Source organism: Rhodnius prolixus, unplaced genomic scaffold, assembly GCF_049639745.1.
Source record: "Rhodnius prolixus isolate KJV_2025 unplaced genomic scaffold, Rpr scaffold_1, whole genome shotgun sequence".
NCBI classification, from domain to species: domain Eukaryota; kingdom Metazoa; phylum Arthropoda; class Insecta; order Hemiptera; family Reduviidae; genus Rhodnius; species Rhodnius prolixus.
This window is the reverse complement of record NW_027411581.1, coordinates 46,665,284-47,797,741: the sequence shown is the minus strand read 5'-3', so window position 1 is coordinate 47,797,741 and position 1,132,458 is coordinate 46,665,284. Positions and strand designations below refer to the sequence as shown.

Below are 1,132,458 nucleotides of genomic sequence, written 5' to 3'. Positions count from 1 at the left end.
ATCTTAATCAGAGCATTAGACATTCTTCGATGAAAAAGCCATCAACAGCTTCAAACGACTGAATGAATAAATACTAATATATACTGACAAATTATAAAAAAATAAAAAAATTTGTGTATTCTAAAATTAATAAAAGCCATTATGATCCGGCCAAATCAGTGTGCGAAAATTTCTGTCTATCGCTCATACTATTCAAAGTTTTATTTATTTCCCTTGTTTTTTTGTGTTAATTTAACATCGGAGTTTATTATGGGCGCCCGTAGCTTTTTAACAGTGCACTAATGGCCTTCTAACAGTATTCCCTCGTTATTCCTTTACTGTAAAATATGCAGTTCTATTAGCCTCTGAATTATAATTTAATTACACGAAATCCCTTTAGATTTAAATAAACTTTAATTCCCACCTGTACATACTGGCAAACTCCAGAACGGAGAATATATTACTCCAAAGCATGTTTCGTCATTGAGCCTCTCCCGATAAATAACTCCGCCGAAAAAAAGTGATTTTCGGATAATTACATTTCACGACTATCTCCTGCTCCAGCTTTCTTACACTACCTTTTTTTACTCATTATTTATCTTGTCTCTCCTTTTCTACGTGAGATTTATCAGTTTTATTTCCATATGTCACTAATTGCAATATTTTTCAAGTTAATTTCTGTTGCTTTGGAGAGCATTAACATATCGTCTGCATACATCAATAAGCTTATCCTCCTGCCACTTATGACTATAACTCTTTCAGCAAAGCTCTCCTGATCATTTAAAAAATTGAAAATAATGTAGTACTCCGGACAAATCTGTGTTTTACATATCTCTCTCCACTTTAAAGCTCTATGATAGTCCTCTTGGTCTAAACTGCTAATGAAGATCTTCACACATGCTTTTAATCACTTTAATCAATTTGATGAAACGCCATATATTCCAAAATTTTGTAGATAACGCACTCCTATAAACTCTATAGAAAGTGGATTCAAAATCTATGAATAATTAATAGGCTTTTTCTCTTATTTATTTTTATAAAACCGATTGGTTTTCCGTTGGAACTTTATTACTAGTCAAAAATTCCGGTTTAATAAATCCATTGTGTAGACAGAACAAATTACGGTCCTTGTACAGTTTTTGGATACTTGTCCCTTTTTATAAATTTTGTAACTAGTGTCGGTATTTTGTGAAACCGTTTTGATAGCCATTAGCAAGTCAGCAACTATAATATGAGATTCATACGCGGGTAAGTCTGAATTATGCAAATAAAAGATCACGGGACCTTCGGCTCCTGAGTCTGCGAGGAGGTTAGTCGGGAGAGTTCTTGAGGAAAGAGAGAGGATTACAGGATTGTAATAGGAAGCATATTTGGTATGGAATGTTAGGTATTAGAGGGATTGGGTTAAGTCTGAATCAGGAATACGGGCTAGTATGGAGACCATTTAATATTGTTCTTAGGATTTGTGATGGAATTCTGTATTCGGTTAAGATTAGCGCGTTTGGATGTTCTTCAAGTCCGTATATACAAATAGGAGGGATTAATGCACAGTATTTGTTTTTTGTTATGTTTGATAGATTCAGATTAGAGCGTGTTTCAAAGCTAGTATTTTGTAAATGTTTTGAAGTCTATCCGCTTTAATCGGGTTTCATGTAAATTATGACTACACGTACTGTTTATCCAAATAAAGGCTGAGGTATTTTACTTACTTCGCAATGAGGAATGTTATTAAGATAAAGAGGAGGGAGATTTTTTGTGTTTGAGATAGTTACAATGTGGTTTCTGTACGTTTACCTTGATAGTGCATTAGTAAAATGAGGGTTCAAGGAGTTCGGGTTAACTTTGCAGGTTACTGAGGGCTCTCGGGGTCAGATAGAGGTATCGTTAGCATAGGTGAAGATTATTGTATTAGGATGGATAGAAAGGTTAGCCGCATAAATAGTGTAAGGTATAGGAGTGAGTATGCTTCCCTGTGGAACTTGTCAACGTTCCACAGATAACATAGAGGTAACCTTCGGAGAAGTAGGATTTGTGAATAAGGTGGAAATAGGTTGCAGAAAGAATGCTCTTGAGCTAAAACATCGGTTTGGTTCCATACTCGGGAATTTAATTGGAGATTCGCAGCATGTTTCGTTTTCGCTAGGAGTTGGTTGAAAGAAGAAGGTGGCTGGTGAGGTCACATAGGAATTTTTTATGGGAGTTAGTGGAGGGTTACAGAACGTTGCCGATCTGTGCGCTATTGTCCGTGCAAAAGTCTCGAAAGAATATAAATCAAGTGTACGACTGGATGATAAGAACTATGTATATATATATATATATAAAATGTCTTTTTACAAGTACAGTGAAAAAATGTATTTCTATGAGTTTGCCTGTTCTCGGGTTTTGGAAAGAGAACAAGATATGATATAAAACGTTCTGAGCTAAATATTATAGTTTGTTATGTATGAATTCATTTCAACTTTGTTGTTATGAGTGTGTAAGTGTGATTGTATTATAATTTTCCTAGGCAAACATTACTTCTAGCAGTTTTGTTTCGGACTGTTTTTACAAATAAAAAAATACATCGCACCATATTACAAATCTCCTAAAACCTATCTTAAAATTAAGCACTATCTCTCTAAATGGAATGTTCACTTGAACTTGCTGAGATGTTTTCATTAAATGAACTTAATTTATTTTATTATTAAATATACTTCACTTTTGGCTACATAATAATAAAGCAATCGTACTTATAATAATAAACTTAATAATGGCGTTAGACATTAAATTAGAAGCTAATATGATCTGGTATATGAATCGCGTTATCTAGGTACAATAATCACAATTGTTTATAAATAAATTTAATTGTTATTAACATACTACTTCTCATTTTGCATGATTTTTCATAAAATTAAGTTTAACAAAAATATAGGTCTATGAATTATTAAATCTTACTGTCTGTTACATTTTTCTTTAAGGCTTTGACTGAAAATTTTGTAAAATGTGGAATACTTCTATAATCACCTTAAGTAAAACTTACTGTTTAAAAAGTTAATTATGAGAGTTGATTAAACGGCAAAGGTACTCAAATCATCAAGGACCCAACTGTTCATTCATACTTCCTTAATCATCTAATCTTTTAATTTATTTTACTGAATTAACTTTTCATTAATATGATTTATAATGCATATTAGATGTCACAAACCCTTATGCTACCCATTTTCATTTATGATTATTATTTTTCTGTTAAAATAATAAAATGTGCACAACAACGTCATAACTAGTAATAAAAAACATACATAATTTTAAATGTATTCTAAATTATTCTTGTGAATTATCTTTATATGCTCTTTATAATAATCATCACATACCCACGGAAAAAAAAGAAAATAACGTTGGAGTTGGTCTATTCCTGTCGTATTTAGGAATGCAGAGTTCAATTTCAGTCTTGAATTCGTCTTACAGCAGAATACGAAAGCATAAACTGTTTACAGTTGATAAAAAATAAATAATACTTGTAAAATAATTCATTTTCAAACTACTTTAATTTTGCACTTTAATTGATTGGTGTTTGAAAAGAAGTTTAATACTCAAATAACAAAGCACTTTAATAATAATTACCAACCCTAAAAATATGCATATATATTTAATTAAATTAAAGAAAACTTTAATAATATTTCTTTAATATTAAATATCAATAAACCATATTAAGTATTAAAACCAATATGAAAAAAAAAAAAAAAAAAAAAAATTATAGATGAAAAAAGACCAGTATAAGGGGTCTGTGACATTTAATAAATTCTAAAAAATATTAATGAAAAGTTAATGCAGTAAAATTGCGAATCGAATGACACCTCGTTAATGAAAATCAGTTGAAAAAAATTAGGCGCTACGGTTTACAAAAAAGGTAACAAAAAGAAGTAGAAGAAAAACAATCTTTGAAAAAGCTGTTATTGCCCATTTTTCTGAAAAACTGATTATTCTGCGTTGTTGCAAAAAAGTTACTGGTAAAAACGAGGATATGCTCTTTATTATCATTATCATCTTAAAAGGGAAATTTACCTTTTATAGGGGGGGAAAAGGTCAAAGTTGGTTTTTTTTTTCAACATAACGCTTTTTCATGCCGTTTTTGACGAACAACCCTAATACAACTGTCTTACCGGACAGTTTTACTGCAAACAAACGTTTTAACGTTTTACAGACCTGCATCTCGATTATGCATTCTACAAAAATAACAAATAACAAAAAAGTGGATAGCAGCCGGAGACGCTCTAAATTCTAAAGCAAAGTTGGTTAATAAAACTTGAATATCATATATGTTGTCACTCAAGCAGATGTAGACAAGTTTTTAGATATTACAGCTTTACGAGCAACGAAGACACTTATCTTTCACCCTTCATTTATCTAGTTTGTTTAGTCACAAAGAATGGGTGTACCTCTCTAATTGCTCATACAATCGGTTCGCCTAGTTTAAAAAAAGTTTAATTTTTTGTTAGAATCAAACTTATTTCAAAAAGTTAATATTTCATGTTTGTTTTATTTTATGTGAATTATTTACTTATGATTTTGCATTCATGCAATCTTTTTTGTATTCATTAGTATTCCCGACTATTTTTTGTAGGATATACATCCACTTTAGTTAGTGCAAGTGCTTATTACGACTAGACTAATTCGGTCGAATGAAATCTTCAATTTGCAACTCTCATAGTGCTACACAGCTACCATAACTTACTTTCAGAAATGAAATACAAATTTTAAAAACAGTTAGAAAAATATGAATTAATCACATCAAGTTTATTTCAGTCTATCTTCTTCTTTTCTTACTATGATGGTCATTCTTCTTATTTCCTGAATTAGCGGCACTTCCTGCTGTGCCACCTCCTCCACCGCCTCCCATTCCATTGCCTGCGCCACCGCCTCCTCCACTTCCGCCTCCTATATTATTGACATGTCTACTCCTGTTGACACCACCCACTGGTCTAGTTGGTACACCCACTAATTCAGCAAGTTTTCCTTGTTCTGCTAACATTGACAGAAATGTACAAATAAACTCGTCGTAATTGTGTGTTCTGCGACAGTCATCCACCTAAAATTTTTTTATTAAAATAACATATTAAAGAATTGTTAAGTTACAAAAAGAAAAAAAGAAGGAATATTAGCAATCATCTTACTTTGTAACGTCGGCGTTTATCATTTTCATCGCGTAACCAACCTTCCGTTGACGAAACCTCAGACTCGAGATTCTTTAAAAGAGCTACCAATTCTTTTGGAGAGAAGGTTCGTCTATCTTCTTCTATGCCTCCTTTAAATTTCAGAATGATGAATATTATTGAGATATTTTTTATTTTTTTTACGTTGTGAACTTAAATCTATAACTCTAATATTTATGTTATACAGAACACCTAAAGAGGGTCATTAAACTGAAGCTCGGGGCCTTAATGCACCAATGAAAAAAAAGTATTGGCAAAATTATCTGCAACGAATACTTGAGTATAAATGAAGATAGATATTTACAACTATCTTTTGTAGACCTTAATAAAAATTGGTTTGAATTCATCAGCCTTAAATTGTTAAGTTAATTCAACGAAATGTCGAAATAATATGTACGCAATTTTTTTAGTAGGGGCACAGTAGCGCCTCGTTAGCGCCTGCAAGAATTATTTCAAATATTACTTAATGAGTTATAAAAGTTCTTAATGCATTAATTTTTTTTTGTTGAATATTCAATCGTGAGATGAGGAGATAAAAGTAATTCTTAACATCTTCGTTCTTCCTTTTGCGATGTGTTACAGAAAAACCGTGACAACACAAAGGCGTCAAAGGTGTCGTCTTTTTACCCCGCTCAACAGCTCACTTGCTTACAAATTCTAGAGGAAGGTGGGTTACAAACCTCTTGGCACCCTGATTACAACGAAGTTGTCTCTGTCAGTTGAGGTTTGAATAACAATTGGAGAAGTATAATCTTTCACATCTTGATTAACAACTAGAGGTAATTCTTCACTGTTAGTACTTTGACCTACAATAAAAACTCTTAAAATAAAAACAGGAGTATAAACAAATTAAAAATAAAAATGCACTTAAGCTAAATTGATATACCAGCAGATTCATCATGCTGTCGGTCTTTGACAAGTTGCTGAAGGGCGTCTAATACGATTTGCCTATTAGTTCGTAACATATTCAGTCTATGTGTTAAAGCGATCCTTTTATCAGGTACCACTGCCATCAAGTTAAACCTAAACCACAACCAAGATTTATCAAAAAAGTAAAACCTCAATTTAAAAAAAAGTGCTTACATGTACATGTACAGCTTACATTCAAAATTATAATTTACAGATATTTATTTCGCAATTTTATAGTGATCGTGATAAGGAAATTTTATTTCTATTCAAGGTGATCATCTAGAAAAAATTCAATGTGAGATACAACTGATAAGTAATTCTGGCCTAAGCACAAAACAGTAAAATTAACACCATCCCTAATCAGGAATATCTCTATCTGGTATATGTAATATAACAATTTTACTTTTTATGGTTTTCTGAATTCTTTGTAAACTGTAAGGAATTAGTTGGATTAAATCAAGATGTTAAAAACTATTATTAAATTTCTAATGGTAGGATAACATATCTCTTTAAAAAGGAATTCTATTAACTATTACCATACCGTATATCATTATATTTTCCACCCAGACGATCTGCAATTACACGGTAAAGTTTATCTGTCCACTCTTCAGATTCTGACCATGGTCCATGATCAATAGGACAAGGTTTCAAACCATCCAGTTCGAAAAGATGGCTATTAATAGGTACGTAGCTAACAAAATGAAAAGCCTCACCAGTGTACCTGCACAGTTTCGATGAAAATTACAATATTAATTATATAATATGACATTATATATATTTTTTTTTTTTTGGAGGGGAAGCACCGACTGCTATGCCATTATACATATAATACATTACAAATATATAAGTGATAAACATCAGAAATAATTAATAATGGCAGCATATAATATAAATATTAAAACTAGAACCCAAAAACTGGATTTCTGTTTTCATTGAAATTATTAAATAAAAAAGTCAATAATTTAATAATAAAGGGAAGGGATTAGCTATGAGGTTAGCATACTGGACTCCCACGCGGAGGTCCCGGGTTCGAATCCAGCTGCTGACCCCTTAGATTTTTTCTTCCTAGGAGCTTCTTACAGCTCACTGTCCGGTGATGGAAAGTGTTGCCTGTAACGAGAGAACACTGTCCGGAGGCCGGCAGTGCACTGAAAAAAGCTCCGGGCGCCAATAACCTTAGATGCTGACGCGCCTTAAATCACAAAAAAAAAAAAAAAAAAAAAATTTAATAATAAATCAAGGTAAAGAACTCCAAGCTTAAATATTATAGGAATTGAATCAAATAAATACAAGGCTATCGCTGATTTTATCCGACGCAGCTCGCATGATTTTTAGTATCTCTGACCGGTTTCTACTTTCTTCCAGAAGTTGATTAATCAGTTTGGTTTAGAGAATTTGACTTCAACTGTGTTTCCGTCTCACACTACACTGTGGATTAAGTGAGGGAGCTTACATAGTGATACACACTTTAAAGTGTGTTTAAAAACTTCGAAGGGTCATTATGAACAGCCAAATGACTATAATTTGGACACGCTTTTTGAAATCATTCGGCATCAAACACACAGTTACAGATGATCAAACCTCACCAAAACACAATATTTAATAAAGCTGGAATATATGAGCGTGATACATTTTTTCTGCTAATTAAAGTGTTCTTTTTAAGATTTTATTTAATTATGCATAATTTATTTATTAAGTGATTAGAATTTCTAGTTTATCAATATTCAATTTAACATTCAATTATCAACCTCGTCAATCTCAGCGTCCAGGTCTCCCATTTCCACCAACAAGGGCTGCCGCAAAAGGCAAACTTGCGGGAGAGTTTAACTTCTCTCTGATGTTCCTAGAGTAGTGTGAAAATGTGTGAGTGTATATGGAGTTTATGTGTGTGTGGCGACTAGGATCCTTTCGGGAGTTACTTTCCAGGAAGTAGCTAGTCTGCTCCCCTCTGCAGGAGAAATAAAAATGTGGAAGACTTCACATCAATGACTTCAGGGGTCATGTTATTTTTTATTTTTCTAATCAACTACGTCGTTCTTTAGCGCCCGGGGATCAATCTTCTCTGTATCATTCAAATATCATATTTTAGTATAAGTCCTGCCGAGGTGTTTACAAGAGATAGTACGTATTGATGGTGTGGGACCGAGAGATATCTTGCAACACACACCATTTTCTTAGTCGCCCTCTTCTCTTGTTTTGAATGATCCGTCGAAGCTATTTTTGGGTCGCCCATTTAGTGTGACTTTGTGAAAAACAAGTTTAAAGTACAAATCTTGTTTGGTCGCCTCTCTGAGAAGTGTGCAATACCATCAAAGAAACCTTATTTAAGTAAAAACCTGTTCGGCGATATACACACTAGCTAAAAATTGAAAATGATTTTTTTCCTATCTTGGGGGTGGGGGAGAGAAGACTGTAACTTTCACAGATCTATTGTGCCTTCTAATGTTGCAGGGCTCACTCTAAGGCTTTCTCTTCAAATTAAGATATCGGAGAGGTTTCTAAGGAGTGTACACTCTCCTCCAAACTCTGCAACTTTTCAGTTAACTAAATCTTCTTTGACGGCATTGCAGACCGTCAGAAAATGTATTGGACTGTACTCCAGTTCTCCCCGGAATCAGCAAACTCACTTTCTTCAAGAGTCCGCATTGTGATGTGTTCCCTAAACGAATGCATGAGAATTGTGGGGCAAGTTTATTGCAAGAAAAACCTAGATCATGATATTGACACCTTTGGTGAAAGCGATTTAGCTGCCTAATGGGAGTTGAGAGTTAATTCATCATTTCAAAGACTTCTTCCGGAAAAGCTTGAGGGTCTCATGCTTGAAGAAAAAAAGAAGAAATGAAGTTATCAGAAGGGATATAAAGGAAAGGATTTCCAAGAAGATAATATGAAAATATGTTTAAGTGGCACCATGTTCAAAGAATAGAGGAAGTAAAAATGGCCGTGAGGGTACTTATTGATTTCCTGAAAAGAGAAAGAAGTAGTCAAAAATAGTGATGGAAGCTGACTATACAATTGGCCAAGTAAGATGAGACATTTAAGATGGAGGGTGAGCCAACTATGTTTTCAGAGGCTGAGCCAGCAGAAAATATGTCAGATAAAACTAAGTAATAAAGAAAAAAAAACCTCTTTAAAGGCTGTAGATTTTCATTTTTACGAAGTTGAAGTTTCATGACCTGTGACATCACAAAGCTAGGGTTGTCACAGAGGCCAATTTAAATTTACTGAATAGATAGAGGACATATATTTTCAAGTGCTCTAGCTTCATTATAAACTGTTTTCCTATTTCTTTTATAGATTTTTGAAATGATACAAATACATTATGTATGTTAAAGTATGTTAACTTCAACTAACAATATTTGTTTCCTAATATTAATTTTAAAAGATGCATTAATTCTCGAACAAGCTACAACTTATTTTGTGCCACATCAGGACACAAAACAATAATAATACTCAATTAAATGGGATGATTCGGTTTACAAACATTACATTATGAATGTGGCAACTATAAGTGAATTTGGCTTCTTCAATCATTTATAGTAGCAATAATACTTCAAAAATACAAATACCTGCCAGTAGAGACGCCGCTGGTTTTGTCCAATCGTCTTTTTGCTTGCGGCATTGCATGAGAATTGTGAGCTCTAGCTAATTCAGGAGAGTTTCCGATAGCCCATCCTTTATTTTCGGGATCCATTCCTAAATATGAATGTTTCTGCATAAATAGGTCTGATGAATTTATTGAATTATTTAATGCTAATGATTGAATTCATTACCTGTAGTATGACTTTTAAGTCTACTTAAGGTTGACCCCAACTGAATATTCGCACAATTGAGTAATACCGAAAGCAGCGCATGAGTAGCACAGCTATTTGGAACCTGTATAAGAATTTATAATAAAGGGTGATATAATAATTTATTAAACACGGAATATCAACTTTCAATCTAGAGTCAATATTAACAACAACTTACCATTTGTTGAGCAAAAAATATACTATTCACTATTTTTTCATCGGTGACATACATCTCACTTTGATCTATTATCTTTCTTCTTGATCTTCGTTCTTCTATCCACCTGAAAAGAAATATAAAGCCATACACTGGGCCTTCTAAAGACTTTTGGAGGTCATATATCTCTTCTACTTGAACTCCCTTCACACCAAAATCTTCTAGTAAAAGGGTAAATAAGCCTGGATCACTTTCAAGCTCAAGCCAGCCTTCTGTTAAACGAGTGATATCAACGGGCATTGCGGTACTAAAGAGTCCTAGAAAATGAGTTAAGGTGTAGTTTGTAATTTGTCTCAAAATAATACTGTATATGTTGACACAACATATTGTAACCTGACCTGTCATATAACCTACTCAAAAATATTTCCTAAAGTAAAACCTAATAACATAAAAAATATGTATGTTTCGTATTTTTCAAAATCAAATTAAAGCAAATACTATTGTAAAATCTTAAAGTTAATTCTATAAATGTTCATTTCAATCGTCACTCGAAAATATTAATTTTGAATATTGCGGCGGCCCTCACAAATGCAAATCTTAGTTGGTCCCATCATTCCTTATAACTTAACAGTTCATGCATTGAGCTTTTGGCAAGAAATTTACGTAAACTGCTATCTCTATCCCAGTATCTTCGTTTTTAATAGTATCTCATAGATCGAGTACAAGCCTTCGTTTCAATTTATTATTTATTACAATAATTAATGCTATAACAATGATCCTGGCACTAATTCTCCACGAGTGTTAGTGGCGAAAAAATGTATACTCCTTTACCCTAAGGAAGGTTAAATTTCAATTTACGGTGAAATATATAATTTTTAGATTACTTTTTAAGGATTTGTATACTTTCCAACAAAAACGCTTATCGACTAAATTTTATATTTCTAGCTTCAGCAGTTTCAACTCTGCGTTGATGAGTCAATGTTGAAGTTTCTTGATATACTAAATTAATTTTTGCGTTAAAGTTTTTGAAGAAGATTCCATATATCTTTCCGATGTTCAAAAATGAACTCCGGTAGCAGAAATAGGAAGCATGGCTGCTTTTTGGCTCTTTCAATAGCAATGGAAAAAATGAACCATTCGTTTCATTTAAGCCACGTGATTGGTGAGTCATTACAAAATAGTGCCAGCTGTTTGTAATTGTAATTAGCAGTTAATCTATTAAATCGTATATTGTGTCCACTAAAACTGCTTTTTGTTTTTTAATGTTTATAGATTTATAGTTTTTCTTGCAATATCTGTAAGTCTGATTTTAGTGTAGACATGAATTACAAATAAAATGCATAAATGTCAATATTTAAATTGAAAATTGTGCCTACTGTAAAAGTCTTAATTAATTCAATTGCAACTCCAATATTTAATGAACTAAAGTATGGAACATTTTCTCCGATTTATTACTTTTTTTTTAAATAGTTTATCAACTGTAAAGGTCCAGGTTCGAATGGAATTGAGTATGAGAACAAGTTACATAATTGGAGAGTTCCTAAAGTATGATGGTGTGATGGTGGTAAGGTTAGTTGTAATTATGGAGCTGTCCTACGCTATCGTTAGTGGAAAGAAAATTTCTGAAGAGATGTCTTTTCGGCACACCTCATCCACAGTTAAGAAAAGAGTCAAAAGACGATTCTATTACAGTGGGATCTGCTTAACGGACCCCTGACAAAGTTCCAATCAATACTTTTGAGGGATTGTTTAGAGCAGAGGACTTCGATCTGGGTTCTGCGGAACCCTAGGGTTCCGTGGAGCGTTGACAGGGGTTCTGCGAGTGATCACCATTTGCTCATCCACAACGCACGTAAAATGGAAATCATCTATACAAGGAATTTTTCATATAAGAACAGGGTAGTGGACTGTCTTGTTAAAATATTAAATTAATAAGTAAAGTAACGCCTATTTTTTCAGGCTATAATCTATAGTCTATAATCATCTAAAACTTGTGCAGTAGTATCGAAAAAAGAGTATATATATATATATATACTCTTTCAACTGGCAGTTATGCCTTCTTTAAAGATGGACTACTGAACTGGAGCAGTAAGGTTCTCCACTCTGGAAAGAAACAGAAATGAACAGCGAAAAGGACTTGGGTGAGTTTATTGGTGAAAAGTTTACACACTTTCTTAGTGCGTGATACTAAATTTGGGAAGAGTTCTTGAAATCAGTATTCGTTTGACGAAATCCTTAGAGTAGTGAGAAAAAAAAATATTCTAATATAGTTAAGGTAACAGAAGTACAAAAGTTGATATCAACTTATATTAGTAATAGTTTTTGAGTTTAGGTATTATAGTACAATAATCTGCCGCTAGATATCAGCTCCTGGCTGAGAATTCCATAGCAAGCATGGGATCACTTATTAAAATGAAAAGTGGGATGGAGATTTCCAATTCATTAATGAATGAACTTCCCTTATATCTCTTCGTACAAAGAGAAAGCTTTTACGCATAATCACCTAGTACTTCCTATAACATTATTTATGCATTAGCCGACAGGGAAGATTATTACATCGGATAGAAATGGGGGAAAAAATCTGTTCAAACGAAAGGATTACAATGCATTCAAAACTCTTTTTATTTTAATAGGTATATTGCGATTAATAAACTTTTTTTTTCGTTTTTTTTTTCACAGGAAATGTAAGTTTTGAGGTCCCCTGAGTCAGAAAAAAGTGCTTTCTAGAACCATGGTCCCCCTCTCACTGTGTGTCAACAAAGTATCTCAAAAACTGATTATTGCTGGAGGCTGAAACTTTATATTTCATGGACTCGACTGCAATCTAGCAATCAAAATCCCTGTACCGAGAACTTACTGAATGGGATTTTTCCATTTTTTTTTGAATTTTTTTCAAAAACGAATCAAACGATTTTTTTTTAAAGTATGTACATACATTGTAGGTACTTAAGAAATTCTAAAACTGTTTTTTTGAAACATTTCCTGACAAAAATTTGATAGAGGGTACCTCTGAAAGAGAAGGGAATGGTTTCGTTCCTCTAAAGGGCTATTTGAGTATAAAGTACGGGTTTTTTGCCATACATAGAAGGGTTGGATGTGTCGCTAGTTTTCCAAGATGAAAATTCTAAAAGAAAGTACCACTTTACGGAATGAATTATTTACAGATTATTTTAAAGTATACAGATTTCCTTTGAACTTTTTATTCTAATTGCATTCCACTATTGGACTATATTTCTTAATAATATCACTCTGTTCAGAATATCTTTAATTTTGTATTATTCACACTTAAGGAAGAATAATCAAAATATTGACTATCCGGTCAAAATAATTAGCCAAATAATTCACAAAAGTTCAATTTAATTTATAGGGGTTACAATTTTAGCTTAAAATGTTATCTGATCACAAATTTCCGTCTTTGAGGATATAACTGTTCATTTTTCTTGGGTTGGTGGAATTGATGAACAATGAAAGAGCTAATGCAATGCACCTGTTTTTCTATTTTTGCTAAAGCTATTGTGGCCAGCAATGATGTTGTGGCCAAAGTGGACCTTTTCATGTTCACTGGAAAGCAGCGCGTCCATTGCCTCTTGGGGGGGGGGGCGAAAATCTGAATTCCCCCTTTTTAGGAGCTTTTAGAACAGTACGAGTACTTGTCCCTTTGGTTAATCTTACTTCTTTTTGCAGAAGTGGGTGAAGAAAATGGGAATTAATGGCGTCATGCGACTCGTGCCAATGGATGGATTGCACAGGGGTTATTGTGTCGAAAACGGTACCTCCGGATCTTCATTCTTCCAGCTGCCGATCTGTGGTATATCCCTAGAAAGCCTTGTCTGCACCACGGCTGGAGAGGTGTTCACTTTCCTTAGAACCCTCCCGATCTATAATTTGGGGATAATTTTGGAATATCTGGGTAGAGCTTTGCGGGGAGAGGGGCATGAGACACCAAGGATTATATACCTGACTGACGGCTCTCCTCTCTTGCTAGAACTCTCCTGGAGAGCTTCAATCTCTTTTAGATCTTAGCGAGCTTTCTCATGGGCATCGAGATATTTTATTCACACATACAGCTCAACTATTCATACATGCACACCAAACTTAACAATTAACAAATCTGAATATCAAAAGTTAGACACATAATTTGGCTGTTTGACAAACAGATCGCTATTCCCTTATTCAAAGTAAGAATAAGTAAACAGTAAGAAACTTGAAGACATTGCGAAAAATAAGGATACTTATGCGAATTATCTCGGTTATCCAAACCTTCAAAATGTAGCAGCCTATTTAGAGGAATGAGAAAGAGGAGAAAATCTCTAAAAATATTTGTTGTAAGATCTAAAATATCTGTAATCAAGCACTTCCCTTTTGCTACGAGTGGAAAAGAAAATAGCTACGTCAGTGAAATAGAAAGATGAGGCAAAAAGATAAATTTAAATATAATGATATTCTGATAAATTGTAATGAAGTTTAAAGAGTTGTCGTTAGAAGAATCTCTGACCTACTTGAACACCTGCGTCTTATTATTTCACTATTTATTCTACTAGTACTGTTACCTTCAAATATCTCTCGTTTACCTCGTCATCTTCATTTTTCTCTACGCTATATCCTGTTATTTTGTTCTATTGAAATCTTAGTCTTAATTAGTACCTTGTATATGTTCTAATTTCAAGGTATTAAATACATTAATAATATTGTATTAAAACTTATAATTGTTCAATAATACTAAAAAAATACTCGATTTTATTTGCAAAATAATTTTACAAATTCTAGATAGTAAAACCTTAAAAATTTTAATAAATGCTTCTAATATTTACGAGAAAACAGGAGTATTTATTTACTATTTTTTCAACAGTTGACCGGGATAACATTTTTCTCGTCAAATGTTCTGTCTTGGCCTCCCCCATTGAAGTTTCGCTGCATTATGCAGAGAAAAACAATGTACAACTATACGAGGAACAAGAATATCCAGGTGAACAAACTAAACAGAATGGTTCTACTTCAGGCTTACTATGGTAGATGAAATCCTTGACCAGTACGTAAAAATATCTCTTGTATATAGCGTTGCCCGAAAGACAGATTTAAGGTAAGAACTCTAATTTGTAAATCTGCACGATAATATTTCTATAATAATAATAATCAATTCTCTTATAATAATATTTCTTTTTACAAAAAGTCAGAGAAGGTAAAAAAAGATAAACTAATATCATAACTTTACATTAACAGATTAAACGAGTTGTGCTCCTCCTTAGCTGTGGTAATATCATTAGGAGGTTCGACAGGGAAGTTAGCCATTACACAAGAGAAATCTAGAAGCGAATGAATTGGGCAGAATGTTGAGATAAATCTAATTAGAAGTTTGAGGAGGGTCGTACGAATTAGTGAACGTTCTATTCCCATAGTGAACACTTGTCTATGTAGAGAACTTTATTTGTTTTGTAGTTCCTCCCATGAGGTCGTAGTCGATAAATAAATCTCCAGAATACAGTAGCTCAATATTTTCATAATATTTTATTAAGATTATGGATTATTTATTTCTCATGGATTTGTTGAAGCTGTAGAAGAATACTCTATTAAGATTAATGAACAAAGATTAATTTTTAAAAATTTATATTATAGTTTGTTCTAGGAGACACCATCTACATTGCAAGATTATATATTTTATTTTCCATTATTACGGTGCTTTTCTTCGGTACTCTTTGTTCTAATATTTTCGATTTTATTTAATCAAATCAAATTGTTTTATAATACATTTTCTTCAAATGATAATTAGTCATAATAAAAATTACAATGGGGAAACGGATTAGTTTAATTTGTAATGCGGTAGACTAGTAAGCGAAAGTAGTCCTTAGATTTTCTCTTCCTAGGGGCTCAGATCTGACGATAGAAAGTGTTGTCTGCTAGAGAGAACACTGACTTTCCAGAGACTGATAGTGCACAGAGAAGATTTTGACACTAATGACAATAAATTTTGACGCTTCTAAGAGGAAAAACATATGTAAATAATAAAAATACCTTCAATGTTTTAATTGCTTAGATCAAGATAACCTTTCTAGGAATAAGTTGATCCTTGTAGAATGTAGTGGCAATGAAGTAGTTCAGTTCGTGGCGGGTTAGGATCGGATAGAAATATTGAATCCAAGAAAGTCGAAGTTTAGAAAGGTGATGAGGATTTTGAGACCATTGTGGTGAATGAACGTCTGCATAATCCACAGGAGCTCTTCTGAGGATTCAGATTGGATACACTGACAACTTTGTGGTAAAATGTGTTGCAAAAGTGTGGTACAGTAGAGATGGTAAAGTAAGTTCTAAATATTAAATTTTTTTAATTGAAAGCTCTACTCCATTAAAAAAATTACATTAATATATACTTCATTACGAAGAAGGATTCAACCATCTTATGGCCACCTATCTGAAAGTTTCTTCGAAGACCAAATTCTAAAATAAATCAATAACTTCTTTTAGCTAATAGCTTCTACATTATTATGCATTTGTAGTTGCATAAATTACTCAGTATCAGACTGATTAGTGACATTCTGCAATCGGGTTCTACGACTTTATTGCGCAGATGGCACTGGACATACCTCCATCTGCCAGATGACTTTATCATACGTACACATAGCCATACTGTGGCTCTCCTAGTTCGGCTTATCAAAGCCAAATGTTCACTTGCATCTGTCTTGTTTTAAAACATGTACATACTATAAACTGGCTGATTTAGGAAGCAATGACTTATTTACTGAATCGTTTACAAAACCTATCATCCAAAGCTATAATAAATGTCCCGCTTGAATACTGCAATCAGCATTTCTTATTAGCTAAATACGTTGATGATATTTTCAATCTTTAATTTAGTTGATTATCTGTTGAAAATTTATGCCCAAAAATTGCTACCAGAAGAGCGAATATTAACTGACTGGACTATAAGGTTAGCATACTGGACTCCCACGCGGAGGTCCCGTGTTCGAATCCAGCAGCTGACCCTTAGATTTTCTCTTCCTAGGAGCTTCTTACAGCTCACTGTCCGGTGATGGACAGTGTTGTCTATAACGAGAGAACACTGTCCGGAGGCCGGCAGTGCACTGGAAAAAGTTCCGGGCGCTAATGACCTCAGCTGTTGATGCGCAAAAAAAAAAAAAAAAAAAAATTAACTGACTGGAAACAGGCTGACTTCTAAAAACAACTGATGCCAAATTTATTCAAAATCTGAAATTCAATCGACTTTCTCTAACAAACATTCTCAAGGATCTAACTTAACCATTTTCTATCCTCGAATGACAAATAAAAATGTCGGTTCGCTGCAATTAAAGTTGTCTTTGAGAGGCTTGATGCCGCCGCTTTACAGAACTTCTCTTATAGCTTATAAATTAGTACTGTTGAGGCTTACTATTGGGTGATGGCTCATCTACTATATTTATTTTAAAATTGGTGACAAACACAATGGAAAACCAAGTCGTACTGACGTTCTCATTGGTACTGAACTATTCTTCAATATCTTGAATTGCAGCAGATTTCCCTCGACGTGAGATTGCGAAAGCTTCAGTATTCTAAATTAGGACGGATTGCAACACAAAATTTAGAAAAGAATTACAGCCTACAGCTTCATCCAACACTGCAGTGTGTGTGTAGATACACAATAGACCAAGATTACTTACTAACAACAGTGAATTTTTCAATGAATGGAAAAGAAATATGTCAAATATATTTGACTTATTAGAAGTATTAGAAATACGAGTATATATGACTTCCCAACTTGAGGGTGGCTTATCGGTCGTACATTAAAACACATGGATTTAAACTCTAATTGGGTTATCATTTGATTTGGAAGTATTAGCTAATGAATGCGTGTTTCGCCTCATGCCTCAACTGCAGTAGTGAACAAAATTTGGCTAAGGTTTAAAAGTCAAACTTCGGAGTCTCTCTAAAAACTATACCACATTTACCATCCGATGCCCAGGTCTTCTTACTTACCAGGAGTAAAAGAGGTGATCTTAGAATTTCAATTTTGTTGAGAATAAGTTAACCAGAATGATGACTTTTAAGTTTCTGTCTCAAAATGCTCTTGAATCGTCTTCCCATTATCGTTTCAATTTGAAAACGTTAGTGCTTATTTAAAGTTAGCAAAGTAATAATCGCCTATTTTACTAGGACGCTAATCTATCTAACAAATTAAGTATTGTGGTCGAAGCAGATATATTTAAATAACTACAATGATGATCATCGACTATCAAGGATTAGCTACGCTTCAGCCTACATTTCCGATCATCCCCTATCGACCCTTTTCCTGTTCCTTTTCTCCTGTTATCTATCGCCAGTAGCGGCAATCGACTGTTATCTATCTTCTTTGTGTGTTCCAGCCTATTCATTCATCATTTTTTCAGTGCCTACAAAATTTGGTGATAAAATTTGCGTTTTTATCTACAATGCACTAATTTTCCAAGCAGATATAAATTTAGTTAAATGGAAATCTCAAACTCTGGGAAGCTTCCACTTACAGAATAACCACCCTCTCTGTTCATGATTGGTTTGTAATGAACTATTACATTTTATTTGAAATATTTTTGTGGTAAAAATGATTTTAGAGAGTTCTGATTGTATATAGAATTCGCTTTGAATTGAAACCTAAGTTTGATGGAATCGCTGTACACCATCTAGAACAGCATGGACACACCCCAGTATCCGGTCATTATGAAATATTTATTTACTAATATTTACTTTTTCTTAGCTTGCCGTTGATAAAAATTTTATGAAGTTTGTTACATAAAATATAAATGGGTACAGCCATACCACACAATATGTGTATCATGCTAGTATTGAGTTTGTAGTATGCATTAGATGTTAGAATAATCCACCTGGCTCATAATATTAGTAGGCCACGTGCCTAAACACGTGTCTACCACATAGACCACGTGCAACGATATAGTATGGTCACGTGACTGTTAACATGAGTCACATCAATTTAAAGAACAAGACTTTACTGTCCGGGATATTCGATTTCATTCTCGACAATATTCCATAAGGTGAACGAGAATTGCAGTGTCATTTATGCAATATGCATTCAATAAATTATTATTTATAAAAACAAATATTTGCGAAATTGATTTTGTCTATGAAATGACTATTCTTGTGCATCTATGATTGCCAGTGTACATTATAGTTAACAAAATTGCTTGGGTTTTACATTGATACAAGGAAATGATGGCTGAATTGGATCTTTGATAAAATCAAAAAGTTCTCTGATTTTTGCAAAAGTGTTATATTTTCTTTTAAGTAGTTCAGTACCTGTACATGATGAGAAAAATTAATGAAAAATTAATAAATATTCAGGCGGGGTTTATGATTTACTACCAACTACTGGGAGTTGTGGATGGAGGCAATCAGATAACTTCAATTTCTGATAAATCAAAAAAATGCCAACAATAAATGGAAACTAGAATCGCAATACAAATTAACTGTATCGCTTGGTTACTCTGGTAATTTAACTGAAACATTTCTTTTCCAAATTTGATCTTCAGAGTATCTGGACATCTGAAGGTTGAGAAGTTTTCTCGGGCGAGAGAATATTTATTCTCTATAAATTTCCTTTTTTGTTCTTTGCTGACGACTTGGTGTTAGTATAAATATTGATCATGTCTTTTAGTTCAATTTAAGTCCACTCTGAAATAACCAGGTGCGTAAAGAGGATTATTTCATCGGGTAATACTAAGAATGTGAGGGTTTAGAGTTTAGAGTAGTTAGCAAGTTTTCAGGTAAGATGTCAACAGCAACAACAACAAGAAAGTTGCATAAAATGCGTGCAAAAACACCACTTCCCAGATTATTTGCAGCACAATTGTACGGTCCTGGTACGTCCCACGGATCTAGTTATCATCAGCTAGCATTTCAAAAATAACGCTTCACACTTTTATTACTTAAAGTTAGTATAATAGATTTTCTTAAATGTAGGCACATTACAGACAAATGTTTATCAAGATATCTTACATAAAGTTCTTTTTTTATTGTTCTGAGAAAATTATGTGAAAAATTAAAAGGACACAATAAGTTTGGAGTATATCCTATGAGAATTCTCTCATAGGAATTTTCTCACACAATTTGTGTATTTTCCGGAAGTCTTCTAACATCTACGCCAGGTGTGCTTGTGGAAAAAGATTTTGTTTTTATATGTATATTGTTTCGTTAGTATACAATCATAAATAGTGTTGAATTTAATTATAGCCACTTAATTTTGTTTAATACAACAACTACAAACACAGATAGTAATTTTTATGGATATTAAATTTAAAGCTCAGAACCCATGATAACTTGGACCAAGTTACTTGGTCATTTTTTTAAATAAATTTAAATTTAAGTACAATAGTTTTTTTTTTTTGCTATCGAAATTCTATCTTTTTCTTTGTTTAATGTGCGCCAACAACTGAAGTCTTAGTCGCTCAGAGACATTGCCCTGTCGGCCTCCGGACTCAGTATACCTATGCAGTCCAACATAAGACAGTGAGTTAGTTGCTGAGGGGGCCTAGTAATGATTATTGCTTCATATTATTACAATTTTAAGCTTTAAGTGGTCACAAAAACTGTAACTGTTTGGGGGAAGTAGCGGAGTCTTGGTCAGGCAGTTTCTTAAAAGAAAAGAATCAAGTTAGAGAAATATTAATTTCACAGAAACTTCAAAACACAAAAATTATGGGAATTAGTGACAGAATAGTAAAGAAGAACGATGCTGGGCTGAATTTGTAGGATTTGATTCTTCGACCAGTGTACAATTGATAAACAATAAATTTGTATATTGTAGATTTTTTTTTTTTTTTTTTGGCGCATCTACAGCTGAGGTTATTAGCGCCCGGAGCTTTTTCCAGTGCACTGCCGGCCTCCGGACAGTGTTCTCTCGTTACAGACAACACTGTCCATCACCGGACAGTGAGCTGTAAGAAGCTCCTAGGAAGAGAAAATCTAAGGGTCAGCTGCTGGATTCGAACCCGGGACCTCCGCGTGGGAGTCCAGTATGCTAACCTCATAGCTAATCCCTTCCCTATATTGTAGATTACTTTCTTTAACTCTAACTCTCTTTATAAACAATTATCAACAAAGTATTTAAAATTCAAAAAAATTAATTTTAATATTCTCTCCATTGTTAATTCATCAGCATTCAAAAAAATAATTGATTAATATTAGCCCTCAAACTAACTGTTCACTTATTTTTATACTTGATCTTAGCTGCGTTTGGCAATGTAATTGATCGTTTTGCGTTAAAACGCGTTACCTGGGGCACCACTTGAAGGCGATCTACTACACTTCCAAAATGATTACAAATGGCTGAATGATTATGTATCAGTGAGTAACAATTCAATGCGACACCCTTGGAAACGAGAGAGTTGATAAAGTAGCAAAAGCAGAAAGCTACTTAATGCCACTCGCATCCTAGTGGCAGCTCATTAAAGACCAAGATGTAGGATTAAGTTGACTATCACCACTATGCCAGTGGTTTTGTCATGGACGTGAAACTCCTCATAGAAGAATTCAAGTTAATGAATGACGCAGTTTTAGCCAAAGACAAAGGAATTCCTTATTATATTGGAAGGACGAAAAAACTGCCACCCACTGGACGTTGGATAAAAAAGAAAAAGATTAAGACTCTGCAAAAACCCACGTTTGATTCTATTTAAGTTAATAAAATAGAACTAGTCCAATAAGAGTGTTCGAGGACAAGTTGAATCCATAGTGATTGTCAACACTGCAAACATTCGTTTTGTCCAGAACCCATGCAGAGAGAATGATGTCGCTTTGTTCGCAAAGCCAAAACATTGCATTCAATTTTGAGTAGCGTCTCACAAACTCACACCACTCATGTACGCACATACACCAAGATAGTCAGCACCATCAAATCTAATAAAAGGTTTTAGTTATATATATATATGTATGTGGCTGGAGGGTGTTACTTCGGGTTGGGTGTGGGAGGAACTATAGTGGTCCCTAATGAAGGCGATATAGGAGAAAGTCGGAGGGTCTTCTATGTCGTTCCGCAAGGGATACCATTAGGGCACGTGTTCGCTACTGAGGTTCATTAAGGATGAAAACCCTTGGCTGGCTGTTCTACTAGCTGAACCCTTAAAAAAAGAAGTGCAGCATCTATTATTTTTATTAAAAGGACACCAATCAGAATTTAGAACGTTGTTGAAGCCGTTTCCATTTAGTTTAGCCCGAAAATCTAATTATGAAGAATGAAAACTAAAATAATTGATTTAATTTTATCGATATGATTCAACCAACAATTCGGGTAGAATATTTTCTTATTCGTTTTCTTCATCAAAATCCGCACATATAATATTACTATTTTTGCCCACTTTATGATTTTTAAGGGACATAATCACATAGTTGAATGGAGAGAGCAAGTCCTAGCTAAAAAGTAGCCAGCTTTCCGCCGTATGTAGTTACCTGCGGATATAAAGTTGAATAACCAAAGGCTGTCCGGATAGCAAAACTCAGGTCATTTGTAAATAATTATTATTTAATCGGCAAAAAAGCAAGTTTAGAACACTGTTTAGGACATATTCGTACCACTTAAAACAAAACTTTTAATATCAAGTAGACAATCAATCTTCAATATTTGAATGAATTTATTTTAAGCCTCAAATTTAATTTATATAATGTTGATCTGTAATTTTTAATTCCTAACATTAATTCATTTTCAAGTTTTGAACAGATTGTTAAATTACTGTGAAAGTAGAAGTGGAAAAATTGTGTTAAAAAATGACTAACTTTATAGATATTCCATCATACGTATTTAGAATCTAACAATTTACATATTCAAGATTACCAATTTAGTTGAAAGTACCACCTAAAAGATGAAAAAAAGTGATGATGGAGATTTAGGTAATGGTACAAATAATGATAAAGAGATTAGAGTCTAATCCTTTACTTCTATGCAATGCTTACAGCCAGGAATCTAAGAATCAGATGCATTTTTTTTTCTGAATTCCACAAAAAAGTTTTGGTTATTATCAACGTATCTTATCCTAAATAGGTTGACTTTAGCTTATTGTAAAATCTTAATTTGTCAAATCCATGATTTAAAATGGGTAATTGGAAGAATATAATATAATAATAAAATTATTTATTTTAAGAGTTATTTTTAAGTTACTTTATCAGCTAAAGTCATACAATTAATACATGTAAATTTTATTCTATATTTTACGTAATTTTATGGTTAGTTTTGCATTTATGTACGAATAAATACGATACAATGTAGCTATTGCACATACGTATCTAATTTAAATATATAATTTATACTCTAAAACTGAAACCACAGTTACCTCAGGTAAACCTTATTTTGGTTGCGCTGTTTGAGATTTGTGTAATAGTTAAGAACAAGGAAATTTCTTTAAAATAAAACAAAAATAAAAAATCCATGTTATAATTTAATATTTTAGCACCATTTTAACATGGCCAATAAATAGATTTAGTCGTCTGATTCCTATGGGAAACAGAATAAATATGCAAACTACGTTCCTTCTATCAAAATATACTTATAAGTAAAATAGTTTGGTAATGCAAAAATATTCCGTAATGCAAAAAAAAAAAAAAAGCAAAAATTATCCATCAAATATCGTTGCGCATGGTGCACCTTGAGTTATAGGATTTGATAAGGACTCCTTCCATTGGGGTCGCCTGCATGTGAGTTACACCAACTAACTCATACACCATATATACTCGTACGTATAGATATATAAAGTAGGGTTGCTGCATGACTATCTAGCCGGAACTAAAGCCGTGTAATGAAATCTGTTGGGGTGAAAGACGAACGTTCTACAAGATAGAGACAATGGAATGTTATAATATCTGATAAGAGAATCTCCCTCACACTATTTCTTTTAATACAAATATTCTGTCAAAAATCTTATTTATAGAGTGTATAGAGTATTAAAGTGCTCTAAATAAATCATATTAGGCGATAATGACTGGTTTGACATCTATAAAACTAAAACAGTTTGTTGCAGAATTTGGGCTATTTTTATTAAGCAAAATTATTAGTGGTGTATAATTGCACAATTCACAATTAACTGCATGTTTTATGGTACAGTATTTTTCAAAATATTGTATTTATTAATTTATTTATTATTATTTATTAATTTCTAATTTTTGCAATTTTAACCATTCTTTGCAATAATATATGTCACATTGTATTCTGAAATAGTACTACAAAATAGTAAATATTCATCACCTCTAACAAAAATGTCCTTAATAAAATTTGCCTTTAAAAAATGTTTCAAAAAACGTAGATCTACGTTTAAAGATTCCTGGATTTAAAGTAAATCGTGGGAACCATTTTTGATAAAATCTAAAAAAAAAAACAAAAAAAACTGATCTTATCACTGAAAAGAAATTTGTGATGGCTGAGAAAAATAGAAGATCCAATCAAAATTTAGAGTTTCAGCTCCCTGCATTTTTTGCTATTTCAGTAAATTACGCACACTCATTGGTTAATTCTACAACTTTTTCAGTTCCATTGAACAAATATTTCCAGGTATTTCCGGTACAAAAATCGACAGCGAAAATTTGACTTTCTCAATATTGGTATTCTAGCGGTAAGAACAAGAATTATTTAAACAAAAAAAAAAATAAACAACTAAAGTGAGTCACGTGTAAGATTACGAGTCAAACTCTGTCACGTTTCCTGTAGCATCTTGATAGCGACACTCCCTTTTGTGTAGGGCGTCTCCCACGGTCATTTCCGGATACTTCCGGCAGAACGACATAGTTCCGGTGTGCTGTTCTATCTCTCTATCATTACTACTACACTAGAAATATTCTGTCCTGAGTGCTTGAAGAATGTACGGGCCACTCAAAATGCACACCCTGGATCTGCTGGCATTATTGTAGCCAATACGCTAGATCGCTCTTTCACAATACCACTTCATTTACCATTCTACAGAGTATTGTTCAGAATAGGATATGGTTTGTTCATTGTTCTTTGTAAGTTATATACACTTATACTTTCTCTCCCGTTGTTTATTTGTGGATGTTACAGATAAATGGCAATGTTTTTTTTTTATCCGAATGGAATAATTTAAGATTTAGTTATAGGATTTAATTTGTCTTGCTGGCAGTTTCATTTAACGTACAAAAATAAGTAACTATCGATTGAAATTGAATTTCATAATAAATTTGGATAAATAAATTTGTCAAATGTACATATATTTTGGACTACTCGTTCAAGATATTTGTTTTCCTAGGCAAACATTAGAAAATGAACCATTCAGGTTGTTATCCCTTCAGCCATAAAACAATATTTAAGTGTTGCTTTAGTGAAACTCGTTTCTAGGCAAAAAGCAGCTTCGCGGGTAAAAGAATCAAAAAAGTTACTCAATTGGCTGCTAAACCGAAAGGATGTAGAGAAGAGTCAGAATCTCGAGTGATTATTACTAAAGACTGCTACCATTAGTACCAACACGAAACCAGAATCTCGATTACAGTGGTTTCCAGTTGCAACAGCAAATTGAGAGGAATTTTTATCTTCAATTGAAGAGCTTGGTGCAAAAAGGAGTTATCTACATTTTTTTCAGAAAATGTGTTTAGTGGCGCTCCCTATTGTATGTTCAATTCTTTATGCAGACTCGTTTATTATTACTTATATTACTTATTCTCTAACCTAGGTTAGATTTGGAGCAAAAATGAGTTTTCTACTGCAGATAACTTTCTTTTACTCCAAACAGAAAAGATTGTAAAAGATCCAGACTACTATTTGAGGGTGATTGTAAGTTCTTGAGAGGCGATGATAACTTACAAATTATTGCGCAGCCATTTCAGGCAAATCTAGACAATAAGCCACTGTAGTCCGTAATGGCTCCTATTACTTTCGATGAAGAACGAGAATCATTGAGTAAATCCTCGACTTGTTTAAAATGTTTTTATGTAAAAATGATGTATCTCGAACTTCAGAGAGTAATTGTTGCGAACTTATGGGCTAGACACTACATAGATACCTAGAAGATATCAATTCTTTAACTTCTCTCTTCGTTCAGTCGATAAAACAAGACCTCGAGAAAGACAGCTATCGTTGGTGATCTCTCTTTCATATCCTTCTAGTTCTGCAAACTAAACACAAGACTATGAAGGAAGTAATATATTTAATGTACAAAAAAATGTATTGTCGCCATCAGTGAGTAGAATGGGAAATCTGGTTTTTACAGTTAGTCGTTGCGCAAACTGGTGTAATATTCCAACAAAACAATTCGATAATAACATTTACATCGACTTTTACACACACACATTCACCAACAACTGACGTGCTGAGTTCTAAAGAAGCTGCATTGTGTATCATTTGTGATTTAACAACTTTCACAAGAATTTGTTTAACATTTCTGTGCCAAAGTATTGATTCCCAAGAGAGTTACTATACTTTTATAGCTCGCGTTGGATTTCACTTCGCTGAACTTCGTCATCTAATCTCAGTTGAAGGCTTTGTTTGTTTTAACACTATTGAATGGTACTACTTTAGGATAGTGATATTTTTTTTCCTAGCAAAACCAGCTATTGGATATCACACTCATCTGCAGAGGTTGGTAAAAAGTAGAGGTTAAACTTTTGATCAACATTAAACTGCAATGTGCTAAGAAATTATCCAATTGTCCAAATAAAATTGGTAAATGAAGGAAAAGAGTAAACCAAATGGAAATTACCAATTCCGTAATATATCTTTGTATTTACATTATTGCTGATAATAAAAAAAAAAACTTTAAAGAAAGGATTTACAACAGGACAAAAACATGAGGGAAATTTAGAAGTTGCGCGATGAAGTAGATGAACAGATGGCCAGATGGATGTAGAAGCTGACTATGCATTAGACTTAGAGCAATGTATATATATAAAAGTGTAACGTTCTTCTCCTGGGAGTAGAGTAGTATAACTTGGAGTGAATGCATGAGCATTGATTGCATTTATATGTACGTGAGTTTGTTGTATGTGAGAGAATGCTTCTAAAGAGAGAGCAGACTGAATATGGCGCGTTCTAACTTGAGCGCTGCAAAACAGGAGACTCTCGTTTAGCTAAAACATGGTGAACAGTTCACCACCTCCAGGCATGTAGTCATGGTAACCTCAAGACTACAGGAACACCATCCATGAGCAGGCGCACTGAGACTTTTCTCTTGTCAATGCAGGGTATGCTCTTATGTTGTATGCAACAGATATAATTTCTAAATTTCATTTAGCAAAATCTCATAATTTGTAAAACTAATTGAAGTGAATCGAAAATAAGTATTTAATTAGTGAACTATAGATGTCAGAACAAAGTTATGTCCTGATAGCAATACCATTACTAAGATAAATGCATAATGTTGAATGTTGTAGATGAAAGCGCAGTTTTATTTAAGTAGTTTTCGTTTGATCATTATTGAAATCAATGAAGGCATAACTGAACTCCTGATACAGGCAACTAGGAATGAAGAGAATATTGGCTGATAGAATGATGAATAAATAAGCATGGTGGACACATTTAAATACATTGGACAGGTTTTGCTAAGTAATGGCCACTACGAACAAAAGTATTAGCTTCCAGATCTAGACGAACGCAGAGCCTACTGCATCTTAAATACAGTGCTGTGCAATACCTAAAATACGTATATACCTTAAAGTTGGCAAGAATAGCCATAGTAGCAAGCTTCCGAACGAGTGCAAACCCTGCTCTCCCTTGAGAAAACATACGTTTATGTTAAAATTTACCGTATTAGATTGTTAATGAACAATTGCATGGATACCGAGATAAGAAAATGGAGGATGGTGGGAGTAAAGGATTTAATATCTTGAGAAACTGCTTTTGGAGCGTAGAACAATATGATTTCAGAAGAGAGATCTATGGAGAACTGCGATCCGTTGTATTTCAAGGGCCATCTTATAAAAAGAAATTATGATGATTACCAATTTTCCCAAAAAGGAAATTCCCTATAATCAACGTAATTTTTAATTATTATTTCAGAGAGTTGTGTTATAAGTAAATATCAATATTCTGTAGTCTGGCGTTACGTTCTTATTTAATTTTGAGGTAATTGAACGATTATTGGCTTGTTTTCAGGCGCTGATCCAGAGGAAACGATCGCTCCCCAATTTGAGAAAAACCAGTTCTTTTATTATATTTTGATAGTTTAGTTTGCGAAAATTAGGATATTTTTCGTTTTTGCATTATTTTTAAAATAAATTTTCCATAAATTATTCTAAGAGAATTAGATAAACTTCTATTTGAGTCAGAAACCTGAATCTACGTAAATTTTCGCTAAAACTTTATTTCAATTGTACTGTTTACCTTAGGTTAGGTTAGGTTAGGTTGGAAATGAATAATGTTTTTTTTATAAACCTAAACTTTATTTGTACCGGTGGTCGCTCCATATAACTAGCAGCCTGCAGAATCAAAGCTCTGCGTATGAGGCCATCAAAAGAATTACTTATTAACAACGGAGGGATAAATAGACTCTGCGCAATATGTATTAACAAATTCTTAATGTGGGAGATCATGTTTGAAATACCAGGGTAACGCGTTCGCTTCAGGAAGTGGTTATCCAAAACTGTCAGCTCATCAAATTCCTGATGATTCCCAAAAGAAGTGTCTGGGTAGCTACAACATAAAAGTGGAGTACAACATCTCTATAGAACTCTCCCAAAAAGTTCCTGAAGGTGCCGTCACACCAGAAGCCAATCACCTGGCATTCTTCCAGTGATTCTCAGTTCAGCAACCACGCTAATCCAATCTAGCCGCGGTTTGTCACTTCATTATATCAATTTTCCCTATTATACTCGTACATACTACTTTGTATTTGGTTCATATTATCTTAGTTTACCTCGGTTGTTATATGTATATAATAGTAAGGTTTTACTGCAGTTTGCCTTCATTGTGTTCTCTTGTTCTAACTTAAGTATCGAATCACCTCATCTCTCTAAATACCTATATCTTAACCAATTACAGTATATATATATGTATATAAGGCACCATGGTAGCCGCGCGGTTAGTGGCGATGCCCGCACAGCTATGTATTGGGTTCAATACATGTACTGGGTTCAATTACCGGTCTAAACCTTGGATTTTATTTAATGGATAGTAAAAAAGAAATTCTCAGTAAACTATGTTTACTATCCACCTCCGTCCATGACACCTAATCGGTAGTGGGACGTAAAGCTTGCCTTTAAAAATTGGCATTACTTTACAATCATATAGTTGGCCATCTCAGGTTACTGTCTGCTTCGAGGCTGTATTTTCATGTTACAGACTATCTTGCCTATAAGCGCAGGTTTAGAGCGATAGCAGAGATTGCTTGCAACAGTCATTTAGACAAGGAAAGAAGCCCTACTGCTACCTTTTTGTTCAGAAGAACCTTTCATTCATCTGACGGAATTCTCCACTTTAGGTCCATCTAAACACCATTCCGAACTTTCTATGTGGTTGTATAACCTTTCTAAATCTGCAGATTTTTAGACAAATTAAAAAACAAAAACTACTAAGTTACTGCGAAATATGAAACATTTGATTCATGAATCAATACAACATGTTTGTTGAGGGTGTTAACCAAAAGATTCATATATTCAGTCTCCCTATTTAAATCCATTAGAGATGGCCGTATTTTTTCAGGGCAGATTTTTTATGTAGTTTTCACGCAGGTTATAAATACAAAAAATATGCTTGAAAAATGCGGACCAATTTTGAATCAAATTATCGTATGTACAAAAGTTCATAACTTGAGGAGCACTACGATCGTAAAATTGTGTACTTCAGTTTGCTAATGTTCTGAGGGCGATACTAGAACTCGGGCATCTAAGTCTTACATTCGCAGTTTTCATTCGATGTGAAATCAATTAATGAAAGGCTATCAAATACCGAATACGAGTCAAATTAATAGAAGAGATCAATGAATATAGTTTTTCAGAGATTCTCCTTTTTAGATAAGAGACTTTTCTTCTCCGAAATTTTGCAACATATTTACTGGTAAAGTCTAGATTCCTGGTAAAACCGCACATTTTATTATAATGGCACATTAAGTGCAGATACCGGCCGTCCTTTTAAAATAAATCTTCACTGAACACAATTCCAAACGTTCAATGTGGGTTGTATAACCTCTCTAAAGAAGCCTGTTAAAAGATTTATCTGAAAAAATTACACAAAATTAAAAAAAAAAAATCTTTCAGGGCATCTGTACTTCCGAGTTAATAACAATACATTTAATCTACATTAATGAAGACAATCAGATGATCTTAAACAGAAATATCTCAAACATCAGAGTAAGCGACTGAATCCAGCTCTGATATCCAGCTTAGGGCACCACAGATTGCCCTGCTTCTACACCACTGGCCACGAGCAAACTGTAGCACATTTACTAATTGACATTTATACGGACTACGGACCACTACATTCCGCACAAACTAACCAAACCCGGTAACCAAGGCTCCATTTTAAGGGAGCCTTATAACAGATTTTAAAGTTACCGATGATTTAACTTTTATCAACCAATCCCTCGATTACCATCTATTTAAAGTTATTTAATTAAAAAATTCTATGTTAACTGTAAACCTGAACTGTTTGTTAGCCTTCTTAAAATGAAACTTCTACTTAAAATAAAAAACATTTTAAAAGGAAAATTTATATGTTTATAAAGAAGGAACCGGAAATCAGCACTCTAGGCATTAAATTTATTTAGGAAATAATTGTATTCAATAGTTTTAAGAATCGTGATTGTGGATAGAAAATGTTGCTGCTATATTTTGTAATTACAGTAAAGTAGTTTTCTTTCTGTACTTCTTTAAGTCGCTTGACATTTATTATCTGTAATACATTTTCTCTACTATCGTACTCAAAAGTCGAAACACTCAAATAGGCTTAGGCCTTTGAAATAGATCTTAAATAAAGTCGTCTTTACAGGTGTCAAGTATGACCAATGTCGAATTCCAGCGGTCTAGGAATATTGGATAATGTTAGCAGTAAAGACGAAGAAATCACGAAGTTTGGATTCCTCCTGAGAGAGATTCTTTCATGCAAAACTTGTTGGAAGGGAAAATCTTCTTACGATGGGGGCCAATTCAACGCAGAACTTCGTGGTTCGAAAACCTGAGGCAATGGTTCGGTGAGATAGGTGAGATACGTTATTATAAATGAAGGCGGACACACAAAATTTTTAAAAAAGGGATAGAGTAGGATAGGTAGTAGATCAAAATATGCGTCTAGTACAGACGAATCCTCAAAAATCTTTTAGTTTGATAAGGACTTTAAGACTAACCCTAAAAACATGAATGCGCTAAATCAACAAAATTGAAGTGCAAAATCTGACCTAAACTGACAGAGATCAATAAAGATCAAAATGTTGTTAGGTTTTTGAACTCACTAAGAATTTAAGAACAGAATGGGCGTAAGGATAAAGAGTTATACAAGACCGAGTTAGTAGATATTAATATTAGTGTCTATTTTGGCATGGAATGTCCGAAAAACGAAGCTATTTAGCGGTGAATGCTGGGTGAACGATGTTTGTGCAAAGTATTAATAACTAGTTTATTGACAAACTTGTTCTATGATCAAATTCAAAGATTCAAGTGAAGGGAATCACAAAACTTTCTTGACAACCTCCTAAATTGACTTTAATTATTGAATAGTTGTTATCAAGACAGTCCGTATTATTGAAATATTTGTACATTTTTGTCCGATTGTAAAGCCAATAAAAACGCAATATTAAACCAGTTTTTTTAAAGGATATATTTTAGTTTTGAATCTATCTGACTTTTGGTTAACTTCATAAAAGGAAATTAGTTTAGCCGGAAGAAGGGTGTCTCGCACCCAAGGGTTGGTGAAGATATTTGGTAAACCCTCGTCAGACTGTACCTGCGCCCAAACAAGGATCAATAAGTCAAATGTTTCCTCTGGTGAAGCGGCCATCTTGATTCGGCGCTCTATATACCTTCGGGAAAATCTCGGCCACCTTCTTTGAATTGGAAGGGTTCTAGGGGGATGATTCGGTTGAATGGTTGATATTTAGTTGCGGTTAATTGAACTTTATTAATTTTTATTTATATTTTTACAGCGTTTATTTTAAATGTAATTTTGCATAGAAAAAATCAAAGTTATTCGAAATCTTCAGTTGAGAGAACAAAATGTACCACTTAAGAATGATTAAATTATTATTTCTTGGTTTACTTATTTCAAATGCGCTACATGCTTTACAATGGTTCATTAACTAATTAGTCAATCATACTTCTATGAGGACTTTTTGAGCCTGTAGTGTCTTTTTTTTATGACAGAATTGAATGACAACGTAGAACGCAATTAAAAACTACCAATTCAATATTAAGTCATATAAAGTCGTATTATTGACATTCGAATAATAACTATTGCTTATTTCGATTTTTCTCGCGTTTGTAACAAGACAATATCTTATTGCACCAATTAGGCAACGTCCTAATCAATTTTTTAAGTTGTAATTTTGTAAATAGACATGAGTTAATAAATATGTATTTGAATCGCATTAATATGACTTTCAACATGATGTATTCTAATTAATTGCAATAATTTACTTTCCATCTGTTTAAACTCGACTCACATCTGTTTTCATAGTAGTTAATGTTTTAATAACCCATTGTCCCATTAAAACCCATTGGGAATCCACGGACTATAGCTAATTTAATTAAAAAGATTAAAAAAAGTTACTTTGGGCACTATTATTTTCGTAATAACATGTGTTTTATCATTCAGTTAACTTTACTATTTAAGAAAAAGTCCGTAGATTTTCTTACCCACGTAGACAATCTTACTTAGTGTACTATATCAAATAATTATTAGTTGTGCAAGTGAACTTTAACTTTTTAGCAATTACGATACAGTATAATTCGTAATTGTGAGGAAGATTGGCGAGATGGGGGAGAATGTGAAATCACGAGTAGTTATTATCGGAGAGTATTATCGATTCTAGAAGAAGGGTGCAGCAGCCAGCGGACTGAACTTCGGACACGATATAGGCGAACTGGTAATGATCACGAACTGGATACAGTGCACGGAGTCCAGATGTGGTGTACCAAACTGGCTGCACTATATATACTTGACTATTATGTCACAATCGTGATTAAGATCTACAATATTTGATTTTTACTCAGTAATGTTAAAGAATATTTCAGATATTTATAGCAATAATTTGTTTGTAGATAATAGGTTTATAGATAGCACATTTAACAGAATTTACAGCCTTTTAAAATAATATATTGTCCCAATTTATTCAGTTTTCAGTGCGGATTATTAACGTTTATTTTATTCTTCACAGCTTGTTTGGATTTTACCCGAATTCGGACTTCCACTAACAGAGCTCTGTCATACGCTACTCAGAGGTTTTGTAAATTTTTGTAGAGAATTGATACAGAGTCTTAACCACCTACACTTACACAGATTTACTGATTTATCCTGCGTAGCACCCATGATTTCCGCATTAAGGGAAGGTTACAAACTTTTAACCACTATCAGAGAGGTTGACTAATAAGTTTGATGTAGAGAATTTGACTTCAGTTCATTGCTGACCTTTCACATTTTGATCATAAAAGTTTTACAGCTCCTGTGGTATATATTTTTGATACGAACAAACTCAGAATAATCATTTATTTTATCTAGTGGATAGCGCATTGAGAATTAGGTCAACAAATAGTTACTTCTACATACGCTAGAAACTAACTCGCTGTCCATTGCTGATTAGCAATAAATCCTGAGACAGTTTCTGTTCGTTTGTCCTTTCTACTCACCACGTACAAGACATTGTATAAAGGTGTTCCATCGATGAGAGAGTGCTACAAATTTTGTCATTATCTTTTAATCCAAAATTCTCCTCATTGGTCATCTAAAAAGAACTGTTAATTATTGCGTTATACAGTCTCTGAAACAATCATTCTTTGCAATCAACGAATTGAGAGACAGGCAGAACATTTTGTACAGAAGTTTCTTTTAGTAATAAATAACTTTTTTTCCAGTGTTCTGCCGGCCTCCAGAGATTTTGTCCTCGTTATTGACATCACAATAGATTGAAGCTCCTAGGAAGAGAAAAATCTATGGACCGACAGGTGAATTGGAACCTGAAAAAAAATAACATATTAGTTTGTTGCTTATGTAGAAATATTATTCTGTCCATAATGCAAGAATTTTTAGAATTAAGATTGACTTATTATTATTGTTATTATTTATTATTATTATTTTATTAATAGTAATTCTCTCCGTCCACGACACCTCATTTGGTAGGTGTACGTTCAGCCCGCCTGAAAAATTGGCGGTTTCTTTTCTTTAGTATATATTTTTAGAGAAAGGATACCGAATATGTAAATTTACATAAAATGCAGCACTTTATCTATATATATAACTGTGATCTAAAAGATCTGTTCGGTTTTTTTGTATAAGCCATTGCACTGTGAGTTCAGTCGTACTGTCCAGAGAGTATCTAGTATTATTAAAGTTTCCTACAACTGCCTCACAAATCTGAGAAATTAAGTCTCATGTTCTTACCATCATTACTGGACTCGTTACCATCTAGTAAGGAACTTAATGCAGGCTAGTTTCTATGAATTTGAAATTTCAAATCTAAGTTTAAGTAACTTTTTGTAAAATGGAAATAATCTGAGATAACATTTTGGGTAAATAATCAATTTTTAAGCTTTATCAAATGCGAATAAGATTTTTTTAAAGCACAGATATAACATCCAACATAAATCGGCAGCACTTTAAAGATTTTAATACTTTTTCTGCCATGAAAGATACAATGTTTTACTGTGAACAATATATTTCCAGCGAACGGATGCCAGTTACCCTGGTTCAAACCAAAGTCCCATAACATACTGAATTACTAGCGTTCCTAGCACACTTGTTAATCAGTTTCTGCTGTGGTAAGTAGTGTAACAATATTAAAAGTGTAGCTGAAACTTGTCTAGCAATAATTCTGACGTAGACAATGGAACTTGTAGAAGAGATGGAGTTGCTAAGGGGGTGGAACGTTGCAATATGACTCGTCGAGTATTGTGGTGCTAGTTGAGTGGTTGGTCGATAACCTCATCCCTCTTCTGCATGTATTCCGCAGGATGAAATGCCCGCCCTTGCTGGCCTCTGATTCTCCCTCACTCAACACACTAATAAATGTCACTGCCGTCTGTATTACTGTCATCCACCCACCCCCCTCTATTCTTTCACCTATCCACCGCTTCCTACATAACACTTGGTATTTAAGAAGCTCTAGTAGTACGTCATCTCTGTTCTATGAATACTAATGTTTGGTATTTAATTTCATGGCCACAGTATTATCTCCAGGTCTTATACATACCGGTCTACAGTAAGTCTGCACCGGTTTAATCTTGAATTTGTTAGAGTTTCCCTCCTCCTTCGTGTTCACTTTATTCTATTTTATTAACAGATAGTTATAATTTTTTCTATTAGGTACAGTTATTTTTAACAAAGCGTCATCATTTTTCTATTTTCACAATTACTGCTTCGAATAATAACTTATCAAATAATTGAAAAGAGGCAGGTGGAGACTTAAAATATTGAGTGATTCTCCAAATAACAACTATTTACTGGCAACCATCGCCCAGGAAAATGAAGGCCAATACCGCTTCGGACGCCGAGAGAGCTTGACGGTGCTGATGAAGGATTAGGATTATAATATAAGAGGAAATGAACTTTTCTTTTCTTTTTAGCGAAATAATATGAAGACCTTAAAAAATGGAATGCTAAGATCATTATGGTTTGTAAAGGGTGCAGACTTAATATGAGGCGTTATTTATTCTACTAAGAATTTTTGATTGTCTTAATGGGAGATATGGCTTGAACGGACCCTTTATTTTAATTTCCCCAAAGCAGTTTAGTAGTATCCCATATTGTTAGTGAATTTTAATTTTGCGTTTCCCAACCTATTTTGGCTCGCGTACCACTTGGTAGTACATCATGCTAAATTGTACCACTTCATAAAAATGATTGTATTTTGTGAAATTTGTTATTCCGAATGGGTTAGTTTATTATTATTATCTTTATTTGTATAGAGGTACAATATATCTGATACAAAGGAGTTCAAGTCTAGGTTCATTTTATAAACTTTGTAAAGTATAAGATCGTAGTTTCAAAACTTTTTTTAAATAATTAAAAATTGCGTACATATTTTTCTCTTCAAAATTATTTTTAATTTACAAAGTTTTTCTTAAGGATTATTATATTTGTGCCCAAATCTTCTAAATTTATTTCTTTTAAGCATTCAACTACCTTTAAGTACCCATTAAATTTAATGTTGCTTAGATAGAGCTTACTCATTACAATCAGTCTCTTTAAGCAGATTTTTACATAGTTATCATTCAAGCTCTGACACATGACAATTCTATTAAATTTTCTTTATCTTTTTTACCGATAATGATGTAGCTTTTCCTAAATTTTCTTTGTAGAAGAAGTTTGAAATCCAATTATTATTTGTGTTTTCGGGTTTCGGGAAAATACTCCATGAAAGAAAATTAAATCCTGTTAAATGTGCTATTGTATTTTCTCCTCGTACGTCTTCAGACAGACTGACCTTATTACTGTACATATTAACAACTTTACTGTATAATATTATTAATAAATATAATTTTTATGAATTACAGGAAAAAACGTTTCTATGATATTTTTATGATTTAATTTTTTTTAAATTTATCATGTCCGCCATTATTGATTATTTTTCGCGTACCACCAACCAGCAACTCGCCTACCACACGTTGGGAAACGCTGGTCTAACAAATAATTGAAACAGCCAATTCCTTGCTAACAAGTCAACTGTTTCTTTGCAAAACTTCTCTTACATTTTCACTTCTTGTGACCGAATCTTGTGAAAGATATTGACACAATTGCTTCTAAATAATTAGAGGAGGTGGCGGGAATAATGATTATTTTCTAACTATTATTAGAGAAGTACCAATATACTATTGGTGTAGAAAGGTTTTAATTGCTGACAACGAACAACTATGTGAGGGAACGCTAGTTTTTATAAAACATAATCTAATATTTATAAAGATATTGGAGCGTAACATTTACCAGAGGATGTATCGATCTAATTTGAGAACAATAGTTGGCGTGCAGGTAGCCCTTTCCTTCCTCCGCACTGATAGTGAATGTCCGTCACGATGTTCCTTGGCTGCACGAAATGTTAACTTTCCACCCATTTCTTCACCATACATAAATATATCTTTATTAACAAATTGTTTAATACTATTACTGTTACACGTGGTTATTCAATTAAATCAACATTACCTTAAGTGGATCACAAATTGATGGAAAAACATGCATTACTTTTTTTTAAAAGGACTGAAATTTATGAAATTTTTAAGTAAAAACAGCTATAGTTTGCGGCACGTTTAATTTGAGAAAATTGAAAATGGGGTTGGAAAAACGTTTTCAATTTTTAGAAGTTTTACTTGTTTAGCTTCAAATGCAGAAACATATCTAGTTCAATGATAGCAAATATTTTAATGAATGTGAAACTGAAATAACAGAGAAAAAAAGGACATAACAAATTTTTATCTTTAAAAGAGTCTAAAACATTTAAACTATATTAGTAAATTGTTGATAACAAAGTCACCATGCTTAAGATCATCTCAAGGAAAAAAATAGTTAAAAATGACAGAAACAAGATGAAACTTTACGTCTAATAATACTACTTCGAGAATAATAATAGAAAAATTGTCAATTTTAGTTCCAAATTCCCTTCTAAAAGATTCGTTTCAATTTCTGTTGCTCACTAAATTCGACATTCCTACTCGAGAATTAATTGGCAAAGTATATCTTTAATATGGACAAAAGCTAGGACGACACAGTCAACAAATCCTTGTTTTGCTTTGGCTTCTGGTTTGTTTACAAATTAAAGAGGAGCAATTTCCCGGTGAATTTTCTTGATACTTAAAATTTAAATTCTCTAATAATAATTACAATTGATTTTTAAACTTACGAGACTACTTGGAAACTAAATAAAAACTTCTTTGCTAAGAGAGTAAGTAATAACAATAAATTTGTACAATGTTTGTGCAAGTAGCGTAGAACAAACAAAGCCTGCGAGGTTATATTAAAGCCTCTAAAACTGATAGGGGAGTCAACTACCCTTTTACTATAGTTTCGAACCTCTTGGGTAATCATCCATCCCCCTAGATATAAGTCCGGCAAGTTGATTGCTTTACCATGTACTACCACATAAAGGGAAGGATTCTCTCCGGTCATATTTCCAGTTATGAGAGAACCATGTACCCAGTATTAGGGGGACTATTCGTGACTAGCAAGCGGTCCAATCCTCCGACTTGGCGGAGAAAGTTGACAGATTTCCTTCATTCTAAGCAGAAACTCACATTTCCTGCGTGTAGCATGTTATAAATTTATACTTAATAAAAATAGAGACACGCTAATATTTTGAATACACATTTGATGTTCCTAAGAGCTTATTAATGCAGAAAGTAAGGTGATCATTCCTTCTCAGCAACCTGTTTTTAAAAAAATTAAGTTGATTTTAATTTTAAAAACTTTGCTAAAACATCTTATCAAAGACAGTAACTTTTCAAAGTTACATTTACCTATATCATTGCTAAATAATATGGATTCAGGAATGCGGATAGGATAATTAATACTCTATCTAATAGCTTTTATTTAAACATTTATTCTATTTAATGTATTTATAAACTGAAATTGTTCTATTTTACCCGAAACTTGCCAGCGCTTTCCTCGTACGTTTTCCAATACCTGGATTCAAAGACTGAGAACAGAAAATCTTAATTAAGGTAGGTAGATGTTTATCAGTCTATCTTGAACTGTATGCCGTTTTATTTAATTTTAAGGACGGAAATAGTTGCTCACGCAAGTACATACTCTAAAATAAACATAAAATTTGTAAAGCAAACATTTTGGGGCATTTCTCACCTAAATAAGAATATATTTTGGGAATTCCTACTTCGTCTTTTCAAAAATATGAATCATTCTGAGAGTGGAAAACATATCGCTTCCAAACGTCACCGGAACTGAGTCAGCGTGTTTAAACACGCCCTCAGGCCTCCAGGTAAGGCGCTAGGCCTCGTGTACACTGGTCTTCAGTAGTTAAAGGGTTAACGAGGAATTTGTGTAAACGGTATTGCCTGGATCTTTCCTAAGCGCTATTCCCTTTATAAAATTGTTTTTTATTTTCATAAAATAAGTCGGCAAGAAATTACCTCGAGGGCCGACAGTTTGACACCACTGCTATATTCTCATATTTTAGTATCAACATATGTAACTTAAAACGTATCTACTCTGGTTCTGCAAGTAGTTTTAACTTCTTTTTGAGAAGAATGAGAGTAGAAAATGAGATTTCACTGGAAATACGAAATTTAAGGTTCCCTGAAGACCAAAAAGATGGGTATGCAATAACTCACGATGAGCTTTAGGTACAGTGGATATCCGAGAATGAATGACAAAACATTGTGAAATATTGATGATGTTACACCATAGTTTCTTACTGGATAATCTGCTAACTATACAACATTGTACTACTTATCAAGAGCTGGAAGAATCATCAGGAATCTCTTGAGAATAAATTCCGAACTAGAGAATAAAACAAAGTACTGGTGCATGTCGTTATAAAACCATCTTCAAGATATGTTACCTCACATAACCTTACCCACTTATTCATGGAGAAAGTCTAGACTCTCTTGTGGATAGATTGCTCTTCGCTCTTTAATGTGATTAATCCAATATCTACATTAATAAATAAAAAAAGAAGAGTATTGTAGAAGCTGACAGTAATATTACAGCCATTAGAGCTTTAGTTCTACTAACTCACCAAGTGTAGTACATGGTATAACAGCCAGTGACGTGCTCTACACATTTATTAATTAGCTGTGAGAGAAGAAGACGAGCACGTGCACCACGTGACAGATGTGAGTCAGAGTGGGAGTAAATTTTTAAAGAGGATGCAGTCAATTCCCGGCCGTCAATTGTCCATATGTCACTTCCGAAGTGTATTGTGCACGTACTCTTAGATTGCTAAGCTACAAATACACCTTAAAAAAATATATTTCTCTTCGTCGTTTACTAATTATTTCCTAATTTCCTTTTGTTCCTAATTAGTTGCGGATATCTGAAAACCATTCTATTATGACAATTTTCAGTTGTTTGGCATTTACCCGAAAATAGAATATTTCCTTTAAACATCCTCAAATCTCGTCGACAAAATAAATTATTTGGTCCATATTAAAATAAACAACAGATGATTTAGTCTTTTATTTCTATTTTTCAATTAGTTTACAAAGCAACTTTTTTTTTTTTTAATTAATTAGTGTAGTTAAAACTGGATATTTTTTAAAATAAATTCCTCAGGAAGCAGCTATGGAGCCAGAAGAGAAGCTAATTATGGAGGGGGAAGAGGAGGATGAGTTAGAGGATGAGCCGCCCTCTGTCTATGTCATGAAGAAAACTTTAGCCAAAAATCCTAACTTAAGATTATTGATTCTAACGACTAGAGATGGTAAAATTCATGCTGTGATTTTTTTTTTTTTTAATTAAAATACCTTATGTCCAATAAATCGTTGGTCCTTTGGATTGAATTATTTACGGAAAGAGAATGTATCGCCATTGTGACAATATAATTTGATTGCTCAGTGAAAACACGTGTTTTAAGGTTTCAACTTCTCGAAAAAGTTTTTTTTTGAAAATAGAAAACTGAAACTTGCAGAAAGTTTGGTTGATATTTACTATAAGAAATGCAAAAATAGATTTTGTTCAAAAATAATCACCCGAACAAACATCTTACATAGATTTTTTGTTGTTGGCGATTTTAATGAAAATGAAATAAGAAAATTTTTTTTAAACATTTTATCAGGATTAATTTTTTTAGGAGGGTTTTGATGGAGTTAGAATCACTCGTTGGTTCTGTTTTATTGGAGCGAATGTATATACATACGAGGGTCGTTTGAAAAATCCGTGCAAAGTCAGAGAGATAGCACCACTGGCGCGTATCGAGGTTATGTTTAGTTAGTAGTATCTCTTGGAAGAACACACACCAAGATTCAGTCAGATCGGTCTATTTCTTTGTGTTTGGCATTCGTTTGAATCGAGGAAGTCGAGTGATTTTCAAAAAATGGACGAAAAAGAATTTCGTGTGTTGATTAAACACTACTTTATGAAAGGCAAAACGCCTCAAAAGACTAAAGAGAAGCTTGATAAACATTATGGTGACTCTGCACCTTCGATTAGAACAGTTTATAAGTGGTTTCAAAATTTTCGGAGTGGCCATATGGGCACAAGTGACGCTGAACGTTCTGGACGCCCTGTTGAGGTTACTACTCCAGAAATCATTGATAAAATCCATGATATGGTGATGGATGACAGAAGAGTGAAGGTGCGTGAGATTGCTAGTGCATTCTCAAGACTTGGCTCCCTCGGACTACTATTTGTTCCCCAATATGAAGAAATGGCTGGCGGGAAAAAGATTTTATTCAAACGAGGAGGTGATTGCAGAAACGAATGGCTATTTTTCAGACTTGGACAAATCCTATTATTCGGAAGGGATCAACAAACTAGAGCAGCGTTGGACGAAGTGTATAAGCCTAAAAGGAGACTGTTGAAAAATAAAAAAGGTTTACCCCAAAAAATTAAGTAGTTTTTATTTTTGCACGGACTTTTCAAACGACCCTCGTATTGAGGCTAAATGAAGTTTAGTCAAAATTCGAAAAGTGTACGCTTTACAACGTGGAGCATTGCTTTAAGAGAGAGTTAGTGGTTGTAAATATTAATTTAGAATATTTTGATAAAAAGGGCTCTTTTTAAATAAAAACTAATTATTTTTACACTAGAATCAAATTTCAGTTGAGTTATGTACTCATTATAATTTAAAGAAATCCAAATTAATTAAAACGTTTCGGTAGGATAGTTGTATATAATTAATTGAGCGTCAATAATTGCACGAAAAGGTAATGTTGAAAACACCTTCCTTTCACATTTTTTCCTTTATTTCCTATGAGAGAAATATGTAGTTTTACTTCACTAAACGTACAAATTAACGTTTAGAGATTATTAGAATAAATATTCTCGGATTTTACTTAATGATTAACAAAAGAAATTGATTGATTGACAAGTATAATTTGCTGTACACTTCCGTCGATGACAACTAATTTGGTAATTGGACGTAAAAGCTTGCCAGAAAAAATAGGCACCAATAAAAAGATTTTGCTTTTTTTTACGTAAAAGATTCAATTCTTAAATTTTCTTTGAAACAAATACTATATATTAATGTGTAATTTTTGTTTGCCTCAACGCAGATCAAATAGATTTCGAGTAAAGCGGGGCAAAAAATGGGGGAAAAATATTATACGAATTGTCCACAAAATAAAATGAAAATCTAGCCTTGTTTACATTAGGTTTTTTGCGTTTTCTCTTATCTCAAGAAGCTTATTTAAGTAACTAACATTTACGTAAGAAACAAAGCAGGCGTGAATCCGTTCAAGACTTTTGCTTAGCGCAATTCTCAAGATGCTAACTAGTTCGGAACATAGGCATATTTAGTTCAAACTGTTTGTATACACGCTGAAATAACTCTTTAAAGGAGACGTACTCCTCCTTAACTTCCTTCAAACTAACAACACTCATAGAAAAAAATTACTAAAATAATAATAGCTATAGATTTCCGAGTATGACTGAACCAGAAGAAAATCTAAGCTGTTATTTTACATAAATTCGGCAAAAACAAGAGATATTTCCGGCCGAGGCAAAGAAGAATTTAACGAACATATTTGGCCTTTCTTAATTGGATTGTACTAAAGAAGTTCCCTCAATAGAATTATCCAGGTTGTTTCCAATAAAAGTTGTGAATAAAACAAGTAGGTTTGTTGAGTTGAATTCGTGTTAAAGTGTTTATTAAAATCATTAAAGCAGATTTCTCAACAAAATGAAAAATATTCAGTAAAACCCAATTGTAGTTCGTTCCAGTTAAGGCTATTCCTTCAAACTGGGGATTTGTGCAATAAATATAAATCTAAGTGTTAGTATCTAAGTGATGAGCCTAAAAAATGTTTAAATAGATGGAAGTCTACCCATCCGCTTTTTCGCAAGTTCTCTTTATCAAATTTTTCTAAATGTTTAAAACAAATCTGAAAATAACAGTTCTTTAAATAACAGAAAAAAAAGGTTAAATTAATACAGAAAATTAATGGTTACTCTAAAACTATTTTTAGGGATAATTGTAAGGACAACTGGGGAAGAGAAGTATGCCAAAAAAGTAACATCATTGCTGGTACCACTTTGTGACAAAGCAAATGCAGTTTTTGGAGAGCTTGAATTAAAAGATCAAATCTCTTTCTTTATAATCAAAACTACTGAAAACGATTATATGATACACTTTGGTAAGTAACCGTTTAAAAGGTCACATTAATTAATTAATTAATTTGTTTTCAATAATTACAATTTACATCAAGAATTAAAGATGTGAGAACCCTAAATTATTCAAGTTAGAGTTAAATCAGAGATGATGAAACAGGCTACTTTTAAAACGGGAGCCAAAGGTACATGATGAACGGATGAAGTTACTACGGGAACTGGTACCGTTGAGGAAAGGTTTATTGTAAGTTGTTAACGTGCAGGAAGTGTATAACGAACTGGCAGGAATTTTGAGGATTTTAGTTGGAAGATTCACGGATACAGCAAGTTTTTGGGATCAACGTAAAAGCTAATTTCTTTCTTTTTGTACAAAATACTATTTATATTCATTCTGTTGCAGACCCGAATTTTTTTGTGATTGGTGTACAGAAACCTGGACTCAACGACATAGGCAACCCAATAATATACGGCAAAAGGAAAAGGAAGAAGAGAAAGTACATATGAAGAGTTCAGTGTTTATGATGATCTAGTCGCTGATCTTATGAAAACAAATAAAATTCATCAAAAGCAATGTTATTGTGTATTGATACATTGATCGGTAGTTGATAACATGATGGCTGGCTTTTAATATAATTGTTTTTTCTCTAAAACTCTGAGTCCTTGGTTGAGCAAGACATTCCGTGCTGCTACATTAGACTGAACTGGAAGATTGTTACTTAGTTTTCTTAATAAAACAAACTCTTATTTTGCTCAGTACTTTTAAATATTTCTCCATTGATCTGCTCAACTCATCTATAATGTAAATATGTATTGAGATGTTCCGAACAAATTCATTAGAATTTCTTTTTAAGGAAATAATATTATTTTGCAACTGTGCACTCTAAAATTTTCAACGTTGTAAATACTTATAAATAATACGCACTAGGGAAAGGATTACCTCGGTGGATAGCGGGCCCTGGTTGATTCCAACGCGGTTATCCCAGGTTTGGGTCTAGTGGTAAGAGCGTAGCTTAGTAATTGGGGGATCCCCAGTTCGAATCCCGTGTCTACTTTTTATACGTTGGTTAAAATTGTAAAAGTTTGTAAAAGGAAAGTAGGAGCTCCGCACCCGTTCACGATACCTAATTGGTACTTAGACGTTAAGCCCCGCCTGAAAAAATAGGCGAGATACTTTACTTTTATTCCAGGTTCGAATCCGGCTGCTTTCCCTTAGATTTTCTCTTTCTCTGAAATTCTAACAGCACACTGCCCGGTGATGGCCAGTGCTATCTGTAACGAGTAAAACACTGTCCGGAGGCAGTGCTGCAGGCTCCAATAACCTCAGATGTTGACGCGCCTGACATTAAAAAAAACCGCATTTAACGGCGAAGTATTATGATCAATGAATCTAGGTGGGTACGCATTAATCAGGTATCGCAGCTACATGATATGATGTATAGTACACTGTGCAGTCAGGCGATCGTGTGGCCATCGGCGACCGATTAGTTGTCTGTAAGGATTTATGTTGAGAACAGAGAGTAGAATTATTTGTAAAGGGAGGCTAATATGGCATGGAATGGCGGATAGCGTGGTAGAGCTAATTTTGTGACAAGTAGAATGTTGAGGTCAAAGTGAATAGTATCGGCTGGTGGCAAAGAAACTTCTGAAACAAATATACGAAAATTTGGCATACTTCAATACTTCCGGGTCAATAGCAAGAGCATTTTCGTTCTACACAGAAGACAAAAAAGAAGAATAAGAAGATTCTAATAAAACTGCTTTTTTGAGGACCAATCAATATAACGCTATGTATTACTTACCCAATCTGAATTTAATGAGATTCTGCGTAGGCTCAAGGCTAGTAAGTCTAATGTCGGCGGACTAATATTCCATTTGTAATAACGGGCAGCGAGTTAATGAAAGTCTCTCATTCCAGTTAAGCTCCCCTCCGGCAGGAGGGCTCACAAAGAGCTCAGCGTTAGCTGGTAATCCTAGCAAACATCTGTCTAAGTGTACATTCATCGTACAAACATGGCACACAAACTAACCAGCAACAGTTTGCTTATTTATATTAGCTTTTATCGATCATTTTGCTTTTAAATCATCGGTTCTTATTACTTCTTACCAAAGAGGGCAGTCAAGGAATTTGCATTATTGGAAGCCCTTCGTATCATTAAATTTATGTAGTATTTATGAGTGAGTGCCTACTAACTATTTTTAATCATCACACGTGTGGAGAAATGAAATAGATCTGCGAGACGTTTAATTAAATTCGCTGACAGTGTAAACGTTGCTTTAATTTCAAATTTAGTGTATCCCGGAAGAGCCTACCTGTCAGAATCTTCTTTTTTAGTCATTTTTTTTCCTTTTTTGAAAATTTAAGATTTTTTAAACCGCAATTCAATTTCTAAATGATACCAATGCTGTTTATGTAATATGGTTAAATGTATCAATGTAAGGTCTTTTTTTCTGTAAATAATCTATTCTATGCTTCAATTTCCAAATTTTCGGTGAAGGCAAGGACAGGAACAGCAAGAAGGGACATAAGTTTAATGTTGTTTGTAATGGAACTCTTTGCTTTTTCTTTACCTTCTAATTATCGCTAATGCCTTTATTTTCGCCTACACAAAAAATTGATGGGCGTTATTGTTGATTTTCCAAATTAATATTTGATTATTGATTTAAGTGGATCTAGTAGGGAGATCAGACTACTACTATTTTATTTAAACTTGATATACTTCCTTATTTTACACGTGCAGATCTATCATTTTTGTAGGTAAACATTGTGAACAAATCTACTAAAGAGGATTTTAGAGTTGGAGATTAAAACTTTGGAAGAGAGCCTAGTTCTAAAGTAAATTGCTCTTCTGTAAGTTACAATTTCAATTCCAAAATTTCATAAATGAAATTTTCATTTAATTAATTATTATTATTTTTTAATTTTAAGGCGCGTCAACATCTGAGATTATTGGCTCCCGAAGCCTCCGGACATTGTTTTTCTCGTTACAAATAACTCTGTCCATTTCTCGGTAGTGAGCTGTAAGATGCTCCTAGGAAGAAAATATCTATGGACCAGCAGCTGAATTCGAATCCGGGAACTCCGCGTTGGAATCCAGTTATTATAATTCAATAATGTAATTATGATGGTTATTAGGAACATGTTAATTGGGAAAAATACTAATTTAATTTTCTGTTAAATTTGAACCAATTGTGGTCAGTTAGAAGATGAAAAAAAGTATTAAAGTAGTGAAAATGAAAGCCAGTTAATATTTAAAGGGTTATTAAAGTTCAGAGGTGGCTGGAAATAATATAGACAGTTAAACAGCTGTTGTCTGTGTATATATATAAACTTCGTATAGGTTACATATATAATGCACACACACACTGTAACCAGCAATACAGAAATACTACAAAGTTCTTTGCTATTCTGGTAAAGTGTACGGACTATCTCTCAGTAGGGAAGGTTTTTATTCTGTACACACCGAAATACAGAATTCTATGTGTGCGAGTTTTGAAAGTAAGGTTGTGGAAGGGGGCAGAATGAGTGAACGGAACACGTGGAGTTCTGGATGCTTTAGACACAGAAAGTATCTACCAGCTGACTCAGACATCTCCTTCTGAGCACCCCTTAACACTTGCCCAATCTACTGCTGCATTACTATAAAAGTCACTGCACCCTCCTCCGGGACAACAGTGGAATATAAAAAGCTCTGGAATACATTAAGAATAAAGTTAAAGAGAAAATAACTAAGTGATAACAGGAAAGGGATGCTGAGGTACTGGGTTCGAGACAAGGAAGTGGTGTAGTCGGGTTTATTAAGCGAAATGTGTGGTTGTGACCAGAAAGAGAAGGCTATTTCAGAATTCTACAAATGGGGAATTGTAACTTTAAAGAAATAAAATATGGCAAATATTTGGCACAATATTAACTTTAAAAAGGGTGTTACAGACAGTAATTGCGTACGAAAGGCTGTTAAAAAATTGAAGCAGAAATGGGCTTTTTGGGTGTGATTTAGCCTTTTAAAACTGAGATTTGAAGCAGAAATCTGTGGAAAATAAAGACAGTTCTAGGCTGAGTGTAAACAGTTCTAACAGTTCAGTTGTAAAGCCCAGAAGCAAGGGTTTTGACGCTATCAGATGAGCAAAGAATACATAGCTGGGAAAGTTAAAATATATTAATAAGAATATTTTGTACTGTGACGACAGAGGAAAGCTTCAGGCCAATACGGACCAAGAAGAAACTGACATGTTTTTGTTTCTTGCATAAAAGCTGGTGGACTCGCATACAGGATGGACAGAATGAGTGGCCAAATGAAAATAATATATGTGAATCCTGTTAAATAGGAGAAGATCCTAACATAGACCAAGCTGGGATGGCTGAGGGACTGGAGAAAGAATTGGGGGGCAATCGGGAGGTTGAAGAACTGTGGCGAGAGACTAAAGGGTTGGAAAACTGTAGTGGTTGAGGCCAGGCTCTTCAGGACTGAGATGTTCAGGGATTAAGTAATCGAGATATTGAGAGAGTAAGTCCAAATCAGATTCTATATCCTTTTTTGCGTAAGTCCTAAGTCAGGATAGGACATAAAAAGTTTGGTTAGGTATGTACGAGGTCTGTAAATTAAGTAATGAGACTGATTTTTTTAAAATTTTTTTATTCAAAAAGAATTACAATTCTACATTGTCACCTTCAAAATAACTTCCTTCTGAAGCCAAACAACGCTGGGGACGTTTCTTCCACTTCTCATAGCAGTGCTCGAACTCCGATACTGGTATAGCCTTCAGCTGGTCGGTTACAGCCGTTTGAATGTTTTCGACTGTCCCAAAATGAGTTCTCTTGAGGTGATTTTTCAACTTCGGGAAGAGAAAAAAGCCATAAGGACTCAAGTCTGGCGAATAAGGAGGCTGAGGAGCCACAGGAATGTTTTTACTGGCCAAAAACTCGTTTATTGAAATTGCTGTGTGGCAAGGAGCATTATCGTGATGCAATACCCACTTGTTCTTGATGTTTGGTCTCACACGGATGACCATTTTTCGAAGTTTTTCAAACGGTCAATCAACACTTTTACTGAGAGGTTCTTGAACCTCAAAATTTTGGCTTCTCAATGTAAAAATAGAAATAACTGAAGACCTCACGCCGAATGATGTGGGCTTAAAAAGTTACCAACGAATCATAGTTTGGCCAGGCCTGCTTTAAAGCTTGTATTACGGTGGCGCTGGCCACCTAGAACTTCAACCACATCTGCACACACGTAATGTTTAACAATTGATCAAACTTTGAATGTTCGTTCATAAAATTGAAAAAAAATCATTAGATGACAAAGTTTGGTCAACATCTGTGTTTTATACACATGAGGCGGGTCAAGTATACACGTGGCGACCAGGTGTACTCCCACGACTGTGTGCACGTGTAAATACTATGTGCACGTGAATATTTGAGTATAAACGCTGAGGCAGAGGACCGTGAGAAGAAATTAGTACTGGTTTTATGCAATTTTAATGCAGGTAATTTCTCATAAAAATTATGGGGGATATCTGTTTGTTTTGGTGTTGCAATAAGATCATTGAAGCAGTGTGTTGATAAGAATTTTTCAATTAACTCGATTTCCTAAATAAGTTATTTGTTGATTTAATCATAAAATTAAATAAATAAAGTTTCTTTTTGTATTTCTTTAAATATAAATAAGTCAAATTTAACTTGTCAATCTCATATTGCACATTATACCAATTAATGTTAGCAAGAGGTACTCGATACAAAGAAATTTCTAAACTTTTAAAAAATACAAGTTAAACTTGTAAGTCATCAATTAATTATCAAAAGAAGATAGTTGAAATAATTGTAAAATCTACATTCATTATATGAATTGTAGTTTTGAAAGTCTGAAAAGAAATAAAAACTAAAATTTATCAAGTTACTTCTAGGTACTCATAAATTATCAGAACACTCAATCACATTTTGGAGAACAAATACTAAAACTGTAAAAAAAATAAGTAGTGGTTAGCATTTCGAAAATTTGTGGTAATATATGTAGTTTTGCCTGACTTTCTTATAAACTACTCCTTCAGTAACTGGCAGCATCAGTGCCGCCATTCACTTGTGTTGTACAAAATAGTCTAATCTACAGTACAAGGGAGCGTGAACGAACGTCACTGTGTGACATAATTCGTTAAACAAAATAATTTTAAACTTCAGTTTCTTTGATTTAAACTAACTTTATTGTTTAAGGACGTTTCTAACATGATGGAATTTTAATTCTATCCAGCGGAGGCGGTCGTTCCCCTCTAAAATGGATGAAACAATTTGTTTTTTAAAAAATTGTATTTTGATGGAAATAAAGTGAAAAATGACATTACTTTGCATACCTAATAATTTTAAACCTTGTATTTCTAAATTAAATACTGCGATAATAAAACCACGGCCTTAGGTAAATTATATTTGAATTGAAAAATTAGTCTGAGAGGTAGTAGATGCATAGATATCCTTGAAAACGTTTAAAATAATTTTAAATATGATTCGGTTTTCCCCGTTAGACTTTATATCCGATTGTTAGCAAATATGATTGCAAATGTAATTTTTTGCCCACATTAACGTATTGACAAAGTAGCAAATGCATTTATTAAGAGAAGAATTTACACAAGTGCATATTACCAGCTGAACTGTTAATGTCTCAACCCTATTACCTTCCCAATCATTGCTGTCTTCGTGTACATGTGTTAGAAAATGGTGACGAATCCTGAATCAAGTTCCGCCAGCTGGGCCGGAAGAACACCTAGCCTGAGACAATGACACCTCACCCCTTCTCTTTTTCCTTTTTACTATTACTTCCGTTTCTCACGAAATTATAATCTCGGCCACTACCACTCTTAAGATTGTCTTTTTATTTTGTATTCACTTAACATATGTATATTGCTTTTTGTGTTACTGTACTAACTGAAATGAGGGCCTTGCCACTTCAGTGAATCAATTTTCTTAAGTTTTTGGGATTCACACGAAAATGGCTTCCGCTCAATGACCTTTATAGTGCTTACATGCAAACTAAGTCTAAATCTAAAAGTATTTGTGACATTATTAGCTCCGTTTGTTCAAGCAAATGCAGCAAGTTTGGAAATAGTGATGTAGTTAAAAGTATTTTACGAGGTAATTTCTATTATGAATTTAATTTTCCTGATCGCTGTTGTTTCCCAAGTTAGAACTAGTTGCTGCATTACCTCATAAATAACCGATTTTGTGGACAGAAAATGTGTACACTTTCAACTTGTCAGCCACAGCTCCATTTGACTTAGAGGCAGCAGAAAATTCAAGCGTTTGATCGTCTGAGCTGTTACCTCAATTGCACACTGCTTCCCCACTTGTAGCCCCAGATTATCGTTTGTTCCAGGATTATCAGTGGTTAATGTCTATCGGAAACGGTTCAACAATTTAGAGGACATCACTGAAGCTTAGAAAATGTTTGCTTCTACACTATAAAAGTGCAGGTGAATATAGAACTTAGGCTACACAGTACTACCTCGATTAACCGGGCTGATCTCCAGCTATAGCCACCCCGGAAAACTGAAATCCCGCACACAGCATTACATAGTAATACATTACTGTTTCGTCCCAGAGATCAACTCCTAACTTAGACGGCAATCCTTTTTTTTTCATACATATTTTTTTTTTAATTTTTCATTTTTTTGCCGTTCAACTTTTTGAAAAATACTTTTCAAGTGTTGTTTGCTTTTTTTTTTTTAATCAAACGACCACACTCTGATGAGTGTACGCAATTTAAAAAGCACAACTTTGTCACTGGTTGGAATGTCCTTATCGTGAAAAAATTCAATCAATTCGATGCTGCATCCAGGGATATTCCTGGGTGATCATTCTCTTCTACAGTCGATTTTATTTCCTTCTTCTCGGATGTTCTGGACGATTTCATCAGGACTAAGGCATGCAAACTGTGAATGGAGCATCTCTATCACAATCGAACCACTCCAAAATGTTTTCTCAATTCACGTTTTCACATCCTTCCATCGATTAGGCGAGACGAGCGAGATTTTTCAGCCGTTTCTTCAATTGGCTTAATTTTGTAAGATCTTTTGTAAGACCGTGGTAAATCCCAAGAAATTCAGTACTAATTGCAACCTATTTTGGGTTTTTACATACATACATACATAATGACCCTTCAAGAAAATCAGGTATAAAAGAGTTGCTGCCACGCCTACAATTATATTAAATCGGAAGACAAAAAATTTTCTTGTAGCCACCGAAAATTAACTTTTGTTTCGGCGCCGATCCAGATGTTCTTATGACGACTCAACATGATCCTGGTTAATCAGAATCCCGGTTAACCGAGGGCCGGTTAATCGAGGTTGTACTGTATTTTGAAATAGCATTAACTTGTTACTTTATTTTGAAATCACTCCATTATCATGGAGTCATGGTCAGAAAGTCTCGTTTACATTTATATTTTTTATTGTTTTGGAGCAGACCAAAGAATTGGACTTTTAAACAGTGCTACTCAATCGAAAAATATCAATATAATGTAGTAGAAGTCGAACAAAATTAGTGCTTTACCTACAGCTAGTAGTTAACCCTAGTTCTTTTCAGTCTTCCTAGACCCTTTTAGCTGGACTCTATTATCGCATATAATATTGAAAGATATCGATTGTCGATTTTATAAACTAATTAGACACTGTTTACAAAATATTGCATTGTTCTTTTAACACACTAACTGGCCTTCATAGTTAGGAAAATGCACAACTTTGTTGAGATCCGCGAGTTCTCATATTGTGATACAGTCATTTTAAATAAATAAAAAATACATTTTTTTTTACGTCCCTGAGGAAATAAAAGCTAGTACATTGTGTTATGTGAGGTGTAACGGTAATTGTCGAAACAAGGACGCGACTCACAGTTATATTCACAATATCACTTCAATGTTAGCCATCAAGTAGTACGTAATTTCTTAGTTCTCTGTCTGTGATTTATCATCTTCAATAAGTCTACACTAGCTCGGTGTAAACTTTGTCAAGTTGTAATTGGGTAGAAATGACCTATATTTGAGAAAATTATATACAGAAGTCTACTCGTATTTTATTAGCAATAATGGGTTACATTATATAATTTTATAAGCTGATAAAGGTGATTTTCATAAATTTCGTAAATGTAAATTACAAGAATGTAAAAAAAAAAACAAAGTCAAAGTTGCTTTTTTATTAGAATAAAAAGAAATATAAATAAAAGTAAAGTAATCGCTCATTTTGTCAGGCGGGACTTAGCGTCCAACTTCCAATTGTATATATATACTTCTTAATATTGATACTTTTTAATTTATTAGATTAATTTTGCAATATTTAATAACCTCTCGATCATGGAAGCTGTTACTGCCAAAACAGCACCATCTATGTCTGCATCCTAAAAGAATTATAGCTTTTTAAATGTACCTTGCAGAAGAAGTAAAGTTACAGGCTTTGAAATAATCACTTTCAACGGGGGGAAAACATCAATTTCTATTTTTTAATAACTTTAAACCGAAATTCGCTACTTCTTCAACGAGTAAATCTGCTAACTGAATCTTTGGCATGAAACCCATTGGTTACACTCCAATGAATAAGTGAATTACTAACATCCAACACTGAATTAATCGTGAGACCCCATCATCGACTCAGCCACGGTTGGGATTTTTTTTTGTAATAATTAAAGAGGAGTGCTGGTTAATGAAAGAGTTGCTCTCAGCAAATAGGTAATTAAATCTTGCGTAAAAAGTACTTTTACATCTTTGTGAATAGTTCTGCTAGGACCAATGGTATAGTTAATGCAGTACTGTAGTTGAATAAAGCATATTACTAAACAAGTTTCAGTGTTAATCAGGGATAGGTGTAATAGATTATATTTGATAAATGATAATGAAGATAAAAAAATGTAATTTAAGATACCGCCCTTGAAGTATTGCGTAATATAATGTATGGAAGGGTTAGTAGGGCAAGCAAGGAAAACGAGGAAGGACGTTAAAGATGCAAACGGGAAATAATGGGGTGTACGGTAAGTAGAATAGCGGTCTCTCTCTACAGTGGACTAGCAACCATTCTTTCCAACCTAAAGTAGAGGAGTAATATACGGTTACAATAGGGCAATGGACCAGATGTTAGGACTACTTTTGCGCAAGGAAATATTGCGACAGATTTTGTACAAAGTGTATAGTGAATAAGGAACAGTCGCGCCAGTTTGCAATCCGGCCATCTAGGTTGTATTTATATTTGAAATGACCCTTTACTCTATTAAAGTTATTGCGTCCTCAAAAATAAAGATAGTTATAAAGAGCAGATGCATAATTTTGTAATGCAGTCAAATACTTCAAATAGGTCTTAAAGTTCAATCCCTTGAGATTTTCATTAGCTCATGCTAAATTATTCATATTTTAGTGATTTCTAAATAACGACCAAATGCAGATCGTTACATTTTCTTTGATACTTAATTTAGTGCGATCAGACGTTAAATTTGGGGCTTGAAATCATTGTACCTTTAAGAAAATTTAGTAAAAAGTGAATTAATTACGAATTTCTCAATTTTATTACTTTTCTGACCGTAAGATTCTTCCTAATATTATTCTTAAGTTAGCTTACCAAATTTACAATATTAGTGGCTTTAAAAAAACTACATACAAGCAGATAAGTTTGATTTGAAATCTGACATTCTAAAATATTTATTGATTGTAACTGCTGAGAGAATGATTACTTTTAGTAGTTACGAACTGGAGAAGTAGCAAACACAATTAGAAATATTCATTTTATTTAAAAATGAAATCAGACAATCAAAAACTTCTATGCAGCATAACCAAAACTAAGTAGATTTCTTTAACAACAATTTAAAAAAATTGTTTGCTCAAGTAAAAGTTGTTTGTTTAATATGTAAATACAATTGAAATGTATTCTCTCTGTATTTACAGGACTTTAATGGCTACTACCTTGTTTTCAATATTTTACGGTTGTATTTTGAATTGTATTTTCATATTAAATTTTAATACAACTTCCCATGGGCCCAAAAAAAAAACTTCCCATCATTACCAAAAAATAATGTCAGCACTCTCAGAAAACCTGGAAATACTCCTGGAGGCAAGAGTTTGCGAAAGATAACAGAGGGTTCCAAACAAATAAGCTTTCTGCTAAACCCGCTAATGCTAGTCTATCAAATTCAGCTGCTTTTTTAGGCTTTTTGTCTATCCACTGTGACCAATGTACGAACACGATCACAGATGCTAAGTATTCTACTTCTGAAAGCTGGTCCATATCTTGAAGTTGAACGGATGATAGTCGTTATTCGTGTTTCTGCTCACTCACCGTTTACAATTACTTGTGATTTAGGAAAGCCTACATTCATTGTTGCAGTCTATTTTATTCCACTTTACTCCAGTAGTCATGATAGAGGAATATTATTTTATTTTATTTTTTTATTATTAAATTATAAATACTATGTGTAACTATTATTGTGTAGCGTGGTGCTTAGTAACCTGACGCGTTAACATCTGAAGTCAAACAGTCTGAGGAAACTAAACAGTTCTAGGCTTCCAGAAAAAAAAGTCTAACTGCAGGAAGCTGAATTCGAACCCGAGACCTTCGCGTGGAAATCCAATGCACTAATTCTCAGATAACCTTCTTGAGTATTTTTATTATAATTAAAATATTTCTTTATCGTCACTCCTAATTTTCCAATTTGGCCCTCGTGGGATCAAAGTTATTAATAGTTTTCGAACCTGACTCGCTAGAACTAATCCGGTTATCAGTTGCACGGAGTATTTGCTTAATGCATCTACATTAAGGGTCCTCGTCCATCCTAAGTTCGTGCAATTTTTCTTCGAGAGAAAGTGTGGATATCTCCATGTAACAACTCTTTCAACTTGTCCGATTTTTTTCTCTTTTTAGGCGCTTATACAGCCAGCGATGGGTAGTTTGTTTGAAATGAGCAACGACGAAACGTGTTCTGGAGAGAAGTGCAATGATGAGAGGATCGCCCGCCAATGACCTTAGTCGTTTATCAACTTAAAAAGAAATCAATTTATCAATACATATACAGTATATATATATATAGAAAGAATTCCTAAGAAAGAAGAAAATGTAAAAGTTGCTCTTAACGCTATTTATCGTTAATTAACATCTTTTCTTAAGAAATCGTTAAGTGAAACACATACTTTTTAAAGGAGAAATTTGTACAGCATTGTTTGATTAGAAGGAGATCATAAATACAAAATGGAGATTAAAGTTTAGAAAAGACTGAAAGCACCATTCAATTTGACCATTTGGTTTTGCTAATCTAGAATTAGGTAGAAAAAAAAAAAATCAAGACGTTTTACACATGTTTCTCTAAGAAAACAGATTATAATAACGGTAAGCGATGTAATAATATCGTAGGCATCGTGTAACGGTAAAGCAGACACTGCCGTTCTTAGAGTTGTCGCAACTTCATTTCCTGCCATTAATTGCCTATCATTCATTCACCTATCGTGGATCATGTATTAATAAAATTAATGAAATAATAACGTCAAGCCTAATAATTAAAATATCCGAAATGAATCATGTCATTATAATTTAGCAGAATATTATTTAAAATATTTTACAATGAGGATGAATGAGTTAAAAAGAAAAAAAATTGAAAGACGAGAAAAAAATATTTGCATCCGGCAATAATTGGCTTGGAGAAGGCTCACGATGGAAAGCCTAGATAGAGAATATTAAAATACAGGACTGATCAGCGCGGTTTGAAGATGTACTAGGACTGTGTACACTGTGTGAAGCTGGGAAATCAATCTGGGAATATTCCAAGCTCTAAAGGCTTAAAGCAGGAGTGTTGCCTGACGCCCATGGTGCGTGGTGGGCTGTCTCGGGAAGAGCAAAGCTGTGGGTCTGCAGATTATTTGCGGAAGTTAGTAATGAGGTATGGAATTATGATAAGAAATGGTGTTAGCAGAAATTAGGAAGTAAGATTTGTTTGTAAGTGGTCTACTTCGAATAACTTGGCAGGGACTGGAGCTGGCCTCCTACTTCGAAAGGATCACTTGGCAATGTCTGGAGCTGGCCTACTTCAAAAGGATCGCTTGGCAATGTCTGGAGCTGGCCTACTACTTCAAAAGGATCACTTGGCAATCTCTGGAGCTGGCCTACTACGAAAGGATCACTTGGCAATTTCTACTTCGGAAGGAACACTTGGCAATGTCTGGAGCTGGCATACTTCAAAAGGATCACTTGGCAATCTCTACTTCAGAAGGATCACTTGGCAATGTCTGGAGCTGGCATACTTCAAAAGGATCACTTGGCAATCTCTACTTCAGAAGGATCACTTGGCAATGTCTGGAGCTGGCCTACTTTGGGAGCATCACTTGGCAATGACTGGAGTTGGAGATTTTTTAAAACATGATATGCTCATTTTATACTTGCAGATCTAAAACTTTACAACATTTTCCCTTAAAAAGCCATTTTAGGGTATTTTTAAGGAAGGGAAGAAGTTAGGTGTACCACTAATGTGCTATTTTGGGGGGGGGGAATTTAGAAGAAAAGTTCATATCCGGAAGTCAGGATTTCCTCAATTCTTGAATTTTCTTACACTCGTTTTACCGGAAATATTGGTTTTAAATTCCCAGAGAGAGGATTTCGAACTCGGAAGAGTAGCTAAAAATTGTTAAATGAAAGAAATTAATAAACTAAACATCTAGATTTGGTAATCCAGAATAAAAAAGAAATTGAAAACTGTTACAATTAGCCAACATTACGAAATTTAAAGAACCTTAAAGTTTGTTGCTATATTTTATTTCATTATACCTTCTCCTTTTTCAGAACATCAGCTGGTTGTCAGGGGGGAGGTTTTAAAGAAAGGAACTAGTCAAACAGGAATGTCTGAGAAAATTTATTTTAAAGGCTGTTGCGTTTAGCTAGGTGATTGTATCCTGCGCATTAAGAAGACTAGGAAATCAAGGTGAGTATATACATAGAAATTCTAAGGGCGGTGAGACTGCACGTGAGAAAGCCAGCTGTACACCGAGGGTTACAAGACCTAGACATGGTTAAGAGAGACTTGCCTTTGTCCCGTGTACATCTGCATAGAGCACGTGTGTGATTGAAATTTTTCAATGTGTCCTATTTGTGCGATCCAATCCTTCTTATCTGGCCCACATCCTAGAGAATAAAGGTTTAAATATTTTTATTAAATAAGAAATAAGCAAACTGGAAATGAAGCAACCGGATGCTTTACAGTTTTGCAATAACAGCCAAAAAAATTACTGCAAATCATGGCCTCAATTAAAATTAATTTTATTGTTTTTACGCTGGAATTGAATTCTCAAAATTCTCTGTTTTCGATCTTTTGAATTGGTTTTCAGCTGGTGGTCGACTTTACTTCATCTTCCATGTGAGTTCATTCGTTTATTTTTATTTATATTTAAAACTGCATGTAAAATGCAACAAGCAAATGCAATTAGCAGGCTATTTCTGTAGGTGGGCTCTGGTAGTTTAATCAGTGAGGAGTACTATCCTTTCTTCTAAGTCTAGAGGAAGTCTCGCTATCATCTTCGATATTGATTGTTCAAAGGATGTACATATTTTGAGGTACCCTAAATCTAAACACTTTTTTGTTTGGGTAGTTTTGGATGAGGAAAGACGTTTGCTTTTTAATAATCTGTTTCCTGTACATAAGAAGTTGAGAACCTTGAGCAATCTACTACGAAAAAGCCTGTGTCGTCCTATAAAATATCTTTTTAAAGCTTTCTGGTTGCAATGTGAGCAAAATATATGTTGATTTTATGATTTTTTTTTTGCAGCTAAGGTTGGTGCCTTATTTTTGATACTTGAAACCGAAATTGAGTTAAATATTCCAAAGAACCTTATCTTCTGATACTGCGAAAGGTTATGCAGTAAATTTTTCTGAAAGAATATCTGATTAGCGTAAGAAGTAGAAATAAAGCAATTTTAATCCAAAATATCTTTCTGAAAAAGGACGATTACACCAAAAATTGCTCAAAAGTATAATACTAAATTTTCCCTTCTTCAACATTTACCTTTAAAAAGCTCATTTTAAAAGCGGCCATTTAACAGAGCCTTCAGTACGTTCACTTTATACTAAGAACAAAACAACATCAATTACCTTGGTTACATTCAAGAAAAAGTGTAGCAGAAAAAAAAACAATCTTATGCACGTGTGAGTAAAAACTGTTCTGTTTCAGTGGGCCACAGTACTGTATCAGACAGAAAGGATAGGATGACCATGATATAGAAGGTAATTAAAATTTAAAAGGTTAGCGGAAGTTGCGGCCACGCTCTACTGATGGACTACAACAACACTTCCTGCCCCGCCTAATCAACCTCTCTCTCTTTAGCTGCCTCTTGCTTTATATTCTCATTCAAAAAAGCCTCACAGGTCATTCAGCTTTTGTACCACATGCGTTCCAGCGTTACCATTCAGCATTATATCAGATTGTTACAATCACATCATGGGAATTTCGTTCAAGACTTTTGTAGCTCTTTTGTTGACCACCTTTTTTTGGGGGGGGTTTATTTCTCTAATTCAACTAAGAGGAAGTTAAGGTATTATAATCGTACAGATTTTGGATTTTGAGTTTCACCAGAAATACGTTTATGTATTTGTATCTATTCACCTTAACCCACAAACCCAAAAATCTCTATATTGCAGTTATTAATAGTAAGTAGATGCTACAATGAAATTTTGATCGAGATCGGTCCTTTAAAGTACCACTTTAATAAAATCAATTTTTCAGTTTTTTAAGGTTTTTCAAAAACAACTCTTACGATTCTAAACTAGGTGCACTGGTCGTATGCACGTAGATCAACTACTTTTATTTTAAAGATTTTTAATAAGAAAAAATACTCCTCCAATTTATTGAAACACCGGTATACTGATACCATGGTATCAACTAATTCAACCTTGGCCTCCTCAAGCGAAAGTCACCTGACTTCCCTATAAACTGCTCTTCTCTGCCACTGTCTAACCCCGATGTTAAAGGTCATTTCCAGATCACTGCAACCTGACTTTTTTTGAGCATAAAAAAGACGGACGTTCCGAAGCAAAAACGTTACAGTTTCTGTTCGATTACTACATAAACTGGCTACACCGAGGGTACATAGCAGAATGATTCCCTCAAGTTCCAGATAAATTACATATAGTGCTGAGCTAGAGCTCTATTTATTTAATATAGATATTAAATATCATTATGACGTAAACATAATCTTAGATTACTGTAATTTATACATTTTATCGAAAAAGTTCGATATATCTTGCTTATATTGTACTAAGTTCAAATTACCTAATAGTATTATTCCTAAATCAGCCTTCACTTTAGGCTCTTTCACAGACTATCTGTTTAGAATAGTTCTATTTCAAGCCAGTTCATTGGAATTTTCACGAAATCGACTCATACGTGTTTCTGCAAACACGAATTTAATTCCGCAATCATTGATCGCGTGATCGACTAAACCAGTGATGGCGAACCTTTTGAGCCTTTCTTGTCAAAATTTAAAAAAAAAACTCTGTTGCCGTGTTACATAAGAAATATTCGATATTTTTTGTTATTTGCAACCATAGCAGAAAAAAAAATTTATTAAATAACTCACATTATTATCATTGATTTGAGGAATGTTTGCCAGACCGTAATTTCTTCAAAGTACTCCTCAAATCTCTATATTAAAACCCAAAATGAGTTCTTGTGTCACCTCTGACACTCGTAACATAGGTCCGCCATCACAGGACTAAACTACTCTTCACGTGTACGTTTTATGCAGCAGCAGGAAATAGTATTTTTCCATTCTTATTTCTTCTTCCGATGTCTGTATCGATCCCAAGACTATCCTTTTCACGAACGCTGATCTCAGTAATCTTTCTTAAAAAATTTTGCAAAACCACCTTACAAGTTTAGAGAAATCGTTTTGTAGATGGAATATAAAAATAAATGGAAGCAACATGTTACTTTCACTTTTTGAAAAATAACACTTCTCTAAATATTATTATTAAACTCCTCAGATGTCATCTCCGGCCTTGGCTGTCCAACGATGAAATCCCAACACATAAGTTTAGCGTCGAGAAATAAAACACGATAGAGACGCTTTAAAGAACTATTAGACAACTGATCATGACTATCCACTAGAGGAACCAACCTCTCATGAACAACACTTTACTTAAACCAATATGTACTTACGGAACTAAACTGTATGGTTCTACCAAGCAATGTTACAATTTCCTCCAAAAATCCAAACATTGCAATAAAAAATCCATTCTATATTCCTTCATCCATATTCATCAATATTCTTCCAATTCCTCTCCTATCGGATGTGACTACAAGAAACTTATCTACACATCATAATCTCTTACTTCGTCACCTCTCTTCCCAAACTATTTCTGACAATCCTTCTAGACGACTAATACGATAATGGCTTTTGTGATTTTTTCGAATAAATTTATGTTTGGAAAAAGTTATTAAATCTCTTGTACGCAATGCTAACCACAGATTAGCTTCACCTCCTCGTTGATTCCCATATCTTTATAACCCAGCTGCATTACAAGTGTACTTTGTTTTACTTCATGCCATTTAATAATAAAATATATTGAACAAAACAAAACAAAATACTTATTTTTCTGTATTATAGACAATTGGCAAGCCACTGAATTAATTAGCTACGATGGCAGAGCTATCCATAGAATCGTGGATTGAACGAAAAGAATTAAGAACTTCAGCAAAGGCACAAATTGATGGATAGACATTGACCATAGGCATCAAAAGCAATCCAGACAATCGCGAAACCTTAATGGAACATCAAGTTAGAGTTTTCTTTTGTTTTCTTATAGAAATGTTCTCTTTTTACAACCACGTTCGCTTAAAGATGGCTAAAATTAATGAAAAAGGGATCCAAATCAAATGTATTACTTCATATCTATACGATAGCAGTTCTTGCAGTATGAGATTTGAAAATAGATGAAAAGTTCGAAATATGGAGTAAAATAGAATAAGTTCTACCAGCAGAATATCCAAGAAATTTCTAATTTCAGTTTTAGTTATACTTAATAACAGCAAAAATGTTGGTAAATCAGGATGTACCAAACAGTAAAAGATAATTTGTTTTTTAAAAGTGTCTATTAATGATAAAAGATGTATAATTCACCCAACTAAAACTAGAATTATGTTCATTGGGCAGAAATAAAATAAGCATTGTATTCAGGGAAACAAAGCATAATTTTTTTAAACAAAGTTTTTGATGAAGAGTAAGAAAAACCAGTGTAATTGTATGGTAGATAAGTATGGAAGGCAGATGTTTTTTTAGTAATAATTAAGTAGAAAGATGGTGCTCGGTGCGTTATGGCTAGGTGACTGTGAATCCGGCATGACCAGCGGCGTTTCACATACCCTGTCTTGTAATTATCTAGCTTCTTCTACCTTTGCCTTATTTCTATCCGTATATTCCAATTTTATAGTCATTACGTAAATCTGAAATCTATCTGAATTTTTCACTTCTGATCACCTCTGATGTGAATATGAAGTGTCGTAAAACAAATTCATTGTTAAATTTGACACAAACTCTTCCAATAGTGCAACAATATATTCATGCAAAACTGAATTCCAAATCACCGAAGATGTAAATTCGGTTATTGCAAGTTGTAAAAATGAAGTTACTTCTTTCGACCCTTACTGAAACAGTTTAACATTAGCTGATTTGATTGACTGTAACTATATGAAAAATGGTAAATTTAATAATAACAGAGTAGTACCACTTTTATATTATTAATAAAAATTATTTATTTAAACTACTCAATATTTATATTCATTCACACTGGCTACAGATATTACTGATATTCGATAGACCATCGATATGAATGATAATCTGTGTGCATAACATTGGGAGAAGTTGTAAAACAGATCGCTATCACATTTGTAAGACAATAATTTCAATTAAAAATAGAATCTTACAATTTAATTTTATTAGAATATTAAAAACTTGATACAGCTGCAGAGGTTAACTATTTTGTGGAAGAAGAATGGTAAGATAAAAGAGATCACAAGGATCAGTTGCACCAAAGGGATTCTTAGGATACTCAGACAGAGGAAAGAAGTAGAGGAAGTCAGAGAAATGGAAAGACTGTTCCTGGCTGCGTCGAGAAAGCGAGGACTGGACTGGAATAGAAGAGGAATTCAGTTCGGGATTGGGAACTAAAGAGTTGTATATAACCACTTTGGCATACTAAAACTTTTCACGCAATTGAGGCTTTCTGGTACATATCAAGTTAAATTAATGGTTAAAAACACCACCTATATCATCAAACCTAAAGAGTTGTGTACAATATGTAATTATAAGGCTGCTGAGGACTTATTTCATTTGATTGTTGTTTGTCCGATATACGAACCACTTCGCAAGTATCATATACCACAGGTTATAAATGTTACCCCACAGCTGTTTCCTAATGTACTAGCCATTAATACTGAACAGGAAATAAAAAATCTATACTATTATATTGTAAACTGTTTAAAGATCAGATCGTTTATATTAAATGAATAACTATCAATTTTGATTACTGCCTTTCTTTTCTGAATTTAATTTTCATGTCAATTTTATTGTATTGTATTCTTTTTTTGTTTTCCAACTACTTACTCTTGTACAAGCTATTGTAATTTTTGTCATTGGCACTTCTTTTTGTATTGCTTCGCTGTTGCTAATTTCTTGTATTATCAATTTTCTAACTATTTTTGTTTTTCTGCAGTCAATCATTGTGGTCTCTCATTGTTGGATTATCATATGTCTGCTAAACTTGTAATGATGTAAATACCAAACTCTATTTGTATGGGGTTCACCCCGTTGACAAATTATAAATAAATAAAAAAATAAAATAATATAACCACTTTGTATAGGCAGAAGAAAGATTTGATTCCATAAAGATACAAAAAGAACAACCTAAAATAATAATGAATCCACTTCAATCCAAAATTTCATACTAATTATACCGAAACTATGCGCTGGTTAGTTTAGTGCATGTCCCAAAAACTTTCCTTATTTGCCTGGATCTGCCACATCTGTAGCTGATACGGAGATGTTTACACAAATTTGAATCCACCCATTGAGGACATTTTTTGGATTTACGGAGTATAAAACTTTGCGACTATCTTAGATCTTACTATTGTACCGCTTTATAGCGTATAATAATTTCGAACCATAAATGCTCACGGAGCAAGTATGTCTTCAACCCTCTGTGAGTATCATATCAGCCATTAATGAGAGCACTCATCCGAGCCAAAACGTTCGGCAAATGGAGAAAGATACGTTATAACGTCCAATACCCATCATACATAAGTTCAAAACATAAAACAGAAGAATAAAAGATCAACAAGTAAGCAAACACACATTATTTTGATCTCAAAATTGTAAATTAATTTATACCAAATTAAAGGATAACTATTATTTTGACTATTTCTAGATTCTATAGTTTGCTTGAAGAGTACTTAGTTAGAAATTGAAAAAAGGGAAAAAGGGACAGAAAGATGCAGTAAGGGAATGCTCGAACAGAAAGATGGGAGGGAATCCTCGAACAGAAAGATGTAATAAGGGAATCCTCGAACAGAAAGATGTAGTAAAGGAATCCTCGAATAGAAAGATGGAAGGGAATCCTCGAACAGAAAGATGCAGTAAGGGAATACTCGAACAGAAAGATGCAGTACAGGAATTCTCGAATAGAAAATCCAATAGTTTTCCAAATGGCTACCTAAGTACTGCTGCTCTATTAATCATGATTCAAGTTTGAACTTGTGTGTAGTTGATCCAATAACTTGTGTTTATAAAGATTTTTATTTAGTTTAACTTTTCTCTTCTAAACATCATAATTGTGAAAGCATCAAGACATCAAGTTATTGATGAAGTCATGTTTGCTGTATAAAACGTCATCATTTTTGTCCTTCTATTGACATCCCCACCTGGACATGACTCAAGGACAGAAGATTTCATTCATCTATTATCAACTCAAATCTCCACTTCTGTTGTCCCAATCCTCTAATTTATACTCACATCAAAAACAGTTTGTTTTTTAACTAATTCTTAAATTAAATAAAATAAATTACTTTTAAGATTTCTTCCAATTATATTCAAAGGATTTTTGTCAATTATTATCAAAAATAATTAAATCATATGGTAATTTTAAAGTGTGGAATTTATTTAAGAGGTTATGAGATGACCTCGTGATTGGTTACCCTTGTGTCTTCTACCATATTTAGTTAGGTGTACCTAAATCTAAGCAGTATTGTAACCCAGGGAGCTATCCCTGCTATCCCAGTACGTTCATGTTGACGACCTCCCTTCTACTGCAAGTGAGACCTTGTAAGGTCTCACTATATACGACAATAGTGTCAAGGTGTATCGCCTATACATGCTTGTATATGTCACCTTGGTCAGCACATTAATTTTATTAACATGAACAGGTGCATTGGCAAAAAATATAAAAATCCCACTGAACGACGCCCTTACGCACATTCATACCAAGTAGATTCCACTGGATCCAAATGTGCTGCCATATTAATTAGAACAGATTTATTCTCTCAGAACACTGAAAGACTCAGTTTTTACTTTTATGCGTGTTTTATGATGTTCTAACAATCAATATGGCCGGATATTATGAATTCTATATAACAATATCTTCTTTTATAAATATATCATTGCGTAAATTCGTTTTAACCCCATTAACATATGCGCTAGTAATTATGAAAGTTGTCCATGTCCAAAATGGGAGAAATTTAGTGATTATTGTGGATTGCGGTGATTAGACCTTACTAAGTAATTAACTGCTGATGCAGTAGCACATTAACATTTTAAAAATTATTAGTTTTGATCTTTAAATCTATTTAGAGTAGATATTTGAAAATAGGGTACCTATTTGGCTTCTTTGCCCAGGCTGTTAGGCTGTTGTCTTTCTCGGATCTAGCAATTAAGAATCAATTAATTTTACTGCTGATTATGTCTTCCCTTATTAATTGTTAGTTGCATCGACTGGCATTCCTGAATATTTCATGAAATAGGATAAACAAAATAGAAGTGAATATATTGTGATTCTGTATTTTAAAAGAAACACACTTGCAATTTAACTCTGAAGAAGTTTTAACACACCTTTTCTTTAATACCACTTTTATGGAATTTACCTGCATCTCTAGAATGTATAATCAGTACTTATGCAGTTTGATTAAGTTGCATGGCCCACTTGCAACTTAGAATACCATTTAGAAAAAGTTCGACCCAGATATCACTGCAGTATACCATTTAGAAAAAGTTCGACCCAGATATCACTGCAGTAAGACGGTCCCGTTCTTCATTACCTTTAAAAAGTATTACCTTTGGGAGAAAGAGTAGGACGCTGAAACATGTAATGGTTGAATTAGAAAATAACAACATAATGTTCATCCATTAGTAAAGCAAGTTTGACTTTTTAAAGCGGGCTTAACTCTAACAAGCATCGGGTGCTGGAAACGGATAGCAACCTACTTGATGATAAAATTTTATATTAAATCAAATGAAAACCAACACCATGTACGGAAATCGAATATTTTAGCTTTGCGATTCGCACCTCCAACTACTCGGCATCATTCATCTGTTAAAAACACTCATCGAATTTTTCGTTAACGCTTTTATTAACAAGTAATTCTTGGGAATGCTTAGAGTGCTGGAAAGCCAATGAAATCTACAAGAGGTACACATTTACATTAGTTTGGAATATAATTAGTTAAACAGCCAATGGGTTAGCAGGAGTTAATTAGAAATGAGAAGTGGAAAACCCAGCAGGTTCTTTTACATGGAAATCTTACAGGAAAGGAATTCTGGACAGAAATATTTAATAACATACCAAAATATACCAGCATACTTTGAAATATATTCTTTTCTAACAAACATTTGAGTCCTTAACTTGTTTATAAAAAGCAAACACAGTCATGACCTGCTGGACGACATGATGACGAAGATAGATTCTAGTTTTATTTGTAATTGTTGCTAAGTTATTCCTTCTTCGAAGACCACCTAAGAAAGCGCTTATTGTTTCTAGTGGAAACAAAGCCTTAGTCTATGTTATCTAAAGTGGCATTTATAATAAAATAGTTTGTAAATACTTAACTTATCTATGAAGAAAATGTAATTAGGTAATATTAGAAAGATAACATTGATAAATTAGGAAAATATGTAAGAAGGAAGACCAACAGAATATTTAGAGGACGACTGGCTATTTCATGTATTGTATTAAGATGACTTGGCGTTTCTAATAGCGTTTCCGTAAAACAAAACAATAATAAAATGAATATAAAGTTTCATACATAATCCATTCTCAAGGAAAAACTCATTTATCACAACTCGTTCGTGCTCATAAATTGCCTTGCTCCAAAAAATGATTGCATCTACAATGGCCGTTAGTAGTGATTTCCTTGATTACTTGTAATCTATTGTCCTGTAAAATATGAGAGCCAAATATGGTAATTAGTGCAATAGTATTGTATTATAGAAGCCTATTTACAGTGCAGACTCGTAATCGACACGTTCGCTGATTGGAACCGTCACTAGTTTACAAAGAGGAAGAAGGAAGTAATTACTTCTGTTTAACAATGATCTTTTTTCAAAAAGCATGGACAGGGAGTTCTCTTTTCATTCAATCTTTCTCCTACATTATTTTCTTTAATTAGGACTAGTTGTAACCTAATTACCCCTCCTATTCCCGCAAGTTTTCTTAATCGAATTTTCTCGGGAAATTCTAGACTTGTGTGTATGTAAGTAAGCATAAGTTTAAAGAAAATTGAAGTAGACGTTTCCCTCGGAAAATCTCAAAAAGCGAATAAGTAAGATCAGTTTAGTTGGTCAATTCTGATCAATATCTTAAGATAGAGTGAGATGAAAAGAGAACAACTGGTTCCATTTTTAAAAAACCGTTAGGAGTAAGTTTGAATAGAAAGAAAATTCCCATTTCTGTTTGCCCTTGCCTTGTGTTAAAATATTATTGTTATGCAGAATTTATTCTACTTTTTTTTAAAGTGTAATTATTGGTTGTTCCAATTAGCGAACGTTTCGATTAGTGGTTCTAATTACGTCACTTCAGTTTAAACTAATAAGTTGTTACCTACTCAATATTTATAGGGATTAATTATGCAAATGAAATTTATAAATTTGAGGAAAAATAGTCGGAATGAAAATGCCACTTTGCTAAGTTGATTTTTTGTTTTTACCTTTTTCATTTTCCATTAACTTGAAAAATAAATTTTTAAAAATATTAAAAAAAAAACATGTTCGTACAAAGGGGTTTAAAATTTATTCATTCGCCCATTACCAGAAATATTAACCAAGTGTTTGCTAAATTTTTAACTGTGCAAGTTATAAAGAATCTACAAAAAAAAATATATATGTGTGTATTTTACTTTTTGAAATCAGATAAAAGAAGTTTCAAGGATGAAATGATAATAAGTATTGTATACATTTCCACAAAAGCATGCGCACTAGCTACAAAGTATCTATTCTATTTAAATAATAATTCCTACACAAGAAACTTTGTGCCATAAATAAATTCATATTCCATTTTTCTTTTAAAAAATGTATTCATTAGCAAAACAATGCAAAATAACACGTGCAGTGATAGTCGAGGAAAAAAAAAATAAGAATAACAAATATTTATAACCTTCAGACAAGGGATTGGAGAGGAGTTCGGGTCATAATACGTCATTCTAAAGAATGAATATAAAGTTATATTTGAAATTCAAATCTTTTCCCAGAGTCAGACCATGTATTCATAACTCACTTTGAATAAACATTCAAAAGTTTCCATTCAAGTAAAGCAACAATAGAACTAAAGTGATTGGACAGTCAATAGAGCAAGTAATACTGGGTTCACTAACTTTGTCCAATTTGGAAACTTCTAATTTTTCATAATTTCTAGATCTTTTTTACTTCAGAATTTATAATTAGCTTAAAATATGACGAAATATGCTATCTTTAAATTGATCAATTTTGGCGAATTGGTATTTATAATAATGAAAATGCGAAACCAATGAAGCCTTAGGCCTTCGTTGCGTTTTTAGGCTAGAGGGTTATACTTTGTTCCAAAAATTATTTGATCCACTCGGCCGTAAGTAGTGATTATTTGTGCTAGCACTTCTTGAATCGTTAATTACAATTGTCTTAAAAATATGAAAGGCAATACTAAATCAGCAAAGAGTTACTTTCGGTTCATCGAAATCTTAAGAGAGAGATGGTGATGAAGAGAAGATGTAGAGGGTTTGGGTTGACCTAGAATCTGTGGACTGACGTGAATTTTAAGGGCATTTTGGAAGGCAGAATGGTTCTTCAAAAGTTGGATGATTTAATAAATGATCCACTCTTAAAAAATAACTTGTATTTGTTAAACATTTAAAAAATAAACGTGAATTTATACTACTGAAAAATTAACACCTTATGCCCGCTAAACTTCTACTAAAAAGAGAAATCGTTCTCACGTCGTAATGGTACAGAAAAAAAAAAAATGAAAACCATAGAAGTTATTTAACAAACTTCAAAAGAAGAAAATTTTCCATTACATAGACTATTAACAACGAATTATTTCATTCAGAAAAACATTTGGAAATGAGCATGTGTCATGGTGATGAGAATCAGTTTCTCATAATGGCAAGAATGTTACTTGTTCCGCACCTCTAATAAAATGTCATGAATGCATCACCCAATTTTTTGCATTATCTTGATTTGTGATACGTCTATGGCTGTATTTTGCAAAAATAAATGTTTTTCAGAGAATCGTTGCACAATGGTACGAAACTCTTACCTCGACTTCCTAAGATGTTTGGTGTTGGCGATTGGAAGTAGTCCTCTGTCACTGATCAAACTTGACCAAAGCTAAAGGCATTGCCGTGTCTTTCTAAATACTTAAAACCATTATCAGTCTTGCTACATATGTCTGACCTACATGAGATACTGGAAAGAAAAACTTCAGGGCACAATTAGAGATATGGGCCCGGCAAATTCAGAGCTATGAAGTCATTTAAAGGGTTAAAAGAAATAATCAAGAACTGTACGCTAAATCCTAATATAAATCATCGAATAAACTAATCAATGCAAGAATCCTTAAACTACTACTCTTCTAGAGCTGATGATCGCAAGTCGCTTCAAACTATCTCTATCCACGCTACAGACATTCAATCTAATAACGATAAATACTTTACTGTTCTAAGATATTGTTGGTTTGCATGGAAGTAGGATTTTTCAATTCATCACGACCCCAATTAAACCTTCCAAGTAAAGGTGCAATATGCATATAAGAAAACATTACTGCTGTTGGGTTTTCCAATTTGCTCCATCATCGCTCCTATTCTTGTTCATAATAAATTGTAGCGCCCATCTGTATTTTTTTATCACTTTAATTTGATAAATACTATTCTTATATCAATGGTTATAAGAATCTTAATTTTACTGTTCTATTAAAAAAAACAATGTTACATATTTTGATTAAGTTCTTAGCAGAAAAAATTGGTCTTTATTTATTACAGTTTAGTTTGTTAATTCAGCCGCTATTTTCCCAAAATATTTCTTCTATTTCTTGTCTCTCAACATCCCTTGCTTATTTTTTTAGCCTGTTGAAGCACACCTACGTAATATTTCTGATTTTGTAACTTGCTCGTACTTAACAAAGATATTTCTGATCAAACTAATCATTGAAAAGCACACACTTTTTCTTGAATTGGTCGACGAAAAAAAAAAATGTGTGGGTTTCCTCACTGAGATTATAAAACTGCAGCGGAAATTTGTCAGCATTTGAAATCTAAATTCTTTATTTGTCCATTAAATGAATCGACCTTCAATAATAACTACCACATAGAAAGTAGTAATAAGTTAAAAAAATAAATGTTAGAAAAAGAACTAACAGCTATAATTATGTGAAGAAATAAAGTTATTTCACGTACTACGTAACTAACTTACGTGTTTTTTTAAAATTTATTTTTTAAGTTCAGATAACATTATCACAAAGTTAAGGTAAGCACATTGTGGCCATGTCACGTTCATGTAGGAATATACACATTTAAGGAATAAACAAAACGATAAATAATTTAGGTGACACTTTGTTATACACTGTATGCGTACGAATACTAAGGTACAATTCTATATTTGTGTGAACTAGAAATTTTGGTTTGTTGAATTACTTCTGTTATTATACCCAAAAATGACAAAAGAGGAAATACTTGTAGATTTTAATAGTTGGACACTTGTATTTAGCACATGAAGAGGATGAATAAATGGGACTGTCCAACCACATTTTTAATAAATTATAAGGCTTGAGTGTATAAATGCAAATAAAGTTATCTCTCTGCTTATCAATAATTAAATGTTTTACGAAAATTTCAATAAACAGATTCCTAATGTCTAAATTAAACCATTCAAAAATATCATGTCGAAAATATCGTAGACTCAAAAAAAAAAGCCTAAGTTTGCAAAATATGGGAGACTAATAAACGGAATTGCCGTATTAAGCTTTTCATTTCTATTTTTGAAATCAAATGTTTCGAATTTTGGAATTTGAATGTGTAATTAAATGTTTGATTTTTTGTTTTTTTAGTGGAATCAGTTTTGAAATCATAGTGCGAAAAGCAAATGAACTGAAGTAGCAAGCGGGAACAACAGCTGTAAAAGCAGTCGCAAATTGAATTTTCATCAATGAGGTTGTTTTTGAAATAAGGTTTTATCATTACTTTTATACCACAGCGCTTCGTTCCACTCCATTTGAGGGTCACATACTTACCTATCACTTATATACTATGGAGGAGAGTTACATTTATTGTACAAATTTTGAGTATGAAGGAAGATAATTCGACAATTCTAAAACGAAGTATCAAGTTCGAAAATCAGGATTTGAAGAAAGTATAACACTAAAAACTTTAATGATTACGATGAGAGAAAGCAGTGCTAGTAACCACATCCGATTTCTTTATTAAGAATTTATCAATCTGAGACTGATTTTTTCCACACAAGTGAATTGTAATAGTTATGAATTGTACTAGCTTGAAATGGTTTTTAAATAATTTGCATATTTCACTTTTACTTGAATTTTCTCAGAAATAATTATGAGTGCGCGATTATAGTAACTCATATTTTATATGTTATGGGAACGATAACCAGACATCCTTTATTTCACTGTTCTGTCCTCTAACTTTATTTATTTTCTAAAATAGGCATTTTTGTCCTTTATTTTGTTACATGGACGCAAAGTTTAAAAAAAATCGGACGAATGAGAAAAGTAAACATGTACGAGTATTTCCATCAAATACAACTTTCAAATGAACTGTATGGAATTTTATGACTTTTTAAAGCGTGAACCGGCGCTATTAAAAGAAATTAATTCCACTGATAAGTATCAAAATTAATGTTATTTAAATTTTTGCAACGTGTTTATGTATAATAATTAAGATTGTTTAAAATTTTAATGTATGCATTGTTGTAGTGCCCTATTTTCGTAATCAATATTGAAAACTTAAGAATGTTATGGTGTATGTTTGTATTTTCTTCGATATGTACTTTATTTTCCCCCAAAAAATATGGTAGATAGATACATAAAAATTTATTTAACAATTGAAAGTATATACATATCCACATTGGAGTGCCAGTATAAATACTATAACCTCCAGCTTATAAATTACATAAATTGTTACAGAATATAAAAGTATAAAAGTAAGTAATGAGGGGGAAAAAACAAATGAAAAACCCTCAGCCTCTAAGGAAGGTTTTACTTCAGGGAGTCCTTAACTCCCCTGTGCCTGTGTACCGTGTCCAAACTATAGTCTGCATTTCATAATCATGCATATTAGTCTGCATAGGTGGTTGTGACTTGATTCACACTTACTGAAGAAACCAGTAGCGAGGTACTTGATGTAGTGTTCTACGTAGTCCATGTTGGCGTTAGAGTGTAAGTCTATAATACGCGTGTAGCGGAGGGAAGTTGTCACAATCCTGAGGAATTTATTTTGTATGGTCTGCAGCGAGGCGATATTGGATCGACACGCCAGACTCCAGGTGGGACAAGCATAAAGTAACATGGACCTGACCACTACCTTGTACAGCAGGAGTTTATTCTCTGGGGACAGTTCCTGAGTCCCTGCAGAACAGCGGGAATAGTACTCCTATTCCTTTATTGACTCCATCCTTTATGTGGGGGGTAAAAGTCAGCCCACGATCCAGTAATACTCCAAGGTACTTGATAGTGGCATCCCATGGCACAATCCGTCCCCCGAAGTGGACATGTCGATTCAAGATCGGCCTGCGCTTAGTGAAAGGGATAGCCTCTGTTTTTAAGGGCACAATTTTTATTTTCCACTTGGTGAAAAACAAAAAATATGGTAACCGTAGTTAAGGGGCGTAATTGACTACTAGACTGTAGTATAATGACTCTATTATAACTAAATTAATCGTTTAAATTGTTCATAATAGAATTTTAAATTTTGTTAAACAGAACGGTTTGTTTTCAGTTGTGATCTGCCTTCAAATTATACTTCAAAATCTAGAATCAGGTTTAAACTCATTTTAATATTGCGTATAAACGCATTGAAATTACAAACTAGAAATAAAGAATATATAATTTGAATATTTATTGAATGGAATAAATTTGGAGCTTGATGATTGTTATCGTAATGTGGTTGGTGGTTGCTCGGACCACTGGGAGAGCGGATCAAGATGGTGGGCGGGTGTCGGAAAGAGGCTGTATGGAGCCGGTACAGAGCGCCAGTTCACTGGGTTGTTATGGTACAGTACTGAGAGAGAGACAAAGCTGTATGCTGACCCCAACATAGTGTAGAATGTGTCCAGTTGGTTGCAGACCGGACTGTACACACACCTGTAAGCTACCTCTCTGTTAGAAAGTCTAGTGTAGCGCTCTAATGTAGCGTCCTGTAGAGCTATGCGCCGAAGAAGCACTGCTTGTATTACTACTACTACTACTGATACTGCTTGGAGGAGAGGGCAGCTCAAGAAGACATGTATGGACTTCCCAACTTGTCCCGCTCTTGGTTTCCTGTTTCAATCTCTGCTTGTGGCGCTCTTCTGCAATCCTTATTCTAAACTCAACCATCTTTCGCCGCAAAAAGAAACCTGGAGTGAACATTCGCCAGACTTGCACTTACTCCTGTAAATACCAGGATAATACTCCATAATTAAATCTGGCTGTAAATTGGCTTTTTTTTTCAGGCGGGGCTAACGTTCAATTACCAACTAAAGGGGACCAAAGTTCTTACTTTTTCTACCATCATTTTACCAACTAAATCAACCAGCCGAACTCGAACTAGAGATCTCCCACTTAGTTATCCATATTTATAACAACTCCAAAAAAAACTTCATACAAACTTCATACAAAGTTCATACGTTTCCTGCCCGAGCCCTCATTGGAAGCAGATCCTATCCAATATGCATGTCACTCAATTTACTTTTTGAGTGACATAAAAGCATATTAACCATTAAAAAAAAATGGTTAAGTAACATTGAATAGATGTGGACACTTTTCCAATGTAACAAACGTGATTAGAATTATTGCAGAAATACCTGTTCTTTTCAGAAATATTTCTCAATTTCCCGATAATTTGCAAAAATAACAGTAAATTAAAAAAAAAAAAACATGTAACCCAAATGCGAGAAAGAAGCACTGAAACAAAAATTATGCTACCGACCAAAAGAATTTATTATTTTAAAAGAAAAGACAAACTTATATTCTTAATATTATGTAGTCAAAAGTCTAACTAATTGTTGAAACAAAGAAATTGTTTATTGGCACTTTGTTTATTAATTATAATAAACATCACGAGAAGATTTCCGTTCTGCTCGAGCAAATTTCATTTTTATGTTGACAACAACAAAATGATAAAATCAGCAGACATTGCACTTCTTTTTTTATTTTTATTTTTAGTTGTTTTGTAGTTTGTTTGTCTAAACAATTTGATTTCATTATGTTCCTCGCACCGTTGAACCATGAAATGGCCCTGATTTATTCTTATTTCTGTCCAGTTTACTGCGCTCGAAAATAGCTTGAGTTTTCATAATGTTTCCAAAAACTTGAAATAGCTAAAATTAAATTTTAGTTGGTTGTTAATAATAATGAAAAAATACGAGTATATATCTATATTTCAATTTCTTTGAAACGATTCTGTAGCACACCGAAAAACATTCTGTTCTTGCAAAGTTCATATTATGAATTTCCATTGGAATTATCAATTTTGAGGTTCCTTGTGTTTATAAAAAATTCTGTGCGGAATCAGCATAAATTGAAAACGGAGAAGTTCAAATTTGATTTAGTTAAAAAATGTGAAGCGAAAATAAGGTATCGAAGAAAATATGCCCACTTGGAAATATCGCTTAAATGGTTATTTTTTTTAGTTTTATGAGATGTTTTCGAAAACGGCTCAATTTCTATAAAAATTCCTTCGCTCTTTGCGCTCATGTTGAATAATTTTCCCAGAGCAAAATGGCGGTTCTGTGTGTGAGAGAGAGAGATGAGGTAAAGCTTCCTTTAAAGGTGCATTTCAGCATGAATACATGCAACTCCATATTTGACTAAATGCATTTCATTATCCTACGAAATATGGCTGAAACTGTTAACCAACCTAAAGACAAAGGCAATACACAGATTTTATCAATCTAAACATAACTCATTGACTTCTCTTTCTCTTATATGGATATTATCGAATTATTTTGTGGAGAATGTCTATTGCGATATTGTATTTTATTTTTATTTTAAGAAATAAACAATTTTTATTTTTAAGGCTACTATTTTTCTGCCTCATAATTAATGTACTGTGTAATACTTTTTAAACCTGAAACTGTGGCAGCTATGGTTCGCTCTATTTCTAGGCTAGATTCAAGAACAATACTTGCTTTCGTTTTAGCGCATAAAAACACTAATTTTCATTTTTGTTTGTCGATTATTACTTTGCTTGATTATAAGTTGATTTATCAAAGTTAACAATTACAAAAATAATCTAATGAAGGCTAATTATTGAGTAGGCCTTGGTCCTTTACATCCCTGCTAGGAAATGTTTAATTTACACCCTACTATTCCAGAAACAATAATATTAATTTTTTCAGAAAATATATTCAAAATGTTTAATCTTGTGTTCATATATTTGAAAGAGAAACATGTACGAAAAAATCATCACATTTGATGAAATAATTAATGTGAACTTCGAACTGCGAGGAACCCGAAATTGGTTCTGGAGCGTGTTGCTCGATGAGTAGACATTTGCAGGCTTTCCAGAAAAGAACCCGAAGAACTGATTTAGGTCTCCTTCTTCTCAATAAAAAAACATTCATTTCACTCAGCCTTGACTTGGAATTACCTTTTTTTTCTGGGCTCAGCAACAAGATAATCTTTAACAAAAACTTACAGTTTAAAACGCTCAGTATACGAGTTGATATCGTAAGAGTTGATCAAACGACAAAAGGTACAACAAATATCTGCAATGAATTTTTATTATTTATTAAATCTATAATATCCAAGAATCTTTTGCTTCTATAAATTCCATTTTAATGTAATCACAATTAAATGTTCGGCAGATTTCTAGTCGATACCAAAAGGAGAACCTCTGTTATGGTGGTCATTTCTTTAGTGGTCCTTTCATTTAACTGGTGCAGGTCGTTTTCTTCCAAAATAAACAATGTTTTTGATTCAAAGAAAAATTGCAAAGGATGAGGTTTGCAGTACTTTGTGGCCGTGGAGTAAGGCTAGCTCGGCCTGCCCTTCGATCTGCAAATCTGTCGTTTTGAGCCTCTCATCTGTAACAACGGTTGTCGGTATCAAGAATTAAATGAAAGGTGAAATCTATTGATTCTGTAAATTTTTATATTATTACTATAGTACTACTTTAGCTAATTTTTTTGGTAGGTGGTTTATTAGGGTGGTAGTAGATTTAAAAACTGTATCCAAGTTAATCAAACTCAAAACGTTCCTATTTTATTTCGTTCTCTCCAACTACGAAAGAAGGTATTTTATGTACATAAATATGACGAAATTTCAAGAATGATTGCAAAATTTTAATTAATGAATAAACTCATGAATAGTTGTTGTTCTCATAGATAAGAATAATACATTATAATATTCTCACGAGTCTGCTCACATTTCAAGCAAAAAGAATACTATTATTCATATTTTATTTTGAAGTGATTAACAGCTAAAGCTAGGAAGGTTGCAAAGAGTTGTTGTTGTTCGCTAGTGACGTGGAAATGGGAAAGTAAGAGAAAGTCGGCCAATGAAATGTGGGCCGTCGCCTGGGGCAATGACCAACAAATTTTCCACCATTTTCTTCTGTTTCACTTGGATCAGTCAGTCTTTTTGCTAGTTGCGCTAACAAAATTTAATTAAAATAAAACGTTTGCAAGAGCTTAACTCCTTCACTTAATTGGATGGAAGTTACTCCTTCTTTAAAACCCACTAAAATGAAATTTCTTGCAATCTGAAAAACGTTTTAAATAGGTAGAGTAAGTTTGGAAAAAAATCTTTGATGTAGCTGTCGAGAAAATTTGAAAGCTGAAGATTGAAACTTTTTAGAATTACAACAGGCACTTTTTTTTTATAAAAAGTAAAAAAATAAAATGGATAAATCATTAACAGGTAAAGTGCCGCGTCCCTCTCATGGAGTGCTATACACATTAGTCTTCAATAACTTTAGTGTTCAGGAGTAAGTTCAGAGTAGCCTTCTAGGGTACATCAACAATTATGAGCGTTTAGATACCATTATTACAGGCTTTAACATAACGACTTTTAATAAAATAAAATGTAAAAATAATTTAGAGTATCAGTTCCTGAATATTAATTGTAACCCTTATCAGCCGGAAAGATCTAGTCACGCCTCTATAATATATGCGTCATTCCAAAGAAATGTATCATTAAACAAAAAAAAAGGTTGTAAAATTGCGAATTTTCAAATAATTCAGGTGCGTATTTAAACATATTAAAATTAATACCAAAAAACTCTTAGAAAAACAGTTAATAATTATACTAAGGATTCAATTGGCGAGGAATCGGTCAAATATAAAACAACTAGTATTTTTGCCAACGTTTCGACAAATATATTGTCCTCTTCAGAGCCTGGAGGATCTTGAATCCTTAGTTTAATAATTTACGGTCACGAAGCCTATGCTAATAATTATGATATATGCACTTTGAAAATAAAAAATGAGGTGCCGTTCCTTTTAAAATTTTATTATTCATGAAATCGTATGCGAGCGGAAAGCCCTAATTATTTGATGCGGGTAAACGCTGATTATGTTCAATATTCAGAAGAAATGTTGTAATAAATAGGTTAATACTGATATGGAAATTAAAAAAGTACCAGTACATTTATAATGGATTGAAGTTGTAATGTTTTCTAAAGTTTTTTTTTTTTTTTTTAATTGGTATAATTATATTTTTAGTAATAATAAATCTTGAATGTATATTAGGTTTGTTGATTAACAACACTGATGCAGCGGTGAGAAGGTGAAGTTACCTGTTACTTTCCACCATGTAGGCGTTTGCGGCGTTCCCACGATCCCCCTTATCTGGCAATGTTTTTAGAATCACGATCCAATCATTCTCCAGCCGGTTGGTCGAGGCGAGAGTTCGAGTACTTCTCTCACTCCCATTCCACCGGAAAGCGCTAACTGCAAAGTAGGGGCTAACTCCGTTAGGCGCATCCTGTCTGCCAAGTTATGCAGCCCACTATCACCTATCCTCTCTAAGACTTTTTTTTTAAATTTTTTTCTGAAAAGAAATATAAACAAGAGGGGGCAAGAGGGAGAGTGGAAATGAGTTTTGCCAATCTGACCAATGCAAGCAAAGAGAGAATTCTCAGCTTCTAAAAGTTACGTAAGCAAGTTTGAACACCTGCGTCTTGTGCAACAGAACGTACTCACACATACACTTTCAAACAAACTATACTTTTGACCCACTCTGTATAACTTAAGATCAGAATATAAATCTCTGGTGGGTACGTGTAGGCTGCATCATATTTATTGTAAACATACAATCCACTATACCTACTATATCATTATTTTTTTTTTGCAACGAGAAATAACCTATCATTCATTCTATTACTAAAATATTCTGTCCAAATTTTAATTAAGGATGATTTTCAGTCAATAATACTAATTTGTTTCAATTAACTACGGGTGAAAATGATTAAATTTTCCATTATTTTTGTAAAAGTTGTTTTCTAAATGGAAACACTTGCCTGCAGCCTGAGTGAGAAGAATTTTGAATGAAAATGTGTTCCCCATTTGATCTGGAAGAATGTTCTACAATTTGTACATGTCTTCATAATTTTGCAAATTTATTGTTTGTACTATTGTATTAAAATATTACATGAAAATGAATACAATATTATTACTATTTGGGCCAATAATAAGACAATTATAACCCAATAATACTCTATGCTACTTGCTAACTTCCAATCGCAAAAAAGTTATATAATTTTTTTAGAATTTACATCTCTTTGTAAACATAAACCATTAAGAAGTTTCTACCGGTGGAATTGACAACCTGCAACACGTGCAGCAGACACAAAGGTGTGTACATACTTCCAACTAAAAATAGATAAAACTGATGCATCCCACACGTTACACAAAATAATATAATAATATAAGGCAGAAGCATACTACACAAACACTTCCCAATGTTAAAAAGAAAGCAAAGGGGAAAATATTTAAATACAAATTTATTAGAAAACAAACAAATATTTTTATTGTATTTCTTTTTATAAAAAAAAAAGAAGCTTTTACCAGTGTTTTTCACTAATTTCACCAGAATGACATTCATTAAATTCTGGTGTAAAAAAAATTTATATATTATAAATCCATGAATATACATATATATATATTTACTTTACATTTACTATACACAATTTTGTACATTAAATAAAAAATACAATAGTCTTTTTCTTACAAAAACCCTCCCTACGATGAGTTAAATAATATATGAACAAAATTAAAAAAAAAAAAATCTAACATCACAGACAAAAAATGAGATATATATATAAATATTTATATAGGTACGTATATATATATATGTGTGAAGAACATTTTTTTTTTAGATTCAGAAAAAATGATGATTATCTTCAGCAAGAAACTGGCCTAGTGTCTGGTGGTGAAGGTTTGTCCAATATTGTAGGACTCTGCAAGAAAACAAGATTCATTTTACAAAACATATTTACATGGGGCTTAAAGGACATTTCTTCTAGACACATTTAAATTTAAATATCATTTTATAGCGATAATTATCCAAAAGTTATGCTTATGTTCAATGGTAAGAGTAAACTCTAATAAGTTTCAACAAAGGGAAAAATAATATATTTTGGTCAAATGATTTTGAGCAGAATAATATAATTATATTAACTTTGATTACTTACAGAGGTGGCTTCTTGTGTCGAACAAGACGTAGGTGGAACCAAAGTATTTGGAGCTAAAACACCAAGTGGCTGTCTCAGAGGTGAATTACTTGTGGTTTTTAACGTTGGACCTTCTAAAGCTTCTTGTAGTTCGCAAATATAATCAATTACATACTGAATCACTTCCAGTTTTGACAGGCGTCTATTCTTGGGCATAAATGGTACCAACTCCTTCAATTTGGAGAGATACATTTGTACTTCTTCATTTTCCACATCCTTCCTTGGTCTTGAAACACGACCGCTTCCAGTTGATGAAACACCATTCACACTATTACCGGTACCACTGACCGTACACTGAACCGCTTTCATTTTTTGTTTTTTATTTCCTTTCAACCAAAATTTAATCACAAGAGTTAAGAACTCGTTATTTTATTAAATAACAAGGAAACACTGGCCTCGACAGTCTTAGAAACGGAATTGATCCCCACCTTGTGATACCAGCTCTATATATAGAACACACCCCACTATTCTGGTAGAAGCCCCCACTTGAAGCAGTCTCTACTAGTCAGCCGGCCTCCCCACTTCATTCATGCTCACTAGAAGCCAGCGCTGTCCAAACTTGTCTCCGGCGTTCCCACGTCTATTGTTATTTTTTACAAAACAAACGTTTCTTATGGGAACGCACCTGCACTGATTCCTAAGCGAAAGTTCTCTGTTTCGTACCGCCCTCCCAAATTCCCACATAACATCATTTATTCAAGGTTACACTTAGCCATCCAATATTACAACTTGTGTTTGGGGTAATGCTAAGAGATGATTCTTTTGCCCACTATTGTAAGAAATACCGTACAAAATTTATTTAATATACAATTTAAAAAGTAATTGCAACAAAACATAATATTATAATAAAGAATCTCATAAAACTACAATATTAATTTAGATTTTCTAGAGTGTTTGTATTTAGGTGGCGTGTGGATGAAATGAACTAAGAATTTCGGATCTAAATTCAAGAAATATTGTCCCAGATTCTCAAGGGGAACAAGAGATACTGAAGCAGTGCTCAGGTGTGGAAACATAAAACAAAAATAAGTATGAATACAAATTTATTGTTAGATGAGTAATAAAGTGGAAATGTGAAAGGTTGCCTGATGTCATAGACCCCCTATTCAAATCAGTGCATCCTGAGGAATAGTTTCAATCTAAAGTGATAGGCCTGACAAACTTCTTTCCAAATACATCTTTTTTTGGTCTGCCTAGAAAATTACAGAAGACTAAAAAGTGCCATTTTTACAGCTTCTCTTCCGAATGGCTGATATTCTTCTTAAACTTGGTATTTTTGTTAGATATTTTATATTCTTAAGTATCTTAAGATAAATAAATCAAGTCCTAGATCTGTAAGGTAACATGTCTAATTGATCAATTTTTTCCTAAAATGCTTGTCAAATCGCGTGGTGAGTCTAATTCTATTCTATTTATTATATTTACAACTGTATGCACAATAAAGTGAGCCAAATAGTGCTTGAGCTTCTAATTTCATACTCATGAAAGGAACTATAATCATCAATATCGTCCAGTTTTAAAATTTAATGCTTGAACTAGTGTAGAAATATGTAGATACATTTAAATGAAATATAGAATTTAAATTATCGATATTTTTTCCATTCTGTTTCTTAGAAGGGTAAGATAAAGTAAACAAAGAATTTTGATCTGCGCGACATAGATTCAGCTGCAAAATTGAATTTACATTTTCGTGATAGAGGGGCTGTGTACCATTTTCAGTTCAAGTATTTGAAATACTAAAGTTCGGTTGAAGCTTACCAAAACAAAGTTTGAATTTACTTCAATTACAGTTAAAAGATTGCAGAATGACGAGTTTTATAATTGACGAAAGCATGTCAAAACTGTGGAAAGAAAGAGTCAGATCGTTCCAGGTACTCTCTCTAATCTCTGAATCATTGAGATATTAGACATTACATTCTTACTTCTATCGGGAAGAAGAGATAGGATAAGAAATATAACAGTGAGGAAAGATATAGGTGTAGAACCTTCCATAGACATAATTAAAAGAAACCAACTCCGCTGGTACGGACATCTTATGAGAATGGAGGACAATAGAGTTGCCAAATTAGTATACGAGGCAAGAACAGAAGGGAAAAGACGTCGAGGTCGCCCTAGAAGAACTTGGGAAGAAGAAATACGGGAAAGCCTACAGGAAAAAGGAATAGAATGGCGAAAAGGAAAAGAACTCGCCAGGAACAGGGACGAATGGAAAAGTATATGCAAGACCTCTACACTGTCTAGGCGGTAGAAGAGGACGGATTATGTATGTATGTATGTACATCTATCGGGAGATAGAAAGGTAATGGAAGATGAGTTAGGTATAAAAGTAAACAGTGATGAGGAGAAATGTACCTCCTAAAGTTTCAGATGATAAAAACGAGCTATCTCATATAATTTTTTTTTTTATAAGTATTCTAATGGAATGTTAACAATCGTATACGGAAATAGCGGGGCTGACTCAACGTAAAAAAGGCCCACCACCGCTTCCGTCAACAAAGTACCAAAAAATCTCCCGCCAGCAACTGGTACGTAAGAAATGCCAAGGTTGTATTACCAAATACAGAAAGAATCATTTATGAACAACTTATTAGATTGTTGTTCTGATTTTTCTACTGCATTTGAAGAGTGAATACAATTTGGAAAAACAAGTAATTATGAGTTCTAGACAAAATTATTTCATTTTTGAATGAGTTTCTAATTAAGAAAACTCTGATATCAATTATTTTATATTATTAATTGATAATTTTTTAAAAACATGAAATCTTTTACTATTACAAGCAAGAACAGCGAAATAATTTTTTTTAAAAATAAAAATGAGACCTCTTTGTTCTTGTTGATTGTACTTGAAAGTTCTAAGATATTATCAGATAAAGTGGTTGCAACCATTTTTAGAAAATTAGCCAAAATTAAAAGGTCTATTCAGAGAAGTTGTACTTCGTATTTTTGCGATTCATCACCGAAATAATCGCTAGAATTAATAGTGTTGTAACGTAATATTAAGTTGATCTTCCTGAAGGATTTCTGCTTTGTGAGGGGATTGGTTCAGACGAACCCTCCAATTCGCACTCAATAAACCACAGACCAATTATTTTAATATTTAGATTCCATTGGCAGACCAAAGGCTTAATGAATGAATAACTCAAAAACGAAAGCTCGAGGAGTGAGTTGTATTACGCATGGTGCGTTGAAACTTAATAAAAGTAATACAACTGTAATGGTATATGAAAAAAATATCTGTATGAAGATACATAATTATGTTAACATGCCTAGTATTTGACAATCAGTGCTGCCTCTGAAACCTGGTCAGAAATTGGTTGTGCATTCCGTTTGAAAAAATAGCTTTTTACTGCAATGTCATTTTGCATTAAATACGTTCCACATGTTAAAAGTTAGTAGCGTAAAATTATATAATTAGAATAAAATTTATTATTTGAAATTTGAGATACCCAATTGAGAAAGTATTGTTTTGTATTTTTTGCGGAGTTTCCGATCAGGAAGTGTTAAAGTAGTTGACATAAAATTGCTCGGCGACCCTCCTTACAGTCTCTTATTATCAGTTAAACTCTAGACCAGCTGTGTACTGATATTCTCACAGCTCAGTTCAATTCTACAACAATATACTACGCTAATACACACGGCTACCTCATTGTCAAACTGGAGGCAGGTTGCTTTTTTAGCAGCTGTATATGATTGTCCCTCTGCGGGTTGCTTTATACTATATTACCGCCATATTCGGTTGAACTTTTTTTTTAAAATTACATCCAGGAAAAATATAGTTTTACTGTTTTTTTTTTTTAAAAAAATTTTGTTTTCAATTCCCAGAAGGCTTATCAGGAGCGAAACTTTCTAAAATAGTAGTTTTTAGAAAACGCTGTTTAAGTTTGGTTAGAATTCACATGAGTGTGGCCAGATCTACTGGGTAGAGACCTCTCCCATGTCTTATCCTGTTGCGAGGGTACAGTAAAGAGTGAGGTTCCTAAAATTACAGGGTCTTAAAGCACCCCACGGCAGTGAGCTTACTGTGGCGGCACTGAGATACCAGTAAACGGTGTCTACCCGGGGGAAATTGCAATAAATCCGTGAGCGAGCTTTTAGCATTCTGCATTCTGTCCCATTCTATTGCTTAGCTCCAAAACTGGGAATCCCTATAAGTTCAAATTTTATTTTCGTCTATTTTTAAATATTGATACAAACATCTAAGCCAATGAATTAATAAAAAATGATAATATTATTGTTTTATTATAAATCGCAAGAAACTTAAAAGTAGATCTATAAACGAACCAGATAATTAATAAAAAATGATAATATTATTGTTTTATTATAAATCGCAAGAAACTTAAAAGTAGATCTATAAACGAACCAGATAAGAAAAACGTGATAAACATGAGACTGGTACAATCTTTAAGAAAATTTTTTAAGCACTTCCTTCTTTTTGAATTGTGGCTTTTTTATCGCTTAGTGAAGGATTTCAAATATTAAAAGTTAGGCGCTTCTGAAAATATATAAATATTACAATATGGTTCCTTTAATTTACTGCCGCTGCTATCTTTATTTTCACCTATTCCAATTAAACTTTTCGTAGTTTCCGGTTTGCGAGATGAGCAGTGACGTAAGGTAGAATGTTTACTAAGGTTTAGTAGATGAGATCATGTTTTTCATATTTCGGTGATTTATAATACTTTATCCAAAATAGCCAAATAGACTGACAATAAAGTAATGCACTTTCACTAAGCTAATAATTTTAGATAAATTAAGAAAGTATGATGCAGGAAAACGCCTTTATTTTAAAATAAAATAAGGCTAAAAAATGTAATGACCGACTGAAGTAGGCATCAATGAAGCAATCATATACTAAGGAATTGGCAGATGAGTATAAATAATATGCTGGATGCTGACACAATTTTGTTGATGCTGAAAGAAATGGTCCTTCATCAAGCTGAAGTAATGGCCTCTCCAGCTTCTCTGCGGCCAATTCATTTCATTTACATTTTTCTTTTAAATTCTGTGTTGAATTACAATAATTTTTGGTAACCTTTTTTCTTTCTTTTATTTCATTAATTCTTTTTACACTTAAAAGGGCCACAGAAGAGTTAAAAATGATAATTGTTGTAAGATATGATTATAATTAAATTGTAATAGAACGTTTCGTGTTGAAGTTTCAAAATAAGTATTTAGGTTGGAAGAAATAAAAACTGAGAATATAACGGAATTTAGAAAAGACAAACTTGTCATGTATTATTATGTTCTTAAATAAAAGTAAAGCTTTATTCTAAACCAGTGATGGCGAACCTATGACACGCGAGCTCATTTTTGGTGACACGCATCTTCAAAGATAAAAAATTTCATAATTCAAATATTTGCCTCACATAACGGCCAGAGTCTGAAATGTAAATCATTGATTTTATAATTTTGGTTTTTGTATTTTAAATGGCATTAAACAAATAATTAACTTAAAATAATTATAAATATTCCTATTTTTTTTTAGTCTTTACTTTTGTGATGTGTGACACGCCACGAAAATTATGTTTCGATTTTTCAAAATTTTGACACACCGAGCTCAAAAGGTTCGCCAACACTGGTTCTAAACGGTATATACGGCTAGGATCTTTTGTGCTTTCCTATTATTCGGCAAGATACGACGACAGTTTCTTAATACTTTTTTCATTCCTTAACTATTTCCAATAATAAATTTCCACAAATTTATCTTATAGTTTTTTTTGTCATCGTTTTCAACGGGGGCAGAGTGCTTTTAAAGAAAACGATTTTTTTTTATTGCACTGCACATCACTAAAAAGTGTGCTGTAAGAGGTCCGTCGGAAGCGAAAATCTGAAGGCAGACAAACTCGGGATCTCTCCGTGGGGATCCGGAACACTGTATTGACCAAAACCTTTTCCTTCTGAAAAGAGTTAAACATAACTTTGTAGCGACTAAATCTATGACAATTTCTAAAAATGTTTAGAGATATTTTGGAGTAGATCGCAATGGGGATTTCCCACGCTGTTAACAGAGAAAAAAAAAAAATCACACAAATGTTCTAAAAGTTGAATGTGTAAGAATGGTTAAACACAAACACAATAAAAGTTACCCTTTCTTACCTCTTCATTTATGTAAGATGAAGAAATGAAGTTGGGAATCACCTTCGAAACTTTTTTTTCTGACATTTTATATAAAGACTTAGTTGCATCACCTGCTGCAGGCTGCGTTTCTCTTAGTTTTGCCTTCTGCTAGGGTTTTCCTATGGGAATGTCTAACATATGCTGCTATATGGACCATTATTGTAAAAATGGTCAACAACATATTTTCATAGGCAAGTTCCTTTAATAGTCAGTCATACATCTATAAATTAATATTATTTGACCTTTATAACTGCTGCTGAGGAACTATTTGACTGGACGATTTCGCTGTTTAAAACATTGCAATTTGTGGGAATATGAATGCACTTTTAAGTACACTATACAGTTCTTATTCTACCATTAAGAGTTCTTCTTCTGTTCCACTACAACCTTCCAGAGGGTTTCACTTCTCAAATATTTTCGCCAATTCTGTCCAATAAATCCTCTATCAATTAGAGTCTAACCTGTTGATTTCAACCAGCTCTTCCACAGTACTATCTTAAGATCTTCACTTTTCATTCTGGAAACATTGGGCGGAATGAAGTAAAATTAAAATTTTTAAAAACTGTATTTTTCTTTACGGTATTTTTTAAGCACTGATTTAAACTGAATGCAAAGGAAGTTGTGAATACGTATCGATCGTTCGAATTCCTAGATAACTTAATATACTTTTTATAGGATAGATTTGATTTCACCTGTCTTTTAACCATCTTTATGAAAAGAATATAGTTCATGGTTAGGAAATGAGTGAATTGGCCCTTTAATGTCCAAGCGAATTCATTCCTTGAAGTTAATATTTTGGTAAAAATACAGATTTATATTTATATTCTGTTACTTTGTTTAATGGAGCTGCATATTTCTCAAATTGTTTACTTAAGATTCAGTATTCAGGAATTTGATGAAAAAAACTTCCTTTAAAACTGGTTCACTTTTCGAAATTATTAATGTTATTTAAAATTTATCTAATTCATTAATCTGTAGTACTTGATTTTTAGGTGATTTCCAGAAATCCTTTCGATTTGCATCCGGACGCAGTTATATAATGTACACTTTGAATAATCTAGAAAGATGGAAAGTTGTGGAAACGTTTGACATCAAATATTAGAAATTAATTGTGTCAATCGCTTCAACATTTACAACGTAGGGCTTAACAGATACATACATATTTTTTAAAACAATAATTTTAAATAACAATGATCATATTTTTGACACCGCAACAATAACAATAAACAGTTTTTATAACAGTGGCAGTGTTGCGAAGTATAATCCAGAGAGAAAGTAGACTAGAGGTGTTCTCTTTGTAATTTAACTTCACTATTCATGTTGTTTAATAAACAGCACATTGTGCATTACTCTACGGGTTAGTTCATACTGTGTCGTTAATATTATAACTACCACAGTGATTACTTTTAGGTTTGGTTCATTATGAGACATTTTTTTATAAAAATAAAGAACCATCAAAAAGGTTCAAACAATTATGTATAATTTACGTTCTGTGTATGTTTAATTTTTATTTAAAATAAAATAAAAAGTAAATTAAACCACAGTATCTTAATTTTAGCAATAAAATGTTGAAGTCGAAATTTTTCGTTTACTTTTTAGTTTTTACTGTTTTTATTTATCGAAAAATGGAAAAAAGTATTTTTGAACGAGACAGAAAAATGTCCAGCTCTAAAGACAGCAAACAAATGCTGCTTTTATATAAAATAATTTATTTTATGATTTTGTTTTGGGCGTATCTACATCGAAGTTCATTAATGCAAATCTATCTCCAAAAAGTATTCTCTTGTTATACGGAACACTGACCATCACTAGTGAAGTGTACGAGAGGGAATAATGCAAAAAAATTAAGGAATGGCAGGAAATAAAAACAAATTATATGTAACAAATTCTGCCGATAAAAGTAGTTAATCTTTAATCATTAAACTGTTGACATAATAATAATTTAGGCTAATTAGTAGGGAGAAAAGATTATCTAGAACACATGGTAACAACATTATAACTGCTAGCACAGCCTGTTAAATTAACAAGGCCCTTAACTTCACAGATTAGGGTAGCTGTGTAGGACATACTAGGGGAGAGGTAGGTAGGTCGGACTTCAATAGTCCTGCAGGTCGTAAATCCCTGTCACCACCAAAACCACCAGTCAGACATCATCAATAGGAAAACTAAGCTTTATATACTACATCCCTCCTCGCCTTTCTCAGTTCCTGCTTTTAAATTTGTCAAAATATTTTACTATTTGTTTCTTTAATTGTTTACACACTTCCTCTTGCTTTGCTTTGCTTTTGTTTCTAATTTATTGCATGATAAATTTCTTCTCTTAACTATGAAAGGAAAAAAAGAGAAAGTTGTTCTGAGATAAACTTTGAAGATATCCAGAAGCTATGAAAAAATTTGGTGAGTCTTTTAGACTGTTCCATTTATCAAACCGAATCTCTGAGAGTAAGATCAACTGATAACAGTCGAACACCGTAGCCTACCAGTTAACCATTTGTAGATTAAGAAAAATCTGTAAGGAAACTTGAGTTTGCTTTTTCAAATTAAAACTTAATTTCTGTTAGTGCCTTTAATACTATGTATTTAGAGCGCACAACATGTGTTTCCATTATGACACCATAAAAACTGATAATCCGCTAGGGCAGGGGTGAGCAACTTTTTTAATCAATAGGCCAATTTAAATTTAAATTTTTTTTTGGCGGGCCGCACATAGATTAACTCTTATTAATAATTTACGAAACTTTGTACGAAACGCATCGCGTCCGTATTGCATGTTTGAACAAGTCACCGACAAGTGTGTATCTCGTCACAAAAAAATCGCGCAGACGGGGCGCGTTCGTATTGAATGTTTAAAAACGTCGTCGACAAGTAACTCGCCATAAAAAAATATTTCGTTTTAGTATGTACGACCATTTTATTATAATTAATTTTATAACAATATATTGATGGGAGAAAGTTTTTTTTTTTTTTTTTTTTTTTTTTTTAATTTTATTTGCCATTTACTATCTACAAAACAAACAATGCAATCAGCAAATCCGATGAATGATGCTATGGACGTGATTGGCTGGAGGAGAGAAGCTGCCCACTGGCAACACTCCCGCTTGAGTTGGTTATCAATCCATGAGATGGTCGCGGGGCCAGCAACGCCTCAGCCGCCGTGGGGGGTTGTCCGGAATAGCTATGGAGGCGAGATTTTGGATTAGAGGATTAGAGCATAGAGAAAGAGAGTTATGGAATTTCCGGTATTTAGTTTTAGCTGTTTCAGTCACGTAGGGTATGTTGAGATCTTTAGGAAGAGAAGAGTTTGAAACGTAGAATGGAGCATCTGTAATTTGACGGAGAATTTTTGATTGAAAGGCCTGGATTTTTTGTGAGTTTGAGCGTTTGGTTGAACCCCACAGTTCGAGTCCATAAGTCCACATTGGTTTAAGTATGGTGTTGTATAATAGTCGTTTATGTTCTATTGGAAGTTTCGACCGTCTGCCAATTAGTCTTAGTAACAGTTTATTCCGTTTGTTGAGTTCCAGTCTTTTTAGTTTAGTATGTGGGTTCCATGTTAGTCGTTTGTCGATATACATCCCAAGGTAGCGAACTAAATTTGCAGGAGAAAGAGGTACAGAGTTAAAGCTGACTGGTGGAGAAGTACGGCGTCGCAGAGTAAAAGTGATGTGTTGACACTTCTGAGAGTTAAATTTTAATCGCCATTTTTTGGCCCAAGGTTCAAGTATGTCTAAGTGTGTCTGTAAGTGAGTGGAAGCTGTTACAGGGTCGGAACTGGAAGGATGTCGTCAGCGTAAGTGCATAGTATTGTGTTAGTGTGAGTCGGTATGTCTGCTGTATATACAGTATAGAGAAGAGGACCAAGTATACTACCTTGAGGGACGCCGGCTAGAGCAGGAGAGTAATCAGGAGTGGCAGAGCCACAACTAACCTGAAAGAAACGGTCTGTAAGATAAGATTTCATAATTAAGTAGTAAGTGGAAGGAAGATTTCTCTTTAACTTCCACAACAGCCCCGGATGCCATACCCGATCAAAGGCTTGAGCCACATCAAGGAAGGCCCCGGAGCAATATTGTTTCCGTTCGAGAGAAGAAGAAATGGCGTCCACTACTCTATGGCATTGGTGTATGGGACTGTGTTGTTGACGAAATCCAAACTGATGAGAGGGGATGACATTTGCAGTTTCAAGAATAGGACAGATGCGTTTTAGCAATAATTTTTCCAACAGTTTCCCCATGGTCGGTAACAGACTGATGGGCCGGTATGAGGATGGAAGATGAGATGGGAGAAAGTCGATAAAATAAATTCAATTTTAGAAATGCTTGGCGGGCCGCGTGTTGCTCATCCTTGCGCTAGGGTCTTCTTCAGTTAATACTTTTATTCTTCTTAAATATACTCAATTCGCTAAAGAATATTTTAATATTTTGAATATGTTCAATGAATGTTTTCTCAATAATTTAAGAGCTGCTTCAAATCCTTGACTTCCCATTTTAGATTTTTTTGCTAGAATTTTGAGGATTGCGGAACTTAAATGTTTAAAAGATTAATGTGTTTAAAATTTAAAAAATTATTACTAAAATTAAATAAATTTTGGTTACACTAAATAGAAAAACGCTAATGAAACTAATAGAATTCTAATGAATAATAGATCTTCTCTTTATCTATTGAATATTAAAATGGGAAATACAATTATTGGATGGATATAAGGTAATTTACATGAAAAGGAGGATATAGATTTCTTTATTTTAGATTTAAATGAAATGAAAAATTTCTGTTTTAAATAGAAAAGTTACTAGAAATGGATTTTAGGGGCTTTGGTGTCTTTAAAAAAGGGCTGATACAATATAAACGAGAATATTAGACGCAGTCAGTGATGGACCAAAAAACAATTTCCCCCTCAACTTCAAAAAGATAAGTCTTCATTGGTTCGGTGATCCTATAAGAATGGCTATAGGTAGGTGGTTTAAAAGATAGAATACAAAAGATAAGAGATGGAGAGAGCTTCTGAAAATTAAATGAATGAAGGTTGTACAGAAGGGAATGGTTGCAATAGGATTACGCGAAGGATATTGGTGCGGAAGGAAAAAGGAAATCTCGTGGTATGTGAAAATGGTTCTTCAAAAGCAAAAAAAAAAAAAAATCGTCAAATACAGATCATTAAATTTCATTAGCAATTCAACATTCCCAAACTTCTTAAACTATTCTTTGCTGGTCAGGCAAATTTCTTGAGGCGTTTCCTAATAAATGACACGGAACTCGGAAAGCCTTAATTTCTTACGTTCACCTAATACTAGTATGAGGAATAATAAGTATTACTAAATTTAAAATTCTATTTAATAATCACGTACCAGAAGGTTTATTAAAAATGACTAAGCTATTGTACTTAAACTATTGCTGCTTAATTTGTTTTTTTGACCCAATGTTTAAATTATTTGTGTTTGAAAGTTGTTTTCTTTGTAAACATTGTTAAAAAGAGCGCACTGAAGCACAGATTGGAGGAAAAATCGCTTTATCTAATTATAAGAACCATACTAGCCATCTTTAAGTTCAGACAAATTTAAGTTTTTTAAACTGGAAGCAGGCAAGTCCCATTAATGCTTCATCGATGAAGTTGTTTCGTTCATAAACTTCTAAGTGAACCTCCAGTGCTTTACGAGAATACTTATCTTTCATAAAACAAAATACGTCATTCTTTTATCTACGTCATTTGATTAGCTTTTTGTTCCGGAGAACAAATTCTGCATTTCAAATGAATTAACTGAACAACTGTTTTCGCATTATACTCTTTATGTGAACACATAAAATAAATTTACAATAACTCAATTTAATAATTCTCAACTATTGAAGTTTAATAATATTAAACTAGATATTATCTAGTTATGACAGAACGTCAGGGTGGTTAACTAGTGGAACAAAACCTTGTCCAACACAAGTTGTCGATAAGGAGGATGAAGCACGTGTCTCGTTCCAGGTCTAAGCTGTTTTTATGAAGACTGTAAAGGGTGGCCGTAGGGAATAGTTACTTCGACGAGGTAACGTCTAATTTTTATTTTCCATACTTTAAAGAATGACATTAAACATGTTCTCTTGCAATTAGTTAGATATTTTGACTCAGCTCTTACAAGTGTCAAGTTATTACAAAATAGCTATAAGTACTAAGTATTAAGAACATTGCGATGCTACGATAGCAATCATTTTAAGTGATTATACCGCATACATAGTGAAACTAAATTATGCAGAAATTATAGTTATAAAAAAATGACTTTTGCGTGGACTGTGTTATTGTTCCATAATACACAGGAAGGAAGGGTGCAAATATTGGAAGTTATTTTTTTAAATTAACGCGCGTCAACATCTAAAGTCACTGGTGACTGGAGCTATCGCTCTTCTGGCCTCCGGAAAACCATTCTGACCATGAAGAGCTAGCCTGCTCGAAACTCAGGCTCTCTACTAACTGAGACAGTTACTCACTGACAGAGTAATGCTTATCAAGTTAATATCTATTATTAAAGACTACAAACTCACTAGCAGAAGTGAGTTTTCTTCGAAAAGGTGAAGAAAAAGACAGGAGAGATATTATCTGGAACGATGACAGTTACGTTAAAATGCGAACCATTACCATAATTATTTGAGAGCGCGCAGCTGAGGTAGTTTGGCCATGTAAGTAGAATGGAGTAACGTCGGCTACCAAGGAAGGTTATGGAGGTTAGAATATGTGGCAGGCGTCCCAGAAGAATAAGATTTTTTAAGATACATCTTAAAAGGAACCAATGGACGAGGAATAGAATGGCCACATTCCAACAAATCGGCGCTGGATAGGGTTTGACAGCAATCCTTTAGATAAAGTTCTGCACCACATGGCAGATAAGATCTGGACTAATTTAGGAAAAATAATAAATTATAATTAAATAAAAGTAATTTATTGATAAACTTATTGGAAATTCTTTTGCATTGTTTTAAAGTCAGCACGTCGAGATTAGTGGTAAGAGGATGTACGTCACATAACATTTATTCAACCCTCAACTGGGTTCAAAATCTATATTGTAAAAAAAAAAAAACTAAATCTTGTATGAAAAATATAAAAAGTCTCGAAGGCGCGGCTTTTTTCTATCAACATTGAATCAATCATGAAGATTCATCAATCCACAAATTAGGTGATTCAAGAAATCAACAACCTTCTTAGAAGAGCAGCTCTAAAGATCTAACTGAGTAGCTTAAGTATTTTCATTTATGAGTTTTCAATTAAGAATGATGAGTTAATAAAAATAGTAACACTTAAATTACAAATGATTTGGGTATTTCCGGCTAGTTTCATAAATTACAGTTGTAGACAGATAGGGGAAGAACTGTCCCCTTAATCAAGACTTCATTTCGAGTCCATTAGTGGATACAGACGCTATTCTGACCTAAATTTTATAATACAAACTCTCTCGTTAGATATTGTTAACCAATCCAATAGAATGGCAGGAGGAATTCTTAAGCTAAAATTAACAATTGAGATATTTAATGACTTTAACTTAGAAATTTTCAAGTAATTGTTTCCAGGTTCGTTCAACTCTACCATATTGTTGAAATAAAATGCAGGACGTATGCAGGAGGGTAACAATGGGGCGTCATGTTTGAAGTGATTCGAATGTTAGGGGTTAATCCTCAAATCCCAAACATTCTGTCCAGGTGTGGAGCACTTGTTTCGCCAATGTAGGCTGCACATCTGGGTTTTCTCTGATATAAGCAATAAACTGGGGTTTTTAAACTAATTGCATACACATTTTCTCCGCTCCAGAGAATTTTTCTCTTTAAGAGAATGAATGGATTTTGCAGGTTTTCTGAAAGCTTATGTTGTCTAGGACTCTTGATCATCTAACCTTCATGGTACCCACATTAACTTTGGATTAAACGGAAAGAACTGTAACAACAGATAAAAATCTTCTTTCCACATTTATAGGAAGCGATCGGAATTATTAATATCTTTAAAAAGACAATTTATTCATTCAATGTTGTTAAAACCAGTTTGGATATATCTAAAGCACCCATCCCTCTCCGGAACAGTGATCTTTTTACAAACCTCAAGTTCCTCGCCAAATTCTGATCTCTTACTCTTCTCCTCTAGTCCACCTCCTTCCGCGTTCACTTCATTTGATCAGCCAGCACAATGCTTGAAAGAGCGGAATCCGCAGTAAGTGAACGGAAAGTGTTTTATATTTTTCACTTCTATATCCGGAACAATTCACCTCAAGAAAATGGTTAGGAACGTGCAATGAGATTGAGATAATCTATTTTTTATTTTTATAACCATCAGGACATTCGTGTATAATAAAATATTTAAGAACTGTACAAAGGTGGATCAGTCTAAGAATGGAAGATATAACTTATGAAAGAAGCGTCATAACTAAATACGAAGATAGTACAAACTTCCAAAGGCTGAGATTTTTAAAGAAATTATTTCGATAATCTTGGGTTTGAAAACTGATTCAGTTTCCACTCATTTTCCAATGCATTAGCAATAATTCATTTCAAATATTATTATTAAAGAAAAAAAAGAGTTTGAACGGAAGTAATTGCTAACCCAATATTAAAGTGTATTGCCTAAGATAACTTCAACACTAAGTTATACATTTTGAAAAATAATTGATAAAAATGTCGAAAAAATGCCTGAATTCTTATGCCAGAGCCCACTTTATTGCTCAGATAAAAAACTATACCTTGAGAAACTACTAATGGGGACTTGAATAACAAGTGCTTAAAAAAGGGCTAACAAGCTAACATACTCTATGGGGGAAAAACATACTAAACAGTAATCAGCTCGTACACAACGCTACTGAAACGCCAAGATCTGAAGACGGCCCTCGAACCATGGGATCAGCCAAGTCACCTTATACATAGTCTGCAATCTTTAAAAACTTGAATTCTTTGTTGAATAACCAATTATTCCCAGTTATTTTTTTTTGAAAAATAAAAAATCATTCTTCACGACCTGAAGATACCATTCTGCAAAGACTTCATTTGACATGCTCACCACAATCATTCTTAGCTTTTTGGTCATCATGACTCTAATTTAGCCTCACTACAACCGATGTTGCGGGGTAGTCCCGCAATTTCTAATTCCAATTGGAAACCCATCGTTGATGATCATTCTTACAACTAATTGTAAATCTAAAAATATAAAGAAAAAGAAAACATTCTAAAATTTCTGATATCGCTATCCAAAAAAAGTAATTTTTAAATAATCTTTCCATTTAAAATTTTCGTTTGATTATTACCAAAGAAAATGTCCCAGAATCATTAATGTTATCGCACAAGGTTTACAACTTTATAGTTAAGATAAGAAAAAAAATGAGATTATAAAGGAATAAACAATGCCTTCACTGATGTAAACAAAATATGACGTTTGGTAGATAAATACATAGTAAATGTCTTTTATAGATGTCAAAGTTACTTCTGTGATAACCAGTAAACGACAAGTGTTGCTTAAGTAGTCGCAAAAAGCGTCTCAATTCGCTAAACAAAAACCAGATCGTTTATAAAGGTTTCATTTTGGCATAAACTCTACAACAAATAAATCATTTCCCTTTGGTTTTTCTAATTTAACAGATTCAGATTATTTGGTTTCCTACTTTCATTATATTATTATTGAAATATTAAATGGGTACATTATTTCAAACCAATAACACGCAATTAAAATATTTTTACTTTCTCTCTCTGGAAAACGAAATTATGGTCGCCGTTTTGAAAAAGTTCATTGAAAAACTTCGTGAATGCATTTTTATAAAACTTTTTTGCACTTTTGATTGAGAAATATCAAATAAGTGATTGAAAAAACACCTTCTAAAAAAATAGAAATGACATTCCTCTTTAAGTTAGTAGTAATGTAAGGTGGTGGAAGAGTAACAGTGAAATCTTCGTTTTTGTCTATTTCTGTACGCTTCCTATGAACGGGTTCAAATTTTTCAACTATCACTTGAGTCTGATTCATTAAATTGAATTTTTAATTTATTGAATAATTTAAATTTCAATTAGAAATTAATTGGCGATTTTTATAAAGTTTAGTAGATAATATAAATGCAGACAACGAAATATTTACAATAAAAATGACTATTGACAGTACCGATTAACCTTCTTCAACCCTCTTGGAGAGATATGAATATGCTCTAATTATTCAACATTCGAGATTAATTCGTAGATTTAAAGATTCTCTTCCGATTCTTAACTTGTTTCGTCGCTAATCTCGAAAGGAATAAACATTGCAGGAAAGCAAATGTTTTGTAACAAATATAATAAGTACTAAAGTTAATTTTAAGTAAAGAGATTTAGCTGTGTGATAGTGCATTGGACTACTGCGCAGAGATGCCGTACCCATCCTGCCTTTATATTTTGTTCTACGAAAAGCTTCTTTCAGCTCGAGTTGTCTGTAACGAAAGAACACTATCCGAAGGCCAGCCTTATACTTAAAAAAGGCTTCAGGCTCCATTGGCCTCAGATGTTAACCCATCTAAAATTCAGTTCATCGATTCTTAAAAATCAAGAGTTGCACATTTTCCAACATTTTGAACGAAAAAGTTTCTCATCCTGTAAACCTAAAGCTGACATGTTCTTGGTGAGTTCCCAGAGAGTCAGATGTATTCTAAGGAGGTAGACCTCGCTCCAGATGTGAGGGTAATAGAAGGCGGGTCTCAACAGGAATATGGCAAGTGAACAGCACCTGCGACACTATGTACTGGCCAGCTTTTCGGTTATAAAATACAGATGAACAGTTTTGGAAAGTACTATATACAACTGTTTCGAATAAATAAGAATAAGTAAATATAAAAAGAGGTTTCAAGAATTGAGAACTAATGGTGGAATCTAGCTCAAGATTTTCTTCTCTAGGAACTTGAATTTTTTGAGATACTAATTTTCAATTACGATAAAAGCAGTTTTTCCCTAAGTGGCAGCAAACATGAAGTTATAGGGAGTGAGGAAAGTGAGTGCAAAGAATTCTGAATAAAAAATTAATTTATCAGTTGTGGTCTGTCCACTATCTCGCCGTGAGATAAAGACAGGCCCTGAGAATTGACCATTGTGATCAAAACAGGATGGAACACATCCTGAATTACTAATCAGCAGATAACTCAATTAACTTTCAATATACTACATACAATGTGTTTGTTCAATGATTTTTTTTTTCTCAACAATGATTCTGCAAGTATTATGATACCACGACTTTTTGAGTCGCAGCACTATCAGTATTTCTTAGGCACAAAATCAAATATGTCTAAGAAATAAAAAGTTACGATTCTGAGGCCTAGTACGTAGTTTTAGAAAAAAATTGTAAATGCTTCTTATTTTAATCTTCTATGGATTCTAGATTTTATTAGTTTCACATATTAGTTGAAAGCAATCTAATTCTGAGTAGCACCAATTGTAGGTTATACATGTGGAAGAAGTAAGAGCTTTAAAGATAAGATCATGTTTTTAACTAAAACGTCAATATCGATTGATTTTAGTGAGATCTTGTACTATTTTGAAGCAAGTAAAAATGAAAATGATGATCTTAACACAAATTTGCTGCAATAAGTTTTGGAATTCTTATTTTGTAATACATATAATTGTTAAGGACTTTTTCATTGGTTATTGAGGAGTGGCCATAAATTGAAACAAATTGATAATGAAGATGATCTAGTTGTGCAAATCTATTATACAATCTATTTCCTAATCAAGCTAAACATATCTTTCAACTATTCTCTAAAGCAGGGGGGTGTCAAACTCAAAACACGAGCCATTTCACATTTACAAATTTAATAGAGAAAAACTAAAAATTGTTGTTTTCTAAGACTTAAAGGGGACTGATCGTCTTTATGGTGGCAAAAAAAAAAAAAGGATCTGCTAAGCCAAGGATCATAATGAATTCTACGAAAAAAAAGGAAGAAGTCCTGCCAAACATATTGGCTGTTACTTGTAAACGTAGAAAAGTTACTGGTGTAGTAGCTAAAATTTGGGACTATACATTTACCACCAGTAGGCCTCCAGTGTGGTCTCCAGATCTCCAGTTCTCATTCGAGAATATTCTTGTTGATTACTCTCGATCCTAAACTACTCGAGAAAAAACTGGCACTACAAGAAAGAAAACATTTCAGGCATAAAATTTTCACAGATCATTTTCATTAACCTAATCAGTGGTTAATTTAAATTTGGAGCAAAATTATAGCAAATAAAGACGACGTTTTGATATAAAAGTCTTCTTGGTAAATGATCATGACTTTATATAATAAAATAATCAATCTTTCTTCTTCTTGCTTCTCGCTTGGCTTTACAACCCATTAATGGGCCTTGGCCTCCTCGATCCGCTTCCGCCAGTCCTCTCTATTTAATGAGGGCAGCCTTCCAATTGCGGGTGTTCAGCATGTTGTTGCAGTCCTCGCTAACACCATCAACCCACCGTAACCTAAGGGCGTCCAACTCTTCTTGTGCGCTGCACATTTTACTCTATTAACTTCCTGAGCATCTCGTTATCCGCCATTCTCAGTACATGGCCTGCCAAACGCAACCAACTTAATTTTACCACTTTAATGATTTCCGAGGCCTGGAATAGGAGTTCAGTTCTGCATTAGATCGCCTTCTCCAGGTTTTCCTCTCTGTACTAGGTCCATATATTCGCCGAAGAATCTTTCTTTAAAAACTTAATAACAGTTTTTCATTGGCTTTCGTTATTACCAGGCTTCTGATCCGAGAGTGAGAACAGGCCAAATGAGGGTTTTGTAGAGGGTTATTTTCGTATTCCAAGATACAGATTAGCTCTTTATGTGTCGCCCGATCACGAAAGAACATTTGTTTGCCTAGGCCACTCTCTTCTTTACCTCTACATCGGTATCTATAGTGATGGTGCCTAAGTAGGAAAAGGAGTTCACTTTTTCAATACTAAAGCCTCCTATATTCAAACGATCAGTAAGCTCTTCTGGTCCTCCAGCATATATTTAGTTTTTGCCTCGTTCACTTCCAATCCCACCTTCTCAGCCACTCTGACCAGGTTAAGGAACGCGGTATCCATTTCACGGAAGGACCATCCTATGATATCGACACCAAACTCTGCGTCGACTTGCAAAATATTGTGCCTGATCACTGAACGCCGGCTTTGCGTATCACATGCTCCAGAATCAGGTTGAAAAGTTGGTAAGATAGTGCATCTCCTTGCCGAAACCCTTGTTGGCACTAAATTCAGGAGAGATATTCCCTTGTACGCGCCCTTTGCATCGAACATCCCCCGTAATCAATCTTTGTCTAGGTATTATATAATCTCTGGGTAATCGTATGAAAAAGTAGAATTTGAACTCCCACTGAGTCAAGAGAATGTCGAACGCCTCGAGGAAAGTTTTGCCCCAGGTTACCGTCTCAAGTCGCTAAAGATCCCATATACCTCTTTCTTGAGGCGCCTCAGAAGAGACTAACACAGGCCGCCAAACCACAGTCCACACCATCTTAAAATAGAAAAGTTGTGTTCACCAACTATGGTTACTTTAATTTTAATTCAATTTCCGTGAACTAAAGAACTTATTTCAAATAATTATTATAATATTTTAAACTTCTGTTTCTTAATTTCAGTCCTCCGCCAGTTCTGATTACAGATTTTATTTCTTTCAATCATTTTCTATTTGCCTAAAATTTGTTACCTAACTTTATATTTCTTTAAAGTTAATCAATTAAATTATTTTTTAATGAAATCTGTAGTCTCCAATGGAGGCTTTTCAAAATGAAAGTTGGATGGGCAATAGAAAAGGATCTACTTGGCCTCATTGGTCAGGATGGCATTTAAAGGTTAGACAAATGAAAAATCACAATAAACATAAAATGCAATTTGATATCAATATCATTTGACAAATATACCCGTATATGAAAAATTAAAACTAAAGTTAGACAGGTGAACAGCAAACACCATGCGTCAGGCAGATGTACTGGGAAGTAAGGTGGTCGGAAGGCCACATCAGGTGTACCAGAGGGCGGGTATTTTGGGGTGATATAGAAGCAACATCCTTACGGATATGTATATATGTACATACCAATAAGCCGGACATCTGGACTTCTTCCAGACGTTAGCAAAGGCTGGAAAAAATGAAGCATCTGTCTACGCGCGACACCTGGAGAGTACTGGCGATCAGTGTGCAGAGAGGACATCGCGATGTTACGTAGCGTGCAGGGTGGGCAAGCATTTGAAAAAGTATGAGGCAGCATATGAACTTCCGCTAAAAATGGTTACGTGTATTAATAATAATATTTGCCAAACTTCCCTTAAAATTGTATATTAACTAACTAGTATCTCCAGCGATCTAGTTATTAATGTAAATTATAGCAACATATGTGGGAATTGGGTATTAGCGCTATTTTTATGTTTTCATATTATTTGTTATTGGATCAAAATATTGGTCAGTCTTGTCTTCAAGAAGCTGATGTTTATCAACAATCGACTGAAACATTGCTACCAAACATCTTCCTGAAGGGTATAAACAAATCAAACCAAACTTCCACTCATATGTTACTGTGGTTCCAGTAATATTTACTGTTTATTTCATTGTATAAATATGTTTGAACCCTTAAAGTTAAACTTTGCAACCCACACATGCTGCAGAGGGAGCCCTTCTTAGAAAAAAGGACAAGACATGTGTCCAAGTTGTAATTATAGCGACATTCGTGTACCAGAATTTAGACAACACTTGCAGGGAAATACTTTAGCACACACTAAGTATTGGTTAAATTTCAAAATGGTGGCAATGTTTATAAGATCTTTTATATAGTTTCAGACAAGCAATAATAGACACATTGTAAAAGACAACCAGATGGGCATATTGGCCTGTTATCCACTTGTATCTTGGAAATTTGCTCAATCCAGAAATACATACTTGTCGCGGTCTTTGTAATTCTATTGAAATTTAAATGGGTTATGGAATTGACACTTTTAAACAATTACATGTTTTCCAAAAATATATCGTTAATATTCTTTACATACATGAAAGTAACCAATGATCACCAGACAAATGTTAATGTTACAAACAGGACTGACGATTTTCCATTCAGGTACATCCCTTCTCTTGAAAAATAATAATAAAGTAAAGTAATGCCTATTTTTTCAGACGGGCTTTACCAAATTAGGTGTAGCTGGAGGCTACTTGCAAACATAAATTTCTCATATTAACCTCTTAATAAAATCTAAGGTCTAGACCGGGAATCGAACCCTGTACTACAATATATTTTAGCTTTGCAGGCCTCATTGCCATTGTTTATGGCTAGTTGAATACTTCTACCAATTAATATTATATTTTTTAATAAACACATCAATGATTAAGCACATATCTGAAGTTGAGCCACATAGGATTATGGATACCATCTTCTGTTCTGACGATCCATGTTTAAGCAATCCAAATCTAGAAAATTGGTTCTTAATAGAATATAACAGTAGAATAATCTATTGAAATTAAATTACCATTAGTATGTTTTGGAACAATGATACCTAAGAGAAATTAAGAATCACAATTTTTGGGATTAAAGCAATTAGCATAGGAAAAGTACCAGTATATCGAGACAGCTTCTTCCCTCAGAGTGCTCGAGTTCACATCTGCAAGCGTTAGTAAGTGCAGTGTCTGTGTTAATCAGTATTATCTATAACATAGACACACAAAAGAAAGAAAATTTCTAAAAGAGAAAACACAAGGTCCTGAAGACGAAAAAATGAATCTAGTCGAAACTTCCTATTTTGTGCGCCAAATTTCTTAGGCACTAAGATCACATCTGTAACTTCTTTATAAAAATACCAACTGGTTTTTTGAACTTGCCAACCAATAATACTTTTGTTCCAGAATAAACATACAACCCTCAAAAGAATAATTTTATATCATTGTAGATTTTCCTACCTACGTGAGACACCTGAAACTTTAGCAAAGATTAATTGTTTAATGTTATTTGTTCAGTCTAACTGAATGATTTACGGAAAATGGAAATTCTGGTCAAGCTTCTGGTTTCATGGTCAAGACTTGAGCATTTCTTTCAACTCTGACAGCGCTAACGATGAGCTTCCTACATGTTGGGTGCAGTAAATGTATATATAAATAATATTTACCATATTAATTTCTTTTTTTTCACAGGAAAGTCGGATGGACTTTGACGGATCCTCCTGGGCCATTCTAAATGAATAACGTCAGAATTTTCTTCACCCTTAATTTCCAATTCTGCTTCCTGCACTACCCGCTTGCCTCATGCTTATAATCTTTTTAATTTCGGACAAGTTTTATTGTTTCGTAAAAACGAAAACGAGTAATTATTACTAAAGTATAGATGTTAAAATATAAGAGGCGAAATATAGAACATAATCGGCATTGTGAAGAATAAAAGACCATCTGCACTAACTGAATGACCAAATGCCCCAAGCAGGGAGTGAAGCACATGGTCTTCTTCACAGTTGCAACACCTCCTGCTTGACAGAATGCCAAGTCGAGTGCTAACATCAAATTGTTGATAAAGAATAATTTTATTTTATTATCAGAATCATTTAATGTTTGGAAAAATAAAAAAATAACAAACCTGGGTATTCAAAGATGGAGTGGACAGTTCAAACAAACGTATTATTTTAACCCAAACAATTAAAATCAAAGAAAGGTGGAGAATTTTTGGTTTGAACTCAAGTGACCAGAAAAGTGATATTCAAAAATTCTAAATCACTTTCCTAAAACTTCGAAATATGTAAATATTAGAAACAATGAACTTGAAGAAATTAGATTTTTTGAGAGAATTAGGTTCTAAAACTAGAAGCAATTATTATTTATTTTCATTGAACAATGGCTGAACCAAAATTTTAACTCTTTTAGCGTGATTTGATTGATAGAATTCTATCAATTGTTCTTATTTTACCGATGATATTTGAATTGGAAGCTTTGAGATCAAAGAAACTTTGAGAAAAAAAAAATTCTATTGGCAGAGGACTCGCCGGCAAGATGTGTGGGGAGAAATGGAACTGATCATGCATGAACAGGAGATGGCAAACGTTAAATACATAAACCCATGACCTAAACAATAGGCAAACCACCCAGTTGGACTACATTTTGATAAGATAAAGAAAACAATAGACTATTTATTTTAGGTTTCAAGCGAGACCTAGTGGGAGCTAGTAAATTGCTACAGGAATGATTATCTAAATATTAGTTTTTATGAAGTAAATTAAGGCTTTTAAAATCAGGTTTTAACTGAAGAAATCAATTCTTCCTTTACAGAGCTCTAAGCTTGTAGCTTTTACTTATGAGATGCAATAACACTTGTTACACCAGCTTACTACTAAACGATCTTTAAAATTCAAATTAAGAATTAAAATATCTTGCAACTCAACAATACACAGTTATAATTTTAAGGAAAAACTCTTTACAGTTCTATCTCTACAGTTCTCTTTACAGGTCATTAAGATTCATTCTACATAATTTTTATTACTATTAATTAGTTATTACTACTAACCTCGCAGGTGACAGAGTCAATTAGTCCATAAGTATAATAATAACAATAAAATAATAAGACAGGCGCAAATATAACATAACAATAATTTACTGACGTTGTAATTAGTTATTAAACCTTGAAAACTTGATAAATAACCCCATAAAAAAATCGAGTTTTTTTTTTTTTTGTTTAATTTATTTACCCTGGCTAAATAGATAAATATTATTATTGGATAAAATATTATGAACATTCAATTTTACAAACTTAAATATCTTGAACAAGAAGCCATTTAGCTTCTTTTTATCTTCAGCATTTAGAAATGTAGCATTTATCATATCACATTTATTTTTCTGTAGCATTTATCATAAAGAAAAGAAAAGATTTTTATAAAAATTTGACTTTTAATCAGCTTCGGTCAGAGGAGAAGCAGCATCTTACTAGCTGTCAGCAACTGTACACAGACAAATCTGGAGTGTGTCACAGCTAAGTAAGTCTCTATTGCAGTTTATTCTATTAACAAGTGTTCTACAAGCTTCATTTCGTGATTTTTCCTAAATTGATTATTTCCTCAAGTAGTTCAATAAACGAGGAATATCTCACTGTTAGGAAATAACATTTTTGTGGGAATCTCTCTCAAGATTTTACTGAAATACGTTTTTTAAAAAAAAGTCAACAAATGTCTCCGGATGTTTAGACAGCATTTGAATGAATCCTTTGTTTTTAAGCAGATAAAGAGGGAATCGGTGATAACTGATAAGTAACTATTTCGATCTATTTTCTTAAAAACATCGTCATTAAAAAAAAAAAATACTTTATTATATTTACTGCTGCTAATTTCTTGAAGTCGCTTTTTGCAGAAAATCTAATTCATTTTATCAGTTACCCTAGGGAATACTTTAACAGAGATTCAAGAGTTTTTTGATGGTGAAACTGATTTAGAAGGAAAGTTAGAATCTCTTTCAACCAATACGTCTTCATTTCTTATGTTTCTGTCACTGAAGGAATTGATGAATAGGTAGACATATTTACTTTGTAATATTCGGATCTTCCCTTATCGAGTTGTTATTCATGCCAATCTCTCCAGAGCTTCCAAATCGCTCTCTTTTTCAGCTCATCCGATCGATCTCTTTTTCTCTTTGGGGAGAGGAATTCACTCCAGTGCCCCACAGCTCTGAATGAAGCTTCCTGAGTTCTCCTTCGATTATTGCACACTTCCAGCTTGCATTTGTGAATCCAGTGCCATGCCGATATATCTGGAAACTACTTGGTTGCATAATGAACATTCCTGGTGTATCCCACAACCTAATATTCAGTTGTATTAAAACGTGTCCTTAATTCATTTCTTCATCTTTCTACGTGTTCATCCACTTCAAGCCTGGCCTTTTGGGCTTTCTCCTCAGACGGGCCTCGATGCTACCAAGCGTGGAATGGTATTGCCATCAGATAAGGTAGTTAACTAGGAGATAAGAAGCCGAGGGACGGCGGGTGAACATTAGAGGAGTAAAATTCTTGGCGACGGGCAGCCCTAAAATGCATTGGGACCTTTATTTTTCCCCACAATCCACAATGTTAAATTCGCACAACGTTAAAGAGCCAACCCTGATAGAATTAATTTTCGAATCAGCGCCAATTTAATAAAATATTCCAAGGCCAACAACTTTATTATTTAGAAAACCCCATCATTCCCCAAATTTGAGACCTGAATTCAATATTTAGCGTTAGATTCATAACCAGTTTCATGTAGGTAATCTTAAATTCTTTAAACACTCGCGAATGAAACAGAATTTCAGCATTTTGTACCCAGCAATATTTTTTTAAAACTGGCATGGAAAATGCAGCCTGAAGATCTTCATTATGCTTCTACATCGAAATATTTTGTATTCTGTTATTGGTTCATATCTCATCTATGGATGAGAAAATTTCAATTTGAGCCTTCCCACTAAGATGTTACTGTTTAGTGTAATCTGGTTGTTTTGAGGCGGCAATGTGTGGTACTTGTAGCAACAGACATATACCAGCCTAACAACATATGTAGGCCTGTGTGAGTAGTGTGCCAACATGTGGGGCCGCCTAAGTCTGTCTGTCGGACGATATATGCCAGCAAGGCTCCCCTTTATAAGCCAGACTCTCTTCTGTTATACTTCTCCCAGGAATACCTACTTCCTAATACTCGCCACTGTTATTGTGCTTCTAGTCAAGTGGCCAGGCTTCTGGGATCTTTCCTGGATAAATAGCGACGTTTTTAAACACCACACAGGGGAAACAGCCAGTACATAGTTCAAAAATAGCGACTCCATATCTTACCACCATCTAGCTTCTCATCTCTCTCTCTCTAAAAAACAGGAAAGTAAATTCGATAAACAAAGAACTTTGGCCTTTTATATTTAATAATTTTCTGCATAAAATTAACATTTTAAGCGGCTGTTGAAAATTTCGTTTATTTGGAATGTACACTTAGAATTTCCCTGAGGTGGAGATTCCAGCATCCAGTGGCTCATGATCTTATAGCTGAAATGAATGCAAATAATAAAAAATAAATGGTTTTTATTAAAATTATTGTTAATTACAATTTCCTGTGGATAGCCATTTAATGAAAGAATATTAAACGCAAGACAGACAAGCTGGACATCATAGGCTTTATTCGAAGTTGAGCCATGAGTGTAATTATATCAGCACACTTTCATTTAGTGATGCAAAGCTCATTTTAAAGGCCAGATGTGAAGCGCTAAACTTGAAATATAAACATTTTAATAATGACGATTGTCAGCTTTGCTCCAAGTGCAATTTGTGAGAAATTGAAAATATTATGCACTTTATCGCAGTCTGCCCTATTTTGTCTTCTTAGACTTAAATATTTTAATAGAAAGGTACTCACAGAGGTAGAACTTTGTGAGTACCTAAATGGAAAAAATTGGAATAAACAGTTCATTTTTAAGAGATGCATCCAGGTATAGAACTTGGCGCTGTTAGAACAGTGGGATTATTAACCTCTTTTCTCTGTATTAATTTAAAAATTAAATAATTTTATTTTTTGCAATTTTTTGGTTAAAATTTTTAATTTTATTGCAACTCATGCAGACGGAGTAAAATCCATGCATTATTTGTGTTTTGTTTTTATGTTTTATATTATTGTATTATTTTTTGAATTAATATACATTTTATTATTATTATTAAACGCAAGAGATGAAAACCCTTTTGGAGCGATATATTTTTTTTTGCATCGCAACAGCTAACTTTTTAAATAAACATCTGTGCTTTATTATTTGTCCATTTAAACTATTGTATAATAATCGTTCATCAAAAACTGCACGAAAAAGTGTAATAATGGAAAATTCAACCACTAGTGACAATGGTTTTCTCTTTCTCTATAAGAGATCAAATGCCTAATTTTTCCACAGAAAATGAAATATTATCCTTGATTTAACAGATAATAATCATATCAAAAAAAAAATTGCAGTAGATTTCGATAAAAACATTACCAAACTTCGGCACAAAAAAGGCGTTTTCGTAAATTATTGTTGTGGGTTGCCTTTATTGTAAACAACATAGGACCTAAATGTGAGTGCCAATTTTTTTGAATGAAATTTCTCATTGTTTCTTTGTGCAGCTTTAAAATTCCAACATAATAAAAAAAGTGTTTTGCTTAAGTACAAAGAACCATTTTATTCTATAACTCAACTGTCAGGACTTGACTCCTACATTTTGAATTCCCAAACAAAAATTTAGTTTATCTTGACAAATATTTTAATTCTAAGTGATTGAAATTCTAGAACAGTCGGAGGCGAGAAATTCGAAAATAATCGTTGGAGACATCAAAAACTGGAAACCGGATGAGCTCTGGATTCAGTGATGTGTACAATCCCATTCTAAGATTTTGTAATGGTAAATTTTTTGTTTTAACACAAACAAATTGCCTTAATACTCTTCGTATATATACGAGAATTCAAACTTGAATTAGTGTTTTCTATGGCATTTGATACTGAGAGCTCAATCCAAAAATCCACTGTTATCAAAAATGAACAATAAAATGCTTGAAATATTTGTTGATTATGATAGTTCTCACATGAACTGACTAAATGTGGATGTTAACGCTTGCATTAGGAGATTAGGATGGAATGAGGGTGCGAGAAAAGCATGTGGGTTGGGTTTTATGTTTTGCGTTAACATTTGGTCTAGCCTTCTCTTTCAATGCTCCACATCCAGATGTCCTTATAGCCGGCCTACTCGGCCTTAAGCCCTATTGACTGGCGCACTTGTCGCTGTCATCTGGTCAACACCGGTCTTAACGTGCACGCATACATACAAGGAAGTGACGACTGTGCCCTTCATCTTTTATACCATCTACAAGGGCGGCGTCTCACCAAGGTTCTTTAAGTACCACATTTTATAACGGAAATATGTTTTCTTTAGAAAACGTACCGTTAAATATAGTTTTCCAACAATATGTTCTCCAATATAATGCTGATGAAAAGAGAACGAAAATAAATAAAAGAAATACTAACAAAACATTTCTATCGCACCAATGTTTGTATTTATAGTTTGACAATTTTTGTTTTCTTTAAATCTCCGAAAAAAATTTGAAACTGAGATATCTCTGTTCTATTAGCTATTCAAATATTGTTAATGACACATTTAACTTTGTCAGGCCAAACAGGTCAATATGACTTTGTCTTTCAATTGGAGCGGACAGACCTAGTCTTACGGTAGTCAGGTAGTCCCCAGGCACAATAAGGGTCATTTGCTTTATTTAAAAGTTAATAGTAGATTTGTCAGTCCGTTTAATCTTTCTCCACTCTCATTCCTTTTCATAAAAGTACGCTTTGACATTCAAAGATTAAAATTCTATCTTTTGTTGTAGCGGATATTTCTTGAATGCGCCATAAATGAGTTTTTATTAAAAGATCTGCACATAACTTTCTAACGGTCAATAGACGAAAAAATATCCCACTTTTCTAAATAAAAGTATCCTACAAAATTATTTTTACTTTTAATAATTTTATTCATAAATAAACCAGATCACAATGTCCATTGTTTAGTTAAAAAAAAAGGATTTTCAATTATTTAAAAAAATCACTCAACTTTTGTAAATTTAACCTTAAAGACAAGAAAGATCATTGCAATTTTACAGACATAATTTTTGTTATTGACAAAATTAATATAATTGACAATTAATATTTGACATAATTTTTTTGTCAAGCTTTTACTTAGAGACCAGGTCTTCTTCAAGGCTTATATTTATTAAGGTAGGTGGGTCTTCTGTCTTGAGTGTTTAGGTAGTCCTGAAGATGACCTAGCCTTTAGCTTGATTGTTTGGCAAAAAATAAATATAAAATTATGGATGAAGTTGGAAATAATATATCTTCCCTTTGAATTATTTATGAATCGACCACAAAAAAAAGATGAACAATATAATCTTAAATATAAACCTTATAATTCTAATAGAGCTTCTTTTTTATTTTTTTGAGTGGTAATTACTTTTTTTTCACTTTATTAGCCATATTTACAACTACAATGTTACCTCAAGTGAATCTGATGAAACTGGTTAAGTTCACATGAAAATCATGTTAAGAGCAATCACACATTGGTGAAAACTCTTTCTCAGTAGATATTACACCCACATCAGTAGGTCCCTAAGCCACTTCCGCTTCAAGCGACGAGAAGGATTGTCTAGAAGGTGAGGAGAGGAGAGTTGTTGTACAACAGGATTAGGATGGAGAGCAAGGAGGCTGTGAAAGATGCGGTAGCGAGACTTTATTAGATCGGTTACAAAAGGTATGTGAAGGTCAGTGTGTATGGTAAGGTTAGAAATGTAGTATGCAGCATTCAGGATTTTAGACTGTAGTGTCTGCAGGCGTTTGGAGTTAGAGGGTTTGATTGAGCCCCACACTTCTGCTCCGTATGTCCATGGGTCTTAACAGTGTCTTGTAAATAGTCAGTTTGTGATTCAAGTCGAGTTTGGATCTGCGGCCAAGTAGTCTTGTAAGTAGCGTCTGTTCATGTCTGGTCGTTTCAGTCGAGCATGTGGGTTCCATGTGAGTCTCTTGTCAATGTACAGTCCTAAGTATCGTACTGTGTCAGCTGGAGGAATCGTTACACCGTTCAGTTGAACTCGCAGATAAAGTAAAGTAAACGTAATGTGCACTGATTTTTGCTCATTCATTTTTATTTTCCATTTTCGGAACCAGGTTTCGAGAAAATTTAAATGGATTTGAATGTTCTGACTGGCTTGCACCGGATCTTTAAAGTAGATTCCTGATTAGACATCTGTTCTATGAAGTGGCCTTTCCACTTATCTGATTTTTCCTCCTCATTTCAAAACTAGCATTGCATCTTCTTATTGTTAGAAGGTGGTACGGTTTCTTGGCGTGATACATTTAAAGAAAGCTTTGCGTTTATTTGCAACTCCACGTTTGCGTTTGAAATGCAGTGACGGACCTCTGAGTCTCGCCAATTCCGACTACATACTCAGTCATACATCAATTTTTCATTAAAAATGGCTATAATATTTAAATTCTTGTAACCGCCGCGGACATGCAGGATTTTTTCTTTTTTAAATATGTAAATTGAGTGCAAATAGGATCTTCTTTCTCCCCACTTAAACCAATCGACGCTGGAGTTCCACAGGGCAGCATTCTGGGTCCTATTCTTTACTCCATTTACACTTAAGACATACTAACTGATTCTAACACCATACTTCTCACATACACAGATGACACCACCTTACTGTCCTCTAATCATGATCCTGTCCTAGCACACAGAAATTTATAGTCATATCTCTCCTCATTAGAGCAATGGTTCAAGAAATGGGCTATAAAGCTTAATGAAACTAAGTCTCAAAACATCAGCTTCACTCTTCGTCGCATTACTCTTCCTCCAATCTTCTATGACCTTACACCTCTACCAGTAGTAGACGTTGCCCGCTACCTTGGGCTTTATTTAGACCGAAGACTTTCTTGGAGCTCCCACACTACTAAAAACTTAAAAGACTAAAAACTATCGACTACTTAAAAGACTCTTAGACGATAGATCAAAACTCTCTATGTGTAAAACTCTTGTGGTGTAACTTGTGCTTTATCCTCTTGTCAGGAGCCGAACAAAATCAAGCGAAGGACTTTGAAATTTGAGAAAGTAAATAAACTCGGATCTACATAATTAAATGATGTAGGAGAAAATTAGCGCGGTAGTTTAATTTTTTAAAAAATTGTATAAGAATTGTTACAATAAGAAGACAAACCATTTAGGGAAAGGTTATGTGAGTTCAACCTGCCAACTTCCAAGGGTAAAAAATATCCAAAGATGAGGCCCTATTGCTACATTAGTATAGTTGGAAGGTGCATCATAATGAGGGGTATTTATTAAAATATTAGAATTATTTTGTATATTGATCTGATACGCCAACATCACAGTGTGTCTCTAGTTCCGTAATAATGCAAGGGTGGTTGCTAGAGGAAGGGGAATTGAAAATAGTACAGAGCGCGGCCAGCGGTGGCAGACGATGGCCCGTCGAAGGCAGGGTGTAGAGTGAGCAGTGCCAGATGCATTGGCAGATGCTAATACAGATGTTTTCTGGGTTTAATCTGAAAATAGACTATAACATCCACCCGGTACTAACTAATTGTATTGACACGATAGAATATCTGCTCCAACAATGTGACCAGCCCAAAAAATAAGATAGTTCTCGAAAAAATTGCTAGAAATATAAAAAAAAAAATTCTTGTAGCAGATTGTGTAAGAGAAATGGTTATCATTCAAGTTTTATTATCATTTTCATTTACTCTGGACTCTTATTTATTAAAACTTAGATGTGTTTGATATTATCTTAACCCTTCAATTTTTAGTAAAAATGTTCTTTAAACATGAATCCAATCTGATTTTCCATTCTTATTTTACTTTTCGTTTGAATGGCTGAAAAATTAAAATTTATTAGGAGTACTGTTGCATTAATTAAGGATTGATTCTGTATTCGGGCAAACAAGAAAAATTTGAAGTAAAACAAAGGAAGAGGTGCTAAAATAGCTAACTGAATAAAAGTTTAAAAAGAAAGATTCATTCATGCTGTAAAGTCCATACCAAGCCAAACTATCTGTGAACTGGTTTGTCCAAGCGACAGTAAGTGACCTTTTCATCAATCTAATTGTTTCGTGTACCTAAAAGTAAGGCTCTATTTGTAGAGATTCGGATAGAATGTCCAGTCAGTGGATCCAAATGGCTGTGACCAATGTTCAGTCAGCTCAACTTATAAGAAAATGCTTAAAATGTTGTCTGATAAAAAATAATAATAATAATGATTATAAAAGTTTATTTAAATCTACAATGACATTTATTTGTCATGAACTTATCGCAGCTGGTGTAACCGTTGCTCTCTGGTTTGATTGGAACGTAAATACTGTAAGTGGAACGTTAGTACACAGGTATATCACAGAAATGCCCGGCTTTAGTACAACGAATTCCATCATTTCTTCCTCTTTCTTTCAGATGGATACATCAGAAAATTCGGACATTTCACCGAATTGATACTTATGACGATAATACTGTATGGTCTAACAAAGATCTGAAAAAGTCCATAATACCTCTTAGATTTAGTCATTTCCGGACTAAGTATTGTACTTAATCTAATTTTCATTCCAACATTCTTCCAGTTAAACATCGTTTTTTGGTTCTGACAGTTCTCTTCCTAAGAACTACCAAACAAACACTATGATTAGTTGGTACATATTTGTCGCTTTATTTTGTCGTGCTCTAACGCTCGTTTCTACTGCTGTTCTCCTCTTCTTTAAGCTCTCTCATAGTGAGAGCAACTTTCCTTCTGGGTACCAATTATAAAGTTTTTGTTTTTTTTTAGCTCTATAACGTTTAAGTTCATTTTCGATTGATATTCCGAATTAAAATTAATAAATACAAATAATTAACTAAACTAAATCAACTAAGTAAATAATTTTGTCCATGCTTGTGAACATCAGGAGCTCTACATTTGATTATTGCTTAGCAAATCACTCAGAAAATTACTTATTTCCCGATATTAAGCGAAATGCTAGCTTTACTGCCTTGGCAATATTTTCAATAGAAAGGGGATGAAAAAATACATAAAAATGACGTGCTCTTCTTTCTCTTTGATAACAAGTTAAAAACTTGAAATATGATTAATAAATAGCAGATTTTGAAATGGCCTAGCACCTTTAATTTTGAAGATATCAAATTGCTGTTTCCGGTTTCTTTCATAACTTTTTATACTCTTTAAAACTGTGTATACGAAAGTGAGGCTCATCAGCAAACCCTTTACTTTTGGACGTGTGTCTGCCGCGTAAGCGGACAGAAACCTAAAATCAAGTCACATATTCTGAAACTAAAGGTGACGGGCAACAAATTTTTCCTCTACCATTTTTTGCTCAGATCAACCGTTTAAACATGAAATGCATTTGAGCCGTCTTAAAATGAACACCTAGTATAATTTAATCTAATATATTTTAAATATAAATATATATATAAATATTGACAATATGTCCTGAAGATGGCCTAGTCCAGGGGTCGGCAACCCGCGGCTCGCGAGCCGCATGCGGCTCTTTTATCCGAATTGTGTGGCTCTTCAGCCTGTCCAAAATATATTGTATATTTTAATTGTATATTTTAATTTATATATTGTATATATAATTTTTAATGGAATGAAAATTCCATTTATTAAAGGTATTTTTTCAAAAATAATTTTAAATGCGATAGGTTCGAAATTGAATAGAATTATACAATATCTAAATAAAGTACTTGATTTATATTGAAAGACTGCCGCCTTTTCATTCGTTAAGTTATTATTTATTTGTTTATTTACTTTGCAATATGTGAAAATAAATATATAAAACATTTAAATGTTATTGAATATCATAAAATAATAATTTGTGAATACAAATGATCTACAGAGTTTTTTACATTATCATCCTTGCGGCTCTTGGTAAGATTTATTAAAATTATTTAAGGAGAAATGGCTCTCTACTTAAAATAGGTTGCCGACCCCTCCTAGTCGAAAGCTCGGCAAAATAATAAAAAAATAATGACTGTAATTGGCATTATTCTTTTCTTCCTTCTGGATTAATGAATCAATCCCCAAAAACAATGAACAAAAAAAATGTTTTTGAAAAATGTAAAAAAGAAAAAGTTTTGGTTAGCTATAAAAAAATAAACAAATAAATACATAAATAAAAATAAAGGAAACAGGCCAGATAAACTCCAGGCAGAATAGAAACGTGTGGCCCTTTTTTTAGAACTTAGCTATAACTGACAGTTTCCTGTAACGTTCTGTTGTTACCCTTTCATCACATGGCCGGCGGTATGCATACAGACCCCCAAAAGATCGATAGGCACATGACATTTTGTAGACAAATAACAGCTGTCATATATGTAGTACCCATAAGTGGGTATCTCTATGGGTATCACAGAATTGTCCAGGGGTTTTTACTACAATACCATCTGATCAAATAAACCTTATATTTTGTTTGTACATACATGTACTTTGTAGAGATGAGTTAATGATTAACATACATTTTTTATTACATTTTTAATATTCTGAATATTTATTGAAAGGAACAAATAAAAAGTTTGACATAATCTTAGTACTTCCCAATCTAGGTAGAGAAAGTGAAAATTTATAAAAAGATACATTTTTCCTCATTTTTGTATTAGAATATTAGACTACTAGTGCAGATTCTGGAGAAACTGATTTTTTTTTTGGCGTTTATTTTTGCTACAATCAGCGCGTTGGCGCTATAAGTAACAGTGATAACAGAACCATGAATTACAGAGGTATACGAGTGAAGAAGTTACCCAGTGGTAACACTCCAAAATATTAGGCTATTAGTCGCTCTCTTCACTTGAGAGATCACGGGACAGTGGTCTCTTAAGGCGTCTTGTCGGGTTGTCAGGAAGCGTTCTAGAAGAAAGATTTTTAGCTAGAGGATTTATATGAGATTGCAGGTTAAAGTGAAGTTTTCTGTATCTTGTTTTAGCAACTTTGGGTAACAAAAGGAATGTTAAGGTCAGTGTGTATAGTCAGGTTGGAGACATAAAAAGGAGCGTGTACAATAGTTCGAAGTATTTTAGATTGTAGAGATTGAATCCTTTGGAGATTGGAGCGTTTGGTTGAACCCCACAGCTTTATTCCATACGCCCAGATGGGTTTTAAAATAGAAGTATAAATTAGTCTTTTGTTGTCCAGAGAGAGTTTTGATCTGTCGTCTAAGAGTCTTTTAAGTAGTCGATAGCGTCTGTTCAGTTCTGTTCTTTTAAGTCTAGTGTGGGGGTTCCAAGAAAGACTTCGGTCTAAGTAAAGCCCAAGGTAGCGGGCAACGTTCACTACTGGTAGAGGTGTTAGGTTATAGATGACTGGAGGAAGAGTAATGCGAAACTGTTTTTAAATAGGAAATATTTTCCATAATTAGGACGTTTTCCAGCATTTTTCTTATCGACTCTAGTGAAGGAAATCCTTCTATACTTTTCTAACGACTGAGAGTGCTGCTTATGTAGCTCTCAAACTGGGAGGAAATCACGTTGATGTCAAAGTAAGTACGTGTGTTCTCACTCATAAACAATTATAAAACCAATAATTTGTTTCAAATATAGATCTTTTCTCAGAAAAATTTTTTAGCAAGAAAAATGAACGTCTTAACTCAGTTTTAATCGAATGAAAAAAGAATGAAGTTGCCACAACATTAAGTTCATTAATAAAATATGAAAAAAATTTGACGAATAGTTACCACAACTTTCAAAAGGCTGGAGGATGTAACGCTCAGATTATTGCTACAGAGAGAAGAAGATTGTAGCCGAAGGAAGTCAAATAATTTAGGTCGTAGGGGTTGTTTGATAAGAGCACATTCAATGATCTGTTCAATGAACAAGAGGACAAACTCCCTTTGTATCTGGACAACTGTGATGGTGACATCACTTTTAATGGCTAAGAATTATCCGCTTAAATATTGCAAAAACTAAGGAATCAGAGCAATGTTTAAATACAATAACTTAATCACAAATCTGAACTAAAACCTCTGTATTTGTTGAGGTTACCATTTATACGCTTCCGTTAGCTTTTGAAACCATGTTCTTGTGGGCGTTTCTCTCGTTTATGTTTCCAAAACAGTTTTTTATTTCAACTGTTTTTAATCATTAGGTCGGTAAAAACCCTTCGCTTTATGTGCAGCTTTTAAAAGTAGTAAAACAAGTTTTATTACTTACAAGGTGATCATCTAGAGTAGGCTCTAGGAACCTCTAAAACTTAAATGTGAGGACATTAAGTTGAGGGCCTGTTGAAAAGAGTTTCTAAGAAACAATACTCGTACTATTGGAAATTACAATATGTTCATCTGGTGACTCTTGGAATAGTTTTATCCTTATTATTATTAATTTCTAAGAGTTGGAAGTTGAGGATTTATTGGAATGGGTACCATAAGATGTTTGGAATTTCTGGCCAGTAAAGAAATATAAGTATTCAGTCATTTTTATTAATGAAACCTTTGTATAAACTAATTTCCTGTGCAATATTAGTCAAGCATAATAATACTTGCGGAGTTATGTTAATACAAAGTTTAATCTAAACTTTTAAAAATTAAATAATTCATTATTAAACTTGTTGAGAAGCCACAGATTTATTAGTAGAAGTGTCATACCACTATAGCTGCTGATGTTATTTAGGAAGCACGGCAGAAAAACTCTTCATATAAGGATCAGGGTCAAGGAAGATGTTCAATTAAGATCTTAGCATCAATATCTTGTTAGACTGAAGTACTCTTTACCAACTCATTAATATTGAAGAACAAAAAAATATCTACCTAGAATCTAGTGTGATATCTTCGCAAGTGATTTATAACTATCTGGATAAGTTCAGCTCTATCCTAAAATCTTTGAAGGTGGATGGAGAGGGTGATTGCTGGTGAAAAAACATCCTACCCATTGCAGAACCCTCGAAGAAAAAAGATTGTTGGTCATACATGGACCAAAGAGGAGGAAAGATTCTTTAATCACTTCTAGGTATACCAATTTCTTGAAAACTACAAAAGGAATCCAGCAGATAAGAATTGTTTATTTTAAGTTAAGCTTAGTGTAGTTTAAGGTTTGTTATTTTTGTGTAATCAAGTATGTCTAGAACTGAATTGATGCCAGTATACGGGAAATAAAAACTAAATAATAAGAATTGCTTCATTTAGAGACACAAAAAGTGGGAAGGTTTTTAATAATTAAAAAAAAAAGTAGATTTATTTATTTATTTATTTATTTATTGTTATTAAATTAAAATAAATATAAATCAGTCGGGATAAAACTAGTTTTTATTAAAACCATTTGCACCTTAGATTAGCGATAAAATCTCGTATTTATTTTTAATTGAACATCATTTACGGATATATTTAGGCTAGAAATAAAATAAAAAATTACATTTTATAAAAAAACTAAACGAAACAGTTCCAGAACGCACCAATTAAGATGCTAACATTTTATCCTAAACTTTTAGATCTAACTATTATCGAATTTATTCTAAACGATATGTAATGTCACAAAAAAAACTTAAAGTATGTTCACCCAAAAGAAGTAAATGAAATAGATTAAAAACGATTTCATTTAGTGCGATAATATGAGAAATTTAAGTAGCCATCCGTCTCCACCTGGACACCTCATCGTAATTTGGACTTAAAGTCCGCCTTAAATATTAGGCATATTTCTTTAGTTTTACTCTTAGCCTGCTCTCAGGATCTCGAAGAGTTCATGTGAAGCCAAACCATTTAATATTCATATCTTCATGCTCAAGAAAGATCAATATTCGAATTACCATTTTAAGATTTCTTTCCGAAAATTTGACTCGATTTAGAAAAGCAATCTTCTCTCCCACGAATGTTAAGAAAAGTAAAAGTGATTGAAGAAGCTAAAAACTTTTGATAAAATAAACGTTGTTTTAATTAGTTGTAGGATTTGATACACAATAGAAACTCTAATAAAAATGTCCGGTTTTGACTGATAAGAATCAGGTAATGCATAAAATTGGTCTTCTTAAAGTGAATAAGAGAAAACATTAATTGTAATTAGTCTAATCCATATATTAAAAACACATAAGCCTAATTTATGTATCAAATTTTACGAAAACAACGAATCTTGATACCATACAGTTTACAAAATAACTTGATGGTTATTTCATAAAAGCCGCAGGCTTCGTTTTGCATTTAGCATTTTTAGAACCATAATTTTTGTAGGAGAAGGAATCTAATTAAGTGATGAATTTTCTTAAGATAAACATTTTGTGAAGAAAATTTAATTTTGTAGAAAAGTGAGCGCTGAGATTATTGATGACTGAGTGTTTCGTTAAAAACTTACTACTAATTGATAAATAAGCTTTAGTGATAACGTAGTATGTAATTTGAGATTAGAGCTACAACACCGTGAACGTTGTAATGTTATCAAGTAGACGGCGCCTGTAACTTATGCTGATTATGCAGACTAAGTGTACTAACCTGGCTGTCAGCAGAATGTAGCGTACAGTCTGCTCAACCTGAAAAGACTTTTCATTATTCTTGCTTATTCAGCATTTAGTCACTTGTTTGTCAGCCCATGCGTTAGATACTGATTTTTATTTCAGCATAATTAGTTGAAGTGAAGAGTTATTTCATAAAACGAAAAAGTGGCAAGAACTTAAAACTTAAAATCTTAAAACTAGAACATTGAAAGTCATTTCTTGCAAAGTTGCATGCTTATATTCCTCCACTCATCCTCTCATCAAAGTGATAAACTTATCAAATTTATCAGTCAATTATGTAATTCCATTGAAAATTCTGTTTTGACATTTGAGTACACTTCCTGTAACCTAATATTAAGAGGGATGTTCTTGGCAGGTGACAATAATTAACCCCTTTATAACTATTGTAACTTGCCAGTAAAAATGGTTTATACCGGTTTCAACTAAAGCTACAACTTTTTGAGTGAATTAGAAGTACACATTAAAAATCTTTATTAATCAAAAAATCTGTTAGTGGCTATTGAAGATGAAAAATCAACAAGTGTAGAGTGTGACAAAAACAGTAGATGCCCAATTCTCTACAACAAACTATTTATCTTAGATTGGCCGTAATAGGAGGTAAATTATTACCCAGGTTTTTAATAGAACGCTTTAAACATTTAAAATGCAACATGAACTAGATAGAGGAAATTATTCTTTTTTGACATCAGATTTAAGTGTGCAAGCTTAGGAAGCTATCATCGTCGGTTTAATAAGTTCATCCTTTCACCTTTGCAGATGGAACTTGACGCCTAACTACCACTCAAGAGTAGTGGACGGATGCAGGAAGCACATCTAACGTTTTTTTAACAAATAAAAAGTAGTTATAGGCGGCATTCGAACTGGGGATCTCCCATCTACAAATCCACGCTTTATGGCCACTTCACCATCACCCACCTCTCCCACATGTATTTCATTAAGGAGGGAAAAAGAAGGACTAGAATTCCAAGTGAAGAAAATTTAATAATCGGAAATGCCAGATTAGGCTTTTGAATTTTTGAAATGTTCTCCAAAATGGTTCTACAGGTTGACGTCCTAACTTCTATTTATATTTGACCAATTACCAGTTACTTAATTACCAATAAACTTCAGCATTTGCCGGAAATTGTTCAATCAGAATTGTAATGATTGAAGTCAGAGTAAGTTTTGTGCTTGTTCATCACGAATTATTTAAAATAAATTTGGAGCATAAATAGTTTGAAGGTGTTAAAATATAATCAGAAGCGTGTGAAACAGATTATGATAAGTTAGTTGTCAAACCGGTAATTTTTTCTGTTAATAAAAAGTACGGGTATACGTATGTGAATGATACCAGACATTACTAATAGAACATCTGTCCATGTAATATGCCCTATACACAGCTAAAGAGAAGTAAAACTAGAAGTACTGCCCCCGCGGAAGCTACAGTTGTCCCCTTATTACTACTTAAAAGAATCATAAAAGAATGGATAAGAAGGACAGTAAGTGAAGACAGACTTTCCCACCATGTCGAAATCCTGGGAGGATGGGCTGAGAGGAGATAGCAAGTGCGACCGGTCTGCCTGCCAACTGATTTCCCGGACATAGAAACCTGTTTGGTACATCAGTTCCAGCAAATGTTCTCCTTCTGTGGATCCCTCTTTCTCTTTCGCCCTCTCTTTCCTCCTCTGTGTATGCATGTTTATGCGGATGTATCTGAAAGGAAGAGGTAATAGTAGATGCATCCCTGTGCTAGTGTATGGGATTTCAGAAAGTATACAATACCTTACTGTGAGTGTTTAGATCTAGGAGGCACTTGATAAGGAGACAGAGTTACAAATCATTTGTGCTGGAGAAAATAAAGAAATAATAACTCCAGAGATGTAATTTTCAAAACGTGGCTCTGCTAGTTATCAAGTCCTATGAGGTTAATTCAAGGCAAAGTAAGACAGTCTAGGTGGACATTCGGATGGCTGTACTGTTTGGGCTTAATGACTGGGTGTCCAGCATTCAGGAATAATGTGCTTGGAGATAGCCTCCTGACTGGACCGAGGTGTGGACGTTCCCATTGTATGAAACAATAGACGAGAAATAACGGAATACCACTGCAGTGCACCAACACAGCCTGTTCGTAGAAGAAACACAACAAACTATTCTTGTGCAAACATTAAAATTACAGTAATTACTAATTAAGGTTAAGGAAAACCGCCTGATCTTACCAATTAAAAAAAACAAATATTACATTTAATTATGTTGACTAGTTATCAACACTTTAATCGACTATCTCGGTTTGGTGGATTTTTGCAAAGGACATTTCTGTTTAGTGGTTTGGTTAGTGACAGGTGACAAATTCCGTGGGAAAATCAACTGATTCAATCCCCTTACGATATACAATAAATGCAGAACCCATCCAAGGGGGTCTATTCATTAAACGACGTCTAGCCGTACAGCAAGCTGGCTCCTCGGCAGATGCAGTTTGCATTCCCATCATGGTAACTCTACTCAGAACAATGATTATTAGCAACTGCACAACATTTTTGGTTTCATTATTAATTGGGAGACATGAAAATCATGGAAATTTTTACATTTTGAAAAACAAACATGCTCAAAAGAGAAACGTATTGTTCAAATTTCAGTTAATTCTTTGCCGAATTTTAGAGAAAAGTTAGCTCTATATCTCATATTTATTGCAATGTTTTAGTGATAATATGTATTGCGATATGGAAGGTTAAATTTTGGTGGTTTTTAAATTTCTTCAAATTTCAAACGCTTATATCTTTCTTCATATTATTCAGATTTCAAACAATTCTTTAACAAATTGAACGGAATAGTATGCTCTATAAATCTTATAAGTTCTAATAGTCTAGTTGTAATAGATAATGTTATATAGATTGTTAAATTTTAAATAAATGATTAGGCTATTGTCGGTCTCGACGCTGAACACAGTTAGCCAGCCCCATTTTAAACTATTAATAATAATTACTCTGTAAATCATAGCACGATTTTGATAAAGTTTGACAGGAAGTTGGGGTTTCTCTACGTGGCATTAAAGTGTTATCCTGCTCTTACTCCACTTAAGGGAATTATTGCAATATTTCGAATTATGGTCGCGTGAACCAATTTACATGAATGAATATTCATTCGATTTGAAAATCTATGAGGATATTTCTTTTGTAAATTTTCTGATTGATCTCTATTGTGCTCTTAATTCTGTGAAAATTACATACACATGTACGTTAAAATTGAAAATGACAAAGTTAGAGTTGATTACTTTTTAAATTTGAATTTTCAATTCGTCTAACAGAAGTAATTGAGAGCACAAATAACACACGGTTAATAACAAGTAGATTATTCAACAATAATTATTGATTTCTCTTTTGTAATTTACTGTAGTCCTTTTAATTGAGTACTTGCTGTAAAATACACTAATAATTTATTGGTTGTTCTAAAATTAAGCATATCTTTATCTATTTTTTATTACATATATATTTTATAACACCTAGTATAAGAATGTTAACTATATATTAATGCTATATTAACCCAGATTATATTATTACCTATTATTATTAACGCTTGACTACTACATAAAGTAACAATCACTTTAATCGAAGAATGAAGTTAAAACGACCATTTTTATTTAAAAAATAAATAAAAAAAATCATTGCTTTATGTTGGTAAGCATTTTTTAAAATAGTTTTTGAACTGTTTAGCCTAATAATTACTTTTATATTTTTATAACTTTTTCTTTTTAACCTGTGATTAAATGTTTAATTATTATAGATTAATAGATATTACAATCACGTTAAATGGTGTGCTACTTGAACAAATATTTTATATGAAAATAGCCAGCATTAGGGTCTGTGAATTTAATAAATTAGTGGAAAGTTAATAAAGTAAAATTATTTAAATGATGTCAATGAAGTATTAATGAAATGATGGGTACTTGCTGATGTGTGTACCTTTTAGCGTTTAATCAACCCTTATACTTAACTACTTAAACTGTAAGTTTTTGTTAGTTATATAATGCCATTTAGAAAAATTGAAATTTATTAATACCAATAAATTTTAGAAATGCAATTAACGAGTCCACTCAAAAACCGATTGCAGGATATGATTTCTTTGTCTCTATGCGTTCGATAAGTTTTAAATCTTTTGAAAAATGATTTTACTTGTTGAACATTTGCGTTGAATTACTATTTGTAGAAAATAAGCAATTGTACATTTAGTTTACAATATTAGTAGCACGCAAAGCTGAACTATATGGCATGTTAAACACAACATTACAGGTGTGCGGATACTTCTTTGATACGAGCTGATGAGTTCACCTGCCGTCATCAAATCTAGTTTATAAGATCTTCACAGTAATCGAACACGAAGACGCTTGAACCTCCCTATGAAAAGCGGGTGTGTTCAAGGAAGTTGAACGAATACAAAAATCCCACTCACTAATTTCTTCTACGCAGAATGGACTACAATTAGCCTGAAGAAAATTTCATTTTTTAAAGAAAATGTTCTTAAACAGTTTCATGAAACATTGAAAAGAAGTGAACTCAGAATAAATTAATACTAAGTAATAAACAAATGCTTCAGCGTTAAGTACGATGATTTCCGATCGTTTAGTTGTTTCTTATTGTTTAGTTGTTTATATTTTTTAATAGATGTTTCATTAAAGAATTATTGTTAAATCACACTAATGAAGAGTTGATCAAAAGAAAAACTTAAGACAAACATTTTCAAAATGTTTACATATAAATATACTGTTTTAGCTCTCAATAAAACCAAAAAGTCTTTATTATTTGTCCTGCTTATTGTTCGAGCCTCCAGACATTCTGGCCTAGATCTTATTTCCGCCGAAGTATTGATATCTTGTATTTCTAGGTTACTGAATAGATCTATCACAGAATAATAATATATTGGACCACTCTCGATTCTAGTTTAATATTATTGCTAGTTTCTTACATGTAGTATATTAATAAATATTTCATAAGGATACAGTTTTGCTGAAGCAAAATTGGTGATCATTTCTGCATTTTTAGGAGAGAATTCGGCATTTTATGGAGTGTCTATATTAATGCGCACATTATATATAAGGATATTATGTATATTATATATTTGGATATTGTATATATCCAGAAATAGAAATATGTAGAAACAATTATTGAGAATAATTATTAATTTTGTGCATAAGTTTTCTAAAATAATAGGATCTTTAGAGAGAAGGCTTATAAAATTCGGGCCACGCAATTCACAGAGAACATCTTTGTGGCGTATCCGCTATAATTAATTAAAAAAAGTTTTGACAAAAAATCCATACAACACACGAAATTTTTGTGATAGGCATATCATAATTTTTTATATTAACTTCGTACTTCTAAAATGTCGTTAAGTCTGCAGTGCAGGGGATAAAGGTGTTCAAAATAAGAACCATTCATTCTCGATATCACGTTCGAGAGAATGCCCTCTTACTCTTCAAGTATTTAATAAATAATTTATTTAATAAGTAGTTAATATTTATTTATTTATTTACTCTGTTTATGCCGTTAGGCATACAGAGGGAGATAGCTACATATGGCAAATTACATAAAATAATACTAATAATTAGTTAATAAAAATATATAATGATTAAGATCAGCCGTTCCCAGCACGAATCGATTAACTCCACTTTTTGAAACCTCTTAAATTTAAGTATCAAAGCACTTGGTTCAGTCATAGTTTTTTATATTTTACTATAAATTTTCCAAGTAATCAAGAATAACACCATTAAACGCCAACATGTTTTTGGCCATTGAATAATAAATAATTCATTTCAGAAGCCAGTTTGATTAACTCCGTGCTCTAATGTAAATCGTTGCAATAATTCAACTCAAATTCAGTAGCAGCCACTGAATGATAACGGTAAATTTATTTGAATTCATATTATAAACGGAATTTTAAAAAACATTGTACATTATTTCAACGCATTTCTCCACTTTTTGTTTTACGGAGTTAATCGTGTAGTGGTAGTGAACGCCTCACATTATCTGAAATGTCGGAGCTTTTCATATTGTTTGCCCCACAAATTGGAGGCGGCTTTTATTTTTCGCTACATCTGCCTCCAAAAGTTTGTCTTGTACACAATTGGAGGCAGAAGGTAACAAAAGCAGCCGCTTCATTGGGACATATGCCATATCAGGCTGTATCGTGGATAAATATACAAGGCAGGTGGGTTTGGACTTCGCATCTGGTACGCGCACAACCAGCCTGCGATACAAGCGGCGAGGTGCAGAGGTCGACGAATGTTCGCCGGTACCCTAATGTTGATAGAGAGAATTTCTAAAATATCGATCCCTGAATCACAATCACCCCCTCCCAGCAATGTACAGCTCGCTGATGTACAGGCGACACAACATATTCTCTAATTAGGTCTGTACATCTGTCCACGAGCAATGAAACAGCTGAAAGTTTGCAACCGTCCGATCATAAAAGTAGAATAAATATTTTAACTAACTGTTTCAAAGGCTATTACGCTTTTGATAAAAATGTAAAATCTGTAAAATAAATTGTCACAATAATTATCACAGTTAGAGAAACTGTCGAATGTTTTATAATAGATGCATTTTCTAAAAGGCACTAATAGCTTCTATGTATTTTTTCTGCCTTCAGAACCCCTTAGGTGAGTTATTCGCCGGCATTATTTCCATTATGAGAGACTCCCAATTGAACTTACGCTCGCACATTCAGAGTGAAGAAGTTATATTGCGGTAATTATCCTAGATCGGATGTTATAAGCGATTTCATTGTGGTCTCCATTGAGTTTCAGGAATTTTTCCTTAAAGCGTGAGGATTGCTTTTACTAATTTCTTCTCTAGTCGAATAAGACATAAATGAGGTGTTATGGCTAAATATATATTTCGTTTTTAGGCGCGCCAATATCTGAGATAGAGGCTTTTTCACTGTATCAGGCCTATTTCTTGCTGCAGAATAGTTTAATTGAGAGCACTGACGATCAATGAACACTGAAGCTGTAAGAGGAACCTAGGTAAAGCAAATTTTACTTAGCCAGGTAGACTCGAATTCCATGATCCAGTCTACTAATCATGAAAGATCTCTGAACCCTTTTCCAGATAAATAGCTAGATATTTTCTTTATTTTTTATTTAGTGACCGATTCAAGTTTCAAGGTGGAGGTGGTAGGAGTTTTATCTGATTTAGACATCGGTAAATATGAAAAACTGCGGCTGAAAGAAAAGCCTGTAGTTATATTATGTATGAGGAAAATTTTATTTTTCTCGCATAGAAGAGCCTAAAATATAATACTCAATAAAAACATTGAATGATGAAGGTAGACATTACAGAAATAAAGATGTAATTCAATTTAATTTCAAACAAAATTTATTCTTTAGAGATTTAGATAGAAATTATTATTATGTAGAAAAAGATTTACATAAAAGATTACGTTATTCCATATTTAATGGAAAGTTTGGCGTTGATTTTTTAGCAACTAATTACTAACTATATTTGGTGATATACGAGTATTTTAAAATATGTTTAGATATGTTAACAAGTTACAAATTATTATCATTTTACTAATAATTTTTTTTTAATTTTTAATTTAGATACTATAATTTTTTATGGAATTCTTAAATGGACGCACAATATGTGGCCGGCCCTCGGGCCTCGAGTTGTTCATCCATCCCTGTTCTAAATTTTGTATTTGTTCTGATGCCAAGCTTTCAAACGAAGAACTAGGTCATCTTCAGGGCATTTTACAAAAAAGGTTACAGTTATCAGATGATTTGAAAACTAGTAGGTATATATAATTATTTACCTTTTATTCATTAACAGTTGTACAGAGAATAAAATAATTTGGTACCTCACATAATTAATGTATATTGTAATCTTGTTTCTGTAAATATGTTCCACAACCCTAAAGTTTATGGTGATATGTCCTGGGATTAATAAAAATTATAAATAAAGCAGGCAATAATCTCGGATTAAAGAATCAGTTACCAAACAAGATTAACCGTGCTCTAAATATTTTTACTAAACTTCCACTCAAAAATTACTGGTAAATAAAGGTATAAAAGTGGGAGGTAGGTATAACAGATTTACATAATGTAAAATTTATCACGAAAACACACGTCATTCATTCTATGATTCTGTCAGTTCGTTTCAAAAAACTTTTGAAATAAATCCTTTTTAATTCTTTCTTAAATTTAATTTTGGTAGATAAATATAAGCTGATATTCTGGCAAACAATTGTAGATTTTCTGGGCCAAATACTGTGGGCATTTTCTAAATGTTGTTGTACGATATGCGCATACCTCGTGCAAATTTTATTGACAAGACGTCATCTCATGCACTTGCCCATTGTGTCTAAACTTGCTTGGATTGTGAAGCTCAAACTGGGCACCCTCCAGAACTTTGCAGCAAGGCTAAGTATAGTATTGCAGTAGTTCGTAATGTTGGCTGACTTCTTGCAACGTGCACTTAACCTTAATCACCTTTCCATATTAATTAATAACGCAAAGTAATATTCGAAACTAATTGGTCTCTTCTTCCCAGGAGCGAAACAAGCTAGGATTTTAGAAGTTATTAAATCTTTACATAGGAACGGTAAGTGTAGTGTGTGGCAGAAGCGTTGTCACTGTGAAAACTGTTAACTCAATTTCCGATGTTGCACGAAAATGATTTTTCTTCGAAGTTCTTATGCGTGGACTAGTCCTCTAAAGAACAGTTTGGATCCATGATATGGGGAGGATTGATATATTGTATTAAAAAAAAAAAATAGTCAACCAAAGGAATCTAGAGTTGATTTTTAAAAAAATTATATTAATTATTGAGAAAAGCCACCTCCACTTGATGTAATATCTCTTTCGCAATTTCTTTTCGCAATTTACTTTTGTTCCTCAACGACAGAAGCCTGGCTTCAGGGATAGAAGAAAGTTTCTTTTATTACTGAATTATTTTTTTTAGTGACCGTTACTAAGAGTTTATCACTTGATAAACAAGATGCTGCACGCTCTTTATCAATCGTGAGTGTGATAAGTTGTTACAATGAAGTCAGGCGCATTATGGGATAAGTCTAGTTTGGTAGTACATAACTCTACTGACTTGTTCCAGGTTAAAAAGAAAGCAAAAGAAACTGGACGCATTTCTTGCAAATTCTCTAACTATATGAGGAAATCTCTAATAAGAAGTCACATTTTGATCACATTTATTAATAGAGTTTGGTTCATTTAGTAGTGATACACATACTGAAGTAGTGATACACATAAATAACAGTAAAAATAAAAAAATTCACACCTGTTTTCTAAAGTTAAGCAATTATTTCTTATTAAATGGGACCGAGCATACGCGTTACGTATAATGTATGAAACGAGGTATCTCGCGTGATGATCTTTAACGCTATCAACTTCACTGATGCCGGTAACAGTGGAAGTTAATACTGGACAATGAAGACAGGTGCTTCACTCTATGAACTAACATACACCATCACGGATATAACATAAGGGGATCATCTCAATACGCAGATGTCATCTGCTTTCTTTATTATTTCTTCTTTTTTTTTCTACAACATCGCCTTAGACGTTCTGGGAAATGAGCAAGTAAACAATAATTGAGCTTCTTATAAAATTAACTTTCTAATTAATTCATTAAGAAAGCAGTTGTCTTCGTTTAGGCCAAAATCTGGAATGGACACCCACAGCACGTTCTTTAATTTCAATGATTGTAGTTCTGATCGTATCTTTCCACTATAAATATCGTTGAAATATTGAAATTTACCGGAGAAGATCTATAATAACATAAATCAGTTGGACCGATCATAACTTACAAGCAGATAAATGAACAGGTAGATATAGATACTCCTAAGTACTCGATCCTTAAATTAGAAATTAGGTTCTCAAATTATGCCTATCACCACCAAAACGCTCGAAAATTGTTGGTTCTGGAAAATTACAAATAAAAGTTATTATTTATTCCTACAAACATATTAGAGGTATTCCAAGTTCCAGGGAGCCGTTTTCGAAATATGAATATCTAAATTATAAAGTCGCTCTTCAAGTAGACAGATTTTCTCCAAATCTAAATTCCGGCTTGAATATTACCTTCACATTCGGGAGGCGACGAAACTGTATCATATTCTGAACTAGCACTTGAGAGGACTGCTTAAAGTTGAGGAAGTCGAAAAAACATTTTAGTAAATAATGAGTAAAATAATTCGTTGATTAAATGAATTTTCAAGAAGTTTTGAAAAAAAACCCTGAAAAATAGCAAGAGAATTAACTGTTCCTCTTGACGAATTTTTTGGCCAAAATCTTAGTAACAGAACGGAAGTGGTGCGAAATTTTCGCTTTTGAGACATTTTGTTATACACGCATAAATATAGGTGCTAATTTTGTTTGTTTTTTTCAGAAGACTTCAGAACATATGTTTCGAATTAAAATAAACTTAAATAATTGTCTCGATCGAAATACTTGCCCCATCAATCTCAGGGAAAGTAGAAATCTAATTGGAAACTGGCAATTAGTTTAAATTAGATCTCACAGAAGTGTGTTAGAAAAGAAGTGATGATGTGCGCATGTCACAAGCTCTTAAACTGCATTCATGATCTTGCACCGGACTAAAAGTCTAAATCGGTTATCCTCTTCCTTTCCTAATATTATTAGGCAGTTAGATTGGCATGAGTATTTCAAGAAATATTTGGCATGTCACAATTTCAAAATTTAGTTTGATTCAAAAATTCAGGTACTCTGAAAGCAGGAAAAAAATGCGTTATCAACGAATGAACAGTGTTTGACATAGGAATGTTTCAAGTAAAACCAAATCATTTGCAGGGTACACAAGCGTTATTGCGTTTTCATATCTTTGCCTTTTATGATAACAAGGGTGTGACTGTAAACAATTAGATGGAAGAGATTAATAAGAGAATGTTAAAGTGGGTAGCGCCATTAATGTAACTTCTTCTTCATCATCGCCTCCAAGGTGGTCTTGTGTCTCTCGTTCTTAGATCACTTCCATTTCTTCAAATTGACCTCCCGATCTTTGAACTAGCGATTAATCTTTTCAAAAAATTTAACTTCAGGCATTTTTTATTCTGAGTTATTCTGACCTCTTAAGTGATTCAACGTGCCTAAGCCAGTTCTTTATTTAATGAACCTGGATCCGTCTCAAGTGACTACCGCTTGTATTTGCTATTTTCCCGTTCATTTTAAAACTGTTTTAACAAACCATCAAAGTTGTCCATCAAAGCAATCTTCGCGCTACACCTCGCCATTGTAATATTAATGTATAATAATAACTTTTTTAGAAAAGAAAAATGTTAAACTGTTAAAAAAATTGGTTCAAACTGGAAATTTGGCAAAATAGATCTCTAAACCTACTCGATAACGTCTGTAACTCGGACTTAAAAAAAAATTAATGGGGTTTTCTGGGAAAATGTGTTAAAGTTTAAACTGAAAACTAAACAACTGATCTCTGCTTCGCTGAAACAATCCAACTAGTAAACTGCTAAACTATTTTTACTAAGAATGTTTTCAAAAAATTGTTCTATTTCAGTCCTTTTTATTTTTTCAAAAATTTATTATCAATTCTGAAAAAATGTTTAGGGTTTACTTTTAACGGATAAAACTTAAAACATTGCTAATGGCAAAAAGAATGGGGTATCTACCAGATGGGGTATATTGCACTGTAAGCTGGTTATACTTGGGAATTCAGGGTGATGACGTTTCGCATCTCATTTGATCACCTGCATCACTACCCCCTTTATACGGCATTTGCACTTTACCTAACATAATATACAGTTCATGAATGTAATGCATCTGTCATAAGCTCACATCTTTACTTATGTATACATCCTGGCTTGCGTGCTTTTTCTTTCTGCTCACTTTGTGACACAGTGGTCTTCTAGAGTCAATGTCCGGTTTTCTTTAAGCAAATAGCAGGCCTTAGAATAGTCTAGTGGAAAGGACTTCCTGATAGAAGAGGCCTTGATAGGGTCTAAAATATGTTTCAGATTCTGTACTACTTGCATCTAAAATAATTCAGCCGTTTATTTAAAATAGACAACCCGAGCTTGGTACCGAATAGACGTTTTATAGATTTTTATTGATACTATGCCAAAAAGAATATTTTTTATATTCTCATGACATATTTTGACTACCAAATATTATAATTTAGTTCAATATTTGGAGGCTAATTTGGTTTTGGGTGCTAAATAATGTATAATGTATAGGTCTAAACTCTATGTATAACAGACAATTCATCTGTTTGGAGTCAGGTGACCACAAAACTTATATTGTCGTTGACACCCAATGCAGGATCTTAGACACGACCCCAACGCTTCTCTTGATAGAATTCAGAAAGAAGGAAAGGTTAAGAGCAATACTCGAGTAAGAATGAGTTAAGCAAAGCATTCAGTGCACTCGACTCCCTCCAAGGTTTGAGTCCAGTTGTCTGCCTGTGGTGCTTCTGCAGTATACAGTCCAATGATGGTCAGGTTGTCTGTAACGAGGGAAAACCGTCTGGATTCCGGCCGTGCACTTGATCTCAGATGTTCACGCTTCTTAATTTTATATATATATATCGTCTTATATACTGAATAAAAGAGGTTATAACAGGCGGATGTATCAATTTTTAACCATCTTATTGTCGTATCAAAAGACAGTTGTAAGTTCACCTGTCTTTTTTTTGGTTTTATGCACCATAAGGCTTTCCTTTTCCACCCTGCTCTTCCTTGAGGGCCACATGGTCAGAATACACTATTTAAGCACCTGTCATAACATTAGCATTGTTCCATAAATTAAGTAAATTATTTTAGAATTTAATTGTTTTATTATTTTAGTAAATTATTTAAGGAACGGCTTAATCAAATTGCAATTTAAACGTATATAATAATTCACTTGAATATGAGCGCTATTCAACTGAACTGCAGATAACAATAATATTAATAAAATAAACATACTCTCAGTCCGACCGTATTCACTTCCACAGACCTTGGCTGCAAACCATGATAGCACAGTTAAGATATTTCCTCCGAACACTCGAATTCAGTGAACGAAATTTGCAACAAACTTTCATACGAAAGGCCTTTCGTAGAAAGCCAGAAAGAATTTGTTTTTTGAACTGGTTTATGTCGGATTATGATAAAAGGCGGAGGAAAAAAGAAATAAGTGGCGTTGCATACATACGAGCGCTTCACGCAGTTTCCAGTTTGGGATATGGTAGCAAAGAGCAAAGAGTGTGGGAACCGCCTGACGGTATAGTGGAGCAGATGGAAGCCAGAACATTCCTCAAGAACATCCGCGGAACATTCTTCCTTTTTAAGCGAATCAACAAGTAATGTGTAGATATGAGTGCTCGCGCTTCTCGATTGGAGCCATTAAATTGAACTTGAAATTCTACTTGTTAATTATGGAATACCATCCATTTATCTCTGTGATTCTAGCTTTTTATCTTTCTCTCAAAACCTTTGAAAATATAAATTAAAATTTTCAGTTTCACAAATACGTGAAAGTTGTGTTGCAACAATGTCAGGTTAGGTAGAGAAAATGAAGACAAGCAACCAACATTGTGTACTTATACGTTAAAGTCTAATTACCCTGCAAGTTAGATTCTTGTTTCCCGCTGTTGTCATCAATATCCGGATGAAATATTTGGTGCTCTCTTTTTCTGCAATGGATTGCATGTTCATTAGAATGGAACATGGAGAGTTTTTATCGGCCATTACACTCAAGAGGAATGTTTTGTTACCTTAACACATAACTCAGAATGTAATTACACCAAAAATTCATCAAGTAAGTGAAGATTGGAAGATTGACAGCCATTTTGACATTGTTGAGCTGTCAGCAATAACTATGAGATAAAATTGTTAATAATCTGTTATCAGATTCCCAATAATCCTAAATTACAAAATTAGACATTTATCTTCCTCCCATAAAATAGATTTCTATTACTATTTACGTTTTAATTCTTTACGATTTCTATGTTTTATGACTGTCATCACGTTAGGCAGTCTAGTATTTAATTGAGGCGCTACGATAGAGGCGACCTCAGATCTGTGATGTAAAAGTTAGTACTGGGCTCTCGATCCTGATTTGCTTCTTGGATTATATTTTCCTTTCAACTCTATTTAATTTGCAGCGGCATGTTGGCAGCAAGAAAATATTATAACATGCACTAGGTCAGTAATATAAAGACTATATTAAAAGTGATAATATGAGAAATTTAGAATTAAATACTTGTTTTACCACATAATTTTGTAAATATGAGAAATAATCTTTGGAATCTACTAAATTATTAAATTAATTCATACTTCTATTTAGAATAACAACAGCTTCAATTCAGGCGCTTCTATCTATAACAGGTGGAACGTGTGGTTGCTAAGTTTAGTCTGGTGAATTCATTTCTTTCTCTGTCTTTGTTGTTTTTTTAATAATTGTTTATGATTATTAAAAAAAGAGTTATCAGCTAATCAGCTAAGGTTTCTATAGATTCACCACTTTCAAAATCCACTTTTCCAAATATTCCTTAAACTTGGCATTTCTATTATGGATTGAAAGCCTTTGTAAGTGATGGAACTGTTTTTGAGGAGCCAATTATTGCAGTTCCCATCTAATCAATTTCCCAGATAAGGTTTCCACTCTGTTACTTACTAAGTAGTTCTAAGATTTCCTTCTTGTTTAAATTCCGCTTCTGAATCAATTATTAAGTAAATAATCAAATAAATTTATCCGAATAACGTAAAATAAGTTCTTTTGCAATACAATACCGCGTATGTAAAATAACCAAAGCAAAATCAAACAGATGCCTGTCATTAACTTGTAAACATTAACTTCATGTAGTTTAGTATTTAAATCAATAATCATTTTGTTTTCACCGGCGGAAGAGCAACTTGGTTAAACTAAAAGTCTTCTCAGGTAGACAGTATTGAACAAGCTAACATTATGGGGTTTTTTTGAATCTGTAAACAAAGATTGGTCACGTTTGGAAGTGTTGAACACTTTTACTTTATTTACATTGACCAAAAGGAGTCCTAAACGTCTTCTTCCTGTTATAGTAACGTATGTAAATATTTAGGTGAAACATTGCAACAGTTATTTTACATAAAATTATAGAAGTATATTTCCCCTACAATGCTCTTAAAGAATGTTCACAAGTATTATTAGTACTAGAAGATTTTTGAAACTACTTTTCAATTTTACAATATTGAGGAATTTTTCAAAAAAATAATTACTTTTGAGTAAACTGTGTTAAAAGTGAATATACTAGTTCATCCAAGCTGAAATGTGTATTTATTTGAAATCTGGTCAGTAAACTACGTCCAAATGTTTCGTTACTTAAGTGCTTGTCAGGTGAAATTAGTTTCTTAAATCTTGATCGTGTATATTGTGGTAAAGATTTATTTCTTACTCGCAACTGTGAAATCTTTAAATTTTATATATAAAGATTTGATAATTTTTTTACAAACATGAACAATATTCTATTTAACGAGGGCTCGGGTGTTTATAAAGAAGAACTGATCCGTTTTAAAATGAGTTATTCATAATCAAAATAAGTAAAATGTCCCCCAAAAAAGTTACTAAAATTAACTAACTCACATTATCCAACTTTATATTTAAAAGAATTTTGCCTTTTTCATTTGTTACACCTTTCATTACAGTAAGGTACCTGTTAAGGTGTGTACAAAAGTGATAAGATAAGGACAGAAAATAAGTAAACATTTACACATTAAGATATATTTACATTTGGTAAGACCTGTTATATTTACATAAACTAGTTAAATAAATGAAATATAACTTGCACAAGTAACTGAAATATTTTCGTTATCACCTAAGTCAAAAGAAAAAAAAGTAGAGGAGAAAGTTGGAGATGATATAATAGGTAAATTTAAGTAAAGATATAGTGTAACACTATCTAAAGATAATAGGCTATGATAATATAAAAATCTAACAAGTTGACAACGTTCCCACGAGGTCTACCACCTTCATCGCTGGCCAGGTAGGCGATGGAGTAGCACTATCTCTTACAGTTGCGCTGCCACAGTAAGTTGATAACTAATACTAAGACAAAGCTGATAGGCTGTATATCTGACTGGCTCTATTCCACTTGGAGACCTAATATGTGTAGACTATACTTCTGCAGTAAATTATCGACAACAGTAAATAAATTTTTGTACAAATCTTATCTGTAAATTTGTTAAAATTCTCATACTAATATCTACTGCAAATCAGCTATTATTCCAAGGGTAGCACTTGTAGATTTAAAAAGTAACTTATCTTTAATATTTACTCAAGGAGAAGGAAATCAAAGCTCCTCTTTCAACTAAAAAGGAAAGAAAATGATTATTATAAATCTATCGAAGTTTTTACTTATTCCATATACTCTCATAAAACTTAGTGTTTATTTTTAAAAAAAGCACTACTATGAATGGAACGTAACAATGTATATGAAATGTTATTCGTTGCCTACTAAGTAAAATATTAAAATAAATATTCGGCAAGAAATATTTACTCGTAAAAGGAATGAAAACGTATTTTGCTGTTCACAAAATGGTTTAAAATAAGAGGTAAGTGCTGTGAGTTTGTAAGGTTAATGTGGAGGTTTTCTTATCAAAGATAAAGGAAAGAAAAGGGAAACATCAGGAAGCTATCCGCACCCTTTTTAGCAGACGAAAGAGGAGTAGCCATTTTGGTTAGAAAAAATTGAAAAATTTTCATACGACTCTGAGTGGGTATTCAGACTAGAATTAGAGAATGATCTGCGTTGAGTTAGAATATCGGGAAATGAATAAGAGTAAATAGTGTGAGTTTCACTTAAAATTGTTTATATACAGTTTTATGTTTATCTAATCTATCTATGATGGAAAATGTAGAGACTTCTAGTAAGATTTCAGTTTGAGAGTAGCCAGCTCTGTACGAACTCTACCGTCACCTCACTAGGCTATCTTACAGATTCAGTTAAAGTATTCTTACAGTTCTTCAGAAAACTATTTTAAATGAAAAGGATAAATTATTTAATGTTCTTCATGAAAATAAAATTTTAAAAACCACAGGAATCTATTCGGTAATAGTTTCGATGAATAGGTTAGCTACAAACCTAGCATTTTGACACTATTTAGAAGAAAAACATTTAAATATACTTTTATGAGGACGCTAATGATGAGATGTTAGTAATAACAAGAAATATAGAAGACGTGTTATCTATCCAGATGGAGCAGACAGTGGCCGGCTTTTATCGCTGTGACCTCCCCTTCCACAAAAAGGTTAAGATATCATGACCATTTTTGGGAACTTTATCATCTCCAGTTTCAATGATAAATTCTAGCCAGCTTCTAAACACCTGGTAAACATTTACAAGTTTAGAAACCACTCAAAAAAAAGAAGAAGAACCAACTGTTATCTGTGTTACATCCTTGATCTTCAGGGGTCAGACAGGCAGACAACACAAATGTATTTAAAAAAACGACAGATATATTCACCACATCTCAGTGATTCTTCTTTGATGTTTTCCATTTATTTTTAGTTGCTTTATCATTTAACCATATTATTCTTCCGGATTTACTTTACTTAAACTGTCAAAACTATTGTTTAATTTAAATAATTAAAATATAGAGCCGGAAAATAGGAAATCTGACCTCTTTTTTCCCATTTATTTGTTTATTCAAACATTAGAAAAGAAATGTGAAACACTTGTAGGAGAATTAGTGACCATAATTACAAATATCTTCTTACATTTGTAGAAGGTACAGAATTTGCTAATATTTTTTAGATAGCGATTCCAAAATTTTATACCCACCAAAACCATTTCCCAAACAGATAAGTGCGAATTCTTACAAGGAGAACAATACTATCATCCAACACTTCTTCGAGATTAAAAACAAACTGAAGAATACATATCTTACTCATTAACATACATTTCTTTTATATTCAACAGAAGAGAAATTGGTTAAATCTTTAGCTGTCATAATGCTCCCTTGAAGCAATACCATTATTTTTCTCCTTTAGCAGAGTTCACTGCATGTGACAAAGATTTAAATGAAAAACTAAATACTTTCGGTTGCCGCGTTAATTTAGTGTGTTCCATAATAACTTTCATCAACTGATAGCTATTTTTGCATTCGGCATTGATCTTAAGATATTCTGCAGGTATTTGAAAATAATTTTAAGTAGAATCTAACTGGAAAAAATTAAATAAAATAAAACCTAAGCAAAGTTTATAGGTTTGATCGGTAATGCTACTTTTAAACCGTTATGTAAATATTATTCTCATAGAGATTGGAATATGAATCACTCAGTTAGTAATAAATAGCAACTAAATTAGGTAAAATAAAAGTAGGTAACAAATCATACATTGTAGAGTGCATTTAAGGTACGGAGCAAGCAATCAACTACCGATTGACTTTAATTGGCAAAACAAAGCTTTTCTGATTGTTCAAAGTAATGATTAAACATTTTAGGAGCATTCATCCCGTCTCTCTAGCTCTATCGCTTGTCGTGCCTTCTTTTATTATAACTTTATTCTCTGTCCCTGTTTCATGATGGCGGAGAATTGGCCTACAGTTCGGCACAATAAGAAATAAAAAACTATATAAATAAAAAATGAGTGAACATTAGAGCAAAGAAGCCAGGTGTCCAGATGGAGAAGATGACGCTGATCAAGGTCGTGGACCTGGAAACATCCTTTTTGCCTTTATTTGCTAATTCTCGGCCAGAACAAGGACCACGGTGGCGCGCATGTGTGACTGTGATTGTGTGTTTCAGAGAGGAGAATGAGAGGGATGCTGTGCACAAGAAGATTGCCATAAAGAGTAACCCATTACAATACATTCCAACAGACACAACACAAATCTGCACCATGTTCTCTGACCTTGCCACTTACTACACTTGGCCAATAAATTATTAAATGAACCTTATTTTTTATTTTAATTCATCAGCTTTTGTTAGTTCGTTATTATTAAAGCCAGCACTTGGACATTCTTTTACCATCTGTTTATACAAAAATAATTGCCAAAATTTAATTTATAAAAGGAATTTTATTTTTTTCTCATATACTTTTTTTTAATCTGTATTTCGGGAGGAATAAGCCACTTATACGAGAACAATTTGGTACAGAGCACACATGGAATCTGTAGTGATGGCTAATTTGCGATCAATTAACTTCAGTATAACCTCAGTCGAGCTCTTTAGCATAGGGCTGACCAAAAGGCGGCCATTCTAGGTACGAAAGTAGCGTACAGTTTTTATATTTTGAAAACTTCTTTTCCTCCGAATACAACAGAATTTTTCCGAATTAATGTAAGAGTTCATATTTTAAGAAAAAATATGTCATATATTTGTACCAGTTCAATATTTTTATGTGATTTCCTCGTCATTTATCTTCATACAAGAGAGAGCTTACCAGTTTCCGAGAGACTCGGTTAAATGCGTATATCACGCACCTTAAAAGTACCAAACACCAGACTTAAGTCATCAGATCCATATCAATTATTTCCATAACAAAAACTTACAGTTTAAAAAGTTAAGTGTAAGGGTTGATTCAACGACAAAATGTATACAAATCAGCAAGCAAGTATCCAACATTTCATTCATACTTCAGTTCGTCATTTCAGCAATTTAGAAACGTTTAAATAAGCCTATAGGTATGTTTGATTCAAATTTTATATCATTTAAGTAATTGTATTGCATTAAATTGTTTAGAATTGATTAGATATCACAGAAACTTACGTTGGTCAATTTCAAAATATTTGTTCAGTAAAGTTAACTCATTTAACTTATTGTTAAAGTACTTTACTAATTAAATTAAATTAAATTATTATTATATTAAATTTATTAGACTATATTAAATTAAAATTCAGAAATAAATTACTGTATAAATATTTATTTATCATTAAATATGTGTAATTTGTGCTCTCGTATTCTGTAACAAAAATTCCTAATTTAAATAAAATTGGCTAATACTTTCGTACATGGAAGCTAGGCGTGGTTTAGTCAACAGTTCTCGCTTCAGATAGGCATTTCAACCAACCAACTTTTCACACTTCCTTTAGTCACTGTGATTGGCCAATTCTTTATTACTAATTATTTATATGAAAAATTGAACATTTAATAGTTTTTACTAATTTTTCCTCCGTAGGTATTTAATGAAGTATCAAAGTATGCCATAAAAATTTTCTTAATAGAAACATAAAAAATAAAAGATCTTCCTTGCTTAATGCCTGGTTTTGTACATTAATAATTTAAGGGTAAACTGAAAATTGGGAATAATGGAAATTTTCTTGTGAAGTAGGTAAAAGAAAATTGCGGTCAGTGTTTATGTTCACCTATTGTTCCCCGCCTTTTTGAATGTTTATTTGCATGGATGCTTTGATTTATCAATCATGCGTGCTCATGGTTAATTGATTCTACATTAAATTTGTTACATCATGAAATACTGGCTGCTACTGCAAAATGAGTTATGTTAATGCCATTGCAGTTGACATTAACCCAGTAGTTTAACAACCAATTTAGAAGACGCTCCGAACGTTAAAGCCAACTCGCCGAAGTTGTATACTTAGCATAAGCCCTGAAGATAACTGGTGCCTAGGTCGAAAGCTTGACATTATTAAAAAAAAAAAAATTCTGACTGAATTTGGTCCATTTGAATTAATGAATCAGTCAAAAAACAAAACAAAAGCAGTACTGCACAATAATTTTTACGTTTTACAGAAGCCCTTTTTCTATATATGATTAGCTGATAATTAAATATCAAAGTGGATTTAGTTTATTGCCACTCCTTGTGTTTGTAAATATAATCTAATCTATTAGTCATCCTGTAAAATAAATAATAAATCTGCAATTAGCTAAATATTTCCTATTACACAGAACGTTCTGCACCCCTTACTCTTTCCAATTATGAGTGAAGGATTAATATCAACTGTCAATCCACAGAAGATGATGCGCTGTTAGGTTATATTGATTATACTGAAACTTGTTTAATGGTAAATTGTTATATCTTGTTTTGAGAAAAGGAGTAAATAGAAACATTGAACTGTGTTTATTACATTTTAAGAAGGATTTTCGTTTACATGTTCTTTTCTTTCTTCTACAACTTGTATGAGAAGGTATTTGCAGATCTCTGATTATGAGGTTTCACGATTTTGAGATCCTTCAGTCAGCACAAAAAGGTTTTCTAAATTAGCCTGCGGGTGTGTTTGGTCAGCGTAAGTAAAAAAAAATTACTGTAAGCTTAAATTAGATAATTCTAATCAAAGTCATTTTAGAAAGCCGGTAATGAGCTTTTACTTTTTGTAAAGCGTAAATAAAATTCCAAATCAAAAGCGGTATCTTCAATTTGCGGTTTTTACAAAATAGTTTCAAGAAAATTTAATAAGCTTACAGAAATGGATGGATGGAGAAGATTAGTGAAAGAGAAATGTGTGAACTAAGAAGGAAAATAAATAAATAAAAGTAAAAGATGAAGGAGTAAAACTTACTTGGATTATTAGAGAATCCTTACTCAGTAATTTTTAAATATAAGGGGCTTAATATTAAGCTCGAATCAAACTGGTTTTGTAACATGTTACCTCGTTAAAAATAAATCTTAAGAGGATTTCTTAAATTAAGCGTACGTACTGAGATTATTACTCTGTTCTCCTCTGAAAGATATTCAACCATTTAAATAATGTGAAAATAGGGGACAGTCTTAATGGTAACAGACACTAAAATTCTGATGTTGATTAAAAGAGAAAGATGCTACTTCGTTTAGACAGCGTCAGTACAAAAGAAAAGATTTAGGCGAGTAGCCTTTTTTGAAGCGGTTTTCTGATATCCTGCTACTTTTGAGTAATTCTTCCTGAAGATTTTTTTAAAACTAAATACCATTTCATTCTTAAGTAAAAACAATTTCTGAGGATAAACAGTTACTTTGTGAATTCTTGCGAAATTACAGTTTACAGATGAATTAGAAGTTGATAGAATGTCAGCAACAGAGATGGTCATCTAAACTTACTGCAACTGTTCTGAAAGGGATTACAATACTTCTAATTTAGATTGTCAAAGACGCTTACGATTTTCTTTCAAATTTGTTTCAGGAGATTTTGGTAAATCTCCGCTGCTTAGGCTCAAATTTAAACTACTTTTATTTGTCTATTGGGAACAATTGGAATTGAAATGATATTACTTTCTGGTAAGCTGTATGCTCAAAAAATTAACTAATTTGTAACCAATGTTTTGTTTTAACCTAAAACAGACTTTTAAACGATTATCACAAAATTTGACCAAAATACTGCCTCTTACAGCACTTAGAATAATAACAAATTTCATATATGAACTCTTCTTGTACACAAAAATATTCTTTTATTCAATTTGCGTACTTCATAAATTCGTCTTTACCAGTTAAGCGTGGGATTTAGTTTAAAAAACGCCCCTCAGGTGCGGAATTAAAATCAGACAATGACGTGTATACTCGTCGAACGCAGGGCAAAACAACCAAAAGTTTACAATAGTCGTAATAGTCACTGCAAGCACTTTTTTTTTGCAATCTCTGGGGCTTGAGATTACAGAACAGTCTGTGCAGTTCAAAGCCTTGCACCGCTTCATTACGCATTGCTCTAGTTAACTAGGGATGCAAGCGAGCTTTTACAAGGAAGAAAAGAGCTTTGAATTCTGTGCAAAATGAAGTCATGCACTTATTGTATTTTATTAAAATTTCGAATTTTTATAGTTAATGGCAATTTTATATTTTTCACAACGAGTATACGGTCAATACGAGTGTTTACACGTCAAACACGCTTAACTTAAATACGTTTCTACACACTAAATGTTTATTTAAAAAAAACAACTCAATTTAATTTCAATTTAAATTTTGTGAGGAATGTGAGGTATTTCTTTGCACATATTGAGGACACTATCGCCAAAACGGAAGAAGTTCCGTTTGGTAGTTTAAAATTGTAGAGAAATCATGAATGTGAGAGATTTCACACCATAATATTCTGTTTATTGTTTAAAAACATTAGTTTGTTCCTAACTAGGAATCCCTGTAAAGTGGTAATCTGATGCTACTGCGTTCACGGAGGGAAGTGCGGATGGTTACCTCAAAATGTACAGGTGCGTTCGGCCTTCCGGAACAATCCATGAATAGTGCTGTAGTAGTTGTGTGTTTGTGAAGCTGTGTGTATATGTCGAGTGTGTTCATACGTAGGTAGCGTACAGTAGGTGTAACAATCGTTTTGAACATTAACCCTGATGTCAGCGAATTCATGAAAAAGAAAAAACCTGGATAATTTCTCGAATTGTCCAACTCTTGATTTCAGAGTTTTCATCATTCTTGTAATTGATTCTACAACCCTCTATTTGAGATGTCTCGGTTTGATTTCTTGAGTATTTTAATTGAGTCAAATAATGTTTTTCTTTTACGGATGACCATTTTATTTAATGTCAGAGATCCCTTTACATTTGTAAAAACTAATTTCAAGTTTTACTTTTTACTCAAGTTTGCATATTAGAGCAATTACATCTTGGTTTTAATGCAATATTTGCGTAAATGAACAATTTTGCTCGGTAATCGAAAGCCAAAGTTCTACAAATAGTTTGTGTGTAAATAAACAATATGTAATCTTATAGTTAAAGCTCCAATCTATAAACTACGCACCAACATTATTAAAGCTCTTTCTGCCATTATCATTTCTTTAACATTCATTTATCAAACTCTGTCTACCGGAAGAAATAACTTCATAAAGATTTTTCAATAAAAAGGAATAACGTTTTTACATGCATCCTTCCAAAAGAGAATACAGGTACAGTTCTAATGGTGCTGCTTTGCTTAATGTTAATACATCACCAGAAGAAAATTGACTTTAAAATTGGTGGTTATGAATACACAGGAAAGAAGGAAATCATTTAAAGGAAATACATCTTAACTGAGCAGGATCCTGAGTTAAAGGATTATTTTTTCTCGCAAGCATTTTCTCGGCTTCAACGCATTTCTCTAAATCTTCAGAACTAACAACCCGTTTTGCAAAGTTTCAAGTCTTTCTCTTCTGGTAATAATATCCTTTTACAAAAATATGGCTCCGACGAGGATGAGCCTTAATTAAAACAACGAAATAACGGCTGTTTACAGATAGAGTAATTACTTAGATAACTAAAAGAAATATAAAAATACCGGGATGATTTGTTTTTTTTTTAAACATTTATAAATTCAAATGAATTTGAAATTTAAATTAATTACGATAAATTCGCATTCGTTAAATAAAATCGTCTCAGTTGTTTAAATGATAATGATCGCTGTTCAGCAATCCACTGAAGGAAATGAATTCACGCCTTCAAGTGGAACAACACTTAGCTACCATAGCTTAAATAAATAATTTCTTGAAACAACTGCTGGGTCATTCCATGTCAAATCAACACAAAAAAAGACCATTTTTGACCTCACCATCTCGGATTTTCTTAAAATTTGCCACATGTGTACTATTGGTATAGACTTGGAAAAATATGAAATTTTACTGTGATATGTCAACTGGTTTATGAGTTACAGGGCTGTAAAGTTGCCAAAAATGGGCTGAAAAACAGGGAACCCCGTGTTTTTGAATTACTGTAGAAGCTTTCCTAAATGAGCTACAGACTTGAGATTGGTGTCATTTTATGGCATATATAATGCCCTTTCCTGTGATATGCGACACCATATGGGTTAGGATAAATAAAGTTTGTTAAATTTAAATTTAAAATTTAAATTTTAAATTTTTTAAAAAGTACATATTTTAAAATTTTAAAATTAATTCCATGAATAGCTAGTAGTGTTATGAATCACTGGGCAAAATATTAATTTGGGACGACAATGGCTTCATTGTTAAAAAAATTTAAGACTAAAGCTCCTTTTCATTGAAAACATATTTTAATAAAATTAAAGTAATAAATAAATTGAAAATAGTAATAATGAATCAATGAATCATAATTAATAATTATTAAGATTTAAAATATTGATTTTGAAATCATTTTTAGAACTAATAATTATGATTACAGTAATTAATCATATTAATTATATTATTTTAATGAAATTATGCAGTTAATCAAATCATACAAAAATAATTCAATTTAATATGTTTGTTTAAGAACAGCCTTCTTTGGCTGAGATAACAGCCTCTTTAAGAGTTGGTTTAAGTCGGCAAAGGGCCTTGTGATGGTGTAGGGGGTTCGGTAAAGAGACTGGCAGCTCGTGCCAGTTTGCAACGACTCTATGAAAATCAAATCCAAACTTCACTACAACTTTTTGAGTGGGCAGTAGAAAACATCACCAACATAGACTTTGCATATTCAACCCAGGAAGACTACGTTGAATCTGAGTGTTTTTTTAAAATTCGGTTTGCTCAAGCATTGGCTATTAAAGGAACACAGCAATACCATGCTTTCATTCCCAGAAGTAAATCCAAAATATTGGTTAAAAACTTTTCTATGAACTCAGAAGCTTGCGAAATGGAAGTTTCAAAATTCCCTGATAAACTAAAATTAGCCGACATATCAGGTTATATCAGTGTAGTCTATAAAGAAACTGGTGGCTTGGATATGTTTTAGAGAAAAATGAAGAACTTGATGAAGTAAAAGTAACTTTTATTCATCCAGCTGGACCCTCTAAATCATCTCGCATCCAAGAAATGCCGATATTATTTGGGTCTCAGTAGTGGATGTTTTGATAAAAATTGATCCTGTGACTCTGACTGGAAGAACTTACATATGTCCTACTAGAAAGTGATGCATGTCAAACAAATGAAGCCTTTTCAAGCTTAAAATAATAAAGAGATCCTATTACTTAACAGTATGTTTTACTTTGGACTTATTAGTGGAATTATTATTAGCATTATTGTATTAACATGAATTCAGAGTTGAATTAATCGGATTGGAGCTTTAGTCTTAAATTTTTTTAACAATGAAGCCATTGTCGTCCCAAATTAATATTTTGCCCAGTGATTCATAACACTACTAGCTATTCATGGAATTAATTTTAAAATTTTAAAATATGTACTTTTTAAAAAATTTAAAATTTAAATTTTAAATTTAAATTTAACAAACTTTATTTATCCTAACGCATATGGTGTCGCATATCACAGGAAAGGGCATTATATATGCTATAAAATGACACCAATCCCAAGTCTGTGGCTCAATTAGGAAAGCTTCTACAGTAATTCAAAAACACGGGGTTCCCTGTTTTTCAGCCCATTTTTGGCAACTTTACAGCCCTGTAACTCGTAAACCAGTTGACATATCACAGTAAAATTTCATATTTTTCCAAGTCTATACCAATAGTAGACATGTGCCAAATTTCAAAAAAATCCGAGATGGTGAGGTTCAGACCCCGTGTTGATTTGACATGGAATGACTCTGCTCTAAACACAATTGTGGACTAACGTATATTTTATGCAAATCTGGATGAAATTCTCGCTTTTCTGTTACAAAAGAAGCAATTCAGATATAAATAATTTTGTACCATTCCTTAATGGGATGAAATAATTTCATTCTTTAAAGCAAGGTTTTTAATTAAAAAATTTTCTGGCGTCAGTAACCTAATTTTGTTCACTAAAGTCTTTAAATTTGAACAAAAATTTGTCAAAATATCTTTTATTGCCGAGAGCACTCAACGATTCACGAAACGATTCCTCTAGTAAAAACTCAAATTCGTAAATTTAAAGTTTTCTAAAATCATTTTGGTGTTTTAAAATTATAGAATTAATTAGGAAACCCTGAGTGACCATTCACACTGCTTTCTTGCAAATACAACTAATATACTTCCTTCAAAACGTTGAGTTTTGTGGAAATGAATGAAAAGGGTATAAAATTGCTTCTTGCACTTTAAAAAGGGCCCTCTTTACAGTACCAGCAGTTAGATATACTCAATTTTAGAGGAATACAAGAGGGAAGAGCCTACTTAACATAACAGTTCCCCAAAAACCTCAATGTTATTCTCATTGAGAAGGGCAACTTTCTTTCTCGAAGATAACAAGAACATGGACAGAAGTCTAGTAAATATAGTATTACTGTTGAATGGGGTGAATATAGTGAACATTTATGGGAAATGTAATGTAGTTGTTACTTATTTTGTGAAGACATGAGGATTGAGTGACGTACTAAAATGCTGATTCTGACGAAAACATTCTGATTGGAGGTGCGGATTCCTTGAAGGGTTTTGTAACATTTTAGAGAGAGAGTCCTTAGAGGCCAATTCAGGGCATTGTACTGCTTAACATCTTACCTGGGTAATTCAGAAAGAATTATACATGTCGGAAGATTTTTGAATATAAAGTAAGTCGTTTGATCGCCATTGAATTGTGAATGTTAAATGAATTCTTTTAAATTATCATATTTTCAGTTAAAAAATTTAAAAAAACTCTCCATAAAAATTTACTTCCAGAGGAGTTTTATGAGGCTAAGAGCTTTCCTCAAAACACCGTTTTATTGTGGTCAACCTACATTGAAGTGAAGCAAATGTTAGCAAAACTTCATAGTTTAAAATAAAATATGATTTAGTAAGAACTGAAATAAGAGAATGCCTTGAGGCTGTATCCAGTAGATTTTTTTTCTTGTAAATAAAGTTCCAAATTTTGTACATTTTGTGGCGTGGGCTACATATGTCTTACAAGCGCCCTTACCCCTAAACTAGATTAATTAGGCACTATATTTCTGAAACTCGTAAATAATTAGTATATATTACACGTTGACATGCAGTTAACCGAATCTGCAGCTGTAGACCAGCATTTCTAAACGTGATGATATCATCCTACAGCATTGCATGATCACTGCAATTGATAAAAACACATGGTCTTCTCTCAAATAATATATATTTCCTTGGACAATGTCAGTTTACACTAATTAAATAGCAAAATAATAATCTTAATGAAGTTACTATTTTAAATGTCCAGATCTGTTATGTGGAACGCTCAAGAAGGCCGCGCGACACTTTGCATCATTTTTGCCCCTCACTTTATAGAAAGTGGGGAGATAAATAAATTTAACAAAATAATTTGCTACGTAATAATTTATTTCCAAATATAATTTTGAAAAAAAAAATCATGTATTTTAGTAATAATTGTAATGGACATATGGCGTAGTTAATGGTGACAACCAAGTAAAGAGCTAGTGTAGGTGATGCCTACATTTAACTCCTACATGAATACATAAACACATAGACATATGTCATACATGTAGAGAGAGTACGACAAGCACCTGTTGCACACTGTGTAGGCCAATATCTAGCTCCAATATTGGAAACTTGGTTTAAAATAATTATTAGTTGTAAAGGAAACAGTGAACACATTCACTGTAACAATATAACAACCAATTTTATTTGTTGTTTGTAAAAAGTAAAAAAATGTTTTAAGTATTTATAGATAAAATTATACCTAAGGCGTCTTGATTTTCTAAACTAGAGACAGAATGAATACAACAAAAAGCAATTTCTATAATTTGTTTCTCTCCTTTTATGTATCTATCGCTAAACAATGTCCATGTAAAAACCCTGATAGGATAAAAGCAGTTATTTATAGCCAATAAAATCTCATCCATTTTATCTACAATTCTATAAGACAATAAACAATAATTTCCGCGGCAAGTTCATTAACATTCCTTTGATTACAATATTTGTAAAAATTTAGTTTTGTTCAGTAGTTGAATAAATGAACATTTTTTGGACATTATCGCCTTTGCTTAGTGATATTGGAATATTGACTTCAGCCACATAAACTGCCATCAAATATATGTAAACGTTATTTCCGATCGAAGCTAAATATCAGTTTCATCAAATTAAAAAAACAAATAACACCATTTGTGTGAAACTTTACGAACGTTAAAAGCAATTTATGCTACAAAAAACATTGGACGGCGGTAAATGACGCATTATCCACAGTATTTCCTACACTCAATTGATGTCTTGCCCACTTTTCTTACATCATATTAAGGTGAGAAAAATAGTATTAGAAGAATATTTCAATTAAACTCAAGCAAGGAAGGATTTTTCTTTTTCTAGACGGTGCACTTCATTTAGTTATTTAGGAATTTGATGGAATGTAAATTGCAGTGGATGAGAAGTGATTTCATTACACTTTAAATTAATCCTTACTTCAATGAAGTGTCCAGGGATTTAAAATTTTGTATTTTTTTTTTGAATTATTATAATCATTGTGTTCTAACAGGTACAAACACCACTTACGTATAGATAGCATATAATAGATTAAACGAACATTCAGAGTATGTTTATTTATTTTACGCTGGCCCAAATACAAAGGATATACCCAACATTAATAATAATCAAGGTTATGCAATTTTATAGCTAAAAGACAAGAAACAAAAGATATTTATAAAAGTGACTGATAAGAAGGAGATTTAAATAGAACACCATATAGCGATACATAATTTTGATAAAATTAAGAATATAATATAAAATATTTCAATAAGATATTTTTCCTAAAAATATAGGAATAAAACTCGAGTCAGCCACAAGGCAATAATATTTATTTTAGATCAGTATTACGTACCGATGACTAAGATATCCAATTCGTAACAATTCAACATCAAATTTTGGAAATCTTTTAGTGTAACTTGAAAAATATTAATATTTGTATTACTCGTTTGTAGTTTTGGATGACTCTACCGGAGAACAATAATCCAAATTATCATTGTGCAGAACACGATCGTAAGTGCGCCAGTACTGAACAAAAACTGTTTTTTGAATCAGGAAATCTAGAGTTTGGCCGCTTTTTGCTGTAAGAGCGCTGATGGGTGAATTAAAGGTTGATTCGCTATCTAGGAACACCCTTAATCCAAGATCTATTGGGAATAGAATTCGATAATGTATAGATAGCTTCCAGCAATTACTTCAGGAATCAAGTATACAGCAGAAGCAGATGTTATTTTCAATAATATCTTTAAATTGTCAGCAAAAAGTGAATACCCTACAGAAGAAAGGAAGTTAGGGAAATCATTAATTAAAGAACCCAAACGGAAACCCTGATATTGCGATAAAACCTAGAGAAATGATAGATTTCAGTTAACCTGTAACTTCCTTACACTTAAATAAGTTGAAAACCATTTGAATAGCTGACCTGTTAATCTAATTAGAAGGAATGATATACATTGTCAGTGCCTTTGAAAAATCTGTATAAATACAGCAACCTATAATTTTTCTTTTATGGAATTTAATATTGTATAATCTTGAAATATGAGTAGGTTTGTCAATGCTGATCTTTGTTTTATTTTTTGTTGTGAAAGCAATGCTGGCGAGGAGAGATAATGTTGTTAAATAACGGATTTAATATTGTATTTAATACGGTACTTTCAAAATCTTGAACTATTGTGGGATGTATGCAAACAGGTCTGTAATTACAGTTTTATTATATATGATCTCTGATTTATTATACGTTGGGAAAATGTTACTATTTTTAAGGATTGGTGGAAAAATACCACTTGACAAGAATTTATTTATTATTTATCAGGTCCTGGGGTCTTTTTTTATACATAAAGTTGACAGCTTAAAAAAGATAACAAAAAGCAAACATAAAGTTGACAACTTAAAAGAGATAACACTTCTTCACTGGAGATGAATATTGAAGACAGATTTATTGAAGGTTGGAGAATAAACATTTAGTTGGATGATTTTCAGTATAGACACCTGAGTGCGAATATAAAATAAATGAATGGCTAAGATTTGGAGAGTTTACACTGAAAATATGTCCGACTAGTCAGATTTTCCTAACCAAAAAACCACTTTGTGAATCTCCTGAGATAACCAGAAGTATTAAATTACCTGGTCAAATTAATTTGGTTCAAAGTTATCTCTGTTATTGGAATATTTTTTTAGCTTCCAAAGAATGTTTTTAAACCATCGTTGGTTAGGATTCGAAACTGTTAATAAACAAGTTGCTCTGAGAACATTCTGAAACCTCTTTTTATTCTCGTAAAAATACATTTTCTAAGCAACACCTCCACAAGTGTTAGACAAAAGAACTCAGCCTTATCAATGTTTTCACGATTTGACCAGCTTGTTGAAGTATTGCTTCAATTTTCGTATTAGGGTTTCTTTGTGGAACCCTTTTTAATCTCCATTTATATAAGCATCATTCCTTCCTTGTAAATGTATTGTATATTACTGTAAGTGTTGTAAATGAATCCTCTATGCAGATGATTTGCAGTTTTACAAACACGTCCCCTGCCTGAATTAGAACAGGCATAACAAAAGTTTTATTTTGACGCGAGCTCAATTCGTGCGTGGGCCAATCAAAATAATATTTTGTTTAATACTTCTAAAACCAAAGCTACAATTGTTGGAACTGCTAACAATATAGGTATAAATTCCATTTTTTAAAAGCACTTTGAAACAACTTGTACATGCTCTTCAGGAATCGAAACCATCAATATTTATTTGATATGTTCATTAGTAACATCCAATTAGATGTTAGAGGCACCACATCAGTTAATTCTCAATTCAGAACAGTTATTCGCGCAAATATTTACCTCCATCTTTAAAAAAATAAAACTACAATTGCTTCATTTAAAATTTAATTGCATAATTATTTAATGCAGCGGCTCAAAGATAATGCTACTCAAAGTTTAGTTATATTTATTACTACTTTTTTTTTTATTTATCCTTTTAATGAGATTTACACCTGTACCTAAAGGGTACAATAAGTAAATGCAATAAGTGTATATAGTAACGTGGCAGACGTGAATGACGGTCATCCAGTGATGGCCGCCATTAGTCACCCAGTTGGACATGGGGCCAACGGCGACTCAGCCGTCTTCGAAAATTGGAGGGAAGCGTAGTTGAAGACAAGTTTACAGCTAAAGGGTTGGGATGAAATGAGAGTTTTTGATGAAAATGTTTATATCGGATTTTGGCAAGTTCGGAGATGAGTGGAATTTGGAGATCTGTATGTATTGTGTGGTTGCTAACATAGAATGGAGCGCATACTATGCGGCGGAGTATTTTGGATTAGAGTGTTTGCAGTTTATTGATGTTTGATTTTTTAGCTATTCCGTAAAGTTCGAGTTCGTAAGTCCATATTGGTGTGAGAAGAGCTGTATAGAGTCGTCGTTTGATCTGTAGTGAGAGTTTCGAGCGTTTGTCGAGTAGTCTGGCTAGAAGTTGTATCGTTTGTTTAGTTCGGTACGTTTAAGTCTCGTATGGGGGTTCCACGTAAGTCTCTTGTCTAAGTACATTCCAAGGTACCGCACATGGTCGGCTGATGGGATAGGTGTATGATGTAAGAATACAGGTGGTGGAGATACCATTTAAATTTAATTTAATAGTTTCTTATTAACCCATAATTATTTGTATGTTATATAATTATTTGAATTTTAATATTTTTAAAGGTTTATCATTTTTGAAAAGAGAGCTGTTTAATTTGTTTGGGTAATCATGTCTAACTTTTTTGATGTAATGCTTTTTTTCATTATTCTTAAGAGATGCTGTCCCGGGACAAAATAAAAGTTTCTTTCTCTCTTTAGACCCAATGGCACTCACAGAAAATCACATTGTATACCCTAAAACAAACTCAACAACCCTTAAACAAAAAATAACCGCATGCTTACGTGTACAATCGTTCTGGGACAGCTTTACAAGACTTTAGTTTGGATTTGTTTGGTTCTGTTCCAATCCATAACGATTTAACTAGCGACCATCTTTTCTGATTATTTATAGTTCTGAGAATAAAGCGGATCAAAGATCTTGGAACATCTGTGAGTTTAAACATTGACAGCAAATCTCTAGCACTGACACTTTATTGGACAACAAGTATATTGACTACTTAGATTAAATATTGACCACAATAAATTTGTCGAATTAACTAAATGAAATCCAAGGCCTAGAAGAGCAATAGGACCCAGTAGTACAATATATTAGTTTTGAAGGCCTCTATCCATTCGGCTATCGTGCGTCTGCGAGACCCATGATGCCATAATCAAGAACTGGGAAAAGCTTCAGAGTTTTATTATACAATTCATCAGCCAGCGAAGCTTAAACTTTCTATATTTTAGAATTTTTAGCAAGAGGAACAATCGTACAAAGCTAAGTCCTCTTTTTCAGGGACTATGTACAATAGTCAGTGATTGGTAGCCTCTAGAACTGATAAGACCCCCTGTGTCTTAACACTATATCTGACCCAGTAGACTGGTAATTGGGCAAAATTCCAATAATGACCCACACAATAGGGAGCGTAACGAGAATAAAAAAGACTAAAGTACAATAATAAGAATAAAGACAGATACGAAGGTCGTGGGAAACGCCCTCATATTAAGAAGGCGGCAGATCATGATGGCAGGGGGCGAAGGCAAAGAGTAACACGTGCTAGAAGAGTATTGGGACACGTGCAGTCAATCATGATACAATCATAATCATGAACTGAACTACCATAACGGCAGCTACATTCAGCATCAGCTATTCTTTGGAAGCGTACTCATCTATCATTAAATTGTTCCCTAATAAAGTACTGCTGGCGTTTATCCCTGATTCTAGTTGGTCAAATTCTTTCAATAATTGCAATAATGCGGGCACACTTAACTAAAAATTTTATCTCTCATTTTGTAAAACATAAAAAAAACAAATAATTTAACAATTTAAAACTTATTTAAACCAACAGAGAGAAATAAATATTCTGACCGGCTGGGTAAAAATATTTTAGCCAATCAATTTACTGGGCTGAACCTGACTTTGCAATTTTGAAACAGTTTTCGTGAACATGGAGGTTGATAAGAAGTGGACACTATCAGAAGTGGAGAGGCAGTAAGCAATGAGGAACTGGGGTTGGCAAAGATTTATTTAGAGTTCTATTGATGTCACAATGGATCTAAAGAGTGTGATCGAAGAAACAAGGTCTAGGAATCTTGTTGCTTGCTTGACTGATCTAGCTCCTGCGACTGATGCTATCGTAAAAAAGTGCATCTTAAAAGTTCACTCGTCAGACAGAGAACCCTGCTTTATGGAGCTAGGTTTAGATGTTGCCTAGAAACCTATATAGAGGATTTAAGTAAATTGTAGGTCGGAATATTTCAATGTGTCAAGATGCCGGGGAGTGACAAGTATTGTTAGTCAATGGCACAGACCTTTTTAAGTTTGAGGCCCAAATTTGTAGAGAAGTGAAGATGAAAAGGCCCACTATTCCGACTTCCAACCATCTATACAAGTCTATTTCTCAAAAGATCATTTATTACAATAATAAAGTTACTGAGCAAAAGTAATACATAATCTTATGCAAGGCAATTTAATAACTAAATATTATGAAAAATAATGCACGTCAAACACCGATTTAAAAACTTCAAGTTGTGAATGTTCTTATAATATTAAACAATAAAAAGTAGTACCATCATCATTGTACAACTTTTTTTATTTTAATTTAAAGAGCGGTAACATCTAAAGACATTGTCGTCTTGAGCCTTTTCATTGCGCCTGCCAAAAACGTTCTCTCGTTACAAACAAATCGCTGTTAAGGATCTAACAGTCATTTAGCGAGCCGTTCGGTATTCCACTCTAAATGTCAGAAATTTTCGAATATAACTTTTACATATGAAATATATAAGTAATAAAATCTAGAAAAAACAGTTTTTAACCGTTTTCAAACATTTACTACAAACGCACAGAAGAAAAAATAAAGAAAACATGATCTACCATCTTGAAATTCTAGCCTTACTTTTAATGTCGCTAGACATTTTATAGATATAGATCAGTTAATTGTTCAGAAGGAGGGACGTTTAAGATAGTAGTTCATAAGAACCCCTTAGAAATCAATTTCTCTGGCCAAAATTTCTAAGAAAATAAATGAGTTTTACATTTTAAACTAATTTTGAAGCTTGCACATTTTTAATTAGTAGTAGCCATTGCAATCCGATAGGAGAGGGCGTAACCATCTTGAATGTTATAGCTTCTGATTGGTCAATCCGTATTTTACACCTCTATCTCTGCATTACGATTGGTTAATTTAATACACAAATTATTTTTGATATAAAAATATAATTTAAATCTTTGTTAGCTAATTTTCCCCGCAAGTATTTGATAAATTATCAGATTATGCAATAAAATTATTTTATGGAAATACCTATTCTATATTTATTGATTTATCTTAATTATCATGAAGGGAAAAAGATAATTAGATTTGAATGAATACAAGAAAAAGTAGGAAAAACCGAAATCTGCTTAGATGTACGCCAGAAGAAGTAAGTCCAGCATGCTGTGATGTTAACATAACCAATCGTCCGTATTAGAAACTGGTTTCGCAAACATATTGAAGAAATGATTGGCAGTTCCCAGATTTTTTATTTTAGGAAGAAAAATTATCTTTTATTTTTGTACAAAACCAAAAATTGACTCCTTAAGTTAAATAATTACTAGTGCCATAAATTACTGAGTTTAAAGAAAAGCATAGGCTATTGAAGAATTTACGATAAATGAGGCCACGATCGAAAGCAACTACAAACTTTAGTTTTCTCTTTTTATAGATTTTATTTAACAATGTTAATCATTCACTTAAAGAGAAATTTAGGTATTTAAACAAAATTGTACGTAATTAAATAATAATTTATCCTTGTTTATATGATTGTATCGATTAATTGCTGTCAGTAATTAGTTGAAAAAGAATGACTAAAAACACCTGTGTCAGTAATCAAAGTACAGTCGTACGCATTTAGGTGCCCATTTTGCCCCACCAAAACATTTTTTTCTTTCTTTCAATGAGACAATATTGACCAGTACTGAATAACAGGCCCAAAGATAAGACCATAAAGACTAGCTATGTTTGCCCAGGTGTGTGTGGATGATTGTGTTTATGTGTGTACTTTGTTCTCAGTAAGACTGCTCAAGAATATGATCACCTGCACTTGTTATATCAAGTTGTTAATGGCTTTTCCTCTCTTTTTTATTTTTTACGGTAACCAATAAAAGAACATTGGTAACAATTGGACAGAGTTAAGTTAAATTTGGAAATCTTATTAACAAAATAGTGGTCAAATAGTTTTCTTTCAACTAATCAGTTTCATTTCCCACTAATTTAACACAAAATGTACCTACTAACACAATTAAATAACGCTTAATTTCTTGACATCCATGGACAACGGTCCATGACCGTTGGGGGGTATGTCTAAAAATAAAAAATGTATTTTGTTTTTCATCTGTTTTGTATTTGAATAATGACTAATTATTATTAAACAGGTACTAGGTATATTTATGTTACAAACACAAATATAGTGTTACCGGCAAAATATGTAAATTTAGAACATTATCTAACGCCTAGTCATATCATAAAATGCAATAATCAGCCTGAATTTCTTGTTATTATTAGTATTATTCGTACAAAATTAAATTTAACGAGTTATTTTTTAGTCTTAATAAGTAATGCCTGAGAGCCTTACAGAGCTAGACAGAGAGTAGTTACTTGAAGTAACATTTTGGAATGCTAAAGACATTTTTAGTCAAAATCGTAAGTCATTTTGTCAACTAGGTGCTATATAAAAGGCCACGATTCATCCCCTGCTGGTATCAACTGTGTGTTTTTACGAAGGAACTCTTGCAATTGATTAAAATAAATATTAAGATAAAGAAACACTGTAAAATATTGAAATGAAATCAATGTGCGCGTCCTTCAAAGTGCATTTGTACTTGTCCATACGAGGTACATTCAGTACATACACCTGAATATTATTGTTTATTTAGCACTCGACTAGACTTGTGAAATTAGTTCAAGATATAAATTAAATATGTTTACATAATTACACGTATTCTAATTTTGAAATCACCTAATTTCTTTTATTTACTTTAGCATTTATTGTAATTATAAGTTATTAATTTATTTACTTTATATACTGACAGTGTTCCTGAAGAACCTTGTAAGTATCAAAACCATAATTTACAGGTGTCTATTTAGAAGCTTTTTCAAACAGCTTTAGATAATACCACATTGTATTGAAACCTCAGTTAACAGATGAATGCATAAATAACTTTTTACAACAATTTCGGACTTACGAGGTTTTACAGTTATACTGTAGTTTATGTACCTCATATTGTCGGTTGTAAATATAAGATAGATCAAAATAAGAAAAATTATTTAATTTTTATATTAAACAGAAGTGAAACCATATCTTTAAAGCTGTTGTTTATGCGAACACTTTTCCACAATTTACAATTTGTTCGGACAACTTAGTCATTTATCAACAAAATTACAAGAAAACCAATAATAAATAAATAATTATTCAATAGTTTCAGCTAATAAATCGATACAGAATTTACAATACTACCGATAAAATTGCAAATTTAAAACATTTGGAAACAACCAAAATAACATATTTATTTATGTACGAATATAATGATTTAACTAATTAAATTTAATCATTAAAGTAAAATTAATCAAAAATACTTATTAATAACTGTTTTTCAATAAATTTTCAAAACAGATGTTAAGGAAATGTATGAATGCAACGTTAAAGTTGATTGCCAGAAGCGCAACCCCGCACTATCATATAAAGACAAAGTCTGGTCCTCCTAAATAAGGATTCTATGAATAAGTAACTCTCTGTATATATATATATATATTTACTCATTCTTTCTTCTTTTCTTCCATAGCTTCCTTCTTCTATTGGGAAACATGTGGCTACACAGTATGTGTAAAAATTATGGAAATATTAAACAATATAAATTGAAAAGTTTAATTTTCGTGGACGTAAACAAGGCATTAGTAGATAATTAATAGGTTCAAACTGTCATTAATGTTGTAACAGCGTAATATTTGCACACCATATGTGTATTGTTGGTGTGTGTGATTGTTATGATATTTATTTAGAGTAGTGGAAGTAAACGTGTATCAGGTGAAGAGTAGCTTCAGCTAAGTATGGAGAGTGTCCAGATGTCCAGATGTGGACTACATCATCCATACAAACTGAACAAGAGATTCGGTTCCCTAAATGGTGTTAGAAGGCGTACTGCTGTATCTGTTTCTATGGACCATACACTAACACGTACACACAAAGTGCTGAACTTAACCATATAAACTGAACTATACAGTAATGTTACTTTACAATCTTTTAAATATAGTAGTAAAATTACATGACTTCATTATTTATTGATCCAGTATTACATATTTTGGCTCAGCGAACATTTTAAATATTGACTCGTGCTCAAAAATGAAATATGTATTGAAAATTTAATTAAGAACATTTGAAACACTTTATATTAATTAAAAAAATAATTTACCAATAAATAGGACATATATTATTAAATAAGATAGAAATTTCAAAATATTAATATAAACTGTAAAATAACCTGGTTCAATAACTGTTTTATAATTTGGATCTTACCAAATTTATTGTTTTAATTCATGCCCAAGTCACAAATTATTCCCTCAGCATTCCTACAAATGTACACAAATATATTTTCCATTACAGCGCTAAAGAAAAATTCTGTCTTTATCTTATTTTTTTTATGATTTAAGGCGCGTCAACATCTAAGGTTATTGGCGCCCGGAGCTTTTTTCAGTGCACTATCAGCCTCTGGGTAGTATTCTTCCGTTACAGACCACACTGTCCATCACCAGGCAGTGAGCTGTAAGGAGCTCCTAGGAAGAGAAAATCTAAGGGCAAGCAGCTGGATTCGAACCCGGGACATCCGCGTGGGAATTTAATACGCTAACCGCATAGCTAATCCCTTCCCTTTCTATGTTTATTGTTAAATAATTCCACAGTTTTTTCTAATTTTTCCCTAATATAAATTTCTTGAGTTGGGTTATGGATTAATTCAGAGCATTAGACTCTCTCTCGAAGACTGTCTGTCCTTAGATTTTTCTCTTTCTTGGAGACTTTTATATCCAGCTCACTGCTGGTGACGGACAACGTAATGGGTAACGAGATAATACAGTCCAGAAGACGGATTTTCAATTAAAAATAAATAAATAAAAAATGGCGCGTCAAAAGAAGAGTAGAAGGTTGATGAACAAGGTGGGCCATTCTCTGTTACCTACCCCAAAAAAATGTTTCCGTGTGTATAGTGCTTTGATCAGCACCAATTACACGCCTCATATTCGCACAAATGAAGTACCAGTTATAATAGATAAAGCGGTAGGACTTGTGCTTTATAATTAAGTCGTTTGCAAGATATTCAACTTGGTGAAGACTGCTCATTTCACTCACTTGTATTAAATGAAAATTTATAAAATGCAAGGCCTAAGAAGGAAAGCTGAAATAATCCCGTCAAGTGTATTATTTGTATTAATGATAGTTTAGAGAGAATAAGGACTACATCCTGCTTCTATAGTAGGCTACAACGGAAACCCTCCGCTGCCCATATTTTCCTTTTAACACACCCTGTGCCACCAATAATCCTGGTACATATAAAGAATACCTAATTTCAAACCCAGATTTTGAGATCTCCAGTATAAATTTTGGAACCCTCATGATACAAACATCGAAGGCAAGAGTGAATAGCATGTGACCGAGAATAACCTAGTCCCTAGGCCTTGGATAAAAGCTTGGATAAAATACACAACAATATTGACTGAAGTTGGCATTATTCTTTCTTCCTCCTTCTTGTTGAATAATCTAATAAAGTGGGAATTGTATTCTTTTCTCGAAGTAATGGATCCAATCTTTGAAAGCCAAAACAGTCAGGTTGAGCCGAAACATTCTGGTAGAAAGACAAAAAAAACAATTACGATGTAACGGATGAAACCATTGACATTATAATGTATTATGCATTAGACATTGTTCTGCAGCTTGCGAATCTTGTTTTCAAAAATATACACATGTTATATTTTCGAAAGCTTTTAGAAATCTGTGCTTCATATTACACATATTTATTTTGAGTTTAATTTTCTTTCCAAATCGCGTTACACATTAATTTACTCTTATTTACGTAGCATCAAGTTAATCATCCACAAAAAATTACTCAGATATGAATCCACGATGATGCTTTTTTTATTATTGTCTTTGTATATTTGCTACACTTCCTTTTACTTATTGTAAGATATTTCTTACGAAAATTGACTTAAGTGCTAAAATAAAGTAGAATTTCGAAAATCAGTCTTATAAATGCTATGTTTAGTTTTCAGTTTTATTTACCCGAATTATAGTTCTTTCAATTGAACAGATCTATGGATGCATAAAAAACACAAGAACAGAAAAGTTGGCGTACATTCTAAAACGTAACATCAAGTAGATCCTTCCTTCAGATTAATTGATTTTTGTAAAATTATTTGTTAACAACTCAGCTCTCCATATCCTAAAAGAGATTTTCGAGACAGGAGTTCAGGTGTGGCTTCAACAACAGGTGAAATGTTATGGTCCCTTAGAGACGGAAGTTAACTGGGTGAATCCCGGGGTCCACCTGCGCTTCCGGCCAAACTGAAAATATGGCCTTAGAAATTATGCTCGTGGAAGCGAAGCGATTCGTAGTAAATGTGATAATATTTGCATAAATTGTTATAAAATTCATTTGAAGTTATAAAGCGTTAAAGTTAATCGTGAAAACATTTAGATTTTCATCAAAGGAAGTATATAACTACTAAAATAATATCAATTTTGAAATAAGCAAAAAGTCAAATCGAAATAAGTAATAAAACGATCAGCATTTTTAGCAAGAAATGCATAACGGATGTTTTAGGATCTGAGAAAAGATGTTGGTTAAAAAGGATATGGTAGCGTGGGAGTAAGAGACACTGCCCAACCCTGGGGGCAAACACCTGTGTGCAGTTGATGGGAGTGTTGTTTGGACCACTGCCCAGAGGTGACGGACCCTTGCTGGCATCTCCCGCCGCGGCCATCAACTACCTTCTCTACCTGTAAAATTGTTCACCTTTGTCCATGGCTCACCACTATAATATGTAAAGTCTAAAGCCTTAGCTAGTGGCGAACATATTATTGCGGTCTTACAATCTGGAAAATATTTCAACAATTTTGACCAAACAGAAAGAGGCAATGGGAAGTAAAGTGAGAGAACATCTGGACCAGTCTAGTTGGTATTATCCGATAGCAGAGGATATAACGGTTTTTGCAGGACACGTGTGGGCTCACCACCATCTTCATACTTCTGCATCTATTAGGTCTACGCTGAGCAGTATTAGGCGCACAACTTGCCACTGTCAGAGTCACAATTTTTACACAAACAAATAGGCCGCTCATTTGCGGTATGATATGTACACAATGATGACACGTTGTCACAATGATGGGGTTTGGATTCTAAAAACTAGATTTTCTTTTATGTAATACTCCCAACATTAAATAAGTCTTAATACTTTGGTGATGATATTGAAATCCGCCTTTTCCTGCATGATATTGCAATTTGTGGTCTGATAAAATCCGTTTTTAAAAGATTGGCATTACTAGAGTAACATGAGATAGTTCTAGAATCTCAGCTACCACAAATGCCTGTAAAAATCAACGCTCTCGAAAACAAGCAGGTTAATTAATATGGGTTTAAAAATTTAAAAAGATTTTACAGTAAATACAAAATAAATGTTCCCCGATGACCCAGATTTTAGGATGCTCCTAAAAAAATGGAATCAAGTGTTTTAAGTATTGTATAAAATGTTTTATTTAGGTAATTTATATGTATATTCCGTTTTAGGGATTTAATTTATATGTACATAAGAAAACTATTTTGACGTAATGTGCTTCATCGAACTGATCTGAAGTTGTATAACTCTTTAGATTCCAAACCGTATAGAACTTATTGGTAGAGTACATTAACAAAACACATATCAATTTATTCAAAATAAATAGCGAGGGAAATTGCCCAAATTTACCGAATTATATGTATTTACTTCTTAATATATACTTTGTAAAATATTTAGAATTATAACTCTCCTTGCCTATCGCTCGCTTCAATCCCATATAGAATTTCTTGAACCTTGGCTAAAGAAATGGAGAATTAAAATCAATGAAAGCAAGTCTAATTAGTACAGTACATTCTCCCGAAGGCGAACTTTTCTTCCACCCGTTGACCTAAACCTCACTCCTCTTCCCACAACAGATTGTGTTAAGTACCAAGGACTCTCCATGGACAAACGCCTGACCTGGAATCCACCTACTAAACTCAAACGGAAAGAACTAAACCGACGATTCTAACTTCTCTCTAGACTTCTTGACACACGATTGATTAGCTTTCACTAAACAATAAACGACTTATCTACACAATGTTACAGAAACCTGCCTAGTCTTACGGAATGGAACTTTGGGACTCAGCCAAAGCTTTCAATATCTATAAAATCCAATCCCTCCAATCAAAAACACTCCGTAGAATCGCTAATGCTCCTTACTTTGTTTCTAATTATACCTTGCACAGAGATTTCCTTGTTACTTATGTTTCAAAAGCTAGAAGATCCCGTTACATTAAATTCCACACAACTATCACCTCACATCCCAATCCTCTAGTATTACAACTTACTACTCTACCAGCCAGAAAATCCTCCCAGGCGGTTGAAGCGCAGGTGGCCACGCGATCTTCTAAATGAAATAAGTGCCAGTGCGCAATAGTGAACTGTTCTTCTTAGGGAGTTTTACCAGTGGGTGAATTCTCCCCTCATGCTATTCATGTATTTATTCTATGTATCATGTTGTATCAGCTTCACTTATTGCAGAAATATACTGCAGTTGTGAAAATAAATAATGTAAAAAAAAGAATTATAACGCTATCTAGTAGTTATCAGTGTGAACTAACCACTCAACGCTGAGAGACACTAATTGCTCTATTTACTGTTCTTGTTCCTCGTAAAAATGAAATATTGCATTTGTAAAGACTTGTATTCACGTATTTGGTGGATGGACATTCAGTGTTCGTTTATAATGTTTTAAAATTTCGCTTGCAGAAAAACGTGGAACCGTCAAGAAGGATCAGAATTGGATCCCAAATTGTTGATGACTTGCTTCGAATCAACATTAAGGAAAATAACTATTGAACTCGTCCTTTTGAGCATAATTTAGCAGAGAAGGAGGAGGCACCTTCAAGAAGATAAGTTGGCGGTGAAATTTTTTGGGGCATCCGAAAATTAAATATTTTTTTTTTTACTTAGTTTTTAAGAACTGCTTCTTTTTTTGTGGGAAAGAAAATTGCTTTAAACAAATGGATATTATAAAATTAAAAATACGCAACTTTCTGCGTATCCTTATTTTTTCGGTTCCTAGTAAGACGCTAATCCTCAACAATTCGCTAAAGAGTGTCGCAGGGATAGTTACATTTAACTTGAAAGTACCATAAACCAAAGCTGGCGCCAGTCAAGTAAGTGCACCTTATTGTACCTGGGACATTTTCTCTGCAGTACTCTAGAGGTTTTAACTGACACATGGTCATTTAGCATTGCCCTAACAATAGTTACCTGCAAATTCCCCCATCAATTTGCATTAGCGGAGGCTAGTTTTTGGCCATCTCTAAATCTCCATGTCACTCCACTACATGGGACTACCTGCTGAGGTGAGATATTGGCGCCACAGACAATTACCTGGTACAGACAACACCTCTCACCTGTAAGGATTTGATATATTGTATTCAAGGGAGTCTCATCCCTGAGTTCCTCAGCCCTACATATTTCATAACATTTTATACTTTACAATATTTACTCGTACTTGTGTAAATAGTACTGTAAAAATAACTCTGGGTGTATTGTATATATTCGATTGATCAATATCGATGAAACATAAGGTGCAATCCCATCATCACCTTACTGTTTCAGAAAGTTCTTAAGCTCTTCAAAAACTTGTTTAAATAAAAAAATTAATACAAAATAGGATAGAGGAATTTCGAAAAAATAATATTCCGAAGAACCACCTTCCAACGTAGAAATGGCATAAATCCAATTACAGACCAGAGCAAATCGCCTATTCATCTGCTAAATAATATACAGGGTGTTCATTTTAAGACGGCTCAAATGCATTTCATGCTTAAACGGTTGTTCTGAGCGAAAAATGGTAGAGGAAAAATTTGTTGTCCGTCACCTCTAGTTTCAGAATATGTAACTTGATTTTAGATTCCTGCGCGCATACGCGGCTGACGCGCGACCAAAATTGAGGGTTTGCAGTTGACTCCCATTTTCATATACACAGTTTTAAAGAGTATAAAGAGTAATGAAAGAAACCGGAAACCGCATTTCGATATTTTCAAAATTGAAGGTGCTAGGCCACTTCAAAATCTGGTATTTTTAATCATATTTCGATTTTTTTAACTTGTTATCAAAGAGAAAGAAGAGCAATTTGATAAATTAAGGAATAAATTTGATCCTTTACATGAAAGATATTGATCTCTCAAATATGTGGCAGGAGGTTTCCAATTTTTTTGGTAATTAAACGCAACTCTCCCAAAATTATCAAATAATTATTAAACCTTCTTGTTTGTAACAGATGTAAAATTATTTTTTAGTCATTTTGAGTATGTTTGAGAACTTCTAAAGCTCTTAACATTTGATTTTTCTTAGAAAAATCACTCGGAAAACGACTTATTTCCCGATATTAAGAAAAATACTAGCTTTACGGCCTTGGCAATATTTTTAGTAGAAAGGGGATGAAAAAATACATAAAAATGACCTATCGCGTGCTCTTCTTTCTCTTTGATAACAAGTTAAAAAAATTTAAATATGATTAAAAATACCAGATTTTGAAATGGCCTAGCACCTTTAATTTTGAAAATGTCGAATTGCGGTTTCCGGTTTCTTTCATTACTTTTTATACTCTTTAAAACTGTGTATATGAAAATGGGGGTCAACTGCAAACCCTCACTTTTGGTCGCGCGTCAGCCGCGTATGCGGGCAGGAATCTAAAATCAAGTCACGTATTCTGAAACTAGAGGTGACAGGCAACAAATTTTTCCTCTACCATTTTTCGCTCAGAACAACCGTTTAAGCATGAAATGCAGAACACCCTGTATAACCAACAAAAAGGTAACCTTCCTCGAGAACATTTTTAACTTCATCTTCTGCAACCTAGAAGCCTAGGCGCTACATAAGCCTTTTTCCTATAAGAATTAGTTTTAAGGAATCTTACAAAACTACTTTTGCTTCTCTGGAAATGCTCTACTAACCCCGAACGTTCTTCGGAGGTCTTTGTGATCATTTAGCAATCGTTGGTTTCGTTTCTTGATTTTACCGAAGATTCGATCAAATAAAACCTACTAGTGCAGCATAGCACCCAATATTCAATGAATTATTGCCCTTTCTATGGGAAATTTTTGAGCGGAGGGACGGCATTTTTAGGTCGATTTTAATGCATTAGTCTTATTATTCATGCTAGATTAGAAATGTTTTATTTGACTAATCTCACCAAATGCTAACAAAAAAAATTATCCAGAATTCTGTCAGTGAATTAAACATATTTAACTGTTTTTAGTAAGTAAAATCAAATATAAATTTAATTAAAAACACTATTTCATAGCACGGTTTCTTTAATATTATAAAGCGTCCCGAAGAAAAATCATTCAATAAACCCATTTTCATATAATCCAGCAATTAACTTAATAATTACTTTTATTAAAAATATATGGTTTATAGTTTTTAAGAGGTTTTGAAAAAGTTGAGAATTTAAATTTCAGTTAGCAAACTCGTTAAGTTGTTGTTCATTCTTTTTGGTGACTGATTCATAGTTTCAATAGGATGAAAAAATAATTGCCATTTCAGTCGTGATACATTTATTCTGCCGAGCTTTCCGACCTAGGGACTAGGTCATCTTCAGGGCTAGTTTACAAAGTAATATATTTACATTACAGGGTTGGTGTGTCTTCTGTCTTGTCTGATCATGGACTGAGTGTCCAATTTTTTCATCCTATTGAAACTCGTTAAGTAAAGTATGTTTCAAGCTGTTCTCTGTCTTCAAATTCACTCTTAACATACGAAAAATTGCGTTTCCAAAACAAAATTATGTGTCCAATCGGAACATTAACAAAAAATTTTAACAAAAAATTAAAAGAAGAAGAAAACAAAGTTTTGATACGTCCACAACTATTTGAAATTTATATTGGTCTTCCAAAGATAGCCATTTAGTTCGGTGACTCTCATTCGAAATGCTGACTCAGATTTTTCTGGAAGTAATTGTCCAACAAGTCTAAAAGAGTTTCTGGACTTGAAGCGACCATTAAAGGCAAATAGCGAGCAGTTTGAAAGTGCATATAAACAAATTGTTTTTCTTGAAATCTTGGCAGAATCAATTTAGATTCAATTTCAAGCTTACGATCCCATCGAAATGTGTTATACATTAGTGAAACAGGTTTTCAAATATTTTATTTCGGTAATTGTGATACCTTAAGGTTTTCTGTCATACATTCAGGACATATGAAAGATTTTGGCAGAAATATAGACAATTTAAAATGCCATTAACTAGTAAGTGACTTCTTTCACCAAAGAACACCTGTAGCTTTATAGTAATTTGGTTTTGAATTTGTGTTTATTACAATTGGTCCCAAGCAGAACTTAGGCGCCAAACTAATACCCCAGCGCTTGTTATTCTTTTAGTCAAACTGTTTTGGCGTCGCACTCTTTTTCAACATTTACTTCCCACCGTATCCTGTTTACTAGCTCCATCCAATGACCGTAAAAGCGAAGAATCTCTCTTAGAAAATAATACCTGCCTCCTTGTACGTGTTACTGTGTGTTTGGTTTGTATGTCTATATGTGCATTAGTGCATACAGGTGTATAGCCCTCGTTTGTAGGTGGCCACTAGCCCCTCGAGTTTCTCGGAAATGGACTAAAGCTTTTTAGTAAAATAGTTTACCATGAAATTGCAGGTGTAATTGCTCACGTCAAACTTTATACACCTTCATAACTTCTATTCAATCTTATTTTTTGTATTTTTTTCTCTTTTTTCCTTTAGTTGAAGAATATAGCAAATAAATCAATCATATTTCGATATTTATGTTTATAATTGTAGGTACATATGTATACGTAAAGTTTTGTAAATAAATAGATTATTATTTCAAATATAGTTTCGGGAAAGATTTAATTTTAGTATAAAATAAAAGTAATTTAATACTTTATCATTGGATGGCAAAAATTATTGTTTAAGCCTACTGAATACCAATTTAGATTGTCTAAATAGTTTGGCTTTTAAATTTAAATAATTAATTCTTTTAAAATGTATATAATTTTTCATACTCAATTTGAAATGTGTTGCCTTAACTTTGTAAACTTCAAATTCTCATTGCCGAATGTCCTTCAATTGTTTAATGTTCTATCAGTCCAATAACTGTCACAGTTCAGTAGACTGGATTTACTCAATGGTTTCTTTGTGTTTTATGATTATACATATTTAATGTGAGTCGCTTCTTGCCAGTTTCTTTCTTCTCTTGCAGCTAAGAGCACATTAATGAGTTTCTATTGCACAATTGAAACCAATTAATGAATGATATCGGATTTTGGATTTTTAAAATGTCCATGGTGAAAGTCCTGCGATTATTAAGATACAATGTCCCCTCTCACTCTCTTTTTCAGATACTGAGAGAGTGAACGATAGGGGAAAAGAGATAAATGAAGAGTTCATTGAACATTAGTAACGGATTACATCGTATCCACTACCAATTTTACACCCAATTATCTAAATTTGGCATGAATTATGTTTACCTGTTCTGCAATAACCCAAACTGGTTCTTTTTTTTTTAAACAAGTGGCTATTCCGTTTAATCGAACAAAGATGATGTGCGAGTCGAGAAAGTATTCTCTGATTTGCTGGTACATTTCTGCTTAGCATATAATTTTTGCGACAGAAACTATACTTAGTTCAACAAAACTTATGAAGTTGAAATTCTAGCTCTTATAAAATCTATTTTCTGGCACCAAAATTAAATTTTAGTGTATTCATTGTGTGTTTATTTATGGTGTATTCGTTTATAAGCGCCATTGATTATGTGATTGTCTAAATTCACTGTAAACAAAACTATGAATAAAGCACAATGCAGCTTGATCAATGCAGATTGGTAAGAATGAAAGATTTTCAAGACAAACCATCAGTTCTTTGGTACAGTTCATGTACTACTTCGTCTTCCTTTCTAAATTCAAAGAATAATAATTTAAAGTATTAAAGTTAGCGCAATTTAAGAACTTTATTCTTAGGAAGGATGTTTTTCTTTAAAACAAATTTAAATCGTATTTGATTCAGAATGGGACTGAGCGCCATAAAGTGAAGTAGATCCTCGAATCTAGATCTATTATAATGAGAAAAGATTGAAGCACTAATGGAATAACGTTTATAATTTAAATTCAACCATTCCCACAAGCCTCTATATCAGTTATCTTGAGATTTTCATTTATGTAATTTATATCAAAGTTCAAATTTGAAGATCACAGAGGTTCTAGTACTAATAAGCTTAATTTAAACTCTTTTTCCTGAATTTAGCCTTTAATATATTTCTCGAGAGTTTCTCTAAATTTGCGTTTAAATTAAATTCCACCCCATTAATTTCTCACATTTTTCTGTTCTTTAAACCACAATGTTTCATTTTTGACTACTTGATCAAGGATTTTTGGTTTCTACAATGGGGCATATACAAAACTTTTAATATACGTATAATATACGTAATGGGAAATAATATAGTCTCTGAGTACAAAACATAATGTGCAGTATTTGAATTTTATTACGATATTTTTAATAGCACCTCATACTAGCGCTCCTTAACAAATGCTCGCCCTATTTAAAGAATTTAAAAACCCATATTAGAGTTTAAAATAAAGTTATTCCGGTCTGAATTTGAAGGTAATTTAGCTTTTTTTAATTAATTAAATGGTTTTGTGAAATGCAATTTACAGTGGTTGTTATATTTATTCCTAAGTACTTATAACAGTTAACCACTTTACTGTTCAGCAACTCACTTATTTTTCTTTTGCCAGCGATTACTCTTCCCTCCAGATAATCATCAATGTCGTTAATATTGCCCGAAACTGGTCTGAAGCAACAAAAACATGAATGTTATGACGGATAAAATCAACGATTTTAACCCATCACACGTTCTCCTTTTTTGATTTAAGTTCTGCCTGAAAAACTACAATGCAAACATGTAAGTATATATTAATATTTTTAAATCAGCTTCATAACCTAACGCAAATAATTAACTTTCTTTTTTAATAAAACAGTTCAAAAAATAAAAATTAGTTTACAAATTGAAATCCAATTTCATAATACTGAGACATCCATTCCATTGTTGTAATTCTAGTAGCTTTACTGGTACTTAACCCAATAACCTAACGGGTTAACGGGTGTTTAACCAAACACTTTTGCAAGAGATGTGGTTAAATTACTATTGTAGAGAAAGTGATGGTAATGTGAAACCCTGCTGGTATTATGGTACCCTATAATATTTTAGCAGCAAGCGATCTTGTGTAATCAGTATCTGGCTCAAACTGTCGCTAAATAGCGATAGACTGCAAAGCAGGTGGTCGGTTCAGTTGCTATTGTATGTTCACCTTCAAATTTTCAATTTGGTTTTTATCGATTCTTGAAAACGTTAAGAAGGCAAGTTCAAAGTGTTATTTTTGTAGCGATTTTCATTTGTGAATCAGTTCTTATGTTTCCCAATTCCTTTTTGGTGACATATCAAATCCAAGATAGCGATATTTGATTTATGGAACCCCATGGGTGCTGGTAATATGGAACCCTGTTCCACATTACACACACACGCAGCAGAAAAATTTATGGGGTTCCATATTGCAAGCATTACAAGCCAATCATTTATACTTCTAGGGGAAAAAATGAGAAGAATCTAAAATGGGGCAAAAAATATTCATTGTACCTAAACCCACCCTACGGCGACTTGCAATAAAAATACTAAGATGTTCCATATTACTCGCACCTCAAGTCAGAGGCACCACTTCCACTTTTTTCAATAAAATTGAAGGTTGCTCATCTGGTGGTTGGAGGAGAGTAAATTAGAAAACAATAGCTCAAGACTAATATATAAAACTAATAATTACCAGAGAAAGTAATACAATTTTTTGGAATGTCTAGCATTGGTAAGTCAAAAACAAAGAAGGGTTCCATTTAACCTCCACTTCCTCTGTTAATTGTAATTACTGCAACGATTAACTTCTAAGAAGAAAATTCTCCATTAAATCAGTAAATCAGAGTAACAAAAAAATATTGATATTTGTAAACGTCACATTAACTAAATGGTCAGTTTAGAAGTATGAATAAATTAGTTTATTTTTAGATAAAAGTGTTAATTTATTCGACAAGTCACTAATGGACGAAACTAGAAGTGAATAGTTCTACTAATTAGTTTAGTAAATGAAATTTGAATATTATAAGAGTGGCTATATAAATATTAAAAGATTTTCCTTATTTTTTTTACAAAAAGAAGAGGAAACATTTAAGTCCCTGAACATAGATGATTATCATAATGAGCTAACTTGTGATGCCAGCCATTCAGATGCATAACATCAACATTAATAATAGACTACCATTGTTGCAGATATACAAAGAAATCACTTCATACCGCAGCCAGGCCCTTTTTTATCCCATCTCTAAAGGAGAAGGGTTGTTTATATTTTTTTTTATGGGATCTCTAAACCCTTCCCACATCAACTTCCAACGGGCATAACCTTCTTTTTGACAGTTTCTGGTCATGTTCGCCCACTCACTGCGACTATAGTAGTTTGTTTCTTTCTCTCTACCAACTGCATTATTTATTGAATTTAGGGAATGCATAACAAGCTTAATTTATACTATTTGTTATCGCTGCTTACGCAAGCAAGTGCTTATCAGTAGATTTTGTCAGTTTTTGTTTTTTTAATGAATAAATATGAAGGAAGGCAACTTTCTTCAGTGCAGCAAAGTCACATGCAACAAAAATTGTTGTTGTTGATGTTGTGAGGCTTTGGGAAGACTTCATTTAACAGTTACTCTCACAATTAGAAGAGTTAAATTTCTCTTCAAACTGCATTTTTAACAAATACTTTTTTCCTTTTTTTGTATGACATATTTTTTATATGCAGTTATACATTTCTGAATAATGAGTCTGCTATAATAATACATATTTATTTTTCAACTTTATTTAATTAACGATGTACTTGTTGGCAGCTAGTAAATATGTTTGCTTATGACACAGTTAGTGCGGTAGAAGTTCGATGGACTCCATTTCAGCGAGTTTTTGCTTCGAGTGTCGGGAAGTGTGCGGTCGGGCGTTGTCCTGCTGCAGCAAAACATTCTTCCTATCCACCAAAGCCGGGTATCGCCTCTCCAAAACTTCGTGCATTCGATGCAACTGTTCCGAATAAAAGTGAGAATCGACAGAACGTCTTTTCGGAACAAACTCATAGTGGATTACACCTTCAAAATTCCAAAAAACCGACAGCATTGTCTTCCTTTCATATTGATATCGCCTAGCGACCGGTAAAGCGGGCTGGCCTCTGTCTATTTACTGTTCTGAGGAGTTAGGATTGCGCCAGTAAATCCACTTTTCGTCGCAGGTGAGAATCCTTTTAATTGCCAATTGGTTTTTGTAGAAGCAAAGGCATGTTTCCAGGCGACGTTCGGCTTTCTTCTTAGGTGAGGTCATGTGGAACTTCTCTACATGATCTCTTCACTTTGCCTAATTTCTGTAAGTGGCGATTCACAATTGACGGTGACAAACCAAGTTTGGAGGATAGATGCCGAATACTTTTTGTGGGATCATCTTCAATAGTGTGTCGTAGAGCCTCGCTGTCCACAACAGACAGTCGCCCTTGAGCCTGTCTGCCTTTCCAAGCTTGAATTGCCATTTACACAAATTTGGCGAACCACCTCCTCACAGTCCGCTCATTAAGGTTAGATTCCTCTTCAACTTCCCTTATCAAACGCGTAGTTTCGGCGGCTGTAGATTTTCTTTTCCAGTAAGGTTGTAAAATTACTTGAATTTCATACCTCAACGTCATTTTGATTGAAAGAATGCCAAACTAGTACTGAGCTTCACAGAGATACATTATGTTTACAAAGTGATTCAGTATAGTATTAGGATTAAAAATATGCCAATAAGAACAATATTGGAATTAACGGAGAGAGAAAGAAAGGTCAATAAACATCGACTAATTAAAAACGGTCATTCTTTTTGACTCGCCCCAATATTTCCTCCCCGTGATGCAAGGAATGCTAGGAAGTATGTTTCATATCGGACCTCTTGACGAAGGCAAGAACTAACGGCGGCGAGAACTATGGCATGCTCACAATCGCTTTTAAATTAAATAAATCGCCATCACCAAAAGGTGGAAAAATGAAAGCAGATGATAAAATGTCGATTGGGGTTCTAGGAACATTTTGGAGCGGAGGGATAAGAAAAAGATTACATTATCAACGGAGCTGCAGGCAATCGTCTTTTGTGTCCAACAGAAACAAAGTTCTAATTTTAAATTTGATAACAAGAACTTGTTTAAGAAGCTTTATGTTTTAAACATGATGACTTGTGTATAATAATAATGTAGGGCGAGGTGAGGGGTGAGCACCTGCTGTCGGTGACGGAACTCAGTCATTTAATTGGTCCTAATGGCCTAAAGTCGTGCTGTATGGCCAGCCCAAGCTAACTGAGGCCCTGACCATGTGCTGCACCTTAGGAAGAAAAAAAAAGAATATAAGAAGGTTGCAGTCCCTAATGGATGCCTTTCATGGTAGAGTTGTAGTCTTGTAGTTTTAGTCTATTTTACCTGGAGCTTGCATGCATTAAATCTCATTACAATGCTTAAGGTGAACATGTGTTAGATTTGGTCTAATTCTTAATGTATGGTTAGCAACAATGAGACTTTGACACATTCTAAGCACAGCTTTGCTTACAAGCAGTTTACGAATTTAAATTTCCAAGAAAGGCTTTGACTTGTTTCACTGGTTAGCAATGTCGCAGCTAATAATAGACATTCACATTTGACGATGTTAATAAAGAAAATTCATCTCTCCTAATTTTTTCACTATAATTTCATTAATATTAAATGGAGGTACCTTTCCAGTGATAGCTGAATGCATCTGCAGATTTAAACCTAATGGAAGTACACACGCTTCATAGTAGTCAATAAAATCCTACTATGAAGTCCTACTCCGTCGTTTGGTTTTCAGTCCTCTCATCCAAAGGGAAGGTTAGCATTGACAAGACTTCATAAGGCTTCCAGGCTTCAATTGTGCCAAGTAGGACATCAGTGGCTTCACTAAATTATACCATTTATACACAGTTACATTTAGAGAGTCGGCCCCATTTTTTCCTGCGGTAAATGTTCGAAGATTGCCGAGAAGGATATGGGGAGAACAGCGTTACTAAGGGTTTGCTGCAGATATTGTAGGTGACATGGCCTAGGTTTTAGGACATCTCCGATCTTTCTCTACGAAGATTCAATGCTAAAACAGTTCATCGACAAAAACTTGAAACCAATTTTGGTAACCTGGTTGAAAGTTATTTTTGCTGCCATCTTCCAACAAGGCAATGCTAAATCTTTTGAAGTTAGGGATTTGTCCCACCTTTCTACATGAGTAAATTTTTCTGGGCTTTCTCACGATTTAAATACAACGGAAATAAATGTTGCTAGAAATAAATGTAAAGTTAACTCATAATTTGGTAACTAAAATTACTTTATTCGAACACTGATTGATAATTCGCTATGAACCAGGGAATTTTTCTCTTAACTTTTTTAACAAATACTATTCAACAGTCCTTTCCCATTACAAAAGTTCTTTCCATGATCTGTCTGCTTCCTTCCGTCTAAGCTTTATAAAAAATTAAGCAGCTACCCATGCTTCTAAATGAATATTAAATTTATTCATTCATGGCCAAACTGAAGTCATGATCCTTGCTGGGCCGTAAAGCCTAATTGGTTATTAGTCAGATTCTAATACAACAGAATCCCTTGTTTTTTTACTAATATCCACAAAAACAATCTGACACAATGAACAAATAAAACTAAAGTAGCGGAACAGCCCTTCTTCTTAGTTAGTGCAGCAATTAATAATTAATGAACTTATGATGCACAATAATTGAAGTAGTATTCAGATTGAGCCGATCATCACCTTGAAGTAGAAGCTGGATTATGGGCGACAACATTGTTGAACCTTGACTGACGCCTTCCGACCTGTCTCTCAATCGGCACCACTCGGGCACCATGCAGGTGCGTTTTAGTAATGCAGACTTTACAACGGTTTGAGAAGGAAGAAAGAAAGAAAAACTGCTAATGAATGACAGAGAGGAAATGGATAATTCGTAATCAGAAAATAAATTTAGCACTGAAGGTCAGGACGCGGATTTGCCATTAGCACATTACCTACCTAGCCTTGCAATGCATAATCTGATTGGTATCCGTGATTTGTTTTAATTAAATAAAATTTCGTATTTTACTTAAGTTTGTACTTACGCGAATGAAAGAGCTGCTGTTTCCTATAAATAGAACATACTGTCAAATCTCAATTGGTAACTAAATCATACTGGCTAACTACAGTAGCCAGTTGAAAAAAATTGTAACCTTTAGCCGAAAAACTAAAGTGATGTAAGAAGTTCCGGACCAGAACAGATACCACTGCTGCTGATGGGCGTGAAATGGTCTCTTTTAAAGAATTAATTTAGAATAGAATAATTTTATTTGTTTTAAGGGTTCTACCCTATACAAATGGAGTTTGGTTAAATACAACAAAATAAAACCTTATAAAACATAAATAAAAACTTGAATTGATAACTAAAAATATACATTCCAATCGAATGAAAATAAAAAGAACCAAAATTTAAAAACATAAAAAATTAGAAACAAAACAAAATTATAAAAGTATTTTTATAAACTTAAAACGAAATTCCTCATTTTGAAGGCACTTGTTATAAAATAAAATAAATCATTTAATTTGTTAATATCGGCTACATCTAATAGAGCTTGAACTTGAACATCTACATCTGAAATACTTCTCTTTTAAAGGGACAAACAAGCCTAGGTACTCATAATAAATAATACACAATACAGTTTACGATTTTTTTTAGTGTGAATGGTAACAATTTAATACTTGGCTGGCCCTACAGATATGGCTGAATTCATCAAATATTAAAATGAATACCCGTCACACCTTCTCCAGCACTTACTGGGGCAATCGTTCGACCGCTAAACACAAAGTACTGCTCTCAAATCTTCTATTAAAACCAATTTGGTCTTCTATGCTTAAGAATTGTAGCGTCCAACATCCATCGCCCGCAATCAATTCCTCCAATACTCCTGATGTTCCTTTTTACGTATCAGAAAGACTAACTATTGCCATCTCTGGACCCCAGTTTATCAATCGCCTAATCAAAACTAATTCCACTCTTTTCTTGAACTTCATCTCAGTCTACACCAACTTTACTCCTCAATTCTTTTCTCCCAGCTTCTACCAGTGAACGTTTAACTTCTTCCAGCTTTGACGGGTTTAGAACCTTCCTTTCGCTACTTTATTTGTGTTTATAGGTTTTTTTTTTTTTTTTAAATTTCAAGCTTTGTGGTCATTGACCCTGGAGCCTTTTTGCAGTGCACCACTGTCAGTCAGAGATCTTTCAATACATACACAATAGATCCTCCTATTGGGCACGCTTATCGCGTTGGCTATGCATTTTGACTATTTCTTGAAGAATCTATCTGTCTAGAGAACAAATATTCACTACCGCATAGTAGCTCCTAGGAATAGAATATCTAAGGCTAGCTGGATTCCAACCCGGCATCTCCTAGGAATGACTTTGTAACAAAATATTAAAGATATTATAAAAATAAATATTAAATCTAACACATAATTTAATCAAATTCAACAAGAATTAATTTTTATCAAAAATTCTGCAAAATTGAACGTACATTTTTTTTGTTGTATATTTACAAATATAAATTCATAGAATATAATAATTAGATAATATAACCTCGTAACACTAGCAAAATTGCTATAAATGATAATTAAAATTAAAAAAAATAATTAACCTTCTATTAATGGCAATAATAATTTCCGACTTAAGATAATTATATGGTATGAGTGAGCAGGCCGACCCTGTATCAGAGGAAGGCTCCTCGAATCTTGTCTGCTGCTCTGATTGTTTTTCCTTTCATTACTTTTTTTTTAATTTAATTTTGTCTCTCTTAATTTCACCAGCTAGACTTAAAAAGAGTAAATATTTTAGGCGCCGCAATTTTAAATGTTTCCAGCCAGGAGATATTCTGTTTTTTTTTTATTCCTCATTATGGAGCTTTCTTTTGAGCGATGAACTAATATGCTGGTTCCCGTTACATTAAGATGTCATTTTATTTCAGACATTTTCTTGATTGTTTTCAAAATATGTGTCTAATTATATAATTACTGTTTGCTTCAACATTCTGTGTTATAAAACTGGTTTATCGTTTTGATGACTACACGAAAAAAAAGGTTTAAATCCCAGATGGCCACACTCGTCACTTCTCTCTCTTCATTTTTGTATACATTGAATACCAAACAAAATTAGCATATTTTGCGGTTTTGCTGATGATATCAGAGCTGCTTAATATCCGCCAATTGAGCAAATTTTTTTTAGTGATGAAATATATTTTATCTCTTTCTCTCCTCTGGTGTGAAGAGAATATTAAAATCTTCAATTTGTTGAAGGTATTAATAAACCATACAAAATATTTTGTAGTTCTCCAATTATAGGAACATTTCATTTTGAAAATTAATCACTCAAAGAGTACGAGGGTCGTTTGAAAAGTCCGTGCAAAGTCAGAGAGATAGCACTACTGGCGCGTATCGAGGTTATGTTTAGTTAGTAGCATCTCTTGGAAGAACACACACCAAGTTTCAGCCAGATCGGTCTATTTCTTTGTGTTTGGCATTCGTTTGAATCGAGGAAGTCGAGTGATTTTCAAAAAATGGACGAAAAAGAATTTCGTATGTTGATTAAACACTACTTTATGAAAGGCAAAACGCCTCAGGAGACTAAAGAGAAGCTTGATAAACATTATGGTGACTCTGCACCTTCGATTAGAACAGTTTATAAGTGGTTTCAAAATTTTCGGAGTGGCCATATGGGCACAAGTGACGCTGAACGTTCTGGACGCCCTGTTGAGGTTACTACTCCAGAAATCATTGATAAAATCCATGATATGGTGATGGATGACAGAAGAGTGAAGGTGCGTGAGATTGCTAGTGCTGTGGGCATCTCGAATGAACGGGTACATAATATTTTGTATCAACATTTGGACATGACAAAGCTATCCGCAAGATGGGTGCCGCGATTGCTCACGCTTGACCAAAAACGAAATCGTGTGAAGTGTTGCAAGGACGGTTTGCAGCTGTTCCAGAAGAATCCGCAGGACTTTGGGCGTCGTTTCGTCACTGTGGATGAAACATGGATACATCACTACACTCTTGAGACCAAAGAACAATCTAAACAATGGGTTACCAAGGGGGAATCTGCGCCAAAAAAGGCGAAGACCGTTCCTTCGGCCGGAAAGATTATGGCGACTGTCTTTTGGGATTCGCAAGGAATAATCCTCATCGACTATCTGGAAAAGGGTAAAACTATTACAGGTGCATATTATTCATCGTTATTGGACCGTTTGAAAACCGAGCTGCAAGAAAAACGCCCACGATTGGCCCACAAAAAAGTCCTTTTCCATTACGACAACGCACCAGCTCACACCTCAGCAGTTGTGGTCGCAAAATTAATGGAAATAGGGTTCCAACTCGTTTCACATCCCCCTATTCTCCAGACTTGGCTCCCTCGGACTACTATTTGTTCCCCAATATGAAGAAATGGCTGGCGGGAAAAAGATTTTATTCAAACGAGGAGGTGATTGCAGAAACGAATGGCTATTTTTCAGACTTGGACAAATCCTATTATTCGGAAGGGATCAACAAACTAGAGCAGCGTTGGACGAAGTGTATAAGCCTAAAAGGAGACTATGTTGAAAAATAAAAAAGGTTTACCCCAAAAAATTAAGTAGTTTTTATTTTTGCACGGACTTTTCAAACGACCCTCGTAAAGGGATTAGCTAATAGTTAGCGTACTTGACTTCCACGCGGAGTGGAATCCAACTTCTGACCCTTAGATTTTCTCTTTTTTCTTACAGCTCACACACAGTCCATTGATGTACAGTGTTCATATAATATTTTGGGATTCTGTTGAAACATGTGGGAACAGAATCTTTAGAAACGATTGATTGCAACATAAAAAATAATTTTTTTTTTTGCGTTTATTTGTGCTACAATCAGCGCGTTAGCGCTAAAAGTAACAATGATAACAGAGTAACAAATGAAGTTAACGAGTGGAGAAGTTACCCAGTGGTAACACTCCAAAACATTATATGGTTAGTCACTCTCTTCACTTGAAAGAAGATCATGAGGCCATTGTCTTTTAAGACGTCTTGTCGGGTTGTCAGGAAGAGTTCTAGAAGAATGATTTTGAGCTAGAGGATTTATATGAGATTGCAGGCTGAAGTGGAGTTTTCTGTATCGTGTTTTACCAACTTCGGTAATAAAAGGAATGTTAAGGTCAGTGTGTATAGTCAGGTTGGAGACATAAAATGGAACGTGTACAATAGTTCGAAGTATTTTAGATTGAATCCTTTGGAGATTGGAGAGTTTGGTTGTACCTCACAGCTCTATTCCATACGCCCAGATGTATTTGTCGAAATAAATATGAATTGGTGAAAAGTAATGAAAGTGATGTCATAAATTCATCAAACAAAATGAAAATTCCGCGAAGTCTATAAAAAAAAAGAACAGGGAAGTAGAAGAAAACGTTAAAAATGAAAAATTTCCAAGAAAAACATAATAGGTACCTTCTGAATGCAAGAGGTGCACCTGTATGCGTTTGTAAAATTAATGTATGCGCAGCCACAAAATGCTCGAAGCTCAAGTTTCAAAGCAAAACGTGATAGTAACAAAGAGAAGTTTACTAGGACATTCTTTTCACCTGAGCGATTTACCTGTTTAAACTAGGAATGTGTCCGAGTGATTGGTGAATGCGTCATCTGCCGCTATGTTCTGCCTTCTTTTACTGTTAGTTTTAATAAACAACTCAGTAACGTCCGAATATTTCTTCCACAAAAAAGTAATGTAGGTCAAGACAAAGAATAGAGGGTTGAAATGGATGTTTATATTTTTTAAAACCCTTAAACAGAAGTGAAGTAAAACATAAAGCAGCTCATCTTCTTGGGTGGAGCTTACCTGCAATAAAAGGCGGAAATAGGTTGAAAACAGTTGTCTTCCCTCTAAATCCTCAATTAACTTATCTTCATGTAAAGAGTTTTGATATTGAAGCGCGTTTTACTGCTTAATAACATAAAATATACAAATTCAAATTATTATTCTACAATTTTGGCTTTAGTAAGCTAAGAATTTTGTAAATTAGATGTAGGACAACTTTGTGACATCCCTGGATAGTCTATTATTTCAACCTGTGGCTCAATGCTCTATCTAAAAATACCTACTCAGATGACCAACAAAAACTCAAAAGTTGAACTTACATTTAGATGAAATAAGGTTATGAATATACTTTCTTAAATATACGAAGCTTAAAACGCATCTGCACAAACATGTCATCAGACAGAAGATACAAACATTAACAAGAATACCAAGATAAGATACAGCTACAACCATTTGGAACTGAATTGTCACATTCCATTTCCACTTTAGGGATCATAAAAATAACTGAAGGGTTGCTTAGGTAGGAGTTCGAAAAGACAAACTGTTGAAAAATACCCATTTGACCATTCTTTAATGTGGAATTAATCGTATTAACCCTCAAACCACAAGATGAATTTTCCCGACACGAACACCAAGGTAGGGTCGGATCCGACCCGATACTATATTTTCTTGCTTACAGTGAAAAACTCAAATATAACTCAAAATAACACATTTATTTCTATATAAAATGTATAAATTTTTTAATAAATTGTATAATTTTATGGCATTAGTCTATTTAGAATGGACTAATAAGTGAAGAAATGAACTTGAAAAAGGAACTTTGTTTCAATAAAAACAAAACAGTTTACAAAAAGGTTGAATGAAAATTAAAGTAAAATAGTGGTGTGGTAACAAAATTATCGCATCGTTGTGGAAAAAAAATCATTTGATTGTTCGCCATTATCAGTGGGAACAAATAGGACATATTTTCCAATCATAAGGAGTAATTCCTTTGGAAAACACTTGTTTTTCAGTCTTTTTTCTTCTAGAGGAAGCGTCAAGGCAAACGCAAGATTCTTGAGAAACGTCGAACGTGCATCTCCAGAGTAACTTTCTTCATTTTTGTTCCATTTGTGCAGGACAAAACGTATAACGTTAATACCAAGGTCGGGTCGGATCCGACCCAGAATCTGACTTACTGAAAGAAATACAAACCTAGAGAGCGGAGAGACCCTTACCGAATCGGCGGAAACAGTGTGGCCTCTTCCTAAGGTCTCACAGAAAGGGTATACCGAGTCTAATCGCTAAGAGTTAATTGTGGGGGGAACAATGGAAATATGTTTTCGCCTCGGGTCGGATCCGACCCGCATCTTGTGGTTTGAGGGTTAAAACAAAATAAGTCCACTACTGGTCAAAAACTCTTTCAGCGATGATTTTATTTTACTATGTGATTCCGTCAGTAAAATTCCGGTATGGAACGATTTCGGAGAGCTCCTCTTACTCGTGCCTTAATATGTTGAAAAAACATTTTGTAAAACAAATATTATAAATAAAATAACAATAAATGGATTGAACTAACAACTTACTTCTTTGTAATAGCGTCTTAATAACCATAATTTGGCACACATTGTTTTGTACCATTTTTGAATTAATTATTATTTATAATTAATTTTATACATAATCATCGTGAAATATTGTGTATCAAAGATACCTTTCAATAAATACGCAGCTCTATAAGTTTCTTCTATACTTTAATCTCGAAATGGCCATCTACACAGTTAGCTACATATTTTACCAATGCCAGACGAAGAGCTGCAATACCATTCAGAAGATCTTTTTCCTCTGCTGATTTTAGAAACTACGCGAAGTTCATAAAACAAGTCCTGTGACCTCTATCACTATGTTGTAGTCTTTCTAGTTAAGAAAGATTCTTTTTATTTTTTTCTAGAAAAGAGATACAGTGCATATGTTTATTTCTGTGTGCTGATATTTGTATTCGTTATAACCACTTATATTGATATACATATTTGAATATCAAAGTTATCTTTAAAAAATATGAAGCCATTAAATTACCACGATACAATCTTATTAAAGTGATGTGAAATTTGTAAAGTATCTTAATGCTGTAAGTATATACTTTAAATTGGAAACCCTAGATTTCTTGTTGAACTGCTTTTCATAAATATTTTACCTGGGCAATTTCTGTAAGAACGACCTTTGAAAGCTTTAGAATTAATCTTTCACAAAAAGACTTTCTTTTTTTTTTTTTTGGCAGATCCTCCAGTTTGGCTCCAAGAAAAAATATAAAACACAAAACCATAACCACAGAGCGGCAAAACCTTTTTAGATAACATCTTTACTTAATTCAATGGAGAAAAAGTATTTTTCTTTACCTGAATTTAATAGAGTAACCATCAATTGTAAGAAATACACATTATTACAGTCAAATAAATTGGTTTAACTTGTTTATTTACATGCATTTGAACCAATTTTCAATATCAGAGCAAATGACAATCATTACACTATTTTCCATACAATTTTGCTGTTAAAATATTACAATTAATGTGGTGGTAATCTCATTAAATTCCAAGTCTTATAATATCGCTTATTAAAAAATATATAGGAAAGGGATTAGCTCAGTGGTTAGTGCACTGAATCCCACGCGGAAATCCCGGGTTCGAACCCGTTAAATTTTCTCTTCCTAGGAGCTACTTACAGCTCACCGTCCGGTGATAGACAGTGATGTCTGCAACAAGAGAACACTGTCCGGAGGCCGACAGTGTACTGGAAAATGTTCCAGGCGCCAAAGACCTAAATGCTAACTCGCCCATTGAAAAACAAAATATGTACTTATATATATAATTATTTATTTAACATTTTTGAATGATTACATATGCTCACAAGAAGGCGGGGCTAAACTGTTTAGAATTCAGCTAAGAGAACTTGGTAACTCGGAAAACATCAATTTTTTTTAGTTTTAGTACGAATAAAAAGTGATAAACAACTGCGCTACTCTAGCGATATTTCCCTGGAGCGGTTCTCTTAAGGATGTTCTAGAATGAATATTCCTGAAGAATAAAAAACTATTTCAGATTAGTTTTTTTTACTGGGGGGTAGCTTCCTAAACTTGAGCTGCAGCGACTTAAAGTGAACTGTTTTTTTTACCTTCAGTTTCGGTGTTTATGTAATGGTATATGTTGAGTCTGTCTGTAAAGTGTATAATTGTTTATATTTCTAAGTGCACGGGTGAAAATGATAATGAGCTACAGTTTGTCTAAGGATTCGCTAATCCTAAATTACTGTTTACATTAGCTATATCTGCGGCCCCAGTGTTTTATGAGCTTCAGGGTTGTCATTGTATGTTCTTGGCGAAGTTAAGATCATTGAAATACAAACGGAATCAATGAAAACATGAAAACTTGACAGGATTTCGTTATTATACTTTCTGAGAAAAAAGTAATTGTGTATGGTAAGTTAGAGGAACATACTTCGGGAAATCCTAAACATAGAATCTTTTTTTGTTTATGTTTGTGAATAGTGTGAAGAATTTAAGTGCAAATTATGCAAAACAGATAGAATGAACGGAAAACTGAAGGAAAACTTCTGAAACGAGGAAGAAATGAATCATCTGGGTTAAGTGGATCAGTATCCCAAATTAAATTAAAAGGGAGGTATTATCGAGGAGTGGAACAAGAGTCAGTTTATCAGAGATTGTTAAGTTCAAAGAAGGGCTAGTTCAGAATTTTCCCCCTTCATTTTATAAACAAAAACAAAAATTCAAATCCAGGGAAATAATTCGGAAGTGTTGACTTTACAAAATAATATTAAACATTAAAACTACAATTACGTAATATTAGCTATCGTTAGTGATTCATTGTAGTGGGGAAAAAAACTAAGTGGAGGATTGGCAAAAGAAAGAAATACTGTAATAAAGCGAGTGTAAGTTTTGAAGTCGACTGTCTCAGGTGTGCTGAGTGTAAGGTTGGCGCCAAACTATAGAATTCCCAGCCGCTGGCTTGCCTTCATCGTCTGTTAGACGTGTGAATGCAGCGCATGATTCTGATTCATTCCTCAGAGGTTACCGCTTTATGTAGGTATTATCTCACGGCATGAAAATGTATTACACCTTTTTCTATTATAACATGAGGACATAATGTTTCTCAAGCCTAGAATCTAATTAAATAATGGGGATTTTTCACTTAAAGACTTCAAATTGAAGCCTTAGGTTCCTTTCTTGAAAGTTGAAAATTTAAACTTTCAATGCTTCTAAATGTTTACCCATAATAATTTATGTCAAAATAGCGCGTAAGGTGCAAAAAAAAAAAAAAAATCTGTATCATAACAGTGTTATTACGGAAGAGTTTATCTCAGTGATTAGAGCACTTATTAGATTCCAACGCAGAGATTCAGGGTTCGAATTTAGCTGCTGGCCTTTTCTTCCAAGGAGCTTCTTAAAGCTCATTGTCCGGTGATGATCAGTTTTGTCTGTAACGAGAGAAGATTGTCGGAAGGCTGGCAGTGCACTGAAAAAAACTCAGGACGCCAATGACTTCAGATGATGACGCGCCTTAAAATTTAATATATATATAGTGTATATATTATGTTATATACTATAAATAGGTTATAAATGAAATATTCAAATTGGTGATTTTATTTAGTAAAGAACACAAATGATAATTCTTCTATTTAGTTCTAGAACAAAAATCTTAAATTATTTTAATAAAACATTTCCTCAAAGTCGAAAAGAGAAATGACAAATTAAATTTTAAAGAAAAAAAGTGTGGTCCACCTTCATAGGTAAAGACGCGCACAGGAAACTAGATGGAATAAAAAGATAAAAAATAAAAATCCAATATCCTGCAGGATGTAGATAAATGAGTTACTTTCACTAACGGAAAATTAATAAAGTCTGCTGGCCCTTGGAATTTTGACTTTCTCTCATTATTATTTCGCAAAAAGTTGGTTTAATGCATTTATTAAATAAAGTGAGATTCTTTTTTCGAGAATATAGATCTTGACATTCTAATATTCATTAAGAATTCAGTTTCCTCCACGTAATCACTAAAAACTAAGTAACAAAAGTATATCATAGTTACTCCATTATTTCACAGAAATATAAATTATTCGGTAGTAAAATTAGAAATGGTAACAATGATTTACTAGTGATAAAATATTACAAGAGTTTTTTTTTTTATTTGCTTCAATTTTCGTAAAATGGCCTTACAACTTGTATATTTCGTTCAATGAAAATCATTGAAGCCATTTTCAGATAGTCCCAATGAGGTAACGAGTTGGGTAAGAAGTCAATTGACGGATGTTGTCCGAAATCCGTGGTGAGTCAAAATGGGATTCTGATTGAACTTCCTGGATCTAAAAGTTTCGTTATAAACGCTCCCAGAAATTCACACAATCTTTTATATATAGTATATAAAACTAAAAATTATGTTCCATCAAGAATTCACAGAATGCACGTGGGAGACTACTAATTTACATTTTTCGCTTCTAACTTATCTAACTGTCCATTTAGAAAATAAAAAAACCTTTTCCCAATTAGAATCAAACTCAACTTTCAGCAGTATTTGAAATTTTTTTAGAGGCAAGACAAGTTTACTGCCATTTTTGTGTTTTGGAAAAGAATATCTACTGATCACACTGCTCTCTATTTGTCAAATACCACAAGCCTTTGCAGATGGAATTAGATAAGTCCTAATGGATCAGCCCTTTCAAACTAAAGGTTAGAAATATATGCGAATACATAAAAAAAAAAGCAATTTATCGTAATCTACATTAGTGAATATTTCTTTTCAATCTTTTTTTGAATCTAATTAATGAATTATTCATCCTAGTTAAGTATTAGCACATTATTTATTGATGTAACGAAATTTTTCATAAGATTTTTTTTTTTTAAACAAATTAATTCTAAACACATCATTAGGAAATTTTAATTTCAATTATAAATTATTGCGTTTTCTGTTATGTTTATTTAATTTTTTTTTTTTTTTTTTTGAGACACTGTTTTGTCTTGAAAACAATGATTAAACCTCTACATGGATTATACTTTTCTCTCTTAACCTATCTCTGTATCTTATTAGCCACTAATGAGGGTATAAATCACTGTTGAAACATTTGGTAAATAGAGACAGACGAGTTTTTAACACCTACCGAGCAAACCAGAGTTCAAGCTCTGTATGGGTTACTGATTTAACTTCCTAGACCAGGAAAAACAGGAAAATAGCACTAACTTTTCATATATTTTATAGAAAAGGTATTCTCAGCTCATTTTGAAAGAAGGTATACTCCGCTAAATTTGCTCCGAATCAAGAACGTTCGGATTTTATCTAGCAAGATTTTGTCAAGATCTGTCCATTCCTACAAAATTGGAAAATATCCTTGGGTTTAGAAAAATCTGAACAAATGAACTCTTAACATTATCCGGTCAGCTCGAAGATGGTTTGAGAATAATGCTTTAGAAAAAAAAGCTCAGCGACTTGGATAATGTTACTTTTTTTGTAGGTGCTGGAGCGTGTTGCCGTGAAGAGAATGGCCGAAGCCAAAACCCCTTTCATGGAGCCCGACTTTCAGGCGATGCTTTTCCCTGGAAGGAGGTGAAGAGCAGGTCTACAGAGCTGGGCTGAAATTTATAATTAAATACATAGTTGGTAGGTTTGTTTGTTTGTTTTTTTTAAAATAAAATCGGTTAAGCAGAAGTGGTACTTATATTTTTTGAAAACAGTTCTTTTAAAGGGAACACGAATAATGTTGAAGTCAATTAACTTTTATAAGTTCAAATTGAAAGTGCACGGAAATTAATTACATAAACTTTAGTAACTAAATGTAAGTCAGGTGAATGTTTACTCATTTGTTTTTATTGTAGAACAAACAGAAAATAAATTCACCAAAACTGAAAAACTGAATATCAAAATATTCAAAAATATTCAAGCACTATTCCATAAACATTTTTGTCAAACTAATAGAATTTTTAAACGTTTTCATTAAAAAAAATTAATCATTAAGGTAGAAGAAATTGAAATTCTTCCTTAAAAATCCTGTGTGAAATGGTAAAAAAAAGAGATAAAATTGTTACAGTGGTATAATAAAATGATAACCCCAAGAAATACTTTAGGTGACGGGGATGAATGCACTTTAGGAGAATTAATAGAACCAGAGAGGGCAAATTAGACAGGGCACTACCATAATAACTATGAGCTAGTTATGCATTTAAGCTCCCTCAGCATTCATTTTGTTTGTTAAGATTTTCTTTAAAAAATATTCCTGATTTAATATTTTGAAGAAATAGTTTAACCTAAATTCCTCTTTATTAATTATCTAGTTGGGACAATGTCAAGTTTATAGTCCATTACTAAAGGGTAAATGCTTTTATAAATCTCCAATAACAAAAGGTAATTCCACAATATTTTGTTTATCGTAAATCAGTTGCTTTTATACTGAAATCGAAATTCTATTTCTTTCAAAATACTGTACAAAGGGCAATAGTTGAGGGTAAGGAAAAATACTGTTATTATTTACAATTTACTCGCAAAAATCTTTTTTTTCCAACACTTTCTCAAAGATTCAACACTTGTAGGATTTGCCATTGTGTTATCGTGAAATATAAAAAGAAAAAAAGAGGCTGCAATCTGTTAAATAAGTAAAAAAAAAAAATAAGTGGTGGGGAAAGTTCCCATGGTGCATTGTGGTAAAGCCCACCTGTGTGGGGGAGTGCATTGCGTGGAGGCTGTGCAGTGAGATAGTGACTGGCCCACTTTTTTGTAGACATTCCATGAAGACGCACCTGAGAATTCAACTCTACACACACAAATCACGTACTGTAAACCACTCTCCGTCCTCTTTATTCTCATAGATTCTATCTTCCTTCTCTCTCATTCTTTCCTTTCTTTTCAAGAACATCAGGATGTGTGTTTACTGTGTGTATTTGTGTTTATCAATGTTTTGAAAATTTAAAATTACATTAAAAACCTTAATAGTATAGCATCTGTGATGCAGTATTTCAAACGTAGTATCCAATATTGTTATTTGTACCAGAAAATACAGTGGGTCAAAAAAGTATTGGCACACTAAACTTTTCAGGGTTTTCATTTTGAAAAAATCCAAAATTTATATGTTAAATATTTTTATTTCACAAAAGAGTTATAAAAATACATTATTGAGGGAGAAACAAATAAAATTTAGATAATCCATCAAAAATGTAAACAAAAAATAACTTTTGGGTAGTCAAAAAAGTATTGGCCTGAAACGCAGAAAACTTAGATAAATAAGAACCTAGAATTCTGGAAAAATGTTATTTGTTCAGATAAAAGTAAATTTAACATTATCGGCTCTGATGGGCGTAGGTACGTTTGGCGAAAACCAAACACTGCGTTTCAAGCTAGACATGTGAGGCCGTCTGTAAAACATAGAGGTGGCAGTGTCTTAGTTTAGGGGTGTATGTCATGGAATGGTGTAAGAAACTTAGCCTTCATTGACAATATTATGAATGCCGAAGCATATGTCGATATTTTGCGGCATAATTTAAAAAGTAGCGCCGAAAAACTGAGGATTATAGATACTCTCATCTTCCAACAAGACAATCACCCCAAGCACACGGCATATAAAACAAAAGAATGGTTGCTGTACAACGTTCACAGGCAATTGAAAACGTCACCGCAGTCCCCTGATATAAATCCAATAGAGCCCTTATGGTATCTGTTGGACCTGCAAGAAAGAAAGTATAAAATTTCTTCCAAAAATGATTTGAAAGAAACTTTATTGAAAAAATGGCGTAAAATTGGACAAGAGATGACTCAAAATTCGACGATGAATCTCATCTGAGGCCACCCAGGAAGAACATCGTCGATGACAAGAAGACTGCAGGCTATCATAGATGTCAATGGTATGATGACAAAATATTAGTGATATCCAGTAAATTAAAACTTTAATTATATACATAAATAAATAAAAGTGTGCCAATACTTTTTTGGCTACCCAAAAGTTATTTTTTGTTTACATTTTTGATGGATTATCTAAATTTTATTTGTTTCCCCCTCAATAATGTATTTTATAACTCTTTTGTGAAATAAAAATATTTAACATATAAATTTTGGATTTGTTAAAAATGAAAACCCTGAAAAGTTTAGTGTGCCAATACTTTTTTGACCTATGTCCTCCTTCCCAAAGCAAAATTTTAGTAAATGCAGTGTTTACAGATTATGGCAACTAATTTTAACTCCACTTCTTCCATCAAAGGAAATAAACTTTCCCTGCAAATCTTTTTTTTCATATGATTACGAAGATAAACTTATCTCTATAAATAAATTTATAATCAATGTGTTAATTTTATAAATAATAATTTATATAACTAATTTATACAAATCACCCAAGTCGCCAAAACCGTATACAAGAAACTACATTACAACCTGCAGGCAAACGCATATCCTTTAACTCTAAATCTTTCTTTTAAACTTCCTGACAACCCATTAAAAAAAAAGACACCTCTTGATTTCCTCTCTAGTAAAGAGAGTTACTATTAGTTCAGTGTTATGGAGTACAACTAATAGGGTAACTTATCCACTTAGTTGTATCTACTGTTCAGTGTTATCATTGTTACTTATAGCACCAACGCGCTGATTGTAGCACAAATCAATGATAAAACAAAATTTATATGCATTGTATATTGTAATAAACTTACATCTATAAAACAAAATAATTATAATTTTATAAAAAATGATTTATATAAAAATTGTGAGTACGATATGCAAATTGATTTCACTTATTTTGTAAATTATAAAGTATTATTTTGCATTTTATCGGTTTCTGCAAGCGTTCTCTCAAAAACAGGGTTTTAATTTATATTTTTTTAAGAACATAAATGCTAGCAGATCTTCGCGGTGTTCTTGCCCTCCAACCTTCTTCAACTACAGTCTCCTCTTCCAACTATTTGACCTGGTGCGCTGCTTAGGTTTTTCATAAACAAAAATCTCATTTGTAAATTACACAGAATATTGACAAGATAAATGAGTCAAAATGGTCTTTTTTAAAGACTCCGTTGTACGAAGCTCTAAAATACCCATTGAACCCTAACGATTGATATACTTTGCTATAGTTAAACCTGTATGATCTTAATAGACAAGAAAAGTGGTTATACAGCTAAACCTAATAAGCTCTGGGCAGTTATTCATCGAAGTTACTCTGGAAGATAGTTGATACCTACAGTCTTCAAAGACATAATATTGCAAATTTTATAATTCTCTCTTTACTTGCTCTAATCCTTTTGTACAGGCTCTCGATCCATTGCACTTTTATTTAATTTTTTTTACATACCTTTTACATTACCCAAATGCATGCCAATGTACCGGAGGTAAAGAATTTTTAAAACATTAGACGGTATAACCCGAACACCGACATTATTTAATATTGTATTCTTGAGAGAAATCAGTAATTTCAGTGATAATCTGTTCAGTGAAATGATACCAACGATTAGATGGATTTACGGTGTATTAGAGGTAAATTGTGAAAAACCCCAGGTTAGTAAAAGAAAAAGAAGAGTATTCTGTAACTAGGGTGAGGGAGGAACACTGATTGGATGTTCATGTGGGGAAAAAAGGTTTTACAAAGAATTTTGAGAGCAAGATGGCTACAGAATGAAAAGAAGTAATTTCTTGTCTCTTTAGTAAGTCGGATATTGAGGTCCTAATCAAAAGACCCAAAAAGAAGCTTTACATGGCTTCCTAAAAGAAAAGATTGTAGGAAATTTCTCGCTTGAAATAGCTGCTGGATGAAGTGGTGGAGAATTTGGAATAACTAGATTACCTGAAGTGAGGAATGTCGTGGTATGAGATAAATATAGTTAGAGAGCATTGGTGGCTAAAGCTCATTTCCTTCAAGGGCCTTTTTATTCTAGGTCCTCTTCAATCCAAGAGCCTTATTGCACTATCCCCTTCAATGTTTAGTAGTAATACCACCCATTCATTACAAGATTATAGGGCTTACCACTATCGTCTATGCGATAAAATTTCTTCTATCTCTGGCAGCCAAAGATCTCTTACTACTTCCTAGGAACTACAACGAAGTGCAGCAGGTAATGAAAGAGCATTTCTTCCTCTTCATATGTCAAGGTTAATAATAAAAAAAACCTGTGAAAACTATAAGCTTGTATGTCGAGCATACCCTGATACAAAGCCCAGGATTTTTCAACCTAATTTGGTCTTAAAGTGACTGAGGTCTAGCGACTGAAGCGCAGTCAGGACTTGGTGAAACGTTTCTTATTTTAACTACATCTAAGGCGGTTTGTTTAAAATATTTTGAAACTTATAGAGGTTACTTGAAAAATAACGCTTTTTTCCAGGAACAAGGTCCAAATAAGCTTCTCCCAAAGAATTCTAGATTTGAAGAAAAACTGCTACTCAGAACTGTAATAATTGCAATAAGAGGTTGTCAGATGTGAAGGGCATATCGTACTAAGGAAGGGACAATCGAGATGTGGGATCTGTTTAGATTTTGACCTGAGAATGATTAAGTGTGTTCACACCTTCTGGCTTAATGTTGGTGTGTGGTCTTCAATACATACCGTGAGGAATTTGATGATCGTCTCTCATCATTATCCATCGCTCTCTTTCCCTCTCTAATATAGTATTTTTTATTCTTTTATAAGATGAATCTCATCTGAGGCCACCCAGGAAGAACATCATGTACAACCTTAGACTTTACAATGTGCTAGCTCTCAATCTAGAGATTAAAAAGACAAGCAAGGTCACTAGGTGTGCACTGTTAGAGAGAGAATAAAAGAAAATCTTACTCTAATTTTAAAATTAAACCCTTTACACTTCCATTTATTTGGGTGGATCAGTTCACGCTTTAAAAAAGAAACTTATTCGCCTTTTATTTTACTTCAACATAAAGAAATCAAAGTCTAAGTTTCACCTTTGTTTTTAGTAAAACATAAAATTAGCTAAGAGCAAATTAAATGCTTCACGTGTATTAATAATAGACTTTGCGAAAATCAAACAATCAATTCAAAAACAAAAAATAAGATAAAAAAAGTCTCACTTATTAGACAAATAAGTAACGTAGCGCTTTGTTTTTGTGTAAATATAGTAATTCCAACATTTTCAGAGGATTAATGTCCAATTAAAAATCATGTAATTAAATGTAAAAATACCTTAGATTAGATTTTACTCGGCGGGACGGGACCCACGCCCCGCCACCAAGAGGCTTATTGTGTTACTTAAGTTAAATATGCCATTTTTTTTTTCTTTGTCACAGCCTTAAATTAGTTCTTAGCTTATTTCAAAATATTTAGAAATGTTAGTCTACTTCATTTCTTTTCGACATAATTTCAAACTAAAAAGGATTACTTATAACATACAGGCTCCTTAGAGGCAATTCGGTCAGAATTACCTTAAAAGTAACTTTTTAAGAGAATATATTAATAAAAGTAACTAATATACTCGAATGCAATCAGTATACCAAGTTTAAACAACCCTTTAAAATTACCTTAAGTGATGATTATGGTGGGCAGATTTTGTCCAAAGTCAGATAGGATTGTGTGGGCTACACTCAAGTAGGCATACCTTTTTTTTTACATTTTGCATTTTTCGTTTTTAAGTATGAACTGAACTGCCTGTAAAAAACAAATACTCTTTTGCTTGCTTCAATAATATTGAAATAACAATCTGGGTTTAGCAAAATATTAAAAATTTAAACAAATGAAGAAATCGCCTTTTTTTCAGGCGAGGCATAACGTCAACTACCAAATTAGATGTGGACTGGATTGGAAGCACACAAAAATTGGCCCACCAATCAGTCATACAAAGCTGCTGGGTTTATAAAGTTTAAATTTCAAACTTGCTACTTCTTTGTTAATTACTCAGTTTTAATTTTGGCTAAGAACGTTCCTGTTTGTTCGAATAGCTAAAAATGTACCGATATTAATGTGCCAGTCCCCCTTTTGCGTTGGACTGTCGACAATCTTAAAAGCTGGAGCCTTTGGAGAGAATTTATTAAAACTGAATTTCTCTATGTTGATGCTATAGGTCGCAACTGCTTGGAGACGACATTAACATTGGTATAAGAAATGAATCGCTCTGTATCTAGCTTCCAGACCAAACGCTAGCCTACGTGCCCGTGACAGATTGCTGAACATTGCTTGCCGCTCTTATCTTCCATATTGTCACGACTTAAGAGTTCTCTTCTTGTGTTGGTAACAGGGCACCTGAGTTGGTACTGGAATGTGCCCAATTAAGCGAGATGCCCCAACTACACTTTGAAGTCAGGTTTACCTTGTCTTTTCAGTTGAATTTCTCAATTGTTGAGTCAATCCCTTAAAGGTTTTTCCATAAATAAAAGTATATAGAAAATTCTCACGTCTGAAGGAGAAAAACCATAATAAATCTATTATCTTGTCCGTTTCTTTGCTTTTAATTAATAATTAAAATTTCGAATCTGTTGGTACACTTAAGATTTGTATTCACGGCTTTGCAGTAATTTTTCAAAAACACATCAAAAGAGAAAATAATATTTTCTCCTGTCATTGCAGAAGACAAAAGAAGCATGTAGCGAAACTTGGGTATCTATGCAGTTTGGGGTGTTCACTTGGGTTCATTATAGTTGCTATTCAATTTTTGAGCGCGTAGGTCCCATATTAAATAAAATAAGTTTAAAATATTTAACGAATTAACAGTGTAACGTAATTTCAAAAGTTGATTTCAGGAATGCAGCCTTTAGGATACCTGTTACGTTCAATTTAGTGGGACTGGAAGCAGTAAAGGACAATTTAAAAGCGCCCTCGCAAAAGAGGAGTTGGATAATTAACAAGTAACAAAAATAGGCTAGGAAAGGCTCCTTAAACAATGCTAATATCATAAATTGGGTCTCCACATATAATACTTTCTGGGTTGAGATGGAAAATTAGAGAACCCAGGAAGTTTCCATCGACAAAAAATGGAATACAAATTCCAACTTAAAAAGCATTTGAAGAAAATTTCTCAAATAAAAGCGAAGATGCCGTCAAAGCAGTGTGATAGGAATAACAACCCAGATTTTAAAGTTTCGATGATGTCAACTGATTTAGATGAATAAATAATTACGTAATAAATTTAAAAAAATAAATGTAATCAGACCATTGTATTTAAATGTTTTATTTTCTTGTTATCCAAAAGGTGGTAAAGAATGGTGGTGGCAGGGAGGCGCCAGCAAGTCTGGTGAACACCTGCACAATCTTGGCCGAGTGGAGAGCGCGTAGTTTCAATGTAGCCGCCAAGAGATTTGGTTCTCCCGCTCTTTCAAACTCCTCATTCTCCCAAAACACTAACACACACTTCCAGATATACCTCATTGGCACAGGTGTTCAAGTTGACCTCTCCGCCGCTCTCCTATAGTAAAACTCCTCCAATCTCTGCACTGGCCATTACATGTTCTTCTTCTGCAATCTATAATCTGTTTAAACCCACCCTATTAATAAAAAAACAATGTTTTTCAACAAACAAAATTCACGGTTGCTCCAGCTTCATTATTGGCCTTTCTTACACTTTCTGGTACTAAATCAAAGCTGCCTGATTTAACTTTTATTTTTATTATTAATTATACCTGATATTTTTACTTTCACTTCCACCCTATAATGAGGAGTATTGATTTGGGTCAAAGTTCCTTTAGTGAGAGAGCACAGAAAATGATTGAAGATTAGCGATGAGAAGGTTCCAGGGTGATAGTGCTCTTTTGATTTGCTCTAAGAAGTCATACCAGCGTTACAGCTGGCATTATGCTTTGGTGATGACTGAAGCAATGAATTTAAGATTTCTCTGAACTTTATTCAAGTCAGGGTCAATGTACACCGTCGAGATATACTAGATGTATTAGATTACGAGACATAATAGATATGTTAGTTTTATTAATACCCTTGTTAAATGGTCATGCTGATGTATTTTCCAGTGAGACCAATGGTCGACCTCTTGTTGCAAGAATTCTTCATACTTTTTTACAAGTACAGGTAGAAATTTTGCCTCGGCAGCTTGTTGGTTATTGTATGACTAAGTCAACAAGAACATGAAGAAAAACTAACTGAAGTCGAAATGAGTATACTCCAAACGGATTAAACTACCTTTGATAGTGGATCCAGAAAAGTCCGAACCCAGTCAGGGATACAATTAAAATGCGTGCTAAAAAGGATAAAATCGAAGATATTATCCATTATTGGTTTTTTCACCTTGTATCTTGTAAAGTGGGTGATTTGCATTCATGCATAGTTCCCTTAAAAATAAGTATTTAAATCTTTACCCCTAGTTTTAAAAATTCAATAGAACATTCATTCGTAAAATTGTTTGAATATAACTATAATTTAAAATTAAAAACGTAAACCGATAATTACTGTAAGACTAATAAACTTAATATTTTATCACTGTAGTACTAAATCACACAGGGCCGCTCTAAGTCTGAACCCTACAGGATGTTTGACCGACAAACAAAAAATTCTCCAAACAATCTCTACATTCAGTGCATTATCAAAGTCAGTTCTTGTCCTTCTGCACTATTTTTTTTATAACTATTAAATCCTTTCATGACCATCCTCAACATGTTATGAACTTGATGAACTGAACTGCTTGTTAAAAACATATACTCTTCTGCTTGCTTCAATAAAATTGAAATAACTATGTAGGTTTAGCAAAATATTAAAAATTTAAAAAAGTGATGAAATCGCCTTTTTTTCAGGCGAGGCATGACGTCAGCTACCAAATTAGGTGCGGACTGGAATGGAAGCACATAAAAATTGGCTCACCAATCAGTCATACAAAGCTGCTGAGTTAGTTTAAATTTCAAACTTGCTACTTCTTTACACATATAAATTCTGTGCACATATATGCATAACCAATTTAGAATTTTACCTTAACCTACGAAAATAATAAACGGGTGCCACACCCAACCAACCACATTTATTATAACAAATAAACATTTTACCAAATATTTTCATGTTTCCTTGAAAAAATTCAAAAATTTGGTCTTTAAATTATTAATCAACCCTTGCCTTCGATCATACTTGACATCCTGGATTATTGGTTCATATTAAACAAAAGAGTCTTCCTTGAACATACTTCCTTATTCTGCAATCCTACCTTACAGGCAGGTTCTTTCAAGTAATGGCTCAGCAATTCTTATCAGTAAGGGCGAGTGTGCTCCAGACACAAACGGACTTTACAGATTTGTACTTTAAAATTACTCGAGACAGATAGTTAATGCTCCTGCCTACATAACTAACCTTACTTTTCACAAGACCTCAACAGCCCATTCATACAACTCGCCAAGACAAAATATCACAAGTTCCATACGCTCGAATCCTTCCATTCATTCTTTCGCTGCGAATGTCATCCCTATGAATCCACACCAACTGAATCGCTAGTGGTCCCGAGACTTCTTCTTTCAGGTCTACAAATCATCATTAGAATGCTACAGCTGGATAGTTTCTCTCCTGCTCTTCACGAACATTTTTGTACAGATGGTGAATTACTAAATAATTTTATTTTATCTTTAATTTTAACAATGAAATATTTATCTAAATTATAGCAAAAATTATTGTTTTTAAAGTGTCTTTCCTGTTTATGTTTTTAGGAATTTATTTCACGCGTTTTTCGTTTTTCTTTTCATCAAAGGTTGATTCAACAGTTTTGTGTGTCATAGTGTCTGATTCCGCTGTTAAAGTTCTGTTTCTGTACTCTAAACTTTTTAAGTTGACTGTTTAAGCTCCAATGTTTCAGCTTACAGTATGATAGCAACGTAGTACAAGTCCAATTCACATCACCTCAGTTGAATGAAAAACTGAAACTGTTCACAACCATCAAAATCATACTACGTAGAATAAAATCAACGGTATCATTCAAACACTACGAACCCAACCGTATTCTCAACACTTATTATACAAATATCATATTAGCCAATACTTTTCTCTTTCTTTTCATAATTGCCTGTCTTTTCATGATGCTACATTTCTGTAATTATAATTTCATCATTCACATTTGTGTCACTGTTGATACTATTTGTGCAAATATTTTCTAGTAATTAAATTATCTGTTATAAACTGGATTATCGTACTTCGTATCACTATGGTTTCTAAACTCTTTAAATATAACCACAAATGTAAGCTACGAACATGTACTTAAAACTCCAAGGACCAATATTAGTTCGTCGTTTTTTTTTTGTTTTGCAATCAATCGCTGTAGGGTCATTCCATATCAAATCAACACGGGTTCTGAACCTCACCATCTCGGATTTTCTTGAAATTTAGCACATGTGTACTATTGGTATAGACTTGGAAAAATATGAAATTTTACTGCGATATGTCAACTGGTTTATGAGTTACAGGGCTTTAAAGTTGCCAAAAATGGGTTGAAAAACAGGGAACACCGTGTTTTTGAGTTACTGTACAAGCTTTCCTAATTGAGCTACAGACTTGGGATTGGTGTCATTTTATAGCATATATAATGCCCTTTCCTGTGATATGCGACACCATATGGGTTAGGATAAATAAAGTTGGTTAAATTTTAAATTTTTTAAAAAGTACATATTTTAAAATTTTGAAATTAATTCTATGAATAGCTAGTAGTATTATGAATCACTGGGCAAAATATTAATTTGGGACGACAATGGCTTCATTGTTAAAAAAATTTTAGACTAAAGCTCCTTTTCATGAAAAATATATTTTAATAAAATTAAAGTAATAAATAAATTGAAAATAGTAATAATGAATCAATGAATCATAATTAATAATTATTAAGATTTAAAATATTGATATTGTAATCATTTTTAGAATTAATAATTATGATTACAGTAATTATTCATATTAATTAATATATTATTTTAATGAAATTATGCAGTTAATCAAATTATACAAAAATAATTCAATTACGGCCAAAAACCCAATTGGGGTTTCTAAGGACCACTGGTTTTGACAATGATTGTGAAAACTACATAAAAAACTGTGAAAAATGACGTTGACCCCGTTTCGATACCCCTAATATTTGTCGAGATATTTAAGATCAAAATAAGTATTTTATCAACTCGTGAATGGTTTTTAATATTAATTTTGCACCACAAACACAAGTTTTGGAGGTCCTCTGAATGAAAAAAATGTTATTTGTGACGCGAATAACAAAAATAATAATAATTAAAGATTTTAAAACATGTAGTGCAATGTAATGGTTATGGGTGAGTCAGGATAAATTAGTTTTATCATCAAATAAAAGCAACCAACACATCATTTTAATGTACCCTGTATGCAAGACTTCATGACCTATGATTAAGGTAAGAATATCTTGCTAGGGATGGGCAGGTGTTGGTCTAGTGGTCAAGAGCGTGGCTTTGTAAGTGAGAGATCCCCAGTTCGAATCTCGCGTATGCAGTTATTCATAATACTTAATACATCATACTTTTTTTAAATAAAATGTAGTCACACGCGGGATTCGAACTGGGGATCTCTCACTTACAAAGCCACGCTCTTGACCACTAGACCAACACCTGCCCATCCCTAGCAAGATATTCTTACCTTAATCATAGGTCATGAAGTCTTGCATACAGGGTACATTAAAATGATGTGTTGGTTGCTTTTATTTGATGATAAAACTAATTTATCCTGACTCACCCATAACCATTACATTGCACTACATGTTTTAAAATCTTTAATTATTATTATTTTTGTTCTTTGCGTCACAAATAACATTCTTGTAGTCAGAGGACCTCCCAAAACGTGTTTTCTGCTGGAAAATTAATATTGAAAACCGTTCACGTGTTGATAAAATGGTTACTTTGATCTTAAATATCTCGACAAGTATTAGGGGTATTTTTCACAATTTTTTATGTAGTTTTCACAATCATTGTCAAAACCAGTGGTCCTTATGAAACCCCAATTGGGTTTTTGGCCGTAACTCCGCCAAAAATGAAGATACAGCATCGGGGGTGGAACATTTGAAAACTAGACCAAAAAAAAAACATATAGTTTACTTCGTGAGTTTTTTCAAAATTCCGCTTTCCTAAAAAGTTATTAGCGATTGGTGCGTTTTAAATGGATCACCCAGTATGTATGTGTATCTGTATTACATAGGTTTTAAAGGGAAAAAGAAATTAAGGAAGCGATGGTTGTTTGTGACCACCATTACAAAATAAAAGAAATTGAAAAAATAAAATTATCATCACTCTTTATTAAGTGTACAATAATTGCAAAAATTTTAAAATGTTTTTAAAAAGTTGGAAATTATTTCTTATAACCACAAGAACGCCTTCTGCCTCTAGCCCGTTCAAATTTTCTGCCTTTAGATCGAACATAGGGTTTAGTGTGCGATCTGGGAGCACCTGGAGCTGGTCCGAAGTGTTTCACAGCTTCGCGAGCTTTTCTGCGTCCTGCAAAAATTCAAAAATATAAATTTAACTTGTTGGTAAGAGTACAGTATTTTAAAAAAAAGAAGTAAAATATATAATAAACTCAAAACATCCAGACATATCAATCAGGTGCTCATTTCAGCGATAACATAGATGATTTCTGAATTAAGGTGTCGTTTTACAATTAATTATTTAGACGCTCTTTGTGGACAGCACTAGCTGTTCAACTGCAATTTGGCCCAAAATGCTTAGCTGCATTTGAAAAAAATGACTTGTGAAGAGTTTTTTGAAGCATCTGATATGGCGATCGCAAGAAAATCGTCAAAAGTAAACTGCCCCAACCTTATAACAATTTGGGAATAATATCAGGTGAAGGTTCCATTGCATCCTCAGTAACATCATCATGGTTCTCTCAGAAAATGCATCGAGTTCATAAGTGATGGAAAATATGCAATAACCGAGATCGTTATTTCTATTTCACTCCTTTTTTCCATTATTGAGAAAAGAAATAATCAAAACGGTGCGCAAACGTATTTGGTACTACCATGAAAATAGATAATATAATTTTAAAAACGATACGAAGACGAAACATCGAATTGCTGAATGTAAGTTTGAATTCGATCACTTATGTTGCATATAAAATTAACGTGTCTCAACCTAATGTAATAATAAAAGCGACTTGAAAATATTTTTTCTATTGATACCATTATAGCCCCGCCCCCAAGGACCTCTCAGACAAATGCCTCATGTTGATAGCATCATAAATTGTCATACAAACAAAAAACTTGATTGTAAACAATGCAGTAACTGATGGTATATTTGTCATCATTGAGTTATTATTACCATTTCGTCTTCATTATTCATGAAAGAATAAGATCATAATTTCGAATAAGATGTTTCGACCTAATAATAAAAGCGACTTGAAAACATTTTTTCTATTGATACCATTTTAGCCCCAAGTGATCTCTCAGACAAATGCCTCATGTTGATAGCATCATAAATTGTCATACAAACAAAAAACTTGATTGTAAACAATGCAGTAACTGATGGTATATTTGTCATCACTGAGTTATTATTACCATTTCGTCATTATTCATGAAAGAATAAGATCATAATTTCGAATAAGATTTTTCGACCTAATAATAAAAGCGACTTGAAAATATTTTTTCTATTGATACCATTATAGCCCCGCCCCCAAGGACCTCTCAGACAAATGCCTCATGTTGATAGCATCATAAATTGTCATACAAACAAAAAACTTGATTGTAAACAATGCAGTAACTGATGGTATATTTGGCATCACTGAGTTATTATTACCATTTCGTCATTATTCATGAAAGAATAAGATCATAATTTCGAATAAGATGTTTCGACCTAATAATAAAAGCGACTTGAAAACATTTTTTCTATTGATACCATTTTAGCCCCAAGTGATCTCTCAGACAAATGCCTCATGTTGATAGCATCATAAATTGTCATACAAACAAAAAACTTGATTGTAAACAATGCAGTAACTGATGGTATATTTGTCATCATTGAGTTATTATTACCATTTCGTCATTATTCGTGAAAGAATAAGATCATAATTTCGAATAAGATGTTTCGACCTAATAATAAAAGCGACTTGAAAACATTTTTTCTATTGATACCATTTTAGCCCCAAGTGATCTCTCAGACAAATGCCTCATGTTGATAGCATCATAAATTGTCATACAAACAAAAAACTTGGTTGTAAACAATACAGTAACTGATGGTATATTTGTCATCATTGATTATAACTACCATTTCGTTTTCATTATTAATGAATGAATAGGATAACAATTTCGGCTGTGCACAAGTATTTGGCACTACCAGGAAACAGATCATATGGGTTGAGTTTAGAAACGAAATCAATACATTAAATATGAATTTTTGATCCTGCTAAATGTGAAGGTAATATTTCACCCCTCATAAACGTTTAAAAATTAATTATGTTTCTTCCCAATAATAACTGCGACTTAAAAATATTTTCTATTGATACCACTGTAGCCCCCAAGGATCTCTCAGACAAATGCCTCACGCTGATAGCATCACAAATTGTCATACAAACAAAAACTTGATTGTAAACAATGCAGTAACTGATGGTATATTTGTCATTATTGAGTTATTACTACCATTTCGTTTTCATTATTCATGATGGAATATGGATTTTAAATGTTAACAGACAATTTTTTTAGTATTCCCAATAAACATCACGTTCCGTTGTTTCCATCAGGGCACCTAAAATGGCTACGTTCTCCTTTGTAAAAGAGAAGCTTATTTTACCCCTTATAAATACTTGCAGGGCCATCAATTTCATCTGCAAAGTGAATCTCTCAGGTAATACATGCAACGAACAAAAAATAAATCACAATATAACTCAATTGTACTACTCATCACTGAGATATAATAATCACGGGTTAACCAAATCAATATAGGAACTAAATGCATAAGATATTCCCAATTTTAAAGTGAGCGGAAAATGTGGCTGTATCTGGAAAGCAGTATTTATAAGATGCACCCATATTTTTCCACTATGACTGTAATCTTTCTATTGAGGGTTTATTTTTGAAATTGGAATAAGAAGTATTCTTCAATGACAGTTTAGTTTCACAGTCAGTGAGGTGACATAATTTAGTTATAAAAATTTACAAAAATAACTATGCTAAACGAGAAACAACCAAGACACTTGATTCAATAGACACTCTTGTAACCGATGAAATTTTACAATATGATACAAAAGAAATGAACTTGAATTTCATTCTAGGACACCAGGGGCTTTTTGAATGCTTGGAATTAGAAAGAGCTATAAAATAAATAAAACATGAAAATTATTTTTTTCAATTCTTTACAGTCATAAGATAACTCGCATTATACATATTAATAATTTTCTTTAATTTATCTCCGTTATGTTAAGGTACAACTTCATTTATTATGCATGTTCTTTGTAATTAGACAAGATTCAAATTACGATAAAGTTTTAGGTGAGAGGAAAACATGGTCAAAACTAGAGGATTACAATTGCAAACGTCTACAAAACAATTTACATCACAAAATAAGGTTTACACAATTACATTTTATAAAATTACTAATTTAATAGATTCTTAATTTCATCAAATAAATCTTGTGATATAGGGTTAGATATTCATGTAAGAAAGCCGAATAAATACCTCTCAGTAGCTAATACATGCTTATATCTATCACCATATAAGTTTTCAATTATTTAGTGTGCTCATCACAGAGATATTTATATTTCATGTACAGTATTACTATTTGTAAGAACCTATTATAATAATCAACTATCATTTTATTTCTCTTTCGCAAGTTTTAAGTATTGTAAATGAATTCGCAAAACGGAATTTACAAATATTAAGGACCTCTTAAAAGAAAAATAGAGAGAGGGAAAGAAATGGAAGTGTTAATACTACACACAAGCACGAGTTCAACAGAATCAAAAATATTATTTCAAGATCAATGGTTCACAGAAGTTAATTGAGTTAGATGAATTGAATTAGTCATGTGATTAGAAATAGCCGGATGTTCTAGTTGTTGAGGATCGTAAAGGTTCGTGAGGACACCAGGGGGTTGTTGAACGCTTGGAATTGGAAAGAGCTGCCTTTTAAAAATGGAAGTAGGTCGAGGTGCCAGGCCATTAGATAGGTTGTTGACTGATAAAATAGAACCACTTGTCTCCTAATACCTCAGCGTTTAGAATGCCTTACATCTCGCCAATTCACTAAAAAATCACGCACACTACACTCCTTCGAAAGTCATTATTACATCCCAGACGTATGTCTTGACGCATTCACTGATCAAATCAGTCTGATGAAAGTTACCCTGCTTTTGCAATGGTCCAGATTCCCTTGGTTTATTAATACTCCTCACGACGGATAAAAAAAAAAAAACCTTAGATATATCAGCTGTAAACCAAAAGAAGACTCTTCCTCAATTCCCATCAAGCAGTAGAAAAGTTTCTCAGCGCAGACTTTGTTTGATCATTGAACATCAAACGACAATGGAATAATGGGAAAATGGATTTAAAATAAACAAAAGGCATAGAATTGCCAATGTATAAGCGAAAAACATAGCAAAACCATAAATGGAAAAAGAGAATTTAACTGAGAACTAGTGCGCGACAATTGCATATATAGTAAGTCCCAGAATCGAATCAAGAACTTCTGATGGATTTTCTCAGATAGGGACGACTTACGCACGATGCTTGTGAGTATCCCATGCTCATTTAAAGAGAAGTACGGAGATTTATGCAAAAGACCTGCTTCTAAAAAATGAAATCTAAGGCCCAGCAGCTGCATTCAAACCTTTCTCAGAAAATACGTTTGCATTTTATTTCTTTTTTTCACTATATTCATAAAGAATGTGATAACAATTTCTGCAGTGCACACGTATTTTGATAGCACTATAGCCCCACAAGGATCTCTCAGACAAATGCCTCATGTTGATAGCATCACAAGTTGTCATACAAACAAAAAACTTGATTGTAAACAATACAGTAACTATTGGTATATTTGTCATCACTGAGTTATTACTATTTCGTCTTCATTATTCATGAAACAACGGGATAACAATTTCGGCTTTGCACACGTATTTGGCACTACCGAGAAATAGATCATATGGGATGAGATTAGAAACGAAATCAATACATTAAACATGAATATTTGATACCGCTGAACGCAAGTTAGTATTCGATCACTCATATAGCTTATTGCATTAAACATGTCTCAACCTAATTAAAACTGTTCGGTATGACAGTTGCATAAGGGTTGATCGTAAAAAACTGCACGAAAAAGCGTAACGTTGAAAAACACCCATCTTTGACCATTTTTTTTCTCTTTTTCTATAAAAAATAAAATTCCCAAATTTTCTTTAAAAAATAGGGCAAACCCTCCTTTATAATATAATAATAAGAGCTGCTTGAAAATACTTCTTTTGATACCACTATAGCCCCCAAGGACCTCTTAGACAAATGCCTCATGTTGATAGCATCACAAGTTGTCATACAAACAAAAAACTTGATTGTAAACAATACAGTAACTGATGGTATATTTGTCATCATTGAGTTATTACTACCATTTCGTTTTCATTATTCATGAAACAACGGGATAACAATTTCGGCTGTGCACACGTATTTGGCACTACCAGGAAATAGATCATATGGGATGAGATTAGAAACGAAATCAATACATTAAATATAAATAGTGGATACAGCTGAACGTAAGTTAGTATTCGATCACTCATGTAGCTTAATAAATTAAACATGTATCAACCAAATATAATAATATGTGCTGCTTAGAAATATTTCTTCTGATACCATTATAGCCCCCAAGGACCTCTCAGACAAATGCCTCATGTTGATAGCATCACAAGTTGTCATACAAACAAAAAACTTGATTGTAAACAATACAGTAACTATTGGTATATTTGTCATCACTGAGTTATTACTATTTCGTCTTCATTATTCATGAAACAACGGGATAACAATTTCGGCTTTGCACACGTATTTGGCACTACCGAGAAATAGATCATATGGGATGAGATTAGAAACGAAATCAATACATTAAACATGAATATTTGATACCGCTGAACGCAAGTTAGTATTCGATCACTCATATAGCTTATTGCATTAAACATGTCTCAACCTAATTAAAACTGTTCGGTATGACAGTTGCATAAGGGTTGATCGTAAAAAACTGCACGAAAAAGCGTAACGTTGAAAAACACCCATCTTTGACCATTTTTTTTCTCTTTTTCTATAAAAAATAAAATTCCCAAATTTTCTTTAAAAAATAGGGCAAACCCTCCTTTATAATATAATAATAAGAGCTGCTTGAAAATACTTCTTTTGATACCACTACAGCCCCCAAGGACCTCTCAGACAAATGCCTCATGTTGATAGCATCACAAGTTGTCATACAAACAAAAAACTTGATTGCAAACAATACAGTAACTGATGGTATATTTGTCATCATTGAGTTATTACTACCATTTCGTTTTCATTATTCATGAAACAACGGGATAACAATTTCGGCTGTGCACACGTATTTGGCACTACCAGGAAATAGATCATATGGGATGAGATTAGAAACGAAATCAATACATTAAATATAAATAGTGGATACAGCTGAACGTAAGTTAGTATTCGATCACTCATGTAGCTTAATAAATTAAACATGTATCAACCAAATATAATAATATGTGCTGCTTAGAAATATTTCTTCTGATACCATTATAGCCTCCAAGGACCTCTCAGACAAATGCCTCATGTTGATAGCATCACAAGTTGTCATACAAACAAAAAACTTGATTGTAAACAATACAGTAACTATTGGTATATTTGTCATCACTGAGTTATTACTATTTCGTCTTCATTATTCATGAAACAACGGGATAACAATTTCGGCTTTGCACACGTATTTGGCACTACCGAGAAATAGATCATATGGGATGAGATTAGAAACGAAATCAATACATTAAACATGAATATTTGATACCGCTGAACGCAAGTTAGTATTCGATCACTCATATAGCTTATTGCATTAAACATGTCTCAACCTAATTAAAACTGTTCGGTATGACAGTTGCATAAGGGTTGATCGTAAAAAACTGCACGAAAAAGCGTAACGTTGAAAAACACCCATCTTTGACCATTTTTTTTCTCTTTTTCTATAAAAAATAAAATTCCCAAATTTTCTTTAAAAAATAGGGCAAACCCTCCTTTATAATATAATAATAAGAGCTGCTTGAAAATACTTCTTTTGATACCACTATAGCCCCCAAGGACCTCTCAGACAAATGCCTCATGTTGATAGCATCACAAGTTGTCATACAAACAAAAAACTTGATTGTAAACAATACAGTAACTATTGGTATATTTGTCATCACTGAGTTATTACTATTTCGTCTTCATTATTCATGAAACAACGGGATAACAATTTCGGCTGTGCACACGTATTTGGCACTACCAAGAAATAGATCATATGGGATGAGATTAGAAACGAAATCAATACATTAAATATAAATAGTGGATACCGCTGAACGTAAGTTAGTATTCGATCACTCATGTAGCTTAATAAATTAAACATGTATCAACCAAATATAATAATATGTGCTGCTTAGAAATATTTCTTCTGATACCATTATAGCCCCCAAGGACCTCTCAGACAAATGCCTCATGTTGATAGCATCACAAGTTGTCATACAAACAAAAAACTTGATTGTAAACCATACAGTAACTATTGGTATATTTGTCATCACTGAGTTATTACTATTTCGTCTTCATTATTCATGAAACAACGGGATAACAATTTCGGCTGTGCACACGTATTTGGCACTACCAAGAAATAGATCATATGGGATGAGATTAGAAACGAAATCAATACATTAAATATAAATAGTGGATACCGCTGAACGTAAGTTAGTTCATTATTCATGAAACAACGGGATAACAATTTCGGCTGTGCACACGTATTTGGCACTACCAGGAAATAGATCATATGGGATGAGATTAGAAACGAAATCAATACATTAAATATAAATAGTGGATACAGCTGAACGTAAGTTAGTATTCGATCACTCATGTAGCTTAATAAATTAAACATGTATCAACCAAATATAATAATATGTGCTGCTTAGAAATATTTCTTCTGATACCATTATAGCCTCCAAGGACCTCTCAGACAAATGCCTCATGTTGATAGCATCACAAGTTGTCATACAAACAAAAAACTTGATTGTAAACAATACAGTAACTATTGGTATATTTGTCATCACTGAGTTATTACTATTTCGTCTTCATTATTCATGAAACAACGGGATAACAATTTCGGCTTTGCACACGTATTTGGCACTACCGAGAAATAGATCATATGGGATGAGATTAGAAACGAAAGCAATACATTAAACATGAATATTTGATACCGCTGAACGCAAGTTAGTATTCGATCACTCATATAGCTTATTGCATTAAACATGTCTCAACCTAATTAAAAATGGTTGGTATGACAGTTGCATAAGGGTTGATCGTAAAAAACTGCACGAAAAAGCGTAACGTTGAAAAACACCCATCTTTGACCATTTTTTTTCTCTTTTTCTATAAAAAATAAAATTCCCAAATTTTCTTTAAAAAATAGGGCAAACCCTCCTTTATAATATAATAATAAGAGCTGCTTGAAAATACTTCTTTTGATACCACTATAGCCCCCAAGGACCTCTCAGACAAATGCCTCATGTTGATAGCATCACAAGTTGTCATACAAACAAAAAACTTGATTGTAAACAATACAGTAACTATTGGTATATTTGTCATCACTGAGTTATTACTATTTCGTCTTCATTATTCATGAAACAACGGGATAACAATTTCGGCTGTGCACACGTATTTGGCACTACCAAGAAATAGATCATATGGGATGAGATTAGAAACGAAATCAATACATTAAATATAAATAGTGGATACCGCTGAACGTAAGTTAGTATTCGATCACTCATGTAGCTTAATAAATTAAACATGTATCAACCAAATATAATAATATGTGCTGCTTAGAAATATTTCTTCTGATACCATTATAGCCCCCAAGGACCTCTCAGACAAATGCCTCATGTTGATAGCATCACAAGTTGTCATACAAACAAAAAACTTGATTGTAAACCATACAGTAACTATTGGTATATTTGTCATCACTGAGTTATTACTATTTCGTCTTCATTATTCATGAAACAACGGGATAACAATTTCGGCTGTGCACACGTATTTGGCACTACCAAGAAATAGATCATATGGGATGAGATTAGAAACGAAATCAATACATTAAATATAAATAGTGGATACCGCTGAACGTAAGTTAGTTCATTATTCATGAAACAACGGGATAACAATTTCGGCTGTGCACACGTATTTGGCACTACCAAGAAATAGATCATATGGGATGAGATTAGAAACGAAATCAATACATTAAATATAAATAGTGGATACCGCTGAACGTAAGTTAGTATTCGATCACTCATGTAGCTTAATAAATTAAACATGTATCAACCAAATATAATAATATGTGCTGCTTAGAAATATTTCTTCTGATACCATTATAGCCCCCAAGGACCTCTCAGACAAATGCCTCATGTTGATAGCATCACAAGTTGTCATACAAACAAAAAACTTGATTGTAAACCATACAGTAACTATTGGTATATTTGTCATCACTGAGTTATTACTATTTCGTCTTCATTATTCATGAAACAACGGGATAACAATTTCGGCTGTGCACACGTATTTGGCACTACCAAGAAATAGATCATATGGGATGAGATTAGAAACGAAATCAATACATTAAATATAAATAGTGGATACCGCTGAACGTAAGTTAGTATTCGATCACTCATATAGCTTAATAAATTAAAAATGTATCAACCAAATATAATAATATGTGCTGCTTAGAAATATTTCTTCTGATACCATTATAGCCCCCAAGGACCTCTCAGACAAATGCCTCATGTTGATAGCATCACAAGTTGTCATACAAACAAAAAACTTGATTGTAAACCATACAGTAACTATTGGTATATTTGTCATCACTGAGTTATTACTATTTCGTCTTCATTATTCATGAAACAACGGGATAACAATTTCGGCTGTGCACACGTATTTGGCACTACCAGGAAATAGATCATATGGGATGAGATTAGAAACGAAATCAATACATTAAATATAAATAGTGGATACCGCTGAACGTAAGTTAGTATTCGATCACTCATATAGCTTAATAAATTAAAAATGTATCAACCAAATATAATAATATGTGCTGCTTAGAAATATTTCTTCTGATACCATTATAGCCCCCAAGGACCTCTCAGACAAATGCCTCATGTTGATAGCATCACAAGTTGTCATACAAACAAAAAACTTGATTGTAAACCATACAGTAACTATTGGTATATTTGTCATCACTGAGTTATTACTATTTCGTCTTCATTATTCATGAAACAACGGGATAACAATTTCGGCTGTGCACACGTATTTGGCACTACCAGGAAATAGATCATATGGGATGAGATTAGAAACGAAATCAATACATTAAATATAAATAGTGGATACCACTGAACGTAAGTTAGTATTCGATCACTCATATAGCTTAATAAATTAAAAATGTATCAACCAAATATAATAATGTGTGCTGCTTAGAAATATTTCTTCTGATACCATTATAGCCCCCAAGGACCTCTCAGACAAATGCCTCATGTTGATAGCATCACAAGTTGTCATACAAACAAAAAACTTGATTGTAAACCATACAGTAACTATTGGTATATTTGTCATCACTGAGTTATTACTATTTCGTCTTCATTATTCATGAAACAACGGGATAACAATTTCGGCTGTGCGCACGTATTTGGCACTACCAGGAAATAGATCATATGGGATGAGATTAGAAACGAAATCAATACATTAAATATAAATAGTGGATACCGCTGAACGTAAGTTAGTATTCGATCACTCATATAGCTTAATAAATTAAACATGTATCAACCAAATATAATAATATGTGCTGCTTAGAAATATTTCTTCTGATACCATTATAGCCCCCAAGGACCTCTCAGACAAATGCCTCATGTTGATAGCATCACAAGTTGTCGTACAAACAAAACCATGATTGTAAACAATACAGTAACTGATGGTATGTTTGTCATCATTGAGTTATTAAAATATCATTTCGTTTTCATTATTCATGAAACAACGGGATAACAATTTCGGCTGTGCACACGTATTTGGCACTACCTTAAATAGATCATATGGGATGAGATTAAAAAAGAAATCAATACATTAAACATGAATACTTGATACCGCTGAACGCAAGTTAGTATTCGATCACTCATGTACCTTAATAAATTAAACATGTATCACCCTAATATAATAATATGAGCTGCTTGAAAATACTTCTTTTGATACCACTATAGCCCTTCAAGAATCTCTCAGACAAATGCCTCATGTTGATAGCATCACAAGTTGTCATACAAACAAAAAACTTGATTGTAAACAATACAGTAACTGATGGTATATTTGTCATCATTGAGTTATTACTACTATTTCTTTTTCATTATTCACGAAAGAATGGGATAACAATTTGGGTTGAATGAAAAACTGATCAGGTACAAGTGAAATACTTTCACACGTGCGTCTTAATAATGTTCCCATCAAATCAAAGGTGCATTTAATAAAATAAATAAATAAAAACAAATAAATAAGATAATAACCAATAATTATTATAACACTGAGATAAATTTAATTAAATCTGACAATTCGAAAATCTAGAATAAGAAGCAAAGAAGCTCTCTCCTAAATATCAACAAAAAAATTGAAATATTTAAAGACAATTTTTTTAGAATTCCCAATAAACATCACGTTCCTTTGCTTCCAACAGGGCTCCTAAAATGGCTACGTTCTCCTCTGTAAAAGAGAAGCTTATTTTACCCCTTATAACTACTTGCAGGGCCATCAATTTCATCTGCAAAGTGAATCTCTCAGGTAATACATGCAACGAACAAAAAATAAATCACAATATAACTCAATTGTACTACTCATCACTGAGATATAATAATCACGGGTTAACCAAATCAATGTAGGAACTAATTGAATTAGATGTTCCCAATTTTAAAGTGAGCGGAAAATGTGGTTGTATCTGGAAAGCAATATTTATAAGATGCTTCCATATTTTTCCACTATTACAGCAAACATTCGAGGGTTTATTTTTGAAATGGGAATAAGAAGCATACTTCAAAGAACGTTTAGTTTCACTGTCAGTGGGTCTTTTAAGATTTTAATAGGATTTCTAAATAAACATCACGTTTCCTTCCTTCCATAGGGCATCTACCAAAAGGACTGAGCGGCCATTCCCAATAGTTCAGGTAGTCGGTTTGTCTGATGTTGGCGAGTGTCTATAACCGAACTAACAGAGGTGGTTCTCCTTTGCAAATAATAAATTAATTTTTTTCCTTACAAGTAGATAATTTAGTCGAAAAGTGCTTATTTTCAAAACTCTCATAATATTTTGGTTTAAGCCTAGACACCTATTAAAATAGAAAAATTTGCTAACCTTGCATTAGCACAGTGTTTTTGCCAGTTGGGGCAATTCTTGCCAATTCATCAAATGTAAGTATAGTACCTCCTGCTTTCAAAATCCTTGCACGAGCCATTTCAGTAACACGTAAGGCGCAAATCTGCAAACAATTATACATGTAATTATAAATGGTTTGAAAATCTAGTTTTGTAAAAAACGAATTTATATATGAAACTTTCTAAGTGTGTGGGAGGGGATAACTTGTTTGTGCGTTTTCTGGAAAAAATCAGGTTTGGGGTCGAGTCCATTTATATTCTTACCCAAATCTCCCAAAAGCGATTCCACCAAAATTAAAATGTATAGAATAAATTAAATGAAAATATTAGAAATTAAAATAGTTTTGATGTTTCACAAAAATAAATATAAAATTGAGTCGCAGCCATGTTGAAAGAACCTTACAAAAACACTACCTACCCTGCAGTATCATATCAAAACATGTAACCTTAAACTGATGGAGGTGTGACGGAAGTGAACTTCAAGAGAATTATTTGATTGTCAATGTTTACATAATTGAATAACAGTCATACATGATTTTAAAAATATTTTGAAGTATTGAAGGCTAAATTATTTGAATTAAAAAAAAAAAAAAAATCATGTTTATCATTGGAGATACAAACTAACTGCTAATTCTAAAGGACCCACTGAATCGACAAATTCATTATTCCAGCTTAAATTGAATTCTTTGAAATTTAAGTGAAATGAAAACCCATGACGGAATTGATTTCGATCAAGGACTTGATTCAAATCAAATGATACTAAAGGAAGTCGTGTTTTGTCAATTAATAATCAAATATCCTTTGTGGATCTATTGCAAATTTGTAAGTGTTCACCAAATTTAACACAAATCGAATGTGAATTTATTCACAGAGGTTTGGACTAGCAATTAACAGACTAAAATTTAGTCTTTTCTGTTACCTTGCAGATGGGATTTTAACTTGTAAAAAACGGTCGTCATTATGGCGTGCTATTCATCTTTTTGGTGACTGATTCATCCGAAAGAAAAGAATGAATTTTAGGGACCAAGTCCCTAGAGCGAAAGCTTGCATAAATAAACATAAAAGACTGAAATTAACAATAACTTTCGAAACACATTAAGTTCAAAAATTTCTTGCAAATGAAAAAAATTTTAACTTGAAATTTTTAAGAAATGTATTTAAAAAATAAGGTATACGATTCAACGTTGACTCTAAAACTTACTTCAAGCTTGGGTACATCCCATATCCTTCGATCATCGGTTACGGTGCCAACAACAACTGCAATCTTATTCTCACGACCAGGTTTCTTCATGAACCTGATGACACGTGCTAATGATATAGGTGGTCTATTTATTTTTGACATAAATAATCGTCTAAGTATTATTCTGTTGAATTTGGCGTTTGTCCTTCGTGCCAGAAATCTATATAACTAAAACAAAAAAGAAAACAGTACATACATCTCAGTAAAAAACATATCAGCCTTGGAGGCAAACCAGTACCACTTAACCCTTTTTCCAACCTGATTTATTATTAAACTTCATTTTTTTTTATCCCATAAGGCTTAATCCCATAGTACATAACAGTGCCAGATGGCTGCTATCTGGGCCCAAATCAGATGTCGCGAAAGGCAGCTGCTAGGTTAGCGGTCAATCCGTCCTCCCCAGAATAGAAGGATACCTGACAGCAAAAGGCTAGACACAGCTCTGTTGAAAGAACAGTAGATTACCCTAAGAATAATTGCCAATATGCCCACCAGGCAAGGAAGTCTTATCAGTTTTAATTAATTAAATAATGCTGCTGCTGCATAAAAAAAAACTGAGGAAAAATTAACTACGGTGGCTAGCTTCCTAGAAGTAGAAGAAACGTGGTCTTCGTTGTGTGGTTCAATAGCTAGAAAGCCAGCGGATAAAACGCGGTCTGTGGGGCCTAACAATAGCTTCTCTCACCACATTTCGAACTGAAAAGTTAGGGTAAGAAGAGGCTAACAAATTAAAAGTGTTTACCACCAATACAGAGACCAATTCTATCTAACGATCACGGCTTTTTCAATCAACGATTTGCCCGATATTTGTCGAAAGTAGAAAAGAGCGTTATGTTTCAGGATCCTGTTTCAGAGTACACTCAGTAATCCCTAAACATGCTTTTTAAGTGGTGCAAGGATGATGTAAAGGCTATCTATAATAATTACTAATGCCAATTATTAAATATGTAGTACATAAATTCCAGGGGGTCCCAATTAAACCCTACGGTATACCATAACTTCTTAAGATTTCCATAGGAACCGCCTACTTTATGGGGAAATAAATTATAGCCGCTATTCCTCCTGTGAATGCAGAAAACTAAGCCGCTAAGTATCTAAACGTCATTTTACACCAGAAGCAAACATGAAAACACCACTTTCTACCGAATTCTGACTCGTGATTCTTGAACGTTGTCTGAGTCATATAACTAAATTATCTACATTTTCTTTCCTGATTGACTGGTAAAAAGAAAACCATATCTTTTTATATTATGTTAGTTCGAGTTTAAGCTCACTGCACAATTAACAAATTCATTTAAAATAATAAAATTTAGAGGTCTATAGTTCTATGTTTATAAAAATATAATGACCAACTTTCCTTTTCTAATTGGTGAAAACAAAGAATAAAACTTAGTCATCCTTGTTCTTTAAAGCATCTGTGTAAATTTCACTAACATTTTGAAATGTTTAAATGACAGTAAGGGAAATCATTGCCTTATAGAAATCCTAAAAATCAACTTTCCGAAAAAGTTTAAATTAAAAGCGAAGATTTTTTTAATAGAGCCAGTACATATACCAAAATTAAAGAAATGTGATAAAAATAACAAAATCGCAGTAAACAAATATTTCCTACCCAGACAATGCCAATCAAAGAATTTTCATCAAACTCGAAGTTTCAGTATTTATCCTCCGCTAAAACTATTTAACATTTTGAAACGGCATTTTGCCAGTTTTTAAGAAGATTCAAAATACAAACACGCTTGAATATGAGGGAATACATGCTGCATTCATTTTTCAGGTCGCAATATTGCTACTTAAAATTAACTGAAAGTATATTTACAAGGCAAGCAAATGTTAAAATACAATTTAGACTTACTATTACAATTAATGTAGCACTATAAGAACAGCATTGTGAAATTAAAAACACATGTTCGACATGTTTTTACATCAATATAATTGATGCTAATTATTAAGCTTTATGCTTTTGAGAAGGCAGTGAGAAATACACACCTTTTCTTATAAAAACTGATCCTGACTTTGCACAAGAAACACTATTTATAAAGAGTTGTCAACTCTTTATATTTATTTAGTTAATCGACTACAATACCAATTAGTAAGGGAAATCATTGCCTTATAGAAATCCTAAAAATCAACTTTCCGAAAAAGTTTAAATTAAAAGCGAAGATTTTTTTAATAGAGCCAGTACATATACCAAAATTAAAGAAATGTGATAAAAATAACAAAATCGCAGTAAACAAATATTTCCTACCCAGACAATGCCAATCAAAGAATTTTCATCAAACTCGAAGTTTCAGTATTTATCCTCCGCTAAAACTATTTAACATTTTGAAACGGCATTTTGCCAGTTTTTAAGAAGATTCAAAATACAAACACGCTTGAATATGAGGGAATACATGCTGCATTCATTTTTCAGGTCGCAATATTGCTACTTAAAATTAACTGAAAGTATATTTACAAGGCAAGCAAATGTTAAAATACAATTTAGACTTACTATTACAATTAATGTAGCACTATAAGAACAGCATTGTGAAATTAAAAACACATGTTCGACATGTTTTTACATCAATATAATTAATGCTAATTATTAAGCTTTATGCTTTTGAGAAGGCAGTGAGAAATACACACCTTTTCTTATAAAAACTGATCCTGACTTTGCACAAGAAACACTATTTATAAAGAGTTGTCAACTCTTTATATTTATTTAGTTAATCGACTACAATACCAATTAGAAAGAACTATTTTAGCACAGCGAAGCAAAGATATGAAGTTTAAATAAAAGTAAAAATAGAATACTGAATTTAATTTTTTTTTTTAAAAAAAAAGTAAAACTATTTTCATCGGTTGTGTTGAGTTATAAGTTCCTAACCTTTCATTATGTCTAACATCGATTGAGTAATTTTTATTTAAGCAGTAATATTGCACTTGAAATAATTTGATTTAATTTATATACATATTCAATAAACTGACCAAGAAATTCATATATACTAATGTTCTTAACTATCAATTCTTAAATATTACATATACCTTAACAAGAAGTGCAAGATAAACATCCTGAGATTTCGGTTTTGTACGCCTAACTTTGCGGTCATATTTATGATTGATATCAATACCCTAAAAACAAAATCTTTTAGTTGACAAAAAGTAGTACATACACAGTTGTCGGGAGATGTAAATGGATTACTGAAATTGTCTCACTCACCATTTTACTTCACTACCCCAAGGTACGCCACGAGTTTGATCCCTTGAAGAAAAGGTTACCACGACCATCTAAATATGTAATCAAATATCATATGATTTCAATGCGAAATTTCAAAATGTAACAAAAAAAGTTTAGTTTTTAATTTTACATTTAGGACACAAAAATTATTAAGTAATTTTATTCCCAATATAATGGAAGATAAAGCAGAAAAAACTAATTTACTTTACTATTATTGAATCAAGTGTTCGTCAAAACTATTTGTTTTTTTGAGAAATAATATTAATTTGTGTTTATTTTGCATGATTGACATTGAATTTTTAATCTCTGCAGTGTTAAACGACTTCATTTGACATTAAATGTACAATGTGTTCTGTTTTAAATTACAATTTACAATATACTGGATGAATTATTATTCATGTAACATAAGAAGATTACCGCAATATGTAATAGAAAAGTGGGTAAAATATTCAAATTTCTATAAATATATTTCCTATGGAATAGTGTAATATCGCAAAGGCTTTAGTAACTTAGTTGAACTAATTAGCGCTAATAGTCGAACCATTTCTAATCAAAATCTGATTTCGGTGTTAGCGTTAGGAGTTTGTCGGGTACTGTTGGGAACCAAAGTTGATGAGGTTAATGTTAGACATTTAACTGTGACTACTGCTAATTGCCACTGTCAAAAAACTTAATGTTTATTAATCAAGCGTTGCTATTTATTTTCCGAAAAACTAGTTTAAATTAGCTTTGATGGGATCCTAAATCCTTAATGATTTTTAGAATGAAATTCATCAATATCTTATCATTCTTTATTTTACTTTTTTAGTAGTGTGATTAAGAGAATAAAGCCTCATTAAATCGAGTTTATGCTATGTATCTCTCAATGCATTGTCTGCTACTTTAGTTCAATATATTGTTGAAAGGGTGAAGTAAAAATGGAAGTTAGAGGACCTTAGTCCTATTTTTATCAAAATATAATGATCAGCTTTTCTTTTTCAATTGATGGAATTAGGAATGAAAATAGAAGAAGAAAACAATGTTTTAGACATCCTAGTTCTGACACTGACTCCGAATCACAATCAGAAGATGTAATGGAAGGTCCAGCTGCAAATGAATATAAATATTTCCATTCGTCGCATTCAGATCAGGTGGCGTAATTTCTTTTTGTTTTTTTGTTGAGGCTAGTTAGTACCTTCTTCGGTTTACAACTCTACAACTGAAAATTTCTTTTTCCAGCTTCTGACGGGAATGAACGACTTGCGTAAACAAAATGAATTTTGCGATGTAACGATTGTTGTGGATGGCCAGAAATTTCCTGCCCATAGAATAATTTTATCATCGTTCAGCCCTTATTTTAAGGTAAAGTAACTATTCTCTTGACTGAGGCACCTAAATGTATATTCAGGTCGTTTTTGCTTACTGCTTACCAAGCCTTACTGCAAAATTTTGCGATCTAAGTTTTTATTTCTGCCTTAACATTCTGGAGGGCTCTACTTCTGGAGTTTAAAAATTAAAGTTTTCATCGAATTCTTCTTGAAGTCCTGTACTAAAAATATTTGTGTAACAGAGATAAAATACCAAGATGCCCCAGGAAGTTGTTTCCTTTTTGGTTTAGACAGTTCAATAGTTGAACTTTTCTTGGCACAAACCTTTGATATTTTTATTTTTAACGGTTTCTTATATTAATCACTCATTTCAGTAAAAGGAATATGTTTTATAAGTATAATTTAATTAAGAGCATTTTTAGAGCTAAGTGTACAGATTAAAGTAGAGCTCGCTGATATTACTTTCCATAACAGTTTTGAATGATCCCCTGCGCCACCCAAACAGAAATTTGCCATTACATTCCATACAATTAATCAATGCAAAAAATATTTCATTTACATTAACGAATGGCATGAATAGTTAGGGCAGAATTATAATACAAGTGTTTTAAGGAATGTATTTATATGTTTATTTATATTTGTATCTCTTCCAAATTATTACACTCTTTTTTCTTCTTCTATTTACTTTTAATTTTAATAAATAATTTTGCTTTAAAGGCAATGTTTTTAAGTAAACTGGCTGAATCCAGGCAGAATATAGTCACTCTTCAAGGAGTAGATCCTGAAATGGTGAAATTGTTACTTGATTATGCCTATTCTAGCCATGTTCTGATTACAAGATCGAATGTTCAGTCTCTGTTGTCGGCAGCAAATTTACTGCAAGTAAGTAAATAACCTAGTTTTAATTGCTTTTGTTTTCAATAAAAATGATGTTTAGCCCTAAAAATAAAATAGATTGATAAACTCCTTTTGATTGCTCTCTTGAACTATCTTGACGCTAAGCTAATGTGCGACTTCAGTTATTTGGGGCGTCAATTTAACAATCTCTTTGTTTATTGCTTCTGCAATTTATTTATTTGAATAAATTGAACAAATTTACATCAAGATAGAACAATCAAACAATTATGTAGTACGTAGTAATTTAAGAGACTAACTTCAGCATCCTATTATTTGAAAGTTTGGTAGATGGTGGAGAAAAGTACCGGTAAGATTTTCTCTTTTTTGTTCACTTATTTTAGTTTAGAGTAAAATGTAAAGTTGAAAACATGTAGTTTTTTTACTTTACATCTTCATTTTAATTACATTAATGAAGTTTTTGTCAAATAACAGGTTTCCAAAGAATTTAGCTAGTAGAGTTATGAAGGAAAAAGAATTCTGCCATTTTAGTAACTAGTTTTTCTTTTTAAGAAATACGGCTCTATTTATGTAAAATATTTAAGATATGTAGTTCAGTTACCCAATATCTGTTATGTGCAATAATTTCCCAATTTAAATTACTACTCGAATCACTATATTTGAGTCTGACCTGTTTAATAGGAGTAACATATTTGGGTAAGAATCAGTTGTAACTGACCGAAGTGATGTCCCTCCTAATTGGCCAAAACTATTTTATTTTCATGTAGATGCTTCCAAATATAGAGCCTTACTTATTCAGGAATTTAATTTTTAAGCATTTTTTCTCTTTTCCTATTAAAAAAAGTTGTTTTTCCTTTCTTTTAGTAACATTAGTGTTGTTTAGTTTCATTGAGTTGTTTTATGTGCAATTCTAGTTTTTGCATTATTGTTAATGTTCTAGTGTATGAAATCACTCTTACTCGATGCATTTTTCCAAGGAAAGGATTTTCGGTATTTAGAATCCTAAAATTTAGACTATATCAATTGCCTTTTCAATTCACTGAATGAGCTATATTAGTTATTAAAAGTTATAGCGACTTAATATTTAATTTCAGGTAATGCCTGTAAAAGAAGCTGCTTGTAGATTTCTTGAAAACCACATGGACGCAACAAATTGCTTAGGCATCCACTGTTTTGCTGAAACACACGCTTGCTTGGAACTCCAGGAAAAGGCAAAAGATTTCGCATTACAGTAAGCAATGATGCATCGTTTTATTATTATATTTATTTAATTTTAATTGATGTATCTCAGTTTTTGTTGGCAAATCTTTGTAAAAAAGAATCAGGCTGTTAGGATTAGCAAAAAAGTTATTTAAATTGAAGAGATAGATTTTATTTTCACTTTCTCTTACAACTGGTGAGGTGTTATCACGTTTCTCTTGGATTACACTTTCACTTATTGTATAACACTTTTTTTTTTACATCTAAGTAATAATTTTTATTTTAAGGAATTTCTGGGAAGTATTCCATCAAGAAGAATTCTTGAAATTAAGCGCCTCCAAGTTGATGGAATTAACGTCATCCGATAATCTTCAAGTTGAAAAAGAAGAAATAGTTTGCGAAGCAATTGTAAGGTGGCATAAATATAAACCTGCTGCCAGAAGAGAAGATTTTATAAAAGTAGATTATTATTCAACATTAGCTAATTTGTTAATTTGACTTGTTTCAATAAAATATAATTCTTTTTCAGGTTTTAGAGACAGCGCGATTATGCTTGGTTAGTCCATATTTTTTAGTAGATTGTATTCAAAGCTTGGAAGTAGTCCAGCAAAGTCCTGAATGCACAAAATTAGTAGAAGAAGCTAAATTATATCATTTATTACCGGACCGAAGGCATGAGCTATCTTCTCTGAGATCGAAGCCTAGGCTCACATCCGACACTTTTGAGGTATACTCTGCTTAATTGATTTTCAAATAAAATCTTTAGACTGATAATCAAACTTTTGTTTTTTAAAAAAATTTAGAATGGTGGTTGGTAATGGATGTGAAAAAACGTTCGATTAAAGTATTTTTGCGTATGCCTGAATCAACTAATTGACAACTAATGTAAAGGTTTTTAGATTAAGATCTAACCTAAAGAGGAGTCGGATGTATGAGATTGTGACACAGCAATAAAATCCTATTAACAAGGACCTTTTATCTGATGGATTTATGGACTGTGTATTAATTACTCACCTTTCTTTCGGCAAGTTGATGGATCTCATATCAATAATACTCCTTAAATTACAAAGTTGTGATTTCCTATAAATTGTTCGAAATCTTCTAAAATCTTCGTGTAATTCTTGCAGTTTTCTCCTTTCTGCCGCCCTTTTCTTTTCTCTGCATATTCTTTTAACTATTCCTCTCTTTTCTCTAAGTAGCTCTTTGGCACTTCTAGTCATTCTCTGCAGCATAATTTTTCTAGCGTCATTTCTTTCATGTACGGCTTTTGCACATTCCTCATCATACCAGTCATTTCTAATAGCCTTTTTCGCTCTACCAGTGATCTCCTCTGCCGCAGTAGTGACTGCAACTTTTATCCTATTCCACTTTCCTTGTAAGCTGTGTCACCTTCGCCGCAAAGGCTTTCCGTTTTTCGCCATTGTTCAGCACTACTCTCTTAAATGAAACCATGTTAACTCCTCTTTTATCTCTTTGATTGACTGCTATTTTCTGTTTATATTCCACTTTCACATCTGCGCCTCTGCAACTTCGAATGTCCTTGATGTTTCTGAAACAGAGTTGATGATATTAGAAACATACCTTGACTCCATCAATTTCATTGTTATGAAATCTATTGGATTTCTTGTTAGGCCGTCCGGAGCAACCCAAGTTTCCTTGTGAATGTTTTGTGTTGGAAACACGAGCTGACTATATACATTCCTTTGTCGGAAGCAAAATCTATTAACCTGTGATCATTATTCCTTTTAGCACCTGTTTTCAGTTCCTCTTTAAGAGGAATTTTGGAAGAAAAGAAAAAATAAAAGAGAAATATTCTTAATTTTCTACTTCTGTAAATTGATAACATTTTTAGGTCATTGTTGCGGTTGGAGGTGAGGACGATAAAGTCGTTTTAAGAGCAGTAGAATGTTATTGCCCAGCTACTAAAGTTTGGAAGTCCCTAGCGTGCTTGCCATTTGCCATCAGGTATATTTGAAAAAATTAAATTATTATACATCGTATGGAACATTATTTTCTTCAGTTACGGAACAGTCTTTTGGAATTGAAAAATAAATTGTATAGGTGTAAGAAATAATTTTATTAATAATAATAATAATGAGGATGTTTTGAAATAGAAAACCGGAAGGAAAAGTAATATAAATAGAAGAAAAGTGAAGTTTAATTTGATGATACTTTTAGGTCAGAACGAATTAAAAAATAAAATAAAATACAGCAAGCCAAACCTCATTGATATATTCATAGTGATTTGGCAATAATTTAATTTCTTTTCCCTTTGGGATGGAATCAGTCATTAAAAAAGATAAATAGCCCTTTACGTTCTTGGTTCCTTACAGATTAATTATTATTTTGTTCTAGCAAACATGGTTTGGTTGCCAGTGGTAAAAACACACTCTATTTGGCTGGTGGAGAATTTCCTGACGGAGGACCATCCCGCTGTGTGTGGAGATATGATACTGTATTAGATTTTTGGCAGGAAATGGAAGCTATGTTGGTGCCGAGATCCGAACTAGGTAATTTTTTAATTATTCTTTCACTCCTTTCGTAGATTTTGTTATTTTGCAATTGATAGAATCGCTGAAATGGACTTCGCCATTGTTAAATTAAATAAACATTTAAAAAACATTTGAATAAAAGGACAATTTTATCACATCATTGAACATTTTCGTGAAACTTGCATACACTTTTTAATATGACACCACTTTAATGCAAGATAGCTAGCTTGAAAAATTGAGTTGGAATCTCTTTTTCTTTCAGGTTATTATTCCTTTCTTGGCATAAAATGGCATCTTTTTGGCTTCCACCACCCTTATATATGTCCGGTTACCTATATTACTTTTTATCTGATAAAGTAAACAACAGCTTTCTTTAAAAGATTTGCAGTTTCTTGGTGAGTCAGCGAAAAACATTTCATCCTTGATTGGGCTGGCTTTTAAGTAGTAACGGGAGAAGAGTTTTTTCTTCTATCGCGACTGTTCTTCATATTTGCGAGTTTCATCAGAAATAAATATTTTGAAAAATTGAAAACAATAACGCTTCTAGCGAATGTGTTCCTCTCTTCTTTATGTGGTTTGTTTGGACAAAAATCTCAAAAACGAAAAACGCAGCAAGTTATAACTTGATATTCCACCAACTAACGAATTACAGATACTTTTTTTTCAGCCTAAATCGTATATCACTACCACTTACACTTTCCACACTCATTGTTGAATTGTATCATTCAATCCTGTTTCAGGAATGGCCATATTAGATGGTTATGTTTACGCTGTCGGTGGTTGGGAAGGCAGCTTCAGATTAGACAGCGTGGAAAAATATGATCCAGCAACTAATACTTGGACTTTAGTAACACCCATGAAAACTGCCCTGACAAGTGCTGCTGTAGTTGCTGCTGACGGAATGCTATATGTCACAGGTCAGCCAAGTACGTTTGCTATAATTAAATAATGGTTTTAAATGTAAGGTAGTAGCTGCTATTTTTTTTATTTTTTATTTTATTAGTAATTCAGCAGTATATCGTACTCAATTAGTGGAGAATTTTAATTTTTAATTTCAGTTTTTTTTTCTAAAGAACAGATCATTTGTTGATTAGACTACAATTACGAATATAATTGCTTAGTCGAAGTTCATAGGAAATGATTAGAAATACCATAAGTAGCCTTTCCGGACCACTTCACTTTGTACAAAAATGAAAAAAATTTCTTAAATTCTTGAGCCATTCCTTCCTTTGTTTTGGTTCTAACGTTTTTGTCAAAATTACCTAACTCTTTATCAATAAATTATAAAAGATCCTTTCAAAGTATAAAGTAGAATAATATTATAGTGTAATTATAGTAGATGTGTCGGAATTCTTATCTTAATTTCTTTCTTAGGAGGTGCTATTCTTGAGGAGGGTGATGGAATAGAAATGGTGCAACGATATAATCCAAGGACTGATTCTTGGTCAGAAATGGCTCCCATGAAGATTGCACGAAGTGGCGCTGCCATTTGTGCTCTAGGCTCTTTTATATATGTTGTAGGTTAGTATTGGCTACTTTTTAAAGATCTATAATTATAACTTGATAGATTGAATTGATTTCATTTATTTAACTAGGAATAACTACTTTTTTTTGCATTATTATTTTTCTAAGTTAGTGGTAAACTTTTTGTAAAAGGTGGCTGGCACGCTTCGACCGAAAATACCAGTAGAGTTGAGCGATATAACGTAAAAACTGATACCTGGGAATTTAGAGCCTCAATGAATGAAAAAAGATATAGGCCAGGTAAGATTATTTCAATGTGTCTGATGAGAAAAGTAAATATTTCGCAGGCGAATGCATTTTATCTCCGAAGCTGGTTCTCTGAACATAAAACATACTTTAAGATCTAACATTTCTAATCCACCGAAACTTTCATGATGCCTGAATAATTTAGAACAACTTTTTGATGAAAACCTTTTGAGAAATAGAGACTTCATTACTTTCCTGGAAGTATCCATCCAGGTTAGCACTGATAGATTTTTAACATTACAAGGAGTTGCGAATTTTCATGAAGCTTTCGTCAGCTATCACTGATAGGCCTAGATTAAGATTTACAAGTCGGTAACACCTTAGAATAGAATAGTAGATGGGATGGGGCCTACGCCCTACGGCACCGCAGCCACAAAAGACTTATTGTGCCAGCCCCTTCTTAGTTCTAGTAGGCGAACCCTCCCCTCCTAAAGAGGTTGAGGACTTTCCCAACTAGTTCTTTTTGCGCTACTATCTCCTTTGGCCTCAGCGTTCCAAAGGTTTCATAGCGCAAACGCTCGATTGCAACGCAATCGAACAACAGATGAGAGGCCGCTTCCTCCTCTTCCTGACATAATCTGCACAAAGATTCCGAGCTAATAACCCCCACCTTGCGCAGATGCTTCCTGAACCTACCGTGCCCCGTGAGTAGGCCTGTGATCAGAGTAATCTGATTCCTACCCAAGCACAGGGTCTCTTTGGTTCTTTGCTTACATAGCCAAGGCATCATAGACTTGCTGTGCTAACCCCAGGACACATCACCCTGTTCTTTTCGTGCTCCCTCCAGATCCAGTCTTTGAGAGCCGCACGAACCGAACCCCTGGTGATCCCCAGGACAGGCTCCGGGCCGATGAAAGAAGTGTTAGATCCATTCCTGGCCAGATGACCAGCTGTCTCATTCCCCTTAATCCTCATATGACCCGGCACCCATTCTAACCGAACTTTATTGTGCCGAGCCAGTAGTTCTAGGGCCTTTCTACATTCCCAGACCAGGGAAGAGGTAATTCTGAAGGAAACAATGGTCTTCAGCGCAGCCTTCCAATTTCATGATGCAGATCTCCCAATTTCTAAGATCCATCCGCAGGTTTTCCTCAGCACATATTTTAATTGCAAAGACTCGGCCTGGAAGACGGTGGCATATTTCCCAAGAGACCTCTCAATGAGAACCTCGGGTTTAACCCCATACACTCCAGCCCCAGTCCCACAGTCCATCTTGGAGCCATCGTTAAACCGAATGACTCCCTTCCGGCACTGCTCCGTCCAGTTCACCCTCCAATCATTCCTTCCTTCTGGATTAAGTCTCTATAAAAAGTACTTAGCGCTTAGATTGTCCAGTTTTTTGACGGACTGGTTATTTATTTGCTTTTTGAAAGCAAAAGCAAGCTTTATTGCTATAATATTATAAGTACTTATAAAACTAAAGAATTCTCTATAACAAACAAAGAATCTACTTCAATGTCGAATTTAACTATTATTTAAATCGGTTTTGTGCACTCACGAGTTCAATATATCTGCACGCGTTCTTTAATGTTTATATTTAAACGTTCCTACTCTTTCTTATCATGACATTTTTGTTTATTGAAATTTAGTTATAAAATAATGAAATTGGTTAATAGTCATTCAAATTTTTTGAGTGAACAGAAAAATTTCAAAACAAAAATTCAAAATTTCTGAGAATTTCCTGCTCTAAATGTAGCCATCTGAAGGAGAAAGGGCGAATGTTCAGAGTCAAAAAATATTAGAAGGTACGATTTTCTATAGTAAACTATAGTGTTTTCTGTATAATGAAAATTGTAGTAACTATAGAATGAAGTTTCTATAGGATTCTGCTGTAAACTATAGTATTTTTTTTTTTTTTATTTTGGGTGAGTAATGTTAAAGATCTTCAAGCATATTAATAAATATCGTTGATTTTATCTACAGCAGCTCGCATGTTTCTTTCTATTATTGACCGGTTTCAGACTTTCTTTCATAATCTAGAGTTTGAATTGTCAGTTTGGAGTTCGAGATTTTGACTTGTTTTCGTCTCTTTTTTGAAAGAAAAAAAAAATGTAATAACTTTGCTGCCAGGTATTGCTGTGATGGACGGCAAAATATATGTTCTTGGAGGGGAAGAAGGTTGGGATAGATATCACGATACAATCGAATGCTATGATCCTGAAACCGACACGTGGATTTTGTGTGGTGAAATGCCATCACCAAGAAGTTGGCTAGGGTGTGTTCCCTTACAGGCGAGTAAAAGTCGATGAACTATTTTTTTCATTTTAAAGATAGATGTTTAATGGATGGATATGCCATTCGTTTCTCGCTTCTCTTTTTAATTCTAAACCTTTTTTAAATATTTATTTAGAAATTAACTATATATACATTTTTTTAGGTGAGAAAATCAGTTTGTCGAGAAAAATCTTGACCAATCCTAACTCCAGTTTGCCACTGATGGTGTCATTTATGTGTAACTATTAGATTGATGCTATCATTTTTATGAGCAAAGTCACATTTGGCTGTTTTCACATGTAACAACACTGCCACGGCTAACTTGTTATTTGTTTTAATCTTTTATTTTCAATTACATTTATCAAGAATATATTGAATAAAATATATCCTACCGATAAAAATTAATGTTATAAATTTTAATATATTTATAAAATGATTTTTAAAAAAATGCATCAATGAAAATTTTGTCAAAAAATATGAACTATAATATAAAAAAAAAAAACTATCTTAGAATTTATGTATTTTTTATTTTTGTATATTTAAGAAAAGTGATAGATTTCAGTTCCTTAATTTTAAGTGGGTATATTTTTATTTGTGTTTCATGAAAGTATCAAGTAAAGAAGATGCGCTTATTACCATTTCAAATTTGTTTCAATAGTATGACCACTACCTATTTATAATTCCACAATTGTATTATTTCAATAAATTCTTTACTTATTCCGTTCAAATTTTCTTGAGTTGAAAGTGAATCAATGATTAAATAATGTAAATTAAATTGGAATAAAATATTTTGTTACCACTACTACTTATAAATTTAACAGAGAGTAGATTATTATCTCAGTGTATGAAATAAATTTTCTATAGTATACATATAGAGAAATTTTTAAAGCAATGCCCCTGCCTGGAATTGTACCTGATTTTTTTTTTTTTGCAATTGCAATTGAATGAATTTATTTTAACTATTTCAATGATTATTATATACATATATATAAAAGAATAAACAATCAAATTGCAAAAAAGTGTGTATTTTTCAAGCCGTAGAAAAAACAAAAAAACAAAAATTAATACCAAAATACACAAAATATAGGCCTTGCCAAAAGACGATCCCTAAATTAAAACTGTCCGATAGGACATGTATAAGGTTAGATTTTATGTAATTAAAGCTGCCCCTAACAAATCTGTTTAAACATTTCAGCGTGTTTTGAAAATATTTGATATAAATCTTTATTATAGATCTACATTTGACATTTGATCAGGAGGTAACTCCGTTGTAATAAATTAAAAAAGTTCCAATCATAATAATTATACATTCAATAGCCAGAACCAAAATCGAATAAAACGTGTGAAAATGGATTAAAAATAAAAACGGCTAATTTAGCGGTTTTTTCTCAAGAACAAAGTTAAGTATGCTTAGCTGAAACCTGGCATTTATTAATTTATTTGATCATTCAGAGTAAACACAGTAAGTAAGCAAATTAGGTCCCGCCATAAGAGTCAGCCGAAATTTTTATTACCTCTAAGGTATACTCTAAAAATGTATGTATTTAATCTATCCAGCAAATGTGTTTGGAACAAATATGAATATTGAATGCTGGGAGTTTACTATTTTTAAATAACAAAAGATATTGGTTTAAATTGAATTAAATACAAAGAAATAAGAAGACGTCCATATATTAATGTGATGCATCGATCACTAGGGGCTTAAAAAAGTTATTTATAACAAAGCTTCAAGTAGTCAAACAGAAGCAATACAAAAATAAAATAAAAGAGGAGTTTTAGGAATTTGAAGAGTTGAATCGCAATAAGGTGATTCATTTTTAGATTTATTCGTTAGCAAACCTAAATTTAACTAATTTTACTGAATACTTGTTCCAAAATGGAAGACGCTCCGGGATTTATAGGAGGCTAAGAGTAAACTATTAATTTCTAATAACACTAATAAGTTTAGTAGATATACATTTCATACCATCGATTTTGTTTTTTTGGTGCTACAGCATTTTTTGCTTGATTACACATATTTACATAAACATCTGAATTTACTATTTCACTTTATTACAAATTCAGAGGGGACAGTAAAAATAAATTTCACCAATTATTTCGTGACGGAAAGAAGACAACCCCAACCGGACAAATACTTGACAAAAAAATTAAGAAATTCCGTATTTCGTTGAACCCTTTCTAGCACCAATAAGTGAAACATTCAATTGAACTCTCAGCGATTTTCGTTTTTGACCCAAAATATTTACAAACCAATTTCTGAAATATATTTATTCCAGTTCATATTGCTAATGAAAACTCATTTGAAAATCTGCACAAAAATGTAAAATATACCCAAGTTATAAAATATTTACATTAATTTAGTATTTTAGACTTTCTTTCAAATTTATAAATACAAAAACTGGTTTTGTACGTATCTTTTATTAATAATTACCTCCATTTAAATTATGATTCTAGTAGGGCGGCCCAAGGCCTACACCACTGCGATCTTTTTGGATCTATTGTGGCTCTATTTAAATACACTCCTCAATTAAAAAAGGTTTTATGAAATCAAAATACGAACTGTAGAATTACAATTTCTTCTTATTGCCGAGCAGAGGTTTCATTTGTGGGCTAATAGAAATAAAAAATTACAATTTCAATGGCTCTTTTCGAACTATTCATTTTATCATTCAACCACATTTGGTCTTCGCTTGTAGAAGGTAAAATAAATAGATATTTATGTTTCCATTGGTTCCTCTACTTCTATTTTCCGAGCAGGTCTGAAAAATGAAAACATAAAAATGAGGATTTTGCACTAAAAAACTGACTTGAAAGATGATTGAAAGTTATAAAATGTTTTCTTTACATTGGCGACGTAAAGCACTCAGCTTTACTAAGGCTGAATTCACTCACAAAGATATCTACTAAATGTGGTTTGAGAACTTTAATTGCTCTTGAATAAATTTCTGACACATTTTTTGGTTCGCCATGTTTCTGTTCAAATTTTACATATGCCATCCAAACATCTAAACAAAATCCGAAAAGGAAAATAACAAATTTTCTATCTGGATCGACATCTGTTATTAAACAAGCTAAATACGCTTGAATTTTTTTAAGTTACCTGTATTTGTTTGACCAAATTGCTGAGTAGTGAATATATGGCATTTTCTAATGTTTTTAAGGCTTAATTGAGGTTGTACATCTTCTAACTGAGCCATTTTGAAATGCATTTCCAGACAATAAGGTGGCATGTTTGCCAAAGAAGAATATACTTTGCGGGCAGCAACAATTCCATGGTTAACAGTCAGCCATTCAAGGTAGAGAGGTTTTAAGGGAGTAGATACTGCGGGATCTGCTGCGATACCTTCCTTAAATAGGCTTTCAGCCTGCATTTATATAATTATTAAAGTCAGAAAAATCAGAACTAAATGAATTTTAACTAAAACTAGGTGGAAGCCAAAAGCATATACATCACTATATTTCGTACTATAGATCGTATCATCACTATATATCGTACATCACTATATTTTAATATTGAAAAATAAAATTTTAACCGACTTGGTAACAACTCAAATATTCTATCTCATACCTTTGATGGGTTTGTTATTTGCCAGTACTTCAACATGTACTTCCACAACGGTAAAGCATGTTCATGAGACACTAATGTAGCTAAAGCATCATTAAACACTTTAACTCCTGCTGCTTCTTCTCCTTTTGATAAAAGAAATTTAAGCCTTGCTTCCCACAATCGGACACTCTGTGGTAACCGTTTGGTTCCCTCCTTTAACGTATTATATAATTTTGGACCTTCTAGATGATCAACCTGTACAAATTAATACGTTCACATAAACTTTTCAAAATGATTAATTATTGGATTTAGGTGCACTAAGCAATGTCATTATGAAGCAAATTTACCCAGATAAGGTAATACTTTTCATCGAGCATGCTTCTTTTATGGGCTTCTTTAAATGCTCTTTGAAACAAATTTTTTTTATAGTTTGGTAGAACAGTTTGATCTTGATTCAGTTGCACAACTGTATCAAGATACATATTCCACATGCGTTGAGTGGGAACAGATTCACAAGCTTCCTCATAAACTTTTTCACAGTTCCTTAAAAGTAACATTACACATTATGTTAATTAATTAAATTTTTTTGCATTTTCGTTAGAAAACTTGATTACCTACATTATCTTATCTTTCTGACTAAGAGGTGAATCGTCGGAATTAACTTTACTACTACTGGCAAATAACTCTCTTTTCGCTAACGTGTCCCATGTTAATTCGTCTTTGGGAAACCTATCTTTCAAATCACTGAAATAATATAAAATTGATCATTGTAATTTTGTCATTGTCTAACTCTTTATAAGGAAAAAAAAGACACTGGAAATGTACATACTTCAATATTTTCTCTTGTAAACCTTCGGTAAACGTATATTCTTTAGTCAGAGAATGGAGTTCCACCACAAAATTAATATCTGTAATTTTTTTAACCGCAGATTCATACATAACTTCAGCCAACTTTCCTTCTAATAATGGATCATTTTTAGGAATCTCTTCCTTTCCTGCAACTTTTTTTTTTCTGATTGAATTTCAAGATAGTTTAAACCTAGTACGAATAACTATCAAGAGATATAGATCAACTTGCTCCAAAGCTTGTTAACGAATATTTCATTTTATGATAAACAATCAATTTTCTTAAACATAGTTCAATTTTAAACAAATCAATAACTTCTTTCGCCTTTGAGAGAAAAATTTAATTTTTTAAAACTAATCTCCAACTTCTCAATCTGAGCCATAATTAATGGTATCTAAAGGGTGTATAAACATAATAATAAAAACTTGTTCCTCACCCAATTCCTTTCTCATCGAATTAGCATAATTTAGTTCCAATTTGAAAGCCTCTTTATACAGAAGTTTTGAATCTTTATGGATATGTAAACCGTTTAGTAAAAATTTCCTAGCTTTCTCTACACACTGACACTCTTCAAATTCCCACTGAGCGGCTAATTTATAGAGTTCAGGTTTAGCAGAACCATGTAATTCTAACATCTGATCAAGAATACGGCTGGCACAAGTATAAAACCTCTAAAAGAGAAATCAGATTTCAGTATAACCAATTATTACATTATAAAGAATTTAACACATAATTTAGAAGTCTTACCACTTGTTTACAAAACTTAATGTAAGATAACCATATTCTCACATCACTAGGAAATCTTCGGATTGCTTGATTAAATAATTTGTTGATGTGATTGGCGATAGCATAATCAACATTATTCTTCTTGTTGTTTAGGCCTTTTTCCTAGAAATAAACATCAAGTCTTTAATGAGGCCTCTTCAGATCAGGTTCAAAAACAACCACAAAGCTCAGAGAGAGTAATTCACCACTCTGTGCTAGAGACCCAGGGGCGATTTTAAATTTTTACCCCAAATTTAATTTTAAAAAAACAAACCACTCGTTTTTGTCTGATAAGTTTCATTAAATCCATTTCATATTGAATATAGCGCATAATATCTTCTTTACACTTAGTGACTCTTTGCATTTTGTACTCAAATTCTTTTCGTTTCTTAGTAATTGCCCTATAATGCATGAAAACACATATATAGTTTTAGCCTTATGAATGAAAAGTCTAATTGACCTAAATAATTTTACATTTTGAAATTTACTAAAAAATTAAAAAGACATACCTAATTTCATTTTTATCAAATAACTGCATTTTTTCCATGAGTTCCAATTCAGGAATCATAGCTTCGATATTTTGTTCCACATATTCTGCCATTTTTCTGCAAGTTTCAAGTTATATTTACACACTAGCTCAATAATATCTTTGTTTATCTGGTAAACAAACCAATATTCTCAGTTTTCAATGCCTCACACAATCCAAATACAACCACTTACTCAACTGGTCTAAAAGTAACCTTTTCAGGGATAGCCTTCTCAGATGCCTTTATTTCCCTTTTAAATGATTTTTGATAATTAAATTATTTAAAATTAAATAGTCATATTAATCATAATCATGTTTTATTTAATTAGTAATGATGAAGAAATACCAGTTAATGAACTGAAGTTACTTTGCGTTAATTTTTGATTGCCTTATATAAAGCTCCAGTATTGTAACCTGTTGGAGAGGAACGTTTTGAGTTGAAATTGAAACCTTCAAGGCAAGTATAGGGAATGTGTGGATTGTTGAATTAGAATTGCTTGGATTTAACCTAGTTAGTTTGAAGGCGACCTTAAGTGTCTTTTTTTCGGATCAGGGGTTGGGATGTAACTCACCCAATTAAAGTTTTTGTTTTTGTTTTTTTTTAACATGTCAAATGTAAAGTCTCCCAAAGTTCCTGACAGAAATGGAATTCATAAAACAGCTAAAATTCCTTCGGTGTGGACGCGGGCCTTAACTTCTAATTCTAAGTGGGAAGATAAAGTTGGTATTTAAGATTTTGTAATTTCATTATTTTGTAATTTTTCTTAATCATTATTTTCAACGTAATTTCCAGGATGAATTTTTGGATGTTATTTACTGGGGAAGACAGGCTTTAGGGATCATTGTTGGAATAATTTGGGGATTGATTCCTCTCAAAGGATTCGTGGCTTTATTGTTGTAAGTTTAACTCCGTTAATTTATGAATATTGATCTTTGGATAATTATAATAATAGCCTTGCAATTATTTTCAGGTTCGCTTTGGTAAATGCTGGACTAGTATACTTATATTTTTCAAGTTTCCAGTGTGTTGACGAAGAAGAATATGGAGGAGCTTGGGAGTTAACAAAAGAAGGCTTTATGACTTCGTTCGCAGGTTTTTTGGTAAATTACACTCTTCTTACTTAGCTAGGCATATTTTTTTTTTTTTTTTTTTTTTAGCTTTATTTAAGATTTATAAAAACAAATAAAAAGTTAAACGCTTGGCGTTTTCAGCGGGTTTCTAACAAAATCATGTACTTCTTGGATGTTTATAGACTACCGTTCTCCTTATCGCTCAATACTTCTCTCAGTTTTAGATCATTCTTTATTTTTCAAGCTGATTATTCAATGCTGGTCGAGCACTCACCCAATTTTATAATTTGAATATTTAAATCTATGATTCTATTATGTGATGAAAATTAAACTTTTTGGTACATTAAAATATTAAGGATTATGTTTCAAGAGAACATAGTCAATTTCGTTTCTGTATACATGTCATTTGGTGACTCTCAAGTTTTCATAACCCCCCCTAACCATAGGATCCCACTGTAGATTTTCTTTTTTGTACGTTTCCAACTTGCCTAAAGTCATCCTTAACAATGTATAGTAGTAACAACGTAAAAGGTATTACTTAAAAATATTATCCAGATCTAATATTAAACTGAATTTTCTGTTTTCTACTTGAATATACATTCTTTTTGAAACAATCGATTTATTTCAGGTCACTTGGATTATAATATATTCCGGGATGCATTTTGATTAGCGGTGAATGCAGAAATAGTTTTGTATTGATCAAAAATTTACATTTAGCGATGTGTTCGTGAACACTGAAGACAGTATATATATTAGAATTAAAATGCAAACTTAAACGGGAAGTTTCTTGAAATTGATAAAAAGAATAATGTTTCTTGGCATTAGCATTAGCGTTGTTGATCCACCTTTCAATTTTTTTTTTTTTTCATTCACTTTTCAATTTTCATTCACCGAGCATAATTTTATGAATGAATTAATTATAATTAAGTGAATTAGAAAATGAAGTAATTTATATACATATAAAATCAAGAAAGGTTGAATTTAGGGCGCTTCCAAAGTAATTAAGATAAATATTATTTTGCATTTATTAAATTTTAATTAATATAACAATGAATATCATGATTTATGAGGTTTCTTTTGGAAATGCCGTAAGCTGCTTGTGTCAAGCATTATCATTATGTAAAGAGTAGTAACATTTTACTCAAAATTTCATTCTAAAAATTACTTTTGCCTATTTTTAATGTGTAAAGAAATTCATATTTGCTTTGAAAAATTAAAAATGATCACTTTTTTTCCGTGAATTTAACTATTATTATTTAACTATTAAAACAAGTGAGTGACGTCTAAACTATTCTTTGCAAATGGTCTTTCCACTCTCTTAAAAAAAAAAAATTAATTTCAACAGTGTGTCTAAATTTTGTTTACCAAAATCTTGTGTTTTAGTCTAATTTCACAATTTACTTATATTCAAAATCTTAGAGTAGAGAGCAACAATGAAATATGTAATGAAGGTTAAAATATATTTATTAAATTTGTTTATTATTATTCTTATAATTATATTTACCGAGGAAATTTATCAACTTTGAAGTATTTAAATAATATTTTTGATATGCAATTAGATATATGTATGTTACAAATTGATTAATCTTGTACACAAAGTTAGAAAGTAAGGATAAGTAAGCATTTTCAGTTTACCGCCTTGTGTCCTATAGATTTTTGTTGCATAACAAACTGTAAACAGTTATTGTTATATAAATTAAAGATGTGGAAGCGCCTACTCATTCTGCGACTTAAAGTACCGCATTTTAAAATAAGTAATCAAGTGTCGTAAATATGACATCTTGCTGCTACCTTCTGTGAAGGATCTACATTTTCTATGTTTACGGAAAAGTGGTCTAAGGAAAAAGTTTATTTTTGTTGCAGATCGTATTTGTAGTTTATGATATTTTCTGTACGATCTTAATTACCAGCGTTCGATTATTCTTTTGTTATTCCGGTTTAAAAATTCATAGTGGTTTTTTTGGAAATTACCAGAAAGTTAAATTGGCTCAAATACAATGTATCAAAGGTGTGCTTAAAATCATACTTGATAAACACTAATTGTCTATCTAATTGCAATATTTAAATACATCATTTGATACCTCATTATTTGAAACAATCAAATGGCATGGTTATTCCTTATTTCCGCAGTTAGAATGTCAACTGAATGAGGATATATGTGTAATATCTTTATACTCGTGTCATGCCACTCATTTTCCAAATAAAGATTTAACTAAGTCCATGGCTGTAAGTTGTATTTTGCCCTATTATTCTTTTCAAATGTTGAAGTATCTTTATTTAAAAATTAAATCAATTAAATAATCACAGTACAATGAATAAAGAGCAACTTGATCCGCTATTGTAAATATTTTCTGACTGTTACATATCTGTTTCATTGTGTATGATTTAAATCCATAATCTGATCATTTGTTTTTAATAGGGGTTGTCCTACCGAAATTAGTAAGTTTTTTTTAGATAGTAAATAGAAAGAGAATGGAATTATATTTTAACAACCCTTATACAACTGACCTATCGGACAGTTTTAATTAATAAAGCCTTCATTAATATTCAACCGATACGAGTTACATTTGCAATAACTATTTACTTTTTGATGGGGCTGCTTCTCTATTTTACTATTTTATTCATATTTTTCGTTTTTTGTTAAGCACTTTCTGAGGTAATTAAAATGAAAGTCTTCCGGAACTATTTATACGTTGGAAAAAAATAATAAAAATAAGTGAATTGTAAATAATGTTTCATTCAAATTGAAGATTCACACGTTAAGAAGATTGCTACGAACTGTGACTTCGTGCTTTACGTTTTGAAGTATTGTTTTGTTTAATAAAATCTTTTGTATTACCGATATGGAGATTCCCAGTACGTAATTAATGTAAGGAAAGGAATTTTACGTAAGAGTTTGAAAACAAAATCCTAAGCTAAAATATTGTTATTTTACATTTTTTATTCTACTACTGATTAGGAGATTTTCCTTGTTCTAAGTAAGCAAAGATTATCATTTATTTGTATATGTATCAAAATATGGTGCAAATCTTCGTACAACTTTTTCATATTGCTAAAAAAAACTATGAAATTTATTAAGCAAAATGGCACTTCCGATCATCCAATTGTTGGAAAATTTGGATTTGTTTTTACATATTGAATTTCCATTTGTTGTAATGAGTTCTAATAAGCTATTTTCTTGGAAATTATTACAGATGTAAGTTACAGGACTGAATTTATGCAATGATCTTGTAAAATTTTAATGAAATGTAGGAGACATTTCCAAGAAAAATCGATTAATATGGTGACACTTCCAGTTAGCTGATGTTGCTTAATATCGGGTTCATGGTGGCATCAATTGAAAATATTAAATTTGAACTATTTGCGGTTTTACTTTTTTGAATTATTCAGAATCACCCACTAAGCCAATTTGTGAAAAATCTCTTTTTCAGACTCAGGGAACCTCAAAGAAAATATTTCTTTGAAAACTCAAAATTAAGAATCTGTACGTTTACTGTACCTTCTGTTAACTGTAAGAGAAAGTAAAAATTAAATTACCATTTTTTAATAAAATATAATAATCAATTTTTTGTTTTGTTTTCGGGGAATGTTGTGGTATACGTTTTTGATTTGTAGTTTACAATTAGAAACTGGTATTGGAATTTATGTAAAAATTGGTTACGAAAGTTTTTTTTTTTTTTTTTTTTTTTTTTTTTTTTTTTTTTTTTTTTTTTTTTTGGCCTTATTGTACACCGCAAATTAGCCATTGGTAACGTGCACTTGCGATTAATTTAAAGTTGAACAGTCGGATTTAGTATGTGTTGAAACGTACACCTTGACAGATGTTACGAGGGGATATAATTTATTTCTTTTATATTGTTATTTTGTTTGTTCGGATGTAGTTGTATAGTTCTCGGTAGATGTTGTCTGTCTGGTGCGTCAGTATAGTATGTAAATCGGCGGGTAGAGGGCAGTCTGTCTTCAGTACTGCCTTCCACAGCTGATCCCTGCCGTTGGTATATTTGTCGCAGGCTAAGATTATATGATTGGCATCAGCTATTGACTCGGAATCACAAGGACATGTAGAGTTTATGTGAATTCCGATACGCGCCAAATGGTGTGGTGAATAATTATGATTAAATCTTAGCCTGCAGATGGTGCTGTAAAATCCTCTACCTTCTGTGAATTGATTGAACCACGGTTTGACCGGAATGGAAGGTTGAATGGATGAATAGAATTTACCCTTTAGATTTTTTGATATGGAGTAACTTTCTTCCCACTTTTTATAACTTACTCTCTTGTAATAGCTTTTTATGTCTGAGGGAGATAGTGAGTTAATGGTAGGCTCCCGCAATCGAGTGGCTGCTTTCGCCGCAGCGTCAGCCTTCTCATTGCCGACCAGCCCGTAATGGCCTCTCACCCATATCAGATATACTGACTTACCATTCCTAATCAATTGGTTCAGCAAGTTTAAGGAATCTATAATCAGGAAAGAGGGGTCTCTGCCTGGGTTTTGTAATTTTTGGAGCACACCTTTGCTATCACTCAAAATAATGGCGTGCTGGACCGTCGATGACAGTAAATAAGCTAAGGATTTATTGATGGCTACTAATTCTGCAGTAAAAACTGAGGCTAAATTATTGAGTTTGTATTGAGAACAGGAATCTAACTGGGAATCATAAATTGCACATCCAACTCCGTCACTACTTTTAGAGCCATCGGTATAGAAATAATTAAAGTGAGGGAATTTGTTCTCGAGTTTGGACAGGAGGTAAGAATTATTTACTGCATTGGGAAGATCCGGGTCGTATTGGTAGAAGTTGACGGCGATATGCGAACTATAGTTTTGAATCAGTGTAGGGTAGTCAAAATGATACCTAGGAAGGATTTCAAGGTGATTTAAGGGGACTGAGAAGTGCGACAAGTCACAGAACACTTCTACTAGCATTGGACTTTTCCTTTCAAACCAGTATCTTTCTGTGAGGACTCGAGTAGCCATGTGACTGATTCTGCGAGTTACTGGATGATTTTTGATTCTCAGTCTGTCTACAATGAAGCGGGAAGCTAACAGCTTCCTTCTTATATTTAGTGGGAAGTCACGGGCCTCTACTAAAAGGGCGTTGATAGGAGTGGATTTGAGAGCCCCCAAGCAGGACCTCAGCGCTTTGTACTGAATTCTTTCTATTTTCACCAAGTGATTTTTTGCCGCATCCCCGTAGAGGAAACAACCATAGTCTATTCTCGAAAGAATTAATTGTCTGTAGAGCATTAGCGATGTTTTGATATCGGCTCCGTAGTTCAGACGGTTGATGCATCTCAGTATGTTTAGCGACTGTTCACATCCCTTAACCAACTGTTCAATTTGCTGTCTCCATAACAATTTGTTATCTATTGCCATACCTAGCGTCCTCATGATGGGCTCAACTCGTAGTTGATAGCCACCTAGCGATATCGAGGATGGGATAGAGTATTTTCTGTGCCTAGTGAACACAGTCACGCTACTTTTATTCTCAGACAGAGTGAGACCCATGTCTGAGCACCACCGGCTGAACAACAACATTGCACAGCTTAGTTTTCTCAAACTTTCGTCTAGCGTTAGCTCTTGACTGTACAGGATTATGTCATCAGCATACTGAGATACAGAAACATCCGTGCCTACTGCTGCCTTAAGATCGGCCGTATAGATGTTAAAGAGCAAGGGACTGAGCACCGCCCCTTGCGGCAATCCCAAGTGCGTTACACGAGGACCATATATTTTGCCGTTATACCGGATTTTAATGGAGCGGAAGGAGAGAAGGTTATGCGTGTGTCTGATAATTCTAGATGGAATGCCCATATTAACCATTTTATTTATGAGCACGGAGATACAGACAGAATTATAGGCGTTTTTTAAGTCGATATTCGCTACCATCATATACTTGTTGTCAGAGAAACAGCCGTATATGTCAGACACAAAGCCAGCTAAGGCATCAAAAGTGCAGCGCTTCTTCCTGAAGCCATTCTGATATTGCGGGACTTTTCTGTTTGCCTCTACCCACCACTCTAATCTAGCTTTAATGAGGCGTTCAAAGGTTTTACCTATGCAGGAGGATAAAGCAATGGGCCGATAGGAATCGTGTAGGGAAGGATCTTTGTTGGGTTTTAATAACGGCACAACTATTTGATTGCTCCAGGCATCTATGCGTTTCTCCTGAACCCAAACATCATTTAGTACTCTCAGCAGAACTTTTTTGCCATTGGATGACAGATTAGTCAGCATTGGGTAGTGGATATTGTCCTCACCCGGGGAGGTATTTGAATTTGTTTTAAGGGCAAGTATGAGTTCATTGTAGGAAAATGGATCATTAAGTTTGTGGGCGCCGAAGGATGTATAAGGAATCTGATCTTGATTTGGTACTATTTCAGGAGAGAAGGAGTTCAAGAATTCAGGAACCCAGTTGTCTGAAGAGATTTTGCGACCGACATATCCATGCCTGAGAGCTCTCACCCCACTCCAAATCCTCTTGACTGGTGTATTTCTATTGAAGGAGTTGCAAAACTCCGCCCATTTCAGTCTCCTTTTTTCTCTATATATTTTCCTACATAAAGTAGAGGCTCGTTTGCAGCTTATGAAATTTGACAGACTGGGAGTCAATTTATACTGCTTGAATGCATCTATATTGTATTTTCTGGCTTTATCGCATTCCTCATCCCACCAAGGTTTGGGAGGATGTTTAGGTTTGCGCCCTAGATAAGGTTTGAACTTGGCGATACAGATTTCGGCCGCACCATTAATACACGCCACAAAGTGATCATAATTAAGGCAAGGATCTTGAGAGGTAGGCATCTGAGAGAGCAGCTGATCCGATAAGAGAGTGTACTTGTCCCACTGAGCAGATTTCAGGTTCCATTTTCTATTATTATGAGGAGGATGATGGTCAGGCTGAACTTGTTTATCTATTGACATGAGGATGCCCACATGGTCCGACCCGAACGGCTCATCCACGACCCTCCATTCCATCCTAGGTATGAGAGATGGAGTACCAACGGATAGATCAACTGCGGAAGGACGTCTGTCATGTCTCCGTATAAGAGTGGGAGTCCCATCATTTAGAATACAGAGATTCTCAATGTCTATGGCATCTATTAGGTTTCGACCCTCAAAATTATCGTAAGAGCATCCGAAGCTAGTGTGATATGAGTTCAAATCCCCACACATCAACAAAGGAGGTTTAATTGTCCTGATTAGGGATGTCCAGTAGTCAGTATTTAATTTATGGCCAGGTGCACAATAAATTGATAGGATACTCATCTCTAAATTCATTACTTTGCACACAATACCACAAACTTGCATCGCATTGTTATTAAATTTTGAAGGGAAGCTAATTATTTGATACTGTATGTTATTTTTTATCACAATGCCCGCGCCTCCATAACCATCATTTCTGTCCGCTCTTACAATAGTGTAACCAGAAATAGTAAATAATTGTGATTTTTTAAGCCAAGTTTCAGAAAGTAACGCCAAGTCAATTTTGTTCAGTCTAAGAAATGATTCCAGATAATTCCTATTAGCAGCGAGAGATCTAATATTTAGCTGTAAAATTTTTAACATTTTTTTGTTTTTGTTTTTGTTTGTTTCCCCCCCTCCTCAGCTGGAATGATGAGCATATTCCTGTCACTACCAAACATGGTTGGTTGCTTCCACGTTTCAAGCAGTGTTGTCCACTTATTGGATTTAGCTTTGTGTATCTGTCGGCTCTCCCAATGTTCGTATCCAGAGATGCTGAAATTGTCCGTCATCTTTAACCAAGTTTCAGGGGTATTTTGATCGGTTGACGTTGGTCTTAACGTTACGGATTGTCTTGTGCGGTATTATCTGACCTTTGCAATTCATGCTCGTGAGTTGAGATTTTAGCTTGAATTAATTGAGGAGCTTTTGTAATAATATTACAATTATTAATATATTTAGCAAGAATTTCTTCTAAGTTAGACGTAATGACCTGAATTATTTCGTTGTTGTTGTCATGCACATTATTTATCTTTTGAATTAAGTGTACTATATACTCTACACCACTGTCTTGAGTGTTTCCTATTGATGGTCTGTATGTCAGACCACTCTGTGTCCCTTGCATAGTTATTCTGTGCATCTTACTAGCTGACTGTTTTATTTCTTCGCCACTGATACGGGAAACTATTGGGCTGTCATCATTCAAGGGTTTTGACCTCATTGCATCACGAAACTGTTTTGACAACATTTCATTATTAACGTGTCTAGTTTTATTCGCTATTTTTGGAGGTTTTCTTAGCGATGAAGTTGTCGGACTAACTTCAGGTAATTCTGGAAATTCACTCACACTCAGTACATCAAATTTATTTTTAGTTGCCATGGCAAAGGAACTTTTATTTAGTATTTTATTTTTAATTTCATTATTTTGCATTATTTTAACGGGACAGTCCCGGAACGTAGACCTGTGTTCACCGTTACAGTGAATACACACTGGCAATGTCGCCTCGGCTAGGGGACATTCCCTGACATTATGATTTTGCGTGCAATGCTCGCATCTCATTTTGCTTCTACACTGTTCTTCAGAGTGTCTGAAACGTAAACAATTTTTGCACTGCCTAATGGAAGGAATGTAAGGGTTTACTTTACATTTTGCTCCATACAGTGAAACATACTGTGGTAGACTTTGACTGTCAAAGTTAATGAAACATACCGGTAATTTTTCAGTCAGCAGTTTGTTGTTTACGTAAGTTTTGCGAGTAAGCCGTCTAATGCTAATGGGCCTGGACGGAGATATTAGTTCGGCCAGAATTTCATTGTCCTCTAACTCAACATCGATATCCCTGATTACGCCAGTACATTGAACTCTGAAATTGGGAATGTATGCAATTATTTCTCTTTCCTTGAGAATTTCAAGATTTAATAAATCATTGGCAGCCTGTGGTGAACGTGTGGTCACTTTCATTCTATTTTGACCCGTTACTGAAATATCAACTATTTCATCTTTATATGTACTAGATGTCTTAAACAGCCACTTACCCAGAGCCATCCTATGTAACTTACCCAAATTGCCTTTATTTCCTTCCAAATTTACTACGTATGGACCTTTGTCAGAATTGCGATACCGATTTTTCGTGGCCCTATCAATGTAATCTGATTTGCTAGGAGGTTGATTTTTATTATTAGTTCTGATTTCATGGATATGAACCTTATTTACGCTACTCGATACAGCATCCCCCCCTCTTTTATTGCCTCGTACCATAGCTTCATTAGGTGCTGTAGTGGTTGGGTAAGGTGTGACTTCTACTTCCATATTCTTACTTCCATTCTCACATGTCCGTCTTGTAGTATTGTTACCGACACTTCCATTATCAATGTCTAAGTTATTTGAATTATTAGTAGTAAACGGTGGCCCGGGGCCACCGCTACTCACAGACATTTTCACCAAAACTTTTTTAATAAATTAACTATAAGGTAACTGTAGAACAAGAAAATCAAACGAACTACTATTTTTAACTGAGAAATTACTAATAGCACACAGCGTAATAGCACAAACACTTTTTCTAATATTTACTATTTGAAAGTTAAATAACATATGGTTACGAAAGTTACAAATAAATGTTTTGAAAGTAAATATCAATTAATTATGACATGCTTTCCAGTTATAACTTCTTTATTGAATGAAAAGTAACTTTATGATTTATTGGTTATGAAGTGTGCAAAATTTAATCCTCAAAATAAAATGGTTGGAATAATTGTATAATAAATAAATAAATAAAAATAATAATAAAATGGTTTTTCTAGGGTGAGGAAATCAAATAGAATTTTTAAAATTGTTGAAATTCCTCTTTTTTACAAATTACAAAAAAGGTTTGTAATGAAAGTTTGATTAATGTTAGAGATAAGAAAGTCAAAATTGTAATATACTCAAAAATGTACGTTTATATAATTCAAGTAAATTTATTTGACTTCTTATTGATTAATGTAAAAAATAAATAAAACACAAATCTAAGGTTTGACAAAATTCTATTGAAACATTTCTTTGTACTTCATCATCATCTTTCACGAGCTTTAGTGTTGGTAGTCACTCATAGGAAGATTATAATGGTTTGCGAGTTAATCAGGATTTTCGCAAAATTATGGTTGTTTTTGGGGGGGATTTCTGTTCATAACATTTGTCTTGGTGGAAGATTCACATGACTTTATTATTAGACAGAAAAGGTTTGGCTAATAGGGTGGTCTGAGCTGAGCGGTGTGAAATTATGTCTTCCCATTTACTTTCTATAAACAGTTGGAACTCTACATGCGAAATTATTCACCTTTAATGAGAACTCTCTCTTCAAGGCTCTCACTTAAAAAGAATACTTTTTGCTTTAAAAAAAATGAGAGCTATGGAGCTATGTATTGCTGATCCTCATGATGTCTCAACTTAGTGAGAACTGCTCAATGTGTAATCTTGGGGCGAATAAAGATTGCTTATCACTGGCAGAATGTCCTAAGGTTAAGAGTTCGGTGTTGCTATTTTGACCTTCTCACTGACGGTGGCTCAGCTTGTCTATTGATTAAATAACGCTGAATGCTGGGTGGTAATTGATTGTGCCAAGTGACTGCGACTTTCGGATTATCTTAATCATTTATTTTTAATTTCTCGCATTTCAATTATACTTTGGCTTTATAATTTATTTAATTATTTATTATTACCGTTTAGTTATTATTACAAAGTAATCACTCCTCTTTTTTCTATTTTTCTCATCTTTCTTTTGGCCATTCTGTTTACTTTAGTTAAAATTGTAATGTTTACTTCGCACGCCGGACTATCCAGTGTTTCTTTTCGCAAGTTTTGCATTTAATTAGAACACTCCACTATTCTGTAACGATACCATTATTTTATCAGCTGACTCAGACAAATAATTGGGAACGAAATACTAAAATCCCCAAACAAAACTAAAAAGAATGCGGTTCAAACTACGATGATTGCTGACAATTCACATATTCATCTATGGACTTATGCTATGAAGCCAAAACCATTCCTATAAGGTAGACAAACTGAGTCCAGAGCAGGATTACGGCCAATAACCGTGAAGATAGGCGCTTAATTTGGTTGGCTACCATTCAATATCCTTTAAACATCAATTATAGAAACATTCCAGCACCAATTTCGAGCTGAAGATACTAGGCTTAAGTGCATTTAGCGCATCCAGCAGATACAAATCCCTTTGTACCTTTATGACGCACTATTTTAACTGAAATATAACAAAAAATATGTAGATCTCATACTAGAAATTTTGACCGTTGTCAATTCAAAATACACTTCCTTAAAATAGGCCGTTCGTTGCTTCAGGGTTATAAGCAACTTTTTGCTGTAAGAATGAAAAAAAAACAATGTCTTTTCAATCTGTAAGAATTCCCATGATTAGTACATTTTAAATAATCTCATGTTGGATTTCATAACAGGCTTTCAACCTCCTCAAAAAGAGGTGGAATCCCCCTAAAAAATTATTCCGTTTTTAATAAATTGTCAAATAAAAAAAAAAAGGCGTTTTTACCTAGACTGTAGTAATAAAATAACATGTAATAACTCAAATACGATTGAATTTATGTTTAATTTTCTTTCAATTTCACATTTAATTTAATATTTACAATAATTTTTTATTAAAGATGAATTTCATTATTATTATTAATTTTAATGTTTTCTTTTTTAATAATTAATGGCATTATTTATTTACATGCTTCTTCTTTTACATTGTCACGCAAATTTTATTATGTGACTAAAAATAATGTAATATAAATATATATATATAACTTCAATATAAATGCCAGAACTGGTAATTTAAAATTATTAAACCAAATGTATAGTTGTCAAATAATTCAGCTAAACAACAGAAGACTTTTTATCTTCGTTGCTTTATTATGTGTTTTACTTAAGTACACTAATTAAAATATTTTTCCGCCTAACCCTTTAATGCAAAGTACGTTTATTAATTTTATAAAAATAGTCTAAAATCTAAAATAAAAATGTGTTTAATTCAAAGAATAAAAAATAAAATAAAATTCCAAATTTAGAAGAGAAATGCCAAACTGATCTACAAAGCTAAACAGGCTTTTGTTCAAGAAAATATTCGCTCATATTACAATTCTGATTAAATTTTCTTTTAAAAATAAATGTTTGGTTGTTAGTATTTTTACTAATACATTTGATATATCAGACACAGCTGAGTTTGGTTGTATTGATTTCAACTACCTTTGGCATAAATAAAGCTAGATGGGTACAAATGCATGTACAAAATTCAAAAAATTTTTACACAGAATAATTTCTTTTCTGTTATATTTATTTAAAAATTTTCTCACGAAAAATAAAAATTAACAAGAGGGTAAAAATGCCAATACAAAATTTACAAAAATAAAAATTTCTCAAATAAAAAATGTTCTCAAGAAAAATAAAAAGTAATCATCATTTAAAGAAATAACGGAAACAAAAAAAATTACTAGAGCATATCTTTTGATTATCTACATCCCACTAATATCTAAGATGTTATTTCACAACACAACTTCTAGAATCTAATATTATTATATTATGTATATATAAAAGTTTAATTTTCAGACCATTTGTCATTAAATTGCAATTCAAGATTTTCATCTCTATTTGTTTTAATAAAAATAGAAATAATAATAATAAAAAAACACGAATTAATCAATAAATAAAATGCTGTAAAGTTTTAATTATAATTATTTTTTAAAGACAGTTTTGGGTAATTACTAGCAAATCTGGATACTGTTTGGTAAGTAAGAATTGTTTTGAGGAAGTATTGAAGATCATCTCATGATTTCATTCACGATAAGCTTTCATTTACCGACTGACGAACATTTTCTGAGTTCGAACTGAAGAACATACTAAACACCAGCTTAATGCTGACCACATTTAAGTGGCTCTATGATAACTCAAGGAAAAGAAGAGGATAAAACATAAACCAACTTCCTTGTTTAATTGCCATATTTTGTAGGCGTTATAAATTTTTTATTGTAACGAAATATATCAATGAATTATCTATCTTTGTGGGAAAATAAAAATCTTTTTGGAGATTGAAAGAGTTTAAGTTTTTCTAAGCCAGAGGATTGATTTGGAGTATATTGATTAGGGTTTTTAGAAGACCGATCAGGCCAGAAGTCTGATAGGTGGCTTTACGTGTTCTAGATTTAACGTTCTTAATATGAGGAAATTTTGTAGATATTGATTGAAGTAGGGCTACAATCTTCAGTTGTAAAAATCTTTTCAGCATAAACCTTCTTTCAATTTCCAGAGATTCCAGCAGGTATCGCTAGAACAAAATTCGTCGTTAACAGAATAATGGAACAATAATTTTCGTTAAATAAGAGTTTAAGCACTTTTGAATTTTCTGTTTAATTCACATTTTTACAATTTTAAAATTTTTGCTGAATGCATTATTATACATATTTGACTAATGGTATAATGTATAAATAATAGCATAAAAATAAATTGTAATTCTTTTACTAAGCAAATTAATAGAGTAATCAATTTCACCATGAAAAATGGGAACTCTTTTTACCAATTAAAAAAATAATTAAAATTGGAGCAATAATCATACTTTCACCAATTTTTTTTTCCACAGACCAAAATCAATTTTTCAGAATATTATACCAATTATGAATAAATTAAGAATGGCTAATTTTCATTTTATTCTTACATTGAAGTCTTACGGACAAATCCAGGAACAATTTAAATTCAGAAGATTTTTTTAGAATAGGATTAAAATATTTGTAGGGTTCAATTTTTAGTCTCAATTTAAATTTCCACCCAAAAAATAAGCAAGCAAAAATCTTACTTAAAATTAACTCCAGAGCTACATATATACAATCAATTTAAAGAGCCGAACTTTGTTTCTTCTAAAGGTAGGTAATAAAAAATATTTTGATTAGGAATGATGACAGCGGCACCTAAAGAGGATGTTATGAGCTCATGTGAGGCATTTTTAGCACTGGTTAATGAAGTTCAATATTTTCAATTATACAATTTTGCGAAAATTAGATCTATCATTCTACCATGTAGAAAAATCAAATGTTTTGACCAAATTAACCAATAAATTATTCTGAGTTTCATTTGACAGCGGTAGCCAACAACCAAAAATAATCTAAACATTTTTATGTAGATATGACTTTTTTTTTTTTTATGCCCGTAGCTTTTTTCAGTGCACTGTCGGTCTCCGGACGATATTCTCTCGTGACAGTAACACTGTTCATCACTGGACGGTGAGCTGTAAGAAGCTCTTAGGAAAAGAAAATCTAAGGCCGGTACCTGGATTCGAATCCGGGATCTCCTCGCGGAAATCTAGTACGATAACCACTTAGCTGATCCCTTTCCTAAGACACTATTGTGTAAGAAACAGAAAAAACAAAGCTGATAAAACTCCTTTCCCAATTAATAATTTTTCTGAGTTGTGTTTATTATTTATTAGTATATAGAATTCGGAAAAGCCTGAACATTTTCAAAAACAAAGTGATTAGGCATACACAAATTCTAAACTTAAGTTCGAAATTGAACTTAAATGTATCTATTTATAAATTAAGCCCATGTAACCACAAAATAAGATTTCGGATTTTTTATTTATAGTTTAAATCTTTAGACAGAAATTTAAAAAAAAGCTAATTAATACATAATTTTTAAGAAAAGGAGTATGTTTTTATTAATTACGGCTGATTTCAGTAATCAAACATGAGTTCTTATATCTAAGAAATAAAACAGAATATTATTTTGTGTTTGAAACTATTTAGAAACATAAACAGAAAAAAATTAATTTTCTCCACTTGATGTAATGGGTTGATGTAACTAGATTACCATTAATTAATTTTTTTTTTTAAATAATTTTTTTGTATGCTAAATGTAAAATGAATTATCTATTGCGCAATGTACAAGTAGCAGAGTAAAATAATTTTGAAATCTGCATCCATTTCCATCATCTAACTTGGAAATAAATAAATAAAATGTGTTTTATTATTTTCAGATATTTTAAGTGGACTGAATAAAATAATTAATTTTGTTATGTACAATAAATAAAGAATAATCTTTTTAAAATTTGAAATCATTTAATTTAATTTTTTATTAATATACCCTAATTAATTAACGTATCACAATATTTTGTTAGATATACATATATAAATACTTATATAAAACATGGGTGACACCCTTAATACTAAAATACTAATATAACATTTTAATTATTAACACTTAATAAAGTTGCTTTTTTAAATATTTATTAATTTTAATTTAATATAATTTTAACACATATTTTTTATTTAATACATACACAGATTTTAAACGGTTTTAAATGACTTTTAGTAACATATGCTTTTTTTTCTCTTTATAATACATTTTTAATTAATTTGTTTTATATTTCATTTAAGCATATCCAAGGTAGCTTTACTTTTTCCATAAATATAAATAATATTTCATCATCACATGAATTGGTACAATTTTATCTATTTTTAAATTAACAATCTAGTATATTTTAAATGATACATACCCTTGGATAAACGAACACTTTTATTTATAGTTTTTGGTATGTATTGGGACGTTACTGTCTGTTATATAACTTTATATTTCTCTGTTATTTATTTGTTTGAATGTTTGTTTTTTTTTTGAGATATGATAATGAATATTTATAAAAATACGGTAATGAGATTGTTAACAGTGATAAATCATCTTTTATTTTCAACTAATACAACTTTCAAACATATGTACATAAACACACATTCTTTGAATATTTTGCACACTAAAATGTATATAGTATGTATGTATATTAGCATACTTTCATGCCTTCATAATTCATACATACAGATCGACAGACACAACATTATAGAAATCTTTTCATTTGTTTTAATTCCTTCGTTCAAAAAAAATTTTTTTTGTATTATTAATTTATTTTAGAAATGAAAAACAAAATAAAAATAATTAATGAATGAAGAATCCAAGAGGCAACAACTGCCCTTATATGTCTATAGTATATATGTTAAATGTCTGAATTTAAATTAATTTAGGATACCCTAGGGGCGATATGACATAGCGCAGTCTAGGATTAAGTTAGTTTCATCGCATAAAACAGTGGACATAACTCGCCAGAGTCAAAAATGATCAAACAAACAAAATTTCTCTACAACCTAAGCAGTGAATCATGGCTTTTTTGATGCAACTGCTTTACAATTAACTAATCAATTAATCCAACGTAACATTATAAACAAAACAATTATTCTTTGAAATCAACTAACCCACCTCGAAAAAGTGCCTTATCATATCCAATAGGGAAACCATCTTATTTACGCAACACTGTCAGCGACTTGAAGGGAAGAAACTATTAAACTTACGACGTTGAGCTTCACAGTGACGTTTTTAACGGCAGTAATTCGTGTACGCAACACAACCGTCATGTGGGTTTCAACAGACTTTTATTCTGTAAATAATAAATATTTATGAATTAATTAATCACGATTGGACTTTGTTTTGGTAATGTAAAGTCGTTAGAACCATTTTTTTTTTTTTTTTTAATTTTATGGAATCACATTCTTTTTTTTAACAACTACCTAATAACTGATTATTTAATCTTAAATGAAGGCTTGTTTAACATTCTTGTGAATTGGTAATGAGAAAAAACGAAATAAACTCATGTAACTTTGGTTAGTAGGTAGAACTACTTAACTAACTGAACATACAGTTTTACAAATTTGAACAATGAACGGCACAACTTAAAAAGAAAACTCTAATTCACAGAATTTAAATCTTTATTTAATAATAGTTAACCCACGAATTAAATCGCTCTCAAAACTTATATCAGCTAAACCTTGCAACAAAAGATAATGACATACAAAATAGCAAATCTGTCTCAACTATGCTAGACCCTAATTCTCGAGAAAGAGTACATTACTCTGTCGGTTGATGACGATCAGCACAACTTGGATCTTTTAAGGAGAATAGGATATTATACATTTATCTTATTCTCATTACAAATATGCTGATAATTAATAATTTGCGAAGATCTACATTTAAAATTTGACTAAAATACTTTAAAGATATTCTTTACATTGATGTCAAGAATTACGAAAAGAAGGAACAGAATTATCTTACGACTTCTTAATGTGGTGGTATGATTGCCATTGTAATGAGTGATGGATTTAATGTAAAATTATATTTCATAATGTTAAAAAAGTGTTTTCTAAAACAAAGGACATTTCTAGTATCTTGCGCCGTCGTACTCACTCGCAAAACACACTGATACATTCATACATTAAAATATCCAACGGATACTCAAACAGATTGATAAATAGTTTTATTTTATACATAATTATAGATTTCTTTCTTTAAATACTTACTTACACACTAAAATTGAATTGAATGTCATATTTGTTTTCCTACCCCATATCCATTTTGAATGAAGAGAGAAAAAAAAATTTGACTTCATAGACATAATTTTTTTAAAATAATTTTTCCCTGAAAATTATAAATATAATGTATATATATTATATACTAAATTCTCAGGAGCACCATTTAATAATTCTTTTTCTTTCTTTCTTTTTTTTCTCTTTTTTTTAAATTGTGAAATTCATTTTTCGGGACGATCGTGCAGCTTTAATTTCATATTTTATTATTATTTGTTTATTTGTATTTTTTTTATTTTTAAAGTTAATTTATCTAAATAAAACATAAAAAAGGAAACGAAATTTAAATTAAATATGCGGTACAAATAAAAATGTATTGCAGAAATAACAATTTGTAAAAAAAAAAGTGTAAACCTAAATGATTGGATATATTATTACTCTGAAATGAATTTTTCAAAACAGGAAGAAGTAAATAAAATAAAATAACCAAGCTGGCTCACCGAATACAGTATATGTATATGCTTTATTATCTTTGGTTAAATTCATTTTAAAATCGTAATTTTATTTTCAACAATATTAATTCCTCTTATTTACATTATTATTTCTACTAAAATGTACTACCAAAAAAGATTCATCAAACAAAGATCCGAAAGATGCTACTTTTGTTCGGTTTTAAATATCTCCGTATCAAAATCAGTAATTCTCTAATTTTTGAATGTCTCAGTATATATTTTTTTATTTCTTTGCAATTAAAAGAGGTAGAAACTAAAACCAATTAATATATAGTATATTATGTAATACGGCCACGTTCATCTGCAAACATTACGTATATATTTTTTATTCAACTTTTGTTTGTTTAAAACAGGGTAACACTAATTAACATGTTGTCTACAAATTAGAGAATTGTATTACCTATTTTGCAGTAATTTTAATTTTTTATTTCAATTATTCAAAACAATCTCAAACGTCCACTTTTCCCCAAAGTTTTTTATGTAAGTACAATGTTATTTTTATCTTAACGATCTACAATAAATAACGAAAAAATAAAAATAAAACAAAAAACAAACTGCATAAAATTTTGTTTTAAAAACCTTTAAATAAGTAAACAATTTCAATTTTTTTCCTTATAAGTAGGCACATACATATTAACAATTTGAGCGAATGCATATTATATAATTTTTTGTCATTAATATTCTTTAACTATATAAAGCTAGGGGATTTAATATACTTTTTTATCTTTTAAATGATATTGTTTTAACTAAAATGTAACAAATTAAAATTAACAGAAGGTGGTACTGTCTTCTTGTTTTTTCTAAAAAGAAAGATTGGATGGGTTAACTTCCATTGTTACTTTACTATATACATTAATGCTTTTATGTAAAATATAAGTTTTAGTATATGTACAGAGGATGATGATGTGGTAGTGTTGGAATATTGTTTGTTACATCGGGAGGTGGTGGTGTTTGTGGCGTCAGACCGGTTCCCACTCGCAGATCGGGGTTATTGTGACAAGTTAGCACGGCTGTTACAGCTTTTGTACATACATCAACATTATTATCTCTTCGTGTACACTCATTGCTGCCTCTATTTATCCTATCATCTTCTAGTGCTATAGGATATTGTCCTCTGGCTATTAAACCTGGAGTTGGCGAAGGGGGACCGGCTGGATACCGCTACCACACCGGAAACCTATAGTTGAGCGTTGGTTGGAGGCGTCGCTCCCTTGTCTCCACGTATCACAGAACAGTCTCCATTTCCGCTATTTCAGTCCTTCCGCTAAAAAGTATAACATTAAGATTATTATTAACATCTAAGTTGTTTTCCTTGATGGGCTACTTCACTTTCGGTGATTTCATCTCTCTTAACTGCGAGTTTTCCCAACTTTAAACAGGTTTTGAACTTTCATCCATCTAAAAACATCCATCCAAGTCCGAAACCAGTTAGAAATGGTAAAAACATGTGCTATGGCGGAAGAAATCAAAGATAATATCCAGCATTGCGAACCCAACCCACATTTTCAACTTCATTTTGTCGAACCTTCATGTCAAACTGAGGGACCTCACTAGTATTAGTTTAAAAATAACGAAATTATGCAATAGAAAACCAAATTTTTTTAACTAACGGGTAAAATATTTATTTTAAAATTTCAACTGTTCAATTGGGTTTCACTGAACTTTTTGACAGTCTCATTCTACTTATTGCATCAGAATCTTAAGTATGAATACACGGATGTAAAAAAAGATCATCAGTAGTAAGTATTGCAATAAAAACTTCATCTGACCAGGAAATCAAGTGGCGACCCTTGTGGCTACAGGAAGCAAGTATGACAGCTCTCTGAGCACCTTTTCTCTTTATAGTTGTTTGCCTTTTTTCCGATTGCTCGGGCGAGATTTTGACGAACTTGGTAGTTTTAACAATAAACTTTCTTACCACAATTTATTCAATTGAATTACCTTGAAACAGACTTTGATCTAAAAAGATTTGTTATTTAGTTATTACATATTTCACTGCAATAAAGTTACTGTTGATAGCTCCTTCAGAACCTCACTTTTTTCCTGAGAAAACTAGATTGGAAGATTGGCCGACCATTCATTTTTTAAACTAAATCTTTTAATTAAATAATCTTTCAAATTAAATCTTTTCGGCAACTTTCTAGGATTATGGAAAACGCAAATAAACTTTTCTGCAAAGTTGTACATTGTTGTACAATAATAATTCCTACTGGGAATTTTAGTAAAACATTCCATAATCGTCCATTACACAGGTGTTTGTACCTTACAATAATTAGAAAGGTGCATCGAGGAATTTCACCCCCTCCCCCAAAAAGTGGGGTTAGCCGTATAAATAAAGTTGCATGCGAAAATATTTCGAATAATATTAAATTAATAAATATTTTATTAATTGTAATTAAAAGTAAATAATATTAATAAATTAAATATTAAATAGTATAAATATTTTAAAGAAAATCCTTAACTCTTCAGCTGCAAATCGCACTAGTTAAGTGGCACTTCCACAAAATGATTCTGTCCATCATGCTAGGACTTTTTTTTAGTGATAGTGCCAAACTGTTAAATCAGTACCAACTACAAAACATAGGCTATTTTTTCTGTATATGACTGTCTCTTTTTATGGTCATCGAAAGTACTGAGAAAACTTCCACTATTAGAAAGTAAAAAGAAAATTTCCTGATTGTACAGGATAAGAACAATGGCATCCAGTTGATCACGATATATTAAGGAGCAAGATCGAAATCGGCCAGTTTTTGTTTTTTCCAGAAAAAGTTTAGTAGGATAAAATTCTGATATAGTTAAACTTGGTCAGTAAATAATATTAAACGCTGATCTATTGAATATACTTGCGTAGATGATTAATATAATAATCATATTAATATAATAATTATAAATTAAATAATTTTTATTCAACAATGAAAGGTTTTGGATTTTCAACCATCATCCGAGAGACTGACTCAGCAAGTGATGCCATTTATAAAAACTTCAGACATAAAAATCAAAATCAACTGTATCAACCAGCTTGGGGCTACATTTGGAATAAAATTATGTTTAATTGAAGTACCTTAACATTACAAACCTATAGAGTTGAGGAGTTGATGCACAGAACCTTCCTTCAAACTCTGTAGTGGTGATATGATTCCTTGTCATGTCTCTAGGTCTGAGCATTTCAGAATTTGTAATATAACGGTCATAACAAGCCAACCTAAGCAAAACAAATAAAATATACATTAACATTAAAAATTATTCGAAATATCCAATGAGGGAATTCTTATTTACAAATAATTTGATTGCAGTCAAGGAATATTACATAATATTAATTAATTAATAATTAATTATTAATTAATTAATAATAAAGGAATATTAATAAGATATTCCTCTTCATAAAATATATATAGATAATGTTAATGCTGTGAGCACTATTCCTAAATGTGCTAGGATAATATTACTATGTTCTCTATTGGGGGAGCCAGATCGACTAGGCCAGGGATCGGCAACCTATTTTAGGTAGAGAGCCATTTCTCCTTAAATAATTTTAATAAATCTTACCAAGAGCCGCAAGGATGATAGTGTAAAAAACTCTGTAGATCATTTGTATTCACAAATTATTAATTTACGATATTCAATAACATTTAAATGTTTTATATATTTATTTTCACATATTGCAAAGTAAATAGACAAATAAATAATAACTAAACCGGTTTGAATGAAAATTGCGGCAGTCCTATACATTACGTACGGTATTTTAATACAATTCTATTTAATTTCTAACCAATCATATTTAAAATTCTTTTTGAAAAAATATCTTTACTTTATTTGGAGAAATTTTCATTTGTTTCAATAAAATTCAAATATACAATTTATTTTAGACGGGCTGAAGAGCCACAAAATTTGGATAAAAGAGCCGCATGTGGCTCGCGAGCCGCGGGTTGCCGACCCCTGGACTAGGCCAATGTACACCACATTTAGAAAAAATAAAGTCTTCTTAGTTATAAAATCTAAATCTTAATAAACTTGATACCAATTCAAAATATATTGCTTTATAAAAAGCGATACACATAGAGGAAATTTCTCCTACTCTTCCTCATAAATTTTTATCCGCTTGGCTGATAAATAGTTAAAAACATGATTTGTAAGTTGAGACACTAAGATCTTAGTTTTTGCCACCCAGATCTTTTAGCTTTAGCAAATGAGTAATAGTTGATGCAGGTTCACAGCTTCTGGAAAATTTTAAGCGGCATTGTTGATGTAGAATAATTTTAAAAGAAATTGGCTTACAGAAAATTTATACTAAAATTTGTAAATAAACGCTTAAATAAAAAATGACAACTATATTTCTAAAATTCATAAACGTATGAAGAATTTTTCCTTCGTTTAATCGACTTAATGTTTGGTTTATACCGGTTTGGAATTCGATATTAAAGAAAACTAACTGAAAATTATAATTTGAATATAAGCCATTAATTTTTTTTAACTTAATACTAATTATGCAAAAAATTATGCAAAAGAAACAATGAGCTGAATGAATGAACTTAAAATTAAAAGTTATTGATTGCAAAAATTAAGATAGCTATTTTAAAAAAATTTAAAAATGTGTATTTATACAGAGTGGAAAAATTAAAAACTAATAATATAAATAATGGCAAATAAATTAAATAATTTTATTATGAATCTGTTCAACTACAATATTAATAATGAAGTATTAATCAATGATTTTTTTTTTTTGCCATAGGTTATTAACACCTTTAAATAAATATTTAATAATGAATATATGATTAAGAATGAATGAAGTTACACATTTAAGCACGCATCCTGATCGGTGAAGTTGGCAAATTTGCCTACAATAATTTATTAGCGCTTGGAGCCTCAGTTTATAATAATTTATTTTTATTTTTAAAAATATCTATGTCTAGTGCTTACCGAATTAATTGTTAAATTAACATAACCGAACAAAACGATCATATAATAAATTATTATTATTTTATTTAATAATTTAAACCAAATAATAATAATTTTGCTGAGCCCGAAACAACAATGAAAATTATTTACTTTTTTTTTTTTTTTTAATTTGAATACATTTTTTCATACATTTGTACTTATTTGATCTACATTCGAACAAAACGATCAGTAATTACGATTTTAAAAAGAGATCCGTCAAAATTTAATTATTTAAAGTGCATTGAAGCCACATTGCGATAACATGATTTAATTTTTTTCTGAAAAATTTTGCTTCGCAAATTGACTCTCAAACGAAGTTTTTTTGTTGGATAATTCATTCTAGTGTGTAATGGAGAAGCTTGCCGAAAATGTTACTTAGATGATTACATCTTGAAAGTTTTGTCTATTTTTTTTTTACTAAAAAATTTAGAATCCGGCGAATATTCAGATGATTACTTCTCCTTCAGCTCCTTCTTTAATAGAAAAGTAATTCAATGAGAAAGAAGTAAGAAAATGAAGTACATGATGACATTATTAATATCTATATATAATAATAATAATAATAATAATTTCTAATGTCATTTGTTTAGTGGACGATTATGTATTTATATTTTCAATCATGTGGGATAAATAAATATGTCTGATTAAATGAATTTTACATCTATTTTGATTTTGTTTATATAGAATATAATTTTAAACTTATTAGTGCATTATGTGGTAATTAAATTAATGTACTTGGCGAAATACCATAAAATAATCCATGCCATGCTCACAAAACAAAAATTGAAGAAATAATATTTCTAATGAAAAATGAGAAGGAAAGCTTTAAACATGAACATTTTAGACAATTAAGCTTAAAAAAAAACGGCTTACCGTGCGTTGCTATGTAGAGTCGTGGGGGGTGAATCTTCATTGGCCGCACACTGTGACCAGCAGCTTCTCCCCTTCGTTCTGCTCCATAACATCATTTAACGAACACCACATCCCACAATAATGTAAACTTACATCACTGGGATGTGTTTTTTTTTTGCTTACTTTTTATTTCATACCATACATCTACATTGTTAGAAGGAAATATACTACCAAAAAATAATTACTTATTGCCTACCAATCTGTGACTTTCCAAATTATTAAACACAAAATGAAACTCCAAAAATAAATTATTAATTTTTTTTTTTTTTGGCATTAATTATTGTTCCATCCAAGGCAAGAGCAACCACATTACTTCCAGGTCTGTCAGTCGAAGTATTTTTCAAATGACAATAATAGATTTTAGTTAAATAAATAAATAAAATAAACTACAAGGCAAAGGTTCAGGTACTGACCTCAATAAAACACACACACAAAGGAACATAGGCCATTTATAATGACTTCACTTGATACAATTTCGAACTATGAAGAAAATAATATATAAGTTAGAGCTTTGAGAATAGTGGCAAGAGAAAATCTGACAACTTTTCAGACCAGATTGTGTAGCTAGTAATTACTACATCCTTTACACCGAATTCAAATTGTAATCTTATGATAACGATGACCAAATATTTTTTACCACATTATTAATTGCGACAATGAAATAATTACATTTAACCCATTTATTTCCATATTTTTGACTTATCAGAATTCTGTAGAATCTCAGAAACTTTGCCTTTCAACTAACAATAACAAACTAAACAAAAAAACAAAAACAAACAAACAAAAAACAAAAACAGAACACAAAACATGAAATTTCTACAGTACTGAAAAAAACTAAAAACAAAAAAATGAAAAAAATTCGTTAACACATCTTTCTACTGCCACCCTTTTGTCATGTTGTTTCGGTGATTCTTGTTTTGTCTAACGTTAATTTATTGTAGAAAATGAAATATTAAAAGGGAATAATCTAAAAATGCAACAAAATTTGATAAAAATAATACTTATTTTGCATGCAAGGAGGACTTAGTGTAAAGAGAAATTGATAAAAATCAGAAAGTAATTTGCGTCAAACAATTGCAACTGGTTAACACTGTGACTGTGAGATATGGTAATAATGTGAATAGGCATTATTTTCAACAGACACATCTATTAAAAAAATGGACGTCACAAATTTAAAGAATAATAAGTTGCAATCAAAATCAACTATCAAAAATTAAGATAGTACAATTGAAGTACTGAGATTTTAAAGTACTCATGAAAGATAGTGCATTTTCTTGATAAATTCGTAGTATGTAAGGAAAAAAAAATTGGTTTGTGTAGAGAGAAAAAAAAAAAAAACTTTTACTCTATAAAACCAGACAAATATTAATCTCTTTAAAACTGATAAAATAATATTGTCTTAAACGAAGAACACGTTTTAAATTATTTTATTTCATATTACTTGGAGTTATTTTTGTTGAAAGCTTTTTGTCTAATTGGGAAGTGTTTTAAATACATCACATTGTGCCGAATAACATTCGGTTTAAACAATGTTTTTAACAATTTTAAATTTTTTTAAAAATAGTCATTATTTCATTTTATTTTTAATATAGAGGTTTTCAAAAAAGCTAGAAATATGTCAGTCGTTCAAATAGTCTCTCACCTGTTAGGAGGTTTAATGCCATGTGATTCCATTTCTTTCTCTAACTGTCTTATTCTTAATCTTGCCATGTCTAGTTCTCGCCTAACTTTCCAAAGATGAGTGTCGCAGATGGGATCATGGCAACGATGGTGACGTAATATATCTTGCGCTTCATAAACTGCTCCACGAAACGTCAAGGACTTTCCCATGCTCTGTAATTAAACAGAAGAGCTATTCAACTCCATGCTTCGGAGTCTGAAAGTGAAACAGCAAAATACTGCAATACAATCGTCTCTACAGTTTAGACGTGACCATATTAAGATCATTGCTAACTATAAATACTGAGATTCATCAACAAGAAAAAGATATCTTACCAACGAAACTAGGGCACAACATCCTCCACGATCAGTTTTAGCCAGGTGTTTTCTAACATACCTGAAGTACAGGTATTCTAAGAGAAGCAATATAGCTGCTAATAGAATTCCAGCCATCAATAACAAAAAAGCTGACAAGAATTGTTCCAAAGCCAATGGATCAGAAGATTTGTGCTCTTGTTTACCTGGTTTACATGTACCTGTCATCCAGTATCTACGCAATCTTTCTAAGTCACCTGAAGCCAGACAAAAAATATTTCAATTACTGTTTAAGAAACTTGTTTTTATAAATATTTAAACAATAATAAATTCTAATTTTTAGCATTTTTTTGTAACGCCTTAATGTAAGAATTCTAATAATTATATTTTAATTAACAGACTTACCGTTTTCCCTCAAGTCTAAAAGTCTTTTGTTAAACATAGGGAGATACTTGGAATTTCTAGTAAAAGCAAGCCCATATCCAGTTTTGGCATACCAAGAGCCGACTGTCAAAAGTCGACAATCTTCATCTTGGGCAACAAGATAATCAAGGACTGTTCCATCATAAATGAAAGCATCCAGTTCTCTAAGAAAAACGATTAATTATGACATAACGTTCTTCAAGTTCTTTTGAAATGAATGATATGATCACAACGAAACAAAGTTTGAGATTATTATAAACTTAGGCAAAAGTTAACACACCCGCTGACAACTGCTTCCACTCCTGAAGTAACTGAAGATTTGTTGTATATCTTCATATAAGAATGCATTTCTTTAAAATATTTCTTTAATGTTGAATCTGTATGACTCCATGGAATAGTACCAAATTTGAACATTGGCTTATGACTATAGGGTTGTGCTAGCTGTTGGCAAAAACCAAGAAAATATTAAATGATCTTAAATCTAAAAAAATTAATTTATAAAAAATTATGAAGACGAATTCCTACAGATTTAAGAGGCGTGTTTTTTTAAGTAAGAACCGTTTTCAAATAAAAGGAAAAAAAGTATAATTTTCTTAACAATTTTATTTTTACATGAAAGCCTGGTACCTTAATCTACTTTTCTACATAATTGCCACTAATATTAAAGGCACTTATCGTACAGTACAACCGACTTTTGCAACCCATACTCATAGATGTTAGCCGCCAGATTTGACAATTGCAACACGGTCGTTTTGACCTCATCATCATCGTCGTCGTGACGCAGAGCATCTTTAGAAATTCTAGAGTTTCCTAGGCCATAGCCTTTCAATCTTTCTCTCTTCAGTACTAAGAAACAACTATTGCCTACCTTTATCCTTTCTTTTATGTCTATACTGATTTCATTTGTGTGGGTTAAAACGGTTTTAGATTTTTAAAAAAACCTATTATAATCTCTTCATCGCTGTCAAATTTCGCCGCGTAGAAACAATAAACTTAGTTTTGGATTCATTTATCGCGTTACAAGATGTCCCTCCATAATCTTGAAAGTAACCTCCTTTTATTCTTCTCAACGGCCTAATCTATTATAGATTGTGCCATCAGGACTGGTTCTTTGACACTAAAGGCGTAAGCCTTCTTCAGAGCCAAAATAAAAAGTAAGCGGTGATGAGAGCCTCTATGCCTCAAGCCTCTACTTGTGGGTTATTGCTTAGAGACATTCAGCCTGCACCATTAGTGCTCAAATAATCAACAGAGCTGAAAAGATCATATGAGCTGTTTTTAGAAGAGATCTCTGACTTTGGTAATCTTTTGGAACTATAATTTTTTAATATGAACCTAGTATCAAAGACCTCATCCGCGGCAATAGTAACAGTTGATTTTATTTTCTTCCACCTGACTTGTAAGCTTTCTATTATATCATATAACGCCAAAAGCTATTCACTTTCGACGTTATTGCGTTTTTTCTTCATGGCTTAATTTTATATATGGTTTTCTTAACCTTTTAATCTCTTTGTTTATCTGCCACTCTCTTTCTATATCTGACTTTTACTATAAATTGATCACTTCCATTATTTGCGCCTCTGCAGTTCCCAACTTCCTCTATAAACAATCTTACTAGATTCCATTGAGGCATGATCGATTTGAGTCCTTGTTTAGGTTGTCCGGAGGAACCTTTTGAATCTCTCTATACTGGAAACTTGCCAACTATTCGCATTCCCTTAATCAGGGGCAAAATCCATTAATCTTGACCGTTATAATTTGTACTTAGGTGTTTTATTTTATTTCCTCCTTATTACAGGTCTATTTAGATTCTTACCCTATCTTCGTATTCAATTCTTCAAGCATCATCTCGGTTGCTGATGTCATTGTCAGTAAGTTCTATATAATTCTTAAAAAAAAAAAGTAAAAAAAAAAGCTTATTTGCCATCAGATATTTCTCGCCGGCGCATTATTGTACGACATCGTGCCTTAATACTTTTTCCTGAGGAATTCCTTTTCGTTTAGGTTTAAGACCTAAAATTTTCTTTTTCCTGAGTGCTCAAATGCTCAAGGATTCCCGGAAAATATTTAATACTTAAAACGAGAGTAGTTTTTCTCAGGAAATATTCAAGTATTACAACTTAATAAAAGAATATTGCTGTGTAGTAAACAATTAACATCCTACGTTTTTAGATAATTTCAAAAATCTTATAAACCTAATATGATTTCTGATAGTATTAGATGCAAAATTAATCTTTACCACATAAGTACAGCAAATCTAATACATACTCGGTTATCGTCTATGCCAGAAAACTCGTGGTACTCTTCCCTAGTGATCATGAAAGCAGCCAGATTAGCAGTGTAGATGGCCAGAAAAACTACAGCAAACATTGCCCACATGTTTGTCATAAACCTGAAATAACAAAAAAGAAAGTATTAATATGTAAATCTAACATAATTTATTTAAGTTTCAACAGAAATAAAGAGTTATTAATTTACATAGAAGGTATATGTTTTATTTCCCTTAATAGTTTTATTACTATTTATTATAGTAAGTAAAGTAAAGTAATCGTCTATTTTTTCAGGCGGGGCTTAACGTTCAACTACCAATTAGGTGTCGTGGACGGAGGCGGCTAGCAAACATACTTTACTGAAAATTTCTTTTTATTAACCATTAAATAAAATCCAAGGCCTAAGACCGGGAATCGAACCCAGTACCACAATACATATTAGCTTCGCAGGTCTTATTACTATTTATTATTTCACTGGATAAATTCGTGGAAATAAGACTATTCACTTAAATTTATTAAAACATCAAAACAGAATTGGTATATGTGATATCTTTGATTTTTTCTGTAAAAAATAATATCGCAAAGAAAATAATAGCAACAAACAATTATTTCATTGACTGGTCCAACTTATGAACCTTGCCTCCTTAATGCCTTTGAACTGAAGTTGACAAAAATTGAGATTATGTTATCGAGCATTACGAAAATTGAATGTAAATGAGTTACAATCTTTTTAAATAGTGCAAATTCACTAACTAATCTTAGAAATTTTCACAAATGTCTTAAAAACATCCGAAAAAATTAAAGACTGTCAAAACTCGAATTAATTAAGCAAAGAGCTGATACTAATTTATTTGAAAGCCTGAATAAGTGAATTAAAATAGGAAGTTAGGGTACGTCATTTAATTATAATATTGTACATTGTATTTTCTTAATTTTGGTGTATAGGAATCTGTTTTATTAGTTCTTAGTGATTAAAAGTTAATAAAAGCTTAGAAATTAAAAATTGGTATATACTCGTAAATTAAATAAAATTTTATAAGAAATTAAATAAAATAAATCCGTAAATAATTTTGTTACACCTTGCTTTAATTACAAAATAAAAAATAAATAAATTATAATAAATAAAGGGCTTTAGGTTGATATTTATCAGAAATAATAAACTAACACCCTTCTCTGATTGTATTTAAACACAGATGAGGTCACATGCTAAAGGACCAACCTTGATAAAGTGAGGAAAACATAAGAGAAAAAACTACCGTAATTATACTATAAGAAAAAGTATAATCTGGTGTGACTGAAGTGAAGAGCGGGATGGCAACCTAAGTGTAGTCGAAATCTTTACACCAAACTGATTAATCTACCTCTGAATCATCAGAGGATCATTAGGATGAAAATTAGGAATCAGTCAGTAATACAATAAAAATGCGTGTAGGATAAAAATCAAAAGAACGAATAATTTAAGAACTTTCTTTAGATTCGGAAAAGGCTTTTATAGCTTTTTTATTTTTAATCTAACTTGATATAGTGTAGTTAGCGGAAGTGTGACTCCCTCTGAAGGAATTCTTAAAGGGGTGGCAATCCCCAAATAACAAAACAATAAAATTCCTAATATTAATTTTCAAATTAAAGTGGTAAGCATTTATGGATAAAACTTAATGAAATGTTTTGAACAATTTTTGCAAAAAAACTCAATAGTTGTATCGGTTAAGTCACACATCTAGTTGGCGAATTGAATAAAAATAAACCGAAAACCTGAATGCTCTGAACAATCTGAACACTCAAACAGAATAATTTTATAGGCATCTTCATATATGTGGGCTTAAGGTGTACAGCGTCGAGACTTCCTGAAGGTACATCTACATAAATAGAATGACAATTCATTCATAAAAATTTCGTTCCGACGATACGTAGTTTTAAGAAATGGCAACTACAACAACAACAACAACAAAATTGCTGAAAACACCGTTTTAGCTTAATTTTGACGAGGTATTTTCTCCAAATTTGTGTATTCTACGACATATCGATCAATTTCTCTTATAAACTAGAAATTGCCCTATATTTTAAAGACCATTACAATAAATTAAATTACTTGTTTGTAATTAACTGACGTTAAGTTGAACATTATAGGACAATGTCATGCTTTACGTCCTTTATCTGAAAATTGGAGTTAGCCAATCATTTTCCTGTTGAGAGTTCATACATATGATTAAAAAACCGAAGTCTTTTTGAAGCCCAAGCTAATCTTCAGTCTTATGTGTGTGAATGGCTTAGAATATTTGATGTTTGTTTCAATAAGATTTAAGAAAACTAGGGTTTTTATAGATAAATTTGTATAAATATTATACCTAAGCTAACATTAAAAGGGTTTTGAAAATTGAGACTTTTTACCAATGAATGCTTGAATGCTAGGAGTTTGCCAGAGAATACAGCCTGTATTATTTTACTCAAAAGTGAAATAATAATGTTGAATTTTTACAGATCATCAAATTGATGCGATTTTATATTACTAAAAGATTGTATATACTTTCTTTGATGAAACTCAAATAATAATAATGGCGTTTCTTAAAGAAAGAAGTAAATTGAACACCTTACCGACAACATTCTCATTCGTCAAGTATTCAATAAGAAATTTGAGAAAGCTAAACAGAAACGATTCTTTCCATCAAAGATAAAATTCATCTCTGCCCTTTTAAATGGAAATTAAAAAAGTAAACAACCAACCTTGTTAAACAACAAAACAACCTTGTCAATTATCTTCAAAGATATTTATCTTTGTAGGATTCTATTTTTGCTTTGTAAACAAAAACTAAATTTTACTGAAAACCGTACGTTGTGTTGAATTATTTGTGCTTTATACTCCAGTGTAATAAATAAATACTAATTTTTTGCATGCCAACATTTAAGGTCACTGGCGTTTGGTGACTTTTTCGGGGCAATACCGGCTTCCAGATAATGTTTATTCATTATGGACAATATTATCCTAACCGGACTTTGAGCGCTGAGAGGCTTCCAGAAAGATGAAATCAAAGTGCATGCAGCTGGACTCAAAAACAAGATTATCGAGTACGAGTGCTAACAAACTTAGTTAACCCATTCTCTAGAAACAATGCGCCTCTTAGGATTGATCATTCTAATATAAACATTACTTTCCAAATGTAATATATGTTTTAGAGATCACTACATGTAAAATTTATAAAAATAACTGAAAATTTTCATTAATCAATACATGTTAAAATATAAAAACTTTTACTCGAAATTACATAAATAACCATTTCTTCTAAATTTTGTGTTAAATGTGTGAAACGTAAAGTAATGCCTACTTTTTCAGGCGGGCTTTACGTCCAACTACCGATTAGGTGTCGTGGAAGGAGGGGGATAGCAAACATAGTTTACTGTAAATTTCTTTTATTAACCATTATATAAAATCCAAGACGCAGACCGGGAATCGAACCCAGTACCGCAATACATATTATTAGCTTGCGGACCTCGTCACTAACCGATCGGCTGCAGTGGCGCCTAGTTTTTGCTTCAACAGAATTTAAGGACATGATTGTTTTAATCAAAATTAAGCACGAAAGAGTGTACGTGAACTTATCGGACCCTTTTAATTGTTTGTATATGCATACATTTTTAGTTTTATAAAAGTAAGTACAATTTTCATAGGATTTCAACTAAACATAAAAATTAACTTACTTAGATGTAAATCCTCTCGGCGAATCAACATGTACCGCAGCCTGAAACAGAACAGCCCAAACCAGCCAATAGGTTCTGAACAGGGAAAACCTGTGACTCGTAGCCGAACTCGCCGACTGCCTCTGAAAGCACTATAAAATTATAATTATTCCTTCATTAACACCTTTTTTTATACCAAATAAAAAACTAGATTTTATTAAGATTTAGACTGAAGCAAAAAATTTAGCAAAGGGCAAGTCCTTTCAATTAATTCATCAGAAGTCCGCCCTCTTTAACTTGACGTGTGAAAAACATTGAATCCTATCAGAATAAAGATACTAAATTTCCCAGAATAACATTTGTCTAATATCAGTCAACCAAATTAAGACATAAAAGGCGTATGAAGTAGTAGGAATTATCACACACAAATAATTTATTAATTTTGGTTGCACACTATTCTTTAACTACAGAGTTTGGGGCGAAATGAAAACAACGATAAACTAAGGTACCCATTGGCACTTTCCGTTTTTCAGTAGGTCACCGAAGAGTGTGAAATATGCTCTCAAAATATCTACTTTCTAGGTGAAATAATATTAAGTATAAAAAAAACATTTGAAGAATAGACTAATCAAGGCAAAAAAATTTGCTTTACATAACAATGGTGAAGAACTAGCACATTTGATTTCTCTGTTTGGCTCACATATTTTCGATTTTTGAAAATAAGAAAAGAAGAACCAAGATTTAGATGAGAGCTTGATAAACTAAGAAATAGTATTGAATATTAATATATCAGATTGATTCCCACAATAGTTGAAAAAAAAAAAATAACTACAGTAATATAAATTGCTAAAATAAAAAATAGTCTAATGTCCTAATTACTTAATTATAAAACTCTTATCACTAAATTAAAATAGTAAAATGACTGATATAGAACAAATGGAAACTGCCAAAGCTTTCTGAAGGGAGGGAGATTTTAATCTAGAAAGTGTTTTTGATAGTTTAGTTAATGGTAGCTTGTAAAAAACAAAATTAAAAATAGAGGGAGAAATTATCGACCGAAACTAAAACACAAATACTTTGTCATGAGAACAATATGAACTGAAATCTGTAGAACTGACTGAGGACAGTGATGGAATAACTTTCATCTGAATATGAATAATATCTGAATAATAGAACATGAATTTTTTTAAGGTGTTAACAAGATACGGTTTTACTTAAATAAAAGTTAAAGAAATAATAAACGATTAACTGAGGGATTATTCTATTATTTATTTTTAATTATAATACTGACCTTCATGTTGAAACCACTTGGACTTAGCCACTCGAACAGAAATATGGTAAACGTAGCAGCTTGTATGGCGACAACACCAACAAGCATCCAAGACGCTGTATCAAAAGGTTCTGCAATTGAAAATCATCAAACATCAGTGAACCATAAAACATACCAATGTCATAATGTCAAATTCAATATTCAGCATTTTTTAACTTTCAATTAAAAAAAAGTTTCATCTTTGAATGAGAGCACGTATTGTTCTCGGAGATTTATATGTACTTTGCGTTAAATATATACACTAGTGTTCATGATATTGGCTGTTTATAAAGCCCAGTGTTTTTTTAATGATGTAATTCCTACTAAATATAGCAAGTGTTCTAAATTACGTACAGCAAGAATGATGCCGAACCACACTCCACTTAGTTTTAGCGAATTGATTTGATTGAAATTCCGTCTGCAAATTTAAAATTTTGGAGATCGGGAACAAGACGTGCATTCCATTTTTTATCCATGGTACCAATTCAGGTAAGTTTCTCAAAAACTTTGACAATGTGTTCGTAATCCATACCTTTCAATATTTCAAAATATAGTAATGGCAAAATGAAACAATATATTTAAATTTAAAATTCAAGCATCACCTAATCGCCCAAAGATATGAGAATAACGGAAATCAGAACATTGCTCTCATGAAATTATGAGATTTTTCCTTTAGATAACTACCAACACTTCAAATTCTTGCTATATTTTTATCTGCAAACAGGTGGGTTTTCCATCAACCTTTTTTTTTGAGAACCCAAATTTAATGAAAAAGTTATTAGCGAAATGAATATGTAACAATTTCATTGAAATTAAATAAGATATAAGTATAGGGAGACAGTTAGGACCTTTATATTCAAGAAAGCATGCTCCACTACCGGTAAAGAATATCAATACAAAGTGCGAGTGTGTGTTTGGAGAGGAGAACTAGTTTTGGCCCTTGAGAATGGTGTTAGTCACCCTTATAGTCCGGTAACACTGAGCCCTTCATTATTTAAAATGTAGTGGAGAAGATTAGAGGGTCTAGTTAAGAGTCACCTGGAGATCCCTTCTTCTACTAAGAAGGGATAAAGCTTACGTAGTACTTCATTACAGAATTAGAATAAACAGTGAAATAATGTCTTACTATCCCTTAGAGATTCCTCCAACTTCAATTATTAAATAAACTTCAAATTTTAAATTTTAGGGCAAATAATTCTTGCCCAATTTAAGAGAAAGAACAATAAAATAAAAGAACTGTTTCAAGTTTTAGCTCCTCAGAATCTTTTCAAAATAATTCGCTCCGAAAACTATTTCGAAATGCAGAGGTTTGCTCGCCTATTCGATACAAAAGTGACGAGGCTTCGCTAACTACTACATTAGGCGTCGTGAACGAAGGCGAATGGCCACTTTATGGCGTACTTTACTATTCATTTCTCATATTAACCATTATAAAATCCAAGGCCTAGACCGCGAATCGTACCCAGTATAACACAGTACTTCTTAGCATCGCGGTTGCACCTCTATCCGCTCGGCTACCTTTGCGCCTATTGACTCTCACTAATTTTTACTAACATATGACATGTACTAAATCAAGAATGCATATATATACTTTAAATAAATGATAAGCATCTGTTTGAGTCTCCAAAGAGATTTTATGGAACAAAAGAAGATCCAGTAAAAATAGTTTAGTACAAGAAAGGGCAGAGAATAAGCCGTTGTTATGACTGTTGAAGACATTAGCACATTCCATTCTAAACTGCATAGTTCATGCCAAAGTGTGAACATTAGAATTACACAGATTCAGTTGCCGTCTAAGCGCATTCCAAGAAGTATCTCTTTTATACTAGTCTACAGTTAAAGAGATACATGAATGAACAGAAATAACACTGCTACTAACTGTACAGAACATTGGGCATGCCATTTTTCTTTCTTTTACATTTAAAAATCTCTGCAGTGATTTGTTTATGGCTTTTAATTTTCTATTTCAATAAGGTTTTAAAAAGGAATCTTGATAAAAGTAATAACATGGAGAATGTGTCCATTAAATCGGTTTGCAGCGAAAGAAAGATATCTATCTAAAAATGGCACTTCCATTACTTCAAATGGTTTCAAATTTAAAAGATAAAGCTTTATTTACTTACACACGTAAGTAGTGAAAACTTGTTTCATAAAATTATCTTTGTTAAGGATTTCATACTTTTCTTTTATTTCTGATTGTTAATTAGTTGGTACTTAGCAATCAGAAATCGGTCTTTACAATACACATGTAGTGTTTAAGGAGCAGCGTATCCTTTAAAGTTATATCTCGCGACACATCGAAATGAAAACTTTTCGCTTCTACTTTCTTTTTGAGAGACATTCCTGGAAAAAAGAGCTTTCTTTTTTCTGTAGACAGGCTGCGAAAAGGCACTCAAGTTTAGGGTACCAATTAGGTGTCGTGGACGGAGGCGACTAGCTAACATACTTTACTGTAAATTTCTTTTATTAACCATTAAATGAAATCCAAGGCCTAAGACCGGGAATCGAACCCAGTACCACAGTACATATTAGCTTTACAGGTCTCGCCTGGCTCGGCCACCGTGGCGCCTAAAATTTGTATTATTGCAAACATATTATTCATAACGGTATCTTTACTTGAACAGGCACTAATAATGTTTGGCTATACTATAAAAGTAGAATGTTATACTGACCTAGAAAAGCAGTGGGTGAAATGATACCGGTCCTTTTGGCGACAATAATTGCAATACCAGTCTCCATGAATGGAACAGAGAAATCAACCACCGCTTCCCTTTCAGAATTTATCATCAATGATGTCATTACCATATCTGTCTTTCGATTGACTAGGTCAGCAATAAGTCCGTTCCATTTACCATTCTGAAATTGTATAAACATAACAATTAAATCAATATGTCTCTTCAGCTTATACGAGTATAATCTTATTTAAAACAATTTAAGAAATTAACATTGAATGTATCTACTAAAACGAATGAAGATCAAGAAAATGGCTTATAAGTAAGTAAGCAGTAAATTATTTAATTATCTACTTCGGTAAACTTATTCTTCAGAATTAAAACAGCAGTACGAATAAAAGAAATTCAAATAGTAATTCTATTGAGCTTCAACCAAAGCACTGACTAAACATAACTTTAAAATCGTGAGGCTTGCAGTTCGTGGAGGATATTATTCAATTATCCTTCCTACATATTCTGTGTCACATTATCTCTTTTATGAGAGAAATATTCCCTAAAATAAAGGAGGTAATGGAAAATATCGCATCTAATTTGCAATGAGCCTTAACATTTATACTACTGATTAAAACCACTACATTTTCACTAATTCTGAATATTGTTTGTCAATGAATGGCTCAAGCCAGGGCCGACACCTAAGACCCCTAGTAGGTTGTTGTTGTTCTTCATCGGAATAGCTGTAGGTTTCCATTCCCAATAACGAATAATATAAGTACATTATTTTATAAATATTTTTAACTTTTTGCGGAACCCATCTGGATGAACAGATACAAGGAAGTGAGTGTCCTGTGACCAGTTCTTAGAGGATATCATCCTTTTATCTTTCGAATTCTTCGCACGATTTATGAATACAGTCGGTACTGTGATTTACAAAAAATAAATAAATAAGAATTAATTTTTCAGATTCAAATGATTATTTTGTTGATGAAGTTCTCTGAAATGAAAATTGCGAAAAGAATAATCAAAAGTGAACATCATGGAGGGTCTGACCTACAACTCTTGGGTAGAACCCAGCATAACAGTGAATCTGCCGAATATTTTTTTTTTTTACATTATTATTTATTTTATTCACTGCCAAAATACAAAATTGCATAACAGTGGAGCTCGACCCACTATAAATCATAAATTGAGCAAAACATTTTAATTAATACAAATTATTTAAAAGGAATTATTAAAACTATTTACTTTAACATTAAAATATTAAAATATTTAAAATAGCCAAAAAACAAATCTATAAAGCGAAATGAAAAAACATACACAAATAAATACAAAACAAACATTTCACAAATATATTACTAATAATCAATTTGTAAAAAACAATAAAATCCCTCAAAAAAGGGTGGAAAAATACCAAATATACAAGTACTAATACTACAGAGCCAGCCCATCATTTACAGCAGCAATTCTAATTTCTTTTCCCTCAGACTGAGAGCCTGAATGGTGAAACAAAACAACTCATTTATTTCCTCAATGGTGTTCACATTTAGGAGTAATAACAATGCATCTGGAAGGCCGATAAATCCCTGCAAAAACTTTCTCATGGCAGAATACAGAGGGCACACGAGATATTAGTGCGATAGATCGTCTAACTCTTTTAAATTGCATACCTGGCATACATTTTTTGGGTTAAGTGTATATTTCTTCCCTAGGACACAAAGTGTTGGATATTTTTTAGATGCTTTATACTTCTTTTAAAAACTGCGACCCCCAAATGTGCTTAACAAGTCTCCACTCGTACATATGAGTCCGGTGTATGTATTGGTAGGCCTAACAATAACTTAAAAAACTTTATCTGTATTTTTTCTACCATTTCAATGTAGGGGAGGGCCAACACTTCAGAACAATAGAGTAGAATACTTGAAACCTAAGAATTAAATAAGAAGTAAAGGCTGCCGTTTGTCACATTTGGAACTATTTAAAAATTTTAACACCTGAGGAATCGCCAGCTGACTCCTTGCAACGAAATGCTCAGAAGCTTTCCTAAATTTTCCACTAGAGGAAAAAGGGACTCCCAAATAAATAAAATCTGATTTCACTTCAACCACTTCTTTGTTATAATAGAAGGGTTTAATATGTTATAGCAGTCCTGCTTTCTTGAACGGCACTACGACGGTTTTAGCTACATTTACTTCAAGTGAGTATACCTCGCAATACTTGTACAGTATATTAAGCTTATGTTGAGCGTCTATCCATGAGGAAGCCAAAACAACAATATCGTCTGCGTACAACAACATTATTAATTCTTTATCAGCTTTAATATTCACGCCCTGTACGCCGTTAAGCTCGAAAAACTCCTTAATATCACTCAAAAACAATGAGAACAATAGCGGACTGAGTGTCTCCCCCTGAAGTACTCCTTTAGAGATTTTTATTTCGTTTGATTTGAGATCTCCTTCTACTACCCTCATTGCTGCACCGTCGTAGAGCTTCTTAACAATTCTAATAAATTTTACACTGACGCCTATCTGTAATAATTTAAGCCATAACTTTCCATGACAAACAGAGTCAAATGCCCTACGAAAATCTATAATGATTCCAAACAACCTCCTTCTTTCTAACCGCAGCTGTATATTAATAACGGAACTCAATATAAAGATCCCATCACGACATCCCTTTACTCTCCGAAACCCTAATTGCTCTTCAGGCACTAAATTGTGTTTTTCCTCCCACCCAGCCAATCTCGTGTTAAGTATGTATGTATCTGCCGAATATTAAGAACTCCATCGCTGATCTGCGAAACTGTAGGAGAAGTGGTACAACGTTGAAAGGAGGACGGGTTTAATGGAACGGCACTGTAACAATACAGCTAAACTATCTGAGTGAGTTAAAGCCTGATGAGAGACACAGATATAATTTTAGGAAAAATGGTCCAGGCTGGAGTAATGTCAATATACAAAAAATACTGCTGGCGGATTGTAATGCAAATAAAAACGAACACAATGCATTCTCAAGTACATCTATCAGAATTAAATTCAACAGAATTGGCATAGAGATGATCACTTGCTCTAATTATTATTTCTTGATATCGGCCCCGAAATAAAAGATTTGATGAACGTAAGGTATGTACTAGAGCTGTTTAGATTACGAAAAAGAGTATTCCTAACAGGCGTGTTTAATACAAACAGCTTGCAATGTAAAAACAACAACAGGGCTAGTAAATCACTTTTAAACTGGTCACTAGAATAGAATAGAATAGAATAATTTTATTTGTTTTAAGGGTTCTACCCTATACAAATGGAGTTTGGTTAAATACAACAAAATAAAACCTTATAAAACATAAATAAAAACTTGAATTGATAACTAAAAATATACATTCCAATCGAATGAAAATAAAAAGAACCAAAATTTAAAAACATAAAAAATTAGAAACAAAACAAAATTATAAAAGTATTTTTATAAACTTAAAACGAAATTCCTCATTTTGAAGGCACTTGTTATAAAATAAAATAAATCATTTAATTTGTTAATATCGGCTACATCTAATAGAGCTTGAACTTGAACATCTACATCTGAAATACTAGAGATGTATTTATTCAAGTATTTATCTCTATAAGATTGCAGCCTTAAACATTTTAATAAAAAGTGCTGTAAATCTTCTCTTTCGGGAATACCGCATATAGGGCAATTGGAGGTATCTGTTTGAAAACTGTTTCTGAAACCAGAAGAAGTGATTTGAAATGAACGAGGCTGGTCACTAAGTAACAATTTTGAAATGAATTTTCCTGATCTGCCTGGCTGGTTCCGGAACCCAGTGTAATAGATTTAGTAAGAAGTAAAAATATCAGTATTTCTAGCGCATTCAGTCAAACAATACTAAATCTTAACCATAACAAAATAACTTTCAAATTGTATTCAAACGTTAAAAATGACAATTCTATCTTCATTAAAGACTTAAGGAATTCAAATTGGTCAAAAAATGAAGAATATTTACACAATAAATTTAAATAAAAATCTAGTAATACATGGACATATATTTTGTGTGAGTAGGTTACCACGTGTATCATATTCTGTTAATTATGTCTTTGTTATGCTTCAGAAGAAGATGTAACGGAGCAAAGTCTCCTCAAGTATTGATCGTTTTCAATACCCTCTCCAACAGTTTACAAATTGCAAGCTCATAGTATAACTTGTAAGAGCGAATGAGAGAAAAACCAGTATAAACTGTGTAGTAGATGGTGCCAGCTTGAAGACAAGATATGCTTTAGAGTTAGCTTGTCGTCTGTGACGTCATTGGGCCGCATATCCGGAATGGAGGATGTATGGTCTGTTCGGAGTAGCGTAGCATGTGGGGAAAGAGGCAAAGCTCTCCAGTAATTGGGTTACTTGAGTCGACCGAGGCTGCTTCCCCATCCAAAGATCGATGGATATGTTCAGTTTCAACATGCAAAAATTACCAATAAATTTAAAATTTATTTTGAGTCATAGATTATTTATGATGTTCCTTTTCTTAATCATAAAAAAATAATAATAAAAAAGAGTTGAATTAAAGTTAGAATTGAATGTTACCATTTCTGTTCGAATTGTAACGAATGTAACCTCATTTTGAAAATAAACTTTCACAGCCTTAAGAGGCAAAATTCAAACAATTCCTTTACTCTGGTAGTAAACAATACTATCAATGTAAGGAAGAAATTTATTATAATAATAGGCTATTGTTGGCGCTAATGGCCTAACGAAAAAAAAATTAAATTAAAAAATAGGCTACTGTTTAACGTTAACCGGTGTGTCCTAGCATCTTTTGGACGAAGGTTATCAAAGTTCATAATCTTGTCAGGCTACTTTTAATTTGCAAATTTGCAAATTTGCTAGCCGATGGAGGAGAGGAGGTATCCAGATCCCTAGTTTATCCCTATCATCTTAGTTCTTCCCGGCTTGAAAGAGACATGAGATAAGTGCAAAATTTTATGCATGCCTCGGCCGCCGGTTTGATAGTCTCCTGAGGTCTGGCAAGCGGTCGTTCACTAAATCAAACTGAACCTCATCCTCAACAGAAACTTACATCATATTGCGAAAAATCTCACTAAGACTATGATGGTTACATCTGAAATGTATACTTTAGACTAGAAAAAAGCGACTCCTATTCTTTCCCCACAAAATGCCCTACAATAATATATTTAGATTAAAATTTATAAGGCCGATGTGCGCGTTATCAATAAAAGAAATTTAAGGAAATTGTAGGAGAAGTTTTCAAGAAAAAGTAAAAAGAAAATGAAAAATAAAAAAGTCATTTAATAATAAGCACCATCATCATCATCATTTCAAAAAAGTGTTTCTTTCGTTTGAGAGATTTCGTGAGGCCCCCATGAGGGATTTTTTAATTTGAGCTAATATTTTTGAAGAAGTTAATTAACATCAACATTTTAGAGCAATCAATTCAAAATTCAAAAACAGATTTCTATCAAAACAGTTAAATAAAGATCCTAATTAAAAAATTAATTTAATGCACGAAAACATCTGAAGTCATTGGTGTCCTGCACCCTTTTTCAGTGAACCGTCACTTTCCGGATAGTAGTTTTCCATTACAGTCAACATTGGCTATTACCGAACGTGAGCTTTAAGAGGAAGAGAAAATCGAAGAGCAAACAGTAGGATTCGAACCCAGATCTCGGTGTAGTTATGATTCCAGTGAACTAATCTAATCCCTTTCCAAAATCCTCTCGTGTCTACATAATTAATTAATTAGCATTATTATTAATTAAATTGAAATTGCAATTTCAAAGTAAAATAATGGTTAGTTTAAGCAATAGCTGATTAACACGCAATTTAACCAAAAGTTGAGCAAAATTTTACCGAGATTAATGAATTCAACTTTTTGTTAGTATTAAAGTTTGAACTAACTATTTTGTTCATCTTTTTTTTTGAAGAAAGAAAACTGAAATTGAGCCCATTAGACTACCGTTTTCCACTAATTACCGAGAGACTAACACTTTTCCTTTACATTTGAGCAATAAGACGTTCTCTTTGAAGTTAATTTTTCATCTAATAGGAGATACTGTAATAGTGGTAATAATAAACGTAATACTTTTGCTGAGAAGTGTTGGCATGGCAACAGAAGTGTACATTTCTTGTAAAACATTTTTCTTTTTAACCTTTCTTTTCTCACCACTATTTTTGAATCTTGTACTTTTTCTCTCTCTAATTAACGTGGCCACTTTCACTCAGGTGAAGATTAATTAGTAAGGAAAGAAAATAAGGTGATATATTTCAACTAACTTACTAATTAAGAAAACCTTACTTCTCTTTTAATTTATTTAGTACTGAAAACAATAACCTCACTATTTCGTCTGGCGTGGAGAGATGGATATGAAAATAAACAACTTGTTTTTTTTTTTTTTTTTTTAAATCATCCTCATTAGTTAGAAATAATAATTAAGTAAGTGTTAATTAAATAAGTACATTTTCTTTTAAAAGTAATACGTCAGAGACGGTTCGATTTTAACTAACAGCAACTACTAGCTAACTCCTTTTGCTGTTTGTTCAGAAAGTTAGACGGCACGTTTCAAAAATCATATATACCAATCCACAACTCAATATTAGTGAATTATATATAGTATAGTATTCCCGTCTTGGTTTTACTAAGTCTAATTATTGCAGAAAAAATAAAATAAAACCAAAAAAATTGATGCTTTCAGACATGATGCTATTTTTCACTTACTGTCCACCCTTGAAATTGGCATTTTTAGCTTCGACCATTTAGAAATAGATTATAGTTCGTCGGTACAGGGTTTGCTTGTTTGAGCTAAAACATTGCAATGGAACTTCTCAACAATTTCTGAGAATGTTTTCTAAAGGCAGATCTATTTCAATATAATTTCATTCTTCTTGGATGTTTAAAACGGTAGACACCTATTAAATACACGTATTTATTATTTCGCGTTAAGCATGGTGAAAGTACATAGTTGATGCAAATATGTAATGTCTAGTACTCAAATTCTAAATTATCTGAGCAGGTAAGTGATGGATGTTTGGCTAGCCTTCTAAATCAACGAGAGCCATCAGGAAGTGCTGTACTGAAGCGGAAGCAAAACTTTTAAGAAAAACGCGGCATTGATTGATAAACTGATCGTTCAATTGCCAGGAAACTAGTAGGCCTTAAAATAATCAGCTACCAAGATGAAGTTATGTGGCTTCAGTGAATTTAGCTAATTATCCCAGTAGGGCTGCAAAAATGCAAGTGATGACACTGACATTATCAGCAACCATCTGTATTAGCATTTGTAGAGCTAAATTTTTCTTTAGGATTGACGCCGGGCGAAGTAAGCTAGGAAGCAGTAGCTGAAAATTCAAATTTGGCTCATGTGGTGGTTGGATGTGAAGTGTGTGTGGTTGTTCTTGAAGAATACGTAATGTTAAGACCAACATTATTTGGCCTACAGTTCACCTCTCCTTTTTCTAAAAATCTTTTCCTTTGGAAAATGGGCCAGCTGGTGGGTCTGAATGAGTTGTTTAATTAGAAATACATTAATGTGAATACAAATAAAATTCCAAAATCGATAATTCACAAGAAGTTCAAGCTTGATATTGGGTATTCGCGGAAAAGGTATCGGTAAATTCATCAAACAGTATAACAGTTACACTACTTGTTCATTTTTTTTCGATTTTATTTGCAATTTTTTAATTTCAATAATAATTTAGTACTTATAATTTATATTTTAAACGTAAAAAAGTCAACTTCTATCCCCTCTAAAATTTACAAGGGTTGCTACAATACCAACTTGGAATAGTATCCGGAAATAATATATGTATTAGATTTTAAGTTTTTAAATTGTCTCGAAAACCTGAAGTTTTTCTCGAGTCTGGCTGGGATACAAGAGGCCCTGAATGTTTCAATGCCGTCTTTACTTTCATACTTTTTATTTAATACGGTCACCAGTTAATTCAGCACAGTTCTCACAACAGTGAACGTATATTGCAGCCACGCAGAGGAACTCAACCTTTTTTTCAAGCTCATTGGAGTCATAATGATATTGAGAAAGGGCATTTTTAGCATAGGGAAAAGTTGGAAAGTTAATATTTAGGGCGCTAAGTCTAGGGTGTTTAGGAACCCTAACTCGTCCATGGAGCGCCTTTCGGGAATGGCCTAGCGTTGTCAATGGCACGCTATGTTGCAGTAACACGTTCTGTTTCTTTTCAAATTCTTTTGAAGGCCTGTCAATTGTTGGCAAAAGCAGTTCCACTCTTTATATGTCACGCAAATCAATTGTTCTAACTTCACCATCTTTACGTCTCTTTTTAGCTTTAACTCTTTTAGCTTTCAATCAATTGTAAATCTCCAGCAGAGCAATACCTTTTGCTGGATGAACTCAATGACTTAATGTTTCTTTAATCAGAGTGACATGATCCTCTCACACGGTTCCAGTTTTTTCTTTAATAACAAAGAATCCTTCATTGTTATGGCCAGCTTTTTACAACTTGGAGTACCAACTATTGAAGCCCACGTAGGCATTATTTATCCAGTCGGCCTTCATACATACACAATACATATCTCTTTAAAAAAACCAAATTTCCTGTAAAAATTGATTTATCTGGATATGTCAGGACTATGGTTTTAACATAGTTGTCAAGACTGTGCGAGGGGGTGATTACAAAATTATAATATAATTTTAACCACGTCAAAGTGATTTTTTTTCATGTAGACTTTCCAAACAATGAGACGAAACCAGATGGCTAACATATGTACTTTAGTAGACAATTTTCCATTCTAAGCATTAAATTACAACAAAAAAAAAAAAAAAAAAAAGCATTAAATAAAATTTAAGGACATTATCGGAAATCGAACTTAATACCACTATCTCAGCTTTGCGCGTAATTGACCGCTTGACTATTTTGGCGTTTTTATAAAAATAACAATGAACAGAAATAAAAGATAAATAGACAAAGATCAGTGATCCCAATTTAAAATCAGAAGTTTTATTCAAAAATATTTTTTTTCCAATGCCTTAATTGAAGCGATTTCAAGGTATCCGTTAAATTATTGCCTTCACGATAGAAAGAATAGTTTCAAAAATTAATTTAACATAAACTGCACAGTTAACTCAACAAAATTTTTATTAAAACTAATTGAAATTAACAGACTTCTAAATTGCTTTTAAATTTTCAAGGCCATTTAAACTTCATGAGGGCAGCTTAACAAAATCTTATTACCGCAAGATAGTTACCAAAGCACTTAGTTAGGAAAGCGAGAGAGTCCCTAATAGTTCAAAGCCCGGCTCTTAAAATTATTCTGTTCAAAATTAAATTAATGTTGTTAGTAAAACGAAGTTTATTAGAACAGAAGATTCTGCACTAAGGTGTCTACTAAGGTTGAGTTGACTCACTTATAAGAAGATGGACAGAGAAACAAATCTTTTGGAGGTCAGAGATGGCACATTACATGTTTCAAATAATGTGATAACGACCATCCAATCCGGGTTGTGGCGTTACACTCAAGGTTCAGTTATTCCCTGTTCTAACAAGTTCCAAAAAACCTCCTGCCCTCAATTGATTACAAGACTGTTGTTCTCTCAAGCAGGGAATGTAGTTGTTCATTTAAGAACAATCTAGGATCAATATTTGACTAAAACCAGTTGTTTCTTGCTGAAGTTCATATTAAACATTCATCCCTCCTCTTTTAAAATTAAGACATTTTTCAATATTTTAAAGTTTCATCTGTGTATGAATATTACAAATTTATACTTTCCCTAATTATTTGTGCTACTTTTAATCAAATAATAATAAACATTTAAATGAAAATACAATTTTAATAATACAGTAAGGAATGTTAGTGACAAATTGCTATCGATGTGCAAGTAAAACTTTCCCAAGAGAAATGTCGGACTTACCGCCGGTGGTTCCAGGAGAGAGTTATGAGAAGTAAAGTAGAAAAACACTCGGCCTTGAGTGAATTGTGAACATGTGAAAAATTGAAAATTGAGATAAAAAATCTTAAAGACATCATTTCTAATGGACCAAGTGCAAAGCAAATCACAAAGCTAAAGCACAGCAGAAGCAGTACAATTTATTTTTATTGATAATTTAAACAAAAAAGTTTAACTAGATTCTATACCTCTAATGTGCCCCATCGACCGTCTTCAACTCTGGCTAACTCATAAGTGAAGCCCAGCTCTTCAGCAAACTTCTGAAGAAGATCAATACAGAATCCAGAACAACAACGATTTTGAGTTCCATTGATGTGCGAAGCTGGTAAATCAGATCTGCAATCAAATGAACTTGAATTATATATCATTTTTTTTTTTTGGATGTTTTATCCAATTTATTTGGGAAAATTTAGAAAACTCATCATTAACCACCACCTAGGAAAGTGGTTGCAGTTCTTGGAATATAGATTAGTAGTAACTGTCCTTAATATATTGCGATTGGAGTTCTTACTTTTGAAATAAAGGAATCTTTTGAGAGAGAATGGTTGTTAGTTGTGCGGAGTCGTGTGTAGGCTTTGAGGGCCAGAAATACTCGTATGTTTGATCAATGAATAAGCTGCACTGATCTCTTTAATGGAAGAAAAGTCTTGAAAATATTTGTGCACAGCAGCAACTCATCCTTTAAAGCACAAACCATATCTTTGCTATACAAAAAGAAAAGTAATTCTAAACAAAAGTGAATGTTCCATCTACTTTCTAGGAAGAATTCACACTGTGCTCAATGAAGTAGTTATCATTTCGAGTCTAGCTTTTTTTTTTTTAATACTATAAAAACCTAAGTTATCTGCAAATCATTTTAATCAATCTAAGGTAAAGTGTTACTGAAACATATTTTCAGCTAAGCTAGAATACAGAAATTTAGAAGCCACAGAAAAATAGAAAGAAAATAATAATGGTGTTTATTGACCCATGTAACAGAATAGCCGTGGTACATTAATAGTTAACATGAACTGACGTAATAATTTGACAGTCTAAGTAATTCGTATTGTTGCATTTTTGAAGTGCTTTCCAAATCACCGTTCATGGTGGTGAGGAAGTTCTAATAAAGAAATTAAATTATTATCCAAACTACTATAAGCTTGTTAACCAGAAAGAATCTATGGATAAAAAAAAAAGAAAAAAATAGTTATTTATTTATTTGTTTAATTTTTGTAACATAAGTTACGCATTATATTGATAGAGAAATTGATTGGCAAAGTAGATGGCTCTCAGACTGAAATTGATACGTAATTAGAAAATATTATACAAAGTTACTTCTCTGTGAGGGCTCACTTCGGCGGCACATACACTAAAATAAGAACTTCTTTTTGAAAATGGCCAAGAGTAACTTGAAACATAACTATCTGACGACGATAAAACACATTAAGTCTCGGACAGCAAACCCTAGTTTGTTACGCAAACGATGCTAACTTCAACTTCAGGTAGCTACTGTCAATGAAATGTTCAAAGAAGAAGATAAAATGGGTTTATACCAGAAAGTCTAGCCACTTTGGAAGGACGTAAGAGTGAAGAAAGAATGCAGCACGTCAGATAGGCAGAATAGTACGTTTTGTTTAGTGGTAGAGGAAATGTAGTGCCCACTTGATAAAGGGTTCATGATAAGTGCATCTGCTGTGCTGATGATCAGGCAGGGTTATCAGGATAAGTATGATCAGAAATTTTTCTCATAAGGAACTAGGAAAGGAATAGGTGGAATGGAGTTAGCTAATAATGTCATGAACTATAAATGCTGAAACTGGAGAAAAAACTGATCTCCATATTGTAATGCCAAGAGTAAAAAGTATTTGGGAATGAACGATAGAAAATAATGTAAAATTAAACAAGCCAGGAAATTGTAAATAGCTTTTCATAACATATTATGAAATAAATAAAATTATTAATTTTTAATAAAAGCAATCATGTAATCTGAATCCGGAAGAAGAAATGGTCACGGAATGAAATATTTAGCAGGCACGTTATGAAAGGTGGTTAATAGCATTAAGTAGCAGAGATAAGCAGGAGGAAATAATAAGTACAAGAGGTACAACAGCGTTAAACTACCATGAATTCTTTCCCTCGGAGACTGTCTGTTATCAATCTTATCTTTCTCTACAACCACACCGAGGAACACCATGCTGAGGAGCTTAAAGTGAAATCATATTTTTACTGGTTTAATGTCAAGACATTTACTTTTCGTGACAAGCAAGGGATGTTGTTAGTGTGAGCGCCATGCCGGGCCTCGAGACCCAAGCAGCCCACCTAACAATGAGCTTCGTTTTTTAAATCTATTTACCACTTCTACGTTCTCAAAGAGAAAAACACTCTTTTACACAAGGATATTATTTGGAAGTTGGTCCTTATTTCCAATATGAACTTACTTTCTGCAAACAAATTGTTACCGTGTATAAAATTAGATTATGTTTACATCTCACTCATCTGCAGCATAAAAATATAACAAATATTCATTTAATTTATTTAAATATTAAATTTTAGGTCACATTAGAAAATTTGAAGCTCAAAATATAAAATTTATAACATCACTGAAAGTGACATAATAACTAGGATAAAGTAATTTAAGCACTTATCAAATTAAAGGAAGACTTTTGTTTTAAATAAAACCGTTAGACAAAAGGCGGGTCTGGAGAGGCGCCAATCCAATTATAACAGCCGCCTTTTCCAACCGCCTACCCAGTCACAGATTCATTCATCAAAATTTCACTGTGATTTGACAGGATTTTATTTACGTGTTCTGGCTACCTTTTTTTATTTTCCAATTTTATCTCAATCTACATTCTACCCTCGATCTAGTTTGTTCTTCTTCGTTTTATTAATTTCAAAGAAGCCTTCCTAAAACCTTAAGGAAGAAACCTTAAGTCAAGTGTTTTTTAATAATAATATGGCTATTTGCCAATCATCCTTTTATAGCTATTTTGACCCATTTTTGGCACTTTTAAGAGTACACAATCACATTAACAAACATCCTTCCAAAAACAGTATTCAGGGAAGCTTATCTCCTGAATTACCATTCCTTCGCTCAGGTAATTTACAAGATTAATAATTCGAAGCCTCTTTAAAATATAAATTGAAACGAAAATTACCTGATTTTGCTATTTGTCCCACTTTCACAACCTATGCTGGCAATTTAAATTTCGTACTCTGAATAGAGTTAATGAATGCTTCATTTTGCTTGCCGCAGTAACCAAATTGTCGATATTATTGTTAAAACCAGTTGTTCATCTTTTTCTATTAAAAATATTGAATTTCAAACAAGAGTTGTTTCTATTAAATAAATTAAGTTATAGTAACAATGTAGTTGGTTGTCCACAGACCTGCAGACAGTCTAAATATTTCCTTCCCAAGAAGAATGTCCCAAGCTCCGCAGAAATATTTATTTTTCTGCTATCTATTTTATGTGACAAAACATTCAAGTTTAGGAACTTCAATAGCTTTGTAGTTTTTTTTTTTTATTGTTGAAACCATTCTGGAAAACTCAGAACGACTTATATATTTTCCAATAACTAGTTAACAGGGTGGGGGATAGCTGAGTGGTTAGCGCATACTGGATTCCAACGCGGAGATCACGGGTTCGAATCCAGCTCTTAGATTTTCTCTTCCTAGCAGTTTCATACAGCTCACTGCCCGCTGATGGGTAGTGTTGTCTGTAACGAGAGATTTCTGACCGGAGGCCGACAGTGCACTGAAGCAGAGTAAAAGTTTGGCTTTTCCAAAATTTAAGTCTGCGGAATATAAATTCAAGCTTTTTAAATACTTTTGTTTGTCTGTTTTTTTCTTTTTAAATTTTGTCAAGACTTGCTTGAGAGCAATTGTTTAACTTCTTTTTCCGAAGACCTCAATACTTGGTTTAGAAAACTTGACCACAATCTCTTGCTGAAAGAAGAAGTAAAAGTGAGTTACTGAGACCTAGCAATTTGTTTAGCGAATAGTATCTGCGCACTGTTTGCTTAAGAGCTATGAAAGCTACGAAATCTCAAAAGTGAAAAATCGTATGAAAGATTAATTTTGCAGTTTCACTAATGACGAAGCAGATATCAAGAGTTTATTAAGATGAAAATGATTTTATTTGGATTTTGGGGGTCAAAATTATATTTAGCTCTTAAATTGTAGAAATCAATATTTCTGGGTCTGATGATAGCGCTTTGGGGCTGTTACTATTGTAGTCAACAATAGTCAATTGATTGACTTCTTTGCCCGCAACTTGTTGGCAATTTTACCATATATGGCTCAATAAATTTCTTTAATCTTCGCATAATGCGTAGATTCCAAAAATGCCACTTACTTTTTTAAGAAATATTTCTAAAGAAAATTTAATTTTGGAGAGCTCTTGGTGGGGAGAATAGAGATTAAATTTTTTATAAAGCGCTTCATCAGCAGAATGGTGATTGTGCCCAATGGGCGAAGAAACTAGGAAATTAAATTAAATTTTCCCATTTAAATTTTTCAAATATTTGCGAGCCCTTTGTTACAAAAGTCATGGGCATATATATTTTTATATGTATTTTAAATGTACGTAGAGAATCACCAAAAATGACAAATAATATGTAATTATACTCCTTTTATATCATAATTATTTTAAAGTAAAATGGACTTTTGTCAATTGCAATGTTTTTAATTTGTTGGCGTTTCTCTTTACAACAATTTCGTTCTTCAACTGGTACGAAAAACGAATTTCAAGAATTTAATAACCGATATAAAACAGATTTAAAAAAGTTATATCAGCTATCAAAGGGTTACCGATTTAGGCTATAAAGGGTGCGTTTGTCAGTACTCAGACTTCAAAGGACGGATTATTACAACTAAATAATTTTAAAGTAAAATGAAAATGATCTAATATTACCGATGAAAAGTGCTACTAACACTTTTTATCCTGAAACATGTTAGAAAAGTCTGAAAAAAAAATTACAGAATGTAAAAAAAAAAAGATGAAGTAAATACTGAATGTAAAAATAAAGTGAGCACCCATTTTTGGTCAGAAAATAAATAAATAAATAAATAAATAAAATAAAAAATAAAAATAAAATTGAAGGAATGCAAGAAAATCGTCTCGAGTTATACACTCAGTAAAAAAAGTCTCTGCACATCCATAAGAGAATTTTTCGCAGTACTTAAAATAGTGTTAATGATGGGATAACGAGAATAAAGTATATGTTGTTTAAAACAGAAATTAATCTAGTTTGTTGATATATAAGTGAAATATCAATAGAATATAACTGAAAAAAATAATTAATAAATAACAAAAATAAACCAGAATACATAAACAAAAAAAGTCTCTGCACACAGTTGAATAAGATCAAAATAAAGATGAAAGGTCACTTTTGTCTCAGATTTATCTATTTTTTTTAGTGTTAGTATTTTGTATGAAACGTTTCCAGTTATTGTGTGCGCTATTTTGAAACTTAACTCTTATAAAATGGAAGTTTCTAATGAAATCCGCGAACTTATTGTAAATTTGAGAAAAAAGGGACATACTTATAGAAGAATAGGAGAAATGGTCAACTTAGGGTTCTCCAGTGTAAGATATATTGTCAAAAGATTTCAAGAGCTGGGTTCTGTGAGAAATCGGTGCCGTTCTGGTCGTCCTTCTAAACTTGAATCAAATCATGTACGGGCACTAGTGAGGTCTAGAACCCCAAACCAGTGCCGTTGAACTTGCTGGAATGATCCATAGTGGCTACAATGTTAATGTTACCCCCCAGACCATTAGGAACTGTCTACAAAAATGGGGATATCATGGGCGAGTTCCAAGGAAGAAGCCCTATATTAGTAAAAAAAATCAGCGCCTTCGACTGGAATTTGCTAAAGAGCATATCAATAAGCCATTTTCATTTTGGGAACGCGTAATTTTCTCAGACGAAAGTAAATTTAATGTTCGTGGGTCAGATGGGAGAGGAAAAGTCTGGAGAAAAATAAATGAACATTTAAAAATAAAAAATTTAGTCGCTACTGTTAAACACGGGGGTGGTAACGTGTTAGTGTGGGGGTGTATGAGTGCTTGTGGTGTCGGAAATCTACATGTGATTAACGGAATAATGGACCAATATGTTTATATGGATATTTTAAAGAAAAATTTGAAGGTAAGCGCGCAGAAATTTAATTTAGAACGCACTTTTTTATTTCAACACGACAACGACCCCAAGCATAAAGCTAAAAAAGTTCAAGAATGGCTATTATATCATGCCCCCCGTCTGCTCAGAACCCTCCTCAATCTCCAGACTTGAACCCGATTGAGCACCTTTGGGATGAATTGGGACGTCAGATCAGAAAAGTCAAGATAAAAAACAGAGAAGAGCTGAAATCCCTTTTAAAAGAAGAATGGCTGAAACTAACACCCGAATTGACGAAAAGGTTAGTCAGCTCAATGCAGAATCGTTTGAGAGAAGTAATTCGAGACAAAGGTGGCCCCACCAGTTATTGAAATAAATAAATGTGGACAATATCCGATAAAAAACTTTGTGTGCAGAGACTTTTTTTGCTCTCAATTTTGAGGCCATCACTGAATTTGTCACTAACTTATTAAAATTAATTGTTTCTTGTTTTTTATTAAATGGAAAATAAACTTCATAATCAACCCTTTAAAAATACATTTCCTTTATTTTTAAAAACAAAATCCTAATATTTATATTTGTTCATGAAATAACTTATACACTGCTGTGCAGACACTTTTTTTACTGAGTGTACATCCGATAGAAAGGAATAGCTTTTTTGGCCCAATTGTATTTATAAATTTTGAACAAGAATGGTACAGGTACAAAAAATAAAATAAAATGAAAAATAAATAAAAATAAAAAAAAAGGTGACATAAACCACATAATATCAAATGACAGGAATGAAAGTGGGAAAGTGAGAAAGCTTGTCAAGAAGCTAGGAGACAACCAATATTGGACTATTACAAGCTGGCAGAACCCCAGGGCAAGTATTGGCTGGACAACGATCAAGCCTTGACATATCCAGTTTAATATATTGAGAGGATGGTATCCTGTGCGGTACTAAGAGTAGGGTGCGCCCGTAAGTGTGGTAGCGAGGCGCTGGGTTGATTGAAGGACAGTAATTTTCAACATTTGAAACTGCACTGGCACAAAATTCCTAGAACCAGGAATATGCCACTTATTGATTGCTAAGGATATTGTTTCTTAATCCTTTAATACACTAGGGTGTTCCAAAAAATGTTGACTTTTAAATTTTAATGAGCACCTGGCGGAAAATCAAAGTTCATTTAAAAACAAAAAGTTTCGTCCGTATTAGAGCAAAATCGATTAATATTTAGAGTTCGCTACCATTGATCAAAAAATTTTTGTTTTGCTTTTAATTAATTTACTATCAATAAATCAATTTCAAATTATAACAATAAATGCAAAATATTCCCTAATTTAGAAGTTATAGTAGCCAAAATGATTTGTTTTTTAAATTCTGTACGAGACACATAAAAATGAAGTGATTTTAACGTTAATTTATCTAAATTTTTCAAAAATGTACATTTTTCTTAATATTTTTTTTTAAAAAAATACAGCTTCTTTAATTATTCATAACTTTGAAAGTAAAATGGCCATTAAAATGTTTCCAACTGCATTGTCTTTGTAGCAAGTTATATTTAAATAAACTTTGTACAATTAAATGTTTTGCTAATAAGTAAGATTTTTTTTTATAAAAAAAAAAAGCAAAACAAAAATTTTTGGATCAATGGTAGTGACCTCTAAATATTAATCGATTTTGCTCTAATAAGAACTAAACTTTTTGTTTTTAAATGAACTTTGATTTTCCGCCCGGTGCTCTTTAAAATTTAAAAGTCATCATTTTTTGAAACACCCTAATACCCACTAATGAATAAACTGCCTAATTCTTATGTTTTAATAATGCCCTATTTTCTAAATTAATACTAAAATTGAAAGGGAACGCCAAAAACTTGAATACTAAATATAAGTTAAAAAGTTGGAAATTTATTTTATTTAACAAATTTAATAGAGTAGTACGTAAGACTGTCCGGTAGGACAGTTGTATAAGGGTTGATCGTCAAAAAGTGCACGAAAAAGCGTAACGTTGAAAAACACCCAACTTTGACAATTTTTTTCTCTTTTTCTACAAAAGATAAAATTCCCAAATTTTCTTTAAAATATAGGGCCAATCCTCCTTTATAACTGTAATTTTTTTGCAACAACCCAGATCTAATAGGTTTCGAGAAAACAGTTGCCAAAAATGAGCAAAAACGGCTTTTTCAAAAAATGTTCTTGTTCTTGTTCTTCTTCTTCATGTTGTTGTTGTTACCTTTTTTGTAAACAACGTAGCGCCTAAACGCGCGAACCGATTTTCACGAATGAGGTGTCATTCGATTCGGAATTTTATGTAGATGTGCCTTTTGGGGGTCTCGATCCTGTACATCGAATGGGAGAGGAGTTAACCCCCTTTATGTAAGGCCCCCTCCAAAATTATTATTACTAATTACTGTGTAAATCTTGGCCCGATTTTGATAAAATTTGGTAGGATGATAGGGTTAGGGCTCCCCTACGTAACATTAAAGCGGCGATCAGCTCTTACACTTGTTAAGGGGAAGTATAGCAATCGTTTCAAATTATCGACACGTGAACCGATTTTCATGAATGAAGTGTCATTCGAATCGAAATTTTGTACAGATTTGCATTTTAAAAGTCTCGACGCCGTGCTTCATAAGGAGGGGAGTTTGCCCCACCCAAGTAAGGCCCTTTCTAAAACTATTATTACCAATATTTCTATCTCCTTAACAAAAACTTACAGTTTAAAATGTTAAGTATAAGGGTTGATTAAACGCCAAAAGGTACACAAATCAGCAAGTACCCAACATTTCATTAATTCTTCATTAATATTTAAGTAATTTTACCGCATTAATTTTCATTAATAATTTTTAGAATTTATTAGATGTCACAGACCCTTATGCTGGCCACTTCATTTATAATATTTTTTTGTTATAATTATGATAAATCACACATACGTACATGCATGTTAAAGTAGAAAAAGACAAAGTTAGAGTAGGCTACTGTCTTTGAATTCGTCTTACCGAAATATTCGTGAGCACAAATATCACACAGTTAATAACAAGTAGATTATTCAACAACAATTATTCATTTCTCAATTGTAATTTAATTTAGTCCCCCTAATTTTACTTATAGTAAAATACTGGAATAATTAGCTGTCCTAAAAATATGCATATCTTATTTACTTTATATTACATATTACATTTTAAAAAAAAAAAAAGTTTTGAATTTTTTAGCCTCATAATTTTTTTTTATTTTTTATAACGTTTTTCTTTTTAACCTGTAATTAATAGTTTGATTATTATAAATAACTAGATATTACAGTCAATCTACAGTGCTACTTGAACATATATTTTGTAGACGAAAATGGCCAGCATAAGGGTCTGTGACATCTAATAAATTCTAAAAAATAACTTATTAATGAAAATTAATGCAGTAGAATTACTTAACTATTAATGAAGTATTAATGAAATGTTGGGTACTCGCTGATTTGTGTACCTTTTGGCGTTTAATCAACCCTTATACTTAACATTTTAAACTGTAAGTTTTTGTTAAGTCTTTAAATTGATCTCCATTGAATAGACAGGTAATTTCGGTCATGACTGAAACTGCACTGTCGCTGACTTTCATGACTGAAATTGACATTCTTTTCTTTCTATTAAATTTATGATTAAATTGTATTTTTAATCAGCGCCCATCTCTGGTACCAGGTAACATCGATTAGTCAACAGTCTTTCAATAAATCAGGATTATCTCTAAAAGAATTTTTATTTTTCTTGTTCTTCCTCGCAATCTTACAACCGATATGTAACGGCAAAATAAATGGGTTGAATAAGGTGCAAAATAAAACTCAGCAAGAGCTCTATATTAGTGGGTTTTGGGCAGGCCGAACCATATAGAAATTAATGGATGTGTTATTGAAAAAACAGGAGAAATGTCTCACTTTTTCATTTTTTCTTGAGATAACGTGTAAATTGGTTTGTCTGCGGGTATTGATCACAAAAATGTATATAAACCAATTTCATTTACCACATTTTACCACAAAAATTCTATTGTTTCTGGGGAGAAATTTAAGTAAATTTCACTTAAGAGTGCCATTTAAGTGTAATTTAAAGAAGCGTAGAATAAGCGTCCTACTGAAGCGTCATTTCAACTTGATTTTTGGTTTTAAAAACTATTTTGCGTTAGAGAGAATTAAATATTTTTCCAAAATTTGGAGCTTGTATCTTGGAATTTGGAGAATCGGATTCAGAGAAAAAGCTGTATCAGTGTTCACAGCAGATTTTTTCCTTTAATTTCCCTGCTTACAAGTCTTCGGCAACCCTGTTTGCAGCGTATCCAAAATATCCAAAGCATTTAAGCTACATTACTTCGATAGCCGAAGGAAGTTCTTGTTGACTAAGTAACTTCTAATAGCAACTTTATGATTTTAATTTCATTTCCTAGATATCCTGGCCGAAATACTCCAGAAGTTCATTTGAGTGGGAGGTACAAGTCTTTTTTTTCTCTTTCTTTTATTAATAAGAGTCCACGTTTCTGAAACACACAAAACTCGGCTTTAAAAATATTATTTTACAAAGTAATGCCTATTATTTCAGATAGGCTTTACGTTCAAGTTCTGATCCTGTGACGGAGGCAGATCCCTAACATACTTTACTTTTTCTTTTTATACTATTAAATTAAATTCAAGGCCAATTCCGCAGCTCTTACCATGTGGCTAGCGTGACACTTAAAAGATGCTATATGTAAGAATACATAAATGTTTGAACCTTTATTTATTTTAATTAATTAATTTATTTTTTTGAAGTGCACTAGTCGAGGCGCAAGCGCGTAGTAATAATTACTTTCCTTGAACTTTAACTTATAGTTTGTGCAATTTCACATTATCAGCCATCCCTATCTTCATAATTCTATATTTAAAAGCATATTTCTTCATATAATATACTCCTTAACAAAAACTTACAGTTTAAAAAGTTAAGTATAAGGGTTGATTAAACGCCAAAAGGTACACAAATCAGCAAGTTCCCAACATTTCATTCAAGCTTAGTTGATATAATTTAAGTAATTTTGCTGCATTAACTTTTCCTTCACATTTTTTAGAATTTATTAGATGTCACAGACCCTTATGCTGGCCAGTTCGTTCATAATATTATTTGGTTATAATTATGATAAAATGTATATTATATCTTCGTTTTTAAATAGGTACTTTATTTTAACTCTATTCCAAATTATTCTTCTGATTTATCTTTAATATGCCCTTTATTCTGAAGTTGTCACATCTTATACATGCATGTTAAAGTAGAAAAAGACAAAGTTAGAGTCGGCTACTGGGATTTGAATCACGGAGGATTTAAAACAATATTTCAGACTTGAATTCGTCTTACCGAAATATTCGTGAGCACAAATAACACACAGTTAATAACAAGTAGATTATTCAACAACAATTATTCATTTCTCAATTGTAATTTAATTTTACTTACAGTAAAATACTGGAATAATTAGCTGTCCTAAAAGTATGCAATACTTATTTATTTTATATTACATAACATATATATAACATTGTGAGAAGAACAGCTACATTGAGAGTGTGATTGAAGAAAACTATATTATTTTCTATAATGCCAGATAATTATTACCTATTATTATAAACGTTTGACTACTACATAAAATAACAATTACTTTAATCGAAGAATAAACTTAAACAGACGATTTTTATTAAAAATAAAATAATCGAAATCATTGATGTATGTTGGTGTAAGCATTTTTTTAAAAAAGTTTTTAAATTTTGTAGCCTCGTATTTTTTTATATTTTTTATAACGTTTTCTTTTTAACCTGTAATTAATAGTTTGATTATTATAGATTAATAGATATTACAGTCAATCTACAGTGCTACTTGAACAAATTTTTTGTAGATGAAAATGGCCAGCATAAGGGTCTGTGACATCTAATAAATTCTAAAAAATGTGAAGGAAAAGTTAATGCAGCAAAATTACTTAAATTATATCAACTAAGCTTGAATGAAATGTTGGGAACTTGCTGATTTGTGTACCTTTTGGCGTTTAATCAACCCTTATACTTAACTTTTTAAACTGTAAGTTTTTGTTAAGGAGATTTTTGTACCTTTTGGATAGATTTTCATTTTTGTCTATTTTGCTAAGTTACATATCTGCTTTACTGTTTTTTTTAAATTTGGAATAAGCAATTCTATCATTATAACCTGATAAGGTGTTAAGTAGGAACCGTAACTACCACTGGAGAGATCTTTTTAAAGAATGATTATAGTTGCGGTCCCCAAACCATCCTCAATAACAATTTTTTTGAGAAAGCCTTTTTATATAAAATAGGAAGGTATTTGTACGTAAAAAGCAAATTTAAACTGCGATTTCAGACCTTTTAAGAGGAGTAAGAAAAATAAACGGGCAATTACAGTACTTCTCCCTAAAAGGCAAAGAGGCAAAGATTTTGAATCGAACGACAATTCATTAATGTAAATAGTTTCACCCATTGATAATTTTAACGATTTCAGTACTTCCTCTTAGTAGGTGTAAGAGCATGATGGCACTTCACAGCCATGTAGAGGAGCTTTAATCACTTCTTCGTGCTAAATTTTATCAAAATCGGACAAAGCGTTATAGAAATATTGGTAATAATAGTTTTAGAAACGGCCTTACTTGGGTGGGGCAAACTCCCCTCCATATAAGGCGTAGCGACGAGACTTTTAAAGTGCAAATCTGTACAAAATTTCGATTCGAATGACACTTCATTCATGAAAATCAGTTCACTTGTCGATAATTTGAAACGATTGCTATACTTCCCCTTAACTAGTGTAAGAGCAGATCGCCGCTTTAATGTTACGTAGGGGAGCCCTAACTCTATCATCCTACTAAATTTTATCAAAATCGGGCTAAGATTTACAGAGTAATTAGTAATAATAATTTTGAAGGGGGCCTTACATACAGGGGGCTAACTCCTCTCTAATTCGGTGTACAGCGTCGAGACCCCCAAAAGGCACATCTACATAAAATTCCGAATCGAATGTCACCTCATTCATGAAAATCGGTTCTTGCGTTTAGGCGCTACGTAGTTTACAAAAAAGGTAACAACAACAAGAAGAAGAAGAAGAAGAAGAAGAAGAAGAACAAGAACAACAACAATTTCTGAAAATGCCGTTTTTGCTCATTTTCGGCGACTTTTTTCTCGAAATCTATTAGGTCTGGGGGGTTGCAAAAAAATTACAGTTATAAAGGAGGGTTTGCCCTATATTTTAAAGAAAATTTGGGAATTTTATCTTTTATAGAAAAAGAGAAAAAAATTGTCAAAGTTGGGTGTTTTTTAACGTTACGCTTTTTCGTGCACTTTTTGACGATCAATCCTTATACAACTGTCCTACCGGACAGTTTTAATAAACAATATATTACATATAATATATAAACAATATATTACATATAATATATAAACAATATATTACATATAATATATAAACAATATATTACATATAATATATAAACAATATATTACATATAATATATAAACAATATATTATATGGGTACTATACAAAATGTTATTCGAATATTAAATAGAAATAAGCAAGAGCCGAGTCGTTTCTAACTTAACCCGTATTAAAAAATGTAACCATTACTAGTGCTTTACAAGAATAAAAATATGAAAACTAAACACTGAAAATATGAAAACTCCAAAGAGATAAAAGTTGTAGGACAATGGACTGACAGCTGTAGGTCAGACTTAGAGGTCTTGTTTCTGCTCTGTTAGGCAAGCTCTTTGTAGCAATTCTTCTAGTATTTTCTAAGCTTCTCTCTTTGCACTTCACAAATAAGAATTTGAAAATAACTGAAGACTTTACATTTATTTAAGAACTCAACTGAAAGTTTTTTAAATGGTAATTTTATTTCAAAATGGAGTTTTACGAATGAACATGTTACAATACTACTACTACATATTTCATCTGAAGCCTAGGTATCTAATAAAATTCAACATATTGCCTCCTAAAATACTAAGAACTGCGTCTTTTCGACTAAAATTAAACATAAAGCGGTTTATTATTTAGACTTTTGACGTAGTGCCCAGTTTCTTATAAAATTGACAGTAAGGAGAACCACAAAATATTTCAGGTAAACAATGTAATACAATCTGAAGTGCCAAAAAAAAAAGGAAAGAGATCTCACAGTGCCGGAGTTGCCAGAATTATAAATGTACAAAAGTTTACTGCGATCGCCCATACAGGTGTGTTTGATGCGGCGATTAACACAAATCTGATGATTGCACAAAACCTAAGGATGTGCACTGCGTTCTCTGTTTAGGGCCCGGATTCTGTCAGTTTTAGTTGAAAGAAACTGACTGGAAAGTAGGAATGACAATGCTCTAGAGAGAATTGAAAGAAAAACTAGCAAGAACAACGCCATCTTCTCTACCACAGGAAAGACAGCAAATCCTGCATCAGCTGCACCACAAGAGAAGTCAACATACCCACCCCTAAACCGCAACACCAAGGTCAAACAACTCCAACAAGTTCTCATCAACTTCCAACTTACTCTCAAATCACATATGCCTTCAACCACCTAACCTAACCTTAGCCACCTAAATGCACATCAAAACATTGATCTTAATTTCACTTCAATTTTCGAGTTCAAAAATACGGTAACACATTCTTAACGATCTCCACACAACAACTTAAGACAGAGAAAACAACAACAATAACGGATAACTCCATAATCATTATCTAGTGGAACTGAAAGTGGCTAAGGCTCTCACAGAAACTAACTTGAGTCAGAGTTCTTAACATGAAACGAATACATTTTAAGACCTTGCTGACCGGTAGACACCTCATTGCAAGAACTAATCTGTACAAACGTAATTACGCTACTATTAGACTTGAAAACCCATTTACAGATTCATTCATATATAGACAGTAATCCTCTAATCTACATTACTTAGCAGAAGACTACGTGTAGGCCTCATCTATCAAACTAGAAAAATCTATGTACTAACCCCAGGTGTTATCATTAGCTTATTGTCTTCCAAATGAATACATTTTTTTTATTTTACATTTTCTTACCTTTTTTGGCACTAATGCATTCTTAACGGGCGGTATCTTCAATGCCAAACATCCAATATTTGAATGTAGAGTTAGCCAACTGTAGGGGAATCCACCTTCAAAAAGATGCCTTGGGTAATTACAATCGTTTTGGAAATCCTAACGAAGCAATTATTAGCCCAAGATCAAGAAGACAATTGTCTTTTAACAATTGATAACGTGAAAATTCTTGGATCCACTCAGACCATCAGTTCACGTTTAGCAACAATCATTCGACAGTACATCAATGTTACAGAGAAATTGTCGAGATAGATACTGTTCTGCGGCGAGATCTATACATCATTATCATTAAAATAGTTTCTATCTTTTTCTTATTTCTTATATAACTGACAGGACTTCTGCGATTGAGTGAGGAATACATTGTCTTTCATCTGCCCCCACCACGGATGGCCGTTTCTCAATGTGACCCCCTATCTTGGGCTCATTCCAGACCGTCGTTACTTCGAAACCTCACACGAGACTAAAAAGACAAACAGTAAATTACAGATTTTTACAACTAAGACGATTACTGGTTAAAAAGCCAAACGACAACCTCCATAACATTTGTTGCTAATGTACTAGTCCATAATTAGACCTATGTGGGCCACAATAAGACTTACGTCTTTGATGTATCAAGATCTGTCGAATATTCCAATAGAACACAGAAATTTCAGGCGCACTTCACACTTCCAATTTTAAGTTACCATCTGACCATTACATAGCTTTCGTTAATGACAATCAATACCAAATATAAAAAGTCAGGGAACATTAGCACAGAACAAACAAACTCCGATGGCAACTTTAACCACAGCTACACTACCAAACAACACTTCAAGGAGACTGAAAGGCTAACTAGATTTCAACGCCGTAGTGACTGAATGGAAGGCTTCTTCATTCATGTTCTTCTCGTTGCAACCTCATTGATACAATGACAACTAATCTACATGTACAGATTTCGTTTATTCAGTACAAAGATTATTTAAAAAAAGGAAAATACTTATGGTGATCACAATAAATTTATTTTTAGCGAAAAATTAAAATCTTCCTTTAAACCTAATAATTATTATCTTTAATATATTCCATTAGACGGCCTACTGCTAGAATAAAGATTCCCTAAGTTCTGTATTTTCATAATACACTCTCAGCAATGTATTTTTACGCCTTTGAATAAAAAAGCAATATCATTCTTAGCAAATCTAATGTCGGCGGGGTCGCTTCCTCCATTTCAAGAGTGAGGATTGGCCGACCTCTTATCACTCCAGCAACCCTTCGTTCTATCTTTAGAATACCTTCTCCTTTAGATAAAAAGTAAGAGGAATCATAACCTTTACATTTCATACCTACTGAAATACTTTTTTATTTTATCGGTTTCCACATACTGCAACAATGTCCATTCTGATAGTAGTAAACTGAAGACATTTTCTCAATGTATCATGAACTATTAGTCTCACCTGTCAGACATCGTACAGAAAAATCTTCATTAATCCATGTTATCATCTTGCAAACGCTTTGTTTGAAATCAACATAAAATCCTTTGTATTATCCTTTAACACTGAAAATAGGACATTTTAGAAATGAAAAAAAAAAAAAAACCGTTAAGTTGGTTTTGTTTTAATAATCTGTTTTTCAATGAAAACATCCTTTATTATTCAAAAATAAATCCTGAAACAAGTAGAGACTAGCCACTTTTCAGGGGTTTTGGCGTTAATATTCGTATACCCACCCTAATAACACTAACTATTACCAACAACACTGCACAATGCACATAGGGCGCGCAGAAATAGCTTAAAAAAGCTTAAAATCTAGAACTCTTGTCTACAATCCCTGATGACCCATTTTCAATACCATAATTAATAAATACAATTTTTGGTTTGTTTGCGTCAACATCTGATGTTATTGGCGACGGAGCTTTTTTCAATGCACAGCCGACCTCTGAGTGATCTCTCGATACACAAAACACTGTCCATCACCGCACAGGGAGCTGTGTAGAAACTCCAAGAAAGCATATCATCTAAAGGCCAGCAGCTGGATTCGAATTCGGGATCTCCGCGTGGGAATACAGTTCGCTAACCACTTAGTTAATTACTTCACTTTTTAAATCTTCTATACCCATATTGTACATACATTGATTGTTACATACTATAAACAAGTATTTAAATATTTGGAAACGGATAAGTATAGGAAAAAAATATTTAAAATAAACACCATCGAACACGTTGTGAAAATGAATGTAAGATAGCAAGCATCATTATTTGGCTTAGTGCCCATAAGGTTCCTGAAGGCGGAGAAGAGCAAATTTATCATCGGCCAAATATTAAGAGAGGATCTAGGTCAGCGTTATTTAAAGAAATTGCATTCAGAGCAGCAGCAGACTTAGGAACTTTAAGACGTCTTTTTTCCCGGAGCAAGATTAAGAGCTTCTGGACGCTTTGCTACCTGGCGTTTTGTGGCCTTAATAATAATAAGAAATCTTAAATGCAACCTCTAAGTCTAATTAGAAGAAAATTACCAATATTAAAGGAATGAACCAAAAATCAATAAGTAATAACCCTGCAAAATAATTGAAAACTATTCTTTCTAAAAAGTGGAGTGATTAACTTATTGGTTAGAGCATTGAAATCCCGTGTGGAGATCCAACCGCTTGTCCTTAGCTGTTTTCTTTCTAGCAGCCAGGACACTAACTTTTCACGTTCCGTAAATAAGGCGTTTCCTATTCGTGAAATCTGTTTTAAAAATCAAATCAGGAAGTTAGATAAATTTATTTTATCAAACTATTAAATGAAAATTGTAGTTAGTACAGAGTATTAAAAAAATATTGATTTTCATTCAAAAAATAGATTGAAATTTGACAAAACTTTTTAAGTTGAATGTACTTCACTATAAGTTTAGAGTAAAATTCCCTTGCCAAGAGCTTAGAGACAAGTTAATTAAAAATAATAATAAATACTGTGATTGCTGCACTGTTCAGAGTTACACCTGTTATTGGTTTAAATCGATTACTAAATAGTATATATTTTAAATAAACAAACCTATTGGATATGTAGCTCAGAGAAATGGCCCTTTTTCAAACATACATTTGCTTCACATAACCGTTTACTGACAATGACATGTGGACAAATAAATGCCCTACATCATAGTATTGATTGAGAACTTATGCTCTGTGTGGACAGTATCCAGCCTCTTGTTTTCAATCACTCACCACTTTAACAAGTGTTTATGAACGATGGAACTAGAAATCGTAGCAACAAAAATTGTGCTGATACGAGGGTCGTTTGAAAAGTCCGTGCAAAAATAAAAACTACTTAATTTTTTGGGGTAAACCTTTTTTATTTTTCAACATAGTCTCCTTTTAGGCTTATACACTTCGTCTAACGCTGCTTTAGTTTGTTGATCCCTTCCGAATAATAGGATTTGTCCAAGTCAGAAAAATAGCCATTCGTTTCTGCAATCACCTCCTCGTTTGAATAAAATCTTTTTCCCGCCAGCCATTTCTTCATATTGGGGAACAAATAGTAGTCCGAGGGAGCCAAGTCTGGAGAATAGGGGGGATGTGAAACGAGTTGGAACCCTATTTCCATTAATTTTGCGACCACAACTGCTGAGGTGTGAGCTGGTGCGTTGTCGTGATGGAAAAGGACTTTTTTGTGGGCCAATCGTGGGCGTTTTTCTTGCAGCTCGGTTTTCAAACGGTCCAATAACGATGAATAATATGCACCTGTAATAGTTTTACCCTTTTCCAGATAGTCGATGAGGATTATTCCTTGCGAATCCCAAAAGACAGTCGCCATAATCTTTCCGGCCGAAGGAACGGTCTTCGCCTTTTTTGGCGCAGATTCCTCCTTGGTAACCCATTGTTTAGATTGTTCTTTGGTCTCAGAAGTGTAGTGATGTATCCATGTTTCATCCACAGTGACGAAACGACGCTTAAAGTCCAGCGGATTCTTCTGGAACAGCTGCAAACCGTCCTTGCAACACTTCACACGATTTCGTTTTTGGTCAAGCGTGAGCAATCGCGGCACCCATCTTGCGGATAGCTTTGTCATGTTCAAATGTTGATGCAAAATATTATGTACCCGTTCATTCGAGATGCCCACAGCGCTAGCAATCTCACGCACCTTCAATCTTCTGTCATCCATCACCATATCATGGATTTTATCAATGATTTCTGGAGTAGTAACCTCAACAGGGCGTCCAGAACGTTCAGCGTCACTTGTGCCCATATGGCCACTCCGAAAATTTTGAAACCACTTATAAACTGTTCTAATCGAAGGTGCAGAGTCACCATAATGTTTATCAAGCTTCTCTTTAGTCTCCTGAGGCGTTTTGCCTTTCATAAAGTAGTGTTTAATAAACACACGAAATTCTTTTTCGTCCATTTTTTTGAAAATCACTCGACTTCCTCGATTCAAACGAATACCAAACACAAAGAAATAGACCGTTCTGGCTGAAACTTGGTGTGTGTTCTTCCAAGAGATGCTACTAACTAAACATAACCTCGATACGCGCCAGTGGTGAGTGTATGACTTTGCACGGACTTTTCAAACGACCCTCGTATTTACCAAACATGAAAATTAGTAGTTGATAAAAAAAACACAAAACAGATGGATGCAGCAAATTGATATGAAACATAAGATTCTACCTTTTAAGGCAACTGTCTTGCAGTTGTTGTTTAGGTCATTAGAGTCTTTTTATATAGCTTATGAATGAATAGGCGTAGCCTTAAGAGGATAACTAAATTGATTGCAATCGCCTTCCAGGAATTAGTTGTTGTGACTGTGATGGGAGAAACAATTTCGTAACTCTTCTTAGAAAATATTTGGGGCAGGAAAAGCAAAACGATCAATACTAACAAAAAGAGTATTCACAATAAGTGGGAAATTAATTAACTGATGGGAAAACATTTTTCAAATAAACTTAAAAGCAAACAAACCTCTACGGTAAAGTGCAATTCTTAATGAATGTATTTGCAGTTTTAATTTATTCCATCAGAAATTTAAAGGCACTATAGTTTAAGGAAGTTTCTTACAGATATTTGTAAAATTGCTCTGAAGGCCGACATGGAAATCAATATTGCAGTTATATTAACATATCTATCTGCAGATGATAAAAATGCTGCATACGAAAAGCGTTCAGTTTACCAGTCATTTTTTTACGTTATCACTTTTAAATTCAAAGTATCCTTAAAAGTTGAAATTAGTTAGATAAGTTCTTTCTCGTATTAATTAAACTAAAGGAATGCATGACAGATTTTTAATTAAAATCACAAGAATCTTTTGAACTTTTCAAAAATTACCTCGAGGAGTTACATAAAATGTCAAACTTTACATTTAGGATAAGTTGTTTTTTTGTAATTAAGTAATTAAACAAAAACATTTGAATCCATTGGGATAGTGCAAAGAATTTTCGAGTAAGTTAAAGGGTTACCTTTAGGGAGTTGGAACGCCCTTGTTACAATGCCGCAACTCTGTGGGTCCATATGGGTTTAAGTAACGAGCTGTGTACGAATCTTTTGTTATCTGTTTTAATTTTTATTTTAAACTTTCTTTATCATGCATAATTTCTCCTCGCTTAAGTGATGTTTTGAGGTGTTATGAGGCCTTTTATCGACGAACACCTCATGGTAACGGAGAACATAGATGCTAGGACGGGTTATAATGTTATGGAGGGGAGTGTGTTATTTTGGTAGCGTGAAAGAAGTAACATGATCCCACTTAGTTTCATTTACTTTTATATTCTCTTCGTACGAAACCTTCGCTTAAGGAGGAAGAGGAATAACTTTATCGCAGCAGTTAAATTAATTTTTTTACCCCACTCTGATGAAGCACCAATTTAGAATAGTCATCATGAGGGTGCTTTATCTGTCAGAGAGTTTCGTATGGCGAAGATAATTCTGGACCATAGTTTTTGGAACTGAGAGCAAGATTAGCTTCGGAACTAGGATTTATCTGTTAATTCTGCTTGCGCCACTTTTAAATCATCCTATGCGCCATTTTTTGGCCACTTCTGAGCAAGAGTATCACCATCATTCATGGGGGAGGATTTAAGGGGCAGATAAGGATATCTACAGGATTCATTCTGCTCCCAGTAATGGGCTTGGAAGTGCTCTTTGGTGGAACATCATCTGCCGCTTACAAAAAAGAGATTAAGATACTCGAGACCTGAAAGTATCGGTAAAAGAGGTATGCTTTGAGAACGAGGTAATACCTACATTGAAGGACCCCCTATAATTAAGTTCCAGAGCAGCCTCACCCGACCAAAGGCTTGTTTCTCAACGAGGAAGAGTCCCAAGTAAGTCAATAATACTGTCCACAAAGAGATGGTATTACTGAATAGAGGAATAGTGCCTTTCGAGTCAAACTAATGTTCGGGAATTTGGCACTTTCAATATGGGAAGAATGAGTTTTCTAGGATTTTCCTAGATTCGCTAATAGACACCCTTTACAAAAGAATGTAAAACAATATTTTTTAAGTTGGTTTTAAGAAATCAATGCGATTTTAAAAAAGATATAATTTATTGATCTTGGAAGGGATCGGTAGACCTCAAACCGAATAACACTTCTCATTCGGAGAAAGGTAGTTTCGCTTTCTATTTCTTAACGTAATTGTCAAATCTGTAATATTTGCACTACCTTTCCATTTCGTAAGATAAAACAAAAAAAATCGTATATGACTGTTAAGGTTACACGGTCTTCGTAGCCACATTAAAATAAAATTTATTTTGAAAAATAAAGTGACCACTATTTTTATTTATCTAAACGTTTAAATTTAAAATCATTGCAGTACTATGATTATTTAAATAAAGTTCAGTTTCTTCAAAGTAGTAAATCGTTATAGCTAAAACAACAAATTACTACAGAAATTAAATTAGTCGTGAAACTAAGAAGATATACAATAAATAAAATAGAAAACTAACTCTTGAACTTGCGTTTCTGTGGTTACTCGGCAAGTTACTCCTCTGTTCATTGAACATTTCCCAGTGACAGGGTCTGGCGGTCCAAGGGTGATATAAGGTGGTTCTTCTAGGAAGGTAATCCTAAGATGAAACTTCTCTGGCACTCCTTGTGGTGGCGTATGAGAATTACCTGGCCATACTATGTCTTTTATGTCCAGTCCTTCCTTTTGCCAAGATTTCCACACTCCTATCTGTTAGAAAACAAATATTTTAGTTAATAAAGGATTTACAAATTTATTTTTATTTTCACTTAACTTTCTAGCAAAGGACAATTGTTCCATATTTTCAATTTTTTTATTTTAATTATATTTTTATAAATTGCCCATTGAACTCAAACGCTTAATATACGACAACACTATTCTCAAACCTATGTGGACTTACGAACTAGAGCTGTGGAGTTCAGCCAAACCTACAAACATACGGACGGTACAAACACTTCAATCAAAACTCCTCCGACAGATAGCTGACGCACCTTTCTACGTGACTAACCTTACTCTTCACTACGACCTCAACATTCCCTTCATAGACCAACTCGCCAAGACTAAATATCAAAAATTCCATACCGCTCTCTCTACTTGCTCAAATCCTCTTGTACAGTCTCTCGCCTTCTCTGACATACCTAATACTCCTCGCCGACTGAATCGCCGGTGGCCCCGTGACTTCCTTATAGTCTGAAGAACTAAATCTCTACTCTCTCCTACTCATACTCTCTTCCTCACATTCCCCTCTCTCCTATAGACAGTGCTACCGCTGGGTAGCTACTCTCCTCCTGCTCTTCCCGCACCAGTTCATCTCATTCACCTCCTATTTACTCATTGTATATATTTATACAGATTGTAAATGGCGGTAGACCAGCCAAAAATGAGAAATGGTTTTTGGGCTTAAATAGAATTGAAGTGGTCAGTGAATATAAATATCTCGGCATAGTTCTTACCCCCACATTATCTATGTCTAAACACTTAAAAAGCAAGTCATCAAAAGCAAAATTGAGCGTAAACTTAATATGGTCACAATTTATTGATAATAATAATATTTCATACTCATCAAAAATTAGAATTTTCAACTCAGTTACTAGAAATATCATTTGCTATGGTGCCCAATTGTGGGGATGGAAAAGATATGACGAGGTTGAGAGGGTTCTTTATTTTTTCATGAAGAAGTTAATGAGATGCCCAAAGTACGCACCCTCAGCGTTAATACATTTCGAAACCAAATTACCGCCTATTTACCTTTACACATTAAAACTGCACTATAAATATCTACTCAGATCCTTAAACCTTTCCGAAAATAGATATCCCAAAATTTTAGCTACTGAAATAATAAAAAAGAATATTTTTTGGTTTTCAGAAATTAAGAGTCAAGCTGAAAAATTTATTATTAATTTTAATTTAAACTTCACAAATTGTAACAATAGCGTTTTGTGGAAAACTACGCTTAATATTATAATTGAATCTTTAAACAGTGATTTTAATAACATTTGCAAACTGAAGGTATTTAATACAAGTTATTACCCATTTTATAAAGAACTTCATTATACTTTAGAGGATAAATTGTATTTAACTGATGATTTTTCTTTGAAATCAATGAGATGGATATTTAAAATTCGAGGTGATCTATTACCGTTGAATTACAAATATTTTAAGAATACCGACCTTGAATGCAATCTATGTGTCAGTAATGAGTATGAGGACCTGTTTCACTTCCTGGCGGATTGTCCAGCATTGGCCGAACTGCGCGGTCGTTACTTTGGTTCGCCTACTCTTTCTAGACAGAGCTTTGTGGATTATTTGAACGGCAAAGACTGGGTTGCTTTGGTTCAGTATTGTACTGTAGCTTATGCAAAACGAGTATCACTTATTAATCCAGGATAATTATAAATCTATTTTCTGTTTTCCAATTTTCGGTTTAATGCTTTATGTTTTATATTGTATAGTTAAGACAGAAAGAAGGAAGTATATAAGGTAATAATAATAATAACAGTATAAAAATAATAATAATAATAATAATTTAAAAAAAATATATATATATATTGATATATATATATTTATATATATATATATACAAAAATAAATAAATACAAAGTGCAACAATAAATCATAGACTCCACGGACGGTCAATGACCATGTTGTTTGTCTTTATAAGGAATTTATTTTTAGTTTTATTTAATTTCACTGTAATTGAAATACTATTTTACATGTATGTAATTTTGTAAATTAAATAAAGACTTCTTCTTCTTCTTCTTCTACAGATTGTAAATTACAAAATAAATAAATAAATAATATTTTAAAAATAGTTTTAAGGCGCTTTAGATCGAAAAAATGGTTTTTACAAATCTATTCTGTGTGTGCCAGCAATCTCAAAAAGGTAATATTACGGTTCCAATGAAGTTAAACTTCGAGATTTGGCTTTTTTTTTTTATCTTTTTGTTCGTTTAGATCAAAATCTAGTTAACTGTTGTTCCACTTCATTAAATAATATATATATTTTTTAAAAATATTTTCTTGAAAACGGCCCGACCGATCTCCATCGAACTTGGTATATTCATTGCTTAACTCTAGACCAATAACTTTTTATTGAGACATATTCTCTGGGAAGTTCCTCTAGGAGGCAGGTCTAGAAGTGAGGTGCAGTTAAACTTTCCTTTGAAGTTTCACTTAAGTGTAATGTGTGTCCTCAATTCTTGTACCATATTAGAAGGAATTAAACATTTAAGAAAATTCCAAATTCGAAAGAAATCAGTTGAGCGAAAGTGCCACATTACTGAAAATCGTTTGTACTTATTTTTAAAGTGATTTTTCTTTACTAAGTTTTAATAAAATTTTATTACGCTAATTGTGGCAAGAAATTCTCACCATATTTTAAAATATATTTTTGTATCAATAATTATTATATTATTTAACCAGGAAAGTGTTTCTGCCTTACAAATTTACCTATATTCTTGGTACCTAGTTTCCTACGACAGATTAGGTTTTAATCGTCGTTTTTGATCAATCTTAGAAGACGCCGGTTAGTTTACTGTCCAAGTTGACATGGAGCTGACTGTAGTAAGGACAATCTAGAAATATGTGAGTAACATTTCTTTGAAGGCAATGTGTTGTCGGTACTTCCAGTTCTCTTTGTACTTAGTAGTTTCGAATGTATCATCACGTTGCTATCAAGACGATATTCGATACATTTGCAATTAAGTAGAAGAGCCGGCGGCGGTCTGCTTTTCACAGAGGTTAGTGACTTGGTTTGAATGTTGCAATAGATGTTTATGGTCCCCATTTAAGACCAGGTTAGATGACCAACAACTAATAAATATATATTTCACAGAAATAAGAAAAAAAAATCACAAAAAGTAAACTGAAAAATGGATTCAATGGAGTGGGATATCGATTAAATAAAATCAGTGTTCGGCTGATATTTATGAATTTCTGTGATTTTGTTTTTTATTTATAATCTCTCCTCCATTCCACAGATTATTTTGTAAAAACTTCTTTTCCGAATTTGTGAATCTTAAAGCGGACTATTCCGGCGTAAACTAGGAAATTGAAAATCAAACTTACGAGAGACAAGAGAAAGTAAAAATACTTAATTTGTGTTCTTTAACACAGGTTAATGACGACTAAGGCCGATTTTAGCAGAGCAAAACCTAGTCACTCTCCACTGTATTTAGCAATTTACTTCTGGAATCAACTGTTTCGCCAAATAAATTGGAATAAAGATCAACTCAAGCACAGTTTGAGAAACAGTGGTGAGAAAAAAAGAAAGAAGTAAAGTATTAATCTTTTACATAATCTGGAATACGAGTAAGCCATCACTTTGATTTAAAGCAAATCTTTAAAATTTGAAACTTTGACTTCAATAAAGATTTTGATAAGGATACGCATTACTGTACGTAATATGCAGCAAAACTATAATATAATAAAATACTATTACAGCACTATGCGCTCTAAGGATCATGCTAGAGAGCAAAATCCAACTGGGAATCATTCATCATATACAAACAACAAACATTTTGTAAATGACTTCGATCCTGCGACACCTAGAAACTGTCACCCCACGTCTGCTGCTCACCATCCCATGTGTACGAGCGTACACTAATCTAATTGATACAGCTCGGAAGGCCATGTTTGGTCCAGTTATGTCACGTTCCCAGCAAACTATGCACGAGTTTATTACAAACTGTCGTACCGCTGCAGACCAAGTATGAAGACTTTAAAATTTGATGTACGAAATTTTGTTGGTCTAATGCTCTATAGTTATTTATTTAACAAGTGTGGAAAATACTTTACACTAGAGTTAAATATTATATTTTTTCTGCAACCATTTATTAACTAATAAAATTAAAAATTTCATTTTTACAGTCTACAAAAAGTAATTTATTTATTATAAACATTTATTGTTATATTACAATTATTTACATTACTTACGTATTTACATTACTTATTACATTTTCTGCTGTTTCTTTTATTGATGGAGGAGTGTTTTCTAAACAGGCATCACTAGAATCCATTTTAAATTTCTATAAGGTAACACTATAACCTTTTTAACTGTTATAATTAAAAATATCTAATTATTTATTAAAGTATTATTTTTATTTCTATATTCCTTTCAATTTTTATTTTATTTTTTAATATTCGTTTTTTAATTATTTAAATAAAATAAATTTAAATAAGCTTATTAGAGTTTTACAGAAAATATTTATGTTAATAACAAAACTTCTTATATCAAGGAAGCACAATAAAGTTTTTCCACTCACTAGTGCGGAAAGTGACACTAATGGGAATTTCCCCCCACTAGTGTGGGAAGTTGGGCATTACACAGCTGATTTTAATTGAGTAATGAGAACTTCCCTACATGGTTGCAGAAAAATGTAATTTTTTATATCACTTTTGTTTAAATGTAGTTTTCTGTCTTTATTTCAACTTATAATCGGTAATTGGTGAAAAAACAACTGATGGATTAAATAAGAGGCCAAATGAGGTTAAAATTTGCAGCGAGATTTTGGCCAATTTTTAATTCTATAACCATTCGGCTCCACCATAGTAAAGCCAGTTTTAAATATCGGATTAATAATGACAAAAAACATTTTTTGAAACGGTTGACAGTTCTAAGTTATTATTTTTAAAATTAGGTTACAGACTACAAAAAAATAATTCAATATAAGAAAATAAAATAAATTAACTCCGAAGAACTTTATCTCGATGTCATTTTCTTTTACTGCAGCGTACATAAAACTAAATAACTAGAATAACATGGGTTGAAGATGTACTTCAGAGAGGAAAATAATATAAGGTCGAATGGTAGGTACAATATTGGGCAAAATTGATCCAGTCAAAGATAGGGCACATTTATGGGCGCTAAACATTTTACGCTCTTTCTTCGGTATTTCTGTATGCTGGAAGTTATTATTACTTTAAGATGTGATTGTAAACGCCTTTATACAAGAGCAGTTCTCTGAAAGTAATGTTATTAATTCGAAAAGCAAAACCAAATAGAATTCCTGTTAACCATAATGTATTAACCTCATTCAAAACTTATTTGTTCTGGTCGCTTAAGTACCTTTAATGTCGGAAATTGTTAATGTATACTTCTTGCGACACCAAATTATGTTCACATTTTTCAAGTTGGATGAGTATGGTAGTACGTTTAACGTTATAATGAAACCTAGATAGTAGGTCAGTATCCCAACAAATGCCACTTTAATAATTTTTTAAATAAAGCAATTTCTATTAATTACAGAAAGGTTAATCATTAACTACGTTTTTCGAGGGCCAACGAGGAGAGAAGCGGTCACAGCTAACATAGATACGAGAGTTTCATTTTACTAAATACCCAGTTAAAATAAAATCTCCCATAAAAATATAAATAGAATTTTCAAACAATTGGGTCGATGTTATAACGTTACTATCCGCCAATCCCGTACCGCGGATACAGAAATGTTTGTTTCGCAATTTCAAAATATATTAAAATTAAGTGTAATGAACCGGACATTTGGCAGTTTTCTCTTTACAAAAACTGAAAGGTACGTTGCGCTTTAGTTTTAAAGTGGCTCGAAGACTTAACAATTTATTTACTCGTACATTGACGCGTATCGCACATCTCTTTCATTGCATTTTCCCTAGCATTGTAATGATGACAAGAAACCAAATGCGGCTTATCAATGGTATTTTAAGTCCCAAAAACTTTTCTGCTTTTTGTTTTCTTTTTCTAAGACACGTCAGCAGCTGAAGTTTTTGCTCCTGTAGTTTTTTTAATGTGCACTGTCAGCCTTTAAAATAATCAGTTGAGTTTGGCCACGACAAGAATGTCCATAATAACTAGAACCCCCAAAAAAGCTTCTATAGGAAAGTCTGGAGGAAGCAGAGGAAGGTGCCCTTGGCTTGACCCGTGGAGGCAGACCAAAGTTTTCTATGCATAAGAAATCTGAGTGTATATTGGATAAAGTTCAGTGCAACAGACAAGACTAAGGCCCATAATAGTAGCGCCCTTCAGTAAGTATGACAGTGCTTTCTCGTCATCTCGGGCAAACTGTCCATCTTCGGTGAGTTAAGAGAGGAAACTCTAAGGGCGGGCTGCAAGAAAAGGCTGAGGGACGAATCTAGGATCTACGCGAGAGATATAACTTAACTCAGATTAGTCTTTTTGGACAGTAAAAATACCAAACTTTTAAGCTAGTGATATTTTCTATACAACAATTTCAAAAAATACTTGCGTTTTTTCGCTTTAAATGCACACTAAACTTTAACCAATTTATAACTATTCTAGTGCATCAGCCTATTTGTTATCAGTTTTATATCAATAAAACTAACAATATAAACAAAGTATTCGACAAAATTACCCAAAATACGAATAAGAAAAATCCATGCAATAATAATAATAATTTATATTTAAAAATTATGAGATCATTTTTGCTGAAGGTGCAGCATTTAATCAATTGTTGGTTATTTTTTTGTTTTCTTTTTAGATCAAACAGATTTACATTTTATGTTTATTAGGTTTTTACTTTTTAGTCTAACCAAACGTCTTTGTACAAATATTTCATAGCTGGTTTGTTACAAATAAATATTTCACATTATTATTTTTTTGGCGCTTCGATTGCCAAGTTCATTAACGCTTATTATTATTAAAATATGCATTTACGGCCTTTTCTAGGACATTAAATCTACGTATGTTAGAAATTAAATTCTGTAATAGGAAATTTTTATTAAAAATGAAATATACAAAAATTACATTTAAAAAAATGTTGTTGTTATATTTTTACTGCTGCATTTATTCTGCTACTTTCACTCTCCTTAAGACTTTTTCAAGAAGTTTTAGTCATCGAAAGGCCCTATTTAATAACAAGACAATTTTTCTAATGACAGAATGAATTACGCCAGTAGCTCTAGCAGGATATATTAATAACGGTGACCGAGAACTAACTAACTAACTGACTTTCTAATGCTAGTGAGAATTAATAATAACACTCGCAAATAGAGGCACAGAACAGCTCTAGGACAATGCACCAGTAGTTGGATCGATGAAAACGCGAACAGCGCCACTTGCGGTAGACAGAGAAAAATGAGAAGCATTTATTAAGGATGCAGCTTATAAATTTAACTTCCTCACTCATCGGAAGCTTTAAAGTAAAATTCATTGCACTCAGTTTCTGCGCTAGTCTACTAGCAAGTGTTTAAAGCTAACAGATGTTTACGAGGGTCGTTTGAAAAGTCCGTGCAAAAATGAAAACTACTTAATTTTGGGGGGTAAACCTTTTTTATTTTTCAACATAGTCTCCTTTTAGGCTTATACACTTCGACCAACGCTGCTCTAGTTTGTTGATCCCTTCCGAATAATAGGATTTGTCCAAGTCTGAAAAATAGCCATTCGTTTCTGCAATCACCTCCTCGTTTGAATAAAATCTTTTTCCCGCCAGCCATTTCTTCATATTGGGGAACAAATAGTAGTCCGAGGGAGCCAAGTCTGGAGAATAGGGGGGATGTAAAACGAGTTGGAACCCTATTTCCATTAATTTTGCGACTACAACTGCTGAGGTGTGAGCTGGTGCGTTGTCGTGATGGAAAAGGACTTTTTTGTGGGCCAATCGTGGGCGTTTTTCTTGCAGCTCGGTTTTCAAACGGTCCAATAACGATTAATAATATGCACCTGCAATAGTTTTACCCTTTTCCAGATAGTCGATGAGGATTATTCCTTGCGAATCCCAAATGACAGTCGCCATAATCTTTCCGGCCGAAGGAACGGTCTTCGCCTTTTTTTGGCGCAGATTCCCCCTTGGTAACCCATTGTTTAGATTGTTCTTTGGTCTCAGGAGTGTAGTGATGTATCCATGTTTCATCTACAGTGACGAAACGACGCTAAAAAGTCCTGCGGATTCTTCTGGAACAGCTGCAAACCGTCCTTGCAACACTTCACACGATTTCGTTTTTGGTCAAGCGTGAGAAAATCACTCGACTTCCTCGATTCAAACGAATGCCAAACACAAAGAAATAGACCGATCTGGATGAAACTTGGTGTGTGTTCTTCCAAGAGATGCTACTAACTAAACATAACCTCGATACGCGCCAGTAGTGCTAACTCTCTGTCTTTGCACGGACTTTTCAAACGACCCTCGTATCTATGAAGTACTAAAATGAATGTTGTTTCTTCCTCAATAACAGCTTCTAAATCATAATTAAATAAAAAATCTTCGCTTGCAATACTATCTGTTTCTCAGGAGCACAACCTGTTTATTGCTGAGAAAACCTGAATTAGTATCTCTTCAATAATTTTAGAGAATAGAAAAAGATTAGATTTGTTAAATCAACACTCACGACTGGTTTTGCCAGTTCCAAATCGCTTACTAACCACAATTTAACAGCTAAATGCTACTCCGATATTAAGTACTGACTGATCATTCCTAAAAATCAATACAAAGAAATGATTTCAGAAATTGGTGGTGATATGCCATAAGCAAAGGATTAACATTCACGAGGTTTGGTCAAATGAGATCTTTTGGTAAGAAGTTAAGTATCAGTTAATGAAGTAAATAGAAGTTCAATTACTTTGAATGGTGACAGAATGTTCAGACAAAGATATGGTTCAAGAATCTGTTGTCAAAACAAACACAAAAACAAAACAAAAATTGTGTAAAAGTTAAAAACATAAAATGAAACAAATGTGAAACAAAATGAAACCTTAGAGAAATGTATAGTACAGCCAATCAGGGAAGGTAAAAAAATTTCCATTACATTTCTTCAGGATGAACGCTAACTAAACATGACAGTTCTAGCTATTCTTTATTCACAGTCACAAGTTTTTGTCAAAAAATTGTATTCTTGAGTTCAAGGGAGATAGGATGCTGGAACTATTCCTTTAGTGAAACAAAATCTGCTGTAAATCTAAGTTCTAGAGATTATCAAGAAAGTTGCCCCGGTCGAGCATCTGGAGATTCTGTAGAGTTTCCTTTCCCAGTATCTGTTGTTGTATTATTTATATACAAACATAAAAATGTGATGATAATACATTTCACTTCTTCAAGTACCATCTAGAAGTAAATCTTTGTGCTGCTGCTGCGAATGACAGTTCTAATGTAAAAAAGTTCATCATCCTTGAATTTTCTTTTTATACTTTTCCAATGTCACAATGTATTCGTTGAATAAATTCACTCTTTTCTAATACTCATTTTTTACAATCTTAATTCTTGAATGATTGCGCATCTACATAAGTTACGTTATATTTATTGTACAAAAAGGTAATGGAATACAGTTTCATTAAATTACAAATTTCATTCGTCTGTTATTATTTCTATTATTTAGTAATTCTGCGGATTGAAGTAGAAAAAAAGAGAAAAATCGCTTAAGACAAATGCCAACACTCATTAATATTTTGCATTTATTACTTTATCTCTTATTAGATAACCAGTATTCTTGGGTTATTCTTTTATCTACTTTGTGATTCACATAGACTTTCAACACATTCCTTTGTCCTCTCTTGGTAAGACGATAATAGTAAAAGAGGATTTAGAAAGCTGAATACTTATCAGGTGCTAAAAGAAGAAGTTAAACTTAACTTCCCACAGAATTTAAATCTTCCAGAGAAAGATTGCTGAAAAATAATCCTACCCTAATGGACAGACAAATTTTGATCCAGTTTCATTATAGAAAGAAAAAAACTCTGTGGTGATAATGGTAAAAAAAAAACATGCCAGTCGTTCTCAGGAATTTAATGCGGGAATCCTTAAACAGCAACCTTACCGTCTAATAATATTCACTATTTGCCTATTGTATAATTTTACAGTCGTGTAAATGCAATATTCATAGTCCCAAAATAATAGAAGGAGGTATCTTCTGAGCCCAATGGACTTCTCTGTGAATACAAAGTTCCTACATTTGGAATCATTCTATCTCTCTCAATTCGTACTTCATTAATTCAGTTACAGACGTTTTCATCATGTTTTTATTACTGAGAATTCTAAAAAAAAAAAAAAAAAAAAAACAAGGGAAAAATACTTTATTCAGTGCACAAAGTATAAATGAACACAGTGCTTTTATAAAGTCAAATTTAACCACAAATTTCAATGGACTTGCTTTGTTGTTACTAACTTCTTTATTAGTTAGTACAAAGTTTTGTAATTTTCTGGCTACATATGATAATAAATTTCTTTCCCTTCAGGTAGCTATCTCTTTTTATCTGTATTTAGAATTGGATGCTTTGTAGACGTAATAATAAATACACCTCTTTCACAAATCCTAGTTGTCAACCTTATAAAAAAACTGATTTAATGATCCATTCAAATACAAAAGATACTGCATAAATAGCTGTGCGAAAATGACTCTTAATGGATCAACATTAGAGAAAATAAATAAATAAAATTGTCCAAGATGAAATTTTGGAACATTTTGAAAATGATGATCGTAACCGCATTAATACTTTAAATGTTTGAAGTGGCAGAATGTTTTCCACCTTTAGAAAAAAATTATTGTACAAAATAGCACAAGAAAATTTACACAAATCTAGGTTTTATAGATTATAAAAATACCATACGCCGGAGAATATGTTCAAGAAGTTCAAACTTCCTTGATGAAACGCAACAAATCTGCAGAAGAAGACAGAAAATACAATATTTAAAGTTTCTTCGGAGCAAGGAAGTTACAGTTTTAACAACATTGTCAAGTGGTTTTTGGAGTTAACTGCAGTTCATTCTTATTGGAGCTCTCATTGGAAGATCTGTGGAACTTGAGAAGTGATAAGAATGAAAACATATTTATCGTAAAGCCTACATCTACACACCTCTAAATCTAAGCAGCTCTACTAGCCCCAATCCTGGACATACCGACTTGGAACTGTACGGGGTACTGCAAAGCGTTCCAATCTCAACCGCATCCAATCCCTTCAATCGAAAATCCTACGTACAATCCTAAACGCTACGTAAGCAATCATACTATCCACACTGACCTAAAAATCCCTTTTGTTCTTGACCTAGCCAAATCCCGTTACACCAAATTTCATTCCAAACTTTCCCAACACTTCAATCCGCTCATAAACAATCTATCCCAAACTACTCTTCCCTCAAATCCTCGACGAAAACTGAAGCGTCGATGGCCTCGCAATCACCTGATCGCATGATAAAAAAGGACATCCTTCGAATTCACTTCAACGGCATCCTGTGTTAGTCGACTCTTGATGGATATCGTTGGATGGCCCTCATTTAAATCTTTCAAGCCATATTTATTTATATATTGTAATCCGATTTACTTGTTCAAAAGGGAAAATTCATTCTGTTGAGAGATTTCGACCTCTTCCAAAAACCCCAAGTACTCAAACGAAACGAAGTTTCAGCCTACAGTAGACATATACACAAACCATTTTCCGAATACCAATATATCTGACTCACAGGACCACAAAATTTGTATTTGCAATGAAAACTCAAATTAGAAAATTTGACACTAACTTCTTCATCAGTTTTCTGAAACAAAAAAATAAAAATGAGAAAATAGTTAAAAGGAAAGTTGATGTCTGTGATTAGATTAAATAAAGAATGTAAAAAAAACTTGTATTTTCCTCAATATTTCCTAGCGATAAAAACAGCTGTCTTTATTACAGAGGCGCATAGAATGTACTACATAGAAGACTGGTTGCCAGCAGACTAAGGTCATATTGCAAATGCTCACAAAAAGCAAAAGAGCTTGCAGAAGGGTGAAGATTTTAAAACGCTTGCACTCCAATTACAATCTACGGTTACCTTTTCATTTTAATTATTTTTTACATTTCTCATTATAAATTTACATAACTTTTTAAATTATAATCTTTTCTTCTTTTGGACACCATTAACTCTTCTGCCTGTACCAATTAACTAAAAACACGCTGCTGTAGTAGATAAAAATGAAGACAAATTTCTATTGAAGTGTTTGACAAGTAAAAAGTCTTATTTGAAAAATTGCAATTTTTTTAAAATTCACTAAAATTTTATTTTGATTTATTTATACTGAAAATTTTCTTTCAGAAAAAATGTCTGCAAAAAAAAGGCCTTTCCACCTCTTTGTACTAATTATCGCCAATAAGGCATCCACTTCTCCCTGGTAATTTTAATTGTAAATCACGTTCTAAGTACAACTTCGAAGTCTCTGTTATTGAGCTTTTTCTTTAACTCACCGTTAAATGTTCTTTATTATCGAAGCTCCATTTAATTTTATTTGAAACACTGCCAAATTGATTTTACAATTAGTGCTCTTAAAGCTCTTTGAATGCTTAATCCATTTCATTAAAACAGAAGCTTCTATAGAATTGTGAATTTTTTTTATGTAAATTATATTTTTACCCACATTTCGGGCTTTGTATTATTTCATTTTTATTTAATTTTCTTTGTTAATATTTGCCAGAAAAGTTCTCATTTTAGTTTTTTTATTCAACTTTAAATGGAAGAATCTACAATAAACTAATTTACTTTTTTCCTTGACAAAAAAAAAAGATTGAAGAATAAATTTAGGATGACATTTTGTGTCTAACAAGGAAAAATAGCAAACAGATGTGCTTTAAGTCATTAATGTAAGCTTGACTAGATTAATAGAAACTAAGGAGGAAACTTTGCAAGAATTCACAACGTATTAAGTAATGTATTTCAATTAGGTAAGTACTTCAACCAAAGAATGAAAGATGAGGAATGAATTTGGTCTTAGTTTCTTTTATGGCAAGTTTTGTCGTTCTCTCTCTACTTCAAAATGTTCTCAATTTTGCACTCACATTTTTTGCATTAACTAGACTGCCATTAATTCTAAAACTAACGTAAGTTTTATGTCACTTCCGCCCGTCAGGGTACTTCTTCCAACTTGAAATGTTAGTTAACTATAGAATTCTTGTTTATTTATAATTTTATTTTCCATCATTTGTTTTTTTTTGTACTCGAAATTTGTAGACGTTCAATGATGATATACATATAGTTAAAGAGGTCGCAAATTTAGCTTTTGAGAGACTTAACTCCACTACTCCTGCAGAACTGCTTTATGAACTTTCATGGGATTGTTTTAAATAAGGGTTTTACATCTATACATACGGATATTATGGTTAAAGTAAATCATTGTTGCCAACTTTAAGGAAATCGTAAAAAAAAAAATTCTAGCATCTTAATAAAGTGGCAATTTGTCCAAAACCTTATTAACGCAAATTTTTTTAGAAACTACTACTACTACTGCTGGCGCTACAGCCCATTACTGAGCCTTGGCCTCCTCAATCCGCTTCCGCCAGTCACTCCTATCCATTGTAGCAACCTTCCAATTCCTCACTCCGAGCAGGTCTCTGGCTTCCACGCATACCCCATCATTCCATCTCAATTTAGGCCTGCCCACTCTCCTGATCCTATGTACTTCTTCTTGCAGAAGCCGTTTGGGTGTTTCCAAATCAGACATCCTTGCCACATGGTCTGCCCATCTGAGCCTGCCAAGCCTAATTACCTTTTCGATGTCTGCTTCCTGGAATAGATGCTGCAGTTCCCGATTCTTCTTTCTTCTCCAAATCGCGCCCTCTTTAATAAGGCCAAAAATTCGTCGAAGAACTTTTCTCTCGAAAACTTGCAGCATCCCCCCAATCTTTTTTTGAAATCACCCAAGCTTCGGAACCATATGTTAACACAGGACGGATCAGGGAGAAGCATTATAGAGAAGCATTTTTTCTAGAAAGTAAATATCAAATCTTTACTTTCCGTCATTTTCTGTGATAAAGTTTGTTTAAAACACCAGGATATTTTCGAACAATACTATTTTAAAATAATGTATGATCCAAATACTTCCTTAGAAAATAAAAACCAAATTGGTTATATATGGACAGTATTATACAGCCTTACTGCAGAAATTTTGCCATCGCTTCCGTTTATAAACAAGGACAAATGTAAATTGTTAAAACCCTGAACTCACGAGAAAACGGAAGGAAGTGATTTTTTTTGGGGGGTAATTTAATATTAAGAAGAGGCTATAAATGTTCACATACGGTACATATTTTTAGCCGTTTTTACAGTTCTCAGTCTTAACTTTCCCTGACTAAGTGCGTTACTGTTTGTGGTTATAATCATAAAGAATTGTAGAAACCGGAAGAGTGTATTTCAGAATGTGACGTCAAACAAGAGGTCTGATATACGAGTGAAAAAGAGTCACGGTGTCGAGATGTATTTGTGAGTGTATTCACTTGCTGCAACAGAAAGGAAGTGTATGGGAAAGAGACGAATATGAAGGAACCACCTCAGTTAAACCATGGCTTTTTCTTCAGCCCACTGTCACGTCCAAATAAATCCTGCCGGAACATTGCAACCTACTCGCCTAACTGTCATACCATGCCCTACTATCGTAATAATAGATTATTTTTCTCTTTACTTAGAGTAACATCTTATTCAATTCCTTAAAATAATTGTTTATTGCTGTCAAAAACAAACCACGAATAGTCATTCATTTCCTTCCATATTTTCTAAACAAATTTAGTATTATGGAAAATTAAGTCCAACCTAAGTGTAATAGGCAGGATTTTCATGATTCCGCTCAGAATATGCGGTATGATACATAAACATAGCCTAGTATTACTAAACAAAAGCAAAAAATGAATTCATTTTATTAGTTTGAAGATATTATTTATTGGATTCTGCGCTAGATATCTAAAAACTCAAGAACTATAAGAAACCATTTCGCAGGATCTTTCAATGCAAAATTAAGACAGTACATTCGGCCAAGTTTTACTATACGGGAGGCAAAAGATTCAAGTAAATAAACAAATTGACGTGAAATGTTTTATTCTAATCTTTTTCCTAAAAGCACGACCTAAAATATTTCAAATTTAAAGTATTCAGCTTAGAGTCCTTCATTTGTGTTTTTTTTAAACCAAAATTCACTAAGTGGAGCGAAGTATTGTGCCATAGAATTCAAAAGGACAGTATACTGTTTCCATTTAAACTTTCTGCCAATTGAGAAGTTATAATTAAAGTGCAAGTAAACGATTTTCACAAAAGTCAAACAAACTAGTGCTGCCAACAAAAATTTTAATAAAATGGGTTTCATACATTTCATTTGGTTAAATTTTCGCCACTCCAGCTGTACTTGTAGAATACGTAGATTTCCATATCTAAGTGTAGTTTCAGAGTTATCTATTTTCCTTGCAAACAGAACAAACCCGGCGGAACTGACAAAGGGCCATGCAAACAATGTGGTTATATCAAGATCAAACAATTGCAGGCACATGTGATTGTTTTAGACAGACCAGCCTTATATTTCTCACGTGTACCAGGAAATAAATGGTTTCTTGACTTTTGAAGCAATATAACTTCAAAAAAACATTGTTATTTTCCCTATCAATTAGTAGTCAATATAAGTTCTTATCACGCGTACATTTATCAAAAAATACAAGGCAGCAATACTTTTTTTTTGTATTATTATTTTTAATGACATTCTTTGGAGTTTTAAAACAAGGGTAACTATTATAAGATACAAAATAAATGTTATAGATGTTGCGAAAGATGAACCAAAGGTAGACTGATCAAAACTTTTTTTTTGGTGCTGATTTGAATTTATTGAACTGTATTTATTTTATTGAATTTATTTTTGGTTGATCTAAACAAAATTATAAATTGTTTGAATAATAATAATAATCGAGCTATCACTACGGAACAGCAGCAATGGTTTATTATTGAAGATGAAGTCAATCATTAGACTGATGAAATTACGCAAACATATTAATTAAAAACTATTAACACATATAAAAGAATACATAAATGTTGATTAAAAGTCAGTCAGTCGTTCAGCCTGAGTATCAAAATAAGGAAAACGCTGAATTTTTAAATTTCATATCTTGTCTACGTGCTAATAAGAACAAAGCAGATCAATATGAAGAGTTTAATGAAGTTGATTAGAAATAAAATCCTAATCTTTTGTAGGAAAAAGTAAACCATAGTTTTATTAGACAAATGGAAATACATAAAAGAATCGATAATCATCATGATTTCCACTCATTATGTCACCACAGAATTTAGATGAAATTAGAAAGTTAAAATTAGGCATCATCAGAAATTCAACAACAATACGGGTGCACTGGACTTGGCGACAAATAAGTTAACCCTCTCTTAAATGAAGCACCCTTTTCTTAAATGAGATTACTGAATGGGTATGTACAAGTTTCTTGGCTAATATCCAAAACAACAGAGTGACAAGAACAGAGCTAAGTTTAATTCAATGTTGAGACGGAATTAGATAAAGTGCGATTAAGGAGAAGGGAAACAATGTAAGGCACTGTTCTAATTTTCGATTGGTTAGATGGAATGAGAAAAGGGTAATAAGTTATTAAGCTGGAGATGTTAAGAGCATTGTAAGTGTAGAAAGGAGATCTGAGTATTAACGGTAAGGAGCGATCTGGGACAGAGTTGAGGTTACGAACTCATTTTCCAAGCACAAACAATCCTAAGTCTCTGCTGAGAAGAAAATGGTCATCAACGGAATTACTAACTATTTATCCACTTCTCATTAGGACAAGGGCTGTACCGCTTCGTGCCCTTCAAAACTTGATATAATCAGATGTAAAAGTGGTTTCGCTACCCGCTACAGAACGTACATGAAATACGAAACAGATTCCCTAATTCTCTTAGTTTAAACCGCAGATACAAATCCTTACAGAATTATGCCTGTAATTGTATTATTTGAAGCTCTCTCTCCACCAGCTTCTAGGAGGTTCTGTAGCTGGGTAAATTAATACATTAATTGAGATAATACATTCTAATTTATGCTCACACCAGTCAACATCTACCTGGTGAACAAGCTACACAATATTATGAGTTGAATTTCAATATGTTTTACTAATTCATGTTATTTGTTTAATAAGCTTTCATAAATCGTGTATTTATATTGTAAATAACAATTCATTATGAAATCCAAAAACATTTAGATCCAAAGAATTATTTGATATCGGTAACAGTTACCAGACATCACTTTCAAAACTGTATTGTCAATCGCGAAAAATTAAGACTCAACTTTTTTTGAAAAGAATTCCCAGGGAAGTGTAAGTTACTTCTCATCAAAAAGTACCACTTCAATATTAATAGAAGGTGTCAATTTGTCCAAAACCTTATTGATGCCATCTTTGATTGCATTTAAAGCAAACTTCAAATCCCACCTCTCCGCGATTTTCCGCTTTCGAATTAATTGAAGACTCAAGAATACTTCCTTAGAAACTAAAAACTAAATTGTGATATTTTTTAAAAATTAATTTGTTATGTTACACCAGCGCTAGATGCACTATTAGTAACAGTGACAATAACTGAAACCACTACAAACTCACTAATTGAGGGGAGAAGTTACCCAGTGATAACACTCCCTAAGTCGTCTCCCAGGATTAGCTACTCTCTTCAGAAGAGAGAAAATCGCGAGGCCACTGACATTTTAGTCGTCTGGGAGGATGATCTGGAATGTGATGAGATGATAAATCGCGGACAAGTTCGTGCAATTTGACCAACAAACGGAATTTCCAAGTCTGTGGGGATAACTACATCTAAGTAGATTTGACACGTAAAATGGAGCGTTAACGATAGTGCGGAGAATTTTAGACTGGAGAGATACAATTCGTTGAAGATTGGAGCGTTTCGCTGAACCCCACAGTTCAATACCGTACGTCCAGGCGGGTTTTAGTATAGAATTGTAAATCAGTCGTTTGTTATTAAGTGAAAGATTTGAACGTTGGTCTAGTAGTCTTTTAAGTAGTCGATAACGTCTGTTAACTTCAGTTCGTTTTGTGTGCGGGTTAAATTGTTGTATTTAAAAAATAAATATGTCGTCGCTGTCAAACCAATATCTGCTGTGGGCAAAAAGTATAACTTTGAGATATTAAATAAAACCGTTCTCCTGTAAAATTTTATATGAAGTAGATTTTTGAAAACTAATTTAAATTAAAGTTATACGTATGTTGTTCAATTAACGTCATTCACACATGCACGCACTAAGTTAGCAGTTTATTTACAAAATTAAAAAGTTTTCTTAACATATTAAGTTTCATTGTTTATTAACCTTGGAGAAATTCATTCTTGACGCAAGGAAAAACAAAATCCATTTTCTGAAAGTATGCTGAGTCAAGAGTAAGAGTAATTTGAAATTGTTTACATCCTGGTAAATGGTATTACTAATTAAAATAACCTTCTTGTATAAGTGCCTGTTCGCGCAAACGTTAGCGATTATCCTTGTAAAAGTGCCGGTGGTACTTCGCCACCCAAGCTCCAGCTTTGCATCGATTTTCCCTAGACACATTTTCTGCAGCAAAGAATATTCGTAGTAATTGTCTTTAGAGGTGTTCGAAATGTTTCCTCTTCTTTACTGTGAGCTACCTAGCATTTCTTGTTCATTTGTAAGAGTATTTCGAAATTGGGCATTTTTATGAGATATTTAACATTCTTGAAGGCCTCAATGTGCAGTTCGTAAGCTCCATGACACCAATTCATACAAGAGGTTAGAAAACGCACAACGCTGAACATTTTAGCTCTTTGGGTCACTATTATTTACACTACATATTTATACGAATTTCGCTCGAACTTGCACAATTCAAGAGAGCGGGTCTCCGACACACTTCTACCTTTATAATAGATATCAGTGTCCACATAGAAATCTAAATGTTTTTAACTCTCCTTTCTTAAATCTCTTCTTTGCAACAGACACTCACTATTGTTGTTGTTCTTGTTTTTACGCAGATTCAACTTTAATACGATTCTTTGCTTTTTGGTTCAAGGGCTTTCGCCAGCTCCTGTACAGCGGATAAACTCGATGTCAGCGGTTATGTGACGTCGTAGTATGTCGGTTGTTCACCAGAACGCAGTTTAATGTCAGTCCTTTATTGACGGTTTAGAGCAGTCAGAAGACTGTAAAGTAAAGTAATTGCCTATTTTTTCAGGCGGGCTTTACGTACAACTACCAATTAGGTGTCATGGACGGAGGCGACTAGCAAACATACTTTACTGTAAATTTCTTTTATTACCCATTAAATAAAATCCAAGGCCTAAGACTGGGAATCGAACCCAGTACCACAGTACATATTAGCTTTACAGGTCTCGCCTCTAACCGCTCGGCTGCCGTGGCGCCTTAGTCAGGAGACTGAAGTAGTAACATTAACATCAGGCTCGCCTCGGCCTTAACTATTTTTTAAATACAAACATCTTGTGACATCCGTAGCCCAAAACGCACTTTTGCCTCCTGGAACTGCTAAAGATAAGAAGTAAGACATTTGCATCGTCTACTTCAATTGACCCTTCAACATTCCATGTTCAACCAGATCTAAACCTCTTAGTGATCTAAAAACTCAAAATTTTGAACTTGGTAAGTATTTCTCCCGCCCCAAAAACATTGCTGGCTGACACCTACTGTTTTCCATATTTTTAACAAATGACAATCTTTTACAGAAGTTTCCAACAAATGGCATATTACAATTGTTTCAGTGCTTTGTGCCAGATTTTTTTTTGGAATTGGTACAAATGTTGATAGAGGCCAACGACAGGGGTAATGACTGACAAGTACAACTCACAGGCTTTTTTAGGCGATTTAACTCACTATCTATTAAAACAAAATACTATTACCTCTTGTGGCTTTGCAATATTTTTATTCCTAATTCAAACGCACCAAACTAATAAATAAGTAAAATAATTATGTAATAACATACACCGAATTTCTACTGAAAAAGTTTCTACTCGAACGTTAAATTGGTTTACACAATTATTACCACATAGATATGACAGAAGTGCAGTTGTAATTTTATTTTAGCTTTGTGCTATAAAACTTACAAAGATAAAACCAACAAAAAGTCTCAAAATATGATAAACACTATTAAATTTACAATTTTATATATTCCATGCACGAATTCCATTAGAGAAGTTAACTAAGACTAGATGGCAGACGACTGTTGAATTTGAAATGTAAGCTAGAGTATAGACCTTGAATGTCACTTCCACTCAAATAATTTACATTTTACACCGATCTAAATAATGTAGTTCATCTAAAATTGTTATTATTGTATTAATTGGATTTACCTTCTTTATTTACATATTTGTAGCTTTCAACACATTGTGAACCAGTAAACTGATTCTCTAATTAAAAAGATGTGTCATGTTGCGAGGAAGGCTTTCGGTTCAAGTGGAAGTAACAGAATCAAAAATCATGACAGAATTATGCAACCTAATTTATTAGATAATACACAAATAATAAAACCTCTACATTTACAACTTGGATCCTCTTCATCTCACTGCACGTTGCTGACAATGGGGGAGAATACGGTCTAAAGGCCGGCAGTATTCTGAGAAAGCTCTTCGTATCATTGACCTCAGTTGTCGGGCCTGTATTGAAGAAGTTTGCGGGACCTTTTCTGTTTTTTCAGAAAAGTAAATAATATATAAAAAAAAAATTAAAGCAACAAAAGACCGTTTTTACTACGTAATGTACTGAGAACTACCCTTTTTATTAGTAGTGTATTATACAATAAAGTCGTTGCATAATTCTGACAGAATTTCGGATCCCTTTAGGTCCACGACCCCATATTTACAATGCTGCTTATAGATGATTTAATTTTTCGAATGGAAGCGTACATAAAAAGAAAGATGGGTCCAATGGCACTTCATTGAAGTAAACTAAAGTGAATACCATTCAGAATCTTATTTCTTTTTATTACTTTCAACATGATTAGATTTCTGATAGCAACTACTAAATCGAAATAATCACGCACACAACCTATACCTTCTGGATTTTTCAACTCAACTATTCAAGATCTTCATTGTATTTTGATACTTCCGCAAGGGTTTCCGAGAAAAAATAAACTTACAATGAGTTGTAAGAAGTCTTCTTGGTGTAATCCAGAAGTTAAAACTAGTGAAGAAAAAGAATTAATTACTACAAAAGATAAGAAGCTAACATCTTTATTTGCCATGTCTCTCCAGAGGCGTTGCTGTTACATGTACCACTGTAGAAAGGACAGAAAAATTGAGTGATTTTCTTAGAGAAAAAAATACTATATAACAGAAATTCAACAGTTATATATTGCAACTGCTTACATATTTCGCTCGATATAAGATCTGCCATTAATTCGTGTCGCAGAAAGCTAGTTAAAATTTATCCTGGAAGGTCAACATTAACTCCACTAATAGACCTAATTCATAGTTCATATCTCCTTAACACTGCACTGCCAATCCAGAGTCAATTTGACTCCAAAAAAATAGGAATGGCTCTGTTTCCCCACAACTCATAGCTATCCCAAAATGCTCTTAGGTATGCTATCCTCACTCTTTCACCATTTGATAGCCACGAGCTGAAGACCATGGAATTCTTAGTTTCTTTTTGCAGATTAGTTTACTTGAATCATAAGAGTCATTTTGTCTCCAGATTGGCATTACAAGTAAATATATCGGAATCATTTCGACTCCTGATTGGTAATATAAGTGGATTTTCTGTTATTAACTTGACTCCAGTTCATTGCCTAAATGCTTATTTGATAAATTTACATAATTTTCATAGAAGTATCAAGGCACAAAAGAGCCACTTTCTAGAATTGATTTTCTGTCCGAATTGCAGCAAAAACTTGCAGCGAATTAGGTAATTTCCGATCCGTGCCAACAGCGCATAGTAATTGAAAAAATAGTGAATGTAATTAAAAAAAAATGAAAAAGCCCCTGATCAGAAGGCAGCCAATCAGGGTTCTAGAAAATACTGAAAATATTGCTGCGATCCTAAGTTGAAGTTAATTCCTTCTGCATGAAATGTTAAAGCCGATTTGTGGACAAAATTTGTTTTTTCGTTCTTAATTCCTATTCTTTCTCATCCTTTAGTGCAATTTTTATTATTAAAATTGAAATAAATATAAAAAAAAGATAAAAATAAATTATGGAGTCAATATGACTCCACATTGGCAATAACTGACTAAGTTCGAGCATTGGCAATGCAGTGTTAATCAATTTATCTCAGGGAAGAGATTAGCTAAGTTGTTAGGGAATACTGGATTTCAACACCGAGATCCCGGATCCGAATTCAGCTGCTAGCCATTAGATTTTCTCTGCCTAGGAGCTTCTTGCTCCATTTCCGGTGATGGACAGTATTGTGTCTGTATCGAGAGCACACTGTCCGTAGGACGGCAGTGCACTGAAGAAAGCTCAGGGCGCCAATAACTTCAGATGTTGACGCGCCTTAAACATTAAAAAAAATAATAATAAAATAAATAAATAAAAACCATCTCTCCTCCTACATAAATCAAACGCTTGAATTCGTTAAGTATATAAAATGTACTAGCTTAATACCCGAGCTTCGCTCCAAAATGCATTATTGTGAGTTAATTTAAATCCCAACTGATGTAAGTTTCATTCCATTTGAATAAAAAGGGAAGGGATTAGCTATGAGGTTAGCATACTGGACTCCCACGCGGAGGTCCCGGGTTCGAATCCAGCAGCTGACCCTTAGATTTTCTCTTCCTAGGAGCTTCTTATAGCTCACTGTCCGGTGATGGACAGTGTTGTCTGTAACGAGAGAACACTTTCCAGAGGCCGGCAGTGCACTGGAAAAAGCTCCGGGCGCTAATGACCTCAGCTGTTGATGCGCCAAAAAAAAAAAAAAAAAAAAATTGAATAAAACTTTCCATAAACTCGTGCTAGAAGCAGGTTTTAAACTTTTAATCTCTTCCTCAGTCTAAAAGCACAGGACCACCGGGTAGCAACAATCCTGGTATTTCTTATCGACTGCAGGATGATTGGATGTCAGATAAAACAGATCTGGAGCTAGCGAGCAGAAGCAACTGTCCATAGAAGAAACAGTTACCATTATGACCCACTCCAGCTACTTTCAGATTTTGCTTCTGTGCCTTGACTGATGCCCACCTTAACTGAAAATCTCAGATATTGAAGTTTGTAGCCCAGTGGGATCCTGGCTTCGATCACTGTGCAGGGACATCATCTACCACCTACTGCCCTTTCACAGTTTGTGAAGGTTTAGATAGCGCGGCAGCATGATTAGAACGCCAATCTAATAGTAGAAGGATGTGAGGTAAAGCATAACCACAAATCCTTTCTGGTGCTTTTTCAGCTTAAAAGTTACATTACTAAAAAAAAACAAACTATTTTTCTCTACACCAAGATACGAGTAATAACAAACATATTTATGAGTTAAACATAATACAGTTTGCTGTGGAATTAATAAAAGTTAAACACCTGAATAACAATATATAATGCTAGTTATCATTGCTTGATATCTAATTACAGCCGGGCATGAAGAGGTCTCATTTCTGAGTCCTCACTACCTACATCATTATAAAGTTCATGCTGATGTCAGAGAATATCTGTTTTCACATTTAACAAAGGTAATTAGGTTAAAATGATTTAACAAATATTCTCTGTTAAATAAGAGAATTATTAGAATTTATATGAACCTACATTTCCATCTCAATCAAAATTAATTACATCCACTTTAGTTTATGTTCCATTATCTGTGATGATTCCAAAAAAAAGTAGAAAACCACATACATTAAAAACCCTGAATTCTGTTTAAAATACCGCCACTATAATGAGCTTGGTATTGTTGAATCTATTGAAGATCGTACGTTATACCCAAAACGCTTAATCAAAACTACAACCACATAACTTTCTTTGGGACAGTTATTACATAAAAGAAAATAAATCCACCATAAATAACAGTAAATGTAAGAGTTATTAAGGTGAATCCAGTTTTAATAAAGGCTTTATTAAAGAAAACTACTATAATGGCTGGCAAATGCCTTCATTCAGGCGAGATGGTAAATGACTTACGTCCACAGATAATGATCAGAAATCTAAGGAGTTCACTAGTTAATTAATTTAAAGAAAGAAGAACAAAACTGTGTTGGACAACAGACTGAAAAAGACAGTCAGAAGATATTAATGAGTTAAAGTTCAGGTTCTCAAAAGACAATAAGAAACAAAGTAGTGCACCAGTTAATCTGATGTCTGAACGAGTGCAGATGCTCATCCAGGAGTCGGTAGTTTTTCTTGTTTCATAGGTATTTTAGGAAGTATAATAAAAATATAAAATAAACTAAACTACATGCCTGCGAAGTAGGAGAAAGAATGAGGCGATACAGGAAGCCGAGCGAAAAGATCTTTAGCCCTCAAATGTTGCTGTTGACTTCTGGTAGCGAAATGTGAGTACGATGAAAAAAAAAAAAAAATTTATAGAGACTTCTAAAGATTTGATGAACTTATGAAGGAGACAATTTCGTAGAATGCAATGGCGAGATGGAGTTAAGCAATTGATACTTAAGTGGCCACTCAGCAGCCAAAGAAAACTTCTCAGCAATACCTTGAAAGTAAAAAGTTAAATAAACAAAAAAGTGACCACACAGCATATACTGGGTGAATATAGATAGGTATATGTTTAAAAAATAAAGAACGTCAACAAAAGATTTTAAACGAAACTCGTGAATTTTTATGTAAACAAAAATATATATGAGTTTCAAAAGCTTTAAAACATTGCTTTGATGAAGTAATAATTAAATCAATAATTTGGAATGTTGTAAAAATTTTACATAAAAGAGGATAATCTTAAACCTGAATAATATAAACAAAAAAAAGTTCCAAAAACCAATCACCTGGCAAGAGAAAATGAGTTTATTATTAAATATTTATTGAATAATTAATTTCACCTGAATTCTGAATTCAAAATGAAAATCCAATTTACGTAGAAAACGCGGAAGTAGAATTTTACAACCTGAATATAATGATGGAAAAAGTAATGAAATGGACAGAAGCAGTGTTCTAAAGTATAAAATTTTTTCAAATCTTTGAAAATGTATGGAACTCTGAACGGCAAGCATTAAAGGAGATGCGCGTGCATAAAATAAAATTTTACAAGATATTGTATTATCCCCAATAAAATACAATAAAAATAAATAAATAAAAATATGGTTATTTCCAGAGCAGCAAAAGTGGCCATTGCCATTGGCTAAAAGAAGGCAGAGAAGAATCTTCTATTCTAAAGCTAGAACGTGAGAACGCGCATAGGCAACGTAGCTGAATGAGGTGGGAGTATTGCCAAATCAGCTTACAAGTTCTGCTGAAGCTCAAGGGAAATCTAAAAACTCATTGTTTATGGAATAATAAAGCATTAGATCGTGATTGGAAGATTGGCGTGTTGGTAGCACTTATGCAGCCTATTCTCGAATTGAATTTATAATTCGGATATATCGATACTAAGATTGTGCTTACGCGCTCCGACGTATTAGCTTATTTACAAATAACAAACAAATCTAAGTGATGGAAGCAAACTATAACTTCAATGATTAAACCACATTGCTCAAAAAATAGAGTACAATTTACAATAATAAAGTTTTTAGTACAATTCTCGTAATAGTAGACCCATAATAATTTATAGACTACTTCGAATGGGTCCTTCTCAGACATCAAAATGTTCACTGGACCCTGCCTATCAGACGGTACTCCTTTTTAGGTCCGAATTTTATTCAATGTTCTCTATATATACAGTTTCAAAAAAGAATTTAATAACAGGTTTTTACAGAAATGAAGTAATTGGGAAGATTTCAAACGTTCAATGTTACGAAGATCAAAAGCTAACTTCATATTTAAGCGTACATCAAACAAATTAAAATTTAAAGAAAGGGAAAAGCAGATTTTTGTCGAAGGAATATTTGTTCAAATGAAATGCCCCTTCACCTTTATTATTAACTTCTTATTCGATTAAAAAAAATGTTATTTGATTAAATTTGTTTTTAGCCATCTAAATGGGCCTCATATAAATACAACTGAAGAAGTCAACATACCTCTTCCCACACTAGTTGTTTGCTTACTCCCGGTCGAAGGTTCATTATCTTCAGTTCTGCTGCTTTCAAAACTCCATCTGCTGTGAATTCTACATTCGGTTTTCCCTGTTCTGCTTCCACGCTCACATTTCTTAGGTATCTAAAATTAAGGAAAAAGTAAAAGTAAAAATAAAATTGTCTTGAGTTACTTACTCAAATAAGAAATATAATATAAATTCAGAATTATTTAATAAAAGTGTTTACTTTTCACTTTATATTAACTAATATTTTATAGAATTTTAACATTTCAACCCGACTCCGCTCCTTTTTACTGAATCTAAAGAAAATTTAGTAAACTTTCCTAGCTCTAGTTCTCCGTCGATGAATATTCCAAGAATAGGCAAACTGAAAAAAGATGAAGAAACAAAAAATGACAAAGTACACAAGATGTAAACGTCACCTAAACCAACTTGGAAGGTGAATGAATGTTGGGCACAACACGAAAGATTCCAACTCAATAGACTTCTATAGTTTTTTCGAATAAACAGGCACTTATGCGAAAGAATTTGGAGAACAGCTTTCACAGCACCTCCGAAGTAGAGAGGAATAAAAGAGAGGATAAGAACTCCGATTTCTTCCTCTTCACAGTCATCTGAGTCTACTAACATTATAATATTTACAACTTCGAGTTATAATTACTTTTTTTCTGCATGGTTAATCATTAGAGTAACAGGAAATTAATAAGATTTGCGATATAATTGTACAAGTGCTAACTGCCCGAACATATCTCATTTATTCCCAGAGATATTAATCTTGGAAGGAAACTGAATTAACTTGAATATGGCTGCCACAGAAGTAGCGCGCAAATCGAGTAGCATCATCAAGCAAAGGTTAAAAAAAATACACAAAGATTAAAGTAGCGGGACGGGATCTATGCCCCACGGCACCGCAGCCAAAAGAGGCTTATTGTGCCCCTCCTTTGGATCTAGTAGACGAAACCTCCCCTACTAAGGGTGTTGACAACTTTTCCTACTAGTTCTTTTTGCGCTACAATCTCCTTTGGTCTCTAAGATTTGCAAGCACACAGTCACTTTGGCTCTTCGTTTAATCATGGGCTTGCTGTGTTTAATCCCAGGATACATCACTCAGTTTTTTTCATGATCCAGTCTCTGAGAGCCACAAGTACTGCTCCCATCGTGATTCCCAAGCAGTAGCGGCACTGCTAAAGAGCCCCCCCCGTAATCAACAGACAGGCTAGTCTCTGCACCCTGGCAGAGCCTTGATGGCCGCCAGTCTTTCAGTCTTCCTCCACCACACTACCTCACTGGATCCTCATTTTGGGGCAAAAATACACAAAGAAAATTTTGAATTAGATTAAAATCGTTTCGAAGCAAAAAAGTGTGTCGTGTTTGTCTGGAAGTAAAACTACATACTTACTAGAAAGTATGGACGGAATACTTTAAGGGACCGGGTAAGCGACCCGTATTCCAAAAGAAAGCAGAGATAGAGATGGAGGCGAGAAAAATATTTCAACTACGACATTAATTTTATTTAGCATAACTTAATTTGGGAAAAAGTTACCACTTTATTTTTATTGCCAACGTATAAAATTTGTGGATTCCAATTATTGGAATAGGATACTTTAATATGTTGGTAGATAAAACTCTAGTAAATGTACATTTTAGAAATTTTTATTACTTGGTCAGTATATAATTGTCGCCTTAAAGCGCCTAGATATGGCATCAGTTAGGGTTCAGCTATAAACGAAACCAATAACAAAGTCATTTCCAGGTGGATTATTTAATCGCATTGATTTTCAGTTCCAAAACTGAAGAGCGCTCTTCAGAACATCAGGCACCATTTAATTGGTGGGGCAAAACACTACACGCCGCAAATATAACATCATGTTTAGATAATACCATATTGCCGTGGAATCAAATAATTCTGGATAAATAAACAAATTGTTTAAACGCGATAAAGGCTTTGGTTACTTCATATTGTAGTGTTAGAAATAATAGATGTATTTATAAATGATAGAGTAAATTCAGTAAGCTAAATTATAAATTAAAATTAGTTTGGTTAAGTAAATCTCTACATAAAGAATTCTATGTAAACCACCATGAAAAAACTAGAGAACCCCAATCTAAAGTTTTAAAGCCATTTTTTAAAGTCTCTTCCTCCAAAGAGACTCTTACATCCATTCCAAGTAGTCTGTTGGTTTTTCATAACCTTCTTTCTAGTGCCTAATTTTTATTATCTTATAAAATTAATAAATTCATAAATGTTTATCAAGATATAGTACACGCCAGCCGTAATTATTTTGTTTTTAAACCATCTTATTACAGGGAGCGCTATCAGCCGTTGACCTATCTAAAGTTTATTTTAAATAAATTTCTTCTTTGAAGCTTTTTTCCCCACAAGGGGCTGTGCACGTGTTCCCCACACGGGGCTGTGCACGTGAGGATTGGCTCAGTGGCTGAAGAGTAAATTATTTTGTGAGCTACACGGCCGAGACTCCCAATAAATCTTGGCTGATTTAAATAGGAACCATGAGTTCAGGTGTTTGTCCAAATTTTATCTCCGGGCAAATGTCACCCTAGAATATTTAAATTCTTCGCAACTTCTATTTTGAGCCAACCTAATTATAGATTAATTCCTTCCTGTTTCCATCCCCTTAAAAATAATAGATAATTTGTGTCATTACTAGGGTTTAGAAATCCATTGGTAAACTCTGACTCAACCTCCATCATCACTCAACATAACTCACTACCCTTGTAAACTCTACAATCAATAATAAATGATAACCTGGCGCAGGTAAGCGGTCTTTAAAGGCTTTCGGCTTTGCAGAGATTGAGTGTCGCCACAAACCAATAAGAATAATAAATGTTTAGCTTTCCATTATAATCTCAGCATTTTTGTTATTTTTGGGATAGCGTCAATCTTCTTCAAACAGCTCAAATTAGAATAGACCGTTAATCTAATAATCTGTCAAGATGAGATTTTTTTTTAGTGAAAATAAATTCGGAAGATTAGTAGATTAATTCCAAATGCTGTCTCCTTTAATAACTAAATAAGACCTTTTAGAATAATAATAAGTCTTTAATGGATTAAAGACTGCCTCCTGGTCAACGACCATCGTGGGAGTCGGTCATCTCTTACATTGCATACATTAAATAAATAGATTTGTTACATTAAAGATAAGATAAAAACACTTTACAATAAGATAGAAATAAACGATATAAACAGAAAATTATACAAAACAAATAGAACTCCAAAAAAGCATAAGAAAAATAAATCGAAATTTGTGTACTTACAATAAAAAATAAATATTTATGTTTATAAATAAAAAAATTATTTTTCAATATTTAATTCTTGTTGTAAGGCTAAATAATTTACAAATAAGGGATAATAATTACGAACAAAATAATTTTATAAATGGAACGTAATCTGGTAAGAAAGAACAGTTGGCTATTCTCAAATATAACTTGACCATCTCGCTTTAATATAGTGAAGTAGTAAATGTGTAAATCCTAACCCTTCATATACCCACTTTATTAGGTTATAAAGAGACCAAGCTGCGAAACGGCTGGGTTACCAATGCCTTCTCTTGCACTTTGCTATGACTCCCACTGCTTGAATTTGCCATTTAAGGGATTCACTCAGAAGTATTAACAGAGGGCAAGTTGAGAAGGCGGAGAAATGGTGTAGGAACGGAAATAGAAGTGGAAGTAATAGCTTCTATTATTCAGCTCGGGTCACCGCCAACTGCTGCTGAAAGTCATACATATACCCACACAAAAGTGTCGGTCGTTCTCTCAACAAAATGATTCTCGCTTCTCATACAACAACAAAGAAGAGTAAGAAGTATATTTATATATATATGTTGTGTGTAACATGATGGCTAAATATCTTCTTAGCAGAACACAAACGGTTTTGAGTAAACTTTGAAACGAAAAACAAAAGGCTGTAGTGGGCAAATACTTACAAGCAAAAGGCCTTGATGTTAAACATCGACGCAGTGGTAACACATCTTGCTTTTATGGTATCTTAGCTTTAAGAGCGAGCTACTTTTTTGCACCACTCATAGCAAGAGAAAATATGGATAATAATGAACAAAGTTGAAATTTAGTTACTTTAATAAGCACTTTATTTTATAATATCCAGTCTATATTTTATAGACATAATCACCTCAAATTCAATCAAGTTAACTATTGACTCGAGCTTCATTTGTCGATTAAATAGAACGCTCTCATTTAAATAGCTTTGCAAGGCCCATTGTGTGGCATTGATTACCTGTTAATTGGAATTTAATAATTCATAATGCAACACAAATTATGAACATCCTGTAATGCCCTAAAGATACTTAACAGCCCACATTTTGTTCCTACAATTAACAATTAATGTTTTTTTACTTAAGACTACAGAGACAGCGTAATCAGTAAAAATGCTCTTACAGCACTATTCTTTGTTTTATCTGTTCAAATTATTGGGCCCATCTGTATCTAAAACAAGCAGTTTTCTTCATCGAAACTGTAACAAGAATTACTCATTTACTTCTTGGAAGGGTAAACTAAAATTATTTGATAGTATCGTCTGTATCACTCTACTTTATGGAGGTGAACTCTGGCCCTTAAGATACGCTGAGCAAATATAAAGTGTACAAGTAAAATTTTATGTAATAGATTGCCTAAAATCTACTTCAATAAATTATTAAATATGGACAGCTCTTCTAGTAAATACAACTGGATATCTCAGATAAAAAACTATTTCATAGCGTTAGGGTATGACTGGCTGTGGGAGAGCCAGCGGGCAGATTTAATGAAAACCAAATGTTAAGTGACTGGATGATGAAATCTATTTCAAATGACCTAGAGAGAGCACATTCTTCCTCGTATAGTACACACTACAATTCTGCAAGGAAAATATGAGAGATATTACTTATTTTGTAATATTTGTTTGGAAGCTGTCAGGGTGTTCAGTCCACTCAGGACTTAGTTCTGCTAAAAAAAATGTACTATTTATACAAAAAAGATAAGCTATAGCGTAGAAACTCTCGAACCTATATTTTTTTAAATGTCCCTACCACAATTTATATCGAAACAAATACCTTAATAATCCTTCGATACTTCTTTAGAAAACATATTTGTATGTGAAAACAATGTTTAAGTATTTAATGTGAATAACTTTTTTTACTAAAGCAATGAGACTACTTAGTGCTTTGCTGTAAGAGTAATGTGCAGTCTGTGCTCACTAGATGTATAATGTTATTTTAGTCGGTAATGCGAATGAATAATTTGTGTTTTTGTACTGCCTTGGTTCCTGATTATTACCATATGTTGATGTTGTTTCCCTGAGCTATCTCTTATTTTGTTTCCTTTCGTACAGGAACAAAAGAAAAGAACAGTTAATGTATTATTGAGACACATTTTCCTTTTTCTTTTTAAATTCAATTGCAGTTTTGTTATGTTTAATTACAGTAAGTTTGTTTACGTCAATTATTTTTGTATCTTGTAATAATTCTTATTGTACAGTAAAAGGCTAACTCTTTCAGTAACATGCAACTTTGTATAAATACAGAAAATAAACAAATAAATAACAAGAATTACTTTTAGCCAAACACTGCCCTCTTTCCATATCCTTATTTCTCTCCTATAACCTTCTTACATGCCTTGCAATCTCTCTCATAATGATATCCTAATTAATGTTCTTACATGAAAGCAGACACAGTTAAAATTAAAATTACTTTTATTAAATTGATAAATGTCTCAAAATAATACAACTTAGTTGAGCGGAAGTAATTAAAGGAGCAAGGTAGTACTTGCAACCGTCTGCAATTCCAGAAAGGATATCGATCCTTAGTGAGAAAAGAATTTATATAACTTCTGAACTTACTCAATGATTCATAAAGGAACCCTTATTAAATTCTGTCCTGCTTAATACTGATTGTAAGTAACAGTGTATGAAGCTGGGGTTGCGATGATTAAAAAACTCTGAGCACTGATCACTCGGAATTTTATAGAGACAGTCTTAGCAAGCCCATTTCTTTTATTTTAAAAATTTCCAAGGTAGGATAGTGTCTCTTAGACCGACCATCTGATTGAAGTTTCATACACTTTTGATTCTGATCAGCCGGATGCTGCAGCCAGTATTATAAAGTCAAACAGTGTACTAAACGCGGCAGTACAGGGAAATCCAAGTTTCTGTGTAAGATTACCAAATGAACAACAAATCTCCAGAAGCCAATTTAGACACAATTATGCTAAAAAGAGGGATTTCAAATGATCCCACATCATGCCAAATGTTTGTTTAAAACTCATAATTTAAACTTTCCCTAATATCCCTGTACAATTTAGTGAAATAACACAATTAAGGGTAGCCTGCTCCCAACCAACTTTATAAATTTCCTAAAATGAAGCTTAGTTGGAGAACCTTTCAAAAACCAATAGGTGCAACCAATATTCCAAAATTCTATTAAATTTAACTTCCTGTTGTCTTTAAAAATATCAAATTTGTAATCTCTGTCTTTTTGGTTTATCAGTGGATGTTCTTGTTCTTGAGTTATGCTGTCCACGAGCTGTCAGGCACTTACAAGCTTTGTGAAAACTACTTTTTTTTCCGAAGGAACCTAAAAACGTGTATTTGTGTGAAAAATGAAAATCAATAAGCGGCACGATGGAAATACTTTCTCTTAAGGGATGAAAAAAGAAAATGTACCCTTATGGTTGCTCTCATCCTTCGTCCTGGAAGGAAAAAAGTTATTCAATTCTGTTGGCCTGATAGAAAATCTGGTCCGGCAACTAGATTTACCCTTCTTTGTGTCAATCCAGCCAAATAAGAAGTATCAGTAGCTAGATCCTGTATCCTCTTAGGTGTTCTATATCATATGCCAATCACCTTTTTTTCTTCTACAGCTTCTTGTTGCCTGCTTGACACAACCTCCATGCCTTATACTCAAAACCTTTGGACGTTATCTTTGCGATGTTTTTTTTGTGTGTTGGGTTAGTCTCCCTTTGAGAAGTGCAATTCAAGCCCAAGTTCAATATTTTTAGGAGTTTCTTTTTTTTTTTCAATTTTGGGCGGTTAATCACTTTGTATATTTTGGAAATACCTGTTATCATTTGATCTTTAACTTGAAAATACGCTACTGTTAGTATTTCGAGCAAAATGGCTGATGTGAATTGGTTCCAATTCCCTATTACTGAAAAAACTATTAAATTTGGCCAATTTTAAATAATCAGTAGGAGGGCTGAACGCCTTCCAGACTTATCTGCATTCCCCAACTTTACTATTTACTTCGGCATTTCCAGAATTAACTGTTAACTTTTACGGATATATAGGGCAGATTTAGTTATATCTTATCTACAATAGCAGAGATGGACGGCCCTTCCTTAATTTATTTGAGACGCTAATATTAAGTTATCCGGTAATTTCGCAACAAATTAATCATTTTTTGTAAATCCTCTACCAATTGATGTCATTAATCAGGCTGTAGGAATAGTATAGTTTATGCCATTTATAATGATTTTTGGAATCTACCACGTTCATAGCATTACGTTCATAGCGTTCAAAGTGCAGGTCTTCACTTCATAAGTACGCAGACAAAGGCTAGTAATTTTTTAGATTAAAGAGCAATCACTATTATTTTAAATTTGTTTTCACGAACATTAGTATCAAGAAGGGGTTCTGGGACTTAACGCTTCTCTCAGAAGTCTTTTCTTTTTTAACCGTAAACCTGTGGTGATGCCAAATTGCTTTGATTGTAACGAAGCGGAAATAATAATTAAAAATTTGTAGATAAAAGAGTTTAACAAATAACAGCTGCTACTTTTCCCACATTGCCAATTGGATTTTACCTTTACAAAATGCTCCTCGCCACACTAATTATTACAACTTAAGATTATTTGCTAGGACAATCCTACTAGTGAGCCAATTGTCCATTACTTTATATTATTCGTTCTATTTATTTGCAGACCATTGTGCAAATATATACGTATTTCAACTTTCACAAAAACAAAAAGAAGAAAATAAGTATATTTGAGAAACGTGAGGGAAAGCTGAAAGAATGTGTAAAGTGACTGGCAGTACACCTAAATGGTAATGGGATCTAGTTAATGGAATGATGTACGACAAAGCAGAAGTTAAAGAATACTTGTTTACATTTAGACAATTTGGCTTTCATTTCCGATAAAAGCTTCCATAAAAGATAAAATCGAAAATAAAGATTTCCGATAAAAGCCCACTAAAGATACTGACTTTTTAAAGAGGTTTAATTTCGCATTCTAAGCGAACGAAATTTTTTAGTCCACAAGTAAATAAATATCTTAAACTTTAATGCATTGTTTCAATAGACAGCATAGGTACATCTGCTATCCCAAATTTCGCCTGGGAACATAATAGAGTAGAATTTATAAAATACGTCGTGAATCACATGAATCTGAGCGGGTTTTAATAAAAAATGTTTTTAGCCAATTAGATGCTGTTTTACCTTTAGAATTAAAAGAAACTTTGATGCCTGATAAAATTTCCCGTTATACCTAAATGGTTACACCGACTTATTCATTAATTCATTTAGTATTATAAAAGTAACGAGGCCGCACATTACCTTTAATAAAAGGAAACTCTAGAACTAATTTAAGATACATTTTCTTAGAAAAATGTTCCAAATGAAAATGCTAGATCTAAATGCATGAAATAAGCATTAGAAGTTCAAAGTTTTTCTTTTTTTCAACGAGAAATATAGCAGATTTTGAGAAAATAGGGCAAGATAAATTAAAAAAAAAATGAAAAACGAGTCTCTTAAGCAGCAAATTTTATCTCGTTAGTTTTTGAATCTAAAAAAAATTAACGATTTGAATTTGAGCTCTACTGATCAGAACACTCATTTACCAATTTTTGGACTCAAAGAAACCTCAAAACTGACATTTGAGGTAAAAAATTTAAAATAGGAAATCTGAGCGATCGCAAATATTCTTTCTTATAATGGTGGGGAAGGAACAATAGCGCACAATTATAATTCACTAATTATTTAAAAATTAGAAATTTCGACTCTCATGTTAGTTTTGAGTCTATAACCCTGAAGTAATTGTCTTCAGTTTAAGAAATACTAAAGGATATGAAGAAGGAAGTTTAAACAAAGTATTAACTTCACTAAAAGCAGTGGGTAGTGGCTAATGTACCGTTGAATTAAGGAGTTCGATTAGATAACTAATTGCTTCTTTAACATGTAAAGCTGCTTACGGACACTATTGCTTGCTTAGAATTGATTACTTATTGATTGTTAAACTTTCTTCTTACTGCTCTAAGCTAACAGAAACACTGACAAAGAGGCGGCGAATGCAAATTCACAAGCTTGCCAACTATTACATATTTTGAAAAACAACAAGTTGCAGGAATCAGCTAAATTAAAGTAGGCTAGTAAAAAGCAAAATAGCTTCTTCTTTTTTTTTCTAAAATGCCGTTTCAGTACGTTTATAAAATTATCAGTAATAAATGGGTAAGAAAACTTTTAATAATAACTCATCAGTTTCTCAGATGCGACCAGTCAAAAAGGCTTTTTCGATTTTTTGGTAACTTTCAGGGCAGTCACTAAAGGGTTCATTAGCACATGGACGAAGGTTTGTAAAACTTATCTTATTCTTATCACGGTAGAATTCTGGAATTGTTCTTCGAATGTATAATGTAAAATCAACTATACTTTTAGTACAAGTTTTAAGTTAAATAAATAAATAAAAAAAATAATTATGAAAATTGTTTAAGGAGAAAGTCGTATAAGATTTTTTGTCTGGTTTTCAGTAAGCTGAAGAAGACAATGAAGGTTTATTGCGCTGAAACCACTCATTAAACAAGGCAATATTCGCTGAAGTATTATTCTGGGTTTTTGTCGTGTTTAAATTAAGCTATAAAACTTGACTTATTTTATGACAAATACACTGTTTTGTGGCAAACGTAACAACAAAAGAAAAAAGCGGGTCAAATTAAAGCTAGGCGAGATACGGTGTAACCATGGTAACATATTAACGGCCTTCACCTGAGTAATACCTGTACCACGTCTTGCTGTTTTTGCATAGGACAATATTTCATTGGTTCATAGGTGCTCTTTTATTACATCATATTATTTGCACGAAATGTGTGTATTACCTAGAATTATGGCACCAAACTATACGAAATACTAATATTAGAAAAAGAACACTGAAATAAATTAATCAATACTGCTATGATCTTCATTGTCTATATAATCTGCAATTTCTATAGGTTTCTTATCTCTCTACTGGAGAAGTAATGTTGTGAAGCTTGTCAGCCTAAATCAGTCCAAATATTAAGAATTAATCAAGGAGTAAATTCTACCAAACACTGTTTGTGGTAGCATTTATTTTAATATAATATATTACAATTTAGTTATTGTAATTTTTATATGGTTTATAAAACTGGAACTGCTATTAGTTATTAAATTTGATCTTTAACTGAACTTTTGTAATTTATCTTATTTATAAACTAAACTGTATTAAATATGAAGGAAATATTTTAGTTTGTATAAAAATCCAAAAGAATTGAATATTGGGTTAAAACAGAAAGTTGCAAATATGAAAGAATTTAACCATCATTGACGGCTTCTTCCTGAACATTCTGGTTTCAGTTGTTCTTAGTATTAGTGAAGTCATATTTGTCAGAAACTTGGAAAGTGGATTCTCTAGACAAAACTATTCATTTTCAATGTAGATAACCCAAAATCCGCAATGGATCCAAACAGTTTAAAAATAAGCAAGCTTTGTCGAAAAAAATTTGTCAATAAGTACTACCTTCACTTCAAATACATACTCAACTAAAACCATCTGTCCTATTCATTCACCATCTATCTATCTTATCTATCTATCTAATCATCTATCTATCCTATCCATTCATCATCTATCTATCTAATCATCTATATATCCTATCCATTCATCATCTATCTATCTTATCTATCTATCTAATCATCTATCTATCCTATCCATTCATCATCTATCTATCCAATCCATTCACCATCTATCTATTCTAACTACCCTACCATCCATCAAGTATTTATCTATCTAGTACTAATCAATCAATATATGTATATAATCTATCTACCATATATCCGTCTATCTATACACTATTAATCCATGTGTCCACTTTCCATCTATCTATCTTGTCGATGTATCTAATCATCTATCTTTCCTTCCCATCGACCATCTATCGACCCATCAGCTATCCAGGAATGCACCATATATCTATCCACTACAAACTTATCTATCTATCCTATCTAGCTACAAATATCTATCCATTAAATGCTATCTGTTCTCCTATCTGTATTACTTATCTTTCCAGACCATTCTAGCTATATATATTTAATCTCTCAGTCATACTATTCTGTGCATTAAAATCTGAAAGAGAAGATCAAAGAGATAAATGATAACTCGAATTTATATGAATTAAAATCAAATTAAAGGCATATTTTTTTAAAAAATTAGGTGATAAAACATTATTTGTTTATCTCCAGGAAGTGTAGATACACTGATGAAATATTACTGTTAACAATTCGTACCATTAAATATTAGTTTTATTTTATTCTGGGTAAACTCTAAAATTTATAATAAAATTTTAATATTTTAATGACAGTAATTTATAGTCACAGACAAGCAGGAAAAGGTAATTAATTAGCAGTGGCACAAAGGAAGAAATTGAGGGCAAATAGAATTACAATCCAACATTTTGCATTAAAAGAAACAAGGAAATTAGATCAAGATCAACGAGCATCGATTACAAATAAAATTAAAAAAAAAAAAAATCGATAAGGCGTTTGCGTCCTTGCCAGCCGCAATGTGTGGTGTGTGTTTCAGTGTTGGTCGCGAGTGAGACAGAAGGGAGAAAGCCAAGGATAGGGCGGGTCCGGGTAGATCGTTGTTGCCATGGGAACGCAAGGCCAGCAGCAGTAGCAGCTAACGCCCTTAGTGGCCCTTCTCATCGTCCCATCATCTTTAGACATACAACAATCACACTACTGACTGTGTCTTCACATACATCCACTCATTCCACTCGCATGCTAACCAAACAGCCCGAGTGATAGGTACCTACTTTTAAGTGCAAGATAATAAACAGTCACCGAAACGTGAAGAATGGAAATTTTTTTTTAAGTAATAAAGCGCAGATCTCCGGGAAAAGATAGAATTTTATTTTTAATTTAATTTTATTTGTTCTTTGAACAAAGTCTTTTAGCATGAGTATTTTCATTTAATTTTTCAATAAATGGAAAGTATATTCCAATAAATTTTGTTTATGTTAACAGACCCAATAAAGTTGGCTGGTAGTTAAGTTACACGCTCATGGATGCCTGGGATTTTAATTAAATTAAAAGAATTTCAATTTGTCAAAAGTTCAAACTATTCGAATTATTTCACAATAATTGATGACACGTTAACAGACAGGAAAGTTCTCGTTATATAACACATGAGTATTGGTGACATCATTGCAAAATATTCTCTCTTTTCTTGTTCAACAACTGGTTAAATAAAATAAAATCTGGTCTGAACACTTCCACGTCTTTCATTTGAAAAAATGTAGACAAACTTTGCTTTTTCAAATTCCAAATTTTAATACATATCGTATTGCTGAGAATTCCCATATTGCTAATCAGCACATCATGCTGAAATGACCGTTTTAATCTACCCCATTCCCTTCTCAGAATGTCCAAAAAACATATTTCTCTAATAAAATTAGTCTAATAAAAGTCATGGAAAAAAAGTCGTAAATAAAATTCAGTCATTTATGTAGAACACCAACTTTATAGCAGATCGTAGAAGCCATCAACTAAAGTAAATAAGTGAAGTCAACGAAATGGATTATTCACTTCAAATGAATAAATACCTAAATGATTAAAAAACTTAACGATTTAAATGTTAAGTGTAAGGATTGATTAAACGACATTTAAGTAATTTTACTGCATTAAATTTTCATTAAAATTGTTTAGAATTTATTAGATGCCACAGACCTTTATGCTGGCCATTTTCATAAACAAAATATTTGTTCAGTAAAGTACAGCACCCATTTAACTTAGATTAATTTTAATATGAGGTATTAAACTATTCATGCATTGTTTTACAAAACAATGCTAATGCAAAAAAATAATTATGACTTTATTAAAAAAAAAATAAAAAATAGATATCTCCTTAACAAATTACCGATTTTTTTTATATTATTTTTACATGATTTAAGTGCAAGTTTAGGGCAGCAGTAGGAAGAAAACAATGTTTAAGTTCATTCTTCCATTAAATGATTATGACTTCATGTTATGTAGTAGTTAAGGTTAAAAATGATATGTAATAAATAATCTAGTTTGTAAATATTTAATTTTAATAAAAATTATCAAGGAGGATTTGCCTTATATTATAAAGAAAATTTGGGAATTTTATCTTTCATAGAAAAAGAAAAAAAAAATTGTCAAAGTTGGGTGTTTTTCAACGTTACGCTTTTTCGTGCACTTTTTGAGATCTACCCTTATACAACTGCCCTACCGGACAGTTTTAATAATAATTTTAATATTTAATTTTCCTTCAATTATATTCTTAATCTAGATGTTCTATCAACAATTTTATACATATATGTAATGTAAAATAGATAAAGATATGTACATTTGTATTATTTTTTTAGCGACCGTAAACTATTAATATTTAGGACTGAAATAGCGAGGATTCTGTCTAAATGAAAAACACGACTCAGTCTTTACGCATATTACAACTTTTTTCGGACAACAAAACGGATGTTTCAGGTGGCAATTTGATTGATTCATCATTTTTGCGTAGAGATTTCGACTTAACTTATACTTCCGTCTCGCACTAAACTTGCTGGCTCAATATTGTTTTGGGAAGAAATTATAATAGCGTCCAGTGGTTATAAAAAAAGAGTTGCAGTGGAAATGATAGTAATTGATCTGGTGAGCCAACATCATGCAATGAGAAGGTTTATTTTCCAACTTTTTGAGCACTAAATATTAGTAGTTAGAAGGACCTAAGAAGCATTATTTAGTATAAATTTGAAATAAAGGAAGAAACATCACAATTTACTTAAACATACAATGCTATGACAATAATATAATATTTTGCGCTCAAATTAGTAAATAGTTTAAATCAAAAGTAAAATTAAGTAAAGCACGAGGTGGCTCCGTTAAAAAAAAACAAAAAAAAAACTGTTATCTTCGTCTGACACTGTGAGCTGAAACAGGACTAGTATCCATGGAAACGGTATTCATTGCGATGTGCATACAAATATTTCCCAAACCACACACAGCTTCTTGTGTAAAAGTTACACTAAAATCTCTGCCTTCCATCAGTTTCAGTGTGTGTGTGCCGCATCTCTCGTGAGAGGTTTACAGAGCGGCAGCGCTTTTTTTTTTCAGGCTAATTCCAATTTTTAAGCCAAAAGAAAGAGGAAGGGCCGGTGATCCAAAGGGAAATACTCAATTTGGAAGCAAATTGGCGCAAACGATTTTATGTAATTGCTCTGTACTAAACTAATTTGACTACGATTTTCGCTCGCATCTAACTCGGCTAATTCAGCATGGATTTCCATGGATGTCAAGGGATTGCTCAACAATTTAGAACACTAGAATGTTATAGATTTTTGTTTTTGTTTTTTTGTTTGGTTGGGGAATATTAATTACTGAATGTCCATACATTCCCAAAAGTTACTAAAAAACAAACTCTTCATCAATTCCGCAAAATCAATGCATTTGTTTGATTTCCGTTCAACTTCAGGCTGGGATTTTGTGCCTTGTAAACCGATCATAAATTTCAGAAACAATCTTCCTTACAATTTGATTTAAATTTTAAATATAATAATATTTTAGAAAGAAAGTTGTTAGAAGAATGCATTATAATCCAATATTTCGTGTAGCAATTGAGGAATTCTCTTTTATAAATAATAGAAGCGATAGAAGCAACCTCTGATACCTCTTGCCCATCCTCAACACTTGGCAACATAGCTTTAAGGATTCACGAAAAAATAAAATAAATAAATAATAATAATAGAAACAAACTTTAAAAATTAAATGGTTGGTAATGGAAATTTTAACTCAAAATTTCTACTAAAATGAATATTTTTAGAGTTTTTAAAATCAGGAATAAAATTTAGATTTTAAAAATGAAAGGTAGAATAAAGTTTAGAACAAGTACCACTCATTCTAACTACAAGTCCCGACCAAAAAAACCCGTCAGAGATAATTGTGTGATGCTGGAGAAGACATGGCTGGATGGAGAGTCCTGAACTCGTTAGGCTGGGAATTCTACCATATTTCTTTTCGCCTTCAACAGGCATTTTATTCATTCACCAAACCTCTGTTGTAAATTAGGAAAATATCTGTTCCCTAAATAATATTTAGGTATGGGAAAAAAGTTTAATATGTAGTAGCTACTACAAAAATAGTGATCCATTATTTTTTATTTTTTTTTATCATTACCTACTTATTGTTATTTTGCCATCATTTTCAAAACATATTGAAAGCAGTAATAAATAATTTCACCTACTGTCCCGATATTGCTGTAAGTAAAATTAATTAAAACAATACGAGGGTCGTTTGAAAAGTCCGTGCAAAAATAAAAACTACTTAATTTTTTGGGGTAAACCTTTTTTATTTTTCAACATAGTCTCCTTTTAGGCTTATACACTTCGTCCAACGCTGCTCTAGTTTGTTGATCCCTTCCGAATAATAGGATTTGTCCAAGTCTGAAAAATAGCCATTCGTTTCTGCAATCACCTCCTCGTTTGAATAAAATCTTTTTCCCGCCAGCCATTTCTTCATATTGGGCAACAAATAGTAGTCCGAGGGAGCCAAGTCTGGAGAATAGGGGGGATGTGAAACGAGTTGGAACCCTATTTCCATTAATTTTGCGACCACAACTGCTGAGGTGTGAGCTGGTGCGTTGTCGTGATGGAAAAGAACTTTTTTGTGGGCCAATCATGGGCGTTTTTCTTGCAGCTCGGTTTTCAAACAGTCCAATAAAGATGAATAATATGCACCTGTAATAGTTTTACCCTTTTTCCAGATAGTCGATGAGGATTATTCCTTGCGAATCCCAAAAGACAGTCGCCATAATCTTTCCGGCCGAAGGAACGGTCTTCGACTTTTTTGGCGCAGATTCCCCCTTGGTAACCCATTGTTTAGATTGTTCTTTGGTCTCAGGAGTGTAGTGATGTATCCATGTTTCATCCACAGTGACGAAACGACGCTTAAAGTCCTGCGGATTCTTCTGGAACAGCTGCAAACCGTCCTTGCAACACTTCACACGATTTCGTATTTGGTCAAGCGTGAGCAATTGCGGCACCCATCTTGCGGATAGCTTTGTCATGTCCAAATGTTGATGCAAAATATTATGTACCCGTTCATTCGAGATGCCCACAGCACTAGCAATCTCACGCACCTTCACTCTTCTGTCATCCATCACCATATCATGGATTTTATCAATGATTTCTGGAGTAGTAACCTCAACAGGGCGTCCAGAACGTTCAGCGCCCATATGGCCACTCCGAAAATTTTGAAAACACTTATAAACTGTTCTAATCGAAGGTGCAGAGTCACCATAATGTTTATCAAGCTTCTCTTTAGTCTCCTGAGGCGTTTTGCCTTTCATAAAGTAGTGTTTAATCAACACACGAAATTCTTTTTCGTCCATTTTTTGAAAATCACTCGACTTCCTCGATTCAAACGAATGCCAAACACAAAGAATTAGACCGATCTGGCTGAAACTTGGTGTGTGTTCTTTCAAGAGATGCTACTAACTAAACATAACCTCGATACGCGCCAGTAGTGCTATCTCTCTGACTTTGCACGGACTTTTCAAACGACCCTCGTAATTCGGGATAATAAGTGGTTCATTAGCCAGCCTGTGCTGCCACTAGGCTGTTCTATATTTTCTCTAACTACTAGCAGCTCTAGCTACGTGCTGGAGATTATGATTTCTGTAACGTGATAACACCGTTCAAAGACGGCTATGATATTACAAGATAAATTTCTTCCAAAGATATATATATATAATATATATTTATATATTTTAAAGTTTTAATTGTACCGCAGTTACAAGGAAAAACAAATCAGTTAGTAATAAATTTAAAATAAAACAATGAAAAATGTAAATAAAGGCTTACTAAAATTCACCGCAACTTTAACCAACCTTTTGCTTTAACCTTTCCCATACCTTGCAGTTGCTTGTTCACTCTCTCTGCCAGCTAGTTACGGCTTACACTTTTCTGGATTCTTCATCCTATCTTTGTGTCGTTTTCTTTTATATCGCGTCAATTGTCACGATACCAATTTATTATTGTTGAAGCTTTTGCCACGTGTACTTTTGCTATATCTCTGGCCTAGATACTCTTTACTTCTGAAATTGCTTTTCCAATTGCTTTTAGCCTTGTTACTTTGCTTTCTCGTCTCTTCGTGAATCCAATCAAAATTCTATACATCGGCTCCTCACTCTTGTCCTTATTTAATTACCGAAAGTCAATTATAAATGGTACTTTTACAAGTTTATTGCTGAAATTTAAATAATTTCTTTTGACTTTTCATCATTCACCCATCACGAAACTCACTTCTAAATCTTTTGCCTAATAATCGGTAACTACAATGCAAAGTTACGTCAGTGGTAACTACCATCTAATCCTAGAGATAGCTTCATCCTTAATATGATATCGTCTTTAAACCAAATGATCTTATTGCCAATCTTTTCCTATTTTTTGGCCCATTGCACAATCCAAACTTCCCAACATTCTTGACATTTCTGTGGCTATTCCTAGAACTCCAGCCGCTTGCATCCAAACACTAAACGATCTTTCACCTATTATATATCGATTCTCAATCAATCAATCCATAAATGTAAAGCTCCAAGTTTAACTGTTGGCACTTTAGACTGGCACTTATTTAGGCAACAATTAGAAGAAAAAAAAGTCCTATAAACTGCACTAAATACGCCAAATGAAATTGACAACGTTACAGTCAAATTTACCAACATTACACAAGAAGCTGTACTAACGTCGTCATTTAAAGTTTGAACGTTTATTGGATACTACTGAATGGAAAAGAATTGAGTATTACAAAAAACAGAATTGTTAAAACATAAAAGAATATAATTTAAAAATATTTAGATCCATATTTTTGACAAAAAAAAAAAGCTGACCAACAATGTTAAATTAAAGTGACTACGTACTTGTTCGGTCTGTGTGGAACGAGCAATTAATCTCCAGATGTTGACAGTTGAATAATGAAAAGTGAAGTGATGAATTAGGAGGAATACTTTGTTATTAATCAGTAAAATAATGTTAAGGGTGACATAACGGAGAATCAGGCTATTATAACTTTTTGGTCTCTAATGATTGCGACATATTGGTGTAATAAATGTATTTCTTTTTTTAGATTGGATTTAACGATATGCAATCGCTCAATGAGTTAAAAAATCTGATCTAAACAAACCCTCAAATCTCTAATTTCTTCTCTATAACTAAATAAAAACGATCTATATTGGTGACTTTAATTTGTTTATAAACTAATATTAAGTGTGGTGGCAGGGAAGGACTGGCAGGTTATCCCAAAAATAACAGCTGCTTGATTCCCACATCTTGACTACTATTATCCCCATCGCAACCAGGATTTTTCAATATCAAAGATGGTGGACGGTAATAAAGATATTTGCGAAGATGGTTTGGATTATTTTCTTGAATTATAACTAATTGAAAAACTGACATGATGTACGGTAATTAGAATTGGAGACTGGTCATATCAATGCATTGAGGCGGAAAAAGAAATCGTTTGAAAATTTACTACCCCAAGGTACACAACATGAAAAAGAAAAATGAAATATCAAATACGGGCTTTCAGCGATGTTTTATTTTTGACTAAAAAAAGTGATCACAAACAAGTAACGCTGGTAGAATGTCAATAAAATTTGATTTTGTATTTATTTAACATTTAAATGTTTGGGTTTTTATGTACTTCACATTGTAAATTGACTCAACTTGTAAGATGTTTATCTTGAATAAAGCATTCAACATTTAGGAATAAGACAGCAAAAAAGGAGAGAATTACCGGACTATAATCGTAAAATAAAGGTATGAGTACTGTTATCCCCAATTTTTGTGTCAAGATAAAGTTAGGGATAATGCTCTGTAAAAAAGAGCGAAAGTAAAAAAATAAACATTTCCTCTTTTCACTCTCCCGGAGGTAAAGAATAATATATAAGGGTTGATTGTCTAGGGAGAGGACAATTTAAATTTGTGATGTTCAACGCAGCTTTGCTCCTTATAATAGAATATTCATACTTGATGCGATGTTTCTGTGCAGGTGGCGACTCAAGACACCTACAACCAGTTCAGAAGCACAACCTTTGTCTTTCAACTCGAAGGATTTTTCGCTTTTAAATATTGGATTGCCGTAGCGTGGCTACCTTTAAAACTGATTTTGAAACTGAATTTTATCGGAAATTATCACAAAATCGAAGAATTTTTAAATTTGAAATAATTTTTGATATTTTTTTAAACTCTCATTTTCAAATATCTTCTTTAATTTTTTTAATTTGCTTTTTGATCTGGTTTAGGGAGTTTTTTTTCATCATTCGGATAAGCTTTCTGCAAATTTTCAGTTAAATTAATGCTTTTATTGAAGATTTCCTTTCATTAGAAATTCACTTCAATATACTATTTTTTTTTTAAATACGATTATTAACAAAGGCGATGTAATGTCCGTCTCTAGTTCACACTTCATATTCAAATTTGAAATCCAGGATGTTGTTGTGATTCTTGCCGTGAACGTAATACTGGTTTGAAAATACAAGACAATTTTATTCTATACTTGGAATAAAATTATCCAAAGAAATACATGATCCAGACGCTTAGGCAGTATTCATTTGTTTTAATTGCTTTTTCTTTGTAATCATTTTCGGTACTCAAACATGGAAGATATTTTCATCATACCTCTCGTTTGAATTAGAAACTGGGAAAGAACAATAATTAATGACCACCGTGAATTGAAAAGATCGCAGTAAATGCTAAATATTTAGAAATAAATATAAATTTATAGAAATCTCAGAGAATCATCTTGTTTACTATAAGTATAGGCCAACCATCATTCTTTAACCAATTTAAGAGCCAACAATTCGATGGCCTATCATTACCAAAAGCCATCTTTAAAGGCAAGGTCATAAAAATACCATTTTTACAGTAATCTTTTTTTTTTTCAGATAAAAAGTAAGCCATGAAGCGGAAGAAATGGCGCTCAAAGGATACCAAACCCTGGATTGTAAGCAAAGTTTAATGAAATGAAAATCACTCAGCTGCACAAAGCTAATAACCTCAATTGTTGAAGTGACTTAATTAACAGTAGATGGTGATAATGATTGAACGCGATGCGCCTAATTCACCTAGTAAAAGTGTTTTTGTTGCAGTTCTGATCTAAGACAAGGTCCTCTTATCCTTCTGACTTCAGGCAAGTCTGACGTCAGAAGTACTGGTTATCACTTAGTACGCACAACTCTTTCAGAAAGAAAATTTCAAGAGAATGTTGAAATTATTATGAGTCGATTTTTAAGTTTTTCTGGATTTTTACGTCCCAGAATAACGCTACTAAGGGAAAGAATGAACTCATCGCGTGGAATTCAGTAAGTTAAAGAAATTCCAAATTTGAACAGTTTAGGCCTTTTTACTGAAAATATTTATTTAATTTTTGCATAAATTAATTTTTTTTTAAATAAAATGTTAATACATAAATTACAGTTAGAAAAAGACATGTGGGTGTTCGCCTTAGATTTATTTAAAATGCACAGATCTTCTCCTAAGCTGTAACAAGCATAAACCAGATAAAATGTTACTATAGAGTTTAGAAGCCGTTACTACCAGAACTACCTAAATTAAAGTGAAATGATTCAAGTAAAATTTATAGATCTAAGTGTATGTAATAACATTTTGTTTAAAGAAATTTCACGTTGACTTTAAATAATTCAACGACTTCTGAGTTAAATGGAGGGAAAATTTATCTCATGATAGTGTCATGGTAATGGATTAGAAAAAGCGTTCTGAAGCATAAGAGATTCTCGGGAAGAAGAAGCAATTCAATCTAAGACAGAAAAGTGCAAATGGAAAGTTTTTGAAATGTCGTTATTTGTTATAACCTTTCTCATTTAATTCCTCCTGCGCTCCTTGATTTTTAATATCTCATTATGGTGCACGAACAAAGAATAGTACTCTACAGAGCAAGATTGTTCTAACCAAAACTCAACCATAAGAATAAACTTGATTCATATGACGAATAACGGAAAGGAGAAAATGTATGATATATTTAAAAAGCTACTTTTCTCTACATGGTGAGAAGGAGTGAGGAAAGTCCCAAGGTGCCATTAGGAAACTCTCACGGTTGGAAAAGCATTTCCCTAACCTGCATCCTCTATTTACATATTCATTTTTCTCTTCATTTTCCATCTTAGTGCAAAACACAAAAGAATTTCAAGTTTTATTGAAAAAAAAAAAACTTCCAAAAAATAAAAAATGCTTCGAGAACACCCACTCGATTCTCTTTTACTGAAGTTTATAAACAATAAGTTAACTTTACTGTAACTTGTACTTGTTTTAAAAGTACAGTTGGCATCAGTATTGTACGTCTCTATTAAAAAATAATAATATTTTTTTAAGGGAGCATAACTTCAAGCTTCCACAAAGCCCCAGAAAAATCGCTGCTGTCAGAGGAAAATTTCTAAAATAATACAACCAAATTAAGTACACGTTTTTATAAACTGGTTTTATTAATAAAGAAACAATAATCCAAATTTTCTATTTAATTCTAAAAATACGGAGCAGAAGTGTGGGGGCTCAACCAAACCCTCTAACTCCAAACGCCTACAGACATTACAATCCAAAATCCTAAGGAAAATCCTGAATGCTCCTTATTACATTTCTAACCTTACCATTCACACCGACCTTCACATCTCTTTCGTCACTGACCTAATAAAGTCTCGCTACCGCGAATTTCATAGCCTCCTAGCTCTCCATCCTAATCCTCTTGTCCAACAACTCTCCTCTCTAAACCTTCCAGACAATCCTCCTCGTCGTTTGTAGCGCAAGTGGCCTAGAGATCTATTGTGATTAAATCACTGTGAAAGAGTTTCACCAGTGGGTGATTGCTCTAACCATGTCATTACAAGAGAACTGAACCAGTAAGATCAAATTTACTTGATGCAAAAATTGTTGCAGTTGTAAATATACAAAGTGAAAAAAAAAAAAAATTCTAAAAATATTGAAAAAGTAAAAAGCACAGGAATCTGTACAATAGATTGGACTCTACCTGGGACCTGACTGCTATGAAGTAGACAAAATCCCTTAACCCAAACTACAGTTTAAGGATTGGACAATGTGGTACATAGGGTCGTAATTAGAGCCGTCCTTTCGCAGCATTAGTAGGAAAAAGTACTGCTCTACAAATATCCGGTCCAAATACCCAAAAATTTACCTGGAATAGTGCCCAAATAAAGAAATTCATAACATTTGAATTACAATTGAAACATATCATGGATTTTGATATAACTTGTCGTTTAAGTTAATTCAACTCCTAATTTTATCCAAAGAAAATCCTGTGTTGCCTCCACCTCTTGGATATCTATTTATTATATATTCAACTACTCGTATATAAATGTCTATATTTTTAGGTATCATAGATCTGTAATACCAATTAAAGAAGTTGATATGAGAAAAGCAATGGATGGATGTGAACGTAGTAAAAGCCCTGCATCCTTGCGATAAGGAAATATCGACCCTTAACCAGACAGGAACTTCTTGGAGTCAACCACAAGTTTCATTTCACAGTTCAGTGCACATCTCCTGCTTGTGAAAAGCCAGTGCTTCAACCAACCATATCCTTCATCGTTTAATTCTTGAACATACCCTTTTGGTGCTAGTTCATCTGCAAACTTGTGAACACACACGCATCGCAATTACTTGTACCAGGTTATTGTAGTAAACGCACTATGATCTCATAGGGTAACATCATTCCTGCATGGCAAGATTTTACTGTATTCGTTTGCTATTTATTAATAATATTGGCGGACAAGTGTTTGGATGTAATTCTGTCAAATCACTTGAAAATATATAATATTAAATAATAGTTTTTATAGGTCAAATATTTATTGAAATTATATAATACGTAAAATGTATTTTGGGTTAAGGGATTTTGATGGGATAAATTCAAAACTATACTACTAATCTTTAGGCGAAGCTGGTAAAATATTACAGAAGAAGAAGCTGCATTGAATTGGAGTTAACCACAAATTTAGAGGAAAGCCAATACTTTTGGAAAGTAATACCCTAAAAGTTTTCAATCAGTAATATCACAATTTAGAAGATCCTAACTGATTGCCATAGTATTGGCTTTTTCAACTTCTTTTTCTTTTTTAATTCAAGAAAATCTGGTGAGATCACGATCGTGACTTTTTCTTATCGCTATTATCCACGTTTTTCCTAACAAAGTTTCTCAAACTCTAAACGTTTGAGTCTTTCTTAATTATCAACCTCTTTAGAAGAAATCTACCTCCTCTCTTAGAAGTAATCACTAAGAACATTTTCACTGAGATAATCAGTTTTCGAAGGGTTTTACAGGAATCTGGTAAGTTAAGCTACCCTCTAAAGTATTATGAAGTTATAAAACACTTTACTATGTAGCACAATTGAATAATAACATTATTGTTGGAATTCAAAACAAAAATCTTATTTACTTACTGCATTTTATGTAAAAAAGAAGAGATTGAAGATATATTTATCTACCAAACTGTTACTGTTACTTGATGTTTTACTTTTATAAAGAAAAGTTATATAAGTGTATTCAGTACTATAAAGGATATATGTTTAAAGGAGGAAGCATTGAGCTGGTCAAGTGAGGGCCGTGCAGGAATCCACATCTCATACTTTACATCTTTAATACAAATATTTACATACCCACCTTTTTTTTTAGAGAAACTCAAATAAATAGAAGAAAATTGTCAGTTATGGTTTTAGGTTGTTTTTGTTTGTTTTTTTAACAGTTTTAAGAGAAAATCGAGAAAGGAATATAGTTATTTATTTAACAAGTGTGGAAAGTAGTACTTTTCCTCACGCGAGGCAGGGTTTGCACGCACGAGCGAGCGAAGCGATGCGAGTGCAAGTGCAAATTGCCGAGTGTGAGGAAAATACTTTACACTAGAGTTAAATATTATATTTTTTCTGCAACCATTTATTAACTAATAAAATTAAAAATTTCATTTTTACAGTCTACAAAAAGTAATTTATTTATTATAAACATTTATTGTTATATTACAATTATTTACATTACTTACGTATTTACATTACTTATTACATTTTCTGCTGTTTCTTTTATTGATGGAGGAGTGTTTTCTAAACAGGCATCACTAGAATCCATTTTAAATTTCTATAAGGTAACACTATAACCTTTTTAACTGTTATAATTAAAAATATCTAATTATTTATTAAAGTATTATTTTTGTTTCTATATTCCTTTCAATTTTTATTTTATTTTTTAATATTCGTTTTTTAATTATTTAAATAAAATAAATTTAAATAAGCTTATTAGAGTTTTACAGAAAATATTTAATAACAAAACTTCTTATATCAAGGAAGCACAATAAAGTTTTTCCACTCACTTGTGCGGAAAGTGACACTAATGGGAATTTCCCCCCACTAGTGTGGGAAGTTGGGCATTACACAGCTGATTTTAATTGAGTAATGAGAACTTCCCTACATGGTTGCAGAAAAAATTATTTTATTTTATTGGTTTTGATTTTGAACTAATTGATTTTTATGATGGTTGAAAGGAATATTACGAAAAGTGAAACTATGTATCTCTTAATGGCTTTTCTTCTCTTTTTTAATTAGAGTAAAAGCTCTATACCTACGGTGACCATTCGTACTGTTTTTGGCAGGACAGTACTGTTTTTTAAGACGCTGTCCTTCTTTTTTTTTTTTAAGCACAAATGTCCTGTTTTTTATTCATTAGTACTGTTTTGTACTGTTTTTCAATGAAATTTTAATTATACTCAATGAAATTAATGAAAATATGAATATTTTTTCGAAGATTTATGTATGATTTTGTTAAGATCTGATCTTCATATTGTGAAAATTAGATATATTTGTATATTATTGTCGTTAGTATAGTTTTAAAGAATGTGACATTAAAACAAATTTTGTTGTGATTTTAAAAGACTGACTATTTTTTCTATTTACAAGAGTTACTATTTACATTTTGTTACTAATTAATAAGTGTATAGTGCAAGTAGTCGCTCAGTTTCGGCTGTATATGGACCATATTATATGGCCATTGTTTTGTAATAACCGATCTCGAGTTAATAAACGTATTAATATTTTTTATAGGTTTTTTTCCCTCCTTGTCCTGTTTTTTGATACAAAAATAATGGTCACCGTATCTATACCTAAAGAAAACCAATTCAGATTTCTTTATTAGATCGATTATGTTGTTATAGTTGGATGTTTTTTTTTTGAAAAATGAACTCTAATCAGTTTTTTTTTAGCTTGACTTAGTATTTTCATTTTTTTCTCTTTAATAAAATATATTTCGTAAGGTAAGAGCCTTACTTAAGCTTTCTTTTTGCCTTACCAAATAATTTTGTAAAAGTAATGTGATCAAACATTCTGAGACAGTTTGAAACTGTTCTGTAATCTAACTGCTTTTATTACTGGAGAAGAGTAATTGATGGATGATACTTTCCTCTGTGCCATAGCACGGATTTTGTTATTTGCTATATGGTTTGTTAACAAGTTTATTTTCAAAGCATTAACAAAATGCCAAAAATCTGTAAAAACAGGAAATTTTTTGCGTTTCCAACTTTCTTGGAACCTAGTGTTTAAGTTTATGTTAAGTAAATTGTTCTACCAATTTTATGTCGTTTATTTCAAACAGAATTTTATTTTATGTATCTTTTTTTAAATTTATTTTATTAATTAAAGTATCGATTAATTTAAGAAAATAGCATGAAAAGCGTTTGATTATATAAACTTTGTTTTCAATTCTAAGTTATTGCCTTTTGCGAGATACAGTTTTGACTGTAATATACTAATAAACTAAAAACTAATACACAGTTCTTCGATGAAGCATGCCTCGTCATTTCGCTCCACATTATGTGTATGTTCAAAAAATTATAATTTTTGTATATATGGGGAGGCCGGTAGTGCACTGAAAATGCTCAGACGCCAATGACCTCAGATGCTACACACAAACTCCATTATGTAAACAATTCAATGAGAGACGAGGATAAATCAAACAAACAGGAAAACTAAAGTAGAACTATCTCAATCGCAGGTTTCACAAAGGAACAATTTCAGGAGAAAACATAGGAATGAGTTATTAAAATTACCAAACCAGTTTCCAATAGAACACTATTTCTAAGGAATGTACAAAGTTGGAGAGCTTTGTAGCGAGAATTGATTTAAAAATTTGTTGCATAAATTAAATAATTACCTATAAAACTTGTCTCCGGTTTTCCATCTTGAATCTCCTGCTCCGCCTTCACAAGATAGTTGCGTGTTCAACGAGAAGTCGGCGTTTTTAGGATCGTTGACGAAGTCTTCAACTCCATTTGCATATACCTTGATGGCAGTGGTTATTTCACTCAGCAAACGTTCTGAAGATGTATCGAAATGGACACCTGGAAAAGCACACTAGAATAAGTACAAAAAAAAAAAAAATTTATTTATAATTTTTATAAATAATAATTAATTTAAAATGATTCACAGAAACAAAAGAGAGGTTAGAATAACTGTATAAAATGGTTAAATATTTGCACGTTATTTAAAAAGAAATAATTTCATTCAGGTTGGTTACGCGCTGGAGCCCACGCGGACCTTGTGAGCCAACAGGTGGTTCACTACCACTGGTTATCTCGATATACACTCGTCAGAGTGCCGGCCCGCAGTTCTCCATGACCTTTGACATTTCTCACTCATTCTCTAAGGGCTCACATAACATCAACCCTCCCCTCCCCCCTTCCACTGGGACCCATTCACACTATTAACTCTACAGAAACACTTGCACTGAACGGAATAAATAACTGCTTTAATGTTTCCATGTCAGATTGTTTCGTATTTCATTAATTTGGTTATCTGTGAGAAGAAAACTGTGAAACCACAAAATAGAGTTTGAATTCGTCCCACAAATGTGGGCCTTATGTTCTACATTTATATAATTTTTTTACAAGTCTACATCCATTCATAAAATTATATCCGTCTAGCCCTCTCTTCTAAGAAACATTAATTATATAGTTAATTCATGCCTACTATGGATTTAGAATTATAAATATCTAATTAAAATTTAATATTAAAATATAAAACATAGTAGCCATGGTAGCCGAGCGGTTAGAGGCGAGACTTGCGAAGCTAATATAAATTGTGGTACTGGGTTCGATTCCCGGTCTTAGGCTTTGGATTTTATTTAATGGTTTATAAAAGAAATTTACAGTAAAGTATGTTTACTAGTCGCCTCCGTCCACGACACCTAATTGGTAGTTGGACGTTAAGCCCCGCCTGAAAAAATAGGCCACGCCGAAATATAAAACATAGCGAATATATAAAAATGCAATTGGGACAGTGAATATATTAAGGGTGATACTCTATTAAATAAAATATTGTTTTGGTATTGTAGCGAGTTGTATCTTGTAACCCTGGCTTCCAACGAAACAGAAGTAGTAAGTAAAGACCAAGAAGCAAGATCTGATGGACATTCTGGAAAGAGGTAAGCTATGGGAATCACACAAAAAGCTTAAAACAACTGCGTGAAATGTAGGAAACAAAATATTGAAGAATTCATTTTAGAGGCACTCAAATTGCATTTCTTGTAGCCGAAATAAGTACCACTTCTCGCCCATCAAAGGGCCTTCTAATGTGATAAGAAAGCTTCAAAAGTGTCATATGATTGGGTTTGCAATAAAGTAGGTTTTCTATAAACTTTAAAGAATGAGAATGTTTCAATAACTCAACTTGACTGGTTGAGGTTTTATCTGTTTGGGGAAAATAATAACAATAATAAAATAAATAAATTATACAAACTTCACCCTCTGCAACAATTTGAGAGGTCACAATATTAGCGACTTTGTCATGAATTCTGAAATAATTATGTCCGTAAAGTAGAATAGTTTTACGAGGATGACCCGGTAAAAATATTTTTTTATTTAAGATCGGTGTAATTCTTCGTAAGAAGTAACACTGTGATTATTGTACGTATACCCATGACTAGGATTGTAAAACCACTTAAAGAATTAATGGAAGTTATGATTTAAATAAAATATGCTTTTGGAATTGAAGCTTATAAGCGAGCTTATATTGTTACAAAATTATATTAAACTTTCAAGTAAACATGGTTTATCCTAAATCTAGGTAGAAGAACAAGAAAAGTACAAGCTTTTAAATAAAAATACTTTTGAAATATGTACGAGAGGGTATTGTATCACTCTGAAAGGGCCATTCTTAGTGAGAAGGTTCTCAGCTCGCTTACAACAAGAAGTTCAAGTAAAAGGGCACATTCTTTTAAGGGCGGACGGTCTGAATTTTTGATGAGGGGGTTTTATAATTCTTCTTTGTAACCTTTCTTCGCCACAAACTCATTTCCTACAATAATTATTAATAATAAAATAATTTCACTACTTTTCGCAAATTGCTGAATATTGTAGTTTTTTTTTTTTTTTATTTTATATAATAACAGAAAATTAATAATAATAATTAAAAAAAAAATGCAATAAAGCGCAGCAAAAAACTTCTTGCAAGAAACACTCAATTTCGAACCATCAAAATAACTTGTTCTTGTTTTGGTTATTACATTAATTCTATTTTATATATTTTAATAAAACGAAGTGTTCATATAATTAGTTGAGAGGTGCCATGGTAGCCGAGCAGTTAGTGATGAGGACTGCAAAGCTAAAATGTATTGTAGACTAGGCGATCCAGTCTAGGACAGGATTTGTTATTGTGTTACCAGTGAAATTAATGTAATTTATGTGTCTGAAAAATTAGGCATTATATTATTTTTTAATGGTTGTGATTAAAATTATATTCTGATTAAGACTAATTGGTGGGTGTAAATTCAGATAGCAAGATCTTCGGTTTGCTTCTCTCTTCGAACTTGTACAAGTATTCCTACTACCTTATGCCCTGAACTCCTCAACAATAATTGTTCTAGAAAACAAATGGAGAGAAATCATTTGAGCAATAATTCCAGCTACTTTCTAAAACAAAGAAAATTTAAGACAATATTGTTTATTTTCTTGGAATTGTGGAAATATTATTCAAGCGTATGATAGTAAATTGTTCTGATAGAGCCCATTAAATGACGACTAGTGATTGCAAATTTTAGAGAACCCCCCCAAAAAAATTATTTGCGAAGGATAAAGTGAAGGATGTACATCTGTACCATTCAAAATAAACTTAAAGAAAAGAGAGATCAATTCATTACAAATTTTGTAATTTAAGACTTTTTTTATTGATATATCAAAACCTCTTTATTGTTATAGTTACATCCATAACTTGTTCAAGGTATTCATAAACATATACTAATAGGTAATATGGTCTTAAAGAAATAACATTAATTTTGCATTTATTTTAAGCTCAAAAATGAGGCTTACTTCTCATTGGCATGAAACTTATGTATATAATGGAAAATTTAATCTTCTTTCCAGGGCGCAATGAAAATTACTCCTTCTCCATCTATGTAAGAGTGTATATGTTTATTTTTTATTCTTGGATTATGAAAAAACAATTTTATCGAAAGCGGTAGAGGTTCTGATCAAGTTTCCATGAGGTAATTGTTGCAATGAACTGCAGAACCTCCAGTTCAACTCTACATGATCATTTTATCGAGTTATTCTCACGAGAATAAAAATAATTGTAAGAAACTCTAAAAAGATTAAAAGATAATTTCTTTTTGTCCAGTCATTTTGTTACTACGCTCGTTGATTGCTATCCTCTTTTCTAGGAGCAGAAAGAGTTATTGTTTCTTTGCAAAACTCCGGGTTATAGTAAACATATATTGAGACAATGCCAAACTTACTTCACAGATGAGCACTCACTGGTAAGCCAGAAGTAAAAAAGATGCATAAGAATGTATAGTTTATACAGTTACACACTCCATTCAGAAGAACACGAAGACTCCTATACAGCTGTTTTTTACTTTTACACATTTCTTCGTTAAAGTTTCGACGCCAACATCAAATGCAATTTAAGTAATTAGGGTAACTATAGAATACTGCACTCACTGATGGAATCTAATTAAAAACAAAATTTAATAATATAAAAAAATAAATATGAAATAAAATATATACAAAAAAATTAATAATAAATCCCTATGTTATGCATCCATTTAATTTATAAATTTCCTTAATAATAAATTAGGTCTTCATTTGAAGAGAAGAAAACAAAGTTTTCTAGGTCGTTTCGTAAGCTTTTACTAAATCAATAAATCTTGCAGTTAGCATATTCTTCTTTAATGGAATGAGAATATACGATCGGCGGGGGATCTTCCAACCTAACACACGAGTGCTTTTTCAGGGGAATCATAACTTTGCCTGCTTATATTGTTTATTCTTATTCAATGACAGTAAAAGGACCAAAATTCAATAATTTATGAAGTATCATGCATACTAATCTATTTAGAAGGGAATTTTGTTACCTTTACCAAGCTCTCAATGTATTCTCTTGGATACAAACTGCTGAAAATAGTAAGAGAGAATTTAGTAATTGCAACAGTCTCTGCAGGTGTTGTAGTATTAACTTCAAAAGAAATAAAATTAGGATAAACTAGTTCATAACTAAATTTACGCTTTCTTAAGGTTACTACCTTCATGAATGTTTGATCGTAAGTATGACAATAAAGGAGCATTTTCAAGAAGCCAAGTGATCCGTTATTTAGTTTCACTTTTATAAGCGATGATACTGGGCTTTAAAGCTTAAGTTGAACAGAAAACTTCGGGCAACGAGAAGTGTAGTAAAAGTATCTTCCTATAAAAAGACTCAAGGGCCCATTTAGTTATGCCGAATGGTATAATAGACTTTCTATCCCAACTACTAAGCAAGCTATTTACAGCCTGATAAACTGAATGCAGTCAACTTTCCTTCCATTATTGAAAAGAAAACTTAACTTTCCATTACCCACTTACTTCTCTCAGTATAAGAAAAATAAAATAAAGAAAGTTGTTTTAAATTTTTCTTCTTTCAGAGGAAAATGTAAAAATGAGAGAATAAGAAAAGTGCAGATGAATTAAAACAACTCACTTACTTACTTGAGTATAAACACAAGTTTCGTCCCCTGATTCCTACAGTCGATTTGAAAAAAACCCTCTTTCAATTACATTTACTTGCTGTGAAGAAGACTATGCAACCGTCAGCAGTTTTTTATTTTAAAATGTTGCTGGAAATACAAGTTTTGTGCACATTGTTGGCATCTGCTCATCTAGATCCTGTCAAGCTAGCCGAGCACTTCAATCACACCTTAATATTCTCGAGCGTTGGCTGCAAAAGTGGAGAATCAAAGTAAATGAATTGAAATCTAAATACATAGTATTCACTCTAAACAAGAATACTCTCCCTCCTCTCTCCTTCCACAATACTTCTCTACCAATTACTAACCAAGTACGATATCTCGGACATCTTGACAAACGACTTACATGGATCCCACACACGAGACTCAAACGAATTGACCTCAATCTGAGGTATAAAATGTTAAAAAGATGACAAAACTGACCCTGGCGATCAAAAGAAAACTAAATGCCGCTCTACTTGCCCCTATTATGGACGTACGGTGTACAACTCTACCGCAGCGCCAAAAAATCAATCAACCGACTTCAAACCTTACAGTTTAAAATTCTAAGAACAATAGTTAACGCTCCCTTCTACGTCTCCAATCATACTATACACTCTGATCTAAATATTCCTCTCGTCTCTGAAATAGCCCAATCCCAATACACAAAACTCCACTCAAATCTACACAATCATTACAACCCTCTGATCCACAACATGTCTACTATAACAATTCCTTCAAATCCACAGTGCAGACTAAATCGGCGGTGGCCACCGTTCATCTCAACAAATAACGCCGACCTCCTAGGATGGTTGCTGCGTAAGCTTGCTAATCTGGCGAACTAAAGGCTTCCATTACTGGATGGTCGTCGTTCACTCCACTCAAGCCCGTATGTGCGCGTGTATGTATGGACATATATACACGTGCAGGTGTATTTGCGCTATCCTCATCTCTCATCTCTTTTGCTTATTGTACTAGATACAATTGCAAAATAAATAAACAAATTAAAAAAATAAAATAAAAAAAAAAATCATATGAATAAAAGCAATTTGACTATGTGCGATTTTTTTTCTAATTAGTCAATGAATAATTTATTTGCGCTATTTGAACTAAATACAGACGGGTAAACAGTTTATGGACACTTGAATTTGGTCTTATTTTCAAGGAAACACAACTTATCGGAATTGCATGAAACACTAGAACCTGAGTGTTTACTGTAACCTGTACGAGTGTTTTCAGAAGGTGTGTACAAAGGATTGTTTTAGGATGGCCGAAATTCTTTTAGTGTTTACTGGCCCAATCGGGACCTCGAGCGTGAAGGTAATTCACAGTGACCGTTCTTTTACTTGTTAACAAATTTTACTTGTTAACTAATCTTTTATTTCACTCATTTTCTTTCATAATAATATAATTTCTTCGGTTTTCTATCTTAAATGAATGATTACTTTTTCTGTTTTTGTATTGTGATTTTTGTTTCTTGATTTTTCTTTAATTATTTGCATATTAACTTTCTCCAACTTTTTTACAGATATAAATGTCTATGGAATCTCAAACATCTGCTTTTAACCTTTTACAGTTTCTAGAAGACTCCTTCGCTACTATTTCTATTTTTCTTCGTAGGTATTTCCCATCCTACTTACAGTTTATACTCAAGATTTAAACACTTATTAAGGAAATTTTACCTGCCATTCATCTGTTTAAGAGATCCTGTAGTACTCAACTCACAGCGGTTCTACATTGAACTCCTCATTTTCATTTAGAAAAAGGCTCCTTTATCCTCATTTTCCGAGAAGGAGCTCCGTCAATTCGCTCACTGGCCAAAATTAGGATCCTCACTTTCAATCAGCTGAACAGCTTGTTTGTTCGAATTATTTATCCTCTTCTTAAAGATGGAATAAGCAGAACGTTTAATCCCAGTCCTGCAAGAAATCTAAAAGATTAGCAAAATTTATATGTGATAATCGTGCTGCAGTCAGATAGTTCCAACTAATGCCCACGCAGCGCGGCCTTCAATATTTTTAATACTGATAGAAATTTAAGAATGAAGCGCTATCCACTTAATGTGGCTTCACTCCTCTCTGCAAAACAAAATCATTCAAAGCGGGCCGAGAATTCGCAGACATAATGAGAAGGCACATGAAATACTTAAGCGTTAATTTTCCCAATAAAGTTGATAAACCGTTATTATTGGGTTTTCTCCAAAACTTTGGTCAACTCTTTAACAAAATAAATTCCATTGGTGACCAATGACCAACTTATGTAAGTAAAATAACACCTTATTTAAAGCATTTATTCTCTTGAGAACGTCTCGCTTAGTTGATTTAACGATCAAGTGTGTCGCATATCAATGATTTTTATCAGTAAAAACGCCAGTATTTGTACAGAAAGCTGATTTCCTCATATAAATCTTCTACTAGTTTTCACCAGACAAATCTGTGTGCAGATAAAAATGTAATTAGACGCAACTTGCACTTCACAATCCTCAGCAACATCCTCAAATGGAGGTTGAAAAAACCTGAAATGAACTGAATGAATCTGAAGAGACATACTGTGTGGCTCGTAAAATCATTGATATCGTTTTCAGTACTGCGACTCTAACCAATTATTAGAGATTTAAGCTTGCGTTATATTTAATAGGATCAGATTTATCATGGAGTACTGTGAATATTATTTAAATGAACAGCCTCAGAGCTGGTCTAGAGATGTTAGATAAGAAACCAGATTTTGCTTAAGAAACCAATTATAGACTCTTCTAAGAATAGAATTTAAATCGCAATAACAACTTCAACAAAATATTTTGGAAAGAGGTTTTAATGTGTTTAATTATAAATGAAATTTTTTTTTTTTTTTTGGCTTCTTGTACTTTGTTTAATTATAAATCTAATTACGGGCCTATAAATATTACTAGGGTGGTAGAATACTTTTAACCAAGGATATTATAATGCGCAAATATTTTACAATTACAAGGAAATCCAATAGAAATTTATCTCAGTTTTAACATTAACAAATAGCGAAACATTTTCTGTTTGCTAGCAATCAATTTATTATTTTCCTTTGAGTAAATCATTTTCTAGTAGTGGAGCAATCAACTTGATTTGTTAAAGTGCACATGATTCGATACAGATAACACTGTCTAATGATTGAACTGAGAGAATTTTCCATTACTTCATTTATTATAAAGTCAAGGCAAAGTGCTCTAAGTAAGTCATTCATATTACCTTCTATAATTCGCTCTATCAAGAAATTACCTGACAGTCACACTCTATGAATTTTAAAATTCTTTTGTCAAACAATCACAGAAATCAATAACATACTTTATTTAAAAAAGAATCACTTCCACTAGCATTCCCAATTCTTTTAACCCAGAGCTTTCATCTTCTTGATTCTTGATCTGCTAGTTTTGGGTTTTATCTCTTCTTCCTTTGGCACTACGGCCCTTGTAGGACCTTGGCCTCCTTAACCAGATTAGACCAGCCCTCTCGATCGACTGCCTTTCTTCTCCATTGGTGAATCTGCATCTTTTGGAGGTCATCCTCCACATCTTGTAGCCAACGGAGTCGCGGTCTCTTCCCCCCAGGATGTCCTTCAAAAGCTTTGCGTGGACCTCTCCCACGATCCATTCTTTCTAGGTGCCCCAACCATCTCAGTCTTCCAACTTTAATAGCGGTCACCACCACCAGGACTGCATCCTTATCGGTACGATTAAATTCAGAAAGTCATGAGATTTTATTAATTTTTCAAAATTGATTCTGCCATCGTCGGTAAGTGCAAAAAATAATATCAATAGAGTGCTCATTCTCCTCTAATTTTATGTGTGGGAAGCCATCTTGCCTTTAGTGAGGGGCAGCCCAAAGCAATCCTCTTTTTCATACCTTTTTTCACAAACAGTTCCCAGGTTCACAAACCTTTTCCCAGGTATGCTTAGTAAGATTCCAGAGAGGAAGATCCATGATAATGCTTTGTTATTTCTGAGATCCCCACTAAGGGGATTAACGGCCACTCCATGTCTTGTCGATGGTTATGTGGACTTAATGGCTCTAGTGAATTTAAGCCAGTGCTATCTCAATTATGATGTTTTCACTTCTTATAAAGGTTGTTAATAATATCTCATTAGAAAATGCAATACTATTTTTCTTTAAAAAAAATTGTCAGAGAAAAATGATCGAAAAAATAATTTTTAAAGGGTGATTCGCAAGATTTTCTTATATTAATTTGGGCAATAAGGGCTCTAGTAGAACTAGAAGCTCAGCAGCTATTGAAGTAGGAAAAGAAACAATAACGTCCAAGAAAAATTAGAAGAGTAACCGTAGCAGAAAGGGTGATAAACTAGAGCAACTTCTCTAGTAACGGCCACATCAATTTCCACCACTACAATTTATCTTCCGCAACACAAAGTTTTTAATATTGTGCAATATTTAAGCTTATTGCAGTGTCTTTAAATATAAAGAAAGGCGATTTTATAATATTAGGGGTTATTCTACACACTCTAATTGGTGGAAACGTTGCTAGAACTTTTGTTACGGTTCTAGAAAAGAAATGGATTCGGTCTACCAAACCGAACCACCTACTGTTTGAAGCAATTGAAATATAATTGTTGAATGAGGAATATTACGTTATTAAATAATTATATTGTAATTACGTATGCATAAATTTCAGCCAGCACTAGCGCTATAAAAGTGCATTTTTCTTTAAAATAAAAAATAATTCTCTTTTATATAATTCAATCATTGAGTTTTCGGAAATTCTCAATCCCTTATTTCTAATCTATTTCCTTATCACCTTTAATCTCTGCTATTCGTCCTACAATACTGTCACAAATCAGTTCTACCAACATTACTTTAATGATCCTAAACAAATGCCAATTTTATTAACGCCCCGGGAGGAATTCGCTGTTTTTTCCTGACACAATTATTGCGTAGCTACACAACATTATGGATAAAGGAACGTTTTATCACAAGACCAAAAACGACATAGGCAAAAATTATATGAATAAGTCGCTTTAAAGTTACTTTGGCAAATTTGTTGTTCAAATGCGTCGCAATCGAGTGGTTGGGCTATGAAACTTTTGAAACTTTGGAGATCGAAGGAGATTGTGGCGCAAAAAGAACTAGTAGGGGAAGCCCTCAACCTCCTTAGTAAGGGGAGGTTTCGTCTACTAGGTCCAAAAATGGGAAAAGGTGCAATAAGTGGTCTTGTGGCTGCGGGGCAAGGGCCCCGTCCTGCTTTCTTTTTCTATTTCAACTTTGGTAAATTGACTGCATCCCTATATTACTTGTAGATAATCACGTAAATTCCACATTATCTTTAACAATTAACAGTTTTTATTAGTTAAGCTTTAACTTAATGTACAAAATATACCAGAAAGTAGAAAAATATATTTATTTGTGCTAATTATTAAAATATAAACTAACTTAAAAGTCAAATATTTTAACACATGGCAAACGATCTCTACCATATGTAGCTGTGAGATTAAGAGCTAAAATTCTTACAGAAAAATAAATTGTCAATTTGTAATATGTAGAAATTAATTTTGAGGTGGCTGAAAAACTATTGAAGTTTCAAGCATCACAAACATAACATAAGCAAGCTGGTTTAAATGAAAACGACTCAGGAATTACTGATATTAGAGATGCGACCAATTTTTGTAAAAATATTGTAGGCGGTCAATGAAAATATAGAAACAATGAGCGAAAGTAATGATGATGCAAAACAGATAAATAAAGATGAAATTACAAATGTGCCAACGGAAAAAGTAGAACGCGCCGAATTGATCCAAGGAGAAAATAATACTCGTATAGAGCGAAGTAAGTGCTTTTCTTGAATACATTTCCTCGCATGGTTTTAACATTAAGATAGTAGCGAACGGATCACCTAAGTGGTTAGCGCACTAACTCCACACGGAGAGCCTAGGTTCGACTCCAAGTTTCTGGGCCCTTAGTATCTTTTATCAAGCTAAATTTAAAGTTCCCAATAATGAGAAGCGTAACATTCAATTTTCCGCATTTTAATTAATTTTCTATTTGTTCTTCCGGTAGGCAGGACTTGATTAAACGTTTAAAAATAAAATAAATAAATAGGTAAATGGGAAATGAGTTTTTAAAAGAGATAAAACTGAAAAAGTTATTTTTAGGTGTGATATCTGAGGTCTTTGGCATCAGAAGCCTTTTTCAGAGCACTGCCAGCCTCTAGTTAGTTTTCATAAAATGAAAAAATAAATTTGAAAAACAAATTAAGATATCCACGTCTTAATTTACTAAGCAAACCACTTTGGTAGAGAAATCTAAACTCTTACTTGCTTCAGCAAAAGTAAAAAGCCGACAATATCAAGAGAAAAATAAAATAACCATCGCAACAGTTTTATTTAAGCGTAAATATTGAAATACCCACTTTCACTAAACAGTTCATTCTCAAGGGAATATACAGGTGAACTTTGGCTAGTGCCCTGCCAGAGTGTTGCTACGCTGCACACATAATAGTTATATTTGATAGTTTTCTGCTCTTCGGTCCCCTTCAAGTTGATTCCGCAGTCGTAGTCTCTGATGTATGGTAAATATTTTGTTCATATAATAAACTGAAATTATTTATTTTGGCTTTCTCTCTTACTTCTAGAAAGGCAAGTATCAAATTTTCAAGAGGAAATTTTGGGTGTATTCACCGGAAATACAGGGTGTCCCAAAGTATATATATTTTTCTCGGAAACTAAAATAGCTAGAAAAAAACTAAAAAATACGTGTTCCCTTAGTTTTTTGTTAGAAATCCAAATTTAATTTGTAAATTTTTTTCGTGCTTCCAGAAGTAAGATACAGGCACCAACTTCATTTTTTCAAATGGGAAGGTGCGGTTTTTGTTTTAGAAATAGATTCCTCTATTTTTTTTTTAAGAAAAATTTACTTGAGCGATATTTTAGAAGTTATGAATGAAAACATGATTCTTATAAGAAATTTCAAATTAATAATATTATAACAGTTTTTTGATTGAATAAGAAGAAAAGTACTATTTTTTTTATAAATTTTACTCCTCATTAATGTTACAGATCATGCACAAAATGGCCTCCACAATTAGAGATGCATAGACATGCTCTTTCCTGCCAATTGTCCCTTACTGCCAAAGAAATAGATTCGGCTTTAACCGAGTTACAGGCATCTATTATTCTTTGCTTTAGTTCATCTACAGTTGCAATCCCGGCTTGATTCTGATACACCTAGAAATGCTTTTAGATAAGCAGAAATAAGGAAAGAAAGAAAAAAGTTATGAATAATCACCTTGTTTTTCAGGTATCCCCAAAGGAAATAGTCCATTGGTGTCAAATTCGGTGAACGAGGTGGCCACTGAATCGCCCTCCCGTGTCGATATAACACCATCAGACATGTAAAGAGATATCTTGATAGGCAATTTGATGGGCATGTTATATCGACACAGGTGGCCACCTCGTTCACCGGATTTGACACCTATGGACTATTTCCTTTGGGGATACCTGAAAAACAAGGTGATTATTCATAACTTTTTTCTTTCTTTCCTTATTTCTGCTTATCTAAAAGCATTTCTAAATCTAGGTGTTCCTGATTTAAATTTCCTGATTTAAAACCAATGTAGAGACAACCGAAGATTTTTTTAATGACATTTTGATTGGAGGAAATCGATAAGCGGAAAGTACGACTTCCCTCTAGACTGTCCTACACCATTTACTGATTTTTTCAAACATATTAATAACGATTTCAAGCAGATTCTGAACTTTAAGGGCTATGAACTATGAGGGTTAGTATAACGCTGACTGCTGAATAAAGTGCAGCATCATAAACTGCAACACCAACTAAACGTCTGTACTTCTTTAAGAGAGAAAAATTACTAACAATAAGGAAAGGAAATTTAAAGATGTTTGTTTGTTTACCTTCTCTTATTGTTGTTCGAACGTGGAAGAAACAGAAGTATAGACACTATATTAGTCTTGACAATTTTTCCTCAAAAGAAACATGTTTAAAATAATTCTCTAAACAAAAAAATATTTTTAGACTAAATCTGTGTTTGTGTTTGAACGAAATATCAGAGAAAGAGTTAGTTTAAATATACTCGTGCAGTGGACTCTCATACAGAGTCTAGATTATCCTGTTTGCTCCTTGTCCGTTAATGGATACTGTTCAAAGGCAGCCAGCGCACTGGAAAAGGTTTTAGTTTGCCCCTTAATAACAAACATATACGATGCACATTTCTACATCGCATTTTTATAAAATAAAAAGAGAATTACAAAGCACATACTGGATATTCCATTTTTAAATAACCTTCCTGGGCCAGTTATTTGCCAATATCCGTTACACGGCACAAGAGTTTTTTGTAAAGTTACTTTATTGCTATTATATTTTAAAATTCTCTGAAAATTTGTACAAACATTTCACCTTACTCTGAAAAGAGTAGATTTTTCGGGGAGATCACAACTCAGCCAACTGCAACTAATAACTTAATACAACTCTCCGTCTGTGCAATGAACCACAAACCAATATTTACAGTAGTGCGAGAATCTAGAACTCACAGGTTTAAAGACAAAACGGTTAATCGGAAATAAAACTTTTCCCCTTATCAACAGAACCTTTCCCGGTCCTACAAAATTATGTTCTTCCTTTAACCGGAGTAATGACAATGAAGGAAAAAGTGATTTAAAAATCTTTCCCAATAGAGCGCTAAATTTAATTGTAAAAGAAATACTGAACAAACTAGAACGGAGTTTTATTGTAGAGTCACCTTCTCACTATTAAACTATTAAATAATAAAGAAATAATCTGCTTTAATTGAACAAAATGAAACAAAATATTAAAAGAAAAACGACCGAGGGATAAATATGTAACGCATAAGGTGACCGGATTATGAACAAAGGTCAAATCGATATTGTATTTATAAAACTCAATTAAAGAGAATTTCACTACTTGTAAGGCAAAATAAAAAAGAATATTTATTTAAATTGAGCCCAAATTGCAGTTTTCGCTAATGATTCATAAAAGACAGATTACTGAAGCAATTAAAATGTCTCAAAGCATTAAAAATGCTATCATACTGATCTGACGTCCGTGGTAGACCTCAACTTGATGAGCAGTCACTAGATACATATATTAGTCTGTAATCCAAGTAGTTTTTGTTAGTTTGCTGGTACAGAAGTGTTGAGATCCAAAATTTCTAAGTTTTTTTTTTTACTTTATTCTGGCTCTTAACGGTAAAACAGTTGAAATTCTTTAGTCAAACCTTAGCGTACATGGAAAGTAGTGAAGCTCAAATGGCCGCTGCCGATTTGTGTAAGGAACATTATAGTTCATCCGGTAACGAGTTTATTGTGTAAAGCTCAGCCAGATCACCTTGAATAATAGAAATATAGGCAAGAAGTGGTATATTTCTGAAAATTGGGAAGATGGGACCGTTAAGGCATGTAAATATTGAATAAGTACGACTAGGTGAATTCTGTTGCTCACAGAGATTTGGAACTATGCGTTTTTCTTCACCTTATGAATTTTTCTTACTGAATTTTACACTTTCTTTTGAGCACGTATTTCTTTTAAATCTATTATTTCAGAAGTACTCAATTCAAAATGGCCATTCAAGAACTTTATTCTAAATTTTAAAATGATTTTTTCAGGTAACCGAGCAGACAGACAGTACATTCGTCCAGAGAAGTGTGTAACTTCCAGCGGGATTTGTACCTTTAAGAGCCAACTTTCCAAAATCTACTAAATGCTATATCCTTGTATCCCAGCAATTACCTAGTTTAAAACTTACAATTCTGAAAGGTAGAGATAGATTCCACTTCAAAAACATTTTCACTTGGTAAAAGTATTGGTAGATTTGGGGCTTCTTACATTCCTTTACAAGTTTCTTATCACAGCTACTTAATGATTATTTAAAACTGCACTGTTCTTCAGTGCTTTGTATGTTAGGTCGCTTTCAAGAATTTAAAGACGTTGGAAGATGTTTATATAAGTACAAGACGAACCGAATGTCGGAATTATTTTTAACTTTCCTATTAGCATTTACAGTGGTCTCGTTCTTAAACTAATAAAATTAGTTGTAAAAAAACAAAAACAAAAAAATCACCAGCATAATGTAAAAAACAGGAAAAGGCTACTTTGTGACCACAAAGTCAAAGGAATCTCAAAAATTAGAATGTTATAACCTACACAGCGTTTTCTTCCAATATTTGTTTTCTAATTTCAAGGAGAGTTCTTAGAACGCTGTGGATCAATTTGCAGATACGATAAACCTTGCATTTAAAAGGAAGAGATAAACAGGATTTGGAGATAAACATTTAATCTCAGAAATTAAGTTGCTTTTAGTGTAAATGAATAAACTGAATTGCAATCTGATACTCTCTTCCATCTAAATCCAATATTTACACCGACATTGGCGTTCATTAAACATTAATTGTTTTTTGTTTAAATTAAGATGATAGCTTGTTTACATACTACTTCTACAAAATAAATATATTCGAGATTTAGAAGTCCCCTCAATATAGACTCCAAGAAGTGGGTCCTAAATTACGTAAAACTTATCACTAATCTTTCTCATCTCTAGGATTTAAAAAGCCATAAATGCAAAATATTATAAGCACCCTTTGTGTATAGCAATGAAAATAAATGATGGTCCGTTGTGCAAGGAAAAAGAGTATCTGGAAGAATCAGAAGAGGAAGTGGAAGTACAGGAAGATAAATCTGATAATTATTCAGAAACGCCAACTGCGGAAAGTACAGAAGATTTTGAAACTAAGGATGATGATGATTCGCTTACCCTCCTGCAAGAGTTACAACTGTTTAACCAGGATTCAAGGGAAATAGATTACTATTTTCCTGCTGACTCTAGCAGAAGGAGATTTATTTTCGAAAAGTGAGTTTTTTTAAAATTAATTGAGCCGTATATTTGAAAATGTGGTTTAGACCCGCTGTGTTGGATAACATCACTATTTTGACCGTAATGTTTTATGTAGCCCTGACCTACTGAGTCAGCGAGTGTAGTGTGAAACGGACATTTGTCGGAGTTGAATTCTCTATACCAAACTAATTAATCAAACTCTGATAACAGATGAAACTCCACAACCAGTCAGGGGTGCAAAGAAAACGTGCGTACTGCGGTGGTTAAAAGCTGGATGCCCTATATTAACCAGAAGTTCATAGAATTCCTTCAGGAGATCAACTACGTGAATGAATGGATAGAATTTCTCCATCTTATTAAACTATTCTCAACAGTATAAACTCTTCATATGCTCAAATTAAAACACTTTTAATTCAATGAAATGAAAATATACTTCAGTTTACGGAAAAATGTTTAATAGTAAAAACAAGAAAATAAAATTCCTTTATGAAATATTTTGAGCAACCTTTAAAATAACCAGAAATGTACTACCCTTAATTGCAAACAGGGCTCTTATCCTAGGCCACACAAATTCTAGGTTATCTACATTATTAGGGTCTTGGATTTTAGCTTCTGAACCGAACTTTCATTTTATTGAAATAAATATATCTTAAAATAAAAGTAGCAAGAATGATGGTCTCATTTTTGTGGTCCCACAGAAAAATATAATTTTGGTAGCACATGACCAAAGTTCCATTTGAATTTGTTCAATTTGCCACATAGCAGAGATTTCAAGTAGAAACAAAAGAATCATTTAGTAAACAGCTAATTTTGTGGGGTTTGATTACTGTTTCGGTGGCTTGGGCCCCTGGTCGTTCCGGAATTCCGGGTAACTAACTTGCTGATGAAACGGTAAAGGAAGGAGCTGCGTTGATAACAATGACTCAGCCAATTATTCCTGTATCCTATCGTCGTTGTAGAACAGAGGTGGAGCAGTGGATTTTGAGGGGACACCGGAAACGGTTAAGGAAATTCTTGGCCTGCCTAAAACGGCTGTGGTTGGCTTCAGCAGGTCCCGGATCCGCCAATTGGTTCAGGCGTTTAGTGGACATGCGAATTTTGCGTATCATCTTTTTAAATGTGGACTTACCCAGTCGCCAGTTTGTGCTGGATATGGTGAGTCCAATGAGACTGCGTAGGTGTATGTCCCGTTTATTCTAAAACTAGATTCCTTGTCTTTAGCAGGTTCCCTACCGGAGATTGTGGCATCTGGTAATCTTAACGAACTTTCTAGGTTTATTCAGGTGCACTGGGCGATTGAGTCGTCATGCTCCCTAGTGTCCTGTTGCTACTTTATTAGTTTATTGTATTGGCTTCTAGCAATCTTTAGCCGAATTTGTTGGTCTTGAAGCCCGGTGCCTCTTTTGAGGTGAGAGGTGGGCGGGGAACAATGGGCATTTTAGATTGCCTGCGTTCCTTCCCCTTTTTGGTGGAGCCGCCCTTTGCCACAATCTAATCTAATCTAAACAGCCAATTCCTTGGGCAGCGGTTTACGAGCCAGTGATTCCTAATAGGAAGAAGTAGCTCATGTGAGTAGTTTTTTTCCAATTCTTTACACTCAAATGCCGAAAGAAATTAATGGAGAATTTGAGTAGCGGTGATGATCGCAGATTTGTTAGTAGAGTCTTGCGTTTAACTTTTTATTTTTTATAAAAACGATTTTAGCAAAGTATGAGCCCCCGCTCCCGTCCGCGACACCAAATTTGGTAGTTGCACGTTAAATCCACCTGAAAAAACAAACAATTATTCTACTTTTACCTCTAAAATGGGTTTTGCAACAGCACTATCTAAACTATACAAATTATCTCATACTAAAAAATACTTTTTTTTAATTGGTCTAACGCTACTAAGACCAGTTGAACGCAATTAACATAATTAGAGTACAGTCTGTTGGTCTTTATATTGGTGCTAAACTGGAGTGCAGAATAAATATACCCGGAAGACACCCAGGAATACCCCAGCAAGTATGTGAGTTCCCGTCAGTGAACTACTCAATATTCCGGACAGGACAAGGTTCCTACCTCCGGACTGCTCCTCTAACAAGTACACTCAATAACTTATTCCTCTCGCCAAATACCCTCTTTGCTTGTATATATCTTTACCAAAAACTGCCCCATACTCAATGCTTCAAGTTCCTAGCCGAGCTAAATTATTGTAAAAATATATATGGGCCCGAAGACAGTTTTTTTCCTTAAGCTTGCCAACAAATAACTTTTGACCAAGTGTCGTCGTTCGGAACAAACTGAAAATGTACTTTTCTATGTTATGTTAATCAAAATGAAGTAACACAGTATAATGAAACAATCAAGACCGTATACTGATCTTGTGCGCTACTTTAACGTGTTACCTTTCTAGCGGTAATGTAAAATCGTAAGCAAGTTATTGTGAAGAATATGTTTTTTATAATGATTATGTTTCGATGACGCAACGTATAAAGAACTGAATTAATCAATTAGAATAATGATATAATTCATGATTAATCAAAGGATTATCTTTTATTTTTAGGAGCCACAACTTTTTATTGTTGAAAGAAGAAATTACCAAATTCCAACAAGAACCAATATGGATGGTAATTGATGATTCAGATTCCTGTGGTGAACGGATACCAATACCTACTACAACGACTGCAAGTCTACAAGAACCTGTGAAACCGGAAGAGCACGAAGAGCAAAGACATTCTAGGAGTGTTTTTACCAATAAAAATATGTTAGTTGCTGAAAACAAATCTATTAAAGATTATGCAGAGGAAGAGGAAGAGGATAACAAGGCAAGAGTATATTGGGCTTCAGCGGGCCTCATTAAGGAGAAGCCAGCTCCATCGCTTTTGAGGGTGGATGTAAGTTTACAGATATTTTTGTTTTTTTATTTTTAACTGAGGCCCTGAATAGTTAAAGGCCGGAGAATTCTCAGTGTAACGCTGGCTTCAGTGCGAGAGAGCTTCAGTGAAAAAAAACTAAGGTCAGCAATACCTGGTATTGAAACACCCGACTTTCGAGACTAGAGGGCTGCCTTGAACTGTTTCCATTTTACCATAAATTTATTATTTTCGTTGCTGATTCCTAAAATCCATCGGACACTGTGCCGCATGAGGGTGTACTGACTGAATGTGTACTAGACAGGGCGCCTTGATTGAAAGGTGTCACATCAATAAAAATAAATAAATAAATTATATATCTGTAGTAAATTTCGTTGCAAAAAGTAAATCAGTAGTCACTCATTTTGTGGCATTACTTAAACCCAAGTTTCAGATAGAACCACTTCTTCAACTTTTAACAAATCAATATCTCTTTAATCAAGATTAAAAAAAAAAAAAAAAAATATGGTTACACCATGCTAGCAATCACTCTTCTTAGTAATTCATTTCAACTGACAATCTCTGCAGTTTACTGTCCCCCACCAATCACCAAATCAAACAAGAACAAATCCAACGATTTTTTCAATCCTTAGGGAGCTAGTTTTCTTTCCGGCGTCGATTACAATGTGAAGCATCCTCACTGTAGAAACAGAATGATATATCCTCGAGGTGCGACCCTCTCCAAAACTTTTATCTTTCAATAGACCCAGTATTCTATTTTCTAAATAACAAACTGTCCAACATCTCTGAGACAACTTCCTGACCTACTCGATTTCTTAGTCAGTTTATCATCCACAAATGTCTATACAGAAATACAAAAAAAGATTTCTCATCTAACCATAGACCTGCCTTACTGATCCTAGACCGAGCAACCCGTATCCATTCCACGTAGGCAAACTCGATTTAACGGACCAATTTTTTCTATTAAACCTCACTAGCCATAACGAATTTAAATTCCCTTTCGTCAGTGTGAAAACATCCTAATCCTTTAATTGAACACCTATCTACTTTCGCAATATCAGGTAATGCTCCAAGGAGATTGAACAGAAGATAGCTTCGCGATATACTCTCATCATGAGAGCAATTTAGTAAGTGTTCAGGATAGTGGAGTGACACCATAGGGTGCCTTCTCCAGTCCAATATCTTGATAATGTGTTATCATATATCATATTTTCTTGTTGCAATAATTTTTGCAGTTGTAAATTTCAATTAGAAAAACAAAACAGATAATAATAAATAAAAGACAAAATAAATAAATAAAATTAAAAAACGAAGGGGCTGAAATGCGCTAAGTAACAACGAGGCGGCACCAAAGACATTAAATCCTGTTCTTAAGTTTTTATAAATTTTGCCCAGTTTCAAAGATTTTTGTAAAATTCGATTTTCTCAATTTTCTTGCTCTCTTCCATAGCTAATTTAAGGTAAAAGCTATACTTTTTGTACTCATTATTTCCTTCTGTGTGGCCAGTAATTGCTTAGCATGTTAACAGTATGCTTCAACGTAAGAATCGATTTTACTAGTTAGCACCAAATTTCAACATTGCGAGGGATTCCCAGACAGAACTTTTAGAATCAACTTAAAAAAATTCCGCTCACCAGATATTTCCTTTAAATATGAATTAATAAAACGCCCGATATTTGGCCCACATTTTTCATTTCTTCTTATCCCCTTCGAAAGACGGCTTTCTTGAAGAATCTTAAGGGTTTTTTTTAGGTTAGAATATGTTTTATGAGAGCTAAAGCCATATTCCGTTAAAGTTATCCAACGAAATCTGCTGTGAATATTAAACGGCTCTAGTCCGAGTCTGGATTGTTGTCCTTGGCCACGGTTTGGGTTTACGGGTGGTGGTGTTTTCCTTAAGGGCAGCGAAGGGCCGCCTTTGCTCCTTCTCAAAGCTAAATAATAAAATGATGGTAATATTATAATTTAATTAAATTATCGTTTCATCTCAATTCTGTAAATTGACTTAACTTCCAACCATAAATTTAATTTCGTATTCAATTCACCGTGTTTTGTGGCAAAACTTTGAAAACTTCAGTTCCTTTTTTTTACTGAAACACCATTAGGAAATATTGTCCCACAATAAAATGAAAAAGAATTTGGCAATCTTTCAATATTATATTACATATGAAAAACGAGATTGAATAAGCTATAACTGTTGGGTATGGGTTGTTTGTCAAAAAGCATACTTTTAAAAACATTTGACTTTGAATTTCTTTTTATCCTTTTCAAATATTTGTCAAGTTTTTAGACGAATGGTGGATAAGTTTAACATACTTTAAAAGAAATTAAAAACATAAATAAATACAAACTTCTCTGATTCACTATAAAAAAAAACCTATCGACAAGTACCGGAATCAATTTAATAGTTAACACAAATCTTTACAGGAAATTTTATTAAATTCTTAGAAATAAAATTAATTCAGCCGACTGGAAATTGATTCATTTTTTTACTTTATATGAGGATAAACTAATTCAATTTCATTAGTTTAACTTCAACAATTTTCTGCACAATGCACTCTTTATTTCACAATTTCTAGTTACATAAATTCAGGTGACAAATTTATTTCAAGTTGATTCGCGAAAAAGGGTGCGTGAAAGTAAGATATTCTTTGCCATCCCAAAAATAAGAGATAAAATTAGATATATTCGCTAAATAAGGGGGAAATTGGAAAAGAAAAGCCAATATAAGAGGAGATGATGAGTAAAAGTGATAAAGAAAATCGCATTTAAAATGTAACTTGATGAAGCCAGTGAGAACCAGGTTGGCTGCAGTTTTGTCACCTCCTCTCCGAGTTGGTCTTATCTCTTAAAACTGGTGAAACGCAATTTCCTTTCAAGCTTAACTTCCTCATCCTATTCGACCGTCGTCACCCAAGCCCCCCATACCCTACCCACTATTATAGCGCCAAACATCTTTTCCTTTCACCCCAACGTGGAACAACAAGGAACCAACAGTTTTACTCGCTCATAAGAATAGCGTCGAATTTCCTCTCTATCTTTACTCTAAAACAAGTTGTTGTTAAGTTCACTTATACTATTTTATTTTTAGTAACCATTTCTTTTTTTTTTACTTACCTTAAATGTTCCCATAATTAACATCAAACCGAAAGAATAACCGTTACAATTAGATGCTACTAAGGACTAAATAAAATATATTCAGACTATTCTTAAGGAAGAAAAAAAATTACGACTCTACAAATTCAATCATCCACTGTGTAGGATGACAAAAAAATTAATTAAAAGTTCTACAAAAACGTTCGTTTACCCAGTCTGCTGAAGGCGAAAAAGTTCTAAATAAACCTTCACTTCCCCCGACATAAAGGATGCCTCTTACAAATCTGAAGGTCCTCAAGTCTGAGCGAAGTAGAAAATTTTACTCTCCGAGCAGTTAAGTTGATCAATAATTATTGAATTAAAAATTATCCGATTAAAATTGCTGTTAATTACTTTAAAGCTAGGGTAACATGATTAATTTTATATTTACTTTTTTTTTTTTTACTGAGAGCTTTTCCCGCGAAAACATACACCAACACGCGCACAGTGAGAGAGATCCTTTATCTTTATGTGCAAAAAGTGCGGCTTCAGTTTCAGGCTTATATCTATGACCTGCACTTGGTCTGAACAGAGCTGAACAGACAGCTGATTATCTAATTTGTACTTTCAAATCTTCCACCTCTAATTCATGTTTCAAAATAAAAAAAAAAAAGCATGTTCAGCTCCTTATAGAGCTTTATAATAGTAGCTTCATTGAAAAGTTCATAAGTTAGCTTTTGTAACTTAGATATCCTTTTTTTAAGAAAATAAATCTCCGTTTTTGTCTTTAAAAACGCACTACAAAGAGGATAGCAGTACCTTTTTCCAAATTTCTCTTACAGCCCAGCTTAAATCCATCCAAAACATGCAATTTTTCTTCAGATATACAAGTACAATCGATGAACATATAATTATTGTCTTTAATTAGGCGCTACGTAGTTTACAAAAAAAGTAACAAGAACAATTTTTGAAAAAGTCGTTTTTGCACATTTTCGGCATAATTTTTCCCGAAAACTAATTAATCTATGTTATTTCGAAGAAATTACAGTTATAAACGAGGATTTGCTCTACATTATAAAGAAAATTTTGGAATTTTATCTTCTATAGAAAAAAAGAAAAAAAATTGTTAAAGTTGGGTGTTTTTCAACGACACGCTTTCTCGTGCACTTTTTGACGATCAACCCTTACACAACTGTCCTACCGGACAGTTTTAATCTTGTTTAATAAAAGGCCAACGGGTCTGGCATTTCTGTAAAATGTCACCAAAATGTGGCGCAAAGTCAAGGCATTCTTTCTCATAAAAGAGGATAATGGAATAGTTTGAACAGAAAACTTAAGTTTAATGTTCTTATTAATTCTTTTGTTGGGAAACCTTGAGGTAAAATCGTATTTTACAATAATTTTTTAATTACAGCCAATCTTGTTCTTCTTCTTGTTGTTCTTGTTGTTACCTTTTTTGTAAACAACGTAGCGCCTGAACGCGTGAACCGATTTTCATGAATGAGGTGTCATTCAATTCGGAATTTTATGTAGATGTGCCTTTTGGGGGTCTCGACGCTGTACATCGAATGGGAGAAGAGTTAGCTCCTATTATGTAAGGCCCCATCCAAAATTATTATTACTAATTACTCTGCAAATCTCTGCCCGATTTTGGTAAAATTTGGTAGGATGATAGCGTTAAGACACGTGAACCGCTTTTCATGAATGAAGTGTCATTCGAATCGAAATTTTGTACAGATTTGCACTTTGAAAGTCTCGACGCTGTGCCTTATAAGGAGGGGAGTTCGCCCCACCCAAATAAGGTCCTTTCTAAAACTAATACCAATACTTCTATAACCCTTAGTCCGATTTTGATAAAATTTAGTACGAAGAAGCGGTTAAAGCTCCTCTACGTGGCTGTGACGTGCCATCATGCTCTTACTCCTACTAAGAGGAAGTACTGCAATCGTTAAAATTATCAATGAGTGAACCTATTTACGATACATCAATGAATTGTCGTTCGATTCAAAATCTTTGTCTGAATTCGCAGTTTATTTTTCTTACTCCTCTTAAAAGGAAGTACTGAAATCGCAGTTTAATTTTGCTATTTACGTACAAATACCTTCCTATTTTATTCAAAACGCTTTTTCAAAAAAATTGTTATTGAGGATGGTTTGGGGACCGCAACTATAATCATTCTTTAAAAAGATCTCTCCAGTGGTAGTTACGGTTCCGAATTAACACCTTATCAGATTATAATGATAGAATTGTTTATTCCAAATTTTAAAAAAATCTGTAAAAAAGATATGTATCTTTGTAAAATAGGCAAAAAGGAAAATCTATCCAAAAGGTACAAAAATCTCCTTAACAAAAACTTGACAGTTTAAAATGTTAAGTATAAGGGTTGATTAAACGCCAAAAGGTACACAAATCAGCAAGTACCCAACATTTCATTAATACTTCATTGATATTATTTAAGTAATTTTACTGCTTTAATTTTCATTAATATTTTTTAGAATTTATTAGATGTCACAGACCCTTATGCTGGCCAGTTCATTCATAATATTTTTTTGTTATAATTATGATAAATCATATATATGTACATGCATGTTAAAGTAGAAAAAGACAAAGTTAGAGTAGGCTACTGTCTTGAATTCGTCTTACCGAAATATTCGTGAGCACAAATAACACACAGTTAATAACAAGTAGATTATTCAACAACAATTATTCATTTCTCAATTGTAATTTAATTTAGTCCCCCTAATTTTACTTATAGTAAAATACTGGAATAATTAGCTGTCCTAAAAATATGCATATCTTATTTACTTTATATTACATATATACAACATTGTGGGATGAATACCTACATTGAGTATGTAATGGAAGAAAACTACATTATTTGCGATAAAGCCAGATAATTATTACCTATTATTATAAACGTTTGACTACTTCATAAAATAACAATTACTTTAATCGAAGAATGAACTTAAACCGACGATTTTTATTTAAAAATAAAAATAAATAAATTAAATAAACAAAATCATTGATATATGTTGGTGTAAGTTTTTTATAAAAAAAAGTTTTGAATTTTTTAGCCTCATTATTTTTTTTTTATTTTTTATAACGTTTATCTTTTTAACCTGTAATTAATAGTTTGATTATTATAAATAACTAGATATTAAAGTCAATCTACAGTGCTACTTGAACATATATTTTGTTGACAAAAATGGCCAGCATAAGGGTGACATATAATAAATTCTAAAAAATATTAATGAAAATTAAAGCAGTAAAATTACTTAAATAATATCAATGAAGTATTAATGAAATGTTGGGTACTTGCTGATTTGTGTACCTTTTGGCGTTTAATCAACCCTTATACTTAACATTTTAAACTGTCAAGTTTTTGTTAAGGTTATATTACCATTTTACTCAATTAAATCAATATACCTTACCACTTAAATTTTTGTGACAATAGTTTAAGTTAGCACTGCATTTCTCCTAAAACATTGATATTTCTCTCAATTATAGAGTTGGATGTTCTCTACAAATCACTAAAATTTCATTGATTTCTCATCGTTAGGAAACGAGATATTGTAGTTCCAAATCTGTGGTGATGTTAACTCTTGCAAACTTCAACTTCGTCTAACACCTCTACTGTCCTTGCTAAAACATGGATATTTCTCTCAATTATAGAGTTGGATGTTCTCTACAAATCACTAAAATTTCATTGATTTCTCATCGTTAGGAAACGAGATATTGTAGTTCCAAATCTGTGGTGATGTTAACTCTTGCAAACTTCAACTTCGTCTAACACCTCTACTGTCCTTGCTAAAACATGGATATTTCTCTCAATTATAGAGTTGGATGTTCTCTACAAATCACCAAAATTTCATTGATTTCTCATCGTTAGGAAACGAGGTATTGTAGTTCCAAATCTGTGGTGATGTTAACTCTTGCAAACTTCAACTTCGTCTAACACCTCTACTGTCCTTGCTAAAACATGGATATTTCTCTCAATTATAGAGTTGGATGTTCTCTACAAATCACCAAAATTTCATTGATTTCTCACAGTTAGGAAACGAGGTATTGTAGTTCCAAATCTGTGGTGATGTTAACTCTTGCAAACTTCAACTTCGTCTAACACCTCTACTGTCCTTGCTAAAACATGGATATTTCTCTCAATTATAGAGTTGGATGTTCTCTACAAATCACCAAAATTTCATTGATTTCTCATCATTAGGAAACGAGGTATTGTAGTTCCAAATCTGTGGTGATGTTAACTCTTGCAAACTTCAACTTCGTCTAACACCTCTACTGTCCTTGCTAAAACATGGATATTTCTCTCAATTATAGAGTTGGATGTTCTCTACAAATCACCAAAATTTCATTGATTTCTCATAGTTAGGAAACGAGGTATTGTAGTTCCAAATCTGTGGTGATGTTAACTCTTGCAAACTTCAACTTCGTCTAACACCTGTACTGTCCTTGCTAAAACATGGATATTTCTCTCAATTATAGAGTTGGATGTTCTCTACAAATCACCAAAATTTCATTGATTTCTCATCGTTAGGAAACGAGGTATTGTAGTTCCAAATCTGTGGTGATGTTAACTCTTGCAATCTTCAACTTCGTCTAACACCTCTACTGTCCTTGCTAAAACATGGATATTTCTCTCAATTATAGAGTTGGATGTTCTCTACAAATCACTAAAATTTCATTGATTTCTCATCGTTAGGAAACGAGATATTGTAGTTCCAAATCTGTGGTGATGTTAACTCTTGCAAACTTCAACTTCGTCTAACACCTCTACTGTCCTTGCTAAAACATGGATATTTCTCTCAATTATAGAGTTGGATGTTCTCTACAAATCACCAAAATTTCATTGATTTCTCATCGTTAGGAAACGAGGTATTGTAGTTCCAAATCTGTGGTGATGTTAACTCTTGCAAACTTCAACTTCGTCTAACACCTCTACTGTCCTTGCTAAAACATGGATATTTCTCTCAATTATAGAGTTGGATGTTCTCTACAAATCACCAAAATTTCATTGATTTCTCATAGTTAAGAAACGAGATATTGTAGTTCCAAATCTGTGGTGATGTTAACTCTTGCAAATTTCAACTTCGTCTAACACCTCTACTGTCCTTGAATTATCGAACTCTGGTAGTATTCTCAAAGTTACAAACAACACTGTTTTTTACTGGTACAGAGCTGTGCACGGTACAAGGAAGATGTAAATGCAAGGGAAGCCAGAACCTCAGTGCCATGAGCTTAGGTCACTTCCAACAGCGCTAATCTCTTCCTTAAGGAAGTTTGAACTCTTGCTTGCAGGTGGTATAAAATGTGATTTCCACAAGGCAACTTAAAGTTAAAGGAGTACTTATGATTGTTCAATGAAGGTGTGCGGTTTAGAAAATATTCAACTTCCTTTGTCATGAATGTAACTTTGATAAAAGTGATCAATTACATATAATTTTTCTAGGAAATTCCTGATTCGGCAAGGCCAACTTTAGCAAAACTAACTTCAAAGGAACTGCTAGAAATATCAACACAGCATGCTAGCATAACTAGTATGGTAATGGAAAGAGGAAATCTACGCCATAAACAACCTTTTGGGCTACGAACAGAAAGTAACAAAATATGCAAGAAAACTTCACATAAGAAAGGTTTTGTGAAGTTCTGGGCTAATTTCTGGCAAAATGTTAAGAAGAAAATGAAGAGATCTCGTTAAAGGAGGAAACCAAAGGCGCAGATAGAAGTCGAGCTACAAAAACTTGTGTGAAATTGTTTGGGAGAATTTTATTTAATTATATATATAAGTGTTACGCTCATAAATTTTGTCAATTTCTCCAATAATTGTTTATAATAATTCTTCTTGAATATTGAAGGGCAATTCCAAAAAAAAGGGCTTATAATTAAAAATGTATTTAATCATATTTGCAACAATTATTCCACAAATTCCCTGTTGAATGAAGCACTCCCTGGCTTATGTGCAAAAAGTATTTTTAAAAATAAATGAATTGCTACGAGCCAGCATTGGGTAAAACTAGCATAAATATTCTGGAAATTCAACTCAATAAAGTACTGAGATCTTGTTTCTCTTCAAATAAGTTTAAAATTTATGCTAAATTTACAAAGGTAAGCAATGAAATATTGTTAACCGTTATCATAATGTAAATTGACAATTAAATGGGTTTAGAACAATAGCTTTCAGAACAATTGCGTGCCGTACATTTTGATGAGGCGTGGATGACAACTGGTTTATTTCTCCGGACACACTTTACTGCACCATTCCTACCGTACAGATAGAAATCAAGGACACCAGTATTGAACTGCTAGGTCACAGATCATTTAGAAACATTTCCTCAGCTTCTACGCCAGGAGATAGTAACCCGAAGAACTAAATTACGGCCCCAAGTAAAAGTTGTTTAGAACCGTCTTGTATCTCTGAAATCTTCGTAAAAGTTGTAAAAAAACCGTCCTATATCCCTGAAATGTTCCTTCAGTCTTTACACGTTCTTCACAACTTCAAACATCTTTTCTTTTTTTTAAATCCCAAACATTCCAGAATGATTTCCGTACTAAGAATCTGATTTCGTATGTTCCTGCCAATCTTGAAGAACTTCTACATTTTTTTTCAAACATGGCATGTTTAAGTGGATTATTAAACACAGTCCCCCGACAGACCATCTCAAATGATATGACCGGAGAAAATTTGGCAAGGTCATAATTAATTAAGAGAAATGCAGTCGACTGCATTTTTTACTGATACTGTTAACTTGTACTTACTTTAATTATTTGCATTAACATTTAGGAAAAATGGTTATATGATTTTAATTTTCTAATTAAATAAATGTAAAGTAATTACCTGTTTTTTCAGGCGGGGTTTAACGTCCAACTACCAATTAACATAGGTGTCGTGGACGGAGGCGAGTAGAAAACATACTTTACTGTAAATTTCTTTTATTAACCATTAAATAAAATCCAAGGCCGGGAATCGAACCCAGTACCACAATACATATTAGCTTTACAGGTCTAACGCCTCTAACCGCTCGGCTACCGTGGCGCCTCTAATTAATAAAAAAATTAAAAGAGTTCAAGATAATAAACTTTTAATCATAGGATTTTAATAGAGTAACCGCTTTTCAAATGTTGGATAACAATTTCAACTATGTAGCAGGCATTTTCACGGAAACAACTACCCGCAGGACAAATTGTCTGCTGAGCAACTATACCACAATCAGTTGTCGCGCATTTGTCCTCGACCCCTTTAAAGTTTGTATCCAGTCCATTCTGTTATATTTACGGACCCACATAATATTCATAATGTTTAAAGATATTATAAAAATATTTATTTAATGAGTTTTGCCTCTTGTACTTGTATTTTGTTAAAGTAGTGAATTTGTTAGAAATGGCACTGATTGAAATTGGCTACTTAGAATTTACTTTTCATTAAATCGTGGGAAGACAGTAGAATGGGGGTTTAGCTTTTTGAACCATTCATCTTGGAGAAGAAGATTAGTAACCATATCTTGAGAAAATAAGGCTCAAGAAATAGGACAAAAAGACAGGGACGACATGCTAATAGCTAGTGAAATCTAAAGAAAACTTTAGAAACATACATAGAAAAACCCTTAATGATGCTGAAACTGCTAAAAGGAAAGTTTCTTAAAGAGCCACCATCCAGAATGTTATTCTAGATGGTAAAGGATTCTAGATGAAATTAATTAAGAGTTTTAATCCTTCTTTGAGAAGATTTCGTCCTAATTTAGATAGACAGAAATGGACGGGTTCTTGACTTGCTTCAACAAAACTAAATCTTACTCCAGCTTTTTTTTTTCACGATTACGTCGACAACTTTTTGAGTTTAGACAACATTGTGAATTATAGCTCGTAAACATAACTCACTCATTCATTTACTCGAGTTGCTAAACTTTATACAGAATAAAGTTACAAGTTATAGAATAAATCTTTTAGGTGAAATGGATTTAGTAACCATCTCCTCATTTCTACTCTTTAAAAATGAGAAACAGTAGGAAGAAGGTTATGCATAAGAGAAAAGCAAAGGAGATACCATATGTGACTTCCACTTTCAGACATTTCGGTTGCTGAATGTCAAGCTCGCCTGAACAAATAGGCTTACTTTAAAACGAGTGAAATGAAATAATAAGTTCCGGCCTTTTGTATAGTTAGTATTTTCGAGAATTCCGCCTTACATTGTGCAGAAAAACAAATCCTACTCTTACAAACCAATTATTACGCAAAAGTTCAGAATTAAAAATTCAAAGCTCCTGAATGAACTTTTTTAATGCATTAATCATGAGCTCGCATCACTATCAATTTTGACCCTATAGTAAGTACGAAATAGTTTCCAATGTTAGAAAACTTTATTACTCATTTTTGAGTATATTATAACAATCTGGAAACATATGGTTCTCGAAATTTTTAATCTAAATCAGACAATTTATTTATATTTCAATCCCTACAGACCCCAAATGACTTCATAATTCATCCTTAAGGTACTAGCAATGAAATTATTTCATGAAATGAATGTTTTATTCTCTTAAACTGTTCCAAGAAAATTAAAAATTAAAAAAGATCTACTTTTATTATTTTCAAGCAACTTTCTGTTTATATTTTTAGTGTGCCTGTAAGGTAATTTACCTTCCCATTAAGGCATCGTTGAAGTAGGCTCATTTTGGTGAAGTAGGCTTCAAAATGGACGTCATAAACCCAAGTTCATCCCAGGATTGTTCTGCTAGGTTTGAAGCAATGTGGCTTCTAGTGAGAAGAAATCTAAGTCAGGTATCTAAACCCCGGATTTCCTTGTGGTAGTCCAATGCACTAACCACTGAGGCTGTCCAGCAATTAAAGCAATATCTCTTTCGAGTAGAGCTACGCTTTATTTCCCGGTTATATATTTCTGATCTTATTCTTTGATCCTTTTAAATTTTTAAATATATATATATATTTATAAATATATATAGAAATCACAGGCAAAAATTATTTGGGAACGCTCAGATTGTCATAATTTTATTTCAGTAAAACGGTGTAAACAGGGTGTAGTCTAGTTTGCCAATTCTACACGTCTGACCGCTTCCAGAAAAATAGGTCACCTGGGAAACAGCAGCAGTGACAGAGGCAGTTAAAACGAGAAGAGAGAGCGCCAGTGAGAGCGCAACTGGGGCAAAATGTTATCAGCGACTTTTTTTTTTATAGGAACTTTGCCAACTGGAAGGGTCTAGCATGTGCATTAGGCTGTACGAGTATATCTACAAATAATGAACAAATAACTAATAAATAAAGCATTTTCACACTCAAATTAAATTCTCGTTCAAATCCATTTAACACTGTTAAAAACAAATCCATATTTTATCCTTTGAAATAACAGTTTTATAAAATTAATAAAAATCATTTAAATAAATTTTCATGATATAGAGTAACACTCCTTCAGGCAAAGCTCTAGAACAAAGGGAGTTCTTGAGACTTCTAACTGCAGTCACAAGAGACAGAAATATCCCAGTAAATATTTAAATTTCTTCAATCCTTCAATTACTTCTAAGTTATAAAAATCAGAAATATTTTTGTTTTCTTTCCTTCTCTCTCAAAGTCTTCCCTCCACATTCACACGGAACCAGAATAACGAGGCAAGGGTAAGAAGATACTGGAAGGATGACAGAGAAGGAAATCTGAGATTGGAAGCGGGTTAGTATTGGACTGGGCCCCACTATCGGGTGGAACCCTTCACTTCTATTCGTTTGCATAAAAAATGTTATTCCTCTTATTTTTCCGATTAGTATTAAATTAAAAAACGAGATTAACCTAAAAGGTTAAAGCTAAAATTAAAAAGACTAATTAAATCTAGATAACTTTCTTCAGAATGTTTAAATTAATCTAACTTTTGAAAAAACACCCACCTCTTGTTAGACTTAATACTATGAAATGAAAATTTCAAGCAATTTTTAAAAAAATAAAGTTGAAGATATTTAAAGGAATTTCAGTTGATTTATCTTTCGAAAAATGACTATATTTTCATCTTGAAGTTCAAAAATTTACAGTAATTTACTGCATAATTCTAATAAGAAGAATAAAATGTTGCAATGTTTGGTCAAAAATGCGAAAATAGGTAGGAGCCTATGGTGCATGCAAATAATAATACAGCAAACATTAACATTTATATAAAATATAAGAATAACAGGCAGTTTGACAATAATATCCAATATCAAAAGAACATACGAGGCATCGTAAAAGAAACACAATTTAACTGACTAAACATTACTAAACGTCGATGCCAATGTTTCATGAAAATAAGTTCGAGTTATTAATTATGTTCAATTAGTTAAAGCAAACCTAGGGTAGTTGTTAACAAAAAAAAAACTCCACTAATTGGTAGCTAAGTTGGTTTGTGGGTGTAAACTGTGGCAGTAAAGATGAAAAAAAGTTACGATCTATCGACAAATCTTCCTTCTACCAGAATTAAAGTGTAATTTAGCGGCGAACTACAGAATCGGCTCTAATTTCACTCTGCTATTTCTTTTATTCGTCTTCTGACTTCCATAGAGCGCATCTATCGACCCCTAGAGAGAGTTAAAATCTTCTAAGCGCAGTGAGATGTGCAGTAATTGATATCACATTGCTTAAGAGGTGTACCATTCTTAGTTTCAAAATGAACATTCCAAATAAAAAAAAAAAGCAAAAAAATACTAATTTATTTTTTAAACATATTAGAAACAAGTAAATTAGCATAATTTTATAAAACATGATACTTTGTGTAGCAAACTGAACATATTGTTGGCTTCTGGTCAAGTTTAGTGCAAAAATATTTAACAGTGAGGTTTGCGGTTCATGTATCTGACAACTGTAATACGCTTATTTGGAATATGCTCGAACTAAATGAACATTTGCTCTGTACTTCCAACTCCAATATTCTAAATACCAAATAGTATCATTCCATCCAATACTTTATTTAAAATACCATCTGCCCTAGGCTGTAAATGAAATATTTTTGACTAATCTGGACGAGGAAAGCTAGCGTTGGTTTATTACCTCCCCCTTCTATTGTAGGAAAAGAGAGCATGAATTTAATTTATTTTATTGTTTACAGTCGTACTGTACATTGCATTTATGAAGTGCACTGCAAACAGAAGGTAACTAATTATTGCCGATAAAAAAATAAATTATGAATCTCAACTTTCATCAGTTAGTTATACGATATAAAACTTTTTTGAACAGCAAGAGCTTAAGGAAAAATTCAGATTCACATCTCAAACTTAAAATCTGATCGAATTTATTTAGGTAAAAAACTTTTTTAGTGTTTTCCATAAATTAGAACTTTTATTTACTTTTTTAGAAATTAGAATTTAGAAATTAGTTTAATGTTAACATTTTTTCTGATGATATTATCCACCGATGCAAGTTTAATTTATTTCATTCTGATATTTTCCATATTTTAATCCAAAATGCAGACATTGGATTTTGGATAGAGAATTTCTTTCATTAAAGAAAATGTTTCATAAGTCGAGTCAAGATCTTTACTCAATCCTGTTGCAACTATTTTAAGTGTAAAATGAAAATTCGAAACTTTTTCAGGATAACAAGTATTCAGGAGTAACTATTAAAGACAGTTTATATTTGTTTGAATTGAAGCTTTTAAGTGACTCAATTTTTCAAAATGTTTTCAAAACTACACTGGTAAATTGAAAACGCGCTGTATAAAGGCTTATACATGAAAAAAGAATTAGGTTTTTATAAAACTATTGGTTATAACCAAAACTTGCATAAATTGCACTCTGTACTAACGTAAGTTGAGATTATCTATAGTGCAATTCATAAATATAGATGCTGAAAGATGGGCAGTGACATCTGACAAAAGATGTAATAAAAAAAAAAAAAAATGGGTATCTCTCTTTTTTATATGATCAACAAAAACATCAATCAGTCATACACTAATGCTGGTAAATTGAATTTCTGTAAGAGTGAATGTGACAGAGGTTTAAAAGTATAACATTCGCACAGACAATTCAAAAGGAAATTTCCATTCAAAGGATCTATTTTTCAAAAGCCGTAATCGTAATTAGCAATCACGGCTTTTTAACAAATTTAAAATGGACACATTAGGAGGATTTGCTGATTCATTTGGCAGCCATTTAATTTACTTTGTTTTTAACACTTTTTTAGGGGGTGGGGCTTCCTGGACTTTGCAGATCGCCGCGTGCCTCGGTGTTATTTTTAAAACTGTTTTTGTGGATTTAGCTCCTTTTGCAACGACACCTGTTCTATGTGCTAGATATTGCAAGGCTTTCAGAGCGTTCAGTTTCTCACCAACTAGGGTACCTCCAACACGAACCCAAATCAGAGGGGGATTGATTTATCAGGGATATTTAAGGAAATAAGGTTATACTAATGCCCTTTGCTAGCGATCAATGGGAAGTTAACACAATAAATCTTTTAGGAGCGCGTGATTCTGGCGTCGACTGCGTATATCCTACTCATAATTTCAATTTTCAAGACAATCGAATATTAATAACTGTCCTGTGCAAGCACGCGACAGCTTTCACTTGATTTGCTTGTGACAATTTTGACAGTAAGTTCACAGAGAACAAAAATTGTAATTTTTTAATAAAACAATTAGAGACAACAGATGGCCATCAAACCAAACAAATTATTTTCCATTTCAAAATAAATTATTTGAATACTTAATACTTCTGACGTTTACATTAATGTTAAAACTAAAGTAGTTAAATTTATTGCGATGATTTTACGAGTGTAGTTTCATTGTGACCAGCACAGGTCTTACTATGCTCCATTGCGGAAATTAACAACAATAACAGAAAACTTTCGACAACACAAACTATTTACTCACCGAGCATGCCGACTGGAAATTGATGTGCAGGATTCATTTGCTTCTCAATGACAGACTGCGTGACAACCCAAACGTAATTTTCTCCAGTAATGCCAAAATCTTGCGCAGCGGCCAGAATATGTACAGCTTCTTCTCGTGTGGCGTACATCAGCATGACTCGAGATTCTGAGTTGACTAGTTCCATCAGATCAGATGACTGGGTCACAAGAACGGAGTTTAAAATGGTGAATCTGAAAGTTATAAACACAAATGTTAGAGAGAAAGAAAGAGATCTTGTAAAAATGGTTGCGTTTCTGTTTCAGAAAATATCCATTTAACTTGGACTATAAAATATTTAATGCTACATTTCTAGAGAATTTAATAAGAGCCGAAGTGAATATAAAGATGAAAGAGCTAAGAATGAGTGCTAGGGAGTGAGTTGGAAGGAAGTCAGCTAGGAAATGAGGAAATTAAATAAGCTTACTAAGAAGGAACTGAGTTGAAACTAACAGAAGAATAAGTCGATTTCCTGTTTACAACAAAGTTACATTCATTAAAAATATGAGAACTTACTTCCATGTACATTTTTATTTTTGTTGTGGAACCATCTTTATTTCAGTATTGTTCACTTTTTTGAGATTTCCTAGTAAATAGTTCCTTAGATCAGCGTTTCCCAACCCATGGTACGCGTTCCACTGGTGGTACGCGAGTTGCTGGTTGGTGGTACGCGAAAAATAATCAAAATGGCGGACATAAAAAATTTAAAACAATTAAAGCATAAAAATATAGAAACGTTTTTTCCTATAATACATAAAAATTATTTTAATTATACAGTTAAGTTGTTAATGTAAGGTTAGTCTGTCTCAAGATATACGAGAAAAAATAATAGCACATTTAACAGGATTAAAATTGTCTTTCATGGAGTATTTTCCAAAACCCGAAAACACTAATCATAATTGGATTTCAAACCCTTTCTATAAAGAAAATTTAATAGAATTATCATGTGTCAGAGCTTGAATGATAACTATGTAAAGATCTGCTTAAAGAGACTGATTGTAATGAGTAAGTTCTATCCAAGCAACATTAAATTTCATTGGTACTTACAGGTAGTTGCATGTTTAAAAGAAATTAGTTTAGAAGATTTGGGCACAAATATAATAATCCTAAAGAAGAACTTTGTAAATTAATTAATAATTTTGAAGAGAAAAATAGGTTCGCAATTTTTAATTATTTAAAAAAGTTTTAAAACTAAGATCTTATACTTCACAAAGTTTATAAAGTGAACATGAACTTGAACTCCTATGTAACAGATGCATTATATCTCTGTACCAATAAAAATAATAATAAAATAACACACTCGGAATGACAAATTTCACGAAATACAACCATTTTTACGAAGTGGTACAATTTAGCATGATGTACGCGAGCTAAAAAAGGTTGGGAAACGCTGCCTTAGATTTTTAGCACATTTTGTGTACATGTTACTGTGAAAGTCCGAAATTGGAGAATGTCAAGATTCACTTGGCGAATGTTGAGATTCGCCAAATTAATCGGTGAAAGACCGAATATTTGGTTTTAGTTGTTGCAATAAATAAGTTTGTAAAACGTCAATCACATAATTAAGTTTATTATTTTCTTTTCTCATTTAGGATGTATTGTCCATTTTAATTTTAACAGTTTATTTACATGCGCTGTTACTTAAGCTTTCTGCTATTTTGACATATACGTATCTTATGTTTTAATAATGAAGTATGATTTAAAAACGTAACAAAGTGCCTGCTGAATGAATCAGTAATACAGATATTTAGCAAATTTATCGGACATACACTAAGGCGACTATGTTAATCTCAACATTCTCAACGTGAAAATTATAAAACGAACTGTGATTATAAGGTGTGGTTGTGTTATAATCAGGGCGCATCATTTATTATTAGGCGAAGGGAATTTCAACGGGAACTTTTAAAGGAACAATGGAAATCAATAAGCTTTCTATTGAAATCATTCTAAACAAGTGAAGTTCAACTGAAAGTTTTCTATTCGTGTTTATTTTGCAGAATCTACAACCTTTAGCAGTATTTATTCTACAATAAGGGAATTTCATTTCAGTCAATCAATTCTTTTCAACAGAAGAAAGAAGGATGGAAAACAAAAATCACCTGACGTTAGATCCCTACAAAAAAGGAAAGTTGACAAACTAAGAATAACTTTTTAATCTTTTAATTCAGTTGAACAGTGCCTTAATGCCAATATTTCCGTACTTCATCCAATTAAAAGTTTAAAATAATATAACAGCGTTAGAATTAATTAACTACAGTTTTACAAATCATTTTTGCTGTTATTTTGATAGTTTTTTAGTAGTTGGTAATAAATAAAGTGGATTTTCTCGGCTCATTGAATCCTTAAGCATTTCACAAATCATGGAGAACATTTTTACTTAATTTTAATTAACTTTGATAAGTTTGATTTGCAAACGACTGCATGGAATCAGGCCATGTAATTTGACATAATTAGTTGAAATTTTTATGCAAAACTGAAGATGGATGAAAATCCAAAATTGAATAGAACGAAGAAAAGAATCGGACATCTATTTCTTAATATTCAGCAGATTAGATTGTACGAGGGTTTTCCAGAAAGCCTACGCCATCGCGTTCCCTCTCGACTCTTTGGTCTGCTTAGGGTATACTCCCCAGACTTCTCATTTTTAGACTTAAGAGTCTGGAGGCTCCAGGGCACAGGTAAGAAGGCATTTTTCTTCACCGAAGAGCCGAACTGCGATTCAAACCAGCCCTTCACACTCTCAAAAAAGTGTTGTGCAACATATTCAGCTAAAAACGTCTACAATAAAATTATGAAATTACAAATATTTTCCGTTTAAATTCCTATGGAAATAACTTTTGTAATTTCAGTAAATTGGATATATACTTAAAGAGGAAGATATAATATTGAATGTTATTAATTATAATTTTCATTTTAACGTTGTCTAAATAAAGTCAATAACATTGAATGCTTACACGTTACCTGATATCATTACTAGAGGTTTGGATAATAAGCATGAATGAGGGGTCTACTATAATTAAGAAGGTAACTGGAGATTTCTCTAGGGCTTCTAAACGAACTTCCTATTTCCAGCAGGAAGACAGATGGGAGAGCTGGAATGCAGGCAAGAAAGAGAAGAACAAGATGGTGGTAGCTGCCAACATAATAAGCTACTCTTGAGTTATATATCTCTCATCTATTACTGCCAACTATCCACCAATGAGTGTTGTAGCATTAGCTTCAAGATTTATTTCAAAGCATTTATAATTTACTATCCAGTTTCAGTCGATTATTATTGCAGTTGTGGCAGAATAAATTTTCTTTAAGTTTTCATAGCTACTTATCACTTATTTTCCAGTCATGGTTTTTTAGTTGAATTCGTTTTCACCGTTATTTGTTAAATATATCCGTTTTCATCCAAAAAATGAATTAATTTAATTAAAAATGTTATTGACTTTAATTAAGTCAAAAGTGGTTTGTGAGAAGAATGAATAGTTTCGTTGACTGTTGGATATCCTTGGATGACTACGGAATAACAAATTCGACTTTCTCTTTTACGGTACATACACAAAGTGACTAAGAGCATATTTTTTCCGATCTTGGAGAATCCAAAACTTATAGCGCTACTAAACTTATAAAATTAAAAAATATGGTTTGAACGCAACACAAATCCAAGTTTCTAACTTTTTTTCTAATCTTCGAATTTTAAAACGTAATAATTTCTTACTACTACTATCCATATTTTAAGAATTAACATTACTGATACTTTACTTAAAAGTCCTGCTTTCCTCAATTCGTAAAACGTAAAACTATCCTAAATCGAATTTTCTTAGTCAAATTGTTACAAACGAAAGTAATGGATTAACTTGAATGTAATAGTTACTCGAAGTTGAGAGAAAATCGTAGGAGCCATTTTCCAAAAAAAGAGAAATCCATTCTAGGAAACGGTTCTAACGGTTGCGGCACTGTGGTCTCTAAATTTCAGACAGATTTCCTGACAGGAACCAAAGGAAATGAAAAGTTATTTTGTTCGTACACATAGTGACTTCTAATCACGACTATATTGGACTCAGCGGAAATCAAAACTGAGAAAACTCAATTTCGAAATGACTGCGATACTTCCTTTAAGAGAAAGGAAAACTTTTGGTATAACATACTCACACGACTATCTCTCTTAAACCTTTTTGGATTTCATTTATTAAAAAAAAAAAAACGTTAAGCGAGTTGATAGGTACTCTAATATTTTTCAAAAAATGAGAGAATTTTAAGTATTCTCCTCTGAAAAGTGTATAACGGAAAAGTAAAATAAATTGAAAAACTTAGGTGAATTCAAGTAAATTGAGAGGGGGAAACTATGGACAACGTAAGAAACATTTTTTTTGGAAAACCATTTTATGTTTTTTTCCCAATCGTTTATTTGTGCTACAATAAGTGCATTAACGCTATAAGTAACAATGTTAACAGTGGACAGTAGAAGTAAACGAGTGGAGAAGTTAACCAGTGGTAATACTCCCAAACATTAGATTATCAGTACCTCTCTTCACGAGAGAGATCACGAGGCAGTCAGTCCACTGTCTATTAAGACGTATTCTTGAGAGTCAGGAAGAGTTCTAGAAAAAAAAATTTTGAGCCGGAGGATTGAAGGTTGAAATGGAGTTTCCTGATTCGTGTTCTGGTGACTGGAATGATGTATTTAATAACTAATGAAGTTAAATAAAATCTTTGGTGTAGTTTTCAACAACACCTCTAACTTACGCTGAACCATTTCGACAACAGTGCAAAAAACTGAACAATTGATTCAATTGGGTTAAAAACTTTTTTAAAAATATCAACATGAGGTTCTATGTACTACCTAAAAAGGTATCAAATATGAATGTTCTGCAAGCCTAAATTTTGAATCGGGTTTAATTCAATTACAGATAGCACCAAGTCCCAGATCAATTTGTATTAAAAGAACCTCAAACTGTTTAGTTCATGTGAAAACCCAAAAGATAAATTGCACGATCGCAATACCACCTCTGACTAAGAAAGAAAAATGTAAAACACGCAATAACAAAAATCTGCTAATACTATAATATTTTCTTTAGTGAGTAAGAGAATTAAAGAAGGATTTAATGGATTGAAGGATTCCATATGGAAAGCGTTCCCTTTGAACATTCTTTGAAGATGGCGATGAAAGAAATTATCTATCCACTAACACGAGCTGGAGCTAACACTTTGGAGCAACTTTGAAGCAAATTAGGACTTCTCAGATGACTAAACTTCATTACTGGAAACCACACTACCTGTCAAACTTTAATAAGACTAAACCTTAAAAGCTGCGGAGTCACTGAGCATTAGTACTAAACGTAATTTGATAAAACTTTCTTTATCCAACGATATAAAGTATCTATGCACTCTATTAACTCTAAAGTAATCTTCTCCAGATTGTTTCGACACTTACACTGGAGATGGCAATAAAAATTATTAGTTTAAAAAGACATTCTGTTTTCTTTGATAATCATTTTCGGCTTTCACAAAAGAAGCAAAACACCCAGCTTCCTTCCTAAAAGATTTAGACACACCTTCAAACAGAGACCAACAAGCATGCTTGAGTCAAAGAATATTCTATCCTTATGGATATTTTAGGCATAACTACGCACTAAGTACATCCAAAAAAACAAACGCTTGTATTAGAAATAGAAAGGTAAACATTTTGAGCATCGCATCAATAGATTAGATTAATATAGACAAACCCACCAACTCTCCACAAAAGTCCAATCTCCACTAATTGTTCTTCAAATTAAATTTATGGTAATATCAGTTTGAAACCGTCAAGAGTTCTAGGAAAATTTCAGTGGAGAAGTTGAAGTAAACTATAGTTTTTGTTACTTCACTGGGAGCAAAAATATCAGCGGTACTCTGAATTATGATCAATAAGGCAGCTAAGCATATTGTTGTGAGACCAACACAATCCTATCTAACTTGCTCAAGTTTACATTCTTAACCAATTTATCCAATCAATGGTAAAAAAAAACCATTGTGAAATCTAACGAAACTTCGTAAGTCCATCCCAGAAATGGGCGTGGAAGCCTCTTATGAAACTTACTAGAGAGGAGAGATTAGAATTTCTTTTACCATGGAGATTAGGTATCTCGTAGACATTTTTGACCAGAAGCTCATTTAGAACTATAACCATCTGAGCAATATGCAGTTTTCATGGGTTCTGAACCCTTTTACTGTCAAATACCTTATCACTGCGGCCATTAAAGAATGGGTGAACAATAAGTCGCAGGATTGGAAGGGAAACCCCATGGCCAGATAGAAGCGGAAAAGTTTATCAACAGCTATTCGCCTAAACTTATGGCGGCATTACTTCAGCAAGGACGAGCGGCCATTAGGATGATCGCAGGCCTTTTTATTGGCCACAGTAGTTTGAATAGAAACCTGCATTGCTTGGCCTGACGAAGGAATCCTATGTAGGTTCTGAAAGGACGAAATGACATATCACTTCACATATTGCGCCAGTGTCACAAAATACAGACTACTTTCTAAGAACTCTTTTTTAGGGCGCAATAGTCCTCCCAAATTGAATTTCCAATGCTAAAGCGATATCGATATTAACTCCGCAGTAAGAGTGTGGGAAAAAATAAAAATAATTGCATTCAGTTAGTTCCAGATTTTCATTTAAAACATAAATAATTTATTAATCGCCCTTATGAGTTTTGAAGTGAGTGGAAACGGGACTTGCAGAGGAGCGGAAAGCACTTGATCTCAAGGCTAGACACTCAAAGTGGGGGCCGCTCGACATGGCCAATTGACAGTCTAATTTCACATCCACTTATCAACATCAGTTGATGCTGATAGCTTTCATGAACAGACCACTTCTGACGAACACTGGTATGATTCCATCAGTCCATAATTATTTCAAATTAAAACAATAATGTGATTGGAAGCAGATAGATCAGGTTATGAAATATAATACATTTTAATGTAGAACTTCTGATTGCTAAATAGAAAGATGATTTGAAGTAAGAATAAAAAAAAATGAAGGCAAGCGTTCATTATTACGGAGCATCGTTTACTAGTTTTTTAAATAAGCAATCAAAATAAAAACAAGGCTCCAGCAAAGCAAGAATTAGGAGTCTGTTTTAGTAGTTGAATTTGAGAAATGAAACCTTAAAAAAATAAGATAATTATGCTTTAATTTCTAATTTATTGAATTCATATTGCAATAAATATGTAACAACACTAACAGAATAGAAAGGAACATCTAATGGTCGAACTATTTGTCAATTATTGAAAGAGGCTCATGATGCAACTACGGCGATAGTAAGGGTTGTACTAGTGCGTTTACGAAGAGAGGTTTCTATGTGTAGGATATGAATGGAGAGACAAGGTCTTATACAGTTCTTTACTTGAATAGAAAGCAAAAACGTTAGTAACAAAAAAAGATGTTAAAACCAATCAGAGAACACCTTGACCTCATTTCCACTTTGTGCAAAAAATGGAAAATTAAACTAAACAAAGACAAATGCCCACAGATTACGTTCACCTTACGTAGACAAACTAGTCCCCCACTACTCATACACAACAGAGAAATACCGACCTCCACACAAGTACGCTACCTAGGACTGTAATTAGACAGTCGACTTTCATGGAACCCACACACTAGACTGAAAAGACAATGGACAACTATGAAGACTGCTAGGGCGGAGATAAGCCATAAAAGTACAGAACAAACTGACTCTACGCAAGACACTACTAGACCCATCTGGACCTACGGAGCAGAGCTGTGGGGCTCTGCAAAACCATCCAACATCCAAAGAATCCAATCCTTTCAATCTAAAGTCCTTCGGCATATCGTCAACGCTCCTTATTATGTATCCAATTTAACCCTCCACACAGACCTCAATATCCCTTTTGTCAATGAACTAATCCATTCGCGGCTTCCTTAATTTCCATAATAGCCTAATACATCCTAATCCCACCGCACAAGCCTTATCCACAGCAACCCATCCCGACAGTCCTCCACGACGCCTAAAAAGACGTTGGCCCCGCGACCTTTTAATAATTTCCTAAACTTCCTTGCAACCTCTAGAGAGTTCCAGCATTGGCTGGCCCCTCTCAGCATGCCTTCCCGATTCTAGGATTCAGCCTACAATCTGTGCATAACTCAATTAAGAACACATTTACTTGATGTATATGTATATGTACTGGGTGTAAATAAATAAATAAATAAAAAATCAATCAGGATAGTGAGGTTGGAGGCATACGGAAGATGTTGGACTGGATAAAAAAGAATATTTAAAATTGGAGGTTGGAACATCTAGCGAAACCCTAAAGTTTATTCCGTAAACCCAAATGATCACTAATCATTTGTTTAGTGATCAAAAAGGAAGGAAGATTATTGCCAATTTCAGTCAAAAAGTTTTATTAAATTTTGGCCAAGTTTTGTGGAAGTAAACACACAAACCTTTGATGTTTAAAATATAAAAAAATATTAAAATTGTTAACTAACATAAGCCCTGAAGATTACCTAGTCCTTAGATCGAAAGCTTGGCAAAAAATTATGACTGAAATTGGCAATAATCTTTCTTCATTTTGGATTAATAAATCATTTACCAAAAACGATTAACCACATGCTACATGGTTTAGTAATATCAACTGTGGTCTAGTCTATAAGTCTTTTAAGCAATGTAAAACAGTTCTTTAGTGTTTTTTTTTTAGTTTCAGACTAATGTGAGGATTCCAATTCAGGGGTTAGCCAATGTGCAGCCCAAGGTAGAGGCATGGGTAAAACAGGAATTCCACAATAGTAATCGGAGTCCAGGCTATTTCTCTGAGTGGAAAAAATACTTCCACATTTTTCTGTTCATTTAACTTGATTCCTATCTCTTGAACCAGAATTAATTTTTTTATATTTAAATTTTATTTTACTCTGGCTTGTTGAAATAAATTGCACAGTAATGGATCCAAGCATAAGTAAGATGCACCATGAATATATGTTGTCTACTGATATCTTTTAAATTATTTAATAAGGGGTTTACCAAAGCAGCCGCGATTTATGTATGTATATCCTGCCGTGAAGTTGGGGTGAAACAACACCTTTATTAACGTTGTCACTAGCTGCGGTTTGCGTATGAGAGTTGATATAGTGATTTAACGACATGAAACTAACGCTCGCTTGAATAAGCCAAGTTACAAGATTAGCTGAAGTTGCAAACCGCTGAGAAAATGAGACATTTACGGTAATAATAACCTCAACCAGGCTCTCAAACTATGGAGTATATATCTATTTACATCCAAAATTATCCTCCTAATATTAGAAATGTCTTTATTTATATAAGTTATGTAACAGATTGAGCAAGCTATTTGATGTATTGATGCGAGGTTTTATTAAAAGTCAATATATCTGCAAGAAGAGAGGCTGTATTTCAGATAAGAAGCGCGAAGCATGCCATACCATCAGATGCCACCCTGTGCGCAATGTATCTCCAAAGGCTGGAATTCCAATAATTAACATATTAATAGCTCATCGCTCTCATCTTTTGCATACTAACACAAACCTTCAATAATGTAAGCTTGGCTGGAGAAAGGGATTTAGTGTAGATCATCCGTTGCTATGACTCCCTTGGGTAATTTGACGGTGAATATTAGAAAATGATATACAAAAGTAATGATGATGGTGATGATCCAACAACATTCAAGAACTTTTCTTCTAGGCAATTGGTTGTCTGCTCTATAAATATTAGCATACTTTGTGAATCCTTTAGCATTGTTTTTGTTCTAAACTCTCTATCACTATCTTGAGTATAAATAATATTTTAATCTCGGCCTAAAATACGATTTCTTACAAAACTGTAATGCGATCAGTCCCTCAAGAGTTATAGTCAGGTATGAGAACGTCTTTATTGAAGTACAGATTAAAAAGATCCTTAATGTAGATGAAAGTTAATAGTCGTTTACTTACTTGAATCTGTCTTGTACTTCGGTTATTCTTTCTCTAATGGCTTGGATAAAGTCATCATGTCCAGCAATCTGCGAAGTAACCACACTAAATCTATGCCATTTATATCGCTCTAAAATTGATAACATGGCAGCAGTTTGATGTTCCAGAGATGGAGCCAACTGGAGTTGTAAGCTTGATTGAGAGGCGCGCTGAAACAGAATGTACGAATTACAAACTAATAAACATATAAGATGGTCGTCGTTAGTTTCTAGGATAGGAAGAAACTAAAAATTTTACAGAGCTTAAAGAGAAGAAAATAGACCTGGTAAAATTTATATAGATAATACGAAAAATTAGGACTATTGTTATTTTATCGAAAAATGAGTCGTCGAAAATTTGGCACAATAATTAATATAATGTGTATCCGGCATTTTGTAATTTTATTGACACATGCCTGGATACCCAGTATTCTTGTATTATTTTCCAATTATTATTCCCTGACGATGATATTGATTTTGTATCTATGGGCTATATGAATCTCCACCAATCCTGGATGTCACAAGTGACAGGATAGGGGGAAGCTGAGACTCCTTATTAAACTAGCTTTGAAGGAGATTGACATCGAATAGAACTTTTACTTAAACCATACCCTCGCACGAACCCTCACGGAATAAGCTTCATTGAACATTGTAAACATTCATTGAACTGCATTTTCATTTTATTTCATCAACGTGTTTGTATAATGGTAGACAGCCAAGATCCTACGCATTCTTTTTTTTTAAATTTATTAAGTTATCTACAATCTGTATATACAAATATACAATAAGTAAATCAGGAAATACAAGATTAATTGGTACAAGAAGAGAGGAGGAGAGAAACTACCCAGTGGTAGCACTCTCTACGGGATATTAATGATGTTTAGGACTTCAGACCTCAAGAAAGTCGCGGGGCCTATGGCGATTCAGTCTGTGAGGAGGATTGTCAGAGGAGACGAGAGACAGTACAAGGGGATTGGAGCAAGTGGAGAGAGCAGTATGGAATTTTTGATATTTAGTCTTGGCGAGTTGTTGTACGAAGGGTATGTTGAGGTTGTTGTGAAGAGTGAGGTTAGTCAGGTAGAAAGGAGCGTCAAACTATCTGTCGGAGTAGTTTTGATTGAAATGTCTGTACAGTCCGTATGTTTGTGGGTTTGGCTGAACCCCCCAGCTCTAGTCCGTAAGTCCACATAGGTTTGAGGATAGTGGTTGTATATTAAGCGTTTGAGTTCTGTGGGTAATTTGGAGCGTCGTCCAAGTAGTTTGTAAAGTAAAGTTTCGCACGTTTCGTCATTGCTTGTCTTTTAAGTCTAGTATGTGGGTTCCACATGAGTTGTTTGTCTATGTAGACTTGCGCATTCAGAAATAGAAAATTAAAACATGCCGAATTCTTCGCTAATGTTTTATTGACACAAGTCAGTCCAGGAAGTCTTCTGGCTAGTTGTTTGGTTTAAAAGTCCTAACAGACAAGTAGCTAATTGACTTGTGATACCTCATTAGGTTACATTCGAACTTAACAAAGCTGCTCGAAAACAATGACGGGTGATTCTTACTAACATAGCAAAATTATATAATATTTGTATAATACCCAAGCTTCTAGCACCTAATTCCCTATTTGCCTTGTCTTCATCAGTAAATCAGAATGTGTAAAATTAAACGAAGAGCCAGTATCTAGCCCGGTAATATTTCAGTAGTTGGTATATTAATTCCGTATTGAAAACATATTTTGTTTAAATTGTGGCGCTATAGAGTACGATATTTCTTTTGAAACTGATTGTGGCGACAGCATTTTTACGATATGCCAACAATATAATTTGCATAGACAAGTGTTAGGGTTAAAAGGGGGAAATAAGAATACTATTAACAAAACAACAGCACAATAAACAATAAGAGTTATATTATAATGACCATAATTAAAGTAAACACATTTTAAAAATTAAACTTAAAGTTCATATACGAGTACATACTGAACAGAATATAACACAAGAATTGAATAGACATAGGAAGCGCGCAGCAGCTTCTCCCTTTGCCCCACTCTTCCAATAGTACCAACCAAGACTTGCTAAATATTTTATTTCCCTAACAACAAGCATAAAGCTCTCTCCATATAATATATCCCAGTTGAAAAAACTCAGAGAGAAGGTTAATAATGAAAATTCTAACTTTACTAACGCGAATCACATAAACATTTTTTAAAACTTTTTTTTTTATTTTGTTAAGCAAAACTACTGTAATTACAAGGCTATATTTTTTTTATTCGCCGTATTTGCCTTACAAAACAATGACAATAAGAGCCATTATACATAGTTACCGAGCAAACTTAAAGGGCCGCTTTACCCAAAATGATTAAATAAAACTCATTTTTCTAGGAAAAAGTGTGGTCTCGATTTAGGCCACTTTCCAAAGGCGGAATGCTGGAAGATTAAAAAAGTTGTTTGAAGAGCCTGAAGCGAGAGCAGAGTTATTTTTAAGGGCAACTTCAAGACTAAGCGAGAGAAAGAGAGGGATGGTAAATGACAGAGAGAGAAAAGCAATCAAAGCACCAAACTTACAAACAAAAGAAAGGAGAATTAATTTTTAATTGGTTAATACAAACAATTATTTTGGTAGGGAAGGGGATTAGCTAAGTTGTTAGGGGATACTGGATTACAACGCGTAGATCATGAGTTCGAATCCAGCTGCTAGCGCTTAGATTTTCTCTTCCTACGAGCTTCTTGCAGCTCACTTTCCGCCGATGTACAGTGTTGGCTGTAAAGAGAGAAAGCTGGAAATCGGAAGCTGGTAGTGCATTGAAAAAAATTCCGGACGCCAATAACCTCAGATGTTGTACGCACCTAAAATAAATAAATACAAATATTTTGGTCGTCATGAAATTTTCTATGACCTTTGTTTTGTCTAATAATAATATCAACAATTATTTATATCAATAATTGTGTCAAGAATTATTTGTGTAAAAAATTGTGTCAAGAATTAGGAGCCACGGTAATCGAACGGTTAGAGACGAGGTTAAGATGTAGGTTTATTGGGTTCGATTTCCAGTCTCTAGTCTTTGGATTTTATTTATAATAGTTTGCTAGTTGCCTCCGTTTGCTGGTAATTGTAAGTAAAGCCTGCCTGAAAAAATTAGCATTATTGTTTTACATGTAGCTTGAGAGAGAGCCATTGCAAGGTTACTGATTAGAATCTTGAGCAAGATGGTTCTTAGAAATAGGGAGATCTGCATCTTTTCGGACAGCCAGGCTACGCTAAAGGACATTGTTTCCTTCAGAATTACCTCTTCCCTGGTTTGGGAATGTAGAAAGGCCCTAGAACTAAAGTCTCGGCACGATAAAGTTCGGTTGGAATGGGTGCCGGGTCATGTGGGGATTAAGGGGAATGAGACAGCAGACTGGCCAGGAATGGAGCTAACACTCCTTTCATTGGCCCGGAGCCTGTCCTGGAGATCACCAAGGGTTCAGCCCGTGCGGCTTAGAGATTGGATTTGGAGGGGGCACGAAAAGAGCTGAGTGATGTGTCCTGGGGTTAAACACAGCAAGACTATTATGCCTTGGCTGTGCAAGCAAAGAGCTAAAGAGACTCTGTGCTCGGGTAGAAATCAGATTACTCTGATTACAGGCCTATTCACGGGGCATGGTAGGTTCAGGAAGTATCTGTACAAAGGGGGCTTATTAGCTCGGAACCGTTGTGTAGACTGTGTCAGGAAGAGGAGGAAACGGCCTCTCATCTGCTGTTCGATTTAACTGCAATCGAGTGGTTGTGCTATGAAACCTTTGGAACTTTGAGACCAAGGAAGACTGTAGCGCAGAAGGAAGTAGTAGGGAAAGTCCTCAACCTTTTTAGAAGGGAAGGTTTCGTCTATTAGTCTCAAAGGAGAAGGCACAATAAGCCTCTGGCGGCAGCGGTGCTGTGGGGCGTGGGTACCGTCCCGCTTTCTAATCTAATCTAATCTCGTACATGTAGCTTGAGAGAGAGCCATTGCAAGGTTACTGACTAGAGTCTTGGGCAAGAATTAATTATCTAGCAACCTGCAGGATGAACGAGAGAGGATAGATATTATTACTTATGTCCGTCTTTCTTATATCAAAGATTTTCACCTTAAACTTCCAAAGAGATTTCCTATTTGAGGATACCTCAAAGGTGTCACAGCCCAGAACACTGACATACCTAATACCTACACCATTCAGACAAGATCTGCGACGTTTCCAGGCCTACGTGGATTTAGCCATATATTAACAGAACGCTACTCTGAGGTGGTCAGCTGCTTCATTTTTGGATGAATAAAAAATAGTAAAATATTCGCAACAAAAAATGAAACAGAAAATATTGGTTACATGAAGTGTTAAAAAATAATATAATTTGAAATTAAGAGTGAATATAAATTATTACAATAACTCAATCACAGTAAAAGCTGAGGGAAATAATATGGCGCAGGAAGGAAATTTAATTATACAAAAACAGGAAGACGAGCGCTATTGTTGGTAGTACACTCACGGTTTGTGACAGGCAATATTATTTCCATTGTTATTTATTGACAAATAAAAAATAAAAAAGTTCGATTTCTCTTTTTGGTTTATTTAAAATTGGAGCCGAAAGCTGTAGAGGGCGGGTCCAAGCAATCGATAGGTACGTGACAGAGATGGAACAATAAGCGTTAAGAAAGAAAACCTCAGTTAATGCTCTCCTTAATGGCGTAATGCATTACGTTGTTTACGTAACCAACACTGTTGTAAACAAATTGGCTTCCTTTTCTTTATACTTCTCACAACCATAAATTTGTTGGGAACTCTCACACGATGTTTAGTCACAGCGACTTTCTTGTCTGCTGGTTCTAACTTACATTTCTTCAAATTCAGAATTTGAAATTATATTGAATTATTGGTAATACTATGTAGATTTTAAAACTGAAACTTACCGAAATGGTACTTTTGGTGCCAAATTGTAAACGTATTATTGTCCCGGTAAGAATGAAAGTGGCTTAAGTCCATTTTTTTATTGAAATCAAGGTACAGCTTTGCATACTACAACAACTGTTTTGTTTAGAGTGACAATGCACTAAGTTCTTAGTGCACTTATTGGCCATCAGGAGAAGTACAAAGTTTTAGTACTTAATCAAAAGGTCATACTGTTGAGAATGACAGTGGCGTAAGTCCACCATTTTGTTTGTTTCTTTATGACTGTTTTCTTGGTGAAGTTTATTCTCGTGTGGTGTTAATTAGTGAATTGTTCTCTGGTTTTAGTTAACTAAAACTTAAAAATAAGTCTTAGTGTTGGTGTTATTAGTTAAATTTTAATTTGGATTTTTTTTTTTTACTTTATTATATTATACAACTGCAATGTACGTATTTCTGCAATAAATGAAGCTGACACATACAACATGATAATAGATAAGTACATGAATAGCATGAAGGGAGAATCACCCATTGCTGAAACTCCTAAAGAGGTACAGTTCACTATACAGTCAGTAGTAAACTTCCTACATGCGTCAGTAGTAAACCTCCTACATGCGGTTCATGTAATGAACCCTTAACTGTGCAACATGTTCTGGTGGAATGTTCCGAGTATGAGCAATATAGACAGCGCCACGGTGTTCCGCACTCACTGGAGGAAGCCTTAGCAGATGACCAGAAAAGAATAGACAATGTAATAAAGTTTTTGAAGGAAATTAAATTAATTAACAGTGTATAGGAAAATAAATTAATATATAGAATCATGTATATACAAAAATTTTAAAAATGTATATATTGTATTTAATTGTATATAGGTATGAATGTGATTTATAGTGTGAATGAGTTAACTTTAAGTACAGTGTGTATAGCTTTAAGAATGGAGTTCCGTAAGTGGCTGTCCTAGCAAAACGTTGTATAAAGTTGGCATATGAACTGCCACAGAGAGGTGAAGGGCATAATAACCACCCAGGTTCATTGCCTTGAAAAAAAAAAAAAAAAAAAAAAAAAAAGTAGTAAACTTCATTTAGAAGATCGCGTGGCCACCTGCGCTTCAGCCGTCTTGGAGTATTTCCAGGCAATACAGTAAGTTGGGACTACTAGTGGATTAGGATGTGAGGGGACTGATGTGTGGAATTTAATATAACGGGATCTTACAGCTACTGAAACATAAGGAATAAGGAAATCAAGGTGCAAGGTATAGTTAGGGACATAGTAAGGAGCATTTGCCATTCATCAGTTTTTGACTGGAAGGATTGGATTTTGTAGATATTGGAAGCTTTGGCTGTGCCCAAAAGTTCCATTCCGCAAGTCCAGGCAGGTTTGAGTATCATTATGTAGATAAGTTTTTATTCTGTAGGGAGAGTTTAGATCGCTTGTCGAGAAGTCTAGAGAGAAGTTTGAAAGCGTCTGTTCAGTTTATTGGGAGAGATATGACTGTTGATTGAAGAGAATTGGTAGGATTAGTTGGGATCAGTTTGTGTTGAAGACAGTTTTTTGTTAGAATTGCAGAGCCCCCTATGGGCAGTGTCATCAGGGTGACCAGTTCTGTGGATAGTGTAGTCGGTTATGTTGAAATAAGATCTGTTAGTAAAATGAGTCTCAGTGATGAGTCTTCTGCATTTTGAAGCATTGGTTTATGAAATAAAACCCTTATCATTGGTTTTAAAATGCCGTTTATGCTGAGAATGACTATGAAGTAAATCACATTTTTGCATTTTCCAAAATAATTTAAAATCCCATTACATTCATAATATGCACCAAAAAATTTTATTCTATGTAATAATAATAAAAACAAAAATAATAAAGTTATTTTTATTATCTGCATTTTTTTACAGAGCAAAACACAAAACTTGTTTTATCTCAAATCTGCTCAAAATGGACTTACGCCACTTTCATTCTCACCGGGACAATTATTCAAATAATAGTTTGACCCAGGGGACCTGAAAAATGGATATTCCGTATGAACTCAATTTCGAAAATTTTGAATATCTCAAATAATGCCTAGTAAAGAACACCATCCATAACCTGAGGATGCTGAGGAAAGTAAATTTAAGAAATTCATGTAGAAAACGTAAAGAGCCAAATGATTTAGGTTTGTTTACTGGAGTAAAAAGATCAATAGAGGTTTTTTGTGTGGGTAGAAGGACTATTGTGATTTTAAGTGGAACAAGCTTTTATTTTGAAAGTGATCAATATTTTTATGTGTGCCAGCCTGGAGAACTGTGGCTACTACGTACAACTCACAAACAATAACACACTCACACTAACCACTGTTTTTTTTTTCTCCGGATGTTATTGTGACAAGAGCAAGAAAGAGACGACAATAAAGCGCTTGTACGCTCATAGCATTGTTTGTTAGAAGAATCCGCACAGTAAAAATTTCTAGCGAACACCACTTTTCTTCAGCAGAGCTTGAATTATCCAGAGAAGTAAAAAACAGAGAACCGCTAGAGGGGGAATGGACAAAGTTGTTTAAAAAATTAATTATGCTAGCAATGGCGAGAGAACTTCTCCTAATAAAATTATAGGAATTTCCACCATCTTATCTTTTCTCACAAGAAATTTTTGGCAATAATGGACGTTTTTCATATTTTAAATAAGTAGCAACAAGCTTCTGCATCCCACGCCATAATTCTTCTTACGGTTACTATAATTCTTTTTTTAAGGATGAAAAATTGTATTCTGTTTTCTTTTTTAAAGTAACTCAAGCCACACTTCTATTTCCATTTCTTATCTAAACATAATTCTTAATAACATTAAAAGTAGTGGCATAAAAATAATTTACTAAATTATATTTCTGTCATTTTATTAATATTTACTGTTTATTTAAATGTTTCTGCGGTTTAAATTTATTAGTCTCAAACAACTTTTTCTTTAGATTAAATACAGTCTGAAGATTAAATGAAACCAAACAGTAATTCCCTGATTAATAAAACAACAAAAATCGACATTCTCTAACCATACTGTACATACTCGTAATTATTTATCGCAAACTAATAATTTGTTCGTTGCAATGATCTGCAGTGCTGTCGAAGATAAGGCGATGACACAATTCCCCCAGAACCATGCTGTTCTCTCTGAGAAAAAAAAAATAGTTCAAATCAAATTGATAGCGTATTCACGTCCTCGGTCAAAAAAATGAATCCTTTAGCAACTGCCTAAATGTTAAAAAAACACACAAAAAAGCGCTTTACTTTGTAACGAATGCAACTAAAATAAACTTCGTGCACAATCAAAAACTTGTCACTGGCTCCACCGTAAGTAAATGGCTCAAAACAATTTAGCTGGAAATAATCACACTGAATTGTCTAGTTTTTTTTTTGAGATTTTCAAAACCAGTTATGTAGATTTTTCTTGTACTCATTGCGCACATGTTCGTAGATCTAAAACTTTTATTTGATTATTTTTTTTGCCAGGACTTTTGGGACATTTTGAGGGAGCAGATAGGTTCGGTTTCCTCTATTGTCTTTGTTTCCCTGTAATGCAATATTTTTTAATTAAAGAGGATCAAACGCGTTGCTAAAATTCCTAGCTAAATAATGCCAAAACCTTAATTGAATAGAACTTTCAGATAGTTGAGATTTTATTGAAAATAGCGTCTAGGATTTCCAGCAAACTTATTATATTACTTATTATATTGCAGAGCTACTCAATTACTTCTATATATAAAATAATAATAATAAAGTAAAGTAATGCCTATTTTTTCAGGCAGGCTTTACGTCCAACTACCGATTAGGTATCGTGGTTGGAGGCCACTATCAAACATATTTTACTATAAAGTTCTGATATTAAACATTAAATAAAAATTCCAAGGCCTAGACCGGGAATCGAACCTACAATACCTACTTTAGCTATGCGGGCATCCCCTCTCTAACCGTTCGGCTACCGTGGCGCCTAATTCCTTCTAAGCGCCTATTCCTTCTAGTATATAAACAATATTTAAGCCAAATTCGCTCAGGGCACTTTTGTAGGCAAGAGGGAAGGTAATACAAAGTACCATATCTGTAGAATATTTAATTCTAATTATCCAACTATTAATGAATTTTAAATGCGTTGCTAAAATTCTGAATTAGACCGAAAGTGTGACTTCCTTGAAAAATATTTTCCAATTTTGGCGATTCCCACTACAATGGCGGCTTCAATGAGTTACTTATACCACAAAATACGTTATAAAATAAAAGTGATGTTATTCTAGAACAACTAGTTAACGTGAACGGACTTAACCTGCGATAATAGATTTGCTATCTTTATTACAAATGTTTGGGCACATAAATATCGATGCGAATTCGCTTTACGAAATACAAGATGGTTGAAAGAAACCATTAACTCTCTCCAGTTCTTTAAAGAACTTTCTCATAAAGATAAAAAAAAAGTTTTAAAATCAACAAAAAAAGTGAACCCAAAGTAGTATTACAACAATCCTTGGACAATCAGGATAGCGCAGCAGTCATCTCTCAACACTGAAGAGCAGACTCTTTAAAATAAATTTAGGGAAATCAATATTTGTTCTTGTGGGATAAAACTGCAATTAGATTCAGAATTAGGCATTCCTCTGCAGTGCCACTTCGGTTTACTGTATTGCTTTACCACTAGTAGCATGATAGAAATTACTCTGTAAAAGTTCTGAAGAAAGGAATTGAAGAGCTGGAAAAACGTGAGTCTACACCAGATTTTGCAAGCCTGATAAGTTGCAGGTTAACTAGAAAGTAGATACCGACTCTAGAAAATGCAAGTCTTGATATTTTTACCTTCTCTGATTAGTTAACTATCTAAAGATTAATGCTCGATTATTTCACTTATGATGATTAAAAAAAAGAACATTAAAGAAATAAAAATAGTTTAATAACTAAATTGTAAGGATGTTACCAAGGGCTAAATTTAGCTGTCTAGATATAGTTAGCGGATGATATTGCGACGCCAGCTGTGAATTGGGTATATGCCTTGCATGGACACAGAATGTGAAATGAGCTCGATTAACAGTAGCAGGAGCATCAAGGAGTCAGTTGGGTCACGAAGCAACACAAGCTCCTTCGCCCACAATCTCCTGCTATTTCCCAGAACACTAATTGTCTTTTGATTAGCAAAGACAATGGTACACTCTCACCCCGCTTTGAAGGTACCAGGACAAGATGGCTAGGGCCAAAAAATGTAACTTCAACAATTTTTTTTTTTTATTTCCTCATTCGAATTCACAAATAAAGGTCAAAGGAGGCTCGAAATGGCTTGGAAGATAGTAGTGTGGTTTGAAAATTAAAAGAACTCATTAATAAGAACCTTAGACGTGACACCTAAATATCAACAACTCCTACTGTCAATGTGCAAAAACTTTTTTAATTTAACTAGAGGATCTCACCGGGTAACATCGTTTCAACTAATTAAACTACCTCTATTTCTCTTTTTACTCCTCAGCAGCGCTCTTGGCAGTCGCGCTGGTAGTCACGCAACTATTAGGATTCGGCTGTTATTAGGAAACTCCAGTTCACCTTCACTCTCACTTCTTCCCAAGCATTCTAATTGTAGGCTACAGCTAAAGATTAGTTGTTGATTAGAAAAAATTTAAATTTAAAATTGAAGTATAAACAGAGCTGAAATCTAATACTTAAAGTAAGTAAAGAAAGTATTTTCAACATTTTGAATTTAAGTTTTATTCATGTAATAATTAAAAAATTCATCTTTTTAGATGTTCTGAACCTAAAGCACCGGAGGAAACCAGGTGATCACATTTCATCGAACTATCCGTGGAAACCAATCGGTGGCTGTTTTAGAACAGCCAATTTCATTTAGTAGTAATACGGTTGGCCACCAAGAACTAACAGAGTGTATGCCCTACTGTATAATTCCACTTCATCTTACACTATTCGATGTCGAATGGCTAACGCAATTGACAAGGCATTACAAAAAAAGAAGTTCGTTTTTCTATTCTTATATAGAATCTCAATATCTCAAAAAACAAAAAATCGCAGTATCCAAAATTTTGTACTCCATTTTCATGCAGTCAGACAAAACACCACTTCACTATTGCAATTTTTCACTTTGACAACTTGAACTTTAAAAATTTGAGAATGACAGTAGTTGGAGAGATTCGCGCGTAGCGAGGCAGATTTTTTTTAATTTCTAAGGCCAGCTCTGCATACGGGAACAGCTTTTCAGATACATGACCTTATTTACTATTCAGCATAAGAATAATGGGATAAAGTTAGAAGCAAAAAGTCTAATTGTAGATTGTATTAAAAGGGCGGTTCCACCAGAAAGGGGAATGAACGCAGGCAATCCAAAATGCCCATTGTTCCCCACCCATCCCTCATCTCATAAGAGATACCGGGGCTTTAGACCAACAAATCCGGCTGAAGGTTGCCAGATACCAATACAATAAACTAATAAAGTAGCAACAGGACACTAGGGAGTATGACGACTCAAACGCCCAGTGAACTGAATAAACCTAGAGAGTTCGTTAAGATTACCAGATGCTACAATCTCCGGGAGACATTTAACCTGCCACAGACGAGAAATCTAGTTTTACAATAAACTGGAGACACCTCTACAAAGTGCCGCACAGTCTCATCGGACTCACCACAACCAGCGCAAATTGGCAACTGAGTAAGACCGCATTTGAAAAGATGGTACGCTAAATTCGTAAAAAAAAAGTCTAATAGTTGCATTAGATTCCCCCATTTTGCACCTAATATAAATATAATATTCATTAGATGATCAAAAAATTATTTTGTTTTTACTACAAAAAAAATTCATTGTGTTCTCCAAAATATCAGGTACCAAGATTAGTACTTTTATTAATCTAATAAGGATTAATCTAATACATTTATTAAGATATGAATGAAACGGTATCATATTCATTAAATGTTATATATTGTTCTAAATTGCTCTATTTTATTTTTTCTCGCAACTGGTGTGTATGACAACATAATCCTATAAAAATTAATTGCAATTTAGAAAGAGAGCGAACAGGAAAACAAGTATAGCTGGCCTTCCTTTTCTTGATGTCTGCAAATAAACTCTGGGTTAGAAAACTAATGGAAATTATAATTTAGAGCTTTCCAGGCCATTTAACAAATTAATAAAGGAATTAAAAGTGGGATATGAAAACAAGAAGCAGTAACCTTACTGGGTTGCGCGGTAAAATGATTAGAAAAGACAATAATGAAGTCGCGTTGATATTTAAACAGTAAACTGGTTGAAAGGAAGATATATAGAGTAGCCAATCAACGAGAGAAGCGAGCTAATGCCATTATGATCGTTTAAAGGACTAGAAGGAGGTGGTAAATAATGAGGCCAGAAGAAAACGTGTCAATGGAACCGTTGAAGGAGAAACAAAAAAGATTCCACAATAATACGAAGACCCAACCACTGAGTAATCAATTCCACATTATTCTTCTCCAGTTAATCAGTTGACTCTCCCATTGCTGATCGCTAATCGGATAACCTAAACTCTCTTTTCATTATCTATATAATCTTAGATATTTGGATATGCAGCATATTTATGAGCAAGTTTAATTCAAATTGTGAGAGTTTTTGCTAAAAAAATAATTACTAGGTATTACTTTAATAATTTAAAAAAATATAAATATTTAACCGTAAAATGATTTTCTGTCAAAACTTTACAAACCAATGAAAGCCCTTAGAAATCGAAATAATTGGGGGACAAATTACCTTAGTTGCTCTAGTATTTCTTAAATCCTAGGTACGATTCCAGCCATTCCTAACATGTCCAGTAATAAATTTCATTGTCGTGTACAAAATAAGTATTCACAACAGTAGAGAGTGAACGTTATCTAGTTCTTATAAAAACAAATAATCACGATAAATTGCTTAACTTGATAACTTAGTGCTTAATCATTACATATTATATAATTTTGAAATTTTTGAAAACGCGTTAAGATAATTGCTAAAAATTTAATTATAGAAGAGAATCCCGCTAGCCGCTCGACGAAACTGTCTATTGTTGCTATAAGAATATTTAAATATTTCTTCAGTGACCTGACGTATTTATATTTTTTCATAAGTTACTGAAAGGAAAATGCAAAACTTGGATAACCTGCTAAATTGCTAGAAAGATTGGAACACTGGTTGTAAACATTATTTTTATTACTTTAGAAATAATATTTTCCGTAGTTTGCTTGGCTGGCTACCTACCAGCAACACCCTTCATAATCGCTTATCTTAATGTTTTATGGTGTAATAAATAACTAGAGTATCATTTCCTATTCTAAATTTAAAAAAGAAAACTTCCACACTAGTGGAAGGCTCTGAGATTCACATAAATAACATTGAGTAGATATAGTCTATATTCTTTAAGCAGGGAGAGAAAATTTAAGAAAAAAATTGTAAACGTTTACCCTGGCTATAAATCTCGCATTCTTTCGCCTTTTTTTAAAGTAAATTATGATCTCGAAAAAGTTTTATTTTTAAAAAAACTCTAAAGCAGATTAGATAGCTCAAATTTTCTTGTCACACCCTCAACTAATTTATTTACTGTAATTGCTGAATTCTAAATGGCGAACTAATTTTAACAAATATGTAAAAATTAAATTGATTCATGTGCTCTTAAGAAAACAAAAATCTGATAAAGGGCCTTCAACTTATAAATGCATAGTTTAATTAAAGGTGTAATTGAATATTTTTTTTTTTTTGTAATTTATTTGTTATTCACAATCTACAATAGAATAAAATGCAATCAGTGAATATGATGAAAGTAGACTTTATGGCTGGATCAGCCCTCCGGCAACACTCTCGCTGGAGTTCCTTACATTACTGGAGCTGGTCACGAGGCCAACAGCGTTTCAATCGTCGTGGAGGACGATCTGGAATCGTTGTGGAGGCAAGATTTTGAATAAGAGGATTGGTACAGAATGGAAGAGAGTCAAAGAATTTTCTATATTTAGATTTGGATTCGTCAGTTACGTATGAGATTTTGAGATCGTTATGGAGGGTGGAGTTAGAGACATAAAATGGAGAATTCGTAATCTGACGGAGAATTTTTGATTGGAAGGACTGTATTTTTTGTGAATTAGAAAGTTTGGCTGAACCCCACAGTTCGAGTCCATAAGTCCAGATCGGTCTGAGTACGCTGTTGTATATTAGTCGTTTATGTTCCAGTGGTAGTTTGGATTGTCTGCCAATTAGTCGCAGTAGTAATTTGTTTCGTCGGTTGAGTTCAAGTCTTTTCAGTTTAGTGTGCGGATTCCACGTTAGTCTTTTGTCGATGTACATCCCAAGGTAGCGAACTAAATTAGCAGAAGGAAGAGGAATGGAGTTGAAACTTACAGAGGGACAAGAATTACGACGCAGAGTAAAAGTTATCTGTTCGCACTTTTGAGGATTGAATTTGACTCTCCACTTTTTGGCAAGGTTTCTAGTTTGTGTAGATGTGTCTGTAAATGAGAGGAAGCGGTAATGGCGTCTGAGTTAGAAGAGAGAATAGCAGTATCGTCAGCGTAAGTGCAGAGCAGTGTGTTTGAGTCAGTTGGTAGGTCAGATGTGTACACAGTATAGAGGAGCGGTCCGAGAATACTACCTTGAGGTACACCAGCCCGTGCCAGAGAGTAGTCGGAAGAGGCAGATCCACAACTTATCTTAAAGAAGCGGTCGGTAAGAAATGATAATGAATAAGTAATAAGTTGATGGAAGAGCTCTCTTTAACTTCCACAATAGTCCTGGGTGCCAGACTCGATCAAAGGCCTGAGCCACGTCGAGAAAGGCCCCACAGCAATATTGTTTCCGCTCCAGAGAGGAAGCAATGGCGTCTACTACTCTGTGACACTGGTGAATAGTGCTGTGCTGTTGTCGAAAGCCAAACTGATGTGTTGGAATTACAGTCGCAGATTCCAGTGTAGGGTAGATGCGTTTAAGTAGAAGTTTTTCCAATATTTTTCCCATAATAGGTAGCAAACTAATAGGTCGGTAAGAGGTTGGAAGGTGTAAAGGTTTATTAGGTTTCGGTATCATTTTTATTACAGAGAATTTCCAAGTTAAGGGAAAGTATGTTGTCCTGAGAACTGAGTTGTAAATGTAGGTTAGGAAAACGATTGCTTTTTTTGGAAGATTGCGAAGAATTTGTGCTGTTATCAAGTCGTATCCTGGAGATTTTTTGTACGGTAGGGATTTTATTTCGTGTTTAACGTCAGACGGAGTGAATGGTTTTGGTGGTAACGAAAGTGTAATTGAATATATTTCTTAAAGAGGAGCTGGAGTGTATGGGGCTAAACCAAAGGTACTCGTTGAGAGTGCTCTTAGGAAATATGCCACCGTCTTTCAGGCCGAGGTTTTTGCCATTAAAACTTGCGCTGGGGAAAATCTGCGAATGAATCTTAGAAATAGGGAGATTTGCATTTTTTCGGACAGTCAAGCGGCACTGAAGGCCCTCTCTTTCTTCAGAACCACCTCTTCCCTGGTCTGGGAATATAAAAAAGGCCCTAGATCAACTGGCTCGGCACAATAAAGTCCGACTGGAGTGGATGCCGAGCCATGTGGGGATTAAGGGGAATGAAATAACTGATCAGTTGGCCAGGAATGGAGCTAGTACTCCCTTCATTGGCCCGGAACCAGTCCTGGGGATCACTAGGGGTACAGTTCGTGAGGCTCTCAGAGACTGGATCTGGAGAGAACATGAAAAATACTGGGTGATGCTTCCTGGGGTCAAACACAGCAAGAGTGTTATGTCCTTGTTGTGCCAACAAAAAACCAAAGTGACCCAAAGGTTTGGGCAGGAATCAGATCACTCTGATCACAGGCCTATTCACAGGGCACGGAAGGTTTAGGATGCACCTGCACAAGGTAGGGCTTTTTAGCTCGGAACCGTTGTGCGGATTGTGCCAGGAAGAGAAAAAAACGGCCTCTCACCTGTTATTCGATTGCTTTGCAATTGAGAGACTGCGCTACGAAATCTTTGGCACCTTGAGACCAGAGGAGATTGTAGCGCAGAAGGAACTGGTAGGGAAAGCCCTTAACCTTCTTAGAAGGGGAGGTTTCATCTACTGTACTTAAGGGAAGGCACAATAAGCCTCATGGGGCATGGGTCCCGTCCCGCCGTGTAAATCTAAATCTAAAGAGGATTAGATATCAAATTTATTTATTAATTTTTGTGCGGCATAGTTTTCCTCTTATAAAGAAACTGCTTCAAACAATGAAAAGCTTTCACTTACCTCAATCTAAGTAATGAAGTATTTTTTAATTTAAAATTTGAGAAAAAAAATGTTTCGTAAGAGACACCGCTAAACCGATTACAAAATTAAAAATTTACTTATATATATTTCCTATTGTCATTTTTCTGGTTGTGAGTGCTCAAATTTAAGTATTGTTTACTATTTTTTTTTTTTTTTTTTTTTTTTTTTTGCGCATCGACGTCTGTGGCCATTATTATTATTATTATTATTTTAATTTAAAGAGCACCAAAACAGTTGAGTACATTGGTGCGTGAAGCTTTATTCTTTATTCAGTGCACTGCCTGCGGACAGTGATCTCTAGTTATAGGAAACAATGACCATCATCGGACAGTTGGCTGTCAAAAACCTCCTCGGGAAGAAAAAATTTAAGGGCCAGTATCTGGATTCAAACAAGAGATCTCCACGTTTCGAACCACTGACCCAATCCGTTCCCTTATTAAACTTGTATAATTTTACATAGACTAAAGCTTAATCTCTTGTTTAATTGTCTTGAAGCAATAAGTAGGTACCATTTTTCTTCGCCAATAATCGAAAATTTGGTTAAATTACTTAGTTTCTGAAGAAGGATTTTACAGGATTCGTCATTGTAGTATAATTATTAGAAGATGTGGAGTGCTGGGAACTAAAGCGGGTTGGTTTCGAATCAGCCAATCCTAAGAGACTTTCGTTACTATACCTAAATTACTGACAAAGATAGTTCTAATTATGGATGGCCATTAAAACATATATTTGCTTCTTGATTCTATTATTTTTATTTTTCTTCTTTTATTATTATTATTTTTGTAAATTATTAATTATTTTGTAAAAGAGTAAAAATGTTGGTCCGTAAGTGCGAAAGAGATCCGCTCGTTCGCCTCTAAAACCAGAGCTTTTGGTGGTTTAGTAAATGCTAAAACATAAGGAAATCTTTCCACTTGGAAATAAAACAAAAATTATTTTCCGCAAAATATTTAAAATAAGTAGGTATAACTGAAAATATTCGAAAAATTACTTAGTAGGCTGAAAACTACTGAAATTGTTACGTGCCCTTTATTATCAATTATACAATGTGGATTATTGGGCTGAACTTCATTCTTGTTTTCCTAAATAAGAACTTCCTAGCCATTGTGGTCCATGAGAAAATAAAAGAAAAAGAATAAAAGACAACTGGACGAAACTAGGCGTTGCATGTTATTACAGAGTATTTACTTGTATTTCTGTTCAAGTGACTGACGAAACTTCTCTCTGGGGGATTTTTCTTTTCCCGAAGAAGTTTGCTCCAAGTGGAAGGATAAAACTGTCACTAAAGTTTACAGCTTTTCCATTCTTCAACTTGTCAAGGAATAGAAGAAGTCACTGATATTGCCTTTGTTTATCCACTGCAGATTTAGTTTGTTAATTCTGCATTTACTCTATCACTCCTTCAGCTGCATATTTTCTTTCTAAAGTGTTAATAATAATAAAAAAATTATAAAATTATGGAGTGAAAACATGGATAATAGCATATTAAACATATCTTTCTAGTTCTTGTAAGAGAGACAGTTCGGGGGTGGAAGGCTGAAGGCTCCATACCATGGCAAGTTGCAAACGACCAGTGGGATCTCATGGGACTCACTGTTTGGACGGATCGAGTCTTCTACTATAAGTACCACAAGAACTTATACCCTTTGATATTGACAATAATATTTAAATGAAGTCATACGTATTGATGATTTGACGACCGTTTCACCACTACTACGACTTGGAATCTTTTATTTAAAATTAACAGTTAGTCTGATCGTTGCGCCTTGTTCTTAAGGGCAGGTTGCAGGTGGCAAATAGCGAACGGCCAACAGATAAGCACGTCAGCCGTAAATAAAGAGTTTCACTCCAAATAACTGCCCCGGACCATGTAGTAACAATAGAATAGGGCGTGGGGCATTTTTCTGTGGCGGCGGTAGAATATCCGTTAATTACTACAGAAGCCTCGAAAACTCTTTGTGACATGGCGAGTAAGTCATTCATTAAGCAAGCCAACCCCTGGGGACAGAGCTCTCAGAGCCGTAGAGAAGTAGTACATATCTAGGGAAGACCCCTCCGAATCCATGGCAACTCGGTCCTCCAGGGATTTTTATTGGAGGTTGCACAATGGATCAGCTTCTAACTTGTAGAAAAAAAACCCTACTAAAAAAGAGCACAAGAAGAATACCGGATGTTATGGGCAACGGCAATAGCATAGGAATCGGACTTTAACTTTCGGAACGTAAAACCCTAGAGGAATGTCAAATAAAAGGAAGGAAGTGGAAACGCTAGTGAGGTACATGGATACGCTGGTTTAGACTGAAACGATGAGAAAAGGAAGCAGGCAGCAGGTAGAAATGTGTAAGAGTTTACCCATAAGGAACAAACATCTATCTACAATTTTCTTCGCAGACGACCAGGTGGTAATTGCCCAGGATTAAGAGCATCTTGAACTAATGAAGAGAAAATTAAAAGAAATGCACACAGCCAGGGAAATGAAAATTAACCCCAGCAAAACGAAATGAATGTTCAATGAAAGGAATGAATAAAATAAGATGAAGATCTTGATGTGGAAAATTAAAAATTTAGGAAAATAAAATCACTTAAATATTTTCATCGCCGGAAGAAGTGGAAGGATGTGATGTGGAAGAGAAGGCACGAGCTCATCAGGCCCGGGAAGCTGTGAGAATGCCGCTCTTAAATTGGCATGCGTTTTTAGAATAGAGTTATTTCTAAGGAAAAAAAAAGAGATTTTCGATTCAATGTAGACAGGATTCTCGCATTCAGGGCAGAAACTTCGGGCAGTCTACCACACAGAGGGTCTGTGATAGTGTGAAGGGATTGGAAATGGATTATTGGAGGCGGTGTGTTTGCAAAATCAGGAGGATTAGGAACAAGGACGTAAGGAAGAAGAGTCAGGAGTCAATGAAACAACGACGGAAAAGTTGATTAAGAAAAGGCTTAATTGGTATGGAAATCTTAGAAGGATGCCTTCCAGAGGATGTTTGGGGCAAGTAAGGTAGAGGAACCCTACGAGGAAAAAAATAGGAGAAGGGAATCGACGAGCTGACGGCGGGTAGAGGTCAAAGAGAGTGAAATAAATAGATAGAATTGTAGACAAGAGGTGGCCAGACGGGAAACCATAGAGGGAAAATCCGGATTAAGTGAGTCTGATCTGATGAAGAAGGATAGAACATAAAATAAATAATTGTACATCCTGTAAGAAGAATACTGAGCGCAGTTCCTAGTTATAAATTAACTCTAATCTTCTTTGAGTAAAACGACGGTGTGATAAGTAAATTTCAACAAAACATCTGATTAAGCATTCAACCTGCTTAATAAAAGGTTCAGTAAAAACTGGTAGATTTAAAAAACTTAATAAATCTCTATATTAAAATTTTCAATACAAACATTATTTTCTCTAATTCCCTAGGTTTTATTATGGCTAACTTTCCTTTAGGAATACAAAGCTAAGAAGCGTAAATAAAAACTAATTTGAGCAAATTAAAGGAATTTTCCTCTTTATTTCCATTATAAATGGAAAAAAGGAAAAGTTTATTCCAGTCTAGGAAGAGACAGATTTATTTTTAGAACCAAGAGAATTTAAAAAAGAGATGTTCTAAATTTTTATCTTTTACAGAACTAATATTCGGTGGACTGAATGTTGTAATGATTTCGTTTTCTTTCACTGACAGCCGACCATTCATTAATCCTTACTCAACTTAATGAATACTGGATATCTCAATTAAAGGCCTTAGAAGTTATACTGTTTGATAGAACCGAAAAGAGCCAGCCACTTCTGAACGTTGAATATTAATTAAAATAACGAGGAGTTCTATTTGTTGATTCCACAGTTAAACAATTAACTTTGGTTAACTTTGGTCATTAAATTAACACGGAATTTTCACAGTAAATTTTATAAGGAAAATTTATTCCAAACTGAAAAATGATTAAGTTGCAGGTGAGAAGATATCTTGATGTGATTCGGTGCTGGCAAGGTGATATTGTTTGTAGAGGCCAAAACAAATCAAAAGCCACACTTTCCTTAGCCATTTCAGTCTGGATTTCGCTAAATCTTTTCGCTACTTACCATCATTATGGACTGCGTGCAATGAGTAAAGTTTAAAGAAGATCGTTTGAGTTGTTTTCGATTAAATTCCTCCCCTCCATAACAACAGAAAGAAAAAGTAAAGAAGCATTTTTGGCAGGCCGATTTTGTCCAACAACTTATTGTCACCTTATCGACAAATCAAATTTGCACCTTTCACATTTGAACCTATTTTGGAGTTGAGAGAACCATACATCTACAGATTAATTTGTTCGTTACTTTTATTCTGATTCAGGGAAAACAGATGTATCTGGTGTAAATTGAAAATAGGAAATCTACGCGATAGCAATAAATCCTCTTTCTAATAGTAGGAGAAAATAAAAAAGTAAGTTAATGTTTAAAATATCCTATAAAATAAATACTAAAAATGTGAAGACTAAATGCGCATTAATGGAAGAACTGTGAACAGAGGTAGTAACCTAAAAGTTGCCCTAAATATGAGAGTCAAGGAGAATATCCTAGAATTGTGGTCGAATGTTATCGATCTAAGATCTGTGGTCAAAGAAGCTGACTTGATGAGACACCGCATCTTTGCTTGCAAGTTACAGGCCGCCCACATTCTAGTTTCAAACTTCTTAAGATACTTCTCTTAAATTGGCATGCGTTTTTAATAAACTCATGTTTTTGTATCAACCCATATATAACTTTGACCTTGAACAACAATCAGCTATTTCTGTATTAAACGCCACTAAGTGTCCAAGCATGTATGCGCTATCAGTGTCCATCAATGTACTGCGTCAAGGCAAGGGTAGTTATTCTTGGCCCTGTGTTGGCGGTAAGTGACAAGAGGTATATTTACTTTGCAGAAATCAATGAAAGATGGGGTAGGCGCGTAGAGTGAGAAGAAGTGTACGACTTCCACGCCAGGGAGACCCCACGTTCGAATCCAGCTGCTTGCCCCAAAATTACTCTATTTCTGGGAACTTCTTAAAGCTCATTTTCCTGCGAAAAATAGTATAACTATAGTTAGTTATTGTTAGAGAACATTTACGGAGGCCGACAGTGCACTGAAAAAAACTCTGGGCGCCAATAACCTGAGATGCTGACACCCCTTAAAACTAAGCGTACAAAAGTTCGCCAATTCATGATAAAACAGCCCAATTGATGGCTTTTTACACCTCGCATTGCGAGAGAAAATTGGAATAATAATAATTAGAAATAGTTCGAGCCTTATTTCTATGCGATTCTGCCATAGTCACCGACCAAGAAGTGGAAGCACATGGACCAGATAATCTTGTTTGATAAAGAAAAGCGCAAAGAACTAGTACTAGATATAGTAGTGTTCCTAGATCACAAAATTGTATTTCCGGCCTATGTACCAGCTGCCAACAAGTTAAGGCAGTTTCTGTGGGCTATAGTTTCTGTAATAAACCGGTCACAGAAGATTGGAAATCACTCCAGAATCCAGAAATGAATCGAGTTAATTTATTTGTTTAATGCAGAATAATAAAGGAATAATTATAAATAGACTGACATACTAAATTTATCTCACCCTTTCCAAGCCTGAATTGTCCGCATTCCACGCAATGACTGGAATTCCTAAATAGCCGGCCAGCTGGAGAAAGTATTGAGCTGACGCTGTACTGCGGCCATATTTTTCATAGTTCATCAGGTACAGAATGGCAGATACATTCACCGACAAGAACTCTTTGCACAAAGAATTCAATATAGCTAGAACAAACAAAATGTTCGAAATAATTAAAATAGCAGCCACCATACATTATAAAAGTTTATTAATAAACTCATTAAAATTCATTATAAATAAATGTTTTTTTACTAAGGTTATCGCACAAACAATGCTTGTAGAAGGGATGATTAGGTATGTGAATTACACTCTAAATTCTATTACATAAATATTCCAATTTCACAACGAATTTAGCTTAATTTAATAAAATAAATATTATTGTAGCGTCAAAATAATATTAAACTTGTAAATTTATTTCAGAACCAAAAACGGATGAAGTTGTATAGAGTTAGAATTCGACAATTAGTATTTGGCACACATCTTCTAATGTGCTAATATAAACTATTGAAATTAATTCTTTGATCTAACATCACTTCTGAGATATAAAGTTTTACTTTTAATCATTGGTGTCATTAAGTATGAATATGTAAATAAAATTCATATAATATACTGATACGAATTTTAATATTTTTTTTTATCTCCGTCGTACACGTCACAAAACTATTTAAAGGACGAGTTCGTAGAATGGTCACCAATTATTAAAAAATAATTTTACTTACTATTATGATGTAGACCTGTTATGAAAACTTAGATGAAATCTTATTTTTTTAAATTAAATTTTGACTCAAATCTTATCATCTTTATATTTCTCAGTTCTATAATAAGAACAAAATAGTTATCATTAGGTATTACAATTTGGGTTTTATTACACGAACAACAAACCTCTGGTGCTCTTATTACTTATACTTTCTTTAAAAAATAGTTACAAACATAATTTATGGATTTACATGAATCCAATGAGGATAATATCAAGTTTAGAGAAACTTGGTTGCAGAAGTTTTTTAGATAATGGCAAAAAGTAAAAAAAAATCACTCGGTGCATCAACAAACAAATCTGTGACCATATTGTGCAGTCAAATTTTCATGAACTATCTTTAGACAGGTCAATAATTGCATTAATCTATGTTTCAAATTTATAAGTTAGATTTTTAAATGAAGATAGAAAACATAAAACCAATGGGTCACGATCCATTCTTTATGATTCTCTTGAGATAGATGGAATATAATATTATGACAGCAATAATAACCACTAGCAGGGTAGTAATTAACGGTAGTGCCATTCAGGATGATGGATTGCCTCTCTTGTCTCTTTGGAGTGAAATTTACAAGTGGATGATAATATTGAGAGAATCCATCCTCACAAGATTTCCCTTTCTAAGAGCCTCCGGTAGGACAGTGTTGGTCTGCAACAAGGAACCAACAGTGACTGAAGTGGCCAAGATATTGGCAATATTTGAATTAAAATATATTTATTACGGCTTAAAATGGCAGCAATCACATCCTCGATTACATATTGATGGTATCGCTGTTAGTTAAAGCGTCTTTTTTTAAAATATAAATAAAATAAACACTTTGCAAGCCCGGTGAAAATATTTTATTCAAGTACAACCAGCATTCCATCAGTTTTGCGAATTTAACTTATAAATTCTATAACTAAAGGCACCGAAAGCGAAATTATTTTTAGCTTTGCTCAAAAATATAATCTTAAGTGATTGCTCAAAATGTCAAGCGAAAACGGTTTAGAACAGAGGTTGCCAAAGTGTTCTATATAGACCCCAGGGGTCTATTTAACAAAAGTAGGGGACGATCTGAGCAGGGGGTCGAAGGAAAAACAATTTCGAGCCCAATATAGCGAACCTTGCAAAGAAACACCAGACACACCCATCTCATTAATTAAGAAGCAATACTTTAGTTACTTTAATGATTTATTATTTAATAGATAAATATTAAAGTATTTAAATTTCAACATTAAGATATTTTTCATAAGACTATTGTTACACAATGTAAAATTACTTTAATATATGTTTAAAATCGTAAAATAAAAGTACAAACAGTACCTAATAGATAGTTTTATTTTAATTAACTAAAAATTACATTTATGGGGGTCGATGGAGATTTCGAAAAATTATATAGAGGTCCATGATCAAAAACGTTTGACAACCCCTGGTTTAGAAGCAGCAATTGTCAGACAGGACACCTGAAAACTTCAGTTATTTTGGATGTGGTAGTTAATTTGGACCAAAAATTTTCGTAACATGTGAATGCTTCGACTAAAAGCACTATAATTAAAATCAAAGCAAGTAAGACCTTCCTAGAAAAACTGGTAATTCAACAGTTCCTTCTGCTGAGTTTCTCACCAATACCTAACTTAAACTTATTTAGTTAAGTGACTGTTAGCAGTCTCCCAGAAAGGACGCAGTTAGCATCGTCGTAAAGTCAGAGGATATTTACAACTAAATTGAATACATTAGCCCTGGCAGGTAATTTTGTTAAACCTGCCGTGCCCTACTGTAAAGAGCTAGTAGCTCGGGCTGGAATTTACTAGATTCTTGCTTTATTCAAATTGGGAGAGGCAGCAGCTTGCTGAGAAACTCGTTATTACTGCTCAACCTTTTGTTGGAAGGCAGCTCTTCACTATGAGTGCCTTTCACCAGAAGCTAAGTTGGTGTTGGGGTGTATAAACAATTCCATTCTAACAGTTCCTAGTGAAGGGCAGTAACAGCACCCTAACGTTGCAGATAATTTTTGTTTTTTAAGATTTTTTAAAAGAAGGTTTTAATAAAGATTTCTTTCAATAAGATTGTCTGTTCATTTTTGAAATGATAACATTCTTTTTCTTTGTGCACAATCAAAATAGAAAAATTGAGAACTTCATACTTATTTCAACTTTAATGAATTTTGAAATACATCTGAAATTAACAATCATAAATATGCAAAACCAATTAATAGCAATAATCTATGTATTGAACTTGATATCTTATTACTTACGCTATTTTATTTTAATTTTAACTTCCTTATTAATTTTAACAATGTCAAAGGAGGAAAACAACCAACCAACAGGACAACCTATGTGAATTGATATCCTTTATCTTACGTGAATAAGATAAAGGATATCAATTGAAGATTCAAAAGTGTTAATAAAACCTATTTTGCACGATTCCAATGTTAGCATAGAATAAGCGAATAAATATCTGCACCCTGAAGCGTATTCTGCACCCTGAAAGCATGCATCACATCTGGTTATTACGTAGAACCGTAATTCTTTACTTTACTTTAATCGAGTATTAAGGCAATATTCAACTTGCCTTAATACTTTTCCTAACATAATAAGATTCTTAGCCAAATAACAAGAAATCAAAACTCGTTTTCAAATTCCGAATATGTTAAAAGCAAAAGCAAGTAAGGATCTTCAAATGCGAACCTAAAAATTGTTAAACTTTTCATGGAAACTAAATAATTTGAAATGTGAGATACGCAATTTTTTGTGTCGTTACAGGCTCAAACCTTTAAGCCACAAATCAATTGCTAACAACTTAAAAGAATATCTGCTCTAAGTGCTGATAAGCTAACGTACAGAATAGTACAGACAACAGACAGTTTCATAGAGCCTCCAGCTTAGTACCAAACTTGAGAGAAAATCGGAGAAACGTATTTGACGCTTGCTGTAGTTTCTGTTGGCAACCCTTCTCCTCTTTACAAAGTCCTAGTTTGTGACACCAGTCTTTTTATTATTATCTTTTCTAGACTCCATGTGAAACATAGACATAAGGCCAGATTTAACCGGTATGAGGCTTTACCTGGACTGAGTCAAGAAGAAGAGAAGACCAGAAGGATTTCTAAAAGATGAGCTGCTGGCCTTGACCAACAGGAGCTAGTAGAGTAGACTTGGATGTCGCACACTGACCCTGCGTTGGTTATCCGTCTGATGGTTGTGATGAAGGAGTATCCCTCCGAACAAACACTGAGTCTTCGCCACAGTATCAGAGGTAAAGGAAGTGCTATTCTAGATTCCCAAAGGCCGCCCAACCCAAGATGCCCTCCTTATCAGCCCAGCATAGCTAACTGGTAGCAGCAATATCATACAGTAATTCTCTCTATAAACTGGTTCCTGATACCTCTCTTCAGACGTCGGAATGAAGGATACAGCAATGGTAAACTTCTTTTCGCCAACCGCACTTTAATTTTTATTGTAATTCTAATTAGGGCTAAAACTTATCTCTTACAAAACGCGGAGCTCCCTGATTCGAAACCAATTTGTTCCCATAAAAGTTTCTCAGCCTAGAAGTCTTTACAGCACACTTTCGCTGATCAAGAGTGTTTTGAGAAAACTACCTTATTAATACAAATGAAATCAGGTAAATTATAAAAAAAATTAAATTATAAAAATACATAACAAAAATACAATTGACCCTTTATGGATCTGAATTTACATCGGAAAATGGAACACCACTGAAATGGGTACAAGAAGCACAAAACTATAGTCAGTGGATGTTTTATGAAACAGAAATATTTGTCCTAATGGGGAAACAGGAGAGAAAGAAGCCAAGTAAGACAAGTTGTTTGAAAGGAGAGACTAGAAAGGTAAAATCAGGAATTGAAATTGTGTGATAATGAGAAGTGGTCAGGATATTAAGAAGGACACATCTGCAGGAATTAGAAACCCGGCAACCGCACAGAGCATGTTTTGCATTATCGCCGCCAATTGTAAAGATAGGGCCGAAGGATTGGCAAAAGAAATACAGTTGTTGGAAGGTAACATATTTATAAAGACAATATACAGCTGCAAATATGATGTGAAGGGACAAGTGTTCAGAGAAACTGAAGAATACATTAATGAATCAATAGAAGAATAGGATTAAGAAACTGTTGGAGGGATTTATGAATAATAATCGCTGTCCCGCCATGAAATCTCTTAACGGGATGATCAGATCTGTAAAGGAAGTAGTCCTCAATAGAAAAGCAGGTAGTAGCAGCAGTGAGGGTTTCTGTGATAAGTGCAAGGTCAATCCATTAGCAGTACTTCTAGTTCGACTCGGTGGGCTGTCTGTCCGTGAGCATTCACAACTAATCAAATAATCAAGCGGATTATTTATAGTGCTGCACGAGACCGAGACGAGGCGAGACTTTATGCAGTCTCGATCTCGGTCTCGGTCTCGGTCGCTTAAATCTCGGTCTCGTCGAGATATCTCGGTCTCGGTCTCGGACTAGTCGATATATCTCGGTTTTTTGAATTTTTGTTTAAGTATTAAAAATGGTTTGCTATTAATAATCATTTCAAAAAATGTTATTATTTTCTAATAATTATTTTAATTTATAAGAATATTGTTATTGATATAAAGAAAAAAAAATGTGTGTAAAAGAAGACAACTACCTACTTACACTTCAATCATCATATGTTACTATTGCTGTTATATATCTTTATATAATTTCAAAAAGATGTTAAAAACGCGCCAAATGAAAGACCCAAATAACATATCTGCCTCCTATAACAAGTCGATTCGTGAAATAAAAAATACACCTCCCAACAAACTTCCCGCTCCATTAGTTATGGCTGTTGGTGAAGATAAAGAATCTGATGATTCACCTTTTGACGACGACGACGACTGCATCAATATTTTTGCACCATTTGCTCAAAAATCGGCAAATATCACCGAAGCAAGGAAGACAGAAATAATTAATTATACCAAATTAGACCAAGCACCAGTAGATGTTGACATTTTAGAATGGTGGAAAACACTTGAGAATTCCTTCAAAAATTTGTCTAGAATGGCGAAAGATATTTTTAGTATCTGTGCAACTTCAGTGCCATCTGAAAGATTATTTTCGCAAGCTGCGTTGATAATGACTAATAAAAGATCTTCTCTAACTTCTGACTCAGTAAAAGCTCTTTTATGTATCAATGCTTGGGCAAAGAGTATCTTAAAAACGAAAATTTGTGGCAATATTTTTTAGATGCATAGATAGTCTTTTTTTTCAAATTCACTAATTCTAAAATATAATTCAAATAATATCTAAGTTCAAAGTATTAGATTATTAATTGTGAAATTTATGAAATTGAATGAATGAATGGTATGAATAGTGAAATTTAGTGAATTTATGTAAAAATTATGTAATTCGAAGGGGGCGCTAGGGTAGCCGAGCGGTGCGAGACCTGCGAAGCTAATGTGCATTGTGGTACTGGATTCGACTCCCGGTCTTAGGCCTTGGATTTTATTTAATGGTTAGTAAAAGAAATTTACAGTAAAGTATGTTTGCTAGTCGCCTCCGTCCAAGACACCTAATTTAAAGCCCCGCCTGAAAAAATAGGCGATTACTTTACTTTGCTTACTTTACTTATGTAAAGATTTGTCTCGTTTCTCGTGCAGAACTAATTATTTAGCGGCTTAATTTAGGTGCCAGTTCGATGACAACAGTGGTTAAGAGTGTATTTAGCGGATTAAAAAGGGATTTGAAGACGGACAGAAAGTAAGTAAGGAGAGAGGTAACACCTGTGGAAGAGGATGAGGGAACCGGATAGTAACGTAAGCGAAACTGCTGTTGTTCACATTGGACTTGCTAGATAAATGATTGGCTGATATAAGTTCAAACTTGTATTTGAGTTTTAGAGATAATTCATGCGATAAAGAAAAGTAGAAACAGTAGATTGCTAGCAACTGTTCTCTCATAATCGTTCTATCGTAATTCCCTTCAACAGCAAATAGTACACAGATACAACTGTACATACAGCCTCCACATAATGATGTTTGCAGAGTAACTGGGGTGTTTTATTTAGTCCTCTTTCTAAGACAAGATCTAAACCAAATTGACAAATTTTCTTTTCTTTATTTGAATAGTACTTTTTGTTTAATACCACCCGTTTCTCTCGGTTTATGAACTCGTTTGTTATATTGCTATTTGTGCTTCTGTATTCAATTATTTTGTCTTTAATTCTATTTAAATTTTATAGAAGAAATATTATACAAGGTTGCCTGAACCAGGAAAAAATGGTTTCCATTGTTTCTCTAAAAGTAGAGCAAATAGTATCCTCCTTTTCCCAATCATAATGTTTTTAAAGAAAAGAAAAATACTTTTTTCATTTTTGTTACCACATATCACTTTTTAAATAGGTGCCCTACGAACTCCGAACGTTAACGTAGTACTACCGGAGGCTGTGAATGAGTTTTTGGCAATGAAGGCTTGGGCCTTAGCCTCTTTGAGAGGGCGAGTGCACATTGAGTACATCATGCAGTTGGAACTGCAAATCTTAACACGATCTTACTTGGTTCACTTGCTAGTAATATTATGCAATATTTTACAAGTGAGATTTAAGTTTAGGACAAAGCTATGAAAATGAATGTTATTGAATAAAAATATATTTAAGAATGATAAAGATTTAAAGATAAAGGTTTTATTTAACAGTTATTTCAGCCGAATTTCCGTCTTTATAGATGCAGATAGATAATATATGGCAAATATGAATAAGTCAATTTTTATTATACAAACATAGTGAACCTTTGTAAATTCTGCGAAAAGTAATAACGATAACCGATTTATAATCTTAATGTGTGATACATAGATACATACATGCCTCATAAAGTGAGTTGAAAAGGTGATTTTACTTAAGGAAGTAATTATTGGATAAGGCGAGAAATATTGATTGTGAAATTAATTTAACTATTAAAAATGTGGTGAAATTAAATAAGATAGTACGAGAACTGTAGTAAAATGCAAGAGATGAAAATTAGAATGTTTGGGCATCAGAAACCGTTTGTTTTCATTGGGAACCAAGTACGGTAGTTATTGTCAAATTTTTGAAAAGTGTATACTAAAAATGCATCTTAGCAGGCCATTTTTCGCGGAGCGATAGAGATGATTTTCTTCAAAGCTGATGAGGTAGTTATTTCATTTCTTTTAAGAGAGATGATTCTATTTCTTTTGACTGAAGTTATATTTTTGGATAATTAATTTTAGAAATCATAAAGGATTAAATAGATATATACTTTTCTTTCTAAGGAATCAAATAATTTGATTGTTCATTTCTAATACATTTAACAGCATGAAACTCAATGTTTAAAAGATATCAATTGGAAGATGAAACATAAGAAAACTCCTTTAGTAAAAAAAAAAATGAAATAAAATAAAAAAATAAACAGTGCTTCTTTTGTTTTGTCCTATCTTTAATTTGAATTCCAACAGACTACAACGAACAAGAAATAGAATCAATAACCAACTTGAAGGGAGAACAAACTGGAGCAACGCAACAGGATCCAGATTACACAATTCACTGCCTGCTCCTCCAGTGAGACAATGCTGACAGTGGACCTTATTTTTACCAATAGTAATACAAATTATAGTGAAATCTATTTAACAATGAGCCTGCATTATTTTACACATACTGGGAAAGTCAATTAGCACATTACTCCTGTACTATGTTATCTATCTTTCAATACGGGCCGCATGCGACTTTCATTAGGTTAGGAGAAATACTGGAAAAAGATGGGAGCAACATCAGATGTTCTGCGAATGGCTCGCTCTTTGCTCTGAAGGATTAAACGTTTTGTGAAGAGGGAATAGTTTTAGTGGACAGCCAAGTTCCCGTAATACTTTGTTGTCAGTTCTTGTATTTAATTCAATTCTGTTACTTTGTTCTTGGTCAGTTTTGTCAAGATTTTTACTTTACCTCAGTTTTCTGTACTCTGTCTTCGGCGTTATGAAGAGTTTTGTTTTCTCTTTATCAGATTTAGCCTAAGAGAAAGCTTCATTTTGGAGAGGAGGCGAAATATTTTTATACCAAAGGATTCTCCTGGTTTAGGACCAAAGAGAACAATAATATGGTTGGTTTCTCAGTATTGGATAACATCATGTATCCTCCACCGCTTGGTAAGATAAATTTTTGATAAAAGCCCTATAATTTGAATTTGTTGAAAAAGTTATGAAGGTGGATGAAAATCCGCCGTAGAATTTTAAAGAAGTCATGGATGGTATTATAATTGATGAGGTCAGGGTAATAACATAGTTGGAATTAACTTTAACAATCCAATACAGATCACATATGTTAGTTATAAAGAATAAGCAGAGGTAATCTATGAAATGCAATATAAAAGAAAAACCTTTATTCTAGAGTTTTTGTTAGAAGGAAAATCAAAAGTGAAGATCTGAATGGGTAGTTCTATCAAAATAAAATTAATAGTTCTCGTAAAATATTGGAGTGAACACGCTACCAAAATTTTGAATTATGTCATGCGAGGAATGGTCGGTAGGAAACTACTGGAGAGCTGTGATCTCTATGTTTCCAAAGCCGCTAAAAAAATCTGTTTTCTCCTTTGGATAACTTTTAGTCAGGTGTTTCTGATCACTAAGGAAACCTTATTGCAAGTAAGAATCAATTAGAATTTCATTTTGCTTCAGGAGATTTCAAAGCAATGCGTAGAGCCGGCGATATCTCACTAGACACTCTGCTGCAACCAAAAAATCAGCAGTAAGTGTGAAAAGAATGCTTTACCCATTTACGCGCTGGGGCGTAACACGAGACCCTTCGTAACCCTACAAATGAATTCGTTTCGTCGACTCTACTTCCTAAACAGTTCTGTAACGTATTCTGCCAACACTAATGGCACTTACAGGTGACAAGGCACCAATACCATTGGACCTCAGATTATAAAATTATGCAAATCCTATGCTGGTGATATCTTTATCAAATTGCCATATCCCACCGCTGCCACCTGAAGTTATGAGTGGAGCTAACGGATCTCATAAATAACGATTGATAATAATCATCTATCAAAACTAAAACCATTTTCCGTACAAAACATTCAAAATTTTCTTACTTAGTACTCGAATGAGTACCTGGGCCTTCAGCAGCTTATCGGCAATCAGGATATGACAGCTCCAAATTTGTAACCAATAGCAGCCGGTAAACGTCATTACAGAGAAGAATACTAGCTCAGCATTAGTGCCGATCGGATGTTACCCTCTGAATAATGAAGAACGACAGGTTTTTACGTACTGAAATTCTAGTATACCTCTGTTAATTGGCCCAATTATTTATATCTATTTGGGGATATGAGAACCATGGCTTTTGGGTTTCAAAGAAAAGCAAACAACTACTATTAAGGATCCTCTACCAACTTGACTACATAGTCGGTAGCTAGGAAAGTCTGCAGTCTACCTCGGGAAAGACCGCCCTACGTTCTAGGGTAGTTTAACCTTTAAACGCACGGTAAAGCGCTCGAGGTAAATAAATATTTTGTACTTCATTATGTAATTAATATAATTCAAATTCATTTCTAAATGCTGCTCAAAAACAAAAATAACAATCAACAGTAATGACGAAATTTAGAACTATTAATTTATTTTAGACTAACTAAATACATAATGGCTGCCGAGTTCACAGTTGTTTAAAGTAAAATAAAAGACAGAAAACGAGATAAATAGAGTCGCAGGAAGATCAATAAACTTTTATAATCAGGTTCTGTAACCAATGTGTGAATACAACGTGTATTTACAGACCCTTTTATTAACTTAGGGTGTACGATTCTACATTGTCCTAGCGCTATTGTTTGTGAAACAGTAAAACTGTTTGTGAAATGTTTCATGTTTCATTCCACAAAATTTATACATGTAAAGTGATTGGTGATAATGAATAAATAAGAAAATAGTAGTTAGGTACTCTATGTTTAGCGTCGATCCAATCGCTTGCTATCGTACCTCCTCTGCTCGTCCACCAGCCTGTCATGTTCTCTCTGGGGATTATCTTACTTCCAACTAATTACAAACTTTAGTAATTAAAGTATGTAATCATAAGTTTATGTATTAAGAGTAAAATGTACGTAGTAGATAAGTTCATTAGTATTTGTATTAATCTAATCGGAAATGAATGAATGAGTCTCAAAAGTTAGTGAAATAACAAGGAATGTCTAGCTCAGTACGTCTTTCTAGCTCCCAAAGAAGCGTTGGAATTATTTTCTAATGAAGTGATAAATTAGACCTTAAGATCGTTCTTTTTTAGCGAGGAAGAAAATTTAGTTAATAACCAATTTGTTATCGGAACTATATTCTTACAATTAAACGCAGCAATTAACGCAGCCACCGTAAGTGTTTAGTATAACTTCACAACCGACATACTCACTTCAATCCAGAATCTCGTCCAGGTAGAACTGCCTAAAGCTATCAAAACTGAACGTTAACCTCCACAAATGCGACTGAGTATAAGAAACTCCAGCCAACGTGCTCACGAATCGCTAACGAAATGTGCTTCTCTTTGTTAACTACATCTAAAAAAAAAAGGGAAGCTCAATGAACTGTTAACTGATAGATAATCCCTCTACATGAAAAGAAGGTTTATTCACTAATGCTGGCCATTCGTAGCTAGTATCTTAAGTACGACCTCATTTTTTCTGCAAAGCCATTTGCAGAAAATAAAAGTTCTCACGCGTGGACTTAAGAAAAGTAACCGTGACCAGACTTCTTTGATTCCGGTCGGCTTACGATTTGGTTGATCGAAATCAGGTATACCTAATCACAATAGAGATCGAGTGCCCCAAGAAAATAATCCGTGCTATCAATCTGACAATCGCAGAAGTACAATGCACGGTTAGAGTCTAAGTTAGGCGTCTGAGGTGTTCCAAAATAAATTTAGGAGTGAGACAAGGTGATAGACCAAACTGTCTTCTTTTTAATTTCGCTCAGGAGCCAGAGGGATCGGAATAGAAATTAACGGAACCATATTCCAGCAAGACGTTGAATTATTGGCCAACGCAGATGTCATAAAGAACTGAGGAAGAAGCATGTCTCGCCCCGGAAACCCTGGTAGTTCCGGACGCCGGTAACCTGAAATGTTGACACGCCTTAAATTTAAAAACAAAAAAATTATGGGTACTGAACTTAACAAATTTTACAAAAAGTCTGTAAAATCATTTTTGAGAAAAACTGTTACTCCATGCTATTAGTTTCTGCTATGTAAGCTATTTCCTTATCTAAATCCTGTGTTAGTCTCAAACAGATTTAATCCTCTGAAATCTATAGTTAAAGGTTGTATAAGCCCTTTGAAACACACTTTACCATGTTGCGAGGCATGACTAAACTTTAATGTGGCTCCTTTAAAACATTTAATCATCTGGAAACTTTACTTATTTTTCTTTAATGATAATCAATATATGATTGATCAATAATCAATTTCCCTAGAAAAATATGTCAAACTTAAATTTTGTTACACATAAGTTGGCGAATAAAACTTATAATTTGCGAATCTAATAGAAAATCTTAGTAACTTTTATTTTACACTTGCTACTTAATTATTAAGAGCAATTGAAGAATCCAGTTCAATAACTTGGCCACTAAACAAGGTTTGCACAAGAAGGGCAGGTAGAATTACTTAAAGAGGCATTAAAATAAGGTTGAGATTTAGTTATTGTTAGTGAAACTAAGGAGGAACAACTAAAATTCAACAAACATGGCGACAGTTGGTAGAAAACATAAATAATAAATTTAACATTGCTATAAACACTTTGTATGAAAAGTTTAGACATTCTGGCAAAATTATAATGAGTTCAGATAGTTCAACTGAAAAGACGAGGGATAACCGCCCACTATATTCAGCAGTAAAGTTTGCTGAATACTTAATCTTATACCTACATGTTTAACTTGTCCACTTAAACTTTAAACTGGCTCCGAAAACATTCAACTATGCGGTTATTGTATGTTTCCTTTTTGTTTTCCACAGTGGCGTCACCTCATTTGTATATTTAATTAGTCATGAAGAGTAAAAAAAATCTTATCCTACACATTCATAAATTATTTTCAAATCATACTATGAGAACAGTGCCCAGTTTCCCAGTATTATCACTACATCCGGTGCAAGAAAGACAGTGCTTAATACTTTACAATAACTTTGGTCTCTCATTTTGTCTATTCCACAAATTGTAGTATTTAAGAAAGACATGTTCCAACCGAGAAACAGCCCCGAAAGAATTCTTAATTATAAGTGAAATTTATGTATAATGCCAGCATAGAAAATAATGCCGATATTTATAGCTCATACATTACCATTTAAAACCTGTTGGTCAACCCTTGCTATGAGATCTATCTCTTTAAGCAATAAAGATTTCATTTCATTTAATACCTGTTATAAATATTTTGATTTAAAATTGTAAACAGAATGCACTTAAATAAAGTGTGGTAAACTTAAGTATTTTTGTTTTAATAGCTGACTTTCTTACCTAGCCAAAATTGTGACTATTTTCCTAGCGAAATTGTGACTACTTCTCTGACTTCATTGCATCAGTCGCGAACTCTTCAGTGCAATAAAACAAGTAAAAAACAAAGAAATATTCTTGATTGAAACTGTCCAACTATACCCACTTGTAAGTTTTCCTGTAACCAAAAACAATATTGGCAACCAAGAGGAATGAGGAAACTAACTCCATCTAAAATTTCTGTAAGGGAAATAATATAAAGATAGAAAAAAATCTTCTGGCATAATTTGTCATCTACATGAATAAATATAATTATGCCATGAATTTGCTGATAAAAATAAATCAGACAACGGATCTTGCCATTCTCCAAGTTGCAATATGATTCCCTAATTCCGGCAGCGAGTTAAAAGTCACAAATAAACAAAATAAAGTTGTAATTGCTCGTGTAAAGAAGTGCTGTACCCCTACCCATAACCGCTACCAATTGTACCCATACAATGTAAAAAATTATAATAATAATGTGAAAACACATTACTTTACCAAAAGTAAAGAACATTTGTTGCGTTCCAACGACTACAGAGAGAGACTTATGACATTCTCTCAAGAACCTTGCTAAAATAATTTAATAATAAACAAAAAATCTGGTTGAAACTCTAATGTGACTTATTGCAGGAATAAAATTTTGAACAGCGCCCATGTTCGGATTTTAGAATGATTCCTGAGTGGAAAGACATGTCAGGATGTCCCTTTCAGATTCTCTGTATCCAGTTTGTATTTTTGCAACATTAGCATTAATTATTAACATTATATAATAATGTTGAATACCATCAAACGCGAATCCTGTCAGCCCTTACATTTGGGACCAGAAGACTCTTACAGTTCACAGCACAGCTGTTTGTTATCTGTGAGGAGAGAACACGGTCCAGAGACCGACAGTGTCCAGCTAATGGCGCCAACATCAGATGCTGAAGTGTAAAAAATAATTACAGATAATAAACAGTGTAGCGGGGTGCATGTTAAAAATGCAAAGCAATGAATTCTGAAATTAATAAATATTTTGTGAGAATATATTTATGTATTTGAAATCATGCAAACTCCAATCATTTTAGCTAATCAATTAATAAAGAAATAAGTAAAACTTCTAAACGTAAAAAGTAAGTATAAGAACTATTACTTTATAACACAATAAAAATTTAAAAAAGACTCAATTTAAAAAAGAGTTCATTTTTTGTACGTTAGGAGACAAGAGTGAGGACAACTCTTGGATAAAGGCTGAATTCAAAATAAAAGGAAGGGGAAGTTCAGAGGGTTATTTTTTAGTCTGATAAGCAGCTTTAACGCTCAGATATATGGCTGAGACCAATATCGAGCAAAAAAGGCTGAAGAACCTCGGAAAGAATTAGAATTAGTCAAACACAAAAAAAAATTACGAACAAAATGCAAAGATAAATGAAAAGAAATTAACTAAAGTAAAAGAATTTGAATGTAAAAAAATTAACAATAACCTAAAAGTACTTGAACTTGAAGCAATGAACTTAAATGCGCACGACAAATACGTCAAAAGAAATAGAACTGCAAGAGAAATTGGATAAAAGTTGTGCCGAAATTGAAAAAAGATTAATTGAAAGATGCAAAATTTAGAAAACTAAAACTATTTGCAAAGACTAGTAATTAAGGCAACTCAAAACTAATTAGGAACAATGAGGAAAAAATTATCAATAATATCACTTTAGGAAACAAACCAAACAAGGCGGAAAGTGCTAAAACCCCAAATTATAATTTTGTGACAGCTACAAAAAAACGGATACATAAAGTTGTAGACTGTTTCGTTTTAAAAAAGTAAAACGAAAGTTACAACCAAAAACAAACTGTTTGGAACTAGCTGGTTAAAGTTCGCTCAACAGTAGCGTCATGGACGCATTTTGAACGGATAAAGTGGCCAATAAAACCTACTGACGACGGTAAATAAATGGTTTTTTAGGACCAGTTATGGCGCCATGCAAGCTTTCACCAAAAATAAAGAGGATTTGCTTTTTTCCCGGGATGTTTGAATACACTATGATTATTTAAATATAAATATGTATTCATAATAAATACAGTGATAATTCGACATTATTTACATTTGTGGGAATGTGAATTAAGAACGATCTTTGGTTGCAAGTTATCAAAGAAATACTCTACATTTTGTAAAATATAATCAATATAAGACCAGTATTTAAGCCTTCTCAAAATTAATTATGAACAATGAAATAACGGAAAATGTTAAGACAAAAAAATACTTAGTTTCCAGCAATTAGTAGTGTATTAATGTAGATAATTATTGTACATCAAGTGTGAGTTTCAAGTATAATTTTAACTGTTTTCAAGTGTCACACTGTTATATGTACTATCCTCAAAGGCAAGTACAAGCCATTCTAAGAGAATTGTCAGCACAATACTGTGGTGACAGCTCTTACATTTATACAATAATTAGAGAAAAGTGAGCCACAATTAACATCAGAGATTAGAGCACGAAGATAGCATTAAGGTTTTACATTTATGATAATGAATTTCCATTAAACATGGTCTCTGCAGAAGCATAGATACCGTCAAAATAGGGTTCTCTCGTACTCTGCCAACAGAGATTGTGGAAGAGATACCCGTTTCTCTCAACAAAAACGCTAAAAAAAAAAAAAAAAACATCAAAGATAAACGCAACACATATCAAACTATTCATTGCGCCAAATTCGGGGCGGGTGTTGATCTAGTGGTCAAAAGCGTAGATTTATAAGTGGGAGATCACCAGTTCGAATCCCGCGTATGATTAATTTCTATTTGGTAGAAAAAAATTGTTTGTAGTAAATAATAAGCTTCCGCCCCCGTCCACGACACCTAATTGGTAGTTGGACGTTAAGCCTCGCCTGAAAAAATAGGTAATTACTTTACTTTTTTCACTGTGCCTAATTCCGTGTAACCTCTAAAAGCTTTGCCTTTCATAAATTTATCCTTATTAACATAGTAAAGGTGTTAATAATGCAGTGAAGTAGCACTTGATAGAAGAGGATAACAACATAACTTGAACCTCAACAATATCATTTTCCTTGAAAAACATTTTAGTGTGCAAATTTAAAAAGTTCAAGAATACCTGAAAAAAGTAAAATATTGATTCGCCAAATGAGCCCTTAAGTGATCGATTGTGGCCAAAAACATTTTTCCGGAAGCTCTGGTGGTGCAGATCTCACCCAAAAAATCGAAGATAGAGGGCAAGTGGCAAAACTTTGTGGAAGAGAAAAAAAGGACTTCAACTTCAAGTTCCACAACTTACTGAAAAAAAACAAAACCAGATTTAAATAATAAAAATCACATTTATTTATTTAACAGCAGTAATTAAACAAATTTCGGATATTATGATGGGCTTGGAAATAAAAACTGACTCGTTAACTTCTTCATAATTAGAAGAAATGAAAGTCATTACTTCAGTTGAATTTGTGTTCGAACACACAATCAGCCATGAATTGGGCAGAAGTGTGAATATGATAGTGTTGAGGTAGTGTGATAGGCTTGGATAGAAGACTGTCTCGTAGCTAGTTCAAGATAGTAGGAAAGCCATCACATCGCTCTCATGATAGTGGACATGCTAGTGTTGGTTATATGTAAGTAGGAGATCATCTGTGTACATAAGAGGAGCAAGATAAGAAGTGCCTCGGACAACCAGAAAGATATAGGAACTTCTTGAGTTTTCACGAAACTCCTTCTTCTATAGGCTTATACTATTGTGCAGAATAGAAAAAGCAATGATGTCCCAACTTTATTTACATTAAGTAGAGTGATAAACGCGGATCCCAAAACTGGCGGTAAGGGATGTCAAAGTTTTCTGAATCTGACGGAATTCAATACATTGATAGATCAAGATGGGGAAAAGAACAATTCTTTTGGATATAAGGAACTTATGAACCGAGGATAGCGTTCTTTGGAGAACTATCACATTTTTAAGGTAGAAATATGTAAATTTGCTTATTCAGCGACAAAAAAAACTAAGAAAAATTGTATTTAAGACTACATTTTCGCGAAAACAGAATGGTACGTAAAAAAATATGCTGAGGAATCAAAATGAGAGCCTTCCCAAAATGAGGAATTATTAAATAAACATCCTGAGTGCAAATGTTAAATAGCAAAATATTAAGTGGTCAATGTCTTTTTGAAAGAATGCTTTGTAAAAGTTATTTTGCCCTGCTTATTATGCACACGTTAAACGCTTTTATTTAATAAAAGGGCATAATGTTTTTAATTAAATGTAAAAATTAATTAAACAATTAAACAGAAAATTTTAATTATACTTTATTATTCAACACTTTGTTCAATAAAGTAAAGAAAAGTTGGAAATAATATAACAGAAAATGGAACAGAAAATTTTGTACTGTTGCAAGGTAAATATTTATCTTCGCATATTTTTTAATATTTATGTTCATTAGTTAAATATTACTTTTAAATTAAATGAGAAACTTACAAGAAATGTTACAAGTCATGTTTTGTAAAACAAGTATTATCAAATTGACTGTTGAAAACGATTGTACACCCCTAGAAGTGCTTATTAACCAAATGAAAATTATATTACTGTTATACAATGTGTTTATGAAGTATGTATTGAACTTTCATGCCGAGGCGATTCTTTAAATATTAAATGGGTAAATAGTTTTAAAAGACACAATATTGTTTAATTACACTGACGTATTATTTCAAGAGGATATTAAAAGAACTACACTTCAGTTTAAAGTTTCAATCTTATTCATAAACATAAGGCAGGGTTAACTTCATAATTGAAAAGGGTAAATAATTCTCCTAACGCTATTTAATTTACTGTTGACTAATGCACTTTATTGTACTTCGAAGGATGTCACACTTCTAAGAAACGGATAGCCATTACAAGATCTTAAATATGGGATAGCATGGCTCTATCATCGGCATACGAATAGATTGGATAGAATAAAATGTTGGGATGGAGAGGAATATCCGTATACAGGATGTAGTAGAGTGGCGTGAGAATACTCCCTGGAGGAATTCCTGTGAGAATTAGAGTAAATAGCAAAGGAAAAAGATCCTTGGATAACTTAGAAGAAGCGATCTGATAGGATGGACTGAAGGTTATGATAGTTGGTGCCAGAAAGGATGTATTAGAGCTTAAAAGGCCTTGATGTCACTCTTAGTCGAATGCAAGGGAGACATCCAGAAAAACTATCGGCCAGCTTGAGAAAGGTAGCAACAGCGTCAACCACAGGTAAGCCTCTAGTAAAATACTAAAAATATAACAGAACCATATTTTTAAACGAAAAGAAAATTGTATTTAATAATTCCTACAACTTAAGGAACCTCAAAGAAATTAAGCAGAAAACGTAAGGAAAAAGCAAAAGGAATCAGTAGAACTCGCTGACACAACATGGATAATACATTCATTTTATAATGGCACAACTTCCTTCTGTAACGGTATTGGCTGGCGATTTCTGCAGCATGAAAAGTCTTTCCAATAACATTCGCTTCAATTAAATTTATTTGGAAGTATAAATTAAAGCGGGTGTTTTGAGGACGACTCCCTGTTGGGAAGGAACGCAGGCAAACACTGTCCTCTGTTGCCCGCCCACGCTACACCTCGAAACAGAGTACCAGAGCGTCAGATTGAAACTATCAAGCTAAAAGAGGCTGGTTGGAGTTAAAATTTACCGAATACCATTGACACTAGGAGCAGAACATAAGGGACCTTGGTGATCTCGTCTCTCAGCACTTTGTACGAACTAGACGATTCGTTTAACTTATCAGAGGCAACGATCTAGGGAGGGAAAACTTTACCTATCCAAAGGCAAGAAATCTGGTGCTAGCATAAGAGAAACAATCTTCTACCAAGTGGGGCTCATCCAAGATTGAAAAGGAGTTGTGCCATAGCAGGGATGGAGGTAATCCTCAATCTCATACTCATTTTGTTAGTGGTTGAGGTTTAAGGAAGTAGGAGTGGTAGCAAGAAGTAGTTATGCTTCTTCACTTCTTCTCCTAGAACTTCCTGGAGAACCTTAGTGAATTATTCAATGTCCTGGGATGCTGCAATCTGAAATCTCATTTGGCATCAGTATGTAACTCTTTATTAGAATAATAATAATAAACAGGCGCAAAAAACAAAATTTTAAACAAGCTTCAGAAAGCAACCACTTCCAAAAACCACCATAAGCCAGCTGTACTAAATAAAACTTACTTTCCTATTAATGAATAAAAGAATTTACTTGATTTACTTTGGGGGTAAAATATCTCTTTTTCACTATTTTACATACTTTATTTTATAAAATTTTGCAATTGAAGAAGATAAAAATGAAGTTTGACGATATGTCCAGAAATCAATAATGGATTTTTCTGTTCAAATTCTCTCTGTAGATGACCATCATTTATTTCCAGTTCAAATACTTCAAAGGAATAACTTCTAGAGTAGATCTCTAGGAATTAGCGAGCAATGAAATCCATTCTACTGCTAGTCACAGATCCAAATAACTTGTGGAATGGGTATCCAAGTTCCAGGAAACCTTCGCAATGAGATCCATTCCACTAAAATCACAGAACCGAATAACACACCTGACAGCATCACTAACGTTGAACTGAAAACCACATTCCCAATTCTTTTTGAATATATCCCAGAGATTCACTAATCGAAGACCTAGATAGTCCCTTTTGAATTCGCACTTGATAGAAGAGGATAACAATATTACTGGAACCACTACAATATAATTTTCTGTTTCATTTCATGAGGTTCTGCAATAGATCAAACATTCTGATTTTTTTTTTGTAATTTAATTTAGAAGTATCTCATTGTCAACTTATTTTAAGATGAAATTTATCTTTTAGTTCAAAACTACAAATATTTCCTGAATTAACAAAAATATATTCTTAATTTTTAATAAAATAAATTATTAGTAAACTTTTGAGAACACAGAAAATGTTAAAATTTACACTGTTGTTAAAATGAATGTAATTTAAACTTTAAAGTAATTTTAATATTTAAAATACTTGTATATAGTATGTGTAATGTTAAAAGCTTTTGAAATAATCGAAGCATAAAAAAGCTGATTAAAAAAAATCTATAGCAATATTTCATAGTTGGCTACAGCGCAGTTTTATCCTTGACACCAGCGACGGATTAAACTGTCCATTTGGTTTAGTTTACGCCTGCAACGAATAACTGTTATAAATAAATAAAATATACAGTTTGTGGGAAGGCAATAAACCGAGGAGACCAATGTAAAACTGAATGCTAGATATGGCAAACGGTACACCAGTTTCTCTATTCAGTCCGAAGGATAGATAGCGTATAAAATGCAATCGCACATACTCGTAGAATGTATGTAGCCACTCAGGATGTATAAAATGTCCCTACATTTATCAACTTGTTATCATTTATATGTTTTCTAGTCCAAGCTATTCGGAATAGGACAGACATACATCTTGGGTCAAATTTGTAACTTACTGTGAGTTGAGCTATATGGAAGTGACATGGTTGCAAGATGAATGTAGGCAAGATTATTTATTGATTGCCCAGTAAGAGGAACAAGATTCAATGGTAACTCCCTCATGACCAGCATCTTTAGAGAAATTCTTTGGGATATAAATTAAACTGCTTTTAGTTAATAAATACTGTCTCAGAGTTGTTACTGCGTATCTCAAGTTTGATTGATAAATTTCCAATAATTTGGCTTTCTCACAAAATCAAGCCTACCTAATCATGAATGGATAAGGATGGCTGCGTATTTATTTTTTCGATATGGTGCTTCTAATTCATCATACAAATCTGTCAGTAGCATATCCTCACCTTTCCTTCAAACAACGACCTACAACCCCTTTCTATAGAACTCAATTTTACTAGCACTCTTAATTTTCTGGAGTTTTGCATGATAGAAATAAACCAATTTATCAGAGGTGATTACCAAACGAAAACGATAAAACTTGATAACGTTACTTCTTTGTAGGTAGATTTCTTCACAACATTTAGATGTTAGATATTCATTATATTCTCAATGCCAGACACAAACCGAATATGGACACGTTTTCTGGATAGATGAAATAAATTTAAGACGATTCAGTTCAAAAAGCACGGTATAACTTTAACATTTTTTTTGTGCGATAACGGAATTAGTTCACCCTCGTTCTACATTCATTGTTATTTTCTGTTTCTAGGATTTTTTTTCAATTCGTCTCCAGCTTCAACAAATGTTCACAGAATAACAAAAGAAGTTCAAAATCACGTTAATTCAAGGTATTTGCTAAAATAACAGGAAGGCGTGTCAAAATTATAGAGAAAATTGTTTATTTTGGTAACATTTATGCTGTTCGTAAGCTGTAAGAACGGAATTACCCACAGTACCTTGCTTAATTTGATTTGTTTTACAGGTGTAAAAAAAGCCAATAAAATTGTTAAGTCTCCATAAAACGGGTAAGCAACGAAACACGACTTGATAAAGAGTTAAACAGTGAAATAGGCTGCAGTCCTACTCAATCTGTTTCCCTTTTGTATGTGGTGAAAGATTCTACAGCAATGCGGACGGAATTGAATTTTTACTAGATTCACAGCTTCAAATTTGTTTATTTATTAATTTATAGAATTTCTTTTAATACTATTTTAATAGGTTTGTTGAATGAAACAGGTAACAACTATAAAGCGTTGTAATTACCACATTGGGGTGGAAATATAGCCAGGAGTACTTAAACATCAGTTAAAGCTAATTTTTGCTTAGCCTCCATTATGAAACATTTAATCAGAGGATTACTGCGATCGTGCCATAGTTTCGAAATTTATTGTACAGCATTATCATGTTTATGGTAGACCTATTTTGCCTACAGAGGCGATTACAAGGAAACTGTTTTTGGGCACCCAGCAGAGTTCATATCTATCTAATATAAATAGAAAATTGTCCAGAAAGCTAGGAAGTCAAAAGACTTCCATGAAGTTTTTGAAGCAACAAAAATATTTTGAAGGTCATAACTTGAAATAGTCTACTGAACAAAATTAATTTCATTTTGATTTTCATAAATTATATTCTCCAAAGTTCCCCTTAAATTAATATAAAAAATATTACCCAAGTGATAAGAAAAATATATGTATAATGTTTAATTAAATTATATTCACAAGTTATTATTTGGCTCTTACTAAAAGAGAAGAGGACCGCAAAGCTAAAATGTATTGCGATACTGAGTTTGATTTCCGGTCTTAGCTTTTCATGTGAGAATTTATTGTTAAGAATCTGATCTATCTTCTTCAGTCCACTCACCTGATTGGATTGATTGAACGCACGACTAAAAATGAAATTGTCATTACTTCACTGTTTGTGCTAAAGTATAACTTTGTAGTTATATCTTTGGCAATCCATCTAGGGTACGATGCTGTGAGGAATATTTAGTAAAAATTCTTTCTAAGCAGCGAATAAGTGAAATATTCAATGTAAGAAATGCAAAGTGTTTCCAATAAGATATATCCATTAATTTTCTTTCAGTTTGTCTAGAGATGCAGGTAATTTTCCTTAGATATCAACTTGAATGATTCTTCTTCTTCTTGAAGGGCCTTAGCCTCCTCAGTTTTCCAATTGAGGTTTCGTGATGCATTAAGGTTTTGCAGGGCCCTACGCCTAACAACCACGAAACAATGGAGGACCTTGAATTTAAAGGGTTAATTCTCTTTTGCCGAAGCTATCTCCAAAGGAAGGTACACACACTTGGGGCGAGTAGTTATATGCGCCTTTGGTGTCCTTTTTTACGTGAATCTAGTGTAAGTGTATTATTGTATCCTTATTGTATGGTGAAAGTGCATGGAGTACTGTGCTAGGAACCCGTGGGATTGCAACACCCACGAAGCTGCATGCAACAGCGAACCCCTGCGGGACAAATTGAATGATTAATATGGTGTGCAACAGTCGTGTCTATGACTCCTTGTACGGATCTTAAACTTCATGTCCGTTATGTTACCACTTTTACTATGTACACCAAGATTTTAAAGTTATTAACGTAATGAATAGTAAATTAGTTTTGTCTTTTTTTCCCGTCTTTAATGGATAGTTTTTAACTTCTTTTAAAGAGCCAACGGCTACCGCTTTATCTGTATTTATTTCGTCACAGTTAAAAATTAGGCAATGACGAGTCTCATTTATTTAAAAACCATAATGCAGCTCATAATCCCAAGAACCAATTAACTTTTTAACGGCTGTCCTGTTTGAGATGATGAGGCTAATAGTAGCTTTTAGGTCTAAAGATGGATCGCCGAGGAAGAAAGCCTGTTAATTTATTTTATTTATTCCCACTCCAGAAAGGCTAGCCGTTATTTATCCTAAATGTCAATGAGTCTTTTGTTTCTGTACAGCGAATGGCCAAGGAATCGTGCTACGTAATTGTACTATTACTTTTGTACTCTATAACTTCCTCAAATTCCAAATTTTAACCAAGATAATTTTATTAATTTATTTCAAATTTACAACAGTATTTAATATAACTGTACAAGATCTTTATTTAGATGAACATTTAACATTTAATTTAACATTTAGGTCTTGAATGGTTCCATCCATGATAGATTGCCGTTAGATGCAAGATAATTTAATATTAATTATTGAAACTATTTGTTTGTAATTTACTACGTATTTTCTCTTTTATTCACATTATTTTCTAATTAAACTATTATTATTATTATTATTATTATTACTATTATTATTATTTGTTTGTACAATTTGTATACCAGATTAAATACTTTGCCCTGAAGTTAGATTGAATGAGCTAGTTTATAAGAGATCGATAAGTCAAGTACTCAGTGTCAGATAATATAAATGTGAACTGATGCAACACCACTGCAGTTGAACTGCAACACAATCAGATGGTTGCAAAACTAGTGAATTAGAGTAATAAATGTTTATTCTTTTGAAATTTATTTTTCGTCAAATTTTTAACTAATATAACAATATTCAACTCCCCTTTTTAATTTGAGAAAAGTTTCAATATATTGTTTTAAATTATATTGGATACTAATATGCTAAAATAAACTCTAAGTAAACTGTAAAGTAAATACACTTTAACTAGCTATCTTTAAAGCAGAATCTGAAAACACAAAACATTCCTGTGTAACCTAGATACTGTTAAGCACCGATATTATCTGCTAAATGCGTAAAATGATTTCCATTTAAAGGGGACAAAGAGTTTGTATCTTTGTACCCAGTTAAAGCAAAGCTTCGTCGTATCTTTTCGTTTGCATATTAAAGGTTATAGGTAGACAGGTGGCGAATGGTGTTGCTTAGTCATATAAGTAGAAAGAATATTGCCATAGACTCTATGACACAGAGAATGTGTCAGAAAGGGATTTCAGAAAGCAAGATTTGATAAAGAAGGAAATATAACTGGAGAATGTCAAAAGTTCTTGTTTTTAACTTTATTTTATTTGTTTTTTTGCGCATCGGCAACTTGGTCATTAGCGCCATCTTCTCATCTAAAACCTCTTGTGCTGGGACGGCACCTCTGCTTCTCTCGCTATGTCCTTTGCGGCTTCCACTGGGGAAGTATTATGGAGTCGAGGGATAATGGAGCAAATCGCCCGCTTGAAACCCTTCATCCATTGAATCCAGTCGACGGAGGGGAGTTGTGGCACCATCCTTTTTTTTCTCCTAAATTCGGGTTCACTCTTGATAATATCCTTAACTCCATCCTTATAATTATTGCGGTTCGATATAATTATTATAAGGATTTGTCTTATGTTTTACCTTTTAGTTTTTAGCATACTAAAATGACAATTAACATGACTTAAATTCAAAAATTAAAACAGAAACAGAACAATGTCAGAAGTGTTACGAACAGGAAAAAATGTATTAAATAGATAAATTACAATTCTGGCGGTCTTTATACATTCATTTTCTCCTAACGTTCGGGATATTAAAAAAAAAAATTTTTGACCGAGAAAAGCACGTAAAGGAAAAGGAGAGCCACTTACTACAGCCTCTTTGTATCCTTGGAAAACTAAAGCTTTTCATTTTATTACTTCTTCTGTTTTGTTATTTGAAATTTCATGTTTTACCGTTTCCAAAACAAATAAATGTAATAATGTAACGAAAAACAATATGGGTACATTGTTTATTGTGGATAGGAGTTCGTAGGATTGGCAACAGGATGCATGAGTGGTAACAATTTGCCCGTGTGTTTTACCAAGCGGAAGCTAAAATACATTCTTTCCTGTATCCACTACCTCAACATGCAAGACAGATGGTCTGTCCCAGATAACCACCAATCAGATGGTGATCCGTCGGCACTTTCCTGCTCCTTACCCTGGTCATTCCAGATTTCCACATGAGATCGCAATGTTATTACATCATTCTGATCATTTTTATTACTTAAAGAGCTCGTGAAGAAAATTTTGTTAAGTTTATCTCGTTGTCAGTGAGAAAAAAAGACTCGATCTAGGTGGTGAAAAATTAGTAAGGTAAGTATACTTTCTAATTCGTAGCCAAAGTTGACATTACAACGTACAGGGTTCAATGAGACTTGAAGGACATAACAAGAAAATATCTAATCGTAAACAGATAGACTTGTGATGGAAGAAGATTAAAATGATACCACGGATAGTCAGGACGACGCTTTTGGCAAATACGTCCACAAGGAATAAATTGGATATAAAGACTCAGAAAGAAGATTCCGCGTCAAAAAGATACAGATAGAAGTTTGGAGTGGTGCGGTCTGGATTCTGGACAGCTTTCTTCGACATTGTGCTAATGTGGGGAAAGAACTATCCCAAATCGAGAGAGTGAGAAATATTTCCGGATGTAAGTAGACGTCTGCCAATTTTTGTGTTGGTGCTTATTTATGTATAGTGCACTTTCTTTAAGTTAATTTTTTCCTTCTTTTTTTTTTAAATTGCATCCTATTTACTCTTGTTACTAATTTTTCCTTTCACTAATTTTTCGAAAATGTATTCTCACTCTTTTGGGGGGACCAAAAAAGTTGTATTGAGTTTGTAAAAAGAGAAAAATTGCTTATGGTTTTCAGTTTTTTTGGCTAATTATCATAGAATTAGTGTTCTTAATTACCAAAAATCGACAAATAAAAGAGCCCGGTTACTATATCTCTAAGTATCCAAAAACAATAGAAAGAAAAGTGCTCAAATTACATCATCAGTTAGAAAGCAATAGATTTGGTAAATATATTCTGATGATTTTAATGCTAAAAACCAATTTTATTTAATATCAAAATACTCAGAATATCTGCTAAGACCACAGATTCATAAACACGTTGTATCGTTTGCTAACAGTACACATGTTTGCTCAAAACACCAAGTTTACAAGCTTCTGTTAGCAATATATATAGCAGGTACCAACATAGTAGCATCGTATTGTTAAGCTCTGAAAGTTCACATATACAATTTTAATGTGAACATTTTCGACGAAATAAACAGATAATGCCCTCAAAACTAATATTCTTTGAGTTTATATTCCATTATTCAACATTACAAATGAAAACAGAACAAATAACCAGCTGGTGTAAGTACGCATGAGAGATTAAACACGAAAAATTAACATTGTTAATAAAATGAATAAATATTTGATACAAATAATCTAAATAATGAATTTCTTTTAGCAAACATCATTATGAAGAAAATTAAAATATAACAAGTTTTCTGGAAATAATGGCATTAGTATCTCGAGGGAGGACAACATAGTACATCTCGTTATCACTCCCTAGTATGGAGGTTATTTAGGGAACACTATCAATCTTGAAAATCAACTCAACGAACAGTGTGTCATCTCTACTGGAATTTTCCATTTATTTCGAAAAATAGACGCTATCTAAAAATCCATTTTTTCAATACAAATTTAGAGATTTTGTAATCAACGCTGAACAGCGATATTTTTCATAATTCTTTGTTCAAAAACTTTTCATATTTCATTAAAATAATGGCATGTATAATATATACACAGTTTTAGGTCTCTAGGTCTTGTTTTTGAATCGTAACCATTATAATTGTTTGATAAAAATGGATATCCGGATAATCCGAATTAATCTGTGCAGGCGAATAGGGAAGATGACAGAATATCACATCAGAGCTCTCATCCTGTGCCAGGATCATAGTGGGAAAAAGAAGAAGGAAGAGAAGCAGGAAAAGAAATTGCCTTTGCTGAAGAAACCTTATTAGTTCCCAAATTTAGGTCTCGTAAACCATCAAAAAGGCAAAAAATGAGGGGCGTATATGATATTTGGTACCCTACTGTTTCTATCTTCATTCAAAAACAGAACAGAAGAAATAGAAAGCTTGTTTCGTCTCTTTTTTAACAGGAAGAGCAAATACCTTCAATGTTGGTCACCTGTTTTCCCTAAAGCTAGAAAACTAAGTAAATCTAGCTAAAAATCTAACGTACCGCCAGAAACAAAGTAAAAGAAAAACCAATTAAACGGAAACATATTAAATGTTAGCGAAAGAAAATTGACATTGACCTCAACTGTGTTAATTACTATATCGTTAGATTATTAATTTATAATTACAGCAAAGCTAACTAATAGCTAGTGTAACTAAATCAACAAGGTAAGATTAAATTAATTGTGATGCGAAAATGGATGAAGTGATGTAAACGTTGATATGGTTTGTGATTCAGAGAGAACACAATTACAATAACCTGAAATGGGAATCACATGATTCTGAAATTTTCACTATTTTTCAAACTCCTAGTTTGTAAAACCGCTAAAATGTAAAGCCAATCCTATTGTAAAGGGACGCTGATTATCTATTTCATTGTAATCTTCTCCTGTTAATACATTAAATAGTAATCTAAGCCAAGATTTAAATCGAGTACCAGTACCATCACACAACTAAACTTTGTGGACCGCATTCCGTAACCGCTGAGCTATGAAACTTTCTGGTTTGAAAATTACTTTTTGTTCTGGCTTTTAGAATCGATTTATTTGTTGCTTTTTAACTGGTAAATTTATATATATGTATAAAAAAAAGAGAAAATAAGAATTTTTAATCTGAAGTGCTGTTAATCTGTAGATAAATTAATATGTTGTGAGAGACTTACTAATAGCCAGCGAAGCAATGGGAAGAAGGTTTGAAGAGGAGGACTCCAAGTCGTCCAAGAAAGAGTTCTCAAAGGAAGAAATGCTTTCCTTTAGTTGTAACAAATTCACTTTGAGAATGGCTTATAAAATAGTTACAGTAACTTTATTTTGATTCAATTATGTGCTACACTTTCTCGTATGTAGCCAATAGTAATCATAAAAGAAATGTTTCTTTAAAGAATTTTTGCTAAATTAATTTAAATTGTTCGCAGACTTCAGAATACTCAAATAACAGTTTTATAGCCTCTGCGAATGTTTTCTAGGTGCGAGTGAATCTTGGAACAGAAAAAAAAATTATAAAAAGTGATTTTAAAAAAATATAATTGTAGAAAATAACAGATATTCATACCAATATTTATTACGATTCTAATTTTTAAATATGGCATGTAAGTTACAAATTTGATTAGATAAGTGTGTTTATTTTTCTCTCGCCTGTCTGACGTTTGTTCATCAGGCATGTGGTAGAAACAATTTGGCCACCTCTGCTCTCCCAAGGGAATGCTTGGGAGATTTATGATATTGTAGGCCAGACCGATTGTTAATCGGTGGAGGGCTATACAAGTTTTTTTTTTTTGGAGTGGCTTTATTGATAGGTTCGGGTGATAAATATTAGATCTTGCGCCGTCCAGGCTTTCAAAACACCAATTCGAAATCTGTTCGTTTTGGCTGCTTAAAATTTTAAAATACTCAGGCAGAGATCCACAAATCCATTTGTGGGAAAATATAAAAAAAACAAACATCGGTTTGGAACACATTTCCAAGGAGTAAACCGCCAATCAATTGTAAAGAGGCAAAAGAATAAAAAAAAAAATCTAACTCAATAAAATATAAAATAGGGTCAACAGAAAGAAAGAAGCTTGCGGTCAACCGCAAGACGCATTAATGAAGCAAGTTAGGAGTAGTGTGGCTTGCTTTATTTACATAGAATAGATAACCAGTTTGGTTTACAAAGTAATTTATGAAAATTTAGTTAGCACATACCTCATAAACTTAATTTGCAGTTCTACATTATAGAGTAGAACATTTTTACCACCTACATTCACCATTACCGTTTTAGCCACAGTGTAGAATTTTTTATTTCAGTGGTAAAGAATTTAATTTCAGAATTAAAAATGACGCGAGAAACTGCGCACTTCAACAAATTTTTCAGAATTATTCAGCGTTGAACAAAACCACTGCTTGCAGAAAACAATTTCCATAAGGGTGTAAACAATATAAGAAATAAGTTTATCCTCTATACTACTTCAGTCGTCATTATTAGACAAGGTGTACCAAAATTACCTTCTTAAAATGAAGAAAAAAAGTACTAACCTGTAACCCTAATGGACGCGTATTCAATTCGCAGTAACATTATACTGGCAGCTAAACCGTGTAATTCACCAAAGTAGAACTTTGAGAGAAACCCAATTCCTCCCGTTGGACTCTCTTATTATCAAATTTCACCAAAGGAGTTTTATGAAAAACTAAGAGCATCTTAAGCACACCAAGAGATCAGCTTCGAGAAAAACGCTCAAAAGTGATGACTTTCCAATAATACATTTCCGATGAAACCTCTTCACATAAAATAAATAATAATAATCATTAACTTTCAAGCGTTCAACATCCAGCTGAAGAGGTATTGAAATAAATTTTAACAAGGAAAATCTTGTGGTAGGCTAAACGCAATACACACAGGCTAAGAAATTTAGTATAACAGCGTACTAACAATAACAGCTTAAGTTTACTAACTTTGGTTGCGTTAAGGCACTAATTACAAATGCGCAGATCCTAGAACCAGGTTCATTTAGATGAATAATTTAACTTAAATCACTTAAACGAATAAACTTACGTCCAGATAAAGTTTTCGGTCGGTCGGATAGCTGTGAAAAACATAAATCAAACAAAACAAGAAAGCGCTAAGTTCAGGCCTGATATTTCTCTCAGGAGATCTGACACTACAAATCATTAATCGATAGGCTAAAGATTTAACCCAACAGTGATTCCAAACAGATTCTTAAAGAATTCAGAAAGTGTAGTTCATCTTTTCAAAATTCATAAGAGGGAATAAATTAGATTTTATCAACTGTTAAAAATTGAGTTCTCTGCGGATATTGTGTGAGGAGCTTTAAGATTTCTTCATTTTTCTTTTTTTCCACAATCCATCCACCTTAAACATTTCGATCGCAGGCAGAACATTTCCATATTTTGCAATATTGCTAAAATTATTCATTAGAATAGATTAAATTGTTTTCGTCTTTCTACTTTAAATTATTCCTTCTATCTATTTTCAACATAAAAATTGTTTTAAAACTCCAGAAATCACCGAATAAAAAATTATTACAGGTAAACCTATAAATTTCTATTTAAAAAGGAAGTATTGTAATCGTACAGATTTTTGATTTAAAGTTTCGACCGCGAAATATCCATTTTGTGATCGCCAAAGTGTTTTTATTCCCCAAATTTCTGTTATGTGTGTGTGTGTGGTTATATTCAACGTAACTAAATATCGAAAAATCATTCGATTTTCAATCAATTGAATTCAATCAATTTGACAGTTCAAATTTGAAAATTCGTTTAGGTGCCTTGCCACCAGGGAAAGCGACGGTAAGGTTTTAGTCAAAATCAATCAACTGGGCACACCTCTTTAATCGCTAAAAAAGATAAAGAAGAGGAAAATCTGTTATATTTTTAAAGCAGTTAAGATACAATATAAAATTATAATATAGGACTGTCATAATTAAATTGAAACTACCTTAATATTATTATTCCATCCGTTTTTTGTTTTCCTTTACAAAGATTGCTCGCAGAGTATCAACTGTCCTCTTCACATTCAATTCATGTCACAGGTAGTTCCAAAAACAAACAAAATTTTTAAAGCGATGTATTCTTGGCTTTGTTAAATTAAAAAGGATTGATAAGTAGCGTTAAAAAATTGGTGTCAGTTAGATTTAGGAATAGAAAGAAGTATCGCCAAACCTAAAGAACCTTTGACACCCTAAACCCCACCTCAATCCACCTAGAGTCTTGCTAGCGGTGAATATATGTTTGGTAAATTGTTTCTCCGAATTTAGAAGAATTAGATTATGTCATTTTTAATAAGACTAAATGCAAGGGAAATATCAAATATAATTTTCTTGATCAGCGTGGAACACTACGATTACAAAATTTCATACCACATTAGTTAGAATTTTATTTTATGTTCTTCGTTAAAACATTTTCTCTTTCAGTAAAATTCGGATTGTATTTGACAGATATGACAAAAAATTGGTGGAAAAGTACGTCAAAGTTGGGTAGAATACAGCATCTCTGCTGTTAACTTTGTTCTTCCTTCGCGTGAATTTAAACTCATCTAAAGCTCAAAAAAATGTAACTTTTCAATAAATTCATTGTATGTAGGGGCTGATCTACTGATATTTTAAGCTTCAGATACCAAAAACTTGTGATAATAATAATAATAAATAAACAACTCCAGATATGTGATGTCCTATAATATTTCAGAATCAAAAAGTAATTTATTATATATTATGCACAACAGCCTATGTTTTTATTATATTTCATTGCTCTTGGCCCGCCAGATAAATAACAGCTGATTCCGTTGTTACTGGCAACTGTTTCAGAATGTTCAAATTATTGCTATTCTGTTCAGAGGGCTGCATCTCTTTGATCCAGTTGTTCCTTTTCTGAATACACCCATTTTTCGCCAGAAAAGATGAGATATTTCTAAAGAATTAATGCAAACTATCCTTATTTCTTGAATTTTGGTAGATCCTACGGTTTTAATTAAAGTTAAAAAAACACGTGGATAATGTGTAGTGATTTTACTAGTCCATTATCCACAGAATACTCAGCGCGAACGCCAATAGTTCATTTAATTATCCATGAAATTAATTACTTCTATTTAATACTTTTTACAACTTGTGGAAAAGCCTTGATATATCACAGAACACTATACCTGTAGGACTTGGTGTAAGCTCCATCATTTGTGTGTTGACCTGTCCAACGGTGAACGCATATCTTCTGAGGAAACTAAGTTTACGACCTCTAGGTTTATACAATCCATTAACTGCTTCAATCATTGCACGATTGTAGCTTCTGGCGCCGAACAATGTTTTAGGTAATATTAAACCTATTGTTATATTACTGTGTGGTGGTCGCAAAGAAGCCAAGGGTGGTGAAAGGCCAATGTTGGACCCAGAATGGCCTGGGGTGCCGGGACGAGATTGTGCCGGCCTGGACGCGGTCCCGCCCCTGCGTTGTCCGGTGACGCCGCCTCGTTGTGGTGGCGACACCGACAATAGACACAGTACCGCCGCCAACAACAAACCCGGGGCGACCATCCGGGCGCGACTGACTCGAGGGGGTGGGTCTCGCCTAGCCGATTCCTGCTTTACCAACCATCCCTTCAAAACTCACGAGTATTACCGATCATTTACGAAGTTATTCTCGTTGCGCAGTTAACTATTGTTTCGTGCCTTTTTTTTTTCCAAAATTGTAAACTATAGAGAGTAGATTTAATCATATAACTTAATTACATGTGATTTTTTATGGTTCTTGTCACTCCATTCTCTAGCAGAAATGAGAAAAACAGTCAATAACAGGGCTCTCGTGAAAAGCCCTTTTCTTACAGGTCGATTGATCTATTTGTATGAAGGTTTCTATCCCATAGTCGACAAAATAGTTTTCTTAAAAGCTCTAAACAAATGTAAGCGGAATGAAAACTTTTTCTAGGAAATTTCAGTAAAGTTTCTCTTCTTAGGATGTTGCGTCTTGTAAACAAGTTGAGAGGGCTATTACAGTAAAGTATTGCCTATTTTTTCAGGCGGGCTTTACGTTTAACTACCAATTAGGTGTCGTGGACCGAGGCGACTAGCAAACATACTTTACAGCAAATTTCTTTTATTAACCATTAAATAAAATCCAAGGCCTAAGACCGGTAATCGAACCCAGTACCACAATACGTATTAGCTTTGCAGGACTCTCCTCTAACCGCTCGGCTACCGTGGCGTCTAAGTATAGAGCTATTTTTATGAGTCTTAACAATATTGAAGGTAATTAAAATATAATAAAAATTCCATGTTTAAGGGGTATTTGTAAATTAAAAAATCGAGAATTGAACTGAGAAAAAACACTTGACAGTTCACAACTGATTTATTACTTTCTCTTAACTCTTACAAGATGAAGTAATGTGATCGGTCAAGTTCTGTGATCGCGTTTTCCTGAACTTAAACCGTTGGAGGTTCCCGGAGCCAGAAAATTGTTTTTTAGTAAATGTGTACAACAACTGGAAAATGGAAAGAGCGTAGAAAGTTGGTGATCAAAAAACTCGAAAGTACCACTTCACTAATTTTTTTTTTTTCACTTTTTGGGGAAATTTCTCAGATGGCTCCAAAATGTTCTCTGAAATTTGTACAGACATTGCACACATTTATAGAATTACAACTATTATTTTTTGATGGAAATATTCTACTAAGAAAGCTACTTTAAAAGGCAAGTTAGCTAGCTATCTTTTTAAGAACCATCTTAGTAGAATGCACGTCCAATCAAATTAAGGATTAATAGTTAGAGAATGAAATGAATTATTGAAATTCGACTTTAAAGAAACTGATATTATCAGTTTCTAAAGTAAATTGTCAACATTAACTCCATGAACCTTAATAGAGGCACATTTTAGTGACCAGCTCAATCTGACCAATGTCTCGTGGTTACTCGCTGTTCGTTCTAACACGTCTCTTACTAATTTCAAGTTTCCAAAAGAATATTGGGGCAGCAAGATCCAATCATCTTTAAAGTACTTACTATATTCTAAATGAATTTAAAATAGAATACTCTTTTAATGACCACGTTTCTCCTTTTAAATTTTCTCTTTCACAGCAAAAAGAGAAAAAAAATTGTCAAAGTTAGGTGTTTTCCAACGTTACGCTTTTTTGTGCACTTTTTCACAATCAACCCTTATTTACAACTGCCCTAAAGGACAGTTTTAATTTGCAAGTCTGCTACAGTAGTTCTGTTCACACTTTTTGTTAAAATTTTCTCTTATTTTATTTATTTGTAATATTTTGTATGTATTATTAATTTATTGCAATCGGTTCTTTGACGCCTCATGTTGAAGTCAGGTTCGATCTCCTTCGAGGCCTATCTAAATGGTTGCTAACGTCTCTAATACTGTTATAATTATGACTAATATTGCAGTAGGTAAATCACAGTAATACATCCAGCATCCTTTTGAAACGTGAAATCCTCAATCTTAATTCTTCTTTGCAACTTAATAATTAACAGCATCAGGCTAATAATATAAGGAAAAGAATCACGTTATTTGTTCTTCATAAATGAGGCAACGTCCTTCCACTTTTAAACATTCTTTTGGCTCATTTAAACATTAAGAAAAACCATATTTAATGATAATCCTACCACAAACAAGGTTACCCTAAAGAGACATTGAGGCGAAGGATCCTCTGCCCGTACTAGCTCTCAGGCCAGCTCTTTGATATCAACGGCAGTAGGTATTGTATGCAACAATTACCTTTAATAGATAATGAACTTCAAAAATACTTATTGAAGCGTATGATTCTTTTAGGTACACATTCGCGATTAATTGCTCCGTAATGAGAAAATAAAGTTTTTATAAATTTATCCTTTATAAGTTCCAACTTTGTATGATAAACATTAAATTTTTGGCTATTCTTGGAATGAATCATTTGGGGTAACGATTTTATAATCGTTTTAATATAATTTTAGTAGGAAATAACAAACATAGGTATGGAAAATGTTATGATATATTTTGATTATTGTAAGCTTTAATTTGATTAATATCTAAAAACAATGTTGAACTCAGAACAAAAACATGCTAATAAAAAATAGTAAAAAATTGCCGAACAGAAAGTAACTTGTGCGAGAACAAGCCGCAATAAAATATCAACATAAAGCAGAGGGAACCCAAACAACTGGCTTGAAGGATAAGGGAGCAACTTATAACTCCTCTAGCCAAGGAAAAGGGCGAATTTCCCTTTTTTTTTTAGCTTACATGGAGGGCCAGTTCTTGCCTGACTATATTGTGAAAATTTATTCTATTACTAAATGTATCTTTAATAATGTACTATTTTTTTTAGACGATTCAACCTGATTGTTCTGACTCTGGTTAAGGCTATTTCAAGGTACCTGAAAAAGAAATAACAGGAGAGAAAACTTAACCAATTACATTAAGGTAAGAACCTTCTTTCAACACAAGTAGTGACTAAGGCGGTGATTAGTCTTAAGTCAGCTCTTAAAATTATGCGAAATAAAGTTATATTGAACAAAGAACTGGAATTACCTTGAACGAGAAAATGTTAGTAAAGAGATACAAACTTTTTTTTTTATTATTATTATTAAAAAGGCAAATACTCCATTTTCGTTGCTAATTTTGTTGTTATTTTTTAAATGGCTCATTGAAATTAAAGGCTGAATAAAACTTGAACATCACCAACTTGTGATTTATTTCTTCTTTTTCTTTTTATTCAATGGTTGAATGTCTCGATTTCTGCATATCTGCGTAGGTTGATTTAACAATTTTCAAATTAAATTAAAAACAAAAACTACGCAATATAAAGAAGATCCTTGTCCCAATGGCAAAAAGATGACTGGATTTTGGGGAGTACAATGAGAGAATAATGTGACGCGCAAGTGCCATGAACTTAAAAGGGTTACACCTAGAAGAAGAACGGCAGCCACGCCTGTTTAATGCCCAGAACTAATCCCCTGGGAACACTGTATTACATCTATATATCATATCTGAAAGAAAAAAAAAAGAAAAGATATCGATTATACTGTAAAATTTATTACCAACTATAAAAAATGACCTTGAGAACGATGTTTGTTGAATAAACTACCTTAGCTAAAAGTCTTAAAAATATAAAATTTCGATGTTATTATTAACAAAAAAATCAATAAATAAAATACTTTTTATTAATGAGAATAAATGTAAATAATCTGGTTTGAACCCACAGTACTTCCGTTACTACTCTTCTCGAGATTCTAACTTATATTTTTCTAATTCCGAATTTTAAAACATCACTACAACTAACGTTACCAACATTATAAAACTTCGCATTAGATCTAAATGGTACTTGAGGCAGAAATAATCCTCTCAAAATGCCCTTAAAAAAAGAAATAATAATAAAATTGATAGAAAAAAATTATTCAATAAAAGCTATTGGTCAGCATATAATTAATGTAAATTTAAATTTAGAGACAAACCTTCTCAAAATTCTCGAAAATATCTGTGAAAAACAATTCTATTCAGTGCAGTAGTAGTTTCAGTTATGGAATTTTCTTCGAATTCAGAAATTTAGCAACACATTTATCCCTCCATCATAAAATATATAAAAAGCAGTAAATTATACTAAAACAGTATACTTAGAATATCTCTCTCCCCAAATAGTTGAAACAAACATTTTTAGGTAAACATAAATGTCAAAGGAGTTAGCAATAAATTGCAGTGAATAACATTTTTAGCTGTTTTCCATCCACTTCCGAAAATCAATTTCCATAGCAATTTTTATAGATGCAAAGGAGTAATTTTACAGGGAAGCTTAGTTTGAAGATCTTAACAAAAAATAAATTTTCCAATTTAAAGTTTTGATTGATTGTGTCTGGCCATTAAAAGAAAAGTATGAACCTAACCATATTTTCCTTTTAAACGAAGTTTAAGAAAATAATTGGAGCTAATTATGAGAGTACGTACAACATATGAATGTATAGATAAAAGTATATAACTATATAAATCGCATCCAAAAAAGTACTAATTTCCAAATTTTAGTTTTCTTTGCAATTTCTTTTACAAATATTCAGACCCAAACACACAGTTCCTCAATAAATAGAATTAGTTTCAGATGGACTCAAATCCTCCTCGATAAAACTTACCTTAATTACGAAAATTGGACACTTCCGCAGTACTAGCTCATGGAACATATAAATAAAGAAATATTAATTATGCACAATAGCTCGTGATAGACCTATTTTTACAATTATTTTTTTGCAATTAGGGGCTGGGGAAATGTAGCAACGGGTCTCATCGTGCACTGCTGATATTGATAGAGTTTATAGAAGACCACTGGTGCCGACTATAAGTAAGGTTTTCTAGTTTGAAACTATAAGCTATGAGACGGTCAATCTCAACATCCTCATCAAACGGACTGACTTTTCTCTCTTCAGCAAATTTTTGGGTGAAAAACAAAAAATAATGTATAAAAATTTCTGTATATATTCATTTTATTTATCAAATCTTGTTTTAATTTCCAACCTTAACCTTCCTCGCGAGAATTCCAAGTTTCCAAGGATACCTATTTTGATATATGTACTCCCTTTACATAACAGATTTCCCTGGAGGAATTAATAGGATTTTGTAGAAGAATAATATCTGAAAGACGATTCTTTCTGGAGGTACAGCGATTATAAGAATGGCAAAAGAAAGAGAACTTAATTATAATTTTTGTAAAGTGCACTTCTCGATATAAAAAGGAAACAAAAATGAAATTAATTATTAGTTACGTTGTAAGAAGTAAATCTAATAATATCTGAAAGTCGCTAACAATCTGCTAGCGTTCACAATTCTATTCATGACCAGTTTAACATCTTTCGCTCGACCTTATTGACTTCACCACCCTTTCGTTGCTTAGCATCTCCTAAGTCTCCTAAATTCAAGGTGTGTAAACAATGAACATCAAAAATTTCAATAAATCATTTTAAAGCAAAAAAAAAAAAAAAAGAGAGAAGTTTTCTAATGTGCATATCTTTTTTGCCTGTAATTTTAATAAGTATAATTTTAAAAACATGCCAATTAACTAGAAATAAGTTATACAAAAATAAAAACCAACATCTTCGAGAAAAAAAATATTATTGTTTATGTTCTTTTATAACCGGAATAATGAACCCAGCAATGAATGATGAAATTAATTCAGCAGACAGATCGTTAACGCTCCAGCGAGCAGCCCCATGGGCTGAACAAAAAGCGTTCTAGCTGTGACGTAAATGTGATAGATGCTGTTACCACATCTACCGAGATTTTCTTCATTTATGGGGGCTTCTAGACTGCATTGACTGCTTAAAGTTATTAAGCTTTCATTATCCTCAGTTCTAAACTATTTTAATGTTTTTATATCGTTTTTTTAAGTAAACAATGAAAAAAATTCCAGGCACTTTTATTATGTCTTCATAAGCGGTTATAAAAATTTATATATACAATATTTATCTAGAGCAAGAATGCACAATCTTTGAAGATTTTCAGCAAAAGTTTTAAGTATTGATGAAGGAGCACAGCAACTCGACATCCAACCTCCCTATGTAAGCCTACAGATCATTACTAATAATTTGACAATATCATTTATTATATTTTCTTGTAATAAAAGTTTGACATTACGCTTCAAAGATCCTGATCAAAGACTGATTGTGTTTTTCTTCGCTCCCGAATCGTCTTAGTGAGACAAACATAAAAAACTTTTCTTTTTGATTGAAAACAACCCGTTTATTAAAAACAATGCTTTATTTCAATATTTACAAAATTTATAAACACAGAACAAATATTTAATTCATTACATTTAACTGTTGGCCTGAATTTAATTTATTCCATTAAATCAATTATCAATCAAAAATATTTCTATTGTTAGCCCTGTAAAGTAGAGAGCGACAACTGTGTAGATGGACTAAAAAAAATAAAATAATAAAATGAAAATAGCAGATAAAATTATAAATAACAACATTCATAAAATCATGAATAATATTACTGAGCTATTAATTAATACCAAATTGAATATATAATTTTTCTTTTTTTACAAAAGATCCAAACGTCTAATGGCATAGCATCAAATAATTTCAAAACTTTATCAGAAGGCAATCTAATTTAATTTTCTAACTAATTTTCCGATCTGAATGAATGTATAACATTATTGAGAGAAACTGGAAAACAAAAAACTAAATTTCTAAATATTGTTTTTTTTTAAGTAAAAATGATATAAAAAACTGCTCATTGAACATATGTTGGCTTATGTTTGCTTATGTTGTAAATTGTGTTTCGTACCTTAAATCTCGCTGCTGCAGAAACTTCAGCTAATTTAACTTTAATCTTCATTAAAATAGACAAGGAAATGGACTCAGTGGCCTACATAACCTCCATCAAAACATAATTGGCTCTTACACTAGTTTAAACTAGTTTAGGACAAAAGGATAAATGGACAAGTGGTAAAAATAGATAATATTCTAAACTTTAGACCTAAACATTGGCAGCTGAAGTTGAGAAACTGTGTGGTTTAGAAAATGTAAACATTAAGAAACATATTAAGAAGTTGTATCTTTAGATATTGAAGTCTATTGTTCTTACAATTTTTTTCATAACTGGCAATGGTATGTGACCTAATTACTAGCATTACCCTCGTGGCCTCATATTATCCTCGAATGCTAATAGAATCCTTATATTAATACTGGTTGCCAACTATAATATAAGTAAGTTAAGTTTTTTTAGAAATTAATTTAATTCCAGATGATGTTGCTGGTTGCACCAACATCCGGAGGTCATTGGCGTCTGATGCAAAACAATCTAAGGGTAGATACATTTAAAATCTATCCTTAATACTGTAATTAATAACCTAGAAATTTTTATTTTATTAGTTTTGTGTGTTTAATTAAAACTGTCCGGTAGGACAGTTGTATAAGGGTTGATCGTCAAAAACTGCAAGAAAACGTAGAACGTTGAAAAGCACCCAACTTTGACAATTTTTACAAATATGAAATCATTATACTTAAGCACATGTCGCAGTCAGGCGGAAAACAGGCTAAACGCTGAAGTTTCGTCACCAAATTTTGTATAATAATAATTACCTAATACAGATGAAGGTTAATTTTTTAGATAGATTGATTTGGGGAGCATTTCACATAATTACTACCAACAATAACAGGTACCTTTATTACCGCCTCATTGAAATATTTGTCTTAATTACGGATGTAACTCAATATCTTTCCTCTACAGTAACTAGAACTTTATTTATAACGTTTTCTCAATGTGGTTGTACAATAATAGACGAACCAGAAACTAAAGCTTATACTAAAGCAAGGTTGGAAAAATACCTATATCACTTTATTTTGAGACAGAAGGAACTATGAACTATATGATATAAAGGAACTATGTAACCTAGCAGCAGGTCAGTTTACCGTCGTTTATTACGGAGTCAAGCTCTGTATCTCGTCACGTAGTAAAACTCGTAAAAAATCATGATTTGAACTTAAGGTCAGAGCTATGATACTCGTATTTTAATATCTTCATAATTTGATATTTTGTTTGTACGAACTATTGTTTACCACATTACTCAATGGACTGTTTTTATTTAATATACTTTTTTTCCATGGGTGTTTCTTTTTATATCAAATTTCAATTCTTAGATTTACATTAATGCCTATTTTAGATTTTAAAAAGAACAGATATGGCTTGAGATGAGCTGTAAAAACTGAAAATAAAGTATTAGATCACGGAAGTGAATAACTTAAAAAATAAATGTAATTTTAGGTTGAAGAAATGCCAAATCAAGTCGGAAGAATTGTTCTCATCAACCTTCATTAGAAATTTATAAAATAAATTACTGTGTGCTTGTTAGATTTACTCAGTTCATAAAGTTTGTAGACTTATACTTTGCCCAAAATATTTTCGGTTTTTGCTTTAAATATATACTTGCATATTTTTTTAGGAATTTAAACACTTAGTTTCAATTTGTCAGCTATCCTTCATTTGTTGTCAGTTGTCTTTTTTTCATAGATTTAGAATTTATCAAGTGCACATAAGTAAATAAGTGCATGAGCTTAAATCGGTGCTAACTTTATTATTTCAAATAAAACCCCAAGTAGGGATAAATTCTTATTGGTAGTTTTGCATTCTTTTCAATAGAACGCTCCACTCAAACAAGGTTGAGATCGGCTTTAGCGGAGTGTTGTGACTCGTGAACTCCCAAATTGACCGATTATATGAATGTAGGAAAGTGAATGTACAAAATATTATTTTGAAATAACAGAAAAAGATATTTAAGGCAGATTTAAAGTGGAAGAGGTAGAAAGGGAGTCCAAAAGAGTCTTGTACTTTGTGACCCTAGCTGCTAGCATACCTGATTTGTTGCACCGCGGGGAAAAAGATATGAAGGAACTGTGTAACCTAGCAGCAGGCCAGTTTACCGTCGTTCATTACGGAGACAAGCTCTGTATCTCGTCACGCAGTAAAACTCATCAAAAATCATGCTTTCAACTTAAAGTCTGTCAGAGCTATGATATTTTAATATCTTCATAATTTGATATTTTGTTTGCACGAACTATTGTTTACCATATCAATTGCGGGAAAAATCCATGCGTGTAATTAAAGATTATGATGTCATACCTGGCACATTTTATTTCACTGTAGAAAACAATAAGCTGTCATTTTACACACTGATGTAGCATCATCTTATTCAAACTCTTTGCTGAAGAATCTTACAGCAACTTATGAAATACTTCTTAAACTTAATAAACCTGCGATCCAATAAGTGAATTCTAAGACCATCAAAACCCAACCACAACATAATTGGGCTCGTACACAGTTTTAACTATTTAAGACAAAAGAATAAAAAAAAAATAACCTGTAACAGGAGTACGAGTAAGCATATAAAAATAAAAAGTTAATATCGTTTAATATTAACGACCTGAAAGATGAAAATAAATATTTTACCAATGCATTAAAAAACAAAAATTAAAAATCCCAACCATTGATATTCTTTGTTTTATTTTTTGGAAGTTTGAATTGTTTATAATTAGAGAAAATACCGTCCGTTGAAATGGCTGAAGAAAAAAAAATTGAGACAATGATTTTCTGACATAAATCAATTAAAAATTAAAATTTTGTTTCCACTTTTTCAAACAGGGCTCTTCCGATTATGGATTTCAGAGGGAAAGTTCTGGAATCGCCGGTTTGGAGGCACCAAAATTCTGCTTCCTAAACATTGCAAGTCCCGTTGAAGATAAAATTGTTGTCAATCAATTTTTTAATGACAATTATAATTCAATCACCACATAATTCATAAATGGCTCCTCGAAGCATCTACTTTGAGGTTCTAGACATCAAACCATTCTGCATACCTCCACTTCTTCTCAGCCCCAATTAAAAACTAGGGGAAGTTACTTCAACATCATCTGCTACGTTCACAACAATCTCAGACTATAGAGTCTTGCCAACCGTGATATTCGGTAAAAACTTCTTCCATAACATAAAAAAATATTAGCGCATATGAAAGCTTATTCAGGAGATGTGGAGTGATAAGTTTTACAAGAAATTAAATAAACTCCTTTCACGGGCATTTGGTGCAGGTAGTGCACAAACATTTTGACACGGTCACAAAACTGTCCTTTACTTTTGGGGGTAAAAATATCAGGTTCTTGCTGCCGAGAATATCTCAAAATGGATATCAAAAGACCGATTTTAATTTTAATAAAGAACTAAAGAGCGATAAATAGATACTTGAAGGAAGTTAAACTAAAATATGATTCAGTTTTGACAGTGCTTGGTACGTGAGTCGAATGTAACCTGGTTTATTTTATTTGGTTGATTAGTTTTGTTTTCTTTTTAACTACAATAACATTAATTTTGATTTAGCTGGGCAAAAGTTTGTCTATTATTGGAGAGCTTTGCACTATTGTAACATTATATTCCTTAAAAATATAATCTATCTTCATGTATTAAGCTACAAATCAGTAAAAGTTTAAATTTATTTTTAAACTTAAGTATTAATATTTAACAAATTAACTGTCCCATTATCTAGTTAAGAAAATGCAATATTAATTAAGAAGTTCAAGGAAAAATTTAGTGGCGCGCTGAGCAATATAGATGTTTCCAGAGTATTCCGCTAGAAAGCACAGCGCTTTACTTGCAAGTCACAGATCAATTCTGGGCTTCGCTATTTCCTATTTTCATTTATTTTCCCTTACCGCCGCCAAAGAGAAGATTTCGAAATTGAACTTTCTCTGGAAATACTGTTTAAGGTTCTCTTCATGAAAGAAGCATAAAACAGAAATCCACAAATCTTTATAGAGCATAATACGCACACCAATAATTTGTCAGAACACTTCAAGTTTTATTTACAATTTTTTCCATCTTATAGTTACGAAAATGACCCAATTTTTTTTTACAAAGAGTTGCAACTATAAAAGGAGTAACCACATTCGATGATAAAGATATTACGGAGATTCAGATTTAAAGAGTCATTAACCACGTTAGGAATCCAGGCTCTTGGCAATTATAGAATAAATAGCCACATACTGAACCAAGTTTTGAATTCTCTCAGATACAATAATACTGTATAAAAATGCCCAAAGGTGTTCTCTAAAAAAGCTGAGAACAAGCGGTAGTTTAAAAATGAAATAACTTGAGATAAATGAAGAAACCAACATTTCTCGACCAACATAGCTTTCTAAAGGGCAAATTCTAAAATGAAACTACTCAATGTTCTTAGAATTTCCTTGGATCCATTTGCGAAAACGTCTACAGCGCAGTTGTACCAAACCTTTAACAATTTTCTCTTTAACCTGCACAAAAGGTAAAATTGTGATTAATAAATACAAATGTTAATTAAAAATAAACAGGTCAAATAAACACAGCAGATTATTTAATGTCTATAAAGAATAACAATTTTGTAGTAAATTTGTATTGGAATGTTTGATATTTGGCAACCCTGTTGAGGGTGTAAGAGAAGGGCTGACCGTTGTTACGGGTAGCTAGTGTGTTGCAGGTAGTTGGAGACATTCCTTAGTTGAGTTTAGTAGAGTTTGGTTTTGTCACTCTTTATGGAAGTTATGCTTTATGAATGTTATGTCTTATGAATTATGTGAATAAACTATATTTAGGTTAATTTGTGTTTATTCAAACCCTTATGAGTATTTAGTAAATTATTATTATGTTTTATGTGTTCTAGTATTGTGTGTTTTCTCCCATCTTTATTTTTATTTTTCATTTATTTTACAATTTTTATTTTTTCATTATTAAATTGGCCTCTTGAAAAATATATAGAGTGGTAACAAGCTTCTTACAGCAAAGCATTCTTCCTGAGACAACCAAAGAATTCTCATGATAAAGCAGTCACGGAATTTCTTCATCCAATATCCAAAACACCATCTTATTTCTTGTTGTTCAGGAACCTCAGCCTAATACATGATATCTTTAAACTGACCAAGCTACTCTAATCAAGATGGAGAATCTCCGTATAAACCTTAAAATAGTACGGACAATATAGTCATACCCCTGGATGTGTGAAATGGGTTGGAAATCATTTGTCATGCATAGAAACTTCTGCAAAATGCGCTTTGTGCCTTGCTAGTCACTCGGAACAATTACTGAGGTTCTATTCTATCCCAACAATTGCAGAAGTTAAAAAGAGTCCACGAGAAAGAACACAGAGCAAATGTTCCTCAACATCCTGCACTCAGGCATCATTAGTTAGTAAACTGATGCCTAAATTCACATAATGATTTCTCCCCACACACAATATTCTCTAATATCATTTTCTGGATAGACCTCTAGTAGGTAAGAACGTGAAATATTTTTAAATAACAGACGAATCGACATAGCACTGACTACAGGGATTCATTTTACATGTTTACTGTATTTCACCTTAAGAGACTACTTACCCAGATGATTCTGCAATGGCGGTGTTGCTACGTATTATAATAAAGAACTCTCTTTCTTATCTTCTTGTGCCTAGCAACCCGAGAAATGTTTTTTGTTTTGGGGTTTTGTAAGGTGCGCAACAACAAGGGTCCTTTGCACCTAAACTATACTGTAGAATAGACACTTTACTACACAGCCTAACCTACACCTAGTCAATCTGATCGATTACTTATTTCAGAATATATGCTTTTGCGGAAATAAATTTCAAATAAATACATAAATAAAAATTCTTTTTAGTTAAATTATCGCGAAGAAATAAAATAGGTTTCCCTTACTTTTCATAGTTAAGAACCAATGTAGAAAAAATCTAATATCGCTGTTTTATGGGTAAATATAGATAAAGAACTTGCATACCAAAAAATATATACCATAAATTAAATGCGATAAATAAATAACTTTCTAGTCGTTATTCATTTTTTAGCATTTATTTATTTATTTTTATTTTTTGAAGTGAAAATGTACAGGAAAAATTAATGGCCATCCATCCATTCATTATCTCAGACAGCCTGAGGGTGCAAGAATATTTTTTTTATCACAGATGCATTTATATAAACTCGTATACACATATGGTTTAAATGTTGGTTGCATAATAAGTTGAATTATAAATAAGAAGCGATAATTGGAAAACAAAAATTTAAAATTCTCTCATCCTAAATATAAGAACTAACACTAAGAACTGAGGAACTGAGGAGAGAAAGAATGAGTCAAAAAATGTTTGTGAGCACTTATGTTAAAAGGGCTGCTTGAAAGAATACTCCCATTTATAAATAGAGCTCACTTTTAGAAACGAAGGATATAGGGCCTAAATGTGTGATGGCTCTGCTTAGGAAGATTTGAAACTGTATTAATAGTATATTATAATTTAATTGAAAATAACGTTCTAAAAAAAATTTCCAATTAATTTGGTAACTCCACGCCTAGCTATTTTAGTATAAAAGATAAAAATAGTGTGGTTTCTCTATTTTCTTTTATCTTTCTTCTAGGAAAAGTTTTTCCTAGTCTTTATCAGTTGATAAAGTTATACTATTTCTATAACTACTAAGTGAGCATTTAACTTCGTCATGATACCAACAATAATCTTCCTTCGTCGCAAAATATAAATAAACCAAACAATAAGTCAAGTAATTGGTTAAGTATTATTACATTATTTTTTTATCTTTATTTTAGTCGTCATATTGTTTCTTTTGGCTATTTGTACTTTATTAATAACTTTAATAAATTAATAACATGTGAGTTACAGCCAAGTATAAATCCAAAGTTTTGAATTTTCATACAGCTGAGCAGAAAAGTATTGTCAAATTTTGAAAATGGAGTTTTGGGCCAGAATTAACTATTTTGATGTTTCATGTGTCCGAAAAATTAATTTTTCAAAAAAGTTTGCTTCTCTGTGAACAGAATGTTTGAAAAAAAAACAAGAAAAAGGACCTTTCCTTTAGGATTAGGACCCAATAAGGGACCAGACCGCAGCAACTTAGCAATCAAAATCTCTCATCTAAAAGTACCACTTAACTCAAATAGGGGCTTCTTTTAAATTTTCTCGAAATTGGACTCCAATGGTTTACTGTAGGCTAAATGTACATATGTATATTACATTCATAATTTATGTAAAACATTTCTCTACGAAAATTCCATTTAAGGGCCCTTCCATTATAATTCTGTTTTACTGAGTCTTAAATATTTTCAAGGGAGATAAGTGTGCATCTAAAATTCTAAAATTGAAAGCATATTGTATAATATCTCTTATATTTCTGAAATGATCTCCATTTTTCTTTTATATTTTATTCAAAAACTTAAACCGAATAATTTTCATCAGTATTTCAGTTTATTTCAAACAGAGAAACAAATAAAAGAAAACACCAATATTAAATTTTGAAAATACCCATTATTACTGTAATAATTAATTAAAAGGAACATTGGATTTAATGGGTGACATTCTTTCACAAAATACTGGAAGAGTTTGGTGATTAATTGCCTTCAAACTTAAACTTCACTAATTAATATTGTGTTACAGATTAGTGTGGGTGAAGGACACCTTCAGCTCAAGTAAAGTACTTTTAGTTTAGATGAAAGGAAAGTGCAGAGAAACTAACATGGCTGGGGTTTGTGCAAGAGAGACAAGCTTTTAGAGTAAGAAAGTGTAGCTGTCAAGAAAGAAGAAGAGGCATGAAAAGAAGAAGTACAAACTTCTACTTGCGCCCTTCGGTTGGTTCTCTTCAATCTGGATCTTTAGTTAGAGTATGTACCTCTCTAGATTTCAGTTTCTCCATTTGGACGAATATATCTGGGGATTTTTTTTTTTATAAAAGCGTTCCAAGCATCTCGCATGTACATAAGTAAATATTATAAGAAAAAAACTAGACTAACTATCTTAATCATAACTTATCTTAGTAATTTTTTATGTTTCTAATTATAGGGGTATTTCCTGCCTTGACACCATAGCAAAAATATTTACGTCTCTGTTGCTTCGTCGGTTGGATAATTTTGTGACCCAAAACAACTTGCTGAGTGAATTCCAATCTGGATTCAGACGTGGCCGCTCTGCGATAGATAACATATTTGTTTTGTTAAATTTAGTCCGCTTGAGGCTGTCGGAGAAAGGGCAGAAATTATTCTGCTTTTTCGTCGACTTTAAGTCGGCTTTTGACTCCATAGATCATTCTTCTCTATTTTTGAAATTATTTAACGTCGGTGTTTCTTCAAAATTTATGAAAATTCTCAAAAAACTTTACTCTTTTTCATTATCATCGGTCCGAGGTGACGAGGGGAACTCAGATTATTTTCAAGTCGGTTCGAAAGTAAGGCAGGGCTGCCTCCTAAGCCCGATTCTGTTTTCTTTATTTGTGGATGATCTTCCAGATATCCTGGAAAGTGGGGTTTTGGTGGGTGACACAAAAATTAAGATCCTTCTCTATGCCGATGACATTGTGTTATTGACGGATAATCCTTTAGCCCTACAAAGAAATATTAAAATTTTGGAGGGTTATTGCGATCAGTGGTATCTCTCTGTGAACTTGGCCAAATCAAAAATAATGATCTTTCGGAACGGTGGAAGGTTGGCTTCTTCGGAGAAATGGTATTATCGGGGTCAAAGAATCGAGGAGGTGAACAGATACAAATACCTCGGCGTCATCCTAACTCCTCGCCTATCCTTTTCTGCCCACCTAGAAGAGAGAATCTCGGTAGCCAAACTTGGTTTAAATAGAGTGTGGCATAAGTTCATTTTGAATAAAAATGTCCCATTAGACGCTAAACTCCAAGTTTATAAAAGTGTTTCGCGTGCTGTGGTTTGCTATGGTGCCCAGGTCTGGGGTTTTCAGTGTTATGATTTATTAGAAAAATTTCAGAGATTCTTCATTAAGAAGTTATTTTCTCTTCCTTCTTCTACGCCAAATTACATGCTTACAATAGAGTCAGGTCTGGAACCTTTTGAAACTTACACTTTATCTTTGCACGTTAAATATGTTCTTAAAACTCTTTCTTTTCCTGATAATAGACTTACTAAAAAAATAGCTCTCCAAATTATCAATAAAAAACTTTTTTGGTTCAAGCATTGGCTCTCTTTGGCAGGGTTGTACTCCCATGGCTTTGAGGGTTGCCTCGCTGATCTTCCGAACTGGCGCAGTCAGCTTTTCTCTCTTGTTTCTGCGATCAGGGAATCTCTTTCCAAGCAGTCATTAAACAGAGCGGTTATGTCCGAACGTTTTCCTTTATATAGTTTCTTAGTTCGTGAACATAAAGATTGCGTAACGGCCTCTTTTCATGATAAACTAAACATCCTTGATCTGCGTTGGTTTTTTAAGCTCCGAGGAGAGCTTCTGTATTTGAACCATAGGCCTTGGTTAGATAGAGACTTTGACGAAGAAAAGTGTTCTCTGTGTAATTATAATGTTCGTGAGGAGATTTACCACTTTCTGGGGGAATGTCCTCTACTATCTGAGTTTCGTCAAATTTATTTCAAAAAGGCTACTCTCTCCAGAAATTACACGTTTTGAGTTTAATAATCATCACCACTCTAATACCAAGATCTTACCAGTTTTAAAGTGTTCATACACTAGACTAATCTATCTGCCCTCGTAATAAGTAATAATTAGCAAGAACATTTATTTACAATAACTTACTTCTCCTTCTATTCTTCTTCGCTTGACGGAAAACATAAAGTTCATCATGTAAGAGGAACCGTGATAATTAAGCGATATAATTAACAAACAATGTCGTGACTTGAGCTGGCGGGAATGTAAGTTGAATAAGCTTAGCCCAGCATGGTGTACAGTGTTATTTGTCGCTAATTAACTGTAGTCAGCGGATCGTCTGCAAACAGAGAGTCCACAAAAATGTCTCCCAAGAAACGACCGCTCACAATTTACCATCCGACAAGGATACGTGACACAACAACCATTCACGCACTTATACATACTCATAGATGTCAAGTCATGGAAGGAGTTTGCCGAATTTCAGCCAGCATGTAAATCTCTTATGAGAGAAGGTCGTGTTTCAGTGTAGCAATGTGCGGTTTAGGAAAAGTAATGGAGTAACCAAGGTTTCTCCAGTTGTAATGGCCAGTGTTGAATCTAACTCAAAGTACACTGGGAAGTGCCTAGATAGCAATTATATAAGTTTATACCTGTGGGTATCCGGTAAGCGAAATGTTTTGCCATTAATATTCCCCTTGAAACACGTCAGAGCGTAGTTAGATAAATAAGTAAGGGATATATCAATCGTCAAACATAAACGGATTTTGTAATAGTTCACATGTTTTTAATTATAATTTTATTACTTGTAGTAAATAATTAAAAAATGTTTGATGACAGAATAAATTGCATGGAACCAAAACTAACGGGCATTGGCCTTGTAACTCTATTAGAAATTCAAATTAAGTCAGTACCTATTCTCTTTTAGGGTCTTTTTTGATCTATAAAAGTGGTTTTAAAAATCAAAATACGACTGTCGGGAGAGAATGAAACCTTATTTGTTCAGGTAACCATTCGTCTAACAAACATTCACTCTTTCACCAGGTTTTTGTTATTTATTTGTTTTTAAGTGTCTCTCAAACGATTTTATCATTTTAGCTGCAATTGTAAAATGAAATAGATAACCCAAAATGTTAGCGTGAAGAGATTAGCTGCATTTAATATTGAGATATTAAAGAGAATAGTTTTTTCAGCAACAATCTGCGAAACTTGCAGCCGAAAATAATTCCTGGATGAATTTACAGTCTCGTATGTTTTTTCTTTTGAAATATTTCGTTCGCCAGATTTTAAATTAGGGTAGCATTTCTTTTCTTTTTTTTTAATTGAACAGAAAAAGAGGGCAAACCATTGGTTGAACGTTTTCAAATTGCCATGAGAACTTGGTAACAGGTTCAGTCCTTACCCATCCATCACAAGGAACACCCTAATTAGAAAGTTAAGTGGTTTTATAAAAATTAGTACTCACTTCTCGCAACAGATAGGGTGAGTAGTGTCAAATATTATAAAATGGGATATTGAAATTGATTGATTGATAGTAAATTAATTTCAAATTATAGAAATAAATGCAAAATATTCCCTAATTTAGACGTTCCAGTAACCAAAATTATTTGCTTTTTAAATTCTGTATGAAACACATAAAAAAATGAAGTGATTTTTAACGATAATTAATCGAAATTTTTCAAAAATGTAAATTTTTCTTAATTTTTTTTTTTTGTAAAAATACAGCTTCTTTAATTATTTATAACTTTGAAAGTAAAAAGGCCATCAAAATGATTCCAACTGCATTGTCTTTATAGCAAATTATATTTAAATAAACTTTGTACAATTACATGTTTTGCTAATAATTTTAAAAGATACAAAACATTTAATTAAGATTTTGTATAAAAAAAAACCAAACAAAAATTTTTTGATCAATGGTAGCGACCTCTAAATATTAATCGATTTCGCTCTAATACGGACGAAACTTTTTGTTTTTAAATGAACTTTGATTTTCCGCCCGGCGCTCTTTAAAATTTAAAAGTCATCATTTTTTGAAACACCCTAGTGCACAGTGATGGCGAACAATCTAGAATAAATTTTCTGTCACGCTAAAATGCTGTGGCCACTTATAAAAAGGCTACAGATTATCAGTAGCTTAACCCAAAAATGTTTGCAAATAACAAAGAAGTAAATTCTACATAAAACTATCATGTACTTCAATGTACATGGAAAGGAAAAGAGATTTAATTGCGACCTAATATTTAACATATTTTTGGCGCATTTGCTTGATAAAAGTTTTCCAAACTGACGTCATCATATGAAACAATCTTAAATGCAATACTTATAATGCTGATTTGTAGCAGATCAAAATTTGAGGCTGAACTGTATCTAGGTAATTTGGAGATATGTAACTTGCATTTTAAAATCCTGTAGAATCTGACGTTCCTTACTATTATTACACAATTTTATGCAACATATAATTCGCAGGAAAACTAAAAAAAACTTCAACAAACAACTTTAGCTACTCATCATTTCTGGTTAATATTATAATAATGTTAAATCCAAATATTACATTAAAATGGGACTTTATCCACACCGCTTCCTAGCCGAACCATAAAATGAACTTTGAGCAGGAAAGACTTTCAAATAAAAGTTGATTTAAAACACTTGAAAGCAACCATAAAAAAAAGAGAAAGCATATTAGATGTAAAATTTATAGTAGTGCCTGCTTTTCAGCCGGGCTTTATGTCTAACCATAAATTAGGTGACGTGGAAGGAGGCAAGTAGTAGACATACTTCGCTAGAAATTTCTCATATTAATCATTAAATAAGATCTAAGCCCTAGACCGGGAATCGAACCTATCCACATTAAATCCAAGTTTGTTTGGTGGGTCTCGCCTCTAATCGCTCGGCTATCGAGAGCGATCAAAACAGAAACGCGGTATTTCAGATTATTCTTTTCGATCCTAGTGTACCCTAGAAGTATTTATAAAATTGGAATGTGGGTTTTTGAGTTAAACTGATTGTAAAAACAACTTTTTTAAGATCAGAAGACTCCAAAATATAACACGGTTTGCCTAGAACGATTTTAATTGAAAAGTTCACCAACATGAAACATTTTTCTTTTTCCTTATTATTTGGGTCAAAACTAACCAAAATCCACTGAAAACCAAATCGCTTTATGTTGCGGATTTTTTTCTTTTTAATTTTTCAGGTCAAAAAACGGCTTTTTTTTTTGCATTGTTAAGCCTAATAAATGGAAAAACAATACAGTTTTTTTTGCAAAACCAATGCATGCATTTTGAAGCTGAGGGAATTTCCGACAGGAAAATTATTTGGGCTCTTTTAATCCAAAAAGTTTCATTAAATGAATTTGAATAGGAAAATTTCACCTTTTCCAGTGTATAAATATTGTATTTTGCATGAATTTTTCTCATTTTTGAAAAGTCCCATTCCCTTTCCACTAAAAAACGATCATTTATTTGTTAAGTAAGCTTTGAAATGCGAGAAACGCCTTGTTTTTGCCTTATTTTGCTCAAAAATTTCTTTTTTATTGATTTTGAATGTCGAAATTTCATTTTTATCATTTATAAAAAACATCAATCTGTCGGGAATTCCTCAGCTTCAAAATGCATGCATTGGTTTTGCAAAAAACTGTATTGTTTTTCCATTCATTAGGCTTAACAATGCAAAAAAAGCTTTTTTTGAACTGAAAAATTTAAAAAAAAAATCCAAAACGTAAAGCGATTTGGTTTTCAGTGGATTTTGGTTAGTTTTGATCCAAATAATGAGAAAGAAAAATTTTCCATGTTGGTGAACTTTTCAATTAAAATCGTTCGGCGAACCGTGATATCCCAAGAGGGCAATCAAAAATTTTTTTTTCATAGATCTTCATTGGTGAACAAATTTGAAACCTTCTTGAATATATTTGTCTACTTTTTTGTTAATATTTTGTCTGTTTTGCCGCCCTGCCTATTACCTAAATCTCAATTATTTTTAATTTAAAAATAGATAGAGCCCAGAAAATTCTTTTGCCTAATGCCCCCAGAAATGTAAGAACAGACTCGGAGAAGGTGAAGAGAGTGAGCGACATGCCACGGCTAAGATACCGTCGAGGTAGGAGTAAGGTACCGTCGAGAAAATGAAGCACTTTGATTACTCTACATCTTGAAACTGAACTTTGACCATATCCTGGAAACTAGAGTCTTAAAAAAAAGTGATGATAAATGAATAGATTGAGGAAGTCATGCTGGGCAACTAATTTCTCGTTTATTCTAAATTGCTTCTGAACTATATTGTGGTGTTGCTTTATTGTGGAGACACCTGTATGACATCACATACCAGGTTTGCTGATGAAATGACGAGCTAAATGATGCAAGTAAGTTTTTGAACAAAATATAATATATTGTTTTTGCGCCCGAAGTAATTCCATTAATAATCGATGACAAAGCGAAAAGAGAAAATCAAATTAACTGAGAAGAGAAACAGTAATCTTCATTTCATGCTGTGTGCATCGTAAAGAACTCTAAATACGAGATTAAATCTCTAAATCGTAGATTAAGATAAGAAATCTCTTTACTTTACCAATTATCTCTCTGGTCCACTTTCACCGCTTTCTGATATTTTCATTTTTCTCTTTTAATTGTTTACAAAGTGTGTGTTGATTTAATAATTTATGAACGATATTTTTGTTGGTTTATTAACCTCTGTGTTTTTCATCCCACATTGCTTTTTGTTATTGCTATGGAGAGGTTCTTTGTTGAAGTGAACACTTTAGTTTAGTTCACTAAATAAACTCTGATGCCTGTCTTTCTAATTGAAGTTCCTATGTCGAGATCAGATCCCAGAATAATGGCAAATTACTAGCAATTCATGAATTAGGTCAAATGTTGCACCAAATAGAAAGCAGCTAGAAAGAATGATAGGTCTGCTGGTTGCAGGATCGAAAGAGCTGGTAGTCAATTGGTTTCGAGTTCGATTCCTGTTGTCGCTCCTCTTATTTCGCTTTGTTTCTTTCTTGAAGTTTTCATAAATTTCTTGATTCGCAACTGTTAAACAATATGACAAATCATAAGATACAGAAACTTAGTAAACTATTTTAAAAACTGTAGCCTAACTGATGACAAATGAAAGAGTTTATCTCATAGTGTTTTTTAAAAATAAAATCTGTCAAAATGATAAATTAGTAGTGGCAAAAACCAGCAAGAGAATCACTTCAGGGAACGGAAAGCTAGTAGTTCTGGATTCCCATGCAGGTTCGAATCCAGCACTACCTGCTCTTTTAGATTTTCTCTTCCTAAGAGCTTCTTACAGCTCACTATCCGGTAATGGACAGCCAAAGTCTGTAACAAGTAAACACTTCTCAAAGGTGGGCCACAAATAAACTCAAATTTTGACGCGCCTTAAGTTAAAAAACAGAAAAAAAGTACTATTTCACATTTGAAAAAGAGATAAATATTCTAAAGTAAGTTGACCTAAGTTTTTTGATTACAAATAGCAATATTATTAAAAACAAATAAAAGGCAATTTTAGAGATATGCTAGTGAAAGTTACAAAATAATTTTGATTAGCAGTGGTTAATATGGTAAATTTCGAGATAAAACTCTTTTTAATACGATTATTTCCATAACTGCACAAGATTTGGTACTTAAAGAATATTGTAAGCGTCTAAGGCTTACACCCAGATGCGGAGGAGGTAGATGACGCAAACGCAATTTAAATCGATATGTGCCCGAGGTCGGCACAGCAACAGATATGTTAAGTTAAGTGAAATGTGCAGAAGAAATGTAAAAAAAAGAAGATTAAGAGAGCACTTACTTTTGGGGTACCAGAAGTGAGCGTACTCAGCACCCACCAGGCGGTGAAGGATCTCTGCAGACGCTCAATAAGCGGTAGAAAGGAATAGGTACTGTTAAGGAGCTTAGGTATACAATTATGTAGAGATGTGTGTGTGTGTGTGTGTGTAACATGTAGTTGAACTCTGAGAAAGGTAGGGAATATTTGGGCTTAGGTTTAAAGAGGCGTATCAGAATTGGATAGCGGTTAAGCGGAAGAGTGAAGCAATAAGTGCACTAGATGCAGATGATGCGAAGTGCTAGGTATCTGCAGAAGTGAAGCGTAGAATGGGAAAATGACAACAGAGCCTTGCCTCCAGAGGAGTAGAAAGGTAGAACCAGGGAGCGCCTTGAGTAGCATGCTTATGGAGAAATTGCGTAAAAGTCGAACAATTACTACCTCGTTTCTAGCATAAAAGAGATTTCTATTGTTTCCAGAATCAATTTGAGCTAATTATTTTTAAAATTAGAACAAATATCAATAATTACCAGAAAGTTTATAATAATGAATTAGTCTAGCTAGGAATAAAAATTATATCAACTAACAGACTAAACAAACATTTCGTCAACTAAATTTTTTCGGTACAAATTAAAACTTGTTTCATATATTTAACGCAAAAGTTGAATTAAATGGGGAAGGAGGTTAATTAGCTTGAAGAAGAATTAAACTTTTCATTCAGGCGACTGTAAGCTTTGTAGGTCCTTGCTAATTGGGTTGTGGACAGGAGCAGATAGCAAAATAAATTTCCCATTCACATGTCAAGACAAAATGAAATCCAGTTAACCCACAAGAATCGCGTTTCACTCATCGTAGTGCTCTGCACCGTCATTCTAACTGTTTACAAGTTCTGATAAAGTTGGCTCGTAGTCAGTTTGATGATCTTGTGACAGAAACTTTACAGAAAGTTTTGGAACAAATTCAAATAATTGTCGAACATCTCAAAAAAAAAAAGAAAAAGGACAGTCCGTCCTGTAAAGTAGTTCTTCCCAGATGTGCGATCTTGGCGGATCATATGTTTAATAGCTGGACTTAATATTCTGATTTTTGAACTTAATTTGATTGCCCAGCTTTGATGTACTCTTTGTATAAACTTCTCAAAATTCCAATTTTATGAAAAATACTTTTTTTGGACTCACTAATCTAAACTTTTGGTGTAAATTCAACTTCTAAAGTTTTATAAGATTACAATTCTTTCTTTTGCAAATGGAACAATTGGGAGCAACAATATGTAGCATGTTTCAGAATTACTGAATGCGAATTTTGCGACAGCGATAGTATCTAACTAGAGAAAATGAAATAAAAATAATTTAAAAAATATTGGGTAACTCAATATCGCATTACTTAGTAATAGAATGTACAAATTTATTGTAAATCCTCCATAAGTACATGTGATCACATAGATCACAATACGGAAATTCCGTACAGAATATTATTACATTGATATGTATTATTATATTACGTATTATCTTGCCCAACTTTTAATTATTGAACCTATTAATTGAGATGCTATTCTATTTTTACCATTAATTTATTTTTAAAATAAACATTTTGCAGAAGAGGAATAATTATCTTTCAATTTATTTTTATAATAAATAGTATGCAGTCATGTATGTTGTATGCAATTAATATATTTAATTTAATTATTTTTAACTTCTATCTAATTATCTTTTATATTTTTGACACAGCAATGCCAACTCTTGAAAAAGTGTGGTTAAGTCCTCAGTGCTGGATAATATCGCTGATTTTAACCCTCACAGCACTAATTTTTCTGTATTCCTGACTGGTTTCTCCGGAGACCAACCATCCATTATCTGAAGCTGATTTGGTGTATAAAATTTTAACTTCAAATTAGTTACTGTTTCACACGGAATGTCTCACATGTTCTTTGAGACAGCAAGAGTACTGTGTGAGGCGGAAACTTTATTAAACTCAAAATTTCTGACCACCAAATGTATGAAACAACATCTCAGTTGATGGATAAACTCCAAAATCGGTCGCTAGAATTAAAAGAATTATGTGGATAAAACCCACATTCAAAACTAACACTCTTTTCCAAATAATCTGGTTAGTAACAGAAACTTATTGTTGTTATTAAGTATGGTACCATCCCATATATACGTATGAAATGAAGGTATAGTTCACAATGCTGAATAAAATAAACTAAAATAATCCGTCATGAGATGTCTGCTTTTGGGATTCTAACGTTTTCGGATTTTTCAATTTTATTTTTTTTCTTTCAAGTGTTTGAACCATCTAGTTTGTCCTTTTGATTGCTTGCGATTCAATTACCAGCATTCTAATTTGTTTATTTAATTTAATGTTTGTACATGTTGATTGTTTAGGAATCTGTGATTAGTGACTTTGAATAATGTAGTTCAATTGGCCATTGATAATAATTTGATGCTTTATATTTTGTAAATTTCCTGATGTCCTATAACGTCCATTCGTCAGCCTTTGTTGCCTGCATTCATAAGGCCATTATGCAAGTTTGGTTTGTGTTTGATGTGGTATATTAATTAGTTTTTGTGATATTTGTAGGAGTGTTTAAAGTGATTGACGTACTATAACAATGTTTACAGTTTGCTAGAGTTCCACTAGAGTAACGCGTTTCTAGTTTCAGCTAGATTGTCCACTTCGTTACTCAGTTTGTTGATCGTCCTAAATGCTATCCGGAAGCCTAGATTTTTTTTTAAACAAATTTTCAGGTAGTATGTTTTTAAGAATGAAAAAAAAAACAGGTATGCAATTTTAATCAAAAACACTGATTTATTTAACTGCTTAAGCAATTTCTTAGGTAAAGCTTCAGACAATTGATATTGTAAATTTATTTGTATTAATATTAGCGTTGTCGTGATTGAAGTGTTAGCTTTATGCTTCTGAGAAAGTTCAGATCGGTAAGTGTGACAGACCAGAGAAGACTAGGCCTTCAGGCGCAGAGGACCTCAGCTTGAAGCAACTAAAAATGGAAGAAGTGAAATGGGACCTAATCATCGCTGCAGCAATGATTGACCATTAGCAACATAGTATTTGTAATAAAGTGGAATTTTTAGCGTAATAATAACTTGCGGGAATACTTTTTTTTTTTTACATGAAAGAGCACGATTTTATAAAAATAAAATGATCCTGGGTTAAATAAAAGAAAAAGTGGAAATGTGTTAGTGTGTTGGTAAATCCAATAAGGCCTGAGGGGTTAATAGAGTGGAGATGGAGAACAGAACACGACTCTGCGAAGGGTCGGCTGTGTAGGGTCTCCTAATAAGAACAACCTTAGGGGATTCTATTTACCAAACTGCTGCTCGAATCTCCTCTCCATTACCACCTTGTAGCTTTGAGGGTGTAAGTTTGTGTTACTTCCCGGAACCTACCACTATCGCCCATCCTTGCCAACACAAACTCTAATATTAAATATTTTCTTATTAACTCGTTTATTTATATCCTTTTTTAGATCTCTTTTAATTGGATAAATATTTGAGCATTTAATATATCCGACCGTTATCGAACTAGTATTATACATAATATCAAGAAATAAATAGAAAAATTGACTCCACCTTGAGCCGTGACTGAAACAGTATTAATAATATATGGGCCATAGTTGGTAGCAGGGAGTCCTGGCGAAACATAAAATATCTGCGGTTGTATTGGTTTCCAGGGTGCAGAGTAGATCAAGTTATTCCAGAAGAGGCCGACATCATCGCAAGAAGGAAGGAGTCTGAAGTCTTCAGCTGCTTCATCCATATAACTGTTTACGAGATAGATATCCCTAGCCTCCTGCTCATACCCCGTACTGGGGGAGTTCACGAATAGAGGCTCTTGCAAGATGTGTCTTAAGAACCCACAACAGTCTCACACACCATACATCCTTAGCAGAAAGCAAAAACATGTAGTTAGCATTGCTGTCATATTCACAGTGCTCTGTTGTTTATAAAACACTCTGGAGGATCCGCTTTGTAGAGAGTGTGGTAGGTAGTAAGCAGTAAGGTGTTCAGTCTTCTTTACCAAAGTTGGCATTTCGCTCGCAGACGTTACGTTCGAAGCCGGAAAAGAGACAATGAAAGAGCATCAGGGATACATGGATGATTTGAGATGAAACTAGGAGTAGAAAGTGGGCATTCTGATGATCTGAGTCGCAGCCTTGAAGGTCCTCATTATTTAAAATAGAAACGACATTAGTGAGTTGTCATGGATACCTGTTAAAGGGAGCCTCGAATAAAGGGGGCTGCCCTCAAAGACATAACCAACATCACAAGGAAACCAACCAATGAGAACAAAAAAAATAACGCAACTCATAAGTAGGTCTGACCGAACATAAACGTTTTCAAATCTATCGCATAAATATTAGGTTTTGTGGAAATTGCCAGCAATTTAGAACTTGCAAATTTGTGATTGGTTGATTTGAATCTTAAGCGATAACTATATGCGAAGGTAAGTGTCAAAAAGTTGATCTAGCGAGAACTGTTGTCATGTTTTTAAGAGCTCAATAATGAGCGACGTCAAACGAATATTAAATTGACCTCAAAGGGGTTAATGAAGCAAGATAATTTTTCCTCCATTTTAGTGTCAAACTGGCAATAAGAAACAAAACATTTTATATTTATATTTTATAAGAATAAAATAAAATAAATGGTAGATTTATACTCTGTAGGAACAATATGTTTTGGGTAAACAAAACAAATAAATCTTTCTGAACAGAGGATTATCAGAAGTTTACCGAATGAAAATCACTCTCATAAAATGACGCCCAGGTGTTCCCAAGATTGTTGGAGAATTAGCCAATCAATGTGAAGTACATTTACAAAAATTACTAAATTCAAATATAAAAATATATATATTTTTTTAATTTAAGGCACGTTAACTTCTCACGCGCCCGGAGCTTTTTTTTTCAGAGCATTACCGGCCTCAGGAGAGTGAGTGTAATGCTCTTAGGAAAAAAACTCTAATCCGCGTGGGAATCCCTAACCACTTTTTAGCTACTAACCGCCCTAATCCCTAATATTAAATAATTATAAATTAAATTTCCTAATATTAAACATTATTATTAAAATAAAATATCAGAATGTGTGAAAATAAAATCTTTGTATAAATTAATAATTAATACAAAAATTTTATCGCTACCGTCATCCTACAATACTGTAATGGATTTAGTCATCGCTCAATTAACTCGGTAACGATAATTAGTGTAAATCTATGTCTAGTTTAATATATTATGTATTTCGGCATCACCTTACCATACAATAAATCTCTGTCAATCTACTCACTAGTTTTATCTCTATCTATTCTCTGCTCCCCATATCTCCAACTATATTTTCTTACCAGGTGGAGGAATTCGCTCGGAAAAGGCTACCAAAGTCGAATTTTCTTGTTGCAGTTTCTCCAAAGTGCCGTAAAAATGTGTGTATCAAGTCGAACTCTTAATGATCTAGTTGAAATAGTAACTTTTATCAGCTATATATAAATATTAAATGATATATAATTTGGTAAATATCTTGTTGAAGTATTGTGTTAATGGGACGAATAACAGTTTTTTAGTTGACCATATTTATCAAAGTGAAGTAGATAAAGAAGAGATGACAGAATTTTAGACGAATCTTTTCTTTAAAAAACATGCTCTTGCAATACGAGTATACAAGATAAAAACACAATAAACTGGTGCATTTAATGCAGATTTAACAAGAGGAAACAGTCTTGTTTTATCACTGTTCCAGTATACAGATAGTATTTTTACTATTATACTAACTTTATAGCGCCGCCATTTTGTCCGGAATGCTGCTTAAACTCTTATTTGTGTATATATTTTATACGTACAGATATATTTCCTTGTACCAGAGAAATTTTATATAGCTAATCAGGTTTAAGGTAAAGGATGTTATCTCTAATAAATCTTGGCCGCTACGGCCACCACATGAGTTCACCTAAACAGTTTTTGGCACCATAAAATATTTTTATTAATAATCAGGCATGTTTTCTATCCAACTAAAATAAATTGTGTTTTGCGAGCATTTTTTTATTTTTATTCAGAAATTTAAAAGATTGAAAAATGCTAAAAACTGAACTAATACTGAGGGTTGGTTAGAAGCAGATAAAACATGTCAAGCAAATTTCACCCCAAAATTGTTCGATTTCTTCCTCGGCGGCAAGACAAACAAAGAAAACAATGAATTTATCTTAGTAAGATTTTGCCAACAGAAGAGTACCAATTCAATCGCCTATGTTGTTAAGCTGCCATACTGTCTAGCCATTATAATTGTCCATCTACCTCTCTATTTGCAAATTGCTGGAATTTTCTAATCTACAGGCTTGTCCATGGGACATATTTTTCTGTCCCGTCTCATCCCATCCCATGGCAATTTATGCCTGTCCCATCCCATCCCATCCCACGGGATTCCCATTATAATATTAATATGGAATACAGTTCAAATAAAATTATTAAATTTATGAAAGTTTACGTTTAGTGTCTACTAAATAGGATTACATGTACAAAGAGACATGCAAAAGGACAAAATTTATTAACTTTAACACTCAAAAGTATAATCTAAGTATGACAATTCAGTATCATTCTGACACTCTCATTCTATTTCTGAGTCACTCTGCTCATTCAGCACACTGTCAATTTCCTATCAATTTTGCTGCACTTACGCAACTGCAAATTTCAGCCTAAATTTATTTTACAATATCAAGTATCGACTACCATGGGAAATACAAATGTGTGCTGTCCCATCCCATCCCACAGGACGTTTCCCATGAGATTAACATTCCTATGGACAACACTGCTAATCTGTGAATGTTATTTTATATCGATTTTATAGTCTAATTTCCTCAATTTTTAGTTATGATTTTATTTATTTGAAATATTCTGTCAGTGTTTAAGTTGTTGATTGAAATACATCAAGCAATCAAAAAACCCCGTTATATGTGCACAATTTTTTTTCAAATGACTAGTCCAATCTTCTACTCAGGACCCTCTTTAAGAATTACATGCAGTTATTGATTATTTAAAGAAAAATTCAGACCGTTCCACGATTTCTAAATACGAATTTCAAAAGTACGATTTTTCAAAAATGATTCTGAAGTTTTAGAAATGTTGGCTGTACTTAGCAGTACTTGTAATCTACGAGCAAAACCATCTTCAATAGGAAGACCTATTATTATTTCCCGGTTCTTCGAAGAGGATAAATCCCGCTTTTTATCAAAGCAAAATTCATTGAAAAGTTTACATCCTCAGGCAAACTTGTGTTGTTACAATCTGACTATCTGTGTAGGGCTCCTTCAGGTTTCCTGATTTACCTTGGTTCTTGAAGGCAAACTTTGAATGGATGTAGTTTTATTAACTACCCACAGGCGATGTGCAGCCTTTAGTGATATCCCTCTATTTAAAGTAAATAAATAAAATATTGGAATCCTCCAGCTATTTGAAGGGATCTACTAACTTGAAACTTAAATAAATAAGATAATGATAGTGCTTCAAAGAGGTGGGAAGTTTCTCATCGTTGGCCATACAAAGTATCACCTTTGCAAGAAGTATAAATTTGGGTATTTTTTTGATTAGTTGTATATTTATCTTTAATTCACCATTTAATCCTGTTAATTTGTATTATTTATTCACTACTTTACTTTTATTTAGCTGATTGCCTCCATTTTTTCCTAAACTTTTTACTATGATAAACTACAGCAAATTTTTAAAACAATGATCCTTTTAATGAGGCCCATTTATTTTTAAACTGCTTTTTGTTAGGATTTAATATCATCACACAGTTAAAAAATTAAGAATTAGTCTCACAACAAGATTCAATTCTAATTGCAAGAACAAAAAAAATTAGGTTTATCTTCTGAGTACATCCCCCTAACATCCTACGGTTGGAACCATGAAGATTTTTCACTAGAATTGAAATCAATTTTAAAAATATCCCTTAAATGGTCGTCCATACTTCATTTAGTTTTGAGTCTAGTCTCTTGGCTAATGAACCTTGCTAAATCAAAGATTTTTTTCTCACTTTACCAAAAATTTTTCATAATTTAACTTGTTTCAAATGGTTGGTTATGGTTCGTACTCAAATCTATGAACATTAGTCTTACCTTTTTAAATGCTTTTTTCACACCTTCTCAATGTTTCGGCAAACATTTCAGAAATTTTACCAAATCAATGAATATAAAGTGATGTGTTCAGAAGAACAAAAAAGTGAGAAGGTAAGACCGAGCTGTATGTACAAGCTAACAGACAATTTGTGATTATACTACTTGAGAGGGTAGAGGATAGATGGAGAAATATCATTATTAACACAGAGAAGCATGATTGGGAAACATGTGTTTTTGTTAATAAATAAATATTATTAAAGTGTTCGGAGTAGGAGAACATGACTTTAAGGAGTGTGATGGAAAAATTGCCTTTATGTTCATGCACAGCATTGAAATGATTTAAAAAATGAAATAAAACAGAAGATTCTGCAAAGAAATTTAGTTTGGTGATGCCTTATTGCAAGGATGAACACAATGTTCACCGAAACCAGCTAATTTTAACAAATTATTTGTGAAAAAAAAAATCAACACTAAATAACTCATAATTACATTTAAATTTTGTGTTTCCAAGATGTACTTTTGAAAAATAATTAAAAAAGTAACTACTGACGCACCTGTGGGACTAGGAGTCAGCTGTTTCATTGTCATCCTTACTTGCAGTTCATAAGTCTTGAAGGAAGATAACTGCGGTCCCCGAGTGGTTCTCATTATGCTCGTTCGGGCCTGGGAGACTGCCTTATTGTAGTCGCGGACGGCAAAACTTTTGTATGGCACCACCTACACAATCGATATCATACACTTGAAATGAAAATTATATCGAATAAATTAATCACATTAGATTGCAAGTTTACTGACAACTAAATAATAATAATTTTTAATATACAGGGTGACCAGAGTTATATGCTCCACCCACTTTTTTTGTAAGCGGCGGGAAATTTCGAAAAAATAAAGAACACGTATTTAATCATTTTTAGTCTAGTTTATTTTCAGTAATTGAACCAATTTTTTAAACCCTTGTATTTCGAGATACAGCATCCAACTTTGTTTTTTCAAATGGAACGTTATATTTTTTATTGCATATTTTTATAGTATTTGAGCTCCTAAAAAAAACAAAAAAAAATTTTTTGAAATCGGTTAGGTTTTTCAAAAGTTATGGTAATTTAAAATATGAAAAACAAATTTCAGTTTACTGTCAAAATTACGTTATTTTTTTTAAAGAATCTGTTCTAACTGGGCACAATCAACGGATGGGCAAGCCAAAACTCTGACTCCCACGCTTTGCTTGTAGCAACACTTATGGTGGCAAAGTCAAGATCTAGGCAGGCTAGAGTTATTCGACGTTTCAGATTATTGACTGAAGCCACGGGATTAAGGTTACTGCACACTTTATTTTTTAGATATCCCCACAAAAAATAGTCCATTGGGGTTAAGTCCAGAGATTGAGGTGGCCATTGGATGGGACAACGAGCCCCTAAGCACTTTTCATGGAAATTTCTGTCCAGATAACCTCGAACTCTCGCATTATGTGCCGCGCAACCATCTTGTTGAAAATACATATCTAGTCGACATTGTAGAGGAACATCTTCAAGCAGTACTGGCAAAGTGTCTCTTAAAAAAAGTTAGATACCTTGCACCAGTTAAGTTTTCTCTGTAGAAGTATGGACCGATTAGTTGATTTCCTAAAACTCCACACCAAACGTTTGAAGAAAAAACAACCTGAACGTTGAATAACTCTATCCAGCCTAGATCTTGACTTCGCCACCATAAGTGCTGCTACAAGCAAAGCGTGGGAGTCCAGAGTTTTGGCTTGCCTATCCGTTGATTGTGCCCAGTTTGAACAGATTCTTTAAAAAAAATAACGTAATTTTGACAGTAAGCAGAAATTTGTTTTTCATATTTTAAATTACCATAACTTTTGAAAAACCTAACCGATTTCAAATTTTTGTTTTGTTGTATTTAGGAGCTCAAATACTATAGAAATATGCAAAAAAAATATAACGCTCCTTTGGAAAAACAAAAGTTGGATGCTGTATCTCGAGACACAGGGGTTTAAAAAAATGGGACAATCACTGAAAATAAACTAGACTAAAAATGATTAAATAAGTGTTTTCTATTTTTTCGAAATTTCCCGCCGTTAAAAAAAAAAAGTGGGTGGAGCATATAACTCTGGTCACCCTGTACATAATACTTTTTATAACAGATATACATCTGTTTACTACATGATAGTAAATGAAGAGGAGATATGGTAGTAAATATTTCTCTTTTCTATTATAACTTTAAAATAAAACTTTTATTAACGTAAATTATTTACCGTATCTTTCAGAAATAAATAAAACAACCTAACTGACATGGTAAAATAAATCTTGAATAACATTCTACTAAAAGCTCTTAGGAAGATGCTGGTATTTACCAAGAACAACAGTATTATCCTAGATATATATCAAGTAATCCTGATAAAGAACGTTTCGCCTGCTTGGATGTAATCTCCAAGATGGTTGCTTTTTGCCTAGATACCATTTACCTGCGACATACTCGTATATATTTAAAAGAGAGAACGTGTGTGTATGGAGAGAGAAGAGTTTATCTCATGTTTTGGGAACACAAAAATAACAAAAGTCATTAATATATCGTATTATAAAAGAGTGTTTAGTAAATGGATTTTTGAACAATTTCACAGCTGTTATAAAACAGTTTAATAGTGCGCTAGATAATCAGAAGTTAATGAGAACCTAGAAGATGGAGACTGAAGTATAACAGGCGTTCACTTTCAAGCACAACCCTTACTAAGAGAATTTTGCATATCAAACTAAGTAAGTTTATACACCTAAGTTGGACAAAGTTTAAGCTAAAGATAATATCCATAATATTAGTAGATAGCTTTAAGAAAGTAAACAAAAACCAAAGTTCAGTTTGGGACATAAATATATCATTTCTCATACTGTCAGTCTAACTTTACCTAATAAATACAGAAGAGACTAACTAACGTTTTGTATGGATTTATGTAAATTGAGTTAGTCAGTTGGGTTGGTGTAGTGGTTATAAGATCGGACTAGGAAATAGAATATTCCAAGTTCGAGTCCCAGCGTGTAGCTACTTTTTATTTAATTCGTAAAATAGTAATTATACCGTATAAGCTTTAGCCGTAATTTGGTATTTGGATGTTAAACACCTGAAAAAACTACGTAAAATAATTTTTTCTGCAACCATGTAGGGAAGTTCTCATTACTCAATTAAAATCAGCTGTGTAATGCCCAACTTCCCACACTAGTGGGGGGAAATTCCCATTAGTGTCACTTTCCGCACAAGTGAGTGGAAAAACTTTATTGTGCTTCCTTGATATAAGAAGTTTTGTTATTAACATAAATATTTTCTGTAAAACTCTAATAAGCTTATTTAAATTTATTTTATTTAAATAATTAAAAAACGAATATTAAAAAATAAAATAAAAATTGAAAGGAATATAGAAATAAAAATAATACTTTAATAAATAATTAGATATTTTTAATTATAACAGTTAAAAAGGTTATAGTGTTACCTTATAGAAATTTAAAATGGATTCTAGTGATGCCTGTTTAGAAAACACTCCTCCATCAATAAAAGAAACAGCAGAAAATGTAATAAGTAATGTGAATACGTAAGTAATGTAAATAATTGTAATATAACAATAAATGTTTATAATAAATAAGTTACTTTTTGTAGACTGTAAAAATGAAATTTTTAATTTTATTAGTTAATAAATGGTTGCAGAAAAAATATAATATTTAACTCTAGTGTAAAGTATTTTCCTCACACTCGGCAACTTGCACTTGCACTCGCATCGCTTCGCTCGCTCGTGCGTGCAAACCCTGCCTCGCGTGAGGAAAAGTACTACTTTCCACACTTGTTAAATAAATAACTATTACATATAAATTAGAAAAGAAAGAATTACTTTATCAAAACTCAGTGAACAGATTTGCGTTCAATTATATTTACTTTTGTAGGTAGAAGATCATTTTAAGCCTTTTCTAGGTTTCTTTCTATTTGTGGAAATACTAAAAGAAACTATTAGTGTAAAAGTTGTTTCGTGAAGGAGCTAACGAGTGCTTGTTACAGAGGATGAACTATATTTACTTGAGTTTTGTATATTTCAGAGAGCCTATAGATTCTGTTTTTGGTGATTACTGTCTACATTTTTTGGACAAGCAGTTTTCAATTTATTCCTAGTTATTTACCCCTTTATGGGTAACCCTTGCAGGCAGGCGAGCGTAGAAGTTATGCATGAGAGTAACTTAATAATTCCAATTAATTTCTAGCTCTATTTCGCTTTTCAAAAATATGAGCTCTTGGCCTCCTAGCACGGTGAAAACTATGAAAAGGAAATACGAAGAGACAGAACGAGTTTGTAAGTCTAACTGTATTCGCATCAGCGACTCTAATTGTAAACAGGAATAAAACAAGGGAAGATGAAAGCAAACTATTCAACAAAGATGGGAAATTTAATTTGTTCAACAAACGAAAATGAAGTAACTGTAAATCATGCTTCACTTTGTACTTGATTTTGTATGATTTTGATTTGGCTTGGACTAACTTATATTTGTTCTGTAATTTCTTCAGTCTTCATTCCCTCTTTAAATAATAACAACGCATACTGTGCTGCAACTCCGAGTATAATACAATCTACTTACGGCAAATAAAATTGAAACAAAAACATGTTTACCCAATTGTACAAAGTTTAATTCATTGCCAAGTTTTAACTAAATTGTATCCATTCAGTTTAATTGGTTTATTTTCTATTTTTCATTACTCTATTTTACATGGGACGTAATTAAATTATTTGGTGTCTATGCATACATAAATTTAAACCCTATATTGCACAAATATACATTTACTACTTTCTAATGGGATTCTACCCATTGTTGACAACCCACATTTTATTTAAAACGGATTACAAAATTTACATATCTCTTACAATAACGAATGAACATTCCTAAGGAAAAATTAGGAGAAAAAATATTTATAAATCGCCACTATCTTTTAAAAACCGACTTAGGCGTTTCAAAACTATGTATACAGGGTGAACCAGTAAGTATTGTCCATAGGCCAACTGTGTGTAGTACATCTAAAGTGGAGTTCAATGACGTATTGGACAACTTCATATTTTCCACTGTTCTTGAGTGACGTCACTTTTAATTTTTTTTTTTTAAATCATTACTTTTTTGCAATTAAAATGTTATTACTCAGAAAGTTTTAGTCCGAATTCGATTCTGATGACACGATTAGAAAGACAGATAAATTTTCTAAAAATTGATACCATTTCGAACCATAAGTTATTCTCCAAACAGCCTCAATCTTACTCCGGATGCTGGAAAAATAAAAGTAACCGAGATTATTAAGAAAACTCATTCGGCCGTTATGTGATCATTATCCGACCTAGGTGCTGGCACTTTTTTTTTATAAAAGTTTCCTTGTTTAATGGGCTTTCAAACGGTATATCATTTTCCAGGATTCCTTTTATCTTTGTATGAGAAATTAAGTTTGTTTTACAAGAAAACATGTTCACGAGCACTCACCAGTGTTAGTTATCAAGTTGTTTAAGTCATTGAAAACTCTTTTAGATGGACCAGTAGTCAATTTTAATGTAGGCTGCCTTTAAATAAGGAAGTCAAAGGTTACAAATTGCACTTTAAAAAAAATAAAATAAATAAATAAATAAAAATAAAAAATCTTAACTCTCTGAAATATTTGAGAAACTACTGGTCCATCTAAAAGAGTTTTCAATGAATTAAACAACTTGATAACTAACACTGTTGAGTGCTCGTGAACACGTTTTCTTGTAAAACAAACGTAATTTCTCGTACGAAGATAAAAGGAATCCTGGAAAATGATATACCGTTTGAAAGCCCATTAAACAAGGAAACTTTTATAAAATGTGCCAGCACCTAGGTCGGATAATGATCACATAACGGCCGAGTGAGTTTTCTTAAAAATCTCGGTTACTTTTATTTTTCCAGCATTCGGAGGAAGATTGAGGCTGTTTGGAGAATAACTTATGGTTCTAAATGGTATCAATTTTTAGAAAATTTATCTGTCTTTCTAATCGTGTCATCAGAATCGAATTCGGACTAAAACTTTCTGAGTAATAACATTTTTATTGCAAAAAAGTAATGATTTAAAAAAAAAAATTAAAAGTGACGTCACTCAAGAACAGTGGAAAATATGAAGTTGTCCAATAAGTCATTGAACTTCACTTTAGATGTACTACACACAGTAGGACTATGGACAATACTTACTGGTTCACCCTGTATATATTTCAGCCAGAAAGATGAAGTAAAAATCTAGTGTCTTTTCATAATTTTAACTGATTTTGCAGTGGCTGAGATTAGAAGTGTTCAGCCCTGTAAGAAATAGACTATGAGAGACTAGCACACAGTGAAAGGAAATGTAAAGGGGAGACACTCTATCCACAGACCGACATACTTCAAGAAAGGAAACTTAGAGTGCACACATCAATAATCATCACGAACTACCCTGCGATTCTGCGTGACAGAAGTTCACCAACTCAACCATCCGTTCGAACCTCCACTTCAATGGCAATTATTAATTCTTAAACCATTTCATTGACAGTAATGGTAATTTCGTGTCTTTCGCATCGTTCAACCCCCTACGATTGCAGTGATTAGATAGAAGAAGAAGACGATTCTCCGAATTATAATTACTATGTATAAACGAATCAAAATTTAATCATTTACCGCACAAACGGGAATATAAGGTGTGGCTATTAAATAACGAGACTATTGCTGTAAAACATTTTATTTTAAATTTATACATATTTAGTTATTATCACCTTCAATATACACCCCTCCACTATCCCTACAGCGCTCCATGCGAATTTATCATTGTTCGAAACAGTGCTGGAAGTCTTTTTCTGTAAGCTCCTGCATGACGCGTGCCGCTTTTTCTTTCACAGCTTCAAAGGACTGAAATCGTATTCCTTTTAATGCAGATTTGACTTTGGGGAACAGATAAAAGTCACATGGGGCCAGGTCAGGCGAATAAAACGGATGACCTAAAACTGGGATGTTGTACTTGGCTAGAAACGTCTTGACAGACAATGCAATGTGAGCCGGCACGTTGTCTTAATGGAGAACTCATGACTTGTTCTTCCACAAATCGGGTCGTTTTTTCCTTACTCTTTCACGGTAGTATGTTGATTAATTATAATCGATCTTTTCATCCGTTTTGGACGAGGAAAGGCGACCCGGGACAGTCATCATCTCCCACGTCTTCTCGGCTATCTTGGAAACGCTTGAATCACTCAAAACCTCGCGCACGTGATTAATATTCATCGCCATAAACTTCTTTTAATGAAAGATAAGTTTCAGTAGCGGTTGTACCCAGTTAGATGTGAAATTTCACGACAATTCGTTGCTCTGCTACATGTGTAGTATCATGTTTTCGGCGAAACGAAACTAACACCTCTTACCCAAACGATGGTTCCGGTCAGACTGATTTCTCTACAAACACGTGAGACGCTGCAATTTTAAAGAGAAAGCTGTCGGTCGTTAGGATTTGGCGTATGCATAGTTCTTCTGTAGCAGCATCAGTCTCGTTATTTAATAGCCACTACCTCGTATATCCAGGGACTTCATACATCTAATCATTCAGCCCCCTATTTTTCGAGAGGCTTAATAGGCATTGTAATAAACTGAAAAATTTAATAATAATTGTGTTGAAAGTGTGCATACATCATTAAAAGCGATACGTCATTAGGTGAATCAAATAACTTTCATTTTATTTATTAGTCATACAGTCGAGTAAGAATTTTTCCTTTGCCCAAGAAAAGCTTCGAAGAATTTATGTTGAGGCATGGACTTAGTGGCGGCTAAGAATGTAAGAAATGCAATAATAATGAAATTAAATCATAGTGTTGTCTTGAGACTTAAATATCCACTTCAACGACGAATACAATCATTGGGATGTTGTGATTTATGTTCCATCGCACGTTGTGCGAATCGAGTGAAATGCCATTCATAATCTCGCTTTTATTTTGTATAAAATAATACAAAATATAAACTGTAAAATAAACCGCAAAAACAAACATATTTTCGAAGCAGCTTCATCACCACACTGATTAACTAAATAACCGTACGCTTTGAATCAGTTTAAAATATTTTATTTTCATAAATATTATAATTATAATTATTTATTTGAACCCAACCATTATCCTTGAAACGTTAAATCATAACCTACAAAAATTTAGATAAAGTTTTAATTAATAAATAAGAAAGTGGATAAAAATAATAGTCTAAAACATCTGATTAACTTTTAAAACTGAAAATAATAAATTGTTAATAAAATTTTCAGTATTTTTATTTATATTATTTATGAATTTAACTTTTCTATAAATACGGCATCAAGTCCAACCATTGATCTTTTCATAAATTAATAATTAAAAAACATTTTTCCTTATTGGATTCCACAATCACTTTTATAAGTAAAAAGTACTATTTTTATTATTTATATTTTTTGCTTTGTTTTTGTGCTACTAAAACGTTTTGCGCAGATCGCAACAGTAAAAAACACACTACTAAAACACTAAAAAGTAAAGTAGAGTAATCGCCTCAACGTCTAACTACCAAATTAAGAGTCAAGAACGTGGGCTAAAGGCTCATTTTTACTATTAAAGTTTTGCACGCGAGAATCGAACTAGGGATTTTAGCTTACTAATTGGCGCATATAACTACATCACCAACACCAACTGACTATTTCGAAATGCATTTGGAAGTCCAAAATATCCTACTACCATTTTCATTTGTAGGATAAGTAAGCAAAGTGTATTACAAAATTCATAATACTGGTATGAACAAAAGCTGCTGACGTAACATGACCGTTGCGCATGTTTAGCACTCTAATTAGAAAATTAATTTTCCACATTGATAGAGTCTACCCAAGTGAAAATTTGGGTTTTAATTTTTTAATTATTTCTGTATTTTAGGAATACGCGTAAATCAAGAAAGTAAAGTTTAATTTCTATTTAATCAGGAGGGCTTTACGTTCCAATTACCAAATTAGGTGCTGTGGACGGAGGTGACTAGTAAAAATATTTTAATATAAATTTCTATAAATAAAATCCAAGGCCTAGAGACCGGGAATCGAATCCATTAACCAACGATACTCTTCGCTCTGCGGGATTTAGCTTTAACCACTCCGGCTATCGTGGCGCCTAGATTTTAAAAAGACTTTGATAACTGAAGAAAGAAATTGGCTTATCTTAATTGGGGCGAGAAAATTTACACAGTGCTGTGCGATGTTTTTCCTTATCAATTTGTTTTGTGTGTCTACTCTTGCAATTTTCGTACACAGGAGTTGGCCCATTCTCCTTTGCTTATCTTGCTTAGCTTAGATAAAACGTTGAAAGTTTTGTTCATAGAAAAAGTGATCTTTTATAAACATTTTTATGTACATTCACACATTCTGAGAAACATGCGGTTCTCCTGTTTTACATTTGCTCGCACGCAATGTAGGAGTTAGAAGGAATTTGGGGGGGGACTATAATAATTTTTTATTTCATTATCTTTTAGGTTATTTCCAGGTTAATGCTTGAATTCTCCAGATCAGCCCAAGGCAAAGAGCACCCGAAATTTTCAAGACGGAAAACACATCCTTATATACTGGGTTCCAGTCACTCCTTAAAAGCCTCTGAGTTATTAATCTCTTATTCGGTGCAAAAGCATTGTTTATTCTGAATTATATTCATGAATTCTGTTCATGAAAGAGCACAGATGTAAATGCAATCTGATATTTGCAACCATCAAAACTTGCCACTTTAATTGTACTGTACATTCAGAAGATTACATTTTAAAGAACTTACTATTTGTATTAATTATTGAGCTTAATAGTTTAAATAAAGAAATTACTGACATAATTGAAAATTATTTGAAAAGAGTAGAACTAGACATAACCTACCCCTCATCAATATTTCATCAACTCTTCTGAAATACTCGTAGATAAACACCAAACAAAATATTTGTTATAGTTCACCAACTAAAGAGAACCATGTTTTACTTTGTTTATTGTTTGGTCCTCCTAACTTTTTCATATCATTTTATTTTTCTAATTGAAAATGTAGAATAATAAATTTGTAGTTTGTAGTGACCTAGTATATTACTTTAGAAGAAAGGAAAGCATGGTGAAAAAAAAGAAATGGATAACTGGCTGTTAGCCAAACTGACCAAGCCGACATGGAGATGGCGAGGTCCAATGGGCGGCGCGGGCGGCGGGGGCGGCAAGGTGGGAAGAGTGCTGCTGGAGGCGGCGGTGGGACTGGCCGCCAGTGATGAGGTCAGGTTCCTGTGACTGGACTTATTCAGGCCGATACGAACACCGGATCCTCGGCCGCCTCCGACACTAGTTCCTGAATATTGATGATTCTGTCGTTGGCCAATCCGTAAACCTGTTTGATTTCTTTGTACTCCCCATGCACTTATTTCTCGGGACAGCAGAAATAGTGGCGTAGCCAGGAATAGTGTGAGAGCACCACGCATCACGCGCTACCTCCTTGCTATCTGTAAAAGAAGAGAAACACAAGAATTAATTAACACCAAAAAAAATTGAGAACAAGTAAAGTAAAGTAATTGCCTATTTTTTCAGGCTGGCTTTTCGTCCAACTACCAATCAGTTGTCATGGACGGAGGCGACAAGCAAACGTACTTTACTGTTAATTTCTTTTATTAACCTTTTAAATAAAATCTAACGCCTAAAGACCGGGAATCGAACCCAGTACCACAATGCATATTAGCTTTGCAGGTCTCGCCTTTTAACCGCTAGGCTACCGTGGCGACTAATTGAGAAAAATATGATGAGAATTTCTTGACAATGAATAGTTAGCATAATTAGCTAGTTTTTCAATTAGTATTCTATTTAATTGGGCACGGGCTCCTCTGGAACACAGCGTCTCAATCAGAGTGTATTGAGAGAAGCTGGAACTCTCTGAATATCAACTAAACCGTATGGCTTAAAACAATGAATAAAATAAACGGTACATTGTCTTTCACACATGAAAGTTCTTACCTTAAACGTTATTTATTTATTTTAATCTTTTATTGTAATTTACCACTGCAACAGTTGTTGTAACAAGCAAATATGGTAAAAGAAAAAAGAAATAGAAGGAAATTATGAGTGGAGAAGGCACCCAGTGGTGCCACTCCAGTAACGTGCTTTGCTCTCACGATAAGAGAAGATCACGAGGCCATCTTCTCTTCAATCTCCTTAGAGGATTACCTGGTAATGTGGAGAAAAATAGGTGTTCTATGAGAGGGTTAGGATGAGCTGCTGTAGAGGAATGAAATTTGAAGAAACGAGTGTTAGCAAGATCTGTAATGAAAGGTAATAATGGATAGTGAGGTTAGATACATAGAATGGAGCGTTAAGAAGTTTTCGAAGTATTTTTGACTGTAATGCCTGGAGGCGTAGTGAGTTGGAACGCTTAGTCGATCCCCATACTTCGATGCCGTATGACCAAATAGGTCGCAGTAACAGTAGATATAATAGTCTTTTGTTATGTAGGTTAAGTTTCGAACGTTTGTCAGGTAGTCTGGCGAGAACTTTGTAGCGTTGGTTAGTTTCTTGTCTTTTCAGTCTAGTATGGGGATTCTATGTCAACCGTTTGTCTAGATGCAGTCCAAGATAGCGTACTTTGCCTCAGTTGGTATAGGAGTTTGGTTCGAGATGATGGGAGGTAGGATTTTCCGTCTGAGAGTAAATACTATAAACTTTGACTTCGTAACGTTGGTTTTGATTCTCCATTTGAAAAGCCAGTCCTGTAAGTAGTTGATGTGTGTTGTAGAGTTCGTGTAGCGATAAGAGGATCGGAATGAGAAGATAAGATTGCAGTATCATCAGCAAAGGTGGAGAGAATGGTATTTGGATGTTGAGGTATGTCTGCTGTATATAAGGAGTAAAGAAAAGGACCTAGGACACTGCCCTGAGGAACACCAGCTCGAGCTAGACGGATATCAGAGTCTGCTGCTCCACATCTTAAACGTTAACTGAAAAAACCGGAAATAACTAAAAATTGCTTAGAAGGCTAAGAGGAATATTAATTTTAAAAAAGTCGGAAGCAGACGTTGACCAATTCGCAACATCGGAAAAAATGAAGACAATAACCAAGAATTTGCAGAAGTTTGTAATGTAAAGAAATTTGAATAAAGAAGAATTGTAATAATGAAAATAATCGCAAGTAGGCCATGAAGAAAGATGAAGATGGATCTTTTTTAAACATAGAAATGTCCGTTGTATTAGTAACTATCACCAGGGAATGGAGCAGTACATATTTACTCTATTTAAGCGCAACATTTAGTTGGAGAGTTCAGACGGAAAGAGTCAGACAAGCGAATCACTGGTTTCGCTACTAACCAGTTAAGCGCGTTTGACGTAAATACACATCAAACTAAATTTCTGTTACGGTGCGTTCAACGTGTATACTCGTTATGAAAAATATAAAATTAACTATAAAACTCGAAATTTTAATAAAATACAATAAGAATATTATTTGGTGGGATGTTTCCTTTATCTGACAAATAGAACTGCGGTTTGAGCCAGCCAAATGTTAAGTGGTTGGTATATGTTTGGTTACCTCATTATAGATTGGGAATTACGCACACAAATAGAAGCTCTCAACCCTTGTGCAATGCCGTTTTTACCTTAGATAGGGAGGTTCAGATCTCAGTACGAGCATGATTTCATTTTGCACAGAATTCAAAGCTCTTTTCATCCTTGTAAAAGCTCTTGCATCCCTAGTTAACTAGGCATTGCATACGTGAAAACTTTTGGTTATTTTGCCCTGCGTTCGACGTGTATACACGTCATTGTCTGATTTTAATTCCGCACACTGTGGGGGTTTTTAAAAACTAAATTCCACGCTTAATTGGTTAATATATGCCAGGGTAGTTGTTTTTTTGACTCTATGTACTCTTGTTTTAAACAAAACTTCATTTGTGAATTGTTGAGAAGATTGTCTAGCTCATGACAAATTAAGTTTCGAACCTGTGTAATCTAAAAAAAAAAAAATATATATATATTTTGTAGAAGGAAGAAAGCATATTGCCCATTTCAGTCATTATTTGTTTTTGAATAAAAAATAACCGAGCTTTCTACCTAGGTATGTTGAGGGCTGTGGAAACATATTTTACAAAATAGTTATAATGATTGTGTTACACTGGAATTTGAATAAAGTTATGTAGATTACAAAAATTATTTATCTTATTGACAATATAATATTTTTACATTTTTATTCTAAAGTTGGTGTATCTTCTGTCCTGTCTGCTTATGGACTGCAATGCTTATGAGCCCATAAGCTGACAAGATACACCATCCTTACAATGTAATATATTATATTGTCAACAAGCCCTGAAGATGACCTAGTCTCTAGGTCAAAAACTCGGCAAAATAATAAAAAATAATGACTGTAATTGGCATTATTCTTTCCTTCCTTCTGGATTAATGAATCAGTCACCAAAAACAATGAACAATACTAAAAAAAATGTAATTAATGTTGGAAAAGAAAGATTATTAATGATTTACCGTGAGAAAAATAAGTCTGTGTACCCTCGAGGTGCAAAATTCTACCAGGGTGGAGGTGTTTCGGTGGAGCTTGCTAATCCCTTAATCCCTTACTTTCTTTCCAGAATTAGTATATCAAAAAGTTAAATAAAAGACCTTTTTTGTCTTTTTATTGCGATAAACAAAAAAGTAGAAGTTCATAATGTGGTGCGAAAGGAAAATTTAAAAAATAAAAATTCAAATCTTTTGGTGATCCATCCTTAATTTTGACCGTTGCTATAATGTATGTAAACGCTTTAGTAATCAAAGTGTAGTCCGCAAGCTTGTTTTACTTGAACAGAAAATTAATTAAAATTCAAAGCTTTCAATTATGATCTTGATATTGACAAATGTATTACTGCTTTTATGATTGATTGCTAGGATAAATCAAAGAAGCAGCCTTTGTTTATGTATTGTATACACGAGATAAAATCCCGAGTGATAAACTCTAATAGCAAAAGCGTAATTCCAGATAATTAAAGAATACAAAATTAATGAATAACTCATGCATAAATTAACTTCCTTTACAAAATTAAATTTCCTTCTTTTTCTGAGTGGCTACAAATTTTTTGTTTTTGTTTTGAAAAGTTTGTAAATACAATTTTTTAAATTGGGTAAATTTCTGAAATTTAGCTAAAATCCACATTAAGATTAGAAAAATCATGCTAAAAATGCTTGGCGAGACCAGAGTTATGCAACCCTGAGGTAATAGAGCAAAAGTCTTAAGAAGGCTTGTTAACAGGAAACAATGAGTTTGTATAGCTTAAGACAGTGGAGCCAATTAGGTTTCCAATTATTCAAATATTAATCTGTTGGTATGTGCAACTGCATTGAGGAAAAGGAATGGCGTCCTCAATTTCATCCTGCGAAAAATAATAGATGTAATACTGCTCCCTTGGGTACGTAGAAGCAGACGTTTGTAAACAAATTGTGTTGAATTCTCAGGGTCGGTAGTTACAGCAATGTTCACAGGAGCCCGACACCTCAAGCTGACTCCGCAGAATCACATTAATATATACACTTAGTTTTCCCACATTACTCCCTTACTCTTATGCTCTTATGCCGCTTATGCTCATGTTCTGATGTTCTCTTAATGTTTTTACACGCTCTCCTGCAATTGTATTCATGTCAAACCCTCCGAGCTGTTAACATCTAATTTTGCTGTTAAATAATTTTTTTTTAAAAAGCTCCTCTCTCTTTCAAATATCATAACTGGCGCCCGCGAACAGGGACTCGGAAAGCTTTTTAAAAATATTTTATTTTCTACGTGGTCATTCGCCCCGATCAGCAGAAGCAGCCCTGACGAGGAAGAAGACATCCAGGAGCAGCAACATCACAACAGAAAGAAGAACCCAAGATCAATTTCTTGTGAGTAATTCTCTCTTATCTCTAATTTTATTTTTATTAATTTTTGCTTATTTTGTGTATATTTCCTTTTCTTTTCCTATTTAAAATTAACATGGCAAACGAAGCCCCATTAGTCTCTAAACCCATATCACTGGAAGTCCTCAAATACATTCCCCGTTATGACGGAACTCCCTATAAATTACCTAATTTCATATCAACCCTTCAAGACATTTACGCGGTACATTGCGACGAAAGGGAGAGGGATAGCAATCACTGGATTCTATTTAGAGCAGCAATGAGCCATTTAGACGGTCCCGCAGAGGCTGTTGTCTTAAATAATAGCGCGGATCATTTACTGGATATTATTAGAATATTAAAGAAAAATTTTGCAGATAATAGAACTGTTCCGGACCTAATTGCCGAAATTACCATTATGAAATCTAACAATAGGGAACACCCTATAGAATTTCTAAATAAACTTGACGAAAAACGGACTAACGTCATTACTAGATACAAGTTAGATGGAGTACATAACCCGATATTAACAATGCTAACGGAACAACTAGACGCGACACTTGTAAGAACTTTACTTCACGGAATACATCCAACTCTAGGTTCACACTTACAAGTTCTACAACCAAAAAACTTAGAAGACGCACGAACTAAACTCATAAACGACTGCAGTATAGTACTTGAACAATTAAGATATAATTCAACCTTAGATGTTATTAACAAAAATGACACAAGGAGACCACAGAACATACCACATTTTAAAATCCCCAATTACGAACCACCTAAAGTACCTTCCAAACCTTATCATAATAAACCATCAAATCAAAAACCTCATTATAACTATTATAATCAACCGATGCGACAACCCAATCCATGGAATCCTAAACCAAACTTCCCACAACCCAATTACCAACGAAATTCCTATCAACCGCATCATCCTAATTGGTTTTCTCAAAATACGGTCTCGATGAAAACACAAAACTCTACCCCAAATTTTAGAAATTACAAATCACCACAGGAAATGACTTACATTAAAGAAGCCCCAGAAACGGAAAAAATGCAAACTCAACTTAATCAACTAACGGACGCCGTGAGTAACATTACAGAACGTTTCAATCATTTTTTAGACTTAGGCAGACGTCCAACGAAACCCCCAGACAGTTTGAGTTAAAGATAATTAATAAATCTCTACCACACTTTATCGACTACAAAGACAGAAAATGGCTAATCGACACAGGATCGTTAAAAAATTACATAAAACCATCACTTGTTCCCCCTAATATTACTAGGTATAAAGAAGAATTCATTGTGAAAACCCCCGCTGGAACCAGCAAAGGTTCTGAATACATATACTTTGTACCAGATCTAGTATTTCCAAATACCCAGAAAATTAAAATGTACCTATTCGATTTCTCCCCGAAGTACGATATTTTATTAGGACATGAGACATTAAGAGAAATTAAAGCAAATGTGAACTTTGAAAAAAATTTATTAGAATACGAAGGCGGAGCAAAACAATTATTATTATCTATAGACAGTAAGGAAATTAATTTAAAACCAGGATTTAATGTAATCACTGTACCTGTTAGGTCAACTCCCAACTTGAAAACGGGATTACTTAAATCTATTAAAAATAGTAAATTTAATATAGAAGAAGGAATTGTAGACATAAAAAATAACGAATGTACTTGTGTAGCGTACTCCAATGAGCTTATGACCATTAGCCCTGAGCCTATGGAGGTAGAAGAAGTAGATACTCTATGTTACCCTAATAATTTCGCGACCAACTGTCCCGAAGATATTAGAGAAACTGTAGAAAGCATTCCACACTTAATTCGTACAGAACATATGAACGAAGAAGAACGGAATAAAATAATAAATTTAGTTAAAAGGTTCCCAGAAATAATATTAAAAGATAACGAACCGTTAAGTTGTACGAATCTCCTAAAACATAAAATTAACACTACGGACGAACTACCAGTATATACTAAAAATTATAGATATCCCCAAATTTTTCAAAAAGAAGTACAGATCGAAATTGATAAGTTATTACAAAATAAAATAATACAACATTCTAATTCCCCTTACAACTCCCCCATTTGGGTAGTTCCAAAAAAGGCAGATGCATCAGGTAAAAAGAAAATTCGCGTTGTTATTGATTATAGAAAATTGAACGAAAAAACTATAGCAGATAAATATCCTCTGCCAAACATCGAGGATCTGTTTGGGAAAATAGGGAGAGCCACCTATTTTTCGGCCGTAGATCTGGCTTCAGGCTTTCACCAGATTGAGGTAGAACCAGAATCGGTCCCAAAAACCGCATTCTCCACTGAAACTGGTCACTACGAATTTTGTCGCTTGCCCTTTGGATTAAAAAACGGACCACCAACCTTCCAAAGAGCAATGAACATAGTTTTCTCAAGACTACCAAACGTTTTAATTTATATGGACGATATAATCATTTTCTCGGACAGCCTAGACGAACATCTAAAACATTTAAAAACAGTATTCGACAAACTGAAACAACATAATCTGAAAATACAGCTTGACAAGACGGAATTTTTCAAACGTGAGCTTTTATACTTAGGCCATCTCATTTCTGAGGATGGAATCCGACCCAATCCTCTAAAGTTAGAAGCAATTAGAACTTTTCCCATCCCAAGGACAACCAAACAAATCAAACAGTTTTTAGGATTAACAGGTTATTACAGAAAAATGGTGAAAAATTATGCAAAAATTTGTAAACCACTTACTTTGGCACTTAGAAAAGACGCAAAAATAGACACAGAAAACAAAGAATACAAACAGGCATTTGAAAAACTTAAACTTTTACAACAAAACAGCCCAATACTTCAACTTCCAGACTTCTCCAAACAATTTATCCTAACTACAGACGCCTCAAACTATGCTATTGGAGCAGTACTATCTCAAATAACTAACGGAAAAGACTTACCCATATCATACGCATCTAGAACCCTTAATAAACATGAACTAAACCTATCCACTATCGAGAAAGAATTATTATCTATCGTTTGGGCCTGCAAACATTTTCGTCCTTACCTGTACGGAAGGAAATTCTTAATACAAACTGACCACAAACCCTTACAATGGTTACACAATATAAAGGAACCAAATTCAAAGTTGATACGATGGAAACTCTTATTAGAAGAATTCGATTTTGATATTAAATATGTCCAAGGAAAAACTAACAACGTAGCGGACGCACTGTCCAGAATTACTGACCACCCAGTAAACATACTTGACGAATTAGCCCAAGAAACACTTGACGATTTTCTTAGGGAATTCGGAAACGAAAACAATGACGACAAAAATGCAAGTTTAATAACTGTACATTCTCAAGACAGTTCTAACGAACAGGTCGTAACTGTAGATGACGACAAAATACTTAACATCGAACAGAACCAAATAATTTTAGAACGAGGTGCAAAACCACCGACTATTCATAAAATATTCGGGAAAAACAGACTAAAACTTTTCATTCAAAACTCCTCAGACATTCCTAACATACAACTTCTTTGTACTGAATACTTAAAACCTAATACCACTTACGGAATTCTATGCTCTAAAGAAGGTCCTTTAAATGAAGAATACGAATCTATTTTTAATAACTTTCAAAATGTAATTACTAATAATTTCATCTCTATAAAATTAAAAAGGTACAAAAAACTTAATCTAGATGTTATAGATCTAGAAGAACAAAAAGAAATAATCTCTAATTATCATACTGGAAAAAACTATCACCGCGGAATTAACGAAAGTTATAACCAACTTCGTAGAAAATATTATTGGCCCTCCATGCTAAGAGATGTTACAGACTATATAAATAAATGTCCAATTTGCCTTAAGACAAAATATGAAAGGAAACCTGTTCATGTATATTATAAAATCACTCCGACTCCAGAAAGACCTTTTGATAAACTCCAACTAGATACCTTTCAATACGATCAACGTAAATTCCTAACAATTATAGACTGCTTTTCTAAAAAACTCATGGCTTACCCACTAACTAGTCTTAATCAGTTAGAGATACAATCTTGTCTTAATGAATATTTCTCATTATTTCCTACCCCAAAAATAGAACAAATGGACAACGGTAGAGAATTCGACAACGAAGGATTGAAAAATTTCTTAAAATTGTATGACATCGAACCATATTATATTACTCCAGGTCACCCCGATTCGCAAGGTTTATTAGAAAGAGCCCACTCTACACTGATCGAACTTTTAAATGCTATTCAGTTAGAAACAAAAAGTAATAAAACAGAGGAAAATATGAAGTTAGCCATTATAGCCTTTAATAATACCTTAAACAGTACATTAAAATTAACGCCTATGGAAATCACCTTCGGTGTATCTAAAAATCCTTACACTAACGAACTTACGGAAACCCTTTTAACAGAAGAACGTGCAAACAATTACTTAGAAAAATTAAAATTAGTGCATAAAATGGTCAAAAATAAAACGGAAGAAGAAAAACAACGAAGAACAGAGAAGCTAAACATTAGTCGTGAGAAAAACATAGACATTCCTGACTATCCATATTTAAGAACAACTTTTCACAAGAAAAATAAACCTAAATATTTTAAGGTAACTTATGACAAAACAAAGAAAACTGCCAAAAATCCCAACCTAAATCCTAGGCACTCCTTTAAAATACATCCTAATCGCATCAAAAGACCTAGAAGGCAAATAAAACAAAAAGACCCTCTTGTTTCAGCACAAGATGCTCATTCTCCTATTCCTGGTCCCAGTGGTCTCGCACAAGATGACTGACTTAAGCAAGACTTATGGTATTACCCCTATCAAAATACAAGATTCTTTTGTGATTAACCAGACGTATACATATATGCACAACATTGATTTAAAATTTCTGCAAACAGAATTAGGCAACATTGAAAGATCACTGAAACTCATTCGAGCTAAAACGCAAGACGAACACTATATTAACATTATCAATTTACACTTGAAAAACACAAAAACGAATCTAGTGCCCTAGAACTTAACCAACAACTCTCATTTCTATTTGGTACACTCACTTTAATATACAACAAAATAAATGATTTAGTGACAAGTATAGAATTTTGTAAAATAAACATCCTACATTCTAGCATTCTAACTCTTGAAGAACTGGACAACATGGTTAAAACTTCTAAAGCAAGTTTAATATCAAAAGACTTAGAAATATTATGGCAATTGGGCACGGTACATTGTTCTATCCACAATGATTACATTTCCTACTTTATACAGTTTCCGCTCAAATCCCTAACCTACGAAACATTTTTCCTTCTTTCCTATCCTGTATTTAAAGGAAAGGAAATCGTAACAATTCATGTTCATCCTTCGCTCGTAATAAGAGATAATGAGTTACTCACAGGTAATTGTGTCTTAATTAATGAAAATTATTATTGCAAGAATATAACTTTAGTTGAAAACAAATGTGTAAATCAAATATTAGAAGATAGAGACTTAAATGATTGTGAATTATTAGTTATAAAAAATGTATCTCCATTTATAAAATTTATTCCTATTATAAATCAATATCTAATGTATAATGTTACAAAAATTATTGTAAATATTAATTTTCAGAATTTTGAATCCGAAATTTGTTCAATTGATGTATCTTAACAGCTCAGAGTATTTATTAAATTATAGTAAACCTTATGTATATTGGGAAAGCAATGTTATGCCTCCATCTAAAGTACCAAAATTCAAATCTTATACAAATTTTACTTTCGACCAAATTCATGAAGCCAATATTAATGTTCAACCTTTAGAAACAATAGATGAAATTCATCTTGATGACCACATATTTATTTACTATTTGTTTATAGTAATATTAATCTTTTTAGCTGTTGTAATAGTATTCCAGAACAGATACTGTTGTGAGAAAATATGCAAAAAAGCAGATGCAGTGCAATCTGAAGTTCCAGTTCATGAACCTGCTGCTGATAAGAAAGATCATCGCTACCCGAGACTACCCGTCTGAAGCTGAGGACAGCCTCAATCTTACGGAGGGAGGAGTTACAGCAATGTTCACAGGAGCCCGACACCTCGAGCTGACTCCGCAGAATCACATTAATATATACACTTAGTTTTCCCACATTACTCCCTTACTCTTATGCTCTTATGCCGCTTATGCTCATGTTCTGATGTTCTCTTAATGTTTTTACACGCTCTCCTGCAATTGTATTCTTGTCAAACCCTCCGAGCTGTTAACATCTAATTTTGCTGTTAAATAAATTTTTTTTAAAAAGCTCTTCTCTCTTTCAAACTGGTGACGTAATATGCCCTTAAACTCTTACTTATTTATTCTTAATGAAGACATCTATATGATCTAAGAATATCAGAGGTGACTAATTTTCCTGGAATTAGAAGATTACTAACAAACACTGAACATTAAGTAAACGGCTAGACTAAAGGATCCTAGAGATTCTAAAAATCTCAGAGATCAACCTAAACCAATGAATTCAGTTTTTAATATTATGAAAAGCCTTTCCAATACTAACTTTAGGTACCTTTTTTTTTCCAATCAAGCCTCAAGTTACGAACATGGTCTATTTGTACCTAAAATATGAGAACTTGCGTACAATGGGTGTACCTTCAGTTCTGTCAAAATGAGTGGGAGGAGATTGTAATTAGGGGAAGTGATTAACACAATGTTCGATTTTTTTCAATTGCGCGCTAACCCTGAATGACTACAATCGATTGTTCGTAGATGTAGTTGGACGCGGATAAACTCTCTATAAAGTCACTTATTCGTGACAATAGCTATGACATAGTTATGGAGCTTACTGTGAAGCTGTTAATTTTATGCAGTTTATTAAATAATCTTCTCGACCCAACTTCTCGAGCAGGCGCGATTGAAAACTTAATGACATTAACTCTCATTCTTTCTCATAAAGAACTGATGATACTTTTTTGCAATTTTAATAAGCAGCAAATTCCGTAAGAACTTCAAGATTCCTCATTAATCAATGTCCAGCTTATTTGTTTCTGAATGATTAATTTACTTAAATAAAAAAAACAAACTATTTTTTGAAACTGCCATTTACTTGATAAAATGCTGTTCTAAAGAAAGAACGAAGTATGTATTTTTAACTCTTTTTTTTTTCTTCACACAATGCAGGCTTAATTTCTAGTGGAAATTCCAACTTAATCGATATTGAAGTAAATATTATAAATTGTCTCCGTCAGTTCTGCTTTACAGCACCTAATATACATAAATATGATTATAAATATTAAATATATACACGGTTTTCATTATGGCGTATTTGATTAGAAAGTCGGCAAATTGAGATGAATAAAAGTACTAATAAATCATAACCAAGAGCGTTAGAAATAATTTCTAACCATCGAAATCATTTAAAATAAACTTGGTACACCAACAAAACTGCAGAATAACATAAAGTACGATTAGCAGCTTCAGGAAACAAAGTAATTAGTAAAAATTATGGCAATAAATTGATGGATAAAGTTGGCAGATATAAGAAGTTTGATTTCTTAGATGGAGCTAAAAGTAGTGAATTGATTCAATCGCCGTCAATGTACATAAGATTACTCGCGTAATTATTACTCTTATTTCTTATACATAAAATCTATGTAAACATAAGTTAAATTCTACCAAAAAGTAAGAACAATTAGGCAGGCGCTTAAGCCTTTGTCTAATTTTTAATAATTTTTGTAAAATACAGCTCTACAGTATAGATGCAGGCGCAGCGTTGTATTTTTACAATACTTTTTTTTAAAGCCAAATGAAAGTTTGGACTTTGGGCAGTGGGATTTGAAATAAGTTTCTAGTCTTCTAGCCAGTGCTTTACGAAGTTACACAAAGAACAGGGCCTGGAATGGAACATTGTGGGTGTTGTACGATTAAATTTATGATATCAATAAATCTTAGAGCTACCCTCTACTATCCTAATGCTATTTTCAAATCATAACTCCGCCAACTCAAATCTTTAACAATATTTTCTCCGGTAATTTATTTATTTCTCAGATATAAATTTTAGTTTGTTTTGTTTTATTGCTGTACAAAAGTTTGAATTTAACGAAACTAGAGAGTAAGTTACTTCAAAGAGATCCATATAATTCTTAATATTACTTTTTCTGATTTAGAAGTTTTAAAATTAGTGAATTTAAAAAATATTTAAATAATTGCAGTATTCTCGTAGTTAATAAGCAGACAGGACAGAAGACTAAGCAACTTAAGGATACCAATGTCAAAATATTATATTGTCCATAAGCCCTGAAGATGACTAGGGACTACTAGATTGAAAGCTTGGCGAAATAAAAAAAATAAAAATAAAATAAATGATTGAAATTGGCGTTATTCTTTCTTCCTTCCGGATAATTTGTAGTGTTCGTTTATTATTTATTTTTAGTAAAGCCAAACATCTTAAAAAACAAAAATAATAATAATATACTAGGGAAGGGATTAGCTATGAGGTTAGCATACTGGACTCCCACGCGGAGGTCCCGGGTTCGAATCCAGCTGCTGACCCTTAGATTTTTTCTTCCTAGGAGCTTCTTACAGCTCACTGTCCGGTGATGGACAGTGTTGTTTGTAACGAGAGAACACTGCCCGGAGGCCGGCAGTGCACTGAAAAAAGCTCCGGGCGCCAATAACCTTAGATGTTGACGCGCCTTAAATCACAAAAAAAAAAAAAAAAAAATAATAATATACTATAACTTACGCAGATTAACGTTGTCAAATATCACAGTTGTAAGCGGTTAGTTAATCATTTCTGCTAAATGGCATTTAACTTAGGAGTTGATGTTAAACAATTATTGATAGATTATTCGGGAAGAGTTGGAACTCGAATCCTCCGCAGAATGAGAGTGGATTGGGATTCAAATGACTGGATAATATAGAATGAAATTCATCACTATATTTAATGTATTTTTTACAAAATATTCGTGGAACTCCACACTAATTATATTAATAGTTTACTTTGACTTTTGCCATAAACTAAATGGACTCAAATTGAAACTATTTATTTGCTTAAGACTGTTTAAAGGTCAATGAAACTGCACTCTGCTCTGTTTGCAATAAACTTTTTAACTGTAATTAAAAAAAAGGCTATGGATTTGATGTAAAATGTATTAATAACATTATTTGTAAAATTTTACATTAAAACTTCTATCAATAATTTCAAAATAAGCGGCAAACTGAAGAGCTGTACATCTAATTTAACGTAATAAAATATTCATTTGTAATACAATAAAGCAATATCACCCTTCGCAGGTACTTGTAGCATTTACAAAACACGTAAGACTGATTAAATAGTACTGCACTTTTAATGATCTAATTAATTGCCTCAAGTGTGATAAAAAGAACATTTTAGCCTTGTCCCAGGTATTCCTCAGAAGATCTAAAAAATTGCATAACTGCAACTCATCACTAAAATAAGATAAACAACCTACTTGTAAGAGATACCTTTCTTGTTATAGATATATATAAAGATTTTCGCGTGGAGGCGGAAAAGGAGTACTGAACAAGCTGACAAACATGAGCCTGACAGTCTGGAAACTAAGCGATTTCTCTCAACTGACACCACACGTGCAAGAAAGAGAATTAATCAGAGTTCTCTTATTTGAATCTATCTGATATCTTGACAGTAGAAGGATTAATAGCGCACTCTAACTGGTTCTCAAGCACATATTTCACCACTAAAAATTCTATAGAAACATAGTATTATCACAATGGTGCCGGTTTTGTGGGCGGAATTGGATTCATCATGAAATTCTGATAGCGAGACAGGTGACATACTCTCATTTATACAGTTGATTTGTTTTTGTTTTTTTTTTATCTACCAGAGATCGGGTAAAATAACAGTATTGATTACTCACTGACCCGAAGAAAAAAATTCTGAAAGAATATCCTGTTTGCAGCACTAGACAGGCTCTCCTGTCTTATAAACGGAATGGATGGTTGGAGCAGCACAGTAATGTAGTTTAGAAAGGAGGTCAGAGAAATTGACGCTCGTTGTTTCTTAACTATACTGCGAAGTGCAGTATAGACAGACACTCCTCCACTGATACGACCAAAGTGAAGAGTGACATTATTATTTTTTACCAAAATAAGGCAATTTCCTGTAAAAGACGCCATTGAAGAATTGCATTTTACCTTTCATTTCTCGAATTATTCATGTCCGAATCTTCTTCAATTTACCACTTCAAATTTACATTTTAATGCTTACCTCAATCAAGAACTGAACTGGGAAAACATCATAACGAACAGTCACAATTCATCTAATTGAGGTTCAGAATGAATTGAGTGTGTAGTGCTAAACTATAGACAACTTAACAATATTAGATTGCTATTTATTGCTAGTCCCATTACTTGTGGCAATTTGCGTATAGCAAATGTTACCTACATAATACAAATGAAAAACCGCCGAGACTAAGATGAAATCGGCAGAACGCAAATTGGAAAAATTTCAAAGATGAAGCTGTGGGAAAACCTAAAAGCACGATCAATAAATACTGGAGTAGACCGCAAATAGAAACGCATTTTGGAAGTTCATTTTAATGCACCAAAAAGTAAATTCTACTTCGCGATAAAATTATGTTGTGGTAGGGTTTTAAGAATTCACTTATTAAGTTTAAGAAGTATTTCATAAGAAGCTGAAAGATTTGGCAGCAAAGAGTTTGAATAAGATGATACTGCAACAGTGTGTGCAATGACAGCTTATTGTATTCAACAGCGGAATAAAATGTAATCAGTAAACGCTAATTACATGCATAGATTTTCCCCAATAATTGATGTGGTAAACAAAATTTCGTTAAATCAAAGAGTCAAATCATAAAGATGCAGAAGGTTGTGCTGCTAAGAGATATGGGCACCCCATAATGCCAATCGTGGGAAAAGTAACAAAGTTTTTTTAAATCTCAATAAAAATAAAAATAGGGAGGTTATATTGTCGTACCCTGTACATTGGATCCTCTTGCGAATGATATTAAATCGTGGGATAACTCCCAAAATCAAGTAACCTGGGAAATTAAAAACTACCATAGAAAGGAAGGTGAAAAAAGAGCTAATTTTATTGAAGTGGTAGCTTTCATTCCAGCTGATGTACTGAAAGCAATCCCAACAACATGAAACCACTTCAGTCCGCGTAGTACATTGGTAAGTCCCTTAAGGACTTTTCTAAATCCCTTAGCTTGGGTAGTTGAAGGATAAGTGGGAAATTCCAATTACTAAAAAGGAGGACCCCGTCTAGTACTCAAAACCTTAATGAATAGACTGCGTGTATGGGGAACAGGAATTAACCTTCTTTTTTTTTAACTGCTGAAAAGGAAATAGAAGAAGAGGTTTTTAGGATGTAGCTTACATCTGTAGGAGTTGAGAAAAAATAACCTTTAAAGAGTGGTTGACCTTTTTTTCTCTTTAAAATAAATGACTTTGTTTGCTTTTGTAAAATGTAAAACTTTTTTAATTCAGTGAAATTGTGAACTATCTTCTTAGTTTTTTCCGAAGTTATTTGAACTTCGAAATGAGATAGTTTTTTAAACAAACTCAATATTACCATCAACGGACATATAATCGCTTACAACGCTATTATTTAGTCACCTAAGATTCATGAATGGCACTTGGAATGTTTATACTGATGGACAATTTCTAGTTTTGAAGATATAATGAAGTAAGATCTAACATTTTTTTTTTGTATTAATTTAGGTTGTGGAAGCCAGTTTTTTGGTTCTAACTCTTCCTTTTAGTTCTGAGTAGCCAAACTGAAAATAATTTCTTGTCATAATTAATTGTTCTGCTTATCCATATCTCTTAAAAATTGGACTTGGTCTTAGATTTCCACACAATGTGTAACTGGCAGCAGTAAGTGCATTAAAGAGTGATTGTATGGTGTCGAGGTGTTTAAGAGATATGCAGCAGTATGATTTCCACCGATAATGCTTCATTACAAATAATTTGCAAGATTCGGATCATATAGTATATATGAAACTCAGCGGTGCATCAAGCAACATTTGTGAATTTTTAGATGAAGTAAAAATCGCGCTCCAAAGTTTCCAAATATCCCTAAGGCTCCTCTGCGCTCATTCACTCTCTTGGCAAGCAACACCCAACAAAAGCGTAGTGCTGTCGCACAGCGTGGGCACATCGTGGACGCTCTGGTTAATCTTGAATGATATTACAGCGACTTGGTTACTGCTGCTGGGTAACATAGGTAAGAGAACTGAAAATCCTAACGAAAAATGTCTTGAAAGCCGCAAGCAAATTTTATCTTATCAAGAAAAGAGAAGTTATTTTTGATTATAGTTTGATTGTAACTGCACACTGTGTACATTAGCAAATGTGCACGATGAAATAAAATTGAATAATTGAATAAAAATTCAAGTTTTGTCACCATACACCCATACTAGCTCTGCACCACACCTAACAAATCAATGATGAAAGAAACCAGCCAGCATTGGCACTGTCTAGGATGCAAGAAGAGGTTGAAAAACGTAAAGATCGCTAGGCTAATGTGGACATGGAGAATTATCAAAATGGGGGTGTAAGGATAAAATTTGAAAAAAATAGTAAGGGGTATTCACAAAGCTGCGAAGGACTTTGAACTGGAAGGATTGTATTGGTTGAGTTTTATAAGGTTTCCCAGAGCCCCACCATTCAGCCCCATAAGTCGAAGTAATGTTTCGAAAAAGTAAGAGTAGATAAGAGAGCTAAATTGCTAAATTATTATTTCGTATAAATCAAATAAATTTAATAAGAAGACAAGAAAAGTTAAAGAAAGAAAAGAAGTAGGGGAAATGTAAGAAGAAATGAGAAAATACAATAGAAGAAAATTCTGGCAGTAACGCTTACAAAAAGATGGCACCAAGTGTAAGATAAAGTTTCTTTAGATATATATAATATATATTTCTTTTTATTTTCTAAAGAAGTAAGTAAAGGTGGGAAAATAAATAAAGGTGAAATACTGAATGAAAACGTGCCAGTTGTTAGTACGAGTCGGCCTATTGTGACTATTATTAATCTAATACTCTCTTCTTTGTAGGTTACGTTCGCGCAGATGTTACCGAAAAAGAAAGATATTTTGTAGTTCTTCAGCGAATTATAGTATAAGTAGTGAATACCTAATAAGTCCACTTAATTGTCACTTCTGCTGAATCGGAACCTCCTCTTTTTTCACACAAGATCAGCTCCGTACTAAATCAGAAAAAGTGATGTTGGCGCATTTAAGTATCGAAATATTAGAAAACAAGCATTCAAGATCTGAGAACAAAGTTCTAAACATAAGTTATTATTTAATAATTTTTGTAAACGTTATAGCAAATAAAAATGTTAAACTCACCTTATAGCACGTGAAAATCATTGATATAAAACAAAAAGTAAAGTAATTGCCTGTTTTAAAAGGCGGGCTTTACGTCCAAATTTCAATTAGATGTCGTGGACGGAGGCGACTAGCAAACATACTGTAAACTTCTTTTATTAACCATTAAATAAAATCCAAGACCAGGGAATCGAACCCAGTACCACAATACATATTAGCTTTACAGGTCTCGCCTCTAACCGTTCGGCACCGTACCGATATGTCCAAGTGTACCTAGTTCCGTTATAAGCTTAACCATCAGCGAAAAATCTCAAATTATGTCTAAAGACAAACTCGAAGCCCAATACAAAACTGTAAAAATCATGGATATACAATTTTTTAAATTTGAAATTTACAACTGCAGTGCCACAAAGACCTGTATCAAGTAAATCAGCTGATATCTCTGGAAGTAGGTTTCTAATTAATTAATATTAAAACTACCCAGCAGGATAGTTATTAAACGGTGAATCATAAAAAAAATTAAAACGAACTGTTGAAAAACATCCAACTGTAGTAATTTAAACAAATCCCTGCCTAAGATTATTATTTATTTACAGAAAGAGGAAGAAGTATCTGAACACAGAAATGCAATCTATCTTTTACGTGGTTGCCGAGTTCGATGAGAAAAGTTCTGATGAAAGTTGGGAAAAAAAGTTGATGTTTACTTGATCAGAACTGCTGAAAGAATCGATTGTAAAGTTCTTGATTTTTACAAACAAAAAACTAATCACAAACTAACTGAAACGTTTAGTTTATTTACATAAAACTTACTGCAATTAAGAATTGAAATAATTTTTTTCCACCCAATCACACTACTTTATTTTATTGCTTTAATTGTAAATTTTTTAAATTGCTGGAGGATTTACGTTCCACTGGTTAACTTATTGCCATGATGCTTTCCTTTCCAGTAAAGCAAATAAAATTTGAGTTGTTTTCTTTGACACCTTGCTCCTCTTATAATTATATTCAAATTAAATATTAGCGTGGAAAAGTGAATTTTTAAGGGGATGAAAATTTAAATTTTAGGTTCTTCCCATTTCCAGAGCCTGTTACCGAGTTATTTACTCAAGTAAATTTGTTATATTTACACTTAAGTTTGTTGTTAAAGAAAATTGAGCAATTTCCACTCGATAGATTGTCTTCAAAATCATCAATCTATTAAATTGGTGCTTTACAATGACATAGTGAGAGAGGATGCCCTAAAACCAAGTATTACCAACTAATTTAAAAGAATAATAAAAATAAACTTCATGAGGGAACCCTCGATAACATTTTCACGATAATTAACTAAAATTAAAAATAAAAATTACTATGTCCCAAGTCTGAATGACGGATTTCATCCAAAAGATTAATTCGGATGTGCCACTAGTAACAAAACAAATATTAAATTTTAGTTTTAAGCGGTTTTTTCGTTATTGAAATCCTGTGCAAATATACATACACGAATTATGTTTCAGAAACCTTAAAAATAAAAAACAAACCTCAAAGTGAGGGAAATTCGAACTGCCAATCGTAATTGAAAAAGTATAGTTGATATACAATTTCTGTCACATTGTACAAAATATGAAGCATCTCTTTTTGTAAATAATTTACTACAACTGCTGGCACGATGACCATATTCACTGACATGTCTTTCCTTCTTATTGGCCACTAGGGCTTGCCCAATGACAGCTGCTGCCATCCAATTCCAAACAGTTAACTTAGTCCTACTATCCAGTTGTCCAAACCAACTCAATACCCAATCCTTTTCTTTTGGAAAAAAATCGTACTAGATATTTTGTTGTGGAATGGAATCTCGAAGTTCTAATTCTAGTCACGTTCACTGTAGTTTGGCCAATTTCTAGAAGATGATTGCCCTGGGAGTATCTTAGTAGGCACGATAGAGCAATTGGTTCAAACTGGTTTTTCTCAAACACTAATCGGGAAAAACAAAATCAATTCCAGTTTTCTTCTACAAAGATGTTTCAAACTATGATTTTCTTTAGATAGAATTTCAGATTTTCAGAACTATATTATGAATAATAAACATGGAAACGAGTCCATTGCGTTGAGTTTTCTATATTACTAAAATGAAAACTTTTTCCTTACATTTTCTCTTTGTTAAAAAAGTAGAAATATTAACTTCTAGGCATCGCTACCTTCCTCAGTGAATGCCTTGTTTTAGAGTTGGGTTCTCTCTTTAGAGGCTAGAGGATATTCACTTTGGCTAGTGTGAGCTGAAAGAATTGCTACCAAGAGAAAAGCTAATGGCAGCCAGCTAACGTCGAACTTGGCATTCGGCGTCCTGGATACATTCAACTCCCACTGATGCCCTTCATTCCCACTTAACATAGTTTTATTCTTAAGATATTGTAACCGTACACATATTCGCATCCGAGAATTGATTAGAAATACGCGTTTTGACATGGTAAAAATAAATCTTCGAATATAGTGAAAAAGTACAAATGACCAATGACCTTTAGTGGAAGCTACAATGAGGCTGAATAAAATTGTTCAACCAGCACTACCACTGATTACATTTTGCAGTTTTGAGATTGGCTTGAAGCGGTAGCAATTGTTTTCTCTAAGCTTGATATACTCATCGCCCACTACATTAATTTAGCAGGAAAATCTTTTTTTAAAAGTTCTGGGAATTAAAAATGTTAAGCTTTTGATTGTGTTTAAGTGTAATTGTGTAATATCAATGCTTGCATAATATTAATAGAATTTAAATATGCATTTTTAATATTTTTAAAATTCCAAACTTTAAGAACCCTTCCAAACTTTTGCGTATAATTAGTGTTTTTTCAATTAAAATTCAAATTAAAATATTAATGTTCAATTAAAATTAATGAAGCAAAATACATGTTTTTTGTTCAAAAAATATTTCTTTTTTTTTTTTTACTCGGTTTTATATTTACTTTAAAGTAACTGGGAAAAGCTACCCTGTTTGTAAATTGTGGCTTGAAGTTTAACATTATGGCCACAACATCCAGTATATCTACAAACATAATGTAGGCAATATCTACAAAACAACCTCAGCTCTAAATGAACCAGGCTACTAGCATTATGGCCGAGTGTGCTAGCTGGTAATGCCCCAATTTAAACAGCGCATAAATGTCGCCGCACAGCCAGCAAGTGTTTACTGTTTGAGATTCTTGAACAAAACACTAAACCAACATCATACAGTCTAGCAAATAAACTTTTTTTTTCTCCTAAGTTCAGTAAATATAACCAATCCGCTTAATCAATATTATAATCGCCACAATAAGTAAAAGCTTCTACTAAGAAGAGGTATCTGGAATTTTTTGCTGAACGTAGTTGTTTCGCCATCTTATAGCTGTAAAATACAGACTTTTTTAGGTTGGATGCCACTGTTTTGAATTGTTAATGATAATGTTCTTTTAGATTTAAAATTTTATCGAACTGTAAATATGATTACTGCTCTTCCCATGCTTGAAAAACAGCTTTTTAAAAGCATAAAATCAATGTTTTCTTTTTTAAAAAATGTTTTATTTTGCTTAGCCTCGGAACCTAATAGGTGAAAAAGTACCCATTGTTTGTAATGAAAGTTGCTGACTCTAATATCCGAAGTAGACCGCTAAAATTTTTATCGAGATTGAAGTCTAATTTAGAATTATCTAAGAATTTTTAGAAACAAATAATATTTTCAACTGTATTTTCAGTTTACTGCTAGTTTGGGTAGATATACTAAACCGGAAATGCTTGGGATACCAGTCAACTTATTGATGAAAGGAAGTCCTTGGTGCAGGATTATGGTTAGGCAAATGGTCTAAAATTTCTTAGGTTATAGTTGCGTATCAGGTTTAGAGAAATCTGGTTTTCTACATCAGATTATCTCAATGCAGACTGTGGGTTCATATCCTGAGATCCACGTAGCCCTGAGAGGTCCAAATGGTACATCGTGAAAAGATGGGGAGGAAAAACTTACAGATATATTTATGTAACATAGATAATATAAAACGTTTTTTTGGGCAGTTTATGACGATCAACCCCTATTCAACTGTGCCCTACCGGACAACAACGTGATGTACTCGTATAGTTTTAAACTCACTCTCCATTATCTAAGTGAACTGAATTGAGATTGCACTGATTACTGAGACCCATTTTAGAAGCAGATCCTATTTCTTCAAAAACGACTGCATTATTCACAGAACTGACCATACAGATAATACAGCTCACGGAGGGACCACCATACTAATCAGAAGAACTATACAACACAACTATACTCCTAGCGACTCAACTAACTTCTTGCAATCTACTACCATCACTCTACCTAGTAATCCTTTCCAATTCATGATAATACTCTCTACAGTTTACTGTCCACCCAATCGCCATATCAAACAAGAGCAATCCCAACGATTCTTTTAATTCTTAGGAGCTCGTTTTCTGTCCGAAGAGAAAACGCCTCATGATTAAAACCTCTCCAAAACTTCCAAAAGACTCAGTATACTCTATCTCTTAACCAACTTACATACTGGTCAATACCTCTAAGAAAACTTTCGGATTTCTCTGCAACCTTGTGTTTTGTGGAAATTCCCAATCATCAAAAAGATATCAAAACTAATCTATCTCTCGAGTAACTTCTCACTCACTAATTAGCTTGCTACCACTTCTTTCCAGAACCCTAAAGAAGCTCGTTCTTAAAGGTCTTCATCCTTTAGAATATAAAGTATGTAAAAATATAATTCTAGATCATCAATACGGATTTCGGAGACATCATTTAAATCCTCATCTGGTGCCTCGCGTTGTTGGCTCTATTGCTACCTTTCTCGAGCAGAAGCAGTATTGTCCGTTTTTCTTGACATTACTCTGACAATCGACAGGGTTGGCCGATTGTATAAGCTGAAAGAGATATTTTCCCTCATACCTACTATCTTATCCTGAAATCGTACTACGTGATCGATAATTTAGAGTCAATCTAAATACAGATTCTAGTATTCATTTAGCCAGAGAAGATCAGGACCACTTCTTTAATCTATAAATTCCGAAAATTTACTTCAGCACCCAAATATCACCCTTTCAACCATTGCTAATGATACCACAATCCTATCTCCCCAATCCGATCCTCTAACCCCTACAAGGGCACTTCAGTTGAAAATTAACCACTGCCATCTAAATGGAATCAAAACTAACGTTACTAAATCAAATTTACAGATTGATGAAAAAATCGCACCTCCCACATTCATGAACCAAACTCCTGTACTAACTGTGGACAAATTACGCTCCCTTTGATTGTGCCTGGGACATACGGTTGGCACGGAATTCCCATTCTAGACAGAAAAGACAAGAAACTAACCAACGCTACAAGCTTCTCGCAAGACTACTTGACACACGCTCAAAGTTTAAATAAAGGTTTGTGTACTCTACTTTTACTTGACAAATCGTTGCATCCAGTCGAATGCTCTAAGCATTCAGTCATTGAAGTCGAAAATACTTCGGAAAATTCTTTTGGATACCATTGAAAAGTGTTGTATTAACTTACACTTATTTTTTTTTAAATTTTTATTATTATTTCCACTGGCAGACTATTTATAAAGTAAGGAACAAATATTTTTTTTATAAGTTTTTATATTTTCTTGACTAATTTAGTGTATTTATAAATATTTTAAATTTAAAGCACTTCATTTCAACTATGCAGACATTTAACTGTGAATAGTTTAAAATGGTTTACAAAAGAAAGTTTGTAAGTTCTGTTTTGTTTGGAATTACTGAAGTAATTCCTGCTTTGAAAGTCAACATATTCAATTCCCTATCCGAGTACTATTCTCCAGGTAGAATGTTGTTGAGGACAACTATCTGTAGAAAAAGTTTTAATTAATTGTTTACGTCTATTATTTTCTTCATTCTTTCTGAATTAATATTTTATTATATTGTTAATTTTTAGTTATATTCAGCTACATAATGTTTTATAAATTGAAAAAATTGCAGGGTAACATTGTTTCACTTTTAATTAATAAGCTTTCTATTTCGTAATTCATTATAGCTGAATTGAAATTCTAAAGGCAATCATAAATTCATTTTTAACAGACTCTAGACCATTGATTTTTTGTTGTTGTTGTTGTTGTAAGAAGTTACGGTAAATTAATTCGTAGTAAATTATCTTGCAATCAACTTTTTTTTTTATTAATTTTAATTAGTTTTAAATTAAAGTAAGTAATAGCCCATTATAAATAACCTAAAAAATGAATTAGTCAAATAAGCTTGAATGAAACAAATCAAAAGCAAATAAAAAGTTATTGCAAAAACTAGCATCCATCATGATGATGGATTCAAATAGCGAGGAATCGGTCCAGAACAAAAAACAGAGAAAAGGATTTCCAGTATCTTGAAAATTACTTTTTTGAAAAGCAATTAGCATTACAGTAAAATCGGTTAAATGTTTACTTTTTATTGCGGAGAGTAATAATTTGTTCGCTTGGAATCATAGTGCGAGAGTAAAATTGTTCTTCGCCGCTGAAAGTTTCGAAATGTCTTGCTTAATTTTTTTTTTTTTGGCGCATCAACAGCTGAGGTTATTGGCGCCCGGAGCTTTTTCCAGTGCACTGCCGGCCTCCGGACAGTGTTCTCTCGTTACAGACAACACTGTCCATCACCGGACAGTGAGCTGTAAGAAGCTCCTAGGAAAAGAAAATCTAAGGGTCAGCTGCTGGATTCGAACCCGGGACCTCCGCGTGGGAGTCCAGTATGCTAACCACATAGCTAATCCCTTCCCTGTCTTGCTTGCTTAATGCAAGGAATTCCATAACTATTGTCGATTATATATAACTAAAATACAATAGAATAAAATCATTGCACATTGCTAAAGAGGATATTATTTATATCCTAATTTTTGAAGTTAATTTCAAAGGAGGATGTTACGAAAAAATTGATATGATGATGGAAAATTTAAAATAAATTAGTTAAAAATTACTTGAATTTATCCCGCGCAAAAACTACTCAACTGCTATTTTTATGAATAAAGAATAATTTCTGAGCGAAATTGAATACTGAATAGTAAATAGATGAGCGATCAGAGGTGAGGACTTCAAAGCTAAGAAGCAGTACGGGGCATAGAACCTCGCTACAATTCCTGGCCTAGCTTTGGATTTTATTTAATGTGATGAAATCCCAGAGATATAAATAGAAAGTTCCGAAGGCATTAGACTTATCAGCTTATCGAAGAGAAACCGACACTAAGTACGTTGGAAATCAATACTTGTAATCAATACTAATAATGGACTAAGTCCTATGAGCTCTTAATACCGTACTGAAATGACCTTAGAAATAAACTAAGATTATCGGAAGTCTTTTACTTTTAATAATTATAGTTTTATTTGGTTTAAAAAGAGTTTCCTGAATAATTTAACCAATTGTACTGCCAAAACGTTTAGAAAATTATAAAGACGGGGCGAGGATGATGTAACATTGTGGCATAATTTATTGAATAATTAATCAATAAACCCAACATACATGTGGTAGATTGCTAAATGTATGATACAATAGAATTTTTCAACGGAATACTAAGGTTTGAAATATTAATATGAGAGAAAAAAGGTCCAGCTGGGAACTCAAACTACAATAAGCAATTATCTATCGTCAAATTTCATTTTTAAATTAATGCTCTGAGGATTATAACATAAATACCTGGCACATAATCACACATTCGCAGGTAGCATTTTATCCGTTTAAGAAAAATTTGAACTCCTACTGTGTTAACAGTAAAACAGAAATTAATAAAGGAAATTTAAATACAAAATTTGCAGGAAAGGATGTAAATATAAACAAAAAGATAAACGTTGCAAGGATGACAGCTGGAGAAAAACAAGTTGCAGCAAATCTAGTCCAACCTTTGTCGTCGAATATTAGAAAGAATATAGAATTATATCAATAATAATCAAGACAAAAGCACAAATAATACAGATTATCTATTCTTTAATTTAAATCCTGCAATGAATCTAACTTTGAAGGGAATTCTGGGCCATGTGTAATTAAATATTTGATTAATTTTTTAATTTAATTTTGATTAATTAATAAACTGCAAATATTAAAGTTAAACTTTATAATCTAAATTAGAATTTTAGAGGATGTTAGAGGATTGAGGATATTAGCTGAACTTAGTTGGGAAAACAATTAGTTATAAAAGATATTAAAAGATTAATTATAAAATAAAAGATTTATGTGCTAATCAATTAAAAAAATTCCTTCATTTCACTTTCTCTGAGAGAACGGATATAGATTCTATAAGAGTGTACACAGAAAAAAGATTAAATTCTGTGATTGGAAAAATCAGTAAGTAATCCTTGCAAGTGACAGTCGATGATTGCAATCTTTCTAACACGCACAGACATTCTAGAACTTTGATTTGTTATTGATGTAGTTTTAGCCTCCAAATTGACTATATTCTACCATCATTTTCATTCTTAATTTTTATTCTTTTGGAATTAAACAGTCAATCATAAATTATTTTAGCTGATAAATTATATGAGGCGTTACTGCACAGCCATCGATTAACTCTTAGTTTTTAAAATAACTTAAATTTAAGCGTCAAATCACTTGGTTTAGTCATTGGTTTTTATATTTATAATAAATTTCCTAAATAATAAAGATTAACACCATTAAGAGACAAAAAATGTTTGGCCATTAAATAATAAATAATTTATTCTAGTAGCTATTTTGATTAATTCCGTGATCTGATCTTAATCTTTGCAATAATTCAAGTTAAATTCAGAAGCAGCCACTGAATGTTAACGGTAAATTCATTTGCAATTTATATTATATTATAAATTCATTTATAATTTATATTATATTCATTTTATATATGCAAATTATATTATAAACAGACTTTTAAAAAACAATTAACATTATTTCATCACATTTCTCCGCTTTTGTTTTGTAGAGTTAACCGAGCTGTGCAGTAAACGGCTCATATAATGTATTATGATATATTTCGATGTTCACAATAATAAAGTAATTATTCCAAATAATTAGCTATGTAGGTATTAGTTACTTTTCTGGAAGAGACTTGTGAGATCTGTGTTACACTCGGCCAGAGGTGAACTATAAATGGATATTTGTTGAAGTTTTTATAAAATTTTTAGAAAGATATGGATCTTTTTCTTCTCTTGCTTTTAGCCGAAATGTATGCAGTAAAATTGATATCAGTATCAAGAGACATATTTCTCTGTTTCTTTTCTTTAGAGAAAGAAAGCACAATTGTAAGGTGTACATAACGTTTCTTATTACCGGTTTTTTATTTATTTATAAATGCAAATTACAGCGGTTTAAACTTAAAAGAACTTAATTGGGATGTTGCTGAATAAACTGCAAGAAACAGTCAATGAGATCCGGATTGGAAATAAAGAAAAGGAAATTATTTTGTTACTCAAGTTTTCATCATTATTATTATAGTCACCAGCTCAAGCTGAATTATTTTGTGAATCAGTGATTTGATTAAATTTTCAGAGTTGAAACGTATTCTTCAGAATATGAAAATTACTTAGAGAGGTTTGATAAACTGTTTAAAATGAGGCTTGAATCAGGGTCTAAAGAAATCTCAAGCAAGCTCTGCGTATAAATCAGTCAAATAATAGCAACTTTACATTTAACATTTGGTCACATTTTATTTATCTTTTATATAAGAAATAGAAATGGCACCCAAGGAGAAGAAGAGTAATAATCTCCCTAGATTAGTAGAAAAGAAGAGTTTTTTAAATCCTGAACATTTGTGCTGTCATTAAAGTAACATTTCCTAGCTATTAATACCTTTTTAGTGTCAAGAGAGTTCGCTGTCATTTCCTAAATTGATTTTTTCGAAGTTTGATTTCAAAATTGACTATAATTTACATACGCGAAGAAACACAACCCTACCTACCCAAAATAAAAAGGGTGCATTCGAAATAAATCTTTTTAGTCATAAAATTAAACAGATTTATACAAATCAAAATTAATAGTTATAGAATTCTTTGTTATTTTTAAGAATTTAGACACGTCGTTTTAGGGAAATAATATACATTTCATATTTTTTATTGGCTCTTCTAATTTTATTTTCTCATAATAGTTGATAAAAATATATTAGCAACAATTATCCAGTCAACTAATCTTAAGTATTATCTTTAAAATGACAATGCAAATGGATTTTGTGTAGGTATGTGTTTGGACTAATGAATGGTTTGTAACATAAATTAATGTTAACGTCAAGACAGGCCGGCTTTCAACCACTTTGAGATTGCTATAACATACTTCTGACAATCATCATCGCTATGCCCTTATAGACTACAACTAAACCTACATCATCCACAATAGTGTACGCTCCAAGAGGGTGTCTCCATACACTCCCAACTTCAGTGCTTAATGCTGCGCTATTAGTATTATCATCCATTATTATCATTCGTTTGAAATGTTCATAAATTCATTCATATGTGACATCTTCAATCGATTAATTTAGATTAGTATCTCTTAATTGATTCTGTAGTAGAAGATATTTTCGTAAGATTCGCTTCAACTCTTCTAAATTTCGAGCTGTGGTTTTATCATGATTAATATTATAGGATTTATTCACGTATACAGGCTTTTCAGCAGGAGAAAACAGACAATTAGTTCTTGGATAACCACTGAATCCTTGCGGAACAATCTGTTTGTGAGAAAATTTTATTTCATTACGGTTTTATACATTGCTGCTTGTTCTGGTCCATCATCTATCAGTGGTTACCTCTCAAAGCTTTCCTGGGAGAACTTTGGTATTTGTGAAAGGAAATATTGACAGAAACTTACTGCCAGACCCAGACCACCATCATACCTATGACATACATTAACACTCAGACGTACCTACAGGACTTAATGGCAGACGAAAAACTAAGTAGTGGTTCCAGCAAAATGTTTACAAGCAGTAGCAGAGAATGCATTTTGGTGGTAAGAAGGCAAATGACTCCCAGGTCTCGACCAAAGAATGTCACTCTCACAGAAAGAGGCGGATTAACTTGGTTAAAAAAAAGGCAGGCTGTTAGAATTAAGATTATTCTACCATTCTACCGGAATCTGTCGCCACCAAATGACAAAATTTGTTTTGTTCTAATCTGAAGTCAGGTTGAAATTTAAGTCTATTAAGTTCGATATGAACTTTTCAAACTGATTCGATTGCTTGATTAAAATATTAGTATTCTCGTCACCATATTAAGAATACTATACTTTTTGACTGTCTGGTTCTCTCTCTCTAAATCACAGGGTATCACAAAGCTTCAGCGATACCTCACACACTCTGTAAAGAGTCTGTTTGATAGGTTTTAGGCAATAAAACAAATATACAAATGTTGGCTTGGTTTAACATGAAATAACTCATAAAATATTTACATGTTCTATGCCTTAAGATGGTTAAGTCTTTTAACATTAACTGGATTAGGCAACCAAATTAAATGTACACAATGAAGTAAATAAATGGCTGGAGATAACAATGGCGTTAAACATTTTTTGCAGAGTATCAACCCTCTTCAGTATCTCGTCTTCCCAACTGCAAATTCATGCGTTCGTCGTGTAATAATAGAAAATATGATGAAAACTTGGATTTAATGAAAAAATATTTGAATTGTAGGAAAATGAATGTACCATTGGAATTATTCTTGATGGACAAATTGCGTTAGTGCAGTAAGATACGTCAAGCAATAATAGGTATTACATAGTTTTGCTTTATTAACACATCCCCTCGAGATTAGCGAGGCTAATAGTTATAACCTTCGAGTTATCAGTACCAGGATATCTTGTGCACTAACAGATTTTTTATTTTATTTTTTAAATTTATTTGGTAAGTTTCACCAGCGCTAAAACACTATCACTATATCAAAATCGCCTAGGAGGATCAGAAGACAAGAATGAGACTTAAGTTCTGATGAAAGTTCTTTACAAACTAAGACTGCGTGGGTTTGAAGAACTAAGATTTGAAACGTAAAATGGAGCGTTAACGATATGGCGGAGAATTTACGATTCAATAAATTGAATTCGTTGAAGATTGGGACGTTTAGTTGTACCCCACAGTTCAATACTGTACGTCCAGGCGGGTTTTAGTATAGAATTCAGTCATTCAGTAAATCAGTCGTTTGTTATTAAGTGAAAGATTTGATCGTTGGTCTAGTAGTCTTTTAAGTTGTTGATAACGCCTGTTAACTTCAGTTCGTTTAAGTCAAGTGTGTGGGTTCCAAGTCAGTCTTTTGTCTAAATACAGCTCAAAATAACGGACAACATTTGCAGGAGGAGCAGAAATTGAGTCATACTCGTAGAAGATCGGATCAAGATTGATGCAAAGGAGAGTGAAAGAAATTTTTTGAGATTTGGTTTCGTTTAGCTCGATTTTCCTTAACAAAAACACAACTAAATGCAAGCACAAACCACAAAACTAGCACACCAACGAGGTTATTATACATGTACATTATTATGGATTTCTTTTATGAAGTAGTGATAAAATAAATACTTTCATAAGTATTTATTTAAGACAATTGCTTTTCTAAAACGAATTAATCCATTATAAGTTGTGAAATCTTTTTTCTTGTTACGATACACCAGTGATGTATGTAGTTAGTTATATGGCTCAATGTATCATTGTAATGTCTTTCCTTACTGTTAATGAACTTATTATTCTATTCTGATTACGAAACCACGATGAAATTTTTATATTGCAACTTACATTAAGAAGAGAAGATATTATTTTCCAACTTTATGTCCAATTCCCATTACAAAACATTTGTCCTGAATACTTCCCACTGTGATTAGATAATGTTTCTCCAATTCCCTCGTTTTTAGTTACTTCGTCACAAATAAATTCGTGTGGCAACCAGAGATCGGGTAAGATGACTAGAGCTCTTGACTCGTAAGTGTAGCCGGTAGCCAGCAAGAGAAATGAGGACAAGAACTAACTGGGAACAATACAATTACTCCCAAGACTTGAGGTGGTTGGGATAATAATGGGGAAAAGCTTTCTTAAATAGGAGAAGCAGATGGGAACCGCCTCCTATCAGTATTTTGCTAAGCAGAGATTTAGAAGGGAAGGGATTAGCTATGAGGTTAGCATACTGGACTCCCACGCGGAGGTCCCGGGTTCGAATCCAGCAGCTGACCCTTAGATTTTCTCTTCCTAGGAGCTTCTTACAGCTCACTGTCCGGTGATGGACAGTGTTGTCTGTAACGAGAGAACACTGTCCGGAGGCCGGCAGTGCACTGGAAAAAGCTCCGGGCGCTAATGACCTCAGCTGTTGATGCGCCAAAAAAAAAAAAAAAGAGATTTAGATGATGCTTATTATGATTACTAATTGTTCATAAATTACTTAAAGGCTGCTTTGGAATTGTTTCTTTGAATAATTATTAGAAATATATCGTGAACAGTAGGGCCAAGCTGTGTAGTCGACCCTTTTACCTTTAAATATCTCTAGGTCACGAGAACAGATCAATGCTTTTCTCAAACAAATCTATCAAGTTAGAAATGCAATATGATTTTTTAAAAAAAATTCACCATGCTTTATTAATATTAATTTCGAGTACCCTGTTTCACTTTGTCTACCGAAATTATCGAGGAGCATCGAAGGGTTTAAAAACTTTTTGAAGTATCTCTATAGATTAGGACAGAGAGTACTGCCAGAAAAGTATTTTTTTTTTACATAATTTATTAACAAGTTCAGTTAGCTGTTGGGTCGCCATGATTTTACTAAAGTTACAGCAATGAATGTTTAATGATTTTTATGGACTTAATGTTAAGACACTTTTCTGTCCTAAGTGGCCAACTATAAAATTTATAAGGAAACAAAAGTAGATAATAGTTTCAATTATAACTTCTTTAAAACAATTATGAAAAAATATCGAAGTAAATTAATTATTCTTACAATAAAAATAAAATCATTCGGTTTGCAAATTAATGTGTTAATTTTAGAACAATAAGTCTGTAATAATTAATTATTTTATTCATTAAATATATTCCGCTAAAATTTGTGTTATTACAATCCTTTGATAAGGATAGCTGAGAATGGAAAGGATCACCAAAATAGCATAGTTGCAGGGTTAATAACTTTCTGGAAGTTTAGCACGGTTCGATAAAGTGGCTTAATAAAGCCGGCGATCCGCCATAATGCCAATTTATCGCATTATAACCGCCTGTATTTGTTGATTTAATACTCTACTGGATAATTCTCTCTGTAGAGAATCATAAAGTGGTGGCAACTGCTTTTCCACTAAGCTTTATTTATTTCTTCTAGTAATAACCAGGATAGGTTAACTATGATTGTGTTTATTTTCAGTGGATTTATCAACTATATGTATCGACTTGATAACCAGTCAGGTGAAGCCGCATATTTCGCTAATCGTATATGAATTGTTAAGGTCGCATACCAAAATAATTTCAAACGTACAACTAATACGTTCCAATGCAAAATAAGCTAGTCTCTCGTAAAAGACAAAAGTTAAGCAATATATTTTTTAAGCTTGTTTGCCATACAACTTTATTTATTTTTAAAGCGGACACAATTAATTAATCTTATTAGAATTGAAATGGATTAATCCAAGTCAACTCAGCTAATCAGCCAGCTTTGCAAGGATAACACAAAATTAAGCCACGAAGAGCTCTTGGTGATCCAAATTATTGGGAAATATAAACAACTTGAGAGAGTTGTTGAAGCCCAGCTTATCTCCACAACTTAATTATCCTCTTATCTCTTACTTATCCTCTTCTTAAATAGGGAAATAATAAATCGTATTGATATAATTTGAAAAAAAACAAAACAATCATACCAATAAACTGGCTTCCAACTTGATCATTTGTTGGACTATTGTAGATGGGACGCTATTGTCGCATATAAATGAAGATACACTTGAACAACTTGTTGGTTCGAGTTCGACCGACTATTAAATCAAGTGACTAAAGAAGAAATTAAACAGCGGGAAAGTTTGGTCAACGTCGTGGCATGGCAAACTGTTTATGTACAAAATATTTTTAAGATCTGTTGTTACCTATGGAAACGATAGCAGTATATTGTGATGTGTAATCAGGAGATGAAAATTCTGAAATGGATTTTTGAACTTTTCAGGAGGAAGATGAAGGAAAATTTAAGATAAGGTACAATCAGAAACTGAGGATTTTGTATCAGAATCAAGGTATAGTTCACTAAAAAAATGGGAGACCACCGTGACAAGGGCATTAGAAAGAGGATCGGAAGACTGTTACCCTACAAAGTTGTACCTGTTTGAGTAAGAGGACAGAGAAGGCCTAGACTTGGAAGGAAGACTTGGTGAAAGATTTGAAGATGAAGAGTAGAGAAAGGATAGAACGGAATGGATTGGGTATTTGAGGCGTTCCAGAACATTTACTGTTTTTAGGGCCAAAGAGCTTTGCATCTAGTGAATAAAGATAATTAGATAACTAATTAGTTAACTAACCACCCTTTTGTAGAAAGCATGAGACCATTATTTCAGTATTATTGAAGAAGAGCTTGTAAATCTCCAAAATTGTAGACAGTGACATTATTTCCATCTGTAGAGGATAATAGCCGGAGAGAGCCTTTATTTCAATAGGTTTTTTTCTCCTCTTTTTTACTACATCAAGGATTTGTTCGAATTTACACTTTGAACGAGGGGAGTTGCCGGCACAACGAACCTAATCTTTTTCCTCGCACCCTTATTCCATTTATTTGTAAAGCCTTCCAATTTACTCGCTCTTTATATTGCTTTAACTCTTGGGAACACCCAAAAGGCTTGACAACGTAGATTTTTCTTTTCTCTTAGTTGAACTTCTGCATGTTGAGAAACAGCAACAGCCTGAATCCCATTTTACGAGAATAATTCAATCATTAGCTCGTATTCATAGAAATTGTGAGTAAATTCATTTAAAACAAAATACAAAAAAATTATTAAGCGATTAGCAGATATACCAGAGGCCGAAATTTAAAATTAACTTCTATCAAAATCTTTATTTATTGAAGTTTTTGTTGAAGTTTAACTTTTAAGTTGCGAAAACTTTTATCCAAATCACTTAATCCTTAAAAACTTCAGTACAAACGTTTACACTACTACTTATTCATAAAAACGTTTTTAAGGGGAAAAAGAATTGAGAACTGTAAAAATTAAAGTATTAAATATTAAAGGGTAAAAAACAAGTACAAGGTTAACCTTTGTGACCCTTTCTGTATTATAAAGTATAGTTGAACTTATACTTTAATTTTTATTATTAACAGCTTGAAAGGAATCTAAAAATTTTTAAGAAAAAGTATTATAGAAGTTTTAACAAAACTTTTATTGATGAAAACATTTTGTTAGTAAGTTTATTAAACACTTTTTATGCAAAAATTTTATGGAATTTTTTTACCCTGGAATAAGCTACAGATTTTACTTTAAAACTATGAAGAATTGTATTATTATTATCAATTTCTCTTTTGAACTCGGCTGATTTTGCAAGTTTATCAATTGGAGTACAGGTAAGGCTAGAATAAAGCTAACTATAAGCCTATACAAATAGAAGCAAATCTATTTCCCAATTTTAATTCTGACAGTCTTCAATTCGGCAGCCTTCCGCGAGGAAAATGAAGGCTTTTCTGCAAATTAAATGATTCCAAAAGGGACAAGATTTTCCTTTGCCACCATACTCAGAGTGAACACATTATAAAGGACCTAGTTAGAAAGATGTTCGTGCTTTAATTGCGATTTCTTGGTGGAGTATTTTTGTAAACTGACTTATTAATTTTTTTTTGTTTATTTATGGCTCGTCAACATGTGAGGTTATTGGCACCCACAGCTTTTTTCATTGCACTGCCGGTCTCCAAGCTGTGCTTTGTCGTTGCAGACCCAACTGCCCATTGCCGGACAGTAAACAGCAAGAAACTCTTAGGAAGAGAAAAATCTAAGAATCAGCCACTGGATACGAACCTGGGATCTCCGTGTGGGAATCCTCTTAGCTAATCCCAGTCTTTGCAAAATTTATTAACTAATACAAGTATCCACTTAGAGCTAGCGTAGCCTAAACTTCTCAAAGTGATGGCTTGTTTTCGTGTAAATCACCTCTGCTTATATTGTCTTCATAAATCCTGCAAGGTGAATAAATTCCACGGAGTGAGCCTTGCGTTTGATGAATCCCTATCAACATTTGGCAAACTAATTTCATTAGGGGGCGCCCATTTAGGGTTATGTTCTTTCGTCTAGTTTATTCTCTTAAGTACAACGTTCTTTCGCTTGAGAATTTGGGGCACTTAAATTGAAATGTTAAGTTTATCTATATACCGTCACATGTAGAGGCAGCAACAGGAACAATTCTGTACGGTTAATGACATGCAGCCTCGAATTCTTAATTTGGGAATTACCAAATTAAGAATTCTTACAAAAGAATTAAATTAAAGATATTTATTTTGTCTTAAGGTTACGTTATAAACCGATTACCCAGTACCAAAAGGATTGACCATCTTTAAAGATGTCCATCATTTTTGTTGACAACAGAAAATAAGGGTAAAACCGTTAGAGTCCATCGCACTATTAGTAGATGGCTTTTTTTCTTATTTGGCGTACGAGTATTGGTGGCAACTTACGCTATAACTAAGTTTGGGGAACCCTTTTTACTGAGTGCTTAATTAAATTATCAAAAGTTGGTGCTAACACAACTTTCTTATTTAGTACTTTAGAAAAGTAGGCCAACATGGATCTTCCTGCATTCCTTTTATCGCATTTGCGGGATTAAGAAAAAAACTTTGAATTAAAAACTGCAAACATTTTTGTTTGAAAAATATCTATAATGAAGTTCATTTTACTAGAAAACCAATGAAAAATACCTGCCGCGGGCCGTGAATGAGAGAAAATTTCTATAAATAGCTGATTGAAAATGAATGCCTGATTCATATCAAGGAAATTTCCAAATATATGTGATATTAGGAATTACTGAATCTTAATTGGAGGTTTCAAAACTCATCTTAAAAGATGGCAAGACTTTCCATTTGACATCAAATACTATAGTTGCACAACATATAGTGTGTAATAATGATACGTGTTCATGAAAGCAATCCTAAAAATGATAAAAATGGAATCGAGCCACAATTATTTTTAAAAAAATTTAAAAAGATAAAAAGTGGTAGATAATTAATTCTGGACCAATTTAGTATTAAGTCGTATGTACTACTTTAGTACATACCATTCATTGAAATAATAATAGGAATAGAAGCGAAGGAAGGTTAGCGTATTGGTTTCCCACGCGAAGATCCCATGTTCGAATCTAGCTGCTGGCACTTAGATTTCCTCTTCCTAAGAGCTTCTTACAGTTCATTGTCCGATGATGGACAGTGTTGTCTGTTTCAAGAGAGAACACTGTCCGGAGGCCGCCAGGGTACTGAAAAAGAAACTTCGGGTGCTAATGACCTCAGATGTTGACGCGCTTTAAATAAATAAATAGGGGAAGGAAGTTGTGTGAATGATTAAATTGGTTCACATGTCATCACGTCTTTCATTTTCCAAAGTTGCTAGCAGGGAAAAATTGATGAAAGCCAAAAAGAAACTAACCATCGGGAGCAAGGCGGACTTATTATATCTTCAGATATAAGATTAAATTATCTTCCAGGGTAAAGACAAAGTTCAGCTGACTTAGTATGGAATAAGCTTACTTAACATTATACCCAGTATATAAATTAAATTTCGTTGGCCGCACCAAGCCTATAACTCACACTGCCGAACATGAACTCATTTCACCTTAATTTCTGACACCAGTTACTTCTTCCAATGACAAAACTTTTTTTTTTAAGTTAACTTTATTTTTTTTTTAAAAAAAACTATTACAATGCCTTCATAGAAGTTCTACGATAGAAATGATTATGTTTAAAAAAACAAATCACGATAAATGGTGTCTATGTAATGAAATTCTTATCAAAACACTGCCATCTAAAGCAACAACAAGGCGCTTTACTCTCTCATCTTGTTGGAAAAAAAACGGAGTATTACCAACCTAAATTGAAACTTGGAGCAAAACATAGAACACGGATTATTCCCAATTTCCTGCCTCCATATAGCAGACAAAAGCCCCGTTATTTTCATAAACACGTAATAATGAAAACAGAGTCAACATGTTTTTTAAAAAACTTTTACAATAATCTCTTTCAGAATATATGTCAACATGATGAATTTTAGAGGGTAAATAGATGCTAGTTTAACTTGAAAATTCATTATTAATATTACTGTAGTATTACTCACCCATATTGGAAGTGCTATCTACAGCAATTTCTTTCAAAAATTAATTTAATTTCTGAAATTTTTTCAAAAGTGTAAAGTAAGTTGGACATTTTTTTATTTTGCTCCAAAAATTAAAATTGAGATATTTTGTTTTAAATGAATAAACATTATCGCTGTCAGTCATTTTTTGATTTCTGATTTTATTTTTGATAATTATGTATCTTGCTGTTACGGTTTGTTTCATACAAGTGTTTCTTTTTGCTTTATTTTTACTGTAATCATTAATTTTTGTCTTATATTTTAAAGTGTGTAATGGTCAACTCATGTAACATGCAAAAGGCATAAATACAATTTATTTTCTTTCTTTCTATTGCTGTAATATTAACGATAAACTTTGGATGAAAACCTGTCAACCAAAGTTAAAGATTTAAGGGAGATCTAAAACCATTAGGCCCAAGTCTTTAGCACGAAAAAAAAAAGTTGTTTGAAAAACGGGAATGATAGAATTCTGGCTGACGAGTTAGATGTCAAATTAGTTGAGAGTTATTATTTATGACCTCAGAGGAACCTATACCACTATTTTGCTGTCTTTTCAAACAGTGATTGTACGACCCAATTGGCAACATTCCTCATCATTCTTCGTTCCTCTTCACTTCAAGAAGGTAATAGTTACTCTTTTTCTTGAGCGCGAGAGTAAAAACAAAAAAACCGAAATCTGATTAAGTTGAAGACAACAAGCCTGAGATTCACTCTCATTAACTGAAGTAATACTCTAAATAACACTACTTAAACCCATTTACTTAATTTAATACAACTTCTGGTAAGGAATGTGTGTTAGTCAAAACAAAATTCATATATTCTCTTTCTGGTAATTACAAAGTTATTTTTTGTTGGAATTGCCTGGAGTGGGGGAGCCTGTGTCTTTTTCACTTTTAAAAGCAAGGAATGGGGGGTTTTGGGTTCTCATTAATTAAAAACAAGGCGGAAGTAAGAAGATATTTATGAATAGTAAGCATATCCAGATTATAGCTTGCAAAATAATTAATTATCTTTCAGAGCAACAATTGTTTTTTGCGTTGGCGTTCCGCGTTTTTTACATTGTTTAGTTAAAATACTTATCACTCTTTACTAAAATCGTTGAAAGATAACTACTAATGTTTAAACTTAATTTAGCTTATAGATAACTGTATTAAAAATATATTTAATCTATCGATGTGATTGATGTATAAAATCAAAGGTTCCACTGTTGATGAGGTGGAAAATTCAAAGTCTTATTTTGCACTTCATGCAACAATACGCTGAGATAAATAACTTTAAAGACACATTAAAAACGATCGTTGACAAAGGCGTCATCAGGGTGGTGGGCAGTTTGGGGCAGCTGCCTCCTAAAGCTGCAGATAAATTAAGAAGCTTAATGAAGGACTTAATAAAAAAAAAAGCCATTAACTGGCGCGAAAATAAAAGTCTATCACTACTCGATACTAAAAGGGGTGCTGTTGAAATTATCGATTAAATTCATGACTTAAATATATTCATTCGATCCTGCTTTAGCATTCTTTCTAAACATGAAACCAGAAAAACTAGATTTTCAGCATGAAACTTTATCTCTTGATTACAATACATTCTTAATCGTAAATGATTACAATTTGAGAAAATATTCTGTCAATTAAAGATCCCTTTTTTTGGTACAATAATCAAAGCAATCAAATTAAATTTTTGTGAAGATTCTATTTCATAATATTGTAATAATATAATACAAATTATGGTAATATTATAATAATATGTTGGACTTGCCTAGAATTATATAGGGAAATGGAGTTGAAATTCAATTATGCTGAGATTACCAAAAGTTACGCGTTGAAACAGGAAAGAATGTCAGTTTGCAAGGAGCAGATATCTCCTTTTTTTGGACAGAAATCATTGCTCTGTGATTCGAGTATTGAGATCTGGTTCAGAAAAAGGCGATCTACTCAGAGTTAGCTTATTGCCTCAGGCTACCATTTTGCATGACTTCATGTGGAACCCATACACACTGGTGTTATCAAAACATCAAAATGAAACATCCAAAAATACCACACAAAAAGTGGAATAATCAAAGATTATATGTACTTTAGTTTACTAATTGGGGGGGGGGGGGCTCAATCGTGTTTCAATAGGTCATTTGAGAGAGTTTACAATTGGTAATGGGTTTAGGTCATCTCAGATCGTTATCTAACGCACATCGATACGTCTACCATGATATCAAGACCAGTTTCAATCCCGGTTATGCTGCTGTGCCTTCAATCTTCAGCCTTGTTTAATCTTCAACAAGCACAGATAGAAATTATACCTTGTTCTTTCGAGAACTTTAGGATCAAATAGAAAATATGTGGGATAGACAGGTCAGCAACAACTTAGAAATATGACTTTCCCAACAAGTCGGGATTGAAAAAGTCCCAAAGTAAGCAATCACCTCATTTGTAGCATGTCTATTATCGGTATCCATGGTGACCTTACTGGCAAGGTGAAAAGTTGTGATGTAGTACTTGAACCTATGATTATTTTATTCATATAAATCTTGAAAATTTTTCAAGAATCTAGAACATTTTTTCAATAATCATTATCAATTATTACTTATCAATACAAATGTTACTTCTTAATTCTGTTGGTTTCTTTCCTTTCGAGTTTTGTACAAATTTTAGCTGCCCCCAACCTTTCTTTGAAGCTGGCCACTACCAGGTCGTCCATTAAATTCACGTAAATTAAGATTACAATAACAAAAACAAAAAATAGTATTTATTATGCGTTAATAAGGATGTTGCAGATGATTTTTTTATTTATTTTTTAAACCAAATAAGAATTTGCAAAGTATATTTTAAACGGGAAATCACATTAATTTAGTTCACTTCCTTACTGAATGACGAATATATTAACAATTTTTGTAATATTTTTCCTTATTATTCGCGGAATTACTTCTCTCTTTTTATAATAGACAGAAAAAAATGCGCTTAATAAGGAAAAAATCATTTCTACGTAGTAGATACTTCCTTTTACCTCTGAACAGTTTCCTCCTTTGATATCTTTTACCTAACTTTGTTAGTCTCGTTTTTGATCCTTATCGTCCTTATTTCTAGTCACTTTTTCTCAGCCAACCATGAACTTCGAATAGTTTTTTTGGATTATATATTTGTGTCTATATTAAGCATTATTATTATTTTTTCATTTCTTATGTGTCTTAAAATTATTGATTGATCATCTTTGAAGGGCTCCTTCAGACAAATTTGAAAAGCAATTGATTGATTCTTAATATGGCTTGAAGATGGCAGATTTTATCTGGCAGACAGACAGTTGTATACCACGCCATATTAAGTCTTTATAATTTATTTATTTATTTATAATTATTTATACTTTCATTATGATACCAGATGATAGGCATCATTTTATTAATATTAAAAAAAGCTATTATTTTTGTTTTTAGTATCATTTTTTGTTTTTACTAATATCAGATGAAACTATTCTTAATTTTCTTTTATTATGAATGCAATTTGGCGAATTTATTTTCGTTTTAGTGAAGCTTTTTCCTTTTTCTTTTTGGTTTAATTTGTGGATTTGATCTTCAGACTTATCTTTGAACATAATTTAATAAAAGGAAACCTTTTGCATCCTATTTTTGCATCGAATATAGGAAGCCTTCTTTAAACTAGGCCTTAAGTGTGCCTTAAGGCTGTGGGATAATATCTTACATTTTGGGATGTCACCTTAGTAAAGCTTAAGACTATAGAAACCTAGTGAATGTGGCAAAAAAGAAAAAAGAAATAAAAAAAATTATCATCGCCTGGGCAACTTGGATAAGTAATGATAACGTTTATGGTTATATATTTATGTAGAAATAGCTAATAATAATAAATTTATTATAAAATTTCTGATAGATAAAAAAGTACAAAAGCCTTAATTCAGTTATTATTAGGCAAAGTAAAAGATGATTTGATTATAATTCAAAAGAAATGTTCTATATTACAAGAACATTTTAATTATTTCGTAATCAAGTAAATGTCAGATTGCAACGTAACTTTGGTATATACTTATAAACAATTGCCGGTAGAAAACTTCATGCTCGTACATATTAAGTTAGACATGAGTAATACATAACATGTATCAGCTGCTTACTGCAGACGATATTAACTTTTGTAAGTTTTCTTGAAAATGTATATTGAATATATTATTTATATGTATACCAGAATTAATTTAATCACTGCTTCATTATTAAAGTTTCAACTTTCTTTTGTATATACTAAAAAAAGTTGTAAAGTGATACTATATTTGTGGACAAAATTTTACATTTAATTAATATTGTTTTAACTGATTGCAGTTATGAGTTAGATTAATTTGAATAATGGTTCATGCTCTGCATTTTTCTACATTTTCTTCTACTTCTGGAAGTGATTGAATCGGCATTGTTGCAGTGTAATGTTTGCCACACCTTGTGTTACATTTGGTTCAGTTTTTGTACTTTATTGTTCAGTGACTGTTCATGCTATGAAATTTGATTTCTGTCTCGCGTTTAACTGACAATGTCAGTATTTTTTCAAACAATAATTTACCAGACCAACCTCTAAAGATGAATTTAACTTGCTAAAAGTTAAGGACCCTACCGATCCTGTTGTGCGGTTTGCCAAATCGGATGGTGAAACAACTCACTACCAGTTCCTAAGTTCTAACTTTTCGTTTGTCACCAAATTTATTTTTGATACTGATTTTTATCTAAAGCAAATGAGCAGTTAGTATCGATTTGTAATTCCATCCTTTGAAGTTTCATATTTTACTAAGCGATTGCTCTATCTGCACTAATTAATTATCTTTGACAACGATTTTATTATATTTATAAAAATAAATTTGTTTAGTCTGACTGTTTTCTTGGCCCTTTCAAGCTCAACTCGAAGAAGATTCGATTCTTATCCCTCAAAAACGTTCGGATTAAAAAAAAATCCAGAGTCAATACCTTTTTTAAAATGCCTTGAATCAAAGGGATTAACCGTTTGCTCTAAGTTTACCATCTTTTAGTTGATTTTAACCCCAAACATTTAAAAAAATATCTTTACATATGCAAATGTCTTACTACCCATAAAAAATACAAAAACCATTGGTATTTCGATGGAATAAAGCTCCTAATAAAAGTGATGCAAAATTAACTGAATTTAAAAAAAATGCACACATGAATTTTGTTATTTCTAATTTATTTTTTTTTGGAAGATTGAATTAAATGAGTTTGGAGGAGTTTGTTTTTGATTCTTAATTTGTCATAGAAATATGTAAATTACTGACAACTTCAGCGTTACTAAGCGTTACTGACAAAAGCATTGAATGTTTACGGTAATATTTTTGGTCCTGATATATTAAAAAAAATCATTGGTTATTCCATTCTTCTTAAGAGTGTTGTTATTGCTTGCTATAAAATGAGATTACTTGCTTGCTTTCGAAAGATAATATTGAAAGCAATTACCAATCTTACAACTCAAAACTGACTGAATCAAGTTCGTTAGCCTATTTTAGTAAAGTTATATTAATGAATTTGAAGTTGAATTTCTAACTTACATCTGTTTAACTAGGGTTATTGAAGGCATTAATCTACCGAGGGAAAATTTATTCATTCTAACAAAGTTCTGGAAATAATTAAAAGTTGACCAAAAACACAAACTGCCGTTAATTAGAGATAGCCAAACAATACAAACTAAAATGTAATAACTCACGCGGTAAACGGTTTTAAATTTTCTTTTTTTAGCCACTTACTTTCTTCATAACAACGTCTGATGAAGAGAAAGACAAGAGAACTCTACTTGGTAACCGGCAGTACTTCGAAAAAAGTCACGCTCACTTGATCTTCAGTTCTTATAGCATTATTATCAAAAAAATATACATATATTATTTAATAATTTTTCAAAAATCGTTAAATTAAAATAATTGACTACTGAAGATAATTCTAATATCATGACTGCAGTGTACTATGAGAAAGAATAGAAAATTAGTTTGCTGAAGTCTTAAACTTAGGAGAAGATGGACGAGGAGGTAAAAAGCTGCGAGTGTCGGGCGGAATGTATGCATGCCGGCCTACACCCTACGCTTGAGGAATGCTGAGAATGTTCAGAATTAGTGAACTACTACAGAGAGGGACTGGAAATTCTCCAGTCCTCATTGGAGGAAACTTGACTCGGGATTCACGGCCATGTCACATGGTGCGGTTTAGCTTCAGCTTTTGTTTGTGAAATTCTTAGAGAATTTGCAATTTCAACCTAACTATACTTCAACTTAATAATTATAAATTAATTTCGCACACTTTACTCTTAAGTGTACTAAATTCAAGAAGGAACATCAAGGAAATTTGTTTAGGTAGGATAATGTATAAAGAAAAATTTCTTCAGACCACTCAAACAATTTCTGCTTTCTGAATCTGACAATTATAATTTACTATTTCTTTTGAATCTAATAGCAAAGTGCACGTCACTTACAGGAAGGATTCATTTTATGATCAATTTCTAGTCAATTTATGGTTGAGTTAAAAAATGAGATAAAATGGTTCAGATAAGTATAGATAAGGCTCATAAGACTTCTTACCGTGATTCCTTTGAGCTTCGGCAGAGATCTTACATAGATATACATGACACCTCACCATGATTGCCTCTGAAAACAGGTAGAGATCTCATGCAGAATTCCATAAGAATCCTTACCATGACCGCCCCTGAGCACCAGTAGAATTTATCGATTCCGCCATCAAAAAGCGAGCGACCTCTGTCTTTGTCCCTTCTTGCAGTTCTCTCCTGAGCTACACTTAACCAAGCACTCAGATTTCCCAAAACTACATGAATGTGCAATTACCATGACTGTCGGGTGTTTTATTGCCAATACCCATGTAGTTAAAAAAACCCATGTATTTTTACGAAATCACTTCAGACAAGAGATTTTCTAAATGGTTTTTAAACCATTTAGCAATAGCTACGAACAATCGAGATTTGAACAAAAGCTGAGAGGATGTGATTGAATTGTAATAGAAGGACCCGAGAAGAATGCTACTCAACGTTAATTACACTAACTCGCAATCTATCCAGTTTCCAGCTTACAAACTCTTCAACTACAATCAATCCTTTAATTTGCTTCAACAAAAATTGTAAAACTGATATGTTAAGAGCACTACTCTTACATTTTTATGGAAAAATTCTAATTTAATGTTCAATGATTAATTAATTTATTAATGATTAATATTATGCCCGAAACTTTTTTCCATGAACACAGTGTTCTTACGATTCACATAACACTGCAACAGGATACTAGGAAGAGGGACTCGATCCCTGGGTTCTCTGCTTAGTAGTCTAGTGCGCTAACTCAAAAAATGTTTATAGAATGATTAAAAGTGCAATCTCTCGGTAGGGTGGCTTCAAATGATACGGGCTTTATTCGCCAATAGGGAGGCTAAAACTATTTTCTTATACTATGACGTCAGTTCAATCTAGTAACCCTGTTATTGCATTAATAATAAAAAATAAATTCGAAATAAATAACTGAAAAAGTAAATAAAACAAATTGTTTTCTTTTATAAAGATAATAAATATTATAATAAAAAAATACAGCTTTAGTAATAATAATAAACCCGAAGATCACGGGTTCGAATCCAGCTGCTGTCCCTTAGATTTTCTCTTCGAAGGAGCTTCTTACAAACTCACTGTTCAGTGACGGACAGTGTTGTCTGTAACGAGAGACCACTGTCCGGAGGCCGGTAGAGCACTGGAAAAAGCTCCGGGCGCCAATAACCTTAGATACTGACGCGCCTTAAATCATAAAAAAAATAAATAAATAAAAAACCTTGTATATCTCATTAAACATTATTCAATTATGAAAATTCTTCCAGCTCAGCCTGACTATTGGCGAGCTTCCCCTTCAGAAAATGTTCAAATCAAAGTTAAATTTAAAAAGAACAAATTTGAAATAAATTATTATGAACTAAAAGTTATTTAAGAGAAATTCGTCCAAGTGTTCTAACTAGATTTTTAATTTCAAATAAATTGCTCTCCTCTGGAAACAAATTGCTATTTGATATTCAACATTTTGTATAATCTTAGTTTGATGCACTTTTGTTTAATAAAAGATTTAGACTAAGCTAAGTGAATAATTGTTATTGAATTTATGTTAAACAAAAAAAAGTTACTAAATGAGATTGTAATGACACTTTCTTTTTATCATTTAGGATAATTGAATTGAGATGGGATATTTTTGCTTTAGACGATGTCGAAGTTTGCAACGGTGTTGAACATTTTACCGAGTTTTTACGGCTCCTTTGAACGAGGAAGAAATTGATCTTTACGAAATGTTCTTATGGAATGTGAAAATTCATCGTCTCTCGTCTCGTCGTGTTGAAAACATATGAAAGAATAACAATCGGAATAGCTTAATTTGAAATCGTAGTTTTTTGATTCACATTTAAATCACAATAAGTAAAGTAGTGCCTATTGTGTTATGCGGGTTTTACACTAAATCGCCGTTCAGGAGTTGTGCTTCTTTAATCATTTTCTCTACCCATGTTTTTGGTTGATAATCTAAATTTTAAGGTTGATTCGCTATTAACCACAGTATTTTGTAATCTGTTCCCAGCGGGTAAGAACTTTAAATGAATAATAATAATAATAATGTTTTATTTGTAATAAAAAGAAAGTAAATACAATTAAATAAATAAAAAAAAAACATTCTACGGCATGGAAGTTCCGTCTGCCGGAGAGTTAGCGCAAAATTAATAAAGCAAAATAAGCACTACATAAACAGACAGTAGAAAAATTAAACTAGACAGAAAAAATAAATAAATAATAATAAGAATAATAAATAAAAATTAACAGCATAAAAATAATAACAATAAAAAATGAAAAAGAAATAAAACAGAATATCTGATTCATGCTAATCTAAAGAAAATTATATAATATATACTTTGAAAAAAGAAAAGTAAAATACATTCATAAATAAATAGAATAGAAAATAAAAGAAAATTATAGTACTCCGAAGAAAGAAAAGAAAAATAAACTGAAGAATATTCAGAAAATTATACATACTTTGAAAAAAGAAAAGTAAAATACATACATCAATAAATAGAATAGAAAATAAAAGAAAATTATAGTACTCCGAAGAAAGAAAAGAAAAATAAACTGAAGAATATACAGATAATTATACATACTTTGAAAAAAGAAAAGTAAAATACATACATCAATAAATAGAATAGAAAATAAAAGAAAATTATAGTACTCCGAAGAAAGAAAAGAAAAATAAACTGAAGAATATACAGATAATTATACATACTTTGAAAAAAGAAAAGTAAAATACATACATCAATAAATAGAATAGAAAATAAAAGAAAATTATAGTACTTTGAAGAAAGAAAAGAAAAATGAACTGAATAATATTCAGAAAATTATACATACTTTGAAAAAAGAAAAGTAAAATACATACATCAATAAATAGAAAAGAAAATAAAAGAAAATTATAGTACTTTGAAGAAAGAAAAGAAAAATGAACTGAATAATATTCAGAAAATTATACATACTTTGAAAAAAGAAAAGTAAAATACATACATCAATAAATAGAAAAGAAAATAAAAGAAAATTATAGTACTTTGAAGAAAGAAAAGAAAAATGAACTGAATAATATTCAGAAAATTATACATACTTTGAAAAAAGAAAAGTAAAATACATACATCAATAAATAGAAAAGAAAATAAAAGAAAATTATAGTACTTTGAAGAAAGAAAAGAAAAATGAACTGAATAATATTCAGAAAATTATACATACTTTGAAAAAAGAAAAGTAAAATACATACATCAATAAATAGAAAAGAAAATAAAAGAAAATTATAGTACTTTGAAGAAAGAAAAGAAAAATGAACTGAATAATATTCAGAAAATTATACATACTTTGAAAAAAGAAAAGTAAAATACATACATCAATAAATAGAAAAGAAAATAAAAGAAAATTATAGTACTTTGAAGAAAGAAAAGAAAAATGAACTGAATAATATTCAGAAAATTATACATACTTTGAAAAAAGAAAAGTAAAATACATACATCAATAAATAGAAAAGAAAATAAAAGAAAATTATAGTACTTTGAAGAAAGAAAAGAAAAATGAACTGAATAATATTCAGAAAATTATACATACTTTGAAAAAAGAAAAGTAAAATACATACATCAATAAATAGAAAAGAAAATAAAAGAAAATTATAGTACTTTGAAGAAAGAAAAGAAAAATGAACTGAATAATATTCAGAAAATTATACATACTTTGAAAAAAGAAAAGTAAAATACATACATCAATAAATAGAAAAGAAAATAAAAGAAAATTATAGTACTTTGAAGAAAGAAAAGAAAAATGAACTGAATAATATTCAGAAAATTATACATACTTTGAAAAAAGAAAAGTAAAATACATACATCAATAAATAGAAAAGAAAATAAAAGAAAATTATAGTACTTTGAAGAAAGAAAAGAAAAATGAACTGAATAATATTCAGAAAATTATACATACTTTGAAAAAAGAAAAGTAAAATACATACATCAATAAATAGAAAAGAAAATTATAGTACACTGGATAAAGCAAAGAAAATACATAAATAAATAAAATAGAAAATGAGAAATATCTACAAGATGGCAAAAATAAAAACATAAAGAATTTAATATAAATATTGAAGTTAATATATTTGAAAGAAATTCACACAAGCCTTGAAGGCAATAATACTATGATGGCCAAATCATACGACGGCGATAATGCCAAGCCAGTCGCGCAAAGTCGATTAAACGTCTGCAATCATTCTCAGAAAAGGCGTTTAGAAAGGGTATCAGCGCAGATGCAGGAAAAGGGCTAAAGCCATCATCACACAGATCAAGAAGATTTGATCCCCTTCCATTAATAACTCTATCCTTGGAACTCCTAGTCAAGTGAAAAATTGGGTTATCTCACACACTTTCGACTCTAGACAGACAGCACTCCGTCATGCAGAAACAGCAATACTCTTCTCTGATGTCTCCATTCCTCCTTGAAGATGTAAACCATGTCGTGTAGCTTCCCCACGATGAATATCCGCCACTAGTATGTCTCTGAAATTTCTCTCCACCTGCTCTGTAAAATCTTTACCAATCATCCGCTTTAGTACCACAATGCCGTCTGCTCCATTACACCTTAAGCCATCATCCATATCCCATACAAATTTTTTATCACGATACAGAAAGTAGTTATCTCTCATTCGAACACGAGCATTTTTATCAATTTCCATAATCTTCACTCTTGTCTTCCATAAACAGCCTCTTTTTCTTCTTGTACTACTGGCCAAATCCTTATGAATTACAATACCACTTCCTTTCAATTTCCTTGTTTTCTTCAGAATATCATACACTGCCCCTTCATTATTAAATTCCGCTATAATCATCTTATTTACCTTCATCTTATACGCTCTATATAGCTGTAAATTCTCCACACCCAGCACCTGTACACAAACTTCCTTCACTAATTCATCTGCATTTTTATTCTGATGATCTTCAAGACCTCTGAATATTAAATTCCTAGATTTATTTTTATTAATTAAATTCTCAACGAGGTTACTCATATTCTTTTCTCTTGATTTCATCTCCGTAATTTCTCTTTTCAAATTAAGATTTTCCACCATAAGAACATCTATTTTTCTCTCTAATGATTTGAAATCCTCACGTGACGGCAATGACAAAGAGAAAGAATTCAGTTTAGTGTCCAATAAAGCACTAATATTTTCTAAATTTAATTCCATACCTCTTTTTTCAACTACTGTATCACAATACGACCTTCTCTTAGCTAATTCTTCTGGCGAGCTTCTAGCCCGTCTTCTTTTTGGAGTTGTCGATACTTGTGGTGAAAAATAATTATCCGTTTTTTGTTCGTTTTTATTCATGAAGTAGATATAATAATTTCGCGACCATATAAAAATATGCTGGTTATAAGTGAGTTGTAATAGCTGGCTGAATGGTGCGAGCGAGACAGAGATAGTTCCCCCACTACTAAATCACCAATCCACCTGTACCGCACTATTATTGAACACAGTTTAAACTTCACCAAATATCAACAAATAATCCCCTCCAATTTGCTTCAAACTATTTGAAATAAATCAGAGTAATTGACCTTGAGAACCACTTTAAACTGAATTTTCTTCAAATTTTCTCGATGAAAATTCTAAAAAAATTTTATCAATAGGTAGAGTTCAGTAAACCCGATCTGTAGATATAAAACTCACACAGAAAATTGCGCTACAACCGTTTAAAAATTACATTAACAGCAGAACAAATAATACACATGTGTACTGGTTGACTGTCCGTGTGCAACTCCCACTTTAAATGAATATAGTTGCCTTTGTGATTAATTCAGCAGAATTAGAAATGATAAAACTGAAAAAAAATGTGGTCTGATAAAAACAAGACACAATTTACCCTAAAAATTGTTTTGCTTTGGGCAGGTTGAAAGTGTATTAAACCAATACTATTGCGGTCTACCGCTTTTTGACCGGCTCTCTCGATTGAGATTGACTTTTCCATAGAATGCAGCCTCAATAAACTAAAAAGTTTGAAAGTAATTATATGTGTTGGGCAGCTTAATCTCTCTTTGTGATCACACTAATTCCATTTAGTGCCCACCATCTTCAACGACTCTGAAGGCCCTACATGTATCGCGACATTGGTATTGCAGGTGTTAGTGGTGTTCGAGTTATGGATTAGAATACCCTCAGGGAGGCCAAGATTTCTGAAGAAGTAGCCAATAAGGTTTTGGGTATTAGATGAATGTAATAGTTATGAAGTATGTACAGTTAAAGAGAGGTCGCTTTGGTGCAGATCGTGTAATGTTGGTAAAACTAAAAGTAAACCGAGGTACATGAGTAGAACACAAACTACTGTAGCAATAATTTAAAGAGTAATAACAGAGTTAATTAAATGATTAATTCAAGAATCATTACCAAGTTAAGAGAAAGGTTGTGATTTGAACCCGATTGATGATTGAGTAAGTGACTTGTCAAGCGGTTGATTTGGTGATGATTGATCTTACGATGTTGACGATGTGTTCAGTCTTCCTTCTCTCCTCCATCGAATCCTGATGTGAGTAGGAAATACTCTAACAATGATAAAAAGATATTTCTCTTTCACCATTTCAATACTTAACAGTGGTGAAAACTTTTCTTGTTGCTGTAAGGAACAGCTTGTTGTTATTTTTCTCTTACAAGCCCGTTTCCCTCAACTGAGCAGCATAGAAACAATTTCTCATGCTGAGCTATTCACAATGATTACTATTCTCTTAACATGTATACTGCAGGAAATAACATTAAATTTATGTACAAAACGAGAATGTACATCTCAGTATACCGTTCTTTTTACTAAAAATACATCAAATAGAAAATAAATATATATACTTTTCATATACTATATAAATTTTTCTTATAAAACCATATTAGAAGGTTCCTTTTATTTTCAGCAGTATTTACATGATTTATTACATTTCATATGCAACGTTGTAAATTTGTGTTTATGTTCCATTTTATTGGACAAACGTGATGTATGTACCTATATATTATGGGCACACGATGCACTAAGTACTGGAAGTCCGTAGCGTTCTAGAGAAAGAGAGAATACACTGTGTGGTGAAACCTAAATATTAATACATGTGCTGAAATAAATAATTTGAGGTGGGATGAACAAACATTTGCCTCTGTTCTCTTTGCTAAATAAATATGGAAGAAATGGAATATTCGTTTTTTTTTTTTGGACGTTTAAATTGAACTTTTGAATGGTTTTTCCAGTGCACGGTCGACCTCCGGACAGTGTTCTCTCGTTTCAGGCAATACTGTTCGTCACCGGAGAGTGAACTGTAAGAAGCTCCTTAAAAAGAGAAAAAAAAGTAAAGTAAAGTAAAGTAATCGCCTATTTTTTTCAGGCGGGGCTTAACGTCCAACTACCAATTAGGTGTCGTGGACGGAGGCGAATAGCAAACATACTTTACTGTAAATTTCTTTTATTAACCATTCAATAAAATCCAAGGCCTAAGACCGGGAATCGAACCCAGTACCACAAATGCATATTAGCTTCGCAGGTCTCGCCTCTTAACCCGCTCGGCTACCGTGGCGCCTCTTAAAAAGAGAAAATCTAATCCCATAAGTCGCATTTAAATAAACAATTTGTTTTCCATTGTAATCTATTTTTATCATTACATAATTATGTGAAGCACGTTTTTTTGCCTTTTGCGGTTAACAAATTAGCCATATTAATATGGTGTTAATATTGGTGGGGTAACATTAAATTTTTATGTTGTTGTTTCTGATAAATTTGACTATTTCTACATATAGATCGTTAGTTTGGCGGTTTAGAATTGTGGAAAGATGTGGCGGAAGTGGAAATTTAGCTTCGATGATACGTTGCCAGAAGATATCTCTACCATGCGTATACTGTGGGCATGCTAGGATTAGGTGATTAGCATCCGCCATGGATTCCCTATCGCAGGGACATATTGGTTCGGTGTTAATGCCAATTCTGCCAATATGATGTGGAGAATAATTGTGGTTGAACCTTAACCTGGAGATGACTCCATAAAAGGGTCTCTCCTCAGTATGGAGGTGATACCACGGTCTGGTAGGGATTCTAGGCTCTATAGACGCGTAGAATTTTCCCTTGTACTGCTGTGAGTTTATGTATTCTGAGTTCCAGATGTTGTAACAAGATTTTTTATATGGTTTTTTAGGTCTGAATGGACTATTGAATTTATGGTAAGGTCTGGTAGGTTTATCGCGTCTTTCGCTTTGGCATCAGCCAACTCGTTCCCTTTTAAGCCGGAGTGCCCCTTAATCCAGATAAGGGTTACCTTCTTGGCTGAAGTAACTTCTTCTAATAGTTCCCTTAAGTCTAAGATTAAATGGGATGCGTTAGTTCCAGGGCACTTGATTTTTTGGAGTGCACTTTTACTGTCTGATAGAATCACCACCTGATCTGCGCTCAGAGAATTCGCGTAAGCTAAACTCTTGTTTAGGGCAACCATTTCGGCAGTGAATACAGACGCTATTTCAAGAAGCTTGAGCATTAGTCCATCGTTTTTTTTGGGAGTCGTACACCGAGCAACCAACCCCATTTGAGTTTTTGGAACCATCCGTAAATATTAGGTAGGCATTAGGGTAATACTGATCTAGTTTTGAGAGGAGTTTGGGAAGCACATGTTAACTTATAATTTTATTAATCCGTTTATTTATAATTAACTGTTTTAGAAGTACTTGACAGAGCTCAAATAGAAATTAAAATAGAAATATCTGATAAAATGGTTTAATTTTGTGATTAAATTTAACGATGTAATATGTTGGGGGGTTTATTGGTAACAACATGTTTGCTGCCCTGATTTGCTTGGAACAAATTTTCTAGCTTCATGCCATCAATTATGAGGAGGTGATTTTGAGGTAATAACCAGAAAAAAAGTCGCTTTATTTGGCAGTCCAGCAAGGAGGTAGTGGAAGAGTTTGAGAGGGAAGCTGATATTTATGCAGGGATTTAGTGGGCAGAAGGGATCTAGCACCAGGTATGCACTAGTTAAGTAAGAAAAATGAAACATAATTTATTCTAAAGGAATTTAAGAAATAAATACATTTGCTATTCGCTATTCAGGTATTGCAATATAAAACAAATCTTGGATGACTCTCTTGTCCAACTTCCTCTGTGAGATAGATAGCGCTGTGTGATTTAGGAGCTAAATTTTTGGATTGAGAAGAATTTATTAAATCAGAAGTTGCCTTCCCAATGGGTATTGTGCGAACAACTTGATGGCATTTACCGGTTTGAAATGGTAAACTAGCACTGAGGATCGCATTTCTTTTATTTCATTTGTTCAAATCCCAAATAAGAAACTCTAAGATTGTAATTTCGTTTAATAAATTTTAATTCTGTTTTCACATTAACAGAACAATTTCAAAGAGGAAAGGAATATCGAGTACTTTCCCCTTGTGTGAATGCTTAGGATGTGTTATATTTAGGTGAGAATGTATTTATTAGTATGAATGTATTTATTGGCGTGAATGGCGTCAATGGCGAGAAAGTTGTATGTATGTTTAGGTTAGGTTTTTTATCCTGGGGTCGAAAGAATTTTTAGACGAGTATTTCAACCCTATTAGGTTAATTATATTTTGTTCTAGTTTATTTTAGGATGTGCAGGAATATTAGTTCAAAGTACTGCACATCCAACTACTAGTAGAGTAAATAGCCTCCTTAGATTAAATATAAAATAAAGCGCAAGCAAACAGTCAACGTAGAAATTATAATACTTTTGGTTTTGCCTAAAATGAATATAATAGAAAACAATTAAAATTATTAAACTAGATTTAAATATTTATTATAAAAGTTAGTTGATTTAAGGGATGACACAATCATATTCCACACTCCGCCTCGTCGACAAGGTCGATGAAATAAGAGGGGATGTGTGGAGAGACTCTTTCAGACCCAGGCTCCACCCAATCTTGTTAAGCAAGGTGTAGTGATTGGAAGCTATGGGTCTGCTGCACACGTGTCATCCCAGCTCGTGTGGCACAAGGAACGAGGAAGAAACAAGATAGTGGGCGCTAATGACCAAGGCAGTCGATGCGCCAAAAAAAAAAACAGAACAATTTCCAAAAAAACATCTTATTGTTTATAGTGCCCGCAAAACTTGCTGTGCGTACAAAATATTGTTGAGAAGATATAATTAATGAAAAACTGGCGAATAGACATCGCACATATTAACGTAAGTGGGTATTAGTGATTTTCGGCTATAGACTAGCTGCCTGTTTTTTCTGATGTTTTTTTTTGGGAATTTTACTCTGTTGAACTCTGCAGCATCAAAAGAAAATAAAATCGATCAGATACCCATTTGGAGTCTCATATCGTCGCTTTGAAATGTCCAGATGGTACTTTATTTCTGATATATGCTCGCTGCCATTTTATTAGTAGGCTCCGTGAAATTATAAAGTCACTATAACATAATTGGTCCAAATAAAAGTTAATGTCAATTTCTATTGCAATACTATGATATTGATCTTGCCTAGATAATTTTAGAATTTGTTTACGTGCCTATCCCTTACAAATACATAAATTCTACCAAGTTATTCAATTCATTGAAATAACAATAATTGTAATGTTTAATATTTGTCCACAGAAGTGTAGTACGATTTTAAAAGCTATTGTTTTTTTTTTTTCCAACCTCCGCATAGGTACTGACCAGTTTCTTCTCAGAGATAAACCAACCCACAAATCCAGTCAAATTCTGTCGATGAGTTTTTTTTAATATTTACTCCAAAAACATAGTATTCGCACGATTGTAAAGCTTTTTCTTTCAAAAGGGAACGAAAAAGTAAAAATAATAAGTTGGAGTCCAAATATTGTTTCTTATCCAATACCACTTGCGTAAGTAGTTCGTACAGAAATTCTATCACAGCAAAAATATCTCTGGGATATAACTGCGTTGAAGCTCAGTTTTATAGAGGTTGCAAGATAGCCTTACACATTCCAGTCAGTTTTTATTTTTGTTATTCTATTTACATTGAAATATTATAGCTGAACAATATTGGGGAATATTTCCAATATATTGTATATTGTTTCTCTCTCAGCCGTATGGCCAACAGCAATTCTACTTATTTTGTTATTTGTATCTATTATAAATAAAACTTCTTTTTTTTTCAATATTACGTAAAATTTAAGTTATTACCATAGAATAATTTTTCTAATTCTTAATTTAAGGCGTATCATTATCTGAAAATCTGGATATCGAACGACACTGAACATCACTGGAGTAAGAGGTTTGCAGGAAGCGAAAATCTAAGGAAAGAAAATCTAAGAGAAAATTCTAACACTAGAACTCCGCATGGCAATCTGGTCTCTAACCTCAGAGACAATCTCTTCTCTTCCAAGTTTATATTTTCATAATAACAACATTCACAAGGAGGCTTTAAATATTGAAAATGTTAGTTCCTGACAATAGATAATGTCGAATTATTTCGCTCATCTTCAACAGATTCATTTCGTTGGTTCAGATGATGGTAGTAAACTAAATTCATTGCTCTTCTATTTTCTTTTAAAATATTAAATCATTAGGATTTCACTTAAATTGTAGTTTTTATAAGAAAAGAATCGTTTAGTTGGAGATCTGAAATGCAAACGTCATTGTTTTTACAAAACTGCGTTTATATTAAACGTATTACCGTTGCTCTTAATCAATTTCTCTTGAAATATTCATGTTATTAGTATTAAAAATAATAATAAAAATGGAGGGAAGGGATTAGCTGAGTGGTTAGCGAGCTGGACTCCCACGTGGAGGTCCCGGGTTCGAATCCAGCTGCTGACCCCTTAGATTTTCTCTTCCTAGGAGCTTCTTACAGCTCACTGTCCGGTGATGGACAGTGTTGTCTGTAACGAGAGAACACTGTCCGGAGGCCGGCAGTGCACTGAAAAAAGCTCCGGGCGCCAATAACCATAGATGTTGACGCGCCTTAAATCATTAAAAAAAAAAAAATAATAATAAAAATGAATTTCACCCTCATTCGATGAATTTTTGGGAGTCTTTAATTTTTTAAGCACAGATCGTTACAGTTAAAAAAAATCATTGATGACTGAAAATTGCTGTCGTAATTATCGACCATTTGTTAAACATCATTATTTCACCACGATCTCAGAGGTTGGCCAAGATAGGAATTCCCGGATTCATGCCAACGTACTAGAATTATTTAAGAATAAAACTTTAAAGTGTTAATGTTAAGAATATTGAATTTAATAATCTCATACGCTGATGAATAATACTCCAAATTCTGACTCCTTTACCCATTGCCGGTCTCCGAGTAGGGTTCTCTCGTTACAGACAGCTCAGTTCATCACCGAACAGTGATCTATAAGAAGAAGCTCTAGGATGAGGATATCTATGGGCCAACAGCTGGATTCGAACCCGGGGTGTCCGCTGATCACTTGCCTTATTATTAATATTATTATTATTGGGCGCGTCGTCCATTTTTTACTTTGGATGGCAGATGTTCTAGCAACTTAAGCATATCCAACGCAGTACCTTGACCAGTAAGGTTGGGTGGAGTTCCAGATATCAAAACAATGGTTCCACACATTCCCTCTTGAATCATTGACTCTGTCATCGAGTGAGTGAGTGAATTCCTAGTGTGTCATCCCTTATATTATTGACACTCAGGGGATATCTAAATCCCTAAGTATCTTATCAGTCAGATTATACATGTTTCACAGTATTAAACTATCATTTATCGTCTCGTTCAGTTAAGTTTTTTTCTTTCTGGCTAAACGTTATTTGCATTTGTTTTTCTTTTTTGAGGAGAACTACTTCCTTCTCTATTATTATTATTATCATTATCATTATTATCATTAATATCAGGTTTCGGCGTAAAAAAAAAAAAAAAAAAAAAAAAAAAATTATCATTATATGTATAATAATAATCATCATCATCATAATAATTACAAATTATTATTATTATTATTATATAAAAGTTTTTTTTTTTTTTTTTTTTTTTTTTTTTTATTTTTACTTTATTTCTGCAACTGTACATATATACAACAAGCAAAATTGATGTGTGAATAATGTACATATAAATAAATATATATACAAATTGGCATGAGCGATGTGAACGGCGACCATCCAGTGATGGGACCATCCTAGGAGGCCGCCGTTCTGCACTTAAATGATCGCGCGGCCACCTCCGCTTTAGTCTTCGATGAGGATTTGAAGGAAGTGTTCTTGAGGATAGGTCACGGATTAGGGGATTAAAATGGAAGGATAGTTTGGAATGAAATTTTGTGTAGCGGGATTGGGCTAGGTCAGAGACAAATGGTATGTTTAAATCGGAATGGATAGTATGGTTGGAGACATAGAAAGGAGCATTGAGGATGGTTCTCAGGATTTTGGATTGTAGGGTTTGAAGACGGTTAAGGTTGGATCGTTTAGCAGTACCGTAAAGTTCAATTCCGTATGTCCATATTGGGGCTATCAGGGCAGTGTAGAGTCTCTTTTTGTTCAGTAAAGTAAGTTTAGACCGTTTGTCAAGTAGTCGTTTTAACATTTTGTACCTGAAGTTGCAGTCAGTTCGTTTGAGTCTAGTATGAGGGTTCCACGTTAGTCGTTTGTCTAGATGTAGGCCAAGGTATCGTACTTGGTTCGCAGGGGGGATAGGAATGTTATTCAGGTAAAGAGAAGGGAGTGTTTTTTTGTTTAGGGTGAAGACTACATGTTTAGATTTGGGTTCATTTACCTTAATCCTCCATTGCCGAAGCCAGGGTTCGAGGATGTGAAGATGGGATTGCAGGGTTCGTGTTGTCACGACAGGATCTATGTTTGGAGAAAGGATTGCCGTGTCATCGGCATAGGTAAGGGTGATAGTGTTTGGGTGAGTTGGTAGGTCAGCCGTAAATAGTGTGTAGAGGAGGGGAGCAAGAATGCTTCCCTGAGGAACTCCTGCAAGAATGGGATAAATAGGAGAGGATGAGGCACCTTGGACTACTTGGAAGAAACGGTCGGACAGGTAGGACTTGAGGACAAGATAATAGGTTGCAGGTAGGACGCCCTTGAGCTTATACAGCAGCCCTAGGTGCCATACCCTGTCGAAGGCTTGCGATATGTCCAGGAAAACACCCGGGCAGTACTGCTTCAGCTCAAGGGAGGTAGCGATGACATCCACAACGCGATGCGTCTGGTGTACAGTCGAATGGCAACTCCGAAAGCCGAACTGGTGATCAGGAATGACATTTAGGGCTGCTATTTCATTTTGGAGACGGATTAAGAGGAGCTTTTCAAGGATTTTCCCTAATAAGGGCAGAAGACTTATTGGCCGATATGAGGTGGGGAGGTGTGTAGGTTTTTTGGGCTTTTGTATCATTCTCACTGAAGAGAATTTCCAGAGGATGGGGAAGTAGGTGGTTCGAAGGACTGCATTGTAGAGATGGGTAATAAAAACTATTGCCTTTCTGGGAAACTGGAGTAGGATGTTGGAAGTGATCAGATCATAGCCAGGACTTTTCTTTTTGGGGAGATTAAGGATTATCTTCTTAACTTCTTTAGGAGTGAACGGTTTAGGCGGAAGTGAAAGCTGAAGAGGAATGTCAAGTTCGTTAGTGATGTTTTCAGTATGTTGTAAATCTTGTAAGTCTGGGTGTGGAGTGAAAACTGAGGAAAGATGTTGAGCTAGGCATTGAGCTTTCTCCTCATCGGATTTAGCCCAAGAACCATCCGTCTGTTGAAGAGGGTGAGAGATGTTTTTGTATTTAAGTATTTTCTTGGTAGCAGTCCAGAGAGAGTTGTCATCCGTTGTAAGTGATTCAGTGAAGGTTGAGTATTGTTCGTTATAATATTCTTGCAGTTCGTTAGTAAGTTGTCTGGTCAGTTGATTGAAAAGTCGCTTATGAGAGGGGTATCTGGTGCGATGCCAGAGAGCTCTCGCACGACGTTTCTCTGTAATTAGTTGTCTTAGATAGAGTGGGAGGTTTTGAGGTGTCGGTCTTCTGGGTGGAGTGAGCTGTGTGGTGGAGTGCCACACGCTTTGTTGGATAGAGTCAGTCAAGTATTGTACATTATCATCTAGCTGTTGTGGTGTCTTAAGAGGTACGTTTAAGTTCAGTTTTTGCTCTATAGTCTCTCGAAATACGTCCCAGTCTACAGTCCCGTTAATAAGTGATTGCCTAGGAGGAATTTGTTTTGGATGGATGTCAAGAGTTAGGATAACAGGGCTATGGTCAGAGGATAAATCATTTAGAGTGTGTACATCAGTATATAAGGATGAAATATTGGAGCAGATAAAGAAGTCAAGAAGATCGGGTCTTTTACGAGGAGAGGTTGGCCAATAAGTCGGTTGGGATGAGGATAAGTAGGAGTAACTGTTTTGATTAAGGATGTTAAAAAGTATTCGGCCTCTCGGGTTCGCCACACGACTGCCCCAGCTTGGGTGCTTCGCGTTGTAATCGCCACCGCATATAAATCGAGGACCTAGAGAGGAGAGGAAGGATAAAAGTTGGTTTTGGAGGATTATTTGATTGGGAGGGCAATACACGGCTGCCAAGGTATAGGAAAATGGCTCCGACAACAGAGAGATGACGGTAGTTTGAAGGGAGGGTGTTGCTTGGGATGGGATTAGGAAGTGTGATAAGGAACTGCGAACAAGTACTGCGGTTCCTCCGTGAGCTGTTCCGTCAGGGTGGTTAGTCTTGTAAGTTGTGTATCCTGTAATAAAGAACCTTGATCTGTCAGTGAAGTGTGTCTCAGTTATCAAAGCTACGTCAATACGTTTGTCATGTAGTAGTACTTCAAGTTCCTGTCTGCGGTTTGTCAGTCCGTTAGAATTCCAGAGGAGAAGGGTTAGGGAATGTTGGGTGATGGGCATTAAGGAGCTTGGTTGGGGAGGAGCCTGCTGACTACAGTTGTGAGGAGAGTTATCAGAGGCCCGATAAGTAACTTGAAGTCTGATAGGAAAGAACTGAGGAGTGAATTGATGTCTCCTGAGTTTGAAGGAATTGGAAGTGGAGGGGGAGCTAAAGGCGGTTGTGGCCCCGCGGCCACCCGAGCAAATGACATGTTTTTGTTGACTGGGTTGAAAGAAGGAAAGTGTCTTGGTACTTGAGGTGCTGGTGGCGGCTGATCGGCTGGATGCTGTGTTCTTCGGTGGGCTGAAGGATGCTCGTAAACAGGTCGTTGCCTTCTCGATCGCTGTAGTTCTCTGTGAACTATGCAACCTTTGTAGTTCGCAGGATGCTCGCCGTTGCATAGTGCGCATGTAGCTGGAGTGTTCGGCTGCTTTCCGCAATCCGGGGTGAAGTGGTCGCCGGCGCATTTTACGCACCTTGGCTGGTGCTGGCAATAGCTTTTTGTGTGTCCGTATTCTTGACAACGCTTACACTGGACTATAAGTCGTTGTTTATGGGGCTCTTCGACCTTAATTCGAGAATAACATAAAATTTCAATGTCGAAAATATCTTTGTTATTCGGGCGGGGTTCCAAATCTACGAAGAAGAGTGGGAGCGTTTGCTTCGTGACAGGGTGGATAACTGGTGTTACATTCCGTACAGTGTGGCCAAGCTCAGTAAGCTCTTCCTTAATGAGCTCTACGGGAATACTCTGATGCAAATTTCTTATGACTACCCTGTATGACTTCTCTTCTTCTAGCTGGAAGGTGTGGTAGTCGGCTTTGCGCTCTTTGAGGTACCTGATGATACCTCTGTAACTCTCAACTGTTTTTTGGTTGATTACTAAATCAGTAATTCGCGCTTTGCAAGTGAATGTGTCATTTCCCACTATCTCAGATAATTTAATGCAGAGAACTGAGTATTTCTGAACATTTTTCACATAGATAGGTGGTGGTTTGTGAGTGCGCACTGGCGCGGTAGGTGCGACTTCCATTTCTTCTAGCTCAGAAAGCGGCGCAAAGGGATTATCAGACAAGACTCCCGGTGGAGCTGTGACTGTGATTGCACTCGGTGTGACAATATTAGCAGTGCTCGTAGTAGCTGTTTGCATGTCGGGCATTGCAGGCTGTCGAAAGATAGGCTGGCTGAGAGAAGACAGTGAACCTTTGGGTTGTTGTTTGGCAGAGGATCTGGTAACCCGAGTTGAGTCTCTCAGCCTTTTAGTTTTGTTGGGTGAGCTGCCCGATGTGTTGGTTCTCTTTTTTGAAGTTACTGACGTAGTTGACTCATTGTCAGTAGAGCTTTCTAACACAGTATTGTCACTAAGGCCCATTACTATAACAGTTCATGTTATCACTCATTCAAAAAAAAAAAAAAAAAAAAAAAAAAAAAAAAAAAAAAAGGAGAGTTCGCGTAATTTAAAAGAATTCAAAAGAGAAAGAGAATTATGTACAGAGAATAGAAATCGGAGAGAATGAGTATTCAATGTCTATATACAGTATGTACAAATAATATTTACAATACAGTTCATTGTCCAACTTTGTAATTATATAAACAGCTACTTACAGTATGTACAAGTATTCTTCTTTTAAACCAATTAAAAGTTAATTGATTTAGCCAGAAAGAAACACTTTACGATATTTAAAGTACTTTTAACGTGTAGCGCGTATTTAAATTGGTCACTGAGACACTTTTCAGCGGTTTATTCGAACAACAAACTACTGAATTTTAAGTATATTTCACAGAGCAAAAGATGTGATGTTCACTGTTCAAATGTTGTGTATCAACTATTATATAAAAGTAAAGTTAAAATAATTGTGTAAACATTTTTGCGTGAAATTCTACAGGGAACGCTGCATTTAACTGATTGGAAGCTATCCTGTTCGATAAAACTGATGGTAACACAGAAATTACCCTTGGGTTATAAAAGTTATGGTAGATTCTGCAAAGTACAGTTGGTTACAAGATTTGGATGATGAAGTTAGAGGAAGCTGCAGAGATTTGTCCAGCTTTACACCCCATTTTTTTTTCCTCTGAGAGTTAAAGAGAGGTGAGTAGTGGTAAGAAATGTTTTATTTATGAAGTAGGTGGGTGTAGGAGCAGTTGAATTGATGGAGTAGTGGTCAGTGCCCCATTCTAGCCACTGCTTCATCACAAGCCAACAACTTCTAGGCTCTAAATAACTAATATTTAGCCTACGGGAAACCTGTTATAATATCAATGCATCCTAACTTGAACAAACAAGAAAGTGACCGCCTCGTTTTTAATCTTAATCAAGTTCTAAAGAAGCAAAAAATGAAAGCAAAAACTTGATTAAAGTTTATAAAAAACGCACAGTTACTTTTTTTTTGTAAATGAAACTTTTAAAAGAAAAATGAGGATTTCATTTTGTATTACGTTCTGAACGACTCAATAAAATGGTTAATTGAAAATTACTTTTCTTATTTCATTATGTCGTACTTGGTAATTAAAAAAAAAATAGAAGTTAATTATTTGTGGAAAAGAGACTCAATTATGAAAGTTTATTCAGATTTCTAAACAGATGTTGTTAAGTTTGAAATGTGTTGGGTAAGTTACAAACTAGACCAAATTTCCCACTAGAATTGTTTAACAAGTATTCAGTGCGATTTGTACAATTCTCTACTATTTGTAAAGTAAACTTCAAATTATTGCACAATTTTTCTCTTTAAATAAAATTTGATAACCACATTTGCAGTGAATTTAGGGATTTCTAAAAGTTTCTTTACTGTCTTCGACTAGTGAAATAAAAAAATGTTATTTTTGCTGTTAAAATATTTCTGTGTTCAGATTAGTTCTTCTTGATAAGAGAAGAAAACAAAGGAGCCTTATCGGTTAAAAGACTGTTTTTTTTTATTGACGTATTATTGCTCAGAATGAAATGTAAATTGGAATTGATCGTTTTGAGAACACTTTTATATAAAAAATCTTGTCACACACTTAAAAACAGTTGCTGTTGAGCCTTACATGGAGACCATAAAGTAGAAATACGTTCGAAAAATTTGTTGCTGCGCAAACAGCGCTACCGTAAAGAAAACTGTTTCTACATTCCAGTTTCGCTGATTTTTCAATATTTCGATCTCACTTAATGCGGGTGATTAGATTTATTGTTGCCTGAAACAAGACTGACAATCGTTAGGGGTGTTCCCTTTACTTTCATCCCTGACTTGGTTGAACGGCTTGCCATCATCTTAGCTACCAGCGTCATTTAGGTGTTGTTTTTTTTGTGTTAATTTTAAAGTGGTATCATTGATCCTGGGGTCAATGGTGCCTCAGTTCAGGGTTCTACCGTCTTCAGACTATTTTTTCTCTAAGTTCAGTGATATTGACCACTCCTGATAGTGATTTATGATTTATGAAAAGAGAAAATCTGAAGGCAGGTAGCTTCACTTGAAATCGACTGTTTTCAGGTGCAGTGCACTAACCACTGAGCTAACCCCTTCCTTTTATAATAATATGCAACCGAGCAATTGATAACTTACGGCAGGAGTTGTCAAACTCAATTAAAACACGGCCCATTTGGTGAAGCAGGCAAGGATTCACTCGGACCACATAACATTTACAAATTTTGTTACATTTATATTCTGAAATGAGGATTCTGGAATGTGGATAGGATAATTATTAAGACACAGAATAAATTGCTTGGCAAAGGCGCCAACATTCAGATGGAGAAGACGCGGGAATTTTAGAGAGGATTAGTCTCAAGTGTTCTTAGTTCGCAAGTCCCACCACTTCGTCAAGGCTGGACACAAGCGGGGTCAAGGCCAGAAGAGCTAGGGCCGTAAAGAGGGTGAAAATTGGAACACCGAAGACAAACCCAAATACAAATATGGAGATGAAGAAACACCAGATGAATATTTACAGTATACAGGAAGACGGTTGGTGTTCCTTCTTCTCACCATAGCAGACGACTGAACAATTTGCTTTATTTAATGTACTTATAAAACAGAAATTACTCTTTTTTACCCGAAACTTGCCAGCGCTAGGTACTAGTATTTCAATATCTGGTTTCAAAGACTGATAACAGATAATCTCCGTTAAGGCAGATAGACGTTTATCACTTAATCTTGATCTACCGTTTTACGAGTATTTTATTTCATGGACAGTAATTGTTACACAAGTACGTACTCCCAAAATAACATAAAATTTGGGCAGCAAAATTTTTAATTCCTGGGTATTTTTCACCTAAATTTCTAGAAATAAATTAATCCAGTTGTATTTAACTGGAAGCATTTTGCAACTTCAAAGGAAAAAGGCCCAATAAAAAAAAATAATTTTTTTTTTCAAAATTTAACAATTTTTTTTTTTTATTTTCCTTTTATTTCAGCACATCGTGGGAACAAAAAATTACCTCGGTGGCTGCATGCGGTCCACAGGCTGCCAGTTTGACACCACTTACCTACGTACGGCATGGTCATCTCCATCTCGCAGAATCTTTACTTAGTACACTGTATTGATCTGCCTGCGATACACGATTTTCTTTTTTCTTACGCCAACCTTTCATTCGTACTAATTTCATTAAAAGCCAAACTAATTTCATTAGTAAGTAACTAAGTGTATGTGGAATAATTGCATTAACATTGTGACCTCTTTGTAAGCTCTCTTTTTCTATTCAAGCAAGGCAGTTTTCATAAATCTAACACGCAAGCTTTCGTTTCGGTCTTTTTTTTTCGTCCATCTTATACAATTCGATTCTATAGCAAGGATTCTGCTCAAAACAAACTTCTACATTTTTATTATGACCAGATCACCTAAAAGGAATGGTACGAGGTGTGGCTATTAAATAACGAGACTGATGCTGCTACAGAAGAACTATGCATGCGCTAAATCCTAACGACCGACAGCTGTGCAGCTTTAAAGCCTTCTCCTTCGATTGCATCGTCTCACGTGTTTTTAGAGAAATCTGTCTGACCGGAACCGTCGTTTGTGTAAGAGGTGTTAGTTTCGTTTTGCCGAAAACATGATAATACACGTGTAGTAGAGCAACGAATTGTCGTGAAATTTCACATGAAACTTGGTAAAACCGCTACTGAAACTTATCTTTTATTAAAAGAAGTTTATGGCGATGAATCACGTGCGCGAGTTTTCGAGTGGTTCAAGCGTTTCCAAGATAGCCGAGAAGACGTCGGAGATGATGACCGCCCGGGTCGCCCTTCCACATCCAAAACGGATGAAAATATCGATTATAATTAATCAACATTACTACCAAGAGGTACTTTCTTAACTCCGTGAAAGAATAAAGGAAAAACGACCCAATTTGTGGAAGAACAAGTCATGAGTTCTCCATCAAGACAAAGCACCGGCTCACACTGCATTTATATATTATGTAAAAATCTTGACAATTTTAATTTGATGGAACTCAATATAAAAGAAAATTTTTGTAAGAGAGGGAAAGAGAAGAAAAAGGTGAAAATTTAGTGTTTCCTTCATTTATTGTTTTCATGTCTCAATAAAAAAATCTAGTAGCGGATGGGAATAAAGATTGGACTGAATGGACGAGCGGAAAGTATGGTAACATCTTGGACTACACGGTCTACTCAAAGATGCGTAAAACATATTCTGATTTTACTGCCAGGTCTGTTTTGGTGCCATTCCTTCTCTACCATCAGACATTATACAATCAAATGAAGTGAAGTAGCAATGTTGGCGAGAAGAGGTATGCAGCGTTTCTCTCTTGCAAATAGAATACATCTGGGAAGGGTAAGTGAATTTGCATTAGTTTGTTCTACTATTCTTGCGAATAGTTTTGTCTCAATTTTGTAGACTGCTACATTCACATACACATCGAGATCTTGCTATAAGTTCAACATATTCTGTATTATAAAATGATTTTGCTATTTGCTTGGGAATATCTAAAGGTTAATATTATTCTGGGAATAAAAAATATAAGTTTGCTTTACAGCTATTCCTTTTTTTAAAATTTGTTTTTTATTACATTATTCGTTTCCTTTCTTTTTGTCTAGCTATGTATCTTTTAGAAGACATTATATTTTCTAAAGGGCATAAACGATATGGTATGGCGTCCATATGGTAATTGCGAAAAATCAATAGTATTGCCATTTGTTGATTATACCATTATCGTTGATGTCGCAACTAATGACTCACCTCTGTTGATGGATGAATATCCAAAACCGATCCGAAATATTGTAACTCGTGAATGGAAAAATTGCGAATTTTATACTTCGTAGTCGCCACCGGAAGTACCACTTATTGTATCGATTTTTCAGCATTATGAAACTTTTTGCGAAAAGGATTCTATTTCCTTTCAACGGCGATTAATATATTTTTCTTTACAACTTTTATTTGAAAAAAATGTTCAAAGAAAATTTGATTATGTTCAGTTCCAAAAGATGGGTTCGGTAGACTTACTGATAATAATGTCCGGTACAATTTAAATTTAGAAAAATACTGTCTCTTGAAAGGGTGAGAAATTTTGTGTAATTTTATGAAATTCTGTTAAATTCAAATTATTAAGGAAAGTGAGAATCACAATTTTTTCCGCATGTTTACAAAATACAGATATTTTATTTTATATTGAGTTCAGTCAAATTAAAATTCTTAGTTTTTTTACATAATTTATAATTGCCAATTTTTCCATAAATATGAAAAGTAGAGACCCCGAATTCAATTAGGACGTAGAGTTGTGCCTCCTCACAAGATAAAAATTGAAAAAAAAAATGTTGGCCGCAAGTTGAAACGCCTGAAGTAATCGCCTGAATTAAAAAAACTCTTAAATCTACTGAAAGGAGAGACACCTATAAGAGAATAATGCATGAATTTCATAAGAAATCGTTTGGGGAATGGCCTCGCTAACTATAAATGGCAGGCAATCAAAGTCTGTGTCATTTTCATCGTAACCCGCCAGGAAACAAAGTTATCCATGGAAGGAAAAATGTTTCGTATCCAGAATGGGCCAATGTGTGAACATAAATGTGAACTATTCGGGTAGTTCCTGGGTCAGGTAAGTTTTTTCGGGAGATATTGGACTCCCTCTGTTGCTGAAGCGGATCCAACTATACGGAACTAAAATTGTGACCACTGGATGCCCACTTAGAGGACAAACGTCGGGGTTAGATAATATAAGTTGCTAGCCTTTCCGGTTCGAAAGGAGCCTAGCCAATAGGTGTGTATCCTCAGTCGATTGGGAGTCGAAGTTAATACTTGACACTTTGAGCGCAATCAATAAATTTTTAAAATTAATCTGCTGGACGAGGTTTTTAAGAGGAAATATTGCTTCTCCCAAACGCAAACTACTTTATTCTTTGTACATATAAAATCTTCTGGAATTGAAGTACGACTTGTCTTAATTTTTTTTTTCATTTTTTTCTCCACTTTCTGACTAAAACCTGTCTCAGAGCAGCAGCTAAATTTGTATCTTTAATTTAAACAGTTATGGAGAGTGATAATCTTCAATCATCTGAAGATTATTAGATCTGGTTTCAATCTTAACGGCTCTCTTATACTGGTGGTTGTTTACATGCCGATTTTATAATTCATGTTGATATAATTCATGCTCCGAATGACCTGCTATATTTACCATTCAGACTGATCTGAAAGTTGTGAGTGCAGAAAGCTAGCAACTCGTTGAACAGCCATGCCTTTGTTATCTTAAGTGTAACTTAATCTTCGATCAAATTAATCAAATTGGAATCAATCTTTAACGTATTGCCGTTTTTAAACTTCAGCTTGAATAGAAATAAGAGTACGTCTAATCTGAGAGATTTCTAATCATTTTTGTTTGTTTATTTTTATATTTTGTTCACTAATAAGAACTTCTTTTTGCCGCTATCTATCATAGGTTTTGATCTTGCATCTTTGAATATTTTCGTTTTTCCATCTTGTAATATAAAGCACAATTTTAATTATTTATTAACAAAATTAAACTTAAACAGCTTATTTCGCATTTGTTATTCCACAATATGTGAATATAGATTATAAATATGTAGTTTGTATTAACTGATATAGTTGGAAAGTGCCGCTATTTAGACTTGGTGAGGCAATTTCCTTCAGGAAATTATATCGCAACAGTTAGGATAAGAGTTCACCAAAATGGTTAACACATGCTCACACACACATCCCGTTATATACATATAGGTATATTCGTTTCAACCTGAACTTCCTTATCAGGAAAATATCAAATATTATATTCAATTTAGTATAAAAGATTGAAGAATTGTTCTAAAACAAATATTTCTTGTATTCATCTGATTTCAGCTTATATTTATACTAAATATTTCAACTACTGTTTTATTTAAATATTTTTTTTACAATTTATTGTCCGACAGATTTTAAGGAATGAACAGTTGTATAATGCCACTAAAGTAGCTCTTTCCTTATTAGGGTTCAAACTTTGATATATCTCACTCATACACGCATTTCACTAGTATTGAACACTTCTTTGTAAGTTTCCTTCCTAACATCCATAGTGTCTTGCAAGGTGGTTAAGATTTCAAATTACCACGGCAGCCGAGCGGTAAAAGGCGAGACCTGTAAAGCTAATATGTTTTGTGGTACTGGGTTTGATTCCCGGTCTTAGGCCTTGGATTTTATTTAATGGTTAATAAAAGAAATTTACAGTAAAGTACGTTTGCTATTCGCCTCTGTCCACTACACCTAATTAGTTGAAGTTGGACGTAAAGCTCGCCTAAAAAAATAGGCAATTACTTTACTTTATTTTTTTTATAAAGCATACTTCCCCAAATTCTAATTTGCAAGTCCACCGCATTTCATCTCCATCAGAACCTTCTTACTCTACCTCTATACAACCTCTACTTTCTGACAAATATAGCGTAAGGTATCTTACTTATATGATGTTTGTCTTCACCGTAAGAAAGCCTCCAGCCTCTGGGTTAAACTTCAAAGTTGTTGAGAGTCCTCTTTGACTGTATGTTATTGAATGACAAATCGAATGGAATTGAATTGGTTACACTTAGATCGAAATGTGCTGGACAATAGACTTACTCCGGAGCAACCATCACTGCACTATACACCCAAAAGAATGAGGTTTGGACCTTAAGACTAACTAGTTGATAAAGAGGTGAGGCACTCCTAAAGGTAAAGGTTGAAGCCATGAGATTTCTCCTTCCAAGAGCCCAACTCAACCATCCAATTTCGTAAAGTGCTATATCCTCTACTTTCTGACAAATATAGCGTAAGGTATCTTACTTATATGATGTATGTCTTCACCGTAAGAAAGCCTCCAGCCTTCGCCCCAAGGTAGCTGCCCAACTTTCCTTGTATAACTCTACACTAAACTTGGTAATCTCCAAGAACATATATTCGTCGCCTCCTACCAGTTGTACATCAAAAGTTGCTCATCTAACGCATCTTGTTACGGCCGCATACTTACTTTGGTATAATGCCCAAAGACGGTTATTCCCTCTAAGGTCAGAGATTAACCCATCTCTTCGAATGCCCGGACTACCAGTCAAGAAAAACGTACTTTGATTACTAATTCTGGTGCCTCTCAGACGGTCAATGACCATGAGTATGTTTGTTGAATTAAGTATATTGAAAACCAAATGTAGCAAAAATGTAAATAAAGACTGTTATTATTATTATTATTATTTTTATTTATTTTTTTAATATATGATTTAAGGCGCGTCAACATCTAAGGTTATTGGCGCCCGGAGCTTTTTTCAGTGCACTGCCGGCCTCCGGACAGTGTTCTCTCATTACAGACAACACTGTCCATCACCGGACAGTGAGCTGTAAGAAGCTCCTAGGAAGAGAAAATCTAAGGGTCAGCTGCTGGATTCGAACTCGGGACCTCCGCGTGGGAGTCCAGTATTCCTAATTCTCGTGGATGAGAAAGCATAAATCAGAATTAGTAACCGCCTGACTTAATTTTTTCTATCTCAGAGCATAAGTTGAATTCATTTTTTTACTGTACCCCGTTCAAATTTTTTTTTTTTTTTAAAAAAATAAACTTCATATTTAACACGACGGAAATCCCCTCCTTTACTTTATTCATACGTGCATTCCTTGTTCTTTCTTAATACAGTAGGCAAATTGTGATATTTTAATTAATTCCAAAGAGAATATTAATGTCAAGATCTAACATTTCCATTATTCTGTACAGTGGTTTGTCTTGATGAATAACAATCTCTAAATTCTGTATGTAAAGTGTTATTACGAGTGGAGTAATATGTAAGCGTAGGTTAATTAGCGAATTATTCATAATTACCCGCCTAAATGTGGAGTACAACTAACACTAATTGGCTCATTATGTGGCTGGCTGTTTACTTTTTTCTTTTACTGAATTTAATTAAAATTAGCACTGAATTTATAACGGTTTACATTTAACACACATGGACTAAACAGTACTTAGTTATGTTTATTTTTGCAAGTCCATTCGATTTTTCATTAGACAAACTTTAGTTGGTCAGAACTGTACTAAATGAATGGCACAATTCGCCAGTTCAATTCTGTTCCACAATTCATCAGACACATTAAAAAATAAAAACATTTATTTCTTATCTATTTGACACTAAGCGTTCTTTAGCTTCTCCCAAATGAAATCTTGTTGCTTCGAGTGATGTCGGCATAGTTCTTGTCTTTTGAGCCTTGTGTGAAAGCTCAAATTAATTCATTTTCATTATCTTAGTTGCCTTTAAGTCAGGTTCTTAAGAAATTTAAGTGGATTTTTGGAAAGAGTGAGAATCCAACTGGGTTTGGATTTAGAATCCTATGATTATATTGGAATAAAGGATTTTTCTAGTTTAGTTGGAATAATGGTGGTGTGTAGAGTGGTAATGGGACATCCGTTTAGGAAGCTCAGCGTGTAATGGGAACATAGAAGTGCAGGAAATGCCCTGATCTAATCCATAATAGCTGCTTCCTAATCTTAAAGTACATTAAATCGATTGATAAAATGTAATGAACATTCCAATTAGAATTAAAATAATAGATAAATGTAAAATAAACAAAAGTTGTATTTGATAGCTTTTTAAAAGTATTTTGTAAAAAAGTTCCATCTGTTTCTCCTATATCTACCCGGTTTCCACCTCCTTTCACTTCTCTTAAGGTTGCCCCTAATTTAAATACCAAGGCGTTAGTTGTCAGATTAGTTTAATGATTAAAGACCATTTAGCAAAATGATTCCCACTGCAGTCTTGATTAACGGACGATGTGAGTAGTATAGAATAGAATAAACTTTATTAACATTTTAAGTATATACATGTATACATAAGGAGTTCCAGTAAATACTATAACCTCCAATCTATTATTACAAAATCAAATAAAAAATAAAAAGCACAAATAAATATTGAGGGGAAAAACAATTAAAAACCCTCAGCCTATGTGAGTAGTAGCAACAGTTTGAGGTATGGCGACCATGGTTAACCAGATTCATGCCTCTATAGCCATCATTAACACTTCATGAAAGCTTTCCCAGAAGCGACTCCAATGTCACAGAGTTGAGATTTCGCATATATTCAGACTGTGTAACTTCTTGGTGCAACTTTCATGAACATGTGATCGTAAGGGGATCATTTTTATAGTAGCGATTGCCTGTTTGCAATAAAATACTTTGGAAGCTGCTCTAGGTTTCATATAAATAAAGTTTTTGGATAAATACAATTGCTGTAACAAAGTAACATAGAAAAAAAAAAAAAAAAAAAAAAAAAAAATGCATTTACTGAATATTGGTTTAATTTAATTGGTCTGCCATAGAAGTAAACATTCAATGTAATTACTGAATATTGATATCTCTCTTCCATGATTGAATTTATCTCTCGCCTGGTGTTTGCGGCATACAGAAATAACGTTAATCTCACCACCATGTATGTGTAGTTAAAATACCTCCCATATTTGGGGGTTCATATTTTAACTTACTATTTATAATAAATCTTTTTATTTTTAGACTTTTAAAATATTTAATAAAATGACATTTTTATTTTATTAGATTGGCACACATTGTATTGATTTAAAGCTGGTTTTGAGTTGATAAAGAAGAGATTGAAAATTCCAATATTGAATTATATTTTATAAAACCAAAGTTATAAAGGGAGTTGGCGACCTTGCCAATTAGATTGTCATGGTTTTTTGGTTAAAAATTAATTTGGTTAAACTAATTCTGCTTATTCTTAGATGGCCGAAGTTGACAGTTTCCTTTAGAGAAGGAATACTATTTGTAGCAGATTATTAGACTAGGAGGTCCAGAGTGATCTGTATAAACCGATATATGGTTCTAAAATAAGTGTAAAAAGCGAAAGACTCATTCGTTTTGAAGAGAGACCACAGCACAGACCAAAATAAAGAATGGGTTTCTAGATATCACTTGACTTTATGGAGCCCTTCCTAAAAATCTAGGATGCCATCACTGCTTGTAGCTGAATGCTAGAAGCAGGACTTAAAAGTCCAAATGTGTACTTTTTCGCTTGTTTTGACTGATATAAAACCTGCCGTACCAGAACCAGTTCCAGTCGGCTGGAGGTAAACAATCAACTGGTGCAGCATTTCTCGGTGATAGTCCTACTTCAGCCTAATGTTGACTGAAGTTCTGGTCTAACTTCTGACTATCGGGGACTCCAGTCATGAAGAGCCCGTTGTAGAAGTTCCTGGGTAGAAAAGCTATAACCACAACCTCCACTTGGAAGGCTATAAAAGTATGCTTTGTGGGAACCTGTCAAACTTCATTGCAAGTATTCAGTTATAGAACCATTTTTAACTTCTGGTAGATGTTAGGGCACTCAACGTATTAGACATAAGTAAGACCTGAGTAAGTGTTCCTTGGTCTGATTATTTTATTTCGATTTCTCGAATTTAGTTAATCAGGTTTCAATCAGGTTTTGCACTTAAGGGATCTGGTAAAAATTCTAAAATTGTTGCGAAAGAATTACTGCTTTCAAGAGTTTTCATTTTGTGACAGAATGGCAAAATGCTGTTTAGTCTTGGGCCAGGTTCTCTTGTGATTTATATTTCTTATAATTTATTTCCATTTTTGCACAATATGCTGCAGTCCACAGTTGACAAGAACTGTCAGTACTCTCATCAGTATAAAGGTGTAGCGAGCAGCACTGTGGAATAATCTCTTATTTCGTAAAACAAGCTTATTATTGTTTGAACAGGTGCCACGTTTATGAAATAAAACATTGTAACTTGAATTTCCTTTGTTCTTTTGCATAAGTTTCCCTTGTTTTACATCGACTGCCTATTTCAAGAAAGTTAATGTTTTCATTAGATTCCCCGAAGTATTCATACCATTCCAAATCTCTGTAAACAATCAATTATTTTTCAAAATTGTCTTTTTATTCTCATTTAATCAAAAATTAAATCTCTTTTTTACATTTTTTTTTTAAATTTTGATATAACGATAATCTTAACCTTTCCATTTGAAGCATCTAAAAATAACTTTATTTGTCCGTTTTTAAACTGATTTTGCCTTCTTAAAAGTTTTTTTCAATTTATAAAAAAGAAAAGATGTTCCCCGATATGCTGGTAAATAAAGGATCTCTAACTTCAACCACATCCAGGAAAATATTGTTCAAACGATAAAATGATTGGAAATTTGGAAAGAAAATAGCAATTACTGTGAGTGACAAAAAAAAAAAACCTGCGTAAAAATTCAATTCAGTTCTATCGATTTACACCAAACCAATTTTGCAAATCTCTATAAGAAATGTAAGATTGTTTGGAGCACGTTTTCATTCGTAACTTGTAATTGTGTAAAAGGATATGAAGGGAAAAAAAAAATTTAATATCACCAAGTCCCTGATATCTAGGTAACCTAAATGGATAAATAAAATAAAATAATTCAGTCGTTTATCATGCAGCTACATATTTTTGGTGGTTAACTTGCTGCAGAAAAGTGTAAAGGAAATTAAAAAAAAAAAAATTCAAGCTTGCAAATGAAGTAGCTGAACTGAGTAATGCAACAAAGAAACATCTATATTTTGTACTCTAAGAAAAAAGTTATAATTTTTACCACAATCTAAAAGAAAAGTAAGTACCCGGATAACAAATTAGAAAAGTCAAGCTTCTGTATCGCTAAGTGTAAGTAATTGTTGCTGAAATGAAATAACAACAGCATTATCTGAATTTAGTATTCTATTTTGAGCTGTATCAGGCTGGCATTAATCAAGCATTCTTAAGGAAAACGAGGAAAATAGACGGTTGTTGCTGATGCTTTGCATTCTTAAATACTGAATACAAAGTTAACTGATTCAAAGGAAACCAAAATCTTTGTGAACTAACAAATGCCTTCTTTTTGTACAATAATTATATATTTTTGTAAGGCGCTAAATTAGTTGCGGAATTTCGTTCGCTAAATTACATTCGGAAGGGTCTCTTAGTTAGAGTAAGATACAGTAGAAATGGATCGTAATATAATTGCAGGAGATGCGAGTTAGATCTAACCTAAATCAGCCATGTTGAATCCTAGCGTAAAGTTTACCAAAATCCGCTACCACCATTAGGTATTATTTCCATTATCAAAGTGATTGGAATATCCTATATATATATGTTTCCGGTTACAATCTAATTTCCTGCAATACTAAACTAAAAATTCTGTATCAAAAAAATGGAAATTTACAACCACCATTTTGTTTAATGGCTAGCTCTAAGTTTTAAATAGTCGGGGCAAAGTAATTGGTAAAAATGTGGTGAAATAAACGTGGTAAGTGACTAGAAATTAGATATAACTTTGGAATATAAGTTCTTAATACGATTAGGGAGTTCAAAATAGGAAGTACGAGTATATGTTCAGAAGGGAAACAGAGAATTTCACTCGGTGTAGGCAGTGAAAGAAGCTATGGTATGTTAATCCCAAATATTTGAATTCAGGATTCAGATTAGAAGTTCTGAAGTTCGCTAACTTCGTAGTTAATAAATTCTTTAATCCTAACTTTCTGCAGTTACACAGCGATATTATTTAAAAACTACAGTCGAACCTCTCAATAACGGACACTGGCGGGGGAAAGCAAAGTGGCCGCTGTTTGGAGGTGGTCGTTAGAAGGAGGTAGGCAAATTTCATAATGAAAAAATATGGTTTTTTTTCCACACATCTATTTAAAAATTGTTTATTATTAATAGATTTAAAAACGTACATAATTGCATAATTATTTAGCTATACGATATGCATAAAATGTTTCTTAATTATCCAAAAAAATTCTTAAAAAACTATATATTATTGACTTATTTAATAATTATTATAGCAATTTTTATAATAATCATCACATTTATTCATAACAATAATAATTTATGGTAAAATTATCATCATAATATCATCTATTATTAGAAAAATAGAACAAACCTTTCGGCAAATTGACGATGGCTCGATTTCGTTTTTGCAAAATCTTCCAACACATTTATTTTCTCTTCTAGAGAAAATAATCACTTTCGTTTGAGGGACATATCGGAAAAAAATAATATTGTTCATCCAATGTTATATTGAAAAATGATTAAAATGGTACAAGATGTATGAGCTCATACTGAAAACTTTAGAAAAAAAACAAAAACTTGATATGGGATAATTCTTTCACCGCATCAAACGAACTTTTAAGAATAAGGTGGTCGTTGGTGGGAGGTGAAACATTTAATCCGTTTCCTAAAATCAATGTCCGCGGTCGCTATGTAGAGTGACCGTTAGACGGAGGTTCTTTTATATAGAAAGTTTATAGGGGTAAAACGGAGAAATCCAAAAACTGTCCGTAAATGGAGGTGGTCGCTCGTGAGAGTGTCCTTTATGGGAAGCTCGACTATATATATAAAAGACGCATCAACATCTGAAGTTATTGGCACCCGGAGCATTTATTCAATTCACTGCCGGTCTCCGGACAGTGTTCTCTCGTTACAGACAACTCTGGTCAGTGATCTCTTGGAAGAAAAAACTAAGGGCCAACAGATGAATCGGGGATCTCCACGTGGGAATCCAATACGCTAACCGCATAGCTAATCTCTTCCTAACTGAACTAATTCTATTTTTGTTTACTATTAAAAAAAAAACTAGTGCGTAATATAAGCATTTTATTAGTTAAATTTCCGCAGATTATTGAAAATGTCAAACAATAAATTGCTCAATAAACTTATTAAAATTAATTTTCTCCCTAAAAACTGTTTTATACGTAGTAAATGAAACTTACTAAATAATATGTTAGGGATTTGCCCTAAGGGGCGATCCCTAAATAGAATATTATAACAGACTAAATATACTATCGCAGTAGCTTTACCGATTCCCAAAGGGACAATACAGTCCGACAGAAGAACTTCATTTTTTCCACCGGAATGGTCATTTGGAGTTTATTTCACTTGATTCCCAGAGGACCCAAGATCCAGTTTCTTTGACCACCGAACTGTTTATTCTGTTCATAAAGAATGTGCTGAGATTATTATCAGTTTCTTCTTAAGGGTTTGCTTTGATATGGTCCTGTAAGTTGGTCGGAAGTCCGTAGCTATTCGATTACATTCTTTGTCGTTATTCTAACTTTCCTTCTCGATTAAAGTAAAAAGAAAAAATCTTTTTTGATTTATACAATATTTACATTCTAGCGCACTTTTAATTCAACACTATTTCTTACTACGTTTTGAATAGTGCACAGCTTTCTTATTGATCCCCTAAGAATACTTATTTCATGAAAAATATCGTTACTTCCTTCATTCGATTTTGAACCATGGTCGAAATATTCCTCATTTTTAGGACAACTACAACGTTACATGTTCTTTCACAAATTCTTTCTGTCTTCCCATGATCGGTTCTTGCTTTTTGCTTTATTTAAAGTAAAGTAAAGTAATCGCCTATTTTTTCAGGCGAGGCTTTCGTCCAACTACCAATTAGGTGTCGCGGACGGAGGCGACTAGCAAACACACTTTAGTGTAAATTTCTTTTATTAACCAATAAATAAAATCCAAGGCCTAAAACCGGGAATCGAACCCAGTACCACAATACATATTAGCTTTGCAGGTCTCGCCTCTAACCTCTAATCGGCTACCGTGGCGCCTACTTTAAGGTTATATTATCTGTATTAAGTCTGTTTCTTTGTGGAGGCTCAAACATTAATTCTTGTTAGAAGAAGATTGCGGTACGAAAAACAGATTTAATTTATTTCTTTCTAATTCTTTATAAAACATTTTCTAGACGGACCTTACATTTTGATGGAATAAGGTTTAGGTGAATGTTGTTATAATTCGTACTAGATTTGATCTGATATAGGAAATATAATAGAATACATGTTGAACTCTCTATTGAACCAATATTATTCAGAAATATATTATGAAAAGCGAAAACTACATTCCATTTCCGTTTTCTCTTCCGCCCAGCCACGCACACTCTCGCAAAGGCATTTAAATACATAACACTCGCATGAGGGTGTGGTAGTATTCCACCTCCATTTTTGCCGCCAGAATCCTTTTTTCAATAACTCTGCCCTCGAGATGATAATATATTTACATGCCCTACCTCTAAAAAGTGCAGCACCATTTTTTATGCAGTAAGTAAAAAAAAAAGAAAATCAAATGTTCAGTAAGAGTTCGTGTGCCTGGCAGATGTCTGTAGATGTTCGCTATATTCATTTAGTTACAACAGTTTGTTGTATATTTCCCAAAAATCGCCTAGTTTGGTCAGGATTGCTATGGAACTTATTGATTTCAAGAACAGGTCTGGAGTTTTCAGCTACATTCAGTTTTTTTTATTGTTATTTTTGCATTTACGTGGGTTAACAGAGAGAAGCAGTGCGACTTGATTAATGCTTTCTCTAGGTCTTCTAGAGGCAGTTCTGTTAGGAACTGTAGATTTTCTCGTTAAGGAAAACTAAAGGAAGTAGTTTATGAAAGTTAAGCATTCTAAGGGACTTAACTTCAATAACTTTTTGTTAAGTATAAAATTCAACTGGCTCTTTTCTTTGCAAATTAACTCCATTTTTTCCAAACATTAATTTATGGAAACTCATCTACTGAAAATGTAATTCTTCTCGATAATTTGCAATTTATCGAGAAATTGTTATTTAAAAAAAAATAGCAACGCGTTCCTTTTTAAAATGAATGTTGAAAACAGGATTTTCTACTTGAACTAAATGTGTGGTTAACTTCGATGCAATTAAATCATGAATTTGGGGAAAGAATAAACCATGCTTAAAAAAAAAATATGGTTTGTTCAGTCAATAATTCTATTGGCCTGAAGAAGCGTTAGGCAGCAATAGATTAATTCTCATCAGTTTTGAAGAGCTTCAGAGAAAAAGGAAAAAGAAAACCTTCAAAGTGGGCTGTAGGTAAAAAAAAAAGAAGTAAAACCTCCCAGACTAGACGAGCTGTTGCCAGAGCCATTCAATTTATCAAAGAATGTGGAGTATGTCACACTCAAATAGAAACAAAATTGGAAATATTCACTCAAATTCCCACGCAGTTCAAATTAATTAACATTTTTTTTAAAACTTTTCACTTTGAGCACAAGGCCAAATGTAGGTTCATTTCAATGTAATTGTTACTTAAACCTAGTGAAGGGAATCCTAACACAAATTACTTCAAGTTGAGTTGGGTCCTGGAAAGTGTACAGAAGAGACGTCGTAAAGTACAGTATCCTGGAGGATACTAACATATAACAGCTTTCCTGGACAAGTTTAAATAAAATCGTTTACATTAAAAAACATGTCACTTACTACCAGTCGCACCAGTAAATAATAGCTCATCTTCAGTGTCATAATTCCAACTGATATTAAATCAATGGGAGAACCATTTTGGGAGGAAATTTTACCAAAATATTACAGAATTCTTTATAGACTTTCCTAAAAAATATTCTCCCCTGCCTCTAAAATACTTTGATGGCAATACTTCTTTTCCTTTTAGTATTGGGCATTGCATGAAAAGTGGCCATTTATGGTTGTTATTTGAATGTAAAGTGACGTATAGAAACAAAAAATGAATGAAATATGAATGTAGTGATGGAGCACTTTTAATCTGACTTTTAGAACATTTTTGTTTACAAGTTCTGTACTAACAGATTTACAAAAACTATATATATTTTCTTTATTGTGGACTTCTCTACGGCTTTTGATCTGCATGCACTTATTTATAAACTATACAAGATTGGATTTCCACAAGTGTTATAAATATTATAAGGGATAAAAGTAAGAATACGGAAGTCGCTGTTTGGCAAAAAGATGGTTTGTCAGGCTTTTTCGGGAATGAAATGGGTGTTAAACTGGGTGCTCTTCTGAGTCCATTGCTTTTTACTCTGTTTAGTAACGATATTGAGGATTGTTTAGGTGGTGGAGTTATAATAAATGGGGTTAAAAATAAAGCTTTTCGCGTTTGCTGATGACTTGGCATTGATAGTTTCAAGTCCTCTTGAGTTACAAAGGTATGTAAATGAACTGGTGGCTTACTGCATTAAATGGAATTTGAAACTGAATTTATCAAAGTCTGAAGTTGTTGTTTTCAAAAATGGCGGAAGGTCTTCCAAAAGTGACAAAATGGAGGTTGGAGGGAAAAAGAATAGAAGTTGTAAACTCTTATAAATATTTGGGAATCAAATCAAGATCCTCTTTAAAACCGATATTCACTCAGATTGGAAAAGTTTTATTCTGAATACAAATTTACCAATCTCCGCTGATTTTTTTTTTTTTTTTTTTTTATCCTACGCCTTCACGGTCAATGGCTACTTCGGCCATGCGACTTCTGGCAGCCCAATATAAAATATTTTTTTTTTGTGTGTGGGTCCGTGGGCATATTCTCCCGCAGTTGGGAGAATGCTAGCAGGTGTGGATCGTTCATAACATCTCCATCACAAAGCACACATATACTACTGTCCTTAATGCCAATTCGGTGGAGATGCTTCTGAAGGTAATCATGTCCCGTCAATAATCTAAAGCATGCCACAGCTGTTGATCTAGGCAAATCGGTGGGGAGTCTTCCTTTGATATTTCCAAGCACCTCCCACTGCTTCCCTTGTGCTTTTCCCCTTTGTTCTTTGGCCATCTTCGATCGAAATCGGAGCCGGATCTCTCTCTTAGCAGTTCTAAGCGGCAGCGGGGCCTTGAATTGAACTTGATTTGCCCCCTCTTTTGCCAATCTGTCAGCTTCTTCGTTGCCCTGGAGTCCAACATGACTTGGGATCCACTGTAGTACAACTTGCTTCCCTTGCGAAAGTAACCTATCTATGAGAGCCCTGCATTTATCTCCCCTAAAATTCAACTGTTTAATTCTGTGAATAGAGCTATCATATGTTATGGGGCACAGGTGTGGGGCGGCATGAACTATAAACAGGTTGACCGGTTATTCACTTTTTTTTTAATAAAAAAAATCACTGCGACCTTCCCCAAAATACTCCAGTATATGCCATATTCTTAAGAGACTCAGATGCCACCAATATACCTCTCTACACATTAAAGCTCTATCATGACAATCCTTAATTTAAGTTTTAAACCGGCCAGAAAGCAGATATGCAAAGCTTGTGGCACTTGAGGTTAAGAGAAATATTTATTGTTATCGGCAACTTCATAATATAAATTATGGGTACGGTTTAGTAAATAATTTCAAAAACAGTAATTACAATGTATGGAAAAATTTCCTTGTAGAACTTAGCTACAGAATTAGGTTAACTATCGCGGAAACAGCTAATATCAAGGCGAGAAATTCTTTATTTAGTGTAACTTACAAGTTATTATAATTATCCTTTAAAAGATGAAGCAGCTTATTTTAATGACAATTTTAATACAAATGATACATGCCTAATTATATAGATGAGAGCAGAGCTATTAAATTTAAATTATAAAAAAATACAATAGCGAGATTCCTCAAATATGCTCAGTGTATAATAGAAATGAATTGAGAGTGTATTTCATTTTAAGACGACGTGTCCCGTATTAAAAGAAATAATCAATTTATATTTTAATAAGGATTTTTAGATAATGGCTGAATTAGTGGAACTCTTAAACGGTAAGAAATGGGATTTAGTCCTAAAATATTGCAGGATGGCTCTTAAGTGTAGGCAGCAGCTTGTAGATGAAATTAATTTTATTGAAGTTTTTATCTATTTAGTTAGTATTATTGTATTATAATTTTTAATTAGACCAGAAAATGATGTTCAGTTATTTTTATAAATAAAAATTGTATTTATATTTTTTCTATTTTATAATCAGTATCTTTATAAAAATACCCCTTCTCACCTGATGGTTTTTTACCAAAGGTACTTACCTGTCTTTATATATTTTTTATTTTTTCTTCAAACAACTTGAAATTCCCTTTTCCTTAATATTCCTTTTTTTTTCATTCATTTATAAATAAAGACAGCTTATTATTATTATTACTGGCAGATTTTGCATTAAATTTAACGGTATTAGAAGTGGCACTTATATCTTGTATTTGCGGAAAGGTTGCAAAGAAACTTAACAACTTAAACCATTAAGGAGCTTTACACTTGTTTAACTGAAAGGAAAGAAATAAGCAAAAAAACTTCCTTTTCCAAAAAAAAGAAACAAGAGCGTAAGGTAACCACGGTAACAGAACTGAAGAAGTAATCCTACTCAATGCAGTTTCATGATGATAGTCTGGCACACAATATCTTTCCAGATTTATCCAACTAACTTTTAGACTTTGTGTCTTAGGATAGATTTTGTTCCGTTTAGACATTCTCTTCTCCTACTTCTTTTTATCTCTGTTTATCTTATTGGGTAAACAACCTCTATTTTTTTTTTTACGGTGAGTCATGGAGTCAAATGAAGCAACGTTATATAAAACTAAGGATTTCTTCGCAATTAAAATCCATAATTTTTGTTTTTATTTGTTTATTTATTTTGCAACTGTATGCAGTACAATAAGCAAAAGAGATGGGAGATAAGGGACGGCATAAATACACATGCACGCATATATGTATATATCCATACATATACGCGCACATGCATGTGCGCCAAGGGCTTGATTGGAGTGAACGACGACCATCCAGTGATGGAAGCCGTTAGTTCGCCAGATTGGCAAGCTTACACAGCAACCATCCTAGGAGATCGGCGTTAAATGATGAGATGATAGCGTGGCCACCGCCGCTTTAGTCTGCGCTGTGGTTTTGAAGGAAATGTTATGGTACACATGTTGTGGATCAGAGGGTTGTAGTGACTGTAGATTTGAGTGGAGTTTTGTGTAACGAGATTGTGCTATTTCAGAGACGAGAGGAACATTGAGATCAGAGTGTATAGTATGATTGGAGACGTCGAAGGGAGCGTTAACTATTGTTCTTAGAATTTTTGATTGTAAGGTCTGAAGTCGGTTGATGTTCGATTTTTTAGCACTTCCGTAGAGTTGTATTCCGTACGTCCATATTGGAAGTGTCCTTGGGCCTGTACTCTACACCATATACACTGCTGATATTCCTACCAATCCTCGTACCTTCCTTTTTACTTATGCCGATGATACGGCCATCCTCTCTCCTCATAAAGACCCGGTCCTTGCCTACCGCTTCCTCCAACCCCATATAGAATCTCTTGAGCCTTGGCTAAAGAAATGGAGAATTAAAATTAATGAAAATAAATGTAATTACATTACATTCTCCCTAAGGCGAACTATCCTTCCACCCGTTTACCTAAACCTCACTCCTCTTCCCACAACAGATTGTGTTAAGTATCTAGGACTCTTCATGGACAAACGCCTAACCTGGAATCCACATACTAGACTCAAACGGAAAGAACTGAACAGACGATACAAACTTCTCTCTAGACTTCTTGACAAGCGATCTAAACTCTCTCTACAGAATAAACGACTTATCTATACTATGATACTAAAACCTGCCTGGACTTACGGAATGGAACTTTGGGGCTCAGCCAAAGCTTCCAATATCTACAGAATCCAATCCTTCCAGTCAAAAACTCTCCGTAGAATCGCTAATGCTCCTTACTTTGTTTCCAATCATACCTTGCACCGAGATTTCCTTGTTCCCTATGTTTCTGAAGCTGTAAGATCCCGATACTTTAAATTCCACACATCAATCACCTCACATCCCAATCCTCTAGTAGCTCAACTTACCACTCTAACAGGAAATCCTCCCAGGCGGTTGAAGCGCAGGTGGCCACGCGATCTTCTAAATGAAGTAAGAGCCAATGTACAATAGTGAACTGTACCACTTTGGGAGTTTCACCAATGGGTGAATTCTCCCCTCATGTATTCATGTATGTATTCTATGTATCATGTTGTATCAGCTTCACTTGATGCAGAATTATTCTGCAGTTGTGAAAATAAATAAATTAAAAAAAAAACAAAAAAAAAACATCCAGCTGAGTAAAAACTTAATTTAAAAAAAAAACAAGTTTACTTGACATTCTATTTAACACGTAATTTAGCTTTGACTTTATGCTTGTTTTTTCGCATTTACTATAATTTTCCTTTATGAAGAAATTAATAATGCAAATTTTAGAAATGATTTTATATATCATAAATTACAAATCATTTCATAAATAATGACTGAAATAGGCATTATTCTTCATTTCCTCTGGAATAATGAATCTGTCACAAAAAACAACGAACAATAATATATTTTCCATCTAAAGCAAGGATATTAATTTCATTTAAATAAACATCTCTGCACTTGTTGTTTAAAAATACATTATTATCAATTACGTACAAATACATTATTACTTAGATATTTTTGTTAGATAATTTATTTATTTTACTTAGGTATCCCAAATACTAGCCAACTGTTATCCAATTACCTAAAGGCCCTTACTGTAACCCTGGTGTGACTATGCGTATGAAACTTAGCCATTCCTGTTCACCTTGTTTGTGTTGTACGATGGGCCATCGCTTTGTACTGTACAAGGCGACTGAGTGAGAAAATATATACTCGTATATTCCAGCGCCTCCATCATGAAGTTTATTAGTAAAGTAAAGTAAAGTAATTGCCTATTTTTTCAGGCGGGCTTTACGTCCAACTACCAATTAGGTGTCGTCGACGGAGGCGACTTAGCAAACATACTTTACTGTAAATTTCTTTCATTAACCATTAAATAAAATCCATGGCCTAAGACTCAGGAATCGAACCCAGTACCACAATGCACATTAACTTTACTGGTCTCGCCTCTAACCGTTCGGCAACCGTGGCGCCTGGGTTTCTATAATATTTCTCTCTCTGTGTGCGAAAGAGTCACACAAATGTGTGTAAACTTTAGCTTACACCACAGCAAGCTCGACTTTATAATCGTTTTTGTTCACTAATGAGTCCGAACTTTGCGATGTGTAAGCACCAAATTGTACCACCAATATACTATATTTTTTCTCTCCACATTTTTGAGTTATTCTCAAAAAACTATTCTAATGAACTATACTCATTGCACACATGAAGATCTTTAAATTTTGTTTTGAAAATTTAAGGTCTTTCTTTTGGATTCTTTTGAAAAATTCATTTAAGGACATTCTAGGAGGACGGGTGGATCAGTATTCTGTGTAAAATATTAGTGAATTGAACAGGCTCACTGTCGGTGTGGTTTATTAGTAGAAATTACATTTGTAATAATAAAATTGATCCACCAAAACTGAAAATTCGCAGTTGATTGTTCAAATTCTTTGCGATTTGTTTCGAAACCAGTTCTAATGATTTTCTTTAACTTCACGTTATACAATTATGTGTAATCATTTTTAAGGAAACTTCAATTTAGCGTAATTCTAAGGTCGAGGTAGAGTAAGCTTTCCGCTAAAGTGCTGTGGCATGGTTTCAGCATTTATGGGCTTTAAGATATCACATAAAATTAATTATCTAGTTCGATATAGTTAATTATCGAGCCTAATTAATAACAGATTCACAACCCACTAGTCAAATTACAAGAGCTGAATTTATTGCTATTTGTGGGAAATTCCAAACAATGAAATTTGGCACCCAAAAAAAAGGAAAATCAGTGAACATTTTAAGAATAGGATATATCTAATCTAAATTCTTTGTTTCAACAGATGAGTTTTTGCATTAAAAAAACAAAATTGTGGAAATATATTGTTTATAAATTTGTTTATTTGAAAATGAGTGATATTACGTAAGGTAACAAGTCACTAATTAATTGAAAGCGATTATGAAGGTAACATAGCTGAAAATAAAACACTTTAGTTGGAGCTAGATTCAACAAATATCTTTTAAACTCCATTGTCGAAAAGTAGTCTTAAGTTATATAAACACAATCAAACAAAAATGGCAAGGTATAAAACAAGCCGTTTGGTTGGTGTTATATAGTGCAAAGAGGTCCTAGAACAATATCAAAAGAAATGTTCTTAGTTAACAAACCGTCGACATATTCGCTAATGGTTCTACAGGTTTTGTTTCCTTTTTTTAAAAAAAATAACCTCCTTTTCTCTGGGAAAGCAAAAGAAAAACAAGTGACCATAATGTGGTGGTAAAACTGCTTACCTTTACAAATAAGGAAAATTATATTTTCTCTACTCAGCTTTTCTAAATAAAACACATTTCCTGCAATTTTATTTCTAACACGAAGATATATATTTTTCATTTTTCCGAGTATGTTGCAAGCTTGGAGAGTGCTAATATTTCAAACTTTGTTTAGAAATTCAATTTTACTTTCAAGACTGCTTATTCTGACAGGAAAAGAACTTTTTCCCCAAGAAATGTCACTTAAATTCATCTAAAGAATTCCATACAGTAATTCCTACTTCAATTACTTTAATACACATTGCTGAGGGTATAGTTGTTATCAGCATGGTTTATAAGTAGTTTGAGATCAGATACGACCGTCTACTTACTTACTTACTTAAATGACGCAACAACCCACTAATGAGTCTGGGCCTCCTCAATAAGCCTCCGCCAGGCATTCCTATTTTGTGCGGCAACCATCCAGTTTGTGACGCCAAATAATGAACTTGCGTCCGCGGCAACACCATCGATCCACCTCGCCTTCGGCCGGCCAATATTTCTTAGACTGTGGATCTCATCTTTTAGCACTCTCCTGGCTATTTCGCCTTCTTCCATTCGAAGAACGTGTCCTGCCCAAATTTAGTTTTCCTTATATTATGAACCTTACCACAACCATTTCCTCATATAGGCTATAAAATACTACCGTCTAAAGTTTCCTATTTTTTTTAGTGAAAATATCTTAGTTCAAAAAAGTGTGACATCATCAGAAGCATGACTCAAAAAGTTCTCAGCAAGTTCAAATTTGATGTTTGGTTACTTCTATTGGACCCGACAATAAGCTTTTGAACCAAATCAGTCAACCGTTTGTACCCCTTTACTAAAGCACTTTTTCAGTTTTTTGAATATTTTATTGAAAACTACCTAAGATTTTTTGTCAACATGGTACTCTAATTGTGCTTACTTAAGTATTTAGTTTTACAATTTTTACTCGTAAATTTTTCCCAGAAAATATTATTGGGGCACTTCTGGAACTTACTTATAGTATACCTAAGGCACTTTCATTTCAACAACGTTATGGATTTGTGACGTATTAAATAAAGATTATGCAACCAAAATTTTAATCTGAAGAAAATTTGCTGTCCGAAAATGCATTTTACTGAATAGATTATTATATTTGTTCGTGACGTTTTTTCGAAAATTGTGCTTTCATTGTGAACATGCATAATTTTGAAATAATCTATTTTTTTTAGAACAAATAATGTTTCAAGTAAATTTAATATAGATAACTGCGTTTAGAAAACGTCGTGTGAGTTAATAGGAAGGATGTGTCGCCACCTCCGCACATAATTTGTAGCTAGAATCTGCCTGAAATATAGAATTGGCGATTACTTTAATGCAGCTTTTAGAAAAGTATCTATATTGTATCCAAAGTTCCACCAAATAACATGCGTTCCACGTTTAAACAATTATATTTTACGAGCTGTTTCCCGAATTCAATTTGCATAAACAAATATTGATAGCTATTGGAACAATTCCATTGAATGGAAGCGAACAAACGCATTCGCTGGATTGAATTACAGGGCACATCTAGCCAAATTATCAGATGTAAGTGAAATGAAAAGTGCACATATTGCTTTTTTTTTTTCTTTTTTTTTTTAGGGGCGGTCCCCGAGCGCTAGCTCATACCCGCCCCACGTATACACTCCTCCGTTCAACCAAACGACCACAAAATGAGCTCTCAACACTCACAAGTCCCGGCCAACAAAGCAACAAAGCCAACAGGCACATATTGCTTAGTACATTTAGGGATTGTTAAAAAAAGAACCTACCTTACCGTGCTGATTTTTTACCAAAATGATACAAAAACATTTAAATTTGACGCTGGACAGTTGGTATTTCTTTAAAAGAATTATTGTGGGCCCAAGAGGAAAGCCTGCAATTTTTTGTTATTTTTCCAATGGGTTATTAAAAGCTTTTTAGTAATTATTGTTATTTAAGTAAACGTAAAGATTATTTTGCGACACCGGTATCACTTCCTAGATATCGAAAGAAGTTTTCTTTACATGATCCTAATTCGACGTCTAACAAAATCTGTATCGAAAGTTTCACTAGAAGTAATCATTTAGCAACCTGCAAAAAAGAAAGAATGTCTTTTTCTAAAACAAGAGATTTGGTAGAAGAGTCAAGAGAGGAACAAGTTATTTATTTACAAGTGAAGTAATCTAATCTATAGATTTAGACAGGTTGAGAATCTCACCGTATACAAATTTAATGTTCTCCGCCAATATTCACTTGAAGCCAATATTTATAATGAAATAAACTAGTATTTTGGATATTATATGAAGCTAAACTTCTGATTTATTTCTGTAAAATAACGGAAATGGTCTTATAGATAAACACTAGATAACAGAAACTAAATTAATTGATTTCCTTCTTAACGGATTTTATTTCCCAAACGCCTTAGAATTTGTTTCTTTGTTTGTTTTTTCTCTTGTAAAAGCGCCTGCCATGAATAGAAGGTCGATTCTGAAGGAATTCTGATGTAAGTGGATGAAGATTTAGCAAGCTTATCTTCACAGATTACTTGAACTTTATCTTACATTTATCCAGCGTACACTGGAATTATCGATAAGTCAATCAAGATAAATTCAGTACCGGATTCTTATTTACTTGTGTATATTGCGATATATTTTAGGTTTCAAAGAAAAAAAGTAATATTTAATTTTTGATATTGCGGGAAGATATTAAACCAAAAAGTCAAACAAATGGTGTGAACTCGATTAAAACCTTTCACATAGCTGCAGAGTAACGTTATAAATCCTAATGCTATCAACTGCATTATGGCGATGTATGCCTTCACAGCGTTTCATCCCATCTCGCTATTGTTATGCTACCACTACCAGCCATATCAGCGCAAAAAATTGCTGACTAAAGTGCTCCCAGTCGCTTGCTATCCATTCCCCTTCGCAAATACGTTAAAACGCTCAGCTTAACCCAGCTCACCCTTCTAGTTATTGTAACCTAACCCCGTTTTAGTCTTGAAGCGTGTCTATGAACACGCAAAGTTATATAAAGACTTATTTGACCTTCTAACAAATTTATGGAAGCTACCATCTCTGTGAAAGTATCTAAAGGTAACAGATTCTTGTGTGATCCAGAAGAGAGATGTTGTGTTTTTGATCCAAGACATAAAGAGCGGGAAAAGGAGAAAACAAAGCAACTGTAATGAGATCAACAGGGAGGAAATCCTGTTTCACTTTCTTTATTTTTCTGTAGAACGGTTTTGTGATTGCTCTTTAGCTCGTTGATTCTCAGGTTAAAACCTATAATGACTCACTTCTAAGCCTTAGTGTTGTACTATTTTTTTGTCGACCCAAATATGTTTGTGTTAAAACAATGTCATTTCTGTCACTAACGTTCAGCGTCGTAGTTGCTATTTCCTACAACAACCTGCAATGCAACTTAGGGAATGTGCCATTGGAAGTGGCTCACTTTGCTGAGTGTTTTTGGAGATTTCTTTTAAAATTGGTGCGTTTATTGCGCAAATTTAGATCTAAGGCTTAATTTGTAACGATTTCCCAGTAATATCTTGTTTTAAGCTGTTCTAAGGAAAAAGAAGAGATTAGATCCCATTAACCAGTTAAGCGCGTTCGACCAAATCTCTATAACGTTGCGTTCGACGTGCATACTCGTAGTGAAAAATATAAAATTGCCATTAACTATAAAAACTCGAAATTTTAATAAAAAACAATAGGAATATTATTTGGTGGGATGTTTCCTTTATCTTACCAACAGAACTGCCAAGTATTTTATACGGAGGGAGGTGGAGGGAGTCAGTCAAATGATAAGTAGTTTGTACATGTTTGGTCTCCGCATTAGAGATTGGGAATTACGCACACAAATAGAAGCTCTCAACCCTTGTACAATGCCCTATTTTCACCTTAGTTAGAGATTCAGAGCTTAGTACGAGCATGATTTCATTTTGCAAGGAATTCAAAGCTGTTTTCTACCTTGTAAAAGTACTTGAGTCCCAAGTTGAAACTAGGCAATACATACGTAAAGCGGTGCAAGACTTGAAAATGCATAAAATGCTCTATAATCTCAAGCCACTAGAGATTGCAGAAAAAGTTGCTTGCAGTGACTTATTACGACGTTGTAAACTTTTGGTTGTTTTGCCCTGCGTTCGTCGTGTATACACGTCATTGTCTGATTTTAATTCCGTACATTGTGTTTTTTTTTTTTTTTTAAATTAAATTCCACGCTTAACTGGTTAATAAAGTCACATTACCTGTATAATATTACTAGGGACAATATAGGTAATTCAAATACTAAATATGTGTATTCATCACTGTAGTCGAGTGGTTAGAGGCGAACCCGCAAAGCTAAGAAGTTGGGGAACTGGGTTCGATACCCGGGCTGTACTTTACTACACATGTGTGTGCACATAGAGATAAAGCTTTGTCTGCTAATTATTGCAAATCTTTTCTAATTCTAATTTATTGGTTAAGTTATTAAATAAAGTGAATTAGACTTGAATATATTCACTGATTCGTGATTTCCTCACATAAGATATGTTAAGATGAAGATTAGAAAACGGGACGGGACCTACACCCCACGGCTTCGCAGCCACAACAGACTTATTCTGCCTTCCCATTTTTTTGTATCTAGTAGCTGAAACCTCCCCTACTAAAATATTAAAAAGTAAATTTCTCCAAAATCTGCCGTAAAAGATTCTGCCAATTTTATCTTTAATTTTGAAGGAAAATACCAAATCTAAAATCAATTAAACTTTATGCGGTTTAAAGTAATTTTAAGACTCTAAATTAAACAGAAATTGCAAAACTGGCGGCTAACGACCATACATACATTACTGAGAAGTACATCCAGTCTTATTAAAAAAAACTTGACAGGAAGTTATCATTAACTTCCTCCCTAGTTAATTAGATTCTTAATTGCCAAAGAATTAGCCAATTCTAATTCTTTTTTCTGCTCTAATTTTTATTCTTCCTTGAGGCCTTCATTTCTTTCAATTTTCATTCCTGTTTTATATACAATTACACTTCTAGATAGTGTTGGACCATTCATCTCGTCTATTTCTCTCTCACAAGAGTGTAATTTATTTATTCATTTATTTTCGAAGCTTTCCCAGCTTTTCTTGTTTAATCTTTCCGTTTTATAAATAGGAGCGTTATTGATAAAACTAAACAATGTTTACATAGCTTTAATGATGAGGCATTTTTAATTTTACATTGACAACAGTTATAACAAAAAAATAAAACTTTATTAAATCTTAAATTTGATTTTTGATAGAATTAGCCCGTAGTACGCCTTAAGCGCTAGTCACCTTTTATATTTAATTCCAATTCACTCCACGGGAAGAGTAGTATTTTTTGCTTTATTTGGAAATAGTACGTAGGAGTTCTCCAGAATTCTGTCAGAAGGAATTATACTTTTTTATATTCAATTCTACTCCGCTTTCTTTAGATACTATCTTTCGTAATCTTATTTTTATTTATTTGTTTTTGTTTGTTTGTTTTGGTTTAATCTTTTATTGAAATTTGCAACTGCAACGATTGTTGCAACAAGCAAATGTGATATAGTATAACGTCGTGAATGAAGATTGGAGAAGGCACCCAGTGGCGACACTCCATTAAAGTGAATAGATGTACTATACTGCTCTTATAAGGAGAGTGGGTCGCGGGGCCCTCTTCTCTTCAATCTCCTTGGAGGAGTACCTGGTAATGTGGAAGAAGATAAATGTTCAATTAAAGGATTAGGATTAGGAAATATTATGTGGGTTTGATTAAATAATAAAACTCGCTAAAGTTGTAAGTAATAACCTGATTTATTAACACATTACCTTTACTCACATTAACATTAACTAGCAACTAACGCTATTCATTACAGTTACCATTTACAACAGTCACAACAGTTTACTGTTACTTACTCACTACGTAACGCCACAAAACTGTTCCCCGACTGACCACTGGTCCGCACTGCACCGAATTGCACTAGTCTCTGCTACATAAACAAAGCTCTACTCACTAACTGACTAACTGCCTGACTAGCTAACTTTGAAGCACTCTACAACACTGACACTCTCTCAAAACTAACTCAAAAACTATCTGCAAAGACTTCACAAAAAACTTGACTAAAAACTATAAACTGCAAAACTGACTTCTCCAGCTGTGTCTGCCTCCCTTTAACTTTAACCCACTCCGTTTTTCTCACGCCCACCGGCCGCTCATTGGCTGAGGAAAACACACACTGCCACCACCCCAACTGCGGCCTCTCTCTTAGCTGGCTTTTACACAGGGGTGGACCGTTACAGGCTACGGTCACTAAACTCCTGGAACAATCTAGCCCCTTTCTTCTCCAGCGCAGGTAGAGACCTGCCTTTTGTTCACACAGTGGCGGCCTGTTACCGACTTTGGTCGCACAATCTAGGCCTTTCTTTTCTCCCAGGTCAACTTCGTTACAATATTTTCTACTGGAGAACCACTTATTTTAATGAGGGGGCGTAAATGAATTTCCAATGAAAGGTCGATGTCAGAAATTTGATAAAATTGCAGTCCTTGATCTCAGAAGTATGATTTAAGTAAGAATAATCAAATTTACATGGTTGTATGAGAATGTGGTTACTTTGTCCAATATTATTTTTTACCCGTGAAAAAGTTAGAAGGAAACAATTGTTTCATTTATAAAGATTTTCAGAAGAAAACTCTGCCATGAAAAGAGAGTACTTTTGGTAATGAAAGGCTTGTTTTCCACTCAGCGCTAAGTATGATGATGAAGGTGAGTCTAAAGAAACTAAAGGCAGAATAAAGCCTTCACTTTAGCTGTCTCATTAAAATATATATCTGAAACTCGTTTCTTAACCCCAAGCTATCCCTTAAAATAAATACTCTTAAAACATTTAAAAAGAAAATGAAAAGGAGTGGAATAAGGATAAATCTCTTTTCTTCAGTTTAGAAGTGAACAAAAAGACCTTGAAAGGTTTTCAGACAAGGATATGATCTAAAAAATATAATTTTCTTTCTGCTTTTTAATAATTTAGAATTATGATTAAATGTATTGAATATACTTATTCCTTCTTACGTTACAACTCATTTGACTTATCCACCACAGTTCGAACTCCATGCATTATGCATGCATTGTAACCGTCAGTTTTCAGAGAGACTTCAATCTTTAAGTTATGAATATTTTGGTCTTTTTAAAGGAGTTCCAAGTTCTTATGGTTGAAAATTGTTCGCTCCCATTTTATCTCTAATAGCTCCGTAAATTCAAACCTAGCAGCCAAACCTGAGCACTTAATACTTTTTTTAATTATGCACTTTTTCAGAGTTATAAAGAAGAGCTGACTCTATTAAAGTTTTATCTATTAAAATCTTTGTGGAGCTTAGCAGGTTTCTACGTTAATATAGTTGTGTAAAAAGCAACTGTTATTCCCGCATGCAGCTTCGTGGGTGTTGCAACCCCACGGTTCCTAGCACAGTATTCCATGCACTTTCACCATACAATAGAACACAATACAGTTACACTATACAATTCACGTAAACAAGCAAACCAAGACGCATACCCAAGGGCCATCTTCCGTTAAAGTTAGTTCTGGCAAATGGAGTAGTAAACCCTTTAAATCCAAGGTTCTCCATTGTTTGAGGGTCAGGCGTACAGCCGACTACTCTACAACCCTATGGTGCAAAAACCTTATAATACGTCTCGAAATCTCATTTGGAACATTAAGGACGCTAGGGCCCTTCCTGGGCTGTAATTCTATGAAAGAAAGAAAAAGTTAAAGGAGGATGGATTCTCCTCTACCATTGTTCTCGCACTTTAAAAGGAAGATTTATGGTAAATTCGAAACAGTAACTCGAGCTTTCCTCTCCAACTATTCTCAACCTTGCTCGCATTCTTCCATTAATAAATACTTTGCTCACATTGGTTAGCCTCAAATGCAAGCTCAGTAACAGCTCTCTACAATTTTGATTTCCTTTGGTTTTGATAACCCTTGATTTCTCCAAAACAAAAATCAAGAGTCTGCCTTTAAATTTATTTTTTGATATTTTGAGAGTTAACCTTGAATAACTACTGTTAAGTCACTTCAACCTGTTATCAGATTGTCTGAAAATTGTTGTTAATTAAAGTATGAGTTCATATTTGTTAATACAGTTATTTGAATGAAAGTTTTAGGATGACTAACTTCTGAGTCGAGAGTTCTTTGTGCAGTTGAAATATTAATTATTAGCGACATAACCAGAGAGGATGCAGCGTATAGTGTTACATCAATAGTGGTAGTTATAATCAATAGTATATCAATTTACAATATAGTGTAATCCGCCGCGATAATGCGTGCAACTGTGAGAAATATATGGGACTAATATCCGGAAAAAGGCGGAATGATTTAGTAAATCTATCAAAGATTCATAAATTATAATATACAATATAAAATCGAGACCATTTGGGAACCGGAGTAAATAATGTTGCTCCACATTATCCTGTGTTGCGATGTCCTGGCATCCATTTTCAGACCAGATTAGTCTCCATGTCGGCCAAACATTACAAAACTTCCCAACAGCTTGGTACTCAATGGACGTTGCAATTGACTATTACATAAGTAGGTTAGCTTCAAAGTTTGATGAAAACGGAACAGTCTTTGACAAAAATATAAACAAGGGCCATTTCCTTCAGAGTTATGTGTAAGATAGTAAATCATTGATTTCTTGACTTTTAACTAACGAGACGGCACTTCTTGTGACAGACAGCTCAAAACGTTGACTTTAAATTAAAATATTTCTTTCACTCTCTTGAGATATGTACATAAAACAAATTAAAACCAAAATGGCCATACCGAGGAGAGTTATTTGTAGAATAACCTACCCAAATATTTTTTTTAACCCTTTTACTTCAAAAACCGAGATTAAAAAAAAGAGATATCTTCTAACAGTGTTTGTGGCAGAGTCAGATATTGCTTGTAAGTGCTTGTCTTGAAGGTTGAGTTGAAGACGTAATATCCATGCTGTGCTTCTATTTATAAAAAAGATGTCTGCCACAAACATTTAATTCATATTTTAATAATTGATTGCCTTGCATTTTATGGAAAATGAATCATATTTACCATGTATGTAATTAAATATTTTGATTTATTTTTTTTATACCAAATACGAGGAAATATAAGTACATTAAATATGAAATTATCGTATGTTTATTGATTTGATTGAATTAAACTGGTCGTGAAGAATTGGACAAACTGACTCGCACTGTAGTTATGAAAGCAAGAAGTGAATGAATTGAGGAAGGTCCTCCTAGTGGACTCACTGTCCCCAGGCAGTCTTTATGATCAGCCTAGCGACAGTTCCCTAAACAGCGCTTGAAGAAAAGAACAATCAATATTTGCGAGCGAAATCTCTACATCCATGATTCACAGAAGCTGAGACTCCAACTGAGAAAAAGGCGTGAGAAAGTATGAAGAATCCTCGTGCCAATGTCCGGTGACTGCTTTCCGCCTTCAAGAATAACTGCCTTCAAGCTCTGTTGTGCCGCATCGATGTTACCCACTCGGATATGTGTCCTCTGGGAAATGACGGTAGAATCAGGGCAGCAATCGAAATATATGGAAAAACAAAAAGCAGCAATCAACCCCATTCGCGCAATACCGAATGGCCATTTGCTAAGGGCTGACTTTGGGTTAAAAAAAAAAAAAAGAAGAAAAAAGCAAGAAGAGGGTTTTAGGTTTAGGGTCTAACCGCAGCAATAGAACCAGAAAAGAATGCGTTGAGACTGTGACTTTTTCAATTGCGGGGGCGTGACAAGTGTGAGGAAGGAAGCAAGATTGGAATTCTAGTTAGAGAATTCCACTGATTTCTGATAAGGCAGAAAAATTCAATTTAGGCTAAGACTAGCACGAGGTCTTAGAGCGACTATTTGTTTCACAAAGACCATTCTATAAATTAAATACATCGTACGCTGTTGTTATGTGTTCTAAAAACACATAAGATCTTACAACCTCTAATCGCCGCTCGTTACGAACAGTTTGGAAGTGAAATTCAAGAGGATTAGGAGGCTCCTCAGAGTCAGTTAAAGGAAGAAATTTCGCAATAGATAAATTTGACTCTGATAATTTACTGCTTAAACAAGTAGTTTCCGAAGGTTATCATTTCAAAAGATTCTTGTTCTTCAAAAGAGAATTCTAAAATTTTCCTGTATTTTGTACACAATCAGTTGTTATTTAAAAGTGATAAGGTTTTGCTGAAAAAGTCATTATTTCTCTCGATTTTATAATATATTATATTATATTTCTAGATATATTGTTAATAATCTACTTTTATATTGTTCAATTTTCTTGTCTATTTATATTTAAAAGACAAAGACAATTTAATTTTTGTGGCTGTGATCAAGTTGAATAATATTGAACTACAATAATTTGAACAGAAGATGACATTTGCAAGCGGTCATCAAGTTAAGAATTTCTTTGACAAGATTTTTAGACAGAGGTTATTGTTGATGTTTGATTTTTTTAGCGGAATAGAAAATCAGCTGACGACATACTACTTAGGCCTTACACTGAGAAGTTAAGGTCAGACAAAATAGTGACAATGAAGGCAGGAAGAAAATGAAGAAAGGGATTTACGTAAACTGGAAATCAAGAAAATTTTATTTTCGACGCTTTTGAAGCTCCTAGCTCTTTAAGAAATTAATTTGGAAAAGTCAAGTTTCTTAATTAGAAGAAAGATAGATTCCTTAACTCCCTCTTTTTGCTGGTGATCAGGTTCAAAGGGTCTGGAATTTATGATCACAAAAGATATTATGAAAATAAGAAAATGTGAGTAATATTTATTTTTATTTATTTATTTGGCTTCAAAATAACAATTTATAGCCAGAGTACAGCTGTTTTACAATGGTTCAGTTAAACACACGAGCAAAAAGAAACAAAATTACAGAAATGTTTATCTGAATACAAAGTCCCCCTAACGAAACAGACAAATAGCAGTTATTATATTAATCTATTTACTCACTTTTATTTATTAATTATTATTATTAACATGCTTAAGGCAGACTCAACTTCTATTCGACAACCACGGCTCAATTTCCCTTCTCAAGGCTAAACAAACTTTCAAATATAAACAGATAGGCCTAATCTGATCCAAACTGGTACAATTCAGTAGAATGTCTAATTTGTCTAATTCTGAATGTTTCCTTGTCAAATCAAACCTCCGTAAATACTTCAGTCTGTAATAAGTAAAAAAGGCACAATCCAGCAATAGATGTTCAATGGTATCCTTAGCGTTATCTGAACTGCACAGGGCACAATTGTTTTCCGGTTTAAAGTCATATTTTGTGTTATCTATTATTAATCTAGGGAATTTTTTACTCATTAACCGTACCTGACATATGGTCTTTAAAAATCCAAAGGGGATATTTAAATTGAGGTAAGATTGTTCACGGTTAAAGCTACTGACGAACCGGATATAACTATTATATCTAATATTGAAAATTTTGTTAAAAAATGTGAGTAATATTCTTTAGGCAGAGGACAAAAGCACATTGAAGTGTGTGGGCAGAAAATTGAGTAAGAATCTTTTCTATTTCTGATGAGATGGAAGATGGAAGCTGATAAAGTTCTTTTAAAGAGAGAAAACAAAAAGTTCAGATGATTCCGTTTAAATAGATAAAAGGATTGCATTAACCATTGAATTCATTTTTATTATTTATTTGTTTGCTAATCTTACGTCTTTGGGAACTAGGTCATCCTCAGGGCTAAAGAACATATTTCTTATCAACATTTATAATTTTTGTACAATATTTTTATAAATAATATTGGTTTTAATAAGGTAAATCATTTTTCTAAACTATTTTTTATATCAAACCAATGTACATTTTAATCTATTTTGGTATAAAATATGTTCTACAGCCCTGAAGATAATCTGGTCTCTAGATCGAAATCTTGGCAAAAAAGTAAAGTTAAAAACCAAAATTATGACTGAAATTAATATAATCTTTCTTCGTTTGTTTATCTTACTGAAATTTAAAAACGTTTAAATGAGATATTAGTAGAGGGACAAAGAAAACAAGATCTAATAGAATAAAAAAGGACGTGAAAGTAAAATCACTCTGGGTAATTTGATCTGTTACAGTTATAGGTAGGTGTGATGACGTCAACCCAGAAAATGTTTTCCTCCTTTTCTTTAAAATAAAGAGTAAATGAACAATTGTCTTTCAATAAGTGGATAGGAAGTTGAGAGGGGAGTCTAAGGAATGGTGACAAATGTTCAGAGAGCCGGGAATCGACTGCAAAAAACCGATTCGTCCGTGAGATTGATGAAGCTGAGGCTTTAGTGGAAACTCTAGAATAACAGAAAACTAATGACTTCTTCTATTGGCTTGAAGTGAACGTTTTGGGGGGTAACGCTAAGGAAATGAAGGGGAGACTAATGTTCTAGGAGCTTAGAGCACGATCAAATTGTCGCAGTAAAGCTTGGGAAATAATTGTATTAAAAATGCAACTTAGATCGTCCAGAAGTTTGGAGTAAATGATGAAGAAAGATTGGCAAAGAACTAGACACTCAACAGAAAAAGGACAATTCAGCAATCTGACGCTATCTGTGAGCTCATCACTTCCACAACTGCATGCAACCTGCCCTGAACAGTACCCGCTTCAACTCCCAGTACAACCAACCAATCACTGACCCGTTACTCCTTATCTTAATCATGACGATTCTCTAATACAAGGGTCGCCAAACTTTTTTGATCATGGACCCCTATATGATTTTTCGAAATCTCCATCGACCTCCATAAAAGTAATTTTCAGTTAATTAAAATAAAACTATTAGGTACTGTGTTTGTACATTTATTTTATGATTTTAAACATTTATTTAAGTAATTTTACATTGTGTAACAATAGTTTTATGAAAAATATCTTAATGTTGAAATTTAAATACCTTAATATTTATTAAATAATAAGCAATTACAAAAAGGTAAAGTGACTACAGTATTGCTTCTTAATTAATGAGATGGGTGTGCCTGGTGTTTCTTTGCAAGGTTCGCTATATTGGGCTCGAAATTGTTTTTCTTTCGACCTCCAATCGACCCCCTGGCTCAGATCGACCCCTACTTTTGTTAAATAGACCCCTGGGGGTCTATATAGACCACTTTGGCGACCTCTGCTTTAGTACAACAGCTTTCAATTCCCTTTAGACTACTGAAGCGCAAGTGTCTTCGCGATTATGTTCACTAACTCCAACGTCATAAAGTGATACTATTCGATATCTTCTTCAAATGCCATTCATGTCATTTTATACTAGGTTCATATTTGCTTGTTGTAAATTCAAAAGAATTAAAATTGTAAGAGCTTTTCAATAATTTTTACAGTGAGAATTATTATTCGGAACTCCATTTTTCTGATTGGTTTTTTAGAGAACAAAACAAAAGATTAAAAATAGAAAGTAAAATTAAAAATTGATGTCTCTACAGTAGTTTCCGATTTCAAACAATTGACAGCTGAGAACCCATTCAAAGATTTAAAATTAACCCTCGACAGTTAAACTGCAAAAAAAATTGAATTGTGTAATCTTTCATCAAAAGCTCTGCACCACTTTCATTGTTTTTATGTTACTAAAGTTAGAAGATCAAAAATATTTCTTTATGAAAATTTTTTCTAAAAAATAAGTTATTCCTTGTAAATGGTAACTTGTTTAAATACATAGAACGACCTAAGTTAATTATGAAGTCTATATTATTTTATTACTAAAACTACAATTTCCAAAAAACATTGTTTCAAATATAACCATGGGAATATCCTTGGATTAAATTGTTGGAGAGGATATCACTGTTTACAACATAATCGTTTATTTATTTACAGTACGGGCAATCACCCAGTTACAATGAAATAGAATGAATAATATAATTTAATGTACAATAATTTATAAGTAACATATAATATAATTTATAGAATATACCTTCATATTATTGACGTAGACATAAAATATGTTAATAATACAACAATAGTAAAAAAATAAAAAGAATTGATTTCAGGCTTTTTGAAAGAAAGAAATAAGAAATTTAATGATACAGTTTAAACTGTAGCACTTTACTGAATTTAACGAATTTTAATGATTTCACAATTAATTGGAATGTAATTTTCGTTAACGAACTAGTAATTGAAAAATCAGTTATTTAAAATACGTTTCCACTCGACCATGTTAGTGTTGAATAAATCAAAATCAGAGGGTAGATGATTAACTAGTTCCGTAATTCTTGGTGAAGAACTGAATTTATGATAATCTGTACTGTGACGCAATGATTCATTGCTTTTTCTGCAGACTTAAAACCTTTCTAACAAACAATAATAATAATAATCATGAATTATAAATAGTTATAAATGTTGGAAGACCATCTCTGTAGCTTTCCAGTATTAGAACGCTTCTGCCGATACCTACGTTCGGCGTAGAAAAGGATGAAGATCAGTCCTAACGAAAATCTCGCTATATAAACCTGGCTGTCTGAAACGTTGCCAGATTTAGTTGAATAACTATAAAACTATTGAGAGAAACTAAAAATAATGAATAACGGCCATTTTTATTAAGTTCACAATTTTGGTTTTACCTTCGGTCGTTCTAATGAACTGCAAATTCTTCTGATAGAGAGTTTTGTCACCAACTGAAGGCGTGGATTTGAACACTGTATTTCCACCAGTTCGGATTCCACCGAGAATCCGGTGCAATAAAAGTTGAAAATTGTAATTTTAATTTTTAAATAATAGCCTTAAATAAATGTAGAGAAAGTTCTTGTTCTTATTAACATATTTTAGACAAATGGAAAGTTGTAAAATAAATAAATATATGCTAGAACATAAATTGAAAATTTGAGAAAACAAATTGTTGAGAAGGAGATTTCTCTGATAAAATAAATTTAGAGTTACAATTGTTGAAGAGCTATTGGACCTAGAATATAAATCAGATTGGGACAATAGGCCCTCCTGAATACGTACATTTCTGACAGAGGATATGGCCGGTTTTGTCAGGACATAGAAACAACGCTCACTGGCTCAATGTGGATATTATAAATTTCACATGATATATTTTTGGCCAATTTCACGAGTCAGGAGGAAATCATGTTCTTAGCGTTACATGTACACTTACATTTTCAATCAAATCTAAAACGTTTCAATTATTCAATATTTTATTAATTTTTACTTTTAATTTGGCAAGTGAAAGAAAATGAATAATTCAAATTCGGGCTTAAATTTATATTTCTATGACATGAAAACTTCATTATATACATTTTTTATTTAAGATTTTAACAAAAATGAGTAATAATTGTTCTGTTACAAATACTACAAGTATTATTACTTAGTTTAAATTGATTCATCAACAATATAATTGATGTCTTCTTCGTTAGATGTATTTGAGCTCCCGTCAAGTCGATTTGTCCTTAGATTTTTATAATAATCATGTTTAATAGAAGTAGTAGAGAAATTGGGGTTTTGGCGCACCTAAAATGTGCACCTTATTTGTGCAAGATGGCCGCAATCCCCACTCCGCCCAACCCTACCCGACCCATCCTTATTGACTAATCATCGAATTGGACGAGGGCCACGCCCCCCCTTCTTATTGACTAATCATCGAATTGGGCAAAGGTTCAAGCCACGCCCCCTACCCCTTTATTGACCAATCATCGATACAACTAAAATGTGCAAAATGGCCGCCCTCCCAGGCAATCATCGATTTCGTCGACATCTCCTTTACACCCACCCATTTCTAATCGACCAATCAACGAATTCGACGACACCATCTTTACCACCTACCCTATCATTCTTAATCGACCAATCAGGAACTTGGATAAGGGCTTTAAGCCACGCCACTTCCCCCTTTCTTAATCCAATAATCAGCAAATTCGACGACACCGCCTTCACCCCCACCCAACCCAGCCATACTCCTATTACATGACTCCCACCTTTACCCCACCTATCACTGTGAAATGGGGCCCACAGTAAACAACAGATTATTTGTATGAACTTTTGTGCTCTTACACACTCTGTTTTACTGAGTAGTATGCTATAGTTTTCTTGAGTACAGATCCATTAGTTGAGAAGATATTGAGAGTTGAAATTTTTTTGGGTCATGGTTTTGCTGTGAAATGGGGACCTTATAACTCCCACAGTAAACAACTGTTTATTCGTATGAACCCTTGTGGTCTTACACACTCTGTTTTACTGAGTAGTGTGCTATAGTTTTCTTGAGTACAGAGCCATTAGTTGAGAAGATATTGAGAGTTGAAATTTTTATGGGTCATGGTTTAGCTGTGAAATGGGGACCTTATAACTCCCACAGTAAACAACAGTTTATTCGTATGAACTTTTGTGCTCTTATACACTCTGTTTTACTGAGTAGTATGCTATAGTTTTCTTGAGTACAGATCCATCAGTTGAGAAGATATTGAGAGTTGAAATTTTTTTGGGTCATGGTTTGCTGTGAAATGGAGCCCTTATAACTCCCACAGTAACAAAAAAGATTATTCATATGAAATTTTGTGCTCTTACACACTCTGTTTTACTGAGTAGAGTGCTATAGTTTTCTTGAGTACAGAGCCATTAGTTGAGAAGATATTGAGAGTTGAAATTTTTTTGGGTCATGCTTTTGCTGTGAAAAGGGTTACCTTTATAACTCCTACAGTAAACAACAGTTTATTAGTATGAACTTTTGTGCTCTTATACACTCTGTTTTACTGAGTAGTATGCTATAGTTTTCTTGAGTACAGATCCATCAGTTGAGAAGATATTGAGAGTTGAAATTTTTTTGGGTCATGGTTTTGCTGTGAAATGGGGACCTTATAACTCCCACAGTAAACAACTGTTTATTCATATGAACTTTTGTGGTCTTACACACTCTGTTTTACTGAGTAGTGTGCTATAGTTTTCTTGAGTACAGAGCCATTAGTTGAGAAGATATTGAGAGTTGAAATTTTTATGGGTCATGGTTTTGCTGTGAAATGGGGACCTTTACAACTCCCACAGTAAACCGCAGATTATTCGTATGAACATTTGTGGTCATACACACTCTGTTTTACTGAGTAGTGTGCTATAGTTTTCTTGAGTACAGAGCCATTAGTTGAGAAGATATTGAGAGTTGAAATTTTTATGGGTCATGGTTTAGCTGTGAAATGGGGACCTTATAACTCCCACAGTAAACAACAGTTTATTCGTATGAACTTTTGTGGTCTTACACACTCTGTTTTACTGAGTAGTGTGCTATAGTTTTCTTGAGTACAGAGCCATTAGTTGAGAAGATATTGAGAGTTGAAATTTTTTTGGGTCATGGTTTTGCTATGAAATGGGGCCCTTTACAACTCCCACAGTAAACAGCAGATTATTCGTATGAACATTTGTGGTCTTATACACTCTGTTTTACTGAGTAGTGTGCTATAGTTTTCTTGAGTACAGAGCCATTAGTTGAGAAGATATTGAGAGTTGAAATTTTTATGGGTCATGGTTTAGCTGTGAAATGGGGACCTTATAACTCCCACAGTAAACAACAGTTTATTAGTATGAACTTTTGTGCTCTTATACACTCTGTTTTACTGAGTAGTATGCTATAGTTTTCTTGAGTACAGATCCATCAGTTGAGAAGATATTAAGAGTTGAAATTTTTTTGGGTCATGGTTTTGCTGTGAAATGGGGACCTTATAACTCCCACAGTAAACAACTGTTTATTCGTACGAACTTTTGTGGTCTTACACACTCGGTTTTACTGAGTAGTGTGCTATAGTTTTCTTGATTACAGAGCCATTATTTGAGAAGATATTGAGAGTTGAAATTTTTTTGGGTCATGGTTTTGCTATGAAATGGGGCCCTTTATAGCTCCCACAGTAAGCAACAGATTTTTCGTATGAACTTTTGTGGTCTTACACACTCGGTTTTATTGAGTAGTGTGCTATAGTTTTCTTGAGTACAGATCCATTAGTTGTGAAGATATTGAGAGTTGAAATTTTTTTGGGTCATGGTTTTGCTGTGAAATGGGGCCCTTATAACTCCCACAGTAAACAACAAATTATTAATATGAAATTTTGTGCTCTTACACACTCTGTTTTACTGAGTAGAGTGCTATAGTTTTCTTGAGTACAGAGCCATTAGTTGAGAAGATATTGAGAGTTGAAATTTTTTTGGGTCATGCTTTTGCTGTGAAAAGGGTTACCTTTATAACTCCTACAGTAAACAACAGTTTATTAGTATGAACTTTTGTGGTCTTATACACTCTGTTTTACTGAGTAGTATGCTATAGTTTTCTTGAGTACAGATCCATCAGTTGAGATGATATTGAGAGTTGAAATTTTTTTGGGTCATGGTTTTGCTGTGAAATGGCGACCTTATAACTCTCACAGTAAACAACTGTTTATTCGTATGAACTTTTGTGGTCTTACACACTATATTTTACTGAGTAGTGTGCTATAGTTTTCTTGAGTACAGAGCCATTAGTTGAGAAGATATTGAGAGTTGAAATTTTTTTGGGTCATGGTTTTGCTATGAAATGGGGCCCTTTACAACTCCCACAGTAAACAGCAGATTATTCGTATGAACATTTGTGGTCTTATACACTCTGTTTTACTGAGTAGTGTGCTATAGTTTTCTTGAGTACAGAGCCATTAGTTGAGAAGATATTGAGAGTTGAAATTTTTATGGGTCATGGTTTAGCTGTGAAATGGGGACCTTATAACTCCCACAGTAAACAACAGTTTATTCGTATGAACTTTTGTGCTCTTATACACTCTGTTTTACTGAGTAGTATGCTATAGTTGTCTTGAGTACAGATCCATCAGTTGAGAAGATATTGAGAGTTGAAATTTTTTTGGGTCATGGTTTTGCTGTGAAATGGGGCCCTTATAACTCCCACAGTAAACAACAGATTATTCATATGAAATTTTGTGCTCTTACACACTCTGTTTTACTGAGTAGAGTGCTATAGTTTTCTTGAGTACAGAGCCATTAGTTGAGAAGATATTGAGAGTTGAAATTTTTTTGGGTCATGCTTTTGCTGTGAAAAGGGTTACCTTTATAACTCCTACAGTAAACAACAGTTTATTAGTATGAACTTTTGTGGTCTTATACACTCTGTTTTACTGAGTAGTATGCTATAGTTTTCTTGAGTACAGATCCATCAGTTGAGATGATATTGAGAGTTGAAATTTTTTTGGGTCATGGTTTTGCTGTGAAATGGCGACCTTATAACTCTCACAGTAAACAACTGTTTATTCGTATGAACTTTTGTGGTCTTACACACTCTGTTTTACTGAGTAGTGTGCTATAGTTTTCTTGAGTACAGAGCCATTAGTTGAGAAGATATTGAGAGTTGAAATTTTTTTGGGTCATGGTTTTGCTATGAAATGGGGCCCTTTACAACTCCCACAGTAAACAGCAGATTATTCGTATGAACATTTGAGGTCTTACACACTCTGTTTTACTGAGTAGTGTGCTATAGTTTTCTTGATTACAGAGCCATTATTTGAGAAGATATTGAGAGTTGAAATTTTTTTGGGTCATGGTTTTGCTATGAAATGGGGCCCTTTATAGCTCCCACAGTAAGCAACAGATTTTTCGTATGAACTTTTGTGGTCTTACACACTCGGTTTTATTGAGTAGTGTGCTATAGTTTTCTTGAGTACAGATCCATTAGTTGTGAAGATATTGAGAGTTGAAATTTTTTTGGGTCATGGTTTTGCTGTGAAATGGGGCCCTTATAACTCCCACAGTAAACAACAAATTATTCATATGAAATTTTGTGCTCTTACACACTCTGTTTTACTGAGTAGAGTGCTATAGTTTTCTTGAGTACAGAGCCATTAGTTGAGAAGATATTGAGAGTTGAAATTTTTTTGGGTCATGCTTTTGCTGTGAAAAGGGTTACCTTTATAACTCCTACAGTAAACAACAGTTTATTAGTATGAACTTTTGTGGTCTTATACACTCTGTTTTACTGAGTAGTATGCTATAGTTTTCTTGAGTACAGATCCATCAGTTGAGATGATATTGAGAGTTGAAATTTTTTTGGGTCATGGTTTTGCTGTGAAATGGCGACCTTATAACTCTCACAGTAAACAACTGTTTATTCGTATGAACTTTTGTGGTCTTACACACTATATTTTACTGAGTAGTGTGCTATAGTTTTCTTGAGTACAGAGCCATTAGTTGAGAAGATATTGAGAGTTGAAATTTTTTTGGGTCATGGTTTTGCTATGAAATGGGGCCCTTTACAACTCCCACAGTAAACAGCAGATTATTCGTATGAACATTTGTGGTCTTATACACTCTGTTTTACTGAGTAGTGTGCTATAGTTTTCTTGAGTACAGAGCCATTAGTTGAGAAGATATTGAGAGTTGAAATTTTTATGGGTCATGGTTTAGCTGTGAAATGGGGACCTTATAACTCCCACAGTAAACAACAGTTTATTCGTATGAACTTTTGTGCTCTTATACACTCTGTTTTACTGAGTAGTATGCTATAGTTGTCTTGAGTACAGATCCATCAGTTGAGAAGATATTGAGAGTTGAAATTTTTTTGGGTCATGGTTTTGCTGTGAAATGGGGCCCTTATAACTCCCACAGTAAACAACAGATTATTCATATGAAATTTTGTGCTCTTACACACTCTGTTTTACTGAGTAGAGTGCTATAGTTTTCTTGAGTACAGAGCCATTAGTTGAGAAGATATTGAGAGTTGAAATTTTTTTGGGTCATGCTTTTGCTGTGAAAAGGGTTACCTTTATAACTCCTACAGTAAACAACAGTTTATTAGTATGAACTTTTGTGGTCTTATACACTCTGTTTTACTGAGTAGTATGCTATAGTTTTCTTGAGTACAGATCCATCAGTTGAGATGATATTGAGAGTTGAAATTTTTTTGGGTCATGGTTTTGCTGTGAAATGGCGACCTTATAACTCTCACAGTAAACAACTGTTTATTCGTATGAACTTTTGTGGTCTTACACACTCTGTTTTACTGAGTAGTGTGCTATAGTTTTCTTGAGTACAGAGCCATTAGTTGAGAAGATATTGAGAGTTGAAATTTTTTTGGGTCATGGTTTTGCTATGAAATGGGGCCCTTTACAACTCCCACAGTAAACAGCAGATTATTCGTATGAACATTTGAGGTCTTACACACTCTGTTTTACTGAGTAGTGTGCTATAGTTTTCTTGAGTACAGAGCCATTAGTTGAGAAGATATTGAGAGTTGAAATTTTTTTGGGTCATGGTTTTGCTATGAAATGGGGCCCTTTACAACTCCCACAGTAAACAGCAGATTATTCGTATGAACATTTGAGGTCTTACACACTCTGTTTTACTGAGTAGTATGCTATAGTTTTCTTGAGTACAGAGCCATTAGTTGAGAAGATATTGAGAGTTGAAATTTTTATGGGTCATGGTTTAGCTGTGAAATGGGGACCTTATTACTCCCACAGTAAACAACAGTTTATTCGTATGAACTTTTGTGCTCTTATACACTCTGTTTTACTGAGTAGTATGCTATAGTTTTCTTGAGTACAGATCCATCAGTTGAGAAGATATTGAGAGTTGAAATTTTTTTGGGTCATGATTTTGCTGTGAAATGGGGACCTTATAGCTCCCACAGTAAACAACAGTTTATTCGTATGAACTTTTGTGGTCTTACACACTCTGTTTTACTGAGTAGTATGCTATAGTTTTCTTGAGTACAGATCCATTAGTTGAGAAGATATTGAGAGTTGAAATTTTTTTGGGTCATGGTTTTGCTGTGAAATGGGGCCCTTATAACTCCCACAGTAAACAACAGATTATTCATATGAAATTTTGTGCTCTTACACACTCTGTTTTACTGAGTAGTGTGCTATAGTTTTCTTGAGTACAGAGCCATTAGTTGAGAAGATATTGAGAGTTGAAATTTTTTTGGGTCATGCTTTTGCTGTGAAAAGGGTTACCTTTATAACTCCTACAGTAAACAACAGTTTATTCGTATGAACTTTTGTGCTCTTATACACTCTGTTTTACTGAGTAGTATGCTATAGTTTTCTTGAGTACAGATCCATCAGTTGAGAAGATATTGAGAGTTGAAATTTTTTTGGGTCATGGTTTTGCTGTGAAATGGGGACCTTATAACTCCCACAGTAAACAACTGTTTATTCGTATGAATTTTTGTGGTCTTACACACTCTGTTTTACTGAGTAGTGTGCTATAGTTTTCTTGAGTACAGAGCCATTAGTTGAGAAGATATTGAGAGTTGAAATGTTTTTGGGTTTTGGGTTTTGCTATGAAATGGGGCCCTTTACAACTCCCACAGTAAACAGCAGATTATTCGTATGAACATTTGTGGTCTTACACACTCGGTTTTACTGAGTAGTGTGCTATAGTTTTCTTGAGTACAGAGCCATTAGTTGAGAAGATATTGAGAGTTGAAATTTTTTTGGGTCATGGTTTTGCTGTGAAATTGGTGGGGGGTGAAGGCGGTGTCGTCGAATTTGCTGATTATTGGATTAAGAAGGGGGGTAGGGGCGTGGCTTAAAGCCCTCATCCAAGTTCTTGATTTGTCGATTATGAATGATAGGGTCGGGGCGGTGATAAAGATGGTGTCGTCGAATTCGCTGATTGGTCGATTAGAAAGGGGTGGGAGTAAAGAAGAGGTCGACGAAATCGATGATTGCCTGGGAGGCCGGCCATTTTGCACATTTTAGGTGTGTCGATGATTGGTCAATGAGGGGGTAGGGGGTTGGCTTAAACCCTCGTCCAATTCGATGATTAGTCAATAAGGAGGGGAGCGTTACCCTTGTCCTATTCGATGATTAGTCAATATGGATGGGTCGGGTAGGTTTGGCGAAGTGGGGTTTGCCGCCATCTTGCACAAAAAAAGTGCACATTTTAGGTGCGCCGGAACCCCCATTTACCTACTACTAATAGATGTTTAAGAAGTCGTCAATTGTGTTGTATAATGGGATTTCACTAATTTTTTATTACAATTTACTAATGTAATAAATTTACTCTCTAATGAGAGTATGGAGTAAATCAGATTGGCTTCTGAAATAAATTATTCATTATTCAATGGCTAAATTTTTTTTGTCATTTAGTGGTGTTAATACTAATTAACAGCGAATTTTGTTTTTGTTTATTATACATTTAGGAGTCAATAAAGTGTTTATGTTTACACATTAAAATTTAATAAAATTCAGAAAGTGGGGTTAATCGATTTGGCAAGTGAAGCAGTCAGATATGACTTATATATTCGGATTTTGAAAAAAAATTTGTTAGCTAGAACCTTGATCACAAGTGAAGTAAGAGAAATGGTAAAGTTTAACATCAGATTTTTATTTTTTGTTCATATCGGAAGTATAATTTGTTCAAACTTTTAATTCTACAAGTCGTTTATAAGAAATACTTATCTTGAACTACAGCATCTAAGCCAGGTTGGAAGGTAAGTAGAAGCTATTATAACTTCACCACAACTGTAACGAACTAACTATGACAAAAGCAGCGCAAGAAAAGCTTTGACAACTCAGCTTTGCAAATAGAAACTTGACGGCCTCTAATAACTTACTTGTAAGTTATTACAGAGCCAAAAAGTGTTAATATAGTGTGTGAACAGGGTTTTGTGTGAGAAAATTAAGGGGGAAACGTTTAAGTTGGAAATCTTTTTTAATTTGCTTTAATAATTTATACTTTCCAAAGCTAAGAAATCAAAAATTATATTATTTCAAGTTTAACATCAACCAGATGTTTTCGGTTATTAAATTTGTTGTGGTAAAGAGTGGATTTTTACTTGAGCATAAGAACTTTTAATTGAGTTATACTGAATTCTTAATATTTGTTACTTAACTTGGCAGATCTAGATGACAGAGCTGAAAAAATTCGCAGCTTATAATAAGGTACATCGTTTGTGATTCAAAAGTGGCTTTCTCTGGGAACAACGATAGACATACGAACGTTTCCACCCGTTTTCTCGGCCCATCGTATTCTTATCATAAGGTACAACGTGTGTGATTCAAAAGTGGCTGTCCCTGGGAACAACGTTAGATATACGCACATTTCCGACAGTTTTCTCGCCTATCGTATTCTTAAAAGTCACTTCTCCTTTAATCACATTCATCTTAGGATCATCTGATCTAGCAAAACACATAACCACGTTAAACGTCGCACAATGATTATGCACAATAACACTTCTACTTATATTATGTAAATTAGAATAGCGCTCCAACAAAGATTATACTGCATGGATCAAGCTTCTAGGGCACCAGCGACACCTCAGAATAAATAGCCTTGCCTAAGATGAATGTTTTATATCTTCTCCAACTATTCTCCAACTACTCGTGCAAATGTATGGTGAAGAGAAAGATGAAGTGAGAGATTGTGGCGTTGAAACTTGCCCGGATTATCGGAATATAAAAGTTAAATAAAGATATACGTAGACCAGTGAAAAATCGAAACATAATTTTCGCGGCGTGTCATCACACATCACAAAAGTAAAGACTAAAAATAAAATAGAAATATTTATAATTTTTTAAAGTTAATTATTTGTTTAATGCCATTTAAAATACAAAAACCAAAACCCAAAGTACATGTTTCCAGAATTTGCCATTTTTATATTAATATCAATATTGAAACAATGTATTTAAATGTTTTTAATATGTATACTTGTTACGCAATATTATTATACTTCTTCACGCACGTCTGGTTTCAGAATTAAATTATTAATTATTATTAACGTAAGTAATAATATTTATTACTAATAACCAACTCTGGCCGTTATGAGAGAAAAATATTTGAATTATGAAATTTTTTATCTTTGAAGATGCGTGTCACCAAAAATAAGCTCGCGTGTCATAGGTTCGCCATCACTGACGTAGACAGTGGTCAAATAAAACCTGCTGGTTTCCTTTATCAAATAATTTTCAAATAGTCTTTAATCGCCATCATTTATTTCCAAATTGAAATCATTTACTTATTACATTGATGAAAATAAACTGAAATTTTCTTGCCTGTAAATAATACTTAATACTTTGTTCAGCAATGACAAATAGAAATAAACTATTTTTCGTAAGTTCATCATGTCTCTTCATTAACTTTTGTTATTATTAATTTTTCCCCCTTACAGCTGCTGTAGGGGGGGGGGGGCTGCACCCTCCTTGACGACGACTGTGACATTATATTTAAATTAGTTGCTGCAATAATTAAAATGTTTCTAATTATTTTAAATGTAAGTACAGTTGATCTCACTATTGAATTTTTATTCAACAGAAAATAAAGTACCGCTATCAATTAAATAAATTATTTAACGCCGTTTGTCTTAAGAATCCTTAAATTCATTGTGGCAGTAGCCATCTTCTCCGAAGATATTTCGGGTAATTTGTTACATCTCTCTATCCAAGACTAACCACAGCCTCCTTGCTAGAGAAACGCTGTTGGAAAATTCATACCGTGAAGCCACTTTAGTTGGCGTCCTTGGTAACCCTCCAAACCATTGTGGCTTTTTGGTTTGCTTAGCAAGTAGCAAACTTAGCCTTTTTATTTCTTTTAATGACCCCGGAGGATGTGATGTGAACTGGCAGAGGGTGGAGAAGAAAGGCATGGTTGGAGAAAGGATGGTAAGGTAAGGGTGCGAGGGATGCTAAAGAAGGCTGTGGGTACCTTTTCCTTTTGCTCCCTTTTCTTCAAACCCCACGTTCCTTGGTCATTGTTGATGCTACACACACAGCCACCTCATCCTTACACTGATAGTAACCACTTCAAAGTACCACTTTATTATCAAACACCCTCCCACACAACCGCAAATCTACACACATATAAATATGAGTGTGTGTGTGTACCCTGAGAGCAAGTATTTTCTCCTAAAATATCAAATGTCGTTTCTAAAAATGGAAAAAGAATTTTAATTGAGCTACTTAACTTTGTTTTTAAGAAAGTGAAATGCTCTGAGAGCGCCACACAATATTATTAGATAAAAGAAAATTAAACAAAGTATTGTAAAGTAAAGTTAATCCTCGAAGTAAAGTTAATCCTTAAAACATTTCGGTAAATGAATGCTACAATTATTCATTTCTGTTCAACAAGTCCCACAGATTTGTGTGGATTACAAAATGCTCGCAAGAAAGACCGTCTTTTCAAAGATGGGTTAAAACTTAGTTTTCTGAATGGTTTTTGGCTTTCTTTAAAGTAACTGAAAATATATATTCATTTTTATTATTATTTTATTTGAAAAATCATCTTTTTGATTACTGTTACGATTTATGATAAAGTTTTAACTATATTACGCCCATGACTTTTTTGTTTTATTATTATTATTATTTGCGTTTATTTGTGCAACAATCAGCGCGTTGGCGCTGGAAGTAACAATGATAAAAGTGAATGGTAGATTACAAACGAGTGGAGAAGTTACCCAGTGGCAACAGTCCAAAACATTAGACTATTAGTCACTCTCACTAGAGAGGAGATCACGAGGCCACTGTCTCTTAAGGCGTCTAGTTGGGTCAGCAGGAAGAGGTGAAGAAAAAAGAGTTTGAGCTAGAGGATTTATATGAGATTGCAGGCTGAAGTGGAGTTTTCTGTATCGTGTTTCAGCGACTTGTGTGACAAAAGGAATGTTAAGGTCAGTGAGTATAGTCAGGTTGGAGACATAAAATGGAGCGTTTACTATAGTTCGAAGTATTTTAGATTGAAGAGATTGAATCCTTTGGAGATTGGTGCGTTTGATGGAATCTCTCTATTTTAGACGCTCAAATCTGTTTTAAAATAATATTATAAATTGATCTTTTGTTGTCTAGAAAGAGATCTGATCTATCGTCTAAGCGTCTTTCAAGTTGTCGATAGCGCTTGTTTAGTTCTGTTCTTTTAAGTCTAGTGTGGAGTTGTTTATTTAAATTTCAAAGTTTGATGTAAACTGCTTAAAGTTTCTTCCTATAATTTTAAAATTTGTTAAAAAAAAAGTTATAGTATTAAAACTGTCCGGTAGGATTGTTGTATAAGGGTTGATCATCAAAAAGTGCACGAAAAAGCGTAACGTTGAAAATCACTCAACTTCGACAATTTTTTTCTCTTTAAATTCTCAAATAAATAAAGATAAAATTTATTAAAATTTTCTTTATATTGTGGGGCAAATCCTCCTTTATAACTGTAATTTCTTTTTAAACAATCCATATCTAATAGATTTCGAGAAAAAAGTTGCTGAAAATGAGCAAAAATGGCATTTTCAAAAATTTTTGTTGTTACCTTTTTTTTTGTAAACAACGTAGCGCCTAAACGCGTGAACCGATTTTCATGAATTTAATACCTGGGTAATGATGTCATGAGGAGGGTAGACTGTTGAAAAAAATGAAAAAGTCACAATTGAGACTTCTATTTCCTGCAGCTGGAAATAACAATCAATAAAAGAAGTCGGAAATTTTTCTAGAAAATTTGTCGCGTATAATTGTAATAATGGCAGTTAGACAGTCTTGCCTGAGAGATAGAGAGGGCGTGCGAGGAGTAAGCGAGAGAGTAAAGTGATAATAAAGAGAAAACCAGTGAACACAGAACGCTCACAGCCATATTGGAACACAATATATACTTTGGCAACAACTCCACAATAGAATGTAGTTATTGTTATTGTTATAGGGATTTTCGTGATTATTGTTTGACAACTTTATTGACTTTTACACAATGTTTTGTAAAAGAATTGTTTCTTACAATGTTAGCTTTTTGTTGAAGACAGAAGAGAAAGGAAATGGTAGGAGTGTTTGTCGTTACTTTGGTTTATGTTGTAGTCGAAATGTGGTTATCTGTTGTGGGTGGCCATCAGAGATCATGGTGGTCATTAACGGCATCAATACAATAAGATTACTGCTGCAAATAATGCGTTGGCGCCTCTTATTCTCAAGTGAGTAGAAAATAAAATAAAAGAAAGAATTCCTTTATTGAAAATAAGAATTAATTTTTCGTGCTTTTTAAAACAAAAACTTTTAGCTAGTTGTCAAATTCTTTTCTTAAATTGTAAGTGATTGAATCCATTATACGATAGCGACTGGCTGCTGATGATCATCTTGTTTTGCTCCCAAATTCCTTATAGCCTTCAGCGATGTGCGCATTCCTTCGTGTTAGATTGATAAGCAAGATTTAGTTGGTAATTCATTTAAATTTCTCTGTACAAGAATAAAGGATTCCTCGATCATACTAGCCAGAAGTAAACAAAAGTAAAGAAAGGTGCAGCCGATTTTTCTTTAGTAGCTGATGTTCTTTCTTGTGTTTGGAGGTACTTCTATATTTTTTGGAAACCGGACGCTCAAAAATTTACTAGTCAAAATCAATACTTTATTTTATGAATATATAGTTTTCGTGACCGCAAATTGTTAAACTTAGGATGGAAGATTTGCGAGGAATCGGTCAAATAAAATAACTCGTCTTTTTGCCAACGTTTCGACAAATATATTGTCCTCTTCAGGGCCTGTATTACAAATACTACACAATTTACAGAGTCAGTAACATAGAAAAAACAGTAAAAATCAGTAATACAAAAATAAACAGTAAAATACAATAAATTCTTTATAATTATTGAAACTTACGTGGCTATGCGGGTTGTTTGAGTTACAGAAACTAAGAGCCAGAAATGGAGAAGCAGGTATATATATATATACAGATATAGCGGGACTTACACGGGAATTTTGGTAATTACAATTGAACAGATACAATAGACTAATTACAACAAAAGATTAAATACAATATTAATAAATAATTTCATTTTCTTCTCTTTTAAAATAATATTAATAATATATAATAATAAATTTTATTTGCTTTTTTTTTAAAAATACAATTTTTATAAAAGCTGGAGTCTAGCCTAGGTTTAATAGTCAATAATCATACAAGATACAAAGAAGCCAAAAATAAACAAATTAATTATAATATACAGAACAAAACAAAAAAGTATTCCCTTAATTAATTATCAATTATCTTTTTATTACACTATATACATCAATATCGAGCAGAATTATAGCCAACGTTGGAGTTCTTCTTTTATTATTATACATTTTTTAATGAACACAGCAACAGATTTTAATTGTTTTCCACTTACACAATTTAAGAGGCGATCTAACTGGTCTAAAAGACAATAATTATTAGGCAAAATGTACTGGCCAATGTACTTTGTTCTGAAATTACTGAAGAATTTACATTCAATGAGAAAGTGGGCGACTGTGTCTCGCAAATTTTCTGAGCAAAGCTTGCAGTTAATTTCAGGATTAAATTTGTAAATTTTATTTTTTAAAATAATCCGTGGAAATTTTTCATTAGCTACTCTAATTTGTGAAAGAATTTTAGCAAACTCAAACTCTGCATTTAACCTTAAATACGATTCATCATCATGAAAACTACTGATAAATCTGATGTAGCTGTTATATCTACAATTATAGATTTTACTAATGTCAATACTAATCAAGTGTAGCTTATATGCATTAATTAAATTCTTTTTACTCTTTTTCACCTGATTAAAGTTGTTAGACATCCATAAATCTGATGCTCCAATTTTTTCAAGTGAACACAAAAGAGAACTACTCCAGTTAAAGGGCATTAAGTGACAGTGAACCAATTTACACAATCTGTCATAACACAATCTAGGTATACGATCATCACCCATCTGTAACATGACCATCCACCAATTGATCAGTCTGACAAATACCTGAAAATCCAGGTGTACCCTGCTAGTTTCAAATCTAACCAAAGCGTCAGGAGTTGTTCTGGGCAGCTGCAATAAGGATTTAAAGAAGTGGGTTTGAACCTTATCAAGTGAGCCGACATAAGGAGCGGCCCATACCTCGGCTGAATACAGTAAAACACTAGCAACCATTGAGTCAAACAACCTCTCTTTGGCTTCCCAAGAGTCGGACTTGCCCTTACGCAAAATATGGTGAACCCTACTTGATGCTGAAACAGCCAACGATTTACTGTGGTCACTTGCTTTTTTAAACTTACCATTAGATGAAAAAATGACGCCTAAATACTTGAACTCTCTGACGACTTCAATCTCGTGTTTATTATATAAAAGCTTCCTATGTTTTCCCAGTTTTCCTCCCTTATGGAAAGGCAAGATTTTCGTTTTATCCACATTAACCTTCAAAAGATTCGCTTCACTGTACTTGTGCATCAAATCCAACTTAAATTGAATGTCTTGCCATGAATAGGCCAGAATGACGATATCATCAGCGTACAGTAACATAAGTACATCATTTTTTTCATTAACACTGACACCAACCGCCCCGTGATCCCTGAAAAACTGAATAATATCGCACAAGTACAGCGAAAATAGGAGGGGGGAGAGATTTTCTCCCTGAGAGTAAATACAATAAATATTGGGAAATTTCTTTAAACAACAAAAACCGTTAAGAACAAAAAAACACAGGAGAAACCAAATAACCCTTATGCACTAAATAACAAATAACCAAAAGATTTGAAGTAAATTTAAAAAAAACCAGCAATAATTAGGTACAAAATTTGGATAACTATTTATTTGTTATTTAGTGCATAAGGGTTATTTGGTTTCTCCTGTGTTTTGTGTTTAACGTGTTTTTGTTGTTTAAAGAAATTTCCCAATGGTTGCTTTTCAACTTCACGGTTATATGTAATATTTTTATGGAAAATTACCGGCATTATTTTAATCTTCCCAGAGAGCAGCCTAATCTCAAGCTAGTCTTCAGTGTTAATCAGTTAGACCTACAGAAAACATCTTTCGTTTGCCCTTTCGGTCGAATTTTTATTTGACTTACGCAATGGAATCCGTTAAGAAAACTGGTTCTAAACGTAAACGTATTTGTTTATCTATCGAAGATAAAATCCACATCATCGAAATTTCCAAAAAAGGATCAAGTGTAAAAAATATTGCCCTCCAATTTGGTAATGGAGAGCAAACTGTTCGAGACATTTTAAAAAGTGAAGAGAAAATTCTCGACTTTGTTTCCGCGTCCAGTTCTCCGAAAGCTTTCAAGAAGAAGAAGTCGATGAAAACTTCGACTTGAAAGGATCTTGATAAAGCATTACAGGAGTGGTTCAATCAGGAACGGTCGGTGGGGACTCCAATCAACGGCGAAATTCTGACAGCGAAAGCGAAGTTTTTCCATGAGCAACTCGGCTTGAAAGGTAAATTGGCTATTTAATTTACATATTTTCATATAGGCATCTTACTGATGAGTCTACCTATGCACCCGTATAATACATACCTTATATAAACATGTACACTCATAGGTACAAATGTTCTATGTAATAATGTGGGTTTAACCGGGATTTCAGTTTTCCGGGGTGGGTATAGACGGATATCAGCTCGGTTAATCGAGGTTGTACTGTATTAATTTCGTCGTAGAAGTATGGTGAAATGTATAATAATTTGGCTGGCCATCTTTCTGAGAAAAAATTTAAGGAGAACATACTCCGAAAAAATATATGTTTTCGGGAATTTTTTTTGTTAGGGCGAATCGCTGATTGCTGACCGTACGATATTTAGTGAAAGGATAAGATTGGTAATGCTGAGCAGTTTGAGGTGGGGATCCCAAAATGATTTTACTACTGAGTCCAGATCCAGTTATTGGCCTGAGATTTTATGATAAAGCAAGTGAAAAACTTGTAGTACACAGTTTTTTTAAAGCGTTTATGTTGTCAGCCTCTATTTATGTCATCTGACGGTGTGTAGTTTATTCCTTCTACCTGAAATAAGTGTCGGGTGCGCGCTACATAAAACAGTGCAAGAATGGATTGGAAATAAATATACAACATTACTAAAGTATTTATAAATTTTATTATCAAGCATAAACCCAGATTCTTTGAATATTGATTTTAAAGTAGGAAACAATTTATTCAATCATTGTGATTTTCAATATGCTTCTCTTAGATCTTAATTAGCCCCGGAAACTGTCACTTCCTGCCAGTTACTAGCGTCATCCAGGTTCCCTTCTATAGTTATTACTTGGAATACAGAAAATTAGGACGGAAGAGAGAAAACGGCAACTTGTTCTCTTGTCCGCAAAGAGGAAATTGGTTCGTTCTCCAATTTCAAACTGTCATGCCTTCTTTCTATTTCAGTAACCCTTTTAGCCAGGAGGATGCTTTAGATTATAACTTGGCTGGTATGATTAATTCTTCACTTCCTCAAGCACAGGTAGCGTTTTCCTGCTTTTTAATTTTAATTATAATTAATCTTGTTTTAATTAATAAAAGACTGAGGTATTAATAAAATGTAAATGAAAATACTACAGTTGAAAATAGTCATTATTTATTTACCTGTTGAAAGGCAATTAAATGGCTGATGGATTTCTGCCATTTATCCTTTAAAAACTACTTATGTTTTTACTAATTAACAATCACCCTATTTATGTTTTGTTTTACTAATTAACAGAACTCTGGGTCGACAAAATAATTCTGTTTATTTTTCCAGCTTATCAGCGGAATTCTCATTAACTGGCTCATATTTGTAACAAAACTTGATCTTGCATTTTCACAGTTTCACTTATCCCTAAAAAAAAAAAGTGATGGATTGACTAGCCAAGCGTGGAATTTAGTTTTAAAAAACCCCTCACAAGTGTGCTGAATTAAAATCAGACAATGACGTGTATACATGTCGAACGCAGGGCAAAATAACCAAAAGTTTACAACGTCGCTGCAAGCACTTTTTCTACAATCTCTGGGGCTTGAGATTACAGAGCATTCTGTGCTCATTCAAAATCTTGCACCGCTTCACGTATGCATTGCTCTAGTTAACTAGGGACGCAAGAGGTTTTACAAGGAAGAGAAGAGCTTTGAATTGTGCAAAATGAAATCATGCTCGTACTGAGGTCTGCACCTCTATCTAAGGTAAAAACGGCATTGCTCAAGGGTTGAGAGCTTATATTTGTGTGCGTAATTCCCAATCTCTAATGCGGAGACCAAACATGTACCAACCTCTTATCATTTGGCTGACTCCCACCAACCCCTTCCAAATAAAATACTTGGCAGTTCTATTGGTAAGATAAAGGAAACATTCCACCAAATAATATTATTATTGTATTTTATTAAAATTTCGAGTTTTTATAGTTAATGGCAATTTTATATTTTTCACGAGTATACACGTAGAACGCACCGTACTAGAGATTTGGTTTGACGAGTGTACACGTCAAACTCGCTTAACTGGTTAAGTAATTTCCTCAGAAATTTTACAGATTTCTAATCTTGAATAGAATAGACTTGTAGAATTTGAAATGATCCATAGGTTTGCAGTCTCCACGATATTCTTCGACAAAACCCATTGCTCATACGTAGGCCCGGTAATTAAAACTGTCCGGTAGGACAGTTGTATAAGGGTTGATCGTCAAAAAGTGCACGAAAAAGCGTAACGTTGAAAAACACCCAACTTTGACAATTTTTTTCTCTTTTTCTATAAAAGATAAATTTCCCAAATTTTCTTTAAAATATAGGGCGAACCCTCCTTTATAAATGTAATTTTTTTGCAACCACCCAGACCTAATAGATTTCGAGAAAAAAGTTGCCGAAAATGAGCAAAAACGGCATTTTCAGAAATTGTTGTTGTTCTTGTTGTTGTTGTTACCTTTTTTGTAAACTACGTAGCGCCTAAACGCGTGAACCGATTTTCATGAATGAGGTGTCATTCGATTCGGAATTTTATGTAGATGTGCCTTTTGGGGGTCTCGACGCTGTACACCGAATGGGAGAGGAGTTAGCCCCCTTTATGTAAGGCCTCCTTCAAAATTATTATTACTAATTACTCTGTAAATCTTAGCCCGATTTTGATAAAATTTGGTAGGATGATGGGGTTAGGGCTCCCCTATGTAACATTAAAGCGACAATCTGCTCTTACACTAGTTAAGGGGAAGTATAGCTATCGTTTCAAATTATCGACACGTGAACCTATTTTCATGAATGAAGTGTCATTCGAATCGAAATTTTGTACAGATTTGCACTTAAAAGTCTCGTCGCTATGCCTCATATGGAGGGGAGTTTGCCTCACCTAAGTAAGGCCGTTTCTAAAACTATTATTACCAATATTTCTATAACGCTTTGTCCGATTTTGATAAAATTTAGCACGAAGAAGTGATTAAAGCTCCTCTACATGGCTGTGAAGTGCCATCATGCTCTTACACCTACTAAGAGGAAGTACTGCAATCGTTAAAATTATCAATGGGTGAACCTATTTACATTAATGAATTGTCGTTCGATTCAAAATCTTTGCCTCTTTCCCTTTTAGGGAGAAGTACTGTAATCGCCCGTTTATTTTTCTTACTCCTCTTAAAAGGAAGGTCTGAAATCGCAGTTTAAATTTGCTTTTTACGTACAAATACCTTCCTATTTTATATAAAAAGGCTTTCTCAAAAAAATTGTTATTGAGGATGGTTTGGAGACCGCAACTATAATCATTCTTTAAAAAGATCTCTCCAGTGGTAGTTACGGTTCCTACTGAACTCCTTATCAGGTTATAATGATAGAATTGCTTATTCCAAATTTAAAAAAAACAGTAAAGCAGATATGTAACTTAGCAAAATAGACAAAAATGAAAATCTATCCAAGAGGTACAAAAATCTCCTTAACAAAAACTTACAGTTAAAAAGTTAAGTATAAGGGTTGATTAAACGCCAAAAGGTACACAAATCAGCTGGTACCCAACATTTCATTCATGCTTAGTTGATATAATTTAAGTAATTTTGCTGCATTAACTTTTCCTTCACATTTTTTAGAATTTATTAGATGTCAAAGACCCTTATGCTGGCCATTTTCATCTACAAAATATTTGTTCAAGTAGCACTGTAGATTGACTTTAATATCTATTAATCTATAATAATCAAACTATTAAGGTTAAAAAGAAAACGGTATAAAAAATAAAAAAAACTTTTTTAAAAAAATGCTTACACCAACATACATCAATGATTTCGATTATTTTATTTTTAATAAAAATCGTCTGTTTAAGTTCATTCTTCGATTAAAGTAATTGTTATTATATGTTGTAGTCAAACGTTTATAATAATAGGTAATAATTATCTGGCTTTATCGCAAATAATATAGTTTTCTTCAATCACACTCTCAATGTAGCTGTTCTTCTCACAATGTTGTATATATGTTGTGTAATATAAAATAAATAATTATTGCATACTTTTAGGACAGCTAATTATTCCAGTATTTTACTATAAGTAAAATTAAATTACAATTGAGAAATGAATAATTGTTGTTGAATAATCTACTTGTTATTAACTGTGTGTTATTTGTGCTCACGAATATTTCGGTAAGACGAATTCAAGTCTGAAATATTGTTTTAAATCCTCCGTGATTCAAATTTAAACAGTAGCCGACTCTAACTTTGTCTTTTTCTACTTTAACATGCATGTACTTATATGTGACTACTCTGAATAAAGGGCGTATTAAAGATAAATCCGAAGAATAATTTGGATTAGAGTTAAAATAAAGTACCTATTTAAAAACGAAGATATAATATACATTTTATCATAATTATAACCAAATAATAATATGAACGAACTGGCCAGCATAAGGGTCTGTGACATCTAATAAATTCTAAAAAATGTGAAGGAAAAGTTAATGCAGCAAAATTACTTAAATTATATCAACTAAGCATGAATGAAATGTTGGGTACCAGCTGATTTGTGTACCTTTTGGCGTTTAATCAACTCTTATACTTAACTTTTTAAACTGTAAGTTTTTGTTAAGGAGATCTCTCCTAGGTGGTACATCTTCTACGCTCTTCACAAAACGATTCAATGTCTAGTAGTCTAGTTGACTGATTCTCACCTCTCGCCGCGCATTCACTCGTATGACGAAATATCTCTTCCTTTCTCAACATCTACCCAGGAAATGACCGCTAACGACCAATTCCTGTGGTCAATCAATATTGTAATCAATATTTTCTTATACATCAGACTCAAAAAAGACATCAGTCCTAGTTAAGCAAAGGTACTGTCACATTTCAACACACTACGCTACATCAAGCTAAACTAGTTTGGAAGGAAATTTAGTTGGAATTTGGAAGTCAGGAATCATTTCAAAATTATTTTTAGCCGTTCATCATTTTAAAAATACAAAAAAAAAAAAAAAAAATTCCTACTTATTTAACTGTATGAGTGTGTTTGGTGGGAACATAGTTTTAAAAAAGTAAATCGCGGACACCTTAAACATGTATGGGATGTAATATGAGTTAGTTCAGGTTTTTATTCCCGTGAACGGATTGCAAAATTGTGACAAGCCTCTAAATATCTGAAATATCTAGCCACTTCTTTTTTTCAGGTTAAATTATTCTGTTTGGTGCCTGGAGGATGTACGACTTTAATAGCAAGTGCAATGGAAGAGTTTGATATTACATTCTGATTGACTTTGGAAGTACATTCTCGTGTCCATTACAAGAGCCAAAGGTTCCCTTTACTCATACCAGCTATATTAACTGGTGAGAATTGTTATAATAATTGCATTAATTATTAAAAAGTATGAGTTTTATTTTCAGAAATTGTTTGCGAAATGTTTTGTCTTTGGAATCTCTTTTAGTAAAATTAATTAGAAGAATTTTAATAAAACTCTTCATTAAAAACTTTTTACAAATTTTTACAAACAATGAATGCTGCCAATATGCTCACAAACAACATAAACTTATTTCTCATTTCAAGCTTTAAGATTAAAAAAAAAAAAATGTGCAAGACAGAAAGGACAGCAATAAACCCATCGTTTGACGAAATGAGTGAACGAGCCTGGGTATTACGACCAGACTAGATTGGCTGACGGCTTTATTATCACCCACATTATCTCTGAAACGCCACATCAATCTCTGCCCAGTGCAATTATTTACAGATTTTATTTTTTTTTTAAATTTAGAGACAAGAAAGATTAATGTTTCTTAAGAAATTATTCAGAAAGTGGTGGCTATCCATTTTCTACCAGCCAACAACCCTAATGCACGCTGCTTTATATATAGCCTACTTTAATCCTCAGCTTTTAGATAATTACCAACTGAGATTAACATTTAGTCATGCAATGGGTCCTATTTTCCAGATATCTTCGCCAAGAAAAGGTTTATTTTGCCTATTCTTTGAAGGACGGGTAGGTGTAGGTCTTTCTCATATTTTCCTGGGTTCATGGCTACCAGTGGTTTTCTTTTATCACTTCTGGCCTCGGTGTGAAGGCCTCTTATTGCTGGTATTTAATCATGGACAGTTAATAAGAAATCGTCTACCCCTCCTACTGTCATAATCAGCACGGGGCTTGAGTAACTATTCACCAAATATTAAGATCTTATCCAAATAGATTCTATAATTAACATATGTGAGTAAATCCATTGATTCAACATTAGTGGTGTTATACACATCTCTGGAGACATAATATGTCTCAGAACCAAACAGAGCACTGTAAAGTAGGCGATCGCATGCATCAAATTCTTGTGAAATTGCACATGCCTTAAATTGGAGAGTTGTGAGTTCTGAGCTTCCAATTAAACTTTAATATTGCAAGGAAATGCTTCAAAATGCATAATAATAAAAAAAAAATACTGTTAATACTGTTAGTATTCCTCTAATCTCTTATCGAAGGTTCTAAGTACTTTCCACATCAGCGGCCGCAACATGGTGCCGATTCGCTAAGAAACAATTAGATTGATACGCCAAAATAGTCATAATAATACTAAAAACAGATCACTTACCGATGGTCGCTCAGTTCTTGTTGCGAAGCCAAGAAAAATTCAAGCAGATGTCTAAAAATATCCTCTCCTCCAAGTACGATGAAGTGACGGAGTATGGTTTGAGACAGTGCCGGCTCTTTACCTGCAAGAACATGAATGATCTTTCAGAAAACAATAGTTATTGTAACATTCTGAAATATTATACAAGCAATTATTGCAACTTGCATTTTATCATATTTGAACGATATCTTAAATGAAATGAATCTTTTCTGTTACGAGATAATTCTGTCCGAATTCATTGTATTAACAAATAAGCCAGATGTTGATTATATACTCAGAGTAGCCCGAATTTTAAATTGATTAATTTTAGTAAAATAGGTGTAATTCTCCTCTAGTTTGATTCAAAAGATTGAGGATTCTGCTTTAAACATGTAATTACTAAGCCAGAGGTGAACGTACGATACATGCAGGGTAGCCGAGAATTTGAAGTTACAATTGCAAAATTAATGAAAAATTAACCTCTGTCTAGTCTGACAGGAAATTCTGAGATTTCTGTTCCAATGTATTAATAACTAAGTCAAAAGAAGTTTGTTCAGCTGAAGTTGCCTGAATTTGAAGCTTACAGTATCTTAATTTTTCTTTGTTTTTCTTAATGGTAGAAAAGAAAAAGGTGTACCCCAATACTAACATTTAGTACTGTCCAATATACTCGTATCCGTGTACGTACCAGGAACAACTCTTTTTATATGGCCATACCAGCTCGCAGAGTCTTATTACTCTTTCAGTTTTCCCAATAAAAGAGGAGAAAAAGGTCTACACCAGTTCTACCATTTACTGTTGCCCTATATATCCATGTACGTACCAGAAAACACCATTTTTCTCGCTAAACTAGCATACTGCTTCTTACTTCTCCTTCGCTTTTCGGAATGGAAGACAAGAAAAATGTCCACCTCAATTCTAATGTTTAGTAATAATATTTCTAATATTTAGTAACAGTATTGGGTTAGGTCTTTTTCTCAATTAGAAAAATGTAGAATGTTAAGAGAGAAAATTTACTTTTCGTGCAGTGCAGACTCTATTGGCGCTAGTTTTCCAGATTTGAGCCGTCTTAACAAACAAAACAGTAAGAGAAGATAAATATATAATCAAATATATAAGTAAGCGAGGCATTCAAGTATATTTAACGAAACCGAAAGATTAGTAAGAGTGCACTCTTCTCATGAGCCAATAAAATAAAATTCTCATTTTTCTAATGCAAGTTAAAATTCGATCTGCATTTGACTATTTCCATCAAAAACTGTTCAGCACAGCCAAAAGATTACTTCCAGCGACAACCTTAAATTCCTTTACATTGGGCCACCAAAACATTCTGTGATAAAGTGGCCGAACAAATAATTTTTATATTTCCACTCCCCATATCTTTCATTTCCTCCGAAAAATATCAACAGAGACCATTTATATTTGGATTTATCGTGTTTAACCGCAGCAATAACACGTACTGATTTTCAGATTTAGAAATGGTGGCTGGTTGGAGGACTTGAGGAGATTTAGTGGCGAACTCTCTGTTGAACTGTTGTTGTTGTTCCCATTTTCTACACTCCAAGTGAGATAAAATCGCATGCAGCGTTGTTAACGCTTAAACCACAGTGAACATAAATTTGTCAAACTATAATTTAGATGGTTATCGAGAACCAGTTTGCAAATAATGCCAGGCACGTTCGATTCTTCCCTCAACTCACTTCCTTCAAACTCAGGAAATGGGAATTCAGTTTCATAAGGATGCAGTCTTGTGTCGAACAAAGGCAAAAATGTATAAAAATAAATATATATACGTAGTATCTGTTAAGTTTAAATTAAGATTATTGCAGATTAACGTTTTAACGTCATTTTCCTATGTATTCCATACCTACTAAAACACATTGCTGCACATGATAGCACAAAGTATGCGGTTGTTTTCTTGATACTTTTTTTGCGATTCTTCAGCCAAAAAACAAAACTATCAGTTTCAAAAATTTGAAAGAATACAAGAAATGAATAAAAAAAATATACGGTTTTGTCTTGGTTGTAAGAGGAGGAATTTTATTACCAGTTGGAATTAAGTAAAGCGTATTTTTAAAAAGGCGAGCTATTATACTTTGGTTATTAAGTGTATTTTTCAAACTTATGAATATTATTAATAATTAACATTCTAAATAGTTATTACTTGATAGTAGGTAATTCAAAATTATTCCTACCGTTCATTAAAAGTAACGCTATTATTTCGTCAAATAGTAATTCTTATATATTCATTAAGCTCAAGTTTATAAAAGTTGAATAAGTTTTCTCTTTAGACTTGGGCCGAGATCCCTTACTGCAGACTGTTCTGTTTAATACTGCCACAAGAAGCTTTCTTATATTTGATAAATCTTTTCGTACCATTCTCTAAACCAACAGCACTTGGCTCCATGCTTCTATGACTCGTCTATATTTCTTTGCGTTCATTTATCACTCCTAAATAGTTTCCCAAGGGAGCTGACTTCCATTTTTTTAGGTTTATAAGATATTTATACATTTTTTTTAATCATATTTACAATTCTATAAATGTTGTCCTTTACATACATCTACACTATTAATTATCCACATGATTTTTGTCAAATTCTTATTCTACGCTTTGGTCACTTTTTATAGTATTTTTCGGTCAAATTGTCAGATTTTAATTTCTAATAATGGCTAGTTAGCTAGTGTTGAATGGCACGATCGTGAGCGCCCTGCAGACATTGGTGTGCGAGCTTACGAGTACTTGTTAGAATACGATGGTGAAAATCAACTGGAAGCCCTCATTGGATCTTAAAGGGCGAACTCCCATTTTGTCCGGCAAACTCTCGCCAGACTCTTAAAGTATAATTAGGGCTGGCAGAGGTGCCTGTGACAAATAGGTCTCGCAATTGTCGCGGCGTCGCAGGCTTTTTGGCCGATTCCCTCCGCGTGGGAATCCAATACACTAACCGCGTAGCTAATCCCTTCCCTTTTTTATCTATTACACATTTATTTTTACTTTCTCATTCTCTCTTAAAATAAGAGGAAGTACAGTAATCGTGTAGATTTTCTGTTTTCAAGTCGCCTCAATCCGAAGTAGAGGTTCTTACATATTGGTTTGTGTTTATGAATTCACCATAACTGGAAAGCAAATATTGCAGGTAATTTGAAATTTTATACTATTTCGTTTAGAGAATGCCACCCTATGGTTTTGGTTTAAATTGTTCAATCCAAAGCACCAATTTACTCAATCAATTTTTCAGTTTTTAGGATTTTCTTAAAACTTGGTCTGTTAGTTGCATTTACGCAGATCTATGGCTGTTATTTGAATCATTTTTCCTACGGAATAAGTGCACTTCCGCGGATAGCTGTGCTTTCTTCTACTGTTTTCCCGCTGTAATCCCATCTATATATTGTATTAAGAAAAATTAAATGTGGGATTGTAATTCTAAATTTCAAGAAAATTGGCCGACCAAAAAGGAAATCCCACTTTACCAAAGATTATTCCATTTTTAGAGTTTTCTTCCCAAACCGGCCTCGGTGATTTTATTTAAATTTTGTATATCTATTGCAGACTTTTGATTAAATTGTTTTTCCAGGAAATTCTATTAAGGTTCTTCATAGAGAGAAGGATTGGTAAATCCCTTCTAAAATGATGAAAATGTAATATAACACAAACGTTCGGAGTAAGAACCTTGAAAATATCACTAAAAACAGAGTCAGACTAGTGTTCACACCACTATTGAGAAAGAAGAAGATTGGTTCTGTGGCAGATCTACCATGTTAATCTAGCATAACAGTGATACTACACCCACATATTTTGAAAGGATATATTCTGACATGTATATGCCTTACACACATGTCTGTCTACTTTATGGTTGAAAATCTTTTGTGTGACAAACATCTGTCACTTCCTTCTGTGAATGTTTGTACTACTTGTGCGTACGGTTTACGCATTGTATTGTAGTAGAGGGAAAATGCGGGTTCTGGCGCACTTTTTTTGTCGTCGAACTGGACGAGCACTTAGACCACGCCCCTACCCCCACCCCTCCCCTTTTTGACCAATCATCGAACTCGACGACCACTTAGGCCACGCCCCCTACCCCCACCCCTCCCCTTTTTGACCAATCATCGAACTCGACGAGGGCTTTTGACCACGCCCCCTACCCCCACCCCTCCCCTTTTTGACCAATCATCGAGTTCGACGACACCACCTTTACCCCCACTCCTTCCCCCACCCTTATTAATTGACCAATCAGCGAATTCGACGACACCTCATTACCCCCACCCTAGCCCTACTCCTATCACATGACACCTACCTTTACCCCCTCCACTCCCACCACCCCTAGGTCGTCGTATTCGTTGGCCTCCTAAGCTCCTCCTACAAGATGGCGTCTCTTCTAACAGCTGTAGTACACAAGATGGCGGACCTCGTACCATCTGATGACCACAAGATGGTGGACCTCATACCTCCACCCCCCTCGCCCATTGATAGACAGGAGGGGATTTTTTTTTTTTTAATTATTTTTACTTACCTGGGATTCGATCCTACAACCTTCGTACTGGTAGACACGTCATCTGCACCAGTCGGCCACAGTGGTAGTCTCGCTTACTCTAGTTTTGAATGTTCTCTTATGTTTTAACTTGGAATTATTTTTTTAAAAAAATCTAACCCCTCTCACCAATAATTTTTTTTTTATTTAAATTACCCCCACTATCACAAAAATATTGAAAAATAAAAATGGATAACCTCACTTTAGGTAATAGAAAAAACTATTTACTTACCCCCTCCACCTGGACTGCTTCCGCTGCTGATGACGCGACCTACACTCACTGAAAACTAAACCCGAACTGGCATTTGGACTGCGATACTAGCATTAACCCCCCACCACAATTACGTCACACTCTAACTAGCCAATAGAATTGCATCTTTTTTTCCAAATGATTACCTCTCTGGACAGGTCTCTGTAGCAAGCCCCCCCCCCTTCCCTTCCTATAGTCTCAATAGGATGACACGTATGATTAGCTGAACATGCTCCAACAAGTCTGGACATGTAGCCAGCAGCCTCTTTCGCTTTAACCGTTTTATTATTTCCGTTTACCAACTATACAAACCTGTATGAACATATCGTTATAGTCTCAATAGGATGACACGTATGATTAGCAGAACATGCTCCAACAAGTCTGGACATGTAGCCAGCTGCCTCTTTCGCTTTAACCGTTTTTTTTTTTTGTTATTATGAAGTTAAAAGTAAATTGAACTTTGAATTTTCATATATCTTATTATTATTTCCGTTTACCAACTATACAAACCTGTATGAACATATCATCGGTGTAGTCTCAATATGTGTGATTACCTGAACATGCTCCAACAAGTCCGGACATGTAGCCAGCTGCCTCATTCGCTTTAACCGTTTTATTATTTCCGTTTACCAACTATACAAACCTGTATGAACATATCATCGGTGTAGTCTCAATATGTGTGATTACCTGAACATGCTCCAACAAGTCTGGACATGTAGCCAGCTGCCTCATTCGCTTTAACCGTTTTTTGTTATTATGAAGTTAAAAGTAAATTGAACTTTGAACTTATTAATAAAATATAAATAAGTTTTAATTTACTTTTCTTTATTTATAAGTGTATAAAGTAAAAATAAGAATGAACAAACATTAATTAAAACATTTTATTTTTATTTAAAGGAAGTATACAAGTAAAATAATAACATTTATTTCACAGTATAAATTTTATTTAAATTCTATGTCATATCTTCCATTATTAAAGCCTTTGTACATTATTAACAGTTTTTTCTTTGATTGTTGGTAATCTTCCACCATTTCATCAGTTATCACTGCCGCAAATCTGCGTGGAAGGAAGATCCTCGTTGGGTAGTCCATTGTCGGGCCAATATAATGTAAATGGGCAACGATGGCATCTCCAAATTTAGTGTTGATTCTTTCGAATTGCTTCACTTCGTATGAGTATCCGGTTCTTAGATCTGATAATTTGCCAATGCCCACAGACCTTGTATTCACATCATTTAAAAAGCTTGCCAACTTAGACATCTAAAAGAAGAATATTATATGAAAGTATCACATCATTATCAATATATTGTTTCAATCAAAAAAAGTATTATTACTTACCTTTGAAGTATGAAGTTAACCTCTCGAGCTGTGGGCAACGAATGACGAATTACCTTACAAGCTTCACTACTCTACCGTTACGGATGTCCCCCCCCACTCTATGACGTCACTCATAGTTAGCCAATAGAATTGCGCGCTTGTCTTCCCTCTCTCTCTCTTGCAAGTGTCTCTCTCTCTATAAGGTGAATCATACCTCCCACCTTTGATGCAGGACTCAACCTGTCCGTTAACTTCATATATGTTTCTTAGAAAAAACAATATTTTTGAAACTGAACTTTGCCCTTATTAGCTTTTATTGCTTTATAAATAATAAAACTTTGAATGTTTGTAGACTTAAAAACTTACTTTTTAAAAAATGTAAACACGCTTGCACAACATGTTTGTACAGCCAAGTAAAAAATAATGATGACTCATACCATTGTCATATCCTCAACGTGCAAAAGCTGCAGCTTAGTTTTTTCTTCTTTTTTTTTAACTAAATAAATTTTGTATATGCGCCCCTCTTAGTTCGGCTTCCGCCTTAAGCTTCCTCACCACGTCAAGGTGGAGGTCATCGAGGAAGTTTTTATTTTTTTTTACTTTTTTTATTTTTTTTAAATAATTTTATAATAATAAAAGGAATACTTGAAAAATAAAGCAATAATTTAATTTAATACATTTATTCAAATAAAACTTTAAAAGATACATATACCTCAGAAAAATATAAAAACTTAAAAATCAACTTCAAATACAAATAAAATATTTAATTTCTAATTAGTACAATAAAGTGAAATAAATAAGAAATGTTTTGCTATCGAATCAGTTTATTTTAATGGTTGTTGGAATTTTATCTGCCTTGCATCAATCGCATTCATACATTGTACAGAATCTGCACAAATCCATTCATGGTTTACGGGGATTTTACACCCCGCCAGTGACCAACATTCAGGTTTGTGTGCAACTCAATGCATTCGCCAGTGACCACATTCGTTCTTCAAGGCAAAAATATTTCCGTCTCATTCCAACCAAATTTACTGTTGAGCCAGCAATTGATGGCTTTAATTCGATATTGCGTACATTTCTCTTTACAAGTATTGTGCATAATACAATGATTTCCTGCTGTTTCTAATGAATCAAGTTTTGGACAGTCATAATCTTCTAAATTAATTACACAACAACTGTACAGATTTTGTAAAAGAAATCTTTTCTTTTCATAACCCTTAACAAACACAAATTTATAATTACAATCAATAAACTTGAAAATATCTCTAATCATTTCATATTCAATATCCCCGTCATTCCACTTAATTTTATGATAATAATTTTCTAACCAATAATTGGTTCTTCTACTTTTTTCACATTGTTTATGTTGGACAGGTGGCTTGAATATCCAGTGTCTGACTGATTGAAAATTATAGTCTAATAGAGAAAGCTCTTTAACAATATAACCTCCTACACTGTCTACAAAGCACTGGAAGTCAGCTATCAGCACGCCTGTTTGAGCCATACTGAACACTGAACTAGCTCTTCAAGCCTTCTTATACCATACGACGTACAATACCTGTCAAAGGATTATATTCTACCACCCTGTCGTGAATAATAAGACAATAGGCAGTGGTGTTGGGCGGGAACATTTCTTTTGATTCAAATTCCAATCTAACATCTACCGGGCCACATTTGATAGATTCACACTGTTTAGAACAATCTATTACAATTAAGGGTGTTTTCTCTTTAAAATTTTGTAAAGAACTTAGAGGATACATTTGTTCTCCATAATATGACATTTGAAAGGAAGCATACATATGATATAGAATGGCAAAACGGTTAGAGGAAAAATCTACATTCAAATCGCCGTATGGGAAAGCTTTACAATTAAGATAAAGTTTTACATTTGAAATAGAACAGTGGTCAAAGTGACTAGCGTTGCTTTCCACATTATTAGCACGTCCGGTTTGAAAAGCTAGAATGATATATCGGGGCTTTTCCATTTGACTAGATGTCTTTACTGACCAGATTTGCCTCTGAGTGGCCGGCAACAAAGGGTAATCATAGAGTTCCCAACTTCTAAAACTTAGAGCAAATACCTTAGCAGATTTAAGATGACGCATAAGAGCCAATCTCTGATGTTCGTTGACTGTTACATAGGGCAGCATCCAGCAAAGTTTCACCATTTCAATTTTACACCTCTCCACCGCTTGTTCTTCATTCAATCTGTTGAATTTATAGGCATTTCCATCTTGTCTGCTTCTAACAAGTATCAATTCTTGTTTAACATTAATCACAATTTTCTGGTAATCTTCACAAAATCCCAGCAGCGATGATAGCGGAATGCATAAATTAAAACATCCTTCTGCTGAAGTGATGTTGAGAGCATCGCTTTGAGGATAGCACCAGCCCCAGTTTGTAATATACTGACAGCCTGCCTTAAGCGAAGCCAACCCTTTAAGTGTACAAGCTATTCCTGGGTTTTTTACTCGATCTATTTCAACTCCACTTAGTTCGTATCTTATTTCATCAAATAGAAATGCAAAAGCATTATTGGTCAATTTGGATGAAACAGGAACTGCAGAGCCGTCTTCCTTTAAAAACTTGCCTTCCAAGTAGAGCAAACTTTGACTGGGTAGCGTATATAGATCTTGATGTTGTACACTAATGCGTATTTCATCGCCTGGCAGTAGTTTTGAAGAAGCATATGGGTGATGGGAATGCAATTCTATGCACTCGATTGAATTGTCAAACTGACATTTCTCTTCCAAATCTAAGACTTCCATGATGACGATAGAACGTAGTAACCTGCAGACTGAAGAAATCGAATACTACTGTTGGTCAGCGATGTTCGCTCGGCAACTGTTCTCACTGGAATGATGCTCTTTTTCTCCGCAACTGTTCTTTTATCGCCTCTTCTAAAGTCTAACCCCATCTCCGTCTAGTGATCAAATGGCCAACTTCAGTTGTGAGCCTCTCTTTTATAAGACATCCAGCAGGAAGAGTAGACAAAGCTGGCCGCAGTTGTTAGTGCCAACTTTCTGATACTGCTTCCTGTTCCATGAAATTCGACTTCCCTTTACATATCGGACAAATTCAGCAGGGGGATTGGCACCACTGCTATCGAAGAATTGAACATATTCTCCTCTCTTCTTGTAACAAACCCAGTGAGTACCACTGCCAACACTGCTATCCAAATTAAAAATGGCTCGTTCATTTTTCCAAGGTTTCTTTGGAAATTCATCAATCATGAATACTCCTCTGAAATGAGGAATTTTATTTGATTTCGCCAACTTAATTAGATCAAAATTACTTAACCGCAGGCGAGGTAGCGTATCCAGCATTCGTTTAGCTTTTCCACTCAATTTTGAAGATTTGCCACCCATTCGTCTAGGAGTGGGGATGATTCTCTTCTTTTTCTTCTTATCTTTAGCACGTCTCATGATAAACTAAAACGTTGTTAGTTGTTTCTGGCTTTATATATGAACATTTTTAACATTCTCCCAACTGTTGTGTGAATTATCTAAGCCCAACCATTTCACCAAAATTCTATCACCTTTCCGTTTAATAACCTTCTCCACTAGGTAACTGTCGGGATGTTTGGCCAGCTGCAGTTCCTCTTGATAGAAACCTCCAGCAATCATTTGCCCCTTATAATCTTTCAGATGATAGGTGATCGGTATGGTATTTTTCACTTCAGCAACTTTAAATATTTCTGTAGACCATGAAGGGCAGTAGCCTTTAGCAAATTGAGCTTTATATTTGGATATGCGTACATGATCACCAGCTTTGAACTTGGGAATGTTGGCGTTTTTCAAAGTTTTCTTCGCATATACTTCACGTAACAGCTGTTCTTCTTTTCCCCGTACTGAAGCCGGTGCCATTTTAATCGTTCTGTGTTTAGTGTTATTATATTTGTTCACTAGCGATTTAATACTGGTTAACCAGTCGTACGATCCTTGGAGACTAAATTTTTTCCACATTGCCGCTTTCAGAGTACGATTGAATCTCTCCACTATTGAAGCTTTTAAGTTACTATAGGTAGAATAGTGATTTATACTGTTCACGTTCATCAGCTTGCCAAATATCTTGTTGTAAAACTCTTTTCCATTATCCGTTTGCAAATTGTTTGGATTCCGTTCGGTTAATACTTTCTCGAATGCTTGACTCACTTCCAGGGCTGTCTTATTCTTCAGAGGGATCGCCCATGCATATTTGGAGAAACAATCAATCACGGTCAACAGATATTTGTGGCCTTTATTGAATCTAGCGTAGGGTATTAGTTCCACTAGGTCGGCTTGCCATAGGTCATCTAAGCCCTTTAGAAGGACTGCTCTTCTCTTGAAAACTCTTCTTGCTGGTCTGTGCAACTCGTTAACGATCTGTTCCTTAACAGAGGCCATGATGAAATGAAGCTTGCTCATGTCCACACTACGCTATTATACCTCCATCTCTCAGCTGGGCTTCAATACTTTTTATTTCCGCGCTGGCATTGTTGGTGCCAAGTAACCTTCTTAATCGATCTACGAGCATGTTAGGATCTACATATCCGGCACCTCTTTTTGTTGAAAACAATTTTGAAATCACATTCTTGTATTTCATGTTTGTGTTCAGAACTTTAATTGGTCCGGAAGGGCTGTGCCCTTCTCTATGAGCGTTCGTCTGTTGCAGTATGCTCTTATAATTGATATAATCCGTCTTTTTCACCATAGACAAGTTTGGATTTGTCAAGAATAATAACTCGAAAAGACCTGGTGTGCCGAAATAGGTATTATCACCAACAGATAGAATATCTTTGCTGATGGAGACCACTGAGTCACCAATACTAAATCTCCGGCCGTCATAAACTACACCATATATCATATCCAAGTCCTTGGTCTCATTTTTAATAAATTTTTTGATATATTTTGAGGACATTTCTCCAACTTCCTTCAAATATTTTGCTGAAATTTCCTTCCCTTCAGGCGTTTGTGCTTGTTCTCGTACCTCTTGAAGCGGGCTGGTTGCTTCAGCAGAAGCAGAAGAAGATAACTTTAGAACTTCCGGTCGCTTTGGGGTTGTAAGTTCTTCATGCCATGTTTTTGTAAATCTTGACGGCGGTGTTGTAGCCGATTCCAGCCTCAGAAATTTTAGTCTCTTTGGAGGTGGAAGGGGTGTTTCACAAGTAGCTACTTCCGGTTTAGGAGATTGTTTTAATTCAAGTGGTGGCTTTTCCTGCTTTTCCACCAATGCTTTCAATGGACTCAATAAAGGTTGATATTTCATTTTCAAATATTCATCGGTCTCTTCTCTGTTTCTCTTCAATAAATTACACTTTTCTTGAATCGCCTTTCTGGTTTCGATTATTTCACGCATAACAACGTCACTAGTTGACCCCTCCATGGCTCAATGAACAATGATCTTCAAGTACATAGTTAAGGTATTATATAGGCTTCGAAACCTTTTCGATACCTTCCCTCAGTAATCTGTCTATCTTTGTCCAACACTAGAAAACCATATCTATTTTCTTTCCAACACCAGTGGCAAATTTTTCTAAAAGTTTTGAATTCCATGTCGGAATTGATATGGTCATCGTAAATTCTTCTCAAATTTAATTCATCTTGCCGAAAGAGTATTAGGAAATTTGCATTTTCTCTTACTAAGTGCTTAGGAACTCTAGTATAACTTTGACTTAGATAAAATATATCAACTCCATTGTGGCGCCCCATACAAAAATAGGCTCTTACATTATCTTGCTTGTCACATGCTATATCATCGAAAATAATTATTGAATTTGGCAGGGCCTCTTTAGGTGGGGGAACTTGAGAATTGTCTTCAAATTCAAAGTACCCAATATCTTTTAAAGGTTCTAAAATTTGAGCTAACTTCCGGTACTTGGGCTGATTTAAGGATTTTGCAAACAAATATATATTTTCAAATCTTAGCCCGTTTGAATCATAAATTAGACTTAACATAAGATTAGTTTTTCCGCAGTTGGAAGGCCCACATATTAGACATCTAATTGAGTCAGGTAAAAGTGGGCCGTGTCTTGATTCTTTCTTAATCGGGGCGCCACCGTCTAGGTTTTGATTACGGAGCGTGGTATGTTGCTTCACCAAGCGCATGATGGAATCTAACAAGAATCGCTCTCTCACCTCTCCTTATATAGTTTTTTTTTTGCAGACTATGTGCAATATCTAACCTACAGAAAACCTTAACTTAGCACCTAAAGAAATCCTATTATAATAAAGCTATGTACATATTTATATACAAACCCAGAACGCCATTACGTGGGTACGTCCGCTATAGCAAAGTGGCCATGGGCGAGAGTATGTACACGATCGACTAGATGGCGTTTGTCGTCGTGGGGCGAAAGGGATACTTTTCTCTGTTCGACGGAAAAGAGTTTATGTTCTTTAGAAATTATTGTTCTAAACGTTGTTGTAAACTCTTTTCCCTCGAACAGGGCAGCCATATAATCATCAAAGGTGATTTTTTTATCTACGGCTGCCTTCTTTATCCCTTTCGCCCGCTTCTTCTCTAGGCCGCGGATGCGTACTGCGTACATCTTTGCGCGGAGGCCCACGAATTCAGAGACAGGCTCTCCACTGGCTTCATCCTTGAACTTCCCCAACACCTTCTTATTTCTGTTGCTCTTACATGGATGTCCGTCTGGGTAGTCGCTGGTGTCAAATTCGTCCATCATTGTAGTTATGTCCTCGTAAAAGTCTTTCGTCTTTACTAAGTACATGAGGCTGTCAGTGTCTGTGTATAAAAGTTTTAGTTTGTCAGGTCCGTATCTGTCTAGCATTGTGTTGTAATGGAAGTCGTACATCCGGACTTTTGACAGATCTAAAATGGCCATTCCTACATAAATAGGTTTATTCATTGTGATCTGTTCATAGTCCAGATGTACGGCAACCAGTGTCTCAGTATAAATCGTCCTGTCCTTGAAAGTCGGTTTGGCAATTAGTTTCCGTAATCTCCGTTCGTCGGTAACCAGTTCTATCTTCATTCTTTTCCGGACATCTTCCATGAACTTTCCAAAGACGGCATTGTTCATAAGTTTGTAGAAGTCTTTGTCGAAATCGTTCGTCGCTTGTTGTCTCATTTGAGTGTTGAGGTCGATGTAAGAACTTAGCCAACGGGACTGCCTGAATCGCAGCGCTCTATGTACGCGTACCAACCGCAGACCTAAACCCATAGCCTGCCTCAAGTTGACGAAGTGAACAACGTATTTCTCCCTGTTGGTCAATGGAGCCAACAATTTCTTATTAGCCTGTCCCGGAGGCACCCTATTCTCCGGGAGAAGGGGGAAATCGTTGTGCAGTTCGTGCAACTCGGCCGGATACTCAATATCGGCTTCGACAATATACCCGAAGGGACCATCTTCCTGCATATTGCCCCAGTCTAGAGTATCCGGATCTGATACCCATTCGAAAGCCCCGTAAGGAAGCGGATTTGACATTGCCCACCCGTACAAATTATTTGCATCTAAGTAGGCAATGTAGCTAGATTCCTTATGGGGATCTCGATCTGGGTACAGATAAGCATTATCGGCTTTGCTATAACGGTGACTGCATTGGCATATGCCACCCCTTATCCCGCGCTCAACCATTAGGAGCTGGTCATAGTCGGTGAGTAGATCTAATTGTACCCCTGTACACTTCAACATGGCATCCCATGCCAGCCCGGGAGCCGTGAAATACCAGGCGGGATCCAGTGAATATGCTCCTATGCAAACATCCCTGAAATTTTCAAAGATGTCACACAGGAGCATTACGTCTACCTTGAGGTAGAGTTCACTGTACCCGCCCAGGGTTCTAATTCCAAACGCCTCCCATACTGACTGGGCATGCTGATAGTCCTCGTCTGAGATGTGGCATTCATTGAGGATGCTATAGAATGCCTCCTTAGGGGGTAGAACCGTCTCCCTAAGTTTCTCAAACGAGTCCGTGTAATCATAGGGGTACACTCCTTTCCGTGTGACCAGGTCCATCTTGTCGGCGGGGAAAAATTTACCTGTATCGATGAACTTATTGCGGGGCAAATTCTTCGACAACCTGTCCAAGCTGGAAGCCATGAATCTGAAGGTGTCCACAAATCTGACGGTTAGGGCGCCCACTTGCTTACTAAAAGAGATATATTTCTCTTCACTGTTGGGGATGACGTCAATACGACTATTGTCATACCCCAACTCGCGAACTATAAAGTGGGCGTCGTAGCCGCTCAGATTGTGGAGGAAAACGGGAAGGAATCGAGGAGTGCGATAAAGGATATTACATTGGGAATGGGCAGGACCACGATACACACCAGTGATGTGGTCATGGTCTGCCACTTTTCTATTGGAGGAAAGGAAAGGTTTGGAACAGAGGTAACATTGCTGGGATTTCAGGAAGGCTTCCAGCTGGGATGGTGTCAGGGGTAGCATAGGCCGTTTCATGGAGAACACCTCGGCTACCTTTTCCGCCACTGTCTTTATGTATGCCATAAACTTCTCAGCGGCGTCCTCACCTGTATAGATGTATGGCTCCGCAGGGAAGTCAGCGGGTATGCAGTGACGAGGTATGTCTTCTGCAACCTTGACATAGGTGCAGAAGCTCATAGGCAGGTGGCTCTGGTAGGGTGTTGTTTGCGAAGTACCCGGATTGTTATTATTAATTTTCTTTAATATGCTTTCAAAATCAGCATAAATGACGATGGGAATCCTCAACTGATTCTGTATCTTCGTAAAAGATACAGTTGGTGGGGTCCCATCGTCATTGCATTCTGGCAATACAATCCGGCTAGGTCTATTCATTCCGCAGTACTCCATGTGTTCCTTCACCCGCTCAGCGATGCCTTCTCGATTCAAATTAAAATGCTGAAAGCATCGCTTGCAAACGTGTACCCCGCCCTTGTGGCTGTTGATCTGACGGGCCACTAACCTATCAAAATCACTTATATAAGTGTAGTGGCTCCTTCCATTTTCAAGTGTTAGGAGAAGGAGGTCCCTGTGGTCTTCCTTCTCTTGTTTAACCACTTTTAAAGGGTACACGTTACCTTTCTCTCCAAGGGCGAAGACGTTGACCGAAATATTATTATATTTCTCAAACTTCTTCACTTCATGGAGAGGAGTGGGGAACGAAATACAGTCAAAGTTATAACTGTGTTCCAAGTTCTTGTATTTGGAAACGCGTTGTGGGTCCTTTTCAACGAGGCGGGAGAGAATGGCATACTTGAAGCACCGGTCGTCAGTGTTCTGCACATTGATGACAGCTTTTTTGTTTGCTATATGTGGGGGCAACGGTATGAAGCTGCAACCCCCTAGCGGTTGAAAGCGGTTGACACGAAGGAGAACCCCATCAAGATTTTTAACGGACCAACCGCTCCCCTTTAAAGCTGACTCCTCCATCTCGGTAGCTATCTTGGTATAGCTTTCACTTAAACAATCCAAGATGGAGGAGTCTTCATATAGTACTTTATTTTTGGTCTTGAAGGCTCGATCACAGGTTTCACCTTTAGGATTCTCGAACGTAGCCTCCAAGACCAAATTATACTTGAGGGGAGCATCAGTTTCTTCCAAGCATTCTCTTAGCAGCCGATGCAGAGTCTCCGTCTGTGAACATAGAAATTCTACTGCATCGGATGCCTCAGTGCAAGGAAGAAAAAACGTTTTGAGGGTTCCTCCGTGTGCTGTTTCAATCTGATAAAGTTGCCCTTGTGCTACATCAATTCGGGCTCTTTTCCTCATGATGACCGATGTTTCACAGCGCCGCATGTGCGCAATCAACGTCTTCTTGGAAGAATAACCTTCTCCACACTTTTGACAAAGATGACGCTGATTGCGAACTGTGCAAGCTTGCTCATGTCGATTCTTGAGATATACCGTGTCGAAAACTTTACCGCAAATTTCGCACTCCATCATATTCACACACACACACACACACACAAACACAGAAATTAAATGTATACAAATATATATATATATGTATAGAAATAAAGCTAATTACCTAAGAAAAACCTAAAAAAATTATTTACAATATTATATATACATGAAATGAAAACTTAATGAAATAATTACACGAAAAAAATTAAAACTAATTACCTAAGAAAAACTAATTACTAAACCTAAGAAAAAATTATTTACAATATTATATATACACGAAATGAAAACTTAATGAAATAATTACACGAAAAAAATATTAAAGAACGAAAATATTAATATAATGCAAATAGAAAACTTAATGAAATAATACAACGAAAAAATTAAAGAAATGAAAATATATATATATATTTAGTATACCACAAAAGAAAAAGCAGATTTAAAATAATATTACTTACAGTTTAGAAGTTCTTATTGATGTTAACACTAAAGCACTTACTTAACTGAATGATTCTGCTGGAACTCGCACTCGCCTTATATACCCTCGGAAAAAGCTCAAGCTTCAATCCTATTGGCTGTTGAGTATGGTGACATCACTTTCTCGCAATTCTATTGGCTGATGAGAATGACGTCCCCTACCCTGTGTGTTAAGTGAAACGCGCACGGTAGAACTTGCAAAATGTTATTCGTACTAGGCGAGCTCAAAGTCCAGTTTAATAAATCAATACGGTGAAATATATTTTTTTTTTTTTTGTTGCGCACGGTAGAATGGGCAAATGTTATATATATATACTGGACAAATTTAAAGTCCACTTTAATAAATGAATATGTTGAGACATTTCCTGTTGCACGTTTGTACAAATCGAGTATTTTTTCGATGTTTTAGCAAGAGTAAGAAATAAATACAAATGAACATGTTGAGACATGTCATGTTGCCCGGTATGACGCAATACGTACAAATCTAGTATTTTATTTTTTTCGATGTTTTAGCAAGAGTAAGAAATAAATAAAAATGAATATGTTGAGACATTTCCTGTTGCACGTTTGTACAAATCAAGTATTTTTTCGATATTTTAGCAAGAGTAAGAAAAAAATTAAAATGAACATGTTGAGACATGTCATGTTGCACGGTATGACGCAATACGTACAAATCTAGTATATTTCCAAGTTTTGGCGAGAATATGAAATAGACAGGCTTTAACATGCTCAGTATAATAGAATTAAGTTTAGCAGTGGAGTGTCGTCATCAAATGTTTTATTACGTGCCTGCCAGAACACGTCGGTTTCAGTTCGGTTATAATGTTTTAATTAATGTTTGTTCATTCTTATTTTTACTTTATACACTTATAAATAAAGAAAAGTAAATTAAAACTTATTTATATTTTATTAATAAGTTCAAAGTTCAATTTACTTTTAACTTCATAATAACAAAAAAAAAACGGTTAAAGCGAAAGAGGCAGCTGGCTACATGTCCAGACTTGTTGGAGCATGTTCAGGTAATCATACGTGTCATCCTATTGAGACTATAACGATATGTTCATACAGGTTTGTATAGTTGGTAAACGGAAATAATAAAACGGTTAAAGCGAAAGAGGCAGCTGGCTACATGTCCAGACTTGTTGGAGCATGTTCAGGTAATCATACGTGTCATCCTATTGAGACTATAACGATATGTTCATACAGGTTTGTATAGTTGGTAAACGGAAATAATAAAACGGTTAAAGCGAAAGAGGCAGCTGGCTACATGTCCAGACTTGTTGGAGCATGTAGAGACCTGTCCAGAGAGGCAATCAGTTGGAAAAAAAGATGCAATTCTATTGGCTAGTTAGAGTGTGACGTAATTGTGGTGGGGGGTTAATGCTAGTATCGCAGTCCAAGTGTCAGTTCGGGTTTAGTTTTCAGTGAGTGTAGGTCGCGTCATCAGCAGCGGAAGCAGTCCAGGTGGAGGGGGTAAGTAAATAGTTTTTTCTATTACCTAAAGTGAGGTTATCCATTTTTATTTAAGTTAAATATTTTTGTGATAGTGGGGGTAATTTAAATAAAAAAAAAAAAAAAATCTTGGTGAGGGGGGTTAGATTTTTAAAAAAATAATTCCAAGTTAAAACATAAGAGAACATTCAAAACTAGAGTAAGCGAGACTACCACTGTGGCCGACTGGTGCAGATGACGTGTCTACCAGTACGAAGGTTGTAGGATCGAATCCCAGGTAAGTAAAAATAATTAAAAAAAAAAAATCCCCCTCCCGTCTATCAATGGGCGAGGGGGGTGGAGGTATGAGGTCCGCCATCTTGTGGTCATCAGCTGGTACGAGGTCGGCCATCTTGTGTACTACAGCTGTTAGGAGAGCCGCCATCTTGTAGGAGGAGCTTAAGAGGCCAACGAATACGACGACCTAGAGGTGGGGGTAAAGGTAGGTGTCATGTGATAGGAGTAGGGCTAGGGTGGGGGTAATGAGGTGTCGTCGAATTCGCTGATTGGTCAATTAATAAGGGTGGGGGAAGAAGTGGGGGTAAAGGTGGTGTCGTCGAACTCGATGATTGGTCAAAAAGGGGAGGGGTGGGGGTAGGGGGCGTGGTCAAAAGCCCTCGTCGAGTTCGATGATTGGTCAAAAAGGGGATGGGTGGGGGTAGGGGCGTGGCCTAAATGGTCGTCGAGTTCGATGATTGGTCAAAAAGGGGAGGGGTGGGGGTAGGGGCGTGGTCTAAGTGCTCGTCCAGTTCGACGACAAAAAAAGTGCGCCAGAACCCGCATTTTCCCTCTACTTATTGTGAGAGCATTGTATCACTATCCGCAATAACATGACCACTTAATCTGCTCTCTTCTCTCCGGATAGAATGCATTACTGCTTCTCTAAGAGTGAGAGAATCAAAATTTACGTATTGATCGGTAGTGTGTTATGGTAATTTTTGTCACTCTTCATTGTTATTATTTTTCTAAAAACATTTTAATGGTTGAATTAACTAATTTTCAACTTAATAATTTAATAGTGGAGTTTTTTTTTTAAAAAAATCGTAATAGTTTTTAATAGTTTGAATGTTTCAGGCGGCTTCAATTTGATAACTTGGTAAAGAAATTGAATTATAACATTTTATAATTTACAAAGACTTTTTTTTATGAGAAAAGTTCGAAATCTGTTTTTTTTTTTTTAAATTGATCATTTTTTTAAGTCAATTGAAATTCTAATTGCTAAAGGTTGCAATATTTGGTTGATGTTTTTGTTTGAATTTGCTATTGGATCCCGCCGATCTCTAAATTGATTGTCATTCGCTGGTCATCTTCTATAAATCCATTACTTTGCAAATCGATTTGATTTTTTCAATCTCGTCAATTTATTTATTGATGACAACCTATCCTTTGCATTCCTACCAGTTAAGCGTGGAATTTAATTTTAAATCCCCCCCCCCCTCACAGTGTGCGGAATTAAAATCAGACAATGACGTGTATACACGTCGAACGCTCGGCAAAACAACCAAAAGTTAACAACAGTCGTAACAGTCACTGCAAGCGACTTTTTCTGCAATTTCTACGGCTTGAGTTTACAGAGCATTCTGTGCTCATTCAAAATCTTGCACCGCTTCACGTATGCATTGCTCTGGTCAACTAGAGATGCAAGAGCTTTTACAAGGAAGAAAAGAGCTTTGAATTCTGTGCAAATTGAAATCATGCTCGTACTGAGGACTGAATCTCTATCTAAGGTGAAAACGGCATTGCACAAGGGTTGAGAGCTTCTATTTGTGTGCGTAATTCCCAATCTCTAATGCGGAGACCAAACAGGTACCAACCACTTATCATTTGGCTGACTCCCACTCCGTGTAAATACTTAGCATTTCTATTGGTAAGATAAAGGAAACATCCCACCAAATAATATTCTTATTGTATTTTATTAAAATTTCGAGTTTTTATCGTTAATGGCAATTTTATATTTTTCACAACGAGTATACACTTCGAACGCGCCGTAATAGAGATTTGATTTGACGTGTATACACGTCGAACACGCTTAACTGGTTAATCAGCAGAGAATTCTGGATTTTTCTTTCTGTTTTAGTGAAACGTAGAGTGACATTTTAGAGATAAAATTCGAAATAGTAAACTGGTTAATAAATCAGTCTGCTACTTGAATTTTGAAAGCTGGATCAGAGTGCATGAGATCGCTTCGCCACCACGTCGTACGTGTTAAAAGATGTTGCTTGGAAGCATTTCCCGTTTATCCAGAAGTTTCTTTACTATACAAAAAAAAAAACAATTTTTTTGGCGTTATTTTGCCTATTTACTATTTCATGTAGGATGTAATCTCTGGGGAAGGGCCGGTAGGTCCCTTAGGGAGGCTAAGGAGGAAACAGAGCCAACTTAGGCTTAAGTCTCGCGCCGCTTAGGCATCATTGTAATAGTCTTTATTAACTAATCAGCTTATTTCCTCTATTTCATACTTCAATGAGAGAAGTTGGGCGCTATATTTTCTATTTTAAAGAAAAGCCATTCGCTCAATAAAAACTTCTTACTCCATTGTTAGTTTACCGAAATATTGATAAGTTCTGGAAGTTGACTAAACCGCTACCTTAACTGCCAGTTATAATTTAATGTGAAATACTTTTACGAATTTTTCGGCAGTGGTAGTCTATTGGCTAATCTAAAAACATTATGCTATTCAGGAGTACCATCAGTATTCAGGACAGCCAGCCAAATTTCTCGATGTTCTGTAAGAACTTGTAAGATCATCCGTATAGCCCGACAAAATCTTATCTATTTCAAGAGATTTCATTGTTAGATTTTTTTCGGTAAAAATGCTAAAATTTGAGTAAATTTGATCCTCTTACTAAATTTTTAGTTTCTATGAAAAATAAGGCCCGATGCTTATGATTAAAATTTAGTTAAAACTGCGAATAAACCAAAATTAAAAACATTTTTGATTCCTTTGGTATTTTGTTTAAAAAACCAAAGCTAATAGAATGTTAGCGAGAAAACAGGGAATACCGTTTGACACTATCTGCTGTAAAATATCCTGTAGCTCACTGCGACATCTGATTGATGGACTATATAAAGGGTGCCCCAGTACTGGGATTGCGTTAAGTTCACTATCCAGAGAAATAAACTAGATTTTACTATTCGCTCTTCTTCCCTCAACCTTATCACTCATCAATATCACCTTAGAACAGGGATGAGAAACCTTTTTTTTTTTTACAACGGGCCAGATACAAATTTAAAAATGTTGCGCAGGCCGTATAGAAGAGCATAAAATATAATACTCAATAAAAACGTTTAACGATAAAGGTAGAGATTTTAGAAATAAAAATGTAATTCAATTTAATTTCAAACAAAATTTATTCTTTAGAGATTTAGATAGAAATTATTATTATGTAGAAAAAGATTTACATAAAAGATTACGTTATTCCATATTTATTGAGAAGTTTGGCATTGATTTTTAGCAACTAATTCGTCTATATTTGGTGGTTATATTAAAATATGTATAGATATGTTAAAAAGTTACGAATGACTATAATTTTACTAATAATTGTTTATTTTACTATAATTTTTTGTGAAAAATAGGACGCACAAGAAAGTGTGGCGGGCCTCATGCGGCCCTTAGGCTACGGGTAGCTCATCCTGTTAGTGCACAACACATGGGTTGCTATTTTAGAATAAGTATCGAACATATGGGTTCTGTTTTAGAATAATTATCATGCGATTGGTGTTAAGAACATTATTAGTATTCAGTTTTGTAGTTAATTTGGTATTTGGTTTTGGGTTTTGGATCCGGAGAAGCAGACAAATATGGTATTGTTAATTTGTTAGCATAAATTATTCATTTAAGTACAAAAATATTTATTGTTTATAGAAACGAGTTGCGAGTTGTGAGTTGTGATTTGTTTGGTTGAATAAACTCCGTTGTAAGAATCCTGTTGTTTTAATCTGGATCCAAATACACATTCTTGTCTTAGAGCAGGGGTCCCCAAACTTTTTACACAGGGGGCCAGTTCACTGTTCCTCAGACCGTTTGAGGGGGCGGACTATAAAAGAAACTATTTTAAAGTAAAAAACAAAAAAACAAAACGGGAACAAATAGAATATTTCAAATAAAGAACAAGTAAATTTAAATCAACAAACTGTCCAGTATTTCTGTGGGAATTATGGGTCTGCTTTTGGCTAATGAGATGGGTCAATGTCCGGTTTAGTTATAGTGCTTTGCCTTTCTTCCTACTTCTGCTGTTTTTTTACACTGTGCATCCCGCGTCATCGGAAGTAGTACTGTACTTGAGCGACGCAGCGCTTCGCGGCACCGCCACATATAGTGGCTCCTCTCACTGACTACCAACGAAAGTGATGCCCCTGCCGGAAGTGCGGCGGGGGCCGGATAAATGTCCTCAGGGGGCCGCATGTGGCCCGCGGGCCGCAGTTTGGGGACCCCTGCCTTAGAGGTTCCTTTTCTCTCTCACAAACACGTCTATCTCATCTCTTCAAAAAGTAGTTTGGAAATTTTCTTGTTTATTCTAATTATTAGTTAAACATTATGATAATTATAAAAGTTGTTACGATTAATTAATAATACATTTTGTGTAAGTGATTTAATTCTAATTACATTGTTTAGTGGAAAATTTAAAATATGTCAGCTAGCAATGTCCACGTTGTTGTTAATGTTTTAACATCGCCTCGGACGAAACGATGTGTATGTTTTGTGTAGATTTGTTTCTGTGTGTGTGTGACAAAACGGTGTATGGTGGTGCTTCATTAGTCTCTGAGGGGCGGGCAGACAACCAGTTAGAATGAATTACAAACATTGCGAGGGCGTATGAAAATGCTAATATACTTGATGTAACGCTAGCATAGGGGCATTATTCAGTATTACACAATTTGACATTAGTCTGTAAAAGTGTCACAGCAGAGATTCTGTACTTCTCCTTTATATGTATCTACCAATCACTAGCACACTCATGTACATACACATTTTTCTCATTTAGGTGTGTTATTTTTTATTTAGGTATTTTTTATTTTTAGAATAGAATATATTTATTTGCCTCTACATTTCCTCCTGGCAAGGAGTTGATAATTACAAAATTTATAAAAACAAAATAAAACACTCAGCAAAATAACTATCTCTAAAGTAAAAATATTCAATTATCATTATTACTGTAACTAAATTAGTAGCAGAACAGAAATACATTATTACTGTTAACAAAAAATAAGTGTCCAAAACAAAAATCCCATTTTAAAAGAAGAACCAAAAACAAACTTTCAAGACATTAACATTTATTAAAATTTATTCTAATTAATTATTTAATTTCTTTTGCTGATTATTTACCTTTTAATTTTATTTATTTTATTTGTGTAACGCAAATGCTCTTAATTTTAGTGCTGCCACAGTGTACCAATAAAGATTGTTAATCTGTTGTTTACATGTAATGTTATTTAGTGAATTTATAATATTTTCCTCATCAGTTAAATTTACATTCAAATAATTTTTGAAAAACTTTTTACGTAAACCACTATACAGGGTGTACACGGAGGAGTGGTCGAAACTTCGGGAGGTGATTCAACAGCTCAAATGCAACAAAAAATATTCTCTTCACTTTGGTCGGATTCTCAATAGTGTCCAAGATATTTGCATTTTTAACTTTTCCGACCATACTCGCGTTTTACACCATAAAACGGCCGTAACTTTTCTGTCCTTTATCCTACAACAAATCTGCTTATTCCAAACGAAAGAGCATTAAATTTCCTATAAATCTGCTTGGTACAGAGTCTCAAAACGATTCTTATAACAATGAAATTTTTAATTGAAAGTCTAAAAATTTCGTTCTCAATGATTTGTGTTAAAATTTTCAACTGCATTTTCTCAATGGTTAATGAATCAAGGAGTCACATAATTTCAGAATAAGTTGCGCATTTATTGAGCTTCAAGTTCGTATGGATTTTTTTGGTTTTTAATAAAACCCTACCCCGAACTGAGGGGTGTAAATGCAGAAAACTGGGATTTTGCGTAACCGATTTTTCATTACTAATTTACTCAAATGTCAATTTTTGGAGAAGGAACAAAAAGAAAAGTAACCATTTTAGTTTTTAACAATTATTATTTAATAAAACGGAAGTAAAAAATAAAGTAGCAATAAAACGCAATTGTTGACTACAATTGTTGGTGAAACTTATTTGAATGACATAATGGAGGTTTTTTTTTATCAAAGTTAATTAATAATAATTCAAAAATAAAATGGTTATTTTTTTTGTTCCTTCTCCAAAAATTAATTAGTTTTGAATTATTATTAATTAACTTTGACAGAAAAAAACCTCCATTATGTCGTTAAAATATGTTGCACAAACAATTGTAGTCAAGAAACTAAAAATTTGCCACAATTCTTTCCCACTTCCTTGTTTGAATAGTTCGAACGATTTTTGTAGCAATTTTAACTAGGCACCTGCCTATTGTACTTTTTCATTTCTGTGTTTTATTGCAACTTTATTTTTTACTTCCGTTTTATTAAATAATAATTGTTCTAAACTAAAATGTTTACTAAAATGGTAAAAATTTATATTTGAGTAAATTAGTAATGAAAAGTCAGTTCGCAAAATCCAAGTTTTCTGCATTTACACCCCTCGATGTACTTACGTACGGATAACTATTTTATTTATTTTAGGACATGGACGTTTATACTCGTCAAACCAAATCTCTATTACGGCGCGTTCGACGTGTATACTAGTTGTGAAAAATATAAAATTGCCATTAACGATAAAAACTCGAAATTTTAATAAAATACAATAAGAATATTATTTGGTGGGATGTTTCCTTTATCTTACCAATAGAACTGCCTAGTATTTTATACGGAGTGGGTGGTGGGAGCCAGCCAAATGATAAGTGATTGGTACATGTTTGGTCTCCACATTAGAGATTGGGAATTACGCACACAAATAGAATGAAATACTAGACAAAATGATTTCATTTTGCACAGAATTCAAAGCTCTTTTCTTCCTTGTAAAAGCTCTTGCGTCTCTAGTTAACTAGGCAATGCATACGTGAAGCGGTGCAAGATTTTGAAATGCACAGCTGTAATCTCAAGCTCCAGAGATTGCAGAAAAAAGTGCTTGCAGTGACTATTACGACGTTATAAACTTTTGGTTGTTTTGTCGAGCGTTCGACGTGTATACCACGTCATTGTCTGATTTTAATTCCGCACACTGTGGTTTTTTTTTTTTTTTTTTTTTAAACTAAATTCCGCGCTTAACTGGTCACGCTGTGAGGCAAGAGATTAACTGAAAAATTACTTTTGCCCGATCAAAAGACTTCTTTTTGTAAAAAGTATTGAAGAATATGGAAAATTTTTTAAGAACTGGTGAAGCCATGTAAACTTTTTATTATGAACTCAAAACATTTCCGCAGTATGCTTCAAGTTCTTCCTGGGTTAGCAGCAATGTGAGATCTAATCAAGTAAAGATACTTGTTAAAGACAAGTGAAGGAGTTTGTTAGGTGAATGTTAATAAAAAGACTTATTTACTACACCGGAACGATGGTCTCGTTCTGGAAGTTGACCGGGAAACCTATTTGGCCGATATTGAAGTATAGATTAGCTGGCTGTGGAAGTGACTTCTTCTATTTCGATGACGCGTCATAGCCAGATTTCTCCAGTCAGATTTAAGCCTGATCCAGATATAAAGAAATATGCCATTCAGAAATCGGACTGTAGAGCCACCTTGAGGTTTGGGGCTTGAGAATTTGCACAGATTCAATCGTTAAAAGTGATTGATTAGGGAACAAACTAATTAAATAAACTTTTAACTTTTAACTTTAACTTTATAACTTTTAAATTTTCTAACTAATATCAACCCACACGCCTCTTTTTATAGTTGAAGGCCACTAGATGAGTATAAAAAAGTGCCGTTTTATTTAATAACCAAGCAATGTTCTGAAAATATCACCCCAATATGTATAAGAATATAAAGGCTATTGTAGAAGGTCAGTTACATAAGAAAGGAAGTATAGTGGGTTAGTTATTGCTTCTTTCTTGGCTTCTACTGCAGCATTTCTCGGCAGTGGAGTTCCTTTGACTGGGCAGCAAAAGCGCCCGGATATAACCACTTCCGCCAGAACTGCCACACAACTTAGCTTCCATCCTTGCCACAATTTTAAATAACCACCACTCCTGCAATACCTCCCCTCCCCCCCCCATCACACAGACACACACACATAGACACATGAACACATACACACAACCAAAATATTCCTGAATATTCAACCATGTACCCCTCCAGCAGTAGTTCCCGCTTCTTTATCCAAGGATACGTTTGAATTTATGGTTATCTTTGTGAGTTCAGATTTAAAAAGTAGAGAATCTTCACTATCATCTTTTGACCTTTTTTTGTTTATTGTTATTTTTAAATTGGGTTTCAGAATGATACAAATGAATAAGTAACCTCTATTTCTGGGCTAGAATCACTCCTGCTCAGCAGTCATTAGGCAGCTGGAATACTTGGCTGACCAATGAGGTTTCAAAATAAATAAATAATAATCATTAAATGAATGAAATAAGTTTAAATTTGGGCCGGAGAAACGAATCTTGCGTTTGATCCCATCATAACATATGAGTATAGAATATGCACGGCCCAGGCGTGCATTTCTATTTGACTGAAGTACATATGATAGCCCACCATTTTGTTTAATATAAAATAAATAAGTATTGCATACTTTTAGGACAGCTAATTATTCCAGTATTTTACTGTAAGTAAAATTAAATTACAATTGAGAAATGAATAATTGTTGTTGAATAATCTACTTGTTATTAACTGTGTGTTATTTGTGCTCACGAATATTTCGGTAAGACGAATTCAAGTCTGAAATATTGTTTTAAATCCTCCGTGATTCAAATTTAAACAGTAGCCGACTCTAACTTTGTCTTTTTCTACTTTAACATGCATGTATAAGATGTGACAACTTCAGAATAAAGGGCATATTAAAGATAAATCAGAAGAATAATTTGGAATAGAGTTAAAATAAAGTACCTATTTAAAAACGAAGATATAATATACATTTTATCATGATTATAACCAAATAATATTATGAACGAACTGGCCAGCATCTGTGGCATCTAATAAATTCTAAAAAATGTGAAGGAAAAGTTAATGCAGCAAAATTACTTAAATTATATCAACTAAGCTTGAATGAAATGTTGGGTACTTGCTGATTTGTGTACCTTTTGGCGTTTAATCAACCCTTATACTTAACTTTTTAAACTGTAAGTTTTTGTTAAGGAGATATTATTTAGGTGTGATAATAAATATATTTAATAACAACATCTCAGTTCCCCAAAGATCTCAAAATAGAACTGATTTTTAATTATCGATTTAGAAGAAAAACTCTTCAATTAAACCATCTGTAGACATTCTTCATTGTATGTTACAAATCTCTAAGCCAGTCGTTCATAAAAGTAATGGTAAAAGAAATTCCTTCGATTCCTCCCACCGCCAAGAAAGAGGTTACTATGACAATAAAATATAAACAATGGACAGTATAGCGTTTAGTACTTTTCACAACCGCCATTTCTCCACTGACAATATCTTCCAATATCCAATTTTCTTCATAAAACTTTATTAATTTCCTTGAACTTTGTTCTGGCTGCTTTACTAACTGTCTCACGTAATCGAGCTGACTGAAATACTTGATGGCTTCTGTTTTACCCATTTACAGATCTTACTAGACAGAATACAAACATAAAATATTGGTTTTAAAGTGAATCTTTATCAACTGTAATTAGTAGAATGCTGATGAATGCTAATAGCGTGGTCTTTTGCAGACATCAAACATGCCTCTATTGTGTTTTTTGAAAAATTTTATCTATTCATATTGAACTGTCCCAAGTTCATAGTTTGGATCGTCCTTTTTTCTTGAAATTCTTATAAACTACCTTATAAACGAGGGTCGTTTGAAAAGTCCGTGCAAAGTCAGAGAGATAGCACTACTGTTTCAAAATTTTCGGAGTGGCCATATGGGCACAAGTGACGCTGAACGTTCTGGACGCCCTGTTGAGGTTACTACTCCAGAAATCATTGATAAAATCCATGATATGGTGATGGATGACAGAAGAGTGAAGGTGCGTGAGATTGCTAGTGCTGTGGGCATCTCGAATGAACGGGTACATAATATTTTGCAACAACATTTGGACATGACAAAGCTATCCGCAAGATGGGTGCCGCGATTGCTTACGCTTGACCAAAAACGAAATCGTGTGAAGTGTTGCAAGGACGGTTTGCAGCTGTTCCAGAAGAATCCGCAGGACTTTAAGCGTCGTTTCGTCACTGTGGATGAAACATGGATACATCACTACACTCCTGAGACCAAAGAACAATCTAAACAATGGGTTACCAAGGGGGAATCTGCGCCAAAAAAGGCGAAGACCGTTCCTTCGGCCGGAAAGATTATGGCGACTGTCTTTTGGGAATCGCAAGGAATAATCCTCATCGACTATCTGGAAAAGGGTAAAACTATTACAGGTGCATATTATTCATCGTTATTGGACCGTTTGAAAACCGAGCTGCAAGAAAAACGCCCACGATTGGCTCACAAAAAAGTCCTTTTCCATCACGACAACGCACCAGCTCACACCTCAGCAGTTGTGGTCGCAAAATTAATGGAAATAGGGTTCCAACTCGTTTCACATCCCCCCTATTCTCCAGACTTGGCTCCCTCGGACTACTATTTGTTCCCCAATATGAAGAAATGGCTGGCGGGAAAAAGATTTTATTCAAACGAGGAGGTGATTGCAGAAACGAATGGCTATTTTTCAGACTTGGACAAATCCTATTATTCGGAAGGGATCAACGAACTAGAGCAACGTTGGACGAAGTGTATAAGCCTAAAAGGAGACTATGTTGAAAAATAAAAAAGGTTTACCCCAAAAAATTAAGTAGTTTTTATTTTTGCACGGACTTTTCAAACGACCCTCGTATTTCTCTAATCTTGTGAATCTTTGTTTAGAACCTGCTCTACTGTAAAGGCTAGCGTAGAGGAAGTGTACGTCATTCTCAAAACCAACATATTATATAAACGACATCTCAAAGACTATATCTAACAAAATAAGAGTTAAAAACATAATCATCGCTGGCGTCACATTTTATCAAAAAAGTCGGACGGATTTTTGCGAATAAAGTTTTAAGCTGAATTAAAATGTAAAATTAATTTAAACAAAACCATAGAATTATTAAATAGCTTGCTATTTATTTATTTTTTTTTTTTTGTTTTTTTTATTATTCTTTTAATGAGATTTACACCTGTACCTACAGGTACAATAGGTAAATGCGATGAATGTATGTAAATAACGTGGCAGACGTGAATGACGGTCATCCATTGATGGCCGCCGTTAGTCACCCAGTTGGTCACGGGGCCACGGCGCCTCAGCCGTCTTCGAGGATTGGAGGGTAGCGTAGTTGTAGACAGGTTTGCAGCTAAAGGGTTGGGATGCAGTGAGAGTTTTTGGTGAAAATTTTTGTATCGAATTTTGGCAAGTTCGGAGATAAGTGGAATTTGGAGATCTGTATGTATAGTGTGGTTGCTTACGTAGAATGGAGCGTCTAGTATGCGGCGGAGAATTTTGGATTGCAGTGTTTGTAGTCTATTGAGGTTGGATTTTTTGGCTGTACCGTAAAGTTCGAGTCCGTAAGTCCATATTGGTGTGAGAAGGGCTGTATAGAGTCGTCGTTTGTTCTGTAGTGAGAGTTTTGAGCGTTTGTCGAATAGCCTGGCTAGAAGTTTGTATCGTTTGTTTAGTTCGGTACGTTTAAGTCTCGTATGGGGGTTCCAGGTAAGTCTCTTGTCTAGGTACATTCCAAGGTACCGCACATGGTCGGCTGGTGGGATAGGTGTGTGATGTAAGAAGACAGGTGGCGGAGTTTGACGTTTGAGTGTGAAGACTATGTATTTAGATTTAGTTGGGTTAATTTTTATACGCCAGTTTTCTAACCAAGATTCTATTGAGTGAAGGTGGGACTGTAGTGAGCGTACTGCGAGGATAGGGTCAGAGTGTGTGGAGAGAATGGCAGTGTCGTCAGCGAAGGTGTAAATAGAGGTATTAAGGTTAGAAGGTAAGTCGGCAGTGTAGATTGTGTAAAGAAGAGGAGCTAAGACACTTCCCTGTGGCACACCAGCAAGGACGGGATAGATAGAAGAGTGAGTAGTGCCTTGAAGAACTTGAAAGAATCTGTCAGAGAGGTAAGAGCTGAGTATGAGGTAATAAGTGCTAGGAAGGATGCGTTTTAGTTTCCACAGTAGACCTTCGTGCCAGACTCGGTCAAAGGTTTGCGAAACATCGAGGAATACTCCAGCGCAGTACTGTTTTCGCTCGAGTGAAGAAGCGATGGTGTCTACAACACGATGGGCCTGCTGGATCGTCGAGTGGCAGCTTCTGAAACCAAACTGATGGTCCGGTAGCTATTTATTTAAAGACTGAATTTAAAAAAACATCGTGTAATTTTGTTTTTTAGCGAAATAATTTATTTTTTTAGTTAAATATTAAAAATAAGGAAAAACAAATTAGGTTAAAAATGAATAAAATATTTGTTGTCATTAATTTTTATACTAATGGAGCAAAATAGTAGAGTGTTCAATTAAATATAACGACAATTTTACGACAAAACTACATATTATTATGTAGTTTTCTTAACTGAAAATGCAAAAAAAATGTTTTGCGTTTAAGCTAAAAGTTGCATTGGGTTATATTCCAAGGGCTTTCTTCATCTTGTAGGAAGCATAACATTTTTTTAAATTATTATTTTAACAATACATTTTTTTGTAGACTAAGAACAAGTTGGGCAGCACAAAAAGAGGAGCAAAGATGGTGAGATTCAATAGACTTAAAATTCTTTTATAAACCAACGCGCTGAAAAAGAAGAGGATCTCTTTTCTTAATTGTATGATGAATTATAATTTGAAATGGGATTTATGTATTATATGATCGATGTACACTGATAGAACATTATACGTTCTTGTTTTTTTTATTTTATTAAATAAAAGATAAAAACCTCAAAGCTCTTGGAATAAGCTCCAAGGAGTCCATTATAAATGCTTCATTTTTATTTCAAGAATCCTAAGTAATAAGCTTTGCTTTAAAAATTAATTAAAAATTATCCTTTGCAAGTGCACAACCCTTTAGGAATTTAATTAAATTATTTATTTACCTGTTTTCCCTCTTTTTCTCACACACTCTTGTGCCCTCATAATATAGTATAATACTATGTACTAGATTTCTTAATAAAGATGAGAATTCGAGGCAATTGTTCAATTGACGTCTTAGATTTCTATTACAATGAAATGTTTGAGTTTTTTTCTCATCTTCAAGAATATACCTAAAGAAAAACATCTATTTGTTGGACTTCGTTCAATAACTACTATAGAGGTACAAGACTGTTTAAGGGCAGGTATGATTCAAACAAGAGTTCTTATTGCGGGTAATGATTTGGGAATCACTCAATTAGAAAGCTGATCGCCCTAAAAAGAAACAATAAAAACTAAGAAAAAACAAAAGCTTAACAATAAATTTGAATACTGTAAAATAATATAATATTTGGAATGGTACTGTTATTCCACTCTCAGTACTAAATGCACTTTCCATAGATCTAATTGGAAAATTCAACTTTTGTGAGTAAAAACTTGGAATTTTTCCAGCAGCTAAGAAATACTATTTGCCCGCGGTAAAACTAACGATCATTTTGTAATAGTGGCGAGAATGTTGGCTTCAACCTGACAGTGACACAAAGAGGTATGCTTCCTAAATGAGTGATTTCAAAATGATTATCGGAAATAAGCGCTCTTGTTTGAATTATGCTTGCCTTTAATTGATTCGTGCATCTTTATTCGTAGTTGTTGATTGAATCCTACAAACAAATATTTTTTTAGATATGTTCTTGAAGATGAAAAAAATTACCTAAACTAATGCAAACTAGATCTTTAATGTTAATTTTAATAATCTCTAAACCTTAATCACAACCTACGCCGACGTCACCGCCATACTATCTTTCCACCCTGATCCTCTTCAAGTCTCTAACATTGTCCAAGTACACGTTGGGCTCACAGAAACTTGATACAGAACATGGAGGATTAAACTTAACACTACCAAATGTATACAGGTGACATTCACATTACGAAGACAGACCTGCCCTCCACTAACTATTAACAATACCGATCTACCGACTTCCACACAGGTTCGTTATCTAGGGCTCTACCTAGACAGCCGTCTAACCTGGAACCCTCACACAAGACTTAAAAGACAAGAACTGAACAGACGTTATGGATTCCTTGGATCGAAATCCTCCATGCACGTACAAATCAAATTTACCCTTTACAAAACACTACTACGACCAATATGGACATATAAAGCAGATTTGTGGGGCTCCGCCAAACTATCCATCTTCCAACCTATCCAACCTATCCAGTCTAAAGTCCTCCGCCGAATCGTTAACGTGCCAGTCTCCAACCACACCCTCCATCACGATCTCAACATTCCCACCCCGATTCCTAGTTCTAGTGCTGGCTGGTTTCTCTCATCACGTCATCCCGGTTGGGGCACTGAGCTTTGTGACACAATTCAAATGCTCATTTGTAAATCTCCTTAACAAAAACTTACAGTTTTAAAAGTTAAGTATTTACATGCACCTTTGCTAAATGTATATATGTACAGTCGCAAATAAAATTAGTAAATAAATAACAAAATAATAATAACTAATAATATTTTTAGATAGATTAGATTAGTTTTAATGCAATTGTGGGAAAGCCTGGAGCACACTCTTCTCTAGATGGTCATCTCAGTGTAATGTACGGTTGTACCACCAGATAATAATGATTAAGAATTAAATATGTCTAAGAATGAAAACCTTAAGAACTTATTTATTTTTATTTGGAACATTTTACCAGGAACTTCATTCTGCGTGCTTACTAAAGCTTCAGCACGATCTTCCATTTGTAGGATATAACTATACTTTTAATCTTTTATCTGCAAGAAAATTAAATCGTGCTCTATTAAATAGATTAAAAGAAATTCTTATCTGCTACCTTGTAAAATGAAGTTCTTGAAGCTTTTAGATAGTTTCCCAAAATGCCTCTAAATATTATGTTAAACTTAGAATGCTAGTAGCGCACTAAAACTTGTATATATAAACTTTTTCTAGAAAAAGTTTATTTTGTAGAGCTTCTGCATTACAATGAAATTACATTTATGATAACAAATGCTGAATACTAAGTATTTTTCTACGACCTTTCTAACTTTAAGGTTAAATAAAATTTCTAAATTGGAAAATTTTATAAAGCAGTTAAACTATCTTATATAAAACTGCAGTTATAAATTTAAAACTCGCTTAAGCGTGAAAACAGAAACACATTGATTTAAACAACTGCACAGAACATCGACAACCAAAAAACATTTCGCACTAATATCAAGCCTGTACCCAGGTTCATAGTCAGCAGTAGATGGTAGGAAATATCGGTTCCGGTGGTAGTTTATGTGGAATTATAGCTAAACGTGGCGTCACGTTCTAAGCAACACTCAGCACATCAATTTCATCGCTTCAAAACGGATTTACAGTTTGTCCAATATTTTTCGCTTCTCTTAATTTCTTTTTTAAATAAATATTTATTTTTCTAGGGATGTGAGGGCGAATAAATGCAGGGTTATATGAGAATATGTATGTGAAATATTTTTATTAAATAAATATTTTAGGCAATGGTGAGGTACTGAGTTTTTAAGCCCATAGGAAACACGAACGCCAGAATTTATGGTATCTATAAATGTGTTTCCACTAACTTTTTCTTGCTATAGTTAATTGTATTTTCCTTTAAACCACCTCCTAATTTCTATCAAATCCTATTGGAATTAGAGATTTGTCTACTATTTAGTGTAAAACGACATCGAGCACTAGTTATAAACTCATTTTCAAATTATCTAAATTTTGAATATAACTTTCAGGGAGAGATAGTCGAAGAAAAGGAAGAGATTTCCACGTGGGCGTACTCACAGCCTCCACTCAGAGGAGAGGGGAAATGCATAGTGCTTTGTTTTAAGCGACAACCGGTGTGTGTAACCTAGAAGTCGAGGAAGAATGGCCCTGGGCTGTTTGCAACGTGTTTCTCAAAACACCTTTTGCAATATGAAGTGAAAAACTAGCTGTAAAAGGCAGACTGAAACATCGATAAATAAATCTGCTTTAGAACATCTTTTGTTGTTCAGTCTCTGAAGGTAAATTGATTTCTGTTAAACATGTTCACATACTTTGCAAATAAATGATGATAAAAAAAGATGTCAGTCAAACTATAAAAACTCATCAGTACTTATAGGGGCAACTTGGGAATATTAAATTGCATGAACTCCAACAGCAACTTGGACCATTTTTTAGTGTAACTTGAGGTTATTTCTTCTAATCTTGAAGCAGCTTTCCTGCTTCAGTAGAAAAATGCAGCTTTCCTGCTTCAGTAGAAAAATATTAAATTCTGCACAAACAGGCGCAAAAATAGATCAGGAGGTTTATTTTTCTCAATTCCTCAATTCAGCTCGAGAAGAAAGGGACACGAAATTGGCATAGTGGTTAGTGCATTGGATTACCGCGCAGAAATCCTGGATCCCCTAAACGTTAGCTCTTAGAGTTTCTTTTTCAGGGAAACGTCTTGCAATTCACTGTCTCCGGACAGCGATATGAATTTTAATTATTTTTTTACGAGTGGAGAAGTCATGAGCTCATATCCTGGCATGCTTTCTCTTCTTAAAGGCTGTCTATTCAATCTATCCAATAAGGAAGTTTTGAGCATGTCTAGTAGGGTCTGGGCACCATGCCTTTTGGTGGTGGATGTGTTCTTGGATCGTAAATATTTCAGGGGAAGTTGTATAATGTGTTTTAGAGATAAGAACGAATCTATATTTGTTTGTTTTTTAAGGCTCATCAACAGTCAGGTAGTTAGTGCCTTAACCCTTCTAAACTCAGCCTCAGGAGATGGATCATCTCTCGTGTCTGTCCAGCACCGTCTTTTAGCAGCAAGAGATGTTTAAGAAACCATGCACTCTTTTTTCGATTCCTGTGCTTTACTGCTTAATGCAGATTTCCTGCGTCAATGTTATCATTATTAGTTGAGGAATGGAGAGCGAACTGTTTCAGCAGGAGCTCCTCTGAATATTTACCCAATCTTCTCTACAACTTATTCTGAAAGGCTCTTCCTTACTTCTCAAACAGCAGTGAATGGAAAGGTGCTAATATTCATTGAACATAAAATTTAAGAATTTTACGCGAATACAGAGCTGCGGGCCTTCTCCAAATGATGAAGGTCATTTCCATTTCCTTCCAAACTTCCAGAGAGGGTTCATGTTTTTTTTTTTGTTTTTTTGGGCCTTATTGTACAACGCAAAATTAGCCATTGGTAACGTGTACTTGCGATTAATTTAAAGTTGAACAGTCGGATTTAGTATGTGTTGAAACGTACACCTTGAAAGAGGGAATATAATTTATTTCTTTTATATTGTTATTTTGTTTGCTCGTATGTAGTTGTATAGTTCTCGGTAGATGTTGTCTGTATGGTGCGTCAGTATAGTGTGTAAATCGGCTGGTAGAGGGCAGTCTGTCTTCAGTACTGCCTTCCACAGCTCATCCCTGCCGTTGGTATATTTGTCACAGGCTAAGATTATAAGATTGGCGTCAGATATTGATTCGGAATCACAAGGACATGTAGAGTTTATGTGAATTCCGATCCGCGCCAAATGATGTGGTGAATAATTATGATTAAATCTTAGCCTGCAGATCGTGCTGTAGAATCCTCTACCTTCTGAATACTGATTGAACCACGGTTTGACCGGAATGGAAGGTTGAATGGATGAATAGAATTTACCCTTTCATGGTTCATGGTTGGGATTTATGTTTAGTTGGTTGTAATCGTTTGAAATATATTCCATGGAAACAAGTTTTTCCAAACTTTTTTTGGAGCTTTTACTTTCTCTTGCTAATAGTAAGAGAACCAATCCGAGACCCGCAAATATGTTAGTGCAGAATAATATTAACCAGTTAAGCGTCCAAATCTCTATTACGGTGCGATCGACGTGTATACTAGTTGTGAAAAATATAAAATTGCCATTAGGTAACTATAAAAACTCGAAATTTTAATAAAATACAATATAAGAATATTATTTGGTGTGATGTTTCCTTTACCTTACCAATAGAACTGCCTAGTATTTTATACGGAGTGGGTGTCTGCCAAATGATAAGTGGTTGGTACATGTTTGGTCTCCGCATTAGAGATTGGGAATCACGCACACAAATAAAAGCTCTCGACCCTTGTGCAATGCCTTTTTTTACCTTAGATAGAGATTCAGTCCTCAGTACGAGCGTGATTTCATTTTGCACAGAATTCAATGCTCTTTTCTTCCTTTTAAAAGCGCTTGTGTCTCTAGTTAACTAGGCAATGCATTCGTGAAGCGGTGCAATACTTTGAAATGAACAGAATGCTCTGTAATCTCAAGTCCCAGAGATTGCAGAAAAAGTGCTTGCAGTGACTATTATGACGTTGTAAACTTTTGGTTGTTTTGCCCTGCGTTCGACGTGTATACACGTCATTGTCTGATTTTTTAATTCCGCACACTGTTGGGGGTTTTTAAAACTAAATTCCACGCTTAACTGGTTAAGAATATGTTAGTATGTTAGTTTTTTATGAGAATAAATTTTCCGTGAGGATTTGGAGAGAATAAAGAGTTCATCCTACAACACTATCTAGTTTTCTTTAAAGACAGTAGTGGGAATAGAAGAATATTTCTATTTTGATGTGCCTATCAAGGTGACTCGTCTTATTGGTAAAATCAGGCTAATGCATTCCAGATATACATATTTCTTTTTCTTTAGATAGAATTAACTACAAGTGGAACGCGGAGGTTACATGCCACTATAGTAAACTACATTCGAAAGATGATCTTTTTCATTATTTTATTGTTTGTCCTTTATTTGAATCTTATAGAGTCACATAATATGTTATTATCTAAAATATATATTATAAAATAGATATTATCTAAAACATTATTTAACGGAAGGTACTGGTTTAATATTTATAGTTTATTTTTATAGTTCTACCTTGTAGCTTATCTTTTGAATATCTAGATCATTTTCTTCATTATTACTGCAGATGTCTAACTTGGTTTTCTCTCTCTCAAAGACTGGCAATAATTTAGTTTTCTATTGTCCCTATTTTCTAAAATTGTTTTCCAATTCTTCCTCTTTCTATAATGCCTCAATTATGAGTTTTCCTTTTTAGTTTCATTGTTTATTTTAAGTTTAATTAGGTATTGTGTGAACTCCTCTACCTATAACACTGCATTGCCAATCAGAAGTCAATTTGACCCCCCCCAAAAAAAATAGGAATGACTCTGTTTCCTCAAATCTCATATCTATCCCAAAATGCTCTTAGATATGCTATCCCCACTCAATCACTATTTGATAGTCGCGAGCTGAAGGCTATGGAATTCTTAGTTTCTTTTTTGCAAATTAGATTACTTGAATCATAAGAGTCATTTTGACTCCAGATTGGCGTTACTATATCGGAGTCATTTCGACTCCTGATTGGCAATATAAGTAGATTTTCTGTTATTAACTTGACTCCAGATTATTGTCTAAATGCTTATTTGATAAATTTACATAATTTTCATAGAAAGTATCAAGGCATAAAAAAAAACCTCTTTCTAGAATTGATTTTTTGTCTAAATTGCAGCGAATTAGGCAACTTTCGATCCGTATCAACAGCGCCCAGTAATTGAAAAAATAGTGAATGTAATTAAAAAAATGAAAAAGCCCCTGATCAGAAGGCAGTCAATCAGGATTCTAGAAAATACTGAAATTACTGCGATCCTAAGTTGAAGTTAATTCCTTCTGCGTGAAATATTAAAGCCGATTTGTGGACAAAATTTGTTTTTTCGTTCTTAATTCCTATTCTTTCTCATCCATTAATGCAAATTTCATCATTAAAATTGAAATAAATGTAAAAAAGATACAAATAAATTATGGAGTCAATATTACAGCAGATTGGCAATAACTGACTAAGTTCGAGCATTGGCAATGCTGTGTTAAATAAACTTAAATACAGACAGTAAAATAATAAATAATAATAAATACTCCTTGTAAAAGAACATTGCTGTGGTATAGATTTTCAGTTATGAGTTAACACCATACTCCGGGAGGTCCATTCTCTGCATAATATTAGTAGGAATAAATATATAATTAAAATTCCAAATTTGAAGAAAACCAGTTCATCACCAATTTTGTAATTTTATAGATTTTTTTTTTTATCATAGAATAGATTCTGCAGAAATTTTGTTTTTGTATGAGGGTTGTGCGAGTGTTCGACCCCAGTTTTGTGATTTGTTCTCTCTATAGAAAGATAAACAAGCATCCAAACGCTGTCGATAGGCACGGGTATTAATAATTTATCATGGAGTAATACAAGCCAGGATATGCACAACTGATGAAACATGAACAGAGACGTTAAACGGAGAGCTTCTCGTTTGACCAACCAGCCGTATCATCATATTTTGTAGAAGAGCAATGCCAGCTAAAACTATTCACACATTGGACCCCCAAACCGTGCTGTGTATGATGTAAATATATTGACAGCCATTCTATTCCAACAGGCCCATCATAAATCGTTACCCTTTTTACTGAGTTTATTTGCTCACAGCAAAAAATATTGACTAGAAGTGAACCTAATAAATTTTAATTGCATTTCCGAAATCATTAAAGTCTTCAATATACTATTTTTTGTCAGTTTGTTTGCTTTTTTTTTTTTCTTTTGTACAGTGCAATCAATATTCTTGCCTCTGATAAAAAATACGGCTTTGAAATCATGTTTTTAACAGTACTGGGAGTACTGTCTCCTACCGGACATTAATTGGAGAAGAAGTCGCAAGTCTGTTAAACTTTCACATAGTAATTGAAGCTGGAAAGTTTCAGGTAAATAGACGCAACCCATACAAAACCGCCATGTGCGAGCAAAGTCTGCCTGATTAGCTAGATGCTGCCGAGTCATTCATTTTAGCAGGTCGCTAGGTCGATTTGAAGTCTATTAAACCTTCAGTAATTGTAACTCTAGGAACAGCGTATTTATTTCGTCTACCCGAACAAGAGAAAGCCCTTACTTCCATTGATCCAAATAGCTGTTGCACCCGTCTTCCTAAGAAAAAGATTTGAGAGAAATGAAACTTCGTAATTCTTTGCTCATTTTGAGCTGGTTTCCCACAGTCGTTTACATTTGAACTCTTTTTATCTGTTAGATCAGTACCCAACACTTAGCTACAAAATTCTCTTTTTAAAAGTAAAAGTGTTCTTTAAAAAGGGAAAATGTAACATCAAATGTAATAACAAAATTCCTCAATAATAGGATATTTTAACTTGAAAAGAACATGGTGTAACTGTTAGATACCCAGCCAATCATACTGTCGCTTTTCTCGCTAAAAATTAAAAATGATTGACTTGAGATTAGTGTTGTTCAAGAGCTGAGCTATACGGCTATTAGGTAGCCTTGAGCGCTCAAGTCAGAGCTCGAGCTGAAGCCTCACAGAGAGCTCGGTGAGCCTCCAAGGCTCGGCTTAAAAGACTCGAGCTTTTTTTGTTTTTTTATCTGAAGCATTTTATTTGTACTGTTAATAAATTCATTTCTAGAAATAAAATCAAGTTATAGCAGCTAATGAATTTTTCAACATATTTTTGTATAAATGAGTACAATAATTTTTAAAATGTTCGTTGTTCATTGGTTACTCGTCATTCCTTAAGAATTTAAAAAGGCTTGCACTTTGTGAGCCTTCAACTACAGGTTTGTGAGCCTCTAACTTGAGCTTCACGGTTCGAGCTTCGAGGGCTATAAGGCTCGAGCTCTCGAGCTCTGAAGGCTCAATCGAGTCGAGGGTTGAGCCTTCAGCTCGAACCTCAACTGAACAACATTATTTGAGATAGTCTTTTAGGAGTGTTGAGCAAAATGATAAGAGAAAGAAACGAATGGTACTACTGTGGATGCGGTTCGAATGTGGGATGTCGGAAACGAGAAGGCTGACCGGCTTCTAGATTCTAGCAACAACCCGATCTATTTGTTCTTTTGAGAAACACTAAAACCGCAATAAAACTATAAGTGGAGAAAAGCGGTGAAATAATGTACATTGTTTTTTTAAAATTCCGTTTATAATATAAATTCAAATAAATTTACCGTTACCAATTAGCAGTTGCTACTGAAGTTGAGTTGGATTATTGCAACGATTTAAATTAGAGCACGGAGTTAATCAAAATGGCTTCTGAATTAAATTATTTATTATTCAATAGCAAAAAATTTTTTTGTCGTTTAATGGTGTTAATCTTTATTAATTGGAAAATTTAGTATAAATATAAAAAGCTTTGACTGAATAAACTGCTTTTACATTTAAGATACTCGTATTTCAAAAAGTGGAGTTAATCGATTTGAGCAGTGAACGGCTCATATGACAATCTAAAGAAATGAAACCTTTAGTTTCGAATGATAGCAAAACTCACGTTTGCTCTTTGTCACTTAAACTAAAGCATTAAATTTCAATTTAAAAATGATATATTTACAGTAAATGTTCTTTGCAGTGTTTAGGTAGAAGTTAATAACTCTTTTTTTCACAATTTTTCTCCACAAATAGCAAAGCAGTAGCCGTTAGAGAATAAATTTATTATTCGATCTTGTGGTTCGACTAACCAGACATTGTAGGCAACTACCGCAAACCAGACTTCGTTTTTATTTGCAGTTAGTTGATGGTAATGTGTTACATATATTAATAATTGTAGGCTTATAAATAATTTAAAAGTATGTAGATAAAGTATGAAAATGGTTGTGAATATTAATAAATTGAAAAAAAGCTGAATTAAAAAAGTAAGTTCAAGTTGGTGTGTATATACATTATGTTTATACCCTTACAAAGAAAACCAAGAATAAGAAAACTGCCGAGTATTTATATTCTCTTACATGAAAACATCCTTAGCCAAATGAAAAATGCGAAAAGGAGAAATTTATTCTATCATTTCTAGAATATGAGTATCTCAGTATTGCAGCTGCTTTTTCTGTATATTTCTCATATAATAAACCCTACTCAAAAACAATATCTTCCTTTGATACACCGACCTGCTGTCTACATTTGGTATTTGAGGGCTGTATACATTAATTAAGGATGGAACGATTTATAAATTGCTAGGGAATCCCAGCCCTATACTAACCTACGCAGATGTTTTCACCAAAAACAAATGTAACAATTTCAAAGGGAAATTTATTGCCCTTTTCCAGTTTGCCCTTTCATATCCTTCCATACCTCTACACACACACACACACTCACTGTCCTGTTTCCACTTCTAACCACACATACATACCCTTAACTCTCCCTTTTCAGAATTAATATTTAAACACTATAACAAAATTAACTTCATTCTAAAATCCAGTCATTACCTCTGCATTAATTACAAGTTAATATTGTTGAAATACCCTAGGCGCTACGGTAGCCGTGCGGTTAAAGGCGAGACCTGCAAAGCTACTATGTACGAGGGTCGTTTGAAAAGTCCGTGCAAAAATAAAAACTACTTAATTTTTTGGGGTAAACCTTTTTTATTTTTCAACATAGTCTCCTTTTAGGCTTATACACTTCGTCCAACGCTGCTCTAGTTTGTTGATCCCTTCCGAATAATAGGATTTGTCCAAGTCTGAAAAATAAACCTCCTCGTTTGAATAAAATCTTTTTCCCGCCTGCCATTTCTTCATATTGGGGAACAAATAGTAGTCCGAGGGAGCCAAGTCTGGAGAATAGGGGGGATGTGAAACGAGTTGGAACCCTATTTCCATTAATTTTGCGACCACAACTGCTGAGGTGTGAGCTGATGCGTTGTCGTGATGGAAAAGGACTTTTTTGTGGGCCAATCGTGGGCGTTTTTCTTGCAGCTCGGTTTTAAAACGGTCCAATAACGATGAATAATATGCACCTGTAATAGTTTTACCCTTTTCCAGATAGTCGATGAGGATTATTCCTTGCGAATCCCAAAAGACAGTCGCCATAATCTTTCCGGCCGAAGGAACGGTCTTCACCTTTTTTGGCGCAGATTCCCCCTTGGTAACCCATTGTTTAGATTGTTCTTTGGTCTCAGGAGTGTAGTGATGTATCCATGTTTCATCCACAGTGACGAAACGACGCTTAAAGTCCTGCGGATTCTTCTGGAACAGCTGCAAACCGTCCTTGCAACACTTCACACAATTTCGTTTTTGGTCAAGCGTGAGCAATCGCGGCACCCATCTTGCGGATAGTTTTGTCATGTCCAAATGTTGATGCAAAATATTATGTACCCGTTCATTCGAGATTCCCACAGGCACTAGCAATCTCACGCACCTTCACTCTTCTGTCATCCATCACCATATATCATGGATTTTATCAATGATTTCTGGAGTAGTAACCTCAACAGGGCGTCCAGAACGTTCAGCGTCACTTGTGCCCATATGGCCACTCCGAAAATTTTGAAACCACTTATAAACTCTTCTAATCGAAGGTGCAGAGTCACCATAATGTTTATCAAGCTTCTCTTTAATCTCCTGAGGCGTTTTGCCTTTTATAAAGTAGTGTTTAATCAACACACGAAATTCTTTTTCGACCATTTTTTGAAAATCACTCGACTTCCTCGATTCAAACGAATGCCAAACACAAAGAAATAGACCGATCTGGCTGAAACTGGTGTGTGTTCTTCCAAGAGATGCTACTAACTAAACATAACCTCGAAACGCGCCAGTGGTGCTATCCCTCTGACTTTGCACGGACTTTTCAAACGACCCTCGTATGTATTGTAGTACTGGGTTCGATTCCCCCGGTCTAGACCTTGGATTTTATTTAATGTTTAATATGAAAAATTTACAGTAAAGTGTAGTTACTAATCGTCTCCGTCCACGTCACCTAATTTGGTAGTTGGACGTAAGGGCCGGCCCTTAGTTATAAAATAGGCATTACTTTACTTTTTACTTTTTTATTAAAATACCCGGAAAATTTTATGTAACTCCCCTTTTCAGTACATCCTACATCCTAGTCCGCATACCAAAAAAGTAGGTGTAATTTTTGTTAAGGAAATAAAATATCTAGCATTCAGCAAGTCTTGGTTGTCACTATTGGAAGAGTGGGGCAAAGAGAGAAGCTGCGCGCTTCCTATACTCGTATCTTAATATCATTAGTGTGTTATGCTCGACTGTATGTACATGCCCTTAAAAGGTTTAATTTGTAAAATGTGTTTACTTTAATTATGATTGTAATATAACTCTTATTATTGGGTTGTTGTTTATATATTTAGTATTCTTATTTTCCCCCTTTAACCCTAACAATTTTTAGTTGCTTTTTCATATTCTTTAACACCTACATCTTACGCGCATGCAGTACATACACAATCATTTCGAAAATCTCATGAATATCTTGAAATATAACCTAAAGAATGGTACTGCATAATAGCGCCGGTTCACGCTTTAAAAAGTCATAAAATTCCATACAGTTCATTTGAAAGTTGTATTTGACTGAAATACATGCTTCTAATGTGCTTACTTTTAACTGGGTTTTTTCATTCGTCCAAAAATTATTCACCAATAAAAATGTTCGATTTTTTTTTTAAACTTAGCGTCGACTTTACAAAATAAAGGACAAAAGGCCTATTTTAGAAAATAAATAAAGTTACGAGGACAGAGCAGTGAAATAAAGGACGTATGGTCACTGTAGTCATAGCACACATATGTATGTTTACAGTATCCCTAACCGGTTTCGGACTTCTACTCATCACCAGAGGTAGAGTAATCAGACTTATGTTATCGTCTCGCACTACTTGTTGACTATTATGTTAAATTATTTATTATCATTATTTTTTTAAATGAAATAATATTTTTATTTGAACCCCAATAAATTATTTTTATTATTGATTATTATGTTTGAAAAATAATTGTCTTCTGCTGAAACTATCAAAAGACTTATTATAACTTATTCTGCTCTAGTCCCAGTGAAACACAACGGACGCGATATGTGTGAAAAGTTTTACTTTCTTGTTAAGTGAATATTCAAGCGCCTGCCATCTTTGTATTCGTGTTGAATCTTGCAACAATTAGTGTCACAACAAAAAAAAAAAAAGAAAAAGAAACACTAATTTACTGAGAAAGATTTAGCAATCCACAAACATACAAAGTTAATTACAAGCAAAGCTGTGACTAAGTAAAATACTGAATTAATTTTCATTGCAAACCGTCTCATGCAAACTAAAACTTTCCATCAACTTGTTGCAGCTTTTCAAGTACAATAGTTTTGTTTTCACTTTACTAAATAGATGTCGCTGTAGTTTTACATAAGCTCTTTTAGTGGCAAAATAGAAAGAAAGAGCGGGAAAAGTGTATTGTTTTGATTAAATATAAAATAATCAGTATTTATTCTTCGTGATCGCGAAATATTGTGCATTATGGATTAATTTATGCATTTGGATTTGTTCTAATAAAACAATATGTTTAGGATGAGCGGAGAAAAACCAGGTTTGGCTAGCATTTTCTTCTGGATGTAATAATAATTTATAGAATATACACATATCATACATACATATATACTTACACATATAGTCATAGAATATACTTATATTGAAACAGAAATAAAATATAGACATACTTTACGTTATTTTAATTTTAAAGTTTAATTGAAATTTATAAACTTTGCGATTATTTTTAATCACGATAGGTAACAAAAAATCAATAATAATAATTATAATAAAATACCAAAATAATCCTCTCTGAAGATAATTAAAAAATTATCCCCATTTGTGGGATTAATTGTCAATGAATAGAGTTGTAAATATCTGTTGTTTTTTTTTTATTTTATTTATAAATAACAGTATGGGCCAGTTAACTTATATAATTAGAGGTGATGGTAACTTTAAATTTCTTGAAGAAGTAGGCTCGTCTATGTGACATTGCGTAACTGAGAAAATAAGCAATGTTTAAGAAGTTGTTTTTGATTTATGCTGAATATTTAGTAGGTATATGGTGTTCTCCGAGAATCAGTGAGTTGCTGGTAAAGCTAGGCCGTTTAGAACAACAAGTAAAACTTTATTTTGAAATATCTTTGTTCAGTGTGTTTACTAGCTGTAATCCGACCTGAGTAGGCCGGGTTAGAATATGTTTGTAGAGCCTTTGTCTTGTGTCTTGTTGAGCCGGCCTGGACATGAATACTTAAGTGGAGTGTTTCTGTCAGTAAGTGGGTGTGCTTAACAGTGTGACAGTTCGATGTTTGCTTATAGTTTAGTAATGGTGTATAGTCTCCAGGTGATTCATGTCTAGGATAACGTGGAAATAGTGCATAAGTTGTTTTGTTTCTAAGGTATTTCTTAGTTGTTATTAAAGAGCCAAAGGTAGATGTCCATTTTTAAATCACCCGCAGAGCGAAGATTTTTACTTCTTTCTTGGAAGGGCTTAACCTTGTTTGATAAAGGGGTTTGAAGGTCTGTCAGACAGTACTGCTTTGGTCTGTGTTAGATGAGGTCAACATTTACCTATAATCTGCGAATATAGCTAGCAACGCTGTATGAAGGTTATACCGTTTATTTGAAAAAGAATTCTACCACTTCAACTGAATCCAGCAGCTAGCCCTAAACCAAACTGTCTAAAGAGAGCTTACTACAACTAGTGAAACACAATTAACGATAAAAACTCCAAAGAAATTGCTAAAAAGATTTCCGTAGGTCAGAAAGAGGTGAACCGCAAATGAGCCAAACTTTACTGAGTAAATAATTGTGCATAATAAAAGAACTTATTAAAGTGATATATGGCAGAAAAACGAGTTGGTTTGGGCCAAAAACTTTGTTTTTTGTTTTTGTTTTGTTTGCTTTTTCATATTAATCTCATGGTGTCCTAATTTACCTACCAGCCGAGTGATTTACTTGGATTTCAAAAATAATTCTTTCCATAATAATTATTTAGAAAATATATATTGTTGAACTACTTTAGTCGATGTAATTTTTTTTATAAATCGATGTTACTTGTGGTATGGTTTCGTAATAATTAATTCAAATTTTGGGTATACAATTTAAACTTCTTCTTTATATTATTATTGTTATTTTGTCTAAAGGGAAGTTTCTATATCTATTATGTAAGCACTAACTCTTTCAGTTGTAAAGTTTATCTTTATTAAAAATTCGATCACGTATCTTGATCATGTTTTTCTGTTACATTTTAATTTAAAAAACTAAACTATCTTACCGCCTAAATTGTGATGCATAGCTTGTAATAATTCAGGAAGAAGCCACAGAAAATTTATTAGGGACTAACTTGTCTCAAGGGACTATTTAATGAATGGAAGGACATTTACAATTTCAACGTCAAACTTGTCAAGGATTCTTAATTAAACTTTGTGGTCTCAACCTCTTTCACAAGTAGAAAGTTGATTTAATTTCCAGTAGTTGTCACTTTATTCAAAAACCTGTTCTGTCACTTAAAAACAATCCAAATTACGAGCAATTTCGAAATTGATCGAAAGAAATCTAAAGAATTCTGCGTAAAAGTTATTGCTGGATCTACAGTTATTTCTTAAAAGAAAATCTTACTTTCGCTCAGATTTGATGTTTTGAGTTTTGCCGAAAGTATCCATTTTGAGGTCACAGAAAAAGTGATATTTACAAATTGGTCATTTGGCATTTTCTCTTTTATTGCAGGGCACGAATAGCAAATGTCAAAAACGAAAAATAGATAATTTAAGTGTTTATCATTCATGATAATAAAAATTATTAATTTTGTAGAATACCAACGTGCAGAAATATGTTTATTAATGTGTAAACAATGTGATCACACTTTTCGAAATTAAAAAATGTGCCATTGTTTTAGATCAATTGAAAAATAACTTAGAAATGATATTCATGCATTGTATTATTGTATCACTTATTTCTTCTTACTTTCATTCTTTGGTTTAAACCAAAGATTTCTTGTTATACCTTACGGTTCTCCTTTTCTTTTTGTAATATTTAAAATGTAATCTAATGCATTATTAAGATTTCTTATAAGAAGTCTACTTCAGCATTGCCAACATTTCGCTGGGGAAGGGACTGTGAACAAAGATCTCTCCCCTTACATATTGGATTGTCTTTCGCTGACTGCACTCTTCTTTTTCACTGGTGTTGATTATGTTTTTCCTACTTCGCCATTGTCCTCGCTTGATGGTATTACTCCCATCTGTGTATCTCCTCAGCACCAGTAACAGCTATCAGAAACAATAAATTTCTTCGCTAACTTCATTTTCTTTTACGTTGTATCTGAACTTCCAAATTCTTTCTTTACAACTCTATTGTTAGGAAATAAAGCTAGAAGTTTTAGAACACACCAATTGCCTTCATTGTCATTATTGTTATTATTATCATCATTTTCAATGATATTGAAATTCTTCATTTAGACAACGAAGTTCATACATTTTTAATTTCTCTTACCTTACTAAGTGCTGTAATCTTGTACATTTTCTATTTCGCCAACAGAGGAATGCACAGTAAGGTTCAGAACGATAAGACCAGAAGTATCGCTTTGCTGAGTAGATCTCTCAGTTTTTTGTATCTTTTTTCTCGAAATGGTTCCTAAAACTTTCTTCGCCAAATATTTATACGCAGACTTATAACTTTTCTTTGAAACATTTTTCTGAGAAAATTCAATTACGAGAACTTCTTTGAGTGGGGTTGGGTAGATTCCTTCTAAATTGTTAAGAAATAAATAAGACTTAAACGTTCCTAGAATGAAGAAAACTTGTGAGATGTAACAATAAGTTTTCTCGTTCAAAGACTTTATTCATAACAGCAAGTCGTCAATTTTTTTATTTTGTATTATTCCTGTGTTATAGCATCACGAAAATATCCCTTTATATTTATGGAAAATAATTTAGAAATCTAGGCCGTTTTTCTTTGCCAGATATTAGAATATTTTATTTTGACATTTATTATTTAGTTTCCCTATATTATTTCCTTTTCCAAAAACGTTCCTAGTTTATATTTACAGAAAATAATCCAGAAAAGATTACATCTAGTATCTGGTTTATGTTTTAAACAATTAATTATCGTATGTTGATACTTGGGAAGTAACCATAATAACAGTAGGTAGTAGTAACTGTAACAGTCGATATGGGAAAAAGAAAAGATGTTCATTGTGACCTCCATAAGATGTAAAACTGCAGCTTTAAGGGAAGTTGTAACCATAAATACTCCTGCAGTTACTGTAGAACTGAAATTGGCAGCACTCTAAGAAGATGTAGGAGATTCACTGCTCATCACTTGTAGCAGATACCAACTTCACTTCAAAACTCCATCTGATTTGTGCGCATCAAGATAAGTAGAGTCCATCAATTCCTTAGTTTAATGTGCCAATCATTGTTTTGTGAGTTGATAATTTTTTTTTCATCTGTTATATAAAGAATTCCTGCTTGCATAAAGTCTCCTGCTTGAAATGCTATCTTATATTTATCAACATTCAATTTGAATGTTTTATTTTTATAATTAAGCAGTTTTCTCTTCCACCCCTTACACTTTTTCATGTAAAGTATCACATTTTTTCAACCGTCTTTATGAATTTTTGTGTCGTGAACAGAGTGATTAGCCAAATAAAATCCAAGGCCTAGTCCGGGAATCTTACCCAGTTCCACTATACATAGTAGCATTGCTCTTTTACGCATTATCTTTGTATTTTTTTAATTTTGTAATCTAATGTTGCGTTGAGACTTGAAATGTGAGGCTAACTTGCTAACTTATGATAGTTGTCACTGCCAACTAATTCCATTTATGTTCTGTCATCAATACTTTACTCGTAATCTCTCCCATTTTTATTATTAATTTTTGGTTAACTATTTGTTAACCATGTTATTTTGTATTATTCCCCTAATCAAAAAATTCTTTTAATTTTGTTAACTCTGATGGGTTATGAAAACTTTATATGCTTTTGTTACTTTATTTTTTATCAAGCTTATAAATTCAATGTATATTTTAGGAGTTTAATTGGTTCTACACATAAATAATATATAGAACAGAGTGAACTTTTTTTCTGGCAAAGAGATATAATAAATAACAGGGACACACAGGTGAACACTATTAAAAAAGATAATTTAATATTTAATTATGTATTCGTTAATTATATCATTGCAAAACACAATATGCCGTTTAATTCTATTCAATGATTGATTTATTAATGGAAAATACATTGGAATACTTAATTGTTGTCTCCTGCTTGTAATACTAGCTTATATTTATAAACTTTCAATTTGAATGTTTTATTTTTATAATTGATAAAATATTACGATTATTTTAATCTTCCATCGGCGGTCGCGTTGAGTTTTTTGATTTGTTAGAGAGATGTAGCAATTATAAAAATTTTATAGTCATAAAATACACCTTAATAATATAAAATACTTTTTTTTTTTTTAATATAATAAAACAATTTTTACGTGCTAAACAATAAAAATAAATACTTATTTTATTATAAATGAATAAAATAATGTTTATACTGATAAAATCTTGTTTCGTCTCTACTGTTAATTTTCTAGCGATTCTTCGCTGTTTCTTCCACTTCAATATGCTAGAGAATACTTGTTGCACTTCTTGTTATTTTATCTTTTGTCAGTCTTCCGTTTTTGCTGCTCAAGTTTGACATTGTTTTCTTTTCGGGCCTTCCTTTCGTTCACTTTCTTCGTTATTATGTTCGTTTATTTCAATTTCATGTCCTGTATCATTTTAGACTTACTTGATCAAACATAAAAATATATTTGACGAGAGAAAGTACAGTAATAATTACCAAAACAAGTAATTAATTTAAATAAAACATTGTTTAAAACTAAAGGGAATTGGCGCGATGTTTGTAATTGATGATAATGAAGTTACCTTTGAACTGCAATCACCTGTGTACAAAACAAATTTAGTATACTAAAGTGGTATAAAAAAGAAGCAGTTGTTTGAGAGATCTAAAGAGTTTGCGGCTTGATGATTGCGCCGGCGCCTACAAAACGGATGCTGTCTAACACTCAGATCAACTTCGCCGACGGAAAGGTATCTGCGAAGACCCTAGCAGATATTATGCTCGCAAAGTGTTAGAAATGGCCGTGTCTGTCACGCTATGCTAACATATGAATTTCTTTCTGCCACCAGTCATTGTTTATGTATTCCCTCTTCCACGCGTTCGGCACCAGCTCCAATCCCGACAAAATCAGGGGCACCTTAATACTGGAGATCCTCCTCATATCTACGGTAACTCCCCCGCTAAAGGACTTTATCGCTGAGAAACAAGCAATTGTTAAACGAGTAAAGCTTATCAGTTCAAAAGTAAACTTGTTGGCTTGAGTACAGCCCATACAAACTTGTGGACGCCGGCCATTTAGTGATGATAATCATAATAGGGTCATACACGTTTTAGGGAGTACGACTACGTTTACGACAGGCGTTTTGCCATTAGCCATGTACTGTCGCTCCGATGGCTTGGGAATCTGTAGTGGTTAAGACGACCTAGTTGAGAGGAGTAAAATAAGGAAATAGTTTGTAATGAAAAGGGAATTTTTTGTCAGTATTGATCGTGAAGTTTTGAATTTATAAGGAGATTGACGTGGTGCTTAGAATTTTGGATTTTAGGAATTGAATAGAATATATTTTTGTTCAGCTGACCCCAGGCGTGTCCTTAATGGGGCAAGTAGGAAAATGAATAACCTTCAAATTGACTTCCATAGATGGAGTAGCTGGTTAATGGGGCGGCCGAGAGTTGATGGGCGGGATCTTGTAGGTCGTAGTGCATCACTGACAAAGTACATATCCTTGTTGCCTCAGTCGAAATGGATATTTCGCAGAAATGGTGATAAGGGAAGAACCGGAGTGAGTTGGGAGAAAATGAAAGAGCAGAGGCGGAAGTACATCTGCCATGTCACGAACACTCGGCTCCATAAATCAGACACGAGCTGGAAGGGGTAGCTTGAACGTACGGCACGTGCGCTCAAGTTTAGATCATCCTTCTAGAGCGGTAAGGTAGAGTCATTACGGCATTTATAAATAACAAAATATTTAATTTGAATAAAGTAATTTTATGGCCTTCTAAGCATACTATTTTTGTAATAACATCTGTTTTTCACTTATTTTATTTGTGCTCCAAAATCAGGAATCGAAATAAGAATAAGGGTTTGAATTGCCCACGGAAACGGTGATATAGAGAAGTTACCAGTGGTTTTACGGCGGTTACTGTACCAGTGGTATATGTTGTAGATGTGACTTAAACGAGGTGTGGCTACTAAATAACGAGTCTGATGCTGCTACTGAAGAACTATGCATGCGCCAAATCCTAACTACCGACAGCTGTGCAGCGTAAAGCCTTCTCTTTCGATTCAGAGTCTCATGTGTTTGTAGAGAAACCTGTCTGGACGGAACCGTCGTTTGTGTAAGAGGTGTTAGCTTCGTTTTGCTTAAAACATGATACTACACATGTAGTAGAGCAACGAATTGTCGTGAAATTTCACATGAAACTTGGCAAAAACCGCTACTGAAACTTATCTTTTATTAAAAGAAGTTTATCATGATGAAGGTTAATCACGTGCGCAAGTTTTTGAGTGGTTCAAGCGTTTCCAAGATGGCTGAGAAGACGTCGAAGATGATGACCGCCCGGGTCGCCCTTCCACGTCCAAAACGGATGAAAATATCGATTATAATTAATCAACATTACTACCATTAGGTGCTTGCTCTAGTCCGTGAAAGAGTAAGGAAAAAACGACCCGATTTATGGAAGAACAAGTCATGGGTTCTCCATCAAGACAACGCGCCGGCTCACACTGCATTGTCTGTCAAGACGTTTCTAGCCAAGTACAACATCCCAGTTTTAGGCCATCCGCCTTATTCGCCTGACCTGGCCCCATGTGACTTTTATCTGTTCCCCCAAAATCAGATCTGCATTAAAAGGATCACGATTTCAGTCCTTTGAAGCTGTGAAAGAAAAAGCGGCACGCGTCATGCAGGAGCTCACAGAAAAAGACTTCCAGCACTGTTTCGAACAATGGTAAATCCGCATAGAGCGTTGTAGGGATAGGGGAGGTGTGTGTATTGAAAGTGATCATAACTAAATATGTATAAATTTAAAATAAAATGTTTTACAGCAATAGTCTCGTTATTTAATAGCCACACCTCGTTTGGAAGTGGGAAAAAATTATAATTAGAGAGATTAATAATTTTTTCAATAATCAGAACGCTTTTTTCGTTCTTAGTAATGCATTCATTCATACAAACGGGAAGGATAGAGAAACCATCCTACTGACATATAAAACGCCTAATCCTAATCCATCCTAATCAAAGATCCAAAAGGCTGACGTAAAAGAAGAACAACTTCAAGGGTGTTTAAATGGCGAATTCTCATCAGAATCTAATTCATGGAGCGATGAATCAATCTAGAACCGTAAGTGATTTAAAAAAAAAGTGCTGTAAAAAATTTCTGTAGAACTGCTAGAACTCGTAAAACCGGGCGATAAAATGAAAATGAAAAACAAAGAGTTTCAAAGTAAATCTCTTAAATTCACTTATGATACTAACTCAAATACACACAAAAGACTATTCTAACATGTCTTACAAAGAACTATTCCAATATGTTAACTGGTTCAGAAAAGAAAACAAGAAAAAATGAATGGCGCTAACAGTCTGCAGGAAGTGAAGGTTCCGTCTTCCTAACAAAAAGTGAAGGAAAACCACAAATTATGATAATGGATAATTTGAAAAGATAGGATTGTTGGATACCACTAACATATTGATGGCAAGCTGGAGCTTCATCTAAACATCAATTGCAAAATGTGGTTTGGTCCATTGTCCTGGAAATGTGGTTATTTACTGCTAGTTAATAACAGGCGGAATCATAAGTAATTAATATTTGTTGTTTTGATATTCAAAATATATGGTTGACATTTTCACAAAACGACAGTCCTGGCTCTATTGTTGTTGAAATATTAAAGAGTAAATTAGCTCAGTTGTTAAATAATGGACAGCGCTTTCGAACCAATTTATAACAAAGTGCTTGATTGCATCTAAACTTAGGATGTAAACAAAATGAAAGAAGGTTGCTTATGGTGCGAACCATGGTTAGCGGTTTGAGTGGGTTCGAAACAAAGCTTGGGATCAATGTTGGCAGCCGTCTGCAACTGAATTAGCTGCAGTTTAGAATTTAAAGAGAACAGAATTTTGTGAGTGTTCGGTAAAACATTCTTGATGTGGTCTTAACTGATGATCTCTACAGTTAGCGCTATAAGTAACAATGATACAATAGAGTATTAAAGTATTAGGTAACGAGTGGAGAAGTTACCCAGTGGTAACACTCCAAAACATTAACTATATGGTTAGTCACTCTCTTCACTTGAGAGGAGATCACGAGGCCATTACTGTCTTTTAAGACGTCTTGTCGGGTTGTCAGGAAGAGTTCTAGAAGAAAGATTTTGAGCTAGAGGATTTATATGGGATTGTAGGCTGAAGTGGAGTTTTCTTTATCGTGTTTTAGCCACTTGGGTGACAAAAGGAATGTTAAGGTCAGTGTGTATAGTCAGGTTAAAGACATAAAATGGAGCGTTTACGATAGTTCGAAGTATTTTAGATTGTAGCGATTGAATCCGATGGAGATTGGAGCGTTGGTTGAACCCCACAGCTCTATTCCATATTTGATGGGTTTCAAAGTAGAAGTATAAATCAGTCTTTTGTTGTCCAGAGAGTGTTTTGATCAATCGTCTAAGAGTCTTTTAAGTAGTCGATAGCGTCTGTTTAGTTCTGTTCTTTTAAGTCTAGTGAGGGGGTTCCAAGAAATTTCCGAATCAACCTTCCTTAAAACATTTTTAATAATAAAATGCACAATTGTGAAAGTTGCAAGTGAATTCTGCGTAATTACTAGAATCTTCTAAAATTTATAAATCCTAAAATTAAGTCAAAGGTTTTGTGCTAAATGATTTCAATTCAATTCAATACGCCTCTGTTTAAATCGCGGATTATTCGGCTTTAAATTGTAAATCGATTCTTGGATTTCATACAGTATTCAATAACTTCTTTCGGCAACTGTGCAGGACAGTTGCTATTGATTACTGAATTATTTAATGTTTAATAATTCCTCTCGTTCCTAGTTCTATTCAATTTCTACCTGCCTTTAATCCCAGTTTGGAGTTACGGAGTCCGTACTGGCAGTGTTCATTGCTCTGGTTAGTAGACCCCTTTTAAGGCACTCCAAGTGGAGGTACACGATTAACTAAACATCCCTTACAGTTCAAAGATTTATGGAATTAATTATTACACATCCTGCCTAACTTTAGCTGTTTACTACCCAAATAGATACCCTGTCCAAAAGAAAACTTCATCTCACTTTAGGTGATAACTTGGCTTTAGATAAATACTGTATGCTTTAATACTCAATACAGAAATTGAATAGATAAAAATGTGGATGTGATTTTTACAATACAAGGCTTCTTTATTATTATTAAGTTTAAGGCGTGTCAACATCTGAGGTCATTGGAACAGAATCTTATTTTCCAGTGCACTTCCAGCCTCCGGAAAGTGTTTGCTCGTTTCAGACAACACCGAACTAAGTTGGACTTGAACCAGAAATCTTTGCGTGGAAGTCCATTACATTGACCATTGACCTCTCTTTAATTTGTGTATATTTTCATTGGATTTTGATTAATTTGAGCATTTAATGTATTTTTCAATGAGAAAGCTGACTTTGAAATCACTTTTATGACTCTCAAGGGTCGGAAAGCGACTTAGCTCCATAAAATATGAAGCGGCTTCTGCTTATTTCAGTTGCCTTCAAAGACTGAATGATACTTTCAAGTTACATGTTTTACATACGCAACATATTTTACTGAAACTGATGCTTGCTTCTACCCGTTCAATTTCTATTATACATATAGTGAAGCTCATATTAAAAGCCACTGGCATGATTTTGAACTAGAGCACTGATTGTTTAAGTGGCCGAACGAAATACAATATTAGTATCATATTACTAGCAAAGCGAAGTCACAGAAATGATGTGCCTTGTGTATTGCTTAGTCCTGCTAGAGTTTTTCTGAGCTGGGGAAGTTTTTCGCATTATTCGTTTTCCACTGGCTACTAACTGCTAAATTTATTTTCCACGCCAAACTGTATCTTCAATCAGATTGAATCAATCAATGAACAAGTATGTATAAATAAGATGCTTTTTATTGATCACCTAGAAAAATAAGAGAAAGAATTCAAGTGTTCAGGGTACCCTCAATTCTCAATAATTTCAATTATTTATTTATTTGGGTCACCCAAAATTTATTTAATGCTTTATTTTACTTATAGTCTTGTTTATACATTAAGCATTAGCCCAAAATATAAATTACGTAGCTATAAATTTGAAATACCAATTTGAAAGTAAGATTTCAAAATTAATCATAGACTAGAGTGCCCTACAATTTACCAACTATATATAGTGCTAATGTAACAATAATATCTGGTCGGAGAAGGCATTAATTGCGACATATATTGCCCTGGAGTGTAACGCCAAAGGGTAGTTTGTGCTAATGAGCGAAGGTCATCAAGTCCCATTGCTCATGACACAGCGGAAATTAAGGGTAACGATTTTCTCACTTCCAAAAGATATTCTCTTAACCTTTAAAAATACCATCGAAGCTTTTAGCTTTTCGTTAGCTTACATAAATCTGCACTTGGGTTATTGAAAAAATTAAAAGCTCCTCACAAAGTGAAAGTAAAAGCTTCTCAATAAAACTTCGTTCTTAGTGATGCATAAGTTAACGTTTTTATGAGATCTTATACCAGTGTCCTTGTCAGAAAAGCTGTGGAAAAGCTGTTAAAGAAGTGTTCAGAAGAAAAGCATTTTATTTTTTATTCTATTTTTAAATAAAAAACGGATCAATAATTCAATTTACAGAAACAAAAATAATCATAATAATAACATAAATAATACAAATAGTTCTCAGTCTTTAATTTTTATAATTAGGCTTTAGCATTTTATTTTACCTTTCAGAGGTTTATATACAAATTTATACAATACAAATGGCTCAAAGAAATAGTTGACATCTGGCTTTATTCAGAAAATTTTGTATATCTGTGCCAAAGAAATATAAGTTAAAATGATTGGCTGTCCGCATCATACGAAAGATAGGGGAGTAAAAAACGTAATTATGTTTGCAGTACGGTACATTGAATGGAGAAGAATGTCGTGTAGTATGGGATGAGATATTAAAAGAAATTAGAGAAAGAAGGTAAGGACAGACTATTTGAGAATGGAGTAGAATTGCAGAGGAAAGAGAAGTCATAATAAATTCTTCTGGTGGAACAAGTGGAGGAATATTGAGAGTGAGCTGTAGATCGGAATAGATAAGGGTTTATTTAGGGATTTTCATACGGCAAGATTAACCACCGAAAGGACTTGTTCTAAACAGCCTCAATAGAAGCCATATGTACCTTGCAAAACGGAAATTTTACTCTCTTAGGACAAAAACCTATAATAAAAACTACTTTTAAAAAAGAAGCAGGACAGCAGTAGATGCAGTTGGAAAATTGGTAAATTAGTGAGGGCCAGTGTTTAAGTATTGTTTAAAAATGTCAGGTATTACTCAAGTTCGTGGCTCAAGTTATAAGTTTGGAATCGGTTAGTTCTTAATAATAATAATAATAGACTCTTAGATTTTCTCTTCCTAGGAGCTTCTTACAGCTCACTGCCCGGTGATGGATGTTGTCTGTAACGAGAGAACGCTGTCCGGAGGGCGGCAGTGCACTGCGAAAAGCTCCGGGCGCCAATAACCTTAGATGCTGACGCGCCTTAAAACATTAAAATAATAATAATGAAAATTAATTTAGAAAATTACACAACAAAACTTATGGATACGCTAACATAAAGAACTGGACTGCTCCTTTTCTGCTCTGTTAGGTGCAAATAAATGATCCCTAGTTATCTTACGCATGCAGGTGGGTGTTAACCCTGTAACTTACGATCATTTGCTTGACCCAGCCCCCCTTTTTTTTTTTTTTTTTTTTTTTTTTTTTTTTAAAAAAAAAAAGAATTCCCTTCTGCAGCATGGCAATGCGAGACTCAAGACTTTGCGACAGACTGGCTGAAAGAAAAATCAATGAGAAAAACAATTTCTGACTCAATCTGTCAGTGGCCCAGGACTCAATCCTTCTGACTCTTTTTTTTCCAATCTATGGTACTTTAGCGGATACAAATTTCCCTGCGAAAGACGAGATGAAAGCTGTTTGGATTAAATTGTTATCTGTTAAAGAACCTTGTGGTACCAAAGTGTAATTTAAGTACTACAAAAATGGATTTAATTACAATGGATTACATTTTAATGAATAAAGGAGAAATTTTGTTTTTAAACACTCATTAAAAGTAAAACGCCAAGAAGCAGACTTTTCTTACATCCTAGTTCTTATCATAGTTACCTTGCTCATCAAGGAATCAATGAAATAAAAACGCTTTTCTTTGTAGAGCAAGATTTTTATTTCTGCTACTCTTTGTAATTCCAGAAAGTAAACGTCACTTTAGTTTTCCTCTAGTCTGCTGCCTTCTGAACTTTATTTTATTTTTTTTTGCAGTTAGTTTATAAAAATTAATAATTATTATTTAAAAAGTCACAAATACATTTATTTATCATTATCTAGGTTTTTTACAAAGTTATAATGGACAAGGAAATATGAAAGGAGACATTGACAGATTAGTTTTTCAGGGTTTATGAAGGCAGAGAGAGGTCCGATGTATTCGTTGAGTGGAGAAAACTAGTTTTCTGTCGGTGATAGAAGCGGCCAGAAGAATGAAAAGTGATTTTCCAGCTTCTTTACTACACCCACTTACACACTGAAACAGTATTTCAGTATTGTACTGATTGAATCGTACAGACCATCCATCGCCATATGCCTAACTGGCGGAAACCTGACGAAGTGGAATTGACCCTTCCACCTTTCACAGATATTAAATTTGTGAGAAGAGCACTGACATAAGAGAGAGAGAGAGAGAGAGAGAGAGAAAATTAGGATGGACCTGGTTCACTCAAAGTCGGGTAACAATATCTGACAGTGATGTAAAAAATAAAGAAAAAGTTTATTTCTGTCCCAAATGAGAAGAGAAAATAGACAAGACCTTCTTTCAGGTTTACAAAAACTATTTCGTTTTTGTCCAAGAGATACGTGAGTGGATGGTCGTAATGTTCTGCTAAAAAAAAAAAAACCTAAATCTGTTTAGCAGGTATTGGATTAAATTCAAAAGGAACAGCTATTCATAAATTTGGATTGGTTGGTTATTTCTATCTAGTTTCTTGTCGGAACTTATCATTTCAAACTACATTTCATTATCACATTTCACCACATTTCCACCATTGTTTCTACTATTATAACTCCTTAACAAAAACTTACAGTTTAAAATGTTAAGTATAAGGGTTGATTAAACGTCTACAAATTTGCTGATTTGTGTACCTTTTGGCGTTTAATCAACCCTTATACTTAACTTTTTAATTAAGCTGTAAGTTTTTGTTAAGGAGTAATAATTTTGGAGGGGGCCTTACATAAAGGGGGCTAACTCCTCTCCCATTCGATGTACAGCGTCGAGACTCCCAAAAGGCACATCTACATAAAATTCCCAATCGAATGACACCTCATTCATGAAAATCGATTAGCGCGTTTAGGCGCTACGCAGTTTACAAAAAAGGTAACAACAACAAGAAGAAGGAGAACAACAACTATTTCTGAAAATGCCGTTTTTGCTCATTTTCAGCAACTTTTTTCTCAAAATCTATTAGATCTGGGTTGTTACAAAAAAAATACAGTAATAAAGGAGGGTTTTCCCTATATTTTAAAGAAAATTTGGGAATTTTATCTTTTATAGAAAAAGAGAAAAAAATTGTCAAAGTAGGGTGTTTTTCAACGTTACGCTTTTTCGTGCAGTTTTTGACGATCAACCTAATTTTGCCTAATTTTGAAATTGACTTTTTCCTACAAATAACTGAAACTATGTTTCTTCAGGGCAAAGTAAAGTCCTTCAGGCATCCTGTAGCCTGTTAAGTGCTCATTTCCTCGCCCATCTCCTGACTGCTATGCTGCAGTGGCGTATCAACAGGCGAACTCCTCTACCCAAGTCTCCCTCACCCACAAACTCTTAACATACATACTCATGGTAACTAGATTGGCAAGGAAGCTGCGATGGATTCTCTTAGAACTTTGGCTTTTAGAAGTTCATAGTCTAAAACTCCTGTTTACGTGTAAAATATCAAGCAGGAGATGAAGAAAGACTGACTATAATATCCTGGATAATATTATTATCATCGCTGTTTGGTCTAACATTCGCTTCCTTTCTTCCTGTAGCTGTAGACTGTGGCGATCTAGATCATGAGACTCCCACTCTATATTAACCACATGAATATGAACATTTATATTTCTGGATTATTTCATTTCCTAAAATTTATTATTACCAAAATATTGATTAAATTTTTAACGATTTTGTTTCTTTGTTAGGCTGTGCTAAAAAAATCGTTTCCCTCTTTATATTTTTTATGATTAATAATAGTAGTTATAGTAACAACCTTAATTATCTCTTCAGTTCCACCACATCTTGCTGGGCAAAGAGCATGTCGGATGCAGGACGAGATGAAAGGAACCATTTTACCGGTAGTAGTTGATTCATTAGTCTATTACAATGATCTCTTAAGTATACAGTTCTAGAATTGACAGAACATAAAAATAATTGAACTTAGATTCTATATATTCAATATATAGATTTTAAGAATTATTCATATAGAATATTTATATAGATCTATATTAAATATTTATATAGATATATTCCCATAACATTTACGTATTGAAATAATTGGCGTTATGCTAGCGTATTCATAATTGAACTTTTTTTTTTTTATTTTATTTGTCAAAGGGCATTCACCCCATACAAAGGAGTTGGATATATTACAATGTACAACACTAAAAATAAAGAAGTTTCTGTAAAATACACAAAATAAATTTACAATATTAATAACAAAGAATTTGAAAATAATTGAAGAGTTAGTTCGAAAGAAAAATATATTTACAAAAATTACAGAAGTATTTTAGATTGGTTACATAAGTGTAAAAAGAAAAAAAAAATACCTTTAGGAGAAACTAAACAAAACACTATTCTCAAACAATTCTGCTGTTTCCAGACAAATAATAAGAAATACGTTCGAGAAATTAGATGAACAAGATCAAGCCATATTTATCAAAGAAGTCCATCTATTTCTTTTATCGAGGGCGTTCACCGCAAACAGATATAATTTGCGTAATTGTGCCGTATCATTTAAAATTAGAAGCTGTTTAATGTTCCCATGGTTACCAAGGCATTCACCAATATACCGCCCGCGTAAAGTTACATAGAAGGGACAAGAGACAAAGAAGTGTTCAAGATCATCCGAACTCTGCCCTATACAAGTTGGACACGGCTTATTAGGGGAAAATATAGTTCTTTGTTTATTCACATATAAAATTGGCATCTTACTGCTGGCAAGACGTATTTGCGAGAATAATCTTATATAGCTTACTTTATTCTTATCAAGGTACACCTCACTTGAAGAACCTAAGGAACTAATATCTCTAAAGTATGTGTTATATTTTGAGTTTAAAATGTTATCTATGTCTTTACTAAAGCAGTGATTACTATATTTTTCTATTATATTATTGAAATTTGATTTGATCAGTGAGCTGTCACACAAATATCTATCGTCCCAAGCGCCGATAGTCAAAAGATTTTGTTTTAGTTGGGCCAGCCAGTTGAAGGGAATAGATTTATTTTCAATTAGTTGCGCAAGACGGTTATAACAATGTTTCTGCAAATGATCATCAGGGAATTCCACTAACTTTAACCAGTATTTAACTGTTCTTTTAAATACTAGGGCTTTTAGATGCAATGAGCCTGTTTCTAATCGGATATACGAACTAGAAGTACTCATTGGCAAGTGTAATAACTGTTTAAAATATTTTTGTTGGACTTTTTCGACTTGATCAGTGTAAGGGGAAGCCCAAACTTCAGAAGCGTATAATGTCACTGAAGATACTAATGAATTAAAGAGCAGTATTTTAGGAGACCAAGTATCGGATTTATAATATGAAAGCGTTCTTAATGTTCTGGTGATAGCAATATTGCTTTTAGATACAAAATAATTCGCAGCTTTAGAGAATTTTCCCGAGGAGGAAAATGGGACACCAAGATAGACAAATGTGCGAACTAAAGAAAGCGGGATATTATTATAGGTGAATTGCCTTATTTTTTTAAAGCGACCAGATTTTTGAAAAGGAACAACTACGGTTTTACTGGTAATAACTTTCAGATCGTTCTCCGAACAGTACTGATGTAACAAATCCAATTTAAACTGAACATCCATCGGCGAATACGCCGTTATTGCAAGATCATCAGCGTAGAGAAGCATTAAAAGATCTTTGTCCTTATTAATTGAAATGCCTTCAGCACCCCTACTCCGAAAGAAACTAACTATATCGCTGATGAACAGGGAAAATAAAAGAGGGCTCAGTATTTCCCCTTGTAGGACCCCTTTCGTGACTCTAATTTCATTGGATTTAGCACCGTTCACATCAATCACTAGCCTCGCGCACTTATAAATTTCTTTAATAATTCTTATTAATTTCGGGCTAACATTCAAAGCGAATAATTTCCTAAGGAGCAATTCATGTGAGATGGTGTCGAATGCTTTTTCAAAATCAACGAAGATTATGAAAAAGTGACTTTTAGTTAATCTGAGCTGAAAGTTTATAACCGAACCAAGAGTAAAAATAGCATCTATACAGCTTTTATTCTTCCTAAAACCCATTTGCTCTACGGGCAGAATATCATTTTCCTCAGTCCACCCCACCAATCGTTCATGCAGTATACTGGTAAACACCTTGACGATACAATTCAAAAGAGCAATCCCTCTATAATTGGAGGGGGTATTTGGATCGCCTTTTTTAAATAAAAGTATAAGCTTGGATAATCCCCATCCTAAAGGTATTTTTTCTTGCGACCATACTTCGTTGAACAAGTTCAAAAGATATTGCACCCATGCAGGTGGTAAAATCTTGAAAATTTCATTTGGAATTGCATCAACTCCAGGTGACCTTCCAATCTTAGAGTTTTCTATACTAAATATTAACTCATCTAAAGTAATGGGAGCTTCCAGACGGGGGCAACTTACCCCAAAAAATGAGGTTACTTCAACTGGAGTAGGACTGAGTTTAAATAAGTTCATAATTGAACTGTTAATAATTATAATTGAACTGTTAGACTAGCCAGTTATTGTACTGTTATGCCTGTTTATAATAATTTGCATAGTGACATCTAAATATTATTCATTTAAAAATCTCAACCTAAATTCCTTCAGTATTATGGTCACCTGACAATGAAATGCATTAAATATTCATTTTCATTCCAATACACAAAGATCATAGTTTTGTTAATGACTACAATCCTAGATTCAAATCCAGCTCACATTTTCTCTTCTTAGGAGCTTCTTTTTCCTTATTATAGGTGTTAGAGAGTGTTGTCTGAAACCACTGTCCGAAGGCAAGGTTACGGGCGTGAAGGAACTCAGATGCTGACGCGCCTTAAATTAAATGAAATAATAATAATGGGTGCCAAATCCAGCTCACATTTTCTCTTCTTAGGAGCTTCTTTTTCCTTATTATAGGTGTTAGAGAGTGTTGTCTGAAACCACTGTCCGAAGGCAAGGTTACGGGCGTGAAGGAACTCAGATGCTGACGCGCCTTAAATTAAATGAAATAATAATAATGGGTGCCAAATCCAGAAATCGATTTGCCTCTAATATAGTGACATTGGAAAAAATGTATACCTTCTGCAAATTTTATTTATATTGTCTTACTTTTTTAATTATTTAAAACATGTTTAATCAGCGTTTTGTCAATTTAAAGTACGGCAAATTTTAGAACAATATTTAAATAAGAATAATTTCATTAAGAATCTAGATTATTCTTATTCTTTTCTTTTGTTCCTGTAATTCCCTTATCTACTTTAGCATAAAGTTCCACTTCAGTTTAAAGTTTTATCACCCTCGGGAAGATAAACAAGTTTTGGGCAATCTTTGTTGCCGGATAAGAGTTGTTGCTAAACAGTGGCAAAGCGCTGCTGATCCGGGTTAGATTCGTGGTGTTGCTGAACAATCTTCAACATCCCTTTAAATTTCTATTTTTACCAGCAGTATCCTTTCAAAAGGCAAATAATTGAGGACATTTTTAGTGTTTTTGAAATAAACATATTTGCATCTAATTTGAAAATTGAATAAGTTTGCAATATAAATTATTGATAATGTTTTATTAAATAATTTAAATCCAATCTTTATTTTGGATAACTTTCTCCCCTCTAACTATGCTCACGGAAACATGCGCAGCCTGTTTGACAGAAATGCTAACTTTCCATTTATAAAGACTTTATCTATTTTAATAAATTCCATTTATCCTGAATACTTGAAGCGATGTTAAATATTTCTCGCCGCCATAAGCTCTGCTAGGCCCTTAAGCTTCACCGCTAACCACTCAACTCTACTTTCGCCCTTGCTATGCCCTGTGCTGTCCCTTCATCTTAAAATCCCTTCTTTCTTTTACCCATTCTAATCGCTCCCACTGCCCTATGTTCGATTTGCGCCAGTGTGGTGGAGTCTGCATTTTAAACGAGCTCTTTTACGTTTGCTGTTGAAGTAGAAGTGAGTGTTTGAGAGTATCATTGGAAGATGGTTTGGGCCACAATTTTCTTATTTCTTGTAGGCCCCAATTTTCTACTCCTTTTTGAACAACCAAGAGTTTATTTTAGCCAAATTTAGTATAATAAATTGGAAATGAGATCACGTCTTTCTGTAAGGAAATTACATCTTAGTTCCTGTTCTTTCTGCACTGAATAGCAGCTGGCTGACACCTTATACTTTAACCAAGACAGAATAATTGCTGTTTAAACGAGAACAGAATTAAACTAAACTTGAAGTCACATTTTGACCAAGCTTTGCAAAATATTCAGATGGGTTGGAAGTTTTAATTTTCTTCAGTTCATTTAATTGTCCACTCTCCAGTAGTTCTTATTAAATAACTCAAAAATCACCCAAAATTCCGGTTTAAAGGGCAAAAATTAAAATAAGCTTTATAAAAACCTTTGCGTCTAATCTAATGTTATTGGATTTGTTTGTTTTAATTCAAGGAGCATAAACATCTGAAGATATTGGAGCTCTGAAACTTTTTCAGTGCTCTTCCAGCCTCCGGATTCCTGTGTTTTCTCTTTATAAACTGTCCATCACCGATAAATCAGCTTATAAGAAAAGAAAATCTACAGGCCTGAGTAGCTGGATTCCAACCCAAAATCTCCGGATAAGGGCTCTGGATGTAATTAAGTTTATTAAGTTACTCTCTGCAATGGAACCTTTCGAAAATGAACCCTAGGAAGTTTTCTTCAAAACTCTATGTGCTAATTCAATTGCAGACTCAATAAATAAGACGTCATGATTGCTGGGTGGTTAGAAGCGAGGAGAGCAATGTTATGATTTATTATGTACTAGGTTCGATTCTGGTCATGATCATGGATTTTTAATTAATAATAAGCATAATTGTTAGAACAAAATCTGCATAGGGAGCACTTAGAACACAAAATATTTCACGTAAAAGGTACGTTTATTTATATTCTTTATAATATTCTTTACTTGAAAAGTTTTCATCGAAAAATTTATGCATTTGATTGGTTTAGTTTAGTTCAACCTTTTTGAAGAAATCTATTAAAATATTTCGATCAAAGTGCTATATTAGCTATGAACTTCTCTTATATCATTATCCTTCATCAAGTAACTTCTGTTGCGGACTATTTTGAGAGTAAATCTAAAATTATAATCTTTGTTAGAATTCCAAGTTATTACAAGATCAGAGTTAAACGGAAATGAAAATGAAAAGAAAAAAAAATCGTTTGCTTGTTCAGAGTTATCTGGATAACGGAACTACTAAATCCATAAACTTTAAACCTTTATTTTGTTGGGAAATAATTTCTGGAATTGTGAGAATAAGTTGTCAAGCTTTTAATCCGGATCGCTTATCAAGATAAGGCGGAAAAATTAGTAAAAGAACATTAATGGATCCTCTAACGCCAGTTGATAATCGCATTACTACAATCCCAACTCTTGAACTTATTCGACGACCAACTTGAGTAGAAAAAACTTATTATTTAAAAAAAAGAGAATTTTCCTCCATTTGATTTCTTTTATGAAAGTTTTAGTGGAGTAAAACAGTTGTGCTAATATTGTAGGAAATGTAAACAATTCTGTATAAGCAGCTATGTGGCTAACAAACACTCCACTATTGGCTTCCAGCGGCTAAATTGAAGTTTGGTTGTTGTTCATTTTCTTTTGAATGTCCCTCTGGTAAGAGTATGTAGTGGCAAGATCTAACTGGGAGGAGACAAGAAATAGGACATCCAGTAAATACGTGTTCCTTCCACTGCCACCATAAGTTCTGCAATATATTTTCCAAGTAGAAGCGCTTTTAATCCTGTCAACTCTACTTCCTTCTCTTCTTTTATGTAAGAACCTGCGGGGTTATTCTACTTTTTCTTTTGAACAATACATTTCCAAGAGAAATCGTACTACATGCTTTCTCCGTTATGACCACCATTGTTAAACCTTTTCGTTTATCACACTAATATTACCCACTAACTAGTTAAATAAATTAAGCTTACGGGTAAATTAAGCTTAAGAAAGCAAAAATTCATTCTCACCGGTTGGATAGAATAGACCCACCTGTGCTCTCGCCTTTTGCCGACAGGTAGTATTAAATTTCATTCCTCTACTTCCGCTAGAAGCAATTACCCTCTTAATTATCACACGTGTTTGCTAATAACAATTACTAACGGTATTATCTACATTCTTTATTTGTGTTCTCAAACATTTGTTTTTAAAATATAGCTCATTATGGTTGTTTTTAAATTATATATTATGATTATATTGTGTATTATGATTATTTAATTATATTATACATACAGGGTGACCAGAGTTATATGCTCCACCCACTTTTTTTTTTTAAAGCCGGGAAATTTCGAAAAAATAAAAAACACGTATTTAATAATTTTTAGTCTAGTTTATTTTCAGTGATTGACCCATTTTTTTAAATCCCTGTATCTCGAGATACAGCATCCAACTTTTGTTTTTCCAGTGGAACGTTATATTTTTTGTTGCATATTTTTATAGTATTTCAGCGCCTAAAAAAAAAAACAAAAACAAAAATTTTGAAATCGGTTAGGTTTTTCAAAAGTTATGGTAATTTAAAATATGAAAAACAAATTTCAGTTTACTGTCAAAATTACGTTATTTTTTTTAAAGAATCTGTTCAAACTGGGCACAATCAACGGATAGGCAAGCCAAAACTCTGGACTCCCACGCTTTGCTTGTAGCGGGTGGCGAAGTCAAGATCTAGTTAGACGTTTCAGGTCATCGACTGAAGCCACGAGATTAAGGTTACTTTACACTTTATTTTTTTAGGTATACCCACAAAAAATAGTCCATTTGGGTTAAGTCCGGAGATCGAGGTGGCCATTGGATGGGATAATGAGTCCCTAAGCACTTTTCATGGAAATTTCTGTTCAGGTAACCTCGAACTACTCTCGCATTATGTGCCGGGCAAATATCTTGTTGAAAATACATATCTAGCCGACGTTGTAGATGAACATCTTCAAGCAGAAGTGGCAAAATGTCTCTTAAAAAAAAGTTGGATACCTTTCACCAGTTAAGTTCTCTCTGTAGAAGTATGGGCCGATTAGTTGATTTCCTAAAACTCCACACCAAACGTTTGTAGAAAAAACATCCTGAACGTCGAATAACTCTAGCCTGCCTAGATCTTTACTTCGCCACCATAAGTGCTGCTGCTACATACAGAGCGTGGGAGTCCAGAGTTTTGGTTTTAGCTGAAATTTCTTTTTCATATTTTAAATTACCATAACTTTTGAAAAACCTAACCGATTTCAAAAATTTTTTTTTTGTTCTTTTTAGGAGCTCAAGTACTATAAAAATATGCAACAAAAAATATAACGTTCCATTTGAAAAACAAAAGTTGGATGCTGTATCTCGAGATACAGGGGTTTAAAAAAAATGGGTCAATCACTGAAAATAAACTAGACTAAAAATGATTTGAAATTGATTCGAATTCGAATTCAAATTCGAAAATGAGGAAATTTTGTTGTTTCCCGGCTTTAAAAAAAAAAGTGGGTGGAGCATATAACTCTGGTCACCCTGTATAACAAACAGAACATCTAAAGGATAAGTTTTGGAAGTACAAGAAACAGATGCATAAGAATTATTGAACAAATCCGATTATTACGCGTCTACATAATTTTGGGAAATAAAAATGCTAACATTTGCACAATAAAGTTCATCCTTGCATCTTCCATTGGTAAATAAGTATTGAAGATTAGAAGTAAAAGAAAAGAAACTGATGATCAAACCAAAGTACACAGAATACAAAAATTGACTCTTAGTAGAACTGTTTAAGAATTGACAAATGAAAAATTTGGAAGAACAAGCTTAATGTGAGCTCGCACGAAGAAAGAGATAATAACTTGGTTAGCACAGGCGAAGAAAGTGTAACATATTTTATTTTTGTACTAATGAATGTATATCATATACAGAAATATTACATCTCACTCTTTCGCTGTGAAAGCTGTGTGGCAGGAATAAACTGCCTGAGGTGACTGAAGCTAAAACTGTGTGAGACAGAGAAGGTAGATGGAAAGTCGGAAATACGGAAGTAAAAGGAATGATCGCGAATACCTGGGGTTCAAGAAATACTTAGGATAAAAAAAAGAAAGAGTAAAAATAATTTATTTCATTTTTATGGTGGAGGACCAGCTTCGGTTGGTTATCACCTCTGGGTATCTGGGTCACTTAAACTCTAAAAAGAACTTCTTTCTCTTCTTCTAGGCTAGAAAACCGACTCTAGGACCGCTTACTGTATTACATCAGGGTAGTGCATCATATCCAGACTAATTACCTATATAGGTTAGCCCTAGAATAAAGTAAAATTTGCGGGACACACTTTTTTGTGAATAGAATAAAGGAACAGAAAATATTTACAATGGAAATGTTGCAGAAAATTTTGGAGACAATCAAGAAGTATTATAAAGGATCAGGGGTTCTGAATGCAGGATGTAAACTAAATTTGAATTGTAACAGAAGGAAGAGGAACCGTGTAATACAAAGATAGAGATGGATACAATCAATCATGAGGAGCCAAGTGAAGGGCTTATTTGATACGCTTTTTAAGAGATCGATATTTTACACAAAATAGCGCAAGTCTGGGAAATTCAGGTTATTTTTCCCTATGTCTAGGATCCAGCTAAGCTGAAATAGAAGCCGTGTTAAAAAAAAAAAAAAAATGAAACATGGAAGATAAGTTAAGTATAGTGAACGAAAAAAGTACTGAATTAACTTCAAACTTATTTGGAAGTCTGTCTAAACCGAATGTTTTAGTTCTGAGTTAGAAAAGTTGTAGAAATTCGATGTAAGTTTACGTGACCTATTTATTGATTTCAATCAAGTTCATATTAGAAAAAGATGACGAGGGTCGAAGCCAGGCGTCTCTTCGAAGATTTTGGAGTGCCAGATGTCACTATTGGTACGGTCAAATGCCATACCAATCAGTGCATGGAATTTTTATATATCGCTTTAAGCTTAAAGCAGAGGCTAACAACTATTAATCATCAAATTCACATTAGCTTTTGATACGGCAATGGTTTTATTGGCTTAGGATTACACATTGATTTCATAGAATGCCGAAGTGATATCTGTAAGCAGATTAGATGGAAAAAGAGAAAAAAAGATCTTTAGTAGATATGTCCTTCTTTTTACGAGAGAAGTACATGAGTAAATAAGAATTACGCGAGTCTGCGTTAAGTAAGCGAAGTCTCTGAATCAGAGCTGAATAATACCTAAACTGAAGTCTCAGTTTTATCTATGATCTAGGGATTGGTTCGAAAGCTATGCGTATTTTAGCTCTTCATTTATGTACGTATTTTATAGGAATGGATCTAGAGAGCATTAATTTTTAGGCGTAGTGCAAAGTTTGCATTCATACTTACAGTTTTATAAAATGGAAAGTTTATCGTCAAGCAAATCGTCGAAGAATTACGGCCATAACTGCCAAAAAAAAATTCATTTAACCTATTTTAGTTAATTAATATCGGAATACCAAGTCTTGAAGTCTTCTCAAGGTTATTTTAATACAAAATATTCTAAGTTCTCAAGTTTTAGAAGAAATTAATTTTGATAAGAAAGCAATTTTCTAGAGCTGTTCTACTTTATTACTTCAACTTCTCTTTCTTTACTTATTTGGTTTGTCCGTCCACAGAATGCTACTTATTTCAAGAATTCTTGAATGTTCTTCAAGGGGTTCTCCTAAACATACTTTCCTTTTAAGTTTGTTTAGAAGTTTTTTTTTTTTGGTCTTACCGCTTAAAAACATTTTATACCGATACACAGAACAATGAGCCAACGCCCCTTTATTCTAGAAACATTTCATTATTAATGGAAAGCTGTCTAGGGGGTTTATATTTACGAAATCATAAATAAATGTCAATAACCTTTTGGGCGGAATGTTTATGATAAGCGCTTCTGTTTCTGATTGTTCTCTCTCAATATGGGTAAATGGGCTTTATGTGCAGGTAGTGTATGAAGAGCATCTGTCACACAGATCTCTTTGGATAATGCTTTAACACATCCATCCATTATACGTATTATATGTATGTTGGCCCAATGAGCTGGTCTACATTTCAAGTTTAGTTGGTTCTGTATGTTGGAAATGGCTTTCTCTGATGGTATCTAAAATTTATACTTCAAAGTAAGAATCAATAATTTGTGAGTTCAAACGAATTTAGTACTTATAGTAATATTTAATATTTGAACGATGTTTGTTACTCGCTTGAGTTTTATTATTATGATAGCGCTAGAAAACTACTTCTAAATTGGCTATCTTCTCTTGTGAGTGTAACTTTCACTTTATATCTTAATAGCGATAACAATATGGAACATAATGTAGTTATATAACCGTCTGTTTGTCACAGTGTCTCAGAAAGATATATTCGAAGTTAGTTTCTTGTACTGTAAGCCTCCTTGTACGTATATTGGATTCCAGAGACCTTGTGACCTTTACATGACTTTTAGTGTACGATTAAAAGCAGGAGTTTAAATTTTTGTATTGAATTTTTACAGCTATTGTCACTTTTAAAAGGGTTTAATTAGTTTAAAAATATTTTGTTTATATTTATTCCTGAGAAAAATGGAAATAAGAATTTGAAGCGTTTACCAGAAGGACTGCAAATGTTATTAAAAGTATATTTAGAATTTCAACGAGATGTCTAATTTCAATGGAACTGAAAGATGAAACCCTTTCTTTTGAACATCGTACAGATATGTGCGAAAATGGTTCATTTTCGACATAGAATTTGGCGCTGTAGAAATAAATTCTAATTGTGCTTCTGAATATGTTTTGCAACGTTAATGTTAAGCAGATTTCTTGAATTGACTTTTGGATTAACTGGAAGATTAATTGAATTTTAATGGATTTTAATTAAAATTAAACTGATAAAATTAAAGCTATATCTTCTTATCTGTACAGATTATTGACATTACAAGCGTTCAAACCACATAATGCTGCCACATAGTTGATGCTCACTTTACTAAACCTTCGATTATATACCGTTCGCACCAAAACTGATCCAAGTCTTAATTAAATTTTTACAGCGTACGTGCACATCTCAACAATTTCTTCTCCACCTACGCACTCTCCTCTTTGCTTCTAGGTATATTATAGGAAGTAATAAGGGTAATAGAAAGGAAACGAACCAAGACAAATTTTACCAACTAAATCGATAAAGTTGTACCATCATCTTTCACAAAGCGGGTATTTAGCTTTTACCAACTATCTCGCGAAACTTTCTAGCATGCAGGTGTTGAAATTATGGAATCTCCAGAACTTGTATCTCGTCATTCCCTTCTACCAGTTATTATCGCAGGAGCATATGGGGTCTGTTAGGATGCCAATACGTGCTAAATGGTAAGGTGAGTAATTGTGGTTGAATTTCAACCTACTCATGGTACAGTAAAATGCTCTATTTTCTGAATATGCTGTACACCATGGTTCTACTGGAATGGAGGGCTGTACGAAGGAATAGAATTTTCCTTAGACATTTTTTTTTGGAATGAGTAAAGTTTAGCCCATTATTTGTTTGGAAAGTGTTTTAAATCTGAGGTTTGTTAGTGGCTCTATTTGTCTCTTCGGGACAGGTGGCCAGTTTCGCGCCGTTATCGCCCTTCTCATTTCCACCCGAACCGCTAAGTCACCCACACCAGATTCACTAATCTACCATTAGAATTTATTTTCTGTAGCAGATCTAACGTGTCCAAGATCAAAAAGGAAGGGTCACTACCGGGTTGTTTTAATTTTTGTAGAGCGACCATACATCGACATTTATTATTGGCTTTGAGTTTGGCTGTAAATACTGATTTGCAGAGAATTGAGAACAGGTGTCAGATTAGGAGTCATAGACTCAGCATCCAACGCCTTCCTGATTTTTAGAACCTTCAATTGAATTGTGGAATTTTTGTTTCAAGTTTAGATAGGAACTTGAGATTATTTTCAGAATTAGCCAGATGTGTAAGATTATAAAATGAAAAGATTTATAATCTATTCCACCGTGCGTATTCTATCAAATTATCGTTATCACTAAAAGATAAACAGTTGCAAAAACAAATTAAAGAAGAATATTGTTTGGATTTTTAAGACGTTTTTACCATTCCCCTAGTGCTGTTTCTAGCTCCAAAGTGCTCTGATTATGCTAACCCGGACAAACTCTTTTACTGATAAGAAGTAACCATTGTTTAAGAGAAGTTAACTGGATAAGAGTGGGTGCAAAAGAGGAATTTCTGCTACATGTGCGCTGCCTTATTTTAGAAGGAAGATAAGAGATAATAGCGAGGATGATAAGAGCTCCTCTGTATTCTTCACATGAAACTAAATCTAATCATTTTTGTTTTCGTGTTTTGATTTAGTTCCTTCCAATACCTTGAAAAAAAAGCACAAGTTTTTAGGAGAAATACCCCAGTACACTTAAACAGTTCAATGTCCTCTAACTGGAAAATACAAACGCATCCTTTAATAATTTGATTATTTTGTTTACCTACAAAAATAACGGGATTAGATTTAGAAAAGTTGCTTCATTTAAAACAAGTCAACCCACTAGATCAAGATCTTCAAGTTACCAACAACACTAAAGATTAGTAGAATGTTTTTAACCAATGAAGGCGTTAAGCCGTCGGAAATTTTAACTCGTTTGCGGGTACAGTTTGGGGACAGTACACTGCCTCAGAATCGTGTGTTTGCGTGGGCGAGAGAATTTAAGGGCGGACGAGAACGGGCAGTCGATGATCTGAAACGTCGAATAACTCTAGCCTGCCTAGATCTTGACTTCGCCACCATAAGTGCTGCTACAAGCAAAGTGTGGGAGTCCAGAGTTTTGGCTTGCCTTTCTGTTGATTGTGCCCAGTTTGAACAAATTCTTTAAAAAAAATTAACGTAATTTTGACAATAAACTGAAATTTGTTTTTCATATTTTAAATTACCATAACTTTTGAAAAATCTAACCGATTTCAAAAAATGTTTTTTTGTTTTTTTTTAGGAGCAACAAAAAATATAATGTTCCATTTGAAAAACATAAGTTGGATGCTGTATCTCGAGATACAGGGGTTTAAAAAAATATGGGTCAATCACTGAAAATAAACTAGACTAAAAATGATTAAATACGTGTTTTTTATTTTTTCGAAATTTCCCACCGTTAAAAAAAAAAAAGTGGGTGGAGCATATAACTCTGGTCACCCTGAATAGCAAAAATAATATCTACTTTTTCAGGCGGGCTTTACGTCAAACTACCAAATTAGGTGTCACGGACAGAGCTTAATAGCCAACAACTTTACTATTAAATTCTCTTATTAACCATTATATAAATAGACCGGGTTCTAGGCCGGGTACTCGAACCCAGTACCACAATGTATCTTAGCTTTAGAGCCTCGCCTCTAACCTCGTATATTTTATAAATATATAAATGTATATAGTGAGAGAGAGTGACAGAGAGAGAAATTAATGATGGTAGCATTTTATTAAAATGTATTGATGTTGTTGATTTGAGTTGGAATTGTATTTATAAAATATTTGCAGTGTGCAAAAGTATTTGATTACAATTCTTCTCTCAGGAGCATTTTATGCAAATTGTAACACTAGGCAATGCATATAAACTAGTGTATTTGTAGAGTTTAGAAGTTCACACGAGTAATTCCTTTATTGAATGCTCCCTTTATTATTCTTCTGGTGTTCGAAATAGTTTTCTATTCTTTAGGAAATTACAAATGACAATAGAGATAGATTGTAAGGAATGTAAAAGAAAGAAATTTGTCTCTTATACTTAATGTAGAACTATTTTTACTTGGAAGGCTTCTATGTTCTTGGTAAATGTCGGTTTTTGGTATTTTTAGAGTTGGTCTCCGATAAAAAAAAATAAAGAAAAAGCTCTGAGATGTTTAATAAAAAACTAAGTTCTTTTCAGTTGATGTAGGAGCATACATACGTTGATTTTTTGCGAATTCTAACTGGTTTGTTTATACAACTTTAATTGCTAAATTTTCCTTTTTTAAGTTCTTAAATCTTAAACTTTGGCAACCAGCTCTTCTTTGAATTGAATTTAACGCGAAAGTGATAATTATTAAACTCTCAATATACGCCTCTTTTTCAATCCAAACTAGGGAGGATCTCTTTATTCCATTTAATTTTTGTAAGTTATAGATTTCTGAAAAAAAAGACCAAGTATATGTTAGTCGGAAGTAATTGCTCTACTCCTTATCTGTAAATTGAAAATTACAAGTTCGAAGTAGTTCAAGGTTTTGTTTATCTGGGTACTTATGTAAATGCCGAAAATAACCTCTCAAAAGAAGTTGAAAAGAGAATAGCGTCAGCTAGTAGATGATATTACGGACTCACCAAACATTTTAGTTCTAGAATAATTTCACCAAAAACCAAGGCTACTCTATATAAAACTTTAGTTCGACCAATATTAACTTATGGTTCACAAAGCTGGACACTCAAAGAAATGGACAAGCAAAAAATTGTGATTTTTGAAAGAAAAAATTTTAAGGAGGATTTACGGACCAGTTCAAGTTTATGGCAAATGGAGAAGGAGACATAATCAAGAGCTCTACGATAAATTTGAAGATTAGTATAGGCGCAGTGCAAGTAATCCGCATTAATAGGCTCCGGTGGGTGTTCTGAGAATGGAAGACGGCAGAATACCGAAGAAAGTTTTGAATAACCGTGTCATCGGTACCAGAAAGGTTGGACGCCCGAAGGCTCGATGGATGGACCAAGTTCGATGGGATGCAACCACGCTGGGCGCGCGGAATTGGCGGTCTAAGGCTTTGGATAGGGACGATTGGGGTCAATTTCTTTTGCTGGTCACAGACCGACCGGGCTGTAGCACCAGGGAAGTAAGTATAGATTTCTGCTTGAAGGGTTTCCATGGGATGAAATCAATATTAAAGCTAAAGGTTATACTTTTTATTAATTTATTTAGCATAAGTAGAGCGAATACCTGTAATAATAATAAAAAAATATGTATAATGGTTGAAAATCAGGCCTTATCAATTTCAAGAAGATGATTTTACTTTAGATCCACATATGTATGAGAAATGATGAGTTGGAAGATGGTTCCTCCAATTCTAAGGAGAAGCATAAATAGGCCAGCGTGTATTTGTACATATACTCCTATACAGGGAACACCAAGTATCGAGCGAAAGTAAATAATTGGAATGGAACTTACAAAGTTGCCAAAAATAGAATTGTTGATGATAAAAATCAGTTGTAATGTGTTGGCCTATGGGGTAATAATAACGGAATATGTTTTTGTATTTGCCATTTATTAAGAACCGTCCATTATTCTAAGTTAATTAATTTGATGTAGTGCTTTTTATTTTTATCCAATGAATGGATTCTTTGTCATCACATCTTCCACATTTTTATTTTATTTTATAACAGATACTTTGTGAGCCAGTCTGCTAGCAGCACAATGGTGACCATCGTTTTGGCCTTCTATTTCTTCTAGGCCGTCTAATTCTAGCGTGTGTATTTTCAACAAGAGAGGAATGAACTTTAGTGTTTCGTAAATTGTCCAGTCTAGTAACATGGCTGTCCGTGAAATGTCTGATGTTTGGAGGAAAATCCTGTATTGCTTTGGAGCCATTCCAAACTCTTAATGATTGCCAGAGCTACAGCAAAGATTGTTGGAACACTTGTTATCCAATTGAAATGTTCTATCGCGAACTTTGTTGTGTTCGAAATAGGCTCAGCTAACGTTTAGTCGTTTATCCTGGAACCATCAGTGTAAGTTCCTAGACATTTATCACAATCGCTTTCTTCTTAACCGATTTTTATATACGTACTTTTCCGGATGTATCCAGTCAGAATTGGGTATTTGCAAGTCAAAGTCGTTAGAATTATATTTAGCAATGCTCCATCCTATCATTACAAGGTAAAGGTCAGATATTTCCCTTTCTTTAATTGCGATTGGAGCTAGTCCTGCTACTACACATTCTGTCTCCTAGGATACTGTTCTGAAGCCTTTAATCATGCTAATCACCATGAGGCGCTGGCATCTTTCAACCTTGGTAAGATTCTTCTTTTTGTCCAAGCCGTTGTTAATACAAGTAATACAAGTACGGCTTAGGCAAGCAAAGCCACAAATGCACAGTCGTAAGACAATTTATTGCGAAATTTTCAAGACCCCAATGTACTTTTGCTGATCTTGATGGGCCGCTGACCTCTTACATTAAGCGATTGGTAACATAATGTATCGTTTGGATGACCCTAATTTTTCGTACCTCCTGCTAGATCACAACTTATAGAACGTTCTCTTTCTGGACATCAGCAACTCTCTGGACTTTTTCCCATTAAACTTTAGCTTTCTCTTTCTCTTTCTGTAATGCTGATTTTAGGTCCAAGTAGTTTTTTTTCTCTTACCAAAAAGAGAAACATCTTAAGCGATTAGTGAGTTCAGAGTAGTAGTTCGCAAAACAATGGATCTTATCAAAAGAAAGGTTTCTCTTATTGGACCTACAATATGACTCTCCCAATTAATAATAATAATGTTTTATTTGTAAAAGAAGTAAATACTGTAACGAAGTTGACCTGGGCGGAGAAGAAAGGCCTAGATTGCTCTAGAGGTTGAACGACCAAAGTCAGTAACAGGCCGCCACTGCATAAACAAAAGGGGCGGTATCTACTTGTGGCAGAAAAGAAAGGCCTAGATTGTTCTAGGGGTTAAGCGACTAAAGCCGGTAACAGGACACCACTGTGTAGACAAAAGGGCCGGTCTTTATTGAACTAGAAAGGAAAGGGCTAGATTGTTCAAGGAGTTAGTGACCTGTGTAAAAGCCAGCTAAGAGAAAGGCCTCAGTTGGGGTGGTGGCATATGTGTTTCCCAGCCTGTGATTGACAGGTGAGAGGGAGACAGACGGAGTTGGAGAGAGACGGAGAATGGGAGGAGGCGGCTCACAGCTGAGGTGGTGGCAGTATGTTTTCTCCAGCCAATGAACATCAGGAGGGCGTGGAAACTTATGCTCAGAGAGTTGGAGGAGGGCAGTTCCAGTTGGAGGGAGGCACGCAGTTAAAAGGAGGCCGACACAGCTGGAGGAGTCAGTGTTAATCGAGTTTCAAGCAAGTTTTAAGGAGTTATTAGAGTTTATAGTCAAGTTTATGAGTTAGTCTTGGAGAGTCAGTGTTGCGGAGTGCTTCAGTGGTAGCTAGTTGGGCAATTAGTCAGTTGATGAGTAGAGCTGTGTTAGTGTAGCTGAGACTAGTGCAATTCGGTGCAGTGCGGACCAGTGGTCAGTCGGGGAACAGTTTTGTGGCGTTACGAAGTGAGTAAGTAACAGTAAACTGTTGTGACTGTTGTAAATGGTGACTATAATGAATAGCGTTAGTTGCTTGTAAATGTTAATGTGAGTAATGTTAACGTGTTAATAAATCAGGTTATTACTTACAACTTTAGCGAGTTTTATTATTAATCAAACCCACATAATAAAATAACTAGTGGCAGGCACTAGTTGTGTAAGTAAAGTTTTTTTTTTGGGGAAAAACTTTACATTGGTGTCAGAAGTGGGATATAGTAAAACCGCTAGACGAGTAAGTGTTGATTTTATTAGATCGGGTAAATTGCTGGAAGTTCTAGAAAACCGACGAGTGTTGTATGCCCGTGAGTACTAAGAAGCCCAGCATGGAAGAGTTAATAGCAATGATGAAGGAGATAAAAGAAGATCATAGGCACTTGGAAAGGCGGTTTGGCGACCGGCATATGCAGGAGCTATACCGCACGCAATTTAGGACAAGGCGGCAACAACCAGGGGAGGCTCTCCAGCAGTTTAGCGCTAATGTCTACCGCTTGGCAAGAGCTGCGTTTCCTGGGGTAGATGACGAACTATTGGAGGGATTTGCAGTGGACGCCTTCACGGACGGCCTAAAGGACCCCGAATTAAAGCAGGCGCTTAAGTTGGCCAAACAGAAGACGCTCGGGGAGACGCTGGCTCGAGCTCTGGAGTTTGAGACAGTAAAGAAGAGCATCCAGAGGGATCCAGTTCGGGTGAGACAGACCTACTTGAAGCCGCCCGCCGTTACAAGCACAGATGGTGCGAACAACGACAAAGTGGAAGAGGTGTTGGAGCGATTGATACGAGAGATTCGAGGACTGGTGCCCTCAAATCCGAAGAAAAGGAATTCCCTGAAGTGTTATAATTGTCACGAGTTTGGACATATGAAGAGGTACTGCACACGTCCTGTTCGACGAAATCAACCAAAAGAAGAAGACCGTCAGGGAAACGACGAGCTGTCGGCTTAGTGGGGCGAAAGCCGGCTCATTTCTCCTTTGCCCCAACACAGATAAAGGTGTCACGGCTAGAGTGTGAAGATAGCAGCCTACTGTTGGAAGGAAAGATAGCAGGGAAAGCCTGTCAGATGGTTGTAGACACTGGAGCCACCCATACTATCGTCAGGAAAGGTTTTATACCGAATTTGAAACTACATACTCCGTCAAGAGGGTATCTCATCGTGACGGCCAACGGAGACAGCATGGAAGTCGCAGGGGAAGCCCAAGTTACCATCGAGGTGGGTACTAAGCAGATTCCCCATCGGGTGGTCGTAGCGAATATCTCGGACCCGGTCATATTGGGAATGGATTTTATGAATTCACACAAAGTTGTCCTGGATTTCGATGAAAGATCCATTCGAATTGGGAACGAAGAAACGATACTCAAGATGTCCAAGGAAGATGTTGGGGTGATAAGACAAGCAACGCTATTGGAAGACCTTGTGTTACCTGCACGCAGTGAAACCATAGCCACCGTTTCATTGGAGGAAAAACCAGGAGGAGTACTGGGAGTGTTGGAGCCGGCTTCGCAGCGCGATAACGGCATACTCATAGGACGGACGCTCATCTCGGCTAAGACTAATACAATACCGGCTAGACTTTTGAACACCAAGGACTTCGACCAAAAACTGAAGAAAGGAACAATAATCGGTAGATGCGAGGAGGTCCATATGATAACCGGCTCTGAGGTACCCAATGCAAATCTGGTTAGGGAGCAATCTACGCCAAGGCCTAGGGTCGTAGACGAATTCATAGAAAGTGCAGTTGTTGATCTGAGACCTCAGGAAAGGGAAGCAGCTAAGCAGCTATTACACAAATACCATCATGTGTTTTCCTGCGGTGACCACGACCTGGGAAGGACGAAGACAGTACAACACCGCATCAACACCGGCGATCACCAGCCCATTAAGCAGGCGCCACGGAGGATTCCGTTGGCCAAACAACAGGAGGTCGACCAAATGATAGAGGACATGAAGGTACGAGAGGTAATCCAACCTTCCAGCAGTCCTTGGGCTTCTCCCGTGGTGTTGGTCAAGAAGAAGGACGGCTCTACCAGATTTTGTGTTGACTACCGCAAGCTCAACGACATCACGAAGAAGGACAGCTATCCACTGCCACGGATAGACGACACTCTGGATACCTTAGCGGAGGCCAATTGGTTCTCGACTCTGGACCTAAAGAGTGGCTATTGGCAAGTAGAGATACATCCAGAAGATCAAGAGAAAACGGCGTTCTCAACGGGTACCGGGTTGTGGCAGTTCAGCGTAATGCCATTTGGACTCTGCAATGCGCCAGCAACTTTTGAGAGGCTGATGGAAACCACTCTAAGAGGACTACATTGGAGGACCTGCTTAATATACCTGGACGACGTGATCATTTTCAGCAAAACCCTGAAGGAACACCTCAAGCACCTGGGAGAGGTGTTGGAAAAATTGTCCAGCGTTGGCTTAAAGCTTAGCCTGAAGAAATGCCATCTATTCAGAAGGGAGGTGAAATACCTAGGACACATCGTTTCCTCGGAAGGTGTGAGAACGGATCCCGAGAAAACCGAAGCTGTAAGTGCGTGGCCAGTACCAAAGGACAAACGCGAAGTGAGAAGCTTCCTGGGGTTGTGTACCTACTACAGGAGATTCGTTCAGGGTTTTGCGGATATAGCCAGGCCCCTTCATCGGTTAACTGAAAATGAGCAACCTTTTGAATGGACTCCGAAATGCCAAGAAGCATACGAGAGACTAAAGAATTCCTTATTAGCAACCCCAGTCTTGGCGTACCCAAGAGCTGGTTGTGAGTTCATCGTGGACACAGATGCCAGCATGGTTGGGATAGGGGGTCTACTATCGCAGGTACAGGATGGCGAAGAACGAGTCATCGCGTACTTCTCCAAAACCCTCTCTAAGGCTGAAAAGAACTACTGCGTCACGAGGAAAGAGCTTCTGGCTATCGTGAAGACGCTGGAACATTTCCATAAGTATCTCTATGGACAACCGTTCCTGTTACGGACTGACCATGCATCCCTGACTTGGCTATTGAATTTCAAGAACCCGGAGGGTCAGGTAGCACGCTGGATAGAGAGGCTTCAAGAGTATCAATTCAGGATAGCCCACCGGAAGGGAAGACTCCATGGTAATGCCGACGCCCTTTCCAGACGGCCATGTAACCATGAGTGCAAGCACTGTTGCAGGACGGAGCAAAAGGAGCAGGGCCAATGTAAACGAACCATCGTTCTTCCAGGAGTGGAATGGAGCTCCGAAGCGATCAGGGAGGAGCAACTCAAGGATGAGGACATTAGATCGGTGCTCAAGTTCAAGGAAGAAGGGTCAAGGCCGGACTGGGAGGAGATTGCGCCCAGCAGTCGGGACGTGAAGTGCTACTGGGCCCAGTGGGATTCGCTCACCATCAAAGATGGGGTATTGCTGCGAACGTGGGAAAGCGCAGACGGAAGGGAAAAGAAAAATCAAGTGATCCTGCCAGCATCAAGAAGGGAAGAGGTACTAACAGAAATGCACGGAGGTTCTACCGGGAACCACTTTGGAGTAAGGAAGACATTGGACAAGCTGAGGCAGAGGTTCTACTGGGTAGGGTACCACGAGGATGTTGTAGACTGGTGTCGACGTTGCACTAAGTGCGTAGCGAGTAAAGGGCCCAGCCGAAGAACCCGCGGTGCAATGAGACAGTACAATGTGGGAGCACCGTTCGAAAGGATAGCCATCGATATAGCGGGACCTTTTCCTGAATCCAAGAAAGGAAATCGCTATATTCTGGTCGCAGCCGACTACCTCAGCAAGTGGACAGAGGCTTACGCTTTACCAAATCAGGACGCGTCCACGGTAGCTGAAGCCTTAGTAAACAACATGTTCAGCCGTTTTGGAATACCACTGGAATTGCACTCCGATCAGGGAAGGAATTTTGAGTCCAATCTGTTCAAGATGGTCTGCGAGATCCTCGGTGTTAGGAAGACGAGGACAACACCGCTGCACCCTCAGTCCGACGGCATGGTGGAGCGATTTATCAAGACCTTAGGAGGCCATCTGAGGATGTTGGTAAATGAACATCAGGATGATTGGGACGAACATATACCCCTCATAATGATGGCGTACCGATCAGCCGTTCACGAGACCACTGGCCGAACACCTGCGAGCGTTGTGTTCGGTAGGGAGCTGCGGCTACCCAGTGACCTTTTATTTGGCGGCCCGGAGACGGAAGAATCGGACATGGATAGTTATGCTGTGGAACTTCGCCGTAAGTTGAGAGATATACATGAAAAGGTGCGCGACAGGATAAAACTGGAAAGTGACCGGATGAAGACACGGTATGACATGCGAGTCACCGGAAGAACGTTCCAGGAAGGCGAGAAAGTTTGGTTGTATAACCCAGTCCGCAAGAAGGGAAGATCCCCTAAATTACAGAACAACTGGGAAGGACCTTACACCATTGTCTCACGACTCAACGACCTGGTGTACCGAATTCAACGCACGCCCAGATCCAAAATGAAGGTAGTACACTTAGACCGATTACTCCCCTACGTCACGAAAGAGACTTCTGTTCGGGACGAACAGTTCTAAGAGGGGAGCAGTGTAACGAAGTTGACCTGGGCGGAGAAGAAAGGCCTAGATTGCTCTAGAGGTTGAACGACCAAAGTCAGTAACAGGCCGCCACTGCATAAACAAAAGGGGCGGTATCTACTTGTGGCAGAAAAGAAAGGCCTAGATTGTTCTAGGGGTTAAGCGACTAAAGCCGGTAACAGGACACCACTGTGTAGACAAAAGGGCCGGTCTTTATTGAACTAGAAAGGAAAGGGCTAGATTGTTCAAGGAGTTAGTGACCTGTGTAAAAGCCAGCTAAGAGAAAGGCCTCAGTTGGGGTGGTGGCATATGTGTTTCCCAGCCTGTGATTGACAGGTGAGAGGGAGACAGACGGAGTTGGAGAGAGACGGAGAATGGGAGGAGGCGGCTCACAGCTGAGGTGGTGGCAGTATGTTTTCTCCAGCCAATGAACATCAGGAGGGCGTGGAAACTTATGCTCAGAGAGTTGGAGGAGGGCAGTTCCAGTTGGAGGGAGGCACGCAGTTAAAAGGAGGCCGACACAGCTGGAGGAGTCAGTGTTAATCGAGTTTCAAGCAAGTTTTAAGGAGTTATTAGAGTTTATAGTCAAGTTTATGAGTTAGTCTTGGAGAGTCAGTGTTGCGGAGTGCTTCAGTGGTAGCTAGTTGGGCAATTAGTCAGTTGATGAGTAGAGCTGTGTTAGTGTAGCTGAGACTAGTGCAATTCGGTGCAGTGCGGACCAGTGGTCAGTCGGGGAACAGTTTTGTGGCGTTACGAAGTGAGTAAGTAACAGTAAACTGTTGTGACTGTTGTAAATGGTGACTGTAATGAATAGCGTTAGTTGCTTGTAAATGTTAATGTGAGTAATGTTAACGTGTTAATAAATCAGGTTATTACTTACAACTTTAGCGAGTTTTATTATTAATCAAACCCACATAATAAAATAACTAGTGGCAGGCACTAGTTGTGTAAGTAAAGTTTTTTTTTTTGGGAAAAACTTTACAATACGTTTTTGTTCAAAATAAAAACCATTCTGCGGCATGGAAATTCCGTCTAACGGAAGGCTCCCTTAATTACTCTCTTTAATAATCTCTTTTCGCTGAAGAGCAATGGAACACAACCAGCACATTGTTTCAATCTAATTGAATCTATTATTTAGTTATAATGGAGAGCAAAAACTTGCAATCCATTCACTGAAGAACAAATTACCTCATTTGGAAAACGGGATGAATTGTAATAAAAAATAAATCTCGAAACTTAGAGCTGATTCAATGTTTCATTGTCAACATTTTTCTGTTAAATGAAATGTTGCCCCTTATTTCATTAATTTGAAAAATGTCCCTTATTCATCTGCTACGTATAAGTTGATTGCAAACAATTCAATAACAGATCATTAACTAACACCCTAATAAAGATTTACTATACAAAGTAGAGTGAAATCTGTTGAACAAGATGTTAAGCATAAAGAGCCATATTACTGACTGAAAGCTGTGCAGATGAGGTAGGTGCAAATCCAATTTTGAACTTGTGAGAACCTGTCCGTTCTAAGTTAGACAAACATCCTCAGACAACGCAGAGTGTTTGAGTAGGTTAGAGCGCCGGCTAGAAAGGACAGATTAAGCGAAAGGAGATGGGCTAAGAGGAAGCATCCCGATTGCAAACTCATCCCTCTAGTTCTAATTAAAGCTTAGAGCTCTAGGTGATCCTAGTTTTGTACTAATTAAAGCTCTCACAAATTTGATGTAAAGGCTAAGACGAACTTGAGAGGCTTTACATCTTGTTCCTTTACTATGTACCACAGTGGAAGTAAACTTAAGTTTCTTTATGGTCATCACAAAGACCTTGCTTATGGTAATACTCAAGTTCAAAGCTTGCTTCTGTTCTAAAATAGAATCAATTTATTAAAATAAACTATCATTCAATGAATCGGTTTAAAACGAGTGTTAATTTTTCTGAAATATTCATGTAAAATTCTGTTTTCATTTTATTCGAGAAATTAATTATCTCTATTGAAATTGTGGAATTTTTATGCGACCAGCAGAATATTTTAGCAAACAAAATTATAAAAAAAGCAATTGTGTAAAAGTTTCTGTGATTGTGGAATGTATGTTTCCTATGATTGTGGAATGTATTTTTTTCCTTTTTCAGCGGACTTCCACCCATTGCGAAGAGTTCTCTTGTTACTCACTATACTGTCCATCCGGTTTAGCTCAACTGGTTAGGAATTAGCCCAGTGGTTTGTACGCTGGATTTGTTCGCGGATATCTCAGATTCGGTTTCACCTGCTATCTTCTCTACCCAACAGAATTATTATTATAGTTTAAGGGGCGATGACATCTGGTGCCATTATCGCCTGGTGCCTTTTTCAGCGCTTTGTCAGCCTCCGTTTAGTGTCTTTCTCATTATATAGAGATTTATTATTAATTACGATAGGCTAATATTTTAACTAAGGCTAGTGTGGAAATCTAGTTAAAATGTTGAGAATGTAGTTGAAATAAATTTCAAAGACATTATCATCTAGAATCTAGAACATAACTGTTTCGCATTCTACTCCGATCAAATTTTCAAACAAATCCGTTTTAAGAGCAATTGTTTTTTTCTTTACATGATGGTTTCTAAGAGGAGTGTATTGTGCACTGATAAGAGAAATCTCTTGTAACTTGAAAGTTTCAGGACAAATTTCTGATTAGTATTAGTTTTACTTTTATTTGGTCATTAATTTCCATTTAAGATAATAAGAGACATCACCAAGTCCTTTTTCTATATTAGCCATAGTCTTTGCTTCATTCAGGACTTTTAGGTTTTCTTACATTAAGGATTTTTCCCAACCAAACCAGGAATACAAATCCAGGAAAAAAGTAGAACCCACTTAAGAGGTTAGAAGAAGTTTGAATTAAACTCTATGACTATGAATGAGTGTAGGAGTTCTTTCCTGAAGGGGCGTTAATACCAAATAACTGCTTTCAGAAATAGTTTGCACCAGTTGAACCTTCTCAGGCATATCAATTTTAAAAAATCAAAAAAAGTGTCATGAAATTCTGTATGCTATCTCTTAACATCGTTCTATCTTTTCTGCTCATTTATTCATACTTATCATTTGAGTACACTTCGATTATGTATATTATAATATATTATGTTTCGTAAATTCTCTGCAGAAAAAAATAAAAACTGTGAAATCAAAGGATGAAAAGCTTTCAAAAACACAAAAGAGTCGATATTTTCTATTATTACTCTTTTATACTATGGATATATTCCATAATCAATCGCTTATATTAATAACGTTAGGTTTTCGAGCGATTCGACGTATTCACTAGAATTACGAACGGGAATAATGTCTATACAATTACGCCGAGAAATGATAAGAAGTGTGAAAACGGCTGAATGTCGACCAATGACAAACCCAGAAATGTTCAAGATTCAGGCGCTATTTTCATAAAAAAGGTAAAAGATAAGGGACAGAGTAGAAACTAATACAAAAAGAAAACGCTGCTTACAATTCCTAGATCGACTTAATAATTATAAACTAAAGTAATGCCTATTTTTCAAGCGGTCTTTAAGGCTACTACTAAAAAGGTGTTTTGAAGGAAGGCGATTAGCAATCATTACTATTAAATTAAAGGTCTAGACTAGGAATTGAACCCGGTAACATAATACATATTAGCTTTACAAGTCTCGCCTCTAACCGCTCGCCAACCGTGGCGCCTTACTTTTTAATTATAATGTTAAAGAGGCTTGAACTGTTTATATGTGAGCATAATATCTATCGCTGAAGAGTTGGTTGAGCTGACAACTCTAAAGTTAGAAATCTAATGATATTACGCCCTACCGCAGTGATTCCACCGTGGCGTTATGGTTGGTTAAGCATGCCGATGGTTCAGCAACAGGTTCGGTGTGCTCTGCGTACAAGAAGATATGACCGCTTTGATATTTATTGCAGGATATTGTAATTTGTCTGTTGATTGTAGACCAAATTAGTAGTGTCAACTGATATTTGTTACTTTGTGTGAATGAATATGATTGTCATTATAGAGGATTGCAGTTATAATCATAGAATTCTTGTCATTATTATGTTGAAAGTAAATATTATAACATGCATTTAATAAGGTAAGCGCTGATCAGATTTGTCTGTTAGATCTTTTTTACTAGTTTACCATAAGCAGAGGATGATAGAACGTTGTAAAAGTGGTTGGTCCAGGTAACATTGTGTACTGAGTGTAAAATAAGGGAGGAGAAAAAGAGATTAAGAAGGACTGATGCTGAAACAGCTAACGTTCCATAAAATTGCCTACAATAACAAAAAAAAGCAGATGGCGGCTAGGAATCTCAATTACAAGAAGAAACTGTGCGCGCATAATTTCTGGCCCTTCAGCTTCGCGGGGGGGGCGGCAACATTTAATAGTCTCACTAAACTGTAGCTGGGGGAAGTCGTAACGGAGAGAATAAAAGTGGAAAGGCAGTAGAGAGAACGTCTTCTAACATTCGGCGTCCTGTTCAGCAGCGCGGTGCTCTGTAGGTTAATGTCCCACTGCTTTTACAAAACCCTTCATTTCATGCCTTCTTCCTAACAGAAATGCAGACCTAATAAAAAATGTGTTTTAGACTCCACCAATCTTACTCATTATATAGAAAGAAGTAAATTTCTACTAAAATTTCTGCTTTCAATTTTAGTAGCCATTCTTCTGAGAAATGATGTAAACTTTATACCACCCAGTTTACCCTAGATTTTTGTAACATGTTCCATGGAAGTTTCATTTACTGAATCCAAAAGTGCATATTTTAGCTAAAAGCTACCCAATATTAACGATAACATTAGACTTAAAAATTCGTGGATAGAAAAGTCACTGCATGATAAAGTAGTGCCAAATTTTTGATTCGATGAAATCAAATTAAAACTCTATTTTGGAAATTAAGATCACGGTTTCGAGTTTTTTTTTCAGTTTTCACGGTTGACGGATTATGATTTAAGGTAACTTTTAAAATAATAATCGTAGAGGGGAGCCACGGTAGCCGAGCGGTTAGAGGCGAGACCTGCGAAGCTAATATGTATTGTGGAACTGGGTTCGATTCCCGGTCTTAGGCCTTGGATTTTATTTAATGGTTAATAAAAGAAATTTACAGTTAAGTATGTTTGCTAGTCGCCTCCCTCCACGATACCTAATTGGTAGTTGGACGTTAAGCTCCGCCTGAAAAAATAGGCGATTACTTTACTTTACTTACTTACTAATGATCGTAGAGATTAAAACGTGAGTCGCGAACAAGGACATCAGATAATCAACATTCAAATTAAAGTTTAATTAGAACTATGCTATTTTGGAAGTTTTTTTGGTTTAACAACTGTTACAAAAGAAACAACTTATCTATTGTGGTTCCTCAAGATCTGTCGTGGCTCTTTCTTTAAGAGTGATGATTATGCTTGTGAGCGTCTTTAAAGTGTGAAATATGAATATTTAAGGAATTGTTTTGCGATAACAATCTAGTATTTTTGTATGGGTTCGCTAATCCACATATTTGCTTTATAATCCACCAAAGCAGTAACCAGTGTTTGCTTTCATGCCTGCCAGTGAATTATTATTATCGAAATAATTGTTCGAACACCCAGCACTTTAACAAAAGCAAAACGAGTACATGTAAAACATGTAACAGTCTTTACAAAATTGATTTTTTCAGCGCCTTAGTATTGAGTGTTTGAGATATTAATGTGTCGGTTGTCCATGTGTTTAGACTGGTATACCTCAGGAACACCAAAATATTGCAGATGTGGCGTATCCACTTCCCCCAATTTATCGATTTATGGAATGTTTGTTTTAAAGTGGCAGTAATGATTTAAAATTTTATTTTTTTGTACATGCCTTCTTATTGCTCTAACTGGCTTTCTGTGTAAGGTTTGAATTTTATTAGATTGCTTATTTCACTGATGGAAAACAAAATGTTGAAAAATGTTTACTTATAAATCCGCCATTTTCTCCCTAACTGTTTTTTTGAAACACTCAAACTTTATTAATTTACTGCTGTTCACAACTTGTTAATCAAAAAAGTGAATTATACCTAAAGATAAACAAGCTCTGTTTTTTAAAGATTCTAAAACTTTCTTTCCATATCTGTGCGACTCTTTTTAATTACATCTTCGAAATCGCTGTTACATGCCCATCTCCTCTTCGGTAGATCTGTAATTTTTCCTCTATTTATGACTGGTTGGTTGCCTCTTATGTTCAGCTGCACTCTATGAATATTTTGAGTGCAGTTCACATTTTCACTTGATTTGATTGATTTATTTGTTTCTAAGTGTTACCCTCAAAGTAACCTTCGCTTCTGAAGATTTCTTCAATCGGAACATTTTCACTGACCTGATTTGCTACCAAAGCTAAGCACAGAACGGACAGGTTGATGTAATCTTGAACGGTACTGTCCAATGTAGTCAGTTTAGATACCTCTCGTTTGATTAAAACTGCCTCTTAATAACCGTAACGGCTCTGCTGATCCTCTCATCACCCCAGAGATTCTTTACTTTCACCTTTAGTCCAACAATCTCTCCGACCACAACCATGGATCTCTCCGCCTATTAAAGCATTAAAGATGATATTTCGGTTTACCGGTGCTGATAACAATGTTTCTCTTCGAACGTTGCCCTGCTTATCCTGGAATTTTTCTTCTTCTCTACCACTAAGGCCATTAAGGTACTCCTTCCTCCCCAAAATTATTTTTAGAAATAGCGTTTTTACGTCATACGTATATGGGGTTCTACGTCTTTTAGTTTCCTTGCAAGTATACGACTGATAAGTTGTGGCTTAAGGTGAAGATGTGGTCCTGTGTACATCTGCTATGCCTCACTGGTATGATTAATATTTTTCATTAACATTTTTTTTTACTCTAAAATAAATAAACTTTTCAACATCAGATAACATTAAAGTATCTTTAGTACCTTTAAAATAGCCAGTTCGGCGAACGACATTTCCCATTGCATATAAATTGTGACCAAGTGTTTGCCACTAGTACATTCCAGGGTAATTGAAAGTAAAAAGATTTATAATCATCTGTTTCACATGCATCACCTAAAATTTTGGTTAGGATTTGTCACAGTAGTACATCAACCAATTACCCACTTTAGGAGCTCCCCAAATTGTGATGGAACAGGGCCCTCAACAGTGTCACTGAATGAAGGACAAAAAAATGGAGGGATAAATCTACTCCTGAATTAGCTTAGCCAAAATACAAAATAATTCTATTCTATAGTGCTTATTAACTTCGTTATATGAAGTGGCAAATCTGGTTAATTTCAAAGTATCTGGTAAGCTTCCATTATGGTGAAAGGAAATCCTAAATGTTAGAGTCAATTTGTGAGCGAATTAATTCTATTACTTCACCATTTCTCTCGTCTTACAGTCAAAAGTAAAATAATTAAACTCACATTATATATGTGAGTTAAGTAAAGTTAAATTAATAATTAAATAACTTAGTTTAGGTTTTATCGGAAGTGAAAATTCCATCGTTAAGTGGTTCGTTATACTTTAGTTGGGTGTTCTAAAGTTTCTGTATTTAATAATAAGCGACAGTCAAGTGCACTTCTAATAGCAAAATCTAAGATTGTTTCTAATTACTGTTTGAAATTTAACCCAGAACTAATATGTAGGTAAATGTTCTATAAACTGTGCTCTTAAAATAGGGGATCTAACATAAAAGTTATTGCCACAACCTGCTTCTCTTTCCCTAATTACAAGTATTCTGCATCGTTAGCTCTATTAAAGAGGCCCAAGAGAGGATTTGGTAACATTAACTCTTGTTAGTAAGACTTACAAAAGCCTTGTAAAGTATCGTAAGAGTATTAAACATAAAGCTGAAGCTATTGAAACTTTGCTTTGATGGAAAGAGGAAGAATTGCCCTAGTCTACCTAAAGATACCATCCATTTCCGCTTGCTTCAACCAATAGTACTCGTTAGGACAACTCAATTTAATGATGTATATGCTCATCATTATTTAGTTTTTTGCGGTAAGAACGAATAAAAAGTTGTTAATTATAGGAAGTAATTATTGAAATGTCAGTAATCATGAAATGGATTCTTTGCCTACTTAGCGTTATATCTTGAATTCTTTTTTAATTTTTTCCTTATAACTTTGTACAAAAATAGTATTTTATTTGCACAAATAGTAAATAATAATAATAATAACAGTAATAATAATAATAATAACAATAATAAGGGAAGGGATTAGCTATGAGGTTAGCATACTGGACTCCCACGCGGAGGTCCCGGGTTCGAATCCAGCAGCTGACCCTTAGATTTTCTCTTCCTAGGAGTTTCTTACAGCTCACTGTCCGGTGATGGACAGTGTTGTCTGTAACGAGAGAACACTGTCCGGAGGCCGGCAGTGCACTGGAAAAAGCTCCGGGCGCTAATAACCTCAACTGTTAATGCGCCAAAAAAAAAAAAAAAAATAATAATAATAATAATAACAATAATAATAATATATGCGCATGGGTTACGAGAACATCTGCCATCCCAAGTAGTGAAGCAATATGTTCGAGAAAGAACAGATATTAGAGGCGCTAATAACCTCAGATGTGAATGCGCCAAAAAAATAAATAAATAAGATTAAAAAAAATAATAATAATAATAGAATAGAATAGAATAAACTTTATTTAACATTTTAAGCTTAAGGTATATACATACGAGTATAAGGTATAAGGTAAAAGGTATAAGGTATAAGGTATATACATATGTAATAAGGAGTTCCAGTATAAATTCTATAACCTCCAGCTATTTACATAAATTGTTACAAAATATAATAAAAAATAAAAGTAAGTAATGAGGGGAAAAAACGATGAAAACCCCTCAGCCTCTAAGGAAGGTTTAACTTCAGGGAGTCCTTAACTCTCCTGTGCCTGTGCATCATGTCCAAACTATAGTCCCCTATTAGTCTGCTTAGGTGGTTGTGACTTAATACGGACTTACTGAAGAAACCAGTAGCGAGGTACTTGTAGTGGACCCATAGTCCATGTTGGTGTTAGAGTGTAAGTCTGTAATACGGGTGTAGCGGGGGAAGTTGTCGCAAGCCTGAGGAATTTATTTTGTATGATCTGCAGCAAGGCGATATTGGATCGACATGTCAGACTCCAGGAGGGACAAGCATAAAGTAACATGGGCCTGACCACTACCTTGTACAGGAGGAGTTTATTCTCTGGAGATAGTTTAGAGTCCCTGCAGAACAGCGGGAATAGTACTCGAATGGATGCCTTTCCTCTAGTGAATCTGTCCTTTATGTGGGGGGTAAAAGTCAGCCCACATTCCAGTATTATTCCAAGATACTTGATAGTGGCAGCCCACGGCACAATCCGTCCCCTGAAGTGGACATGTCGATACAAAATCGGCCTGCGCTTAGTGAAAAGGATAGCCTCTGTTTTTAAATAATAAATAATAAATAATAATAATAATAATCATAATAATAATAATAATAATAATAATAATAATAATAATAATAATAATAAACTAGGGAAGGGATTAGCAGAGTGGTTAGCAAAAACTGAGTTTCAACTTGGAGATCACGGTTTCGAATCCAGAGGTTTGCCCTTAGATTTTCTCTTTCTAGGAGCTTCTTACAGCTCACTATCCGGAGGCCAGCAGTGCATTGAAAAAAACCTCCGGGCGTCAACAACCTCAGATGTTGACGCACCTTAAGAGCAAAAAGATTAGATTTTAACGGGCGGGACGGGACCTATACCCCACGGCACCGGAGCAAAAAAGGAAACAATAATATATTTTTAAAGCAAGGTTGCACAACCTTTTGAAGTCTAAAGGCCAGAATTTGAACGCAAATGTTGATGAAGGACCATATTGTACCGTACTCCTTTGACCTATGTATCCCTATTTTTCGTAAGATTATATTCATGAAAAATAATTGACTTAGTGTCTCTTACAAGTTAATAACAAAAAATTCAAAATGAAATAGTTAGCTTGTTTTAGTCAGCTGTTACTTTATTCGAAGTATACAGTTTCAGCCACTTTACTCAATCCAACTTCTATTCAGGACAATTATTATTTTAATTATTATTATTTAACTTAAGTAATTTACTTAATTAATTAAGTAATAACTGAAGTAAAACATTTTGGTGTTTAATGATTAAGCAATATAGTTAAAGATATTTTCAAGATATTTATTAATTAATTAACTACCATAACTGGTTAATAAATCTTCCTGGGAGCTTCTTAAAGCTCTCTGTCCGGAGTGTTATCTGTAACGAAGGAACATAGTCCGGAGGCCAACCGTTCACTGAAAAATCAAACAAACAACAGACTTGCGTTTTAAATATATAGTTAACAAAAATACTTTACTGCTTAAATTCAGTATTATCTGGCTGATTCGCTTGGCACGAGAGGCCAAAAAAAAATTCAGTGTTAAAAAAAAAAAAATGATTTAGTTTCATCTTGTAGTTGATCACCTAAAATTCAGTTAAGATATACGTGTTGGGAGTATTAAAGCGGTTTATGGTTACTTCCTTCTACTGTGGGAAGATTCTAGCAGGTGAGAGGCAACGAGAAATTAAAGTAGCTGGCGATGAGAAGGAAAGTTGCTGTAGCTTGTATAAAGCATGTTTAAAGCCGGGAACTTCCACTTCCTCAGATGCCTCAAGTACCTACTTAGTACTTTGTTCGCCTCAGGCCACAGCTGCATGCTTCCTTATCACTACTCGTCTGGCTACCACTATCTTCTTCTCTAGAAGTGCTGCGTAACACCTCAACTCGGAACTATATGCGCAGATAAATCTAACGCCATTATAAATTAAATTTACTCAATTTTATTTAATGAAAGTGCCTCACACTAGAAACTTTATTATTTCTAATCAATTAATAGATTTAAATAAAAGTTTACTTGGCTTCAATGTCTTGATGTGGAAGATTCGGAAAAGACGAGATTTTAGTTTTTATTCTTAATGGGATAATACAAATTTATTATGGATTACTTTTCAATTATTATTGTATGAAACAATTCTATCTTTCCAAATGGCTCTTCAAGCTATGGCAGATCCTCGACTTCTCAATGAGCCAAAGGTTGATTGTTGCTGATGTTCTATAATTACACATCTAATTAATTAATTCCTTCTAACACCACTCTCACCAACCAGCCACCCGATTATAGGATCCTAAGGCTTTCCTTAACTCACTGCATGATTATCCCAGATCATCCTAGACAGCTTAATCCTATTCAAGACATCTGCTTCTCCCAAATACTTGTACAAAACGTTTTTTTGCCAAATATCTTCTTTTTTTCTCTCTCTGTATACATTGGTATACATTTCTTAAGAAATAAGGAATTCTTTTTCATCAGTTTTGGGGGATAAGCTCAGCCTGGAAAAAATGTCAGAACTTGGTGAGCAATTTTATCGTAGAAGCTGATTTTTGTTTTTGTTTGCTTGTTTTTTTGACAGAAGGCTGAAAGTGTTTAAACAGTCCAAAGTAGTATCTATTAGCAGTATGATTCTTTTACCTTATTTCCGAAAGATATTATTGGCAGAAATAAATTGCAAGCTGATTAGGATCACTAGGGTGAATTATCGCAATCAATGAAAATGCAAGAGCCAGAGTGTGAATGTAATGCCCTTGAAGATCATTGTACGAGCTCGTACAAACATGGTGTTTATACTACGTGCTGTCCTGTTTTGACAAGACTCTTTTGGATTGCTACTATTTGCATTTGCCCTACTTGCAATGCAGTGTTAAGGTCGTTTCGGTAAAGGAAATGTAAAAGGTAATGTGCGTGCTATTATGACGTCTTGTAGATACATAGTTGTACATCCTTATTAGGCCATTATTTGCACGGATTTATTAGATATGGTCCCATTCAATAATTTGGGTTCTGGAGACCTAAATAGGCTACTTAGAAAGCAGACATAAGTATCTCCTTTCCAAAAAACTTCAGCAGTATTAGATTCAGAGTATATTTTTGGTTGGATACCAGGTTAAACTTGGTATCAACCAAAAGAGCTTCATAATAATAATATACGTGATTTGTTCGGTAAGATAAAGTCAAGATAACCAGTTGCTAGGTCAGTCTGTTCTTTTCCTCCAAGGCCTAATTAAGTCTTAAAAAGAAAATGCTTTCATAGGCTCTTTTAAAATGTAAGAGAAGGGTATGGTTAATCACTTTATGATATTATTATATCGTATTATCGTATATTCGGTAACCTTCTTTAGAATTTGGCGAGTGAATATTTGTTCAGTTGTGGACTTATTTTTCTTAATTTTTTTTTTATAGTTTTCTGTTTTTCCCGGAAAGATCCACTAAAGACTGAAGAGGATGTAAGAGAAGACTTGTTGTTATATGGAAACAGTGTGTGTAGAATGCATTCAATTGAATAGTTGTCACATTGAAGCTCCTCTTTTACGTGTCGAACGAATAGTAGCTTTCCTCTACAGACTCGGACTCAGCAACGATTCATTTACCCATTTGGAGGTCATTAAATAATTCTTGGGGCTTTGAATATGGTAGCTGAATTAAATATAACTTCCCTGCTATTAGTAATAGTTTTGCAGTTAAATTCTGTTGAGTACATCATTCTCTTTGGGGCAGAGGCGCTCGATCTAGCATAGAGGCTTGATAGTTTATCTTTCCTTCCTTGTTACAGGAGTTAGATGTTAGCTAATTTCGCTAACGCTCCTCTCAGAGACGTATTCGGCCCTAATTTGATCACATCATCTTCACAAGCGAGATGCTCATCAGACTGCTGAAAGTAGTTTTTCTCACCGCTCTCTCTGTTGTTCCGGGCACAGCACCAGCTCTCGAAAAAAGTTAGTACTAACAAATTTTAGTAACGTAACAAAGAAGTTTATCTTATTCCATGCCTTTCTGATTAGATGTGTTATCTTCCTCAAGGTTGTTCTGGTTCATTTGACTCTCATTGCTAGCTACGCTGCTTACAAAAAAGGTAACAACACCAAGAACAAGAACATTTTCTGAAAATGCCGTTTTTGCTCATTTTCGTGAACATATTTTACGAAATCTATTTAATCGACGTTGTTGCAAAAAAAATTACAGTTACAAAGGAGGATTTGCCCTATATTTTAAAGAAAATTTGTGAATTTTATCTTTAATAGAAAAAGAGAAAAACAAAATTGTCAAAGTTGGGTGTTTTTCAACGTTACGCTTTTTCGTGCAGTTTTTGACGATCAACACTTATACAACTGTCCTACCAGACAGTTTTAATAGTAATATATATACGTACAGTAATATTTATGCTGCGTAGTGTTACTATTCACTTTGTAAAGTTGCTGAAGTTTATGCAGTTCAAAAGCATTTTTCATGTACTATTGAACCAACTGACAAGAACTTAATACATGTACTCGAGCCTTATTAGTAATCTTTTCTTTACGGTGGTTATGGTTTACTTCTGCTTTAACTTCAATTTTCATTTTCTTTATTTTATTTTATTTTTTGCGAGTTTCTATAAATAGAGAAGCTAATTGGCAGTAGGGAATCAGTAACCCGAAGTCCAGCGCATCCAATCATGTCCAGTGAATCCAAAGCATATTCTCTTTAATAACTTTATTAATTTATCTAAGCAAATCAATATGTATGGAACCATTTGCTCATAGGATTTTTATTCTCTGAGGAATAGAAGCAGGTTTTGGGTTTTGGTTCTTCTCTATGCTATGAATAAGGGTTATCATTTAAAAACTTCATTAAGTTTTGTGAGTAAATTTGTAACTTGACCAGTGAATGTCTCAAAAATGTACACATCTGTATTGTTAGCGAAAGGTGTGTGTGCTTATTTCAGACACGTGTTTTAGTCGCTTAGTATGATTGCTTTAGCATATAAATTGCAGAGTAAAGACAGCAATATTCACCTAGGTCTTACCTCTCAAGATATTTACATTTTACATATTTAAATTTGATATTTACATTCTCTGGTCAAGTTACAAGTTTACTTAACAAAAATTAGTGAAGTTTGGACTTGATAGCTCTTATTCATAGCTCAGAAAAGAACCAAAGCCTGCTTCTATTCCTCAGAGAATAAATATCCCATGAGCAAATTATTCCATACATATTGATTTGCTTAGATAATTGAATAAAGTGACTAGAGGGAATATGCTATTCATTATTGACTAAAGTTCAATAATATTATAACTCAGATTTACATCATTCATAATTAATTATTTGCTCTTATGAATGTATAACTTAATTGGCTGTAGTTGAGAAATTGATTGAAAACTACCTATTTGAATGATAACACATTTATGCAAATGCTATTACTATACTCGTTGCAGATTGTTGGTAAATTAAATCATTAGACAGTTATAATAATATTACGAAAAATAAATTGTATCATACATATAATAAAGTGGTTGAAGGCGATGTCCACTAAGATGTATTGTGGTACTGGGTTTAATTCCTGGTCTAGAACTTGGATTTTATTTAATGGTTTATACGAGACATTTATAATAAATTATGTTTGCTGGTGGCCACATAAGTTGGACGTAAAGCCCGTCTTAAAAAATAGGCATGATTGTACTTTTTTGTTCTAAATTTTTAATCCAAATTCCACCTTTTGATCATCGACGCCGCACGTTTATGGCTAGTAAAGGATCAATTTTTGTTATAGTGATCTAGTGCTACAGTTTTACTGCTCTAGTTGCAACATGCGCTTTACATGAATAAAGGTGGTGACCGTTAATGCTACTAATGTCGTGGCAGAGGAAAACATCCTGCAAGGTGAAAATACCCAAGTAGATGAGCTTGTGAGCAGTCGTGGCCAGTTAATTGTTGGGACGGCTCCTAGGAATGAGAACTTCTATACTTTTCTCTCAGTTCCGCTTCATGAGGATTGATTATATTCTCTTAGACTTAGTGTTGGAGCTACTTAGATTAGGGCGGCCTCAAGGCCTACGCCATTGCGACCCCTTTGGATCTATTGTGGCTCCTACTACTAACAAACCTAGTACCGCAGAAGTAACATGCTGCCTTTATTTAACCGAGAGTTCTTTGACGCAAGACAGAGGAGTGGTTTGAGATTTTAGGTAATAATCTTCCAATATCGCTTCTGTACCAGTTTAGTTTCAACCCAGAACTTCAGTAAATAACTTTGTCCTCTAATTTGAAATGGCTACCTGGATTTCAATTACAATTTCATCATGTACTTTGTTGTTTACTTCCATACTATTGAATGTAAACTTTACTAAGGATACATTGTGAGTTTTTCCAGTCTTTGCTGCTAGTCTTCAAATGATTGATCCATACATTAGACGGTCACTATGAATTTTATGAATTAATGTTAGAAATGTCAGCAATCTTCTAAAATAGGATAAACCCGTCTCCAAGAAAGAGGTGTTAAAAATTTATCATAATATCTAAGTTTCCAAACCTGAATAATGGAATAATGGAATCGCTGAGAATAATGGGAAGAGATGTTCAGTACTGACAAGTTAAAGAGTTTGAACGGAGAAATCGAACTTGACCTAATCAGAAAATACATTTATAAAAAGGTCTTCGACTAGCCGCCTTCTCAATTGGCCCTCTTTGCAAAAAAAAAAAAAAAAAAAAAATGGCGTCAATAAAAGGTACTTAGAAAAACAAAATTATCAGTCATTCTCTATAAAAGTCAAGGTTAAATAAAATCAGAACCTATAGCTAGTTACTTACCTACCCTTCAAACTTATAACGACCTTATGACTCCATTTAGGATGGCATAGGAAGAACAGTTCTTTAAAGAGTAATCAAGGGACCCTGAAAGAACATTAAGATGACTAAGGTGATATGACAAAAATCTGGGTAAACTTTTTACACAGCACTTTGTCTGTCACTTACATTCATTATTTATAATAGTCAAATACTTTTTGAAATCTTCCAATCAGTAAAATTTTGTGAAAAATTTTACCTGTAAAATGCAAAGGAAGTTTCTGGATAATTTTGAAGATAAAAGAAAATGAATCAAGATAAAGCGCTTCTATTCAGTACCGTTATAACTTGAGATAGCACGACGAAGAGGAATTGGTTTTCTTTATTTTTATGTAGACTAATTCAACTGAGAAAGCGCTCATCGCTTATTTGAATAAGGAACATTTTTACAGTTTAATTAAAAAAATTATTATTATTACAACCGGTTGCCAAAGATGTTGGCAAGAATGTTTACACCGTTGGCACATCACCTACACACCCACATTCACAGACAAACACACGCATTACACGCTTATATACAGTAAAGTGAATCGATAGAGTTCCAATTCTCTTTTCTCTTTTTAGGTTTTAAAAATAAACTTCAATTAACATTGTGATTATGTATTCAGTTACATTAATTTGCTTTTTGAGCTCGCATTTTTTTAACAAGATGGGTAATCCTGATTGATGAGATTGCTCAAAGCGACACGCAAATCATCATTTGCTTTTAGTCAACTCTTGGACTTGTTGGGCGCTCTACGCTCGCTCGACGTTCCACTCACGCGGACGGATGTTAAATAAATATATTATTATTTTAAAAATGTTAAGTGTTTCACGGACCATATTTTAGTTCTTGTGGACCACAGGTTGGGAACCACTGCACTAGGCACAGATGGTTTCATTATAATTATTACACTTATTATGAGCGCGCGAAAGCGAGGGTCAAGGCCAGAAGGGCCAGGGCCATAAAGAGGGCAAACAAAAGACACCCCCTGCAGATGAAGATGGAGAAAAATTGATGCTGAAGAGATGAATATGTAACGTAAAGAATTACAGCTATTAACAAATAGCTGTAATTCTGTAATAGTTTTAATACAAAAAAACGCACTACTACTTCTCATCAAGAAAGCTACCAAACTGGATCGCTCTAACAAATAATCGCGTCCTGTGTGCCAGCCGCGACCAACTGGTTTCTGTGTGTGCTACAAGGTATACAATGTTTTAAAGATAACTAACAAATAAATGTAAAACTCAAATAAATCTTATACCTACCTGCAGTTTACTTGATAGTGCGTGCCTAACACTAGACACAGATAATTGCATTAAAATCATTACAATTATATTTATATCACTAATAATTATAATTATAATTAAACAGATATTCGCAACACTAATGCTGCAAGGAATATAATGTTTTAAAGATAACTAACAAATAACAGTAGGTAATTCTCAAATTAATTAGTTCAAATTAATTAAGATTAATCTTAAACCTACCTAAAGTATTCTTCATAGTGCGTATTTACCACTGGAGACTAAAAAAATCATTTTCAACTTCATACGAAACGATACACTTACTTCATTGTAATTATTACAATTGTATCACTAAAGTAATGAAGAATCAAAAAAGTTAAAATATTTTCCTGAAGTAAAAGAAAGTAAAATCTAGATAATTGAATGAATGGGAAAGAGCACCATTTTACGTACTGGATAACTGTGCTTTTATTGGTGAGGGAGTGGCTTACAGGGTAACTACGTCATCAGCTACAGACCGCCTACTTTACATATCCCGTTCGCCAATGAGATTAGCCAGTCATTTTTGGTAATTATTTCTAGGAAAAATAGTATTTAAATTTTTTTTTACTAATTTTTCCCCCATAGGTATTTGATAAATTACAGAATAATGCAATAAAAATTGATATCTTAAAAATGTCCTAAATAAACACGTTTTGAACATTATATTTCCGGTTTCATACTTTTAATGCAATGCAGAATCAAAAAAGTTAAAATATTTTCCTGAAGTAAAAGAAAGTAAAATCTAGATAATTGAATGAATGTGAAAGAGCACCATTTTACGTACTGGATAACTGTGCTTTTATTGGTGAGGGAGTGGCTTACAGGGTAACTACGTCATCAGCTACAGACCGCCTACTTTACATATCCCGTTCGCCAATGAGATTAGCCAGTCGTTTTTGGTAATTATTTCTAGGAAAAATAGTATTTAAATTTTTTTTACTAATTTTTCCCCCATAGGTATTTGATAAATTACAGAATAATGCAATAAAAATTGATATCTTAAAAATGTCCTAAATAAACACGTTTTGAACATTATATTTCCGGTTTCATACTTTTAATGCAATGCAGAATCAAAAAAGTTAAAATATTTTCCTGAAGTAAAAGAAAGTAAAATCTAGATAATTGAATGAATGTGAAAGAGCACCATTTTACGTACTGGATAACTGTGCTTTTATTGGTGAGGGAGTGGCTTACAGGGTAACTACGTCATCAGCTACAGACCGCCTACTTTACACATCCCGCTTGCCAATGAGATTAGGCAGTCGTTTTTGGAAATTATTTCTAGGAAAAATAGTATTAAAATTTTTTTTTTACTAATTTTTCCCCCACAGGTATTTGATAAATTATAGAACAATGCAATAAAAATTGATATCGTAAAAATGACCAAAATAAACATGTTTTGAACATTATATTTCCGGTTTCATCCTTCTAATTTTATGCTGAATTAAATATTCTTATACTTATGTAGTCTTCTTCATAGTGCGTACCACCCAGTAGTCTAAAGCATGCGATTATTTGGCGAGATTTATACAGTAATGGAGAGGTTATAAACGATACTCTGTTTCATTTCTTTGTTTATGATTTTGGATAGGAAAATGGTAATTAATGTTTAGTCTTTTGTTTTGGTTAGAATGTTTCAAGTTAAGGAGAGTGAGTTTGTGTTGTTGCGTTGAAGTATATTTTATTGATTATAATTGTGTTTTTTTAATTTTTTTTTTTTTTTTTGCAAAAGAAGTTGAATGCAGTTTGTAAGAACAAGACCAGGTTATGTGGACACATTCTAATTATGATGTGATCAGAGTACCATAGAGATTATGTACGGCATTGATAGTGTATGTATCCGAATAGAGCACTTACCTGCTGGCGATTCCAATTATAGCAGTTTTATTCCAATTAATATAGCCAATCTTTGCTTTTTTCACCTGTAACAATAATTTAAGGCTTAAACCGGCAGAAATTTCTGGGAGTGAGGGTGGTGAATACTTTAAAAATAAATTCACACATTAAATGTACTCGATATCCCTCTAAAATAATTAATGAACTAACCTGAGGGTGTAATGTATTCAATATTCCTTCGCACAAGTTTAATATTTCTAGTTATAAAGTAATAAGGAATCTCTTTGTAACAAGTTACTTTATTTATGGATTGGGTAGTCGGTAAAGTTTTGTAGATTTACTGAGACTTTTTCCTTGGGTTTTATTCTCATTTGCTAATTTCTCTAAAAAATGCAACACTTGATAGTATTCACTTTTTGTATTTCTTCAGCGTTTAAAAACGTCTTATAACTTTTAATAAGCTGAAATTTTCTAACTCTGGCCTTGTTTTTGTTTTTGGTTGTTTTCTTTTCTTTTTTTTTTTGTTAAAAAAATATTTATTCTTATTCCTTCACTTTTATTTGAAATACTTTACTGTAAATTTGTTTTTTGAGCATATCATACATTAACAATGTTTAAGACCAAAAGTAACATTCATATAAGGTATTAACTGCACTAAGCAATTTCTCCCCAAGTGGCCCCAAGTGATGGTAAATTAAAAGTTTACAGGCCCAAGGTTTAAACGAGATTGGCCTACCGCGGTTCTTAGCCTGTTAGGCTTATTAAAACTCTTTTAGTTTGGTTTTTGGGGAATTCTGACGTAGTCCAATCTTTTTAAATAGATGGAAAGAATGTTATGCTTCTATCCTAATCACAGGAGTGGCTGCACTTTAATGGAAATTATAGCATGAGTGAATAATGTCTACAAGTGGATTCATTCGAGAGTAATAATTTTTTTTTTTTTTAAATTGTTTTATTGTCATATTATGATTTAAGAAAATAAATATATTAGTTCATTATTTGAATGTCCTTGGGAGAGACAAATTTTGAGAAGAATGTTATATGGCCCCATTCTGGAAGGGGGACAGATGGAGGATAAGCATCAACAAGGAAGTCAGTGACTTTTATGCGATCAGGGCCTATTTGGCCTTATCAAGCAAGGAATAATTAGATGATTGGTGGACTTGGAACGAATGGGAGAGGAAAGAATAGCCAAGAAATTATTTCTTGCACATCCAGTAGGGGCTATAAGGAGAGGGAAGCCCCAGGTGAGATGGCTCGACAATGTTGAGCAGAATCTAAGAGATTTGGGCATAAGAAGATGGAGAAGAGCGGCCCAAGAGAGGGAGGAATGGCATAGCAATATTGAGGCGGCCAAGGTCCTTCATGGACTGTAGTGCCAAGCAAGAAGAAGAAGATTTGAATTTCCGAAGGTTGAGCCGAATAATGGAACTATTAGGTGGTGGTCAACTTTTTTTGGCTCCCAGTTAGGCAGGTTCTTTTGTTCTGGAAAAGATTTAAGGGCAAGACTTTCTATTCGAGGGGTCGGAAGATTACTTATTGAATAAGATGTTACGCTTAACTAACCGAGGATAGTCAAAAAGAGATAAAGTAAGTCATGATGTCGGGCTATCATATTTTAGTATTGTTTTTAAGAGAGCTTTAGTGCTCCTTCTCAAAAAACCTAACCTCCAAATTAGAAGACTGGCACTACCCAGAAGAAGTAAATTTTACAGATATGAAACTATCAAAGTTTATATTCATTAGCCTGTTGTTTGTAAAAATTGGCGCTCGTCCGGATTTTCGAATTTGAGTTTACACTAGATATATCCGTTTTGAGGTAATTGGCACTCCTCGCCTTTTCCGATGTACGAGTCTGCTCACAGACAACCCCCGTCCTTCACCACGCCTTGTGCTACAAGAAGCTCCTACCTTGCAAGAGAAAATTTAAGAGTGGAATGAATATTTATTCTTATGTAATTTTTTTTTTGTTTATTGATTTAAGGCGCGTCAACATCTAAGGTTATTGGCGCCCGGAGCTTTTTTCAGTACACTGCCAGCCTCCGGACAGTGTTCTCTCGTTACAGACAACACTGCCCATCACCGGACAGTGAGCTGCAAGAAGCTCCTAGGAAGAGAAAATCTAAGGGTCAGCAGCTGGATTCGAACCCGGGACCTCCGCGTGGGAGTCCAGTACTTTAACCGCATAGCTAATCCCTTCCCTATGTATTTTCTTCTCTTTCAGGGTTCTTTTAAGTAAAAGGAAATATCCCACCTTAACAGGAAGATGCAGAGGGAGACCCAGGGACATAATATTACCATTAGCGCTCCCCCGAAATTTGGAAGGTGCATAGAAAAATTGTATTTGACAACTACAATTATTCTATTCAAAATTTACTTTCAAATTTCCCAAAAACTAAGAACATTTTTTTGTTTTATTTCAATAATTATCAATCAAATATTTCTTTATTAAATAAAATTTCATTTATTTATTCTGTCTGCTTTTAAATTCTATAAAATGTTTGGTTGCCTCCCCTTCTAGCATGGAAGTTGGCGACGCCCATGCCTTGGGCAGTCTAACGTAATTAAAAATTACGAATGAGGGTAAAAAAAAAGAGTAAATAAACCCATGGCTGCTTAATGATGGACAAATCTCAGTGGCGAGTGACTTTTTCTCCATTAATAATATCGCTGACGGTGAAACTTACTAAGCTAAATACATAAATAATTGTAAGCATACAGTTATATTAAAGCTTCCACTTACCCCCATGTATTAATTGTTTTTATTTTGGAAGAACAGCAAATCAATGTGGTACATGCTAATACAACTTAAATTTAGAATAGACATTTTTACCCTGCGAAGGGTGGATTTGATTGTTTCACGAATGCAGAAAGAGGAGTTGGATTGGCAGAGGGTTGCTTTCAACAATTTAGAAAGTTGGCACTTTGGAATTAGTATTTTTGGAAGTGGCATATTGAAGCTAACTCTTCACTTTTACCACAATAATTGTAATTCAAAACTATGTTGAGTTCGTTAATTTATTTAATGAACATGTCTGTTTACAACTTTAAAAAAAACTTTACCCTAATAACTGCACGTAAAATCAAAATTTTAAACTGAGCTTTTCTTAAATATGCATAATATAAGAGCTCTATAAAAAAGAACAATTAGATTATGGTATTTAGTACGATGTGAAGGTATATCTGGGTGTGACAACAAAATAACAGAATATATCAGAAACCAAAAAGCTGTCAAATTTGCTTTATTTAAAAAATGATATTGTCGCGTCTGATACTAAAGGTTTTTGCTGGATTCCGTCTAACAAATAATACGAGACGAAACATTTCACCGAAATGGATTCGAACACTATTAAACATTTTCCTTAGATTTATTGTTTGTGGATTTTTCAGGAAAGAGTTACTTGCAAGTCTCGCTGAAGTGAATGCCGGCCAGAACTACGATACACCATCTAAGTGGTTTCAAGGTTCTTTTAAAACATCTACCTAAAACGCCTACCGGGTTTGAAGATGAGTGGTCACGTGGAAGGTAGATATCTGGGTATGACATTTTTCATATGTTTCATATCAGTTTATCATATGAAACTTAAAAATTGTTTAATACTCTTTTGAAACACATTTTATTTATGAGCTTCAGTTGATAAAATAAGTACGGATAATGATGTAAATAAAAAACTATCGGTTCATCATTAATGTCGTTCAAGCGGTTCTCTAAAATCTTGAATTTTCGTATCTTAAAAGGTGTTGGTCCTTTGTCACCCAATTTGTCATTAGCATTACTCGCCCTAACCAATTTTAACCAGTAACACCAGAAAGTAATCATTGGCTACGTTTTTAGGAATGAAATATAACCAACTTACCGCCATTGTAAGCTAGTTCTTTTACGTGTTTATTACTATAATTTCAGCGAAATTAATAAAGCTCGTTAATTAAACAACATAACAATTTTTGAATGAATTTAATTGCTAGATAAATCATTGTAATGGTTAGCTTTTTGTTTCTGGTTGAATGAATATAGTTACAATGTCTTTTGGCAGTTATATAATACATACAGAACCAACAAAGTGCCCTAAAATTGGTGTATATTAATTAGTTATGCAGATAACACAGCGCGTTTGTGTACTTACTGGTTAAACAAAGTGCGGTTTGTGTGCACTACATCGTTAATGTGTTTGCTAATTATTTTAGTAGCAATCAACTACGTGCTAAAAAAAATGGCTGAATAATAATTTTGACATAACACACAATGCAGTTATTACCATGTTGGAGGTCTCTCGAAGCAGAACAGTAAGATCTCAGCGGTTTAAGAGATGCGTCAATGCTCTGGATTAGCTAACTCGGCCATTTTTAATGTCATTAATATTTTTCCTCGCTCATCGCCTCTAGTAATCCATTTCCATCGCTAGGAGATGACGCAATGCAATGCTCTAATTTTTGCTAACATCTTCTGCGAAAGATTGGATAATTTACTTTTTGATCTCCTTTTTTCGGGTCTCTCCTCCACCAGTCCTTGATGACCTCATCTCTGTCTTTATTATATTTTACCTCTAATAATTAAATTTATTATATATCTATTGATGAATGGGTCCCTTCTGAAAAAAATCCAAACACCAAGTTACTTAAATTCTGAACTTGCATTCTGACGCCTGCCTTTGTCTAATTGAACAGATCTGTCCAACCGGCTGGCTGGTGCACCATGTAAGCTTGATTTTCCTTAATATTCACCTCTTTCGAAGCTGTTATATACATATATATATATATATATTTATATTCTATGAGGGTTAGTTCTTCTGCAGCTTTTCCTTTTTTAGTGGTCAATTCTTGGACGTTCCATGTTCCGAAGGTAATAATCCATATCTAAAGCCACTGTTTATGCCAATTACATCAATAGGTATTTGAGGCAATTTAAATGTTTTTGTAAGCTTGCTCAGTTTTTACAGAAATAGCTGGCCAATTTCCACCAGCCTTCAATAGGAATTGGTATTTCGGAATTTCTTCCTCTAGACTGACATCTTTCTTTACAGTTCTAAGCCCTGCCAACCCGTCTCAAAGCGCTTTGTTTATAGTGGCATTTCGTACTCGCCAATTTCACTAGATTGAGGGTTTTAGAAGCTAGGAACCGCATCAGCCACCTCCACTCCGATGTAACCTCCACTTGTCTGTGGCTGCATCAAGTCTGTTTATTTCGCAGCTAATCACTTCCTATATATATGGTAGCCCTTGCGCTATCGTGCCGCTAGCAGGGAATGCATCTAGGAAGAAGTTCCTGAGCAAGGAGCAAGCAGGCCATAAAGGCATAATACTGATTCGTTCAGATAGTTCTGATCCTCATCCCAGTTAGCAAATTTCATAATGTTTTCATGGACCAGCGCTGGTTAATGGTCTTATTGGAAGCATTATTTTACAGATTAGAACTTATCATTTAGTTTGAACCATTTTCGCTACTTAACGACCTATTCACCTGTTGGTTTTTTCTAAATAATGTTGCAAGGCTTTTTTTTTTTTTTTTGTAACTGTAATTTGTGATTGTAAGAAATTTTATACCAGAAAAATAGAATTACCGTTAAAGAAAATAGAGTTTTCTGGTTATACTTTCTCTAGTGATATGAAATAATGCGAACTTAACAAAATGTTAAAATTGAGCTTCTAATTAAAATACATGTCTTAAGATTCTGAAGATGTAAAAATGTGCTATGCGAGAAGTCCAATGTGTTTGTGTGCATTTTAACCCAGATATCTCTTGCAGAAAGCTCAAATATGGTCTGAATGCACCTTCTCTCGTCCTGTGCGAAAAGTTCCATAGTCTAGAAAGTTTTGTGGGCTGTTGATGAATAAATTTTAGAACTCCACATTTGTTTTCTCTACTTTAACTATAAGCTACATGTTTGCTAATTATTTATGATAATTGCGAGTGATATTATATGGTGAATTTCACGTGAAATAGGTGTGATTGTATAATTGTCTTTATTATAATACAGTAAAAATGTGCGAAACAAAATAATAATGCAACGAATAAAAATATATTATTTTTTACCCATTTTTATACGAGGGTCGTTTGAAAAGTCCGTGCAAAGTCTGAGAGATAGCACCACTGGCGCGTATCGAGGTTATGTTTAGTTAGTAGCATCTCTTGTTAGAACACACGCCAAGTTTCAGCCAGATCGGTCTATTTCTTTGTGTTTGGCATTCGTTTGAATCGAGGAAGTCGAGTGATTTTCAAAAAATGGACGAAAAAGAATTTCGTGTGTTGATTAAACACTACTTTATGAAAGGCAAAACGCCTCAGGAGACTAAAGAGAAGCTTGATAAACATTATGGTGACTCTGCACCTTCGATTAGGACAGTTTATAAGTGGTTTCAAAATTTTCGGAGTGGCCATATGGGCACAAGTGACGCTGAACGTTCTGGACGCCCTGTTGAGGTTACTACTCCAGAAATCATTGATAAAATCCATGATATGGTGATGGATGATAGAAGAGTGAAGGTGCGTGAGATTGCTGATTCAACGTTATTGGACCGTTTGAAAACCGAGCTGCAAGAAAAACGCCCACGATTGGCCCACAAAAAAGTCCTTTTCCATCACGACAACGCACCAGCTCACACCACAGCAGTTGTGGTCGCAAAATTAATGGAAATAGGGTTCCAACTCGTTTCACATCCCCCCTATTCTCCAGACTTGGCTCCCTCGGACTACTATTTGTTCCCCAATATGAAGAAATGGCTGGCGGGAAAAAGATTTTATTCAAACGAGGAGGTGATTGCAGAAACGAATGGCTATTTTTCAGACTGGGAAAAATCCTATTATTCGGAAGGGATCAACAAACTAGAGCAGCGTTGGACGAAGTGTATAAGCCTAAAAGGAGACTATGTTGAAAAATAAAAAAGGTTTACTCCAAAAAATTAAGTAGTTTTTATTTTTGCACGGACTTTTCAAACGACCCTCGTAGATAAATATTTGCAACCATAATAATTTTATATTAAATCAGTACCTCGGAGGTACACAACCCTGTCACATTTTAAATTTTTTACAGGAGAGCAAATGAAAGAGTTTTTTCGCGGTTTTTTTCTTATTTATAAGGCCATGGAAGTTATTTTATTTAAATCTCTGGTGGATATTAAGTAACATAGATGCTCGTTAACAGATGGTTGTGTAATAAAAAAAATAATTTTGTATTAGAAACATTAAAAAAAGAAATTAAAAAAAAAAATGGACTTAGTATTGAATACCTCCGAGGTACTGAAAAATAATAAATAAAATATCTAGCATTCATTGTATAATAAGAAGAAAAAAAATGGTAAAAAAAATTACTTTATTAAATACGGCTACAGGAAATAAAATATCGGAAAAACTTTTCGATTTGCTCTGAATAGATTCCACCCCAGAATTAATATATTGTATATATATAATATATATGATATAATGTTTCATATATAAAAATAATACACAATATTATAAATATAAAGCTCAAGGTTGCTTCCTTTTGCTAGCTGAAGTGTCGGCTACACTCTGTCGAGAGCTCCTTGAGAGACAGATAAAGTGTCCTCTTTTTCCCAACATGTGTTTAGTAAATATAGAATTATATGTGCCGGTAACACTCAATATATTTGTGAACGGAAGTTGACACAAAGCGAAAGTGTCCAACCTTCCGTACAAGCCCACCAGTATAATGCCTGTACATAAAAAAAAAAAAAAATCACTCTTCAGAATGTGATGTTCACAAAACTGGCCATCATATTAAATGGAAATGTGGAAAACTCTGTAGCTGTAGCAAAGTGGCAGGAGAGGACAGGATGAGAGAAAGTTTGGAAGTGAAATAAAAAGTACAGCGAACGTCAGCTTCACCGCCATGTTCTTCCCAAACACACTCTACTAACATATGTACCACTGCTGGAAGCCGAAAACCAGACGTTATCAGCATAACAGATTTAACATGACACCATCAACCTATGTTATACAAAAAATAAGTTCGTCTTTATTATTATGTTTATTTTATTCAGCGTAAAGCTGTGGTTAATAATGTATTTAGTTCAGAAATTGTTTGCACAGCTACAAAAATATCTTCTTTTTTCTCTCTAGAAACCAGAAATATTATTATTATTTTAAATCTTTTATTGGAATTTACAACTGCAACGATTGTTGCAACAAGCAAATATGGTACCTGATAAAAAATACGTGAAAATCACGAGTAGAGAAGGCATTCCAGTAACGTGCTCTTGCTATACTGCTCTCAAGATAAGAGTAGATCACGAGGCCATTTTCTCTTCAATCTTCTTGGAGGATTACTTGGTAATGTGGAGGAAGATAGATGTTCTATGAGAGGGTTAGGATGAGCTGCTGCAGAGGAATGAAATTTGAGAAAACGAGTGTTAGCAAGATCTGTAATGAAAGGGATTTTGAGATCATTATGGATAGTGAGGTTAGATACATTAGAACGGAGCGTTAAGAAGTTTTCGAAGTATTTTTGACTGTAATGTCTAGTTGGAACGCTTAGTCGAGACCCATACTTCGATGCCTTATGACCAAATAGGTCGAAGTAACAGTAGATATAAGAGTCTTTTGTTTTGTAGGTTAAGTTTCGAATTATTATTATTGTAACTGGAACTCGTCTTCTAATATATCTTCTAATCACTTTCCCTAAATAATTGTAATTACCTCAATATAATGTACATCTGTATATTTAAAGATACGATCTATTACTTTCTGTTGATAAGGAGTTAAGCAGTCTGGGTTGAGGGCGAAGTTAAGAGGCTAGACTAGACTGAAAGGTTTCAATCTGGTGGAATTCCTCATTGGATAATTGGGCCCTACTCCAGCATCGAATTGGGTTTCCCTTGATTTATTGGCTATAACGTATGAGTAACTTTCTACTGTAAGTAATTGTTGGCTATTTTAGCTCTAGTAGTCTCACTTTGTAGAAGATGTTAGACTAAGTACACACTCTACGTATGTAAGGGCTCTAGCAATATTGTTTTCATTGCGAACAGTGTACATAATATTCGCATTAATTAGATAGGTAACAAAAACTGGCAGTTTGTTAATTTGATTTACCTATTTACATATTGCTGACATGAGAGTCTTTGATTAGTAGTTGCGCATTTATGAATTGGGAGACGTCCTATTTACATATTGCTGATATGAGAGTCTTTGATTAGTAGTTGCGCATTTATGAATTGGGAGACGTCCTATTTACATATTGCTGATATGAGAGTCTTTGATTAGTAGTTGCGCATTTATGAATTGGGAGACGTCCTATTTACATATTGCTGATATGAGAGTCTTTGATTAGTAGTTGCGCATTTATGAATTGGGAGACATCCTATTTACATATTGCTGATATGAGAGTCTTTGATTAGTAGTTGCGCATTCATGAATTGGGAGACGTTTTTGGAGCATGAAGGTCTTATAAAATCTGTTTTCTTTTTCATAGCGAACTTAGTAGCTGATTAATAAATTTGAAGACTCTCAAGTTAAGATCCATTGAGGTACTATTCAAGTTACGGTGATTTCTTCTTCTTTTTTTATTCTTTAAGTTGTTGACTTAGAAAACATTCCATCTGAAAGAAAGTGCGCTTATAAAATAGATTTTTTAAGAACATTAAAGTCATTTGTAGACAAAACAATATTTATTTACTTCATTCTATTTCCCCTTTCATAATGACGGTCCTTAGAATCTTCTTTCTGGCGATAACAGCATTCTTAGGTAACAGTCCCAACATTATGAATCAATTTACTTTTTTGAACTTTCTACTTTAAAACGGTTCTTACCACAGAACATTACATGTAGAAATAACTTCTAAACATAAACTTGAAACTAACTTCTAGACATAGTTTCTCAATAGAATCTCAATTGCTAGAAATTCAGCATAAAACCAAAAAAATTAACCAAGTTTCATCAGAGTTTGAAAAGAAACTTAGACAGTAAAAATTCATTGCCTACTTCGCTATATAGCATTAATGTTAAAAGAACAACTTTTAAAAGAATGACTATACTACTAATACTTTCGTAGCAAGAAGAATTGTTGGACGTTAGTAATTTTGTTTCTACATTGTGCGAGTTAATGTATTGCTTGATTAATCTTTGAACAACTATCCAACTCTGTATTGTAAGGATTGGATAGAAAGAGAAAGCGTTAATAACCCAGATGATTGCGTGCCATGAATTAAAATTAAGTAAATAAATTAAATAATATCGAGGCTAAGTTCGAGTGCAAAATTTTATTGTAAAGTGCTAACTATTTGGTACTCAAAACTGTCTAAAACCAATAAGTATTGGCAATATCTTCTGCTGACTACTTTGAAGTAGCCTTAAACCAGGCTTAAAGACTTTTGTCATTACATACGTACGAGTATCACTCTACGCACCAAACTTGGTGCTTTCATTGCTAGACTTTACCTTCCTTAGAAGTTGAGTCAAAGAAGTCACAATAAATTTGTAAATCTCTGCAAACTAAAGAAGCATCGTAGATAGATTGCTTTGAACGTCATGGAGCCTGCCGATCGGACAAAAATTGTTCTGCCTTATAGGATGCAGTAAAATTTGATATCATTGGCGAGATGTTTTTTTTGAAAAATGTGTGGTCCCAAAAAAAAAATTGCGTAATTTTTATTATGTCCAGTAGTCCATTCAATGCTTGCAGCTTAACACCTTATTTCCAGAGATAAAGGCGATCCAGGACCAGAGCTTTTAGAAAGAACATGCTACTGACGTTTGTATATACCCTCCGTGGATGTTTAATTTAGCAGTTGAATGTGTGGAGCCCATCTGATAAAAAAAAAAAAAAAAAAAAAAAAATACACCAGAAAAATATTAAGGAAAAATACAGGCCCTACAGAATAGAGTGTATTGAGCTTCTTTTTGCAGGCTCCTCTGTGTTCGTTCTGGCGGATTATCTGAAAAGTTTCAACCGTATTGCCAATCTGCTCATTCATTTAGCAGAGAAAAACAAACACAGCTTTTACGAACGCACTCCTAATTAAACGTATAAATCTGCTGTTTCTTTGGAAAAAATCAGGGAAGAATTTACCAGGATGTCCTGATAATCACTGACAGGAATATTCCAAATATTATTCTAATATGAGACTTAGTTAAAAAGATTACAAAAATAATGTGGCGGCCTCCTTAATAAAAATATGAATTCAATATTCTGAGGAAAAAACAAAATATATCATGAATTTAGTTTGGAATTGAATGAGATGAATGGCTAGAGCAATTTGTGGTCTTTCTTGTCGTGATTTCGTCAGTGAGCTAGTAATCAAAGCCACAGTAGAAATTTTTAGAGAGCTGGATCTAAAGTATGATACCGGAGAGAGACTAAAAATAGGTTTTCAACTGGTTATCACAAGAATAGAACGAAATAATCTACAAAACAAGAATTAAGGGATTTATGGAAGTATGGTATGGAAGGTTACAATTTTGTTCTATCCTTTTATAAACGAGGTTCCGGTTCTGCGAGAAATCCTATTATCAATAAGTCAACTGAATGCAAAATAATAATATAGTACATGAAAATAGACTCCTGTCAACAAAATAGGACTCACATGTTGAGCGCCTTAAATTAAAAAATTAAAATAAATCAATATAATATTATTAAGATTGTTGCGGAACATGAGAGCTGAATTGGCGAAGCCCAGCAAACCATGAAATGTCGGAAAGCTCAATGAGAGGAAGAAATCCCTTTGATGTCAAGAATTTGCATGTAGGACATTAGTCCGAGAAAGAATATTTCTTTAGAAAATGGAGAATTTAAGCTCCTCATCATTGATCTGGCAAAAAGAGAGTGCCCAGAACGATTAAGGGATATTCCCTAATGATCAGAAGCAAAGGGAATGGTGGGGGCTATCATGGGAGAACATCCCCAAATCCTTAATCAATTATTTGTCATCGAATTGCACGATTTGTTGAAGTAAGGTAAGTCTATTCTGAGATTTAATGATATCATGTTGCTATACAGGATGAAGTTATCCAAGCACTAGACACTACAGAAAACACATTATAAAAGTCCTGGACGTAGAGGATGGGCAGTTGCAGACGTTACATCGATAAGCCAGAGGCCTTCGGGCTAGTATTGGCTGCTTGTAGTTTCGTAGCGCAAACTGAAAATCTACAATTTTACAGTAAAGTTGCTTCAACCTTCCATCGGGGCAGTGTCTGAATCAAATGCCCTGGACTGACGCATTGGGGCCTTCGGTTTTTCCTCTTGAGTGCTCGAAGGTCTGCTAGGTCTAAGAGAAATAATCTGTAAACTCGAACAACAATTAATTGACCTAAAGGAAAAACCATATTCTTCTTAAAACAAAACAGAAAATTAAGATTTAAATAAGTCTCATTGTTAAAGCTAATGTTCAAATAATAAGAAGCGTCTGTGAAAGAGGGAGTACACCCTTCCATGGAATGCTGACTAACAGAAGTATTTGTTGCTGGAAATCCTGCTGGAAGTTTAGCCGCCGCTAAACAACGTTCTGTAGATAGTAAAAGATTTATGGCGTCCTCATAACTGTATACCTAAATAATGGCGTTACAAAGATTTATATTTGTTTAACTGTCAAGTGTTAGGACGCAAGTAAACTTCTGAAGAGCAAAAGCATTTGTGTAGCAACACGGAGAAAAATCTGTTATGAGATTTTGTATGGCAAATTTTACAATTCTAATCAACTATTTCCTTAAAAAAAACAGTACTTTAGGGTTTTTAGAGATTAATTCTACAAGTTCTATGTTAGAACTCTCTTTTACCTTCCCTGTAAAAGTCGTGGATGAGCTTATATGCATGGTAAATTAGGATATGGGTGTAGCTTTTGACACCCAAATTTAAATAAGCTCAAAAGAGGCTGCGTGTGTCACGTTTAGAACCAGGATAAGCTTCCCAAGGCCCATGTTTTTTTCTACAAACGTTATTAAGCTATGCTTTCTCTGTTCTTAAAGTTTCAAATTCACGATAGTCTTTTTTAACGCCCTTTAAAAAAAGGCGTACATAGATTAAGTAGACATATTAGATCCGATTGATTTGGCCTATAGCCCTTGTTGGTACCTCTAATCAGATTCTTACTGGAGCAGTATTCATTGTGGGCCATAAAGGCTAGTTGGTTAAAATTGTACGTCGCACAATGGGCGAAAATGAGTTCGGTCGTCTTAGATGGCAGATGCGCTTCCAAGAAAAGTTGCAAGAACTGGACTTCGCAAATGAAATTGGTAGCTGGAAAAAATCTATTTTGTATTCCTTGTTAAGCGACAGAGTGTCCCTGATTAGTATGTTGGTGTTTGTGAGGGAACTAAAGAGCGAAATTTGAGGGAAAACTTTTACCCTTGGGATTACCGTTTCTAGTCCTCTGACTATCGTCAATCTCCTTAGTTTTTCAGTTTTGGAGTTCTTCTTTCAAAGCAGGACCACTTTGTTCGTCTAAAATCCGTTGCACTCACTACTTCCTTATGTAATCATTGAACGGTCTTTTCGAGAGGAGATTAGCTCGGTGATTTATTACAGTGGACAATCAACCCCGCAAGGATCCTGGAGTTCGATGTGATCCAGTATTCTCGAGACAATGTTGTTGTAGCAAGAAAACACTTTCCTGAATAGCTCCTGGCGCAATTGACCTGAGATACTGATTTAAAAAAATTAAATAATAAAATAAAAGAAATAAGTAACTATACATATCTGTTTCGTTCACCTTCACGATGTCTTGGTTATGTCTGGGAGCCTGCCATTGTGAAGACTGTTGATGTTGTTCTTCAAATCATCCGAAGACAGTATTTCATAGCGGTCAAGGACCACAAAAGAAGCACCCTCCAATAATTAATGACAAACATTCAGATTTATTAAAAATGTTCGATTTAATATTTCTTTTGAAGACAAGGAACTTTTTTTGAATGAAGCATGTACATGTATATCACGGTTCGCCTAGAACGATTTTAACTGAAAAGTTCACCAACATGAAAAATTTTTCTTTCTCCTTATTATTTGGGTCAAAACTAACCAAAATCCACTGAAAACCAAATCGGTTTACTTTGCGGATTTTGTTTTTTCAGGTCAAAAAACGGGAAAAACGGCTTTTTTTGCATTGTTAAGCCTAATGAATGGAATTGAGTAAGTTCTTTTCAACCTCTGATGTCAATCACAATGTCTCCAATAGCAAAAACTTTAATTTTTTTAGTTACTAAGCCCTGCAATGCGATAAAAAATTATTTGGGCTCTTTTAATCCAAAAAGTTTCATTAAATGAATTTGAAATGGAAAATTTCACTTTTTCTGGTGCATACGAGTAAATATTGTATTTTGCAGGAATTTTTCTCATTTTTGAAAAGTCCCATTCCCTTCCACAAAAAAACGATGATTTATTTGTTAAGTAAGCTTTGAAATGCGAGAAACCCTTGTTTTTGCCTTATTTTGCTCAAAAATGTCTTTTTTATTGATTTTGAATGTCGAAATTTCATTTTTATCATTTATAAAATACATCAATCTGTCGGAAATTCCCTCAGCTTCAAAATGCATGCATTGGTTTTACAAAAAACTGTATTGTTTTTCCATTTATTAGGCTTAACAATGCAAAAAAACAGCCGTTTTTTGACCTGAAAAATTAAAAAAACAAAATCCGCAACGTAAACCGATTTGGTTTTCAGTGGATTTTGGTTAGTTTTGACCCAAATAATAAGGAGAAAGAAAAATTTTTCATGTTGGTGAACTTTTCAGTTAAAATCGTTCTAGGCGAACCGTGATATAAATATTTAAATATATACGAGATAGGCATTCATTGTCTGTATACTTCCTGTAGAATTGTTGGAGAATTTGTGTTCACAAATTTGCAACGAGTTTTTAACAAATTTGTGGCTATAAAAAGGGAATGGTCGGTCGAGTGGACATCATATGTCTGCAAACAGTTCTAACATACTCTATTGCCAAATTGCTTTCCATTCCAACCAGCAAAAGGTAAATAGAATGGGGGGGGGAATAGTTAGGTGGAAGTGAAACAAAATTTATGTACAAAAGAATTTACCCCATTGGCTAACCAAATATATGTTTGGCCCTCCATTTTACAAGCATTTCCTTTGTTCTCATAACAGTCAAATGACCCTTGTACATTTTTACTGTTTTATCTTACGTTTCACGAATCAGTAAATGATTTGAATTAAAAATAATTATTTGTTTACTCCAGTAATTTGATACTCGTACAACTGTTCATGTTGGACAGTATATTTGAAATAATCAATAAATACATACTTTTATGCGATACATTATTAGATAAAATAATATCAATAATGTAATTTTTGTTTTATGGAATACTAATTTTCACCACATTTTGAAGAATATCTCAGCTGAATTTAATGTTAAAAGTTTCTTTTTGTTCTTTTTTAGAACCCAGCATGAGGTGCTGCTCTCCATTCTCCTTGGTTTGGTCAGATAAGCTGCAAATGTCCAGCTGAAGTCCGATGGTTCCAAATTTTAAAGGTTTCTGGGTAAATATAGACAAAAATATTTAATAATTAAAACTAGTCACATGCATGCGTACAACCATCAGACAAAGAATATTTTAACCAGAAAGCCTTTTTGACTTGCCATGAGTTATTATTTAGGCGTTGAAGTTGATTTACTATGGGTGGCAAAATATAGAGTGTTGAAAATGGAGATTTCCAAAGAGTTGACACGGGATGCTGATTGGCCAATGTGACGAACTAACTTACGAGTAAATTTACTCAAGTTATGTAATAAAAGTCTAGGGAGGTGCAGTGAGTAGTGAGTAACCAAAGTAAAAGCCACATTGTGCTGTACCAAGTTCATGTTGGAGGTTTGTATATCTAATAATATTTATGAATAATAAGAGTGACAATTAGTATTTGACTTTAATCGCTGTTAAAGCACGTTTTTATTTAACCATGACAGGTTTCGGAATTTTAGCCATCATCAGAGTTAATCAGTTTAGTATAGAGAATTCGACTTTACTTATGTTTCCTTCGCCCACTACATTTGCTGACCTAACCACATTTTCAAGTAGTGTTGAGATGAAGCGATAAATTGGAGAGATGGCACCACCATAGCCGAATGGTTAGAGAGGTGAACCGCAAAGCTAAGATAGATTGTGGTACTGGGTTCGATTCCCGGACTTGGCCTTGGATTTTATTTAATGGTTTACAAAGTAAATTGATTGCAAATTATGTTAGTTCCCGCCAAGACTTTCACTTTAATTTGAATCTATCTCCTACGAAATCTACATCATTAAAGGATAAATTTATACTAAATAATAAATGAGAAATATACGCATAGCTTATATTAAATATAATAAAAACATTTAACACTGCATTGCAAATCCGAAGTCAATTTGACTCCAAAAAAATAGGAATTCTCCTATTTCTATTTCTATTCTATTTCTCCACATCTCATAGCTTTCCCAAAATGCTCTTAGATATGCTATCCCCACTCTCTCACCATTCGATAGTCACGAGCTGAAGACCATGGAATTCTTTGTTTCTTTTTGCAGATTAGTTTACTTGAATCATAAGAGTCATTTCGACTACTGATTGGTAATATAAGTAGATTTTCTGTTATTATCTTGACTCCAGATTATTGCCTAATTGCTTATATGATAAATTTACATAATTTTCATAGAAAGTATCAAGGCACAAAAAAAAGCCTCTTTCTAGAATTGATTTTCTGTCCGAATTGCAGCAAAAACTTACAGTGAATTGGGTAATTTCCGATCCGTGTCAACAGCGCACAGTAGTTGAAAAAATAGTGAATGTAATTAAAAAAATGAAAATGTCCCTGATCAGAAGACAGTCAATCAGGATTCTAGAAAATACTGAAATAACTGCGATCCTAAGTTGAAGTTATTTCCTTCTCCGTGAAATGTTAAAGCCGATTTGTGGACAAAATTTGTTTTTTCGTTCTCAATTCCTATTCTTTCTCATCCTTTAGTGCAAATTTTATTATTAAAATTGAAATAAATATAAAAAAAAGATAAAAATAAATTATGGAGTCAATATGATTCCACATTGGCAATAACTGACTAAGATCGAGCATTGGCAATGCAGTGTTAAACATCACCTGACAGCAAAAGTTTTGAAATATGGATTATTTAAATAGTTTATTTAAAGGTATTACCAATCTGCGTGTAAAAAACATAATAGATGGTCGAAGTCTCAAAAAAATTTGATTGGTATGTGATAAGTGCAGTTTATTTGGGCTGCGATTTTTATTTGTAAATATCTGTTGGTACTTCATCTCGCCCAGTAGCTTTCTTTAATTTATTTTTCACCTTGTGAATGTACTGGTGACAAAGAAGAGCCTTTGAGCTATGGCGCTATGTTAGTTACAGTGCAAGCTGGCTGAATTCCACACAAGATAGAATACAATGCGAAGTCTTCGGTTCTAATCGTAAACTATTTACTTTGTTTTTGTGTGTTTTGCTTTGAAGCTGGCAACTCCCACATCAAGAGACATTGAAGATATTTCAAGGTTAGGAAAGGCACTAATATTAATTGTATTTATTAATAAATTAATTTAGTTTTAGTTTTAATCGTTTGCAATTTAAATAACCCTAGATATATTATCAATAAAGTCAGTTTTAATTTTTCTCCCATTCATAACGTTTTTCTATATTATCCGTATTTTGTATATAATGCAAATTTTTCAGTGTTTATCAGTCAAACGGCCTGCAGTTACTTTGTCTTACACAAATGCCAAAGTTCTCAAAATCTGATGGCACTTCCATCAGTTAATAGAACCGTCGAAACATGGATTTGTTAAGTTTAATTTTGTTTTGTATTTTACAGGAACATTGATTAATGCTAAGAGAGTGTATTTATATTCGTTATTTCGAGTAACATTCTTTCAGTGCTTTATTTACATTCTTACGCTGCAGAAAGGTAAAAGTGAAATTTAATTGACGTTTTCGAATAAGCATTTAGCGATAAAATATTCATTGGGTATCCCATTAAAGAACTCGAAATGTGCAGGAAAATTTCGAATTTCAGATCTCACGCTTCGATTTTTTCAGCAAGTTTTAAAGTACTTTATCTTTGCATAAAGTTATTAAATCCGCTGTGTATAACTGAATACTATTTCTGTACAATATCGCAAGTGAAGTTCGACTGTAACAAGTAACAAGTGTATCTTCGAAAAATAGTAAAATAGTAATTGTACATGATGACGCAAATGACAACTGTCGATGCGGCTGCCCAACTAGAAAAACGGATAAGCTGGACGAATATAGAATTAAATTGACAATTTTATTTTCACATTTGGAAGAGCAAAGAATGACAATCCCTTTTTTTTTTGTTTCGTTAGGTTTATGCTCAAAATAGTGTATGAGAAATGTATACATATAATTTAATATGGTCCAGGTCCCTTTAAAACAAATGCTGGTGGTGATTATTTTATCATAAAATATACAATTATTAAATTTACCTAAATTGTGTGTTACCTAATTTGAAATGAACCCGTGATAGATAGAACATTGTATTATTGTATCCATATAGGTTTTCAGGGCGAGTAAAGCTATAGTGAATAAAAGACAAGAGTTAAGTTTTCATTTTACGGCTAGAAGCGCGGAATGTAAAGATAAGATGTATTAGTTCTTAACTGGGATCAATCCTCGATCAGTACCGTTGAGATTCTGAAAGAAAACAAGATCTTTAAAAGCTGTCACAGGGTCCTTGAGTGCATTTACCTTACTTAACTGTTTACTGTCCACTTCATTTAAAAAAAAAAAACGGAAAGTCCATCAATAACTGTTACAAGAAAAAAAGATAAATAAAGGAACAGCTAGTAGTTTACAGTAATAGCCTCGTATAATTAATCATCTCTGGCAAAATACTCTTCATCATCAATCTAAGACTACATCTTAGATTTGTAGAAGTGATTTTCAAGCAAGAGAGTAGTTGAACAAAGAATATAAAAAAATTTACAAAGCAACTACTAAAAAAAAAAAAACACTCGCTTTGCTTTAAAGAAAAATATAAAAGAAATATACTGACCTGAGTTTTTGTAAGCAGCAATAAAGGAAACGACTTTGATAGATTTGGACTTGTTCTTAATGTCCAGATCTTTGAGAAAACGTTCTGGAAACTAATAAAATAGCAATCCGCTGGTCCTTTACACAAGCACTTCTATCATCGGTATATGATGTATAACTAACCCTACTGCGGAAATCTTTACTTAAAAACCCACAAACTCATGACTTTAGTTGTTGAAAAGCCCTGATTAAGATAGCTTTTTTTCGCCGCTATATTAAATGTTTATTGCTTTCAATTATAGTATGTTAGCAAATATGCATTTATAGTTTAATATGCATTTTAAGATCACAAGTTAATAGAAATATTTATTTATTTAATGCAACTGACCCATAAAAATAATCTATAAGTATTAGCGAGAGTGTTTAGTTTGTTACTTTTGTGTATTTTTGTTGAGGAGGTAAAAACATGTGTTATTGGACTTGAGCTTTTTGCAATTAAACATGAGCAATGTTTGTTTTTAGAGCGATAACCCCTCACATGGCTGAGTGGATTGTGAGCATCTTGATCTAGGGAGGATCTTTTTGTGATTGTAATCAGTTGAACCCAGAAAATACAGAAAAGATTTTATTAAACAAAAAATAATTAACATAACATTAGATATATGCAATTGAACATTTTTAATAAATTGTTCATACCAGGCTGTCATTATTATCATTGATTTGATATTTCATAGCTTGCATTTTTCATGTATTTGAGAAATACCAGTTTGAGACTTTCATCTACCATCAGAGATAGTGTAGGTGTCTTCACTCACCTACATTTTAATCAGTTTGTTGTTGAAATTTTGACTGTCTCACTAACTACACTTGCTGACTCAGATTAGTTAAATGTCAAAAACAGCTTATCAAAATACTACATCGGACTAAAGTATCAGTTATATAAATTCTAGTTTTTAAACAAATTTGTGACTTTATTACAGTTTTACCTGATATTTACCTGACTATCAAGTATTTGAATCCACACGGTCTAAATCAGAGACTACTCCTTTAAATTCTCTGTGCCACACTGCAGGTTAACAGGCTACAACTGCCCTACCATTAAAATAAGGGCAAACGTTGAGACATAATTATGCATGAAAAGGAGTAACCTGTTTCGAATAGATAATGTAATATATTTATTGAATACAAATGTATTAAATTTGAAATAGGATTAAAATTTTCTGAAGCCGTAGTTTATAACTACTTTTAAATAAATTTCAGGCAGTAAAAAGTTAAATACTTTTGCACAAACACATTCGTAGTTTGGCTTCTTCTGCAAAATGCTTTTCATGTAAGTGAATGATCCTTTGTAAGGCAAAGAGCGTTATAAATACACCACTATGTAAGCTCTTCAAGCGGCCTCATGAAAATGGTAATTTCATTCATTAAACGGAATGACCCAGCAACTATAAAACAGCCTCCTTTGTAGCAAAAAGCTTTTCTGGACCAGAATACTGTCATTAAGTACGAGTTAGTATTAAGATCTGTAAAAACATTCTTAATCCATCTTAATTCTTATAAAGTAAGACCTATTTTTTTAATTATTATTATTATTATTTTTTTTTAATTTCTGCTACTAGGCAAGAAATGTATTGCGATAATATTAAATTTTCGATTTCGAGATATATTAAATAATTACCTTGGAGTAAGCCATCTTTGTACAAATGACAAAACAATTCAGCTTAATTGCACTAAATCGTAGTGCTTACTAAAGCTTTAGGGCTTACTTTGTACTTCATACAACGATAAGTATGTTAATGAACTAATACGGGCGTCGCAACTGGTTAAAAAAAAATTATCCTGCATTATCACAAAAGTTAATAATTAATGATTATTCATAAAAATTTGCATAAAGAACTGGAAACATCACGTGCAATTTGTACACCAAAATTTAAGCTCTTGGCAGCATACATTACACTCTCTATCTTTGTTGATGTTTACCTTTAGGAATCTCGCTGTCGCTTAAAATTAAACAATACAATGCAAAACATGTGGAATGTCTGGAATATTTGAATATTCAAATAATAAGAAGGCACAAATATAAATGATATTCAGATAATGCGTTATAAAAACTTTTCCCAGTAGAATACTTGAAATAATAAAGATATAACAAAACCTATGAGTCAATGTTATATATTCAATATACCCTCGCTTCGGCGGTACTTATACTAAAATTGGAACTTCATTCAAAATAAACAAGAATTCCACCCTTCGCTGCATCAGTTAGTATCTTGCAAATGTTTTTTAGACAGACTTCAACCATATCGCTGTTATTTTCTGTTGCTCTACGTCAGAAGTTAAAATAAATTAAATTTTCGCGTATTAAGTTTCGAAAGAAATACCTTCATGTATAGAAACCTCTTCTCGAAAATGGTAAGAGGAGATCTTTATTCCGTACACTATTTGCAAAGTAAATGTCACATTTATAAATAAATGTGTTTTATAGATTTATTTATTTTACAGAGTTTTATCTTCTAGTGGATGCTTTGTTTTGATTTGTCATATTGTGGTTGCATGTACTGCCTGTAGGACTACCTTGCTTCACTTTTAGCCCTTACGCCTACGAGACAAGCAGTTCTATTCGGCTAACTGAAGGACTGAATTAAATTTGTCAATTCTAATCACAATAATTGCGAGCAGAACGTCGTTTACTTCAGAATTTGTTTAAATTTACTTTAATATAAGGGTTACAATTTCCAATTGAGTACAATTTATAGATTTGATTTAATTGGTAATTTGTTCACCAGATGTTCACCGGAAATTAATAATTTAAACGAATGTTATTAATATAATAAAAACAATTCATCACTTATTGCATTTCTGTTAAAGCTGTGTTACAGGTCATCTACAGCTGTGGTCATCACGCTCTGTAATTCATAAATACTGTCCAACCAATTTTGCAAACTAACTCCCGTTTTATCGTAGAAAATAAGACGAATTACTTTTACGCTTTTATTAAAACTGTCCGGTAGGACAGTTGTATAAGGGTTGATCGTCAAAAACTGCACGAAAAAGCGTAACGTTGAAAAACACCCAACTTTGACAATTTTTTTCTCTTTTTCTATAAAAGATAAAATTCCCAAATTTTCTTTAAAATATAGGGCAAACCCTCCTTTATCACTGTAATTTTTTTGCAACAACCCAGATCTAATAGTTTTCGAGAAAAAAGTTGCCGAAAATGAGCAAAAACGGCATTTTCAGAAATTGTTGTTGTTCTTGTTCTTGTTCTTGTTCTTGTTCTTGTTCTTGTTGTTGTTACCTTTTTTGTAAACTGCGTAGCGCCTAAACGCGCGAACCGATTTTCATGAATGAGGTGTCATTCGATTTGGAATTTTATGTAGATGTGCCTTTTGGGGGTCTCGATGCTGTACATTGAATGGGAGAGGAGTTAGCCCCCTTTATGTAAAGCCCCCTCCAAAATTATTATTACTAATTACTCTGTAAATCTTAGCCCGATTTTGATAAAATTTGGTAGGATGACAGGGTTAGGGCTCCCCTACGTAACATTAAAGCGACGATCTGCTCTTACACTTGTTAAGGGGAAGTATAGCAATCGTTTCAAATTATCGACAAGTGAACCGATTTTCATGAATGAAGTGTCAATCGAATCGAAATTTTGTACAGATTTGAACTTTAAAAGTCTCGACGCCGTGCCTCATAAGGAGGGGAGTTCGCCCCACCCAAATAAGGCCCATTCTAAAACTATTATTACCAATATTTCTATATCGCTTATGCCGATTTTGATAAAATTTAGCACGAAGAAGTGGTTAAAGCTCCTCTACGTGGGTGAGAAGTGCCTTTATGCTCTTACACCTACTAAGAGGAAGTATTGCAATCGATAAAATTATCACTGAGTGAACCGATTTACATCAATGAATAGTCGTTCGATTCAAAATCTTTGCTTCTCAGCCTTTTAGGGAGAAGTACTGTAATCGCAGTTTATTTTTCTTACTCCTCTTAAAAGGAAGTACTTAAATCGCAATTTAATTTTGCTATTTACGTACAAATACCTTCCTATTTTATTCAAAACGCTTTCTCAAAAAAGTTGTTATTGAGGATGGCAACTATAATCATTCTTTAAAAAGATCTCTCCAATGGTAGTTATGGTTCCGACTTAACACCTTATCAGGTTATAATGATAGAATTGCTTATTCTAAATTTTAAAAAAATCTGTGAAGCAGATAAGTAACTTTGTAAAATAGATAAAAAGGAAAATCTATCCAAAAGGTACAAAAATCTCTTTAACAAAAACTTACAGTTTAAAAAGTTAAGTATAAGGGTTGATTAAACGCCAAAAGGTACACAAATCAGCAAGTACCCAACATTTCATTAATACTTCATTGATATTATTTAAGTAATTTTACTGCATTAATTTTCATTAATATTTTTTAGAATTCATTAGATGTCACAGACCCTTATGCTGGCCAGTTCATTCATAATATTTTTTTGTTATAATTATGATAAAATGTATATTATAACTTCGTTATTAAATAGGTACTTTATTTTAACTGTATTCCAAATTATTCTTCTGATTTATCTTTAATATGCTTTATTCTGAAGTTGTCACATATTATGTACATGCATGTTAAAGTAGAAAAAGACAAAGTTAGAGTCGGCTACTGATTAAATTTGAATCTCGGAGGATTTAAAACAATATTTTAGTATTGAATTCGTCTTACCGAAATATTCGTGAGCACAAATAACACACAGTTAATAACAAGTAGATTGTGCAACAATAATTATTCATTTCTCAATTGTAATTTAATTTAGTCCCCCTAATTTTATTTATGCATATTTTATTTATTTTATATTACATATATACCTAGAAGAATACCTAGATTGAGAATGTAATTGAAGAAAACTATATTATTTGCGGATAAAGCCAGATTAATTATTACCTATTATTATAAACGTTTGACTACTACATAAAGTAACAATTACATTAATCGAAGAATGAACTTATATATTTTTGTTTAAAAATAAAAATAAATAAATAAAATAAGCAAAATCATTGATGTATGTTGGTGTAAGCATTTTTTAAAAACAGTTTTTGAATTTTTAGCCTCATATTTTTTATGATTTTTTTTTTAACCTGTGATTAATAGTTTGATTATTATAGATAAATAGATACTACAATCAATCTACAGTGCTACTTGAACATATATTTTGTAGATGAAAATGGCCAGCATAAGGGTCTGTGACATCTAATGAATTCTAAAAAATATTAATGAAAATTAATGCAGTAAAATTACTTAAATAATATCAATGAAGTATTAATGAAATGTTGGGTACTTGCTGATTTGTGTACCTTTTGGCGTTTAATCAACCCTTATACTTAACTTTTTAAACTGTAAGTTTTTGTTAAAGAGATATATATATATATTTAAAGTGACCCAGAAAAAAAGATTTCCTTTTACGGTCAAGACTGTAATTTATTAAACTGTATAACATTCGTTTACATTTGTTTTAGTTGAAGTGGGTTCCATACTTTGTTATTTCTGGTTTTAGAATCATGATAGATGGAGAGCTGTAAACCTTTCAGTAACAAGAGTTGACTGAAAAGCTTTTAGCCTCCTTAAATCTTGCATCACTGAGCTTTAGCTATCATTCTTCAGGGCAATACATATCTTATTGTACGGCAACAACTTCTATTGTTAACATACTTCTTTTTGCTTTATCTAATCTCTCGCCATCCACTTTCGTAAAGACTTTCTGTTTGCGTTCACTAGTCCCATGAGTGTCGCCGTGTTTTGAGATCTCCGAAAACGAAAAATTGATTTTTACAAATTGGTTTTCAGGTAAAAGAATATCTGTTTTTGTTTTGTTTTAAAATGACAAATTTAATATTTACTTTAGGCCTCTCCTAATTCCATAGAACCTAGAAATAAGCTTTAGGACAAAGTCAATTGATCACAAATACTACCCTACTACATTGACGTTTCTTTTAAGGGATTGAAAAAAGCCTCTAACCGCTTTTTTGAAACTTAATTTAGCCAATTTGCTTTAAATGTCAGGAAGCTGAATTCTTTGGAGATTTGCTGCCTGATCCGGACAGATCTATCACATAAAGTATGTATCAGCAAATTACACTACGCTTCTCGTGAAGGCGTTCTGCCCAAGATAGCCATCTAATGTTGTAATAAACGTGAGGAAGTAAGACTTTTTTGATTTTACTGCATCCTTTAACAAAAATTTCCCATTACGAAATAACGAAATAACTTTATTATTAGAACACATGCAAGCCTTCCCCCACAAGACTTGTAGCTGCAGGTAAAAATGAAAGGTGATATAATGTATTTTTTTTACACAGGCTTTACCCCAACTACAATCAGGTGTCGTCGTAGAAGAAGGCGGATTGCTAAAGTAATTTTCCAAGTTATCATATTAAACATAATCCAAGATCATTCGACTGGGAATCGGTGCCACAGTGGTTACATCTTAGCTTTGCTGGCTATGCCTCTAACCGCTCAGTTCCCGTGGCGCCTAGAGGCTCACTGAAACCTTCCTTCTTGGAATGTCAAGTTAGCCTCGTCTCTTTACCTTCTCTAAAGTTCTACCTCTAGATATTTTACGACATGATCTCCACCTTAAAGGTCTTAAAATGTTACATATTTCATATCACAGTTTAGTGATTACATCGGTGACTAACAATGAAACCATTTCACTTTCTTTCTCATTCAATCTGAATAGAGTCACCGTTTTGTCACTTGTCACCGTTTTTAGAAGTTATTTTAATAATTTCATACGTTTTTGTAACTTTCACTTGTTCCTTTTTATCCTGTACATCGTGTATCCTTCGTCACACACCGGGTAAGAAATCTTCATTGCTGATCCAATGCCCTAGTATATACTAGTACCCATTTTCCTTCCTCTTCAATTATGATTTACCCAAAAGAAATACGCTTTTATGTTTGCCGTCTACCTTATTTTAGAAATTAATTTCATTTTTAAAAATTAAGTTTGTGAGAATTACCTGACTTTCTAGACCAAGGCTGGACTCCATTTTATCAATCTTTGGATGTAGACCCTAAGTCTACATCAACGTACTTATTAAAGAAAGCTATTAAGTTATTCTAGATGACCTGAATAAACACGCTTATGTATGTTCAATTAATATCAAACGACAACCTTCACTTTTTGACGATCAAATTCCCTGTTTAATGCGTGAATGTGAGCTTAATTAGTGCATGAATGCTTATTATTTGAAAGTATTAAGTAAAAGGAATCAGATACAAATTGTAATTATAATAGCTAAAAGAAGCTACTAATAGGTACATTTCTCGTTTAACTGATTCCAAGATACTTAGAATGAATTAAACAAAAAATTATTGCAACGGCAATATTTTGGGATAAGTATTACATCTGTTCTATACCATAAATAATTAAAGAGGAGAGAAACTACCCAGTGGTAGCAATCTACTTATGAGATAGAATAGTTTTAGTTCCATATTTTCACTCGAGCAATTCACGAGACAATTGGCGCTCAAGACGACCAGGAGGATCGTCATGAATTGTTCGGCAAGAAAGGCGACAGAATAAAGGATCCGGATGTGCATATTAGATGATGTGAATTGAGTTTAGGAAAGGAATAGTAAAAAAAAGTATCGCGGGGCCTTAACGTCCAACTACCAATTTGGTGTCGTAGATGGGGGCGATGAACAGCCCAAGACAGCGGGCGACATAAGAGGAAAGAAGTTGTAATACAATGGAGGGAGTGTTATTTTTCGAAGGGTGAAAGAAATACATATGTCGACATTTGTTGCCATTAAAAAAAAAAAACTTAGGTTATTTTTGTCTTGTTTATTCTATAACATCCCTTTTAGTTGTGATGATATTCTAAATTCTTTGCCAGCTTTATTTTGGTTGGGCTTTTTCTTGGTTCAGCCAACAACAAGTTTCAATTACGATCGATTTTACTTCAAAACGAATAACTCTCGATGAACTTATAGTGTAACTCTTTTAGAACAAGCCTAATGCGAAGATTAATTAATAAAATCATTCTCTTAGCATTTGCTCCTCGGCAGATGGCAACAGATTAACGAAATAAAAGAAGAGAAGGAGGAGATGGCTACCAGACCCCTGATGCCGGGAATATGGCAGGATCGGGAGCTGTACGGAGGAGATTTGCCCTGAAGGGAAACCCGAAGGAGCATGGGAAATCGCCGACTTTTATTAGTTGACAGCGCCCTGCTGAATTTAATCCTGGCGATTCTTTCAATTCCTACTTCTTTATACATTTAAATTTATAATGTATAATTTATATTATATTCATATATCTTTATTACCGTAAAGTTTCATTTGACTGAGTTCCGTGTTGCAGGTCACGGGAACCTCATGTTGCTAAATAATGTACACAAAGCTAACGTGAGAGCAATCACGACCATTTTGTGACACACTACTTGTCGTCCAAGCGGTTACTCTCGGGTTTCCACAGGTTTACGCACCACTGACTCAATTTTCTTCCAAATTTTTCGCGTCGAAAATCTCTTTGACAGAGGGATATCTAATTTTATGAAAGCAATAAGTGAAAAATTCAAAATTTTGAATTTTTGAATGTATTTTATAAAACCCAAGCTACATGGAGAATTTTACAGGATAGATTGATATTAGGGCTTGAATAAAAAGCCAGTTGTACCTCATATATATATATAATACATATGTTAATGTCATATTTGGTATATTTTGTATATATATAATAACTTTTCTCAATATCAGTTTTAATATTAAACGACCTGGCCCCGTTCTCTACACAGTATACACATCAGACTTACCTGTACAACCCTCTACACTACTCTGTACATATGCTGACGACACAGCCATATTAGCTTCAAGTACACATCCTTCATCAGCTTCATACAAGTTACAGACACACTTACACAAAATAGAATCCTGGGCCAAGAAGTGGCGGATTAAAATGAACCCACAGAAATGCCAGCATGCCACGTTTACTCTCCGGCGGGGCTCCTGTCCACCTGTCCTCTTCAACAGCAATCCTCTTCCTTGTGCAGATCTGATGCGCTACCTTGGGCTCTACAAAAGACTCAAGTGGAACCCACACACTAGACTTAAAAGGCAAGCAATGACGAAACGTGCGAAACTGCTTTACAGACTACTTGGACGACGCTCCAAAAGGCAAGCAATGACGAAACGTGCGAAACTGCCTTACACACTACTTGGACGACGCTTCAAATTACCCATAAAACTCAAACGCTTGATATATAGTACTATTCTCAAACCTATGTGTACTTACGGACTAGAGCTGTGGGGTTCAGCCAAACCTACAAACATACGGACTGTACAGACATTTCAGTCAAAACTCCTCCGACAGATAGCTGACGCTCCTTTCTACGTGACTAACCTTACTCTTCACACCGACCTCAACATTTCCTTTATAGACCAACTCGCCAAGACTAAATATCAAAAATTCCATACTACTCTCTCGACTAGCTCTAATCCTCTTGTACTGTCTCTCGCCTCCTCTGACATCCCTAAAAATACTCCTCGCCGACTGAATCGCCGATAGCCCCGCGACTTCCTTGCAGTCTGAAGACCTAAAGATCATTATATCCTGTAGAGAGTGCTGCCATTGGGTGGTTTCTCTCCTCCTGCCTTTCACGCATTCATTCATCCCATTCTTTCTATTTACTTATTGTACTCGTATATATGTGTATACAGATTGTAAATAACGAAATAAATTAAAAAATAAAAATAAATAAACGGTACTTAGATTCATGTTTTTGATTATTCGAATAGCTTTTTATGTTTTGTAACTTAATTTTGTAAGATTCCTCCATTGGTTTATGCTGTTATTTTAATTGTTTTTGTTTTAATTTAAGGCGCCTCAACATCTGAGGCCACTTGCGCCTTAATATTAATATTATTTACTACATTTGTTCTACTTAATTGTGCGTAACAAAATAACATAGTCAACCCGACTATAAACAAAAGATCGCCGTAACACTGAAGAAGGAATTCTGCGTGGGACATCGTCCGTCAAGACCTAGTTAAACTAATATTTATTAGCTCCTTTATCTCTCTCTCTCTTTCTATAATTTTAATATTTATTCTATATGATTTAATGGTTTAATGGTTGAAGACGATTGAAATTTCCTAGCGCGATAAGAAATAAGAGTTTCTTATCTCGATGGATATTCTAATTCCAATTTATTTAGGAATAAATAAAAATAAATATGAATGGCATTTGGAAATTATTCTATTAAAAAACAGTTGCAATGATTTTTTTATTTTTTATAAGAACGTTTTCGGTAAGAGTATTTAATGTTTAGTGCTAAACACGAATTTAAAAACTGCTCGAACTCTCTCATGAGTAATTCCTTTAATAATCAAGTGAATCATTCAGCCGGCACTAAACTATTAGAGCATTCAGTAACTGATTCGTCAAAACACTTTAAATATCTACAGAAATTTTCCTGTTGATTTAAAAAAACAGCTAGCCAAATGGTGGTATTATCGTCAGATACAATGGACACTTTCCCGTGAATAGCAAACTAGCTTCTGTGTTAACTGAAATGATAAACTGAATAACCGCGGCTTTTCGAATTTACAAGTGCCTAGTGGAATCACTGATGCAAACGGAGAATTTACGAGTATATTCTCAGTTCTTTAGTATTTTATGTTATTACACTATCAGATATTGATTTTGAATTGTTAACTCACAATATCCTGCAGTGTGAATGTAGTAGTTTATTATTTATCTAGTATATTTTGTTCTACCTATTTGACACAAACTGTATAGTTATATGGACTTCAAGTCTAAAAATGTCTAAACTTTATCAGATCTTTAAGACCGTGTAAGCAAGAATCCAGGTTTGCACAAGGATCTTCTTTGGGAGGTTTTGATCTCTTAATTTTTATAATCTCTTCTAAGGATGATGAATTTGTACGTTCCCATTTTAACGTGAAGCTGGATCAACATTGTTTTTTTTTTTAGGTCCTTATAATTATTTTCCCGCAGAAAACTGCAATTGCCTCCAGTTCAGTTATTAGATGGCTTAAAGATATACATACTCGTATGTTAGAAAGAATAAATAATAATAAACTTATAGGATTCCTTGCTTATCAAAATACATGCGAGAACCAGACTCTCCCTACTATCCATAATATCCGAGCTTATTCCTAAACATGTTTCAAAGGTGATTTCTGTTGAATGTTCAATTTCTGTTAGTAATTAATTGAAGGTGGTTAGGTTTTTAGCAGTAGAGCAACACATCTAACATTCCCACAAAACTGACTGCTAATTTAGAGATAATCTTGTGTTTCATTTTGTTAAAATAACTCTTTTTTTTTGGAAGAAAACTTTCCAAATTAAAGCCATCTTTTTACAAATTCAATTGCTCTTCATGTTTGCAAGGTTTAACATGACATCCACCCAATATTAGAAAACGAAATTTCAATAGTAAAGGTGGGCACATTTTGGCTTGACCTGCTTTTATCCAACTTGGAATTTTAGTTATGATTTAGTGTAAATATAATAGTTGTATTAATAGCAAATTTAACTGAGATTACCGAAAGGGGTCTATCTTCCAGATACTTTACATTCTTTAGGATTATGGGGAAGGAATAATATAAATGTAATATAGCCATTATGGGTGAACTTCGAACATAGGTTTGTTAGGATATGGACTTGAACTAGAAACCTTGCCGACAATCCAGCGTTCTACTTTATCATTCCGTTCCATTCCAAATTCTGCTAAATTACAATAGTACACTAGAAAACAACAAAAATTAAACTAAACTTTTGTAAACTGCAGTCTGAGCTTTGATAAATCTTTTTCGAGAAGTATATGTCTCAATATTGAAGAAAAAGATCGAACCGAGTTGTACAGTAATTTTGAAAGATTGTTCAGTTCTAATATAGTTTGAGCGGAACTTTAAACGTTAAGTTGATATTGGGAGTACCATAAAAAGTTATTTCAACTAACCAGAGGCACTGTTAAGGGTTCTATCTGAAGACTAAGGGCAAGGGTTGCTGTCAGAAGAATTTGTACTCAAAGACAAACAGAGGCAAAACGATTCATTGCTCCTTAAGCTCTCTAATCTTGCAATCTTTGCAGTTTTGCCATTCTGACCAGCTGCAATTACACTACGAACAATAACAGATTAGCACAACATCTGAGATGTTCGAATGACGCGGAGCTGGCAGGGGCGTTTAAAGAGATTAGGAATGCTGCGTCAAAATTAGGGCTGCATGTAAATGAGAAATATACTGTTTTAGATAACATTTTAAGTATTTCGGAACTTTTGTTTCTCATAAGAAATAGAAGAGTTACCACTGGCATCATCGTTTTCCATGAGCCGGTGAAGTTCAAAGCTTTGACCACTAAATTTTATTGATATTATGTATTAAACAATCATCATATCAACTGAGTTATAGAATAGAAACATGAGCAGTTCAAAGGAAACCAAAAAGGGTTCTCCCTACTTGGAAGAAAAAAGTGCTTCGGAAAAATTAATGGATGTCTGTTTTAATGAAAATTAGAAAATTCGTTCGAACGAGATTGAGGCAGAATGCAAATAGACCAAGAACCAGATCTGGTAAATTTATATTGGATGCTTTTGGTGGAATGCCAAAAGAAACTTTTGGAAAGTAGTCCTCGCTCCAGCTTGGTGATCAATTTCTTGGAGATCTCCAGTGCACATTAAAAGGAACTGGAGTGTGAAGATGAAGACGTCATTTCCAGGATAAGGAAGAGTGGTGCAGGAGGGTTTGAGGGGGTCTAGATTCTTGTAGACCCGTAGCGCCGAGCGGTAGAAAGTCGGTAAATCATCAGCTGGTGATTGCATACAGAGAAGATTTTAAGGGAAGTTTCAAAGTGCATATCTCTTCGTCTTAAAGAAAAGTATTAGAATTGAAATAGATGTGAATAGAATATTTAATCACAATCTGCATAAATATGTACAATAAGTAAATTAGAAATACATAAGTCAAATTATAGCGAGAAGAGCCAAAGGAGAGAAACTGCCCAGAGGTATTACTATCTACAGGATATGGAAGTTAATGATGATAATGATCTCAAGGAAGTCACGGGGCCAATGATGATTCAGTCGGCGAGGAGTATTGTTAGGAATGTCAAAGGAGGGGAGAGACAGTACGAGAGAATTAGAGCAAGTAGAGAGAGCAGTAAAGAACTTTGTAGTTAGAATTAAAAACATTTTTTTATAGTATAATTGCACTAGAGATTTTAAATGCAACCTTCCATCGATGTTTCCATTTGAATCTATCCAAGTCAGGTTGCCTATAGGTCCCACCTATTTTCTTACCAAAAAAAACCTACTCTTCCAAACCACCGTCAGAAAATTGATGCACATTATCACAGTGAATGGTGATAAATTTCATGAAACGTTTGAACACAAAACTGGTATCACACGGTGATTTTATTTAATACTCTTTCGCTGCTCTAAGAGATAGCGTTGCAGTAGTATCATATCTTTGCCATTTGGTAGAGTGAACTGCTTCAATTGGCAAAGGTCCATGTTTGAAGGCAACTATAATTCCATCAACATGAAATATAGTGGTATTTATTGCACAGTGATGGTGGCACTCTGCTAGAAATGAATGTAGTTAATACCAAGTACCAATAGAACAACACTATTTTGTCCATTTAGCTTTAAATATTGGAACAAATAAGTTTTCGTTTTGTGATAAATATTCATATTTATTGTTTGACTTTTAAATATACTTATTGAAATTCCAACAAAAATAAAACTAGATTTTTTTTAATTTTATTTATTTATTTTGTTCTTATTACAAAGTACACCTTAATAATACCAATTTTTATTTAGAACCATAATTTAGATTTCGTTTTTGTTGAGCAAAAAAAAAAGCCACTGTTAAAAAAGTCTAGAATGTGGGTCAAAGTTAACATTTTCTGTTAAATATGTTTATTTAAGTTTTTGTATTCATTACAAAGTACCGAATGAAGTGAGTACGAAGGATGGCCTCCTTAATTGTTCACTAACATAAGTGATCGCGTGGCCATCGGTACTACAGCCTTCTGGGAGGATTGTTGCTGCCATTGTTGTGTTTCACGAGAACAACAGTGATTATTAACAATTTGATTAATAAGGAATCAGAATGTATCGGATGTTCGGCGGAAAATTTAGAAATACTGGGCAGGTCACGACTAATGGTTTTAGAGTTAATTATCTGTTGAGTAGGTTTTTAATTATAAAAAACCTCCGGTCAAATTGTAGTCGTTTTAAAATTCATCAATTGATCAATAGACGATGTTCAAAGCATCACCGTGGACAGCTTATTTAGTTTGTTTTTTATTTAAAATAATGGGTTTTTTTACTGGACTCGTTATCAGACGAGTGACTATGTACGTGGTGTCATTTAGACCATAAATAAATAAAATGGAATTAAAAATAAAATAAGACAAATAAATAAATTTGTTTTTATCCAGATTAATTGAAAGAAAACAAATAGTAGAATAATATTTATAATTATTTATTTATTATTTTTGTGGTCTTGTTTGCACATTAACAATTATTGTTTATGAGAGCTGGAAGAAACCAAAATATTGGTATGCGCAGTTACAGTTGCTTGTAATGCCTTAATTTACCAATATATTGGTGAAAATAAAACCAGCCCAATCTTTTCCAATAAAATATTTATAGTTGCACTAATATATTTACAGGTGATCGTGAATGTCTATGGCAAAGATAGTCATGAAAGGAGAATGACCAATGGAAGTTTGAGAAGAGGAGAACAGCCTACAAATAGAGAACGGGTCAAGTGGACATTGAACTTGTGATGTAAATCGTATCAGTTCTTATTCATAGAGGGTTTGTTTGTTATTAATCACACCTCTGTTGTTGTAAGACACTGAATGTCTCACTCTGTTGGTCGCAAAAACTGGAAAAAATAATTACTATTTGAGATAAAAAAAGTAAAACATCTCTATCTAATTTTAAGAAATATCGAAAAAACAGAAGGCGTTGTTTCCCCTTTTGAGTGTAAAAGGCGCACTGATTGCTAATTAAGATTGCATTTATTCTATTGCAATATGTAATTACTAATGTTCCTAAATTTATTACAGATATTGAACTAGAATCATAAAATACGTTGTTGAGCTCCGCTCTTAGAAAGTATCTACGGTAAGTTTCTTTTAAAAAGAGTTGAGTTCTGTTCGACATTAACCCTGCAGTCACGTAGAGTTAGGTAATAAATTTTTCAATGTTTCTTTTCTAACTTTGATGACCTGGAACTTTTTCCGATCAATTTCAAAAAGTAGAAACTCTTGAATTCATGTCCTTCCTACGAAAGAGATTCTACTCTTGTTTATTTTGTAAGTTGGTAACTGAGTGAACGTACAGCTATAAATCGTATTTCCCAATGAAATTAAAGTGTGTTGCACGTAAATAAATAAATATTGTTTTCTCAATATATTTTGCACTTGTTAGGCTAATTAATTACCTCCAAAATGATTGCTGTCTGTTTTGTCACTACTTAATTGTTCTTTGCCCTAAATATTCACATCCAAATATTATTGTGCTTAATGTGCTACAACTTATTTTCCCTTGCTTGAAGAAGCCATTTTTTATTTGAGTTCTACCAATATTAAAAATAGCGTAGCTATATCTGTAACCTGGTTTACTCTTTGTATGGTAAATGCAGCGCGCATTTATTATTTTTCATTAAGTTCTATCGTGTCCCTTGTTTCAACCTGTCCTCCGGACATGACAATTGGTTATCGCTGTATAAGTTCTTGGCTCCGCAAATAGGATAATGTTGATACTGTCCGTTGTATAGTTTAATTCATTATTTCGGACCTTCATCGGTCCAAAGTCTCCAAATATAAAAACAAATTTATAATGATTTATTAACTAAAAAAGAAGAAACCCCCCAGAATCCTTAAGAGAGAGTTATAATTATTCTAAAATAATCTGACATTAAAGAATAATGATTGTAATAGAAAAGGAATATCTTCTAACGAGAAAACTAATATCAATTCGAAGTTCCAGATGTAAAGACCAAAAACATCTTTAGTATCATAACTATAAAACAAGCAGTAAATTAATTAATGTTACGGTATGACCATAACAGACACCTTCAGAAATTGCAGTCAATTTTTTAGCTTTAGTTCAAAAAAGCCATAACTGTGAGGTAAACTATATAAGGAAAAGATAAAATGAACGACCAACTATTGTACATCATCATTATTTTGTTCATCTTAAATTAATATTTGTTGTTGTTATGCATGACTATGACTATAACGTGATGATACCTAAGGCCTGTTAGATTCATTTTCTATTCTGTTGATACATATATGTAAAGTCTCAACTAATGGAACTATCAATAAACTTCTCAACTTAAAAAATGCGAGACTTTTTCTACTAAATTGTGGCTTTTAATGCAAAAGATGAAGCTTATTTATCAAATGATTCCATCTCCTCACTTCGTATTTAAGAAATGTTAAAATTTAATTTACCCTTTACAGTTAAATCATGCCATAAGTATTATCCATTTCATTACAGTAGGTTTAAAATTAAATTATTTTGCAGATTTGTACGAGTATAATATAGCTCATATAATATAGCTGGATAAAGATATTGTTCTAACGACACGTTAAAACAAAGATTATTTTAACTAATTTGTAAGTTTAAATTTATTTTATCTTGATAATCTCACTGTATTATTTTCTAAACTACAATCTAATTTCACTGTAAAGAGTACAGTCGATATAAATATGCATGTTGTAATATTTGCCCGGATAACTTTAATTATTAAACTCGAAAGGATCTACAATTCAAAACAGTTCAGATATAGAATTAATTGTTCTTTTAATTAGTCGTAGAAAGTGAAATAGGAAGAAAGTGATGTTTAATAAACTTTAATCACTCTATTATTATTATTTTGTTTACTCTTTAAGCTTTTAATAATGGGCCGATTAACATTCTAAATTAGTGAAAAAGTTGTAATTTAATCACTTATAATTTATAGCTCCTTATATCAGTAGCAAGTACACGAGCAGATTAACAGTTCGTATAGAATAAGAGAAGTAATTGTGGACAAGAGAATAAGCGGGAATTAGATTAACAAGCTTTAGTGAGAAATTAATATAATTTTACTGGATTACATGAATAGGATTTCACGAAATAAATAATCACAAGGGAAGCAATAAATACATATGTGTTTAACTAGGACTTTAACCGACAAATTACATATTATATATGTTTAGTGATTCAGATGGCACAATGTTGTCTGTGTAAGAAAGTTCTTCTTTCGTGTAATGGGGTTCCACGCTTGGTTACGTCCCAAACATACTGTTTGGTGATATGGTACTTTAGTCAACTGTCTGAGATATTTTGATCGAAATTTCTATTTATTAAGGTACTTCAATTTTTCTTATGGAAGTTACAGGAATCGGTGCTGCCACATCCTGGCACACCTATTTCTTTGATGTCCTACATAAACATAGAATGAATGAGTGAATGGTGCAATATCTGAAACAATCATGAATATATCGATCTTGAATTGATAACAATATCACAATCGAGTGCGGCGGCCAACTTCTCAAAATTTAATAATGCTTTTTATCCAATATATTTCTCAGCTACTGTTTCATCTTGCCCATTATTCGCTTCCACCATCCACACCTTTCGGTTATTTTACGGTTGAATTGACCTCTCTTTTACATCTGTTTCTGAAGTGTGTAACAAATTATCATATTGGCTATTTTGATAACAAATAATACAACACTTCGGTCTAACGTAAATTGTAACAAAAACTGAAAGGTGTTGCCTTTAATAAATGAAATATCTTTTTGTGATTGCTGTTTTAGAATTGTGAGCCCTTAATGTGTGCGGAAACGTGAAATACTGGTCTAAGCAAGGGTGCAGTGTTTTCTTTAACTGAGAAGGTAATGCATTTTTATTGAACTTCATAGGAAAAGCACTTCGATTTTTACCTTCTTTAAGCTATACTTCTCATAATTGTAAATAGATTCTCCGCTTTCAATTTCTTCAAAGTGAAATCTAATCTTGATCCGCTTACTCTTAAATTGTTTTAAGATGTGGGAGACTCTCAATCTAAGGCAATCGAACCTGCAGTCAATTAAAACGGCCTAAGAAATACTTATGAGCAGCCACCTTTATTTCTTGATTTGATGTTTGGTCAGGAAGATCTATTATATTGCTCTGCCGAATCAGGTAACTACCACGATCAGATTTTGAGAATGAATAGCTGTCATTGGAACTCCACCAATTAATGTCCATCCTAATAACGTTAACTGCATTTCAATTAACAGCTTTCACAATACATTCGCCTAATTAGTATACTAATAGGTCCAAAATAAGTTCAATTTTTCTTTATTTTGAGATCATCAAGTCATGCATTTCTTTTTCTGTGAATCAGCGAAATTTCTGTGCGAATCAGTTCTTGATTTGAAGCGTTTAAACTGCAAGTGTATTTAGATGAGATGGCATCTAATTATTTGATGTAAGCTTTGTTTCCAATTAGTAAGGATGATGGTTTATGCAATAAAAAAAAAAAAAAAAAAAAACAGCGGACTCTGATTATAGAACTTAATGCACTATTTGAGATAATATGTTATGAAGCTTGAGATCATATTATTAAGTTTCTGCAAACTTCTTCCGTCTTTGGATCTAGTCTTTACACAATCCATTACATTTTTTTTTTTTACCACTAATGTGGTTTATTTAACGAACAGGTTGCGTCTCAAACATTAAAAACAGCTATTCTATTCCGCAGTACCAAATACTTAAGATCGTAGGTAATTTTTCTGAATTGCTTCCCACTTTATGAAGTAATTACCCATTCTATGGAATGGGCTATCTAAAGACTACATGATTTCCGTTTACACGAAGTTTTGTGAGAAAATAATTAAACAAAACTGACCAAATTACAATGTTAGAGTGAGAAAGTTTGTTTGAATGATAATAAACGAGAGAGACATTGTAAATTGACGAAGGAAGCTGGTTGAATTGTAGACCAGCTGATCCCCTAATTCTAGCTGGTAACTTGTTATCATTCGGATCACACTCTCAGAATGGCAGAGTTCAAGCAAAACTAAATCGCTCCCTCTGTCTCTCTCCTTATATAAATAACAAAATGATTGACCTAACCTAGTTTGTGGAAGGGATTACAGGCTTCATGATAAAGATAAATAACTATTGGGAACTTAATAGGAAGATTTAATTTTTAAACTGTTATACAAATAATTATTAAAATTGCGTTACTGTTTGTTGTAAAGTGGTTGGATAACTTACACTAAAATGTTAAGTACAAATATTTCAACTAGTTTTATTAATTATAGTGTTTTTATTTACAAATTATACTTATTTGTTCATTGGAATTTTATATTTTAGCGCCCAAACCTCTAATATTTAATATTGTACTAATGTAGTCGATTTGATGGCAGGAATCATTGGTGTTCCATGATGGCCTGGATAATGGGATGAACTTGTCTGTCGCATGCTGGTCTAAAGTAACCGTCTCTCCAAAAACTACAAGCCGCAGCTGGTAGAAGGGCGTACCCCAAAAAATACTAGGACTGAATGTTGCCTCGCAACAATGCAGGATCCCTGCCGACCTCAAAAAAAAAAAAAAAAAAGACGTTCTCCAAGTAAGTAGCAGAAGTTTTTGTAGCTGGAAACCTAATTCTACGTAGAAGTCATTGCTACCACCAATGTTACGGAAATGTAAGTAGAAATTGTGGATATGGTGAAGCAGCCACTTCCTGCCAAGAAGACAAGGGCCGTATAAAGTGAATTTGGAGCAAACCCCAGTAGAGAGGGCAGAAGAGTGAATTTGCTAGGTTTCTTTCTTGTTTTATCTTAAACTAATGGAGCTGGTCTCTTAAAAGTTTTGTTTCCAGACAAAATACTCAAATAAGAACTCATCAGTTTTTGTTTAATTAAGTTTCACGGAAAGGATTCTATGGATATTCTCTCCAGCCCTATTTGGGTATTTTTTAGGTTTACTGTTTGTGTAATATGAACCAATCAGAATCTGAATAATTTACCAAAACAAACATCCACCTTTTCTGATTTTTGCATTTTCTAAACTTGGCGCCTGAGGCGGCAGCCTCTTACTTCTTTCGCCTTAAAGATGAGCTGTTAAAATCGCTAAATTCATAGACTAATTCTAAAAATTATACACATATGTTTTTCAGGTTAGGTAGCTGAAGAATGGTACTGATAAAATTAATATAAAGTGCTATAAATTTAGTGACATCTGCTACACAAAATTCACTGTATTCGTTGCGCAGAAATTAAGTTTACTACCACCTAACTCTCAGATAACTGCAGACTGTGTCCCTATACATCATTCTGTTACTTTAACATAGGTGTGTATACTTATATATCTAATCCATTAAAAGATTAAGAATGGCTAGTAATACATAACTCAAACGCTCCATTTCTTATAATTTGAATCCTTTTTAAAATCGGCTTATTGGAAGTGTGATGGACTACAGATATCGGATACAGATTATATAATTATCATTATATTAACTGATTTTTTTTCTATTTATTTTCATTCATAATCTAAAAAAAAAAATATGTAATTAAAATATAGCTGCTGCGTAATTTCTGTTTTCTATCTTATTGGCGATATGTTCAGTTACTCGCTTAACTTAATTTTATTGATAAATAGTTTGTCCTGAACCGTAATTAGTGAGATGGTATTATGTGTGAGTCAGTCAAGTTATGCAATAGTTTTTAGCAGATAAATTTTTCCAACCGCAATTATTTAAATTAATGCTTAAATATCCAAAGCTTGAGTTATAATAGATTGTCGATAGGAGCACTGTATGTCGGTTACATTATTCTAACGTATTCAAGTTTACTTTGTCTCGCCCTTCCCATGTGGAAGTATTAGAATTGTGCAAATTTTCGATATGTCTGAAACAAATAATTTTCGGTCCTGCTGAAATAAAAAAAATGCTGAAATCAAATTAAAGAACCCTAGTAGGTATTTAAGGGATATGCATGTTTTGTGCGAAGGTGATGTTTTAGAACTGTAAAATGGAATTTGTGATGACGTAAGTAGGAAAAACTGAATCATACCTAGTCCATTTGTATAGGGTAGTAATTGTTAAATTAAATTTTTATGAATATGTGATTCTGATCATTTATCAAATGATGTGTAAAGAAATAAAATCTTAAATATAACACTTTTAATAGTAGAGAACATGCTACACACTCGTTACATTCATGCTTTTTTTTTGTGAGGTTTGTGTGTAGGGAATGACCTTAAAGAGTGTATCAGATTTAGAGTCAATTTGGTTTTTCATTAAGTTTTGGTGCATGGATTTCTGCTTTTATATTTCTAAGATGTCCGTAAGTTTTTTTTTCCCTGTAGTACAAGAGGTATTGTGTTGCTGATATTGTTCAATTGATGACTGTGATTGATAAAGTGGTTTTGCGTAAGTTGTGATTGTACGAGCGGATGTGTTCTTTGTTTCCGTCTTGGATTTTTCTCACGCTCTGGTCAATATAGGTACCATCATAGTCTGGACAAACTAGTTTGTAAACACCGCTGATGTCATCAGGGTTATTAGTTTCGATTTGTGCATTGTTCCCCAGTTTATTGTTGGTCCTAAGGGCGGGTTTGAGGCCTAGCTTCTTGGAATGAGTAAATAGTTTGTAGGTCTCGTTTCCTATGTAAGTAAAAGTGGCGAATATGTAAAGTGGGTTATTGTTTTGGCCTTAGTTTGGACTTTTGTTTGTTTGTACTTAGTTATTTATTAATAATGATTGTGGTAAAGCTGTTATTTTTGTCAATTATGTGAATAATGTTGAGTTCTCACTCATAGTTGGTCAGTAGTTTAGTTTTCAGTCTGCCCAGTGCTTGAGTGCGACTAGTTTACATTGAATAAGATGGTAGGAACTATTGTGTACAATAGTGTCCCTAGATTTGGGTTTTCTGAATATTCTAAGTCGACTCTTGTAGTAAGTGTGATATCCACCGAGTTTACTTTACTGAACAAATATTTTATGTATGAAAATGGCCATCAAAAGGGTCTAATAACTTCTAAACAATATTTATAAAAATTTAATGCAGTAAAATTACTTAATTGATACTATTGTTATAAAATTTGAATAAAACATAAGCTTCTTCGTACGTTTCTAAATGGCTGAAATTACGAGTTAAAGTATTAATGAAATGTTGGGTACCTGCTGATTATGTACCTTTTGTCATTTAATCAATCCTTAAACTTAACTTTTAAAATTGTAAGTATTTGTTTTGGAGATTTAATATAGCTGAATGAATAATGTTTCCTTAATAATATTTGAAATCGGCCGAATAAATTCCTGTATTTTACAATATTTTCAACCTTCAGTAGAATATGTCAATTAAAGAGGATCAGTAACCAGACTGGAAGTGTTATATTTCAATTCATACTTAGTTCTTGTTTGTTACAAAATATCATTTTAAAGGTAAAAATATTTCTCGGACTTCCACATCGCTACAATTATCTATAATTAAATTCGAATGCTTACATTTGTGGTAATTTGAAGTTGCAACTAGTTTGATCAATTGTTAACTAACATTTTGTGAACCGTAAATTAATTTGTTAGTTATTAAAAATTTACCATGTTAATTAACAACCTCATATTTTCTCTTTCACCTCCATTTGTGCGATGTCAAAACAGTGAAATTGTTTACTGTAATGCAATATTAATTTCGATACAAATGTAACAACTGTTGAAACTTGGACAGTAAATATGTGACTGACAAATGTTAATGAATATATTGGAAAATCTGGTATGACGCTGACAACTTTTTTTTTGTCACGTCTTTTACTGCATTTATTCGTGACTATTTGTCCAAAATTCGAATGAACCTTTTTGAAAATGGGATTCAACGAGCTAAAAGAATGTAATGGCAATGACAAGATCAACAGTCAACTGAATCTCTTGAAATTAATGTGCAAAGATTTTCTCTAAAACGGTTTTTGAGAAAAAAAAAATCATTTCATTTGAAAAATAATATACTGGAATATGTACAGCTATTATTAAAAGATCTCGTAGTTATCGTTAATCAAGATTTCTTTAACTTGGAATTCTCGCATTGCGGTTTGGTTGTTATTCAATGAATTATTCTAAATGTGCAATTTGGCTTTAATTTGAGGCACCACCTTGAGGTGTTCGCGGAAAAATCTATTCAATTCGGACATAAACACTCAAATATAAAGTAAAGTAATTGCCTATTATTTCAGGCGGGCTTTACGTCCAACTACCAATTAGGTGTCATGGACGCAAATATATACAATAATATATTTCGGTGGTAACACAATGTTAAAAAGTTGATACCGTTACTAGGTGTAAAAGAAAGTAAATTGACTGAAACATGAAACTATCATCTGAATGTCTTAATAGATGCTCTGTTAACACATTCGTTACGAATTCCATGGAGATTATCTAGTTTTATGTAGCACATTAGAACACCATTATAAAGTCTTTACCTTAATTTAGCCACAGCTATATAAATTATGATATAAGAACGACCCAGTCTCTAAAGAGTCCAGTCCCTAAAGAGTTCTTCATTAGTATTAAAGTAATTAGCGCCCAACATAAATATTCTGTAGGTGGGAATTGTTAAGGGAGAAATCTGGTGAGAAAGTCTCAATAATATTTTCTCTTACTATTTCCTACGGTTACCATTCTGACATACTTTTCTTTAACCTTGAAATTTCATCTAAATCTTAAATTTCCTTAGTTAGAAAACTTTCTTGACTTGTTTTCTTTCAAATTTTATTCCTAATATCAGTTGTGGTGTTAGCAAGCCAAGTACAGTTAATGTCTTTCGAGAAAAAAAATTGTCAAAATCTTCGCCTCAATTTCATTTATCAGAAATTTTATCAAACACAGAATTTGATTCCAAATTAAAGATAGTGTTGAGCAGGCAACACGTTAAAAAAGGCTCCAATTATTTTCAGAGAAGTTTCTGTAGAAAATGAAAAAAAGTTGAATTCTTTTAACCGTATTTGACAAAAAAAAATCTAATGAGTTTTAAGGAAATATGAAATAATTCCTAATATTTCAACCGGCTTTACGGTCAGATGCCAAACTGGAGTTTCATATGAAGAAAGTTAAGTTTGAACTCCTATAATTATGGATGATTTAGATTTAGATTTAGAGATGCTTTTTAGAAACAAATCACTGATAGTCTATTGTACCTGTATATAATGTTCACATACTCGGTGTTTAGTTCCCCAATAGTGGCGGCCCCCAGAGTTGTTTTTTCCCAGAGTGTGCCCCGCGTCAGTTGGCGCAATTGGGTGAGCACGAAGAGAGAGTGGGATGTGCTGGTAGGATGTGAAGCCAAGCGTCACTGAGAAGGAATGTCGGCCATGTTAGCATCAGCTTTTTCATGTGTGCGTATTATTATTAAAAACTGTGGTTTGTGTTCACAAGGTTATAAGAAAACTGTGTCTTAGTTTATTAGTTAATGAGCTCAAACTTTTGGACTTTATGGATAGAGACTCACATAAGTACAATAATTATTACAATTAATTCCTCCCTGATATACGTATATTGTCTTGGACAAATAACTATTCTAATCACTTTCCCTGTTGTATGTCGCCTAGTACAAACAATTGTTCTAAGTTTTCCCTGTTGTGTATTGCCTTGTACAATAATTATTACAATTAAGTCTTCCCTGATATATTTTGTCTTGTACAAATAATTAGTCTAATTAATTTCCCCGTTGTATATTGTTTTGTACCAATACTTATTCATTGAGTGTAGTGCGTATTCCGCATCAAAGTGTTATAAAGGACACATACACTGTGGTGTTCAGATCCATTATTATTTCACTAGTTGTGTATTATTTTGTCTGTATCTCCTCGGAGACATTTTAATTGTGAATAAAGATTTATGGTTAATTTGCAAAAAGTGTTCTGAAGACTGGTGGCGTCCCCCACTATTCCAGCCTTAATTTTAATTGCGTCTATGTCCACCCCCTCCCTTTTGACTATTTTTCACTCGGTAAATAAAAGAAAAAATAAAGTTACTAAATTTTGATTAGAAACTAACTGATTTGTAAATAATGGTAACGATTCAAATTTGTTAGATTAGCTTTTCGTAAATATATATGTGTTTTTCGCCTGAACTGTGGTGACATCTCTTGAGTGAATTAATTTAATTTGGTTGGTTCAGTTCCTTCTCAAGCTATTAATTTTTTATAATTTTTACTGTCGATTTATTTGATCTACCCAAAATTGAAGGGATGAGGATCAGTAATCATCGACATAATCTAAAAGGCAGTGCAGAGGTTAGTTAGATTCTCATTCAAACTTTATCTCTACACCACTTCTCTTCTTGCTGTGTGAATCCATTAACATCAGCCTTTCAGGGACTAAATCCGATCTCTGTCAACTCATGGTGCCTCCCGGACGACTGATCTTAGAAGCAGCCCAGTAGAGACGATTCCTCGGTTTGTTCTTAGCCTAGATTGAGGAAGTCTTCACCCTCATAACTCTCCATGTTGTGGAGAAGTGGTTAAAGTGAACATAACATCTCAGAAGGTTTTTTTTGGGGGGGGGGAGATAATCCTGACTGTGCTCTCCTCTCTTTCTAGCACTTCCCTAGCCCAATCAAACATAACCCCATTGTTGTCCCAATTATTACCAAAACGAAAACAAATCTTGAAAATTAGTTAATGAGATTAGATTAGAGTCTGTGGGATTGGGTCATTCTGCCTACGACGCCTTGTTCTCAGGTTTCTATGTTTGCGCCACTGTTCTGGCGTCTCTCTCTAATTCCTGACTGTTTGATTGGACTTAGAGAACGGTAAGCTTAAGCTTAAAGGCATGAGTTTATCTTTTCCAAAAAGCTGTTTATTTATCTATGTATAACATATTTGTGGGTATTATTTTTGGATTTAGTTTGTAAAAAACAATTTAATCATTTAAATTAACACATGTTAATCATTTATTAAGAATATCCTGATTATTATGGTTAACACATTTGCGTTTAGGAGCTTTGTACATTTAGAATCATGAAAGATAGAAGTAAGATTAGTATATTTGTCTTAAATAAAAAATAAATAGGTTTGTGTATATGATGTAAATAGGGTTCTTTGGATTGAATATAGAAGGATTAGGACCAATGGGAGTAGAAGAACTTACTTAGTAAGAGCATGCAGTTAGTGTGTTAGTTGTAGATCTAATATGATTGGCTGGATCCTTTATATTCAATAACTGCAATTTATTTGAGTACATTTCAGAAACCAGTTATTTCAGTTGCTAAAGTGCCTTAAGTAAAATAAATTAATTCGGGCTTATGTTATTCTTAATTTCTTTAAGTCTATTTCTAACGTCTAGATTGATTTTTTACTTTTCTTTCTACCTGGCAGTTGTCCTATTTATAATTATCCTTTAATAGCCTTAATTAATAATAGTATCCTTATTATCCTTATACCTTTAATATCCTTAATTAATAATATCCTTTGATCACTTCCGAAATCTCCATTTCTGCCAGATTCTCCTTCGCTAAATGTTAAATATTTTTTTCTTCCATTATCTTATACTTACTGAAGAATCATTTTCTAGCACTTTCATCTCCTTTCTGGAAGCATCTCAATATTGTTATTCTTTTGTAGCCACTTTCACGGTTTTGAATTAAAAAAGAAATGCACTGCTTCATAAAACTTAAAGTTGCTCCCTAAAGAAATGGGCTATACCCTGGTAATGATTTTAATAGTAGTTTATCGCCAAGACTTTAGGCTAAGGAGGAACACCAGCTCCCTCTAACTCATTTAATTTCACTTGAGATAAAGGCGAATGAAGGGAGAGATCTTGTAGCCACTTTATTTCGGTTAATTAAAAAGGGAAGGCTCATTATATTCTATCCAGATTTTCATTATAATGTTCAGAATGAACAGCTCTCGGCCGTCTAAAATTTGCCCTCCTCCACCCCAAAATGAGTATGATTGAGGTTTGGTAGTTGATCTTTTTCTGGCTAAATTCTCTTTCGGATTGGGAACCTACTATTTAATGCAGGTTTGAAGTTCTCAAAATGCATTTTTATGCCATCAATGGAGACAGATCACGTACTTTATTAAATTTCTCATTCAACAACATCAAATCAAATCCATCCCAGCTCGGGATCGAATCCAGTTACCACATCACTCAATGGTTAGCTTCTAGTCCGCGCCTCTAACTTAGTGCCACATCTAGCCAGTAGTTTTAGTATTTTATACACGATCCACTGAAGAATAATCTGCGTCAAATTATATATCTGCTTTCAAGCTTTCATTTTATTGGACTTATATCTTAGTAACAAACTATTAATCAATAATTTTGATAAACGCAAAGTGAATTAGATTTCACGTTTTCTTTATTACTGTATTTTGACTTTCTCAAATATCAATCCCTCGATTTCATTTTGATTCCGAATACTGTACACTCATCCAAATACCTGAAACTTTTACTTGGTTCTAAGGTATGTGTAGTATTAAGCTTTTCTCTAAAGTACTCCTTTAGAACAATTTACAGTTTCATCATCCTTATTAAATCATAGAACATTATTAGAGTTCTAAGTTTAAGAAAAACTGGTTGACCAGAAGTTGAATTTAACAAAAAAATTTCAGCCTTTAGGGATTCAACTGGCTGTAGGTTAATGAGTACCAACTAGTTAGTGGAAGATATTCATTGCGATTTCCCTGTACTAAGTTTTATCTATTAAAAAGTTTTAATAGTGAGCTTCATCGATTTATTTTTTTTAATATGAACTGAATAATTTAAATAATATCAATTACTTTGATTTGAATTTTTTTTTGTTCATGAAAAATATTATTTGAAGTGGTTTCAGATTTCCAGAAAATTTATGAATTAGTTTTCAAGAGCAGTTTCAAGAAGTTTGATTGAGATGTAAAACCGATTCTAAAACTTTACAGTATAAATTTAACAATTTAAAATTGTGTAAATTACAGTAAGAAAGGGAGGATGTTGTGGTATTTCCCACCAGATTTTTTTATAATTTTATCACGGAAAATTCTTTTATTTTAATTTAATTTTATTTATTTATTTATTTTTTTATTCAAAATGCCTGAACATCTAGGTTATTGTTGCACGGACTTTTTCAGTGCAATGCCGGCCACCAGACAGTGAGCTGTTATAAGCTCCTAGGAAGAGAAAATCTAATTTTTAAAATCTTTAATTTATAAATCATATATTAATTTGTAATATTTAGTATAAATCTATAGTTATCGATCATTAAAAAACTATTATTATTTTTATTAACTTCTAATAAAACTGCTTTACTTTTCACTGTAATAGTCTGTGTATTGACAGCTGACATTAATATCGTACCAACAATTTCCAAAGTAGAAGACGTTTTGCAATTGAATATTTCAGTGGTGGAAAGTAAAAGTGCTGAAGCACAGAGCAGCAGTTTGCTGCCAACCACTCTGTGGTTTTAGAAAGGTGATAGGGTGGGTCTCGCCAGTAGCGAGATCTCTTTGTGGTTCAGTACATATATTACGTTTTTTTTTTAAATAAACTTCAATCCTTTTTCCAATTTAACATTGTTTCAGGAAATTTAAATTTTTCCAATTAAATTTAAACTTTCTAACGAACCACATTATTAATTTTTTTTTTAAACTTAGCCTTCAATAAAAAAAATTAATTGTTGGGAACATGTTGGTTCGATATTTGCGAGAAAAAAAAAATTATTACGGAAAAACGTTATTATATCTGAAAGACGTCGAAACCTGTCAAACAGGACCATTAAAGGAATTGATTTGAACAAGGTTTAATGCCTAATTAAAAATTAATGTTCTGCTCTAAGAATGGATTTACCAGAGAAATTTAATTAAAATGCCACTTTCTTAAAGACTCTATCCTGTATTAAAGTAGAAGTATTGTCTTCATCAGATTTCTATTTACATGAAGTAATTTTTTGGGAGAGTAAAGATGGTGCACTGCAATTTTTAAGATGTATTGCTATCGCATTCTAAACCCCAGCTTCTTCAGGTACCCCCACTGAGTCGACAGCGCTCCAAAGAAAACCAGATTACGGTATTATCTATATTCAGGCCAAAGCGCGCCTGTCTATCTAGTTCGCATATAATTTTACCCAGGCGGATTTTCTGTCCGCCTATTAACTATATTTATTGAACATTCCGTTCTTGGGAGGATCCAAATAGGGGACGCTCCTACCTACTGTCCCTCACTTTACTCCCTATTTTCTTTGATCATCCTGAGAACGTTTCCCGTTGCCCTCCAAGTGTAGAGGTGTTAAATCAAAAAGTGCCTCCAACATGGTTGTGGGGTAGGTCCTCGTGGCGCCCGTCATATTCGTGGGAAAAACTCTGCACTTTTTCAAGAGCTTTTTTGGGTAGTGGCCAGTTTGATTGCCTACTATGGCCACCGCTCCTTGGTTTACGTTCGCCTTAAGATAGGTGGGTATCTGCCCTAAGATTATACTTATTTTATTTATTTTTTATTTATTTATTTTGTGCATATAAAGTTACAACCAAAGAAAAATTAAAACAAAAATAATACAAAAAATAAAAAAAAGAAAATAAATCAAACTTCTATTCACATCTATGCACATAGACAATGGATAAAATCCGTCTGTCAAGTCTGTATTTTAAAGAAAGTGTTTTAAATAAATACCATATAAAATGCAATAAACAATTAATTAATTAACTTAAATTAAATAATAAATGTGTAACACATTTTAAATAATAATGATAAATTAACAGTTTCTTTTTCTTTTCTTCCTGATTTTTTCTAATTTTTCTAATAACGAAAATTAATTACTTTTTACGCCCTCGAAAAGTATTTGTAAATAAACAAACAACATTTCAGTAAAAAATAAAATAAATAAACATGTACCCTTTCTAAGAAAACAAAAACAAAAGAACACCCGAAATAAATAATGGCTCAAAATTTAACTTCATAAAATAATCCTCCTCTGCCCTTTACCAAATAAATTCATTTATTAATTCATTTCTGTAATAACTGGCTTGCCTTAGGTACGTAACAAGATTTGACCAGTTTCCACCATTTAACAAATTAAAAACCTCTTCCTTAGTCAATTTTTTCTTTTTTAACCATTTGACCCTCCATTCAGATAGAACGGTACACACCCCAATGAGGTGAAATGTATCCTCTTTTTCATTACAGTTACAGAGGGAACATCTAACTGTATTGTCTCGTTTCCAATGTTTAAAATTCAGATTTAGGGATTCAGTTCTAGCCTTACAAATCCATCTCATAGAATATAAATCACTATCATCATTCAAATATATAGTGCCGTCCCCGACAGAACAAAGCTTACCGTATAATTCATACCTTGATTGTATACAATTATTTTCTTTCTTCTTTTTGAGCTTTTATTAGATCTTGCCTCAAACTTTGTAATTTTTGCCGCAATGATTGGATATTTGACAAAGGTAAATGTGCTGCACACAACTCCCCCCATTTTTTATACCAGTATATATTCCTTTTAATAGTCTCATTACACATAATGTGGGGTAGACGAGTGGAGGGCATTTCTAAAACTTTTAGTATATACTTGAAGTGAAGCTTCAAAGTATAAGAATATATAGATTCAATTCCGGTTTCAAAGTCTACTATATAATTTGGGGTATACCGGGGAAGTGATAATAATTTTTTTATAAAGTATCTTCTAAATTTTTCTAAACATTCATAAGGCTCAAATCCCCAGAATTGAGACCCATAGCTGACTACTGAACGAGAAACAGAATGAAATACTTCTAACTTGGTGGAGTAGGGAATATCCTTTTTCATCATTAAGTTAAGCCAAGTAGTGTTCAGCCCAAATTTTGCATGACTAATTCTTTCTAGAAAATGCTCGCTAAGAGATACTTTAGAGGAGATGGTCATACCAAGGTATTTATAAGAATTTACAATATCGATTTGTCGCCCCTCTAAATACCACTTTTCAAATCTTGAAAGTTTACCACCATTTCGGAACACTACGACTTTCGATTTTGCTAAGTTTATATTTAATCCCCACAGACTACAATATTCACTCAGTTTGTTTATCATCCTTTGTAATTTAACAGGGGTTGATGCTAGCATAACCACATCATCAGCACACATGAGACACCTAATGTTTATCCCAGCCACATCTAAGCCTTCTCCGATGCTATCGTGCAAATAATTTAGAAAGAGTCCAAAAAGTAAAGGGCTCAGAAGACAACCTTGCCTCACGCCAATATTAGTGTGAAAGAATTCAGACATCCCCTCTTTATGCCACACTGTAGCCCTCGTTTCATCGTAAAAACCCCTTAAAATATTTATTACTTTCGCAGACAGTCCCAAATTAGCCAACTTAAAAAATAGCGCATGCCGGTTGACACAATCGAAAGCTGATTTGAAATCTATAAAAAAACTGTAAATTTTTCGCCGCTTTTTTGATAATACAATTTTGAGAATGTTAAGAAGGGTGAAGATATTGTCAACTTATACTTTACTTATGCATAGCTTAAGAGAACAAGTTCAGGAAGTCCATAGAATATTTATGTTTGAAAGCCTAAATAATTTATATCTAATGAAAGAGCTCAGAATGGTCGAAATCAATTTCCAACATCCAGAAGGTTTAAACAAAAATTATTTAGTAAGTCTAGCTTTGCTGATATTTTGGTAATTGTCTTCAGCAGTCTTCTTTAATTTTGCGTATAGAATTTTTCCTGCAATTTTTTAGTTTTTACTATTTGTTCGAATAGATAGATTTTTTTAATGTTTTTGAGGAACATCAAGTGGAAATTTCGATGTAAGTCGTCCTTCAGTCTGCAATAAAATTGAAGATCCTCCTCTTACTGTATTTTGAAGTACAATATCTAATAGAAATTCAAAAATGTAAACTTCACTCTTTTCTAATAAATACATATTTTGTGGAAACTTGAAATTCTAGAAACTGGAAACATTTTCTGTTTTTTTTGCTGGCACTACTTTCAATTATAAAGCTACATCTTACTGAATAAATTACCTTTCGCTTTTTGGCCTCTTGACTTTACAGTTGACATTTTGCAAGTTCACGTTAAATCCACATTATTATATACTCATATGGAGTTGTATGGTTTTGTACCATATCATATGTTAATGGTACTGTAGCTTTATTTGATGATTAAACATTTTGATATTTTACTAAGTCATTTCTTGACAAATATTTGCTAACTAGGGAACTTGCCACTTTAATATGTAGTACTCTACAGTTTAAAGTGGTAGATAACTGGAATTGGCTTTATCTTTAGGAGGTAGCTAACATAGTTTGAATTACCCTTTGACTATAACCACATTACAGTTCCAACATTGTCATTGTTTAACAGCAAGACAGCCGCATAATACAGACCAAGTTTTTGTTTGTAATATGAATAACAAAGAATGTGTGTATTTTAAAAAAATAATGTTAACAATAAATAAAAAATATATATACAGCTAACTTTACTTTGTATGGCAATAGAAAGCGCGTAAATCCAGTGACAGTTATCTTCTAGGGTCTATTTTTCTAAAATGAATATTTACAATGGGAATAAAGCAACGTGCTTGTTGTATTCAAAACAATATATGGAAATAGTGGAAAGATAATTTTTTTCAACTCTTCAACTAAACTTATATATTCAGACAAAAATTTATTCAAACAAAAAGCCTTTGTTGAAAAATATATTTATCCCTTCTCCCACGTTGGCAACCTCCGCTCATCTGCCGCTATTTATTCTTTTTCTTATATTTTAAGAAAAAAGCAAAAAACAAATATTCACAATAGTTCCTCAATCATCAAAAAATCAAAAAATGTCGGAACGTTTTGAGTTAGTTAATCATCTCTCGCCACTATTCACGCTTAGAAATATTATTAGGCGCTAGTAAAAAATTTTAATGAATTCAAGTTACCTTCATATGTATTATATTAAAATTGGGTTGACCTTATTTCCCATTCTTTAATCTGGTGACCACACGTAACTCTAGGAGGTGATAGCGCTCTTTTCTTGCGAGGTCCTGAGTAACAGTAGCTTTTTGCGCATCCTGTGGGTCGAAGCTACCATAGGTCCTGTTGCACAAAAGTCTTTGAAAAGTAATTTGGCAGGCTGTAATAGATCATTCACCCATCGTATCTGTCGCTTCTCTATTCTCTACAAGGTGAACGGGTAGGGGATTAGCACAGAGGTATACAGGATATGCGGGAGGCTCATCTAAAGAGATGAGAGATCATTATTACAACCCATTATCTCCCAGTATTGTTCTATTGGGTGATAAGTAGATATCTTTGCTGACAAAGGATACAGTGACAAAAGAATTTTGAAGTCCAAAAAGCATATTTGTTGCCAAAAAATATTGAGTACGATTGATTGCAATTACATCGAAAATGTCTATAGATCATTCCGAAACAGATCAAATTACCAATAATTAAAATATAGCCAAACCACAGCTGTTCATGGCATTATATATGTATAAAGAACGATGATGAGATAAAGTAAAGTTGTTAAAAGAGTTTTAATTTTCAGTGTTAGAAATGACAGAAATTGGATTCAAATATCCAGAAAAACGTGCGACTAGAGCAACTTATCACAATTAGACATCAGCGATATGTCGCCTGCAAAGAATCCTGTAATTTTAATTAACGACCTCCCAATCTCTTCTTCATATTTTTCCACTCTTCTACATTTTAAGTTGAATTCTTTTCTTACTTAAATTGCTACTGTCTGTCGTCATCAACCATAACATCCCTGAGCTGTCAAACAAATAATTGATCCTACGAAAGGTGGTGTCATTAACGAACATGTTTGAAGTCTGGCATTGCAGACATCGATTGTTTCTGCTTCACTATCAATTTTATTTAGTGGACTAAAGGATTGCAAGAAGTTTGCTCTGTCTAGTCCCTTGCTTCATCGCTAAGAATAATAATTAATCATATTTGGAGTTCTATTAATTTAGTGTTAGACTAAATATTCTTTTACAAAATAAGAGTAGTAGGAACTCGGTTCTTGTCTCTTTATGTTGATCCAACATGAGTTCAAGCGTGTCTCACATCTTAAGCAACTGCCCTCGAATCTACTGTAATACTTCATGTATTATGACAAAAAAAACAACAAACAAAGGACTAAGAACGTTATTTTCACTCATTACCAAGATAAGGAACAGATTAAATACTCTTGCAACATTTTACTTTTTGCACACATGATGTCAAACTTATCTCATTTTTATTCTGTTCCACATAGAATAATTTAACATTTGAAATTCTTTACTGTCGTGCACTGAGACGCCCGGTAAAACATGTAATTCTGCGCCACTCCATTAAGATACGTACGAGTAAGATACTCGTATATTACTGCAGATTGTATCGGTTATTGTCTTAACAAGTTCTTTATGAATGACTAACGGATATATGTATCTATCTTTAACTTTATATAAGTTTCATAATTTTTTTACTATATCTGTTTGGGTCCATTCGGCTCTCCTTCATTTTAAATGACAATAATTATGGTTTTTAATTTCTAATTTGATACAAACAGAGTTCAACATTTAGAGTACATAAAGAGAAATGGAGGCATGAATACTTGAAGATATTAGTATTAAATAACATTAACCATTTGATTCTATTGTTTATCATAGAAAGAAACTTCCATTTTAATGTTAGGTGATATAAAAATCGTACTAATTAAAAGCGATTAGTGCTTTATTTGTCGAAAGTTGCAAAAGCCATGATGAGCAAACACAAAAAATTAGGAACCATTTACAAGTTCATCACTTTCTTTTAGATGAAAGTAACTAGATGAAATATGAAGTATTAAATACATTTTTAGGACTAAACGTTGTATACGAAATTCATCTTTTACCCTATGTTTCTTTGAATTATTATGATATATTGAATGATTTTAATTCGCCTTAAACTTTTTAGGAGGAAAATAATTGATTTTGAGCAGCTTCCATTTGAATGAAACTGATTGAACTGATTGATTGACAGGAATAATTGAACTTGAATTAAAAAAAAGTTCTATCAACAATAAAATAATTTCTCTAATGATCAAAAGAGGTACGTCATAAACCTATTGCTCTCATTTTATTATTAATTTTTTCTAGAAGTATTTTATATTTTTTATTCTGTGAGCGTTAATGAGATCAGTGGCAACCCAAATGTACTCATTGCTCTTCTCTTAAAGTGTTTCGAAGCCAATACCGTATTTCGCTTTTTAATGTGATGTAAAAGGCCTTTTGGCTTGAAAAAAAAAAAAAAACTTAAGATCGACAACCGGGCTCGATCCTATACCCTCAACATCCTAAAATATAGAGAGCTAACATTTGTAAGCTAATCCGTAAAAATTATTTTATGCTCTTGAAACTTAGTTGGCATCATCCCCAGTTGATCCCGCGTAAGACTACACTTTATTAAAAAAAGTATTATGATTTTTTAAGTAATAAGAATGACTGCATCCGCGGGATTCGAACTGGGGATCTCCCACTTACAAAGCCACGCTCTTGACCACTAGACCAACACCCGCTCAACCCTGGCAAGATATTCTTACCGTAATTATAGGTCAAGAAATCTTGCATGCTGGGTACATTAAAATGATGTGATGATTGCTTTTATTTGATGATAAAACAAATTTATACTGAATCACTCAAAACCATTTACATGACACTACATGTTTTAAAATCTTCAATTATTATTTTTATACTTTGCGTCACCAATAACATTTTTTGCAGTCAGAGGACCTCCCAAAACGTGTATTTCTGGTGGAAAATTAATATCGAAAACCGTTCACGAAGAGATAAAATTGTAACTTTGATCTAAAATATCTCGACTAATATTAGGGATATCGAAACGGGATTAACGTCATTTTTCACAGTGTTTTATGTAGTATTCATAATCATTGCCAAAACCAGTGGTCCTTATGAAACCCCAATCGGGTTTTTAGCCGTAACTCCGCCAAAAATAAAGATACAGCATCGGAGGTGAAAAATTTGAAAACTAGACCAAAAAAAAACATATAGTTTACTTCGTGGGTTTTTCAGAAATTCCGCTTTCCTAAAAAGTTATTAGCGATTGGTGCGTTTTAAATGGATCACCCTGTATAATGCCGTTTTCACATCGAATATGTAGCACTAATAATGTCGCATTGAACGAAATCAGATTTTAGCACGAACTGCAGTCCTTCCTTAGAGAAATAACTCTACCTTCTTTCATCCTGCCTATTAAAGTGTCCGCTACCTTATTAGGTTGCAAAAAGATGTTCTGCGGGTTTCAGAGAGTGAACTGTAAAATTGTGTAACGCAACTAATACTCTTTCAATTTGATCGACATAAATCGTCATTAGCATTAAAAAACTAATCGATTTATTCCATTACTGTAAAAATTGGTTCTATGGGATTCAGGACACTTGACGATTACCGTTTTTAGCGGGCCTTAGTGTTGAAGATTCAGCTAGTTACAAAGTTATCCTGTTGTTTAAATAGGCGATAATTATTGGTAAGAGAACTGGGTTGTGATTGAGGTAGAACATCGATGTCCAAATCATTCAATTTTTTGGAGATAATTAGTGAAATGTGTGAGACGAGCGTTGTCATGCAAATAGGCCCGACCCAAATCTTATGAACATAACTGTTTGCTGGCCGAACATTACGTCGATTAATGGTTTTACTGCTATTTAAAAATGTGTAGTTGATGACAACAGTCACCGACCAATATAACTTACTTTTTTTTATAGGTTTTCTCCTTCGAGAGACATAGCCTTGTCAAAAAAAAAAAAAAAACTGACCAAAATGTACCCTGTTCCTTGTTGTTGAACCAGGATCAATTTTTTGTTTCAAGGCATGATCCAAAAATGATTATTTTTATTCCGTTTATTGCGAGAACAAAGTTCTTCAAGTGATTTTATTTATCTAATTGTACCTATTGGGCATTTACCTAATAAACCAGCTACATTTTCTTGAGCTACTAATTACATATTAAATAAATCTGACCCTCAAAATTTTATGGTCGACCTCAGCAATAGGCCTCGCAGAAATTGGTGCTTTACGAGGTGGTCAGGACTTCTTGAGGCAGAGATCTTATCCGTAGTTGTTAAAGTCTACGTCAGTTCAAGATCTTGTATTATGGTAGTAAATCAATCTATAGCATTATCAAATTCATTTGACGTTTACAAAGCAGTGAGTGATCTATGTTTTCATCTGATTGTTGTCTAAACAAGTAAGATGCTTAGTTGGGAAGGAGTTGGTTGACAAGGTGATGATCTATCAGCAAACCTCTAGAGTGGTGCGGATGCTGCAACATCATTAATTTGACTACGGAAAATTAAGAAATTTGCCACAGTTTTGTTTAAATAAAACAAACGAAAGAAAGGTTGTTCTAAGATCGCTGTACCCAAAACTATTTACGTTTCCAAAACGAAGGTAACACATGGTTTCTATATTACCCAGTATAAAACAGTAGTTTAAATATGTACTAAATCAAAGGTTAAATGTGTAGTGACACTAATAGTATTTATGTTTGCCCCGTATTAAGTTAGAGCTCAGAATTCAGAAACCATTTGCAGAACTTAAATTGCCCCAAAAGTGTTAAATTTTTGTAGATGTTTCGTTGTGTAATGTGTCCTCGAATGTCGTCTATACCTTCTTATTTAAGAGTAAAAAGGAATCATTTATGTATTTATTCTGCCAAATTTCATTAGAAGAGGGCTATCTTTATGTACTGAAGATTAATTCTATCATCATTTCTTAAAGAGGGCTATCTTTATGTATTTATACTTTAATCCTATCCTCTTTTATGTAGGGCAATCTTCTTATCTAAAGCATGAACAGTTTTGAGTTGTTTAACAGGCAGATCTACATTAAATTTCGAACAGAATGATGTTACATACATACGTGAAAATTGGTTAAAGCAATGTTTCCAAAAAAGTTAACAAAGCCGTTTTAGTCCTTGTTTAGCACTGTTTTTCTGGAAATCCATTCTGTCTGCGTTCTTGTGATAAATTACTGTTATAAACAAGGAAAAGCTGGCTCTTTTAAACAGAAAATTTGGTTCTTTTAATTATTACGCTTTTTCGTGCAGTTTTTGATGATCAATCCGTATTTAACTGTACTACCGGACGGTTTTAATTAAGGATGATTATAATTTCTATTAAAGCTCCCAGTTTCAAGTACAAATTTCCTCTAATTCCGTAACGACATAGAATTTTTTTTTCTGTGGAAATTTCTCGAAAACAGCCTCTTTGTTCTTCTCTAAACGCTGTGTATAGATCACGCAGGTACATGTATAACTTTAATTTGAATAAAGTTCTTATGGAAATTCGCCTATGGCAATTCTGAGGAAGTCTTTCACTCTGTAATGTCATTTAGTGATGTTCCGTTACATAGTAGCTTCTACATAGTAGATAGTAGTTTCAATACAAAATATTATCCTCTTATAAAGTTCATCTTTATCAAAATATGACTTGCCTTTTAACCTATATAGTTGCAAGATCCATAAAGGTGGTTCAAACTGAAGTTAACGATTATTTTTAAGGCTTTGAATAAACGTAAATAGTTTTAGCTAATTTTAGAAACGAATGTCCATTGAGTAGATATAGTTTTCATACCTTTATCTAGAAACTTTACCTATAACTAATGCCTGCCACTAGTTACTTTAAATATGTGGGTTTAATTAAATAATAAAACTCGCTAAATTTGTAAGTAATAACCTGATTTATTAACACATTAACATTTACTAGCAACTAACGCTATTCATTACAGTCACCATTTACAACAGTCACAACAGTATACTGTTACTTACTCACTACGTAACGACACAAAACTGTTCCACGACTGACAACTGGTCCGCACTGCACCGAATTGCGCTAGACTCAACCGCACTAACAAAGCTCTACTCACTAACTGACTAACCGCCTGACTAGCTAACTTTGAAGCACTCCTCAACACTGACTCTCTCAGAACTGTCACTTCCAAAGTGTCTCTCCAAACTAACTTTCCAAGACTCACTCAAAACTAACTCAGAACTTGACTAAAAACTAACTCAGAACTTGACTAAAAACTGACTTCTCCAGCTGTGTCTGCCTCCTTTTAACTGCGACTGCTCCACTCCGTCTGTCTCACGCCCACCGGCCGGTCACTGGCTGAGGAAAACACATACTGCCACCACCCCAACTGGGGCCGCCCTCCTCCAACCTACTGTCACACTCCAACTCCGTTTGTCTTGCTCCCACCTGCCGCTCATTGGCTGGAAAACACATACTGCTACCACCCCAACTAGGGCCGCCTCCTCCCATTCTCTGTCTCTCTCCAACTCCGTCTGTCTCACTCTCACCTGTCAATCACTGGCTGGGGAAAACACATACTGCCACTACCCCAACTGGAGCCTTTCTCTTAGCTAGCTTTTACACAGCGGTGGTCCGTTACAGGCTACGGTCACTAAACTCCTTGAACAATCTAGCCCTTTCCTTTCCAGTTCAGGTAGAGACCGGCCCTTTTGTCTACACAGTGGTGGCCTGTTACCGACTTCGGTCGCTCAACCCCTAGAACAAACTAGGCCTTTCTTTTCTGCCCAGGTCAACTTCGTTACAATATTGATGTAATGGTGAAGAAAATTATAAAACTAAAATTTTCGTATAACACTGAACTAAGGTGGACATAATATTACTTCCTTCTTGTATAGTCAGAATATTAGTATTCTAAATCTAAATATTGAATTGTTTAACGATTCAATTATTCAATCGATGAAGTGGAATTAAGGTATAGAGTGTAGATGTCACTAGATGATGATAGATGCACACACGTGTTAGATATGTTGCATATTATGCAATATTGGTAATCGATCTGAAGCCTTTGCCTTCTTCTTTTATATGGAAAGATCCTGAGATTATTGAAAGATTGGAGGTTTGTCTGTCTCTGCTCTACCTTCCATAAGTTCTGAAGGTTTTTAGATTTGCGGCGTAACTAGGCCTTGCATTACATACATTACATTGAAAATCCCCAGATTAGAAGTATATGACGCTCAGCTTCGGTAGACGTTCACACTGACCGCTGATCGTCTTGAACCTTTTCAAGCTAGTTTCGTTACTTTACTCTTAAACTTTTGAAACCAATTTGAAATTACTTTTCTTTTCTTCTTTCAACTTTTCTTTGCCTTTAACTTCATAAATTATATTAGTTCCTTTTAGGCGCGGAAAATACTTTTCTAATAATGTTTTAAAATCACTAAATTATCGTTTTCCGCAGTCATGTTAAACAAATGAAACAGAATTTAAAATATCTCTAAAAATCTGTTCATGGTGAAGGATCTCAATAACACCATTCACAGGTAAGTTTTAGCAAAGTGAGTCCTAAAGCCAATAACGATTTTAAAATTTGAATTTTTTTTTTACTTAATATTATACATTATGGGTTTGAAAAATATTATAACACGCTTATGCTTCATGATTTTATAAGCTTTGTAGTATGATCAATATTTAGTAATTTAATCTGCTTATAAATACATTTTTAATGAAGTAAGTATGTGGGTATTTGAGTTAACGGTCTGCACGTTCACCCTACACCTCCTTGACGGTGCATCTCCGCCCTGCTAGTAAGATAACTAGAACAGTTTCGCTACATTAATGTGCTGAATATCTGTTACTAACAACTTCCATATTCTACACAGAATACTGGAGTTAGCTACTGCCTCACGCTATCACTAGAAACTTTGCTAACCATGAAGGGTTACTGGTTCCTTGTACTTCTTACCAACGAAAATAAAGCTTTCATTACGCAATTAGATTTAATGTAGTATTGCTTGAACCCAAGACATGGTTTAATGAGCATGTCGTGTCAGTAAATGTAGGTTAGTTAAAGAAAGTTCTTTAAACAGAACAAGGAAATTTGCAGCATATTATTGGTTGATCCAAACCCACCTTCCGCTATTACAAAGACAACTTTGTTAGTGTTGCCTAAGCAAATTCGTATATATCTTAAAAGTTAACTTAAATTTAATTTTGTAACAAATTAATTAAAATGGTTAATGATGTGATGATTTAAGGTCTATTTCTGTCACGGTAAAGTTTATATGAAATTCAATTATGACTGCTTTTTGAGATGTAACTGACATTTCTTCATTTTCAGTTTATTAAGGGTTTAAAAGGAAGGAAACACACGTTTCAAAAAATCTGAACTACAATTCATATACTCGTACATCTTCGATAAAATGAAGAAATTAACATTTATCTAAACTACTTTATCTAAATTAGCAAATAGACTTACTTCTCAAATTAACTTTTTAAAATGGCAATTTATGTAATTATTCGATAACACTAATTGATGCATTTTGGACTTCTTATTTTTAAAGTTGCATTATTTTTCCTTACACTTAGTGCCGATTTTACCTTTGCGTTTTTTGTTTTTTGAACAATAAACGTTACTAAATTTTGGGCAGGGTTGTTTATATTTCTTTTAGCAGAAGATCTATTTTAACACTACTTTCTCTTGTAATTTGAAGACGCCTTTCTTTTATGTTTCATTTAATAGTTGGGAATCCTTGATTTTAGAAAAACGGAGCATGAAATTATTGTTCGATTATTAATATTAATATTAATATTAATATTATTATTATTAATATTAAATTAAGGGCAGATATTGAATTCCCAGGTAATCAAAGGCAGAGCTACACCAATTTCTACAAACTCTACCCTTATTTAATATTAGACTTTAAAGACTGGTTATTATGCAACCTTTTTTTAAAATTATTTTGCCACCTCTTGGTGCCACTTGAAGAGGTTAAAAGAGAACCAGGGAGCCGACAGTTAGATACTCTATCCTACGTAAGTATTCTGAAAAATCGTTTTCAAAAGAGGGTTATAGCTCACTTCTAATACCTGGTAAAGATGTAGGTTATCAAAAATGTCTCAGCAGACTGATAAGATAGCATTTACCAGACTTAATAAGATAGCGCGAAGAGAATAACCATTCTTCTGCTGCTCCCCAAACGTTATTTGAAGATGGCTCCTGGCACCTGCTAAAGTCACATTATTTGAAGATGGCTCCTGGCTCCTGCTAAAGTCACATTATTTGAAGATGCTACTGGCACCTGCTACTCCTCTTCCTGGAAGAGAAAGGAGCTGGTACCAAGAATGTATCTTTCCCAGGTGTTCCATTATAAATAATTTATTATAAATTTCTTTTATTGCAACAAAGTATTGTAAAATTCTTGGATTTATAACTATAACTAAAACACAATGCTATTATATTGTGGTTTTGAAAGAGTTTATTGAGCAATACTTCTTCTAATAACTTTGCTTCAAATGTGATCTCTTAAACTTCTTACTTTAAAGGCAAACAGCGTTTAGAAATATTATTTACTTCATACGCGACCCCGTCTTGATTGACACAAGTTTTCCAGAATTTTAATTGAAAAAGAAGAATGCAAGTTTTAGAGAATCAGAAATTATTCGGAATTTGCGCGAAAGTAATTTACAGAGAACTTGTAACTAAAACAACTTAGATCTTCTTCAATTTAGAAGTAATACATCACCAGACTTACCAAGTAGCACAAGTGAAATTACAATTGCTATACTACGCCAGATTTACTGATTTACTTTTCAGTGTTCATAAATCAAATCCCAGTTCTAGTATTTTTTTGCAATGTCTTACCAGATTTCTCCAAAATACTTTTTGTTTAAGAAATCCTGAAGACAAATATGTATGTTTCATATGATTTGGTCTAATTAAACACGGCAATCTACTAAAGAAAAATTATTAGCCAATTAAAACTTAATGCACATTTGTACACGTATTAGGTTCTTTTTTTTACCCAATTTTATTTTTATTTTAGCTGCAAATGTTTATGGAAATAGTAGAGGAAGTATTGGTAATATGGAACCCTTCTTTGCTTTTAACTTACCAATGCTAGACTTTCCAAAAATTGGTATTGCTTTCTCTGGTAATTATTAGCTTTATATATTAGTCTTGCTCTATTTTTTTTTTTTTTTTTTTTATGATTAAGGCGCGTCAACATCTAAGGTTATTTACGCCCGGAGCCTTTTTCAGTGCACTGCCGGCCTCCGGACAGTGTTCTCTCGTTACAGACAACACTGTCCATCACCGGACAGTGAGCTATAAGAAGCTCCTAGGAAGAGAAAATCTAAGGGTCAGCAGCTGGATTCGAACCCGGGACCTCCGCGTGGGAGTCCAGTATGCTAACCTCATAGCTAATCCCTTCCCTGTCTTGCTCTATTGTTTTCAAATTTACTCTCCAACCACCAGATAAGCAACCTTCAATTTTAGGACAAAAGTGAAATTGGTTCCTCTGACTTGAGGTGCAGTAATATGGAACACCTTAGAACACCTTATTGCAAAGTCGTTGTAGAGTAGGTTTAGGTACAATAAATATTTTTGCAGTTTTTTTTTTAGCCCAATTTTAAATTCTTCTCCTTTTTTTCCCAAGAAATGTAAATGATTTGCCTGTGATGCTTGCAATATGGAACCCCATGAAATTTTTCTACTGCGAGTGTATGTAATGTGGAACAGGGTTCCATATTACCAGCACCCATGGGGTTCCATAAATCAAACATCGGATTTGATGTGTCACCAAACAAAATTGGGAGACATAAGAACTGATTCACAAATGAAAATCGCTGCAATACACCCCTTTGAACTCAATATACGAGTGCGGATAACTACCACTATTTTGATAACAAAACAAAAATAACAGTTTGAACTTGCCTTCTTAAAGTTTTCAAGAATCGATAGAAACAAAATTGAAAATTTTAAGATGAACATACAATAGCAATTGAACCGACCACCTGCTTTGCACATTTCCGTTATCTAGCTACAGTTTGAGCTACTGTTAACATAAGATCACTTGCTGCCTAAATATTATAGGGTTCCATAATACCAGCAGGGTTCCACATTACCACCACTTCCTCTAGTAAACTTACAATAGTGTGGTACTATTGAGTGACTTTATGCACTAAATTTAGTAATTCATATAAATAGGGCAAACGTTTGTGAGATATAAAAGATTTTAATCTGATTTAAACGCGTAATTTCTATTTATCCATTGCTGGGTCGGTTATCTTTTAGATAGCTCCCTTTTTTTGCTCACCCAAGAGAGAGCACATGCACAATTGATTACAATTTATTGTACCGAACAGAGCTAGCTTTGTGCAGGACTGTCTAACCTGGTTGGTGTTTCTCCGCTTCACTTCCCCAGATGGTACATTACGTCGCTGTTTAGCGAACTCATTGTTGCGATAACCAGAAATTGTTGCTGGTGCTCTACTATAAAGAAAAGATCTCTTTATATATTTGTTAAAGCACTGTGAACTTTAAAAATGGAGAAATACAAAAACTTGGAATTTCCTAATGAAATATTTTAAAATATTAGTTTTAAAATATTAGTAGTTCGTGGTATCAACTTTGTATTTATATTTTGATAGAAATTTAAAAAATACCCATCTTCTCTGGATAGTTAAGAGAGTAAAAATGAATAAGAAAGAAAATTTATTTTCTTAATAAGGAAATCATAATATTCCTCTAATTAGGAAACCTTTCGCAATAAGATTTATGTGTACAAGTAAATGGAAAAGCGATGGGTATTAATTTTAATCAGAGAAACAAAAACACCGCAGCAAATAGAAGACGAATGACGCCTCACTTCCAACTATTTAGAGCTAGCTATTCTGGGTTAAAAAATAGAAATAGAAACTTCATTCTCTATGACGTTTCTATAAATATGCATGAGATAAGGGAAGGAAGAAACAAAAAGAAACTGAAGACGATTGTACACACTCGCTAGTGAAGGGGTCCTTTGCGAAAGAGTATCCTTCAGGATCTTTACTTCGCCACAGTTGGAGGACGTTGGGTTTGCACATTTGAGTGGCCAACCTTTTTAAAAGGGAGATCAACATAAAGAATTCTTCCCTTCTCTATTTCCCTTTGCTTCTCGAAATAAACTAACTAAAAAACTAAATGGGAAGCTAGTATTTACTCAGAGGTTATAAAACCGCTTTATAAATAATGGAACATTACAATTTCTTCTTGTTCCTTATGAACTCAGTAAGAATATTATTTTATCTTTCAGTTTTTTAAAAGTTTCAAATTGGCCATAATTAGCTTTTCTATTTTTATACATTGCAAGGAAACGAATACAACCTACGTATTTTATAATTAGGAAATTGGTTGGCTAATTCGTACTGGGCTATGCAACCCCGTACTTTATCCTCGTACTTCTTCTTTGAGGGCAAACACTTCTCCAATTGAACCGTCGTAGCGTTCTTACCATACATATACTGGGTACTTTTTACCCTTATAAAATGAAATTCAACTGTTTGATCTTTTACATTTGAATAGTTCCACCTTCTATCTGCCCCGCTGCAACTCCTTTTGAACTTCATCCATAAAAGTCTTTCCTCAAATTCTTCGGTAATCTTCTACTGTTGACCTAAACACTAATTTGGTGTTATGATGGGCTAACATCACTTCTCACATGCTTTTTCCTTCATTTTCTGATCACTTCCTTATTCTTTAGCACATACTCATCCCTGCTTGGTAAATTTTTAGCCGATAACGGGGTTTTCTTTTTCTTGTTTGATGAAATATAACACTTTTGCATTTTTCCCGTCAGAGCTCGTTTTCCGCATTGGTAACTTTACATCCCTAACACTTTTTTTTTGTCCATTTCTCTTGACCACTAACTTTACGCACAAATAAATTTCCTTCGCTGTACTTTCATACTTCTTACTCATTCACTTTTCCAACCTTTCAATATACAGGGTGTTCAGCATAAGACTACCGTAACTTCGGGAGGCGATTTTGGGCATCATTTGCAACAAAAAATTCCATATAAACTATGGCTCGATTGGGCTCCGTTTTATAGATATTTTGAATTTTATGTTTTTTCAAGGTCTTACTACTTTTTAGCAAAAAGTTGTCTATGTTTCTCAAACTATTAAAGCTACAGCTATTTTAATAAGCTCATTAGAAAGAAGGTTAAATTTCATTTTAAATAAGCTAATTTGTATTTCAAAATAATAATATTAAGTATTTTACTTTGTGGCCCAAACATAAGAAATAGCAAGTTTCTAATTTTTTCCAAAAACTTTGACTTCATTTTTCTCAAAAACATTTTATGTGAAAAAACCGTGCAATATTCAGGAAAAACATCTACATACGATCACCTTTCGAACGGTATACAATAATTGGGGTTATGTTAAAAATTGATGCAGAAATCTTAGTTTAATTGCAAAAAAGTAGGCCTCAAAACAGCGTCGGTATTATGAAAGGAATTTACCTACCATTTGAATATAACTGATCAGAATCAACAAATCCAGTACGATTTTTTGCAAACGTGTAATTTACCTAATATTAATTAATTTAAGAACTATATTCAAAAATATAAAACTTACATTAAAAATAATAAAATAAAATAAAAAGAAGAAAAATGAATATAATGTTAAATGAGTGTTAGGTACCAATTTCGAAAGAAAGGATTTTCGTTTAACGAGTTTAGATCTGTGTGTTATTCGTTAGTTAATTAAAAAAATATGCCAAATAATGTGAATAAATCATCATTTTGAACTACTCAATAAACTTTTGGAATTAACAGGTTGAGAAGAGCTAATGAATAAGCCGAACACAGGAGGTTGTGGAGAAGTAATGAATAAGCCAAAAACTTATTACTCGCTCTGATCCCCAAATTAAATAATAGTGGATGGAATACTTCACGGGACCGCCAGTTCAACTCCACGATTGTCTTAGCGTTCGGAACACCCTATCAGAAAAACATCTCGAATACTCCCGCCTAGCTTCTCCACTATTCCAACCTACGAAACCGTAGATGTATAACATATCGCGATATTCAGTATTCGAATACGTAGGCATAATGATAACAAAATGACAACTAAATATCTAATGAAAATGTAGACTTTAAACTATCTTTTCTTGTTGTATTTATTTGTTTTTATAAGCCGTATTAGGATAAAACATGTCAGTTTTTAACTTGGAGATTAGAGCGATAAGTAAGTTCTCGGCTTATTCATTAGCTCTTCACAACCTATTCATTTTTCTTCTTTTTATTTTATTTTATTATTTTTAATGTAAGTTTTATATTTTTGAATATAGTTCTTAAATTAATTAATTATATTAAATTACACGTTTGCAAAAAATCGTACTGGATTTGTTGATTCTGATCAGTTATATTCAAATGGTAGGTGAATTCCTTTCATAATACTGACGCTGTTTTGAGGCCTACTTTTTTGCAATTAAACTCAGATTTCTGCATCAATTTTTAACATAACCCCAATTATTGTATACCGTTCGAAAGGTGATCGTATGTAGATGTTTTTCCTGAATAGTGCACGGTTTTTTCACATAAAATGTTTTTGAAAAAAATGAAGTCAAATTTTTTGGAAAAAATTAGAAACTTGCTATTTCTTATGTTTGGGCCACAAAGTAAAATACCTAATATTATTATTTTGAAATACAAATTAGCTTATTTAAAATGAAATTTAACCTTCTTTCTAATGAGCTTATTAAAATAGCTGTAGCTTTAATAGTTTGAGAAACATAGACAAATTTTTGCTAAAAAGTAGTAAGACCTTGAAAAAACATAAAATTAAAAATATCTATAAAACGGAGCCGAATCGAGCCATAGTTTATATGGAATTTTTTGTTGCAAATGATGCCCAAAATCGCCTCCCTAGGTTACGTTAGTCTTATGCTGAACACCCTGTATAGTGTCCTTCCACTTCCTTGGTAGTCGAATCTTATTCAAATTGATCATATCCTGTAGACCACGTTTCAAGCTAAGGCCATTTTACGCTTGCTCACAAGACATTGGGATACGAGCCGTTTTCTGTTCCTATTCCGAATATTCTTTTACCATGGTTTGTTTTATCCTACAGTTAAATTCTTAATAATGACTAAGGAAGGATGATGATCGAAGAGGAATGTTAGAATTTCACTAAAGTGAAATTACAAAACTAAATCTTCAAATTTTTTTGTCTTTCATTTTTCTCCTTTCAAAAACAATCTTACTAAAAGAAAGAACGCGAAAAATATGCAGTTACACGATTAAGAATACATGTTTGAGAATCCTTGATCTGATAATCCGAATTCAATGATTCTGTGATGCAATATTTGGTTTTCGATTAATAAAATGAACTTTCACTGATAAGACTAAAAAAAATAATAAAATCAATAAATAAGAAAAAATAATGAATAATAAATATAATAATAATAATAAATAATAATTATAATAAATAAAATAAGGAATCAATAAATAAGTGAGCTTGTGATGAGACACTATTTAGTATTAAATTATTTTGTAATATTTTACGTTTCTATGATATTCTGTACATTGTTCAATGTATCAGTGTTTTTATAAGTATATTGGGTGTATAAGGATCACTGCACTTGCAAATGTGTGCAATAATTCACCGGGGTTCAGGGAAGCTGAATATATCTAGTGATTGAGAAAGAAAAAAAGGTTGTACTAGCAAGAAACTAAAGAGCTATAATTTTAGTTATACAAATAGAATCAGCAGTGCTATAAAAGGAGCTAAGTTGGATCTAAAATAGTACCCGGCTGCAATAGGAACGAAGACTTGACTGATAATATGGACGAGGGGTGATCGCTATAACATGGCGAAGGGAGGTTAACCATCCCACATCGACCACTTGATGCATTATTCAACATTAGCTCATCCATCTTTCTTTCTTTTATCCCGCAGATAAATTCATAATAATGATCGAGGAAGGATGCTAGGAGAATTTCTCCACAGTGATGGAACAAAAATAACTCCGCACATTTTTTGTCTTTCATTTTTCATCAATTCTCCTTTCAAAAACAATTGTACTAAACGGTAGAAGGAAAAAATGCAATTACATAAATAAGAATATATAATAATTATAATTATACGAACACTAATCCATTGTTCCTTCTAACAATGGATGTTTAAAATGGTTACTCACCTCTGAAAATGATTGAAAGAACTAAGTTGAAAGTCTGAATGACAAAAAACTGCCATGCAATGACGTATGAAATCACTGTAACCACTGTATAACAACATTGTGGTTATAAAACCGTTTTCAAGAAAACTATTATTATTTACAGACTGCTCTGTAATAAATGTTAAAACCTTTATAGGGCTGATGGAACATTCATTTTAAATAAAAAGTTTTTAAATAAATAGAAATAAAGGTCCTGTCCCGAGCGATTATAAATCTACAATAGATTAAATATCAAATATTTACCGATGAAAAACAGAACAAAATCGCCAGCAACGTTTTTTTTTAATAAAACAATATACATTCAGTCCTTTGGGCGCTACGGTAGCCGAGCGGTTAGAGGCAAGACCTGCGAAGCTAATATGTATTGTGACACTGGGTTCGATTCCCGGTCTTAGGCCTTGGATTTTATTTAATGGTTAATAAAAGAAATTTACGGTAAAGTATGTTTGCTAGTAGTCGCCTCCGTCCACAGTTACGTGTATGTAGGACGTAATAAAGTTTTTAAAAAATTAATTATAAAAACTTTATTATGAAGAAAATGATACACTGATAAATCTTACACTTTGAACTTACAACAAACTGGGCAAGAACAAAAGTATCTAATGTCTAATGTGCTACGTCAAATGAATATAATGGGTGTGTCCGTTCCTGGTGATTTTCCAGGGTATATATATCATCTGCCAGGAGTTATTTACGCAGGTGCTTATCTATACAGAAGGGTCTTCATAACTCACGACACCTAATTGGTAGCTGGACGTTAAGCCCCGCCTGAAAAAACAGGCGATTATTTTACTTTACTTTTTTACATTCAGTCCTTTAAAAAAAATAATGTATAAGTATGTATTATTAATATTATAAAGAAAATAGGGCAGCTGAATATGCTGATGTTGTGTTGTTTGAGGTTTTGAGATGTTAATGCTATTTAACATCAAGAGAGTTGCGACATGGTATTCGGCCGCATATACCAAAGGTTACAAGTACTAACTGGGACATCTGCTGTTGTTGGCAGTCACATCGAGGTTTTCAAAGAATATTTAATCCATGCAGTTTTGGACACTCCTACAATAAATATTAGTGGTTAACCAACTAGGTAAGCGGAGATCCGTGGGTTCGAATCAGCTGCTTTCCCTTAGCTTTTCTCTTTCTTTTGTAGCTTCTTTCATCTTACTGACCGGTGATAAATTGCACACATCGATATTGTCTTTTTCTCCGAACTGTATGTGGCGGACACAACCGCAGTGCATGCCCTTTTATGTCAATTGATTTCAAGCTTTAATCCAGAAGATTGTGGCCATCTTGTGAAGATTTATAGTTTTTTTATTTTTTTTTGTTGGTGTCCTGTGAACAGACGAATTGATATTCATTGATAAATTGATATTCAATATACGAATTGCACCTATAAATAACTACCTGAAGTTCATCGTGTTAAGAAAAGGTTTATTGCTGTTAAAAGAATTAACTGCAGCAAATTTATTTTGATTTCACTATTTCTGTCTTACTATGGAAGGTATGGTAATCATGCAGATTTACGAACTGTAAGAAATATCAGTTTCAGGTGTTTAAGAATCTACCGCAATTTAATAATAATAAAGAAATAAATACAATAAAATATCGCAGAAAGTTGAAATTTGTTATTTCGCTTAGGTACCACCAAAGTATGCCTCTGAAAGGTTTTAGTCAAAATCGGTAAGCCAAAAATACCACTTTTCTTTTAAAGATTTATCATAAAGTGATAATGCGTTAAATATGTATATCTCAGACATTCACAGTTTTGAGATAATTAGACATTTAGATTAGTATTAGGAGTCCTGCGAGTGTTCACTCTAGATTTTGGGTGGTGGGAGTTCATCATGCATGAGCAGGCATAATTTATGAGCATTATTTACAAAATGTATAAATGAATTCTTGAATAATGTAAAATTCGATTAAATTTTCATTACCAAAAATGTATAAAATATGGATTTCGAAGAAGCATTGTGATTGTATTATATTCGTTTTATTATTTAAACCAACAGCTTTTTTTATTTTATGAGTTATTTTATACAACCCTAAAATCTGTCTATCGATAACGGATCATGGGTCACAAACTTCGTGACCAGCATTGCAGATTTTCAACTCTTTATATTCTTTCTTGACAAGTATAACTACAAAAGGAAGAATTTCTGTATGGAAAATACAGATATTAAGTAAAAAGTCAACCAAATGTTCCGCTTTTATAAAATTTCTTTCATAAAATAAAGGAAAATTGGTAAACCAGCAGTGCAATTTCACTGAATAGTTTCTTATTATACAGTTTTCAGGAAAATGATTCTGATGAATTTCATTAAACTAGGAATGTTTACTAGTAAAATAAACGGTCATTATCATTTGAAATATTTTCCCTGAAATGTTGATTTGATGTGGTTTGTTGGAATGTGTGGATGATACGTAGAAATTTTGTGCTGAAGCCGAGATACCTCATTGCTGGAGTGGTTATTCAACCCACCGTCGCTTGGTACTAGAAAATACTGTTCAGCCTCAAGTATTCTCAGATGTTAAAAACCTTAAGTAATATAATAAAATGCTGCAAATATAATAAATGTGAATATATGTATAGTTCGATAGTTCTATTTTAAGTAAACTAAGTTAGATAATGTTTACAGAGTTGATTACTTAGATGCCTTGAATTAAATATTTACAAAATAATTGTGGTATTATTATATAATAAAAATTTGCTTGTCAAGTTGTATTTTTATTCCCCTCTTATTAGTTTCATTGCGGTGAAAGGTAACAGACTTGATATTTGAAATCTTTTTTTTTTTTATCATTTATTTAGTTACAATCAACGCATTTTGCATTATAAGCAACAATGATAACTATAAATAACAGAATAACAGAGTGGAGAAGTTACCCAGTGGTAACACTCCAAAAACAATTTACTTTCTACTGACTCTCTTCATCAGAGAGGAGATCGCGAGGCCACCGTCTTTTAAGACGTCTGGAAATGTTCTTGAAGATAGATGTACAAGTGGATTGTGATGTGTTTGATGTTAAGATGGAATTTTCTGTAACGTGTTTTTGCAACTTGTGTGACGAAAGGAATGTTCAAGTCTGTGTGAATGGTTTGATTGGTGACGTAGAAAGGAGCGTTTACTATAGAGCGAAGAATTTTAGATTGCAAGGACTGGATCCTTTGCAGATTTGAGCGTTTGGTTGAACCCCACAGTTCGATGCCATAAGCCCAGACTGGCTTTAGTATACTTACATATATAAGTCTTTTGTTGTCCAGAGTGAGTTTTGATCTGTTGTCGAGTAGTCTTTTCAGTTGTCGGAAGCGTCTGTTGAGTTCTGTTCTCTTAAGTCGAGTATGAGGGTTCCATGTGAGTCTTCTGTCAAGGTAAAGCCCAAGGTAGCGGACTACGTTGACAGCTGGTAAAGGAATAAGATTGTAAAAGACAGGAGGAAGAGTGATGCGTCGAAGAGTGAAGGTAATATTTTGAGATTTAGTTTCGTTCAGTTTGATAGCCCATTTTTTGAACCAATTTTCTAAGGAGGTGAGGTGAGACTGAAGGTTTCTATGAGCTATTATTGGGTCTTTGTCAGTAGATAAGATGGCAGTATCGTCGGCATAGGTGAGAAGAGTAGTTTGAGGATGAGTAGGTACGTCTGAGGAGTAGATTGTGTACAGAATGGGGCCTAGTGTGCTCCCTTGCGGAACTCCAGCGTCAGCATGGCTGAATGGAGAAAGAATAGTTCCTACCTTTACTCTAAAATGTCTGTCAGTCAAGTACGATTTCAAAATGAGGAAATAGGTGGCTGGAAGGATGGTCTTGAGCTTCCAGAGAAGTCTAGTGTGCCACACCCGATCGAAAGCCTGCTTCACATCAAGGAACATCCCAGAACCACACTCCTTCTTCTCAAGGGAGGAGGAGATTACATCTACAACTCGATGGCACTGCTGTATGGTGGAGTGCTGTCGCCTGAATCCAAATTGGTGATGTGGGAGAATGCCAGTAGATTCAATTATTGGAAGAATACGTTTTAGTAGGAGTTTTTCAAGAATCTTTCCTAGCCCTGACAGTAAGCTAATGGGGCGATGTGACGCCGGGAGTTGTGAAGGTTTATTTGGTTTAGGTGTCGGAAGTATAATGGAAAATTTCCAAAGTAGCGGAAAGTATGTGGTGCGGAGAGTGGCGTTGTAGATTGAGGTGAGTAAAACTAGAGCTTTTTTAGGAAGTTTTCGAAGGATGGTTGGAGTAACAAGATCAAAACCGGGTGCTTTTTTTAAAGGAAGGTATCTAATAATATGTTTAACCTCTGAAGGGGTGAATGGCGTTGGAGGAAGCGAGAGAGGAAGAGGAGTATCAAGATCTTTTAAGAGCGATTCTTGGAACTGAGGATTGACTAATTCAGAGTGAGGAGTAAAGACGGAAGTTAGATAAGATGCAAATAGGGAAGCTTTATCTTCGTCAGAGGAGGCCCACAAGCCGTCATCACGACGAAGTGGAGATGCTACTGACTTGTATGAAAGGATCCTTTTTGTGGCTGTCCATAGAGACTTGTCTTCAGTCGATAGAGATGAAGTGTATTCTTCAAAGCGTTCTTCTCTTAGTTGTCTAAGTTGGTTTCTAAGTAGGTGAGTCAGTCTGTTAAATTCTCGTTTGTCAGATGGTTAGCGGGTGCGTTGCCATTTGGCTCTCGCACGCCTCTTATCCATATTTGAAATCTAAATACGAAAGAAATTAAAATATGGTAAATACTGCTTAGCAGAGTGTTTGAAAAGCTTACTTTCAAGCTGATATTAATAATAATAATAATAGTAATAATAATAAAGTGCGGAAAGTTAAAAGGGAAACTATTTCCAATGTATATTCAGTAAAATGTTGATACCTTATGAGACTGTAGAAAGGACAGCATTTTATTAAGATATCTTCTAATGTTTTAGTTTTAAACAGTGAACAGTTAAAACAGAGGTTTTATCCATTATGAACAAACTAGGAGATTTATTGCTAACAAGCTTTAACTGCGCAAATAACCTTAAAACAGCAATGTTCATGTTGACATTAAGAAAATGCTCCTCGATGCCTTACCTTACTAACCTGAATTGGAAGTTTAACCTAAAATTCAGAACATTATCTAATATCTGTACATAAAAGGTTATTGTGAATTACAAATTTTAAATTTGTTAGATTGTTCCTTAGTAAAACTGGATTTTGACTCTCTCTAATCGATGCTGTACAACATTATTTTTAGACCTAAGCACCAATTATAAGGAATATTTTTATTATTAATTTCCTAAACTAATTTTAGATAACAAATTTTATGAATCTGATTATTTGGTAATGTTTACAGTTTGTGCCAACTTACTATTAAGATATAAAACACAATGAGATAGTCTAGAGCAAAGAAATTGCACCTTGTACCACCTCTGGGGATTACCTCTGGGAATTCTGGTTAGTAGAAGAGCGGGCAAGTTAACCTTTCCACGACCTTTTCCCTGAGGTAGTTCTTAGAAAAGTGTAGAAGAAAGAGTGACATTGTATTGTGCTGTTACTTGGTAAGAGCTATAAGTAACGCCCTCACCACCATTAGTGTCTTCTTAGTGGAGCATCCTAACAGCATTTGTCCAAACCAAGAACTACCATCGTGCGTGCTGGTTCGATACCGCAGTGACAACACAAACCAAGAAAACCAACTCTTAGGACCAAGTAACCTGACCATTTCTTTTCCTTTTTTTCCTACAACGCAATATCTACTTTATACTAAACTAAAAATTTTGTGTTTCAGTAGAACACAACTTTGTTCAATCAGATTTACACTCTGGAAATCTGGTAATTGGTTTTACTTATTTACTAAATTCCACTCGCCAAGTGCCAATGTTCCTTCCTCAGACTTCGATCTATGAAGGTTTCAATAAATTCTGCAGTGATATTTGATTATTGTTCAAATATGGTTGAATTCATTCACTCTTCTAGCCGTTCTGCTTTATGAAAGTGCACAAATCTGGTGCAATTAGTGATGCGGAAAATGGACGCTTTAGGTGCATTGTTCCGATTTTCTAACCCATACATCCCGCTATCTTTCAATTTCATATAAGCACCACATTACTAAAAAAAAAAAACTGTGGCTGTGTCATGGACGCGGCCGAGGGTTGTACGTGAATACGTTTACGTAACGGGTTATATTTTTTATATAAAATATTTTTATTTATGTATTTAGGATGAAATCAAATTTGTCATTATTTATCGACGATGATGAAATTAAACTCCTTGAGTCGCGATTTAGAACCGAACAGTGGTGCGATACAGTCCGTTGTCGATGTAGAAGCGATTTCATCATCCACTGCATAATTTCAACCGCCCCAGAGCTGCAGATGTACTGACACCGTCGTTGATCCGCTCGGCCGCATTCATTCTTTTACGTTCCCGGCACAGCTTGACTCGGTCATATGGTGTTTTACTATTACCATTCGATTGCTCTTGAGAAGTCCTTTCCAACCGTATAAGATCTCTGTATTTGGTTTTGGCTTTTCGACGCGTATAGGCCGACATTATATATTTTTGATAATATTTTCTTATCCTAACACCTTATTATATTCACTGTCACTATTTTACACTAATGTTTTATATACAATCGATAGATTGTGACGACAGCTGACGATTAAAACATAAACGAACATCGTAGCTTCTCCGAGTCAAAAGTTATACTAATTGCAAATCTCGATAAGCAGCAAAATGATCTCAAAATGGCGGCGCTTCCCCCTCCACCGCGCGCGATGCGTCACAATCCTCGCTTATCGTAATGAATTCTTTGATCCTTTAGCTACCCAGTGGTCTAATTTAATTTTGGATGTAGACGATAGATTCGAAACTATAATGCCAAACTGTATCCCCCGATTTTGTTATCATTAGGTTTTTTGGATTGCCTCCATATGATAGCAAATTTAAAGACGTATTCACGTCAAAAATTAAATATTCAACAATAATTAAATATTGTTGATCATTTTCAATCTTCTGGCGTATGAATTTTCTTTACACCATGCATTAGATAGCCTAGGGGCCATTTAAATCTACAGAAATAATTGCTAATGTAGAAGAGATGTTTGCAAAAGTTGCCGTTTTTAGTGAACTAATTTTGTTTCAACCTTGTCAAGTTGTATTAAGGTTGTTATTATTATAAACACTAGACGGGTAACACTTATAATATAACCTGATAAATTCAGGAGAAATTTAGATATTTTTAACATGGCTTTCTAGAATATAATTATGCTGATGTAGTAAAAGAGAATGCTTTAAGTGTTAATTATTTAACCAAAACATATAAGAAGGTTAACTTGGTTAATAAGTGTCAGGCAAATTCTAATGAAGCGTATTGTTTACCTTTACAAAGGGAGCACCTTTATAATTAATGTGCAGTCATCTCATTACAGTTGATTTACAGCAATTCGTTTATCATAATAAATTAACCTTTCCTGTCCTACCTGTATTTTATTTAATATTTACGCCAAGCAAGGTGTAGTTTTTAATTGATTGGCTTTAAGAGAAAGGTAGAGGAACGGATGGCTATATTTTCAAACTCCTCTACTGCTTTTTACATTAATACTTCCAAGATAAAAAAAAAAAGGTATTCAGCCATTAATTGCTTCGCAGCTCTACTGGTATTAAGAAAAGGATATATTTTCACATTGGAAATTGAAAAAGATCAAGAATTATGTGAGTACCTTATCTCGAAGGAAGCGTAGTTCCCATCTGACCCAGATTTAATTTTGTTTTTGTCTTGTAATAAGTTTATAACGTCGCTGCTTATAACTTTTAATTATTGTAGCTCATTAAAAAACAATGTCGAACTGGAGGGACCTCAAATTGGATGTTACCAGAGAGAGAACTTGATATTGAACACTAAAAACGTTTGCAACATTTCCATTTTTACTATTGTTTAAACTATATGACTTGAATTGAACTAAAAAGGCGCCACGCTAGCCGAAAGGTTAGTGGCAAGACCTGTAAAGCTAATATGTATTGTGTTACTGGGTTCGATTCCCGGTCTTTAGGCCTTGGATTTTATTTAATGGTTAATAAAAGAAATTTACAGTAAAGTATATTTGCTAGTCGCCTCCGTCCACGAAACCTAATTGTTAGTTGGACAATTACTTTACTTTTTTACTTTATCAAACTAAAAATACAATTTAAATTTAGCTTATTAAATAAATAAATCGATAATTACCAAGTGAATTCAAGTATAAATTAACATTTCGTTTATAAGAAATTATTTACAAACATCAAAATAACAATGTTTTGTTTAAAAGCTGAATGTGTAAATTGTTGAGATTTGCATACGTGGATCAAGTATATAGAGACATTTCATTCTGATGTAGGCTATATATGTGATTAGTATGCTGGAGGCGGACAAGCAGGTCCCAGACTACATAACGGTGTAACAGGGTGTAACATGAGGGCCAGATTGCGCTCAGCAATAGCGCCGCCAAATGGAGGCAGTGGAGGCAGCTAACGAGGCAATCAGTATGTCCACATACCTGTTCTAACCTCCTAGCGAGCTACATAATATTTCCAACGAGCGCTACCTTGACCAACCTGACAGCATCGTGTTTTCCAAGCGCTCGCTTAAACAATGAGGTTTCTTTTATCGAAAATCGAATCTATAAAAAAGTAGGCGGGTTTCATTTTACTCAGTGATAAAGTCATCTTATAACCTCATTTACGTGATGACAATAAGATTTTTTTTGTTTTATTCTTTTAATATTAACGTTTCAATGTCATGAGATATCATTGATAAATAATGGTATTATTGTCAAACAGAAAATGGAGATACACGTACCAAACTTTCTGTAGAATTCTGTATGATAATTAAATTATCATGGCAGCAGAATTTGGTAAAATATTTCTTTTTCTTAAAAAAAAAAAAAAAAAAAAAAAAAAAAAAAAAAAAGCTGTTAGTAAAGAAGAAGGTTAGTAGAAAAAGCTTAGTCAATAAACAAGTTTGACAGCTGATTTTCCAGCTAATTTGTCATGTCGAAAAGCAAGCTTCTCAGAGAATGGAGGATTTTATTTTCTATTTAAAAATAAAAATATAAATCCGGGGAAAGAATCCTCCAAATTCAAAATGTAAGACAAATTTAGCAAGTATTCCCTAGAATTTAGAACCCAATTTCTAGAACGTTTGACATTGTCTAGTTGTCAAGCGGGATTCTGATAATCCAGAAATTAGGGGGCTTTATTCCTCTGGAATTAAACAAAACTTCAGAATTATCACAATCTCCCTCTTAAAATGATGAAAAATAAGTGTGGTAGGTTTATTTTTTATTTTAACTTTCTAAATTTAATTTACAACTGCCTATTGGCAATAAGTAAATGTGATTACGTAAATATTATAAACAAAATTACTTGGAGGTATTGAATGAGGGCTATCGAACGATGAGCTGACTAATACAGGATGCCCTTTTCTATCATGCGAACAGATGATCGCCAGGCCATTGATGATTCAGTTTTCGGGGAGGATTCGAGAGAAGAGTGGTCTTGAGACAGGTTTAAGCTGGTTGAAGTATTGGGAAAGTTTGGAAATGAAATTTGGTGTAACGGGATTTGGCTAGGTCAAGGACAAAAAGGATTTTTAGATCAATGTGGATGGTGTGATTGCTTACATAGAAAGGTGCGTTAACGATGGTGCGTTGGATTTTCGATTGAAGGGATTGGATACGGTTGAGATTGGAACGCTTTGCAGTACCGTACAGTTCAAGTCCAGATTGGGGCTAGGAGAGCTGTGTAGAGTTTCTTTTTGTTGGTAAGAGACAATTTGGAGCGTTTGTCGAGTAGTATTTGATAATTCGGTAACGTAAGTTAAGTTCATGTCGCTTGACTCGAGTATAGAGGTTCCATGTGAGGCGTTTGTCCAGGTAAAGTCATTTTTATAAATGAATTTAAGATAATGAAAGTTATTGAGCCCAGAAAAATTCGTCAATGATGTCACCATTATTCCAAGAACAAAGCTACAGAATATGACAATCTCAGCACTGTATCTGCGTCTTTCTTCATATTATCTACAGAGATTAAATTCCGAATATAACAAAATGCGTGTAGCAGAAATGCCAATTTTTTAAGGAAAATTTTATTATTTAGATATTTCCGTACAGGTTAGGTTTCAAGAAACTTTCTTTATGTGAAGAAAGAATGTTGGGGGTGTTCGAATTTCTGCATACGTCATCATTCTTTACATGGCTAAAATTTCGATTGTTTTTCATGACTTTATTACCTAATTACCTGATCACCCACCCGGATGAAGTGCGCGATACCACCTTCCAGGTTAATTATAATTAGAAATAATAAAGTGATAATAGCAAGAATATAAGACAGTTTAATAGCGCAGACATGAATGAAAAATTCAATAAATATGTATTAGCTCGCTAGTAACAGAATAAAAGCACTTTAAATTTGACAATTACTCTTGAAAAATGGTGCAAAGTATATAATTCATTGTTGAAGGCAATTAAACACAGAAATTAATTACCCACAATGGTAAAGCCATTGGAGTAAATATCTTGTGCGGAAATGGGGTGTAATAATTATAGCTTGCAATACTAAACCGGATGTTAACTGGAAAGTAAATTGTTATTTCTTTACCATCATTAAATTATGATTTAAAGCGGGTAATAAAATTCAATAAAATGTCGTTTCTCAGTGTTTTCTCTTGTGATACGAAAAAAACTAACTGAAGGGTGCCATTTATTTATTTATTTGCCAATTATTAAATTTAAGAAAGGTTCAAATAATAATAAATAAAAAGATCATTGAAATAAACGACTGTTGATGTTATAAATGGTGATATAAATTCTGAAGTACGTCATTCAATACCCTAGTATGATGTTCATCGTTTAGAAGCTGAAACTACAAGTTCCAAACTATTGTAGCGAGATAGCAAAGTTTGCAGTCCTATTCCTTTTGATAACACTTACAACACACAGAAGTAGACATTTCTATTAGTTTGTTTACGTGATAAAACTTTAAAAAGATTCTTTTCGAAATATTGTATATTGAATATTACGTCGATATTTCTTTTAACAAGAATCAATTATATTTTGGTTATTCACCATTATTTCATAAAATTTGAACTCATTTTTCATATTATTAGAATTGCATTGAGCAGGAGTGCTTAAGGTTTAAATTTTTAATCCTAGGAAAGGTGATTCACGCTAATGTGCACGGATGATATGGGTCTGTTGTCCTAAACTTGGTCTGGAGCCCAAATAACTTGGCCTAGACTCTGCATTTCTGACTAGTCAACAGTGAACACTGATAAACCAGATCCTACTACCCTTTTTATATTTATCAGGTGGGCTTTTCGCGTCCAACTACCAAAATTAGGTCGCAGACGGAGACGACTAGCGAACGTATTTTTGTTAAATATAAATTTCTCATATTGACCAATAAATAAAATCGAATCCAGTAATACTTAGCTTTGCAAGCCTCGCCTCTAACCTCTAAGTGTACATCCTTTTCTTACTTAAGGACTACCTCTTTATATAGGATGCCATTTACGTTGTACGACAACCAGAAGATAACTTCAGTCAAAACCTTCACATACTTAGAGGTACTTTTGGAGTAGGTACTCATGTTCAGCAACTTATTTCTTATCTAGATTCGATTTGGCGAACACCGTGGTACTCTCATTATTACAAGAAATCAGGAATGTAACAGAGGAAACCAGAGTATCTTTTGTATGAATTGATGGCAGAAAGTGTTCTTCCCCAAATTCCTTTAATTATGGGCTCTTCAGTTTACTGATGTCTTAGAGTTTGCTCCAATCATTTTACCAATTTATAATGAAAGTACCAGTCCTGACCCCGAGCGCTAATGTGGATCTGAAATAGGAAGAACGCGTTTGAAATTTTGATCGAACTTATTGAGAATGGTTGCCACGACAATAATATTGACAATAGTTGAACAAATTATTTCCTGTTCTTATTGGACTCGCTCACTTAAATGGTTATCTAAGTATTAATGGCTTCGATTATTTGCTTAATTCATTTGAATTCTAGAAGTATCATAAACTCATTATTCAATAATAATTACAATTCGATAACGCCTCTTGCATCTCTGGTAAAAATGTTAACCAATATTGTAATGCAACCTTCCTCCATTTAGATATAGATTACTGTTGAAATATTTTTTATACAAAATCTTAACGTAACTGACTTTTTGATAAATTAGCAGCATATTGTTAGTAGTTGTTACTAACTGTATTAATTTAAGAACAACGTCAAATTCAACTAGTTAACTCCCTCTTTTTTTACAAAACTTGGTTCTCCACTTTCTCGTTCAGTGTTTGTGCCTTTCAAAAATTATCAATTTTTTGAATGTACCCATCATATCTCCTGTATACAGTAGAGTTCTCAATTTTCAAAGTTTTGTTCAGTTGTAGGTGGCTTAATTATTATTTATTTATTTGGAGCTTCTGGGTCATTAATGACTTTAGAGAAAAGAACTCATCAGACGCTACTGAAAAGGCAACCTGACAACTAATCAAAACTCACTCTGGAGAACCAACGATCGAGAAATGTAAGCGCATTAAAACCCGTCTGGGTTTATGACATTGAACTGTGGGGTTCAACCAAACGCTTAGCCCAGGAGTTGCAGTCTAAAATTCTTCGCTCTATAGTTAACGTTCTATTCTATCTCACCAATCAAACCATTCATACAGACTTAAACATTTCTTTCGACACTCAAGTTGCAAAAACACGATACAGAAAATTCTATCTTAACATACAATAATATCTTTACAACACCTTTTCCGCAGAATACTGCCAAATAATATTCTTTGACGTCCTTAAAGTCTGTATTCTCGTGGTCCTTTCTTTAACGACGAGAGTCAATAGATAGTAAAATGTTATTGAAGGGTTACCACTGTGTGACTTTTCCACTCTGAGTATGTAGTGTACATTGTTATCCTTGTTGTTTATAACGCAATAAAAGCGTCGATTGTATCTAAATAAACGGTTAAAATTTTTTTTTAATATTTGAAAAAATATAAAAATAAATAACGAATGAGAAAACCAAGCCTAATTAGTTGAAGAAGAAGCCAAGTTTACTGGGTAAACACAGTGTGATCAAGTGTACCATTTAACATATTTCTGTGAGATTCCAGTCGCCATTCATTCTCACTACACAGTGACATTTCTAGTCTAAACGCTTTTTCTTGCCGTTATCACTTCAGATGCCCCTTAATGAGGAAAACGCTCATTTTCCTGAAGGGAAAGGAAAAACTTAATTTACAACGTTTTACAACCTTTCCTTCTACTGTTAAATTTGCAAATCTTTGTTGCAACAATCAATGTAATATTTACATTAGGAATGGTTTAAAATTTAAATTTGTGTAAATTTCTACAAAGAAACTCTTAATTGTGTAAATTGTTAGTGAACTTGAATATTTTCCTTTAAAAATACAATTTGAATAGACAAAATAAAAGTGACCTACAATTACCAGAAAATGAAATTTATAAATAGTCTCCTTATATTTACGCTGCTTCAACAGCTCCTTCTAGATGTAAATATTTACTCCTCCGTTCAAGAATTGTTTACTCTACTTTGTTCGCAGAAAACAAAATGAATTTTTTTTTAAAAAAAAATTACTTTATTCCCCTTGCATTTTAATTTTTGTTTTGTTTATTTCTCCAGTTTGCAGAGACGTACACACACGCACTTAATTTGGCACTGAAAATATAATGCTTAATGAGTTCATAAGAAGATAAAAATTAAAATTGAAAAAGATTAACCAAACTGTCTACTAGCCCATTCTTGGCAGCCTTTCGCCTCCTTTGGCTAAAAGATTAGCCTAATAATTGAAATTAATGGTTTGGTTCTTTTCCTAATGATATAATACAATATTATAATACATTTAAATTTGTTTTAAATTGATTTCTAGTTTTTATTTATCAAAAACATTTAGTAACCGCAAATCGTCACTTAATATGAATTTCAGGCGAGGAGATTCTCACCATAACGCTCCTAATCTATCTTAGCCACACTTAAGAAGAAGTAAAGTAAAAAGTAAGTAAAGTAATCGCCTACTTTTTCAGGCGGGGCTTAACGTCCAACTACCAATTTGGTGTCGTGGACGGAGGCGACTAGCAAACATACTTTACGGTTTTCTTTGATTAACCATTAAATAAACATCCAGTACATAAGGCCTAAGACCGGGAATCGAACCCAGTACCACAATACATATTAGCTTCGCAGGTCTCGCCTCTAACCGCTCGGCTACCGTGGCGCCCCACTTGAACGAGACATTAGAAGAAGGATTCGTCTACCTCTGTAGAAGTACTAATGGTACCATGGTAATCCATGGTTTTCTAGAAAAAATTTGAGATACGCAGTATCCGTATTTGATAGGAGAATAGGTCGATCCGACTAAGTGAAGTTGAATGGCACAGCTTAAAATAATGGTAGGACGCTTAAATAGGTAGAAAGCTTGTTTTTGCGAGATTATTGCATGGTGCCAAATAATGTGCGTAAACGTATGTCTTTATTTTGACAAATTCTTATACTGCCTTCGATTTTCCCACTAGATTTCAGTATATGCTGATACATTGCTTGTCGAAAAAAATGATATTATTATCATAAAATATAGCGCTTCATTATTTCATACAGTAATGTATTTTATAATCCGCGGTTGCGGTAGTTAAGACATCCAGTACATAAAACAGTTATTCTAGAATGTCTGTATTCTGTAAAAGTTGTTTAATATACCACGTACTGAATGAGAACACTCATGAATAATATATATGGAGTTTAGTGGCGTGGATCTAGTACCAGGACGTAATATGTAAAAGGGGTAAGATCAAAATAACAAGTAAAAGAGGGCGGATGTTAGGCAAAGTTTAACACTGTATGGGGATGTAGAAGAAGTAATGGCTGGGATAAGTTGCAAGGCGTACCACACTCTTACAAACCTCTTCAACAATGTACTTTCAGAAAGAATGTGCCCTTCTTTCACGAAGACCATGTTCTCATGTTAACTACTATTAAGTGTAAAAGGGAAAGGGCAATTTTATACATATTGGATCAGTGATTAGTTAAACAGTTTATTAGTCTCTACCCAATATCAGCGTGAAGGCATGATGAAGTCAACAAGCAAAAAATAATAATAATAATTTCATTTATTTATTTATTTGCAACTGTACAAAATATCCATCTAGCAAATGTGTATTTATAGATAAACATTTGATTGTGCCAAAGAGCAGGCTCAGTGCCACAACCAGGATGACGGGATGAGAGAAACCAGCCAGCGCTGGAACTCTCTAGGAACTTATTGGCATTTAGGAAGCAATGAGGTCACGTGGCCAACGCCGTTTTAAGCGACGTGGAGGATTGTCAGGATGGGACGATGTGGATAGTGATTGAGCCAGAGGATTTGGGTGATCAGAGAGTTTGCTGTGGAATATTAGGAATCGGGTGTGGATTAATTCATTTAAATATGGAATATGTATTGAGATCAGGATGGAGGGTGCGGTTGGAAAGATAGAATGGTGAGTTAACGATTCGGCGGAGGATTGGAAACGTTGGATATTGGATGGTTTGGCGGAGCCCCACAATTCTGCTCCATATGTCCATATTGGTCGTGATAGTGTTTTGTTCGTTCATGGAATAATATATAAGTAATATTAATTTTTTTACTACGCTTCCAAAAGTTTCTTTAAAAATTGTATTCACAAAAAAGAAAATTGCTGGAAATGTTCCAGAGTCAATAAGGTGACGTGGAGTGACAATGCTTTGGAAAATGGACATCATGCGAGTGGCAGTAAGTGGAAATCCAATACTCCACAACAAACTAGTACTCCGTAGCAAACCAAGTAGTTTCGGGAAATGAGTAAACAAATGCATTTAAGTTAAATATTTATTAAACTCCGTTGGTTAGCGTTCCGGACGAAGCTGGACACTATACTAGGACACTAGATGGCGTCATCTGATGCGGCTGTGCGAATGAAACTTTAGCATTCGTGCTTTTGGCGAATGCTCTTTTTAAAAAATATGTTTTTTAATAATCTGAAACCCTAGATAATAGAGCTTAAGAAGAGAAGAGTTTCTTCTGTTTCGAAAAAAGTTCTAAGTGATTCGACACTGATTGACTCCATAAGGTTTACGGATATCATATCCATTGATAAGACCAGCAATGCTGGTCCCCTTGGACCAGGTTCGAAGGTAATGACTGAGCCTCCAATTAGACCAAAGTGTCAACAAGGAGAAACAAGGAAAATGCATCAGCTTTAGAAAAATAAAGGAAGTGCAGCGAGACAGGTATGCAGCAGGAAATTTCAGCTGCACTGATACTGGTTTGGAGCAAGAGGTGCTGTACTGTTGTAGGTTTCATCACAAAGTAGTTTTTGACCGGGAACACTGGGTTTTTTCAGTGAAGCCATTTTTTTTTTTGTTTTTTTTGGGGGGGCGCATCGACTACCGGGGTGGTTAGCGCCCCTTATCATTTTATGCTTCTCTGTTCTTTTGGCCACTCGAGCTGGGTCGGCACGCGGAACCTTCTGGCTTCCACATTCAGCACCTTGCTGAGGTAGGGTGGAGCTTAGGTAAGTTAGAGTATCTCCACTAATCCCCTCTTATCCCATCGATCCAGTCGACGAGAGGGAGACAGGCTATATTGGCTATAATTATAGTTTCCTTAGAGATACTAAATGATTTTACTTACATATTTACCGTAAAAGACCCCTTAATTCCTCTCGTTATTTAGTCTTTAAGCCTATATAATACTTATGGTGTTTGTTTATTCTAGTGTTTACATCTTTAGATCTGTATTATTTCTCAATTTGCGTTTTATTTGTGAATTATCCCTGCGAATGAGTTATCTTTGACTAGATTTAGTCAGATAAGCATCTTAACTTAGTAAAGCAGCACTAATTATTTATATTGTATGCTGCGAATAAAATGTTTCCAAAAAACGAATTACTTGAGTTAATCCATGAATTTAAATCGTATTGATTGCGTTAAACTTGGGACTCGTATTTTATGAAAGGAACAGCTTATTTAGGTGGTTTTTCATCGACTCAGTTAAGCAAAGCTATGAAATCTTGGTCGCTACCGGCAAGGATGTTTTTTCTTCGTTTGAATTTTCAAGAACTACCAAAACACAAAACTTTTCATTATAATTGCATCCTGCGGCCGGTGGTGCATTTGGATGCGAAAGGTGTGTATGACAAAAGGAATGACAACGTTTTTACGGAAAGACAGATGCGAGAGTGAAAATTGGAAGGCGATGAATATCGCACATTTCCGGAAATTTTTGGCTGCTGAACCAGGAAGAAATAGAACGCTTCTGTTTAGATGGAAGATTACGGCAATTAACGACAATTTGGACCCTAAAGGGGAAAGTGCTGACTAAAAGGAAAAGAAAGAAGTGTTGCCGAGCAGTTAATGAGAATAGGTGAGCCGAAAAGTAAGTCACTTTACCGATGGATTTAAATAATGTAATGAGTACCTATGTAAAGATCTTCATCTCTTTGATGGTGCCGCTTCTAAGGCTGCATTTCCAGTCGCTACTGTTGTCTATGTTCTTGAATGCACTTTCCGCCCATCAAAATATCTCTACAGATCAAATGTGTCGTCTTTACATCGATATCTTAAATAGCCAGTAAATGGAATTGAATAAGTGGTAAGTTTTCAGACTCTAATGCTCTCCATTACCTGTGTAATCAAAACAAATAATTCTTTAATTTTTCTCAGTCAATGAAGTCGTTGACAGTTAGTTATGGTCCCTCAATTAGATGGGCAATCAGCTCTACATAAAGTTTTTAAGAAATATTGTCGTCATAAACTCGAATTTTCAAAAAATTTAAACTAAAATTGGCAGTATATATGTTATGTACTACCTAGTAGTATGTAGTGATAAAAATATAAAATAAAAGTGGATAAAAAAGCTTTAAAGGAGGTTAAAGAAGATGCAAAAAATAAACCGAAGGAAATCTGGCGAAGAGTGTGAAGCCAAAGAGAGATAGGATGCGGCAGCCTTTAGCTGGGTTTAGAGGAGCACGGAAACCCAACTACTGTTGGGTTTCAATGTTATTTACATTCAATTTCATATAACCTTTTTTTTTGCAACCTTTTTCTTTTAAGTAGTTAATAGATAGAGACAGTTATGATGCCTTCATGGTTATGTTTGGTTTTGGTTTCTCTGTTGTAAGAGTGAAATAAAACAGTTATAAACGTTAATATTTTCTTTTATTTAATTTACCCATAATTCAACAGGTTATGGGCCCAGTGTGAAGTTGATTTAAATTTGTGTTAGTTTTTTTTTTTGGTACAGATCAGTTGAAGCGTGTGTCTAGTGTGGTACATTTTTTTTTAAGGCATTGAAGATTTATAAAATGACAAATATGGAAGAAAAATTTAGTGTTAATAAACTAAATGGACAAAATTACGACAGTTGGAAGTTTAAAATGGAAATGTATTTGACAGAAAAGGATTTGTGGGATGTGATATGGGAAGAAAAACCTAATGCTGGCAAGACTTTATTGACTTGGGAGAAAAAGGATAAGTGTGCTAGAGCAAAAATAGTTTTATCTGTCGAAGACAACCAACTTATGCATATTAAACATGAAGTAACTGCGGCAGGTATGTGGAATTCTCTTGCTAAAGTGTATGAACATAAGAGCCTGAATAGTAAATTGTTTTTATTAAGAAAGCTTTACAGTTTAAGATATAATGAGTCTGTAAATATGAGGGATTACATTTATGAAGTTCTTGAATTAGTTGATAAACTCAGGTGTATAGGTAAAGTAATTCTTGATGAAGACATTATTGCAGTACTATTGTGTAGCTTACCAGTCACTTACGATTCTCTAATTACTAGTTTGGAAGGTCGGCCTGAAAGTGAATTAAGTCTAGATTATGTTAAAAATAAATTGATTGAGACATCCGAAAGAAGGCATGAAAATTCTAAGACTGATGATATGGTAGCTATGAAAGCTAATAAGTTTAGTGTTGAGAAACAAGAAAGGAAGAGTAATTCATCTAACAGTCTAGGTGCGACAAACCGAATGTGCTATTACTGTGGTAAACCTGGTCACATCAAGAAATATTGTTATATTTTCAACAGCAGAACAAGACCAAGTTCTTCATATGAAGAGGTTAGAAAAATTACAGAAGATGAAAATAGTGTGGAAATTATTGGAAAATCTCATCAGTGTTTCAAGGTAGCTGGAAATAGCAGGAATGTTAACTGGTACATAGATTCTGGGGCTTCCAATCACATGACAAACAACCGATCATTTTTCCTTGGAAATATAACTAACAAACTTGGTAAAGTAAGAGTTGCTGGCGGAAAAATGTTAAATGTTGTTGGGATTGGTTCAGGTTATATAGAATGCATCTTAAAAAATGGGTCAGTTAAGAAAACCAAAGTGACTAACGTACTATTTGTGCCGGATTTAGATTGCAGTTTACTTTCAGTAAAACGATTGGACAGCAATGGTTATTACATAATCTTCGGAAATGGCATGTGTGAAGTAAAACATAATAATGAAGTTGTTGCAGAAGGATATCTAGATTCAGAACTGTACGCTTTAAATCATGGTGACGTGGCTAGAAAATCTGTGGAGATTATTCATGAAAACTGCATTCATGTATGGCATAGAAGGTTTGGGCATCGTGACCCTAGAGTTATTAACAAAATGAAGGAGACAAATTTGGTTTATGGATTAGCAATAAAAGAATGCCAGTTAAAAATGAAATGTGTCAGTTGTCTGAAAGGGAAAATGGCTGATAAAGCATATCCTAAAACTTCAGAAAATAGAACATTAGCAGTAGGTGATCTGTTTCACGCAGATCTTTGTGGCCCGATGCAGGTTCCTACTCCTAGTAATAATTTATATATTCTTACATTAATTGATGACGCATCTCGTTTTCTCACCATTTATTTGTTAAAAAATAAAGATGAAGCTGCCCAAAGAATAAAGGAATTTTTTATTTTTGTAAAAAATAAGTTTGAAAGGACCCCCAAATTATTGCGTACAGATAGAGGTGGGGAATTTGTAAATGATAATTTGCAGAATTTTTTCAAGCAGGAAGGAATACAACATGAATTAACGGTGCCGTACTCACCTCAACAAAATGGAGTGGCTGAAAGGAGAAATCGCTATCTATTGGATATGGTACGATCTATGTTAGATGATGCCAATTTGGAACAAAAATACTGGGGTATAGCGGCATTGACGGCTGTATATTTGCAAAATTGTCTTCCGACGAGAACTTGTGAGAGAACACCATATGAATTGTGGAATAAGAGAAAACCTGATGTGAGTGGTTTCAAAGTATTCGGTAGTAAAGCTCTTTATTATGTTCCTTCTGTAAAACGAAGCAAATTAGACAATCATGCTAAGGAAGGAATATTTGTAGGGTACGCTGATGAATCAAAGGGTTATTTAGTTTTGGACACTAAAACAGATAAAATTACTGTAGTTAGGACGATACAATGTCTTGAGACAGATAATAATAAAGTTTTGCAAGAATGTGAGAGCTTAAATCAAAGTGGAACCAAAGAAGTACAAAATAAGGGAGATTTAAATAGACGAGTGTCTGAAAGAATTAATAAAGGTAAACCTGCAGAACGCTTTGATGAAGCTTATAAAGTATTAGAGTCCAATGAAATTGAACCGACATCGTGGAATGAACTACAAACTTTAACTAAAGAAGAGTTGCGAAAATGGGTTGATGCCATGGACGCAGAGATGGAATCAATGAAGGCTAAGGATGTCTGGGAGCTATCAGACCTGCCTGAAAAAGTTACTCCAGTTGATACCAAGTGGGTATTTAAATTAAAGCGAGACGAAAATGGAAAGGTAACACAACATAAAGCAAGATTGGTAGCTAGAGGTTTTACACAAAAACCAGGAAAGGATTTCACTGAAATATTTGCACCCGTAGCCAATAATGCTACTTTAAGAGTTCTCTTATCTGTGGCTGGAGCTAAAAGGATGATGGTAAGACACCTAGATGTTAAGACAGCATTTTTAAACGGCGAACTGAAGGAAACAGTATATATCAATCAACCAAAGGGATATGTGTTGAATGGTAATGAAGAAAAGGTGTACAGACTAAAAAAAGGATTATATGGTTTGAAGCAAGCTGCTAAAACTTGGAATGATAAGCTGGATGGAATTCTTAAAAGTAATGGATATCATAGAAATGAAGTGGACCCTTGCTTGTACATGAAGAGAGAAACTGACGGAATATGTTACATATTAGTATATGTTGATGATATTATTCTGTGTACCAATTTACCAAAATTAGGGGATGAAATATTAACAGGATTCAGCAAAGAATTTGAATTTAATGATTTGGGACCAGTGACACATTACTTAGGGATCCACGTAGAAAAGGATTCAGACGGTATTTATTGGATTAACCAGAAGATAAAAATCGAACAACTAATCAGGCACCTTGGAATGGAGGAGGCTAAGGAATGCAGCGTACCTATGACTCCAGATTATTTAAAGGATAATAATGAATCTAAACAATTACCTAATAATACAAAATATCGAGAAGTGATTGGATCTTTATTGTATTTGTCAACCATATCAAGACCAGATATTTCTACGGCTGTGGGAATACTATCCAGGCGAGTAAATGAACCATCAGAAAAGGACTGGAACGCGGTTAAGAACGTGATTAGATATTTGAAACATACCAAGGATTTGAAGCTGAAATTGATGGCCACTGATTATAGTGTTACAATATTTGTGGATGCTGATTGGGCAGGAGATTCAGAAGATAGAAAATCAACTTCAGGTTTTGTAATAAATTTTGGAAACAGTCCAATTATATGGGGAAGTAAAAAGCAAAAGTCTACAGCCTTGTCGTCCACTGAGGCAGAATTTATTGCAGCTTCAGAAGCTTGCAAGGAAGGATTATGGCTTTTACAATTGCTGAAGTCTATGATGATTCAAGTAGAAGAACCTATGACTGTATTGGAGGATAATCAAGGATGCATTGCGTTAATTAAAAACGAAAGATCAGGAAAAAGGTCTAAGCACATTGATGTGCGATATAACTTTGTTCGTGACTTATGCCAGGATAAAATAATAAGTTTAATGTACTGCACTACACAAGATATGCTGGCGGATGTTTTTACAAAGCCTTTACCCAAACCAAGATTTGAATTTCTTAGAGAAAAATTGAATCTAAATTAACGATTGAGGTGGGGTGTTGGGTTTCAATGTTATTTACATTCAATTTCATATAACCTTTTTTTTTGCAACCTTTTTCTTTTAAGTAGTTAATAGATAGAGACAGTTATGATGCCTTCATGGTTATGTTTGGTTTTGGTTTCTCTGTTGTAAGAGTGAAATAAAACAGTTATAAACGTTAATATTTTCTTTTATTTAATTTACCCATAATTCAACAACTACGACCAGCCGTGCATACTAAATACGAATAAGAAAGTGACCTATTTTTGTTCGCACAAATACTCTAAAAATTGGTGAATGTGTGGATGACAGTGCAGGTATGTCTTCAGTATATTCTATCTGTATTCACACTTTGACAACATTACTATAATAAAATGGCGTGCCAAAGGAAAATATATATACTGGAGTCGAGGAAATTGTATGCTTACATGGAACTGCTGGTGGGAATGCCGCGTGTTCCTTTATCCTCGCCAACCATTTTTCTCTTGGATTATTGAGTTTAAAGTATGTAAGCGAAATGGAATTCACTGGAGGTATTCAAATTATTTAGAAAATTAATAATTATTTATGGATTCATTCAGTTATAAGTTCATATTAAAGGAGGCTCGAGTGCCGTGCGGTTAGAAGTGAATACCGCAAAGCTTAATGCATTGTGGTAGTGGTAGCATTGGGATTAATTCCCGGCCTTGGCTTTGGATTTTATTTAATATGAAAATTTATATGAAATTTAACTCATGTCCGCCCATGGCACGTAACATGACGTAAAGCCAGCCAGAATAATAGGTACGTTCTTTTTAAATAATAGGCTTTCCTTTATTTTGTTTCATTTTTCTTTTAAACATTGATCTCCCTTATTCAACGCAGGTGCTGCTTTTAAAGAGTGGCAAATAGATAAAGAATGGTAAATAGATAGAGGTCTCATTAAAACAGTGAATCTTGACTGAACTCTAGAAGCATTTTTATTCCTTGTACACAAGGATGTGCTGTCCGATAAGGAATTATACTGCCTTAGATTTACAGATTGCAGCACTATAATTTATTAATAATTAATAATTTTATACTGTTGACGAGATGGATTTGGAAAAATGAATGGGCCCAAAAACAGATTCTCAACAAAGCGTTGGATAAAAAAAACGATCTAAATACTCTAAATCTTGAAATACTATTTCCAGAGATGGAGGGATTCGAACAGGCAATTCAGGTTCAGATAATATCCAAGGGAGTACATATTACGGGAGAATATTCAGAACAAGGGAAATTGTGCAGTAAGTACCAGAAAGTTTTCAGCACTTAAGGTAACTCTGATGGATTGTGCCTACCTGAAGAGACACAACAATTTCGCCAAGCACACTTATTTCGCAATGAAAAATTGGCCTTAAGGCATGCACTCTTTATTTTAAGCAAACAAGCACAGAGTTAGTTTGCAATTGCCTGGACAGGATTTACTGGGCCGCTTTCTTGGTTCATTTCCATTTCTCAGAAAAAAATCGTCAACATCGTGATTAGTCTAGAGATGTCTCAAGCGAGATCAATAGATGCTTTAACAGCTAATACACTACTTTAGATCAAAGATTTCTTATTCTAAACATGCTAGTGCAAACTTTGTTCCAGAATTTTGATTCAAACTTCGCTAAAGAAAAGCGAGGTTGTTATAGCTTAGTTTACTAGTAAGTTATCAAAAGGACCAGAACTTCGATCTGGACTGAGGATCAAAAACCAACTTTTTCCAACAAACATGTTTTCCATTGAAGCATCTGTTCGTGTCAATGTGCGCTAGACGTATATGATATGTTCATACGTGCGCATAAGATAAATCTGTTTGAAATTTAATTTTGTAACATTTCGTTCTAATAAATATGAATTACCAGACTAATCCAGCTGCTAATCTTTGAATGAATCTTAATGTGGATCATTTCCTCAAGCAGACCAAAAAAACAATAGCAATTTTTTAAATAAAATCTATTTCCGATTCTTCAATAATAGGTTTGAAAGAAAATATATTTTCAAGAATATATTTAAGTATCTTTTAATATAAAAACAATGCTGAATTTTGCGTATCTGAGATATATATATATATGTATAGAAGGAGATAATATCTAAATGTATTATTCATGAAAGAAGCGATTTCGTTCAAATACATAGAGGCTGAGGTAGCTTCTCTTATACAGAGTGAGCCAATTATTTGGAATTGTCATGTTCCTTAGTGCCCCAATCGAATAGCGTTGTTACAACATCAAGTGTCGACAGATAGAACCAGAAAAGTAATACGGTGGTGAATAGAAGTGTGGATGGAATCTAACTTCAATTGTTAACATTTGTTTGTTGAAAGGATTTCAAGTTCTAGGTGAGAAGTTGATTTTATCGTTTTTCGAATAAGTATTTTCTCCTTTTATTTTAGCTACATGAGTTCTTGAGTACAATAGTAATCTAAAATTAATATTGAACATTTTTGTCTTTAATTTTTGACTTTGAGAGTAAAATGTTTACATTCATTAGAATGACATTAAAGAAAATATAAACGCAAAATATTATATTGTAAACGCAAAAAAAAACCTAGGCGCGTCAACATTTTGGAGGCTATTAGAGCCCTGAGCCTTCTTAATCACTTTCGGATGGTATAATCACGTCACAGATCGCTTTATATCTCTTCGGGCAGTGAGTTGTAAATGTGGAGGAAATCTAAGAAGAGAGAGAGGACAGCAAGCATGAACACCGATCATCCGGCTTCAAGTTACGCGTGCCTTAATCCCTTCCATTTTTCAATTTTTATTAAAAAGAAAATAATATTGAAGTAGGAATAGTAACAATGGCCGGAAAGCCAGATTAGAAAGATTAACTGAAGGAAAACAGCAGTTCCTCTACAAGCGATTTTACCTGAAATTTGGGAAGAATAGTTAAGCTCAGGAGCCGTGCTCACCCTTGCTATCTATAGTTTATTGGGTCTTTTCTTATGCCAAGGTTTCTAATGTATTGGACATAATCTGAGCTAACTAAATTAAGGAATAATACCAGGTGTGGCTATTAAATAACGAGACTATTGCTGTAAGACATTTTATTTTAAATTTATACATATTTAGTTATTATCACCTTCAATATACACCACTTCCCTATCCCTACAACGCTCCACAGCGAATTTACCATTGTTCGAAACAGTGCTGGAAGTCTTTTTCTGTGAGCTCCTGCATGAAGCGTGCCGCTTTTTCTTTCACAGCTTCAACGGACTGAAATCGTGTTCCTTTTATTGCAGATTTGACTTTGGGGAATAGATAAAAGTCACATGGGGCCAGGTCAGGCGAATAAGGCGGATGGCCTAAAACTGGGATGTTGCGCTTGGCTAGAAACGTTTTGACAGGCAATGCAGTGTGAGCCGGCGCGTTGTCTAGATGGAGAATCCATGACTTGTTCTTCCACAAATCGGGTCGTTTTTTCCTTACTCTTTCACGAAGTTGAGCAAGTACCCCACAGTAGTAATGTAGATTAATTAAAATCGATATTTTCATCCGTTTTGGATGTGGAAGGGCGACCCGGGCGGTCATCATCTCCGACGTCTTCTCGGCCAACTTGGGAACGCTTGAACCACTCAAAAACTAATGTAAGATAATTAATGTGAATAAGAGATTAAGAAATGATAGAATCAGTTTAGCTATTGGCGATTTACTTACTTGGTGAACTTTTACTTTTATGTATGTGGCTAAAGGTGGCTATGTATGTGCTTTTACTTTTATGTATGTGTGTACTAAAATTTTGAGATTTAGTAACATTCATCATAGAGAAATATAAAGCAAAGAAAATAAGGATTACAGTTTGAGTGGTATTGAGATATTTTATACAGGTAATGGATATTTCTAAATCCTTAAGAACGGAAAAGAACAAGATAATCCAGCTTGCAAAGATATCTGAAGCTGTGGCAGCGAGGGATTTGTTCCGAAACCGATAGCTGAACTCTAGGAGTGGGCTAGTTGGTGCAGATAACCTAATTAAGGCTATACTTTAGTAAGAGCAAAGAAAGTAATTCTAGGAGATGTGACATTTTTTTATTTTGTTTTTTGTGAGAGTACATTTTCGCAGGAATATTTTTGAGTGTGATATTTTGCCAACATATACACCAAAATGCTAGCTAAAACTTGTCTCTCTAACAGCCTAGTGGCTGTTGGCTCGAATTTCCGTTAATAAATGATCTCTACATTAAATTATTGTTTAAAAAAGTATTGTTTATATACATTTAAAATAATGCAGAAAGTGACAATACTTGAAATTAGATAATTTAATTTGAACCCTCTATCTACATTATTACTTAATTGATTTAATCAGTAATTTATGCTTGATAGAGCGAGAAAATCACCTACAATCAACGCTAATTTTGAAATGGCATGCAAATTAATAATGGGAAATAATTAATTACGCACCTTTAATTGTAATTTAGAGTTGTGTTTAAAAAATCTAATTAGGTATGTAGATAATAAAAGAAATAATAGCATTCCAGTGGAGCAAGATTTACTCCCTTTACTGCAGAAGGTTCTGTAAAGTATTAAAGCACGATTGTAGCTGAAATTGGAGGGCACGATAAGCCTCTTTTGGCTGCGATGCCGTGGGGCAAAGGCCCCCGTCCCTTTATCTAATCGTGAAAATTTATTAATAGTGCCAGCACTAAGTTCGGGTGCGCTGCAATTTCTCCTCTTTACTAGAAAAATTTAACTGAACTTAACAAAAGCAAACACAACATATAAGAAGAAATATATTTTAACTGTTTCAGTGGCTAGATTATTGAAATATACAGCTTTTCCATTTGAGATTCTGGCTCTTTAGTTTCCCCAAGAAAGCCATCTCTAAGGTCACAATGGAGGAATGATTTATGGCACTTATTTAGGACACTAATACACACGGACGATGCCATCATTCGGCCGCCAGGGCATATTGTTTGCGGTGACACTAAGTTCGTATTATCTTCAGAGTGTATCACAATACTTTTGTATCATATCCTTATAGGCATATAAATGGATGAGTTATTGTTGATCGAAAGCCTCGTGTTGAAAACATTGCTACCAAGCAGTGATGATAGGAGAGGTGAATAACATTTATCGAAAGAGAAGAGCGTTTGCGATGTTCTGGTATAATTTAGGGTGTATTTTTATTTTTTATTAAATCTCTGCTATTTTCATCCAAAACTTCCTTCCCATATCTCTGATGTGATAGGATTTGGATTTGATCTGCTGAGGACTCCAAAGGACCAGTTGACATCACAAATTAAACTGGGAAACCTGCCAGTATAAGCTGCAAACAACCTACAAGAAACGATACCTTGTTAACTTAATAACTAAATAAGAATTGTGTATAATATTTGACTAAATTGTAGAAATAAATGAATGCCTCGATGCTGGAAACCGTGAACAAGATCTCAAAAGGGGATTATTGCGACACAAGCCAAAAGGAATGTTGAAAAAGATAGAGAATTTAAAAATTATAATAATCTGTGTTATAAAAAATTGAAATAAAGTAAAAGATAGTTACAATACCAATATTTTTAATTGATAGTTCAGTTTACAATTCACAAACTCACTTATTTTTAACTAAGTTTTTTCATGTTTTTTGTTTTTTTTAATTGGCGTTAACCACTCATACGTCTTTCGCGTTAACATTGCAATAAATAAATAAAATAATAATTTATAGAAGTTATTTACTATAAATAATCGATTCTAATTTACAAAATAGCTGTGAATATATAATGGAGGAAACCATAATATTGTAACGAAGTTGACCTGGGCGGAGAAGAAAGGCCTAGATTGTTCTAGAGGTTGAACGACCAAAGTCAGTAACAGGCCGCCACTGCATAAACAAAAGGGGCGGTATCTACTTGTGGCAGAAAAGAAAGGCCTAGATTGTTCTAGGGGTTAAGCGACTAAAGCCGGTAACAGGCCACCACTGTGTAGACAAAAGGGCCGGTCTTTATTGAACTAGAAAGGAAAGGGCTAGATTGTTCAAGGAGTTAGTGACCTGTGTAAAAGCCAGCTAAGAGAAAGGCCTCAGTTGGGGTGGTGGCATATGTGTTTCCCAGCCTGTGATTGACAGGTGAGAGGGAGACAGACGGAGTTGGAGAGAGACGGAGAATGGGAGGAGGCGGCTCACAGCTGAGGTGGTGGCAGTATGTTTTCTCCAGCCAATGAACATCAGGAGGGCGTGGAAACTTATGCTCAGAGAGTTGGAGGAGGGCAGTTCCAGTTGGAGGGAGGCACGCAGTTAAAAGGAGGCCGACACAGCTGGAGAAGTCAGTGTTAATCGAGTTTCAAGCAAGTTTTAAGGAGTTATTAGAGTTTATAGTCAAGTTTATGAGTTAGTCTTGGAGAGTCAGTGTTGCGGAGTGCTTCAGTGGTAGCTAGTTGGGCAATTAGTCAGTTGATGAGTAGAGCTGTGTTAGTGTAGCTGAGACTAGTGCAATTCGGTGCAGTGCGGACCAGTGGTCAGTCGGGGAACAGTTTTGTGGCGTTACGAAGTGAGTAAGTAACAGTAAACTGTTGTGACTGTTGTAAATGGTGACTGTAATGAATAGCGTTAGTTGCTTGTAAATGTTAATGTGAGTAATGTTAACGTGTTAATAAATCAGGTTATTACTTACAACTTTAGCGAGTTTTATTATTAATCAAACCCACATATTAAAATAACTAGTGGCAGGCATTAGTTGTGAAAGTAAAGTTTTTTTTTGGGGAAAACTTTACATTGGTGTCAGAAGTGGGATTCTGTTTCTTTAGCAACTTTAGCAGTTATTGGCCTCGGAGATTTCCAGGGTTCAGTTTGCTGTTTATCTTTTTCAAAAGCTGATGGAGGAACACTCCTCTGCGCTGTTGATGAAGCTAATGATCATAATATTTCCGTTTGGGATTGGCAGAAGGGTGAAAAAGGCCAGAAAATTACAGAAACTAAATGTTCCGTAGATACTGTAGTTGCCGCAGAATTTCATCCATTGGATCGTGGATGTATAGTTACTTGTGGCAAAGGTCACGTAAGTTTCTGGTCGTTGGACGCAGCTGGAGCTCTGTATAAACGAATGGGCGTTTTCGCAAACCGTGATAAACCTAAATATGTCACTTGCCTTGCTTTCACACAAACAGGTGATGTTCTTACTGGGGACAGTAATGGAAATATTATAGTATGGCCTAGAGGTACCAATACAATTTCTCGTATTATTACCAAAGTTCACGAAGGCCCAATATTTACACTCTGTGTGCTGAAGGAAGGAAGTGTTGTTTCGGGAGGTGGTAAAGATGGTATTATAAAACAACTTGATCCAGATCTTCAACCTTCTGGCTACGAAACACGCTTGGCTCCCCATGTTGGCGGTGTTCGTACCGTGACCGAAGGCCGTGGTTCTCAACTTCTTGTTGGCTCTACAAGAAATTGTGTACTTGCAGGCTCTTTAGAACTGGGCTTTAGCTCTGTTGTTATGGGTCATACAGAAGAACTGTGGGCACTGGCTGCCCATCCTTCTTTACAGCAGTTCATTACATCCGCTTGGGATTGTATTATACAGCTGTGGGATGCTGTAGCTCGGTCTGTTGTGTGGAGCAAGGATATTGGGGAGCAATCTCAGAGTGCCACATTCTCACCTGATGGTCAGACAATCGTGGTGGGTTGTGTATCTGGCGGGTGGCTACTTATGGATGCTGACTCCAGAGAGGTTACTGCTTCTCACACGGACGGCAATGAACCAATTCAGGTCGTTAGTTTCTCTCCAAATGGAGAACTGCTTGCATTGGGATCCAGAGATAATAATATCTACGTTTATCAAGTCGGGGACACCCCTAGACGTTACAATAGGATTGGAAGATGTACGGGTCATTCAAGTTTTATAACTCATTTAGATTGGGCTACAGACAGCCAACATTTAAGATCAAATTCAGGAGATTACGAGATTCTTTACTGGAATGCTGGATTATGTAGGCAGGTGACCCAATCTTCAAAGATGAGAGATATTGAATGGGCTACCCATAATTGCACTCTTTCATTCACAAGTGTTGGTATTTGGCCTGAAACTGCCGATGGAACCGATGTAAATGCTTGTTGTGTTTCGAATTCCAAATCTTTAATGGCTACCGCTGATGATTTTGCCAAAGTTAAACTTTATACATTCCCTACTATCCAGCCAAAATCCGTATGTCATACTTACAGTGGACATAGCTCTCACGTGACAAATGTTACATTTCTTAGCGATGACACCAGACTTATTTCAATTGGTGGCAAAGATACATCAGTGCTTCAGTGGAGGGTTGTTTAACAATTTATAATATTATTTATGTATAATTGTTATTTATTATTAATATTACAATTATTTTAACTTCATCCTTAATTTGTTTTTTTTTTTTTTAACTTAATTCGAAAAAATTATTTTCACAATTTCTGTACAATTAAACATTCTTTCGTCGTATAAATATATATATTTTTTTAAATTCTGCCTGTAAAATTTCAAAGAAATGATAAAAAGGTAAATGTCTTTTTAAGTTATAGGCCTAATTATTGCTACGTTATTTATTGTTTTTATGTTGATCATTCACTTCTTTTGCTTTTCACATAATACCATTTTTAGGCTCTTTTTTTATGAAAAGTGGAATATTAAAATAAAAGAAAAAAAAAAGAAATAATAATTGTGCCAGATAGATCTGTGATGTTGTTTATTTGAATAAGTAAGAAGCGTGTGCCTAGTTTTTCAAAATGTGCAAAAATCATTATATTTACAGTTTAAATCTTACATAAATATAGAAGAAAAGAATAAGTTTTCCTGAATAAAAGTACACAACCAAAATCAATATCTTCTTTTTCTCAGTAAATGAAGTTTAGTGATATTGCATGTATTTTGCTTTGCTCAAGCTTTTTTAGACTCCTGACAGGTAAAAATACTTACAAATAGAAACTAAATATTAAAACATTTAATATAAAAAATACAATCATAGAATTTTTTTGTTTGGTCAAAAGAAAAAAAAAAAAGGATTCTGCCTTGAAAGAAAGAAGTCTTAGACCTTTGCCTTTTTCCAAGTCTTTCAAAACTTGCTTGCTTTACAAATAAATGAATAAAATAGCGTAAGTACCTTTATTTTTTGTTAACATCATATTTCTTTGTTCGAGACTCAGAGGCATGCTGCCTCTAGATTTACTCTCCTATAGAACTTTCTGCAGCCAGTCTATCTGGTGGTGGACAGTATTATCTAGGTTAGGCATAATACAAAAGGAAACTTGTGACATAATCGCCTCGACTGAGAACGGAAATCTCGAAACAGTCTCAGGTTTAATAGAAACAAATGGTTCGCAAAGAAAACCTATCTATTTAAATTTCTTAATTTGAATTGTTTTGTAAACGCAATGTTATTTATAAATATAATATATTTTTCAATTCTAATTCGTTCGACTCAAACAGTTTGTGTGTAAGTGAATATAAAGTTTGTCAAAAACTTCTTTAAAAGGTTCAAGTTAATTTTGTTCTGCAATTGTTTCATTAATTCAGAAGATGATTCATTTGAATTAAAGAAGAAAAGTGAAAAAAATAATCAGATTTCAAGTTAAAATTTATTTTAGATAATTTTTTCTTAAATTATTTATGTTTTTTGTTTATGTTTATGAATTTTCCCATAACTGCAGTGGTAGGTCATCCAACTGTTGACTGGTTGCATCTTATTAGTAAGTTTTAGGGCAGGCCTTTTCCACATTTTCAGAAATATTAATTAGATCGCGTGTAGTAGTTAGTCTCAGATACATATATTCTCTAGCGTTTCCAGTATAGAAATATAAATTTGAAAAGGTTGTGAAAATTCAATGACTAGTGATTGAAATTTGAAGTGCATTCACCAAATTTAGTTAAATAATAGAACCATAAATAACGATTGCAGAAGTTATAGTAATCATTGACTGATTGTAACGAAATGGTCCTTATATTTTTTATAATTGCGTAAAAAGTCCTAAAAATATAAATCTATTGAATTTGAGAAGCGCTCTTATAAAGGTACGCTTAATCTTCGACTACTGTGCTACAACTGTAATTTATTGGTAAGCGCTAAGGCGTGTCGTGTTTCAGTTCGCTTCAATTTCGTTGGTCACAAAAGAAGTGATTGTGAGGTGTGTTGCCACCTCAAACTCGTCCCAATATTCGCTCTAGTCGAACGAGAAAACACTACGAAGAATGGCTTTCAGATATTGTCTCACATTAATTGTACAGTAATAGAAAGTGCAGCAACTCGTTTTATTAATTTCTGGTAATATTTTTTTTAAATAAATCAATGAGCTTGTTTTCTCTTTCTCTCAATTTTTATTTAGCTTTATTTTTAGGAGTTAAATCAAAATAATTTTTTTTTAGGTAGAAACAAAACTTGTCCATCTTTTTAATTCAAAATCAGATGGTTATAAACTCTGTATCAGTATGTATTAGTTACGTAGTTTTTAGTTATAACTGCATCTTATGATTTCAAGAAAATAAAAATTGTTCAACTTTTTACTCTCAATTTTTCTATATATTTATCAAAAAACATACTGCCACCACCTCAGCTGTGAGCCGCCTCCTCCCATTCTCCGTCTCTCTCCAACTCCGTCTGTCTCCCTCTCACCTGTCAATCACAGGCTGGGAAACACATATGCCACCACCCCAACTGAGGCCTTTCTCTTAGCTGGCTTTTACACAGGTCACTAACTCCTTGAACAATCTAGCCCTTTCCTTTCTAGTTCAATAAAGACCGGCCCTTTTGTCTACACAGTGGTGGCCTGTTACCGGCTTTAGTCGCTTAACCCCTAGAACAATCTAGGCCTTTCTTTTCTGCCACAAGTAGATACCGCCCCTTTTGTTTATGCAGTGGCGGCCTGTTACTGACTTTGGTCGTTCAACCTCTAGAACAATCTAGGCCTTTCTTCTCCGCCCAGGTCAACTTCGTTACACTGCTCCCATGTGTATTTTTATTTTTTATTAAATCTCTGCTATTTTCATCCAAAACTTCCTTCCCATATCTCTGATGTGATAGGATTTGGATTTGATCTGCTGAGGACTCCAAAGGACCAGTTGACATCACAAATTAAACTGGGAAACCTGCCAGTATAAGCTGCAAACAACCTACAAGAAACGATACCTTGTTAACTTAATAACTAAATAAGAATTGTGTATAATATTTGACTAAATTGTAGAAATAAATGAATGCCTCGATGCTGGAAACCGTGAACAAGATCTCAAAAGGGGATTATTGCGACACAAGCCAAAAGGAATGTTGAAAAAGATAGAGAATTTAAAAATTATAATAATCTGTGTTATAAAAAATTGAAATAAAGTAAAAGATAGTTACAATACCAATATTTTTAATTGATAGTTCAGTTTACAATTCACAAACTCACTTATTTTTAACTAAGTTTTTTCATGTTTTTTGTTTTTTTTAATTGGCGTTAACCACTCATACGTCTTTCGCGTTAACATTGCAATAAATAAATAAAATAATAATTTATAGAAGTTATTTACTATAAATAATCGATTCTAATTTACAAAATAGCTGTGAATATATAATGGAGGAAACCATAATATTGTAACGAAGTTGACCTGGGCGGAGAAGAAAGGCCTAGATTGTTCTAGAGGTTGAACGACCAAAGTCAGTAACAGGCCGCCACTGCATAAACAAAAGGGGCGGTATCTACTTGTGGCAGAAAAGAAAGGCCTAGATTGTTCTAGGGGTTAAGCGACTAAAGCCGGTAACAGGCCACCACTGTGTAGACAAAAGGGCCGGTCTTTATTGAACTAGAAAGGAAAGGGCTAGATTGTTCAAGGAGTTAGTGACCTGTGTAAAAGCCAGCTAAGAGAAAGGCCTCAGTTGGGGTGGTGGCATATGTGTTTCCCAGCCTGTGATTGACAGGTGAGAGGGAGACAGACGGAGTTGGAGAGAGACGGAGAATGGGAGGAGGCGGCTCACAGCTGAGGTGGTGGCAGTATGTTTTCTCCAGCCAATGAACATCAGGAGGGCGTGGAAACTTATGCTCAGAGAGTTGGAGGAGGGCAGTTCCAGTTGGAGGGAGGCACGCAGTTAAAAGGAGGCCGACACAGCTGGAGAAGTCAGTGTTAATCGAGTTTCAAGCAAGTTTTAAGGAGTTATTAGAGTTTATAGTCAAGTTTATGAGTTAGTCTTGGAGAGTCAGTGTTGCGGAGTGCTTCAGTGGTAGCTAGTTGGGCAATTAGTCAGTTGATGAGTAGAGCTGTGTTAGTGTAGCTGAGACTAGTGCAATTCGGTGCAGTGCGGACCAGTGGTCAGTCGGGGAACAGTTTTGTGGCGTTACGAAGTGAGTAAGTAACAGTAAACTGTTGTGACTGTTGTAAATGGTGACTGTAATGAATAGCGTTAGTTGCTTGTAAATGTTAATGTGAGTAATGTTAACGTGTTAATAAATCAGGTTATTACTTACAACTTTAGCGAGTTTTATTATTAATCAAACCCACATATTAAAATAACTAGTGGCAGGCATTAGTTGTGAAAGTAAAGTTTTTTTTTTGGGAAAACTTTACAATATATTAAACTTTAATTGTTTTAAAAGCAATGCATGCTATATTTAATAAGTTGCTCAAATGTAAGTAGCTTAATTTTACAGATGACTGAATCTTAAACGTGTCGAATGAAAAATAATTGTTAAGCCACTTCCACAATAACTTGGCGTTATTTGAAGTCCATATTGTACCTAAAGGAAGGCAAATACAGGTATGGAAAGAATATTGAAACTTGGAAATTCTCTTGCTCTATTTCAAGGTTTTTCTTTTTAAGAAGTTTAACCTCATCTTTTTCGGTGTATCGACAGCTAAGGTCATTAGCGTTCCTTACATCCGTTTCTTTTAGAACTCGTTTCCACTTTACTGGGGATGGCAGGTGTTCTTGCTACCTGGGCACCTTTGTTATTTCCCTCATTGTTATTTCTATTTCGGGGGGCATCCAAATTGACCGACACTTACTTCCCAATCACTCACAAATTTAGTTTAATTTTTTGGATGCAGAACTTTCTAGCTTTTTATGTTTAGGAAATATAAAATAAGTTAGTCCCTTTATAGCATCTTGATTTTTCATACATATAATGAACCTTTTAAAAAATTGACTTTCCATTTACAGAATAGAAATCAGACTTCATATTTAGTGAATGGTTATTGAGTTTGGTGGTACGAATCAGGAAAGCTTCAGAGCCCCTTTATCACATTCGCTTAAATTGAAGAATTCACCAATTATTTCCTGAAAAACTATCACAGTCGAATTCAGGAAATAATCAGTTATGAAGGAACGAGTGTGCCAAAATAAGTAAACGCTCAATTAACAATCTCCACCGTTCAGATTAGCGAATCAATCAAGAAATAACAATATCAAATTGTTATTGTTACAAGAAGATAAAAATAAGTAGTTAGACTTATTAGTTCCAATGGAATTATAAAATTGACCACGAGAAGTTTTAAGTATCCCACTAGAAAAAAGTTATTAAATATGATAAATGAAATCACGTCAAAAAGAAATTAAATTAAATAAGAAGGAAGAGGGAAATCAAATAAAATTTAATAAATAAGTTTCCCTTAAGTATCTATTACCTCGGTAATCAGGTGGCAGTGCTTGTTTACTGACAAGGTTGAATTAATTAATGCTTGCTAAGTATCAAATAACTAGTGAATTCCATCCATAAAACATAGAATACCGTCACTTAAGCAAGGTATGACATGAAATTCTGGGAAATTAATCTTATAATTATTTCGTTATCTGAGAAGATAACTTCAAAAATTAATTGTTTAAATCTCATTTTATGTTGCAATAGCACTTTATTACAAAGCAAGTTCGAAGAACAATGAAGACGTTTATTGCGTTGAAATATATTATGGCTGCTACAAAGTTTTGAAGAGATCAACAACGAGAAATTTGATATAATTATAAATTATTATTTTATAAATTATATAATATTTTCAGCTGAAAAGCAATTACAAATTTTCTTCATCATTTAAACAACCATAATTAATTAGTCCCGAGAGTGCTGCCACTTTGTTTAAATAAAACTTGTTTTGTAGTTGAAGAAATCGTGTAAAGTGAAATAATAATACTAAAAATTTCGACTTCAATCTGGCGTCGACGCAATGAAAAAACCACTTTATTTCTAGATAATCTGACACTTCAGTTTCGTACCAAATTCCAATCGATATAATTGAATATTTTTATCGCTTTTCTCCTAACAGCTCCCAGATTTCCTTTGTTTGACATGTAGATCTGGAGCGCAGTTTATTAGATTACGAAGCCTTTTTCATTGCACTGTTGACCTCCAAAACGTTTTCTCCTATTAATAATAACGCAAAGATTATTTTGACGTGAATGATAAAGAAGTAATATAAGACTTCCTACACAGTGTTAAATTAACAGATTCGTAGTAATGTAGATTAATTGCTTTTAAACAATGATACTGCTGAACAATATAGCGTTAAGCTATCTTCATGCTGAAAAGGAAGAGCTGGTTAAGACCGGATTATGCGGGGCATAGATTTGTTTTGTGTTAGGTGTTGTATAAACATCTGCTTAGAATTGCTATGATTCCTACATTGATCTCCATGGCATTAGAGACACAATAAGATATTATCTTATTCTTTCCATACCTGTATTTGCCTTTCTTTAGGTACAATATGGTCTTCAAATAATGCCAAGTTATTGTGAAACGATTATTTTTCATTCGACACGATTCAGCTATCTGTAAAATAACGCTACTTGCATTTGAGCAACATGTTAAATACAGCATGCATTGCATTTAAAATAACTTAAGTTTATTATATTATGGTTTCCTCCATTTGCAAAAGTACAGGCACTAATGACCGCTGTAGTCGATGCTCTCTTAAAAAAGAAGTACATCTTAATAGCAGAAGAAATGAAAACCCTCTTTATTTGCTCAGCATTATTTCTGCTTTGAAAATTTTTAAAAATTCCAAATTTATTTAATGCAATGAAGTCATTGAATTTACCACAAATATAGTCGATAGGTGGCATTTTAGGTTTTAGTTTTGGTCGATAAGTTTTCCGTCGAAGTTGGAGGTTGTCTGTAGTTTGCCTAAGAAAGTGTGTGCTGCTTTGACTATGAAGTCTTTGAATGTTGTCTGCTCTGTTCATCTGATGGTTCCTCATTAATCTAGGTGCTACCAAGGGCGATTCGCAATTCTTTGTACTGAAAGACCTGCAACTTGTTCATTGCGGTCTTATCGGTTTCCTATTCGTACAGGGCAAGTCAATAAATGTTGTTTATAAAGGAGTAACGTTGTGTAGAAAGTCTATATAATTGCGGTTTCAGTGATGCCAGACTATTAACCAGTTAAGCGCGTTTGACGTGAATAAACGTCAAACCACATCTCTATTACAGTGCGTTCCACTTGAAAAATATAAAATTGCCAATAACTCTAAAAATTCGAAATTTTAATAAAATACAATAAGAATATTATTTGGAGGGATGTTTCCTTTACCAACAGAACTGCCAGTATCTTGTACGGAGGGGGGTGGAGGGAGCCAAATGATAAGTGGTTGGTTGTTGACCAGACAAATAGAAACTCTCAAACCCTTGTGCAATGCCCTTATTACCTTAGATAGAGGTTCAAACCTCAGAACATTGCATGATTTCATTTTACACAGAATTCAGAGCTCTTTTCTCCTTGTAAAAGCTCTTGCGTCCCTAGCTAACTAGGCAATGCATACGTGAGGCGGTGCAAGATTTTAAAAGAGCAAAGAATGCTCTAAAATCTCAAGCCCCAAAAATTGCAGAAAAAGTGCTTGCAGTGACTATTATGACGTAAACTTTTGGTTGTTTTGCCCTGCGTTCAACGTGCATACACGTCATTGTCTGATTTTAATTCCGCACACTGTGGGGGGGTGGGTGTTAAGACTAAATTCCACGCTTAACTGGTTAATTAGAGCTGTCTAAGAGTTTGCTAGACCTGCCTTAATTTCTGTTTTATGAGTGGAGTCCCACGTAAGTCTTTTGACTTGGTGTAAACCTATATATTTTAGTGTTTCGTCAATCCGTTTCCACTGTACGTCACTATTGTCATCTTTTACTAGGCAACCGTGCAGCTTTTTTCAGTGCAATACCGGGTCTACCGGGACAGTATTCTCTCAGAATTTTTAAGTACTTTGAAAGCCTCTATAATAGTAAGAGAAAACAGTTCTGGAGGATAGGGAAAAATTAGAAATCAATCTAAACAAAGTACATAATATCCATTTTTGAACGTTTCTATATGGCTGAAATTACGAACTGAAGTTCCAGTAAAATGTTGGGTAGTGGCTGATTTGTGCACCTTTTGACGTTTAATCAGCTCTTGTATTTTAAATTGGTAAACTAAAAGTTTTTGTTTAAGGGATTAATTCAGTGGTAACTTTGCTTGAATCAATCACGGCTCACGCAAAACTTTTATAGCTGTAACACCAATGCAAAGCTTCAGCATTCCAACACATTGATGTGAAGGCGCTACTAAGAGTTAATTTGTAGTATTTACTTAACTAGGTAACTTCAAACAGCAGCTTTCTTTAGTAACAGTGATGAACTTACGCAGTAAATACGAAGACAAATGCTTTTTATTTAAACCCTTTTATTTTAAACTTTTACTGGCATTATGTTTTCCTTAAACTCAGATTTTAATACAAGTTTTAATATTAGTTTAATCTTGTAAAATTTCTTTACAAAAAAAAACATAGATTGCAATGAGGAGGAGGATTTCAAACATGTAATAATGATATGTCCACGTTATGTGGTAGAAAGGAAACGAATGTTTGACGATACATACAGGTATTTAGATGCACCATTTCGCTACGAAGACATTATATTCTCCACCAACATTTATGTGCTTAAGTCGATAGCAGAGCTAGCAATGAAATATGAATGTATTTAAAAGCTATAGCCGAATTAGAATGAATGGAAGAAAATGCTTAGAGAAGGATTACGTGATTTTAATTTTGGTTAAGCTATAAGGATGGCAGGAGCACAGAGTGCTGCTCCATCCATTAGCAGTAGTTTATGTAAATAGCGGTATATAGTAGAATGATGAATGTGTGAAGCGAATGTATTTGTAGGTAAGAACGGAGAGTGAGTGATATTCTAGTGATAAGCACCTAGACGATGCTGGCTGTATGGCGGAAGCCAATGCCAAAAAAAAAAAGGAGGTGAAGAAGCTAAAACTGATTTAATTAGTTTTCTTTATAAATTGTTAAATATGTTCTGGCAATTTTTAGTTACATATTGTCCCAATAAAAACATTTTAACCCTCCATCGGGCGCAATAGGTTTGTAACACCATAGGGCGCCACTAATCTGTGAGATTAATGACCCAATAGCTGTTAATTTCATCAAAAATGTTTTGGAAACGGATGAAATATTTCAGTTTAAGTTTTTCTTTAAAAAAAAAAAAAAAACTCGTAAAGTGGAACAGAACATTAATGTGAATAGAGAAATCACAGTGATTTCTAATTTTGAGGTGCACATTTATGAATGAATGTGTGAGATGGTTTATTAGCATTATCCAAGAAATTTTTTACGCATTGATGCCCGCCTATGTTCAGAAGAGCGAAAGAATGCCCATGAACCATCTCCGAACGTTTCTGTCGGACGTTGTCTCCAACTATACCAGGAAAAACGCCATAAAATATTAGGCTCCCTCGTCTAACACTAGAAGTAGGTTTTTTATCCGACAATTTGGTTACTTTTTCTGTACATACACACTCAAAATCATCTGCATCATGATCTTCTAAAAATTAAAAGAAAAAGCTTGTTTAGTGTCCGAATCCCCTTCTCTTTCTTCTATTCAATATTATTCAACAAAAGACATTTCTTTGCAAAAATATTCAATAAGTAGAAAACTGTCTTTTAAATGATAATATGTACTTTGTAACAGTTTTTGATAAGAAAACTTGAAAAATTTCAGTACCTAAAGAATGAGACAATCGGGCGCAACTAATCTGACAGATTACGCGGATGCTAAGTAACACCACATAACTCAGAGTAAAACACCGACAGGCCGTTCGGTTAGAAGAAGTTAAAAGAGGAAGCTACTGAGGGCCATGGCTCATTCTAAGAAATACCTGAGTTTCTATCAATAAGAAAATGCCCCCTTCATCCCCCGAAGGGGGGGGGGGTTAATTCAAGATTTCCAATTATAACTAAAAGTTTATCCTATTTTTCTTCGCCGAGATTGAATACAAAGCATTAAGTTGAAAGCCTGTTGAAAGGGAAACGTTGGAATGACTAAAGTGCCAGATGAGTACAACTTGGATAGATTATCATAGATATTGTGTACACAATCTAGTAACCATCTGCTCATAAATATGGGAAAGCCGTCTGTTAAAAAGTGAGGCTGCCAAAGACCCCTGAACTGACACTGGTTAATTTAATTCTTGACGGAATTACGTCAAGCTCAAGTACATGGACTCTAAAAACACGAAACATTACAATGGCACTTCACGCATTTGGAAATCGCTTCCAAAAATGAAGGAGCCCGAAATCTTGTTTAACTTCACTACGAAGAAATATTACAAAGTCCCAATTCAGCAACTCGATAGAAATTAGGCTATTGCAAACTGTTTCAATTGATACTTTAATTTAGGCAAAAAGTTGCTTACTAATTTCCTAATATATGATAAAATCATAACTCCTAGTAGAATAGATATTATATAGCGTTAAAAAAAAACAACTAGTTGACTGCCTCGGAAACTGTAAAATTATTGAATTGCACATCTGCAATGCAGAGAGTAACAGTCCTGCATTGAGTACTCTCGCAAAGTGCAACACGGATTATACAGATTGTAAACGCTTACCTAGTTAGTTGTGTTTTTGTATCTTATTAAAAACAAAAACAAAAAACTAAAAGTGCAAATGCATCTTAGAAGTTTTTACTTATTTCGTGCAATGGGAAGACAAGCAAGTTATGCTTGTAAAAGCAGTTAGCATTTACTAACAAAGTAGACAAGGTATAATTATTGAATAATTTCATTGTTCAAGCGGCGAGTTGTTGTAGCAACATTAGTACATCTCTGTTTCTTTATCTTTTTCCAGAAAACTCCATTAAACAATTTAGGAAAAATCCTAAACTATAATCCAATTAGTTTATTGTTCAAAAGCTTGGTATAATGTATAATCGAAGTTTAGCGAAAATCTTTGGAACTATTCATTTAAAAAAATAAACTGAAAAATACACTTCCATTTGTCATTGAACTCGTAATTTTAACCGATCATTATACTGTCTGAGTTGTAGGGCCGCCATACATTATACTACAATGATGCTTTAAAGAGCAGTTATGCCCGTAGAATTGCTTTTAATCGAATCTGTTTGCTATAACATTTTAATAAAAGACTAGGAGAAAGTTTGAATCCACGTGTAAACAATAAATCTTTCTACTTTAAAGAAAAGCCGATCCGGCCATTTTCGAAAAATGTCTAAAATGTGAAAAATTCGTAGACGTGTTAAAAGAGTTTTGATCGGTTGTTACTTTTTTCAATTTATAATGAAGAGTAAAAAGATTTCTACTTTCTCCATTTCTATTTATTGAAATAAAGTTATTGTTCTTTTAAACGAATCGTACATCTTTGTTCTTCGGCTATTTTTGACGAAAATGGACTCCGTTACGGTTTATTCTCTCCTTATTTTGAAAAGGTATTTTCATGAAAAGTTTCTTAGATATAAATTAAAATAATAATAATAAATAAATTTTAGAACAATAAAAAAGTAATCTTTCAAAAATGTATAAAGTATAATAATTTCTTTTGTAAACAATATTAATGCAGTTTTTTTATTTCTCCATTTTCCAGCCACTAGAAGGAAACTTTTGTCAGCCATTGTTTGCAAAGCCTTTTCTAAAACATTTTTGAATTTATTTGAACAGTTTCATGGGGTGGACTACACCCTCCTCTTTAGCGGTACCAACAGTATAGCAGCATCCCAAGCAGTATGCGCGTGGGATGAGATCTTCCCACAGCCCCTCTACGGTCAAATGCTCTTTCAAAACAAACAAACCATGCATAAACATTTTTCTTTTATGGACCAACATGAGTCCCCGAGGTGTTTGGGCAGCGCAGGACGTACTTTCTAACTCAGGTAGGAATTAAAACTTTAATACACACAATCTGATTATAATCAATGATGGCAATAGAATCATTTTGCATGAAGTGCGTATGAAATTCTAACATCTTCCTTATTGTCAGCAAGGGTAGTCAATAGTTGGAGGCAACAGCCTCTGACAATGATTGAAAGTTTTCCAACCTGTGATATGCATGTTGGCGGTTGGTGGTACACGATAAATAATCAATAATGGCGGAAATAAAACATTTAAAAAAAAAATTAAATCATATCGTAGAAACGGTTTTTTCCATAATTCATAAAAATTATATTTATTAATAATATTATACAGTAAAGTTGTTAATATAATACAGTAATAAGGTTAGTCTGTCTCAAGATATACAAGAAAATATAATAGCACATTTAACAGGATTAAAATTGTCTTTCATGGAGTATTTTCCAAAACTCGAAAACACCTTTCTATAAAGGGATTTCAAACCCATTCTAGAATTAGAATTGCTCATTAGAATGAATGCTTATTTTATATCACCAACCTATTATTTCTACAATAAAATAGGGAACATTTGCACTTAACTGACTTAAATAATAGTTATTTATTTAACAAGTGTGGAAAGTAGTACTTTTCCTCACGCGAGGCAGGGTTTGCACGCACGAGCGAGCGAAGCGATGCGAGTGTAAGTGCAAATTGCCGAGTGTGAGGAGAATACTTTACACTAGAGTTAAATATTATATTTTTTCTGCAACCATTAGATTTATTAACTAATAAAATTAAAAATTTCATTTTTACAGTCTACAAAAAGTAATTTATTTATTATAAACATTTATTGTTATATTACAATTATTTACATTACTTACGTATTTACATTACTTATTACATTTTCTGCTGTTTCTTTTATTGATGGAGGAGTGTTTTCTAAACAGGCATCACTAGAATCCATTTGAAATTTCTATAAGGTAACACCTTTTTAACTGTTATAATTAAAAATATCTAATTATTTATTAAAGTATTATTTTTATTTCTATATTCCTTTCAATTTTTATTTTATTTTTTAATATTCGTTTTTTAATTATTTAAATAAAATAAATTTAAATAAGCTTATTAGAGTTTTACAGAAAATATTTATGTTAATAACAAAACTTCTTATATCAAGGAAGCACAATAAAGTTTTTCCACTCACTTGTGCGGAAAGTGACACTAATGGGAATTTTCCCCCACTAGTGTGGGAAGTTGGGCATTACACAGCTGATTTTAATTGAGTAATGAGAACTTCCCGACATGGTTGCAGAAAAAGTAAATAACATTACGTTTAATATATTTTGGAATTCTCAAAATTTATTACAAAATGTTGGTTAATAATATTTAGATAAATGCATTTCTTCTCAAGTTATATAAGAATTTTTTCTGAAATAAGATTGGGTGGCCCTTTTGTTATTAAATTTAAATTCAATAATGTAATTTATACAATCAAACCCAAAGATCATTGTTCAGTGTGCAATAAGAATGAGCCGGAAACATTAATTGTCCTTCAGCTGCCCAGTCTATGAAAGTTAGAATAATCCTAAAGAAGTACTTTGTAAATTAATTAATAATTTTGAAGAGAAAAATATGTACGTAATCTTTAATTGTTTAAAAAAAGTTTTAAAGCTAAGATCTTACACTTTGTGAACACGAACCCGTTTGTAACTGGTACATTGTATCTCTATACAAATAAAGATAATAATAATAAAATAACACACTCGGTATAACAATTTTCACGAAATACTATCATTTTTACGAAGTGGTACAATTTATCATGATGTACTACCAAGTGGTACACGAGCCGAAAAAGGTTGGGAAACGCTGCATAATAGCATGATTATCTAATAAAACAGGCACACGAAAATAATTTAATCTAGGACTTGGTTAATCATCCCAAAATATAGTTTTGAACAGCTGTTCCAAGTGAAGAGCAAAGACTGAATTGGCCAACTGGATTTTATTAGTCCAACATTATTTATTTGGTACTTTATTAGACCCAAGATCCGCTGGCTTTTTTAATCATTCCTAAATTCCTCTCTTTCAATTCTACCTTTTGACATGTACATCCATTAAAGTGGGAGTTGAATATTTATTGTATTCACAAGCGATGTAGAGCAGTGAAGTCACTTCCCAACAGCTCTACCACTACACCGCGACACCAGATGAATGTGAACATAAATGTTTTGTATGTATTGTGCATTTATTTATATTATTAATATTTTGTATTAATAAAATGGTCCGGCAGGGCAGTTGTATTCGGGTTGATAGTCAAAAACTGCACGAGAAAGAGTAACGTTGAAAAACACCCTATTTTAACATTTTTTTTCTCTCTTTTTTTCAGTAAAAGATAAAATTCCTAATTTTCTTCAAAATATACAAGAGTAATGTTTTTTTTTACAACGTAGATTAATTATACTTCGAGAAAAAATTGGCTAAAAATGAGCAAAAACGGCATTTTTAAAACTAGTACTTGTTGTTCTTCTTTCCTTTTTTATAAATAACATAATGCCCATCTTTTTATTATTATTATTATTATTATTAACTTCATAATTTTTTTTTTTTTTTTAAACAAGTGCATGAATAGTTTAATACCTCCTATTAAAATCAATCTTAGTGAAATGGGTGCTAAACTTTACTGAACACATCTAATAAACTCTAGACAATATTAATGAATGAAATTATAAAATTTGAATAATACGCATAAGCTTTTTCATACTTTTCTAAATGGCTGAAATTACGAGCAGAAATATGAATGAAATGATGGGTTCTTGCTGATTTGTTTCCCTTTTGGCGTTTAATCAATCCTTATCCGTAACTTTTCAAACTGTAAGTTTTTGTTAAGGAAATCATTAATATTATTATATTATGAATTATTAATATTATTTAGCATTTATCTATTGCTTTAGATTTTGTGAGTGGGTGTGCATTTAAGTTTTGCCATATAACGGCTAAGACCTCCGAAGCCAGAGCTAAAGAAACAATCTTATGTTGGGTAACCGATTTTTCTTTTATCTACTTTATTTATTTGCATTTATACAAATAAGTATCTCCTTCAGAATATATATTCTTCTTTTATCTTCTTTCATTAACAATTCAAATTAGAGCGTCCACGTTTCAGACGTTTTATCTAAAAGAGATTACAATAGCAGTGTAAGAAACACTTATCAAATGTCACTTTTTTTTTTGGCTAACGTTTGGATATCCAGGAAAATTGGATATGAATCAAATCTAAATGATATTTCAAAATTTATTTTATTCTTCTCCTTCAGCAAAAAAAAAATCGATTAATTTTGAACCAATCAATTTAATTTTCACTTTCTCTGACAGGTTCGTATTAGGCAGAACTGCAATACAATAACATTTCCAATGGGATACAGCTCTTTTTTGAGCTAATAATATTTGTAGGAATTTTGAGTATTATCTCGTGCCTTCCACAATACCATTGGTACAATTATCATGGAAACAACTCATTCCCTTCGCCGGCAGTTGATGAACCGGTAAAAAAAAATAATTTAATCTACACAGGGAATTATCCACTGGCAAAGTGAGATGCTGTGCGGGTTGCCTTAATTTCTCTTTTTTAAAAATTTATTTATGCCTGCTAATTTATAATAATATATATTTAAATACATGATTATTATACTAACTGCTTTGGTCAGTTTATTATTGTTTTTGACATTGTTAATGTTATTTTATTTCATTTATTCAGTTAACCAGTTAAGTGAGTTCGACGTGTATACTCGTTGTGAAAAATATAAAATTGCCATTTAACTATAAATACTCGAAATTTTAATAAAATACAATAAGAATATTATTTGGTGCGATGTTTCCTTTATCTTACCAATAGAACTGCCTAGTATTTTATACGGAGGGGGATGGAGGGAGTCAGCCAAATGATAAGTGGTGGTACATGTTTGGTCTCCGCATTAGAGATTAGAGATTTACGCACACAAATAGAAGCTCTCAACCCTTGTGCAATGCCGCTTTTTACCTTAGGTAGAGATTCAGTCCTCAGTACGAGCATGATTTCTTCTTACACAGAATCCAAAGCTCTTTTCTTCCTTGTAAAAGCTCTTGCATCTCTAGTTAACTAGAGCAAATGCATACGTGAAGCGATGCAAGATTTTGAATGAGCACAGAATGCTCTTTAATCTCAAGCCCCCAGAGATTGCAGAAAAAGCCGTTTGCAGTGACTTATTACGACTATTGTAAACTTTTGGTTGTTTTGCCCTGATTTCGACGTCTATACACGTCATTGTCTGATTTTAATTCCGCACACCGTGGGGTGTTTTTTAAAACTAAATTCCACGCTTAACTGATTAATAAAATGAAAACGTGGCCATTTTTCTGTTCTACACTAAAATAGGAGAACAATTTTTAAATTTTAAGTGGGAATCCTCTGAACATCTTGCTCGTTACCTTGTACGTTTTTTTTACAAGAGTAGAAGATTCATCTAGTTGAATCTTGAAGAGCATCTGGTTCTCTCAGAGTTGGCACTACAACCTTCTCCTAGAGGTATGGGCCGTTTTATTAGAAATTTAGGTGAAGTATATTTCCACATTTTTAATTACATCCTCTTTAAAGTATTATTCCACATATTTTATAGAAATTTTATTTGTTTTACATTATCTTAACTAGATCACTTCCTGACAGGAAATTAAAAGCAATGTTAACTAACTTAATGACTTCAAATCTATCCAATTCCAAATCATTAAATGTTCACGTGATTATTTTGTGATTTCCTCTGTCGTTTATTATGGCTTTTTTCCTATATCCTTATTTTTATATTTTATTTTATTTTTTTATGTCCATGTCAGAAAAAAGGAAAAAATAATATAAGTATATAAACAAAGAACAAAATATTATGAAACAATTAACTATTTTTTCCTTATATTTTATTTATTCATAAAATTGGTATTTTTTTTAATCACATTTTTGTCGAAATTACAGCACTTAAAGTAAATTTGTTTAACTATACTTATTATTTGATTGGACGTTCAAGAGAAATTAATTGTAAAGCTTTTCCTGCAGTTATCTTGGTACATCATTCTATGTCTGACTTTAGTTTGTTAGAAATAGCAAATAATATTTCCTTGGAATAAGTTGGAAGTTAATATTTTGCAACAATAACAGTATATATCATTTCCGCTCAAAGATAACAACTGCTCCAAGTAGTTTAAAGTTCATTTGGAAAACCTTTTCTCCTGTTTGATCCGGTTAGGTCATAATCCATAATACACTTAACTACAGAAATGCAAATTGCCACTGTTTCCTTTCTAGAGATATAATACTAACTTCATCCGGTTTATGTAAGTATGTATCTTAGTTTCATAATGCTGGCATGCATTTAAATGAGTCATTTTGTGCTTTACTTGTGTTCATGTGTATAAGTGTGCGTGCTTAGTGGTTCTGTGAAAGAAGCGAATTGTGTCCAAACGATTCCTTGAAATCACTCAAATGTTTCTACTACTAGTTGATTGCAAGTGGATCCTGATGGAATTGATAACAATTTCATGGACGTTAACTTTGTAGACAGTTTTTGCCTTCTTTTCTTCGCATTTTTATCTTTCTTTTAAAAAAATTAAGTGGAACACTGAGGACTTTTTCTTTCTGCAATTACTGCAGTTATACTGCATTATTACATTTGTTAGATTTTTCCTAAATTAATTAGTTAAATAAGTTTTTTTTAATATTCGTGCGAATTTAGTTGAATTTACTTTAATTTTTTAAAATTTGTAGTTCTTCCCTCCAAGGAATTTGGACTCATTCAGGGACCAGCTGTCTACCCAGTTGTCCTGCAGATCTATGCACTTCTATTTCCAATGTGATCTGTCCTTATACATTTGGGACCAGTTTAATCCCACTTCCTTCCTAATTTTGTTGGATTTTCTTTTTCTCATATTGAGAGGTATCCTCAGACCACTCCATGACTATCTTGCTCCTCCTAATAAATGGTCTCTGCCTCATAGAAGTGTCAAGCAGATTTGAATTCAACTTTTTAATGAAAACCATCATATCTCTTAACGAAGTTTTTCTAATGATCTCGTTCCTTACTTTATCGCTTCGTTTTAAATCAACCTTATTCTGTTATTTGCATCATTCTCACAACTATATTTCCTTTTCATGAGCTTTGGTGGATGGATAAACTTTAATCATAGCTTAAGACAAAAATGCAGCTATCAAATTGCAATAAAAAAAAATGCTGAATTATTAAAAAAGTATTTTCAAGAAGTATATGTGTTCACTCATCTGAACAGTACCTCAATAGTCATGAGAGAAGACAACCCCACCATTAAGCCTAATACGCATAATGTAAAACATATAATTTTTTATAGCAAAGCCTTGAAGATGGTCTAGTCACTTGATCAAAAGCTCGATATGAATACAGATAAAATTATGGCGGATATTATTATTATTAAGATTGGCAATAATCTTTCTTCCATTTGATTTACTGAATCAGTCACGATAAAGAACGAACAGTAAATAGAATACTATTACAATGTTTTTTTTTTTGCTCTTTATGTGATTTAAATGAACTTGATTGCCTAGGCCTACAACATACAAAAATTTATAAACCTTAAAAGGACAATTGTTTGTCTTATTTTGTCCCAGTGCTGAATACAGGGCTCTTTCTGCAAAGTCTTCACAATTAATATCAAAGCACAATTGGATGATGTTTATTTTACAATAGAATCATTCAAGCTGAAATCTTTCATTACAAATGAGTGAGTTCAACTTTAAATAATATCAGTTTTTTTTCTGTCATTTTAAAGAGAATGGAAATATTTATACATATGGAATCCAAAAACTTTGTAGAGCCATATCTTTTTTTTTAGGTAAACTGCATTGCAATAGGATTTCAGAAGAGTCTCTATCCTTTAGTAGAAATTTTAATAGATTTTAATAGAAGGGCTTTCCGCCAGGTAGAGGGTAGCACTGGTAATTCCTTAAAAATGCTGTAGAGAGCGGAGGATGGAATGGTTTTTGTTAGTGACTGTACACATGAAAGTTTTGCACAGACTTTAAGCTGATAACCATATTTTTTTTATTTTTATAAATATTTTTTGGTTCGCTCAGTTATATTATTCTTTAATATCTAAGCCACAAACTTACCTTTTAATTCCTCTCAATTTATATTAAATTGTACGAATGAAATTATTTGCTGAAGGAGTGATTACTAAATTGTTAACATTTACCTATTCTAACAATAACTAACCTTTATTTTTTCCGCAGACAAACGTGAATGAAAACTGTAGAGATGGTTCGCTCGCAGATATAACGGACTGTAGAATGTGGTTCTAAGACATTACCATTCAAACATTAGAAATCAAGAAGTTCAATACTAAGGGTCAAGGACTATCATGAAATTGCAATATGTAAGTGGAATTATCTTTCAAACCTGAGGATTGGAAGAATAAATCTTTACAGAGAAACCAGTTGCATTGTGAGGCGCACAAAATATAGTCCAAAGAGTTCATTGAAATAAAAAAGATAATAAGACAGGGATGAAACCTAAATTCTTTAGTATTTGTGCAGTACTAGACTAAGCACGGATGAATTCATTCTATTCTGGCATCAGGTGTAAGAAAAATTAGTATTAATATATTATAATATTAATATATAATGTATAGTTATATAATATTAGTATTTCACTAACAAAGTAACTGATGAAGAATTAGCTATAACACTGGAAGACTGGTCATACAATTTGAGAAAAAAAGATAAAAGATAAAGTTGTCTTTTACAGAAACCTCTCGTCAGAAGTGGAAAGTTGAGTCCTGCAGATTTATACAAAGAAGATATACTATCACTGACAAAATTGTGGATAAACATTCACGTTGCGGACATATTGCTTTTATGAACCTAAATGGAAAGGAGATGAAAGGACCTCTGCTTTAATCGATCGATCATTTCTTTAACGAACAAACTATATAGAACAGCCAGCAGACAACATTGATAGCAACTCTATACTTTCAAAAACAAGGAGGTACCAAACACTAACTGATGCCCAATGATTTGTAATAAGAACTACTCTGAACTTTTGATTTTTGTGTGAGACTTTATTTTACTGTTGAAGGAGGATGGTGTTTATTATTACTAAATGTGCGATTCATGCACAGATAATACAAATATACTCTTAAAATGCTGTTCTACTTGGTGCTGCCGAATTCATTCAGAAGGCAGTCTCAAAAGGTTGGTATTAAAATAAGATTCCTTTAGAAAGAATATTTTCTAGTAAATGTTTTAGTCAATAGTATCATGTATTTAGAGTACATCGTTCGAGTGTTCCCGAAAAATAGCAAACAGTTGAAGAATTGTTCTTTAAATCACATTTTCGGAAAGGGAATTTTCTTGTGATTTCTAATTTTCAAGTAGAACCGTCAATCTTTTTACCAGAACCCCGTGAGATGTATTTCCCAGATATAAGGGACGAAGAAAGAGACAAATCTTTATTTGTACGTGTGTAATGTGAAATACCTTTAATAGTTCCACAGTTGCAGAACACCCGGGAGCTGCATTCCAACTACCCTTCTCCATAACTCACTCCAAACATTTGAATACTTTTAATTCTTTACTTCTTTATTGCTGGGATTTATTTTCACTCTCCATTCTGTGCAATTCTCGCTCCAGATTCCTACTGTCTTCGACGATTACCTCTCTCACTTTTTTTCAATAAATAGAAACAAATAAAGAGGTGGTTGTTGGTCTAGTGGTTATGAAGCGTAGCTTTGTAAGTGCAAGTTCCCCAGTTCGAGTCCCGCGTGAAGCAATTTTTATTTGTTACAAAAAAAAAAATATGAACAGTAAAGTACGTGCTTCCGTCCGTCCCTGTCCATGACTCTTAATTGGCAGTTGGACCTTAAACTCCACTTGAAAGAAACAGTCGATTACCTTCCATTTTTACTTTTTTTTTTAGTAAAAATACAATGAAGAATGTTCTACTGGAATGTTCAGTTAAAACGAATACAAACATCCTGTGCACCATATTTCGGTATTCCCAGGAATACCTTCATTTATCCCAATGAGGGAGCCGAGAGATTTATTTTAAGCTTTTAAGCCCATTCACGTGAAGCGTACAAGACAGTTAACATGATTAACACCCGTCTCTAACAGAAGCTACTATCTAGTTTTACTTTTAAGCCCTTCTAGTTACCGAGAGTAAATAATCCATAATCACTTAGTAACCCTTTAAACATGCAACACAGAGTCTATTACACCACTGGACCAGTCATAAAGTTTTATTTATGTACTTTACAAACTTTCCATTAAAAAGTGCAGAAGTTTCAAACCACTGAGCGTCTTCTTAAATGAATTTTAAAAATTAATAAAATTAAGTTATAAAATTGCTCAAATTTTTATTTTTATGGTTATCAAAGAGTTTCATTCAATTATATCGAGATTATCTGATTGGTGTGCTCTGTTCTAGCAACCCAATTTATTCGGACAGCATCCCATTTTGAGTAAATGTTTACATTAGAATTTCTCACGCAGTCCCTCTCTTTTCTTAAAATTGTCATTATTTTTAGACAATTTTAGATAATGTTTGCATTAAAAAGTTTATGGAACGCTAATCCAAATATAATCTGCAACCTTAAAATAAATCTCGGACAATGATTAGCCCAAAAGTTGTATTTTCAATCTTTATTTCCAATCTCTAAAAAATGTGAATCCCTTTACTGCAATTTCCGGTCCAGAGACTTCCATTGTGACTACTATTGTTGTGACTAATTTACAGTTACCATAATTAAAACTTCAGGAAATTCCTTTATGATTACAGTTATTTATGCCATTGTGATTCCATGATCTCTAACCAGTTTGTTTGTGTTGAGTTATATCTTTATAGGCTTCATTAATGGAATAAACCTTTATTTTAACTATGTTGGGTTTATTTTTTTAATTACGCTGTTGTAGCGGGAGTGGGGATTGAAGAGATGATAAGACATTTGATATAAATTTGTTAAGGAAATAAAATATCTAGCATTCAGCAAGTCTTGGTTGTCACTATTGGAAGAGTGGGGCAAAGGGAGAAGCTGCGCGCTTCCTATATCTTAGTGTCATTAGTGTGTTATACTCGAATGTATGTACATGCCCTTAAAAGGTTTAATTTGTAAAATGTGTTTGCTTTAATTATGATAATAATATAACTCTTATTATTGTGTTGTTGTTTATATATATTCAGTTTTCTTATTTTCCCCCTTTAACCCTAACAAAATTAATAGGATTTAGAATTACTAAAATAGGATTCAGAGTTACTCACTACACGACAATTGTACAACATTCTACTAGCTCCAATATGGACTTATGGACTTGAACTATGCGGGACTGCCAAACGCACAAATTGCATTCAATCTTTAGAATCCAAAATCCTACTTACCATAGACAATGCTCCCTTTACATTTCAAACCTCAACATCTATACCGACCTTATAATTCTCTTAGTTTCCGCCAAAGCTAAACTCCAATACCTGAAATTCCACTCCAAACGATCTCCTCATTCAAATCCACTTATCCAAGCTCTCTCAACCTCAAATCTTCTCTCATACCCTCCTAGACGTTTGAGGCGCCGCTGGCCACGTGACCACCTGAATGCCTGTAACGTCGGCTATCCAATTGAGGTAGGAAGGTAACATATATGGAAATCTAAATGAGAGAATAGTTCAGCTCAGAAACGCTGAGAACTTTAAAAAAGCCGTGAGTTTAAATCGAAGTGAAACTTAAGAACTTAAGTTTTGGAGTCTTCTTAGAACTTCTGAATACTTTTATGGTATAGTAGGCCGAAAATAGAAACGGCATTCTAAAAGACTACTTACCAGAGTATTGATAAAAGTTTCGCAGGCAGTTTACGATGTTTAAGACTTCAGTGATTCTTTGAATAAAAATCAGAAGAGAAAATGTCTTCTTATGTATGGAATCAGTGTATCAAGTATGAGCTTGGAGCCGAAAAATTATACCAAAGTCGATTAACAACCACTCTTAAGGTTGAGACAGCGAGTGTGTAAAAATGAGGAATTAATGATTTACGTCGGTTTAAGTATGCAGTAGAACTCGGGTTATTTTTATGCGCGTTAATATCATAAGTTTCTTGCGGGTCTCGATATCAACACATTTCTCGCCATTAAACATAATCGCCTTCACTCCCCATGCTCCAAACCAATCAACATGGTGACATCGACTGGTCATTATATTTTTTTTAGATTTTTTAGATTTTACTCGGCAGGACGGGACCCACGCCCCACGGCACTGCAGCCACCAAGAGGCTTATTGTGCCTTCCCTTGAGGCTAGTAGGTTTCATTATATAGTTTCTACCGTTTTTCCCGACAATTACAATACATATTAATTTATTTTGTTTTAATTTTCAGAGGTGTACAGTATATAGATTTAAGTACACGTTCTGGTGTAGTTTAAACATATAGTAGTATTTTCTCCGCCCTGTATAACGTTGACAAATCGCTCAATATATATAATTGCTCTATCCACTGCACTAAACCGTATGTTGCTGACAGCTCTTTAGATGGGCCTGTTGCGATGCAAGAATTACTATTACGTTATTTAGTTGTTCAAAGGTTAACAAAGCGCCAAGCCCAGAACTAATTATATTTGAATTTCTTAAATACGCGACGAACATTTTTTTTATGAATTTCTGTTATTTTCCAATAACAGGAAATACACCATCCTCCTTTGAGGAAGCCACTGTGTTTCCATTTTCAAAAAAAATTAAAAAAGTTGATACTAGAACTAAATTTAGGGAAATCTCTTTCAACAACATAGTAGGCAAATACGAGTGTAGCTATTAAATAACGAGACTGATGCTGCTACAGAAGAACTATGCATGAGCCAAATCCTAACGACCGACAGCTGGGCAGCGTTAAGCTTTCAATTGCAGCGTCTCACGTGTTTGTAGAGAAATCTGTCTGACCGGAGCCGTCGTTTGGGTAAGAGGTGTTAGTTTCGTTTTGCCGAAAACATGATACTACACATGTAGTAGTGAAATTTTACATGAAACTGGCTAAAACCGCTACTGAAACTTATCTTTTATTAAAAGAAGTATATGGCGATGAATGTTTATCACGTGCGCAAGTTTTACAGTTAGGAATCAATAAAGTGTTCAGACATTAAAATTTAATAAAATTCAGAAAGTGGAGTTAATCGATTTAGAAAGTGAAACATTCAATTGTTTGTTTACGAAAAGGAAAAAATAGAATTTGTGCATGAATGCCAATGTGTAATACGAAAATCCCTGCTATCTTACGGAAAACATTTGAAGGATAAAATGATCAAAGCAAAGTTTGGTCTCAGTATTGAATGGATTGATTGTATGGGGTACAATTTAAAGGTAAAATACAAGTTTTTGAGGCAGTTACACCGGCTACAATACGTTGCGCATCTAGTGAAGTAGGAAACCTCTTGGAATCCTTCATTAAAAACTTGCTGAGATTGCCTACATATACCCTTATCTGTCTCTATCTGGAAACTGATCTATTGCCGCTGCATCTGTACACCCTCCAACTCCATCACAAGTATGTTTGTGAAGTATTGCATTTGCCAGATGATCTGTTAACCAAGAAATAATCGTGCAGGTTGTATTGAACATTTTGCCTTGCTAAGTTTATATTGTAGATACTAAAATGTAGCAAACAGTTGAAACATAGATAAAGGACTCACTTTGAAAAACTTCCTCGACTGGGCTAGTATATTCATCGTAAAGCGGATCAAGGTCTCATTAAAAGAGAAATTTGAATTGGTGATAAATAATTCTGAGTTTTATTCTCAACGCAGTATGCTAAATATCGTTCCGGATGCAAGAAGCTATTTAACTAATGATTTAGCCCTTTCAGTAAAGCTTAGAAGGGGTACCTTAAAACTGAACTTGCTTTATAGAAATAAAGGTAATTTCTGTGATTGGTGCCTTTGAGTAACTCTTGTGAAAAGACACGTTCTACCTTTTTACGGTGCAATGTTCTGACACAAACCTATTAAACGATTGCAATTGAATACTCTTAAACCCTCTGCCCACAAGGTGAATCATCGTTCACTTTTTCACAAGGTGGGGTCGGATCCGACCCTGTACATTTTTTTATCTCGCCTGCTTCTCATTTTGCTTTTTTTAAAGTAAATATCAACTAATAATGATTAATGTTAATTTGTGTATAGAGTTTGTGGCCTATATACCTCTGTGTAGTCTTATATTCGGGACCTGTAAAGCTAATATGTATTGTGGTACTGGGTTCGATTCCCAGTTAATAAAAGAAATTTACAGTAAAGTATGTTTGCTAGTCGCCTCCGTCCACGACACCTAATTTTTGATAGTTGGACGTAAAGCTCGCCTGAAAAAATAAGCAATTACTTTACTTTACTAGCCTTATATTTTTGACATCTCATTTCTATTTCCTCTCCATCTTCGTCGTCACCATTATAACTTACTTCCTCACCTCCTGCATCGAAAACATCGTCCTGATTATCATCATTTGATAAAAGACCATCCTCTTCCTCAGAACTTGTTTCTTCTACAAAGTCGCCATCAGATTCAGTCTTTTGTCTTAAAAACTCCTCCCTTATTTCATCCTCCGTGATAAAAATATATTTTTTACTCATTTTGATTGTATAAAAAACAATTTAGTTGGCTTGGAAAACTGGTATATAAAAAAAAGTTCGCACTTTATAAACAAGGTGGGGTCTTATCCGACCCCAAGAGGCAAAATTTAGTTAAAATGATATTAGAACTCAGTTAATAGAGTACTAAAAACATTATCTACCTACTGAACGTTTTTATCAATATTGGGAGAAAGGATACCTGAGTACATTTTGGCGCCAAAACAGTATCACTTGCATATTTCACAGAAATGTAAGAGCTGGGTCGTATCCAACCCCAGCCTTGTGGGCAGAGGATTAAGTGCATCTTAAAAGCTTAGGATGCTTATTCCTTAATAAACGAACTAATACATCCATTATCAACGTTTACTTAATACGCATATCTCCGCTCTTGTCTTGTTTCTTGCTCTTTTCTGTACTCTCGTTTCAGATTAATTAGATCTTTCATTATTCTGTTTGAAATATTTGCAATTTGATTGATTTATTATAGAATTATAAAAGAGAATCTATATTTTTTGTTTTTTGAGATTTTAAGATTTTATTTTATACATATATTATTGTTGGGATTGGATATCTAACGTACTATTTATTTGTGCAAATATTGTTTTGCTTTTATTTACTAATGAAATTATTGTTTATTTAATGAAGTTCCTGCGACGTGACTATCACAAGCAGTTTGTCTTTATGTTTTGAACAATTCTATTTTCATTATTTGCATTTCTCTATGTTCTTACCTAAAATAAAAAAAAAGTAACATAAATAAATAGGTATACTTTTATTCTAGTAATATTAAATCAAAATATTTGTTATTCAAACAATAGGAAAAATGTTTTTGAACTAAAACAAACGTACAAACTGAAAGACTTCGTTATACTGACAAAAATAAATTCAATAGAAAATGCTTTTTTTCAGGCAGGAGAAAAAGAAACAGGAATAAAATTCTGAGTGAAATGCTGTGGAACATCTAAAGAAGGAGGAAACGATCGATCTGGGTTTTGTACAGAATTCTGAGGTCGTTTGCCAGAAACGAAATCTCTTCACTCTAACGAGCAACCGTTTGATAGATTGCCACAATCTGTAGAATAATGAGTGTGCTATTAGGTTAGCAAAATTTATTTATTATTGAAGTAAGAGTCACTTTTGGAATAAATAACGAGCTAAATATTGTAACTGCTCGTTTCCAATCCTTTTGTAAGTATATTTCAAAATATTTAAGGATTACAATACAGAAAAGTTTATAATTATTTTATTTATAAAGTGAATGCACAATAGAGTGTGCAGCTCAGTGAATGTGGAAAGAAATATGAGAGAATTGGGCAGCCAATTAGCTTTTCGTGTTGCCGTCATCAGAGGTTGTTTATTGCGGCTGCAAAAATTTTCCCAAGTATCCTGTGGCACTTTCTAACCACCGGATATAGCGCCGATTACTACCCAGACAGCTATCGCTGTTCTCTCGTTACCTATTCATTTTCATTTATATGAGCAATTTATCCTTAAAAATGTAGATATGTAGTTTATTTAAATGTTCTATTTAAAATTCTGGCAAATCTTTATAAATTGAAATAAAGGCTAGCACAAAAAATATAACAACGTATCACACATTGTTACATAAAAATTATGCATAATTTTTGTTGTTCATTTGTATAATTTTGTATTAATATTGTTCAGAACAGCTGTATTACTGCTTATGGCGAAATTTTGCTAGTGATAACCAAAGAAAAATTGTGACTATTAACTATCAACTCATGTCCACGTTCTCTACTATTATACAACCACTATTACTAATGTTCTATGCTGAAAAATCATTTTAGGAAAGATTAACGTTCCATTCTTTAAAACAGAAAGGAAGTGTTAAACAGCTTAAAGTTAAATGCAACTTAAAACATCTGCTTTAGCTTCCCAAGGCATAGTGGAGAGGCGAGCAAAGCGGCGTTGATAGTTGCTTCAAAGCGGAGAGAGCGACGAGCAGCGAGCAAAGAGTCGCAAATAGTGACGAGTTTAGCCGCGTTTCTTCTTTCGACGAGACATGATGGAGGAACTATTTCTATACGAAACTTCTTTCTTGAAAATTTGATATTTAGAGCAGCTTAGAAGCAGGAGCTACAGTGTTCATGAGATAAACATGACTTGAACTTGGTGAATTCCATCACTTGTACCAATATCTTCGGGAGCATCCTGGCAAGTTTCATTCATATTTTCAAATGTCTATTTCAATATTTGATTACATACTAACCAGTGTTGAAGGCATGTTAATCAAGAAAAGGACGAATTTCCAATGTTAACCCCATTAATCCTGTTCCATTTCTTATCCAACACAAATCGGTTGTGATGTAGAGGATCCTTTTGGTCCCACAAAGGTTTCTTTAAAAAAAAACTACTCCAATAAATGCAGCAATATCCATTTTAACCTAGAAAATTGTGCGCGATGAGAGCGAAGGAATCAAACATGTTACAACGCGTTGCTCTCTTGGTAGCGTTACTCTATCTTCGCTTTGCTCCCCACTATGCTTAACTTGTGTTTGGTTTCGCCGCTCTCATTGTTATTCCCATTTATATAAATATTTATAATTTTTTTAAGTTAATTATTTGTTTAATGCCATTTAAAATACAAAAACCTAAATTATGAAACCAATGATTTACATTTAGAGACTTGTTTTACATATTTCATTGACACTTAACATAGAAAATCAAGTAATGTATATCTATATATATAATTGAACAATTCAGAATTAAATTATTAATAACGTAAGTAATAATATTATTATTAATAACCAACTCTGGCCGTTATGAGAGACAAATATTTGAATTATGAAATTTTTTATCTTTGAAGATGCGTGTCACCAAAAATGAGATCGCGTGTCAACACTGACAAGCGTGTCAGAGGTTCGCCATCACTGATTTAGTATGTCATTTTATTCCTGCCACTCCAATCTCTTTTCCCCAAAAAACCGTAACCTGAACTCATTAAGTACTGGGCATACTGATACAAAATGCTATTTATTAGTGACAGGTCCCTTAAACCATGGTTGTCTAGGTATCTGATCAGCCATAGTTTTGTAGAATCTTCCATTATTACCATTACTGTAATCTGACATGGCACTTAATTGTTCGACTTACAAAAAATACTTACTTTCCTCTACAAATCGAGTGCAGGTATATTTTGTCAAATAAAATAAAATTCTTTAGTATAGTGCAGTGATGGCGAACCTATGACCCGCGGGTCACACACTGACCCACCATTTGTTTGTTTACGCGGGTTGATTTAGATTTTTCTAATTGTGTGGCTAAATTTATATTCTATCTGTATTTTTTTCAATCACGCATTGACGCAAAAGCAGTCTAAATGCTATCTGTAACCTTTAGTTTGATCATTACAGTTCTAAAACGCAAATGCTTTTGTAGTATTTGAAATAAAGCAAAAGTGTTTACACAAAATCAAATAAAATGAATAATTTTACTCATATTTTGTTTGTTAAAAAAATCGACAACCCAAAGCAAATAACCATATTTTTCTTCAGATAAAACACACTTTTGTAAGGTTTTGTTCAGTTATGTTTGTAAAAGGAGACTTCCATAGCACTTGTTTCGTCCCGTTTTACCCGTTAAGCCACCTGAATTTTAAAAATGTTTAGTTTTGAAAATATTCAGTTTAAATTTTTTAAACTTAACTCTTGTTGAAATGGGCATTAGTGACCCAAGAGCTAGTACTAAAAAAAAAGAACAAAATTTGACCCACGTCAAATTATACTATAGTGTATATTCTAACTATACTATAGTGTACATTCAAATTTGGCTCTTTAAGTTAATTTCTACTGGTGGATGCTAAATTGGATGCAATTAGAGGCATGTAATTGACTGTACATGTGGTGGCTAATTATCCTTAGAAAACATAATTGTGGCCTACGCAATACTGACCCAATGTTCTTTGTACAGTACCCATCTCACTGAAGAAAATCCAGAGTAATCTTTAAAGTGGCTGCCCCTCGATCCTAAATCCTAAATCTGAAATCTTTCTCTCTCCAAACTGTTCCCGTTGCTGACAGTAAAAAATTTACTTTTCACGTTAAAAAATTCTGTTCAAGGAGTATTCTCTGGGTTTAGTGCTTATCGTTACTTTCATACCGCGCTATAGGTAGCAGTGCTCTCTTGGATGGCTTTTTGAACGCTATTAATATCAGTGTACCTTGTTCCCTCAATGCCATAAATCTTCTCGCAACATTCGTATCCCCTACCGCTTACAAGTTCTATTAGAGTATGTTTAACTGGATGATAACGCCGAGTGACGAAGAGTGGCAAGTTATTTTGAAAACTTTCCGGCACATGCGCTGGTAATTCAGACTCTCCGCCGCAGTTACAGCAGAATGGCCCGACATGCCCTGCTACCCGGTAGCCAACACTGCATGGATCAGCTTTGTTAGAATTTAGTTTTTTAGGCATTTGATCCATTTCAAGCCAGAGAGCTACTGCTTATCAACGATAATTTTATTAAGTCTGTTGCATTTCCTTTAAACGATGAACACCGATTTGCACTTTGTCTATTCGTCAAATGCCATATCACGGATGGACTGCCTTATCTCTGTACATCAAACCGTTACTTTCTTCCCTTTCTGGGAGCCAAGCCCAAATGTCTAATGCTGGACCACAGTAGGAAGTGGAACTACAGAGAATGCAACTTGTGGATAATAGACAAATATTGCATTTGCACCGTCATCAGAGCAAACCCAATCTTTGGTATCTTTAAGGCGGCATCCGAAGTTGCTCCTTTACTGATTAGAACTTCAGCCACCGAGTGAAGTAAGTATACTTTGAATATGAAGCTTTGTGAACTGATACTTCTTTGTTTTTAGTTCTAGGTTTTGAGAATTTTCATCAGACAGTCTTTATTAAATATAGTATCTTTTTATGAAATTTTTATTATCAAAAGTTGTATACAGAGAGTTAGTTTTAATCAAGTTCATTCTTTATTGAATAAGAGTTCAGTAATTACTTCAGTTTCATTAGTTAGATTTTATTAAAATGAAATTGAAAATGAGTGTGAGAAGAGTATGGATATCATGAAGGGCAAATGAAAAGAGAGAAGGATTGCCCTCCTCCTGGCTGTTCTGGCACATAATGACGTCTACCACAGCGACACCTGTCTTCTCTTGGAGTTCATCATTACAGTTCATCAAGTTATAGCGTTCACATTAAAGTGGCAACACCTGCCAAAGATGCAACAGATTCTTGAAGTAAAGAAAGAGCTATGTTTTACAGAATATATATATATACATGGAAGTAAATGTTCAATTAACTTTTTTTTTAAATTTTTTAACTTAAAACTATTTTGTAGTACGTTTTATAATTTTGATCTGGTCATGAAACAAATAGATTGAAGAAAATAATAATAAAATGAAACAAAAACATTAATTATTCGAACACAATTGATCCGCTTATGTTTGTATACCATCAGATGATGGAACAACTGCAGAATGCATTGAAACGATCCTTTAATCAGAGCTTAACCGTTCTTCGTTCTTCCCTAAAAACTCTGCTTAAATGAAATTTTGTGGAAAAAAGGATTAATTACCAGAGATGTATGTCGTGTATATTCTCTGTTTATACAAAATATTATAACCATTTTCATGTTAGTATTATAGGAACGTTAATTATTAGGTAATGAGGCCGCGCATTATACTTAAATGATAGTAGAAGTAAGTTTAATACCACCTAGAACGTCGAAAAGTATCTTAAGAAGCTTTTTTTTAATGGAAAATTTTAAAATTAAAGTTAAAAAAAAAATTATTGCCGTTTCCGAGAAAATGTGAGCAAAATCAAGTGCTTTAGCCGTCCTGATTAGAACTTCAGCCACCGAGTGAAGTAAGTATACTTTGAATATGAAAATGTTTTACCAAAATATTATAATTATTATTATTTGTATTTAAAACGCGTCAACATCTGAGATTGGCGCCCGGAGCTTTTCCATGCATTGCCGACCACCGGACAGTGCTACCAAAACATTGTCGCGTCCCCTGTTATCACCTAAGTGGATCTGCAAATTCAAATAAAATAAATGTTATAGAACTGAGATCAGATGTGTGAAAACTACTTAATCTCTACGACAAGTTTTAAGAAAATCACCGAAAGGCAGGTTTAATCCTTCATTGGAATAAGTGTAGGATTCGCTTTGAAGGTAATATATCTAGATGTAGTTCTTCATTGGGCCTTCTATTGTGTAACAATAGCCAGGAAAATTAGTGGATGATATTGTAGGGTAGAATAGTTTCACATTGTGTAACCGGAGCTCTTCAACATCGGTACATATAAATTTTAAGCCATGGTCAAAGTGTAGTTATGTTCCCCAACTATTGATTCGGATCAATTAGTTACTTGCCTACCTGGTCCTATTTTGAAAGCGTAACAAAAACAGAACTCATTTTAGTTCAATTCAATCCTTATACCAAGGATTCAGTTTTCTGTACCCGCATAGCCACGCCCTGAAAAAGGCAATAAATTTGTCGGATTGTTGGCAAAAAGACGGGGTTTTTGTTTTGATTCTGGACCGATTTCTCGCTAAATTGAATCCTAAGTATAGATATTAGTATTTTTTAAACAAAGAAATTTATTAACACATTTAATTCTTATATATTTTGTTTTTAATCTAAATGAAATTTTTGTAAAAATGAATGTCTTACAGCCTTATTCTCACAAAAATCCGTTTCTCATTCCTACTTTAGGCATTTTTCTATAGAAGAGAGACATTATGGGGTTTCTGAGGAATGACGAGGTTTATCTTCAACTTTGAATCATTTTTAGAGCACCTGGCCTTTAGAGGGTTTCTGATATAGGGAACGATCTTGCTTTAACAATAAAAATGAAGCCGTATCAATTCTTTTGGGTAGAACCACAATGAAGTTCACATTCAATCAAACCTGTATTTAATTTACAGACCAATTCCAGCGATTCGATCACGCAGATGAAGAAAGAAAAGTCCACAAGAACTTACCAATAAAAAACGTGCTCGTTCCCAACACTAATTTCTGTCCCATTAGGATCTCGTCAATGAACGCCATTAACAATGTTCAAAACAACCCTGTATTCATCATAAAAAATTAGTGTTGCGCATAATGTTTGATGGCTAAGACAGTTACTATTTGGAGAGATAGATGAAATAGTTCTGCGACTTTTAAATTAATAGTTGGGAAGAGGGGACACAGTTTTAATTTCTCGCCAAATATTTATTTAAAACATTTATGATTGGTAATTTTCTCCATATTTTGTGGTAATTTAATTGACAGAGTTTCCCTTCGTTTCCATGGTTTGTAAAGTCAAAATTGAGGAATGTTATATTTTGTAAGGTGGAAGTAAAAGGTTTGTCGCAGCTTTGGAAGTGTGTTGTCAAGATTGTAGTGGACAAGGTGTAAGTATTGTTAGTCCATATTATAACATTTGGGATTCGATTTTTTAAATCTAGTAAAGTAAAGTAATCACCTATTTTTTCAGGCGGGGCTTACGTCCAACTACCAATTAGGTGTCGTGGACGGAGGCGACTAGCAAACATACTTTACTGTAAATTTCTTTTACTAACCATTAAATAAAATCCAAGGCCTAAGACCGGGAGTCGAACCCCACAATACCACAGTACATATTTTTAAATCTAGTATTTACAAGAGTCTATTTGCTTGCAAGTTTGTGACTTTTTTTTTGGTTTAATCGAAGAGAAGAGGAAAGTGGTCCGAACCTACATCAAGAAGTGCAACAAACCGAATATTTTGTTCAAACTTCCTAAACCCATCATCACTTCGGGTACAACATCCCGAACTGAGTCATTCTTGATTTTTGAACCAGATTTCAGTGTTTTTAAAAGTGAAAGTAATGTAGTAGTGAGAGAAATAACTGATAGAAGGTAGATTCAGAGTAAAGTAATATCATTTCTTTCTATTTTATATTGTGTTCAAGGGTACCCCACCAGTGGGGCAGATATTATTAACATTTGACACAAAATTTTTAAATTAAAAAAATATTGATAAGTAAGTAAAGTACCAACTGTTTATAGATATAGAACTGTTAAGAAGACTTGACAGTTGTAGAAAACAAAATAAAAAGGTTCAATAATACGATTCTGTGCACTCTGTAACAGAAAATGTAAATTCTGTTCAATTGTGCCCCCTCTCTTACATTCAGATATTATTTTCGCAAATTGTTGGCAGTCAATTTCAGTAGTAAATCTTTTTTATGAAGGTTTCAGAATTTCATTAATTATCGGCTTAGTTTAATGAAAATGAGTGAGTGTAAGATCAAAAGGAAAGTTTAATCCTAAATTTCTATCCTGTCCTATATAAAGTATATTAATCAATAGCATAAGCCCTGAAGATGACCTAATCTCTAGCTAGGCAAAAATAAAAAAATAATGATTGAAATTGGCAATATTGTTCCTTCCTTTTGAATATCTTATATATATACGTATACATATATATATATATATATATATTAATCATTTTAGGTGGAAATGAAGCTTAAAAACCAAAATGGGCATCAATAAACCTCAATGAAATGATTAACCTTTTAGGTCAGGGGTGTCAAACTCAATTAAAACGCGGGCCATTTGTGATACAGGCAAGATTCACGTGGGCCACATCACGTTTATAAATTTTGTTACATTTATATTCTGAAGTGAGGATTCAGGAATGCGGATAGGATAATTAATACTCTATCTAATAGCTTTTATTTAAACATTTATTCTATTTAATGTATTTATAAACTGAAATTGTTCTATTTTACCCGAAACTTGCCAGCGCTTTTTTTTGTACTAGTTTCTCAATATCTGGATTCAAAGACTGAGCACAGACAATCTTCATGAAGGCAGATAGATGTTTTATCACTTAATCTTGATCTGTATTTATTTAATTTCATGGACAGTAATAGTTCCTCACACAAGTAACTGCTCTAAAAATAGCATAAAATCTATGCAGCAAACTTTTAAAATGTCCTCGTAAACACTCGTCTGCGGTAGTAGAAGGGATAACGAGGGAATTTGTGTGTACGGTATTGCCTTGATCTCCCCTAAGCGCTATTTTCTTCGGAACAATTTTTTTCTATTTTCATTTTATATCAGAACAATGTGAGCCACAAAAAAATTACCTCGAGGGGGCCGCATGCGTCCCGCGGGCCGCCAGTTTTATACACCTGTTATTGGTAATTTGATATAGGTATTTTGACAAAACAGTAAATCAATCATTTATTTAAAATCAAAGGCAGAACTTTTATTTTATTTAATTATTTTTTTATTTATTTCTACTTTATTACTTTTTTTTTAATTTAAAGCGCGTCATCATATGAGATTATTTTGCGTTTTTTTCAGCGCACTGCCGATCTGTGTTCTTTAATAATGGAAGCCAACTGAATTAGATTGATTTGAAAGTAAAGTAAAATTTTATACCAAAACGTGCAGTTACTATTTTAAACATACTTTAATCAAGAATGTCGGATATTTAAGTGCAATTTTTAATATTGACTATTGTGGCACACAGTTTCAAATAAAATACATAGAAAACGTTGTACTTTTTAATATCCCTTATAAACATTATAAGTTTTAATGAAAAATTTTAGAAGCATTATTGCTTCCCATTGTTAAAACAAATTAGTTGTTGAAAACAAAGATGGTTTGAATCTTTGAATTTGCCATTACAAAAGATTTTAACGTTTAAATTCCCACTTTATATTCAAGAGATTTCATACATATATGAATACGTACAATGGTACAATGGTCTAGTCTAGTCAACTAATTAGTCGTTTGTGGTGAACGGTATTACTGTGCGCTTGTGGCTTTCAGCTCCAGATTACCTACACACTTATACTGGAGGCCAGTGGTTCGTAAAGTGGACTAACAAAAGTGGAAAGTTTAAAATTTTTTCCTTGCCTCTTCACAAGATTGCCCAGTAATTTTAGTACTATAAAGGGAGCTTATTGATCATGCTGCACTAATGTCATCAAAAATAGATTATAAATTTATAAATCTAGAGAGACATGTAAATGTGCATACTGTTGAGTGGGTATTGAGATGGTACCAACTGACACTGATGGTGTTGGTGTAATGGTTATGAACGTGGATTTGTGAGTGAGAGATGATGCCCGTTCGATTATTTGGTTTGAAAAAAATGCGAGAAAAAATTAGGCATATACTTCCTTTTCTTTATTTTACATAATAATCAGGGCCAATTATCAGATAACTATCACGTTTTTCAAAGACATTTCCATGTCGTTGTGCCCAAATCCTATTCATATTCTCAAGTTTAGATTTTAAAATCAAGTGGATAATGGTGACAATTTGATTTCCAGCCACCAGATTTGGTTCGTTTCTGTGTACTCCTTGTAGCTGAACATAGGCTATGTTGCACTGATTGCTTAAACATTCCAGAAAGGTACATAAAGTGGTTAACTAGTTTAACCAGTTAAGCGCGGAATTTAGTTTTAACCCCCCCCCCCCCCACAGTGAGCGGAATTAAAATCAGACAATGACGTGTATACACGTCGAACGCAGGCAGGGCAAATCAACCAAAAGTTTACAACGTCATAATAGTCACTGCAAGCACTTTTACTGCAATTTCTGGGGTTTGAGATTCCAGAACATTCTGTGCTCTTTTAAAATCTTGCACCGCTTCAAGTATGCATTACCTAGTTAACTAGAGACGCAAGAGCTATTACAAGGAGGAAAAGAGCTTTGAATTCTGTGCAAAATGAAATCATGCTCGTACTGAGGTCTGAATCTCTATCTAAGGTGAAAAAAGGGCATTGAACAAGGGTTGAGAGCTTCTATTTGTGTGCGTAATTCCCAGTCTCTAATGCGGAGACCAAACATGTACCAACCACTTATCATTTGGCTGACTCCCTCCACCCCCTCCAATACTTGGCAGTTCTGTTGGTAAGATGAAGGAAACATCCCACCAAATAATATTCTTATTGTATTTTATTAAAATTTCGAGTTTTTATAGTTAATGGCAATTTTATATTTTTCACAACGAGTGTACACGTCGAACGCACTGTAATAGAGATTTGGTTTGTCGTCTATATACGTTAAACGCGCTTAACTGATTAATTACTGATTCCTACGTAGATTAGATTTTTAGATTTTGAAAGGCGGGACGGGACCCACGCCCCACGGCACCGCAGCCACAAGAGACTTATTGCGCCAGTCCTAATAGACGAAACCTCCCCTTCTAAAAAGGTTAAGGGCTTACCCTACCAGTTCCTTCTGCGCCACAATCTCCTTTGTCCTCAAAGTTCCAAAGATATCGTAGCGCAGCCGCTCAATTGCCACACAATCGAACAACAGGTGAGAGGCTATCTCCTCCTCTTCCTGACACAGTCTGCCCAACGGTTCCGAGCTAATAAGCCCCACCTTGTACAGGTGATTCCTACGTAAAGCTTGGGCAAATGCCTTCTCCCTCCAGCGTTATACTAACAAACTATAAGCGTTAAAATAATATTATTTGGAATGAACATCTTTTGGGCAAACATCAGCCAGGTATGCCCAAAATTGGTCCAGCCCAATTTTAAAATTAACGCTTTTCACAAAATAGCTTACTCTCATCACACAAATATAAGTACATACATTTGTATTAATGTAATTTTATAATATGTAATTTATTGGGTAATAAAATTTAATTATCAAGGTTCTCTCTATTTTACCGTATATTATACTGTAGTGACATATGTGGTTCAGTGTAACTTATTTAGATGTTAGTGGCGATCTTAATGTAATGTATTTCCATTGTAAGCGCACTGCATATTCCATGCATTAAATTAACAACTATTATCATTGCCTAGAGAATCGTTTGCCCTTTATATTGTATGGGTATTTGATGAATTAATATAATTGATAAAAGTAATAACTCCTTCAAATAAAATTCTATTACTTCTTTGATGGCTAATATTAGGTAATGTAACATTTTGGGTGGTGTTCCATGCAATGATGAAGTACTAAATTAATATGATGATTAATTATTGAGCCACTGGAGACTTCTCCATTGAGTTTTCGTCCGGTTTCACTTGGTGGAAGAAGAAATAATTGAAACGAACCCTTCAGTTGCGGACAAATAAACATATAATTGAAAAAATAAAAATTATATAAAATGCGAATTACTATAATTCTTTTTTAATCATAAAAACTATGTTGACCATGTCGAGTTGCCAAAAACGCCATTTCTGTTTTTACGGATGGTTTATTGATGGGTAGGGCAGGTGCTGGCCTCTGAAAGTGGGGACCCCAGTTTGGGTTCAGATGGGAACGCACCAATCTTGATCTTGGTAATTATGAATTTGTTTTTCGGGCGGAGTTGGCTGCCATTGCGAGGGCAGCTACCTTACTCCGCTAGAAGGGATTTGCCGATACTGATATTACGTTCTTCACGGATAGCCAGGCTGCAATTAAAGCTCTGGGCTCTCCTAGTAAGAACCAAATTTCGGTTAATTCTTGCCATGCTGCTCTCAATTTGTTGGGAGCTTTGAATACTGTTTCGGTTGCTTGGTCCCCTGGTCACTCCGGGATTCCGGGTAACGAACTTGCTGACGAAACAGCAAAGGAAGGAGCTGCGTTGATAACAATGACTCCTCAGCCCATTATCTCTGTATCCTATCGACGTTGTAGAACAGAGGTGGAGCAGTGGATTTTGAAGGAACACCAGAAACGGTGGAGATCCCGAGCTGACTGCCGTCAGGCTAAGAAAATTCTTGGCCTGTCGAAAATGGCTATAGTTGGTTCTAGCAGGTCCCGGATCCGCCAGGTGTTGACTGGACATGCGAATTTTGCGTATCATCTTTTCAAGTTCGGTCTTACCCAGTCGCCAATTTTGTACCATAATTTTGAACTTTCATAGGTATGTTTGCAAATGTAAATATGGGCCACTATCATATACATATTTGTATCGGAACAGTGTTTAATAAATAAATAAAAAATAAAATTAGGAGCATAAAATGCCTCGACAAAAGTTATTAATACACTGTATACTGTCTCCCTCAAAGAACCACTTATCATTTTTTTCCAATCTCCCCCCTGCCTTCCTGCAGACCATGATCTGGGATTTATTTAAGTTTACTTTTAAATTCCATTTCTCACAATAGTCTTCCAAATCCCCTATCATGATCCGCAGAGAAGCAAGAGAAGAGGCAAGCAGCAAAGTTTTTTATTTTACACCCATTTATAATCACAATTGCATAAATTAAAGATTTACGCAAATCTATGAAGTAAATTTCTTTCATTTTCCGTGCTTTAAAGATTGAATTATTTTTTTTTTCTTTTGTTATTTCAGCCCTTTGTAACAGGGGCAAATAGCTCAGCGGATGCTGCGAGGGCGAAGGGATGGGAGTTGCTGCTCCTTGGTACTTTGATCTCTCTCTCTTTTCTTAGGCAGACCAGCCCTTATATCTTCTTTCGTATAATAGAACTTTTGTTTTTATGAAACGAGAGAACAGGGCATTGGACCACTCCTAACTGGTCTGCTCTACCAGCCTTCAAAGACTCCAATTATTTTATAAACATGAATTTTTGTATGTTAGAAATAATAACATGAAATTCTAATTATATTATTAAGCTCAAAGAGTGCATATTATTATAATTTATTTCGGTAAAAGATTTTCGTTTTGTTTTAACTCTGCAAATGCAGTAATTAACCCATAAGTGGCATTGGATAAGCTCATAAAACATAATTTGGATAATTTTTCAATTAAAAACTTTATAACTCCTAAAGAATCAAAAAAAAAAAAGAAAAAAAAAAAGGTTATTTTATCTGGAAACGAGATTTATAAAAAAATAGATTATCTGTTGATAGACGACTTGGATCCATTTAAATTTTTGTGTCAAGGTGATGGATGGTTTGTAATGCTCACCAATCATTTATGGTGCAGTTCAGGAAGTTTTATGGTTTAAAAATTGTCACCTCACATATTTCATTCTATCATCTATGTTAGCTGAAAACTTTTTTGATTGCCGGTCTCCTACCTGTATAGATAGAGAGGTCAATCAAAATTACATGAACATACCAAGTCGAAGTTAAAAGTAATATGTATTTATATCTGACATGGTATTCGTATCAAAACTAAAAGGTTCTTTTGGAAAAAAAGAAAACACGTGGAAACTGTAAACATGTCGACCAAGGGTGCGTTCCACTAAGCTCACACAATGATCAAAATATACCTTCAGCCGTTCCACATGACCGCGGTCATAGTGGTCGTGGCGGAAACGTCACTAATGACATCATTATTTTCGCTCACGCGAAGCTCACAACGCCCCACCTAAAGAGCTGGGTCGAAGTGGGCGTTCAGAAATTCGGCGCAATTTTTAAAAGAAAAAATTATATCATGTAAATGAAAGTATTATCTCATGTAAATAATCAAAAGTCTAAAAAAAATAAATAAAATGAAAAATTACTTATCCCTTTACATACTAAATCACTGAATAACGATCAAGTGCACTTTGATAGTAAATAATACGTGGCCTAAGTTTTCGCTTCGATGAAGAACTTTCTAAAGCATGATTACGTTGCATTAATAAATATCCTATTGTTGCCACAAAAGACATTTTAATTTTATTTAAACGTAAATTTTAGAAATACTCCACGAAAATGAATATAAAAATTGAATTATATATTAATATAAGTCAACTTTACCAATAATTAATCAAGTTTATTATAACTGCTTATAAACGGGGTTAAAATTAAAAAATAATTACTTGTACGGTTGAAACGCTCCGTAGTCCATTCTACTTGAGTTTTCGATTGTAACGTTCTCAAGCGAGTGGAACGGGCAAAACCGCGTTCGTGAGCGTGATCGTTGTGAACGCTTAGTGGAATGCACCCCAAAAAGTGAATTTAGTTGTCGGGTAGGTTCTGTTAACTAGAAACCTTTAAAAACACAAAATCTGTAATAAGAAAACTATAAAAAAAAAAATTCAAATTTTTGGTATTTATTGTTATTTGTAAAATGGTGTAATCTATCAATGTTTATTATTATTATTTACTTTCTCTTTCTAGTTTATTATTATTTATATTATCGGTTAGAAGTAAAAACATTTGTCTTAGTGATTGTTTTATCGTATACTTAGACGTTCTGACCAGCAGAATTAAGTAACTCTTTGAAAGTAAAATTAGGAACAATTTTAAAAACAGAAATTTTTTGAAATTTCAATTGCAAAGTTTGCTTGCTACTTTTACATGGCTCTATGAGGAGTTCTCTTCAAATGTACATTGAGAAAAGGCTCCTCTGCAGCCCAGATATTCGACTTAAAACTGTATGAACTGATGAAATGGGATGGAATTCTGTCATGGATACTGTACAAACTTTTAAACCTTGAACAACAGACCAAAGTAGATTACAATACAATTACTCGTACTAAAAGCTTTATAGACTAACGGAGTAGAACTGTGGTGTCCAGTCATACTGTTTTAAATATCTTAAACCTCTCAGTCGAAGATCCTAATAAAAAATGGTAAACCATCCTTCTTTGTCAGAAAGTCTTCTTTTATTGAAGGAATTTCCCATAAAAATCGCAGCCTTCTACTTCAGACCAGCTCAAGAAACCATCTGCGCTAATTATCCTCGTAGGTTCAAGTAGCTTTAGCCTAAAATGTTGCTCTCTAATTTCAGTGATAAACTGTTGAAGACGCAGACTACCTTAATTCAAATCCTCATTTAGTAAGTTGTATTGATGCAACTGAATTGCTTAAAATATTCATTATATTTTATTTCATATTCAAAAATACCTTTAACAGAAAACAATTTTTCGGAAATTATTAAAAATTAATAGGAAGTGGATGGTAATGTGAATACATTTACAATTACATTTATGAAAAGGACATTGTTGTTAAAATCAAAGATCAAATTAATATATTTAATAGGTAACAGGCAAAATTACAAAATTTTAACATTTAACATAATAAAAATTTATAGGACAAAAGGTAGCCGAAAACAAATATCATTAAACTTTTTTTTTTTTTTTTTTTTTTTTTTTTTTTTTACTTTGTGTATTTACAACTGCAACAATTGTTGCACCAAGTAAACATGATCTTACTGGTTCAGTTCACTTGTTATGATATGATTAGAGCAATCACCCACTGGTGAAACTCTTTCGCAATGATTTAGTCACAACAGATCTCTAGGCCATTTTCGCTTCAAGCGTCGAGGAGGATTGTCGGGAAGGTGAGGAGAGGAGAGTTGTTGGACAAGAGGATTAGGATGGAGAGCTAGGAGGCTGTGAAAGTTGCGGTAGCGAGACTTTATTAGGTTAGTGACAAAAGGGATGTGTAGGTCAGTGTGTATGGTAAGGTTAGAAATGTAATAAGGAGCATTCAGGATTTTCCTTAGGATTTTGGATTGTAATGTCTGTAGGCGTTTGGAGTTAGAGGGTTTGGTTGAGCCCCACACTTCTGCTCCGTATGTCCATATGGGTCTTAACAGGGTCTTGTAAATAGTCAGTTTGTGATTCACGTCATGTTTGGATCTGCGGTCAAGTAGTCTACTAAGTAGCTTGTAGCGTCTGTTCACGTCTTGTCGTTTCAGTCGAGTATGTGGGTTCCAGGTGAGTCTCTTGTCAATGTACAGTCCTAAGTATCGTACTGCGTCAGCTGGAGGAATCGTTACACCGTTCAGTTGAACTGGTGGACTCGCAGATTTTCTTAGAGTAAACGTAATGTTTACTGACTTTTGTTCATTAATTTTAATTTTCCATTTTCGGAACCAGGTTTCGAGAAGCTTTAAGTGAGTTTGAATATTCTGACTGGCTTGCACCGGATCGGAGTGAGATGAAAGTATAGCAGTATCATCAGCGAATGTTGAAACTATTGTATTTTGAGAAAGAGGTAAGTCAGCAGTGTATATTAGAAAAAGGAAAGGGCCCAGTATGCTTCCTTGAGGAACTCCAGCTTTTATAGGTATAAAGGATGAGAGAGCCTGCCCTTGACGAACGCGGCAGTACCGATCGGTTAGATAAGATTTTAAGATCAGATAGTAGGTGTAAGGAAGATGATTTTTGAGTTTGTACAGTAAACCCGAGTGCCAGACCCGATCAAAGACTTGAGCCACATCGAGAAAGACACCCGAACAGTACTGTTTACGCTCCAAGGAAGAGGATATGGTATCTATTACACGGTGCAGCTGTTGAGTTGTTGAATGAAATGCGCGGAAACCAAATTGATGTTCAGGTAGCAAATCCTCTATTATAGGGATTAGACGTCTTAGCAGAAGCTTCTCCAGTATTTTCCCAAAAACAGGTAAAAGGCTTATTGGACGGTAGGAGCTAGGTTGCTGTGCAGGTTTATTGGGTTTCAGTATCATTAAACTTGAAATAAATACAATTTAAATTCCTTTCATTTAATGTAGTTATATTAAAAATATAAATAAATAAATAACATCCCTTTATTAGAATATTCAATGGTAACAAACATGTGAACACATAACCCTGTTAGAGAAACAAACTAGTTGCCATGTGTGCAGTTTAGGTAAATAGAATTAAGAATTCTCTACCCTTCTGTACGCTGATCGGACCCTAGGGAGCCCTTAGGGTAAAATATTAAAGTAAACAATCCTGGAACAGCTTAAACTAGGTCTCCTTTCTTTCACCACGTTTACCTTAATTATATAACTTTGCAATTAAGGCAATTATTATTAATTAAAACAGATTTCATCGGCCAACTTTTAATACATATTAAATTACTCCTTAACAAAAACTTGCAGTTTAAAAAGTTAAGTATAAGGGTTGATTAAACGCCAAAAGGTACACAAATCAGCAAGTACCCAACATTTCATTGGGCTACTTCATTTGAGCAATTTGACTGCATTAATTTTCATTAATATTTTTTAGAATATATTAGATGTCACAGACCCTTATGCTGGCCATTTTCATCTACAAAATATTTGTTCAAGTAACACTGTAGATTGTCTGTAATATCTATTTATCTATAATAATCAAACTATTAATTACAGGTTAAAAAGAAAAACGTTTTATAAATTAACAAAAATGTGAGGCTAAAAAATGCAAAAACTTTTTTTAAAAAATGCTTACACCAACATACAACAATGATTTTGTTTATTTTATTTCAAATAAAAATCGTCGGTTTAAGTTCATTCTTTGATTAAAGTATGTAATTGTTACTTTATATAGTAGTCAAACGTTTATAATAATAGGTAATAATTATTCTGGTAAATAATATACTTTTCTTCATGAAGTCCATGAACAGACAAGACAGAAGACACACCAACGCTGTAATGTAAAAATATTACTTTGTAAACTAGCCCTGAAGATGACCTAGTCCCTAGGTCGAAAGCTCGGCAGAATAAATATATCACGACTGAAATGGCAATTATTTTTTCATCCTATTTAAACTATGAATCAGTCATCAAAAAGAATGAACAACAACTTAATGATTAAATTTCCAGCACTTTGAGATCTCCTCCAAAATGGCTCCATAAATTAGTTGTTTTAAATAATTATATGTAGATCTGTAACCTGCTTTTTCAGTAATGAACTGTTCCAATTTTTGTAATTCCTACTGTAAAAGAAGGTTAAATGTATCCTTGTCTTCCGAAGCAAATGCACTTAAATTCACCAGTTTGAACCTAATTTCAGCCTCATATAAGCTTTTGTAGAACAAGGATTTTTCGTCGGGGTCATGAATTATTTCTGTAGTTGTCTATTTAGTGCATAGAACCTTAATATCAACCAAATCTCACCCTTCTTCAGTTTGGTGAACGATCAAACAGGCACCACATTTTAGCAGTGCTTCGACATACGTACTCTGCCGTAAATCCTCCAAATCAGTGTAGCTTCAGACTGAACTAGTTCCTGACTGCACTGCTTAAAACCAATTTGAGGCTCTCTAGGCGCATATAAAGATTTGCTGGGTTCTTCTAGACAAAGTAATGAATATTATTAATTAATGCAATACTAGTTTTAAAAATGGTTTCTCTCCTAATAAAATTTTTCTCGTTAAAAGTAAATTTATTTGAGCATTAATACATTTTATGTGCATCATCGTAAAGAAAATTACCATTAAGCTACTGGCCGGTATTTCTTACTTGATTGATGCGCCTCATTTATCTGTGGTATCATCCGCACCTTTTGTTGCGTTTTAGAGCTTGATAATTGATGGTATTTTTTTTCTTTGTTTATCTTTGTTTCCAGACCAATTTCTGAATACTCTTGCAGAGAGAGAAAACCAGTAACAGCGTTTGTCTTTCTTACAACGTAAGATATCATTGCTTATTTTCCTTAAACAAAAAACGCTATTATAAAATGCATTTTAAAACATCGGTTGCACCTCACAAAATGGTTTTTAAGTTTGAAGGTTTATTAATTTTTGTAGCTCCTCTAATAGCTGAGTACTAGTTACCAGCTGTGATGTTCGTCTCTGATCTGAAATCATATTTTTTTGACAGTCTCGAAACAAAATTGTTTTCCTTAGACCTTTATTTTTCTTTAGCCTGCAGTCCAATTTCAAAATTGCACAAATTAACAACCAAAGCTAATCTTAACTAGATCTCTACTGATATTTGCTTTTAGGTAAAATACTGTTTACAACTAAATGTTAATAATTTTCTTTTTAATCATTATATTTTGCCACTAGGATTTTTGATTGATGTCAGTTTTCTGTTAATGAAATGAAGATTTCTTTCAATTATGCGATTACATCTCATTGCTTTCTTAGTTTTACGAGTCGATTAATCATCAAATCTCAGAACATGAATTAATAGTGTAAATTTGAACTTTTTTGTTTCCATTGACGAAATTTTTTAGTTCTATTCAGTTCTCTTAAAGTCTTTCAAACTTTCTCTGTTTTCCATGTGAACACTGACTAAGGAACGATAGACCAATAAATGTTTTTAACTCAATATCTGTTGTTTTGCAAACCCTTTCTCGGAGAAAAGAGCTTTTGATTGTTTTAATATAATGATTTACAAATGACATTCGAAATTTTGTCAATTCTCTTAATTCTCTTAATATTCTAGAGCAGGGGTCGGCAACCTATTTTAAGTAGAGAGCCATTTTTCCTTAAATAATCTTAATAAATCTTACCAAGAGCCGCAAGGATGATAGTGTAAACAACGCTGTAGATCATTTGTATTCACAATTTATTATTTTATGATTTTCAATAACATTTAAATGTTTTATATATTTATTTTCACATATTGCAAAGTAAATAAACAAATAAATAATAACTTAACGAATGAAAAGGCGGCAGTCTTACAATATAAATCAAGTACTTTATTTTGATATTGTATAATTCCATTCAATTTCGAACCTATTACATTTAAGATTATTTTTGAAAAAATACCTTTAATAAATGGAATTTTCATTCGTTTCAATATAATTAAAATATATAATATATTTTGGACAGGCTGAAGAACCACACAATTTGGATAAAAGAGCCGCATGCGGCTCGCGAGCCGCGGGTTGCCGACCCCTGTTCTAGAGGGTTTTATGCCAGCTTCCCAATGCTTATATCTTAAGCCATTGCGCTTACATTTAGCGTGGACATCAACTGTATAATAGTACGTCATCTTATCTAGTATGGAAAAATAATTCCGGCTTTCTTGAAATAATTCTTACTTTGACTTACAAATGTAAGCTTCTGAATCCCCTTCTCAAACTCTAAAAAAAAACTTCCGCGTCTATTTCACTTTCATGTTTTAGCTCTTCGACATCTATACTAATAATAATTTGTAAACAGCTGCTACAGTAAAAGAAAACCAAAATTTCTATTCTAATTTGCGATAAATTAACCTGCAAATTGTGAAAAAAGTGAAAAATGTACAGATGTACATACTCGTACATTAATTTTATGTATAGTTAATTTCAGCGGAATAAATTTTATTCAAAATTTACTTTAATTGTGTAACGTTGATACTACAGATATATATTTTCTCTCATAGAATTACTTACCAAAAACATAATATTAACCCAACAATTTGAATTTTAATCAATGACGGGCACGAGTACAGTAATGTAATTGTGCAAAACTTTTAACATAAAAGCATTGAAACTACTGAACTTTTGTTTTTTTGTGGAGAGAGGATGAACAAAAAGAAGTGAAAGCGCCCCCTCACCAGTTTTCTAGTCCCACATCTGCAAGAAACAAAATTTAACTTGTGGGAGCTTGAATAGTTACGCCAGAGGAAGGTTAAAAGCACTTCTGGGAGATAGAGAAGGTGAGCAAACATTCCCTAAAGCACCATTTTACTGTAATGTATTGTCCTATCACTCGTACAATATTAACAAGGTTTGTACGAATAGTTATCGAGTTCCAAGTAAATTCCTTCTTCATCGGAAGGAACACTATACAAATGGATTTTTTTTTTTTTTTTTTTCACGTTACCTACAGTTTTCTCGAAGCTACTCTTTCTATAGATCTATGACTTTCATTTCTTTTTAGGGCAGTTCTTTAGAAGGGTTAGGGTACTTTCTTTCTAAAGTATTATTTCAAGGTAATGTAAGTTGTAGGGTGACAATAACTACACAGTATTAATTAAATACAAACCAAATTCCAATTTGAAGAAGAAAAATGTATTGACCGGGTTACCATTTTGCATGAGAGATCTTCTTTTTATTTTAAAAATGGTCACAATATTTTCTTTTAAAATGTTAATTACTTGTAAATGTAAAAGTAGATGTGTTATAAAAATTTTCAATTTTAAATATATAGGTGTGACACACTCTCGATACAATTATCATAGTTTAAGAGAGAATATTCTGTGGTAAACTGGATACTTAAGCGACATATTTAATTCACAATAACAATAAAAGTAAAGTAATGCCAATATTTTCAGGCGGGCTTTACGTCCAACTACCGATTAAGTGACGTGGACGGAGGCGGATAGCTAGAAAATACTTTACTGTAAATTTATTTTATTAACCATTAAATAAAAATCCAAGGCCTAAGACCAGGGAATCGAACCATCTAACCAACATAAATAACTACATATTAGGTCTCGCCTCTAACCTCTCGGCTACCGTGGTGCCTCAAAATAGGAGTATATTGGCGGTAAAACGTTTCATTTTCAGAAACGTTAGAAATAAGTTCAAGTTCCTTCGAAAATTTTTCTTAAAATCAAACAAAAGCAGATTTTTTAAATGGTGGCATTATTTATTTATGTTTTCCTTCATTTTTGGGCAATTTTCTCTCTCTCTCTCTCTCTCTCTCTCTAAAAAAAAAAATGGATTTTCCGTTAACTCGGTCTACACATTGCACACAGCCATAACTCGTATGGGATAATGTTATATGAGATAGTTTTGGAGCTGTGGTAAAAGTTCCTTTCTAAACGGTTATTTAAATGAAATTTATCGCTTCATTTCTCGAGTAACGCTGCTTAGTCGATTTTCTAGGTGAAGTTCCAATAACAACTCTTGTAATCATAGAATAAATACTTGCTTAAAATTTATGGAAGGGATCAATGTTTTTCGTTTTAACATAAAAAAGCATGAACAGGATTTCCCTTTGATCCTTTATTTACGAAGGAGGTACTTTGCTCTACTATAAGATATCGATCAGCAAAGAATGGTTTAAAAAAAAAATCTACAATCTGTATAATTATAAAAGTTTCTTAGTCCAAATATGTTAAAATTAGGTGCTATTTTTGTAAGTGTTTAGTTACGTTTCCTTTCATTTACATATATTTAAAAAATGCTTAGCTTACATTAAACGCTCTTGCAGAAGTACGCAGAATCCTCTTTTAAAAAAATGCTTTAACTGTGGTTTTAGACTCCTAAATATTTACGTTATTAGCGTAGCCCAGTTTAATTTTACTGTTGAAAAAGTCATTTACAAAAATGAACAAAAATAAATGTTGTTCGGCTTTATGACACATTCTTGCACATTTTGGGATTTAATTGTTTTTAACTTTACAATTACTTATAACTTTCTTTGACTGACTCAAGAAGAAATATGGCAACCTTCGGCTAGTGTTCTGCAAATTGGAAATAGCGCACTCTAGACCATTCTCATCAAGAATGGAGCTGTGCAACATCATATACTCGAGTTCAAGATATCGAGAACTAGATCAGTAGATTCCCCGTCTGATAGATGATCCTTCATGGATGCTTCCTAGCCTTTTGGGCCTTGGCATCCTTAGTAAGTAGCAACAGCAACGTAACTTTTTTTTTTCTTTATTTATTTTCACAACTGCAGAATATTTCTGCAATAATTGGAGCCGATACAATAAGACATAAGTATAAAAACATGGGGAGAGTTCACCCATTGGTAGAACTTCAAAAGAAAAAACAGTTTACCATCTTGTACTGGCACTTACTTCATAGGGAAAGTCGCGAGGCCACCTGCGCTTCAGCCGTATTGGAGTAATTCCAGGCAATGCAGTAAGTTGGGATACTAGTGGATTAGGATGTGAGGTGATTGATGTGTGTAAATTCAATGTAACGGAATCTTGTAGCTTCTGAAACATAAGGAACAAGGAAATCTCGGTGCAAGTTAGAGTTAGAGACATAGTAAGGAGCATTAGCGATTCGACAAAGTGTTTTTGACTGGAAGGATCGGATTTTGCAGATATTGGAAGCTTTGGCTGAACCCCAAAGTTCCATTCCGTAAGTCCAGGCAGGTTTCAGTATCATTTATAAGTCGTTTATTCTGTATTGAGAGTTTAGATCGCTTTGTCAAAAAGTCTAAAGAGAAGTTTGTCTGTTTAGTTCTTCCCGTGTGAGACTAGTATGAGGATTCCAGATTAGGCGTTTGTCCATGAAGAGTCTTAGGTACTTAGCCACAATCTGTTGTAGGAAGAGGAGTGAAGTTTAGGTAAACGGGTTGAAGAATAGTTCGCCTTAGGGAGAATGTAATGTAATTACATTTATTTTCATTGATTTTAATTCTCCATTTCTTTAGCCAAGGCTCAAGAGATTCTATATAGGATTGAAGGGAACGGTAGACAAGGACCGGGGTCTTTATGAGGAGAGAGGATCGGCCGTATCATCGGCATAAGTAAAAAGGAAGGTATGAGAATTGGTAGGAATATCAGCAGTGTATATGGTGTAGAGTACAGGCCCAAGGACACTTACCTGGGGTACACCTGCAAGAACTGGGAAACAAGGAGAGTAGGAGCAACTAACTAAATTAAATTTCTTTTTCTTTTGATTGGCGGGATTACTGACGACTCAAATGTAGCGTCAATCCGCTAACTGGAAAAAAATATTCACATACTTTTATTTATTACTTTATTTGCAACTGTATTACAATTACACGAAGTAAATGGGAAGGCATCGTCCAGTATGATTACCCGTGTAAATCATTTGTTCAGTTATAGAATAGATAATTGGGTGGATTAGGTTCTGCTGGCAACTGTTGCACCTAAGGGTTGTTACTAAGGGACAAGGAAGGAGATATGAATTATGTTTTAATAGGTCTTATCATGTTGGACAATGGTTATTATGTTAGAAACAGATGGTTAGTTACATAAGGTTTTGTAAGAATCAATTAAAAAGCATAAATAATTTTTTTGTTTGCTTTTAGTTTATAGGGTATTATAATACTAAAGATTACAATGCTAGAAACCAAAAACTCTACTCCGTGGGTATGGATGTAATATGGATTAGTCGCAGTAAACTTGCGGACAGTGGGAGTTCTATAAAGTAGGTTAGAAACCAAAACTTCTACTCCGTGGGTATGGATGTAAAATGGATTAATTGCAGTAAACTTGCGGACAGTGGGAGTTCTATAAAGTTGGTTATAAACCAAAACCTCTACTCCGTGGGTATTGATGTAATATGGATTAGTCGCAGTAAACTTGCGGACAGTGGGAGTTCTATAAAGTTGGTTAGAAACCAAAACCTCTACTCCGTGGGTATGGATGTTATATGGATTAGTCGCAGTAAACTTGCGGACAGTGGAAGATCTATAAAGTAGGTTAGATCGATTGAAAAAAAAGTCTTAAATGGGTGCGAAATAGTCTGTTGAATTCCTTTTGTATCATCCTTCTACTAAGATTTCTACTACTGATTATTCTTTGTGTAACAAGTGCAGTTAGTTCTCTGAGTATTCCAGGATATCGTACTCTGTTAGCAGCAGGTAGCTAGGATTTAATTTAACACCAGAACAAGGACTGGAGGAGTGTAAACGTGGTGTGAATACATTTCTGTTTGTTCTCTTTTATCCTTCAGTCGGTACACCACTTGTCTGATAAGGAGAGATGTTCTTAAGTCTGGTAACTAGAAGCAAGTAATTAAGCAATGCCTGAATTTCAGGTGGTATGATATACATCTAATTTTTATTAGGCTGACGTGACTGTTTTTTTTAACTCTATTTAATTTACAACTGTCTAGTGGCAACAAGTAAATGTGTTTCCGTACAATATATAAACAAAATTAATTGAAGGAATTGAATGAGTTGGCTAACACAGGATACCGTTGAAGTGATATTTGGTTTATACATATTTAGTAACTGTAAAAAATAAATTTGATGTAAATACTGAGTTTACATATAAAATATGAAGAAATCCCCAGAGGGAGTCCAGCAATGGTACAAACAAACAACGCTCCTTAGCAGTGCCACCCCTCTAATCCGTCCCCTACCGTACCTGTGCCCTGGGTTAATTAGAATGTTTATTCGTGCAAACAAACGCTATGATTACGTAAATTGTGCCAAATTAAACGTCAGATGCAAACTTCTTATAGGTAAAATGGACTACGAGGCATTGAGCCGTTGCTCGCTAACTTAATAGAAATTTGTTCAGCGCACCCAAACTGAGCGAGCCAAGAAGATGTTTACTGAGTTGGGGCGGATTTTACGTCTTGAACAAATTGTGGTGCCTGAAAAGGCAGAGAGATCTCTGGAATGCCAGGGTTGATTAGAACATCAGTAGTAATGGACAGCCAAGTTTATGTAACTATATATGTTTCTTTCTATGTCGGCTCCTTAGATTTCTTAAAAGCGCAAGTTCCAAACTGTGGGGTTTGAAGCAGAATGGGAGCCCTTCCGGAAGCCCGATCTCGTTCTGGTTCTAGAGAGGTCTAGGCTTTTGCAAAAGGAATGGAATCTCGACTGGAAGAGCAAAAAAATGCAAAATCTTCTGGGTTATTTGGGCTTCAAGCTGTATTAGTTTCCAGGGTTTATTTATTTATATTATTGTTTTTTCTACTGATGCAGCTTGGAAATGTTGCTTTATTTCATTTCAGACTATTTAGGGCATGATCGCCTTAGAAATGAGGAGGAAACCTTTAAGCAAATGGTGTTTTTATTCCGAAATTTTAACCGAGATCACTTAGGCTAAAAAAAATGTAACTCTTCTCCGTCTCTGTTGAAAGCTTTAAATTAACTGCTGAATAGATACCTGAGAAAGGGGCCCAAATATCACATTCTATTCGCTCAAATTAGCACGCTTTTCAAGCAGGAAATGCTGCCAGACAGTGCTTTATTACGTTATAAGAGAATCGACGTTTGCCTTCTTTGGCAAGCACTGAATGTGTTTTAGATGTAGTAGATATGTTCATCAACATCTTATCCCACGCCAAGTGACTCAAAACTAGAAAAATACATTTATTTAAATGAAAATTACTCAGTTAGAAAATGTGATATCATTTATTCTCGAAGAAACGTTAGTATTAAAACTCATCGAAATAGAAAAGAAAACATTGAAGTCCAAATAAAACTTGTTATTAAAATAATTTGCTTAATCAATTACAAGTCAAACTCTACAAAACCTTTACACGTCTACAAAATGTTAGTACTTATTTAATTCCTTAGTTAGATTGAATACAGAGCTGTTATTTTCGTCGTAGGCGCCTTTTATGGAAGTATTTAAAAAAATTGTTGTTTTTAGTGATATCATTTCTCTGAAGGAAATTGTAACCTTTGTAGATGTACTGTAACATGTAACTTACTTTTCAATATTAAGTTTAGTCTTTGAGAGATGTTACAGGTCTACATCAATGTATTCTACAAAGGATATAAGAAGAAAATTATTAATAATATCATGAATATTGGATATGACACAGGAAATTCGCACCTCTTCAATCTTTTTTTTAACTCGGAAATTTGAGCTACTCATCTTATCATTTTGAATGTATAGAAGCAAAATCATCTTGCACTAAATATCACTTTAGAGCAGGGACGGCGATCCTTTCTGAGATGTGGGTCAAATTTTGTTCATTTTTTTTAACAAACAAAATATCTGTAAAATTATACATTTTATTTGATATTTTGTAAACACTTTTGCTTTATTTCAAATACTACAAAAGCATTTGTCGTCATTTGCGTTTTAGAACTGTACTGATCAAACTAAAGATTATAGATAGCATTTAAATTGCATTTATGTCAATTGCGTGATTAAAAAAAAAAATACAGATACAATATAAATTATCCTCACAATTAGAAAATCTAAATCAACCCGCGTAAACAAACAAATGGTTGCCTAGCAATTGTGGGTCAGTGAAAAAGCTTTCGCGGGTCAGTGCCTGACCTGCAGGTCATAGGTTCGCCATCACTGCTTTAAAGCAAGCGTCATCACTACTAAAGTAATCACTAAAAAAAGAAGTTTCAATTCAAGCCAGTCAAATAAAAAAATTTAAGGTGATAAAGGGAAAGGATTAGCTATGTGGTTAGCGTACTGGATACCCCCACGCGGAGTTCAACTGGAATCCAGCTGCTGGTCCTTAGACTTTTTAGCCCGGTAATATACAAAGAGAACGCTCCGGAAACCGGTGGTGCACTGAAAAAAGCTCAGGGCGCCAATCACCTTAGAGGTTGACGCGCCTTAAATTAAAAAAATGAAATAATAAGGTCTCACTTTGGATTAAAGATGCGATTGTGGGCGGCTAAATTCGGCCCTGCTTGAACTGCTGGCGTTATTTTCATTGGTCTGATAATTTGCTCGATTGAACTCGCGAATGTACATTCACTTTATTCAATACAATTGTTTTGTTTCCTTACTTATGTGACCTCAAAACAAGTGATGACAGAAGGAAAAATCTTATAACTGTAAGTTATACTTACTTAAGTTTATTCGCATTGACATAAAAAGAAAAATGAACCTTAGAGGAAGTTATTAAATTTTAGGCTGAACAAATAATGAACATCTTATCTTCTTTTGACAAGTTGCTATTCCTGTGAACTTGAGGCCATATTTTAAAGCGCTTTATTGATTACCTCTGTTTATCTGCAGACAGCACATTATTTATGGCATTACGTTTACAACATATTCCTGGCAGTATCTCTGGCAGACAGCTTACTAAAAGAACATGAACAGAAAGAAAATGTTTATTTTCTAATAATGTTATTATTGGCAGACGCATTCATTCTCAAATATCCTTTCAACTGGTTAAAGCTAAGAGATCCTGTCAACATATTCTGCAATATTCATGCCGAACATTCATTTATTAAATTTCAATGTACCTTGAAAATAATTTTGGTCATTCAGTTGAGGATGGACTTGCTTTTCGGCGGAATGGAGTCCTAATTGGGAAAACTTCATCTTAAGCCTTTAGTACATCCATATTTGTATTTATCAACTTGAGTAAATGTCACTCACAGTCGTTAATTTGTAAGTCGTAATTATTTTTTTCCTATTCTTTCCTCAGTGACAGAATGCATTAATTTTGTATTTTAATTTTTTTACTTTATTTATTTTCACAACTGCAGTGAAGCTGATACAATATGAAAACAGAATAAATACATGAATACATGAGGGGAGAATTCAACCATTGGTGAAACTCCCGAAGTGGTACCGGTTCACTATTGTACACTGGCACTTACTTCATTTAAAAGATCGCGTGGCCACCTGCGCTTTAACCGCCTGGGTGGATTTCCTGGTAGAGTAGTAAGTTGAGCTACTAGAGGTGGTAATATGGAATTTAATGTAACGGGATCTTACAGCTTCTGAAACATAGGGAACAAGCAAATCTCGGTGCAAGTTAGAGTTAGAGACATAGTAAGGAGCATTAGCGATTCGACAAAGTGTTTTTGACTGGAAGGATCGGATTTTGCAGATATTGGAAGCTTTGGCTGAACCCCAAAGTTCCATTCCGTAAGTCCAGGCAGGTTTCAGTATCATTGTGTAGATAAGTCGTTTATTCTGTATTGAGAATTTAGATCGCTTGTCGAGAAGTCTAGAGAGAAGTTTGAATCGTATGTTCAGTTCTTTCCGTTTGAGTCTAGAATTTGGATTCCAGGTTAGGCGTTTGTCAATGAACAGTTCTAGGTACTTAACACCACCTGTTGTGGGAAGAGGAGTGAAGTTTAGGTAAACGGGTTGAAGAATAGTTCGCCTTAGGGAGAATGTAGCGTAATTACACTTGTTTTCATTGAGCCAAGGCTCAAGAGATTCTATATAGGATTGAAGGGAGCGATAGGCAAGGACCGGTTCTTTATGAGGAGAGAGCATTGCCGTATCATCGGCATAAGTAAAAAGGAAGGTATGAGGATTGGTAGGAATATCAGCAGTGTATAAGGTAAGATTGAAGGATGAGAAAATATGTAGTTGGTAGGATGCTCTTGAGTTTAGCGAGCAATCGCCGGTGCCGAATTCCGAAGGTTTAAAAATATATTTCTGAATTTTCCAAATAAGTATTCATGAGTGCTAGGAAAGCCTCTTTTAAATCAATAATCAAGAAATATGTGGCCGATAAAGTAAAATATTGATACCTTCAATCACAGTTGTTTCAATTTCAACTGAAGAAGGAAGGCAGGAAGGATGTAAAGAGAACGCCAGCTGTTAACGCCTTTTAAATAAATTTGTGAATAGGAAAACCTAACTTCAAATTAAATGTTAACTTAGGTGGGCAGTGTTTTAGCCGAAAGTTATCAAAAAACTTACTTTGTTAAATGTTATCTTTGCCTCTAAATTTAATTTGTAATAATTCTATATCCACCAGTACAATTTGTACATCCGAAACCACAGGATTCACTAAATCAAGCCATTATGGCTAAAAGTGACTCCTTTTCTGCACCCATTCGCACAAAGTTAACATAAATCATACAAAGGATATCTCTTAATGCATTTGATGAATAAACGCTGTTTTAAAAGTATTGTAGTTACATCAAATTTCTAAATTAATATTGGTCTAAATTCAAAGGAGTATTAAAATATCAATGTAAATCATTAAAAAAGAATTAATAAAGTTTAAATCGCAACATCATATTTTAAAATCGCATTTTTTCTTGGGCCACTCAATGTTATAGAAGTTGTTACTTCTGATTAAGTTCAAATAATTTGTAATACATGCGCATTTAATTTTCATTCAAGATAACAAGAATCTTTCATAGAGTCCTCTTAAATTGTATTGCTACAAAGAAAGAAATAATCAAAATATTAATAGTAAATATTAATGATTTTTAAGGAATATCGAGGTGCGGTCTTAAATAAAAACAACTTTTTTGCTTTATACCAACTTTTCGGTAATTTTTACTACCTTCTTCAGGGTATTATAAAAAAAGTTTGTGAAGTTTAATGTAGAGCTACGAGTATATCATCATAACTGTGGTTTCTATTTAAGACCGCACCTCGATATTCCCCAAAAATCATCTATCAACAACGGTCGAAAATAAACAAAACCATCAGTAAATATTAATTGAAAGGTATTGAATTATTTAACCGCTAGTTTACTGATTACTGATCGAATCGCAGGTGAAACACTAACTGAAAGTGTCAAAGGCTGCTTACAAATAATGCGCCTCTATTGTGTTCTGAAATCTACAATGATCCCTCTATTTTAGAAGACTTACATTTACTATAACGAAATCCAGTAATTGCACATTAGGTTTCACCATTATCCTAATTCTCTTCACCTCGCTAATCGCAAATTCTCTCATCACAGCTTCCATTCAATAAATAACGTAAATTCCTTAAAGCTTTCTTTAAAGCTCTTCTCCATTTATCGCCGTTCTTCCTAATCATGTCTTGGAACAAAAAAAAAAGTTATTTGCTCTTTATTTTATAGTTTCCGCTGTCAGTTTTACTTTCCAACGGGTAAACTTTGTCCTTTAGAAAAACAGTTGGTGAAGTCCAAATCGCTTTGTGTATAAATCTCCAACCATAAAAAACCGTACATCTCGATTTGATCGATTTCTTTGAATAATGCTCTAAATTAAAAGATTACTTCTTAAAACTCTTGCTACTACAATACATATTACCAAATTATACATCACCTCACAACCAATCTGATGCTGTATTTAAAAAGCACTTCGTAATGAATATCCTCTTGGATTACCACTGAACATCTGTTTGTCGTTACTATTAAATAAATAGGGGAGATCGATTGTTTAAATTGCTAGTAAGCCTGTCTTTCGCCCAATTCTACCTTTTTATCGAGACACAGTAACTTTTCAAATATATTTCAGTTTTAAACCATTTTAATAGCTTTTTTTAATGGCACTTCTCCAAAAATAATAATTGTCTATCTTCAACCCAAGACTACGCAAAAAAAAGTGCCTGAAAATTACTTTTAAAAAAAATTAGTCCATTTAATTTTTCAAATATCGAAAATACTCGAAAGTACATCATAAAGAAAATTTCAATTACACTTCTTGCTACTCACAGTTTCATTCCGAGTTAATTATTTATTAATTAATAGTTTTATACTACCAGTGAAGTCGTTACTTCATGCCAGCCTCTTTAAATAACTTTAATTTTGCCTGTCGTAGCACGCATGTTTCTTGCATCCTTCACCAAACGGAGATGGAAACAAGTGAAGTCACAATCTGTTCGCCAAACCGATAAATCTAACTCTGATGAAGTCGATCAGAAATACAGTAAACATTCGCGCTAAAGTGGTTAAAATCAAAGATACTATCAAGCAATGCGGACCTGATCATATTTTCAATTTTAAAATAAATAGTACAGTACAATTATTCTTTTGTTTTCATAACTTTTAGTAAAAATGTTGTGTTTGAAGAATATACTATGATTTACACCTAGAATTTGATTTTTTAACGGAGTTCTCAGTTCACTACCTCCCTCCAGATAGTGTTCTTTTGTGATAGACTGAACCGGAAACTGAGGATGTTCCTGGCAGGAGAAAATCTGGGAATAAAAAACAGCAATTTGCTTACGTAATTTGGCTCCAAAGGTAGTCCAGTCGCAAAAATTAAATCAGATATGGCTGGAATTACTTTATTGATTTCTGAAAATTCTCTAAAAGAATTCAAAGTTCATACTATACTTTAAGAGAAAAGTCCTTCTTACCCATGCAGAGCGGCTTTTGGCTACAGTTAAGACAAGTTAGGTGGTGTTCAATTGAAAGAGATTTAAGAAGTATCTCTACAGCTTTTAAGTTGGCAAGTTACCAATATACGTTCTGTTTTGTAGATTTGCTATATAATAACGAACCGCAGTCTGACAATCTGCCTTGTCCCAGATTCGCGTCTACAAATTTTTTTTTTTTTTTAAAAAAACGCACTTTAAAACAATATAAAAAAGTCAGAATTTTAGAAATTAAAAAGTTCTATAAAAACTATAAAAAGCATATAAGGGCTCTTTTACAACTTTAAAGAATTTTTACAGCTATGTTACAAGGACTCAGTTTGGGGCGGCGAAAAGTAAAAGGACTTAGAGAGATATCTTGCGTCAGGAAGTGATTCCCAACTTCAAAAGAGGAAAAACTTAATTCTAATGTACGAAAACAAAAGCCGAGCTAGCTTAATTGATGCCCTGATTATGAATGCATGATAAAATGTGACAATGATCGTAATGCAAAATAAACATGGCGTGATTGTTCAAGCGGTATTGGAACTGCTCACAAAGTGAATGAATTGATAAACTGTTGACAGAACTGCATACAATGGATAATGATCACGTAATGATCTAAATGTGTCGATTCTGCTTCCAAGATTTCCTTCTGTGCAGGTAAAATGATGAAATGATTCCGTTTTCTTTTCACCAAACTTGCATTTGTCTATTACTGCCGAAATTGTTTCTTACTGTAATAATTTCTATTTTGTAGCATTACAAGAGGAAACTGTTCTTCCGACCATCACTCACTCAATGTTCGGAATTATTCACAATTTTCTTTTCCTGCAATTCTTACAATAATACTGGTACACGGATGGCTCCAAGACGGAGGAGGGTGTGGGAGCGGCAGTGTACGGGGCGAAACCGAAATGTAGCTTTTCGGTTAGCCTAGGGAAACCAGGCTACGGTCTTTCAGGCTGAGCTAGCTGCAATTAGGTTCTGTGCTACCGAGATTAAAGGGCGAGGAATTATTAATTCTAAGGTCGTAATTTAAGGATAGACAGGCTGCTCTACGGGCAATTAGTTCCTACCAGGACAACTCAAGGCTGGTTTGGGACTGTCTGGGTGCCCTGAAGGAAATTAATGACCAAAATAAGGTCTTGCAGGTTTGGGTACCTGGTCATTCAGGACATAAGGGAAACGAAGCGGCAGATTTATTGGCCCGGGAAGGCCTTGCGGAACACTTCGTTGGCCCGGAGCCCTGTTTTGGGGTTCCGAAGTGTGTTAAGTCTGGGACTATTAACTTATGGGTGTAGAGTAGGTCTCAGGAGTGAAGGCTTGCCACCACTGAGCAGAGACAGGCGAAGGAGTTCATTACGGGCTATTCGGCCAAGGCTGACTACAGAATTAATCCGTCTAGGTCGTGGGGCTGTAAGGATGATTGTAGGCCTATTAACTGGCCACTGCAGGCTCAGAAAACACATGAATCGCATGGGCCTGGCAGATGATTGCCTTTGTAGGTTCTGTCAGGAAGAGGAGGAAACGGCACTGCACGTGCTAAGTTAGTGTGAGTGGCTTCTCGGGAATGTTACTTCTCGGGAGGGGGAGCTTTAGAGTGAGGGGAGCCACAATAGATCCAAAGGGGTCGCAATGGTGTAGGCCTTGAGGCCGCCCTAGTCTAATCTATCTATGTTATCTATCTATCTACAATAATACTATTTTTTTTTAACCAAAAGTTATTTATGTAAAAGGAAAATTAGATAGTTCTACATGATTTTAAGGGAAACCCCGCATCTAAATCTATTTTTGTCTATTCCGCTTTTTATGGCTATTTTTCTTCTATTGAAAGGTGCCTTAATATTTAAATACAAGACACTTTCAATCTAGTACATAATCGCAGTTGTTTTAAAAGAAATCAAGTATCACTGAAGATAAATCATTAATTTGTTTTCGACTCATTTTTATAAAGCCAAGCGTCATAGTTGTTTATTTTAAAAATATCAGTTAAAGTGCTTTTATTCTGTCTGTCAAGACGAAATCATCTGCTTACGCTAAGTACAGGCTAAACCAGTTTTAGATAGTGCTTTTAGGACTTGCCCGCGAGCTTCAGACGTCTTCTCCAGAGGAAGTCGACAAGTAGATGTTAAAGATTAATATCTTATTTGTGTGTTTCTTCCAACTGCAACCTCATGAAGAAAAGTGGCCAGTAAAGCTTGTCCAACCCGTCCTGTTTCAAGAATAGCGATTCTTCTCTCTGTCTGAAGAAAAGATTTTATAAGTTTTTAAAACGTCGATAACGCAGCAGCTGAATCACTCCAGTTTTTTTTATTTTCTGTAGATATTGCATAAGAAAGCAAAATTTCACCTTGAAAGTATCTTCTCACCCAATCAGTTAACCTAAAAGAGGTTATAGATTTAAGTTACAAGAACATCACAGATTAGTTAAAGAATTGGTTATAATATCTAAACACTGTTATACACTCAAACGAAGTAATTCCCTGGGTTTTTGGGCAAGTAAGTTTTATTTTTTCTGCAACCATGTAGGGAAGTTCTCATTACTCAATTAAAATCAGCTGTGTAATGCCTAACTTCCCACAGTAGTTGGGAAAAATTCCCATTAGTGTCACTTTCCTCACTTGTGAGTGGAAAAACTTTATTGTGCTTCCTTGATATAAGAAGTTTTGTTATTAACATAAATATTTTCTGTAAAACTTTAATAAGCATATTTAACGTAACTAAATAATTAAAAAACGAATATTAAAAAATAAAATAAAAATTGAAAGGAATATAGAAATAAAAATAATACTTTAATAAATAATTAGATATTTTTAATTATAACAGTTAAAAAGGTTATAGTGTTACCTTATAGAAATTTAAAATGGATTCTAGTGATTCCTGTTTAGAAAACACTCCTCCATCAATAAAAGAAACAGCAGAAAATGTAATAAGTAATGTAAATACGTAAGTAATGTAAATAATTGTAATTTAACAATAAATGTTTATAATAAATAAATTACTTTTTGTAGACTGTAAAAATGAAATTTTTAATTTTTGTAGTTAATAAATCTAATGGTTGCAGAAAAAATATAATATTAACTCGAGTGTAAAGTATTTTCCTCACACTCGCTTCGCTCGCTCGTGCGTGCAAACCCTGCCTCGCGTGAGGAAAAGTACTACTTTCCACACTTGTTAAATAAACAACTATTTCCCTGACTATATGACACAGTCAAATGTGGTCCTTGCTTTTTATAATTTTTTGAGCTTACAAAACACTTTAAAGAATAGTATTTTCTTTGAGTTTTCTTACAATTATAACACATCCACCGAAAGTAGCTCAAGTTAATGAAAGTGTGCAATGTAAGAAGTTCAAACCGTTCACTGCAGGCTATAAAAAAAAAAAAAAAAAGTAAAAAATGAGAGAAAAAACTATTTGTGCAGGAAAAGAGAAATTACAAAATTAGAAATGCAAATGATTTTATACTCGGGAGATGTGAATGTGCTCCACAGAACCTAGATTCATATTTTCTTCTCCTATGTAATCAAAAAAGTTTTAGTCCCACCAGTAGCTGTTTTAATTAAAAACAAGTCTGGTAATTTCACAGCTTGAAAGAGAACATTTCACATGATGGGCGTTAAAATATGAATTCTCTTCTGTTTTCCCGTTTTTTTTGTTTTTCTTTCTTTTATTCCTTCTAAGAGGGGATACACATTTTGGATTGTAAGGTTTCTTTGGAAATAAAATTTAGAAGTCCTTTTGATAAAAAAAGAAAAGAAAGTAAATTGTCTCTAAGCATTTGTGGTGATCGGTTATCGATTTTTGTATAAAGAAAATGGCGGTTTCGGTGAATCTTTTTCATGCAAGAGATGACTGGACCAACCTATCTTTTCTCACCTCTCCGTGAAGGGCCTGAATCTCAACCACTTCAGTCTTCCATCCTTTACGGTCCCTTGCGGCCATTCTCCAACCATGCTGGCCGATCGCCACGTCCCTCAGCCATCTACCTCAGGACCTTTAACACCAGGATGCCCATAAAATGCTCTCTAAGGTAATACTGTGGCCGGTAGTTACCCCCTAAAGCACAGAAACTTAGTTTTTTTTGTTTTGTAAGGCTGGAAACATAGTGGAGCGGCGAGCAAAGCGGCGCTGATAGCGAAGAGCGAAGCGGCGAAATCAAATACAAGTAAACATATGGGACCGCGCATAGTGGCGAGCAAAGCGAAGATAGAGCAACTCTATCTATTTCTAGTTTTTGTTTTTGCCGCTTCGCTCTTCGCTATCATCGCCGCTTTGCTCGCCGCTTCTCTATGTTTCCAGCCTAAGGTGCGCAACATCAAGGGTCCTTTGCACACAAAAACTCAAGGTTTCGTCAAGTGCGAAGGAGCATAGGTTACGCAGATGGGATAGAATAATATTAAAAAGAATATTAGGGCCTGCGAGGGTAAAGGATTGCTTCAGAATCAGGATGAAGGAACAAGTGGGTTGAATTTGTTTGGGGAACCTAATATTGTGACTTGCTTAAAAGCTGGAAGAATGCGATAGTTGGAAAGAAACACTGACTGGGAGGTTATAAGGGGTCCAAAGTATAAGGTTAGTTTTGTTAAAAAAAGGAAATCAAAAAGTTACTTGCGATTGATTCTAACTAATATTAAGTTCACAGGTGTTAAAAAATAGAAATCATTCAGATGCGAAAATCAGGGGCGATGTATTTACTAATGATTAAAGTAATTGGTCCCATCAACCATATGGACCGTTTATTTTGAAAGCGGTGTAAGTCCATTTTTAAAAAAAATGAGATATCACGTAATTCATGCTTAATTTTATGTTAATTTTTTATGTATAACTAGTCCGTGTTTAATTTCTTAAAAAATTCCCATGTTTTGTAGAATTTAAAATTGGTCGGTAAATGAAATTGCATAATCATCGATTATGAAAGTGGTGTAAGGCCAATTGACAGAGGTAGGCGGCTTAGCAGATGGTTGCCGATCAGTAGCCTGTTATTTTACATTTGTTTTATATTAAATACTATCAATATCTTGTAATTTTAACAATGTAATTAGCGTCTAAAATTAAAAATACTACTTCTATGTTAAGTCGTGTCATTATTATTTGTAAACAAAATTAGATTAATATGAAGTATATTATTATTTATTAACATGAAATATTATTATATATTAGTATATTATTACTTGAAAATATATAAATTTTGATTTTTCAAAATTGAAATTATTTTTACAATTGTCTAATTTTGAAAGAGATGTAAGTCCATTTGCAGCCCGTAAGTATACATCAGTTTAGTAAAATACGCCTAAAACAAATTTATATAACCAAATTACCTATTAATAAAACAGTAGAAACATTGCCAGACTTCATATAATTTGTCTAAATTTTGTAATTAACAGATATGTTAACCTTTAATTTTTTCGAAACAAGAGAAAATGGACTTACATTACTTTCATCTGTTAAAGCTGCTTTTGTTCTTTCGGTCAAGACGAAATTATCTGCTTATGCTAAGTACAGGTTAAACCAGTTTTAGATAGTGCCTTGAGGACTTGTCCGTGAGCTTCAGACGTCTTCTCCAGAAGAAGTCGACAAATAGATGTTAAAAATTAATCTTATTTCTGTGTTTCTTCCAACTTCAACCTCATGAAGAAAAGTGGCCAGTAAAGCTTGTCCAACCCGTCCTGTTTCAAGAATAGCGACTCTTCTCTCTGTCTGTCCATTAAGAAGGTTCATCATCAACTTGATAGAAAATCAAGAGTCATATTTAAAACGTGGATCTCACGGTAGCTGAATCACTCCAGCTTTTTTATTTTAATTTTTTGTAGATATTGCATAAGATAGAAAAATTTCACCTTGAAAGTATCTTCTCACCCAATCAGTTAACCTAAAAGATGTTATAGATTTGTTAAAAGATCACAGATTAGTTAAAGAACTTCTGATAATAGTTTTGAAACCTTCAACATTTAGAGATGTCAGACCGGGATACTCTCAACGCCGTCTTTATCCCTAAAGAAGTGACCTGTGTATTTCCCTCTATCGGTGAGATTATCTATTTTTGGAGTGCTTACCTTATCTCAGTAGTCCATTAAGAATGTTTAAGATTACAATTGTTTCTGAAACATTCTTGATGAGATATTGAGACATTGAGATTTTTTTCTCCCCAGCTTAAAATATTGTCCTGTCTTTTAAAGTAATAAGGCAAGTAAAAATGTTAAAAGAGTCAAGCAAATTTGACGCTGAGAGAAATTGGATCGTTTTAAGCAATTATCCAGTTATTAAAAAAAAACTTGGACACCATTAATAAATAAAGTTTAACGAAGAATAGAGTTGAATATAAATAAAGTAAAAATTCAGACGGAGAAGATCCTTAAAGCTGAGGAAAGAAAGAGAAAGAAATGTACGGGCATTACGAGAGTGATACATTGGCTCTGGGTTCGCAGTATATTACTGGATTATTGTAGAGAGATCATGAACGACACCAACCCACCCGCTGTCATTTTTTGAACTTAAGTCAAAACATTAACGTTGAGAAGGGATACAGAAAAGTTAAGCTGGTTTTTATCATGCGACTCACGTCATCTTGACAGGTTGCAAATTACGAAGGTTTTTCATCCAAGGATGACATATTTTTTCCGTAAAATTATACACAAAAAATAGAAGGAAAGCTTATCAGTCTCTGTCCTTCCGGAATAGAGATTCCGCTCATTCGACTGCAGCATTTAAATTCTCTAATAATGTTAATATTTAGAATAAAGACTTTAATTTCGGTGAAATGGAAATATTAATTTTTTTTTTTTGCGAATAAATTTCCCTTTAAAATATAGTTTTTCGTTTTCATCTTTAAAAAGAATTTCAACATAAAAATAAGACGTTGATAAAAGTTTAAACTGAACTGTCTTGAAACCCATTACTCTAGAGAGCTCATTTTAGACGGAACTAAGCTCCAGATTGTACACATCATTGTTTTTTTATCATTTACTGTGTAAATCATGTTTTTTTTCTCTCTATTAATTGGAACAGCAGTCGCTCCATCGGTCCCAAGAGATGTTGGGTTCAAACTCAATTTAAAGATTTGAACTTAGAGGAGAACAAAACGTCCAATTAAGCCATAAGATCGCAATTCACAAAGCTAAAAAAAAAAAAAACTAAGAGTCTAACTGGAGAATCTAATAAGATTTTATTATCATAAGCTTGAATTAATCTCGTGGGCTTAACTTGATTCGGATATTCACCCATCTTCCACTTTATCAGGTGAAGTAGAGAATTTGTCTTCTCTAAATTTGTTTACATTGTCATGAGAATATTTGAATACGTTTGCAAGCATTTTTTTTATTGGTTTGTGCCGTTATGAACAGTAACAGGTTATCAACAGTAAGTTTTGTAGGCAATAACCTGGTTATTGTCTACTAAACGTTCCGAAAGGAGTTTACGGCTTTTATATCTAGGAACCTAAAATTAAATGGTTTGAATCTGAGCCTCTATCCCCGCCAAATGCATTTTTTATTTTTATTAATGCAGATTAGCTGGTTTTGCAGGAGATTGGTTGTGGATCAATCGTAAACCAATTAAGATGCATAGAAGGAACTTTCCGTTTATAGAGCATATCAGGGTTTGGTGGTACAAGTGGGTTTTATTGCTGAGAAGAATCGTGCCTCAGAGTTGTATAAGTAGGGATAGACTTATATGCCCTAAATATGGCTCTCAGCGGTAACGGCGTCTTAGGCTAAGGCTATTTCATTCCCTTAAATGCCGGCATAATCCTAATCCATGTAATCTTGATTTGGGAGAAGTAGTATCTCTTGGATCTTTAGTTGGATACCACCGACTTCTATCAGTAAAAATCAATTCGTCTTTATTAGTGGTGAAATTGCGACTCAGACCTTTGCATATTTGGCACCTTCTTTGACCGATATAAGTTCCGCATATAATGGAAACGAATTCTTGAAGACGAAACTGATAATATTTACTATTCATTTGATCATATAAAACACATCCTAAATCCATAGTATTCTTTCAGTCATCAGCGAAAATCCGCCTGGAATTTTTTCAATTAATCGCGTAGCATTCGTCACATCTGAGTTGTTTTGATTTATTCCATAGAAGTTGGTAAAACAATGTTTTCTTCGTGTAGGGGAAAGTTTTCACTCGTGTAGATAAGGCAGTTTGTCAAGACTTTTAGGTGTATTGAAATACTTTGTTCTATCTTAGAAACATTCTACTAAAATTGGAGTCTTCTTTAACTTCCAGTACTGTTCTAACTCTGGACTTGTGGGATTAGTTTTGTGATTAGAAAGAGGTGATGAGAGGGTCAATCTTATCGCCAAGGTCTGCGCAGCATCCTCAGTGGAAAAAATCTTTTGCTTCTACCAATAGAAGATATATCAGGGAGGAATTCATGGCCCCTAGACAACTTCCTAAAGCTTTTGAGGAATCAGTATATAAAAGCACCCCGTAGTTCAATCGGTATAACACTATTTGTCAGTATAGCCTTATATAAACTCCAAGATTCAAATGGGTGCTGCATCTCATGATGTTGAGTGCTGCTTCACCATTGTTACATATATTTGTTTTCATTAACTCTTCATATCAGTTTGTAAACCAAAGACTAGCTATTTTCGCAGGTAACGAGCTCGATCCTAAATTTTCCTGCTTTAATTCTTCTAGAAATAAGGTATTTCCTTTGTCTTGTGAACATAATTGTCTTGGTCTTTTCAGCCTTTATTATAAAACCATATTGATTATACTATTTGGAGCTGAATCTATTGATGCCAAAGTTAATACCACTTATTCCGCAGTACTTTTGAATGCACTTCTGCCTCTAATGCCTGTCTTATACTGGCAGTATAGATATTAAAGAGGTTTAGGCTAAGTACCTCCTTCTGTGGTAAACCTTTACTGGAGGAAACGCCGACCCAATCGTTTTCCTCTGACCTCCTCTAATATCGATTTGATATTCATGCTAATATTCGCTTGAGATAGAACAGCACTTATTGCAAGAAGATAGTTGTTAATGGAGTCGTTGGTTGTGTACTTTATTGGTGAATGATGTGAGTCAGAATGTGATGTTGTGACCACTTAATTCACTCTGATAGTTTGGTAGAAGTCTTTCTGACTCAATCCACCTCGCAGATCATGTTTTAAGTAGGTAATTTAAGTAGGTAGGCGAGTGCATCGCCAGTTATGGAGGTCATTGCGATTGGGCGATAAGAAATAGGTCATTAGGAATCTTTGTCTGGTTTTAACATAGATTTGATGAGTTTAGAGTTCCAGTCCTTAACACGTTAACTTAGGAACAGATATTGAACATCTTGCCGTTTCCTGCGTTAGATATCGCTGGAATCAAGTAAACTGACACTTCCTTGGCTCGCGTACATCCCAAGAGAATGTAGACTTTTTCTCATTTAAGTTATCAATGAACGAGTGGGTTAACTAAATCTTTAGTGTTAACCCAGTTTACTGACAATCCAGAAGCGGTATTTATGCTGCAACAGTAGAACCAGGATCCAGTAGTCCATAATTCACAATAACAAAATTTCATTTTATTAAAGTTTATAAAATTATAAAAATTAATAAAAATGAAGAATGAAGAAAGTAAACTTAATTAAAAATTGCATGAATAATAATGATTAAAATAAAATCTTATTAACATAAAGTAAAGAGAGGAAAACGTATTTTTATGATTATTCATGAAATGTAGTAAAACAGGACAAGCAGTAGTCTGGGGGCTATCAGTCTTTGCTCTAATTTTCTGATCAGCATCTCTCAGTTCTCTCAGAGGACAGTTTACTCTCACTCAGCTCAATATGGCCGCAAATAAGTAAGATGTAAGTATCTAGGTGTGGTACAAGTTGCCGAGGGCATGTATTTACATTTTTAGTTGATAAATATTACTTTTAAAAATTACAAGTACAACTGTTTCATCATTATTATTCTTTATGAGAAGAAAATAACCTTCCTTCTTTCACTCAGAAGTAATATTCACGTCAAAATCGTGCCGCAGTGATCGCAAAGCGCTTAAAATATTCCTGGAGATTTGTAACACAGTTTAAGTGATAAATCTTGACCATATTAGTCTGTATTTTGTTACAGATTCCTAATAAAATTACATCACTGGGGTCTAGTCTTGGGGAGTAGTTACTGTTGGTCTTGTCGGTAAAATTTCATTTTGTAATGTCAAAAAACTCCTCCAATCTGTGTGCACATGTAAGAAAGAAGTCATTGGACGTTTGTGTTCTATGCAGTGTAACTAGGAGTCAATGAGTGCAAGAGGTCGGTCATCCTGTAAAGATTAGCTGAACCAGCTACTCTTCTACTTTCATCCAGATTTCAGAGAGTTTATCTTTTCCCTGATGGTGTTAAATTGGGTGTTAGTGATTAATTGGCGGTAACCTGTCTACTGCTTATACTCGAATATATTAGTTGAAATATAGCTTATAAAAGCCTCAATATTAGCTACAGCTTTGGCAGAATTGCAGCTCCCAAAGATTATTTATTTCTCCCAACAAACTGCTAAACAAGTCAATTGCCCCCATCCGCTTTGCGTAGTTATTAGATTTATAGATAAACCTGAATACATGGTATTCTATGGTTCACTGATCATGAAGATTTGCACTCAGCACCAAACCCAGCAGAGCACATAGTCAAATCTACTGCCGATTTTGAAGAAGAAGAAAATTTGGTATACATCCATCGGCACACGGGTATCTTTTATATAAACTTTAAATATAGATATTATCATCCTGCAAAAACTCAAAATTTATTCCTTCCTTCAGGGTCTGCGAATTGCCATCGCTCCCATGATGTGCATTAAGTTCGCCACATAGAAACAGTAGCGAGATGTCAAATGAATCCAAGAGGGGCCCAAAAATTTTTGGGTTAGAAAATGGTTCGAACGGCAGCAAACAGAGGTATATTTATTTTCCTTTTCAAGGTTGCAGTTTTAATTGCACCAATTTGGGTAATATCGTTACTGTAATGAGGTCTCATTATTTGTTATATTGTTTTGATCAAATGCGAGTTAGTTCCTGATTCGGTCTATTGGAATTAACACAATTTTAACCCGTATATTGTAGTTATGCAAGGAACTAGCCATGTTTTTGACTAAAGAACTACATCAATTGGTTAATTTTTATAATGTTTCTAAAGGCATTTCTTTCTTATTATTATTTTATTATTTATTATTTCCTTGCCAAGTGTAATTTTGATTAGCATCACTTTAATAAAATAACTGAGAAAAGGCTGCTGTTCATGCATTTACGTACCTGAGTCTTCTTTTACTCTCTGTGTCATATTCTCCTTTGTTCTCTATGGATCGTATTTTGTTTGTAAATATATTCTTTACAAATAAGCACAATTCAAAAACGAGATGAACTTAATAAAAAGTAAAAGGCAAACGTATCACTGATAAAAAAAAGACAGTAAAAAGCAATGAAGTGTCTATTTTGAGAATGTTTATAGAAATCTAAAATCTATATTTGCTTCTAAATAAATTTAGATTATGGCTTTAATGATATGCAAGTAGGTTAATTAGCAAGCTCTATCTTACTTCTCAACTATTTGTTGGTTTAAAATATCTTCTGCTTTGGTTTAATATTATAATTTAATATAAAATTTGAGGGAAAATGTTTCCAATGTAATTACATTAGCTGAATGAGAAAATATGTAGTTGGCCGGGGATGCTCTTGAGCATAGAAGCAATCCCCTGTGCCAGACGCGATCAAAAATTTGAGCAACATCGAGAAAAACTCCCAGGTAATACTGTCCATTCTCAAGAGAGGTTGAGGTTACATCCATAACCGACAGCATTGCTGTACTGTAGAGATAATGAGCGCGAAAAGCAAATCGATGGATTTCCTGTGATTCTAGGAGAGGATAAATTCGTTTTAGGAGCAATATCTCAAGGAGTAACTAATGCAAACTTCATTAGTCCTAGCTGAAGGACGCTAGCCAATAAAAAGGCCGTATTATTATAGTTTCGAAAAGACATTAGGCAGATAGAGAATGTAAAAATTTACCTGTTCTAAGGCTTTCTTACTAAGGCTGTTAAATACAGACAAGGTCGACCCTTTGCCAGTATTAGACATGGTTGGGGACAGTGTCTGTCCTAGATACAGTTTCGAGACTCCGTTTCAGGTGATCCTCAGATCGAGGAATGAATGGAGGGTAAACTGGACCGAACAGTGCCAGAAGGGAGTCATGTGGTTTACGGATGGCTCCAAGATGGCCTGCGGGACCGGAGCTGGAGTGTATGGGGCTAAACCTAAGGCACTCATTGAGAGTCCTCTTGGGAGATACGCTACTGTATTTCAGGCCGAGATCTTTGCCATTAGAGCTTGCGCTGGGGAAAATCTGCGAATGGATCTTAGAAATAGGGAGATTTGCATTTTTTCGGACAGTCAAGCGGCACTGAAGGCCCTTTCTTCCTTCAGAATCACCTCTTCCCTGGTCTGGGAATGTAAAAAGGCCCTAGATCAACTGGCTCGGCACAACAAACTCCGATTGGAATGGGTGCCGGGCCATGTGGGGATCAAGGGGAACGAAATAGCTGATCTGTTGGCCAGGAATGGAGCTAATACTCCCTTCACTGGTCCGGAACCAGTCCTGGGGATCACTAGGGGTGCAGTTCGTGAGGCTCTCAGAGACTGGATCTGGAGAGAACACGAAAAGTACTGGGTGATGCTTCCAGGGGTCAAACACAGCAAGAGGGTTATGCCCTTGTTGTGCAAACAAAGAACTAAAGTGACTCTAGGTTTAGGCAGGAATCAGATTACTCTGATTACAGGCCTACTCACGGGGCACGGAAGGTTCAGAAAGCACCTGCACAAGATAGGGCTTATTAGCTCGGAACCTTTGTGCAGATTGTGCCAGGAAGAGGAGGAAACGGCCTCTCACCTGTTGTTCGATTGCGTTGCAATTGAGAGACTGCGCTATGACATCTTTGGAACCTTGAGGCCAAAGGAGATAACAGCGCAGAAGGAACTAGTAGGGAAAGCTCTCGACCTTCTTAGGAGGGGAGGTTTCACCTACTAGGTTTAAGGGGAAGGCACAATAAGCCTCGTGTGGCTGCAGTGCCGTGGGGATAGGGTCCCGCCCCGTCTTTTCAAAATCTAAAAAAAAAAAGGCTGTTAAACAGAGACCCTAAGTAGGTTCTTAACCTCTCGCGCTGAAACTTTCCTCGAGGAAAGGAAGAGCCTAAAATCCGTATAAATAAACGACCAGTTTTAGTTATAGACAAGTATGTCTCAAAAGAACTCCTAGAAATCTCGTTCAGGAAGCATTAGTTACAAAGAAGAATACAAGGAAGTGCATTGAACAGTGCCAAACAGTCAAACAGTGCTAACCATACTACCAGTAAATCATGTTAACATAATAGTATCGCTTAAATTGTTGTATATTATACAACAATTTAAGAAGTTTTTTCTACTCAAAATGCCCAAAAAAACGTTGTATTTCGTTCCGATTCTGTGGTTTCCATCCTCTAGAAATATATTTTACAGAAAAGGCGTAACTTCTTCCAGTCATGAATTCTCCTTTATCTTTTTAACTTTAGCCAGAACTATTACACAATAGGAGTATCTCACATCTCCCGAGAAATGGTTGTAACTTGAAAGAAAATTGCTTTTATCAAGGCGAAAAAAGCATCTTATTTACCTGTAGCCATTATCTTTACATTGAGATGCTTCATGATTCTCCCCACATTTCCCACATCTTACATTCCCTTTACATTGGTCTTTAAAGTGACCAAATCGTAAACACTGTTTACATTGTATAACATTTTGAACGTAATTGTGCACTTCGCATCTTACGTAATGTATATACACGTATTGTGGTAACTGCTGTCCCCTAACCGAGAACAAAACCGACCGAGTGGGAACGAATTTTGTTTCTTTCGTATCCCTGTCTATCACTTTTCGCTTTAATCTTCTGATTTCTATTAGCTGGTATTCAGCCCCTAATGGGCCCCTCATAACCTCCTTTATCTCCTCTTCTGTCAGATCCGTGTCTACATCCCTAATTACTCCCCTTCTCTGCAATAAATATCTGGGTATGTATACTCGGAACCCCTTTTCCTTTAGAATTGCGGAACTCACTAATCTGTTGGCCGCTACCCCATTGTTCATCTCAACTCTCATTCTATTTACGCCGAGCTTTTTAATTCCGTCGATACTTTTGGCAATGTCTATGTGTTTTTCGTATAATAGTTTCCCAACTGACATTGGGTGCACCCTCGAAAGCCCCTTTTTGTCCTTGTTAGTGCTTTCCACTATAACATAAAAGGGTCCTAAATCCGTACTTTGATATGCCATATTTGTGTATGCATTTGTACCTTTTTGTTCGCCTTGGTGTAAATTTGTTCATCACTTACCTTGTTTGCTTCTTGGTTGGTGCTTACCTCAGTCAGTTCCATAGCTACCTTCACATCCGGTTGGCGCAACATGCTTCTAGTGGTAGGGACCGATCCACTCTCCGTCCCTTTACGCTTTCCAGCCACGTTCACCACCTTCTTAGCTGACTTAGTAGGCATATTTGAGATTTTTATTAATATTTTTGAATTTTCAAAAAACGCTTTGTTATAGTTGCTAGTGTTTCCACAGTAACTGTGTAATAAGATATCTCTTTTACTATTTGCATAGTTGGGGCTAATGCCCAACTAGATTTCGTGGACTGGGGCGGTAGTTCATACTTTATTTTTAACTTTTCGTCAATTAAATTAAAATTAGCTATAGTATGGACTCGAACTATACTCGTACATACCAAACTTATCTTCCTCTTATGAGTTAGTTGAAAGTATTTACAAATGAAAATAGTTAATATTCGCCTTTCTAAATGAAAGGGGCGCTAGGAAAATAATAATAAAAATGCACGTGTAACGCTCATAAAGAAAGAAAACATCAATTAATACTATTTTGAGGCAGAAACAAAAAAAGTTAAGATGAATAAATATGTATGAATAAACCGAGAACTTTTGTTTTTTCTTTTTATTTTTTCAAGCTTTTTCTTAGTAATGAAATTTTCCATTTGGTTTGTTTGCATTTATAAGAAAGCTGCTGGCTCTGCCTGGTAGAGACTTTTTCTCTTAGTGAACTTTTAAAATTTAAAGATATTTATGAGGAATTTTTTTGCTTGCATAAAAAGTTTGAAGAATTCAAGACAAAGGAAGACTCCAACAAAAAGTTAGAATGAATGTTTAAATCAAACATAACATAAATAAAGATCTAGTTTTGCTAGAAGAGAAGCATGAAAGTTTGAAAATTTTATTTCTCTGAAGGAGGAAGCTTTTCCAGAAGACAATACTCCTTTCACCTCCCCTCAGAGGATTAAATAAATAATTTTTTTTTTTGAAAGAAGGTACTTTTTCGAGATTGAATTATCAGCGGTAGCACCAACAGTGCTGATTAATTTTTCTGGTCGATTAATCGACTGCCTTGCTTCTAGTAATAATAATTTACTAATAATAAATAATTTCTGTTACAGATTATTGCATGTCTCAAAGGAAACAATACAAGATTTAGTAATCTTCTCAAAGGAACTAGGGAAAAATGAGTGAAAAAGTGACTTTTAATTTGGATAATTTCACTTACATTAAAATTAAGAAATTGACGCAATCAACTGGTAATGTTTTACAAATCGATACTTCACAAAGAAGATAATGTTTATTATATCTTACATTCCCTTAGTTTACTGTACGGTTTAAGAGAAGGTATTGCTCTCGTGCTGGTTATCGAGTTGTGAATTTTTACCGCAAATATCCGTTTTGTTCCTTGGTCCGTAAAACTGGTGGAAACAAAATTGATCCGCCAGTGTGCGTTCTTTTCCACCAAAGCCCAAAAACGAAAAATTACAGAAGGTTCAAATTTGATATTTCGATTAGATGCCAGCAGAGCGTCCTCTGTAATACTCAGATAAGCGGTAGTACAATTTTCCTAAGTTAATTTCTTATAACTGGGTTCGATTCCCGGTCTTGCATTTTATTTAAAGGTTGATAAAAGAAATTTAGAGCAAAGTATGTTTGCTAGACGCTCCGTCCACGACAACCTAATTGGTAGTTGGACGTTAACCCCACCTGAAAAAATAGGCAATTACTTTACTTTACTACTTTACTATAGTCGCTGAAATAAGAAAATTTAAGATTAATTTAAAGGTTGCTGGCATAAAAGAAATTCTAATAAAAATTACACCATCTTGCTATCCAAAAGGTAGATAAAAAGAGATACAGAAAAATTTAACTCTATGTCAATAGTTCTTATAAAGATTTAAAATAGGGCGTTGAAATCTTCTACAGAAAGCTGACTCACTTTGTGCAATTCTTGCTCTATTTCTACTGAAGAAAAAATAATTTCGTAATATCCACTTAGGCGAGCTTTGATTATTAGAAGTTTTCGAATACTTCATTGGTCTCGATTGGCTGAAAACATTTCTTTTTTAGGAAAATAAATGGGAATGGCGATGGATGGTGGAAAAATTGTGGTTTCTGAGGAAGAGCGCCTTAGAAAATGTAAACTACACAAGTATCTTGGGTTGATACGATACGGTGAAGGCATAAACTGGGCGAGCATGGTACGGCCAAGTCCAGCATGTGTACCGTGTATCAATAAATTGGAAGTGTTCTGGAGTGTATACCTTTTACTGCAGGACTTCTGTTAAAGCATCCACGTTCTCACGCATCCTGGGCTCCTCCTCTTTCCATCTGGTCAGATTATATACATAGCAAACTATGGTGATCTATTTATGAACCTACTAAATACTCGTATAATTCTCGGGGCGCTCAGGGGTATTTCCAAGTCCAAAACTGCCAGCTTAGTTGCAGAGAGAAGTAAAGAAGCATTTTGTTCCTCCAAAAATGTATTTGTTCCTTGTAGATAAGAGTCAAGTTTTAAACAATTAATTGAGAAGCTAATTATTTCAAACAAAAAGACTTATTTTTTGTTGCTCCTCTGATTTACTTATCTTGATTTTTCAAAAAACAAAATTTTTTTGGGACACTCGGGAGATAGAAATTTGTTTCTACTGCTTACTGATAGTTTGCGGAAAGATATACTGACATCTAAAACAGGGAAGATACTCTAACAATCTCTCTAGCTATCGTTATAACCATCTCGCAAGAATGAAACTAGCCAGCAATCCCTCTTTTTACACTATCACTTCGCAAACCAACGGCTTGAATAAAATGGTTGAATCTATAATCTAATTATAGATTATTGCTCATTCTAGGAAAGATTCAACTAGCGTCAAACGAGATTTCTTAGACATCCTTTCATTTTTGTACTAATGATCTAAGTTGAGGTCTTCGCGCACAAAGCGTTAATGTTCCTCCGACATTTTAGTTTGATGGCATATAAATTCACTTCAGAGAAAACTTGCATTTAGATGGCCTAATAATTCGATTGAATTATTATACCTATGTAAAAGCGTATAGCACTTAGGTATTTTGAAATTTCTAAAAATTTATATGTAAATGAGGGGTGGAAATATTAATCTGAACAGCTGTGCCTTGACTTTTGAAGCCAGTTACCTCAGATGTTGACGCGCTTTAATTAAAAACAAAACAAACAAACAGAAATCCCTAATCATTATTATTTTTGCTCCGTAGTAGGACTCAGAAAGGATGAGATTAGGTATAGTTAAAAAAAAAGAAGGTTAGATCATTAAAAATGGCTATAAAATGGGTTAAAATATTGACAGATGCGCTTTATGTCAAGCACAAAGGCGTTGCACTTAAATGAGGTTTAGCTATGCAACTTGAAGTCCCTTCTTTGGTCTTAATTGAGTGATGTTAATAAAATGAATAATAAAAGTAACTTAAACAGTATATTAAGGATTAATTAATGATAATGAAGGCAGTTAGAAGTACGACATATACGAGACATATACGACATAGACATATACGTAAGAGCTAAAAGGCCGCGCGCCCTTTTGTGTACCCTTTTGTGTGGAGCGGCGAGCAAAGCGGCGAAAACAACACAAGTTAACATATGGGACCGCGCATAGTGGAGAGCAAAGTGAAGATAGAGCAACGCTACCAAGAGAGAGTAGAGCAACGCGTTGTGACATGTTTGATTTCTTCGCTCTCATGGCGCACAATTTTCTAGGTTAAAATGGGTGTTGCTGCATTTATTGGTGTAGTTTTTTTTTAAAATAAACCTCTGTGAGAGCAAAAGGATCCTCTACATCACAACCGATTTGTGTTGGATAAGAAATGGAACAGGATTAATGGGGTTAACATTGGAAATTCGTCCTTTTCTTGATTAATATGCCTTCAACACTGGTTAATATGTAATTAAATGTTGAAATAGACATTCGAAAATTCGCATGAAACTTGCCATGATGCTCCCGAAGTTGTTGGTACAAGTGATGGAATTCATCAAGTTCATGTCTAGTCACGTTTATATCATGTACACTGCAGCTCCTGCTTCTAAGCTGCTGTAAATACCAAATTTTCAACAAAGAATTTTCGTAGAGAAATAATTCCTCCAACATGTCTCGTCGAAAGAAGAACGCGACTAAACTCGTTACTATGTGCATGCGACTCTTTGGTCGCCGCTCGTTGCTCTCTTTGATCTGAAGCAGCTATCATCGCCGCTTTGCTCGCCGCTCCACTATGTTTCCAGCCTAAGTAGTGCATACCTTAAATACTTCTGAGTAGCTTCTTCATTCGTTGATTATGATTAAAACTGCCCGGTACTACATTTGAAGATTTATTAAGGAACAAACTTTTTTGTGCATTTTAACTTCTCAGTGTTATGAAACGATAGTATAAAAGTTTGTACGTCGATCAAGGGGTTATGACAATAATTGCGAATGTATAACCGTCTTGTAAATGCTTTTAGACATTTAGTGTTATGTTTCATAGAATTTTTACAGTGTCTTCTACTCCAGCTCAGTCAGCACATTTGGCAAAGATAGCAATGAGCTAGATTGTAATTACTTTTAAGAAGTTAATTTAAATATTTTTAACCTGTGCAAAACATCTGGGCCCTTTTTTGTAAAGTCATGATGCAAATGATTTCAGGGACGGCTAAAAATCGATTAAACGCAACATGAAACAGTATTTAAATCAAATAAATGACAAATATAAGGTGTGTATGTTGTATTGAAAAATCAGATCCATTCCAATATATAATTTTAAACCACTATATTTATCTTTGTCCGAAAGAATATGGATACCCGATTTGGTCAAAATCGGTAACAGTTTTAGAAGTCTATTCACACATTTATTAATAAATTAATCAGAATGTCGTTTGAGTAATTCTCTCTTAGTATCAGAACATTATAAAAGAAAAGAATTTATCCTCTTATTATTCCAAATAAAATTAAAGATAACTAAAATATAAAAACAAAGTGTTTCTGATAGAGTTGCAATTTTAGTTAAATAATAATTAAACAGAGTCAAATAATCCTTAACAAAAACTTACAGTTTAAAATGTTAAGTATAAGGGTTGATTAAACGCCTAAAGGTACACAAATCAGCAAGTACCCAACATTTCATTAATACTTCATTAATATTTAAGTAATTCTACTGCATTAATTTTCATTAATAAGTTATTTTTTAGAATTTATTAGATGACCCTTATGCTGGCCATTTTCGTCTACAAAATATATGTTCAATTAGCACTGTAGATTGACTGTAATATCTAGTTATTTATAATAATCAAACTATTGATTACAGGTGAAAAAGAAAACGTTATAATATATATAAGGCTAAAAAAATTCATAAAATTTTTTAAAAAAATGCTTACACCAACATACATCAATGATTTTATTTATTTATTTTTATTTTTAAATAAAAATCGTCGGTTTAAGTTCATTCTTCGATTAAAGTAATTGTTATTTTATGTAGTAGTCAAACGTTTATAATAATAAATAGGTAATAATTGTCTATACTATAAGTAAAATTAGAGGGACTAAATTAAATTACAATAGAGAAATCAATAATTGTTGTTGAATAATCTACTTGATATAACTGTGTGTTATTTGTGCTCACGAATATTTCGGTAAGACGAATTCAAGACAGTAGCCTACTCTAACTTTGTCTTTTTCTACTTTAACATGCATGTACATATATGTGATTTATAATAATTATAACAAAAAAATATTAAAACTTATAAATGAAGTGGCCAGCATAAGGGTCTGTGACATCTAATAAATTCTAAAAAATAACTTATTAATGAAAATTAATGCAGTAGAATTACTTAAATATTAATGAAATGTTGGGTACTTGCTGATTTGTGTACCTTTTGGCGTTTAATCAACCCTTATACTTAACTTTTTAAACTGTAAGTTTTTGTTAAGGAGATTTTTGTACCTTTTGGATAGATTTTCCTTTTTGTCTATTTTACAAAGTCACATATCTGCTTTACAGATTTTTTTAAAATTTGGAATAAGCAATTCTATCATTATAACCTGACAAGGTGTTAAGTCGGAATCGTAACTACCACTGGAGAGATTATAGTTGCGGTCCCCAAAACCATCCTCAATAACAATTTTTCTGAAAAAGCGTTTTGAATAACATAGGAAGGTATTTGTACGTAAATAGCAAAATTAAACTCGATTTCAGTACTTCCTTTTAAGAGGAGTAAGAAAAATAAACTACGATTGCAGTACTTTTCCCTAAAAAAGGCAGAGAGGCAAAGATTTTTTAATCGAACGACAATTCATTGATTTAAATCGGTTCACTCATTGATAATTTAAACGATTGCAGTACTTCCTCTTAGTAGGAGCAAGAGAATCAGCAACGTAGAGGAGCTTTAACCACTTATTCGAGCTGAATTTTATCAAAATCGGACTAAGCGTTATAGAAATATTGGTAATAATAGTTTTAGAAAGGGCCTTATTTGGGTGGGGCGAACTCCCCTCCTTATGAGGCACGGCGCCGAGACTTTTAAAGTGCAAATCTGTACAAAATTTCGATTCGAATGACACTTCATTCATGAAAATCGGTTCACGTGTCGATAATTTGAAACGATTGCTATACTTCCCCTTAACAAGTGTAAGAGCAGATCGCCGCTTTAATGTTATGTAGGGGAGCCCTAACACTATCATCCTACCAATGTTTATCAAAATCGGGCCAAGATTTACAGAGTAATTAGTAATAATAATTTTGGAGGGGGCCTTACATAAAGGGGGCTTACTCCTCTCCCATTCGATGTACAGCGTCGAGACCCCCAAAAGGCACATCTACATAAAATTCCGAATCGAATGACACCTCATTCATGAAAATCGGTTTGCGCGTTTAGGCGCTACGTTGTTTACAAAAAAGGTAACAAGAACAAGAACAAGAACATTTTTTGAAAAAGCCGTTTTTGCTCATTTTTGGCAACTTTTTTCTCGAAACCTATTAGATCTGGGTTGTTGCAAAAAAATTACAGTCATAAAGGAGGATTTGCCCTATATTTTAAAGAAAATTTGGGAATTTTATCTTTTGTAGAAAAAGAGAAAAAAATTGTCAAATTTGGGTGTTTTTCAACGTTACGCTTTTTCGTGCAGTTTTTGACGATCAACCCTTATACAACTGTCCTACCGGACAGTTTTAATGAGGAAAATTTGTAAGATTTCCTTGAATCTATCTATCTTTGAAATTCTTAGAGCGTAATTCAATATTCCAGTCACGTTCAATTCAATCATCCCATATATATAATAATGTGTTAACACCATGTTACGCTGCTGTTCATTTGCATTTGTAATCGTGTGAACCAACCTTTCAATTATTACATTTAATTTAATTTGTTTGATTGAATTACAAAAACAATCATTTATTTCACAGTAATTTTAACATATCTTTATTACAATTTTTTTCTTTTCTGTACCGCTAGAAATAATTCTTATTATTGGGCTATGATTTATTATTTTGAATCTTTTCAGTAGAGAGGCTTTTTTTTATATTATCTCTCTCTCGTTAGAAAAATCTAAATTTGAAATGCAAACTTTAGCTAAATCGAATAAAATACCTTGCCTATCTTCTTTTAATGTATTTTGATCATTGTAATGAATAACTTACTGTAACAATTTTCCCAAATGAACAGGTCTATTCTTGTTTAATCTTCTTAAGAAACTACCACCTAGACATCTACTCAATTCTATTTTTTTTCTAAAATTATAGACTTCGGTGATTAGTATAGGATCTCTTTATTGACCACGATTTTTGAAATGGTTGATAACAGAGTGTTTCCTTTATTGTTTGTTATATTTGCTTACTAAATCAGACTTGAAAGAAAAATCTTTAATAAGAGTTTATCGCTCGTGTTTGGAAGAATAGTTATAAAAATGAGTAAGAAAAGACTATGAATAAATAGTTAGAAAACTATGCAAAGATAAACTAAAGAAAACACGAATATGGTAGACTTAAATTTACACCAAAGATCAATGAAGAGCTAATTGAATTACAGTATGATGGAAATGAGTACAGTAAGATGTTATGTACTCGCACATGGCTTCGAGCTGTAGATTTCCTGGAATGCCTTTACTTCAAAACCCTCTTCCTCCATCTTTTTTTGTTAGGTAAACAAGCGAGCGTACGTACGATTAAGCAGTGCCCTTAGGTCTTGGATAGGAGGGGAAGCTAAGATTATTGCAAGGGCAGAATTGCTGGTAAAAGTGTTCGCCATAAGTTCTGATGCTACATTATCCCCTCGTCTGCAGGCCGCTGTGTTGAGGATGACAATGTCTTAAGTCTTAGACAGTGATAGATTATTTATGGTAAGTGCAAAAATGTTTCTTCTGCTTGTAAGAAGTTTGCCGTTAAAACTTTAAAAATATTTCGTCAAAAACTTGCAACTTCCCGTAACTTAAATTTTTTGTAATTAAATTTTCTAGATTTTCAAATGTAGTGCATACATTTATTACACATAAGATTCTGTAGAAGAAAGCATTAAAAGTTGCAACACTTCTCGAACATCATTAAAATCAACATCACTTTTAAACAAACAAACATGTTTAATATAGGTTTTAATCCTTTGCAAGGCCACGGTGTCGTAAGCCAGCAATAATTGACACATCATGTGCGAATTAATAGACAAAAGATTGCTATAAAATTAAGCAAGACAAATAGCAATTTAATAATAGTTCGTGATAAAGGCTTTGAATACTCTGTCGATTCAGTTGCGTCTAATTCAATCTGAAATTCAACCAGGTCCAATATAACAACTAACTAGATCTCGTTGTCTCGTCTAATTCTGACAAAATTTATTGACAGCTTAGATAAAATATTATTCTTTAAGTATAGATTATTAAGAAGATGTTAATAATTAATACTATAACATGTTATATGTTCTGAAATAACAAGCAAAGGTCTTTTGTTTTTATTATTTTTTGTTTGAATTTTATTTGAATTTGTCTGACGAAGTATAGCAATGACTATTTTGCCAACTGCTAATTTAGGTGGACAAAGGCGACTAGCAAATGTCCTTTTCTATAACTAGACTAATAAAATCTAAGGCCTTGACCGGGAATCTCCCTTCTAACTGTTTATCGTGGCGCCTTATTTGTTGTGTACTTCACTAATCAAAATTTAGTATACTTCATTCACCAGAACCAGACCCCTGTAAAACGTACATTTTTTATATAAATACGCTGTTTTGTATAGAAAATATACCTGGAATCCAGCGAACCTTTTACGTACATTTTCCATGACAACCCATTTCTATCTTTTAAATCTTTTTTATACATAATAAAGCTTTTTTATTATTATAACTTTTTTGCTTAAGCACAAGATAAAATTCTGAAAATGTGTCCCTACCATTCATATTACAAGATATGTATGTATATACTATATATATATTTTTAACGTCCATGTGGATGTTCTTTTTTTTTAACATTTTCATTTTATTAAAATCTTTTGTTCTAAATATTTTTAAAAATATTTTAAGACCGGTAGAAATGGGATGTTATGAAGCAACAAAGGATTTCTGCGATTTAACTAGCTTTCCCAAAGCGCTAGAAGTTTCAGTACTAAGTAGTGAAGTCAATTCCCTTCCAATGGATGGTGCGATGTTTGGAGGCTACTGGGAAATCTTTTTCAACTTACAAGAGTCAATTACTCAGCAAAGCCGTCAACCACACTACTAGGTTGGGGAAATGATCTTTCATTATACTCGTATTTCTAGCTGCGGGCCGGTAATGTGAACTGTAAGACGAAAATCATTCCATCTTCTCGAAAAATTCTTTTAATTTTTCTCGCAAACAAATACTGATATTCGGCGCTTCCCACTCTAAACTGGAAATCAAGTCTTCGTTCGTCCTGGCGTTTTTGAATGACACAAGACCGATGTGAGCGGTTTTCAACGGGGGATGGGAGAACATTTTTGACTTTAGTGCATTTTTAATTTCTCAATGGAGGTCCTAAATCCAAATTAAATTCTTTTTTTTTTTTCTATCAGTTGTCAGACGGGTAGTCTTAACAAGAGTACAAGATTAGTGTGAACTGTTCTGATAACAGTCTGTAAATAAAGATTGCCCGCTCTTCAATGCGCACCCTGCTACAAACGTAACTGTGCCAGTTACCGCTGCTGCGGAATTCATAAACTATTCAAAGAAATTGCCGAGAACAAGCGCACTCTCTTCCCCCAGGGTAAGAAGCCACAATAGATCCAAAGGGGTCGCAGTGGCGTAGGCCTTGAGGCCACCCTAGTCTAAGCAGATGTCAAGATGTAGCTTCTCCTAAATCTCCACTCAAAGGGACTTTCCTGGGCTTCCACCAGCCATCCACAGATATTTCGACGAACTAGAAGTAGCTAAAGCGGCAGCAGCAATTGATCAGAAATTGTTGGGTCACTTATTTCCTATCCTTCTTTCCATCATCTTCGCGTCCTTACTCCTTATCTGTTTTTAAAACTCTCAAGTAGTCCACTCCTTCCCTTCCTGAAGCCAAAATCTCTTTCATTCTTTCAGTCATTAATTATCCTTTTTCTCGATTATAAATGGCATGAACAACCTCGGCATGAATTTTGCACTTTATTTCAGAAGGAATAGAAAGAAACACCATTTCATGAGTAGATCTTTCTTTTACATTTTAGAGTATCTGACTCAAAAGATCGATTATCCTGATTATATAGTTCCAGGGTGGCGCCTTAATATTGGTTAGAAATGCCTCACTTCACTACGCTCTTCCTTGTTCTACTGCAGACTATCACTAGTCCTCTTCACCCATTCGCACTGACCTAACCAGCGTGCGATAGGTATTAATTCCCGCAAAGTCAATTGATATCACGTATAAAATTAGATTACCCAGTTATATATAAAATTTATTAATTCGATCCATGTATTTCCATAGAACTATACACAATAATATGGTTTCAATTTATTTATTTATTTAGCCAAAACGCGAAAGAAATGTAGCTAACCTAACCATAATTGTTTGTTATCAATTTTGTAATCAGTTTCGGCCTTTTTAAATATTATTGTGATGATTTAAAAAACTTATAAAGTAAGTAGATATTTCAATTTATAGCACTTGTCTTCGACTTGTGTTACAATATTGCCCACTGCAAGAAAAGAATATAACTAAAAAAAATAAAGGCAAAAATAGCGGAAGGAAATAATATATGCCAGTTTGCAGTTCAAAGGTTCAAACACTTATCACTACGGCGAAAATTTTAGCCTACTAAACTATTATTAAGCCATTAATCATTTACGCTGGCGAAGCCTGAAGTGTTGAGTAGAGAAAGTGGAAATATTCTTAGGATTTGGGAAGGAAAAACACTGAGAAACGTATTTGGTAAATGGAGCGTGAAAAACGCGAAAAAATTGGAGCAGCTATTTGGTGAGCCGGATATAAGTGCACATATGAAGAGGGAAAGATTGTGATGGTTGGGTCTTAATGGAGAGAGGATGCCTCAGAGTGGGCTCTCGAGAAAACTTTTATAAGGGAAGACGGCAGGATCGTGGATACAAGGATTGAGGAAGGCTTGTGATGGAAGATGTCAAGAATGGATAAACTTATTGAAGATGTAGGACTAGCACACCGATTAGTAAGTGAATAAGTTTCCATACCATTGCACAAATAACTATTACAGTGATAATATGGTATTTGTGATTTAATACTAGATCTAATAATTATCTGAGTTAAGTGAAATATCTGACAAGGTCTTTGTGTTCATGTTCATCAAGTAATTAACTGTTTCGTTCAAAGGCACGATTTTCTGCTAGTGTAAAGGTACAGTTGCACAAATAACATGACATTAAGATAGGTTTGAATTGTAATAGAACAGGTGCATCATAGATAAATAGACTACAAGCTTCTTTGTGACAACACCTACCAACCAGCGGGTGTAACCACCAATAAAAGCATTCATGGTGACTCTCAAGTCTAAGTAAGGAATTGTAAAAATCTATAACTGGGTATTTAGTCGTTCCATTTTATGCCAAAACGATAATCCCATCCAACGGTTTAGTGCTTAAATACCAGGTCGTATTGTCGTTTGTTGTTCACCTGGGGATGTTTAAAAACCAGGTTTCTTCACAGAAGTTATTTATTTGCAGTACAGCTCATTGCTTGTCTTTTAGGCAATTTACCGATTCCTAATTTTGTTTTCTTAACAAATTTAGGCGAACTTCCGTTTTAGTCCCGGTTATCTATTGCGGAATATCAGTTTGAATTTCATGTAATCGTTTCTTTCTGAGCATTGAGTGTATATACAAGTAACGTATATGTCTCAAAGATTCACAGACGCGCAAATAGATTTTCTATAGGTAAGTACTTATAGGGCACTGAGAAGTGACAACTACCAAAATTATTGCAATATTAGAACGACTAAAATCAATAAATGTGGCTCATATAAAAAATAAACCAAATTAACGCAATCGGAATACGTTAAAACTGGAATTCGATTTCTTTTTTTGTGATCTACTGTGAGATGAGACCGCTTACACTGCAGGAGCTCTAAGTGATGAGACTGCATATCTGTGATTTTCAATTTTTGTACATCTTTTATGTTGATATCCTATTAACGTAATGTAAATACTATTGATTATGTAAGTTCAACGACACTTGCAGTATATTTTTATGGCACAAGATGGAATCCTCTTGTAACCTCAGTAGGGATGTTTATAACCTTTGGGGAGTTTTAAAAGGAGAAGAGGAAGCCAGCAGAACTCTTCCTGGATCTCCTTAACCCTTCCCTCAATTATTTTTCCCCAAAATTCTGAAATAAGCTTCTAAAAGAAGATCCTAGGTGTTTTGTAAAAAAAAAAAAACTGTTCTGACTGTGCCAAACGTAAATTAGTATGTTAAAGGTGGACCCTAATACGAAACTAAAAACATTGTATTACCAAAGATAATTTAAAACGCGTCAAATTTGTGTATTATAAACAAAAATTAAGTTTTAGTAAAGCATATAACTTTGATTGGTTAGAAAATAAACTAAGTTTATAATATGATAAAGTATATATCTAATATAAAATATTTTATGTTGTCAGCACATGTTCATATAAAGGTTAACCACTTAATAAGTTTTACGAGGGCTTAAGTTATTTGAAGCTTGTATTATGGAAATTTTAACCAAGTGCTAAGCTTACACCCATTAGATGAAGGATGTTCTTTAACTTTATTAACGTTGCGACATGGCGAAGTGGCGTTAGCCAAACATTTTCAATAAGAGCATTCTGTTGGTAAATTCTAAAACTATTAATTGGATGTAAAGTTGCAAAAGTTAGTTAGGAATGAGTTCGAGTGATCAATTTATTTAAAATAAAAAATATAAAGTTTTGTAGTTATAATTAAAAAAAACAAAAAGAACTGGCATGACCACTCAAACGACTTTTAATGTTCTAACCCACTACTTCAAACATTGAATCTTTAGTAAATGCTAACTTCTTATTGACATTCTAACGTTTTAAGAACTGTACACTGCACTATTATAATGATACTTTGTAGCGAGGGAATCCACAGAACTGCTATATTAACAATTTTGATTGAATAATAATAGAAATAAGAGTGTTACAATCGTACTTAGAAAAATAGTCGGAAGTACTATAGTTACATTCTGGTTGTCAAATAATCTTTAAATTAGGCATTTTATCAACACATTTAATCCTTCTTAACGTCGTGTATATCGCCAAAATGGTACTTCAGAGGAAGTCGAATCCAAACTACATTCTGAGAAGTGCTCAGGAAGATTTATTTATTGATTCGACTCACAATGATTTTTATAAGTACGGCAGTCTTAATCTTTATATTATTAAATTTAAAATGTATTCACCTTCGAGCTCAGGCTGAGATAAGCGCCACAGGAGGGCAGTTCCGATTTAACGCTTTCCTATTCCCTCGCGGTATTTCTGAAAAATTAATTAAGCTTAAAAATTTTCTTTGTAGCTCAACAGCACAAAGGGGAAATGGATTAGGTTGTACTGGTCGGACTGAGGGCGCGAATCTCCCGGAGTTAAAGTCCACCATACGTCCAATTTTACCTCATATAGGTATTTTTTTCTTTTCGCCAGAGTGATATGAACAAAGCCTGCTATATGAGAACTCCCTCTGGAGACTTCAGAACATTGAGAGATAAAAAATAACCTACAAAATAGGATCGCTGTCGCCAAGAACTCAGCTATCTCATTTCCTTTCACTTTCAATTAACTGGAAGTCTGTTCAGCCTAAAGTAGCAGAGCTAAAAATAAATTGACTTCATTTGAAACTTATTCTCTTCTACTAAAGTTTTATCGTGAAAGAATTGCAAGTAAAAATTTGTTCACCCGCAACTCCTAAAAAACTTTAATACTGTAATCTGTATATTTCAAACGTGAATAACTAAGTTTGGCAATAAAATTCTAAATTTGAAAAGTTTAGTGATTTCATTTAAGGGAGATAGGTTTTTTTTTTTCCGAAATTGTAAGAATTAATTGCAAGAGTTGATGGAAGAAATGAGATGCTATTCAGAAGAGTTAATTTTCCTTAGTCGGCAAGATTTTCTTGGAATGAGCTGGAAAGGAAGCCAGTTTAATGCACTCAATGGCTGCAGAAGGGGTTAAATTAAAGTTAGGAAATACTAGCTGGTTATTGTATCCAATTCAAACTAGCGCGTACTGCCAGTTATACGGGGTGTGTAGGATGCTTCAGGTCCGTGCACTCTATTATTTCTTCATTATACTCCTTGTTTAGCTTTCCCGATTGTACCAGCGAACTACTTTTGCCATGGATGCAAATCGAAGATTGATTCTGCTAACCGATCAGCTCATATCTATTGCAGCAGCAGCCTTCTCTTTGTAGCACAGTAAAATAAAGTTCGGCGAAGAGTTCTACCCACCGAGCTTTAGTTTCGGCTTTCATCTCCGAGTTGTTGTGGTGTAAAGTAGAGGTAGCGAGGGGATCTTTTTAAAAATTAGATATTAGTCAGCTGCCTAAGAGAGGAGAGATTCATTGATGGACCCAGAGCGAAGATCTGGCGTCTGCTCAAGGGAAATCTATTACGAGCTTTTCGGACTGAAAAGCTAGCTTAACTCCTTCATTTTCACTAAAACATTGTTATTTATACCAGCTATGGGGCTAACATTTCTCTACAATTCGGTGTAGAATTCATTAAAAGCGGAAAAAACGAAGAGAGATATAAAGGATTGAAAAATGAAGGATTTACAAAACCATCAAAATGTAACCTTCCATATTTAAATATCAATTATCACTAAAACATTGTTATTTATACCAGCTATGGGGCTAACTTTTCTCTACGATTCGGCAAAGAATTCATTCATTCATTCAAGAATCAAACTACTGTCTTTATATTCAAGCTAATGACTTTAAAAACAATTTAATGGCATTAAAAACAAATCCTCAGTGCTTAAAATTTTTAATCTTGAGCTAGTTTGAAGTGGAAATGGTGTATGAAAATTCTTAGTTATGTTCTAGCTTTCAAAGCGACCAAGATTTTAAGAAGTTCAATTATGACTTTTATTGATACGGCTACTTGACCGCAGATCCAAAGTCGACTTGAATCACAAACTGACAATTTACAAGACACTGCTAATATGGACATACAGAGCAGAAGTGTGGGGCTCAACCAAACCCTCTAACTCCAAACGCCTGCTGACACTACAGCCTAAAATCCTACGGAAAATCCTGAATGCTCCATACTACATTTCTAACCTTACCATATACACTGACCTTCACATCTCTTTTGTCACTGATCTAATAAAGTCTCGCTACCGCAACTTTCACAGCCTTCTAGCTCTCCCTCCTAATCCTCTTGTCCAACAACTCTCCTCTCCTCACCTTCCAGACAATCCTCCTCGTCACTTGAAGCGGAAGTGGCCTAGGGACCTACTGATATGAGTGCAATCCACTGAGAAAGAGTTTCGCCAATGGGTGATTGCTCTTACATGACATTCATGAGAACTTGACCAGTTTCATCAAATTTACTTGATGCAACATTTGTTCAACTATCAACAATTGAATCCTTCCTAACATAGATACCATTCCTTGGGTTTGGAATGAACAACTCCAGTCTACAGTTTCGATGAAGTTAGTAAAGTTTTCTCCAAAATAAGAAGTGCACCGTGGACCACAAGAGGCTGTACAATGGAATTAATACTGGACTAAACAGTGGTTTAAAAAACAAATTCAAAGACATCAGTTGTATCAATTTCAACTTTTGACCAAGCTTTTTTTTAGCTAGAACAAATTATGTTTTCAATAGGACAAAGCTGAATAATGCTGGCTGGACATTTTCTTTTAGAATGTTCTATCAAATTGTTCGTAATTAAGGTCGGAATTCGCTGAAAAGTTCATGAGGGAGAAAACTTAATGAATAACTGTTTCATAATTACACACCACTTCTACATTACCTTAAATAGCCTTCATTTGTCTGACTATTTCTCCAGTGCTTCGTCTGTCAACCTATGCCACTACTCTTCGGGTATCAGTACTCCAGAATGCCTGGATGTGATTTCATGTGATTTAATCCTGCGGCTTTCCAATAATAGATCTAATTATAGAGTATGAAGCTAGCTGAAAACAGTGCCTTAGTCAAAGATGCTAGTTCTGCGTTAAGAGTTCTTTCATCGATTGCCTTCATGGAAATCCTCATCAGAATCACAAATAATTTGCAGTTTTTAAGGTTGTAAAATGCTTACAAAAATAAGGATTAAAAGTTAACCACTAATGAACACTACTTAAGAAGGAGCTATTTTATAATTACAAATGTTAAGCTAACTGATTTAATATTAAATATGAGCGAGAATGAGATGTGGCGTTGGAGATTTAATTGATACTCAAGCCTTCAGGTTGAGTAGCGTAGATTCTAAACGTAATGAGAGTTGAATGGGCTTTGTTGGATAAGAGTTTATAATGGCAAAGACTGTTTTGCCTTTCTATTTATGAAATCTCTTGAGGAGAGGCTAAGCTCTCATATTAGCCTCGAGCAGGAGTTGGCGTCATGGGGTTGATTTCTTTTTTCGTCTACAGTGTTCAATAGTTTCATCTTTGCCTTTCCCTTTAAATAGCTCCCTTGCGGCTGTGTGAGTTTTATCTCCCTTTGTTAAAAGAGAGTTACAATTTCTCTTGCATCACATTTAATTACTTAAGATTAAATAAACTCTCCATGTTTTTCCATAGAATGTTTTAAACTATTTTTCACAGCCTTTTATATAAAACTTAGTTAAGTTAAAAACTGATACAAAGGCATGTTATCTTATCACAATGGGTTTAGATCCTTTGTTGTGTAATGGAGACAAATTTAGAAGAGCTTTTCCAAAAAAAAAAAAAAAAAATAGCCTCCAAGATTATTTGTAATAGTTTATAGTCTGAGTGGTATGAACTTGGCTTGCTGCTACCTATTAACGTTCTTTGTTGTTTCTGACTGTCAGCCTTTTTTCCCGATGTTCTCTCCACTTGGAGGATTTATTTTCCTTAAATGTAAAGAGTTATCCTCTGCTACACCCAAAAGATAGGTAAAAGTGAAAGAAAATGGAGTGCAAAGTTAATCTTAAGTTTTGTACAAAAAGTACGATCCTTTCTTTATCCTTCTTCCTTTTTTTCCTGTTTCAAACAAACAACCTTGATAAATATCCTTTTTATTTATTTTCCTCCTCTTAGGCGAAACTTAATCCTTTGCTACAGTTTATATTTCCAATTAGTGCTTACTGTGTATTTTACATCTTTTATTGCATTTTACTTTGAGAAGAAATTTTCACGGCGTAACTCTTCACTTTCTAGACTGAGCAAGCCAATAGCAACGGGAAGAGGAATTAATTTCTTTCATACCAAGTTGGTTAAACAGTTCCAGTTCTCAACTAAAACATTTCTAAAAGAAAGAAAAAAAGTTTTGAACCATTATGCTCATACCAGTTACTTTGTTCGAGATTGTCCCTACTAACCATCTGCACAATACAGTGCAAAACTTGAATAAAGCGGACTTCCTGAAATAAGTTTTTATTAATGTGAAAATCACATTCATCATTAGAGGTACAAAACTTTGCAGCTCAAATGCGTTACCATGAAAAATAATAGAAGATTTCATGATCACTAAAAGTATAGTGATTCTCAAAAGGGGCTAGAACACATTTCATCTGCAGCAACTGTACGCTCACTGCTTATTTAATTTATTCCGGAATCGTCGCCTCCTTGGAGCAGTATACTATGCAATTAGGCCACAAGTGGGTCCAATGAGTAGCTCATGATAAAGCAGCTTACATCAGTGCTGTAACATTCAAGAACGCGTGGGCTAAAGTGAAAAAAATTTTGATTCCCAGTGTGACTCCGTGTTAAAGGTGTTCAGAATTGTTTACAATCCAAACGAACGCATCCTCCATAAAAGTGGATCTCGTGTTTTGTGCTGGCTACATTTCTTAGCTCGACTTTCTTTCTGCGGAGAGGGTGAGTTTAGCGAGCCAAAATGATCATGGGGTATCTCGTGACCTTCCAACTGTACCAGCAAAGAGAATGTCTACCTTGTGATTGCAATGGCTCCTCAAACAGGGCGAGGAAAAAAGGGATCAGTGCCAAAGTCAAAGGTCCCTTCCTTCTATACCCTGTTGGTCTTCTTGATATGCCTGTATGCCCTAAGGACTCAACATCCAACTTAACCTTTCACCTTATTGTTTCAGCATTCTCCTCTTTTTCAGCTTTATTGGCTCCATACTTTGGCTTGAATCTGCACGAAAACTTATGCGGAAGCATCCATTTCCACATAAATAGTAAAAGTAAGCTGACGATTAGAACGGTGCATTGCTTCTAGCTGGTTTCTTCAGCCTGATTGTTGGGACAAAAATGCTTTTTTAGCTTAATTCAGTAGTGTAACTTTTCCGTTATCGATGAAAATGAAGAAACCAAATTGAGATTGATTTCAATGGTGTCATTTCCTGAAACTTGCAACTTTCTTGGAAATACATTTGGTCATAGTTTGAACTCTTGGTTTCCAACAATTGAAGGTTTCTAAATAGTTTCGAATAATCTTCTAGTTATCTTCCAGGCAGTCATTTTGTCTGGCTTTATTTACCTTCAATCCATTTTGACAAATTTTATTATGTAAAATACAGTCGAGCCTCCCATAAAGGACACTCTCACTAGCGACCACCTCCATTTACGGACAGTTTTTGAATTTCCCCGTTATACCCCTATACACTTTCTATAAGAACCTCCGTCTAACTGTTACTCTACATAGCGTCCGCGGACATGGATTTTGGGGAACGGATTATATGTTTCACCTCCCACCAACGACCATCTTGTTATTAAAAGTTCGTTTGACGCGGTGATAAAAAGAATTATCCCCTCTCAAGTTTTTGTTTTTTTTAAAAAAGTTTTCAGTATAAGCTCATACATCTTGTACCATTTTAATCATTTTTCAATACAACTTTGGATGAACAATATTATTTTTTCCGATATGTCTCTCAAACGAAAGTGGTTATTTTCTCTAGAAGAGAAAATAAATGTGTTGGAAGATTTTTCAAGAACCAAATCGGATAATTAAGAAAATTTGATGCATATCATACAGCTAAATAATTATGCAATTATGAACGTTTTTAAATCTATTAATAATAAACAATTTTTAAATAGATGTTTGGAAAAAAAAACAACATATTTTTTCATTATGAAACTTGCCTACCACCTTCTAACGGCCACCTCCAAACAGCGGCCACTTTGCTTTCCCCCGCCAGTGTCCGTTATTGAGAGGTTCGACTGTATGTGTAAACAGTTCGTAATTGCTCTGAAGCTCAATACTATTCTTTTCCATAATGCTTCACACCTTTTCTAGTCTTTCAAATCACCTGCCTCAATGATTGATTCATCATTTCAACCTTTTTGATTTATAATCCGTACAGCTTGAATAAGAATAGAATAAAACTATTTTCCTTTCAAAGTTAGAGATGATCCATAAGAAGAAACGCTAGAGTGTAGCGTATCGTCTCTATAGTAGGCATAATTTTCAAACAAATGCTTCAAGTAGGTGTGTAAAAGTAAACCTCACTCACCTAAAAACTAAATAGAACTTTCAATATTTTTAAATATCACGTTGCATTAATATATTACATTAAACAATAATTTTTTGTTACTGAAAATATTATATGATGCAAACATTAATGCATGTGCGTACTTGCAATTCTTCAGGGAAGTAACTTCTCCAATTTGCTTTATAAAATGTGTAGCCAATAAAAAATAAATAATTCGATAAGTTGGTTAGGTAACAGAATGTAAAAAACTTCATTGAGACGGGAAAGAAAACAATAAAACTATTTTCATAGTATTTATAAACAAAAGCTCATTCACATAAGGAATAAAATAGATTTAAGCCAGGTATAAATAGGCAATAGAACTAGTTTCCTGTATAATGTTATGGTCTATCTCCTTTAGGTTTACATTCAAAGAAGTTGCCATGCAGTGGCCAGGTTACCTTAGAGTGACCTCTCCTTAGTTATTGGTATTCACCACTGGACATCACCGTTGGGATTTATTTACATCAAGTTAGATCCACTTTAACTTTACCCTAGAATAGAAATACTTTTTCTCTTTATTTTTCTATCTTTTTTTTGTATTTCTTTTTGTCATTAAAAGTTTGAGTAGGATGCCATAACGAAAGAGATTTTTATAGTAATTGAAACAACAGATTTGCAAACTATTTTTACCTCTTCCGTTTTCCACGTTGAACTTAGTGATACATCAAACTTTCAAATTTAATTTCTCCCAAGAAAAAACGCTTTGAGGATCTTAAAAATGGGAAAATCTGGTTCGAAAGCTTCTCTTCCGGCCATTATTTCAATTTTAATAAACAAACTTCCTTAAAACTAAACGATAAGTGTAAAATACACAAATTAAGGAGTTGTAATTTCAGTTAACAGCATCTGGCGAAGAATATGATTTGTATTGCATTGTAAGATTGATCCTCCTTAGAGCATGTAAGCTAATGCAACAAAAAACGAATTGCCAGATTACTTGAAAACTCCAACAAAAACAGTTTTAAGAAGAATTTGAAGTTAAAAAGTGTTGGGATTACTTATGTGCGATCAGCAACTCAGTAGTACTTTTACACCATTAAAAAATTGGCCAGCAAAAAAGTGATGTCATTTCCAAAAATATCCCTAACGTCAAACTAGGCCACCACCCTAATAATACCATCCATTCTGTAACATTGGATGTGGAGTAATCCACTAAAGTATCCATCGTTAACCAAATTTTTCTGAAAAGAATGACCAAAAATGTAAGCTATTACCTAACAGAAGAAAGCCCTGCATTTGTGATTTTTACATCTCGCGATATCTATACGAATGAATGTTACATGAGTAACAGGCTTTCATTTTCAATCTATACCTCGACCAAAAAACGGCCCAACTAATTTTCCATAGCAACTGTGGGGCACCGTAAGTCAAATATGTATAAATTAAAATATTTGAAGAAGAAATACTACTTTAAAAAGGCTTTAACAATTATGTAACAAAAATAAAAGTAATATTTCTCATGTTTCATTAAATAATAATAATTATTGTTTTAATTGAATAATATAAGAATGGGAAACCAAGATGGCAGAACTCCATATCAATACTAGAAATTTGTGTCAAGATCACATTTCATATAATATTTTGTTACAGTCTTACTCTTTCCCACTCTTGACAAATGGCTATTTCGTTTCTAAAGACATGGAGGAAAAATAGTGGTATGTGAGGTCACTGGGCCATTATGAGACAGGTCATCTAGGAAAAAACCCTTACTGTGAAGACGGCCGGAAGTAAAGCAAGGGCTAAAGCCTTTTGACAGTGTTATACACACTAGGTGTGTTCTAATAGCAGTTGCTAGAGTAGGCAGCCATTTCCATCAGCTGAGTAGAGAACTGCTGATTCGAATGTTATAGGCTTTGACAACTATCGAATCGAACATTGGCAAGAACACACTTACAAAAAAGAAAAAGAGCAAATCCACATTTGACTTTGACTTGTAAGTTGTTTTCTAGTATTTTTGCAACTACATAGTACCTGCAGTCAAGAAATGTTACCAGTGTACAGAAGTAAAACTAAATAAATTGAAAGTATAGAAAGGAATGTAGAAAATAAAAAGTCGATCTTTCAAAATAAATCTGAATAAGAATGCTGGTGTGAATAGCTTCACGACTTTCAATAACTACTATTCTCAACGTTTTTAACTCCCAAATTTGAGGCGTTATTAAATTGTTACTAACAATATGCAATTCGTAAAACCTTTCTGTACTCAAAAACTTAACTTACTGGGAAGGCCTACTCTAAGCCCTCTTCAAAACAGTCCTAAAACGAATTTTTTTGATACGAACATAATACAAAAAAACAAGTAAAAGCAATAAATCTATGCACATAAAGTTATGCATCTATGCAATAAATTTATGTTTACAGCGAGTATACACGTTTCAGGAAAAACCTTAAAAGCTATTCGCAACCTATTAGGCAGTGGATAAGTAAAGGAATTTCACAACATCTAATTTTAGCCTTCCTTTTAGAACTGCAAAAGGGACAACCGACAAGTTAAGAAACAAAAAATAGGGCGCTTTTGAGGGAATCAATCATACCGTCTTTTAGAGAAACCTTAATCAAAATCGGGAAAAAATGTTTCAAAAAAAAGTAGATCTATTTGTTTGTAATAACTATTCGAAATTAAAATCTAATCACACGCTCACACTCAATATTGCAAAAATCCATAACTCAGGGAACCTCAAAAAAATTTTTGAAGTGAAAACGTAAACTCGAAAATCTGCACCAGAGTGACGTAAGGGGAAGTAGATAACTAATTCGATGGGGATGATAATAAAAATAAAACAATTAAAAAAATTATTTGAAGTGCCTTAATAAGAATCATCTTAAGGTAACCAACCATCAATGAGATAGGCAGTATACAGTATATTCAAATCTTTGTATAAATCTTACAGAAATATTTGTGAAATCTTACAGTATAATTATTGCTGGGTTTTTTAAATTTACTTCAAATCTTTTGGTTTTTTTGGTATTTAGTTCATAAGGGTTATTTGGTTTCTCCTGTGTTTTGTGTTTAACGGTTTTTGTTGTTTAAAGAAATTTCCCAATATTTATTGTATTTACTCTTTTGTTGTTTAAACAGATCTATGATGTGCTACGGTGCCCAGGTGTGGGGTTGGCAAAGATTTGTTGAAGTGGAAAGACTTTTTTATTTTTTTATTAAAAAATTATTTAAATCCCCAAAAACTACTCCATCAGCTTTTATTCATACTGAAACTGGAATTGACCCCATTTATCTTTACACATTTGAAATGCACTTTAAATACTTAGTTAGAGTTCTGCAGCTCCCTGATAACAGATACCCTAAAATTTTATGTCATGAAATTATAAAAAGTAAAATCCTTTGGTTTTTGGAAATTAAGAATCTTATAACAAAATTTAACCTTCCAAATGACTTAAATTGGCAAAATATTGGAAATTTTACATTATGGGAAGCCAACTTCAATATTTTAATAAAATCCCTGCAAGCCGACATGAATAATACTTTCCAGTTGAAATTATTTAATTCTGGTAGCCATCCGCTATATAAAAATTTGCAATACAACCTTGGGGATAATCCATATCTATCTGATAGCCACCCGTTTCATTTAATCAGAATGATTTTCAAAGTTAGAGGGGATCTTTTGCCTTTAAATTATAAATTTTATAAGAATAGAGATCTTGACTGTTTAATGTGTGCCAGTGGTGAGGTTGAGGATCTGTTCCACTTTCTAGCGGTTTGCCCTGCACTGAGCAACATGCGCGAACAATGGTTCGGATCGCGAACCCTTCCCGCTCAGCACGTTGCGGCTTACTTGAACGGAAAGGATTGGGAGGCGTTGGCCAAATATTGCCTTGCTGCCTTGTCTCGCCGTGCTTTATTAACATAGTTTATGTTTACTAAAATTTACTTATTTATTAAAATATATAATATATAGTATAAAATAAATAAATAAAAATTACAATCATATTTAAATATATATATCACACTATTAATTTCTGATTCACTAAAAATTACTTCACTATATCTGAACAGACTCCCCTGACGGTCAGAGTACCATGTGGATGTCTTTATGGCTAAATATTCTAATTAAATTTTAATTACTTAAATAAAATTTCTTTTTGTTTTATTATTATATGATTTATAAATTTGTACATTATGTTTTCTATAATTTATACATATTTTTTAAAAGAAGTAATTATAAGTTATGTATTTTTTAAATTGAATAAAGACTTATTTCATTTCATTTCATTTCATTTCATTTCATACTCTTTTGTTGTAATTAGTCTATTGTATCTGTCCAATTGTAATTACCAAAATTCCCGTGTAAGTCCCGCTATATCTGTATGTACAGGTATATACCTGCTTCTCCATTTCTGGCTCTTAGTTTCTGTAACTCAACCAACCCGCATAGCCACGTAAGTTTTAATAATTATACAAAAATTTATTGTATTTTACAGTTTATTTTTATATTACTGATTTTTACTGTTTTTTCTATGTTACTGACTCTGTAAATTGTTTTGTATTTGTAATATCCAGGCCCTGAAGAGGACAATATATTTGTCGAAACGTTGGCAAAGAGACGAGTTGTTTTATTTGACCGATTCCTCGCAAATCTTCCATCCTAAGTTTAACTATTTACGGTCACGAAACCAATATATTCATAGTATATTCAAGATTATGGTGAGGCTTTCGGCGCTTTAAATGGCATTTGAGAATTCAATAGTAAGGTATTTTGGGGACACTATGGTGAGGCAAAGCAAACATTTATAGAAAGAAGGGAATACAACATTGCTGACTGCCCATTGGACTCAGATTAGTCAGTGTGGTTACAAAAGAGCTCTTAAAAGTTTGAAGAATGTTCACTCGCATCTCTGTAAATTCAGAGAGGATTGTGTAGATTTCTGAGAAGGATCAGTTCTGATCGCTAGTCATGATGATTTTATCATTATTATTATTTATGATTATAATATCTCTTATTGATTTCATGATGCTGTAGTAACCGCTTATAAACGTAGAAACCTGATATGCATTTTATCTACAAGCGAGAAATGGAAGGAATTCAGGTAAACTGAAGTTAGAATTTATTGATTAATTGTTACATGGATCTAATGAGATTTGCTCTCATTAAGTTCATTACTCCATTGTGAATAACAGCACCGTATTGGAATTGTGAAGTGAAGGTGGTATGTCAGGACAATAGAAAGCTATTGTTAGTTAATCTCACGTTCTACAAATAGGTTTCGCTCCGACCAGAGCTCTCAGTAAACCGAAAATTCTTATCGGCAATTTTAAAAATAAAATAGACACTTTATTAATTGCTGGGCGGGGTTATGGAAAATGTTTGTTTAATATTTTTGAACGTCATTTAAAAAGAAATAAATGCATTATTATGCATGGTATAAAATACAGGATACGAGGACTCCAGTAATCAAGAAGAATAATCTACACCTTAAGGTCAATTCTTGGTCAATCACTACCAGAATTTCAGTTTTAAACAAAATTGGTTTACAGGAAATATTCGATCACCTTGTCGAAATTTTAAAAACTTGTCCACTTTTTGGATATTGGATTGGAGAATTAGCAAAAATACTGAATTAACAGCCTTTTGTAAATAAACTTAAAAAACAGGTGAATTTATGTTGAATAACCAAATTTTTTGATCAAACCTAGACAGTCAGTAAAATAGTTGTTTGACACATTTATTTTTCCTACAATGCTGGAAATTTTTAATATAATATTATATTAATAAGTCTCTAATGCCGCTATTTATACAAACATAAAAGTGCGACATAAAGGCAACTCATGGCCCAGAATCTTTTGATGAAAGCGCAGTATATCTTTAAAAAGAGATAAACTTCGCCTTTAAGTCTATATTTAGATATTAAAAGAATATTGCTAGACTAAATGAAAAAATGAAAACACTGAAATGAAAATTGAAATAGAACATCTAAATTCAATAATTATTTTATTTTTTTTTATTTTTAGGCGTTGAATTGAAACTCATATATTGAACTCAAATTTTCGCGACACTTGAGTAAAAATTTAAATGGCACAACATTGCTATAAAAGATAATGGCGACTCACTTGCAGGCAGTCTGGCTGACCAAAACACTTTGCCGAATATGACCTACGAAGTCGAATCCTCAAACAACGAAGGAACACAATAGCTAACATTTTTGTTTAATGTTTTAATGTTTAATTTGTTTAATGGGTTTGCTTACTTGGTGGCCACTTTGCTTTCCTGCTCTTCTGTTTTTGGATGAGGTTACTGTAATCAGTAACCCAATATCCAATTTGTACTTAAACATTGGTGTCTGTCTGGATCCACCATTTCACAAGATTAATATTTTGATCTTGAAGTTGAAACTTGGTAATTTCGTTAAGGTGCACCCAGCAAACGTGACAGAGAATTGAGGATCAATTCTTTTTATTAATGCTTGAAATACACTTTATTCTAAAATCCAACAGACAGAATAATTTAGATCTGTGAGAGCAGAAATAAACAAAATCAAAGCAGAAAATAATTATTTTGTCGTAATAAATAAAAATAGGAAGAGATTCCAGCCAAAAGGCTGCGTTTTCCTCTAAAGAAATAAATCAACAAAAATGATACATTACATAACTGAATGAAAATTATAAAGTTACGTTGTTTAAGTACTGGAGAGGTAAAAGGTAAGGTCTCTAAGGAAATTACGTTTGGTATAGGATCTTTCTGGTGGTCAAAATGATGAATAGCTTTCACGTTTCGTCGGAACAATACTACTGCTTACAAATTTTTCCAATTACATTTCTACATTTAGAAACGTAATTAACATTGCCCTGGAAGCAAATCTATCAAAAGTCAATTACTGGAATGAAATTAGATTCAGGCTTATTCCAAATTAATTATTCAATGAACTTTTTCTTTTCAAACTTTAAAAGTTTTAATTTTTTGTTTGTTTAATGAAAATAAAAATACTTGACTTCATCTTTCTGTAGAAGACGACAATTATCAAAAATCTTGATTGCCGAATGTCGCATATTTCTTTGAACTTAGGTAAAATTCTTTTAAATTCACTAAATTTAAACAGCAGATTTTGTTCAATTTTTATTAAAACTGATTGGCTTAGTTTACATTAGAGCTTTTACATTTAGAAAATTTTTGAATAGAGGATGTTAGCTATTTTTAACATCATTTTCAGTTTCCTCTTAACTTTTGCTTTGTATTTCTTGAAGTGAAGTCGAAATCTGTTCACCAAACTGTTGATGGCTGAATGTCCGAAATTAGTTGGGAAAACAATAAACATGCGTGCTTCGGCGTAACAACAAAGATTTTTAAATTTCATCTCTGATTTTTTATTACTTTTATTTTTCATGATGTAAATCCGGAAATAATAAATTGATAGTAAATTGATTAGTCCAGTTGTTAGCGTATGCTGGATTGCAGCATAGAGATACCAGGTTTAAATCCTTAGATTTTCTTTTCTAGAAGCATTTTATAGCTCACTGTAACGAGAGAACACTGCCCGAACGCCTGCAGTCCATTGAAAAAGCTACCAATGACCAATGATGTTGACGCGCCTTAAAAAAAAAAATTAAATAATAAATGAATAGGGATATAAGCTGATTAATACTTCTTTCTCGAGGACAGATCCCTGAAAAGATCTCCATGTTCCCACCGCAATGTCAGAATGAAAAAAATTCAAATTTTTAAATTTTATAATTGTCTAGAGAACTAATTGTTATTTTCTTTAATGTCCTTGGAATGTACTGAGGACTTACAAGAGAAAAAACTTTAAAAATTTACAAAGTTTAATTTAAAAATTTCATTTGCAATTTGAGAGTAAAATGAAGAAATAAAAGAGCACACATAAAACACGTCATCAAACACATCCGCAACAAGAACAATAAAACACTGAGTTAAGATAAGATTCTAAAAGGGGGTCCGAAGGCCTACGCCACTGCGACCCCTTTGGATCTATTGTGGCTCCCCTCACTCTAGAGTTCACTCTCCAGACCCGTTCTTCAGACTCTTAATTCTGGAGAGCGCTCCTGGATAAAGCTCTCAGGCCTTGGTTTTTCCTCGCAGAGAAGTAACACCCTTAGCCAAACAAGTCCCTCGCACTGACACAATACGTGCAGTGCCATTTCCTCCTCTTCCTGACAGAACCTACATAGGCTATCATCTACCAGGCCCATGCGATGCATGTGCTTCCTGAGCCTGCAGTGGCTAGTTAATGGGCTTACAATTATTCTAGTAGCCACACGGACTTGACGGATTAAAGCTGCAGTCATCTTTGACGAGTAGCCCCTAATGAACTGTCTCTGCTCAACCACCACTCCAGAGACTTCCTCTGCACCCATAATTTAATGGCCGCACTCTTAAGACATGTGGAAACCCCAAAATAGGGCTCCGGGCCAACGAAGTCTCCCGCAGCGCCTTCAAAGACCAGCAAATCTGCTACATCGGTTTCTTTATAGCCTGAATGATTGGGTACCTACACAGAAAAACTTATTTTGGCCACTGATTTCTGCCCATACAGCCTTGAGTTGACCTGGTAGGAACCAATGGCTCTTAGAGCAGCCTGGCTGTCCGAGAAAATCACGATCCTATACTTAATTATTCCTCACCTAATAATCTCGGCAGCACAAAACCTAATTGCAGCTAGCTCCGCCTGAAAGACTGTAGCTAGTTTGCCTAGGCTAACCGTAAAGTTATAATTTCGGTTTAGCGCCGTACACTCCCGCTCCTACACCCTCCTCGGTCTTGGAGCCATCCGTGTACCACATTAAGTCCTCCAAACACCGAGTTACGTGGCTGCGATTTGCAACTTCCAGGAATTCAAGTGCATTCAAATTTTGTAATTATAGAATCTTTAAAACTTAAACATGGCAAAATATTGTCATTAATCTCTTTTGCAGTTTAAGGTAAGAATAAAAAAGACTTTCATGGAAGGTATCATTAATTTTATCCAAAAGCAATTATTTTGCTGAAGATATAAAACTTTTCAAGAATGGCTTTTCCAAAGGAAAGAAATTTTCTGAAGAGCTGGAAAAAGGAATAAAGGATTGGAGATTAGTGTCAGTATCTTGAATAAGAAGCGACAGACCGTTGCTGGATCATGAAATGGGAAATTGGTCACCATAGAAGGGTTGTCGATTTTCTCCTCTTTTTTTGCCATTTTCGGCTTGTCAATGTGGATTTACTTGAATCAATTCAAATGCCAATCAAGCTTAAGAAACCTTTTTAATAAAACTGCAATGAAGAACAACGAGTGATGGAAAACATTTAAAACGGAGGAGGTGGCTGTAGCATTTTTTATTTATTTAAAAGTGACAACGATGTGTTTCATTTTATTTTTAATTTAATTATTTTGTCAAATTAAGTATCCAAAGTTGATAAAGAATATTTGTTATCAACTTCTGCTGTGAAGCAGCGAAGGTTCATGAGAAAAATTCTGGTTGCTCACACTTTTAATAGATTATTAGAGTAGCGCGAATAGCTCGCGAACTTAGAGTAGAGAGGATCAGGAATGGCTTCATTTTAATAAAAGTTATAGAGCTTCTTTAGCGGTAAATGGCGATCCGAAGGTTCGATTTTCATTGAAAGATTTTCAAACAAAAGAGATCGATCTTTTGAATGAGTAGACAATACACAGATGCCTAGATATCACACATTCGTACGAATGATTTTCTCTGAACTCAGTATTTTAGTAACAAGTTTGATTCTCATTAATGCATAGGCAATATCGGAATTCAATTCAGTGTAATAACGTCTTAGAGAGGCCTTCTTGTATTCCTCCAGGATCGCCCTAATTGGTCTCGTGGGTCAATATGGCGCCTGTACCTTTTATTTCTACTGTTACACTAAGTGATATTCTCACCTCCTTCAAATTGCCTCTGCTACCTTCTTAATTCAAGATAAAATTGTAGACTAGTGCATATTTCAGGCTTGCATCGTTCTTGATCTACTGATTAACCATCCTAATTAACCTGATTAACCTCACCACGTAACTTTAATAACTTACTTTTCGAGTTAAAAGGAGGAAAGAATTACGTGTTTTTCTTCTTATTTTTCTTGTTTGAATCAGTGTATGTATGTAGGTTGTACAGTTTTACTTTGGTAAATATTTTTCAAAAGACAAATACTAGTGGGTTCGATTCCTTTGTAAGTTATGATTGGGGAAGAGGCAAAACAGGAAGGCAATTTTATTAACAAATAATCACACTAAGTTTAGGATAGAAAATTGTACAATTTCAAGAAAGAGAAAATAAGACTACATCTTGGCGAAGAAGAGCCAGTGGCTTCTAGAAGTGGAACACAATCAAAAAAGTAGCGGAGGATGTCTTTAACAAGAGGATTCAAAACATAATAACTAATACAGATAATTTGGTAACTGCATATGTAAATTACATATGGTGTTAATCTTTAAAAAAAGTGCCGTGAAGAAATTAATAATAATATATTCTGCATTAATGTAATCATAACATGTGTTTAAAATGTTAATTCTTTTTTTATATTGCATGTGCAAAATATTAAAAAATTATCATTTTAATTGGAGTGTTTTCACGTAAAAAGTGCCATTATAATGTTTTAAAATTTTTATTATTTTATAAGATCTCTAAATGTATTTTTTATTTCTTATTTTTTTCCATTAAATTGTGATCTCTACTGATCCCACGCAAATTTGAGAGTCAAACTTTCTAACGCATCTGGTTAATTTTCCTGAAAAAAGTTTCGAACAGAAGCAAGGTCATTCATGAGAGTGGTATTTATAGTGAATTTAAAAAACATCAGCTGGGACAGAGATAAATTCGGATAAGATTGTAAACTCCTCAAAAATCCCGTATTGAGACTCAGACTGTATCCTAACAGTTATTCTAACGAAGAAAAACAAAAATAACTTACCAGTAATATACTTCAAAAATATACTAAGATCAAAAACTGCACTAAAAACAAACTACGGTAAATCTTTAGAATAGCACCCCAGAGGCGTGGCCTAATTCGAAGTGATTCTGATTCGCTGTTACTACAGAACCCGCCATATTCAAATATAAATATAAAACTATTTCTTTATTTTATATTTACACTTAAATCTAGCGGATTATATGGTGACAGCGAATCAGAATCACTTCGAATTATTTCTTTATTTCTTAATGGGGAGCTTCGCCCCCCACACCCCCTGATTTTTTCTTAATGGGGGGCTTCGCCCCCCATACCCCCCTCCTAACCTACCTAATCACCCTCAATTTTTTTATTTGTGTCACAAGATTCATTACAATAATTACACAGAACAACACAAAAGAAACTTACCTTATTCTGTGGAGTCCTTTTCCTGAGGAGGGTATACTCGTACCTGTCGAACTCCAACCTCATTCACACTACACTCATGCTTTAATTTAAAAAAAAACTGCAAATTTAAAACGCTCATACTCATAAAGTTACAAAAAAACGGCACCTCAGGTCACATACAGAGCACTCGCGGGAACTATTAATACATTAAACAGGAAGCAGTTGCTAGGCAGTAAGTGTACTGCGCATGCGTGCGAAACATAAGCGTTACGAAATTCGCACAATCCGAAACAGTTCATTCGCGGGAAGTAGTTTACATTTTCACCGGTAGGTGCGCTGTACTTCCCACCCCCTAAAAATAAACAGGCCACGCCCCCGGGGCGCTATTCTATAGATTAGCCCAAACTACTAATTCCTTTTTACGTTACTGCGCCTGCGCGCTCCAAATAAATAGGCCACGCCTCCTAGGTCTCTATTCTTAAAGTCAACCGTAAGTTTTTTTGGGTAATGATTACGATGCCATCAGGCACTCGCTCGTCGTTTTGATGTTGAGAGGAAGATTGTAAGATGCAGATGTCTTTCGTTCGTTGTTGGTCTACATAGAAGCTCTATGTAGACTTTGCTATGGAGCGTTTGCTAGTAGCTCAACGTAGAATATATAATGAATGGTGGTCAACCAGAAAGATAGGCTACAACAGCCATTCACTATGCACAAAGCATCTCAACCAGTTCGAGTATTGTAGGAAGATAATGCAAACGATAGATTTGTTGGTCAAGGATTGGGTTTTGTTTAAGGTGGGTTTGTTGAATAGAATTTATTGTAGTGATAATGGAATGTTGAGGTCATTTCAGTCAGTCATGTTGCTGTTTATCTGGGCTTTACGATGAATCGAAGGATCTTGGATTGTTTATTGTAAAGCTTGTTTACAATGGGATAATTTAGCGGTTCGAATAAATATCTATAACTTACGACTATCCTTCTAAATTTTTAGATATTATCATTTATAAATATGTAAATTCAGCTCACACAAAGCGTTAAATAAAATTATATATTCTACAAACTGCATACTGTAATTAGGTAGTTATTCTTTCTGATTGCCGCTTTGAATTATTTTAGGGTGCAGAAATAGTTGAATCTATCGAAAATTGTCATCTTCACTTCTTTCTTAATTGACCTAAATTTTGTCTGTTAACATGTTTTAAAAAAAGACCACAACATCAAACTCTCCAACCAAACCCTAAACTTAAAATTTATTAATCCATAAATTTTTTTATTTAAGATGGATCATTAACATAATTTATTATTGGAAATATGGTTAGATCCACAATATAGAATTTATTACTTCATGAAAGTTGACTTCCTAGGGCATTGCTCTGGGATGGGATGGTTTTTGGACGTAAATAAAATAAATTCCTATTTTTACATTCTGTTATTCCCCCAAGGAGTTTTCAATAAAATTCAGTCAAAAACTATATCTGTGATATTCAATTCTGTTCGTTCCACCACGATGAGGAGAAAGTCTCTAGAAGCTGAAGTAATGTAGGGTGTTATATAGAATTAAATACATAAACAACTAACGATATGGCGGAGGATTTTAAGGTTAAAGGTTTGAAATCCGGTTTTGGAACGTCTTAGAAAATTTACATAACTATTTTATTGCAAGGATAACAATTAAGAGCGAACTACCGAGTGAAGAAGGTTATCTTTTCTTTTTCTTTTTATTATTTTTTTTTTATTTTTTTTATTTTTTTGTATTCTGACGTTTGAACCATGAAGTCTCTTATCTATATGTATAGACCAAGATAGTGTTCATGGTGGGTTGTTTCGGCGAGCGATTTCATTTTTGTGTTACATATTTACATTTTTCCACATTTACTTAATATTCTATTTGACAAGCCAGATCTCTTAACTAGTTTAATATGATACAGGGAGAACGGGACATGAGATACAAGGTGTGGCTATTAAATAACGAGACTGATGCTGCTACAGAAGAACTACGCATACGCCAAATCCTAACGACCGACAGCTGTGCAGCGCAAAGCCTTCTCTTTCGACTGCAGTGTCTCACGTGTTTGTAGAGAAATCTATCTGACCGGAACCGTCGTTTGTGTAAGAGGTTTTAGTTTCGTTTTGCGGAATACATGATTCTACACATGTAGTAGAGCAAGGAATTGTCATGAAATTTCACATGAAACTTGGTAAAATCGCTACTGAAACTTATCTTCTATTAAAAGAAGTTTATGGCGATGAATATTAATCACGTGCGCGAATTTTTTGAGTGATTCAAGCGTTCCCAAAGGTGGCCGAGAAGACGTCGGAGATGATGACCGCCCGGGTCGCCCTTCCACGTCCAAAACGGATGAAAATATCGATTATAATTAATTCAACATTACTACCGTGAGGTGCTTGCTCAACACCGTGAAAGAGTAAGGAAAAAACGACCCGATTTGTGGAAGAACAATTCATGTGTTCTCCATCAAGTCAACGCACCGGCTCACACTGCATTGTCTGTCAAGACGTTTCTAGCCAAGTCCAACATCCCAGTTTTAGGCCAACCGCCTTATTCGCCTGACCTGGCCCCATGTGACTTTTACCTGTTCCTCGAAGTCAAATCTGCATTAAAAGGAACACGATTTCGGACCGTTGAAGCTGTGAAAGTAAAAGCGGCACGCGTCATGCAGGAGCTGACAGAAAAAGACTTCCAGCACTGTTTCGAACAATGATAAATTCTCATGGAGCGTTTTAGGAATAGGGGAGGGGTGTACATTGAAGGTGATAATAACTAAATATGTATAAATTTAAAATAAAATGTTTTACAGCAATAGTCTCGTTACTTAATTGCCACACCTTGTAGTATCGAAGTTTGAGGACACGAAAATTTACAACAAAAGTTAAACTGTCTACTCATTTCTGATTGGACAGGGGTTCAAACAAAACAACCATGACTAACCAAAAACCAAGTTGGCATAGTTTGTTCTTATTATTGTTCCTCATCAAATTATGAAACTTTCTTGCAAATAATTGCGTGGATACGGTTTATGAACATAAACGCTCACTAATAAAACAGTTTTGTAGCACATTGAACAGGTATGCTAATGACAGGTAGTCTTGTTTATTTAAAATAACTTTACCAGTTTGAAGTCCAAAACAATTGTTTGTAACTGCTACAATAACGTGCGAGGTTTCTAAACACATACAATAACAATTTTGATAAACATGAGACTTTTCATCATGAATTCTAATTGGTAATCTCCATCTTTCTATCTCACCCCTTAAATTAATTAATCTTGATTGTCTCCCCACTCCGGCTTTTTTAGCCGGTAATTAGCGTTGAAATTTAACTAATTTATTAACACACAAACTCATAGATCTCTAACATGCTCAAATAACAATCATTTATGTTTACTGACGTTATTATTAATAATACGAGGAGTGGCTATTAAATAACGAGACTAATGCTGCTACAGAAGAACTATGCATGCGCCAAATCCTAATAGCCGACAGCTGTGCAGCGTAATGCCTTCTCTTTCGATTGCAGCGCCTCAGGTGTTTGTAGAGAATTCTGTCTGACCGGAACCGACGTTTGGGTAAGAGTTTTGTTTTGCCGAAAACATGATACTACACATTTAGTAGAGCAACGAATTGTCGTGAAATTTCACATGATACTTGGTAAAACCGCTCCTGAAACTTATCTTTTATTAAAAGAAGTATATGGCGTTAAATTTTAATCACGTGCGCGAGTTTTTGAATGGTTCAAGCGTTTCCAAGATGGCCGAGAAGACGTCGGAGATGATGTCCGCCCGGGTCGCCCACCTACGTCCAAAACGGTTGAAAATATCGATTATAATTAATCAACATTACTACCGTGAGGTGCTTGCTCAACTCCGTGAAAGAGTAAGGAAAAAAACGACCCGCTTTGTGGAAGAACAAGTCATGGGTTCTCCGGCTCATACTGCATTGTCCGTCAAGACGTTTCTAGCCAAGTACAACATCCCAGTTTTAGGCCATCCGCTTTATTCGCCTGACCTGGTCCCATGTGACTTTTATCAGTTCCGCAAAGTCAAATCTGCATTAAAAGGAACACGATTTCGGTCCGTTGAAGTATGAAAGAAAAAGCGGCACGCGTCAATCAGGAGCTCACAGAAAATTACTTCCAGTACGGTTTCGAACAATGGTAAATTCGCATGAAGCGTTGTAGGGATAGAGGAGAGGTGTATATTGAAGGTGATAATTATGTATAAATTTAAAATACAATAAAATGTTTTATAGCAATAGTCTCGTTAATTAATAGCCACACCTGGTACATCTTTCTTCCTTTTTTGACGAGCACTTTTCGGCTTTGAGCGAGAGTCATCCTGATGGGCGACTTCTCGCTCTGCGACCTTTCACTATGTCTATGTTCTAGCATCAGGTGAGAACCTGCAGCCCCTCTCCCTTACAATTAAACACCGCACTCTAACAACTTTAACATCAACTCATGAAACCTAGAAGAATAGAGATGGATAAAGCAGTAAGGAATACCTATTTCTTCCATTGCTTTCCCTAAATCTTCTAAAGAATTTTTTTGCCAGGAGGAATCTAGGTTCCTCTAAGATAAAGTTGGCTGCCCTGGATCAAAACAAACGCAGCATCCCTGGAAAGTTCTAATAGGTATAGAAAGAGAGGAGATCCGGTAGTCAGGTATAATCTCCCTGGTACACCCTTCTTCGTAAAGTCCTCGCCAGATATTCCGTAATTGGCCCCAATTAAAAGCTTGGGAGTTCATACTTAAAGAGAAAATAAGAAGTAAAAATGTACATTCTCAGGAATTACAAAAAAAATAATAATCAAATGAGAAAGAAATCACCAGGAATGAATGGATAAATGCAGTGATCTGAGTGATTAGGTTCTGACTCTTACGTATTCACAAATTTCTTTCCATAGCCCATTTCCTTCAATTCTGGCTCATTATTCATTTTAATTTACCTTCCAGATTATTTTTAAGAAAAACGAGCTTTTAATAAATATTAAGTACAAGATAAAGTGTTAAGTTTTCAGATAATAAAATCTGTTTTCTTTCATTCGCTATTCATGTAAAAGTTTTTAAAGAAAATTTACTTCTTATTAATACAGCATCTCCAAGAAAGTAACACTCTTTATCAAAATAGATATGAAAAGTTCAAGCATTAAAACTCTAAAACTTCTCAAACCAAGTGAATCTGTACGAAAATGAACTTCCTTTTATCAAAATAGTTAAAATATGAAAAGAACCCAAAACTCCTGAGATGTGTTCGAAATAAAGAAATAAGTGATTCTTGTGAATAAGATGCTTCTAATTATTTTTTTATTATTATAATTCCCTTGAGAAGAAGGAGTGTTGTTCTGGGGTGTTCCTTGATGTGAAGCAGGCTTTCGATCGGGTGTGGCACACTGGACTTCTCTGGAAGCTCAAGACCATCCTTCCAGACACCTATTTCCTCATTTTGAAATCTTACTTGACTGACAGACATTTTAGAGTGAAGGTAGGAACTATTCTTTCTCCATTCAGCCATGCTGACGCTGGAGTTCCGCAAGGCAGCATACTAGGCCCCATTCTGTACACAATCTACTCCTCAGACATACCTACTCATCCTCAAACTACTCTTCTCACCTATGCCGACGATACTGCCATCTTATCTACTGACAAAGACCCAATAATAGCTCATAGAAACCTTCAGTCTCACCTCACCTCCTTAGAAAATTGGTTCAAAAAATGGGCTATCAAACTGAACGAAACTAAATCTCAAAATATTACCTTCACTCTTCGACGCATCACTCTTCCTCCTGTCTTTTACAATCTTATTCCTTTACCAGCTGTCAACGTAGTCCGCTACCTTGGGCTTTACCTTGACAGAAGACTCACATGGAACCCTCATACTCGACTTAAGAGAACAGAACTCAACAGACGCTTCCGACAACTGAAAAGACTACTCGACAACAGATCAAAACTCACTCTGGACAACAAAAGACTTATATATGTAAGTATACTAAAGCCAGTCTGGGCTTATGGCATCGAACTGTGGGGTTCAACCAAACGCTCAAATCTGCAAAGGATCCAGTCCTTGCAATCTAAAATTCTTCGCTCTATAGTAAACGCTCCTTTCTACGTCACCAATCAAACTATTCACACAGACTTGAACATTCCTTTCGTCACACAAGTTGCAAAAACACGTTACAGAAATTTCCATCTTAACATTCAAACACATCACAATCCACTGGTACAACATCTATCTTCAAGAACATTTCCAGACAACACTTCTAGATGTCTTAAAAGACAGTGGCCTCGCGATCTCTTCTCTGATGAAGAGAGTCAGTAGAAAGTAAAATGTTTTTGGAGTGTTACCGCTGGGTAACTTCTCCACTCTTTTATTGTTATTTATTGTTATCATTGTTGCTTATAACGCAATGCGTTGATTGTAACTAAATAAATGATTAAAAAAAAAAAAAATTATTATAATTATTTATTATTATTACTACTTTATGACCCATTATTAGCTGTGGCCATTAAAGCTATTATTTTCTCACCGCTATATTTAAGACGCGTCAGCATCTGAGATTATTGTGCCCGGAGCACTGCCGGCCTCCGGATACACAACCCTGTCTATCACCGAACAGTGAGCAGTAAGAAGCTCCTAGGAAAAGAAAATCTAGGGGCTGGATTCGAATCCGTGATCTTTCTCTCTCTAAAATGATATACTCTAAACAGAGAGATACAAACCTCCTAACGCAACAAAGGCAATTTTACTGGATATGACAAGCTATAAAACTACTCGACCTGTCAGAGTCTAGTGTTCCTGGTTGAATAACACCATCTTGTGTAGCTGTTTTCTGAGCCTTTTATGGCTTGTTAGATTGGTCTGGTTCATACCTTACTTCAGGGTTTCTTCAGTCCTAAATTTGTACAGATTAGACATAACCGTTTCTTTGGATTTAATTCCTGAAATGACCTTCCCGATTTATTTTGTGCTCCTTCCAAAACCATTGCTTGATATGGTACTCTTTGTAATGCAATTTAGGCGAACGAATGGAATAGGAGTAAGACACCACAGTGACTTCCTTCAATTTTCCAAACGAGAGATGAAGTTGTTATACAATCTGTTTGCGCTATTAGCGCAGCTTAGTAGTTTGAGAAGATGATACTCTCCTTTATCCTTATGGCCCCTTCTCAGGTTCTTTTCAGCACAAAACTTTGTTGCATAGATTTCAACCTGGTAAACTGTAGAGTAGCCAAGTGAACGTAGTTCAACTACTGTTCTCCAGTTTCATTCTAAACTTAACGACTCCCGAACCATAAGGCCCTTTAGACCGATCTTTAAACCATCCTTTTGGCCTTTAAACGGTCTCGTCATTAACCCACTGGATGCCAGGTTACCTGGCATGGGTATACAAAACTGCATTATTGATGGTTTCTGCGGTCTAAAAAGAAACAAATTTTCAGCTTTTTCCCATTGTTAGAAAAACAATGCTGCTGTAACAGCTGTATTAATGCATTACTGATGCACCATGTTGTAAGCACTAAACAGACAATGCAGAAAACTAATACTCTGATTATAAAAAGTTGATATTGTCAGTTTTCTAAGATGTTCACGGAGAACATTGAATTATCTTTGCACACACTCCACTCCAAGGTCAGTTCAATGAGAATGCCGAAGTGGGCAGTGTTCAAACAAAGAGAGTGAACAAAGAGACAAACACTATTAACAGTACTGGAGCAGAGTTGGACAAGTGCCCAGCTCTTTCAAACCCTACGTCACTTCCATTCATTGTTTCTCCTTGTTTGAAATAAATAAATATTTAAAGCAAACCTTTTTTTCAAAGAATAATTCATCAGTCCACTAAAAAACATAACCTTTTCTTGTTTTATGTAAATATTATACTTACATAAGCAACATTTCACTTTATATATGTAATGTGCAATTATTACTTAATTTGTCAAAAATAATGTTATTTAGTTTAATGAACTTAAAACTGAATCGAATATTAGATTAAAATAATCAAATCTTTTTCCAATCAAATTAAACTTTTTGCATTTGAACGAACATTGTTTTCATTAAATTAAGTTTTAAGTGAGATTTTACTTTCTCTTACAGCTACCGATAAGGAGAATAATTCTAATCATGCTAAATTCTTGTGATTGAGCTTCACCAGAAGCATCCTCTGAGGTTCTTTGGAAATAATCGCTCAGAGGGTGTATAAAAGGGAGATAATCTAAAATGTTTGAATCCTAAATTAGTTAGTAAGTACAAATGTTACGAAATCGATTAGAAACTTTTTTATATGTGCACAAAAAGTGTAAAAATTTTCTCTTAAAAAATCAACGGCAGAAGAGAATTTAGTTAAAAATACAAATTTTTAATAAATTTTACTTCTTGAAGCAGAAATGAATAAATTATATGAAATTTTTATATTTTTGTTTTTTATCGTAACTGAAACAATAATAGAATTAAACAAAACAAAATACTTGTTAAACATTTAATGAGATTCTTTCTAAAGAATCAGGCGAGGACAGTAGGTTAGTTATATTAAAGTTTCAGAATTAAACGTACGTACAGAATACAAAATGGAATCAAGGAAAGCGTGGATCCAGAAGAGGAATTAAATTGGAAATGCCAAATGAAAGAAATTACTTTCAAAGAAAATGCAATAATCCTTTAAACCTTCAGTTTCTTTTTTTTAAAAAAAGCTTAATCTTAACTCAATTAAAATTATAAAATCTTGTAACGATTTATTCATCATTTATTTTGAAACATTTTAAATTTTACTATTTTACATTCAGAGTAATATAGGTTCAGTTTGTTTTCATGTGGTTTATCGAGGAACGTTCAAGCTACACGAAAATTGCTTTTTATATTTTTTGATTCAATGTAATCTTTTTTCAAGGCATTTTTTAATGTTAAGGATAAAGGAAACATAGAAAAAGTACGATAGGTCAGAATTCCGTTAAAAACAACTCCTTTGAATGCAGTTTCTCGAAATGAATATTCTTGGTTAGAACTCTATGGAGGGGGGAGAGGAATCTACTTAATAATGGCTAAGTGCACAATTTCGGATAATATACAATAATTAAAGATTTTTGTCTCAGCAGTCACTGATATTACATATTTACCTCTTTTAAATAAGCAAAGAGATGGATGAAATAATCCAATAGCAGATTTAAATTAATTCCTTCTTGTGAGAAGTGACTTAATAAAAGCAGAACAGCAGTGCTGGAGGGGATCTCAAAAACATACGTCACCAAGAATTGTTTTGCCAGAATTTCTCTCCCACAATTTGCACATATTTTTAACAATTTCTAAAATTAACTTCGTTAAAGAAAAACCTTTAGAGTACTTCGGTTATCGCTTAGCTTCTTTCCTGTCGATCTCGCTCTCTTTATATAAAAGGTGCCATCGAGAAAACTGAACTAAAAAGTCATAAATGTTTAAAAAATTACTTACTTACTTACTTACTATACAGCTCTACAGCCCGGGGTGGGCCTTGGCTTCCTTAATAATATCATTCCATGTTTCTCTGTCCTTAGCTTTTCCTTTCCAGCCGGTTACGCCCAGCGTCTACGTGGGCGCCCAATTCTCCTTTTTCCGAAAACCGTGTCTTGCAGTTGTCTGCGTGGTATACGGTTATCTGGCATTCTTTCCACATGACCAAGCCATTCGATGCGACGGACATTTATAAAACTTAGTAACGCAAATATCGTTATATAACGCTTAGAGCTCCCTGTTCGTTCTGATTCTCCAGTTGCCATTATCACTATCATAAACTGGGCCGTATATCTTTCGGAGAATTTTACGATCGAATATCTTTAAGCTGGTATCCGTTGCCGCAGTCAGATTCCACGTTTCCGCGCCATATGTCAACACTGGCCTAATTAGCGTCTTATTCAATCTTGTCTTTGTAGTCCTCGACAAGTTGGAGGTCATAAACAATTTTGTGTTCGCATAGAATGCACGGTTGGCTGACATAATTCTTTTGTTCACCTCGTTCGATATCTTGTTGTGATCATTCAATTCCGATCCTAAATAGGTGAGGCTTCTGACGCGTTGGAATGTATGATTCTGGGTAGTGAAACTGGAAGAGTTATCATTTGATCTTATGCTCATGTATTTGGTCTTCGATTCGTTAATTTGAAGGCCCATCTTTTTGCTCTCATTTTCTGCTCCTGCAAGCGGTAACTGTTGCATGCAGTTACTTGGGGAGCAGCGCCCCCACGTGTCACATAGCTCAGTACACCATGCACACACACCAGAACAGTACACAATACACTAACACAACATACACAGATAAGGTCATAAACAGAAAACACCTTAGGGTTACCGTCCCTAAGCAAGAAAGGCTAGTTTGATAGCCTTGAGGAGGCAGCCCCTCTATCAAACTAGGTTACTGTGGGCCAATCACTCACATAACTGAACCACTTAAGATTACGAAACCTAATAATAAAAAGCTGGATGTAAAATGGGCCTTCAAATTAACGAATCGAAGACCAAATACATGTTTCAAAAATTATATAAGTATATTTCCAAATTTAGTTTCAAACACGAATTTGAAATTCAAGAAAAAAAAAAATCATTCAAAGAAAAAGTAATTAAAATATTTCGTAAAAGCTTAACACAACTAACAGCAATTCTGGAAGTTATAATTTTAAGCAACAATCTCTTCTAAACTAATGTAATCGAAAGATACTACCTTTACTACATTATGCAGAATTCTTGTTGAAACAGGGTTCAATCATAAAAACACCTGCTTAAGATATAAATTAAAGAATAGTATTATGTTATGGGAATTAATGCATTAAATATTTGGCTCTGAAAATTTTACATTTCGCTACTGCGATTTAGTTAATTAAAACTCCGGCCGCAACCATACGTACTGCACTTATAGCAGAAGATAGTGAAGATAACCCAATATCGTAGAAGAATGAAGGGATAATGGAACGGTCAAACTGGCTTATTAATCTTGTATGTAATATTTATGTTTTGAAATTTAATATGGGTACCAAAGGTACCCGAAGAAAGTCTTTGAGATAAAGGATTTTTAGCCACTTTTTGCTCATCTCAACATGTCAAAGAACTTGCTGTGATAGCAAATTTTGGGGCAGCCATTTCCTTCCCTTCCTGAAAGACTGCGCACAGCCTTTAGGTATGTGAATAAAAAAGCTTACTGTGTTCTAGTTAGAATAGACTCCTTTTTTTACTTCTACCACCGCCAATCGTTTTTGCGTTCTATGGACTATACATCGCAAACTTGAATTGTGCTATAAAATGATGTCAACGTCTCCAAAGATATTGGACCCACCTACGATGGATATTATATTTATTTATTGTTACAAGAAATACATCTATTAGCATGGAGTTGACATTCTCAGTATTTTGTAAAATAATTATAGTTGTAGTTACAAAATAATAAGTAACATGAAAGAAAAATAAATTTAAACTAAACTCTCTAAGTTTCGCGTATTACACAAAAAAAAAAAAGAAAACAAAAGAAAATTACTAATTAATGGAGACAGAGTTCTTCAACTTTACATAATATTAATTATTAACATTGAAAATATTGTTCGTTTTCATTTAATTGTGATGGCAGTCTACAGATCTCTAAAGTAAACATTATTTATTTTTTCAACATTATCAAAAGTTAAGATATTAACAAGATTTGATGTGCGCTCTTCAGATACAATATATTGTTTCAACAATTTAGATCGAAAGCTGTGGAAAATATAGGGCATGCTAATAAGAGATGTTTCACAGAATTTAATATTAAATATTTGCACAATTAACAGACCACTTCCTTATAAAAGTAATATACTTCACCATTTATTAATAGCCTGTCTAAATTATTATTTGCTATTCTTAATTGGCTAGTAATCCTTAATTTATTAATATTAACAATTAATGTGAAGTAATATTGAGGTTCTAAGAAAGCAAAGTAACAAATATTTCTGTGAATTGAGGAATAACCAGAATTCACAGCTCTCAGTATCTAAACTCAGGAGTTTATTTTGCATTTTCTGTAACAGTCCACTATTATTCTCAGCATCAAAATTAGCATTCAGTGAGTTCATCACCCCAGGGAGGTCCCCTAGTTGAATGGCTATATTTCTGACTTGTGATACTTAATTATAATCAAGATTATAGCTAGGGCATTGATCCAAATGGCACAATCGTACATTGTCTTGAGAGACTTCCAAATGGGAGTTGGAGCAGTTTAATCCAATAATGTATGACCCTACCGAAAATTATGACTGGCAAAGGATTTCTACCGAACTCTAGTCACCCACCTATGATGGAATTCCTTATGAAGATATATTTTTATTACCCTATCATACCTTAAAGTAAGTAATAAGGCCAGATTAAGTCGATATTCATACTCGGCTCAGTTTGACCCGCGTCCTGCGGAACTAACTAGAGGTGTGCACTTGGCCGTGATTAGCAGACGCTATTAAGATGAACTTGTAAGTCGCATGTTGACTGTAACCGTTTTATGTTACCACTTCAACTAAAAAGCTCCAGAAGCCGCATGTCAAAGGGAAGGCATCAGCCTTATTATCTACTGATCCAAGTGCATGTTCTTGCCAAATCGAGACGCCTGACGATTTGAAGGTTAATTGTGAGACAAAAAGAACTCCGATTACACGGACAAGGGAAGTATTTGTAGCGATTAAATACGTAGAAAAAATGATTCGCCTTTTTATGGAATGTGATAACGTCACAATCTTTAAAGACATAAAATTGGTTGAACAAATATAAAAAGGCGAAAGTGGTTGCGAATTTCCTGTCCGCAAGGTAAGAACAAAACCAATTTAGACAGTAAATCTGTTTGCAATATTCATTTTGCTAAAAACACTATTAGTGAATACACGTACAAGTAAAGTAAAAGTGAAGTAATGACTATTTTTTTCAGGCGGACATTGCTTCCAACCATCAAATTAGGGGTCCTGGATGGACAAAGTAGCAAATGTACTTTACTGTAAATTTCTCACATTAACCATTAAATAAATTCCAAGACCTGGACCGGGAATCGAGCCCATTAACGCAACAAAAAAAAATCTTTATATTTCCGATCAAACTAGGGGAAAATTCCTTATTTTTCTATTAATTTTACAATCTTAACTCAAAATTGAAGCAACCCTGTGCCTGCATTTCGATCTACCATTACAAAATAATTGAACAAATAAGTAATACTTGACTAGTTTTGAACAAGTGAATATGATTTTTCCATTCGTGAATTAATAATTAATCCAAAGATGGATTATACACACAGGGTGCACCGAATATTAACTTACGACTGTAAAATTAATGGAAAAATAAAGAATTCTCTTCTAGTTTGTCTAGAAAGGTTGAGATTTCTTTCTTCATTTTTATGCAATCTTTCTCTTTATTTGATCAAATCTAGAAGAGAATTTCTTATTTTTCCATTCTATTTTCAGACGTAATTTGAAATTTGGGCCACCCTGTGTATACATTCCACCACTACCTTAATTTTTGATACACTGAACAGAAATCCTAAAGATTTTCCGGTCAAACCAGATGAGAATTCCTTATTTTTTCATTAATTTTTCAATAGTAACTCAAAATTCAGGATACCCTATGTAGTAACTAGACAATGTTGTTTGAATATGATGTTAGGAATCTTTAAAAAAAACTAACTCGATAACATTAACAGTCTACGTACTTAGATCGATTCTGCTAACTCAACATGAATCTGTAGATTGATGCATCTATTTTATTTTTTTTAATTATTTTCTTACGTTATTTTGAACAACTGGTTTGTAACAAAGAACGCTTTCCAATGAACGATGGCGAAAGCAATAACTTACTTTTTTTTACATTTTTGTTAGTAGCTCATTACTTTAAATGATTTCCCTTTTACGCAAAAAAGTCTGCAAATAAATAACGGATCATTGGCAAGTAGAAAATACGAGAAATACTGCATTAGAAATCGGTTCATTTCATGACTGTCATCGGAATAACTAAGAGTCCTTCTTTCTATCTGATTCTCGCAACTTTTCTTTCTAATGAAATGCTGTTTTTACACAACCTCAAAAAATGGCTAAAATATTTTTTTTACGCTCACTTTTGGTCTCAATTTGAATATTTACAGAGAAAAGTTCAGCCACTTTGAACAATTAAGAGTGGGGCAGTTAACTTTAAAGGGGTGTGAGAAATCGAGTTGAAATGCTGAAAAGTAAAATAAAGAATCTAATTGCCTTATTAATAATTGCCTAATATTAGAAAAATTACCGCTAGGGCCTGATTGAAAACCTCCCGTTTTCAAGTTGGCGCTTATAACCACTATCTCAGAAATATTTCTAAATAAGATAATTGAAGGTTCTCTGAATAAGTTAGTCACAAGAGAAAAATACTCTCCATACCTCCCGATTTCTGAAGAGAGTTTCTCTGACGTTCTGAGACTGAATTGTAGAAGATTACATCTCTCGCAAAATGAATTCTTAGAAAAGATGCACCACTTTTAACGAAAAAGTCTAATGAGGTACTTGTTTATTCTGTCCGAGAAACATCTTTATAAAGTATATTATTTTTTATTCGTCTATAGAAAATGTATGCCTTTCTTCAGCAGAAGTTTCTCGAAGAAACCAGGGTGCGGAGATTGTACCGCTCCTGAAGGACAATTCCGAAAGAAATCATGGATTTTATCAATGTCTTTATGTGCAGGAATCACCTAACACTGATTTGCTGAGCAAATTAATTTATATTTCTCACGAATAATCTATAACCATTTATATGGCTCGTGACTCTGAAGTTAATCCAATGAGCCAATGTCTTTTATGTATCCAATTCCCAGTCTTTTGCAGGTATGTGTGAATTTTTATTTCCGGATAAATAATGCGATTTTATCGTATTAATTATAAACACATTAAGTGGATGATATTATGAAATGAAAGCCATTTATTAATACTTTAAACGATACAATTAAATATTTAAATCAGCTTACGCTGAGGTGTTATTATACCTACATATATAAATTGTCACATTGATTAATATTATTACTTCGAGCACCACAATATAGTTGAGAAGATTCGTCATTGTGTGTTCTTTTATATTTACCAAACAACAGATTCATGTTTGTGGTTATAGTTAACACTTCTCTAAGTAATTTCGCGTAGTGCTCACGACAACATGTAAGCATGCAACTTTCGGGTAAAATAATAAGTCAAATCAGAAAACTGGATCAAGTTTAAGATGCCTAATATTCTAGGGCCTTCCCACAAAAAAAATGTGTATGATATATTCCCGCATAAAGAGATATACGTATATTTATGCCATCCAACTTATGAACACTGTAGAATTAATTTTAGACAAAACGTCTACCACTCTCCTAATAAAATTTCGACGTTCTACTTTATTTTGATTTCTTTAAAGAAGAATGGTTATCTTAGAGAAGAATGTTCCATTGTTTGCCTAATATTCTTCTATTAAGTTCCTCCTTCACGAATTATCTACCGTTAATGAACTGAAATTGTATTGATTTCTTAGTATTGTTGATTTAATGAGCTTTCTTTGTTTAAATTACTAATGAAATAAACCCTTTTGATATTAACTCTAAGTAATCTATTCAAATTTAATGTTTTTTATCTTTTTAGTTTGAAATTGTTCATTCACATTTATTTATTATCACCTTTTTTTAAATTACAAAGAACCTTTATAATTAGTTATTATTACTAAAATGCTATATCCTAACGTAATAAATTCTGTAACACAATTTAATATATGAAGACGGAATTAAACATTTAGTACATTAATCTTCTGCAATAAACCTTAATGATAAGGTAGACCTTTATGTTTTTCTGATAAGGATTAAAATTACCATAATGAATAAAGAACCAGAATATTGCTTGTATTATTTTGAAGGAAAGTTTCTACTCAGACTCAGTAATGCTGAATTTAATAACCAACTAACGATTACAGAGCCTACATTTAGTGGGCAGTCCTTTTACAATAACCATGATAACAAGATTGATTAAACAGATCTACCTAGAGATCATTCTAAGCATTTAGGTCAAAATTAATGAGCTATTTTTTTTTTTTGTAATGATTTTTGAATTTATTGCTCATTATGCATAAGCTCATGATGAAGAGCACCACTGGAACCCGAAACATCGAGCACCAATTAGAAGTTTTCTTTTTTTAATGAAGACTTACTCTGGCCATAGACGAACATCCTCTTGTAATTTAAGGTCTAACCAATGATGAACCAGAGTTTTTACAAACTTTTACTTTCTCTGGCTACTGCGAGAAAAAATAGTGTACATTCTCTTGCTGCGGTAAATATAATTTCACTAAGTTAATAAGTTGTAAAACAACGCAAAAACAAACCCATATTCATAATACCATTCAATATATTCAATTGTGACACTGCAGGAGCTGTTATGCTGGTACAAATCCTTCAACTCAAAGTATTTTTACCCCTCAGAATACTGCAATGTTTGTTTTTAACGTACATAACAATAACGGTTTTCTTTCTTTAAACTCCGTACAGTAACTGCACATTTCTACCACTTTTGTTCCAAACAGTTTCACAGGAAAGTTTATTTGTTGATGCATTTTAACTGCAGTAAAAGCTTTCTTTTAAAGTAGTTCTTATCTAGAAAACAATTGGACTGAGTAAAGTTAACGTTTAATGAATATTGCAAGTTCAATATCTGTTTAAATAAGAATCCAGTCTGCAATGAACACAATAGAAGGAAATCGAGTTCAAATTCAGCTGCAGATTTGTTAGTTACATTTGTTTATATTAAATATCACATTAATGTATAAACGAGCTTTTCTTTTAATCACCGGAAAGCTATAAATACGATAGAAAATTTGAACGTTATTTTGAAAAGGGAAGTTTCAGATATCGATTGATAGCTGCTTTGCAAGTTAGAATTCCAATAGCACCCCGCCAGATTAAGATTTTTCTTTTAACCCGAATTGAAAAATACTTTTCTTATTTCATTAAAAAATGATTCCAGACAAAATCAATTACTAAATAAAAACATTTACCTAACTGAGCTTTTAATTTTTTTTATTTAAATATTCGATTAAAATTTAGAATTGAAACAATTGTTGTAACAAGTAAATATGACGATTACAAAATATTAGGACGTTTATTTTGAGAAGGCATCTAGTAATGGCACTCCTGTATTTGCTGGCCGTGTCGTTGCAGCCTCGACAAGATTATGTTAGATTGTGAGGCTGCATTCTCTTCACTCTCCTTTAATGTTTTCCTGGTATTGCGGAAGAGGAAAAGTCTTAGAGTTAAGGATTGGAAAAAGCTGTGGAATGAAATTTGATGAAATGAATCTTGATAAGATCGATGATCGAAAGGATTTTGAGGTCGTCATAGCTAGTGAAGTTTAAGACAAATAATGGAGCATTAAGAACTTTCTGAAGTAATTTTTTACTGCTTGGGTTGGAAGCGTTAAAAATTAGACCGATTAGTCGAACCCGACTTCAACGCCGTTTTACCAATAGTCGCAGTAAATGTATGTATACAAGTCTTTGTGTATTTTAAAGTTTATGAAAATCTAATTGTTTTGAATATTTTTAAATAAATCAGCCAGTAAAGTGAGAAATAATAACAATTTTTGAAACATTAACAAATATTCATGGTGCAATGAAAGGCTTACTGTAGCACATGTGTTGGAAGAGTGCCAGACACTGCGTCATCATAGAGTTCAAGCAGGTCTGCCAGATGATTTGCGTGCAGTGCTAGAAGAAGGGTCTTCTTATAAAAAAAGGCTATTTGCATTTTTGAAGAAAATTGGATTTTATCATAAGATTTAGGATTAGGTTAGGTTAGTTAGGTTAGTTTAACAAAAGGGGAGAGGAATATCGAGTACTCTCCCCTTTGGATGGACGAGGTATGAATGCATTTTTGGCATGGATGTATTTATCAGCGTGAGTGTATTTATAAGCGTGAATGTATTTATCCGTGTGAGAGTATTGATCAGCGTGAGTGTATTTATCAGCGAGAGTGTATTTATAAGCATGAATGTTTTAATTAAGAAGAATGTAGGTATAAATGAGTGTAAATATTGTACATATAGCTAGGCTTAGTATATTTTAAGGGATGTAGGAATATTTATAAGAGTACTACACCCCAAAGATAGCTAGGATAGTTTGGGAAAGAATAATAGATGCAAATAGCCTTTAGTGGTGAAAAAAACAGAGACAAGACGAATGAGTTGGGTAAGAAAAGGATGGCACCACTAGGTACCCGCACTCCCTCTTGTCGGCTGGACCGATAACTTATGAAGGGAAGTGTGGACCTAGGTCGGATTACCCGGGGCTCCGCCTTGCCTCACTGGATGAGACATTGGTTGGACGCTAATCGGGTGGAGAGACATGTGCCATCCTAGTCCGAGAAAAGAACATAGCTCTAGGGACGCTAATGACCATAGTCGTCGATGCGCCAAAAAAAAAAAAAAAAATAACAAATATCAAGAAAAAAGTGGTCCTAAATGTGATTTCTGAGTAGTTTCTGAAGGCACTTATAGCTTCAAATACAAAGAGATAATCAAAAATTCCATTCTCACTATTTAAAATCTTGCTTTATGGTATGATGGGAGCCAATTCATCATTAATAAATACCAAAATTGATGAAACTTTTCAGTCAATCTACCATAGCCGACTAAAAATGTGTCCTTTTGACATACTTTGAACTACTGTAATAACAGCTTTTTCTTAAGAAAATCATCAGAGCTTTCTTGTTCCCCGGGGATCGGAATAGGATTATATAAATATGTTTGTCATTAAAGCTTGAGTATTGCCAGTTAGATACTGAATTACTAAAATTCTATTTAAGTTTTTCTTCTGTTAGTTGAAACATTAGTCATAATTTTAGGAGAGGAGAGATTTGATAATAAATGAATTTTGTTAACTAAGAGGAAAACCTGTTTGATCGTTTAGGATGAAAATGTAAAAAACTGAAATAGTAAGTTGAGAAATCTTGAACAGTTTAGAATTGTATTCATTTTAATTGTTTTACTTATTACTTAAAGATTTGTAATATGAATACAAATAAATATAGATGATAATGCTAGAAAATGCCCTAAAGGTTTATGCTAACGAATTGCATGTTTCCAGCAGCATAATGTCTCGTTAAGGCTTACGAAAGAGGTCTCAATACTTTGTTATTATTAAATCTGCCCTCTACCAAAATTTCATTAATATTAAAGATACTTTTTCTTTGATGTTTTTTTAAATATTTAATCTAATAATATGTTTCCTAAGTCATTCATACTGTTAAAATTAAACTGTTTTGGAATTATATAAATCCGTGGGAAATTAATCCACGGCGTCAGATATTACAACAAATAAAAATAACTTAGAAGTTTATAAAATCTGAGCAAGATATGAAAAAGTTTGTTTCTATTTTACTATTCGTTTTTAACAGTTTACCATCTTATTTTACTAGTCGATTACTGAATAAGGTGTCTGATCTAAATCAATGGAACATTAAAAAAAAAATAAATACATAACTACAATTTTTTGCTAAAAGCTGTACAAAAATTAAATATTGAAAAAAGATATTGATCTATAGACATCACTAATTTTAGAGAAAACTCCTCGAGACACATTCTAAATAAGCTATGCACGAGGTATCTTGAAGGTTGCTAGAGCCCTCTAACAAAGGGAACATATCTTGTGGAGAAAATGTCTTTTTCTTTCTTCAAATATTTAACCATTATTTTATAAATATTTTAGAGAGGCTAATAATCGAAAAAATAAAATTTTGGTTTAATAGAATAACTACTATCAGTAAAATGAATCTTTTCCTACAAATTGTGGAAATGAAATGTCATTGAAGTGATAGATTTCGTTCTATATCCTAACAAATTGCTTTGAATTTCTATGCAAATGTTGTTCAAAAGAATAAATAAATAATAATAATAAATAAACAGATAAGATATAGTTGTTCCGTAAGCATCATCAAACCCAAGTAATTACAGGAGAAAAAAATAGAGAATATCTATTTAAAATCTATTTAATATAAAGCACACCGAAATTTTTTAGGTAATAAATAAAATAATAAAATATTTATATTAATCGATGTGGAATAATGTTAAATTTTAAGGAAAAAAGCTATTTAATTTCATATAAACAGCAGCTTAAGTTTTTTAATGTTTATTTTTACACAAATAATAATCAAAGAATCTTACTTGAATATTCTGGAGTCAGTAAACACCCTAGTTGATAGTCAGAATAAATTCCTCCGCAGAGAATACAATAACAATTTTATTTTTAAGCGATTTTATTACGTCATGTAAAACAATAGAAGGGTGGATATCCCTCATACGCGACTAAGCCGAGTACCGTAAAGGGACTGAAGGATTTCAGGGACAAGGACTCAGGTTTGTTGAAGGGACGAAGGGTGCCAGATAGAGCATGCGCTCCTACAAGTTTTTCGACCTTTCTCTCTTTGAGCCAAATAACTTAAATTCTCATTTTTATTTTTTAATAAATAATTTAATTCTCAGAAGTAATAATAATAAACTTAATAATAAAACCATTAAGGGTAGTGATTAGCGAATACTGGATTCCAACGTGGCGATCAGGGTTCGAATCCAGCTGTTGGCCCTTACATTTTTCTCTTCCTAGGAGCTTCTTAAGCCGGCAGTATACTAAAAAAGCTCTGGGCGCCAATAACCTCAGATGTTGTCGCGCCTTGAATACCTTCCCTCAAAAACATTACTTATTAAAACATTAGTAACAGGCAATTTAAAAGAACTATCTGTTGCATTCTATGAAAAATTCAGATAATTGGAATGGAATTACAAAGGAGACAATTAATTAGTGAATTCAATCGAATTGAAATCATTGAATGTTTTTCTAGCTTTTGATCGTCATTAGTTTGGCACAATAAGTTCGAATTCGTTAATAGATTAAGTGGCTAGAATAATATTAAAAATACACTTCTACTCAGATCGAATTTCATTACATCACTCCACTAACTTTCTCAAATGGTTTTTGTCCTGGGAGCTCACCAAAATGGCGATCAATCCATTATAAAGTAAAACTCTTTTGTACCCACATCAACTTTAAATTTATATCTTTTGAATACAATTTCTATGCAAACCAATTTCTCTATGAAATAAAAAATGCTTAAAAAAAAGTATACACACGAAGGAAAATGAATTTTTATTGTAGTTGCTTCTTTTATAGTGACATAAATTCTCGAATACAATTTTTCTTTCGCTCGCCCAATTTCCGCTGAATAATATCAAAAAATGTGCGGAACAAAAACTTTAATAACTCCTTTGTTTTTGGATTTAAGACAGGAATTTTATTATAACCAACTTCGTTTAGAATTAAATTTTCTGTAACTTTTTTGCACCTTTAAAAGTATTATTTAAACGTTACTGTTAAATATTCCAATATTTTAACAGTTAATACTTTTTATTTTTTTACGGATAAATTAGTTTGTATTTTCTTCATTGCGTTAGCAGAAGATTTATTAAATTTACGACTTCAATTAAAAACTTTGAAAAAGCACAACAAGCGCTCAAACATTTTAAAAAATGTTTTACTTTTCTTCTCTTCGATTACAATCATTAATGTTTCCCTTTAACCTACTTCCTTTACCTCGGATAAAGCCAGATCCTTCACTCCCTCACATCCTTCCTCAACACTGCTAGGTAAGGATTATTTCGCCGCCCACGATTGTACAACTGGCAAGACAATGCTACATCTGACAAATATACTTGTTTTCAGGAATGCAATGAAGTTAGAGTTCCATCTCATATTCTCTTTGGGCGTCTTTGTGTGGACCGAGTTGTTTACCTTCTTATAGTTCCTATACGCCATGTCGAAATTACATTCTTTACTTTTTTTTTGGAGTACGGAATCAACTATAAACAACTTGAAGTAACGTCCCTCTAGGACTTACGGTTCCGGCAGGCTAAGCCTAACCTGTACAATTAAAGCTTTCTTTGTGACAAGAGTAACGATAAACTGTTAATATGCTTACTCTTTCGAACGCGCATCGAGTTGGAAGCGTAGCAGCGACTAATCGGAACACACATCAATAAAGAGACACCATCCTAATACTGAGGTAGAAACTATAGTCCTGCCTAATAAAGGAGAGGACGAATTACCGATTTGGTCGCTCTTCATGGTCCCCAAATCTCCAGAATATTTAGGTAACGCTTTACACACTGAACTAAGCCATGGACTTTGGTAAATGAAAGAGATTTATATTTACAGCTTAATACTAAGCTAGCAATGAAATGAATTAACATTCCCTTTGTTTCAAACGGAATTAGCAATAAAATTCCTTTGGCAAACTTAAGGTCATCATTATTCTATTAAATTGAGAGAAGCAAGCGTTTCGAGGAAGATTAATCGATATTATACAGATTATCTTGGGCAATATATCCATAGTGAAGGATTAAGATAACTTAAGAAATCGATGAGTAAAAAAGAAGTAGAACATTAATGAAAAAAGTTTAGATGAATAAATTAGAAACGTCCTAACTGCGTTTGATACTTCAATTTCATCCGCACATTATGGTGTTTGTTAAATGCTGAAATTTTTTGGGGCACATTCAAATGTCATTCGTCATTCCTTTCGAATAAGATCCTCACAATTTTGTGTTTGATTTTGGCAGAAAGAATGAGCGTATTTAGATAAGGCAAGCGTCTGCTCTTCCACCAAATATTTGTACAAATAGAATTTAAAGTATTTTTGCCATTAGTACATATAACATTTTGGCATAGTTTTTAAAATGTAGGTCTCAATTTATAGGTTGATTGGCACTATTTTAGATATACCTAGGACTGATAGAACCACCCTTTGTTCTTAGGCAAGCGTCTGCTCTTCCACCAAATATTTGTACAAATAGAATTTAAAGTATTTTTGCCATTAGTACATATAACATTTTGGCATAGTTTTTAAAATGTAGGTCTCAATTTATAGGTTGATTGGCACTATTTTAGATATACCTAGGACTGATAGAACCACCCTTTGTTCTTAGTAAAGACGCCTTTGCAACTAAACGGAGAAATAAGATGATTTTTAGAAATTTATAGAAAATCGTAATTTATTTATGTTACATATATTCAATTAGGATAATCTCAATCAGATTAAAGAAAATACTAATTCGAACTTATTTAAAATGCATTCCTTTAAGTAAAGCCAAAAGGAAAGACAGGATGTTATAAAATAATATTCAAGGAATTAAAGAAATAAACCGAAGTTTATTTATCTAACTCGTGCTTACAAAACTGTGCGACTGAAAATATGAATGTTTACTACGGCTGCTGGTGAATAACATTAATGTTACTCATGATGAATGGTTTTTTTCATTTTCATTTCGATGTAAGGAAACTCATTGCAAGAGTTACAAACTGATGATTTAGGTTCTCTTGCATTGTCAATTTAACATTCAAACTTTTTTGTATTAATAAAAAAGAAATCCCTAGACACTCTTTTTTTAAATATTTTATCCTTGATTTAACTTATCTTTCGGAAATCTATCTTTTGTAAAATATGACAGCTGGATAGATGTTTAATCCTCAAGTTTTTATTTTATCTGCTTATCAAAGAAGTAGGAACAGTTGTGTAAATTGTTTTTACACGATTAGGTGGATCAATAAGATTTGGAAAAGTTACACATTGCAAAGGTTTGACAGTTACAAGGGTATAAATAAAAGTAGTTAAAATAGTCGTTATATAAGGGAAAGGATTAGTCAAGTGGTAAGCTTACAGGATTTTCATGCGGAGATTCCGTTTTGATCCAGCTATCATCCCTTAGATTTTCTTATCCTAAGTCTTTATTAAGTATGAAATCTTGATTTTTAATTTACGTTGAATTCAAGAACATAATTTTTTAGTTTTTCTAAGACTAAGTTTGTAACCAAGTGTGGAGTGGTAGGAGGCGTAACAACGCTCGCCTCAGTACGAAAAAGTTTGATGGAGAGGGGAGCACTCCGCTACTGGCTCTGATGTAGTACGTTTGTATATGGAAGTGCATGTGGAAAAAATTTATATCTCATACTATACCTAATTATCTAATCTATTATAATGATTTCTTGCTTACATTCTTTCTCTCTGTTTGTTGTAAATATATAATTTAAAAGTAAAAAGTGAATTATCGCATGAACTCAGCCCTTCTCACCCTAGCATAGCTGAGGATTTTAATCTACTTATAAGGACTGGTGAGTTATCTTTAACTATCTTTAATTGACGAATTTGGAAAAAATTCAGAACACCCACCAATAGGGCTTATAAATAGTGGCGCCCAACCTGAGGGGCTCGAGAGGCGAAAATTCATTTCTTGTAAGTAGTTATAATTTCTTTATTAGACAGTAAGTAATTAATCCTAAGAAAAAATTTATTTCATTATTAGTTTAATGTGAGAGATTTACATTTCTGTTAACTAATTTGAAAGAAAATTTAATTAAATTACAAGTATTCAGTAACATAAATTGTACTAGTAATAGAAAAAAAAAAAAAAAAAAACTATATCTGAGCGTAATTTTACCAAATTATAAAAATATAAAATAAAATAAAAAGTTAAAAATAATTATTTTATGTAGGAAAGTAAGAAATACTGATGCATTGTTGTTGTTTACTGTGCGAGAGTTCAAATGAGTTGCTTTTATCTATCAAAACCAGTATTGTGATCTCTTACTACAACTACATTAACCAGTTGATATATAAATAATCACTAGCTTCAATAAACATCAGAAAATTCTGAATAAATCAATAGAAATCTATTGAAATGTTATCTTGAAATTAATGTAACAAAATTGAATTTTGAAAATTTAAATTATTCTCATTTTCCTATTTCTTCAGTATTTTCGTATTCCAGAACTAGTTTATTAAGGCTTAAACCATTAAAATAACTCAACTAGGAAAAAAAAAAAAAAAAAAATTTTAAGACGCTAGATAATAATTACTTTAATTTATCCAGCATATGGGGTTTATTCTATAATTATCTAAGAATTTTGATGGTAACAAACTAGGTAAATGATTTATTTCTTATAAGTTATATTACTCTATTTTTCGATGTTCTAAGAGGAATCTTTTCCAATTTAGGTAACTCTCCTATAACTTCAAAGGAAAATATTTATTGTCACTTTTACCTAGACTAAATTTAGTTCATTAAGTGAATATTAGAAAGAAAAAAAAAAAAGAGATAAATATAAGAAAAATTGAGATAAACAAAACAATGAATATACTGAATGAAATAAACTGTTACTTAATTTTTGTTTTATTTATCGACTGATAACTTAGTTACCTAATTTATAGAATTTAATTCATCTTTCTTTGTCTATTCCTTAACAAATTTTAAATATATTTAACTTAAGGTATGGCTAATATCATTATGTATTTTTACTTACTACTATGCTTTTGTTCTAAACTATCTTGCATGAAGTATTGACATTGCTTTTTCCTTTGCTTAATTAATAATTATCACATACTTTGCATATTGATTTGCTTCTGATGTTCGCTAATGTACTATATACTTTATTATTTTATTATTTTCTTTGATTTAACTGTAACTATTTTATGCTTTATCTATTTTTTTTATTCATAAACAATGAAGAAGATTTTCTTATTTTAATATTAATTTAATGATTACAGGCTTTTAACTGACTTTATTCTTTGAATTATAATTATTAATTTTAAATTTTATTTCATTATTATTCCCTCGCAGAGAATTTTGTTCAATTATTTTCATTAATTGTATTTTTGTTCTTATTTCTTTCATTTAGTAAAATAAAATAAATTTTGTAAATAGTTTAAAGTTAAGAAGCTCTTAGAAAGAAAAACAAAATTAATCGAAGTAACACTATTTTTCATAGACAGACACACGTTTTATTTTTCTTAGTATTATTTGCATGAATCTGGAATGCTATTTTTTCATTTTTTTGGAATTTAGTTTGATCTATCTTTTCTTTTCTATTCAGTTCCTAACTTTTCCTTCCCACTTCTATAAGTACTACGAACCCTCGGCGAATGTCAACTGACAGTACACTCTCTCCTGAGGAACCTCATTTAAATTGGCTTTATTATTGGAAGAAAGAAGAATTACTGGAATTTAACAGGTGTTGGAATTTAGGGCCAAAAGACACAGTTGATAACCTTAGGGTTCGAATCAAAACATTTTTCTTAGAAAACCCTTGGCTTTGGACCGTAAGTTCTACCATATCTACTAAAGAACTCTATAAAATGCCACAACCAAAAGTTAATCCTAGTTTGAAGGAGGATCCGTCTCCTACAATATCCTCATATCCAACTGATTTTAGATTTCATTTCTTCAGTTCTTTAAAATTTGACAATACCACATCTCTCAGTGCTGAAGATTTTCTTTTACGAATCAATGAAAAAAGGAAAGCCTCCAAAATCAGTGAAGAGGAGCTACTGTTGTATCTACCAGAACTGTTCCAGGACACTCCACTCAATTGGTGTCGCCTTGAAATAGACAATTGGACACAATGGAATGACTTTGAGACAGCTTTCAGAGCTACCTTCTTTCCTTCCAACTATCAGGAGAAACTTAAAAAGGAAATTGAAAAAAGGACTCAAGGGGAGTATGAAAAGATCTTGGACTTTGTCATAAGTCTCAAAACATTAATGAAGAAATTAACTCACCCTTTGTCCGAACCCGAACAAATTTCTACCATCTATAATAATTTACTACCCAAGTACCAGCTATATATTAGGAAATCTGAGGTGACTTCCGTGGCACATCTGATGAGCTTGGGTCAAGAATTTGAAAGGATCGAAGATAGGGCGAAGACTTTTCGATCCCCACCTCCAGTGGATCGAAGTATGTTTCCTGAGGTTGCCTATAAACCAAGTCCTCTACCTAAAGTAAGTTCTAAGAAGATGTCTTCGGTTGCCTCAGTCCAACAGGCTTACCCAAAGCAACAAAGACCTAAGAAACCAAAAACCAAAAATAATGCCTCTACCAACTCTGCTAAAGAGGAAACAGGTATTACTGCAATAGAGAAGAAGAACGATGCTGATACCTCTTCTAAGATTGTCTGCTGGAATTGCCTTGAAAATGGCCACCGATATCCAGCATGTATAAAGACTAGAACTATTTTCTGCTATCATTGTGGGACTCGAGGCATAACCCGGAAACATTGCCCTAATTGCCATAAGGGAAACTAAAGAGGGTCCAGTCTGAAGAGGTCTCCACTGGCCCTGATATCTTTCCCAATGACCTCAACCCACAACCACAACAGCAACATAGACATATATCTTCCCTCACTAAAGGTGAGGATCGCTTTTTCATATCGTTGAAAGTTGGAGGAATCTCTATACCTACACTGGTTGATACGGGAGCTAATCATTCTTATATAAGTACCGGAGGACTGGCTCTCATACCTTCGTCACAGATCAAAATAAGCAATATTATTCCTCACGAAGTTTCAGTCGCTAATGGGGGCAAGGAGATTGTCGAGAATGTAGTTGCCTTTATAGCCTTCATTCAGGAACGACAAGTTAAATTAAGCCTTACCCTGTTACCCACATTAACGGTACCTTGTCTACTGGGTATGGACTTCTTAAAATCGTTGGGGATAGTGATCGACACAGCAGCAGGCTTATGGTGGTTCAGAGATCAGCCAGAAAATACTTCATCCTTTTTAACCGAACCATCCTCCAGACCCTTTGAGGTTGCCGGCCTCAAACGACTAGCACCAGAGGAAGCAAAGCAGCTTGATTATCTTTTGGAAAAGGAAGTTGGAAGTATGGACAGTTCGATCGGGAAGACCAGGTTAACTGAACATTTTATCAACGTGGGAGATCACCCCCCAATTAAGCAACGAGCCTATCCTGTCTCTCCGGTAATTCAGGATGAAATAAATAAGGAAGTGGACAGAATGCTACAGGAGGACATCATTGAACCTTCTTATAGCCCATGGGCAAGTCCTGTGGTAATGGTTAAAAAGCCAAATGGAAAGTATCGATTTTGCGTTGACTTTCGCAAGATCAATGGTATTACTAAACCAGATGTATATCCACTACCTAATATGACGTCGCTGCTAGATCAGTTAAGAGCGTGCCGATATCTCTCTAAGATAGACCTAGCCCACGCCTATCATCAAATACCTTTATCTATAGAATCCAGAGAAATTACTGCGTTCATAGTATTGGGTCGAGGTCTCTTTCACTTCAAGAGGTTACCTTATGGACTTTGTACCGCTCCAGCAACTTTTCAGAGACTGCTTGATTCTATCATAACGCCGGATCTTGCACCGTGTTGCTTTGCCTATCTAGATGACATCATCATTGCTACAGCAACGTTTGAAGAACATCTTCATTACCTCAGACTAGTTTTGGAAAAACTGCGACAAGCCGGACTAAGATTGAATCCAGAAAAGAGCGAGTTCGCATGCAACGAAATCCGATACCTAGGGTTCTTAATAAATGAACATGGACTACAAGTAGACCCACAAAAAATAGAACCTTTGCTTCAATATCAAGCACCCAAGAATATTCATGAACTGCGGAGACTAATCGGTATGGCGTCCTGGTACCGCCGATTCATACCTAATTTTGCTGATCGTATCCGACCCATGACCGAATTACTGAAGAAAGGAAAACCTTTCATCTGGGATGAGGCCCAAGATAATTCATTAGAAGAAATCAAGGAGATCCTAACTTCAGAACCAGTCTTGGCCAGGCCAGATTTTAGTCAGCCATTTGTTCTTCAAACTGATGCCAGTTCTACCGGTCTCGGTGCGGTACTCACGCAACAGCAGGACAACCAGGAAAAAGTGATTGCTTATGCCAGTCGAGCACTAACTAAGGCAGAAATTAATTATAGTGTAACCGAGAAGGAATGCCTTGCCGTTATTTGGGCAGTGCGCAAATTCAGGCCTTACCTCGAGGGTTATCATTTTACTGTCATTACAGATCATGCCAGTCTGAAATGGCTCAACAATCTCAAGAATCCAACAGGTAGATTAGCACGTTGGGCACTGGAGCTTCAGAGTTACCAATACGATATCGTCTATCGCAAGGGATCAGCACACTCTGTTCCGGATTTTCTTTCTCGTCTTCCTGCAGAAGAGGCTCCTCCGGAAGAAGAGATCTTTCTTATAAACAACTTCACAGTCATTAAGGACACCTGGTATAAGTCCAAAGCGGAGCAGATACGCCGAAGGCCAAATGATTTGCCGGACTGGAAGCTGGAGGGAACACACTTGTATCGCCATATAATGCCTGATGAGTCAAGCATACCAACAGATTATTCTTTATCCTGGAAACTGGTTGTCCCGAAGGATTATATCAACCAGATTCTCCAAGAGAACCATGATCGTCCCGATGCTGGTCATCTTGGTCAGGAGAAAACCTTGCACCGTATCTCCCGTTTATATTATTGGCCAGGTATGCATGCCGACATCGGTAAATATATCCAACGATGCCAGGTATGCCAAAAAATCAAACCAGTTCAGAGATTACCTGAGGGAAAAATGAATCCTCGACAATATACAAAACCTTGGGACATTGTATCAGCTGATATAATGGGACCCCTGCCTAGATCATCAAATGGATTTTCATATCTTTTAATCTTTGTCGACACATTCACTAAGTGGACAGAAATTATTCCGATCAGGACAGCCAACGCCACCAATGTGTGTAAAGCGTTTCGACAATTTGTGGTCTATCGATGGGGAACACCTCGGACATTACACACCGATAACGGAACCCCGTTCGTAAATAAACTGGTCGAAGATCTAGCATCAAGCCTAGGAGTCACTCTCAGCAGAACACCTCCATACTGGCCTCAAGCCAATCCAGTGGAGCGAACCAACAGGGTAGTCAAAAGTATAATCTCTTCGTACTTGGTGGAGAAAGAACATAAGAAATGGGATCAGTACCTACCCGAACTCATGTTTTCCTTGAACAGTTCTATCCATAGTGCCACAGGCTCTACTCCTGCCTATTTGAACTGTGGACGCGAAATCCTACCTCCAAATACCTTGTATAGTAACTTAAATTCCAAACAAAAGTTAGACTCTGCTAAAACTTGTGTCTGGATAGATCACATTAAAAAACTGAAAGAGTTCAGATTAATAGCGGAGTCAAAACTATCCCGAGCTTCAGCTCGTCAAAGTTATTATTATAATCGTCGCAAAAGAATTGTATCATTTAAGGAAGGCGATTTAGTTTTAAGACGATCGCACCCATTATCTGCGGGCGATCGTGGGTTTGCCAGTAAGCTAGCGCCCAAGTTTGAAGGTCCGTTCCGAATAGTGGAACGTAAATCCACGAATACTTTTGGTCTGGAAACAGAAGACGGCCGACCAGCGGGGATCTCTCACGCATCCCAACTGAAGACCTATCATCCGGAGTCTCCGCGTGAAGGGTTTCACGCTCCCGAAGGAGGAGAGGTGTAACCAAGTGTGGAGTGGTAGGAGGCGTAACAACGCTCGCCTCAGTACGAAAAAGTTTGATGGAGAGGGGAGCACTCCGCTACTGGCTCTGATGTAGTACGTTTGTATATGGAAGTGCATGTGGAAAAAATTTATATCTCATACTATACCTAATTATCTAATCTATTATAATGATTTCTTGCTTACATTCTTTCTCTCTGTTTGTTGTAAATATATAATTTAAAAGTAAAAAGTGAATTATCGCATGAACTCAGCCCTTCTCACCCTAGCATAGCTGAGGATTTTAATCTACTTATAAGGACTGGTGAGTTATCTTTAACTATCTTTAATTGACGAATTTGGAAAAAATTCAGAACACCCACCAATAGGGCTTATAAGTTATAGGTTTTAGAGTACATACAAATTGGTCTAAACCATTTTATCGCCAGCATATTTCCAAGCTAAATGTTTTTACAAATTTTGTTCAGCGTAATCAAAAGCTAAAAATCACAACATTCAACTTTAAAATTTAATTCAGGTTTAACTTTGAGACTAAAAGCTTTTCTTCAAAATCAGCCAACTGAAAGTGGCACCAAATGATTTTTTTTTCACCAAATGTAGGTATCTTTTAGACGACATGCCTCACATGATGGCCAGATGGACTGTAGAAGTGATTTGTACCTGTATTGTACAATTTTTATAATAAACAATAAAAAATATGAGGTAAACCTGCATATATGCAGTTCACGTAATACAAATAAAAGTTAATCTGCTTCACTTTTATTTCAAATACTTTTCTATGAAAATTATTTTATTTCAGCTTCTATGAAATTTAATGAAATGGACATTTTCCGCCGCAGTTCACTTCGCAGAATAAATTAAAATCAACTGATAATTTTATTTCAAACAAATAATACAATATAAGTTGTGTACAATATAATAATACAATTTACAAGATAAGTTGAAAAGTTGAGTGAGATGAAAAGCAAAAAAGAAGTCAGATAAAAGCAAGGTACTGACAGTTTCAACAACTGTATTCCAGATTAAATTATAATTGTGATTAATAATTGTATAATTATATTATTAATAGAATTAATATTATTGTTATTATTGTAATTATAATTGTGATCCACGTACAGAGGCGTAACATTATTATTAAAACTCAATGCGAATTACTTCTCTTAAACTACAACTTTCAGACTAGTATTTGTGTAACAGTGCTAAAATGTTTTTATAAAAATACTCTGAATGAAAGCGATTATTCGAATGGAAAAGATGAGAACTCATTTTGTAAATATTGTATTCTTGCACTGGCCCCATCCTTTATTAAGGGACCAAGAATATAACGCTATCTACGCGTAAATTTGCCAATAAGTATTTCTCTTTCCTGTAAGCTGTTTTTGTTTGAAGAAGATACAGAGTATGCTACTTAAGCTGCAACGAAAACTATAACTCTTTCTCGCTTGGAATTCGCTGGTTTGTGCACTGTTTAGCTCGATACTACCATGCCAGTTCTTAATTTTAACATTTCTGAAATTGGTTACACAACTGTCTCAACTACACACTATTGGACTAGTTGTTAGCTTCAGTTTAACAGCTGACTGTCTATGTTTCAAGACAAATTCTGATGCGGTTCTTGAAGGGATTAGGGTAGTTGAAACCCATCAGATGTAATTCAAGAAGACTGTTTGCCAAACAGTTAGCAGGTACTATGGTGAAATGGGCTACATTGGCTGAATTTTGGTGAGGTTTTAATTGATATTGCTCATTTATGGCACCCTATTGCTCAGAAGGCAAGCAAAATTCCTTAACTCACTGAAATTCAATGGAGTTTTAATCCACCACAAGTACCTAATTTCGAGGACTTGTGAGAGTTAAGAGTTAACTAAAGATCATTAAAAAAGATTGTTGGGTAATCCCAGTTTAACAAATATACATTATTAAATCGGATAGAGGTGGAGCGGACAGAAAGCGGTTCTTATACCTATGTCCTTCAATCCTACAGAATAGATACCTGCACTCAAGCCAGCCAACTTTCTGGTTGATCACTTAGAGAGTTTGAGTATGATTAATTTGTATGTATAGCTATCGATCTTTCCTCACGTATTTGAATCTAAAGCTAGATTTTTTCCGCCTATTTGAAGTATAGAATGTATAATTTTTTACAAAATGAGACATCATTCTTGTAGGACGCATGAACAACTGAGGTATTTAGCGCCCGAAGAATTTTCAGCTGGCCTCAATACAGTGTTTTCTCAATAGAAACTACATAAGGCAAACGATCATGAAAGAACCGTTTCGGACCTAGAAATTTTTGCTATAAAGAAAGGACAAGACTTTATTCTAAAGCGTGGAATACTGACTTTTTAAGACTCAGATTGCGCTCACTGCAAATAAGATGTTTTAATTCAAAAAGGAGTGGCTGCTGGTAAATTCGTCTCGTATGTGACCACTATTGCGACATCACCTTTAGTTAGATAGGTATATTTAAAAAATTATATACTTTTTTTTTTAGAATGGGTCTTTAATAAACGCTTATAAATACTTAATTTTGTAAAGCATGCAATATTTATTTAATTATTAAATTATGAACTTATAATTAACGAGATTATTATGAATACTTCCAACTGAGAATGACATAGGCCAAAACTTTCTGAAACAATATTAATAAAAACAAGAATAAAAGAGATCAAAATAAGTAATTACATAACCAAACCAAATTAATCAAACAATCTGGTCTGTATAAACAAGCAAGATATAATTAAATATTTAAATCCTCTCTAAGATAAGTTATAATCTGATAATAAAATAAACACATAAACGCCCTTTTCTACAAAGACATGGAAATAAGTCAGAGAATTTGATTCCAGGTTGTAACATTAACTATTAAAACTGTCCGGTAGGACAGTTGTATAAGGGTTGATCGACAAAAAGTGCACGAAAAAGCGTAACGTTGAAAAACACCCAACTTTGACAATTTTTTTCTCTTTTTCTACAAAAGATAAAATTCCCAAATTTTCTTTAAAATAAAGGACAAACCCTCCTTTATAGATGTAATTTTTTTGCAACAACCCAGATCTAATAGTTTTCGAGAAAAAAGTTGCCGAAAATGAGCAAAAACGGCTTTTTCAAAAAATGTTCTTGTTCTTGTTCTTGTTACCTTTTTTGTAAACAACGTAACGCCTAAACGCGTGAACCGATTTTCATGAATGAGGTGTCATTCGATTCGGAATTTTATGTAGATGTGCCTTTTGGGGGTCTCGACCCTGTACATCGAATGGGAGAGGAGTTAGCCCCCTTAATGTAAGGCCCCCTCCAAAAATATTATTACTAATTACTCTGTAAATCTTGGCCCGATTTTGGTAAAATTTGGTACGATGATAGGGTTAGGGCTGCCCTACGTAACATTAAAGCGGCGATCAGCTCTTACACTTGTTAAGGGGAAGTATAGCAATCGTTTCAAATTATCGACACGTGAACCGATTTTCATGAATGAAGTGTCATTCGAATTGAAATTTTGTACAGATTTACACTTTAAAAGTCTCGACGCAGTGTCTCATAAGGAGGGGAGTTCGCCCCACCCAAATAAGGCCCTTTCTAAAACTATTATTACCAATATTTCTATAACGCTTAGCCCGATTTTGATAAAATTCAGCTCGAATAAGTGGTTAAAGCTCCTCTACGTTGCTGTGAAGTGCTATCATGCTCTTGCATCTACTAAGAGGAAGTACTGCAATCGTTTAAATTATCAATGAGTGAACCGATTTAAATCAATGAATTGTCGATTAAAAAATTTTTGCCTCTTTGCCTTTTAGGGAGAAGTACTGCAATCGCAATTTATTTTACTCCTCTTAAAAGGAAGTACTGAAATCGCAGTTTAATTTTGCTATTTACGTACAAATACCTTCCTATATTATTCAAAACGCTTTTTCAAAAAAATTGTTATTGAGGATGGTTTGGGGCACCGCAACTTTAATCAATCTTTAAAAAGATCTCTCCAGTGGTAGTTATGGTTCCGACTTAACACCTTATCAGGTTATAATGATAGAATTGCTTATTCCAAATTTTAAAAAAATCTGTAAAGCAGATATGTAACATTCCAAATAGACAAAAAGGAAAATCTATCCAAAAGGTACAAAAATCTCCTTAACAAAAACTTATAGTTTAAAATGTTAAGTATAAGGGTTGATTAAACGCCAAAAGGTACCCAAATCAGCGAGAACCCGACATTTCATTAATATTTAAGTAATTCTACTGCATTAATTTTCATTAATAAGTTATTTTTTAGAATTTATTAGATGTCACAGACCCTTATGCTGGCCATTTTCGACTACAAAATATATGTTCAAGTAGCACTGTAGATTGACTGTAATATCTAGTTATTTATAATAATCAAATTACTAATTACAGGTTAAAAAGAAAAACGTTATAAAAAATATAAAAAAAATATGAGGCTAAAAAATTCAAAACCTTTTTTAGAAAATGCTTACACCAACATACATCAATGATTTTGTTTATTTTATTTATTTATTTTTATTTTTAAATAAAAATCGTCGGTTTAAGTTCATTCTTCGATTAAAGCAATTGTTATTTTGTGAAGTAGTCAAACGTTTATAATAATAGGTAATAATTATCTGGCTTTATCGCAAATAATGTAGTTTTCTTCCATTACATACTCAATGTAGGTATTCATCCCACAATGTTGTATATATGTAATATAAAGTAAATAAGATATGCATATTTTTAGGACAGCTAATTATTCCAGTATTTTACTATAAGTAAAATTAGGGGGACTAAATTAAATTACAATTGAGAAATGAATAATTGTTGTTGAATAATCTACTTGTTATTAACTGTGTGTTATTTGTGCTCACGAATATTTCGGTAAGACGAATTCAAGACAGTAGCCAACTCTAACTTTGTCTTTTTCTACTTTAACATGCATGTACGTATATGTGATTTATCATAATTATAACAAAAAAATATTATGAATGAAGTGGTCAGCATAAGGGTCTGTGACATCTAATAAATTCTAAAAAATAACTTATTAATGAAAATTAATGCAGTAGAATTACTTAAATGTTAATGAAATGTCGGGTACTCGCTGATTTGTGTACCTTTTGGCGTTTAATCAACCCTTATACTTAACATTTTAAACTGTAAGTTTTTGTTAAGGAGATCTGATATCGGCGGTGAAAGCTGAGAGAGTTGCAATAATTTAATTCTAGCACAATTTTTTCTAAAGTTTGAAAAAGAATAAGTGTTTGCTCACTGTGGTGTATGGAGTAGTTTGGAAATAGTGTTTTGACATTTTTTTTTTTTTTTAATTTTCATGAAGTAGAATAAAAACTAATGCCTACCTGGAGAGAAATAAATAATTGTAATAAATTAAATCAAATGTCAGGTGCATAGTTTAGTCAGAGTACTGAATTCATGTCTTCATATTCACTCTAATAAATATGAGTCTAGTTATAAAAAAGTTTTTACTAAAAACAACTGAGACAGTTTAATTTAGCCATCTGTGGTTAACAGGTGAGAATGGCTGGAAGTGAAAGTGGTTTGGGAGTGTCTATTTTTTCGCTGAAAATGCGGTTGTTTTAGTGTTGGTCACGTTGGAGTTACTGTTTTTGGTAATGCTAATAAATCAAAGAGGAAATAGTGGTGTCTGTACGGCTACGAAAAAATTTTCTTGTATCAAAAATAAATAAGAGTGTATTTATTGTAAACAAGAAATAATAGTACAGTAATGCCTATTTTTTACAGGCAGGCTTTACGTCCAACTAACGCTCGTGCGTCGTGGTCGGAGGCTATGATAACAAAAAGTATCGCCTACGCTATCATGCTAACTATTCACCACTGCCAAACTTTTTGAACATAATGTAAACTTTGCATACATATCCAATAGTTGAAACTTTCAGAATGTTTACTTCCTGCGTGACTGTTTAATTAAAAACAGACCTCAGAATGGTGCTGATATTTTCATCGTTTTGCATGTATCTTGTTGATTAATAAATAAACAGATTGGCATACTGTTATTAATTTAACTTTTAATTGAAAAAAACTCTATTCGTTTTATTTAAAAAATATGCGTAATATTCTCTAGTTACAAGGAAACATTATGGTAAAATCTATTACTTTTATTTTGTATTAAGATTGTTTATTCCTGTAACATTAACAAATTATTGTAATTTTGGGTCTACGCTTTATCACAGCTTATGGAGATAAAGTTGTACAAATAGACTTCAAGAGCTTCACATGACAAAAAAGTAGTGATGTGTCTTTCAGTATTAACTCCTCACACCCTAGAAGTAGTGAAGTAGGTCAATTGCACCATATACCTATTTGCCACCTTCCTAAGCTCGGCCATTTGGAAGTAGGTTCTAACGGCTGAATACCGAAGAAGCTCTTGGTAAAGGTATGTGTACGCTCTCAAGTCTAATCAAAGAAGACGATACTCTGACCTCACAGAATGTTTACTTAAAATCAGCAGCATAATAACTTGTCATGACATCAAGAACTATACAAAATATTGATTTAAAAAAAAAATCCAATATTTTTAGTGTTAGTGATGTTGAATAAGAGTAAATTTGGAACATTGTAATATGATTATTAAGTAAAAAGTTAATCAGTTGGAAACCCCATTAGATAACTCATGCAAAATTAAAATAAAAGTACGAAACAAATAAATAAAATTGGCCTGGAAATGCTGACATTATTTAATGCTCAGCAGTGTTCTAAAAGAAAAAAACAAAACAAGTAATGTGAAAATATGATTGTCTAGTTTATAGCGGCAGAAGCTCTCTTAGTCGGCGTGGAAGTACCTCCAGTCTGCACCAGCTATAAATTGTCATTTCTGTGATGGCTACTAGACTTCTTCTTCTTTTTTCTACAACTTGCCAGAAATACAGAATACTCTTAATTTTAGGAAATCTCTTGAATGAACGCTGCAATTTAAAAATTTAGATTTTAGATATGTCTTAATTTTCTTGTTTATTTGTTTCATATTTCTAGCGATATTAAATAATAATATGAAAACTAACCCATCTTTTGTACAAGAAGAGCATGAATCTGACCAGACTTCCAGAAGGATCGATTCACGGTAATTAAAGTCTTACATGGAACGAATTGGATACATAATATCCACAATATTTATAATTTTGTTTAATTAATATTATATTTTAAATATTGTCAGGTTGCTACAACAAAGCATGAACTTTTAGAGGTAAAAGCTGTTGTTGCAACTCTTAATCCCGTAAATTCATTTTCTAATAAATTAATAAAGACAGTTGAAGAAATAGAAAGTGTAAGAAATATTATTTTATAAACGCAGAAAAAGGTATTTATGGGTAGTTGGAAGAAATGGCCTCAAAAAGGGTTAAAGTGTTACAAGCCCTTGCTGTTTGTAAGCTGACCGCTTATCGAACCACATAACTATGTATTTATGGAGGACATATATCAGCAAGAAAGTCAGCCTTTAGTTGTTCGTCACTCAATCAAATTCTGGTGGGTCTTTAATGCTAGAATTAACAGCAATTAGCAGGAAAGAATGCTCTTTAATACCCTACGTCAGGCGATCAAGGGTTTACATTGTAAGAACCCTTATTTTTTTTTATCTCTTTTTACCAATCGAGCGACCATTTTAATATATTTTTACAAATGCTGGGAGTGAGAGAAAAATAGTATTTTTACTTATGACGAGGTTCGAATATGTGTTCGCTTATTTGACCTCTGATCTTAACGGATGTCTAGGTTTTGATATACTTTGATTTCTGGAATTCTTTAAATTTAATAATCAAGCTGACTTTTCAAAGATTTAAGTTCTATTAACAGAAAAATCGTCGTTAATCAATATTGTGCGAACTTTTATAAATTATTTCTATTATTGAGAAAATCTTCTGTTCAATTACATAACACTGATAGTGATGCATGTGTACAAATTTATTTCGCTACATAAAAATTAACTCATCTAATGTCGCATTGGCTTTACTTATCTTTGGGCTCCCTGCTGCAAAAACTTGCAGCTACTCATTATATACTGATTAAACGTCTACCGAATGAACAAATATTGTAATTGACTCAAGGTCCTTCACAACATCATTTGGTTTGTCCATCAATTTTAATCAATTCAATACAATAGATGAAAAGTCAATTTGAAACACTACCATAGTTTTATTGTTCGATACTTGGTCCTAGATTTTATTTAACGCACACGCGCTAATAACTTACATAAAGAGGAGATGTGTGATGTTAAATTTGATAAGACATCTTGAGTAGGCACATGCACGTGAATAGTAGACCGTCACATCAATTAAAATTTTCATCTTACTTAATTATTATAATTTTTGTTTCGAACTGAAGAGTACTGGTTCATATAATGAATTGCTGGTTTCAATCAAATTAATATTAAACAAACAAGCAGAAAAACCAACAACCAGAATATGTTTAGATAAATTTACAACTAAAATTTATATTTTATTAATTATATTACATTGTAACTGGGTGTTTGCCCTTATTGAAAATAAATGAAATTATGTGAAGTACAAACAAGAAATTAATGCATAAATTAAAAATTGATAAATGCATTTCAATTGTTTCTGCACTATTCCACTATTCATATCAGACTATCTGTTCATCGCGAATTTTTTAATTGCTGAATCCAATTAAATAATATATCATCTATATCTTTACATAGTTCAAGATATGTTTAGTGGTGCATTCTGGTGGTGATTGTACTAACAGTTTCAAAGTGGATAGATTTTTTTTCTTTCACTCTGATAAGAGTAGGATGGTATGTGGAAATAAATTAAACCTAATAGATGTGAATAAAATACATATGTTTGTGGGTATTAGAGAAGTGAATTAAGATGTTTATTGAAATTACACTAATTATAATTATAATTCTGATTACTAATTCTTTAATCTTCATCATTTTTTTTAAATCCTAATTTTTTTTAGGAGACATCTTTTAAAAACGTTTCTAGGTCAAATAACTTTTTTTTACCACTCTCATTAAATATAAGAGACCAAAACAGTGGAGTGTACACCATTAAAGAAGCTTACTACATTGTGTGTGTAGGTAATAAGCCAAATATATATACATATATAAGAAGATATATACGAAGATTTTGGTATTAGTGTCTCTGTAAAACTTTTGTTGTATATTTCTTCATGTGTCCAACACCGCAAGAATAATGTGGCGGCGATAGGGTAGGACACTAGCAGCAGGTACATTACTCTTGTAGCATGGTAAGTTCTCTTGCAGTCCTCCTGAAGGCATTAGTACAAGTACTTAAGTTTAATGTCTTTAGAAGAACAATCTACATGAAGTTGGCTAGGTCGGTCTCCTACGCAAACATGGCAAAGTACGGTTGCAATTTTAATCTGGTTATTAATAGGCTATAGTTAGAAATCGCAGTCCAAACATCTATATATTTATTTTACTCATTATTTGTATTTAAAGATTTAAATTTCATTTTATATAGCTTAATATCTACCTATTTAACAATTTCATTTAATTGTGGATTTTAGCAAAGATAACGTTAAGCACTTACCAATGTCCACTCACTCTATATCTTTTATTTTAAATTAAGATTCAAACATTTTTCACTAGCAGTAAAATTTCAATTGGTAGAAAAATATTTAGTTTCAGATGTTATTTCCTTAAATTTAACACGTTTTGAGAAGCAGCGTAAAAGAACTATTCTATATGTTATATCCAATTCGCTTCATTGCAATTTTTGTTAAGGTTTGCTGAGTAATATTCTCAAGAATAATTATCCAATAACTAATGATTCAAAACTACTTTAAAGTGCACTTAAAGTTTCGTCGGTCAATCATCAAATTAAACTGCTCACAGTTTCAACTGGAAATTTCCCAGAAATATATATTTTAAAATACCTGCACTCTGGACTCTTCCAGATTATTCTGACTGTTCAGAAGTGTGAGACTAGCCGTTTTCTCCAGAGATAATCCTATCCATTACAGAGTTAAGTTTTGAGCCTATCTAAGATCTACTTTCTTAGATATAATAAATTTGGAATCTTTATAGGGTAGATGGATCCTACCTTGATGCGCAGTTGTTAGTTGGTTTCCATTTCATCAGTCTGGGGAGAAGGTTTCATGTTTATCATTTTTCTGAGAGAAATCTAAGGAAGCAAGTCTAACTGAATAACACTGGTGTGGAAGTGCAATAGTCGTGTGCATTTATTTCCGTTCATTTTGTTTTGTCTCATTTTTTCGCACCATCTTGAGTAGTAGCAATGATCGGTTTGCTGTGGGAAAATAAAATGTCAGTTTTATCCATAAACAGAATTTTATCCTTTGAGATGCTTATCTTTAAAGAAATGGCTGGAAATGCATAAGGTCGAGCTTTCGACCTAGGGATTAGGTCAACTTTAGAGCTTATTGATAATATAATATTTTTAAATTATTATAAGGTTGATGTATCTTCTGCCCTATCTGGTTATGAACTCATACTACTAGAGTTTCTAGCATTTAACAAAAATTGTATTTTCTACAAAATTTTCTCAAACCGCAATCGAGGAATTGAAACTGTGCAAAAAAAATCCGTATACACCATAAAAAATTGTTTCAGTGTCAATAGTTTACTTCAACTTTTGAATTTTAATTATATATGAAATTTTGGAAAGTATTATGCAAGTAAATGAGCTTGAAATAACACTTAATTGTGGGGTTAAACTCTCAAACAGCTGTTTTCCTGACAGAAGGATCTTCCTGATAACAATAAAAGTTTCAGATCTACATGTGTGCAATGAGCATTGGCAGCGTTTAAGAAAATCTTTGGAGCAATTTTCGAGACAATTCTAAAATCCTAAAAAAAATAATTCACCAAAGTGGCGTTTCCCATTCACTGACTTTGCCCAAAAGCTTGAATTTTTAAAATGGCACTTTGAGTAATGTTTGTAAACACCCTTAAATAATACAAGCAAACACACATAAGCCAATTTTTAATTTGTTTATCTTAAAACAGATACAAGAAAACACGAAAAAGCACAACTCCTGTTGAAAGAGAATGTGAAAAAGTGTTGTTCAGAGTTGTGAGTTTTGCAAAGAAAGCCTTCATTGTTCTCGTGTTTAATTTTTACAGTTCAGCTTTATTTTTCACCATTTATCGCTTTTCCATTAATTTTCTTTTAGAGAAATGTTAAATAGTTTAGAGAAACCGTTCAAACCCTATTAAACTCTTGCCCAAGTTTTGACCCTTGATTGGCCTTTAAATTATCTTAAAGCACTTAGCAGCCCAAATTATTTAATGCAACTTAATAAGATAAGTTAATTTTCTTAAAGTAATTAATTGGTTCTCCCTTCAGAGTCCTGAAGGTATGCACCAAACTATACTGTAATAATATATATTTCTCGACCAACAAACATTTATTTCGTTTATTGTAAGCTAAATGAAACCTTTTTTTTTTATTTAAAAGTCCCATCCATTTTCCCAGCAATGTAATTTTTAGCATATTTACTAATTATTTTCATTAAATGCGTAAAAAAGGAAAGAGACGCTTAAATAATACACAGCTGTGTTTTAGGGCTCTAATATTATTAAATGTATAAATATTTTTTCAGTTTAGGAGTTTTTCGTAAATTACTCTCACAATTATCCAAATTAATTTATTCCTCATTAGCCATTTTCATATAAACGTAAATTAGGTTTACCTCATTAAATAGTACACAGTTGATAATATATCCATTTAAATATTTTTTCAATTATAGAAGCTATTCCTTCTCAAGGACATGAACAGATTAATTGGCTCAATTACCCAACACTTAACCAATGAAAAATTGTAAGAATAGATCATTTTTGTTTGGATTGAATGGTAAAAGTATAAGAAAACAGTGTTAACTAATAATTTTTTATGATAATTTTGTTTTTAAATCCACAAGTTAGTTTTATTTAACCGAATTACATGAAACGGTTGGTTAAACTTTCAGAGGCTGCGGTTGCAGATTAGTGCCAGATAGTTAAGGTAACGCTCAGGTATTCAATCCTTTTTCTAAAGTTTTATAATCTAAATGAGAGAAATAACAGATTATGAACGTTCAAGTATGACTTTTCTCCTATGATTGCTCATGCTTATTTAAAAAAACATTTTAATAACACAATTTTTAAAGAAAGAGTAATTTAGAAAAGTTAGCCATCAATTCAGAAGACATATTCATGCCAATATAAACATATTAATTGTTAAAAATTTACACGCTTAATTGACGGATTCAGTTTATTATTTTTTTACACATCAGTTTATTACTTCAATTGAATTAATAGATGCATGTTCGTGTAGCTGTGTGGTTTGTAGGCGTGGACAGAATGCATGTTGCTTTTTATATTTTCTTTATTCTATTGCAGATAACTTATACACTTAATTCAAAAACCATCTCAGTGGATGTTGCAGAAAGGGTGCTGATTAGTTGGATCACTAAGAGAGGAACCTCTTTTTCACAATAGACCATTTTGATCTAGGAAGTCTCACATCGCAAACAAATGATTTCTTTTCGCAATAAAACAAGGAGTAAGAGACCGTTCCTTTTTGTCACAATCTAAACAGATTCTGTCACTCTATGGTGGAATTTTACAGTGTTCTTTAAAAAGTTATATGACCAGATTTAAAATAGGGCGCAGGCACTTAGCCGACCTGAGGTCGCGAGTTTCTTGGCCAGTGATCAGTGGGTGGGTGAGCCCTTCACCTTAACCAGAAAAGAATAGTGCGAAACATGCGGGCTCTAAGCAACCACCATCTCCATCTCAAAAGCGCCTACGACCGTAGAAGTCAGAGGTATCTCCCAGAGGGATCAGCTCCTTCGTTCAGATGTGCCCAAATGTAACTTTAACTAGCGGATATCCCAGTCTAGAAACTTAACTCAAAAAACTAATACCTGATTACTCTTCTGACCATGGAAATAAATCAGAGACTTCGTTTTTCTCTCCACCAAGTTTTCCTGTGTCCTCTTTCCAACATAACTAAGTTCCAGTAAACCTAACTAAGGCGGCACTCGATGAATGTAATTTATTTATAAAAACAAGTTCCTTATTGTCTACCGCAAAAATAGGACGGTAAATTATGCGAGCAGTAGAACTTGTAAACTAAAGACAGTACCAAATCTATCAAGTATTCCTCCAAAAAAAAAACCGAAATCTTTTTACAAATAAAGATTCGATGGAGTAATCAGGTAAAGAGTTGAACTTTATTCACCTTAACAGGTGAAAAGTTGAACAGGGCAGCCACCTATCATGTGAGATAAATTTGAACCCAATTAAATAAACTTTTCTCTATTTTTGAAACTTGAAGGGAATGGTCATTAATTATTACTTTGAATTGTATTTTTGTATTTTAGAGGCATTGATTTCTAAAGTGAATGAAATTCCTTCATTTCCTCGTGTAGGTTGGTCTAAATCCTTCCTCTCCTCATGAAGGAACTTTGAATTTTAATATCCTCTCACTAAATTATGTCAGCTATATAATTTATCTATTCCATGAACGTGGCCGTAAATTTAACAGCTTCATATCCCTATTCTAAACACTGATTTCATGGACTGCGATAGAAATTCACAGTTCTATATCTGCAATCCCCTTATCAGTAGCAGAATAACTTATTAAATTAATAGCTACAGGTAGAACAGCAATGTTCACCAGATTATCTCTGTAATACAGTAATAATAATTTATCTGATTATCAATAATAAAACGATTGCTCTGACTTCTGAGTGAGAGAAAGTACTGCAATAGTGTCAGAATGTGAAATTTAAGAAGTAAATGATTGACGATCTTATAACAAGAAAAAAATATATTTATATCTTAGCCAATAGTCTGTTTGTGTATGCTGTATGAGAACAGAAGATCCAAAAGGCTAAAAAACGCTGAAACCCCAAGGTCTTCATTCCAATTTCCATTAAAATTTCTTTGATGCTATGTTTTTAGCTGAATTCCGTCAAACGAAATACTGCGGAAATGATGTGACATTTATACCATGTGTGGAAAGATCCAAATAATTTTTTTTTAAAAAAAAACCTTAATCTATTTATTTGTCAAAAAAAAAAAGTACTATTAACTAGCGTTAATATTGTAAGCTGAAACTACAAAATTAATTCGCTCTTAAATGATTAAATCAACATATCCAGCAAAACTATGATTAACTTTCAAGATTTGATATTTTAATATCTAGTCTATAAATACTTACTTACCAAAACTTAATGACATGTTTGTTACAGTGGTTTAAAAACTTGGCAAGCCTTTGTACATCACTAAAAATTAATATTTAGTGGTAGCACATCATTGTGTTCAAGTATAGCTGGAAATTGATACATCGTTAAACCTTTAGTACCGAATGGTTTGGTTTTGATTAACGGATTTAGGTACTCGGGTCTGTAACCACTACTCACAAACTCTAAATCACATGAATCAACCAAATCTGATTGTTGAGGTCATACATCACAGTCTAAAAGCAATAAATTATTACAGTATTGTGGAATTTAAATGCAAAATTTATTTTTAAAATTGGTGATTTCAGAAATGTTGATAAATATTCTTTAGGTTTTTTAATTATTTAATTTTAGTAATACCATATAGATACATACACCAAGGATGCGAGAGTGCTTAATTATTTTATTTTATTTTCTTACATTATTACTTTCTTCAATAAATAACTGTAGATGTAGTGCATTATTTGCTATTTTACAGAAGTGTCGCAATCGCGAAGATCGTTTTGTAGATTATAAGGAAACGGGCTACGAGTATTGGATAATGGATGTAGATTTAGTAAATTAGAAAATACAACTATCAGCGATTGTAGAAGATTTATTTCAGTGACAATAATACTAATAAAAAAAATAATGATTTTTTAAGAATAAGTAATATCAAGTGGTAATGGTTCTTAATAAAAATTACTGCTCAAGCTCCGGTATGAATTTGCCTTGTTAAATTCCTCTTCAGTTAGTTAAATATTTTTAACACTTTTTAAACTGAACGTTAGGTTCAATCAGGTGGTTTATTCCAATTTTCTCTTAAAGCCGTTTACCTTTTGATCAACATTGTTCTTTCGATGGGTTGCATAGTAGGGCGTCGACAGGTTCGGCAAGCGTTACTACTAATCGTACATTATGATGAGAATTTCTCGATTTTTTCAAAGTTCTATATCTACCAACTTGACATGATACTATACCAAATTTAGAGCTTACCAGAATCTTGTAAAGACTGTGGATAAAAGTAATGTGGCTGCTAACTTCACCTATGCAGCAAACTTGACTAAGTCCCGTAATATAATTATGTCTGAATTATTAGATTCTAGATAATAATTGGAGCTATATTCCAAAAACAAAAACAAAAAAGTATAAATAAAATACAAATGAACAGTGAAAATGCGTATACTGCATTCAAACGTGGAGATCCCGGATTCGAATGACTCAAATGACACAAGTGATCCGAAACATACAGAATAATTTACTGTTATCTAAAGAAAACTACTAGTTTTATGTCTCTTATCCGTAATATCAGGGCAAGAATGATGCATTTCCCAATTTAAAGTATGCCGACTTATTCTACGGCAAATGCTGAAAATATAATTAATATTTTACATAATGAGTAGACATATAATATTTTGTATTTATGGTTAGGATATTTTAAAATTTAACCGCTTTGATACAATTTAACGTTCAAATTTTTCTTATGCTATTTATTATTCAAATTTGTATCTTGCTGCTTATTACATATAATTCTTTAAATATGTGTATTTAATTGGGGAAGAACTTTTTTGAACTCACTGAACTTGTTTATTTTGCTTTTAACTGAAATTCATGACATTGCAAGAGCGAATGAATTTATCCATATTCAGCCATATCCTTAGCCACGGACAATAAATCTAATATATATAGATATAACAAGTGACTTTTTCCTCAACTATCGTTCTGAAAATATTTTGTTTAAATAAAATTACAAAATCCTTTTCACAGCTGCAGCAGTAGTAGTAAAAATAGCAAAAAGGTTATAAAGGTTTAAAGTATTGTATGAGTGCCTCTTGGAAAATTTTTAGTGATAAAGTGTATAGCACTTGACCCAGGTGAATCACTATCTCCCTACACTCAACTGGGTGGGAATATGGTTCGAAAACTTGAACTTAAGAGCTGAATATACGCCATCGTACACTTTATTCATATCCACTATTTCAGCTCTGTTTCAGTGATTAAAGTGAAGTATTCTATTCATTATTTCATATTTTCTATTTCTATTATCTTGTATTGCTCCCAACATAAAAGACCTTAATTTTTCTGTTTCTTCTTTAATTTTTTGCCTCAGCGAAAATGTCAACTAAAGAATTATTTAAATCTTCATACTCGACTAAAGTGAACAGAACTCAACAGGCACATCCGAGAGCTTAAAAGACTACTAGACAACTAGTTTCCTAGAAAACAAGACTTTATTTGTGTAAAAAATGAGGCGTTGAATTTGGTGTACAATAAAACACTGAAAACTACAAAGAATCCACAAAAATTTACTCTAAAATTTTTCGCTCCATTCTAAATCACTAAACAAATCATTCCTACTGACCTAAAATTTCCTTTTGTCACAAAGTTTCACAAACCCTGTAAGAAAACTGCAATTTAAGAATTTCAACCCAATCTACTAAAATCTTTTTTCCTTGGAAATTTCCAAATAATACTCCTAGAAGTCTTCCCAATCTTCAAAATTTCCAATTACATTAACTAAGGTAAATTTAAATTCATCATTATGTTAATAATTGTTATATAAGCAATCACTAAAATTTGTTTTCAATGTTTTGTGAGTGTAATAGTGTAGAATTGGGCGATATCCGGGTCGAATGGCTGAATATGGAATTGAAAACATGATCCACTTTAAAAATATCAGCGTATTTGATATGATCATTAAGCTCTTACGTGAAGACTGAGAGACGTTTGACTTTAGTTAGAACTTATTGTGTGAATTACTCAGCGAGTTTAGTAGTTTCGTGTGACCTGGGATCTAAATGTCAGTAAAGTTATTTGTGCTGGCCTGGACTGTTCCAGAAAACAGTCTGTTAAGTTTAGAAGCGATGAAATAAGTTTGGAGTTCGATTACGGAGGAAACTGTTAGCATTTTAGTCAGCCAGCGTTAAGCTTTGAAAGTACTGAAAGTTTTGTCGAAAATCACTAGCTTAAACTATTCACATTATAGCTTTTAAAACATTAGTTATTGTTCTTATTTAATTTCTCGACTGATAATTTAAATAATGTTCACTGTATTTTTTTCCATCCATCACAGTAAAAGAATTGTAAAAATATATTTATTTATTTGAGAAAGTTTAATAATACGTTTATTTAAATCAGCTGGACATGTATTAAATTTACTTAGTTTTGTTGTAAAATGTATTTCCACCATGGATGATGAAGAACCGGAAATTTTGACTCCACCAGAAGAAGATGAATGCTCTCAGTATGATTTCGGAGTGAGTAATGCATTAAATGCAAAATTACTAGCCAATTTTAGGATTGTAAGACACTTATTTGTTTAAAGGGTGTTCTGCAGTTGAATCAGTGTTCAACTTCATATGTAATTGCCAATCATCCCACTCTCAACCCCTGATACCCTCTTTTCTTAGAAACATTTTCTTAGAAAAGCATTATAAAAAAAGGACCTTGTAAGTTGCGAACAATCTATAGACGTGTTTCATGAAAAGTATGCACAATGCACGTTTAAGTTCGATCCAAATTACTTGATCTCCTTCTCAATGTGGCCCAAAAACCTACAACTAGTTGGGCATAGGATTTAAAGCAAACTGTAGTTACATGTTACCAGTAAACAATTCAAACTTGTGAAGCTACCCTGTTTCAATCCAGTTTGATTAAAGGACGTTTGGAAAAGCGTTAAAATAAGCTGGTGAAACAAATTTGGGGGTTATTTACTTGTAACTTAGCTTAACCTTAGCTGCCAAAATTGCCGCTGAAGTGAAGAGCATCTCTCGATCTTCTGCGATCCAGTTAATCTCCATCCATCAGACCAAAACCTGCCATCTCCTCCTCAAGTTCGTAACGTCACTGCCGCCTCAACTGGAAACGTTCTTATTTGCCCACCAGAGACCCAATCTGTTGCCCTAAGTTTCCACTTCATTGAGCTCATTGTCATAACATGGCGCATCCAGACTAATTTCATGGGCTAACTGTTATTAGTATAAATTATATATAAATAGTAATCTTGCATTACACCCTGACCTTGCAAGGATAGTGTTGGAGACACCAACCATATGATTGAATAAATGGGTGGCATTAGTCTTTATAAGCTGGGATGACCAAAGAGATGTCAAGTTTAAAGCATAAGCTCTAAATACAAAATAATACAGTTATTTTATGCTTCAAGTTTATAAAATGTGAGAGCTAAACCTGTTTGTACACAAATTGTTGGTAACTTGAATAGAGTTCTGTAATTTACGAACTGATAGGCTAAAATCTACAATCTTAACTAAAACTATTTCTTCTATTTTAAATTTTATTCTTTTAAGATTTAATTGATATGTTCTATTAAATGCAGAAATCTCTTGACTAGGTTTATGCCAGCTGCCAACAATACTCCATGAACTTCTGCTGGCATAAATTGTATAAAAAATAATTATATTTCTTTAAGCAGATAATATCTGTCGATATTGTTAAATGAATGTTTCAAAAAACATTTTTAATTTGCTTACTTTTCTTTAATGATTAATGTTAGTAAAATCTGGATTCTTACAAATGTTTTCATTACTTTCTAGTCTACAATAGAGAGCAGTGAGGTTGAAAAAAAAGTGAGTGAAGCGGTGAAACAAGTTTTGAACAATGATTTGCCGTGGGAACCAGATCAGTTAAATTCTTTGCTACAATCGCTGGATGAAACCATTCATGAGAAGCTTAAGGCACTCAATAAATATTACAAATTCCTTAGTACGGAGTATTTTTTTGATAAGTATTACTGCTTGGTATAAAACTGAAATAATAAATAATAAAATTTCTAATGCATAATATGGAATAGGTTAATGCATCAAAGCGCAATTTTCTTTGTAAGGAGCGCATTACAAAGGCAGTTCTTCTTTATGAAGCAAATTTTTATCTTCACGGAAGTATACTCATCCTCGTTATAGGTTCTCGTTATTTCACTGGTTAAGGTTCTCGTTATTGTTCTGTACTTCCTATCTTCCTGCTTGACCGCGTTCAAACAAACAGCAAATATAACTGTTATTTCGTTTTGTGCACCACAGGATCTAAATACATTATTATCTAATATTGCGCAAATTTACTGAATTTCTTTTTCAATTATTATTTACTCTATGGCAACATTGTCTTTAAACTTAGATCACTGATCCATTGAAAATACAAAAATTTATAACAAATCTGGAAAATAACAGGGATAGAATCTGTGGACCATTATCAGGCGCAGGCGGATAATTTGAGAATATATTAGTATTATTACAGTTTGTCGGGGGAGCTCTAACTAATCAGTTATGTCCAGATCTTAAAATCCAAAAATGATAGACTGAAATAGAGAATATGCACTAGGATCTAGAGGAGACTATACTTTATCACATTCGTAAATTTACGGAACAATTAGTAGCATTATTTGGATATACAGTAACAGATCTCTGTACCCGAAAATGCAACATGTGTGGCCCATAATAATCTCTGCTTAAAGACCAATCTAAAATTGACATCTTGATACTAACTTAGCGCACTTAGAACATTTATGATTATTTAGAGTCCTTTTTAGTATACTCTGAGGAAATACTAAAGTTGATGAATTGTTCCAGTTTATTTAGCTGTTGGTCCCAATATTGGAGCTGGAATGGATATGAGTGTGGTGGCTTTTTGGGAACAAGAATATGATGGTTACGTCAGAACCAGTTGGAATAATGCAAACATACATATCTGGATTATTGTTTTCTGGATTAGAAATTAAATGTATATTAATTAAAGTTTTGAATATTTTATTTCCTCTTTTTATTTTAGTTCTATTTTTTTCTTTGTTGGCAAAAAAACAAGTTTAAAGATCTTTCCACACCGAAAACTATTTTAAGCGCGTATTTTCCAAAAACTGATGGATCAATTTTACAATTGAAGTTATGATTTTTTTAGTACCCAAAATAATATTTAAGTTTTCCTATTTTTGTTTTTGTAAATTATATCAGTAGGAATTTAGTTTGAAAGTGTTCCAGAGTTTTATAACTCATATGGTCTCCCAAGTGCTTTCTAATATTATGACACTGTTGCTTAACCTCATACAAGATCAATCTTAGTCTAAACTGTGACACTGGTCATGACCTCATGGTCATGAAGAAGTCACGAAATAATATCTCTAATATGCTAATATTTAGTTTAAACGAAGTTTTCATTGTTCCTGAAGTTTAGAGCCTTCTACGTGTTCATTTAAAAAAAATTATTTTCTATAGCAATTTGTGTCTTCTGGTCCGGTAATTTTTCAAGACAAATGTTTTTAGCGCCTCTCTCTCACTTGATAAGTGTGTGGTCAGGATGTAGGAAATATAAATAAAACTAAAAATTGCAGAAAGCTCAATCTTTAAACTGATTGAAGAAATACTTGCAAAAACATGATCTAGTGATAAGAAAGTTCTTAGCCTAGAATAAATGCGTAGCATCAACAGTTGTTGATTAATGGAATATTTGCAATTAAGTGAGAATCAAACAAAAACACATTAGAAGATCATTTAAAAATTTGTTAGGCTCAAATGTAAATAAAAATGTAAAATTCGATGTTTTTTACTTAAGACGTTTTATAATTACTAATAAACATTCTCTTGTTTTCAATTTAAGGTAATTCAATTTAAAGTAAATTTACTTCTTACTAACATTATAGGATACATTACATAGCATACGTTTTGCATCTTTGTAGGTGGAAATGTACAAGATGCTTCCAATTCGGTTTCACCTATAAGAAGCATAGAATTAAAGAAATTCTGTTATTACGAATTGATAGTGAAAAATTGAACCTGAAGGAAATGCTGGTGGTTAGACTGCCAGAGGAAAGTACGTTAAAAATAAGAAGAATGAAGAATTGAAAGAGTGCAAGAGATGGTAAAGGTTTTTTTTACCTTTGACATCCAATATGAGTTTTAGTCCCTAGAGGCACAGCCAGATGAGATCTCACCTTACCTTAATATAGGATTTCTCGCAGTTCCTACTGCCTAGACCATCCTCTCACCTGCCAGTTGAACCATCACCACTATGAGTAAAAACTCCTGGAGTTACTTCCTATTTACCTCTTATCGAGTTATCGTTAGAAAAGAAGCATTTCTTTGCATTCCAAATGTCAACGAGAATGTCAACAGAAAAAGAGAAAACGTTCTAATATACTTGTGAGTATATATACGAGTATATATGTATAACTTGAACGCTTAGTAGTAAATGTTCTCTCTACAGTTTCTAAGAGGCTCATTGCGTTGAAACGATGAATTGTAACTATTTAATTAATAATAAAATAGGGTGATGCTAATCAAGAATATTTTATTTTTATTAAATATCTAAGATCATATAATTCAACTGTGCCTGTATGCGTTCATTTTGATAATCTGTTAAAATATTTATTTGGCATGAACAGTCGGTTAGGCCTAATCCCTGAAGGCTTTTCCAGTACATTTTATGATAAGTGTTGCAAACTGCAAACCTGCTGAATTAGCAATTTAACGCGTTACACAAATAAGTTCTTTCATATAATATACTCTATATATTATAATATAAATATAATATATATATTCACAGATGTGTACGTATACATATTGGATGGCTGAATATGTCTACATAATATCTAAAAAATAGAGTTCATTTAAAAGATTATTAATTTGAAAACTTATATCGATAAGTTTGTGTTATATGCATGAAAGGCGACAAGAAATATAAAATTAAAAATATTTGGGGTCAAGGTTAAAAAAAATTGGATCGACAATATTTATCTAAGATTATGCATGTCTTTATTATATTTTTATGGTCAGTATTTAGTTTGGAAACATTTATTATCCAGATTTTCAGGTTTGTGATAATTATTTCTCAAAACGTTTGTAAGAAATTTTGTGATTTATCAATGTTATAAAAAATTAAATGCTAATACAAATTGTAAAACTGTAATCAAAATATCCACATGCTTGGAATTTTAATTTTGAAGGATTTCAAGTTTATACGTTGAAAAAGGTAGTTAATCAATAATTAAAAGTACCTACTTGTTTTTTTTTCGAACTCTTTCGACCACATCGAAAAGTCTCTCTAATGCAACCGATGGAGATAAACTTGGTTAACAAAATCAAGATCTTACTGCTAATTAAGTTAAAGTTTATACAGACACTTTGGCATGAGAAAGGGAATAGAGGGGCGGTAGTTCTTTCTCCCATCTGCTCTGCACCTTCCATCTCTTCAGAGTGAGTGAGAACTTTCCCTAACTTTACAGGATACGTTCTCAAGACCCTCCAATCTAATAAAGCCTGATTATCATTGAACTTAGGGGTGCTCTGTATATATATATTTTTTTATAGAAAAATGGAAGTTATGAAAACAACTTTTAAGTTTATTCTTGTCACAGGTCTCTTAGAAGGTGCAAACTTTTTTAATCCAAATAAACTTATTGTTATTAGGGAGGCAAAAATATTTTACTTAAGGACACTAAATAGCGAATAAAAGTCGTAACGGTTGCTGAGAGAACAGAAGCATGAACTATTAAGCAAGGATATACATATATGTTAGGTCTGGGTTTGATTTTCGGTTTTGGCTTTCGATCATTTAATGAACTATTAGGCAATTTATAGTAAAATATTCTTGGTTTAAGAGAACAAATTTTGAAGAGATTTACGTCACACAGTAGGGTGGGTTTATGGTTGGGTAAGGACGTGCCTAATTTACCCTTCGCTTTCTGGTTCGCGAAGGCTTTGGCTTTCTGTTCAACCCTTATAGAATCTAATTTACCTTTAAATCTTTGGCGAGCTGTAGCAAGGATCCTTAGCTGTGACTAATATGTTGAAGACGCTCAGGACAAAGCTTGCTTTCCAGGCCACTCTAAAGTTTTGCAAATGGCTATGGACGTCAATAATATCAGGTATTGAGCTCCTTAGATTTAAAATAAATAAATAAAATAGTTATTTATTAATATCTCTGCTACAATGGATAGATAGATATAAGCACGTTTCACACAATAAAGTCTTTACTTCACTTTACTAAAAAGCTCTACTGCTCAGATCGAGCCTTGGCCTCCCTGACAACCTCGAACAACCTCTCTCTGTCCAGCGCCTTCCTCTTCCAATCAGTCACACCCAGCTTCCAACGCTACACAATAAAATCACGCTGAAAAAATGAACTATTTTCAAGTTCGAGAAGTTCAACTGAAAAAATTTACTAAAAAGTGCTTTATCCCTCCAACTTTCTCTAGGTCTTATTGCAATAAAATAATTAATCCCATAAAATTAATAGTTTTAAATTTAAAAGTTTTAATAAAAACTAAAATGTTTTTTAAAAAAATCCGAAAGCTGGGCTATGTAGTTTCTGCTTTTCTGCAGTTTCGGCTGGTGACTCCTGTCTGAATACTGGCAGCTCATGTTTCAGCTTCATCTGAAACATTTTTCTACCTCTTACACAACAATAGATAAAGATATTATGAATACAGTTTAACCAAAATCTAATAAATAACGAAGACTTCTTTTTCTATTTGGTGTTTCTCAGATTGTGTTGCATTTTTCATGTTCTTTTAAATTTTTTTAGGTCAATATAATTTTTAAAAATAATTTCAAAACTATGTATATCAACTCCAATTTGTATTTTTGAAAGTTTTATAGAAATTTATTTTGTACATTTCAAGATACAGACACAAAAGTTTAAATAATCTTCAGAAACTTGTAAAATCACGGACTTTAATGAAAGGAAGTCAGTTTATTAGAAGAAGCGGGTGAAGCAAATGATCTTACTTCAATAGCAATGTCTAGAAATAGACCAGTAAATACAAAGCCAGTTTGGAAGAAGGAGCAGAATCAGATAAAATAGATTGAGTTGGGTCAAGCTACAAATTATCAAGTTTCCAGAGAAGTCTCTGGCAAGGCCATGTTCTTCACCAGTGCCAGCAGTTTAGGTGAGCAAGAAATCTGACTTTATGTATACAGAAGGGGTTCATAGGGCCACTAATTACTTGAAACTATGCACGAGTGTGCGGGTGTGAACGTGTATAGATAGTTGGGTTCGCTTGTATAGCAGCACATTCCTCTGTAACTTCAGATACCCATCCCACCGCTAATACAGCCTCATAAACATTCATAAAATGTGTAAATCCCCAACATTCGCCTTATCAACAAGCCGTGCAGTCCTTATAAAACTAAAAGTCGTGGTATGAATATAACATCTACACCAGTTCCATTCGTTTAACACTATAATCTTAGTAAACTTAAAAAACAAAACAAATCAAAATCAAAATAGAAATACAAGAATTGAGGTATTCCTGTAAATCGACTATTTACGGGATAAAGGCGTAAAATTGGACTTTCATAAAAAAGTGTAAATCTAAAGAATAGGTACCCGGAGGTGTGGCCTAATTCGAAGTGATTCTGATTCGCTGTTAATATAGAACCCGCCATATTCAAATATAAATATAAAACTATTTATTTTATATTTACACTTAAATCTGGCGGGTTAGGCTGGAAACATAGTGGAGCGGCGCGCAAAGCGGCGATGATAGCGAAGAGCAAAGCGGCAAAAACAAAAACTAGAAATAGATAGAGTTGCTCTATCTTCGCTTTGCTCGCCACTATGCGCGGTCCCATATGTTAACTTGTGTTTGATTTCGCCGCTTCGCTCTTCGCTATCATCGCCGCTTTGCTCGCCGCTCCACTATGTTTCCAGCCTTATATAGTAACAGCGAATCAGAATCACTTCGAATTATTTATTTAAGATTGATAATTCTATTGAAACACCCCCTGATTTATTTATTTCTTAATGGGGGGCTTCGCCCCCACACCCCTGATTTATTTATTTCTTAATGGGGGCTTCGCCCCCCACACCCCCTCCTAACCTACCTAATCACCCTCAATTTTTTAATTTGTGTCACAAGATTCATTACAATAATTACAAAGAACAACACAAAAGAAACTTACCTTATTCTGTGGAGTCCTTTTCCTGTGGAGGGTGCAAAACTGCAAATTTAAAACGCTCATACTCATAAAGTACAGTGCCCATACTCACCAAAAAAAAGGCACCTCAAGTCACAAACAGGGCACTCGCGGGAACTATTAATACATTAAAAAGGAAGCAGTTACTATGCAATGAGTGTACTGCGCATGCGCGCGAAACGAGTTACGAAATTCGCACAATCCGAAACAGTTCATTGGCGGTAAGTAGTTTAAAATCTCACCGGTAGGTACGCTGTACTTCCCACACCCTAAAAATAAACAGGGCACACCTCCGGGTACCTATTCTTTAGATTAGCATTGCGATTTAGGTTACCTATTTCAAATTAAGGGTGATTAAATTGCCTTTTTTAAGAAAAATATTGTATTTAACTATGTATAAGATTGTTCACCGTGTAAGAAAGGTTGGAACAGCATGGTCTTAAAATCAAGCTGAAGTAGCCAATGAACTTTGGAGCGAGTTGTTAAGTAGAAAAAAAAAAAAGATAGCAGGAAGTGTCACTGAAAATTGGTTGCAGAATTCTCGTACATCTATACACTCGTAATCTATTCAAGTCATCCTGTTGGAGCACTGAGGAGACCCATTTTTATGTGACTGGCAATTTTTTGGGATTCTTCCCAAATTGTAAGATTATATTTTGGTTATTCTTGGCTACTTACTACTTTCTGTTCAATATATGCCCTACTGAAAGATAAAATTCTACCTGACCTCTGCAATTCTTCAACATAATCTTTCCGCTTCTGTAACCACTGAAATTTTTTTTTTTTGCACATTCCAGAAAAATACAAATAATTAAATAAGACAATGAAAAAAGAAGTAGAAAGTCGCTTCAATGATTAGTTCAAGAAATAAAATGTTCTCCTGAGAATTTTTCTCCATTTACCACTAATAGTGTACTTTGTGTAAGATAAAGTATAAACAGACACTGTTAGAACCTATCTGAAAAATAAACAAAATTAAAGAAGATGGACGGGCCAGTTACATTTCGCTGGTGAGCTGCATTGTGTCAAAAGGACTACTCCCTTAATAAACCTAGCTTTACATTAATTAAACATTCTTACTTCTCACCAGATTCTTTTTAGTGGAATAAATAATTTAAAAGGCAATTATATAATTAGTGGTGAACAAACCAAAATTTTTCATTCTTAAAGGTTATAACAAATAGCAAGGGCTTTAAGATAAATATACATAATTGTTCCCATAGTGATGAACGTTGTTTACTTGTTGAAATTCAATCATATGCTACACACCCTTTATTTTACAGTTATCCGATGTCCACACTATTCTCTAGTTCATTTATCATTTCTTGCAGTAATAGTAAGTACATAGATGTTTTTATAGATATTTTAATGTTTTTTAGTCTTGAAGCTTGAAGAATTTAAGCTTATCGAACATCGTTCAAGGTAATCTGGTGGATATAAATATATACGACTCGTATTATTAAATTTTTTCCTAATCAACCTTACCCGTACATGAACAAGTGTGATTTTTTGTTTGTTTTTTTTACCACAGCTTAAAAATATAAATTTAGCATTGAACATAATAAATATCTTTGAAGCATAATATTGCAGCAAAAACGATGGAATTGGACAGATTATGACATGTTAAAACTGTCAAGTAGGACAAATAAATAAATAAATTTAAATTTCCAGATCCAGCGTACCGAGGACACCAATGAATATGCAAGAAATTCTTGCAGAGGCTAAGGCTGAGTTCGAACAAAAGAAAGCTGTTAGGGTTGCAAGGCGCAAATTAATGCGTAAGCAAATTAAGCTGCTTGAGCTGATAGAGGAAAGAAAAAAAATGAATGAAAAATTGACCAAAAATGAAGAAGAAATTGAAGGTAAATATTATTTTAATGCTAATTTTGCTTAAATGTATGCCTAGTAGAATCGTACGAGGGATAGTATTTTATTATTATGTAGATAATCATTGGATAACGTGCATTTAACCAATGTCAAAAAATAAATGCATTTTCAAACTTCAATCACACTCTTTCACATCCATTATGCTAAAAAAATTGAATTCGATATACAAGAAAATTATTCATTGTCTAATAAATTGATATGAATTTATGGTTTGCAGTTGATTTTTTATTTATTTATTATTATTTTATTTTATCTTTTTAAAGCAAGCTGCAGTAGTAATCACTCTATTCTTGCAGTAAACCCTATAATATTTTAATTTCTTTTCTAGTTTTTGGAGACTAAAAATGTTATCACGAGGTATTCGCTTCACAGTCATACGTTCCCACATTTTCATTGGACCTTAGAAACAATTTTTTTTTTAGGAATATCGAGGTGCGGTCATAAATAAATACAACTTTTTTTTTGCTTTCTACCAACGTTTCGGTAATTTTACTACCTTCTTCAGGGTATTGTAAAAAAAAAAAACATATATAAACATATGTAAATAGCTATACATTAAACTTCGCAAACTTTTTTTTTTACAATACTCTGAAGAACGTTGTAAAATTACCGAAACGTTGGTATAAAGCAAAAAAAAAGTTGTATTAAAACTGTCCGGTAGGACAGTTGTATAAGGGTTGACCATCAAAAACTGCACGAAAAAGCGTAACGTTGAAAAACACCCAACTTTGACAATTTTTTTCTATTTTTCTATAAAAGATAAAATTCCCAAATTTTCTTTAAAATAAAGGGCAAATCCTCCTTTATAACTGTAATTTTTTTGCAACAACCCAGATCTTATAGGTTTCGAGAAAAAAGTTGCCGAAAATGAGCAAAAACGGCTTTTTCAAAAAATGTTCTTGTTCTTGTTCTTCTTCTTCTTGTTGTTCTTGTTGTTGTTCTTGTTACCTTTTTTGTAAACAACGTAGCGCCTAAACGCGTGAACCGATTTTCATGAATGAGGTGTCATTCGATTCGGAATTTTATGTAGATGTGCCTTTTGGGGGTCTCGGCCCTGTACATCGAATGGGAGAGGAGTTAGCCCCCTTTATGTAAGGCCCCCTCCAAAATTATTATTACTAATTACTCTGTAAATCTTGGCCCGATATTGATAAAATTTGGTAGGATGATAGGGTTAGGGCTCCCCTACCTAACAATAAAGCGACGATCTGCTCTTACACTTGTTAAGGGGAAGTATAACAATCGTTTCAAATTATCGACACGTGAACCGATTTTCATGAATGAAGTGTCATTCGAATCGAATTTTTGTACAGATTTGTACTTTAAAAGTCTCGACGCTATGCCTCATAAGGAGGGGAGTTCGCCCCACCCAAATAAGGCCCTTTCTAAAACTATTATTACCAATATTTCTACAAAGCTTAGTCCGATTTTGATAAAATTTAGCACGAAGAAGTGATTAAAGCTCCTCTATGTGGCTGTGGAGTGCCATCATGCTCTTACACCTACTAAGAGGAAGTACTGCAATCGTTAAAATTATCAATGAGTGAACCGATTTACATCAATGAATTGTCGTTCGATTCAAAATCTTTGCCTTTTTAGGGAGAAGTACTGTAATCGCAGTTTATTTTTCTTGCTCCTCTTAAAAGGAAGTACTGAAATCGCAGTTTAATTTTGCTATTTACGTACAAATACCTTCCTATTTTATTCAAAACTCTTTCTCAAAAAAATGGTTATTGAGGATGGTTTGGGGACCGCAACTATAACCATTCTTTAAAAAGATCTCTCTAGTGGTAATTACGGTTCCGATTTAACACCTTATCAGGTTATAATGATAGAATAGCTTATTCCAAATTTTAAAAAAATCTGTAAAGCAGGCGTAACTTTGCTAATAGACAAAAAGGAAAATCTATCCAAAAGGTACAAAAATCTCCTTAACAAAAACTTACAGTTTAAAAAGTTAAGTATAAGGGTTGATTAAACGCCAAAAGGTACACAAATCAGCAAGTACCCAACATTTCATTAATACTTCATTGATATTATTTAAGTAATTTTACCGCATTAATTTTCATTAATATTTTTTAAGAATTTATTAGATGTCACATACCCTTATGCTGGCCAGTTCATTCATAATAGTTATAATTGTGATAAAATGTATATTATATCTTCGTATAAATAGGTACTTTATTTTAACTCTATTCCAAATTATTCTTCTGATTTCTCTTTAATGTGCCCTTTATTCTGAAGTTGTCACATATACATGCATGTTAAATTAGAAAAAGACAAATTTAGAGTCGGCTACTGTTTAAATTTGAATCACGGAGGATTTAAAACAATATTTCAGTCTTGAATTCGTCTTACCGAAATATTTGTGAGCACAATTACACACAGTTAATAACAAGTAGATTATTCAAAATTATTTATTCATTTCTCAATTGTAATTTAATTTAGTTCCCCTAATTTTACTTATAGTAAAATACTGGAATAATTAGTTGTCCTAAAAATATGCATATCTTATTTACTTTATATTACATATACACAACATTGTGGGAAGAACACCTAGATGGAGAATGTAATTGAAGACAACTATATTATTTACGATAAAGCCAGATTGACTACTACATAAAATAACAATTACTTTAATCGAAGAATGAACTTAAACCGACGATTTTTATTTAAAAATAAAAATAAATAAACAAAATCATTGATGTATGTTGGTGTAAGCATTTTTTAAAAAAAATTTTGAATTTTTAAGCCTCATATTTTTTTATTTTTATAACGTTTTTTTTTTCATCTGTAATCAATAGTTTGATTATTATAGATAAATAGATATTACAGTCAATCTAAGTTAAATGGTGTGCTACTTGAACAAATATTTTGTAGATGAAAATGGCCAGCATAAGGGTATGTGACATCTAATAAATTCTTAAAAAATATTAATGAAAATTAATGCGGTAAAATTACTTAAATAATATCAATGAAGTATTAATGAAATGTTGGGTACTTGCTGATTTGTGTACCTTTTGGCGTTTAATCAACCCTTATACTTAACTTTTTAAACTGTAAGTTTTTGTTAAGGAGATTTATTTAAGACCGCACCTCGATATTCCCCCCCCCCCAAAAAAAATCATCCATCAACAACGGTCGAAAAAACCAAATCCATCTTTGAAACAATCCTTAACAACCTCGATGGGACCAGTTTCCTACATTGATTGATATGGTCTTGCATTTTTGTGCCTTTTCCACAATGTAAAGCTTCTTTAAGTACTAAAGTTCAGAATTACATGCTAAATAATCAGCCTTCCTCTCATTCAGCTTCATTGCATAGATAGCAAAGCTCTTTATCTTCTCTGTTTCCAACTTCTTCTACTTTCTACCATTCAAATTGAGAACTTTCTAAAAATGGCCTTTATAAAGGTTTCAAGCAGTTAGAAAAAAACAGTATTATTTTTTTACATTTTCAAAAATCTATTTTGTTAGAGACATAAAGATTTAACAACTTTTGAAAAAAGGCTTTATAATATACATGCTGACTACTAACCGTTGCGATCAGGTGTTGTGTGGATGTCATATAGCTACCATTAACGAAACCTCACATTAAATTCAATATCTCAAACAAAGGCGAGTATATTTACGAAAGGCAATACCTTCCGGGCTTCTAAAAGTCTTAAGCAACACAGTTTCCTAGATTCTTTAAATATTTGTAATTTTTTTTTTTGGGGGGGGGGAGAATAATGGATGGATAGTATGAGAAATGCAGGATTTTGGGGTTGCCATTAAGGATCAACACCTCAATACAATTAAATGGTCGTGGCCTTAGACAGAGAAAATGATAATGTGGAAGTACAGGATTCTTAAACATGAAGTGGTATATGACATAAACTGTAATTAATAAAAAATCATAGTTGAAGAAGTGCCAGGTCAAGAAGTTTTGCAGCCATTTGCAAAAAAAATAATAATAACAAAATGAAGAAGATATTTTACCGTCTCTCCACTTAAGATCCCATTACTAAAAACATTTAAAAGCTTTTGATATTAAGTAACGTGTTTAAGCATTAATAGTAAATTTATTCATTAATTTTAACATTAAATTATTTTAATGGAAGCATTAATTACAAGTACAACTAATAAAAACAAAACATTGTTTTTTTAATTTATTTTTTAGAGCTCGAATCCAGTGCCGCCAGTATATCGTAATTATAGTCAGCAGTAAGAAGTGTTCGCAGTAAGCTCAGAGTGATCGGTATTGTATTTTCTCTTTCGTTCCACCGCCAGACTTTTGGGTAAAGCTTCGCTTAATTTCTGAATTTGGTGTTCTTTAACCACGTTCCGTCTCCGATATTCAGGTCGGATAGTTTTCTTCTTTTTTTTTACCAAACAAATAAAATATATTAGTTTTAAGTCATTGCACACTGTTCTAAAACAAAAATACAGTTCATGTGGCTTTAACACCAGCTAATTACAAAACAAACTTGCTCGTTTTCCTTCAAAGAAAAAACCAAATTAATTAAACTGTATGGCCGAAACAAACCTTTTATTTTTCTCTTACTACTGGTATGGAGAGTATTGCGTTCGTGCCAAATATTCCATACTTTTTTTTTTTTTCACCGTAAATATCATTTTTTAGATGCCCATAGTCAAAAACAATGATTTCAATAAAATAGCCTCTGTTTTGTGAATGCCATTGAACACTCTAGTTAAAGAAAGAAAAAGTGCTGGTAACTGAAACTTTACATTTCGTTTACGAGGGTCGTTTGAAAAGTCCGTGCAAAAATAAAAACTACTTAATTTTTTGGGGTAAACCTTTTTTATTTTTCAACATAGTCTCCTTTTAGGCTTACACAATTCGTCCAACGCTGCTCTAGTTTGTTGATCCCTTCCGAATAATAGGATTTGTCCAAGTCTGAAAAATAGCCATTCGTTTCTGCAATCACCTCCTCGTTTGAATAAAATCTTTTTCCCGCCAGCCATTTCTTCATATTGGGGAACAAATAGTAGTCCGAGGGAGCCAAGTCTGGAGAATGGGGGGGATGTGAAACGAGTTGGAACCCTATTTCCATTAATTTTGCGACCACAACTGCTGAGGTGTGAGCTGGTGCGTTGTCGTGATGGAAAAGGACTTTTTTGTGGGCCAATCATGCGCGTTTTTCTTGCAGCTCGGTTTTCAAACGGTCTAATAACGATGAATAATATGCACCTGTAATAGTTTTACCCTTTTCCAGATAGTCGAAGAGGATTATTCCTTGCGAATCCCAAAAGACAGTCGCCATAATCTTTCCGGCCGAAGGAACGGTCTTCGCCTTTTTTTGGCGCAGATTCCCCCTTGGTAACCCATTGTTTAGATTGTTCTTTGGTCTCAGGAGTGTAGTGATGTATCCATGTTTCATCCACAGTGACGAAACGACGCTTAAAGTCCTGCGGATTCTTCTGGAACAGCTGCAAACCGTCCTTGCAACACTTCACACGATTTCGTTTTTGGTCAAGCGTGAGCAATCGCGGCACCCATCTTGCGGATAGCTTTGTCATGTCCAAATGTTGATGCAAAATATTATGTACCCGTTCATTCGAGATGCCCACAGCACTAGCAATCTCACGCACCTTCACTCTTCTGTCATCCATCACCATATCATGGATTTTATCAATGATTTCTGGAGTAGTAACCTCAACTTGTGCCCATATGGCCACTCCGAAAATTTTGAAACCACTTATAAACTGTTCTAATCGAAGTTTCAGAGTCACCATAATGTTTATCAAGCTTCTCTTTAGTCTCCTGAGGCGTTTTGCCTTTCATAAAGTAGTGTTTAATCAACACACGAAATTCTTTTTCGTCCATTTTTTTGAAAATCACTCGACTTCCTCGATTCAAACGAATGCCAAACACAAAGAAATAAACCGATCTGGCTGAAACTTGGTGTGTGTTCTTCCAAGAGATGCTACTAACTAAACATAACCTCGATACGCGCCAGTAGTGCTATCTCTCTGACTTTGCACGGACTTTTCAAACGACCCTCGTATGTGCTACCAAGGGGCCAAGACAGTCGGTTTGTAACAGTTCCATTTTGGGAGAAAGAGTACTATTTTATTGTTTAGGTTCTTTTTTTTTTAAATATTTACTCGAAAATGGCTCCTAAAATTTTCTTTGGAATTCTTTATAAATATAACACAGTGCATTAAGCAGATTGAAATAACAGAGGTTGCTATTTGCAAATACGTAAATCGATGAGAAAGAAAAATCTCGTAAGTTTTATTTTAACTCTATCGCGACATCCGTAACAGGTTACACAAATTCTAACATGTATCCAAATTCTGTTAACCATTAATATTTAATCAATGCTTTTTTTCTGTTGCGATTGCTTTGCAAAAGTTGGCAACGATTTTGTTTAAACTTGCAAAGTTTGCATTAACGCAAGACTATCACTTCATAAATAAGATTCTCTGGAAGTAATATAAACTTTCAATGTATCTCTAAAGTGCCACAGTGTACAAATTCATCTTCTACATTCCACAAAAAACAAGTTGATTAAAAATTTGTCCTTGTTTTATTGATATTATAAATATAAATTCAAGATTATAATTCCTAAAAGTTTTTAAAGCAATTTTACCTAAAAAGTTCAGTATTAACATGTAAGAAAGAAAAACAATGTCGAGAACTTTTTGTGGTGTATGAAATAAAACAACAGGGAGCGGAAGAAGCTGGGACAGCAGAAAAAGCTTTTTTCCTTCATTCATGAGGAGTTTGGGAGTAATCTCGCACTTTATCTTTCAATGGTATCTTAATAGCAGCAGCAAACTTTGCGACTCCAAGCTGCTGCCTTTTTAGATAACAGACCTGAAGAATAGGCGATGCCACATTTTACATTTATCCTACTTTCTTTGCGACCACTATCCACCTTTAATAATGATTTCTGCTATCTAAGCAGATGTTACCTTTTTTTTTTTATTTGTATTTTTAATTTACTTTCTTAAAATAAAATTACCTTTATTAGAAGTTCAGTTTTTATGTGTTGGTAATTTACTTGTAAAACGTAATTTAGGAAACCAATATGATCTTTAAAAACAATTTCCATTTATACCAGATTGCATATACAGGATGTCCCAAGCTATATGGATAACGACTTTTTCTCGGAAACTAAGATAGCTAGAAAAAAACTAAAAATTACGTGTCCCCTTAGTTTTTTGTTAGGAATCCAAATTTACTTTGTAAATTTTTTTCGGTGCTTCCAGAAGCCAGATACAGGCACCAACTTCATTTTTTCAAATGGGAAGGTGCGGTTTTTGTTTTAGAAATAGATTCCTCTATTTTTTTTTTTTAAAGAAAAATTTACTTGAACGGTTTTTTTCTGAATGAAGTTATGAATGAAAACATGATTCTTATAAGAAATTTCAAAATAATAATATTATAACGGTTTTTTGATAGAATAAGAAGAAAAGTACTATTTTATTATAAATTTTACTCCTCATTAATATTACAGATGCTGCCAATTGCCCCTTACTGCCAAAAGGAGTAAAATTTATAATAAAATAGTACTTTTCTTCTTATTCTATCAAAAAACCGTTATAATATTATTATTTTGAAATTTCTTATAAGAATCATGTTTTCATTCATAACTTCATTCAGAAAAAAACCGTTCAAGTAAATTTTTCTTTAAAAAAAATAGAGGAATCTATTTCTAAAACAAAAACCGCACCTTCCCATTTGAAAAAATGAAGTTGGTGCCTGTATCTCGCTTCTGGAAGCACCGAAAAAAATTTACAAATTAAATTTGGATTTCTAACAAAAAACTAAGGGAACACGTATTTTTTAGTTTTTTTTCTAGCTATCTTGGTTTCCGAGAAAAAGTCGTTATCCATATAGCTTGGGACACCCTGTATAATATATAGTATTTTTTTTAAAAAAATAAACGTTTCACAATAAATATACGAGCATGTTGCATGTTCTCCCTTTCTTAAAGACCTTGTTAAGATTTTATTAAGATTTATGTATTAAGCGATTAAAATCTCATATTCATCGATATTTAATTTAAATAGAAAATTTAACACGAATGTTGTCATATCTTAAAAAAAATAATGTCCTAGCTTTCACGTTAATCATATTGGAATTAAAACTGTAATTTATCAGGAGTGTCTATACAAGGGAATAGGCTATTCAGGTCTCAGAAGGAGAAAATAAAATTATTACCAGTTGTTTCTCTTCATTCAGTAATAGAGTAACAAATAATTGGGTTTACACGGTTTATAAAGTTTTAGAGTTCAAACAATAACCTCCATTTGCCTGATTAAAAGGCAATCTGCCTATCTCCAATCCTCCATTCTGCTACTACTTAGTGCCCTTCATTAAATAGAAATTGATTGGTTATCTTGTAGTGTTATTTTCTACAGCATTTGCTTTTTTTTAATAAACTGTTACAACAATATATATCATTTGTAATTTTTAAGGGCAAATAAATGTAATTTACTCAAAAGAGGTAATATTATCATAGATGCAATTTTATCTCTGACATTTCTACTTAAATTTTCTTGCATTGTCCACAAACCATTTTGAACTAAAGGCTCGTTGATAAAATAAAAAAGAGAAGAAGCTTGCAAAACTAGAATTAAAAATTAAAATAAAATAAAATAAAAAATGGGAGCATAAGCCCGAGGGAATACTAGGCAGGTTAGTTACAGGTCACAAGCCAAATTGTCGCCAGGAGGCCTTACTGGTGTCAGTATCACTAATCTTCTTGAGATTATCCTTTTATCACTTCTACTTCCCCTGCACGAGCGCAGCTTTACCTATCCTAGTACTCAAAATTTCTCTTACGCTCATTATAAATTAAAAATATAAAATCATTTTAATTTAAATCCTCATTTAATCATTTATAAAATGAAATAAGTGTTGTTCATTTTTTTTTTTGTGATAATAAGAAGATTTAACTAAAATTTTATTCATCTTGGTTTCATCTATGATTCGATTGACATGTCACAAACTTTTATGAAATCAAAAGCTGTAGCAAATTAACAAACAACCCAATAAGAATGTTTACTCTGAATACCAAGATGATGATGTTTTGGAATTAATTAGTGTTGAGTTTTTGGGGAAGGAATGAGGTCACTAAGGTATCTTTACGTTATAGAAAATATATCAAATAAGTTTTTTTTTTTTTTTTTTTTTTTTTTTTTTTTTTTTTTTTTTTTGGCGCATCAACAGCTGAGGTTATTAGCGCCCGGAGCTTTTTCCAGTGCACTGCCGGCCTCCGGACAGTGTTCTCTCGTTACAGACAACACTGTCCATCACCGGACAGTGAGCTGTAAGAATCAAATAAGTGAAAAGACAAAATATTCTAAAGGTTACCATAGTAGCTTCATTAAAATGTAATTTGTACAACTTTGTGAGATTATGGTGCCTCTAAAAGAATACTTTAAATCATGTCTCTTAATTCAAAGTGGATAAAAGGGCTAAATGAATTAGGAATCACCTACAGCTTAAGTGATCACGTAATGTTGCCTAGATAATTTAAGTGACAGAACTAATAGAGATTTGGGAAAGTTATTCAGAATTTCGATGAAATTAAATCGATTGTAATTAATACAATATTAATAGAATTTAATTAATTAATAGCTTATTTTAAATAAATGAGTGTAAGATCAAAAGGAAAAAATACAAAACCGAAACAAGTAAACCTAGTAATCAGATAACTAATACCTTTGTGTAATAGATGGAAGTTGATGAAGTTTTCCTCGGATAAGCGATAGAACTTTTTTAAAAAAGCACTGTAGAGGAAAAATGTAAAAGTTGAAGGCTTTTTGTAAGCTTCAGTGCAATGAAAGTTTTTATTATGATTTTAAATATAAATTTTGTTTAAAATTTTTTAATAAATATTTTTTACTGTTTCACTTAAATATATTATTTTTAAACAATTGAGCCTTAAACAAATCGTTGAATTAGAAATGAATTCTATGAAATTTAAAAAAAAAAAAAGTAAAGGAAATTGGCAGTAAAAGAGTAAGAAGTTAAAATAAAATTGAGGAAATTGGCAAAGGAAAAGTATAGTCAGTTGGAAAAGTTGTCTGAAAATGGTTCTAGCAATGGAAAATATTATTTTCCGCCAGAAGTTATATTTAGTGCCGCAGGCGCGATTGTATGGGTCTGAGCCTCGCTAGCACATGGGTTGGCGAAAGGTGATGTCGAGAGAATGGAGTTCCTCAAGGGTGCACTTGAAGCGTCAATATCTACGCCCAGGAGTGTTGGCGAGCTATCCTAACTCGCTGGTGTCGGCTCTTTCTATTATCTCATATGTAAGAGGAGAGTACGGAGACGCGGCGCAGAGAGAGACAAGAGCAACTTTAAGAGAGGAGTAGAAACATGAGAAGAGAGAACGATAGTACCTTATATTGGTAGTACCTGTTTTATACTTTCCTTACGATGAAATGTGAAGTTCTCTTTATTGGCTATCATATTCAAACATATAGTTTTCCTTTCCACCAGCTTTATCTACACTCTTCATTCTTCCAAGGAAAACAAACTTAGCCTATAGACTTTACGTCGCTCTTCTTTTTTATCTGCACTTATTTCTACCGCAATGTAAATCATCGAATACATCCATTCCTTCTCTCGCTCTTCTAGGTTTTCTCAATGTTATGGTTGTCACCTAACTATATGGGAGTGCTTTAGTAATCACCCATATCGAGAGTTGCTCAGAAAGTTTTAAGATATGTAAAGAGCGATTTTGTAAATTGGACTTAGTTATAGGTTCATTATAATAAAACGATGCTGTCGAAGGAATGTGTGGAATCAGCATTACCCCTATTAAAACTACATTCTTCGAACAGTTTCAACCTAAGGGTGTTCATTTTTTAAGACGGCTCAAATGCATTTCATGCTTAAACGGTTAATCTGAGCAGGTGCCACCTCAGATACAGAGAACAGTTGAAAACCTGCTTACGAGCCAGAGGAGGCACCTTTGAAGGCACAGTACATGCTTCACAAGTTGAGTAAAGTGCATTATCTGATAAATTAAGGAATAAGTTTGATCCTTTACATGAAAGATATTGATCACCTAAATTTGTGGCAGGAGGTTTCCAATTTTTTTTTGGTAATTAAACGCAACTCTCCCAAAATTACCAAATAATTATTAAATCTTCTTGTTTGTAACAGATGTAAAATGAAAATTTTTTAGCCATTTTGTGTATGCTTGAGAACATCTAAAGCTCTTAACATTTGATTTTTCTTAGAAAAATCACTCGGAAAACGACTTATTTCCCGATAATACTAGCTTTACTGCCTTGGAAGCATTTTTAGTAGAAAGGGGATGAAAAAATACATAAAAATGACCTATCGCATGCTCTTCTTTCTCTTTGATAACAAGTTAAAAAATAAATACCAGATTTTGAAATGGCCTAACACCTTTAATATTGAAGATATCGAATTTCGGTTCCAGGTTTCTTTCATAACTTTTTATACTCTTTAAAACTGTATATAAAAATGGGGGTCAACTGCGAATCCTCACTTTTGGTCGCGCGTCAGCCTTGTATGCGGGCAGGAATCTAAAATCAAGTCACATATTCTAAAACTAGAGGTGACTGGCAACAAATTTTTCCTCTACCATTTTTTGCTCAGATTAACCGTTTAAGCATGAAATGCATTTGAGCCATCTTAAAATGAACACCCTGTATATTAACAGTTTCAGAGTTAACATATTACACAAAGACTGTATCAAACCAACTACTTGAGGTTTTTTTTTAGTTTACAAATGAAACCAGTAACCAGAATGTTTATAAAATATTTTCTAGTACTACCAACTGGCCCGTTAATTAGTTTCTAGGTTACTTTTTCCCCACAATTATATTTCTGTGTGCTGAGTGGGAGGATAGACAGTTAGTATAAAAATGGAAGTATTTTTATTTATCACTATATCCAAATAAGAAATTTAAAAAATACCTAAATAAATAAATTCTAAAATTTCGTGTAATTCTATATTGTGACTGTCACCTTTTATTGGCATTTAAGCATCTATACTTAGTCAGTTCTTACTTCCTGCTGTTATTAAGAGCATCTGTTGTGAAGTTGTTGTAAGATGAGGAACATTTTGGAAATGAAATTTAGAGCTTCTGCTATGAATTATTGAAAATTAATTTGTGAAAAAAATCTGCATGCGTTTCGATAGCTCTTAAGCTTTTAAGCTCTTAATCTTAATCTTTTACAAGTTCCTGAAAAAAAAAGTATAAAAATCATTCCTTAAACCGTGTGGAACGTACAAGACAAGAACAAGAATGTCGAACGTATGAGAATTTTCCTAAATCTATCATTGATCGTTGGATTAATTAGATATGCAATACTGAAAGGATCCTAGAGCAATAATTAAAAAAAAAATAAAAATACTTTTTTACTCTTCCTAAACGAACAAAAAAATGTAATGCTACCTTTTCAAATTTTTCCAATTTTCTAGGAAAATATCTCTTGAGAAACCCCTGAGTCTAAAAAAAAGTGGTTATTAGAAAAAGGACTGTGTGTAAGAACAAAAATATCACAAAAACAAAGACTTTAAGCAACTGAAACTGTATACATAGATTTTTCGATCGTTACTTAATTATTAAAAAAGAACTAGTTCTAAAGACTTATTTTCACCGAAAAACTGACATAATAAAGCAAATGCTCATATCAGAATTCAATTGCAGCCAACCAATTAGTAACTTTTTTCAGAGAATTTTTAATGTGAACCTAATAAAGGTTAAATCAAATAATCATCAACCATAAGAATCAAAAAGGAATAGTGCCGTGGCGGGATATAAATCGTACTACACATTCTTAAAGTAAAGAAAGTTTCTTACAACGTTGGAATCTACTATCTACTAATTATTAAGAAATGTTATTGTAAATGAAATTCTAAAGTTTGGATCAATTCATTCCTTCAATTCAACATTCAATTAATTGATTCTCCGATTCTTCAGTAAAGATTATCCTGAGAGCAAGGTGAGATTACATCACATAAAAATTGATTACATAATGTTTTTCAGTTTGGATCATGTTTCCTTCGTAATCATTTTATAAAATAATAACTCTATAATAGAATCAAAACCTAACCAGCTCTATTATAATCCCAGGCTACATTCAAGGCTAAATCTTATGATCGCTGGTCTCTCGACATTTTATCGAAGAAAATACCCAGCGAAGTCTGAAGTAATGTAAATGTAAATTACCAAGAGAAGTACATGGTTGGTAAAAGAGAAATGAAAGAGATATATGTACTATCAAAGTGTGTACATCCCTAGAGTTCAGTGCCTCCAGTGTCCCATACAGTAACTTGCCAATAACGAATTCATCCTTTGTACACTCGATAACCTATTTATTATACATGGAAAATGGTAATTTGAGATATGCCGCCTAGAGATAGAAAAAAAATTGGTTGAAGAGCTGATATTACAAATAGAAATACCTTCCTTACTTCATCAAAAAGTCGAACAATGCTATTATTGATAAAGCTTCATATATTCTTTGCTAGGGTTCAAAAATGTTAAGTAAATAAACGTAACCAAGTTTTCAAACGGACTAAAACCCCAAACTGGTACTAAAAGTACGAATAGAAATTGCACGAGCTAATTTGTCATCAGCTATAGAAATCTCCATCTGCAGTGCATTAAACTGCATTGACAGATATTGAATATGGAAATTAATAATTCTAAGATCATCTCAGACTCAGTAAAGGTGGCGATCTCATGTCAGTTAAAATCATCCTAAACAAAGAAATGGTAAACAAGAAATTATAATTTTAGTGCGTTATCTTCGTATTAATAAGCCAGTTGTCAGGACTAATGGTTCACTCGAAACAATGCAAGTTGCAGAGGTGGCAAGGGTCACGCCTAAACCTCCAATAAAAGTGATATAAGTGCCTTTAATTGGCAACATACAAATCTTCAACCGAAGTAAAATCGAAAATTTAACTCAATGGTGATGTTGCAGCTGTCTAAAGTTTTTCTTCTGAGCTTAGGCCTCACATTCCACTACCTCCTCCCTTTTTGATTTTTGGGATTGTCGCAAAATCTCTCAGTCTTCATCACCATGAAAGTTCACTGGACTGACCACTCAACATCTTCTTCCTTTGATAGTTAAGAGAGTTGTATCGAAATTCACGTAGCTAAGCTCCTGAATCTTTCTGAAACTCACCCTATTATTAAATATTCCACATAATGAATATTACTGATTGGTGAACAATATCTTCTCTAATTTGGGCTTTATCCCCTGAAACATGCCGTCGTGGCACTCTACAGCTCCTGCAGGGTGCTGTATCTAGCTTCTTGCCGTCATACCTCCTACTAAGCGCAGCTAATCAAGCCTTTGCTAAATCAAGGTTTGCCTACATTATCTAGATAGACTACTATTCTAAACTACCTGGTGGAGAGGATTGCCAGCGCTGAAGATTTGGCCGCATCGGATTTGGAGCCGCTGGAATGGCTCACTAGCATTACTGGTTTCCAATACTTTCCACCGCGCTGCCATACTGGAAGGAATATTCTGCTTCCTTGGCTACACCTCCTTCAGCTTGAGGATCACAGATCTCCCTTCCTTCCTCTTTCTGCGTCCCCCTACCTTCTCTTTTTGTTTCTTTACCCTGTGGAAATAATAAATTCACCTGATCAGCGATTTGACTTAATTAGGACCCTGATATCATTCGCGACACCAAATTTTGGCCATGATTTCATGATCCTATCAACGCGATTCGCGTTATATCTAAAGATTGAACCCTTTTAGGGCAAGGAAAACATACAAAGAAAGAACAAGATGGGAAATGGGAAAGGTGGGATAGACGTACTTTAGAAGCTGTCCAATTGAACCACATTGGATGACCAGCGTCCAGGTTATCTCGGAAAAACGTAAGGAGGGTTACTATTTTACTAATTTTTAGTATATAACAATTATTGTTGCCATTGAATCCTATAAATATCCTTTAATACTGTTATAAGATAATATATAAGTTTCAGATTCAGTAAGAAGATTATATATTCATGATTTCAGGCCTAAAAATGACTAGTGAAGACTATTTGAAGTATATCATAGACGCAAAAGATGACTTTTTAAGGTATTACTGTTAATTTTTATTTTGCTCTTTTTTTTCTCTGACGGAACAGATTCTCCATTACCTGTTATTTCTGTTCCAGAAATTATTATAAAATTGCATTTGTGCTTAATTAGTGAGCTTTGATAGATCATTTTCATTCTAGGCAAAAATCAGAGGTAGAAAAAGTGTTGGCCGAAAGTAAATGAACAACCTCTGTAAAATGCAAAGAGAACAGATCTGTCAAAGAAAAATAACGAAACTTTATGATGAGGAAGTAATAGACACTATTTTGAATAAATACAGAAGTGATGCCAAGGCTGAATTTAATTGATGTAAATGAAAAACCTACTAATGCAAAATAAATGGACCTATTAATAAAAAATTATATCCAAATATATTGTCTAAATAAATTAATAAATTTCTCAACAATTTCTCTCAAGTGTACTTACCATTTTATCCATTTTTATTTATTTTTTAACAAGCTCAAAAATTTGTAGCTTTAGATTGTATCATACTATTTTTTATTTATTAAATTTTGAACGTAGGGTAAATTTCTTCGGTAATTTATTATAAATACAAAAATAGTAGTAAACTGACTAACATCTGAGTAAGTTGAAATATACACAAAATTAAAATTAATAAAACTGTTCTACATTTCTTGAAAATTGGAATATATTTTACAAATATAAATCTAATAATGGTTCTTTTCAAGTAAACTATAGCAATAAAGTCTAGCAAATGTGTTTTTGTCGCTAAATTTTCACACAATTTTTTAAAAATTAGAATCTTTAGGATGTAAAATATATGTAACTACATTAACTACAGGTAATGAGTAAATGGATTTCGATTTGATTTAACTTATAGATAAAAAGGAAGAGAAACATTTTTAAACACAAATTAAACAGTTATGGCCTTAGTTGTTATTTTCGTGATAAACCACACATGCTAATAGATAGGTTTCGCTTAAAAAAATTAACATACCGTCTAATTTATTCCTTATCCATTCAAGTTTGAACTTAAATGTACAGTAATTAGTTAATCTAATTTTCCTCGATGTATCTCTCTTGATTTTCTTGAAAACTTACTTTAGGGAAGAAAATAGAAAAACCTACGAGCAAATAAATGGTTACAGTAATTTTTTTTTAACGTAATAAGTGAAATGTTAAAAGCATTACCTGGTTTGGAATGGAATTACATATTTATAATAAAACCGTAGTTAATAAAGTAGTTGGAATAAAAATGATCAAATATTAATAAATTTTTAATTGGGAGTTAGTTATGCACTTTGTAATCAAAATACGATTGCCACTGGTGTTACGCTGTCTATTTTCTAACTAGTAAACCAAATAAGAAGCTTAAATAAAATCAACTAAACCGAAGAATTCCGATTATAGCCGACTGCATTCGGGTAGAGTTGAAACAGATCGTGGAAGGTAACACGCGGCTAAGGACCGATGGGTTCTGACCCATGTAAAATCTTTGTGTTAGTGAGGTAATTCCAAGAAAATTGGTCACTAACACAAAGATTTTACATGGGTCAGAACCCCAGGTGCCTTAGCGGCGTGTTACCTTCCACGATCTGTTTCAACTAGAGAGAATGTAGTCGGCTATTATCGGTATTCTTCGGCTAAGTGAAATATTTAACCTGCTGTAGTTTACTAGTTCGTGGCATGTTGGGAATTATAATGTTTATATGAATAAAAGTGATTTGAATTCATAGTTAACTTCTGGAATAGTTAACAATCTAAAAAAAAAAATTGATGAAATAATGCCAATTATTTACAATAAATGAGGTACAATAAATAATTATTAGAAGAAATGTGTTTCCGATAAGATTAATTTTGATTTCCCTCTCAACGTATGCATTGTCGGCAACACCACAAAAATATGCTCCATCTCTTAGAATAACAATCTTCCAAAAGCATGAAAATTCGTCCATATTTTCTTTTTCAAAAGCTGATCTCTAAATACTGTTCAATAAAGCTCTTATAAATGGCTTTTTGCAAGATCTTGGCCTAAGGCCAGAATTTAAATCATGTATCACATTTTACTCCATTTGAGGTGATTCTAAGTTATTATAACGCTTTCTGCAGATAAAGGATTATTTGGTGATTCTTTTTATTGTTTTAATTTTCTTAATATAAACCCTTTTCTTTGTTGACAGTTAATTGATTTTTGTATATTATTTCAGCTTCTGTTAGAGTTTCAACTGATTTCTGATGCAATGAAACCACCAATTTTGATACCACTTAACATAAATAATAATCAATCAAGTGTTGAAAGATTTTCAACGATTTCTGTTTATTTTCTGCCATTCTGAGATGTTTCGGATTTTCATCTTCATGAGAGAACAAACCATCATGATATTGTCCAGCATTACTGTTTCAACGAACAAACAGGCGTTTTTTTAAGTGGTTTAAAAGGTAATTATCTCTAAACTGACCATAACTTTAATTGGTGTTGTACAATGTCTCTATCGCTTTTATGCTTTTCGTATGTACTTAACTAAAATTATCAATGAAAGTAATGTGTAGAGATTCTAATAAGTACGGATAGATTCTACATAAAATTTAGGTGACGAATTGATAAATGCAATGTCTATCAGTAGATAATGTAGAGAAATATGGGTGCATCTTGCTGTACCACTTGAGCCAAATTAATGGAACAATGAGTAAGTGGATCGGAGGAGCAGATTCAAATAAAAAATGCAACGAACATTATCTATGCCAAGACTATTACATAGAAAATGTGGCTTGGTTCTCAGTGATGGATAATATCTTTGATTTTATCCGTTGTTGCAAACATGTTTATTGTGTCCTTGTCCAGTTACGGACTTTAATCAGGGATAGATTTATCAGTTTAGGGTAGCTAATTGGACTTTACTTATGTTTCCGTCTCTCTACAACGAATAAAATTATTTTGAGGTAAACTGTAAATTTATTTGTGCAATCCCCAGCTTATACTATTTACTACGAACACATTATTCACTTTCCCTAAATTAAATGCAGCTCCACCGGAAATTTAGAAAAACGATTGATTTTGATTTGACCAAAAGTGTGTCCGTAAGGTCTGTAGTTATACTATTTCAAGAAAATTCAAATCTAGTTCACGGCCTTCCTAAATGCCGTCTTTATACTCTTAGATGAGGGATTGTTCCTTAATGAAACCAAAATATGAAGTTGTCCATGCGAAAAATGCAGGCATATTTCCTATATATGTGGTCTTAATTACAAAATATCTGGCATGCCAGACATTTAGATGTAGAAAGAAAAAATACCTTAAAAAAATATCTGATGCTTTTAAGTTAATTTATTTAAAAACTATAAAAAAAAAATTATTTGAATGAAATTTTAATTTATAGATTAAGTGTATCAGTAAGTAAGGATTTGAAGAGGATTATGACATGAAATATAGTATGAACTATAGTGTTCACATAGTTTCAGCTGGAATTTTACAGCTACTTCATTTGAATTATGCAAGAAAAACAGTTTACTTTAACAGCAATGTATTCTGCAAATTCTGCGGTGTGTACATCAACTCACTTCATTTTGACCTGCCCAATATTTCTTCATTTTAGATTGAAATATTATACATAAAAGGTATTTGGAGCAGGACGATAAAATATGAATCTGAATATTAGCTGTTTGTGAAAATAAAAAATCCTTGATATTTTCCATGAAAAAGCTAAAGTTTTCTTTTGTTGAAGTTGTTCACTTACCTGCAGAATTTAGATATTTTATATTTAATACATCTATAAATTATTGTACAATGCTTTTGAACTCTTCAACTGTACTTGTATATATCAAGCTGAATAAAGCATGTATGCATGAAAGAATGAATTTTTGGAGTGTGTAAGAGGTCTCTTTGTTAAACCTCTGTTTACTACTGAAGAGGAACTAAAATATTTTAATGGTGTAAACTCTACTCTGGAAATTTGCCAGTAGACCTCACTTCTCCTCAGTAATAATACCAGTACTTTTTGATTTGACAATCATTGTAAGGGTAAGGTAAGCTGATTCACAGCCTTTTGAGAAACCAAGTTTGATCACTTGCAGTCCTGTTGAATTGCACACAAGAATAACAAGATTATAAGAATATTGCACATCAATAAAAAATACTTATGGCTTCAAAACCATATGGAGTATACATTGTTACCCCTCACCCAGTAAAACTGTATCTGATATCTAAACCTTCGTCTGATAGAACCCTAGTCACCCAGAATACAAGTACCATCAAAATGAATGTACTCGTGTTGAAAGTTCTTTTGAATGACCGAATTTTTTTTTTTTTTTTTGTAGGTTAAAAGATCAGCGTGTAGTTATTGTTTTAGAAACTTCTGACATCTGGAAGGAGGCTAAGATTCGTTCAGGAAATTACGACCTGACAGTTGACTCGTGCAAGTGTCTACCGTGATGGTGCTTGTATTTCCCTACATGCTCTGGCACCCAAACAAAAATTTCGTAATGAAGTAAATTTTTTAATTTGTTGCAGTGAGTAATCGATTGTTGAAGGCAAATGAACATGGTCAATGGTGCTCGGAATCTTCTTAATGAATTGCCGAGACTTCCAAATGGTCTTTTCTCGTCAGAGGAAACTGGCTACGATCGGACATTTAGCTGTAGAGAAAAGAATACCTAGTGAAGCAACCTTACCATTACTAATAATGAAACAGCTCCATAGACTTCTGCAGTAAATAGTAATCAGTTAGGTAAATTAATATAGGGGAAGAGATAAGAAAAGTAGTTGGAAAAACTGCTATATTTTTGAGGTACACAATACCCGAACAATAATGTTATAGATAACAGCAAGTTTCATTACTTAATAAATAAAAAAAGGAATGTTATCATTATTTTAGTTACTTCAATGAATAAATAAAAATTTATAGTACCTCAATCAAAATGTTAAAATACTGATCAGGTGTATTTAATATGTTTCAAAAAAGGAGTAAGAATGCGAATGCTATTGATCAATTAACAAAATATTCTTAAATGTTAAAACAAATTTGTTTTTGAAAAGTGTTTGTACAAATACACTGGCCAATATTATTTCTAATTTTTCTTTTTTAAAATTTTCGTTTTATTTTTTAACACCTCTTTTAAGTATTAAAATTTAGGTTACTAAAATAAATTTCTTAAAAAATGCAAGAAACTTACTTTAATCCAAAAGGGGTAACCTTTAAAATTTGTACCATAAATACAATTATATATAAAAAAAAAATTAATATCAATAATTATCAGATAAATTATTGTCTAATGAAAATTTTAAATTAAATACATTATTTATATTTTTATTAAAATAGGATGAAATTGATTAACCTGACATTTTAAAACAAAATAGATATTTTTATCTGCAACATGAAATAAAAGATCTCAATACTTGTATTTGGAGCGATTGATATTGAGGATGAAGTGAGAAAACAAAAGTCAGTTATGCCAAAATAGAAAAAACTTAAAATAGGGAATAATTCTTCTAGAAAATGAAAAATCACTTAATCCTCAAGTTTAAATTCAAAATTAACAGTTTTTATGTTGGCCTTATTAAAGAAAATCAAACTGAAAATGAACAATCAGCATTTCCAACAGAACCACAAAAATACTAAATTGAAAATGAAATATTTTTTTAACATTCCTTAGAACGAATGTGAATTAAAAAGAAAAAAAATTAAGATTGTTTTTTAGATGTAGAAATGTCAGAGGTCGAAATCACTCCACCACGATCAGTTTTTTTTGCGTTAGTTCTATGTATGGATAGAACGTTATTTCTGAAACAAACAATCTGTCTTTACATCATTGGATCTGAAAACAATAATTTTAAACAAAGTACCATTTTATTTTAGTGTGAAACTTGATTTGTCAGTAACAAGGGATGGGAATCCTATTTAGTTTTAAAGGTACTTTATGGTTAATACTTAAACAAAATGAAACTAAACAATACATATAAATAACATTAAAGATAGCCATCTATATTTATTAAAACAAAATAAAAATGGATTAATTACAAATATGACCCTCGTCTTTGGTGTTTTGTTATTTATTTCATTTCAAATTACTGCATAAATAAACAGCGAAAATGTTAGATGGTTACTGGTTATTGGTTTTCTTAAATTAAAGTACGGATATGTTGTGAATTTTGCAAAATTAAAGGAGAGGATGTTAATAGTGGATTTCTTAAAATTATTGTTTACATGTTCTGTGTTGTTATATTCTGAACTAATCTTTTGCCCCAGTAAGCTTCAAGGTCGAATGGAACAAAATCTGCAAAAGAAATAAGCATATTTTTAGTTACAAATAAGAACAAACAAAAGAGATAAATAAAATTTAATTATTCAAATGGAGATTAAAAATTGAATTAATTAACGAAAAATGAAAGAAAAAAAAATTCAAGCCACCGAAATGGATAAGTTTAGATAGCAGCCTAATAATAAATAACAAAGCGTAGAAAGAATACGAAAGGTATAAATTAAATAAAATTAAATGGAAGTTTAAAAAAGGTGTTACAGAAGGACGAAAATAATATCAAAACAAAGGAAAATAAGGGTACAGCTAAGGATGAGAAGCAGAACAATTAAAGGTAGAAGTAAAATAAGCATTTCATTGAGGAAAACTGTAATACGAAACTCCATTCGATCGATAAATTAATTAATATAAACACATAATTGTTTTAAATATTTCAAATTTTGAATGTTTGAAAATAGTGACTGAGTAGGTCAGTAATATCGATTACTTTCTTCATCACAGCGGATTTTCATAACATCAATGACTGATTCTGTTTGGTATAGAGAGTCTCTCATAATGGATTCAAATTATGAGAGAAATATGTCGCAATTAAAGCAAACAAGCGCCTTAAGGGTGTACAAAATCAACTATTATAGATTGTTTAAAATGAAGCTTTAAATAAACCAATAATAAGTAGGGTGTAAAAAAAGGCTTGAAAGTTTTCGAATGTTTTTTACTTTAATTAGTAGTACGAAATAAGTCTTACAAATTAAGTATTCAAAGAAAAATCCATTTTCTGTAAATAATTCAATTTCTCTTTGTTACTACAAAGGTTTGTTGGAGGCAAACAAATTTAATATAACCTGCTCTCCCCTCTTTTTCAATAGTAAAATTTTTACTCAACTAAAAATGAGCCATTGATAGAAATAAGTGGAAAGCCGAAGGAGCAAATATGTGCTATAAAGCTGGGTAAAGAAGAAGTTCGAAAATCCAATTCGTTCATTCTTAAGGCAAGCTGACGTAAGTATAATATATGGTCTTGCATTATCCTGCTGCAGAAGAACTATCATTCTGTTGACTAAAGAGGTGAACTTTGGACAGTATAGAGCCCTTGTCTAATTGTGTCGAATAGAAATCTGATGTATAGCTAGCCCATCAGCAACCAACGTTAAATGCATACTCCTTTAAAGTTTCGCCATTATTGAAATAAAAATCGCCAAGACTTTTGCTCTACACGAAATTTTTCCTGAGAACATCTGATTCCTTGTCCAGTTCGCTAGACTGGAATAATAAAAATGGATGAAATAGACAGCTTGTTGTTCACTAAAGTTATGCAATGAACTACAAAACAGATCTGGGTATACATAAAATCTTCTGAATATAAAATTTCAAAAATTTGATTTCATTTTGCCAAACTCCTCGACTTCTTTTCCTTTCATTTTTTGAATGGTTTATTACTACCCATCTCTAAATAATAACTACATCCTGCAAGAAATAATATTAAAACAAATAAAAAATAAATAGGAAACGAGAAATATCCCCGATAACCCTAATAAAAGGTAATAAGTTATTACGAAGAATAAGAAGTATTAAATAAGATTTTGGATTACCGATTTAAATGGGATCTCCATAATTGAATAATGAGTTCACAAGCAGTCCTCAACTAATGATTTTTGTGTTAAACATTTTCCCGTCACCTTAGGAAATGCAATTGATTACTAATGTTTGTTCCACGATCTGAAATGCAACTGGAGGCCGTCATAACTTGTCTTTGCCCTTGCCCTTTTGAATGGCACAGGTTTGATTAGAGCTCATTTTTATGTGATCAAAATAGGGCTCATAGACGATCAAAAAGCAAATTTTCTGTCTTAAAAAAAAAAACTCCTGATTCAGATTTTATTTTAAAAAATTATACAGTTTTTAAACACGTGACTTTCTTTTAAGGGCATCATTTTACGATTTTACTAACTTGTGTATTTGTAAGAATTATGCTTTGAAGTGCAAGCGTTAAGAGTTAAATGTAGAGAATGGGTGTAATAGTAAGTCCTGTGAATCTTCCTAACAGATTTTGTAATCAATGGGTAAACAGAAGTTCTTATGGCGGCGGGTGATAAGGGTAGGCTGCCTTTTTATCCGAGTTAACACTTAGGTTTACCTTTAACTGCCATTTTTTTTTTTTTAAAGCAGTTTTGAGTTTCAAATCTAAAATTTAGGGCAGCAATTTCTTCGGTAATCTCTACATTCTCCAAGTGAAAGACAAATTGCACCATTATAATCCCCTTATTTCAAACTTATTATGATTTGCCTTCGTCTGGGATCCAGGGTTTAAATTATGCAGCTATCACTGAAAGAATGCAAATAAAGTTTTGTACATTTCTTTTAATATTACCCCAGAACTTAGGTTCGACTTGGAGTGGGTGCCGCAAATTTAATTTTAAAAATTTTAAACACAATTTATCTTTGTTAATTCTTTCCATGCGTGAACGAAGTGTGTCCTGAAAATATTCAATATGACTTGGCTAAATAATCTTGAAAATAAGAAAATCCATTTAATTCTGCGACGAACCTTCTTATATTCATCATATTATTACAGAATGCCAGACCAAATTACAGAATTACATCTAAATTGGCTGAGAGAATCCTCCAAAATTCATAAGTAGAGATTTTGAAGCAGCAGTATATTCAAGTATTTATTTACATTTTAGAAATGATAATTCACGCGGTGTAGGCGAACATTTAATTACATACAATACTCTCGTTGGCATAATCAAAATATCTGGAGACTAATTTGTAAACAGTTCTCACTTATAGCTGTCACAGGGTAGAAATATAATTTGACTGAGAACAACTGCCTATTATGACTTAGCGACAGAGATGTCTCTATGCACTTTTTATTAAATTGCCTTGGCTATTCCTCGGTTAGAGCCAAATTTCTACATCAACATTAATTCGTTTCTAAACTAAAAAAAAAAATCTCTGAAACTTCGAAGTTCAGCCCTAATAGTTGATTCTTACTTCTCATCTCCTCGATATTTCTACAGCTTACTTATTCAACAAGTTCTTGTTAACTCATTCATATATTATTAACAGTAATAATTACATGACAAATAATTTCTAATTCTTCTAATTGCATTCTAAGACTGTTGTAATGCACCAATTTAAATTAAGTATCTAGATGCAATTTTACTTGAGATGTCATTCATTACAAATAATGTAATTATTCATTCATTATCCATCAATGGGATACCTTAGCCTTCATTACGCACGGTCCTTTATTCGCTTCCCAACTAACTGCTACCTAATGTTGTTCTCTTTCACTGCTGATACAGAGGTAGTTGATGTCTGCCACTTCTTTAATAATATTGTGTCCATTCAAGCAGATGTTAGCACCTCATCGTTATTTACGAGGAAGTGGATTTGATTATAAAGCCTCGAATTTTACAATGATCTACAAAGTTTAATGATTATTCAAAAAATTAACTCTTACTCTCTTAATGATGTTACAGAGGTGTAACAAAAGTCAAGGCGTTTTTGGCAAATTTATCTTAAAAAGAAGCACATAATAAAACAACAATTTATTCTTGAAAATAAAATACATTCAACCTAACTTCGTGTTAGTTATTCAATACCTTCCAGGTACAACGAAAGTTTTAGGAAGAACCAAAAAATTCAATAATTAAACAAAAATTCGTAATGAAATGTTTGCCCCCAAAAAAATGAATGAATGAATCGGCGGAATAAGAGATAGGAGGAAGAACCGAGACCTGAGTTAAACTCAGGGAGATGAAAATGTTCAAACTCTATTCAAAGGGGTCGCAGTGGCGTAGGCCTTGAGGCCGCCCTAGTCTAATCTATCTAAATGATTACTTAAGTGGGTAAATTCAGTCCTGTAAAAAAAGCGAAAACTTTTTCTTACACCCTATTACTTACACAAATCTCAAGCGGACGATAAGATGGGACATTCTTATACACATATTTTTTAGAATTAACTGTTAATCGGATATTTAATTGATTTTTACTTCTTATCACCACTGTTTAGTATTGCTCTTTCAACTTTTTAAGGAGGTATTTGTAATTCTTAAAATATAAGGGATAGTATTGGCCTTATCTTAATCATCTTTTCAGAATGTCCAATAATTGCTATGAAAGGCGCTAATGGCCACAGACGTCGATGCGCCGGAAAAAAAAATTGCTATGAATATCAGAACTTAACCCATTCGCTGCCAAGCCTAAATTGTATGAAGTTATTCGCTTTGCCATTTCTATTATGTGTGTTATTGTTTATCTAAGTTTTATTATTTCAAGATAAATACACATATTTTGTCATAAATCATAAATAATCATTTACATGTATAAAAATCAACCACGAGTAACTCGTGGTTGGCAATGGGAATGCAACAGGACTCGATATCCTTTTTCTTATTTGCGCACGTTTAAGCAAAATAACAAATGAATCACACAAATTGTTATGCTATTATACCAAATAATACCATTATTCCAAATAATAATACTAAACAAATCTTTATAATATAAAGTATAATATAATATAAAGAATATATTGAAAGTATCACGAGTATATTCGTGCTGGCAATGCGTAACACCCTGTCAACCACGAGTATATTCGTGGAAAGGTGGTGGTGAAAGGCATTAAAGAAAAAAATATTTACCTTTTAACATCGGATTTGGATCAGTTTCTGTATGATAGGCCACTGTCGGAGCCCCTGAAAAGCCAATAAAAATTATTCTTGTTTTTTTGACAATCTCTTTTAAATATTTTTGTTCAATATTTTAAAGAATAATATTTTAGAGGTAAATAAGAAGTTATTGGCCCAACAGTAATTAAAACCCACATTGAAACAATTTATTATTTTAAAGAGAAACAATAGGTATAATTCCAATACCATTAAGTCAGATTACTTTTGAGCTCAAGGCAGCCACAACTCAACTCACATTCAAACAGTAATAAATGAATGAAGTGATTTACATCAGAGGGCCACTGCTCAGATTTAAGGTAGGTTGCAGTGAATCCTAAGCTTCATGACTATAATGTACCGTGTGCTGCGATGATCAGGGCGCAAGGGTGTATTCATTCTGTTCACTGGGAGGAGAACTTGCCTTGTACAAGTTATTTGTAACTGATAAAACCTACAATGAAGATGCTCAAGGCCGCTTAGAATTAAACAATGCGAGATTAAAAAATAGGAAGCAATTCCTTTGAATGTAATATTTTTGTTTCCACCTACGCACTGTCAATGTCACAACTGAACTGCATAAAGGATATTCGAAAAACGTCAAAAAAATTCGATTGTGGGGTACAATAAGTATAAATTACAAATTATCATTACACTGCTTGTTACGAATGCTATTTCTGAAAAACTGCAGAAAGGAAAACTTTGGTTTTTGCATAGCATTAAATTTACTCCGTTATTGTTAACATATGAAAACAAATTCGAATGTGACGCATTAACAACGGTCAAAAACAAAGTAAAACTTGGTACTAATAACTTTTTCAAGAAATTAATATATTTATGTACTAAGATAAATTAAATAATTTATTTCTTCTTACATAGCTAACAGTGCAGTAAATTGAACAAATAATAAAGCAGTTATGATACTTGAAATTAAACATTTTTTGTTGAATCATTTTCACATTTAAAAAAATAATTAATTTATTACAAAAAATAACTACCTTGAGCATTGCCCTTCTGAAATTCTTGACAAACTTTATTCCATGCTGAAATGAAATAATTTTTTTTCTTAAACAAATTCAAGACTGTGACGAAATATATTTTCTCCTTAAGCAAATTACGAATAATTGAAATCTTAATAAATATTGAAAGTTTATTAATTTTGCAAATAAAAAAAAAAGAAAAAAAAAAAGGCAAATTGCCAAGTGTTCAATGTAATTAATTTGGATTTAAGTGCCACATTTCATTGCTTTAATATTGGGAAAAAAATCTTAAAATAAATGCGAGGCTGAAACTCCTTTACAACTTTACTATTTTCACTTGCCTTTATAAACATATAAAGCAATTATCAATGAGAGGAAGTTTAAAACAGTAAATGTTTTTAAATCACGAAAACTAGGAAGAAATAATGTCTATAAACGAAAACATCTAAAAATCATACAACAGATGAAATAGAAATAATCCCAAAAAAGTTGGTTGTATTTAACAAAGTAGGTCACCTGGAATTAGGTTATATATAGAATAAGGTCTATGGCAAGTAGCTAAGTAAATCTTAAGAGTTAAATATAATTTTCAAAAAACTATACGTCCTAAATGAAAACCCAATTCTTAAATGTAGCTACATTATATATCAAAGATTGCTTTGATTTTTAAAATTAACCAAGTTTCATAGAGCTGGGAACAACTTATTACAAAATAGCACAGTAAGTCCATTACTTAAATGGTTTTCTAATGATCTACATTGTTGGGTACAGGAGGATTTAAGCCACTGTTTAAGAAAATGTAATTCATTCAAAGTAAACCACATCACTGATTATTTTTACTAATTTCTCTAACAACTGAAAGAAAATCGGCACGTTAACTGAAGAGCTTCGAATGTTAAAGAAATATGTTTCTTAATAATATTGTACTTACAATCACAAATATATTTAATTAACTCTTCCTGCTGTTGTTGCTGAACAGGTGGAAGATGTTGATGTGTTAAATTATCTTTTATCCTAGAATTTGGCTGCATTCTTTTACCATTACTGGTGCTCATCCTAAAACAATATTTTAATAAAAATCCTACTATGCTTCAGTGAATAAAAGTAATGACCAATTTGGAATAACGTACTTAGAATCTAAAATTTTTCTCTTAATAAAAGAAAATTAAGTGTTATTATAAATAATTTGCTACTAAGTACTTTTTTGTAAAAAAAAATTAATTTATAAAGATAGCTGTCTTTGACCTCATCACAAAACATAGATGGAGAACAGATGGTAATCCCCAGTATTTACAAACATTATCATTGTTGCCAACATACAAAACAGAATTGCCCTAACAAATCTTGGTTAAAGAGAAATTTTAAAAATTACTTTTTATAGGCTTGCTTACATTAAATATTGTTAATTTAATTTCTAATCGAAAACATCTCACTTTTTTGTTTCAATTTTTGTTTAGTCTCAGATCAATTATTTTTTAGTATTTTAGCAAAGTGGGTATTAGTATTCCAAAAAATCATAAACAGAATTAAATTTCACAATCAGTAACATATTAATCAAAAATTAGCCCTTATCACTATGAATTTTAGGAGTTGTAACTATTAGTAACGAAAACAACAGGATTTTAGGTTAGCTACTCAATAGTTTTTTAATTTTGAGACAAAAAAAAAACTGCAGAAGGAGCAAAAAGGGCACTAGGTAATTAAAACTTTTTAAAAAAATTCCGTAGCCTTAAAATTGTATTCAATTTGCTAGGAATGTTTTTATATGTTCAATTAAAAATATATTTCTAAATATTGTATTTTGAAATCAAATTTTACATTTTTCATACCACAGAAATTTCACCCGAGTTAATATAATATCACATTCTTTTTGTGGAAGGAATCATTTTTGGTAATGATTTCTTATATGTATACTGTAGGTTATTTTTTCCCCAAATAACAAATTAATGTTACTAAAAGGAAGTTTATATCCTTGAGGATATGTAAAATTTGTTGTTATGCTACAATAGAAAAACTAATTACATTAGATAAAAATAAATATATACATATATATGTAACTCTATTGAGATGTTTGATGATTTCATATACAGGCTAAGGTTTTCTACCTTTATGTAAAGCACGATATCTGCTATAATTAATTAGTAACTTTGATGTGATTCATTCCCTAGTCACATAAAATCAGTAATTTTCGAACAAAGCCAATCAAAGAAACAAATAAGAAACCGAGCTACACTTCTGATAAAACTATTTAAGAGTCAAATAAGTACGATATACGATTCTTCTGATGAACATAATTTCAAAAAGTCTAATGCTAGCGATGTCCTAAACGTTTTCATAAACTTTTCGGAAACCATGCATCTTGCCATGCTACATTTTAGATCTTAATTTTCTTAATGTGGAAATCAAACGAAGTTCGAAGATATTAGTTTTTCCTTCAAAATTCAGTTTTTTTCTTTTTACATTACATTTGAACATCATTTAAACCCTCAGATTCAAAGATTAAATAATTAAAATATAATGCCCCTTCAAAATTAAAACGGCGTAATATACTAAACGAATTTAGCATCCAACTTAAAAGAGCCAAATAGCAAAAGTGCCCGTATAAACTTCTTATACACGAAAGATTTGTAAAAAAACTACAAAATAATATCCACGCATTAATTTCAATTTTGCTATTTTTCATTTCACAACTGGTATATCTTTAAAATAACTTGTATTTCTATCAAATAATTATTACCATGTGATTTAATCTCAAATAAATGCGTTATACAGCATATTTTTAGTCAAGGAAAAATTCTTTATTGATTTAAAATAACGGCTGTAAAGATAAAATTTAGACTGTTTTAAATTTTTGAAATTGAATAATTTTTAATTAATAAAAGTTTGTGTCAATTTCGCCTAACGCTTATTTACTTTAAGACTGTGTATTTCAAACTAAAGAGATTCTTTATCTTATAGACATTCATAAAATTATACTAGCAGTAATATGCTAAAAGAGTAAAAGCAGTACTTGTAAAATTAGGTACTTTTTATATGTACACTACTGAAGCTGATTCCTTTAGCTCGAAACGTTCATTTTGAAATAAATAAATATTAGGAGAATTTGATATCAATTTTAATCCGTTCATTCCATTTTAACTCATCTCAATTCAAATAACCCATGAATGATTAATTTTTTTTAAAACGGTTTAACATTTGTTAAACATAAAATGCTATTGGTTCAAATAAAAAATAATCACTTATATTTTAAACATTGCAAAAATTTATTAAAAGGTGTTTATGAAATCAGATAGCTTTAAATTAAACCACACTTCCCGATTAAGTCGGTACCCCACCTTGAAGCCGAATAACAAATTACATTCCGTCTTCAAAACTCAATTTATAGCATCATCGTTTACCGCAATAGCTCTTTACGTAGTAATATTCAATAATTAAAAGTGTCGACTAAATTGTAATAACTGAGAAAGGAAAAGTCGTGTAGTTGTTTACGTCAGAATTTTTGCTTCAAGTATTCACAGCGGTGCTGTTTAGTGATTTAAAACGAAAGGACGGTTAATTTTATTGGATATGCTATATTCAGTAACGTGCAAACTGATATTAACTATACTATAATTATATATAAATTCCATAAAAACATTAATGGCGTTCCTAAACGTACAGAGAAAGTGTTACTTACTTAAAAGGTATCTTGCGCACCATTTTGTGTAACGCGATACACTAGAGACTTCTAAGTGATCTGCACATAAACAGGCAAGCCCACAACTGTATCCAATGACCACGCGAAAAAACAAACTGAAGGCAGACTCAGGAGCCCACGAACAGCACCACTTCAGGATACACGCCTAGACCCCTATGGATATCGCCAGTGGTGAAACGTACAATCACAACGCCACACCGCTCTACCCGAACCGGCTGGATCCCCTGGCCTCGTCGCTACGCTACTGAGCCGACTGGACCATCAGTTCACCGGTCCCTTCACCAAGAAGTTTATCCTTTATTAAAATTTCCCATTCCCAACGCTTGAGTGCTGAGATGGCATCGTCATTGGATCATACGATTGAACAATCATCCATCAGCCTCCAGAAAGACGAAGCAAGATGAGGGAGGTTTTGGAGAGTATACGGACTACAAAGCCAACGTGAATACCTGCCAATAGTCGCGAGAGAAAAGTTTCCACACAACAGAAAAAGCATATCCAAGAAAAATACATACAAATGTACAACAATGAATTTGAATGATCTTTTAACCGTAAACTATTAATATTTTGGATTAATTAAATTATTAATTAGCGAGGATTCGGTAAAATGATGATGTCTATATTAAATTTTTAAATAAATTCATTTAGTCTGGTTCATTTGCGAGAAAATGCAAGTGGCAGTAGAATATTTTAATTAGCATTGGTTATTCAGCACTGAATCTCTATTTTGGTAATGTGTGATAGTGCCCGGTACTGTGATAATACCCGATTTGTGCTTAGCTCTGTAAACGTGTTATGGAGACCACCGATGCTAGTCCGTGTAAGGAACAAAGTGGGAGGGAATGTATTATCTGGGCTATAAAAGTGATTTGACTGCAGTTCGTCCTTACAATGTAAATCTTCTTCAATACTATTGTGATATAAAAATGATTTGCAGGGGAAAAAAAACGGTCTATACAGGAATAGAAATTGTTTACAGATATGTTTACGACTTCGATAAAAAGGCGGGTTAGTTATTTTTGATAGAATACAAGCACAGAGGTGGCATTGGTGTCTGGAAGGAGAGTAGAACCTCCCTAAATAGTAAAGGATTGGTTTAAGTGGTCTGGTAAAGTAGAAGGCGAAGCCCTCAATTTGACAGTCTAATTTGTAACTTTTTATTGACTTTTACTTGGTAAGAAAATTATTGCAATCTTGTCAAATTTTGTATTTTCGAATTTTCAGTGGATATAAGAAATGTAACAGTAGATGAGCCTACTGAGTTCAATAAAAAACATTGGTGCTTTTAACCAGAGAAAATCGTAGAAGATGGTAAAACCAATTCAGAAAGATCAAAGTTTCTCTTTCACTCACCGTGATATACATCTTTTACATGAAACATATTTTAAGGGAAATTTTAATAAAGGATAAACTTCTTGGTGAAGGGACGATTAGGCTTTCCTTTACAGAATCATTTGGTGCCACATAAATGAATGGATTATGGGACAAAAATTAGGAGTAGAAACATGAGGTTTGGTCATTGAGATCTGGAGCACAGATTTAGGAATTCTGCAGTTTGAATCTTCTATCCGCTTGTTGGACAAATTTTGTTCTTTCGTCACTATAAATTCGTCCTCTGAAATTTGGTAGTTGGACATTATGTTTTTTTTGAGGTGGAAAGTCGTTCCCTCAGGTGAAGATAAAATTTCTCTTTTCAACAGCAATTCAGAAAATAAATAATTCCAATTCAAATTTTATTTTGTTTACAGTAATATTGCGTGCCAGTCACCAGGGTAGGCACCCACGTCATTATAAACCCTCTAGTAGTTACCAGTAATATCTTAGTTTCAGTGAGTTATCATAATAAATATATTATAATACCCCCACCGGATTACTCTTCACTCTAAGTAACTACGTTTTGTATATTTTATTAGACATTAAAGATAACGGTCGCATGTTTTCTTGTTGCCTTTATTACGGCGGCATTCACGAATAAATTATAATAATTTATTGTGAGCAATAACTTCCTATTTTCTTCATTCAACTTTTTTGTTTTCTAAGCTAAATATAATTTATTAGATAAATATGTGAAAAAAGTGGGATTTTAAATTATTTTTGTTCAAATTAAACGCCCTGAACTCATAATACTATAAAGTTATTAGTGTTATTAGACAAAGTTCCAACAAATTTTGTAGGAAAACATCAGAGACAAATGCTTTAATGCTAATTACATTTACAAGAATTTTAAGTCTTATAATCATGCAAGAGTTCCAAAATGCAGGCCTCCCACAACTACAGGTCCTTGCTCATAAAAAAAACTCACTAACGCTATTGTTACTTTCTCTTAATGGTGTTAACTTGGAGTTCTCACCTTAAATTCTAATTTTGAAGTCACCTGATTCCGAAAAAGGGGTTTTTAAAGAAAATGACTCGTACGAATGAAACAGTGTCTGTGAATGAAATATCTCCAAAACCAAAAAAAAATCTTGAGTGAGTTCAAACTTCGTAATTAAATTTGCATTCTACCAGGCAATCCATTTGCAACTTAGCGATCGAAATTCAATATCTGGAATTGGCATTTTCATACTGACACTTTTCAAATTTTTTTAAGTAGCTTTATGAAACATTTTCCGAGAAGATTCAGGGTTTTTCTGAAGAGGAGGGTGGTCATGTTTTTATTTTCAATCCACTTCTTTTTAGCTTTTTTTTTTTTCAGCTTTAGCCGTACTTAGTTAGACAAGAATCACCTCCATGCCAGCAAGTGTAATGAAAAATGAGCGAAACTAACTCTATAATTTGAAATTTATATCAAAATTTTTTTTTCCTCAACAAGTTCTAAGATTTCTCGTTTTTCTTAAAAATCTTTTTATTTTCGAGGATCTATGCTGATGCCAATTTACTTTTTACATTTAGCGTGGCCTTTGTAAGGTATTGCACAAAAGACTGCCACAGAAACTTTAAAGGTAAAAGTTGCATCAATAAATAATACATATTGTCACGTCAAGTTATTCATTACAAATGGGTTATTTGCGTCGAGAATCAAGAGCTCACACTCCCTTTTATTTCATTAATAGAAGCCGGAGTTCCTCAGGGACTCAGTCCAGCATTCTATATTCGACGAACATTATATCCCTCAAATATTTGGTCCTGTAATAGTCAAGTACGCTGATGGTACAGTTTTATTAGCCAGCAACGAACGCAACTACAAGCATCAGTAGTTATAATAATCCTGTGGTTTGGTGGGTGTACACCTAAACCTTAGTATGACCCCACCTTTACTGCGCTAAGATGACCCCACACCCTAACTACTCTAAGGATCAATTCCATTAATATGCTGTAAAAAATGAAAGAGACAATTAAATACCTTGGGAAGGGTTTTTTACCGACGACTCTCCTGGTGTTAAAACATTACTGCGTAAGTTCCTATATACCTCGATGAACCGGCCAGTATTAACCACTGCCTGTCCAATTGGTCTGGGAGCTGCAATCACAAATATGTATTTAAGTATTGATGTAAACATGTGTACACTCTGAAGTGAATAATCTAAGTTAATAATTTATTTAAAGAAAGTATTTAATTTTAAAAAAGATGTATTTTAAATACTTAAAAAGTTTTTTAGTTACAATACTGGAAATCCTGAAGGTTGGAAAGAATATAAAGTAATGTAGTAAATAATTTTTGTAAATTACATTACTTTATACAAATTCATTACAATACAATGACTACATACGTAACTACGTTGTAAAATACTATATGTTCCCTGAAGATGACCTAGTCCCTTGGTTGAAATCGGCTAAATTAATAAAATTACTATCTCATATTGATTTTTAATGACTTAATGAGTTTATTTCTAATTTATGCAAAAGATACAGCTATACATTCTCCTCACATTGATCCGGTAACTTCACACAGAAACCTCCAAACTCCTTTCCTTTCTCTTGAGGAATGGTTCCAAAAATGGAAAATAAAGTCAAACGCAAGCAGATCTCAAAATATTACTTTCACTCTCCTCCGCATCACTCTTCCTCCGATCTACTATGACTCAATTCCAATTCCTCCTGCCAATGTTGTCCTTAGGCTTTATTTAGACAAAAGACTGACTTGGAACCCTCACAAACGACTTAAACGAACTGAAGTTAACAGGCGTTATCGACTGCTTAAAAGACTACTAGACTAACGATCTAATCTTTCTCTTAATAACAAACGACTTGCTTACGCTCCCAAACAGGGGCGGCTTGACCTATAGTGCAGGGTGTGCAATGCTAAGAGCATCGTCTTGGACCATCATGGTACAACAATGATATGACAGAAGCGGCCAGCCAGCGCGGTGGCGGCAGTTATCAAACGCGATAACTTAGTTAATAGTTATAGCCGCGGGTGGGGGTCAGGCCTAGGGGGCGCCAGGGTTTCATTGCCACCTGGTATTGAACCGAGGGGTTTCAACGAAACGCTCCAATCTTCAACGAATTTAATCTCTTCAACAGAAAATTCTCCGCACTATCGTTAACGTTTCGAATCTAACCATCCAAACATACTTAGAAATTCTATTTGTAAATAAATTTGGTGGAACTCGCTTCAAAAGCATTCATCAGAACTTACAGTCTCATTCCAATCCTCTTATCCGCCATGAGAACATCTCATCACCTTCCAGATCATCCTCCTAGGTGATTAAAATGACAGGGTCTTCGCGATTTTCTGAGGACAGTAGTCAATCTAGAAATGCCTTAAGGAGTGTTACCGCTGGGTAACTTCTCCCCTCAGTTAGTGAGTGTACAGCGGTATCAGTTTTGTCATTGTTACTAATAGTGTACCAAGTTCATTAAAAGTTGCTTGATTTCCAGTTAAACACCGCAGTATTGTAGCATGGTTCAATGCGTTTTGACTAGCAATTTTACAAAGTTTTTATTAATTGTTGATTTCTTTTATTTTTAATCGATTACTGCAGCAACTTTAGCATTTAAACTGCCCACCTCACTTTGATGTATAAAGCACTTATAATTGTTACTACTGAAATGCCGTTCCACCATTTCCTTACCCTCTTTTACTCCCATATACTTGTGTTCCTTTTTATTGGAAACAGGGTTAACTATAGTGCCAGATTTTTTCAGCTCGATTTATGTCTTACATCCGAGTTATTTTATAACTACTTAATAATATTTAATTACTCTTTAGAGTAGAACCTGTAATCACAGTAACCACTACCAATGGAGATCTTATTGTTTCTTTACTTTAACACGTTTTTTATTTCATAACCTACTTTATCTGACTTTCTGATAACTGAGTATCTACAGTACGAATTACGCCCCTTTTCATAGCAGTGAATTGCCCTCCATTTTTGTTCTTCAAAATGTAGAATCCATTAGTTTAATCGATAAATTTACGTAATTCATTTCTAAATCTATTCTAATATCTAGCCATAATCTCATGCAGGATTGTGTGGAGAATGAGGTGTTTAGATTTGAGAACGCTCCATCGGAACAGGTCTGATTTTTTTTGTTGAAATGAGTTTGGAAAAGTAATTAATGATCAGCGGGAAAACTAATTTAAAGGCTGAAATAGAAGGACAATCTTTTTAAAGTTAACATGCAATTTAGTTCTTTCTTCCAACATTTGTCAACGAAACTTTCTTATTAGAATTATATCTAGATTCTTTGATAACATCAAATAAAGTTGAAAGAAATAGATTAAAACTTTGTTTGCTATCTCTTAAATTAAATGTTATTTATATATTTTGTTTTTTGATTGAAATCGAAAAATGTGGTTTTAATGTAAATAGTAATTTAAGCCAATTCAAATCGCTGAGTCTTTTTTTTACGAAATTTCAAAAATCTTAAAATTACACTAAGTGAAATCTCACTTCCGGGTAACCCATTCCTCAAATTTGGGATTGTAGCAATGCATAGTATTACTTGGTGTTTAATATTTGAACATTTTTTCGGAAAAAATCGATAATGGGAGAGGATCGATTCCTTCTAAGGTGGAATTTACTATCTCCTGTCTAATGTTTAAAGGAAGGTTAAAAGGTGTTGCTTTTAATCGACTTTCTTTTTTTCTTTTTTTTTAAAAATCCTCTTTCGGAAAGAACTCTCAACTGGATTGTTGGCGTTTTTGAAATGTTCTCGAAAATCGCTGCTAGAAATTTTTCTGTAAATTTACGATATACATTGCATACAGATAGATTTAGAAACTATTAATTTTATCATCTTTCTAGAAAAATTCGTTTTAGGGCAGTTTTTCGGTCAGGGATACGAGAAATATGCTAGCTACGACTGATAAAATCTTTTATATTCAATGCATTACGCAACCGAAGAGTCACTGGAAGAGAGTAATCAGCCAATGTTGACACTCTCGGGAATTTTAGCGAATGGAATTATCTAGGCTAGATCAAGCGGCCAACGACGTTTTAGACGTCGTGGTGGTTTATAAGGGTTATGTCTTGGATTATTAGAGTCTTGTTGGGTGGAGGAAAGAGTTCAAGATGTTAAATTGGGATGACTGGTTAAGTTTCTGTGGAAATTAAGGAATCATGAATGGATGGATTCGGTGATAAAGGGGATCTTTAGATCTTTGTGAAGCGTATCTAAGAAAATTCTTGTAGAGGGTTAGTTTGTTGGGTGTGCTTAGTTTAGATTTAGGTCCGATCATGCGTCTTAGTTGTCCGTACCCTTTGTTTACTTGTTGTCTTTTAAGTCTAGTGTGTGTGTATCCTATGTGAGTCTCCTGTCCAAGAAGAAACCCAGGAAGCGCACTAAGTTCGTAGCAGGGATAGGATTGTTAAGTAAAAATACATTTGGGCACATTTGACGCCTGTTCGTGAAAATTATGTGGACGCTTTATTTTCATTAATTTTTATGCGCCAATGGGTACACCAGCTTTCTGTTAGATTTATGTTCTCTTGTAGAGATTTGGAGGTTTCGGATGGTTCTCTGAGTGGGTACAGAGGATGGCAATATCGTCAGCAAAGGTGATTGGGTGAGTAGGAATATCAGCAGTGTATGCAGTGTCAAGGATGGGGTCCAGGAATGCTGCCTTGTGGAACTCCAGCGAAGATAAGTTTATCTGGGGAATATTCGGAGCCTACTGTTACTTTAAAATGTCGAGACAGTTAAGTAGGGTCAGAGAGTAAAAAAAATAAGTGCTTGGTAGGATTTTTTAAGCTTTTACGGAAGACCTAAGTGCCAAATCTTATACAAAAATCCTGGGCGATATCCAGGAAGACACTCGAGCAGATAAAATCGAAGATATATATATACATCCTTGTTGCATTTAAAATTAACTTCTCATTAATAAATTTAGTAATTACATTTACTCACATGGCTGAAGTTTCATCAACTGACTGTGCATATCTCATGGAAATACGTATCCTTACCCTGATCGCCAGCAATGGGTTTAGGCCCACGTCTGATTTCTGGTATTTCATTTTCTCTTACCTCTTGTTCTCAGAGGTGGGGATAGTAGTGCGTGTCCATTACGTCAAGTGCTCCAAGAGTAGTGGGGATGGCTTAAAGGGGAGTAAACACCCTGTCAAAGGTTCCTATTTGAAGTGAAGAGATTCAGTAAGTAGCTGGTGGTCGGATGGTTAGAGAACGTTAAGAATGAATCCTATTCACTGAACGTCCTTTCTTGAAAGTAAAAATTAAATAAACAAATACGCATTTACTAAATTTTAATAGCAACAGTTTTATAGTTACTTCATCATGTCTAAGGTCAGTAGTTATTATTGTGCTTATCTTATTTATAAATTTGGATCCTTTTTTGATTTTGAGGGAAAATCATAATTCAGTTACTTTATCAAATAATCATTCATACATTATTCACAAGGATAATTTCCTTCTTAAGCTTAGGTGCAGATTTACAAACGGTTGTTTTCTATTCTTCAACTGTATCCACAGCCACTATTAGATTACTTATCACCTACATGTATTTCCTGGTACACCCTGACTTTGAATACTTTACAATTACCTTCCCATTTCGCTAAGCAGTTCATCAACTGCGGGACATCATGGTCACAGCAATCTTCAAGGCAACTCCTACAATTTTTCGAGAGTTTTGAATAAACTCGATGAAAAGAGCTTACAAGAAAGTTTCCTTAATTATAATCTTTTTTTTTTTTTAATGCATAAATCACGCTTTAATGTGAACTCCAAATTTTGTAAAAGTACCTTATCGCAAACTGTCTTAGAATCGCGATGGCTTCTTGGATCTCTTCTGTATTAAATACCATTCATCCAACCTTAAAAAGTTGGATTATTGACCTAACATAGTCTTAAAATCCAAACTTTTCCATTTCCCAAGTTTTGGATAAAATGACTACCGAGCTCTCCAATTCAAGGAAGATATAGATAACTTAAAGTCTTTTTCTCGAGACAGCTTCGAGTATTTTACAGCAAATGTCCTCAAATTAATTTTTAGTCTTAATGTAGGCCATCTATCATCACAGTGTTAAACCTGCATCAGTCCAATTGTGCAGCTTGCCCTCTCAATGACACAATGCTACTGCCTTTCTTTAGATCCGAACGGACTACTTTATTCTATGATCAACAACCATGATTTCCATGTTCCCTATAGAATTACCTCATTTTATCTATCCTAAAATAGCTCATTTTAATTTAATTTGTTGTCAAAAACAACTGATTTAAATATTTCCATTGGATTTTTGTGCATCAGGTTGCGAGTCTAGCGGCGGCCCGGAAAATGGCGAAAAAAGGAGGTCAAGCATCTTTACAAGTTGAAGTAAGCAGTGACGATGAATGGGAAGCATTACTAGAACGAAAAGGGCTTGTAGGTAATTGTTTAAACTGTATACTTTACCAATTATATATTGCATCATAAAAATATGAAGGAAATTTCTTTAATTATCATTTTTGTAGTGGTCGATGTATTTACTGATTGGTGTGGTCCGTGCGTCGGCATGATGAGCAATCTAAAGAAGGTAAAATTGGAATTGGGAAGTGACCTGCTTCACCTAGCTATGGTAACCTACATTCCTTTAATTAAGTAGAACATATGTTTATCGCTTTGGTAAATTATTCTATGATAGGTCTTCTGGATTAACGTTTTATCCAATGCTTTTTCTCTTTGAGGTATTTTTTTTTTTTTTTTTACCCAATACCTGAGACTGAAAATGTATTATAAGTGAAACTGTATCTACATCGCCAGAATAATATAAGCTTAGTTATTACTAGCCTGAAATCAGAACGCTACCTCTGAGTAGCAAGCCAGATGAAGACCCTGGTCTCTGCCCAGTTTAATTAAATCCTAATATAGTTTGGTTCAAGCCAGAGCTTTCCCGAAAAAGTGCAAGGCAAACTGTCCTAGGCCTATCCGCGTGTGTAACATAATCTAGGCCAGAGTAAGCCTTCCATGCCACAGTCTACCATTCTACCATTGTAGTCAGTCCAAAGGATGCTTCCTTATTTAATGAGCATCGGGAGAAACTGTGGATGAATTTAACTGTAAATTGGATGAATTTTTATCTAAGCCTGACAAAAATTTACTACTTTTGTGTTATAAAACAGTCACAAAGACAATCTTCCAACTGAATCTAAATTCTTATCTGATTTATTCGTATTTTTAACTTAATTTACCGGGTACTCTAGCGCTAGAACAGCTAACGAGGTGGAATGAAAGACGGGAACAGTAGTCTGGGATATCAGGCGCCACGGTAGCCGAGCGGTTAGAGGCGAGACCAGTAAAGCTAATATGTATTGTGGTACTGGGTTCGATTCCCGGTCTCTAGGCCTTGGATTTTATTTAATGGTTAATGAAAGAAATTTTCGGTAAAGTATGTTTGCTAGTCGCCTCTGTCCACCACACCTAATTGGTAGTTGGACGTTAAGCCCCGCCTGAAAAAATAGGCGATTACTAGTCTGGGATATCAATATCCCTAGCGCCTTATGCTCCCTTAAACATTTTTACCCTTATTCATCTATCTTGGATAATGAATACAAGTTTCTCAAAGAAGAAGAAAGAGAACAGAAGAATGAGGCAGTTTAATAAAGAAAAAAATAAAAAGGAACAACGACTTGAAAGAATTGAATTTCTGTTGCCCTGTTTTGACAAATCCTTACTCCATGGAACAACAGCAAAATATCAAATATGAACTTTCTGTGATTTTTTTATTTTTAAAGTTGATCACTCACGTACAAAAAAAACAACACTTTTTTGTATTCAAAAAACCGCCAAAACGGATGTTTGCGGTGCAATACCTACCAGATTGCAATGCTTTCGTTTTTTTTTAGATGAGTAAAAGAAATCTAAATTATTAAACTTTAACTTGTAAAATATTATAGATTTATTGCTATTTTAAATATACATATTCTAATTGGTCTAATTTAATCTTAGGCAAATTCAGATAAAATTGCAAAATTGGAAAGATTCAGAGGAAGAAGCGAACCAACATGGGTGTTTATTGGGGTAAGTTTAGCGTATTTACAAGTTTAATTTGCGTACTATCAAAATTTATGGTGCTATTGTTGAGCATTTTTGAATTTTAAGAATGTTGTTATAAACATTCTTCTTTACAAAACCTTACGCTATTGCAGTTACGTGAATCAACAAATTTACATAACTTATGTGACAGAATATCATTTATATGATTGAATTGTAGCTAAGGCCAAACTCTTTTAGCGGCTAGTATGTTGTAAGGACAGAACCTTTGTCTTTAAAGGTGTTAATGATGTATGATAGTTTCAAATTAGGGTTATCTTTAAGCACACTTATGTTGGAAATTTATGCATAATTTCGAACTTTTATTATATAATTGTCTAAAATTAATTATGTTTTGATTATTTTTGATATTAATAGTCAGGGCAGCTGTTGAGGGTAATGTACGGATCTAATGCTCCAGTTCTGATGAATCAAATTGCTGAAGAATTACAAAATGAGCTTGATGCTATAGAAGGAAAACGAGAACGAGTATTTGTGAGTAGAGATCAAGTTACTCTATAGTAGGGGCTGTAGATGCACTTTTAGAACTGATCTGCACCTTTTTTACTGTACAACTATTCCGCAATCTTTATTATGCTTTGACCTACTTAATTATTAGTAATATTAGTAATAATTATTACTAACATATAATGACAAATATTTAGTAATGAATTCTAATCCTATAAGTATACCAAAAAGTTTATTATTTCCGTGATTCATTAACGATTAGCTCAATAATTATATAAAATTCTAACTATAATGTACTGTATGTTAGTCAAACTGTAATGTTTTGCACCGAAACAGCATTTAATTAAAATCGAGTTTTAAAAATCATAGATTTGGCTTTAATTATTATTTATTTATTCTTTAATGTACAGTCGGCGCAGTCTTACCTTCTTCTTTAAAGATTATCTGTTTGAAAAGCGATTATTAAAGTTGACGTTTCCTTAACTGAAAGTCTTCTACCGCGGCATCTGAGCCAAATGAGACTCTCTTATACTCTGCCACAGAAAAAGAAAGAATACTTTTCAACGTCTCGCTCCCAGACGCAGTCATCTGCTTTCCTTTCTAGATATGCAACATTTGATATTCTTCAGCTCGAATTCAACCGAGCATTTCATTCATATTCATCTCTTCATCCTTGAGATTAACGTCCAACGTTGAGATCCCTGGCCTAGATAGTGATTGGTTCAATACTTTCAAAACGTCTCAAAATATAGCCAGCACCTTCTCGTATAGTACAACTAGTTAACCACCTAGCGAGCCCCGGAATGCTCACCTTCCGAAACTATTGATTGAATCCTTATCAGGGTGACAAGTACTTAGCATCGTCAATTACTTTATTCTCCTTTTATAATTTTTCTCGTGTTTTATGCTGGGTCTATCACCAAATATTGCAGATCTAAATCGACCACTCCTTCTCACTACTTTCATCACCAACACGTCCGTTTTCAACTAGCAATAATCGCACCTCAGGAGGCCTTCATTGGTTACGATATTGCCACTGCGCAAGGTCCCGGGTTCGAATCCAGCGGCTGACCCTTAGATTTTCTCTTCCTAGGAGCTTCTTACAGCTCACTGTCCGGTGATGGACAGTGTTGTCTGTAACGAGAGAACACTGTCCGGAGGCCGGCAGGGCACTGGAAAAAGCTCCGGGCGCTAATAACCTCAGCTGTTGATGCGCAAAAAAAAAAAAAAAAAAAAAAAAACGTCCGTTTACTTAGAAAAGCGTTAATCTAAGAATCTAAGAGCAATGCTGTTTATCTTAATGCTATATTCACCAACTAATACGGAATTCTAGCATGGAAATTCCAAGTCTTAAATATGCAACTTAATTTCCAAAAGTATATTTATAATTCCTTGTCAGACTTGTAGGCAGAAGATTTAGTGATTTTCAGCTCCAGAAACCGAAGTATATCGAAATTATATAAGTATCTTAGCTGGCGATATACTCGTATTATGGGGAAAAACCGTAGAAACTATTCTAGATATCATTTTAGATGTTCAGGTGCAATTCAATTTTCTCTCAAAAAGTATCAATAAATATATTTCTTCGGCCCGGAAGATGAATATAAATATTATTCTTACATATATATATATTAGAGGATATAAATATAGGATATAAACTTCAGTTGCGTGCGCGCTGAGTTTTAGTTTTTATATCGGAAATCATCCAAACGTTATACAGACACGGTCTTCTTCACTTAAAAGATATTGATCGGTTCATTTATAACATTTCATTTTTTATATTATATGTATTTATTTTTTTTTATCAGGAAATAGGATCTTTTGGGGAATTTGATCTTTAAACACTTTCCCTCATTTAACCTAAATTTAATTGATTCATTATTATTGTTGTTACTGTTAATTCACCATTTTTATTTGCTTACATGAATCTTACTGTATGAATAATATGCGCCTAACTGTTCTTTAATTTATTGATTTTATTTGTATATTAATTATGTCTAAACGATGTGGGTGTTGTTCACCAGAATCAGTCTGTCCAATAATCGTCAATATTTTAATTTGCATAAATTTTGAAAAATAAATTTAAATTCATTTTTCATAATGCTTTTTTCTTTACTAGTATCCATTTGATCAATTGACGCCAGATGAAAAATTGAAACTAGCAGAATATGAAGCAAAGAAAGCTGCAGAAATGGCACAGGAGCTAGCTGAACTAGGTAAAAGACCAGATATTAAAAAAAAAAATGTATAATTAATTTCTCTTTGCAGGAATTTCTCTTTACGCAAGTAAAGAGATAAAGTGGTTCTAGTAAAGTCAAAATTAGCGAAAACTATAATAATATTCTTTTTGGTATTTTTATGTGAGTTTGCTTGATGATTAATTTTGCTACGTTTTTTAAAAATCTTTGTTTTTAATGCTGTCAGTCGATCTCTACTCTTTTAAATTGTTAAAAGAGCTGAAATACAGAAACTTCTTCCAAATTATCTACTAGGTCACTCTAATGATAGTAAGAAAAATATTAAGATAGTATGATAGTAAATTTTTGGTTAGATTGGATTAAAGATCTTTCAAATAAACAATTATATAAAAAAATTCAAACATCCACTTAATGCAGTGGTAGTTTAATTTGTAAATTTCCCTTCAAACCCGGATATTAGCGACACATTTAAACCTAACCTATATAATAAGTCCGTAAATTATACAATATTAAATAATTACTTTAAAAAAGAATCCTTACCAACCCCTCTTGTAAATGTGCTCTTAATCCAATTTCCTTTAAAAATATGTTTCAAATAAACCTAATTTGAGTGCAATATGTATTTTTATTTATACAAAGTTTTCAAAAATGGACCCCTAAATTTCCTTCAAACATTGTACATATAATTATGTACTTTTCCCAGAATAATCTCTGGACCATTTGAATGTAATGTACGGTCTCATGTCCTATGTAATGTGTTGCTAAATTTCCTAGTTTGATGAAAATTTCGGAGACTTGGCAGTGCTTTGAAAGGCGCCAAGGGCCCTATTTGTAGCACAGCTTAATTTTACCGTAAGAAAATAAAAGTGATGGGCAATTTAAAATTGGGCTTTCAGCTCTTAAGAGTTAAGGAGTGTCTTAGCATAACTTTTGGCAGTAACTGTGACATTTCTATTCAAAATTTGTAAATTAGGGGATTATAATTGTCTGAACAATATTTCCAAAATCCATTATAAAATTCTTCTATATAATGTTTCCAAGAATAAATTTCATATCATTTGTTATTTGATAGTAATTTCAAATTCTTCTTCTTTTGAAATTATTTATTGATTTCGTTTTCTTATTTTTGTTTTAGAGGCAAGACAGGATAAAGTAAAAAGACGATATTTGGGAAAAGTAGCTAGAAAATTTTTAAAATTTTCCCTAGTAGTTTTCTTCCCCAATTCTATCGAGAAATCCCAGGATCCTAATGGAAGAAAAACTTCGCCAGCCGCCTACAAATTAATGTCATTGTATGACACTGTCGGACTGACCATAAGAGATCAATTGGAAATGCAGCTATCCAAAGATGATATTCATGAGGTAAATTTATATTAAATTACTAATTCAGATTTATTTTTGAAAGGTTCTTTTAATTAATGGTTCTCTGACTTTCGGTATTAAAAAAAAAAAAAATTGATTTTACATTCCCGTAATAAAGTATTTATATTACTAAGTTAATCACTATGAGATGGAGAAGCTATTTGAGCTTGCGTACGATTTCAGAACGCTCCTTAAACTTTATCTTTCCTTCCCATTTTTTAATTATCCTTTACAAACCATCTTCTATTTTAAGCGATATCTTAGTACTTATATATGTTGTTCTTTTATTGCAGTTGTTTTATAATTCTGGATACAATCTACCTCAAAAGGTTTACGATTCTATGTTAAAGGAACCAGTTATAGTATCATTGGTACAAACGTTACTGCCACTAAAAATAACACGAGCAAGTGACCTTACTACAACTGCTAGTTATTCTGTTAGTGCAAATAGTTTTTTAGATTTTGTTGAAGAAAATCTTTGTCTGTTAGTTTACGGACCAAACAAGAAACCAACAGAGGCTGAAAGTGATTCGTAAGTAAATATAATGATTGAAATGGTTGCTACTTAATAATTAGGTAAGAGGTACATTTTTAAAGGAATGGCCATTTTGAAATTGAGAGACCAGAAATAATAAATAAAGCTTTTAAGATTCTAAAACCTCAGATGTTGTCATTAACTGATTATAGAAAAAAAAAAAAACGAACAACTTCTGCCTTTATTTTAGAATTTATAAAATGTTTGAAACGATTGATGCCGATGGTGACATTCTCCCGCCTTGCTGGACACCAACTGAACATATTTCAAAATGTGCAGCGGCTCGAGTTGTTTTCCCTTCAAGAATTGAAGCTCTAAAAGTAAAAGAAATTGACGTTCCACCTCCTAGTGTGAGCATTATTTCATACTATTTGGATTATCGACAGGTTTTTTTTAAAAAATATTCTAGTTTGTTTTATTATATGTTTCAGTTGATTATGATATTTGAAGGTGAACGCGCCCAAGAAGTGTTAGACGTGTGTAAGCCATTCTCTTCAGAAGTAGTCCATTTAGGTTATTTTGATTCAGTTAACGCAGAAGATGCGAAAAAAATATGCAGCACTGTTCATGAATTAGAAGCAATGTCAGATGAAGCAATAGAGTAAGATTAAATAATATTTGATTTAATTAGTTATATTAAATAACCATTGTAAATCATTACAATATACTCACGAGGAGCAAGTCTGATGCATAAAAGTGATTGCAGCTTTGACTTTAACTAAGAAGTTAAGCTTTTGTAGATTCCCATAAACAGTCGTAGATAACTTAAAAGTACCCATTAAATTTGGATTGTACAATGTTTATACCTTGTATCTAGTTAGAATCTCTCATTTAGCGGAAATTTAAACGACTTCAGTTTAGCGGATTCTGGAAATTAAGAAATATAATTTCTTACTCTTACTTTCGAATAGCTTACTGTTATTTGGTGCCTGGAATTACATGAAAATTGATGTTATTGAAATAAAGGTAGACGCAAAAAATTAGAATACTCAGGAAAACTGCATTGATATTTGACGAATTCATACGAATCTTAATAGTTAATGCAAAGTCATAACTTTGCAGTTAAGAGCGTTGCCACAAAATTAGTTTTCCTAAAGACTTTTTTATGTAGTATTAGCATTGAATATGCACACCACACGAAGGGAGAAGCTACTCAGCGATACACTCCCAATTGCTGAGCTAACTGCTCTCGCCACTCGATGAGGAAATCATGAGACCATTAGCGTTTTAATCGCCTGGGAGATTTATCTGGAATGTTGCGCGATGACAGATGGCGGACGAAGAGATTAGGGTGGGATTGGTGGAATTATTTGGTACGCTGGATTTTGGATAAAAAAGATAGTATTCTCTGGAGGTTGGAACGTTAGGTTGGACTCTAAAGTTCATTTCCATACGTTCTGGTAGTTTTAAAATGGTAATGTGTATAATTCGTTTGTTGTTGACTGGATCTGTGATAGAGTATCTTTTCAATAGTCTGTTAGCGAATACTGGATTCCATTAAAGAGATACCGGGTTCGAATCCAGCTGTTGGCCCTTAGATTTTCTCTCCAAAAGTTGCCTCTGTTAGGTTTAATTCTGCTTAGTTGTGTATGAGGGTTTCAATTTAATATTCGTCCATGAATAGCTCAAAGTAGCGGACGATATTAGCGGGAAGAATTAAGGGATAAATTGGAGGGAGAATGATACGGCGTAGATTGAAAGTAATATTTTGGTGTTTAGTTTTAAGTTGAATTTTCTATTTTTTTAAACCATACTTCTAAGGAACTGAGGTGGGATTGAAAGTTTCAATCTGCTCTCTTGGGTGTGAGGAGAAAGAATTGCAGTATCGACTGCATATATGATAAGTATAGTTTATGGATGGGTTGGCATGTTCGCTGTAGACACTTTATATTTTTCATCAATACAATAGTTGAAATCGATGAAATAGTTTATTTGCACAAAGTTGGTTTAACTCGAATAATTATCATAGCTAACATCCTAATGACCGTCATACATATTCGAATCTCCCCCATTTCTTGTAAATAGAAAGGGAATATTTGATTATGATTCAACTCTCACAAAATATTTCTTTTCACCTTGACTCGTTGGAAATTGTGATAGAAAATTATAATACGAGTATATAAAATATGCAATAATTTATTTTCAGCACTGCGAAATTGGTAATTGCATTATCTAAAGAGCAAAGCGATCCAACACTGATTATGACCCAGTTAGGTCCGGTGTACGTGTCTCCAGATATAAAAACAGCCGATAGAGAAGTGGAGCTGTTCTTCCCTCCTTTCACGATTGAAGAAGAGGACGAACCAGATCCCTGGGGCCCACCACCTCCACCGCCTCCACCAGTTTGGATCGATGAAAATGGCAATGAGTATCTTGAAATATACATATCTAACGCTTTAGGAGAATCTCGAAGGGTAATCAATGTTGTATTTGTTATTATTTTTATGTTATGAAGTACTTTTATGTTATGATATCTTTGATGAGATAAATCTTACCTATGTTGTTCTGATAAATAGTTGATTATTTGATTTTTTTTCAAAGCCTGTTCATCATTTTACACTAAACTTATTCCCTCCCTTTATCTCTCTCAGATCTTTCGGTTAGATCGTGCTCTCCACCCTGGCCGGAAAGTATTATCAGGCTGCCGCGCTGCAATCGGCCACTAAATTGGAAATGCCAGGAGTAACACGCTTTCTCAATTCTTGTGAAACACAGCAGAGGTCAACTCGAGCCAAACAGTACCAGTTCATCCATATAGAGTAGATGGCTAACCAATATAGACTGACCTTATCCGCCCTGTAAGGATTATATTCCAACCTAAACCTTTAAAAAACGTAAACCAATCCGTCGGTGAAGTTAGTTCAGAGGGTTCGGCCAAACGCAGAAATGAGGGACTACTCCTGAAATATGTACGCTTCACCGGGATCTCTTCTGCCAGAAGTTAGCAGATAAAGTCGCGTGCGTTAATTATATTATGATATTTTTTTTTTTTTTTTTTGCCAAGACGCGTCAACATCTAAGGGCTATCGCACCCGGAGTTTTTTTTTCATTACACGGCCGGTCCCCAGACAGTGTTCTTCTGTTACTGTCAACACTGACAATCATCAGATAGTGAGCTGTAAGAATTTCCAAAAGTTAGATTCCAACTCGGGATCTCCGTGTGCAAATCCATCATAAATTCCTTATCTGTACTAATGATTTAATTTTTTTGAATGTAAATTGCATTCGATGTATTGGCCCTTTTTAGTGGACAGCCGGCCTTTGAACAGTTTTCTCTCTTTACAAACTACACTGTCCAGTGAGCTGCGAGAAGTAAACTAGAAAGAAATAGAAAATCCAAATGTCGGTGGTTGGATTGGAACCTGGGGTCTTCGCGTAGGAGTGCGGTTTCCAAACCATTGAACTATTCCCCCTTATTAAAACTGTCCGGTAGGACAGTTGTATAAGGGTTGATCGTCAAAAACTGCACGAAAAAGCGTAACGTTGAAAAACACCCAACTTTGACAATTTTTTTCTCTTTTTCTATAAAAGATAAAAGTCCCAAATTTTCTTTAAAATAAAGGGCAAACCCTCCTTTATAACTGTAATTTTTTTGCAACAACCTAGATCTAATAGGTTTTGAGAAAAAAGTTGCCAAAAATGAGCAAAAACGGCTTTTTCAAAAAATGTTCTTCTTCTTCTTCTTCTTGTTGTTACCTTTTTTGTAAACAACGTAGCGCCTTAACGCGTGAACCGATTTTCATGAATGAGGTGTCATTCGATTCGGAATTTTATGTAGATGTGCCTTTAAGGGGTCTCGACGCTGTACATCGAATGGGAGAGGAGTTAGCCCCCTTTATGTAAGGCTCCCTCCAAAATTATTATTACTAATTACTCTGTAAATCTTGGCCCGATTTTGATAAAATTTGGTAGGATGATAGGGTTAGGGCTCCCTTACGTAACATTAAAGCGGCGATCAGCTCTTACACTTGTTAAGGGGAAGTATAGCAATCGTTGCAAATTATCGACACGTGAACCGATTTTCATGAATGAAGAGTCATTCGAATCAAAATTTTGTACAGATTTGCACTTTAAAAGTCTCGACTCCGTGCCTTATAAGGAGGGGAGTTTGCCCCACCCAAATAAGGCCCTTTCTAAAACTATTATTACCAATATTTCTATAACGCTTAGTCCGATTTTGATAAAATTCAGCTCGAATAAGTGGTTAAAGCTCCTCTACGTTGCTGATGCTCTTGCATCTACTAAGAGGAAGTACTGCAATCGTTTAAATTATCAATGAGTGAACCGATTTAAATCAATGAATTGTCGTTCGATTAAAAAATCCTCTTTTGCCTCTTTGCCTTTTAGAGAGAAGTACTGCAATCGTAGTTTTTTTTCTTACTCCTCTTAAAAGGAAGTACTGAAATCGCAGTTTAATTTTGCTATTTACGTACAAATACCTTCCTATGTTATTCAAAACGCTTTTTCAAAAAAATTGTTATTGAGGATGGTTTGGGGGAACTCAACTATAATCATTCTTTAAAAAGATCTCTTCAGTGGTAGTTACGGTTCCGACTTAACACCTTATCAGATTATAATGATAGAATTGTTTATTCCAAATTTTAAAAAAATCTGTAAAGAAGATATGTAACTTTGTAAAATAGACAAAAAGGAAAATCTATCCAAAAGGTACAAAAATCTCCTTAACAAAAACTTACAGTTTAAAATGTTAAGTATAAGGGTTGATTAAACGCCAAAAGGTACACAAATCAGCGAGTACCCAACATTTCATTAATACTTCATTAATAGTTAAGTAATTCTACTACATTAATTTTCATTAATAAGTTATTTTTTAGAATTTATTAGATGTCACAGACCCTTATGCTGGCCACTTCATTTATAATATTTTTTTGTTATAATTATGATAAATCACATATATATGTACATGCATGTTAAAGTAGAAAAAGAGTTAGAGTAGGCTACTGTCTTGAATTCGTCTTACCGAAATATTCGTGAGCACAAATAACACACAGTTAATAACAAGTAGATTATTCAACAACAATTATTCATTTCTCAATTGTAATTTAATTTAGTCTCCCTAATTTTACTTATAGTAAAATACTGGAATAATTAGCTGTCCTAAAAATATGCATATCTTATTTACTTTATATTACATATATACAACATTGTGGGATGAATACCTAGATTGAGAATGTAATTGAAGAAAACTATATTATTTGTGATAAAGCCAGATTAATTATTACCTATTATTATAAACGTTTGACTACTTCACAAAATAACAATTGCTTTAATTGAAGAATGAACTTAAACCGACGATTTTTATTTAAAAATAAAAATAAATAAATAAAATAAACAAAATCATTGATATATGTTGGTGTAAGTTTTTTATAAAAAAAAGTTTTGAATTTTTTAGCCTCATAATTTTTTTATATTTTTTATAACGTTTTTCTTTTTAACCTGTAATTAATAGTTTGATTATTATAAATAACTAGATATTACAGTCAATCTACAGTGCTACTTGAACATATATTTTGTAGACGAAAATGGCCAGCATAAGGGTCTGTGACATCTAATAAATTCTAAAAAATAACTTATTAATGAAAATTGATGCAGTAGAATTACTTAACTATTAATGAAGTATTAATGAAATGTTGGGTACTCGCTGATTTGTGTACCTTTTGGCGTTTAATCAACCCTTATACTTAACATTTTAAACTGTAAGTTTTTGTTAAGGATTTTTACTATTAGTCTTCCTTTCTTTCATTTTTTTTGTTCAATAAAAATTTAACGTTTTAGTTAGAAGGGAGTACGTTAAGTACTAGAATTCAATTCCAGTAATGAAAAAGGATAAAGGGCTAACGCCAAGACTGAGTAAAACCATAATTAAGAGACCCTGAACTAGGTAGAAACCAGATTAGTTTGTTGATTTACTTTTTTACTCGACACAGCAGATCCAGAAATCATCATCACAAAGAAGTTGGTTAAACAAAAACCTATGTTCAGACTAAGTCAGGAGAAGGATCCTTTTTGATGTATTTGCTAAGCACGCCAGCTGTTATTTACACGCTCATACCAGAAAAAAGTCATGTCTAAAAAACTAAGGGTCTCAAGAAGAGAGTAGACCTTATCTGCTAGTCTTCCAGGGGTTGTTACGTTAGGTTTCTTTGGCAGCTGAGAGAATAGAAAGAAAACTTCTAATTTTTGTTTCAGGTCCGTAAATTGGTTAAGCTTTACGATGGAACTGAGGTGGAATTTGGTGATGTCGAAGAAATACCTCCAGAAGAGGTATTAGAAATTGAAGAAAGAGAGAGAAGAGAATTAATAGAGAAAAGAGAACAAAGACGTAAAGAGAGGCAAGAAAGGAAATTGGCTGCCTTGAAGAGACTTCAAGGTGAAGAGGAAAGTGAAAAAGCATCGACAGTACGAGAAGAAGAAGAAGGAGAAGGAGAAGTAGAAGAAGAAGTTGAAGAAGAACAAACACCAAAAATGGGAGAGCTGATGGGTGAAGAAGAGGGAGAAGTTGAGAAACAAGAATAGGCAGATGTTCACCAAGGGACAAATAACTAGATAGATATCAGGTACTTATTTCCTAAGAAGCGATTTAAACAAATCTTCTAGTGGTCTGCTTGATTGCCTTTGTATTTCATTACCTCTGGGGAGGTGGCCTTCTGTAGGAAAACTGTGTACCTGATGTACTGGGATCAATTCCCAAATAATTTTATTTTCTATGTAGAAAGTTCAAACTAACGTTATTTGTTTTACCCTTGTATTCTCAAGGCCACCTTCTGGCCGAGACCTAAAGATGTTCTACGGCTCTTACCGTAGTAAAATCAAAACTATTAAAACTGATTAATGAAACCTAGTATCTATTAGTATCTGTAGTGTGTATTATTGGGTTTGGTATGGCATAAGAATTTTAAAGTTTTAACGAGGAGGCATGTAAATTCAAGCAGGAAACACTGAATTAAATAGTACATTAGTATAAGAAAATAATTATTGATAAATTAAAAATTGTTGAACATACGATTCTAATCTTTAAATAAGAAACCTTAGTATCTCAAATTGCCAGAGTGGTAGAAAAATAAAAAACGAATAGAAGAACACACTCATTTGTACTCGTACAATAAAAGAAAACAGACTCAATTACACATCAACTAATCAAACACAGTAACCAACCTGACAGTAATATAACACAGGGACGTTACATTCAGGAAGGAGAACAAGACGAATAGGTATCTTAGAAAAAAACTGGAACATATAAACCCAAAGTCATTCACGAAAAACAACCAAATTATCTATACCGGACACGATCTTTAAAGCCAATGATGTCAAACCCAAACATATGCACAGACAGCACAACAACTCAGTGTTTGCAAAAGCATGAATATACGTGCAGTTCTTTACTATTTCTAGCGTTTCTTTTTTGATTTTACTTATTTCCGTATTATTTATAAAGTGATTAAAATCACATATTCATCAGTATTTAATTTAACCATAATTATTTCCCAGTTCAGATGAACTAGCTAATTTAGTGTTTCATACTAAAATTCTATCGACTCTTTGTATGTTCTACAACTGCAATTTTACAACTGTAAATCTTTACCTATGCTCAAAATACTTATTAGGTTCCATTAATTTGGTTTCCCTATTTAAATAAAAAAGTTTAATTACTCATTAATATTTTAAATAATATACACTCCTAATTTCCTACACTAACTCAGTAAATGTAGTGTAAAACAGATAAGTAGTTGAAGTCAAATTCTCTACTCCTAATTCTCTGATTAATTATCCTACGATGATGGGTTAAAGTTCAAAACCAGTCAGTGATAAAGGAAAAAAATTTATGCCTGTAAAGTTAGCGATATTAATCGAGCATTGCCAATCTCACCATATTTTCAATATAACAACTACATTTCTTCTGCAAATTTCTCTTTTGTAAAATCAATATTTGTTTCGATCTTCTCTTTCTGGAAATCTTTACTGAAACTTACTTGCGCCTTTTCAAAAAGTGATAATAAATATGTAATTTTCGGTTAAAATGATAAAAAAAATGCTCTTTATTTTTATAGGTTTTAAAAAACCAAGTGTAAGCGCCATTTTTGGAAGTGGAGAAAAAGGAAGAGGAACTAAAACAAAAAGAAAAATGCGAAAGCGAAAACTTTTGAAATAGGAGGACGCCCACCAATTTCTTTTACAGATAAAAATGCAGATGTTTTTGAAGTAGATTTAGTCAAAAAATATGAATCAAAATATATCTGAACTACATAACCATTATATTTGGGCCAAATTAGTATTAAAATTGTTTGAAATCCATATAGTCTCGTAATTTTCGTAATAACAAGCTGTATTAAGGTATTCAAAGCACAAATAGCCTGAGAGCCTTGAAACGAAAACGAAAGAACTTTTCTTTTCTTTTTAAAACAGAACCTAGCAAAACATTAATAATAAAGATAAAAAGGCATGAATTTACTCTTGTTAGATGATTTTTTGATGACGTTTATGATTTTTTGAGTACAATTTTTAGACGAAAATTTTGTGAAATGATTCACTTCTTTAAGGCTTCGACATTATTTTGATTACATCCCACATACTTGTATTTCTAAGTTCTGAAATGTTTACTAAGCTTTAACGAAGTAACAAAGAAGTTGATAAATTCATCCTTGGAAAAATGAAAAATTACTCGAATATTAAAAATGATGGTATTTTTGTTATTGATAACCACAAAATAATAATAATAATAATACTTTTATTTTATTAAGAAACAGTCTTTACTTCTTCGTTCGAATAGCTAAAGTAAGTATCTCTGTAGTGCAGCAAGAGAATAGCAAAAACTTGAAAATAAAAAAAAAACCTCTGTTACGTATTAGTTTTAAGCTTTAGCTTTCCTGCTTACCAAGTACTGCAGCTTTCTGACTTTCTTTCTACACCATCACGCAAGTTAAATTTTTTAGTAAAAAAAAAAAAAAGTTGCTAATTTCCAATAGAATAGAAGCAACAAATTGTGATGGTTAGAAGAAATTAATCTTTATATATCTTAATTTATGTTTTAATTTGCGAATATAAATAACAAAATTAAGCAGATTTTCATATTTAAAAAAAAAATTCTATTTTTTGTTAAAATTTACAGGCTTCTGGCTAAATAAGTTGGAGTCCAGAAACATTGTTGCGCAATCTTTCTCATCAGTTCTTCCAAATAAAAAACGTAACCCAAGGATTAAAAGATATTCTCATTCTGCACTGATGTAGACGTTCAGACAATAAGGTTGAAGTTCTAGCTAATGGGGGGTTGCATTTTTTATAAGAAATAATTATCTTACTTTATAATAGTTACCAACTAAAGGGAATACTAAGTTTATCGATATAATTTTTTTTATTTCGATATTCAATCGATAATGAATTACTTGTAACTATATTTAGGAATTAGGAGTAGTAGAAGTGGTGGTAAGTTTGAATTATCCTTTGTTTTATCGTATTTTTTCAATAGATAAAATAAAATAAAATTCGTTATCAACTGTATAGCATTTTTGTTACACTTACTGTTAATTTTATCAATTTTAAATGCAATAGTTTCATTAGGGTGAGGGCACATTTTACTGAATATTTGTCAACTGTAACCTCTCATCTCAGATAACCTTTTGGAATATGAACGATACGACATGGAATTGTTAAAAGTATCTAAATATGTTACGTATTCTATTTTTGGAGGCAGCTTTGGCTCTTTAGGCAGTTTTCTAGGCAAATTATCTGGATCTTATTCCGTGAGTAACATTTAAATGATAATGTTTTGTTTCCCTCTAAGCACACTGAAAAATATTAACATTCAGAAGTAGAAATATCTTTATTTTCACGCAAGTATTTCTGACTTCCTGGATTAAATATTACAAAATTGATTCACACATAAGTCATCAAATTTGATGTTATTGTAGAATGTTTTGTGGCAGTTTCCTGCCCGCGTTGGTGGTGGTATCCAATTTCTGATGTTAGTAGGTTTTCTAGGTATAAGTGTGTTGGCTTGGCTATGAAGTTGGAAACATTTAAGTTTTTATTATATATAATTAAGAGAATCTTTATAAATCTTATTAAAAACAACCGTTCCTCGTAAACATAATCATTTTCAATTTTTGTATGATTACTGCTATGCTGATTGATTCAGGAATCTTTTCAAGTTAAGATGTTGAGCATATATTTTAAACATGTTTCGATAGTTTGTTTAGCAAGGCTTAAAATATAATTAAATCTAAAATAAATTAAATTTTTGCATTGCCGATGTAAAGTATAAATTGTTTGTTGAGTTGAGACTAATGCCTCTCAAAGTAATAGAAAAACAACCAAAAAATTATTGTGAATTTTTGTGTGTGATTATTGAGAACTTTCTTCGTGGTAGTAAAAGTGCAAGAGAGTGCTTAATTCCGATCTTTGGAATAGTAATATCTCAAAATTCAAATTAATTTTCTCCTCTAATGTAGTTGATATCGTAAATTTAGGTTCTGATATGTGCAATTACTCCAGCTCATCATACTATTTACTTATTGAACATTTTATATACCTCTATTCTATGACAATCAAATACTCCTTTGGCCACAGTGTATATAACTTTAATCCCAGTCCCTTTCCCCTTAGGATTTGAACCATAGGACATTAAAAAAAATAAATAAATAAACTGAAAGGATTGAAATTGATTTGGAAGAATTGTTTAAAGAAACTGTAATGTACGAACAAGTTACACCTTTTCTGTTGGCTTTAAGTGTAACAGCCGATCAGGAGTTGTGGAGGGTGGCAGACACAAATACATACTTTAATTTAAGTTTATCTTCCTTTCTATTGAAGAAATCCAGAACAAGTTTTTCAGTGTTCGTTTTATACAGTTTAAGGCATAAATTGTTAATTTATTGAAAAATTTAATTGTCTAATTTATTTTTAGGACTCATGGTTGTATTATTTAATATTTTTCATTGCTATGATCGCTTCGAACACTATTGGCAGCGTTTTGTTTGCGAAGAGCCTCAGTGTGTCACCTACATCTTTGCAACCTACCGTGATCAGTACTGCCTCAAATTTTATAAGTACGGTTAGTAATTTCTTTATTAATTCTAAAATTGTATTTGGCTTATTGATGGCGTATTTATTAAAAAAAAAAAAAATTATTTAAAATACAAGAAGTATATAGGATGGCGCAAAAATAATTCAGGTTTCCCAAATATTTGTTACAATTTTTGTTGATTGGCAATATTAAGCAAATATATTTATACCGATAATCTTTAATAAATTCAGTTTTGTCATTGATTATTTAATTTAAATGATTGTGTTGGAAAAAGGATATCCTAGGTAAGCAAATCAGGAGATTCTCCACGAATTTCTACATCCACATTTTACTTCAAACCAACTGTAGCACAACTGCAATTTACATGAAAATGACACCTCTCAACTCAATCACTGAGACCCAGCTCTCCTGTACTTAAATTACATTTTGGTGAGCTAGTCGTTTCGAAATTAGGAATCATTATATCTGCAGCAAGTTTCAGTAATAGTCTTCGTTGATATGCGTTGATACATATTTTCGAGAAAATGTTACCTTCATATGTCAGGTTTCGGCAGAACGTGATTGTGAGAAGAAAATACTGCCTAAATAGTTGGAAGTTCTTCGTTTTCGTTTGCTGTGAAACTTTGTTAACGCGCCCACACTAGCGTTAAAAAAAATAATTTTTTCATTCAGGGGAGACCAAAACATGTAAGTTAGTCAAAACTGATTTGACATTTTAATTATTTGACCGGATTGCTATACTTCTTTGAGCTTGGAGTAACTAAAAAGAAAAAAAATGAAGAGAATTGGGAAAACTATACTCAGAAACAATTATTTTAAATTTTTGCGGGTCACATCATGGGTCGTTAGTGCTTTGGTATATGAGAGGCTCTGGACAGTGTTCCCTCGCTGCAGACAGTACTGTCTGTTAATGGATCCCAAGCTCTCTTTGCTTCTTGCATTTCTATGATTAGTATTTCTGAATATATGTAGAGCAAAATTTTGAACATATTTACTGTATTGCTTTCTTTCACTTGAAATTGACTTCATATTATTTTATTTTTTTTTCAGGCAGTGTTTGGCGTTCTCTTTTACGAAGAAACGACCAGTTTAGCTTGGTGGACAGGAACTTCATTGATACTGACTGGAATAGTGCTCATGTCTCATGAAAAGAAAAACAAAATCCAGTAAAGTGAGATGTTATTGATAGCCGCCACAAATTTAAAGGAAATTTAAAGAATACTAATTTCCTTACTTTTTTCATCAATGGCGTGCTGAAATCATCAGATGTTTCTCTACGTGTGTATCCTAAATTTGCTAAAGAAAAAAAAATTCTGATAATTTTAATCAAATTTGAAACAGTCTCAAAAAATCTTTGAGTCCAAGACGTTCAAACATAATCAAAAAAAGTTTTACATCTAGCCGTTCGTTTTTAAAATTTTAAAAAATCGCGTCCGTTTTAAAAAGCTTTTTTTAGATGGTAAATCAAGCATGTTTATAGAATCTCTCTCATTATTCCATAACCTGTTGTATGCACATGTCTACTCATTAGGTAATAATAGTTATTTATTAAATATTATGAATACAAAAACATATAGTACATACAATATCTAAATCAGTTGTAGCTGTGGCCACCCTTGGGTGATTCAAGTTGCCTAAATTTTTCACAGCTTTTTTTTTTTAAATTGAGTTTTACTTAAATTGTTATTTATACAGGGTGATCCATTTAAAACGCACCAATCGCTAATAATTTTTTAGGAAAGCAGAATTCCGAAAAAAAAACCCACAAAGTAAACTATATGTTTTTTTTGTCTAGTTTTCAAATTTTCCACCCCTGATGCTGTATCTTCATTTTTAGCGGAGATACGGACAAAAACCTGATTGGGGTTTCATAAGGACCACTGGTTTTGACAATGATTATGTAAACTACATAAAAAATTGTGAAAAATTTACGTCATGATAATGTACCCTGTATGCAAGACTTCTTGACCTATGATTACGGTAAGAATATCTTGCCAGGGTGTTGGTCTAGTGGTCAAAAGCGTGGCTTTGTAAATGGGAGATCCTCAGTTTGAATCCCGCGTAGGCAGTCATTCTTAATATTTAATAAAACCTAATACTTTTTTTAATAAAATGTAGCCATTCGAACTGGGGATATATATATATTGTTCATATAGTACGTCCATAAAAAGGACATAAAATGAACAGAAACGTTCTCAGATTAACAGATTAATATAGAATAGTTTTTGTAAACATCAGACGTAAGGGTATGAGTTTTAAAGTAAGCAATGTTACTTCTTTATTAAATAAATGTAAAATTTTGTACACTCACTAAAAAAGTTTTATTTCTGAAACAGCTATTTAGGGGAATTCTTAGAAGTCTTTACAGTTTTTCTTAATTAAAAAAAAAAAAAATTAACGCTGTAAAACGGCTCTTGCACCATGATAATGCACTTGCTTATACTGCATTGATTATTCTTAATTTTTTGGCTAAAAACAACACTGTAATTGATGCCTCAGTCTCCGAATTCGTTAGATATGTGGCAGGTGTGATTTTTTAATGTACAGTTCTTTCTAAATCTATACTACTAATGTATATAAATAATAAAATTTTGTAAAATATTTAATTAAAATATAAATTTTATACATGTACAGTATGTAATATAATGTAATTATAATACATAGATTCCAATTATGTGTAAATTTTTGTACAAAATTCTGCAAAGTTTCTGGTTAATTTGCAAATGTTAAGTTTGGGGTGTATGGTTTTATAGAAGTTAGCAGAAATGGATTGTTTACTTGTACCTTCATTTTACTGGAGTGTGCGAAATTCATGAGGAGGGAGTGGTCTTTAACCAAAAATCATCGTTAATTATCAGGATGTAACTCACAGTTGAAGGTAAGGGCATTGTGGACTAAAATTAAAAATTAGTCAAACAAAATAGTAGTCCTTTTTTTGCAATTGCTCATTATCGCTCATCCTGTAAATTAAGAAACATCCCAGCGAGGCTGCCCACTTTCTCGCTGTTCCCATCGTCCATCAAGCCTTCTGTAGGAAGCAGCGTAGTCGTGGGAATTTAGCCACCGAATCCTTTGGACGGTTATGGAATCTCAACGAATTAGAAGAGGATAACAATCGTTGTTGTCCCGTACTCCAAAGAGAAAATAAAGTATTCGGAACAGCATATTGATATTTATTTTGATCTGAATCTTGACAGCCAGCACGTCTACGAATTTAGCCCAAACAGACGAATTCTACTCAAAGCTAAGACGCGTACACAACTATTTGGTAAAGATTTCTGTGTGGTTACAATAATTTAAAAAAAAAAAAAAAAAATCACTAGAAGACTACGATGGGAACCAATGCCCTCAATAATGGTACGTTTTAATGTGCTTTCCTCAGCCGAATACATCCTGCGCCCTTTGATTCTTCGCTCCACGGCCAACTTTTTTTTGGTAAGAAGTTTACAAAAACGAAAGGTTTGCAAAATGTTTGGTAATTTTTTATCTTCAATGATATCTCCTATTTATTGGTAGAGCAGCAGGCTCACAAACAATAAGTATCAAGAACAAGTTGACATGTACTATTTTTTCTCAAACCGGAATAATTTCGAAGATTGTTCAAAACAGAAAGTAACTCTTCATATATCCTATATACTTATAATGAAAAGGATAAACAGCAGTCTAGACTGGAAAAAGTTTTAGTAATAATGTTTAAATAATCTTAAACTGGACACGAGACTAACCTGTACTCCTTTCTATTACACAGAAATTAAGACCGGCCTACAAAATTATTAGGTAGCTCTATCCACTACTTAACTCTGAAACCACATTGCCCAAGACTTGGGGATACAAGATTTTTATTCCTACCGTTTTTTATTGATATTAATATAGTTTTTTATTGATACTACAATTTTAAACGTGATTTAGCACTGTTGCAAAAAACTCGTAATTTTTAAATGGAATTTCAGTTAAAAAAAAATGTATCTTTTATAGAAAAACAAAAATTTAAAAAGAAAAATTTGTTAGTTTTTCCTCATACCATTTTCCTACCGGAAATTTTAAGATGTAGTTAATTTTAGCATGAAGCATGTGTTAATGGTGTATGGAAAATACAACTTAGTGCTACATTTCTGCATCACCATCGATTCAGCGTCTACTAGAGCGTAAGTTACTTAAATTGAAGCAAAAGAAAATAAAATATAAAAAACTGTAAAGTTATTCAAATTAAATTTAATAAACCATTGATGAGATCCTTGAGTCTTTTGCTACAAATCTAAATAATTTGAATCAGTTTGCGTAAGGAACAAACAAAGGTATCCGCTTTCGGTAATACTTGGACGGTTTTATTTTAAACAATATAGTACGAGGAAATGAAAAAATTAATAGAGAAAATAAAACGAGTTGAAGAAAGCAAAGATCAAGTCATTCAATTTTAATAGTTATTACAGCTAGGTAGTTTATACATTTTCAATGGCCCCCGGAGCCACTCACTCCATCAACCGGTCAGAGGACTGTAAGTAGCTCTTAGAAAGAGAAAATTTAAGAACTCAGTTCATCCAATTGACCCAAACAGTTTCAATTTATTGTCCACCAAAGACGACTTCATCAATACAACTTAAATCCTGTTGCAGCTGATTCTACCTTGAAAATTATTGACTTAATCATTTTGAGATCTGAACTGCATATTTCATGAACGAAATGGCTGAGAAAGCTCCAGCTTATTCAGTTGCTAACTTGTGGGAGAAAAACAAAAATTTAGGGCCGGCTGGTCGCGAACTTAAGTGGGTGACCCTTGTTCAAACCAATCAGCAAATCCTTACTTTTCTAAAGATGTTTTTCGAACCAACTGCACATTTAATAAAAAGTGGAAATACAAGTGAGTAACTCCATTCAGCTTGTATAACAAAAATTAATTATTAACAATTTTGGGTTCAATTGATGCATGAAGGGTAGATGAATGAAAGAAATGGCGCATGTTAGTTGCCGCAACATGTTGCTATGGTAACTAAAGCAATACCAGCTCGTGGCTGGTTCATTGAGTACATTTTATTGCTATTTATTTTTTGTTTTGTCGAGCATTCTCACGTTTGGAAATACATGGTTCTGTCTGTTGGACACGCTTATCGCGTAGTTGTAACTGGATCAACTTGATATCAACTCTGTGTCAGGTGATAAAAGGATGCTCCTAGGCGGGGCAAAGGAAGGTTTTGGATGGGTTATGATAAACTACCCTCACCAAGGTCGTTGAGTATAGCACAACGCTCCACAGCTAGAACACAGCGGCGCAACGCTAACTGCACAAGCACGGATTTAGTAGGCAAGCTACCCGTTAGTAGGGATGTGAGTTCCGTTGGTGGTGCACTGGGAGGGACTGTTAGATGTCGACCGACCGTCTGCGGATTTGTTTATTTTTTTATACATAGTTATTTTGGTTCGTCCGTTACAAAAATTGAACTTTTGCCAACATGGGAAATGGGATGAACAAGGTACGTTCATCTGTGTAACCTTAATAGTATTGATTATCTTTTATTATGATTTGTAAAAATACTGTTTATTCTTTGTAATTTGAACTTTTTTAAATACTGTTTATTTTTGTTAATATGTAGTAAAAAAAAAGGCATGAGTATAACATAAATCCTACCCAGTACAAACTTATCCATGCACATTAATGACAAACATTTGTTGAACGTTGTTCATTTATTAATAATTTGATAATTATCAATAATAATGTCCTGTAATAGAGATAAAAACACAGGAAAATAATGCACAACTTTCTCATATGCAAACTGTCATTTTGTATCCATTTTCACTAGCAGGAACCGAACAATATTTTTTATTGGCTTACAAAGAAATGCCTAGGACAATGCATTTATTTACAGCCCTTCTAAAAAATATATTTAGCAAAAATCTTTCAAGTAAAATAATTTGGCCAGTAGCTGGAAACTTTTATTTCGCAACTAATTCTGATACATTATTGTGAACAAAACCAGAATATATATTTATTTTCCGACTTGAATTTACTTTTAAATTGTGATAATCATAAAAAGTTAATCTTGTTGAGTTTGATTCAAAGATTCATAGGCATTCGTACTGTGTAATTTTTTTTCAGTATTATGGGATGTTGTTTTGTTGATTATAATTCTTTTTTTTTTCTTTTTTTTTTAATTAAACAGGTCAAAATATTTGTATCGATTTTTTTGATTTTCTCTTTCTTATGTTTGCTAAATTCACTAATGTTATCTTAATTGGTTTGTAAATAATCAATTCCAGAGTTAATTTCTTTAAATAAATGTAGATTTTTCTTAATATGACTAAATTTATGAAAAAAAACGAAGTCATAGCAAAACTTGTGTGAATTCAATTAAGTTTAGTAGGAAATAGAAAAGCGAATGGAACAGAGTTAAGTCCACGCTGCAAGTTGGGGGCAGTCTGTCGACAGCCGAGTTGGCGGCATTCCCAGCCGCCCAACCCTTAAACTCGTGCAAAAACCGCGGCATTGATGAATACTTTTTGGTTACTTCCTAAGAGATGATGAATGGAGACGAAGTTCTGTTTATCTTATTTAAACTTTTTTAAATTTATAAATTAATTTTGGTCTGCCAGAGGTCAGTTTTTGTTTTAATAAGAATTATATCATTGTTAACAGAATACTTTTAGTATCCAGAGGAAACGCCCAAAATTTGATCCCTACAATTTGAATGATTTGCGAGTAGCATAATTTAAAAACCAAATATTGCGTAAGTTTAAGTATAAGCTTCTGGTTAAATTGGCCATTCAGAAGCGTTACTTAACTTAGTTGATTTATTAGTTATTAAAAATTATTCTCTCAAAAAACGGCCTCCAACTATTTTCTGTAAACTAGGCTGGGGTTTACAGTTCCGCTTTCAGTGTGGCCTAGCCTGTGGGAAGAGTAGCCTCTAATTTCGATGGGGAAGTCAGAACTGCCCTTTTAGCCCTAAAAAGCATTGTGAATATGACGATTAAGAATGTAGTCCTTTTTATCGATTTGTAGGCCACGATAATGGCACTCACTGCTTGGGCTGCAATTTTACGATAAATGTCGTAAAATAATTATCGGATGGTTTTTACAATAGATCCCCAGCCATTGCGGCCTCAGCGGGAATGAGGAAGCTGACAGACTCGCTAAGCTGTCAGCAAACATGACACAGCCTGAAGGGTACATTCCTTCAATCTGACGAGCAAAAGCAGAGAGGAAGACTGCGGAGCTGCATACCATACAATCAGAGGACAAACGATGGACTGCCTTGAGGGACAATGTGCTGTCAAATAACCTGCCTCGTAGCGTAGCGGTGGCCTGTTTTCGCTTGATTACCGGACATGATTACCTGCAGGCTCACTTATTTAGGATCGGGGTAGTTGACAACCCGAACTGTTTGCTTTGCGGGGACGTGGCCATGAGAGGAGAACATCTTTTTGTGGGCGAAGCCCTGTCCCATTTGACTGCGACATGTACTGACGAGCTCTCTTCAAGAACTAAAATATATTTGGCTGCGAGACATTTAATGGCAGAACGCCAATGATGTACGGCATTAGGAAAGAAACGAAAACAAGGAATCTGCAAACTTGTATACTCTGTACATAAGTGTATCTGTTTGATCCAGATTACTGTTCGTTAAGATAGTTTTGATGGAGAAGTGGATTTCATCTAAGTTTAATTATAAATTTCTCATTACAATTTAGGATCCAAATTGTAAGGCAATTCTAATCTCCTTATCCACACCTAACCACTTTGTTTTCCAAACTGGCTCTAAGCATTCTAAAAAAGAATGTTGAATGTTTGATTAGTGATTTCCATATTTAAAGTTAGCAGAGAGTGATCTTTGCAAAACTGGATGCCGCTATTAGTTGCTTTTCTTAATTTCCCACTACCACTTATTTTCCTGACTTATTAAATTCCATTACCGATCAAAAATGCTTGCGGAGTGTGAAATTAATTTAGTCAAAATTCTAATTTTGTTTATTTATTGCAATTTACAATAAAGTCACATCATGTTTCACTCACTATTTGTTCTTTGAAATAACGTCCATGGAGTTATAGGCAGGAATAAAGAGGATCTAGAATTTACGTTAAGGACGCAGAAGGATTCTTATTCAAGTTGGTATTAAAAAAAATAAATAAATAAAAAATAAAAAGAATAAGTTAGATGAATGATTTGTATGTAGATGGAGTGAAGGTACGAGATCTAAGAATGTTAAGGATACTTGGATGGTCTGTATTGGAAAAAGAGAGAAGATGTGGAGGGGATGTGCGGGTTTAAAAGGGGTCAGACCCGAAAAGCCAAAGGTTGAAATACTCTACACGGTAACATGGAACTGAATTCTGCCCAAATTTAATAAACAGCAAATATTCTACTCAATATTAGAATGAATCCTAGCATGATGCAAGAATCGGAAACCTAGGAGGGTGTGTGCAAAGATATGTTCAGTAGAAATGGATTATCGGAGAAGGTATTTGAAAAAGGCCAAGAAGAGATAGAATAAAAAAATGGAGATATAAGGTAAGAAATGGAAGGTTAAGCAGACTATGGATGAGGGAGTAGTAAAGAAAAAGCTACAATACTATGGAGAACAATGTCGCCGGGAAGATGGCCCCAGGGATGAGAGAGTGATATCTCCTCTCTAAAGGCAAAGTCGTGAAAGAGGTGGCAGAGCAGGGCGTGAAGATTGGACAGAGAATTTAACCTGACACAACCCAAGAGAAGAGAAACGCCGGTTAAGAAATGAGAAAAAAATGTCAACTAGTACATATTCACCCGAGCTTTGCGGGTTTAGCATAAACAATTTCACACAATCACAATGAATAGTGCAAAAATAAAACTTAAGGTTACGAAAAAATTTCCTAATACAGTGCAAAAAAAGCGTTCCTCATCTAATGGTATTAAGGATCTATTACGTTATTTACTTATTTTAAAAATCGAGGATTTCAAATAATTACATCTGTTTAAAACATTATTTTTATGCTGTCACTGTAATAAAAGAAGTTCTCGAAATGACTATGAAATATGCAATGTTTGACAACGCATTTATTATCTTTGTTTTAAGGGCAAACACCTAAACAAAATACCTACCCGGGTTCGAATCCAGCAGCTGACCCTTAGATTTTCTCTTCCTAGGAGCTTCTTACAGCTCACTGTCCGGTGATGGACAGTGTTGTCTGTAACGAGAGAACACTGTCCGGAGGCCGGCAGTGCACTGGAAAAAGCTCCGGGCGCTAATGACCTCAGCTGTTGATGCGCAAAAAAAAAAAAAAAAATACCTAATTAAATTCAATTATATGTAACATAATAGTTGGATAGTTGTAAAAAGCTGTTATATTATGTTTTACTGTAAGCATAAAACAGATTAGCTGAGAAAACTAATTAGGAATTTCAAATTCTAGAAAGTCCATCTTAGATCCTACCAATATCATTCTTTCTAACAAGAATGTGGATATAAAAATCCTTACCCTGAAATACGTCAATTGATTTTCACTCTGGAGAAAGTTGCTTTTTTTTAAAAAAAAATTAATTGATTCCCTGCCCATATTCTCGAAAATCTAAATTTCGAGAAATTAGCTTTTCTACAGCGTAAATAAAAAAAAAAAAACATTCTTGTCTGTTTTCATAAAGTTAAGTAAATTTGGTGGTGAAGGCTATAAATTTTCAATTTTCAGGCGATAATAAAAGAATCAAGATCATTCACAACAATCTCTACAATAACCAGCACAATATCTATTATTTCGAACACATTCTCTCCTCTTTAAATGCCTGTCTAATTTTATGTTGCAAACTGACTGATTGTTCATTCTCAATAATAAATGAGCTTAAATAATCTCTTTTGTTTATTATTAATTTCTGCTCATCATCCAAAAGATAATTTCTATTTTTTAATTCATTAATGTTTTTTTTATAAAACCTGGAAATTAGATTTTATTCCCACATTCATGCTACCAACCTCATTCGTAAAACAGATTTCCTTTTTTTTATGTCAGTAAAATATTCCTGAATTATATCAAAACTATTATCAATCTCGTTTTCACTATTAATGAGCAAACTAAGTTTATCTTCTTTGGACATATATTTATTTTTGTCTTTTGGAAAGCAAAAATAAGAGAATCTTCATAAACGAAATATTCATCTTTTCTGATATTAAAAATAAATATAGTGAATACATTTGCTAATACATATACGAGTATGTAAATATGACCTAAACAGCTCAAGATCTATTAGATAACACTGGAAGAAAGCAAAAAACAAATGTACACTCAAGTCCAACTTTACTAAGTTTGTTAACTTAATTGTACTGTTTAAATTTTCGATAAAAAAAATCAGCTGTATTATTTTACGAGTATACATTCATATACATACATATTTCAAGTTTTACTGTAATAACTAACACCAAAAAACTTATCCATGTAAAAATTAATGTAATAAATACAGTCGACTCTCGATAAATCGAAATCCAAGGGACTACAAGAAAAATTCGAATTATCGAGACTTCGAATTATCAAGAAGGGAAAAAAAAATTCGAATTATTAAGAGTTTTTATTATGTATATATGTATGTACATACGTATATTGAAAATACGTATGAGCTTACCTAAGTTTTAGACATATACAGGGTGTCCCAAGCTATATGGATAACGACTTTTTCTCGGAAACTAAGATAGCTAGAAAAAAATAAAAAACACGTGTTCCCTTAGTTTTTTTGTTAGAAATCCAAATTTACTTTGTAAATTTTTTTCGGTGCTTCCAGAAGCGAGATACAGGCACCAACTTCATTTTCTCAAATGGGAAGGTGCGGTTTTTATTTCAGAAATAGATTCCTCTATTTTTTTTAAAGAAAAATTTACTTGAACGGTTTTTTTCTGTGAGCGATATTTTAGAAGTTAGGAATGAAAACATGATTCTTATAAGAAATTTCAAAATGATAATATTTTAACGGTTTTTTGATTAAATAAGAAGAAAAGTACTATTTTATTATAAATTTTACTCCTCATTAATATTACCAGAACATGCTCGAACTGGCCTCCACCATTAGAGATGCATAGACATGCTGTTTCTTGCTAATTGTCCCTTGCTGCCAAAGAAATAGATTCGGCTTTAACCGAGTTACAAGTATCTATTATTCACTGCTTTAGTTCATCTACAGATGCAATCCCGCCTTGATTCTGATGCACCTAGATTTAGAAATGCTTTTTGATAGCCCTTCAAATTTCCTATCGAGATATCTCTTTACATGCCTGATGGTGTTATATCCATCACGGAGGCTATTCAGTGGCCACCTCTCTCACCGGATTTGACCCCTATGGACTATTTCCTTTGAGGATACTAGAAAAACAAGGTGATTATTCATAACTTTTTTCTTTCTTTCCTTATTTCTGCTTATCGAAAAGCATTTCTAAATCTAGGTGCATCAGAATCAAGCCCGGATTGCATCTGTCGATGAACTAAAGCAGAGAATAATAGATACTTGTAACTCGGTTAAAGCCGAAACTATTTCTTTGGCAGTAAGGGGCAATTGGCAGGAAAGAGCATGTCTTATGCATCTCTAATGGTGGAGGCCAGTTCGAGCATGTTCTGGTAATATTAATGAGGAATAAAATTTATACTAAAATAGTACTTTTCTTTTTATTTAATCAAAAAACCGTTATAATATTATCATTTTGACATTTCTTATAAGAATCATGTTTTCATTCATAACTTGTAAAATATCACTCACAGAAAAAAACCGTTCGAGTAAATTTTTCTTTAAAAAAACAGAGGAATCTATTTCTGAAATAAAAACCGCACCTTCCCATTTGAGAAAATGAAGTTGGTGCCTGTATCTCGCTTCTGGAAGCACCGAAAAAAATTTTCAAAGTAAATTTGGATTCCTAACAAAAAACTAAGGAAACACGTGTTTTTTAGTTTTTTTTTAACTATCGTAGTTTCCGAGAAAAAGTCGTTATCCATATAGCTTGGGACACCCTGTATAGCCTCAAGTAAAAAAGTAAAAATAATGAAAACGATAAAAAAGAACAAAAAAATTACATTAAAACTGTCCGGTAGGACAGTTGTATAAGGGTTGACCATCAAAAACTGCACGAAAAAGCGTAACGTTGAAAAACACCCAACTTTGACAATTTTTTTCTCTTTTTCTATAAAAGATAAAATTCCCAAATTTTCTTTAAATCTTACTCCAAACCCTCCTTCATAACTGTAATTTTTTTGCAACCACCCAGATCTAATAGGTTTCGAGAAAAAAGTTGCCGAAAATGAGCAAAAACCGCTTTTTCAAAAAATGTTCTTGTTCTTGTTCTTCTTCTTGTTCTTGTTCTTGTTCTTGTTCTTGTTGTTACCTTTTTTGTAAACAACGTAGCGCCTAAACGCGTGAACCGATTTTCATGAATGAGGTGTCATTCGATTCGGAATTTTATGTAGATGTGCCTTTTGGGGGTCTCGACCCTGTACATCGTATGGGAGAGGAGTTAGCCCCCTTTATGTAAGGCCCCCTCCAAAATTATTATTACTAATTACTCTGTAAATCTTGGCCCGATTTTGATAAAATTTGGTAGGATGATAGGGTTAGGGCTCCCCTACGTAACATTAAAGCGGCGATCAGCTCTTACACTTGTTAAGGGGATGTATAGGAATCGTTTCAAATTATCGACACGTGAACCGATTTTCATGAATGAAATGTCATTCGAATCGAAATTTTGTACAGATTTGCACTTTAAAAGTCTCGACGCCGTGCCTCATAAGGAGGGGAGTTTGCCCCACCCAAATAAGGCCCTTTCTAAAACTATTATTACCAATATTTCTATAACGCTTAGTTTGATTTTGATAAAATTCAGCTCGAATAAGTGGTTAAAGCTCCTCTACATTGCTGATGCTCTTGCACCTACTAAGAGGAAGTACTGCAATCGTTTAAATTATCAATGAGTGAACAGATTTAAATCAATGAATTGTCGTTCGATTAAAAAATCTTTGCCTCTTTGCCTAGAAGTTCTGCAATCGCAGTTTATTTTTCTTACTCCTCTTAAAAGGAAGTAATGAAATCGCAGTTTAATTTTGCTATTCACGCACAAATACCTTCCTATGTTATTCAAAACGCTTTTTCAAGAAAAGTTGTTACTGAGGATGGTTTGGGGGACCTTAACGATAATCATTCTTTAAAAAGATCTCTCTAGTGGTAGTTACGGTTCCGACTTACCATCTTATCAGGTTATAATGATAGAATTGCTTATTCCAAATTTAAAAAAATCTGTAAAGCAGATATGTAACTTTGTAAAATAGACAAAAAGGAAAATCTATCCAAAAGGTACAAAAATCTCTTTAACAAAAACTTACAGTTTAAAATGTTAAGTATAAGGGTTGATTAAACGCCAAAAGGTACACAAATCAGCAAGCACCCAAAATTTCATTAATTCTTCATTAATATTTAAGTAATTTTACTGCATTAATATTCATTAATATTTTTTAGAATTTATTAGATGTCACAGACCCTTATGCTGGCCATTTTCGTCTACAAAATATTTGTTCAAGTAGCACTGTAGATTGACTGTAATATCTAGTTATTTATAATAATCAAACTGTTAATTACAGGTTAAAAAGGAAAACGTTATAAAAAATAAAAAAAAATTATGAGGCTAAAAAATTCAAAACTTTTTTTTATAAAAAAAAATGTAATATGTAAAATAAAGTAAATAAGATATGTTATTTTTAGGACAGCTAATTATTCCAGTATTTTACTATAAGTAAAATTAAATTAAAATAGAGAAATCAATAATTGTTGTTGAATAATCTACTTGTTATAACTGTGTGTTATTTGTGCTCTCGAATATTTCGGTAAGACGAATTCAAGACAGTAGCCTACTCTAACTTTGTCTTTTTCTACTTTAACATGCATGTACATATGTGTGATTTATCATAATTATAACAAAAAAATATTATAAATGAAGTGGCCAGCATAAGGGTCTGTGACATCTAATAAATTCTAAAAAATATTAATGAATATTAATGCAGTAAAATTACTTAAATATTAATGAAGAATTAATGAAATTTTGGGTGCTTGCTGATTTGTGTACCTTTTGGCGTTTAATCAACCCTTATACTTAACATTTTAAACTGTAAGTTTTTGTTAAAGAGTATGTATTAACATTTCAATAAATAATAACATACATATGTACTTAATTAAGAAAATGAAGAACAGTTATTTGTTTCAATGTGGCTTGACTTAGAATTGTGGAAAGCGTTGATGGTGGAATATTGAAAGTTTTGGCGATATCTTTTTCTTTTCGAACCACTTTCCACGGCCGCGATAATTTTTTCTTTGGTCGGACACAGTAAGGGAGACGTACTTCCCATCGTGACAAACTAAGAAAGAAAACTGGAAAGTTAAACTGGGCTGTAAGGAGGGAAACATTACGCAGGAAATGAACAATAAGCGGAAAATGAGAAGTAAACATTACTAGGGAAAATTCGAATTATAAAGAGGGGAAGGTGGCCTCGTTCGAATTATAGAGCCTTCTCTCCCCCTGTTGGTAAGAAAAGGATTTCGAATTATCGAGCGTATCTAAATACACTGCATTTTTTCGATTTACCGAAGTTAGCAGCTGTAGAGTTCGAATTATCGAAAAATTCGAATTATCGAGTTTCGAATTATCGAGAGTCGACTGTATCATGAATTACTGTGGAAAAGTAATACGTATATTCAATTTCTTTCTGTTACCTACACGATAATTTTTTTGTTGAAATGTCCGTGATTTTCTTGATAAAGGCATCATCAGATTCCTTTGATCTTGGTTTACTTTTCATTTTTATTTTTTGTTAATTCAAGACGTGCCAACATCTGAGGCAATTGGCGCTCATTGCTTTTTGCAATGCCGGCTTTGGATAGTTGTAAAAAAGCTGTTAGAAAAGAGAATCTAAGCGCCAGCAACAGGATTAGAACTCGGGATCTTCGCGTAGGAATTCAGTTTGCTAATCACAGATCTTTAATAAAATCCTTTTAATAAATATTTTGACTTCTGTTTGAATCTTCTTTCATTAAACAATTATTTAATGAGGAGTCTAGTGGGTTGTGACTGAGATGTCAAGATCTCTTCAAAGAAGCATCGCTTTACAAACATGAACTTTGCTGTATTAAAACGACGACTAGAATTTGTAATAATACTAATAACTTTAAATGAAATTTAATTGTAAATATTGCAGTGAGAAAAACCTCGGACGAGAGTTAACGTTTTTAAAATTTGTTTTCTAATAAAAATTTGACTTTATAGAAATGCAATTCAAATACTTGGAAACTTTTTAATAAAGTTTTATTGACTGGGAGGAAATGTACAACACTTTATTATTGCATCCCTTTATTGTGATTCACTCTTTAGCTAGCTGGTTATTTGGCCCAAAGTAATAATACAACTTGCCCAATATTGTTCAAGTTATTGTCGAATTCCTGAACACTAGTTGCTAAATAAACATTTGACGACTCTTTTAGTCAATTATTTTTTAAATTACGATGTTCACCTTAATGAAAAATAAAAAAATGTTTATAAAGATAGCATTAAAAACGAACGAATTTATTTTCGAAATTTGTTATCAAAAGATATTATTATATTTTTATATAAAAGATATTATGGAATAAAAAACTTTTAGCTTACCTCTTGTTGTTTGAGCAGATTCTATTTACATTTTGATGTCAAGAAAAGTCAACTTAGTTTCAAAATAATGTCTAAAACAGCTACGTGGAAAATGCAATGAAAAAGTCAAAGTAAGCTACATCTTGTAACAAACATATGTATGTTCGGAATAATAACATTTTAACAAAATATTAAAAGGCATTATAAAATGGATTTTCGAGGGAAGGGATTAGCTATGAGGTTAGCATACTGGACTCCCACGCGGAGGTCCCGGGTTCGAATCCAGCAGCTGACCCTTAGATTTTCTCTTCCTAGGAGCTTCTTACAGCTCACTGTCCGGTGATGGACAGTGTTGTCTGTAACGAGAGAACACTGTCCGGAGGCCGGCAGTGCACTGGAAAAAGCTCCGGGCGCTAATGACCTCAGCTGTTGATGCGCCAAAAAAAAAAAAAAAAAATGGATTTTGTAATATCTAGTAAATCTCAAAACATATTCACGTGGAAATTCCATTAGATTAGTACTTAGATCTTATTGCGAGTAATCTTGTATAACGTTTTCTAGTCTAAATTTTCTATTGATCCAAAAAAAAAAGTTGAGTTTTTAATTTGTATACTATTCGTATAAAATAAATAAGAAAATGGAGCATGAACTTAACTGATAAAAATTCATACTCTTAGTACAAAATTAATACTATTATGGATCGGCAGTTATCTGGCCATCCATAGTAGCCATCTGGCTTTGGCTTTGGCTTACCTATTTCCTTCCAATATTTATTATGGACTTCCTCCAATTCAAATTGTCTTCAAACTTGAAAGGATGTTTTAATTGTAAAAAAAAAAAAAAATGTTTAAGTGTGGAATCCATATTTAGTTTTAGTACACTAGGACTGGGACATTTTTATTAAAAACAGAAATTTGTTCAAAAAGAGTGTAATACTGGTAGGCAATTTCGTGACTTTCGTCGCTTTAGGCGTCGTTAGACATTTCCAGAGAGAGTGTATGAGACTTGGTTTAAGGGATTTAAACATGATTGGAGTTTATTGCGCAAATCTAGCCTAACGTTTGGCCTCGTTGGAGTAGAAAAGGAGTTTCCTGATTTATTTTTTTTTTACTACAGTTGAAAGTGCTAAAGATTGTTCCACATGTAGTTAGCGCTACTTTCCTCGATTTTCTGGCGTGAATTTTTTCCAACGCTAAGGAGAACCTTAAAGATAAGTAACTTTTTTTATTTTCTCAGACTGGCAGCTTGTAAAAGAATCTCATTCCGTTTGTGAATGTAGAGAATCGTTGAGGCAGCTTTCCCTATGCAAAATAGCAGTCGTTGAATGGTTGCCTCCTCGTTAATCACGTCCTTTATAAAGTTGAACTCATTAATATCAGATGTAAATATGAGATATGAATATAAAATAAATTAGCAGATGATAATTTGGTAAAGTAACATTCTTTAAATTACAAAAATAAAATATATTATAACTTCACAATCATTAAGTCTAGAACAGTGGTTCTTAACTTTTTCAAAGACGCGGAACACAATTATGTACATATTTTTCTCGCGGAACACTAACATTAAAAAATTTGAAATTCGGTATTTAGCAAGAACTTAAAATTAATGAATAATAAAAAATCGAATATAATTTTCAAAAAAGATATATAATATATTAATTAAAATTAAAAAGGATAAATTATTACATAGTTTTAAAAAATAAATTCTGAAAATGGAATTAATCAAATAATGAACATAAAAGTACGTTGCTACAAATAACAAATGTTGTAAAAGACTGACTTTTAAAGATCGGCCAGCTTTGGTAGTAGAAAATTCAAATTTAAAAAAAAAGGAACGATTTTTTGTTTTCGAATCTTTCTTAAGTTTCTAATTTTTAATTCATTTAAAATTGAAATTTCGCGGAACACTTGGACCATATTCGCGGAACACCAGTTAAGAACCAGTGGCCTAGAAAGCAATACTTTTGTTGATGATTTTTTGGAGGCATTTATTTGATTTGATTAGATAGTTCGAAAGACCTTCTGCTGCTAGTGTGGATGATATGTTTTTTGTAGTGAAATAAAAGCGAAAAAAAAGACTGTAATTTACCAGAAAACTCGAGTAGATTTTGTAATTTTCAAGAAGGAAATATTTTACTCTAAATACAAGAGACAAAAATTATTAGGGTTCATACGTATACAACAACAGCTTAATTTATATCTTTCATTAGTCTGCAACAATAAATTTTCTTATTTATCTTGTAATGTCAGTGCCTCAGTTTAAAATATCGTTCTGTCAAAAAAAAACAAACAGTAGTTAATTTTCACTTACTGTTCAAGTAATGCTTTTATTTAAGAGTTTCGTTTTCTAGATGAAGTTTAAAAGGTAATTGCAGAGATCTAGAAAAAAAACTGAAATTCTGGAAATTCTTCTTCATTAAAACTTTTTTTAAAATTTGTATTTTAAATTAAGTACTGGGGCTGTTCAAATTTAACGGTGGAAAGCAAGAATAAAGATATTCTTTGAAGCAGTTTTCGAAAGCAGAATTTGACGTTCATATTTCCTTGCTTTCTTTAAAGAGTTTTAATGTTATTATTTTGTAGTATCGGAGTTATGTTATTCCATATCTTGGACTACATTAAAACTCCTTCTGAATATGAAATTACCGCTTTTTTCGCTAATAAATTTTGCTGACTTTTGGTTGATTACGTTATTTTAAAAAAATGTTTATATGTATATAAACTGCTCTACAAAAAAAGTGGCGCACTTTGAAAAAAGCGTTTATTTTTTGTTTTATCACATTTTGGGCAAAGATTATTAGTTTTAATTATTTTCATAAACTGTCAGGAAACAATTAATCGAATCAAGGTCCTAAGTTTCACGTAAATAGAGAAGCAATTCCTCGTTTAATCCCCTTCAGTCTTTTTGTGTAAACAACAACATGAACTTTATTTCAACAGTAAATAAATTTATTGACCTCTACAGTTGCGTTTCGACTTTTTTCAAGCTGAAAGCATTGCAAACTCTGAATTACAGCAGAGCAAGTGGCCCGTATTATTGCATTAGTTGAGGATGGACGGAGTCAGCGGTACGCAGCACGAACGTTAGGGTTGCCTGAGACCACCGTCCGTAGAGCCATCCATTGTTACCAGGAGACAGGCCTCTGCACTCGCAGACAAGGTTCGGATCGACCAAGAGCCAATTGAACATCTTTGGGATGAGCTGGGTAGGCGATTAAGATGGAGAAATAATCCTCCCAGGAGCTTAGAAGAGTTGCGAGGTGCTCTGGTGGAGATATGGGAGGAATTAACACAAGATTTCGTGAGAAATTTAATAAGGAGTATGCCGAGGAGATTGGATGCAGAAATGCGAGCAATACACGTCACTAAAATTCTTTTTCTCTTTTTTTAATCGGAAGAAATACTTTTTTTTTCAAATTCATTTTTTGCTGGGAAGTACTTTTTTGTTAAATTAAAGGTTTTCATTTCTTTTAGATCATTTTTTTTTTATTTTAGCCCTCCCGTAACTTTATACTTCTTATATTTGCTAACTAAATTAAATGTAGAATAAAAAAGTTACAGAGAAAAAAAAATAACGCATTTTTAAAGTGCGCCACTTTTTTTGTGGAGCAGTGTATTTTAGGAACCATAATTTTCAACATGTTAGCATCATGACAATTTACTATTATCACATTTTAGAAACTGTTTTTGGAGATAATAGTTCACCTGAGAGAAGAACCTGAGACAAGTTTAACACTTAAAAGTTTAAACTAGTTTTAGTCAAACAATTTATAACTGTGTTGTAACACATTTGGATCTTGTAAGATTAACATCAATGTTGGTCTTGATAACGTTGGATAACAATTAAATTTATTATTTAACAAGATTTTAAAATGCATAAACTAATTTATTTATGAACATTACCTAGTCAATGTTTATGTACACTGATGACGTGGTAACCTGTACATAATATACAAACTTTGCACATCATATCCTAGAGCATATAATGGAACATTGTGTAGATGACTCAGTGCATGAATGATAAGCTTCGGTTAGGCTTTGATATGCATTATCATATGTTCATTAATTGCTTGTACATATTGGTTGCTGGACTGTTTTAATTATTCACCATTTTTTAGTTTTCATTAAAGTAACACGTAGTTTATTATTTCCAAATGATATTTTTGTTTTTAGAAAGCTACATTCAGAATAAGTAAACCCCTCTATAAGTGAGGTAGGAGAAGATTTCCAAGATACACCCTATGAAGTTCCTGATTCTGTATTTCCTAAAACGAAGTACACATATATATGATATATGGCGGTATGTCAGAAAATGAAAAATGATTTTATATTTTACCTTCAGTGAAAAAACAAAACAATACAAACAAACATTTCAGTTACATTGTGCTTGCATGCATGACTTGTTTACCAAAGTTGCCACCTATATTGCACAGCCAGCATGATCAAAATTAAGTCTCGTCGTTCTTCTTTTGTTTGTACCAACATGACATCCAACTTGTTGGTGAAAAACAAAATAAATGCTTTAGTAAAAAATCAGTTGCAATTACAGATGAGACTAATTTTGCAAACTAAATAATTCAGAATAATGCCCACTGATGATTATCAAATTCAATAAAACTAAATAAGCGCACGTAAATAAATCAAGGTTTTAATATAGCAGATTGCTGCAGATTTACTCACTGATTGAATTAATTATATATTTATGCTAAAATTCTTCTTTTTTATGCTTAAAAAATACACATTTTAATTTATCAATGCATATTTTATTTTGCTTATTTCTGCTTGAAGAAGACTTCGCTGGCGAAATGTTGAAAAGCTTGACATTTTACTTCAGGAAGGTCAGGCTAAGCTTAGAGTTTATTTTTGTTTCAAAAAAGAACTTTTAAAACTAATGAAATATTTAATTATTGATTCTAAATTTTTATGACCCAAAAGACGGAATATATCATTGTAAATTGCCTTCAATTAGTACACCTTTTCGTTTTAGGCTACACTTGCATTTGTAACATCTACACACCTAGAAACAAATTAAGAACACTAAATCGTAAGTTTGCAATAACATGGGAAACCATTGTACATAAACAGTATTTGTACATGCTCTTACTTTGCTGGTAATAGAGAGAAGTATTGTAATCGTTCAGATTTAAAAAGTTTTCAGTTTTTTGCTTAGTTGTTAGATACCATTAATCCGAAAAAATGGTTTTTACAGATAAGGTTTGAGTATGTGAACTCGTATGAGTGCGTGTAGAATTCACGCTATATTTACAGGCTATATTAAACAGTAAGTGACTTGCGATGAGGCCATCTTGATAACTTAGTGTTTGTCGCATCGGAATCGTTCTCGAAGGCAGCAAGCAGGTACAATCCCACAAAAGGTGATCCACTGTTTGTGTGCCCACCGAAATTTAAAAACGGAAAATTAAAAATTCCGCTTATTTGTTACCAGAGAATTCTATTATAATGAATCAATTATTCAGTTTTTTTTTTAAGGATTTTTTCACAAACGATTCCAATCGTTATCTTTAATGAGAATGAATTTTTAAATTTGAAGAAAAATCGGCAGATCGGTAGTGCACCTTTATCGAATCGATTTTTGGTTATTTTTTTCACAAACGATTTTTTTGATTTCATTTAAACTTTTTAAAGGGATTAAACTACGCCTTTTATTTGTAACTTTACCCAGAAAATTCCAGAAGAAGTGGGAAGATTCTTTTTCTATAGTGATAAGAATTAAATATGAATCAAATGTTGGGAGTTGAAAGAAAGATTATGAGTTAGAGTGTTGAGAATAGAAACTTGGTAATAAGAGATAGGGTTCAAACCGATTTTGTTTCTGCAAACCTCGTTACAATGACGAATTCGATTTGAATCAATTTGTTTATACTTCAAAGGAATGTTAGCAAAAGCAAATTTTTAAAATTCTTAATAACTAACTTTAATAATGGCTAACAAATATCTTGTACCTTCACTTATGGCTATGAGGCTTCATCCAATAGGACACGGAACTCATGGAATAGCTTTAATTAAATAATTAAATCCTAAAAATTCCATTCAAGTGTTGTCATTTTATAATTTTGATGAAAATTTGTGCCATTGCTGGACAATTGAACTTGAAGAAGGTGTTTTGTGCAGATCTACTTGTAAAATATAAAACGGATTTCTATAATGCAAGAGGTCGTTGACAATAGTTGGACTGGAGTCGGTTGCTAGGATACGCTGCCAGTACAACAATGTAAGAATGTAGATATTTAAATAATACATTTTTTAACCTGTAGTTAAAGTATAACTTGCTATACGAAGGGGTGACGTTAAATAATAATGAATTCAGCTTCTCAATTATGTATCACCCATACATAACCATAATGCATATTATTTCTCTTAAGCAGGAAGCCAGTAAAGATCATACACATTCTTCCGGCATCTTTTTCTTTCTTTATGAAGCCCTCTTTAATCCTTACATACGGTTAGCATCACTCGTTTTACATTTAAAAGCTCAGTTTTACTGTTTATCTAAATTCTTAAACATTGATTTTAATAAAAAGTACGTATATTATCCATGACATGGAAAAATTTCTTTACTTCAACTTAATTTTGCATCTCATTGGCTTAGATATTTGATTCACTATGTACCAAGCGAGCTGAATGATTCATTTAAGTTCCTTTTGCGAGGAACTTCTGCTGTGATGAAAGCAGCCTGTGTAAATACTGTCTTGCTATAAATGACTAACCACTTGAATCAATATGAGGCGAATAAACTTTAGAGTAAACACTTTTATATAGCTATTGCTTGTTCCAAACCATAACATTTTTCCCTACAATTTCTAAATTATTACAATTATTATCTCTTGGAAAAATATGTAAATTCTCTAAATTTCATGTGAAAACATGTTTTAGTTTTTTTAGGTTAACATTTAGGAATTTTCAATCGAAAATAATGATTTTTTTTTAGCACATGGTTTGCTTTTAAATTTCTAACTATTCGTCGCTTTACTTAAACGCCATTTAGTGTAATAGGAATATTGAAATAATATGCGATCTTTAAAACTCCTGCACTGGGCTTAAAACATCATGCTGTATGTTTTTAGGTCAATTTACTTTTAGTTCTCTAGATTAGGAAGGTCCTAAAACCTTCCTCTTCCTATCCTAAATCCTGAAGAAAAATTTACCTTTGATCTCTTGTTTGAGACTGTGATTTGCGGCTAACCCTGAAGCCAGTCCATATCTGTTGCTTCATTTGTTGGATAAACTCTATCTATCCCACTTAAAGTTTGCCCTAATCTCTTTCGACACTCATCCTAAATATTGCTAAATGTACGATCCGTGATTGGTTGATTGTTGAGAAATCAAATGGCCATGCGACCATTTCCTTTCTCTAAGCATTTTGGGAACTTTGTTGCCAATGGTATCACGAAATTTTGAGTTAACTCGCTAGAGTTTTTGGATCAAGGCACATATTAGAGGAATGGTTTCGTTATGTTCGTGAATTCGGTCTAGCAGTTTGTGTTCTCTCGACAGTGCGATTAGATTCTCTTTTTTTCTAATTTTAGGAGAATGTAAACTTCTAACTCTGCTAGTAAGTAAGTAACAGTAAAGTAAAGTAATCGCCTATTTTTTCAGGCGGGGCTTAACGTCCAACTACCAATTAGGTGTCGTGGACAGAGGCGGCTAGCAAACATACTTTACTGTAAATTTCTTGTATTAATCATTAAATAAAATCCCAGGCCTAAGACCGGGAATCGAACCCAGCACCACAATACATATTAGAACTCTGCCAGTATTTGTGCCCATTTAGTGGCCTAAGTTGGCCATATCTGCTTTTCTTGGACAAGAGTTGCGTTGTATTTTACGATAATTAATTGTATTTTCAAAAAGTATGAAACTAGTTTTAAAATCATCTCTACAAACAATAAGCCAATGATTTTCATAAATCGTTCTACTAACGGCTACAAACATAAATTAAACCTTGGCAGGTCTTTCAGGTTTATGTAGACACATTTACAAAGTGCAAATCAACATCCTGAAACAGCTTGGTCTGCTTTATTTAGTTATGTTACTTAAAAAAAAATTAAAATAAAAGAAATAAGGCGCATAAAACGACTGGTACCTCAGTTCTATGCCTAAACCGGACACTGCACTCTCTCATTACAACCGCCTTCCGTGCAGTACAGAAAATCTTAGAGAAAGCCCAACCTGGAATCGAATAAGAAAGAGTCTCTTCTAGATGAGAGAATCCTATCTTTCGGATGCTTTTTAAGTTGCGGAATCTACATGAAGTTGGTGAAGGTGATGAAATTGCCCTTTGCAATCGAAAATAGCAATTTCCGTTTAAAAAATGAAGCTTTTGTCTAGTTTTCAATAAGCTTTTTGAAATTAAACCTATTATGGGTATTTTCCAAAATAAGGTATTCACAAAAAAACAAGTCATATGAATTCAAAACGCTATTTCCTAAGTGTATTGTTGTAAATTGATTTTATGTAACTTCTAATAATCTCCTTAGAGTCATCTCCTTTTACAGACATACTACGATAGTGCAGCCTGAAGTCAGAATGAAGTGGCTGGGATGTTGGTATAATAATTATTATTCTAGAGGGTTCTAGACATGAAAATTGTCTCATGGGATATTCAGGATAAAAAAGATTAGGGAAGAGGAACCTAATGGATAAATGCAATTATTTCCTTCTATTTTTCCTTCTTTCTCTTCTCTTCTTCTTCTCCTAGACCAGGGTGGGCAACCTATTTCAAGTAGAGAACCATTTTATCTTAAATAATTTTAATAAATCTTACCAAGAGCCGCAAGGATGATAGTGTAAACAACTCTGAAGATCATTTGTATTCATAAATTATTATTTTATGATATTCAATAACATTTAAATGTTTTATATATTTACTTTCACATATTGCAAAGTAAATAAACAAATAAATAATAACTAAACCTGAGTTTGAATGAAAATGGTCCTAAGTCCTATATATTTCGTATTTTAATATAATTCTATTCAATTTCAAATCAATCACATTTTAAATTCTTTTTGAAAAAATATCTTTACTTCATTTGTTTCAATAAAATTGAAATATACAATTTATTTTGAAGGCTGAAGAGCCACAAAATTTGAATAGAAGAGCCGCGGGTTGCCGACCCCTGTCCTAGACCATCGTCTTCAATGGTCTTCATACTAGAAGTAAATATATTTTCTGTTGCAATTATTGGGCTTTATTGTTTGATGAATTAGATATTTATACAGTAATACCAAGAATCTAAAAGAGGTCGAGTGATTTTTTTTTGTTTTGTTTTTAACTGATTAATATGTCTCTGATGGTAAATGAAAGGCTGAAACCGGTCAAGGATGCAACGACGCCTGCTACGACGGATGAAATCAACGATAAGCCCTGCCAACCTAAACCACATTTACATGTTTTGTAAGTCTAACCTTTTTCAGGATGTGCTACCCTTGAAATTAGTATACGGGATCCCTGGTTAAGAAACCAAGTATTAGAGTCTAAGCAGATAAAAATATATCTTAATCCTTGCAGGCTCTGAATGCAGATAATTTGATTGCGAATTTTTTATTGATGGAAAAGACCCGTTGTTGCGTGACTTTAATAATTTGAGAAGAGACGACTAGTTGCAATGTAGCTGTGATACAGTAGAAGGTAAAAAGACCTATTAAATCGATTTCAGCTTTCAGTATGGTATTTTATAAGCAGAAATCAGGATCTATGATAAAGCTAACAGTCGATTATTATGTCTGTTACAGTTATCTATTCCGGCATAACCGGATGTACAAAAAAATCTTCACTCACATAAATTGAGAGCAACAAAATACGTATATGTGTAAAAGAAAAAAACTAAAAATCTGGCAAAATTAACTTACTAAATTTTTGAATAATTTAATTGACCAATTTTTATTACCAAATGTTTAAAGAATTATTGTTCAAATGAACTGCCATTGAATAAATTATTAATCCCTCACTTCCACCTGGAATGCTACTATTGTATTTGATTTTATTTGTATCGATAATGTACATCACCGCCAGAGTTGAAGTTGAGCATATAAATTTATAATGTCGCTAGGCGAATTCATCCTATCAACAGACAGATCGTGATCCAAACAACCGCAGCCAACTGTCAGCTGTAAAAGTGGGGGGGGGGGGCATTCGTCATGTCATGCAACAAAAGTACATCCTGCATTCTAAACCAGCTCTTATCTCTTCGCCTGATTTTACAACTAGGCAAAAATGCAGCTGCTCTAAAGAATTTAGATATTTGTGAAATATTATTTCATAATTTTTTTTATTTTTTGTGTCCGTAACTCATTTCATATTAATTTTTCATTTGAAAGAAAATTGTGAGCCATTCTAGTTAGAACGAGAATTGTTAGCTCACAAATTAGTGATGAGGTATTAATAAAATTATTGCCTCTTCGAACGATGTACCAAAATAATGTCTGAATAAAAAAAACATTAATCTTGCTCCTGTTTAAGAGATAATAAATAAAAATTGAATAAAACAGTTCAAAAAATTTAAGTTAAGAGTTTATTAGGAGCCCGTAAAGTATGTCTTGGGACCCCAATAAGTATGTAATTTTTTTAAATAACATTCTTCCTTCTGGTTAACCGCTTGTCTACTCTTGCCAAGGCATCCTCTATTCTTGCTCTTCAGGAGAACCAATTGAACCTCCTGCAAGTTCCCGCAAGATTGCCGGGAAGTCACGCTGCTGACGTCTTCCTTAGCTGTTTATTTTTTTGAGACCCCTTCTGGCTTCCGCCTATTTGTCAACTCCGCCATCTAACTAAGAGCGGCGTTCCCTTTAATCTCGAGCTCCACTGGAAAGGTGACCACCCCCCCAACAGGGGGTATCGAGACTCCAGTCGTCAATCTTTGCTGGATTAGAGAACCCTCAATATTTGTCTCTTGCGCTTTCGAGACTATTTTTTATGAATTACTTTTCATTTTTTGTTATAACTCACTCCTTTTCAAACACTCAAGCTCTATAGGGAACAAGAAGCTGCATTCGACCTTCCTCCTCTTTCAGAAGAAGCCATACCCCCACACCCACGAGTGAGCACGCCCACTGGTAGTGGCCTCAACAAAGCCCCCCGCCGATCGCGTCAGGCCCTTTATGCGGTCGCCATCCTGAACTAGCACCGCCGAGCAGATTATGCGCCGAAGGATAAGACCGCCAGATCTTGAAGGCTACTCCCACCCGGGTCAATGTACGTTCTGTCCGGCGGCCTGGGAGCGCAATAGTGGAGCCCAATTTTTAAGATTTACCCTCCACCTTGGGGCCCACCGCATAAGGAAAGCCACGAGCATCTCCCGAAGAGAGGATAGGCCGAAAGGACGAGTCAACGGTCAGTTGCCCCTTTAGACGCCTCTTACGTCAAGCGGAGGACAGTGGTCCTATTCTACAACCCCGGAACTACAGGGGAAAAATAATAAAATAATACTTAAAATGTTGACGCGCCGTAAGTCATAAAAAATAATAATAATAATTATAATAATATTTTTAGATTTCATGTGTTTTTATTATTAAAAAGAAACTTAATCAATCTGGATCGAATTTTAAGCCTTCAAAACTGAATCCCGTGTCCAGTTTTGTAATGATTTTGCGATGCGTAAATTTTTTATTTTCGTTACCTAGGAAACCTAGAACTTGGACTTGATTTTATCATTATTACACCATTCTTTTGTAACATTAAGAGTGAGTATTTGCGTTCTACATAATAATTAAATAAACGTTCATAAACATAATTTTCAGTTCTGAGGTCATGTTGCGAATAAAAACACTTAAATTGAAATTAGATTTTATAACGAGAAATTTTTTTAAAATAGTCATTGGTAAATTGATTCCCGGCAAATTTATTATTAATTTGTGGAGTAAAACTTTATTCTCAGCTGGGCTACATATCTGATATTGAATTAAATAATTCAGCCATTTTTGTTTCTATTTATGCTATTTATTTTTATTTATCTGTTTTCCCTCATTGCCAGTTTTTCAAAGTGCACTAGTTTTTCACCCAAATGTATCTCACAAAGTCCTTCGTTTTTCCTGAAAAATATAACTTAAATCTACTTAGATAACCCAAACGCAAATAGTACAAATATTTTAGAAATACTAGTTAAATTGATTTGTGATAAATATAAATTAAAAATGATTTTTGACGACTTTATTTTGATTATAATGTAGTTTATTTGTAAAATCATGTACGCTAACTTAATGTTGGGCATCCAGTAAAATGAAGTAAATGTCACGATGCGTAGGTAGTTTTGTTGTTGTAGCCACCGTGGGAATAATCAATGTATTTGAACCCCGGAGCAATTCAACAATCACAGTCAACAATCGCAAAAAATAATTTTGTTGTAGCAAAACAAATTAAAATTAGAGTAATGTAAAAAAAAAAAAACTTATTTTTATTAATTACAACCATTTATATGTGAAATTTTTCATTTTTAAATAAACTCAATCCTGGCTAAAAATGAAGTTGAAACTCGTTAAGGAAATCTGAGAGATGGGAAGTTGATAGGCAAAAGTTTGTGATACAAGTTAGATGTTCTTGCGTTTCCAAAAAAGGCTAACCCGATTAGATCAGACTGCACAACAGTTTTGGTTTAAATCTGTTCCATAAATTTATTAGAAGTACAATATTTGTTCAATTTTGTAGATAAGTCTTCTACATCTATTTGTCAGAAGGCGAAACGAAATCTGTACGCAGCTTGTTCACGTCGATACCATGTGAGATATGAGATAGAACGTCTACTTTCTCTAATCGATCTAATTTCGAATTAGATCAAGAGCGAAGAGGTCTTTAACATTAGAAGGCGACCAAATGCAGGTGGTGAGGTGTACTCCAATTATGCAAGTCTGAAAAAAAAACAATTTCTATTGAAAAATGAGAAATGATTGAGGTCCCAAATAAGCTCAGACTAGAAGTAGATCTCCAGTTCAAGTCTTGCTTCTTCACTTTGATTGGAACAATATTGATAGTAATGTACGAGCCTCCGCCGCGCGAGCGCGACATTTAATTCGGTACATGAACTTAAGCCCCGCCTACAAAATAGGCGCTTACTTTATTTGCTATTTTCTGAAAAAAAAAAGAAGGAAAATAAATATTTTTTACTAACAGCTCCATTTATATTATAGAATTCTTGCAGGATATAATAAAAAGGACCATATTTTGGTTCGTCCAGTAAGCCAAGGAGTTACGCCTCTTATTTCCTCTGGACACTCTTTCAGGACCCTTATTGACTCTTCATTTTAATTAATTCTCGTGCGGCCCTTCTTACCTCCAGCACTACCAAGTATCAGGAAAAGTAATAAATGGGCTGTCGGCTTGATTTAGTACACTAGGTAGTTATATAATAAATACCTGAAGGCAATACCCTGCCGAGGCAGCTCTATTGCCAATTTTTTTGCTTTCACCAGCTTTATCAAATATAGGGTATAACCTTTTCATAACTAATTTTATAAGTGGTAATTTTTTTCAACCACTCAGATTTTACAGATTTAGAGAAAATAGGGGGAAAAAACGGCATTTTCAGAAATAAATTCGAGTTGATGTTACCATTTCTTTTTGTAAACTGCGTTAGCGTCACTAAAAACGTGGATCGATTTTCATGAATTAGGTGTCATTATTTTGATTTGAAAAAAGGGGGAGCTGTAAACGCCCACTTCTTCAGAAACAATTTATTATGGTGGAGCATGTGCGAGAAGTTCATACCACATGTTTTCGTGTGTCTGCTACTGGCTACTGTAGTGGCTTGGCAGCATGAATTACTGAATTCCAATTGAAGCGTTGTGTATTTTGGATCTATAAGGAGTGGGGTGAAGGTCGGTGTAACCATAGTAACCGAGATCAGCTGTTTATCAGTATGGAGTGTGTTCTGGTTACTTTGACTCGTTGCTGCAAGCGTTCATTTCAATTCCACACGTCTCAATGGTACTGTGCAATTGTGTTACCAGTGTAAATGAGTTCGAATAATCTTTTGTAAAATTTTTCGCAGCCTTACTGTTTTTTTGATGACATCTACATCCTTAAAACCGAAGCACACCAAGAATTTTATTTGGAAAACACCCTCAAAGGTATAAAACGTGTTTTTATTTCTCAATTAAATTTCAGTTCTTTTTAGTTTTGGATAAGAATCTCCTTCTTTTTTTTTCTCTAACAATGTCGGAGAAAATTTCAGGCTGTGTGACTCATAGAAGTTTTCTATAGAAATTGTGAGCTACTGTTGTGAAACATTGCATTTTTACTTTTGCTTACAAAAGAAGTATTGCGATTGGGTCAAATTTGAGATTCCTTGTTTTCATTTTCATCTCTATGTACATTTTCATCGTACATGTTTGGATGTTGTATTTCTGTATATTTTATGTACGTGATCACTTTAGCTCTACAACGGAAAATGGCAGCAACTTTAAACTTATTATGTCTCTTGTTTACCCCCATGAGATCTTTCTGGATCTCTCCACTTAAGTGTTCATGCAGTGTAAAGTTTAAACTCAATGAGGATTAAATATGTTGCTTCGTAAAATAAAACAAGTGAATGAATGAATGACTTATATTTACAAAATATATGAAAATACATAAACAGAAAAGTATATACTTATTACAAAATGATATCCAATTAAACATAAATTAAATTATGAACAATGTAAAAAATAAATAAAAGTACGCTATTCAAAAAATTCAAAATAATTTTTCAAATAAAATAAAATTTCGCATCTTAAACAATGGCTCGTAGGTCGTCTGTCGAGAAATTCTGTTGTAAGTTTATAAATATAAGTTTGAAAGTGGATGATATGTAAACTACAAGAATAATAATGTACGCAACAAGCGATGAGGGGACAATTATAATAATAATTGTTATAATTGCGTATTATTAATTTATTTTAATTTTTATTTACATATATATTATTTATTATAATCAAATTCCGAGCATAACATTTTCCTGTAACGATATGCATCCCTGACATATTTATATAAATTATGTAAACTGTTAACATTATTATTACCATTTAGTATATCAATATATTCCTGCCACTCCAATCTCTTTTTCCCAAAAAACCGTAACCTGAACTCATTAAGTACAGGGCATACTGATATAAAATGGTGGGTGTCCTCGTTCACATTCATGTTACAGAGGGAACACATATAGATTCTGTCTCTTTTCCACGGTTGGTAATTTAATTCTAATAACTCCCCTGTGACACGAAAAATAGTCTGGATCAGATGGAAATTATTAATATCGTTAATATACTTGTTACCACTTTCCAAATTTAAAAATTTATACTGTTGGTGGAATTCGCTGTTTACAACTTTTTCCTGCCAATAAACTCTTTTAAACATTTCAAATGCAGGTCCATTAAAAGTGAAACAAACATTTCAAAATTATATTTTCCTGCTTGTACCCATAACTTGTTTTTGATAATAATTTTGGCAAGAAAGTTAGTTAAACGATCAGGGCTTTGGTTCAGTACTTTGTTTAAATAAAACAAGTGCGCCTTTATCTTTCCAATTTTGCTTAGACTAAGATCTATCACTTTTTGAAACTTCTATTTTTTTGGAATATATGTAGATTTTGGAGCTCCATAGAGAAATGTAGGGTAATGCTTTCCTTCTCGCTACATCTGCTTAGGGGACTTATTTAAGTGAAAAGAAAGGACTTATTAAGCCCTCAAAGCTGATTATATCATTTGTTTATTATCAGAATTATGTATTTATGTATTATTTAAATCTACACAGATTGTTAGTAGAGCTATATAGAATTGAATATGGCGAGTAAAATAAAATGGATGATGATTCCATTTTCTTTTACTGTACTTTCACATAAGAAATTTCGTTTTGTTTTACTATACTTTAATTCACACAAAGTGTTGTTTATGTGTAATAAATTCCTATTAGTTCTTTTGGATCACCCTGCCTGGTACTTTTATCACCGATAATGCAATTTATAGAATCTTTATAGTTTTATACAGAAGATATACGAGGGTCGTTTGAAAAGTCCGTGCAAAAATAAAAACTACTTAATTTTTTGGGGTAAACCTTTTTTATTTTTCAACATAGTCTCCTTTTAGACTTATACACTTCGTCCAACGCTGCTCTAGTTTGTTGATCCCTTCCGAATAATAGGATTTGTCCAAGTCTGAAAAATAGCCATTCGTTTCTGCAATCACCTCCTCGTTTTAATAAAATCTTTATTCCCGCCAGCCATTTCTTCATATTGGGGAATAGTGGTCCGAGGGAGCCAAGTCTGGAGAATGGGGGGGATGTGAAACGAGTTGGAACCCTATTTCCATTAATTTTGCGACCACAACTGCTGAGGTGTGAGCTGGTGCGTTGTCGTGATGGAAAAGGACTTTTTTGTGGGTCAATCGTGGGCGTTTTTCTTGCAGCTCGGATTTCAAACGGTCCAATAACGATGAATAATATGCACCTGTAATAGTTTTACCCTTTTCCAGATAGTCGATGAGGATTATTCCTTGCGAATCCCAAAAGACAGTCGCCATAATCTTTCCGGCCGAAGGAACGGTCTTCGCCTTTTTTGGCGCAGATTCCCCCTTGGTAACCCATTGTTTAGATTGTTCTTTGATCTTAGGAGTGTAGTGATGTATCCATGTTTCATCCACAGTGACGAAACGACGCTTAAAGTCCTGCGGATTCTTCTGGAACAGCTGCAAACCGTCCTTGTAACACTTCACACGATTTCGTTTTTGGTCAAGCGTGAGCAATCGCGGCACCCATCTTGCGGATAGCTTTGTCATGTCCAAATGTTGATGCAAACTCTGTGAAATCGTACAATTAATTTTAGTAAAAAATTCTGTTCTGATTTTTAGTTTGTTTACAGCAATAAATGTTTTGTGAAAATTTCGAAAAGTTTTAACTCGTTCTTTGTTCAAAATATGGGAATGAAGGATTGCAATTTTATTAAAATTTCACTAGTGAGAGTAGCTCTTTTTTGGGAGGGGGGTGAACCAAAATAGGTACTTCAGAGCTTCAGGGATTTATTGTTGTTTTCAAGAAATCGAGTAATCTTAACTAATGCAACAAAATATAGGGTGCTATTAATCCATTTCTTCTATTCAAAAACTTTACTTCTTCATTCTTTTATTCTATTCTATTAGGTAATAATTATAATTAGACTTATTTTACTTTTCTTGAAAATTGTTGCTTATCTTCAATTTAAGAAAATTAAAAGCCCAAAGTAGTTAAAAGTTTTTGATTACAGACTATAAACCAATTTTAGATGAATACTTCTAGCGCGTCATTTGAAATCTCTTCTTGTAAGAATATCTAGATTTAGTGAAGTAAGAAGTGAAAATAATTATTAAGAAATACCTTTTTCATGGTCAGTAATCTATCATTGCTGCTTCCTAAGAGTAATCTTATTTCACGAAGAGATGAAATAAGAAGCTTTAGGTAATTAATAATAAAAAGCTCTTGTGCTTGAAAATTTCTCTCGAAAAAGTAGCCAAGTTGGGTTTAAAGCGTGGATATAATGCACGACTTCATTATCTTGAGTCTGTTTCTACTTCATTCTAGAGATCGTTACTACTTTCCTTTCTGCGTAATCCTGATATATTGTCTATTGTGAAATGTTCGTCAAAACTAAGAGTGTCAGAATGAAAGATATCTTTCAACTAAAGCTTCGCAGATGCAGTTATAATCTCTTTCGTCTTCAGTAACGGAAATAAAGATGTTGGAACAGCAATGTTAAGTAAATAGCCGGGGATTGAAACTATTACATGTTCGCAATCTAACAATCGGATTCTCCTCTATACGAAAAAAAAGTTCGATTGTGTAAATATTGTGCGAATAATGTATTATCTAATTGGCCTGCCTTGGTCTTATCTGCCAGAAGTTTTTTCATTAATATTTAATCTCAATGTTAAGACTATTCCGCAAGTAACAGAACTGGAATTTGGCCTAATTAAATGCGATGAAACACCAAACTCAGAGAGATCAGGATATAAGCCACAGATTACGTGAACTATTAGATTGCAGGTAATGAGTTCTTCGTTTAAGTGTTTTAGAGATCGTCGCCTATTCGTTTTGAGTTTTAGTTTACGATGAGCTCAACGTGACCGTAATGTTTTTAATTAATAGAAGTAATGGGAAATTCAAGTGAAGTTACGCAGCACTGTGTTTCGTTTTGCGAACTGACTCATTATACTTAGCGTGCTATGCTGCATGGTTAATTAAACGATTCTCGAGATAATAGGAATAATTTAGTGAAGTCGTAGAGTTGGGTGGTTTCCTCACAACACCCATTCAAGATTGCTTTAATATACAAGCTTGGTCGTTACATTTGTGGAGCTTATTTGGGTTAACATACTTTATGTGCTCCAATTTTATTTTATTTTCTTTTACTGCCAACAGATGGAGCTGCCTTCCTTTGTGCCAGGTTTTCAAAATCGATTTATTACTTCAGAAATTGCGCGAACCCATAGAGAGCGGTTTCCTCCTAAAACTAACTAACTTAACATAAAGTTTTACTATCACTTTTGAAGTCCCTTGGGTCACAAAAAGTGATTTTTACAACTTGGACTGTTTATGAATGTGTTTTATCCAAGTCTCAAAAACTGGAAATCGGAGAAAAAGAAATATCATATTCCATATTTTGGCTAAGTGCTCCCTGGAGACATGACAATAGTTTTTGGACAATAATTTGTCCGAATGCTGAAGTACCATATTGGGTTTGTCATTTTTTTTTTTTTTTTGAGATTTTCTCGAAGGATCAGTTTACTGTCCCCCAAGGGCATCTTTCTCTGCCAGTTGAATATTATTTTAGGGAAACTGAGGTTATAAATTTTTCGATTTAAGTTATTGAAACATTCAGTTTTCTTTTTTGTTATACTTTTTTTTCTATTCATATTTTTCACAAATAAGTGAGAAAACTAAAATAGCAATAACAGTTAATTTTCTAGCGCTTATATAATGTGCATATCTGTCAAACCCATCAGAAAATTGAGAAGTGATCTCTTTTCATGTTACCAACGAGGCGTGTAATGAAAGCGTGTTTCAGTGTTTTGGTTCAGTCGGCAGTCAATATTAAATCAGGCTCTATTTTTAGATTTACCTCCTTATATTATTTTATTATACATTATTTATTTATGTTATTTCTCGCTTGCATAAAGTTTTCTGTAGTTTTTTGGGTTTCATTTATATGTCAGACACCATTTTACGCATATCTAGACTGATATTTTATTCATTTCATTGAACATTGCCAATTGTCTTTATAATTCGATCAAAAATTATATAATATGCGCAGTCTTCCAGACGTCCAACTACCTAACAAGTCAATAGTTCGATAATATTGAACTTCGATATCATTAACATTTAATAGCTAAAATGTCATGAGTGTTTTAGGAAAAACACAGTTCATTGTTAGTAAAAAAAAAATACTTGCATTCATTGAACATTCTCAATATATAGCCAGATTAGATGTTTACGAGGGAATAGTCTAGTTTTAAAGCCAAATTGATTGTCTTTCAAGTCTTAGATGTTATAAATCTATAATAGATAGTGGATAAAAAATGTCAACTAAAGATAGAAATGCGAAAACAAGCTACAGCATCAATCAACAACTGTAGCACAATATATGATTGGATGCACCTCAAGCAGTGGACATTTATTACTAGATAATCCTGGATTATTTTTTTATACGTATTTTAACAGATCATATCGGAGATTTCACGCAACATTAGACTTTACGTGATGAATATTGACACATTACAGAAACAAGAGAATCGATTTTCTCTTCATAGGAGCTTCTTACAGTTTTCCGGTGATGGACAGTGTTGCCTGTGACGAGAGAACACAATTCGGGGGCCGGCAATGCACTGAAAAAAGCTCCGGGTGCTAATAATCAAAGACGTTGACGCGCCTTAAATCATTAAAAAATAATAATAATAATAAAGAATCGTAAGACACATCCCAAGAGAAGAATGTTATCACTTCAAGTGGCAAAGGGTTGCCACTGAATGCAGAAGAGCCCAACTTTCCTCTACATTGCATTGTGAGAATACAGTTTCCATTCAACAAGATACTCGGGTTGCGCTGAGATTCCATCATACCTCAATTTTATTATCTCTAATCATATTATATTTCAACTCAGTTTATATCTAATTTATAAGTATAATTACTATAACATATATTCAATTTAGTGAACCGGAAATATTAAAATATCCCATTTTCTTATTACAATGTTTCCGAAAAATATCTCTCTCTTATATTACATTCAGGTAATGGAACCGTACAATATAGTAAGAATATGAATGTGGAGCAATTCGTGGTTCTTCAATCCTTGATGCAGGGTGAACTCTTTTAAGCCCTTCGAATGGAAAAAGAATAAATCCGAAAGTAGTACTTTTTTAAGTAGTCCAACCTTGAATAGTTTGGGAAAGAGCAACGTAGTAATTTATCAATTACTATGCAGTAAGGAGGTCGTGTGAGTGTTCCCATCAAATTATTTAACATCATAACATCGCTAATTTCCTCAAAGTGCAACACAAGAATAATATTTTCCATATGTAACACTGCATTGCCAATCCGAAGTCAATTTGACTCCAAAAAAAATAGGAATGACCTCTGTTTCCACATTTCATAGCTATCCCAAAATGCTCTTGGATATGCTATACCCACTCTCTCACCATACTTGAATCATAAGAGTCATTTTGACTCCAGATTGGCATTACACGTAAATATATCGGAGTCATTTCGACTCCTGATTGGTAATATAAGTAGATTTTCTGTTATTAACTTGACTCCAGATTATTGCCTAAATGCTTATTTGATAAATTTACATAATTTTCATAGAAAGTATCAAGGCACAATAAAAAAAGCCTCTTTCTAGAATTGATTTTCTGTCCGAATTGCAGCAAAAACTTGCAGCGAATTGGGTAATTTCCGATCCGTGTCAACAGCGCACAGTAATTGAAAAAATAGTGAATGTAATTTAAAAAAAATGAAAAAGCCCCTGATCAGAAGGCAATCAATCAGAGTTCTAGAAAATACTGAAATTACTGCGATCCTAAGTTGAAGTTAATTCCTTCTGCGTGAAAACTTAAAGCCGATTTGTGGACAATTCTCAATTCCTATTCTTTCTCATCCTTTAATGCAAATTTTATTATTAAAATTGTAATCAATATAAAAAAAAGATAAAAATAAATTATAGAGTCAATATGACTCCACATTGGCAATAACTGACTGAGTTCGAGCATTGGCAATGCAGTGTTAAGCTTCTGCTCCGAATGGGATCATCAATTTGTCTTCAATGTTAACTTGAGGTAATTTATTCTAATAACTTTGTGAATTTTATTTCATTTACTTTCAGTTTATTCAACATTATTTATTTTTGAGATTGTTCAATAATTTTCGGATGATCTTAACAATTTTAATAATTATTTCTCGCTTTTCTGCATTTTGACTTTTAAATAATGGTTACCATCGTATTTATTTGAATGAGTAAACACAGCAGATAACATGAGTATGTCTGATCTGAAATGTGTTCGATAAATATGCTTTGAAGATGTACAAATGATGTGGGCGACGATGACTGATGGGCCAACACAATCACTATCATTTTTCCCCTGCATATCATTTACCATCTCCTTCTATGTCACTCAGAACCTCTACATTCAGAACTAGAGGTTGAAGGTCTACATAGCGCTTTACATTTAATATAGGTCAGTTAGCCCATCTGAATGTATAAACAATTTGTTTTATCTAATGCATAAGCCTTTGCACTATATTATTTTCTGTATAACCACGAAATAATAACTGTTTTAGTTTGACCCATTTTGAAGGCAGCGTTCTTTCTCTTAGCAAAGTAAGCACATACAAGATTAAATTGAAGAAAATGCTTTCTTTTCTAGTAATTCAATAACCACTGAATAAATAATAACAGTTACGGATTTATTAAAAAAGAAAATCATTAAAATTTAAGCTTTATTTAAAGAAATAAATACAAGAGATATTTATAGAAACAAATAATATAGAATAACAAGACAAATAACACGGATGGTTCTGCTTTATTTAACTTAATTAACTAACATTTATTCTTAACTTATTCTCCTTTTCTGAAGACCAGAAGTAAGAATTTGTTTTGTTTTTAATTCATCCTCATTATTTTTGCCTTATAACTTAACCTACCCGTATTATTAGTTTCATCTTCTTACTCACCGGATATTGAGAGTTATAAGAGGTTCCTTGGAACAGAAAAACATTGTTCTCCTACATCTTTTCCGTGTTGTTACAACACTATCTGCTCTCTCTGATTTATTGTTTAAAGCTAGCAAGTGTGCAGGAGATTAAAATTACATGTTAGTAGCACGTGCAGTAAATAATAAATAAGTGGAATCACGGGGCTGTTAGCGTCTGCCAGTCTGTCTTCAGTTCTGTGAATGGACTTTGTAGGATAAGGCTTCACTTGCTAGTATCAGAATCAAATGATTATCAGCTAGAACAGGGAATTATGAAAACAATGTTTAAATAATTCATTCTAAATTTTATATGATTTGATACCAATGAAATGGACAGTCTTCTGTTGCATAGTAAGCTTTTTGTGAAAATTTAGTCTTAAAAAAGATTTTGATTTTGTGAAGATTTAGATGTTCAGAGGATCCTCCGAACTACTATGTCTTATTTCCATATTTATTACATCCAATTTTTTGTAGAATCTAAGTTAATTTAATAAAGAAAGAAATTAGATCGTATTCGTGAAAAATCTTGGAACAAAATGGTTTTTATTTTGCAATTTTTCCAGTTAGTGTGGATATGCCCTTGTTAGTGTCAGTTGCTAATCTAGAATAGCGTACTTTTGCCAGCAGTGGTGGCATCGTATAATTCAATTTAGCATCAAGTTAGAAATAGTGACAAAATGGAAACGTGGTGTGAATACGTTTCTTCCATTTTTGCGCCAAATAATTTTTCTTAAGTTAACATTACATTTTTCTGTAACAGTTTTTATACATATTGTTACAAACATGACTCATTTATATTCACTTTAATGCAATTAGACTTTCAAATTCTATTAAAGACAATTTTTGCCATTCGAAATGTATGTATTATATATATAATGCGGAACATTACCTAAACATATCTTACAGATAAACACTTTTATCGTAAGATGGAAGTCTAATTGACGCACTCTTGGTCAAGATTTATAAAAGTTCTCTAGCAATTATACGATTATAATTATATAATTGCGATATAATATATATAATATTTAATATAATACGATATAATTATATCGTAGGAGTAGTAGCTCAGCTTTGTTGTCTTCAACATTTCAAAAAGTCTTCAGGACAAAAAAAAAAAAAGGAAGAATAACTTCTCCAGTATTTATTTGGGAATGTTTTAGTTTGAGAATTAAATGCGTTAATTTTTCATATTAAAACTAGTATTTTAATTTATCATAAAACACAATCGTTTTCTTAATGAAATTGTTTCTGAGAATAAGTGTATAAGATAATTTAGGCTACATGATTTCTCTAAGGTATAAAATAGAATGGATATTTGTCACAAATAATTAAAAGATTATTTTAAACTTATGACTCTGTTAGGTTCTCGGAGAACGCTCCGAGAAGGTGAATCCTCGCTGTATCCGATGGATGGTAAACTCAGTATGCCAAGAAAAACTTACCACATTCCTTCAGGCAGAACTAGTTCAAATAAAATGGTGCTGTTTAGATTATAAAAGACAGATAATCATTTCCAGTTGTTGTAATTTTGTCAGACATCCAGGATTGTGCATGAGGAAGAGTACTGGAAAGCGCATTGTTAGCACCTCAATGGTTGTGCTGATCCTGGCGACAACCACAAAGCTAAGTTTCTTAATTCGAATCCCAGTACTGACCTAGATCTTAACAAGTGTTATGGAATGAATAAAAGAAATTATCGTAAAAGGCATTACCTGAGCGTTATTTAAGTTTAAAGGAAGCCTAAAAATTTTGTCTTAACTTTTTCCCCTTTGAGTGAATTCCTCGAAAGTTTCCCTGTGTTCACTAAAACTGAAATATGATTGACTAATGTCTTTTCATTTAACAGGTGTTACCCGGGCTTTATGTGGGCAACTTCCGGGACAGTAAGGATGCATCCCAATTAGACAGATTCAGCATCACTCATATAGTGGCCATACATGATGCCGCCAGGAAGCTTCATCCGGTTAGTATTGAAGATTTTCCAATTATTGCGTTTAATAGAAAAGTAGTATTTTATGTTATGGTATTGTTAGTTACTCTCTGGCAGTGAAAATGTGATCATAAACCAGAACAAGACTTCTCCATTGTGGCTGATAATACTTCTAACCATTCCTCCACTACTATTATCACATTGCCGACCGCACGAGTTGCAACTGAAGGGAACTATAATATTGGAGTTGATTATAGTCATCGAAGTGCGAGAAACTCTCTCTTGCAAAGTGAGCTTACAATGCTTAGATTTAATGTTCTGATTTTGTTCCTTTTATAATTGTAAATAGTTAAGAGCAAAAGGTGTAAACAGTGACTTCAGACGAAAAAAATGTATATTTGTACAGATATTTGAACAGAATGTATTATTCAAATAATTTGGCAGATCATTTGCACATTTACATTTGCATTATCTTGCGAAGACCTAAAATGACGAAGAAAATAAAATATATCCGCTGTTATAGGCAGAACATTATTGTGTTGCAACTCTAGCTACATTTCTTACGACAAATCGTCATGAATTATTATTCATGTTCATACAACTTAGTCGCTACAGCTGGAACTATATTTTCTCATAATTTCGAATAAATACCGCTAGATAGCATAGGCCTGCATATACTTAAAACCATGTATTCAGTACTCCATTGCATTGCATGGTCAAAATATACATCTTTCAATGTCTAATATTTTAACACAGTTCCCTTATTTTATTATGGAAACATATTCTTCTGATCATTATCACACATTGTTCTTGAACGTTTCCAGTCACAAAAGCCATAATGATTTGCTTGAAAGGCTCATTGATTGCAAACCATTATACATGGGTAACCAATGTATGGAAACAACAGGTTCTATGATCGATAACATCTTCGTACACGTAGGTGTGCTTCTCCTAAGCTAATTCTATAAGCTCACTGATTCAGCTGATGTCAGACTTCTAAGAATAATGCTATGGAATTTACTTGTATTAGGATAGGAAAGCTGGTTTAGACAAAGCTCATTCATTGCGTGTTGAAAAAAAGTTGACAGAGTGAAATCTTTCCGTGCATTTTTTAACCTCCAATCCTGTTAAAATTCAACTATCCAGCTGAATAATTTTAATCCTATGAACGTTAACGTGAAGCTGAAAACCTTATTCCTTACACATACGTTTACGGTTTCATTAATACAGCATGAGAATTCAAGTAGTTGCCAAATTTAATCGATTAACTGACAGTTTCTCGATAAAATATGTACAACATGATCCAGCGTGGATGATAAGGGTCTTTGTTTTGTTTCTATTTTTAATACAAGATTCAAACTATTTCTGTTACAATAAATATTATAAAACAATGATGATTGTTCATCTTGCGAATGGATATGACATAGATTTGGAACTGGATACCTTAATTTTAGTCTCAATGTTCTTGATAATTGCATTATTTAAGTTCAAGACTACCATTTGCAATCATGTGTAAACATATTATTTTAATTCAAAATAATTTCTGCAATTTGCTAAATAAATTCAACGTTTTTAACACCTTTATTTGTTTATTTATATTTTAACGTTATTTATTTCATTATTTTCAGTTTTCTAAGTTTCTAAGTTAAGCCCAGCTTTCTCTTGCAGCAATTTTGGAAGTAAGAGTCAAATTTTCTTCAGTCTGTATTTGGCCAAATAATATTTATTGCCTACTTCAATTCAGAGCAACTACGTGACTAATTTCGCCAAATTTATATGAAACTAATTTAACCTGTCTAGATTGAATAAATCAAATTAGATTTGTCCAGATGTTTTATCATTGCATGGTCGATATACCAAGTTAATCATTACCACACATTGTTCTTGAACGTCTTCAATCACAGAAGCTCTAATGATTTGCTTGAAAGTCTCAGGAGAACTGAAAGGTTCTCGAACAAACCTGAAGAATCATCAAGAATAAAAAAAGAATTCCCAATTAGTTCATGAGTGTTTCTTCTTCTTTTCATGGCCCCATATAATTCCTCTTACACTGTTAAGTTGATAAAACTTTCAGTACCCTGACATAGCACTTCAGAGAATAGTCCAATGTTCCCCGCTCCTGAAAACCTCATAACCGGAGATCCTGGGTTCGAATCCAGCTACCAGCCAGAGATTTTCTCATATAACAATATACATCAACTGTCTGTTGATAGATAGTGTTGCCTACTACGAGAGAATGTAATGTCCGGAGACTGGCAATGCCACGGAAAAAAGCTCCGGGCGCTAATGACCTCAAACTTTAAAGCGCCTTAAAAAAAAAAAAAAATGGCATGTGGTTTTGAAAGAAAAAGGATTATATTCAATATTTACGCAAATTTCTAACTCTCATTTTTGCTTCATATGGAATCCTCGCTTAAATTGAATACTAAAATAACATAGCAGTTCCGTTGACCATTATTTTCCCCGTTTTATCAGACCCTAATGTCATAATAACGTTGTGTTAGACTGGTTTACTCTTCTATAAAGAATTGAAAGAAGTTTGTAAAATCGATTGAAAGACGTTCTATTAATTCTTTGTATGGGTTTGAAGTAAGATTTCAGTTAATGAGTCTCTGTTAGCCTGTTCATGTCGACAATGTCTAGAGGTCACTTAGGCACTTAAATCTGTCCTTGCTTCAGAAAAATACTATTTAAACTACTTAACAATATAACTGTTTTGTTCCTATCACTAAACTGCCATATCTATTGTTAGAGATTTTTACATTTCTCTTTTAATTCTGCAAATGAAGTTACTTTGCTTGATAAAGAATGAATGAATTCCCAGTTTCCATTCCAGCGCGACAATACAAGAAAGCAAGAAATGATTGTTCCCTAGATTTTTTTTTTTCCTAAAGAAATTATGGTTCTGTCTAGAACGGATAAAAGATGTCTTCCATCAGTGAGTAGGACTAATTCCCACTTAAGGATAATAGCCTGTTAAAAATTTCGATCTTACACAATAATATGCTCTACTTTAAGGACAGATCATTCTCCTCTTTTTTGTATATTTATTATTTTAATGAGTAAAATATCCAGCAATTAGTATTTATTTAATATTTTTGGAAGTTTTCGTTTTCCTTCTTCTGTTTGCGCTGATTAACCATTTTGTACATTCATTTTAGGTTTCCGAGCGAACAATCCTAGCCCAACGAAACTAATTTACTATTGTCCGAGAACCTGATCAGGATTACCTTACCAAATTTTCGACAGTTTACGTATCATGCAACTGGTTTCTATTTATCCAGTCAGTGAGGATATTGATTTCATTCTCAACTCCAGATACAACTGTTTATAATAGATCTTTAGCTACACTAGGATTACCAGAGCCATATCTGGATTGGAAAGTAAATATTAAAAAAGTGAGAGTGGTAGTGCAATTGAGGCTGTGCAATTTGTCCAAGGCAAGGTTCTATATTAATGACACCTATTATGAATTTGATGAAAACAATCTTTGCCTCCATTTGTAACTCTTTTTCTCCTGATTCAGTTCTTCATTTCCTTTTTGAATGTACCTCACTGTTACACATCAGAAGTCACTTTCTCAACTCGTACCATTCTTCAAATGAGTCTAAAAATGATAACCTTCTCAAGTTGTTAGATATAAATAGTGTGCATCAAATTAATAATGTTTACAGTTTTATGTACCAAGCTATGAAGCTCAGAAGTTCTTTGCTCTTAGAGTGATAACTGCTGAGTAATTTATGTTTAAGTTATTTTTCACTTATATACGTACAGTGACTCCCATTAATATTGGGACAGTACATACAGAAGTTCAAAATTGACGAAAATTAAAAGTGGCACCCATTTATTCAAATTTTTATAAATTCATTTCATTTTATAATTACTATTAATTAAATAAAAACTATTTAAATAAGTACATAAAAATGTTTTGGTAGATTAAAAAATATATATATAATAATAAGAGCAAATTCTACCTCTTATAAATATTGGGACACTATTATAATTTATAGTTTGTCCAAGGTTTTGCCCGAATATTTATACAATTTGTAAATATATACCTTAAGCATATATTCAATATGAAATTAATAATTAAATTAGTTTATATAAATCAAGCCAGGTGTAACATGTCGCGCAAAAATACAAATACAACGATTGAACAAAGAAATATAATTTCTTTGCACAAAGGCAATAAAAAGTGTTAGAGAGACAGAAAAACTGATCGGACCTAAAACATCTACTGCCTGGAACATCATTCAGCGTTACCAAAAAGAAAAAAGAATTGTTTCAACCCCACAAAAAGGCCGTCCTCAACTGCTCTCTGAGATAGAGCAGCGTTATATATTAAAAGAATTAGAAAAGATCACCGACTTAGTGCTCCAAAACTTCTATGTGAAATTTTTGACATGTTCAGAGAGCAAAAAAGGAGCAGAAACAGTTCGGAGAGTGCTAAGAAAACTCGACTATCATGGTAGAGTAGCCTGGAAGAATCCTTTTGTCAGTAAGATAAATCGTGCTAAGAGAGTGAAATTTGCCGAAAAATATTCCAATGTAAATAGTGACTTTTCGAATGATATACTCTAGCGATGAATCAAAATTTAATGTTTTCCAGTCAGATGGAAGGGTTATGGTCTGGAGGAAAGCGAATGCTGAACTCGAAAAGAAGAATTTACAGCCAACTTTAAAGGGTTTTAAAGCTGCACCTCCGGGTTGAGGTGGGTCAGTTCTGGTTTGGGGCTGGATGTCCGCATCAGGATTTGGAGAATTAGTGTTTATTGATGGAATGATGCACAAAATGGTTTATAGTAATATATTAAAATATAATTTGAAAAAAGTGCCCAAACATTTGGTATTTTAGGGTCTTCTAAATTCTACCAAGATAACGACCCCAAACCTACGGCTTGGGTGATACGTCAGTGACTGGTATACAATTGCCCAAAAGTATTCCAAACCTCTTCGCAGTCACCAGATCTTAATCCCATTGAACATTTATGGCAATATTTAGCCAGTGCTTTAAGAAAAACGAATAATATCTAACAAAAATGAATTAAAACTATGTTTCCTGGAAGAATAGGAAAAAAACACCACCTGAATTAACCAAAAACTGGTTTCACCTATGCCTGATCGTTTGAGGGCTATTTTAAGTCAAAAAGCAATTATTAAATTATTACCAACCAATTATTAAATAGTAGGAGATTTTAAATATTGAACATTTAAACACTAGCACTTCTGGTGTCCCAATATTTTTGAGAGCCTTATTTTACACTTTTTCAAAAAGTGCTAGGTACCTAACAGTTTGGAATTTCATCGATTTATACTTATATATAATTTCTACAGATGTTGCTAATGTAATTTAAAAAAAAAAATTCCAAACTTTTGTATGTTGTTTTCATTTTCCTTTTAAATCATTTTGTAATAGGTGTCCCAATATTAATGGGAGTCACTGTATGTCATTGAGTTATTTTTAGTTTTCCACTTTTTTACCTCATAAAGAATAGTTTCCTTTATTTTAATACTATATTAATGAAATGTTATTTTATTTATTTATTTTACTTTATTTTGTATTTTCTATTTTTTTATTTTTTACTGTTTGTGCAATTTTTGTTACAACTCCCAGCTAAAGGTATTCATTCACCTATAAGCTTGTAAATAAATAAATAAATTATCCAAACAATCTTCAGACATAAGAGCAAGTTTTTTTTTCTGTCTACTGGTTCTCAACATGTTTTATAGTTATATTTTTTGCAAAATTCTCTGTTCAAAATTACGATTTTTTAAAGGAAACTTCTTTATTGATAACTGATTAGATCTATAGCCAAAAAATGAGAAACAATTGTTTCTGATCTATCATAAGATTATAATCAAGAAGAAACATTCGGAAGAGAAACAAAGCTTCTTCCCTGCTTGAAGGAGAAGTACACCCTTCCTCAATCGGCAATCTGCTGTCACCCATTTCTTTGTCGATTTAAAATTACAAATAACACCTCTTGAAGAATACTGTTCAGTTTTGCTTCTTTTTTTTTCTAGAGTTTTGCAATTAGACTTCTAGCCTATCAATTTACAATTATTGGGTTCGTTAACGAAATTTTTCTTATTATTTTCAGGATAAACACTATTTATGCGTGATGGCGTCAGATACTCCAGACCAGAACTTAACGCAGTACTTTCCTATCTGCAATGACTTCATTCATGCAGCTCGCCTGAGAGGAGGCAATGTTTTAATTCATTGGTAAGACCCAATGTTTGTTATTATCTTTGAATTTTACTATATAAAGCAATATAAAATATCAAGAAAAAGTTTGCTATGATTTTCTATGATATTAAACAGTTTTGCAACATCGTTGAAATTATTTATCTATTTACAGAAAATGACAATGTAAAAATGGATTATAGGTAGGTTACCTGAGACCAACAATCATTGAGGTCTCCGTAAAAGTTGTCTCAAGTCACGGTATTAAGATGGAGCTTTCTCTTGCTTTTTTTCGTGGTCCATAGAAAGCAAATACTTTCACTCATCGTATAATTATTTCAGCTGAATTAAATTATTTCTTTAAAATAAAAATTTAAGTCTGTTAGGTTATAAGTTTTACTTTAGAACTCGAAGAGTATTATTAACTGAGAAGACAATTAATTAAAGATAGGGGTCGGATAATCAAGAACCTGCTCCACCTCCCCCTCATGATTACTCTGGAACCAGTGATCATAAAATTAAATTATAAACAGAGGTAACTAACGCAATGAATGTCATAACCCATAATTAAAAGAGGTTAATGATTTTATGAAGTCTGCTACTGTACCGACCTCCTAGTCACCTTTATTATGCTCTTTATTTAATAATTTATTTAATCCTTCTCACTGAATAAATCTTAATCACCAGACTGTATTTTTTATTACGTTAATTCTCTTAGAGTGCCCATTTTAATCTTACGCTGAAAAAACACATCAAATTAAGGAGTACCTAAGCAATGCACTCCTCTGACGAGTATTCCATTTTAAAAGAAAAGATAAAACCACTGATCTCTTAACGATGTAACTTATCTAATCATTTCATTAGCCAAAAATAAATTTTGGTTTCTCATTGTTCGAATACCGCCTAAATGCAATGGAGTACACGTAAAATTTTCGCTGAATAGTTGCTAGGTGGTAAATTTATCAAGAGGGTTTATTTAAATTATAATCAAATTTTTGTATAACTTGACATTATTCATTCTAAAATTTATGATATTCTATTTAAGTTTGATAAGATTTACTCCCGGGTGCCTATTTTTTAATTTAAATGCCTTTTTTACATTTTAATGTGAATTAAGTGCAATAAGTTCGAGCATTATTACCCGTTTCAGTATAATTTCCTTTCCTTCTTAATTCATTCTTCGACTTTTTAATTTCGTCAGATTTGTTTTTCCTCTTTAAAGAAGTGAATATGGCGTCCTAGTCGAACTTTTGAATTCTTTAATAATGCTGCTTTTGAAGGCTGCTGAATGGGAAAATGTCTTTACAAACCCTAGATATGCTTGGCTTTTTATTGTACCATTTTATTGTAGTTTATTTAGGCGGACACTTATAAGAGGACAGCGATTTCGAAAACCTCTGCTGTGAACACTCTTACATTCTCTTACTAGTTATATTTAATTCTTATCACTGTAGAAGGAATCAACTCGCCCCTCTCCGTAAATTATCTTTTGGAAACCTACTTTACCAAGTCATCTGCCTTTTCTTACCCTATTTCAGAGTCTAGGCACTTATTTGTGGGCGATATTCTACCCTTCACTGAGCAGTTTTCCCCGTAGCCCTAGCTTTGTGGTATCTTGAGGCAATAATTTTCTGGCCATTATTGACCAACGCTAAGATGGCAAATTGGGAATCAGATTCCATTCTTTGGGGTCCTTTAGAGGGAACATTAGATCCCGCCACTTCTTGTTACAGTGCTACTTTTTGACTTACTGAGATATAATGGACACTCAGTGAATAGCTAAACGCTTAGAAGAAAAGCTAACATTCGTCTTATACTTAGGTTTCAAGATTGGCGAGGAATCGGTCAAATAAAACAACTCGTCTTTTTGCCAACGTTTCGACAAATATATTGTCTTCTTCAGGGCCTGGATATTACAAATACAAATACAGGCCCTGAAGAAGACAATATATTTGTCGAAACGTTGGCAAAAAGACGAGTTGTTTTATTAGACCGATTCTTCGCCAATCCTGAATCCTGAGTTTAACAATTTACGGTCACGAAACCTATATATTCATATTCGTCTTATACTTGCTCCAGTCAGCTGGGGTCGCTTGTTAATAAACTTCCTCAGACCTTAACTTTAAACATATCAACATAATTTATTTCGGTTAGCACTAGATCAAGTGAGGACTTTTCGCCTTTGAAAGTGAAAGAAGTATAATCACTTCTCCATCATGATTCCATCTACCGAGCACTCATTAAAAACTTTTCAAATTACGGTATTGGTTGAAGAATTTTGCTAACAAATCTACCGATTTATTGATCGATTTCTTGGTAGGTTATGGACATAAACTAAATTGATTTTTGGCCCTGCATCTTTATTTCAGCATCTACAGTCTCTATTATATGACTCTCGTCCGTACCACGTAATTATTTGAATTTTGCTTGTCAAGTATTTTCCAAAAGTATTTATGAAGTCATGCTGGTCTTCAATGGTCTGCGTGAGGAAAATCTTCTAAAAACAGGATTTTAATATACTCGTACTATAAATATGCGTTTCGACAATGCCGAACACGTCAATATTTGCTCTTTTAAAGGTATTCCTACATAAAAAAAAAATCCAAACCTCCCACGTTCAAATAGAAAGGTACAGTGCCCTGAAAAGAGCCCTTTGATGTTTTACTCTTCACTTAGGTTGCATGATGTCGAAAACAGATCAAGTAGGAAGCAAAAGACCAACTCAAATATCAGGAATTTCCAAAAGGCTCTACTAAGAACCTGCTTCCAATCTATATTTTATTTTCGATGGTCTTATTTGATTATCTAATAGAGGTTCGACGTTTTGTTAACTTCATTGGCAATAGTCGTTATTTTAAATATAGGATCCTGATAGATTTAACTCTAAAATTTAAAATGTGAATTTGCTCTCCTTTTTCTAAAATTTACTATTTAAAGAACGATAATACGTTCACCAAGTTATTGCCCGATTACCACTTTTCACAAAAAGTAAGTGAACAGTTTTAAAGTACTCGTATAGCGTTATGTATAAAACCCTGGATTCAGTTTAAGACTTTTAAATCATTCAAAGAAGATTTTCTCATTAAAATTTGTTGAAGAAAAGGTTTATTCGATTTCTAGCTAACAGAGTTTTGGCCGTTATTCTCGCTAGATAACCAAAACAAACCACCGTTCTCTGGCATTGCGACATTGACAGTAATAGTTACCTCACAAAACAATCAGTTCAAATTGCTGTCTACCTTTCGCAGATCAATTTAGTGCTGCCTCCCTTTCAGAAGTTATTTAAATTAGTTTTATTCTCATTTTTCGCATTAGGAGTGAACATACCAAGTACCAATGAGATCATTTCACTTCTTGAATGTATACCTTACTTGCAACTTATCATCTTTTGTTTCTTTCGAGTCATGTTTCTTTGTTTTTAATTTGTTCATATACGAAAGTCGTTTGAAAAGTCCGTGCAAAGTCTGAGAGATAGCACCACTGGCGCGTATCGAGGTTATGTTTATTAGTTAGTAGCATCTCTTGGAAGAACACGCACCAAGTTTCAGCCAGATCGGTCTATTTCTTTGTGTTTGGCATTCGTTTGAATCGAGGAAGTCGAGTGATTTTCAAAAAATGGACGAAAAAGAATTTCGTGTGTTGATTAAACACTACTTTATGAAAGGCAAAACGCATCAGGAGACTAAAGAGAAGCTTGATAAACATTATGGTGACTCTGTACCTTCGATTAGAACAGTTTATAAGTGGTTTCAAAATTTTCGGAGTGGCCATATGGGCACAAGTGACGCTGAACGTTCTGGACGCCCTGTTGAGGTTACTACTCCAGAAATCATTGATAAAATCCATGATATGGTGATGGATGACAGAAGAGTGAAGGTGCGTGAGATTGCTAGTGCTGTGGGCATCTCGAATGAACGGGTACATAATATTTTGCATCAACATTTGGACATGACAAAGCTATCCGCAAGATGGGTGCCGCGATTGCTCACGCTTGACCAAAAACGAAATCGTGTGAAGTGTTGCAAGGACGGTTTGCAGCTGTTCCAGAAGAATCCGCAGGACTTTAAGCGTCGTTTCGTCACTGTGGATGAAACATGGATACATCACTACACTCCTGAGACCAAAGAACAATCTAAACAATGGGTTACCAAGGGGGAATCTGCGCCAAAAAAGGCGAAGACCGTTCCTTCGGCCGGAAAGATTATGACGACTGTCTTTTGGGATTCGCAAGGAATAATCCTCATCGACTATCTGGAAAAGGGTAAAACTATTACAGGTGCATATTATTCATCGTTATTGGACCGTTTGAAAACCGAGCTGCAAGAAAAACGCCCACGATTGGCCCACAAAAAAGTCCTTTTCCATCACGACAACGCACCAGCTCACACCTCAGCAGTTGTGGTCGCAAAATTAATGGAAATAGGGTTCCAACTCGTTTCACATCCCCCCTAATCTCCAGACTTGGCTCCCTCGGACTACTATTTGTTCCCCAATATGAAGAAATGGCTGGCGGGAAAAAGATTTTATTCAAACGAGGAGGTGATTGCAGAAACGAATGGCTATTTTTCAGACTTGGACAAATCCTATTATTCGGAAGGGATCAACAAACTAGAGCAGCGTTGGACGAAGTGTATAAGCCTAAAAGGAGACTATGTTGAAAAATAAAAAAGGTTTACCCCAAAAAATTAAGTAGTTTTTATTTTTGCACGGACTTTTCAAACGACCCTCGTAAGTCTAGTTTTCAAAACGAAATATCAACTGTTTTATCTTATGAAATAAGTAATACCAAAAAAATCTAAATGTGTATTGTTGTTTATATTTTATGTGGAGGTTATTTGAAAATTATTAAAAATGACTTTTTAATGATAAGTCTTATTTATCTCTAGAAAAAATACTTTAATTATATCGCTGTTAAGTGGCAAGCTGGTGACTAGGTTTAGTGCTAACAGTTTGGGTGGAGTTTAATTTTCTTCTTTCCGCAAGTTTACCCCGACGGCACTTGTAATTAGTTTACTCTAGTTCCTATCAATTCACTGGGCATGAAATACTTACAAATACTGGGCTTGAAATAATTTTTTCTACAAAAGATGTAACTTGTAAATTGTTTCTTTTTCTCTTCATAATGATGACGTATCTTTAGGAATGAATCTATCCATGTTTTTTATTTCCAACTAGAAAAACATGTTTTCAAAGTAAACTCAGAAAGAATTTATTTTTTTGGCAACTGTTCAAAAATGTGACATTTATTGAGTCAATCTAGTTTCATTGGGAAATCGGGTCAGGAAGTCAGAGGTTACTTTTTAATCTTGTTCAACAATTTCAGCCACTTTGTCCAATGATTTCTAGGCCAATATTTAGTTACTCAGAAAACTAAGTTTTTTGATATAATTATTATTTTTTTTATCTCAGTTGAAAATAAATATTTTTATATATAAAAGAAGTAAAGTTTTAGCAATTTTTCGAAGTATGTAATTAGTTTTTGTGAGAGTTTCTATAACAGTTCTGTGGTTGCATTTTTAGATTTGTGTCTCATTCATCTCCATCTTGACAAACGATTGACATAGAACCTTCACACTCGACACAAACGAACTGAATCACAGCTACAGAATATTAAATAACTACTAGACAAACGCTCAAAACTCATTTTCCACAACAAACGTCAATTTTACAACACTCTACCAGCTCCAATATGAACTTATGGACTTTAACTGCCAAACGCACGAATCTCAATTGCATTCAGTGTTTGCAATCCTAAATCCTTCGTACCTATTCAATGCTCTCTTTTACATATCAAACCTCACCTTCCATATCGACTTAAAAATTTAAGTCAAAACTCCTTTACCAAAAGTTTCTTTCCCAACTATCCTGCCATTCGAAGTCACTTATTTAAGCGATCTTAACCTCGTTCCTACGAACCTTCGAAGACGTTTGAGGCAGTTCCACTATTTGAATGCTTGATGTCGACTATCAAAGGGAGTACCACTTCCTAATGCCTTAAAGGCCTATTACGGCTGTCATCTCTGGATGGCCGTCGTTCTCAAAATCAAGCCAGATGTGTATGCCCTGGCCCTAAGACAAAGCAAATACTTAATGTACATTTCATTGAGTGATTTAGCATCAATGTCAATGTGGTCCCTTAAGTCTACAAAAGTATTTTTATATAAAATGATGTGTAATTTGTGAACATAATGCCTTAAAGATGAAAAGTCGCTGCAATTCTTCATAGCGATTGAGTTCCAACTTTTTTAAAACATCCTCATTCTTAACTCTGCTTTTTCCTACCACCTTTAGTAGTAACCAAGCCAAACAATTTTTACTATTTTTTGAATAGTTTTAAAAGAACTAAATCCTTAATATCATCTTGTATACAGTTAAGTTGTCATTGAGAAGATGTCGCTTCTTTAGTAAGTAAGTAATTGAATGTTTAAATTTATATTAAACCTTAAAAAAAATGTATATCTTTATAGCTACGAGTATGGTTCAATAGAAGCCAATGACGAACCTCTGTTTGTCTGACGGGGCAAAAAATGATTTATAACACGGGAAGCATACTTCATTGTTTCGGTAGCCATAACTTCCACTTTGCTGTCGTCTTTCTTGTCCTTGAATGGAGGAGGATGATGTGTGGTAGGGTCAGACCAGAGTTGAATCGATTGCCCGACCCTTTACCCTATCTAGCGGCACTTTAGGCTCTTCTCGTCTTTATCTTCCTCTCAGCCTAACACTCTTATATGAAACCGCTAGATTGCAGGCTTTGGCGGTTGGCAGTTATTAATATGAGATCTGCGCTTATTCAGCAGTCTTCTTTTTTTCCCTGTTACTAATTGGATATGTTTATGTGACTCAGATGTCAAGTGTTCATCTTTTATTCCACTTCCTTAGTTAAATTAATAAGTGGTATATCAAAGTTTTATTTGCTTCCACTATGCTCTTAACTTGATAATTTAACTATCAACTTAATGTTTAATTGTGTTAGGAAGTAAACATAATTTAAAATGCATAATATTGAAGTTATGAACGATCTTTTTGATTCTAATTTTGGTTTAATAATGAGAAGAGACGTAATTTTATTCGTGTAAAAAAATATTTTTAGAACTGGCTGCAGTAGAACTTTTAAATCCTACAAAAATCCATTGACATTTGAAAACAAAACAAAATTCGATTTAAAATTGAGATTGCTTCTTGAAAACTATAGAAATATCCACTTTAGCGTGCAATATGCCGAGTTTAAAGTATTGAACGGGTTTCGAAAACTTCGCGAGAAACTAGAAAAAAAAACAATTCAGGGATTTGCACTTTCTGGTCACGGTCATGATCAGCAATACGTTTAGTCAAAAATTTGGGAAAATATGTCAAATCAAAGTAGTAGATGTACATAAACGCAATCATTATTTAAGTTTAAATAAGATTATTGCAGACATTTTCGAAGGATTAGAAAAACTGAAAAAATCCATTCAGCAAATCCACCAAAATGGCTTGGCATCAAAAATCAAATACCAAATTTAACTCCTGCGCTATTTCCTAACCAAAACATCAGAGGCAGATTTGCTTTTAAGTTCAAGAGACTTCAAAAACGGAACTTATATATTGCATTACTTCTTTTTCGGTGAGTCAGAGAAAAAATCGCTTGCTTATGATCTAATCTAAGTCTATGATCCAAGCTCCACCAAGATATCATAGATATGCTGTAAATTCATGTCTTAGAGATTGATAGTGTTAAAAAAATTCGAATATTTTTTCATTATAACCTGTGGATCATTATATGTTTAATTGACTAACAATGCAAAGTATTTCTTTATTATTCTTCTAACCAGCGGATCTAACACTGTAGCGTTCGCTGTGTCTTTCAACGCGGTAACTTACAATTTTAATGATGTTTCTTCTTCTTTCCACTATATACTTGAGTGAATCTCAGAAGGAAGTGTGTGATCATGGATGTGAAGAAGACTGATTAATGCTATTTATCGACATTATTTTTCTCATCTAACGCAGTAATTTTACTTTGTTTCAGTCTAGCTGGCATGTCTCGTTCAGTTACTGTAGCCGTGGCGTATATAATGACTGTTACTTCTCTCAACTGGAAGGAAGCGCTGAAGGTGGTAAGAGTGGGTCGTTCTGTGGCCAATCCCAACACTGGTTTCCAGAAACAATTGGAGGAGTTCGAGATGACTAAATTATATGAAGTGCGTACGGTTAAATCTGACAGTTTACTATCATGTCTCTAATATTTTATAATTGGATTGGAATAAAATATGTTTATGGGATTTGTTGATATGAAAATGGAGAGTTTGTTAAACGAAACTCCAATCTGACAAAAGATCTGATTGGGGTAAACTATACAAATTGCTTGAACTTAACAACCTCCTCAAGACTTATGGTGTTAAATAGTTTGGCTGAGATACTCGCAGAGGTGCCTTAATCTCTAAAGGAAGGGCTAATCGTTTTCCTCGTTCTGAAAATTTGTTCACTAAGTCAAGAAATATAGCACAATTTTGCTAATATTATATACAGAAATTTGTTTTTTGTGTATAGATTCTACGTGAGTCAATCTAATTTTGCTAATTCTATAATCAACTTAAGCTGATAAATAATGTCGATATTAAGATTTAATGTTTTTGCTTAAATAAGCATTATATATTTTTAATCTCCTGGGCAAAAAAGTGGCGGATTGAAATGAACTCACAGAAATGTCAGCAAGCCACGTTTACTCTCCGGCGGGGCTCCTGTCCTTCCTTGTGTGGCGGAGCAATCCTCTTCCTTGTACAGATCTGGTGCGCTACCTTGTGCTCTACATAGAAAAACGACTCACGTGGAACACATATTAGACTTAAAAGACAAGCAATGACAAAACGTGCGAAACTGCTTTACAGACTACTTGGATGACGCTCCAAATTACCCATAAAACTCAAACGCTTAATATACAACACTATTCTCAAACCTATATGGACCTATGGACTAGAGCTGTGGGGTTCAGCCAAACCTACAAACATACGGACAGTCAAAACTACTGCTGCAGATAGTTGACGCTCCTGTCTACGTAACTAACCTCACTCTTCACAGCGACCTCAACATTTCCTTTATAGACCAACTCGCCAAGACTAAATACCAAAAATTCCATACTGCTCTCTCGACTGGCTCTAATCCTCTTGTACTATCTCTCGCTTCTTCCGACATTCCTAATAATCCTCCTCGCCGACTGAATCGCCGATGGCCCCGTGACTTCCTCACAGTCTGAAGACCTAAACGTCATCCTTCTCCTGTAGAGAGTGCTACCGCTGGGTAGTTTCTCTCCTCCCGTACCAGTTCATCACTCTCTCCATTTTTACTTATTGTATACAGATAGTAAATTACAAAATATATATATATATATTTTTTAATCTAAGAATCCAAAATTTCGGCAAGGACTTGAGAACTTACATTACAAAGAAGTTAACTCTTCATTAAACTAGGTCTTTGCTCATCAGTCACATTGCTTAATAAGTTGTTAGTTGGTTGGTAGTTATGTAACATAATTTAGACTGATTTATTACCAAAAATAAGGGAATAACCAACCAACAATAAAATTTAAAAGAAATTAGCCCCATAAAATAAAAAATATTGGGATTCGTGGTAACAGATTTCCATCCAAAGTGCCAGAGTACGTTCTTTTAATAATAAGAAAGTTTAAAAAAATATATATTTTTTGAAAGAACGAAGTCTGGATTCAGGAAAAGCCACTCTTGCAGTGTTCATGTTTTTAGCGTCAAGCGAATTCAATAAAAAATCGAGGAGTCAATATAGAAACCCATTTTGAATTTATTGACTTTCTTAAAAAATGATTTCATAAAGACTGAAGTTTCGGTCCTAGTGGAAAAAAAAGAAGTTATCGCTTCCATTGAATTTAAGCAGTTAGATATCTTTATGATGATTTGATAATAGGAATAAACATAGGCAGTTTTTTTACCAAAGGAACGCGAATGAACCAAAGTGTAAAGCAAAGATTCACTTTGGTAATTTGCACTTCAGATTTTATAGTATTTGTCTGACAAATGCTTAGCAGCTTAGAGAGAGAAAGAATTGCTGAAGCCAGGTGCAAAGCGGTACCGGGTTCGATTCCAGTCAAGGCCTTAGATCTAAATGGAGCATCAACGTGGTAGTTTTAATAGAGAATAAAATAATTTAAAAGAGCTCGCGTGGTTGATGTGAATTCTGCCTCAATAAGAATCATGTCTCATTAATTAATTTACATTATATTTTATTTGAATAGCACTCGCTTTATTCATAACTTAACAGTGACTTTTTTTTGGCTATTTATTATAAAGTAGCAAGGATAAATCTTGCACCGTAGTTTATATTTATTTTTTATTAAAAAGTAAGTTTGTGTACTAAATTTAAATTATTTATTTATTGTTCACTTTCTTAAAGGTTAATTCTCTCCTAAGGCGGTTTTCCTTGAATATTACAAACCATTGAAAATTATATTCATTTATTATTATCAAACCCAAATCTTGGAAACTGGTAAGACTAGCTTCATTGCTTTCATTTAACATTAGGATTATACTTTGGGAAATATCCTTTCTGATCTGCTCTGGTCCTAAATTTATTCTGTTACTATTATTTATTCTATAACCATTACAGACACTCAATATTAAGTCTGAAAAGTGAATACGGTATTATTGAAAATTCAATTTTTTTTAAATTTTTTTTCAGGAAAGACGTCGATTAAAAGAAAGATTTCCTAGTCTCGCTTTATCAGCAACCGATGAAGCTGAATGTCAAATACTGTTGAATTCATATGAAGGTCTTCTATTATCTCGCAATATCTGCGAAGGAAATTGTGCGATGGGCGAAGTCTGCCCTACTGGATTATGCAGATCACCAAGCAAAACGTTCGTGAACTGTTCTTTTCAATTTGATTTCTTTTTTTAAATTTAATAAAATTATTTTTTTTTTTTAAAAAAAATAAATGTTTAAATGTTTTCCTACGGCCGAGTGGAAAATTGTTTTTTACCACATGGTTACTAGTTGGGAAAGAACCTTTTTGTGACATGCACTTGCTTTCCGCAACTTAATTGTTGCTGTGTAAAAATAAAATGTGATAATGATAGAATTTAGATGTGTATTATTATCATTGTTGCGTTATAACATAAGCAACAATGATAATAATACACAATATCCACAACTTACTCAGAGTGAGTTACCTAGCAGTAACACTCCAATAACATTTTAATTTTTTCTGGCTCTCGTCATCAGAGAGGAGTTCGCGAGGCCACAGTCTTTTAAGACGTCTAGAAGGGTTGGCTGGAAATGTTCTGGAAGGTAGATGTTGTACAAGTGGATTGTGATGAGGTTGAATGCTGAGATGGAATTTTCTTTTACGGGTTTTAGCAACTTGTAGGACGATAGGAATGTCTAATTCCGTGTGAATGGTTTGATTGGTGACGTAGAAAGGACTATAACTATAGAGCAAAGTATTTTAGACTGCAAGGACTGGAGCCTTCAAAATAAAGATGTATCAATTTTTCTCATTAATTAGGTTAAATTCGGGATAACACATTTAACATTCATAAAATCTGTGTTTCGTTAACTTTTTTGAAGCCCTTTCTTTTAAGTTATTTTGATACTTTTTAGAATTAAAATGAATTAAAATTTGTATATATTTATGGCAAGTAATAATTTTGTTGGTAGATACCGCTTTCTATGAATGAATAACTTAAAACACGACCGGATTTGTCTAAACCATTTCATTAATAAAGAGAATTCTTTGTCAAAGTTCTTTAGATGAATATCCTTCTTTTTTGTTTGTTTCACTCTTCTCTCATCATGACGCGTTTCTCTTTTTTGGCAGGCGAGGACTGGTACGCCGTCGCTCATCTACTAACACGCCACCCGGTTCACCTGGTAGAATGTTACCATCGACTCCGCAACCAATGCGACATCTCTCACGATCACCTAGCTCACTGAGTTCAGCAAACAGTCCTACAGCTTCCAGAAGGACCAGATCAGGTCCTGCTTCGTTTGGATCGGCACCGCCATCACGATCAGTTTCCAGAACAGATTTACTAAATGCAGTTCCTGTATCGGCGCCTACTAGTCCTAGAACTTCTCCTGCGCATTCGGCAGCTGCCAGAAGGCGTGTATAGCAGGAGGCTGAACTCGAGTCCGAACAGTTGGCGGCTCTCTGACATCATCCTGTCTACTAGGTAGGTTTAACTTATATCGAAGAATAATCTCTACTATACATTTCTGAATTTGACTGAATATTGCAGCTATTTAAAATTTTATTAATTTTTTAAATGGTTGATTATGCTGTTTGCAAAAGCATTTCGCGATGGAATTGACCTAGTTCTTGTGAAGTCGCAAGCTGTAAATATCATAATATTTGGAACTGTAAATGTTCTTTATTAGAGGCAGCTACTGGTTAACAACAAATGGTTTCAATTCAATAAAACAGTCAGACTTTTTAATAACACCGAATTGTTAAACTGTGCTGTTAATTAAAACGTATAAATAAACTAAACAATCACGTAAAACTTTCAGACCCTTTTTCTCACATAGAACTTTATCTAAAGCTTATAAACAGAATTGGATTGAACAGGGGCTATTTTGCCCTTTTTCATTGCATTAAGAAAAAGTTGATTGAGGGTCTTACCCAAGATTTTTTGTATTAAATAAATAAACCCTAAATTATTATTATTATTATTTTATTTATTTATTTTTTTGACAGGTCCTCTGAGGTGTGAGAAAACTGTTTTTAAAAATATTAAGAAAAAATCTCAAAATCATCTAACAAACCAAGGCTCTTTCATCTGTGTTCACTTAGCAAGGGAAAACCATAGAACTTACCAAGACAGATATTGATGGCATCACTTTTTTAATATGAAAAGAGAACCTCAGTTGGACTGCTTTGTTGTTATTAAATAATATATCATTAATATAGTACACCATAAAACTCAAAATTATTAAATATAAATAAGTACTTAAATCTATACTGAAATTTTACATAATGCAGCAATGATGGAACCTCATACTCTGTTGCAAATAATACCTTATTTAGAAATTTTTAGTGTTTCATGCTGTTCTTTCTAATCTTCTCTGTGTAAGTTGTCTATATTACTGCTTGTGGACTAATAATTTTATTGGAATTAAAAATAACTTGAGTTTTTGTTATAAAGTTTTTTCGATATGTAAAATTGCTGCTCTGTTTAAGCAATATTAGGATTACTTTTGTAAAGATAAGCGTTTGGCTGTGGTTGGAATCGAATTAAATATTTCTCCATCATTTTTTTGTTTTATAAGGATTATTTATCGTACCTAGGTTTGTTAACTTCTATCGAAGGGATCCTATTTAAGTTTGATGTGTACTCCCAGTTATTAAATTTAAACATCATTCAGCAAATGATTGGGATTAATTGGATTTAGATAAAGGCAATATTTTTGTATTCAGCTTCAACAAACCAGAAAAAATAACAAACTAACCTTCCCACCTTTGATAATACTTGATAATGATCTGGTTTTGTTTAATTCTGATGTATTATTGAACTATTAAAAGAAGCGAGGCACAAGCTTTGAGAAGGGTTTACCATTGACACGAAAGATTAGCTGAAAATAAATAAATAAAAATTAAAAAAGCTGTGGTTACCAAAGGCCTTAGATGTTGTCGAAAATAAAACATGTAAGAATGTGTATTAGACCCAAACTCCAATTCAAAAGCAACATTAACCAATCGGATAAAAATCCACAAGAAGATTGGGAATACATACATATAAGCGCAATTTGGTGACAGGGAGTTTTAGTGCGAGCAATGGCCGTAGTTTAGCTCTATTGCTGTTTTACCGAAAAAACCCTATGTCTCTCTTATCGCTCAAGAACTGGCCCCTCTTTTTTTAAGTGATAATATTGTTTATTGGATATATTTTTCCAGCATGGCTGGGACTGGTGCAACAATTAGAGTCAGTAATGGTCGCACAACACCATTTGAAATACTTATCTATTCGTTTGTCGAAAATCAAAATGTTTTTGTTATATAGCACTTTTTTAGACAAGAAATTTTGGTAATATTCCTTGAAAATATTAAAAGATAAATAATTGCACCTTAAAATGAGTACTGTATTTTTGACGACATAAGGAAGAATGAAGGCAACAGCAGAAATGGCTTTGTCGTATTTATCAAGGAATGCTGATAAATAATTATTTTTCTGCACATGAACATTTTTTATGTATTTTTATTTCGTTTGGCCGTCACCATATGTGGTCAGTGGCACCCGACACATTCTCAGTGATTTTCCATCTTTTCCAGGACCATCGAAAAATATTCCCTCTATATTGACAACACATTCCACTAACCGTCTGTGAACCTCAAGGTGCTCCTAGAAAGAGGGATACCTGTGGACATCCAACGGTACTGGAATTCGGTAATTCCCTGCATACCTAAGACAAAAATATTACTTCCTATTTTTGCAAGTAAGGCAAAGGCATATTTTCTTTGTCTTGCCTCATTATATTTTTGATATATAATTTGGTTAAATAAGATTAAGAAAAAATTGTATTAGTTAATCGAAAGAGTGATAAACGTTAGTGAAAATTACAAACAAAAAGGTTAAGATAGCAAAAATTAACATTGTACAACAAATAGAAATGTGAAAGATTTTAGTTGAGTCTGACGCTAATATATGAACAGCGTGTATATATATATATATATATATATATATATATATATATATGAAATTTTATTGATTATCCCTTCATAGAATAATTTCAAGCCTTAAATTATTGCGTATAGCTAACCATTTTAAGCAATTTAACGTTAAGATGAAAGAAAGTAAAAATATTAGTCCACAGACAGTTAGTTATTTTTTCATATTTCCAGAATTATGCAATAAATGTGATATGCATTTATAGTTAAATTGTACATAATATAAATAAAATTAATTTAGTTTTAACTTTTCTGTATTTATAGTACTTTAAATTTTATTCTTTCTTAACATCTTTAAGTGATTACTGAGGGAAATATTTAATATTAGATTAATTCTAACTGTTAAGTTGTTCAGTTTTCATTATAGTATTTTGATATTTAATTGGTACTACTTAGTTCTTCTGAGTTTTAATAATTTCATTGTAAAATTTTATCCAGTAGAATTCACCATTGATAATGTAAGGTACCTCTTTTTCTTCAAATATTTTGTACGCTAACGCAGCTTTAATATATAACTTCAAAAGTTATGTAACAATTATTTTAGTACTAATATAGTTCCAATTAAGATATATATATATATATTTGATTTCTGAAAAACAAAAAAAAATCCAAAAATTGGATAAGACGACCAATTATTTTTTTTTTATTTTTTTTTATTTTTAAACTACCAACAAACATATCGTACTACAAAATGCAAATTTATAAATGGTTGTGGATGAAAACAAACAGTAAAAAATGAATGAAGTATTTAGGGACTTTGTTTTGTAAATATAGAGATTGAAACATTTGTTAATCTAGCTCCATAGTAGATTTTTATTTATTCTGTCCATTTTAACGTGATTTAAAGTGATTATCATGAAAACTTTATTTTTTTCAAATGAAAAAAAATTTAAACGACTATAGATAATTATTTCAAGGGAACGAAACAGATTGAAAAGATATCGCATTTCCTTTTTATTTTTTTTATTTTGTAGAGCTGCTGGCTTTTTTAAAATCCAAGTCCCAGATTAAAAAATTCATCTAATAATAATAATAATGCTAGTAATGATTTAGTTACTACTATTTGTTAAAAGTAGTGGTTTACATTGTTATTACGGCATGAGTTTTCATGCTTAGAGAACTCTGTTGATAGTGTTTTGATGGTTCATTTGAACTATTTATTATTTATTTGAACTACAAGCAGCTAAGTCTATGTCAGATCCTGATTATAATTATTTTAGTGTACATTTTATCAAAGTTTTTTAATTTGAGGACTATGCTAAAAATGTGAGACTTTTACAGATTATTGGAGGAAATTGAGTCAGCATTATGGAAACCTCTAAACTTTAATACAAGATTTACGTAGTTACTGTGATTGTATACTTAAGATTTGCCAGAATTAAGGTGCGCTCAACTTGCATTGTGAAGAAAGTGAAATCCCAACTGAAACATTCTTATAAAATCAGTTATATTTTTGGCAGTAATTTTTTTGTAGGTCTACCGTACGAATATTATAAAAAAGTTTGCCGAATTTCTCTGTCAAATAAATGGCTAAACGTACGTTACAAACTCTCACTTAACATTCAATTATATCTACATCTGCTGACTTGCCTCAGTTGCTGAATCGTTCAGTGCTTAATATCACATGGTTAAAAAGAGCAAATAACTTGTTTATCGAACCAGAACAATTTGGTTATGATTATACAGATTTAGGTTTATGTACTTACTTATTTTATATATTTAATTTGTCTTACCGTTAGCATCCCGACCGATTCTGGTTTGTTTCTGACAAAGTTGTAGCAAACTGACACGTCAGTATAGTTTGGTTGTTGAAATAAATATGGCACTAACTGGCTACTTACTGGTAACTTCTTTTAATTTGCATTGGAAATGTGACACTAAGTTTGTACAACTCAGTAACACTCAGTACATATTAAATGTCTACTTTCTTCAGATAATCTCACAAAAGAAGTTCATATTTCTTGCACTCATTGAGTCCCTTGATATTTGTGAATTGAACTGCGTAACACTTGTGTCTAAGGAAATACTTCTAAATTTAAAACACTTATGGGTTTCATAGTTTTTTTTTTTTAATGTTTCCGTTGTAGTTTTGAAGAAGTTTCAAAAGTAAACAACAAAAATGCACAAAATAAGGAAAAATTAAACTAAAACATGGCTCAATTCTATAGTGTAGCAAATCTAAAAAGAATATATTAAATATAACGCTTAGCCAGGCTAGCTATAATCATTGACTAAAATTGTTTTATTACATTTATATTTCGCAAATATCGTATTTATATTTCTATAAGTAAGAGAATTATACAATAACTTTTACTAATCTTTGCTAAAGCTTGGAACTTATGAAAAGATATTCATCAAAAGAAAATATTGCTGCGTTATATTGCTATGTGTATTATATTTGTATAGATGGGAATGTAGATGTTATTTTTCACATTTTTATTGATACAGATAAATTATAGTAGAATGAAAAAAAGATACAACATACAGTCATGTACATTTGTAAAAAGTATGGGTAAAACTCCATCTTTATTTCAGAGTTAGTTAAACTGTTTGTAAAATAAAGTTGTACAGTGTACAAAAACAACAAGAAAATAATAATAATAATGATTTTTAAACTAACAGCAGTGTAAAACTTGAAGAATTTAAAAATACAAAAATTTTAAATTATAAGTAAATGAAAAGTTAAGGAGTATCAATTGTGATGTGTTTATTAGATTGATCTCATAAGATTTGTAAATTGTTGACTGTTGACAGCGTGTTTATAAATAAATAAACATTAAAAATAACAAACAAACAAATTTAAAAAAAAAAAGATTAAGACTGATTACAGTGTCGTTGAAAAAATATCGAATTTATTTGATTTATTTTTGTTTCATATAAGTAGAATAACAATTTTCACCACTGCAACATTTGTTTTTTAATCTTTGAAATGTTATGTATTTTTACGTTGGATTTCTTTGCGAAGATTAATTATATTTTATAATTATGCAAAGAAGCTATGTTGAAGACAATAATTAAACAAAAAAATCAATCCAAGCCAAATAATAATTGAGTTTTTTTATTTGTATAAGTTAAAATTTTCGTCCAAAATTCATGACTATTTAAAATAACAAAATATAATTTGGTTTAAAAAAAAACATGAGAAAGCCAGTTGGTAATAGTTCATAAACCGTCCCCACAGATTTAGTGAAATAAGTTTTTTTTTTCTTGGTAGCTATTGCTTTGCGTAACTAAAATTAGTACATTTTGTTAAAAAATATTTTTGGCATTTTTGTTTCAAGTAAAGTTAAAAGTAATGAAAGAATTTAATTTTTCATGTTAATAAAGAATCATAATATTGATTCTTATATGTTTATGATAAAATGTTTATTGTTAAATATAGTGATATATTTTTAATAAATTCTTAAAATTTCCGAAGAATTATTATTATCTTAGCATTTATATTAAGGCGGTTTTTAATCCATCTGAGCATTATCTTTTCTTCTTTTTGAGTATTATTTAATCATGCCTATACAGAAGTTGCTAATATTTTTTAAATAAATACAAGTATCCAAAAATTTGTTGTAAATCTTTTAAACGAAGATTTGGTGGCATTATATATATTTACTTTTTGTATTAAGTTTATTTGTACTTCATTACTGTGCTCTATGATATTTTTAGTTTCGAATTTCAGCCAACCGTCAGCTGGGTCCTCTATCACTTCTCTAGAATTTATAACATTAAGGACCTTGGAGGCTACTGCTCATGTTGTTACATTACCTTCGTCTTCCAAGTCCAAATCAATCTCAATTATTTTTTGTCACCTTCATCTTCAGCAGTTCATTTCATCTCATTCTACTATCGTGGTCCTTGAGCCCAGTATTATGTTCCTACAAATATCTAGTAATGTAAGGTTTGTGTTAAACTTTAGACCGCTTTATTTATTTTTTGCGAGAAAATTGTATCGATAGAAGCAGTTTATCTTCGCGAACAATGCTAGGTCCCGAAAAAAAAATCTTCCTTTAAATTCGTCTTGAACTGTTTTTTTTTTTTTTTTTTTTTAACGAAGATTTAAATAAATTGTACTTTGGGTAATGTAAGTATGCTTTGGACTATTAGCATTATTAGCTTAGGTCTATGCAGTGGAGTTGAGGTTTTAAAACTTTTTGGTTGGGGCATGTCATAAAAGAAACCATAGCCTTACCTGACACTCACCTGACATTATTTTGTTGCTGAGGATGTAATAATTTTTTCTTTTAAATTATTGTTAAAACTAAGAGGAAATGCAACCATAAATACTACCGATAAGATTAATTAGTTTCGTTTGTAAATCCATTCGTTCTGAATTTCACTGTGAGGACGATGATTTGAGCATCTCTACCGTTTTTTTTTTTTTAAGTGATGATGTCGAAATCATCTGGAAGAATTACGTGTATCAATAATATGTATCTACTCAAAACATATTTGTGTTTTCTCCACCATTTGCTCCATAATTTTTATTTAATATTTTCTCTTAAATATATTTTATAATGTATTCGATAAATAAAATATAATCCCATTGCAAATTTAACATGAAAATTTGAACTTAAGTGAAGTGATATATATTGATCTCTTCAATTAAGATCTTAATTTTCAAGGAAAATGCAATAATCTGCTCATCATCCTTTCCAATCAAAAATCTCGTGGGATTTGCCACGATAAATTCTTTGCCAATCTATCAGCCATCTCGTCACCTTCTACTACACCATGACAGGAAAACCTGACGAAAACAGGCACTCAAGAACAGTTATTACTCTCCCTGATTCAGCTTAAATCGCAGAGTACAAGTCAATAAAAAAGTAGTTTATGGCCGCCCAGTACTTATTTTAGGGCAAGGAAAGTCACTCACTTTCTATCAAAGTTTCTGTTTATTCGGCCCTACAGGTTCTGTGGTTATAAGCTTGCCGCTTACACTCCATCCCCATTAGAATTAGTTGCTGAACCATCGTTATAAATATGCAGTCACGCCGTGCTTGGATACCATCCATGGAGCTTTACATTCACTATTCTAACCTCTTTTACTAGCTACTCGTAAAAGATCGATGGGCGATGACTGCGTTAGGAAGTCCACAGAAATAGACGGAAAACTATTGAGTAAGTGTCGGATAAACCATTGGCCTATAGAAGGTTGTTTGTGTTTCGGGCATTTTAGGCATGTTGCATTGAGTGTGGTGTCAACTCAATGACATTATAGCTAATAATTTTCCTTTCATCTAAGTATTTTACGTTATAAAAAATTCCAATTGCTGAAATAAATAAAACAAAACACAACTAAAACAAAAATTATTTTTGCAAACTTTAATAAATTATTCAAGATTACGATGTCAGTTTCTGTAAATTTGGATTTATTTTGGCTGTACACAAGCCACAGGCTTTAACCAAGAAGAATATTAATCACCAAGCAAAGAAATTGGCGTATTCAATTAATTTTTTCAGTTTATTAACAAAGTTGATTTGTATTAATTTCTTAAATACCTGTCGATTGGTCTAAACTTTTGTTGATCTGACTCAAACTGCTCTTCATATACATAACATTTACATTTTTGTTAGGCAGAAAAAATTTGGCATGAAAGTCAAATAATCAGTTAAAAACTTCCATTATGTTTCTTCAATAAGTAAACAAAAAAGGCTGGTCTTAATTTGAATTAAAGCGACTTATTAATTGTTAAACATCGAAGAAAATTCTATCTTCGCAATATCTACTTCTACATTCTTTTTTTTTCACTCAAACAAATATTATCTTTTAGTATAAGCAATAATTCTTTAAAATATTAATAACTTCTCTTCAAGTATAAATAATTATGGATCATGAAACAAATGGTACAATACGTCATATGAGTAGATGAAAATTTGAAATGAACAAATATTGTTTGGAAAAAAGAAAAACGGAAACATAGAATATAAAAAACTGTATTAATGTTTGTAAAATTGTAAAATGTGAAAGTCATAATGTGTAAACTTAAGAAAGGTGTTTTGCATTTCCCAAAGACAAATTTGATTAAATTAAATTATTTGATATAATTATTAATAATTTTAAAAAAAAACAAGGGATATTTTATTACATTCTGGTTTGCTTCTTTTGCACTTTTTTTAATTCTAGTATATAAGGTGGGCCTTAAGGCAATTAATAACTGTTTTTAATATCATTATTATTTAAGGCTTTCTTTCTGTTGTCTTTTCTAATCACAAGTTGTTTCATGGCTGGAACTGAATGAATAATGTCATTATTGAAACAGATAAATATAAAAAAAAATAATTATAACTCGAAAAATCACGGGTACCGAAGGGATTTAAACGTTACAATTTTTAACAATTTCCTCTGATTCAAATATAATTCGAAATATAATTCAAGAAAAGTCCTGTGGACTTAACCTTAACCATTTTGTTAGGAAAGAACAAATATGCAAAAAGTAATGTAATTGTAATTACATTCATACATATTTAAAAACCAATAAAGTTTTCCATGATGCGTGTTCAGTAAGACCTAAATTTTATTTTTAAAAAAAGAATTTTTGCTTCCAACCTCATTAAAAACGCTGTGATTAAAACTAATTGTTCTCTTTGATTAACTGCTAACTAGTCTGCAAGTTAAGTACCTTTCTTATTTTAATTTCTCTTTACTTTATGCAAACTAAATCCGTTTACATAAATAAAAGTATATCCGTATTTTTTTTTTGGTGGGTTCAGCTTAAATCGAAGGCCGGATCCTGTTTTTTCTCAGGCATTGCATCAAAAGAGGCTCTCTTAAGGTCTAGGAAGAGAAATTTTTCCTTACTGCATAGTCTGAGTTTGGGAATACTTTTTTGCATATTTCTCCGCGACTGCAACGCATATAAGAGATTATAACATTTATAACAGTTACGATTTAAGAGATTGTTCCTATTACTCAAGAACTGAAACAAATGTTAATGAGGGACACCCGCAAAAAGTCTTTCGAATCCTTCAGAAAGGCATGGGCACTCACTTGGTCAAATTCGAAACCCGCTGCCGGTTTACCAGCAGTATTTCCGGAAAGAGTCCCATTTTGTCATTTGACTGACTTGTCCCACAGAGCCTAGTCGGACGAACTGCATGAGTTATGGCAAGTGATTGAGTGATACTTTCTGTCTGGGTACATATGTAGTTTAATATACTTCATAAAATCTGGATAGTTAAGATTAATAAAAAAGAAAAAAATATGAATTCAAAAATTTCAGAACTTATTTTCTAAACTATTTTCGTAATATTCAAAGGATTTTATGTCATTCTTAATTTAACTCTGAAGTCTGGTCACTTTACATCCAACACGCTACATTTTCTCTTAAAATGTACATCCAGAATACTTAAAAAAATTCTTTCCCGTTTGGGAACCCTATGTAAAGCGTACTTTTCAGAACACATTGAATGAATTCCAAACAAAATTTTAAAACTATAAGATTTACTGACTGCTTGTAGCAAATGATGGCTTTAATGCTGTAAAAATTATATTAATTAAATAAATATCTTTTTGATAACATATAATAAAATATTCATCATGCTTAAATTCCCATCTGGATTTTTAAATATTTTCTAATTATTTCAAATATGAAACATCAAGAAAAAAATAAAGCTCATATATGTTGATGCAATCATTGTTATCGTTCCTAAAAATCTAAGAATAGGAACGATAAAAATTAGATTATATAGTTTTTTGTTGTTTTTTTTTCACAATTCTTGATGTATTAAAAGTTTAAAGAACACAAAATGAAGTAACTTGTAAATAAGTTATCTGTAAATTTGCAAATTCCTTCCTAAATTCCTACAAATGGAATTAGTGTAGAATTGTTATGTAACCTAGCTGGCTCTAGGTCAGAGAATATATAGGTTGTTGATTTTAATATGTTTAAATTGTAAGCGAATTGGTTTTTAGTGAAAATAAATTGAGTGATAATTTAATATTAGTCCAGCAAATTGGATAAATTTTTAAAAAATAAAGTGATATAAAGGTTGATTAAAATAAAGGCTAGAATAATGGTTGATGTTGCTGTATTCATTATCCCACAATTTTTAAATAAAATTTTATAAATTAAAAATTTTACACAAGTACAATAGTAAGATAATATTGCGGGGTGATATGCAGCGCTAGTGATGGAGCCTAAATCTGCAATTTTCCCTAAAATTATTAGGACTCATAAATAATGGCATTTGTGGTTAGAAAAGTGCTTTGAGATTCTCTAATTAACTTACTCTTAGAACGTCTATAATGTTCACAGTTCGGAGAAAAAATTTCATGAAAGTGGAAAATTAAAAAAAAAAATCTAAAATCTGAGCTTTTATGCTCAATTTAAAAATTAGGGTATTTAACTTTTATAAGTATCTCTCAATAAAAGTAATGGTCAAAAATGTTTGCAATGAGTTCAGAACTTAATGACAGTGAAAAGTTCTTTTAAAATCTCAATTTTTACTTTATTTTAAGGGGAATTATCGTTTTCGTAAAGAGGGTCGATTTTAATATTTAACCAGAAATTCTTTTTATATTATTATTATTATTTTATTTTAATTTTTAAAAAAATAAATTTGTGTGTTTTTGTGAGTCCTTCTGTCTAAATATACTCGTCTTGTTACTCAAAAATTTTCCTTAATTGTTTTAAACTCATTACCTACATGTAGGTATTCATATTCAGTTCTGGCGGACGGGGTTGGTATGTATACCTCTAAAGTCCAATTTGCATAGCATAAACAATAATATAAATTATTGTTTTGAAAAATAATACACATTAATATTAAATCCATCAATATTAGGAATTAATGATAGAAATGGTTTTAGAAATCAAAATTATGTTTCCTCCAAAGCCAGTACGAAGCAATTTAATTTTTGGATGTTAATCTTTGTTTATTAAATTTGAATCTTCGTCAAGAATGAATGAATATACTTTATACTATGATTAGATTCATAAAAAAGTACAAAGGTAGCATGACTTATTAACGTCTGCCAGGAGTGCTGCAATATTACATTTAATTCAAGAGATATTACTTAAATAAAATAAATACAAGAAACTTCTATAGATCATAACTATAAAACAGTTAGTCAGAAATAAAAATCAGTAAGTCAGAAGAATCTTCTTTGTCAAAAGAACCAATTTCTTGAGATGGAAGCGCCATACTGTCTCCTTATCATAGAATAAAGACCCATATATCATTGTGATATGAGAAAACGAATTAGTAGCTTTCTCAAAAGCTGGTGTATTGAGAAATATTTTCATCAAACAGATAAATAAAGTAGTTACCTACTTGTCACTTTGTTGATATTCAAACCAGAAGTCGAATTTGGCACTTTCATATACTTGGTAATATAATCTTTAAGGTAGCTTTTCTGAGGTGAATTTGATACACCAAAACTAACGTATAGAGTGTTATAAGGTGGTAAATACACAATATCTTTTACTGTTCGGTAATGAGGCATTATCAATCTGGGAGAGGCTGTATCTGTGAAAAAACAAATATATATTATTAACTTATGTTATTACTGATTGTTTTTATCCAGAAAACTATTTAAATAATTGAATGAATGGAAGATTTTATAGAGGTGGAGTAATGGGTCACTTTTTACTTTCCACTGGTAGCAAGGTCTCGCAATATTTTCAACAACCTAATATGCGCCCTATCCTTTCAATTTTAATGTACCAGCAATGGTACATCCACTTGCAACGTTGGAAAAAAAATCTCTTAATACAGTATTTTTAATAAAAAGAAAACAATACTATGATAAAGGTCAAATTATGTTTAGCGCATCTTGATATAAATAGCTCTCTGTAGTAGCTGCAAGATAACTTTTAATTTTACGATTTTATTGTCTTATTTCTCTCAAAGAAAAGTTCAGTTTTTAGAAAAAGTGGTACAAGACACGGAAGTAAATAATTGAAAATCAAGGAATTCAGAACAAGTCATTAAACTACAGGGATTCAATCAGGAAACAATCAAGGTAACTTTCTTTTGTGTATCTTGATGAACATACTTTAAACATGGCATTCATGCTAATCATGTTTCAGAAATCTGATTAAATTAGGTTTCCCTAATTGTTGAAAATTATCAAATGACAATGTAAAAAACAAGAATAGAACATGTTTTATATCTTCATAAATTTCATGAGAAACATAAATTTGGAGTAATTAAATTTAAGCTCTTAAGAATACTAATGGTATGTGAATGACAAAAAATTTACTAATATTTCAATAATGTTAAAACTAACATAAATAAAATTCTTGATCAGGATTTTTCAAAAATGGCTTGATGAAACCGTAGACATCTTCCACTGTTTCGTGGGGTCGAAAAAATCCTTTTATTGAAACCCCTTCTGGAAAGTTTACACATATTTCCATATTACCATCATCTCTTAAATTTGAACTGAAATTTAATAACTTAATATAAATATTTAGGTAATTAATGAAAAGAAATTTTGTGTAAACTTTGCTATCTGGCCCACTACCTGCTTGTGAAATCAGTCTTAACCAGTTAATAGATCAAGTTAAATAATTAAACTAACTCTAAAGCTTAGTCAACGAAATGGACATAAACTTGAGTGATCGTTTGAAATGTCCCTGTATTGTCCATACGTTTTTAAAATCTAAATATGAAGTATTATTGTTAAAAAATGCTAATTAGTATAAGTAGTGGGAAAATGACGGTTCTGGCGCACCTAAATTGTGCCAGATCCAAACACCTCCAAATCTGACCGGGTAATCATCGAGTTCAACGAAACTGTAAGCCATACCCATCAGCACCATTCTACCCCCACCTATCATCGAATTTGACGAGGCTGAAATCCGCACCATCACAAAAAAAAGGGGAATCGTTTTAAAAGATCTAAAGATTTAAAAGATTTAAATCGGTATAGATGTACTCAGATCTCAGAACTGTTAAATAATTTTGTTCAGAATAATGTTTGAAATAAATAGGTTTATGACAGAGAAATTTAAAATAAACAACAGGCTAAAGGGTTTCTTTAAGCGTATGCTTATTTTTTTTTCGAAAAATGAGTTTAAAAAAGCACTCACTCAAAACAAATAAGGTGAAGGGACCGGTAATTTAGAGCTTAATAAAAAATTCGAGATTCGTTTAGAATATCTTCCGTTATTTTGGCTCCAGGTGTTGGTTGGTACAATTGTGCCGCTCCATTACATTGTATTATGTATTATTAATATTTAAATAGCAGTAAATTCGATTTTTATGTCAACCAAAAATTATTACTTTTTTTAAAACTCTTTGACACTCTGTTTTAATGAGTAGTATGCTATAGTTTTCTTGAGTACAGAACCATTAGTTGAGAAGATATTGAGAGTTGAAATTTTTTTGGGTCATGGTTTTGCTCTGAAATGGGGCCCTTATAACTGCCAAAGTAAAGAACGGATTATTCGTATAAAATTTTGTGCTCTTACACACTCTGTTTTACTAAGTAGTACGCTATAGTTTTCTTGAGTACAAATCCGTTAGTTGAGAAGATATTGAGAGTTGAAATTTTTTTGGGTCATGGTTTTGCTCTGAAATGGGGCTCTTATAACTGCCACAGTAAACAACAGATTATTCGTATGAAATTTTGTGCTCTTACACACTCTGTTTTATTGAGTAGTATGCTATAGTTTTCTTGAGTACAGATCCATTAGTTGAGAAGATACTGAGAGTTGAATTTTTTTTGGGTCATGGTTTTGCTGTGAAATGGGGCCCTTATAACTGCCACTGTAAACAACAGATTATTCGAATGAAATTTTGTGCTGTTACAAACGCGGTTTTACTGAGTAGTATGCTATAGTTTTCTTGAGTACAGATCCATTAGTTGAGAAGATATTAAGAGTTGAATTTTTTTTGGGTCATGGTTTTGCTGTCAAATGGGGTCCTCATAACTCACATAGTAAGCAACAGATTATTCGTATGAAATTTTGTGCTCATAGACACTCTGTTTTACTGAGTAGTATGCTATAGTTTTCATGAGTACAGATCCGTTAGTTCAGAAGATATTGAGAGTTGAATTTTTTTTGGGTCATGGTTTTGCTGTCAAATGGGGCCCTTATAACTCACATAGTAAACAACAGATTATTCGAATGAAATTTTGTGCTGTTACACACGCGGTTTTACTGAGTAGTATGCTATAGTTTTCTTGAGTACAGATCCATTAGTTGAGAAGATATTAAGAGTTGAATTTTTTTTGGGTCATGGTTTTGCAGTCAAATGGGGCCCTCATAACTCACATAGTAAGCAACAGATTATTCGTATGAAATTTTGTGCTCATAGACACTCTGTTTTACTGAGTAGTATGCTATAGTTTTCATGAGTACAGATCCGTTAGTTCAGATGATATTGAGAGTTGAATTTTTTTTGGGTCATGGTTTTGCTGTCAAATGGGGCCCTTATAACTCACATAGTAAACAACAGATTATTCGTATGAAATTTTGTGCTCTTTGACACTCTGTTTTAATGAGTAGTATGCTATAGTTTTCTTGAGTACAGATCCATTAGTTGAGAAGATATTGAGAGTTGAATTTTTTTTGGGTCATGGTTTTGATGTCAAATGGGGCCCTCATAACTCACATAGTAAGCAACAGATTATTCGTATGAAATTTTGTGCTCATAGACACTCTGTTTTACTTAATAGTATGCTATAGTTTTCATGAGTACAGATCCGTTAGTTGAGAAGATATTGAGAGTTGAAATTTTTTTGGGTCATGGTTTTGCGGTGAAATGGGGCTCTTATAACTGCCACAGTAAACAACAGATTATTCGTATGAAATTTTGTGCTGTTACAAACGCGGTTTTACTGAGTAGTATGCTATAGTTTTCTTGAGTACAGATCCATTAGTTGAGAAGATATTAAGAGTTGAATTTTTTTTGGGTCATGGTTTTGCTGTCAAATGGGGTCCTCATAACTCACATAGTAAGCAACAGATTATTCGTATGAAATTTTGTGCTCATAGACACTCTGTTTTACTGAGTAGTATGCTATAGTTTTCATGAGTACAGATCCGTTAGTTCAGAAGATATTGAGAGTTGAATTTTTTTTGGGTCATGGTTTTGCTGTGAAATGGGGCCCTTATAACTGCCACAGTAAACAACAGATTATTCGTATGAAATTTTGTGCTCTTACACACTCTGTTTTACTGAGTAGTATGCTATAGTTTTCTTGAGTACAGATCCATTAGTTGAGAAGATACTGAGAGTTGAATTTTTTTTGGGTCATGGTTTTGCTGTGAAATGGGGCCCTTATAACTGCCACTGTAAACAACAGATTATTCGAATGAAATTTTGTGCTGTTACAAACGCGGTTTTACTGAGTAGTATGCTATAGTTTTCTTGAGTACAGATCCATTAGTTGAGAAGATATTAAGAGTTGAATTTTTTTTGGGTCATGGTTTTGCTGTCAAATGGGGTCCTCATAACTCACATAGTAAGCAACAGATTATTCGTATGAAATTTTGTGCTCATAGACACTCTGTTTTACTGAGTAGTATGCTATAGTTTTCATGAGTACAGATCCGTTAGTTCAGAAGATATTGAGAGTTGAATTTTTTTTGGGTCATGGTTTTGCTGTCAAATGGGGCCCTTATAACTCACATAGTAAACAACAGATTATTCGAATGAAATTTTGTGCTGTTACACACGCGGTTTTACTGAGTAGTATGCTATAGTTTTCTTGAGTACAGATCCATTAGTTGAGAAGATATTAAGAGTTGAATTTTTTTTGGGTCATGGTTTTGCAGTCAAATGGGGCCCTCATAACTCACATAGTAAGCAACAGATTATTCGTATGAAATTTTGTGCTCATAGACACTCTGTTTTACTGAGTAGTATGCTATAGTTTTCATGAGTACAGATCCGTTAGTTCAGATGATATTGAGAATTGAATTTTTTTTGGGTCATGGTTTTGCTGTCAAATGGGGCCCTTATAACTCACATAGTAAACAACAGATTATTCGTATGAAATTTTGTGCTCTTTGACACTCTGTTTTAATGAGTAGTATGCTATAGTTTTCTTGAGTACAGATCCATTAGTTGAGAAGATATTGAGAGTTGAATTTTTTTTGGGTCATGGTTTTGATGTCAAATGGGGCCCTCATAACTCACATAGTAAGCAACAGATTATTCGTATGAAATTTTATGCTCATAGACACACTGTTTTACTTAATAGTATGCTATAGTTTTCATGAGTACAGATCCGTTAGTTGAGAAGATATTGAGAGTTGAAATTTTTTTGGGTCATGGTTTTGCGGTGAAATGGGGCTCTTATAACTGCCACAGTAAACAACAGATTATTCGTATGAAATTTTGTGCTGTTACACACGCGGTTTTACTGAGTAGTATGCTATAGTTTTCCTGAGTACAGATCCATTAGTTGAGAAGATATTAAGAGTTGAATTTTTTTTGGGTCATGGTTTTGCTGTCAAATGGGGCCCTCATAACTCACATAGTAAGCAACAGATTATTCGTATGAAATTTTGTGCTCATAGAAACTCTGTTTTACTGAGTAGTATGCTATAGTTTTCATGAGTACAGATCCGTTAGTTGAGAAGATATTGAGAGTTGAAATTTTTTTGGGTCATGGTTTTGCTCTGAAATGGGGCCCTTATAACTGCCAAAGTAAAGAACGGATTATTCGTATGAAATTTTGTGCTCATAGACACTCTGTTTTACTTAATAGCATGCTATAGTTTTCATGAGTACAGATCCGTTAGTTGAGAAGATATTGAGAGTTGAAATTTTTTTGGGTCATGGTTTTGCTGTGAAATGGGGCTCTTATAACTGCCACAGTAAACAACAGATTATTCGTATGAAATTTTGTGCTCTTACACACTCTGTTTTACTGAGTAGTATGCTATAGTTTTCTTGAGTACAGATCCATTAGTTGAGAAGATACTGAGAGTTGAATTTTTTTTGGGTCATGGTTTTGCTGTGAAATGGGGCCCTTATAACTGCCACTGTAAACAACAGATTATTCGAATGAAATTTTGTGCTGTTACAAACGCGGTTTTACTGAGTAGTATGCTATAGTTTTCTTGAGTACAGATCCATTAGTTGAGAAGATATTAAGAGTTGAATTTTTTTTGGGTCATGGTTTTGCTGTCAAATGGGGTCCTCATAACTCACATAGTAAGCAACAGATTATTCGTATGAAATTTTGTGCTCATAGACACTCTGTTTTACTGAGTAGTATGCTATAGTTTTCATGAGTACAGATCCGTTAGTTCAGAAGATATTGAGAGTTGAATTTTTTTTGGGTCATGGTTTTGCTGTCAAATGGGGCCCTTATAACTCACATAGTAAACAACAGATTATTCGTATGAAATTTTGTGCTGTTACACACGCGGTTTTACTGAGTAGTATGCTATAGTTTTCTTGAGTACAGATCCATTAGTTGAGAAGATATTAAGAGTTGAATTTTTTTTGGGTCATGGTTTTGCAGTCAAATGGGGCCCTCATAACTCACATAGTAAGCAACAGATTATTCGTATGAAATTTTGTGCTCATAGACACTCTGTTTTACTGAGTAGTATGCTATAGTTTTCATGAGTACAGATCCGTTAGTTCAGAAGATATTGAGAGTTGAATTTTTTTTGGGTCATGGTTTTGCTGTCAAATGGGGCCCTTATAACTCACATAGTAAACAACAGATTATTCGTATGAAATTTTGTGCTCTTTGACACTCTGATTTAATGAGTAGTATGCTATAGTTTTCTTGAGTACAGATCCATTAGTTGAGAAGATATTGAGAGTTGAATTTTTTTTGGGTCATGGTTTTGATGTCAAATGGGGCCCTCATAACTCACATAGTAAGCAACAGATTATTCGTATGAAATTTTGTGCTCATAGACACTCTGTTTTACTTAATAGTATGCTATAGTTTTCATGAGTACAGATCCGTTAGTTGAGAAGATATTGAGAGTTGAATTTTTTTGGGTCATGGTACTGCTGTGAAATGGGGCCCTTATAACTGCTACTGTAAACAACAGATTATTCGAATGAAATTTTGTGCTGTTACACACGCTGTTTTACTGAGTAGTATGCTATAGTTTTCTTGAGTGCAGATCCATTAGTTGAGAAGATATTAAGAGTTGAATTTTTTTTGGGTCATGGTTTTAATGTCAAATGGGGCCCTCATAACTCACATAGTAAGCAACAGATTATTCGTATGAAATTTTGTGCTCATAGACACTCTGTTTTACTTAATAGTATGCTATAGTTTTCATGAGTACAGATCCGTTAGTTGAGAAGATATTGAGAGTTGAAATTTTTTTGGGTCATGGTTTTGCGGAGAAATGGGGCTCTTATAACTGCCACAGTAAACAACAGATTATTCGAATGAAATTTTGTGCTGTTACACACGCTGTTTTACTGAGTAGTATGCTATAGTTTTCTTGAGTACAGATCCATTAGTTGAGAAGATATTAAGAGTTGAATTTTTTTTGGGTCATGGTTTTAATGTCAAATGGGGCCCTCATAACTCACATAGTAAGCAACAGATTATTCGTATGAAATTTTGTGCTCATAGACACTCTGTTTTACTTAATAGTATGCTATAGTTTTCATGAGTACAGATCCGTTAGTTGAGAAGATATTGAGAGTTGAAATTTTTTTGGGTCATGGTTTTGCGGTGAAATGGGGCTCTTATAACTGCCACAGTAAACAACAGATTATTCGTATGAAATTTTGTGCTGTTACACACGCGGTTTTACTGAGTAGTATGCTATAGTTTTCTTGAGTACAGATCCATTAGTTGAGAAGATATTAGGAGTTGAATTTTTTTTGGGTCATGGTTTTGCTGTCAAATGGGGCCCTCATAACTCACATAGTAAGCAACAGATTATTCGTATGAAATTTTGTGCTCATAGACACTCTGTTTTACTGAGTAGTATGCTATAGTTTTCATGAGTACAGATCCGTTAGTTCAGAACATATTGAGAGTTTAATTTTTTTTGGGTCATGGTTTTGCTGTCAAATGGGGCCCTTATAACTCACATAGTAAACAACAGATTATTCATATGAAATTTTGTGCTGTTACACACGCTGTTTTACTGAGTGGTACGCTATAGTTTTCTTGAGTACAGATCCATTAGTAGAGAAGATACTGAGAGTTGAATTTTTTTGGGTCATGGTATTGCTGTGAAATGGGGCCCTTATAACTGCTACTGTAAACAACAGATTATTCGAATGAAATTTTGTGCTGTTACACACGCTGTTTTACTGAGTAGTATGCTATAGTTTTCTTGAGTGCAGATCCATTAGTTGAGAAGATATTAAGAGTTGAATTTTTTTTGGGTCATGGTTTTAATGTCAAATGGGGCCCTCATAACTCACATAGTAAGCAACAGATTATTCGTATGAAATTTTGTGCTCATAGACACTCTGTTTTACTTAATAGTATGCTATAGTTTTCATGAGTACAGATCCGTTAGTTGAGAAGATATTGAGAGTTGAAATTTTTTTGGGTCATGGTTTTGCGGTGAAATGGGGCTCTTATATCTGCCACAGTAAACAACAGATTATTCGTATGAAATTTTGTGCTCTTACACACTGTTTTACTGAGTAGTATGCTATAGTTTTCTTGAGTATAGATCCATTAGTTGAGAAGATACTGAGAGTTGAATTTTTTTGGGGTCATGGTTTTGCTGTGAAATGGGGCCCTTATAACTGCCACTGTAAACAACAGATTATTCGAATGAAATTTTGTGCTGTTACACACGCGGTTTTACTGAGTAGTATGCTATAGTTTTCTTGAGTACAGATCCATTAGTTTAGAAGATATTAAGAGTTGAAAATTTTTTGGGTCATGGTTTTGCTGTCAAATGGGGCCCTCATAACTCACATAGTAAGCAACAGATTATTCGTATGAAATTTTGTGCTCATAGACACTCTGTTTTACTGAGTAGTATGCTATAGTTTTCATGAGTACAGATCCGTTAGTTCAGAAGATATTGAGAGTTGAATTTTTTTTGGGTCATGGTTTTGCTGTCAAATGGGGCCCTTATAACTCACATAGTAAACAACAGATTATTCGTATGAAATTTTGTGCTCATTGACACTCTGTTTTAATGAGTAGTATGCTATAGTTTTCTTGAGTACAGATCCATTAGTTGAGAAGATATTGAGTGTTGAATTTTTTTTGGGTCATGGTTTTGATGTCAAATGGGGCCCTCATAACTCACATAGTAAGCAACAGATTATTCGTATGAATTTTTTGTGCTCTTTGACAATCTGTTTTACTGAGTAGTATGCTATAGTTTTCTTGAGTACAGATCCGTTAGTTGAGAAGATATTGAGAGTTGAAATTTTTTTGGGTCATGGTTTTGCTGTGAAATGGTGCCCTTATAACTGCCACAGTAAACAACAGATTATTCGTATGAAATTTTGTGCACTTACACACTCTGTTTTACTGAGTAGTATGCTATAGTTTTCTTGAGTACAGATACATTAGTTGAGAAGATATTGAGAGATGAATTTTTTTCGGGTCATGGTTTTGCTGTGAAATGGGGCCGTCATAACTGCCACAGTAAACAACAGATTATTCATATGAAATTTTGTGCTGTTGCACACTTTGTTTTAATGAGTAGTATGCTATAGTTTTCATGAGTACAGATCCGTTAGTTCAGAAGATATTGAGAGTTGAATTATTTATGGGTCATTGTTTTGCTGTGAAATGAGGCCCTAATAACTGCCACAGTAAACAACAGATTATTCGTATGAAATTTTGTGCTGTTACACACGCTGTTTTACTGAATAGTATGCTATAGTTTTCATGAGTACAGATCCGTTAGTTGAGAAGATATTGAGAGTTGAAATTATTTTGGGTCATGGTTTTGCTGTGAAATGGGCGCTTATAACTGCCACAGTAAACAACAGATTATTCGTATGAAATTTTGTGCTGTTACACACGCTGTTTTACTGAATAGTATGCTATAGTTTTCATGAGTACAGATCCGTTAGTTGAGAAGATATTGAGAGTTGAAATTTTTTTGGGTCATGGTTTTGCTGTGAAATGGGGCGCTTATAACTGCCACAGTAAACAACAGATTATTCGTATGAAATTTTGTGCTGTTACACATGCTGTTTTACTGAGTAGTATGCTATAGTTTTCTTGAGTACAGATCCATTAGTTGAGAAGATATTGAGAGTTGAATTTTTTTTGGGTGATGGTTTTGCTGTCTAATGGGGCCCTTATAACTCACATAGTAAACAACAAATTATTCGTATGAAATTTTGTGCTCTTTGACACTCTGTTTTACTGAGTAGTATGCTAAAGTTTTCATGAGTACAGATCCGTTAGTTGAGAAGATATTGAGAGTTGAATTTTTTTTGGGTCATGGTTTTGCTGTGAAATGGGGAGCTTATAACTGCCACAGTAAACAACAGATTATTCGTATGAAATTTTGTGCTGTTACTCACGCTGTTTTACTGAGTAGTATGCTATAGTTTTTTTGAGTACAGATCCATTAGTTGAGAAGATATTAAGAGTTGAATTTTTTTTGGGTCGTGGTTTTGCTGTCAAATGGGGCCCTCATAACTCACATAGTAAACAATAGATTATTCGTATGAAATTTTGTGCTCTTTGACACTCTGTTTTACTGAGTAGTATGCTAAAGTTTTCATGAGTACAGATCCGTTAGTTGAGAAGATATTGAGAGTTGAATTTTTTTTGGGTCATGGTTTTGCTGTGAAATGGGGCGCTTATAACTGCCACAGTAAACAACAGATTATTCGTATGGAATTTTGTGCTGTTACACACGCTGTTTTACTGAATAGTATGCTATAGTTTTCATGAGTACAGATCCGTTAGTTGAGAAGATATTGAGAGTTGAAATTTTTTTGGGTCATGGTTTTGCTGTCAAATAGGGCCCTCATAACTCACATAGTAAGCAACAGATTATTCGTATGAATTTTTTGTGCTCTTTCACAATCTTTTTTACTGAGTAGTATGCTATAGTTTTCTTGAGTACAGATCCGTTAGTTGAGAAGATATTGAGAGTTGAAATTTTTTTGGGTCATGGTTTTGCTGTGAAATGGTGCCCTTATAACTGCCACAGTAAACAACAGATTATTCGTATGAAATTTTGTGCTCTTACACACTCTGTTTTACTGAGTAGTATGCTATAGTTTTCTTGAGTACAGATCCATTAGTTGAGAAGATATTGAGAGTTGAATTTTTTTTGGGTCATGGTATTGCTGTGAAATGGGGCCCTCATAACTCACATAGTAAGCAACAGATTATTCGTATGAAATTTTGTGCTCATAGACACTCTGTTTTACTGAGTAGTATGCTATAGTTTTCATGAGTACAGATCCGTTAGTTCAGAAGATATTGAGAGTTGAATTTTTTTTGGGTCATGGTTTTGCTGTGAAATAGGGCCCTTATAACTGCCACAGTAAACAACAGATTATTCGTATGAAATTTTGTGCTGTTACACACGCCGTTTTACTGAATAGTATGCTATAGTTTTCATGAGTACAGATCCGTTAGTTGAGAAGATATTGAGAGTTGAAATTTTTTTGGGTCATGGTTTTGCTGTGAAATGGGGCGCTTATAACTGCCACAGTAAACAACAGATTATTCGTATGAAATTTTGTGCTGTTACACACGCTGTTTTACTGAGTAGTATGCTATAGTTTTCTTGAGTACAGATCCATTAGTTGAGAAGATATTGAGAGTTGAATTTTTTTTGGGTCATGGTTTTGCTATCAAATAGTGCCCTCATAACTCACATAGTAAGCAACAGATTATTCGTATGAATTTTTTGTGCTCTTTCACAATCTGTTTTACTGAATAGTATGATATAGTTTTCTTGAGTACAGATCCGTTAGTTGAGAAGATATTGAGAGTTGAAATTTTTTTGGGTCATGGTTTTGCTGTGAAATGGTGCCCTTATAACTGCCACAGTAAACAACAGATTATTCGTATGAAATTTTGTGCTCTTACACACTCTGTTTTACTGAATAGTATGCTATAGTTTTCTTGAGTACAGATCTATTAGTTGAGAAGATATTGAGAGTTGAATTTTTTTTGGGTCATGGTATTGCTGTGAAATGGGGCCCTCATAACTCACATAGTAAGCAACAGATTATTCGTATGAAATTTTGTGCTTATAGACACTCTGTTTTACTGAGTAGTATGCTATAGTTTTCATGAGTACAGATCCGTTAGTTCAGAAGATATTGAGAGTTGAAATTTTTTTGGGTCATGGTTTTGCTGTGAAATGGGACCCTATAACTGCCACAGTAAACAACAGATTATTCGTATGAAATTTTGTGCTGTTACACACGCTGTTTTACTGAATAGTATGCTATAGTTTTCTTGAGTACAGATCCGTTAGTTGAGAAGATATTGAGAGTTGAAATTTTTTTGGGTCATGGTTTTGCTGTGAAATGGGGCGCTTATAACTGCCACAGTAAACAACAGATTATTCGTATGAAATTTTGTGCTGTTACACACGCTGTTTTACTGAGTAGTATGCTATAGTTTTCTTGAGTACAGATCCATTAGTTGAGAAGATATTGAGAGTTGAATTTTTTTTGGGTGATGGTTTTGCTGTCAAATGGGGCCCTTATAACTCACATAGTAAACAACAGATTATTCGTATGAAATTGTGTGCTCTTACACACTCTGTTTTACTGAGTAGTATGCTATAGTTTTCATGAGTACAGATCCGTTAGTTGAGAAGATATTGAGAGTTGAAATTTTTTTGGGTCATGGTTTTGCTGTGAAATGGTGCCCTTATAACTGCCACAGTAAACAACAGATTATTCGTATGAAATTTTGTGCTCTTACACACTCTGTTTTACTGAGTAGTATGCTATAGTTTTCTTGAGTACAGATCCATTAGTTGAGAAGATATTGAGAGTTCAATTTTTTTTGGGTCATGGTATTGCTGTGAAATGGGGCCCTCATAACTCACATAGTAAGCAACAGATTATTCGTATGAAATTTTGTGCTCATAGACACTCTGTTTTACTGAGTAGTATGCTATAGTTTTCATGAGTACAGATCCGTTAGTTCAGAAGATATTGAGAGTTGAATTTTTTTTGGGTCATGGTTTTGCTGTGAAATGGGGCCCTTATAACTGCCACAGTAAACAACAGATTATTCGTATGAAATTTTGTGCTGTTACACACGCCGTTTTACTGAATAGTATGCTATAGTTTTCATGAGTACAGATCCGTTAGTTGAGAAGATATTGAGAGTTGAAATTTTTTTGGGTCATGGTTTTGCTGTGAAATGGGGCGCTTATAACTGCCACAGTAAACAACAGATTATTCGTATGAAATTTTGTGCTGTTACACACGCTGTTTTACTGAGTAGTATGCTATAGTTTTCTTGAGTACAGATCCATTAGTTGAGAAGATATTGAGAGTTGAATTTTTTTTGGGTCATGGTTTTGCTGTCAAATAGTGCCCTCATAACTCACATAGTAAGCAACAGATTATTCGTATGAATTTTTTGTGCTCTTTCACAATCTGTTTTACTGAATAGTATGATATAGTTTTCTTGAGTACAGATCCGTTAGTTGAGAAGATATTGAGAGTTGAAATTTTTTTGGGTCATGGTTTTGCTGTGAAATGGTGCCCTTATAACTGCCACAGTAAACAACAGATTATTCGTATGAAATTTTGTGCTCTTACACACTCTGTTTTACTGAATAGTATGCTATAGTTTTCTTGAGTACAGATCTATTAGTTGAGAAGATATTGAGAGTTGAATTTTTTTTGGGTCATGGTATTGCTGTGAAATGGGGCCCTCGTAACTCACATAGTAAGCAACAGATTATTCGTATGAAATTTTGTGCTTATAGACACTCTGTTTTACTGAGTAGTATGCTATAGTTTTCATGAGTACAGATCCGTTAGTTCAGAAGATATTGAGAGTTGAATTTTTTTTGGGTCATGGTTCTGCTGTGAAATGGGACCCTATAACTGCCACAGTAAACAACAGATTATTCGTATGAAATTTTGTGCTGTTACACACGCTGTTTTACTGAATAGTATGCTATAGTTTTCTTGAGTACAGATCCGTTAGTTGAGAAGATATTGAGAGTTGAAATTTTTTTGGGTCATGGTTTTGCTGTGAAATGGGGCGCTTATAACTGCCACAGTAAACAACAGATTATTCGTATGAAATTTTGTGCTGTTACACACGCTGTTTTACTGAGTAGTATGCTATAGTTTTCTTGAGTACAGATCCATTAGTTGAGAAGATATTGAGATTTGAATTTTTTTTGGGTGATGGTTTTGCTGTCAAATGGGGCCCTTATAACTCACATAGTAAACAACAGATTATTCGTATGAAATTGTGTGCTCTTACACACTCTGTTTTACTGAGTAGTATGCTATAGTTTTCATGAGTACAGATCCGTTAGTTGAGAAGATATTGAGAGTTGAAATTTTTTTGGGTCATGGTTTTGCTGTGAAATGGGGCCCTTATAACTCACATAGTAAACAACAGATTATTCGTATGAAATTTTGTGCTCATAGTCACTCTGTTTTACTGAGTAGTATGCTATAGTTTTCTTGAGTACAGATCCATTAGTTGAGAAGATATTGAGAGTTGAATTTTTTTTGGGTCATGGTATTGCTGTGAAATGGGGCCCTCATAACTCACATAGTAAGCAACAGATTATTCGTATGAAATTTTGTGGTCATAGACACTCTGTTTTACTGAGTAGTATGCTATAGTTTTCATGAGTACAGATCCGTTAGTTCAGAAGATATTGAGAGTTGAATTTTTTTTGGGTCATGGTTTTGCTGTGAAATGGGGCCCTATAACTGCCACAGTAAACAACAGATTATTCGTATGAAATTTTGTGCTGTTACACACGCTGTTTTACTGAATAGTATGCTATAGTTTTCTTGAGTACAGATCCGTTAGTTGAGAAGATATTGAGAGTTGAAATTTTTTTGGGTCATGGTTTTGTTGTGAAATGGTGCCCTTATAACTGCCACAGTAAACAACAGATTATTCGTATGAAATTTTGTGCTCTTACACACTCTGTTTTACTGAGTAGTATGCTATAGTTTTCTTGAGTACAGATCCATTAGTTGAGAAGATATTGAGAGTTGAATTTTTTTTGGGTCATGGTATTGCTGTGAAATGGGGCCCTCATAACTCACATAGTAAGCAACAGATTATTCGAATGAAATTTTGTGCTGTTACACCCGCTGTTTTACTGAGTAGTATGCTATAGTTCTCTTGAGTGCAGATCCATTAGTTGAGAAGATATTAAGAGTTGAATTTTTTTTGGGTCATGGTTTTAATGTCAAATGGGGCCCTCATAACTCACATAGTAAGCAACAGATTATTCGTATGAAATTTTGTGCTCATAGACACTCTGTTTTACTTAATAGTATGCTATAGTTTTCATGAGTACAGATCCATTACTTGAGAAGATATTAAGAGTTGAAATTTTTTTGGGTCATGGTTTTGCTGTCAAATGGGGCCCTCATAACTCACATAGTAAGCAACAGATTATTCGTATGAAATTTTGTGCTCATAGACACTCTGTTTTACTGAGTAGTATGCTATAGTTTTCATGAGTACAGATCCGATAGTTCAGAAGATATTGAGAGTTGAATTTTTTTTGGGTCATGGTTTTGATGTCAAATGGGGCCCTCATAACTCACATAGTAAGCAACAGATTATTCGTATGAATTTTTTGTGCTCTTTGACAATCTGTTTTACTGAGTAGTATGCTATAGTTTTCTTGAGTACAGATCCGTTAGTTGAGAAGATATTGAGAGTTGAAATTTTTTTGGGTCATGGTTTTGCTGTGAAATGGTGCCCTTATAACTGCCACAGTAAACAACAGATTATTCGTATGAAATTTTGTGCTCTTACACACTCTGTTTTACTGAGTAGTATGCTATAGTTTTCTTGAGTACAGATCCATTAGTTGAGAAGATATTGAGAGATGAATTTTTTTCGGGTCATGGTTTTGCTGTGAAATGGGGCCGTCATAACTGCTACAGTAAACAACAGATTATTCATATGAAATTTTGTGCTGTTACACTCTCTGTTTTAATGAGTAGTATGCTATAGTTTTCATGAGTATAGATCCGTTAGTTCAGAAGATATTGAGAGTTGAATTTTTTTTGGGTCATTGTTTTGCTGTGAAATGGGGCCCTTATAACTGCCACAGTAAACAACAGATTATTCGTATGAAATTTTGTGCTGTTACACACGCTGTTTTACTGAATAGTATGCTATAGTTTTCATGAGTACAGATCCGTTAGTTGAGAAGATATTGAGAGTTGAAATTTTTTTGGGTCATGGTTTTGCTGTGAAATGGGCGCTTATAACTGCGACAGTAAACAACAGATTATCCGTATGAAATTTTGTGCTGTTACACACGCTGTTTTACTGAATAGTATGCTATAGTTTTCATGAGTACAGATCCGTTAGTTGAGAAGATATTGAGAGTTGAAATTTTTTTGGGTCATGGTTTTGCTGTGAAATGGGGCGCTTATAACTGCCACAGTAAACAACAGATTATTCGTATGAAATTTTGTGCTGTTACACACGCTGTTTTACTGAGTAGTATGCTATAGTTTTCTTGAGTACAGATCCATTAGTTGAGAAGATATTGAGAGTTGAATTTTTTTTGGGTGATGGTTTTGCTGTCAAATGGGGCCCTTATAACTCACATAGTAAACAACAAATTATTCGTATGAAATTTTGTGCTCTTTGACACTCTGTTTTACTGAGTAGTATGCTAAAGTTTTCATGAGTACAGATCCGTTAGTTGAGAAGATATTGAGAGTTGAATTTTTTTTGGGTCATGGTTTTGCTGTGAAATGGGGCGCTTATAACTGCCACAGTAAACAACAGATTATTCGTATGAAATTTTGTGCTGTAACTCACGCTGTTTTACTGAGTAGTATGCTATAGTTTTTTTGAGTACAGATCCATTAGTTGAGAAGATATTAAGAGTTGAATTTTTTTTGGGTCATGGTTTTGCTGTCAAATGGGGCCCTCATAACTCACATAGTAAACAATAGATTATTCGTATGAAATTTTGTGCTCTTTGACACTCTGTTTTACTGAGTAGTATGCTAAAGTTTTCATGAGTACAGATCCGTTAGTTGAGAAGATATTGAGAGTTGAATTTTTTTTGGGTCATGGTTTTGCTGTGAAATGGGGCGCTTATAACTGCCACAGTAAACAACAGATTATTCGTATGGAATTTTGTGCTGTTACACACGCTGTTTTACTGAATAGTATGCTATAGTTTTCATGAGTACAGATCCGTTAGTTGAGAAGATATTGAGAGTTGAAATTTTTTTGGTCATGGTTTTGCTGTCAAATAGGGCCCTCATAACTCACATAGTAAGCAACAGATTATTCGTATGAATTTTTTGTGCTCTTTCACAATCTGTTTTACTGAGTAGTATGCTATAGTTTTCTTGAGTACAGATCCGTTAGTTGAGAAGATATTGAGAGTTGAAATTTTTTTGGGTCATGGTTTTGCTGTGAAATGGTGCCCTTATAACTGCCACAGTAAACAACAGATTATTCGTATGAAATTTTGTGCTCTTACACACTCTGTTTTACTGAGTAGTATGCTATAGTTTTCTTGAGTACAGATCCATTAGTTGAGAAGATATTGAGAGTTGAATTTTTTTTGGGTCATGGTATTGCTGTGAAATGGGGCCCTCATAACTCACATAGTAAGCAACAGATTATTCGTATGAAATTTTGTGCTCATAGACACTCTGTTTTACTGAGAAGCATGCTATAGTTTTCATGAGTACAGATCCGTTAGTTCAGAAGATATTGAGAGTTGAATTTTTTTTGGGTCATGGTTTTGCTGTGAAATGGGGCCCTTATAACTGCCACAGTAAACAACAGATTATTCGTATGAAATTTTGTGCTGTTACACACGCCGTTTTACTGAATAGTATGCTATAGTTTTCATGAGTACAGAACCGTTAGTTGAGAAGATATTGAGAGTTGAAATTTTTTTGGGTCATGGTTTTGGTGTGAAATGGGGCGCTTATAACTGCCACAGTAAACAACAGATTATTCGTATGAAATTTTGTGCTGTTACACACGCTGTTTTACTGAGTAGTATGCTATAGTTTTCTTGAGTACAGATCCATTAGTTGAGAAGATATTGAGAGTTGAATTTTTTTTGGGTCATGGTTTTGCTGTCAAATAGGGCCCTCATAACTCACATAGTAAGCAACAGATTATTCGTATGAATTTTTTGTGCTCTTTCACAATCTGTTTTACTGAGTAGTATGCTATAGTTTTCTTGAGTACAGATCCGTTAGTTGAGAAGATATTGAGAGTTGAAATTTTTTTGGGTCATGGTTTTGTTGTGAAATGGTGCCCTTATAACTGCCACAGTAAACAACAGATTATTCGTATGAAATTTTGTGCTCTTACACACTCTGTTTTACTGAGTAGTATGCTATAGTTTTCTTGAGTACAGATCCATTAGTTGAGAAGATATAGAGAGTTGAATTTTTTTTGGGTCATGGTATTGCTGTGAAATGGGGCCCTCATAACTCACATAGTAAGCAACAGATTATTCGTATGAAATTTTGTGGTCATAGACACTCTGTTTTACTGAGTAGTATGCTATAGTTTTCATGAGTACAGATCCGTTAGTTCAGAAGATATTGAGAGTTGAATTTTTTTTGGGTCATGGTTTTGCTGTGAAATGGGGCCCTATAACTGCCACAGTAAACAACAGATTATTCGTATGAAATTTTGTGCTGTTACACACGCTGTTTTACTGAGTAGTATGCTATAGTTTTCTTGAGTACAGATCCATTAGTTGAGAAGATATTGAGAGTTGAATTTTTTTTGGGTCATGGTTTTGCTGTCAAATAGGGCCCTCATAACTCACAAAGTAAGCAACAGATTATTCGTATGAATTTTTTGTGCTCTTTCACAATCTGTTTTACTGAATAGTATGCTATAGTTTTCTTGAGTACAGATCCGTTAGTTGAGAAGATATTGAGAGTTGAAATTTTTTTGGGTCATGGTTTTGCTGTGAAATGGTGCCCTTATAACTGCCACAGTAAACAACAGATTATTCGTATGAAATTTTGTGCTCTTACACACTCTGTTTTACTGAGTAGTATGCTATAGTTTTCTTGAGTACAGATCCATTAGTTGAGAAGATATTGAGAGTTGAATTTTTTTTGGGTCATGGTATTGCTGTGAAATGGGGCCCTCATAACTCACATAGTAAGCAACAGATTATTCGTATGAAATTTTGTGCTCATAGACACTCTGTTTTACTGAGTAGTATGCTATAGTTTTCATGAGTACAGATCCGTTAGTTGAGAAGATATTGAGAGTTGAAATTTTTTTGGGTCATGGTTTTGCTGTGAAATGGGCGCTTATAACTGCGACAGTAAACAACAGATTATCCGTATGAAATTTTGTGCTGTTACACACGCTGTTTTACTGAATAGTATGCTATAGTTTTCATGAGTACAGATCCGTTAGTTGAGAAGATATTGAGAGTTGAAATTTTTTTGGGTCATGGTTTTGCTGTGAAATGGGGCGCTTATAACTGCCACAGTAAACAACAGATTATTCGTATGAAATTTTGTGCTGTTACACACGCTGTTTTACTGAGTAGTATGCTATAGTTTTCTTGAGTACAGATCCATTAGTTGAGAAGATATTGAGAGTTGAATTTTTTTTGGGTGATGGTTTTGCTGTCAAATGGGGCCCTTATAACTCACATAGTAAACAACAAATTATTCGTATGAAATTTTGTGCTCTTTGACACTCTGTTTTACTGAGTAGTATGCTAAAGTTTTCATGAGTACAGATCCGTTAGTTGAGAAGATATTGAGAGTTGAATTTTTTTTGGGTCATGGTTTTGCTGTGAAATGGGGCGCTTATAACTGCCACAGTAAACAACAGATTATTCGTATGAAATTTTGTGCTGTTACTCACGCTGTTTTACTGAGTAGTATGCTATAGTTTTTTTGAGTACAGATCCATTAGTTGAGAAGATATTAAGAGTTGAATTTTTTTTGGGTCATGGTTTTGCTGTCAAATGGGGCCCTCATAACTCACATAGTAAACAATAGATTATTCGTATGAAATTTTGTGCTCTTTGACACTCTGTTTTACTGAGTAGTATGCTAAAGTTTTCATGAGTACAGATCCGTTAGTTGAGAAGATATTGAGAGTTGAAATTTTTTTGGGTCATGGTTTTGCTGTGAAATGGGGCGCTTATAACTGCCACAGTAAACAACAGATTATTCGTATGAAATTTTGTGCTGTTACACACGCTGTTTTACTGAGTAGTATGCTATAGTTTTCTTGAGTACAGATCCATTAGTTGAGAAGATATTGAGAGTTGAATTTTTTTTGGGTCATGGTTTTGCTGTCAAATAGGGCCCTCATAACTCACATAGTAAGCAACAGATTATTCGTATGAATTTTTTGTGCTCTTTCACAATCTGTTTTACTGAGTAGTATGCTATAGTTTTCTTGAGTACAGATCCGTTAGTTGAGAAGATATTGAGAGTTGAAATTTTTTTGGGTCATGGTTTTGTTGTGAAATGGTGCCCTTATAACTGCCACAGTAAACAACAGATTATTCGTATGAAATTTTGTGCTCTTACACACTCTGTTTTACTGAGTAGTATGCTATAGTTTTCTTGAGTACAGATCCATTAGTTGAGAAGATATTGAGAGTTGAATTTTTTTTGGGTCATGGTATTGCTGTGAAATGGGGCCCTCATAACTCACATAGTAAGCAACAGATTATTCGTATGAAATTTTGTGCTCATAGACACTCTGTTTTTCTGAGTAGTATGCTATAGTTTTCATGAGTACAGATCCGTTAGTTCAGAAGATATTGAGAGTTGAATTTTTTTTGGGTCATGGTTTTGCTGTGAAATGGGGCCCTATAACTGCCACAGTAAACAACAGATTATTCGTATGAAATTTTGTGCTGTTACACACGCTGTTTTACTGAATAGTATGCTATAGTTTTCTTGAGTACAGATCCGTTAGTTGAGAAGATATTGAGAGTTGAAATTTTTTTGGGTCATGGTTTTGCTGTGAAATGGGGCGCTTATAACTGCCACAGTAAACAACAGATTATTCGTATGAAATTTTGTGCTGTTACACACGCTGTTTTACTGAGTAGTATGCTATAGTTTTCTTGAGTACAGATCCATTAGTTGAGAAGATATTGAGAGTTGAATTTTTTTTGGGTGATGGTTTTGCTGTCAAATGGGGCCCTTATAACTCACATAGTAAACAACAGATTATTCGTATGAAATTGTGTGCTCTTACACACTCTGTTTTACTGAGTAGTATGCTATAGTTTTCATGAGTACAGATCCGTTAGTTGAGAAGATATTGAGAGTTGAATTTTTTTTGGGTCATGGATTTGCTGTGAAATGGGGCCCTTATAACTGCCACAGTAAACAACAGATTATTCGTATGAAATTTTGTGCTTGTACACACGCTGTTTTACTGAGTAGTATGCTATAGTTTTCTTGAGTACAGATCCATTATTTGAGAAGATATTGAGAGTTGAATTTTTTTTGGGTCATGGTTTTGCTGTCAAATGGGGCCCTCATAACTCACATAGTAAGCAACAGATTATTCGTATGAAATTTTGTGCTCATAGACACTCTGTTTTACTGAGTAGTATGCTATAGTTTTCATGAGTACAGATCCGTTAGTTCAGAAGATATTGAGAGTTGAATTTTTTTTGGGTCATGGTTTTGCTGTGAAATGGGGCCCTTATAACTGCCACAGTAAACAACAGATTATTCGTATGGAATTTTGTGCTGTTACACACGCTGTTTTACTGAATAGTATGCTATAGTTTTCATGAGTACAGATCCGTTAGTTGAGAAGATATTGAGAGTTGAAATTTTTTTGGGTCATGGTTTTGCTGTGAAATGGGGCGCTTATAACTGCCACAGTAAACAACAGATTATTCGTATGAAATTTTGTGCTGTTACACACGCTGTTTTACTGAGTAGTATGCTATAGTTTTCTTGAGTACAGATCCGTTAGTTGAGAAGATATTGAGAGTTGAATTTTTTTTGGGTCATGGTTTTGCTGTGAAATGGGGCCCTTATAAATGCCACAGTAAACAACAGATTATTCGTATGAAATTTTGTGCTCTTACACACGCTGTTTTACTGAGTAGTATGCTATAGTTTTCTTGAGTACAGATCCAATAGTTGAGAAGATATTGAGAGTTGAATTTTTTTTGGGTCATGGTTTTGCTGTCAATGGGGCCCTTATAACTCTGATAGTAAACAACAGATTATTCGTATGAAATTTTGTGCTCTTTGACACTCTGTTTTACTGAGTAGTATGCTATAGTTTTCATGAGTACAGATCCGTTAGTTGAAAAGATATTGAGAGTTGAATTTTTTTTGGGTCATGGTTTTGCTGTCAAATGGGGCCCTTATAACTCACATAGTAAACAACAGATTATTCGTATGAAATTTTGTTCTCTTTGACACTCTGTTTTAATGAGTAGTATGCTATAGTTTTCTTGAGTACAGATCCATTAGTTGAGAAGATATTGAGAGTTGAATTTTTTTTGGGTCATGGTTTTGCTGTGAAATGGGGCGCTAATAACTGCAACAGTAAACAACAGATTATTCGTATGAAATTTTGTGCTGTTACACACGCTGTTTTACTGAGTAGTATGCTATAGTTTTCTTGAGTACAGATCCATTAGTTGAGTAGATATTGAGAGTTGAATTTTTTTTGGTTGATGGTTTTGCTGTCAAATGGGGCCCTTATAACTCACATAGTAAACAACAGATTATTCGTATGAAATTGTGTGCTCTTACACACTCTGTTTTACTGAGTAGTATGCTATTGTTTTCTTGAGTACAGATCCATTAGTTGAGAAGATATTGAGAGTTGAATTTTTTTTGGGTCATGGTTTTGCTGTCAAATGGGGCCCTTATAACTCACATAGTAAACAACAGATTATTCGTATGAAATTTTGTGCTCTTTGACATTCTGTTTTACTGAGTAGTATGCTATAGTTTTCTTGTGTACAGATTCGTTAGTTGAGAAGATATTGAGAGTTGAAATTTTTTTGGGTCATGGTTTTGCTTTGAAATTGGGCCCTTATAACTACCAAAGTGAAGAACGGATTATTCGTATGAAATTGTGTGCTCTTACACACTCTGTTTTACTGAGTAGTATGCTATAGTTTTCTTGAGTACAGATCCATTAGTTGAGAAGATACTGAGAGTTGACATTTTTTTGGGTCATGGTTTTGCTGTGAAATGGGGCGCTTATAACTGCCACAGAATAGAATAGAATAGAATAGAATTTATTTGCTTTTAGAGTTACACTCTTTACAAATGGGTCTGGTTATAATTTTTTATTATTATTATTATTATTATTTATTTAAACAAAGCTGGAAAATAAAAGTAATTCTTACAATAATTATAAAAGAAATTTTACAAAACTGGAAAACTGAAAAACAAGAAAAACAGGGAAAAAGAAAGATAAATAAAAAAAAAAAAAAAAAAAAAGAACACAATAATATTAAAGAAAAAGAAAATAGGCTAAAGCCAACATAAGATGGTCACTTTTAAATTTTGTACATTTTGTATTAAGTTTGAGAGGGCAGAGTACGGAAATAACTGGTTTGCTAGAGAAAGAATAATAATAATGACAATAATAGTTGAAACACACACAATGTTATCATTAAGTAACTTATTACAATAATATTAGTTGTCGTATTTTTAAGGCTTCTATTGCAAAATAGTAAATGTCATTTAATTTTTCTTTGGTATTAACTGTTAATATATTATGCAGATTTGTGAAATTAGAGAAATTTTTATTAATATACTTATTCAGATATCTGCGCCTAGGGTCATTATACATAGCGCATTCCATTACAAAATGCAATAAATTTTCGGGACTACATAAATTGCAAATCGGGCATATTTCCAAACTATTTAACTTGATGCATTCATTATTGAGATAAAAAGAAGGCGAATCAAAATTAGATAGACGAATTTGAGAAATCAGTCTGTGCCTTTTAATGGAACATCTAAATGCAAAGTACTCTTCACCACCCTTTAGAGAGCTAAAATGTCTAAATTCCTTATTATAGTTAGAATGGATGACCCTATCGATATCAGAGGACAACAAATGGTTATAAAATCTCTCATCAATATTGTTTATTTCAATACTAGAAAGGCAGGAGTTTAATTCTAAAATATGTTGAGAACCAATAGGCAATAATTTATTCTTAAATTGGGTATACCAGTTATAATTTACGTTCTTATAATTGCAACTATCGTTTACTTTTAAAGCATTAAATACAATTTTTGGTAACCGCTGGTCAGTCATATTTTGTATTTTATTGTACCAAGAGACCATTCTTTTCACTACTTCAGTCTCTGGATGAGGGAGACCAGTCTCCAATCTAATGAAATGACTGGGAGTTAGATGAGGTAAATGATATATATTTTTAACGAAATTATAACTGCCACAGTAAACAACAGATTATTCGTATGAAATTTTGTGCTGTTACACACGCTGTTTTACTGAATAGTATGCTATAGTTTTCTTGAGTACAGATCCATTAGTTGAGAAGATATGGAGAGTTGAATTTTTTTTGGGTCATGGTTTTGCTGTCAAATGGGGCCCTTATAACTCACATAGTAAACTACAGATTATTCGTATGAAATTTTGTGCTCTTTGACACTCTGTTTTACTGAGTAGTATGCTATAGTTTTCTTGAGTACAGATTCGTTAGTTGAGAAGATATTGAGAGTTGAAATTTTTTTGGGTCATGGTTTTGCTGTGAAATGGTGCCCTTATAACTGCCACAGTAAACAACAGTTTATTGGTATGAAATTTTGTGCTCTTACACACTCTTTTTTACTGAGTAGTAAATTTACTGCTATTTAAATATTAATAATAGATAATACAATGTAATGGAGCGGCACAATTGTACCAACCAACACCTGGAGCCAAAATAACGGTAGATGTTCTAAACGAAACTCGAATTTTTTCTTATGCTCTAAATTACCGGTCCCTTCACCCTATTTGTTTTGAGTGAGTGCTTTTTTAAACTCATTTTTCGAAAAAAAATAAGCATACCCTTAAAGAAACCCTTTAGTCTGTTGTTTATTTTAAATTTCTCTGTCATAAACCTATTTATTTCAAACATTATTCTGAACAAAATTATTATTTAACAGTTCTGAGATCTGAGTACATCTATGCCGATTTAAATCTTTTAAATCTTTAGATCTTTTAAAACGATTCCTCTTTTTTTTTTTTTTTGTGATGGTGCGAATTTCAGCCTCGTCAAATTCGATGATAGGTGGGATAGAATGGTGCTGATGGGTATGGCTTACAGTTTCGTTGAACTCGATGATTACCCGGTCAGATTTGGAGGTGTTTGGATCTGGCACAATTTAGGTGCGCCAGAACCGCCATTTTCCCTCTACTAGTATAATTAATACGATGTTAATTAGTTAATTATTTAATTAAACCGCCAAATTATTCGATCAGATTCAGCACATGCTTCTGGAATACCTGCAAGATAGACTTGTATGATTACTGATGGGTTAAATTTTTTGTAGAATCAGTTCATCACTTTATAAAAAGAGCTGTAATGACCGTGGTTAGTAGAGTGACCAAGATATTTTTTTTTTTTTAGCAGCTGTGAGCAGTCGATGAGGAATAGTTTATAACTTTAAGATAGCCATAGCATCAGAATAAAGTCAACGTGAGTTTCAAGGAGTGAATATTTGTAACTGTTTCCACGACACCTAGTAAATGGTAGTTGGAAGTTAAGCCCCGCCTGAAAAAATAGGCGATTACTTTACTTTACTTTACTTTTACTAGTTGTAACTGTGAGGCCAAGTTTAAAATTGATCATTCGGAAACATTTATTATTATTGTCGTTTTTAGTTTTTGAGTATACCCAGCTATGAAAGGATTACAATAATATGAAGCAACTAAATCTTTAACTGAAACATGAATTTCTAAACTTTTTGATGGACTACTGGTATCCTAAGTTCCAAAAAAACCGTGGTTAGTAGTTCTCCGAGTACAAAAAATTATTATTGAAAAAAAAGTTTCATCTCGAATAGAAACTAAATGATGAGACTCCTCCAGAGAAAACATTCATTTACAAAATATAGAAATTAAAGAAATTTCATGAAATACGTCTTTAAATAAAAATTTAAAAAAAAGATGGAGCTATTTTTTGAGAAAATTGCTTAAAGCATCAAAAACATGCTTGAAGATAACGAATAATATTCTATTTCTTATAGTTGGAGATGACAGTATTACCTACAATAAAAGGTACATACTGATATTAAATGAGAAAAGTAGCTTTTATTATTGTAAAGAATCAATCTATTTGGCCACTTATTTACTGGAATCCTTAGTATAATGATTCAAAGCTGTTTCCGCTTTGAAGCAGTTTTTTGGTACTGAATTTTACAAACTAAAATTTATTGAAGTCACGTGCAACTAAAAAATTTTTTCACAGACAAATTCTTTTAGATAGGATGATAAATTACTGAAATATACTAAGATACTGAAATATTTTGTTATGTTAAACGTTAGTTTTGTAAACATACCTATTATTTGTAACAATATCAAGAGAGTATTTAGAGTACGAGTTCAGAGTTGAGAGAGAAAATAGTGATTTTGTGGAAGTACTCGTTTTGTATGCAACTCCTTCTCTGCTGCCTAGCTAAAATAAAAAGCATAAAGCACGTGCATTAGTTATTTTATTTTTAAAAATGTTCATTCATTATGTAAAACACTAAATTCTTCTTGCCAAAAAAAAATTTACTTAATTTTAGAATTCTCAAAGATGAGGGCAAAGTTTGGCTATAATAGACGATGTCGCTCATTAGAAGCAGCAAATAGGCGACGTCATTGTGGTATAAAAGAAAATGAAATTGTGGATAAACTTGCAAAGGAAGCCACCAATAGTGGGGAAATGGCTAACTGTAAATTACCACACACCGACATCAAGTGTATAATTGCAAAAGCAGCACTACAAAAATGGCAGACAGATTACAGTTATGGTAATAAAGGAAGATTCTATAAAACTGTGGCAGATCAGTTACCTAGACAACCATGGTTTAAGGGAACTGTCACTAATAAATGGGTTGTTACGACAATAAGCAGGCTGAGAGCGAACCACGCGGTGTGCGGATCATATCTACACAGGATCAACAAAAGGTCCTCTCCTCTTTGCGTAGATTGCAATGAGGAGGAAGATTTCAAACATATAATAATGATATGTCCACTTTGAGGTAGAAAGGAAACGAATGTTTGACGATATATACAGGTACTTAGATGCACCATTTCGCTATGAAGACATAATATTCTCCACCAACTTAACTCTGCTTAAGTCTATAGCAGAGCTAGCAATGAAATATGAATGTATTTAAAAGTTATAGAATGAATGCAAGAAAATGATTACAGAAGGAGTGCGTGATTTTAATTTCGGTCAAGCTATAAGGATGGCAGGAATATAGAGTACTGATCCATCTATTAGCTGTAGTTTACGTAAATAGTTGTATATAGTAGAGGGATGAATGTGTGAAGCGAATGAATTTATAAGTAAGAATGGAGAATGAGTGATATTCTAGTGATAAACAAAAAAATAAAACAAAAAAAATAGGCGACAAGTTAAATTATGACTCTACAAAGTAAACTTTAAAGTTGAAGTCCGTCAACACCTCGATGAGTTTCAAGACAAACAAAGCCAGCTAATTGCGTGATATGATGATAGTCATGCGAACTGAACGTTCTGTAGAATTTAATTGATAGTTTCTTGAACATAAATGGATCACTCAATTGACTGTATAATCTATCGGCTGGAGACGCGTGCTACTGTTACGTGCCCATGGGTGCGAGATTGGTGCCTAGAATGTACAATCTGTTAATGAATCTGAAGCAAGGAGATACCTCGGTATGCAACTATATGACCAAGTATTCGGAAAAAAATACAAGAAGTGTTTGGGACATTAAAAAATAGTTCATTGCTACTAACTCACATATAAGAATGCATAAGACAATACCTGTTAATACATGGATTGTATTTAATGTGTAATATGAGAACCTTGTAGTAAATTATGTTTGCTAGTCGCCTCCATACCCGACACCTAACGCTAGTTTTGTAGTTGGACGTAAAGCCCGTATGAAAAAATTAGCATTACTTTACTTTACTACTTTTTTTTTACATTATCTTGTTATGGATGTGCTGAAAATAAAAACGCAAGCGAATATATTAAATTCTCTAACAGACTTTCTTACATAGACAATGCCCTCCATCTTTGCAATTGCAGCTCTGATAAATGCATTCTTGTCATTATTCCACAGTTTTGAACGAATTAAAGCAATCTGCTCGGATTCATTGTCTTCTCCAATTTTCATTTTCTTGCTTCTAAAGGAAAAAAAGTATGTCGAGTATCAATAAAAAAATAAGAAATGGTTACTTTTAATAATTCCAGCACGCTGTTATAAAGAAAACATTAAACTTACTTTTTCCCAGATCTTGTCAATTTTTTCTTGGATGTTTCTTTTTTATTTTTGGTTTTTGATTTTATTAAATCGTATGAACGTACGGGCTCTAACCTGACCGGTACAAAATACTTTAATAAAAATCAATCAATTAAGATAAACTTATAGGATACTGTTACACTTTACATAATAATATTATTTCGATTGTTTAAAATGTTTTAAACATTTTTTGCCAGTAAAAGCAGCTCTATCTGGAAGAAGGCCGGTTTCAATCAATCAACTATCTCCTTAACAAAAACTTACAGTTTAAAAAGTTAAGTATAAGGGTTGATTAAACGCCAAAAGGTACACAAATCAGCAAGTACCCAACATTTCATTCAAGCTTAGTTGATATAATTTAAGTAATTTTGCTGCATTAACTTTTCCTTCACATTTTTTAGAATTTATTATCGTAGATGTCGCAGACCCTTATGCTGGCCATTTTCATCTACAAAATATTTGTTCAAGTAGATTGACTTTAATATCTATTAATCTATAATAATCAAACTATTAATTACATGTTAAAAAGAAAACGGTATAAAAAATTTAAAAAATTACGAGGCTACAAAATTTAAAAACTTTTTTAAAAAAATGCTTACACCAACATACATCAATGATTTCGATTATTTTATTTTTAATAAAAATCCTCTGTTTAAGTTTATTCTTCGATTAAAGTAATTGTCATTTTATGTAGTAGTCAAACGTTTATAATAATAGGTAATAATTATCTGGCTTTATCGCAAATAATATAGTTTTCTTCAATTACATTCTCAATTTAGGTATTCATCCCACAATGTTGTATACATGTAATGTAAAATGAATAAGATATGCATATTTTTAGGACAGCTAATTATTCCAGTATTTTAGTAAAATTAGGGGGACTAAATTAAATTACAATTGAGAAATGAATAATTGTTGTTGAATAATCTACTTGTTATTAACTGTGTGTTATTTGTGCTCACGAATATTTCGGTAAGACGAATTCAAGACTGAAATATTGTTTTAAATCCTCCGTGATTCAAATTTAAACAGTAGCCGACTCTAACTTTGTCTTTTTCTACTTTAACACGCATGTATAAAATGTGGCAACTTCAGAATAAAGGGCATATTAAAGATAAATCAGAAGAATAATGTGGAATAGAGTTAAAATAAAGTACCTATTTAAAACGAAGATATAATATACATTTTATCATAATTATAACCAAATAATATTATGAACGAACTGGCCAGCCTAAGGGTCTGTGACATCTACGATAATAAATTCTAAAAAATGTGAAGGAAAAGTTAATGCAGCAAAATTACTTAAATTATATCAACTAAGCTTGAATGAAATGTTGGGTACTTGCTGTTTTGTGTACCTTTTGGCGTTTAATCAACCCTTATACTTAACTTTTTAAACTGTAAGTTTTTGTTAAGGAGATTTTTGTACCTTTTGGATAGATTTTCATTTTTGTCTATTTTGCTAAGTTACATATCTGCTTTCCTGTTTTTTTTAAATTTGGAATAAGCAATTCTATCATTATAACCTGATAAGGTGTTAAGTAGGAACCGTAACTACCACTGGAGAGATCTTTTTAAAGAATGATTATAGTTGCGGTCCCCAAACCATCCTCAATAACAATTTTTTTGAGAAAGCCTTTTTATATAAAATAGGAAGGTATTTGTACGTAAAAAGCAAATTTATACTGCGATTTCAGACCTTCCTTTTAAGAGGAGTAAGAAAAATAAACGGGCGATTACAGTACTTCTCCCTAAAAGGCAAAGATTTTGAATCGAACAACAATTCATTAATGTAAATAGGTTCACCCATTGATAATTTTAACGATTGCAGTACTTCCTCTTAGTAGGTGTAAGAGCATGATGGCACTTCACAGTCATGTAGAGGAGCTTTAATCACTTCTTCGTGCTAAATTTTATCAAAATCGGACAAAGCGTTATAGAAATATTGGTAATAATAGTTTTAGAAACGGCCTTACTTGGGTGGGGCAAACTCCCCTCCATATGAGGCATAGCGACGAGACTTTTAAAGTGTAAATCTGTACAAAATTTCGATTCGAATGACACTTCATTCATGAAAATCAGTTCACGTGTCGATAATTTGAAACGATTGCTATACTTCCCCTTAACTAGTGTAAGAGCAGATCGTCGCTTTAATGTTACAAAGGGGAGCCCTAACCCCATCATCCAAATTTTATCAAAATCGGGCTAAGATTTACAGAGTAATTAGTAATAATAATTTTGAAGGGGGCCTTACATAAAGGGGGCTAACTCCTCTCCCATTCGGTGTACAGCGTCGAGACCCCCAAAAGGCACATCTACATAAAATTCCGAATCGAATGACACCTCATTCATGAAAATCGGTTCGCGCGTTTAGGCGCTACGCAGTTTACAAAAAAGGTAACAACAAGAAGAAGAAGAAGAAGAAGAAGAAGAAGAAGAACTACAACAACAACAACAACAACAACAACAATTTCTGAAAAAGCCGTTTTTGCTCATTTTCAGCAACTTTTTTCTCGAAACCTATAAGATCTGGGTTGTTGCAAAAAAATTACAGTCATAAAGGAGGGTTTGCCCTTTATTTTAAAGAAAATTTGGGAATTTTATCTTTAGTAGAAAAAGAGAAAAAAATTGTCAAAGTTGGGTGTTTTTTAACGTTACGCTTTTTCGTGCACTTTTTGACGATCAACCCTTATACAACTGTCCTACCGGACAGTTTTAATATGGGGCATCAGGTAAATAGGGAGACAATTGTTGGCTAAAATGTATTCCAACACATTGAATATCAGTACAAATTCTCCAGGATAATTTTAGACATCTTTTCGCCGACATTTTGAAGAGAGGATGGAAGCAAGTTCGATGTAGCTGAACCAAAAGATTTTGGTAAATTTGAAAAAAAATCATGGTGTTCCGAGTGGTTGGAGTGAAAGTGTACTTCATGCCAAGAAAACTGAATTCTTGAAGTTAATTTGTTTATGCTGATATTAATATTTTATATTCCCGTTGTCAGAGAGGAGATCGCTAGACTACTGTATTTTAAGACGTCTAGAAGTGTTGTTTGGAAAAAATTAAACTATTAATTTTTTTTTTTAAATTTAAAAAAACTATTGATAATGTTAAACCGATATTCGCTATATTTATTTATTTGAAGAAAAGTAAATTAACAGATAGGTCAAGTTTTGCCTTAGATTTTTTTAAAAGCTAATTATTTCCAGCGATGGAACTACATCACCGAGCTTAGTAGTATGAAGTGTAAAAGCCAGCCAACCAGTAAGCTGTACATGGGTAAAAAAAAGAAAGCTTATCATAAAATTAAATGGACTAATAGAAACTATTAGAATGAGATGAATAATTTACGTAAGCACTATTTGAGGATTCTTTCTTCTAAGAGAAGAAATAGATGTACGTTCCAGCTCTTTCCGTCCAACGTATAAGTGATTTTCATGGCACAGTCCCATCCTATCTTCGTCTACATACTTTCCGGTGGGTATCAGCCGTTGCGCTACATTCCAAAGATTCTCTGAAAGGGAAAGTAGTGAACATCAAGTTTTACTAATATAAGTAAATAAAATTAAATAAGAAATCAACGTTTACGAAGTGCCCTATATCAAAAAATAATTTAAAAAGAATTAAATACCTGAGTAAAGAAAATTTATATTTTTCTATAATTACAAGGGATTTGAGTATTTATTTTCTTGTTGATTTTATTCGTCGTAGTAGGCATTTTATTGTATCTCTGACCGGTTTCAGACTTTTACAATACATTAACAGAGATAGATTAATAATTTGGTGTAGAGATTTCGACTTCACTTATGTTTCCATTTCGCACTATACTAGCGCAGGCTCTCAACACAAAACTGATTATTGGAGGGAAGGATGGATGGAAATCAGAAATCGGTGAAGGTTACAATAAACATGCGTGCTATGACGGATAAAATGAACGATGTTATCCAGCAATAGCAGACCTAACCACATTTTCAACAATTTATTTTCTCATTTGGAAAACATAAGTACATACATGCGGTGAATACTTCAACTAGAAAATGTGATTTGAGACTATAGTTCATCTTAAATTTTTATGATACACGAAAAGTGATTTTTAATTTAATCTAAATATTAAAAAATTATAAATTAGCCGAAAACTGAGCGAAATAACATTTGCAATAATTATTTAGGTATTTAAGGGAAAAATGATAGAAAGTCTTGAGATGTATTAATATTGATACAATAAAAAAATATATTAAATAAAGCTTGGTTAAATAATCAAGTATAATAAAGGATAATTTTTATACAATTGTAATAAAAAGCTACCATTTTCTCGGAATTTCGCACCACTTGCACAACCTTCTTCTCTGTCTATCAGCTTTACGTTGACATTTGGATAATACACAATATCTGGGGCTAGCTGTATAATAAACTCCGCACCTTCTGGTATTTTTGACTGTGATAAGACCAAAAGTGGATCTAGTATTTCATTAGCATATCTAAATCAAAAATAAAATACTTTATAAAATTGTTTTTAGATAGACTTTTTGTTTTAGCACTTGATGGGTGAGGAATCTTATTCTTCTATTAATTGTACTACTTGGCGGTCTAGACAACTGTAAGTTTGCTACTAATTTTTTTTTTTACCAACTGTTTTACAAGTCTGCTGCCGTCAATCTCCACAGCGATCTCTATAAGCAATAGGACTAATTAATGATAACTAATGCATAAAAGTTACAATCAAAAATAATAAATAGCAATCGTATCATGCTTGATCATCCCTCACGCTTTGATCTCATTTATACGACAATTACCCTTAACTACTGTTCTACAGTTGTTCCATTAATGCCTGGAAAGGAACTTAGTACTCGAAGGAAGCATAAAACTGCATTGGATTGGATTTTGGATTGCATAAAACTGTTGTATTTTTCAACCCATCAAAATATTTCTAAATAGCTTATATACATACCTCAAAACATACTGCTCATTTCCATTTGGGTTTAAGTTAAATTGTTTAACACATTTCTCGGTAACCTTAAAAATAAAACAAGTATTATTTTTTAGCATACTATAAAATGAAAGAAATGATTTAGTTTCGGTAATCGGTTTTCAATTCGAATGTCAATTACTTTCTTAAGGTTTGTCAGAATTTCACCAATTGGTTAAGCTTTTTTTTAAAAGTCTGTTATATTAATTTTACCGGTGCTGCCTACATATCAAACCTTTTTTAAAATATTTAACTAACTTTTAAAATTTGAGGTAACTTTGTTCGCTGATAAAAAAGTTGGTAAATCTTTACAATAGCTCCCCAGAGGCGTGGCCTAATTCGAAGTGATTCTGATTCGCTGTTACTATAGAACCCGCCATATTCAAATATAAATATAAAACTATTTATTTATTTTATATTCACACTTAAATCTAGCGGGTTATATGGTAGCACCGAATCAGAATAACTTCGAATTCTTTATTTATTTCTTAATGGGGGCTTCGCCCCCCACACCCCCTGATTTTTTCTTCCCCCCATACCCCCTCCTAACCTACCTAATCACCCTCAATTTTTTAATTTTTGTCACAACATTCATTACAATAATTACACAGAACAACACAAAAGAAACTACCTTATTCTGTGGAGTCCTTTTCCTGAGGAGGGTATACTTGTCGAACTCCATTCTTACTCACACTACAATCATGCTTTAATTTAAAAAAACCCGCAAATTTAAAACGCTCATACTCATAAAGTTACAAAAAAACGGCACCTCCGGTCACATACAGAACACTCGCGGGAACTATTAATACATTAATCAGGAAGCAGTTGCTATGCAGTATGTGTACTGCGCATGCGCGCTAAACATAAGCGCTACGAAATTCGCACCATCCGCACATTGACGGGAAGTAGTTTTTATTTTCCCCGGTAGGTGCTCTGCACTACCCACACCCTAAAAAAAACAGGCCACGCCTCTGGGGAGCTATTGTAAAGATTAGCCAAAAAGTTTTTAGGTATTAAAATTAGCTTGAAAAGAGCACCGTACTTTTATTAATCATAAACATTTCGGTAATCGAACTTTAATAACAGAAGAAAATGAAATTTTATGTAATTTCTGAAATCCCAGAAAATTTGATTATGTAAATCACAATTGGTGGAAGTTGAATGACAGTATTTCACATCTGTCTCCATCCGAATAAAATTTTAAAACCATGAATAAAATATATAAGTGAAAGTTTAGGAACAACACAACTTCAATTAGGGAGGACTCTAGATTTAAATGTTGGTTTCTGCAATTTTGATGGATTCAAACATTCTTCTGCAAGCTTTTAAAGGTCTACAAACCCTCATTTATATTTATAATAATTTATTTTTAGTCTGTTTTGTAACAGTAATTCTTGTTCATTAATCCTATAATTTAAAAAAAAAGAAAAAGTGAATTACGTGATAAACGGTGTCATTCGCCCCAAAACTAATAACTGAAGACTTGTTCATAGGCGGATAAGTAACAATTACATTAGAGCGTTTGGGAAGACGAGTTTCAAAACGTTCTCTCATTATGTTGGATTTTAACTTCCGTACTTGCAACCACTACATATTTTCTTTCTGTTAAATCTCCATGGTTATATTTATTTATTTATTTTCTTATTTACCAATTTTATGATTAGTGCAACATATGAAATTTGAAGATTTAAATGCATTACACATTGATTTACATTATTTATCAATATGGAGGTAACCACATAAAAATTGAAAGCCAAAAATAAATTGTAGAAGTGAAATAAGCTTTAATGCATTGTTTCCTCTCTTCTGTTTACTATTCATATCTTCTAGTTATTTTTAGACCTCGGTATTCATTGAGGAGTATACAGTGATATTTAACTTTAACTCAGTGAATGTACTTTGTTAGATTACTTAAACAGTAAATACCTAATAATAAATGGGGTAAGACGAGTAGAATTTTCTATATCTCTTCCTTGTGCCAAGAACTGTTCAAATAATA

At 33.5% G+C, this 1,132,458-nt stretch overlaps 16 protein-coding genes, 8 long non-coding RNA genes and 2 pseudogenes across 50 annotated transcripts; 13 read left to right on the top strand and 13 right to left on the bottom strand.

Moving 5' to 3' along the window:
• Positions 1–2,694: 2,694 nt before the first annotated feature.
• caly (ubiquitin carboxyl-terminal hydrolase calypso) lies at positions 2,695–10,455 on the bottom strand. Its single transcript, XM_074117785.1, has 8 exons — positions 10,047–10,455; positions 9,851–9,953; positions 9,647–9,773; positions 6,619–6,798; positions 6,055–6,191; positions 5,849–5,974; positions 5,130–5,260; positions 2,695–5,044 (listed from the first exon to the last, which is right to left on the bottom strand). Exons 1-8 carry the CDS (start codon positions 10,425–10,427, stop codon positions 4,763–4,765), a joined length of 1,467 nt encoding a protein of 488 aa, XP_073973886.1. The 5' UTR covers positions 10,428–10,455; the 3' UTR covers positions 2,695–4,762.
• A 29,794-nt stretch (positions 10,456–40,249) lies between these two features.
• Positions 40,250–43,909, top strand: LOC141461294 (uncharacterized). Its single transcript, XM_074142210.1, has 3 exons — positions 40,250–40,492; positions 43,197–43,364; positions 43,739–43,909. Exons 1-3 carry the CDS (start codon positions 40,354–40,356, stop codon positions 43,840–43,842), a joined length of 411 nt encoding a protein of 136 aa, XP_073998311.1. The 5' UTR covers positions 40,250–40,353; the 3' UTR covers positions 43,843–43,909.
• A 31,848-nt stretch (positions 43,910–75,757) lies between these two features.
• Positions 75,758–99,955, bottom strand: LOC141461289 (uncharacterized). Its single transcript, XR_012462727.1, has 2 exons — positions 99,866–99,955; positions 75,758–76,074 (listed from the first exon to the last, which is right to left on the bottom strand). It is a non-coding gene; the product is annotated as an uncharacterized lncRNA (long non-coding RNA).
• emc (Basic helix-loop-helix domain-containing extra-macrochaetae) lies at positions 78,975–80,187 on the bottom strand. The gene is made up of 2 exons (XM_074142195.1): positions 79,683–80,187; positions 78,975–79,448 (listed from the first exon to the last, which is right to left on the bottom strand). The coding sequence occupies exons 1-2, from the start codon at positions 80,028–80,030 to the stop codon at positions 79,392–79,394; spliced, it is 405 nt and encodes a 134-aa protein (XP_073998296.1). The 5' UTR covers positions 80,031–80,187; the 3' UTR covers positions 78,975–79,391.
• Positions 99,956–180,255: 80,300 nt separating the features above from the next.
• LOC141461270 (uncharacterized) lies at positions 180,256–192,620 on the top strand. Of its 3 annotated transcripts, XR_012462711.1 has the most exons (4): positions 180,256–180,810; positions 182,315–182,454; positions 183,234–183,379; positions 192,420–192,620. It is a non-coding gene; the product is annotated as an uncharacterized lncRNA (long non-coding RNA). The 3 variants fall into 3 exon arrangements; XR_012462710.1 differs by lacking the exon at positions 192,420–192,620 and having other exon boundaries at positions 182,297–182,454; positions 183,234–183,427; XR_012462709.1 differs by lacking the exon at positions 192,420–192,620 and having other exon boundaries at positions 180,266–180,810; positions 183,234–183,427.
• Positions 192,621–195,866: 3,246 nt separating this feature from the next.
• Positions 195,867–212,774, bottom strand: RpL18 (ribosomal protein L18). The gene is made up of 5 exons (XM_074142112.1): positions 212,652–212,774; positions 212,477–212,563; positions 209,414–209,620; positions 208,193–208,316; positions 195,867–196,094 (listed from the first exon to the last, which is right to left on the bottom strand). Exons 1-5 carry the CDS (start codon positions 212,652–212,654, stop codon positions 195,949–195,951), a joined length of 567 nt encoding a protein of 188 aa, XP_073998213.1. The 5' UTR covers positions 212,655–212,774; the 3' UTR covers positions 195,867–195,948.
• An 89-nt stretch (positions 212,775–212,863) lies between these two features.
• Positions 212,864–223,377, top strand: LOC141461231 (kelch-like protein 24). Of its 4 annotated transcripts, none has more exons than XM_074142053.1 (14): positions 212,868–213,105; positions 213,664–213,799; positions 213,888–214,010; positions 214,694–214,858; positions 215,926–216,062; positions 216,319–216,490; positions 216,561–216,758; positions 217,884–217,996; positions 218,387–218,541; positions 219,264–219,440; positions 219,898–220,044; positions 220,180–220,287; positions 222,364–222,524; positions 222,671–223,377. In XM_074142053.1, the coding sequence occupies exons 1-14, from the start codon at positions 213,008–213,010 to the stop codon at positions 222,701–222,703; spliced, it is 1,923 nt and encodes a 640-aa protein (XP_073998154.1). In that variant the 5' UTR covers positions 212,868–213,007; the 3' UTR covers positions 222,704–223,377. The 4 variants fall into 4 exon arrangements, with proteins under 4 accessions (XP_073998175.1, XP_073998154.1, XP_073998143.1 ...); XM_074142042.1 differs by having other exon boundaries at positions 219,264–219,449; XM_074142064.1 differs by lacking the exon at positions 212,868–213,105 and adding an exon at positions 213,245–213,286 and having other exon boundaries at positions 219,264–219,449.
• A 1,692-nt stretch (positions 223,378–225,069) lies between these two features.
• LOC141461240 (U3 small nucleolar RNA-associated protein 6 homolog) lies at positions 225,070–228,424 on the bottom strand. Of its 2 annotated transcripts, none has more exons than XM_074142088.1 (11): positions 228,176–228,424; positions 227,941–228,067; positions 227,649–227,789; positions 227,338–227,572; positions 226,884–227,055; positions 226,673–226,798; positions 226,402–226,597; positions 226,076–226,309; positions 225,608–225,872; positions 225,353–225,512; positions 225,070–225,266 (listed from the first exon to the last, which is right to left on the bottom strand). In XM_074142088.1, exons 1-11 carry the CDS (start codon positions 228,265–228,267, stop codon positions 225,224–225,226), a joined length of 1,791 nt encoding a protein of 596 aa, XP_073998189.1. In that variant the 5' UTR covers positions 228,268–228,424; the 3' UTR covers positions 225,070–225,223. The 2 variants fall into 2 exon arrangements, with proteins under 2 accessions (XP_073998189.1, XP_073998199.1); XM_074142098.1 differs by having other exon boundaries at positions 226,884–227,049.
• Positions 228,425–228,610: 186 nt separating this feature from the next.
• LOC141461256 (GEL complex subunit OPTI) lies at positions 228,611–232,843 on the top strand. Its single transcript, XM_074142122.1, has 4 exons — positions 228,611–228,912; positions 228,986–229,089; positions 229,164–229,293; positions 229,892–232,843. Exons 1-4 carry the CDS (start codon positions 228,799–228,801, stop codon positions 229,931–229,933), a joined length of 390 nt encoding a protein of 129 aa, XP_073998223.1. The 5' UTR covers positions 228,611–228,798; the 3' UTR covers positions 229,934–232,843.
• Positions 232,844–241,916: 9,073 nt separating this feature from the next.
• On the bottom strand, positions 241,917–933,725 carry Nmdar2 (glutamate ionotropic receptor NMDA type subunit 2). 6 transcript variants are annotated; one of them, XM_074142002.1, is made up of 23 exons: positions 933,576–933,725; positions 711,881–711,945; positions 611,654–611,774; positions 489,106–489,438; positions 479,509–479,671; positions 416,142–416,320; positions 394,426–394,613; positions 384,459–384,688; positions 350,025–350,211; positions 323,549–323,687; positions 297,266–297,495; positions 275,389–275,536; positions 265,287–265,470; positions 262,597–262,706; positions 261,327–261,457; positions 257,632–257,755; positions 255,644–255,804; positions 255,346–255,527; positions 254,962–255,197; positions 254,609–254,799; positions 252,928–253,005; positions 250,196–250,321; positions 241,917–248,383 (listed from the first exon to the last, which is right to left on the bottom strand). In XM_074142002.1, the coding sequence occupies exons 4-23, from the start codon at positions 489,415–489,417 to the stop codon at positions 248,344–248,346; spliced, it is 3,339 nt and encodes a 1,112-aa protein (XP_073998103.1). In that variant the 5' UTR covers positions 489,418–489,438; positions 611,654–611,774; positions 711,881–711,945; positions 933,576–933,725; the 3' UTR covers positions 241,917–248,343. The 6 variants fall into 6 exon arrangements, with proteins under 6 accessions (XP_073998103.1, XP_073998113.1, XP_073998122.1 ...); XM_074142012.1 differs by having other exon boundaries at positions 261,327–261,448; XM_074142021.1 differs by lacking the exon at positions 252,928–253,005.
• On the top strand, positions 360,291–377,431 carry LOC141461107 (uncharacterized). 3 transcript variants are annotated; one of them, XM_074141818.1, is made up of 5 exons: positions 360,291–360,649; positions 364,462–364,612; positions 365,444–365,702; positions 368,232–368,562; positions 377,079–377,431. In XM_074141818.1, exons 3-5 carry the CDS (start codon positions 365,446–365,448, stop codon positions 377,325–377,327), a joined length of 837 nt encoding a protein of 278 aa, XP_073997919.1. In that variant the 5' UTR covers positions 360,291–360,649; positions 364,462–364,612; positions 365,444–365,445; the 3' UTR covers positions 377,328–377,431. The 3 variants fall into 3 exon arrangements, with proteins under 3 accessions (XP_073997919.1, XP_073997912.1, XP_073997927.1); XM_074141826.1 differs by lacking the exon at positions 360,291–360,649 and adding an exon at positions 361,305–361,391; XM_074141811.1 differs by lacking the exon at positions 364,462–364,612.
• Positions 380,005–381,003, top strand: LOC141461267 (uncharacterized). Its single transcript, XR_012462708.1, has 3 exons — positions 380,005–380,115; positions 380,240–380,401; positions 380,639–381,003. It is a non-coding gene; the product is annotated as an uncharacterized lncRNA (long non-coding RNA).
• LOC141461103 (uncharacterized) lies at positions 454,700–459,959 on the bottom strand. Its single transcript, XR_012462606.1, has 3 exons — positions 455,454–459,959; positions 455,179–455,332; positions 454,700–455,079 (listed from the first exon to the last, which is right to left on the bottom strand). It is a non-coding gene; the product is annotated as an uncharacterized lncRNA (long non-coding RNA).
• Positions 624,018–627,635, bottom strand: LOC141448601 (uncharacterized). Its single transcript, XM_074117075.1, has 3 exons — positions 625,084–627,635; positions 624,237–624,975; positions 624,018–624,119 (listed from the first exon to the last, which is right to left on the bottom strand). The coding sequence occupies exons 1-3, from the start codon at positions 627,633–627,635 to the stop codon at positions 624,018–624,020; spliced, it is 3,393 nt and encodes a 1,130-aa protein (XP_073973176.1).
• LOC141461258 (uncharacterized) lies at positions 748,070–839,810 on the top strand. 4 transcript variants are annotated; one of them, XR_012462704.1, is made up of 10 exons: positions 748,070–748,190; positions 748,642–748,719; positions 748,871–749,008; positions 750,241–750,444; positions 750,994–751,167; positions 765,701–765,835; positions 829,258–829,400; positions 829,772–830,011; positions 830,102–830,217; positions 836,527–839,810. It is a non-coding gene; the product is annotated as an uncharacterized lncRNA (long non-coding RNA). The 4 variants fall into 4 exon arrangements; XR_012462701.1 differs by lacking the exons at positions 748,070–748,190; positions 748,642–748,719; positions 748,871–749,008; positions 750,241–750,444; positions 750,994–751,167 and adding an exon at positions 755,106–755,319; XR_012462705.1 differs by lacking the exons at positions 748,070–748,190; positions 748,642–748,719; positions 748,871–749,008; ... (1 more) ...; positions 750,994–751,167; positions 836,527–839,810 and adding exons at positions 755,106–755,319; positions 831,937–832,108.
• LOC141461353 (echinoderm microtubule-associated protein-like 2 pseudogene) lies at positions 802,258–811,022 on the top strand (annotated as a pseudogene).
• Positions 933,726–961,043: 27,318 nt separating the features above from the next.
• Positions 961,044–963,707, top strand: LOC141461086 (dynein light chain Tctex-type protein 2B-like). The gene is made up of 3 exons (XM_074141773.1): positions 961,044–961,202; positions 962,499–962,667; positions 963,528–963,707. Exons 1-3 carry the CDS (start codon positions 961,134–961,136, stop codon positions 963,674–963,676), a joined length of 387 nt encoding a protein of 128 aa, XP_073997874.1. The 5' UTR covers positions 961,044–961,133; the 3' UTR covers positions 963,677–963,707.
• Positions 963,708–966,837: 3,130 nt separating this feature from the next.
• Positions 966,838–987,190, bottom strand: LOC141461189 (uncharacterized). 2 transcript variants are annotated; one of them, XR_012462648.1, is made up of 5 exons: positions 986,962–987,190; positions 986,768–986,894; positions 985,120–985,339; positions 968,853–975,113; positions 966,838–967,323 (listed from the first exon to the last, which is right to left on the bottom strand). It is a non-coding gene; the product is annotated as an uncharacterized lncRNA (long non-coding RNA). The 2 variants fall into 2 exon arrangements; XR_012462646.1 differs by lacking the exon at positions 968,853–975,113.
• Positions 987,191–987,251: 61 nt separating this feature from the next.
• On the top strand, positions 987,252–991,224 carry LOC141461197 (uncharacterized). Its single transcript, XR_012462652.1, has 3 exons — positions 987,252–987,894; positions 987,978–988,209; positions 990,278–991,224. It is a non-coding gene; the product is annotated as an uncharacterized lncRNA (long non-coding RNA).
• LOC141461154 (uncharacterized) lies at positions 990,562–1,008,754 on the bottom strand. Of its 5 annotated transcripts, none has more exons than XM_074141950.1 (6): positions 1,008,663–1,008,754; positions 1,004,713–1,004,829; positions 998,604–998,728; positions 996,669–996,722; positions 991,971–992,040; positions 990,562–991,547 (listed from the first exon to the last, which is right to left on the bottom strand). In XM_074141950.1, exons 3-6 carry the CDS (start codon positions 998,725–998,727, stop codon positions 991,448–991,450), a joined length of 348 nt encoding a protein of 115 aa, XP_073998051.1. In that variant the 5' UTR covers position 998,728; positions 1,004,713–1,004,829; positions 1,008,663–1,008,754; the 3' UTR covers positions 990,562–991,447. The 5 variants fall into 5 exon arrangements, with proteins under 5 accessions (XP_073998051.1, XP_073998020.1, XP_073998029.1 ...); XM_074141919.1 differs by lacking the exons at positions 1,004,713–1,004,829; positions 1,008,663–1,008,754 and adding exons at positions 997,691–997,735; positions 999,064–999,189; XM_074141928.1 differs by lacking the exons at positions 1,004,713–1,004,829; positions 1,008,663–1,008,754 and adding exons at positions 997,691–997,735; positions 998,803–998,967.
• On the top strand, positions 999,224–1,024,653 carry LOC141461121 (uncharacterized). 4 transcript variants are annotated; one of them, XM_074141860.1, is made up of 13 exons: positions 999,224–999,368; positions 1,010,017–1,010,130; positions 1,010,220–1,010,323; positions 1,011,694–1,011,765; positions 1,012,156–1,012,272; positions 1,014,365–1,014,461; positions 1,015,579–1,015,805; positions 1,016,099–1,016,337; positions 1,016,531–1,016,690; positions 1,016,772–1,016,941; positions 1,018,487–1,018,754; positions 1,022,551–1,022,918; positions 1,024,410–1,024,653. In XM_074141860.1, the coding sequence occupies exons 2-12, from the start codon at positions 1,010,100–1,010,102 to the stop codon at positions 1,022,875–1,022,877; spliced, it is 1,812 nt and encodes a 603-aa protein (XP_073997961.1). In that variant the 5' UTR covers positions 999,224–999,368; positions 1,010,017–1,010,099; the 3' UTR covers positions 1,022,878–1,022,918; positions 1,024,410–1,024,653. The 4 variants fall into 4 exon arrangements, with proteins under 4 accessions (XP_073997961.1, XP_073997952.1, XP_073997970.1 ...); XM_074141851.1 differs by having other exon boundaries at positions 1,010,017–1,010,134; XM_074141869.1 differs by lacking the exon at positions 999,224–999,368 and adding an exon at positions 1,008,896–1,009,055.
• Positions 1,013,224–1,013,293, bottom strand: LOC141446328 (U4 spliceosomal RNA; annotated as a pseudogene).
• A 747-nt stretch (positions 1,024,654–1,025,400) lies between the features above and the next one.
• On the top strand, positions 1,025,401–1,029,724 carry LOC141461170 (transmembrane protein 42). The gene is made up of 3 exons (XM_074141962.1): positions 1,025,401–1,026,098; positions 1,027,262–1,027,408; positions 1,028,432–1,029,724. The coding sequence occupies exons 1-3, from the start codon at positions 1,025,997–1,025,999 to the stop codon at positions 1,028,549–1,028,551; spliced, it is 369 nt and encodes a 122-aa protein (XP_073998063.1). The 5' UTR covers positions 1,025,401–1,025,996; the 3' UTR covers positions 1,028,552–1,029,724.
• Positions 1,029,725–1,032,460: 2,736 nt separating this feature from the next.
• LOC141461146 (dual specificity protein phosphatase 22) lies at positions 1,032,461–1,097,433 on the top strand. 2 transcript variants are annotated; one of them, XM_074141912.1, is made up of 7 exons: positions 1,032,461–1,032,849; positions 1,067,027–1,067,143; positions 1,073,212–1,073,336; positions 1,081,309–1,081,480; positions 1,083,987–1,084,165; positions 1,085,125–1,085,479; positions 1,086,004–1,097,433. In XM_074141912.1, the coding sequence occupies exons 1-6, from the start codon at positions 1,032,829–1,032,831 to the stop codon at positions 1,085,417–1,085,419; spliced, it is 909 nt and encodes a 302-aa protein (XP_073998013.1). In that variant the 5' UTR covers positions 1,032,461–1,032,828; the 3' UTR covers positions 1,085,420–1,085,479; positions 1,086,004–1,097,433. The 2 variants fall into 2 exon arrangements, with proteins under 2 accessions (XP_073998013.1, XP_073998004.1); XM_074141903.1 differs by lacking the exon at positions 1,032,461–1,032,849 and adding an exon at positions 1,056,838–1,057,062.
• On the bottom strand, positions 1,045,002–1,047,454 carry LOC141461084 (uncharacterized). Its single transcript, XR_012462590.1, has 3 exons — positions 1,047,320–1,047,454; positions 1,046,887–1,047,248; positions 1,045,002–1,045,255 (listed from the first exon to the last, which is right to left on the bottom strand). It is a non-coding gene; the product is annotated as an uncharacterized lncRNA (long non-coding RNA).
• Positions 1,094,113–1,132,100, bottom strand: LOC141461141 (uncharacterized). Of its 2 annotated transcripts, none has more exons than XM_074141888.1 (10): positions 1,131,900–1,132,100; positions 1,130,442–1,130,506; positions 1,129,799–1,129,971; positions 1,128,845–1,129,007; positions 1,125,473–1,125,565; positions 1,125,245–1,125,374; positions 1,123,552–1,123,667; positions 1,098,197–1,098,351; positions 1,097,235–1,097,433; positions 1,094,113–1,094,196 (listed from the first exon to the last, which is right to left on the bottom strand). In XM_074141888.1, exons 1-10 carry the CDS (start codon positions 1,132,011–1,132,013, stop codon positions 1,094,169–1,094,171), a joined length of 1,236 nt encoding a protein of 411 aa, XP_073997989.1. In that variant the 5' UTR covers positions 1,132,014–1,132,100; the 3' UTR covers positions 1,094,113–1,094,168. The 2 variants fall into 2 exon arrangements, with proteins under 2 accessions (XP_073997989.1, XP_073997980.1); XM_074141879.1 differs by having other exon boundaries at positions 1,097,239–1,097,433.
• Between the last annotated feature and the right edge of the window lie 358 nt (positions 1,132,101–1,132,458).

Bases quoted from the DNA above. Each gene is read 5' to 3' on its own strand.
- LOC141461121 (XM_074141841.1), top strand. The intron at 1,016,338-1,016,530 runs GTAAGTAAATAT...CCTTTATTTTAG, and splicing joins ACAGAGGCTGAAAGTGATTC to AATTTATAAAATGTTTGAAA. The intron at 1,016,691-1,016,771 runs GTGAGCATTATT...TATATGTTTCAG, and splicing joins TTGACGTTCCACCTCCTAGT to TTGATTATGATATTTGAAGG.
- Nmdar2 (XM_074142002.1), bottom strand. From the start codon at position 489,417: ATGCGTGGTGCTCTCACACTATTCCTGGCTACGCCACTATTTCTGCTG. The intron at 416,321-479,508 runs GTGCGTCAGTAG...TGTTTGTTCTAG, and splicing joins GCTGACTCCTAGTCCCACAG to CTATATTGAATTCTTTGTGC. The intron at 254,800-254,961 runs GTAAGATATCTT...GTTTAATTACAG, and splicing joins GTTGTGCCCTAGTTTCGTTG to AGCATGGGAAAGTCCTTGAC.
- LOC141461146 (XM_074141903.1), top strand. From the start codon at position 1,057,000: ATGACATCTACATCCTTAAAACCGAAGCACACCAAGAATTTTATTTGG. The intron at 1,073,337-1,081,308 runs GTAAGACCCAAT...ACTTTGTTTCAG, and splicing joins GGCAATGTTTTAATTCATTG to TCTAGCTGGCATGTCTCGTT. The intron at 1,084,166-1,085,124 runs GTTCGTGAACTG...CTTTTTTGGCAG, and splicing joins TGCAGATCACCAAGCAAAAC to GCGAGGACTGGTACGCCGTC.
- LOC141461107 (XM_074141811.1), top strand. From the start codon at position 360,529: ATGAGCGAAAGTAATGATGATGCAAAACAGATAAATAAAGATGAAATT. The intron at 360,650-365,443 runs GTAAGTGCTTTT...CTTTGTGTATAG, and splicing joins TAATACTCGTATAGAGCGAA to CAATGAAAATAAATGATGGT. The intron at 368,563-377,078 runs GTAAGTTTACAG...TAATTTTTCTAG, and splicing joins CATCGCTTTTGAGGGTGGAT to GAAATTCCTGATTCGGCAAG.
- LOC141461141 (XM_074141879.1), bottom strand. From the start codon at position 1,132,013: ATGAGAGAACGTTTTGAAACTCGTCTTCCCAAACGCTCTAATGTAATT. The intron at 1,125,566-1,128,844 runs GTAAATTATTCA...TGTACCGGTCAG, and splicing joins AATCCTCAAATAGTGCTTAC to GTTAGAGCCCGTACGTTCAT. The intron at 1,125,375-1,125,472 runs GTAAGTTTAATG...TTTTTCCTTTAG, and splicing joins TTGACAAGATCTGGGAAAAA to AAGCAAGAAAATGAAAATTG.
- emc (XM_074142195.1), bottom strand. From the start codon at position 80,030: ATGAAAGCGGTTCAGTGTACGGTCAGTGGTACCGGTAATAGTGTGAAT. The intron at 79,449-79,682 runs GTAAGTAATCAA...GTTTTCTTGCAG, and splicing joins CGACACAAGAAGCCACCTCT to AGTCCTACAATATTGGACAA.
- LOC141461154 (XM_074141919.1), bottom strand. The intron at 992,041-996,668 runs GTAAATATTTTT...TTTCTTTTGCAG, and splicing joins TCCAAATCCGATGTTAAAAG to ATTTTGTTCCATTCGACCTT. The intron at 991,548-991,970 runs GTAAACAATAAT...TGTTTGTTTCAG, and splicing joins AATATAACAACACAGAACAT to AAATAACGTTCTATCCATAC.
- LOC141461231 (XM_074142042.1), top strand. From the start codon at position 213,008: ATGTACAATGTGTTCTGTTTTAAATTACAATTTACAATATACTGGATG. The intron at 214,859-215,925 runs GTAAGTAAATAA...ATTTAATTTCAG, and splicing joins CGGCAGCAAATTTACTGCAA to GTAATGCCTGTAAAAGAAGC. The intron at 222,525-222,670 runs GCGAGTAAAAGT...ACATTTTTTTAG, and splicing joins TAGGGTGTGTTCCCTTACAG to GTGAGAAAATCAGTTTGTCG.
- LOC141461294 (XM_074142210.1), top strand. From the start codon at position 40,354: ATGGAGCCAGAAGAGAAGCTAATTATGGAGGGGGAAGAGGAGGATGAG. The intron at 40,493-43,196 runs GTAAAATTCATG...AACTATTTTTAG, and splicing joins GATTCTAACGACTAGAGATG to GGATAATTGTAAGGACAACT. The intron at 43,365-43,738 runs GTAAGTAACCGT...ATTCTGTTGCAG, and splicing joins CGATTATATGATACACTTTG to ACCCGAATTTTTTTGTGATT.
- caly (XM_074117785.1), bottom strand. From the start codon at position 10,427: ATGACAGGTCAGGTTACAATATGTTGTGTCAACATATACAGTATTATT. The intron at 6,799-9,646 runs GTATTTGTATTT...GAAACTGTGCAG, and splicing joins AGCGGCGTCTCTACTGGCAG to GTACACTGGTGAGGCTTTTC. The intron at 6,192-6,618 runs GTATGGTAATAG...GTTGTGGTTTAG, and splicing joins GGAAAATATAATGATATACG to GTTTAACTTGATGGCAGTGG.
- RpL18 (XM_074142112.1), bottom strand. The intron at 208,317-209,413 runs GTAAGTTTTAGA...AATTGTTTGCAG, and splicing joins GGGATGTACCCAAGCTTGAA to ATTTGCGCCTTACGTGTTAC. The intron at 196,095-208,192 runs GTTAGCAAATTT...GAATTTTTGCAG, and splicing joins AAACACTGTGCTAATGCAAG to GACGCAGAAAAGCTCGCGAA.
- LOC141461240 (XM_074142088.1), bottom strand. From the start codon at position 228,267: ATGGCAGAATATGTGGAACAAAATATCGAAGCTATGATTCCTGAATTG. The intron at 227,790-227,940 runs GTTTGTTTTTTT...GTTTATTTCTAG, and splicing joins TTATCAGACAAAAACGAGTG to GAAAAAGGCCTAAACAACAA. The intron at 225,267-225,352 runs GTAAAGAAAACA...TTCATTTTTCAG, and splicing joins GAGTGCTTTACGTCGCCAAT to ACCTGCTCGGAAAATAGAAG.
- LOC141461170 (XM_074141962.1), top strand. From the start codon at position 1,025,997: ATGGAATTGTTAAAAGTATCTAAATATGTTACGTATTCTATTTTTGGA. The intron at 1,026,099-1,027,261 runs GTGAGTAACATT...ATTTATTTTTAG, and splicing joins AATTATCTGGATCTTATTCC to GACTCATGGTTGTATTATTT. The intron at 1,027,409-1,028,431 runs GTTAGTAATTTC...TTTTTTTTTCAG, and splicing joins CCTCAAATTTTATAAGTACG to GCAGTGTTTGGCGTTCTCTT.
- LOC141461086 (XM_074141773.1), top strand. From the start codon at position 961,134: ATGGATGATGAAGAACCGGAAATTTTGACTCCACCAGAAGAAGATGAA. The intron at 961,203-962,498 runs GTGAGTAATGCA...ATTACTTTCTAG, and splicing joins GCTCTCAGTATGATTTCGGA to TCTACAATAGAGAGCAGTGA. The intron at 962,668-963,527 runs GTACGGAGTATT...GAATTGTTCCAG, and splicing joins TAAATATTACAAATTCCTTA to TTTATTTAGCTGTTGGTCCC.
- LOC141461256 (XM_074142122.1), top strand. From the start codon at position 228,799: ATGTCAAATGTAAAGTCTCCCAAAGTTCCTGACAGAAATGGAATTCAT. The intron at 229,090-229,163 runs GTAAGTTTAACT...AATTATTTTCAG, and splicing joins GGATTCGTGGCTTTATTGTT to GTTCGCTTTGGTAAATGCTG. The intron at 229,294-229,891 runs GTAAATTACACT...GATTTATTTCAG, and splicing joins CTTCGTTCGCAGGTTTTTTG to GTCACTTGGATTATAATATA.
- LOC141448601 (XM_074117075.1), bottom strand. From the start codon at position 627,635: ATGGAGTGCGAAATTTGCGGTAAAGTTTTCGACACGGTATATCTCAAG. The intron at 624,976-625,083 runs GTATCCGGCCGA...ATTGACCAACAG, and splicing joins ATTGTCGAAGCCGATATTGA to GGAGAAATACGTTGTTCACT. The intron at 624,120-624,236 runs GTAGATAAAAAA...TCCGTCGAACAG, and splicing joins AAGGGATAAAGAAGGCAGCC to AGAAAAGTATCCCTTTCGCC.